At 41.2% G+C, this 929,254-nt stretch overlaps 5 protein-coding genes, 1 long non-coding RNA gene and 1 pseudogene across 21 annotated transcripts; 2 read left to right on the top strand and 5 right to left on the bottom strand.

Annotated features, from left to right (window-relative positions):
• The first annotated feature begins 6,516 nt into the window (after positions 1–6,516).
• On the top strand, positions 6,517–29,622 carry LOC309815690. Its single transcript, XR_014295921.1, has 3 exons — positions 6,517–6,671; positions 28,049–28,113; positions 29,492–29,622. It is a non-coding gene; the product is annotated as an uncharacterized lncRNA (long non-coding RNA).
• Positions 29,623–129,897: 100,275 nt separating this feature from the next.
• Positions 129,898–196,929, top strand: RTN4 (reticulon 4). Of its 4 annotated transcripts, XM_082641850.1 has the most exons (9): positions 129,898–130,670; positions 146,861–146,917; positions 147,605–150,001; positions 181,559–181,766; positions 185,279–185,417; positions 194,536–194,605; positions 195,258–195,304; positions 195,489–195,547; positions 195,938–196,929. In XM_082641850.1, exons 1-9 carry the CDS (start codon positions 130,109–130,111, stop codon positions 195,978–195,980), a joined length of 3,582 nt encoding a protein of 1,193 aa, XP_082497976.1. In that variant the 5' UTR covers positions 129,898–130,108; the 3' UTR covers positions 195,981–196,929. The 4 variants fall into 4 exon arrangements, with proteins under 4 accessions (XP_082497976.1, XP_082497977.1, XP_082497978.1 ...); XM_082641851.1 differs by lacking the exon at positions 147,605–150,001 and having other exon boundaries at positions 129,935–130,670; XM_082641852.1 differs by lacking the exons at positions 146,861–146,917; positions 147,605–150,001 and having other exon boundaries at positions 129,943–130,670.
• A 99-nt stretch (positions 196,930–197,028) lies between these two features.
• On the bottom strand, positions 197,029–574,223 carry EML6 (EMAP like 6). Of its 5 annotated transcripts, none has more exons than XM_082641845.1 (43): positions 574,004–574,223; positions 572,121–572,300; positions 536,618–537,339; positions 398,977–399,136; positions 394,782–394,880; positions 371,429–371,497; positions 363,535–363,720; positions 354,542–354,677; positions 323,613–323,814; positions 320,907–321,044; positions 318,949–319,205; positions 316,600–316,812; positions 309,645–309,812; positions 308,591–308,697; positions 305,185–305,303; positions 303,026–303,212; positions 300,923–301,028; positions 293,585–293,678; positions 281,992–282,092; positions 280,512–280,714; positions 277,873–277,984; positions 277,474–277,601; positions 273,188–273,329; positions 269,674–269,826; positions 269,373–269,504; positions 262,214–262,302; positions 257,882–258,058; positions 247,664–247,865; positions 247,439–247,565; positions 226,962–227,040; positions 223,665–223,794; positions 222,034–222,132; positions 220,851–221,024; positions 209,376–209,584; positions 208,411–208,568; positions 207,648–207,762; positions 205,833–206,021; positions 204,360–204,532; positions 203,753–203,915; positions 202,078–202,181; positions 201,242–201,395; positions 200,744–200,844; positions 197,029–199,060 (listed from the first exon to the last, which is right to left on the bottom strand). In XM_082641845.1, exons 3-43 carry the CDS (start codon positions 536,812–536,814, stop codon positions 198,904–198,906), a joined length of 6,009 nt encoding a protein of 2,002 aa, XP_082497971.1. In that variant the 5' UTR covers positions 536,815–537,339; positions 572,121–572,300; positions 574,004–574,223; the 3' UTR covers positions 197,029–198,903. The 5 variants fall into 5 exon arrangements, with proteins under 5 accessions (XP_082497971.1, XP_082497970.1, XP_082497972.1 ...); XM_082641844.1 differs by having other exon boundaries at positions 536,618–537,331; XM_082641846.1 differs by lacking the exons at positions 572,121–572,300; positions 574,004–574,223 and adding an exon at positions 538,254–539,238.
• A 9,008-nt stretch (positions 574,224–583,231) lies between these two features.
• Positions 583,232–779,875, bottom strand: SPTBN1 (spectrin beta, non-erythrocytic 1). 8 transcript variants are annotated; one of them, XM_082641908.1, is made up of 37 exons: positions 779,648–779,875; positions 776,762–776,842; positions 724,260–724,454; positions 650,225–650,376; positions 641,102–641,275; positions 637,230–637,321; positions 635,928–636,008; positions 635,436–635,551; positions 631,597–631,709; positions 630,612–630,799; positions 629,465–629,582; positions 627,989–628,147; positions 627,020–627,322; positions 625,022–625,175; positions 623,465–624,335; positions 623,237–623,374; positions 621,649–622,405; positions 620,489–620,691; positions 615,192–615,282; positions 609,888–610,034; positions 608,923–609,186; positions 607,529–607,753; positions 606,813–606,902; positions 606,362–606,640; positions 605,536–605,669; positions 604,103–604,307; positions 603,342–603,716; positions 599,471–599,715; positions 598,192–598,330; positions 597,097–597,181; positions 595,090–595,286; positions 593,876–593,988; positions 593,109–593,172; positions 588,558–588,796; positions 586,946–587,119; positions 585,393–585,435; positions 583,232–584,564 (listed from the first exon to the last, which is right to left on the bottom strand). In XM_082641908.1, the coding sequence occupies exons 3-37, from the start codon at positions 724,405–724,407 to the stop codon at positions 584,346–584,348; spliced, it is 7,095 nt and encodes a 2,364-aa protein (XP_082498034.1). In that variant the 5' UTR covers positions 724,408–724,454; positions 776,762–776,842; positions 779,648–779,875; the 3' UTR covers positions 583,232–584,345. The 8 variants fall into 8 exon arrangements, with proteins under 8 accessions (XP_082498034.1, XP_082498039.1, XP_082498037.1 ...); XM_082641913.1 differs by having other exon boundaries at positions 605,536–605,666; XM_082641911.1 differs by having other exon boundaries at positions 776,766–776,842.
• Positions 779,876–793,021: 13,146 nt separating this feature from the next.
• On the bottom strand, positions 793,022–793,259 carry LOC309815681 (CDC42 small effector protein 1-like; annotated as a pseudogene). The gene has a single exon. The product of its transcript is annotated as a CDC42 small effector protein 1-like (transcript).
• Positions 793,260–803,302: 10,043 nt separating this feature from the next.
• Positions 803,303–803,807, bottom strand: LOC309815542 (large ribosomal subunit protein eL27-like). The gene has a single exon (XM_082642409.1). It carries the CDS (start codon positions 803,770–803,772, stop codon positions 803,362–803,364), a length of 411 nt encoding a protein of 136 aa, XP_082498535.1. The 5' UTR covers positions 803,773–803,807; the 3' UTR covers positions 803,303–803,361.
• An 85,355-nt stretch (positions 803,808–889,162) lies between these two features.
• Positions 889,163–915,963, bottom strand: CIMIP6 (ciliary microtubule inner protein 6; the record flags this gene model as incomplete). The annotated part of the gene is made up of 5 exons (XM_082642638.1): positions 915,918–915,963; positions 912,202–912,412; positions 904,122–904,275; positions 890,377–890,492; positions 889,163–889,531 (listed from the first exon to the last, which is right to left on the bottom strand). Exons 1-5 carry the CDS (start codon positions 915,944–915,946, stop codon positions 889,163–889,165), a joined length of 879 nt encoding a protein of 292 aa, XP_082498764.1. The 5' UTR covers positions 915,947–915,963.
• Between the last annotated feature and the right edge of the window lie 13,291 nt (positions 915,964–929,254).

The raw sequence follows: 929,254 nt of genomic DNA, 5'->3' as shown, positions 1-929,254 counted from the left end.
CTACTCACATCTGAGACTTGCCTTTACCCTTTACTTATTAATACAAGAAGCATTTTCCTTCCTCCAGGAACATATCTCCCTTAATCTTGTTCCCATCCAACCCTTGTCACCCTAGTTAGTACACAGAGTAAATACAGGTCTCAGATTCTGTTGATTCTGAAATGTATTCTTTCCTCCCTCCCACCTTCCCCCACTTCCTCACTTCCCTCCTTCAACGCTCATCAGGCAGATTCACCTGCTTCCAATTTGAGCCTCGTGACAGCCAGCCTGGATGGCAAGCTACGTGTCAGCTGATTTCTTCCTCTTTGGAGTTTTTCCATTATTCCCTTAATAGCCACATATTCCCCCTCTGCCCTCTGCCAATACCTTGTGCGTGAATTCCCAGGGCAGTAGTGCAGCTGGCCTGGAGCCTGGGTTAGCTCAGCCCCCAGCTTGTGAGACTTTGATCACGGCCTGTTTTCTCGATTAGCTGTCTAAAACGAGGAGAGGCCATTGGACTAAGTGATCCCCAACATCTCTTTTTAACTCCAACATTCAATGACTTTTTAATTTGAAGGATTTTCACAAAGGAAAATGGGAACAAAAAGGGATTCCAGATTCCACAGTCTTCACTTCCTATCCCACCCACATAGGAGATTGGAGCCTCCTTTCCCAAATAAATGCAAGATGTGGGATTAGTTATGGCACAGTCTGAAGTGTCTGGGAGAGTGAAAGTTTAGAATCCCCAGAACATTTTGGAAACCAGTCTGAACTGAAATCAGAAGATTCTTAGCAGCCCATCTTGCGGCTGCACTTAGCCTCTGCCTGTGAGGTGAGTGAATGTGAATCAGGACTTGTGTTGAGCTGTAACCAAATTCCTGAAATGCTCAGGGAGTCCATTGCAGCAAGAGTGGTTTCCTGCTGGTTTTATTCTACTGGTCCCCCTCCCCTTTTCTTTCTTTCTTTCTTTTTTTTTTTTGCGGTACGCGGGCACTGTTGTGCCTCTCTCACTGTTGTGGCCTCTCCCGTTGCGGAGCACAGGCTCCAGACGCGCAGGCTCAGCGGCCATGGCTCACGGGCCCAGCCTCTCCGCGGCATGTGGGATCTTCCCGGACCGGGGCACATCCCGGACCGGGGCACAAACCTGTGTCCCCCGCATCGGCAGGCGGACTCTCAACCACTGCGCCACCAGGGAAGCCCCCCCACCTTTTCTTAATCTTAGAGGATTTAGCTATCACTATTGGTATTTTCTGTAGTCTTTGTCTTTTGTTTGTTTGTTTTTGCATGAGACTGGGCCAGGGTAAACGTTGGCCCTTGAAGGGAACTCAGGCTCAGGGGGGCCAGGTAAAGACCCTTCAAATTGTCCTTTCTTTTTTTTTTTAACATCTTTATTGGAGTATAATTGCTTTACAATGGTGTGTTAGTTTCTGCCTTATAACGAAGTGAATCAGCTATACATATACATATATCCCCATAACCCCTCCCTCTGAGTCTCCCTTCCAGCCTCCCTATCCCACCCCTCTAGTTGGACACAAAGTACCGAGCTGATCTCCCTGTGCTGTGCAGCTGCTTCCCACTAGCTGTCTATTTTACATTTGGTAGTGTATATATGTACATGCCACTCTCTCACTTTGTCCCAGCTAAACCGTCCCCCTCCCCGTGCCCTCAAGTCCATTCTCTATGTCTGTGTCTTTATTCCCATCCTGCCCCTAGGTTCTTCATAACCATTTTTTTTTTTAGATTCCATATACATTTGTTAGCATACGGTATTTGTTTTGCTCTTTCTGACTTACTTCACTCTGTATGACAGACTCTAGGTTCATCCACCTCACTACAAATAACTCAACTTTGTTTCTTTTTATGTCTGAGAAATATTCCATTGTGTATATGTGCCACATCTTCTTGATCCATTCATCTGTCGATGGACACTTAGGTTGCTTCCATGTCCTGGCTATTGTAAATAGAGCTGCAGTGAACATTGTGGTACATGACTCTTTTTGAATTATGGTTTTCTCAGGCTATATGCCCAGTAGTGGGATTGCAAGGTCATATGGTAGTTCTATTTTTAGCTTTTTCAGGAACCTCCATACTGTTCTCCATAGTGGCTGTATCAATTTACATTCCCACCAACAGTGCAAGAGGGTTCCCTTTTCTCCACACCCTCTCCAGCATTTATTGTTTGTAGATTTTCTGATGATGGCCATTCTGACCAGTGTGAGGTGATACCTCATTGTAGTTTTGATTGGCATTTCTCTAATGATTAGTGATGTTGAGCATCCTTTCATGTGTTTGTTGGCAATCTGTATAACTTCTTTGGAGAAATGTCTGTGTAGGTTTTCTGCCCATTTTTTGATTGGGTTGTCTGTTTTTAGGATATTGAGCTGCATAAGCTGCTTATAAATCTTGGAGATTCTTTGTCAGTTGCTTCATTTTCAAATATTTTCTCCCATTCTGAGGGTTATCTTTTCATCTTGTTTATGGTTTCCTTTGCTGTGCAAAAGTGTTTAAGTTTCATTAGGTCCCATTTGTTTGTTTTTGTTTTTATTTCCATTTCTCTAGGAGGTGGGTCAAAAAGGATCTTGCTGTGATTTATGTCATAGAGTGTTCTGCCTATGTTTTCTTCTAAGAGTTTTATAGTGTCTGGCCTTACATTTAGGTCTTTAATCCATTTTGACTTTATTTTTGTGTATGGTGTTAGGGAGTGTTCTAATTTCATTCTTTTACATGTAGCTGTCCAGTTTTCCTAGCACCACTTATTGAAGAGGGTGTCTTTTCTCCATTGTATATTCTTGCCTCCTTTATCAAAGATAAGGTGACCATATGTGCGTGGGTTTATCTCTGGGCTTTCTATCCTGTTCCATTGATCTATATTTCTGTTTTTGTGCCAGTACCATACTATCTTGATTACTGTAGCTTTGTAGTATAGTCTGAAGTCTGGGAGCCTGATTCCTCCAGCTCCGTTTTTCTTTCTCAAGATTGCTTTGGCTATTTGGGGTCTTTTGTGTTTCTATACAAATTGTGAAATTTTTTGTTTGCGTTCTGTGAAACATGCCATGAGTAGTTTGATAGGGATTGCACTGAATCTGTAGATTGCTTTGGGTAGTAGAGTCATTTTCACAATGTTGATTCTTCCAATCCAAGAATATGGTATATCTGTCCTTCTGTTTGTATCATCTTTAATTTCTTTCCTCAGTGTCTTATACTTTTCTGCATACAGGTCTTTTGTCTCCTTAGGTAGGTTTATTCCTAGGTATTTTATTCTTTTTGTTGCAGTGGTAAATGGGAGGGTTTCCTTAATTTCTCTTTCAGAATTTTCATCATTAGTGTATAGGAATGCAAGACATTTATGTGCATTAATATTGTATCCTGCTACTTTACCAGATTCATTGATTAGCTCTAGTAGTTTTCTGGTAGCATCTTTAGGATTCTCTATGTATAGTATCATGTCATCTGCAAACAGTGACAGCTTTACTCCTTCTTTTCCGATTTGGATTCCTTTTATTTCTTTTTTTTTTTCTGATTGCTGTGGCTAAAACTTCCACAAGTATGTTGAATAATAGTGGTGAGAGTGGACAACCTTGTCTTGTTCCTGAACTTAGAGGAAATGGTTTCAGTTTTTCACCATTGAGAACATTGTTGGCTGTGGGTTTGTCATATACGGCCTTTATTATGTTGAGGTAAGTTCCCTCTATGCCTACTTTCTGCAGGGTTTTTATCATAAATGGGTGTTGAATTTTGTCGAAAGATTTCTCTGCATCTGTTGAGGTGACCATGTGGTTTTTCTCCTTCAATTTTTTAATATGGTTTATCACATTGATTGATTTGCATATACTGAAGAATCCTTGCATTCCTGGGATAAACCCCACTTGATCATGGTGTATGATCCTTTTAATGTGTTGTTGGATTCTTTTTTCTAGTATTTTGTTGAGGATTTTTGCATCTATGTTCATCAGTGATATTGGCCTATAGTTTTCTTTCTTTGTGACATCTTTGTCTAGCTTTGGTGTCAGGGTGATAGCAGCCTCGTAGAATGAGTTTGGGAGTATTCCCCCCTCTGCTATATTTTTGAAGAGTTTGAGAAGGATGGGTGTTAGCTCTTCTCTAAATGTTTGATAGAATTAGCCTGTGAAGCCATCTGATCCTAGGCTTTTGTTTGTTGGAAGATTTTTAATCACAGTCTCAATTTCAGTGCTTGTGATTGGTCTGTTTATATTTTCTATTTCTTCCTGGTTCAGTCTTGGAAGGTTGTGCTTTTCTAAGAATTTGTCCATTTCTTCCAGGTTGTCCATTTTATTGGCATAGAGTTGCTTGTAGTAATCTCTCATGATCTTTTGTACTTCTGCAGTGTCAGTTGTTACTGCTTTTTCATTTCTAATTCTATTGATTTGAGTCTTCTCCCTTTTTTTCTTGATGAGTCTGGCTAATGTTTTATCAATTTTGTTTATCTTCTCAAAGAACCAGCCTTCAGTTTTATTGATCTTTGCTATTGTTTCCTTCATTTCTTTTTCATTTATTTCTGATCTGATCTTTATGAATTCTTTCCTTCTGCTAACTTTGGGTTTTTTTTTGTTCTTCTTTCTCTATTTGCTTTAGGCATAAGTTTAGGTTGTTTAATTGAGATGTTTCTTGTTTCTTGAGGTAGGATTGTATTGCTATAAACTTCCGTCTTAGAACTGCTTTTGCTGCATCCCATAGGTTTTGGGTCGTCGTGCTTTCATTGTAATTTGTTTCTAGGTATTTTTTGATTTCCTCTTTGATTTCTTCAGTGATCTCTTGGTTATTTAGTAGTGTATTGTTTAGCCTCCATGTGTTTGTATTTTTTACAGATTTTTTTCCTGTAATTGATATCTTGTCCTTTCTTCTTGAGGCTGACTGTCTCATTCAGTAATAACAGACCATGATAAATGGGTTGCATACAGTAAATATAGCATGGAGCATGGAAGCTGGAGAGAAATAGCTAGTGGAAAAGTGAACCTGGTTGTTAAAGAGCAGAGTTGAGCTTATTTGCATAGTAACTCAGGTGTGCTTACTTATTTATGGAGCACATTTTCTCTGAGGTGTGGAAAATAGGCTGTGAACCTGATTCTGCCCTTGGACACTCATGGTCAGGAGGCAGAGCCCAGTGTGACCCCCCTAACCCTCCCCGTACCCCCTCCCTGGTGCTCCTGTTATTTCCCTGAGCTTCCTCTTGTCTTCCCTTCTTGCTAGACTGTAAGATCCTGGAGGGCAGGGACAGTGTTTGGTCACCATTTTTTCCCTGTGCCCAGCGACTCACCTGGCACAATGGCAGCCCTTCAGTAAATACATATGTCATGAATGGCATTTGGCAGCCAAGCTTGCAACTACCTGGACGTTGGAGGGAGGTAAATACAAAAGAGGAGGAGAGGACTTGGAGCTCCCAAACTAGACACCCACCCTGAAGCGAGAGGAGGAAGTAAAGTTAGAAACAGAGAGACAGAAAAAGCACCATTTGAGGAAGTGGTCAGCTCTGGACCTCTTGCAGGAGAAAATCCCAAACAAACTTGACCTTCTTCCAAGTGCATGATTTGACTCCTCCAGAACAAGGAAAAAAACAAAAACAAAACAACCCACGCAATTCCCCACCCCTGCCAATAAAAATGCCTACCCCAAACAGCAATTGCTCCAGACTCATAATGGTGCCCTAGTTACACAGCAGAAAGAACAAAGAAGTGATTTAAGCATCTTGAAACTGAAATTAGCTATTGCCAAACAAACACCAGAGGATCAGCGAATCATTAGATTGCAGAAAATGCAGAACCTCTGAGGCCTCTGTATTCTTCCATCCTGATGTCAGACTGCTGGCAGCCCACGCTGAGCTGCTTTATAAGACCATGCAGCTAGGCCACTAGAAAGATGAGAGGAGGGAGGAAAGGCCAGCTGGCCTTGCTGGGGGTTTGGAAGCTCTGCATTGAAGATACCTTAACCAGCATTGGACACTATGGTTTCTCTGCTCCCGGTGATGAATGAGGCCAAGGCTGGGCCTTTCAGCTGATTAGACACAGATGTGGATGTCTCTGAGTTTATCAGTCAGGGGCCTGGCAGGAATACAGAATTTATCCCAGGTGGTTCAAATAGAAAGTCTTTAATAAAAGCATCCACAGAGCAGCAGGCAGGGTTGAGGGAACAAGTACGGAACATTGAGGTACCTGGAGACCTGCATCGGGGGAGCCATTACCTCCCTAAGGCCAAAGGGCAAAGGGAAGAAGGAAGTCTTGGTGCCTGACCCAGTGGGACTGCGGCTGTGGAGGAAGGGCCTTCAGAGACAGGGCTCCAGGGCAGGGAGGGAGTGGGGAAGAAATCCCTACCCGTTTTTGCTGCCTCATGTTGGCCAAACCAGAAGCCAGCCAGCAAGGGTGCCCAGGATGGTGCCTTCCTCAGGGGTCAGCTCCTGGGGCCGAGAACACGTGGAGGTGAGTCGGATGAGGTCAGTCAGTACACTGACCACTAACCTGATTGCCATATAGCTACATTTCCTATAGCTTCTTACATGTTATCTCATTTAATTCTCAAAGGTACTCTAAAGCCGGCTGAGCCTGGGATTCTGCAGAATACCAGAGCTTGTGGGCATAGCGCACACTCATGCCTAATGGCGTGTTCGGGCTGATGAGCTGACAGGAGGGAAGCGTGTTGAAACCCATCACCAGGAGCTTGAGGCCAAAGGGACTCTAAAGGTCAGTTAGAAATGAAGTCACTGGGACGGTGACTGTGAACAATTTGCTTTCTTCAGCCTTTGTAATTTATGCTTTTTATCCTGAATGTTTCCCAACAGTAAGAAGGTTGTCTTCTGCTCAATAGGCAGTCCTGTCAGGGAGAGAATCTTGTGGGTTGCTGTGGGAAGTGACAGTGCTTTGCAGAAAGATCAGGCCAGGTCCCAGGAGTCATGGTTGAGGGAGGAAAGGGAAGCAGAAAGGCCAGAAGCCAGCTGTCCTGAGGAGGGGGTATGGCTGGGCCCAGGGGCGCAGGGCCTGTGCTCTGTCTCTGACTCCCCAGAGCTAGGAATCTCCCCCTGGTGGTTCTGCTTCCCTGCCTGAGGTTGAGCTGGGAGCTGTTCTCCACGGCATAGGTGCAAGCTGGAGTGAGTGACCTTCCAACAGCTCGGGGCAGCAGACACTGACAGTGGGTCTACTTTACTGTAAGGTAATCCAAGCAAGAGCCGCCACTTGATATGAAGTTCTTATCACCAAATAAATATTTCATCATTCGAGGCCCCAGTGAATCGAGGTATGGACAGGGCTTCAGTGCACACACCTGAGTCCCCTGCCCCCTCTCAGATGTACAGTGGCTCCTTCCCGGGGCGGGGGGAGAAGGAAGGCCTGTGGCTGAGCCATTAGAGGAGGTGGGAGAGGGCTTCCCCTCCATAACCTCCACCCAAGTGCTGAGTCACTCAGGTAGATCACCTCTCTGCGCTTTAGTTTTCTCAGCTGCAAAATGGAAATGATTTCCCAGCCCAGTTCTAGGGCCCTTTCTTGTTGCAGAGACCAAGTGTGATAACACAGGAAAGCATTTTGGAAGGCAGAAAATGACACATCAAGTGAACTAATTATTAATACCAACAGTGTCTTTTCAGAAAATGTCCCTCAAGAGGCCTAAACCATACTTGAGCTACTTTTATTTATTCATTTATACATTAAACAGATATTTACTGGGTACCTGCTATGTGCCAGGGGTTTATTTTCTGCCTTATGGGTTGGCAGGGTGCTCTGTATTCGTTTCTCCATTCACCAGTCCTGCCCTTTAGAGGTTTTATTTTAACCTCTGCTCTCCAGGGTTGACAGGGAGTATATAAGTAAGTCGAATGCTTGTTGGGGTTGATGAGGAATATATTGACTGAAATGAGATTTCAATGCCCCTGCTCATTACCTTCAGTCTTACTGAGGTTCTGCCTTTTTGCCTAAGGAGCTGCAGGCTGGGTGTGAGTAGGGAGCTGAGTAGCCCTGCTGGGCACCATGGCAACCACGATGAGGGACTGCCACCAGGGAGTTTAATGTCACGTTGCACCTTGAAGCTCATCAGCTGTGGGCCCAGCAGAAAATAAACCCTTCCCCGTTCTGGGAGGTGGATAAAAGGATGAGAGGCAGGTGTGATGGATGCAGCTCAGGCAGGGCTATATTAGCATCTGATGAATATGCTGATATTCATCAGAGGGGAGTTTTCCCTTTCAGTGGAACCTCTGCTTGCTGGGAACTCGGGAGGCCAGGCCCCAGCATGGAGAAAGGCACACATGCTGCTTGGTTATTAAATCCTGGGATGTCTTCTCAGGACATTTGCCTCAGAGCAAGAAGCATGGGGGCGGGATAGAGATAAATTAGGAGTTTGGGATTAACATAAACACACTACCTATATAAAATTGGTAAGCAACAAGGACCTACTGTATAGCAAAGGAACTATACTCAATATCTTATAATAACCTATAATGGAAAAGAATCTGAAAAAGAATATATATATATATATAACTGAATCACTTTGCTGTACACTTGAAACTAACACAACATTGTAAATTAACTATACTTCAATAAAAAAATAAAATAAAATTCCAAGACAAAGAAAGAAAAAAAAAGCATAGGAGTAGCGGGGCTCCCACACGGCGGGGAAGTCCAGAATTCCCTGCCTGTCCTGAAGGGGCATCCTCCTGAGTTAGCCCTGCCTTCCTGTCCCAGGTCTATCGCCTCTGGGTGTGTGATATTTTGTTGTTCCTTTGTTTAGTTAATAAGTCAACCCTCCTACAGCTCTCATTTCCTAGTAGGACATGTTGGTGGGCACCCAGTAGATGCCTGGATTATCTGATAAAACCAGCCTCGGTCCAGAAGAAAATTGTCTGTCAAGAATCACTAAACAAGTACAAAATAGTGTCCTTGTTGAAACAGAAAAGGAAATAAATAAATATGAGACAGGGTCTTGGGAACTTGGTGTCCCTTGGTTCTTTCAAAATATGCTCCAACTCCAGGACCCCAGGGAGGCAGGTGCCTGTAGGGGAGCAGACAAGCAAAACCCTTGCCTTGCTTCACCTACCACTTCACGGTTCTGGTGGAATCAGCCGAGTCTCAAATACTTGGTAGTAGGCCTTGTCTGCTAGGAATTTGTGCTTCTGCGTCTCTCTCCTTTTATCTTGCTTTCTTGTCATCCCCACACCGACCTCTTTAAACAAATCTAGCCTCCTCTTTTGCCTCATCAAACCTGCAGGCAGGCCCAGGGGCTGAATAGGAGCTGTGTCCAGCGGTGAAGGTAGGCCATGGTGATGAGGGGGATGATGGTGATGATGACGACACAACACCAGCTCCTCCTGTCACGATCACTAGTTAATAGGGGTACAGTGATGATGAGGGTTGACAACCCTGCAGCGGGTTTACCTTATTTTAGCTTCTCTTTGCAGAGGTGATTTAGGACTTCATAAAACTCTTCCCTGAGCTCTGGCGTTTGTCCTTCATTGTTTCTTAGACCCAGGATACTATTTCGGTTTAGAAAGTTCGCTTGTTTGTGCTGCTGCAGGTAGTGGCTGCCAGCTCCTCAGAGGAGAGGACCCAGCGGTTGTCTATTTTCAGAGGCACTGCACTGGCTGCCCGTTCAACATTGATTTTTTTAGATTGTTCCCTGTAATCGCACGGCACTATGCTGCCCTGGCCCAGGGCCCGTATAGATTTTGACTTGAAATGTCTTGCTTCATTCTCTGGAAGCTGCTGATGCTCACTCCTCCGGCTGCGGCCCCCAGCTTGTAACTGACGTCCTCCTTAGCTGAGCTAAGAGGTCTGAGAGGAGAGGGCGTCCACACTCATTTGCTGGACCAGCAGTCTGGCTTCTGCTCTTGAGGTTGCTTCAGTCCTGTGTTGAATGGTGGGGGGGCGGGGTGCTGAGCCGAAGGGAGTTCTTAAAGAAAGATAACACGTTAACATCAGAAATCTGCAGAATAAGACTTTGAAAACACCCCGAGAGAAGAAATATACTACATCTGGAGATAGAAATGAGGGTTAGGCACCAAATTTTCCTTTGCAAAATTAGCACTTCTTGTGTGCTGGTGGGAGCAGTAGGCGGCAGCCTAATTAGGTGACGATTAAGTAAAAGGGTTGCACCTGGGGCTTCTCCCGCCCGCCCGCCACACTGCCCCAAACATCCAGTGACTCTTCCCCAGTGCGGTTGGTGCTGGCACATAAGTGCTTGGTAGATGAAATCTCCCGTAGAGCTGAGGGCCGGAAATGGGACTGCCGGAGCCACACACAGGAATGCGTGGCTGGGGTAGAGAGAAGTGTGTTTGGGGTTTAGGGAAAACTGTGTTTGATGACACAGAACAAGATCTTTGAGGGGCTGAGGCCACAGGGTTCAGAGTATCTGCTGGGAGGAGGGGACAGTGGTTCCCAGGTGAGTGCCACAGTATTCTATGAAGGAGGTGCTGCTGTTGCTTTTTTCCAGGTGAGGAAATTGCCCAGGGTCACACAGCAGGGGGCCACTTCTTCCAGGACAGATGTGGGCCTGTTGGCGTCTGGACACTTTGCTAGGAGGAGGGGCACAGCCTCAACCCCCCCTCCCCTTCCCCAGTGGCCTCAGGCCAGGCTACGGGAAGCAGTGCCTCTGCCCCGTGGAAGTGGAAGGGGAGCCAGGCCATAGGAGCTCAGGGGGGCTGAGACTGCCCCTCCCCGGAGCCCGCGGCTGGGGACCTGCGTTCGTGCGCTACAGCTGACCCGACTCTTCATTCTTCCTCCCTCCAGGGACCTTTTGGCTAGAGGCCCAGGCTCTGCTGATAGAGGACTGATGGATTTCCTAAAATAGGAAGCCCTGTCACCCACCCATTCTCTCCCTTTGGCTGAGCTGGGTGGGGCCTCCTTAGGAGAAATCTCTCTTTATAGATTTGTTTTACCAGAAGCAGCTTTGGCAAAAAAGAGTGCGGCTGAACTCATGCCTTTGGTAGAGGGCCAGTTCACAGCCGTCCGGAGTCTGTTGAGCCTGCGGGTTCACTGAAATAATAGGCCAGGCTGGAGGTTGGGCAGGAGTCTGTGCTCTCACTTCCTGTTTAGAAGGGGTGAAAAACCCCAGGGGGCCACACTGACTATGCAGCCGAGTTCCTTTCCTTCCAGCAGAGGCCCCAGGGCCCCTGAGCCTGTGCAGGGAGCTCTAACCTTGGCTTTATAACAGACAAATTCAAGTTCTGGTTATCTCATTTTTATATTTGAAGACCTGGAGCAAATCATTCTAGGACTTGGTTTTCTTATCTGTGTAATGGATTTAACAGTCCCTGTGCTGCCTACCCACAGGGTTGTGGTCCAGGTTCCGAGGGGGAGCCTCTGTGTGCATCAAGTGCTGGGTCAACACTGTCAGTTGATAAAGAGACAAGCTTTTGTTTGCTCAGAAATAACACTCAGGGCCTGGAACAGGAAAGGTGAGCCCCAGCCATCTGTCTGCTCAGGGAGCTGCTTCTCTGTGGCTGTGGCCCATCAGCCTCTCTCTCTGGCAGTCCTGCCTCTTTCACATTGATTATAAAAATAACTACGCACCTCCTTCGTTTTGCCATTTGGATTTTGCTTGGCTGTTGGATTCACTCTTCTGTAACGCGGACTATCTTCTCCTTTCACACTCAGTTGATCTGAAATCGGATTTTACAGAATGGAGAGAGCTTCCCATTCTTTTGTTTATGAGGGGTTTGGGTTTTGTTTTTTAACCTTGTTTTGTTTTTACTGCTCAGAATTCCCCTGATACACTTAGTTTTTCAACTTTGCATGTGATTAGAGGGAGAAGCCATCACAATGCTAACAGTCCCCTCCCCTAGGTGTGATTCTGCCTTGAAAAACAGTAAGGAGGGAGACAGCGTAGGCCCAGCCTCAAGTCATGCTCAGACCATGTCCATTCTTGGTGCACTTGGCAGTCATGAGTTTGGCAGAACTTGGATGGGGCCATAAACTTGACCTGGGGTGAGGCCCCATCCCTCTGCTGACGGCTATGGGAAGGATCATGAGGACCCAGTCCCCCACCCCTAAATAGGCAGAGGCCTGGGGAAGCCCTGTTGGAGGCGGGACTCTGCTCCCCCCCTTGGCATGGTTGACCTTGTGTGTTTTGGGTGGGATGGAGAAAGAGACAACTGTGGGAAACTAGGAAAAGGCAGAGTGGCTGAACCCACAGAGGTGTCCCAGCTGCCCTTGCTTAACTGGAAGCAGAATCTTGCCCAGAGCCCCTTGTGAGCAGTGCAGTGAGACCGCACGCCCACACCCTGCCCACTCTGGAGGCTGGAACCAGTACCTGTTCCTCAGTGGTAGATACAAAAAAGAGCAGATAACGTCCCCATGCCTGAGGAACTCAAAAGCTTCCAGAGAGATCAAAGCAATCCCCAAAGCATGAAAGATGTGGCAGTTACTAAGAACAACTGGGTGTGTGAGAGGATGGCGGGTGCCTGGGCTCGCTCTGGCCTTCTGAACTGGCTGAGGGGAGTGGACCAATGATCCACTCGTCTCCCTTCTGCCCTCTTTGCTTCCCTTCCTTCCTGCTGTTTGTATAACACTGTGCTAGATCCTGGGTGAGGACGCAAGTGTTCTAATAAGGGATTCAGCAGTTCCTACTGGGCAGTGTCAGTGCCAGAGCTGGGGAGGACTACTTTAAGGGCCAAGTCCCCCTGCCTGAGGGGGCAGGACCTGGACTTTCAATATCAGTGTCAGGGCCAATGAGCCTTGTCCTAAGGGCATCCTTCTGGACTGACCATATCCTAATCTCGGCTTCTGCACCCGTTCTGTTCCTTTGCTTTTGCCTTTGAGTCTAAATCATTTACATAGATTCTACCTCCAAGTAGGCATCTTTCATTTGCTATCCCAGTGTCTGATTTGCAGAGACCCCTGACATCACCCTTGAGGCAAAACTTTGGCACTGGACCCCCTTTCTCACCTCGTTTTGGTTCTGTCAGGTTGCTTCAGCCCAGACAGAGCTTACAGAACTTCAGATTAGTTAAGGAGACAAGATGTAGACCCAGACTAATTTAAAAAATAGTATGTTAATTGTAAGATCTCAGAGGGCTTAATTTTGGTCCTGAGGGACAGTCAGGATTTGCATAAATGGGAAGGAGCAGAGAGTGCATTCTTGGCAGGAGACAAGTCTTCAGCAAGAGCTCAGGGATGGGAATGTGCTTCACGAGTTCAGGGAGCAATGAATAAACCGGTTTGCTAAAAATATTTATCAAGTGCTTCCTATGTGTGAGGCACATAGAAGATACAAAGGAAGGGTAATGAGTGATCCTTGTCCTCAAGGATTCTGCAGCGTTCTGATTCTGAAATGCCCTCATCAGAACAGAAAGGCCTGGGGAAAGTCTGAGGAATAAACCTGGAGGCAAGACTTGAGGGTGCAGGAAGGCATCAGCTCTCTTAGCACAGATATGGATGACCAAAAAAAAAAAAAATGTGCTCAGGACATAATCTTAGTAAAGCTGCAGATTATGTTTAAAGCAAACATTTACAAAGAGGATTGGCATGAGGAATGTGCAGGCAGAGGGAGCAGTTCCGTGTCACAGAGCTTCTGAACTGCTGCAGTAGATTGAGCAAAAGTGGAAAGAGAAGGTACCAGGGACCGAGCCCAGATGTATTTTAACAGCAGACTCTCCAGCCAGCTGATGTCCTTGATATTTGTTATGTTGCTATTGTGTTGGTGACCTTGGCAGCAAAGTCGTATAGGCTGGGGAGACCTTTCTAGGTTGCTAGATTCTTTGGCTTTTTGAACTTGTTGCAAGAATTTGCTTTGGTTTCCTCTCCCTGACTACAGAGGAATGCCTGTGGTCCCTGAAATAGAATAACAGTTGACGGAGCTCTGCGTCATGTTCACAGGGAAAATTACTAGTGAGATAAGTGATTGGGTCCTTGCATTTGCTTTCCTCAACACAGCTAAATTCTAATCGTTTCTCTGAAGGAACTGAATTTGAATTTGCATTTCTAAAAGCTGGTATATCATCACTTAAAGGTACAATTAAAAAGTAGCAAGACATGAAATAAGAGCTTAGGTATACCGATAAAATGAACATTCATTCAGCAGACATTTTTGTCCCTATCATGTTCCAGTCACTCTGCTGGGCACAAAACCAGGTGCCTATTTATAAATGCCTCCGTTGTACAATGCTCTTATATACACAAGATCAGGACAGTATCCAACTAAATGAACAAGGAATTCCAGGCTCGAATTCTTCCATTGGAAGCATGAACTGTCCATCTAATAGAAGGGCATGAGAGAAGGGATTTCTTCAGTGGTCTGTGATAACCATTTGGCCTCATCCCCCTCCGGACTTTGTGAGGCTACCAAGTTTCACAAGGAAAGGCCCTTTTCCAGGGCTGTGTATGCAGGAGGCAATGAGACCAAGAGGTGGGGGAATAACCTAACAAAGCAGGAAACAAAACCCGACGTCAAATTCTACAAAGTGGTGGAAGCTGGCTTGCCTCTGATGAAGCTGGTTCCTTTTACAACAACAAGCAGGGCACTCTGCCTGTTCTTAGCCCAGGCTGGGTGAACCTAATCTGAATAAGCCTGCTGGGTGGAAAGGTGTTTGCCTACGAACCGGTGAGTGGGGTCCAAGAGCCAGGATCTGAGGATAGGCAGATGCCTGGTGTGGACGCGGCCCCCTGTGGTTGAGGCCAGAAGGCCATAGGGAGGAAGGTATACTGCGGGTTCCATCTGTTTGTGCTTCTGCTCAACTCCTTTGAGAACCAGACACAACCGAGAGAGGAAAGCTTGGCACAGGATGGTGCTGGAGCATGCACTGTGGAAGCCCAGCCTGGGTCTTCTGCACATTAACTTCCTGGTTGCCCCAAACACAGGGCTCTCCATTGTAGCACTAATCTTTTTTTTTTTTAATTGGGATTTCTACCAATATGAATCATTTGTTAGAACAGTTTGGGTCCAGAAGGAGTGGAGACTGTGATACCCCTGGGTTTATGTTTGGGTGGTTCCTCTGACTCACTCAGAGAATCGGGTGATCTTTTGTACCTCAGTTTCTCCTACCCATGAAAACAGGATGAAACTTGCCTGCTTCAGATCACAAGGCTGTGGGAAACTTGCTTAAAGAAAGTAAAGAGTGTTTATACACGCGTAATACCTTTGAGGGAGGCAGGATTTCTATAGGAGAGCTACATGGTGCTCTGAAAAATCTTTCTTCAAAGTGAAGCCCATTTCATTGCTTGTGCCAACGTCCCTTTTCTTCCCACCTCTCTTCTAATCATCCCCACATAGTCATACACCCCATGTGATCATTTATTAGTAATAATAATAGCTACCCGGTATTGACCAACTCCTCTATGCCAGTCACTCTGCTAGATATTACCTTGAATTCTTAAAACAGCTATGAAGATTAATTATTAAGCAATCAATTAATTAATTATTAATTATTAATCCCTCTTTATAATGTGGAAGCTGAGGCCTAGAGAGGCGGGTGGAAAGGGTAGAGGTGAGCCAGCAAGTAAGTGGTAGAGCCAGGATTGTAACTCACGTCCATCTGACTCCAAAGCCATACCCTTTCCACTACACCCCACCGGCTCCTGGCCACTCTTCTCAGATTTCTGAGGGCAAAGGAGTGGAAACTGCTAGAGGAGGCAGCTCCTAGCAGAAAAGGGACGCAGAGTGCGTGGTGCCTAGCACAGCATTGGTGATGCCCACACTCACCCCAAGGATGTGCCTAAGGCTGCTTGTGGTGGACACAATGCAGTGGCTTTTCCTTGGCCTTTGCAGAAATGCTATCTGAGCTGAACCCACCCTTTTTTGTGTAGAACGCTGCATATTCCTAGTTCCCAGCTGTGTGGAGGAGCTCTGAAAAGGAATGAATTTATTTTCTGGGGCAGACTCATCACACATCCAGGTCCCTCTACCCTCTTGTACTTTGGGGATGCAGCAAGCCCCCTATGTGTCCACCCGACCTCTTGTTCAGAGGGTTGAAGGCAGGTGGTGTCATGGGCCGCTGTGGATTGTGCCTGTGTTGTGCTGCTTCTAGAAGGTCCAGTTTTCTGGCAACATAGCTTACCTGGAAGCTGTTAACTTTGCCCTAGTTCATTTTATTGCATGCATTCTTACCTGTTTTGTGATGTTTTCAGACAATAGGTGTGGTGGCTGATGAGTTGAAACCTGTCTTAATTGCACACTGAAGCAGGCTTAAGGAGTGTCATTACTTGCTTAATGATAGCAGCTTGCAAAACAGTTTCCATGGCTCTCAGCACAGCCAGGTCTTCACGGTCATACATCTGCTCCTGAAAAGGATCTGCCATTTGGAAATGCAAGCATTTGGCTCTGGCAAATGGTGCCCTGACGCAATCATTCTAGTGTTCGATGTCCTCTAAATGTCATTGCCTAGTGATTGGTATTGATTTTGGTAGCTCTTTCAGAGGCTGGGCTGTCAGCAACCCCTCTGGGGGAGATCATAGCATTTGATACCTGGGGAGTAGCTGCTGGTTTTATTGGTGCTTTGTTAGGACCAGAATTCCCTAGGGCCTATCATTAGCTCTTCAGAGGAGTTTTTATATACAATATCCAGAATACTTGTCAAATTTCTATATTATGTAATCACCATCAATGTTGTATGTGTAAGACTTTCTTTTTCCTATTTGCAGTAATCACCAGTTTAATACTTAGTTACTTAGGTAAGGATGCACAAAAAGGCAGAAATTTGGAGCCAGTTCTTATATACAGTAACATTCTATTTTTCCAACTTTCTAGCCATCTCAGGCAATGGTGTATTCCAAATACCATGTTTTTTCTGGTATCTAAAATTTACCTCTTCAAGTAAAAAAATTGATTTTTAGATGTTTAAAAATTAGATTTTAGGGCTTCCCTGGTGGCGCAGTGGTTGAGAGTCCGCCTGCCGATGCAGGGGACACGGGTTTGTGCCCCGGTCCGGGAAGATCCCACATGCCGCGGAGCGGCTGGGCCCGTGAGCCATGGCCGCTGAGCCTGCACGTCCGGAGCCTGTGCTCCGCAGCGGGAGAGGCCATAACAGTGAGAGGCCCGCGTACCGCAAAAAATAAAAATTAAAAAAAAATTTTTTTAAATTAGATTTTAAACTTTTGTAGTATAGTCTTGATTTCTTAAATATTACATATTTAATGTAATATAATTTTTATTTTAATGACTTGATCTATACCAGAAATTGTGCAATACTGCTGTCAGTCAATGATCGTTTCAAGGCAGTTGAGGCGCATGGAGTTGGCCCTTTTCCCCCGTTAGCTAGAGTGTTGTGAGCTCTCATTCCCCTGGACCTTTCGCATTCTCCACTTTCATTTCTCCCTGCTGCCACGTGTTCTGTTGCTCCTAATCCACAGCCTTATTTCTCACAGAGGAGTAAGGACTCGGCAAGGACTCTATTCCCCTGGAGAAGTTCAGCACGTGGGCTTAGTGACAGCAGCCCCCTGCTCACATGTCCTCTTCATTTACTCTGGAATTCACAGCTTTGCTGTAGATGGTGGAGGGTAGAGGAAGGCTAAGCCTCCAGCTCTCCAGGGTGTTACTGGCCTTGGCGCTGAACAGAGCTGCCTGCCGCTTGGGGAAACGCATCTCAGCCTGTATGGGGACCTCACAGGTTATAGATTCATTGTATGTATGATGTGTCCTTTATTTCCTGGCCTGACTTTGACAGAAACCCCTGCTCTGATTTCTGTTTTACAAGTAGCTGATGGTTCATGGAGCAACCGAAGCTTTCCCCCCCTCCAGTCTCTGTTTTGCTCCTTATGTACCACCCCCTGGATGGGCAAGAGATGCCAATACCATAGCAAAGAACCGGCTGCCCAACTTCTGAGCACTTCTGAGGATCCTTTGGTAACCCTCGTCACACGTGTAATTTCTTTTTTAATGCCCATCTTCCCCACCAAACTGTGAGCTCCAAGAAATAGGGAACTGTGTCGTTATTCTCTGAGGCCCCGGCCTCTGCAAAGTGCCTGACACATCGTGGGCACTCAGGGAATAGATGCTGGGTTAAGTTTGAAAAGGTCCTTCACTGACTTTCTCATCTGAACAGTCCTGCAAGAATACTTAGTGGACACGGATATTCTTCAGACTAGGTGTTTGAGCATGAAGAAATGTTTTTAAGGTGGCAAAATCTGTACTCTCCCCTGCAAGGCTGATGGGAAGGTCCATGCTGTCTTTCTGGTTTTCGGTCTGTGATCGCTTTTCAAAGTGCAGCATGTGGAATCTTAGTTCCCCGACCAGGGATTGAACACCACGCCCCTTGCATTGGAAGCACCAGTCTTAACCACTGGACCGCCAGGGAAGCCCCCAGTCTGTGATGGCAGTCCAATCAGTAAGTGGCGACCCTGTGCTCAGCACTCTTCTAGGGGCTGTGACGACTGGAGACCCACTGGGAGACTTTGCACTTGCCAAGAACAAGTTTATACCCTAGACAGGGAGGCAACAGCAGCCTCACGGGGAAGTATGTTAAGTACGCAGAAGTCTTGTGGGATTCAGAAAGAACAGAGAGACGGATGGAGACCGGAGCTAAGACTAGGACCCTGAGAGTGGAGTCTTCGATATTTGGTGACTCAGCCTCCGACCTCCTGCCTGTCTTTAGAGGACAGAGTTATCTGCACAGTATCCACATCATTTTCTTATTTGTTTACACTGCCATTTCTCTAGCCCCATCTTCTCTGGTGAGATAGCTGAAGTCTGGGCCAAATAGCTATTTGATATCTTCCTACCTTGATTTCCTCTTTTCCTGTCTCATTTTCTTATTCATTGTTTCCCTCCTTCAGCCACAGTATTTCAGTTTTCTTCACATGTCCTTTCCTACCTTCCCAGTTCCCAGACCTCTAGCCTCCTTTCCCCCCACACCCTGTTGCCCACCTGAACATGTACCGCCCAGGCAGGAGTCGGTTCACCTTTCCTTCTACTCACTTTTTCCTACAAACTAACTACCCCATGGCCCTATACTTCTGAGCTTTGCTTTGCGTTTTCCAAAATGAGAGTGATAACTTTATTTTCTTGTCAAACATTTACCTTCTCTGATCCAAGTGCTGTGAAAGGCACCACAGAGAAGTAATGTAATGAAGATATACCTTTCCAGGAACTCAGAACAGACTATTGGCAGTTATTTTATCTGAGAATCTCCTAAGCCTTTCTGGGGAAAAAAATAGAAGAATTTTGGGACTTAAGTTGAGCCCTAATATTGTGAACATTTCATAATTATATATTAGGAGGGGAGACAATGGGTGATCCTAATACCCTTAGGTAGAGAGGGAACCTATTGTGAGGCAGGAGAAAATTTACATTCTTACCCATTCTACCATGGTTGGTGGGCGTAAGACATGAGAAGGTATCATTCAACACCCTCTTGTCTAGCTCTGGGAATGCTCTGCTCACCTGCAGACAGAGCTGCAAATGAAGAATAGCAGGTTTCCTTGGGAGGTGGGAGGAGTCTCAGAGGAACTGTTATCACTGGTGAAAAAAGAAGCTTCCCCTTCTGTGATGAGAGACAGGAGCAAAAACTGTGAGAGCAGACCCATGGTGAGCACTAGGCCAGGCAGAGGCAGGGCCCTGGTCTCCTGCTGCCAGCAGCAGTGAGCTCTGTGGACTCCTCTTCCACCCATGGTAGTAGTGAAGAGTTACAGAGAAGGACCATCATCCTTGGGCAGTGGAGTCAATGGGGCATGTTTGGGAATGGTGGGGACCCACGGGGAGCTTAGACTTCCAGCAATGACTCTGGGTAGAGAATCAGGACTCAAAGGTATTACAGTTGTGCCCTTAATTGTTTCCCCAGACTTGGTGGGTAGAGAAAACTAAGATTAGGTAAAGAAGAATGAACTATGCCCCTGGTCCTCACAGAGAATGACATTGTGATGGGTGGTTAGGGAAACGGACACATACGCATGTAATACAGGGGAGTGAACAGAGTTGGGGTGATGGGTAAGGAGAGAAAGTGTTGAGTGTGAGCTGAGTATGGGATTGGCCAACCTTAGTGATCTGAATGGGAAGAGTCAAGTTGTGGCCTCCTTGGAAATCTCTTAAAGTGACTGATGGTGTTTGTTCCTCTTTGTGGCATAAATGTTCTCAATACTGCTGATGAGGAGATGAGGACTGAACCTTCCTCATTCACTCTAACCAGATGAGATCATTAGTGTCCTAGAGCATTTTCTTACTAGTTGATACTGAAGTTTTCCCATCCTGGTCTTCTTTGGCCAGTGCAGAGATAAATGCTAATGACACCAGGGAATTAAACTTAGCAGAGTTCAGATAAAACCAGCTGTCCAGGGGGTGATGGTGCCATGACCACTGCTCAGGGCACTCTCATTCCGTAAAGCTGACTTCAGTATAGGTGGTACAGAGTTGCTGAAGACCAGTCATGGCAGAGATCATACAGATAACCAGGTACAATTTCTGTCCTCTCTCACCTGAAGAATCTGAGGTCCAGTGAAGATAAGATCTTGCCCAAATTCAGAGTTGCAGAACCAGGGAAAAAAACCCAAGTCCTCCAATTGCTGGGTAAGGGTGTCATGTCTTCTGCAGTGTAACCTTAGAATACAATGTCCTCTAGCTAGACTGGGCTATAGCACTTGACTCAAGAAGACCTTGATAAAATACAAAATGAAGCCATGTATTAAGCTCCAATCATCAATAATACTTTAGTGTGGAGGGTGACAGCTTTCTCTTACATCAACCAGGCCAATAGGATAGGATTTAAGAATAACCTGCTCCCATCCCTACTACCAGTAGAAAACCTTCCCCCTTCTTTCCTCCTTCTGCTTTGCCCTAAAGCACATACCCACCTTAGTTAGGGCAGCATCTTTGTTAGTGCTGAGCCTAGAAGTGCACCATGTTGACTTTCCTCTTTGGGCCATGTCAGGATCTCTTAGACAAGGCAGATCTTTGGGCCTTTCCTGTGTTTTTCTAGTTGCCATTTCTGTGATGGAAGTGAAACTCAAGACGTTTTAGATTAAATCTCATAATCTGTCATTCTTCTTCACACCTAAGAGATCAAGAGTAGAGGAGGAAAAGCCATGAAATATTCCTTCTGCCAGCCAGTGAGGTCATTGATGACTAACATGGTCAGTGTCTTTAGAAAAACTGACACTAAGAAAATGCATTTGGACAAGAAGGTCCTACTGTATAGCACAGGGAACTATATTCAGTATCCTGTGATAAACAATAATGGAAAAGAATATAAAAAAGAATTATATATATATACATACACACATATACATATAGGAATCAATTTTCTGTACAGCAAAAATTAACACAACATGGTAAATCAACTATACTTAAAAAAAATGCATTTCAGGGGTTAAAAACTCCATTCTAGAGCTTTATAAATGACACGCTTTATCTGGTAACTTAAAGAACTTTTGATGTTCCATTGTTCTCCTATGAGGACCATGGGTCATGTGGTTCATCTCCCTTAGTCCCCACTGCCAAGTAGGTGAAAAATGAGATGCTTTGAATCAGATCTCACCACTGAACATATACTCACTGCCTGGGCTAATTCCTTCTCTCATAAATTCCTTTCCTTACATATCTTCTCACAGAATTATCGGCCCTTCAAACTGGTCAGATAAAGACAGTAAGCACTCAGCTCTGATCACCTCACTTCCCTACCAAAACAGTTATCAGCTGCTGACTAGCTGTAGCAGTTGTTCCCAAAGAGTGGTCCCTGGACCAGCAGCGTCAGCATCGCTGGGAAGCTTGTTAGAAATGCACATTCTTGGGCCCCACTGCAGACCCACTGAATCAGGAACTCTGCAGATGGAGACCAGAAAGTTGTGCTTTAACAAGCCCTCCAGATGATTTTGATGCATGTTTGACAAGCACTGGACCCCAGCATTAAATGTGCTCTCTGGAGCCTGCCATTGGAGAGGCATCATATTATAAACTAAAAGCCACCTGTTCAGCCTTCTGTGTGCACCCCTGTATGCACTCTGTACTCTGGTTAAAGAGAAGAGGCACTTCATTTTCATGCCTTCCTGCCTTTACTCAGTTGGATCCTCTGCCTGGAATGCTTTCCCCTGCCTTACCCTGTACCTGTCTACCCAATTCTTTACCTAAAAGCTTTGCCTGCCTTACATGTCGGAAGGCATGTTTCTGATGAGGGATGTTTTTCATTTTTAGAAGCAAAGATGGCCATCCCCAGTTATTTACAGGCCCCTTCATCACGCTAATAGGACCCCAGCAACACTGGAGGGTTTCTCCAAGTGACAGTCTGCAAGCATCCTCTAGTCCTCACGTAGGTTAACTAACATTTGCTCATTGTTTCCCTTCCGGGAGCCTCCAAAGGCAAGTGCTGTGACCGAAGAGGGGATGATTCAGTCCAGACCTGATGGGTAAACAGGATACAAAATCCAATGCTGCTGATGTGAGCAATGAGCAATAAAGACAGCCTATAATTCAACGGCATGAGCCTTGATAACTATCTCTTGCAGTTTCTAGCCTCCCAAGCTGAATGCCTCCTCAGGATGTGAAAGTGAAACTCATCCTGATAATTGAAGCACTGGAAAACACTGGTAGTTTTGTAAAAACGACATACTGCAAATACACGATGTTCTGAGCAATGCATTCGCTTCTGCCAGGTTTCATGAGCCAAAATGACCACCTTCATTACAAAAACCGGAAACAAATCCTGACTACTAATCCTAAACTCTCAGCTAGTCTCTGTAGGACGTTGCTCAAAATGGTGTCCACCAACGTGATCCCTCCTGCCTTCAAGGTGTCACTCACTAGGTCTGTAGCCATTTGCAGCTGTGGGGGAACTGGGCAGCCTCTTCCTGCACAAATGGATGATAACGACTGACATGTCCGACAGGGCTGTTGTGAAGATTAACTGGATCATAGGTTCCCCTGTAAATGGCAAAGTTAATGTAAATATGAGCTAATATTATTATTTTGACCACCCTGCTGCCTCCTCCAAAGCCAGAGATCTTATAGTTTCACTTGACAAACTGAAAAATCATTCTTATGTCATAAATATTCAGTTAGTCCTGGAGTATGCCCAGAGGTGACTGGGGCTTGGCTGAAAACAGCCACTAGCTTTTTTTTTTTTTTTTTTAATTAATTAATTAATTAATTTATGGCTGCGTTGGCTCCTCGTTTCTGTGCGAGGGCTTTCTCCAGTTGCGGCAAGTGGGGGCCACTCCTCATCGCGGTGCGCGGGCCTCTCACTATCGCGGCCTCTCTTGTTGCGGAGCACAGGCTCCAGACGCGCAGGCTCAGTAATTGTGGCTCACGGGGCCAGCCGCTCCACAGCATGTGAGATCCTCCCAAACCAGGGCTCGAACCCGTGTACCCCGCATTAGCAGGCAGACTCTCAACCACTGTGCCACCAGGGAAGCCCAGCCACTAGCTTTTAGTGAGATGTTGTGATTAGGATGTGGAAGGAGTTAGAAAGAACATATTTGGTTCGAAGCGCTGATTTTTCCCAGTGTGGTCCTCAGGCTGATCTCTTGTTCACAGAATTGTGGGCTCTTTGAATTGGAGGGTGCTGTAGAGGTGACCTAGTCTAACCTTCACACATTTCAGAAATCCATGCCACAGCCTCCCTGACAAGTGTCATTAGCTCTTGCTTGGACATCTCCAGAGTTAAGTGAGCCCATCTCAAAAGCGCATTGCATTGTTAGATGGTTCCAGTTGTTGGAACATTCTTTCAAACTTTGAGCCAAAGTCTTTCATTTTACTTCGAACTATTGTTCTACATTCTCAACTCTGACAGAACACACAGAAGGCTGCTCTTCTCAATATGGCAGGGCTTCCTGAAGACATAATGCACACCTAGCTTGCTTCTCTTTTCTGAACTAAACATCCTCAGGTCTTGTAAATTTCCTTTGTTGATGTAGTTTCCAGAACTGCCTCCCAATCCTGGTTCCCTTGTCTGGATGAGGAGCATGAATTTTTGTGATGTGATTGCTGGGGTAATGATAAACTGACAGGAAGATGGTCTTATAATAAGGCAAACTTTCCCCTCCTCCCTGCACCCTTACTGCAGCACACAACTACAGGAATTCAAAAAGAACCCAGTGGTAACTGACCCTCCAAGCTTCCAAGTCTCTAAGGAACCAACCAACACAGTGACATTGGGCTACGCGGGCAGCCTGATACTGTTTGTTATGCAGAATGAATTCACTTGGTGTATTTCCTACTGGTCCTCTCTTTATCCAAAGTGATAGAATTCTTCCCAGTACTTCTATAGAAATGTTTAAGCAGCAGGCAGTGTAGGAAGTTGGATGTAGTGGTAACGTGCATAGGCAGACTGATCTGAGGTCGAATATGGCTCTGCCGCTTCAGCGATTTACTTTACTTCTCTGAACCTCTGTTTTCTCATGTGTAAAATCAGGATGATCATTCCTACCTCAAAAAGTTAATGTGAGGGCTTAAAAACATTGCTATTTCCAAAACAGAGCCTGGCTCACGGGAGGTGCTTATGAGTGCACTCTGATGTTCTTAGCACATGGACTTTTGTTGAGGTTTTGGCCCTCCTCCCTCCAAAGCAGCCCAGATAAACGTGTTTAAGACATTCTGGTGTGGTGATGAGAGTACTGAGGAATCCAAAGCATGGGGTGGCAAAATTCTTTTTGTGAAAGCCCTAAGGTAATTATAATACTTTAAATTTGCATTTTAATAGTCACGTGTGTCTAGTGACTACAGGTAGCAACCTAGGTGCATGTGAATTAGAATTGTGGCAAAAAAAAAAGGCTAAGCCCAGTCCTTGGGTTGAATGACAAACTAATAAGCAGTAGGGAAAGGATTCAAGTTTTCCTGTAGGAGAATAACAAGAACAGAAATGTGGAGAATCCGAAGACAGCCAACAGCTGACACCCTTGCACAGGGTGGTCAGGTATTTCAGCCTTTGTGGGTCATACAGCCTTATCACAACCACTCAGCTCTGCTGTTGAAGTGCCAAAGAACCACAGACAATATGTAAATAAATGACTGTGGCCATGTTACAGTACAGTGTTATTTACAAAAACAGGCAGCAGGCTGGATTTGACCGTAGACCACAGTTAGTCAACCCCTGGTCTAAAGTCCTATCTTCTTTCTTTCCCTTTTCCTTTTCTTTTCTCTTTCCTTTCCTTTTCTTTTCTTTCACTGTTTCTTTCTCTCTCTCTTTTTCCTCCTCCCTCCATTCCCTCCCTTCCTTCCTTCCTTTCTTCCCTTGTAAGAACACTTAACATGAGATCTACCCTCTTAACAAATTTTGAACTGCATATTGTCAACTATTGTCACAGTGTTGTACAGCAGATCTCTACAACTCTGTAAGTTATTCATTTTGCATAACTGAAATTTTATACCTGTAGAACAACAACTCCATTTCTCCCTCATCCCAGCCCCTGGCAACCACCATTCTACGCTCTTCTATGAGTTTGGCTATTTTAGATATCTCATATAAGTAGACTCATGCAGTATTTGTTCTTCTGTGACCAGCTTATTTCACTTAGCATCGTGTCCTTAAGGTTTATCCTTGTTGTCATCAACAGTTGAAAGTCAAACTTTCCTTCTGGCATGTGGCTGATTCTTTCTGAGTAGTGCTGCAGTGAACATAGCATCAAATATCTCTTTGAGATCCTGATTTTGATGCTTTTGGATAAACACCCAGAAGTGGGATTGCTGGATCATATGGTAATTTTTTGGGCAATTTTTCAGGAACCTCCATACTGTTTTCCATAGCTATTACACCACTTTACATTCCCATCAAGAGTTCCAATTTCTCCACATCCTTGCCAACATTTGCTCCTTTGCTTTTTTGATAAAGCCATCCTAACATACATCCTAAGTATGAGGTTGTTAGAGTCTTATTTTCTGATCTCAGCCCTGGGGACCTGCTTCTATCGCTTTCATCTTTCCAAGAGCATCTCTCTTCCACTCTCAGGGACTCTAGGATCCCCTCTAGGTTCATTGGGCACACAGTCCCAAAATCTGTCTAAAGATTTGCTTCAAATACTTGTAGCTCCTAGAGGGGCAAGGACCTCCATCCAGTATCCTTGAGAAAGAAGGAGAGGGAGTATGTATTATACAAAACCTTCCATCCAAATCATCTCTTAGGTATGCAAGTGCCCTGTTATATGATTCCATGACAGTCTATACTCTTGCTTTGTACCATTTAGCTCAACTATGGTTATTTTTGTGATAGTCAGCTTACCGTCTCCCCTCCTCCCTCTCTATGAAGGCAGGGCCATGTCTGAATTGCTGTACCTGGCTATATCCCTGGCATTTAGCAGAGTGACCCACACAAGGTACACAGTCAACAAATACCTGCCCCTCAACTCATCCATAGAAGTTTTTCAGACCCCATCTGCCAGACTTCCTCTTCCTAGCACTGTAGGGAAAAGTTTGACTTCCGATGGTTAATGAACTCCAGGCCTAAAAAACAAGACCTAACGACATATTATAGGCATGGTCTCGACTGAAGACCTGCCATCTCAGGCCTCAGAAGTTTTCTTGGTAACTATCACTGACAAACCTTCTCTATTTACACATTTCAGGGATTTCTTGGGAAACTTAAGGAACTGTTCCTTTTGAAACTTGGGATTGGTGATTCAGTCAATATTTTCTTCCTTGGAGAAAGGACCTTTTAGAATTTTTGTACCTGGCATACCTTTTTTTGATCCTTAAATTGGATTTTGTGAACTAAGTTTTGGGGGGCTTTTCCTTTTGTAAGCATGAACAGCAGCAGAAGACAGTTAAGTGCTGAATCTGTGTTCACAAACCAGGCGTGGAAGTGCAGTCATCTGAACAGCCCCTCAGTGGACAGAGCTGGCTGACCTCCACAAGGCAGGCAAAGTTCACTAAAAGGCTGCTGGGAGAGTTTCCAGGGCTCATCCCAGGCTGCCGCCTCGCTTATACCCCCAGGAGGGTAAAAAGGAGGGTGATTCATAGGTTACCCAGCAGGGGTAAGTGAGGTGGGAGGAAGATGGTGGGTAAGTGGGGGGAGAGATGGATGGTGTGTCTCTTTCCCTGTTATTTTGTTGTTGCAGCCACCTGGTGCCCTCTGTGGGTCTCAGTGGAGGGCAGATCCCAAGCCAGTGTCCCTTCCTCCCTACTGCAGCCATGCTGAAGTCCCATTCGGTATCCCACAGCCCTTGCCACCATAATTTGGCTGAATAACTCCCCTTCCCACTTTGCCCCACGAATTCTTGCAGGTTTCAACAGAGGCTCAGTGTAGTGTCCTTCTCTTGTCCCTTTCCCTTTGCTTGGGGGCTGCAGAGGGTTGAATAGTGGTCCCCCCCAAAGATATGTCCAAGTCCTAACCCCTGGAACCCATGAAGGTGACCTTATTGGAAAATGATCTTTGCAGATATAATGTAAGGATTTGAGATGAGATCATCCTAAGCTTAGGGTGGGCCCTAGGTCCAATGACAGGTGCCCTTATAAGAAGAGGAGAGGACACACAGAGACACAGGAAAAGGTTATGTGAAGTCAGATGCAGGAATTAGAGCGATATAGCCGCAAGCCAAGCAATGCCGTAGATTGCCCCTGGTGGAGGCAAGGAGTGGATTCTCCTTCAGAGCCTCCAGCTGGAACCAACCCTGCCCACACCTTGATTTTGAACTTTCGGCCTCCACAAGTGTGAGAGAATAAAGTTCTATAGTTTTAAGGCACCCAGTGTGTGGTAATTTGTTATGGCAGCCCTAGGAAACTCGCACAAGTGGTAATGTGAGCGTGGTTCGGAAAAGACCTGAACATATCAAGCACACGTTGTTATCTTTTCGGCAGCATTGTCTGGGGCAGCCAGGGCTTGGAAGTGTTAAGGAAAATAGTGCTGGGTCATGTGCTATTAACCACCAGCCCTAAAGCCAGGGGTGACTGTGGCAGATAGCACCTCCCTTATCCTTATCAGCTGGGAAAATGAGAGAATTAACGATAGAGCTCTGTGACCACCCGGCTGGCTGCAGAGGGCGAGAAAGGGCAGTCTGGTCATGGGGCTTTCATATCTCTCTCCTCTCTTCACTCCTCCTTTGCTTCTTAGCCTACAAGTGGGAAAAGAACAGGGCTTCCCATCCGCAGCAACTGCTGCCTGTTAGACTGCAAACACTGTTCATTTTCTAAATGATGGACTCTTCCCTAAAGGGGCAAAGTAAAGCAGCATTCAGTGTTGGAGAAAAAAAATCCTCCCAGCCTCACTACTCTCTTTGGTCTTTCCCTCTCCCAGGCACCAGCCCTTTGGCCTGACGTCAGATCAGTGTGGCCGGAAACATAAACTGGGTGAAGCAGAGAGTGAGTACCAGGCATGTGCTGGTGAGATATCTGGGGAACCATGAAGGGGCCAAGGTGGGGGATGGCTCGCTTTGGCTGTTTGGGTTTCCATCATTTAAAAATGTTGGGAGTTCCTTTTGGTGTTGATGGATAGGACAAATCTTGTTTGTCCTATTGGCTGAAAAAAGTCTCAATTAATGATAAAGAGAGAGATTTTTGGCAGTCACTAAATGGTCCAGTACTATAGCTTCAGCTAAGACATTTCTGTTAAAACAGAAATATGTGTGCTGTTTATAGTTGCTTTCATGTTCATTTCATTTGAGTCTCTCAATAGCCCATGAGATGAGTGGAGCAAGGATTATTACTCCATCTTATAATGAGGAAACATGAGGTTCGTGAGGGGAAGAGGATATAGATGGACAGCAGGGATGTAGTAGGGAATTCCAAGTTCGGGGAGGAGTGTGGGTTGGGAGATGAGTGTGAAGGGATCTGAAAGTGAAGAAATCTTCATGGCTGCAGAGCAAGTCATGTGGATGAACGATATAGTTGGAGAGCACTGTCACTTGAAAAGTTTTCTGAAGTGGCGTAGGTGATTAGAAATGAAAACTGAATGGGAAAAAATCAGGGATACCTGTGTTTTGTGAGCAGAGATTCCCCCTGGAGGCTGAACATTCAATACATGGTGGATTTTGCTAAAACTGAGTCTCCTCACCCCCATGACTGCCCACCTTAAAGATGCTTCATGATAATATGACGAATGAACTTTGTCCTCTGCAATACAGAGGAGAGGCTGCCATGGTAGCGAGTTGTTGCATCCTGTGCCTGGATGCTGAATGGGGTCCCCCTGTGCAAGGCAGCATTTGAGGAAGCTGGCTCTTTCGGGCTCTGGGAGGCCTGGCTGGTGCATGTGACCTTTGGGTTGTTATCTGTCTATATGGAGCCTTGAAAGGAGGGACTTGGCACATCTACCACCCAGGGCGGGAGGCCTGTCCTCAGCTGGTCTGACACATCACATTTGCTTTTTGATTTGCACACATAAAATGAATCTCCCCAACGACCCTCTCCCAAGAGCCTCATCAATTAGAACTGCTTTTGTCCTGAGACTCCTTTTGTTGACCAGCTTGGAAATTCGTTAGGAGGGAGAAGAAAGGGAAATTGTCTTTGTGGGCAGTGGTGCTGGAGAGCTGGCTTCTAATGAAGGAGCCCTGAATGGTGCCATTGTGCTGCTGTTTATATAGTTTTTATTTTAATTTGCATCCGTACCAGGCCCGGATCCCGAGAGCCATTCGGCTGTGTTTGGAGCTTTTATCTCCTCCCATAGAGCCAAATCTGCCAGCTTATCATTTGCCTCGAGGAAATTAATGTGGGTCCCCCCTCCCCTTGCTTTTATCATGTGCAGTTGAATTGTTTATGCATCCGTGGAGAGAAAGAAAGGCTGCACAGAACCGCAGAAGGTTTCTTTCCCAGTGTTCATGGATCATCTGAGACTTAAAAGTCTTCTAGAGCCAAGGACTCAGGGAGCAAGGCCTGGACTGAGGCAAAGGGATGGAGGGTAGGGGATGGGGATGCGGCCTCAAGGAACTGAACTGAACGCCTTGAAGTAAGAAGTGAGATAAACTGTGCTCCATTTCCCCTCATCCTCTGCGTGGATATATATTCCTTACTCTTTTTCTACCTTTCCTGAATGTGTCAGCAAAATATGACTCAAGAACCAAACCCAGCTCACTTTTCCCTTTCTTTTTTTTTTTTTTTTTTTTTTTTTTTTTTGCGGTACGCGGGCCTCTCACTGTTGTGGCCTCCCCCGTTGCGGAGCACAGGCTCCGGACGCGCAGGCCCAGCGGCCATGGCTCACGGGCCCAGCTGCTCCGCGGCATGTGGGATCTTCCCGGACCGGGGCACGAACCCGCGTCCCCCGCATCGGCAGGCGGACTCCCAACCACTGCGCCACCAGGGAAGCCCCACTTTTCCCTTTTTAATTAAATTGCAGCTCTGTAGTGTGGCATTGAAGACTCCACATAACTTAGTCCCTTGCACTTCCTGCTGCTGGCTAATGAGAATTATCAGTTCCAGCGTATGGACTTCCTGCGCCGTGGTTCTCCCGCTCTGTGAGCTTGCCTCTGTCCCATGTCCCTGCTCAGGCTTCCCGCCCCTGGAATGCCCTCCTGCCTCGTCTAGTCCCTGCTCCTTCAGTCCCATTTATGGAGCCTTCCCTGAACGCTCCAGCTCACATGGTTCTCTTCATTCACTAAGTCCTGGCTACTCAAAATGGGGCCCTGACCAGCAGCTGGGACCTCCACTCAGAACCTGTGAGAAATGTAGCATCTTGAGCTCCACCCCAGAACTACTGAATCAGAATCTGCATTTGAACAAGACCTCTGGGTATTCCAAATGCACAGTAAAATTTGAAAGCCCCATTCCAGACACCTGTGACATTTATCAATTGGGCCTCCCCACCTGGGGATGGGTTGATTCCCGAATGTCTTCATGAGAGTGGACCTCGCTTCCCTGCTGTGAGTGGTCACACTTAGAGACAAAGGCAGGCAACTTAGGTTCACTTGTGGCATCCTTTACAGCTCAAGGATGACCTGACTACATTATAAGAGCTCAATAAATACTTGGTTAATTCCATGCAGATTTGCCCTGTAAGTCACATTTATTTGTTGCTCTTTTTAAAACATTGGGCATCCAATGTTTTGATGTCCTTTTATGTGTGCTTGTTTTATCATCCTCATCTTAATTATGAACATATTAAGGGCAGGGACCTTTGGCTGTTTTTTCTTGTCTCCATACAGCTCTTTCCCCTATGACAAAATAAGCCTTCCCAAGACTTTTCAGAGCAGAGAATAGCGATCGCCTCTGACCCTATTTCCACATTGTGTTGGGTCAGATAATCCTGGTGCCCAGAGTGTTGCCCTTGGGGCTCTGCCCTCATCTCAGCCTTCCTAAGGCAATTACTGCCAACATCAGGTTACCCTCATATGTCTGTCTCCAGTACTCCAGCTCCAGAAAGAAAAGACTTAGACATTGCCCTCAAGAAGTGACAGTTTAGTGAGCATGAAAGAGGTTATAGATGCACAGTGTGTATTGGGCACAGGGGTCTGAAGCCCTCAGGGAGAGCTTCTGGAGGAGCCTTAAACCATGCCTGGAGGAGGAGGAAGGTTTTGTGTTCAGTCTAGGCTAAGCCATGTGACAAGGCCCTCAGGCCAAGAGACCATGGGGATGGAGAGCCAGGGCACTACTGCACCGTGTGTGTGTGTGTGTGTGTGTGCGCGCGCGTGCGAGTGTGTGTGCACGCACACGCACGCCTGGGTGGGTGGGCCCAGCTTGCCCAGGGCTTTGTGCCTATCTAAGGGAAGTGAGATTTCATCTTACAGGTGGTGGAAAGCCACAGGGGACACTGAGCTGGGGGGAGACAATTGTGGGGTTAAATCTCTCTGTGCCAACACTGGGTTGGGTGGCTGGGACAGGGTGAGAGGGACACCTGTGGGAGGGCTGTAGCCAGAATCTAGGCAAGAGAGGATGGCAACCCCCCAGGAGTGCCAGCTGTAAGGACCCCAGGGTTGTGCTCTCCTCACATAGGGTTAGTTGCCAATTCATGTCCAACCAGCCTCTGAACTCTCCAGAACCTGTTGTCTATTCCCACTGGCATGGTCCAAATACTCATCACTCTTATTTGCCTCCCCTGGAGGTTCTTCTAAAGTGTAGTCTGGCCTGGCTCTCTTTCCTGGTTCCCTAGTGTCCTTGCCTGGAGGGTAAGGACCAACCCCTCCCCCATGGCATAGCAGGCCCTTTGTTCTGGCCCACCAGCCCCTCTCCAGCCTGAGCTCTCTCCACCCCATCTGATGCCCTCCTCTCTGCACAGAGTTCCCAGTTCCTGGAACCTGCTTTGCCCTGGGGAATTTCAGAGCTTTCCCCTGCACTTAGAAACTCCTCCCCCGACTCTGGTTGGTGAATTCTCTTCCTCCAAGATCCAGTGCAAATGTCATCTCCCGGGGAAAACTTCCCAGACTCCCCAGACACACATGCTTCCTCCTCTGCATCACCTGAGCCTTTATACATCACTCTCTGGCTTCTGATGTTGAATTCAAGGTGACTGTTTATGCATCTGCCTCCCGCCTCCCTGGCTAGTGCCTTGAGACAGTTCCTGGAAAAGGGGGTCTTGGGGGGCACAGAGGGGTGACGTACTCAGGGCCCCCCTCTCCTCAGGCCCTTCACCTCTGTAGTAACAGCTCCCCGCTCTGGCTCTGCACCTGGCCCAGGGCACCAGTTGGTTGAATTAAACACAATTGGCCTGAGCCAGGAAAGCAGAAGGCTGAGAAGAGAATCTAAGTGTGCCCCGTCCAATAGAAATGCAACGTGAGCACATTTTACATTTCGTAGCTGCCACATTAAAAAAAAAAAAAAAAGTAGGGCTTCCCTGGTGGCGCAGTGGTTGAGACTCCGTCTGCCGATGCAGGGGACATGGGTTCGTGCCCCGGTCCGGGAAGATCCCACATGCCGCGGAGCAGCTGGACCCGTGAGCCATGGCCGCTGGGCCTGCGTGTCCGGAGCCTGTGCTCCGCAACGGGAGAGGACACAACAGTGAGAGGGCCCACGTACCACACACACACACAAAAAAGTAAAAGTTAAAAGAAACAGATAAACACATGTTCATAGCTACTTTGTCTGTAATAGCCCCCAAATAGAAACAACCCCAATGTCCATCAACAGGTGAATGGATAAAAAAACTATGATAGATTCATATAATGAAATACCACTCAGCAATTAAACAAATGAACTCCTGATAACAATGTGAGTGAATCGCACAATAATTATGCTGAGTGAAAGCAGTAAAAAATTATGCATACTATGTGATTCCACTTACTTAAAATTCTATAAAATGCAAACTATTCCATAGAGACAGACTGAATATCCTTAATTATCTTAGGATGGGGGGGCAGTGGGAAGGAGGGACTACAAAGGGGCATGAGAAAACCTCTTTGAGGGTGATGGACATGTACATTATATGATGTAATGATGGTTTCACGGTATGTACATGTCAAAACTTGTCAAATTGAACACTTTAAATACATGTAGTTGATTGTATGTCAATTATACTTCAATAAAGTGATAGAAATGAAACAATAATTAATTTAAATAATATATTTTAACCCCATATATCCAAAATATTATCATTTTAACATATCAATATAAGAATTATTAATGAGATTTTTTACATTCTTTTTTTTTAATTTATTTATTTTATTTATCTATTTTTGGATGCGTTGGGTCTTTGTTGCTGCGCGTGGGCTTTCTCTAGTTGCGGCAAGCAGGGGCTACTCTTCGTTGCAGGGTGCGGGCTCTAGGCGCGCGGGCTTCAGTAGTTGTAGCACGTGGGCTCAGTAGTTGTGGCTCGCAGGCTCTAGAGCGCAGGCTCAATAATTGTGGCGCATGGGCTTTGTTGCTTCGCGGCTTGTGGGATCTTCCCGGTCCAGAGCTCGGACCCATGTCCACTGCATTGGCAGGCGGATTCTTAACCCCTGCGCCACTAGGGAAGCCCTACATTCTTATTTTTGTACTGTTTTTGAAATCTGGTGTGCATTTTATAGAGATAGCACATCTCTATAAAATGGACTGGATATTTCAAGTGTTCAATAGCTGCACTGACCGGTAGCTACCATGCTGGACACCACAGATCCAGACCCTCTCGTGAAACTCCCTCCCCTCTTCTCAGATTGGGCAAATCCTGGGCAAACAGCTCAAATCTGCAGCTGGAATAGTTTTGAGCTGGCCCTTTCTGTGGCTCTGAAGGTCTTGGGCCCTGTGGGGCTGTGGGTCAGAGAGTGGCTTTGGAAAGTCTGGATCATAAACCTAGAATTTTGTGTGAATTCCAACCTTCCATTCTACCCTCTGTTTAAGCCTGAAAAGTAGCGTATCTGTTTGCTTTAAGAGAACACCTTCTTATAATACTTTCCCTTTTGCATGAGGTCACAAACTTACTTCACTGACTGCATGTGGTGGGGTGGGTACTGGGGTAGGAAGAGGAGCTGCCCGGAGCTAAGGAGGGCACCCACTGGGTGGGCATCAGCCTCTGAAAGGTGGAGTGAGCCTGGGGCTACAGCTGGGGAGAGTGCTGGTGCAGAGCATTCCTGGGCCCCACCCAGGGGCCTTCTCTGAGTCTGGGATCTGCCCTCTCAATGCCCTCAGCCCCTGTCAAGAAGGGGTCAGAGGGGTGGGGGGAATGGGAGGTGCTGGTGACAGGACAAATCGGGGCTTCACCAGCCCTGTGGTTGAGGGATCTCCTTGGGGGCTACCCAACAAATGCTGCCTTAAGGATTGTGAGAGCTTTTTATAGTTCTGCCAGTAACCAGCTCAGGGCCCCTGACCCAGTTACCTTCTCCTCAGGGTCTCAGTTTCCCCATCTGTACAATGAAGGAATTGGAATAAACAACCTAAAAGGTCCCTTCCAATCTTGTGTGAGGGACAGTGATTCTAACTGCATTAAATTGAGCACATACGGGTGCTGGACAGTGTCCTGCATAAGGACGAGGTGACAAGAAGCACACATGACACAGTTCTTGCCTTTATTCATGGAAAGTGGATTTATAGCCCTCTGTATTGCTTGACATTTTTTACAAGAACATATACCTTTTTTTTTTTTTTTTTTGCGGTACGTGGGCCTCTCACTGTTGTGGCCTCTCCCGTTGCGGGGCACAGGCTCTGGACGCGCAGGCTCAGCAGCCATGGCTCACAGGCCCAGCCGCTCCACGGCATGTGGGATCTTCCCAGACTGGGGCACGAACCCACGTCCCCTGCATCAGCAGGTGGACTCTCAACCACTGCGCCACCAGGGAAGCCCAGAACATATTACTTTTGTAAGTGAAAAAAGGCAGAGAAAGGGAAAAAAAAAAAAAAAAAAAAAGGTATGTATGTGTCGTGAGAAACTAACCCCTCAAGAGATCAGTTTTAAATTTTTTATTTAAAATCTTCAAACATACACAAAAGTAGAAAGTGTAGTACCCATCACCTGGCTTCAACAATGAACACGCTGCCATTTTTGTTTCATTCACTCCTCACACCACTACTTTGTTTTGTTGGTAGTTTTTAAAGCAAATTCCTGATGTCACATAATTCTATGGATAAATACTTGAATAAGTATCTCTGACAGGTACGGACTTCTGACAGAACAAAATAATGCCATTAGCACACCCAACACAATTAACAGTAGTTTTAAAAACATATAAGAATGTGTTCAATTTTCCTGATTGACTTAAAAAATCTTTTTCCATTTGTTTGTTTGAACCAGTGAAAGAATACTGGGAGCTTTCTAAATATTTTTAGAAACACTTTTAAAAACTGCTGTCTTGGGCTTCCCTGGTGGCGCAGTGGTTGAGGGCCCGCCTGCCGATGCAGGGGACGCAGGTTCGTGCCCCGGTCCGGGAAGATCCCACATGCCACGGAGTGGCTGGGCCCGTGAGCCATGGCCGCTGAGCCTGCGCATCTGGAGCCTGTGCTCCACAACGGGAGAGGCCACAATAGTGAGAGGCCCGCGTACCGCAAAAACAAAAATTGCTGTCTTGGTTGTGGCCTGTGAGGCATCTGCTTGAAGGCCATTTCTTGTCCTGTGCGACTGTGACACTCACTGGCTTGTGGGTGATCAGTGGATAGGGAGCCAGAGGCCACACGTGACAGTGTGGTTCCCAGCCAACCTGCTCCCCAGAGGGGCCCCCCACAGGAACCCAGAGGCCCCAAGGAAGGGGGAATTGGTATCGCTGACACTCTAGATTCTTAAGGGAACGGACTGCTTCAGAGATTCAGCTGTCGCTGGGCTTTTATTCCCCCAAAGCAGTGTGGGGTGTGCTCTTCACCTCTGGTTTCTGCACCCCCTTCTCCACTGCCCCTAGTGCAGGAACATGGCCCCAAGCACTTTTGCAGTCAAATCTTAGGAGGAGGAAGTTGGGTCATCTATAGCCCAGGAGACCTAGGGATGTCCTTAGGGATTAGCAGAAACCCTGGGGCAGCTGGTGGGGCAGGTGGAGCCTGTATATTTGGCAACGAGAGGTCTACTGTTCTGTGCCCCCCATGAGTGGAAGACTGTGACAGAACAAAGGGCGGTGGATCATGTGATCAGGGTGTTTGGGGGAAGGGAGACAGTGGCTTCCTGTGTTAAAGCCAGCCCTCCCCAATCCTGTATATACATTACATGTGTGTTTATAATTTTCATCCTGTTTCCATAAAAGATCCAGGTGGATAGTAGGTACATCATTAGAATTAGGTTAAGGACTTGGCACATGGGCTGTCTTTGCACACACCAGGGTTTTTTCTATAATAAGTCTTCATTAAAGGACCTGCACATTTATTAATAGGTACTTTATATTTTTAAGCCATATAATGCCTCAAATTAAAGTAAGGATCGAAATAAACAAAAAAATACAAGTTTAAATAATGTGCTACTGCTTAGCTATTATAAGCTTTCTTATCTGAACACTTTTCTTTTTGAAAAACAGTTATTATGAACTGTTTCAAAATACAAAAGGCATTATTCTTTCTTTTTGTAGAGACAATTATATAACAAATATTGTTGTTCTCCTTACCCAGCTTAAGAATTTGTATAATATAAATATAAATGGAAGCCTCTTAAATGGTTTCTCATCCAGCACCCCTCCCTCCATAGATGTTTATCTCTCGCCTGCATGTCTTTATACTTATACTAATTTGTTTGTATTAATATATATATATCATAATAAATAATAGTAAATATTGATAAATATAATAAATAGTAAATATTTGCATGTTTTAAAACATGCTAAAATTAGCATCATACAATATGTAGGGAATTAAATACTTGATTTTCTTTATACAATGAAGACAAACAGGGGGCCCAGGACTTTTTGTGTGGTTCCTGGACATCTCTGTTCCAAGCTGCTATTCAGAAGAATGGTATTAATTACCTTCTTAACACCTCTCCATTGTTGCTCTTATTTTTCTTTGTCCTGGCTGAGCTTTTTGTATGCCACCTCTGCTCTTGCTGGCTCTGGAATCAGCCAGACCTAGACTGAAATCTTTCTGTGTTACTTGATAGCTGTGTGACCTCAGGCAAATTACTTTGCTTCTCTGAGCTTCAATTTCCTCTGTATTGTATAATTCCTTCAATTTCCTCAATTTCATCTATGTAACAAATAATATTAGTACTTGTAAAACAGATAATATCAGTACTCAGCTCAGACTTGTGAGGTTTAAAGAAGACAGTGCAGTTTAGGGGCTTAGCTCTGGACCTGCCAGAGTTGGTGCTAGGTCAGTCTGAATTATTTCTTCATTTTTGCAACTTGACATCTTTGAAGGAATCGACATTGAGACAAATGCTCACTTAGCCCCAGATTCCCCTTCAGGGCTGAGGTGTTCATTCCTCCACCTGCTGCCTACAGCCTAGTGTCTCCCAGGACTGGCCTCTCAGCTGAAGTGAGTTGCTTTGGCCAAAGTTGCACTCCTTTCCCAGAGGCAGCCCCCATCCAGTGACTGGTCATGCGGAGGTGCAAAGGCCCAGCCCCCTCCCCCCATGCTGGGACCACTCTGAAGAGCCCGCTCAGCTCCAGAGCTCCTTCTGGGACCTGCTAAGACCTTTGTTGTGATGGCACCACAGCCTCTGCTCAGTCCTGTCTTCACTCCCCCAGAGGTGCTGTTCCCCAGAGCTCTTCCCGGTAAACCTCTTGCATGCAAATCTCAGTCTCAGAGTCTGTTTCTCAGGGAGCCTGACCTGAGACACAGTGGAAAATAAAATAACATCTGTCAGAAAGAAAGGAGACTTATTGGCACATGGGTGCGGGCTGACACTGGGCAGGTGGTGGCTCCTTTTCTGTACCCCGTCCCCCCTCTCCAGACCCCAATCGGGCTACTTGGGCCCCCAAAGGGAGGGTAGAGCTAATGGATTTGATAGGTCTGTCCTTTAGCAATCCTGGGCTTATGTTAATTCCTTTTTCTTTTAAAATTGCACAAGTAATATATGCATAGATTCTTCTTACAAAAATATCAGCCAACAGAACAGTCATAGCAAGAGCCCCTCCGCTGCTGCCTCCCCAAACCCACTCTGCTACCCAGAGAGAACTTATTGCCAGTTTAGTATTTTTTCCAGAGGTATTTCTATCCATTTACACATGCATATATGTACATATAGAAATGTGTGGTTTTATGGGGTTATATGTTTAAAATGTAGATTACACTACGCATATTGTTAAACAATTCACTTTTTTTCACGTCCTGTGTCTTGGAAATCTTTCCATGTCAGTGCTCAGCATATCACCTATTCTTTCTAACTGCTGCATAACATTCCCTGCGATGTCTGTCCCGTGGCTTATTAGGCCATGCCTTTACTAGAGGACATTTAGGTTATTTCCAATGTTATGCTTTTATAAACAGTGTTATAATGAACATTTCTGCCTGTGCCTCTTTATTCACAAGTGCACATGTTTCTCTAGGTTAGCTGTTAGAAGTAGAATGCCAAGTCAAACAGCATAACACGTTTTAAAATTTGATGCAACCTAACTGCCCTCCTAACTCCCAATACTGGATACTTTTTTCTCTTTTCTTCTAGCTTTACTGGGATATAATTGATGTCTAACATTCTGTAAGTTTAAGGTGTACAGTGTGATGATTTGTTACACAAAGATATTGTGAAATGATTATCACAATAAGGTTAGTTAACACATCTATCACCTTACATAATTACCATTTTGCTGTTGTTATGGTGAGAACATTTAATATCTATTCTCTTAGCAACCTTCAAGTATGCAATACAGTATTGTTAACTATAGTCACTATGCTGTATATGAGATCCCCAGAACTTATTCCTCTTATAAGTAATAGTTGATACTCTTTGACCAACATCTCCTCATTTTCCCTACTCTATAGTCCCTGGCAACCACCAATCTACTTTGTTTCTATGAGTTTGGCTTTTTTAGATTCCACATATAAGCGAGATTATATAGTATTTGTCTTATCTATTTTCTTTTTGATAATAGCCATTCTAACAGGTGTGAACTGATATCTCATTGTGGTTTTGATTTGCATTTCCCTGATGGTTAGTGACGCTGAGCACCTTTTCATGTACTTTTTGGCCATTTGTATGTCTTCTTTGGAAGTCTATTCAGGTCAATTATTTGGAAAAGTTTGAAAAGGATTGGCATTAATTCTTCTTTAAACGTTTGGTAGAATTCACCAATGGAGCCATCTGGTTCTGGACTTTTCTTAGCTGGGAAATTTTAAATTGCTGATTTAATCTCCTTACTCATTACTGGTCTGTTCAGATTTTCTAATTCTTCATGATTCATTGTTGGTAGGTTGTATATTTATCAATTTATTCTAGGTCGTCCAATTTGCTGGGCTATACTTGTTCATAGTAATCTCTTAGGATCCTTTGTATTTCTGTGTTATCAGTTGTAATGTCTCCTCTTTCATTTATAATTTTATTTATTTGAGTCTTCTCTCATTTTTTGCTTGGCAAATCCAACTAAAATTCCAGCACTGGATATTAATAGTCTTTTTAATGTCTGCTAATTTAATGAACTATGATATTTTAGTATTTTAACTGTAGTTTTGTTTACAGTGAGATATGGCATATTTTCCTTTGCTGTTTGCCATTTCTATTTCTTTCACTAGGAAGTGCCTCTTTATATTCTTTCCCCCTTTTTATTAAATGGTTCACCTTATTCTTAATAAATTGTAAGAATTATTGATATACTGAATATTAACCCTAGCTTGTTATACATGCTGAAGATATTTTAATATGTCATTTTCTTTTAACTTTGTGATATCTTTTATGGTTCCAAACTTTGGATTATTATGTGGCCCAGGTTTTTAGTCTTTTTTCTTCATGGCTTCTGTGTTTTTGAACCTTAAGGCCTTCCTTACACCATGGTTACAAACGTGTGAAAACATTTATTAAAGTTGCAATGAGTTGGGACTATCCTGTGGGCCAGCATCTGCTTGGTCTTTTACACTTAGGAGAGAAGCCCAGGTGGGGTGGCTATGTCCTGGAGGCCTACACCGCCACATTTCCTTCATCTTAGGAGGGAAAAGAACAGACGCCACTGTTTGTAGATAGTCACTGCTGCCACGAAGCAAGTCTAGACAGAGCGCTTCAAGCTGCTGTTGCTGCCCACTCCATCCTGGGAGGGTGCAGAAAGTGTGAGGCCACCGGGAAGACCAGAGTTGTGGAGAGTCCCATCCCTTCCTGCCCACAGTCCTGACACACTCAGCAGTCCTGAAACAGTGCAGATGGGTGTAACAGGAGAGGTACTTTTAGGATGTGCTGCCATGTAGTAGAAAAAGCAGACACGGAGTTGTGGTTCTGTTGCTAAACCTGAAAACATCTATCATCACAAGGTCTCGCTCAAGTATCTGCATTTATAATGAACCGTGCTAGGCAATGTGCAAAAAGGGAGTGATGCCTGCCTTGTTAGAGGTGGCCCCTTCCCCAAAGGTGCTGCGATCAGAATCAGACAGGTCTGTGATTGCATCCTAGCTCTGACCGTTAGCAGTTGTGGAGTGTGGGCAAACCAGTGACCTTCTCGAGGTCTTGATCACCTCCTCTGTAAAATGAGCATTATCCTGGCCTGAGGGTGTGGTGTGTGCTGTGAGGATTGATGGGTTAGTGGACGAGAAAGGGAATGTTAGTGTTCTAGAAACTATAGCATCGTTCTTTTACCTGGAGCCTTGGGGACATGTGAAGGAGAAGACATGGTCTCTGTCCTCAAGGAACTTGTGATGAAGACACATGGAAACAGAAAATAGCTCAGGGCAGGAAATCATCAAGTTGTCAAACTGTACGGTAGTGGAAATTGGAGAAGGGTTCAGATGGCCCGAGTACAATCCTATGCATGGTTGTTTTTTTACAAAAGTTGCCAAAGTCGTTTGTGTGAAGTGAAATGAAGCGATCCAAAGGAGATCACCTTGTCAGCAGAATCTGTTTGTCCCGCCCTGTTCTGAAGAACAGTGGAGCATCACCTGGGGCAGCTTCTGTCCCAGACTCCTCACTCTAAGGATGACGCTCTTTTCCTCTGATTTAGCCTTAAGTGCCTGCAGGGCTTTTCTCCATTGCCAAGACTCTGACTGTCTTGGTGACGTGACCCTATGAGAGCTTCGGGGTATCTAACAGGAATCACCAAACAGGATTTAGAGGGAAAGGCTGAGAAACTGACTGTTGGGGGTCTGAATAACAACAAGGTAACATACCCTATGCTGAGTCCTCTCAGTGGGTTTTCAGTCTTGCTCCATGCTAGGCCCCAGAGTAATGCAGATAACCATCAGAGAAGGACAAGTAAAACATTGGTAAAGGAGAGGGAGGTTAGGATGATGCTTTCAGCCATAACTGGCTGCGGAGCTTATGTATGGGGAGCTGGCAATTCCACTGTGGTCAACAGAGAAGAGGCCTATGACTGGCCTGTGTGTTATTTTGCCTTTGCTCAGCTGTGGGCCAGTGTAATCAGGACACAAGGTCCCCAGTTCATCTCTGAATGGGTCATTTTGCTTCCCAAGACCAGCTTCCTAAGAGATAGTTGTCTGACCTCCTTTACAAAGAGCAGTGGTGGCCATCACCTCTAGAAAATGGTCCAGGGTAGGGCTGGCTACATAATTTGCAGGACCCAGTGCAAAATGAAAATGTGGGTCCCTTGTCCAAAAAGAAGGAAAGAAAAGTGCTGTTATACTAAAACATAAAACTTTTTCTTTTAAAAAGATCTTGTAGCTTATAAACATAATAGGCATAGTAATGTTACATAAATTACAACATAAACTTACAAATGCAAAAGCATGTTTTTGGTGTCATATAATATTACATAATACAATAAATGATCATACTTTATTAATGTAATAACTTGATCATAAGATTTTACTGGTTTGCTTTTTTGCAAATTCATTTATTAGGTCATCAAAAGTTGTACTTTTAGTAACTTCATTTTCAATTGATGTAATTGAAAGTGACTTTAGTCACTCTTAGCAAATGCAAGATCTCAAATAATTTTTGAAAATCGTTAATTTTGAGAAGGATCCTTCTGTGGTACAACTCTTACTGGAAATGTTAGGTATATTTTAGAGACTGAAACAATAGGGTAAATTATTTCAAAATAGAAATGTTAGTATGTCTAGAGCTGATGATCAGCTTCATGTATGTCTGAATTTAATTTTAAATATAAATTTATACAATGGCATTTTAATGTTTCCTCTGGTATTTCCAGTAACTTGCAGAGGTTATACAAGAAATTGAAAGCAATTCGTGATTTGTATATAATTAAAAATGCTTATTTATGCATTCTATTGCTTTATCTTTCATTATAATAAATTAATTAATTTAAAATTCTTTCTTATTAATAATTGGCTTATCTGAAGCTTCATATGAAAATAATGTCCTTTCTGTTGAATGCAGTGGTCTTTAACTTTACTTTCTAAGTCTGTGGATATTTGCTTTGTAGTGCTGTAACATTTTTCAAAACCAGAAATCCTAAACTATTTAAAGAATTCTAATAACTTTCTGATGGGTTTTATTGCAATGTCCATGTGCACAATTTTATTTTATAATAATTTACTGACACCTGTTTATTGACTGAGCAATGGCAGTTCCCATCCCAGAGCTCAGACCGGAGAGTTATTATTTGTGTGGATGCTGCAGGGATGGGCTCTGGGGGTGGTGGGTCTGCTGGCCTCCCACCGCTGTACTGGCACTGCTTCCATGAGGGGCTTCTCCCTCTTCTGGGGCTGTGGCCACTACTGCCATCAATGCTTCTTCTGTTGCTACCACCACTGTCACTAATCTGAGCTCAGATCTGGGCCTGGCTGTCCCTTCAGCACATTGCCTGCTGTGCCCACAGGCTGGAGTGTGTGTGTGTGTGTGTGTGTGTGTGTGTGTGTGTGTGTGTCTTTGTGCTCTGCTGTCAGAGTATCTCCTCTGCTCACCCACATGCTTTGTTGTATCATCAGACTTTGCTTACAAAACACAAATTCAAAGGTAAAATTATGAGGTATTTCAAGAGAGTGGCCACAGAGAATTGAACCAAATCTGAGAGTTGGGCCCTGTATGACTGCACAGGTTACAAACCCATGGAGTCAGCCCTGATTCAGGGCATGGATGCAAACCTTGGTGGGGAAGCAGAAGCATCTTTGTACTGCAAGCCAAAAAGCGCTCCAAGTTGGGGACCCATAAAGACCAGGACTGTGTTCTAAAAATGGAAACCCAGCACATCCTAAGTTGTAAAGTAGGGGTTCCATACCGATGAACAGCTTGAAAAACTTATATTCCCAAGGTAGAGAGGAAGTCACAATAAGTAACAGATGGTTCTTATTCTCCCCATTCCTGCCCCAAGAGCTGGTGACCTAGGCCTTGTGAGAGGTCAGCTGAGCATAGGGGATGACCATTGCCAGGTGCCACATAGCAGATCTCCCACTGGTGCTTAACTGTCATCACAGCCTCATCCTCTAACAGTGCTAGAGAGTGGTGGGCAGTGTCCTAAGGCCTTGCCCAGCCAAGGAGAAGAATGTTCACTGGATGGAGAAACAGGAGACAGAAAAGCAGACGTGGTCTTATGTCTAGGTAAGATGACTGGTACTTGTTTTGACCCAGTACAAGTGCTTTCTCCAGGATGACATTCAAGTTCTCCAGAGATGGAAGTGGGATTTCTCTCTTCATCCAGGATTCCCCAAATGAGACATGTTCAATAGTGAAGCTGGTACCTTGGAAAGTTTTTATAACTTTATTATTTTTTTTAATTTTTATTTTTTAAATTGAAGTATAGTTGATTTACAATGTTGTGCTAATTTCTGCTGTACAGAAAAGTGATTCAGTTACATATATATATAATATATATATATATATATATATATACATTCTTTTTTTTAAATATTATTTTCCATTATGGTTTATCAAGGATATTGAATATAGTTCCCTGTGCTATACAGTAGGACCTTGTTGTTTATCCATTCTATATATAGAAACTTACATCTGCTAACCCCAACCTCCCACTCCATCCCTCTGCCAACTCCCTCCCGCTTGGCAACCACCAGTCTGTTCTCTATGTCCGTGAGTCTGTTTCTGTCTTGTAAACAGGTTCATTTGTGTCATATTTTAGTTTCCACATATAAGAGATATCATATGATATTTGTCTTTCTCTTTCTGACTTACTTCATTTAGTGTGATAATCTCTAGTTGCATCCATGTTTCTGCAAATGGTATTATTTCATTTATGGCTGAGTAATACTCCACTGTATATATGTACCACATCTTCTTTTCCTTTCCCATATTAGGGAAGTTTTCAACTATAATCTCTTCAACTATTTTCTCAGTTCCTTTCTTTTTCTCTTCTTCTTCTGGGACCCCTATAATTCGAATGTTGGTGTGTTTAATGTTGTACCAGAGGCCTCTGAGACTGTCCTCAGTTCTTTTCATTCTTTTTTCTTTATTCTGCTCTGCAGTAGTTATTTCCACTATTTTATCTTCCAGGTCACTTATCCATTCTTCTGCCTCAGTTATTCTGCTATTGATCCCTTCTAGAGTGTTTTTAATTTCATTTATTGTGCTGTTCATCATTGCTTGTTTCCTCTTTAGTTCTTCTAGGTCCTTGTTAAATGTTTCTTGCATTTTCTCTATTCTATTTCCAAGATTTTGGATCATCTTTACTATCATTATTCTGAATTCTTTTTCAGGTAGACTGCCTGTTTCCTCTTCATTTGTTAGGTCTGGTGGGTTTTTAGGAGTAAAACGCAAGATGAAGCAAGTTGAAGGTCTTGCTCCTTCATCTGCTGTGTGTTTCTCTGTCTTCTCATTTTGCTTATCTTACTGTGTTTGGTGTCTCCTTTTCGCAGGCTGCAGGTTCGTAGTTCCTGTTGTTTTTGGTGTCTGTCCCCAGTGGCTAAGGTTGGCTCAGTGGATTGTGTAGGCTTCCTGGTGGAGGGGACTAGTGCCTGTGTTGTGGTGGATGAGGCTGGATCTTGTCTTTCTGGTGGGCAGGTCCACGTTTGGTGGTATGTTTTGGGGTGTCTGTGGCCTTATTATGATTTTAGGCAGCCTCTCTGCTAATGGATGGGGCTGTGTTCCTGTCTTGCTAGTTGTTTGGCATAGGGTGTCCAGCACTGTAGCTTGCTGGTCGTTGAGTGAAGCTGGGTGTTGGTGTTGAGATGGAGATCTCTGGGAGATTTTTGCTGTTTGTTATTACATGGAGCTGGGAGGTCTCTTGTGGACCAGTGTCCTGAAGTTGGCTCTCCCACCTCAGAGGCACAGCCCTGACGCCTGGCTGGAGCACCAAGAGCCTGTCCTCCACATGGCTCAGAATAAAAGGGAGAAAAAATAGAAAGAAAGAAAGAAATAGGATAAAATAAAATAAAGGAAGATAAAATAAAATAAAGTTATTAAAATAAAAAGTAAAAAATAATTATTAAGAAAAAAAATTTTTTAAGTAAAAAAAAAAGAAGGAAAGAAAAAACAGACGGACAGAACCCTAGGACAAATGGTGAAAGCAAAGCTATACGGACAAACTCACACACAGAAGCATATACATACACACTCACAAAAAGAGGAAAAGGGGAAAAAATAATATATCTTGCTCCCAAAACCCACCTCCTCAATTTGGGATGATTTGTTGTCTATTCAGGTATTCCACAGATGCAGGGTACATCAAGTTGATTGTGGAGATTTAATCTGCTGCTCCTGAGGCTGCTGGGAGAAATTTCCCTTTCTCTTCTTTGTTCGCACAGCTCCCAGGGGTTCAGCTTTGGATTTGGACCCGCCTCTGCGTGTAGGTCGCCTGAGGGTGTCTGTTCTTCGCTCAGACAGGACAGGCTTAAAGGGGCCGCTGATTCGGGGGCTCTGGCTCACTCAGGCTGGGGGGAGGGAAGGGTACGGATGCGGGGCGAGCCTGCGGTGGCAGAGGCTGGTGTGACGTTGCACCAGCCTGAGGTGCCCTGTGTTCTCCCGGGGAAGTTGTCCCTGGATCACGGGACCCTGGCAGTGGCGGGCTGCACAGGCTCCCGGGATGGGAGGTGTGGATAGTGACCTGTGCTTGCACACAGGCTTCTTGGTGGCTGCAAGCAGCAGCCTTAGCGTCTCATGCCCGTCTCTGGGGTCCGCGCTGATAGCCGCGGCTCGCGCCCGTCTCTGGAGCTCCTTTAAGCAGCGCTTTTAATCCCCTCTCCTCACGCACCAGGAACAAAGAGGGAAGAAAACGTCTCTTGCCCCTTTGGCAGCTCCAGACATTTTCCTGGACTCCCTCCCGGGTAGCCGTGGCGCACTAGCCCCTTTCTGGCTGTGTTCAAGCCGCCAACCCCAGTCCTCTCCCTGGGATCCAACCGAAGCCCGAACCTCAGCTCCCAGCCCCCGCCCTTTCCGGTGGGTGAGCAGATAAGCCTCTTGGGCTGGTGAGTGCTGGTCGGCACCAATCCTCTGTTTAGGAATCTCTCCGCTTTGCCCTCCACACCCCTGTTGCTGCGCTCTCCTCCGTGGCTCTGAAGCTTCCCCCCCTCCGCCACCCGCAGTCTCCGCCCGCGAAGGGGCTTCTAGTGTGTGGAAACCTTTCCTCCTTCACAGCTCCCTCCCACTGGTGCAGGTCCCGTCCCTATTCTTTTGCCTCTGTTTTTTCTTTTTTCTTTTGCCCTACCCAGGTACCTGGGGAGTTTCTTGCCTTTTGGGAGGTCTGAGGTCTTCTGCCAGCATTCAGTGGGTGTTCTATAGGAGCAGTTCCACGTGTAGATGTATTTCTGATGTATCTGTGGGGAGGAAGGTGATCTCCACGTCTTACTCTTCCGCCATCTTCTCAAATCCCCCTGTACCACATCTTCTTTATCCGTTCCTGTCAGTGGACATTTAGGTTGCTTCCATGCCTTGGCTATTGTGAAGAGTGCTGCTATGAACTTACGGGTGCATGTATCTTTTTGAATTATAGTTTTGTCTGGATATATGCCCAGGAGTGGGATTACTGGATCATATGGTAATTCTATTTTTAGTTCTCTGAGCAACCTTCGTACTGTTTTCCACACTGGCTGCAACAACTTACATTCCCACAAACAGTGTAGGAGGGTTCCCTTGTCTCCACATCCTTTACAGCCTTTGCTATTTGTAGACTTTTTAGTGATGGCCATCCTGACTGGTATGAGGTGGTACCTCATTGTAGTTTTGATTTGCATTTCTCTAATAATTAACAACGAAGAGCATCTTTTCATGTGCCTATTGGCTATCTGTGTTTCTTCTTTGGAGGAATGTCTATTTAGGTCTTCTGCCCATTTTTCGATTGGGTTGTTTGGTTTTTTTGTTGTTGAGTTGTATGAGCTGTTTGTATATGTTGGAAATTAAGTCCTTGTCAGTTGCATTGCTTGCAAATATTTTCTCCCATTCTGTAGGTTGTATTTTCATTTTATTTATGGTTTCCTTTGCTGTGCAAAAGCTTGTAAGTTTGATTAGGTCCCATTTGTTTATTTTTGTTTTTATTTCTATTGCCTTGGGAGACTGACCTAGGAAAACATTGGTACAATTTATGTCCAGAATGTTTTGCTCTCTTCTAGGAGTTTTATGGTGTCATGTCTTATGTTTAAGTCTTTAAGCCATTTTGACTTTATTTTTGTGTATGATGAGAGGGTGTGTTCTAACTTCATTGATTTACACGTGGCTGTCCAAGTTTCCCAACATCACTTGCTGAAGAGACTGTCTTTTTCCCATTGTGTATTCTTGCCTCCTTTGTCAAAGATTAATTGACCATAGGTGTGTAGGTTTATTTCTGGGCTCTCTATTCTGTTCCATTGATCCATATGTCTGTTTCTGTGCCAATACCACACTGTTTTGATTACTGTAGCTTTGTAGTATTGTCTGAAGTCTGGGAAGGTTATGCCTCCTGCTTTGTTCTTTTTCTTCAGGATTGCTTTGGCAATTCTGGATCTTTTATGGTTCCATATGAATTTTAGGATTATTTGTTCTAGTTCTGTGAAAAATGTCATGGGTAATTTGATAGGGATCACATTAAATCTGTAGATTGCTTTGGGTAGTATGGCCATTTAAAAAATATGAATTCTTCCAATTCAACAGCATAAAATATCTTTCCATTTCTTTAAATCATCTTTAATTTCCCTTATTAATGTTTTATCGTTCTCAATGTATAAGTCTTTCACCTCCTTGGTCAGGTTTATTCCTAAGTATTTTATTTTTGGGGGTGCAATTTTATTTATTTTTATTTTTATTTTTAAAAAGATTTATTTATTTATTTGGCTGTGCTGGGTCTTAGTTGTGGCACGTGGGATCTTCGTTGCCAAGTGCGAGATCTCTGTTGCAGAGGCAGGATCTTTAGTTGCGGCATGCAGGATCTGTTAGTTGCAACATGCAGGATCTTTAGTTGTGGCATGCGGGATCTTTAGTTGCGGCATGTGGGACCCTTAGTTGTGGCATGTGAACTCTCAGTTGCAGCGTGTGGGATCTAGTTCCCTGACCAGGGATCGAACCCCAGCCCCCTACATTGTCCCTACATTGGGAGCACGGAGTCTTAGCCACTGAACCACCAGGGAAGTCCCCAGGCGTGCGATTTTAAAAGGTTTTTTTTTTTTACATTCCCTTTCTGATATTTCATTGTTGGTGTAAAGAAATGCAATCGATTTCTGTATGTTAAGCTTGTAACCTGCTACCTTGCTGAATTCGTTTATCAGTTCTAGTAGTTTTTGTATGGAGTCTTCAGGGTTTTCTATATATAGTATCATATCATCTGCATATAATGACAATTTTACCTTTTCCCTTCCAATTTAGATACCTTTTATTTCTTTTGCTTGTCTGATTGCTGTGGCTAGTATAACTTTATTTTCTTATTACAAAATCAACTCCAGTTTTTAGAGACAGATGTTGATTTAGAAAATAAAGATAAGTAAAAATAAGAAATCCCACCTAGCAGAAATAACTACTGTTAAAATTTTGATATATGATCTAGCAATCTTGCTGTTTGTTTGTTTTTCTGTATGTATTTCAGGAAATAATGTCAACTATAGGAAAGTACATGGAATAACATGAGAAACACTCATGTGCCCAATACCCTGAATGAATATGTATTTACATTTTATCATATATGCCTCAGATTATTTTATATAAAAGAAAAAAATATAATATTACTTGGTATCCTACTCAAATCCTGTTTCCCTTCATCCTTCCCTAAAAACAATTCACCTCTACTGTGAATTTATATATATCCTTTCCATACACATTTTTATAGATTTACTACGTATGTATATATATATATATATATAGTGAAGATTAAATATTTCCCTAAACTGTACATACTTTTTCTCGAATTTGTTTTTTTCACTCATTGTTTGTTGCTAAGACTTATTCAAGTTGATACAAATAGACCCAATTGACTAATTTTAATTGCTGTTATAGCAGGGATTGGCAAACTATGGCTACAAGCATCCAGCCTGTGAGCAAATCTGGCTAAGAATGGTTTTGCATTTTTAAAATTTGTTAAAAAAAAAAAAAGAATCTGCAATACAGACTTAGGTGATTTACAAAGCCTAACATATTTAATATCTGACCCAGAAAAAGTTTACGAAGCCCTGTTGGATTGTAGCCCTTTCTATGAACATATGACAATCCATTCCCCATGGGTGGACACTGAGGTTGCTTCCAATGTTTTACTTTTCAGACAGAACTGCTATGAACATTCTCACATATGTCCTCCTGTGCATATGTGCAAGGATTTCTCCAGAACAAGTAGAATTACTGAGTTGGACAGTGTGTGCATTTGTAGTTTGACTGCCAAATTCCCCTCTACAGTTGCTATACAAATTCAGACTTAAACTAACAGTAAATGAGAGGTCTCAGTTTTTCCAAAATTTCATCAACATAAAATCTTATCAGATTTTCAACTGCTGGCAGTCTAATAGAGGTGAGTGGCTCATGGCTTTTATTTATGTCTCCCTGTATTCTAGTGAAGTTGAGCAGCTTTACTTACATTTATTGGCCATTTAAATTTTTTCTTTTGTGATTGCCTTTCTTTTCTTTTTACTGGGATTTACCTTTTATTATTATAGGAATTATTTATATATTCCAAATTCTAATATTTTGTGAGGCCAATGTGTTGTAGATCTCTTATCCTACCTTGTTGGTTTTTTAATTTTATTTTAAAATTTCTTTTGCTGTTTTGGGTATCATTTGATGTACAGAAGTTTTAATTTTTGTTGTAGTTAAATGTATGAATCTTTTTCTATATGGCTTGTGCTTTTTACTTCTTATTTAAGAAAATTTCTCCTATTTTGAAATCATAAAGATAGACTCCTATCTTATGATTTGAAAGTTTGAAGGTTTCACTTTTTATTTTTTATTTTTTATTTTTTATTTTTATTTATTTATTTTTTTTTTTGTGGTATGCGGGCCTCTCACTGTTGTGGCCTCTCCCGTTGCGGAGCACAGGCTCCGGACGCGCAGGCTCAGCAGCCATGGCTCACGGGCCCAGCCGCTCCGCGGCATATGGGATCCTCCCAGACCGGGGCACGAACCCGCATCCCCTGCATCGGCAGGCGGACTCTCAACCACTGCGCCACCAGGGAGGCCCTATTTTTTATTTATATATTTTTAAATATTTTCCATTTTTTATTGCAATATAATTGACTTATTGTTTTTTTTTTTAATAAATTTATTTATTTTATTTATTTATTTTTGACTGCATTGGGCCTTCATTGCTGCGCGTAGGCTTTCTCTAGTTGCAGCAAGCAGGGGCTACTCCTCATTGCGGTGCATGGGCTTCTCATTGCAGTGGCTTCTCTTGTTGCGGAGCACAGGCTCTAGGCACGCAGCCTCAGTAGTTGTGGCTTGTGGGCTCTAGAGCACAGGCTCAGTAGTTGTGGCGCATAGGCTTAGTTGCTCTGTGGCATGTGGGATCTTCCCAGACCAGGGCTCGAACCTGTGTCCCCTGCATTGGCAGGCGGATTCTTAACCACTGCGCCACCAGGGAAGCCCTGACTTTTTATATCTAGGTATTTAATCCATCTAGAATTTGCTTGGTGTATGGTGCAGGGTAGGAATTGAATTTATTATTTTCTGTCTGGAATACCAAGTCCCAACACCATTTACTAAAGGTCTTCCTTTCCCAATTAATTTATCATTAATTAATTAATTGATTAATCCATTCATGCATTCAATGAATATTTGTTGAGGTTCTACTATGTGCCAGGCACTTGAAAACAGTAGGGGGAAAAAATACAGAAAAGATCCCCTCTGTCCTAAAGAACTATACATTCTAGCAGAGGAGACAGACAATAAACAAAGTATACAGTGTGTCCGATAGTGATACCATCTGTGAAGAAAAATAAAGCAGAGCAGAAGGACAAGGACTGTGAAGGAAGCATTGCTATCATAAATAGGGTGGCCAGGGAAAGCCCCGTACAAACTGGTATCGTGACATTTGAGCAGAGACTGGAAGGAAGTGAGAGAATGAGGATGTGGATATATGAAGAAAGAAAGTGCCAGGCAAAGAGGGATGAGTACAAAGGTGCTGAGGAGGGAGTGTGCTTGGTATGTTCAAGAAGACCAGCCAGGAGACACATATGACTGACGCAGAGAGATTAGCAGGCGAGGAGGTCAGAGAGGTAATGAGCAGCTGGCTCATGGAGGACCTTGTGGACTGCCGTCAGGACTTCAACTTTTTTTTTTTTTTTTTTGCGTTACGCGGGCCTCTCATTGTTGTGGCCTCTCCCGTTGCGGAGCACAGGCTCCGGACGCACAGGCTCAGCGGCCATGGCTCACGGGCCCAGCCGCTCCGCGGCATGTGGGATCTTCCCGGACCGGGGCACGAACCCGCGTCCCCTGCATCAGCAGGCCGACTCTCAACCACTGCGCCACCAGGGAAGCCCCAGGACTTCAACTTTTAGTCTGAGCGAGCTGGGGAGCCTCGCAAGGTTTTGAACAGGAGAGGGCATCATCTGACTTACATTTTAAAGGATTCACCTTGGTTGCTGTGCTGGAGGAAGTTGGTGAAACTTCTCATCACCTCACTTTTTCTGTCTTTGTGGTTGAGGATGTCTAATGCATCCTTTGCTTCTAGTTGATACAAGGCTGCTTGTATGATACCACAAAGGGCTGGACCCTCTCGGGGGAGAGGCTCCTGGTGATTACCATTGTCAGGGGAAGAGTAAGAATAATGGAACGTGAGGATAGCTTGCTGACTATAATGACCTCAATGGATAAAGGGGTCAGTCATGCTTCCTGGAGAACTCTGGATACTTTGATGGATGCTCTATGATTATAATTATTTATTCCCAGAGCTTTATGTTCGAGTGACTGGTAATGAAATAGAACAGGCACCAGATGAGTAGATATTAGCTAAAAGTTTAATTAGCTGAAGAAAGAGAGAAAGCAGTGACAGCCTTAGGCTGACATCTCTTGAGACCCTAATAGTTTGAACTTCACAGTATCTCTTAGTGACAGTTTCCCTATCAAGGCAATTCCTTGTGGTCAGTTTGCATTTTCCCTACTGTTGTGCTCTTGGCTCTTTGACCCTCCTCTATCAAAACACTCATCACATAATAACCAGCTTAATTGCAAGTGATTTCTTCTAGACTGTAAACTCTGTGAGAGTAGGGATTGGGGTTGCCTAGTTCACTGCTCTATTCCTCGTCCCATGTACAGTATCTGCCAGAGAAGGTGCCCAATAAGTATCTGGTGAATGAATGAGAAACTGTCTCAGGACATGGAGCTATTGTGTGGGATTTGCAGCTGGTTCTGTGTTCTTGTGTTTGGTCTGCTGGGGAAGGCGTTGTATGCTGCACTTTTCTCTTGGGAGTGTTCGGTTGGGTGGTCCCACAGGAATTCTCCCAGCTCTCCTGGTGGCCTCCTGGGTTTCCTTGTTGGTTGACTCATCCTTGAGTGGGGACCCTGGGGACCCCTGCAGTTGGATGCAATATCTGGAGGAGCCGCTGACTGCAGCCACGTGGGTGTGATCTGGAGACCAAGCTTGTCTTGATCTCTGCGCCAGGCTTCTGACAATAAACAAGCTTTCCACCCAGCAGCTGTTGACAGTTGCCTCCCACACGGCCCACCAGAGCCCTGCCCGGAGGTGGCATGACTCCCTCCCAGTTGCTGTAAAAATAACAACACTATATTCGTAGCCAGAGCTCCAGGCCTTCACTCACATAGACACTGTTCACTTGTCTTAGAATGGGGGTCAGAGGAGCATAGAAACACAGAAAAATCATCTGGACATTTATTTAACCATCTCCACGTTAATCTGTTCAGGTTCACGTTCTCTGATTCCCCTGTGCCACTTCTGGCTGCTGAGCAGTGGGAAGGGGACAAGCAGAGCTGGGGAACAGTGAGAGGCTGGGTGTCAGCTCCTGGCCATGAGGAGGGCCCCTGGGGATGCCTGGGGCCTGGGCTCTATTTCCCCTGGGGCTGCCAGGGGCCCAGCGGCAGTTTGCTCCTGCATCTGCCCACGCCCTGAACCCGGCAGTGGGGAAGGCCTTCTGGGAGGAGCAGCCTCCGAGAACTGGAAGGCTTACCTTCCTTCTAAGAACCTTCTGTTTCCTTCTGCCTGGGTCTCTGCTCTTCAGAGACGCTCTGTGATGCTCCGGCCCTGCTCAGGTGCTGCGGGGGCCAGGCAGGTGCCCAGGGTGGGTGTGGGACTCGTCCATCACCCTCCTCTCAGCCTCCTGGCTGGTCCAGGTGCACACGGCCCACACCCAGCCATGGGCTTGCATTTGACAGCCGCTGCACTGACCACACTTTTTTTTTTCCAGCTCCTGAGAAGCAAATGGAGAGGCACTTTCAGAATCCCATCCACATCCTCCCACCTCTCAGGCTGGCCAGGGGCTGAGAGAAGGAGAAATAGGAAGCCGACTAGTCAGTGGCCTGATTCCTACGCCCCTGTATAATTATGGGTTGGCCACAAGTTCCATCTCATTTTCTCAGCAGCCCTTTGACAGAGGGGAGGAGCAGGCAGCTGTTGAAACCACATGCCCTGGATCTGAGTGTTGCCCCACCGGCCTGGGAGCAAGGCTGCCCTGTGACATCCCAGGGGAGGTATTTACTTCTCCCCCCAGCTTTTTGTTTTTGTTCTTTTTTTTGCTCCTTGTAATACTTCCAAAATTTCCACTGTGGCTGAGTGAGATTCCAAGGTGGTCTGGTCACTGCCCAGAGAATACGGGATTACACTGTAGCGAGGAATGCCTGAGGTTCTGTGAAGAAAATGGTCCTATACGTCCAAGGCATCATTGTATTTACTTCCACTTTAAGGCTATTATACTCACATCTGGTGAGCCTGGGCCCCTTAGCTGAGGGATGAAGCCAGCAGCCATCACGTGTTCTTAAATAGACTCAAGGCTTTGCTCTAAGCTTTCCAGATAGATTCATTTAAAACTGCAGCTTGCCTGTCACTTTAAGAAATTCATCGTATCCACCACCAGCCCGATACTGTTGAATATATTACTATTATGCATGGAGACACATACAATAGCTCTCACAGTGGAAACTACAGCTTTAGATTGGATAATTGCAGAAAATTTGACTGCAATTCACCAAGAGTGTATTTTGGTGAATAAGGAAACAACATTTTGAAAAGTAGGTCAGGGCACTTTTAGGGAACCCAAAAAACCCACAAGGATTCTCTGCAGGTGTGATAATTGGGTGGTCCAGCAGCCTCCCACCTTCATCCCGGTTCCCTTGTATTTTTCTTTCCAGGCTGCTGTCTGTGACAGCTTGGGAAGGGGGCCCAGGCAGCTCTCCTCTGAACCCCTCCCTATGACTTCTCCTCTCTGCCTTTCCCCCAATACACATCAGCCTCACTAGCACCTCAGCTTCTAATTTTAGCTTCTGTTTTGCATTTTGTATAGCATACAATGAAATATAATGCAGAATTTAGACAGGAGAGAAGTTGGGCTGTTTTCTCCCTGATAAATTGGCAGCAATCCATATTGATGGCTGTTGGCTGAGAGCAGTCAGTAGAACAGGGAACAGCAGAATGGCTGTGCCCTTATCTGCGTTAGCGAGCAGTCTCTTTTCAGGATCCCAGGAGCTGGAAACTTTCTGTCCTTTTCCCTTTGCACTGATGGCTGGTTGCATGATTTCAAACACCACTAAACTTACTTCTGGTTTTGTAGAAGTTCAAATGGACACAGATCATTGACTGTGTTGAGAGTGAGAGAGTGTGTGTGTATGTATTTGGGGTGCAGGGAGGAGTACTTCCTGTAAGAACAATGAATTAGATTCGATAATCTGTCAAGACTAGAAGCTAGACAGATTCTGCATTAACAATCAAGTTGAGGAGCATATCTTACAGCCTGTGTCATGTGGACTGTCTTCCTTGGGTGTCTTTTAAAGGATGGGGCAAAACTTTGGGAACAGACTAGATCAGTGCTACTGAGTGTGGTAACATCAGCATCATCTGGCAGCTCATCAGAAATTCAGAATCTTGGGCCCCAGACTCTACCTGCTGAATCCTAATCCCTGGAGGGTGAGGCCCAGGAGTCTGTGTTTTAACCTGCTCTCTAGGTGACTCTTATGCATGCTAAAGTTTAAAAATTACTGAGCTAGATGGTCTCTCAAGGTCTTAACAGTCCAACTAAAAGTTAATTGTTCCTATAACTTTTTCTATGTCTTCTCAGGTGAGGTTGTTGAAAATTTCGTTAGAGAAACAAAGCCAAACCCAGCCTTTGTTATTGCAAAATATAACGCACAGAAAAGCACATAGATGAATTATATAAAAAGAAGTCTGTAAAACTAAATGAATTATCATAAAAGTAACCCTTGGTCACTTCACCCAGGTCAAGAACCCTAGGAGGCGCCTTCTCAGTGGAATCCCAAACCCTTTCTCTACCCTAAAGTGAACCACTCTCCTGACTCCTGTGGTAATCACTTCTTTTCTTTCCTTTATATTTTTACAGTCTAAAACTGTATCCCTAGATAGCCCAGCGTAGTCTGGTCTATTTTTGACCTTTATCTAAATGGAATTACAAAGTACCTCCTCCTTGGTGTCTGGTTTCTTTTGCTCAACATTTTGTCTTCGAGGTTTCATTAAGTTTTCAACACAGTGATTCTTGCCCTTTGTAAAGCTGCCTCACCCTCTCATTGCTTGGGTCCAGAGCAACACCTCAAAGCTGCACAGATTTTCCTTTAAAATGACAGCAAATTAAAATTAATTTGGTTAATGAGAATTTCATGGTGTTCCTTGAGCTAATCATGGATTCCACAGGATGTTACCAAATGAGGACTGGGAATGACTGCTCCAGGGCTCCAGCTGTGTCTTCTCTGTGCCAGGGATGGGATGGAGGAGACAGTTAGGAGGACCTTCAGGAGGGGGCAGCTCTCCTTTACAGAAAGGAAACGCTCAGAACTCTGAGCTCCCAACATTTCTGAGGGACCTCAAAACCCAACATTCAACCAGTGTGTGGCATTGGATCAGGTACAGGGTGACCCAGGACTGTTTCAAGGCAACACGTCTGTCTTCCTGCTAGTTTCATTCAGGTTTTCTCATCCATCACACAAACAACAACTGTGTTTAAAGCACATGCTAGAAAGAGTAGAAGAGGCAAGACCTATAAGGCACAATTTCTGTCAGTCTTTCCCCCTAGACTCTTGTTCTCCACAGAGGTTAAGGGCAAGGCCTTTGAGTCAGTCCAACCTGAGTTCTGGTTCTGGTTCTGCTACTTACCAACTAGGTGACCTTAAGCTCATCTCCATCTTAAAAATGGAGATTATAATACTAGTACATATCTCATGGGGCTATTTTGGTGATTAATTAGGAAATGCTTGAAAAGTCCTTAGCGTAGCATCTAGCTAATAATAATTCCAGCTAACAGTGAATGCTTCCAATGTGCTAGGTTCTGCAACCCTATATGCTTGGTTCTATTGTTACCCTCAGTTTCAGATGAAGAAACTGAGGCCCAGAGAGGTTAAAAAACTTGCCCAGGATCCCACAGCTAGTATGTGGCGGAGGCAGCCTAACACCAGAGTCTTTGCTCTTAACCACTGTGTGTGTTAGTAACTCTTAGCTGTTTTTATCTTTTTATGTCTAGGCTTTGGTACTCTTGGTGTGTTTTTCTCGTTATCTGTTTCAAACCTCTCACGTGACTTCTAGCACAGCCAGGGTCCTATCAGCTGCCTGTTCTAGATCAGCCTCTTGAAACAAATGAGGCTGGCTTTGGAATTTGAGGATGGTCCCGTCTCCTTGTTATATGATCCTCTTTTGAGGGTCGTCTCTCACAACAGAAACTGGTGACGACAATGGTAGCCATAGTAGATGCCAGAGGGTCTTAGCTGTCACTTTACAAGCACTGGCTTGCCCCAAAGCCTCATGCCTCACTGAATTAGGATTCTGCAAGCAATGAGCAGTCAAAATGGTTCAAAGGTGGGAAAATGGTCCTGAAAGGACAGCTTAAAGGAATTGGCAGTCATTTGGTAGTGGCATATTGGTGACTCTAACTTTGAACAAGATATGAAAGTTGACAGTTTCCCCTGCTCGCATGTGGTGAGAGAAGAAGCAACTGCTGAAAGGGACGAGCTTGACAGAATGTTTTCCTTCTATTGATGACAAAGTCTTAGTGCCCTGGAGTAGACTACTGAGGGATATTGGGAACAGACTGTGTTTCCTGGGCAGTGACATCGGCAGGTTGAGACAGGGGTGAACTTCTTCCCTCCTTTTTCCACTATTTTATGATAAGGGCATTTCTTCTTTACTCTCAAATTTCTAAAGACCTTCCACCGTTATGGTAGGTAGAACCATCCCCCCCCCTCACACCAAAGATGTCCACATACCAATCCCTGGAACCTGTTTATCCAGGTGGGCCCACAAGTTTCTTCCAAGAAGAGGGAGCAGGAAAGCCAGTTTCAGGAGGATATGCTGTGAGGAAGACTCAACCAGCCATTGATGGCTTTGAAGATGAAGGACGAGGACCACGAATCAAGGAATGTGGGTACCTCCAAAAGCTGGAAGAGACAAGGAAGGGGACTGTCCTCTGAAGCTCCCAGAAGGCAATGCGGGCCTGCCAACGTCTTGATTTTAGCCCAGTGAGACCCCTGTCAGGCTTCTGACCTACAGAGCTGTAAGAGGATAAGATCTGTGTTCTTTTACGTCACTTAAGTTTGTTGTAGTTTGCTACAAAAGCTGTAGAAATCTAATACACACAGTTTAACCCATATGGCAAGAATATAATTTGGTAGATTGAGGGGGGAATTTTTAATTTTCTCTCTCAGTCTTGGCTTCTATATCCCAAGTTCATGAGACCTGTAAGCCCAGATGTAGGTGTTAGTGCAGTAAGTACCTCTGTTTTTCAAGCTGTCTTTAATGCTGCCTGTCAGCTGATACACCCTCTGGTGTCCCCTGGGATTGACATGGGGAGGGGATGGGGACTGCTGTTCTTTATGCTGTCACCAACCCTGAGCGTCTGCACCCAGAGAAGCTTCAGAGGAGAACACAGTAGGACCGGTTGTCAAAGGCAGCCTGATGGGTGTGTAACCTTCTCTGCTTCTCGGAGTGACCCTAGTCAATCATGGCATCTCTTGTGACCTGGACTTTGGAGCCTCCTGTCCCCTTCCAGCTCCAGCCCCTGCTTAGAGAAGGGAGTTTTCTCCCTGTGCTGACTCACCTCTCAGGCTGCACAGTGGAGCCGCAGACTAACTCACGGCAGTGGGAGGAAGAACAAGCCAGGGTCATCAGGAGTGAAAGATGCACCAAGCCCCAGAGCGAAGACGTGACATCACAAAATGTTTGAACTGTGCCTGTCTTATTATAGATTCATGAAAAGACAATTGATTCCAAACCGCTGACTGGAAAAAAAGAAGCCTAGCTATATTTTTCTATAAATTGAATATTTAGCATTGTAAAAGGAAAGCAAAACTTTCAACAAGTACAAAGAAAATCAAGTTTTAAGTAAAATACGGTTTCCCAAAGCAAGGCTGTGAGGCCATGTCAGGGGCCAAGAGGCCGAGCATTGGAGCGTTTCTTTCCCAACCTGGCTTACTTGCTCAGGACCCAGGTCAGAAGGAGTTGATTTTCTGTTTTTGGCCGGGGAGGGGTGGCCAAGAACATGCCTGGAGCAGAGAAATTCCTACATTTGGCACCAGACTGTTGGGCCAGGGGCTCCTTGGCCTTCTGGTCCCCAGCTGCTTTGGCCTGGAGGTCACCTCTCCCTCATCTTCCCACAAGGCTAGTAAGTGCTTCTGTGACTCCTACGTGGGGGGAGGTGGTATGTGAGAGGAAAGCAGGCGGATGAGCCTATAATATTGTCTAACTGCAACAAGGGTCACTGCCGCAGCCTCTCAGGGCAGCTGCCACTGCCACCCTGTCTCCTCTCCCTACTGTAGACTGACTGACAGAAGCTTCCCGGGAGGGCTGAGCAGTCAGGGGTGCTAATGAGGAGAAAGGCAAACACAGCCTCACCTGAGATCCTAGTCTGTTGTCAGGGAGTATCCATGAGGCTTGTGTTCAATTCCACACTGGCCTGAGTGTCCCCAGACTGTAGAAACCCCAGCACTGGGACTCTGAGGGACCCTCTTCCATAGGTAAGCAATGCCCCCCCTCCAGCAAGGAAGAGAACACACCTTCTCCCATCTCAGGGAGCCATGGCCCCAGCCCCTTCCCCTCCTCCCGGAAGAAAGAGTGTGGGGGTCCCTCTTGCTGGTGAGTCTTTCTATTTTTCTAGTGACAAGCACAGGACAGAGCCTTTCTCTCCTTGTCAGGTCACCGTGTTCCTCCTTCTCCTGCCAGCCCTGAGGTTTCATCTAGGCCCTGGCATCACAATGTGACCAGGCCTGCTCTCTCTGGACCATCCTCTGAGCTCCTGGCTACCCACGTTGTTCTGGTCACAAGTTTTCATTCTACAGTGTGTTCTTCAGAAGCCAATTTTCCCATCTTTGTAGGCACCAGACTCTTGCCACTTCCCCTTTTCACTTTTAGCTATTTTGTGGTTCCACAAACTCCAGTTGAGGGTTTGCAGAAGAAATCCAACAAGTAAGCCAGAGTCATGAGCAGCTCTGTTGAGCCCTCTAGCAGAGGAGAACTCCGATTCTAGCGTTAGATGAGAGTCGGGGGTCATCTGTTATAATTATTCTTGCCCCTTCAAGCCCTACTTACTCAGTTATAGAAGTGTAGGCCTCCCCCGAAACATCAGTGTTTATCCATTTGGAAATCTGTTTCCATAAGACAGCCCGAGCTGCAAGGCTGGGCTGGGAGCCAGCAGCAGTGTGGATGCAGTGCCCTGAAGGGTCGGCCTCCGGAAGAGCCTCTGAGGGCTTCTGCAGACATAACTGAGGCAATCTGGCTCCAAGTTCACTGCAGGGGCAGTGCCTGGGGAGAGGCTCCTCTATAAAAAGCTCAGATGCCAGCTGGGGGCTTCCTAGCCCTTCCGCTGGCCATGCTTACTTAGGTTTGGAACTGTATATGTATGGACGGTGTAGCTTCTTGAAAGCCGGGAGTGTTGATGGGGTTAGGAGCCTGGACTCCTAATCCCCAGGTCTAGGCTCAAATCCTGCTTCATCGCCACTTGGCTGTAGGCTCTGTGACCCCCAGTTTCAACACCTGTAAAACGAGGGTTTTATGTCTGCCCTCCAAGGTTGCTACGAGGCTGTCTGTGCCAAGTGCTTAGTGAGTAATAAGCGTGTGGTCCACAGAACCTTTATTAGCAGTGTTATTTGTTGTCATCACAGTCGTCACCGCACCCAATATCATAAGCTGCTGAGGTGGGCCTGGTATAGTCCTCAGCAAGCTCGCCCCCAAGCAGCCTCTCGAGCTGGCCCCCGAGCTCTTCCCAAGGCTCAGGTGCACCCTCCCCTGATTTCAGTGGCACTGAATTGGAAGGCACTGCCCAAGTGCTCACTTCCTTTTGACTGTCATCCTTGGAGCAGAGTCCCCAGAGGACCACTGCAATCAGCTGCTTCTGGTGGTTACAGCAGTTTTTAGAGCCGTGCATGCCCACAAGGCAGACTTCAGCTCGCTGAGTCATCCTGCAGGGTCTGTGCCGAGCCAGCCACCAAGACAAAAGGCAGCAGCAGTCAGGAAGACGAATGACCGTGGTGTACACGGGGATTTTAGCAAATATTTCTCTTTAATGTGTCTGGATGAAGACAGGGTTGGGTGGGTGTTAACATTTATTAGACACTTACCGGCCACTTGGCCTCCACAATTGGACTTTGCTTTCTCTGAGCCCAACCCAAACTGCCCAGTGGGGACCCCCTCCTCTCAAACAGCCAGACACCCTCCTGAGGGGGTCCCTGGGGCTAGTCTCTGACACCCAGTGGAGGGTGGGAGGTGGCTGTGAGGGGAAAGTCACTAGTGTGGTCCTGGATGGGGGGACGACCCTCTCCTCCCCTCCCCCTACGCATGCACACAAGCTTCAAGGTGGGATTATAGGAACAAGAGAGGAAAGCATTGATTTCTCCCTGGGGTCATCACAGAAGGAAGTGACTTGCAATAAGGACTGTGCTGTGAGATCTCTTTTCCACAGTTGCTGGGGAAATTCAGTTGTTTCTGTTAATACCACTATTTATTTGGGCCTAGGATATGAGGATGTCTCTAAAACTGCTTCATCATTATCTATACTTACTTTCTGTTTGGAAATCGTGGAAGAGTGAGGTTAAAGTGAAGTGGTTTCTTTCCTGCAAATATTCCAATGTTCTCTCAGAAATTATTAGAAAATAAAAAACAACTTTGCAACTAGCAGATTTCCCAAGGTTTGCAAGCAAATGAGTAAAAAGAAAGATAATATAATTTATTTTTTTTTTTTTTATAACCTGTGGGGTTTTTTTTTGCGGTACGCAGGCCTCTCACTGCCGTGGCCTCTCCCGTTGCGGAGCACAGGCTCCAGACATGCAGGCTCAGCGGCCATGGCTCACAGGCCCAGCCGCTCCGTGGCATGTGGGATCTTCCCGGACCGGGGCACGAACCCGCGTCCCCTGCATCGGCAGGCGGACTCTCAACCACTGTGCCACCAGGGAAGCCCAACCTGTGTTTTTTATGATTTGAGGTTGGCTTTTAGTTTTATTTCTGGAGCGAACACATTTGGTATTTATTTAAAGAATGAGACAAACAAACAAACAAAATGGATCCAAATGGATGTATCTATTTCTTAAGATAGATTGACGTTGGTCTGCATTATTAATAAGTAATCAGGAAATGCTTTTTGGGAACGTTTGTTTTCTTCATCAGCAAGAATTTTTCCAGATATAGTTCCTCAACAAGGGATCAAACCCATGCCCCCTGCAGTGGAAGCACAGAGTCCTAACCACTGGACCTCCAGGGAATTCCCTGCTTCTTTTGATATTATTGTAACCTTGAGTAAATACCTGTCATCATAAGAAAATGGAAGGTGAGAAGGGGTCACCTGGCCTTGCCCCTGCTTCATTTATAGCTTCAATTGTACTTTCTACCGATGAAAGAGACCCTCTGAAATTGAGATGCCAGAATTTTTTTTTTGATAACATTCCTTCTTTACCCGAAGTTTTCTCTTCCTACTTACGGGTGTAAGCCAAATGTCTCACTCTTCAGTGTAGAGGCACACAGTTGCTTCCTGTGAGTAATAATACCCCTGCACAAGTCTGAGATTTTATGTGGGTGTGCCCTCAGTCTCCTCTTTCCTTGACTGAGTGATCCTCATTTTCAGATAGTTAGAGGCTGTCTGCTCTCTGCCTGGAGATGCTGTGTACTTGCAGGACGCCCAGGCCATCCCATGCTCTGAGTCACTGTTGCTTTTCCCCTGACAAACCACTAACAGGGTGCTTACATAATGATACCCTCTTGCTCTAGGGCATAACAGCAAAATAGCCATCCTGCTCAAGTTCTTCCTGTTCTAGAAGGTGTTTCAGCAGAATGCTTGCTGAATGTCAAGTCAATATCCAGAGTGAAAAATTTCAGAGGACAGAAATTCCAGGAGTGGATTTCTCATTAAAGTTGAGTTATCCCTTTTCTATTCAGGGCTCACCTAGCTATGTGATACTGTACCTGGTGGTCCTTCTGTAAGAAATGTGAGGATTTGGCTTTTGGTAGCACAGATAATACCAGGAGTCATCAGTGGAGCCCAAGCTGTGTTGGAGTCACCCTGGTTTATCATCAGTGTTGACATCTGCCCAATTTTGCATCTATTGTTGAAGGGCTCAAGCTGCTCCAGGGACTTTCTCCCATGCAGGCACCTACTTGTCAGACTCTTTGTTATGGCTTATGATTTTGGACATTTACTGCATTTTAAAAGGAATTTAGCACTCTTTTCATATATAGCTGGGTTTTTATTAAATTTCAAGATTTTAAGAGTTTATAATTTACCAATCTTTGAAGAGTTGTGGCTGAAACAATTCACAAGTGGATGCATTTAAAAATAATAGCTCAGGGCTTCCCTGGTGGCGCAGTGGTTAAGAATCTGCCTGCCAATGCAGGGGACATGGGTTTGAGCCCTGGTCCGGGAAGATCCCACATGCCGCGGAGCAACTAAGCCCATGTGCCACAACTACTGAGCCTGTGCTCTAGAACCCGCAAGCCACAACTACTGAAGCCCGTGTGCCACAACTACTGAAGCCTGCACGCCTAGAGCCTGTGCTCTGCAACAAGAGAAGCCACCACAATGAGAAGCCTGTGCCCCGCAACAAAGAGTAGCCCCCGCTCACTGCAACTAGAGAAAGCCCGCGTGCAGCAGCGAAAAATTAAATAAATGAATAAATAAATAAATTTATTTAAAAAAAATAGGGCTTCCCTGGTGGCGCAGTGGTTGAGAGTCTGCCTGCCGATGCAGGGGACACGGGTTTGTGCCTCAGTCTGGGAAGATCCCACATGCCGTGGAGCAGCTGGGCCCATGAGCCATGGCCGCTGAGCCTGCGCGTCCGGAGCCTGTGCTCCGCAACGGGAGAGGCCACAACAGTGAGAGGCCCGCGTACCGAAAAAAAAAAAAAAAAAAAAAAAAAAAGCTCAATCTGTAGATTTAAAACAACTCTACTTCTCATCATTCAGATATGGTACTTGGAGCAATAGCCAGCTGAGCCTGCGGTCACTAGAAAAGGCTGTGGACCTGAGAAACTTCTGGCCTTGACCTTCTCTTGCCATTTTTTTTCAGGAATGTGTTCAGCGCAGAGCTCCTGGAACTATTCTCTGAGGAATATAACTGTTAAGAGTTCCTGTAGATCCTCTGTTCTTACTATTTTCTGGATTCTAGTCATAGAGTTTGTTCTCTTATTTCTTTGGGGGATCAGGGTAATAAGTGAGGAGAGGTCAGTAAGGATAGAGGCAAGGCCTAGTGGTTTTTTATTTCCAAATCCAGAATAGACGATTTTTATCAACACCCCTTCCCCAATTTCTCCACTGGAGCCACTCTTGCTGACTCTTCCCCTCAAAATACAGTGAAAACAAAACAAAGAGACAACCAGAAAACCCCACTCACCCTCGTAATGCAAGGGACTCCTGCCTCTAATAAATCCCCATTTTCAATCTCAATCTCCGTCTCTCTCTCTCTGTCTCTCTCTGTCTCTCTGTCTCTCTCTCTCTCGCACACACACACACACACACACACGACACACAAACACCCGTGGAATTCCAGGCCCATCCTCCACCCCGGACCCTCTCCATCCTGTTCCCTTTCTACCCTGGGAGGAAATAGACACGCAATTTACTAAGTGCTCTACAGCTTCGGATTTGGAGAATCGCAACTGCAATAGGCCAGTATTTTAAAATGCTTAATCATACTTCCCTAAAGCTATATATGTGTGCCTGTGCGCGTGCGTGTGTGTCTATAAAAAAAACTGAATTTAACATGATAAGAAAGGTGTGATTTATAGTTAAAGCCCAGTCTCTGAGGTAGTGGAGGGCACAGTGAGATTTTTCAGAACCTAGTCTACATTGATTTCCATGCACGGCAGACAGCCTTTCCTGAGTCACTCAGAAGCATCTCCCAATCTCTGTTTTTGTAATTATACTTGGTCAAGGGTGAGAAATCCTATCTCGGGATCCCTGTTTGTCCGGGAGTGGCATGGGCATTCCTGATGCTCACGGATATGAGGGCTCCGGGTGCCCAGAGGGCCCTTTATCTACCCAGAGCCTGACTGACATCTCTGCTCACTTTTGTATCTGCTCAGCCCAGAGTGCATGACCTTGTTCTATAAATACCAGTCTTGTTTAAATAACAGCTGCCTTGGACTCGTGGCCACCACAAATCCCCCAGATGCACTAGGCAGGCAGTTCCCTCCTGGCTGTGAGCTTTGACCCACCCTCCCCCTGTGAGAGGCAGCAGAGGCAGGAGGGTAGGGCCTTGAGCTGCCATCACTCACCCTTTCTTTCCACCAGTGGGTGAGACCTTTGGGGGATACAAAGATGAATACAACTCAGTCCCAGCTTTCGAGGAACTTACAGTGTGGTACAATAGAAGAGAGATGCACAGATAATCATAATACTAGAAAGAAAGAAAAACCATGGGGCAGTAGGGATTGAGAGAAGAGTGAGCTCTCTCCCAAGTGGGAGATCCTGAAAGCCTTCATGGAGGACATGCATTTGAGCTGAGATTGAAGATTAGGCAGGATTTGAATATAGGAAAACAGATGAGCTATTTAGGAAAATATTACTTTGGATCCCTAGCTTATACATCAAAGTAAATTCCAAGTCCCAACAGTTTAATAGAAAATGCAACTCCTGGGAATTCCCTGGCGGTCCAGTGGTTAGGACTCCGCACTCTCACTGCTGAGGGCCTGGGTTCAATCCCTGGCTGGGGAACTAAGATCCTGCAAGCCCCACACTGTGGCCAAAAAGAAAAACAAAATGCAACTCCCCAAATAGTAGGAAATATAATCAATTGTTTATGTGATCTTGAAGCGGGGAGGTTTATTTTAAGCATAAAAGAAATAAAATATAAAAGAAAAGACTGTTTTTTCTAATTGAAGCACAGTTGATTTACAATGTTGTGTTAGATTCTGGTGTACAACAAAGTGATTCAGTTATATATATTTATATATATATATATATATATATATATATATATTCTTCTTCATATTCTTTTAAATTATAGGTTATTAAAAGATATTGAATGTAGTTCCCTGTGCCATACAGTAGAACCTTGCTGTTTATCTATTTTATACATAGTAGTTCATATCTGCTAATCCCAAACTCTTAATTTATTCCTCCCCCGCCTTTCCCCTTTGGTAACCATAAGTTTGTTTTCTATGTCTGTGAGTCTGTTTCTGTTTTGTCAATAAGTCCATTTGTATCATATTTTAGATTACACATATAAGTGATATCATATGATATTTGTCTTTGTCTGACTTTCTTCACTTAGTGTGATAATCTCTAGGTTCACCCATGTTGTTGCAAATGGCATTATTTCATTCTTTTTTATGGCTGAGTAGTATTCCATCTTATTTATACCACATCTTCTTCACCCATTCATCTGTCAATGGACATTTAGTTTGTGTCAATGTCTTGGCTATTGTAAATAGTGCTGCTATGAACATCAGGGTGCCTGTATCTATTGGATTTAGAGTTTTGTCTGGATATATGCCCAGGAGTGGGATTGCTGGATCATATTGATAACTCTGTTTTTTTTTTTCTTTTTAAGGAAACTCCATACTGTTTTCCATAGTGACTGCACCAATTTACATTCCCACCAACAGTGTAGAAGGGTCCCCTTTTCTCCACACCTTCTCCAGCATTTATTATTTGTAGCCTTTTTAATGATGGCCATTCTGACTGGTGTGAGGTGATACCTCATTTTAGGATTGATTTACACTTCTCTAAAAATTAGTGATGTTGAACATCTTTTCATGTGCTTATTGTCCATCTGTATGTCTTCGTTGGAGAAATCTTTGGAGTCTACTTAGGTCTTCTGCCCATTTATTGATTGGGTTATTTATTTATTTATTGTTATTGAGTTTATGAGCTTTTTGTATATTCCGGAAATTAAGCCCTTGTTGGTTGCATCATTTGCAAATATTTTCTCCCAGTCTGTAGGTTGTGAAAAGATTGCTTTTGACTAAAAAGATGAACTATCATAAACACACTATACAACATAAGAGAGCTAGGGAGAATGGGGAAATATTTGTTACCTATAATAGTAGATAAAGGGTTCATATGAATATAAAGAGCTTGCATAAACTAAATTAGAAAAATAAATATCCTAACAGAAAAATGGGCAGAAGGCAATGAACAATTTATCAAAAAAGAAATATAAATGGCTTATGAACATGGAAAAATTCCATATGAGTAGTAATCAAAGGAATGTAAATGAAAACAATAGAGAGATGCTATTTCTCACCTATTAATACAAGCAAAGTTTTGTTTTTGTTTTCAGTTTTTAACCAATGTCCAGCAATAACACTGGCAAAGAATGGACAGCTCTTTCATTCAGAGCTGCCTCACTGTTTCTTTAAATATTTTCTTAACTTGGTTTAAAAATGAACTTTATGTTAGTAACTTCTTAGATTAATAAAGAGACTTAAAGTTGCTTTTAGAAACGTAACATTATGAAGTTTTGTTTTACAAATCTCTTGTATTCCTTCCCCTGCCCACCACACCCGCCTCCCTGATTCCAGGTCTAAAGAGAAGCAGCAGTTTCTAAGCATCAAGGGCTGGCCTGCAGCGAAGGCCAGTAACCTGTAGCCATGGGTCCAGTCTGACTACCACCAGGTTTCTGTCAGACTGGCCAGCTAAGAATGAATTTTACATTTTTAAATGATTGATAAAAATCAAAAGAAGACAATATTTCATGACGTGAAAATTATATAACATTTAAATGTTAATTAAATGTTAAATGTCCCTAAATAACTTTTTATTGGAACATGGCCACACCCATTTGTTTATGTGTAGACAATGGGGGCTTCTGTACTACAACAGCAGAGTTGAGTCATTTCTATGGTAGGGGAGGAAAAAGTTTTCCTTAACTCTCGTAGGGTCCCTGGCTGAGTCTGAAAATTAAACTGACAGAAGACAGATGAACAAGACAAAATCATATAAATTTTATTGAATTTTTATGTGTATGTAGGAGCCTTTACAAGTGAATAAAGACCCAAAGTGACCAGAACGGGTCAAATACATTTGTGAAGAGTTGACAAGACAAAGGGGTTTGGGCTGGGGTAGTAAATGATGAAGAAATAAGTAGGAAGATAAGGGTTAGTTTAATAAGGTTTGCTTGTACAGCCTTCTCGGTCCTCAATTCCCTGCTTTTGGTGCTAAGAATGTCTTCTTTCCTCCTGGTACAGGGAAGGCATCTTTCACATGGGAGTTTTACGACCTGTTTCAGGGAAGAGGACAAGTAGGGGGAGGCCTGAGTGACCTTCCTGCTTCTGCTGTTTTTTAAAATTCCTTTGGCTTAAAATATTTAATATGCCAAGGTGCCCTCTTTTGGGGTAGTATGTCCTGAACCCCATCACAACAGAGACTCCATGGCCCACAAGGCCCCAAACATTTACTCTCTGGTTCTTTACAGCAAAAGTTTGCTGACCCCTGGCATAGAGTAATAGTAGATATGACATCTTCAAGGAATTTCAACTCTTCAAATCTAAATCCAATGCTATTTCACTTGACATTTTGACCCTCCCTTCTCTTTCCCCCTAAATCGTCATCTGTTGCAGAGAAAGGACTAAAATATGTCGGCATGGTTTGGACTGAAGGTTATGAAATAAGAACATCTCATCTTTAAGGAAAGTTAATATTAATAATTTTTCAAAATTGACTTGTTAACTTTATAATTCAAAATGAGACCAGAGACTTTCTTCATGTCTTTAGAATTCAGATATCCCATCTAAAACAAATACCAGTAAGAAAGAAGATTTCCCAACTATTTATGTTCTTTTAATTTTACATTTGATTTAGAAGTGTCAAAGTATATGATCCTATATCCTACAGTGAGTGATAATTTTGTAAAATTTGAATATGCTGATGAAATATACATTTTTAGTCACTTAGCCCTTATCAAAGGAAAAATTCACTGTAGCCATAACAATTTGAGCAGTACAATTAATTTATTTGCTTACTTTTTTTTTTTTTTTTTTGCGGTATGTGGGCCTCTCACTGTTGTGGACTCTCCCGTTGCGGAGCACAGGCTCCGGACGCGCAGGCTCAGCGGCCATGGCTCACGGGCCCAGCCGCTCCGCGGCATGTGGGATCCTCCCGGACCGGGGCACGAACCCGTGTCCCCTGCATCGGCAGGCAGACTCTCAACCACTGCGCCACCAGGGAAGCCCTATTTGCTTACTATTTATTCACATGCAGCAATTCTTCTAGTTAATTGTTGCTGTGCTCCAGGATATATATATGGTTGTTCATACCGTAAGAGGGCAGAAACTGGGTTTATCTTTTTCCTCACTGTCTAGCTAGTACTTACACATCTAGCACGTTGACTGGAACATACTATTAGTGGAAAATATGTTTAATGAATGAATGTGATTTGTTCATTGTTCTATCAAACTTTTTGGTTGTATATATGCATGAAAACATACACTGAATTATTTTGGATTCAGTGAAGGCTAGGTATATTGCTTTTCAACACATCAGTTACTATATTAATAATAACTTCTATTTTCACAGAGGGTTACTAATATTATACCACTCAACCAAGAAGCTACCATAAGAAATCTCATTAATATTATTACAATTGATAATATATTCTTTCGCTGTTCTGAACAAGTTATTTCAATAACAACATTGATTTTTCCAAAAATCTCTTTTTCTGATTGAAAAATTTAATACTTATTCATAAGAAATTCAGGGACTATAGAAATATATAGGAAAAGACAATTATAATTTCACCCCTAGAGATAATCCCTATTAACAGCTTGGGCTATCCTTCAGATTTTTTTCTATTCATATGCCAACATGTATCATAATTATTATTTTACTAAAATATGATCCCACTATACATACTGTTTTGAAACTTATTTTTCCTCTCAAAAACATGTTTCCATGTCAACACCTAAAGATCCACTTTATTGTTTTTAGTGACTGAATAATTTCCATTTTATGAATCTACCATCATTTATCCACAGACACGTCCCTGTTGACAAACATTTGGATTACAATTATTATTTCTAAAGTGCTTTAAATGCTATATCATCTTAATAACATATAAGCTACTCAAAAAAAAATCCTGAGTGCTTTCTATCAAGACACACACTCACATACAACACAAAGAGGAAAACAACTGAGTAAATTTTTATTTAGGCAATGACAGACCTGGTACATCCTGGGAATTTCTGGCCAGAGCCTTGCAGACAACTTGGCGTAGCTGATGCAATGACAGTGCAATTATATGTCAGTGATGCAAGGAGGTAAAATTGCAAGCAAACGCCTTTGTTTGAAGGAACCCATGGCATAAGCAGTTTAGGCACTTTTCATGTTAGGGCTCTGTCAGGCTTTCAGGTTTAGCGAGGTGCCTGGAGTCTTTGTTGGGATCTAGTGGACCACCAGGGAAACAGCCCCCAGGCTGCTGCTTCTCTTTCACTGTCTTTATTCTGAACTATTCATTGGCGGCAGCCCTGAATGTTTTAACCCCCCAAACCTGAAGAAAGAGTTGTATTGCAAATAGTTGAATGGATGGATATTTGATAATGTGGATGGGCATCCAGATAGGACCAGTGTTAGGATTTATGTGACCTGAGATATGTCTCACAGCTCCACCAGTTTGATTAGAAACAGAGCTGGAGGGCTTTGGGAAATGCCACCCCTAACAGCTCCCTGTGCTGCACTATGAAAGACCAGACAAATGTGGCTTGGCAGTGACTCCAGTGAAAAGTGAGACCTTAACTCCCCAGTTGGGCCACTCCCAGCCAGGCTCCTGCCAATTTGCCCCTTTCCAGATGAATATAAAAAGCAGGAAGTGTGCTGTGCTTGAGGACCTTACGAATGCTATTAGCTTTGTTGAATTTGGATTCATTTATAGGAAATGTTCTAATATGTGTGAGTGTTACATCATTTAGAGCTGCACATTAGTGGGATAAAAGTTGCAGATGGAACTTTAGAATCATTTTTTAAAATAAATCACTGTGTCACTAGTTATGAATAAAACTAAGTCTGTGTCACATACAAGATGACCCACAGTATGAGCAGACAACAATGACAAGGCTAAAAAGAGAGTAGTAATAAGAATACTAATAGCCAACCCTTACACAAGTCCTGTGGTCTGGCTCGATTCTAAGCACTTTATAGGAATTACCTCATGTAAATCTCACCAGGATCTTGTGAATTTAGGCATTGTTATTAGTCTCATTTTACAATTGAGAAAGCTGAAGCACAGATAAGTTGATAAAATGGACCAATGTCACATACTTAATAAGTGGTAGAGCCCTGATTCAAACCCAGGAGCCTCTGCCTCTTGCCTGTCTACCTCTGGAGCCTGTGTTGTTAGCCACCAGTATATCTGAGAAATTTAAAACTCTGAAGTCAATGTCAAATCAACCCAAGGGCAATGAGCACCCCCAGAGCCTGGATGGAGGTCTGGAAATACCATCTTCCATTTAAAGGAGCCAAGATGTAAAAATAATTTTAAAATTAAAAAAAAAATTTTTTTTAACTTAAAAATTAAAAAAAAAAAAAAAAGGAGCCAGGCTGATTCAAGGTCTGGGGCAGGAAATGAACGAGAGAAACTTGAAACATCTTGTCATACAGATGGCAAGAAAGCTATCAAAGACTACTAGGGTCATTCCTAAAGGACTCCCGAGCCAATCTAAAGAGGCTCCCATTAGCCAAAGATGTGACAATTTGAGCATCAATAGGAATAACAACAGCAGGGGATTGAAATATACAAATGTGTTTAAATCTATGAGTTCATAATGATGCTTTAAAAATTCATCACGTTTAAAAGATGATTGGGAAGCAATTCATTATTGATTTGAAAACTGGTAAATAAATTCTATTATTTTTACCTCTCTTCCCTATGTGAACAATATCCCTGAGTAACTGAATAATACATGGAGTGAAGCTCCTCTTTACAGAAGTATTTCAGCTTCTAAATGACAAAGGAATGATTAAATTAGAATATTATCTTTCTGCAACTCCTAAAGAACTAACGGATCTTGACATTGAGCATCACTGATTACTAACATAACAAAAAAGAGAGACAACCAAACAATATTTACTTCCTCATGGAAGAAGGAAGAAGAGACCACCACCCATGAAAAAGTCCTGCCAAAAAATCTGAATCTTGTCAAGCTTCTCATTCCAACTACCAATTTTAGAAAATACAGAGGACAGAGGAACATGTTACACTACACTGTGGGAACACAAGCAACAAAGACCCAGACAGTGGGGAATGCTACAGGGCAAATGAACTGATTTTGTCAATAAATAATTTACAAGGGAAAATGAAAAAAGAGGGAGACAGATGAAAAGGCATAAGAGGCATATCAACCAATTGCAATGTGTGAACCTTATTTAGATCTTATTTTTTAAGTTGTAAAAGAAGTTATATTGGGACTTCCCTGGTGGCGCAGTGGTTAAGAATCCGCCTGCCAATGCAGGGCACATGGGTTCGAGCCCTGGTCAGGGAAGAATTCCACATGCCACAGAGCAACTAAGCCCATGTGCCACAACTACTGAAGCCCATGCGCCTAGAGCCCATGCTCCGCAGCAAGAGAAGCCCACGCACCACAGCGAAGAGTAGCCCCCACTCGCCGCAACTAGAGAAAGCCCGTGTGCAGCAACAAAGACCCAACACAGCCAAAAATTAAAGAAATAAATATATTTAAAAAAGAAGTTATATTTATGAAAAATTGATAATATGAATAATGACTGAATATTTGATTATGTTAAGGAAATGCTGTTAATTATTTTAGGTGTAATAACGGTACTTTTTTTTAAAGGCTTCTCTTTTACTGATGAAAGGACATGCTCTCTGGCATTTGCTTCAAAATAATATGAAAGGAGTGGGGGTTAGAAACAGAACTGGCCCTGAGTTGGTAATTACTGAAGTGGGTAATGGGTACATGGAAGTTTATTAATATTCTACTATTGTATATGTTTGAAAAATTGTCATAAAAATTTTTAATGAAGTAACTAATTTTGGGGTTGCACAAGGTACACACTATTTCTGATCAAAGAATACATGAGTAATTTGGCCCCAAATCCTTTAGATACTAAGATAAAATGAAACTTATTCTATCACTCATGATTTTAATGTATACACTTTCTATGCTATGCAGTAGTATGAAAAAGATAAATTTGAGTAGCTCTTGTTAAAATAAAATGTGAGAACATTAAGCTAGAAATAGGAAGACAAAACCCAGATGGTACTGTGTCAAGAAATATCTATGGCAATAATGTATAATAGTTTGGTAGCTATTATTTGAGTAAATTCATTTACAATTTAAACACTAGAGTTTTAAATAATTAATTATATATCTTTATTGGAGTATAATTTCTTTACAGTTTTGTGTTAGTTTCTGTTGTACAACAAAGTGAATCAGCTGTAAATATACATATATCCCCATATCCCTTCCCTCTTGAGCTTCACTCCCACCCTCCCTATCCCACCCCTCTAGGTGGTCACAAAACACCGAGCTGATCTCCCTGTGCTACAGAGCAGCTTCCCACTAGCCATCCATTTTACACTTGGTAGTGTATATATGTCAATGCTACTCTCTCACTTCGTCCCAGCTTCCCCTTCCCCTCCGGTGTCCTCAAGTCCATTCTCTACGTCTGCATCTTTATTCCTGCCCTACAACTAGGTTCATCAGTACCGTTTTGTAAAAAACTTATTTATTTATTAATTATTATTATGTTTTTGGTTGCACTGGGTCTTCGTTGCTGCACACGAGCTTTCTCTAGTTGCGGCGAGTGCGGGCTACTCTTCATTGCAGTGCACGGGCTCTAGGCGTGCGGGCTTCAGTAGTTGTGGCACACGGGCTCAGTAGTTGTGGCTTGCGGGCTCCAGAGCACAGGCTCAGCAGTTGTGGTGCACGGGCTTAGTTGCTCCGTGGCATGTGGGATCTTCCCGGACAAGGGCTCGAACCCGTGTCCCCCGCATTGGCAGGCGGACTCTTAACCACTGTGCCACCAGGGAAGTCCCAGTACCGTTTTTTTTAGATTCCATATATGTGTGTTAGCATACGGTATTTGTTTTTCTCTTTACTTCACTCTGTATGATAGACTTTAGGTCCATCCACCTTATTACAAATAACTCAATTTTGTTCCTTTTTATGGCTGAATAATATTCCATTGTATATATGTGTCACATCTTCTTTATCCATTCATCTGTCAATGGACATTTGGGTTGCTTCCATGTCCTGGCTATTGTAAATAGAGCTGCAATGAACATTGTGGTACATGACTCTTTGAATTATGGTTTTCTCAGGGTATATGCCCAGTGGTGGGATTGCAAGGTTGTATGGTAGTTCTATTTTTAGGTTTTAGCTCTTCTCTAAATGTTTGATAGAATTCGCCTGTGAAGCCATCTGGTCCTAGACTTCTGTTTGTTGGAAGGTTTTTAATCACAGCTTCAATTTCAGTGCTTGTGATTGGCCTGTTCATGTTTTCTACTTCTACCTGGTTCAGTCTTGGAAGGTTGTACTTTTCTTAGAATCTGTCCATTTCTTTCAGGTTGTCCATTTTATTGGCATATAGTTGCTTGTAGTAGTCTCTCATGATCCTTTGTATTTCTGCAGTGTCAGTTGTTACTTCTCCTTTTTCATTTCTAATTCTATTGATTTGAGTCTTTTCCCTTTTTTCTTGATGAGTCTGGCTAATGGTTTATCAATTTTGTTTATCTTCTCAAAGAACCAGCTTTTAGTTTTTTTGATCTTTGCTATTGTTTCCTTCATTTCTTTTTCATTTATTTCTGATCTGATCTTTATGATTTCTTTCCTTCTGCTAACTTTGGGGGTTTTTTGTTCATCTTTCTCTAATTGCTTTAAGTGTAAGGTTAGGTTGTTTATTTGAGATGGTTCTTATATCTTGAGGTAAAATTGTATTGCTATAAACTTCCCTCTTAGAACTGCTTTTGCTGCATCCCATAGGTTTTGGGTCATCATGTTTTCATTGTCATTTGTTTCTAGGTATTTTTTGATTTCCTCTTTGATTTCTTCAGTGATCTCTTGGTTGTTTAGTAGCATATTGTTTAGCCTCCATGTGTTTGTATTTTTTACAGTTTCTTTCCAGTAATTGATATCTAGTCTCACAGCATTGTCGTCAGAAAAGATGCTTGATATGATTTCAGTTTTCTTAAATTTACCAAGGCTTGATTTGTGCCCCAAGATGTGATCTATCCTGGAGAATGTTCTGTGTGCACTTTAGAAGAAACTGTATTCTGTTCTTTTTGGATGGAATGTCCTATAAATATCAATTAAGTCCACCTGGTCTAATGTGTCATTTAAAAGTTTGTTTCCTTATTTCTTTTCTGTTTGGATGATCTGTCCATTGGTGTAAGTGGGGTGTTAAAATTACCTACAATTATTATGTTACTGTTGAATTCCCCTTTTATGGCTGTTAGCATTTACCTTATATATTGAGGTGCTCCTATGTTGGGTACATAGATATTTACAATTGTTATATCTTCTTTTTGAATTGATCCCTTGATCATTATATAGTGTCCTTCCTTGTCTCTTGTAACAGTCTTTATTTTAAAGTTTATTTTTTCTAATATGAGTATTGTTACTCCAGCTTTCTTTTGATTTCCATTTGCATGGAATATCTTTTTCCATCCCCTCACTTTCAGTCTGTATGTGTCCCTAGGTCTGAAGTGGGTCTCTTGTAGACAGCATATATATGGGTCTTGTTTTTGTATCCATTCAGCCAGTGTATGTCTTTTGGTTGGAGCATTTAACCCATTTACATTTAAGGTAGTTATCAATATGTATGTTTCTATTACCGTTTTTTTAATTGTTTTAGGTTTGTTATTGTAGGTCTTTTCCTTCTCTTGTGTTTCCTGCCTAGAGAAGTTCCTTTAGCATTTGTTGTAAAACTCGTTTGGTGGTGCTGAATTCTCTTAGCTTTGCTTACCTGTAAAGTTTTTAATTTCTCTGTCCAATCTGTATGAGATCCTTGCTGGATAGAGTAATCTTGGTTGTAGGTTTTCCCCTTTCATCACTTTAAATATATCTTGTCACTCCCTTCTGGCTTGCAGAATTTCTGCTGAGAGATCAGCTGTTAACCTTATGGGGATTCCCTTGTATGTTATTTGTTGTTTTTCCCTTGCTGCTTTTTATATTTTTTTCTTTGTGTTTAATTTTTGTTAGTTTGATTAATATGTGTCTTGGCATGTTTCTCCTTGGGTTTATCCTGTATGGGATTCTCTGCACTTCCTGGACTTGATTGACTATTTCCTTTCCCATATTAGGGAAGTTTTCAACTATAATCCTTCAAATATTTTCTCAGACCCTTTCATTTTTTCTTCTTCTGGGACACTTATAATTCGAATGTTGATGTGCTTAACGTTGTCCCAGAGGTCTCTGAGACTGTGCTCCATTCTTTTCATTCTTTTTTTCTTTATTCTGCTCTGCGGCAGTTATTTCTATCATTCTATCTTCCAGATCACTTATCCGTTCTTTTGCCTCAGTTATTCTGCTATTGATTCCTTCTAGAGTATTTTAAATTTCATTTATTGTGTTGTTCATTACTGTTTGTTTGCTCTTTAGTTCTTCTAGGTCCTCATTAAACATTTCTTGTATTTTCTCCATTCTATTTCCAAGATTTTGGATCATCTTTACTATCATTACTCTGAATTCTTTTTCAGGTAGTTTGACTATTTCCTCTTCATTTATTTGTTCTTGTGGGTTTTTATATTGCTCCTTTGCCTGTACGATATTTCTCTGTCTTCTCACTTTGTCTAATTTACAGTATTTGAGGTCTCCTTTCCCTAGGCTGCAGGGTCATAGTTCCTCTTGCTTCTGTTCTCTGCCCCCGGTGGTGGGGTTTGTCCAGTGTCTTGTGTAGTCTTCCTGATGGGAGGGACTGGTGCCTGTGTTCTGGTGGGTGGAGCTGAGTCTTTTCCCTCTGATGAGCAGGGACGTGCCAGGTGGTGTGTTTTGGGGTGTCTGTCCAGTTTCTTCTCATTCTGATCTATTTTCCATTCTGCGGTCAGAGTATCAGTGTTCCAAGCTTCCCTCATCAGAAATACCCAACATGCTTGTTACAAATGCAGATTACCAGGAGTTTCCTTGGACATTCTGAGTCTCTGAGTCTGGGTTGAGGCCTAGGAATCTGTGCTTTTATAACACAGGCTCTGAATTAGTATTATTATTGGGGAAGTTTGAGAAATACTGTTTGAACACACATCCCTGATACCATCCTTGTAAGATCTCCCTATAACAGTGTTTTAAAGAACTTATTTAAAGGTGATTTCCGATAAGAAATAGAGATTACATTGCAAACCAAGACATGCAAACATTTTTGTGTGCAGTAACAGAAACTAAATGTTCACAGAACTAATTTTTTATCCTCTATTCTCTTTCACTCTAAAATAATGTTAGTCAGGGGCTTACTAAATGGATTTTAAGACCCAGAGTTTGAAAACACTATCCGGTGGGTTAACATCCAAGTTCCTTAGCTTGTTTTGTCACAATCTAGCTATTTTTTCACACTTTGCAAGTACTTCCATGTTAACTTGCTTCACAGTTGTGGCTTCCTCTGCCTAGAACTTCTCTTGGCCTCTTGGCCACTTGGTGAACTTTTTTCTTGTTTCAAGTCTTTGCTCATATATCACTCCCATGTGTAATCTCCCCAACGTCCTGGAGCCACTGAGGAACTTTGGCCTAGATGCTCCCTTTGCAATTTGTACACACCTAAATTAACACCTAGCATTTACCCCACAAACCTGCAATTATCCCTTTACAAGGCTTGTCACTCTAACTACCCCACACTCCTTGAGTGTAGGGAGCCCCTTCTCAGCAGTTTCTGTATTCCAGGGCTTAGAAGGATGACCATCATGGAACAGAAGCTTGGTAAACAATAACCCATGCAGTATGCATGAAGGAATGAGCAGGTTGTGAGTGACGAGTGCTAGCGCCAAACCCAGAGCTCAAGGCAGGAGATGAAATAAGAAAGTAGTTTATGGTCAGTAGCCTACATGTAATGTTGGAAAACTTGGACTTTATCTTCCAACTAAAACAAAGGGTTTTTTTTTTTTGTTTTTTTTTCCTAAGTAAGATTATTTGACCAGAGAAAGGGTATGACTAGAACTTGTCTTAGAAAGACAGCTTTGATAGTGTCATGGAGGATGCTGGGGAGGGACTGGGAGCTTGGACTTGAGGCTGTAGGGATGATGCTAATGAGAACTCGGGCCTGGGACCTATATTAGGTAAAAGCTGGTGGTTGGTAGGATGCCAGGGATGAGAGGTGAGGAATCAAAAATGACTTGGAACCTTAGCCAAGGCATCAAGGTCAACATCAGCAGTGATGAGTCATGTTGATAGTACGTACCTTTGATATGGTGTGATGAGAATGACACTTTCCCTCTGTGGTCTGTTTTTCAATAACCCATCGCTTTAGTCTAATCATGAGAAAAACACAGAAAACCCCAATTGAGAGACATTCTACAAAATATCTGGCCAGTATTCCTCAAAACTGTCAAGGTCATCAAAAACAAGGGATGTCTCAGAAACTGTTATAGCCAAGAGGAGCCCAAGGAGACATGACTGAGTGTAATGTGATGGCCTGGATGGGATCCTAGAGCAGAAAAATACATTAGTAATCTGAATAAAGTATTGACTTTAGTTAGTGATAACATGTCACCACTGGTTTGTTAACTGTAACAGATGTTCCCCACTGATCTAATAGAACTGACTTGGAGGTGGGTGATGCTGTGATTAACATCATGATAGTGTATGGCTGTTACATGTTATATGCATGGCAGATGATGGTGTAGGAAATACAGGGGAGGATTTGTGTGGAGTAGGAGGTCATTCTGAGACCATTTTTATTTCATTGATATTCAAAGTCTGAAGCTTCTTATGTAAGTATTCTTGCTATGCATCTCTTTTTTTTTTTTTTTTTTTTTTCCGGTACGTGGGCCTCTCACTGTTGTGGCCTCTCCCGTTGTGGAGCACAGGCTCCGGACGCGCAGGCTCAGCGGCCATGGCTCATGGGCCCAGCCGCTCTGAGGCATGTGGGATCTTCCCGGACCGGGGCACGAACCCATGTCCCCTGCATCGGCAGGCGGACTCTCAACCACTGCGCCACCAGGGAAGCCCTTGTTATGCATCTCTTACTTCCATTTCTGGATATTAATACTCTCTCAAGTCTACTTCATTCTTCACCTGGCCTAACTCAGAGGTAGCAATCAGTTAGCACAATGCTAACATCTTTGTTCCCTGTGCCTCAGGCTTTATTCCACCGGGTTATCTCCTAGTTGTCTCTTCCTCATCATTCAGCTCAAGTATTCCCTCCTCAGCAAGCTTCCTTTGACTATCTGATCTAAAGTAACCCCTCCCCAGTCATTCTGCACTGCATTGCCCTGTTGTGTTTCCTTCATGGCTCTTATCACTATCTAAAATTTGCTTGTTTGTTTATGTGTTTATTGTCTGTGGCAGATCTCCCCACTGGAATCCAAGTCCCACCAGGAAGGCAGAACCTCATCTGCTTTATCATTGCTCTGTCCACAGCCCTGGGATAGTACCCGGAGAGGCTCAGAAAATATCTGCTAAATGAATTCATGTAAATCACTGTCTTAGTCAGCTCAGGCTGCCATGACAAAATACCATAGACTGGATGGATTAAACAACATACATTTATTTCTCACAGTTCTGAAGGCTGGGAGGTCCAAGAATAGGTGCTGGCTGATTTGGTTCCTGGTGAAAGCTCTCTTCCTGGCTTGCAGATGGCTTTCTTCTTACTGTGTCCTCACATGGCAGAGAGAAAGAAAGATTATAGCACCATCCATTATGGTTCCATCTCCTCTGCCACCCAGATATGTTAGTGACTGCAGGAAAATCTACTCTTATGGTATTTCCATGTCCTACTCATACTCCTTTTTTTAAAAAAGAGAAAGCAAGGAAATGTTTTTCTTTATAATTTCTTTCCCATTCTTTTTCTCCTTAAACAAAGCAAAGCATGCAGACAGCAGAAGCATATCTAAATGAAATGCATCTTTTCCTTAGCAGATCTTAAAGGGAAGTTAAGTAAAGAGCTCTGCTGGAATTAGGGGAGGGCAGAACTGGCCATATTTGCCCTTTTACCCTTTTCCTCTTACCAATTTTTCTTTCCCTCCTACCCTCATTTATCTTTAATTCTCTCCTAATTCCCCCTTGTGGGGGAGAGCTGTGGGTATCCTTGCACACTCCAGGTCTCAGCGAGATGCAGGCCTTGCTCAGAGAGAAACATCACTTCTAAGCTGAGCTGGGGGATCCCTTAGGGATTATGGGGTCCAGACCCTCCCTCAACCACAGCAAACACCTTTATGGCCTAACAGGAGAATATAAAACACTTTCTTGAGGCCCAGGGAGCTTACTGCTTAAGTTATTCAAGATACACACACACACACACACACACACACATGAAACAATATACTTGTACATGTGCTTTCGGCCAGTTAGAGGTCAATGACAATTCAAATGTATTTTTGAGCAATTCAAGCACAGAGTCTGTTGAACTAGGTGTTTACAGGTATTTACTAAGAACAAATACAGATTCTATATTGCATAAAATAATAAACATGTGCAATATTCCTTCTCTACGAGAGCTGCTACTGCAATTTGCAGCCTCATGAATGTACATCACAGGCTATCAGAAGCATTTTCAACCAACCAGAACAAGGCAAGGCCCTCATCATGTGCTGTTTGCACACTCACACACACGTGATTATTTATGTTAGTTATCAGGATCCTAAGCAACATTGAATTGATAAATAAAAAAGTGATTTTTTTAGTCATTAGCTGTGGTTAGTGACTGAAAGTCAAACACAAATGTTTTACCCTTTGGGAAAAGGTCTGAAGAAAAAATGAAGTGGCAAGAGCAGAACATTTCAATAAAGTTATAAAAAGAGACAAAACTGGATACTTGGAAAGAATGAAACTTTCTTTGTGTGTGAATTTTCCTCAGGCCTCTGCCAGCTCGAGCAAGGCCTCTGTTTTTCCCAGGGGAGGCCCTGGTCCATTTTACCTGACTTAGGGGAAAAGTTAAATGACAAAACTTAAATGAGTGAGGCTTTTAGCAGATGCCACAGTCCAGGATGGCCTTTGATGGAGGGAAAACAGGAAACAAGTGAAACTCAGATGCATTCTTTCACACATTGTGACTGTTCTGTGCCAGGTGCTGTTCTAGGAGCTCACATTCTAATGGGGAGAGACAGATGAAAAATATGTAAACAAACAACAAATATGTGTTCTTAGGAAATAAAACAAGGTAAAACATAGAGAGTGACAAGTGGGCCGAAGTTCTGGGACTGCGGCAGCTATACAAAAATTTACGGGAAAAGCATTCTAGGCAGAAGAATAGCGAGTATGAAGGCTCTGAGGGAAGGAGCACCGTGTGTGTGTGTGTGTGTGTGTGTGTGTGTGTGTGTGTGTAGAAGGGGTCAGTGTGCATGACACCCCATGAATGGAGGAAGAGAGGAAGGAGATGAGGTCAGACAGGTGAGCAGGACCAGGTCACGAGGGGCCCAGTAGACCACGGGGAGGAGTTTGAATTGCAGTGGATGCCATGGATGATTTTCCACTGTGGACTGGTATGTTCTGATTTGGACACACACACACACACCCCATCTGGATGCTACTGATATGTAGAAAAAAGATCACTGGGGGCCAGAATAGAGGCAGGATGACTAGGAAGTTAGGAGGTTCTTGCACTAGTTCAGCTGAGGAACGGTGGCTGATACTTGGGTGGGATCATCAGAGATGTATGGAGAAGGTGAGAAATGTCCAAACTTGGGATGTGTCTTGGAGGCAGGGCTGCCCGGGCCTGCTGATGGCTTGGTTAGAGGAGAGAAGGAGGAATCAAGGATGACTTGAAGTGTGAGGCTTGAGCAACTGAGTGGATGCAGGGCTGTTAACTGAGATGAGGAAGATGAAGGGAGGAGCATGTTTATGGGGTGGAGTTGAATTTGGCTTTTGGCCATTTAAAATATATATATAAACAAATAATTTATTTTAAAAAATTTCACTGTCAAGCATATCATATCAAGTAAATCTGACATCAGACTTGGAACACCTCACTAGGGCAAGAGCAATTAACTGTGCCAAAGGCAGTGATGGAAAGATTCTTGTCTTCAGTGTTTGTCCAATTTATCCAGCACTGAAATAATGCAAAACACTATTTTAAGAAATTACAGAATATATAGGACATGAGTCAAATGTAACAGCAAAGATAATACACTACAGATATGAACCTAATTTTAAGTAAAGATCAAGTACAAAACTTGGATATATATAAGCAATAAGTTAAAGGTGGTGATTTATAAACAGACTTCCTTTAAATAAGATTTATCCTGGTACATCTAAACTCATTCTATTGCAAACAAAACAAAAGCCACAATATTTAGGCTTCTCAGCAATAGCTCCTATTAAAATGTAGTACAATACAACTCTGGTTATATTTCAAAATTGAAGCCTTTGTTTGAGGTAGAACCAGCACAAATATATAAAAATATATGATTTAAATATATGATTAACTAATAAAACTCAACTTTTACCTAGTCATCAATCTTCTACAACTTTAAGTTTTCGTATTAACTGTACTTTGTGAACATTCACTCAATGACAATAAGAGTAGATCTTTTACATACACAGGTGAATAATGTGCTTATTTCTTCTTTTTCCATTAAAATACTCCCATTTGTAAAAGGACATATGTTTTTCTATTTATCTTTTCAGATCTGGGTATGAGAGAATGGAGAAAATTGTTCTCAGTATGTTTCCATCTTCAGATTATTTAAGATCCTAAATTTCTGAAAAAAAATTCATTATGTAATTAAGACAAATTTTTTCATACTCATTGACTCAATTGACCATCTTTTTCCAATTTATTAATCACATGCTATGAAATGCCATTATTCAACACTGAAAAAATGTTTCATTATTATCCCCTTCAGAAGGAGAAGTTGAAATAAAGGCTTCTTTTCATTCTCTGATGAACACTGGGCTCCTCCCATAGGAGTCAAGTAAGTATCCACTCTATTATGTTATTCAAAAGTAGTATTTTGAAGTCCAGAGACAATGGACTGTGAAAATTCCATCTCCTATGTATTCCCCAGGCAACATTTCACAGCTTGGTTGCAGCACAAGGAATCATCTCGTGGCTCATGTGTTTACCTTCTGCCTGATAGGCTTTTGGCCATTTTAAATTGGAGTTATCTGTTAGACATCTAAGAAGAGAAATTGATTAGGCAATTGGATCCAAGGTCAAGTGCTAGAGACAGGTCTTTGGGAATCAACAGCTGCAGTCACCTTGCCCCTTAGAATGGGCACAAAACCCTACTCCACATTTCATGGAACTCCAGAGTGCTTAAGATGATGTGGGAGAACTTCCGGGTAGACGGAGGGGAGGAGTGGCTTCACTTTCATTGTCACCTCTACCTAGCTCCCGCTTCTGCTTCTGTTGAATCAGTGCAGTTTATGGACTGTCTCTTCTTCCTCTGCAATATCCTTCCCCCAAGGGAAGGAATTCAGCCACTTCCTTGATTTCCATAGCCAGTCAAGCTAGAGAGTGTGCAGGAAACTGCACTAAAGATTTGCTGGAGACAGAGGTGAGTGCCTCAGACAGTGTATGAGTAGCGTGGAGTAATAATGTTAAATGGAATATTAGTCCTCCCTGATTTTAAAATGTCTTGGCTCACTCTACCTGAGGCATATTTAGGGATATTTCTATGGTCTTATGATACCTCACATTCCCAGCTACTGGACTTTCCAGGCTCTCTCTACCCCTGCCTCATCCTTCCCGCAGCTCCAGACCCATTTTTCAAATCTACCAAGTACTCAGGAAAAAAAAAAGAAAGAAAATTCATTAAACACATCTCTCCCTAGAAAACATATGCTATTTGTAAAAAGTAAGCCTTTCTCAACTTTAACAATCCCTGAAGAGTCTTGACCCCTGTAACTATTCTGACTTCCAGACAGCTTCTGGGGGCAGAGAGCAGAGGAGGGCGTTCAGTCTCGTTGCCGCTCCCCGATCACTGATGTGGGCGATGGGGGAATGGCTCCATGCCCCAGCTATCCCAGGAGGCATCTTGTAACCACATGCCTGGAGAGACCAGTGGCAAGGAAAGGAGTAAGACCCCACCCTCGGCACCGGGACCACAGTGCTTTGCAGAGGAGTGACGGCCAGGGGAAGGCATTTTGCTTTGGAAAAGACTTGTACCTCAGTGCTTCTGCATTTCATGTAATTAAGACAAATTTTTCATTATTCATTCAGATTTAGGAAATGACAACTAGAAACAGAAATAGCTAAAGAACAAAATAGGCAGTTGACAACTTTCGCTTTGCTGGAGCAGAACATTTCTGTTCTTTAACTGAATTTTCAGCACATGCAGACAAGGAGATAGGTTTTTCTGCAATTGATATGTCCATTAATGCAGACAGTTCAAGAAAGTGGCTGGACTGATCAAAATGCGTTGTGACCAGAAAGAACTGTGGAGGCGGACAAGATACGTTCAGGGTTCTGTGACCTCAGAACCAAAGCAGAGACCCTTCCCTGGCCCCAGAGCTGAGCATTTAGCAGTGCTATCCTGGAAGGGGTGGGTATCTTGCTGCTGTGCTGGGTACATTAGTGCTGGATTTTAGCATTCATGCTGATGTTTAAGTTAATGATAGAATATGTGCTGTGGGTTCAGTTCTTCCAAACACTTTGTTTGCTCTGTAGTATCCTGAGATAAATCAGCCAGAGGATGGGAAACCAGATAAGCTGCCATTAAAAAAATGTTGTCTAAGGTGGACTCATTCCTGATTGATGGTCCCACCATTGTACAGACTCCACTTTTGGCTCTCTCTCTCCTTTTCTGTGTTCCTCTCTCTGTCTCCAATCGTCTCTACTCCTTTGCTTTCAGAAGATTCTTTTCTTTCTGCCTTTCACCAAATCCAAGTGGTCATTTTTAACCTATTTTGCTTCCCAGGCCCTTTTTTTTTTTTTTTTTTTTTTTTTTTTGCTGTACGCGGGCCTCTCACTGCTGTGGCCTCTCCCGTTGCGGAGCACAGGCTCCGGACACACAGGCTCCGCGGCCATGGCTCGCGGGCCCAGCCGCTCCGCGGCATGTGGGATCTTCCGGGATCGGGGCACGAACCCGTGTCCCCTGCATCGGCAGGCGGACTCTCAACCACTGCGCCACCAGGGAAGCCCCCCAGGCCCTTTTGAGGAAAGCTGTAGACCTTACCCAAGAACAATGTATGTAAAGGAACATTCATTGTCAAGGCTGCTAAAATCTATCCATGGAGCCCAAGTTAAGGACTCTGCTCTGAGGGGCAACACAATGGTTGAAGGAAGTGAGGAGGGAGTTATGAGCTCTGGGTTATGGTTATGAACTATTGCTCCTTTGGTGGAGCAGTGACCCTGGCCTGGGAAGACATAGTCTGGCCTCACTGTGGGCGCCCTGGAAACCCCACTGTCTGCTTCGTCATCGGTAAACATGGCAAGTCTTCCTATTCCCTTTTCTGTAAAATGAGGTGTTTGGAATAGATGATTTCTTTCTTTTTTTTTTTTTTTTTTTGCTGTACGCGGGCCTCTCACCATCGTGGCCTCTCCCGTTGCGGAGCACAGGCTCCGGACGCACAGGCTCAGCGGCCATGGCTCACGGGCCCAGCTGCTCCGCGGCATATGGGATCCTCCCAGACCGGGGCATGAACCCGTATCCCCTGCATCGGCAGGCGGACTCTCAACCACTGCGCCACCAGGGAGGCCCTAGATGATTTCTAAGGTGCCTTCTGACTACAATTCCTGATTTGTCCCTCCCTGCCAGCCCCATATCATGTGCTATTAGTTATTAGATCCAGGGAGTGCCCTGCTCTGAACATATTCCAATATATATTCCTGCTGAGAGAATATATGAGAAAATAATATAAAAGGTTTTTTAAAATTTATTTATTTTTATTACTTGTTAATAAATTTACTTATTTATTTATTTTTGGCTGTGTGGCTGCGTGTGGGCTTTCGCTAGTTGTGGTGAGCGGGGGCTACTCTTCGTTGTGGTGTGTGTGCTCCTCATTGCAGTGGCTTCTCTTATTGCGGAGCATGGGCTCTAGGTGCACGGGCTTCAGTAGTTGTGGCACACGGGCTCAATAGTTGTGGCTTGTGGCTCTAGAGTGCAGGCTCAGTAGTTGTGGCACACGGGCTTAATTGCTCCATGGCATGGGGGATATTCCCGGACCAGGGCTTGAACGCATGTCTCCTGCATTGGCAGCTGGATTCTTAACCACTGTTCCACTAGGGAAGCGCAATATAAAGGGTTTTGATGTGCCATTAGTCCAAGTTGAAAACTATTTATATTAAAGAGTATTATCAAGTCACCTGACAGTTAATCCAAAAGAATGCATGTGTGGTTTATATTTTTAAATAAACAAACTTTATGTGTCCCCACACACTCTAAGTTGTGATGCAGACCAAGCAGGGAAAAAGCTGTCATTTCCACTTTCCCTTCCTTTCTTGTGTCCTTGAATACTCATTGAGTCCCCTCTGTGGACTGGGCCCTAGGGATACAAGACTGTGCATAGAATTTGTCTCTGCCCCCCCTGCCCCCCGAAGCTCATGTCCCAGCTGGGCAAAGGTAAGGTAAACAACTAAGTACACTTGAGAGAACTGCTGTAGCTGGACATGCAAGGCCCTGAGGCGGCATTCCCCGACCTAATTTCTCAGACATCTGCATGTACAGTCAGGCAGATTCCTGGCCCTACTTAGACGAAGAGCACTAAGGTTCTAGAACCACAGTTCTGTGGGAAACGAGAAGGGGAATGAGGCTGTCTTTCTCTTTGCAAATGCAAGTGTCTGTATTTATAAATTATTTGGAAAACTTAAGAGAGTTATTAAGAATATTACATAGCAATTTACTTGGCAAACATTTTTAAAAAACCTGACCATACAAATGATCTGGAGCAAGGACACCCTGAAGTCAGCTGGTAGCAGTATAAGTTGGTACAACCACTTTGGAAAGCAATTTTGGCAATATCTAGTATAACTGAAGATATGCATATACTATAATTCAGCCATTGCTCTCTAGAGAAATTCCCAAGCAAAGGTGCAAAGATACATGAATAAGAACAGTCTTTGCGTCATCATGTATAACTGTGAAAAAGTGGGAACAACCAAAATGGGCATCAACAGGATTCAGATTTGAAAAATCAGAATGTTGTATAGCAGTGAAAGAGAATACATTGGACTATTTGTATCAAATAGATAAATCTCAAAAAATAAGTTGTAGAATATTTTCAGCATGATACCATTTATATGAACTTTTTATAAATGCAAACCAATGTTATTATTATGGATCTATCCATATGTTGTAAAATTATAACATTGAAAAGATAACAATAACAAATATTAATGAGTGAGTATGTGGAACATCTGGAAACCTCATCAATTGTTAGTGGTGTGTAAATTAGTACAACCTTTGCTGTTTGGCAGTTTCCAGTAAAATTGAATATATGCAGATGTGTGGCCCAGAAATTCCACTTCTAGCTATGTACTGAACAGAAATACATAGATGGGCCACAACTCATGTATAAGAGTGTTCCTAGCCACACTGTTCACAGCATTCCTGAACTGGAAACAACCCAAATGGTTGCCTGGATGAACTAATTGTGTTACATTTATACAATGGGTTACTACACAACAGCAACAGGACAGAACAAAGTAGTGGATTAATCTCACAGACATAATGTAGAGCAAAGGAGGCCAGACACAAAAAAGCACATCCAGTAGAACTCCATTTTTATAAAGTTGAAAACCAGGCAAAATTGGTTGATGGTGATAGACCTTTGGATGGTGGTAACTTTAGGGAAAAGGTGATGTCTGGGAGGGCTCCCTAAGGGGCTTCAGAGATGCCAGTTATGTTCCATTTCTTGGGTTTAGTAGCAGTTACATGGGAGTATTCATTTTGTGAAAATTCATTGAGCTGTAAATTTATAATCTGAGTAGCATGTTATACTTTAATCAAAGTTAAAAGACAAACAAACCTAACATGTATTTGTAGACAGTGGTCAGTTCCTGAACTTGTTATACAGCTTTATATTCCCGTACTGGGCAATAAGCCAGGCAGGCACCTTAATCTTTATGTGTTTTCAATTTAGATGAATTGGGAAATTGAATTAAATTAAATTAAAATAGCTGCTGTCCTTGAGGGCGTGTGGCGCTTCCATGCATGGCACGCATTTGATAGTAAGGGCTTGAAGTTGGAAGTCCTGACTTGTCTGAGCTCTATCATCTGTTAACTCTGTGATCTTGGACATGTCATAATATTCTCTCTGGCCTTAAGTTTGACTCAATTAGGACTACAATAATGGCTTTTGTGAAGATTACACAAGATATATCCATGAACATATGTTTTAAACCTTAAGGAGCTACAAATTTGATTTAATATGATCCAAGAAATGTATAGTGAGACGGTGTTCATGTCTCATAAGGCCTAATGTCAGACAGAATCTGGGGTCCTTAATGATGTGTGTCAAAGGATGGGATGAGCCTGGACAGGATCTGAAACACAAATTCATTTTTTTTCTGCATAGACTGGGGAACGATCATGTGATGGTTAACTTTATAATGTCAACTTGGTTGGCTATGGTACCTAGTTGTTTAGTCAAACATGTCTAGATATTGCTGTGAGGTATTTTTTAGATGAGACTGACATCTGTATCAGTAGACTTTAAGTAAAGCAGATTACCCTTCGATATATGAGTGTACATTACCAGTCAGTGGAAGGTCTTAAGAGAAAATACTAAGACACCTTCAGGAGGAAGAAATTCTGCCTCCACACTGCCCTTGGACTCAAGACTGCAATGCCAACTCTTCCCCGGGGCTCCAGCTGCAGCCTGCCCTGGACGTTTCTGACTTGCCAACCCCACAATTGCATGAGCCATTTACTTAGATTAAATATCTCTATATTTCTCTCCATATATCCTATTGGTTCTCTTTCTATGGAGAACCCTGACTAGTACAGGTTAGGTGAGGGAAGGATGACAGGAAGGTGAGAGGGAAATATTTATGGCTGTTAGAGAAAGGAAGATCCAGTGCCCTTTCTAAAAAGTGAATTCTGCAGGCTTGGGTGAACTGTTTTCTCTGGATTACATATGAAAGTACATTTTCTCTTACAATTCCCCTTAATTTTGTATTATTTAAATGAACATATAGATTTGTCTATTTTAACAAAACTGGTATTTTTCTTTCCAATATATATGTGTGTGTGTGTATGTGTGTGTGTTTAAACATAGTTTAGATCATTCTGCATATACAAATTCACGTCCTGCTTTTGTTATATTTATATATAAACATTTTTCTATGTTGTGACAAAGTGTTGAAGACATCACTTTTAATGACTGCGTATCCAACCTAATGATATTAATTTATTTATTCATCCTTCTATTGTTTACCTCGGATGGTTGTTGATACATTGTTGTTACTATTGTTTTAAATCATAATGCAGCAAATTTTAGTGGGTAAAGCGTAAAATTTGGAGATTTTAGACCTGGGTCTGAATTTCAGAAATGCTACTTAGCTGTATAACTCAGGGCAAGTTACTCAGCCATTTTAGTGTGAGATGAGGCTGCTACTACTTTACTTTATAGGTTATAATGATTAAGTGAGAAAACATATAAAATGCCTAGTGGAGTACCTGGCACATGGTAGGCATTCAGTAAATGATAAATATAAAATTTCCAGTCAACTGTAAAGTTCCCAAGGGCAAGCAATGGTTTTATTATTTCCAACACCTAATCTGGTTTATGGTGCATCATACTCAGTACAGTACGTATTTGTTGAACTATTGACTGCTTTAGTGAGCTTTGCAGAAACGTAGGATTATTTTCTTAAGTGGAATTACTGGGTCAAAGGAAGACCTTTTAAACATGTTATAGATTGGTCTCCTAAAAGGTTTGAATCAATTTAAGTGCTGTTATACAAATAGGAAGTGTATTTATGCATGAAAGCAGCAGGCCTCATCTGCCATGAATCATGACCATAGTCATAACCAGGGGGCTTGGCTTTGAGTCCTGCTGGCACTGAAGTTTCCTGTACCATAAGGAAGGGAACAAACCAGGGACACCAGGCCACGGGTGGGTAAAATTGGGCTAGTCACCAAGATTGGTTTGCTATGGCAGCCCACCAGGGGACTGCCTGTTTTAGGAACTTATTTGGGAATGTATTTCTGGGGGCTACTCCTGAATTGGCTGTTCTTGAGTCCTTGACTTTGGGGGGAAATGTATCTCCAATAACATTTTAGTTGTGACATAACTTTTGAGTGTGTAGAAAACAATGACAGAGGTGGTTACTTACTATTGCGTTTATGGAAAACCAGAGTGTCAGGTGAATGTGTCTTGGTTCCTATATTAACAAGCACCTTGGGTACAGGTCTATCAGCCTGATCCTGAGCTCCAAACAAGGACATAGTACAGCCAGTGAGAAATAATCTCTATAGTTTCAGAAATAACAAATACAATCTTAATAGATACAAATTTTTGCACATTTATGCCTAGAGATTACATCAAAGATTGAAATTCAGTTTAGGCCTTTTACTAAGAAAGTACCCACCTACTGGGAAGAATAAAATGGCTGTAGTATTTAAAGTCAGCATGAGGATAAACAGCAGAATTTATGTGTGTTCAGGTCTCCTTTTCCCCACACTTGGTAAAAATGAGTTAGCAATCTTGATTAGCAGAAAGGCAGGAGCTTTCCATTTTTTCTATCACCAAGATGAAATAAACTCTCTGGATTTGCGAGTAGTGCAATAATCAGGAATGTTTAATATTCAAAATGTTATCTGTGCATTTATATGCATATAATGCTGTGTTGCCAATGTGACATTTAAATTAGACAAAGAGTGAGTTTTGGGTTCATTTTCTTGTGCGTAGCAGCTTATGAGAGGGGGAAGGCACTGTGCCCCTTTGAAAGATCTAAATACAGAAAAAAAAAGTATCATGTCACTCCCTTCCGAAAGAAAATTCTTTTTTCTTTTTCACTTTTAAGACCAAAAGATTTTTGAAAGATAAAGGTTACCTATTGTCTACATAGTGTGAAGTTCTTTCAAATCAATTTAATTAAGTCTGACTAGAGAGATACCGTCAAAAGCATAGTTTATGATATGTATCATGTATATAAATGTGCAAAAGCACCGTAATTTATTGGATATAAATAAAAGAGGAAGGACCTTATGCCCTATATTTTAGGAAAAATAGAATATTTTAAAAGAAGATAAAAATCTTTTCTTAATAGAAAGGTGGTTTCAGTCTACTCAATTTTTCCTACCCTTTCTTCAATGTCCTTTGCTTTCAATAGAGACTTCTCATTGAAAAGTTCTCAAAGAGGAGTTTGAAGCATAATCATGTTTGAAATGAAACAAGGTCTATTCTTGTTATGAATAACTTTGAGGAATGTGGTACTAAGGCATTAAAAGAGGGTATGAAAATTATAAGTCTGACACATAATGTGGAGAGAAATATCATGATGGAGATGAAATATGACAACAGAATCATGGTAACTGGTATGAATTTGCTCTTTGTCACTCAGATACAAGGAGTCACATTTCTGTCTTTTTTTATATCAAATTAAATTTGACTCAGTACCTCCACCTAACCAGGATGATTGGAAATCCACTCAGTGTGGACCCACTCCCTACACTCAAAAGTGTAGGGAGGGGCTTCCCTGGTGGCGCAGTGGTTGAGAGCCCGCCTGCCGATGCAGGGGACACGGGTTCATGCCCCGGTCCGGGAAGATCCCATGTGCCACGGAGCGGCTGGGCCCGTGAGCCATGGCCGCTGGGCCTGCGCGTCCGGAGCCTGTGCTCCGCAACGGGAGAGGCCACAACAGTGAGAGGCCCGCGTACCGCCAAAAAAAAAAAAAAAAAAAAAAAAGTGTAGGGAGCCTTCCTTTCCCCTTGAGATTAAACAAAAGTACGGTTGTCCCTTGGTATCCATAGTGGATTCTAGGACCCCCAGTGGATACCAAATTCCATGGATTTTCAAGTCCCTTAGTCAGCCATCCATATCCGTGGGTTCCATATCTGTTGATAGCGAAGGCCAACTATAATGCAAGCTACATAGAATACAACCTGTACCAGGCCCTGCTCTGACATATTAATTCATTTTATCATCACAACTATCTGAGGCAGGTCATGGTATTATACTCATTTTTAAGTTGAAGAAACTATGGTACAGAGATTAGCTTGCATTAGATCACCTGGCTAGTAAGTGGTGAGTATTTGGACTCAGGCAGTCTGAGAATCTGTTCTCTTAATGACAATACCAATTCTAGAGCTTATGCATTTCAGGAACATTGGGACAGACTCTTCATCCCTTTAATCCTAGGCACCATGTTTCTGTAGGAGAGTCTAGATCTGTTGCTCCATGATCTGACACTCAATCAGAAAACTGGTGGCCTCTGGTCAGATCTGACAGCAGACAAGTTTTGTTCAATGACTGTAGTATCTTTCAACACTCTGAATTAATTGCCAACATTCAAAATGTAGAGAATTCTTTAAAAAGTCAAAATTTCTAGCTTTTATTGAAAGATCACAAGGTCTGGCAACACCACCAATGTTCCCACTGGACCATAGGCTGGAACTCATTGTCTTCTGCCACTTTACACAGGAATTTGTGCTCCAGTAGCTCTCCCTGGGTATACTCAAGCTCTTTACTCATCTAGGTTACCTGACAGACTCAGTAGGCCAGACTTGGAAAAAAAAAAAAAAAAAGGTCAGCTACACCTAGGCTTCCAGGACACAAAGATATGTCTGCCCTCCCAAGAGATGGAAGAAGAAATAGGACTTGTTCCTTCATGATAAGTCAACCACCCAGACACAATTAATTTCTCACTAGCACTGGTAAACTTTTTGCTTCCATAAAGACAAAGATTGGTTTGGGTTTCCCTACCATCTTTCCAGGCACTGAGATTTGAAGCCTTGGCAACCTTTTTGGTTCTTCTCTTATCTTTGCCTAGTAGATCAATCAACTGCTAAACCATAGAGACACCACCAAACCTCTTATGCCCACAACCTCCTCTATATTCTCCTTGCCCACCTCCAAGATACCACGTTAATACAAGCAGTCCTTGCCCCTTGCCTGGACCATACTAATCCATGACCTCCTAGCAGTCTATTGGCTCCAGTTAATCTTTTTGAATTTATTTTCCATTTCCCATCTCTCATCCTTATCCCCAGTGCTCAGATGAACTCAACCTCTTTTTTGCCAGTACCTGCACTGGGTTTTTCTACTTGTGCGATCATTCCATTTCTCTCAAACTAAAATTCTCTTCCTTCCCTTCCATTTATTCAAATTTAACTCTCTTCAATAGCCTTAAATTTTAATTTCTCCTTGACTCTTTCTGTGATCCTACCTGGAAGTAATTACCCTCTCCCTCAAATTCCCACAGCACTTTACATGCACCCCTTCTAAAGCACTTCCACCTTCACTCTGTGTTTACAAATAATGTCCCTACTTGACAGCAAAGCTTTTGAAATTTCATTTTTTAGTTCATTTTTTAACCATTCGGTATGTTCATTTTGTATTGCCCACAACTCCCAGAATGGTATCTTGCAAGTATTTTTTAGCAGGTTTTCAATATTTGTTGAAGTAAAGAAGAAAAGGAAGGCAGGTTAAAGTCTTCTATGAAGCAAAGAAGTATTTAGTAATAGGAACTTGTTTATTTTTTATAACTGTTTCCTTGCCTCTATAATGTTAAAGAAAAACTGAAATATCATTTCTAAATCTACAATATTTGGCTTAAGAATAATATGGCAAAACTATTATTTCTACCTTGATATTTCATTATTTTATTTTTTAACACCTTTATTAGAAATAACTGCTTTACAATGATGTGTTAGTTTTCGCTTTATAACAAAGTGAATCAGCTATACATATAAATATATCCCCATATCTCCTCCCTCTTGCATCTCCCTCCCAACCTCCCTATCCCACCCCTCTAGGTGGTCACAAAGCACCGAGCTGATCTCCCTGTGCTGTGCAGCTGCTTCCCACTAGCTATCTATTTTACATTTGGTAGTGTATATATGTCCATGCCACTCTCTCACTTCATCCCAGCTTACCCTTCCCCCTCCCCGTGTCCTTAAGTCCATTCTCTACATCTGCGTCTTTGTTCCTGTCCTGCCCCTAGGTTCCTCAGAACCATTTATTTTACTTTAGAATCTATATATATGTGTTAGCATATGGTATTTGTTTTTCTCTTTCTGACTTACTTCACTCTGTGTGACAGAATCTAGGTCCATCCACCTCACTACAAATAACTCAATTTCATTTCTTTTTATGGCTGAGTAATATTCCATTGTACATATGTGCCACATCTTCTTTATCCATTCATCTGTCGATGGACACTTAGGTTGCTTCCATGTCTTGGCTGTTGTAAGTAGAGCTGCAGTGAACATTGTGATACATGACTCTTTTTGAATTATGGTTTTCTCAGGGTATATGCCCAGTAGTGGGATTGCTGGCTCATATGGTAGCTCTATTTTTAGTTTTTTAAGGAACCTCCATACTGTTCTCCATAGTGGCTGTATCAATTTACATTCCCACCAGCAGTGCAAGAGGGTTCCCTTTTCTCCACACCCTCTCCAGCATTTATTGTTTGTAGATTTTCTGATGATGACCATTCTGACCAGTGTGAGGTGATACCTCATTGTAGTGTTGATTTGCATTTCTCTAATGATTAGTGATTTTGAGCATCCTTTCATGTGTTTGTTGGCAATCTGTATATCTTCTTTGGAGAAATGTCTGTTTAGGTCTTCTGCCCATTTTTGGATTGGATTCTTTGTTTTTTGGATATTGAGCTGCATGAGCTGCTTGTAAATTTTGGAGATTAATCCTTTGTCAGTTGCTTCATTTGCAAATATTTTCTCCCATTCTGAGGGTTGTCTTTACATCCTGTTTATCTTTTTTCTTTGCTGTGCAAAAGCGTTTAAGTTTCATTAGGTCCCATTTGTTTATTTTTGTTTTTATTTCCATTTCTCTAGGAGGTGGGTCAAAAAAGATCTTGCTGTGATTTATGTCATAGAGTGTTCTGCCTATGTTTTCCTCTAAGAGTTGTATAGTGCCTGGCCTTACATTTAGGTCTTTAATCCATTTTGAGTTTATTTTTGTGTATGGTGTTAGGGAGTGTTCTAATTTCATTCTTTTACATGTAGCTGTCCAGTTTTCCCAGCACCACTTATTGAAGAGGGTATCTTTTCTCCACTGTATATTCTTGACTCTTTTATCAAAGATAAGGTGACCATATGTGTGTGGGTTTATCTCTGGGCTTTCAATCCTGTTCCATTGATCTATATTTCTGTTTTTGTGCCAGTACCATACTGTCTTGATTACTGTAGCTTTGTAGTATAGTCTGAAGTCCGGGAGCCTGATTCCTCCAGCTCCATTTTTCTTTCTCAAGATTGCTTTGGCTATTTGGGGTTTTTTGTGTTTCCATATAAGTTGTGAAATTTTTTGTTCGAGTTCTGTGAAGAATGCCATTGGTAGTTTGATAGGGATTGCATTGAATCTGTAGATTGCTTTGGGTAGTAGAGTCATTTTCACAATGTTGATTCTTCCAATCCAAGAACATGGTATATCTCTCCATCAGTTTATATCATCTTTAATTTCTTTCATCAGTGTCTTATAGTTTTCTGTTTACAGGTCTTTTGTCTCCTTAGGTAGGTTTATTCCTAGGTATTTTATTCTTTTTGTTGCAATGGTAAATGGGAGGGTTTCCTTAATTTCTCTTTCAGAATTTTCATCATTAGTGTATAGGAATGCAAGAGATTTCTGTGCATTAATTTTGTATCCTGCTACTTTACCAAATTCATTGATTAGCTCTAGTAGTTTTCTGGTAGCATCTTTAGGATTCTCTATGTATAGTATCATGTCATCTGCAAACAGTGACAGCTTTACTCCTTCTTTTCCGATTTGGATTCCTTTTACTTCTTTTTCTTCTCTGATTGCTGTGGCTAAAATTTCCACAAGTTTGTTGAATAATAGTGGTGAAAGTGGACAACCTTGTCTTGTTCCTGATCTTAGAGGAAATGGTTTTAGTTTTTCACCATTGAGAACGATGTTGGCTGTGGGTTTGTCATATACGGCCTTTATTATGTTGAGGTAAGTTTCCTCTATGCCTACTTTCTGAAGGGTTTTTATCATAAATGGGTATTGAATTTTGCTGAAAGCTTTCTCTGCATCTATTGAGATGATCATATGGTTTTTCTCCTTCAGTTTGTTAATATGGTGTATTATCTTGATTGATTTGTATATATTGAAGAATCTTTGCATTCCTGGGATAAACCCCACTTGATCGTGGTATGTGATCATTTTAATGTGCTGTTGGATTCTGTTTGGTAGTATTTTGTTGAGGATTTTTGCATCTATGTTCATCAGGGATATTGACCTGCAGTTTTCTTTCTTTGTGACATCTTTGTCTGGTTTTGGTAACAGGGTGATGGTGGCCTCATAGAATGAGTTTGGGAGTGTTCCTCCCTCTGTTATATTTTGGAAGAGTTTGAGAAGGGTAGGTGTTAGCTCTTCTCTAAATGCTTGATAGAATTTGCCTGTGAAGCCATCTGATCCTGGGCTTTTGTTTGTTGGAAGATTTTTAATCACAGTCTCAATTTCAGAGCTTTTGATTGGTCTGTTTATATTTTCTGTTTCTTCCTGGTTCCGTCTTGGCAGATTGTGCTTTTCTAAGAATTTGTCCATTTCTTCCACGTTGTCCATTTTATTGGCATATAGTTGCTTGTAGTAATCTCTCCTTATTCTTTGTATTTCTGCAGTGTCAGTTGTTACTTCTCCTTTTTCATTTCTTTTTTTTTTTTTTTTTTTTTTTTGGGGGGGTATGCGGGCCTCTCACTGTTGTGGCCTCTCCCGTTGCGGAGCACAGGCTCCGGATGCGCAGGCCCAGCGGCCATGGCTCACGGGCCCAGCCGCTCCGCGGCATATGGGATCCTCCCAGACCGGGGCACGAACCCGTATCCCCTGCATCGGCAGGCGGACTCTCAACCACTGCGCCACCAGGGAGGCCCTCCTTTTTCATTTCTAATTCTATTGATTTGAATCTTCTTCCTTTTTTTCTTGATGTGTCTGGCTAATGGTTTGTCAGTTTTGTTTACCTTCTCAAAGAATCAGCTTTTAGTTTTATTGATCTTTACTATTGTTTCCTTCATTTCTTTTTCATTTATTTGTGCTCTCATCTTTGTGTTTTCTTTCCTTCTGCTGACTTTGGGGTTTCTTTTTTCCTCTTTCTCTAATTGCTTTAGGTGTAAGTTTAGATAGTTTATTTGAGATATTTCTTGTTTCTTGAGGTAGGAATGTGTTGCTCTAAACTTCCCTCTTAGAACTGCTTTTGCTACAACCCATAGGTTTCCGGTCATCATGTTTTCACTGTCATTTGTTTCTAGGTATTTTTTGATTTCTTCTTTGATTTCTTCAGTGATTTCTTTCTCTTGGTTATTTAGTAGTGTATTGTTTAACCTCCATGTGTTTGTATTTTTTACAGGTTTTTTCTGGTAATTGATATCTAGTCTCATAGTGTTGTGGTAGGATAAGATACTTGATACAGTTTCAATTTTCTTAAATTTACCAAGGCTTGATTTGTGACCCAAGATATGATCTATCCTGGAGAATGTTCCATGAGCACTTGAGAAGAAAATGTATTCTGTTCTTTTTGGATGGAATGTCCTATAAATATCAATACATCCATCTTGTTTAATGTGTCATTTAAAGCTTGTGTTTCCTTATTTATTTTCATTTTGGTTGACCTGTCCATTGGTGAAAGTGGGGTGTTAAAGTCCCCTACTATAATTGTGTTACTGTCGATTTCCCCTTTTATGGCTGTTAGCATTTGTGTTATGTATTGAGGTGCTCCTATGTCGGGTGCATACATATTTACAATTTTATATCTTCTTTTTGGATTGGTCCCTTGATCATTATGTAGTATCCCTCTTTGTCTCTGGTAATAGTCTTTATTTTAAAGTCTATTTTGTCTGATAAGAGTATTGCTACTCCAGCTTTCTTTGATTTCCATTTGCATGGAATATCTTTTTCCATCCTCTCACTTTCAGTGTGTATGTGTCCCTAGGTCTGAAGTGGGTCTCTTGTAGGCAGCATATATGCAGGTCTTATTTTTGTATCCATTCAGCCAGTCTATGTCTTTTGGTTGGAGCATTTAATCCATTTACATTTAAGGTAATTATCGATAGGTATGTTCCTATTACCATTTTCTTAATTGTTTTGGGTTTGTTATTGTAGGTCTTTTCCTTCTCTTGTGTTTCCTGCCTAGGGAAGTTCCTTTAGCATTTGTTGTCAAGCTGGTTTGGTGGTGCTGAATTCTCTTAGCTTTTGCTTGTCTGTAAAGATTTTAACTTCTCCTTCAAATCTGAATGAGATCCTTGCTGGGTAGAGTAATCTTGGTTGTAGGTTTTTCTCTTTTATCACTTTAAATATGTCCTGCCACTCCCTTCTCACTTGCAGAATTTCTGCTGAGAGATCAGCTGTTAACCTTATGGGGATTCCTTTGTATGTTATTCTTTGTTTTTCCCTTGCTGCTTTTAATATTTTTTCTTTGTATTTAATTTTTGATTGTTTGATTAATACGTGTCTTGGTGTGTTTCTCCTTGAATTTATCCTCTATGGGACTCTCTGTGCTTCCTGGACTTGATTGACTCTTTCCTTTCCCATATTAGGGAAGTTTTCAACTATAATCTCTTCAAATATTTTCTCAGTCCCTTTCTTTTTCTTTTGTTTTTCTGGGACCCCTGTACTTCGAATGTTGGTGTGTTTAATGTTGTCCCAGGGGTCTCTAAGACTGTCCTCAATTCTTTTCATTCTTTTTTCTTTATTCTAGTCTGTGGTAGTTATTTCCAGTATTTTATCTCCACGTCACTTATCCTTTCTTCTGCCTCATTTATTCTGCTATTGATTCCTTCTAGAGAATTTTTAATTTCATTTATTGTGTTGTTCATCATTGTTTGTTTGCTCTTTAATTCTTCTAGGTCCTTGTTAAACATTTCTTGTATTTTCTCCATTCTATTTCCAAGACCTTGGGTCATATTTACTATCATTACTCTGAATTCTTTTTCAGGTAGACTGCCTATTTCCTCTTCATTTGTTTGGTCTGGCGGGTTTTTGCCTTGCTCTTTCACCTGCTGTGTGTTCCTCCGTCTTCTCATTTTGCTTAACTTACCGTGTTTGGGGTCTTCTTTTCACATGCTGCCATTTCATAGTTCCCATTGTTTTTGGTGTTTGCCCCCAGTGGCTAAGGTTCTTCAATGGGTTGTATAGGCTTCCTGGTGGAGGGGACTGGTGCCTGTGCTCTGGTGAATGAGGCTGGATCTTGTCTTTCTGGTGGGCAGGACCCCATCCGGTTGTGTGTTTTGGGGTTGTCTGTGACCTTATTATAATTTTAGGCTGCCTCTCTGCTAATGGGTGGGGTTGTGTTCCTGTCTTGCTAGTTGTTTGGCATAGGGTGTCCAGCACTGTAGCTTGCTGGTCATTGAGTAGAGCTGGGTCTTAGCGGATTATATGGAGATCTCTGGGGAAGCTTTCGCCGTTTGGTATTACATGGAGCCAAGAGGTCTCTGATGGGCGAATGTCTTGAGCTCGGCTCTCCCACCTCAGAGGCACAGGCCTGACACCCGGCTGGAGCACCAAGACCCTGTCAGCCACATGACTTTTGGGAAGTCTGAAGTCTTATGCCAGCATTCAGTAGGTGCTCTGTAGGAGTTGTTCCACATGTAGATGTATTTCTGATGTATTTGTGGGGAGGAAGGTGATCTCCACATCTTACTCCTCCGCCATCTTGAAGGTCTCTGATGTTTTCTTATTCTATGATGCTCATCTGTGAGCTAGCTTTAGAGTCACTACCACCTTTCACAACATCCCGCAAAGCAAATGAATTACTGAAGCACATCACCTTCAAGAATGTGAGTGTCTGAGAGAAGACTTCAAATTTATGCCAAGGGTGGATTGTGCTAATGTTGCCACCTAATATCATGATTGGGTTAGGCAAGTGAGTTGCTTTGGGACATGCTGTGGCTTTGGCTTAGCCTTACAATTGAAGTGACTGGGGCAGGTGGCCCTAAGGGCGTGTGGTGACGTGGATGGTGCACCAGATCTCATGTTGGAGACTGAGGATCAGGTTCTGGCACTGCCACTTACCAATGAGTGATCTGGACAAGTTTATCAGTCTCTTTCTTTGCCTTTAAGTGAAGAAAATTGTGCTTTACCTGTAGAGTTCTTTTCAGTTCTCAGTATCTGTGAATCAGGCTGTTAGATTATAGTTTTCAGTACATGATTCAGCAAATGTTTTCAGAAAGCCTTTGGTATGAGCAGTCTGAAGACAAATGGGAATTCTAGAGATTGCATTTAAAGTGGTACCTAATGGACCCCTGGAATTTTTGTACATTGACACCATGATATAGCTTCATATAGATTGCACATATTAGCATTCTGCTATAATTCCCAGAAGATGTTGGAGCAGTCATTAACCATTTCCTTAAGTAAACCAATTTGTTGCCAAATTCCCCTTTCTCCTTCTACTCTTAACCCTGTGGACAGCACATGAGAATTGAACTACTGCACTGTTTCTTCTAGTGGTCACAACCAAATTTATGCTACTGCATATTTATGTTTCCTATAAAGTTATTTGCAGACAGTACCATAGATAGTTAAATACGATGAGATGCACACTGATTAAATTGATACTCTTGGTTGTTTGATATTTATGGAGGGAAATAAATAATGAGATTGAGCTAAAGGTTATCCCCAGCAGGAAAGAAAAAGGTCATCTAAGTGTATGAATAGCAATAAACTCCATTTAAAAATGGTTTCTGTGGGAAATAGAGCTAGTTAGAATTGACTTGTTTTTTTGTTGTATAGTATGTACAGTAAAACTTTTCTGTAGGATTTATTTTAAAATATTTGACGTTCAGCTTAGCCTCTTAATAGCATTGCCTAATAAAACTGCAGAAATAAATAATTGTATTGGGTAATGGAAACTGGAAGAGGCAATTGAATAAGAGAAAAAATGGTGAAGCACAGCAACTGAAGAATCTTGTTTCAGGGGGTAGAGTTACAGAAAGAACACTAACAATTTTTTTTCTTTTTTATTTATTTTATTTTATTTTTGGCTGTATTGGGTCTTTGTTGCTGTGCGCAGGCTTTCTCTAGTTGTGGTGAGCGGGGGCTACTCTTCGTTGCGGTTCATGGGCTTCTCATTGCGGTGGCTTCTCTTGTTGTGGAGCACGGGCTCTAGGCTCACAGGCTTCAGTAGTTGCAGCATGTGGCCTCAGTAGTTGTGGCAGGTGGGCTCTAGAACGCAGGCTTAGTAGTTGTGGTGCACGGACTTAGTTGCTCTGTAGCATGTGGGATCTTCCCAAACTAGGGCTCGAACCCATGTTCCCTGCATTGGCAGGCGGATTCTTAACCACTGTGCCACCAGGGAAGTCCCAAGAACACTAACAATTTATCTTTTGATTATCTGAAAGAAATATGGCACATTTGAGGAAGTATGAGGCACAAATGATAACCCTGAAAAAGAAAACGAAGAATGGCTATAATTATGATCTTTATATTTAGAGATTTCCAAATTTGAAGATCATGTAAACATTCCTTTGGACAGTTTCAAAATTAGAATGTATATCAAGTCTTATTAGGCATGTACTCAAGTGCTAAGTGGTGGAGATATATCTAGAACACCAAGATGGCACCATGATAATTAAAGAAAGGGACTTCCTCAAAAAACTTATTATCAAAAATGAAAGCTTTAAAAATGTGTGTGCCCCTTGATGCAGAAACTTCATGATCAAGAATGCATCCCAAGGAAACATAGATACACATGACAATTTTCTTTGATGGTAGTTAGTCAGTTTTATTTATAATTAAAAAGAGAAAGAAAGAAAAACTAGAAATGACTCACATTTCCATCAATAAGTAATTGTTTACATAAATTGTGCACACCCATACAAAGGGAGACTATTTTAATGATACGGGATAGGATGGGGGCCATTTAGTGCAGGAAGCAGGGGGAGGAGTATGGTGAACATTTCTACTTTCTTGTAGTCTGGAAAATTCTCAGATAAATGAAGTTTATCTTAGAAATCTTTCAACTTTCCTTTCTGTTCTCTCTCCTTTTGGATTCTAAAATCCTCAAGCTAGCTCAGTCACTATAACAACTCTATGTCACAAAGTTATGTAGACTCATCTCTCCTAAACTATTATGATTCTTCTCTTCCTTCACTAATAAATCCACAGAATCTCCCAAAAGATTCTGGGGTTTTGTTTGGATTTTTTTTCATTACAATCACAACATGGCAGCAGTGCTGGGATTCTAATGAAGGGTTTGTGTTACTGTTTTCTAAGAAGAGATAATCTAGAAATTAAGTGTTTGAAGTCAGTGAGTGCCTGCAGTATTTTTCATAGAATCAGATCACATTTGTTCTGTGCACTAGCAGTAGCAAACAACTGATATTTTTAGTGGCAAATTGTCCCACTCCTACACTGGCAAGGCAAATCATATGCAGTTAAAAGCAGAAAAGGGCATCAAACACTTTGAGGCTGCTTGTTAATGGGTTTCCCTTTTTGCAAAGAACATGACTAATTACATCTGAGTATATTTTCTCTTAATTTTTTAAAGCACTTTTACATCTCCTTTCATTGTGTTCTTATAATCACCTGTGCAGAAGGTAGGTGACATACTATTGCACCCATTTGAGAAATGATGAAACCGAGACACAAGGATTTATTTGTAGAGCAGTAATAGAATGCAGGGTGACTGACTCTGAGCTGGACATTTTCTCTTATAGATCACAAGCAGGAGCCCCCTCTGGCCAATAAATTCTTACTATAGAAGTGAGGTAGAATGTGAAGCTATTCCCAGGGACTCAGCTTGGGCTTATAGTTTTGCAGTTCCATTAAAAAAAAAAAAATCAGAGCAGCTGTTTGTTTTTGATGGAGACAAAGAAATGGAAGATTTTCTATGCTGAGGTAATGATACATCTAGACCAGTGGTTTTTAACCAGGGGCAATTTTGCCCCCTCCCCTCAACCCTCCCCCAAGGATATCTGGCAATGCCTGGAGACATTTTTTTTTCTCATTTATTTATTTTATTTTTTCTTTTTTTACATCTTTATTGGAGTATAATTGCTTTACAATGGTATGTTAGTTTCTGCTTTATAACAAAGTGAATCAGTTATACATATACATATGTCCCCATATCTCTTCCATCTTGCGTCTCCCTCCCTCCCACCCTCCCTATCCCACCCCTCTAGAGACATTTTTGATTGTCTTAACTGGGAGGGAGTATTACTGGCATCTCATGGGTAGCAGCTAGGCCTCCTGCTAAATATCCTACAAAGCACAGGACAGACCCCACAACAAAGAATTATCCTGTTCATAATGTCACCAGTGCTGAGACTTGAGGAACCCTGATCTAGATGTCTCTCTGCCTTGGTTAATGGTGGTTGGCATGCTCTCAATTAGTCACATGTTCAGTCTCTGCCATCAGAATTACATAAACTAATGATGGGCAAAACTTTTAAAAAGAGTTCCATAATGTGTTCCCTTTCCATCCCATATGGTTCTTCCTCTTAATTCTTCACCTCCTCTCTCAATCCTTGCTCCCCAGTTGTCATCCTCCCCACCTCCCCAGCTTAATTCATATTTCTGTGTTTCCCCCAGCCTTTTCCTCTTTGACATCAACTGATGTGGTACCTCTCCACTCTGGCCCCTCTCACTTGCTCTCAGACTGAGCACACAGTCTGGCAGAGACTGGGTGATGGATGAAGTTGCAGGCCCTTGGAGGCACCACCAGGAATGCTGACTGGGTCTCTCTTGGGAACTGCCTATCTCAGAGCATCTGCTATTAGTTTTGAAAGCCTGCCCAGAGTGCCTTAAAGAAAACCCACAGGCTAATTTTCCCAAAAGCAGAGTAAACTATGCTTCTCTTGGGAGGAGGACAAACAATTATATTCCACACTGCCCTACACATTGTAACCCTATTTGCTTAATATTAGCGAACTATGCATAGGTAGTCTCTGGACATTCAGATATTTTCAGCTTGCTCTTAGACAGTGGCAGAATTGAATGTACTAAATAAGAGGAGCAATTAGAGTATTAAAGAGAGTTTCTGATTTGGGGGGAAGGAAGGAGGTAGAGAGGGCCAAATTATTTTGGTACTTTCTTTTCCAAAGGAATGCTGACATGGATGAGAAGCATTATCCACATCTCAGTAATAAAGATTAGAACTACATATCTTAAAGAAGTGACTTCTTGAATATGATTGGGCTAACCACGACTTTTTTTTTTTTTTTTTTTTTGCGGTACGCGGGCCTCTCTCTCTGTTGTGGTCTCTCCCGTTGCGGAGCACAGGCTCCGGAAGAGCAGGCTCAGCGGCCATGGCTCACAGGCCGCTCCGCGGCATGTGGGATCTTCCTGGATCAGGGCATGAACCTGTGTCCCCTGCATCGGCAGGTGGACTCTCAACCACTGCGCCACCAGGGAAGCCCATCCACGACTATTTTAATCAGTCTCATTAGGATTGGCTCTGAACTAGGTAAAATGTGTCAGTTTCTTCAGCTGAATTTTCATTTAGCTAGCAGTTCTCAAAGTGTGGCCCCCATAACCTTGAGGCCTCGTGAGGTGCTTTCAGAAAATCTGTAAGGTCCAAATTTTTCTCATAATGATATTAAGAAATTATTTGCTTTTCTTTTTTGTGTACCACTCTCCTCACTCATTTTGCAAAGGAATGGTTATGAGAACCCCTGGTGCCTTGCCACAAGTCAAGCAGTGGCTTTCAAGTGTACTAGTTTCCAATGTCTTCCTCACCTCCATGCACTCGCAGTAAAAAGAAAATTCAGTTTTACTTAAAATTTTACTTAAGATCCTGTTGAAGCAGTAGAAATTATTAATTTCTGTCAAACCTTGACCCTTGAATACCCATATTTTTAATATTCTGGTTGACAAAATGGGAAGTACACATAAAACACTGTGGCTACATATTGAAGTATAGAGGTGCAGTAGTTGTCTTGAAAAAAAGCACTGTGCAATTGTTTGAGTTGCAAGCTGAACTAGCTAATTTTTCCATGGAGCACCATGTTTACTTGGAAGAACTACTGAAATACAAACTATGGTTATTCAAACTTGGGTGTTTGGCAGAACATTTCAAAAAAATAAATGAAGTGAACCTATTATTTCAAGTGAAAAAAAAACCTACAATATTTTCTAAAGTTTGAGTTAAGCAAAAATTAGAATTTTGGAAAACTTATATCCACCACTGTGAGTTTGACAGTTTCTGAATACTAAAAGACTTTTCTAATAAGATGAGTGGTGATATTAATTAATGTGATTGTATAGTATTGTATAAGGAAACGTGTCAACATTGGGAAGACCTGAATAAATCTTTGTACTGATATTTTTGATATAAGCAATGAATAATGTTACCAAATCATGGATGGGTGGAAGATTCATTCAAAGTGCAAGACAGACCAATGGATTTTAATGTAGCAGAGTGATGTGAACTTTTTGTTCACAAGAAAGCAATGAACCAAGTTTGTTGGTTTCAGATTCAGACTGCAAATAACCTTTAAAATACCACAACTTACTGGGTTTTGGTGTAGTATCAAATAGTCATATTAACAATTATCTGAAAAGGCTATTAATATGCTCCTTCCTTTTCCAAATACATATCTATGTAAGGCCAAATTTTCTTCATATACTTCAACCAAAACAACATGTTGCAACAGATGGAATGCAGAAGTAGATGTAAGAATCCAATTGTCCTGTATTAAGCTAGACTTTAAAGACCTTTGCAAAATGTAAAATAGCATCTCTCGTCTCACTACTTATTCTTTGCTTTAGGGAAAAATAGCTCTTTCTCACAAAACTTAGTTATGTTAACATGTAATGAAAGGGGATATTCATATTATTTTTTTTTGGAAGAAAAATTGTTTTTTTGTTGTTTTTTTTTTTGCGGTATGTGGGCCTCTCACTGTTGTGGCCTCTCCCTCTGCGGAGCACAGGCTCCGGACGCGCAGGCTCAGCGACAATGGCTCATGGGCCCAGCCACCCCAGGGCATGCGGGATCCTTCCGGACCGAGGCACGAACCCGTGTCCCCCAGCATCGGCAGGCGGACTCCCAACCACTGTGCCACCAGGGAAGCCCTTCATCATATTTTTGAAATACTACCATATAGGTTCAGAAACTATTAGAAATTATTAGCATGTGAACAATTCAAATTATCATCAGTTTGAAAAAGGGGTTATTAAATTACTTTCAGGTGACCAATATTAAACTCAAATATATTTTCAAATCATATTGGGTTTGAGTTATGCTCTTTATGTTGACATGCAGATTATTTCAAATTCTGAATTAGTAATATCTAAATGAATGTTTTTTATAACCTCTTTATATCTGTTCATTGTATTAGATTTAACTATGAGAAACTGTCAATATTCTCTCATTTTTTGACATAAAAATGACAACTTCATGTGGCTCAACTTAATGCAATTTTTAAAACACAGAAGATTAATGAAATCATTTAAATTAGGTTAAAAATTATATAAAAAGTATGAAAAAGTATAGACAATAAAAAAACGGCCTATGTAAAAACCCCAAGTCCTAGTCCCATACCCCAGCATTCTGAGATAACTACTGCCAACAATTTCCTGTATATCATTTTACAAATTGTCCATGGACACACAATCATACATATATCTGCTAAAACATACATACAAGTGGAATCATACTAAACAAACTACTCTGCAAATTGCTTTTTTTGCTTAATATATTTGGATATCATTTCATTTGATTCATATATTTAGTTCTATTCCCTTTTTAAAGTTCTATTAATCTATTGGAGGATGTACAATAATTGACTACTGAATTTAAAAAATATTGACAATAATAATGTCCATATGGTAAAATGCACTAATCTTAAAGTTTATTTTCTGCATGTGTATATACATGTGCATGTACATTAATTTCTACATTTATATGTATGCCTGTGTAACTGCCACCTATATTGAAGTATAGAATATTCCCAGCATTCTAGAAGGCTCCACCAAGTTGATTTTTGGGAAGGAAGAAATTTTCCTCTATTTTTCTAGGTTCTTCTGACTGGTCTAAGAATTAAATTGACCTGAGACATATTAACAGGAGAAAATCACACAGAAGTTTAATAACATGTTAACGTGGGAGAGACCCAGAAAAACTGAGTAACTCTTCAAAATGGCTGAAGCCCTCATCTTAAATACCATCTTCAGCTAAAGACAAAAGAGAATGTTGGGAGTAGTGGTTTGGGACTTCAAGGGGGTGGAATGCAATTTACAGGGAGATGGAAAGCAAAAGTTTGGTAAATAAATGTTTGCTGGGCCATACAGAGACAATGGGACACAGAGAGGAATTTTAACAAACAGGCTTTGCTAGGTTCTTCCCTGTCTATATAGTTATCTATGGTGATTGCTCCTGTCCTGGAACAGGTCCTCCATCTACATTCTTTAGGCAGTTAGGGGGAAGGTCAAAGATTTCTTCCTGAGTGTTTTGGGCCTTGATTGTTTTCAGCTCAAAATAATCCACATACCAGAGAGACCTTTTGGGGTGGCAAATTGTGCTCCCCAGCTGTTCCCAGCTAATACCACCCCAACCCAGCCACCATTATTCTGATTTTTATCAACATAGTTTGATTTTGTCTGTTCTTAATCTTCACATAAATAGAATCATACTGTACGTTTTTGGTATGTGAGTGCCTGATTTCTTTTGCTCAACATCAGTTCTCTGAGATCAATCCACATTATTGTGTGTAGTAGTAGTTTGTTCCTTTTTATTGCTGTATAGTCTTCCATTGCATGAATTTATCCATTCTACTGTTGATAGACACTTGGTTTTTTATTTTTAAAGTTTTAGATGTTATGAATAAAGCTTTCATGAGTATTCTTTACACGTCTTTTAGTGGACATATGCATTCATTTTATTTGGTATATTTTACCAAATGATAGAATATACCAAATAAAATATTCCAATTTATTCTTTGATGATTTAGGAACTTTTGTGTTAACCTTTTAAATATTAATGATTATTGCAAAAGTGCTACAGATGGTCTAAACCTGGGATGACTCTGGAAGTTTCTTTTAAAAATAAATTTTTGCTATCATGTGTTTCTTACCATTTGAGAGCTTAAATTAATGTTTTTAAATCAATATTTTACCTAATTCAGATCTTTTAAATAAAACATTATTTCAGTAGCATATCATAAGTAAAAAAAAAAACAAATTGAGAGTACTACATCACTTCATTTTTACCAAAATGACACTCAATAGTAATTTTTAGCAAATTATTTTTTTGGTTTAATCTTTAAACAAACTACATTTAGAATAAACTTAAAAAACGTAACTTACAACAAACTAACAAACAAACTTAACATTTAGAACAATCTGACATTATCACCTGTTTCTAAACATAAACATGGTTCTGGTTATTCACTGCTTGAAACTACAATTATTAATAAATTAATATTACTAGAAATAGGTTTATTAGTATGGTTTCTTTCTTTTGATTAAATACTGAGTGACCAAAGTATATTTTTAAACTAAAGTATCACCTGTGGTAATTTATGGATGGGGAATTTTTTAAAACACTGGAAACCATACATTGCTCTCATGCTCTAGGTGTTTATATTAAGTTGCCTACTTGACACTTCTGCTTCAACATCTGGAACTCAAAAGTTCTAAAATGGAATCCTGACTTCCCACCCCTTTCTAATGTACTTCTCTCCTCTCGCCACTTCCACCTGTTCCTCTTCCAGTCTTCCTCACTTCAGAAAAAGGCTCACCCACTTACCCCTTGCTTAAGCCAGAATCCCAAGCTTTATTTCGGATTCCTTCGTCTTCTTACATTCCACCCATCAGGGAGTCCTGTCATTTCTCCCGCATAACCGTCTCTTATTTGTTCTCTCCTTCCCCTCCTCAGTGCAACAGTAGCCCAAGCCACTAGCTTCTCTTGCCCAGACCTCCAAAATAGTCTCTTTTCTGGTGATGGTGGTTTCACTTTTTTTTTTTTTTGGCTGCACCACGAGGCTTGTGGGATCTTAGTTCCCCGACCAGGGATTGAACCTGGGCCCAGGCAGTGAAAGTGCCGAGTCTTAACCACTGGACCACCAGGGAATTCCCAAGTGTTTTCACTTTTGACACCCTCTGTCTGTTCCCCACAGAGCAGTCAGAATAATTTCTAACAACATAAATCAATTTTATTCTCCTGCTTACAACTCTTACCATAACATCTGAAAAAGAAATTCAACTCATTACCATGGTCTACTAATCCAGAGTAATGTGGCATCTACTAACCTGTCCCACCCCATCTGGTGCCATTAAGCTCTAGCTACATGGCCTCCTTTTAATTCCTTGAGCATGTCATGCAAGCCCTTTCCCACCTCATCCCTTTTCACATGCAGTTTCCTCTCCTTAGGAGACTCCTTACCATCTCACATGGTTTGCTCCTCAGCATTCCATTCTCAGCTTAACTCTAACCTCCTTGGAGTGGCCTTTCCTCATCACCTGATCTAAGTAGCCACTATCTTTTATTCTCCTACTCTATTTTTTAAGTAGCACTTACTCAAAATTGTAAATATATATGAATTGGGCTTCCCTGGTGGCGCAGTGGTTGGGAGTCCGCCTGCCGATGCGGGGGGCGCGGGTTCGTGCCCCGGTCCGGGAGGATCCCGTGTGCCGCAGAGCGGCTGGGCCTGTGAGCCGTGGCCGCTGGGCCTGCGCATCCGGAGCCTGTGCTCCGCAGCAGGAGAGGCCACAACAGTGAGAGGCCCGCGAAAAAAAAAGAAAAAAAAATATATATATGAATTTTCTTGTTTATTATCTTCTTTGTTGCATCAGTTAAGATTTGGTTCAACTGCCAACCAAAATACAGTGGCTGGAAAAGATAGTGGTTCATTTTTCTCTCATATAAACAAAGTTTAGAGATAGGTAGATCAAGGTTAGTATGATAGCTCTATGATCCTAAGAGATCTAGGTTCCTTCTCTCTAGCTGCTCCACTGAATTCATCATGTGGCTTCCACTTCACAGTTCAAAGTGGTTGCTCAAGCTCCAGACATCATGCTTTTATTTCCTCCATCAGCAATCAGGAAGGTAAATGTGGTCTTTATGCAAGGTGGGGAAGGTTACAAACACAGTTAAAAGTCGTGAGTTCTTTAATGTTGGTTCAAGCAAAGATTAGCAATTGGTGTTAAAACTATTTTAGGTAAATGGCTGATGAGAAAAGGACCTCCATAAAGTGCCCCCCAAAACTCTACACAGATTTCTTTTTGTCCATGAGGAGAAAAAAGTAGCTTTATAGTGGAGGAGTCAGGCCGTCATCAGTTTAACCCAGTACCGTAGTTAAATATGCTGTGCCTCTTTATGTGGCCGAAGTACACAGTACCACCTGTGATGTAATCTTGCCAAAAACTTTTGAGTCTAATTGGACCTTTTGTTATAACTTCCAGTTTTATAGGAATTACAAGGAAAAGAGAAATGAACTAAATGATACCCTGAGGAAGCAATCAGACAGATTGAGGAATTGGGACAATTGTCACTGTCTCTGTCTCTTTAATATTTCAGTATCATGACTATAGGGACTAATTTATTTTAAGAAGACTGAGGGAACATAACAACTAGATGTGATGTGTGGTCCTCAATTCGATCCTGGTTTGGACTAACCAGCTATAAATGGCATTGTGTAGACAACTGGAGAAATGTCAATATGAATGGGTATTAGGATATGATATACTGTTAAGGAATTATTAATAATCAGCTGTGATTATGTTATTTTGGCTATGTAGGAAAATGTTCTCAATTTAAAGGATGCATATTAAAATTCAGGGGAAGAATGATGACTGCTATTTACTTAAAATTCTTCAGCATAACAAATTGGGGGTCTATTTCTCAAGAAGAAGGGGATAATGGATACTGGGGGCCAACAAGAAGTTCACCACTAGACTGTAAGCTGTATGAGGGCAGGGACTATGCCTGTTTTGCTTCCTACTCCATAACCACTGTTTAATGCAGGACCCAGCATGGAGTAGGCCCTTCAGATATATTTGTTAAATGAAGGAATAAATGAGTATGGGAAAGAAATGCAGAAATTACCCATGATTTCCACTAACGCTGAAAATTCAGCAGACATTGCTTAAGAGATCATGGTACTTGAAAAATAAGTACAACTGAAACATAACCATGTGCTATAATTGTAATTAAAAAGATAAGAAAAACTATAAAACTTCAACAAAAAAACCCCCAAAATCCCAAAAGGTAGAAAACATTAAAATGATAATATAATAATGAGCAGGATACTATTATTAATTTTATTGCCCTGTACCTATTTCTTTTGGAGTCCAGGACATCGAACTGGCATTTTGTAATAAAAGAAAAATAACCAAATATGAAAAACTAAATTCCATGTGTTTTTCAGGAGATTGTTAGAAATTCAAGTAGATATTTTTCTTCTCCTTACTCCCCACCTTCTCTCTTCTTCCTACTCCTGCAATAGTAAAATAGCCAGTTCTCTCTTCTTCCTACTCCTGCAATAGTAAGATAGCCAGACACCCACTGAAACAGAGCAAGACCCTGCGGGGCCTTCTCAGGGACAGACCCCCTGTGTCCCCTAGTTTGTAAAAAAACTTTAGCCTTCTAGGCCTTCCCTGAATTCCAAAGAGCAAATTTAATCAGAGGAGTGAAAAATACAAACAAATAATCCCCCCAAACACCTGCAGAAACAAAGGAAAACAGTCAAGCAAGACAAAATAATAATAGTTCAGCCATAAAACAAAGTCAAGGACCTTTAGTTCCTCCTCAGGGGCTATAGATAATATCCTGAGCCATATCCTTGAGTTGTTTTGCAGATACTAAAACTCCCACCAGATAGAAGAAGCTAACTGCATGATGACCATGAGCATGTAGCCCCCAGATGCTGGAGCCTGAGGATTGATAACACTGACCCCTGTAACATCACCCTGTTACCTCACCATCAACCAATCAGTAGAATGTCCACAAGCTGATCAGGCAGCCCTCAACTCTCTTCCTCACCTTGCCTTTAAAAATCCTTCCCTGAGAGCCATTCAGGAGTTTTGAGCGGTAGCTATCCATGTGCCTTGCTTGGCCTTGCAATAAACACTGTACTTTCCTTCACCATAATCTGATGTCAGTAGATTGGCTTTATTGTGCTTCGGTCTGGTGGACCCAAATTTGGTTCGGTAACACCATTTGCTGGCTGTATCTCCTACTGATTAGCCAACCACATTCCAGGAGAGTTTTCTCCTTTCTGGCATCTTTAATTGAAAAGTAATAATTAATTTTTTACTATATGTATGAAGTTATTTTTTAAAAAAGAAAAAAACTGATTAAGTCTAAATCATAGATCTTATTCTCAGGGGGTCAGGATCAACACAGGTAAAACAAAAGTAAAAAACGCCAAAAATACCTTATTTTTTTCCTCATGCTTTACATTTACAAAGAGCTTTGATAACAAAATTTCATTTATTCCTGAAATGATACCTTGCTGCAGGCTGAATAACAAGAGATTAATTGACTTGCTCAAGGTCCTCTCCGTAGTTAGATATCTGGTATCAGAAGCCTTGTTTTCTGACTCTGTCCCACATCCCTTATGTATGGCACTACCTTCTGAAAGCCAAAACTTAAGACCAGCATTGCATTTTTGACTCTGCAGTGTGCCAAGGACAGCTAACTGAGCTACCTTATGACTGAAGTACATTTTGACTTAGAGATGATTTCTAAAGCTTTCTGTCCTTTCTATGGGATTTTTTCCCCCATTTTTCTTAGCAACCAAGAAGCACCGCTTTATTTTCCCTGTTCTCCTGGCTGAGCTCCTTCAGCTGCACCCAATGTGATCATCCAGAGAGAAAGAAAACCTCCAACTACCATGAATCGCGCTTAACCCAATAGGAGATCATTGTGGATTCTACTAGGAGAACTTCAGCTAAAATTTCCTCCACACAGCAAAGCTGTGAAATGCATGCCAGCTGAAAGTGGCTGGTAGCTGGCATGTATACCGTAGTAATCCCTTAGGAGTAAAAAAGAATCTGTGATTTTGAGTGGTGCATTTAACATTATCACCACCTACACATTCAGTTAAAAGCTGTTCATGGCTGAAGAGAAACCCCTGATTCCCTCCCACGTCATATCTCAGCTTCATTTTGGTGTGAGCTGTGGGCGGCTTCATCAAGAATGTTTGTACCCTTTACCCAGAGCAAACATTCCCATAGTGCAACACTTGTAGGTTCCATAAAATAGAAAATCAATTTAGTAATATTTAATAATAAGTAAATAATAAAAATACAATAAATCAAAAAAATATCTTCTCTGACTTTACCCTCTCCTTTATCCCCTGTATATCACTAATCAGCCCCTGAGGTCTCTCCATTTTTTTTAAGCCCCTCAAATATATTATTTATTTCCACTCTACCACCCTTGTTTAAGTTCTTTTCATCTTCAGTACTACAAAAAAACCCAATGAAATACTCTTACTACCCATTTTCCCTTCACTTTCTCCAAGTTATTCTTTTCATGTTCCAAATAGTTTTATTGAATCAAGTTCTTTTCCAGCGCAAACATACAATGACTTGTAAAGCCTTAGCTGCTCTGACATTCCAGGTCCTCTAGAATATGGTCTCCCCTTACCTATGTGACCTTATCTTGCTTTCCTAATAATAATTATTATTATTTCCTAACAACAATAATAATTGCTATTGAGTACGCAAATCGCAGACTCTGTGTTATGTGCTGTTCCTGTTCAATTTGCTAATGCAAACTCTTGCTCCAGCTAGTTCTATGTCCGTATGTTTCCCATGTAGGCTTTGCTCTTTTCTATAGTGTGCTCTATTTCTATATCTTCTATGTCCCCAAATTCTACTAACTAAGATGTTTAATACCACCGTATGATTATTTAGTCATTTCAGGTATGTAAATTTACCTCCTGTAAGTTGTCATATATTGGCAGCCATGGATGGGCTTCAAAGGGTGCATGAACCATTTCAGAGAGTATGTTTTGCATTTGTGCATTTTTCCTAGGTCAGGAGATCTCATAGCATCCCAAAGAGGTCCATTGAAGGGGCTGAGTTACTCTCTGGATGCCAAGCCATACTGTCAGTCATTCCTACTTAAGCATAGGAAATATATATCTTACTGCATACCCTATGATCCTCCACTGTAAAAAAACTTCTAGCGAAGGTGCATGGGCCTGAGTTTTAAAATTCTGATCTGTTTTTTCACTCTGTATTAAATGAGGTGTCCTGAATTTTGATGTGGAAAATACCATTACTATATGCAGAGCTTATTTCAACAATAATTTTAAATTAAATACTTTTGAATAGGTAATACAATTACACAATTTGAAGGTCAAAACTACATAAAAAGGATAACCAGAGAAGTCTCACTCTTACCTGCCTTTTACAGATAACGATCATCAAAAAAGATTTTAATACCATAGATGATAAAATAATGTCTGTAGCTACATTCATCAACACTCTTTTGTTTGCAGGTAACAGAAATTTATTTCATACCAGTGTAAACAACAGCAAAAAAGAAATTTCTTTAAAGAATGGAGTATCTCAAGGAAGGCAGATAGTACAGCCAGGTTTCAGGAAGGATTAGAACCAGGAGTTGGGAATCCATCAAGAACACAGCAGCCAATTTTTGTCTGACTTACTGTGCTCATTGGCTTCAGTTCTCTCTTTCTTTCTTTCCAAACTGACTTGGTTGCTTTGGCTGCATGAGGCCAAACATAGCTACCCCCTTCCTCCTGAGTATACTCATCCTCAGTTCAGATGACCAGCACAGCTTCTTATCTCTCAGGGCTAATTCTTAGAGACAGATAAAGAGACAGAGACAGAGAGATTGAGGTGCTGTTTGGCCTGACTAGGGTCATGTGTGCATCCTTGGTTGATCAGCTCTGGACAGGCGAGCAGGGAAACAATATAAACATAGATGCCAGGGATTAAGCCCTGTGTAAGGAAGTTAAAGCAAAGGGGTGTGGACCAGCCTAATATCCCTCAAAGTGCCTACTAATGCAGTCTTGGTCAACTAGCTTTTAATTTTCATGGCCCTGAGGCCACCTTTGTTTCAGATAGGTACCCAGGGCTGATGATCTCTTTTCGTTTTGGCAGGAAACAACACAGAATATGAGTAGCATACTCTCCTGAGACCTGGAGGACTGCTTATCCTAATTTTTTTTTTTTTTTTTTTTTTTTTTGGCCACACCATGCGGCTTGCAGAATCTCAGTTTTCTGACCAGGGATTGAACCCGGGCCATGGCAGTGAAACCCCAGAATCCTAACCACTAGGCCACCAGAGAACTCCCCTGCTTATCCTATTTTTATTTAAAGTTTCCCTGGGTTAATTCTCACACTAGCTGATGCTTATATTATCACCTCTGGTTACCTCCTGGATGTCTCCTAGTCAGGAACAAGGACCACTGCCTAATCACCAATTACAACAGTGCAGAGTAATGTGTAGCTCATACCTGATCCTTCCTTCCATCTCTGTTTTGAAGAAGGTGGGGGTGAATGCCATGAAGAAAGATAGGTATTGCCTAAGTAACAATATCAAATTTTAATACATAAGGAATATGGCTCTAAAGTACTTACATGTCATAATGGTGCTAAATGAACTTCACGGATGTTATTTCTTCTCAATACTTTTCTTATCTATGAACTCAGCGTGGTATTAGTAGAAGCTATTTGAGAAAAGCAAAAGAGACACTGTCTTTTTAGGTGAGATTTTCCAGCAGAACAAATGTTAGCAGTCTTCCATCCATCTTTCCTTCCTTCCTTGTAAATATAGCAGCGTCTTCTCAGAACTTCCCAGGACTTGTACTGTCTAAAATTCTTATTTCACTGCATAAAATATCCTACATAATGTTTATGAATAAAAACTAAACTGCATAGTGTACTTCCGTGTGCTCTTATAAGTATTTTATGATTACTCAACTAATCCTTGAAACCAGTCTTTGAGGTGGCCACGATTATTATCCCTATTTTACAGATGAGGAATGAGGCAAAGAGAAAATAATTGTTCAAAATCACAAACCTAGTAAGTGAGACTGTCAGGATTTAAAGACGTTTGGCTCTAGAATCTATGCTTTTAACCCCTACCTCCACTATCTCAGAGTGAAGGCGATTCTTCAAAACAGTGATTGTCAACTTGTATAACATGTTTTAGAATATATTCTGGGGGCATACTTAACAGGAATGACAAATCTGTCGATGCAGTTCATTTGTGAGGCCGCAGAATGAAGTGTGTCTGAACTGGTCTGGTTGTCGTTTACCTCTCTAGTCATTTCTTTAGGGCTTACCTTTGGCAAATGCCACCTTTCTCACAAGCTTTACATTTGGAAACTGTTTGTGAATAAAAAAATTTTTGAGAGCATTCTAGCTCCAAATAGACATAATATTTTCCCTTCCAAGTTGTTATTATTTGTAATAACATTGCTCACTTGAATGCTTCTCTTCTCCTAGGTGGTGGTCACTCGTACTGGCTATAACAACAGAGCTCTGCTTGGAAGTGGCAAAAGAGATTAAAGTAAAATTGATAAATTAGCTTGGTGAGACTTGAGAATGGAATAGGACAAGATGGGTTATTGCTTTGGAGAGGTTTTGATCTAAATATGGAAAGTGATTATGAAGTGTTTGTAAAGCTTTGGAGAATCGGTATGACCCTATAAAGACAACAGGCAGGAATGCCATGCTTGAATTGTAATCTACAAGCTAAGACCCTACAGGGCTCATCACTCCCTAAATATGTTCTCAGAGAGATTTCCAATAAAATCATATACACATACATAATGACTGACATATCGAGTTAGGGTACATTTGAGATTAGTGAGGAGGAATACAAATTCAGATTGGGCAGCAGAGCTGTATGCCTTTCTCCAGCCACTTTAAGTTATGATGGTACAAGAATAGAGAAAGCAGGATTGGATTTAACTGAGCTTGTGGTTTCACCAAGCTAGATAGGGGAAGGGAGTTGAGAGAGTCTTTGCTATTCTCAACTATTTGTTCTTCTATGTAAATTTTCAAAGTACCTTGTCAAGTTTCATGTAGAAGTCTCGTGATTTTGATTTGAACTTCCTTGACCATACTAATCAGTTTGGGACTAATTGCCTCCTTTATGATACTGAATCTTCTTATAACTCTTCATATCTTTGTCTCTATAATATCTTTTAACGAAGTCTTAAATTTTTCTCCAAAAAAATAAATAAATAAAAGAAATCACATGTACTAAATCTAGCAACAAAGGACATGAAGAAAAATTGTCTATCACTTCCTTGTTCAGTATTTTCATAGTTAAAGCTGTTTATGAAAATTTTCTGTCTAGGTTTCATCATAAAATTGTGAAATACGTTATTACTGTCTCAAATTCTTCCTTTGAGACTCAAACGGTTTAGTAATAACAAATGCTGTAACTTGGCTGCCAATTTGGAAATAGTTCTTTTGTAGCTGTTTGCTGAGTTTTTATCCTTTGAGTAGGCTGTCTTGCCTCTCTCAGGGATATTGTGTTATATCTCCCTTGGAAAAATACACCTTCCCTCCCCTCCCCTCCCTGCCTCTCACCTTCCCTTCCCTTTTTCCTTTCCTCCCCTCCCCTCCCCTCCCCTTCCCTTCCCTTCTCTCCCCTCCCCTTTCCTTTTTCCTTTCCTTTCCTTTCCTTTCCTTTCCTTTCCTTTTCAGCTTAGTTCCCTTACATAACATAAAATTTAGAAAGGCAATGTCTTCAAGAGAATGTGTAAAGGTTATAAGGCATCATGCATTATTTTAATTAATCACTCAAGTTCACACTGATTATATTAGATTTTTTGAAATCCAATAATTTGACTAAAATGAGGGTTCTCTTTTTGTGTGTGCACATCCGCATGCATGTAAAATTTGGCTATGTTTGTATTAGTTTCCTAAGGCTGCCATAACAAAATACCACAAACTGGGTGGTTTAAAGAAACAGAAATGTATTCTCTCACACTTTTGGAGGCTAGATGTAGGAAATCAACGTGTTGACTGGGCCATGCTCCACCCAAAGCCTCTAGGATCCTTCCTTGCCTCTTCCAGATTCTGGAAGCCTTGGTGTTCCTTGGCTTGTGGCAGTATGACTCCAATTTCTGCCCCATCTTCACGAGGCTGTCTTCCCTATGTGTCTCTGTCTTCTACTTTTCTTTTCTTTTTTTTTTTTTTTTTTTGTGGTACGCGGGCCTCTCACTGCCGCGGTCTCCCCCGTTGCAGAGCACAGGCTCCGGACGCGCAGGCCCATTGGCCATGGCTCACGGGCCCAGCCGCTCCGCGGCATGTGGGATCCTCCCGGACCGGGGCACGAACCCGTGTCCCCTGCATCGGCAGGTGGACTCCCAACCACTGCGCCACCAGGGAAGCCCCTTCTACTTTTCTTAATAGGATCTCAATCATATTGGATTAAGGGCCCACCCTACTCCATTATGACCTCATCTTCACTACATCTGTGATGACCCTATTTTCAAATAAGGTCACATTCTGGGGTACTGGGGTTAGGACTTTAACATATCTTTGGGGAGGACTCAATTCAACCCAGAGCAATATCCCTTGTAAGCTTTTTAGGAATATAGGCATATTAATTTAAAAATGTAACTTTACCTTTGTTATTTGAAATAGAGAAAAGAAACAAATGAAGGAATATACTATTAAAATCTGCAGTGATAAAATTTTGCATGTCAACCAGGCTTTTATGGGAACTCTTCATTTTCTACTTCAGCAAAAGCTTGGAAGGCAATGTTTTTTATATTTTTGATTAAGATATTTGGCTGAATCACTGAATTTAATATAGTTTTCTTGAATATATTTCCTGTTCAACTGTTCAACTAAGCCTGTTCAACTTTCTACATAGTTTTCATATTTGCTTTTAGAAATGAGAAAGATAAAGTTAGAAGAGAAGCTCATCTAAGTTAAACACACCATGTGACTATCCTCTTTCTCTTTTTTTTCTTACTTTGAAACGTATAAAAGGAAACTGTCTTCTTTCAAGAAAGGCTCTAAAGAATCTTGTTACATTTATAAAGACTTCCAAATGCTGTAATAAATCTGCCGGCATCATCTTTAATTCAGAGCATTGTTGCAACTCTCCTACTGTAAAATACAACTTTCTGAGCTGTTTATCCCAATATTTGATGTTGGCACTAGAGAGAAATTAAAGGCTAAAAATAAACAATAAAAAAATGATCTTGAAGGTAGATCAGAGTGAGAGAGTCATTAGGTTTAACCCCCTGATTCACAGATGAGGATATTGAAGCCCAGTTGCCCCTGAAGGTCACCAAGCTGGGGATCTAGAATCTTGCTCTACTGAATCACATCGTATTTTCTTCCATATCTTATTCAAAACTTGTACAAAAGGTGAAGAATAGTTGGCACTGAGTTGTACACTTTAAATGCATGAATTGTATGGTATGAGAATTATACCTCAATAAAGCTGTTTAAAAAAAGATTAATGGCTGGGTTTCAGAGGTTCAGCAATGAAAGCACAATATGCTTAGGAAACATTCATTTTAAATAATAGCTTCTTTTTTAAAAATTGCACAGTACATAGTCACCTGAAAACAGTAACTAGCCCCAATTCTAAGATCTAAATAACAACTTAAGCTAGACTTAGTTTTATTTACAGCACTATCAATTTCATAGAGATAGAAGGTGATTTAGAGAAGGAAAATTGTTTAAGAAATAGTCTTAGAACATTTGTTGACACCCAGAAAAGTCTGCACACATTTATAAGGTTAAGTTAAAATGTAAACTCTTAAGTAATGCTCTGTCATGGAGCTTGAAGTACCATACTGCAAGTTCACCTTTCCAGAGGGCAATTTAGGTTAACAGGAAACTTCGTGTTTTTTCTGTTCTTTCTTTCTGGAACTCTTATTAGTGATTCACAGGCCTCCCAAATTTATCTTCTAGCTTTTTCATCTTTTGTCTTCTGTATTACATCTTTGTCTTTTTTAAGAAAAATAATCAGCTTTACTGAGATATAATTTTTATCCAACAAAGTTTACTCATTTTAATCATATAGTTCAATGAGTTTTGACAATGTATATAGTCGTGTAACCATCAACACTATCACTCCAAGGCGTTCCCTGTCCCCTCTGCAATCACTCCCTCCCCTCCCCCTGTCCCTGGTGGTTTTGCCCTTTTAAGAATCACATAAACAGAATCATAGGTATGGAGGCTTTTGTGTCTTGCTTCTTTCATTAATATAATCCTTTTGAGTTTCCTCCATGCTGTGTATATCAATAGTTTATTCCTTTTTATTGCCGAGTAGGATTCCAAAGCCACAATATGTTTATCCATTCATTAGTTAATGGACGTTTGGGTTGTTTCCAGTTTTCATTTCTGTTGGATAAATATCCAGGAGTAAAATTGCTGAGTCATATCATTAGGTATGTTTAACTTTGTAAGTAATTACCAAATGATTTTCCAAATTGGTGGCACCATTTTATACTTGCAAGAACATTCATTATGTATTCTTGCCAAATTTTATAGCTTTGACTGTTCTATTTATGTCCATGATTCATTTTGAACTAATTTTTTTATTATGATGTGAGATAAGGATCAAAGGTCGTGTGTGTGTGTGTGTGTGTGTGTGTTTGCATATGGATGTCCAATTTTTCCAGGACAATTTGTTGAAAAGACTATGCTTTCCCCACTGAAATACTTTGATACCAGTGTAAAAACCTGACTATATATGTGGGTCTATGAGTCTATTTCTGGACTCTATTCTGTTCCACTGATCTACTTGTCCATTTTTATGCCAGTACTACACTGTCTTAATTATTGTAGCTTTATTATAAATCTTGAAGTCAAGTTGAAGTCCTTCTAGTTTCTTTAATTTCTCTAGCAATGTTTGTAGTGTAATGGTCTTGGGCATATTTCATTAAATCCATCCTTAAATATTTCATGTTTTCTGAGGCTATTGTAAATGGTGTTGCTTTTTTAAAAAAAGAAAACAGTTCAGTTTCCATTTGTTTGTTACTAATACATCTTTTTGTTCTTTTTTCTATTTCCCCAGGAAGTTTTACAAATGTACCTTCCAACACTTTAATTTTTTAAAATTTCAATTAAAATCTTTTTGATGTAGTAAAATGAAATTTACCATTATAACCACTTTTAAGTGAGCAGTTCAGTGGCATTAAATGCATTCACATTGTTGTGCAACTATCACCACTATCCATCTCCAGAACTTCATCATCCCATAATGAAACTCTGTATATACCAAATACTCTCTAAATACTAACTTCCCATTTCCACCTTCCCTTAGCCCTGGTACCCACTGTTTTACTTTCTGTCTCTATGTATTTGACTATTCTAGGTACCTCATATAAGTGGAATCATACATTACTTGTCCTTTTGTGTCTGGTTTATTTCACTTAGTCTTCAAGGTTCAACCACGTTGTAGCATGTATCAGAATTTCATTCCTTTTTAAGACTGAATAGTATTCCATTGTATGTATATATCACATTTTGTTTTTCCATTCATTCATTAATAGACCCTGGGTTGTTTCTACGTTTTGACTATTGTAAATAATGCTGCTATGAACATGAAATTGGTTTTAATTTGTGAACTCACTCATGTTCTTTGATTTTTTTTCATTTTTGTTATTTCTGTTTTTTGTTTTATGGAATGATATATTCTGTTATCTCCCTGTAAATATTAAAGTTTCTATGATGTTTTCTTCCGTTTTCTGTATGCCTCTGTTCCCTCAAGTTTCTTTTTCTGTTTATTTTCATTTTTAGCTTCCATTCAAGACTTTTGTGAAGTGACTGGTGGTTCTTGTGTTTTGTTTTATGTTTAAGAGTAGAGAATTTAAAAAAATGGACGGAAGCTTTGTGGGGAGAAGGGGGCAGGTGGGGCTCATCAGGTCTTTTTACTGGGGTACTCCAAATGCCAATACTTTGAGAAATTTTCACTGGAACCATTTTGTTTCTCCACAAATGAATTCTCCAATTTCCTTTCTGGAGGAGAATGAGGCATAGGGGACAGCAGGGGCTGGGGGAGCAGTGATGATATGTTTAAGCCTTGCTGCAGGCTTTCTGGGTGTAGGAAGGGGACAAAGGGGCTGAGGATTCCTCTCTTACTTAATCCACTTGTTTTCAATACTAGCACCTCCAAGGGCTGAGCATCTCAAGGATTCTATGGCACAAAATGACTTACTTCTAGTTGATATTGCCCCTTGAGAGGTGTTTAGGTTGTAACTTCACAGTCTGCTAAATCAGTAACTGCTCCTCTATCTGCTTTGTCTTCCAAAAATGTGTTGAAATATTTTATACACTGTTGTCTCCTCTGTTATTCTCTCTGTCTTTGTTGGTTAATACCATTTTTATTGCTTTACTGACATTTTAATGGGGTTTTAGGAGGGAGAGGAAATGAACACATGACACACCATATTTAACTCATTAGAGTAAATAGTATTTATCATTTCATAAGTGATTTACGACATTACTTTTACCACCTGACAGGAAAAATTTCCACTCTGGACAATAAATAAAACTCAGATAAAATGGAAATAATAGATCATAATAAGTTTGTAGTAATAAAAGGAAAATGAATTTCAAAAAAAGACACATGCAGGGCAATATACTATAGCATTTCCGGTGATGAATATGTTTCTCAGTTCTTGGGAAAGTAGAAAAAAAGTTGAATGTGAGTAATATAGATGTGTTGATTTAAAAAAACCGTATACCTCATAAATATAAGTAGTATATAAAAGAATCATTTATTGTTTAATTTTGTAATTTATAGAGTTTGCTTAATCTCTCATTGCCTTTCTTTCGGCCATTTCCTTCTCTTTAGCATCTTCATTAGTGGCTGGTTAGTTACAGAAAGAGGCAAAAGTCTACCAGGCAATTCTACCACTTGTTATTGGCTAAGTGGCTGGAGTTACCAGTTTAATGAGGGTTTGAGAATTATCTGTGGCTTAAATTATTATTATTATTATTATTATTATTATTATTATTATTATTTTTGCTCTACGCGGGCCTCTCACTGTTGTGGCCTCTCCCGTTGCGGAGCACAGGTTCCGGACGCGCAGGCTCAGCGGCCATGGCTCACGGGCCCAGCCACTCCACGGCATGTGGGATCTTCCCGGACTGGGGCACGAACCCATGTCCCCTGCATCGGCAGGCGGACTCTCAACAACTGCGCCACCAGGGAAGCCCTGTGGCTTAAATTATTGGTGCTGTCCCTATTACTATAGATAGTGCTGAATAGAATTATACTTGGCACTTACTGGAATATTATTTTGAGTTCTGAGTTTAAGGTGAATGGAGAAAACAAAATGAGCGCCTATTTAAAAACTGGACCTATTGGAGTTTTTTGTTTTGTTTTGTTTGTGTGTGGTACGCGGGCCTCTCACTGTTGTGGCCTCTCCCATTGCGGAGCACAGGCTCCGGACCCACAGACTCAGTGGCCATGGCTCACGGGCCTAGCCGCTCCGTGGCATGTGGGATCTTCCGGCATGTGGGATCTTCTCGGATGGGGGCACGAACCCGTTTCCCCTGCATCGGCAGGCGGACTCTCAACCACTGCACCACCAGGGAAGCCCTTTTGTTTTGTTTTGATTTGTATTGTGTAGGAAAAGAAAAGGATCAGTGGAACTAACATTGTTCAAATATGTCCAGAGATACTTCATGTTGATCTTTCCCAGGGCTCTATTCTAGGCCTTTTTCTCCCATGGGCAGTAGACAGTATCCACCAATCTGCTTGGCCATCCTCTCCTTTACCCCACCATTTTTCCTCAAATATTTACCCATGAAACCTAACCAACAGGTTTAACTACCTGCTCTCCAGACTAGATCTAAGCTCCAGTCCTAGTTTTCCATCTGTCTCCTGATTGTTTCTACTACAATGTTCTTCAGGCAACTCAAGTTTGGTGTATCTAAAAAGTTAGGTCATTATATTCTCGCCAGCATTACTCACCCTTTCTGTGCTCCTCTCCTGACTTCTTTAATAATGGCAGTACCAATTTACCTTGTCACCTAAACTTAAACCTTAGAATCAGCTTTTCTTTCTTCAGCCTCTCCATCCTATTAGTCACCAAATTCTATGAATTCAACTTAAATGTTTTTCAAATTTATCTTCTCCTATTTCCTATGCTATTAGTTTAGGCTCTTATCAACTTCTGCCTGAACTATAAGCAATAGTTGTGTTTCACTTAAACCAGTCTGTCGGTCTGTCTCCCTCTCTCTATTATATATTGATACATATAATATATATTCATACACATATGTATATACATACATACATACATACACACATATATGAATGTGTATACACACATATGTATATATACCTATATATTCTTATGTAAACTAGACTATATGTTCCTTGATGTTAGGAAATATGTTAGATGCTCAATAGATTTTAGTTGAAGAAATGAATAATGTTTATTTTTAAAGATAGTGACCACCTGGTTTCTATTTCCATTCACAATAAAATAACAAAATTTATACCTCAATGTTTAGGTATTAGGAAGAGTGGGATACCTACTAGAATGAGTTATTTATAACCCAGATAATTTTGTAAACTCTTCTTTGTAGTTCTTTTTTTCTCACGAGGACAGATTTTCTTTTATTTCTCTAAGATGGTTTAGGAATTTCTTTGCTTGGATTTGTGATGCTTAGAACAACTGATCAAAAATAGTTTTTTTGCTAGATCAAAATAAATATCACCAGAGAAATGATGCATATTAAACTAGGAAGGAAATGCAGTATTAACACAGAGGACCTTTTTGGGCCTTATGACTTTCACTTGCATATTATATGATTTCTCTTTGAAACTTGAAATTTTAATTTTAGGTCCAATTCTAATTGTCAGTGTATAACTAGCATAGCCAAAGATGTTGATCTTATACTATTTATATGTCTATTCTTATTACAGATGAACTTAGTGTATGTCAAGATGTTAGCCAGAACCATAAACTGCATTTCACAAAAAGGTACATTTCATGAAATCTAAAATTCCAGTGAAATGATAGGGACAATGACATAGCAAGCTGTTAATTTTTCCCTTAAGGTGCCAAAATGATGTTTCAGTCTTTTTTGAATACAAAGGTTGAACGTAGATCATTGGTGCTCTTTGAACACAAGCAAGTCTTTCTCTGTAGGCAAAAAAGCTGTGATGCACAGCTTCTTGAAACAGATTTGTCAGGAATCTACCTTTCATCTTTCTCCCATGGTTGCTGAATCTACTCTCCAGTCTACATCCTACAGTATGTAGACAAGAGTACACCCATCCCACGCTTTTAACTCTCTCAGGGGGCATACATGATGCAAGGACAATTAACCTGTTCTATGTACGTATACCAGATTAGGTGTCAATTCGACACTCTACAATATACTACTACAGAAATGGAATGGGCTATTTCCCTAAGTAGTGAGTCTCCCTTTACTGAAAGTGTTCATGCACGTTTGTGTCTGATTTGTTCAGTGCCGTTGTTCAGAGTCTTGAACAGTGCTTGGTGCAGAGTAAGTACCCAATGTGTGTGTGTGTGTTTGTGTATATATATATATATATATATATATATATATATATATATATATATATATATAATGTATGAATGAATTAAGCACATAATGGAAGCACAAAATGGCTGATGTTTCAGTTAGCCTTTGGTGCGTAATGGACCATCCCCAAAGGTAGTAGTTTAAAATAGTGATTCATTATTTATCATGATTCTGTGGGTTGGCTGAACATTCATTCTGAGATCGTCTCATATTTCTGGGACATCAGCTCTGTGGCTGGGACGGCTAGGTCTTTCTCTCCATGTCTGTCATCTGGGGCCTCAGCATGCCAAGAGAGAGAGCGTGGAAGCTGTAATACTTCTGCTGGTTAAGCTTGGAACATTTCCAGCATATTCTATTGGACAAAAAAGTCACAAGGCCAGATCCAGAGATGGGGAAATTGACCCAACCTCTTGATGGGTGTCATTGCAGAGTTTGTAGCCATTTTTAATCTACCACAAATGGCCAAGTTTAAAAAACCTTCTGTAGGGAATTCTTGTAATGGGAGGGAGATTGGTCAAGCTGATTTCCCAGAGTTCTTCCAACTCTGAGATTCCACCAGCCTGAATGGATATTTTATAATGTTCTAAGGGAGAACAGTTATTAACCCATTGTAACTGGAAACTTTAAACTTCTACATCTGGTAAGATAATTTCAAAGATAATTCATTGAATAATTATTTTCTATTATTATGACCTAGAATTTATACTCTTTCTTTAACCATTTCAGATACCTACCAGAATGTTCTTGTTAGTGAGAGTGGTATTTACATCTAGTTACCCTAATGTGTCACTAACACTACTTTTAATGCTGGTATAGCAGCAACATTCTCCTTTCCTTATGCTTTGTTGACCATTCTATGAACACTGGATAAGCTCTTTATTCTTATTCATCCATCAAATACTTAATTTTTTAGAAGCCACTGAGATAACAATATAAAATTCTTATTTTTCTCCTGTGTCAGAGGAGAGTGCTTATATTATTGCCTCAATATTTAATGCTATTTACTATTAAAATTATAAATCTACTTTTCTGTAATCATTCTTTTATGACAATTTTAATAAATTAAAGATATTCCTTTGTGACTATTTTAGTAATAGCAGATAGATATACGAATGCAGAAATATCATATAAGCAACTTACAATTAATATGTTGAAACCCTGTGAAACTTTCCATTAAGGAGTTTCAGAACAATCACAGTAGGAAAAACAGTATGGGGAAGACTGAACTGCTGATGGCTAAACTGTGATTTAATAGAAAAGTTCATACCATAGAATTTTGCTAGTATATTTTTGTATATGTATGGACTTAGTTGAAAAATCATGTATGTTTTTGATAATTTTTGACAAATACTTGAAACACAACTGTTTTAGTTATTATTGAGGAATCTGTTTTGTTAAAAATTTTTACTTTGGCATTAATCCTCCTGCCCCCAAATTCTACACTAACACTTCTCTCTTCCTACTCTTCCCAACCCTTCTAAAAACAAATAAACAAACTCAAAGCAACTCACAACAATTTTCTAAAAATAAAGCCAGTTCATCTCTGTGGGACTGATAAGTCAGGTCTTTTTTGTTTTTAATAGATTTAATTAATTAATTAATTAATTAATTTTTTGGCTGAGTTGGGTCTTCCGTTGCTGTGTGCGGGCTTTCTCTAGTTGCGGCCTGCGGGGGCTACTCTTCCTTGCGGTGCGAGGGCTTCTTATTGCGGTGGCTTCTCTTGTTGTGGAGCACAGGCTCTAGGCGCGCAGGCTTCAGTAGTTGTGGCACATGGGCTTCAGTAGTTGTGGCTCGCGGGCTCTAGAGCGCAGGCTCAGTAGCTGTGGTGCACGGGCTTAGTTGCTCCGCGGCATGTGGGATCTTCCTGGACCAGGGCTGGAACCCGTGTCCACTGCATTGGCAGGTGGATTCTTAACCACTGCACCACCAGGGAAGCCCTGATAAGTCAGGTCTTGAATGTATTGTTGATAATTAACCTGATCAGGTAACATTGCCAGGCAATCTTGTTCTACCTTTCCTTTAAAAAAAATAATAAAGTTTATTTATTAGTTTTACATTTACAGAAGAATTGAACATTAAAGAGAGTTCTTATACACTCCCATGCCCACCTCCCAATCGGTTTCCCCTATAACTAACATCTTGCATTGGTGTGATGAACCAATACTGATATATTACTAAAGTCCACAGTTTACATTACGGTTCACTCTTTGTGTTGTACAGTTCTGAGTTTTGCCAAATGTAAAATGTCATGTATCAATCATCACAGTGTCATACAAAATAGTTTCACTGCCCTAAAAATCTGTGTTCCACCTATGTGTCCCTCATCCCTCCCCCCAACCCCTGCTTTTCCTTTTTAATACCCAAATTGAGCCTAGGGTAATATTAATTAGTTGGAGCTAAGAATTTGCTTAAATAACCCGTGATTCCCCATGGCAATCAACATTTCCTTTTTTAAAAATAAATTTATTTATTTATTTATTTATGGCTGCATTGGGCTTTCGTTGCTGCACATGGGCTTTCTCTAGTTGCGGCGAGTGGGGGATACTCTGTTGCGGTGCGTGGGCTTCTCATTGCGGTGGCTTCTCTTATTGTGGTGCATGGGCTCTAGGTGTGCGGGCTTCAGTAGTTGTGGCATGCGGGCTCAGTAGTTGTGACTCGCGGGCTCTAGAGTGCAGGCTCAATAGTTGTGGCGCACGGGCTTAGTTGCTCATGAGGGATCTTCCTGGACCAGGGCTCGAACCCGTGTCCCCTGCATTGGCAGGTGGATTCTTAACCACTGCGCCACCAGGGAAGTCCCAATCAACATTTCTTAATCGTCAATTCAGACTAGCACTGTTCAATAGAAATAAAATATAAGCCATATATATTTAAAAATTTGTAGATGATGCATTAAAAAGTAAGAAACAAATGAAATTAATAATATATTACACTTATCCCAATATAGCCAAAATATTATCGATCCAACATGTAACCAATATAAAAATTGAGATATTTAAATTTTTTTGTACTAACTCTCAAAATCTAGTGTGCATTTCAAACTTACAGCACACCTCATTTCAGATGACTCACATTTCAAGTGCTCAGTAGCCAGGAGTAGCCAATGACTAAGGTATTGAACAGTGCAGGCCTAGACTGTGAGCAACTTGAAAGCAAGCTAACCTCCTCTCTCCAGGGCCTCCAGATTAGGCAGGAAGGGAATATTTTTGGAAGGTATATCAGAAAGATAAAAGGGATCTCTAAACCTCTGGATGCTGATACTTAAATGTTCTGCAACCACTTTCTTTAAACCCTCCAGTTCTGGAAAAAGTGGAATGGGGATTATGCCCATTCTGGCATACCAAAGAAATGAGTATGTATTTGGCTTCCTGACTCCCAGAAAGCCTGAATCATCCGAAATGTTGACTCACAAGCCTAAAGTGACTGAAATATAATGTGAATCAAATTTGCCCTCCAAAGCATCGTTCTCTTTCCACTCTCCTCTCTCCCCTCCCTCTTTGGGTGACTCATCCTTCTACCAAGTAAGAGTCCAGTAGCGGGCAGATCCCAAAACCCTCGTTGAAGGAGATGAGCAGACTTTCAAATGGTCTGCCCCAGTCCCTAGATCGTCCAGCCCAGCTGTTTTGCCTACGTCATCCAGGATCCACAGTTTAGACTAGGACTGATCTTAAAACTGTCAAAAATATTATTTTTTCTTTTAAGATGGTGATGGTAGTAGTGATAAGGTGGTTTGGGAATTTAAGTTTGAAAAAAGACAACCTTTTATTTCAAAATCTAAAATATAATGTATACTTCAATCCTTAAGGCTACTCCACGGTCCCGTTATTTGGTACCTTTCTGCGCTCTGGGTTTTTTCCTTTCCTGGGAGGAAAGTTTCCACTCCCAGTTCCCAAGATAACGCCCTTCCGGTGGAGCGCCAGGAGCGACTCCGACCCCTCAGGGCAGGCAGGCAGCCGGCTCGCTTTCCCAGTCCTCTAATTACACAGACTGACCTCCAGCTGTGGGCAAGGCCAAGCCCCCAGTTCGACCCTCAACTACTCTAGGCTGACTGTGGGGTTCCCAGCTCCAAACCCCGCCCATCGAACCCAGCCTGGCCGGTAAAAGAGAGGAAGTGCAGTAACACCCACCCACTTGCGTCTTTTTCCTTTTCCGTTGGGCCGGCTGGTTGCCCGTCAACTCTACCTCTTAGCCGATTGGCTCGCTTCCTCCCGCGTTAGTGCCTGCCTCTCCCTGGCAGGAGGGTGAGTCACGCCAAACTGGGCGGAGAGTCGGCTGGCCTCTCTCCTTCGCTCGTCTGGGCGGCGGCGGCGGCGGCAACTGGGGACGGGGCGGGTGGCGCATCACGGGCGCGGAGGCAGGAGGAGCAGTCTCATTGTTCCGGGAGCCGTCGCCACTGCAGGTCCCTCGGCTCGTTGGGCCCTGCCCCTCAGTCCTCCCCACCCCCCACAACTGCCCGCGGCTGTGAGGAGAAGCGTCTTCCGCGGAGGCAGCAGCTGCAGCATCATCTCTCCCCCGCCAGCAATGGAAGACATGGACCAGTCGCCTCTGGTCTCCTCGTCCTCGGACAGCCCGCCCCGGCCTCAGCCCGCGTTCAAGTACCAGTTCGTGAAGGAGCCCGAGGACGAAGAGGAAGAGGAGGAGGAAGAGGAGGACGAGGACGAGGACCTGGAGGAGCTGGAGGTGCTCGAGAGGAAGCCCGCCGCCGCGCTGTCGGCGGCCCCGGTGCCCGCCGCCGCCGCCACCCCGGCTGGCGCGCCCCTGCTGGACTTCGGCAATGACTTCGTGCCCCCGGCGCCCCGGGGGCCCCTGCCGGCAGCGCCCCTCGCCGCCCCGGAGCGGCAGCCGTCTTGGGACCCGAGCCCCGCGTCGTCGGCGGAGCCAGCGCCCTCCCTACCCTCCATTACCGCAACCTCGCCCTCCCAGCTCTCTGAGGACGATGAGCCTCCAGCCCGGCCTCCCCCTCCTCCCCCGGCCGACGTGAGCCCTCAGGTGGAGCCCGCGTGGACCCCGGCCGCCCCTGCCCCCGCCGCGCCCCCCTCCACGCCGGCCGCGCCCAAACGCAGGGGCTCCTCCGGCTCAGTGGGTGAGTGCCGCGCCCTTCGCCTCGCGCCGCCCCTCGCGCCCCTCCCTCTTTTGTGCGCAGCCCCCAAAGCCTGCGCCCAGCCTTCCTCTCCGCCCGGAGGGGGCTTTGTCTGCGGACCTCGGGGCGAAGGCGCCCCCGCTGGTGGGAGCTGCGGGGAGCAGGGTGGGGCGGCCGAGGAAGCCCGGGCTTGTTCTTTATTGTCCGTCTGGGTGTCGGGGAACACGTGCACCCCGCCCGCTCCCAGGTTCTTCTCTCAGGTCTCCATTACACCGCGTCCGGGAAGTTAGGAACCCACCCCTTGCAGGAGCTGGGTGTGTATCGAGGAACTAGGGGTAAGGATTCATCGGGCTGGCTCGGTTCCGGGGTGAGGATGGAAGGCCTTGGCGGCCTAATCTTTTGTCTGCCCGTCTGGGTTGCTCCTGGGGAAAAGACGCAGTTTTGCTGTTGGCCTGTGCCTGCATTCACCTCTGGCCCCCCTCTTCAACCCTCCCTCGGCTTGGGTGGCCCCATGCGCTTCACCCCCACCCCCCCGCTGGTCCAGTGGAGAACGTCCACTTTGACCCGACTGCAGTGAAGGGAGAGCGCCTCCAGTGGTGTGGCGCGTGGAGAACTGGGGAGAGGAGTTCTGGCGAAGACCTGCCGCCGCCCAGCTTACCGGGTTGTGATGTGGCGTCTCCCCCCGCCTCCCGGGTTAACCGAGCCAGGGAAGTAGGACCTGGGCGTCGTGTTCCGAGGGGACGCAGTGCTGCCAGGTGCTCTGCCGCAGGGTCAGGGGAATTGCTGTTAGGGTGGACAGGTTTAGCCTCTTAAGGCATCGTGATTGAATCGTAGAGAAAAAAGGAAAAGGCAAAATGGTTGACATTCCTAAAGAAGGGGAAACCTGTGGATTCCCTATCGGGAATAGGCCAATTGAATTTGTGGCAGATTTACCATGAGACTTCATGAAATGTTTTGAGACAGACGTTTTCGTTTATTGGTTAGAAATACTACTTCGTAGAAGTAATGTTTTAGGTCTGCAGAGACAAATCTGCATAGTCTGTAAATAGTTTTCAAATCTTTTCATTCACGAGCATCTGGTTGTGTGGTGTTATTATTATTAGGGACATTGTTTTATTACCCTTTTCATCTTGGGAAACTTTATTTTGGAAGAGAAAAAATTAAGTTCGTTAGAGATTGAGAATTCATCTTATTAGACAACGTTAATTAGCTTATTAACAAATAGCTTGTTACTTTTGGGACAAAGTGTCCCACTAGTAGTAAGATTTTTATGTATAAAAGGGCAAGAATCAAGAATCAGGTAGTTAACAGCCTGCTGAGAAATTGTCATAGCCTTGTAGGATTTTAGAAATGGTTCTTTTTCTAGAAAAAGGAACTCAGTGGGAGATCACGGAAGAATTTTTTTTTCTTCAATTCACTCCTGCTCCACAGTGGGGAAAATAAGCCAATAGTGATGTTTCTGAATAGCATTTTGATATTGACATACCCCAAAACATTACTCAACACATTATTCACTACACTAAAGATATTAGAATCTGAGGAGTAACTCAAATTTTCCCTTTTCTGGGTAAAAACACATTTTAGAGAAACTAAGGTGAGGTAGAAAAATATTAAATAATAAGAAATTTGCAAATGATAAATTTAATGATTAAGAAAGGCATACTAATTTGTCATCTTGTATTCCTTCGTGGAAACAAAGAAAAGAGTTCTGTTGTTTGAACCTTGGAGATTCAGGAGGTGACAGCATTCTCTTGGAATTTTGACTTTTGGAATACTAAGTTTGGAAGACAAAGGAGAAAGAATATTGCCTACTCAGCGACTCTATCTTTACATAGTTCCCTAATTCTGTATTGATGTTGCCTATTTGGAAAGTTTAGTTCCTTTAGTAAGTACAGGAACATTATGATTTATGGGCACAGATAGTTAAGGCATTTCACTGAGTCTGGGTTTCTTAACGAGTTCATTCATTCAACTGATTATTGATTACCTACAAAGAGGCACTATTCTAGGCTATGAGGATATAGCAATAAGCAAGACACGTGTTCCCCGTGGGGGGGAGTACAGATAATATGCACATAATTAAGCAAGTCAGAGTAGTGTTAAGTGTTATGAGGAAAATAAGCAGAATGATGGTGTGGAAAATGACTGAGATGTGTGGGAGCCTTTTTAGGTAGGGTGGCACTGAGAGAGGCCTTTCTGAGGAGGTGAGATTTAAGCTGCAGGTATAAAAAATTTCTAAGAAGCTCCTAGGAGGCAAAAGCCCTGAGGCAGTAATAAGATTTGTATGTTTGAGAACCTAGTAAGAAGACTAGTGAGAAAAACTAGGGGGAGAGTGGTATAAGGTGAGCGTGGGGAGGTGGACTACACTTAGATCATTTGAGGTCTCTAACAGGCCATGGTAAAAAATTTTGCTTTTTAAAATATTGTTTATTTTAGAAATGTGCTCCTTAAATATTTATATTGGGATTTTGGAGCAGAAATGTAGTTTTGAAGATTTAGAGAAACTAAAAGGACTGATGTGAGTAAAGACAAAGAGCTGAGAAATGTGCAGGACATGGTTAGAAACATAGAGCAGTCTGACTGGAAGAGGGTTTATGTTAGTGAATATGGTAGATCCCTGACAGTTGTGTGTGTAACATTGTTGTTTACCCTATTTTTTGAGTTAACCCTGATTTCCCTTACTTGGTAAGTTGTAATTTTGCTGTTTGCTGTTGTGCTTGGAGCATCCCCATTGCAATGAAGTAACTGAAGTGAGACTGAAGCCTCTCCCCTGCTGACCATTTTTCATGGAGAAACATTGGCTTCAGGTTAAAAAGGTGGTTGGTTAACCTAGGCTTTGAGGATATGCAAACATTCATTAAGGATAGCATTGAGCTGGTGTCTGGACATGTTCTAAGCCAGTGTTAATTAAGATTGAAAATGTGTGGTAGATCTGGATTCTGAAGGGTGTTGAATGCCAAATTAAGGAATTAGGGTTTTATCCTGCTTTTATCCATGCTCTGCCATTCACAGTTGCCTTTGCTTTTGGCAATTTAAATAATGAAGCAAAAAATGTTTTTGTGGTTTCCAAGATATAAAGTTATTTCATTATTTTTCATCCTTCTGAATTACTGCTTTAGACATTGGGAAGCCACTGAAAATTATTGAACTGAGGCATGGCATCATGAAAGCAGTGTTAGAAAAGTGAGTTGGTGACAATATTCAAGATAGGTTGGAAAGAAAAATAGGGGAACTATTTAGAAATATTTCACAGTAGCTCTGAGAGAGGTGAGTAGAACCTGAACTAGTTCCTTACTAGTTCATTCAGTGAAAATGGAATACAGGGAGGAATATAAGAAACTCTAGGAAGCATGATTTTTTTGGCTCTGAATCTCTGTTTTTATAGTTAGGTTAATAAGACGTTTTATGAAAGCAAAGTTGATAGGACTTGGAGGCCATGGATATAAATACAAAGAAAAGAATGTTGATGCTTATTAAATCAATTTCAGAGATTGTCTAAAGTTGTTGCAATGGAAGCTTGTATAGGATTCAATATTGTTCATAAGTATAGGTTATGGCTTAAGGATTAAAAATTATTAGTCTTTTACAAAGTCATTTATTATATGATTATATCAGCATAGGAGCACATATTAGAAACGTTAAAAGATTTTGAGTGATATATAGTTTAAATCTTAAGTATCAGTCCTTAACATAAAGTTCAAGTAAACAGTGATGTGACACTCCCAGGAAGTAGTTGCCTCTAAAGAAAGGGATGTCATGCCATAATCCATTCCCCATCCTCTCTCCTATTATTATCTAGAAAATGATAACAAGGAATGGAACTGATGAATTTAGAGATTCTGAATAATTCTCTTGTTAACCATTTCTAATTTTCTGACTAGGAATAACAGTTGGGAACAAGTGGTGTGCTCCTTAAGGATAAAGTGAATTACATTTCACATTGGTTCCTAGGAAGCTCAGTGTCAAATTTATAGTTCTTTTTAGTAACTCATGAGCTTCCTCAAATCCTTTTTAAAACGAAGTGATGAATATATATTGAACCTTTGATACATGTCTAATTATGTGGAATAGTATTTAGAAACATGCTATTTGAGCACTGTATTTCTGTAAACTTGGAAGATTTGCTATGTTATATGAAACGTTTCCAAAAAGGAACATATTTTCTATTGTTCAGTAATTGACTCTGTTTTATGTGTAGTTATTTCATAATATACCTAAAAGCAGTTTATTTGAACCACTGCTGTTGCAAGGCTCCAATTTAAATGACACATTTTAAAGGTACTTTGCTAGCCCAGGGTAAAAGTACCAACCAAATGGATAATAGTTCTTGATTTTTCCCTGGGACCTCTAAGTAGAAGTAAATGTTGGCAGATAAACTATTCTTACAGTACATTCTTTGAGACTTTTTGTTCCTATTTCTAAATATAGACCCTAGAAGGTCCCTCTGGGGGTGGTAGCACCAGGGATGGGAACTGTAAGGGCAGAACCATAATTCATCAGCCGTGTTTAAATGGGTGAGTGTGACCTTTGTGGCCAGCTAATGTAGGACATAGGCATGCAAAATGGTAGGACCCAGCTCTACTTATGCTAAGGTGTTCTCAGACCAATGGCCTCATCATTCATTTCAACTCTAAAGGGGAATTGATAATTTCACATCTAAATTGATGGTTTTTTGTTTCTTGGAATGGCGATTCTTAATTTTTAAGTTGCTTTACTCATGTGTTCCCGTAACATTCTATTCTTACCTCATCATATGTATCATACTGTATATATGGGAATGGTATGTTTACTCATTTCTGTTCACCAGACTATATGCTCCTTGAGGAAAGGGGCTGTATTACCTTTTTTTCCTTGAGGAAAAGGACTGTATGACATTATATTTGCATTGCTGAGCACAGTGCCTAAGATGTGGCATAGGCAGTCAGATATTTGTTGAATGAATATAATATTATAGATGAATCCTGAGCTATATTCTGTATCGTTCTAGAATTACTGCAATATTTTCTCTCAAATAAAAATCCCAAGTCTTGGGACTTCCCTGGCGGTCCGGTGGTTAAGACTGTATGCTTCCACTGCAGGGGGCATGGGTTCCATTCCATGGTCAGGGAAGTTCTGCATCGTGGTGTGGCCAAAAAGAAAAAAAAAAATCACAACTCTTTTGAATTAAAGCATTAATTTATTTACATATACAAGGTATATGGATGTACCCTATTTTATTTAATCAGTCTCTTATTGATGGTTAATTAGGTTGTCTTTCAGCTTTTTCTGTCGTAAATAACATTGCTGTGAACACCTTTAAATATACCTCTTTGCAAATACATGCATAGAAGTATATATATGTGTTGTAGGATATATGCGTTGTAGGATAAATTCACGTAAGTGGAATTATTGATCCAAAGGGTGTGTGCATTGAAAATGTTGATAGATAATGCCAAACAATAGGTACTACTCCTACTCTTATAGTAGGAGCTGTAAGCTGCTAGATATTGGATTATCTTTTTAGCAGTCCCTGAGTCCCTTGCTTAGATGGCCCTCTAGTTTAAAAAAAAACAACATTATTTCTTTAATGACTTGTTCTTATTACCATAGATGAAGAAGGCTTATAAAGTTTTGTTGTTCAAACAGATTTGGCAATAGTCTGGTTATATTGGTGGTCCCTTGGAAGTTCAATATTAAGAAAAAATTAGCACACTTTTTTTTTTAACCAGGTTTAGGGCGGAGTACGGGGACAAAAAGATGAGTAGAGATTGTAGTTATGAGAGGTACATGTAGGAGATTAGGAAAGAATACAAGCCCCCACCCGTAAAGTATTTTCTGCTGTCTTAAAACCAGAGGACTCTTGTGGTTGTACTATAGGGGCAATTATATATTTATGTTCCATGAGCCGCCTTTGTGAAAAGAGAAAAAAAAATCGCTTGTTTTTTTCTCCCCAACTTTATGGACTGACTTGTAAATTTGACTAATTGGAAGGTCCTGTTGTTAAATTTATTTATCTCGGTGTTCTGACAGCCCTAGGTGAAGCTGACCTAAAGCATTAAAAAAATTTTTTTAATCTACTGGAGTCTTTGGTCTCAGAAAAGAAGGGAATTTACTTGTTTAAAATTCTGTTCATCTTTGTTCTAAGGGGGTTTAAACCTAGCATATAAATCTCTTTCACAAATAACCTTTATAACTTTTCAGTCTCAACTAATCACCATCATTATTAAGTTTTTGAGAGTTTTATTATTCTACCAAGTTCTGGATTCAGTTTGCTAATATTTTGTTAAAGAATTTTGCATGCCTGTGTAAGGAATATTTTTCTGTATTTTTATTTTCTTGTAATAGCCTTGTCTGGTTTGGGTATTAGTGCATAAGTCTGTGAAACATTTTGAGAAGTGCTTGCTCTTCCTTAATTTGCTGAAGGAGTTTCATAAGCATCCTTCGATGTTTACAGATTTACTAATGAAGCCATCTGGCCTTGGAGTTCTCTTTGTCAGATGGTTTTAAATTATGGGTATACTTTTTTTAAGTGATATAAGGCTATTCAGATTTTCTACTTCTGCTTGTGTCAGTTTTGGAAATGTATGCCTTTCAAGGAACTTGACTATTTCATCTTGATGAGTGGACATCAAGGAATTTGTCTGCTCACCTAAGTGTGTAATTTATTGGCATAAACTTGTTCATAATATTCTTTTATTTTTTAGGATTTATAGTGATAGTCCCTTTTTTTTTTTTGCAGTACGCGGGCCTCTCACTGTTGTGGCCTTTCCCGTTGCGGAGCACAGGCTCTGGACGCGCAGGCCCAGCGGCCATGGCTCACGGGCCTAGCCTCTCTGCGGCATGTGGGATATTCCCGGACCGGGGCACGAACCCGTGTCCCCTGCATCGGCAGGCGGACTCTCAACCACTGCGCCACCAGGGAAGCCCGATAGTCCCTCTTTTATTTCCAATACTTATTTTTCTCTTTTTCTTGATCATTTTAGGGATTATCAATTCTATTGATCTTTTCAAGGAACCAACTTTTGGTTTCATTGATTTTTCCCTGTAGTTTGCATGTTTCCTATATCATTGATTTCTGCTGTTATTTATTTTCTGTTACTTATTTGGGTTTAACTTGCTCTTTTTCTGGTTTCCTTAGGTGGAAGCTTTAAACTTTGAATTTAACTCTTTTTTTCTAAAAGCATTTAGAGCTATAAATTTCTCTCTAAGCATTGCTTTAGCTGTATCCTGCAGATTTCCATTATTATTTGATTTAAATTATTCTTTAATTTTTCTTGTGATATATTCTTTGATCCATGAGTTATTTAGAATTGTGTGTTTAATTTCCAAACATTAGGGCATTTTCCAGAATTCTTCTATTTTATTGATTTCAATTTAATTCATGTGGTCAAAGAACATACGCTGCATGATTTCAATCCTTTTAAATTTATTGAGATTTGCTTTATAGACCAGGAAATGGTTTATCTTGGTGTATGTTCCATGTGTACTTGAGAAGAATGTGTATTTTGTTGTTGGTTGTGGTGCTCTATAAAAGTCAGTTCATTGAAGTGTTGTCTAAATCATCTATATCCTTGTTTATTGAGTGTGTGTGTATGTGCATGTGTGTCCAGTCTATCAATTAACTGAGAGTTGAATGTTAAAATTTTTAAATAATATTTGTAGATTTGTCCTTGTCTCTCTTTAGTTTTGCTTCATGTACTTCCATTACACCTTTCCCATATACCTTTAGTGTTGTTATATCTATTTACTGTTATGTCTGATTACTCCTTTTTCATTATCAAATGCCCCTCTTTACCTCTGGTAATCTCAAGATAATACTTGTGTTTGAATCTACTTTGCTCGACATTAGTATAGCCATTCCAGATTTTGTAGGATAAGTGCTTGGATCATATATCCTTTTACGTTCTTTTACTTTTTTTTTTTTTTTTTTTGCGGTACGCGGGCCTCTCTGTTATGGCCTCTCCCGTTGCGGAGCATAGGCTCCGGATGCGCAGGCTCAGCGGCCATGGCTCACGGGCCCAGCCGCTCCGCGGCATGTGGGATCTTCCCGGACCGAGGAACGAACCCGTGTCCCCTGCATCGGCAGGTGGAGGCTCAACCACTGCGCCACCAGGGAAGCCCCGTTCTTTTACTTTTAATCTACCTGTGTTATTATGTTTAAAGTGTGTGTCCTATTAAGTGGCACATAGTAGGGTTTTTATCTAGCCTGAAAACCTCTGCCTTTTAATTGGGGCCGTTTTCTACATTCAGTGTAATTTTTTTTTTTTTTTGCCGTATGCGGGCCTCTCACTGTGGTGGCCTCTCCCGCTGCGGAGCACAGGCTCCGGACGCGCAGGCTCAGCGGCCATGGCTCACGGGCCCAGCCGCTCTGTGGCATGTGGGATCTTCCCGGACCAGGGCACGAACCCGTGTTCCCTGCATCGGCAGGCGGATTCTCAACCACTGCGCCACCAGGGAAGCCCCCAGTGTAATTATTAATATGATTCACTTAAGTCTGTTTATTTATTGGCTGCTTTGGGTCTCAGTTGTGGCATGTGGGATCCTCCGTTGCGGTGCGTGGGCTTCTCTCTAGTTGTGGCGTGTGGGTTTAGTTGCCCCACAGCATGTGGGATCTTAGTTCCCCCACCAGGGATTGAGCCAGCATCCCCTGCATTGTAAGATGGATTCTTAACCACTGGACCACCAGGGAAGTCCCCATTTAAGTCTCTTTTCTCTTTGTCCCATCTGCTTCTGTTTTTTTTTGGTACTTCTGCATATTCCTTCCAGCCTTTGTGCTTTTATTGTCATACATTTTACTTCTGCATATATTATTATATATTGTAATTATTTAAGCTTCAAAAGTCAGGTTTTTTTTTAATTCCTAGGTATTTTATTCTTTTTGTCGCAATGGTAAATGGGAGTGCTTCCTTAATTTCTCTTTCAGATTTTTCATCATTAGTATATAGGAATGCCAGAGATTTCTGTGCATTAATTTTGTATCCTGCTACTTTACCAAATTCATTGATTAGCTCTAGTAGTTTTCTGGTAGCATCTTTAGGATTCTCTATGTATAGTATGTCATCTGCAAACAGTGACAGTTTTACTTCTTTCCAAATTTGTATTCCTTCAAAAGTCAATTATTCTTGAAGGAAATTAAGGTATGAGAATACTTTGTATCTACTCATATATTTACCATTTCTTTAAAGAACTTAGGGAATGAGAATATTTTGTATCTACACATACATTTACCATTTCTGCCCTTCTTCATTCCTTCATGAAGATTTGGGTTTCTGTTTGGCATCTTTTTCCTTCATTGTGAAGAACTTCATTTAACATTTCTTATTGTGCGGGTCCCTTGGTGATGATTTCTTTCAGCTTTTGTTTTCATCTTTTGTTTGTCTGTTAATATCTTAATTGAGCTTTACTTTTGAAGGATTTTTTGATGAATACAGTCAATTTTGTTATTTGTGGTGGTTATGGCCTATAAAGTCACAGAAAATACTGAACTCGCAGATACTGAATCATTGTCCCTAGGGGAAATACAGGGTTGGGTTCCTGTGAACCTTTAGTCATAACATTTTTGTTATTTGTCAGTATATAACTTTGTTTTAAGTGTGTTTCTATTTAAAGAAACACATTATTTGATATATATTGTAGACTAATTAACATTGAACTCATGGCTAACAGAACTATAACTCATGTCTGAATAAACCTTATCTAACACACGTGTTTCCTCTGTAAGGTACATCATAGCCTTCTTGATGTTAAGAACACTAGACAGCACTTCAGCATTGTGCTTAGGGGCCATATCAGAATACCAGCAGAAAGCACAGAAATGTAAACAGTAGAGCACTAAATAGACCACTAAAAGAATACTTGTTTACTGTATGTGAGCTGAAACAAGAAGGCATAGGCTTGCCTTGTTTGACCTCACCTGGCAACATATGTTGGGGGACTGGAATGTATGGCTATTCTGCATGTGCCTGCTGCTGTAAGTACTGATTTTGGGTTTTTCAATTTAGTGAGTAGGCCGGTTGGCAAATTAAGGAATCAGATTATGATGGTTGGCTGCATGCAATGCAGTTTTTTTCATCATTTTAAAGAATGTTTTATTATCTTTTGGATTGCGTTGTTTCCAGTGAGAGGTCAGGTCATTCTTATTGTTTACCTGCCTTTTCCCTCTGTTTTTAAGATTTTTCTCTGTCTTTGGTTTTCAGCAATTTGGCCTCTACAGTGTAGTTCTTTGTGGTTTTGTGTTTATCCTGCTTGTGGTTCATTGAGCTTCTTGGATCTGTGGGCTCGTATTTTCTATCACTATTTTCAAATATTAGGCCGTTATATCTTAAAACTTTTTTTTCCTGTTTCAGTCATTATTGTCTTTGGGGGGACTCCAGTTATGTATGCTTTAACTGCTTGATTATCTCATAGGTCATTGAGACTGTTCATTTTTTCCCCCCAGCTTTTTGTTCTTCATGCTGTGCTTCAGTTTGGATATTTTCTTTCTGTTGCTCTTTAAGTTTATTGATCTTTTCTTCTCCATTGTCCAATCTACTTTTAAGCTCATCTGGTGAAATTTTCTTTAGGTTAATGTAATTTTCAGTTACAGCATTTCCATTTGGTTCTTTTTCTAGCCCATGTTTTTCTACCAAGACTCTCTGTTCACTCATTATGTTTATCTTTTACTGTACATACTTAGGAATTTTTAAAAGCTGTTTAAATTTCCATTTTAATATTCATTAATCCAACATTTACACTATTTCTTTTTGTTTATATAGGCTGTTTTTTCTTATTTATGCTCAAATTTTCTTCTTTTCATGTCCAGTAATTTTTTATTTTATACTGCTTGTCATGGATGTGGTGATAGTTTTGTTCTGGAAGGCAATTGATGTGCTGGCAAATCACCTTGATCTTTTTAAGTCTTGATTTTAAAGTTAGGGTGGGTCTAGAGCAGTGGCTGGCTGACTTTTTCTTTAAGGGCAAAGTAGTAAATATTTTAGGCTTGTGGGTCATACAGGTTCTATCTAACTACTCATCTTTGCCATTATAATGCAGAAGTAGCCATAGACAATACATCCCATGAATGGACATGACTTTCTCCCAATACAACTTTGGCCCATGAGCCATGTTTTGCTGACTCTTGGTCTAGAGTATCCCTTACTTTAGGGTTATAGTAGTCCCACTCTTAAGGTGTACCTTTTCTGGAATCGCACTTTTATGCTTGGGATGTTTATGAGATCTCTCCACTCTGACTGGCCAGAACTTTAGGTCAGGTCTTCCAGAACAGTCTGACCTGCAGAATATCCATTCAGCTCACAACTCTATCATAGATTTGTCTGCTGGATCTTGGTAAGTCTTGTGATCTATATGTGCAGCATTGTATTCAGCCAAATGTTTAAAGGGAACATCTATCTAGATTTCTGGAGCACCTTTTCTTTGAAGCTTTCCTTTGTATGTCACCCTGCCCCACAAATCCCAGACAACTCAACAGCTTCCTCTGCTCAGCAAGAGCGCAGTATCCTTGGGCTCCTCTGCCATGTGCTGTTGACAGAAAGTGCTTTCAGACAGAAAGCCAGGGCATTCCTCTGGTGTGCTTCCCTCTTCTCAGAATTACACTTCTGCCTGTGGTCCAGTGTCTCAGGACAGTTGCTTCATATATTTTGCCCAGTTTTATAGTTGTTTATGTTGGAAGGGTTAGTGTGATAAAATTACTTTCATGGCTAGAAGCAGAGGTTCTTCTCTATGATTTTAAAGTGCAGTTTATTTTTCTTGTTTTATAAATTAGATACGATTTTACTGACCACTTATACTTTTTTTTAAAGTTTATTTTATTTATTTATTTATGTTTGGCTGCATTGGGTCTTTGTTGCTGCACGTGGGCTTTCTCTAGTTGCAGCGAGTGGGTGCTACTCTTCGTTGTGGTGTGTGGGCTTCTCATTGCGGTGGCTTCTCTTGTTGCAGAGCATGGGCTCTAGGCATGCGGGCTTCAGTAGTTGTGGCTCGCAGGCTCAGTAGTTGTAGTGCATGGGCTTAGTTGCCTCGGGGCATGTGGGATCTTCCCAGACCAGGGCTGGAACCCGTGTCCCCTGCATTGGCAGGCGGATTCTTAACCACAGCGCCACCAGGGAAGTCCTGACCACTTATACTTTTGGTTGATAAACAGGTTTTGAAATGAACCTGTCATGGAAAATACTCAGTATAAGAGTGTGTGGACATTGTTGAGATTGTGATAGCATATATATATTTTTTGAATTGACCAGTAATAAATTCAAAACTGATAATGCCATTTTTACTTTCTTGAAAAGTGATTTACTAAAAAAAAAAAAATTTCTCCAGTGAACTTTAATTTTGCAACTGATTCTTGTGTAGTGGAAGTAATTAGCGTTCACAGTTTGTAGCCCTGAGGCAGTTAATCGAAACTTACATTCTAGTTTTAGGCTTAGGTAAGGAAAAGAATCTAACATTAGGGCCAACATGAGGAACAGATCATTTGGAAATCTTTCATACTGTCATTATAAGCAGTTCAGTGGTTCTATTTATTTTACTGAGGGTAATAAGGAAATAAATATATATATATATATGATTATAGTTTAAATTATTTTCTAGCTTTGTCATTAACTAAGCTATGTGACTTTGAATAAGTTGCTTTATTCTCTGAGCTTAGGTACCTGGAAATGTAGAAAATTAACAAAAATAAGGTAAGAATGAGTATGTTTTACAAAGAGAGTTAGTGAGGCTGAATATGGTGAATTTGAGCATTAGTGGATGTCAGCGTTCATATGCAGGAGGGGGAAGCATGGGTTTGGTTAGGAAGAAGTTTATTTTGTTAGCATAGATGACATGTAAGGAGATGTTGAGATAAGCTTAGACAGTTAAATTGGGGCCATATAGTGCAGGGCCTTATATATCTGACTAAGAACTTTTGGTGTAATTCAGTATGTAACTGGGACCTTTTAAATATTTTCGAGCAAGAAAAATATATAGAATTGTCCTTTTTGATGGCTGTAGAGGAGAGAGGTAATAGGAGAGTTCTGGCTTCCCTTTTGCCTATTTAGTGAAAACTTTTTTTTTTTGTAATATGACATTATGTTTTTACTTAATGTGGATATATATAATTAAGTCCTTAATATTTATTGTTTCTTCTGGCTGTCTGTTCAAATAGTACAAATGAGATTGATGATTAAGGTTTTAATTTCATTCAGTAGTTAGAATTTGGCATTATGAGTAGATCATAGAAAGAAGGGGAGTTGTTTGCCTTTTTTGTAAGCCCAGTAATGTAAGCGTATGTGTAACATATCTCAGTAATTCAGAACATTTTATTTTTTACTTAATATAGGATCCCTTATTATAAAATAGTTCATTCACTTGTGAAAGTGAGGGTCTTGCAGAAAAAGGAAGATGAAAATCAGTAATTCTTTTTCAGAACAGGAAATAGATAATTTTTAGGTGTTTTAGCCTTAGAATTTGGTAGCTTTTGTGATATATAAGTATTGTTGATCAAAATTTTCTTTTGACATCGTCAATTTTATTAGTCATTTTCAAATTCTAAATTTGTATAGTAAAGTCTAGAAAAGAAGTACTGCAGAGCGGTTAAAGGAAAGAGCATGGACTGGTAAACTATGGATTCAGTCTCAGATCCATCACTTTTTTCAGTTTTGTGACTGGGGAAGTTACTTAGCCTTTTTATGCCTCTGTTTCCTCATCTGTGAAATCAAGATAACAGTAGTACCTATTTTACAGGGTGGTTTTGAGTATTAAAAGACCATGTGAAATCAATATGCCTGGCCATCGTTAACATCTCTATAAATGTTGTTATATGGTGAAGTAAAAGCAAACAATCAGTCAAATATTTTGGATAATTACAGGGTATTTGCTGGGTGACTGTTTATCTTGTTTCAGGAGCTCAAATTTATGGGGCTGATAAAGTAGGAATATGTAATTTATTATTGCACTTGTGCATAGGATGCAGCACATGAACTTGGGAGTTAGACCTATTCAAATCCTGGCTCTCTGGCCTCCTAGCTCTGTGACTTAGGGCAAATTGTTTCTTTTTTCCCCTTCCCTCCCTCACAACATTTTGAGGTTGTTACTCTTTATTTTGCAAATGAGGAAATGAAGCACAGAAAGGCTAAGTAGTAACTTTCTCAGGGTTACACATTTATATTGTGTAATATGTGACGGATCTGGGGTTTGGACCCAGGCAGTTTGATCCCATGATACATGATGGGCCTTAGTAGGAGTCCCTGAGCAACTCTCTTCTTCTTGAAGGCAAAATGGTAATGACCTCTTCTGGATTTTTTTCTAAGTGCTTTTAGAAATGGAATACTTGTTTTGTGGCTAATTTTGGATTGAGTCTCATTTTACAAAATGAGGATTTATTTTTTTTTGGAAATTTGTGAATATTTCAATTATCAATTTATAAACTTTCTCACTTGACCAGGTGCCAGGAATATAGTTTTTACTATAAGAGATATTCTGGTATTAGATACGCATAAGAATATATTTTTAAAAAATACTTGAAAATTTAGGCACAGTTTTAGATATAGTTTGGTTTCCCTCTGATTTTAACATGTTTCTAGTTCACTTTACAAGTAGACTGTCTCTGAATTAGTTGGCTTTTAACTATATTGTCTAGATGAAAAAGACAACCATTTTGTTAAGGATTTGCTTCCTTATATTTAGGTGGAGCAGCTGTGTAATTATTTGGTTCTGCTCTTTGACCCCCAAATCTCAGTTTGTACAACATTATAATTCATTATTTTAGCTGAAAGGAATTTTCAAATTGTCATTTTACAAACGAGAACTGTGTAATTTAACTAAGATTACATAACAAGTCATCTTTAAAAAGTGTGTACACATATGTGTAAATTTTATAAAATCTCATAAGGCAGTGTGTCTTACTGGTTTGGATGAGTGGCCCATTCAACCTGTTGTTCTAGGTTATAGGAGACTCTTAAATGCATGTCATGGATTTCCCATCTCCACCCCATCTAGGAAGCCTTTAGATATGACATCATACCTAGTATGAATTTAAAATTTATGTGACATTATGAATTTAACTCTCCTACTCCTCAAAAGGAATACCCTTGGAAGACAAGTTCCATGTTCATGATAGCCACATCTGTGATTTATTTTTTTTCTATTAATCAGCCTTGTCTAGCTTGTTCTTCCAGATAGAAGTGTCCAAATTTATTAGGTCCTCTACACTAAAGGAATACCTCCTGTCATCTCTCAGACTATTTCACATTGTCTTTTGCTAGAGCCCTTTCTCTAGTATAAACCACAGAAGATCTTTAGCTCAAGATCTCCCAATTGCAGGTATAAAATGACATTGTACAAGGTTAATACACCAATATATAGTGTATTAGTTGACTGGGGCTTCTATACCAAAATACCATAGACTAGGTGGCTTAAACAACAGAAATTTATTTCTTACAGTTCTGAAGGCTGGGAAGTCTAAGATCAAAATGTGGGCAAGTTAGGTTTCATTCTGAGGCCTCTTGGCTTATAGGTTGCTGCCTTCTGTATGCTCACATGACCTCTTCCTGTGACCATGGTCCCACCCTCATGACGTCATATATTCCTAATTACTTCCGAAAGGCCCCATCTCCAAACACAACACATTGAACCTTAGGGCTTGAACATAATGAATTTTAAGGGAAACACAAACATTCAATTTATAACATACAGCATATATTGGTTAAGAAAGTGAGCTCTGGAGTTGAATTGTCTGAGTCTCACTACTTATCTATTGAGTGAGTTACTTGTCTGTCACTCTTTTTTTTTTAATCTGTTAAATGAGATATTAACAGCAACACTTGTAACAGTAGAGTTGTAAGGAGTAAAATGAGTTCTTGCATCATGTAAATCACTTAGAATAACAAGTAGAGAATATGCATGATTTTCTGAAAGTGTTCTAAATTGAACATATACCAATAAAAAAAGATAAGATTAGTATATTAAAGCCACTTTGGTTCATGAAGTTTCTTTAACATAAACATGTTATTGCCTCTTGAAAAATGATAGGTTCTATAGATATCATTTAATCAATTTTATAATATATATTATAATTTAATCTGGATTAATGGTACTACTTTTTCCTTTCCATCATGGCTTTTTCTCTGTAGATAAAGTTTTGTGTTAACTCATTACAAACTGAACCCCTTGCTTGTTCCTCTTTAGTCTCCTTCCAACTCTGTCTTTATTTCTGCTGAGGTTATATTCTATTTGTTTTTCAGATGAGACACTTTTTGCTCTTCCTGCTGCATCTGAGCCTGTGATACACTCCTCTGCAGGCAAGTTCTTTCTGCTAGCCTTTTACCCTCTGTGTATTCTAACTTTAATTCTTTAGTTATGTTCACTCTGTGCTTAGTAGTTTGAATTTACTAAAAATAAGCATGGTTCCAAGAATGTTTATCTACTGACCAAGTTGAAATTTGCATTTTATATGCAGTGTCCAAGAGAGAAATGGGCAGAAACCTGATTAATAATTGGAAATGTGTAAGGAATTCTTGGCCCCTTGATTTATGTTTACATATTGACTAGTCATTTTTTCCAAATACAGTTTATTTGCTTATAGCTGACAGGCTTTCATAGAAAAGAATGTCAGCCTATGACAGTTAATTATCCAGTGCCCTTTCTTTCTTATGCTGTCAAACTCTCTTCTCAAATCCTCATTTCTTCCTCTGAGACTAGTTAGAAGTAGCTTTTCTCAGTTAATTGTACGTGAGGTTTTTCTCAAAGACTTGATGTCTTTGCATAGTATATAATAGCTTCTGTAGCCATGCACATGTTTTTTGACAATAGCTTTAATTTTTCAATTATGATTCAGTCTACTTGATTATTATTTATTAACTAAATGTTATTAGCATTTTAGTTATCAGTAAGTCTTTACTAACAGTATTTTTGAATCTGTCATAAAACTTGCATTAAATCTGAGAACACTGGCATTCTCTAACTTTCCTTTCTGTCCATGGTCACAGAAAAAATTATGGATTTGAAGGAGCAGCCAGGTAACACTGTTTCTGCTGGTCAAGAGGATTTTCCATCTGTCCTGCTTGAAACTGCTGCTTCTCTTCCTTCTTTAGCTCCTCTCTCAGCTGCTTCTTTTAAAGAACATGAATACCTTGGTAATTTACCAGCAGTACTACCTACCGAAGGAACACTTCGAGAAATTTCAGATGAAGCTTCTAAAGAATTCTCAGAGAAGGCAAAAAAACCATTTGTAGACAGAGATTTACCAGAGTTTTCAGAATTGGAATACTCAGAAATGGGATCATCATTCAGTGGCTCTCCAAGAGCAGAATCTGCCATAACAGTAGCAAATCCTAGGGAAGAAATAATTGTGAAGAATAAAGATGAAGAAGAGGACTTAGTTAGTAATAACATCCTTCGTACTCAGCAAGAGTTACCTATAGTCCTTACCAAATCAGTTAAAGAAGAGGATAGAGTTATGTCTCCAGAAAAAACAAAAGATGGTTTTAATGAAAAGGGAATTGTAGCAGAAGCTCCTATGAGGGAGGAATATGCAGACTTCAAACCATTTGAGCGAGTCTGGGAAGTAAAAGATACTTATAAGCAAGATAGTGATGTTTTGGCCGCTGGAGGTAATATAGAGAGCAAATTGGAAGGTAAAGTGGATGAGAAACGTTTTTCAGATAGCCTTGAACAAACAAATCATGAAAAAGATAGTGAAAGCAGTAATGATGATACTTCATTTCCGAGTACACCAGAAGCTATAAAAGATGGTTCAGGAGCATATATCACATGTGCTCCCTTTAATCCTTCTGCAAACATTTTCCCCTTGTTGGAAGACCATACTTCAGAAAATAAGACAGATGAAAAAAAAATAGAAGAAAAAAAGGCCCAAATTGTAACAGAGAAGAATGCTAGTGCCAAAACATCAAACCCTTTCCTTGTGGCAACACAGGATTCTAAGACAGATTATGACACAACAGATCATTTATCAGAGGTGACTGAGGAAGTAGTGGCAAACATGCCTGAAGGTCTAACCCCAGATTTAGTACAGGAAGCATGTGAAAGTGAATTGAGTGAAGCTACAGGTACAAAAATTGCCTTTGAAACAAAAATGGACTTGGTTCAAACTTCAGAAGCTATGCAGGAGTCACTTTACCCTGTAGCACAGCTTTGCCCATCCTTTGAAGAATCTGAAGCTACTCCTTCACCAGTTTTGCCTGACATTGTCATGGAAGCGCCATTAAATTCTATAGTTCCTAGTGCTGGTGCTTCTGCAGTGCAGCTCAGTTCATCACCATTAGAAGCTCCTCCTTCGGTTAATTACGAAAGCATAAAACTTGAGCCTGAAAATCCCCCACCATATGAAGAGGCCATGAATGTATCACTAAAAAAAGTATCAGGAATGAATGAAGAAATTAAGGAGCCTGAAAGTATTAGTGTAGCTGTTCAAGAAACAGAAGCTCCTTATATATCTATTGCATGTGATTTAATTAAAGAAACAAAGCTCTCTACTGAACCAACTCCAGATTTCTCTGGTTATTCAGAAATAGCAAAAGTTGCACAGCTGGCGCCCACTCATTCTGAGCTAGTTGAAGATTCCTCACCTGATTCTGAACCAGTTGACTTATTTAGTGATGATTCAATTCCTGAAGTTCCACAAAAACAAGATGAAGCTGTGATACTTGTAAAAGAAAATCTCATTGAAACTTCATCTGAATCAATGATAGAACATGAAAATAAGGAAAAACTCAGTGCTTCACCACCACCTGAGGGGGGAAAGCCGTATTTGGAGTCTTTTCAGCCCAATTTAGATACCACAAAAGATACCTTATCATCTAATGAAGTTTCAACATTGATCCAAAAGGTGAAAATTCCTTTGGAGATGGAGGAGCCCAATACTGCAGGTTATTCAAATGATGGCTTATTTATTGCTAAGGAAGCAAAAATAACAGAGAGTGAAACATTTTCAGATTCATCTCCAATTGAGATTATAGATGAGTTCCCTACATTTGTCAGTTCTAAAACAGATACTTCTCCTACATTAGCCAGGGAATACACTGACCTAGAAATATCCTACAAAAGTGAAGTTGCTAGTGTCCAGGATGGAGCTGGGTCATTGCCTTGCTCAGAATTACCCCATGACGTTTCTGTCAAGAGTGTACAGCCTAAAGATGAAGAAAAAGTTCATGTCCCAGATGAGTTCTCCAAAGATAGGGCTGATATTTCAAAGGTGCCCTTACTGCCTCCAGATGTTTCTGCTGTGGATGCTCAAACAGGGATAGGCAGTATAGTTAAACCCAAAGTTCTTGTGAAAGAAGCTGAGAAAAAACTTCCTTCTGATACAGAAAAAGAGCACAGACCACCATCTGCTATATTTTCAGCAGAGCTGAGTAAAACTTCAGGTAATCAATCCATACATTATTTTGTACTTTCTTGCCACCTTTTGACCTATGGAACATTCTACTACATTTTGTGTAGTATGTTACATTTATAGTGTCTGATATATCACATTGATAAGAATTCTTTTTACTGTCTCAGTTTAAGATTTTAGTGCTTTTTCTAGCCCGCTTGCACTCATCATGCACCCTTGCTCTTAGCTTTTCCACACAATTATTTGTTGGTCATTTTTATATTGCACCATGGAACTAGAAAAAACTTTTTTTAGAATTGGCTTCAATGTCTTCCCTTCTTTTCTTTTGCTTTAGTGTTTCCTGGTAGCATGAAGAGCAAGAGGTATTAAAACAAAATATTTTCAGATGTGTTTACTTTTGTTTTCCCAGAAAAATCTTCATTTAAAAATTTTGATGAAAGAACATTTCTGTTACCTGTTTCTGATCTTTCAATATAATGCAATAATTTCCAGTAAAAGGTATAAAGTTAAGCATATTGAGTATTAGATGTTTTGTTGAAAAGTATAAATTGAGGTATGCTATTTTTAATTCTCCTGAAAAGTACTAATTCTCATTTTTTTCTTTTGACTCTACACTTCCCACATATCTGATTTGTGTAAAGTGATTTGTACATGTGTTTTTTATTTAGCATTCTAATTTAGATGATTACTGTGTATTTACTGAATACACTTATGCATTGGAGATAGGTAGTACTGGTGGCAGAGACCAGTTTAGAGTTGCTGTAATTGAAGAAAGAGGAAATTATGAACGTAAGGCAATGGGATGAGCATGGAGACATAGTACTTAGTGTTTGATTGGAATTGGACATGAAAGTTAAGGGGAGGAGTTAAAGCTTACTCTAGGAAACCTGGGTTTCTTGTATGTGCAGATACATGGCAGTATGAGAAACTGAGTTAGGGAACATGAGAAAATAAAGTGGGAGAAAATAAAAAACTCAGTTTTGAATATGTTGTAATTAAGGTACCTATGAGACATCCAAGAATGATGGGTATTAAACATGAAGCTCTTGAGAGAGACCTTGACCGTATGTGTGTATTTACCATGGGCTCAGAGATTGTAATTAAAGCCACAGACATCAACTAGGGGGAGCCGAGGGAAGAGGAAGATTTAAAGTTGGAGGAATTGCTCAACATTATCAAATACTAGAGAGCTCAGTTAAGATAAGGATTGAGAATTTGTCAGAAGGGAGGGAAGGTGTTATAATGGTAATCCCTATTCTCAGATGGTTAACGATTTTCTACATCCTTGATTATGATATATTTAGGTGTTTTTTAAAATTTTTGATTCTTATTACTGAATCAGATTCAGTAATTCTGATTCTTACTCTTATTTAAACCTGAAAGTATTGATAAGTATTAAATAATAAATAAACCTTGCTCAGATAATTTATTATCTCCCGTTTGTTTCCCTTGTTTTCTTAAAATGACATTTGTAGGCAAAATTCAATTTTAATTTTGGGAAGAAAGGCTGATTTTGTAAGGGAGATGAGCAAGGTATTATTGATGCAGACATTGATGCCTTATTGATATTTTTGGATAAAATTTGTTATGAGAAAAATGAATACTAGTCTTCTCCCTTGATAAGGGTATTTTATCAAACTGTATTCTTTTTTTTTTTTTTTTGGCCACGCCATGTGGCTTGTGGGAGCTTAGTTCCCCAACCAGGGATAGAACCCAGGTCACAGCAGTGAAAGCACCGAGGTCTAACTACTGGACCACCAGGGAATTCTGTCAAACTGTATTCTTAACAATGAAATGTAAATACTGATTTTTCTCAGTTCATAATTATGAACATTCATTCTGTTTTTTCTTTCACTGTACGTCATTATTTAGAGGCTCAGCGTTTCATATATGTTTTTATTTACTTTTAAAAAAAATTGTGGCTAAAGATTTATGCTTTCAGTACCCTGATGGTTTCCATTTTTTAAAATTTATTATCATTATCACTAGCACTTTAATTTTTCACTTTCCACTCATTTTAAATATAAATGTATAAGTTACAGTATTCTAATAATTGCTTAAATTTATACTACTAAATATAGACCCAGATAGTGAAACTTCTGAAAAGAATAGCTAACTGATAGGCAGCACTACCAGATGACAGTTGAAATCTTCTCAGATGATGCATGGAAGTCCCAGTTTGGCATAGAATGACAGTTTAGGGATATAAGTGTATGATTGGAAGTGGAAGATCATCAACACATACTAAGGGCACAGAGAGGCTGTCTCTACCTTGGAATATTAGGAATGGCTTCACAAAGAGATGCTTCTATAAAAGCTACAGTTAGCAAATATGAGTAAACACATAGACCTGTTCATTTATATAAATATAATAAAAGTTTTCCAAATCCTGTTTTGGTATTTTTGGGGCAGGTGTATATGTGTGGGTATTATGGTCAGTATGTAGAAACTGAAGCTATTCAAACTATTCACTTGAAGCTAGGGACATAGATGGATTTGAGACTGGCCATGGGTGACTCAGTGAAAAGAAACATTCAGGTTTATTCAGAACTAAACTGAAAAACCAATCTGTGCTAAAGGAGGGATTATGATACACTGGATGCTAAATTTTCTCTGACTGGAATTAAGCAGAATTTTTTTTAAACTTATGGTCTCATTTAGAGAGTTTTTTTTTTAAAAAAGGATGATTGCTTTTTTAAAATTAACTTTCATTTGGAAATAAGTTCAAACTTAAAAACAATTGCAAAAATAAAAGTAGTACAAAGAATGTCTTATACTCTTCATCTAAATTTACCTACTAACATTTCTCCATTTACGTTATTATTTATGATCTCTCTTTTTATAGATAACTAGACAATGGATACATAGATACAGTGTATCCTTTTTTTCCTGAACCATTTGAGACTAAGTTATATACATTCTGTTTTACCCCTAAATACTTTAAAAAGGGATATTCTCTTACATAACCTCAGTACAGCTATTAACTTTGTAAATTTTACATTCATACAATACTTTTTTCTAATCTACCATCCATATTCTAGTTGTGTTAGTTGACCTAATAATGTTCTTTGTAGTGTCCTCTACTACAAGGTCCAGTGTAGTGCCAGGTTTTGCATTTAGTTATGTTACCTTTGGCTCCTTTAATCTGGGACATTTCCAGTCTTTATCTCTTATGATTGTAACATTTTTAAAGAACACAGGCCCTTTCCCTTCTTCCCTTTTTTTTTTTTTTTTTTTTTTCTTTTTGCGGTATGCGGGCCTCTCACTGCTGTGGCCTCTCCCGTTGCGGAGCACAGGCTCCGGACGCGCAGGCTCAGCGGCCATGGCTCACGGGCCCAGCCGCTCCGCGGCATATGGGATCCTCCCAGACCGGGGCACGAACCCGTATCCCCTGCATCGGCAGGCGGACTCTCAACCACTGCGCCACCAGGGAGGCCCCCTTCTTCCTTTTTAATAGAAAGTTCCTTGTTTTGCGTTTGTCTAATGTTTCTTAGTGATTAGATTGAGTTTGTGGATTCATGGCCAAAATGAAGATAATGTAGTGCCCCTCTCATAGCAATCTGGAGGTACCTACTATTCGTCAGTCCCTCATTGATGAGGTTTAATTTATACCATCTGGTCAAGGTGGTTCCTGTTTTCCTTATTGTATAATTACTATCTTTCTTCCTTCCTGACAACTAATAAGCAGTCTGATGGGTGACACTTCAAGACCATGTAAATATCCTGCCCTCCATCAAAATTCCCTCCCTAGATTTAGTATCTATTGATGATTCTTGATTGATTTATTCTTTACCATTGTTTGCAAAAGATGATTTTTCAGTTCTAATACTTTCTCCACATTTATCAGTCAACGCTGGCATTCTACTCTTAGCAAGAGCTCTCCTTTTCCATTAATTAACTAATTAAGTATCAGTATGGATTCATGAATTTCTCTTTTCCCCCCAGTGGTTTATAATTCATTACTGTACTTAATTATTTTGGTTGTCAATTGTCACAGATTTGGAGGGCTCCCCTTCAAATTGGCTCAAGGACATGCAGCTGTCCTTTTTTAAGAGTGGAGAGGGAATCACTTCTTACTTTCCAGCATAACGAAATGGTGTAGGCTCCTCTTTTGCCCACTCTGTCCCAGCCCTGAAGTCAGCAGTTTCTCCAAGGATCCCTGATTCCTTTCAGTGATCAAGAGCTGGATGCTAATTGTACTTTGCTCCTGTGGGGTCTTTCCATTTTAGCCCTTCCAGTGGACCAAGGTAGGAAATACTTGTATACATACATACAAATAAACATACACATATTTATTTATATATTTATGAAATCAGGTGTTTACATAGATACCTCCAAATCATTCCCAGAGGACTATTTCTTTCTTCCCTCATTTCACATTTGTATGTTCCTTCTATAGTGAGAACCTGGCTTCTAACACTACCAATACATTTATTAATTTGTTTAATCCTTGAGTACATCTAAAATAGTTTTTGAATGTTTTATAATATCATTATAATAAACATAGTAAAGGGTTCAGGTTTATTTTTTAAATCCACCTCCCTCAACCCTGCCCAGGTTACTCGGATTAGTTTTATTTTCCCTTTTCCTTCTACCTTCCCCCGTCTTCAGTGTGGTTATAATACTCATTTGAAATAAAGTTAGATTTGTTTCAGTTTGCTTTCAGTTTTAGGTTTTCTTTCTCTCTAGGACATTTTTAAATTAAGAATTTTGGAAGGCTGAGAAAAGAAGCTGAATTCTTTGCATTTGACCTAGAAAGGGGAGACTACCATTTATGGGAAATCTTTTAAGCACCAAGCATTTTCACATAGTCATCTCATTTAGTCTTCACCATATCTGAAAGAAGGAATGATTTCATGGATGACAAAACCTAAATCTGGGGATGTTACAAAACTTTACCGAGGTTGCATAGCAAATTATGTAGTAAGCACAATACTTTTGAGCTTCTATTGTGTTCCAGACATTGGGCTAACTTACTTTTTTTTTTTTTAAATTTTTATTGGAGTATAGTTGATTTACAATGTTGTGTTAGTTTCAGGTGTACAGCAAAGTGAATCAGTTATACATATACATATATCCACTCTTTTTTAGATTCTTTTCCCATATGGGTCACTGCAGAGTATTGAGTAGAATTCCCTGTGCTATACAGTAGGTACTTATTAGTTATGTGTTTTACATATAGTAGTGTGTATATGTCAGTCCCAATCTCTCAATTTATCCCCCACCCCTACCCCTTATACTCTGGTAACCATAAGTTTGTTTTCTATGTCTGTGACTCTTATTTCTGTTTTGTAAATAATTTGTACCATTTTTTTTGGATTAGATCACATATAAGCAATATCATATGATATTTGTCTTTCTCTGTCTGACTTCACTCAGTATGATAATCTCTAGGTCCATCCATGTTTCTGCAAATGGCATTATTTCGTCCTTTTTTATGGCTGAGTAATATTCCATTGTATATGTGTGCCACATCTTGTTTATCCACTCCTCTGTCGATGGACATTTAAGTTGCTTCCATGTATGGCTATTGTAAATGGTGCTGCAGTGAACATTGGGGTGCATGTATCTTTTTGAATTACAGTTTTCTCCGGATATATGCCCAGGAGTGGAATTGCTGGATCATATGTTAGTTCTATATTTATTTTTTTAAGGAACCTACATACTGTTCTCCATAATGGTTGTACCAGTTTACTTTCCCACCAACAGTGTAGGAGGGTTCCCTTTTCTCCACACCCTCCCCAGCATTTGTTGTTTGTAGTTTTTTTGATGATGGCCATTGTGACTGGTGTGATGTGATACCTCATTGTAGTTCTGATTTGCATTTCTTTAATAATTAGTGTTGTTGATCATCTTTTCATGTGCTTTTTGCCATCTGTATGTCTTTAGAGAAATGTCTATTTAGATCTTCTGCCCATTTTTTGATTGTGGTGTTTGTTTTTTTGATGTTGAGCTGCATAAGCTGTTGATATATTTTGGAGATTAATCCTTTGTTGGTTGGTTTGTTTGCAAATATTTTCTCCCATTCTATGGCGTATCTTGTTTTGTTTATGGTTTCCTTTGCTGTGCAAAAGCCTTTAAGTTTCATTAGGTTCCATTTGTTTATTTTTGTTTTTATTTTCATTAGCAGGTGGATCAAAAAAGATCTTGCTGCAATTTATGTCAGAGAGTGTTCTGCCTATGTTTTCCTCTAAGAGTTTTATAGTTTCTGGCCTCACATTTAGGTCTTTAATCCATCTTGAGTTTATTCTTGTGTATGGTGTTAGAGAGTGTTTTAATTTTATTCTTTTATCTGTAGCTGTCCAGTTTTTCCAGCACCACTTATAGAAGAGACTGTCTTTTCTGTATATTTTTGTCTCCTTTGTCATAGATTAGTTGACTAACTTTCTTATTTATATTAGTTCTTATCCAGTTCCACAAAGGAGATATTTTTTCCGACAAGTGAAGAACTGGGATGTGACCTAGGTTTTGTCCCCTTCACAATTTTGGAGCAAGCAGTTATTGTCCTAAATAGCAGACGACCAGGGTGCTGCTGCTTTTATTACATACCTGTTGTGTTGGGGGCATTAACCAATGCAAGGCATTTTGAAAACATCAGGAACATTGGTTACTGTGTACATTTTCTCATGTGGTCCTCTATAAGGAGGGATATTAGAATGAGGGTAACATTCTGTTGCTTTCACGTGGAGACTGAATAACCCTATTGTTATTCAGCTGGACAACTGCTGTCTTGTTGGTGGGTCATTGGTGAAGAAAGGTGCTAATGTCTCCCCTCCAAACCACTGAGATCTTGACTTAATGATAGTGATTGCTTAATACATGTTTGTTGGTTGCCTGGTTTGCCACTAGTGCACAGAACGTTTTAAGTTCATAATCACAGTATAGATTGTGTTTTGCTGACCTGTTGGAACTATTGGTGAGTGAAGTGTAAACCAACCAGAAGTTAATTATTCATTATACTTAAAGTGTGTGCTTTCCAGGAATAACCAAATTGTATTGCCATGATAAAGAACTTGCTGAAAAATGGCCCATTTATTTAGGTAAAGAATTAAAAATTATCCTTTGCCAATTTATAGATACTTCTTAAATGTGTTCATGAATAAGAGCTTTCTTTTGATGATGTTTATAACTTAAAACATTTTTCTTATATTAATTAAAAAAATTGATTATATGGCTTTTGGGCTTTCTCAGTAAAGCATTATAGATATTAAGTATTTTGTTAAAATACATTTTTAGTGAGCATATATAGGATGCTTCTTGAATATTATTATTTGGATTTTGATTAGGACAGTGAGCAGTTAATCTGATGAAAGTAGAAATTTAAGTACCCTGAAAAATGAAAATGTTTAATCTAACACGTTGAGTAGAATTATCTTTAAGTGGAAGGCTTTGAGTAAATATAAGTGTAGCTAAATTAGAAACTGACTTATTAATAAGGAAATGATTATATTTACTTAAATGTTTGACATTGTCAAATTAGTGTGGATTTATTTAGTGCTTACTGTGGGTCCAATACAGATTGAAAATAAATATGAAATATGAACCTTTATAAAAGATAGATACTGCTACATATAATATGGTTGAAAGAACTTCATCTTGGGCGTCTTACATACCTAAGATCTAATCCTGGTTTTATTCCCGATTAGCTGTATGACCCTGGGCAGATGTTTTAATCTATTTGAGCTTCAGTTAAATTTAGTAGTCAGAATTTCTCTCAGGGACCTGCTGTCAGTGAAGTCAGGGTAGCAGTACATGAAGCAATCTGAAGTAATATATGCTAATTGTACAAATTTGAGAAGTAGAGAAAAAGCATGTAGATGAAAAAAAAATTGTAATTGTATTGCCCAGACATAATCATTGCTAGTATTTTAGAATATTTCTTCTAGTCTGTTTCTATGCATATGGATACTTTATGAATGCAGTGAAAAAAAGTGTTTTTCCAAACTGGGATCATACGTTATATATTGTTTATTGCTTTACAAAATTCAGCAATATATTATATTGCACAATGCCAAAATTTCCATTTCTTTATTTTTCTGCTGTGTGATTATCTAATGTTTAGTGTTCCTTGGTATTGGATATATTATAATTTAATCAATTCTCTAGGATCCTTAGATTGTCTCCAGTTTTTTTAATTTATAAATAATGCTGTTTATGTTTAAATATGTTGTACATATCTCCAAATTATTCTTTTCCATAAGTTACTAGAAATAAAATCCTAGGAAATGGGTATGTGCATTTTTAAGTGTTTTGACAAAAATAGGCTGTCAGAAAACTTGTACTAATTTTTAAAATTTTTTTATTGGAATATAGTTGCTTTACAACGTTGTGTTAGTTTCTGCTATACAGCAAAGTGAATTACCTATACATATACATATATCCCCTCTTTTTTGGATTTCCTTCCCATTTAGGTCACCACAGAGCACTGAGTAGAGTTCCCTGTGCTATACAGTAGGTTCTCATTAGTTATCTATTTTTTACATAGTAGTTTATATATTGTCAATCCCGATCTCCCAATTCATCCCACCCACCACCTTCCCCCTTAGTATCCGTACGTTTGTTCTCTATGTCTGTGTCTCTATTTCTGCTTTGCACATAAGTTCATCTGTATCATTTTTCTAGATTCCACATATAAGCTAATGATGTTTGTTTTTCTCTTTCTGACTTCACTTTGTATGACAGTCTCTAGGTCCATCCATGTCTGTACATATGGCACAATTTTGTTCCTTTTTATGGCTGAGTAATATTCCATTGTATATATGTACCACATCTTTCTTTATCCATTCCTCTGTTGATGGACATTTAGATTGCTTCCACGTCCTGGCTATTGTAAATAGTGTTGCAATGAACACTTGGGTACATGTATCTTTTCAAACTAGTTTTCTCCGTTATATGCCCAGGAGTGGGATTGCTAGATCATACGGCAGTTCTATATTTAGTTTTTAAAGGAACCTCCATATTGTTCTCTGTGGTGGCTGTATCAATTTACATTCCCCCCAACAGTGTAGGAGGGTGCCCTTTTCTCCACACCCTCTCCAGCATTTATTGTTTATAGACTTTTGGATGATGGCTATTCTGACTGGTGTGAGGTAATACCTCATTGTAGTTTTGATTTGCATTTCTCTAATAGTGACATTGAGCATCTTTTCATGTGCTTTTCGGCCACCTGTATATCTTCTTTGGAGAGATATCTATTTAGATCTTCTGCCCGCTTTTTGATTGGTTTTTTTTTTTTTTGATATTGAGCTGCATGAACTCTTCGTATATTTTGCAGATTAATCCCTTGTCACAACTTGTACTGATATTTACCCTTCTAATGGAGTAAGACAACAACCCATTTCTCTATTGATCACCAACAATTAGTATTATTTATTAATATTTTTTAATCAGAAAATTTGGATAGCTAAGGACTTATACATTATACAAAATTCAAAAAGTACTATTACAGTAAGTCTTCTTCCTGTCTTAACTAAGCTGCCTAGTGCTCCTTCCTAGAGTCATTTACTAGACTTCTCATATATCCTTCCAGACATTGTATACCTGTCTTTTTTTTTTTTTAAACCTTCACCAGTTTGATAGGTTAAAGTAGTTATCTTGCTATTTTGATCTTCGATTATTAGTGCAGGTGAGCATGTTCCACATATTTATTGGCTGTTTGTATTTCTTTTGTGAATTGCCTGTTCATACCCTTTGCCCATTTTAAAATTTAGAATCACCTCTTTCTGATTTTATGAGAGTTCTTTATATAGAATGGATGCAAATTCTTGTCATGTTACAGTTTTCCCTTAGTTTTCTAAATAATTTTTGTTTTACTTTACATTTTGGTGGATATTTTCAGTCTTCACGTGGGAAAATTTATAACTTTTAATTTATTTACTAATTTATAGTTTCATTTTTATGTTTAATTCTGATCTGTTCAAAATTGATTTTGAATTCTGGTCAGAGATCATTTTATCCAACATGCTTTTTTGGTGTTGGAGTTGTTTTCCTATCCCCATCACACTCTGATAGTTCCCTAGTACCAGACAGCAATCCTAAGGAAGAGCCAGAAAATTGAGAACAGTTTTAGCCAGATTGCATGCTTTGGGTTGGACAGTCCACGGTACTATGGGTGTTGGTGCCATCTAGTGTTGTAGATAGAAAACGATGTCTTTGGAACGCTCTGTAATTGACCATATGGAAATTCAGTTGGGCCGAGAAATTTAGTGAGTTGTGGATATTTGCTTCACACTAACAAATGACTTTGAAAATGACTTTATAAAAGGATTTTGAATTTTGACACATTGTACTGAATCAAACAAATGATTGAATCATGCTATGATAAACATTATGAAATGACCTTAAAGATTCCCCCAAACATGTACTTTAGTGAAAACTTAAAAGTTTTAAAAGATCTGTTCAAAACCCAATGACTATTAAATTTTTAAATTCCAGATTTAAAAATGCTTTGGATCTTTTGGATTATCTGTGTATTTATTTTAGATTATAATATAAGAAATCAACATTTATTTAGTTCTCATTGAATAGTATCAGTTTCTTTCTGTATGATTTTTAGTATGTATTTTTATCAGCTTATATGAAATTGTTTATAGACCTTAAAATGCTCATTATATTTTGGTTATTTTTTAACTTGTCATTCATTTTCTAAACCAAAGTCTTTGTTCATGTCTTAAAGTTCAATTCAGTAGTTAGTGCTGAAGTGCTGTAATTTAGTCCATAGAGGGCATTACATTACAGCATATGGTATTAAACAGCATTATTTAATATCTTTCAGTAATGGGACATATGTTTAGTTTTATACTTTTGTATAGCTCAGAATAATTAAATTTTGAAGTAAGTTTAAAACTTACTGTGTAGCTGTAATTTTTTTTTTTTAATTAAAAAGTCCTGTTGTCTATTGCTGGAAAGTAGAAATAATTTTTTTTAGCTATCAAGAATTGTATACAAGCAACCCTCAGTTTAGAGAGTAGCACTTTCAATCCAAATGACCACCTCTTTCTCACCTTATTTGCCTTCATTTCTGAACATTGTAAAGCAAACAAAGCAAAACAAAAACTTGAATTTTTCTGGGGTTCAGAATTAGAGGAAGGAAAGAAATGGAAAAAGAGGAATATCTTGGGAGAGCTGGCCTAGGAGGTCTTAGAGTTTACATATTGTTGCCTATTCCAAAATACAGTCCTCTACTGTTTGAAATCCTGCCACTTAGGTACAAGACACACACACACACACACACACACACACACACGTTTATGAAAGTGTTATAGAGAAAGGAGTTTTTTATTCTTTAGTAGGACTTACTTTAATCATATAATTTTCCTGCTAATGAGGTAAGTGCATGAAGAAAGAGTTTTGATCTGAGATATGAAGAGAAGAGAAATGTAGAGAGTGTAGGTAATTTTAGAGCATGGGTACTGTTTGGAAAGGAGTTAGGGGTGTGTTTGGGGCGGTTTTGGTCATTGGTTTTTGTCATGCTTTGGGGAGATACTGGGTATAAGGACATTGAGGAATGAGAAGTTGCCAATCATGAACTCAGAACAGGTGATTTCAAAAGTTCAGTGTAAGGCTGATTTTGAGTTTAGGAAAAGAAGAATCCCCCCCCCCACCCCCATGCACAATATGCAGTAGGACTTAGAGTTCAGACAGCACTTTTATTTGCTTGTATTATAAATAAAGGAATCTTCTGTGCTCCTCTCCTTTGGAAGCCTTTACTTTTAAGGGAAAATAAGTTCCTATCCCAAGTAATCAATGTGGTATATATATCTGCTCTATTTGAAAATTGTCCTTGAAATAATTTTTCATTTTTAAACAAAATGTTAAATATTTGAAGGAAAACAAGTAAGTTTTTAACAGATTTATGTTCTCTATTTGCCTGTTATCTTGGGATTTAATATGGAATAGGACCTGTAATCTACCCATATAACATTTTTTCTCAGCTGGAGGAGAATAGAACTATAATAACAAAGCACAGTAATATGTGTGTGTGTGTGTGGGGGGGTGGTGGTGGTGGTGCGGCGCTTCTTTTTAAAGAGGGTATTGGGTTATTGCCTAGAATTAAATGGCTTAATATATGCACTTTCTTAGATATAATTTACAGGCTTTATTTCCTTGTGGTTTTACAGTTAAAATTTTTAGCATAATAATAGTAAATAGCTAGCACTTACACAGGGCCACTTTTTATCAGGCACTGTCCTAAGGCCTTTTGCATACACAAACTCATTTGATCCTCTCATCACAATAAGCCTAGCCCAGTGGCTTTACATTTTTAACAGATTGGTCTCATCAGATTTTCAAATTTAAGCACTTTTTCCTTAGGTTACCAAACTTAAAACAACTCTAGTTTTAAAACTTTCTAAGAAAGAAATGGGCAAAATGTAAATTGATTTATCTTAGTTAGTTTTCCCTGTAAACTTAATAGCCTAAATTGCAAAGATCATAAAAGCTAAAGAATTAGATATTACTATGTAAGGTCTAATTTCAGGGCTCCTATTTTGACTTCTTAATCTGCCAGGGGAGCTATTAAGTATGTTTAACATTTAGATGAATGGGTGTTATTATATGTTCTTGCTGTCTCAGATGATTTTTAAAAATTGTTACACCAAGTCAAGTACTGGAAGATGTGAATAAAATGAATGGTAAATACCCTTTGTCTCAAGAAATCTTTTTTCTCCCCCTACTATTAATGTAGTAATCTCTGACTTCAAAACAGTGTTTGGGCGATGTTTTTGAGTGCGTTATTCTAATGCTAAAGTATTTATTGGCCTTCAGTCTTAAGGGATTCATTATTAGAAAATACTATTTTGAAAATATTATGTAGTTAATGAATAGTTTGGGATTTCTAACTATTGCATGAAGAGGCCAGAGATTTTCAGCTATGATATGACTTGGTGACAACTGTTCTCAAATATCACATTATACAAGGGTTCAGTGAATAAAGTTTAAAGTTAAATATTAACTTCTGAGCTGAGAATACTAGACTCTCTTTAAAAATTGCTTTGCTTTATTTATGTTTGGAGTTAAGAGAGGCAGAGAGGAAAAGAACTGAGTTCTGGATATTCAGGCCACTTCTGATTTGAAGAATTTTGCAGGGTTTTGCAGCCCACACAGTTCTACAGCAAGTTCCAAAAATTATCATACCTATTTCAGTGTAGCTATAATAGTCTTCTGAAGTATGTAGTTTCATACATAGGCTCCATATCTTATAATGCTTCAGCATATCTCACATTTAAAAATATTTTCGCTGATTTGTCATTGTATGTTGCCTTTTCTGCTAAGTCAAATGGTAATATCAGTTAAAACAGTTGTGAGACGTTAGTAAAGATGTAATATTCTGCACTGGAACGAATGCCAGTTTTATAAAGTTGAACAAAAATTTCGGAAATTTCTTATATAGATTTGTTTTTGTTTTATCAATAAAATTTTAGTTTGGTCTTACGTCACTTTCCCAAAGCAAATGTGGTATAATTAGTACATGAATATTTCTCCTCAAGCAAAGAGTCTATTAATAGTACCTGCAGTGGTGTCTAATAGATATTTATTGAAAGATCGATTTGGAGCAGGTGGTAATTAAGAATAAGTATATATTTGCAAGTCTCTGGATTTCTGTAGTTGCAAAAGAAGGAAAAGATAGCATTACCTTAGAAATACGAGATTGCTGAAATTAAGTAAAAACGTTTTTCTATTTAAGTAACATATTCAGTAAACATTAATAATTTGACTTTGTGATTCTCCTGTCACACCCTCATAAGGGTGCAAAATGCTGATAATTTAAGAGAAAGTAAGAAGAGACTCGCATTTCCCAGGCTTGAAATTTAAGCTGTTACCCTTCTTTGGATCAGTCCATTTTTATCTTATCAGGTAACCATTGATTTTAAAGTTTTAAATGAAGCTGGAAACCAGCAGCATAATTATCAAAAAATAAATAAATAAAAATAAAAATAAGATTTAAAAAAACTGTATATGGCTTTAAGTGCATTTCAAATATATTCAGTGGTTTACTCTGCCAGAAGAACAACCCTCTTTCTTTTCTTTTGGTGGCCTGCCCCTCCCCCTGCAAAAGTAGCTCCATTTGGTGTGAGCAACAAGCAAAAGACTAGAACAATAAACAGATAGAGGAAGGCGGTAGTGCCTGAGTATTAGTAGCCTAGTTACAGATTGCACTGCGTCAGACTGCTCCACACCCAGAAGGCGTCAGGTGACTTCAGTCCTGCTGCAGTTGTGCAGCAGAGGAGACTGCAGATACGGTTGAGGAAACGGATATTTCATGTCTCAGGGGGTAGATTTTTGCAGTTACAGCTTTTCTGTTGGTATGCATAATTGATAATTGCATCTGTAGGGCAGATCGTGACAAGAGATGGACGGTCAGAAGAAAAATTGGAAGGACAAGGGTATATCTGCTTTTTAATCTTTTATTCATTTTTTAATGTGACCAGTAATATATATTTCTATGAATAAGCTTTGCAATTTAGATATATTTTGGATTGAAAATGAAGCCTATGAAGGGTTTAAGAGTAAAGGATTAAAACAGCTATTTCAAATGTGTTTTTGCAGTTCGTTATGTATGAGAAAATGACACGCTGTTCTGTTTCACTGGCATTTGATTTAGTCTTTGCAGTCCTATCGTTGATTAGGTTCTATTATTTAATCTTGCATGTTGTGAACAATATAGTTTTAACATAATTTCATTTGGTCACTTTGGTGTGATAAATCTACATAGCCATGTTTGTATTCCATAATGACATATTTTCTGTGACTATGTATTTTTTTTTTTTTTAATTTGACTTGGTGATAGTTGAAATTCTATCCAAAGGTTTGTAGGTAGCAAGATCCTGTGTTTGCAGTAAGCCTGTTTTCTTCTTTGGAAATATTATTGAACCTTTAAAGTTATTACCAGTCACCTTTTAATTAGATTATAATTTTGTATATCTTAAAATGGTTAAAATGTATACACAGTAGTTTTAAATGTGCGTCCATATTTAAGTCACTAACCTTTGTCCTTGTAATAACCAATCAGTGATCTTGATCCCCTTTCCTCCCCCTTGAAAGCCCAGATCCTTTCAAGTCTCAGTGGATTGGGGTTGTGTAAGAATTTAAGCTTGTAAGTGTAATGAATATTTTTAAAGTATTTTATTATGTAGATGGTTAAATGTGCCATTTTAAGAAAAAGGGAAGGTGGGTGGGCTGTGTATCTGACCTTGTAATAAATTGTCTTAAAAATTATTAGAGCTATTTTTTTAACATCTTTATTGGAGTATAATTGCTTTACAATGGTGTGTTAGTTTCTGCTTTATAACAAATTGAATCAGTTATACATATACATATGTTCCCATATTAGAGCTATTTTTAAGTAGTCCAATTAGACATTCCACACAAGCAATTTGTTTTTCTGGCCACATTCAAGTTTTATAATTAAAAAAAAATTATTTCTATAGCAGAATTGTTAGCAGGATTGGTGATAATGTTTCTAAAAGCAATATGTGGAGCTAATTACAGGAACCTTTACAACATCCTTTTAAAAATTGGTTCAATAAAGTATTGTGGGGAAAAGGTGAGCTTAAGATTGAGTTCATATTGAGACATTGGAAAGATTTTACAGTTAACACTTAACAGAATATAATATAGCTTTGGATTTTTACCTTTATGGTTTCTTTACATGTGAATTTAATGAACAGAAGGATTTTTATTTCTTCATCCTTCTGACCATTAGCATTACAAAGGGAAAGTAAATTGCTATATTAGTTTTTGATAAGTAAAACTGATAGTAGTGATAACAATACAGTAAATCCAGACTTTAAAAATAAGTGAAAAGTCACATCAGGGCCTACTCAGCAACTATTAAGGCTCTGTATTAATAATTTGAGTCTTAGACCATTTAACAGCATCTTAAGTTCTTTATTTGCTAAACTAATTTAGGAATATTTTGAGATTAGAGAAATTAAGATCCAGTATAGTCCATATTATTATACCAGACATTTATTTTGATTATTTTTAGGTACTAAGTATAAAATCAAATTTACTCTTGAATGTCTGTCTCTGGGGAGCTTCATTTTGAATGTAAGTGGAATGGCCTGATATTTTTTTAGTGTTTGGCTTTTTTGCTTGGGAAGACTAACTTTACCTATTGTTCTGATTCATTGCTTAAGTTATATTTTAGTGTTTATCAGCAGCTAATTTTAACGTTGCAGATTAGAGGTTATGATTTAAATGGAAATCCGTGAGAAGCTGAAACTGCCATGGAGTGAGTTTTTCCTCATTTTATGAAAAGTGTGGCGATAGAGGAAAGAATCTAAGCTTTCTAGGTATATTAAAAAGTAAACTTAAGCCCATATATTATTCTACTCTTTTGCCACCCTTGTTCCCTCCTTAAGTCCCATGGTTGAAACACATCCAGTTGGTACATCTGATTATGGTAACATGTAAGGGTATAAAGAAGTGAGAGATACTCTGATTCCGTGTTTTAAAGAGTTTGGTTTTTTTGGTTTGTTTTTTTTTTTTTTAGCTTATTAACTAGTATTTAAGACATTTATCTTGCAGGCTAAGACCAAAATTAATAATTTATATTTTATACATTTTTCATCTTGGATTTTCTATTGTTCTTAGCGGGATACTTACAACAAATGAAATCTATGAAGTACTTGATTATTGGGGTTAAAATGGAAAGCGTTGATTAAGACAGTCAAAAGATTTTCAAGAGCTTAAAATAGAAGGAATTGGGTAGGTTTGGGGGTTTGGGTGGGGTGGGAGAATGATTTAACCACTAAACAAGGTGTAATTTAGACAGTGAATAGAGCTTTCTGGGTAGAAGAGAATATTTATAGGATAGTAGTTGAAAGATAAGATTGGTATAAGTAGAGGATGTAGAAGACTTGTAAGATCTAGGTCAGGTTTCCTCAAACTTCCCTGAAGAGGAGAATCACCTAGTGCTTCTTTATTTTTATATGATTCCTGTGACCCTATTCAGATCTACCAAATCAGAATTTATAGGGGAAAGGCATGGCAATATATTAAGCACCTTGACAAAGGGTTATGTTAATATTAGGCAAATGTAGGAAACACCAACCTAGGTTTTAAAGTTTCTGTTCTCGTATGTTTTGATTTTGGCCAGAGTGAGAATCTTACCGTTTTTGGTCTTCAGTTTCCTCTTCTGCATGATTTCTAGTGTTCCAATTTTGATGTTCTCTGGTTTTATGAAAAGATACCCTGGGTCAGATTGCAGAAGACATTGACTTTTGGATTTTATCGTAAAGGAAATAAAGAGCCTTTGGATGTTTTAAAGTAGGGACTGGTAAAATGACAGCAGTTTTGAAAGACTGTTTTGGATGCTATATAAGATAAATTGGAGAAGAACTTAGAGGCAGAACAGGATGACTGTATTTGTGCCCAGATGTGCCTGAACTTGGCCTGAAGTAGGAATGAAAAGGAGGTGACAGGTTTGAGAAACTTAGAAAGGAATACTTGATATTTGACATAGATTTGTGGGACTAGGGTGAGGGAGGGACTCAAAGGACAACATGAAATTTCAGTCAGAGTGCAACCTTGGCAATGCTAGTGCTTTAGTGTCAGTAGAAATAGAGCTAAAGTAGGTAGAAAGGATGCAAAGTTCTGTTTTGGAAACTTCATATTTGAAGCTCAGAGAAGTGACAGGCTTAATGATGAATGCAGAATTGGGAATTGAATGCAAAGTGAGACAGATGTATACTGTGAGGATATTTGCATAAAAAGAACAAGATTAAGGAAGGAGAGCCTAAAACCTATATTGTGGGGACATGCAGCACAAGGAGGGATCAGGAAGTTATAGTCGGAGCAGTAAAAGCAGCAGGTTAGGGCTGGTTTCCCTGAAATTAGGGAGGGAGAGATTTTTCGAGAGGGAATGGATGGTTAAATACTAGAGAGAAGCCATTTAATGTGAAGATTGAGAAATGATTGTGGACCCTGTTGAATTTTAGGAAAATGTACAACACTACCCATCATTAGTAGTGTTTTGGGGATTTGGCAGTTAACATACTGTAGGTGACCTTTGAGAGCAGTTTGTGTAGGATGGGGACAGAAATGTTTCTAGCATTAAAATTCAGTTTGATTATATGGCAAGACAAACACTGACTTTGGACCATTTCTGGAGCATACTTCTTGCAGAGGTTCTTGTAGGGCTCCCTTATCTTTACTTTTGCTAAGTCACTTTCATTTTCTTTCAAAGCTTAAGGTTACTGAGTATATGGGTAAAGGTGTACGCTCATGCTGACATTCAGGTAGAGAGGAGAAGGGGTCTTGGCTGCTTGAAATAAATACCCCTGAGAATCCCCCCCCCAAAAAAAATCCTGAGAAGGGAACTTGGGTGTTAGTCAATTGCGAGACCTATTGATTGGAGGAAGCCTCCTGCTTTTCAGTTCTAAACTTAGTTGAAACCCAGCGTTTAGTCATTTCATTAGATATTTCTTCTAGGTCTTGGTTTAGTAGTGCAACACTGTGTGTGTGTATGTATGTGTGTATGTTGTAGAAGGTCTGAGGAAGAATAAAACTATCACTTCACAGAGTGGTTTTGGTGTGTATTTCTAACGGTGTGTGTATGTGTTGGGGTTACGTATGGTACATTTTGTTCTATAATCATTTTTCTCACACTAAATGGGGAAATACCTTTCATTTAGAAATATTCTACATTGTTTTACTGGGTGTAGTATTCTAAGTATGTACTGTTAATCCCTTATAGTTAAATATTCAAGTTATTCCTAAATTTTTGCAAACATGAAGAATGCTAAAATGAATATAATTGAATATAAATTATTGCTCTTATTCATAATTATTTCCAAATTGCTGGGTTATAGTATTTAGGCTTTTGGTTCATGTTGCAGAACTTCCCTTCAGAAAGATACAAATTATTTTGAGTAATGTATAGGAGTGTCTGTCCTGAAACCTTGGCAAAGATTAAGTACTACATATGCATTTCTGATGGTTTTAACTCTTTCTAAGATAGCTATTTTGTCAGTTTTAAGTAAATTACTTGATGAGAACCAGGTTTAAATTGAAAAAGAGTAAATTTGTAATTTTTTTCTCCTATATATGGTTTAAAGCCTTGCATGGATAAGTAGTGGGAGCAATGGAAATATCTTCTCAGTTTTCTTTATTTACCCAAATCTAGTACTCTTAATTCCTCAGAACTTCTAACTGGTTTTTCCACTAAATCCTATATGTTAAGCCAAATTAATCTTCCTAAAGTATGGCTCTAATCATAGCACTTAAGGGGTTTTCCTTTACTTTTCAAATTAAGTTCGTACTATCCTGGACTTTTAAGAGGCATTCCATGGTCTAGTCCTAGCCTTTATAATCCCATCTCCCATTACTCTGTCTCCGGCCACGCTGATGGACTTGCTTCCTAAACATGCCTGTTCTTTGCATTTGCTTGTGTTTTTCTCTCTGTCTAAAATCCCCCTTCCCATTTCATTTTGCCCAAGTCTTGTCAAAAGCCCAATCCTTCCTGAAGTATTCACCTGAAGTATTCACAGGTGGAGGGAATCCAGTATTCCTCAGAACTCCTATCTCTTGGTTTTTCATTTTGTGCCTTCTGTTACAGTTATATATCTATATCTGTATATATTACAGTTATATATAACTAATATATATGTATATAATACATGCAATAATGTAATATATATATAATAAAAAATATATTATATATATATATATATAAATAAATATTGGCTTTTTTTTCTAGTCTGTAAATTCCTTGAAGGCAGAAGAAACAGTGGTGGCCTTATCACTGGGTCTCCTCATTGACTCCGCACAGCTTTTCAACAAAGTGACAGGATGAGAACTTTGATGTTCAGGCAGGTTTACTCCTGGCCTTGAGTCTTATACATCCATCCTTGGGAATTTTTTAAAATGTTTTTTCAAATGGGAGAAATAAAAAGGATCCCCTACCTTACCCCTTTTTAAAGGAGCAATTAATTAACTTAAGCAACTTTTGTAAATCCAGGATTTTTATATCATACCCACAGGCAAGACATCTTAATAGTCACTTATTCTTGTTTTATGGGTAAGGAAACCAAGAAAACTAAAGAGATTAAATTATTTGTTCAGGACTAGACAGCTAGTGGCATAGGGTCATTATCATGGATAATGCTCATTTATGTCACTGGATGTGTATTTATGTGTGTATAATGTATATCTATTTAAATCTGCCTCATTGCTTTCAAACTTTTTAATCCAATCACCTTTTAGGCATTTATGTAAGGTATTGCTAGACACTAAAATACTGTTTGTCTCTCCTCGATACCACGATCTTATATTTATTCTATGTAGCTCAAAGCAATTTAAGATTAAAAAATTATTAAATGTTAATGATACTTCTGCAAGTCTATTGTTAAGAGTTGGCAATTGAGACAGATTTAGGAATTACTACTCTCAGATTACAAATTTGCCAAAATTCTGATTTTCCATAAGAATAGCTGTTGCTAGTGTATAGTTGTTGTATATACTCATTTGTGTATTTTTTCCACTTAAATAATCTAAAATTAAAATAGATTATTCTGGTCAGTGATGTGAATACTTTACCTTATTTCATTATCTGTACTATTAGCTATTTATTCATTGAGCATTTATACTGAGTGTGTGCCATAGGTGTGTAAGGTTATAGAAGTATAACTATAACTAGTTTACCTACTAGTGAAGTTGATTCTCTTTTTAAACTAGTAATTTGCTCAGACTTTTCCCCCTATTCCAGTTTATTAAGCTTTTCAGGTTTATAGAGTTATGGAACAGTATGTTTTCCATTTAGTTTTTATTAGTAGAAAACAGGATTTTGGCAGCAATTTGCTATTTTTAAGGTTTTGTGCCTATTTCTTGTAATGTGTGTATGCCAACAAGAAGTAAAGTTGGAAGTGGGAAGTTAGAATTATTTTCTGCTGTATTTTTTGTCATCTTCTAATAAAGCTGGAAATGGAATGTGGGATTAAAGGAAGTGTTGAAAACAACATGAACTAATTAATTAAATAAATTGTGGTGGTGGTTATTGAACCTCACTGTTTTCTGTCTCAGAGGAATTTGGATTTTCCTAAGAAGGCAGCAACAATCATAGGTAGTTTTACCTTCCTTCAGTATATTAAGACATTTTCTACTTGAGGATACTTAATCTAAGGGAAACAAGCACTTAAAGTAAGCTCAAATTTCATGGCAAATAACGGAGGGAAAAAGATTTGGTTAAGACTTTATCTTGAAACATAAAACCAACAGTTATGAAAATAAGTTTTAGTTTATTTTTAACAAAGTTTAGGTTGTAATCACAGCTGTGCATAAGTCTTAGAATGAACAGAGATGAATCAAGTTTTTGGGCTTTTTGGTGTGTATTTTTTACTACAAAATTGTTTGGTAGTACAACATGATATTTTTGTGGTTGAATTTTCAGTGGATCACATGTAATGTCCTTTTACAAAAATGTTCAAGGGTTTTTTTTGTTTGTTTGTTTGTTTGTTTTTTTGTTTTTTTTGCGGTACGCGGGCCTCTCACTGTTGGGGCCTCTCCCATTGCGGAGCACAGGCTCCGGACACGCAGGCTCAGCGGCCATGGCTCACGGGCCCAGCCGCTCCGCGGCATATGGGATCTTCCCAGACCGGGGCACAAACCCGTGTCCCCTGCATCGGCAGGCGGACTCTCAACCACTGCGCCACCAGGGAAGCCCTCAAGGGTTTTAATGACTTTCCTCGTGGCTTCTCAATCTTTTGAGGTCAGATATTCTGTTCTGAAGTGCCTATTGGACTGTCAATCTCTTTTGGAGTAATTCTCCAACATCACTCAAAACATTAACCATACAAAATGCTACATTATTAGGAAGATCTGCAGTTTTGTGTTGTGGTTGATTTGTGTTGTCTTATCTATTAATATCTATCTATCTATAGCTATTTACAGTTTTAATTTATTATTTTCAGAGGGACAATTTAGATGGCTTCTAGGAACCACGATTTGCAATTTGAACAGAACATGATTTACTCCTATTACTGAATCTATGTTCCTGGAATTTACTGGTCTGTGTATATAACTCTGCTCATGGTGTTAGTTAATTACTTCTCTCTTCTCAATTATTTAAATTGGGGTTGAAACACTATTTGGAATCCTCAAGTAGGGTAAAAAGCAAACTTGAGTACTGATAAATTCCTTTAAATACAAAATATGTGGTATGATGGAAAGAGTGAGACCTTCACAGTCAGACGTAATTTCAATCAGTAACCCTGCACAATTTATTTAATAATACTTCTAAGCCTCGGTTGCCTTATGTATAAAGTGCAGATAATAAACACTTTATAGAGTTGTTGTGATTAGTGATAATGTATATAAAGTACTTGCACAGTTCCTTGCTCAGAATAGGGGATTACTAAATTCTTATAGAAAGGGCAAATATAGAATTTATAGTAGTTTTATGTAAAATGTTTCTTCCTTAGGTGTGTGGTTGTTGAAATGGACAACATACTGTAAAGTTGTCAGAAATAAGACAGGGAAGCTTTAGTGATGAAAGAGACAAGGACCTGAAATTGTATCTTTTAAAAACTCTAGCTACAGGATGAGGAGAGATGGCCAAGAGAGATGCTGGTTTGCCAGGTATTTGGTTGAGATACTTTGTAGCAATACTAGGTATCCTTCAACCTGAAACTTGCTAACTGAAACCAAGTTAGCAGTGCTTTCAGAGAAAGTTGAACTCACCTTTTAAAAAATCAGAGCTTAGTTAAGCATCGTATTTAATATTTGATTGCCCTGCTTCACTTTATCTCTTCAGACATTACTTTTATTTAGTGTGTTTAATTCATCAAGCATTTCCATGTGTGAAATCTCCTTTCATTTTCAACTAACTTGTTAGGTGGCTATCATTTTTCTAATTTTACATGATGGTAACTAGAAGGAAGAAATAGGACTCAAGCTCCTCTTACCGTGTTTGCTGAAAGAGTTAAGCTCCCGCTCTGCACAGATATTTTTGTGGACCTTCACCTGTCATTTTTTAGCCAAGTGAATGGTTATTATATGGAGATAAGATGCTTACTATGTGGTAATAAATGATCAACTCTGAATTCTAGTCACTTTTCCTGGCAATTGGGAAGAATTTGATTTAAGGATTGTGATTTCTAATAAATACATATTTATTAATATAAAGACCATGGTTATGAAAAATAACAACTGAAAATTTAGTATCATTCTAATATTCATATATTTATTTATTAACTTCCTTTTTAACTGCCTTTCTCCCTTTCTCATTCTTCACCTGACTTTATTAAAGAGAACTTAATATTTGCTTTTGCTTAGGAAGTAGGCATTTTACTGCTAGCTGTTCCTTGTTCTCCCAGTATTTTGGGGACCACCTAGTTCAATGTTTTTTTCCACCCAGACAAAAGATTTAAAAACTGAAACCTGACTTCAGGCTGTTCAAGAAAGAGCTATAGTAAGAATTTGATTTGAGGCAAAACGTAATTGGATGGCTCCTGCATGTAAGGCTGGCACTATTTTTAGCTATGACAGATGACAGTTTATGATTACCAGATGTAGGCAACTCGTCTTACTCTGCATTGGGCCAGAAGTGTTTCTTTTGAATAAGAGATGATAGTGTACTGAATTATTTTAAATTAAAATTTTAGTTTGATAAATTGCTACTGCTTAAAGCACTATCAAAATAAAGATTTTTCACATTTTCATTTGGAAAACAAAAGTGGGGAAGCACTGCAGGGAATAAATCACTTTTTTCTAAGTGACAAAAATTTGTTTAAATTGATCAAAATTATTTAATAATCCATAAGCATCCTCCATTGTTGTAAGAGGAAAAAGCACTGTTAGATTAATTTCAGATCTTTAAAAGGATATTTCCTGAACATTTTATTTAAGAATAAAGTTTACGTCACAGTAGATTGCCTTGCATGATTAACACTTCATTCTGCAGTGTAGAAGGAAACTTCAGGAACCATGAAGGTTTAAATTTTCCTTGTACGAGCCCTTTGTCTTAATTTTGGTTTCTCAAGAATAAAGAGGCCATTGAACTCTTCCTTCATAAACAGAACTAACAAAGTGATTACAGAGGAATCCAAAGTTAGCATTTTAGTGACCCTATAGTCTTATTTAAAGATGTCCTTTATTTTAATTTGAAAATATTACAGTCTTTAATTATTCTTAGGAATAGAAACATTTTAATCTGACCACTATTCAGACAGTGCAGCAAATATTAATGAAGCAGGTAATGAGAATATAAAGATGAAATGCATTTAGCAGCCCTTCAGGGTCTAGTAAGGAGAGACAAGCCTGTAAAACAATATTTACTGTTTTATAAATTATCTGAAAACATTGCTATTTGTTACTTAATAAGTGTGGATATCTGATGGTAGTTTAAATAAAACAAATGTTAAATCCAAAGCACAGAAACATTTTTTGAATAATTAGGATTAGTGCATGCTTTAAACTGGCATTAAGTGTGCATTCATTATAATCAATTAGTAATATTTATTGAAGGTTTAGTTGGTTCAGGCTTTGTGCTCAGCTCTGGAGATGTGGTAGGTAGTAAGATAAAATGCTGTCTTCTGGAGCTTACAACCTAGCAGAGAAACATGTTTAAAATGAGTTTTTTTTTTTTTTAAATTAAGTGTACATACAACTCATTGACTTTTAGTATATTTATGGAATTGTGCAGCCATCACTATCATTTAATTTCAGAACATTTTCATCCCCCCCCCACCAATAAAAAATCTTAAACCCATCATCAGTCACTCGCCATCTCTCCTCCTCCCAGTTACCGGCAACCACAAATCTACTTTCTGCCTCTGTAGAACTGCCTATTCTAGACACTTCATGTAAACAGAACCATACAACTGTGTAACCTTTTGTGTTTGCCTTCTTTAACTTAGCATAATATTTTCAAGGCTCATCCATGCTGCAGCATGTTATCAGTACTTCATTCCTTTTTATTGCCCAATAATATTCCATTGTATGAATATTTTGTTTATTCATTAGTTGATGGACATTTGGGTTGTTTCCTCTTTGGGTTATTATGAATAATGCTGCTGTGAACATTTGTGTACATAGATTTTTTTCTAATCTTTTGGGTGGAAATTCCTAGGTGTGGAATTGCTGGGTCATATGGTAACTCTCTGTTTAACTTTCTGAGGAATTGCCAAACAGTTTTTCACGGTGGCTGAATTTTACATTCCCATCAGCAATGTAAGAGGATTCCAATCATCATCACTCTTACCAACATTTGTCATTGTCCATCTTTTTTATTTTAGCCATCCTAGTGTGTCTGAAGTGGTATCTGATTGTGGTTTTGGTTTGCATTTCTCTAATGACGATGTGACCATCTTTTCATTGCTTACTGGCGATTTGTATGTATTCTTCGGAGAAATTAATATTCAAATCCTTTGCCCATTTTTAATTGGTTTGTCTTTTTATTGTTGTTGTAAGAAGTTTTTTTAATATATTCTGAATACAAGTCTTTTATCAGATATTTAATTTGTAAATATTTTCTCCCATTCTGTGGTTGAATTTTCACCTTGATAGTGTCCTTTAAAGCACAAAAGTTTTTAATTTATTGAGGTCAATTTATCTGTTTTTTTTTTAACTGCTTCTGCTGTTGGTGACATATGTAAGAAACCATTGCCTAATCCAAAATCATGAAGATTTATACCTATTTTTTTCTCCTAAGTTTTGTACTTTAAACTCGTTAGGTCTTTAATCCATTTTAAGTTAATTTTTGTATATGGTGTAATGTATGGATGCAACTTCAGTCTTTTGCAGTTAGATATCCAGTTGTCCCAGCACCATTTGTTGAAAAAACTATTCTTTTCCCCATTGAATGTCTTGGCATCCTTGTCAAAATCAGTTGACCATAATGTAAATGTAATTTCTGGACTCTTCATTTTATTCCATAATCTAACTGTCCATCCTTCTGCAGCTACCAAACTGATTACTGTAGCTTTGTTGGAAGTTTTGAAAAGGGGAAGTGTGAATTCTCCAACTTTGTTGTTTTTCAGAATTGTTTTTGGCTACTCTGGATCTCTTGCATTTCTATAGGAATTCTGCAACTGGTATGTCAGTTTTTGCTAAAAGGCAGCTAGGATTTTGATAGAGATTGCTCTGTAGATCAATTACCATTTTAATAATAATGCCTTTTAATCTATAAACATGGGATGTCTTTCCATTTATTTGTCTTCTTTAATTTCTTTCAACAATATTTTGTAGTTTCTGATATTTTGTAGTTTTCAGTTTCTGAGTCACTCTTTTTAAATTCTTTTTGATGCTATTGTAAATGGAATTTTCTTAATCCATTTTCAGACCGTTTGTTGCTAGTATAGAAATACAATTGATTTTTGTATATTGATTTTTTTTCTTTTTTTTTTTTATCCTACAACCTTTCTGGACTTGTTCATTAGTTCTAGTAGCTTTTTGGTGGATTTCTTAGGATTTTCCACCTATAACATCATGTTATTTGCAAATAGAGATTGTTGAATTTCTTCCTTTACAATCTGCATATCTTTTAATTTTTTTTCTTGACTAATTGCCCTGCCTCCATACCCCCAGGACAGTGTTGAATAGAAGTTGAAAGAGGGGATATCCTACCTTAGTTCTTGGCCTTAGTGGGTGGGAACGCTTTCAGTCTTTCACCATTAAGTATGATGTTAGCTGTGGGTTTTTTGTAGATAACCTTTATCAGCTTGAGGACATTCCTTCCATTCCTATTCCTACTTTGTCAGGTGTTTTTATAATGAAAGGGTCTTGGATTTTGTCAGATGCTTCTTCTGTGTCTAGTTGTGATGGTCAAGTGGGGTTTCGTCCTTGATTCTTTTAATATGGTTATTATTGATTGGTTTTCATACATTGAACCAACCTTGTATCCCTGTGATAAATACCACTTGACCATGGTGTATAATCCTTTTTATGTGTTGCTAGATTCAGATTGCTAGTACTTTGTTGAGGATTATTTTGTCTGTATTCATAAGGAATCTTGGTCTGTAGTTTTCTTTTCTTGTGATGTCTGCCTGTTATTGAGCAAACATCTAAATTAACTAATGGATATAAATTTCTTGATGGATATTAGAAGCAATAGTATTTCAATATATTTCTCAGAAAGGTTTTTTTTTTTTTTTTTTTTTGGCGCTGTGCGGGCCTCTCACTGTTGTGGCCTCTTCAGTTGCGGAGCGCAGGCTCCGGATGCGCAGGCTCAGCGGCCATGGCTCACGGGCCCAGCCGCTCCGCCGCATGTGGGATCTTCCCGGATCGGGGCACAAACCCATGTCCCCTGCATCGGCAGGTGGACTCTCAACCACTGCACCACCAGGGAAGCCCTCAGAAAGGGTTTTAATAAAACTTTGTGACTCCCTCCATTGAGAATCAACAATCCTGGATAAACTTAATCTTCCGAAGTTTTTTCATTTAAACCAATTTAAGGAATCTGAGACCTGAAATATTTGTGAGTGTCAATTAAGGTGGCTAGAAACTAATATTTTTTCATCCTTACAGCTTCACTAGCAATTTCTTAAATTCCTTTACAAAAAAAGATTGAAATCCTTCTATACTTTGCACAATGACTGTGATAACAGTATAGATTGCCTCTCAGACCTTCCTATTCTAGGAAATATTACTTTTGTCTTACATGTGCCTATTGGTACGTAGTTGTCCTGTCTCTCTTGACTCTTTTAACCTTTGTTCCTCCTCTGTGCTTTAAGCCTCCACCAGGGCATCCCTGGGGCTTATTTCCACAAGACTCATGGTATCTGCTTTGAGAACTCTTGTATAGCTATTTACGTATTTTCATACAATATGTATCGACTTGCATACAAGATTTTCAGAGCTCTTCCATTTATTGAAAAGATCTCATTTCTAGGAACCATTTAATAGGTGGAAAGGAAGCAGTAGGTTATGGTTTACTGTACTTTCATGCAGTTAGATTTATATTAGGCTGCAGTCACTGTATACTGCTGGATCATATAGATGACTATTCCCATATCATCAACTTTGGGGAAATTGCCTTTATTATACTCAAAGCACCAGAATTTTAACTATCAGCTGTATGTAAATATTAAGCTAGCAGGGAGGGTATTCTCTTCCCAATAGGAAAGCCTACTGGGAAAACCACACTCTTAATCAGATTCACATGGTTCTTAAAAGATGCTTTCAACAGCTTGATTAATTATAGTTTTCTACTATGGAAACATACAGGTCAAGAATATTGGAATAGAGCTCTTTTCTCCTTTTTGGATTTAACTGTAGGTGAAGTATATATATTAAAATTTACAAGTTCCTTATCAATTAACCTATCTTGTTAATCTTACTTTCTTCTTGGCCTTTATGATTCATCTCACATGTAATAATTATCTGCTTATACTCTGCCTATTCTTTATACGTGCAGATGTGTAACATTTTGAAGGACTTTAATGTGCTGAGTCTTTAATTTGGCATCATACATGAGGAGTGTGAGCTTTATCAATAGGAAGCCTGTGTTAAAAAATCATGTTCTACCACTTATTAATTAAATGATTTGGGTCCAGTCATATAAGAGCTGGCTCTCACTTTCTTGTCTGAAAGCCTGTCTCATAGGGTTTTAAAAATTGAAAGAGGTAATGTCTACAGACAGTATTTGGTATAATTTAAGTGCCCAGTAAATGTTGACTCAGGAAATAAAGGGGTATGTGGAGAATGTAGATCAGCAACCTGGAAAACATTTCTCAGGCGTAAAAAGTGTACAGCTTTTCAGTCTTTTTTTGGCGCCTCTCATACTGTTGTCATAGTGACATAGTTCATGATCGCTTGAAAAATTATAGGAATATGAATTTGTTGTTTTCCTAAAGCTTTAATAATGTTTGACCAAAAAAGAAAGAGTTTCTAGGAAGGTTCATTTCAAAAAGACTGATATAAGTAAAAATATTTAAGCCTCTCTCCCCCCAGTAAATCTAGATCGAGAAAGGAAGCAGATATTTTAAAATTTTATTTGGCACAGATAATACAGCATTAAATCTCACTAATTTGGATGCACTGACTAGGAATTTGAATGCAAGATTGATATGTGTCTTTGTACTAACTGTGAATCATGTTAGTTTCTGTGAGTCTAGAGGAAGTAGAGCCTCATCCAAAGTTATACAATGCAGAGCCAGTACTAGGATGTGGGTCTCTTGAGACCCAGTCACTGATATTTCCTTGCACCATAGCCATCTACATAGAAGTCATAGACTACTTATCAATAGTTCTTATCTAGTCATTGAAACTGTTCAAACAGTAACTATTTTATTAGGTAATTTGGTTAGACGTTAATATATGTTGTATATGCCTCTAAGTCTAAAGTCATTTATTTCATAATCAGGTTTTACTGACTAGTTTTCTTTTTAGCATCTTTATTGGAGTATAATTGCTTTACAATGGTGTGTTAGTTTCTGCTGTATAACAAAGTGAACCAGCTATACGTATACATATATCCCCATATCCCCTCCCTCTTGCGTCTCCCTCCCACCCTCCCTATCCCACCCCTCTAGGTGGTCACAGAGCACGGAGCTGATCTCCCTGTGCTATGCAGCTCCTTCCCACTAGCTATCTGTTTTACATTTGGTAGTGTATATATGTCCATGCCACTCTCTCACTTTGTCCCAGCTTACCCTTCCCCCTCCCCATGTCCTCCAGTCCATTCTCTACGTCTGCTTCTTTATTCCTGTACTGACTAGTTTTTAATGATGGTAAGGAATAGTGAGGATATCTGCATTTATTTATTTATTTATTTATTTATTTATTTATTTATTTATTTATTTGTGTGTGGTACGCGGGCCTCTCACTGCTGTGGCCTCTCCCGTTGCGGAGCACAGGCTCCGGACGCGCAGGCTCAGCGGCCATGGCTCACGGGCCCAGCCGCTCCGCGGCATGTGGGATCTTCCCGGGCCGGGGCACGAACCCGTGTCCCCTGCATCGGCAGGCGGACTCTCAACCCCTGCACCACCAGGAAAGCCCCAGGTTGAGTTTTTTGAACAGTATCAGCTCAATGAATGTTTGCTGAATGTCAGAAAACTATTAGCATTGGTTTTATTTCTTTATTCAGTGTTTATTATTCATAGTGTAGATACACTATTTCAAGTTCTGGTCCGGTCGCGGTTGTGTTACTATCGTGGTACAGTAGTAGAAACTAGTTGAATCGAACAAAACTGATGTAGATGTTTTCGGCAGAGTTGGAGCGAACTTGAAATAGGGAAAACTTTAATAAATAGTTGAAATCAGAATTTGAAAACAAAGCCGTAAATCATATATAGGATGTTAAATTAATAGCATTCAAATCAAATCCTGTTTAGGAGAATGGAATAAATGTTCCCATAATAAATGTTGTTGAATCCCTGCTATGTGCGACACACTGTGATGGGCATTTAAAATATCTTAATCAGTATTCAAGTGATACCTACTATTGGGAATTTAGGGCTTCATAATAATATCTAACATTTTACAGTTCACGTGCATAATTTTTCCCACAAAAGTACCCTTAACAGTAAAGGAAAGTCAAATACCTTCGAGGACCTGGGGATCAAGACCAAAGCAGCCCCCAGAAATGTGATTTTTCTTTGTCACCTCCTTCATCTTAAAAATGAACAAATATTTAAAATTGTACTTGAGAGTATATCCATATTTATTTTACTGTAAGATTTCTCCCCCCACCCTAACTGTCCACAGTCCAGAAAGAGATGAGTTATGTTTAGCCTGTGAATTCAAGAGCCCCTTGGCACACTGCAGAATTCTCCTTGGGTTGTACATAACCTCATCTTGAAACCACAGGTCTCTGGTTATTTGATCCCCACAGTGGCCTGTGTCCATGGGCCAAGAGCAGACTTGCTAGGTTAAGCTTTGTCTGATTCCTTACTATTAATAAACGTTATATAACACTGCAACACATTTTTTCTTTGATACCTAAAGTTTTATGGCATTGCATGTACCTCTTCCTAGAGGGAAATAGCTTTTTGGGTAATCTAAAGGCTGTTTCCCTCTGTTATTTGCTTTGCAGGAAATTTTTGTTTAATGATAGCCAAGTTAGGTTACAATTTTGTTAAGTTTCTCAGAGATCTTTTAAAAGCAGAGCTGTGAAACTCATCTGTGTAGTTTTTAGTGAAGTTTTAGTTTCTTGGCATGTTTTTTTTTTGAGTTAGTGATTTTTCTGCAGATAAATATATTTTTGTGTCACTGAAATATCTTATTTTAGTGAGTGCATAAGATACTTTTTCTGTTATTTGAATATATGTATCGTGCATTTTGTGAAGATAAAAACCCTCCAGATGATTTTTAAGAAGCCTCTTGTTTTAGATTAGGTGTCCTGCTGTGTTGGGCTTGAGAGGTTTAATAATATTGTAGAGCCAGGATGACTTGGACATGTAGGAAATAGATTTGAATGAGGAATATTTTATGGTAAGTGGAAATCAATATAAGGTGTTATGCCAATATACAGCTTGGGGGGGGTTAAAATTTAGCTTATAAAGTTAATCTTTCTGTAGTATTTTATATTTTGGTTTTGCTTTATCTAGAGGCCTTTTTTACTTTTGTGGGTGGAGTAAATATAAATGTGCCAAATACAAATGGGTAAAGTAATGTTCTAATTTCAGATTTCTTCTTTTTAAATTTTTAGTTGTTGACCTTCTCTACTGGAGAGACATTAAGAAGACTGGAGTGGTGTTTGGTGCCAGCTTATTCCTGCTGCTTTCATTGACGGTATTCAGCATTGTGAGTGTAACGGCCTACATTGCCTTGGCCCTGCTCTCTGTGACTATCATCTTTAGGATATATAAGGGTGTGATCCAGGCTATCCAGAAATCTGATGAAGGCCACCCATTCAGGTGAGATGTTTGGAAAACAAGGCACACGTTGGCAGCACTATAAACAAGAGTAGTATTGAGACTTCACTCTGCTCTCTGTAGAGTTACAGGCATGCATTTTTTACTGCTAAAAGATAATTGCAAATGTTTGCTGAAAACCTATACCAAAAGCATCTGCTTTTGAGATTTCCTAACAGTCATTTCATAGGCTCATGATGGAAAAGACTGGGTTTATGTATCATTCGCCTAACTCTACTACTTGTTAGTAATATTTATTTATTAGAAGTAGGTATTGGTTACCTAATTTTACTTTTTTGGAAGCTGTATCTTTTTAACATGTTTGGGATTGGTGAGAGTTATATTTTCTTCATTGCTTACTTTTTATGCTATCTGATATTAGAAATACCTTTCTCTCCAATAGTATGTTAATGTTTTTCTGTTATGCTTCCTCATCATGTCTATGTCTTTTCCTACCATTCCTTCTCTATCTAGTTTCTTCTTCTCCTTCCCTAAGGCATTACTTTTGTATTATCCTTTGGATAGCTCCTTTATTTCAGCATCTCCTTGTCTCTAAACCGTCATCTTCTTACCTTATTTTGACAAGTAGCATTATCTCTGCAATTGCTAATGGGGTGGACGCACCTCAGCTTGGGTCTTCTGACCTCACTTCATACTCATCACGTTCCCCACTCTCACCTCCCTTTAAAAATTGAGATAAGTGTAATTCACATACTATAAAATTCAGTGGTTTTCAGTATATTCACTGAATTGTGCAACTGTCACCATCTCATTCCAGACATTTTTATCACACCCAAAAGACACTCTGCATCAGTACCTCTTGCAGTAACTCCCCACCCAGCCCCCCACAGCCACTAATTCATCATGTCTTTAAATGAGTCTTTTATCTCAGACTTGTCAATTTCTATCAGTTAACACCACTATTATCCTAATTTCAGGCTCCCGGTTTTCATGAAACTCTATGAGAATAGATACTACTCCATTTTACAGATGGGGAAACAAACTTTGAATTCAGTAACTTGAAATTGCAACTTCAAAATAGCAGAGTTATATCATGCCACAAATCGTAAAGGAATATGATTTTTAATTAGTTACAATGAAATATATAAAAACATAGTCAAGCCAACAATTCTAAATTATCTATAAATTTTACATATTGTTTGATTTTTAAAAAAGACTTTTAGAAGAAACTAGTGATTTCTTTTTCTTTATTTCCTTAGAAACACTGTCCTTAGCTCAAAGGCCTTTTATGGTTATTATAAAGTAAATTCAGCCAACATGCCAATTTAATAAGCCTTTTGGACAGTTTTCCAAGTTCTCCAGTCACATTAGTAAAGTTAATATCATACAGTTCTTACGTAATAACCTGTGGTCATTGGAAAATAGCGACGACTGTGCTGGTATTACATTAATATCACATAAATGGCAGTTGAATGAATGTAAATATCCACAGGGTGTCATTGACGGAGAGTGCTGCCTTGTGGCCTGCTGGCCAGGCATCTTGTCTTCAGCAGGAATAAAAGCAGTGGTACAAAGCAGAATACCAGCTAAAGTCGTATCAGCCACTTTTCTATATTTCTTAAAGCTGCATAAATAAATTTTTGCTGATTTAAGGGTAGGTGTGAATGACCGTTTTTAACTTGATAATAATAACTTGCTATTTGTTGGCTAATAAATAACAAGCGTCCTATGCTAGACATTGTACTAATGAAGATATATTCCTAGTCCTTGACAGTTTATACTCTAGTAGAAAAAATATACAAGTATACACATGTTTATATTTCAGGGCTGGATATGGTAATTACTATAAGAGTAATACAAAAGAAAGCATTGTTAGAGTTACATAGTAGGGTTGGGAGAGGCATCGTGTATGGATGGAATTTGAGATGGTGCTGACTGATGGTGTGCTATCTCCAGAGGTGAGAGGAGAGCAGTGTGGATTGGGAAAACAGTGTGAGGAATAAAACTTCACATTAAGATGAAAAATGTTTGGTGAATGGCTCAAGTTTGAGCTACAACATTGTAGTGAGAAATAAGGTTGGAAGGATTTAGGAGGGCTGTGGTTGAAAAGTTGGAACCGTAGAATCATAGAATGTTTGAGTCTGAATGGATTTAGGAAGTCTGTTTTTTAATTTTGTAGAGTTGGAACCATGACCCAAAGAAGTTCAATGCCTTTTGCAAGGTTACATAGCTAGGTGGTAGCATGTTTCCCAATTCCCACCTGAGTTCAACCTAAATAGCACTATTTAGTATAGCTCAAATAAAACGAATCTGGCATTGGCTGAAGGAGTGAATCAGAAGATAGAGACTGGTTTGGACATTGATAGACTATTCCAATTTTTAAATAATGCGCACTTAAACTATAGTGATGGTATAGAAAATGAAAACGAGAAGGCACAGGGCTTCCCTGGTGGCGCAGTGGTTGAAAGTCCGCCTGCCGATGCAGGGGACACGGGTTCGTGCCCCCGTCTGGGAAGATCCCGGCTGGGCCCGTGAGCCATGGCCGCTGAGCCTGCGTGTCCGGAGCCTGTGCTCCGCAACGGGAGAGGCCACAACAGTGAGAGGCCCGCGTACCGCAAAAAACAAAAAAACAAAAAAATGAGGAGGCACATTTGGGGCATATTTCAGGGGTAAAACTATGAGACAAGGAGTTATCAAAGAGGACTGTAATTTCCAGTGTAACTAGGGTCCACGGATATGGGGAGTTTTTGAGGAGGGACTGGGTAAAGAGTTGCTTCCAACAGATAAGAGAGAATCCTTAGCACTTCTGATTGCTCTAAGATAAATGGCTTCTTTGAAACAGTAACTAATGAAACAATTCCTTGCATTCCTGCCTACTTGACTTTCCCCCCCATTACAGTTGTCTTCTTAAATTTTAACAATTCCAGCTGTATTTCAGTATAGATTGGGGCATCTAAATGGACAGTAACAATTGTGTTTTACTGAGATTGCCTTTTGACTTTTGGCAGCCGTTTCACAATTGGGGGCTTGACTTATTGGATAGTTTCCCCTAAAGATTAGGCTGAGAGAGTATAGTATTTGGAAATGAGTAGAAGTTTTGTTATAGGAAAACTTGATGACATAACATTATGTCCTGAAAAAACCAAATCCATAATAATAACTACCACTTATTGAGTGCTTCTTTGTGCCTGATTGTGTTAAGCACATTACTCATTGAAATCTCAAGATAATCTCCATTGTATAAGTGAGGAAACTGAGGTTAGAGGGATGACTAAATTACTTTCAAAACGTTACACAGCCAGGTAAGTGGTAGAGCTTAAGATTCAAGCTCAGATAGGTCTGATTTCAAAGCGTATGCTTGTTTTCTATACCCGCGTTACCAATGAAATACCCCATGCTTGGTGAGTTTTTACATTTTGCTTAATTTGGAAAGAGTAGGCTTCCATAGTAAAATATTTTACTAATGTCCTTTTACAGATATATAATTGCTGATTGACAGACATCCAAGGAAAATCATCCAGTCAGTGACAGTTATGATGTGTTTTGTTTTCTAGGGCGTATTTGGAATCTGAAGTTGCTATATCTGAGGAGTTGGTTCAGAAGTACAGTAATTCTGCTCTTGGCCATGTGAACTGCACAATAAAAGAACTCAGACGCCTCTTCTTAGTTGATGATTTAGTTGATTCTCTGAAGGTAAGTTTACTTGCTTTCCATTTTTTGGCATACCCAGAATTTAATATCAGAGTTAAGAGAGTAAAATTCTATTTTCTATATTAAAGTAAATGATAAAGGTGTAATGAATTCATTACTGTAAACTTGGGTTCCAAAATTCAGAATCTGATCAAATATTTAAGATGGAGGAAAGACAATTCCTTTTTAAAGGAAAATGTTATAAATTCATACTTTTGGAAATCATAAGGATTAAAAGTGAGAAGATTAAAGAGAGTTTTGACTGTAAGAATAAAGATTATCTAATAGAGTTATAACCAGATATGATTTCATCTGCTTGACTTTGTTTTAGCGTCTAGCACTTAATCTCTTAGCTTGTGTGTGATTCATTCATACATATAAGCTATTTCATATTTTTTATACTTTCTTGGGATCTTTATTCTGGAAAAACTTTAATATTCTGAAACACTTCAACTAATCACCAGTTGGTAAACTTCGGAATTTTCTTGAGTTTTTGCATCTTGCTACATAGCAGCTGTTAGAGTCTCACCTTGCAAGTAAGCTCCCCAAAGTTCAGACTGATTTAAAGCGAGCACTAAACTCGTCATGTAATGTGAACCCCAAGCACTGGGACTTTAGTGCTTTTCCTTTATGTGGAACCTGCCGTTTGTGTTGTGTGTATTATTGCTTGTGACTTAAGACGGACTTGTTTCCAGTCTAAGCCTGGGTAGAAATGTACTGTGGTAGTAATTACCATAATTTCTCTTTTCCAATAGATATGTACAAGTTTGCAATTTACTGTGCAAACCAAGGATGTCATAGCAATTGGATGATTGGGTCTTTAGATTCTGTGAAACAATTTCTGAACTGGTCAGAATAGGTTTAAATGCTCAAAATGCTTTTGACAAATACCTTAGCTTTAATAGGCCAGTAAATGGACATTATTTTCAGCTGTTTGCTTCTCTCAGTTTATTAAGGCTTGGAACGTCCGTTACTAATAATATTAATGGTAAATAATTTAGTTAACTTTTATTATTATCTTTTGTGTAGATTGCTTGCATTTAGTGACTCATTCTGTAGTAGTGCTTTGAAATAATCTGATGTCAGTCTGTAAATAAAAAGATCATAGTTATGTCATTTGGGATGTTTGATCAGTTTCAAAAGGGGACAAATAATATTTGGGAGTAAATCAAATAGAACCTTGTACACATGGGTCCTAGAAGAAACCAGCTCCTGTTTATTGAAGTGGTATTCACAATATATAGCTTGAGTGCTCGGGTAGAACATGTTTGAAAAATTATTGAGGGGAAGGTACTAGTGCAGTTTAAGATGAGGGTTGTGCGGGTAGGGGTTGATTGAGAAGAAACACTGTAAATAGTGATAACAGAGCTTCAAACAGCAAAGGGCCATCTCTGAATTTGGCAGTCACAAATTGTTGGTGGGGCTGACTTCAAACAAAGGCATCATGAAACTTGATTGAGGAGTCACTGTTTTTATAGACTTAATAAAAACTGCAACAAAAATAAACTAAAAGTCATCATGTTTGCAGCGTATAGCAGTGAAGGTAGCTATGTATGTCTAATTTAACACTTTTCTTGAGAGAAGAGGCATTCTTGAAGATACCTGTTTAAAAAGAAAACAAATTGATCTGGGAATGATTCATTCATTGTATTCCAGTTTTTACAAATTACAATTTAAAGTTTCCCCTTGTCGGGCCTCCCTGGTGGCGCAGTGGTTGAGAGTCCGCCTGCCGATGCAGGGGATACGGGTTCGTGCCCCGGTCTGGGAAGATCCCATATGCCGCGGAGCGGCTGGGCCCGTGAGCCATGGCCGCTGGGCCTGCGCATCCGGAGCCTGTGCTCCGCAACGGGAGAGGCCACAACAGTGAGAGGCCCGCATACCGCAAAAAAATAAAATAAAATAAAATAAAGTTTCCCCTTGTCTTTAATCAGTTGAAAACTTATTTGTTCTTTCAGAGTTTATTGTCATCTATACACAGTCCTCTGTGTAGACAGTTATGTAGGTGTGGAAATATTTGCAAAGGCTAAGGAAGTGAGAAAATGTTAGAGGAGGACTGATTAAATACTTTAGAAAGCCTTTAAAATCTGATTTGCACAGGTATTTGAAAATAGAATATGAGGAAATTTTATTAATAAATTACATTTATGAGATAAATTCCTTTTGCTGTTAAATCTCATTTTTAAAATTTCTTTTGAAAATTACCTTGGGTTTTTTGTTTTTTTTTTTAAACAATTGTGTTATTATGAGGAAGCTAGCATAAATGAGAGAAACAACTGGGTAAATTCTTGCCTTGAGTGATTTTGCTAATTTGAAAGTAATGGGAAGTGGCACATAACGAGATAGGTTACTTTCTGGAATGCTTTATTTTTATGAGTTTTTCTTACATTTTTAAAACATTCTTTATTTCTTAATATTGGGGGGAAAGTTGCATTAGAAGTGTAGTTTACTACTTTTTCTCCTTAAGGATTAGAAAAGCGAAAAATAAAACTTATTTTTTTTACTAAGTTTAAACTAAGTTTTAAAAAACTTAGTTTTTTATTAAGTTTAAAACTTATTTTTTTTATTAAGTTCTTTTGAATGGTTTTCCCGAGTAGTGTTTTTGGCAAGCCCAGAGCTCAAGGAAAGCTGCTTGGTGACTTCTCCAGATGGCAATTCATTCAGGGCTCCAAATAAATAACAGTTGTTTCAACATATTAACACTTAGAATGAATTTTGCATTTAGGTCTCAAAATCCGTTGAGGCAAAGAATAAGGTAGGGTGTTAGTCTTATTCTCCCAATGCAAAACCCTCTGATAATATACTCGAAGGGTCTTCCTAGATAAACTTTGTGGTTCTTTGTGATTCTTCATGAGGGGACTTTTAAACCTTATGTCATTGTGTGTGAGTAGTATAGATTTCATTTGTTTCTTTTCACTGAATTAAGGGTACTGTAGAAACACAGGATACTTGCTTAATATGTCTTAATTGGGAAAAGCTGAGAAAAAAACAACACTTGTCTCTTTTCAAAATGACTTAATAGTATTCTTTTTCTAGAGAGAGTTCCTTGAGCATTTGCCACTCTTATCCCCCATAGTTTTTGTTCATATAGAGAGCATTTTTAAAAAGAAAATTATTTTCCCTCTAACTCTGCTACTTTTTGCCTTTGGGCTACAGCAGTTGGCAGGAGAATCATATTCTTCCTCCCTAAAGCAAGCAAAAATGTTTTTTGCAGTTCTTTTTTTTTCTTTCACTTTTTCAATGTAAAGGAAAAATCAGTTTGCTCTGTTAAACTGATTTTATTTCCGTATATTCAGATTTTAAATTTGGAAAGCTTGCTAATAAATAGCCCCAGTCTCTCCAGTTTCCAGATGAATTTGTGATCTTGTTAAATGACAGAGTTTTAAAAAAATTTATAGGATCCAGCTTTTGATTGGGATTACTTTTATCATATGGTTCATAGCTAGGAAAACGGAAACCACCGATTTCAAGAAAATGCAGTGGGAATTAGTTTCATTTATAAATCTTTTTTCATTTAGAAAATTGACATTGTATCAAGCTCTGTGGCTTTTTAAAAATAATAGCTTTTTAAAATTTGAAAGAGGTTTCTCTATAACTCACTGTCTTTATAAGTATTTCATGCCCTCAAATTTATATAATCTACATTGTGAGATTCTGGGTCATAATCACCGCTACTTCTATTTGAAACCTTCTTCCTCAGAAGTTAAAAAATATAGAGCCACTATTCTTAGCATGTGAAATTTTTCTTCTCTTTGCTTATTATCATTTTTTTGGTGCTGTGAGAGAGAGGCTATTCTATACGTTATTGTAAAGAAATAACCAAACCCCAAGGTTCATCAGGCCTGTTGGAAAAGATTTGATGTGAGGTGGTGGTTAATCATTTGTGCCTGGTCTAGATGTCTTTTTGGTGGTTGACTTGGACAAATAAAAATAAGACATGTTCTGCAGATTTCTCCTTTTAAATTCTTGTGTACAGTTGACCCTTAAACAATGTGGGGATTAGGAGCACTGACCCTCCTCACAGTTGAAAATCCATGTACAGTTTATAGTTGGCTCTCCATATCCCCGGTTCCTCCTCATCCAAGGCTCCCCTGTATCTGCGGTTCCTCTGGTATCCCTCGTTCCATATTCATGGGTTCAACCAACTGTGGATTGTGTAGTACTGTAGTATTTACTATTGAAAAAAATATGCTGACAAGTGGACCTGGTAGTTCAGACTCTTGTGTTCAAAGGTCAACTGTAATTGTTCCATTTGTTTTGATTTTTTGCAGTTACCTGCAAGCTTCTAAATCCTAGAAAAGATTTCAACTGTCCATAGATTGAGCAACAATCCATTTCCCAAAAGATTAATTCTAGTCAAATATTATGGGCAAAATCACTGAAAAAATATTTCTAATTCCATTCAGTAGGATTTATTTCAAACAGTAGTGTAAAATTTTACCACAGGCAAATGTTTTGATCAATCCTCAGGATTTGTTTTAAAGTGGGTTTGTTATGTTGCATGCCAGACATAAGGTAAGGGGAGGAGAATGAATGGAAAGGGAAGTAAAGGAGGAGTGTTCTTTAGTAAAATTAAGCTGTGAAAGCTGTATATGTGTCCTTTTCTTGAGGAGCCTAGTGTATATCACTTTATTAGTCTCTGAGAAGTCCAGAAGAGCCCGGATAAGTTTCTTTAACCTAGTGATACTCGTCAACTGTGTTTAAATAACCCATTACCACCAGAAAACTAGTATAAGATAGTTGAACAAATTTAAACCACCGAGTTAAGGTTTAATTCCATTTCTGTGATTGACCTTCTGTGTAAGCTGTCTTTGAATGGGGCTCTTGTTTTAAAACAATGGTTCTCAGTCTTGGCTGCACATTGGAACCACTGGGGAGCTATAAAATAATACTTGGGAAGGGGAAGGGCTGGGGGTCCCATCCCCTGAAATTGTGATTTAATTTTTCTAAGGACACTGCTTGGAGAACACTGTTTTTAAAAGTTATGTCTTTAAGCTGTAAACCCTAGGCTATAGTTTTCTCCCTACGCTTACTTCTGCACCCCTTTTATTATAAAAGAAAAGCATGTGACAGTCTCCACTGGGCTCAGCTTTGGGACTTCTTGAGTAAGGCTCAGCTTTATTAGGGGTTTCTGCCTTTTGAAATCTCAAATCCCAAGAAAAAGTCTAATACTTTTATTTACTAGATACTAAGACTAGGTGTTTTCGGCAGAGGTTCTTATTTTTCCATCATATGGCTTTGGGTGATAAAGACTGGATTCTTTATGACAGTAGTTCTGTGACTTGCAGTGAAACTATATGTTAAAATTGTAAGAAAATTTTTAGCTATGGTTGTCTCATCATCCGGTAACCATAATGTTCCAGAATTCAGTCTGAAATCTGAAAGTGAGCAAAAAAGTCCTGAATTCCAGAAATAGCTGACCCAAAAGAACATTAAAATCTAGCCCTCACGCTCCTAGGCATTAATTAACATACACATTTTGACAGTTTCCTTTCTGGTTTCTTTGGCCCACAGAAAAATTAGACAGGAAATGGGCTGGGGAAAATGTGATACTAATGAATGAGGCTGAAGATGTCAAAAGTCAAATGACTTTCAGCATTTAAAACTTAAGAAAAAGTTTGAAAATGTCAGAATTGCTGAAGTAATTTCTGAAATTCTGTTAAACACCCTCCTCCCATTTTCCTTAAAAAATGCCTCCCCACCCCACGGAGCCATCATCTAATAAAAAAATCTGCAGAGCTTTTCAATGAGATATGTATGTGATATGCACTTAAATTGAATTCCCTATTCCCCTGGACAAAAGACAAACAAGACAAGGCCCTTGCTCTCTTCCGGTAAGTATTTACTAGACCTTCATTGTACTTTGCCTCTCTTTCCTCCAGCCTCATTAGTGCCTAGAGAGAGATGAGCCTTTGACTTCCACAGTTAATATGCATTGGCTGCAATGCTGCCAAGAATTTGCCATAGAAGAGCATAGAATTTGTAGATTTAAAGTGTTTATTGACCTTTTCCCTGCCTGTCTGTAATAGCATGCACATTCATGACCATTAATAAATGATTACTCTGTAAATGGTTTTACTGTATAGCAGAGCAGAGATTCTGGAGTCAGATAAACCTGAGATCACTGTCACCTCTAGTCTGGCAACTTGCTTAATCTTTCTGTGTCTTGGTTTTCTCTTCTATGGGGATAATAACAGTATTTAACTTTTGGGGTTATGATGAGATTAACTGACCTAATATATGTTCAAAAATTTGTTAGCTGCTGTTGTTATTGACAGTTTTAGTAATTGTGCAGTTGCTAGATGCTGGTTCTTAACTCCTTTCTCTCCTGATGGTGTGTTCTCTGGAAACCCTTACCCAATATTTTCATTTTGGGCCCCTGAAGTGTTAAATTTTCTCCAAACTTAGCTGCAACATTTTAAAATTCTGTGATAGCCCATAAAAATGTGAATTTCTGGTCTCTCTCTTTAAATGAGAAAATTTGGCAACATTAGCCTGGAATACTTGCTGGGCAACAGTCTGTGGAGCTGGATTGTGTGTGCTCCTTGAGAGGGAGAATGCACATATCTGCCTCAGTCCTTACCAAGTCTCCCTCGTGTTTTTATGTCACCTGCCTGGCCCCATAGACCTTTGAAGCCTCCCTCCGTTCCTCTCTCTGTGTCTGGATAGTCTGGCTTTTAGAAAGAGTGTCCTCCAAGAGGCAAGTCTAGTGATATTTGAGCCCCTTAGATCACCTAGGTGTGAGGTCTTGGGTTTCTTTGTGGCTTTGGAGTGCAGCCTTGTTGGTGACTTAATGACCAAATTAGGACTGACTTGTAGCTTGTGTGTTAGTTTCTGAATTTTGTCATGGTAAGGATGTCTTTATTGCTAAAGCAATTTCTTCTAAAATGTAGAAGGTCGACTCCTCCGTGTCGACTTGTGGATGGTGATGGATGAAAATAGCTCTGTTGCTCTATGGTAAACTTGCTCAAGTGCAGCAGTTATATTTAGCTTTTGCAATAGGAGTCTAAAACTATGTGAGAGGGAAAAGGCTTGCTAACTGGAGTCATGCTTCAAACCGTTCTATCAGTGGTTTCATAGTGGTTGCAAAGACCAGGGCAGCATTTAATTTTTGATTTTCAATTGATGAGTGTTAAGAAGGCTTGATATTTGCTCACTTGAACATTAAATTCAGTTATAGGGGTAAGCAGAGTGTTGCTATTTGTAGAACTGACAGTTGCTGCAGGAATCCAAAGTATCTTCCTAACCTGCAGTAAATATAATTACTAGAGTCTGAATACTTTAATTACTGCTCAGCACCCAGCTCATAGTAGGCATTCAATCAGATTTTGTTGAGTGAATGAACACATGGACAAAGATATGCTTTAGATAAGGGTTAGCAAACTACTGTCTGTCTGGCCTATGGCCTGTTTTTGTACAGCCTGGGAGCTAGGAATAGTTTTTATGTTTTTAAAGGATAAAATTCAAAGAATATGTGACAGAGATCCCTTGTGGCCCACAAAACCGAAAATGTTTATTATCTTACTGTCTTTCTTTACAGAAAAAGTTTGCTGATCCCTGCTTTAGATGATGGACGTGCTAACTCCTCTCTCCTCTCCTTCTTTTCTTATATACTTTGTTATTGGTACCTAAATAGTTGTTGTAGATGGTGGCGTTGTGGTGGTGTTTGTGACCTACTAAATATGGCAGAGAGATTGCCAGACACATGAAGGCTCTTAATAGGAAGCAAAGGAACTGCTCCTGCTGAATGTTTAATAAAATCCGGACTTTGTGTTTATAAGTCTTCAAGAACTGCTCTGAACATGGCATTGAGTTTTTACTATATGATGTCACCAAGAACTGGAAGAAAACTTTGAAATCCTCTTTTTCAACCATTCATGAGTAAAGTATGGAGAGGAAATAAAGGACTCCTCAAAATGAAATCACTTTTTGGAAACAAGGCCTTTCCCAAACTGCTGTATTTAATGATTAAAAAAAAATACCAGATTTTGAGACCAGATTACTAAAATAGGAGAGTTTAGTCAGTTCACTGCAGTCCCCAGTCCCCTGGAGGGGACAGCGAAATATGATATGCGTGAAGTATTACCTCAACTTGGGCAAGTTACTACACTCTATGTTTTTAGTGTCTGCATCTGCTGTGGTAATGATGGCAGTGCCTACCTTATAAAGTGATTAGGAGGAGGAGGAATAAATGAGTTTGTATTTGTAAAGCATTTAAAACAGTGCCTGGCACTAATATGGTAAGAACTGGGTTAGTGTTTGCTAAATAAATAAAGAAGGCAGTGGCTAAAAGAATAATAACGGTCAATTTTATTAATAGGTATAAAAGTTAGAGGAGTCCTCATTCCAAGGGGTCCTCATTGGCTGTTAAAACATGTATCACTGGAGAGACAGTGCCTCTGATCCTTAATAAAATGCTAGAGCTGATATTTTTGGTACCTGAAACCTAGTCTCCCTGATAATAAGTCTTCCTGCACCATTACTGCTTATTCAGATGTATGATATTTTAATGTCTGAGCTATTCAGCTCACACAGATCTTGAATCACGTGTTTGTTAGCACTTTATAATCAGTTTTAATAGCTAACCCTCAGGATAGCTTCCCAGTCTTCCCATTTAGAAGCTAAGTGCCATAGGTGGTGTACCTTTGGTATGCTTTCTGATCTCAGAGAAAACAGAATCGACTATTTGGTGGTGTAGTCCAGAGAAAAATGAATTGAGTTCTATTAATTGTTTTAATTAGATTCAGAAATTCCTGAATGGAGACTGGCAACTTAGAAGTGAAATACCCATATTATTTTACCAAGTCTCCAAGGAGTATGCTGCTATTAGTTTGGCATTTAGATGGGTTGCTTTTATTTGAAGGCTTAAGAAACTTACTCGGGGACTTCCCCTGGCGGTCCAGTGGTTAAGACTTTGCCTACCAATGCAGGGGGTGCGGGTGGTTCGATACCTGGGCGGTGGAGCTAAGATCCCACATGCCTCCTGGCCCAAAAAAATATAAAACAAGCAATATTGTAACAAAGTCAATAAAGACTTTAAAGATGGTCCACATCAAAAAAAAAAAAAAGAAACTTGAATTTAAGTGGCTAATGTTTTTAAGTGGCTAATGTTATTTTCTTATAGTTTGCAGTGCTGATGTGGGTATTTACCTATGTTGGTGCCTTGTTCAATGGTCTCACGCTACTGATCTTGGGTAAGTCTACAAAACCATTGGAATGAAAAATTACTTAAAAAAAAAGATGGGGGACTATCCCTGGTGGTCCAGTGGTTAAGACTTTGTGCTTCCACTGCAGGGGGTGCGGGTTCCATCCCTGGTCAGGGAACTAAGATCTCACATGCCACACAGCACAGCCAAAAAAAAACAAGATGGTGTGCAAGGAGCTTAAAGACATTTTAGTGGAGAATATCCTTATATTATAGGAAAAATAGAGGATATAGGTTAGAGATTGTGATCTCTTTAAATAAATTGCTAATACTGAAACTGTTTATGGAAATGTCACTTTACTTCCTAAAGACTACTCCAACTAACAGTGATAAACCAGATCAAGGGTGGCCTTATTTGATGGTGCAGTCATAGATCTAACTAACCAAGACCAGGGCTGCCTGTATTTTATAAAGTCTGCGTGATGTGATTTGAAGCCAGGAACGGTTCCTGCAGCCTCCCTTGGTTACTTCATTGCCCTGTGATGGCTCCCCCGCAGCAGGTGCATCCAGGAGATCCTTGTGTCTTCCTCATTAGGAACACTTCAGACTATCTTAAGAGTGCTGCCGGTTTGATGGTTTTGTAGTGTTTGTTCCCTAAATCATACCAGTCTGTTTTAAAAGTTGTGTATTTCCTTTTTCAGCTCTGATTTCACTCTTCAGTGTTCCTGTTATTTATGAACGGCATCAGGTAATTTAACTGCAGACTTCAGAATACAGAGCACACTCTCTTATATGGAACTTAGAAATGGATCAGTGCCAGTTTCCAAAGCCTTATAAAAATGAGAAATGTGGTTTCTTAAGCCTTTAATATGTTTAGTAAGATTTTTTAGCAACGGTAATTTTCTAATAACTTCTTTCTACCTCTCTTTCAGGCGCAAATAGATCATTATCTAGGACTTGCAAATAAGAATGTTAAAGATGCTATGGCTAAGTAAGTATTTAAAATCTTTGTTTAACGCTAAGGATAGGTGTACTGGCTTTGACAACACTGCAGTATTCTCATAGTTAAGACCTAATGAGTAGTCAGTTTCAATCAGACCTAAAGTGTGACAGAGTTGCCGAAAGATTTTTTTTCTAACATTTGGATCATTAATTTCTATGTGTACTTACATGTATTTAAGGCTTTATTTAAGTCTAATTTGTAAGGCCAGGGTGGCAAGATTATAGCTCATAATTTGACAGCCTTAGGATTTTATTTCTTGTATAAGCTGAGCAATGTACAAGTAATTCTTGAAGGATAGGCATTTTAAGAAGCAGAAAACAAAATACTAAAATTTCAAAATATTTACATTAACCTTTTCCCCCTCCTTTTCATTTGTAGGATCCAAGCAAAAATCCCTGGATTGAAGCGCAAAGCGGAATGAAAAAACCTGAAATAAGTAACAATAGGCGTTTAAAGGGGATATTCATTTGATTCCATGGGGGGGAGGGTCAGGGAAGAATGAAGCCTTGACATTGCAGTTTCACAGATCTTTATTTTAGCAACACAGTATCTGAGGAAAAATGACCTGTCTTGACTGCCCTGTGTTCATCATCTTAAGTGTTGTAAGCTGCTATGTATGGATTTAAACAGTAATCATATTTGTTTTTCCTGTATGAGGCACTGGTGAATAAAAAAAAGATCTGAGGAAGCTGTATATTATACTTTGTTGCAGGTAGTCTTGCTGTATTTGGGGAATTGCAGAGAAAGTGGAGCTGAAAAAATAACCCTTTTCACAGTTTGTGCACTGTGTATGGTCTGTGTAGATTGATGCAGATTTTCTGAAATGAAATGTTTAGACGAGATCATACCACCAAAGCAGGAGTGAAAAGGCTCACCTTGCTGGTATGTTCTAGGTGTATTGTGAATTTTACTGTTATATTAATTGCCAATATAAGTAAATATAGATTATATATCTATCTATATATAGTGTTTCACAAAGCTTACCCTTCTACCTTTCCAGCTGCCCCACAGTGCTTGATATTTCAGTCGTTGGTTTCATGTGTGTAGTTCCAAAGCACATAAGCTAGAAAAAGAACATATATTTCTAGGAGCACTGCCATCTGTTTTCAACATGAAACGATGCCATGCCAATAGAACTCCTCAACATAAACTTCATCACACAGTCTTACTGTAGTTAATTTTGTCACAAACCCTGGACTGAATCTAATGCTTCCAAAAGTGTTGTTTGCAAATATCAAACAAACATTGTTATGCAAGAAATTATAAAATGACGATTTATACAATTGTGGTTTAAGCTGTACTGAACTAAATCTGTGGAATGCATTGTGAACTGTAAAAGCGAAGTATCAATAAAGCTTATAGACTTAAAATATGTTTGGTATTTTGGTTTCCTGAATGTGCTGCAGATCAAAATGGTAGACTTCACTTCCACGAGTGTGCGGTGGCTTGTACTTTCAGAAAGGTTTTAAGCTCAGAGTACAGCCACATTTATTTTGAAAACAAAAAGAACAATTTATTTATTTGACACATACCAAAATGTTTTTAAATATTTTTTATACTTCTTTGATAATTGAAAATACATGCACCAATATTTTAACACAGAATACAGTGCAGGATTTATGAACATACGTAAAATCATACCATATAAATGTTTATAAATCAGATTTAAGAACTTTTCTTGACACACAGACACTATTGCTTTTTAAATATAGTGTCCATATCCTCATTGATCAATTTATTGTTTTTCACGTGGTTATTCAATGCAGGATCTGATCATATGAAAGGTCAGTGGTACAATATAGGCAGACATGGTTATCACTCAGCATCACCAGTCACATGGTTACAGAACACAGAATTAGGGCTGCATAGGGACTCTAACTGTGGGCCCAACAACCTATCAGTGGATTAAGGTAAGGCATTAATAAATTGGTATATAAAAATAGCTTAATGAGTGATCTAATCCATTTAGAATGCTGAAGCACTTCTGTGGTAAATGTTTGTTAATCTATTTAATTGAAAATGCTTCGTTTCACCTTTCCTGTAAACTGACAACTGCAAATAGCCAGTGACTCAAGATCCAGAATTTTTTAGTTCACTGACTAGAAGGACTAACCAGTATATGTGCTCAGAGTCCCAGTCCCTCACCAGCCTGCCTTCCTGAGCGTGCCGTCAGCCCTTACCGTTGTCAGCGGTCGGCCAGGTGTCAAGTACGATGGAGGTGGTTTAGGATGCCTTCTGGTTTTGCTGGCCAAGTCACAGTCTGTCATCCAGCCAACTCTGAGGAACTCTAAACTAGATGATTTTTTATAATCGTGAGTTGTCAAATATTATTTGGGCTTAGGAATTTGTTCCGCAGAGAGTTCTTAAAAATCCAGACTTGACCTATGTAGTTCACGTGACACAAATCACTGGGACCAAGTCTACCCCACTCTGGGAGTGGTAAACCCAGGGCAGCCTCAGGTCACCTCAGTTATCACCATTTTAGGTTTAATGAGATAAATCAGCTCACCTTCCTGGACCTACTTGAGCTTTTTTTTTTTTTTCCTTTTTCCTTTCCCCTTCTGTAGTAGAAGTTTGTCTTATTTGAAGTGTTTTGGATGTTGTGGGTTTGGCACTCAATATGATGAAAACCGGTTCTACCCACCCACCCTGACTCCTGAATTTAATATTCTTTGCTGCTCAACTTCAAATAGCCACTGTTTCTTTCCCAAGCAGGTAACTGATGTCTTTCATTTAGGAAGCCTTGACCTAAATACCTGACCTGGGTGACAGACCAGGAGTCTGCTGAGGGTCCTGTAGCCCTCTTCAGCTTTGACGTTTTAGCACCGTATGTAGAAAGGAGACAATCTGTGGGAGGGGGGACAGCAGCCCACACACCTGGAAGCTTTCAAAGGCACTTAACGGATATAAAACTGCAAACGAAACGTTAAAAAATTAAGTGTCTCAACTTGTTTATACATGGCTCATTTGGTTTTGAAAGCTAAACGTGGAGAACAGAGGCTATCAATATTTCTAGTTCAGTGAATCTAACTTAAGCTGTCCTGTTCAACTTCCTTATTTGTAAAAATGAACATTTTTAAAGTATATAGAAACATACTAGCAAAACATCTTTTGTAAAAGTTTTGATGCAAATCAAAAGCTACATATTGGTTAGGGTAACTGAGGCTTTAAATTTTGTCAGTGGGCTACATTGTCAGATAGGATTTCTTTGTCACTGTAGTTAGTACGTATAGTTTTTAGTCTCAGGAACAGAGGCAAGCAGTCTTAACTTGTTAGAACTGACCTTCCTTTTTGGCCTGACGGTTTTGGAGATTCCAGGCGATGGGCGCAGTCACACCACTTCACTAGCACTTGGAGCTTGTACGGCCTGCGGTGTCGTAGGCCTTTCCCAGCAGCTGGCGGCCAGGAGGCACGTCATCACTGCCTCCGCGGTGGCTGGCGGCAGCAGCAGCAATAAAGTAAGAGGACTCTGGCACTTCCAGGCATCGCCACACGAACACGCTGAAAAGGCAGACCAAACAGTCATTTTGCAGGGCTGGACATCATGCTTTTGTCAAGTGACAAAAACCAACTTTGCCAAGTGCTCCGGAGTGAAACCCAGGTGGTGTAGTGAACATTTTGATTTCAATTTCAAAAAACAAACCAGGGATCTTGCCACCAATTAAAGGTCTGTTGCTTTTTTAAAAGGTCTATTGTTTTTTGTTTCGTTTGGCTCTTTCAGCAGCCTGCGTGTCCCTTCTGAACGGGAGGACTTCTGGCAGCCTGACTTCACACTATCTCTCTTGTTACTACTGAAAAGGTTTTATCAGCTCCACTCGAGTAGGAGAGCCCTTCCTGGTGCTCAGCACAGGGCCAGGGATCGCGGTAGGCTCTCATGACTGCAAAGGCCAAGGGGGCCCTGCACTGGAAAGGTGACATCTAAGCCTTTTTTAGTAATCAGGAGTCCCCTCGTATCTCCTGGGGACGGGTTCGCTTATGTCTCCCGGTGTTGGCCTGTTCACAGTTCGGCGGATGCTGCTTTGAATGGGTGTTTGCGCCCCACAGGGAGCTGCTGTCAGGACTATCTCAAGGGCTGTAAGTGCCAGCAGCGGTTGGCACAGCAGTCTGGAGACGGGTGCTCCCAGGCAGGCCATCAGAAAGCATCTTTTGGGGCCATTTTCTACACAGTGCTTTTGGGTAGGAAGTGGGCTGAAATTCTCTTCAGGTGCCTTTTCCACAACCTCACTCAGACCACTAAAAATAAATCTGGAATGCATGCATTTCTTCTTGATCCCCCCCAGGAGTTCTGCCTGGGCTGAACAGAAACCAATATTCACGTTTCAATAAAGCCCTTCAACTACATTAGGTGTGGAGAAGCTGAGTGACTTCGAATGACCTCATCCTGTTGCTCCACGCTCCAAATAAGAAACGCCCTTGGTGGAGGGACAGGAGAAGGCTGCCTTCTTGGAAATGCTGATGTCATCTCTGGAGTAGGCTGGTAGGGGTCCTTCCAAAAGGCACTGGAAGACCAACCACGCCTCACAGGACAATGGGCCTGTTTCACAGTGAGCAGTGGTTAAGGTCAGTAGCAGCCCTGGCTCAGGAATCCACATAGCTGGTTGAGGTTCTCCTGCTACTAAATAGCACTGGCCCTAACGGCTTCACCCCTTATCTGCTTTCATGTGTATAATCGGGTAACATATGTCCTGCTTGTTTCTCAGGGTGACTGAGGCTCAGTATTACTATTTTTAAACCTCTCTCAGTTGTGGATTAATGATCCATGTTAAGAACTCTGGTGATGAATTGGAAGTTCTGAGTTAAAAGGCCTATGGATCAAGGTCATTCTAACCTTCTGATTATATGCAGTGGACGCCGTGGGCTGTCCAACAGCTTCTACTGGAATCAGTATCTTGGGCCTCTCACCACCTGCCCCTCCAGCCAGCAATGCTCAGAGTAGCTGTTGCATGCCCTTGGCTTCTCACCAATCCCAGGACAGCTCTAGTGGGGACAGAGGCCCATCAAGAATTGGGTTGGGAGTCCCCAGAGACTAAAGCCCTTCTACTTGGAAAGTCGTCACTGGATCTCCGGTTCACTGTCCCACCTCAGCCCCTCCACGTGCCCTTGGGAGGAGCTGACACCTGAGGTGGGGATGGGATGGGGTGAAGGCTAGGCCTGGGGGCAGAGCCAGAAGAATCAGGCTGGTACCTGCAGTCGTCTCCTCCAGTGCTGACCACGTACTTGTCGTCATGAGAGAAACGGATGTTTGTCACGTGAGCCGAGTGACCGAAGTAACGCTTATGCTTGGCCTGTGAGCAAAAGTGAATGGAGGTGACTGAGACCCTGTTCCTTCAGCCACCATGGACCACTTCCAGGACTCAGTCCCCCCTCCTAGGACCTCCCTTCACCCATGGGATGCCCACTGGGTCTGAGCATCTCTGTGAGCAAGCCCTTCACTGGCTTCCTGCCTCATTCCTGCCCCACTTGTGGCCACTCTGTCCCCCCTCCATCCTCCTGGCTTCCAGGACTTCCCCTCCTGAGGGAGAGGAAAAGGTTAGGTGTTGCCAAGTCTCCCCAGGGCTGTGACAAGATTCCTCTTGTTCTAGATTCTAGATGGCCATGTAGATGTGGCCACGATTTCCAGCAGACTGCAGAAGATCAGCCAGCCTGGAGGCAGTGCAGGGAGTTACTCTAAGGAAAACTCACAAATTTCTCTGTGCATGGGAAATCAAAGAGCTTCACGAGCCCAAAGTCGTCTCCCGTGACAATGTTCAGGCCAGCGTGGGTCACACACGCGCAGTTGACATCAGCCTTGTCTGCGTTTCGTGGCCAGATGCCAATGACTTCGTCTCCCAGAATGCTGTTCCAACAGGAAGAGGTGTGAGACGGGTGGGAAGGCTTCGTGCAGTCAGACACCCTCTCCCAGGAATGAGAGGGGAATTCAGCGTGGTCACGCGGCTCCTCTGGCAGGACGGCACCTGTCCCCTCCCCCTCTGAATACCTGCCCCAGCTCCTACTATTCTCTGCCCCAGTCCTTTTCACCCTAAAAAGAAAAGGTACCTCCATCTTTGATTCTCTCCCTCTTCCCTGCGATGCTTCTGAGTATATGTAGCTTGGGAGAAGTGCGGGGCTCTTCAAGCTCACGGGTTGGTGGCCTCTTTTCCCTTGACTGGCAGGGCCCTGCTGCTTACCCCGCTACCCGGCACTGCCGGCCCTCCCTCTCCCTCCCAGGGATTGGAGGAGGCCTCACTATACCGCAGGCGGTCTGGCCAAGAGCTGGGGGATGGTTTCCCTTTGAACTTGCTAGATGGGGTTGGGGATGAGTAGGACAGATTACACAAAAAAGGGACTTTGCGTTTCAAAAGCCCAGGTCAGACCAAAGCTAGTGGCCCAGACTGGGAGCAAGAGGCCTCCCGCCCTGACCCCGCAAAGGAGAGAACTCTGTCTCTGAGCTGCTTCCCAGCCACACACAAACTTGGAGGCTGAGGCTGGGACGAGAGTCTCCCTTGTGACCTTTTCCTCCAGAGTTTTCCTCCAGTCACCTTGTCCAGGAGGCCCAGGTGATCTTCTCAATGACCGTGGCTTCAGTGACCTGCTTCCCCAGGGGGACCTCATGCACCTGGCGCTTGTAGGCTCCTGTTGACACCTGCAAGTGGGAAGCAGCCAGGCCTATCAGCTTTCTTTCCCGTCCAAAGGACTCCCCTTTGGGTGTATTGCTTCCCAACCTCTGCATCCCCAGGACTTTTCACCAAACCCAAGCTCAGCTCCAGGCTGCAAAGCCTGTGGTCAGCCCGCAGCAAAGTTCACACAAGCAGGGCATTTTCTCCTCCGTTTTCTTGCTATTTTCCAAAGTCCTAAGGCAGCGGTTCTCCAAGTGTGGCTCTTGACCGGCAGCGTCAGCCTCAGTTGGACACTGGTTAGAGATGCACATTCTTGGGCCCCACCCTAGACCTACCCAGTCGGACAACCTGAGGGCGGGGCCCAGCAGGCTTTCACAAAGCCTCCAGGTGATTCTGGTGAGCGCTTACGTTTGGAACCCCTGTTCTCAGAGAACCAAGGTCCTGTGCAACAGAGCTGAGGCAAGTCTTATGGACGGCAGCTGACAGAGATGATTTCTGAAGTATTAGGACCTGATCCTGGCTTCTCTGGGAAACTTCTAGAGGCAACTGACCATTTTCCAACCAATGGCCGCTGCCTCCATCACTAGCCCCCTCCCTCCCTGGGGTGCTAGACCAGCCACCCCAGATTTCCCTGCTGTACAGGGATGAGCCGAGATCTTTCCCACATCAGGGCCTTCATGCAGAAGGCCTGGAACCATGTTCCCGCCTCCCTTGGGTGGCTGACTCCTACACACCCTGCAGACCGCAGCTTAAACAGCACTGTACGGAGAGAATGTCAGTGCATCTATTTAACAGTCAGTGCCTGTTAGATGCTCCCGCAGGGCACTGTACTTTTCCTTCTCGGCACATAATCACGATTTGTAGTTATAGGTGTATTTTGTGATGATTTGTTTAATGTTCATCTTGTCCACGACAAGGCAAGCTCCAGGAGAGCAGGGACCAGGCCCATTTCATACATCCAAAAGCCTGGCGTAGCGCCTGGTTCAGTCCACACTTGATGAGTGAAGTGTCCTCTCTCCTTTCACAAAGACTACCCGACTCCAGGCTGGCTCACAAATGCATAACATTTGTTCAAAGTGCTGGAGAAATCATTGTTCTATTTTCAGCTCTAAGTGCCAAGAGTGGGAGCCCTCTCGATCCCTCCCCGCTTGTCAGTCTCCCCGGGGGCCAGTGATGGGCTCTCACTCCAGGCTGACTGTCTGGAGTCTGAGTCCCAAGTTGGAGGGACCACACTACCCATGGGGATGTGGAATTGAGATGAATAAGTGTAAGAAGCAACACAGGCTTCCGTGCAGCCCCAGAGAACTAGGAGTTAGGAAGCTTTGGAGGGGTGGTGGTGAGAGGAGGATCAAGATGATTAGGGCTTGTTTCCTGCTTTCCTACTGAAGAATAAGTACTATTTTAAGTTCTATTCGACTTTCTTAAGTTCTCTAAGCCTCTGTTTCTTCATTTATAAAATAGGAGGGAAACTAACAGTACTTAAACAGTTCCAGTGAACACATTTTCTGACACAGAGGAAGCACTGATTTCATAAAAGCCATTGTTTGTAATACTATTATTAATGGTTACCCCAGATATCAGTAAAGCCAAAGCATACCTGGATGTATTTGCCATCTGCGGAAAAATCCATCTGAATGACAAAGCTCGGGATATCTTTGCAGTAGCCGATGCGGTTCAGACTTGTGCCCTGAGTGAGGTCATAGAAGTCAACTGTGTGTCCAGAAGAACCAACAGCTAAGAATCTGCTGTCTGGGCTGATTCTAGAAAAAGCAATCCAAGAGCACGGTCCGTGAGGAGGGCTGTGTAGGGCCGGCCAGGCATGAGGTCTGCTCTGGGACAGGCCTCCCAAGCTCAAAGGCAATTAGATCACACGTCATGATTCATGTGTGGTTAGCTTTTCCTAAAGTCTATGGAATTTGACAGCTTCTCTGGATCAAACCCCCCGTAAGTAGGTAAATGGATGTGTGCAGTCTTTTGTAGAAGGCCTTTTATGAGAAGTTTTTACCACACTCTCATGGAAATTAGCAAAGACATGTCTGAGAACTAACGTGTGAGAGGGTCTCCTTCCATGGTTGGCTCACTGAAAAGGGACCCTCTCACAAGTGAGCTCTTCATTCCAGCCATGACCCTCCTGGAATGGGAAGCATGGGAGGGAGAATGAATGCCCGCCTTTCTCCTCCCTGCCCAGACTGCCTGCTAGGTACCTGATATCTTGGATAGCAGATTTCCGGTCTCGTTTCTTCCCCCAAACTTTCAGGCTGTTCACCAACAAGACGACAAACTCTCCATTCTTCATGCCAATGGCCACCATCTCCCCGTCAGGGCTGTAGGCTGCACACCTGGCCGCGTGGCCCAGGTTCACCTTGTTTAGCAGCTTCTACATCGACACAAAGTAACACCACCTGAGCCCTTGGCCGCCTCAGCTGGTCTCCAGGGGAAATCCTGCACCCAGGCCAGAGCAGCCAGGCTGCCTCTAGGGAGGCTCCAAACCTCTTGCTTCTAATAGTAAGTGTCCCTGAGTGGCTGAGGGGGGCAGTATGTTTTGACTGAGCAGCTGGAGAGACAACACGGTTTAGGACAGAGGTTGGCGAACTTTTTCTGTGAATGGTTTGAGAGTAAATATTTTTAGGCTTTGGAGTCCATATGGTCTCTCACAACCAGTCAGCTCTGCCAGTGAAGCACAAAGGCAGCCATAGACACCAACATAAACAAAAAGCATGGCTTACTTTGCAGAAACGGGCAGCAGGCAGACTTGACCCTTGGGCCGCAGCTTGCTGACGTCTTGCTCAGGGGAAGAGTTTGAGCTTCAGCATGTGTGAGTTCAGATCCCAGATCCTGGATCTGTCCCTAGCTGGGTGTGTTTGGGTAAGTTATTTCCCCGTTTTCCCATGTGTAGAGAATCAATATTAGTATTGGTCTTGCAAGGTGTCGTAAGCATTAACGATAGCATATATGAAGCACCGGGTATGTAGTGGCTGTTAATAAACATAATCATTATGAACTAAGGAGTATAACCACCACACTTAGCCTTCTCCATGTCTGTTCTATGATCCTTACACTGAAAATGTGACTGAAACATTTACTAGCCATTTTGTAATGAAACCAAGTATGTTAATTATTAGAACTTAAGTACTTGTTTTACTATCAGCTAAGACTTGGTAATATTAATCTTTTTTCCCCCCAGATTTCCTATTTGACATTTTTACTCCAGACAAGTTATTTTTTTGAATTTTTTTGTACTTTTAAATTGTTTTTCCAAATGCTAAGAGAAACCTTGTTGGGATTTTGATTGAAATGTTCCATTTGGGAACATTTGACATTTTAAATCATTTTTAGTCTTCCCATCCAGGGAAGACATGATTTATCTCTTTGTTTTTTAGTTTTGTGGGTTCTTTCATGACAAGAGAATAATCATTCTCAATTATATTATTCCTGTACTATAAATATTCATAGATGGATATACAGCTAAAATACATATATATATAGACTGGGTGTGTGTGATCAGGACTTCTTTTATTATCAGTCCCTCTAACTTAATTGCTGCCCTGTGGCCGATCTCCTGCCCAGCCCCATCCCTGCTTCTGGCCTGACCCTGGCCGAACCTCCCCTCGCCCAGGGCTGTCACTGCTCCGAGGCCCACATGGGGCATCCGAGCCTGTGCAGTGTCGGCCCCTGACCTTGTCAGCCAGGTCCCAGATTCGGGCTGTGCCGTCGTTACTGGCAGAGATGAAGATGTCCTTGGAGGGGTGTGTGGCCAGGCCCCAGATCTCCCCTTCCATGTGTCCATCAATCAGGATGTTGGAAGCAGCATTTTTTTCACCAACTTCAATGATTTCTCCATCCTTGGTTCCCACTAAAATCTTTCCCTGTTGTAATCAAAACACTATTAGAAGAAAGAAAAGCACTACAGGATCCCACTCATATGAAGTACCTAGAATACTCAGACTCACAAAGTAGAATGGTGGTTTCCAGGGGCTGGGGAGATGGGGCAAAGGGAGTTATTGTTATTAGACACCGAGCCTCCGTTTCACAAGATGAAAAATGTTCTGGGGAGGGGTGGTGGTGATAGTTGCACAACTATGTGAATGAATTTAATACCACTGAATTGTACACTTAAAAATGGTTAAATGGGGGCTCCCCTGGTGGCGCAGTGGTTGAGAGTCCACCTGCCGATGCAGGGGACACGGGTTCGTGCCCCGGTCCGGGAAGATCCCACATGCCGCGGAGTGGCTGGGCCTGTGAGCCATGGCCGCTGAGCCTGTGCTCCGCAATGGGAGAGGCCACAACAGTGAGAGGCCCGAGTACCGAAAAAAAAAAAAAAAAAAAAACACTATTAGAGTAACTTGGGAAAGTGCCTTTGCTGGCACTGGTATTAAAATAGGAAGAGCCAAGAAGTGTTTTGTTCTTAGCCACTGATTTGCCATCCTAAGCGAGCCCCTCACTTGGCCTGTACTCCCCCTGCCACCTTGGGGAGAGTTCCACCAGAGCCCTCCATCATCTCGCCTCTGCTGAATGGTGCAGTGACTGCAAGCTCGCTGCAGAGCAGGGCAGCCAGCTCCTCCTCCTGGACAGCCCAAACTCTTCCTAAGTCCTTCCTCGCACTGAACAAAATCCACCTCCAGGTGACCTCTAGGTTCTGGGCCTCGTTCTGCCTTCATCTCCTGTAGGTCTAATTACCCTTCCGGATGACTGTTGTGTATCTATTTAAAAACAAAATCCCCAATTTCCAATTATGTAGACTCCAAGTCAGGTTTGCCTTTTTAGTGGAGAGCATCTAGAAAGCAAATTCTTAGACTGATACCAATTCCAAAATATAAATACAAGGTATTAAATAGAGGTTAAGAGATTTGTTTTCAAGTGCTTCAGAATCTCCTGGGGAATTAAAAATAAAGAAGAAGAAAAGGAAAACACACATCAAGGTCAAGGCCCCACTCCCGAGATTCTGACTTGGCGGCTCTGGATATAAGCCTGGATATCCATGATTAAAAGACAAAAACAAAACTCCACAGTTGTGTGTGATATTTAGCTCAGGTACAACTTGAAAACCAATGGCTTTGAGTCAGACAGTTTGGCAGTCCTTCCCCTTCCCGGCTGCGTACGCTTGGGCATGGGCAACTACTTAATATCCCTGTGCCTAAAATAGCATTGTCTATAATAACAGCAGCTAACATCTACTGACTGTGGCCATGTGCCAGGCATAATGAAAGACGCTGTGCATGTATGATGCATGCAAACCTCACAACAACCCGTGTGCTGGACACAGAAAGGCTAAGCAACACAGCCAAGGTCACACAGCCAGTTCTACTGGGTGAGTCACACTCTGCACCCAGATCTGTCTGATTGTGCTAAGCTGCTTCCCCTCTGCACTAAGTCACACCCGGGAGGCTTGTTCTAAGAACTCAACCACTCAGCACAGGGCAAGTGTCCTGCTGGGAAGGTGCTGGACGAATTCTGGGTGCCGCTGGCAAAGGCCCGCCCCACCCGGTGCTCACTTTGCCACGGCACACAGAGCGCACACACTCCACCAGCTGCCCCGTCTCCAGCTGGAAGGCCCGGCAGCGCTTCATCTCCTGGTCCCACAGTTTCACAGCACCTCCTTCTTTGGTCCTGAAAAAGATCAAGAACTTAGCACGTTAGCCCTCATCCTAAGACCGCCCAGGATCCTCCGCTGCCCTCTCTCCCTGTCATCTCCTCAAGGTCCCATCCCCTCATCCCCAGGCCCAGCAGGACAGACCCTCTGGGGTGGCCCCTTTCATAAGCCCTGCTGATGAGCTACCAGAACCCCTTGAACTTGCAGATTTCCTAGACTGCTTTCAAATGCCACCACCGTGGAAGGAAGGAGAATCAAAATCAAACCGTGTTTTTGTTAGATCGAACGACGAAGAGAAATGTTTCTCCTATTTTGCAGCTTGGCTTTCACATGGTCCCGGTCTGCACTGGACATCCCCCCTCTTCTCACCCCTCCTGCCTCCTCCCAAAGAGCCACTGACAGTAACACCTAATGGACAGCAGAGTCACCTGGTCTGTTCGAGAACACCTCTCCGGTTTTTCAACTACCAAGGCACCACCTCTCTGACCCTTACTTCTGAAGGTTCTGACCCAGGGCCCTCTGGGAGAGACGGAAGACTCATCTCCGTGATGCAGAAAAGACAGGAGAGTGAAAATCTGCATTTTCTCCAAGTTGGAGATGCTTCTGTCAGTTTCTCCCAAGACAATCCAAAAAGACCTGGTGTTCCCAGAGGAGCTCGGGCTTACGGCCGCTCTTTTCCACCGGTCACTATGAGCCCATCCCGAAGGGTCGTGTACATTGTGAAGACGGGGCCTGTGTGAGCCTTGGCCACCAGCCGGACAAGGAAGTGGTCCTTCCACACGTAGACGTCGCCGTTGATGGCACCCGTGAAAGTGAGGTTGTTCTGTAAACAAAGGGACACCTTCCACACCAGGACACTTCCTGCAGCCCTCGAGAGGGTTCCCTCCCAGCCACCCACTCCACTGCTAAGGCACCAGAGCCGGAGAAACATAAACACACTCAAATTGACCTTCTGTGCCAAGGGAAGGTGAAAGAATTCTCAAAAGAGCATATGGTAAGGAAATCATCTAGCTTTGTGGTGTTAGTTTTGGGAACAGTTGATTTCCCCACTGAGCACAGCTCCGCTTTTTAATGCACTTCCATTCTGTGAGCAGCCTCAGGTGACTGCAGGGAAGGGCGGGACCCCAGTCTTTGAGGAGACTTTCCTGGCCTCATCTACAAGGAGGGTAAACCCACACCTGGAGGACCAAGAGTTGGCTGTGTTCCAAAATTTCCCCAGGGGGAGCCTGTGTTGGCTGAGGGCAGCCCACAGCCTGTGTAAGAGTGTCAGGGGATTTATGGCACAAGAGGACTAGGGGGAAAGGGATGCTGTCCAGTGGTGGAAATGTCCCTCAGCCTCTGTGGCCATCTAGCCTAGTCGGACAGGCCTGCAAGTCAATCTGGCTCTGGAATAATGAAACTCCAGCCCTGGGTCGGGGTCCTGCTTTTTTCTGATTAACATTTTGAGGGGGAAAATACAGTCAACTCACCCATCTGTGCTAAGGAAACAAAATAGTGGTTGCAAATAATCCAGTAAAGGAGATCTGTGGAAATGGCTTCCTTGCTGTTCACAGCTTCTAGGATATACCTGCCCCCCATGCCCATGCCCAGGGGTTCAGGGTCCCGTCAGGAAGCTTCTGCTGAAACTCACAGCACCGAAGGCCACGGAGAGCATCGTCTGCATCTTGGCAGCCTCCATGGACCCGATGACCCCTTTCTTATAAAGCAGGGCACTGCCTGCCAGGGTCCAGAACTTCATGTGCTTGACTCCGACAGACACAAACTGCGTGTCTGAGTCAGGGCGAAACTCCACCACGAATATGCGCTCCAGGTGGCCCCCTCGGCTAGCAACCTTGGCACCTGCGTGGGTGAAAGAGTCTGGTGAGGTGGGTCCTACGCTCCCGGGCCAGGCAGGGGAGCTGCAGCCCAGGACAGAGGGCTCTCTGTCCCAGCAAGGCCCAGGGCACACTTCTGGTTCCTTCTTCAGACGCCTCCTCCCACCTTCAGACACTACTCCCCGGGTGGGAAAGAGACCTTGTCTGGGAAATTTCCAGAGCAGCAGGTGCTGCTAACAAAACCCCCAACCTAACTCTACCCCGTCCCCACGAGCCACGAGCCACATCCAGGCATCTGGGAACAGAGGAGGAAAGGATGGCCCAGGAGACAGAAGTTTCCAGATACGAGAAAAGGGCAAAACAGCTTAAGGGCATCCCCTGCCTTGCCACCTCCAACAGGATTCACCCCACAGGAAGCCGCAGCCTCCCCACAGCACCAAAGGAGACACATTCTTTCAGACTGTTGTTGTTTTTCTCCCAAATTCCTCTGCTTTTAATTTCTTTAAAAAGCTCCCCAAATCCCTTTTTCTTTCATGGTTTTTAGGTTTCAAATGCTTACCTTTTATATTACTAGTTCTTTCCCTCAACCTCATTTGTTTTTGATTTCTGTCCTGAGTTTTATTTAACCTTTGCCTTAATGAGATCTCAGCCCCACCATTTATCTGCACAACAGTTTTGGAAAAATTATTTTAACCTCTCTGTACCTCAGTTTCCTCATCTGTAAATTGGGGGATAATAATAGTTCCCACTTTATAAGGTGTTGTGACAATTAAAAGAATTGATAAAAGGGAAGCCCTTAGAACAGGCTTGGTGCAGTGAGGGTTCTGTAAGCAGTAACTACAGTTAGTTATTTTTATTGCTCTTTTACCTCCTTTTAAAATCTCTGAGCTTCTAGTCTTATCCCATCTATTTTTATCTCATCATTATTTTCCAGTCCTTGAATTTTTAATTTATTTTTTTAACATCTATATTGGAGTATAATTGCTTTACATTATTGTGTTAGTTTCTGCTGTATAACAAAGTGAATCAGCTATATGTATATATATATATCCCCATATCCCCTCCCTCTTGCATCTCCCTCCCAACCTCCCTATCCCACCCCTCTAGGTTGTCTCAAAGCACCGAGCTGATCTCCCTGTGCTACGCAGCTGCTTCCCACTAGCTATATACACTACTAAATGTAAAATAGACAAGTCCATGCCACCCTCTCACTTCTTCCCACCTTACCCTTCCCTCTCCAAGTCCTCAAGTCCATTCTCTACATATGAGTCTTTACTCCGGTCTTGCCCTTAGGTTCTTCAGAACCATGTTTGGTTTTTTTTTTAGATTCCATATATATGTGTTAGCATACAATATCTGTTTTTCTCTTTCTGACTTACTTCACTCTGTATGACACACTCAGATCCAGCCACCTCACTACAAATAACTCAATTTCGTTTCTTTTTATGGTTGAGTAATATTCCACTGTATACATGTGCCACATCTTCTTTATCCATTCATCTGATGATGGACACTTAGGTTGCTTCCATGTCCTGGCTATTGTAAATAGTGTTGCAATGAACATTGTGGTACATGACTCTTTTTGAATTATGGTTTTCTCAGGGTACATGCCCAGTAGTGGGACTCCTCGGTCGCATGGTAGTTCTATTTTTAGTTTTTTAAGGAACCTCCATACTGTTTTCAATAGTGGCTGTATCAATTTACATTCCCACCAACAGTACAAGAGGGTTCCCTTTTCTCCACACCCTCTCCAGCATTTATTGTTTGTACATTTTTTTGATGATGGCCATTCTTACTGGTGTGAGGTGATACCTCATTGTAGTTTTGATTTGCATTTCTCTAATGATTAATGATGTTGAGCATCCTTTCATGTGTTTGTTGGCCATTTGTATATCTTCTTTGGAGAAATGTCTATTTAGATCTTCTGCTCATTTTTGGATTGGGTTGTTTGTTTTTTTGATATTGAGCTGCATGAGCTGCTTGTAAATTTTGACGATTAATCCTCTGTCAGTTGCTTCATTTGCAAATATTTTCTCCCATTCTGAGGGTTGTCTTTTCATCTTGTTTATGGTTTCCTTTGCTGTGCAAAAGCTTTTAAGTTTCATTAGGTCCCATTTGTTTATTTTAGTTTTTATTTCCATTTCTCTAGAAGGTGGGTCAAAAAGGATCTTGTGATTTATATCATAGGGCATTCTGCCTATGTTTTCCTCTAAGAGTTTTATGGTGTCTGGCCTTACATTTAGGTCTGTAATCCATTTTGAGTTTATTTTTGTGTATGGTGTTAGAGACTGTGTTAATTTCATTCTTTTACATGTAGCTGTCCAGTTTTCCCAGGACCACTTATTGAAGAGGCTGTCTTTTCTCCATTGTATATTCTTGCCTCCTTTATCAAAAATAAGGTGACCATATGTGTGTGGGTTTATCTCTGGGCTTTCTATCCTGTTCCATTGATCTATATTTCTGTTTTTTGTGCCAGTACTATACTGTCTTGATTACTGCAGCTTTGTAGTATAGTCTGAAGTCAGGGAGCCTGATTCCTCTGGCTCCGTTTTTCTTTCTCAAGATTGCTTTAGCTATTTGGAGTCTTTTGTGTTTCCATACAAATTGTGAAATTTTTTGTTCTAGTTCTGTGAAAAATGCCATTGGTAGCTTGATAGGGATTGCATTGAATCTGTAGATCGCTTTGGGTAGTAGAGTCATTTTCACAGTATTGATTCTTCCAATCCAAGAACATGGTGTATCTCTCCATCTGTTTGTATTATCTTTAATTTCCTTCATCAGTGTTTTATAGTTTTCAGCATACAGGTCTTTTGTCTCCTTAGGTAGGTTTATTCCTAGGTATTTTATTCTTTTTTGTTGCAATGGTAAATGGGAGTGTTTCCTTCATTTCTCTTTCAGATATTTCATCATTAGTGTATAGGAATGCAAGAGATTTCTGTGCATTGATTTTGTATCCTGCTACTTTGCCAAATTCATTGATTAGCTCTAGTAGTTTTCTGGTAGCATCTTTAGGATTCTCTGTGTATAGTATCATGTCATCTGCAAACCGTGACAGCTTTACTCCTTCTTTTCCGATTTGGATTCCTTTTATTTCTTTTTCCTCTCTGATTCCTGTGGCTAAAACTTCCAAAACTATGTTGAATAATAGTGGTGAGAGTGGGCAACCTTGTCTTCTTCCTGATCTTAGTGGAAATGGTTTCAGTTTTTCACCATTGAGAATTATGTTGGCTGTGGGTTTGTCATATATAGCCTTTATTATGTTAAGTTCTCTCTATGCCTACTTTCTGGAGAGTTTTTATCATAAATGGGCGTTGAATTTTGTCAAAAGCTCTTCCTGCATCTACTGAGATGATCATATGGTTTTTCCCCGTCAATTTGTCAATATGGTGTATCACATATATGGATTTGCCTATATTGAAGAAACCTTGCATTCCTGGGATAAACCCCACTTGATCATGGTGTATGATCCTTTTAGTGTGCTGCTGCATTCTGTTTGCTAGTATTTTGTTGAAGATTTTTGCATCTATGTTCATCAGTGGTATTGGCCTGTAGTTTTCTTTCTTTTTAACATCTTTGTCTGGTTTTGGTATCATGGTGATTATGGCCTTGTAGAATGTGTTTGGGAGTATTCCTCCCTCTGCTATATTTTGGAAGAGTTTGAGAAGGATGGGTGTTAGCTCTTCTCTAAATGTTTGATAGAATTCGCCTGTAAAGCCATCTGGTCCTGGGCTTTTGTTTGTTGGAAGATTTTTAATCACAGTTTCAATTTCAGTGCTTGTGATTGGTCTGTTCATATTTTCTATTTCTTCCTGATTCAGTCTTGGCAGATTGTGTTTTTCTAACAATTTGTCCATTTCTTCCAGGTTGTCCATTTTATTGGCATAGAGTTGCTTGTAGTAATCTCTCATGATCTTTTATATTTCTTCAGTGCCAGTTGTTACTTCTCCTTTTTCATTTCTAATTCTGTTGATTTGAGTCTTCTCTCTTTTTTTCTTGATGAGTCTGGCTAATGGTTTATCAATTTTGTTTATCTTCTCAAAAAAACAGCTTTTAGTTTTTTGATCTTTGTTATCGTTTCCTTCATTTCTTTTTCACTTATTTCTGATCTGATCTTTATGATTTCTTTCCTTCTGCTAACTCTGGGGTTTTTTTTGTTCTTCTTTCTCTAATTGCTTTAGGTGTAAGGTTAGGTTGTTTAAATGAGATGTTTCTTGTTTCTTGTGGTAGGATTGTATTGCTATAAACTTCCATCTTAGAACTGCTTTTGCTGCATCCCACAGGTTTTGGGTTGTCGTGTTTTCATGGTCATTTGTTTCTAGGTATTTTTTGATTTCCTTGTTGATTTCTTCAGTGATCTCTTGGTTATTTAGTAGTGTATTGTATAGCCTCCATGTGTTTTTTTTTTTACAGTTTTTTTCCTGTAATTGATATCTAGTCTCATAAGTTTTATAGTCAGAAAAGATACTTGATATGATTTCAAATTTCTTAAATTCACCAAGGCTTCATCTGTGACCCAAGATATGATCTATCCTGGAGAATGTTCCATAAGAACTTGAGAAGAAAGTGTTTTCTGTTGTTTTTGGATGGCATGTCCTATAAATATCAATGAAGTCCATCTTGTTTAATGTGTCATTTAAAGCTTGTGTGTCCTTATTTATTTTCATTTTGGTTGACCTGTCCATTGGTGAAAGTGGGGTGTTAAATTTCCCTACTATAATTGTGTTACTGTCGATTTCCTCTTTTATGGCTGCTAGGATTTGCCTTATGTATTGAGGTGCTTCTACATCGGGTGCATAAATATTAAAAATTTTATATCTTCTTCTTGGATTGATCCCTTGATCATTACGTAATGTCCTTCTTTGTCTTTGGTAGTAGTCTTTATTTTAAAGTCTATTTTGTCTGATAAGAGTATTGCTACTCCATCTTTCATTGACTTCCATTTGCATGGAATATGTTTTTCCATCCCCTTTCAGTCTGTATGTGTCCCTAGGTCTGAAGTGGGTCTCTTGTAGACAGCATATATACGGGTCTTGTTTTTGTATCCATTCAGCCAGTCTATGTCTTCTGGTTGGAGCATTTAATCCATTTACATTTAAGGTAATTATGAATACGTATGTTCCTATTACCATTTTCTTAATTGTTTTGGGTTTGTTATGGTACGTCTTTTCTTTTTCTTGTGTTTCCTGCCTAGAGAAGTTCCTTTAGCATTTGTTGTAAAGCTGGTTCGGTGGTGCTGAATTCTCTTAGCTTTTGCTTGTCTGTAAAGGTTTTAATTCTCTGTCGAATCTGAATGAGATCCTTGCTGGGTAGAGTAATCTTGGTTGTAGGTTTTTCCCTTTCATCACTTTAAATATGTCCTGACACTCCCTTCTGGCTTGCAGAGTTTCTGCTGAAAGATCAGCTGTTAACCTTATGGGGATTCCTTTGTATGTTATCTGTTGCTTTTCCCTTGCTGTTTTTAATATTTTTTTTATATTTAATTTTTGACAGTTTGATTAATATGTGTCTTGGCATGTTTCTCCTTGGATTTATCCTGTATGGGACTCTCTGTGCTTCCTGGACTTGATTTACTATTTCCTTTTCCATATTAGGGAAGTTTTCAACTAGAATCTCTTCAAATATTTTCTCAGTCCCTTTTTTTTCTCTTCTTCTTCTGGGACCCCTATAATTCAAATGTTGGTGCATATAATGTTGTCCCAGAGGTCTCTGAGACTGTCCTCAATTCTTTTTATTCTTTTTTCTTTATTCTGCTCTGCAGTAGTTATTTCCAGTATTTTATATTCCAGGTCACTTATCCATTCTTGTGTCTGTTATTCTGCTATTGATTCCTTCTAGAGAATTTTTAATTTCATTTATTGTGTTTTTCATCAGTTTGTTTGCTCTTTAGTTCTTCTAAGTCCTTGTTAAACGTTTCTTGTATTTTCTCCATTCCATTTCCAAGATTTGGGATATCTTCACTATCATTACTCTGAATTCTTTTTCAGGTAGACTGCCTATTTCCTCTTCATTTGTTTGGTCTGGTAGGTTTTTTTTTTTTTTTTTTTTTTTTATGCGGTACGCGGGCCTCTCACTGTTGTGGCTTCTCCCGTTGCGGAGCACAGGCCCCGGATGCGCAGGCTCAGCAGCCACGGCTCACAGGCCCAGCCGCTCCGTGGCATGTGGCAACTTCCCAGACCGGGGCACGAACCCGTGTCTCCTGCTTCGGCTGGCAGACTCTCAACCACTGCGCCACCAGGGAAGACCGGTCTGGTAGGTTTTTACCTTGCTCCTTCATCTGCTGCGTATTTCTCTGTCTTCTCATTTTGCTTAACTTACTGTGTTTGGGGTCTCCTTTTCACAGGCTGCAAGTTCTTAGTTCTTGTTGTTTTTGGTGTCTGTCCCCAGTGGGTAAGGTTGGTTCAGTGGGTTGTGTAGGCTTCCTGGTAGAGGGAACTGGTGTCTGTGTTCTGGCGGATGAGGCTGGATCTTATCTTTCTGGTGTGTAGGACCGAGTCTGGTGGTGTGTTTTGGCATGTCTGTGAACTTATTATGATTTTAGTCAGTCTCTCTGCTAATGGGTGGGGTTGTGTTCCTGTCTTGCTAGTTGTTTGGCATGGGGTGTCCATCACTGGAGCTTGCTGGTTGTTGCGTGGAGCTGGGTCTTCGTGTTGAGACGGAGATCTCTGGGAGAGCTCTTGCCGATTGATATTATGTGGAGCTGGGAGGTGGAGCAATGTCCTGAACTCGGCTCTCCCACTACTGAGGCTCAGGCCTGACACCCAGCCAGAGCATCAAGACCCTGTCAGCCACACGGCTCAGAAGAAAAGGGAGAAAGAAAGGAAGAAAGGAAGAAAGAAAGAAAGAAAGAAAAAAGTAAAATAAAATCATTATTAAAATTAAAAAATTATTAAAACAAAAAAGTAATAAAAAGAAGAAGAGAGCAAGCAAGCCAATAAACAAATCTATCAATGATAGTAAGCTCTAAATACTAAACTAAGATAAACATAAAACCAGAAACAAATTATATGCAGAAAGCAAACCTCAAGTCTACAGTTGCTCCCAAAGTCCACCACCTCATATTTGGGATGATTCATTGTCTATTCAGGTATTCCACAGATGCAGGGTACATCAAGTTGATTGTGGAGATTTAATCTGCTGCTCCTGAGGCTGCCGGGAGAGATTTCCCTTTCTCTTCTTTGTTCGCATAGCTCCTGGGCTTCAGCTTTGGATTTGGCCCCACCTCTGCGTGTAGGTTGCCTGAGGGCATCTGTTCATTGCTCAGACAGGACAGGGTTAAAGTAATAGCTGATTAGGGGGCTCTGGCTCACTCAGGCGGGGGTGGGGGGTGGTGGGGGGGGTGGGGAGGGAGGGGTACGGATTCAGGGCGAGCCTGGGGCAGCAGAGGCCAGCTTGATGTTGCTACAGCCTGAGGCGCGCCATGTGTTCTCCTGGGGAAATTGTCCCTGGATCACGGGACCGTGGCAGTGGTGGGTTGCACAAGCTCCCGGGAGTGGAGGTGTGGATAGTGACCTGTGCTTGCAAACAGGCTTCTTGGTGTCTGCAGCAGCCGCCTTAGCATCTCATGCCCGTCTCTGGGGTCTGCGCTGATAGCCGCGGCTCGTGCCCGTCTCTGGAGCTCGTTTAGGCGGTGCTCTGAATCCCCTCTCCTCGTGCACCACAAAACAATGGTCTCTTGCCTCTTCAGCAGCTCCAGACTTTTTCCCGGACTCCCTCCCGGCTAGCCGTGGCGCACTAGCCCCCTTCAGGCTGTGTTCACGCCGCCAACCCCAGTCCTCTCCCTGGGATCCGACCGAAGCCCGAGCCTCAGCTCCCCGCCCCCGCCCGCCCTGGCAGGTGAGCAGACAAGCCTCTCGGGCTGGTGAGTGCTGGTCGGCACCAATCCTCTGTGCAGGAGTCTTTCCGCTTTGCCCTCCACACCCCTGTTGCTGTGCTCTCCTCCGTGGCTCCAACGCTTCTCTGCCGCCGCTCCGTCTCCACCCGCGAAGGGGCTTCCTAGTGTGTGGAAGCATTTCTTCCTTCACAGCTCCCTCCCACTGGTGCAGGTCCCGGCCCTATTCTTTTGTCTCTGTTTATTCTTTTTTCTTTTGCCCTACCCAGGTACGTGGGGAGTTTCTTGCCTTTTGGGAAGTCTGAGGTCTTCTGCCAGCGTTCAGTAGGTGTTCTGTAGGAGCTGTTCCACATGTAGATGTATTTCTGATGTATTTGTGGGGAGGAAGGTGATCTCCATGTCTTACTCCTCTGCCATCTTGAAGGTCCTCCCTTGAGTTTTTAATGTTAATTTTAAACTTATTTTCTTTCCATTTTCTTCTTATTCTTAATGTCTTAATTCCAACTTCCTCTTAATCAATCTCCCTATATTATTTACTCACATATTTTTTTCTTCCCCTCTTCCTCATCACTTGTATTTATTTACTTTTAAATGGCTATTAGAGTAGTGGTGGGTTCTTAACATGGCTGGGCCTGTAGCCAGCCCTCAGACACTCCCTCCTGGACTCCCTTCCCAGGAATGGCTAGGGAGATCCTCAGGTTACTTCTCGGGGCAGTAATTCTCTCCCTGCAGATGGAATGCCTAACTTACTGGAACAGATTCCTCACTACCTAGGGCTCAGAGTTTTTAAAAACCATGGTCTCCAAGGATACTATAAACTAATTTAAAAAACAAACAACAGACTGGAAGAAAACATATGCAATGCTTTAAAAGACAATCAGTAAAGAGCTACAAAGCATAAGCAAAAGACAACCCTCCCACCCACAGTAGAAAAAGGATTTGAACAGCTGAACTGCAAAAGAAGCAATGTAGGTGGCCAATAAAGAGATAGAAAGAGGATTAATTTCAGCAATCATGGGGAAAATACAAAATAAGTAACATGCACATTTCTTCTAATCCACTGTTTGCTTTTGCCTTGTTTTAATCTCATGGACACTTCTAATAGTGAAGATGCCTGTCTCCCTCTTTGCACTGGCTTCCAGGTTGCTCAGAACAAATTTCATACAAGTATCTAGGACCTGACAACATGCATTTTATATATTAAGCTCATTTTTTAAAATTCCATTTAATTTTGTTTCACACACACACAGACACACACACATACCCAAGGGTTCCACAAGATAATTTGTTAAAGACAAATGAGAAATGAATAATACGCTCTCCAGTGATAACAAAGAATGGATATAGGGCCTCCCTGGTGGCGCAGTGGTTGAGAGTCCGCCTGCCGATGCAGGGGATACGGGTTCGTGCCCCGGTCTGGGAGGATCCCATATGCCGCGGAGCGGCTGGGCCCGTGAGCCATGGCCGCTGGGCCTGCGCATCCGGAGCCTGTGCTCCGCAACGGGAGAGGCCACAACAGTGAGAGGCCCACATACCGCAAAAAAAAAAAAAAAAAAAAAAAGAATGGATATAAACCTCCCTCAAAACCACATTATTTATCTGTAAGCAGGACTTGAAGTGAAGGCAAAAACCACAAATAATCAGCTCAGAAGAGCTGCTGGTTGGTGTCAGGCTATGAGACATTATCACTGACTTAGAACCCTTCCATACAGACACATGCTGGTTCCAACAAAGATAATGGGAGAAAATTACCAAAGGGAAGACTTCTCTTTTTCCTGGGAGCTTATTTAAAAGTCCTGGCTCCACCAATCCACTTGGGAAGTCAGAAGGGGCCCTAGGTGAGCAAGAGACAAGGCAGGGACAGGTACTGTGCTGGGGCAGATACTGTGCTGGGGCAGGTACTGTGCTGGGGCAGGGCCAGAGCAGGTATTGCCCAGAGGGACTGACAGGGAAGTGGGGAGAGTGAACCTGAACTGAAAGAGACTAAGTATAGGTGTTGATATAACTTTCTTCCAAGGAACTAGGAACAGACTTGATCTTGGCTACTGCAGAGAATACAGTTACAACAATAGAAGAAAGGCTTTATGAAGCAAGTTACACCCTCACCTAAGAAAGGGCTTTCCAACAGTGGGTGGGCTGTCTTGTGAAGTGACACGGGTCATATCCTTGACAGTATTCAAGCAGAGAATGGAAAGAAGCCCGTGAGGAATGCGCTTGGAGGAATTTCTCCATGGGATGGATCCTGAATGGGCAGAAAGGCTTCTTTAGTCCTTCCGGCTCTAAGATGCTATGAGTCTGTCACTGAAGATGCTCAATTTTTCATCTGGGGCTGAGTCTATTTAATCAGCTGTCTACCTGACATCACAAGGAACAAACTGCATCCCAAGGCTATAGATTATGGGGGCCATTTGGACACAGAACACTGATGAACAAGAACATGAGAAATGGATGGAATATGATGAGTGAGTCTCACCATAAATGTCTGCAGGTCCCCAACCCCTTTTCCTCATATGGGGGCTCAGGAGGGATTGGAACTTTCCTCCTACTGGGCTCATTTACTGTCCCCTCTCACAGCCCTTCCATGGGAAGATGCTTATTTAAAAGTCCTGGCTCCACCAATCCACTCTTGGGAAGTCAGAAAGGGCCCTAGGTGAGCAAGAGGCAAGGCAGGGACAGGTACTGTGCTGGGGCAGGTACTGTGCCTGAGATCATGCACAGATCTCCCTCTGAGATCATGGGACTCGAGAAGCCCTGGATTGGAGAAGTGCTTCCTCTGTGCCTGCCTGGCTTAGCATGCCCCAAATACAGGCAGCCCGGCTGGAGACAGACCTCATTAATGTCTTAACTAACTGGATCCGCTTTTACCACCCTGAGAATATACATGGAAGATTGCATATATTTGATTCAAAGAAGACCGTAAATTTAGTAGCAGCCTGTGTGCGGGCACATATTGGGGGAGGACAAGATAGAAATCTTGTCACATTCAATGTAAGCTTTAATTATAAGATGAATCCCCATTTCAAAAATGTTAATAAAAAGAGTTTCTAAGACTATGCTGATAAAACCCCATCCCAGTTCCTGTAAGAAGGCAATCAGGGTGACAAAGCTGCAGCAGGATCCAGGGCTCCACCAGACAGACAAGGAAGTTTGGATAGGAAGGTGATTAGGACAGAAATGGTGGAGGCTGCTGCCTCCTGTCTGAGGAGGGAGCCAGCCAGCACTGAGCCACTTTCCCAAAGTGCCCGAAGACCCTTCACTGACCAGCTCAGGACTCCAGAGGCCATGGGGTCCAGGGAGGCAGTGGCAGCTGATGAGCAGCTTCTCTAGGATCCCAAGACCCCTGGTTTCTGCCGAGGCGGCAGCAGTGCCTGTGGTGGGCCGTGGAGTGAGGCAGATCTAGGTTGGAGCCCAGCCCATGCCACAAACAAGCCTCCCAGAGGGACAAAAAGCCCGCTTCCCTTACCCTCCTGCCAGCGCCAGACGGTGATGGTGTGCTCGGGGTCCACGCCCACTGACACCAGCAGCTTCCCGGTTGCGCTGAAGTTGATGTAATTCACCCCCTTCGAGTGGAAGCACCGCAGCACGGAGAGGGTGTGTTTGGTCATGGCGTCCCACACGTGGATGGAAGGTGTTGCTCCTGAATGTGGGAGGTACGACGAAGAGCTAAGGCTGGGGAATGGTGGAGCCGAGGCAACGCTGACGCTCACCTAAAAGCCGCTTTAGGACAGGTATTCGGGGTGTTACAGTGACGGGGGCTAAGAGACCTATGGCCTGGCCTGGCTGGAGGTGAGAGACAACGGGAAACATCTGCTGTGCTTTCAGAGGCAGAGACCCAAGGGTGTTTATGTCCAACACACACACTCGAGGTGGAGTTTACACAAAGGAAACTGGTGAGGTCAATGATTTGTATCTGCAACTCAGCCAGGTATAATCAGCAAACGAGGTACATCGACATGGTTTTGCTGTGCAGATTCAAACTACTCACGGATGGAACAGCCTTACCTGGGGTCTCCGTAATATCACCTGCATTGGATGAGCAATGGCAATGAGGAAGCGTCAAGGGAAAACAATAGCTAAAATAAGTCATGTTTCTAAGAGTGAAGCACTTAACACCAGCATCAGAAAGTTCCAAATTAAATTTTAAAATGGGCATGGGTTCCATGAAAACAAGCAGGAAGATATGTTTGGAAAAATTGCCTTTGAAATGACAGAGTTAAAAGAAAACAACCACCACTCTTCACAAATGTGAATCAGTTCACATTTGTCACTGGCATTTTCCTAGGGTGAGAAGAGCCAGGCACACATATTGGAATCTACCCTTGCCAAGCGCAACCTCCAGGCTTCAGATGTGGGGCTCTTCACTTGACACCTGGGCTCTGAAAAATTATTCTCACAAGTCCCCAGGGATGGGGGCCACCCGTTTATTTGGATGAGGCGGCTCTGGTCTGACTTAACGGTCCTTCAGGTCACCAATCACTGGTTGTGTCAACTCAGGCGACATAGATACATTCAGGGCTCAAAAAATCAAGAGTGACATCAAGAAAGGGTGGATACCAATGACCTGCCTGCTGCCTCCCCAGTAACTGCTGCTAAGTCAACACCTCTGCTCAGCTGGGAGAGCCTCGGCAGCTGCAGGACCCTCCTACCTATCTGGCTGGTGGCCACCACGTTTCTGTACTTGGGGTGCTGGTTCACCGTGAGGCAGAGGATGTCATCCGTGTGCTCCAGGTAGAAGCTCTGGCTCCCTAGGAGAGACGGGGCAGGGTGAGCAGGGGCCTGAAAGAGCTCTTGGGGCAACCCCAAAGCTTTGTGTGAGTCTCTGGAAAGGCCTTGTAGAAGCGAGAGCTTAAAGTGCCGAACTCTCACTTTTGGAATCATCCTTAGGGAGACGGGAGATCCTTTTTTACATTGACGCATTCTGTCCCAGGATCGGGATGGTGGTGTCTGTTATCTAATCCGTATCTAACACACAAGTTCCACTTCAATCCTTCTGCATCCTGGGTGGTGTCACAGCACAGCCCAAGTGCACAGGCTTCCAGAGTCCAGAACGGTTCCTCCTCCTGCAGCCCAGGACCCACGGCTTCTCAGTGTCTCTTCCTCTGGGCAGGGCAGGGAGGGGGCACCTGGAGATAGCGCTTTGCTGAGCAAAATGGCACCATGTACTCATTGGAAAGGGAAGACTAAACAGGAGAATACTTAGGAAATCCCTTTTAATCATCTTTATCTATCAAAGTGCTAATCTCCTGGGTGCCTGGATAGCACAGGTGATGGCTTCACCCCCCTGAAGTCCTAAGTCAACATGTGTCACAGGAAGTGGAAGAAAGGACAGGAAAAGCTTTATCGTCTATTGCAGTGAACAGTTTGCTGACTGCCCAAGTGGTCACTGTAAACCCACCCAAAGGCACAGGAACTGAGAGGTGAGTGATGGCGTGGAATACAGCACATTGCTACTAACCTGGTAACATGCGGCTAGAAAATCGAGAAAAATGTACAGAAAATTCCAAGGCCCCCCTCGCCCCCCAAAACCAAATCATTATGTGCCCAGTGATTTTACTGTCTAAAAAAATCTATGCATGAACTACAAAGAACTATGAAGGAGCATAAAAATTTGAGGGGAAGAAAAGGTTTGTTTTAAGATATAAAGCAAATAAAGGCAACATGTTACCTTGTTTAAATCTTGTGGTAAAAATAAGGGTGTCTATCAGTTTCTGAATGATTCTTTTTGCTTGAGGTGTTTCTTTTTAAACTTTTTTTTAAATTTAAGAGTCATTCTATAGTTAAGGGACATTTTGGGTATTATTGTTTTTTGTTTATTGTTCTCATTCTCATTGTGAATGTGGTTAACTATTCAAAACAAACAAAACTTGAAAATCTGAGTTGCTAAAAAATTTGGTGACTGTTAAAAATCAATGAGAAACGTTCCCCTTTTTTTGTTCTTGGTTACTGTCTGTAAGGGTTTCTCTACTCCCCACACCCTCCTTCTGGCTTCCCTCCATCCCTCTCAGCCTCCGTGGAGCTGATGGAAACACCGACACCTCCCTTCCAGGGCCTGAGATGAGACGTGGCTGGGTGAGGGATCAAGAGAAAGAAGGTCTGACTCTGTGAACGTGGGCCTGAGCATCTTCCAGGACTAAATGGCACCAGTCTGGAATGGAGTGGAATGGCTCTAAAGGGAAGAGAGAGCTTAAGCTTTGGGGCATCTAACCAGTGGGAAAGTGCATAAAAGGGCTAAAATAAAAGCCTGTGTTCAGATGCCGGTTTCTCCCAACCCATTTACCTGTGGACAGGTTCTGAACGATGCCGGCCGCGGCCGCGTGGAAGATGATGTCAGCACCGTCATTCAGGTAATGCAGGTTATTGCGACAGTCAAACCCTCTGTAGCCAAACACGTGGTCGAGAGCCAGCTCCTACATTCCCACACAAGGATGAAAGGGTCCTTAGAGGAAGTAACAGCACAGGAACAAACCCGCACTTCGGGGACAGCCACGCACGTCATGGGAACCATGAGGCTGGTGAGACAGCCAACCACTCACTCCTTGACCAGCTGGGGATACAGTGCAGCCCTTTCTTTACTTCCTTGACATAATAGGGGGACAGGCTAACACGTAGAATTACAGTGAGTTTTCAAAATAAAAAAGACTTGCTTCCTTGCCTCTCAGGCGAGGCAAAGCCTACCAAGGTGATATCCGGTAAAGGTTACCCAGAAGTTTTACGTCTGCACCTTGGCAGGTGCTCTCGAAGGTGAGCTGAATGGTGTCTCAGAGCTCTGCTCTGATTCGCCCAGATGCAGCAGGGTCCGGCAGAGCACAGCACTGAGGCAAATGCCATGCTCATTCTGTTGCCTGGTGCTTGCCCTACAAAGTTTCTACACCATCTGCATTCTTTTCCCCCCAACAACTAGATACTGTTCTAGGTTTACAGTCTTTCTCTTCTTCCTGCCTTGTCTTCCATGACAAAAGCAGTGACTGATTCAGATGAGATCTGTTCTTAATTCGACTTGACACACCTGTATTGTTGGCAGCTCTTCGGCACCGGGCACTTGGCTGGTTGGGGCTTGCGGGGGGGAGGGGTACAAGATTAAGAAGATGTGGGTCCCTTTTCTCTAGGTTCCCTGATTCTAGCCTTTTCTCTCTCCAAAGCTTGTGAATTGCAAACATCAGATTAATTCTAAAATACCACAACACCTCCTTACTCAAAAGCATTCACTGACTTTCACTACCTATGGGAAAGTCCAGACTCCTTAAGTTGGCACAATCAGGCCCTGCTCTCACATCTCCTGTGACCCTTGGTCAGGCTGACATGTCCATTTAGCCCATGTATCAGGAGTTTTCCTATTTTTATGACTCTTTTTTTTTTTTTAATTATCTCTCACCTGGAAAGCCCTTCTCCTCCTTTCAACTGAGCGAGTGGTTAGTGGCTACCCACCTCTAGTCTCTTCCTCACCCCATGTGTTTCCCAGAAACTGCGTGTGTAATGTGTGATCCCCAGTCTAGGTGGACAACTGACTCAAGCTGGGCCAATCAGATAGTTCCCGCCAGGAATTTAGAATTGAGGACACTGGTAGGAGATGTAAAACTTGGGCACTGGATAGCACCACAGTCTACTAAAGAAGTTCAAGAAGTCTGCAGGAAAAGAGATGAATGCATCAGGCATGCATGAGGCCCTGCTGGGCAGAAAGAGGCACCATCTTGGCTTAGGGCAGCTTTTCAGCTCCTGGACCCTGTCTTTGCTGAAGTTCAGCTGTATTTCCTGACCTGTGCTGTGTTCTATGATAAACCCCCCGCAATATACTTCCCTTTTCCAATACAAATGTTTCAGATAGATTTTCCGGCCTCGGGAGTTCGGAGCGCAGCAAAGGAGAGAGATGAGTAGGGAACAACGGTAGTAGAGCCCGACAAGGGTGTGGAGGAGGGGGTGCGGGGAGGGTGGAGTACAGGGCGGTGAGGGCGGGGAGCATCAGGGAAGACTGCACAGAGAAGGGCTTGGAAGGGTGGGGTGTGGGGAGGGAAGAGGAGGAGGCTTCTAAGCATAAGCAGCTTGAAATCACAGGGGCCTGAAAGTCCCAGGCAGCTTCAGAGAACATTCATGGCTGTGGGGTTAGAAACATGAGTTGCAGTGGAGAATCTCAGGTGATGAGCTAGGAAGGGGGCTCCTGGGTGAGGTTCTGAAACCATGAGCTTGGATCCCATCAGGAATGTGGGAACCTCCTGGGTCTTAAAGCTGGGGTGAGGCATGAAGAGTTGTATTTTCAAGAGCTAACTCTGTGGGCAGCAAAGGCATGTGTCAAAGAGGAAAGGGAAAAGTCTGAGGGCAGAAAGAACAGTTAGGAGGCGTCTTTCAGAAAACAGCAGGTCCCCTGGAGCTGCCACCCTAACAACTGAGTACAAAGCCCTCTCCACTTACTGGCTTGGTGATCTTGGGCTGGGGCCTAACATATCAGTTGACTCCTCTGAGCTATAGTGTTCTCATCTGTAAAATGGAACAATAATGGTACCTACCTTGTAGATGTGAGGCATGTGTGAAATACTTGGTGGGAAGTATATACACAGCAAGGTACTGGCACACGGCAAGGGCTCAAACAACATTAGAGACAGTGTATAAGCCTGCACTCTCTATGCACCCCACTCCCTGAGTGGTACTAGGTACAGGGAAAAGGGGCCAGGTCTGAAGGACATGGGACATTTTTGACTTAGTACCCATAGGACCTGGGAAAGGTCTGAAGGAACCCTTCAAGGCAGGGCTGAAAGAACATGACCCAGGGGATGTGGGGATGTGACTCTGGTCACTGCCGGGGGACACAGTACTGTGTGGAAGGGAGAGAGGATAAGGGAGAGCCATCGGGCCCAGTTAGGGTCACTTGAAGGCATCTGTGGCAGGGGTCCCCAACCCCCAGGCCACAGACCAGTGCCTGTTAGGAACTCGGCCACATAGCAGGAGGTGAGCAGCGGGTGAGCGACAGAAGCTTCACCTGTATTTACACCCACTCCCCATGGCTCTCAGTACCATCTGAGCTCCGCCTCCTGTCACATCAGCAGCCGCATTAGATTCTCATAGGAGCCTGAACCCTACTGTGAACTGTGCATGCCAGGGATCTAGGTTCCGTGCTCCTTATGAGAATCTAATGCCTGATGGTCTGAGGTGGAGCTGAGGCGCTGATGCTAGTGCTGGGGAGGGGCTACAAATACAGATATCATTAGCAGAGGGGTTTGACTGCACAGAGACCATAATAAACCAATTGCGTGCAGACTCATATCAAAACCCTATCCGTGAGTGGCAAGTGAAAACAAGCTCAGGGCTCCCACTGATTCTGCATTATGGTGAGTTGTGTAATTATTTCATTAAATATTACAATGTAATAATAATAGAAGCGCACAATAAATGTAATGCACTTGAATCATCCCCAAACCATCTGCACCTCCCCTCCCATCCGTGGAAAAACTGTCTTCCATGAAACCAGTCCCTGGTGCCCAAAAGTTTGGGGACCGCTGTGTGGGACTTGCAGATGATGATGTCCACCAGGCAGATCTTAGAATATCAATATCAGATTAAAAGCAAAATAATTTAACCTCCTCACCTCAACCAGTTTCTTTTTTTTGGTGATACTGTTCTTCTGGAGTTTCTCAGGCTGGGGAGCTGCTCTGCTAACGGGTGGTCTAGAACAGAGTGGCCAAAAGAAGCACAGTGTTGAACAAAAGGCAGCAAGGTTGCTTGTCCAGCGAGGTCAGCTAAGACCAGTGCCAGGCTCTCTCCCCTCCCCCAGTTGGAGGACCCCACGCCTGGGTTTGATCTGTCCTGCCCCTCCCTCCCCCTCCCCCCCACCCCAGGAAAAGCTGTTTCTGACATTTTGGGTCCTGGATTCACAGGCACCGGGTTGGGCTTCCCCACACGTAGGGCATCACAGTCAGGGTCAGTCCCTCTCTCCTGGGAGCCAGGAAGAATGTGTGAGCCAGAGGGGCTGGTCTTAAAACTAAAGAGGAGCCTAAGTCTGGGAAGGAAGAGGCCACACTTCCTGAACCCACTGGCCATTCTTCAGACAGGGATGTACCAACACTGTTCAGAATGAGGTGGCCAGAGATCATGGCGTGCTGTGAAGTAGGACTCATAAGCCACACCTGGGAACGGGCCCTGAAGGCCAAGTGCCCAGGTCATTCTTGCCACACGAAAGGGTATGTAGGAAGCAAAGGCATGAAAGACAGAACAAACTCCTCCACTGCCCTGTCCCTCAGGGTCATGGTCTGCATTCAACTGCTACCACCATGCCCAAGGTTACTTTTCCCTGCTTGGTTTTGGAGATCTGGGCCTCCAATTTTAATTAAGAGATTTCTTTAATGGGTAAGCCCTCAAGGACTTGTATATGAGGAGGGCGATCTTTTGGTCACATGGACTTCCCTCAAATCAGACTTCTGTCAGAGTTTAGGGGCCCAGGGATGGACAGGAGGGACCTGCATCTGCTCCCGCCGCTTGCTCAAATCCATTAGCTATGGCTCTTGGGCTATGCAAAGAGAAAGGATTACCTGGATCCCCTTGCGAGCAGCACACAAAGCCAAGTGAGAAACTTAGTACAGGTCAGAGCCACACTAGCAAGCACCTCATTCATGCACAAGCATCGTCCAAGTGAACAGACATTCCCGTGTGGCACACACCATGCTTCCCGAGCATGCCAGCAAAGAGCTAAAACAGAAATGAAAGAGTGCACCGCTCTGCAAATTCAGAAAGCTCATACCCTGGCGTCTCTGGGCAAACTCTGCACTAAAGCGCCTACAGGATAGGGAGAAAAAAGGAAGCCTTGTCACTGCTTCCGCACCCTCTACGGACTTTGCCAATGCGCCTGAGGCCTCTGCTTATTTTAGAGTGTGCTGGGGAGAAACTTGTTGTCAGAAGAACAATCACATCCTCCTGGATGTCGTTGGGAGTTAGGCACAATGGCTGCTTTGTTTCTGACTCAAGTTCAACTAATAATTTAGCCTAATCATTCGCAGTGTTTCTTGGGAGGGCAGCTTGCCTGCTGGAAGGGCTTGCGTTTTTGTGCTGGGGAGAAACAAGGTAGCTTTATTTTCTCAGAAACTCTTCAGTCAAAACATGTTATGTAATCATAAGTGATAATTGGACCAAATGGCATCATAATCACCACCGGAGAATGGGGAGAGAGCGCGTCTCTGCAAAACGACACCCCCGGCTGATATCATCGCCGCCAAATTGAGCAAAAGCGGGAGGCCGGGGGCAGGCCAGTTCTCACAATTAGACTGCCTTCGCATTAATTATCACTTCCCGGGACATCTGCTCTTTCTTCTGTTTTAGTGGAACTTTTAAATGAAATCCGTGGGTTTCTTCTTCCACCTAAGACTGTTTGAATGTATGACAAAAGCAAGCCAAGGTCTGAGATGGGAGCAAGGGGACGCTGGGACTAGAGCACGGTTCATAAGGCAGAATTTGAGATTACACGCAGGGCTCATTTTCAGGGCATACACAGGTTGTATAATATGTCACATATTATACAGTGTATACAGAGTATGCATACAAGCACAACCACTGTGTATTTATATATACAGGAGATTGTGTATATATATACACGTAGAGGCAGTCCGATGCTTTTTTTCACCTTGATTTTCAGTTAAAAACTGAAAAGTAAAGCAATCTCAGAATGTTTCTTTCTTATTTCACAAGCATGTTTACAGCTGTATTGCTTCAAAACTGAAGATGAGGGGGCAAAAGGCAGAAACCTGCATTGTGGCAAATTCAGCAGAGTGTAAGTATAGACCCTTCACGGTTGTGAATTCTGCATGAACGCTTAGTTCTAGATGCTCATCGAACACCTGGGCTTTTGCAGAGTGCTGTGCATACTTACTTGACAATTCCCTGCCTCCAAAGGAAAGCAAGTTAAAACACAATACAAGCATTAAAGGCTTCTTTCCAGGCATCTATAAACAGGGTTCATAACATCAGATGTGGTAGGGACTGCCAACGATTTCAAACACAGCCAAACACTGGAGGTTTAGCATTTTTCAGTGGATCTAAATCCTTCCAGATTCAGATTCCTTTGGAAACGTGACTCTGAAAAGCTTTGCTGAGGTGGGAAAGAGTAGAGTGTGTGAGAACATTCACTCACTTTTCAGTCCAATAAACTCTTTATAGCTGGTTGTTCCCAGCTGGCACACAGGACGGGAGAGGGAGGAAGGCTGTGAGTGCAACTGGGAATCAGCAGGAAGGTGCAGAGAGGTTAAGGGCTGGGAAGGCAAGCCGTGGGGTGAGGGGGGGAGGAGCAGAGACACGAAGGGGCCTCATGGGGGCAAGTGGGGCTCTGAAGAGACTCGGGGAGACAAAGGAGAAAGAGTTTCCATTGGGAAAGAAATTTAAGGAGGGAACCTGGCAAGAGAGCAAGAGAATTGGATAATCAGGAGAGAGGAGGAAGGACAGGCTTGAGCTTGGAGAGGGCGGGAGTGCAGCTATTCGAGTAAGAGAGGGTGGAGGAGAGGTCTGGGAGCTCAAGTGTGTGACGTGGTGTTAAGTCACGAGGCAGCCCTGTTCCTCCCCAGTGCTGGGGGTGCAAGCTGCTGGAGACCCACCCCACTCCCGAGAGTGGAGTCACCACCCCAGGCCCCATGTTCCCTGTGGGCATGGAAGGACCGTGACGGGTCAATCCCGGCTGCAACCCCACTGCCCAGCAGCTCGGCTGCTGAAGAGAAAGCTTAGACACACTTGAAGACGTGTGAGTGTTACCCTGACACAGGCTCTCACCCCACAAAGGGCCCCAAGGGTGGCCAGCGCCCAGGTATTCACCTCCCCGCCCGTCACCCCTCCCTGGGGTGCTGGGCTGGCAGAGCAAGGGGTGGAGCAGAGGACACGATGCCCTGAGATGCCCAGAAGAGGGTTCAACGCCAGAGCTCTTGGGGCAGCTTCTGAAATGACTGAGGAGGTCAAGGAAGTCAGTCACAACCCAAGACGAGCACAACGTGAGAGCCAACTAGGGAGGAAGGCTCAGAAAGCCTGTGAGAAACAAAGTCGTTCCAAGCAGCTTCTATAAAGAGAGGTGCGGGTGTGGAGGAACTCAGCTACATTTAGCCCAGAAATGCAAGTTTGGAATTGTTTTTAGTGTAGTTAGTCAGACAATGTTCAAAGTGTCCTTGGAGGAAACGTAGCTTTCTTCAGATTCCAAAATGTGCTATTAAAATGCTCTAAGAGTTTTCAAAATGTCTTGGGAAACCCAGCTCTCCTTGATCCTGGTTCCAGGTGGGTACCAGTGGGTGATGTGAGCACTGTTTTAGAACTGTCCTCCAACAAGATCTATCACCCCCATGGATGGGCTGCAGGGACTCAGTGAGACCCCTGACATTCATGCCAAATTGTTTTGTACATGTACATTTTTCTGGGGAATGGAGGCATGTTTTAATTATATTTTCAAAGATGTCTGGAGGGAGAGAGAGAGAGAGAGACAGACAGACAGACGGGGGGGCGGGGATTGGGATCAATTAAGAACCACTGCTCCAGGAAGAGTCCAGGTTTAAGAAAAGTCTCCAAAGCCATGGGAGCTCTCTATTATCAAAACAAAAGGAACCGGATTCTGTTCAATGTATTCCCATGTTTTCTAGAACCATCTGTAGAGCTGCTCAGTGAAGAAGTGGAGTTGAAAGAAGGGTGTCAGGCAGGGAACTATATGCTACCCTAAGAGAACCCTTCTATCTTGAAAATGCTCTTGACTGAAACCTATAACATAGCCCTTTTTAACAAAATAGAGGTATAGTCCCAGACTTGGCCATTTTAGGTGAACATCAAATTATTTGGGTGAAAAATTGAGGGCATAAAGTACGGCGTAGAGGAAGTACAAGTAAAGGTGAAGACTACTGAAGAGGCCAGTGCAATAATCCAAGAGAGGGATGATGTATATCTGGACTAAAGCAGTGGTTGTGGAGAAGGAAACAAGTGAATATTTAAGGAAATATTGGTGAAGTATATTGCAAAGACTTTATAATTGATTAGCTCTAGGGGATGAAGGAGGAAGAGCAATTCAAGTGGAACACCAGTTTTCTGCTTGGGCCTCTAGGTGGATGGTGGCACCACTGACTGAGACAGGAGAAGATTTTTGAAGGAAGATGATGAGTTCCATTTTGGCATGTCAAACTTTGGACATCTGTGGGTTGGCTATACCAGCTGGAGGTTAAACTGAGAGGTGGGACTCAGACATACGACTTTGGGAATCATCAGCCAACAGGTGGAATATATGAATCAGGGAGAGAGTGTAAGGTGAAAAAAGAGAATGGCCAAAAGTGAAATCCTAAGGACCAACAGCATGTGAGGGGCGGGAAGAGGAAGCAGAGATGGGGCACTGAGAAAGAATGGTTGGAGAGGTTGGAGGAGGGCCAGAAGAGATTGTTTCCAAAAGGTAAGTGACAGAAGAATATCTAAAACTGCACTGTCCAATATGGTAGCACTGACCACATGCGGCTCTTGAGCACTTGAACTGTGGCTTGTCCACATTAAGATGTGTTATAACTGCAAAATACACACCAGGTTTCGAAGACCTAGTAAAAATAATTTTAAAAAGAATATAAAATATGAATTATTTTTATATCAATTATACATCAAAATGACATTTTTATATTTTAGGTTAAATAAAATACATTATTAAAATTAGTTTCACCATCTCTTAATTTTTGCAATGTGGCTACTAGAAAAATCATATACATGGCTTGCCTTATATTTCTATTGAACGATGCTACTCTAGAAGAAACAAGTTTGTCCTTTAAACAAGACAAGGAGGAGAATGGATTGGATTTGGGAATTAGAAAGTCACCATGACAGATGGAATGGCTGGAGAGTCAAGGAGAGACTTGGTAAGGTCTTGGTGAGAAGGAGAAAAGGGAGGGAACGTGATGGTGGGAATATGTGTATAAGTGTAAAAGCTCAGCCAAGGGTCTTGCTTTTCTCCTGAAGAGAGTTAGGTGGGGATGGGAAAGACTGGAATGTGTTTCTTAGCTGAGGACATGGATCCAGTTTTGGGCAAGTGGCAGAGGAGACATAGGAAAGAGGAGAGATGATGAGGGAGCTCGGATGGATGGGAGGCTGGGGTCCAAGCACCAGCTTGAAGGAGGGACCAGCCTTGAAGAGGAGGAGGGACTCACTTCCTCTGAGAAGAGAAGGAAGGAGGTGAATAGTTTTTGTGAGGTGGAGAATAGAAAGGACTCTGGTAAGGGCAATTGGTATCAATGTGATTTTCTAGTCAGAAGAGTGGAGGCGTGGGGTTTTAGGAGAAATACAGGAATGGAGAGTGGAGCGGACTGGAAGAGTGGCATTTAAGGAAGCAAAAAGTGAGGCCAGGAGGGAGCTGATGAAAAAAATGGAGGTGTCTAGACACTGGATGTCTTGATGAGGATGAAGATCAGGTGTTCTGGGAACGAGAAATCTAGAGGACAGAGGGGTAAGTCATGGAGACAGGAGCTACAGGTGATGACTTAAGCCACAGCACAGCAGGAGCTGGGGTCGGGCAGTTGACCACTAGCCACAGACAGGAAGCTGATAAACGACAGGAAGTGGGAGGGGGAGAAGATGGCAGAGCACGATATGTACTTCCAAGGAGTGAAGTTCCTTTGAAGTGAGCACGCCGATATGCTTCACACACACCTGCAAGAAAGCCTGAGCCTCCACACCTTACACCCAGTGACATCGTTTCAAGGGGCACAAGTCGTGCACCCTAACAACTGCTTCTGCAAATATCTTCTCAGTTATCACATCAGGACCACACAATGGTAAAAAGCAGGTGGGTAAACAACCCTAGTATCACCCATTCCCTCCAAATGGAGGTCTGAGAGATGTTCAGAGACTTGATTAAAAGAATAGGACCCAACTCTGCCAGTGTCTTCTGAAAGAGAGAGAGAAACTCCCTCTCCGTACAAAAGCGCTTACCCATTTGTGATATGTTCTTTAGCTCCATGTGAGAGTGGGTTTGAGTCAACTGATTGCACTGTAGGAGTATGATTTCCAAGGTGTGTTCATCTATTAAAAAGTCATTTTTTAGCACTTCAAAGCACCTCTGCATTTTTATGCCCTGGAACATTCTTTGTGACAAAAAATGAGCAAATTGCTTTCTAATGAATGGCAGGCTAAGTTCCTAAAATTATCAGTTACATAGAAGTCATTACTTTGCTTCAAGCAACACAGAAAATCAAGGGGTGTGAAAAGGGAAAATCATTTATGAAGGTAGCATTAAATTCCCTTAAATCACTAACCATTCAGCTTTCAGAAGAATTACACGGCAAACAACAGGCCTTTGAAATGATTAATTTCAGCATATCGGAGTTTAATAGCTATTGTAACTTCAGTTCCTTCCACCTTGTCAGAGAACAAGAAACTTGCCACCTTCTACCTGCTCAGGACAGCTCTGAATGTAGAACTCTCCCAGAATTAAGGGATTCAGTGAAGAGGAATAATTTAGCCTGGAGAGAAATGCTCTGGAGTAGCAGAGCATTGCCCCGTTTGCCCTTCACACGCACAAGCACCCTCCCAGAGTGAGATCTGAGCTTAGCTCACATGCAACATATATGCAACTGCAGGGCTCTGTACCAAATCTTAGGCTCTCTATGGTCCCTCCACTGTGGGATGGAGTGGTTTTAACAGATCTCAATAGGGTAAATTCAGCAGCACCTGCTAGCATGACTGTCAGTTCTTAGAAACTCTTACACTACAAGCTCACAAAGCATCTACTGGTCAGTGATGACAAAGGGCTTCTGTCAGGCCAGGGAAGCTGAGGAAAGTGCCAGGAGAGCTGGGCTGTTTATTCGTTGATGTCACCATGGATGGGAGCACTGTCCCACTTCATCATGCTCATCAAGCCTCAGACAAACTTGAAATGTGGATTTACTGATTAAAATAAGGCATTTTTCAAAAATTGGGGGCAGGTTCTCTCAGCAGACTTGTGTCCTCAAACACAGCACAAAAGGCGAAAAGAGAAACTGGGATTACCTATAGATGCTGGTTTGTTTCAATTCAGGGAACTCTATCTAAACCTTTCCCATATTTTTACACTTTGCCACTTGGGAGCATGTTCTTTGTTTCATTGTAAATCTGCTGACTAAGAAGCTTTGTCTGTAAAAAGAACTTTTCAGTTCCTTTTGCCTCGGGTTATCGAAATAGATTTAAACCAAATAAACATTTAATTCCTAATGGACGGAGGGTATGAAGATAAAAAGTCATTTAACCAAGAGCAGTTTCATGGCAAGATGGGGCATCATTCAATTCTACATGGGTCACACCTTTCACCACAAAAGTAAGACCACACATCAGTGCTAACGAAACAAAGGTAAAAGTGGTTTGCTGACAAAAACCAGATTTGTAGACCATTTTGAGGACAGATTAATTTACTTAAATATGCAGAGAAGCAGGTTAAGTAAATGCGTCCATTCATCTACTCACTGAAGAAATATCTGTTCACTATGTACAAGGCACTGTGTGAGGCACATGGTGGTGACCATGATAGACACAGGACTGACCCTTGATAAACTGAGAGTCACATAGACAAAGTTTATAATTCAGTGGAACTTTAACTAGCTTGATACCATGGACCCATATATTAAGGAACTAAGGGTTCAAGGCAACTATTAATTTGGGGCTGAAACAAAAAACAAAAATCTAAAGCAAACCAATCCCCCTAAACATGATGTACAGTTTTCTTCATAGGATTTTCTTTTTGTTTAAGTTCACAAATCTGTACAAATTGATTTGGAAAGGATATGAGATAATAGAAGTAGATAAGCTTTACAGCCTTCCCCACTCAGCCATAAGCATGGTTTAAGAAAAAGTTTGGAAAACCCTAGTGCTAGACCACTCTGTTTTGAGGTCATTTGGTGCTAGGACCTGTCAATTCGCAGATGAGGGGGCCACCATTTATAGAAGGCTCAGAATCTGCTTCTAATCTTTGTTTGTAAAAGCTTCTTGGTTTCCTAAGGAACATATGGCCTAGATTGAGAGTAAATATGTACCAGAGGGACTGAAAGATTAATGTAAGAGTATTCACAGATTCCTTCTTTATGATCCCCTGGCACTGCCACCTCAGTGTTTCCTCATACAGGCTAGATGAAATGGATGAAGGGTGAGGTTGCCTTGTGGGGGAAGGCAGTCTGTGGAGTGGAAAACATTCTTTTCCCGTCCCCTCACCATGGAGGATTGGGAGAAGGATTCCACTCAGGACACAATGCCCCCCCACCCGGCGACCTTCAATACATGTCTGCGGGTGCTCAAACCACCCTCCCCAGAGTGAGGCACTAGAGGGAGGGGGAGGACAAAGATCACCCTTCAGGATCCTGATCTGCCTGCAAATCCACAGGTAGGGGTTACTGAAAGATAATGAGATGCTGACAGCCAAATGGGTGAATATTGCAAGGGGCCCCTGGTGCATGGGGATGAGTCCCTGTCCATGGGAACTGTTGGAGGCACTGCTCATTCAACGACGTGAAAGGAAACTTGTAGCATATATGACTGAGCAGGGAAGTTGCCTGATCCCCTAGATTCCCTCCTGAACACTCACTGTCATATTCTGCCTGCCAAAGGAGACAATGACCCTCAATGCCACAGAGATGTAGCTTAGGAGTAAGGGTCTCTCCACTTAAGGATGGTGTTTGAAATTGCCTAAAGGCAGAATCCTTTAACATGAGAGCTGGAAGGGGCCAGGGGTGTCTACTACTTAGAGACAGACATTTCCAAACTGCATTATGAATGTAAAGACAAGATGCTGACAAGATCTTAGACTTTGATATCTAATCTATGGGTGTCAGTTGGAAACCAACCTAAATCTTGTTGTTAAGGAGTTTCATTCAATAAATATTTATGGAGTGCTGGCACTGTTATCAAATTTGGAGATAAAGTAATATATCAGAAATTTTGCTTTCACGGAGTTGACATCCTAGTTTGAGGAGAGGGGTTAAGAAGAATCTCCTAATCTGGTAAACAACAAAGGCCTGTGATTGTTCAACTCTTAAGGCAATCCTCAGACCTCCAACCAACAGGAGTAGGATTAAAAAAGAAGTGGCATTGATCCCACTTCTGATACCAATCCCACATCCCACTTGTTTTTTTTTTTTGGCTGTCACCCACAGCATGCAGAGCTTCCCTGATCCCTGGTTTAGGGATCAAACGGCGACCAGTGCAGTGGAAGCTCAGAGTCTTAACCACCAGAACACCAGGGGAGTCCAACAATCCCACTTCTGATAGTCTGAAGCCCTTGCCAGAATGCAGTCAGCCACTTTCCAGGTAAACACTGGATATCTATTGAGGTTTTAGATGTAAGAGAAAATCCAAGGGCAGCTAAATTTTGCTTTGACTCTCACTGAGCCAACTCTTTTTGTAGAAGTCAGAGATTCCAGAACAAAAAAACAAGGGAGATGGAAAGATGTGAAAGGTTTCAAATGTTGGGGAGGTAATGGTAGTAATAATAAAGTTGATATAAAACTGTCATTAACTAACTTTTGCTTTAAAAAATGGCCAAGATGGAGACTGATTTCAAATTAAAAATTTTAAATGTAAGGATTTCTACTTTAAAATATGTGTACTATCCCACTGAAGAAAAGCCTAGAATTAGACGGCTTCGCTGGTAAATTCTACCAAACATTTAAAGAGGAACTAACACCAATCCTTCTCAAACTTTTCTAAAAAACTGAAGAGGAGGGAACGCTCCCAAATCATTTTACAAGACCAGCATTATCCTGATACCAAAAACAGAAAAGGACATTACTAGAAAAGTATAGGCCAATATCTCTGATGAATACAGATTTTAAAGTTCTCAATCACATACTAGCAAACCGAATTCAGCAGCACATTAAAAGAATCATTCACCGTGATCAAGTGGGATTTATCCTGGGGATGCAAGGATGGTTCAACATATGCAAATCAATCAGTGTGATACATCATATTAACAGAATGAAGGAAAAGAAATATATGATAATCTCAATAGATGTGGAAAAAGCATTTTACAAAATTCAACATCCATTCATGATAAAAACTATTAACAAATTAGGAATAGAAGGAACATATCTCAACAAAATAAAAGGCCATATAAGACAGGCCCATAGCTAATATCATACTTCATGGTGAAAGGTTAAAAGCTTTTCCTCCAATATCAGGAACAAGACAAGGGTGCCACACTATTCAACATAGTACTGGAAGTCCTAGCTAGAGTAATCAGGTAAGAAAAAGAAATAAAAGTATCAGAATTGGAAAGGAAGAAATAAAATTGTCTCTATATTCAGATGACATGATTTTACATACAGAAAATCCTAAAGACAACCATAAACCTGTTAAATCTAATCAATGATTTCAGTAAAGTTACATGATACAAATTAACACAGAAAAATCAGTAGTGTTTCTATAAACTAACAACAAACTTTCAGAAAAAGGAATAAAGAAATCAACCACATTTACAAGAGTATCAAAAACAAAATACTCAGGAATAAATTTAACTATGGAGGTGAAAGATCTCTACTCTGAAAACTACAAGACATTGATAAAATAAATTGAGGAAGAGGCAAATAAATGGAAAGGTATCTCATGTTCATGCATTAGAAGAGTATTGTTAAATTGTCAATACTACAAAAGCCATCTATAGATTAAATGCAATCCCTATCAAGATTCCAATGGTGGGACTTCCCTTGTGGCACAGTGGTTAAGAATCTGCCTGCGAATGCAGGGGACATAGGTTTGAGCCCTGGTCCAGGAAGATCCCACATGCTGCAGAGTAACTAAGCCCCTATGCCACGACTACTGAGCCTGCACTCTAGAGCCCATGTGCCGCAACTACTGAAGCCTGTGTGCCTAGAGCCTGTGCTCCACAACAAGAGAAGCCACCGCAATGAGAAGTCCATGCACTGCAATGAAGAGAAGCCCCTGCTCGCTGCAACTAGAGAAAGCCCACACGCAGCAACGAAGCCCCAACACAGCCAACAATAAATAAATAAATAGACAGATAAATAAATTTAAAAAAAATTATATTAAAAAAAAGATCCCAATGGCATTTTTTACAGAAGTAGAACAAAAACTCCTAAAAGTTATCCAGAACCACAAAAGACGCTGAATAGTCAAAGAAATCCTGAGAAAGAAGAACAAAGCAGGAGGCATCACACTTCCTGACTTCAAGCTATACTATAAAGCTATAGTCATCAAAACAGTATGGTATCAACATAAAAGCAGACAAATAGACCAATGGGACAGAATCAAGAGACCAGATATAAACCCAAGCATATACAATAAACTAACATTTGACAAGGGAGCCAAGAATACTCAACAGAGAAAAGACAGTGTCTTCAATAAATGGTTCTGGGATAATTGGATAGTCACATGTAAAAGAATGAAACTAGACCCATAGCTTACACCACTCACAAAAATTAACTCCAAATGGATTAAAGACATTTAAATATAAGACCTGAAACCATGAAACTCTTAGAAGAAAACATAGGAACAAAACTCTTTGATATGAGTCTTGGTAATGATTTTTTTGGATACAACACCTAAAGGGCAAGAAACAAAATAAAAAATAAACAAGCAGACTACACTAAACTAAAAAGCTTCTGCACAGTAAAGGAAATCATCAACAAAGTGAAGAGACAATCTATGGAATGGGAAAAATATTTGCAAACCATATATTGACAAGGGGTTAATATCCAAAATGTATTTAAAAACTCATACAACTCAATAACAAAATACCAAATAACCCCACTTAAAAATGGGCAAAGGACCTGAATAGACATTTCCCCAAAGAAGATATATGAAAGGCCAACAGGTACATGAAAATATGCTCAACATCACTAGTCATTTGGGAAATACAAATTAAAACCATAATGAGATATCACTTCATTCCTGTTAGAATGGCCATCATCAAAAAGACAAGAGATAACAAATGCTGGCGTGGATGTGAAGAAAAGGGATCCCTTGTGCACTGTTGGTGGGAATGTAAATTGGTGCAGCCACTATGGAAAAAAGTATGGAGGCGCCTCAAAAAATTAAAAATAGAACTACCATATGATCCAGCAATTACACTTCTGGACTGTATCCAAAGGAAATGAAAAACACTAACTCGAAAATATATCTGTACCCCTATATGTACAGTAGCATTATTTACAATAGCCAAGACATGGAAACAACGTAAGTGCCCATCAATGAATGAAATGGACAAAAAAGTTGTGGTACACACACACACAATTACTAGAGTTACCCATAATTTATAAGTAAACTACATCAAACCAGTGCTAAGACAACACAAATTAAGTGTTAAAAGCTAACTTTTCTCATTCAGAATTTTTTTTTAAGGAAGAGATGACCTTGCAAGTCTGAGATAAACAGTAGAGGCTAGCAGGAAGCCCAAAGCCTTTCTGAGGGAAGAAAAAAATATGCTTTAGCTTGGTATTTTGATTTGTGATTTGTGACTATAAGTTATGCAGCTTCTAAGGTGAGAAAACAGGGGTGGTTTGAACCTCTCATTCTTTTCGTAAAAGGTGGAAAATGCTATAACACGCAAGATGATGGTATAAAGATGGTGTAGAAACAGAAAGGGTTAAGTCCCACATTCTCTTATTCATCCCTGGACAGACAGCCAGAAGCTGCAAGCCTCAGCACTTGTTAATAAAGGACCCTGAAAAACTACAGACTGCTGACTCAGGTGCACTGAGAAAACAATCCCTAAGCTAACTATTACATCCACTTAGAACAATAAAAATTAGTGAATACTTTAATGCCAATTTCCATAAAAATAGTTCAATTTGTATTTATTTTGTATCTTTTATCATAAAGTTGGAGTTTTGTCTGAATACAGGTTCCAACTGAATATATTAAATAAAAATCTCCATTATTACTGTTCCCCATGCAGATGGTTAATCTAAGCAGTTAGGTGAGGAGGAGGTGGGAACATGGCCCTACCAGGTGCAACTAGGAAGACTAATGGCTGGTCAGCATATTTGGATTTTTTTTTTTTTTTTTTTTTTTGTGGTACACGGGCCTCTCACTGCTGTGGCCTCTCCCGCTGTGGAGCACAGGCCCTGGACGCGCAGGCTCAGCGGCCATGGCTCACAGGCCCAGCCACTCCATGGCATGTGGGATCCTCCCAGACCGGGACACGAACCTGCGTCCCCTGCACTGGCAGGCAGACTCTCAACCACTGCGCCACCAGGGAAGCCCTGGATTTTTTTTTTTTAATTAATGGTTTTTTTATAATTATTTTTAAATTTTTATTTATTTTATTTTTGCCTGTGTTGGGTCTTCGTTGCTGCATGGGCTTTCTCTAGTTGTGGTGAGCGGGGGCTACTCTTCACTGCAGTGTGCGGGCTTCTCATTAAAATGGCTTCTCTTGTTGCGGAGCATGGACTCTATGCATGCAGGCTTCAGTAGTTGTGACATGCAGGCTCAGTAGTTGTGGCTCACAGGCTCTAGAGTGCAGGCTCAGTAGTTGTGGCACATAGGCTTAGTTGCTCCATGGCATGTGGGATCTTCCCGGACCAGGGCTCGAACCTGTGTCCCCTGCATTAGCAGGTGGATTCCTAACCACTGTGCCACCGGGGAAGCTGCATATTTGGATTTCAATAAAAGACCATATCCCACATTTGGAGTTATTATTAGATCCTATCTATAAATTAAGAAAATGATTTTGTGATTCATTTCTGTGGTCATCACCCAGTTACCACAGGAGGCAAAACTGGGGTTGCATGGTATTTTGATCCATACAAGAAAACGGATATTGGTACCAAACATTTCTATAGTTTTAAGTTTCTAACTTCTGTTTTTTTGTCTTAATGTGAAAATACAAATCTCTGGAGATGGGCCAAAGATGTTTAAACACTATTTTTAAAGATACTGTGGAACCTCCTAGAGTAACGGAAATAAAAACAAAAATAAACAAATGGGACTTAATTAAACTTAAAAGCTTTTGCACAGCAGCAAAGGAAACCATAAACAAGATGAAAAGACAACCCTCAGAATGGGAGAAAATATTTGCAAATGAAACAACAGACAAAGGACTAATCTCCAAAATATATAAACAGCTCATGGAGCTCAACACCAAAACCCAAAAAATCCAGGTAAAAAATGGGCGGAAGACCTAAATAGACATTTCACCAAGGAAGACATACAGATGGCCAAGAGGCACATGAAAAGATGCTCAACACCACTAATTACTAGAGAAATGCAAATCAAAACTACAATGAGGTATCACTTCACACCAGTCAGAAAGGCCATTGTCAAAAAAGCTAGAAACAATAAATGCTGGAAAGGGTGTGGAACCCTTCTACACTGTTGGTGGGAATGTAAATTGATACAACCACTATGGAAAACAGTATGTGGGTTCCTTAAAAAACTAAAAATAGAACCACCATATGACCCAGCAATCCCACTACTGGACATATACCCTGAGAAAACCATAATTCAAAAAGAGTCATGTGCCAAAATGTTCACTGCAGCACTATTTACAATAGCCAGGACATGGAAGCAACCTAAGTGTTCATTGACAGATGAATGGATAAAGAAGATGTGGCACATATATACAATGGAATATTACTCAGCCATAAAAAGAAACGAAATTGAGTTATTTGTAGTGAGGTGGATGGACCTAGAGTCTGTCGTACAGAGTGAAGTAAGTCAGAAAGAGAAAAACAAATACTGCACGCTAACACATATATATGGAATCTAAAAAAAAATGATACTGATGAATCTAGTTTCAGGGCAGGAATAAAGAGGTAGACATAGAGAATAGACTTGAGGACTTGGGGTGGGAGGGGGAAGCTGGGGCAAAGTGAGAGTAGCAACGACATATATACACTACCAAGTGTAAAATAGTTGGCTGGTGGGAAGCAGCAACATAGCACAGGGAGATTGGCTCAGTGCTTGCAATGACCTAGAGGGGTGGGATAGGGAGGATGGGAGGGAGGCTCAAGAGGGAGGGCATATGGGGACATGTGTATGCATATGGCTGATTCACTTTATTGTGCAACAGAAACTAAAACAGTATTGTGAAGCAATTATACTCCAATAAGGATCTATTAAAAAATAAATAAAATAAAATAATGCAAAAAAGATACCATGGAATATAAAAATGTAATGTGACTATAAAATATTGATTTTATAAAACGCTGTAATTCTCATCTTTTATGAGTTGATTCTTGAGGCACTCCTAGACAGTGGTGTAAAAACTATGGCTCATCAAGACTGTCCCACTTAAATTAGGTAAAGTTTTAAGTGTCTCTAATAATTCTTGATATTGATTTGGCTGTATTTACTGGCATCTTTGATTGTATATATACAGTTATAATATTAGGTAATAAACACCTTTACATATTCAAAGGCATTTATAAAGGACAGTAATTACTGTTCAATATTAAAATGGCCTGAAGTTCTCTTCTGTGATAATAACACGTTTCCATTAGGAAAAAAATTAAAGGAGAATGAGCTAATATTTTCCATGCACCCCTCCAAAATCTACCCTCCACCCTTCTCTGCTGTTCTGTGCCCTCCATGGCTGGGCTGTTGTGGACTGTATCAATGGACTGTCTTGCCCTTCAGGATCTGACTGGATTCAGCTAAAGAGAGGCACCAGTAGAAGATTAGTGAGTGAGAGGAGAATGCAACTGAGGCATCTATTCCTTCAGTACCTCCTTGCTGGGACTCACGTTAGTTACCTTCAACCCTCCCCCTCAGTTCTCAGCTCCTGTAAGGTGGCCTGCTCCCACAGCTACCTTCTCCACGTCTGACAAGAGCTTCCTGCCCTTGCCCCTTCTGTCCCTTGGATGGTAATGACTTACTGTCCCCAAGGTGCTACCTCATCCCTATTGTTTCTTTTCTTTCCTTTTTTAAAAATTTATTTTATTATTTTATTTTTTGGCTGTGTTGGGTCTTCGTTGCTGCGCGTGGGCTTTCTCTAGATGTGGTGAGCGGGGACTACTCTTCGTTGTGGTGCAAGGGCTTCTCATTGCAGTGGCTTCTCTTGTTGCAGAGCACGGGCTCTAGGCACACAGGCTTCAGTAGCTGTGGCACGTGGGCTCAATAGTTGTGGCACGTGGGCTCAGTAGTTGTGGCTCGCGGGCTTAGTTGCTCCGCGACATGTGGGATCTTCCCGGACCAGGGCTCGAACCCGTGTCCCCTGCATTGGCAGGCAGATTCTTAACAACTGTGCCACCAGGGAAGCCCCCCTATTGTTTCTTTTAATCCTGCCCACACCTTTGCTAACAGTCCCTTCATTAATCTCTCCCCAAATTACTTCCTTTTCAGAGTATCTTTCTTTCTTGCTGGGGTCACAACTGACACAGAGAGTTTAGGCCAAGTGTGAAAGACAGGTTATACCTTGCACTGTCTATCACTTTTATGAAATTCTATCTAAGATATTAGTTGTCTTATATTTATATATTCTTTGAATCCAACTCTAGGGAGCCTGAGCCAAGAATCAAAACCAGAAAAGAAAGATTTCTGAAGTTTTAGACAAGAGTAGCCAATGTAGTCTTTAGAAATACAATATATAACATGGTGCAAAGACAGGAAAAAAGCTCCTAGTCAAACAAAGCAAAAAAAAAAAGTTACATTTAAAATATCCATATAACCTTATGACTTTTTGAGACTACTTTTTTCTATTTCAGGTCTACAATAATTTAAACAATCTCTAGTAGTTATGGGGAACAAACTAATGTGCACTCAGTAGAGACCAGATTCCCTGCTTGGGACAGGAAAACCAAAGATGAGCGTGCATTCTGAGCACCAGACGAGGTTCTGGAAGCATGGATTCCTGACGTTGGAAAAGACTTTCTGACCTTCCTCAGCCACATGCCACAGATGGCTGCTGAGCACCAGGATGACCCAACAGTTCACGCAAGGCTAGGGACTAGCTGGACAGGTGTGGCTGGGTCAAGGAAGCAAGACAGTCCAGCGTGCTAAAGCAAAGCTGAAGTGGGTGACCAGGATGCTCGGTAAGCACCTGGAAGGGACTACATATTGGTAGGTGTAGCCTAGTATTCTTTTGAGAGCAATTACACATTCCTCTCAGCTTTCCCACCTGTTGAAAGACTGAAACTGAAGATCATATGGCTTCTGAAGAATAAGAACTCACAATGTGTTAGAATTATACATAAAAGCATAATCAAAAGCCTTCCAGCTACTTAAAAATCAAATGGGTCTAATTAGAAACAATCTATGACTATCATAAATTTTAGGCAGTAGGAATTCAGTTGCTTAAAAACTGATTGATACATAATGTGCAGCTGCCTTCAAGGTACTGTTCTCAATATGACAGATGCCACACTCATCCCACAGGTTCTCAGGTGGAAAGGGATTTAAACCAGAAGTAGAACTGCCTGAAACATTGGTAGGGGGCAAAATAAGTCCCTGCACTGAGTGGGTGTTCCAAGCTCATATCTCTTGTGGTCCTCAAGTATCTGTCTCCCGTTAGCCTTACTGGTGCATGCCTCGGCACAGGTACATAGAACAGGCACCCAGGTATCTGCAGGTATACACAGAAGGGAACAATGAAGGGAAGGTCAAGGACAGTCCCTGGTCAGTAGGGCTTGAAGTAGTCAAAGGGAGCAGTGTCAAGGTTGACAGTCCTGAATATTCCCAGGGAGAACCTGGGTGTTTGTTGCCTGGCCCCCTGCACCTGATGTCTGAGATGCTGAGCATTGGCCTCTCTCTTACGCCGGGCATGCTGGAGTCTGTGGAGCCCATTTTGCACTCCAGGCGGAGGACTCAGGTAAGCTGTCTGCCTGACTTACTGTCTGGAGTACCCCTTACCCCAAGGGCTTGGTCCTGCCCCACATTCCCTCTCTCATCCTGCTTTCTCACCAATTCCCTGAATGCCTGCCTTGCCTGGCACCCCTTTCCTTTGCAGCTTGGAAGCTGCCTACAGTCCTATCTCTGAGGTTCAAGCTTCCGTAAAATTACTGACAAGGATTGGAGGAGACTGCTTGTTCTCAGTTCTGATTAGGAACTGACTCATGCCCATGGAGGCTGCTAACTCAGACACCACTTACTACTCCTTCTCCCCTCGCCCATTCCTGGTGTGGTCCTGCTTAGCTCCCAGCATGCTGTGCAGCTGGCATCCTGCTCTATGGTTACAGCCCCCTCTGGGAACTGATGCTGTCAAGGCTTCTTAAAGTTATCGAAGACATTGCTATGTATAGAAAAGGCTTGACTATTCCTTTGGACCCTGTATTTATATCTTAAAACTGTATTCTTCACTGCATGTTTTACTCACTACACCCTGGTGTGGATTATTGTTTTAAATGCCAGTAAAGTGGTGAAATGCCTACCCCTGTATCTCATAACACTATGAACCATTTTTTTATTTCATATTAAAAAAAAGTCAATGCTGTGTATGCTAATCTATAACGATCTTGTGTGATGAAGAAAATGAGGGAGCTTCAAAATTCTGGATTTTAAGACTGAAAATTCTTAGTGTCCTCTCTATCTTCACCTTTCTTACCTCTTCCTAAATTGGGCAGGTATGAGATTTTTACAGACCTGCCCAAAGAGACACCAAGACCAAGAGAGGTTCAGGTGAAACTTATTTTAGGTTAGAAACTAGCTGTAGTGTTTGGATTTAGGAATGTGATTAGATTTCTATATCTTAGTGGCCAGTCTAAATCTCAGCATGATGAATCACTGAGTTGTAGCCATCAGCCAGAAACAACCTTGGAATAATAGCCAAGTCAACTCATTTCATAATGTTATGTGAAACTGGAAAGGTTGGGTATTTTTTTTTCAAAAGAATGTGTAATTTAGGCCAAATGTTTATTTTAGAGTGGATTATTTAAGTGGGAAGCTTATTCATGTACTTATGTGCATATGATTTTTAAAAAATTTTCTTTCTTTATTCTTAGAATTAGTTCCTTTAAAAATATTTCCTCTTTGTGGCCACTAAAAAACCATGCAAAGCAAAATAAACTATAATTTACAGACTATTGAAAAATCTCTATTTTTCTTTTTTTTTTCATTAAAAGAAAACTCTGAACCCTCATAGTAACATTTAACAAAGATGCTAGGGAATAATTAGGGTGGTTTTTTTTTTTTTGCATCAATTCAATCTTCTTGCCTGTAGCACACCCACCATTTATCAGCCTTATTTTAACATCTGGCACTAAACTGAAGCAGGAGGGGAAATGACATTTTATCTCTTTGTATTTAAATTTCCACCTAATAGTAAAAGGTGATAGATTAGATTTAGTAAATACTTATTAGGCAGAAAGCCATGCTGAATGCAAAAAACAACTTAAACCGCATTAATTATACATCATGGGACCAGGGTACATGTGAACACTGAACCCATGTCAGTGGAAAGAGCCCACAGAGAATTCTTAAACATCTTTGAGATCCATGAAATTCTCTTTGGATGTTTGAGTTTTTATTCAATATTTATCCTCCTTAGTATGAATATGGTAAATCAAGTAATTGTAGTAATTATGAGTTTTTGTTTGTTTTTTAGAAATGCTAAAGTGTTTTATCAATACTTACAGTAGCACATCAGAAAGCACACCAAAATAATACCAGAAACCCTCTTTCTACACAGAGGATCCACAGCAACAAAATCAAATTGGTTAGGCCTGGAATGGTCAAACACGCCTGAACAAATCTAGGCAGGTGAAGACACAGTAAGAGGAGGCACACCAAGTGATACGGTGTAATGCACAGACTCTGGGCAGAATGGAAGATTATTTTTCACAATCCACAGATATTCCTCCTAGACCTTAGAAGCCTGCCTTCCCCCCACCTCCCCAGTCAGCATGCTCCCCCATCAGCCATCACATTCAGGACGGGTTTGGGCCGCCCTGACATCCTCTCTAGGCAAAGGGAAGCCTGGCCTAACCAAATCTCATGTCCAATCAAGTCATTTTCCATAAACAACTTCTGCAAAGTGTAACCCGCCCTTTCTTCACATTAAAGGCTGTGGGCAGTTTCCCTCAGCTTAAGCCTGTGTGCAGGTTAAGACTCTGTGCATATACATAAATAAAGACTAGCTTAAGTAGCAACTTTGAGTGCAAAGAAAATGCACTCTGGTTTCAACGAGTTTCTTGTCAAGTGTAATAAATGCAAGCAAACCTGGCAACACCATACCTTTCTTCCACTGAAACTTCTTTCATTTGCTGGTGTGGTTTGGTGCCTTCCATTTCCCTGATGCTCACAGCATAGATCTTGGTGGTGTAATCGATGGCCTTTTCTCTAGCAACGTCACTGTCATAGCCTCAAACAGAAAGACACGGGAAGGGAGCAGAGTTGGTTTGCGGTGGTGCAGGAGGGGGTGTGGAGGAAGGCGTGGCCGGCACAAGGCACTGGGCTCACCTCCATCCTCCTCTGCGTCAGTGTCTGACTCCTCACTGTCCACCAGCTTGCTCTCCTGGGTCCCCACAAACTCCCTCGTCCAGATCATCAGGGCCGTGTCGGCACCGCCCACTGTGAGTAGCACAGAGTCGTTGTGCAGCCATCTCACGTTGGTGACGTGGGCACTGTGCCCCACGTACCTCTTGAATCTCGCGTGCTGGCCCTGCAAAGCCGGAAAGTGGCGATGACCCCGCTGGGAGTCTCATTATTCCTGTTTCTGGACTGTTTCATCCCTGTTACTCTCTAGAGTGGCTTCCACTGGATACAAAGGAAACGATTCATGTAAGTAGTAATTTCCCTATATTTTTCTAGAGTGTAAGCTCCACGGGGGCAGGGATTAGCTCTCTTTCTTCCCTAAAGCATTTCCTGCCTCGTAGGTCCTCAACAGATAGTCTGTGAGGGAATGAAGTAAATGTAAGCTACAGAACCTATTTCTGGAAGGAGCCTAAGAAAGTATAAAAAGCTTGCTTCTGCTTCTCTCAAGTATCAAATGTGCATTCTCCATAGGTCTCTAGTGCAAACTCCTGATGGCGAGTCTGGTTGAAAGTTGAGATCAGAAGTGTCTCCCTAGTCATCCCCCACAGTGGGTTTTGTACCACAGCCCAGGCTGTGACAGAAGAGCAAGGGCCTTCTTATGATCCTGGGGCAGCAAGTTCAGCTTTAAAACGAACTCAACAGTTTCTGCCACAGACACTGGAAACAATTCCTAACACTAGAAACACTCAAGTCATTGATGTTAAAACAAAGTAAGCTCAATGAAAAAGGAAAAAACAAAGAACATCAACCCCCCTCAAAATAAAGACATGAACTGAAAAGTCCAATTAATAAACAAGTTGACATGGCACCTTAAAAAACAAAAAACAAAAAACAAAACAAAGTAATGTCCTTTTTAAACAAACATAACCAAATAAACGGAACCCAGTTTATCAGTCACTACTGAAAGCTCTTCAGAGTGGCACCCAGGTCACACCACCCCAGTGGGGAAGGATGAGGGTTGATCATCCTTCAGCTGCTCACCCCGGTGCAGTACTGACAAGCGGGGAGAGGCCCATGCTGGCACCAGAGACCAGCTTCCACTTTTGACACACGAGCCACAGCCTGGCAAAAACAGCTCCAGCAGGAGCCACTGAGAGAGGCAGAGTTTTTCCATCCTCTCAGTGACTCCCAGGGAATACCTTATGCAACGTGGGAAGCTGCATGCACTTTCTGAGGTCATGCGAGGGCCGCTGGTGTCTCAGATGAAAACTTTATTCAATCATTGACAAGAGGCTTCCAGATGGTTTTGGACGGGCATGCTGGGAAACCTGAAACCAGCCCAGAGGCATGGCAGGAGACAGAGGCAGGAGAGTGCGTGACTTTGAAATATTCTTGGTCAAGATCTCTGTGTATTTGGCTGACCTCTAGCTGACAGCAGAGTGGAAGTACCCACCCCTCGGCAGAGTACTAAGTCTAGAAAGATTAGGGAAGCAAGCAGGCAGGCAGCATTTCTAGGAAGCCCTCCAGAGCCACTATTTGCTAGAGAATAGGCAGAGCAAAGTAAAGATTTCCAAGGCAAACAACTGTGTGACCACGTGAGATCCAGAAGGCATGGAAACAAAGAGGATGGTCAGAGTGGCTACAGCCATGGGTCCTGCTGGTCTTCCTCCTGAAAGCGGGAACTGACCCATGTTATCAACTACAAATGTAAGCTGGTCTCTTGAGAAGAGGAGAAAGTGAAAAAGCTTGAGAAATGCCTCTCTATACTCCTACATCTAGACAGGATAGAAGAAACCAAAAAGAAAAATACGAAGGAAAAAATATTCTAAAGTGATCAGAGTTAGGTAGCAGGGCCAAAGAAAGTGCCACACAGGAGAAAGAGAAAGAGGAAAAAGTTCTAAGTCACTAAAGCTGTTTAACAAAGCTGAGATTCTTTTAGCAGAGATGATTCAAGATTCTCAGAATAGGAAACAAGATCACTGCTCCACAGAACAATAATGGGAATTCACAGTTACTAGAAGGTTCCAGGAAGCTAGCTGCTCCCCCAGGAGCAGGGTGTTTGGTGGTTCCCTGAGGGCCTATGGACAGAGTCTCCTGGAGACCTGGCACAGCAGGTCAGATGAGCTGTCTTTCTGGGTCATCATGCCAAACTATGCATTTTTGTAACACCCATCACGACTCACTACCACAACCTTTCTCTTCCATTGGGTCATGAAAGAATAGAGAATCTAGAATACACTCCAGAGTGCTGGTTATTAACTGCTTTTAGGTGAGAAATTCCTGAGAATCTGATGAAAGCTATGTACCCTTTCCCCACATTCACAACATTTTACATATAGTTTCTCTGTCTGTAAAATTTTACGTACAAGGTTCTTCTTTGAAGAACCACTCTCTAGAGCCTTTGACATTCTGAGAAGGAAACTTAACAACTTGAGGGTGGATTTTTAAAATGTATGGGAATGTAAATTGATACAGCCACTATGGAGAACAGTATGGAGGTTCCTGAAAAAACTAAAAATAGAACTACCATACGACCCAGCAATCCCACTACTGGGCACGTACCCTGAGAAAACCATAATTCAAAAAGAGTCATGTACCACAATGTTCACTGAAGCTCTATTTACAATAGCCAGGACCTGGAAGCAACCTAAGTGTCCATCGACAGATGAATGGATAAAGAAGATGCGGCACATATATACAATGGAATATTACTCAGCCATAAAAGGAAACGAAATCGAGTTATTTGTAGTGAGGTGGATGGACCTAGAGTCTGTCATACAGAGTGAAGTAAGTCAGAAAGAGAGAAACAAATACCATATGCTAACACATATACATGGAATCTAAAAAAAAAAAAAGAAAAAATGGTGCTCAAGAACCTAGGGGCAGGATAGGAATAAAGACGCAAATGTAGAGAATGGACTTGAGGACATGGGGAGTGGGAAGGGCGGGCTGGGACAAAGTGAGAGAGTGGCATGGACATATATACACTACTAAATGTAAAATAAATAGCTGGTGGGAAGCAGCCGCATAGCACAGGGAGATTGGCTCGGTGCTTTGTGACCACCTAGAGGGGTGGGATAGGGAGGGTGGGAGATGCAAGAGGGAGGAGATATGGGGATATATGTATATATATAGCTAATTCACTTTGTTATAAAGCAGAGACTAACACACCATTGTAAAGTAATTATACTCCAATAAAGATGTTAAAAAAATAAATAAAATAAAAAATGTAAATGACATGGTGGTATCTTAACCTCTCTGATAGAGTGAAGGGGAACAGCACTGGAAAGGAAGGGAGGCTATGGAAAGCAATCGGCTAGCTATACAGATGGAGTTAAAGGACACCATCAGGTTTTCTGGGATGTGGTTGAAGGTACTGGACAAATGGGTGGGCTCTGACAAAGGAGAGTCTATCTTATGGAGGCTGGAAACAATGTGATTATCAGGGGACTAATACCCACATTGAGATATTAAACTGTAAAACTGCATATATAAGGACTTACGTTTGTCATGGATTGAAAAATGCCTGGAAGAGAGATTTAGTAACTCATAGGAAAGGAGAACAAGGAAAAGGGTTAAGAAGAAGACATGACATTAGACTCTAACAAATGGACCTTGAATTTTGGACAAAGAGCTACATGATGATAATACAGTCTCATAGGCATCACCAAGACTTGATGACATGGTATTCAGTGCTAGAACACTGCAATGGGATGCTGTCTTAGTCTGGTAGGGCTGCCATAAAAAAATCCACATGTTGGGTGGCTTAAACAACAGATATTTATTTCTCATGGTTCTGCAGGCTGGGAAGTTTAAGATCAAGGCACCAGCCAATTTGGCTTCTGGTGTGGGCTCTCCTGCTGGCTTGTGGACCCCTTATATTGAGCACATAGAAAGTTCCTATCTAGCCTTTGCTCAGTGTGAGTGTGCATGGGGAGAGGGAGTGAGCTCATTGGTGTCTCTTCTTATAAGGACACTAATCCTATTGGATCAGGGCCCCACACTTATGACCTCATTTTACCTTAATTATTTCTGTAAATGCCCTCTCTACATATCCAGTCACATTGGATGTTAGGGCTTCAACATATGAACTTTGGCAGGGATGCAAACATTCAGTCCATAACAGAGGGTGAAGTGTGGCTAACACACACAGAGCATTGGAGGAGTGACTGTACGGCTAGAAATGTTCATCAGCCTGGGTCCATGAATTTGGGAGGGAAAGAGTGCCAGGAAAATCAGATGGAAAAAAAGGAGAGAAGTGATACTATCAAAGTGGTTTATATGGGTTAGTGATTTTCAAATGCTTTTAAATTATGAAACTTTTTCTTAAATCAAATCTTACACAGTAGAACTCAAGAATAAAAAGAGAAACAATCCAATGTAAAATAGTGGACAAAAGATTTGTACAAACACTTCACAAATGACCAATAAGCAAACGAAAAAGTGCTTAGCATGATTAGTCATCAGGGAAACGTAAGTTACAAACACAATAAGATCACACTATCTACTCCTCAGGACAGCTAAATTTTACAAGTCTGACAACACTGAATTATCAACTGGAAATCTCTTACATTTTTGGTGAAAACGTAAAATGATACAATCATTTGGAAAAAGATCTGGCAGTTTCTTAAAAAGTTAAACACACATTTTCCCCAATAACCCAGAAATTCCACTCCTATATTATTTATTTAAAAGAAAGAAAATATATGTCCACAGAGATTTGTCCAAAAATATTCATAGCAGCTTCATTATAACCAAACATGGGAAAAGCCTGCATCTACCAACAGCTGTGTGGATAAACAAACTTTGCTATATCCACACAATGGAATTCCACTCAGCTAAAAAAGGAAAGGATTATTGTTACACACAACGTGAAGAAATCTCAGAAACATTATCTGAGTGAAAGAAGCCAGAAACAAAATGGTTCCTAATTGATCATTCCATTTATGTGAAGTTCTGAAACAGGGAAAACTAATCTATGGTAAAAAACATTGGAATAGTTTTTTTCATCTGAGGGTGGAGTGGGGGTGGGGATTGACCCAGAAGTTAGCATGAGGAAACCTCCTGGGCTGATGATAATATTCTATATCTTGAGAGGTGTTTGGATTATACAGGTGTATATGTTTGTCAAGGCTCATCAAAAGGAACCTTAAAATTGGTGCATCTCAACTATACATAAATTTTACTTAAAAATACTAAAAAAAATATTGAAGCCTAGGTAATGATATGTAAGTTGAAACAGTTAGGGGTAAGTATCCTGATGTCAACAATTTACTATGAGTCACAGAATCTAAGTGGTGGGTTTCTGGGAGTTCACTGTATCATTCTTTCATCTTACCTGTATGCTTGAAAATTTTCATAACAAAATCTTGGAAAAAATCTTACACAGAAGCTCAATGTATAAAATACAAAAACACAGAGTAACTCTGGTTGGAGCAGGAGTGGGGCCCCAGAGCCCCTACCTTGTTTTCTGGGGTTGTCCCTGAGGAGCCTTCCTGGAACTCTGGGAGGTGGAAGAACACAGTTTGAAATTACTGCTATAGATAGACAGCCCTCCTGCTCAGGCTGGGGATATGGATGATGAACTCCCAAGACCAACACTAAATCTAGCTCAGGAGCAAGATGCAGTAGTACTGCGGGGATTTCAGGTATCTAAACACCTGCCCAAACCTTAGTCCACTAAAACCAGGGTATCACTAACTTCTTGACTTGTCCTGCTAGCAGTCTCAATTCAAAAAATGTAGAAATAGTGAGGAAAATTGCTACACAGAACTGAGTTCTTATCAAATAAGAAGGGCTGATAGGTGACAGTAAAGTGATGAGTCATTGGGAAAAGGCTACCAGATGGCTTTGGGATTAGGGATGGACAATGAAGGGAACACTGGACATAATCAGAAGTGTATATTAGAAAAGGCTACCCAAAATGACAATCTGATGAGATTCTAGCAAATGAAGAAGGAAATAGGAAGGCATCTAAAGAAACCAAAGTGGCTGAAGAGGTAGCTGGAGCAAAAAGCCAGGGATGAACACAAAAGTCTTCTACAGACAACTTTAGTACCGTTTCAAGAAAGCAAAACTCAAAAACTAAGACAACTGAAAAAGATTTTAAAGATGTAAACCCACGCACATATGGTCACCTTATCTTTGATAAAGGAGGCAAGAATATACAATGGAGAAAAGACAGCCTCTTCAATAAGTGGTGCTGGGAAAACTGGACAGCTACATGTGAAAGAATGAAATTAGAACACTTCCTAACACCATACACAAAAATAAACTCAAAATGGATTAAACACATAAATGTAAGGCCAGACACTATAAAACTCTTAGAGGAAAACATAGACAGAACACTCTATGACATAAATCACAGCAAGATCCTTTTTGACCCACCTCCTAGAGAAATGGAAATAAAAACAAAAATAAACAAATGGGACCTAATGAAACTTAAACACTTTTGCACAGCAAAGGAAACCATAAACAAGATGAAAAGACAACCCTCAGAATGGGAGAAAATATTTGCAAATGAAGCAACTAACAAAGGATTAATCTCCAAAATATATAAGCAGCTCATGCAGCTCAATATCAAAAAAACAATCAACCCAATCCAAAAATGGGCAGAAGATCTAAATAGACATTTCTCCAAAGAAGATATACAGATTGCCAACAAACACATGAAAGGATGCTCAACATCACTAATCATTAGAGAAATGCAAGTCACAACTACAATGAGGTACCACCTCACACCGGTCAGAATGGCCATCATCAAAAAATCTATGAACAATAAATGCTGGAGAGGGTGTGGAGAAAGGGAACCCTCTTGCACTGTTGGTGGGAATGTAAATTGATACAGCCACTATGGAGAACAGTATGGAGGTTCCTGAAAAAAACTAAAACCAGAACTACCATATGACCCAGCAATCCAACTACTGGGCATATACCCTGAGAAAACCATAATGCAAAAAGAGACATGTACCACAATGTTCATTGCAGCTCTATTTACAATAGCCAGGACATGGAAGCAACCTAACTGTCCATCGACAGGTGAATGGATAAAGAAGATGTGGCACATATATACAATGGAATATTACTCAGCCATAAAAAGAAACAAAATTGAGTTATTTGTAGTGAGGTGGATGGACCTAGAGTCTATCACACAGAGTGAAGTAGGTCAGAAAGAGAAAAACAAATACCGTACACTAACACATATATATGGAATCTAAAAAACAAAAGAAAAAAAATGGTTCTGATGAATTTAGGGGCAGGACAGGAATAAAGACGCAGACGTAGAGAATGGACTTGAGGACATGGGGAGAGGGAAGGGTAAGCTGGGACTAAGTGAGAGAGTAGCTTTGACATATATACACTACCAAATGTAAAACAGATAGGTAGTGGGAAGCAGCTGCATAGCACAGGGAGATCAGCTTGGTGCTTTGTGACCACCTAGAGGGGTGGGATAGAGAGGGTGGTGCGGGGAGACGCAAGAGGGAGGGGATATGGGGATATATGTATATGTATAGCTGATTCACTTTGTTATACAGCAGAAACTAACACAACATTGTAAAGCAATTATATTCCAATAAAGATGTTAAAAATTTTTCTTAAAATATAAAGCGAACTATTGGAAATACAAAAAAAAAGGATGTATTTAGGGCTAGAAGAAAAAGAAAGAAAAGTTAGGAACACTTCTTACATCAGATGGTTTAATATGAACAGGAAGCAGATTTAATGATGTCCTCTATTAAAGGGAACGCTCTTCAAACCAGTAAGGGCCAAAGAGAGCTCCTGTCCTTGAGTACAGACACGTTTAAATGTGACCATAGAAATAAGGTCAGTAATAGCTAAGAGTTTAGAAACCAGGAGAGGTGGCATCCAAAAAAATAGGTTCCTGTATCCAAAAGGGAAAACAAGTAGACTCTGGCAAATACTGATTCATGAGTTGATGCAATCCCTCGAAAATTCTAGGGTGAATTATTACACACAAGGTTGATAAGCACTTGGAAAAGGAAATAATGATGACTAGGCAACAACAAGGGTTCACTGTGAACTAACTGCTTATCTTTTATTGGTTGGTTTATTAGGAGAGATTAGGGATACCAGCAACACAATCTGGCTTTCAGCAAGACATCTGCTAAGTTTTAATGATGTCTTGTTGGATTAGAGACAGAAATGTGATCTCCATGAGGACATGGTCCGACAGATTTAAATGTCTGTTACTGATACGTGTACATTAATGAATTAGAATGCCAAAATGAATGGGGGCTCTGGGTGGTGGTGGTGTCTAGTTGTTCTGTCTTTTTCTTTCCATGATTTGGAACTCACACTTGTGAACTCAGAGGATGCTGGAAGGGAAAGTAAATACTTTGAAAAGGTATTTCAAAGATGTTGACAGGTTGTTGGAACTAGGGAAAATAAATAAGATATATCTTATTTGGTACAAATACAAAGTTCTGTACTTACTCAGATTTTAGGAAATCAATTGGATAAGTCCAAGATAGGGGATAACCCTAACATTTGGGGGAATAACATCTACGATTCAGGTGTGTGGTATGGCAGCCAAAAGGGTTGATGCCATCTTAAGTTTGTTTTAATGCAAAAATAAAATCAAAACAAGAAGATGAGTCCTACTGTACCCTGAGCTGGTCAGATTGCATCTGAATCACCGAATTTGGTTTTATTTTTTTTTATTTTTATTTTATATTAGAGTATAGTTGATTAACAATGTTGTGCTACTTTCAGGTGTACAGCCACTATGGAGAACAGTATGGAGGTTCCTTAAGAAACTAAAAATAGAGCTACCATATGATCCAGCAATCCTACTCCTGGGCATATATCCAGAGAAAAACATGGTTTGAAAAGATACATGCACCCCAATGTTCACTGCAGTGCTATTTACAATAGCCAGGACATGGAAGCCACCTAAATGTCCACTGACAGATGAATGGGTAAAGAAGATGTGGTACATGTATACAATGGAATATTATTCAGCCATTAAGAAGAATGAAATACTGCCATTTGCAGCAACCTGGATGGACCTGAATTTGGTTTTAGATGAGACAGTTTAAAATGGAATTGAAATGGGTAAGGGAGATGAAGAGTCACAAACTTCCAGTTACAAAATAAATGAGTCAGGGGGATGAAACATACAGAGTGGGGAATATAGTCAATAATAATGTAATATCTGAACACAGTGTTTTAGGTCAATTATACTTCAAAACAAACAAACAAATAAACAAACTCATGGAAAAAGAGATCACATTTGTAGTTACCAGAGGTGAGTGGTGTGTGTGTGGGGATTGGATGAAGGCAGTCAATAGGTACAAACTTCCAGTTATAAGATAAATAAGTACTAGGGATATAATGCTATAACATGATGACTATAGCTAACTCTGCATATGATATAATGAAAGTTGTTAAGAAAGTAAATCCTAAGAGTTCGCATCACAAGGAAAAAAATTTTTTTTCTTTTTCTGTTGTTTTGTATCTGTATTAGATGATAGATGTTCACTAAACTTATCGTGATAATCATTTCATGAGATGTATATGACAAATCATTATGCTGTACACCTTAAACTTACACAGTGTTACATGTCAGTTATATCTCAATAAAACTGAAAGAAGAAGAAACAAAAAAAATTTGTTAATGGACTTGATAAAATGGATTATGCTTAGAGGGAGGAGGGAGCTAGACACCATGTCACTCGGGAAGTGGCTGAAGGAATTGGAGATGTTTAGGCTGGAGAAAAGGCTGTCAGAAGACTGGACTCATTCAACAATGATTCAGAAGGCAGAACTTTGGCTAAAGGAAAAAAATCAACTCAATACAGAGCAAAGCATTTTAACAATGGAGCAATTTACAAATGAATTGGGCTGCTTTGTGTGGTAGTAAGTTCTTCATCCCTAGAAGTATGCTAGTAAAGACACCAGTCCAAGATGTAGAGAAAAATCTTACTTTGCAGTTTGTGAGATGCTGGATTTGATGTCCACTGACGGCCTTTCAAGGAGGAATTCTACTCCACAAGACTCTGACTCAAACCAGTAAACATAATGTCACAAAGCTTTCTATACAGCGTAAATAACCATGATATTGTAGATTACACTACTGATTGCTTATTCCTTCAATATTTAAAAATCCACTTAGATACAATAGATAGATTTGGGGGTATTAATGAGACTGAGCAAGTATATATAATAAACATGCAATATTACCTTGACAGGATATGAAAAAAGCTTAACAAAACCAAAATCATCTCCTGTGGCTAAGAGGGAATGGTCTTTGGTGAGACTGGCAGCATTCACATCAGTCACATCACTGTGCACTGGCCAGATGCCCTCACAGGTGGGCCCCAGCACACAGGTCCAAGCGTCCCACTCTATCTTCTCAATCTTGAAAAGAAGGAAGGAAAATTAATATATTTTCATAAAACCTAGAGATCTTTTTGTTTTATTTAAAAGAAACAAATGGAGGCTGAATAGTTCTAAATTATGACTTTGCCAACACCAGGCATTTGTTGTATGCTGCGGTGCCTAAGTTCTCAGCTGCATTTTTAAAGTGGTATATGCATTGTCTCAATAACACTGTAGTCAAACCTCCATATATGTTCCCCTAGATAAAGTGAACATGTTGGAATTATGGACACCTGACAATACCAAAGGTTTTTAGTTCTTACCTAGACATTTATCATTGTATATGCCATAAGCTAGATCAGGGTTTCTCAGCATCAGCCCTATTGACATTTTAGGAGGGATAATTCTTTATTGTCAGGGGCTGTCCTTTTTAGCAGCATCCCTGTCCTCTACCTACTGGATGCCAGTAGCACCACCTCCCCAGGTTGTCCCCAGACATTGTCAAATATCCCTGGGAGAGGGGGCAAATTGATCCCAATTGAGAACCACTGAGCTGGATTGATCGATGGGGCTGATCATTTAGCAAATTATTTTAAAAAGTCACAGGACATAACTTTTTAAAGGGCTGCTTCCTTGGAGGAAAGAGTAATAAGATTCTGCAGTAATAAGATTCTTAACATTCTTTATGCTCTAGAGAGACCATCTTTAAAACTGGAGGAGCTGTTCATATTGTATTGCCACGAATATACATTTTATCCTTTAACACGTGTCTGAAATTCTCAAACAGAGGATTTGCAATTCATGTAGGTTAAATTCTGATAAAATTGAGGATTTTCTTTCCTTTTTTAAAAAAGAAAACAGTAACAATAACACTTTGTTATTAGACTTTCCTGGGGGATGTGATCTCATTTACTTTCATTCAAGATCTGCTAGTATACCTTAACGTTACAGGTTCTTTACATAAGCACTTTAAAGCACTGTTTAAAAGGGTATAAAAAATCATTAGAGAACTGTAGCTAAAATTAAAGGCCAGATTGCTCTCTTTGAATCTGGAAACTGCTTTCTGGTGCACGTTGTTAACACACCTCGCCTCCATTTCTGTTGTTTTCTGCTTGGTACCGCTGCCTAGAAGGGAAATGACAAGATAAAGATGCAGCCAGGATTTTAGTCACAACGTGGGGAGGTGCTATACATATTTGGTCACGCAAATTTCTCCTCATTTAATATTCTGTGTTTCTTCTGGACACATGCAGAATTGGAACCAAAAAGCTGTGGTTCACCCAGTGACTTGGGGTGCCTGAGGCAAGGTCACAGACTTAGGTGACGTGAAGTGGTTCCCCAACAATTACCTCAGTTTTCTGAAGTGCAAGTGGAGTCTCCCCAACTCCTTATGACATCTTCAACTGACCATCACAGGAAAAGAAGCAGGGAACCTCCCCTCTAGTTCTAGAAACGGGCTTTCTGGCCACTGACTCCCTTACAGATACGAGATTCCATTTCTGACACCTTCCTTGTCTATCCCCAATGCCACCTCCCTGGGTGGCACCTTTCCTGGCCTCATTATATAGGGAGGAATGGGCAGTGAGCTGGTATTTGATCACCCTACAGTCACCCCGACAGAACACCCTTGGCCAGATCTGGACACTGTGCTCTCCAGGGGAAGCATGTCTAACTTGCGGGAAGCTATAGAAATCGCATTTAAAATGGAGCATTAGGGGCTTCCCTGGAGGCGCAGTGGTTGAGAGTCCGCCTGCCGATGCAGGGGACGTGGGTTCGTGCCCCGGTCCGGGAAGATCCCACATGCCGTGGAGCGGCTGGGCCCGTGGGCCATGGCCGCTGAGCCTGCACGTCCGGAGCCTGTGCTCCGCAGCGGTGGGGGGGCCACAACAGTGAGAGGCCCGCGTACCACACACACAAAAAAATGGAGCATTAGGAGTGATCCCTGTAACTATACTCAATATCCTATGATAAACCATAATGGAAAAGAATATGAAAAAATGTATATATATGTATAACTGAGTCACTTTGCTGTACAGTAGAAATGAACACAACATTGGGAATCAATTATACTTCAATAAAATAAATTAAAAAAAAAAAAGAATGATCCCTGTAACTGACAAAACCCAAAAGGGGTAAATAAACTTGTTAAAAACCCTGGACTTTAGATGGCAGAAGAGTCCTCCAGGGGTGTCTTCCACAGCACCTTGCCCCAGGCAGGTATGTCATTATCATCATCATTTTGCAGAGGAGGTGACTGGAGCCCAGAGAGAGGTTAGTCACTTAAATCCCAGCCTGCTTGGCAAGGAGAGGGAAAGTCAAGCTCCAGAGACTCGGGCTGCTAGTATAGAGCCGGCTTATCTGCACCATGCTGCATCAGATGAATATAAATGGACATTTTAATATTTGTCATAGTTAACAATTTGCTGGGTAAGCTTTGTGTTAGTTTCACCATGACTGTTCCTTTAAAAAAAAAAATCTTCTTTGAAAAGGAGATTTTCAAAACCCTTCATACTTAATTGAAGAGCCTGACACTATTGGTAAGTAAAAGGACGAGCTACCTCTTTGGAGCTCTTAGTAGTGCCAATACCAGGGTGGCCAGGCTGAGGCGACCTTAACTGGAGGGACTCCCCAACCAACAGCACCAGAGATCAGCCTCTGGAACAAAAACTATACACTGCAGAGGGACAAATGAACTCTTCAGAGCCAGAGCCTGGCACTTCAGGAAGACTTAACATAAATTTCCCTTTGGTAGGTTTTTTTTTTTAACATAATAATTGCTCATATGTCCCAAGTTGGCCTCATCCTCTCTTCACCATTTGGTCCGATTGCATCTTATTTTATCAGTAGTATACTTATTTGGGGCACTAGAACAGGTGAAGTGATGTAAAATGATGCTGCATTGTCTAGGCTGGGGAGTCACACACAGACCCCTCTAGGCTAGGATCACAGCTCCAAGGTCCTCTTACTTTCTTGGAGCCTTAATTTCCCTGTCTGTAAAATGAGACTGATAAGTAATCAGGAGAGGCTGCTGTGAGGATTGGATTATAGGTATATGAAGTGCCCGGCACATTCCACAGATGTTCAGTGAAGGAATGACATAACTTAAAATGTCCCTTACTCAAGGCTATTAAAGTTTCCCCATATAAATAAGTTAAAATGAAGACTGATCAAAGATCAATAAACTGGAGTTGGAGAGTGAGATCAATCGATCCATTAACAGTTTCCATTAATACAATGCCATCACCCATAACAACTTGGGTTTCTTATGTACTGCACATATATTTCCTTTAGAAACAATGAAAATATTATGAATGGACATGAGTCCAGATGTCTCTGGGAGTACATTAGAATACCGGGATTGTTTATATTACCGGCTAACTGAAGCTAGAGAGAGGAAGATGCCTGTCCCTCAGTGGCGTACCCTTGACCCTTTTTCCTCTAAGGAAGCAATATTTCCTTTTCTTTCATCGAAGGTTACATAGCGAAAAAATGAGTCAGATTGTCTCCTGGGACTAGAAGGATGTCCTTAGTGCTAATCAGGCAATGACTTTTTGGCCATCAGGGTTCACTACATGGAAGCACTGTGCAGACTGAAAGACAAAAGCAGCGAGCCTTTAGGAAGAGCTTTTAGGAAGGCGTTAGTTCATGGATTCAAAAATTTTATCTAGGCTTTGACTTCAGCAATTAAAAAATGGTGTATGTGGCTAAGAGCACGAGGAAAATATGGAAAAAGGAAACAGTTTGCTACATTAGGATGGTCAGGTTGTGGAATGTTTTGTTTTGAAAAATAATTTCTCTTGTTGTAGAAGGTATTTTTACTATTACAAACAGTAACCATTGAGAAAGCACATTTCAAAACTTTACGTTCATAAAAAGCTTTACATAAAATGACAGGACATGTAGAGTGGGAAAAGTAATATGTAGCATCCAAATTGTTAGCTCAGTCATTGTCTTCTGGCAGAGAAAAATTAAGCAGAATGCCAACTGTGCATTGCTACGTTTGTGGTACAGTAAATCCATATGTCCTCAGAAAGTAGGAAACCAGGCTAAGCAGTCAGATTTAAGAAATGGTCAAGCTTAAAGATACACAAACTATAACTCATATTAGTGAATAATAATTGATAGGTTTTGTTAAAATGCATATACTAAATTTTCATGAAATACTTTTTAAAAAGCTTTGTGTCTGACTGTTACCTCTGAAGGTCTTATTATGTGCCGTTTGCCTCTTGGAGCTTCAAAAAAGAGTTGTTCTTTGGCACCTGAATTAACTTGCAGTAATTTCCCTGTTATGATAGAATAAAGTAGGAAGACAATTAAACTCTGCATTTATCTTTTTGTTATAAAGTGATGAACATGATTGCTACTATTTTGATTCATTTTAATCAAAGTCTCATAAACTGAGTAAATATATGTTGAATGATCCAGAAGTGCATGCAAAGACAATTACATGGCAAGGTACAAACTCCAAAGCTGTGATTTTAAAAAATACGAACCTCATAAAATCTGACCTTGAACATCCTTCAAAACTAGAAGAATCAAGCTTGCTGTGTTTTACTCTGTTGCATTGAAAGCTATTTTTCCAAAGCCTGACAAAAATTTTTTTTTTGCTCTTTTCCCCTGTTGCCTCCTAGCACAGAAATGTAGTAAAAGCAAACTGCTTTGGCAAGAATTATGGCACTGGAAGCAAGAACCTCGTAAGCATTTGTGCTTACTAGGATATAAATTCTAAATTTGCCCTTTAACATTTAGAAACAGGAAGACAAGGACACATAAAACAAACTGTAAATGCTCATTCCATTCCCCCCTTCCTTTTTTACTTGAAAATTTATAAAGAAATCCAAGACTTTTCCCCAAACAAAATGTTGAGCAAAAATAGTCTTTCGGTCTGATGTAAATTTTTAATCTTGGATCCATTTTGATTAATATTGAAAAAGATTAGATTTCTTAATTCTCCTCCTATCATATCAATGATCCTTTATGGCTTGAAAATTTAAATGACTCAAAAGATCTACTTTCTAGTATTTTTTCAGCATGTTTTAAACGATGGAAAATCTCAAACATATATGGAAGTAATAGTATAAAGAAGCCCTATGGGGCCAATGTCCAGCCTCGAAGGTTATTAGCACATGGCTGGTCCTGGTTATTAGCACATGGCTGGCCCTGCTGCAGGAACCTCCTCATTCCCTCACCCCAGATTACTTTGAAGCAAACGTCAGATATCCTAACATTTCATCTGCAAATAATTCAGTGTACATATGCACACTAACATTTTCTACTCTCTCTCTTTCTTCCATAACTATTTATATCTAGTAGCCTTGAAATGTCCTTCGTGGAAAAAATAATAGCAAAATAAGAACTCCATGTTACATCATGTTCTTTAAACTTTAAGTGGGTACCGCCTAGGTCTGAAATCTAGTTTGGCTAAACTTCAGGAGTTGCAGGTCTGTTTCTAAGTGACTAATTAAAAACAAGGTTCTCAAATTTCCTAAATGAAACCTGGATCATTTCCAGTTTGCTGAGTTATAAAATAGTGATTAGGGGGTTTGCCTTGGCTGTGAGGAGCAAGTAAATCTGAGAACATTTTCTCTGAAATGGGCCCGTCTTCCTGACTTTATGGCTCAACGTATGCAAATCAGAAAAGAAAAAAGGGAGTTAAATCAGCTTTGGCTATTTAGCATTATATGAAAATGAGTAATCAATATTTTTCCAATGAACTAGATATATCTACAAAGTATACTTTTAGAATTCTCAAGAGTGACTGCAAATAACAAAGGATGTGGGAAAAGGATTAAAAGATTCAATGAAAACATTCTTTGAATATAGATAATTTTAGATATTTTTGGCCATGAGATCGATACTAAGAGAACTCAAAGGATTGTAGCTCTAGGATAATCCTAACAACTCACTTTACACCATAGTTTCAAAGATCATACTTTACTTTAAAAACAAACCAAAAACTATAAAAATAGCTCAGTGAAGTATTTTCTTACTGCAGGAATGTTTACAAAACCACTTCTGCAAGCACCAGAAATGCTTTGCAGCTCCACAGACACCTGTGGGTACCTACCAAGCCCACGCCCTTCCCTGAGAACTGCCCTCCACTGTGGGCTGGGCCCCTGCTGTCTTGTCTGCACTCTGGAGGTGGACATTGACCCAGGAGCGACCAGGCTGGAGACTGGGCTAGGCAGTCAAATTCTCTCTCCTGGGAAATTGGAATCTTAGGCTGAATCAGTGGGTGCCTTGCTGGGAGGAGATGTAGCCTTTGGGACTGGGGGTGGCATTTGGGGGCAACAGAAAGTGGGTCTTGTGCAAATGAATTAGGGAAAGCCAGCCTGTGCAGAGAGAGGGGCCACAAGCAGGCACCAGACCCAGGAGAGCAGTGGCCACTGAGACAGGATGCCTCAGAGCAGGAGAGGAGGGGAGGGGAACTCCCTGGCTGGGTTCTAGGCATTTTCTGATTCATTCCTAAAGTCAGTTTCTTGGGAGATGTTGCTTCCTGCTCTTGGATTCTATGAAATATCCCTATCTTTCAAATAAAGTCATTCTTTATTCTTATTTTTAAATTTAAGCTGGCTTGAGTGGGTTTCTGAAATCAAGGATATGAAGAAATTTTTTAAAAATCAATTATTCTTGTGTTAGGAAGGTAGAACTATGGGTGTGTTTTCCCCCCAAATTTTCTTTACTACTGTTATTAAACTGTATTTTTTTTTTTGAAGCACAGAGGATCTATTTAGGTCACCATTCCTTTTTTTCCACTGCCTGCTGCTCTGTAATATATAACCACGGAAATATTCTGAGGGCAGGAGCAGAAGCAAAGAGCAAAAAGGATAATTTGTCCCTGAATAACAGTAACCCTATTCTTTTAGAATCCTCACATTTTTATTAACTAGAAATGTCCATTCACACAGAATAAGAGAATTGAAAGAGATAGCTGTCCCCATCACTAAGCAGGTCCAGTAAATCACACATATTGCAGGTGCCTAGAGCTTTATAATCCAGAGTGATTCATACATGTCACCCCAGTTGCTATATAATTTACAAGTTAGAACAATTCCAAAATTGGTACTAAATATACCAAACACATCAGGCCATTTGCAGTGAAAATGGGAATGAGGTGTCCTATCATGGCTCAAACTGTTAGTTGGTAAAAGATCTTACAGTCCTGATATTTCTGGAAATGAACTAACAGCAGCTAGAAAATACCCTTCCATGTTTTCTCTCTTTCCATATATATTTTTTCTTTCTCAGGCATTCTGTGCAGGAGCTTTTATTCAGGGGTAGCTGCTGTTCCTGCAAAAGCCCAATGAGCTTTTCAGTTTCCCTGGGACCTGAGGTTGCCATGGACACGGAAGGCTGCGGAGGCTGGCGGCTGTGCCATTCCCCACCCCTGACGAGCCAGCTGGCTGCGGCAAATGTGTTCACTATTTTTGACAAGATCAAAGGAATGAAACAGATCCCTGCATCTAAGTTCTGCTCTCTACCCTCTGTAGGCCCTCGAGGCCCTGCTGTGAAAAGCTAGGCTGATCTTGAGGCAGCCTGGCACATGCTGGAGGGTAGGCATTTTAGGAATTGGGATATCAGGAGCGGAAGAATATCAATATGACACACGTCTCATGGCAACAAAATTGGAGTTAAACCAGGGAAGATTCACGGGTACACTTGCTCTTATTCTCCAGATGGCATAACTCCTCCCTAAAAATCAAAAATATTCTGTTCTCCTCTCAGGCCACAGAAACCATTTGGTCTGATTCTCTTAACTGACTGAAGGGGCCACTTCGGATGAGAGGCAAAGTGGCTTTTTAAAGACCCTGGCCTCCTTATTCTGTCTTTCCCATCACCCTATGTGCTAGTTGGACCACAGACTCTGGCTTTGGGCAGAATTATGGAAATAGTGAGGTTTGCCTCTCTCCCTGCAAAGTGATGGCTCCACACTGAGGACCTCAATACCGACCTCCGCCCAGGCCCCTCTATGGTGGCAGCCCACTGATCCCCGCCAAGGGTTTATTCTTCCCATCCGGGGTTTATTCCTCTTTATATCCCTACATCTGACAGAGGGCCTACAACACATTTGAAGAATAAAAAAAAAATAACCTTCCCCAAATGTAAATACAACTGCAATGTCCCATCTCATCGCCATTTAGGATAGCTACTATCAAAAACAAAACAAAACAGAAAATAACAAATGTTGGTGAGGATGCAGAGAACTTGAAACCCTTGTGCACTGTTGGTGGGAATGTAAAATGGTGCAGCTGCTGTGGAAGACAGTATGGTGGTTCCTCAAAAAATTAAAAGTGGAATTATCATTTTTTCCAGAAATTTCACTTCTGGGCAAATACTCAAAAGAACTGTACACCCTGTTCAAAGCAGCATTATTCACAAGAGCCAAAAGTTGTAGGCAACCCAAGTAACCACTGATGGATGAATGGATAAACAAAATGTGGTATACACACACAGTGGAATACTATTCAGCCTTAAAAAGGAAAGTAATTCTGACACATGTTACAACATGGATGAACCTTCAGGACATTATGCTAAATGAAATAAGCCAGTTACAAAAAGACAGATACTGTATGATTCCACTTATATAAAGCACCTAGAATAGTCAAATTCATAGAGACATGAAGTGGAATGGTGCTTGTCAGGGACTGGGGGATGGAGAAGGGGGAATTACTATTTAATGGGTATAGGGTTTCAATTTTATAAGATGAAAAGAGTTCTAGAGATGGATGGGGATGGTGGTTGCACAATAATGTGGATGTATTTAATGCCACTGAACTCTATACTCAAAATGGTGAAGACAGTAAATTTTATGCTAGGTGTACTTTACCACAGTTAAAAATAATTTTAAAGAAATCTTCCCAATCAAAACATATTCTTCCTATGCCCCAATTTCTCTTGGTCCTTCACTCCATAAAATGTAAATAATAATTGGTTTTAACCCCCTAATGGTCATCATAGTGGTGGGATTCACATATTGTGTCAGGTGTTTTGTGTGTGTGTGTGTGTGTGTGTGTTGGGTTCTAAATAAAACTCACCACACTCTATTCTACATATGCATAAAGATGACCCTCACTGTTCTAAAGCTTTCTCACAAAGGGGCATATCTAGGGATGTTAGCCAGAGAACAAATAGGGTGAAATCCTTGCTTTTTTTTTGAAATCCTTGCTTTTTAAAAAAACGATAAAGCATAGAATATCAAAGAAGGTGGGTGAGAGGCAGCTGCTTCCATTCACCCCCTGGACCTCGCTGGTTCCTAGATGTCTCCCGGGCCAGTGTCCTGTTTGATCATACATGCCAGCCTAAGCCCTCGGCACTGGATCTGGATGGTCCTGACGTGAAAGTGAGAGGAATTATCTGATCTCCCTTTGCCCTTCTTGGGACTTGCACCTCTCACAATAAATGACATGCATGCCTTCTTCCCATCTATTGCACGGTGTGAAACACCTGCGGGTTGTAACACTTAAGTCCAAATTCTGGTGCAGCAAGTACAGCTACAAGTAAATCCCTGCCTGGCAGAAGGATCAGTCTACGGCCACTACTTCAAGAAATACGTGAAATAAAATATTCTGGCATCTCTGAAATAACCTCTCTTTGGTCAAGGCCCTCATCATCTCTTTCTCCTGGTTTATTTTAGCTGCTTTCTAACTCCAGGCTTACTCACCCTCCCCAGGATGGCAGGGAATGCCTCACTCTAATCCCTCAGAGGTACCTAATGCCTACAGGATAAAGTTTGGGGTTAAATTTCCTGGCGTGAGGTAACAGCTCCTTTATTTCCCATCTTGGCCTCTCTGCTTTCCCTGCCCTTCCCGCCCGCAGCCGCTCAGCATTACTGCTTCTTAATCCCCCGTTCTTCTTCCCACCTCCACGTAGTGGCACACCCTGATCCTTCAGAGCCTGGGACGCTCGTTTCAGATGTCGCCATCTGGTGAACTTCTACTCAGCTTTCAAGATCCATCTCAAAGGTCACTCCTTCTATGAAGGCTCCATGGATTCCCCTCTTTCCTCAGAGACACCACTTACTACCACAATAGACTAAAACTTCTCTGAAAGCTGAGACCCTGCCTGTTCCAAAGCAATCTGCCCCGGACTCCAACATCAGCCAAGTCCCCGGGATGGGTTTTAAAAGTGACCCACCCCAGAGCATGGATGCTGCACCCTGGGTACTTAATGCTGGCTTGGCCCACTCTGAGCCCCTGCTCACCACTTCCCCTGTGACCCACCATTTCTTACTCCCTGTTTTACCCAGTCTGTGCTCTTATATTGTTCAGGTACAAGCATGTCTCCCGCACTAAGTTATAAACTTTGCAGTAGGAACCACGTCTCACTCCCTTCTGGATCCTCCACATTTTCTGGCTTAAGACTGCACATGGCAAGAGCTAGATTTGTTACATAAATAAACAGACAAATCCCCATGGCATCTGTGGGCATGACTTGGAGGAGGTAGGGCGTAGGTTGGGAGTTTTGAGAGAAACCAGAGAAACTCTAGGTGAGCTGAATGTAGCTTCCTACCTCCAATGGAGGATGAAAATTACTTGAAACCTCTTGGGCAGTTCTCTGGGAGATGGAGAATTGGTAGGAAAAGGGAATGCAGTAAGGAGGAGATACAAGGCAAGGACACAGCATGCCATACTCAGAGATGAAGTGGTGGCTTGCTATGGTAATAGAAGGCAGCATATATCTTCAGCAGTCTTAAAACTCAATAGCTTGAGTTAATAATAATTATAGGGACTTCCCTGGTGGCACAGTGGTTAAGAATCCGCCTGCCAATGCAGGAGACACGGGTTTGAGCCCCAGTCCGGGAGGATCCCACGTGCCACGGAGCAACTAAGCCCGTGTGCCACAACTACTGAGCCTGCGCTCTAGAGCCCGCGAGCCACAACTACTGAGCCCACATGCTACAACTATGGAAGCCTGTGCACCTAGAGCCCGTGCTCTGCAACAAAGAGAAGCCACCACAATGAGAAGCCGGCACACCGCAATGAAGAGTAGCTCCCACTCGCTGCAACTAGAGAAAGCCCACGCGCAGCAATGAAGACCCAACACAGCCAAAAATAAATAAAATAATTAAAATAATAATAATTATAGTAGTGGTAGTAATAATAGTAGTAGTAGTGGTAGTAATAATAATAATAATAATAATAATAATAATAATAATAATAATAATAATATGGAAAAATACTCAAAATGTTAACAGCAGCTGCCTCTGGGTTCTAAAATTACAACCAGTTCTGTTGTGAGTTTCCCCCTCTGTTTTTCTTTAAAACTCAACTGCCATTTGCTCTGGAAACAGTATATGAATGGACATGATTTTTAAAAACTGAAATTATATTTTAAAAGCCACAACATACTTTACCTCTAGAATCCCAGTCAATGTGTGTAATGTAACTAGAAGCACCTTTACAGATGCCAACCCTTTTGCTTGTAAGGACGTTGTAAATATCCACAAAGTTATCATGGGACGCCACAGCAAGGTATTTTCCTGTATCTATAAAGAAAAAATGAGTGGTTAACACCAAAACCTTTTATGTGGGAATTTATTTCCAGGAACTTAGCATTTTTAAATGGGTTAAAGGTCAAGGAAATATTTATAAAAGGTCCACTCTTGTAACTTTTTGTCCCAACACGTTTTAAAAAGTTTTTGCCGTCATCTTCACCTTTTGAAAATTTAATGTCAGAAATCATTTCTTTTCTGTGATGGAAGGAGACCATGTCTTCAACAGTATCGGCATTTACAACCAGGAAACTCCCATCATTCAAGCCAACTGCTAAGGCTTTCCCATCAGGGGAGAAAGCACAGCATCTTCCACCTACAAAAGAATCCACAAAGAGCACTGTTATGATCCGAGACTTTGCTACCAAACAAAGCAAATGCAGAGATGGGGAAATGTGCATATGCTCATGGACATGTGACTGTGTCTTTAAATTAACACTCCTGGTGAGAAGAACTAAAACTTCATAATTTAGAACATCTCTTCCCTCCAAACCCAAGGACAATGATCATAATATTAAAAATAAGTTTTCAATTTTTTTGAGGTTTATTCATTCATTTCTTCGTATCTGAATACCTGGAGTTTTCAAAAGACAAGTAGAGTGAAGGGGGAAAAGGAATAAATAATTAATATAACCAGTATTTCTGCTCCCAAGACGTGATATTTAAGAATGGGAGTTCTGTAATAAAATTTCTGGAAACTAATTTTTTTCCTATCATGCTTTACACACAGAACTTACTTTAGAGCACCTTGTTGTTCTACTTTTAGTCACTCTAATTCTCTGATCCGTGATTATAATCCATAATTCTAGAGGTGGAAGATTTTGTTCCTGTCTCTTCTGTCATGAGAAGAATGGAATATAGACATTCTCTCCAAGGGTGTCTGCAAAACTGGGCTGAGGGTGCTACACGATCAATGCTTTCTACTGCTTTGTAGGGTCACAGGGAGACATTTCCAAATGAAGAGCATGGACTCGGTGGGGGATATATTTAATAAGAATCCTATTTAAGGATAGGCCCCTCCCTGGCCCTGTTCTTCTTATTGTCAAGACTTTGGTGAGCACAGCCCTAGGATGGGACAGTCATGCTGCCTTGTGCTAAGGCATTCCAAACTGAGCTTCCACACCCACCCCTCAGCCACTGTTCAGAGCAGGCTGAAAAGCCACGTTCACACCAATAACTTTATTTTTTTTAATTTTATTTTTAATTTTTTTTTTTTTTTTTGCGGTACACAGGCCTCTCACTGCTGTGGTCTCTCCCGTTGCGGAGCACAGGCTCTGGACGCGCAGGCTCAGCGGCCATGGCTCACGGGCCCAGCCGCTCCGTGGCATGTGGGATCTTCCCGGACCGGGGCACGAACCCGTGTCCCCTGCATCGGCAGGCGGATTCTCAACCACTGTGCCACCAGGGAAGCCCCACACCAATAACTTTAAATTGGCTCATCTGAAGTATAATATACCTTCCTTCCTTTCTTCATCCATTCACTTTGCAGTTATTTACCTACTATGAATCAGGCACGGTGCTAGTGCTGAAAGAACAGAAAGACCAGCCCTTGAGGAGGGACAGCACGATTAGGTTAAGAATAAAAATTTATTGTATGAATGATGACACCTGACAGCAAAAGGGAGAGCTATTAATAATTACACCAGGACACCAGCTGTAAACTGGGTTGAATGGCCATCCTAACTCAGATGTGTTAGTTGTTCTTTTGAACTAATTTTTAACCTAGTGAATAAAGTCCATTGGCTGATATTCAAGTCAGTCACAGCGAGGACTTGGTCTGTTATTTCCCCAGTATAAATTAGTGGCCAAATGAGTCAGTCCTGTAGTGGGTAAGAGCATGGGCTTTGGAGTCAGACTTGGGTTTGAATCCTGGCTCCACTACCTACTGAGACCCAGAAGTCCAGTGTGAAGAGAGGCAATATGGTGGAGGGAGGCACCATCATGCAGGGGCCACAGGTGTGCTCTCTGAAGCCACGTTGCCTGAGTATGAACTCAGTTCCATCACTTACTAGCTGTGCAACTCTGGGCAAATGACTTAAGTTCTCTGTGCCTCAGCTTCCTAATTTGTAAGTGGAAGTTAAAAAGGCCTTACTCCTTGGGTTTCCATGAAGACCAAAGGCAAAGTGCTAGCACGGTTACTGGCTCAGCAATATTAGCCAGTCATTATTGTCACTACTGTCTTGACACCTTTTTTTCATTTTATCCCCCTAGAATACTCTCCCCATGTCTATTTATAAAAGTACCTAGCGGGCTTCCCTGGTGGCGCAGTGGTTGAGAGTCCGCCTGCCGATGCAGGGGATGTGGGCTCGTGCCCCGGTCCGGGAAGATCCCACATGCCGCAGAGCAGCTGGGCCCGTGAGCCATGGCCGCTGAGCCTGCACGTCCGGAGCCTGTGCTCCGCAACGGGAGAGGCCACAGCAGTGAGGCCCGCGTACCGCAAAAAAAAAAAAAGTACCTAGCACAAATACTCTGGGGCCAGGCCCCAATCTCACCCTTTCCTTTCTTAACTTTCACAAGTCCTTTGAGCCTCAGCTCTTAGGTTTCCTCCCTGATGGAGTTGTCTCTGGCTGTGGGCCTTACCCTGAGCCTCCACGATACCTTGCTTGTGCCAGAGATCTTTTGTTTGTCTGTCCTCACCCACTCTCCGCCCTGCTCTGTGCCAGGAGCTGGCCTTCCTGGACTCGATCAGTGGGCCCCTCACCCCCTGGCTTCTGATTCATTTGGTCAAGGGGCAGCAGGAGACTGGAGGGAGGGTAACAGGGAAGGAAGGATAAAGCACAGGGAGGCTGGGGCATGTGCTCCCTTGGCTGCCTCCCTGTGGGGTCACTGCATGCTGGCTGAACCTCCGGGCTGACGATCACAGCCCCTGCCAGGCTGTCGTCTCACACAGCTCTCACTGTCAAGGTTCCAGCAGCTGCCCCTCCTCTTGTCCCTTCAGGCCCAGGGCTGGCAATGGTACCCGGCTGTTACTAGCTGCATCGTGCTGCACCAGCCCTGGTCATTTCCTATACCCTGCCCACCCCTTTATAAATAGTCCCGTTCTGAGACGCTTCTCAAGTTACCCAATTTGAATGGACCAGCCGTTGCTGGGAATCTGTTCAAATCTTGTCCGTCTCTGACACTAGAGACGGGACTGTTCATCCTGGGATCCCCAGTGCCTGATATACAGAAGCTGCTCAATAAATGTTTGCTGAATTTGCACTTCTTGGTATACCTCTTAGCTCTAGTGCATACGGGTGTTCAATACATATTTATTCGTTTCTTGGTATTAACTATTATTTTTAAACTGACTTTCATTTTTCAGTAATAAAATCAGTTCTGGAGACTCTTAGGCATAAAAATAAGCAGCATTCTTTACAAGCTGATGAGTTTCAACTGGTGCCCACAGTTCTAGATGAGAAGAGGAAGGACATATTGCCCCCAGGTGGTAAATGTCTGTGCAGTGCAAGGAAATAAAGAATAGAGCCGGGCACTGATAGATCAGGCCAGCCTTCTGGAACGATTCTCCAGGTGATTAAGCTATATGTGTAGCAACAAACACTAAACCCCCATCACCCAGCATATCTGGGGGCATGTAATAGGTGCGCTCGGTAAATATTAGCTGGATGAACAGACGAATGAATCCAATACTTTTGGGTGTAAATACTTTTACAGATGTGTACGGGGACATCACGTACCTTTTTTGAGTTTCCGTACTGCCAGCATACGGTGCTGGGAGGACAGTTCCCAGATCCGCAGTGTTTTATCGTCGCTCACTGTTGCGCAGACAGGCAGGCGAGGGTGAGCCGCCAGCCCCCATACTTCTCCTTCCATGTGCCCCTGTAGGGGAGGAAACGGGGCAACAAAAACCAGTTCATGCTTCTCGGCTAGCCCTTCCCGCGAGTATCCCAAACAGGTTCAAATATGAACAAACACAGTTTGAGTTTCCTGGAGCCAAAATGATTGTACTGGATAAATTTTTTGCTTGAACTTGAATCTAAAGCTGGGCCTGCGTGATGCTAAAGCATCCATTTGGAAAGCAAAGTAGGGACTCACATTGCTCCTAGGTTTTGTTTATATGATGCCGAACATCTTTCCATTTAGAAACATCCGAGTAAATAAGGAACTGCTCTCATTTTATCCTGTTGTTTGACATTGAATAAACACAGTATATATGTATCTTTTCATAAAACAGCTTGGTCACAATGACACAAACCACTTTCTTCCATAAAACCATATTCTAAAAAATGGAGGTACCACTTATCTCTGTCAGAGGAATTGGACAGGAATATTCTTGTTAATTAATTCTATTTCAGTTCTTTGAATGCACAGATTTGGCAGAGCAGATTAGAGAGAACTAAATTTTCATTTCAAGCATCCTGGGTATAGCTCAGGGTCAGCATTTATTCACAAATTGTTCTATCTATGGAGCACAGAAAACCGAAAGGGGCTTGATAGGCATTGGACCAATTCCACATGCCGACGTCTTGCCACAAACACACTTAACTGGCTTAGAATAATAACTGAGATGAAGCAGTGTTTAACGAATGAACAATTAGGGAGAAAATGAATCTGATTTTTCTAACTTGTCACTCAGTAAAGCAGTGTAACGAACAGATTAGATACGGAACAATAAAACAGACCAGATTGTTTACTGAATTTCTGCTTTTAGGGGCTAATTATAAAAAGGCTTTGCTTAGTAAAGCAAAAAGGAAGACCACACACAGTCATCTGAAAGGTGTTTGTAGTTGGAACGCTTTGGGGAACAGGTGGCTCTCCGAAGAGAAACTGGAAGATTCCGGTTTAACTAGGAAGCTGTTTGAGCAAAACAGTAATTTGGCAGAAGATACAAAGTTCCCAATACAGCTGACATTCAAATATCTGAGAAGGGCACAGATATTGGTTTTGAATTTATTAGATTTGGAGCACCCAACATCCCCAGTTTTCTAGTTTCCTTCCCTTTAGAAGCCTCCCACCCCCGAGGCCACCATCAGAGGATGGGTCAGGTGTGAGCCCTCCCTTGTTCTCCACCAGACTGGATCTGCTTGGGGCTCTTTTACAGACTGAGTCCTTTTGCACACAGAGGACAGCGTTGTGGGGCTCTGAGACCCTTTCAAACCACTGCATCATATATTGATTTTAAATGGTATTTCTTTAATCTAATATGATTATGTACTTTAATTCCTGGATCCTATAGGAACGGACAGTGAGTGAAGCAGGCTGGAAGTCTCGAGTGGCACAAGGAAATGAGCTTGGGACTTTACTTTCCTCCTGACCACCCTAAAGCTAATAATAACCAGCTGCATAATTGACAGTTGATTATATTCAAAGTGTATACAATGGGGATTTTCAGAACTCACCTCCTGTCTCTTCTCTCCTCCCCCCAACCTATTCTCTTAAAAAAAAAAAAAGCAATCTATTCCAAGTAACGTTGAATTGCCGTGCTACAGAAACTAGAAAAATGGTTCTGAAATCTCCCCACAGCAGGATAGTTGATGGTCTTAACCATGCTGCCTCTACTATTCCTTAACTTTCTCTCGGTGTCCACCTCTCAGGAAAGGACTGTCAGCCCCTAGAGTAAGCCCTATTCCACCACACAGAGCACAGGGCTGGTCTTGGCAGGACCCCAACAAACACTGATTGAACTGAACTACTGAGTTCTACCTAGGAGGAGATGGCAAATGATTGATAGACTGGAAGAGGAAAGAGAGATGCTGAGATAAAGGAAAAGAATGGCACACGTGTAAGGAGAGAAGATGGTCCTCCCAGCTCCACCGCCTGCCTGCCCAGTGCTTAGGGGGTCATGCCTTCTGCACTGTTTTCATGCAGTCTCCATGCTGAGGCGTGTGGAGAACAGTCTGGTGGAGTGACAAAGAAAAGGCTCTGGTACCCGACAAAGCTTGGTGTGAATCCCAGCCCTGCAGTTCTTAGCATGTGGCTGTGGGCAGTTTACTGGGTTTTGAGCCCCTCTTCTATAAAACAATTAAAACTAAGCAAAGCTGTCATGGAGATGAGAGAGGAATTTTGTACAACAGTATTGCCTGACACATAGTAGGTGCTCAATAAATGGCACCTGTGGTTATTTGCATTATTAGAACAACAGAAACAAATATAGTAAAGAATAGAGTTGTAGAGAATGAAAAAGTGAAAAGCCTTTATTGTCAAGTTTAAAACATATTTAAACAAAATTAGCTCAGCTATTATTTACTTTTTAAAATGTGAAAATGTAGAGTTTAAATTTTACGGTGCTATTTAAATCATATTGTAGTATAAATCTTACAACATACTTAGCAATATAGCATGTGGCAAACAATTTAAAGTCTCAAAAATTTGAGGATTAAAAAGAAAGAAACACTGAACTTTCAATAAAATTAAATAAAAAGTCATGGTCAAGGAAAACGAAGGCAAGTGCAGCTGCAGAATAAAGAAATCTCCCCTCAAGGACGCATCTCAGCACAGTTCCCAATCTGGGCTGCCTGTAGCAATCAGCTACAGAGCTTCTGAGGTTTGCTTCTAACACAGAACTTTTTTTAAAACACAGATTCTTATTCAGGATACCCAGGGTGGGGTCTGAGCACATGCACTCTAATCCGTGATGTGTGTGCAGATCTGCTCTCACGTGTAGCAAATCAGAGGGCCCCTTTCAGTGGGATTTTGGAGGCTAGTCTTAATACAGCAAGGCTGCAGACATGCATCAGGTCAGGGAAGAAGGCCTAGCTCCTCAGACCCACAGAAGTCCTAAAGCTTAGATAACCAGTGCATATTCTTTCCACTCTACCTTCTGAATCCACACCCTCATCCCTGCCCGTGCCTCTTCCACCTGTAACTATGGCCTATCCATCACCAAACTGGACAGGACTACCTCCTCACCTCCACAGACTCCCACCCCCTCAGGTGACATGTGATCACTTCTACGATCTTAAAGGATTCTGTTGTTTATTTTAATCTGATTTTACCTGAATAACATTTTGAGGGGAGAGGAAGTGTGAAGAGTATGTTATATGTTTATGTGAATCAAGGCTGAGACTAGAATGATGCACAAAATCTAAGGAGACACATATATTTGGTGTATGCAGAGCAAATAATTTTTATTAGTTTGACAGATTTTGACAGGTCAAGAGGAAATATACCCAAGAAGCCCCACCCACACCTGGACCTGATTTAGACAATGAGATTATGGACTTTGAACAGATACTATGATGGGTTAAGGCTCTTGGGGACCTTGGGAGGGGGGATGTATTTTGCATGGGGTAGGGACATGATAATTGGTGGCCAAAGGGCAGACTGTACTGGAGAGGTGACCCTCATGATGCTCCTGGTTTTCACACTCTTGTGTAACCACCTTTGAGTGTGGTATAGCCTGTGGCTTGTTACCAACCAATAAGATATGGCAAAGGGGATGGATGTTCATGATTACACGTATGTGATGATATGATTATGTTATTTGAAGTTACTTAAAGGCACAATAGTACCCATTTTTCCTCTTTCCCTTGCTCTCTTTGAGGAAGCAAGCAGCCATGTTGGGGAACCCCATGTGACAAGGAACTATAGGCAGCCTCTGAGAGCTGAGGGTGGCCTCTGGCCAATAGCCAGCAAGAAACGGAATCCCTCAGTCCTGCATCCCCAATGAACTGAACTCTGCCAACAACTCGAGTGACCTTGGAGCAGATCCTTCCACAGTTAAGCCTCAGATGAGACCACAGCCCTGGCCCTTATTGCAGCCTTACAAAACCTTAAACAGAGGACCCAGTTAAACTGTGTTCAGATTCCTGACCTGCAGAAACCATAAGATAAGGAATGTTTTTGTTTTAAGCTGCTAAGTTTGTGACAATTTGTTATACAGCAATAGATGATTAATATAGCATTTGCCTGACTCTGAAAGTGAGTGTCTCCTTAAATTTTGCACCCTAAGTGCCCCCCGTTGCCTCACCCTGGTTCCAGCTCTGGTGTGAACTGTGGTTTAGGATGTGTGCAAACACAGTACCTGAATGAGCAGTGTCATTGGGCCATTCTTGTCAATTTCCAGGATCTCTCCATTTTTCGTTCCCACCAGGATATGTCCATGTCCCAAAGTGATGGCACGAATTGAAGGGTTATCTTCTAAAAGCAAGCCTGAGGAGGAAAAATTGCATTTAATACTGCAAATGTTCTATTTAATATAATAAAAAATAAAATGATTGTAATGATTATATAAATTCTGTTTTTATAGTTCCAAAGTACTAGGTAGTAGGCAATTATCCTTGATATTTCTACCAGGAGCCAAGGGCTCTGAATGTGGAAGAAAAAAAGACAGTTGATTTGGTAATGGTTTTCCAAGAACTTAGTACTATTTTTTCCATGTCTATGAACAGAAAGATTTCTACTGCATACTCGGGAGTGGCACCTTTTGAGCTGGTTGACAATGCTGCTCTTTTAATGGCATAAGTCTTCAAGCATCTTTCAAACATATCATCCCAGAGTTCCACGATTCCATCCTTTCCACCTGTTACAAAACCCTGTGAAGGCACACATTAGAAGAATTATATACACATCAAAATGACAAGGTACCCACCCAGCCTCAAAAGGATTTCCCCTTGGGTAAAGAAGCTTTGTTTGTGTTTTCTTCCTAAGTATAGGAGACTGAAAAATCTGAATGATAACATAATATTAATATAATATTTTCTGGAAGCTTCTCTCCCCTATTTCTCTAGCAGGATTAAACACTTTCTCATTGTGTGTCCATTTCACTTTCTTCAGACCATTGGTTGGAATTTGGCACCCTGAATCATGGACGGTCATTTCTGTGCCCAGTCCCCTGACTGGAATGCGGATTCTTACAGAAAAGGACCAACCTCAAAGCCTGGCAGAGTTTCTGGTATCTCATATACTCCTGCTGAATGAATTGGAATTAACATCACAATTAAAAATGACTGTTAAATATTTTAAAATATTTACTTCCAGGAAAAACATCATTATTTATTATTAAGAGTAATTTAGGTATTTCATATAACAAAACTATCCTGCTATTTTGTTCAATACACAACAATTTCCACAATAATTAAAATCCAGATTAATTTTTACAAAACCTGGAAAGTAAAAGTTTAACATATTGGGTATTTTTTGCTAGATGATGATTTTTACTCTTGTTCTAAGCTTATGATTTCTTGGCTTTATTAGTTTTCCTTTTTGGCAACTTACGTATACAAACTGTTCTTTAAAAAGTTTTTTTTTTTTTTTAAAGAAAAATACTGAGTAATTCATTCTGTTTTCTCAGAAACTTCTAATGTACTTCATTTCAATGAAGTTCACAAGGAAATAATATTTTGGAAGTTTGTTACATTAAATATCCTTATTATAGATTGTGAACCTGGGGACATTCACTCTCCAAATTAAATTTAAATGCAGTATAGTATAATGTGATATCCCTGCCATTTCCCATGATTTTTCAGCTTAAGTTATCAAGCAATAAAAGAGTTTAAACAAGTTATATCACATCAACTTCTGAGTCTACAAAAAACTTTGCATTCTGCTTTAATCTTTTCTAAAACTTGAAGTTTAATCAAAAACAAATTTGCTAGTGAAAAACATCTTAACCACTAAAACAACCATTGTAGTTGCACATCTAACAAGAACCTACTTCCATAGCGGGATCAGCATATTTACCTGGGAACAGGTAAATGCAAAATGAGGCTTGGTTTAATAAGGTGTATTAGGTGGCTTAGACTGTTTGGAGGTCAGAGAGCACACATAAACTGGTACCATCAGCAAACTAGCAGTGAACAAAAAATTGATATTTTCTGGCAAATTGATTGAGGAAAGTGTTTTAAGGGCACTGAAGGTAAGTGTGATCTATTTATTTATTTATTTTTTTGCCGTGCCTCAAGGCATGCAGGATCTTAGTTCCCCAACCAGAGATTGAACCCGTGCCCCCTGCAGTGGAAGCAGGGAGTCCTAACCACTGGACTACTGGGGAATTCCCAAGTGTGATCTTTATTTAAAACAACACTGCAAGGCCGGGGACAGATCAGGACAAAGATGAGCTTGAGTAGAAATACAGCTGGTGTGATGGTTAATTTTATGTGTCAACTGACTGGCCACAGGGTGCCCAGGTTAAATATGATTCCTGTGTGTGTCTGTGAGGGTGTTTCTCGATAAGATCAGTATTTGAATTGCTAGATTCAGTAAACTGCCTTCCCCAGTGTAGATGGACATCATCAAATTCATTGAGAGCTTGAATAGAACAAAAGGTAGAGGAAGGACAAAATCACCCTCCTTTTTCCTGTCTCACTGATTGAACTGGGACATCTTATCTTTTCTCACCCTCAGACTGGGATTTACACCATTGGCTCCCCTGGTTCTCAGGCCTTTGGGCTTGAACTGAATTACACCATCAGTTTTTCTGGGTCTCCAGCTTGCAGATGGCTTAAGTGGGACTTCTCAGCCTCCGTTAACTCCATGAGACAACTCCTTATAATAAATCTCCTTTTTGTATATGTATATGTACATGTATGTGTATATCTCTGTCTATATCTACATCCTACTGGTTCGGTTTCTCTGGAGGACCCTGACTAACACAGCCAGTGAAAAGACTTGACTCTGACACGCTTGTTAAAACTGAGCCTGTCTACACAGGAACAAGCTGGTTATCAACATAACTTCAGGTCATACTGATGGGAGGGACAATAATCCAAACACCAGGCACTTCCAGGTCTCTGCTCATTGTGCCACCGAGGTGGAAGACTGTGTTGAATATTTCTCAGGACTCTCTTGCTACTGCGTGTCTGCATTTATCCCAACACTTCTTAAGGAGTTCTTAGAAGTGACAGCCAGGAAGAAAAAGTGCGAAAAGAGAAGAGAGAAGTTGCCATAAAGAAATAATTATAAACAAAAGAGAAATTTAAAGACCATTTGTGGTCTCTCCATTCATGACAACTACTTCCTAATTCAGAGGGTACTGTTTTTACACACAGGCATCCTCTTGGTGTGGACCTTCCTAAGCCTAACTTAAACTTTTAGAAAGCTAATGAGGAAAATAGACTATACCTTATCCAATGCATACATAGCAAACACGGGCCCGTCATGAGCTTTCACTGTCTTTAGTAGGAGAATATCCTTCCAAATAAAAATATCTCCAGTAGCTGCTCCTGAGAACACCAGATCTTCCATTCGCCCATAAGAAACGCACATCATTGTTTCTAACTTTCCAACACTTCCAAAAATTCCTCTTTTAGAAGTGAAGCCCCCACCTGGAGTAGACCAAGAGTATTTATTACTTTTTAAAAAAGTGACACCTTCTATGGACATTTAGAATGACTATCTTCAGTGAAAAACCCAGTGTGTCTACATTATGTGTCTACATAAAGATGTATTAAAATGGCAGAAAACATCATAACAAAAACATTATAAAAGGTTTTCTCCTTCACGCATTAATTCAGTGCTTGTTGAATCCCTACTTTGTGGCGGGCACAGTGGTTGACACTGGGGTATAAAGGTGAAAAGGAAGAGTTCCTGCCTTCAGGAACTTAAGGTCTGGTTGAGGAGAGAACGCAATATACATCTCTAACCAAGCTTCAGCGCAAGTTCTGTGCCAGCCAGAGGAAGGGGTGACTGAGTGCCCTGGGGAGCCAGGGAAGTCTTCCTGAATGCTGACCTAAGCAAGTGAAAACAGCAGTGGCTGTAATGTAAAATGTAAACATGTTTTATGTATGTTTTGCCTCGATTTTTATCACAGTGACTTTGGGGTGAGAAAAATGAATCACTGTGTAGGAGAAGTACATCAGATTTGTTCCTTAAATGTTCACATTTCCCTCTACTTTCTTATTAGCACTGAGAAACCCAGACTCATTCCAGACAACTGTAGGCAGGCTGGCTCTCCAGACATGGTGGGTGCCATGACCCTTTCTTCAAAAGCAGAAGGCATTGGAACAGTAGCTTATTTATGTTTTGCCCAGTAAAAGATTGGGCTTGGTACCAAAGTTGATACTAAGAATTCAGAAACAGTCCCAATGAAAGGTCTGACCTATTAGTGAGAAAAACAAGATATCCTTCCATGTTTTGCCCTGCTTATTTACTCATCCTTATTATCAGCATTATAAACCACAAGTATTTATTTTGACCACTTACTGTGTGTACTGTGTGTCATATTTAATTCATGTGCTAAATGCAGTTATAAATAAAAGAACCGTCAAAATATTGAAAATTGTATTCATCCAACTAAAGTGATTATTTCCTGCTCAGTAGTCCAACATAATCACTGCTTTCAGAACGGATGACTGAATATAAAAATAATTATTTTCACAGCAGAACATTTCCCAAAGCTTTCTAGATATTGATGAATATGCATGGCATCATATAGAGTGTTCTAAGCTTCACAGCTCAAACATTATTTGGGAGCAAACGTCTTTTAGGCATACTTTAATTTTAGATTGCAGAGATAGGCTAGGTAGTGGTGTTGGTTGTTGTTCTTTTTCCCAGCTGGAGTAAAACTTTCAACCACATAAAGGATAAACTCTAACAATAGTACCTGCTTGTTGCCAGAATTTGATGTGCTTGATCCCAACCGTAACCAGTCTGTCAACATGGTGTGGGTTACACTTTACCACAAATATCTTATCTTTATGTCCTCTGTAAGAACAAATAGGGGAAAAATTCCAGTTTTGATGACAGCACTGCTAGAGAGTTTTATTAAAAGCATGCATTTAGTCTAACTTTCATTAAGCACATCTAATAGGACAAGTAAATTAGAAGCCGATTTAAAATACACACGGGGCCTACACTAAAATAATGAGTTTTGGCTTTTCTTCGCATGTTTGAGCCCTTTCTTCTTACCCTACCATTGCTACCAAAATCTACTTAATTATGCTTTAAACAAATTAATGAAATATTTTAAATGGATCAGAATGTCTCCATAAGATAAAATTAATGCCACAACTATAGAATTGTAATTCTTGGGATACAGAGGTCTTGTATAAGAGGAGGGAGAAGATACTGTAAAAGTATTAATGAGAAGCTTCAAATGTAATATTCTTGCTGGGGAAGGCATAACTTTGGGTTAAACAGAGTTTCAGCTAGAAATGTATTCACAAGAAGCCGAAGCCCCTGGCTCACATCCATGGAGAGAGAAAGGCTGTTGTCTCTCGATTTAAGGCACTCAAGGATGCTGTGCATTCAGAAATGTAAGTTTATAACCCAGAGGCAGAAGGACAAATATAAAAGTGAGGACTGACTGTAGGCTGGAGCTGTACACCAGCATTCCACGGTGCCAGGGCAATTTCTGGTTTAGAGTATAAAGTAATCACATTAGAATCTAAGGATTTACTGGTCTTAATGGACTATTTGATGGTCTTCTCTCATATATAGGACCTAACTTTCATTATGTAAAAGAAAAGCAATTAACATAAAGAACATGACTGACTAGTCTCCCTTATGAATACAGATACAAAAATCTTAAATAAAATACTAGCAAAGAGAATCCAACAACATATTTAAAAAACAGTACATTATGACCAAATGCAGGGTGGTTAATTATTAAGGAATCAAATAATACATCATATTAATACATGAGAAAATTATGTTATTTTCACAGATGCCAAAAAGGCATTTCGCAAAAAAAATCTAACAGTCACTTATGATTTAAAAAGTACTCAACTAACACTCAATAAAGTAGGAATTAATGGATCTTTTAGAGTTATCTCTTAGACTTTTATATTTCCCTGCAGTTCTTGACTCTCAATGAGAAACCCAGATTCATTCAAGACCAATTATACACGGACTGGCTCTTCAGACGTTGTGTGCCATTATCCTTCTTTTTTAAAATAGAATGTGCTGGAACAGTACCTTATTCATGGTGTGTTTGTGTGTGTGTCTGTGAACTCGAAAGTCAGATTCTTACTTAATGTTATTCCCAATAAAGTCAGGAACAAGACTATCACCACTACCATTTAACATTGTACCGAACATATTACCTAATGCAATTAGACAAGGTCTAAAAAAACTAAAGGCACAGGAGCTGGAATGCAAGAGGTAAACTATTTCTTTTTGCAAATGATAATAATTATATGTCTAAAAAATTCAAAAGAAAATAACATAAAAATAACTACAAATAAGATAATTTAGGAAAGTTGTAGTATATAAAATTAAATACAGAATCAATAACCTTAATATATACAATATCCAGCTGAAAAATATACTAGAAGAAAGGACTCTATTTATAAACAACAATAAAAATATCAAGGCATAGGGCTTCCCTGGTGGCGCAGTGGTTGAGAATCTGCCTGCTAATGCAGGGGACACAGGTTCGAGCCCTGGTCTGGGAGGATCCCACATGCCACGGAGCAACTAGGCCTGTGAGCCACAACTACTGAGCCTGCGCGTCTGGAGCCTGTGCTCCGCAACAAGAGAGGCCGCGATAGTGAGAGGCCCGCGCACCGCAATGAAGAGTGGCCCCCACTTGCCACAACTAGAGAAAGCCCTTGCACAGAAATGAAGACCCAACACAGCAAAAATAAATTAATTAAAAAAAATCAAGGCATAAATTTAACAAGAACTGTGCACTATATGCAAATGAGTACAACAACCAAAAAACACCCCATATTTGTAAGATAGAAAAGTAGACTTAAAAAAATGGAAACACATTCCATGTTCTTGGGTTTGAAAACTCAATCATAAAGATGTTAATTCTCCTAGCTTTGCTTATAAATTCAACTTGATTCCAATAAAAAAGAGCATTTAGTGTCTGTTCTTTAATCTGGAGTTAGACACCTTGATTTTAAAGTTCTTATGGAAGAATAAAACAGCAGTAATGGCCAGGAAAAGTCTGAAAAAGAAAAGCAAAGTGGGAAGAGTAGCTCTCCTAGATATTAAAACAATTTATAAAGCCTTCATGATTAAAACAGTGTGGTATTGGTACACAAAGTGACTGACAAACCAATGGCAAAATAGAAAATCTAGAAAGAGACCCAATATTTAAATGTAGTAGGTAATAAAGACAGGTCTCAAATCAATGGGGGAAAAATTAATACTAAAAATAAATGGTGTATGTTACCAAATGCTGGCAAGGATGTGCAGCAACAGGAATTCTCATTCATTGCTGGTGGGAATGCAAGATAGTACAGCTACTTTGGAAGCCATTATGGCAGTTTCTAACAAAACCAAACATGTTCTTACCATAAGATCCAGCAATGATGTTCCTTGGTATTTATCCAAAGGAGCTGAAAACTTACGTCCACACAAAAACCTGCACATAGATGCTTACAGCAGCTTTAATCATAATTGCCAAAACTTGGAAGCAACAAGCAACCAAGATGTTCTTCAGTAGGTGAATGGATTAAAAAAACTGGTACATCCAGACAACGGAGTATTATTCAGTGCTAAAAAGAAATGAGCTATCAAGCCATGAAGAGACATGGAGGAACTTTAAATGGATATTACTAAGTGAAGGAAGACAATCTGGAAAGGCTACATGCTGTATAATTCCAACTAAATGACATTCTGGAAAAGGCAGAACTATGGAGACAGTAAAAAGATTAGTGGTTTCCAGGACAGAGGGGAGGGAGGGACAAACAGCCAGAACACAAAGGGTTTTTAGGGCAGTGAATAGTGAAACCATTCTGCACGATACTATAATGGTGGATACATGTCATTATACACTTGTCAAAACGCATAGAATGTGCAACACCAAGAGTGAACCCTAATGTAAACTGTGGACTTTGGGTGATAATGATGTGTCAATGTAGCTTCATCTATTATAACAAATATACCACCCTGGTGCCAGGTGGGGATTTGAAGGTGGCTGGGAGAGTGGGTATACAGGAACTCTGTATTTTCTGCTCAATTCTGCTGTGAACTTAAACCTGTTCTAAAAAATAGTCTATAAAGGGAAAAGGAAAATGGTGTTTGGAACACCTTGATAGCCATATGGAGAAAGGATAAAATTGAATCTGTTCCTCATAAGAGATACTGGGATAGATTCCAAATGGTTTAGAGATCTAAATGTAAAGATGAAGCCATAGCAGATTAGAAGAAGTCACAGGTGATTTCCTTTTAACCAGAGGACAGGGAACACTTTCCTTAATCGGTCTCAAAATCTTGCAGTGGTAAAGATTGATAAATTTGACCACATAAAAATAAAAGCCTTTGCATGATGAAAAACATCATATCAAACTCAAAAGACAAATGACAAACTAGGGGAAATATCTGCAAGTTATAGACAACAAATATTATTAGCCTCTAATATTTAAAGGACTACTTCCTGTGTGAATTGTATTTCAGAGAAACCAAGTGGGTCATGAGAGAAAACTCTTATTTATAGAAGAATTCTAGCTAATATGAAGAATAAATAATAGAATTAGAAAATTATCATTTTCAATCCCTAATTAAATAATCAATTCAGCCCACAGTTGTAAATGGATGCTACAACCATTAGATAATACATTGATGGGAAGCCTTCAATGGAAGGATGAGGCTGATAGTACCAGAACCCACAATGGAGCTGAGTATTACTAAGAGTAGGAGAACCAGACATTTGGGGCAGTGGCACACCATGGGGTGGACTGGAATTCCTGAGGAAGAGGAATTCCATCCCTGACATTGTTTAGAATTGCTGGCTCAGAAGAGTAATAAAAAGCAGATTGGCTTTTAGTTGGTTTTCTTATTCTTTAAAAAATTCCTACAGATAATAGAAGCCCTATTGCTTGCACCTGTCAAGTACTACTCCCACTGCCCCCACCATCTGGTATGCCACTGATTATGTTTCTTCTGATAGAGTGAAACATGAAGTCCATATCAGGTACTCTTGACTAGAAAATTAAACTTAGGAGAAAATATCTGCAAATCACATATCTGATAAGGGACTTATATTCAGAATAAATTTTTAGAAACCCTTATAACTCAATAATAAAAAGACAAATAACCCTGTTAAAAATGAGCAAAATACTGATATCTAAATAGACATTTCTACAAAGAAGTTATAAACATGGCCAGTAAACACATGAAAAGATGCTCAGTATCGTTAGCCACTGGGGAAATGAAAATCAAAACCTTAATAAGATATCACTTCATATCTACTAGGATGGCTATAATGAAGTGACAGACAATAATAGGTGTTGGCAAGTATGTGGAGAAATTGGAATGTTCATTCCTTGCTGGTGGGAATGAAAAATAGTGCACCCGGGCTTCCCTGGTGGTGCAGTGGTTAAGAATCCGCCTGCCAATGCAGGGGACGTGGGTTCGAGCCCTGATCTGGGAAGATCCCACATGCCGTGGGGCAACTGGGCCCGTGAGCCACAACTACTGAGCCTGTGCTCTGCAACGAGAGGCTGCGACAGTGAGAGGCCCGCGCACTGTGATGAAGAGTGGCCCCCACTCGCTGCAACTAGAGAAAGCCCTCACACAGAAACGAAGACCCAACACAGCCAAAAAAAAAAAAAAAAAAAAAGTGCACCCACTTTGAAATGTATCTTGGCAGTGCCTCAAAATGTTAAATACTAAGTTACTATATGACCCAGCAATTCTACTCCTAGGTATATACCTAAGAGAAATTAAACATATGTTTACTTAAAACCTTGCTCACAAATGTTCATAGCAGCATTATTCATAATAGCCAAAAGGAGGAAACAACCCAACTATCCATCAACTGATGAACAGATAAATGAGCTGTGGTAGGATCCACACAATAAAAAGGAATGAAATACTGATCATTCTTATGACATAGATGAACCTTCAAATATTGGGTTAGCCAAAAAGTGCCTTCGGTTCTTAAGTAAAAATAAAAGACACATTCTTCATTTTCACCAAGAACTTTATTAAACAATGTATTCACCCTTTCGTTCCACTACCTTCTGCCATTTTTCAGGCAACGTCATAATTCCATCTTCCCCAAACTTTTTATCATTTTGAGCAAAGAACTGTTCCAGATGTCTTTTACAGTTTTCCAGGGATTTGAAATTTTTTCCATTAAGAGAATTTTGTAAAGATCTAAGTAAATGGAAATCCGAAGGTGCAATGTCTGGTGAATACGGCGGATGAATCAGAACTTCCCAGCCAAACTGTAACTGTTTTTGCCTGGTCATCAAAGAAACATGCGTTTTTCTGTTGACTAATTCTGGATGCTTTTCGTCGAGTGCTGCTTTCAGTTGGTCTAATTGGGAGCAGTACTTAATGGAATTAATTGTTTGCTTTTCCAGAAGGAGCTCATAGTAGAGGAACTCCCAATCCCACCATATACACAACATCACCTTCTTTGGATGAAGACTGGCCTTTGGTGTGGTTGTGGTGGTTCATTTCGCTTGCCCCATGATCTCTTCCATTCCACATTATTGTACAGTATCCACTTTTCATCACCTGTCACAATTTGTTTTAAAAAACAGAACGTGTTCATTACGTTTAGGTAGAGACTCGCATGTGGAAATATGGTCTAGAAGGCTTTTTTCGCTTAGCTTATGTGGAACCCAAACATCAAAGCGATTCACAAAACCAAGCTGGTGCAAATGATTTTCAACACTTGATTTGGATAATTTGAGTATGTCGGCTATTTTGGATATTTTGAGTATGTCAGCTATCTCCCGCGTGGTATAACGTTGATTGTTCTCAATTAATGTCTCGATTTGATCGCTACTGACTTCAACTGGTCTACCCAACCGTGGAGCAACGTCCAGTGAGAAATCTCCAGCATGAAACTTCGCAAACCACTTTTGACACATTTGATCAGTCACAGCACCTTCTTCATACACTGCACAAATCTTGTTTGGCATTTCGGTCCCGTTTTTACCTTTCTTGAAATAATAAAGCATAACGTGCCAAAAATGTTGTTTTCTTTCATCTTCAATATTAAAATGGCTACACAAAAATTCACCAATTTTGATAAGTCTTTTAAAATGCACGCTGATATGACAGCTGTCACATACAATCTAACAAAATTGCTTCGAATGAAGTTAAAGACAACTAAGTGCTACTAGAGCCATCTTATGGAAAAATCCGAACGAACATTTTTGCCCACCCAATATTATGCTACATGAAAGAAGCCAGTCACAAAGGACCTCATGTGATTCCATTTATACAAAATGTCCAGAATACAAAAGTCCAGAGAGACTGAAAGTAGATTAGTGCTAATGAGTATGGGATTTCTTTTTGGGGTGGTGAAAGTGTTCTGAAATTAGATAGTGTTAATGATTGCACAACTCTGTAAATATGCTAAAAAATCAAATTATGCACTTTATTCATTTATTTTTATTATATAAGTTTCAAGTGTACAGCATTATAAGTTGACATCTGTATACACTACAAAGTGATTGAACTGTACACTTTAAAGTGCGTGAATTGTATGGTATATGATTTAGCAATAATACTAGTATTAAGGAAAAAAAGCTGAATGTGAATCTAATCAAGCCTATGGATCTAACTACCATTTATAGGAAATACAGGGAAATTCTTGATATGCTTTCATGAAGACCCAGTCAAGTTTAGAATGTGACACATTCTAGAGGTCAAATGACCCGGTTTCTCAAATGCATCCATGGCAAGAATAAGGTGGGAGGGGGACTGCTATAAAATAAAAGAGGCTTAAGGGAGATGACAATCAAATGTAATACATGGGCCCTGTTTGGATGCAGATTTGAACAAACCAACTCTCATTTTTGAAACAGATATGTTTGATTTTAAATAGAGTAATAAATTAAAGAAAGAAATTACTGTTGCTTTAGTTAGTTGTGATAATGGAATGGTGGTTTTTAAAAATAAGTCTTTTCAGTTAGAAATGCCTAATGAAGTACATACTGGTCAAGTGACACAATGTCTTGAGTTTTCTTTAAAATTTTATAGCAAAAAAGAAAGTAAAAATAAAAAATGAGGGGAGGGGGAAGAGCTTTGTATCATTTGTAGGATGTTGCAGCTGGGTGATGGGTATAAGGGAGTTCTTTATGCTATTTCCTCCGCTTGTGTGTAACTTTTAAAATTTCCATAATAAAAAGTTAAAAGAAAACTAAAGAAAGAACAGAGCGGCTCCATACCTATTATGTAGGCCTTACAGTGAAAGGCAGGGAAAGGAGGAGAAGCTGATTTTTGAACTTTCTCTCTTTGTTTCTTTGAAAGTCAAAAGTGAAGCTTGGACACCAGGGCCAAGATAGATCACTGAAAGTATCAGGAACAATTAGGACAGTGAGAAAAAGGTTTAGATAAAAGAGAAGAGAAAATGTGCTTAACATAAAGAGGAGAAGTGAACCAGATAACCATAAGAAAGATTAAACATCCAAAGATTTCTTGATTGGAGGAAAATTCCCACAGCTCCTAAATCATTAATATAAACTTTAGAGAGAAGACGCTAGAGAAAACTGAACTGAAAATTGAGAACAGATATCACAAATTACATCCCCTACATAGAAAAGAGCATTGTTTTGTTTGCTAGTGTCTATACAAGGTCAAACAATTAGATGGTTGGAAAAGTCTTTTTTGAGAGCACACTTTAGTTTTCACCTAATTTCTTGGTGTCATAAAAACACCAATGTTGTTTCTCTTGTAGCTAAAATTCTAAACTGACTAGTGATGGCACGTAAATGTTTAGTTAATGTCAACACCTAAATAAAGAACATTCTTTGAATACCTCTGTTATTTTTCCCTTTAGACACTTGTTAAATTTGTAGAGAAGTTGCCTACAACTGTGTGTGTGTGTGTGTGTAAGAAAAACAAAATGAAAAGAGTTTCAGGTCCTACCCTGATGGAATAAGAATGTAGGAGAGTCCATACTGCTGCCCTAATACAGGACGATTCCTACAACCTGAGTCATAGGTAATTCACCACGTAGGGCCACATTTTAAACTCTATCAGCAAGTACGGGGGGAAAAGGGAAGGAACGTTTCTCTTCTAGAAGCCAAGGGCAGCTGCACACCACGTGAGTTGGTTTCCCAATCTTCTATTCAAAACCCTCTCATTTGCATAGAGGCCCAGTCTCAGTGTATGTGATTTGGTTTTCTCCTTTTTTGTGAAGGTAGCCCACAAGTGGAAGACCGAATGAATGTTTGATTTATATCCCAGTTCTAAAAAAGATTTAAAATGGCTTACAATATAGAATAACATAGAATAAGCCAGGTAACATTGAGAAGAAGAAAGGAAAATGATACACTGGTGAGTAAAAAAAAAAAAAAAAAAAGCAAGTTACAGAGCAGTATGCATAATACCCCACATATGAATAAAAATGGATAAAAATATTAGCAGAATATATACCAGAGAACATATGCTAAAATGTTAGCCATGGCTATGTCTGGGTAGTGGAATTATGAATCATTTTCATTTTCTTTTTGGTGATTTTCTGTGCTTTCTTTTTAATAATCATGTATTATTTTGAAAACAGAGGAAAAATTAAAAAAGGAAAGTGAGAAAGATCTCAATTTGGTATGCAGGAGACCTGACCATATTCACTAAATGTATGTAAGGGTAGGGACCTAAAATAGAACAAGCAGTGGAGCTAATACATACACTGAAGGTCTATGTACCTGCTCCATGCGGGCCTATGTTTTGTCCTTAAGCTTTTTAGTAGCACAACTATTTCTCATTAACACTGAAGTAATCTTGTTATGCACCTTGATAACTGTACCTTTTGCTTAATATCCCCACTGTTCAAGCTTCTGAGATGAAGCTTGTCAATAATAATTAGCCATTGCCCCCCAGTCATGTTACTGGTGTGATGGAAATCTAAATAAAGGGACATAGAGGTGCCTAATTATCTCATTGCTCTGCCCTGATTGACGCTGATATCAGGCTATTTCACTACTGCCCATAAGAGATTACTCTTGGTTATTACATAGGTTACTTGTATATTAGACTAAAATCTGAACAATCTTTAAAAGGAAAAAGAGACTAAAAAATTCATTTGTAATGGAGGGGACTGAAGTCATTCATGAAAATTAGCAAAGATCCAAAAAAACTGTGCAAAGAGATTGGATCAAGTCTCATCAAGATCTTGTAATAAGATCTTTATGGGCCAATTCCAAACTTCTCTAATTTCTCTGAGCTGATAAAAACAGAGGTTCACTTAAACATGTTCCCAACTGAAGGGCGGCTTTTGAGTGCAGGGGGTCCCCGTTAGCCTTGGGCAGCAGCGGTACTGCCGGTGATGCCATCACAGCCATTGACTGTGACCCTCCCTCCATGGGGAAATCTCACATCCTGGGTGATGGGTGCTACTGCAGAACATTACCTGCCAGAACCACATGACCTGCGGGAAGCGGGTTTGTTGTTAAGCCTTGCTAGTGGCGATGCAGGCCATGATTGAGACACAGAAGTGCAGAGTGAGGGGTGTCACTGAATCAGCCATCTTCTGAGAGTAAATTAGACCCTTGGAGGAGCTACACTGACTCCCGGAAGACAGGAAGGTCCCACTGGTAAAGTATTACTCCTTTTTCTTTGTCACTTCTTTCATGCCCCTGTTTTTAAAGTTTCTATCTACTTAAGCACCTTAATCTCGGGCCATAAATAGAATTTTAATTTGTTTGGTTACTTATTTACATAAATATTTATGATAGATAATATTGTGTAAATATTATTTATTTATTATTTAAAAATCTAGTATTCATCCAAAGAACTTTAACAATCTCTGATACTCTTTGGATAGAGCAATGGTGAATGTTACAATTGCAGAACTGGTCTCTGAAGACAACTCTGCAGGTGTCCCATTAGGGGAATGTGACATATGGCTTGGGAACAATCCTAAAAATAAACTGTATTATTAACATAATGGTGTTAAGTCGCTTTGTGTTAATTAAATAGAAGTAATACTACCAAACATATCAAATATATACTTCTAAAATATTAATAAATATTTCTTTCTTCCATTTCTATTACTGTTTCTGATATGTAACAGGTGAGCTACCCACATTTGCAGAGGGTTTTCTAGCAGGAAAATTGCGTTTCTGTTGCTTTTGAAATGCAGACATGTGCTTTGCCTGAGATTATCTGTAATGCAGATAATATGTTATCAGAAATATTAAAGTAAAATTCAGTACATTAATCTAGGAGGAAAGCGGACTTGCGATTAGAAGCTGAATCTGAGTATTAGCGGGAAGTGATATAACCGTGAGGAATACTAGATAGAGCAAAAGAAAAACCGCTCGGGTAGGCGGATTTATGAGCTGTCATTTGCTGCCAAGAAGTCCACCTCAGTAGCAGTCATCAGAAAAGCTCCTCTTTCTCTCCTAAGATGGTCAGCTGGAGTCCTCAAGATTCCATTTGCTCCCCCTCTGAGTCTCCAGCAATCTATAGGTCTTCATTCATTAAATCAAATTGCCAAAAAACACTTTTTTCCTATATAATTTAAAATATCAACTTAAAAAGTGAATATTGGGGTTCAAAGGCATTAACTTAAAAATGGTGCCAGATAAAAAGGAATTTGGTTTATGCAGGGAAGAACCAGTAGAGAGGTAAACTGATAACATGCCTTGGGCAACAAATTGTATTGCTGGGCCTTGGTGGCCAACTATTTTGACCTCTGACTATGGCCGGGCAAACAGCTAAGACCAATGTAAGCAGGAGTGGAAAGCAGTGTTCAGACTTAGGGCTGATTCAGCAGGGAGGCAGGCTGGGGCAAGGGAGGACAGGTGGCCTATAAATAGCAGGTGGTCTTGGAAGGTCTATTTATAAGATGGGGAGATTAGGGCAACAATTTGCCTGCTTTGAAAGTGAGTGGCAGGTGCACACGCCAGGCCTCCTTTCCTGCATGCTGCAGCCTCATGACAAGTGGAACTTCTGACTCCAGTGACATTGACAGTCCTTCACTAGATGCTAAGATAGTGGAAAAACAAGGGGCAAGGCACAAGTCTGAGGAAAGCTGCTTTCCTACTGCTGGGAAGAAGCTTTGATATAGAGAATGCATACATTACTAAAAGCAAAGTGATGAATAACTCTCTGGAAAGGATTTCAGAATTTTCCAATTGCCTGAAACAAACATTAATTCCTCTATGTCAGGTTTGTCACCATGAAATATTACAGTATGTTTATACTTCGGTGTTAAGCTTTCTATGTGAACCTCATCTGAGTTTGAAGATGAAATCTTACCAGAAAATGCAAACTATTAACTTTTACTGCAGTGTGATCATTGGCAGGATGCCGTTAATACCTCGGCAGCTTCTTACCTGGTGGTGGCTATCTTTTCTCCCTTTTTCCAGTCCCAAAATACAATACTGTGAAAATCGTCTAAACCAACCGACACCAGACATTTTCCATCGGCTGTATGAAAACAACACAAATGTCAAATGACTCATTTCTCAATGAAAAACCACAACATTTTATATACTGTAAAGAAGAACAAGAAATCGATCTTAAGAATATTATTTAGGCTCAAATATGTTAGGAGAATAATACACTAAGGGGACCTCACTAAATGAAATGCATAACTACTAATAGTGGAGGTTCTCAATGTATAATAACTGGTTGCTGAATCAAATCGCTGACCCAACATTCCAATCTGAGACACAGGGCTGGGGGGAGCTTCTCAGGTAAGTCACCAAAACCTTGTCTATTTTGTGTCAGACAAATCTCATGACATTTACTAGAAGAGCCATTTAACTTTGTGACCCAGTCTATTGTGCTCTAAAAAAAAAAAAAACTGGTTCTGTTCAACCCTCCAAAATAAGAGCATTATAGAAACTAACTTGGAAAATTCTTTCAAAAGATGATTTTATAATTTTAAAAAAATCTTAATGTCTTAGTTTCCCTATTTCAAATGTAATATGCTTGTTGTAGGACATTTAGAAGATACGGACAAACGAAATTTAAAAATCATCCAAATTTCTAGGCCTACATCTGATATACATCCTATCAGTTTCTCTACCTAAACGTGCTTTGAAAAGACAAAACCAGGATCATAGTGAACATACTATTACATATTTTTTTACTTGTCATATGATGAACATTTTCCCTTAGTATTAAATATTATTTATAATACTATCAATAATTACTATAATTCGGACAGGTTGTTTTCCAAAATAAAATATATATATATGATATGTAATTGAATTTGAAATCAAAATAGTTAATTTGCTTTCTCATTTCAAGACAGAAGAAGAGGTACAGTCAGTAAGTCTTTCCTTTGCTGCCTCCTCACAAAGCTTCACAGGAGAAGCATCTCAGGTCAGCAGTTCCTCCCTAGTCTGGAGTGGGCTAGGAGACCAAGCTCACCAAGGCTCAGTTTATTAGGGTGTATTTTCTGGTGACACACAGCCAATGGCCTTAGGGTAAAGAAACATGAGTATGTGATAAACCGTTTCTCCACAGCCCACTCAGGGTTTCAACTGGTATTTTCAAAGACAGCCCTGGGGTAGATGCCAAATTAGGGTTGCCAGGGAAAATGAAGGAGCCTAGTCAAATTGGAATTTCAGATAAGCAACGAATAATTTCTTAGTACAAGTATGTCCTTGCAATGTTATATTGCATGGGACATACTTGTACTAAGAAATTATTCGTTGCTTATCTGAAATTCAAATTTAATTGGGCCTCCTGTATTTTTATTTGCTATATCTGGTGACCCTCCTCAAATGCTGGTTAACTAATGCCCAACCCTTGGGTGCCCTTACTTGTTCCAGAGACCCTCCCCTGGCCAACTGGGAACGGTAGTCTGCTCCTTTTCTGGAGGAAAAAGGAGAGTAAGAGCCTGGCTTAACAAACCAAATCCTCCCCAATTCTCTACTACCACCAAGTATGAGGCAAGGATTTGAAAGTTACATTAACCCTTTCAAGCTCCTAGACTACAGTAGGTGAAGACATTAACACTTTGCCAAAGCCCTAAATCACCACCAGGTGAGTACTATAAACAAATGTGTCTTCTCAATCACTATATGTCCTTATGCTTAAATGTTACCAGGCTTTAAACTGTGCCCCATGTCTTTTCATGCATTTGGGAGAAGGGACTGGTTGATGACTTCCAATTCATCACCAGCAACATTACTTTTCCTGTACCTCTTGGTGTGGCCTGGTTATATTTCCATATTAGCATGTCTCTGTATTTGGTGATTTTATTTTTATTAGAGAGTTCTCTCTCCCTTTTTAGATCCTAAACTCTTATTTAAGACTTACAGTACTTGTATCACATTTCCAACATGATCCTCGCACTGAGATGGTTTTCAATGAATTCTGATGATACTGGTGACATCAGGAGGATGAGGGAGATAAAAATGGAATATGCCTACGGATGGTACAGAGGGAATGGGAATATTCTGTTATATAAAAATTTTAATCAAAAACACTGCACAGATATTCAGTGTCTTTTTTTTGCATTTCTTAATTCTACATTTTGTTTTCTTTTGTAACCTGTGTAGCTATATTAGTATGTCTTTCTTAGAATGCAAACATCCACACATTTTAAATGATAGGTTTTTTTGTTTACATTTTACGTCTTTTGAAGAAGTCCTCAGGGTAAGTTGATTTTTTTTTTTTTTTGCTTCTTTTTATTGGAATTTCTGCAAGGCCCCATCAGCTTGTCTTCCCAGTTATACCACCTTTCTACCCCAGTTTGTGACTATGAGTAGCAATGAAGCAGCAGAACAAATCTAGAGGTGCCTCAACAACCATAGCTCTTCTTTAGGATGGTGACTTTTTCTTGAATTCTGCAGGTGTGGGCAATTTCTACATACCACACAGTTTGGAGATATAATTGGCTACTTTAATTTTTTCTGAGTTTTTATTTCCCCTCACAGAGGCTTGATCTGAGCTTTGAAAATCCATTGTTCCTTGACCATTTAGTTGGAGTTTCTGATTTTCAACCATATTTTTAGGGTTTAGGTAATGTCCTTTCAAATCTTTCCATTCACAGTATGTATTAATTATGGATATTTTGTGACATAGTCCAGAAATAATTCTAAGGAGCTTAATGTCAACAGTAAAGGGCAAATTAGAAAGAGAAATATTTTACTCAGACAATTACAAGTTGGTCCTGTATTCAGGGCTCATAAAAAATGCATAGGTTTTTGGAACTGACACAATGAAATCACACTAGTCTTAGATGTGCCCTTGTGGAAATCAGTATTATTCAATGAAGGTTTTTAAAAATATGAGGATGATATTTAGGCTAGAAAATATTTATATCTGAACCTTTCTCTTTCTAATTGGTTTTCTGTTCATGTGGAAGCACTTTCCTGACTGCAAGTACAGAAGCAAAGACAGATTCGTTTTCCCTGGACAGTGAAAATAAATACACAAGTTGCTCAATTAAGTGACACAATATAAATTCATTCCTTCTAGTTGACATAATTTAGAGGTATGGGTTATGTTGTTAGAAATGTTTTTGATTAAAAATGTCATCTTTTTTGTTTGCTTTGGAAGAGTGGCAAGATTAATCTAAATTCCTAGGTATAACTGCTTATCTGCTGTCTAGTTTTCCATCATTTGCCTGCTTTGTATTTCTATGACAATCTCTTTCTCTAATTTCTTTCTATTATCGGTAAGTCTCCACAACACCCCTCAAGATGAGCTGACATGTAAGAGACAGGTGGGTGTGGAGATACGCTGAGGCACTCAGATGGGGCCACCAGCTAGGTAATAACCAATGTCGGTGTCCTGTTTACATGGTTAAACTGGGAAACCTAAATCATCTTCTCTCTCAGCATTTTGCCTTGAACTAACTCCTCACTTCACTGCAAGTATCCAACAAGAAGGGATACTCCTGCTCATGAAAGTGTTTGACTCAGGGCTGTTCTAGGAGAGGGGTCTCTTTTCACGAGGGCACTGTTCCACGTGGCAGCCTCTATGCACCACCATGCCCACACCACATTTACACTGGAGAGTGGGGGTGGAGGCAGCTGGAGGCACTGGCCATCGGGTAGAAGGAGTGAGGAAGTAGTGGGGCAAAATGAGTGGTTCAGGTACGACTCTCATGCTAAAAGTTCACACCAGCCCTGGTGGCGGGCAGGGGCAGGAAAGGGCAGGAGGACTGAGAGGGAGAGCACAGCCGGCACAGCTTCCACCAGCTGACGGCCCCAGGCCTGGTGGCTTTCTCACGGGACTGAGAGCCAGGAGACCTAGGTCCTTGCTCTGGATCTGCCACTGTCTGACTTTTAACACAGCCATACAACCAAACTCTTTGGATCTTCATTCTTGGCCTACAAAGTGGTGCAGGCATCTGTTTAAGACTAAAGCTATATAATTATAACACAAGGTACTACTATCAATATAAATTAAACCAAAGAGGCTTCAGGTCACACCTTCAGTAGGGCCATAGAGACCACAAAGATCAATCGACCACAGTTCATTTGCATGTAACCATACATGGTGATGGATCAAATACAGTACATACTTCCTTACTTCCTGAATAGTCCTTAATGGTAGCGCTTTCTCAAACTATCACCTAGCTTCTTTCCTGCCATTTATAAATTAACATCGTATTTCAACTCTGAGACAAAAATATAATTTTCCACAATCAAAAATACCACATTCAGGACTTCCCTGGTGGCGCAGTGGTTGAGAGTCTGCCTACCGATGCAGGGGACAAACGTTCGTGCCCCGGTCCAGGAAGATCCCGCGTGCCGCGGAGCGGCTGAGCCTGTGCGTCCGGAGCCTGTGCTCCGCAACGGGAGAGGCCACAGCAGTGAGAGGCCCGCGTACCGCAAAAAAAAAAACCATATTTACTGCATAAATGGGCGCTTCCTTAGTGACTATTATCTGGGGAATAGAGAATGTATTGTTAAAACTGAAATATCCTTTTTATGCAGAAAATATTTTATATCTGGGCATTTCTTTATTTGCCCAAAATGGGAATTAGAAGCAGTGACAGAATCAGCTTCTCAGCCTCTTCCAGAGTGCCTGGTTCCTCTATCCCGGGCAATGACGTAAGGGGCTGCCTTATGAGGAGAAAATTTCTAATTGCAGCTAACTTCTCGATCTTCCTTTTATAAAACTACTAAGCCCAGAAGAGACGTAAGCTCTCAGAAATGCAGAGATCCAGTTACTGGGTACCAGCTTATTGCTACTAACTTGCCTCATAATCAATGTTTTTGATCAACATTCCTCTAATCTCTTCTCTAAAGGTATTCAGCATGAGTTGGTTCTTCTGATTTTCCTAAATTTAAAAACCAAAAATTTAATCAATTCTCTAGAAAAAATAATCTGATGATTATTGAATTCTATTTCTAGTATTCTAAATTTCCTGCCATTGTTTATACATTAATACATATACACACATTTCAGTTGAAATCAGTGAGTAGATATTTTGAGTTCTACTTTTTCTTAACTTGACACATAGAAATGTGTATGAAATACACATGGTCCACATACTTGTCATTTTGAATTATAGCTTTTGTTAAACAGTGCCAAATTGTCTACTAGAATTTTTGAGTTAATTTGCAAAGTTGCTGACAATATGAATATGAGAGTCTCCATAATCTAGTACACATTTAGGTTTTATTATTTTATTTAATGGGTATCTTACCACTCTTCTAGAACATACTTATTAATATAATTTTTATATTACGTATACACGTGTATCCACTAGCAAGTTAATTTAGGAAAAGAACACAGTTCAGCCATCAGGTAGAACTATTAAAAAAAAAAGCAGAAATCCATTCACATCTTTGGAATAGAATCTTATTTGAACTCAAATTATAGTTTCATTTTAGATTTTACTGCTTTATCAAGGATACATGGTACACTTATGAAAGTTGTATGTACATCAAACTCCTGGAAGTTTAGGACTCTGTATTCACCGTTTATCAGGTGCATTATCTGGGCCTTCAACTGGCAGGTGGTAGCCAAGTAATTCTCTCTTCCATGCTCCTCATGCCTATGTACCTCACATGCCCACCAGTGTACAGTATGAACAATTTAGCTTTGATTTTTACTAATTCAATAACCAAAGTATTGAATAACTTCTAAAAGTGATATAACAACTCAGATTTGTATAGTAGTTTACAGCATATGAGAATAAGCGTGTGACACACTCACACAAATCTGCACCATGTGATTGGTCAGAGAATAAAGATAACTTTCATCCAAAGATGGTTTACAATGTGAAGTTCTAGTAGCAGTAGTGAAAGGCAAGACAAAGTGCATTAAGCAAAACTTCATTCACGTTTTTGGAGTAGCTTCTGTGTCTCTACAGCATGTGCAGTGGGGAACAGAGAGATGGGTTAGATGAGTAGTTTACTGTCTGAGAAGGGCATAGGAGCTGCTAAGACACATAACTACTGAACCACATAGACTCTAACAGGTACCACAAGAGCAATGACAACAAATGGCCTAAGGGATACAGAAGAAGGGACAGGACATTTCTCCCTGGAAGAATGGAAGAGAAAACTTTCAGCTTGGTCTTAAAGGATGGTTGGACTTGAACAGACACATGGGAACAGCATGAGCAAAGGAACACAGGCAAAAAGAAGGACAGGAGTGCATTTAGGTTCTACAGTTAGGTAGATGGAAAGGAGCATGAGTGGGTTAGTGGGTGAAAACACTGCAGAGGAAGGTTGAGGCCAGATCATAGAAGGCCATGAATGTCCAACCACGGGCTCAGCCCTGAGTCAGTCAACCAAGGGGAGTCCATGTGGTAGCAATGTAATTGCACTTTCAGAAGACTCCAGAAATGGGCAGGATGGATTGGACAAAGTGGGGATGGAATCAGAGACCAGCATAACCACCATGCACAGACGAGAGGAAGTTCGGGCCTGAACAAGGAGAGTAGAGAGGGAGGTACATAAGAGAGAGACTGGGGTTGTGAAATGGAATTTAACAACCAATATTATACACATGGCACATATTAAACATTTGAATGGAATTTAGAAAAAGGAAATTACAGAATCAGTTTTCTGTAGAAAGTTTAGAAATTTTTTCTACAGATCTAATATCTACATTGGGGTTATTAAAAATTTCTAGGTTAAAAACACCTTTTGCGATAGGCCCTCATTCTTCAATTCTAGCATAAAGAAATGCTTTTATTCTAAAGAAAATTATATTTATAAGTTAGTATTTTTTTAACAGCACAGTGTTAAAATTTTAAATTAAGGAGATGGAAACTTCAGTTCTAGTTTTTCAATATGCAATTTTATTTCCAAAACACCAGTGTTGTAAAGTGGACCTTTGCAGAGAATTTGCACCCTTCGCTCTAGTTCTTTACATTTTAAATCACAGGTGGTGTGTTCCCACTTATTTGGAGAGATGAAACTGATGTTCTGAGTCACTGCCAGACATTTGCAACTAAGTCTTTCAATGGTAACAGCTGCTCTGGATTTCAAGTCTCTCAAGCAAATGCAGAACACAGTGTGAGCTCTGGGTAATGAGTTGGGAGAGAGAAAATGAGGAAGATGAGGAAAGGAGGTGTGATCATATTCACACATCTGATTTCCAGTCTAAGACTGGGTAGCTGACAGACGAAGGGCTTACCTCCTTACAAGCAGGACTAAACTAAATAAAAGGATTTTTTTTAAAAAAAACAAACCCAAAGTAAATATGGAAGCATCTGTCAATGACTCCAGTGGCAAACTGGTGCTTACCTGAAAAATCGAGCGCACACACTCCTCTCTGATGTTGTCCTTTCAACAGTGACAAACATTTTAGAGTCTGCGTGTCCCATACATGAATAGCAGCATCTCTCCCAACCTGAAATTACAGGATGAGTGTTATTAACTAATTATAAATTATAATAAGAATGATTTTGTTCCTTAGAGTCAAGTGCCACTCAGAAATCAAAACCCACACATTTGGAGAGCAGGAAGACCCTGGGAAATCATCTGGTCCAACTCCACTGTTTTCCAGATGAGGAAACTGAGGCACAGGGTCTAAGGGTCTTATTCTGGCATCAAGGTGGGTGCCAGCAGAATCTAACCTGGTACATGGCTCCCAGTTAAGGGATATTTAAAACTCTAGTTCAAACATCCACTGTGCTTTGTTTTTGTCAGTTAGTTCTACCCTTCCCTTCTGCCTTCTCAACTCCACACATGATTCCACTCAGCTGTATGTTTTCATGGCACTATCCTGAGAGTTCTTTTATCCACCTCAATTATTTACCCACCTCAAGAAGGCCTGGCCCTACTTCTCCCCCTGGGAAATGAAAGTTTCATGGCTTAACTCTCTGTCATTAAGGTGGCTTCTCCTCAAGGGGACACAAGCTTCTATCATACCAATTCCCAACAACAGAGAAAACTGTAATACTAAAGTGGTTTTCCTCACTTATAATGCATAGGGGGAAAAAACCTTTTGGGTATGATGACTCTAAAAGGGAAAATGGGACATAAAGCTACGCACATAAATGAGCAGAGTCTGGCCAACTCCTACACTGGCCTGTGGAGGCCCAGTTACCCCTGGAGTGGCTACTGGCATACTGGTCTGCCTCCCAATTACAGTATAGAGTGTGGTAGCTCCTCAGGGGTTTATGTAAAGAACCAATCTCTGTTTTTTCTTTCACAGGAAGACTATTAAACACCTATGAATCAAGCATCTTCTGTTTCTAAGAAAGACAATAAAGGGGGAGGGGGCAGGAAAGAATGAAAAGGCAAAGTAGTGATCAATTACTTATAAAACTTAATGTCAGAATAGATGGTCTAATTTGCAGTTGGAGGAGCAGCAAACCAGTGTTTCAATTAATGGCTCTTCCATTTTGGAGGACTGTAATCCTTTTACAAATATAAGAGCTACGAACTCTTCTCCCCCCAAATGCACATTTCTTGGGGTTGACTCCCGTCAGGCCCTCAGTTTCATCCATGGATCTCATGAACATCAGGCTATAAACCCTGTTCAAACACTTCTACCTCCTGTATGTCAAGTCTCAGAAATAGTTCGTTGTCTCATGTTAATCTTTGACCCTCATACCAGTAGTTTTTCTTGGAATTTGCCACTTAGATGTTGAGGATCAGGTGAAGTATTACCTACAGTTAAAAGCCCATGATAAAACTGAACAAAAATGTAATCTATATATTGGTAGAAAAGAGCACAACACTGAAAATACTGTTGACAATATTATTGCTTTACCAGCAAGACAATAAATCTGAGTTTAACAGATTCTCTGTTTACTGAGTTTACTTCTATCCCCCCTCCTTTTCCACACAAAATGATTGACCACAGGGCTCTATTTTGAGCAGCTTTTCAATTATAGACTCAATCCAAAGTTTGGCATTCCAAAATGGTTCATATAAAGTTTAGTTTTTTTGAAGGTTAAAATATAATAAACTAGCCAAAGTTCATATGACTTTAAGTTTTACAAAAATAACTATACACTGGATGTTATAGTAGTATTTAAAGATGGTTCATTCAATAAACATTTATTGAGTACCTAGGATATACTAAGTTCTGGGTAAACAGTAATGAGGAAAATATATTAAGACTTCATGGAATTTACAATACTCTAGTTTTACCTAATCCTATTCATAGATCTCATCATGTTAGGATAAGAATCCCTCAAAGTCTTTCCAAAAGTGCCGGAATGTATTGGTTGACTCTCCCACCATCATGAAATGATCCAGCATTCACTGCACTTTCAGCTTCCTGCCTTATGTTTATTTCTACCAAGTATTTCTTGAATTTCTCATATGTAAACTGAATTCAAAATTAAATCCTCTCTCTCTTTGGCTAAACTCCCATCTTACAGGAAAGATATATACCTGCCCAGTGGCCACATAGTCCTTCACTGGATGGATGATCAGGCTGAGAATGTCATCATCGTGTCCCAGGTACAGCCTCTGGGAATGTTGTTGCCTATTGTACACGACAGCAACTGCAGCAATGTGATAGACCACTTCTCCAGATTGTGTGTAGAACAGATTGTTTCTACAATCGTAGCCTCTATAGCTGAAGCACAGGTCCAAGAAATGCACAGTAGTTGAACACACAGTGAATGAACAGAGCAGAAGTTGTGAGAAGATAAAGTTAACATGTTAATATGGACAAGGACAAGCAGAACCCAGGTGTCTCCACAGCTGCCTAGGACAGTGATCTTCAATGGGGGTATGAGGACCTCTGAGGGCATGTGATGACTTTCTAAGGGGCAAATGGACACTGATAATTTTAACAGAATCTATTTCCAGATCCTCAGGTGCTATATGTGCTTTCTCTTAAAACTGACTAGTCTGGGAACACACCTGTGATGAGGTACTGGTTTCCCTTTCCCACCTCCCCTTTCCTAATCGCCTTCCTCCCAATTTAGGAAGTCATTCCTCTCATCCATCGGGAATCTTACTATGGTATATTACCCTGGAATGTCAAACCTTCCAGGGACACCAAAACGAATACAAGTGTGGATGGATGTTGAAAGTGAATAACTCTAACAACTGGGTAAGAAATCCTTTTGCAAGTCAAGTGACTTCCAATCTTTGCTTTTAACAAATTTGAACAGTGATTTAACTGAATTGTTAGCTGATGGATCATTAAACTACATTTTTGTGTGACATATCAAAATCACGACATATTTTTGGCCTATAACAAAGAGGAGTTTAAAGAATTGATCACCATTGCTGTGATAAAACTGTCTCTATTCTCATCTACTTAAGTAGCTAGATATGAATAACCTTTCTTAGTGCTTACATTAAAAAGTGAAAAACTGGAATAGATTCAATGCTAAACTGTTACCCTCTAGCAATAAGAAATATATATGCACATATATCTGAACTCATTAAAAAAATTCTATCTTATTAAAAGAATTTTTCCAATAAAATTATTTGCTTAATAACTATCAGAATTTGTACTATATTTATGTTGATTTGCCCAGCTATTTATTACTAATAGTTATAACAATAATTAAATCCAGAAAAAAATTGTTAATGCTTAGAGTAGCACTGTCCAACAGAACTATTATGTGAGTCACAAGGTAATTGAAAAATTTTCTAATTGTCACATTAAAAAAAAAAGGAACAGATGAAACTTATCTTAAGAACATTTAACCCATTATGTCCAAAATATTATCATGTCCACATGTAATCAATATAAAACATTTTAATGAGGTAAATTTCTTTTTCACGCTAAGTCTTCAAACTCTGGTGTGCATTTTCCACATACAGCACGTTTAGACCAGCCACATTTCAAGTGATCATTGGCTACAAGTAGATATCGTACCAGACAGCACAGAGTTAGAGACTTATGGTCACAGGGAATTAAATTTAAATTGAAAATATAGATATATTTTTTCCTTGTTGAAGTTATGACAGGGTAATCAATAAAAGACTTACAAGCATAAAAATATTATATTAGGGTAAAATTCTGTGGGAGAAGTGGAATAGAAATATGAGTTCATGTATTTGTTATATTGATGATAATGGGAATCAAATATCTATGGCATTTGGGTTCCACTGGAGCCATCTAAATAAATAATGTGAGTATTTATAAAACACAAGATATATTCTTCACAACCATTTAAGCTTAGGTTGAAAAATCTTAGATGTCAACTTAAAGTGTGGAAGGTTGTACATGATTTTCAAAATTCAAAATTATTTGGGTACACGTGAACAAAAGTATTTGAAGGAAATACTGTCCTGGGAAAGCCAGCTGAATAGAGCAGGAGTTATGGGATAAAGGAAGCAGAGATGGAGAGAATGAAATGAAATAACAATGAGTGGCAGTAACACATGCAACACGAAAGTACATGAAGTGTGAAAAATCTAGATACACACACTGAGATGGTCATAGAACACTGAGAAAACTGGACAGAGAGTCGTGGTTAAAATATTAACCGCAGGTAAGTGCACACTGGAGAGAAGAGCCAGCCTGAACTGGGGTAGCACTGAGAAGAAGGATGACAAGGTGATAAGGCTGGTGACAGGCCACCCACCCATGTATGAACTGGAGTTTCAAGCTGTCCTCAGGAGCCTTTTCTCGTTTGAGGAAGGACACTGCATGGTTTTTCTCTTTACTTTGTTGCTTTAGCTGAGGTAGATCTTCCTTGTAAACCTTCAAGCATAAAAGAAACATTTGGTTAGAGATTCCTCAGGTTTCAAATATATTAATGTCTTGACATTCTCAGGAAATCTTTAATTGCAGGAACTCAAGTTTTTGAAAACATAAGAAGCTAAAAATGGTCACAAGAGACCAAGAAGAGCATTATATAGGGGTCAACTCATCAAGAAGATATAACAATGGTAAATATTTATGCACCCGACATCAGAGCATCTAAATATACAAAGCATATATTAACAACTAAAAGAAGAAATAAATATCAATACAATAATAGTTGGGAACTGTAAAACCCCACTCCCAACAATGGATTGATCATCCAGACAGAGAATCAATAATGAAACAGCAGATTTGAACAATACTACAGACCAAATATCCTAACAAATACAGAACATTTCATCTATCAGCAGCAGAACATACATTATTCTCAAACACACAAGGAACATTTTCTAGGACAGATCATGTTAGACCACAAAACAAGGCTCAATAAATTTAAGAAGATTGAAATTATATCAAGTATATTTTCTGACCACTATAGTATGAAACTAGAAATAAGTAACAGGAAGAAAGCTGGGAAAGTCACAAATATGCAGAAATCAACACACTCCTCAACAACTAATGGATCAAAGAAGAAATCAAAAAGGAAATTTTAAAAAATCTTGACACAAATGAAAATGGAAATGCAACATACCAGAACTTACAGGATACAGCAAAAGCATTTCTCAGGGGAAATTTTGTAGCTAATAAACATATACATTAAGGAAAAAGAAAGATCTCAGATAAAGAACTTAATATTATACCTCAAGGAACTAGAAAAAAAAGTTTGGACTTAGTTTGGACACTAGTTGGACACTAAGTCCAAAGTTAGCAGAAGAAAGGAAGTATTAGAGATTAGCGCAGAAATACATGAAATAGAGAATAGGAAAACAATAGAAAAGATTAACAAAACTAAGAGTTGGTTCTTTGAAAGGACAAACAAAATTGAGAACATTAAGACATGAGATTGAATTTAACTTTTTTCTAATGAACAAAACTAAATTGAAATATCTTTTAAATCATTGGGATTTAAAAGAATTTTTTAAAAAATTTTGCTATTATGTTTCTAAATCAATTTATATCCAGAAAATATATTACTTTTCTGATAAATAAGAAAGGAAATTATTAAATAAAATTATCAATAAAATATAATTTAAATATTTTGTTATAATTTCTTCTAAGGCAAGAAATCTCTTGATGATTCAGAAATGTGTAAAATGTGGGCCACATGAATCATGGTGATCACTCTTTGGAATTATCCTTCTTTCATGACCTCATGAATCTTTCAGATCAGACTCTGGGATACAGAGCAAAGCTTTTGGTCTAACCTAGGACCTAAAATGTGCTGCTGACTGAGAGAACATTCTCGATAATTTAAATGTAGATAAAATCATGTAGCTAAAATTTTGTCTATCATGTATTTATGCCCTACTATCAAGAGATATAAATTTAACACATTTAAATGAAATACAATTCATAATTTCTCATCTTCATATAGGAAAGTTTTCATTCAATCAAACTATATTACAAGAAATCATGAAAATATTATAATGAAGTTCATATTTAGGATTTGACCAAAAATCGTTTAAAAAAAACGTAAGTCAGGAGATATCTCACTACTGCCTTGTCTATTACAGATGCAGTGAACTAAGCTTTTAAAATCTAATGATAATTATTCATCTGAATTCATGATGCTTTCATCAGCTCATCAACTACTTTAGAGAACTGAATTCTAGTCTTGGCATTTCTACTGCTTATTTGAACAAGTCTCATAACCTCTGTGGGCCTCAAAGTCCCATCTGTAGAACAGACTCCCTGCTCAGGAACAACTCAGGAATCAAATATAGACAACATGAATTAAATAATCTAGGTGAAAACTTTAGAAAGTAAGGTATCAGGGAGAATATATAAATCCTAGGCATGAATTTCACTTGAGCCATCCCTTTTCATTCTTTTACTAGCACTATTTTTATCAAATAGAAACATCCCAATTAAAAAAATTGTATTTCTTTTTTCCCTAAATTGTATGTTTATTTTGCTTAAATTCCATTTCCCCTTGATATTAGGGTATAATATTTGCATGATATTAATAATTTCCTTTCAAATCTTTATATTTAGTAGTTTTATAGCATAATATTTTGTACCAATACACAGTCAAACCGATTTAGTCCTGAAGTTAACCTAAACAATCAGTTGGACTACTTTTGTACTAATCTAATTTTTCAAATACTGAATCAGTGAGTGACAATTATGGGTTGGGAAAAAAAGTCATCATCTGAAAAGCTGTACATTCAGAGTTTACGTAGAGGCAAAGCCAAGTAGCACATACAATGCATGCTTTGGAGAGAAGCCCAGATCCACTACAGGCAATGTGGATGTGGGCAAAGTACTCAGCCTCTCAGGGGTTACTGTGGGGTTGGATTCGGTATATGTAAAGCACAGGATGTGGCCCCATAGAGACACTTGATACATGGCAGCTGCCATAGGCCTATGTGGTAAGTTTCCATGGGGCAACACTGACGGTTGCTGTGTCTGAAATCTGAAATGTTCACGTATGGAATCTGCTTCACATACCTCTGTTAAATGACAAGGAAGAAAATAGAACCCCTAGGGTTATCACCATTAAGAAGGTGATACCTGTCCAGATTCTAATGAAGGATTACGTGCTTTAATACACACAATTTAGTGCTAAAATTAAGTGTCTATTTTCAAAAAATTTGGTTGTAATTGTCCAACTTTTCTACTAAAGATGATTTCTGACTGGAAGGATAATGTGCATTGTATTTGGGCTTCTACTTTAATTAAATGGATAACGGTCTCCATAAGTTAAGAGAGAAATGAGGACAACAGCTCATTTGCAAACTACCATGCCTCCAGGGATACCTATTCTATAAAGAAAACACATGCTTTAATGATCTGCTAAGAAAATGAAAAATCTTGTAACTCACTTGCACATTTTTCTGTAAAAAATATTTTAAAGTTTTAGCTGCTAGGAAGGCAGAAAACCCAAACTGTCATGGGTTCCATTTTGAAAATTTGCTACTACCTCTACTTAAAAATTTTTTACTGATACAGTAAATGCCTTATTTCAAATCTGTACTTAAAGATAAGAAGTAGGCAATTTTCCTAATTCTTTTCTTGATTTTCTTCTGCCTAAGCACTAACCAATTTTAGTGCAATGTCCAAATTCAGTGAGATCGAGATTTGGGGTTATAAGGCATTTGTCATGAGGCTCCCTGTTTACTGACCTGGCGATCATAATTGATTTGAGTTTCTTGCTCAATATCAGAGTCCAACTCCGGCACATCAGATAAATCCGAATCAGATTCTTCACTATAGGAATCGGAGCCACCTTCTGCAGAAACACCCCGTGAGAAACAAGCAGAAATTCTGAGACTCTAAATGACTAAAACTTTTATTTAAAATTTTTTTCTCTCCTATTGAGGTCAATAAAAATAACTACACCATAGTTTTCATTTGTTGTAGATTCTTAAAACATCTTTTTTTTTTTCATCTTTTTGTTAAGTTCACCATACCTCTAACCCCCTTTTCAGGAGTATTACCAGACTAGGATAACTCCCCCCACTATTTCCACACTTCTATTAGATAACAGATCTTTGGGTTTTAAATCTTGCTTTGAAAGGGAAAAAAAGGGGGTGGGGGGCTAGGTTTTCCCAAGGAGAAGGCTGGGACAGAAGGAGATCCAACCACTCAGTTCAGTAAAGACCCTCATTAGCCTGTTAACATGCCCACCCATGCTGGTAATTGCCATGGTCAAAATTGCTGCAGAACCCCTCCCAATAAGAACATCTCTTCACATATTACATGATCATTCCTGCCAACATCACAGTAAATTAAAGGACTATACACATCCATTGAACTGGAACACAGTGGCCCTGATTGTGGACCATTCTCTGAATGCCGTTCAGGAGGCAACTTCTATTCCAAATGTTACCTTGTCACCTGACCCAGCAGACCCACCACCTGTTAGAATCGTCCTAAGGAGGCTGAGATGTATCTGTTTGGGTTATTCTCAAAAGTTAATTCTTCATGTAAACCTTAGACCTTCAACTTGCATTTGGTATAAGCAAAATCCTTTGAAGGAAATTATCCAACTGACCCATACTCAATTGGCCCCTATCTCAAAAGTTTTTCTGTTCTTTTTTTTTAATGTTAAATTTATTGTAGGAATGAATTTTTCAAAACAGCTTTAACGCTTTACCTTCAGAAGAGATGTTAGACCATTCTTTGAAATTTTTATTGAAAAATAAATAGATGTTGAAAAATTATTACTGGTTTTACCCTGGGGTGCTGTTTCCAGCAGGCCATTGCTGACACCTTCTGGAATAAATCTCCACTGGAAAACCGAGTGGTCAGCCCCTCCTGTGCTTAATACCCACTGAAAGTCATGAGACCAGCGGACGTTTGTGACATGTGCAGAATGACCCACATACTTTCTAAATTTGGCTCCTGAAAAGATATTTTTGAGGAGAAGATTAGCTGTGCAAAAAACAGAATTTGTTGGTTAAACAATTACATTCTATTCATGTTGAGAAGTAAAAGCTTTAAATGTATTAGAAAATATAAATTCAATCTTATATATAATAACAAATAATCAAATGCTCCAAAAGATATCTCAATCATTCCAGTATGGATTAAGCTAAAACTGGGTCTTAAAATTTAAGCCCTGTGTCTAAAGACACATCTGAACCTGTTCCAAATAACACCTACTGCTTCACTGATTCTGAAAATAAATGCTAAAGAATGAATATCTTACACATTCTTATTTAAATACAAGATGCAACAGGCAATCCTTTAACTGGGAAATGGAAAATACTTCTGTGGTGGGGCGGGGGGAGTAAAATTGTTGTTTGGGTCATGTAGATGTAGAGTTGGGAGAATGAATTTTTTTCTCTTAAATTGACTGCTTTACTCAGTAAACACCATCCCCAGGTAGTGAATGCAACAGAAAAGCTATGTGAACTTATATTTGTGGTTGAATAACTGCAGCAAAGTCTCCAGTGTATGGTGAGTAGATAGCAGCATAAAGGCACTCATGGAAATAAGCAAGATCCATCTTCTCATGTGGAGGCCTAGGACCCCAAAGACTATGAGAGATTTCTGGGGCAAACAAGCACACCATCCCTCCTTCAGAAATACTTCTACCTATTACAGCCCCTCTAAGCAAAATCTCTTTAACGGGGGAAAAGGCCATCTCTTCAACTATCACATGTTTAAAATTTAAATACCCACTGGAGAGGTAATGATTTAAATTTATATGTAGGCGAAAATGACTGCCACATGTCCCTTCCCTGAGAGCATGTTCTGACCAGGTGAGGTTTCATTATATCAAGGCTTCCAAAAAAGACAGGGGGAATGCTGCCACAGAAGGGGAAAGGAAGGACTTGAGTCTCAAAAGCAACCATGCCCATTTCAAAGAGTTTCCTAAATCAGTTTTGGTAATTTAATAAAGTCAAACAGATTCCAACTCTGGTCAGCTGGAAATGCTGGCTGATGATAATTCAATAATTATGAAGTAAATATATATTCTTCCCATATCTCTATAGATCTTCTTGGGCTATTCTTTGCTGCCCTGACCTTTAGACCTTCCTCAGAGATGATTTAACCCATCTCTTTGGAATTGTTTAAAAAATGTCCACAATTCTAAAAAAAAGTTAAACTCATAAAAGCACATGGTAGATTTGCAGTTATCAAGGACCTAGGGGGAAATGGGGAGATGCTGGTCAAAGATACACTTTCAGTTATAAGATGAATAAGTTCTGGGGATCTAACGTACACCATGGTGACTGTAGTTAATAATACCGTATTGTATATTTGAAAGTTGCCAAGAGAGTAGACCTTAAATGTTCTCACTACACACACACACACACACACACACACACACACACACACACACACACACACAGGATAACTAACTGAGGTGATGGATATGTTAACTAACTTTAAAGTAGTAATCATTTCACAACATATACACATATATGAAATCACCATGTTGTATACTTTAAACTTACACAGTATTATTTGTCAATTTTATCTCAGTAAAGCTGGAAAAAATATGTCCACAAATTATTTGATACAAATCAAAACAGAGTATGTCAAAAGTGAAGGTATGTGACATCCGAGAGGAGGTTATAAAAGGCAGTACAGATGCCTCCTTGCTCTTTCTTGGATCTCTAGATACCATGTGATAAGGACATCCAAGCAGCCTATGGAGAGGCTCACATGGCAAGGAACTGAGGCCTCCAGCCAAGAGCCAGGTGAGTGAGCATCTTGGAAGTGGATCTTTGGCCTCAGTCTAGTTTTCAGATGACTGCAGCTTCATGAGAGACCTGGAGCTAGAATCAGCTGGCTAAGCTGCTCCTGAATTCCTGACCCCCCAAAACTGAGATAATAAATGATTATTGATTTAAGCTGCTAAATTTGGGAGGGAGGGGAATTTGTTTTACAGCAATAGCTAGCTCATACACCATTAGGAGGCTGGAACTAGAACCTGCAAAAGCATTAGTGTCATCAATATTTAGGCCTTATCTCTCTGATCATTCTTCCTTTCTCTCCCTCACTTGCTTTACTCTAGGCTCACTGGTCTTTTTGCATGCCAGGCCCTCTTCTGCCTCTAGGCTTTTGCACTTGTGTTCCCTCAGTCTGGAATGCTCTTTCCCTGCATCTCTGAATGGCTGGTTCTCTTATCTCCTTCAGGTTTCTAGTCAAATGAAACTATCAGTGAGCCCTGCTTTGACCATCCTACTTAAAACAGCAATACTACACTGCCCGACCTGAGCGCTCTTTACTCCCATTGTTTGCTTTATTTTTCATCACAGCGCTTCTCACCATCAGATGTGTTTATATTGTCTTGTTTATTGACTAGGTCCCCTCAGTAGAACAAGAGCTCCAGGGACATGTGCTTGTTTTATTCATTGACATATCTCCAACCTCTAGAATAGCACTTAAATATTTACTGACTAAATGAAGGCCACATCCATCTCTTCCAAGGTTTTCCTTAGGACAATGAGTGACTCTACAAGGCCTCCCTTTATTCTCTGGACCCTAAGGAAGGCTCAGCCCTCAGCCTTCATCTCCTCTCTATTGATTCTTTCTCCTTGGCTTTAAATATTGTTGATATTCCCTCAGCTGCCAAACATGCATCTCCAACCCTGAACTCTCCCAAGAGTGTTGACAGCTTGTGTGCTATGCCCACTTGGATGTCTAACAGGCACCTCAAACTTATCACAGAAAAACCAGGAGTTTCCCCTTCCCCTCCTACTCTGTTACCACCATGAAACAAACACACACACACACACAAAACCTTTTCCTTTCTCATTTTCCCATCTCTATAGATGGTGCTACCATCCACCCCATTGCTCAAACCTAAAACTTAGGAGTCTTCCTCAATTCCTCTCTTTCCCTCTATTCCCACACCCAATCCATCAGCAAGACCTTCAGCTCTACCTTGACACTGTTTCCTAATCTCAACCATCTCTCTTCAGGTCTGTTCCTGACACCTTTGTCCAAGTCACATCATCTTTTACCCAGGCTCTTGCAATAATCTCTCTACTTGAAGCCTCCCCTTCTCTATTCCATCCCACACAATATCAAAGTGGTATTTTAAAAACTTAAATTGCTCATGTCACTCTTCCATTTAAAACCCTCAACAGTTTTCCACTGCACTTAGAATAAGACCCACGTTTCTAGCAGTTGCTTCAAGGCCCTTCATGCCTGGCCCCTACTGCCCTTCCAGCCTTGGAGTGCACAGCTCTCCCCTCGTTCATCATGCTCTAGACACACTGACCTTTCTGTTCCTGCATCAAGCTCATCCAAGCGCTGCTGAAGGCCAGCACTTTCCCCTCCAAGGTCTAGGGTTTCTGCAACTCAAGTCTTACAGTATCCAGGACACTTGTCATAGGAGGTAGTTGTTCAAGGATTGTGTGTGTGTGTGTGTGTGTGTGTGTGAAGGATTAATGGAATGGCAGCACACAAGTGAAACATGGAGATCCTCGGCCTTGAGCCTCCCCTAGGAGCATGGGTAGATGCCAAGGGTGTTAAGATATGGCAAATGTCAATGAGCAAGGCTTTGGATTTTACCTCATGTCAGTGTCTGGGGGGTGATGGTAAAACAGGATGTACTCTAAATGACATCAGGGAAAATTATCAGTATCGATCCTAATTATTTTAAGATTTCAAAACTGTCAAAAGGAAATGAGGAAAACAAATTGGTTCAGCTATGTAAAAATAATATGAACTGTAGTCATTTTCATTAACTGCAGAACACTTATCTCTAATTATTATGCAAAAGAATACTATGTACACATAATCATAAATGTGTCAATTAACTTGTGAGTTTTATCTAATCACAATGGAAAACTATAATGTTTACTCAGTCTCCACACTTTCTCATAGTCATCAGTCCCTGCTAATATTTGGGTGTTTACAGGTTCAAAAGTTGGGGGAATACTTGTCACTGGTACCTTGGTTATAGGGAGACAAGTTCCACCAACTTTTACCATTCTCATCAGCAACACTCTTTATAAACTTCTCCACCAGTAGCTTTAGCACAAAAAGGCTCCAAGAGCCTAAATGACTCTGAGGCAAATTGCAAGATGTATAAACAATGTGTCATGAAAAGTAGAACAAGTCAGTTTGCTATGAGGACATGGATACTTCTGCAGATTGTTGAGGTGGGTTTTATTACTCTCACCATACTGTCACTCTGGCTATCAATGTCTCCTTGTTCATTCAGATGTCTCCTGGCTGCCTTCATCCTCAGGGTTGTTTTACATATAAGGGTATCTCATTTTGACAAACAGCACTACTCACTGTACCTCCCTACCTGCCTCCCCCATCCTAATAAGCTAACCCAAGATCTACATCTCCATTGCTATTTTCTAGACCCAAGTCTATCCTACAAGGCTCAGTGACTCATAGGAAATACCAACTCTCACTGAATTCCCAAGTCCTGATACTTGATACCAATAGTATTGCTTCTGACCCTCATGATGTTTCTTCTGATTCCTGAATTTCCAGATGCCTTCTGGTTGCCTAACTTAACTTCTGCAAGTACATTACTCAATTTAACAAGACACGCCCTATTACTCAAAAGACCCATTATGGAGAAAGAGAACAGTTTGAATTAGGCATGTTGAGGTAATGTTGTGCCTCAAGCATTTTAATCTGATGGTCATTTTGTCAAGTGGAAGTGATGGTGGTTTTGCTATGCATTTTACGTTCAATTTTTTACCATAATTGTCACTGCTTCAAAACTGCCAGTTAGCTGAAAGTGACTTTCTGATGACATTTTCAATCCCTTTCCTTGCTTATTCTAAAAATCGTTCAAGTGAAAGGGTTTTCAGGCAACAGCATATCCCTACTGCTGATCAGATTTTCAGGGTGCAGGCAGGGAGTCTCAGAAAAGCCTGTGTATGGGCTTTGCCTAAACTTTTGAAGGAAGAAGAGGACAGGGTCATTACATGATTAATTCAGTCACATTCTACAAAACCTAACAGTGCCAGAAAAATTGAAGTGACAAGATTTTAACAACAATAAAACAAAAGGACAAAACGCAAGGGCAGAAACGGTTGTTTTGAATCAAACTCTCTCAAAAATTTCACCAGTTATCAGTCTCCCAAAAGCAAAAATGAACAAATGGGACCTAATCAAACTTATAAGCTTTTGCACAGCAAAGGAAACCATAAACAAAATGAAAAGAACCTACAGAGTAGGAGAAAATATTTACAAATAATGCAACCAACAGGGCTTAACTTCCAAAATATACAAACAGCTTATATAACTCAACAATAACAAAACAAACAATTCAATCAAAAAATGGGCGGAAGATCTAAATAGACATTTTTCCAAAGAAGACATACAGATGGCCACCAGGCACATGAAAAGATGCTCAACATTGCTAATTATTACAGCAATGCAAATCAAAATTACAATGAGGTACCACCTCGCAACAGTCAGAATGGCCATCATCAAAAAATCTACAAATAACAAATGCTGGAGATGGTGTGGAAAAAAGGAAACCCTGATGCATTGTTGGTGCAGCTACTATGGAAAACAGTATGGAGGTTCCTCAAAGAACTAAAATTAGAGTTACCGTATTATCCTGCAATCCCACTCCTGGGCATATATCCAGACAAAACTACAATTCAGAAAGATACACGCACCCCAATGTTCAAGCAGCATTATTCACAAAAGCCAAGACAGGGAAGCAACCTAAATGTTCATTGACAGATGAATGGGTAAAGAAGATGTGGTACATATATACAATGGAATATTACTCAGCCATAAAAAAGAATGAAATAATGCCATCTGCAGCAACATGGATGCAACTAGAGATTATCATACTAAATGAACTAAGTCAGAAAGAGACAAATACCATATGATATCACTTATATGTGGAATCTAAAATATGACACAAATGAACTTATCTACCAAACAGAAACAGACTCACACACACAGAGAACAGATCTGTGGTTACCAAGGGGGAGGGGGTTGGGGGAGGAATGGATTGGGAGTTTGGGATTAGCAGATGCAAACTATTAATATACAGAACAGATAAACAACAAGGTCCTAATATACAGCACAGGGAACTATATTTGATATCCTGTGATAAACCATAATGGAAAAGAATTTTAAAAAGAGTGTATATATTTGTATAACTAATTCACTTTCTGTACAGCAGAAATTAACACAACACTGTATATCAATTATACTTCAATAAAAAAAATTTCACCAGTTACATAAGTCTGGTGTGCAAAATTAGTGCTATCAGAAGGGGTCCACAAATTGTATTATCACCACAACAATCACTTTCAGATTTTACTTTAAATATGTCTATAAGGATTTGCTTTGCTTCCTATGTATAAGCACAATTAGCTGTAACACATAAAAGAATTTTAATTACAATATTTTAATGTAACATGTAATTTAAATTATATTTATGTAGATATAAGTAAAATAGAATACAACTTGTTTAAAACATGAAACATGAAGTTTATGAATCACGAAATGTTGAGTAACATCTCTGTTAACAAATGCTGACTTAAATTTGCAAAACCACGTTTCAGAATGTCAAAAGCAGAAGATAGCAAACTTTCTATTGAAAAGTGTTAGAGTAAATATAAAGATAAAATGAATAGTCTGCAGTAACAGACATCAAGAAAATAAGCCTTAATTATACAGTATGTATATTCTAGATCAAATCTTCCATTTAATGAAACATTTCTTTTGGCCTTACCTTTCTTGAGACAAGGAAACTTAAACAATTTAACCAGTCCAAAATCATCTCCAGACACCAGTACTGAGTTGTTGTAATTTGCATCCACTGAGTTGATGTCAGTGACATCAGTGTATTTTGGCCAAATCCCACTCACTTCTGGGCCGTTCACACATGTCCAGGAGGCCCAGGGAATCCCTTTGATTTCTTCTTTACTTGTTAAAGGCTTCCCAGCTGAAAATAATCAATAAATTTTAATATAATGTTACATTTAAATAAAACATATTCTAATTTACTTTATTCATTTTTCTCATAGAGGTCTAAAACGTTTGTTTTAAAATGTTTATAAACCAAGGAAATTATAAATTCTAATCTCTTTCCCCAAATGGTGATTTTTTTTTTTCTAGCAGGGTTTAAAGGAAGCACATGCTCAAAACTCCGATAGGAGAAAGAAAATGATCATGGTACTAAATCTAATGTCTTAAACTACTGATATTTACTTGACCTTAATTATTTAGATACAGATGATATTATGTTTTGTGTTATTGATGAAATGACTAGTATTAAATTATATATTATCATATTTAGTTACTAACATTTTGCCAGTTTTTTAAAGAGTTTATTCTGAACTCCTACTTTTCATAATTCAAGGAACCATAGAAGTGATTTTTTACAAGTCAGCCTCAATTAAGTAGTGGAAAAAATGAAAGGATTTTCTATTTAAATTTTAAAGGGCTAGACAATGAAAATCCACCAAATTTTGATGAAATAAATGTAATTAGCTGGGGAAAATAGTCCCGACAATTGTTCTAGGTATGGTCCTATGTGTGGGGCACAATACAGAGTTTTCACCAGCAGTTGGTAAGGGACGTCCCCAGGGAGCACAAAAAGGAGGAAGCCCATGGATAAAGAAAAGCTTGGAAAAATGCTTAGTCATGCACAATTTAAAAATTCAAAATCAAGACAATTAAGTTTATTACCTCATACTTTCCCCCTCAAAAATATTTTCAAATAAAGAACCTATGAGAATAGATGCTCGTGTACATTACTGGTGCACTATCAAATTGGCAATTCTAGACTCTAACAGAGCATTATATAAAAATCCATTATGAAGACCACAGAATCGGAGAGTTTATAGTCTGAACATAGTCTTGGATCCAGTGTTCCTGCTTTAAAGAATATAGTCCAAGGAAGTAATTCACAAGAGAAAATCCCACCTCTACAAAGATATTTGGATCTACACTGTGTGTACCAGCAAAGATACACTGGTATCTTTGATATCACTGAGTAGGGTGTTACTTTGTTACTGCAAACGACAAAAATGTGTTCCATATTTTTTCACATATGAAAATATATATGAAATACTGTCAAGCAGAGAAAGTAGACACAAAGAAATATGTACCTAGTAAAGGTATACGGATGAATTGATATAGGGCAGAGACTATTAAAAATGTTGAAGATATGTCACACCTTGTTTTATGATAAAATTGATTTTTCAATAAAAAATTAAAATACAATTATTTGAGGTCAAGATCCATGTTAAATATCAAATTTTTCCTTTTACATTATAAAAAATCATTAATCAAAGATTGTAATACAGAAATCTTTTATTTATGACATTTTAACATTACAGGTTAAATGTTACTAAATGAGTATTATATAAATAAGATGAATAAGATGAATCTATTATAGAAGTTATAGTGGGGGTTACAAATAAAATTTGTGGGTTTTTTAAATCCCAATGAGCACATTTCCCCAAATAATTGTATAATAAGGGCTTCCAATTATGAAGGACACAAAAGAGATGAAAGCAATCATAGTAGTTGACTGTAATCCTCAAATCTTCAGTATTTTTTAAGTATTTTCCTACTAGTTTTTCCTTTTGCTTATCTTTAGGCATTCTTTATATATTATAGGTGTATAGTTGACCCTCAAACAACTTGAGGGTTAGGGCCACCAACTCTCCACGCTGTCGAAATTCCATGTATAACTTAGAGTTGACCCTCTGCATCCATGGTTCCACAACCACAGATTCAAACAACCTCCTACCATGTAGTACTGTAGTGTTTACTACTAAAAAAATCTGTACAGAAGTAGACTGGTGCAGTTCAAACTTGTATTGTTCATGTATATCCTTTGTCCATTATAACAATTCCAAGTATTTATGCCCATCATGGTCTCTTTTGTTGTGCAATAATTTTTTATTTTAATGTGTTTCAATTTATAAATCTTTTCTTTGAGAGTTTGTGGTTTCAGGGTCTTGTTTCAGAAAACATTCCTTGCCCTGAGGTCCTAAGAATATCCTCATATATTTTCTGCCATGGTTCAGAGTTGCGCTTTGTACAAACATTCATTGCCCTTGTGACTTACATGGCATTTTGTAGAACAGCCGTTCTCCAGCACCGTCATTAGTTTGCAAGTATTTACTATCCAAAGACCAGTCAATGTGTGTGATGAAACTGAGAGACTTGCTGCATTCTCCTATTTTCTTATATCGCTGGGCGACAGCGTAGATATCTACAGGGCCATCATTGGATCCCACTGCCAGATAAGAACCATCTGGAGAAAATTTCATTTCGTGAATGACTTCTTTTCGATCTTTGATATGAACCACTTCTGTCATATCTCTATAAGAATAGAAAAGCAAAGCGATAAGCAGCAAATCTAGAGATAGGAACCCCAAGTCATGTTTTAAAATCTGTGTGCCACAGAAAAAAATCACTTTGAAAGGGAGAGAAAAACTACAGGAATTAGATAATTAACTTTTATGGAAAGATATAAAATATTATTTAGTTCATGGCCAATGTAGGAGAAATTAAACATTTTAAATAATATTTTGGGCTCCCAAAGTAAAAAACAAAACAATTTTAATGAAATGCATTTTCGCTTTCATGTTCAATTACATGTATTCTTTTTCTCTAAAACTTTTTATTAAAATTTGGGGTTTGTAAAATTGTTTTAAAAATATGTCACAGAGAAAGGTAAAACATATCAAGGTTAACATAAAAATAAACTATCTTTCTAATACTTTAAGAACAAGAAACCAGTGACTGTTAAGCTTGATGCTTACTGTAAAAAGAGCAAGTCCAAAAAGCAGAAGAGGAAAACTACTTTTTTAATGTTGAATTTTTATGTAATTATTTAACTCTCACTATGAAAGGTCAATAATGCCTATATTGAATCACTGGAATATTCTGTATCCTTTCTGATAATTTCTACTCTTATTTGAAAGCTCACTGAGGCTTTTCCCCCATAGCTACAAGACAAGATTATGACTAGCAGGTCCCCTGAACTAGTAATGATGCCTTCATCAACTCTAAAATGAACTGAATGCATAAATAATGCCAAATATTTGCTTCCACATAATAATTTCTCATACCTGCTATCATTTACTAATAGCATTATAGTTTACTATAATGCCATAAAATAGGTGTGGGAGGATTGTTTTTTGGCTTGGGAAATCCATCAAAAAGAAAATTTGGTAATTAGCTATCTTTTCACACATCACTAAGCAAAGAAAGAAAATGTTGCCCACCCATTTGGTAATAAGTTGTGTGGCTGGTGATGAGAATTTAGTGTAATAAACCATGCCAAGAGTTATATAGAATTTGCTGTGTGTGAGAGATGCAGTATCTAATCTACAGCTACATTTCCTTTCTGTAATCACAAAATGTGTAATCCAAAAGAATAACCAATGTGTTCAAAGAATTACAAGGGTGGGTCATAATTTTTGTCCAGTAGAAATAATATAGGAGGTTAACAAATATGAAATGTTCCATTTTATTGGTGATTATAGGTAGAAAAATCTTTACTTAAGTTTATCTCTAAAAATTTAGTGCTGTTGGAGGCTGCTTTCTTCTTTCTTCCTCTTTTCTTGGCTTATTACAAGCCCATAATCTCTTATCTAAAACCCCTGGGACCAGACAAGCTTGGGAGTTTATTATTCATTGGATTTTAGAAAGGTTTGCATACAATCTATTACATAAGATCCCCAGTAGGAGTTAAGACAGCAACCCCTTTTGAACACATTAATATTTTTGCAGCAAATCACATGATACATGACTATCCCTACTAAGAGAGTAATAGACTGTAAACAATCTCACATCCAGTTCACTGGGTCAGGCAGTGCTGCCAAACAAGTTACCAAAGAACTTCGGACGCTCAGAGTGTTTGGATTTTGAAACTATAGACAGGCGGTTGTGAATCTACAGTGCTCCTATTCAAAACAGTAAATGCATTTTTCCTAAGGTCCTGGCATACATTCTGACCAGGAGAATTAATTTTAACAAAAGAATATCTCTAATGTCACTTTCAGTATCAGTACGTGCCTGACTCGGAGAACAATGAAAGATCCGTCCTTCATGCCCAGGGCCAACTGAGATCCATCGGGGCTGAAAGCAACGCTTCGAACGGCTTCCTCCATGTTACAGCGGGCGATCAAGGCATGGTCTGCCAGGCTCCACAGCCTAAGCACAGTTAAAAGTCAAAGACAAAACAAAACAACTTCTCATAGTCATCAGCCAGCCCAAGGCCGAAGGCCTGTTCACCACTGCGATAATAACAAGAAAGACTGCAGTAACCTCACACCAGTGTCCTTCCTCTTGGCATGTCTGGGAACCTGGGAAAGTGTTTAGTCTATCTTTATGTGATTTTCACCATTTGAAATACCCATCAAGAAATATAAAATGAGATAACATTTCCAAAGATTTTGAGATTCATAAAATAAGGAAATTTTAAACACTACTTCACACAAAATTATACTTTTCTCTTTGGAGATTAAAAATTGTTCTGGATTTATACCAATGGCTGTTAATAACACATAGGATAAGAAGTACTACTAGATGCTGTTGTTGCTTTAAAAAAAAAAAATACGAGTTCCCTTCTAGTAACTGTGTTATGTAAGCACATACAGATTGAAATACACATTACATTTGTTGGCCTCCTGAGCAAGACGAAGTATTTCAGATGGAGAAGAACGAATGATACCCCTGCCCAGGATGGTTCCAAAGTTGGCTGTACACAGTCATATGCTGTCACTCCTCATGAGCTCCCTGGGCGCCCCACTGCTGATAGGTCCCCTCTTGGTTGGGGCCGGGGCAGGGGGGGATACTTCGCCGTGCCCCTGGCTGATGAGCACAGCTACTGCTGGAGAAACAGAGGTCAAGTGCAAGTGCCACTAACAGAATTTTCAGCAGCTCCTTGGAACACCTAATCCAGGCACCTCAAACTGAGAGAACATGAACTAAATATTTGGAGACACAAATAAACGTTTCCATGTGAGATGCAATTGCGGCATCTGACCTCTCTCTGCTACTACTCTGAAGACAGTCTTCTCCTAACGTGCAAACAACAACATCTGCGAGGGGGTCTGAGAATCTAAGTTCTGTGATAAAGAACCATGAGTAATTCAAATGCGGTGCAATTTCTCTAAATGCATTCCGCCTTCAGGAGGGATGGTGGCATGCGCCTTGCAATGCAGGGCTGCGCAGTGAATAGTTTACTGATCCCTTAGGCAGCCTGCACTGTTCAGCCTAAAGCTTATGGTATGCTTTCAATACCTTGTCCATTATTCATAATCTCATGCTGTTTTTAGCCTTGTACTATTTTAAGCAATGTAAGCTTTGCTTGACTAGCATGAAGAAACCATCACTCCTCAGCAAACTGCACTAATCTTATAAAGCCACTAAGCTAATCTTTATCAAGAAATTATGACTTATACCCTTCCTAAATTTCAATACTCTGTAAAACTTCCATTTAAAATTTTAGCTAAATTAATCGTTAAGGAAAGTAATACAAATTCTGGCAGTAAGGGCTCTTTTCAATTCTAAGACTCAACACAGTTGTTAAAATATAAAAGCCAAAAACTTTCTTGAAATCCCTTCTATCTGGATGGGTATGAATCGAGTTTCTTGGGTGTTTGAATAACTTGGCATTGGTTTGGCTCAGAGTAATGGAAGGAAAAGGAAGAGAGGAGGAGGAAGTGAGTAAAGAGAAGTATAAGCCAAATAAACATTTATGTCACATGAAAAGATAACTGTAATTGTTTTCACTGATTTTTAGATTGATGAGGCTTTAGTGCTCAGCAGAAGCTCAAAAATGGTTTTCTCTTTGGATTTATGCTTTTCTAATGAGTATACTCATTGCATCTTGATTCAATTCACAAACATACAGAATAAGGGCGGGGGGAGGGGGAGCAGTGACCTTTAGTCTAGTTTATAGTGCTCCACTTTAGCTATTCAAACCCAGAAGCAGTAATCCATCAACTGATTATCAGTCTCTTCCTCTCACTGTCAGGGACTCTCTTTCTGGCCTGCTTGTTGTTGAGCACACTTAAAGCTCAGTAGTACGGAAATACTGGAATCAGTGTAATAGTCTTCATCTCACACTTGCAAATCAGTCTTTCAACAGTCTCAAGAACATTGGAAGCATAATTTTGCTCATTTTACTACTGTCGTGTTCTCAAATAACAAGTGATGCATAGCGAGAACACTTGAGGCCCTAAAAAAATGGGCATATTTTCTTAGGAACCCACACTTTCCTTTGATTTGAAGACATTGTAAATTCTCACAGGGAATTTTGAGCAAAGAAAGAATTAATGACTCACGTGCATTTCAGTTCTCTTGGTGATGTTTAGTCTGTGACTAAACTGATGGTGAGTGACTCAGCTGTGAAACTGCCAAGCTGCCTCCAGCAGGACCCAAGGTACGAGGAAGAAACATGATCTTATCACAGATGAGTGCACTCAGCTTACATCTTCAGCTGGAAGAGACCTGGAGGCCAATCTAACCAGCAGTAGTGAATTTTCACTTCTAAGAACATTTTCTTGACTTAAGATGGAGCCAAAGAAAGATAGCAACAACAAAAGGTCAAGAAGCCAACTGTCGTTAAGCAAAATGGCTTAACATTCTGTTTGGAAATTGTGAGGTTCTGCCCTGTGGCTTATCCTTCTCTTAAAGTAATAAACAAATTTGGGCAAAATGAATGTTATCCCAGGGAGGTGAGTGAGGTTACAGCCACCACTGCTGGGGCCTCACCTGACAGAGCGGTCATCGCTGCCTGTCACAGCCAGCGGCTTCTTGGGGTGCAGGGCCAGAGCCCAGAGCTCCCCCTCGCAGTGGCCCTGCAGGATCAGCATTGGCTTGTCCCGTTCTCGCACGATCACTTCAAATATCTCGCTGTCCTGGGTCCCTGCTAGGAGGCGGTCTGCTTTCCAGCACACACTCCGGATAGAGAGGCCTGACAAAAATAAACGAATAAAATAAACACATATCTCCACACCATTCACAAATAAAACAGCTAAAGTTAATACCCTGTCACGGGGATAGCATCTAAGGCAACACATCTGAACAATGCCTGGGGGTGGAGAATCAACTCCACACACCACCCTGTGTTATTGACCACTGCCTTCTGTGTGTTAGTTGTTCCCCTGACCCCCTGTGATTTATTTTGTGAAAGAGTGATTGCTCTTTCCTGTCTGACTTAGGCTAACTGTGTGTTTCTACAGCAGGGTCTATATTAAATACGACATCTTAAAGTGAATATAAGAACAGGAATTGGTCTTTATGAAAACCTAACCCTCTTTGAAACAATTTCCTTCTGATTTGCTATGGAAAAGTTAATAATCACTTCAATCTTTAGGGTGCTAACATTGTAATACAATTATACGTGGGTGATACTACAGAACGGTTAATTATCATATTAGGCAAGTTTAGTATGTATTTGATCAGAACCTAGACTCATTCTGGATAAATAGATGCACCCATGTCCCAGAAATATGCAAATGAAACTCTAATTTCAGTCTCAGAATACCATCAAACATCTGAAGATGTTTTTCCTCACTGACTTAACGATTTATGGAATCTTCTCTAAAAGCACAGTACTCCCTTTTAAATCCAACCTTCCTCTGTATTATTCCATCCTCTTTAGGCAGATCCCCACTTGCCTGCCTGAGTGTTGATCTGGGCTTCTCTCAGTCTGTTCTATTCCTCACCGGCTACATTATTTACTTACATAGTGAATTTTCTCACGTCTGAATTAGAAATACAGAAGCAATTCCACTTTCATAACTACTTTAAACTACTTAAGGATGTGATAAGCTTTGAGATCTGAGTTGTCTCCCCATCTGGCTTTGTGTCTTTTGTGTAGAAAGTGCCAGAAGTCAGAGCACCTGGACTTCAGTACTGTTCTGCACCTGACTGGCCAGACATACCAAGGAGAGTCCCCTTTTCTCTGGGGACCAGTTTTTCTTCCCTTAAATGCAGACTGTAATTATGGAGACCATGTAATTTATCATCCAAATCAGGACCCCTCTGCAAGTAAAAGCAGGCTCTAGAAATAATTAAGTTTACATAAGTTTGTAAAATATTTATTAACCAAGAAAGAAGCTTTACTATATTGAAAAACCTATTAAATAATTCTATCAAAAATATTTTCAAATCTAGAATTATAATGACACTTTATCGCAGAATGAAAGGTCTAGAACAGAGGGATGAGTAGGCAGACACACAGAATATTTTTAGGGCCATGAAACTCCGTAGGACCTATAATGGTTATTATACATGTGTCAAAACTCACAGAATATACAACACCAACTGTGAACCCTAATGTGAGCTATAGGCTTTCGGTGATGATATGTCAATGCAGGTTCATCCACTGTAACCAATGTACCATTCTGGTGGGCAATGTTGATAGGGAGGCTGTGTGTGTATGAGGACAGAGGTATACGAGAAATCTCTGTACCTTCCATTCAATTTTGCTGTGAACCTAAAACTGCTCTAAAAAAAAAAAATCTATTAAAAAATCCAGGAAAAATGCTGGGACAATATAAGGTTTAATTGGGGGTATCTGGACACCATAACTGAAATCCTCATTTTTTTTTTTAATATTTATTTTTGGCTGTGTTGGGTCTTCGCTGCTGTGTGTGGGCTTTCTCTAGTTGCGGTGAGCGGGGGTTACACTTCATGGCAGTGCACGGGCTTCTCATTGCAGTGGCTTCTCTCGTTGTGGAGCATGGGCTCTAGGCACGCGGGCTTCAGTAGTTGTGGCACACAGGCTTAGTAGTTGTGGCTCACGGGCTCCAGAGCACAGGCTCAGTAGTTGTGGTGCACGGGCTTAGCTGCTCTGTGGCATGTGCGATCTTCCTGGACCAGGGCTTGAACCTGTGTCTCCTGCATTGGCAGGCGGATTCTTAACCACTGCGTCACCAGGGAAGTTCCTGAAATCCTCATCTTAACTCACTGTGGTCTTGAAAGCATCCAATGAGATAATGAATTTATTTACAAAAAGTATTTTTTTTTAATGTACAAGGCTATTATTACATGAGATAACTCTCTTTACTTCCTGCTCTGAATTCATTGTTGTGTGTCTTGAAATGGAAGGAGACAGCACACAGGCAGATTTATTATTCCTGCTGTGAGTAGTAAGTAGGGATACCTTGGCAACGGCTAGTTCAGGGTCACTCAAAATCTTCCACTGCAAACATCACGACGGGCTTTCAAGGTTGAAAAGGACAGATGTGTGGGGAAAGCAGCCGGGATAAGATGGCAAGCTGACAGTGCAGGAAGCTCAGCTAAGGAGGAAAGAATCCTTTTGCTACTGTCCCTTTCTTATCCTTATCTTTTTCCCATGCCTTATTATTAACATGTTCTTATTTTCTCTAGGAAGGGGGTGAATTTGTTGTCTCCCCAGCAGGCTTTGCATCATCTACAATTTTATTACAGGAAAGGTATTATACTTTGTTCTTCAGAAACAGGAAGTAAATAGGGATATTAATTATATTCCAAAATTGGCAAAAAAATTAAAGAATTTACTAGTTTATTATATTCATTGTCCATTTCCTCTCACTCATGTCTGTGAAAACAAGAGTTTTCTCAGTTTTATACCCTGCTGTATCCTCAGTACCTAGCACAGTGTCTGGCATGTGGTAGATGCTCAATAGGAATCGATGAATGAATAAAATAAAACATTCAAATCAGAAACATTTCTCGAGTCTTGGAGATACCAAGAAATAAAAGACAACATCTCCACCCTCAACGAGACCGTTCAAAGAAGGAGGGATATATTCATTTATTTATACAAAAAATTTTAATTGAGCACCTATTACATGCCCAAGACTGGAGCTGGAACAGTAAACAGGCCAGGCTCATGCCCTCATGGATTTTTCACTCTAAGGAGGAGCCAGACACTTGTAAGCAGAGATATATATATTCATTGAATGAATATACAATAGGGAAAGGACAGTTTCTTCCATAAATGGTGTTGGGAAAACTAGACAGCCACATGCAAAAGAAACATTTAAAAATAAACTTAAAATGGATTAAAGACTTGAACATAAGACCTGAAAGCATAAAACTCCTAGATGAAAACATAGGTGGTAAGCTCTTTGACATCAGTCTTGGCTATAATTTTTTGGCTCTGACACCAAAAGCAAAAACAACAAAAGCAAAAGTAAACAAGTGAGACTACATCAAACTAGAAAGCTTCTGCATAGCAAGGGAAACCATCAACAAAATGGTAAGGCAACCTACCAAATGGGAGAAGATATTTGCAAATCATACATCTGATAAGGGGTTAATATGCAAAATATATAGAGAACTCATACAACTCAATAGCAAAAAACCCCAAACAATCTGATTAAAAAATGGGCAGAGGATCTGAATAGACATTTTCCCAAAGAAGACATACAGATAGTCAACAGATAAATGAAATGATGCTTCACATTCCTAATCATCAGAGAACTGCAAATCAAAACCACAGTGAAGGAGATGGGGAAGATGGCGGAAGAGTAAGACGCGGAGATCACCTTCGTCCCCACAGATACATCAGAAATACATCTACACGTGGAACAACTCCTACAGAACACCCATTTAACACTGGCATAAGACCTCAGACCTCCCAAAAGGCAAGAAAGTCCCCACGTACCTGGGTAGGGCAAAAGAAAAAAGAATAACCAGAAGCAAAAGGATAGGGACAGGACCTGCACCAGTGGGAGGGAGCTGTGAAAGAGGAAAGGTTTCCACACACTAGGAAGCCCCTTTGCGGGCAGAGACTGTGGGAGGCAGAGGGGGAAAACTTCGGGGCCAAGGAGGAGAGCACAGCCACAGGGGTGCGGAGGGCAAAGCGGAGAGATTCCTTCACAGAGGATCGGTGCCGACCAGCACTAACCAGCCCGAGAGGCTTGTATGCTCACCCGCCGGGGCGGGCGGGGCTGGGAGCTGAGGCTCGAGCTTCGGTGGGAGCGCAGGGAGAGGACTGGGGTTGGCGGCGTGAACACAGCCTGAAGGGGATAGTGCGCCACAGCTAGCCGGGAGGGAGTCCGGGAAAAAGTCTGGACCTGCCGAAGAGGCAAGAGACTTTTTCTTCCCTCTTTGTTTCCTGGTGATTAAGAACGCTGCTTAAAGGAGCTCCAGAGATGGGCACGAGCCGCGGCTAACAGCGCAGACCCCAGAGACGGGCAAGAGACGCTAAGGCTGCTGCTGCCGCCACCACAAGAAGCCTGTGTGCGAGCACAGGTCACTAGCCATGCCTCCCCTCCCGGGAGCCTGTGCAGCCCGCCACTGCCAGGGTCCCGGGATCCAGGGACAACTTCCCCGGGAGAACGCATGGCGCCTCAGGCTGCTGCAACGTCACGCTGGCCTCTGCCGCCGCAGGCTTGCCCCGCATCCGTACCCCTCCCTCCCCCCGGTCCTGAGTGAGTCAGAACCCCCGAATCAGCGGCCCCTTTAACCCCGTCCTGTCTGAGCGAAGAACAGACGTCCTCCGGTGACCTACACGCAGAGGCAGGGCCAAATCCAAAGCTGAACCCCGGGAGCTGTGCGAACAAAGAAGAGAACGGGAAATCTCTCCCAGCAGCCTCAGGAGCAGCGGATTAAATCTCCAAAATCAACATGATGTACCCTGCATCTGTGGAATACCTGAATAGACAACAAATCATCCCAAATTGAGGAGGTGGACTTTGAGAGCAAGATTTATTATTTTTTCGCCTTTTCCTCTTTCTTTGAGTGTGTATGTCTATGCTTCTATGTGAGATTTTGTCTGTATAGCTTTGCTTTCACCATCTGTCCTAGGGTTCTAACCGTCCCTTTTTTTTTTTACTTAAAAAATGCTTTTTCTTAATAATTATTTTGTTTATTTTAATAACTTTATTTTATTTTACCTTACTTTATTTTCTTTTCTTTTATCCTCTTTCTTTCTTTCTACTTTTTCTCCCTTTTATTCTGAGCCGTGTGGTTGAAAGGCTCTTGGTGCTGCAGCCAGCAGTCAGTGCTGTGCCTCTGAGGTGGGAGAGCCAACTTCAGGACACTGGTCCACAAGAGACCTCCCAGCTCCATGTAATATCAAACAGCGAACATCTCCCAGAGATCTCCATCTCAACACAAACACCCAGCTTCACTGAACGACCAGCAAGCTACAGTGCTGGACACCCTATGCCAAACAACTAGCAAGACACAAACACAACCCCACCCATTAGCAGAGAGGCTGCCTAAAATCATAAGTCCACAGACACCCGAAAATACACCACCAGACGTGGACCTGCCCACCGGAAAGACAAGATCCAGCCTTATCCACCAGAACACAGGCACTAGTCCCCTCCACCAGGAAGCCTACACAACCCACTGAACAAACTTTAGCCACTGGCGACAGACACCAAAAACAAAGGGAACTACGAACCTGCAGCCTGCAAAAAGGAGACCCCAAACACAGTAAGATAAGCAAAATGAGAAGACAGAAAAACACACAGCAGATGAAGGAGCAAGATAAAAACCCACCGGATCTAACAAATGAAGAGGAAATAGGCAGTCTACCTGGAAAAGAATTCAGAATAACGATAGTAAGATGATCCAATATCTTGGAAATAGAATAGAGGAAATGCAAGAAACATTTAACATGGACCTAGAAGAACTAAAGATGAAACAAGGAACGATGAACAACACAATAAATGAAATGAAAAATACTCTAGAAGGGATCAATAGCAGAATAACTGAGGCAGAAGAACGGATAAGTGACCTGGAAGATAAAATAGTGGAAATGACTACTGCAGAGCAGAATAAAGAAAAAAGAATGAAAAGAACAGAGGACAGTCTCAGAGACCTCTGGGACAACATTAAACACACCAACATTCGAATATAGGGATTCCAGAAGAAGAAGAGAAAAAGAAAGGGACTGAGAAAATATTTGAAGAGATTATAGTTGAAAACTTCCCTAATATGGGAAAGGAAATAGTTAATCAAGTCCAGGAAGCACAGAGAGTCCCATACAGGATAAATCCAAGGAGAAACATACCCAGACACATATTAATCAAACTGTCAAACATTAAATACAAAGAAAACATATTAAAAGCAGCAAGGGAAAAACAACAAATAACACACAAGGGAATCCCCATCAGGTTAACAGCTGATCTTTCAGCAGAAACTCTGCAAGCCAGAAGGGACTGGCAGGACATATTTAAAGTGATGAAGGAGAAAAACCTACAACCAAGATTATTCTACCCAGCAAGGATCTCATTCAGATATGATGGAGAAATTAAAACCTTTACAGACAAGCAAAAACTAAGAGAATTCAGCACCACAAAACCAGCTCTACAGCAAATGCTAAAGGAACTTCTCTAGGCAAGAAACACAAGAGAAGGAAAAGACCTACAATAACAAACCCAAAACAATTAAGAAAATGGGAATAGGAACATACATATAGATAATTACCTTAAATGTAAACAGATTAAATGCACCCACCCAAAAACAGACTGGCTGAATGGATACAAAAACAAGAACCATATATATGCTGTCTACAAGAGACCCACTTCAGACCTAGAGACACATACAGACTGAAAGTGAGGGGATGGAAAAAAATATTCCATGCAAATGGAAACCAAAAGAAAGCTGAAGTAGCAATTCTCATACCAGATAAAATAGACTTTAAAATAAAGACTATCAGAAGAGACAAAGAGGACACTACATAATGATCAAGGGATTGATCCAAGAAGAAGATATAATAATTGTAAATATTTATGCACCTAACATAGGAGCACCTCAATACATAAGGCAAATACTAACAGCCATAAAAGGGGAAATCAACAGTAACATATTCATAGTAGGGGACTATAACACCTCACTTTCACCAATGGACAGATCATCCAAAATGAAAATAAATAAGGAAACACAACCGTTAAATGATACATTAAACAAGATGGACTTAATTGATATTTATAGGACATTCCATCCAAAAACAACAGAACACACATTTTTCTCAAGTGCTCATGGAACATTCTCCAGGATAGATCATATCTTGGGTCACAAATCAAGCCTTGGTAAATTTAAGAAAATTGAAATTGTATCAAGTATCTTTTCCGACCACAATGCTATGAGACTAGATATCAATTACAGGAAAAGGGCTGTAAAAAATACAAGCACATGGAGGCTAAACAATACACTACTTAATAACGAAGTGATCACTGAAGAAATTAAAGAGGAAATTAAAAAATACCTAGAAACAAATGACAATGAAAACACAACGACCCAAAACCTATGGGATGCAGCAAAAGCAGTTTTAAGAGGGAAGTTTATAGCAATACAATCATACCTTAAGAAACAGGAAACATCTCGAATAAACAACCTAACCTTGCACCTAAAGCAGTTAGAGAAAGAAGAACAAAAAAAAAAACCCCAAAGTTAGCAGAAGGAAAGAAATCATAAAGATCAGATCAGAAATAAATGACAAAGAAATGAAGGAAATGATAGCAAAGATCAATAAAACTAAAAGCTGGTTCTTTGAGAAGATAAACAAAATTGATAAACCATTAGCCAGACTCATCAGGAAAAAAAGGGAGAAGACTCAAATCAATAGAATTAGACATGAAAAAGGAGAAGAAACAACTGACACTGCAGAAATACAAAAGATCATGAGAGATTACTACAAGCAACTCTATGCCAATAAAATGGACAACCTGGAAGAAATGGACAAATTCTTAGAAATGCACAACCTGCCAAGACTGAATCAGGAAGAAATAGAAAGTATGAACAGACCAATCACATGCACTGAAATTGAGACTGTGATTAAAAATCTTCCAAAAAACAAAAGCCCAGGACCAGATGGTTTCACAGGCCAATTCTATCAAACATTTAGAGAAGAGCTAACACCTATTCTTCTAAAACTCTTCCAAAATATAGCAGAGGGAGGAATACTCCCAAACTCATTCTATGAGGCCACCATCACCCTGTTACCAAAACCAGACAAGGATGTCACAAAGCAAGAAAACTACAGGCCAATATCTCTGATGAACATAGATGCAAAAATCCTCAACAAAATACTAGCAAACAGAATCCAACAGCACATTACAAGGATCATACACCATGATCAAGTGGGGTTTATTCCAGGAATACAAGGATTCTTCAATATACACAAATCAATCAATGTGATACACCATATTAACAAATTGAAGGAGAAAAACCACATGGTCACCTCAACAGATGCAGAGAAATCTTTCAACAAAATTCAACACCCATTTATGATAAAAACCCTGCAGAAAGTAGGCATAGAGGGAACTTTCCTCAACATAATAAAGGCCATATATGACAAACCCACAGCCAACAACGTCCTCAATGGTGAAAAACTGAAAGCATTTCCACTAAGATCAGGAAAAAGGCAAGGTTGCCCACTCTCACCACTCTTATTCAACAAAGTTTTGGAAGTTTTAGCCACAGCAATCAGGGAAGAAAAGGAAATAAAAGGAATCCAAATCGGAAAAGAAGAAGTAAAGTTGTCACTGTTTGCAGATGACATGATACTATACATAGAGAATCCTAAAGATGCTACCTGAAAACTACTAGAGCTAATCAATGAATGTGGTGAAGTAGCAGGATACAAAATTAATGCACAGAAATCTTTGGCATTCCTATACACTAATGATGAAAAATCTGAAAGTGAAATTAAGAAAACACTCCCATTTACCACTGCAACAAGAAGAATAAAATATCTAGGAATAAACCTATCTAAGAAGACAAAAGACTTGTATGCAGAAAATTATAAGACACTGATGAAAGAAATTAAAGATGATACAAATAGATGGAGAGACATACCATTCTTGGATTGGAAGAATCAACATTGTGAAAATGACTCTACTACCCAAAGCAATCTACAGATTCAATGCAATCCCTATCAAACTACCACTGGCATTTCTCACAGAACTAGAACAAAAATTTTCACAATTTGTATGGAAACACAAAAGACCCCGAATAGCCAAAGCAATCTTGAGAACGAAAAATGGAGCTGGAGGAATCAGGCTCCCTGACTTCAGACTATACTACAAAGCTACAGTAATCAAGATAGTATGGTACTGGCACAAAAACAGAAAGATAGATCAATGGAACAGGATAGAAAGCCCAGAGATAAACCCACGCACATATGGTCACCTTATCTTTGATAAAGGAGGCAGGAATGTACAGTGGAGAAAGGACAGCCTCTTCAATAAGTGGTGCTGGGAAAACTGGACAGGTACATGTAAAAGTATGAGATTAGATCATTCCCTAACACCATACACAAAAATAAGCTCAAAATGGATTAAAGAACTAAATGTAAGGCCAGAAACTATCAAACTCTTAGAGGAAAACATAGGCAGAACACTCTATGACATAAATCACAACAAGATCCCTTTTGACCCACGTCCTAGAGAAATGGAAATAAAAACAAAAATAAACAAATGGAACCTAATAAAACTTAAAAGCTTTTGCACAGCAAAGGAAACCGTAAACAAGGCCAAAAGACAACCCTCAGAATGGGAGAAAATATTTACAAATGAAGCAACTGACAAGGGATTAATCTTCAAAATTTACAACCAGCTCATGCAGCTCAATAACAAAAAAACAAACAACCCAATCCAAAAATGGGCAGAAGACCCAAATATACATTTCTCCAAAGAAGATATACAGACTGCCAACAAACACATGAAAGAATGCTCAACATCATTAATCATTAGAGAAATGCAAATCAAAACTACAAATGCAAATCAAAACTACTGGTGTGAGATATTATCTCACACCAGTCAGAATGGCCATCATCAAAAAATCTAGAAACAATAAATGCTGGAGAGGGTGTGGAGAAAAGGGAACACTCTTGCACTGCTGGTGGGAATGTGAATTGGTACAGCCACTATGGAGAACAGTCTGGAGGTTCCTTAAAAAACTACAAATAGAACTACCATTTGACCCAGCAATCCCACTACTGGGCATATACCCTGAGAAAACCATAATTCAAAAAGAGTCATGTACCAAATTGTTCATTGCAACTCTAATTACAATAGCCATAAGATGGAAACAACCTAAGTGTCCATCATTGGATGAATGGATAAAGAAGATGTGGCACATATATACAATGGAATATTACTCAGCCATAAAAAGAGACGAAACTAAGCTATTTGTAATGAGGTGGATGGACTTAGAGTCTGTCATACAGAGTGAAGTAAGTCAGAAAGAGAAAGACAAATACCGTTTGCTAACACATATATATGGAATTTAAGGGAAAAAATGTCAAGAAGAACCTAAGAGTAAGACGGGAATAAAGACACAGACCTACTAGAGAATGGACTTGAGGATATGGGGAGGGGGAAGGGTAAGCTGTGACAAAGTGAGAGAGTGTCATGGACATATATACACTACCAAACGTAAAATAGATAGCTAGTGGGAAGCAGCCGCATAGCACAGGAAGATCAGCTTGGTGCTTTGTGACCACCTAGAGGGGTGGGATATGGAGGGTGGGAAGGAGGGAGACGCAAGTGAGAAGAGATATGGGAACATATGTATATGTATAACTGATTCACTTTGTTATAAAGCAGAAACTAACACACCATTGTAAAGCAATTATACTCCAATAAAGATGAAAAAAAACCACAATGAGGGAATTCCTTGGCGGTCCAGTGGTTAGGACTCTGTGCTTCCACTGCAGGGGGCAGGGGTTTGATCCCTGGTCAGGGGAGTATGATCCTGCAAGCTGCAGGTGCAGCGAAAAACACAAAAACAAAAAACAAAAACCATAATGAGATATTATCTCATACTTATTACAGTGGCTATTATTTTTTCAAAAAGACAAGAAATAAGAAGTGTTGGCAAGAATGTGGGGCAAAGGGAACCCTTGGGCACTGTGGGAATGTAAATTGGTACAGCCACTATGGGCAACACCATGGAGGTTCCTCAAAAATTAAAAATAGAACTACTGTATGATCCAACACTTCTGCTTCTGAAGCAAAAAAAACACTAACTCTAAAAGGTATCTGCACCCCCAAGTTCACTGCAACATTACTCACAATAACCATGACATGCAAACAACCTAAGCGTCCATCAGTGGATAAAGAAAATGTGATATATACATATACAATAGAATATCATTCAGCTACAAAAAAAGGAATTATTGCTATTTGGGACAACATGGGTGGCTTTTGCAGACATACTGCTAAGCAAAATAAGTCAGACAGAGAAAGACAAATATTGCATGATCTCACTTTTATGTGGAATCTAAAATATAAAGTAAAAACAAACCCAAAAAACTCACAGATACAGAGAACAGATTGGTGGTTGCCAGAGGCAGGGGTGGGCAGTAGGCAAAATGGGTGAAGGTAGTCAAAGGCACAAACTTCCAGTTACAAAATAAATAGGTCCTGGGGGTGTAATGTACAGCATGATGAACATGTACAATGTACATTTAGTAATACTGTAATGTATATTTGAAAGTAGCTAATGTATCTTGAAAGTGGATTTTAAAAGTTTTCATCACAAGAAAAAAAATTTGTAACTGTGTGGTGATGGACGTTAACTAGGCTTATTGTGGTCATCACTTTGAGACAAATATATACATTATGTATACATAATACATATATAATACATACATAATATTATATGTAATATAATATATTATATATATACACATTGTATATAATCATTATGTTGTATACCTGAAACTGTTATATGTCAATTATATCAGTAAAAATGATATACATACAGCTATATATATATATATATATATATATACACCTTATATATCTTAGCAATGCTACATATTTTAACTGTCATCAAAATACTCAAAGCACAATCCTTTTATAATTCCACTGACTGTCCTAAAGACTCACCCTTTCCAAGCAGGCCTGGCATCCAAGGCACTACTACAAGCAGGAACAGGCCAGTTCTGCCTGTTTTCCTCCAACAGTGCATTCCTCCATCCCATAAGACTTTAGGAGAATTTCTCCCAAAGGACCAGCACTGTATTTGATCCAGTGTACAGACATTTTTCTCCCCACCACCCCCACTATTTTTTAACTTCTTGTTTGGGGAACAAATTCAGAAAGGTCAAGAATATTATAACAAACAACCCATCACATGGAATCAATGTGTTAACATTTTTAAAATATTTGCTTTGTCTTTAAGAGGGTTAGAACAAAAAAGAACCTTCCACCTCAGCCTAGACTGATGAGGCAGTCCAGCTACACAGCACCCAGCTGTGTTTTCAGACTGTGTCCAGGGAGTTCTTGGATTCCTAGAAGAGCCGCAGGGGCCTGGCAAGGAGAGCACAGGGAAATGAGGGGCGAGAGGCAGAGTCTGAGGATCCAACCCCTGCTTTTCCCTCAACAACTCACAGTCTGTGTTTTCTAGCAGATTTCATTTGAAAAAAGGGTTCCACTGAACTAACCAACAAAAGGAAGAAGATTTACATGTGGCAAAGGCAATGAAGTTAAACTGATAACGGGTTATTTCTGACCAAGTAGGGGCAGGGGAAGAAGGAGAGAGAGAGAACCAGGGCAGGAGTCGTTTCATTTTCATTGTTTGCAACATAAACCTAATGAGCTGTGAACATTTTCTCTGGAGACCAGCCCAGGCTCTCCACAAACACTCAGTTCTTCAAAGAGATAAATTGGATTTTGTCACATCAGACAAGTCGACCCCAGGGGTCTACCTGCAGCGACAGACAGGATGCTAGGCCACTCTTACTTCCCAGAGAACCATTTAAAATAGGAATGACTTCCTAAGGACACCTCAGTGGGTAGAGAGCCGTATTCAAGTTTCCTAATAACGTCCCGTTTAGGAACGTTATTGGTCACCTCGGGCTGGCCGAGGTGACCATTGCATTGGGAAGTATTAAGCTGGCTTTGTTTCTTTATCTTCTGCTCTGGGAGTCAGACAAATATAAGGTATTATTTGGACTACGGTTAGAAATCCACCAAGAGTGAAAAGAGAGCCAGGGAAAACCATCCTAATTATTTTAAACTACAGAAATTCTCCTTTCTTCTTAAAAAGTGCATGTTTCAGAGACTTTTGACAGAATGAACTGAAGGCATTTTGCTGAATTGGTGAGGGGTGCACATTTTGGACACAGGGGCCTTCTCTGCCACTCGTTCCACTATGAGAAATGTGGGGTTCTGGCCTGTGCTTGGTCCAGACAGCCAGCAGATGGCAGTAGAGAGCAACCACCCACCTCAACATAAAAATCCTAGAGGCTAAGATCAAATTCTCACCAGCCCTTTGCCCGGATTTTATATTCAGACCAGGGAGTGGGAAACAGTATCCTTTTAATCCTCTCTGTGACAGTTCTGAAACCTGGACATGGGAGATCTAGTCCATGAGTATCATAAGTATCAACAAAGACCTAAAGGACATTGCTTATTTTCCACTAGTTCACTGAATGGTTAAGTACATGGACTGGATTTATATCCCAGCTCTATGACATGGCAAGTATTTAACCTTTCAAAACTTCAGTTGCCCTACCTGTAAACTGCAGAGAATATTAGCACTCACACATCACAGCACTGTTACGAGGATTCAATGCAATCATATATTTAAACACTTGACCCAGTGTCTGGTACTTAGGAAACTAATCAATAAATATCAGTTGTTATTATTTTTAACCAGCAGGTTTTTATTAAGTTCACATCTCAATGGAGAACAACTTGCTGTGCGTGTGGTCAGACTCCGTCCCCAGGCAGGATCAGCACCATGAGCTATGAAGTTGCTGCTTCTGCCTTTCCTTGAGCCTCTTAGTTACATCCTTGTGTTACAACTTATTTGTTGTGTTGTTTGTTACCATTTTTTAAAATAGATCTCTATTGGAGTATAATTGCTGCATAATCCTGTGTTAGTTTCTGTTGTACACCAAAATGAATCAGCCATATGCATACATATGTCCCCATATCCCCTCCCTCTAGAGCCTCCCTCCCACCCTCCCTACCCCACCCCCCCAGGTCATTTTGACATGCCAGCACTGCCGACTCTCAGAAGGAAAGGCTATATCTGACAAAGAGAACTCTTTGGGGAATAAAATGGTTTTCTTCCCTCAATTGTTTGGCCCAAGAAGGGAAGACTGGCAGCTGGGAGGGGGCTGGTATTGATACTTATTAGTGTTCTTAAATCTGGTGCACCGAGGCCTGATATATGGTAAAGGGCCAAGAGCAGTTGCTCCAACACTTAATGTCCATCAGAAACTACATAGAAAGTGTTTTTAAAACAGGGACGCCCAGGGAATTCCCTGGCAGTCCAGTGGTTAGGACTCTGTGCTTTCACTGCTGAGGGGGCGGGTTCGATCCCTGGTCGGGGAACTAAGATCCCCACAAGCCTCGCGGCATGGGCGAAAACAAAACAAAACAGAACATGGATGCCTGGACCCTACTCAGAAATTCCTCTCAATTGCTCTGGAGTGGAGCTGGGCATAGTTATTTTTAGCTCACCAGGGCTGAGAACCACTTGTTGAGAACCAACCACTATCAAGCTGTTCCCAAACTAGTGTGTGTTCTCAGACTTTAGTCAGACTGCTGAAAATTCAGATTTCCAGGCTGATTCTAATGCAGTGGTTCTTCAACCAAACGTTGGAAAACTCCACTCTAGTAGATTAGAAAGCTGAAGTCCTGATGAGCAGATAGCCAAAAATAAGTGCAACTTTGAGAAATCTTTTTGGAGTCAAACAAGCAAGTTCTGTAAATGGGCAGGAATGGTTCTCCCATACATTCCCAGCCCTGCACCCAGAGCTTTGCACATGTGCCCAGGAAGGCTCACAGTGACTCAGGAGGAGGCCCTCGGACAGCACCAGGCCGTAGGTGGGGACAGGAAATATGTAAATGAGGAAATTACAGCACAGACAGTTTACCTTATTTGTCCTAAGTCCCAGAGCTAGCAGGTGATGGAGATAAAATGAGGATTCACGCAGTGCAAGGCTGGAGCAAACTCTCTTCCCCACAAAGGTATTTCCCTTCTCTGTGGATGCGTACCCAGGACATGGTACCAAAGATCAAACAAGAGAGCATGATGGCCTTCTCCTATCAACCTAATCTTATTAAAGGTGCAGTACTAAGCAGCGCCCCAGGTAAAAGGTAATAAAAGGACAAGAGGGAGAGAGATTTCACTCAGAGGGAAGAGGGAGTGTTGGGAGGGGGTGTGGGAAAACTGCAGGGCGCCCCCCCAGCAGGGGGTGGCTGAGGTGCCTAAGGAGTCTGGAGGTGGGCCAGGGGCTCTGGCGGCCTAGGGTAATGTGGAAGGCAGAGTTTGGAACCTAAGGGAAACAAAAGGGAGGGAAGGCGTGCATCTCCCCAGGGATTCGTGAGCACCAATAACTGGGGAACAGGACTGGCTTTATGATACACAGAGCCCAGTACAAAATGGAAATGTGAGGTCCCCTTGTTTAAAACTGATTAAGAATTTCAAGATGATGACAGCAAGCCCTAAACCAAGCGTAGGGCCCTCCTGCAAGTAGGCAGAGCTCATGCCCTGGGAGCCAGCCATGCCTGGGGACCCCCAGAGCTGCTGCAGGAAATACGGGATCCTGCATGCAGAGCGCCTAGCACAAAGCACCACGAGTCTGCAGCATGAAGTGCCCACGGCCTGCTGCTCCTGTTTACAAGGGCTCTCTGCCTGAGAACTTCCAGCAGATTACTGTCTACAAAATCCACTCCACAGGATCCCAAATCCCATAGCCTCAGGAATACTGAAGGATCCACACAGCCTAACGGGACCCCAGAGGACAGAAACACACTGCCAAGCCCGCTGCCTTCACCCCAGGGAAGGAACACCCAGGCTGGTCTTTGTAGGAGGCCAGCTCGGTCAGAGTGTTTACAGGGGAATTATTACCAGAACAAACCAGACAGTCAGCCTCTGCTTCTCTGACACCACGTCCCACACCAAGCCTGGACAAACAACAGCCGACGCTCCTCTGGTGGCACACCTCACCATCCGCAGCCCCTGCACGTTCCTCTGCAGGGCTTCCACTTGCTCAGAACACCAGAGACGCAGGAGGCCGTAATATCCTTACGACAAAGGTGAGCAGACAGGGAGAGAGGTGATGGATGCGATGGGAGTGGAGGTGAGCGATGAAGCACTCAAGGGACCAGGAGAACCACAGAAGATACTCGCTTTGTTTCTATCGTCAACAAGGCTGCTTTCAGATTTGAGAGTTGGTCCTGTGAACCTTCTATACTAGGGTTTCTCAACTGCGGCACTGTTAACATTAGGGGCTGGATAATTCTTAGTCGAGGTGTCTAACACTGCAATATGTAATTTTAGGATGTTTAGCAGCGTCCCTGGCCTCAGGAATGCCGGTAGCACCCTTCCAGTTGATAATCAAAAATGTCTCCATACAATGGCAAATATCTTCCAGAAGATAAAAACGCCCCTGTTTGGGCTCCCCTGGTGGCACAGTGGTTGAGAGTCCACCTGCCAGTGCAGGGGACACAGGTTCGTGCACCGGTCCGGGAAAATCCCACATGCTGCGGAGCGGCTGGGCCCGTGAGCCATGGCCGCTGAGCCTGCGCATCCGGAGCCTGTGCTCCGCAATGGGAGAGGCCACAACAGTGAGAGGCCCACGTACCGCAAAAAAAAAAACAAAAAAAAAAACCCATTTGAGAACCACTGGACAGAATGATCCTCAATGTTCTCTGAGGGAGAAAAATGGTAATAAGAAGAATGGGTAGTGGGGAAGAGTCACCTGTGCTCCCACCTCTAATCCTGCCCCACTCTAGTCCACTCTCCGCTCTGGAGCAGGTGGAGCCCTGACCATGACACTCAACCCCTTAAGCCTTTATATGACCTCCTACTGCTGGTCCGTGGGGGCCAAGCTTGAACACAGAAATTATCTGTTCCTCCCTCTGAAGCCTTTCACCTCTCACTGTGCACTCCAGTCACACGATGCACTCTTCATCATTCGTCCATTTCCAGGGTGCCGGCGTGTGCCAGGCACCGTTCTAAGTGCTTGCTTGGGAGGCATCAGTGAACAAAGAGGCTCCTGCCCTTGTAGAAATAGACAACATCCATAAGCATCACAAACAGGTAAGTTATACTGTTTGTTACAAGGTGAAAAAAAGATCTGTGAAGAGAGGATCAGGAGTGCCAGGATGGTGGAGGCAGAGTGGGTTGCAATTTTGAATAAGGTCATCAGGGCAGCTTCACTTGAGCAAAGGAGAGGGGTAGTAATCATCCAGATTCCTGGGGAGAGTGATGCAGGCAGAGGGAGCAGCCTGGGCAGAGGGTAGAGCAGAGGGCGGGAGGCCTGAGGGGGAAGGGGCCAGTAGGCCATCCTAAGGATGTGTACTCTTTTTCTTCGGAAAATGGGAATCATGGCGGGGTTTTGAGGAAATGTGACCTGGCTCATGTAAATTTCCAACAACTCCCTCCAGCTGCTATTCTGAGAATAATGGCTGAAGCAGGGACACAAGTTATAAAGCAACTGAAGTAGCCCGTGCGCAAGATGGTGGTTCAGACCAGTGAGGGGGCAGTAGAGATAGTGAGAAGGCTAAGAAGAGGCATCTTGTATCCTCGAGACTTCAGCCTCCTTCTCTTGCTCAACACTGAGGGAATGCTGCTTGACCTAATGCAAGATATCTCCAGATTCAGAGTCTACAGTTCATTAGACATAGCAACGATTCAATAAATATGTGTTGGGAGTTAAAATAAACACACAAAAAAACTCCAATAAAACGTGTGAAGCACACTTTTTAGAAGAGCCTGTCTAGTTCCTAGGCACGCTTCTGACACTTAGTAGATGCTTAATAAATGCTTACTGAATGGATAAGTAAATGAATAATGCATCTTATACTGTGTGACTAATTACTGTACTCGTCTAGACATAATCATTTACAACCATTAGCTCAAAGTATTTTATTACCATAGATGTAATTCATTTTGATTGCCTTGCTTTAAGAATTATTTTTGGCTTTTTTTGCTGCCACTGTAAGTCACTTAAGCTTCACTATTTTACCTAGATCATAAATTTGTTTTAAAAATGATCAGACTCAAGATGCCCTTTTGTTGAGTTTGGTGTGAGACTTGAGTTACAGCTCGAATCCTACAATGGCCCTGAGCTTCATTCTATTCATCCATAAGGTGACAGAGTTCCACGTGATGACATCATGTGGAACTTTTTGTCTCTCCCAGCTTGAAAATTCCAGAACTGTATATTCACTGAAAAATGTACTGGAGGTCCACCATCCCATATATCTAAAATTTTTGGTGGTAGGCGCATTTTGGAATTTTGAAAATTTTGGATTTTGAACTCATGTAATAGATCCAGTGGAGCCTGGGGCAGCTCCTTGAAATCAAATATTTCTGCAGTGAAGGGTATGAATATTCACACATATGAAGACAATAAACAGCTTCATAATAAGTGTAAGTCATGTTTTGCTGCCAAATTAGTTATAAAAAATATTTTGGAAAAAAAGAAGTTGCACCCTTACCTAACACCATGTGCAAAAAATTACCTCAAAAATGGATCAAAGACCTAAATATAAGAGCCCAAACCATAAAACACTTATAAGAGATCTTGAGAGATCTTCATGAAATTGTATTGTACTTGGCAATAATTTCTTGCTATGACACCAAAAGCACAGGTAAAAACAGAGAAAAATAGATATATTGGATTACATCGAAATTAAAAACTTTTATGCGTCATAGGACATAATAAACAGAGAAGGCAACCTATGCAATGGGAGAAAATATTTGCAAATCATATATCTGATAATGGGGTTAATATCTAAGATATATAAAGAACATATACAGCTTGGCAACAAAATAACAAATAACCTTATTTAAAAATGGGCAAAGGGAGTCGAAAACAAGATGGCAGAGTAGAAGGACGTGCTCTCACTCCCTCTTGCTTGAACACCAGAATCACAACAAGCTGCTGGACAATCATCGACAGGAAGACACTGGAACTCACCAAAAAAGATACCGCACATCCAAAGACAAAGGAGAAGCCACAATGAGATGGTAGGAGGGGCGCAATCACAGTAAAATCAAATGCCATAACTGGTGGGTGGGTGACTCACAGACTGGCGAACACTTATACCACAGAAGTCCACCCACTGGAGAGGAGGTTCTGAGCCCCACGTCAGGCTTCCCAACCTGGGGGTCCGGCAACAGGAGGAGGAATTCCTAGAGAATCAGATTTTGAAGGCTAGTGGGATTTGACTGCAGGACTTCAACAGGACTGGGGGAAACAGAGACTCCACTCTTGGAGGGCACACACAAAGTAGTGTGCACATTGGGACCCAGGAGAAGGAGCAGTGACCCCACAGGAGACTGAACCAGACCTACCTGCTAGTGTTGGGAGGGTCTCCTGCAGAGGCGGGAGGTGGCTCTGTTTCACCCTGGGGACAAGGACACTGGCAGCAGAAGTTCTGGGAAGTACTCCTTGGCGTGAGCCCTCCCAGAGTCTGTCATTAGCCCCACCAAAGAGCCCAGGTAGGCTCCAGTGTTGGGCTGCCTCAGCCCAAACAACCAACAGGGAGGGAACCCAGGCCCACCCATCAACAGTCAAGTGGATTAAAGTTTAGCTGAGCTCTGCACACCAGAGCAACAGTCAGCTCTAACCACCACCAGTCCCTCCCATCAAGCCTCTTAGATAGCCTCATCCACCAGAAGGCAGACAGCAGAAGCAAGAAGAACTACAATCCTGCGGCCTGTGGAACAAAAACCACATTCACAGAAAAACAGACAAGATGAAAAGGCAGAGGGCTATATACCAGATGAAGCAACAAGATAAAACCCCAGAAAAACAATTAAATGAAGTGGAGATAGGAAACCTTCCAGAAAAAGAATTCAGAATAATGATAGTGAAGATGATCCAGGACCTCGGAAAATGAATGGAGGAAAAGATCGAGAAGATGCAAGAAATGTTTAACAAAGACCTAGAAGAATTAAAGAACAAACAAACAGAGAAGAACAATACAATAACTGAAATGAAAACTACACAGGAAGGAATCAATAGCAGAATAACTGAGGCAGAAGAACGGATAAGTGACCTGGAAGACAGAATGGTGGAATTCACTGCTGCAGAAGAGAATAAAGAAAAAAGAATGAAAAGAAATGAAGACAGCCTAAGAGACCTCTGGGACAACATTAAATGCAACAACATTCGCATTATAGGGGTCCCAGAAGGCGAAGAGAGAGAGAAAGGACCAGAGAAAATATTTGAAGAGATTATAGTCGAAAACTTCCCTAACATGGGAAAGTAAATAGCCACCCAAGTCCAGGAAGCGTAGCCAGTCCCATACAGGATAAACCCAAGGAGAAACACGCTGAGACACATAGTAATCAAACTGGCAAAAACTAAAGACAAAGAAAAATTATTGAAAGCAGCAAGGGAAAAACAAAAAATAACATACAAGGGAACTCCCATAAGGTTAACAGCTGATTTCTCAGTAGAAACTCTACAAGCCAGAAGGGAGTGGCATGATATACTTAAAGTGATGAAAGGGAAGAACCTACAACTAAGATTACCCTAACCAGCAAGGATCTCATTCAGATTCGATGGAGAAATCAAAAGCTTTACAGACAAGCAAAAGCGAAGAGAATTCAGCACCACCAAACCAGCTCTACAACAAATGCTAAAGGAACTTCTCTAAGTGGGAAACACAAGAGAAGAAAAGGACCTACAAAAACAAACCCAAAACACTTAAGAAAATGGTCATACGAACATACATATCGATGATTACCTTAAACGTGAATGGATTAAATGCTCTAACCAAAAGACACAGGCTTGATGAATGGATACCAAAACAAGACCCATCTATATGCTGTCTACAAGAGACCCATTTCAGACCTAGGGACATATACTGACTGAGAGCGAGGGGATGGAAAAAGATATTCCATGCAAATGGAAGTCAAAAGAAAGCTGGAGTAGCTATACTCATATCAGATAAAATAGACTTTAAAATAAAGAATGTTACAACAGACAAGGAAGGACACTACATAATGATCAAGGGATCAATCCAAAAAGAAGATATAACAATTATAAATATATATGCAGCCAACAGAGGGGCACCTCAATACATAAGGCAACTGCTAACAGCTATAAAAGAGGAAATCGACAGTAACACAATAATAGTGGGGAATTTACCACCTCACTTACACGAATGGACAGATCATCCAAAATGAAAATAATTAAGGAAACAGAGCTTTAAATGACACAACAGACCAGATAGATTTAATTGATATTTATAGGACATTCCATCCAAAAACAGCAGATTACACTTTCTTCTCAAGTGCGCATGGAACATTCTCCAGGATAGATCACATCTTGGGTCACAAATCAAGCCTCAGTAAATTTAAGAAAACTGAAATCATATCAAGCCTATTTTCTGACCACAATGCTATAAGATTAGAAATGAATTACAGGGAAAAAACGTAAAAAACACAAACACATGGAGGCTAAACAATACGTTACTAAATAACCAAGAGATCACTGAAGAATTCAAAGAGGAAATCAAAAAATACCTAGAGACAAATGACAATGAAAACACGATGATCCAAAACCTATGGGATGCAGCAAAAGCAGTTCTAAGAGGGAAGTTTATAGCTATACAAGCCTACCTCAAGAAACAAGAAAAATGTCAAATAAACAATCTAACCTGACACCTAAAGGCTCTAGGGAAAGAACAAACAAAACCCAAAGTTAGCAGAAGGAAAGAAATCATAAAGATCAGAGCAGAAATAAATGAAATAGAAACAAAGAAAACAACAGCAAAGATCAATAAAACTAAAAGCTGGTTCTTTGAGAAGATAAACAAAATTGATAAACCATTAGCCAGACTCATCAAGAAAAAGAGGGAGAGGACTCAAATCAATAAAATTAGAAATGAAAAAGGAGAAGTTACAACAGACACCGCAGAAATACAAAGCATCCTAAGAGACTACTACAAGCAACTCTATGCCAATAAAATGGAAAACCTGGAAAAAATGAACAAATTCTTAAAAAGGTATAATCTTCCAAGACTGAACCACAAAGAAAGAGAAAATATGAACACACCAATCACAAGTAATGAAATTGAAACTGTGATTAAAAATCTGCCAACAAACAAAAGTCCAGGACCAGATGGCCTCACAGGTGAATTCCATCAAACATTTAGAGAAGAGCTAACACCCATCCTTCTCAAACTCTTCCAAAAAATTGCAGAGGAAGGAACACTACCAAATTCATTCTATGAGGCCACCATCACCCTGATACCAAAACCAGACAAAGATACTACAAAAAAAGAAAATTGCAGACCAATATCACTGATGAATATAGATGCAAAAATCCTCAACAAAATACTAGCAAACAGAAACCAACAATACATTAAAAGGATCATACACCACGATCAAGTGGGATTTATCCCAAGGATACAAGGATTCTTCAATATATGCAAATCAATCAATGTGATACACCATATTAACAAGTTGAAGGAGAAAAACCATATCATCATCTCAATAGATGCAGAAAAAGCTTTTGACAAAATTCAACACCCATTTATGATAGAACGTCTCCAGAAAGTGGGCATAGAGGGAAACTACCTCAACATAATAAAGGGCATATACGACAAACCCACAGCAAACATCATTCTCAATGGTGAAAAACTGAAAGCATTTCCTCTAAGATCAGGAATGAGACAAGGATGCTCAATCTCACCACTATTAATCAACATAGTTTTGGAACTCCTAGCCACAGCAATCAGAGAAGAAAAAGAAATAAAAGGAATACAATTGGAAAAGAAGAAGTAAAACTGTCACTGTTTGCAGATGACATGATACTATACATAGAGAATCCTAAAAATGCCACCAGAAAACTACTAGAGCTAATCAATGAATTTGGTAAAGTTGCAGGATACAAAATTAATGCACAGAAATCTCTTGCATTCCTATACACTAGTGATGAAAAATCTGAAAGAGACGTTAAGGAAACACTCCCATTTACCATTGCAATAACAACAAAAAAATACCTAGGAATAAACCTACCTAGGGAGACAAAAGACCAATGCAGAAAACTATAAGACACTGATGAAAGAAATTAAAGATGATACCAACAGATGGAGAGATACACCAACTTCTTGGATTGGAAGAATCAATACTGTGACAATGACTATACTACCCAAAGCAATCTACAGATTCAATGCAATCCTTATCAACTTACCAATGGCATTTTTTATGGAACTAGAACAAATCATCTTAAAATTTGTATGGAGACACAAAAGACCCCGAATAGCCAAAGCAGTCTTGAGGGAAAAAAATGGAGCTGGAGGAATCAGACTCCCTGACTTCAGACTATGCTACAAAGCTACAGTAATCAAGACAATATGGTACTGGCACAAAAACAGAAACATACATCAATGGAACAAGATAGAAAGCCCACAGATAAACCCACGCACCTACAGTCAACTAATCTATGACAAAGGAGGCAAAGATATACAATGGAGAAAAGACAGTCTCTTAAATAAGTGGTGCTGGGAAAACTGGACAGCTACATGTAAAAGAATGAAATTAGAACACTCCCTAACACCGTACACAAAAATAAACTCAAAATGGATTAGAGACCTAAATGTAAGACCAGACACTATAAAACTCTTAGAGGAGGGGCTTCCCTGGTGGCGCAGTGGTTGAGAGTCCGCCTGCCGATGCAGGGGACACGGGTTCGTGCCCCAGTCTGGGAGGATCCCACATGCCGTGGAGCGGCTGGGCCCGTGAGCCATGGCCGTTGAGCCTGCGCGTCCAGAGCCTGTGCCCCTCAGCGGGAGAGGCCGCAACAGTGAGAGGCCCACATACCGCAAAAAAAAAACTCTTAGAGGAAAACATAGGAAAAACATTCTTTGACATAAATCACTGCAGGAAGTTTTTTGATCCACCTTCTAGAGTAATGGAAATAAAACCAAAAATAAACAAATGGGACCTAATGAAACTGCAAAGCTTTTGCACAGCAAAGGAAACCATAAACAAGACGAAAAGACAACCCTCAGAATGGGAGAAAATATTTGCAAACAATCCACAGACAAAGGATTAATCTCCAAAATATATAAACAGCTCATGCAGCTCAATATTAAGAAAACAAACAACCCAATCCAAATATGCGCAGAAGACCTAAATAGACATTTCTCCAATGAAGACATACAGATGGCCAAGAAGCACATGAAAAGCTGCTCAACATCATTAATTATTAGAGAAATGTAAATCAAAACTACAATGAGGTATCACCTCTCACCAGTTAGAATGGGCATCATCAGAATATCTACAAATGACAAATGCTGGAGAGGGTGTGGAGAAAAGGGAACCCTCTTGCACTGTTGGTAGAAATGTAAATTGGTACAGCCACTATGGAGAACAGTATGGAGGTTCCTTAAAAAACTAAAAATAGAACTACCATATGAACCAACCATCCCACTACTGGGCATATATCCTGAGAAAACCATAATTCAAAAAGACACATGCATCCCCATGTTCACTGCAGCACTATTTACAATAGCCAGGTCATGGAAGCAACCTAAATGCCCATCGATAGACAAATGGATAAAGAAGATGTGGTACATATATACAATGGAATATTACTCAGCCATTAAAGGGAATGAAATTGAGTCATTTGTTGAGATGTGGATGGATCTAGAGACTGTCATACAGAGTGAAGTAAGTCAGAAAGACAAAAACAAATATCGTATATTAACGTATGTATGTGGAACCTAGGAAAACGGTACAGATGAACCAGTTTGCAGGGCAGAAGTTGAGACACAGATGTAGAGAAGAAACATATGGACACCAAGGGGGGAAAACCACGGTGGGGTGGGGATGGTGGTGTGCTGAATTGGGTGATTGGGATTGACATGTATACACTGATGTGTATAAAATTGATGACTAATAAGAACCTGCAGTATAAACAAAAAACAAACAAAAAAACCAACTAATACTAAACTTTCTTTGGGTTATTTGTATGGAAATATGTTAATATAAATGTTTCAGACATTACATGAAATTTCTAAGAATCTTATATGTTCTGGTATAATGTTATAAGTCATAATTCTAGTTATTACTTTAAAATGTATATCTCAGAAATAAAAAAAATTTTTCACTTCAAAGGAGCTGTTACAGTGGAGGAATACTGGACTGAATGTCAATATTATGACATAGTATGAGTCTGTTTCGTGTTTGGTAATTGCAATCATTGTTGCTTTTGTTGTGTTCATCCATTTACAATGCTTGGTGTCAGTTTATTTATCTCTTGTAAAAATAAAATACAGTGTGTGTGTGTGAAAAAAAAATGGGCAAAGAACTTGAACAGAAATTTCTCCAAAGATGATATAAAAATGGCCAACAAGCTTATGAAATATGCTTAACATCAAAAATCATTAGGGAAATGCAAATGAAAACCACTAGGAAATACCACTTCACATATATCAGAATAGCTATTATCAAAAAACCAGAAAGTGTCTGTGAGGATGTAGAGAAATTGAAATCCTTGTGCACTGCTGGTAGGAATATAAAAATGGTGCAGCTGTTATGGAAAACAGTATGGAAGTTCCTAAAAAATATTAAAAATAGAAATACCATATGATCCAATAATTCCACTTCTGGATATATATCCCAAGGAATTGAAAGCAGAGTCTCAAAGAGACATTTGCGTACCCATACTCATTGCAGCATTATTCACAATAGCCAAAAGATGGAAGCAACCCAAGTAGCCATTAACAGATGAATGGATAAACAAAATGTGGTATACAATGAAATATTATTCAGCCTTAAGAACAAAGGAAATTCTGACACATGCCACAACATGGATGAACCTTGAAGACATTATGCTAAGAGAAATAAGCCAGTCACAAAAGAGCAAATACTGCATAATTCCACTTATATGAGAATAAGAATAGGCAAATTAGAACAGGCAAATTCACAGAGACAGAAAGTAGAATGGGGGCTGCCAGGGCCAGGATGAGAAGGGAATGGGGAGTTGTTGTTTAATGAGTATGATGTTTCAGTTTGGAAAGATGAAAAATGTTCTGGAGATGGATGGTCATGATGGCTGCATAATATGACTGTACTTGATGCACTCATATGTTTACTTAAAAAATGGTTAAAATGGTAAATTTTATTGTGTATTGTGTATATCTTACCACAATAAAAAAGTTGGTTGCTCTCATAAAAAATATATATACATTTTGGCACTCTGAGTTTTTTGACTTCAGAATTGTAGATAAGGGGTCCTGGATGAATTAGATCGCTGGTTTATATCACCATGTAGTGTTAGTAAAAACTTGTTTGCAGACTCACCACTCGCAGAAGTTGTATGTCACTGGTATAAATAAAACACTACTATTCCTTTGATTGAGGAATGGTCCTCTGGGCTTATGAAGTCCATTTTCTTTGACTAAGACTTGGGGAGAGGACAAGGAGCCCTGAGAATCAGCTCTGGCTGCACAGATTCTTGTTGATATGACAATGACCTATCTCCAAGCTGGTTCCCCCTCAATTTAAAGAAGGGTTAATTGTTTTCAGTAGAAGTCAAAGTCTTCATTAGCTCAAGTTTGACTATAAAGACGTAGGAGAACTGATTAATACCATCATTTTATAATAAAGCTGTAATATCATTTTCGGTTTTTTTTTCCCGAGCTTAGTGTTAATCTTAGTTCATCTAAAAACTGTTCTCTTTCTTGTTTTTTAGCAATTAATAGTTATCAGAAGATGCAAATCTAGGTAAATCTTATGAATATTTACATAAAACAACTTGGAAATGGCCAGATTCATTTTGTAGATCCTCTGGAAGTCTATAGGAAGGCCAGTAGAAATTTTTACAGGTGACATAGTAAGTGTGATCGTTACAAACAGACTCAGATTACCAAACGCAAGTAGCAGTTTCTGAATTTTTACTAGTAAGTTTATAAATTTAAGGACTATAGAATATTGGTACTATGTCATGGGAACTGGGACATGGCCATAATTAATTCTCTTGCTAAATTATTTAAATAGTTGTTTGAGTAATATGAGAAGTCACTATATTTCCACAGAAATGAATTCAAGAGTCATTGCTATACAAACAGCAAAAATATCAAAGAAGGCTCATTCATATCAAGAAATTTTTACTAGAATAAAACCATCCATACATGTAGCTTCATGTCCAAATTGAGAGCAAAGTAGTAAGACGGGCTTGGACCTGAAACCTGGGACCCTTTGCTGCAGTGCTTGCACCTGGACAAACGTCTCCTCCAGCAAGAAACTATAAGGAACTAAAAATAACTGTGTGCGTGCACAGCTGGGCTAAATTATGAACAACAAGATACAAAAAGACCAAAAACCCAACTGCCACTTCTGACCAGCCCAGAGGAAAAGCAGGGTACTGCGCATGCCCCCTGCACACAGCACCACCAAGGGGGTGGGCAGACTGCCTGCCTAAGCCACCCCTCCGGCCGGACCCCTGGACCCACCCCTACCCTCACCCCATATAAAGAAGCAGTTTACCCCCACTCAGGGAGGGAGCAAGGGAACGTGTTACTTGTTTTCGCTCCCTCTGTGCTGCAGCAGGAGCCCCAATAAAGCCTTGCCTGAATTTCCTGACTGGCCTCTTATCAATTTCCACTGATTCAGGAGGCCAAGAACCCTGGTTGGCAACTAGTTCTAACAGTGCTTTGCTTGAATCTGCTCCTTTCAAACGGCACTTTGTTTCCATTTTGAGGCAGAGCCTGAAGGTGGAGGAAAAGTCAAGACTCCTTTTGGGGGGAATGGCGGCGGCGGGGGTGGGGTGGTGGTGTGCAGGGCAGGATGGGGTGGGTCAAAGTACACCCAAAGTCCTGTCCATTCTGCCTTCTTCCTCCTGTTTCAGCCTCTCCCCACAGTCTTTCTTTCACTCCCCTTTAACCCACACTGTCTGCAAATGTTCGGAAGAGCAAGGGCATGTATGGTATTGGCTGGTTGAAGAGGGAGTTGGAACAGAAAACTATACATTTCAACTACTTTTAATCCTCACCTGCAATCCTACATATTTTAATCCTTATACTTGTGCTGGGTCTCCTAGCTCACTCTGGCTTCACTCCCACCTTCAGGTGCCCTAGATACACCCCTGTCACAGGGTGGCCCTGGCAGCTGGTCTCAGAGAACATCATGGAGGGCCTGTTCTGAGACTTGGCTTCTCAACTCAACGGCCCCCCGGCCCTGCTTCAGTGTGATGATGGCGCCAAGGCCCGGCTGAGGGCAAGAGAAAGTCCCTGAGGGTGGTTCAGGATAGTGGCAGGTTCCCCCTGCAAGGCCCTGTCCACACAGGCTCGAGAACTAGCTGAGTTGAAGGTGAAGAGTGAGCCAGATTTGGAGTTGTTACCAACACTTCAACCACGAGCCTTTCATTCGTTTGACTCTAGACATTTATCCTGTTTTCCACTAAGGGCTGGAAAAAATGCTGGCAATTCTTTGGAAGTCTGATAGTACATAGTAGACTTCTGTTACAGTGTTGCCAAAAGTGTGACAGGCAAAGGTGCCACTGATGGTGAAGATGCTACACGGACAAAAATTTTTAATCCAATAGCTAGAACTTACCTTAACAAGTAAAAAATATATATATAAATAAACAGTATATTAAAGCCATAATTTCACAGATATTATTGCTTATGAGGAGAAGTTTAAAAAAAGAAGATAGAAAGAGATGCATTCACATCCATTTAAAGTAAAACACGAAGTAAGCAAGAGTATTGGTAGTGAGCTGAGACTGCAAAAATGAAGAAGGTGGCAAGAAAATGGCACCCATTCTCACGGCTCCTGAACAGCAGCATGGTCTATCCAGTCCTTTCAAAGCACAGTTCACTACTCTTCCTGAAATATAGGCTATTGTCCCACTGGCCATCCATCTAAAAATACATGCTCATCCCTCCCCTGATATCTATAAGCCCAGGTGCTACAGGCCACACCTATGAGATGCAGGCTTGCTTAAGGTCCTTCTGTCCACTGTGCACCACCTATATCCTCTTTGATCTTGGCAAGCAAGCGTGTGTGGGAATCAACTGAGACTGATAGAAAACAGAACGTGTCCCTGACCATCTTCCCTTGATTCTGGGGATAGGAGTTGACCATGGGGTTGGCTTTGTACAATCAATACAAATCCCTGGCTATATAGATGCTTGTTCTGAACCGGCTCCTGAACTCTCCTTTGAGAGCCTGAAGTCAGGGACTGGGTATCAGGTAGAAAAGTAGAGCAGGGTAAATATGGCTTCTGCCCTGATCCTCACACTTTAAAATTTATACCTTGATTATGTGATAAAATTTTGGGATGAGCTGGATAAAGTGACTGCGAAAAAGGAATCATTACTTCTGGTTGATGCTCCCCAACATCTAGCCAGTTTATGGTCAATAATCCCATCTAGTAAGTTAACTCATGAGTTATCTAAGTATATGTTTTGCTTCCAGTTTACCTTGAGGGATACACCAAGAAGTTTCACGGTTCAAGGTCAAACATTTTTGGCTACTTTACTAGCATTTTTAACATTGCTTTTATGGGCGCTTACTTGCTTATATCTGCCTGAAGTATTTTTCTGGATAAAGTTACATTGGCCCATGTTCTCTGGCAGAGAACTCGAGGGCCTTGACTGTCCATGCAATGAAGTAGACACTAAATTCTCACGTGAACAGAACTCCCCACATGTGCTCAGTGGACTAACATCACTTGTGACTTACTTCGTCTTATCTTTCCTATTTACATTTTTCACATTAATCTCTCTCAGTGCCAAATTCTCTATATGAAAAATGAGATAATAAGTCTAGGGCCTCCCTGGTGGCGCAGTGGTTGAGAGTCCGCCTGCCGATGCAGGGGATACGGGTTCGTGCCCCGGTCCGGGAGGACCCCATATGCCGCGGAGCGTCTGGGCCAGTGAGCCATGGCTGCTGAGCCTGCGCATCCGGAGCCTGTGCTCCGCAACGGGAGAGGCCACAACAGTGAGAGGCCCGCGTACCGCAAAAAAAAAAAATAATAAATAAATAAATAAATAAATAAGTCTAGCATGAGAATTTAAAAAGATGTATATAAACTTCTTTGTATTCTCTGGTACACATATTTAACATATTGTAACAGCAGCCAACGTTTACTGAGTGCTGACCATGCACCATGACTTACTTTAAGCACTTTGCAAGTGTATTTAATCCTCATATAACTCTATGAGGTTGGTGTTGGTATTACCCCCATTTTACAGATGAGGAAACTGAGGCCCAGAGATGTTAAGAAATTTGACCAAGGTCTCCAATCTATCACAGGTAAAACTTGGATTTGAACCCAGCCTCCCCAACTCTGAGCCCGGGCTCTTAACTCCTACTACTATGGTAGCTACTCCACTAAAGCTATTTTTAAAAAAATAATTTCTCTTGTTTTTCCTATTATTTATTTATTTATTTATTTATTTTCAGAGACTGCATGCAGTTACATTTAGGGTCACTAACTTACCCAGAACTTCCCAGTTTTATAACTGAAAGTCCCATCTCTCAGGTTACACTCAGTAGTTTTATTATTATGTTGTTTATCTTTGCAGCAGGACCACTGCTTGTACATACAGATACCTTTGTGCAAATTAGGGAAAAGGGGTATCCACTTACATTCAACATACTTTTAATCTTGTGTCCATTACATTTATGTAAACTACCTTAAATCCTTCATGGTATAAGATGGGGTAAGAGAAACAAATATAGAAACAGACTTTCTCACTGTATTTAACACATTAAGATCTATGGGTAAGTATTAATACATGTGTTACCTTTATATCCTTGTTCTGTCTCCCTGAGATCAATTTTGGTTATTGGTTTGAAATCAGTATCCCATAATCGTATACACCCATCTCGTCCACCAGTGGCAAAGCCTTCTTCACAAGCATACATGCTGAAGATTCCAGCCTGTTGATTAAGGCAGATAATACTCAATGCTGCAATCGTTCTAAACAGTCATTATAGCTGGATCTTAATGATAAAAATACAAAACAAAGCAAAAACAAAACAAAAAACAAATCTCTTGTTCTCTATTGAAATCCTGGCAACAGAACAAGTAGCCATTTGTAACAGCCATTTTAGCTAGACTAAAAATTCATAATACCAGTAAAGCAAACTAGTTCAAGTGCTCCTTTGCCACAATTAAACTAATGACAGGCTGTAAAAAAAATTCAGGAATTCCTTGGCTAAAGCAAATATAAAAATCATAAATTTCTTTCTGTGACAGCTAATCATTATAAAGACAATGGTGGAGGTGTTTCATATAAATTCCTTCCCAAAACAAGTAAAGATATGCGGGCTAGGAACACAAACACTTCTATAGGTACAATGGTGACAGAAATGTATCCCAATGAGCTCAAGCAGGCACCATCTGAGCCTAAATGGAAGCATAAATTACACTTGTGTTAGCTTGTTAAGCATTATTTGAAGATGCTTTCCACATCTGATGTGGTTTCACAACTTACAGATGCTTTTCCACAGAAAATGTGTTACAAGAGTATAATGTTGACATAATATCCAGTGTAGAGAAATTAGGTTACTAACGCAGCTGTTTTTATGAATGAGGACCAATACGGGCCTTTTAATTGTTTCAAGAGCTGTTTCATAATTAGCGAAGCCAAGAAAAATGGTCTTCAACATACAAGACAGTGAAAGTTCTAAAATTTCATAGCTCTTTTGCTAAGAGTTGCTGAAACTTTTCTTCATGTTCATAGTAACAGGGCAAGAAGCTAAAAGTCTGTTAAGTTTCTGAAACATTTTACCAAATTTCCATTTATTACAACAGGCTTTACCTTTCACATCATCTCCCCATTCTTCTGGTCATTTTTACTTGATCATCTATGGACACAGCAATATAACTATTTTAATATATGTCAGAATTGAGCAGAGTGCTCAGAGTCAAGTTTGTCCTTGCTCTTACAGAGCAGAACATCAGAAGAATTTATCAGTGGTTTTTGTTTGCATTTTAAGAACTTGTGATATGGACATGGAGGTGACGCTCTCTCACTCAGGATGAGGAAAATCTACCTTATTAACCACTATAAAAATAACAGTTGTCTCCACTCTTGCTATTCAACATATGGGCCACAGGCCAGCAGCAGTAACGTCATCCCAGACCCACTGAGTCACAGCCCACATTTTTTTTTAACATCTTTATTGGAGTATAATTGCTTTATACTGTTCTATTAGTTTCTGCTGTACAAAAAAGTGAATCAGCTATACATATACATATATCACCACCTCTCCTCCCTCTTGCGTCTCCCTCCTACCCTCCCTATCCCAACCCTCTCGCTGGTCACAAAGCACGGAGCTGATCTCCCTGCGCTATGTGGCTGCTTCCCACTAGCTATCTATTTTACATTTGGTAGTGTATATATGTCCATGGCACTCTCTAACTTCATCCCAGCTTACCCTTCCCCCTCCCTCCCTGTGTCCTTAAGACCACTCTCTACGTCTGAGTCTTTATGCCTGTCCTGCCCCTAGGTTCTTCATGACTTTTTTTTTTTTAGGTTTCATATATATGTGTTAGCATATGGTATTTGTTTTTTTCTCTTTGACTTACTTTGCTCTGTATGACAGACCCTAGGTCCAACCACCTCACTATAAATAACTCAATTTCGTTTCCTTTTAAGGCTGAGTAATATTCCATTGTATATATGTGCCACATCTTCTTTATTCATTCAACTGTTGATGGACACTGAGGTTGCTTCCATGTCCTGGCTTTGTAAATAGTGCTGCAACGAACATTGTGGTACATGACTCTTTTTGAATTATGGTTTTCTCAGGGTATATGCCCAGTAGTGGGATTGCTGGGTCATATGGTAGTTCTATTTTTAGTTTTTTTTTTTTTTTTTTTTTTTTGCAGTACGTGGGCCTCTCACTGTTGTGGCCTCTCCCGTTGTGGAGCACAGGCTCCAGATGCGCAGGCTCAGCAGCCACGGCTCATAGGCCCAGCCGCTCTGCGGCATGTGGGATCCTCCCGGACTGGGGCACGAACCCATGTCCCCTGCACTGGCAGGCGGACTCTCAACCACTGCGCCACCAGGGAAGCCCTTATTTTTAGTTTTTTAAGGAACCTCCATACTGTTCTCCATAGTGGCTGTATCAATTTACATTCCCACCAACAGTGCAAGAGGGTTTCCTTTTCTCCACACTCTCTCCAGGATTTACTGTTTCTAGATTTTTGGATGATGGCCATTCTGGCCCGTGTGAGGTAATACCTCATTGTACTTTTAATTTGCATTTCTCTAACGATTAGTGATGTTGAGCATCCTTTCGTGGTTTGTTGGCAATCTGTATATCTTGTCTGGAGAAATGTCGATTTAGGTCTTCTGCCCATTTTTGGATTGGGTTGTTTTTTTGATATTGAGCTGCATAAGCTGCTTGTATATTCTGGAGATTAATCCTTTGTCAGCTGCTTCATTTGCAAATATTTTCACCCATTATAAGGGTTGTCTTTTCATAGTCTTTATGGTTTCCTTTGCTGTGCAAAAGCTTTTAAGTTTCATTAGATCCCATTTGTTTATTGTTGTTTTTATTTCCATTTCTCTAGAAGAGGCTGTCTTTTCTCCATTGTATATTCTTGCCTCCTTTATCAAAGATAAGGTGACCATATGTATGTGGGTTTATCTCTGGCCTTTCTATTCTGTTCCACTGATCTATATTTCTGTTTTTGTGCCAGTATCATACTGTCTTGATTACTGTACCTTTCTAGTATAGTCTGAAGTCAGGGAGCCTGATTCCTCCAGCTCCATTTTTCTTTCTCAAGATTGCTTTGGCTATTCGGGGTCTTTTGTGTTTCCATACAAATTGTGAAGTTTTTTGTTCTACTTCTATGAAAAATGCCATTGGTAGTTTGATAGGGATTGCACTGAATCTGCAGATTACTTTGGGCAGTAGAGTCATTTTCACAATATTGATTCTTCCAATCCAAGAACATGGTGTATCCCCCCATCTGTTTGTATCATCTTTAATTTCTTTCATCAGTGTCTTATAGTTTTCTGCATACAGGTCTTTTGTCTCCATAGGTAGGTTTATTCCTAGGTATTTTATTCTTTTCATTGCAGTGGTAAATGGGAGTGTTTCAATTTGTCTTTCAGATTTTTCATCTTAGTGTATAGGAATGCAAGAGATTTCTCTGCATTAATTTTCTATCCTGCCACTTGACCAAGTTCATTGATTAGCTCTAGTAGTTTTCTGGTAGCATCTTTTGGATTCCCTATGTATAGTATCATGTCATCTGCAAATAGTGACAGTTTTACTTCTTTTCTGATTTGGGTTCCTTTTCTTTCTTTTTCTTCTCTGACTGCATTGGCTAAATCTTCCAAAAGTATGTTTTATAATAGTGGTGAGAGTGGGCAACCTTGTCTTTTTCCTGATCTTAGTGGAAATGGTTTCAGTTTTTCACCATTGAGAACGATGTTGGCTGTGGGTTTGTCATATATGGCCTTTATTATATTGAGGTAAGTTTCCTCTGTGCACACTGTCTGGAGAGTTTTTATCATAAATGGGTGTTGAATTTTGTTGAAAGCTTTTTCTGCATCTATAGAGATGATCATATGGTTTTTCTCCTTCAATTTGTTAATATGGTGCATCACATTGATGGATTTGCGTATGTTGAAGAATCCTTGCATTCCTGGGATAAAACCCACTTGATCATGGTGTATGATCCTTTTAATGTGCTATTGGATTCTGTTTGCTAGTATTTTGCTGAGGATTTTTGCATGTATGTTCATCAGTGATACTGACAGCCTGCATTTTAACAAGATCTCCAGGAGATTCGTAGGCACATTAACATTTAAGAAATGCTAGTTGCAGCTTCACTCAATGACCAGCAAGCTACAGTGCTGGACACCCTATGCCAAACAACTAGCAAGACAGGAACACAACCCCACCCATTAGCAGAGAGGCGGCGTAAAATCATAATAGGTCCATAGACAACCGAAAACACACCACCAGACGTGGACCTACCCACCAGAAAGACAAGATCCAGCCTCATCCACCAGAACACAGGCACTAGTCCCCTCCACCAGGAAGCCTACACAACCCACTGAACCAACCTTACCCACTGGGGGCAGAAATCAAAAACAACGGGAACTACGAACCTGCAGCCTGCATAAAGGAGACCCCAAACACAGTAAGATAAGCAAAATGAGAAGACAAAAACACAGAGCAGATAAAGGAGCAAGATTAAAAACCCACCAGACCTAACAAATGAATAGGAAATAGGCAGTCTACCTGAAAAAGAATTCAGAATAATGATAGTAAAGATAATCCAAAATCTTGGAAATAGAAGAGAGAAAATGCAAGAAACAGTTAACAAGAACCTAGAAGAATTAAAGATGAAACAAGCAACGATGAACAACACAATAAATGAAATTAAAAATACTCTAGATGGGATCAATAGCAGAATAACTGAGGCAGAAGAACGGATAAGTGACCTGGAAGATAAAATAGTGGAAATAACTACTGCAGAGCAGAATAAAGAAAAAAGAATGAAAAGAACTGAGGATAGTCTCAAAGACCTCTGGGACAACATTAAACACACCAACATTCAAATTATAGGGGTTCTAGAAGAAGAAGAGAAAAAGAAAGGGACTGAGAAAATGTTTGAAGAGATTATAGTTGAAAACTTCCCTAATATGGGAAAGGAAATAGTTAATCAAGTCCAGGAAGCACAGAGAGTCCCATAAAAGATAAATCCAAGGAGAAACATACAAAGACACATATTAATCAAACTGTCAAACATTAAATACAAAGAAAACGTATTAAAAGCAGCAAGGGAAAAACAACAAATAACACACAAGGGAATCCCCATCAGGTTAACAGCTGATCTGCAAGCCAGAAAGGACTGGCAGGACATATTTAAAGTGATGAAGGAGAAAAACCTACAACCAAGATTACTCTACCCAGCAAGGATCTCATTCAGATTTGATGGAGAAATTAAAACCTTTACAGACAAGCAAAAGCTGAGAGAGTTCAGCACCACCAAACCAGCTTTACAACAAATGCTAAAGGAATTTCTCTAGGCAAGAAACACAAGAGAAGGAAAAGACCTACAATAATGAACCCAAAACAATTAAGAAAATGGGAATAGGAACATACATATCAATAATTACCTTAAATGTAAATGGATTAAATGCTCCCACCAAAAGACACAGACTGGCTGAATGGATACAAAAACAAGACCCATATATATGCTGTCTACAAGAGACCCACTTCGACCTAGAGACACATACAGACTGAAAGTAAGGGGATGGAAAAAGACATTCCATGCAAATGGAAACCAAAAGAAAGCTAGAGTAGGAATTCTCATATCAGACAAAATAGATTTTAAAATAAAAACTGTTAGATGAGAGAAGGAAGGACACAACATAATGATCAAGGGATCGATCCAAGAAGAAGATATAACAGTTGTAAATATTTATCCCAACATATGAGCACCTCAATAAATAAGGCAAATACTAACAGCCATAAAAGGGGAATAAATAAGGAAACACAAGCTTTAAGTGATACATTAAACAAGATGGACTTAATTGATATTTATAGGATATTCCATCCAAAAAGAACAGAATACACATTTTTCTCAAGTGCTCATGGAACATTCTCCAGGATAGATCATATCTTGGGTAACAAATCAAGCCTTGGTAAATTTAAGAAAATTGAAATTGTATCAAGTACCTTTTCCAACCACAATGTTATGAGACTAGATTTCAATTACAGGAGAAGATCTGTAAAAAATACAAACACTTGGAGGCTAAACAGTACACTACTTAATAATGAAGTGATCACTGAAGAAATCAAAGAGGAAATCAAAAAATACCTAGAAACAAATGACAATGGAGACACTACGACCCAACACCTATGGGATGCAGCAAAAGCAGTTCTAAGAGGGAAGTTTATAGCAATACAACCCTACCTTAAGAAACAGGAAACATTTCGAATAAACAACCTAACTTTGCACCTGAAGCAATTAGAGAAAGAAGAACAAAAAACCCTCAAAGTTAGCAGAAGCAAAGAAATCATAAAGATCAGATCAGAAATAAATGAAAAAGAAATGAAGGAAACAATAGCAAAGATCAATAAAACTAAAAGCTGGTTCTTTGAGAAGATAAACAAAATTGATAAACCATTAGCCAGACTCATCAAGAAAAAAAGGGAGAAGACTTAAATCAATAGAATTAGAAATGAAAACGAAGTAACAACTGACACTGCAGAAATACAAAAGCATGAGAGACTACTACAAGCAACTCTATGCCAATAAAATGGACAACCTGGAAGAAATGGACAAATTCTTAGAAATGCACAACCTGCTAAGACTGAATCAGGAAGAAATAGAAAATATGAACAGACCAATCACAAGCACTGAAAGTGAAACTGTGATTAAAAATCTTCCACTCCCTAACACCATACACAAAAATAAGCTCAAAATGGATTAAAGACCTAAATGTAAGGCCAGAAACTATCAAACTCTTAGAGGAAAACATAGGCAGAACACTCTATGACATAAATCACAGCAAGATCCTTTTGGACCCACCTCCTAGAGAAATGGAAATAAAAACAAAAATAAACAAATGGGACCTAATGAAACTTCAAAGCTTTTGCACAGCAAAGGAAACCATAAACAAGACCAAAAGACAACCCTCAGAATGGGAGAAAATATTTGCAAATGAAGCAACTGACAAAGGATTAATCTCCAAAATTTACAAGCAGCTCATGCAGCTCAATAACTAAAAAACAAACAACCCAATCCAAAAATGGGCAGAAGACCTAAATAGACATTTTTCCAAAGAAGAGATACAGACTGCCAACAAACACATGAAAGAATGCTCAACATCATTAATCATTAGAGAAATGCAAATCAAAACTACAATGAGATATCATCTCACACCAGTCAGAATGGCCATCATCAAAAAATCTAGAAACAATAAATGCTGGAGAGGGTGTAGAGAAAAGGGAACACTCTTGCACTGCTGGTGGGAATGTGAACTGGTACAGCCACTATGGAGAACAGTATGGTGGAGGTTCCTTAAGAAACTACAAATAGAACTACCATATGACCCAGCAATCCCACTACTGGGCATATACCCTGAGAAAACCATAATTCAAGAAGTGTCATGTACCAATATGTTCATTGCAGCTCTATTTACAACAGCCAGGACATGGAAGCAACCTAAGTGTCCATCAACAGATGAATGGATAAAGAAGATGTGGCATATATATATAATGGAATATTACTCAGCCATATAAAGAAACGAAATTGAGTTATTTGTAGTGAGGTGGACGGACCTAGAGTCTATCATACAGAGTGAAGTAAGTCAGAAAGAGAAAGACAAATACCGTATGCTAACACATATATATAGAATCTAAGAAAAAAATGTCATGAAGAACCTAGGGGTAAGACAGGAATAAAGACACAGACCTATTAGAGAATGGACTTGAGGATATGGGGAGGGGGAAGGGTAAGCTGTGACAAAGTGAGAGAGTGGCATGGACATATATACACTACCAAACGTAAAATAGATAGCTAGTGGGAAGCATCCGCATAGCACAGGGAGATCAGCTCGGTGCTTTGTGACCACCTAGAGAGGTGGGATAGGTAGGGTGGGAGGGAGGGAGATGCAAGAGGGAAGAGATATGGGAACATATGTATATGTATAACTGATTCATTTTGTTGTAAAGCAGAAACTAACACACCATTGTAAAGCAATTATATTCCAATAAAGAATTAAAAAAAAAAGACATATGCACCTTAATGTTCATTGCAGCACTATTTACAATAGCCAGGTCATGGAAGCAACCTAAGTGCCCATCGACAGACAAATGGATAAAGAAGATGTGGTACATATATACAATGCAATATTACTCCGCCATAAAAAGGAACAAAATTGGGTCATTTGTAGAGACATGGATGGACCTAGAGACTGTCATACAGAGTGAAGTAAGTCAGAAAGAGAAAAACAAATATTGTATATTAACGCATATATGTGGAATCTAGAAAAATGGTACAGATGAACCTGTTTGCAAGGCAGAAAGAGAGACACAGGTATAGAGAACAAATGTATGGACACCAAGGGGGGAAAGCGGGCGGGAGAGGGGGTTGTTGTTGGTGGTGTGATGAATTGGGAGATTGGGATTGACATATATACACTAATATGTATAAAATAGATAACCAATAAGAACCTGCTGTATAAAAATAAATAAATAAAATTAAATTAAAAAAAAAAAAGAAATGCTGGTCGCGGGCTTCCCTGGTGGCGCAGTGGTTGACAGTCCGCCTACCGATACAGGGGACACGTGTTCACACCCCAGTCCGGGAAGATCCTACATGCCACGGAGCGGCTGGGCCCGTGAGCCATGGCCACTGAGCCTGCGCGTCTGGAGCCTGTGCTCCACAACGGGAGAGGCCACAACAGTGAGAGGCCTGCATACTGCAAAAAAAAAAACAAAAACAAAAACAAAGAAATGCTGGTCTAGAAGATGAAACTGACCATGAAATACTTCTAGGTTCTGTCAAGCTGCTGCTGCTGAATTACAACACTAATCAGTCAGTCCATAATTGAGACGAAAGCTAATTAAGTTATTAAGCTTTTGAAATATTAATTTCTTCCAGGTGAACAAAAATAATTAGGGAAATCGTTCATGAATATTTAGTGAGTGTTCAGCAGAAGTGGCTGATCCTAAAGTAACAGGGAAAAAATACAGAGATTTGTGACTTTAACTTATTTAATAAGTCATTCCCAAATTTCTATACGGGAATACTTACACTATGTGCTCCTTGAATCGTGCGGACTAAATTGAGCCCTTTCCAGACATAGATGTCGCCATTTAAAGCACCAGAGTAGGTGATGTCTTCTTTGGCACATGCAAGGCAAAGGATGGTCTGAAGATCCCCTGTTTTGCCAAATATCCCTCTTTTTGCAGTCAGGGCATTTCCACAGAGTGTCCAAAACTAGAAAATAAGTGATAAAATAGATCAAAAAAAAAAAAGAGTATTCTGATGCATCTCATTATTGGTATTTATTTGCTAATGTTTCAATACATTTTACATAATTTGCTATAGGTGCACTAGATACACATAATTTAACTTATTTTGTTATAATGGCAGAGAACTGCAAAACATTTTAGCCAACTACTAGCAGTAAAAAAACTTATAACAATATTTTTTAAACTTACAAAGTTCCAACATTCCAAAACTTTGCTAAATGTTTAATGTTCATTTTTTTGTTTAATTTCTTGTCATGTTATAGCACTAGTATAGGTTCACAGTAGAGAAGTTTAGAAACAGAGAAGAGTGAAAAGAGGAAAACTGGAATTATTCACAACCTCCTGTTAACATGTTGATATATCTTCTAGGTATTTTTGTTGCATATATATATGCATTTAGAAATAATTTCTAGGGCTTCCCTGGTGGCACAGTGGTTGAGAGTCCACCTGCCGATGCAGGGGACATGGGTTTGTGCCCTGGTCCGGGAAGATCCCACATGCCGCGGAGCGGCTGGGCCCGTGAGCCATGGCCGCTGAGCTCGCGCGTCCGGAGCCTGTGCTCCGCAACGGGAGAGGCCACAACAGTGAGAGGCCCGCGTACCACAAAAAAAATAAAAATAAAAATAAAATAATAGAAATAATTTCTAACTAAAAATTACATATTCACTGTAGAAACATTACTCAGAAATGTTTCTAAATATAAGTTATATTTCATATAGCCAAATAATTGACTAGGCTTTTCAGTCTTAGTTGCATAATTTATCATGAGGGAGACCATAAGCATAAAGGTTGAGCTGCTTTATAGACAGCAGCAGGGAGACTCCCACGGTTATGTAGAAATTAAGTATTTCACTCTGACATATTTTTTTTCAGTATGTGAACTGGTATAATTTTACTGCCATGTACGTAGCCTCTCACAATTTATAAAGGCTCTTTACATGTGTTTAGTTACTTGATCTTCATAATACCCTTACGAATAGGCTAAGGCAGATATTATTATTACACCCATTTGGAAGGGAGAGAAAGAAGGCGTAAGTGACTTGCCAAAGGTTCACCAGGGGTTATACATGAGAAAGTATTGAAATATTTGCCTTGAGAACTTTAAATCCAATGAAGAAGATACATATAAGACAAAAAAGATCATTTTAAGGCAACATATTCAGACTGCATACAAGTGGTAAGGAAATTCGAAGATAGAGAACCATGTTGAATTAACTGGAATGAGCCACAATAGGATTTGGATCAATGGTAAGGAAGAAATTGCATTGTGGTTTAGGAGAGCAGCGTTAGGTGAATCCAAGTGACAGGAAATGTGTGAGGAAAAATTAGTGACAACCCTAATATTCTGTGCTTGCAGGAGAGGAAAAATGACGGTCCTCTCAGAGTGGCTGGGTATTCAAGGAAGCAGTTCTAGATGGGTGCACCCCTCAGCAGGACCAGGACTCAGGCAGCTGTGGAGGTGGTGGCCCTTGGGGAGAATGAGAAAAAGATGTGCCATCATTTGAGACTATACAAGATTCTTCTCTCATTAAGTATCAACTCTGGTGGTTTGCTTCTTTGGCTATTACTGTTTTTACAAAAAGGCACTAAAGTATACATCAAAAGAATAAGACCAATCTGGGGAAAGATAGTTAGGTATATGCTTTGGGAAAACACTTAAGTATTAACTTTGAACCTGAACAAACTATGAGACATAAACAACTACTGGTTGTACCTACATGTCAAAGAACTTGCTGTTACATGGTGATACTTAAGGCAGACATTTATCCTTCTATATCTCCCCATGCATGAAAATTAAAGGAAGTGTAACAATTTGGTAATTATTATCCCTTTAACTTGGGATGTGTACTTTAGACTGAGTTGTTGAAATATTTCTAGATGGACAACCACAAAAAAGAGAGACTTATCCCTACACAAAGATTTTTCTGATGAAATCACCCAGTCAAATGGCATAATGTCAACATGAAACATTCCAGATAATCAGATGATTCTCTAAAAAGGCATATATAGCTGTAATGACAGGATAGGCATGAGATTTTCTGCAGAAAATGGCAAATCTGAGACATTATCTCTTCTTGAAAAGCACTTCATGTTTGGAAAACAGTGACAGATTTAGCAACACAGCATTAACTCCACATCAAATGAAAAGACATTGTTTATCTTCTCCAATCTCCATTCACAGATTGTAATGCAAATTCTGTTAGAATTGGCAGGTACTTGGGAGCTCATCTGGCCCTAAGTAATCCCTGAGGTCCCTTCTATCTGTGACTAGAGAATGGAGAAAGAACAATAACAGTCAACAAACCTGGTAGGCTCATTTCCTGTAAAACCAACCAAGCAGAAAATGCTCAACTGCTACTGTTTTTCAAGCATTCATTTCAGATAATCATAATTTGCCTGTTTGCCGAACACTGGGGATTGCAAAATGAGAAAGGATTTTACCCTAGCTACAAAAATTTCACATAAAAATATTTTCTTGGGGGCTTCCCTGGTGACGCCATGGTTCAGAGTCCGCCTGCCGATGCAGGGGACAAGGGTTCATGCCCCGGTCCGGGAAGATCCCACATGCCGCGGAGCGGCTGGACCCGTGAGCCATGGCCGCTGAGCCCGTGCGTCCGGAGCCTGTGCTCCGCAACAGGAGAGGCCACAACAGTGGGAGGCCCGTGTATTGCAAAAAAAAGAAAAAAAAAAATTCTTGGAGTGCATCAGAGATTCTGCATTCACCTTGTGACTAGAATGATTCGTTTGATGTTAGGCAGCTTTGGAGAAAAAAGGTGGGGGTACTGGAATTGGATGTAGCAAATACAGATAGTGAAAATAATTTGTTAAAGCCTGCTGAAATTTTTTGTGGATTTCCTTCTAAACAAAATTAATAAAGAATAAAGAAGGACATAATTAATAAAGAATCTGCATTTGCAGATTCTTCCATTTGAGGTAAAAATGCTTGTTTTTGCTTAGAAAAAATGCCTAGGTCTGCCGAAACACAATTAACAAATTTAACAGGACAAACAGCTCTTAGTGTTTTCAAATGAGGTTCCAGGGTTTTATCTGTCTGTGCTTTTAGAATCAACTCATTAAAAGTTAACCAAAGATGGAAAGAAACAGGGAAACTGGACGAATCTATCAATTAAAGCAGTTAATCTATTATCTTTGATAATCTGGTTTGGGGGTGGGGACTTAAGCCAAGATAGATCATTAAAGAAATAATTGCTAAGAGAAAAGAGCTTGTCAAAGGGAGCCAGAAATGGAGTTTAAATCTTATCTGTGCCACTATTTTTGTAGTCCTAGGAAATGGGGAAGGAAATTAATATTATTGTGCCCCTACTGGTTCCATACACTGTTTTTTTTTTTGTTTTTTTTTTGCTCCGGATGCGCAGGCCCAGCGGCCATGGCTCACGGGCCCAGCCGCTCCGCGGCATATGGGATACTCCCAGACCGGGGCACGAACCCGTATCCCCTGCATCGGCAGGCGGACTCTCAACCACTGCGCCACCAGGGAGGCCCTCCATACACTGTTTAATGTAACTCTTAAATTCAGGAGGTAGCTATCCCCACCCCCTTTTTATCCTGTCTTTTTTGTTTTTGTTTTTTTGGGAAAGAAAGAAATTCAGTCTCAGAGATAAAATAGCTTTCCCAGAATCAAGTAGAGGGAGACAGAACCAGGATTCAAAGTCAAACAACCTCCTAGGTCTTGGCTTCCTCACTGTGGAATATGCAAGTTGGCTGAAGGCTCCCTGGTCACGGTCCCAGACTTCCAGAGAGCCACCGTGGAATAATAGAATCTGGCTCATCTTGAGCTCATGTATTTCTTTGATTGTGGCTGAAAGAACAACTCAGTGCCTCTTCCATATGTTATGATCAGAAACTCATGTTAGCAGATATATTTCCTTGGTTAATTAAAAACTGTTAAGGGAATTAAGATGTAATGGCTACCATGTATTTCAGGGCCAAAATTTTTCAAAATATTTGTTCCCTTGGAAAGAAAATTAAGATGTTATTGGTAATGAAAAAGTTGATAATCTGTGAACACGTTAATGGGTCAAGGACCCTTCTGCTCTCCAGACCTATGGATTCGATGGGTGCCCAGTCCCTGCCTATTAACTCCTGACTAAAGGGCAACCCCTCCCCTGGGTTCTGCTGCCTTCCAAGCTCACCCTACCAAACTCACCTATCCATTAAGGCTCAGCTCAAACAGCATCCCTTCCTGAAACACTTAACATTCCTCTAACCAGTTGGGATCTCTCTGTTATCCCTAGAGAATTTTGATTTTGCCTCTCTTACAGAATGTTCTATTTCAATGTTTTAATTGCTCAGTTTTAAGCAAATTGAAAATCCGGTCAGTTTTTATTCTATCACATGTTACAAACTCAACTAATGTTTATCAAATTTAATGAGTTTTCTAGTCTTTCAGTTGGATTGTATAAATTATGAGGAAGGATCGTCCAACTACTGTTGAAGCAAAAAGTGCCTTCATTTCAGCAAACATAGTCTCAGGTTAAAATCAGCTCTCTGCATAAGGATTATAAAATGTTTATGAAGCCCTAAGGACATGTGACACCTGTGAAGAGTAGAACCTATAGATTTATCTTTTTGTCCCCTGTTTTTCCATTACTTTTTTCTTATTTTGGAAGAAATGCATGTTATTGTAAAATAATTTTAAAATAAAGGGAAAATTTAAAAACTATCAACTCACTACCCAAGATAACTGTTTAATGTTTTGGAAGAGCCTTCCAATTTACTTCCTACACAAAAATATACTTTTAAAGTAAAAAAATCAAAGCCACAAATTTATCCCACCTAGAAGTAGACTGTAAATAGATCTTAAATATGTCCAATATTAAATAATCCTCTAAAACATGACTTACGATTGCACAGTATTTCTTCATCTGGATATACCATATTTTATTTAACCACCTGAGGGCAGTTAGGGGGTTTCAGGTCGTCTTTTGTTTGGCTTTATTTGCTATTGATAAGTTACTCAGCAATGAACCAGTGCTTGGTTCATACTCCTAAGAATTTCCTTGGGATAAATTATAAGATATGAAATTACTGGCTGTGCTTACTTTGGCAGCGCATATACTAAAATTGGGATGAAATTATTGTTTCAAAGGGTATCAACATTTCTAAGGTAATTGACAGGTATTGCCAAATTTCTAGACTGAAAGACTATACTCATTTACCCTTCCACCAGCAAGGTTTGAGAGTGTTCATTCCCCAAATCTTTCCCAATACTGGATACATTTTAATCATCATTTTGATATATTAAAAACATTGTTATTTTAAAATATCTATTCCTTAATTATTAATGAGAGTTAGCATTTTCATGTGTGTATTAGCAGACAATCGACAATAATAAAAATATTGTGGATGTTCTTTGTCCATTCTATAGATTTGCTAGAATTCTTTATATTTCAAGAACAAGCCATTCTATGCTTGTTGCCTATACTTTGCTAGTTTGTGGTCTGCCTCTTTTGTTTCTTGGGGGTAGTGGGAAGGTAAACAGAATATTTTAATATTTATATAGTTGAATCTATAGTATTATCCTTTGATGGAAGAAATTTTCACCTATTAGGGTGTGGGGAAGCCATTCTGGCTTATACGTGATTTGGCCTGAATTTTATGTGAACTAGAACAGCCTGACTTATGGCCTGTCAAACATACATTGTACATTTGCTTTAACCATTAAAGAAAAGAATGCATTATCCAGAAGTAAAGAATGTCCTCTTTGAACATAGGAGTAAAAGCCTACCCTTCCATGATGCCCATGTTAGTACTCCTTCGAAGACAAAGTTCCCTTCCCAGAGGTCAAGGTCATGCTGACTCTCTGTGTATGTGCTAATTTGAAACTACACATCTCTGTTGAAAGCTTGAAGGAATGTACCCTGTCATGTTTGATGTATGTATGTTCTTTGTTCAGAGAAAATATAAAACTGTGTTGAAAACCATGTTTCTCCAGAGTGCTTTCTTCCTTGGTGGAGACTGCACTCCTGGGCTAGTCCTCAGCTTGGCTGAAATAAAACTCCCTTCTATTCCTTACTGTACACTGTTTTTTGGTTATTTGCGTCAAACACCTTTATGGTTTCTTTATTTGCTTTTACATTTAGAAACACCTTTCTCCAACTTGAGAGAAATTAAATATTTACATATATATTCTTCTATTTTATAGTTTTTTTTAACATTTAACTCTTTAATTCATAAATAATTTATTTTAGTATATGCTATAAAGTAATGACATACAACTAGAATAATAAATTTTTCTAGTGCCCACTTGTCAGACGTACTATTATTATATTCTAAATTGTCATACATATTAAGGTCTATTTCTCAGCTCAGTTTCTTTTTTGTTGGTGTTTATTTATTCTTACCCCAGTCTTGTACCATTTTAATTTTTGAAACTTCATACTATGCTTTAGTAAATAGTAGTGCATTTTCCTTTTCATTATTCTTTTTTGTGCCAAAGTTCTTGGTTCTCTTTCATTCTCATAGATTAACTTAGAATAACTTAAAGGGAGATGCTGTCAGATAACAATAAAGCTTAGAAAGACTTTAATTGAACTTGTATTAAATATAAATTAACTTGGAGATAAATAATGCATTTGTCATTTTTACACTTCATGTCCGGAATCAAAGTTGTCTCTCTCCATTTGCCCAAGTCTTCTTTTACATTCCTCTATAAAGTTTTATAATAGTTTTTAAATTAGGTCTTGCATATTTCTTGTTATGTTTATTTCTGAGCATTTTATCATGTGTCCCTTTCTAACCATTAAGTAGGAATAATGGGAAGGATCATGAAAAACTAGACTAAAAGAAGAACAAAAGAACTGGGAAACAGAAGGAGTTGGTTGGAGGAGTAACACAGACATTTCCTCTGTTCACACAGAAATGCACCATTTTTGTAGCAGCAGAGATCCACACACGCTCTGTTCAAGCAAGTAACCCTTACACTCTTTTCTTTATGGACTTTAACTTGTATTATCTTCAAACCTATAGACAGAAGATCCTGGGCCGTATCCCAGTGTCCAGGAGGAATTTTTGCTATGTCAGAGGAAAGGATGTCTATGGTGTTAATTTTGCTACCTGTGTAACAAAATGGAGAGGAGCAAATAGACAGAGGCAGGTCCTGCTCCACTAGTAGTATTCCAGGCTGTGTAGTCTACAGGAAGGTAGGCATTTAAAAGCCAATGGCCCAGGTAGGTTTGTACTCTGTATCCCTCCCTTCTAGGTCCAACACAACATGGCATCTTTCTTCTAAAAGAACATATCAACATATCAAAAAGTTTTGACATATCAAAAAGTTTCGACATGCAATATGTATAAACATTCATAATGAAAAAACTTAATTCACAAAATTAAAATCAGAACTGTTTTAAAACATGCAATCCTAAAAGTATTATGAGTCTTCTGTCTTCTGTATAGTATTTAATTAACATAAAGTTTCCTTTTCAGCTGCCTGCTGAGCACTTCACTTGATTGTTGTTATACTGCATTTCTAAAAGGGAGGCCCATCAGCTGATGTTAGTGTGCTCTGGGATCACAGATGCAGGTAAGAAGCCTCCAAATTTAAGGGGAAAAAAGGTAAAGTCAAGCAGTTTCTCAACACCAAATTATATATATAAACATCTGGAATTATTTTCATACAAGGTACCAAAATTTCTTTATAATAACTACTTTACCTTTATATGTTTCACTCCACAGCTAACCACTCTGTTTGGCTGATATGGATCCCAGGAAATATCAAAAATCTGTTTAAAAAGATAAAAAGTTGCTCTGTTGATCATTCATGTGTTTTTGCCTTCTTTCAGGTACTGTCCAATTGCCAAGACTCTATCTTAACATTCAGAGCACAATGTTACCTACTCAAATGGAGTATTTGGCTATGGAGATGAGTCAGGAACTGCTAAAACACATTTTAGCACCTTGTATCTACTTACCTTAGTCCTGAATGAATAAGTAATAATTAACCACAATCATTGAGAACTGGTATCACATTTTTAACTTTGTCCATCCAAGGAAAATAAACTGTGATGATTTAGGATAGCTTTTTGATCAAATTTTTGGTGGCTCTCCACAATGCTAATAACACACTTTTGAGATACCTTTACAATGAAAACAAAGAGAATGGCAATTGTTTAAAGTGCATATTCCCCTAGCCCATGTCAGAGATTCTGATTTAGTGGATCAGAAATTAGGTCCAGGCACATGCATTTTAAAACACAGCCCAGGAGACTCTGATGCAGGTGGTCCATGGACCACATTCTGTGAAGCTCTAATAGAAAGAAGGACCAATTGTAGGGGCAGAGACTAGACTAGAGAAAGAGGCTGCTAACTTCTCATCAAGTAGGAAGCTATTGCTCCAATCATCAGACAAAGAAGGAGGACCTTTGATTAGGTAGAAAGGAATAATTAATGACCACAGAAACAGCGCTGAAGAAAGAACACTTGGTCTAAGGACCAAGTATGAATAAGGTCCAAGTACCCATTTTATCTATGCGAGCTCAGGCAAGTCTTAGCATCTCTAACCTTAACCTCATCATCTCGAAAATGAATGAATGACACCATCTCAGTTCTGTTGTGAGGTCAATTAAGATAATATATGGACGATCATTTTGCAGACTACAAAGCACTGATTATACAAATTAGTGCTAGGGGCTAAGTATTTTAGCAACTAAAATAATCTTGAAAATAATCATTTGCCCATAAGCAACCAATAATAATTCACACTGTCCTCAACAATAAAGAGTAAAACTGTGTGATACAAATTATGGAGTCTGGGAGAACAGTGTTCTAAAAGCAGTATTTCATTAAAACATTCTAGGCTCTTAAAATTACAGAGTTCTCACTAGATAGCATTGTACTTTTTACAATCTACTCCTAACTGGAAAGTGTATAGTTCATCAGCAAAACAACAGGAAATTCATGTACTGATCCAGTCCAATTCAACCACTTTGTAAGATAAGATATAATGGGATCACAGAACAGCAGAAACAGTAATATCCAAAATGCAAGGTATGAGCAGGAGACAAGATGGTAGAGTAGAAGGACTTGAGCTCACCTCCTCTCATGAAAACACCAAAATCACAACTAACTGCTGAACAACCACCTACAAAAAAGACTTGAACCTACCAAAAAAGATATTCCACACCCAAAGACAAAAAAGAAGCCACAACAAGACAGTAGCAGGGGCACGTTCATGATACAATCAAGTGCCATACCCACTGGATGGGAGACCAAAAGTTGGAAAATAATTATATCACAGAGGTTCTCCCACAGGAGTGAGATCTGAGCCCATGTCAGGCTCTCCAGCCTGGGGGTCTGGCATTGGGAGGAGGAGCCCCCAGAGCATTTGCTTTGAAGGCCAGTGGGACTTGAGTGCAGGAGCTCCACACAACTGGGGGAAACAGAGACTCCACTCTTAGAGGGTGCAGACAAGGTTTCATATGCACTGGGACCCAGGGCAAAGCAGTGACTCCATAGGATCCTGGGCCAGACCTACCTGCAGGTTTTGGAGGGTCTCCTGGGGAGGCAGTGGTTGGCTATGGCTCACTGTGGGGGCAAGGACACTGGTAGCAGAGGCCCCAGGGAATATTTATTGGTGTGAGCTCTCCCAGATGTTGCCATTTTGGCACCGAGATCTGGCCCTACCAAACAGCTTGCAGGCTCCAGTGCTGGGATGCCTCAGGCCAAACAACCAGTGGTGGGGGTAGGGGGGAAACACAGCCCCGCCCATCAGCAGACAGGCTGCCTAAAGTTGTCCTGAGCCAACAGTTGTCTATGAATTCACCCCTTGACACGGCCCTGCACATCAGAGGAATAAGACGCAGCTCCACCCACCAGTGGGCAGGCACTAATCCCTCCTACAAAAAAGCTTCCACAAGCCCCTGGACCAACCTCACCCACCAATGGGCAGACACCAGAAGCAAGAATTACAATCCTGCAGCCTGAGGAACAGAGACCACAAACACAGAAAGTTAGACAAAATGAGATGGCAGAGAAATATATTCCAGATGAAGGAACAAGATAAAACCCAAGAAGAACAACTAAGTGAAGTAGAGGTGGTCAATCTACCTGAAAAAGAAGTCAATTTACCTGAAAAAGGAGGGCATGGCATGATATATTTAAAGTGATGAAAGGCAAGAACCTAGAGCCTACAAGAATACTCTACCCAGCAAGGCTCTCATTCAGATTCAGTGGATAAATCAAAAGCTTTACAAACAAGCAAAGACTAAGAGAATTCAGCACCACCAAACCAGCTTTACAACAAATGCTAAAGGAAATTCTCTAGCCAGAAAAGAAAAGGTCACAACTACAAACAAAACAATTACGAATGGGAAAGCTCACCAGTAAAGGCAAGCAAACGTACAGTAAATGTAGGAAATCATCCACACACAAATATGATATCAAAACCAGCAATCATGAGGAGAGTAAAAATGCAGGATATTGGAAATGCATTTGAAATTAAGAGACCAGCAACTTAAAACAATCTTGTATATATATAGACTGCTATATCAAAACCTCATGGGAGGGCCAGAACGGAGCCCATGTTTCCACAGAGCTGGAACTCCCAGCTCGGGGTCTCTTCCCTCCGCCGTCACAGAAGTGCCCTGGAGCCCGAGGGGAGGGCGGCCTGACTGAGGCTGCCGGCTCTGGAGGGGTCCCGGCGGCCGAAGCCGCGACAGCCATGCAGACGGCAGGCCAGGTGTTTCAACAAGTAACTTAAAGACAAAATGGAAAAACAAGGAGGTTTGTGCCTGAGATCATGTTGATGTAAAACCAGGATGGCCACCTTGGGCCAGAATCATCATACCTAAATCCCCTCATTATGCTGCTACTGGCCTTATGACATTGATTTCATGGCTGAGTGATATTCCTTTGGGAAGATGGCGGAAGAGTAAGATGCGGAGATCACCTTCCTCCCCACAGATACACCAGAAATACATCTACACGTGGAACAACTCCTACAGAACACCTACTGAACGCTGGCAGAAGACGTCAGATCTCCCAAAAGGCAAGAAAGTCCCCACATACCTGGGTAGGGCAAAAGAAAAAAGAATAACCAGAGACAAAAGGATAGGGACGGGACCTGCACCACTGGGAGGGAGCCGTGAAGAAGGAAAGGTTTCCACACACTAGAAGCCCCTTCGCGGGCAGAGACTGCAGGTGGCAGAGTGGGGAAGCTTCAGGGCCACGGAGGAGAGCGCAGCAACAGGGGTGTGGAGGGCAAAGCGGAGAGATTCCCGCACAGAGGATCAGTGCCGACCAGCACTAACCAGCCAGAGAGGCTTGTCTGCTCACCCGCCGGGGCGGGCGGGGTTGGGAGCTGAGGCTCGGGCTTCCGTCGGAGTGCAGGGAGAGGACTGGGGTTGGCAGTGTGAACACAGCCTGAAGCGGTTAGTGCACCACGGCTAGCTGGGAGGGAGTCCGGGGAAAAGACTGGACCTGCCGAAGAGGCAAGAGACTTTTTCTTCCCTCTTTGTTTCCTGCTGCATGAGGAGAGGGGATTAAGAGCGCCGCTTAAAGGAGCTCCAGAGACGGGCGCAAGCCGCGGCTAACAGCGCGGACCCCAGAGATGGGCATGAGACGCTAAGGCTGCTCCTGCAGCCACCAAGAAGCCTGTGTGCGAGCACAGGTCACTCTCCACACCTCCCTTCCGGGGAGACTGTGCAGCCCGCCACTGCCAGGTTCCCGTGATCCAGGGACAACTTCCCCAGGAGAACGCACGGCGCGCCTCCAGCTGGTGCAACGTCACGCCGGCCTCTGCCGCTGCAGGCTCGCCCCGCATCCGCACCCCTCCCTCCCCTCGGCCTGAGTGAGCCAGAGTCCCTGAATCAGCGGCTCCTTTAACCCCATCCTGTCTCAGCGAAGAACAGACGCCCTCCGGCGACCTACACTCAGAGGCAGGGCCAAATCCAAAGCTGAGCCCCGGGAGCTGTGCGAACAAAGAAGAGAAAGGGAAATCTCTCCCAGCAGCCTCAGAAGCAGCAGATTAAAGCTCCACAATCAACTTGATGTACCCTGTATCTGTGGAATACCTGAATAGACAACCAATCATCCGAAATTGAGAAGGTGATCTTTGAGAGCAAGATTTATTATTTTTTCCCCTTTCCTCTTTTTGTGAGTGTGTATGTGCATGCTTCTGTGTGAGATTTTGTCTGTATAGCTGTGCTTTCACCATATGTCCTAGGGTTCTATCCGTCTGTTTTTTTGTTTCCTTCTTTTTATTTTTCTTAAAAAAATTTTTTTTTCTTAATAATTATTTTTTATTTTAATAACTTTATTTATATTACCTTTCTTTCCCTTTCTTTCTTTCTTTCTTTCTTTCTTTCTCTCTCTCTCCCTCCCTCTCTCTCTCTCTTTCTTTCTCTGTCTTTCTCTCCCTTTTATTCTGAGCTGTGTGGATGAAAGGCTCTTGGTGCGGCAGCCAGCAGTCAGTGCTGTGCCTCTCAGGTGGGAGAGCCAACTTCAGGACACTGGTCCACAAGAGACCTCCCAGCTCCACATAATATCAAACGGCAAAAATCTCCCAGAGATCTCCATCTCAACACCAGCACCCAGCTTCACTCAACGACCAGCAAGCTACAGTACTGGACACCCTATGCCAAACAGCAAGCAAGACACGAACACAACCTCACCATTAGCAGAGAGGCTGCCTAAAATCATAAGTCCACAGACACGCCAAAACACACCACCAGACGTGGACCTGCCCACCAGAAGGACAAGATCCAGCCTCAACCACCAGAACACAGGCACTAGTCCCCTCCACCAGGAAGCCTACACAACCCACTGAACCAACTTTAGCCACTGGGGACAGACACCAAAAACAACGGGAATTATGAACCTGCAGCCTGCAAAAAGGAAACCCCAAACACAGTAAGATAAAGCAAAATGAGAAGACAGAAAAACACAGCACATGAAGGAGCAAGATAAAAACCCACCAGACATAACAAATGAAGAGCAAATAGGCAGTCTACCTGAAAAAGAATTCAGAATAATGATAGTAAAGATGATCCAAAATCTTGGAAATAGAGAAAATGCAAGAAACCTATAACAAGGACCCAGAAGAACTAAAGATGAGACAAGGAACGATGAACAACACAATAAATGAAATGAAAAATACTCTAGAAGGGATCAATAGCAGAATAACTGAGGCAGAAGAACGGATAAGTGACCTGGAAGATAAAATAGTGGAAATAACTACCACAGAGCAGAATAAAGAAAAATGAATGAAAAGAACTGAGGACAGTCTCAGAGACCTCTGGGACAACATTAAATGCACCAACATTCGAATATAGGGGTTCCAGAAGAAGAAGAGAAAAAGAAAGGGACTGAGAAAATATTTGAAGAGATTATAGTTGAAAACTTCCCTAATATGGGAAAGGAAATAGTTAATCAAGTCCAGGAAGCACAGAGAGTCCCATACAGGATAAATCCAAGGAGAAACACGCCAAGACACATATTAATCAAACTGTCAAACATTAAATACAAAGAAAACATATTAAAAGCAGCAAGGGAAAAACAACAAATAACACACAAGGGAATCCCCATCAGGTTAACAGCTGATCTTTCAGCAGAAACTCTGCAAGCCAGAAGGGACTGGCAGGACATATTTAAAGTGATGAAGGAGAAAAACCTACAACCAAGATTACTCTACCCAGCAAGGATCTCATTCAGATTTGATGGAGAAATTAAAACGTTTACAGACAAGCAAAAGCTGAGAGAGTTCAGCACCACCAAACCAGCTTTACAACAAATGCTAAAGGAACTTCTCTAGGCAAGAAACACAACAGAAGGAAAAGACCTACAATAACAAACCCAAAGCAATTAAGGAAATGGGAATAGGAACATACATATTGATAATTACCTTAAATGTAAATGGATTAAATGCTCCCACCAAAAGACACAGACTGGCTAAATGGATACAAAAACAAGACCCATATATATGCTGTCTACAAGAGACCCACTTCAGACCTAGACATACAGACAGACAGAAAGTAAGGGGATAGAAAAAGATATTCCATGCAAATGGAAACCAAAAGAAAGCTGAAGTAGCAATTCTCATATAAGACAAAATAGACTTTAAAATAAAGACTATTAGAAGAGACAAAGAAGGACACTACATAATGATCAAGGGATTGATCCAAGAAGAACATGTAACAATTGTAAATATTTATGCACCTAACATAGGAGCACCTCAATACATAAGGCAAATACTAACAGCCATAAAAGGGGAAATTAACAGTAACATATTCATAGTAGGGGACTTTGACACCCCACTTTCACCAATGGACAGATCATCCAAAATGAAAATAAATAAGGAAACACAACCTTTAAATGATACATTAAACAAGATGGACTTCATTGATATTTATAGGACATTCCATCCAAAAACAACAGAATACACTTTTTTCTCAAGTGCTCATGGAACATTCTCCAGGATAGATCATATCTTGGGTCACAAAACAAGCCTTGGTAAATTTAAGAAAATTGAAATTGTATCAAGTATCTTTTCCGACTACAACATTATGAGACTAGATATCAATTCCAGGAAAAAATCTGTAAAAAATACAATCACATGGAGGCTAAACAATACACTACTAAATAACCAAGAGATCACTGAAGAAATCAAAGAGGAAATCAAAAAATACCTAGGAACAAATGACAATGGAGACACGACAACCCAAAACCTATGGGATGCAGCAAAAGCAGTTTTAAGAGGGAAGTTTATAGCAATACAATCATACCTTAAGAAACAGGAAACATCTCGAATAAACAACCTAACCTTGCACCTAAAGTAATTAGAGAAAGAAGAACCAAAAAACCCCAAAGTTAGCAGAAGGAAAGAAATCATAAGGATCAGATCAGAAATAAATGAAAAAGAAATGAAGGAAACGAGGGCAAAGATCAATAAAACTAAAAGCTGGTTCTTTGAGAAGATAAACAAAATTGATAAACCATTAGCCAGACTCATCAAGAAAAAAAGGGAGAAGACTCAAAACAACAGAATTCGAAATGAAAAAGGAGAAGTAACAACTGACACTGAAGAAATACAAAGGATCATGAGAGATTACTACAAGAAACTCTATGCCAATAAAATGGACACCCTGGAAGAAATGGACAAATTCTTAGAAAAGCACAATCTGCCAAGACTGAATCAGGAAGAAATAGAAAATATGAACAGACCAATCACAAGTAATGAAATTGAAACTGTGATTTAAAATCTTCCAACAAACAAAAGCCCAGGACCAGATGGCTTCACAGGCGAATTCTACCAAACATTTAGAGAAGAGCTAACACCTATCCTTCTCAAACTCTTCCAAAGTATAGCAGAGGGAGGAACACTCCCAAACTCATTCTACGAGGCCACCATCACCCTGAACCAAAACCAGACAAGGATGTCACAAAGAAAGAAGACTACAGGCCAATATCACTGATGAACATAGATGCAAAAATCCTCAACAAAATACTAGCAAACAGAATCCAACAGCACATTAAAAGGATCATACACCATGATCAAGTGGGGTTTATTCCAGGAATGCAAGGATTCTTCAATATACGCAAATCAATCAATGTGATACACCATATTAACAAATTGAAGGAGAAAAACCATATGATCATCTCAATAGATGCAGAGAAAGCTTTCGATATAATTCAACACCCACTTATGATAGAAACCCTGCAGAAAGTTGGCATAGAGGGAACTTTCGTCAACATAATAAAGGCCATATATGACAAACCCACAGCCAACAACGTCCTCAATGGCGAAAAACTGAAAGCACTTCCACTATGATCATGAACAAGACAAGGTTTCCCACTCTCACCACTCTTATTCAACATAGTTTTGGAAGTTTTAGCCCCAGCAATCAGAGAAGAAAAGGAAATAAAAGGAATCCAAATCGGAAAAGAAGAAGTAAAGCTGTCACTGTTTGCAGATGACATGATACTATACATAGAGAATCCTAAAGATGCTACCAGAAAACTACTGGAGCTAATCAATGAACTTGGTAAAGTACCAGGATACAAAATTAATGCACAGAAATGTCTTGCATTCCTGTACACTAATGATGAAAAATCTGAAAGTGAAATCAAGAAAACACTCCCATTTACCACTGCAACAAAAATAATAAAATATCTAGGAATAAACCTACCTGAGGAGACAAAAGACCCATATGCAGAAAAATATAAGACACTGATGAAAGAAATTAAAGATGATACAAATAGATGGAGAGATAAACCAGGTTCTTGGACTGGAAGAATCAACATTGTGAAAATGACTCTACTACCCAAAGCAATCTACAGATTCAAAGCAATCCCTATCAAACTACCACTGGCATTTTTCACAGAAGTAGAACAAAAAATTTCAAAATTTGTGTGGAAACACAAAAGACCCTGAATAGCCAAAGCAATCTTAAGAACGAAAAATGGAGCTGGAGGAATCAGGCTCCCCGACTTCAGACTATACTACAAAAGTACAGTAATCAAGACAGTATGGTACTGGCACAAAAACAGAAAGATAGATCAATGGAACAGGATAGAAAGCCCAGAGATAAACCCATGCACATATGGTCTCCTTATCTTTGATAAAGGAGGCAGGAATGTACAGTGGAGAAAGGACAGCCTCTTCAATAAGTGGTGCTGGGAAAACTGGACAGGTACATGTAAAAGTATGAGATTAGATCACTCCCTAACACCATACACAAAAATAAGCTCAAAATGGATTAAAGAACTAAATGTAAGGCCAGAAACTATCAAACTCTTAGAGGAAAACATAGGCAGAACACTCTATCACATAAATCATAGCAAGATCCTTTTTGGCCCACCACCTAGAGAAATGGAAATAAAAACAAAAATAAACAAATGGGACCTAATGAACCTTCAAAGCTTTTGCACAGCAAAGGAAACCATAAACAAGACGGAAAGACAACCCTCAGAATGGGAGAAAATATTTGCAAATGAAGCAACTGACAAGGGATTAATCTCCAAAATTTACAAGTAGCTCATGCAGCTCAATATCAAAAAAACAAACAACCCAATCCAAAAATGGGCAGAAGACCTAAATATACATTTCTCCAAAGAAGATATACAGACTGCCAACTAGCACATGAAAGAATCCTCAACATCTTTAATCATTAGAGAAATGCAAATCAAAACTACAATGAGATATCATCTCACACCAGTCAGAATGGCCATCATCAAAAAATCTAGAAACAATAAATGCTGGAGAGGGTGTGGAGAAAAGGGAACACTCTTGCACTGCTGGTGGGAATGTGAATTGGTACAGCCACTATGGAGAACAGTATGGAGGTTCCTTAAAAAACTACAAATAGAACTACCATATGACCCAGCAATCCCACTACTGGGCATATACCCTGAGGAAACCATAATTCAAAAAGAGTCATGCACCAAAATGTTCATTGCAGCTCTACTTACAATAGCCAGGAGATGGAAACCACCTAAGTGTCCATTATTGGATTAATGGATAAAGATGTGGCACATATATACAATGGAATATTACTCAGCCATAAAAAGAAACGAAATTGAGCTATTTGTAATGAGGTGGGTGGACCTAGAGTCTGTCATACAGAGTGAAGTAAGTCAGAAAGAGAAAGACAAATACCGTATGCTAACACATATATATGTAATTTAAGAAAAAAATGTCATGAAGAACCTAGGGGTAAGACAGAATAAAGACACAGACCTACTAGAGAATGGACTTGAGGATATGGGGAGGGGGAAGGGTAAGCTGTGACAAAGTGAGAGAGTGGCATGGACATATATACACTACCAAACGTAAAATAGATAGCTAGTGGGAAGCAGCCGCATAGCACAGAGAGATCAGCTCGGTGTTTTGTGACCACCTAAAGGGGTGGGATAGGGAGGGTGGGAGGGAGGGAGACACAAGAGGGAAGAGATATGGGAACATATGTATATGTATAACTGATTCACTTTGTTATAAAGCAGAAACTAACACATCATTGTAAAGCAATTATACTCCAATAAAGATGTAAAAAAAAAAAAAAACCTCATGGGAGAAATGTCTATTTAAGTCTTCTGCCCATTTTTGGATTGGGTTGTTTGTTTTTTTGTTATTGAGCTGCATGAGCTGCATGTAAATTTTGGAGATTAATCCTTTGTCAGTTGCTTCATTTGCAAATATTTTCTCCCATTCTGAGGGTTCTCTTTTGGTCTTGTGTCTGGTTTTCTTTGCTGTGCAGAAGCTTTGAAGTTTCATTAGGTCCCTTTTCTTTATTTTTGTTTTTATTTCCATTTCTCTAGCAGGTGGGTCAAAAAGGATCTTGCTGTGATTCATGTCATAGAGTGTTCTGCCTATGTTTTCCTCTAAGAATTTGATAGCTTCTGGCCTCCAAAGAAGATATACAGATTGCCAACAAACACGTGAAAGAATGCTCAACATCATTAATCATTAGAGAAATGCAAATCAAAACTATGAGATATCATCTCACACTGGTCAGAATGGCCATCATCAAAAAATCTAGAAACAATAAATGCTGGAGAGGGTGTGGAGAAAATCGAACACTCTTGCACTGTTGGTGGGAATGTAAATTGATACAGCCACTATGGAGAACAGTATGGAGGTTCCTTAAAAAACTACAAATAGAATTACCATACAACCCAGCAATCCTACTACTGGGCCTATACCTTGAGCAAACTATAATTCAAAAAGTGTCATGTACCAATATGTTCATTGCAGCTCTATTTACAACAGCCAGGACATGGAAGCAACCTAAGTGTCCATCAACAGATGAATGGCTAAAGAAGATGTGGCACATATATACAGTGGAACATTACTCAGCCATAAAACGAAACGAAACTGAGTTATTTGTAGTGAGGTGGATGGACCTAGAGTCTGTCATACAGAGTGAAGTTAAGTCAGAAAGAGAAAAAGAAATACTGTATGCTAACATATATATATGGAATCTAAGAGAAAAAAATAGGTCATGAAGAACCTAGGGGTAAGACAGGAATAGACAGACCTACTAGAAAATTACCTGAGGATATGGGGAGGGGGAAGGGCAAGCTGGGACAAAGTGAGAGAGTGGCATGGACATATATACACTACCAAACATAAAATAGATAGCTAGTGGGAAGCATCCGCATAGCACAGAGAGATCAGTTCAGTGGTTTGTGACCACCTAGAGGGGTGGGATATGGAGGGCCGGAGGGAGGAAGACGCACGAGGGAAGAGATATGGGAACATATGTATATGTATAACTGATTCACTTTGTTATAAAGCAGAAACTAACACGCCATTGTAAAGCAATTATACTCCAATACAGATGTTAAAAAAAAAACCTCATGGGAACCACAAACCAAAAATCTACAATAGATACACACACAAAAAAATAAAAAGCAACCCAAACACGACATTAAAAATGGTCATCAAATCACAAGAGAAGAGAACAAAAGAGAAAGAGAAGAAAAAATACCTACAAAATAAATCCAAAACAATTAATACGATGGCAATAAGAACATACATATGGATAATTACCTTAAGTGTAAATGGATTAAATGCACCAACCAAAAGACACATGCAGACTGAAAGTGAAGGGATGGAAGTATCCCATGTAAACGGAAATCAAAAGAAAGCTGGAGTAGCAATACTCACATCAGACAAAATAGACTTTAAAATAAAGACTGTTATAAGAGACAAAGAAGGACACTACATAATGATCAAGGGATCAATCCAAGAAGACAATATAACAATTGTAAATATATATGCACCCAACATAGAAGCACCTCAATATATAAGGCAAATGCTCACAGCAGTAAAAGCAGAAATCGACAGTAACACAGTGATAGTGGCTTTAACACCCCAGTTTACATGAATGTACAGATGCTCCAGACAGAAAATCAATAAGGAACCACAGGCCTTAAATTACACATTTGACCAGATGGACTTAATTGATATTTATAGAAAGCAGCAGAATCAACATTCTTCTCAAATGCACATGGAACATTCTCCAGGACAGATCACATGCTGGGCCACAAATCAAGCCTCAGTAAATTAAAAAAAACAGAAATCATATCAAGTATCTTTTCTGACCACAACGCTATGAGATTAGAAATCAATCACACACACACACACACACACACACACACACACACACACACAAACTGTAGAAAACACAAACACATGGAGGCTAAACAATATGTTACTAAACAACCAAAGGATCACTGAGGAAATCAAAGAGGAAATAGAATACCTGGAGACAAATGACAATGAGAAGATGACAATCCAAAAACTATGGGACACAGCAAGAACAGTTCTAAGAGGGAAGTTTATAGCAATACAATCTTACTTCAGGAAACAAGAAAAATCTCAAACAAACAACTTAATGTTACACCTAAAGCAACTAGAGAAAGAAGAACAAACAAAACCCAAGGTTGGTAGAAGGAAAGAAATCATAAAGATCAGAGCAGAAATAAATTAAAAACAAATGAAGGAAACAAGAGCAAAAATCAATGAAACTAAAAGCTGCTTCTTTGAAAAGATAAACAAAACTGACAAGCCTTAAGCCAGTCTCATCAAGAAAAAAAGGGAGAGGGCTCAAATCAATAAAATTAGAAATGAAAAAGGAGAAGTTACAACTGACACTACAGAAATACAAAGGATCATAAGAGACTACTACAAGCAACTATATGCCTGTAAAATGGACAACCTAGAAGAAATGACAAATTCTTAGAAAGGTATAGCCTTCCAAGACTGAACCAGGAAGAAATAGAAAATATGAACAGACAAATAACAAGTACTGAAATTGAAACTGTGATTTAAAATCTTCAAACAAACAGAAGTCCAGGACCAGATGACTTCACAGGTGAATTCTATCAAACATTTAGAGAAGAGTTAACACCTATCCTTCTGAAACTCTTCCAAAAAATTGCAGAGGAAGGGACACTCCCAAATTCATTCTATGAGGCCACCATCACCCTGATACAAAAAAACAGACAAAGATACCACAAAAAAGAAAATTACAGGCCAATATCACTGATGAATATAGACACAAAAATCCTCAAAAAATACTAGCAAAGATGAATTGGGAGACTGGGATTGACATATATACACTACTATGTATAAAATAGATAACTAGTGAGAACCTACCGTATAGCATAGGGAACTCTACTCTGTGCTCTGTGGTGACCTAGATGGGAAAGAAGTCTGGGAGGAAGGGGATATATGTATACATATGGCTGAATCACTTTGCTGTACAGCAGAAACTAACACAACATTGTAAAGCAACTATACTCCAATTAAAAAATATATATATAATCACCTCAGTAGATGCAGAAAAAGCTTTTGACAAAATTCAACACCGGTTTATGAGAAAAACTCTCCGGAAAGTGGGCATAGAGGGAAACTATTTACACATAATAAAGTCCATATATGACAAACCCACAGCTAACATCACTCTCAATGGTTAAAAGATGAAAGCATTTCCTCTAAGATCAGGAACAAGACAAGGATATCCACTCTCGCCATTTTTATTAAACATAGTTTTGGAAGCCCTAGCCACGGCAATCAGAGAAGAAAAATAAAAGGAATCCAAATTGGAAAAGAAGAAGGAAAACTGTCACTGTTTGCAGATAACATGATACTATACATAGAAAATCCTAAAGATGCTACCAGAAAACTACTAGAGCTCATCAATAAATTTGGTGAACAAAAAAGTTTTAACTTTGTATGGAAACACAAAAGACCCTGAATAGACAAAGCAATCCTGAGAAAGAAAAACAGCTGGAGGAATCAGGCTCCCTGACCTCAGACTATACTACAAATCTGCAGTAATCAAAACAGCATGGTACTGGCACAAAAAAAGAAATATAGATCAATGGAACAGGATAGAAAGTCCAGAAATAAACCCCTGCACCTATGGTCAATTAATCTACAACAAAGGAAGCAAGAATATACAATGGAGAAAAGACAGTCTCTTCAATAAGTGGTGCTGGGAAAACTGGACAGCTACATGTAAAAGAATGAAATTAGAACACTCCCTAACACCACACGCAAAAATAAACTCAAAATGGGTTAAAGACCTAAATGTAAGACTGGATACTATAAAACTCTTAGAGGAAAACATAGGCAGAACACTCTCTGACAAAAATCTCAGCAAGATCTTTTGGATCCACCTCCCAGAGTAATGAAAATAAAAACAAAAATAAACAAATGGGGGCTAATGAAACTTAAAAAGCTTTTGCACAGCAAAGGAAACCATAAACAAAATGAAAAGACAACCCACAGAATGGGAGAAAATATTTGCAAAGGAAGCAACCAACAAGGGATTAATCCCAAAATATACAAACACCTCATGCAGCTCCATATCAAAAAACAAACAAACCGTCAGCCTCCCGGCGGGCCTTCCCAGAAGCGCACTGGACGCCTGTCCTCCCGGCTCCTCGCCTGGTGCCTCCCGAAGGGACCCTCTCGTCGCTTCCACGCTCAGCATCTCTGCTTGCTGTGCGTCGGGCCAAACAAACTTGGTTTGCTGACCCATTGAGAAGCCAGCGGGAGGGAATCCAGAGGGACCTTTGCCCGAGGGTCGTGGCCCCCGGGGGGGCACAGGGGCCTTGGGTCCCTTGGTTCCAGCACCACCCCGCATCCCTCCAGGGGCCACCGACCGCCTGCGCTTGCTTTGGTCTCCCAGGGAAGAAGCAGCTTTCGGGTTCCTGTAGGAAGACGCCTTGGGGGTCTCCTTAGACCACTGACAGCGGACAGATCTCTGCACTGCACCAAGAATGGAACTGGGCTCCCAGCCATCTGTTATCCAAACCCTCCTCGCAGGCTTCACGGCCGGGTGGATGAAAGGCTCTTGGTGCTGCAGCCGGGAGTCAGTGCTGTGCCTCTGAAGTGGGAGAGCCAACTTCAGGACACGGGTCCACAAGAGACCTCCCAGCTCCACATAATATCAAGCAGCGAAAATCTCCCAGAGATCTCCATCTCAACACCAGCACCCAGCTTCACTCAACGACCAGCAAGCTACAGTGCTGGTCACCCTATGCCAAGCAACTAGCAAGGCAGGAACACAACCCCACCCATTAGCAGAGAGGCTACCTAAAAACATAATAAGGCCACAGGCACCCCAAAACACACCACCAGACGTGGACCTGTCCACCAGAAAGACAAGATCGAGCCTCAACCACCAGAACACAGGCATTAGTCCCCCCCACCAGGAAGCCTACACAACCTCCTGAAACAACCTTAGCCACAGGGGACAGACACCAAGAACAACAGGAACTACGAATCTGCAGCCTGCAAAAAGGAGACCCCAAACACAGTAACATAAGCAAAATGAGAAGGCAGAAAAACACACAGCAGGTGAAGGAGCAAGATGAAAACCTACCAGACCTAACAAATGAAGAGGTAATAGGCAGTCTACCTGAAAAAGAATTCAGAATAATGATAGTAAAGCTGATCCAAGATTCTATTTCCAAGATCCAAAATCTTGGAAATAGAATAGACAAAATGCAAGAAACAGTTAACAAGGACCTAGAAGAACTAAAGATGAATCAAGCATCGATTAAAAACACAGTAAATGAAATGAAAAATACTCTAGATGGGATCAATAGCAGAATAACTGAGGCAGAAGAACGGATAAGTGACCTGGAAGATAAAATAGTGGAAATAACTGCTGCACAGCAAAATAAAGAAAAAAGAATGAAAAGAACAGAGGACAGTCTCAGAGACCTCTGGGACAACATTAAACGCACCAACATTCGAATTATAGGGGTTCCAGAAGAAGAAGAGAAAAAGAAAGGGACTGAGTAAATATTTGAAGAGATTATAGTTGAAAACTTCCCTAATATGGGAAAGGAAATAGTTAATCAAGTCCAGGAGGCACAGAGAGTCCCATACAGAATAAATCCAAGGAGAAATACACCAAGACACATATTAATCAAACTGTCAAAAATTAAACACAAAGAAATCATATTAAAAGCAGCAAGGGAAAAAAAACAAATAACACACAAGGGAATCCCCATCAGGTTAACAGCTGATCTCTCAGCAGAAACTCTACAAGCCAGAAGGGAGTGGCAGGACATAATTAAAGTGATGAAGGAGAGAAACCTGCAACCAAGATTACTCTACCCAGCAAGGATCTCATTCAGATTTGATGGAGAAATTAAAACCTTTACAGATAAGCAAAAGCTGAGAGAGTTCAGCACCACCAAACCAGCTTTACAACAAATGCTAAAGGAACTTCTCTAGGCAAGGAACACAACAGAAGGAATATACCTACAATAACGAACCCAAAGCAATTAAGGAAATGGGAATAGGAACATACATATCAATAATTACCTTAAATGTAAATGGACTAAATGCTCCCACCAAAAGACACAGAGTGGCTGAATGGATAGAAAAACAAGACCCATATATATGCTGTCTACAAGAGACCCACTTCAGACCTAGAGACACATACAGATTGAAAGTAAGGGGATGGAAAAAGATACTCCATGCAAATGGAAATCAAAAGAAAGGTGGAGTAGCAATTCTCATATCAGACAAAATAGACTTTAAAATAAAGACTATTAGAAGAGACAAAGAAGGACACTACATAACGATAAAGGAATCAATCCAAGAAGAAGATATAACAACTGTAAATATTTATGCACCCAACATAGGAGCACCTCAATACATAAGGCAAATACTAACAGCCATAAAAGGGGAAATTAACAGTAACATATTCATAGTAGGGGACTATAACACCCCACTTTCACCAATGGACAGATCATCCAAAATGAAAATAAATAAGGAAACACAAGCTTTAAATGATACATTAAACAAGATGGACTTAGTTGATATTTATAGGACATTCCATCCAAAAACAACAGAATACACTTTTTTCTCAAGTGCTCATGGAACATTCTCCAGGATAGATCATATCTTGGGTCACAAATCAAGCCTTGGTAAATTTAAGAAAATTGAAATTGTATCAAGTATCTTTTCCGACCACAATGCTATGAGACTAGACATCAATTACAGGAAAAGAGCTGTAAAAAATACAAGCACATGGAGGCTAAACAATACACTACTCAATAACGAAGTGATCACTGAAGAAATTAAAGAGGAAATTAAAAAATACCTAGAAACAAATGACAATGGAGACACGACGACCCAAAACCTATGGGACGCAGCAAAAGCAGTTCTAAGGGGGAAGTTTATAGCAATACAATCCCACCTTAAGAAACAGGAAACATCTCGAGTAAACAACCTGACCCTGCACCTAAAGCAATTAGAGAAAGAAGAACAAAAAAACCCCAAAGTTAGCAGAAGGAAAGAAATCATAAAGATCAGATCAGAAATAAACGAAAAAGAAATGAAGGAAACGATAGCAAAGATCAACCAAACTAAAAGCTGGTTCTTTGAGAAGATAAACAAAATTGACAAACCATTAGCCAGACTCATCAAGAAAAGAAGGGAGAACACTCAAATCAATAGAATTAGAAATGAAAAAGGAGAAGTAACAACTGACACTGCAGAAATACAAAAGATCATGAGAGATTACTACAAGCAACTCTATGCCAATAAAATGGACAACCTGGAAGAAATGGACAAATTCTTAGAAATGCACAACCTGACAAGACTGAATCAGGAAGAAATAGAAAGTATGAACAGACCAATCACAAGCACTGAAATTGAAACTGTGATTAAAAATCTTCCAACAGACAAAAGCCCAGGACCACATGGCTTCACAGGCGAATTCTATCAAACATTTAGAGAAGAGCTAACACCTATTCTTCTAAAACTCTTCCAAAATATGGCAGAGGGAGGAATACTCCCAAACTCATTCTACGAGGCCACCATCACCTTGATACCAAAACCAGGCAAGGATGTCACAAAGAAAGAAAACTACAGGCCAATATCACTGATGAACATAGATGCAAAAATCCTCAACAAAATACTAGCAAACAGAATCCAACAGCACATTAAAAGGATCATACACCATGATCAAGTGGGGTTTATTCCAGGAATGCAAGGATTCTTCAATATACGCAAATCAATCAATGTGATACACCATATTAACAAGTTGAAGGAGAAAAACCATATGATCATCTCAATAGATGCAGAGAAAGCTTTCGACAAAATTCAACACCCATTTATGATAAAAACCCTCCAGAAAGTAGGCATAGAGGGAACTTTCCTCAACATAATAAAGGCCATATATGACAAACCCACAGCCAACATTGTCCTCAATGGTGAAAAACTGAAAGCATTTCCACTAAGATCAGGAACAAGACAAGGCTGCCCACTCTCACCACTCTTATTCAACCTAGTTTTGGAAGTTCTAGCCACAGCAATCAGAGAAGAAAAGGAAATAAAAGGAATCCAAATCGGAAAAGAAGAAGTAAAGCTGTCACTGTTTGCAGATGACATGATACTATACATAGAGAATCCTAAGGATGCTACCAGAAAACTACTAGAGCTAATCAATGAATTTGGTAAAGTAGCAGGATACAAAATTAATGCACAGAAATCTCTGGCATTCCTGTACACTAATGATGAAAAATCTGAAAATGAAATCAAGAAAACACTCCCATTTACCATTGCAACAAAAAGAATAAAATATCAAGGAATAAACCTACCTAAGGAGACAAAAGACCTGTATGCAGAAAATTATAAGACACTGATGAAAGAAATTAAAGATGATACAAATAGATGGAGAGATATACCATGCTCCTGGATTGGAAGAATCAATATTGTGAAAATGACTCTACTACCCAAAGCAATCTACAGATTCAATGCAATCCCTATCAAACTACCACTGGCATTTTTCACAGAAGTAGAAAAAAAAATTTCAAAATTTGTTTGGAAAAACAAAAGACCCCGAATAGCCAAAGCAATCTTGAGAACGAAAAACAGAGCTGGAGGAATCAGGCTCCCTGACTTCAGACTATACTACAAAGCTACAGTAATCAAGACAGTGTGGTACTGGCATAAAAACAGAAAGATAGATCAATGGAACAGGATAGAAAGCCCAGAGATAAACCCACGCACATATGGTCAACTTATCTTTGATAAAGGAGGCAGGAATGTACAGTGGAGAAAGGACAGCCTCTTCAATAAGTGGTGCTGGGAAAACTGGACAGGGACATGTAAAAGTATGAGATTAGATCATTCCCTAACACCATACACAAAAATAAGCTCAAAATGGATTAAAGACCTAAATGTAAGGCCAGAAACTATCAAACTCTTAGAGGAAAACATAGGCAGAACACTCTATCACATAAATCACAGCAAGATCCTTTTGGACCCACCTCCTAGAGAAATGGATATTAAAACAAAGATAAACAAATGGGACCTAATGAAACTTCAAAGCTTTTGCACAGCAAAGGAAACCATAAACAAGACCAAAAGAGAACCCTCAGAATGGGAGAAAATATTTGCAAATGAAGCAACTGACAAAGGATTAATCTCCAAAATTTATAAACAGCTCATGCAGCTCAATAGCAAAAAAACAAACAACCCAATCCAAAAATGGGCAGAAGACTTAAATAGGCATTTCTCCAAAGAAGATATACAGACTGCCAACAAACACATGAAAGAATGCTCAACATCATTAATCATTAGAGAAATGCAAATCAAAACTACAATGAGATATCATCTCACACCAGTCAGAATGGCCAGCATCAAGAAATCTAGAAACAATAAATGCTGGAGAGGTTGTGGAGAAAAGGGAACACTTGCACTGCTGGTGGGAATGTGAATTAGTACAGCCACTATGGAGAACAGTATGGAGGTTCCTTAGAAAACTAAAAATAGAACTACCATATGACCCAGCAATCCCACTACTAGGCATATACCCTGAGAAAACCATAATTCAAAAAGAGACATGTACCAAAATGTTCATTGCAGCTCTACTCACAATAGCCCGGAGATGGAAACAACCTAAGTGTCCATCATCGGATGAATGGATAAAGAAGATGTGGCACATATATACAATGGAATATTACTCAGCCATAAAAAGAAATGAAACTGAGCTATTTGTAATGAGGTGGATAGACCTAGAGTCTGTCATACAGAGTGAAGTAAGTCAGAAAGAGAAAGGCAAATACCGTATGCTAACACATATATATGGAATTAAAAAAAAAATGTCATGAAGAACCTAGGGGTAAAACGGGAATAAAGACACAGACCTACTTGAGAATGGACTTGAGGATATGGGGAGGGGGAAGGGTAAGCTGTGACAAAGCGAAAGAGAGGCATGGACATGTATACACTAACAAATGTGAGGTAGATAGATAGTGGGAAGCAGCCACAGAGCACGGGGAGATCAGCTCGGTGCTTTGTGACCGCCTGGAGGGGTGGGATGGGGAGGGTGGGAGGGAGGGAGATGCATGAGGGAAGGGATGTGGGAATGGATGTATATGTATGACTGATTCACTTTGTTATAAAGCAGGAACTAATAAAAAAAATTTAAAAAAAACCAAATAAAAAAAATGGGCAGATCTAAATAGATATTTCTCTAAAGAAGATATACAGATGGCCAAAAAGCACATGAAAAGATGCTCAACATCACTAATTATTAGAGCAATGCAAATCAAAACTACAATGAGGGGCTTCCCTGGTGGCACAGTGGTTGAGAGTCCGCCTGCCGATACAGGGGACACGGGTTCGTGCCCCAGTCTGGGAAGATCCCACATGCCGCGGAGCGGCTGGGCCCGTGAGCCATGGCTGCTGAGCCTGCGCGTCCGGAGCCTGTGCTTCGCAACGGGAGAGGCCACAACAATGAGAGGCCCACGTACCGAAAAAAAAAAAAAAAAAAAAAACTACAATGAGGTATCACCTCACACCAGCCAGAATGGCCATGATGAAAAATTCTACAAACAATAAATGCTAGAGAGGGCGTGGAGAAAAGGGAACCCTCCCACACTGTTGGTGGGAATGTAAATTGGTACAAAAGAATGTAAATTGGTATGACCACTATGGAGAACAGCATGGAGGTTCCTTATACAACTAAAAATAGAATTACCATATGATACAGCAATCCCACTCCTGGGCATATATCCAGACAAAACCATGATTCGAAATGATACATGCACTCCAATGTTCATTGCAGCATTATTTACAACAGCCAAGACATGGAAGTAACCTAAATGTCCATTAACAGAGGAATGGATAAAGAGGATGTGGTATAAGTACAATGGAATACTACTCAGCCATAAAAAAGAATGAAATAATGCCATTTGCAGCAACATGGATGGACCTAGAGATTACCATACTAAGTGATGTAAGTCAGACAGAGAAAGACAAATATCACATGATATCACTTATATGTGGAACCTAAAAAAATGATACGAGTGAACTTATTTACAAAACAGAAACAGGCTCACAGCCTTCGAAAACAAACTTATGGTTACCATAGGGGAAAAATGGGGGGGAGTAAGTTATGAGTTTGAGATTAACATATACACACTACTATATATAAAATAGATCATCAACAAGGACCTACTGTATAGCACAGGGAACTATACTCAATATTGTATAATAACCTATATTGGAAAAGAATCTGAAAAAGAATGGATATATGTATATGTATAACTGAATCACTTTGCTGTACACCTGAAACTAATATAACATTGTAAATCAATTATACTTTAATATAAAATAAAAATTATATTAAAAATAAATAAGTAAATAAAATTAATAAATTGAGAATAAATACTGATATAATTTAATGTAGGAAAAAAAACCCAGGGCCTCCCTGGTGGCGCAGTGGTTGAGAGTCCGCCTGCCGATGCAGGGGATACGGGTTCGTGCCCCGGTCTGGGAGGATCCCATATGCCGCGGAGCGGCTGGGCCCGTGAGCCATGGCCGCTGGGCCTGCGCATCCGGAGCCTGTGCTCCGCAACGGGAGAGGCCACAACAGTGAGAGGCCCGCATACCGCAAAAAGAAAAAAAAAAAAAAAAAAAAAAAAAAAAACCCAAATGCAAGAATCACAAATATTTTCAACCTGTTCATTAAGTACTAAGTTAATACCAATTAAATAGCAGTAAGTTAATATCAATACCTGGGGGTAAAGCCCAAGCATCACTATACTCTAAAACCTTCCCAGGATGTGTAGCCAGTGGTGGGAACCATTGCGCCAGAGGGGTGCCAGGCCTCTTCCAACACTAACGTTCCATTGCTGATCACTCCTGGACTTTCTGAGGACTTAATCCTCGAATACAATTTGCCCAAATGTTCAGTAAAAACTATGGGGGCCCCTTAAAATGAGAATTCTTCCTAGATGAATATGCCATTCATATAAAGAAATCTTTTAGAGTTTACACCAATCAAGAGGCAGTGAATTTACATTTAATTAGGGCCTCATTCTGCATGGAGTTATACTTTGCAGAAATACAGAACTAGGAATCAATGTAAGACAGTATGCAAATTCATTTTTTTAAATTAGAAAATCAAGACAATAAAATAGCCAAATTATTTTAATTATTCCAGACACTGGAGAAATAGATTTCTGACCAGCTAATGCACATGCCTGCTTCCTACCCCATCTTGCCAGCTATGGCTACATGGAATTATCATCTACGACCACAATGACTTCAATATGAATGGTAAGCAGGCCACAATTTATATTCCAGTTTCTTGAATATAACAAAGAATCACACAGTTGTCATTACATTCATTTGAACTTCAAATGTATACACTTGTAAACATATCTTGTGAATATTATTTTCTAACAACTATTTCGATTTCTAAATGAATACACCTAAACAGTGCATATAATTTCAAATTCAATTCTTTTATTTTATGAAGCTAAATGCCAGTATCAAAAATTTGTTTTGCCTATGAATAACAGTAACAATTTAAATAAAGCATCTGATCACCAGAAGAGATCATGCCGAGATAGCTACTAATCATAAATTAATTTTTATAAACAGTAAGATTTTAAGTTGCATATGGAGGGAGGATCTACACTTGAAAATTTTATTTTAAAAAATACTACAACTCTGAGAAGCTACATCACAGTTCCCCCACAGTAATGAAACCTGCATGGCTTGATCCAACAAGGTCTTCTTACCCGGTCGGAGTGGCCAGTGGCTGAGGCCAGAAGTTTTCCCTTCTTCCAGTCCCAAATGCAGACTGTGTTTTTGGCATCCAATCCCACAGAGGCTAAACGCTAAGAATAAGAACAATAATTTAATACCAGAAAATGATGGGAAAACTTCCTATTATCCATTCCGTCTTTCGATGAATAGTTCTTATTACCTACTATGGGCCAAGAATTGAATTTCTTGTGAAAAAAATGATTTCTCAAAACCTATCTTAAATCCAAAACTAAAGAGATCACAGTAGATATTATTCCATTAGCATATACTAAAATTTCGACAACCTAAAACCTACAACCAATTTGTCCTTCTTAAACATAGGAAACATGCAAAATCTCATGAAGTCTCTGATTAATCAGTGGAAATCATAGGAACAGAACTAGAAGGCAGGAATTAAATTTTCAAATTTAAGATCTTTTTTTTTTTTTTTTTTTTTTTTTTTGCGGTATGCGGGCCTCTCACTGTTGTGGCCTCTCCCGTTGCGGAGCACAGGCTCCGGATGCGCAGGCTCAGCGGCCATGGCTCACGGGCCCAGCCGCTCCGCGGCATATGGGATCCTCCTGGACCGGGGCACGAACCCGTATCCCCTGCATCGGCAGGCGGACTCTCAACCACTGCGCCACCAGGGAGGCCCCAAATTTAAGATCTTAATACGGTTTTAAGAGCATCTAGGATTCTGTAGTCTAAAAGCCTCACCAAACTGTTAAAATGAAAGGGTTTGACAAACACATGGAGAAGAAATCCCATAAATGAACATTATCTTCATTCTTCTTAATTTTCATAATTTCACAAACATTTGGAGTGACTACAGAAGGATACATAATTTTAGTAAAAGTACTCTGGTACTTCATCTCCCAGTCTAAATTCACTGGATTCAGATCAGAGCTTGTCCTCAAAAGGAAAAAAAATCCCACACCTGAGTGTATACAAAATTAACAGGGTCAAAACATATATTACGGACACCAAAATCAGAGCTTCTAGCAGCATAGAAACAGCACTATGTAACAGAGAGAGGTCTGGGCTGGGAGTAAGTAGATTTGGCTTCCCTTTTGACTTCATGATTAGCCAGACATAAGACCTTAGAAAATTAAACTCCTTAAATTTCAGTTTTTTCAACTGTAAAATGAGTGTAAAATATTTTTTCTGTCTACAAAGTAGTATTGTTGTATGGATCAGTGAAATAATGTAAGTCAAAAGGTTTTAAAAACATCACTACCCAAGTATAACAGTATGTGAGCTTATGTATTTCACTGTGTGTACATGCATATATATGCAATGATAGATAGCCATATATGGCTAAATACATTTAGTGTTATACAGAGATTATTCAGGTTTCTTCACTAAAGGTAGCTTCCATTAGGAATATATATTTTTTTAAACATCCTTGCTTTCTTTTTTTAAAATTTTATTTTATTTATTTATTTATTTATTTTTGGCTGTGTTGGTTCTTCATTTCTGTGTGTGGGCTTTCTCTAGTTGCGGCGAGCGGGGGCCACTCTTCATCGCGGTGCGTGGGCCTCTCACTGTCGCGGTCTCTCTTGTTGTGGAGCACAAGCTCCAGACGTGCAGGCTCAGTAGTTGTGGCTCATGGGCCTAGTTGCTCCACAGCATGTGGGATCTTCCCAGACCAGGGCTGGAACCCGTGTCCCCTGCACTGGCAGGCAGATTCTCAACCACTGCGCCACCAGGGAAGCCCCATTAGGGATATTTAGTATAAAAAATATATAGTTGGAGGTTTTAAAATAGGTGCTTACTGAAAGGAGGTCTTTGCTGTAATTTTCAATTGAGAGTTCCAGTAATGGAAATGATTTTAAGACATGGTTGTATTTTTACCTATATATGAAAATCTGAAGTGGGTGAATTCCATTCAGCTTATTTTTTTCTTTTCTCTTTACTTAAACAGAAAAAGCAGTTAACATAAACATGGGCACTAAAGTAAAACCCACATAAGAAATGTGAAGAAGACTGAGAAAAAGCCAAAAGAAATCTATTCTGTTCATTTGCAGTGACAGGCCCTATCGCTACCTGAAAAGCATTTCAATTGCCTTTTGATGCGTGTGAGGTGATGGTCCATTTGTCATTTTCTAAATACCACTCGATTCCAGTGAACTCTGTCCAGGGAAAAAGGCAGATCTGAAACAATAGGCATCAACAAGCCACGAAATCCATCACAGCAAACAAATAGTAGGTTATTTTTCTCAACTGACAGTTGTGAAAGCACCATGCAGTCCATCCCCGTCTCTACCTTCAAAATGGAACCTAAAAAAATAGCTAGGATTCTAACACAAAATAACATGAACAAAGAACTAAAAGTTACAGCTGGATTTCCCCCTGCTACATTACATTTTTCTTGCGATTTTGATAAAGAATGTTTGCTAGAACATTGATAAAGAATGTTTGCTAGAATTCTGATAAAGAATGTTTGCTAGAAAAGCAAAATCAGATAGAGAATGTGCATGTAAGTTCACATCAAAGCATTCATTTACACTTGTACATACATATGCATCCTGACACATTCATTGAGTTTAGTCAGGAAGTCAATAACTGCAAATCTGAATACATGTTACTATCTAGCTATTTCTATTTAGACCTGGATATACAATAGAACTTATGCTTATCCTGACTAAATTGGACAAGATTATAGAGTAGTTAAATCAAAAACATATTTACCAGGGGTCCACATATGTATTGAATCTAATTCTGGAAAGAAAAATGAATAGAATGATCACTACTCTCTCAAAATAGCAGAAAACACAAAGTAAATCTTAACTGTTTAAAAAGTTACCCAAACCAGGTCAAGTCCTATCTGAACTACCTGCAAACTCTCAGTTTGGTCAATCTTCTATGAATAATTTCACAGGTCTTTCCACAATATGGACTTAGAGAAGTAACTCTAAAATTTACCAAAAAATAGACTGAAGAAACTAACTGGCATTAATACAAGAGTGAAAGAGACAGAGGAAGGGTGTCCTAGGAATGTGGAGAAGGCTAGGAAGAAAAGGCATGGCCTTCGTGAGGAGGTGAATGCAGGGGGAGCCAGGAATGAGGCCTCTACGCTTCCACTCCCTTCTCTTTAACATCTTTTAAAAATTGAGATAGAACTGGTATCTAGAACACATTAACAAATCTTTTCTATCAAGTGTTGCTGGAAGTCCACAGAAAGAGAGATACTTTGTTGGAGTGGAAGACTGGGAGGGCTTCATGAAGACCTATGAAGTGTCTTGGAAGAATGAGTCACTTTAAGGGGCAAACAGGGTGAGCAGGGCACTGGAGGTGAAGAGGGCAGCATAAGAAAGTGTCTGGAGGTGCCAAAGTACCTGGTCTGGTAGAGGAATCTCTCTGACTTGTCCAACTTGACTGCAAGGGAATAGTGAAGAGAAGGCTAGAAAAGTTGGTCAGCCTAGAATGCCCAGCCACAAAGTGTGGACTTCATTCAGGGAGTACTCCAAGCTTCTGTTATTTTTAAACAACGTTCTGACACCTTTTTCAGTTGGTGAAATGCATTAGCAAGAAATTGACTGTGTGAAGACCAGTTAAGAGGTTACTTAAACTGTCAGGCATGACACAGATTTGGAACTTAAAGGATGGTGGCAGGGAGAATGGGAAGGAGAGAATGAATGTCAGAGTCACCGTAAAGAAACTAATAAATACACATGGATCAGTGACTGCTTGAATTGAGGTGAGTGGGTAGGGGAAAGGATTTAGAAGTCACCTCAAGGTTAAAGAATCAAATAGAATCTTCTCAATGAATTATTAAGAGATGATGCTATCTTCTGAAAGCAAGGGGAACCAAGGAGATACCCAGGGCTTGAGGTCAGTGAAAAAGGTTCAGTCCAACCCTCATTCCAAATAGGAAGCTAACAATGGAAGACAAAGTAGAATCACTGAATCACTATGAACCCAATCAACATGAAGTTTACAGCTTCCTTTCTGGAGGCTTTTTAACCTAATAGTGAGACTGGGGGAACCAAAACTAGGTCCTATCCAGAGCTGGATGTCAGTTCCATGAGTGTGGAAAAGGACCAAACATATGAGGATTCTAAGAGGCTGACAAGGGGAGATAGGGAGGGTTGATAGACCTTCTGAGCCTATACGCTATGTGCATTATAATTCTAGGTGACTTGTGAGAAGTCATTAAAGATAAAGAAAATGCAAAAAGATACATACCTGTCCATCCGAGTCGAAAGCCAGGCAGGCAACTCCATGTGTATGGACATCTTTAAGAATAGACACAGTCTGGACATTATAGGAGTCCCATATACATATATATGGCTCCTTCCCAACTTGGCCAGTTGCAACAAGGGTTTTATCTGGGTGTAAGGCAAGGCTGAAAAAGAAAAAGGCCTCTTTCACATTTTCCTATTGAACAAAGTTAAGAAAAACATTGATCATCTTTTATCCACATTTCTCATTGTAATCATCTAACAAGATAATCCCAAGAGAAAGAGTCCAAACTGTCCCCAAAGTAATGAATTAGCTTATTGGTCTAATAGAAACATTCAACTTTGGCAAAGAGAGGCTTAGCACAGTTTAACAATAATTTCGTCTCATCTTACCCGCTTGGTAACCTTGAAAATCAGACAACTGTTATAATTCTGTGATTCTATGTTCTATAATTGCTTTATGTTATGGTATTTACTTACTGATTTTGAAAATATTACTCAGCTTTCAAAGTAACTTTGACTTTAAATTGGAAAAAAAAAAAGCTGTTGAGAAGTGTACTTCTCAGAATTAATTAAACCTGCTTGCAGAAGCTCTGGATACCATCCTCATTAGGGTTTCAAAGCATGGAGGGGGGTTTCAGAGTCAAGTGCTGTTTCTCTATCTGCTGCCACAGATAAATGAAAATTTCTAGTTTACACAAATCACTGTGACACTAAGAGAACCGCAAATTACTATGCCTGTGGTTTGTGTAGAATTTTTCCTACATCTGTAGTCCAATCAAAATAAAGCTGTCAAAAACCAACTAGAATTTCAAGGAATCTGTAGCAGTTAAGACAGAGAAATGTAATCATTATTACTCCTAGATGAGAAATCACTAGAACGTGTTAAATTCGTTGTGTAAAGAAGTTGTGCCTTTCTAAAAATAGGTGTTGGGAATTAAACGAAAAACCTATATAAAAAACTAGCAGATGACTGTTTACACAATAAACAAAAGCAGAACTTTTTTCCTTTTCAATTTCAGCATCTGTTTACAGTTAACAGAAGTAGAATTTTTTTTTCCTTTTCAACTTTCAGCTTGATTTTGATAAGAATATATGCTCTGGAATCAGAGCATTTGGATTTATACCTGGATTTGTACACTGGCTGCCCCTCAATACCTCTAGTTCCTTAGACATATTACTTGATCTCTTTTGCCCTCAGGTTCCTCATCTATAAAATGAAGATAATATATGAAAAGAGATGATATAATGAATATAGAGCAGTTAGCACAGAGTAAGCACTTTCATTATCATCATTATTTGTGTAACTGGCAACAGAAAGATACAACCAACATAGGCATGTCTCTGTGGATACGGGTGTTCCTTTCAGAAACAAACTACTTTCTGCTTCTCCCTTGGCTCCATGCGTGCCCCTGCCCCCAATTCTGCAACCACCAAGCCCCACAGTCTGTTCTGGTGTCTCTCATCGCACCGTGCTCACTTCCTGGGTCTCCCACCAAACCTAGTACCATCTTTTGCACAGGACCCCGAGTGCTGGCTCCCTTTTCTTACCGTCAGCGCTCCCAGGCCCTTGTACCCTGGCGCTGGGGTTGCAGCTGGCCTTCCCAGGAGCTCCCAGTGCCCCCATCCACAGGTCTTCAGTCCCCGTGACGCCTCCTAAGCTGGAGGTCGGCTCCATTTGCACTCTCCCTATGAGGCTGGAGGCTTCATCGAGTTTGGGTTTTTCCTTTTTCTTTGTAAGCAAAGAGGGTGGAGTTGGAGCTGCCTGGAGGGTGAGCTTTGTGGTTTGGGCTGCAGGGTGTGGGGGGGAGTGAGTGTGGGTCCAGATGGAAGAGGAGGAAGAGGATGGGCTGGGAGCGCTGACCTTCAGGGCGTCTCAGAGAAATCAGGCCCAGACGCTTCTGCCGCCACCGCCCTTCCAAGAACCAGCCCCATCTCGCGAGATCTCGGGAGTTCTGCGGAGGCAGAGGCTTCCTGGGATGAGAAACACCTGCGTGCTCCAGGTGCCAGTGAGGACGCTCCAATCAGCAAGGAGTCAGGCTCACAACACCAATCAAGCAAATCTCAATCTGCCTCACCTGCCCTCCCCCCACCCCCTGTCCCCTGCCCCCCGCCGCCAGCCATAGTCACAGGGCACTTCCCAGGGGCCTGGCCAGGTGCTGGGGACCAGGCTCTGGCTCAAAGGCTGTGCAGTGGGGAGACTGCCTGAGTTCAGAACTTGGGAGTGAAATGCATGCAGGTGGGCCGAAAGTCTATCATCTTTCAGGAAGAGGAAGGACAAATCCAATATCTGCCATGGTCCAAGGCTGCAGCAACCCCTATGCACCATGTCACTGCACATCCTCGGGGGCCAGTTGTTCCTCCTGGCAGCAGCGAGGTGTCTAGAATTCACCCCAGGAGACCGTGGCTGCCTTTTCCTCAAGCCTTTCCCCTGCAGCACCACCTCAGGCATTGCTCTCCCTTTCTGACCCAGTCCAACTGCCTGCACCCTGCGATGGGGGAACCGGCCTCTCCAGGCAAGCCCCTCCATCAGGAAATGTGCTCCTCTTTCGAACTCTGTCAGGGAGTCTATGGGCCTGGGCCAGGCCTGCTCTGGACGGGGGAGTGTGGGGTTTCCCGGGAAGACAAACAAGGTACAGGTGATTTCCTGGCTTCGGCTGTGATGGGAGTGAACGTGGGTCCTGATGGAGGGGAAGGGAGGAGAGGATGGGCTGGGATGAGAAACACCTGGGTGCCCTGAGTCTGAGTTGGCCATCTTAGTACTTGCTGGAAAATATATCCTCTGGGATCGTTATGAGGAGTAATATAAAAAGAAGACACACATAAAAGGGTAGCTTTTTCATAATAGGTGACTGTGAGAGGCTTTAAAACCTTTTAAGCTTGTAGAACACTTTAGCATTCAGAGTTGGTGAGAGAAGACCAATAAAGTATAAAAGTACCCTCTCAATATCCATTTTGCTGGGATACCTCTGGTCCTTGATAGTTTCTAGATGTCCTAGAAAATTGCAAGTAGATTATGGAGTGTCATACCTGTTTCATTAAAATAGTGGATGGAAGCAGTCTATGAAAACACTATGACAATTTAGTATATTTTTGTTCATTCATCCATTCCTTCAACAAACCCTTATTTAAGGACCTATGAAATGCCAGGCGGTGCCATAAATAACAGAAACAGAAAATACACTGCCCCTCTTTCAAGAAGCCCACCTTAAAAGGAAGGACAGACATGTAAAATAATAACGGGCAGGCCAGGGCAGCCTTGAAAGCCCTTTTAATCAGGCCAGAAAGTTAGGGCACCACTGACAGTCATGAGCAGGATACAACATAAATAGTTTCACATGTCAGGCAGGTAACCCTAGTAGCAGTGAGGAACAGTGGGAAGAACAGATGGGTGAGGGCTGTTAGGAAAGGAAGCAGACAGACCAGAGACTAGGTGAGAGAGAGTGAGGTAAGACAGGGGCAGAGAGGATGGAGAGGAAGAGTCAAGAGATATGTAAGGGAAAGGGAGCAAGAGAGAGACAGGGTGAGGGTGTCTGAGGCTAAGGAAAAGCTTGAACATGTCAAACCTGACAGTTTTTGCTTAGGCAACTGGGTTGATAAATCACAGAGCTTGGCAGCATTAGAGTCTGAAGCCTGATCCTGGGAAAAAGATGGCCTTAACTCGACCTTAGTCTCCACCAGAGAGGCTCCCCAGGTTACACCACACCTGAAGTCCCAAGAGCTATGAAGAAGAGGATTTGATTAGACTGTCTGTTCCATGAGGGCAAGGGCTGTTTCTATCACTCTACATGGTTCCTGGAACATCGTGGCAGAGTAAGCATTAACAAGGTGCTTGCAAGAGGAATGCTGGACATCGAGAGATGAGAAGGGAGGATGCCCAGAGCGTCACCACGCTGCTCCCCCATCCCATGCCTTGGGCCTCCTCCCTTGGGAACAAACAGATGTCAGAAACTGAGCTGGAAAAGATAAAAGTCAGAACAGCTGAGCATTTTGAAAATGACAAAAATAACATTTCTTGGTTGAAGGAAGCCATGTGGCTGACAGGGTCTTGGTGCTCTGGCCAGGTGTCAGGCCTGTGCCTCTGAGGTGGGAGAGCCGAGTTCTGCACATTGGTCCAAGAGAGACCTCCCAGCTCCATATAATACCAAATGGCGAAAGCTTTCCCAGAGATCTCCATCTCAACGCTAAGACCCACTTCCACTCAACGACCAGCAAGCTACACTGCTGGACACCCTATGCCAAATAACTAGCAAGACAGGAAAACAACCCCACCCATTAGCAGAGACACTGCCTAAAATCATGATAAGGTCACAGATACTCCAAAACACACCACCAGACTCAGTCCTGCCCACCAGAAAGACAAGATCCAGCCTCATCTACCAGAACACAGGAACCAGTCCCCTCCATCAGGAAGCCTACACAGTCCACTGAACCAACCTTAGCCACTGGGGGCAGACACCAAAAACAACGGGAACTACGAACCTGCAGCCTGCAAAAAGGAGGCCCCAAACACAGTAAGTTAAGCAAAATGAGAAGACAGAGAAACACACACAGATGAAGGAGCAAGGTAAAAGCCCACCAGACCAAACAAATGAATAGGAAATAGTCAGTCTACCTGAAAAAGAATTCAGAGTAATGATAGTAAAGATGATCCAAAATCTTGGAAATAGAATGGAGAAAATATAAGAAACGTTTAACAAGGACCTAGAAGAACTAAAGAGCAAACAAACAACGATGAACAACACAATAAATGAAATTTAAAATTCTCTAGAAGGAATCAATAGCAGAATAACTGAGGCAGAAGAATGGGTAAGTGACCTGGAAAATAAAATAGTGGAAATAACTACAGCAGAGCAGAATAAAGAAAAAAAAATGAAAAGAACTGACGACAGTCTCAGAGACCTCTGGGACAACATTTAACACACCAACATTTGAATTATAGGGGTCCCAGAAGAAGAAGAGAAAAAGAAAGGGACTGAGAAAATATTTGAAGAGATTATAGTTGAAAATTTCCTTAATATGGGAAAGGAAATAGTCAATCAAGTCAAGGAAGGACAGAGAGTCCCATACAGGATAAATCCAAGGAGAAACATGCCAAGACACATATTAATCAAACTATCAAAAATTAAATACAAAGAAAAAATATTAAAAGCAGCAAGGGAAAAACAACAAATAACCTTATGGGGATTCCCCTGTATGTTAACAGCTGATCTTTCAGCAGAAACTCTGCAAGCCGGAGAGAGTGGCAGGACATATTTAAAGTGATGAAAGGGTAAAACCTACAACCAAGATTACTCTACCCAGCAAGGAACTCATTCAGATTTGATGGAGAAATTAAAAGCTTTACAGACAAGCAAAAGCTAAGAGAATTCAGCACCACCAAACCAGCTCTACAACAAATGCTAAAGGAACTTCTCTAGGCAGGAAACACAAGAGGAGGAAAAGACCTACAATAACAAACCCAAAACAATTAAGAAAATGGTAATAGGAACATACATATATACCAATAATTACCTTAAATGTAAATGGATTAAATGCTCCAACCAAAAGACATAGACTGGCTGAATGGATGCAAAAATGAGGCTCATATATATGGTCTACAAGGGACCCACTTCAGACCTAGGGACACATATGGACTGAAACTGAGGGAATGGAAAAAGATATTCCATGCAAAGGGGAATCAAAAGAAAGCTGGAGTAGCAGTTCTCATATCAGACAAAATAGATTTTAAAATAAAGAATGTTACAAGACACAAGGAAGGACACTACATAATGATCAAGGGATCAAACCAACAAGAAGATATAACAACTATAAATATATATGTACCCAACATAGGAGCACCTCAATACATAAGGCAACTGCTAACAGCTATAAAAGAGGAATTGACAGTAATACAATAATAGCAGGGGACTTTAACACCTCACTTACACCGATGGAGATCATCCAGAGAGAAAATTAATAAGGAAACACAAGCTTTAAATGACACAATAGACCAGATAGACTTAATTGACATTTATAGGACATTCCATCTAAAAACAACAGAATACACTTTCTTCTCAAGTGCTCATGCAACATTCTTCAGGATAGAACATATCTTGGGTCACAAATCAAGCCTTGGTAAATTTAAGAAAATTGAAATCATATCAAGTATCTTTTCTGACCACAACACTATGAGACTAGATATCAATTACAGGAAAAAATCCATAAAAAATACAAGCACATGGGCTTCCCTGGTGGTGCAGTGGTTGAGAGTCCACCTGCCGATGCAGGGGACGCGGGTTCGTGCCCCGGTCCGGGAGGATCCCACATGCCATGGAGCAGCTGGGCCTGTGAGCAACGGCCACTGGACCTGTGCATCTGTAGCCTGTGCTCCGCAACGGGAGAGGCCACAGCAGTGAGAAGCCCGTGTACTGCAAAAAAAAAAAAAAAAAAAAAACCAAGCACATGGAGGCTAAACAATACATGACTAAATAACCAAGAGCTCACTGAAGAAATCAAAGAGGAAATCAAAAAATACCTAGAGGGCTTCCCTGGTGGTACAGTCGTTGAGAGTCCTCCTGCCAATGCAGGGGACACGGGTTTGTGCCCTGGTCCAGGAAGATACCACATGCCACAGAGCAGCTGGGCCCGTGAGCCATGGCCACTGAGCCTGTGCGTCCGGAGCCTGTGCTCCGCAACGGGAGAGACCACAACAGTGAGAGGCCCACGTACCGGAAAAAAAAAAAAAGAAAAAAAAAACTTAGAAACAAATGACAATGAAAACATGACAACCCAAAACCTATGGGATGCAGCAAAAGCACTTCTAAGAGGGAAGTTTATAGCAATACATTCCTACCTCAAGAAACAAGAAACAACTCAAATAAACCATCTGACCTTACACCTAAAGCAATTAGAGAAAGAAGAACAAAAAACCCCAAAGTTAGCAGAAGGAAAGAAATTATAAAGATCAGATCAGAAATAAATGACAAAGAAATGAAGGAAACAGTAGCAAAGATCAATAAAACTAAAAGCTGGTTCTTTGAGAAGATAAACAAAATTGATAAACCATTAGCCAGACTCATCCAGAAAAAAAGGGAGAAGACTCAAATCAATAGAATTAGAAATGAAAAAGGAGAAGTAACAACTGACACTGCAGATCAAAGGATCATAAGCAATTACTACAAGCAACTATGTGCCAATAACACAAGCAACTATGTGCCAATAACATGGACAACCTGGAAGAAATGGACAAATTCTTAGAAAAGCACAACCTTCTGAGACTGAACCAGGAAGAAATAGAAAATATAAACAGACCAATCACAAGCACTGAAATTGAGACTGTGATTAAAAATCTTCCAAAAAACAAAAGCCCAGGACCAGATGGCTTCACAGGCGAATTCTATCAAACATTTAGAGAAGAGCTAACACCTACCCTTCTCAAACTCTTCGAAAATATTGCAGAGAGAGGAACATTCCCAAAGTCATTCTATGAGGCCACCATGCCCCTGATACCAAAACCAGACAAGGATGTCACAAAGAAAGAAAACTACAGGCCAATATCACTGATGAACATAGATGCAAAAATCCTCAACAAAATACTAGCAAACAGAATCCAACAGCACATTAAAAGGATCATACACCATAATCAAGTGGGGTTTATCCCAGGAATGCAAGAACTCTTCAATATACGCAAATCAATCAATGTGATACACCATATTAACAAACTGAAGGAGAAAAGCCATATGATCACCTCAATAGATGCAGAAAAAGCTTTCAACAAAATTCAACACCCATTTATGATAAAAACCCTCCAGAAAAGTAGGCATAGAGGGAACTTACCTCAACATGATAAAGGCCATATATGACAAACCCACAGCCAACATCGTCCTTGAGGGTGAAAAACTGAAACCATTTCCTCTAAGATCAGGAACAAGACAAGGTTGTCCACTCTCACCACTATTATTCAATATAGTTTTGGAAGTTTTAGCCACAGCAATCAGAGAAGAAAAATAAATAAAAGGAATCCAAATCGGAAGAGAAGAAGTAAAGCTGTCACTGTTTGCCGATGACATGATATTATACATAAAGAATCCTAAAGATGCTACCAGAAAACTACTAGAGCGAATCAATGAATTTGGTAAAGTAGCAGGATAGAAAATTAACGCACAGAAATCTCTTGCATTCGTATGCACTAATGATGAAAAATCTGAAAGAGAAATTAAGGAAACCCTCCCATTTACCACTGCAACAAAAAGAATAAAACACCTAGGAATAAACCTACCTAAGGAGACAAAAGACCTGTATACAGAAAACTATAAGACACTGATGAAAGAAATTAAAGATGATACAAACAGATGGAGATATATACCATGTTCTTGAATTGGAAGAATCAACACTGTGAAAATGACTCTACTACCCAAAGCAATCTACAGATTCAATGCAATACCTATCAAACTACCAATGGCATTTTTCACAGAACTAGAACAAAAAATTTCACAATTTGTATGGAAACACAAAAGACCCCAAATAGCCAAAGCAATCTTGAGAAAGAAAAATGGAGCTGGAGGAATCAGGCTTCTGGACTTCAGACTATACTACAAAGCTACAGTAATCAAGAGAGTATGCTACTGGCACAAAAACAGAAAGATAGATCAATGGAACAGGACAGAAAGCCCAGAGATAAACCCATGCACATATGGTCACCTTATTTTTGATAAAGGAGGCAAGAATATACAATGGAGAAAAGACAGCCTCTTCAATAAGTGGTGCTGGGACAACTGGACAGCTACGTGTAAAAGAATGAAATTAGAACAATCCCTAACACCATACACAAAAATAAGCTCAAAATGGATTAAAGACCTAAATGTAAGGCCAGACACTATCAAACTCTTAGAGGAAAACATAGGCAGAACACTCTATGACATAAATCACAGCAAGATCCTTTTGGACCCACCTCCTAGAGAAATGGAAATAAAATCAAAAGTAAACAAATGGGACCTAATGAAACTTCAAAGCTTTTGCACAGCAAAGGAAACCATAAACAAGACGAAAAGACAACCCTCAGAATGGGAGAAAATATTTGAAAATGAAGCAGCGGACAAAGGATTAATCCTCAAAATTTATAAGCAGCTCATGAAGCTCAATATCATAAAAAACAAACAACCCAATCCAAAAATGAGCAGAAGAACTAAATAGACATTTCTTCAAAGAAGATATAGAGATTGCCCACAAACACATGAAAGGATGCTCAACATCACTGATCATTAGAGAAATGCAAATTAAAAGTACAATGAGGTATCACCTCATACCAGTCAGAATGGCCATCATCAAAAAATGTATAAACAATAAATGCTGGAGAGGGTGTGGAGAAAAGGGAACCCTCTTGCACTGTTGGTGGGAATGTAAAGTGATACAGCCACTATGGAGAACAGTATGGAGGTTCCTTAAAAAACTAAAAACAGAACTACCATATGACCCAGCAATCCCACTACTGGGCATATACCCTGAGAAAACCATAATTCAAAAAGAGTCATGGGGCTTCCCTTGTGGCGCAGTGGTTGAGAGTCTGCCTGCCGATGCAGGGGACACGGGTTCGTGCCCCAGTCTGGGAGGATCCCACGTGCCGCGGAGCGGCTGGGCCCGTGAGCCATGGCCGCTGGGCCTGCGCGTCCGGAGCCTGTGCTCCGCAATGGGAGAGGCCACAATGGTGAGAGGCCCGTGTACCGCAAAAAAAAAAAAAAAAAAAGAGTCATGTACCACAATGTTCATTGCAGCTCTATTTCCAATAGGTAGGATATGGAAGCAACCTAAGTGTACATCAACAGATGAATGGATGAAGAAGATGCGGCACTTATATACAATGGAATATTAGTCAGCCATGAAAAGAAATGAAATTGAGTTATTTGTAGTGAGATGGATTGACCTAGAGTCTGTCATACAGAGCAAAGTAAGTCAGAAAGAGAAAAACAAATACCATATGCTAACACATATATATGGAATCTAAAAAAAAAAAGTGGTTCTGAAGAACCTAGGGGCAGGACAGGAATAAAGACACAGATGTAGAGAGTGGACTTAAGGACACGGGGAGGGGGAAGGGTAAGCTTGGGTGAAGTGAGAGAGTGGCATGGACATATATACACTACCAAATGTAAAATAGATAGCTAGTGGGAAGCAGCTGCATAGCACAGTGAGATCTGCTCAGTGCTCTCTGTCCACCTAGAGGGGTGGGATAGGGAGGGTGGGAGGGAGACACAAGAGGGAGGAGATATGGGTATGTATGTAAATGTATAGCTGATTCACTTTGTTATAAAGCAGAAACTAACACAACATTGTAAAGCAATTATACTCCAATAAAAGATTTAAAAAAAACAAACAAGGGGCTCGCTGAAGAGGGAGTGAAGGAGGCCAATGGTCATGGCTGCCGTTTTGCCTCTCCCTCTTGCTGCAGGCACAGGTTCTACACAGGACTGGAAAATAAAGAGGATTGAGCATATTTCCCCTAGATGCTGAGAGACATTTTCAAGAGACACAAATGAAACTCTTTTGCTGTGATTACTGCTTCTAATTAAAATGCTTGAGAGACTTGGTAAATTTCTGGGGTTCTAAAAAATGAAGAATAAAAAAAATTGCTATTCCAGGCAGTTGTTCTAACTATAATTTCATGATTCTTGACTTTTCTCATACCTTGAATGAGGGGAGAAATGACAAAACACTTTCAACAAATCTTTAGAGAGGCCTTCAAAATAATTTATCAGTGTATGTTACTCAATTATCACTGTGACTCCAAAACATCCCATTATGGATTTGAAATATTTTTACTCTGGTTTTTTTCGTCCTTTTCGTTCATCTTAAAGCACATAAATTTATCACATTTATGAAAATGTCCATACTGGATTTTTTTCCCCAGAAGTTTCTTTAACACTGTTCTTTAAACCATCTTTTCCCAGCCCATGATACCCCATTTATCTAAGTTCCTCCTTTACATTTGAATATATTAACAAAATTATCCTTTTCTCCTTTTATACGCCAAGTCTCTGACCTCGCTTCCCTGGCTTGCATGCAACAATGCACTGACTCATAATGTTCCTATTTATCCACGTCCATGGCAAGAATAGGGCAAACAGACAACCACCTCTACTCACTTTGCCATTTCCCATCAGCTTCCCAGAAACTTCACTCCTTCCACCTGGGTAATAGAATGACAGCATCCATGTATCTTTTAGAGCAGAGCCAAGTGGTGTTTACTTTTGTTTTAAATATGTCATATCATTCAACAGCAGTTTTTAATCCTCGTAAGAAAGCAGGGGAAAACCCCAGCAACCTTAATCACTGGATTTGCACATAAGGTATCGGTAAGGGTGCAGTTACAGGAGCATTTATTTAATAAGCATATTTGAAGCTACCATCAAGGTATCTATTCCCTTCTCACTTCTCTGCATTTAGGAATTCAAGAATTTCATGAAAAGTCATTTTGAGCAGGATCTGCTTTCATCTAATCCCAAAACATATTTGGAATTTTAGTTCAGAAGCGTTTAAATGAGATAGATAGATAAATAGATAGATAGATAGATAGGTACAGATTCCAAATTGGCCCCCTATTGCATACTTCAAAACTGCTCAGGCCCTAAGCCTAAGAAGCTACCCTAAGTATTGCCTTTAGATCAACCAACAGATTATAGGAGGGTGTGTCTCCTTATCCTCTTAAGGGGCCATGATGAAAACTATCATGGCCCCTGAATTCCTTCTGATAAGATTTCATCAGAAATGGCCAATTGTTGTGTTCTTCCATGAAGAAATTACAGAAGTGGAAAGTACCACCACTACACAAAATATCTGGTCCACTCTGGCCTTCCCATCGTCTTCTTTACCATAACATAGTGTTGGGTTCTTTCTGTGACTGGAAGTATCCATACTGCTTACTTATATTTTGTCTTCCATTTGAGAGTCCATAAAGCCAAATCTCTGCTTTTCTAAGAAAACTTGCACATTACAAATTTTACAGATTATTATGGCTACAACAGCAATGTCACAGTGTTAAAACTTTCAAAATTGACTCCCTTTCACTGAGGGTCTCAATACGATGGAGGTCTCATTCCACACCTACATAGAAAGGTTTGGTGTCCTTTGCTTGGTAGTTTATTGCATTGATTGTATTGTAGACATGGCAACAAAAAAGGGATCAAGCTTTTAAAGAACTGCTTTTCTCTGTGTATATATAAATCTAGTTCCATTGGGAAATCCCATCTTCTGTTGCCATAGCAATAGAAAGCACTGCAGAGAAGGACTTTCATCACCATATCGGGGAGAAGGAATTGATTTGTTTCTCCAAGGGCAAAAGCATGTCTTTCTGATGTCAGATAAGATCAGGAAGATTTCCCAATATGTTGTGTGGGGAGAAAATGAGAATTCATAGGGTCATGAAAAGAGGTAGCCTTATGGGGCTAAACAAAAAACTCTCATCAACACTAATCATTCTCAATTCCTGAAGGCAAAAAAATTATATTTGAGTACTTGTTCCAAGTGCAGCATTTAAAAAATGTTCATGATTTGGACTTTGCTTTTTAAAGCCTTATTTCATTTTTGCCCAGGCTGCTTTAGGGATTCTCTCAGTAATAACTTTATACGGTAGTAGCTTTTTTTTTTTTTTTCCAGTAGTCTCACCAGGAAAGCATGAAAGCCTTCTCTCTCCTTTCTCTGAAAATAAACCTGAGAGAATTTTCCAGTGTTGGAGGTATAAGTGCATCAAAGTGATGATTAGGCTGGACTGTCTGAGGGCAGAGGGGGAGGCTGCTGCTTTCTGGGCTGAAGAGGCAGTGGCCCAACCTCAGTGGATGCTCACCTGTGAGAAAGAAAAGGCAAAGGAAGACTTTTTTGAAAATAGTGGGCTGGTGATAGTGGGACCTCAGATGGGGGTGGTTGTGCTTCAGTCCTTGCCCCCAGAGCTGCACTTGGCACTGGAGTACCTCCACTGGGACTGTGATCTCACCTCACACCACAGATACAGCCCTGCCTTCTAGGTGGGCCTGGGCAGGACATATGGAAGTGAGAGCAATGTCAACAGACCACCAGGGTCCACTGCCATTGTCCCTGAACCGTGTAAGCCCATGGGTACCTGTATAATCCGTGGTTGAGCACTGGTCCCTCAAATTGGACTTCTCAATTGGACCTTGATGAGTGGTACATCTAATGAGAATTAATGTGATTTAGAAAAATAAAGACAATGTATCTTGCATGCTGAGTGCTGCCATACGGGTATTGGTATGGAACCATATTCTAGTAATACCTTAATACCACATAAAAGAATGGCTAAGGGCATAGTAGTTTGGCTGCCTGAGATCAAAGCATGCAGCAGCATGCTGGAGCCAGCAAGAACTGATTGCTAAATTTCAAAATTTTTGAATATCAGTTGTTAAACACAGCCACTATTTACAATTAAATTATATAAACTTGCAACTAAATAAAATATATTAAAAACAAAGGTAACCTACCTAAGGAGGTAAAAGACCTGTACTCAGAAAACTATAAGACATTGATGAAAGAAATCAAAGATGACACAAACAGATGGAGAGATATATCATGTTCTTGGATTGGAAGAATCAATACTGTGAAAATGACTATACTACCCAAAGCAATCTATATATTCAGTGCAATCCCTATCAAATTACCAGTGGCATATTTTACAGAACTAGAACAAAAAATTTTTAAATCTGTATGGAAACACAAAAGACTCCGAATAGCCAAAGCAATCTTGAGGGGAAAAAAATGGAGCTGGAGGAATCACATTCCCTGACTTCAGACTATACTACAAAGCTACAGTAATCAAGACAATATGGTACTGGCACAAAAACTGAAATATAGATCAATGGAACAGGGTAGAAAGCCCAGAGAAAAACCCATGCATATATGGTCAACTAACCTATGACAAAAGAGGCACGGATATACAATGGAGAAAAGACAGTCTCTCCAGTAAGTGGTGCTGGGAAAAATGGACAGCTACATGTAAAAGAATGAAATTAGAACACTCCCTAACACCATACATAAAAATAAACTCAAAATGGATTTGAGACCTAAATGTAAGACTGGACACTATAAAACTCTTAGAGGAAAACATAGGAAGAACACTTTCTGACATAAATCACAGCAACATCTTTTTTGACCCACCTCCTAGAATAATGGAAATAAAAACAAAAATAAACAAATGGTCCCTAATGAAACTTAAAAGCTTTTCACAGCAGAGGGAACTACAAACAAGACGAAAAGACAACCCTCAGAATGGGAGAAAATATTTGCAAATGAATCAATGGACAAAGGATTAATCTCCAAAATACATAAACAGCTCATGCAGCTCAGTATTAAAAAAACAAACAACCCAATCCAAAAATGGGCAGAAAACCTAAATAGACATTTCTCCAAAGAAGACATACAGATGGCCACGAAGCACATGAAAAGCTGCTCAACATCATTTATTATTAGAGAAATGCAAATCAAAACTACAATGAGTTATCACCTCACACCAGTTAGAATGGGCATCATCAGAAAATCTACAAACAACAAATGCTGGAGAGGTTGTGGAGAAAAGGGAACCCTCTTGCACTGTTGGTGGGAATGTAAATAGATACAGCCACTATGGAGAACAGTATGAAGGTTCCTTAAAAAACTAAAAATAGAATTGCCATATGACACAGCAATCCCACTACCTGGCATATACCCTGAGACAACCATAATTCAAAAAGACACATGCACCCCAATGTTCACTGCAGCACTATTTACAATAGCCAGGTCATGGAAGCAACCTAAATGCCCATCGACAGATGAATGGATAAAGATGTGGTACATATATACAATGGAATATTACTCAGCCATAAAATGGAACGAAACTGGGACATTTGTAGAGACGTGGATGGATCCAGAGACTGTCATACAGAGTGAAGTAAGTCCGAAAGAGGAAAAACAAATATCATATATTAACGCATATATGTGGAACCTAGAAAAATGGTACAGATGAACCGGTTTGCAGGGCAGAAATTGAGACACAGATGTAGAGAACAAACGTATGGACACAAGGGGGGAAAGTGGCGGGGGGTGGGCGTTGTGGTGTGATGAACTGGGAGATTGGGATTGACATGTATACACTAATATGTATAAAATAGATAACTAATAAGAAAAAAAAAGATAAGGTGATAGAAGGTAAAGCCTGGAGCTTTTGTAGTAGTAGGAGGAGTTGTTGCCCTACCCTCTGTACCTAAACAAAACACTAATGAAAGACAGCAAAAACAAACACAATTTTGGCTTATGTTATAAAATAATGACTCAATCTTTAATGGTCTAAGAGCTGATCATAGAGTTTTCCTATCCACACTCCCTTCCTTACGTTTGTCAACTGCATCATATAATAGTTTTTATATAAGAGAAATTTCTAGGAAGGAAGAACTCCAATGACACACTAGTTGACAGGTCTTATAATGGCAAAACACTAAACTTACAATTTTAATTCTTTGGGGTTGAGATCATTCTATGCTAAAGATCAACATTCATTAAATAAAGACCCTAAATCAGTGCCTGACATATATTAAATGGCAATAAATATTAACTATTACAATTACTATGATAAAAAAGAAAAAAAATAAAACAAAAAACAAAGGTAATACATACTAAAACTCATCACTTCCTAATTATTTTACTAATTTTACTATTATATATAGTCTTAAGTATATTGATTGCCAGCCTATCTGTATGGAGAAATACTATATAGAATGATGTACCTCTGCACATCTCTTTCCAACTGTTTACAATGATGTCACATTAGTGGTTTGAAATCAGCTGCTGTGGGAGTTTTTACATCATGGAAATCAACAAATGCTGCAAATCAGCGCTTGATTTGTTGTTTTATCAGTTGTCTAGACTTAAAATATAGAAGGATAAAATGTGAACAATGCAGAATAAACTTAAAAGTGTGTTATGTTTATAGCTGTTACATTATGAATAACACAAAAAATTGAGAAAATATTCTTCCAATATTCAAAAAGTATTATCCACTTAGCAAGTAAGTCGCTCACATCATTGGCTAATGATTAAAGTTCTGACATAAGTCTTTGTTGCATCACTTTTCTCTTATCAATATAAACAAAAATATCAACTAACATTCATGTCAGAACTATACTCATTTGTCAATGATGTGAGGGACTTCATTTCTGAACTAGATAGTAATCAAGCATTTATTCCTCATCTGATTTTGTCAAATCATGGTTGAACTGCAACCATAGGTTGGCCACAGATACAAGAGTTCAGCAAAAAGCAAGGAAAGAATTTTATGACAATTAATTGGTTATATGGGATTTACAATAAAGAGTATTATATATTTCATTATTATTTGTAAATTGTGTGCAACACATTTATATCAGCAAAATTTACAAAAAATTTATGAATATACATATATTTTCTCTTGGAGAGCTTGTTCTTAAACAGTTATCAGTACATCACTGAAGCATATCTCCTCTACTTACTGGCATGTAAGTTTCTCACAAATCACCTTCAGCAAATTACTCAATCTCTCTGTACCTCAGTTTCTCATCTATAAAATACGAATAATAACAGTACCTACCTGAAAGAAGGTAGGTACTATTGTGAGGATTTAATAAATTCTAAAACAGTGATTAAAACAACAGTGCTTAAAACATAGTGAGCAGTGTATGTGTCGTTAGTATTAACTAACTGCCATGTGATAGAATCTGCTCAAAACAATCACATGTGAAATCCCTGAGGATTGACATTCTAAGACAGGGAAACTCATGTACATAGAGAGCTACTGTGAACTAATCTCCAAAGTTTAAAAATAAGACTACGCTCTGAGAATTAAACTGGGGAAAACCACATGAAATGGACAAGATTGGTTATCTAAAGAAGTCATCGAAGGAGAAAATATCCCAGGCAAGAAATTTGAAAATTGTATCCAATCATGATTGACAGTGAGAGAATCTGGACTCGAACACTGAAATCAATAAATATGAGTAGAATGTTAATAGAAGGGGAAGTTCTGTGTAAAGCCTTTATAAAAAGGAGTCACAATTAAGAAAGTAGAGTGTTGGCATAAGGATAGACATATAGATCGATGGAACACTATTGAGTCCATCAATAGACTCACACTTATATGGTCAATTGATTTTCAATGAAAGTGTTAAGGTAACTCAAAGGGGAAGGATAGTTTTTTTAATGAATAATGGAACAACTGGACATCCATATGGAAAAAAATAAACCTCAACACTTACTTCTCATCATTCACAAAAATTACCTCAGATGACCAGAGATCTAAATGTAAGAACTAAAACCATACAACTGATAGAAAAACACATGAGAAAACCTTTGTGACCTTTGAAAGACAATGATTTTTTAAGAGAAGAAACAGAAAGTATTAGCCATAAAAGAAAACCACTGATAAATTGGGACTTCAAAATTAAAACTTCTGCTCTTTGAAAGACACCATTAGAAAATGAAAAGGGAAGTCATAGACTGGTAAAGAAAATTCTCAAAGGACTTGTACCCAGAACATACAAAGAATGCTTACAATTCAATAGTAAGAAGACACCCCAACTTAAAATATGGCCCAAAGACTTGAACATTGTCAAAGACAACTAAATTGAAAAGGCTGACAATACCAAGAGTTGCTGAGGATGTAGAGCAACTGGAACGTACACACATTGTTGATGGGGATGTAAAATGATGAATCACTTTGGAAAGTAGTTTGGCAGTTTCTTATAAAGTTAAACATACAGTTACCATATGACCTAGCAATTTCATTCCTAGATATTTACCCAAGAGAAATAAAATTATGTTTCTAAACAAAGACATACACAAATGTTCATAGCTGCTTTATTTATAATAGTCAAAACTGGGAATAACTCAAATATTCATCAACAGGTGAATGGATAAACAAATTATTGTATATTTATACAATGGAATCGTTTTCAGCAATAAAAAGGAATGAACTAAGTACTGATACACACAACAACGCAGATGAATCTCAAAAACATTGTACCAAGTGAAAGAATACTGGAGCATTCAGTGGAATACTCATGTCACTAAGATCTTCATCATAAAAAGTTAGGAGCCCAGAGACACTGTCTATAGTTGATGACCCCAAAAATAAAGATATAAAAATATAAAAGCTACAAAGGTAAATGTTAAGGGAATTAAAAATATGAAATAACCCTTTGAAGAGGATAAGAGAAGGGATGTAAGAATGGCATATGTAAGCTATATTCTCATGTGTCTTGAAAGGAAGTTGACCATGTCTAAAACAGATAAATCAGAAAATAGCAATTAATCAAATTTTTTTGAGATGTAGGTACGTAATCACCAGAAAAAAGTCATAAGAATTAAAAGTGTTCCTTTGGAAAGTGGATTGGGGATGGGAAAGGGTGGGGCAGGGGCAGCTTTTCATTATAAAGCCTTCTGTAATTTTTGATTTGTGGGTCAATATTGCTTTGATACAAACATGAAAATTAAAAGAGATAAAAACAAAAAAAATAAAATTAAATGAAAAAGTTACAGAGAAATAAAAATTGATTAACTTAAGCAAAAAAGACCATATCTGGTGGTTGAGAAGTTTTCCACAGGCAGGAAGTAGGAAGGGATGTCTGATGACTATATCAGATTTATCAACCCCCAGATGTTCTCATCAAGTATAATTGTTACTGATAAAATGAATTTGACCAGCATGGCTAGTCTTACAATTCATTCTTTGAAAACCAAGAAATAATACCTTAAGACTGTAACACAACAATTTGGTAATGAGAAGTTTCACTAATGAAGGGGGTCTATGTGAAACTCAGCTTTCTGGAGCTATTCATCTCTTTTTTCTTCAAGTAAGGAGCGTGACTCAAGCATTGAGGGTTATATTTGGTGGAAGTCCTGTTAATTTAGGATAATTAAATATGCCAGTCATGTGTTTCAGTAAGGTCTGATTAAATACTTCAGAGAAGTCATTAGTGAATCCATCTGGTCTAGTGGCTTTGCCAGATGGCAAAATGTTACTACCTTTATCTCTTTTGTTCTTGGACTATTCTATCAATACCTCTATTGTATCATAGCATGCAGTTATTTTCAGGGTAAGTCCTAATTTGCTAGTTTACATTATCAAAGAATCTGGAAGGTGGAAGGCAAGCCTGACAATTGTGTTACACCAAGCCAACTATAATACTCCAAGATGAGGAGAACCCTGCAAGTACTTCCTCCATGGGGATAGTCATCTAAATGGAAAAGTGACCAGTTTTGATTCTTTAAAATTACAGAGTTGTACAGCTTTGTGAGAGTACTTTAAAATGACAATCTTAAGTTGTTTTGGTTCTTTGACCACGCAGAGGTGACCTTTGACTTACCAATTCCCTAACCAGCTGGGTCAAAATGCAAGGTATTCTCCAAAGCACTGACAATGGCAACTTTAATACAGTCACTTCACTGGCTGGTGTCTAAGGTAAACACTTAAACCCAGGTGATAACTAGGGGCTTGGAGCTGCTGGAGGAGGGTCTGAAGGTGGCTTGATGAAGATATGAAGCAAAGATAAAGCCTAGAAAAGAGCCCAACATTTTATTGCCACTCAACCTCCAACCCCTCAAGTATATTCTAAGGCTAAGTATTAGGTTGAGCTGAAGCCCCACTCTTTCCTAATAAAGGCCAGAGTTGCAACTCTAATTGACTGAGTTGGCTGTGACCAGATGGAATTTATATTCGGGGAACTGTTGCTTCCAAGGCTATCCCCTGAGTATCTGGGAACTAGGGGTACCACACTACAGCAACTCTTGCATTGAAGGCTCTTGGTTACCAGTACGACCTCTTCCCTTTGTTTTTATTTTATTCCTCTTCCTTCCCCTCTTTCCTTCCCTTTAAAGTTTTACTCTGTCTTTACATTGGGTATTATATTTTATCCAGCATTTCTATGTGTTTGGATAGGAGTGGGGAGGGTGGGAAGGTATGTGTCTCTGTCACCTCTGTACCACATGTTGCCAGAACTGGAAGTCCATGCATGACACTTCACCACCACCCTCAGTTTTCAACAGCTGAATTTTATCATTGTGGAACTACCACTGTGAACATGGCATAAATGACTAATTCAAACCTTTTTAAGATTCCATATGCATAAGAGCATCTGTATTTCCACTGAGTACAGAGATGGTTGCAGACTGATGCCCCCGCCCCTGCTATTCTCTCATCACTGCAGACACCTTCAGTGAAATATGAGCAACAGGCTAGAAAGATCAAAATGGGGTTCAGGATCATCCATCTTCAAACCACCTGTGCCCTATAGTAAAGTGAGAGTCTGTGAGAGGCCCAGGCAGAAGGGGCCAGGATGAGCAAACTGGCTTTTTCATGTGGGTCCACATTAGGGTGAGGAAGGGGTGATTTCCATAAGAAAGTGCTGAGCAAGTGCCTAGCACCTCTGCCTTTAGGAGATGAGATGCAGAAGGGTACTATCAAACCTCCTGGCTCTCAGGACAAGGACTAATGGCAGCATGGACTCTGCTGTGCCGGAAGAGAAGGGAGGAGCACCCTCCCAGAGGAGAACCCTCTGATGACTGGGCTTTCAAAAGACTGCTTCCACCAATAAGGGGTTAATATCCAAAATATATAAAGAACTCATGAAACTCAACAACAACAACAAAACAGACAACCGATTTAAAAGTGGGCAGAGGAGCTGACTGGATGTTTTTCCAAAGAAGACATACAGATAGCCAATAGGCACATGAAAAGATGTTCAACATCACAAATTATCAGGGAAAATGCAAGTCAGAAACCACAATCAGATATCGTCTCATGCCTGTTAGAATGACTATTATCAAAAAGGCAAGAAATGGGCCTCCCTGGTGGCGCAGTGGTTGAGAGTCCGCCTGCCGATGCAGGGGATACGGGTTCGTGCCCCGGTCTGGGAGGATCCCATATGCCGCGGAGCGGCTGGGCCCGTGAGCCATGGCCGCTGAGCCTGCGCGTCCGGAGCCTGTGCTCCGCAACGGGAGAGGCCACAACAGTGAGAGGCCCGCGTACGGAAAAAAAAAAAAAAAAAAAAAAAAAAGGCAAGAAATAAGAAGTGTTGGCAAGGGTGTGGAGAAAAGAGAACGTTATATGCTGTCAATGGGAATATAAATTGGTGCAGCTGCTATGGAAAACAGTATGGTGATTCCTCAAAAAATTAAGAACAGAGCTACCATATGATCCAGCTATCCCACTCCTGGGTATTTATGCAAAGAAAATGAAAACACTAATTTGAAAAGATACATACACCCCTATGTTCATTATAGCATTATTTACAATAGCCAAGATATGGAAACAACCTAAGTGCCCATCAAGAAATGAATGGATAAGGAAGATGTCATACACACACACACACACACACACACACACGCACAATGGAATACTACTCAGTCATATAAAAGATGGAATCTTGCCATTTGCAACAACATGGATGGATCTTGAGGGTATTGTGCTAAGTGAAATAATTCAGACAGAGAAAGACACTGTATATTTTCACTCACATGTGGAATATAAAAAACCAACCAACAAACAAAAAAAAAACACACAAAAAAAACCCCAAATACATGAACAAACCAAACAGAAACAAACAGGTAGTTACAGAGAATAGAGTAGTGGTTACTGGAAGGGAAGTGTCGGGGGGGGGAGGGTGAAATGCTTAAATGGGATCAACTGTATGGCAATGGCTAGAAACTAAATTTTTGGTGGTGAACGCACTGTAGGGTATACAGAAGTAGCAATATGTTGTACAGGTGAAACTTACATAATATTATAAACCAATGTTACCCTAATAATAAATAAACAAACAGACATATCCAATCTCTGAAATCTCTCTTGAGCTGTTCCTTCCTTTGCTATTTTTCTGACTGATCTATCAACTACAGAAAGGAGTGCCAATACCTCTCACAGACTGCAGATGGGTCAATTTCTCCAAGTAGTTCTGCTGAGTTTTGCTTTACATTTTTAGGCTATGTTGTTAGGTACATGCAAGCTTAGAACTTTTTATTTTTGTAGTAAGTAAATTTATCATCATGTAGTTACCCTAATATTTGATCTTGCTTTAAATTCTATTTTATCAGATATTAACTGAGCTGTATCAGCTTCCTTTTGGCTCGAATTTGTCTGGGATACTTTACCTATCTTTTTACTTTCCATTTTTCCATGTTCTTAACCTTTAAGGGTGTCTCTTGAAAAAGCATATAGCTGGATTTTAAGAGTTCAGTCTATTTGTATTTAGTGTAATCACTGAAATATTTGGGTTTGTTTCTACCACTTATTTTATGCATTATTCATCCTGTTTTTTCTTTTCTAGTTTTTCATCCCTTTTTTACCTTTTTTTGAATTTATTTTTCTTATTCTATTTTTCCACTGTACTAGTTTAAAAGTTGTTGGTTCGTTTTCTATTCCTTTTGTGATTATTCTAGAAGGGTTAATATGCCTTCTTACAAAAATCTAAAGTTGAGAATTATCTGTACCTTCCTCCTTAACCATATAAGAACCTGAGAACACTTTAACTCCCATCTTGCCTAGCTCACATTCTAATTCTACCATTATTTAATTGTTGTTTTTTTTTTAACATACAAGTTACACATTATTGTTATTCTTTCATGCAATTGATGTTTATTTAGTTATCTACACATTTATCAATTACTTTGCTCACATTTCTCTTGCCTCTCAGTTCATCTAGGATCATTTTCCTTCTACCTGAAGTATATCTTTAACATTAATTTAGTGGAGCTCTGAAAAAGTTCATGTTTAACGGAGACACTATTTTGTCCCTGTTCTTGAAATACAATCTCACCAGATACATAATCCTTATATGCCCTCTCATTCTATCCTCCATATTTTTAAACCTCTCTGTCCTAGACAATTTATTTAGATATATCTTCCAATTCACTAAGTCCTTCTTCAATTGTGTTTAACCTGCTATTTGTTCTGAAGATCTATTGGTTCTTATTCAAATCTTAGTTGTTTTAAAGAGTGTCTTGTTCCTAATTTATATTTTAATTCCTTCTTTTATTTTTTTTAAACATATAAATCATACTAATTTCCAATATCTAAAGTTCTTTGTGGACCTGATTCTGTTGCCTGTTTTTCTCCTGTCTGCTCTTATGATGTCTTATTTTCTTATAGGTAGCGTGATTTTTTTAACTGAAAGCTAATGCTTCTTGGAATTTTATCTGTGGGAATTCTTTGAGACTCAGGGTAAAAGTGCATTATTCCTCCAGCAGATCTGCATTTGCTTCTCTGGGCACCTGGGGACACCACTGTCCTAGGATCATGTGTGAGGTTTTGTTAGACCACACAGGAAGTGTGAATTTGTGTTTCAAGCCTATATGACAGCCAACTTGTGATCATGAATTTTCAAGAGGAAAATTTTATTTTCCCTTCCCCACTTCCCCCTTATGCAAAGGAGATTTTTTTGTTTTGTTCTGTTGGCTAATACACTATTATAATTTGGGTCCAAGTCTTCATGGTTCTAACTACACCAGCATATACCATTGGATGCTCTGTTTTGTCTCCTGTCCCCTACATCCCACAAGCCCCTCCAAATGGAAGGCACATGAACTCTTCCAAATGGAAGAGTTCAGCACATGCCCCAGAGGTAAGACCATCTTGAGTATTGATTTATCTTTCTGGGTTTCCATCTTCAATTCATTTTCAGCCTCTATGTATTCCTTGATTTATCATCTCAGAAATAAATTTTGAACTGCATTTTAATATTTTATCTAACATTTTAAATTGATCTCAATGGGAGGACTGTTCAGGTTATCTGATGGTGCATGCTACTAAAAACATGAAGTTTGTCTGTCCCTTCCTTTGCAATCCCACTACCACTGCTGTGGTTTAGGCTCCTTCCTACCGTTTAGAAATCACTTCGTAATCTTTTACTCCACTTATCACAATCAACCTAGAATTATAATTAGGCCTGTTTTAAAACATGTGTCTCTCATGTTGTGAGCTCTACAGGGACAAACAGTGCAATTTATTGATTATTATTTCACAATGCCACCATCCATACAAGCACACACACTCACATACTCACACTTAAACACATGCACACTCACCCACTCACACATACTCATCCACTCACCATCATATGCACAGACCTACAAGTTCTTATCCACACACATTGCATAAAATTCCACCTTGCATAGGAAATGCTCGATATAGCCTAGTTGAATCAAATTTCATTTTCACATCTTTAACTTCTAATACCTAACTTAAGTCTAGATCGCTGGTTTTGTGAACTCTGTGATTTCTGGATTTGGCCATCATCTGGGATTTTGTTCCGAGTACATACTATAATTTCATTGATTTCTGCTTCTTATCTGTGACCCTGCTTAGAGATAGTGTGTGCAATGGATAAGACAGACCTGCATTTGGTTTGAATCTCTACCATTTACTGACTGTGGGAAGGTCAAAAGTTAAATTATATCTCTGGGTCTCAATTTTCTCATCTGCCAAATGGGGTAAACGTAAACACTTAGTACAGGATCTGGGACTCAATGAGTACTTAATACATAGTAGCTATAAGTGACAAGTCCCTTTAGCATGACAACTAAAATTATTTATTATCAAGTGAACCAAATTAAAACTTAAACATACTAGATAAGTTACTTATTTTGATTTTCAGATGTGGAAAATAAAAACTGAAATGAATATCTTTTTCTCACTTTTTCTCTTACTGGGATCATTAGTTCCAATTCAGTGATTATCAGTATTTTAAAAGAATGTTAGCTACAAGAGGGCAGGGATTTTAGTCTGTCTTTTTTCATTAATAACACTGGAATAGCAGAGTGCCTAGCATCTAATGGATGCTTTATGAATATTTATTGTATGAGTAAATAAGTAAACATACATAGTTCCAGATACCTGAATAAAAGTAAGATGGATGAAAACACACATTAAATGATATAGGCTACCTTTCATGCATATAATTCCTGACAAGAAAGATCATGAAAAATGTCATTTGTACTCAATATTAATAGTTCCTCAAAAATATTTATTTAAAATTATCCAGGGCTTCCCTGGTGGCGCAGTGGTTGAGAGTCCGCCTGCCAATGCAGGGGACACGGGTTCGTGCCCCGGTCCGGGAAGATCCCACATGCCGCGGAGCGGCTGGGCCCGTGAGCCATGGCCGCTGAGCCTGCAGGTCCGGAGCCTGTGCTCCGCAACGGGAGAGGCCACAACAGTGAGAGGCCCACGTACCGCAAAAAAAAAAAAAAAAAAAAAAGAATAAAATTATCCAGAAGCTCAAAATCCAATTATTAAAAGTGCCATTCTGAGAATGATGGCATAACATTGTAATTCATCGGGACTTACAATTTTCTAACTAAATTAGATTACAAAATAAAAAACAACCATGTTTGTGATACTGGTTTTGAAAAATAGCATATTAGATTCCTTATATTTGCATAGCAAAAAATGTTAAATAGCATTGAAGAAAGGGTCTTTGAAAGCCAAGAACACTGCAAACAAGCTTCATTCAAGGTCACTGATTTTCCTTTGTACTTTAGTTCAGCACGAATGGTTTCATGGGGAAAAGGAGCTTTATCTATACTCTATTATTCCACAACAAAGGACAATCATGCCCTCCTCAGCACGGGGGCATGGAGTTAGGTCCTCTTCAATTCCCACATCACACTGGGGAGTCCAGCATGAAAAACAAGTGTCCTTCCAGAGATGGGAATTCATGTAAGCAGCACTTCAATGCCCAGGCTGGCCTAGCCTGCTTGCATTACTTCATATTCCCAGACACTGGTTCATCCATCTACCCATCCAAATATTTGATATGCCAGGGGTTGGAGTGAGAGTGCAAGGAACACAGGCTGTGATGAGGGCCAGCAGACCCATGAGAGACTTTACCATCTTGGAGGGTAGAATTACATCCTTGAGTTATCCTCTAAGTCAATTCATGCTAGTTTTAAGAAAAATAATGAAAGCACCCATGTGGTGGGGGTTTCTAAAGACTGTGATTATGTTAGAACAGTTTTGATGATGAAAAATGTCCATATTTTTTAAACTGGTACTCCAAAAAATTCTGGTCAAACTGTACTCCTTAACTCAAGCTTCATTTTGATAGAATAGTGGATGATAGCTTTAACACATAAATCCTGAGCTATCTAGGAAGCTATCTGATCCTTCTTCAAATATGCAAAGAATAAAGTGGAGAGTAGTTAAGTGGTGTGCCCAGAATCTCGCAGTTAGTGGCAGAGCTCTAGATCAGCTTTACCCCTAGCCTGTAGTTCAGCTCTGTTGATAGCCTTTGAAAAGGCTGGATTTTCGGGGCTTCCCTGGTGGTGCAGTGGTTAAGAATCTGCCTGCCAATGTAGGGGACACAGGTTCGATCCCTGGTCTGGGAGGATCCCACGAGCCGCGTAGCAACTAAGCCCATGAGCCACAACTACTGAGCCTGCGCTCTAGAGCCCACGAGCCACAACTACTGAGCCTGCGTGCCACAGCTACTGAAGCCTGCACGCCTAGAGCCTGTGCTCCGCAGCAAGAGAAGCCACCGCAATGAGAAGCCCCGCGCACCGCAAAGAAGAGTAGCCCCCCCTCACCACAACTAGAGAAAGCCCACACGCAGCAATGAAGACCCAATGCAGCCAAAAATAAATTTTAAAAAAAAAGTCTGGATTTTCAATAAGCAACATGTTCTCTGGAGAAATGTACCACATAAATAACCAGATTGTGAGAATGGGATCTGAGCCAGTAACTATAACAACCATTGTTATTGCTAATCCTCAGCATAACCTTGGGAGATTGTTATTATTACTCTCACTTTATAGATGGGGAAACTGAGGCTCAGAATATGAGGGGACTTGTCTAAGCTCAGTCCACAGATGCAAGTTATCCAAACATAACTAATATGAATGTGCAAAGAATAAAGAGAAGTCTTGCTCAGACCCTTTGGGCTAATATCAGCCAGAACTTTAATCTTAAAAGAAAAAAAACAATTAAGTCCCTAATGTGTGCCAGTTGGCTTGCTAGGCATTTTCTCATTCACTGTCTTATTAAATAATTTCTGTTGAGGATCAGAGAGCTCCATTTAGTAAGGAGTTGAGTGAAGATTCAAACTGAGGTTTGCCTGATTCTGAAAATGTAAGAGCTAATTAATTTTACCTCTTTTAACATCAGCTTCTTTTATATTATACTCTTCCTGAAAAGGATCCGATAATAAATATTTTAGTCTTTGAAGGCCACAGTGTCTCTGTTGCAACTACTTGACTCTGTCATGGTAGTGTGAAGGCAGCCACGGATGATCCATAAATGAATGAACATATCTGTGTTCCAGTAAAACTTTATTTATGGACACTGCAATTTGAATATCATATAATTTTCATGTGTCACGAAATACTATTCTTCTTTGAATTTTTTTCATTAAAAATGAATATTACGTTTTAAAATGAACTTTAAAATGTAAAGCCATTCTTAGCTCATGGGCCATACAAAAACAGAGTCCACCAGATTTGTCCTGTGGGCTGTTGTTTCCCAACTTCTGAGTTATACCATCCTTCTTTTAGTATCTACCGGATGCCAACAGCCAATTAAGAAGCCAATTAAAAAATCCAGTTTGTCAAAGGATAATTTTACTTCTCAGCAGGAAAATCCATGATTTTGACATTGAGCACATGGCTTACAAGAGAAAATAACTTTCTTTTATCTTATATTTCAAACATATAAGTACAAATACACACTCATACATACACGTGAAGGAAAATAAAATGAACACCGGTGGGCCCACCACCCACTTTAAGAAACACATTACCAAACAATGATGCTCCTACATTCCCCTCCCCAGGCACATCCTCCTCTCTCCCCATGAAAATGCCACTATCCTGAATTTTGTCTTCATCATTTCCTAGTGTTTTTAATATATAGTTTTACTCTGCATGTATGCAGATTTGTGTTTGGACTTTATTTAAATAGTGTATGTATTCTGGAACTTGCTTTCTTTCACTCAACATCATGTTGGAGATTTTATCCACATTCGGTGTAGCTGTACGAAAGGAAGGAAGGAAGGAAGGAAGGAAGGGAGGGAGGGAGGGAGGGAGGGAAAAAGCAAGCAAGCAAGCAATATGTCTATTCACAAAATTTACAGCATGGTATATGAAATACTATTCAGGAGTAAATTTTAATGATATAAAGATAGATTGCTAACTAAAAATATAAATTAGATTTTTAATAAAGAGTCTATTAGTCTATTTCTAATAAAGAATACATTTTAAAATAAATGCCAAAATCTCTTTAATAAAAACATGTCTCCTGGGGAGTAACAATCACAAATATGATCTGTATACATAGGGTTCACTGATAGAAAGAGAGAGAAGCTGCAGGTGAATTCCTTTGGAGAGTGTAATGCTGGGGGCAGGAGTTGGGGGGAGGGCACAGATTTTCATTCCCTGAAAGTATCTCCTCTTCTGGGAAAAGGGACGTACAGAGCTGGGCCATGGAGGCCCAAATCCAGCTGCTCAGAAGGTACATTAGTGAATCACAAACATGACAAATTGAGAAAGTCAAGTGATATAAACTATTAGTCTTCTTTTCAGGCCAGTAAAATGAATAGCTCTATTAGTGCTATTAAAATTGTACATTTATCTCATTAGAATGACTCAGGTCCTTTGCCTTTCTCCATAAAAAAATGTACCTAACTTAATGTTAAAACAGATATCTCACTAATAAATCTAGAAAATAGTATCAGTACAATACTGCATCAATTCATACTAATGACTTTAAAATTCACTGCAAATCACTGGTTGACTCAGAAATGAAGAAGAAGTGTTTAGAAAGAAAAAGAAAAAGAAAAAAAAATGTGGCATGTGCATCTTATAACTTCATGAAAAATATGTAGGGATAAGCTAAGCTTCAAGTGTCTTTCTAGAACTTGTTTGCCAATGTTAAAGGCACAAAGTCAACGTTCCCTAGTGACACTGCCAGTGAGGTGGCAAAGTTAATTCATCTCAATGCCTGGACTGTGTAGCTCTTCTTTTCTTCCTGAAATTTGTTTCCTTCTAAGGGTCAGGTAGTAAATATTTTTTAAATGTTTGTGAGTTTAAATAATATTTAATAAATTTTATATTAAAAATCTAAGGGTCTGAAATAGGATATTTACTCCAACATGTACTATGTAGTCTTTCTAAAATAGTATTCATTCCCAGCTCTTCCCAAATTCATATCCTTCTCCAGTGCTCCAGGAAGATTCAAGTAAAGCTACTTTGAGCACCCACTAGGTGCAGGGAGGTTAGAAGTGAATATGGGTATAAAGTGAGTTAGATGCAGAGCCTGCCTTTAAGTGATTTATAATCCAGTGAGGAAGACATACATATAAACAACTGCATAAGATAGGCTAGGTTATGCTGCAGTCACCAAGAACCTCAGAGTCTCAGTGGCTTGTTCCCTCCTTGTGCTACATGACCACGTGGGTCAGCAGAGGGACTCTCTCAGGGACCCAGGCTGGTACAATGGTCACTATCCTGAATACACCAAGGGGGAAAACACATGGTGAACACTGGCATTTAAAGCTTAAGCAACACATGTTACTTCTACTCATATTTCATTGGCTAATGCAAGCCACATGGCCACACCTAACTCTAAGTGGACAAGGAGGTGCAATCCCACCCTGTCCCAAGAAGGAGAAAGTACTGGAATATCTGTGAACAGCATCAATGACAACACAAGGTCCAATTACTGTATAATAAGAGGGAAAATAATCAAGGTACTGAATGGCGCTGGAGAAAAGAAGGATTATTAAATCTGACTGGGACACAGAGGGCTTCAAGAAGGCCAGTGGCACTTAAGGGGAACTTGAAGGATTGTATTTGGTGAAGGCTGTGGGGTGGGAAGACAATCTAGGCTCAGGAACAAGGTAAGCAAAGGTGCTGGGCATGCACCTGCAGGGGGTGTCCACAGTGTCCAGGAAATGGGAAGCAGTAAGTATATAGAAAGTTCAGATAGATGTAGACGGAGAGGAAGCTGAATGGTCCAGACTGTGCTGAGCAGAAATACTCTAACAACAAATTTCAATTTAGAAAGCAGGAGCCCACCAAAAAAAAAAGTTTTGTGCATTAGTAACAACATTTAAGGAGCTTGGTAATTTTTTGAGTCATGTTATCTACATTTAACCCTCACACAAACCCTGACAAGATACCGTGTTGATATCCCTACTATAAATATGAGGCAACTGAGGCCTATGTCACAGCATAGAGAAGGAGGGGGCTTGAATTCAAATCTCATGCCAAATCACATTAACCACATTACCAAGACACGACTCAAACTGGTTTTTCATTCATTCATTCATTCATTCAACAAATATTTACTGACCGACTCTGTGGTAGGTGCTGGGGATATACTCATGAATAAAACAGTCTGTAATTCCACATAGTTCAGAGCATCCTTAAGGAGACAGACAAGCAAACAAATAAAATGAGTTTTGGGGTCCATGTAGCAAAGAGTAAGCACAGGAGAATGGAGAAGCAAGAGAGTGGAGACTGGGACCTTTCAGAAATCTATTGAGAAATGGGGAGTTGCTCTTCAAAAGGTACAGAGTTCCAGTTATATGAATATACTCATAAATCAGATGAATAAGTTCTAGAGATGTGCTGTACAACATCATGCCTATAGTTAACAATACTGTAATGTACACTTAAAACTTTAAGAGGGTAAATCTCATGTTAAATACCACGATTTTTAAAAAGAAAAGAAAGCTATTAGGAAGCCCCTGAACCAGGGCAGTGTTAGAAGGGATGAAAAAGAGAGGATGGGTAGGGAGGGTAAAGCAAGGAGATGGGATCATCAGGAGGAGTGGATGGGGCAGGGGAATTGCTCCCAGGGGAGGACTGGGAAGGAGCCCAGGAAGGGAAGCCCATAGGGAGAGAAGATGAACTGCAGGCAGGGACCGTGCCTCTTGTGTTCCATGCCTGACACACAGTGGGGTCTGACGATACCTGCTCAAGTAACGAATATACTTCCATTTTGGATATGTTGAGTTTTAGGCAGCTTCAGAAGGTCTAGCAAGGGTTTTGAAATTTCATTCTGGTGCTCTGGAGAGAGGTGAAAGCCAAAGACACGGAACTGAAGTTACATAATGAAGATCATGTCAACACCAAAGGATATGTCTTCAGTCTCATGAGCCTGGCCTTCCTCGTTTTATCTTTCTCAGTGGTTTCGACGCGCCTTGGTTTGCTTCTCTCCTTCACGGTCATCCTTAAAATGTCCTATTAAGTTATAGCAAATACTCTCCTTCTGATTGTAGGAGACTCTAGGGCACTGTTCTTTCAGCCTACACACAGCCACCGCACACTGAGGCATTCCAGCTCCAAAGCATTCTTTCCCATTAAGCCAGGAAGATTATATGTTGTGAAATGACAATGGTATTTTTTCCCTCCAATAATAAACATACATGGATTAATCAATTCTTATCAATTAACCCAGGATTATTATTATTACCTCAAATGTGACAAGCTTGTGTTTCCAGAAGTAGTGGATTTGATAAGATTAGTATGTTGTGTTAAACAACTCTTGGAAAGAGTACTTTATTAAATGTTAACAAAATCTATATAAAATAAATTTTTATGAAAAGGAATTTGTCATCCATTACAAATCCCCAAGAGAAATTTCTACCTCATATAATAAAGGAAACTAAAATTAAACAATATTTATTGAGTTCCTCTTTTGGGTACAGGCATCAGATGCTTATACATCTGAATAAATTCACAGAGATTAAGTTCTAATGTGCATGAAAAGATTAAACACATTCAGCATAAATAATTTTAAATATCTGACATATTATTGAAATTTCACCATCAAAGAATACTATTAGATTTCAAATTTCTAAAGTTGTACAAATAGTTTGGAACACTTATTTCTTGGGATGTGGCAAAGCCAAGCCATTTACTTGAAGTGAAGAAGGCTTTGGGCAGAAAGGTGTGAAGCAGCCTGGGATTTCACTGTGAGAGCCAGGAGCTGTGCAGACATGGCTACAGGGGCTCACAGTGAGGGACAGACAAGCAGACATATGAGAGGAGACCCAGGCTCCCTGGGAGCTGTGGTTTGGCAGGTGGGGAGATGGATGAAGAACAGCCAGGCATGATGCTCCAGAACCATGGCAGGCAGGGAGGGCTGAGGAAGAATAACCTGTGTTCAGCAAGGGCCCTCACTAGGTGAGGCTCAGGAGCAAGGCCCTGGTACTAGGGAAGGAACTAATAAGGACATGATAAAGCCCCAGTTCTCCAGAGTCCCTGGGAAGCCTTAGGGGAATGTAAAAATTGAGTGCACAGTAGCAACTTCAATTCACAGGTATGGAAGTGGGGAACAGTGCACAAGCCCATAGGTAGAAGGTTCAAGGAGCCACGGAAGAGGCTAGCACTACCTCCATCAGAGTTGTCTCAGGAGCTAAGCCAGAACAGTCTGCAGGTTGAGGATGCAATGGACTTAGATGTGGGTGACATGGGTACTGCAGAGCCAGGAGGAAAAGAAGGGCTGACAGGAACTCACAGATGGATGGTTTCTAGATTATTGGTTGAAGCTAAAGTTAACTCAGTTTTGAACTGAGTGCAAGATATTCTTTTAAACTTAAATCTAAATATTAATGTTAATGGCAAAGATTAATCATTTATTGTACTGATTCATATAGAATTTTCATGACATATAAAGTCTAATAATGGGCCAAGTTTCTTATTCACTGCGTTTCTCCAAAAGCTGCACTCTCTTTAATGATTACATCTGCAGAAAAAGAGAAGATGTAGGAGTCCTACATAATTATCAAACAGAAATTTTTTTCACTCACTCGGGTTTTATCTGAATTGCTAATTTAAATAGGAAAAAAGTCATTTTTTTTCTTATCTAAGCAGTGTCCAGGGAGTAGATAATATCCCTTAAAGCATGAGTGGGCAAACCTATCAGAAAATCAAAACCTCTCAAAAATTATAAATTTTCAGAACTACCTAAATGTCAAATCATGGCAAGTAAAAAGAATTGAAAATATTGGAATATATTACCCTTAAAATGGCTTCTGCAAATTATTACAAAAATAAGAGGAAGGAAGAAACAAAGAGCAGAAATCAATGAAATAGAAAACTGAAAAATGATACAGAAAATTAACAGAGCCAAAAGTTGGTTCTCTGAAAAGATTAATAAAAATGATAAGCCACCAGATGGGAATTCCCTGGTGGTGCAGTGGTTAAGAATCCGCCTGCCAATGCAGGGGACACAGGTTCAATCCCTGGTCTGTGAAGATCCCACATGCTGCAGAGCAACCAAGCCCTTGTGCCACAACTACTGGGCCTGCGTGCCTAGATCCCGTGCTCCGCAACAGGAGAAGCCACCACAATGAGAAGCCCGTGCACTGCAACAAAGAGTAGCCCCCACTTGCTACAACTAGAGAGAGCCCACGCACAGCAAAGAAGCCCCAACACAGCCAAAAAAAAGAAAAGCCACCAAAAATACTGATTTAAGAGAGAGAGAAAGAGAGAACAGAAATTATTAAGAATTATCAGGAATGAAAGAAGGGATATCACTGAAAATTCATAATCAAAAACTTTCCCACAAAGAAAACTCTAAGCCTGGATGGTTTCACTGATGAACTGTAACCGACATTAACCAATTCAATGCAATTTCAATCAAAATTCCAACAGGCCCATTTTTAAATTGGGTGGTTTGTTTTTTTGATATTGAGCTCCATGAGCTGTTTGTATACTTTGGAGATTAATTATTTGTCTGTTGTTTCATTTGCAAATATTTTCTCCCATTCTGAGGGTTGTCTTTTTGTCTTCAAACCCTTAAGTGGAAGTGCAAAGGTTCTAGAACAGCCATAATGATCTTGAAAAAACAACAAATTTAGAGGACTCACACTATTGATTTCAAGATTTACTATAAAGCTACAGTAATTAAGAAAAGGTGGTATTGGCATAAGGATAGACAAATGTATCTATAAAATGGAAGTCCAGAGAAGTTGAGTAACTTGCCCAAGATCGCAGAGCTGGTAAGTGGTGGAGATGGGATTTGTACTCCAGTCGTCAGGTTCTAGAGCTTGTGCTTCTAACCACTATACAGACTTCTTCTCCACAACACAGTCTCACTACAAACCAACTGCTTCCCATAGACCCCTTCCTATCAACAGCAGCCTAAAAATTTTTGATGTTAATAATAATAGCCAACATTTGTTAAGCACCTACTACATATCAGTCATTGTGTTAAACAATTCACTTATATTTAACCATCACAACAGTCAAAAAAGAAGAGCTATTATTATCCTAATTTTACAGGTGAGAAAACTGAGGCTGAGAGAAGATAAGTGACTTGTCCAAGTCACACAGTGTATCAGTAAAAGGGTTGGGATTTGAATCCATACCTGCTTGATTCCAGAACCAAGTGTAATAAGCTGTTTGGTAGCTGAACCAAACCGTAAGAAACCAAATAACCACTAAAATGTAGAAAGTATTTACAGCTTACAAGTTCTTTTCACACATACATATGTAAATGAATTATTCATGGCAAGAATGTGTTTATAGTTGCCTTTATTTATATTCTTATTTTTGATACTTTTGATGCATTACTGTAAAAATCAATGTACATTTTGTTTTAAAGTGACAGATCTTAAAGCATTAGCCCCCTGTAAGCATGCATAAGCACTTATCAAAACAAGAATATTAAAACCCCTAAGGTGTTTATACAAAGGTCTGGTCACTCCCGAGTGAGGCAAAGGCGTCTCACCTGAACTACTCCCAAGTTAAGTAACGCAGTTCCAATTTCATTTACATTAATTACTCTAAGTCAATGTTGTTCAAACTTTTAAAATGTGACCTTCAGTGAAATGCCAATGGGGACTATTTAAATTGATTTCACTGGCCACTGATTGGTCTCAACCAGAACTTTGAAAAATTCGTCCAAGTATAGTAAAGAACTTGGTCTTGTCCAAACAGAAGGTCAGAACTTTGCCCTCTGCTTCTGGGGATAACCTCTGGATCCTTAGAATGTCATGCCTGGTAAGAATGGCTTTGTTTGCCAGGGAACACTGGGTGATGCAGAGTCTAACGATATGACTTAGGGTGGGGGGTGGCCACACCAGAGAGACCAAAAATATGGCTTCAGGCCCCAAGGTATCAGTCCATCTGGAGACTGAGATCAAACACACGGGCAACCAATCAATCATGGAGCCCCAGTAAAGACTCTGAACACTGAAGCCTGAGTGAGCCTCCCTGGTTGGCGACATCGTGTGTATTCTCACACATCAATACCAGGAGAGTAACACGTCCTGACTCCACAGAGAAGTCACTGAAAACTCTGCATTTGGAACTTTCCTGGATTCTGTCCTATGTGTCTCTTCCTTTGGCTGATCTTAATCTGTATCCTTTCCTGCTAATAAACCATAACTCTGAGTGTAACAGTTTTCAGTGAGTCTGTGATTCTTTCCACTCTCATACTGAGAGTGGTTTTGGGAACCCCACACTTCAGTTGGTGCCAGAGGGAAGGGTGGTCTTGTGTGGAGGCTGTATCCTCTAACTGTACAGTTGGGCCTAAACCTCCATGCACTGCCCAAGACAATCATGTTCAATTAGATAATCAAATGTGAACAGCACCAAAAATCCTCGAGACGGGCACTAAGAAACTTCAGAACACTGACCACCAGCCTGTAAAACAACTCCCAAGAAAATTCTAAGTCACTAAATGATTTCCTGCTGCCCTCATGACCTACTTACATCCCAAAGGCCCCACCTCCTAATACCATCACCTTGGAGTTTAAGATTTCTACATATGGATTTGGGGGGGGACACACACAAACATTCAGAGGGCAGCACCCTCATGGATGGGATTAGCATCCTTATAAAAGAGGCCAAAGAGAGCTCCCTTGTCCCTTCTGCCATGTGAGGACACAGAGAGAAGTCAGCAGTCTGCAACCCCAAAGTGGACACCTACAGGACATTGAATCTGTTGGCCCCTTGATCTTGGACTTTCCAGCCTCCAGAACTGTGAGAAATAAGTTTCTGTTGTTTATAAGCCACCCAGTCTGTGATATTTTTGTTATAGCAGCCTGAACAGACTAAGACTAGATAGATAGATAGATAGGTAGGTAGGTAGATAGATAGATAGATAGATAGGGATATATACGGTCATGATGCTTTAATGTGTCTGCTTAAATGTGTGTGTGTGTGTATACTAAGCAGAGAAATTAAGATGTAACTATTCATATTACTAAAGCTAAAGAGGGTTAGGGAGGGGTTTCCATGCCAGATCTTATTAATTCTCCGTTTTAAACTCCTATGATTGTGACTGTTCTACACTAGCTCCTTGCTACTCAAAGTGTGGTCCTCAGACCAGTAGCATTCACAACAGCTGAGGCTTATTAAACACAAATGCAGAGCCTCAGGCCCCACCTCAGACCAATAAGATCAGAGTTTTTTATCTTTTAAAAAGATTCTCCCAGTGACTTGAGCTTTAAAGTGAGAAGCATTTCAGGGTGAGAATTGCTGGTCTGAATCACTTACTCCTGCACTTAATCATATACGGCCTGGTGATGCTCTAAACGGTTTATTCTACACATTCACTTCATGTCACCAAAACAGAACTGAAATTTTCTTCGAAGTAGGGCCTGCATTAATCCCCCCAAACTTTACTGATATGTTAAGCCTACTAGGCTTAAAGCCTTCTGGTGCTGAATCGGTGACAGCTACTTAAATGTGTGTGCGTCTGTGTGTATATGTGTGTGTGAATGTTTAATATATTCAATTTTCATTACAAAAGGACTAGGCCTTCCTTTATTTATTTATAAATTTATTCATTTACTTATTTATTTTTGGCTGCGTTGGGTCTTCGTTGCTGCACGCAGGCTTTCTCTAGTTGCGGTGAGCAGCGGCTACTCTTCCTTGCAACGCGCGGGCTTCTCATTGCGGTGGCTTCTCTTGTTGCGGAGCACAGCCTCTAGGTGTGCAGGCTTCAGTAGCTGTGGCACGCAGGCTCAGTAGTTGTGGCTCATGGGCTCTGGAGCACAGGCTCGGTAGTTGTGGCACACGCACGGGTTTAGTTGCTCCATGGCATGTGGGATCTTCCGGGACCAAGGGTCAAACCTGTGTCCCCTGCATTGGCAGGCAGATTCTTAACCACTGTGCCACCAGGGAAGTCCTAAGGCTTCCTTTAAAATAGCAAACTCTCCAAGTATATTTAAAATAGGATTCAATTTACAAAAAAATCCACCAAAACCATAACAAAACCCTCAATTTACTTAATGCTCTTCAAAAAGGCACAAATTACATAAATGAGAAGTCTACCTTGAGTGGGAATATTTCATTTCTCCTTTAAGAAATAGGTTCTCTAAAGAAATAGGTCATTTAGCTTCTTTATGCTCCTATTGTGTTATTCTGAGTGTAATAAGTAAAGACTGAATAAAATAGGGAAATTCAGAAGGAGATATTTTATCTCTCATCAGTCATTTTTAGAATCCATTAATCAGACTGATTCCCAGGGGTATTTCTTCTGGTTAAAATTAGATATAGATATATAGACACAGAGATGCCATATATAGATAGATACCACAGAGATTTTATTTATATACTAGATGGGTTTTGTATCTACTTGCATTTTCTTTTTTAGAATCTTTTGAAATCTTTATCTCCTTAAACTTTCTCACACAGGAAGATTATAGTTTCATTTATTTATATAATTTTATCAAGTCCCAATGTTGTTGATTTTTACATCTTTATTGGAGTATAACTGCTTTCAAATGGTGTGTTAGTTTCTGCCTTATAACAAAGTGCATCAGTTATACATATACGTATGTTCCCATTTCTCTTCCCTCTTGCATCTCCCTCCCTCCCACCCTCCCTATCCCACCCCTCTAGGTGGTCACAAAGCACCGAGCTGATCTCCCTGTGCTATACAGCTGCTTCCCACTAGCTATCTATTTTACATTTGGTAGTGTATATATGTCCATGCCATTCTCTCACTTTGTCACAGCTTACCCTTCCCCCTCCCCATATCCTCAAGTCCATTCTCAAGTAGGTCTGTGTCTTTATTCCTGTCTTACCCCTAGGTTCTTCATGACCTTTTTTTTTCTCTTAGATTCCATATATATATGTTAGCATACAGTATTTCTTTTTCTCTTTCTGACTTACTTCACTCTGTATGACAGACTCTAGGTCCATCCACCTCATTACAAATAGCTCAATTTCATTTCTTTTTATGGCTGAGTAATATTCCATTGTATATATGTGCCACATCTTCTTTATCCATTCATCCGATGATGGACACTTAGGTTGTTTCCATCTCCTGGCTACTGTAAATAGAGCTGCAATGAACACTTTGGTACCTGACTCTTTTTGAATTATGGTTTTCTCAGGGTATATGCCCCCAATGTTTTTTAATAAATTTAGATAATGAGAACAGGTCATCTAGACTTTGGAGCTGACTTTTTAATGCTAACAATTATAACTTGCTGATAAGCATGTCTATGAAATAGAAATTATGCAAATTCCACAGAAGTAGCTTCTTTTAAAGCCAAATGAGTGGGCTTCCCTGGTGGCGCAGTGGTTGAGAGTCTGCCTGCTAATGCAGGGGACACGGGTTCGAGCCCTGGTCTGGGAGGATCCCACATGCCACGGAGCAACTAGGCCCGTGAGCCACAACTACTGAGCCTGCGCGTCTGGAGCCTGTGCTCCGCAACAAGAGAGGCCACGATGGTGAGAGGCCCGCGCACCGCGATGAAGAGTGGCCCCCGCTTGCCACAACTAGAGAAAGCCCTCGCACAGAAACGAAGACCCAACACAGCAAAAATAAATAAATGAAAGTTAATAAATAAATAAATAAATAAAAATTAAAAAAAAAAAAAAAAAAGCCAAATGAGTAACATTTGTCTTAAATGCTAAAGCTGTACCTCCTTAACCTGCTCGTCTGCATGTCATCACTGTTTTCTCCAGGGAATTGGGCTCACTCAGTTATCAAGTTTTGAATATGAGGGAGTCTCATCTTCTACGAGAGGTTGGATTCTGCAATTTGCTTGTGGTCGGTCCCTTAGCCCACCATCAGGGACAGTATAGTGCATGCACGTGGTCTGTGTCTATGACTCTGTATAGTACTGAGGCCCACTGAGGAAACTAGACAGTCCTTCAGGGCACAGACTCCTTCCAAGAGGTGGCAAGAGCCCCAGCCATGCTGTTTAAGTCATTCTCTCTCTCCCCATCCCCCTCCTCTCCTTCTGCAGGAAAGACGAGGGAAATGTGTGTTTGATGAGACTCACTATACTACTTTTATACCCACAAGAAGCTTACAACCTAGTTGAAGAAGGAAAACCAACCTAGAGAAATAGTTGCCCAATAGTAGAATGGCATGGTAAAATCCTGGAGGAAAGGCTATAAATGAGAAAGGAGTTTAAAGAAGCATAGGTCAGTGGCAGCTGGTGTGGTCAAAGAAGATTAACAAATGAGTCAGCATCCTGAAATGTTTAGTTGCTGTTATAAAGACAGGGCCAGTCTTGGCATCAGAACCTACTGAAGACTGCAAATTCATCTCCAATGACCCTCCTTCAGGCATTTACTAAACATGATAAATATGACATTAGTCATGTAAGAATGCTTAGGATCTTTTTATTAATAAAGTTAATCCCTGAGCTCACTAAACATTTATAGATGACCAAGACTTTATTCCACTTAAAGGAAAAAGAGGCTGTTGGACACTGAGAAGCTTTTATGGGGAAAATGTTAGGCAGACAGGATCCCTAGTGGGGCCTCTGGACCAGTCAGTTTAAGGAGCCCATAGGGGTGTAGTGGGAGGGGTTTGAATTAAGGAGAACTGAATAGATGCTGCCCTACCATCACTCCCATCCCCCAAACACACACTCCCAGATGTTTCTGCCAGAGAAGAGGATTGAGGACTGGTGTTTTAATAATGAAATCACATGGTCAGCAAGTGGTCAGAGTAAGACTTTTGCTATGAAAAAGTTTTATAATACAGGATAAGGATATTCAGGGACAGAGAAAGAGGTGAATAGGACTCCATAATGCTGAATTGGTGTCTTTAAGTATTTAAATGATCTAAATGTAGTGACAAGGGTGTGAGTAAAGATAAATAGGCAGCATAGTGTAATGGCACAGTCTGGAAGCAAAGAAGCCTCAGCTGCAATGCCAGCTCCCCTACTGTGTGACAATGCTGTAAGGCCAGCTAGGTAATCTGGCCTAGCCGTTGAATTGCTTTATCTGTGAAATGTGGGTACTAACCGGATTTTCTTCCTAGGGATGTGAGCTTTGTATAAGATGACGTATGGAAAGTGCTTAGTGCACTGAGGGAAAGTGAAAAATGCTCAGCCAGGGTCAGCTTTGGTCATGTTTACTGGGCCAGGCAAGTCAAGGGGGCTGACCAAAGAGCCATTAAAGGGAAACCCGTGATGAAGACTGTTCCATCAACTGTTAAGTAAAGGCTTCTTCTCTCAGTGAAGAGGGAACTGTGTCCCAGGGGTTTATTGACAAGGGGCAGGGGAGGTGAGAGAATCAACCTAGGTTGGAGCTCCAGCCATCACGTCTGTATTCCAGGCAGCAGGAGTGGGGAAGACACAGAGGTCCCACGACTCCCACCAGCCTAGTGGAGCCAGCTCCCACTATAAGTGCCTTCCTGGAAGTCCACACAACACTTATGTAGTCACCCAACCACAACTGACTCCAATGAAGGCTGGGAAATGTCACTGGGGGGGGACACATTGCTTGTCTGAAAAAATTTGAGGTTCTGTTGCTAAGGAAGGGGAGACTAGATATTTGTACACAACTGGCAGTCTCTTCCACAGTCCCTGAAACTATAACTGCTGTGTTGGGTGTGTGTAAAGAAGTTCAACAGGATTTAATGCTCACAGTAATCATGTACTCTTTGAATTGCACAGAAAATTAAATATACATAGATTTGCTTTCATAATATAAATGTTCTTTGAAATGAAGATGATCAAAAGTAGCTTTTATTAAATAAAAAGTGTTGGTGAGGATGTGGAGAAAAGGAAACCCTCATGCACTGTTGGTGGGAATGTACATTGATGCAGCCACTACAGAAAACATTATAGAGGTTCCTCAAAAAACTAAAAATAGAACTACCATACAACACAGCAATTCCAATTCTGGCTATTATTCCAAAGAAAACAAAAACACTAATTCAAAAAAATATACGTACACCTATGTTCATCACAACATTATTCACAATAACCAAGATATGGAAGCAACCTAAGTGCCTGTCAGTAAATGAACGAATAATGAAGATAAAGTATATATATATACACACAATAGAATGTTACTCAGCCATAAAAAAGTGACATCTTGCCATTTGTAACAGCATGGATGGACCTTGACGGTACTATGCTAAGTGAAATAAATCAGACAGAGAAAGGTAAAGAAAGGATGATTTCACTTATATGTGGAATCTAAAAAACAAAACAAAGAAACAAACAAAACAGAAACAGACTCATAGATACAGAGAAAAAAACTGGTAATTGCTAGAGAAGAAATGGTTGGGAGGGGTGTATAGGTGAAGGATATTAAGAGGTACAAACTTTCAGCTGTAAAATAAATGTCATGGGGACATAATGTGCAGCATAGGGAATATAAACAATAATATTGTAATAATTTTGTATGGTGACAGTGGTACCTAGTTTTATCATGATGACCATTTTGAAATGTATATAAATATCAAATCACTATGCTGTACACCTGAAATTAATATGATATTGTATGTCAATTATACTTTAATTATAAACAAACAAATTTAAAGTAGTTTTTATTATATGCTGGGACCAAAAATCAATTCATAAGTATTTCCTTGTATCTTTTCAGAAAAACAAGGTTAATCTGTTTTATTACTTACTTTATGATTTGATTCTCCTCCCCTCTCCTGTCCCCCAGGAATTGAAAGATTAAAAAATTTAAATCAACATATAAAATAATCCAGATGCCATACTTTAAAACTGTTTATATCTTGAGTGATCTCTTCAGTTGTCTGTTAAAAAAAAAAAAGACTGCTTCCAAACACATGTTCTAATAACATGTCTTTTAAAAATCCTAAATTTCAATCTCTTAAATAAAGTATAAGGTCCTTGTGAACAATGTCTTATATTTATATAACATCTATATTTCTATTTTATCTCAAAGTGCCCAATGGAATATTAAGTATTAAAAAATACTTCAATAAATATTTAAAATATTTATTTCTTTCCAGATACTTTTTTTGAACAGTAATTTTTTTCATTTTTAAAAAGTTAAGCTATAATTTACGTAAAGGAAAATTTACCCTTTTTTAGTGTACAGTTCCATGAGTTTTGACAAACATCTGTGGTCATGTAACCACGGCCACTGCAATCAAGACATATAACAGTTCTATCATCCCCCCACCAGTTCTGTCTGCGCCTCTTTTTAGTCAACCCCTCCCCTTGTATTTGGCAATTACAAATACAGCTGCTATAAGTATTTCTATACAGGTTTTTGTGTGAACATTAGTTTTAATTTCACTTGAGTAAATATCTAGGAGTAGTATTCCTGGGTCACCAGATATTTATTCAAAGCCCCAAATCAAGAGTTAACTTAGGTATCAAGTTTTTATTAAGCACTTTGACAGTCATCCCCAAAGATCTGCATAATACATTACTAAAAAGAGAAACTGGCATCAATACTTTAAGAGATAGCCCAAGGGACATTAACAAAGTAGGCTAGAAGTGAAGGGACCAAATGTATCAAGATCCATTTTTCATAGTGCCCAACACAACAGAAATAAGAGGAAATATTAGATGTTGAAAAGCAATAAGGAAATACACGGTTTTAAGATAAATGTATTCCTAATGGTGCTGTAATTTATACTTTCTTCTATTACTCTTCCTACAAATCACATTTCTGAACTTTAAAAAGACTGTTGAAGAGAACGGGGATGACTTTAGGAGGTCATGGTGCATTCTCATATTTGCTTATGTGGAAGCTTCTAAAGAGGAGCTCGCTGTAATAAACGATACAACAAATCTTAAAGAAATGTTGGGATTTTCTGAGTCAAAGAAGACATATCACTTCTTCCTAGAATCAGAACTAAAAGGAAACTCAAATATAATCTCATCCCACTCTCTCAGTTCACAGATTAGAAGAAAACAAAAGCCAGAGAGGAGAAATCACTCGGCCAAGAGCACAGCTACTTCATGGTGGAGCCCAGGGCTGGACCTGACAAGGGGAAGGTGAATAGAGGGGTGGACAGTATGGAACTTCTAATATAATCCTGTTACACGAAGGCAAACAGAATACACCATCCCATAATACGGCACAGGGATTATTTTAAGTTAAAGTTACTTAGAAACAGCCAGAACAAGAACAGTACTGTGACCCTCCTTTGTCCCACTGAAAGCAGCAAATATATTTCCCATGTGAGGGGTACCCTCCCTGCATCTGGCAGGGAGGCATCCTTATCGCCAGAGATGGGGAACTGAGGGTCGAGAATGCTGTTTAAACAAACCTTGTTACTTCTTCATTAATTAGCTGCCCTAAACCCAAACCCCTTTGTTTTGCTAATTCTTCACAAATCTATTATTTCTTTGTCTAAAAGGTATAAAAGCTGCCTGCTTTGGTCAATTCTTTAAGTCTCATATTTCTATGAGCTCTTGTACATACAAATTTAAATTTGTTTTTCTCCTGGTAATCTGTTTTATTTCACTTAAATCATTAGACCAACAAAAGAACCGGGAATGGAAGCAGAGAGATGCTTTTTTTCCCTACACATATAAATATTAAATTCTCAATGGCTCTAGCACACAGGCCAACATGGCAGGTATAATGTTTACCTAGGGACATAGAGAGGAACAAAAGGGGTAGCTGTGTGGCTTTTTGTTTGTTTAAGGTAAATATTTTATTACAGCACCTCAGCAATTCTTCCTTCTAATTATAGAATGCACTGACTAGAACTAAAAGTGGGGGGAAATCAATCAACTGAGTTCTCTATTGTTAGAGAACTCAACCAGGGAGGAATAATCTTGTATCACAGGTACAAAGTGGGGGGAGTACTGCTGGATTTCTGTTAATTTTGAAGGTGCATAGATTTCAGTTAAAAAAAACCCCCAAATTTGGACTCATTCTCATCTTGGCAAACCACCAATGAAATCCCTAACTGGAAAGAATGTGGACATCTCCCTGATAAACTATCTTGAAAGGAGATGAGAAAAAGACCCTCCTGGGGAGGGAGATGCAAGAGGGAAGGGATATGGGAACAGATGTATATGTATAACTGATTCACTTTGTTATAAAGCAGAAACTAACACACTATTGTAAAAAAAAAAAAAAAAAAAAAAAAGACCCTCCTGAATGAACATGCTGTGGGACTACAGGTGTGACTATAAAAGAGCTAATCTCATTCATGATGGCCCCACCCTCACGACCTAATCACCTTCCAGAGATCCCATCTCCTAATACCAACCCACTGGGGATTTGGTTCCAGTGCTTCAATTTGCGGGGGACACATTCAGTCTATAGCACCTTCTGATCAGGCATTCACTCATCATATCATCTGTGTTCTCATACACAACTCAGGAGAAGCAGAAAATAAAGTCGAAAACTTTATACCCCACTCTGAATATATGACTATTCCTATTTTATTTTGTAATGTTTATTCAGAAGAAATGCTGGTGGCAATGCAATAACTTAGGCCTGTGGCTGATGTTTATGTTTACACGTTTAAAAAGTAAATTACAAATATGTATCACATATTATGGAGTCCTGATACTGACATGGATGTGACTGATCAACCACAGGATCCTGGTGCTAAGTATTTTTTAAATATAACCAATTTCGATTTTGCATCCAAGTGCATTAGAATTTATGTCCTTGGTTCCCAAATGTTCATATTTAAATATCATGATACAAGATAAGAATAGGCCCTCTAGCTTTGAAATGGGTGGTGACAATAAAGAACAGAAATGGTAGGGCATACACTGATTAAGAGTGGATAGCACGTAAATGTCATTTATAATTTCCACTCATCAGAAATTTCTTCTATTATTCAGAGCACAACTCACAGTTAAGATGCTTTTTACCCCCAATGGTAAATCTGAAATTAATTATCCAAACATCCTCTTGGGCACAATATAAAAATTTTAACCTAATTAACTCAGTAATATATCAACAAAAACAATATATACACATGTGGAAAAACTGTGAGAGAGAAAATATTATTACAAAATGGGTGACTTGCCATTGTACACACAGCAAATTATCCAATTTTTTAACTGGCTCATTAGAAATAACTACCCACGGGCTTCCCTGGTGGCGCAGTGGTTGAAAGTCCGCCTGCCGATGCAGGGGACATGGGTTCATGCCCCGGTCCGGGAAGATCCCACATGCTGCGGAGCAGCTGGGCCCGTGAGCCATGGCCGCTGAGCCTGCACGTCCGGAGCCTGTGCTCCGCAACGGGAGAGGCCACAACACTGAGAGGCCCGCGTACAGCAAAAAAAAAAAAAAAAAGAAGGAAATAACTACCCACTATTCAATCTTTACTACATAAGACCACTAGTAATTAATGAGTTTTAAGATATATAAATTACTATTATTATCTATTCAATATTTTGGGAAAACCTCTTCAAGCAAATAATGTACAGGTTACCTTTACATTTTTCATCATTTAAAAATAATATAAGAAAAATGCGTATATAGCTTTGCAAAAGGAGGTGAAACACACTCCTCCCCCCCCCACACACACCCTGAAGCTTGTTCTAACTTATGTGTGCAAGAGCCAGAGAAATCAATCAATACTTGTAGATATTCTTTATTCTAAAGTTCTCTTTGTACTTATTGACTAACGTATATTAAAAATGGAAGGGTTATTAAAACTTCAGGAGAATTAAATTTTCAGCTTCTGAAATAGATGTTTTAAAAAGTTTGGTCCTATTTTTTTTTTAAAGCCAATTAATGTTCATCACCACTTTCCAACCAAGCAAGTACAGAAATAACACCTTTAGGAATTTCCAATATCATGACTGGTCTACCAGTCTATTAGACTCTACAAACTAGGAAAACCAGCCAAATAACCAGTTACTTTAGTGAAAAATTTTGTTTGATCGTTTTTCTAACTTTCAAAGACATTTAAACAAATTCCATTTAAACACTCAGGCCACCTTAGACAGGTGAAGCAAACTTTCTCCTATAAAATCTGAATTGAGCGACCACAAGAAAGCCTGCAGGTCAAAAGACAGCTACACACATGTGACTCTAAGCTCCTCAACAGAAAGTTGCTCCACTTTATTGTTAAAGATTGCATTAAATTCTGTAAGCATTTATTAATCATTGAATGAGTATTATCTACTATTTATAGATCAATATGTGTTACTTTACACACGATCTCATTTAATCCTCAAGAACAATCCAGTGGAATAAGAATACTTATCCCCCCCCCTACACACAAGTATACTGGGACTCAGAAAGGTTAAGGAACTTGCCCAAGGTCACAACGCCTACACGTGGCAGAGCCAGGATTCAGATTAGGGTCTGTATGACTTCACAGTCCTTTCACAATTCAGTCTTCCTCTGGTTCCTTCTTAAAATACAAATATGCTTGAAATTCTCATAAAACCTGACATCTAGGTACAAATAAAATTTTATTTCTCTCTTTCATCTCTCTCACTGACAAGGCCCAGACCATAGGAGAGCCACATTTTTTATATAAGTTAGGATACTGATGAGAAAATGAGAGCATTTGTCAATTTGAACACTACCAGCCTCTGAATGGCCTCCTCCAATGCCCTCTCGCCCCTATCCACAATCCATGACTCCTTGGAGCCCTGCTGAGTCTCCACTGGCAGTACCTGCCTTGCTTGGGGACAAGGTAAGAGCACACTTGAGGCACCTACCTTACAAGGGGAACCTGTCTTCTCATGTTCCATCTCCACCTGCCCCCTTGTTTCCAGACCCATAATCAGAATCAGATACCAGCTGCACTGGGGGCCAAAAAAAAAAGGTCAAACCAGAGAGAAAAAGCTAACACAGCAATATTTTGCAAACTTACAAACTTTATAAGTTTGTCAAGTTTCACTCAGCCCATATAAACTTGGGGAATCTATGTGGGGATCTGAGGAAAAGGAAGAACATGATTTTAACTTAGGCTTTATAGGTCAACTGTCTTAACAGGGCTTCTGGACTCAATATGGAAGCTCAAGCAACTAGGAGTCATTCTAATTGTTTGCTCCATTTCTTCACTAAAATGTGGACTCAATGGTGAACTACACTATTTGCCAGAAACTCCCTAGTATAATGGAGAGGAAGGAACCCAAAGACTCTGAGATGTGTGTTGTGGATTTTATCTTGTGTGAACTGTTCACTGTCCCTCTGAGAAGGCACAGCTGACTCTTCTTTCACCAGAACATACTGCAGGGCTGGATAGGGGTTCAGTAAGCACCTAAATTAGGGAGCCCCCTATGGCTGGGCACTGTTCTGGGCTGTGTGGTCTGTGGCTCTCCTAGAGATTCAGTGAACTCCCAATACTCTTTACTTCTCTGTTTATAGCACCTAGAGTAGATCTCTTTGAGGCCAAGAACTCTGAGACCTCAGTCCAGGGCATTCTCTGCTGAAGCTAGGGAGATTAAGACAAGAGCAGCTAAGGAGGGCTGGAACCAAAGACGTAAAGAGGGAGGAGCCCTCCTTGAAGACAGAGCAGAGAGAAATCTTCTAGGGAAAGCAGAGGAGCCACAAGGTACAGTCATCTCATCCTCTCTACGGCCAGCCCTGGGGTACCCCAAGTTGATTATACCAGAGAAAACATAAGTTTCTCTACAATGGATGCTCTCAGTTAACTCTTTCACCATAGCTCTCTGGACAGCCCCCCCACCCCCTGTCACCCCTAACCACACCCAGCACTCCCTGTGCTGCTGCCCAGGCCTGGCCATTTCGTCTCTCCTACTGATGCTCCTGGTCACAACCGCCCTGGCCTCTTCCTGAAGAAACTGACTTTAATGGGCCAATTGCTTATAAGACCAAGGCCCCTTGAGTATTCATTATTGTTCTTCATCACCTCCTGTAATAAGGCAGAGGATTTTATTAACTAGGATTTTTGCTCTGTATCTCCTGAGAGAAAAGCAGGTAAATCTGGAAACCAGACTGTACTTCCCAAGGGGCTGCACCCAGCAGGGAGGGTCATGAGTCAGGAAAGAGTTCCAGGGAAGAAGTAAAATAAAGGGAAAGAAAGGAAGGTGGGATGAAAACTCACAGGGGGTGGCTATGAGGAGCCACTGCTCCTGGCTCACTGTCCCCAGGAGGGGGGTTTGGGGGGATGTTCTGAGCACTTGCCAAAACCATTTGGTTTGGGAATCCTCCCTGTTTCTCCCTTACTCAGCACTGGCTGCCAACCTATGCTTATTCCTTGGTGGAACAGAAATATGCATCTAGACGAGCTGATGAGATCCAAGACCAATATGCGAGATCCTAGTTCCCCGACCAGGGATTGAACCCACACCCCATGCAGTGGAAGCGTGGAGTGTTAACCACTGGAGCGCCAGGGAAGTCGCAAAACAGGCTTTGTGACTTCACCTCTGGGGAACTGTAATTTATGCCAAAGAGACTTGGGGCTGACATGGTCTTGGTGCTCTGGCCGGGTGTCAGGACTGAGCCTCTGAGGTGGGAGAGCCGAGTTCAGGACACTGGTCCACCAGAGACCTCCCGGCTCCACATAATATCAAACGGTGAAAGCTCTCCCATAGACCTCCATCTCAACCCTAAGACCCAGCTCCACTTAATGACCAACAGGCTACAGTGCTAGACCCCCTATGCCAAACAACTAGCAAGACAGGAACACAAACCCAGCCATTAACAGAGAGGCTGCCGAAAATCAAAGTAAGTTCACAGACACCCCAAAACACACCACCTTTCCTGCCCACCAGAAAGATAAGATCCAGCCTGATCCACCAGAACACAGGCACCAGTCCCCTCCACCAGGAAGCCTACACAACCCACTGAAACAACCTTACCCACTGGGGTCAGACACCAAAAACAACAGGAACTAAGAAACTGCAGCCTGTGAAAAGGAGACCCCAAACACAGTAAGTTAAGCAAAATGAGAAGACAGAGAAATACACAGCACATGAAGGAGCAAGGTTAAAAAGCCATCAGGTCAAAATAATGAAGAGGAAATAGGAAGTCTACCTGAAAAAGAATTCAGGGTAATGATAGTAAAGTTGATCCAAATTCTTGGAAATAGAATGGAGAAAATATAAAAAATGTTTAACAAGGACCCAGAAGAACTAAAGAGCAAACAAACAATGATGAACAACACAATAAATGAAATTATAAATACTCTAGAAGGAATCAATAGCAGAATAACTGAGGCAGAAGAATGGGTAAGTGACCTGAAAGATAAAATAGTGGAAATAACTACCACATAGCAGAATAAAGAAAAATAAATGAAAAGAACTGAGAACAATCTCAGAGACCTCTGGGACAACATTAAACACACCAACATTCGAATTATAGGGGTCCCACAAGAAGAAGAGAAAAAAAGGGGACTGACAAAATATTTGAAGAGATTATAGTTGAAAACTTCCCTAATATGGGTAAGGAAATAGTCAATCAAGCCCAGGAAGTGCAGAGAGTCCCATACAGGATAAATCCAAGGAGAAACATGCCAAGACACATATTAATCAAACTATCAAAAATTAAATACAAAGAAAAAATATTAACAGCAGCAAGGGAAAAGCAACAATTAACATACAAGGGAATCCCCAAGAGGTTAACAGCTGATCTTTCAGCAGAAACTCTGCAAGCCAGAAGGGAGTGGCAAGACATATTTAAAGTGATGAAGGAGAAAAACCTACAACCAAGATTACTGTACCCAGCAAGGATGTCATTCAGATTTGACAGAGAAATTAAAACCTTTACAGACAAGCAAAAGCTAAGAGAATTCAGCACCACAAAACAAGCTCTACAGCAAATGCTAAAGAAACTTCTCTGGGCAGGAAACACAAGAGAAGGAAAAGATCTACAATAACAAACCCAAAACAATTAAGAAAATGGTAACAGGAACATACATATTGATAACTACCTTAAATGTAAATGGATTCAATGCTCCAACCAAAAGACACAGACTGGCTGAATGAATACAAAAACAAGACCTGTATATATACTGTCTACAAGAGACCCAATTCAGACCCAGGGACACATACAGACTGAAAGTGAGGGAATGGAAAACGATATTCCATATAAATGGAAATCAAAAGAAAATGGAGTAGCAATTCTCATATCAGATAAAATACACTTTAAAATAAAGACTATTACAAGAGGCAAAGAAGGACACTACATAACAATCAAGGGATCAATCCAAGAAGAAGATATGACTATTGTAAATATTTATGCGCCCAACATAGGAGCACCTCAATACATAAGGCAAATGTTAACAGCCATAAAAGGGGAAATCGAGGGCTTCCCTGGTGGCGCAGTGGTTGAGAGTCTGCCTGCCGATGCAGGGGACACGGGTTCGTGCCCCGGTCCGGGAAGATCCCACGTGCCGCGGAGCAGCTGGGCCCGTGAGCCATGGCCACTGAGCCTGCACGTCCGGAGCCTGTGCTCCGCAACGGGAGAGGCCACAACGGTGAGAGGCCCACGTACCGTAAAAAAAAAAAAAAAAAAGGGAAATCGACAGTAACACAATCATAGCAGGGGACTTTAACACCCCACTTTCTCCAATGGACAGACCAACCAAAATGCAAATAAATAAGGAAACACAAGCTTTAAATGATACATTAAACAAGATGGACTTAATTGATATTTATAGGACATTCCATCCAAAAACAGCAGATTACACTTTCTTCTCAAGTGCTCATGGAACATTCTCCAGGATAGATTGTATCTTGCATCACAAGTCAAGTCTTGGTAAATTTAAGAAAATTGAAATGGTATCCAGTACCTTCTCTGATCACAACACTATGAAACTAGGTATCAATTACAGGAAAAAAACGGTAAAAAAAAACAAACACGTGGAGGCTAAACAATACATTACTAAATAACCAAGAGCACATGGAAGAAATCAAAGAGGAAATCAAAAAATATCTAGAAACAAATGACAATGAAAACACAACAAAGCAAAACCTATGGAGTGAAGCAAAAGCAATTCTAAGAGGGAAGTTTATAGCAATACAATCCTACCTCAAGAATTAAGAAACATCTCAAATAAAAAACCTAAATTACACCTAAAGCAATTAGAGAAAGAAGAACAAAAAAACCCCAAAGTTAGCAGAAGGAAAGAAATCATAAAGATCAAATCAGAAATAAATGAAAGAGAAATGAAGGAAACAATAGCAAAGATCAATAAAACTAAAAGCTGGTTCTTTGAGAAGATAAACAAAATTGATAAACCATTAGCCAGACTCATCCAGAAAAAAAGGGAGAAGACTCAAATCAATAGAATTAGAAATGAAAAAGGAGAAGTAACAACTGACACTGCAGAAATACAAAGGATCATGAGCGATTACTACAAGCAACTATATGCCAATAAAATGGACAACCTGGAAGAAATGGACAAATTCTTAGAAAAGCACAACCTTCCGAGACTGAACCAGGAGAAATATTAAATATAAACAGACCAATCACAAGCAATGAAATGGAAACTGTGATTAAAAATCTTCCAACAAACAAAAGCCCAGGACCAAATTCTATCAAACATTTAGAGAAGAGCTAACACCTATCCTTCACAAACTCTTCCAGAATATAGCAGAGGGAGGAACACTCCCAAACTCATTATACGAGACCACCATCACCCTGATACCAAAACCAGACAAAGCTGTCACAAAAAAGAAAAACTACAGGCCAATATCACTGATGAACATAGATGCAAATATCCTAAATAAAATGCTAGCAAACAGAATCCAACAACATATTAAAAGGATAATACACCATGATCAAGTGGGGTTTATCCCAGGTATGCAAGGATTCTTCAATATATGCAAATCAATCAATGTGATAAATCATATTAACAAATTGAAGGATAAAAACCATATGATCATCTCAATAGATGCAGAAAAAGCTTTCAACAAAATTCATCACCCATTTATGGTAAAAACCCTCCAGAAAGTAGGCATAGAGGGAACTTGCCTCAATATAATAAACGGCATATATGACAAACCCACAGCCAACATCATTCTCAGTGATGAAAAACTGAAACCATTTCCACTAAGATTAGGAAGAAGACAAGGTTGCCCACTCTCATCACTACTATTCAACATAGTTTTGGAAGTTTTAGCCACAGCAATCAGAGAAGAAAAAGAAATAAAGAATCCAAATTAGAAAAGAAGGAGTAAAGCTGTCACTGTTTGCAGGTGACATGATACTATACATACAGAATCCTAAAGATGCTACCAGAAAACTACTAGAGCTAATCAATGAAATTCATAAAGTAGCAGGATACAAAGTTAATGTACAGAAATTTCTCGTGTTCCTCTACACTAATGATGAAAAATCTGAAAGAGAAATTAAGGGAGCACTCCTATTTACCACTGCAACAAAAAGAATAAAATACCTAGGAATAAACCTACCTATGGAGACAAAAGACCCATATGCCGAAAACTAGAAGACACTGATGAAAGAAATTAAAGATGATACAAACAGAGGGAGAGATATACCATGTTCTTGGATTGGAATAATCAACATTGTGAAAATGACTCTACTACCCAAAGCAATCTACAGAATCATTGCAATCCCTATTAAATTACCAATGGCATTTTTCACAGAACTAGAACAAAAAATTGCACAATTTGTATGGAAACACAAAAGACCCCAAACAGCCAAAGCAACCTTGAGAAAGAAAAACGGAGCTGGAGGAATCAGGCTCACGGACTTCAGACAATACTACAAAGCTACAGTAATCAAGACAATATGGTACTGGCACAAAAACAGAAATATAAATCAGTGGGACAGGTTAGAAAGCCCAGAGATAAACCTACACACATATGGTCACCTTATCTTTGATAAAGGAGGCAAGAATATACAATGGAGAAATGACAGCCTCTTCAATAAGTGGTGCTGGGAAAAGTGGACAGCTACATGTAAAAGAATGAAATTAGAACACTCCCCAACACCATACACAAAAATAAACTCAAAACGGATTAAAGACCTAAACATAAGGCCAGACAGTATAAAACTCTTAGAGAAAAATGAACACTCTATGACATAAATCACAGCAAGATCCTTTTTGACCCATCTCCAAGAGAAATGGAAATAAAAAAAAATGGGACCTAATGAAACTTAAAAGCTTTTGCACAGCAAAGGAAACCATAAAGAATATGAAAAGACAACCCTCAGAATGGGAGAAAATATTTGCAAATGAAGCAACTGACGAAGGATTAATCTCCAAAATATACAAGCAGCTTATGCAGCTCAATATCAAAAAAACAAACAACCCAATCCAAAAATGGGCAGAAGACCTAAACAGACATTTCTCCAAAGAAGATATACAGATTGCCAACAAACACATGAAAGGATGCTCAACATCACTAATCATTAGAGAAATGCAAATCTAAACTACAATGAGGTATCAAGGTATCGCCTCACAACAGTCAGAATGGCCATTATCAAAATATCTACAGACAATAAATGCTGGAGAGGGTGTGGAGAAAAGGGAAGTCTCTTGCACTGTTGGTGGGAATGTAAATTGATACAGCCACTATGGAGAATGGTATGGAGGTTCCTTAAAAAACTAAAAATAGAACTACCATACGACCCAGCAATCCCACTACTGGGCATATACCCTGAGAAAAACAGAATTCAGAAAGAGTCATGTACCACAGTGTTTTTTGCAGCTCTATTTACAATAGCCAGGACATGGAAGCAACCTAAGTTCCATCGACAGATGAATGGATCAAGAAGATGTGGCACATATATACAATGGAATATTACTCAGCCATAAAGGGAAACGAAATTGAGTTATTTGTAGTGAGGTGGATGGACCTAGAGACTGTCATACAGAGTGAAGTAAGTCAGAAAGAGAAAAACAAATACTGTATGCTAACACATATATATGGAATCTAAAAAAAAAAGGTTCTGAAGAACCTAGGGGCAGGACAGGCACAAAGACCCAGATGTAGAGAATGGACTTGAGGACACGGGGAGGGGGAAGGGTAAGCTGGGACGAAGTGAGAGAGTGGCATGGACATATATACATTACCAAATGTAAAATAGATAGCCAGTGGGAAGCAGCTGCATAGCACAGGGAGATCAGCTCGGTGCTTTGTGTCCACCTAGAGAGGTGGGTTAGTGCGGGTGGAAGGGCAACACAAGAGGGAGGAGATATAGGGATATATGTATATGTATAGCTGATTCAGTCTGTTATACAGCAGAAACTAACACAGCATTGTAAAGGAATTATACTACAATAAAGATGTTTAAAAAAATGAAAAGAAAAAAAAAGAAAGGAAGGTGGGACAGGGGTGGGGAGAAATTGAGACACATTAGGAGGATATCATAAGAATAAACATGAATGGTGAACAAAGAGGGGCAAGACTGGGGAAACCCTTTGGGAAGATGGATGAATGAACTAGAAATTTAGGATATTTTGCTCAATGACATGCTGTAAAGCCCCTGAAACTTCTTTAAGAAAACCTAGAACCAGGATTGATGTTATTCAGCAAGGTTTCAGGAATTGGGTTTGGTTGGAAGGGTGGCGGTAGAGAGCAGGTCTAGACAGGCTAGGGAGTAGAGACAGGTTTCCAATCCAACAAGTATTCTCAGTTTACACCTCCAATAGCTTCATTTTACAAATGAAACAGTCATGCAATAATCCTGCACAACAATTCAATGATCTTAATCGTGATAATGCAAAATACACAAATTGAGGTTAAATCATAGAAAATCATAGGAGATTCCCTAAGAAACTTGCAATACTGTATCCCTTATGATCTTAGTTTTTTTAAATAGAATTAAAATAACACATTATGTGGCCTTTATGCTCACTTTATGAAAAGTGAGGCACTGAAGAACTGAACTTATCTTTGCAAACAAACCAAACTAACCCACCCAGCCCAAGGTCTGTGTGTTACCCTTGGTGCAGTGCACTCTCAAAGGTCTGTTCTTATCCCTCCCACCATGGTCCTTATTTAAAACAAGCAAAGACCAGGTAAGGCGTGTCCAGGCCACAGATGCCCTGTGATTCATGCCTCATTCCTACTGAGAAAAGCTGCCATCTTGGATGGAAGGCAGAGAGTAGAATTTTGTCTGTGACATGCTAATCCATCCTGTCGTCTTCTGGCTCTACAAATACTGTGGTAGAGCTAAAATAACAAAAAGGTCCAGGATTCTAATTCACCACGACCAAGCAAGGGAGTTCCAAAAGCAATGATGAACTGTGTAGTAAACTGACACAGTAGTCTACATGTGCCCAAATCACAACCAATCACCAGAAAAAGAAATGTGACAAATACAGAGCAAGGGGAAAAAATGGAGAGTTAAGAAATATCCAAAATATAGAGATAGAGAGATATACATATAAACTAATAGCTTATAAATTTTTATTTCTAAGACAAAGAACAAGGAAGGAGTAGTTAAAATATTAGCTTAGGTGGGGGAGTTAAAATGCACCAAAATAAACTGCAGAGGAAACTAAAAAGCTTAAGTAAATACAATAATTTAAATTGTAGACTGGCAAAAATGTGGCATATCAGATATGTACAAGGATTGATAACTTTTTCAGCTTTGAAGCAACAGACACCAAGAAAAAGATCATGATTTCCAAAAAGAAACCACAATTAAACATTTACACAGTAGAATAAGAACAAAACCCAAAAGTCAAAGACTGATAGAAATACTTGCATTAAATGTAACCAATGTCAAAATCTGTACAATATGGAGGAGGAGTTTAGGGTTTTAACTCTGGAATCCTAGGGCGTGATGGCCAACCTCTAATTACCATTTATTAGCTGAGTAACTTTGAACAACTAACTCCTCTTTAAGCCTCAGTTTCCTCATCTGTAAAATGAGGACATAAGAATTCTTAGTTCATAGGGCTGTTGGGAGCATTAGCACAAAGCCTGGACCATGACAAAGGACTGAGGAAATGAGAGCTCTGAAGGTGACAGTGCTGCTGGATGAACAATTCACCCAAGGAGAAGTCGAAAGAAAACTGAAGTTTTTATTCCCTGTCAACAAAATTAGAGTACCTTTAAATGCCATTTTACACTCCTAAGCTGCAAAAAAATATAACACCCAATGTAGGCAAAGCAATTCACTATTGGTGGTTCAGGAAACCATTACAACACTTTTAGAAATATGGTAAAATGTAGTAAAACCTTTATTAGTAGTTATACTCATTTACATGATAACTACTCATAAGTATTTATTCTAATTCAATATAAAAGAGACAGGCACTATAAAGTTAATTGCTTGCTAATTGATTTAAAAGTTTATAACTACATAAAGATCGAACATTAAGGAAATGGTTTAATAAATTATGGAACATAAACATGTTATGCCAGAATGCAGATATTTAAAATAATAATTACATTACAGTGATATTAATATTAAATGAAAACAGCAGAATACAAAATAGCATGTACAGTCTCATTAGAACTATATTTTGACATATACCAATACAGATAGTATTATGTAAAAAGAAAAATGGTCAATTTTTTAGGGTAGTGAAAAAAATGAGTGATTTTAATCTCATATTTAAAAGCCTTGTATTTCTAAAATCTATTTTTTTTCAAAAATCAAGCCTCAAAATTTTTCAATGTATATAATTCTGTCCTTGTGTGGTCAAGATCACATCAATTCATTATACACCATAGCTAACTTTAGGGACATTTTTCTGTGCAACACCAGATATTCATGCTTAATTACATTTTAAAAATCAGACTGAGAAGAGGTATATATCTCTATTTCGTCTCCTTATCTAGTTAGACAAGCTCCTAAAATCAAATATAATTTTGTTCCAGACGTGGAAAAAGATTTTACAGACTGGGTACAAATTGACCATATGGCAATACAGAAAACTATTTGCAATGTTCTGAGGATTATTTAAAATATTGACTAAAGAGAAGATTTTAAAGTATAAATTAAAAATATAGACTTAAGCTTAGTTTTTGCTTGCTAATGTTTCATCACATACTTATATAATATCCACAACAATAAAAAAGAAATATGCATATACATCAACTGCCATGGAATAGGAATAATTTCTTGTTTCATAAAACAAGATACGAGGTCAGTGAGTGACATTTTGCAGGCACTATAATAAAGTATTTTCCATGTAGGATGTGATAGGGTATGTTATGAATTTTATCAGCTATTATTTACTGATTGACATAATGTATGCATGCATACATACATACATTAACTTCTCAATCAGGTAGACTAATCCACAGGAACAAAGCTAATGGTCACTGACTGCAATAAAAACATCTATAATTTACTGGGCTTTTACTATGCATTGGTCAGGATGCTAAGCCCTTTACATGAATTAATTCGTTTAATCATCCCAGCAGCCCTGGGTCAGGTGCTAGCTTCATCATCTCTTTACTAATGAGACACCTGTGGCTTGCCATGGGTTACACAAGAGACAGGAGGTGGTGAAGGTCTAAAATACAATATTGTCTGACCCCACAATTATTAACCTTTATGCTTATATTCAGTATACAGTTTCCAGGGTGAAATGAAAATGCATTTAAAACAACTTCAAACCTGGGTTGCAATAAGAGTTTTTTTTTTTAATTAGCCCTCAGCTAACTGAGAAGTTCAATTAATCAAAATACCCTAACATCCCCTGCAAACCTCCACAATGGAGGTTATGGCTTTTAATCAAAAAGTAAGCGGTTTACAAAATGGAGATAGTGGTGGGGATGCACAGTGAATGAAGGTAAGAATGCTGAAACATCTTGGAAAAGAAGACAGGAAGACAGAACTTAGTTAAAAAAAAAAAGAAAAGAATTTAATTTGATCCAGTAGAGTTATTTATAACCCTTATGATTTGATTAGACACATCCTTATTCTTGTTGCAAAAAGAGCTGAGAAGATGAAAAAGTATCCAGTAGACCAAAGTAATTAACAGATAATCATTGCATATATCTTACTTGGGCTCTAGAAGCAAGGAAAACAGATCCTTTGAATTTAAAAGCAAGCCTTTTATTTGACAAGAAAAATAAAATAATTCCAATTTAGAAAAATCATGCCTTTTTCAATTTCCCTAAGAAATCTTCCTAATATTTCAAAATACTATGTCAATTACTCTAAAATCTAACTTTTATTTATCATGCTTCCCAATATATGTTTGACTTTAAAAATACAAAATATTTCATAAGAAATAAAATGACATTTTGTAAATATTTTTAAAGTTTTTGTTTAGTATTAGGGCAACACCAAGGGAAAGGAACTAACCACCAATGAAGCAATGAAGGAAAATGTAATATTTGAGGTAAAATTTAACATAGGTGCAGAAAGATACTTATTAAGTGGTACAGAAATTTAGAATATAACTTAGTGAAAGCCTAGATTTTTTTTTTCTTTTTTTTTGCGGTACGCGGGCCTCTCACTGTTGTGGCCTCTCCCGTTGCGGAGCACAGGCTCCGGATGCACAGGCTCAGTGGCCATGGCTCACGGGCCCAGACGCTCCGCGGCATATGGGATCTTCCCGGACCGGGGCACGAACCTGTGTCCCCTGCATCGGCAGGCGGACTCTCAACCACTGCGCCACCAGGGAAGCCCAAAGCATAGATTTTTTAAAAATATTTTATTATTTTATGCCTAATCTCTATATAATAGAGAATGAAGTTTGGTTGGCACAAAAGACATAAACCTTTTTGTTACATGTACTATAATTAAAAGTGGCAAAGATAACTCCATATTAACAAATTTTAAAATTTTTTTAATTTATTTGTAAATTTATACTTGCACTTCACTATAACACTTGTATGTTTTTAGTATTAGATATGTTTTAAAACATATTTAGGATTCTCTAACTTCAGTAATTTATCAGCACTGTCTACATACAATTATATTTCAAATTTTTCACCAGTAGAGAAAAACTGCCATAATTTGGGCAAGCATCTGACATTTAAGTGTGGTGGTAATATTTTAGTTTCTGTGTGAGCCAGTTATATAAGGATGAAAATGTTTCCCATTCCACAGCCACAACTTGCATCTTCTTATCTTGACCACTGTTTTCAAAATCACATGCCATTCACTGGCCACAGAAGGGTCTTGTCAAGAATGTGGGTGAAGGGGCTTCCCTGGCGGCACAGTGGTTAAGAATCCACCTGCCAATGCAGGGGACATGGGTTCAAGCCCTGGTCCAGGAAGATCCCACATATCGCAGAGCAACTAAGCCCATGCGCCACAACTACTGAGCCTGCGCTCTAGAGCCCACAAGCCACAACTACTGAGCCCATGTGCCACAACTCCTGAAGCCCACGTGCCTAGAGCCCGTGCTCCGCAACAAGAGAAGACACCACAATGAGAAGCCTACACACTGCAACGAAGAGTAGCCCCCGCTCGCCGTAACTAGAGAAAGCCCGCACACAGCAACGAAGACCCAACACAGCCAAAAGTAAAGATAAATAAATTTTATAAAAGTAAAAAAAAGAATGTGAGTGAAGAGCTGGCTCATTGCAAATCTGTTATCACTACCAGAAAAGTCTCTCAACACCTAGGCCAGCTTGGCCACTCACTGGCTGTGGGTCCTTGGCCAGGATACTTACTCTTTCCATGCCTCACGTGTAAACTGGGATAATAATAGGTATATCTAGTACGGTTATTGGAATCACTCAATGTTTAAGTGCTCGGAGCAGTGCAGGCACATAGTAATCACTCAATCAAGGTAAATTGTTATTTTTATTATTCAGTAGTATATCCGCATGTACAGAGAACTGTACACTATGATTATCTTTTAAAATTTTACATACAAATGCATAATACCAGAGATAATAATTCCTTTCCTACTGCCCAAAGAAAAATTAGAAATAAGCGTAGGCTTTGAATCTTTATAATTAATTAGCATGTCAAATGCTTAGTGGCAAGAATGAACCATCTATCAAACTTCTGCAACAATTCCAGCATTCACAAAATTCAAATTATTATTTATGTGATACACAAGCAAAAAGGCAGCTTATTCTTTTTTTTTTTTTTTTTTTTTGCGGCACGCGGGCCTCTCATTGTTGTGGCCTCTCCCGTTGCGGAGCACAGGCTCCGGATGCGCAGGCTCAGCGGCCATGGCTCACGGGCCCAGCCGCTCCACGGCATGTGGGATCCCCCTGGACCGGGGCACGAACCCGTGTCCCCTGCATCGGCAGGCGGACTCTCAACCACTGCGCCACCAGGGAAGCCCAGGCAGCTTATTCTTAAGCACTATCCTTTAGCCATGTTTCTTTGAAAATATCTTGTTCAGGTTGTCATTCCACATTTACTGCAAGGGTGCAATTATTCCACTAGAAAAGCATGTAGTACATTTGAGATATTTCCCTAAAGAACTGTAATTATTATACCTCACCTTAGAGAATGACATAATCACTCTTTATTTGTTTTTATTTGTTTTTTAACCTTGAATTCTCCTCCAGGTTTCCAGTATGAGAGTCTCTTTAATTACTGGGAAAAACAGAGAATAAAGGGAGAAATAAGAGCCTTTTTTAACCATTGACAGCCCAGGACAGCCCCCATATGTAAAGACAATCTCTCCCTTGAAAGTCAATTACTCTCTTGGACAGTCGATCATCTATTTGTGTAAGTCTAAAGCTATGAACATCATTTTTGTCAATGGATTCTAAATGCTAAGGGAAAGTAAATCACTCTGGTTTTTGAACTTTTTAAATCACTCTAGTTTTTGAACTACCATTTTAAACAATCCAGTCTAGTAAATTGTTTAGACTTATGTAAAAGTACAGACTGGAATCATTTTTATCATATCTAATTAATTATTCATTTCCAATTATATTTTAACAGATATTATACTATTTGGGTTAAAAGGCACTTTGCTGTGTAATATTTGTAATATTACAAATATTACAAAAACTGTAAATAACTAAATATCTCTCAGTTGATTAAATGCATATGTGTTGCCATCTGCATAGATAAATGCCTCTAAAGATATACACCCAACTGTAAATAGTAGGGACTTTTAGAAAGCAGGATAAGCTGGTGGGGGGTATGGGGGGCGTCTCATCCCACACTGTACATTTCTGTATTATTTGAAGGTTTTACAACCATCTTGCTTCACATTTTCAACTTCTGTAAAGATTCTTTTTAAAGATATTCTAAAAGAAAAACATGTCAAAAATCTTGGATTCTCTTCTGCAATTCTACCACTGACAAGTTCATGAAACTGTGACCAAAATGATTTTCCCCTCCTGTTGTGTCTGTCATTCAAAATATCTACTCAGATTTCACTAATACTGTCTTAAAGAAATAAAATCCTGAACATCTGTCATTTCTCAGGTGGGAGTACCAAGAATTTATTCATTCTTACTATCACAATTATAAAGAATGTAAAGTAGGATCCTTTATACATTTAATATAAATTAATTTTACTCTTTACATTGAACTTCTAGTTCTATTTCAGTCTTTTCCCTTCTTTCTTACCACAATAAAAAGAAATATGTGGGACCTGACTTAGCACATGGCTTCAGTATCTCAAGCAAAGTGATAAAACAGACTGTGATCAGCAATCAGACAAGAAAAAGAAACAAAAGCCATCCAAATTGAAAAGGAAGAAGTAAAACTATTACTATTTGCAGATGACATGATACTTTATATAGAGAAAAAATATTTTTTTCTAAAGTTTCCACCAGAAAATTATTAGAACTAATAAATGAATTCAGAAAAGTTGCAGGTCACAAGACTGATATGTAGAAATCTTCTGCCTTTCTATACACCAATAATGAACTATCAGAAAGAGAAAGCAAAAAAAAAGAATCCTGTTTAAAATCACATCAAAAAGAATAATACCTAGGAATAAACTTAATCAAGGAGGTGAAAGATTTATACTCTGAAAAAAATAAAACACTGATGAAGGAAACTGAAGATGATACAAAGATATGGAAAGATACCCTGTGCTCTTGGATTGGAAGAATTAACATTGTTAAAATGGCCATACTTACCCAAAGCAATCAACAGATTCAATGCAATACCTATTAAAATACCCATGACATTTTCCATAGAACTACAACAAATAATCCTAAAATGTGTATGGAATTGCCAAAGCAATCCTGAGAAAAAAACAAAGCTGAAGGTATCATGCTCCCTGACTTCAGATACTACAAAACTACAGTAATCAAAATACCATGGTACTGGCACAAAAACAGACACATAGATCAGTGGAACAGAATTGAGAGCCCAGAAATAAAACCATGCACCTATGGTCAATTAATCTACAACAAAGGAGGCAAGAATATACAATGGAGAAAAGACAGTCTGTTCAATAAGAGGTGCTGGGAAAACTGAACAGCTACATGTAAAAGAAGGAGATGAGAACATTTCCCCACACCATACACAAAAATAAACTCAAAATGGATTAAAGGCCTAAATATAAGACCTGAAACCATAAAACTCCTAGAAGAGAACATAGATAGAACATTCTTTGACATAAAACATAGCATACTTTTTTGGATCTGTCTCCTAAAGCAAAAGAAATAAAAGCAAAAATAAACAAATGAGACCTAATCAAACTTAAAAGCTTTCGCACAGCAAAGGAAACCTTCAACAAAATGAAATGATAACCTACTGAAGGGGAGAAAATATTTGAAAATGATATGATTGACAAGGGGTTACTATTAAAAATATATAAACAGCTCATACAACTTAATATCAAAAAAATCCCTAAACAAACAATCCAATCAAGAAATGGACAGAACACCAAAATATTTTTCAGAAGAAAACATACAGATGGCTAACAAGCACATGAAAAGGTGCTCAACATCACTAATTACTAGAGAAATGCAAATCAAAACCACAATGAGATACCACCTCACACATGTCAGAATGGCTATCATCAAAAAGTTTACAAATAACAAATGTTGGCGAGGGTGTGGAGAAAAGGGAACCATTGTACCATCGTTGGTGGGAATGTGAATTGGTGCAGCCACTACGGAAAACAGTATGGAGGTTTCTCAAAAAACTAAAAATAGAACTACCATATGACCCAGCAATTCCTGGGTATACACCCAGAAAAAACGAGAACACTAATTCAAAAAGATACATTCACCCCATTGTTCACAGCAGCACTATTTACGACCGCCAAGATACGGAAGCAACTCGCGTCCATCAACAGACAACTGGCTTAAGAAGATGCCTATATATATATATTATATATATATATATATAATATATATATATACACACACACACACATACATACATACATACACACAATGGAATATTACTCAGTCATAAAAAAAGAATGAAATTCTGCCATTTGCAGCAATGTGGATGGACCTAGAGAATATTATGCTTAGTGAAACAAGTTGGACAGAGAAAGACAAATACTGTATGATATCATTTATTTGTGGACTCTAAAAAATAAAGCAAATGTATATAACAAAACAGCTACAGACTGTTTTAGTAAATATCCATCATCTCATATAGATATAAAATAATTGAAAAAGAAATAAATATTTTTCCTTGTGATGAGAACTCTCAGGATTTACTCTCTTAACAACTTTCATATATAACATAAGAAGTGTTAATTATATTAATCATGTACATTACATCCCTAGTACTTACTTATAACTGGAAGTTTGTGCATTTTGATCACCTTCATCCAGTTTCCCTTCCTCCCATCCCCCTGCCTCCAGTAACCATAAATCTGATCTCTTTTTCCATGAGTTTGTTTGTTTGTTGAAGTGTAACTGACCTGTAGCACTATGTTAGTTCCTGGTGCACAACATAGTAATTCAATATTTCTATACATCACAAAATGATCACCACTGTAAGGCTAGTTACCATTTGTCACCATATAGTGATACTGTATTATTATTGACTATATTCCCCATGCTATACGTTTCATCCTCGTGACTTGTTTATTTTGTAACTGGAAGTTTATACCTCTTAATCTCCCTCACTTATTTCTCTCATCCCCCTTTCTCACCTATTCCCACCCCTCTGTCAACTACCTGTTTGCTCTATCTATGACTCTGTTTCTCTTTTGTTACGTTTGTTCATTTGTTTTATTTTTTATATTCCACATAAAAGTGAGGTCATATAGTACTCGCCTTTCTGTCTGACTTATTTCACTTAGCATAATATCCTCAAGGTCCATGCATGTTGTCACAAATGGCAAGATTTTGTTCTTTTTTACAGCTGAGTAATACTCCGTTATGTGTGTGTGTGTGTGTGTGTGTGTGTGTGTGTATGTACACCACATCCTCTTTACCCATTCACCTACTGATGGGAACTTAGGTTGTTTCCATATCTTAGCTAATGCTGCAATAAATGTAGGGGTGCATATATCTTTTCAAATTAGTGTTTTGGGTTTTTTGGTGAAATTACTCAGAAGTGTAATTGCTAGATCATATGGTAGTTCTATTTTAATTTTCTGAGGCTCCTCCATACTGTTTTCCACGGTGGGTGTGACAATTTACAATCCCACCAACACTGCACGAGGGTTCCCTTTTCTCCACACCCTCTCCAATACTTGTTACTTCTTGCCTTTTTGATAACAGCCATTCTGATAGGTGTGAGGTGATATCTTTTACTAATATAACATTTCATGACAGTTTGAAATGTCCAAGCACGGAAAGGGCTCTTTCTGTCACTAGAATTGCTGAACTAACAGTGGGTCATCACTCTCAGTGTGATGACAGAATTCCAGTGCTGGATGGAACTCATGACTCTCTCTCTCTCAAATGGCCAATTACAACATACGGAAGTTAAATGAGGCCCCTTAAAGACACAACAAAATAATAAGTATGTTTCTGGTTTCCAGAGCTTTTTCTGCACTGTCAAAGATCACACTAGAATCTTGTTTTGCTGAAAAATTAAATACTGAGAGAGGGTGCTAATAGCAGGCAAAAACTTTGTGTATCTAGAACACAGAAAGCAATGGGTTCAAGTTTACATGGAACCCAAAGCAAAAAACCTGCAACCTAAAAATGAGCATAAAAGTCCAAGCTCAGAGTCAAACAAACATAAGAAGCAGAAGTGGTCTTAAAGTCATTGGGATCCTCAATTAAATGACCTACTGCAGAACAGCTGGACCAATTATAAGTTCCTCCCCATCACTGTGCCATCATAACTGCCCTACCCCCACCTGCCCTAAACAATTAGCTGACAGTGAAAAGGCATTTGGCTCCATGCTAAAACCTTAAGATTTGCACCAAATGAAGCATCTTCAAGGCTGGGAGACTTCCCTTCTCTAAGTGTTGAGGTCAAAGAAAAGCAGGGTAGAGGCTGTTGTAACTCCAGACCTCCACTGGGTAGAGATGGAGGTGGACAGAAAAGCTGTGTCTAGGAGTACAGCTGTCCTTACTTTGACAACTGTGGTAGAATAAACAGAGACCGCAGTGAAATGGAGAATAAAACAACTACAACAACAAAGTAGACTTGATTAATAAAATCAAGGGTGGTTTTCTGAAATAACAATAAAGTAGTTAAAACTTCGCTAAGCTTAAGACTAATGAAAGAAAACACAAACAAGCAATATTAGGAATGATAAAGGGACACAATTATAGATACAAGGAGATCTTAAGAGCCTACTATTTAAAAAATATATGAAAATCTAGATAAAAGGAAAACTTTTCTAGAATATAAAATTATGGAAATTGACTCAAGAAAAGGAAAATAATTGAATAGACCAAAAATTATAACGATGATCAAACTTCTACCCAGCATGAAGGTACCAAACCCAGGCAGTTTAATAGGCAAGTTCTACCATACCTAGATTAAACAGGGATTCCAATGTTATTTAAACTGCTCCAGAAAACAGAAAGAGATAGATAGCATCCTAAGTACTTCTATAAGGCTGGCATAACCATTAACACTAATGGTTATCAAAACTGAATGAAGACAGTGGAAAATTACAGAAAATCATCCTTACATGCCACCATGAAATAAAATACATAATAGCAAACTGAATCTTAAGAATAGTATATTAAAAGAATTGTATATCATGACCAAGTAAGGTTGTCAAAAGAATGCAAGGATAGTTCAACATCAGAGATTATTATATTACAGGCATACCTCATTTTATGTTGCTTCACTTTATTGCACTTGGTAGATACTGCATTTTTCTTTCTTTTTTTTTTTTAACAAATTGAAGGTTCGTGACAACCCTGCCTTGCACACGTCAACTGGAGCCATTTCTTCCAACAGCATTTGCTCACTTCATGTCTCTGTATTACATTTTGGTAATTCTCATAATATTTCAAACTTTTTCAATATTATTACATTTGTTATGGTGATCTGTGACCAGTGATCTTTGGTGTTACTATCGCAAAAAGATAACAACTCACTGACGGCTCAGATGATGGTTAGCATTTTTTAGCAATAACGTATATATTTATTTTTTGGTCATGCTGCATGTCTTGCAGGATCTTAGTTCCCCAACCATGGATCGAACCCTTGCCCCCTGCAGTGGAAGTGTGGAGTCCTAACCACTGGGCCACCAGAAAATTCCCAGCAACAACATATTTTTAAATTAAGGTATGTACATTGTTTTCTCTTAGACATAATGCTATTGCAAACTTAATAGACTGTACTATAGGAGTCAAGATGGCGGTGTGGGAAGATGTGGAGTCAGCGTCTCCCCACAACTAGGGCACCTGCCGGCTGCTGGTCGGGAACTCTGACACCCAAGGAGACGGGAGAACCACAAAATGAACTGGTTCAGGACACAGGGGGACTGAGGGGGCAGGAGAAGTGGAGGCCAGACAAGATCAGTGCCCCTGAGGCCAGGGAGGTCAGGAGAGGCAGGCAGGAGGGGCCCTCCGGGAGAAGCAAGAGAGGAGTGGAGGTGTTTGCCCTGCCCACTTGGGCCCAGGGAGCTCACTGAGCTCCCAGGCCAATCCCCTGCCCTCCAAGGTCCCCAATTCCCCCCCGGCCACACTGGTACTGGGGGCACAGGAGGCAAGCCAGAGAGATCAGGAGAGGCAGGCAAGAGAGGCCCTCTCAGACCCCAGACCGGAGGAGCAGGAGAGGAGAGGAGAGTGTTTCCCCCACCCGCTTGAGCCCAGGAAGCCTGTTGGGCTCCCAGGTGAGGTCCCCTGCCCTCTGAATCCAGGGGTGGGGGGGGCACGCCTGGGCGCCTTCTGTTCCTTGAGCCTAAGCCCCACCCGCCCACAGCCCCCATGGCCTTTTCCAGCCCTGTGGGTCCTGAGCATCGGCCCCACCCACTGCCCAAACCTCACCCTTGCTTAGGCCTCACTCTCTACAGCCAAGGTCTCCCCTCCCCGCCTTTTTCTTCTTTTCCCTCCTCCTCTTTTTTACTATTTTGGTACTGATGTACCTTCCGGTTGTTGATTCATCTATATTTTTATTTTTACATTCTTTCTAACATATCTGTTAGTTTCCTAGTCTAATTTTATTTTTTAATTTGTTATTGTTCTTTCTTTTTTTCTTTTTTTTTTTTGCCACCTCATGCAGCCTGCAGGATCTTGGTTCACAAGCCTGGGGTCGGATGGAAGCTCCTGCACTGGGAGCTCCAAGTCCGAACTACTGGACTAACAGAGAACCTCAGACCCCAGGGAATATTCATCGGAGTGAGGTCTCACAGAGTTCCTCATCTCAGCACCAAGACCCAGCTCTACCCAATAGCCTACAAACTCCAGTGTTGGAATCCTCAGGCCAAACAACCAGTAAAACAGGAACACAATCTCACTCATTAAAAAAAAAAAAATGAGGGCTTCCCTGGTGGCGCAGTGGTTGAGAGTCCACCTGCCGATGCAGGGGACACGGGTTCGTGCCCAGTCTGGGAAGATCCCACATGCCGCAGAGCAGCTGGGCCCGTGAGCCATGGCCGCTGAGCCTGCATGTCCAGAGCCTGTGCTCCGCAACGGGAGAGGTCACAGCAGAGAGAGGCCCGCGTACCGCAAAAAAAAAAAAAAATGAGATGGCAAAAAAATATGTCACAGGTGAAGCAGCAAGGTAAAAACTTACAAGACCAAATAAATGAAGAGGAAACAGAGAATCTACCTGAAAAAGAATTCAGAGTAATTATAGTAAAGATGATCCAGAATCTCAGAAATAGAATGGAAGCACAAATTGAGAAAATACAAGAAATGTTTAACAAAGATCTAGAAGAACTAAAGATCAAACAAACAGAGATGAACAACACAATAACTGAAATGAAAAATACACTAGAAGGAATCAATAACAGAATAAGTGAGGCAAAAGAGCGAATAAGTGAGCTGGAAGACAAAATGGTGGAAATAACTGCCAAGGAGCAGAATAAAGAAAAAAGAATGACAAGATTTGAAGACAGTCTCAGAGACTTCTGGGACAACACTAAATGCAACCACATTCGAATTACAGGGGTCCCAGAAGAAGAAGAGAAAAAGAAAGGGTGTGAGAAAATATTTGAAGAGATTATAGTGGAAAACTTCCCTAACATGGGAAAGGAAATAGTCAGCCAAGTCCAGGAAGCACAGAGAGTCCCATACAGGATAAACCCTAGGAAAAACACACCAAAACACATATTAATCAAACTAGCATAAATTAAATTCAAAGAAAAATTATTAAAAGCATCAAGGGAAAAACAAAAAATAACATACAAAGGAATCCCCATAAAGTTATCAGCTGATTTTTAAGTGGAAACGCTGAAGGCCAGAAGGGAGTGGCAGGATATACTTATAGTGATTGATGAAAGAGAAAAAGCTACAACCAAGATTACTCTACCCAGCAAGGATCTCATTCAGATTCGATAGAGAAATCAAAAGCTTTTCAGACAAGCAAAAGCTAAGAGAATTCAGCACCACAAAACCAGCTTTACAACAAATGCTAAAGAAACTTCCCTAAGCAGGAAACACAAGAGAAGAAAAAGACCCACCAAAGCAAACCCAAAACAATTAAGAAAATGGTAATAGGAACATACATGTCGATAATAATAATCGATAATAACTTGAATATAAATGGATTAAATGCCCTCAACCAAAAAGACACAGGCTGGCTGAATGGATACAAAAACAAGACCCATATATATGTTGTCTAAAAGAGACCCACTTCACACCTAGGGACACATACAGACTGAAACTGAGGGAATAGAAAAAGATATTCCATGCAAATGGAAATCAAAAGAAAGCTGAAGTAGCAATACTCATATCACATAAAATAGACTTTAAAATAAAGACTGTTACAAGAGATAAGGAGGGACACTATATAATGATCAAAGGATCAATCCAAGAAGAAGATATAACAATTATAAATGTTTATGCATCCAACATAGGAGCACCTCAATACATAAGGCAAATGCTAACAACCATGAAAGGAGAAATCGACAGTAACACAATAATAGTAGGGAACTTTGACACACCACTTACACCAATGGACAGATCATCCAAACAGAAAATAAATAAGGAAACACAAGCTGTAAATGACACAATAGGCCAGACAGATCTAATTGATATTTATAAAACATTCCACCCAAAAGTGGCAGAATACACTTTCTTCTCAAGTACACATGGAACATTCTCGAGGACAGATCACATCTTGGGTCACAAGTCAAGCTTTGGAAAATTTAAGAAAATTGAAATAGTATCAAGCATCTTTTCTGACCACAACACTATGAGACTGGAAATCAATTACAGGAAAAGAACTGTAAAAACCACAAATACATGGAGGCTAAACAGTGCACTACTAAATAACCAAGAGATCACTGAAGAAATCAAAGAAGAAATTTAAAAATACAGAGAAACAAATGGAAAACACGGCGACCCAAAACCTATGGGATTCAGAAAAAGCAGTTCTAGGAGGGAAGTTTATAGCAATTCAATCTCACCTCAAGAAACAAGAAAAATCTCAAGCAAACAATCTAACCCTACACTGAAAACAACTAGAGAAAGAAGAACAAAGAAAACCCAAAGTCAGCAGAAGGAAAGAAATCACACAGATGGGAGCAGAAAGAAATGAAATAAAAATGAAGAAAACAATAGCAAAGATCACTAAAACTAAAAGCTGGTTCTTTGAGAAGATAAAATTGATAAACCTTTAGCCAGACACATCAAGAAAAAAAGGAAGATGATACAAATCATTAAAATTAGAAATGAAAAAGGAGAAATCACAACTGACACTACAGAAGTACAAAGGATTATAAGAGACTACTACAAACAACTATATGCAAATAAAATGGAAAACCACGAAGAAATGGACAAATTCTTGGAAAGGTACAATTTTCCAAGACTGATCCAGGAAGAATTAGAAAATATAAGCAGACCTATCACAAGTAATGAAATTGAAACCGTAATTCAAAATCTTCCAACAAACAAAAGTCCAGGACCAGATAGCTTCAAAGGCAAATTCTATCAAACAATTAGAGAAGAGCTAACACCGATCCTTTTCAAACTCTTCCAAAAAATTGCAGAGGGAGAAACACTCCCAAATTCATTCTACAAAGCCACCATCACCCTGATACCGAAACCAGAAAAAGATATCACAAAAAAAGAAAATTATAGACCAATATCACTGATGAACATAGATGCAAAAATCTTCAACAAAACACTAGCAAACAGAATCCAACAGCACATTAAAAGGATCATACACCATGTTCAAGTGGGATTTATCCCAGGGATGCAAGGATTCTTCAATATATGCAAATCAATCAATGTGATATACCACATTAACAAATTAAGGAATAAAAACCATATGATCATCTCAATAGATGCAGAAAAAGGTTTTGACAAAATTCAACACCCATTTATGATAAAAACTCTCCAGAAAATGGGCACAGAGGGAACCTACCTCAACATAATAGAGGCCATATATGACAAACCCACAGCAAGCATCATACTCAATGGTGAAAAACTGAAAGCATTTCCACTAGGATCAGGAAAAAGACAAGGATGTCCACTCTTGCCACTCTTATTCAACATAGATTTGGAAGTACTAGCCACAGCAATCAGAGAAGAAAAAGAAATAAAAGGAATATAAATTGGAAAAGAAGAAGTAAAACTGTCACTATTTGCTGGTGACATGATACTATACAAAGAAAATCCTAAAGATGCGACCAGAAAACTACTAGAATTAATCAATGAATTTGCTAAGGTTGCAGGATACAAAATTAATGCACAGAAATCTCTGGCATTCCTATACACCAACAACTAAAAATCAGAAAGAGAAATTAAGGAAACATTCCCATATACCACTGCAACAAATAGAATAAAATACCTAGGAATAAACCTGCCTATGGAGGTGAAAGACTTCTACACAGAAAACTATAAAACACTGACAAAAGAAATCAAAGATGACATAAACAGATGGAGAAATATACCATGTTCTTGGATTGGAAGAATCAATATTGTGAAAATGACTATACTACCCAAAGCAATCTACAGATTCAACGCAATCCCTATCAAACTACCAATGGCATTCTTCATAGAATTAGAACAAAAAATCTTACAATTCGTATGGAAACACAAAAGATTCCGAATAGCCAAAGCAATCTTGAGAAAGGAAAAAGGAGTTGGAGGAATCAGGCTCTCTGACTTCAAACTATACCACAAAGCTACAGTAATCAAGACAGTACGGTACTGGCACAAAAATAGAAATATAGATCAATGGTACAGGATAGAATGCCCAGCAATAAACCCACGCACATATGGGCACCTAATTTACAACAAAGGAGGCAAGAACATACAATGGAGAAAAGACAGCCTCTTCAATAAGTGGTGCTGGGAAAACTGGACAGTTACCTGTAAAAGAATGAAATTAGAACACTCCCTAACACCATACACAAAAATACACTCCGAATGGATTAAAGACTTAAATGTAAGACCAGACACTATAAAACTTTTAGAGGAAAACAGGAAAAACACTCTTTGACATAAACCACAGCAAGATCTTTTTTGACCCACCTCCTAGAGTAACAGAAATAAAACAAAAATAAACAAATGGGACCTATTGAAACTTAAAAGCTTTTTCACAGCAAAGGAAACCATAAACAAGACAAAAAGACAACCCTCAGAATGGGAGAAAATATTTGCAAATGAAAAACAGACAAAGGATTAATCTCCAAAATATACAAATATCTCATGCAGCTCAATATCAAAAAAACAAACAATCCAGTTAAAAAATGGGTGGAAGACCTAAATAGACATTTCACCAAGGAAGACATACAGATGGCCAAGAGGCACATGAAAAGATGCTCAACATCACTAATTATTAGAGAAATGCAAATCAAAACTACAATGAGGTATCACCTCACACCAGTCAGAATGGCCATTATCAAAAAAGCTAGAAACAATAAATGCTGGAAAGGGTGTGGTGAAAAGGCAACCCTCCTACACTGTTGTTGATACAAATCACTATGGAAAACAATATGGAGGTTCCTTAAAAAACTAAAAATAGAACTACCATATGACCCAGCAATCCCACTACTGGGCACATACCCTGCAAAAACCATAATTCAAAAAGAGACATGCACCACAATGTTCATTGCAGCAGTATTTACAATAGCCAGGACAAGGAACCAACCTAAATGTCCATCGACAGATGAATAGATAAGGAAGATGTGGCACATATATACAATGGAATATTACTCAGCCATAAAAAGAAACGAAATTGAGTTATTTGTGGTGAGGTGTATGGACATAGAGTCTGTCATACAGAGTGAAGTAAGTCAGAAAGAGAAAAATAAATACCATGTGCTAACGCATGTATATGGAATCTAAAAAAAAGAAAAAAGGTAGTGATGAACCTAGTTGCAGGGCAGGAATAAAGAGGTAGACATAGAGAATGGACCTGATGACGTGGGGTGGAAGGGTGAAGCTGTAGCAAAGTGAGAGTAGCATCGACATATATACACTACCGAATGTGAAATAGTTGGCTGGTGGGAAGTAGCAGCATAGCACAGGGAGATTGGCTCAGTGCTTTGCAATGACCTAGAGGGGTGGGATAGGGAAGATGGGAGGGAGGTTCAAGAGGGAGGGGATATATGTATGCATATGGCTGATTCACTTTGCTGTGCAACAGAAACTAACATGGTATTGTGAAGCAATTACACTCCATTAAAGATCTACTAAAAAAAAATAGACTGTACTGTAGGGTGAACATAGCTTTAAATGCATTGGGAAACAAAAAAATTCACAAGACTCACTTATTGTGATATTCACTTGACTGCAGTGGTCTAGAACTGAATCTGCAATATATCTGAGGTATATCTGTATAATTACTTACTACTATAATATATTAAGAGAGAAAATTCGGGCCTCCCTGGTGGCGCAGTGGTTGAGAGTCCGCCTGCCGATGCAGGGGACACGGGTTCGTGCCCCGGTCTGGGAGGATCCCATATGCCGCGGAGCGGCTGGGCCCGTGAGCCATGGCCGCTGGGCCTGTGCATCCGGAGCCTGTGCTCCGCAACGGGGGAGGCCACAACAGTGAGAGGCCCGCATACCGCAAAAAAAAAAAAAAAAAAGAGAGAGAAAATTCTATCATTTTTATTGCCTCTTCCATTGGAAAGGGCCTCAGTTGTAGCCTATATATTCTATAAGGGCACAGTCCATGACTGTCTTATCATTATATTCTGAGAAACTAACATACTCCTTCCCTCACAAAAATTTACTGATACTCTTCTGGGACACACCAGTAAACAAAAACCAAATCCTGCTCTCTCAGATCCTACAGTCTGGTCAGGGAGATAGACAATGAACAATAAACAGATGAATATACAATTGCAGGTAGTAATAAGAAGAAAAATTAAGTAGGGTGAGAGAGTGAGGGTAAAAGAGAGAGGGACCAGTGTGGCCACTTTAGAGAGACAAGCCAGAAAGGCCTGTCTGATGAGGCGACAGGGGCACAGAGATCTGTATGAAGGGAGGGAGCCAAACATGAACCTAGGGGAAGAGCATTCCGGGCACAGAGAACAACAAGCACCAAAGCCCTGAGTCGGGAACTTGCCTGGATGTCTGAGAAACAGCAGGAGCCAGTGTGGCTGAAGCAAAATGGCTAGGACAGAAATGAGGTCAGAGAGGTGGCTAAGGGCCAGAGCGTGCAGGGCCAGGACTTGAAATTTCACTACAAGTACACTGGGCAGCTATTAGAGGGTTGAGAGTAAAGGGAGTGATAAGACTGATTAAGAATTTTTAAAGGATCACTCTGGCTGCTGTAATGAACAGACCATAAAGGGAGCAAAAATGGAAACAGGAAGACCAGTTAGGAGACTACTAGTGAGGCCCAAGGGAGAAACACTGGCTTGGATTGGATGGGATGGGCCCACCCACAGATGTGTGCTCAGTAAGTATACATTTAATGAATGATTTTTTTCATTTCTTGATCTTATTTTCAGGAAATTTTTATGTAATAGATTTGTCAATCGAAGTGATGGATATCAGTAACACAGAATCTGAAACACAGGAAGCACTTCTATATCTCCACTTTGGAGAAAACCAAAGGCACGAGCAATGTCAACACTATCTTTTCTAATGCAACTTATTAGAAGAGGCCTTGACTGAACACTGGCCAACATGAAGTAGAAATTAAAGATTTGGCAACATAACATTTCCTAAGTTTGATCATTAGACCAGGGATGGCCAACTCTTTTAGTCCCACAGGATGCTCTAGGAGAAAAATATTCTGTTAAAATAACTTTGGGAAATGCTAAAACCACAGCTAAGACTGACTGGGTGCTTACCGTAAGTCAGGTCCTCTGCAAAAGCCCTCTATGTTTCATGCTATTTGACCCTCACAACCACTCTAAGATGTACGGTAGCAGATATGCTAGTTCTCCCTTTCTCTCTGCAGTGGACGCTGAGTCACCCAGAATCCCCTTTCATGAAGGACTTGTTGGCCCAACTGGCCCATCCTTCAGTTGTCAGTCTCTTCAGGGGTCACTTCAACTCCCAAGAGTTGCCTTGTCCAAGATCACACCTATTCCCAGGCCAGTCCATACCTAACAGCTGATCAATACAAGTATATAAAGGCCATCCCAGCTCTAGAGCAACCTCTGGGGCCCCCCGAGGCTGTCATGGGACCAGCATTGTGGCTTGACTTTTCCTTCTGTCCTCCCATCCATCACCTTTGACCCATAGAGCACCCCTTAATAAACATCATGCAAGCTAAACTTGGTCTCAGTCTGCCTTCTGGGGAAATCAACCTACAATACTCCTCTTCTTTCTCAGAAATAGAACATGTAAATGTCAGCTGGGCATGTGAATAAATGCCAAGAATAAAGACTACATATCCCAGCTTCCCTTGGAACTAGTCAAGTGTGGCCATGCAACAGAGCTCTCGCCAATGGGATGGACATGGAAGTTATGTGTGAAATTTCCAGGAAATGGGAGGAGAAGCGCCCTCCCCTGTGCTCCCTTTTCTCCTTCCTGTCAGCTGGAATGCAGACATGAGGGCTGGAGTGGGAGCAGCCATCTTTTTGAGGATAGCAAAGCAACAAGACAAAAAGGAGGCTCTGTGCCAGGCATCGGTGGGGGCATTTTATACTTAATCCTGTGAGGTAGGTAATATTCCCACTTTACAAGTGAAGAAACTGACCAAGAGTTAAACATTGGGTCCAAAGGCAAACTGAAAATAAACAGCAAAACTAGATTTGAATCCAGATTTGATTCCAAAGTTTATGCTCCTATGCCAGACTGAGCCTCTAGGAAGAAATTTAGTGATAGTTTTGCTTAGGAAAAGTGCAAATTATGATTATCCATTTTTTTCTGCACATAATTAAGAGATATGGATGTTCAAATCCAGTACACAGACTTTAAGTTAGCTGCAAGAAAGAGGTTCCCAGTTGTAAATATTGTAGGAGATTAGAGAAGAGAGGACAGAGAGATGGTTCCTTCCATGAAGAGCCGAGAGATTAGGCAATGTAAATGGGAAGTAATTATCTAGCGATGCTTTGCGTAGAGATACAGATGTCAGCTCGGAAATCTCCTTCTAGGCCTGCAATTTCTTTCTAAACATGAGCAATGCCTTTTCCTATCTTGCGTAAAGCAGGGTGGAAGAAAGCTCAGACCTTCAGGAGTGGCACGGGGGAGGAAGGGAGTAGTGGTCATCCCAGCTATACTGACCAGGCTACTGGCCCAGGAGAGGAAGAACAGGCTCAGTTAGGGATCTGAGATAAGCAATGTGACAGCATGGCTGAGAACGCTGACAGAGGGAGCTGTAGGCACACAAGAAGCACCAGGGAAAGCAGTTCTGAAGCTTGTTTGAAATCTCTTGTCCTCTCAGTTTTGGGCTACATACTGGGCCTCATTGCTGAGTGGTGCCTTCTGATCCTAAGGTCATTCACTATAGCTCTGGTTCCTCTGGAGAGAAAAGATTTCTCTTAGAGGAGCCAGGGGTCTGCAGCATCAGCACCTCATGGAAGAGCCACAGCCTCTAGCTGGACAGTTAGCTCATGAAGACCACCTACATACTGACCCCTACTAAAGAGGTGCATCTGGGATCAGAGGGGCTCTCTGCTCTCTTAAGCATCTGGGCCTCATCCTGCATGAGTCAGTTACCCTCTGACATGGGAACAGTGAAACAAGCCAGTGTTGTCATGTCTTGGGCCTAAACTGTTAGTACCCAAGCCACCAAAATACTGAAAAGTGCCCAGTTCCAAGCCTCGTCCAAATGTAGCATTTGGTTAAATTAATCCAGAATAGTACACGAGGACTCTGCCAATGTCATCACCTTCATCAATCAGCAGTCATGACTGTAAGAGTTGTGTGTGAAAGAGACAGTATTTTGTGTGTGGGGGGGGGGCGGGGAGGGGTGTGGGGAGTGGTGTCTAAAGTAGAACAGACCTGGGTGTGAAGCCCAGCTTTGCCATTTACCAGCTGTGTAACCATCAGCAAGTCTCTTGACCTCTCCCATCTAGATTATATTGATAATCTTACCTACATTGCTGAGCTGCTGTTGAGTAGTTATCAGTGAATGTGCATAAGATATCCACTGCATTGTAGGTGTTCAACAAATGTTTTTCATTCTCATGAACCAAAATGTAGCCTCAGTTCAGGAAAAATTTTATTTTGGAACGAAATTATCAAATATCCTTAAAGGTAAACCATACAGTTAAAATAAAAATTGAATAGGTATCCATCGTATTTTACTTTTCATGAAATGTTTTATAAGTTCCACAGTCCTGGATGACCATTCTCTGCCTGGTGAAATCCATCAAAGTCCAAATCTATTACCACCTATTTCCTTTTTTGTCCAAACTAACCAGATGGAATTAGTCCCTCTCCATAAATATTTCCACAGGACATCTCACACATCACTAAACAAGTCACTTGAAGCTTGGTTTAAAGTATAGCTGTTTCTCCTATTAGACTGGAAGCCCTTGGATGACAAGACTCATGAGCTAGTCATTCTTAATCCTAATTTCCCAGCACAGCGTCTAGCACAGAGTAGGAATTCCACAAATACCTGGCAAAATAGCACTGAATTTAATAAATGCTGTGGATTCTATGGGTTTCATAAAAATTGCCCTGAGTTCCGTAATCCTGATGGCAGCTGGGATCTTGGAGCATAAAGCATTTCAGAGACTATTTAGTGCCAGTACATTTCACTGGAGAAAATATCATTTGAATGAGAGATTGTCAATTTAGTTTGTCTAGCCCCCAGGGTCCTAGTTAACACTGAGTAAGAGAGATCCCATTTTTCATTACAAATCTGAAATTAATTCAATTTGCAGCTTTGCTTGCCTAGTCAATTTAATTCTAATCCTCATGTTGAAGAGGTAACACAAATGAAACTATCAGAGTAGAAAAATAGGCTTCAGTGTTGCTGCCCAGTGTACAGTTATTTTACACATCAAGGAAACTGTGGATACAACATCAGTCAACAGATTATTGGACAACTGCAAAGAACAGCCTCAACCCCAATTATGGATATGCCTATGTGTATGTTAACATACACACACACACACACGCACACACACACACACACACATGTGAGAGCTACCATTTTATAGAAGGTATTTTGGAGCAGACATTTTGAAAATGGCATTAACAGAATTCATTTTCGCAGAAGGCATCTTGCACCTCGAATTACCTGCATTTGCATTTATTTATGCAATTAGCAATAGAAATGCAGCTGATAAACAGTTGGTGAAGATTTGTTGAGACGGCAAAGTTATATAAAGACTGGCTTTTGAATAACAGCAGACAGGATGTGAGGTATCTACAGTTAACGTATCTGCTCCAGTATGAGTAAGAAATGGTTGCTTGTGGCACTACAGGTGACATGGTGACTCAGAGGATGATAGGGAATGAGTATGATAAGAAAGAAAGAATTGGATACCACAATACCAAAGGACACTCTATCTGGCCAGTCCAGGGATAATCAGGTGAGAAGGTGGTGAACCCCTAACTGTAATTATTACTGCAAAAGTTTGTAGCATACCATTAAGATTAGTGGCACAGTAAATTACATAGGTTGGATGACAGGGCTCAGTTTTTCTTGACTAATTCTTTTGTAATCTCCACAAAGCACTGAGTTAATAGAACCTCCTTAGGAATAGGTAAGGGGAGTTAAGGAACAGATTTTCAAAGTGACTACTTGGGTGCTTAGATCAGTTTAACCTAGCAAACAGAATAAAATGGTCTCCTAACAAGTGGATCAGCCTCCACATAAATGTCATGGCGAAAGTGATGATTCGGTAACAAGAAAAAGCATGTACAAAGTTTACGAAGGCCTGGAGCAGGAAGACCATGCGGAGTGGAAGAGGAAATAGAGGAGATAGACACAGAGCAATAAACAATGTTGATTTTGAAATGAAAATGGGTCACTGATGATGTTGGAGAGCTGCCGGGATACAAGTCATCCTGGTTCGCAGTGACCATTGTTTATTCATTCAACAAGAATCAAGTGCCCCACATGTGCCAGGCACTGTTCTATGTGCCAAGATAAGAAAGTAAACAAAACAGTCATGATCCCTGCTGTTAAGAAGTTTACATTCTAGTAGGTAAAGGAAGAGGGCGATGACAACAAATACCTACTTTATAAAGAAAGTACATAATGTAATGGCATAAACAGTGATTTGGAGGGAGACTATTACTATCTAGTGAGGAAAGGCTTCTTTGAGGAGAGGAAGGTAGGCTTGAAACCTGAACACGAAGGAATCAGTCATGCAAAGTCCAGGGCAGAAGGAGCAGCAAGGTGCAAAGGCTGTGACACAGGGTGAGCTGGGTGGTGCTGAGGACCAACGAGCCAGTGAGCTGCCAGTGTCCAGCAAATCAGAGGTGAGCAAGAGAAGAGGCTAAACAGAAAGCCAGAGGTCATGCAAGGAGTTTGGATTTTTTTTCTATCTGCAATATGATGCCACAAGCAGATTTTGAGGAGGAAAGTAACTTAAAAACTCTAGCCATGATGTAGAAAATGGGCTGCAGGAAGGCAGAAGAGGACACAGGGAGACTTGTTAGAAGGTTACTGACAAACTTTAGGCCATCAGTGATGGTGGTTTGCACCAGAGGGGTAGCAGCAGAGTGAACAGAATATTAAAGATGAAGTTGACAGGACTTGCTGGGAAGAAGGGAAGGGTGGCGTTGTAAGTAATCAAAGATGATGGCCCGGTCTTGGGCCTGAGCAAGTGGATGAATGGTGGTGCCATGTACTGAAACGGAAAGACTGGAAGAGGATTAGGTAGGATGGGGGTGGGAGGAGATCAAAGGTTCTGTTCTGACCATGTCAGGTTTATATCCTCAGATGAAGATGTCAAGTGGGCACTTAGATACATGAGTCTTGAGTTCAGTGGAAGGATCAGGATTGAAGATACCAACATGGGCGTCAACGTGAAGATGATAATTACAGGTACGAAACTGAGACTGTGGATAGGGAAGAGTCCAGGGGCATCTCGATGCTGAGAGGTTGAGCAAGAAGCCTCCAGCCAAAGATACCAAGAAGGTGACACTGGAAAGGGAAGAGAAGCCAGAAGAGTGTGGGGGTCACATAAATAAAGGGGAAGAACACATTCTAAGAAGGAAGGAATGACCAACTGTATCAAATAAGAACAGAGATGTGACTACCCTGGATTTGTGAACATGGAGGTTACTAATGATGTTAATAAGGGCAGGTCTGGTGGAGTGGTGGCAGGAGAAGCCCAGCTGGAGCCGACTGGGAAGAGAACAGGAAGTGAGAAGTGGAAAAGAGGGATGCTAGACTATCCTTACATTAAAAATCAAGAAATTTAACTATCTGAGGTCTGAGTGCTGAGGTTCCCCTAAGAATTACTGGAGATTCCCTATAAGAAAAACCAAAGAGCATGAAAGGAATCAGTCATCAATTCATTTAGGCAGTACCCAGGTACAGTAGAGTTCACAGCCCTGTCACCCAACAGGAACCAGGAACCATGGAACAAGTGGTCCCTGGTGCACTGATGGCAACCTTAGAGTGACATATGCCTGGACAGTCCCAGTTTATATCTGTTGTCCCAGAGTAATTATTAAGGACTCTCAAAGTGTCCTGGTTTGGATAATAAATTCTATCTTTTCTCTATTTATAGTTCACTGTCTTCTTATCCAACACTGGACAAGCCCTATCACTTAAATGAAGTTAAGATCACTATTTAAGGGGCTTCCCTGGTGGCGCAGTGGTTGGGAATCTGCCTGCCAATGCAGGGGATACGGGTTCGAGCCCTGGTCTGAGAAGATCCCACATGCCGCGGAGCAACTGGGCCCGTGAGCCACAACTACTGAGCCTGCGCGTCTGGAGCCTGTGCTCCGCAACAAGAGAGGCCGCGACAGTGAGAGGCCCGTGCACCGCGATGAAGAGTGGCCCCCACTTGCCGCAACTAGAGAAAACCCTCACATAGAAACGAAGACCCAACACAGCCAAATATAAATAAATTAATTAATTAAAAAAAAAAAAAGATCACTAAGTTAGAAAACTGCCCAAGACTGGTTCCAGGCAAGAAGCTAAGGGCAAATATCTGATTATGTTGGTAGAATATCAATTTATTGGGGAAATATTAAAGGTTCCATCATACTATTTCATAGAATGAAAAATTATATTGTCAAGTACTGAATCCTAAATTACAATAACATAATGTAACAGTTAATATTAAATCATAGTATACAAAAAATGGTGGTGAGCTTAGAAAAAGACCTAGGAGGACCCACATAAAACTGTTTATAGTGGCTGCTCATGGGGAGTGAGAGCTCAGGTGGATGGGGGTAAGAGCTCTTACCTTTTATTTTATACTACTTCAGTAGTTTTCAATGTTTTATTTTTACAGTGAACATACACTACTTTTGTAATTCAAATTTTTAAAATTTATTTAAACCGATACTTAACCATTTCTCAAAAATAAGAATCCACGATAGATCAGATGCACAGTAACAAAATCTGTATTTCCAGATCTGGTCCCATAGTACCCGATGCTGTGCCTCTGACACATAAATTGAAGTGAATCCGGATGTCCTCTGCAGCATCCTCTATGGCAATACTCAAGCCTTGAATTATGGTGAAGTCTCCTGACATCACTACTAATTCATCAAAGCCTCCTGACAACCCTCCAGGTACACACTGTAGCCGGACTGGCTCATATAAATCTTTGCCAGTTTATTTACAAAGTCCTGTCAGATTCTGGTGTCTCAACCAGCTTATGTGTACATTGTATTTTGATTAATTAAAATAAGTCACTTACCATCTTGGCTAGTGTGGTTCTTAGCTGCCCAGCTTTCAGCTATAGGCTAAGACCCACACAGCCAAAATCTTATGCAAGTAGTCTCTGCAGCTCTCACTGCCACATGAGCCTGTCCCAATTCACCTCTGTGATGCAGAAGCAAGAAATTCCAGGGCAGCTATGTGAGCCCTATTTACAACAGAAACAATCCCATATTTTTCCAAGTCATGCTAAAAGCCTAAGTCATCATTATCCATATGTGTTGGCATTATGTAGATATAATTATGTATATTATCTCAATCGGAATCAATAAATCATATATTTTGATTTAAAATTTTTGTGTGATTTTCATCTGTATAGAAGCCAAAATCCCATTAATTTTCTGAAAAAAGAGATAATTTTAAGTAGAATCAAATATATACAAATATATATTGAACTAGAAAAGTTTTAAAGATGCAAGAATACTTAGAGATGATCTAATCTATCTTTTTTATAGATGAAAAAACAGATTCAGAGGAGATAATGGCTTGTCCAAGATCACACACAATGTCAACAGCAGACCTTGGACTAGAATCTGGTCTCCTGACTCAGCATCTCCGCCATGTTGCTTGCCACGAACAAAGTGAATTCTCATGGACACTCCATAAAGAGACATTTATGCATGTTGACTACACAATTATAAAATACAATCTACTTGATATAAATAAACTGTTTACAAGTGTTCTCATCGTTGTGTTGCCTGCCACCCTGAAAACTTTACAAGAGTCAATTCAGAATGCCTCCACTCACACTGGGAAGGATAGCAGTGGGGCAGACTGAGAAAAGGCCTTGCACATAGGACTCCTTGAGATGCTTATCTCTTAGTAGGTTCTAGCAATCAGAAGCCAGAACGTTGCTAAATCAGTTTGATTCTTTGACAGTTGCTGAATCTTTTTAATTAAAAAATGAGTACCTAAATGAGTGGTATCTCTGAGATCAGCTAAAGCTAAATTTTTCTTAAAGACCATTTTTCTTAAAGACCAGTGAATCATCAAAAATGTTTTTCTGATCTATTTAGGACCTATGATGAGAACTGAACCAAGGTATCACCAATCAAGAAGAGGCCTTCGAATATCTCATCCATGCTACCTTTCAGGAGGTCGACTGAACCAATGTAAAAAATTTACTTAGAAGGCAATTCCATAATTTCTGCAAAGCCTAAGAATCTTTATCCAGAATGCAATCTCATGCAGATGTTTGTAAGCAGAATTTAAAATTAAATCAGAAGTATTTCTTCCAGTATTTTTTTTTTTTTTTTTTTTTTGCGGTACGCGGGCTTCTCACTGTTGTGGCCTCTCCCGTTGCGGAGCACAGGCTCCGGACGCGCAGGCTCAGCGGCCATGGCTCACGGGCCCAGCCGCTCCGCGGCGTGTGGGATCTTCCCAGACCGGGCACGAACCCGTGTCCCCTGCATCGGCAGGCGGACTCTCAACCACTGCGCCACCAGAGAAGCCCTCTTCCAGTATTTTAATGCAAGTTAAAGTTATCACAATAGTTTGTGTGTGTATATCATATATACACATATGTATATATTTTTCACATTACCTAATTACTGCATAGGCCCAATAAATATGCATTACACAGAACTGATTTGAAATAGAAACAGTATAAATAAAATAATCTGCATGTGAAACAGCTTTTTAGACTTCAGACTAAAAGTATAAGCTCGAGTGGCTTTTTAGATAAAATATGTTTTCCAGTCTTGATAAAAATACCTATGTACATGTTATTTATTTTTATCTAGTAGATTCTACTTTATCATCATATAATAAAACTAAAAAACTATCTCTATGCTGATCTGTGAGAATCTAGGTTTTTTCCAGCTGCAGGTTCTTCTTCATTGATATACATCCTGAACAGATTAGAAACTGTCAAACTGTCATGTTAATACTAAGTTAAATTGTGTTTATGCTGCAACAGTTAATACTTCGTCACAACAACAGTGTCAGAAGAAGATTCAAGATGCTTCAGAGAAACAGCGACAGCAAATAGATGCTCTACAAAAACTGACTTTACCTCACTTACGGAGAGTAATTTTGACAAAATTATGTAAACGCAGGCTACTCTGCTAAAAATATTTAATATATTAGATGCTACTTTTAGCTGTAATTTCAAACAAAGTGGAACAGATGATCCTACTATTATAAAAAGTATTGGTTATGAAGTTTTTTATTTGTGGTAAACACGGGTACTGCACAAATAGAATAAGGCATAGTGCTAAGAGAACTATGAGAGAATTCTGGGGTAACAAGGATAGTTATACTCAAAATAAAAAACACAGAATCCTATAGAAAATCACCCTTTGGTGACCAATGATGATTAAAGCATGAATCGTCAACTGATGGTGGCAGACACCACCTAAACCAGGTGACCAAAGCTAACATCATCAGTAATAGTACAAATCAACATTATGTGCCTCTTGATAATATGTACAGAGAAGAATACAACATCACTTCTATGATATTTCTGCCCAAAATGTGTAACCCAAATCATGAGGAAAACTGGGCAAACACAAACTGAGAGGCACTCTACAAGATAACCGGCCTGTACTCATCAGAAATATCAAGCTCATGAAGGATGGAGCAAATGTTCTAGATAAACAACACTAAAGAGACTTGATATCTAAATGTAACACATGATCTGGGATTTTCTTTTGCTCTAAATGACATTATTGGGATAATTGCCAAAATATTAGTCAGATTTGTAGAGCAAATAATAATATTGTTTAAATGTTAATTCACTGATTTTGAGTATTGTAGTGTAGTTATACAAAAGAATGTCCTTGCTTTTAGGAACTACACAGTGAAGTATTCAAGGGAAAAGAGCCATCAATCAGGTCTGCAACTTATTCTAAATAGTTCAAGAAAAAATATATGCATTTATATATATTTTTTATATTACATATGCATATATGTATGCATGTGTGTATGTATGTATTATAGATGGACAGATGAATGGATGGATACATTGTGGGCAGTCAGATAGGTAGGTAGGTAGATAGATAGATGAAGGAAGGAAGGAAAGAAGCGAGGGAGGGAGGATGAAAGGGATGAAAGGAGGAAGCAGAAGGGAGAGAGCAAGAGAGAGAATATTAAAGCAAAAATGGCAAAATATTAACATTTGGGGAATCTGGGTGAAGGGTACATGGGTATTCTTTGTATTAGTCTTGGAACTTTCCTGTAAGTCTGAAATTATTTCAAAATAAAAAGTAAACTAAAAAAGAAAGTAGAACATATATACATAAAGAATGGTTCAAGTTTTTACTAAGGATTAAAAATAATAATTGACAGTAAATACCTATTATGTGATAGAGACAGTGCCAGGTGCTGTATGGACTATACTAAGAAGAGTGCATGAAATGTTCTTGCCCTTAAACTTATAGAGGAAAGAGGATTAATATAATAAAATGATCAGAGAACAGTTCAAAAGAGTAGATATATAATTAAGTGCTAAAGATTTTAGGTGTGCATAACTAATTCATAATAATTTTGAGCCACTGTTGAGGATTTAAAATAATGATAAACCATACCAAAAATATAAGACTTATCACCATTTCTGTTCTTACAAACACACTTGTAAATAACTTCGAAAGATATCTCATGTGTGCATATAATTACACACAAGAATTTAGAGGCTGGATATAATAAAATATTTACTGTTTCTAAAACTTCTACAATCACTTGGATTTGAAATGCAGGTACTTTTTCCACTCAAAGTAAGATATCTAGAAAATGTTATTATAATAAAATGGAAATAGAAGAAATATCCTAATGATGGTGAAAGAAAGAAAAAAAATTTTAATAGTAATAAATATAGGGACTTCCCTGGTGGTGCAGTGGTTAAGAATAGGCCTGCCAATGCAGGGGACACAGGTTTGAGCCCTGGTCCGGGAAGATCCCACAGACCAAGGAGCAACTAAGTCCATGTGCCACGACTACTGAGTCTGCACTCTAGAGCCCGTGAGCCACAACTACTGAGCCCACATGCCACAACTACTAAAGCCCACGTGCCCTAGAGCCCGTGCTCTGCAACAGGAGAAGCCACACCAATGAGAAGCCCGCGCACCGCAATGAAGAGTAGCCCCCGCTCACCGCAACTAGAGAAAGCCCGCATACAGCAATGAAGACCCAATGCAGCCAAAAATAAATAAATTAATAAATTAATTAATTTTTAAAAAACGAAATAAATATACACCGCCAGCACAAACAGTAGCTAACTGTTCACATGTGTGACTTAACCATTTCCCACTCATCAAACGTCAACAACCCCAGATGAAGAAAATCCACTAAAAGCTTTAATGGAAGCACTCAATGGATAAGTTTTAGCATAAGTGATCTGGTAAATAGAAGAGGTTAAACAGGAGAAACTGGCATCTCCTACACTCATATAGGGAATGGAAATAAGGCTGAAAAAGCCACCTTGGCCCTTTGCTGTCCCATTTCTCCAACTTGGGTTTGATTCTACCCTGAGCAGAATATTATTTAACTAGTCATTGCACTGATAAGATAGGTGATGTTCTTAAAAATCAAGTTCATCTTTCAGCTCATCCTTGTATTTACTGATGAGGGCACAGTTTAATTTTGTCTCCCCCAAAGTGAAAGCTGGAGGACATCGCTTTAGCCATTGAGTAACTAAGCATTGATGGAAGCAATGCAAATAAGCCTAGATCAGCAACAAGAGGCAAACAAGAGCAATTTCAGGTTAATGTACTTCAGACTCCTTATACAAGTGGAGTGCCCCAAGGTTTCACAAGCAATAGAGATAATGAATTTATTTATGATTACTTTTGGGGAATCAGATGTTGAGTTAATTATCAGTTTGACTTCTTTTCCTCTTGGCCTAATCTCATTAATTCCATATTTACTTTAATTGGATCTCATTTGAATTTTCTGATTTCATAACATGTGACTAATAATATTTCTCCATGTCTACTTTGTACCAGTTTGTTTTATATTAGGAAATTATATGGGCTTGATCTTATTTTACATGCAGAAATAAACACAGTACACATGGTTGCTCTTCACAACGTTTCTCAAATGGCAGAATGAAAAGAATTAGACGTGGAGTTTGAATTATGACCTTGGACAGGTTACTTAACTCTTAGTCATTTTTGCCAACCTAAAAAATAAAACATTAACTAAAAGGCAAGAAGATATGATCTAAGAGGAGAAGACCAGAGGCCTGATAATGACCTTCTCTCTTAACTTTCACCCAAATCTTGGGTCAAAACCTTAAGAGGTGGCACAACCACCAAGATAGTTTTGGGAGGCCTCCAGGTCTGGGGGTCTTGAACCTAAACTCCCAGCCTCAGCTTGGCAGAGAAGGAGGCTTGAAGGTGCGTCTGAGCCAATGCGCCCCCTAGTGTCCCACAAAGAAAGCACCACAGCCTTTTGGAGCACCCTGCTCCAAGACTGCTGAGGCTTTTCTTCAATGAAATTAATGTAATTCCCAATTTGTACCTTAACCATTTTGAACTACATTCACTCGTTTAGGCTCCTGATATTTCACTTGTACGTTTTACCTGTGTCTTGGAGAACAGTCAATATCCTCTACCCACATACCCGTGAAAAAGCAACATAGACACATCCAACCATACACTATGTTTGACTTTAAATTATCAATATGCCTTAGTAGCAGAATAGGAACTTAAAAATAAAAAATAAAAGAAACTTGTAACACTCCTCTGAGTATATCTTGCTTTGTAGTCTTGAATTTTAGAATCATGTTAATTTTCCACATAGTCAAATGTAAAATTAAATCATCAAAGATGGGGGAAGGAGGGCCTCCCTGGTGGCGCAGTGGTTGAGAGTCCGCCTGCCGATGCAGGGGATACGGGTTCGTGCCCCGGTCTGGGAGGATCCCATATGCCGCGGAGCGGCTGGGCCCGTGAGCCATGGCCGCTGGGCCTGAGCATCCGGAGCCTGTGCTCCGCAATGGGGGAGGCCACAACAGTGAGAGGCCCGCATACCGCAAAAAAAAAAAAAAAAAAAAAAAAAAGATGGGGGAAGGATCCTAAAACTGAATGCAAACTAAAATAAATGAACCCAACTATATTTAAAATGAATAACATTACCACACTAAATTTTTAAAAACAGAGCTAATCCAAGTAACATCTGAACACAGAACTTTGACTACTCTTAATGTAAAGAAAAATAAAAGAACTGCAAAGAATCTTGAACTCTTCTTAGTAGGTTTGTTTTTTATAGTCCTGGGTATAGCAATCCTGAAACTATTTTATGTGTATTATAGGACTGATCAAATGAGTAATCACAGTGGAAGAAGGGAGATACAAATAAGAATGGGGGGAGGCAAGGAAGAACTTGGGGTGGGGCTCTAAGTTTTAATTGTAAGTATCAGTATAAACTTGGGATTTAAAAATATATCTCCATCTTTTTAGCTGCATCTATGAGAGTGTGTAGTATATGTATTTCCAAGCTCTGTCTGTTGAAAAGGTCAAGAAGCGATGACATTCTACCACAGCAATAATTACAATCCTCACTAAAAGAACCAGGGCTCCTTGGAGAAACAGTTAATTCCAGTGCTGGGGCACAGAAAGTACTAGATGGACCTGGAACAGCTAGTTATGCCAAACAGCAATAAAGTGCTTTAAAAAAATTACAAGAGCCTATCAAAAGGATGCAGGAAATAAAGGGGCTTCCTACTGGCCCTAGGGATAATTTGAACATCCAAATAATTAAGAGCAGGAGGCACTGCTTTTTAGCAGAATGCTGACTAATATGGAGGGAATGATGAAGTTTTAAAAAATCATAAATTCAGACATAAATTAGTAGCAGTGGATACTAAATCTTGGGATGGGAAAAGCTTGATGAGGAATAAGATATTTATACAGTCTTAAAGTGTTTCCGCACAAATTACTTATTAATTATAAAAGAAAAAATAGTAACTACAAAGTGGAGAAAATGGATAACACTTTAATGATAAAATTTAACATTGCCAATAATAGGCGAATAGACACCCTGAAGCTCTGGATAGGAGGCCCTGAGGAGGACTCATGTCACTCCCGAAGCACTCCAGGCAAAAATGCATACCCTGAATCTAATCATGAGGAAACATCAGATAAACTCAACTTGAACTTTATTCTGTAAAATAACTGCCTGGATTCTTCAAAAGTATCAATTTCCTAAAAAACAAAAAAAGGCTGAGATGCCTTTCCAGATGAAAGGAGATAAAGAGACATGACAACTAAATTCAGCACGTGATCTGAACTGGGACCTGTACTAGAAAAAAGGCCCTAAAGGAAATTACTGGGCCAATTAACTAAATTAGAATATAGACTGATTTATAGAATTTATAGATAATAGTATTATGCCAATATTAAATTTCCTGAATTTAAATAACTGTATTATGGCTTCATAAGACAATGTCTTTATTCTTAAAGTTGAACGTTTTAATATTAGGAATAAAGGGAATAATGCTTGAAACTTGCTTTCAGGTGATTCAGAAAAAAGCAATATTAATATATATCTATAAAGAGGAAGACTGATAAGGCAATTGTGTCAAAAATACTAAAGATGGGTGAAATCTGTGAGCTATGCTTGCTATTTTTCTGTAAGTTTGAAATTATTCCAAAACTAAAAATTGAGAGTTTATAGTTTGAATTTAAAGTATAGGTACCTACAACTAGTTTTTCTAAACCCTTAAAAATGTTTCCATATTATAATTCAGACAAATTAAAGTCAAGCTATATCCAAAGAGTTTATAATTTACATTAGTGAAAGAAGCACTTTCAATCAAATTACATCTGATTCATCAGTCTACTTTATGCCTTTGTGATGCTTCAAAATGATTAACCAAATATTTTATATTTTAATTTGTTGCAGTCATATGTTAAAGCATACTTTAAACTGGTAAACTGTTCTGAAAATGGAAAATACCTTACCTGATTTTCTTATTAGTAATTATAAACATGGAAGTACCAAAATGTTTAAAATTACTGATACTTCCCCCAAGATTAGTGGAAATAGGCACCTAAATTTATGCTTTGTTTTCAATTAAGCATTTATTAAAAAACAAAACATATCATTTATTAGTCTACTTTCCAGTTTATAAAATTATGCAAAATTCAGGTTTATAACATTGAATAAGACCATTCCACAAACTGGGAGTATTAATGACATTTGTAATCCATTTAAAATTATATTCTCTATTTGAAATACCTGCATGGAAAACAATTCCCCAATTTCTCAAAAATGATGAGACTCATTGTCATTCAACTGCACTATTAATGAGAATAAAGTGGGAATTAAAATCATAAAGCTAAGAAGCCAAAAATCTAGTTTTTAAAATAACTTGGTATTAACTTCACTAGCATAAACCTCAAAAATACTGATTACTGAACTCAGAATTTCCCAGATTAATAAAAACATCGTGGATCACCATTCATCATGCTAGGGCTCATCTCTTCTATATTCAGGAAGTTTGTATTTCCAGGCTCCCCCAGACCCAGAGGGTAACCTCCATTCTTTCCATCTGTCCCCGATTCTTCTTCTAGTAAATGCATTCCCTTCACTTCAAAGCAATAGGAAGAGGTTGGGAGGGAGGGGCTTGAGGTGGGGGACATGTCTCATGTGCACCTCCATCATCTTTGAAATCTAAATTCTCGGGCAAGAATAGCAGTTGGCTTCAAGATTCACTTTGAGAGGAAAAGACAGGACATTCACAAACTCACTTTTTCATACAAGAAAAGAAACCCAGATAGACTCACATTTGGCAAAAAGAATTAAATTTGATAAGATCATATACTGGCAAGGTAATAGAGAAACAGGTCCTCTTCAAGCCTGCTGCCTCTTGGTAGTGCAATTCTGCAGAATATATTAACCTGAAAATGGGCATTGCTATGACTAACTAAATCTACCTCCATATATCTCCCTAGAAGGACATTCCCCATGTATACGGGTATTTACCAAAACACTGTTTGAAAAGCAAAAGAACCTAAATCTCTTTCAGCAAGATAACTTACTTAGAAAGAGAAGGAACACATGCACAAAGAATTCTATGTAAATTCGGGGATAGATATGTGAAGATCTAAAAAGATACACATCAAACTCATATCAGTGGTTACCTCTGGGCATTGTGGAAGGAGATCAGAAATGGAAACTAAAGTTTAAATCTGAGATGTTCTAAAGTTTAAAGGAAAATTCATTTATGTATTACTTAAGTAATTAAAAATTAATTTTGAAAGATTAAAAAAAGAATCAAGTTAAACACCAAGTAAATCTAAGACAGAGATCACTTCGACTAGAAAATATGGAAACTGAGAAATACTAATTAGACTAAGTTTGAACTACTAACATTTTTAATACATCAGCGCAATGGCCCAGAGTCAGAGTCTGAACCTTGACCTGGCTGCGTATAATGAATCCTACCAATTCCTAAAGAGAGTTAACTATCTTACTTCTCATCTGTACTTAAAATTTTTAAGAAAGCCATTATTAAGAAGAAAGGAAAGAGAAGGAAGGAAAAGAAGGAAGAAAGGGAGGGAGAGAAGTTTCCCCAAGTGTTAAGTCTAATTTTGTTTATTTGTCTGACTTCAAACTTCAATATTGAATCATGTATAATATTTGAGTGGTGGGGAGAGGACTACCAGCAGAAAATTCTCTCCAAAAATATCTTTGATTTAAAATAAAGCAAAACAAGGAGGCAGGGGGACATTCTCCTACAGAGACCTTGAGAATGCTAGACTCGAGAGAGTTGAAACTATCAACTCTTTTTCAATAGACAATATGGATGGAAATAACTCCCAAAGCCTAGGGAAATACATTTAGGACATGTAGGCAGTTAGGAAGATGAAGGGATCCATTTATTTTTAATAATTTCCATTGAGAGAAGATGGATACATTAATTTACATCTTGCTCTGAACTTAAAAAGTAAAACTTAAGGAACCGCTTGCTCACATATGTCAATTTATTTCCTTAAATGCAAAAGAAAGTAGCGCTAGGGGGCTTCCCTGGTGGCGCAGTGGTTGAGAATCTGCCTGCCGATGCAGGGGACACGGGTTCGAGCCCTAGTCTGGGAAGATCCCACATGCTGCGGAGCAACTAGTCCCGTGAGCCACAATTACTGAGCCTGCGCGTCTGGAGCCTGTGCTCCGCAACTAGAGAGGCCGCGATAGTGAGAGGCCCGCGCACCGCGATGAAGAGGGGCCCCCACTTGGCGCAACTAGAGAAAGCCCTTGCACAGAAACGAAGAGCCAACACAGCCATAAATAAATAAATAAATAAATAAATAAAAGTAGCGCTAGGAAGAGACGACACAGAGTAGCTGTGTTCGCAAATCTGCTGTCTTCTATAGAAGCTAAGTTTATTATTACATTTATTTCATGTGTTAGTTTGTAAGTTCTTCTGGTGGTTACCTCCATAAATTACAGCATATAACCTTGACTCCTAAATCTTAATGTTAATCCATACCTTTCCCCTCTTTCCAGAAAGAACTTGGAACACTTTAAGCCCATTTAGTCCCTTTCAACTTAAATGGTATTGTTATGCATTTAAAAAATATTACACACATTTTAAAAACTTACTATTGTTTCATACAGTGTTTGTTTATGCACATATTTACCACTAGTCTTTCTGTTACCTCTCTTTCCTACTGGGATCATTTTCCTTCTGTGTGAAGAACACTAAAATTAAAACTGCGAGGATTTGCTGCTAACAGCAGACCCACATGAAAACAAATTCTAAAGGGTATTCTTCCTAGTGTGGGTCTGCTGGTGGCAAATCCTCTGTTTTTTGATTTTTGATTTTTAAGTCTGAAGATGTCTTATTTCCCCTTTCTCTTCCATTGTCCTATTGAGAAGTCAGCTATCAGTCTAACTGCTTTCCGATAAAGGTAGCTGATGTTCTTTCTCTGGAGACTGTCCTGATTTTCTCTTCATCTTTGATTATCTGCAGTTTCACTACTATATGTCTAGGTGTGAATTTATTTATCCTGATTAGAATTCTTTTGGCATCTTAAGTACCAGGGTTGACGTCTCCTATCAGTTATGGAATTTTCAGCAATTATATCCTAAAATACTGCTTCTACCCTTATTCTCTCTCTCTTCCTATTCTTTTAAGTCACCAAATGAATATATGCTAGACATTTTGTCTGACTTTTGTTCCTTTTGTTTTGTCTACTCACATGCCTGGTCATCTCTGATTGTGACTGGACACTAAATTTGAAAGATTATTTGTAGAAGTAACTTGAAGTGTGGATGCTATTATTCTCCACAGAGGACTTGTGCTTCCTTCTTCTTGACTCCTAAGGCCCTAGAAGGCCTATCAAGCCAAGCTCCTCACTTCAGGTTCCCTGAACTACTTAAACGACAGGAATCCAGGATTCAAGCTGTATGAGGGCTACTTTGCTTCCAGTTCATCTTTATTCCAAGGGTGCAGCTCAAAGTAGAGGATTAATATACCAAGATTCATGAATTCATACCAGAGTCCAACTTTTGTCACCCTAACCCGTTACAGCCTCCAAAAGCCCAGCTTTTCAGCCTCCCGTAGAGGCACCCCCAGGGGAAAAACAGCTTCTCTCCTCTGGACTCTCAGCTTCTCTGAAATCTCAGCCCCAGTAACTACTATCTTACTCTTTTTGAAGCTTTTTAGAAGATTTTATTTTTATATTTCATCTAACCTTTTTGGTTGTCTTCACTGGGAGAACTAGCCCAAATTACACTGCCTGGAATTACTAGGCATTACTGGAAACTTAAGAGTAAGTATACTCAAAAACAGTTAAAGAATTACAGCAGCAGTAAGCACCTTAGCACAGTCTAACATTTGGATGTAATTAAAATGTATCCAATTCCAAACAGGTTCTGATGCTCTCTCTCCTGAACATTCACATAGTAGCTTAATGATGATTTACTGATGTAAATCCAACTTTTCTTTGGATTTAAATGAGTTGGCACGTGTAAAGTTTTTAGAAGGCTGGTAAGCACTCAATAAGCATTAGCAAATACTATTATTCTATTTCCAAAAAAAGCGAATCCTTACAAGCTTTCAAGTCACCACCATTATTCTTCATTCCACTATTACCATAAAAAATCCTCCAGAAAACCAAAGTCATTTATTTATTTAGCTATTGAAAAAATACACAAAAACCTTAGACAGTATTCCTAAACTCAAATTTTGAGGGTAGCTACAAGAAGTACAAGTCAAAGTCACTGTAAACTGTGGGCCTAATTATCAGATATGCATATATTATTTATCCAGTATGAACTTGCCATTTCTTACTACCTGAAAAGAGGGCACTATAGATACAACAGATTAGTACACAACTGTTCTGTAGTCACGCATTTAACAAATGAAAAAGAAATCGAAAACATTCACTTAATGGAAGCTGCTTCATTATGTATAAGAGTGAGCCACACAGGAAGCTGTGCCATATGCTGAGTGTCAAGCATTCCATCACAATGTTTTGTTGTCAAGCTTGTGATTCATTGACTTATTATATGTGGACGTGATAACAGGAAGAACCTCTATATGCTAAAAATCAACTTATGAACCATTCACATTTTATGCTTGGAGAGCAGCATCCCTGCATCACCTACACTGCCCCACACTTTGTATAAAGAGTAGTTAGTACACCAGATAGCCTACACCCTACATTTCAGCTGGAGCGCAGCAAAACCAGGACAAGAACAATGTCCTCAGACCAATCTGTAACCCGTCCCCGCATCTTAAAATAAGATACAGCATCATACTCATTTAAGAAATATTTATGACACCTGGTTTCAGCCAGATACTTTGATAGAAACTGGATGTTTAATGGTGAACAAGATAACATGATCCTGGCCTCCCAGAAGTTAGTCTAGGCATACAGACGAGAAAGAGAAATAAATTTGACTGTACTATAGAATAATAAGTACTACGATGGAAGAAGCACAAGGCTACTGGAGGAGCATATTGGGGACAGGATATCAGGAAAAGTGTCCCAGGAAAATCACTCCTAAACTGAGACCTGAGAGATGAGTAACAGCCAAGCAAAGGTGAGAAAACAGAACTTCAAGAAACCACATGTGTAGAGGCCCAGAAATTAGAAAAACTATAAGGGTGCATTCTGGTCAAGCAGAAGCAAAGGCTAAGCTTACTCTGTAGGAAGTCTCTACAATCAGGACCAGCAGGATTCCCACCAAAAACAATGTTACATACTACAGAGGGAAAGAAACCACCTTGAGGAAGAGTCAGGAGACACAGCAAACAAGAGGATGAGCACACACATATACACCCAAAGACTTGGAAATTATAGAACAATTTGAAAGATTCTATGTATATTTAAAGTCAATAAAAAGATAAAAGAAGGTATAGGCACCACAAGGCAAGAATAATACAGAAGAAAACAGAACAAAGAACACTGAAAATCAAATAGAATTTGTAGAAAGTATCATCACTGACATTCAAAACCAATGCAAGACTTCTAGTTTTAAAACATTTGCCTATGCTTCTTTCTAAAACCAAAGTAAAAGGATAGGGAGTTATTTTAAAAGACATAAACTCACAAAGAGAACAGGAAAGGAGAAAATATACAAGAGAAACTTAAAAAAAAAGGAGCCAGAAAGCAAATGATTAAGTGGTGACTGATTTTAGAGCCCTAGGAAAGCTGAAATCTAAGCCTAACAGGGGTTGGAGTGGGAGGAGGGAGGGGGAAGCCAGAAAGAAGCAGCCGGTTCACAGCCAGAAACCTGCAAAGGCTCAGGGCTTGGAGACATGAGATAGCTCTGCAGGCAGGAGTGGAGGGTGTGGGAAGGTAGGAGGGCCAGCTTAGAGTTTGTGGTTTGTAGAGGAGTTTGTCCACCAGATATCCTCCCACCTAGCAGACGTCTGGAGGTTTACTTTCTGGGTGGCTGCCCAGCTAAGGAGAGGGCTAAGGCGCATTCAGGCAGTGAAGCAAGAGTCTACTTAATCCTAGAACCCTCCCCATTCGGCTCCTACAACCCTGGCATTTAGGCTTAGAGCCACCCATCCTACCCCAGGCAAGAGATTCAGGGATATCTTTCTAGGGAAACTGGCCAACACAAGAGAAAATACCTCTCAGTTCTGACATGTTCTCATCCTTCAGTGAAAAGCCGGCCCACCAACTTATCACTCTATGGTAAAGCCACTCAACAAGCCCTACCCCGCACACCGTGCTTCTAACCAGCTTTACAGAGTCTTGCACTTAAGTACAAAAGGAGAGCCAAAAGTTGCGTGATGAAAGCCTTGAACCTGAAAGATAAACACCGATACAAATGAATAGGGTGGAAAAAGGAATGCTGAGGTAATAGAGACAATGAAGGGGATAGAAGAAAATTTAAAAACAACATAATTAATATCCTCAGAGAAATAAGAGAAAGTATTGTAATATGCTGAAACAAGAATCAGAAGCTATTAGAAAAGAAACATTCAGTAAATGTAAAACAACATTTCAAAATATAAAATATGGTAATAGAAATAAAAATTTAATGGAAAGTCTGGAAGATAAAATTGAAAAAAATTAACAGAAAATAGGAAACATAACAATGATATGGAAAATATGATTACAATTACAGATCAACCCAGGAGGTCACAAAACTACTAAAGGGACTTTGTAAAAGAAAGAGCAGAGACAATGGAGAGGAAGACATTATCACAGCAACAATGCAAGAAAATATTCCAGAACTGAGGCTCACAGGTTTGGAGACTGAAAGCTTCCATGAGAAGCTAGAAAAATGGATAGAGATTCAAACAAAGGAATATTATTGTTAAATTTCAGCATGCCAAGAATAAAGAGAAGATCCTAAAAGCTTCAGAGAAAATAACAAACAACAACAGAAATAAATGAGTAATTCTACTTAAAAAAAATTCCAAATCTGGACTAGGATTTTTATAAAGTGCTCATCAGAGCATCATTTATGAAAAGGAAAATAAAGGAAACAACCTATATGTCCAACTATAAGGGAAATAGTTAAGGAAACTTTGTTATATGCAACAATATAAAATCAGGACTCAAACTTGTACAAACAGGACACAGAAAGCATTAACCATAAAGTATAAGATTGAGAAAGATTGTTAAATTGAACTTCATTAAATTATGAACTTCTAATTATCAAAAGGCACTGTTCAGAGTAAAAAATGCAAGCTACAGGGTGGAAGAAGATATTTGCTATATAAATTTGACAAAGGATTCATATCCAGAATATACAAATAATTCCCATATATCAGTAAGAAAAAGACAACTCAGTTATTTTAAATGGTCAAAAGACCTGAACAGGCACTTCACAAAAGAGGGTACCCAAATGATCAAGAAGCCTATGAAAAGGTGCCAGTATCAGCTTCCTATTGCTGCTGTAACAGGAAATTACCATAAACCTGGTGACTTAAAGCATCACAAATTTATTATCTTACAGTTCTGGAAGCCAGGAGTTCAAAATAGGCCTCAAAGGGCAAAAACTGAGATATCCTCAGGGCTGTGTAATTTCTGGAGACTCTAGGGGAGGATCTGTTCCTTTGTTTTTTCCTTCTAGAGGTTACCCACATTCCTTGGCTAGTGGGCCCCTTGTATTTCAAAGCTAGTTGAGCCCTTCTCATGCTACATCACTGCTTCCATCGTGACAGCTTCCCTAACTATCCTTCCACTCTCTTTCACTTATAAGGACCCTTATGATTACATTGGGCCTGCTGGGATAATCCAGGACAATCTCCCCATTCTAAAATCCTTAACTTAATGACATCAGTAATGTCCCTTCTGCCATGGAAAGTCACATATTCGCAAGTTCCAGGGATTAGGACATGGACATATTCAGAGGGGACACTATTCTGACTACAATGTGCGCAACTTTATTGATCATCAGAGAAACTCAAATTAAAAACACAATGTTCTATACTAACCACAAGGCTAGCTAAAACAGAAAAAGACACACAATACTAGCTGTTAGCAAGCATGTATAGGAACTAGAACTCTCATATATTGTTGGTGCATAAATTAATACAACCACTTGGGGAAACTGTTTAGTAGTGTATCTATTAAAACTAAACATGTATTGATACATGCCCTATGGTACACTAAAAGAAAAGTACGTTCATCCTCCAAAAGACATGTTTAACTATGTTCAAAGAAGCATTACTTCCAGTAGCCCCAAACTGGAAACCACCCAAATGTCCAGTAGTGAACAGAGTAAATTATATTCACACAATAGAATACTAGACAGCTACAATGAAAAAGAATGAACAATGAATGCAACAACATGTATGAATCTCATAGACAGACTGGTGACCAAGTCAAGCCCCACATAAAAGAGCACATACTGTATGATTCAATTTATATAAAGTTGATGGCGGAATAGAAGGACGTGCTCTCACTCTCTCTTGCGAGAGCACCGGAATCACAACTAACTGCTGAACAATCATCGACAGGAAGACACTGGAACTTACCAAAAAAGATACCCCACATCCAAAGACAAAGGAGAGGTTGCAATGAGATGGTAGGAGGGGCACAGTCACAATAAAATCAAAACCCATAACTGCTGGGTGGGTGACTCACAGACTGGAGAACACTTATACCACAGAAGTCCACCCATTAGAGTGAAGGTTCTAAGCCCCACGTCAGGCTTCCCAACCTGGGAGTCCAGAAATGGGAGGAGGAATTCCTAGAGAATCAGACACTGAAGGCTAGTGGGATTTGACTGCAGGAATTCGACAGGACTGGGGTAAACAGAGACTCCACTCTTGGAGGGCACACACAAAGTAGTGTGCACATCAGGACCCAGGGGAAGGAGCAGTGACCCCAGGGGAACTGAACTAGACCTACCTGCTAGTGTTGGAGGGTCTCCTGCAGAGGCAGGGTGTGGCTGTGTCTCACCATGAGGACAAGGACACTGGCAGCAGAAGTTCTGGGAAGTACTCCTTGGCGTGAGCCCTCCCAGAGTCTGTCATTAGCCCCACCAAAGAGCCCAGGTAGGCTCCAGTGTTGAGTCGCCTCAGGCCAAACAACCAACAGGGAGGGAAGTCAGCCCCACACATCAGCAGACAAGCAGATTAAAGTTTTACTGAGCTCTGCCCACCAGAGCAATAGCCAGCTTTACCCACCACCAGTCCCTCCCATCAGGAAACTTGCACAAGCCTCTTAGATAGCCTCATCCTCCAGAGGGCAGAGAGCAGAAGCAAGAAGAACTATGATCCTGCAGCCTGTGGAACAAAAACCACATTCACAGAAAGATAGACAAGATGAAAAGGCAGAGGGCTATGTACCATATGAAGGAACAAGATAAAACCCCAGAAAAACAATTAAATGAAGTGGAGATAGGCAACCTTCCAGAAAAAGAATTCAGAATAATGATAGTGAAGATGATCTAGGACCTCGGAAAATGAGTGGAGGCAAAGAACGAGAAGATGCAAGAAATGTTTAACAAAGACCTAGAAGAATTAAAGAACAAACAAACAAAGATGAACAATACAATAACTGAAATGAAAACTACACTAGAAGGAATCAATAGCAGAATAACTGATGCAGAAGAACGGATAGGTGACCTGGAACACAGAATGGTGGAATTCACTGCTGCGGAACAGAATAAGGAAAAAAGAATGAAAAGAAATAAAGACAGCCTAAGAGACTTCTGGGACAACATTAAATGCAACAACATTCACATAAGAGGGGTCCCAGAAGGAGAAGAGCGAGAGAAAGGACCTGAGAAAAGATTTGAAGAGATTATAGTTGAAAACTTCTCTAATATGGGAAAGGTAATAGCCACCCAAGTCCAGGAAGCACAGAGAGTCCCATACAGGATAAACCCAAGGAGAAAAACGCCGAGACACATAGTAGTCAAATAGGCAAAAATTAAAGACAAAGAAAAATTATTGAAAGCAGCAAGGGAAAAATGACAAATAACATAAAAGGGAGCTCCCATAAGGTTAACAGCTGATTTCTCAGCAGAAACTCTATAGCCAGAAGGGAGTGGCATGACATATTTAAAGTGATGAAAGGGAATAACCTACAACTAAGATTACTCTACCTGGCAAGGATCTATTTCAGATTAGATGGAGAAATCAAAAGTTCTACACACAAGCAAAAGCTATGAGAATTCAGCACCACCAAATGAGCTCTACAACAAATGCTAAAGGAACTTCTCTAAGTGGGAAACACAAGAGAAGAAAAGGACCTACAAAAACAAACCCAAAACAATTAAGAAAATGGTCATAGGAACACACATATCGATAATTACCTTAAATGTGAATGGATTAAATGCTCCAACCAAAAGAAACAGGCTCACTGAATGGATACAAAAACAAGACCCATCTATATGCTGTCTAAAAGAGACCCACTTCACACCTAGGTACACATACAGACTGAAAGTGAGGGGATGGAAAAAGATATTCCATGCAAATGGAAATCAAAAGAAAGCTGGAGTAGCAATACTCATATCAGACAAAATAGACTTTAAAATAAAGACTATCAGAAGAGACAAAGAAGGACACTACATAATGGTCAAGGGATCAATCCAAGAAGAAGATATAACAATTATAAATATATATGCACCCAACATAGGAGCACCTCAATACATAAGGCAACTGCTAACAGCTATAAAAGAGGAAATTGACAGTAACACAATAATAGTGTAGGACTTTAACACCTCACTTACACCAAGGGACAGATCATCCAAACAGAAAATTAATAAGGAAACACAGGCTTTAAATGACACAATAGACTAGATAGATTTAATTGATATTTATAGGACATTCCATCCAAAAACAGCAGATTACACTTTCTTCACAAGTGTGCATGGAAAATTCTCCAGGACAGATCACATCATGGGTCACAAATCAAGCCTCAGTAAATTTAAGAAAATTAAAATCTTATCAAGCACCTTTTCTGACCACAACGCTATGAGATTAGAAATCAATTACAGGGGAAAAAAACACAAACACATGGAGGCTAAACAATACGTTACTAAATAACCAAGAGATCACTGAAGAAATCAAAGAGGGAATCAAAAAGTACCTAGAGACAAATGACAATGAAAACACGACGACCCAAAACCTATGGGATGCAGCAAAAGCCGTTCTAAGATGGAAGTTTATAGCAATATAATCCTACTTCAAGAAACAACAAACAACTCAAATAAACAATCTAAACTTACATCTAAAGGAACTAGAGAAAGAAGAACAAACAAAACCCAAAGTTAGTAGAAGGAAAGAAATCATAAAGATCAAATCAGAAATAAATGAAAAAGAAACAAAGAAAACAATAGCAAAGATCAATAAAACTAAAAGCTGGTTCTTTGAGAATATAAATAAAATTGATAAACCATTAGCCAGACTCATCAAGAAAAAGAGGGAGAGGACTCAAATCAATAAAATTAGAAATGAAAAAGGAGAAGAAACAACAGACACTGCAGAAATACAAAGCATCCTAAGAGACTACTACAAGCAACTCTATGCCAATAAAATGGACAACCTGGAAGAAATGGACAAATTCTTAGAAAGGTATAACTTTCCAAGAGTGAACCAGGAAGAAATAGAAAATATGAACAGACCAATCACAAGTAATGAAATTGAAACTGTGATTAAAAATCTTCCAACAAACAAAAGCCCAGGACCAGATGGCTTCACAGGCAAATTCTACCAAACATTTAGAGAAGAGCTAACACCTATCCTTCTCAAACTCTTCCAAAGTATAGCAGAGGAAGGAACACTCCCAAACTCATTCTATGAAGCCACCATCACCCTGATATCAAAACCACACAAAGATGTCACACAGAAAGAAAACTACAGGCCAGTATCACTGATGAACATAGATGCAAAAATCCTCAACAAAATACTAGCAAACAGAATCCAACAACATACTAAAAGGATCATACACCGTGATCAAGTGGGATTTATCCCAGGGATGCAAGGATTCTTCAATATATGCAAATCTATCAATGTGATACACCATATTAACAAATTGAAGGATAAAAACCATATGATCATCTCAATAGATGCAGAAAAAGCTTTTGACAAAATTCAAAACCCATTTATGATAAAAACTCTCCAGAAAGTGGGCATAGAGGGAACCTATCTCAACATAATAAAGGCCATATATGACAAACCCACAGCAAACATCATTCTCAATGGTGAAAAACTGAAAGCATTTCCTCTAAGATCAGCAACAAGGATGTCCATGCTCACCACTATTATTCAACATAGTTTTGGAAGTCCTAACCATGGCAATCAGAGAAGAAAAAGAAATAAAAGGAATACAAATTGGAAAAGAAGAAGTAAAACTGTCACTGTTTGCAGATGACATGATACTATACATAGAGAATCCTAAAAGTGCCACCAGAAAACTACTAGAGCTAATCAATGAATTTGGTAAAGTTGCAGGATACAAAATTAATGCACAGAAATCTCTTGCATTTCTATACACTAATGTTGAAAAATCTGAAAGAGAAATTATGGAAACACTCCCATTTACCATTGCAACAAAAAGAATAAAATACCTAGGAATAAACCTACCTAGGGAGACAAAAGACCTGTATGCAGAAAACTATAAGACACTGATGAAAGAAATTAAAGGTGGTACAAACAGATGGAGAGATATACCATGTTCTTGGATTGGAAGAATAAATATTGTGAAAAGACTATACTACCCAAAGCAATCTATAGATTCAATGCAATCACTATCAAATTACCAATGGCATTTTTTACAGAACTAGAACAAAATATCTTAAAATATGTAAGGAGATACAAAAGACCCCAAATAGCCGAAGCAGTCTTGAGGGAAAAAACAGAGCTGGACGAATCAGACTCCCGGACTTCAGACTATAGTACAAAGCTACAGCAATCAAGACAATATGGTACTGGCACAAAAACAGAAATATAGATCAATGGAACAGGATAAAAAGCCCAGAGATAAACCCACACACCTATGGTCCACTAATCTATGACAAAGGAGGCAAGGATATACAGTGGAGAAAAGACAGTCTCTTCAATAAGTGGTGCTGGGAAAACTGGACAGCTACATGTAAAAGAATGAAATTAGAACACTCCATAATACCACACACAAAAATAAACTCAAAATGGATTAGAGACCTAAATGTAAGACTGGACACTATAAAACTCTTAGAGGAAAACATAGGAAGAACACTCTTTGACATAAATCACAGCAAGATCTTTTTTGATCCATCTTCTAGAGTAATGGAAATAAAAACAAAAATAAACAAATGGGACCTAATGAAACTTAAAAACTTTTGCACAGCAAAGGAAACTACAAACAAGACGAAAAGACAACCCTCAGAATGGCATAAAATATTTGCAAATGAATTAACGGACAAAGGATTAATCTCTAAAATATATAAACAGCTCATGTAGCTCAATATTAAAAAAACAAACAACCCAATCCAAAAATGGGCAGACCTAAATAGACATTTCTCCAAAGAAGACATACAGATGGACAAGAAGCACATGAAATGCTGCTCAGCATCACTAATGATTAGAGAAATGCAAATCAAAACGACAATGAGGTTATCACCTCACACCAGTTAGAACGGGCATCAGCAGAAAATCTACAAACGACAAATGCTGGAGAGGGTGTGGAGAAAAGGGAACCCTCTTGCACTGTTGGTGGGAATGTAAATTGATACAGCTACTATGGAGAACAGTATGGAGGTTCCTTAAAAAACGAAAAATAGAATTACCATATGAGCCAGCAATCCCACTACTGGGCATATACCCAGAGAAAACCATAATTCAAAAAAACACATGCACCCCAATGTTCATTGCAGCACTATTTACAATAGCCAGGACATGGAAGCAACCTAAATGCCCACTGACAGACGAATGGATAAAGAAGATGTGGTACATATATACAATGGAATATTACTCAGCCATAAAAAGGAACGAAATTGGGTCATTTGTAAAGACGTGGATGGATCTAGAGACTGTCGTACAGAGTGAAGTAAGTCAGAAAGAGAAAAACAAATATCGTATATTAATACATATATGTGGAACCTAGAAAAATGGTACAGATGAACCGGTTTGCAGGGCAGTAATTGAGACACAGATGTAGAGAACAAACATATGGACACCATGGGGGGAAAGTGGCAGGGGGAGGTGGTGGTATGATGAATTGGGCGATTGGGTTTGACATATATACACTAATATGTATAAAATGGATAACTAATAAGAACCTGCTGTACAAAAAAATAAAATAAAATTCAAAAATCAAAAAAAAATTTATATAAAGTTCACCAACAAGGAAAACTTGTCTAAATGAAAGGGGTCAGAGTAGTGGTTACCTTCCAGAGGGGATAATGCCCAGGAAGTAGTAGGTGACAGGTTCTAGAATGCAGGAATGTTGTATTTCTTGATCTGTATGGTAGTTACATGGGTGTATTCGCTTTGCTAAATTTCATCAAGCTGAATACTGGCAATTTGTGTGCTTTTTAATATGTGTGTACTTGAATTTTAAAGTTTATAAAAATGTAGAGAGAGATTTGGTGTTAACTATGGACAATTTTTTTTTCTTTCTGGCCTTATTTTCCAAAATTTGTCTAATGAGCATATATGGAAATAATGGGGGGGGAAAGCAACTTTCAAAAAATAGCAGAACTGAGATTCTGTGAGGTTCCCACCAAATCTAAGTATCGTGTGTAATTTAAACACAATGTAACTGAAAAACACTGGGCTGCTAGACATGCTGAAAATGATGACCTAGAATAAATTCATCCTTACGGTGGGGAAGAAGAAATAAAGGTTTGGAAGCCTAAGTTACAAATAGAGGATGTTAAAGTTTACCTTCAAAACAGTTAATCATGTGATATCCAGACTTTTAAAGTATTTGGGGTATCATTATGAAATCCCAAATTCTATTGCCCTTTTTTCTTGAAACTTGATTACAAAATTCACATTCTATTTTTGATACGCTCTTACTGCCTTAGCTTTCAGAAAGCAAACTGAAGGCACTTATTAGCCCAAAAGTCTACAATAAATGGCACAATATCTTCTGAATAACAAACCTTGCATGATGAGTCATGAAAACTTTTAAGCTACCATATGCCAACATGGAGTAACATATTTTGTCTGAACTGAAAAATAAAATTTAAATATAACCCAATGAGATAACCTCAGGGATTTTTTTAAAAATCCTAAAATCCTAAAATTTAATAAGGATATGGGGACAGGGCAATGAAGAGGGATGTGTGTACTGTATGTTGCAGAGCATTTGTCCTTCCTTTTGTAAATTTCTCTTTCTTTAAATGTAATCATATTTTTTTCTAGAAGTAGAAACTCTAATTTATTCCTCTGTTCCCTTGTGTTTTCCATAACATAACTAAAGTTTATCGTGAACTTTCTACTCAGTATTCTAAAGGGACTCTTCTGTTCAGAAGCTTCCACTTATCTGTACTCCATTAGAGCCCTCCAAGCTAAGAGCAAGCTCATGCCCAAACTCCCTTATGCCTTTGTATGTTTCTCAGGAATTAATCCAAGGAAGTGATCCCTGTTCTCCACACCAGTAGTTGGTTTCTTCTCTGCTATTTGACATGCCCCATATCATTCTGCGCTCTGCTTAAGCAAACTGTTGTTGTTTTCTGGCTGCGCACCATGTGGCTTTCAGGATCTTAGTTTCCTGACCAGGGACTGAACCCACACCCTTGGCAGTGAAAGTGCGGAGTTCTAACCAGTGGACCACCAGGGAAATTGCCAAGCAAACCGCCTTTGTCACCATAAAAATGGCTCTAACTCTCAATCTAAAAAGACAATGGGGAGCTGACCACCCCATTCAAAAGGATAACAAACAGATCTACTGCTCCCTGGACTCATCTATTCTCTGAATGATACTTCAAGCTCAGTCCCTATCATTTTCCAGGCTTTCTTGTGACTACCACTTTGAAATATCTACTGTTTTAATAAGCCCAACATTTCTCTCTTCTTCTGGTAATAACACTTCTCCCTTTTTGTAGGAATTAACCTTTCCCCATCCCACATGGCTCTGCCAGTCACAATTCCTTACACAGGCTAGACAAGCATGATACTCAATTCTTGGCTACAGTGACAGGTCCAAAGGATGGACACAGGACCCATGCGCACAATCAGAGTGTCCTTCCCTGGAATGGTATACGTTAGTGCCGGAAAAGTTCCCTGTGTCCTCTGATGTCTCTAGCTGAGAGGCTGGAAACCTGCAGCCATCCTTGGTCATGGCATCACTAGGCTGCCTGCTCCCATAGCTTAAAAGAAATCTATCAGCAAAAGGAGTGAAAGAGGCCAATGACCAGAGAGAAACACAGCCAAGAGATGGAGAAAGAGAGAGTCTAAGAGAATACTGACAGTGTCACGTGAGTCACCGTAGGCCAATGTCAGCACCAATCTGGAATTTTCCAGTGACATAAACCACTAAATTCCTTTGTTTCCTCAGGCCAATTTAAATTGGGTTCTGTTACCCTGAACCAAAGTCTTAAAACACCAAAACCCTGCAGTGGTGGTGATGCCGGTCGCTAGCTGCTCTCCCCAACTCCTTACAGCTAACCGGAGGAGCGCGTATCTCAGGGCGTGGACTGGCTGGTGAGTAGGTGGCTGTGGGGCATTCTGCATGGGAGATTTCCAGGTCGACCATTCCAGGTCTAAAAAGTGAATCCAGTCCCAGGAGCCCAGGATTACCAATCTGCATGTCCCCTGAGTTCTCTGTGGGCCCCACCCAGAAGCCAGACTCCAGGTTTTCATGCTGGGTGGCCAGGCTCAGGGGATGCTGTGTGGTGAGCATGGACAGCCATGGGCCCTGCTGTGTGCCGAAGCACGTGTTTCTGTCATCACCAGTGTCTATTCCGTGCAAAGTAACTGATCCCTCCGTGTTCAAGAAACAGGTGATAGGGATTGTTACCTTTGCTTTCAGCAGATCCATCAGGGAAAAAAGTTAAGCTGGACCTAGAACCAAGCAGAAGTTCTTAGGAGGAGAGATCTAGATTTTTCAACAGGGACCACTCTGAGAGACATGAATAGATATACCTTAATGCGTATTCATGTTAGACTTATTATTAGAAAATATCCTTGATTCTCACCATCAGATGACAATAACTGAGTGACAAAAACAGGCCAGGCAATTAGGCAAATGGTAAATTAGGCAACTAGGCCCTGGGGCGAGAGACACCTGGGTTTGAATCCCAGCTTGACAGTTACTAGCTATTCTCCTTGGGCAAATTACTTAAATTCTCTAGGCCTCAGTTTCTCCTTTAGTAAAAAGGGAATAATAGTGTCTACCTTAAGGACTTGTGAGGAATAAATAGGATAATGTACACAAAATGCTCAGCGAAGTGCCCAGCACATAATAATACATTATTAATCAACAAAGTACGTATACAAAATGTTGATTTTTATCTTCTCTCTACATCAACAATATATATTAGTAGAACGATTCTATAGGCACTATCATAAAATAAATCCTTATTTATAACATTATGATAGCAATGAAACTATCACATATGAAATCATCAAGCCAAAGATATTTGAACATAATATTTATTATTGAATATTTTAATTGAATCTATCTCTGTGCATCTTCACATGTATAGGATGTAGGCATCACCATTAAAAGGACCAAACAGAAAAGAAGAAACTTTATGTTTACTGTCATCCAGAAATGCCTCACTTTCTTGAATTATAAAATGTCCACACTTTCTGACTTCAGGAGAGTTAAAATTAATCTCATACCAGATCAGCAGAACCAACGTATGTCACTGTCCTACACATACATTGGTACATCTCTTTTGGGGAGGCAGTTTGTCAGTATCTATCACAATATAAAATGTACACATTCTTCGACCCCAGCCATTCTACTTCTAGAAATATCAACTACAGAAATACCCATGCATATGCTCCAGAAAAGCACATATAAGTATGTCTGCTACAGTATTGCTTGTAATAGTGAACAAAGTACCCATCAGTAGGAATGCTGAGACACAGAACAGAGACTGAGTTGACAAACTAGGAGTCCAGGGATTCTTCCAAAAGCCACATGTAGGTGGACACTGGCCTCTAAATCATTCAACAAAAATTCATTGAGTGTCCTCCCCATGCCAGGCCTTGTGCTAGGCATGTAAGAACAATGGTGACTAAGACAGACTCTGGCCCTTTAGCCAGAAGAAGAAAACCCAAAACCAGATTCCATATTCTCCCAATCCAAGGAGGTTCTTATAAGATTGTTTTTAATAACACACTTGATTTTTAGTTTATAACTTCAACTAAGGATCAATAATGCCCACTGAAAGCACTGGGGCAAACTTTTGTATGAAACGGAAGTAAATCTTCATTGAGCCTTTGTCTGGCATCACATAATCATAGTTTTGATCATTTCTTATGTCATGTCACTGTTTATCTCTCCTGAGTTTCCTGTCAAATAACTGTAATTTCTTTCTGGTGTCTTGCCAAAAATCAATAAACAATTTTACCCCTTATAATTTTTGTAATAAATTGCACTAAAAGGAATCAGTTTCCTCTAGAATTACTGGAACACCTTGCACGTATTAAAGTGAAACTTTAACGAATAAATTATAAAAAATACAACCAGGTGCAAAATTAGGGTAAGTAATAATAGCTCAGTTCTGTAATCAAGTACTAATATAAAGTAGTACTCCTAGATAAACTTCTATAATTTAGTTATGAATAAACAACATTAAAACAAGATACTAATAGAAACAAGAACTGTTTCACATTCTTCCACGTATACTTCAAGGATTTTATTCCCCGTAATTTCACATATTTCAAGGATAAATAACACATCATAAAAGCAATCATGACAATTAGTACAGCTTTGCTTAGGGCCCAAATAAAATAAAACGAAGAGCCTGAAATAATTTACCAAGTTCCCATTTCCCTTACCATTTCCATTCAATATTGCCATATTAGTCTTAAATAAGAATTAAGGTCATTCATTATGCGGGCTTCAGACATACATGGTAGTTTCCGCATAGTGTAGTGACAAGCAAAGTTATAGCAGAAATCTAAAGAGAGCTAACAATTTTGTTTTCTGTCACTTCACAAATATTTGTTTAGTTTCTGTATCAGGACTTTTGGAACCCCCAAACAAGACTAATCTACATTTTTTTAAAAATTGAGTTTTAACATCTCATTATTAACTTCCACTGTTCTGAATTTCTGGGAGATTGCCTTGTTATAATATATTTCCTCTACCTATTTTCATTTGCTACCACTGAAATACCAATCTAGCAGACCTTTCACTTTATTATCCAGAAAGCACACTTGGTATGAAAAGAAGGATGTCCTTTGCTGGACATGATTCTTTTGTGGTTAAGGAAGGTGAAGTGGCCTGCTCTGAATATGTGAGGACCTTAGACTCTCAAGTCACTGTATAGGATGGTCTAATTATGAAAACATTTTATCCACCAACATGGTGGACATATGGTGAAGTTCTAAAATTATTATTATTTACACTTTACACATATTTACCAAAATGTTCCATATTTCTTTGATATTTTTTTAAAAAACACTTTTTAAAACCTATAGTTAAAATTCCCAAGAATACATAAGGGAAATGTCAAGGATGTGTGTTCACTTTGAATGAGCATAGGCTGTGGAAAATACACAGTGCCCATATTGCAGTCTCTTTGAAGTGCGTACAGGGCAGGAGACAAGTAACTTAGACATCCAGTAACTGACAACCTGTAACCACTTCCGGGATGTTTTCCATCCCAGTGTGACCGCCTCGTTATGGCACTTCTGTGTGACTGCTCGTGGCATGCTACTGTACAATACTTTCATTGATTTATTTCTGGAAATATGATTTCCACTTTTTTGTGGCACCCAGAAGGAAAAACCTAGCTGCTGAATTAGCTTCTGAGATTCGTGAGAGATTTAGATGAAACTAGGTCACATTCGGAATTAAATATACCGATAAACAGATTATCATTTTTCATCTACAAAATAACAAAAATATTATCACTTAAAGAGAAAATCTGCTCTAGCTCAGAAAAAAACCCAAAACTCTAAATTATGTGAAATTTGAGCCTATAATTTAATCTTTGCAGTGTGACAGAGTATAAGGATTAATAAACATACCGAAAACCCCCAAATAAACCTGTTTTCCTTTATTTATTTTGCTAAAGCATTTAAACAGTATGCTAAGTCTTGAAAAGAAATAATAAATCACTACGAAACCAGATGAAATCACAAGCCTGTCCTTAGGAAAACAATAAATAGACTTTTAAACCTATGGTTTGCAGCTCCATTAAAGCAGACATGCCTCTTGGTTAAGGAAACTTTGGGGAGGAAGAGACATAGCTGGTGGTCAACTCTCATTTTCGTTCAGTATTCCCTACTGAAACAGATGGCATCTTGGGGGTGCTTAATCTCCCAGAATAGGTGCCTATGAGCAAGATGACTCTTAAATCTTCCAGATCTCAGGAAGCGTTTTGCCCAAGTCCGTGGGAATATAGCGCTAATTAGTCTACACTTTCCTCTTGCCCCAGATTTTGATTCTTACTCATTGTTCCAGCAATCTGAATTCTGCCCCCACACGACCGGAATGAAAATGCTCTTCCCTTGACCTCTTTTGAGTCCCAATCCTGGCCCATCTCTTTGCTGGGCTCCAAGGAGGAGCCTTCCAGCAGCCCTCACCACCAGGCCCACCGAAACACAGAGAGACAGGCGTTCGCTTCCCCCTGGTCTTCCATGGTCTTCCATGTCGCTGCACTCCCTCAGTTCTTCCCGTCACTCTGCCCCTTCTCAGGCCCCTTTGTGCTCTAGAATTTAAAGGTAAGGGTGTATCCTGGGGTTCTGTCTTAAGCCCTCATCCTTTTCACTTCTCATGCTCCCCTTCAATCTCACACATATGATGATCACCATGAGGGTCCCTGGCAGGCACTCAATCAATATCTGTAAGAAGAATCTCACCCTCATCCATTCTGGCAGCCACCCATATAAGAGACTGTCTAATCTGGATCTCCATCCAGCTACCTTCTCTGACCACCATGTCCCCCCGATGAATGGCTGAGAGACTACAACTCTCATGAATGGGTTGGAGTCGATGATTCTAGTTTGACGTTTTCCACAATGGGATTATTTCAGGTCATTGTGGCTCTCTCTGTCTCTCCCTTCTGGTTTACAGTCTCCACGTAACAGAAAGAGCATGGCTTTGGAGTCAGATGGATTCAAATCTGGGGTCTGTCAATTACTAGCTATGTAACTATACCTTTGAAATTCTGCAGGATTACAGGGGAAAATGTATACATGTAAAATATCTGTATGTTTATATTTTTAAAAACTTACTCAGGGCCTAGTGAGGTTTGTTTGGTTGGTTTTTCTTCCCTTTATTTCTTTTTAACTCACTTTGCAAAGCTCCTTACATGTTTTATTTAATTGAATTCTCCTAATAACCTATCAGTAGATCTAGAGGAGGAAGCTGAGCTTGGCTGGGAACGACTAAGAAGTGATAGAATCAGATTCAAACCTAGGTCTGCTGGCTTTAAAGTCCTAGTTCTCTCCACCACATAAAGTGCCTCCAGGATGCTAGGTGGGTGGGGTGAGGAGACACACAAATGGAAAATCACAGCGTTAACAGGAGAAGTGCTGTGCGAGAGGTATGGAAAAAACGCTGTGGGGGTCCTGAGGAAAGAGACTCTGCTTCTGCTTCAGGAAATCACGGAGGGCTTCACAGAGACGGTGTGATGGAGTTGTCTTGGACAACATGAATCTGCCCCACAGAGAGACCGACCGGGTAGGACATTCTAAGCAGCAGGGTCGTGTGCAGTAACAGAGAGATGAAACCGTGTGAGTCACCGCAAGGAGTATGGTGTGACGGGAGCAAAAGCGAGGGAAGGTGGAGAACAGAGCTGTGGTAGGAGAGGAGGGCAAAAAGGTAGGGCGGGGCCAGGCCTGAGCGTTTGAAGCCCCTTCCAGAAGCAACAGAGCCGGCAGGAGTTCTGAAGCAGGACAGGGAGAGATCAAATCTGTAGTTTTGAAAGCTAATCCCAATGCTAGCGTAGTGCAGGGACTCTGGAACACAGAACCACTTGGGGAACCTCTTTTTTTAATGTCTTGGTTTGTTCCTTTATTGTGAATGTTTGGTCATTTTGTTAAGGTGGTGTCTGCCAAGGTTGTCCACTGTAGTTATTGTTTGTCCATTGTAATTAGCAAGTATCTTGTGGTGAAGTACTATGTAAATACCACGTTCCTCAACAAACTTCCATCCTAGTTACTACATCAACTGATTTTCTAACTCCATCGTTCCATCTATATTTAATAGTTGATGTTCTGCTCAAGGGAGAGCTTTCTCTTCTCCCCATTAGTTTTTTATATCACTATAGATGCATAGGTTTATTTTATTCAACGGATTATAATTAATGCTCAAATTATTCCAGATATGACCCAAGGAAGTCCTTTCAAGCTGGCTCTTATGTCATTTTAATATCTCCCTTTATTCTTTAAGCACTGTTATACTTTCTATTTCAGACTCATCTTGCAATTTCCCTGCCCCAGGCCTGGAATCAGCTCTATTTATAAGGAGTTCTAATTTTTTGTTGTGGAGAATGATATTTAGAAACAAGTTCTGGGTGCTAGGTGTGTGCCTCCTACTGATGTGTCATTGCTTGTCAGTCCTCTCAATGGACAAAGCAAGGGAAGTCTCTGTGTGTGTGTGTATGCACTTATATACACCTATATCTCTATTTCTATGGGAAATTTCTTTAAAATATAGACTTTGGGGACTCTTGCTGAATCAGAATCTTTAGGAGCAGGCTCATAAATCTGTATTTTTTTAAGTTTAGCCAGGTTTTCAAACAGAGGATTGATAGTAGAGTGATAGTAGAGGCAGGAAGACTAGTTAAGAAGCTCTGTAACTGTTCTGACGTAGGTTAACAGGGATGTGAACTAGGGCAGAAGCAGCAAGACAGAGAGGACGTGGCCAACTAGACTTGGGGCTGATGGATAATGGAGGTGAAAGATAAGGGGGCAACAGGCACTCAAGGCCTCCTTCTTGGAGGACTGTTATTGCTGTGGCCTGTTAACTCTGTCATTTACACGGTCAGCACTGAACACAGGCTTATTTCATTGAACAGATGTTCAATGAACATCTTTTCTCCTATAGTTTTCTCCTATAGTTCTCCCACTTTTCTCCTATAGTTTGTATAAAAATCCAAGTGACATTCTGGGAAGAAAATAATTATGAAATATTCTAGAATTTATATCTCCTCCATTATATTTTATCATATGGACTAAAAACTGAGTGTTACTCAAAACAAGAAGGATGATATGAATTCACTGTCAGCAGGCAAGGCTCCCACATAAACACGGCCTGGCCAAAGTGATTGCATTCAAGTGACTGCACTCATGTCTACTATGCAGAATAACAGACCTGGAAGGCTTTTTAAGAAGCAACGTCTGCAGCCATATCTCTCATTGTCCAAAAAAAAAAAAAAAAAGGGCTAGAGTTTGTTAGAGATAAAAGTCATTAAGCCAAGATGACTGCTTACCATCAGTGCAGCATAAAAGTCACTGGAGCATGAGCAAAATGTATAAAAGAGATGTAGGAAGAAAAGTAAAGCTAAAAGGAAATGGCCCTTAGAATTCTAACTGCTATAATGGAAAGTTTAAAACCCAGATAAAAGTACAACCCCAAGGAAAAAAATCATTCCCAATGTTTTTGTAGTAAAAGCAATTCATCAACGATCTTCTCATTGCTAAATCCACAGGGCCCTTTTCTAGACTTACCTTGTTGCACTCTAGTGATACTGCTGAGCATCTCCTCGACACTGTCTCTGCTCTTGGCGTCCAGGGCACTCCACTTTCTGGGTTTTCCTCCTACTCCTGTGACTATTCTCATTGTTCACAAGCACTCTTTCTTTGCTGATCCCCTGAACGTTGATCTTCTTCAAAATCCTAAGCCTGGCCTCTTCTCTTTCCTCCGTGTGCTTTCTGGGTTATCTCATCCACTCCCACATGCCCCCTGCAACTCACAAGGTTCTCTCCTGAGCAAGAGACCCACATATATGTATAATCACCTCTCGGATGTTCCACAGACACTTCAATCTGAACATGTTCAAAGCTGAATTCATCACTCCTTGGCCTTGAACCTGCTCCGCAACCAGCTGATTATCACCTTACACCTTCCTTCTCCCCACTCACCTATATCTAGTCAATCACCAGGAATCTAGAACCTCCAGAATATATTCATTGCTCTCCTTGCATACTATCATAATGATCTCACAGCTATATCACTTCAAGTGCCTCCAGACTTCCCTTCCAACAATCCACTATTCACACTGCAGCCAGAGTGACCAGACCAGAGCCCAAAGCTAATGACGCTCCCTCCTCCAGAAAACCTTCTCTGACCACCATGCACTCCCGTGCATGGGTTAGGTCTATGTCCTGGGCTAACTATCACAGACCTGAACACACATACCCAGCTGCCAACTTATTTATGAATATTGCCCTCATGATGATAAGTTCCTTGAGAAAAGATGCATATTATTCACTTTTGGGTGCCCAGTGCCTAGCACAGCATATGACACATAGTAGACACCTAGGAAATATTTGATGTAAACCATTTTTGTTCCTCTAAATCCAGGGATTGTTAACCTAGAGTCCATGTACCCCTTAACAGAATTCAGGAGGGTTTATGTATTTAGATGGTCTAAAAATTACTAAAAACCTTTATTTTTCACTAACTTGTAACAGACTTTAGTATTTCCTATCATTCAGAATGTAGGCAACAAACTATAGTAGTACATGTGACCTAGAGATCAATAAAATCACAGATATTTTCATATCATATTACAGTTGTTACAGATCTTTCAAACATCATGGATACTCATCACTACTTTGAAATCATGATAATTACTAAAACTGCTAGACCTTTCAATTGTGTGAGTTAATAAAGAAGCACATGTAATACATCACAACATATTAAAAATATTTCTACAACTGTATTTTAGAATAGTTAATTTTCTTTGTAATCCTATTTATGTATTTTATTTTATGCACTAGGAAACATTATTCCATGATAGTGGCAGTATAATTTGATATATCCACTTTGGAAAAGTGTATGGCAGTGCCAAGAAAAACTGATCATATATGCACCCCATGCCCCAGAAATACCACTCCTAGGTGGAATTGCATATAAATGTTCACTTGTACTAGAATGTTAATAGTAGCTGAAAGAAACTAGAAGCCACCCAAATGCCCATCTACGGTAGAATGGATAAATTATGATATTTCCACACAATGGAAAATATGGAACTGAGAATAAACATGCAGAAGCACAGATAAATCTCATAACATAGTGTCAATCGAAAGTAGCCAAACACAAAAAAATGCATACTGTACCATTCCTTTTAAAAGTACAACATCAGGCAAAACTAATCTACACTTAAAAGTCAGGATAGAGGTCACCTTCACAGTGGGGACTGTGACTGAAAGGGGGCGCTCAGGGGTCTCTGTCATGCTTGGTAAGGTTCTATTTCTTGATGTGGGTGAGGGTTACAGGTGCATTTGGGTTGTGAGAATTGATCCAGCTGTACACTATGATATGTGCACTTTTCTGTATCTAGATTGTACTTTGGTAAAAGGATAAAGCAGAACAAACAAACCTATTATTCTGAGATGGGATCCACAAGCTTCACAGTTTGTCAAAGGCAATCCTGCCACACACCCCCCAAAAGAAATCCTATTCTAAGCAGAAATTCCAAGGGGGTTATCTCAAAACAAACAAAAGTCAACATATACTAGTCATTTATTCATTCAATAAATACTTACTAAGCGTCTTCTGTTGATACATACCAGGAATCATTTGGGGCACTGTAGGCAGGGCAATGAACAAAAAACTCTGCCCAAGTAGAGCTTATATTCTAGTGAAGAGAGTTAACAAGGCTCAAAATAAAAAAGAGCTAAGGGGAAACATAAAACAGGGACGGGTAATAAGGAGTGTGTTGGGGAGGGGCCTGAATTTTAAAAAGGGTAGTCAGGAAAGGCCTCACTGAGAAGATGACACTGAGCAGGGACCTAATGGAGGGGAGTCATGTGACGTCTGGACGAAGGAGGAGCCAAAAGGTGGGAAGGGCCAGTGCAAAGGCCCTGGGGCAGAAGAGTGCTTAGGTATTCAAGCAGCAGCTCGGAGGCCAGTGTGGCTGGAGTGGAGCAAGGGATGGGGAGAAAATAGATTAGATCATAGCGGTAACAGGAGGCCAAATCCCCAAAGAGTCTTAGAGGCCATTATAAGCACTTCTGTGTTTACTCTGAGAGCTCTGAGCAGGAATTAACATGACTTGACTTACATTGCAGCCAGATCAACTGGCTGCTGTGTTGAGAATAAAAAGGCAGGGCAAGGATGGAAGCAGGGAGGAAGCAGTCGGTAAGAGGTCTTGGAGAAAGAGCATGAAACAAGAGGAGAGAACAGATGCCACGAGAAACACAAACACAGACACACATACAAACACACACAGACACCTTATTACTGTTGTTGCTGTTGCTACTGAACCTTGAGAGAGCAATCTGCAGCTTCATAACTCTTCACTCCTAAATATCTTAGCACACATCTCCTAAGACGAGTACTTTCTCTTAAATAACTGCACTGCTACAATCAAATTCAGAATTTTAATGTGGACACAATGCTATTACCTGACATATAGTCCCATGTTCAAATTTCACTCATTGTCCCAATACTGTCATTTATAGCAATTCCTACCCACCCAAATCCAGGATCACATATTGCATTTACTTGTGTGTTTTTAGTCTCCTTTAATCTGGAACAGTGTCTTTTGTGAGAATGACATTTTTTTTTGCAAAGTACAGGCCAGTTGTGGTGTAAACTGTCCCTCAATTTGTATTCATCTGTTTCCTCATGATTAGCTTCAGGTCATGCATTTTTGGCAGGAAAATATGATAAGCGATGTTGAGGAGCCCCTTTGTGTAAAAGGTGGGCCTAGGGGGAGGAGACAGAGGTCAGTCAGGGAGATAGGAGGCTACAGAGGCTACAATCTCAAGGAAAGAAAAGGGAGGATATTGAGTAGAAGGTGATCAACTCTACCCAGTGCTGTTAAGAGGTTACGCAGGGGGCGGCCCCATTTAGCACCGGAGGTCACGGGAGTTGCTCCAGAGAATGACTCCAGTGGCTGGTGGAAGTAGAAACCAGTTCATTATGTTGAAGAGTGATCAAAAGATTAAAAAAAGGAGGCAGTAAATGGCAACAACTCAGAATCTCAGCACTTTGATTTAGAAAGGATTTCAGAAGGATCTTCGAGACCTTGTAGTGAGTCAGCCTGCTCATTTGTAGAGGAGGAAACTGAGGCCTGTGTTAAGTCCCAGGCCCAAAGTCACACATCTGGTTACAGACAGAGCCACAGCAGTGTTAAATTCCATGGGACTCAATCCCCTCGTACAATGCCGTGCTCCCTTTCTAAGAAGCCTGGCATTAAAGGAAAAGAGTGTGGAGAAGAATCACAAAGAAAAGGTTAATATAAGTGAAGTAGAAATCCTATGCCTTCAGTGATCTTCCTAAAATGTAAATTGGTCTTGTTTAAATCCTCTCCCTGGTCCCTGTAAGTTGTGGGGTGAGCTGTAAATCCAGCCCACTTCTCCAGCTTCATCTCCCACAATATATTCCTCACTCTAGCAACACTCAACTACTCTCCTTTCAGGAGACCCTTTGCACAAACTGTTCCCTCCCTGGTGTTCCCTCCTTCCCCTATTCCCTTTCCACTTGCCTGCCAAATTGCTCTTCATCCTTCAAAAACCACTTTATCCATGAGGCCTGCCTTTGAACACCTACTTCTGTACCTTTGGGCGAAACTCTTCTGGGCCAGAAAGGACTTAAATTTATTTAGAGTTGACAGGTGTTACCTTATAATCTCTGCAGACATCCCCCCTACAAATGTTCCATCATACTGTCAAAAGGTACTTAAAAGACCCTGGTGTTTCCTAAATCTAAAGGGATACAAATTAAGATTTTCCTTATAATACAGTCAAAAAATCTTAAGTCATTCAAAAGGAATGTTTCATTGTGTGATCCATGGATATATTTCAATGGATCCATGGATATATGTCTTCAATGGTTATTTTTCCATCTAGACCAGGAGAGCCATAGAAGGAGGAAGCCACACAGAATTTGGTATCTGACTTAAGAGCAATGAAGTAATTGGTAACTGCTGCCATTCAAGTATTTTTTTGAAAAGATGATTCTGAATCCTGCCTCTAAGTGCCAACTGAGGATATATTTTCAGGATTTTCTCCTTACAAAGTATGTACAGAATGAGTTCTATAGAAGTCTCATCCCCATTTCATACCTTGCTCCTTGCAAATAATTTGAGATATGAAGAACTAAAAACAAATAACAATACATTGAGCACTTACTATGTCCACGACAGGTGTTAGGCAGGGGGACACATGGATCACGGATCAGGTGGAAAGACAGGTAAGTCAATAAATGCAAAACAATGAATGCAATGACTCTAGCAGGGAGGTCCTTGCATGGTGGCCTGGACGCACAGAGAAAGAAGGGCCTAAATAGTCTTGAGCTGTCAAGGTAACGCTTCAGGGGAGATGACACTGCACTGAGATTGAAGGAAGAAAAAGACTGTAGGGCTTCCCTGGTGGCACAGTGGTTGAGAGTCCGCCAGCCGATGCAGGGGACACGAGTTCGTGCCCCAGTCCAGGAAGATCCCACATGCCGCGGAGCGGCTGGGCCCGTGAGCCATGGCCACTGAGCCTGAGCATCTGGAGCCTGTGCTCCACAACGGGAGAGGCCACAACAGTGAGAGGCCTGCGTATCGCAAAAAAAAAAAAAAAAGAAAAAGACTGTATAAGTGGACAAGTGAGGGGTCATTTCAGGCAGTCAAAATGGCATGTGCAAGGTGTAGAAAACAAACTTATGGTCATCAGGGGGAGAAAGGGGGAGGAGTGATAAATTGGAAGATTGAGATTGGCATATATACACTACTATATATAAAATAGATAGCTAATAAGGATCTACTGTATAACACAGGGAACTCTACTCAATACTCTGTAATGGCCTATATGGAAAAGGGTCTAAAAAAGAGTGGATATATGGATATGTCTAACTGATTCACTTTGCTGTACTTCAGAAACTAATACAACATTGTAAATCAACTATACTCCAATAAAAATTATTTTTTAAATTGGCACGTGCAAGGATGAGGATACAAAAAATAGGATGCTGGGTCCAGGGAACTGCAAGGAGTTTGACGTGGCTGGAGGATGTTAGGACAGGGAGGGACATCAAGCTGGAGGAAGAGAGAGGGACCAGATCATAATAGCCCTAGGAGACCACGCTGAAGGAGCATGGATAAGCTTGAACCTTATCCTGCTGGTAATGGGGAACCGTAGGCAGATTTTAAGTCTGGCTTGAGGAAGATTCTTCTTCAATGTCTGTTAGATGGCCAAGCTCACTAAATCATCCAGGGTTCACTCATGCAACCTTTTCACTCATTGCCAAGGCTCGTGTTCAGCAGGTATGCACCAGTATCTGTGTCAGCTAAAGTATGGAAATAGTTCTTCACCAGCTGGTAAACAGCTGCTGCCCCAAGTTTCACCTCCCTCATCTGAGCAGCCTGCACCAGCTCCAGGAAGCCTCCTGTGCCACCAGACCCCAGCAGGAGAGGGAACACTCTTAGTAGGAGCACTGGCACCCCAGTAGGCAAACACTTGATATCCACCTAGCCCTCCAAGGCTGTGGTTACCAGCCATTGGCCAGCATTTCCCAGGGACTCCCTCGCATGGCCTCTTATGAGAACTGAAAATACCATGATGAATTGTATCACCAGTATTTTGTGGGGGGGTTTTGTGGTTTTTTTAAAAATAAATTTATTTATTTATTTTATTTTTGGCTGCATTGGGTCTTGGTTGCCGTGTGCGGGCTTTCTCTAGTTGCGGCGAGCGGTGGCTACTCTTGTTGTGGTGCGTGGGCTTCTCATTGCAGTGGCTTCTCTTGTTGCAGAGAATGGGCTCTAGGTGCACGGGCTTCAGTAGTTGTGGCACACGGGCTCAGTAGTTCTAGCTTGCAGGCTCTAGAGCGCAGGCTCAGTAGTTGTGATGCACGGACTTAGCTGCTCCGCAGCATGTGGGATCTTCCCGGACCAGGGATTGAACCCATGTTCCCTGCATTGGCAGACGGATTCTTAACCACTGCACCACCAGAGAAGTCCCCAGTATTTTGTTTTTAAAACCTCTTAATATCTCTTTCCTGGTCTCTTCTTGCCCTCAACTCTGTATTTCTCATCATTGTCCTGCTCTGTTCTGTCCATCAAAAAAACATTTGCCACCTTCTCTTCTAATCCACCTCCTATAGTAGAGTTGCCATTCATTCTTCCTCAGTCCTTATCTCCCTTATTACACAATCTTCCTTAAGGGGGCGGACCTTTGAAACGTAGTCCCACTCTCCAGGCTACAGATGATAGAACTGGTGGACATCCTGACCCTGCTGACCCTGCTAGGCCAATTAGATTCTATTTCCTGGAAATCTGGAATTAAGACTCACAAGACCTAATCAACTGGGGGTTTTTTGTGGGGTTTTTTGGAGTATAATGGCTTTACAATGTCGTGTTAGTTTCTGCTGTACAATGAAGTGAATCACTGTATGTATACATATATCCCCTCCCTCTTGGACCTCCCTCCCATCCCCCCCATCCCGCCCATCCCGCCCATCTAGGTCATCACAGAGCACCGAGCTGAGCTCCCTGTGCTATATCGCAGAGTCCCACTAACTATCTACTTTACACATGGTAGTGTACTTATGTCAAACCTAATCTCCCAATTCATCCCACCCTCCCCTTCCCCCACTGTGTCCAATCAATTGGTTTTGTAGGATCAAGCTTGGGTAGTCATGTACAGTGAGGGGGTCCAGATGGCTTTTTTTTTTTTTTGGTGGCTATGTGCAAAATGGATCATTAAGTTAAGAAGCCAGACTGCAGTAGAAGGAAATCAAAGCATATTTTATCCAGAGAGAAGCAGAGATGTGAATTCCTGTGATGACGGGAACACTTGCAAGAGAAAGAAATAGGAAGAGTAGCCGCTGATAATTGTGCAGTGTCTGAGAGGCCAGCCATGCTCTCTGTAACTGAGCTCCCGAAACTTCTCTTGTCATCTTATGATCCCCTCCTTGTGTTTCTTTGAGAAAATTTCAGTTTCTTGCAACTAATAGTCTCTTACTTAGAAGGCATCCTGTCATTGGTAGAACTTGATTTATTCTTACCCATGAAATCAATTCATAATGAACACAGAAAAAAAAATTAATGACATTATTAAACAGGAGTTAAACTAAACAAAAATCCTCATGTCTTAAAATAATTCTCAATAACCTTAGAATAATTCTCTGACCAGCCTATTGATGTACCACCAGTCCAAAGCAAGCTTCTTTCCTCTCAGGGAGGTAGAGCTGGCCTGCCACTCCCCTCCTTCATGCGGATAGGAAAAGAAATGGTGGAGAATTAGTGGGCAATCCTAGAATCCTTCAACTTCTAGGTTGAGGCCATCCAGGTGTCTGCCTCCCATTGAGGGAAGAAAGGAGGAAACTGATAAAGAGGTCAAGGGGTACCCTCTCTGACCACTCTCTTTGCTTTCCAGACCACCTCCACCCCCTCAGCTGTCTCAGTATGTCTGTCTCCAGCAGCAAGACTGAAGACTACAAGTTCATTTTCAAAAACCAAGAATCTCTGGAAGTAAACAAAGCCAATGCATAGACTGTTGCTGGTCCTTAAACCAACAGCTGCTAAACACTGCACCAGCTCCTCAAAGTATAAACGGTTATATTTTTTAAATATATAAAAATCTAAAAAAAAAAAAGGTCATGAAGAACCTAGGGGCAGGACAGGAATAAAGACGCAGACCTACTAGAGAATGGACCTTGGGGAGGGGAAAGGGTAAGCTGGGACAAAGTGAGAGAGTGGCATGGACATATACCAAATGTAAAATAGATAGCTAGTAGGAAGCAGCCACATAACACAAGGAGATCAGCTCAGTGCTTTGTGACAACCTAGAGTGGTGGGGTAGGGAGGCTGGGAGAGAGGGAGATGCAAGAGGGAAGAGATATGGGGATATATGTATATGTATAGCTGATTCACTTAGTTATAAAGCAGAAACTAACACACCACTGTAAAACAATTATACTCCAATAAAGATGTTTAAAAAAATCTATATATCTTTCATAGGATATAATGGCATCTTTACAAACATAGAATGGTAACCAAAGCCTCAAATTTCTATTACTTCTAGGTTAATCTTTTTTTTTTTTTTTTTTTTGCAGTACGCGGGCCTCTCACTGTTCCGGACGCACAGGCTCAGCGGCCATGGCTCACAGGCCTAGCCACTCTGCGGCATGTGGGATCTTCCCAGACCAGGGCACGAACTTGCATCCCCTGCATCGGCAGGCAGACTCTCAACCACTGCGCCACCAGGGAAGCCCTAGGTTAATCTTTTTAATGATTGTTTCTAGGTCCCCAAACGTTCAGTATCTTCTGTGTGCAAGGAATGGGCTGCCTGGTAGGGCAATTCAAAGGCTATAGACATCCAAGACAATTTAATGGGAAAAGAAAAGTCTTTTCAACAAACGGTTTTGTGACCACTGGATATCCACATGCAAAAAAATGAAGTTGGACCCCCTATCTCACACTCAAAATGTATTATCTACCTAAATGTCAAAGCTAAAACTATAAAACTTTCAGAAGAAAACACGGAAATAAATCTTCATGACCTTGGATTAGGTGATGGTTTCTTAGATATAACACCAAAAGTGTAAGTGACAAAAGAAAAAGATAAATAAATTTGACATCATCAAAATTTTTAACTTTTGTGCTTCAAAGGACACCATCAAGAAAGTGAAAAGATAACTTACTGAATGGGAGAAAATACTTGCAAATAATATATCAGATGAGGGACTTAAATTCAGAATATATAAAGAACTCTTACAACAATAAGAAGACAAGCCAATTAAAAATGGGCAAAGGATATGAATAGACCTTTTCTCCAAAGAATATACAAATGGCCAAAAAATTATGAAAAGGTGATCAGTATTATTAGTTGTTAGGGAATGAAAATTAAAACCACAATGAGATACCACTTCTCACACACAGGATGGCTATAATCAAAAAGACAATAACAAGTGTAGGTAAGGATGTAGTGGAATTGGAACTCTCATACATTGCTGATGAAATTGTTTGGAAAACAATTTGGCAGTACTTCAAAAAGTTACACATAGAGTTACCATAAGACACAGCAATGCCACTCCTAGGTATATACTCAAGAGACTAGAAACCATATGTCTACACAAAGGCTGTGGCATACTCATCCGCTGCTCACAGGGGCACCCTAGCCATCTCCTTAACTTGTTCCAACCAGTTCCTGCTTGGTTCTTTCTGGAGAAGAAAGAACACTGGGCTAGGGGGAGCTTCAAGATGGCAGAGGAGTAAGACATGGAGATCACCTTCCTCCCCACAAATACATCAAACATACATCTACATGTGGAACAACTCCTACAGAACACCTACTGAACGCTGGCAGAAGACCTCAGACTTCCCAAAAGGCAAGGAAGTCCCCACGCACCTGGGTAGGGCAAAAGAAAAAAAGAAAAACAGAGACAAAAGCATAGGGACAGGACCTGCACCTCGGGGAGGGAGCTGTGAAGGAGGAAAGGTTTCCACACACTAGGAAGCCCCTTCACTGGCAGAGATGGGGGTGGCTAGAGGGAAGCTTCGAGTCATGGAGGAGACCACAGCAACAGGGGTGCAGAGGGCAAAGCAGAGAGATTCCCGCACAGAGGATCGGTGCTGACCAGCACTCACCAGCCCAAGAGGCTTGTCTGCTCACCCGCCGGGGCGGGCGGGGGCTAGGAGCTGAGGCTCCGGCTTCAGAGGTCAGATCCCAGGGAGAAGACTAGGGCTGGCTGCGTGAACACAGCCTGAAGGGGACTAGTGAGCCACAGCTAGCTGGGAGGGAGTCCGGGAAAAAGTCTGGACCTGCCTAGGAGGCAAGACACTATTGTTTCGGGTGCGCGAGGAAAGGGGATTCAGAGCACCATCTGAAGGAGCTCCAGAGACAGGCGCGAGCTGTGGCTATCAGTGCAGACCCCAGAGACGGGCAGGAAACACTAAGGCTGCTGCTGCAGCCACCAAGAAGCCTGTGTGCAAGCACAGGTCACTATCCACACCTCCCCTCCCGGGAGCCTGTGCAGCCTGCCACTGCCAGGGTCCCGGGATCCAGGGACAACTTCCCCGGGAGATCACACAGTGTGCCTCAGGCTGTTGCAATGTCATGCTGGCCTCTGCCACCGCAGGCTCGCCCCACATTCCGTATCCCTCCCTCCCCCGGCCTGAGTGAGCCAGAGCCCCCTAATCAGCTGCTCCCTTTAACCCTGTCCTGTCTGGGCGGGAACAGATGCCCTCAGGTGACCTACACGCAGAGGCGGGGCCAAATCCAAAGCTGAACCCCAGGAGCTGTGCAAACAAAGAAGAGAAAGGGAAATCTCTCCCAGCAGCCTCAGGAGCAGAGGATTAAATCTCCACAATCAACTTGATGTACCCTGCATCTGTGGAATACCTGAATAGACAACGAATCATCCCAAAATTGAGGCAGTGGACTTTGGGAGCAACCATAGACATGGAGTTTCCTTCCTGCATCTAATTTGTTTCTGGTTTTATGTTTATCTTAGTTTAGAATTTAGAGCTTATTATCATTGGTAGATTTGTTTACTGATTTGATTGCTCTCTTCCTTTTTATATATATATATATTTTTTTATTTTATCTTTTTTGAGTGTGTATGTGTATGCTTCTTTGTGTGACTTTGTCTGTAGGGCTTTCCTTTTATCATTTGTCCTAGGGTCCTGTCTGTCCGTTTTTTTGTTGTCGTTGTTTTTGTATAGTTTTTAGCACTTGTTATCATTGGTGGATTTGTTTTTTGATTTGGTTGCTCTCTTCTTTTCTTTCTTTATTACTTTTTAAATTTTTTAATTTTTAATAATTTTTTTATTTTAATAACTTTATTTTTCTTTCTCTCTCTCTCTCTCTCTCTCTCTCTCTCTCTTTCTTTCTTTTCTCCTTTTCTTCTGTGCAGTGTGGCTGACAGGGTCTTGGTGCTCCAGCCGGGTGTCAGGACTGAGCCTCTGAGGTAGGAGAGCTGAGTTCAGGACACTGGTCCACCAGAGACCTCCTGGCCCAACATATCAAACAGCGAAAGTTCTCCCAGAGATCTCCATCTCAACGCTAAGACCCAGCTCCACTCAAGGACCAGCAAGCTACAGTGCTGGACACCCTATGCCAAACAACTAAAAAGACAGGAACACAACCCCACCCATGAGCAGAGAGGCTGCCTAAAATCATAATAAGGTCACAGACACCCCAAAACACACCACCAGACTCGGTCCTGCCCACCAGAAAGACAAGATCCAGCCTCATCAACCAGAACACAGGAACCAGTCCCCTCCACCAGGAAGCCTACACAACCCACTGAATCAACCTTACCCACTGGGGGGCAGACACCAAAAACAATGGGAACTATGAACTTGGAGCCTGTGAAAAGGAGACCCCAAACACAGTAAATTAACCAAAATGAGAAGACAGAGAAATACACAGCAGATGAAGGAACAAGGTAAAAACCCGCCAGACCAAACAAATGAAGAGGAAATAGGCAATCTACCTGAAAAAGAATTCAGAGCAATAACAGTAAACATGATCCAAAATCTTGTAAATAGAATGGAGAAAATACAAGAAACATTTAACAAGGACCTAGAAGAACTAAAGAGCAAACAAACAATGATGAACAACATAATAAATGAAATTTAAGATTCTCTAGAAGTAATCAATAGCAGAATAACTAAGGCAGAAGAACGGATAAGTGACCTGGAAGATAAAATAGTGGAAATAACTACCTCAGAGCAGAATAAAGAAAAAAGAATGAAAAGAATTGGGACAGTCTCAGAGACCTTTGGGAGAACATTAACTGCACCAACATTTGAATTATAGGGGTCCCAGAAGTAGAAGAGAAAAAACAAGGGTCTGAGAAAATATTTGAAGAGATTATAGTTTAAAACTTCCCTAATATAGGAAAGGAAATAGTCAATCAAGTCCAGGAAGCACAGACAGTCCCATACAGGATAAATCCAAGGAGAAACATGCCAAGACACATATTAATCAAACTATCAAAAATTAAATACAAACAAAAAATATTAAAAGCAGCAAGGGAAAAGCAACAGATAACATACAAGGGAATCCCCATAAGGTTAACAGCTCATCTTTCAGCAGAAACTCTGCAAGCCATAAGGGGGTGGCAGGACATATTTAAAGTGATGAAAGGGAAAAACCTACAAACAAGATTACTCTACGCAGGGCTTCCCCAGTGGCACAGTGGTCGAGAATCCGCCTGCCAATGCAGGGGACATGGGTTCGATCCCTGGTCCGGGAAGATCCCACATGCCACGGAGCAACTAAGCTTGTGTGCCACAATGACTGAGCCTGTGCTCTAGAGCCTGTGAGCCACAACTACTGAGCCAGCGTGCCGCAACTACTGAAGCCCATGCGCCTAGAGCCCATGCTCCACAATGAGAGAAGCCACTGCAATGAGAAGCCCATGCACCGCAACGAAGAGTAGCCCCCGCTTGCTGCAACTAGAGAAAGCCCGCATGCAGCAATGAAGACCCAACACAGCCAAAAATAAAAATAAATAAATAAATAAAATTTTTAAAAAAAGATTATTCTATGCAGCAAGGATATCATTCAGATTCGATGGAGAAATTAAAAACCTTTAGAGACAAGCAAAAGCTAAGAGAATTCAGCACCAAGAAACCAGCTTTATAACAAATGGTAAAGGAATTTCTCTAGGCAGGAAAAACAAGAGAAGGATAAGACCTACAATAACAAACCCAAAACAATTAAGTAAATGGTAAAAGGAACATATACATCGATAACTACCTTAAATGTAAATGGACTAAATGCTCCAACCAAAAGACACAGGCTTGCTGAATGGATACAAAAACAGGACCCATATATATGCTGTCTACAAGAGACCCACTTCAGACCTAGGGACACATTCACACTGAAACTGAGGAGATGGAAAAAGATATTCCATGCAAATGGAAATCAAAAGAAAGCTGGAGTAGCAGTTCTCATATCAGACAAAATAGACTTTAAAATAAAGACTATTACAAGAGACAAAGAAGAACACTACATAATGATCAAGGGATCAATGCAAGAAGAATATATAACAATTGTAAATATTTATGCACCCAACATAGGAGCACCTCAATATATAAGGCTAATGCTAACAGCCATAAAAAAAGGAAATCGACAGTAGCACAATCATAGTAGGGGACTTTAACACCACATTTTCATCAATGGACATATCATCCAACATGAAAATAAATACAGAAACACAAGCTTTAAATGACACATTAAACAAAATGGATTTAATTGAAATTTATAGGACATTCCATCCAAAAACAACAGAATACACTTTCTTCTCAAGTGCTCATGGAACATGCTCCAGGATAGATCATATCTTGGGTCACAAATCAAGCCTTGGTAAATTTAAGAAAATTGAAATCATATCAAGTATCTTTTCCGACCACAATGCTATGAGACTAGATATCAATTACAGGAAAAAATCTGTAAAAAATACAAGCACATGGAGGCTAAACAAGGCACTACTAAATAACCAAGAGATCACTGAAGAGATCAAAGAGGAAATCAAAAAATACCTAGAAAAAATGACAATGAGAACACGACAACCCAAAACCTATGGGATGCAGCAAAAGCAGTTCTAACAGGGAAGTTTATAGTAATACAATCCTACCTCAAGAAACAAGAAACATGTCAAATAAACAACCTAATCTTACACCTAAAGCAATTAGAGAAAGAAGAACAAAAAAGCCCCAAAGTTAGCAGAAAGAAAGAAATCATAAAGATCAGATCAGAAATAAGTGAAAAAGAAATGAAGGAAACAATAGCAAAGATCAATAAAACTAAAAGCTGGCGCTTTGAGAAGATAAACAAAATTGATAAACCATTAGCCAGACTCATCAAGAATAAAAGGGAGAAGACTCAAATCAATAGAATTAGAAATGAAAAAAATAGTAACAACTGACACTGCAGAAATACAAAGGAACATGTGAGATTATTACAAGCAACTACATGGCAATGAAATGGACAACCTGGAAGAAATGGACAAATTCTTAGAAAACCACAACCTTCTGAGAATGAACTAGGAAGAAATAGAAAATATGAACAGACCAATCACAAGCACTGAAATTGAAACTGTGATTAAAAATCTTCCAACAAACAAAAGCCCAGGATCAAATGGCTTCACAGGCGAATTCTATCATTTAGAGAAGAGCTAACACCTATCCTTCTCAAACTCTTCTAAAATATAGCAGAGGGAGGAATACTCCTAAACTCATTCTATGAGGCCACCATCACCCTGATACCAAAGCCAGACAAAGATGTCACCAAAAAAGAAAATTACAGGCAATTATCACTAATGAACATAGATGCAAAAATCCTCAACAAAATACTAGCAAACAGAATCCAACAGCACATTACAAGGATCATACACCATGATCAAGTGGGGTTTACCCCAGGAATGCAAGGATTCTTCAATATACACAAATCTATCAATGTGATAAACCATATTATCAAATTGAAGGATAAAAACCATATGATAATCTCAATAGATGCAGAAAAAGCTTTCAACATCCATTTATGATAAAAACTCTCCAGAAAGTAGGCATAGAAGGAACTTACCTCAACATAATAAGGTAAACCATACATGGTTTGCCATATGTGACAAACCAACAGCCAACATCGTTCTCAATGGTGAAAAACAAACCATTTCCACTAAGATCAGGAAAAAGACAAGGTTGCCCACTCTCACCACTATTATAAAACATAGTTTTGGAAGATTTAGCCAATGCAGTCAGAGAAGAAAAAGAAAGAAAAGGAACCCAAATCAGAAAAGAAGAAGTAAAACTGTCACTATTTGCAGATGACATGATACTATACATAGGGAATCCAAAAGATGCTACCAGAAAACTACTAGAGCTAATCAATGAACTTGGTCAAGTGGCAGGATAGAAAATTAATGCAGAGAAATCTCTTGCATTCCTATACACTAAGATGAAAAATCTGAAAGACAAATTGAAACACTCCCATTTACCACTGCAACAAAAAGAATAAAATACCTAGGAATAAACCTACCTATGGAGACAAAAGACCTGTATGCAGAAAACTATAAGACACTGATGAAAGAAATTAAAGATGATACAAACAGATAGACAGATATACCATGTTCTTGGATTGGAAGAATCAACATTGTGAAAATGACTATACTACCCAAAGCAATCTACAGATTCAATGCAATCCCTATCAAACTACCAGTGGCATTTTTCACAGAACTCGAACAAAAAATTTCACAGTTTGTATGGAAACACAAAAGACCCCAAATAGTCAAAAGAATCTTGAGAAAGAAAAGCGAAGCTGGAGGAATCAGGCTCCCTGACTTAAGACTATACTACAAAGATACAGTAATCAGGACAGTATGGTACTGGCACAAAAACAGAAATATAGATCAATGGAACAGAATCGAAAGCCCAGAGATAAACCCATGCACATATGGTCACCTTATCTTTGATAAAGGATGCAAGAATATACAATGCAGAAAAGACAGCCTCTTCAATAAGTGGTGCTGGGAAAACTGGACAGCTACATGTGAAAGAATGAAACACCATACACAAAAATAAACTGAAAATGGATTAAAGACCTAAATGTAAGGCCAGACAGTATAAAACTCTTAGAGGAAAACATAGTCAGAACACTCTTTGACATAAATCACAGCAAGATCCTTTTTGAACCACCTCACAGAGGAAGGGAAATAAAAACAAAAATAACTAATGGGACCTAATGAAACTTAAAAGCTTTTGCACAGCAAAGGAAACCATAAACAAGATGAAAAGACAACCCTCACAATTGGAGAAAATATCTGCGAATGAAGCAACTGACAAAGGATTAATCTCCAAAATATATAAGCAGCTCATGCAGCTCAGTATCAAAAAAACAAACAACCCAATCCAAAAATGGGCAGAAGACCTAAATCGACATTTTTCCAAAGAAAATATACAGATTGCCAACAAACACATGAAAGGATGCTCAACATCATTAATCGTTAGAGAAATGTAAATCAAAACTACAATGAGGTATCACCTCACACCAGTCAGAATGGCCATCATCAAAAAATGTACAAACAATAAATGCTGGAGAAGGTGTGGAGAAAAGAGAACCCTCTTGCACTGTTGGTGGGAATGTAAATTGATACAGCCACTATGGAGAACAGTATGCAGGTTCCTTAAAAAACTAAAAATAGAACTACCATACAACCTAGCAATCCCACTACTGGGCATGTACCCTGAGAAAACCATAATTCAAAAAGAGTCATGTACCACAATGTTCATTGAAGCTCTATTTACAATAGCCAGGACATGGAAGCAACTTAAGTGTCCACTGATAGATGAATGGATCATGAGGATGTGGCACATGTATACAATGGAATATTACTCAGCCATAAAAAGAAATGAAATTAAGTTATTCGTAATGAGGTGGCTGGACCTAGAGTCTGTCATACAGAGTGAAGTAAGTCAGAAAGAGAAAAACAAATACCGTATGCTAACACATATATATGGAATCTAAAAAAAAAGGTTCTGAAGAACCTAGGGCCAGGACAGGAATAAAGACACAGACATAGAGAATGGACTTGAGGACACGGGGAGGGGGAAAGGTAAGCTGGGACGAAGTGAGAGAATGGCATGGACATATATATACTACCAAATGTAAAATAGATAGCTAGTGGGAAGCAGCCGCATAGCACAGGGAGATCAGCTCTGTGCTTTGTGTGCACCTAGAGAGGTGGGATAGGGAGTGCAGGAGGGAGACACAAGAGGAGGGGATATGGGGATATATGCATATGTATAGCTGATTCACTTTTTTATACAGCAGAAATTAGCACTCCATTGTAAAGCAATTATACTCCAATAAAGATGTTAAAAAAAAAAAGAACACTGGGCTAGGTGCCAACTTAATAAAAAATTGATTCTGTTAATTTAAGAATTTAATAAATATGAGTCATATATACATATATTATTAAAAGTCTATTTCACAAGATGGCAACATCTTTGGGGTTGAAAAAAACAACACTGGTCTACTGAGATCTGAAACATACAAATGAGGATCTGAACATCTTGCTGCATAGCAGACCAGAAGCATTAGCATCACCTGGGAGCTGGTTAGAAATGCAGGATGTCAGCCCTCACCACCAGACTTGCTGAATCAGAATCTGGATTTTATTAGTGAGTGCTTGGGTGACTCCTATGCACAATGATATTTGAGAAGAACTGTTTGCTGTCAAACATTTTAATTACATTTAAGTCCTATCCACATATGACAAATCGAGTTAAACCTACAAGAGGAGGCTGACTGATGAAGATGTGTAGGTCTGCTGGCTAAAGGATAGCTTTCCATGCCGCTCCAGCTTACTGGGGAAAGAGTCAGTTCCAGAAGCAGAGTCAGCAAGGTAACCTTCCCAACAGCTTGCTTTTTCTTTTTTGTTGGCAAATACATCATCTACATTGCAAAGTTATTGAGATCCACATCCTTGTGGGTAGGAGAGGCCCTAGAACAGCCCTGCTTAAAGATGCTGCCATGGGGCTTCCCTGGTGGCGCAGTGGTTGAGAGTCTGCCTGCCAATGCAGGGGACACGGGTTCGTGCCCCGGTCTGGGAAGATCCCACATGCCACGGAGCGGCTGGGCCCGTGAGCCATGGCCGCTGAGCCTGCACGTCTGGAGCCTGTGCTCCGCAACGGGAGAGACCACAACAGTGAGAGGCCCACGTACAGCAAAAAAAAAAAGATGCTGCCATGAAACAGTTTTTCACTTACCACAGTATAATCTACATTCTGATTGACTGTTGGTGGTAGAGCCAATATAATTCTTTATAAGAGAGCATACTCCAGTGTAATGTTTTTCAAGCAGTGATCCATTATATAGTAACCATATTTTAAAAATAACATCATGGTCATATATTCTGAACTAAAAAGAGAATCATGACATGACAATAGCAAGTATACCCATAACAATAACTGAATGGAATATTTGTTACTGTCCTGGGATATCTAGGACATATGGTACCAAAACCCATGAGGCATTAATGACCTGGATGAGAAGTACTATGACCTTGGTCTTTCTCTGGATATCTATACCAGAATTCTGGGCACACCAAGTTCTTTCTCACCCTGGTGCCGTTGCACATAACCGCTCTTTCTCCATCACATCTTCGCTTACCTACCCCTTCTCATCCTTCAGGTCTCAGCTTAAATGCCATCTCCCTAGACAGCTGCTCTGGAAACCTTATCTAAGGTAGCTCCCATACCCCCACTCAACCCAGTTCCCCTCCAAGGCCATTCCCTCGTTAGTACTTATCACAATCTATTGATATATTCACCTTGCTTTCTTGTTCATTCATTGTTGGCTTCCTCCACCAGAATGGGGGCAAGAACTTGGTCATGTTCAAAGCTGCACCCCTGCATCTGGTACATTCTAGATGTGAAATGAGTTTTTGATGAATAAACAAATGAAAAAGAGTAAAATCTACCCAATTTAGAGAATAAATAAATCTTAATAAAAAATCACCAGACTATAGCTTATTAACAATAATAACAATAGTAAAATCATTTATGAATAGACTGTAAGCTTCCATCAAAACCTTTCACTACATGCTCATGCCAATGAACAGAGCAAGTAAGATCCAACAAATAGCGCGGATGGTACCACTGAGTGACTTTGCTTAAATCTCTTTCCCTCTCTGAGCTGTACCTGTAAAATAAAGGCTATCTCTCAGAGTTGTGGGTGAAGGGATTTCTCTCTCTGTGTGTGTGTGTGTGTGTGTGTGTGTGTAGTGCCTGGTACAGAGCAAGTACTCAATACAGGTTTGATTCTTTATAGTTACCCCCATGCTTCCTTTGTTCAAACTGGTCAAGGGACTGAAGAATATGAAATCACATCTCCAGGCCTTCATGTGAACCTGTTTACCCAACACTCCAGGCCCAACCATGGCTATTACAACCCTCTCTTCAAATTCAACAAGTGCAATTGAGTGCACCTGCAGAACCAGGTAATTTTAGCCATGTCACAATTGAGACTTAACAAATTTTTTAACATCTCCAGCAGTTCGTTGTTTCAGGTCATTGCTTCAAAGCTGGTGATGTTCCTAAGGTGAACTTGAACACGGTTCCATTTCTAAACAGAGTTCTAGTGATCTGCTTCAAATATCCTTAAATAAAGCACGAGGTTGAAAAACAGTTACAAGGAATCACAAACTTACTGAGTTCTGGTTAGAGACAAGGCACGATGGTACGGACCACAGTAACCGAGAAAAATAAAAAAGTGTGTAAAGCAGTGAAGTGATAGCTCTGGGTTTTGGAATCAGACTGACTTGGGTTCCAATTCCCATTCTACAATCTGCTAAATAGTGACCATGGGCAACATCTTTAACCTCTCTGTGCTTCAGTTTCCTCACCAGGAAACTGAGGCTAACCACAGTACCAACGTCACGGGGTTGTCGAGAAGATGGAAGAGATAAATCTGTACGCACATTTAGCACTGAGTCTGCACTCAGGAAATGTTGGCTCTGATTATTAAATTCATTCTCAGCCTCAAGGGTCTTACATATATTTACAAATGAAAATATTCAGAGTGAAACAACTAAATTTTATATATATATATATATATATATATATATATATATATATCAAGTGAGCAGCATTGGTCACGAAAGATGTAAAACTTTAGGAGTGCAAGGCATTCCTTCATCTAAGGCGCCTCTTCATCTAAGGATGGTAAAAGGTCTCATGGGAGAGGTGAGATTGAAATGGATGGGGCCATGCAAGACGTAGATACAAATAGGCTCCCTGCGGCGGGCACTTCCTATCTGCCAAACACTGTGGGGAACCTTGTATGTTATCTCCACAAGCTACAAGTTAGGTACTTCTAAACCTCCATTGCACGTATGAGAAGCTATTTTACTGATGATAGTTGAGACTCACAGAGGTTTAGTAGCTTCTCCAAGTCACCCAACTGGTGGCACATCTAGGTTCAAAATCAGGTATGTCTGACTAAGCCCATGCTCCCACCACTATGCCACTGGGGGAAAGGGATCAGGAGAAGAAGGATGAAGGGGGAGATAAATCATCCCAGTGTGAGACAGGAAAGAACATAGTAATCTTATTATATGGCAAGTGGGAAGCAAACAATTTATGTTTCTTTTTAAAGAAAAGGAAAATGAAGGTAGAAAGGTGGGTTAAGACCAGGGAGAATGGAAAACTCAGAATTTTGGACTTCAGACTATGGACAGTGAGGAAACATTTTTTTTGTCTTTGGTGTATTGTGTGTGTTTTTGATTGAATAGTGTACTACTACTATAATTACTAAGGGCATTTATTGAGCAACAATTAAGGGCCAGGCCCCATGCTAAACTATTTGCATACATTACTTCTAATAGTTACAATTCTGCAACTTAGGTGTTGTTATCCACCCTTTCACAAACAAACAAGGCCCTGAGAGGTCAAGCCACTCACTCGGATGCCTCTAGTAAACAAACAGCAGAGTGGGTTCAAACCCAAGTGGGTGTGAAATCAAAGTCAGTGCCCTTTCCCCTAAAATGGTACTGCCGAAAAACCGCCCTTGCAACAGAGAGCTGAAAAATAAGAGAAACGAAAAGGGAGACAGGGGACTAGTCAGACGCAAAATAGGGATCCAGAGTAAGGAGAGAAATGTCTCAACTGGAGTCACTGTGAAAATGGACGGGAGGTGACAGAGAGCAAATGTGTTCATGACCTTTTCTTTCATTTGCTCCAGTACTGTGTCATGGTCTGCTACCTGCAGCAGAAACCAAGTTAGTAATTATTCCTGCCTGTATACTGTCCTTACCTTCAAGCACTGATTTGAGTGTTGCTTTAATATTTATTTGTCCCACCACAATGTTATCAGAGCTAAAATATGGCATCATCTGCTAATCTGTTAACTGTATTGAAGTATAGTCATTCAAGAGAATAAAACTAAGCCTCCACATCCAATAAATCACATTATGCTTCACATATTAACATCTTAAAAAATCTGATTTAAACACATAGTCTGTCAAATCAGGAGGAAACATACGCTGAACTCTAATGAGCTCTGCCAAATCCTACAGTATTATTATTAAAGTTCATCATGATCTCAGAGATGACACGGGTTTCTAAAATGGAGTGTAGTATCAATATTTGTTGGACTGCTTTCTAGTTAATATTCTCGGGAAAGTAGCACAATAAATAAAACAGTGGGAAATGTATGCATTATGAATATATCTTTCAAACTAATGCAAAAGCTATGTGGACAATTACTTACATTATCTCGTTTGATGGAATCAAGAGTTAGAAATTTTAATATTTATGTCATGATTCCAAAAAACCCCAAACATTTCTGCACTAGTATTTTAGCTTTAGTCCTCCTCATTCAATGAGAAACGTCAATATTTTAAATAGAAAATCAGTAGTATAACTGGCTATACAGAAATGAGTTGAAATTCATAAAGATAAAAGAGTACAAATTTCCTTTCCATATATACAGTTAATACATTAATATTCCTAACATTTTACAATACTAATTTCAAACATCTAGTATGCTTCTGGGAATAAAATTATGAAGGAAATGGCACTTAAGAGTCCCATATACTAAGGCTAAAAACAAATATTGCCTGTGTACTACCTTCACCGGAAAAAGATATTTACATATAGAAGATAAAGCAAAATAACAACATAAACATTCTACATTCTCTAATTTTACAGCTCTTAATTATATAATGATCTGTGGTCTGTGTTTTTTAATCTGTTGGACTTAATTTTATTCGTATGTGCAAACACATACATGGATATTAAAGAACTCTGCTCACCTATACTCAGACCCAACCAAATATCATCGAAATTTAGCAATAAAGTCCTTTCTCTGCAGGCAGCCTTGCTACCATGTCACTGTAAAGCATAAAGATATAACTATCTTAATAAAAAGACCAGAAGCTAAATCACTTTTTTCTTTTCAAAATTGAAGCTCCTTGAAAACACAGTTACACAAATAACTTCATTCACCTTATCTTCAAATCTGAGTGTTTCTTCAACTAAGCCAGATATCATCACATCCCCACTAGTCCCATAGCCTGTCATAACAGTGGTTCACTGCAACTCCACCCTTTTCCCACCTTCAGTTTCAACAGTGCATTTAATTTTTTTTTCCTATTAGAGAAAATAAATTAAGATTAGGAGTTCAAATCCTCAAAGTAGTTCAGTGAACTGTCATATTACTATTATTTAACCGCAAGGAATTTTCTGTTTAATTGCCACTCTCTCCCTTCCCCCAAAGGACTACAACTTATTTTGATGGTGTTAATGGAAAGCACTGCATTAAGAAAGAGCAAAAACGTAATGGGTTTTAATTTTTAAACATCTAACCTTTTCACGAGTCACTGTTAATCATTTGCACCTGTGACTTTAATAATCAGTTCAGCAATTACAGAAGCAAAATCACCAGGATGGGACTAGGTAAGGATGCCCCAATCACAACCATTACCATAGCAGGGAGAGAAGAAAGCTATTCTGTCATATGTGACATGAAGAAAGTTTTACATGTCAGTTCCACCCAATCTTGAGAACGGTAGAGCTCCTAGTACTTAAAATCTTCATCTTCTAAAATTCAAGATTTAAAAAAAAATATATCTCACTGCATTTTCAAATATTAAGTTTTTACTTTCTGTAACAATTTTTTCAACTTTAGGGCTTGGGGGCAAAGAAGGCTCCAGAATACAGAATAATCACAACACTACAAGAGGGGAAAAACCTACTTTTTAAAAATCATTCTTCCCACAGAGACATTAAGACCATTATCATTACACCACTTAACCATTTATTTCATTATGAAAGGAAACAAAGCACAAGTGGCAATATTCTGAAACGTGATGTTAGTGTGTTCTACATCAATGAACACACGAGTCTGGAAGGTACAAATATGGTCTCTGTCAGTTGTAGTCCATCCTCAGCAAGTCATTTTCCCTGTGGGCTGAGGCTCCCATATCATGGAAATCTTCCCTAACTGCTGAAGGCTGAAAAGGATTCCCTGTGAACAGCATCTGGACCACACCTTGTTTGGTCACACAAGAAGCTGACAAGGGCTGGAGGAAAATGCGTCTGGTCCAAAGATCAGAGGACAGGGCCAAAAATCAAAATATACCCTTCTACAATTTAATAAGGAGGACCCCTAAAATGTCTATTCATCCAGTTTTGTTCTTCTAATCAGTCCCGCCATCCGCTACTAGATGTTGGCCATTCTGTGGGCTGGCTGGTAGGGTTTTGTGGTCCAGCAACTGCCAGCCTTTTATAACCTCAGTGATGGTGTGGAAGCATCCATAAATATGCTTTTTGGCACTAAGTCAGTACCAAGGGAAATATTAGAGAACAAACTCCCCACCCACTGCAGAAATTTCTTAGTTTCAAAGCATCTGGAATGAAGATCCCAATTACCTTTAGCAAAATTTCTTTTAGGGTTGTTTTTTTTTTTTTCAATCCTCTTGCTTGCTGAGGTACCTTCTAAAGAGCCCCCCAAAGATGATACCCACAGTTCAGGTTATTGGACCTACATTTTCCTAGTTAGGGAGGGAAGGAGAAGTGTTTGATAGTTTACCCAGGATCCTTCCACTTGTAGCAGGAATGAACACCAAAAAAGCATCAGGACACTTAACTCCTTAGAGATTTAAAAGCCTTCCGGAGGAATAAAGAGAAATCTCTCCCTCCCCACCTGCACCCCCTACCCTGCTTCTGCCCTAGCCTTAGAATCCGTAGCCCTTCTGTAATTCCATGAGGTTCCAGAGAGACTCCTTTATTCCATGGGGCTTCCGGATCTGACCCCAGGAAAGCCCAGTTGGTCATCCTTCTCCTCACCCTTCCAACCTTCACACCCAACCCCTCCCCACCGCCCCAGGCCACCTCCTTACCTGATAATGTCGTCGTTGTGTCCCAAGAAGAATTTTTGGCTGTGCTCGCGGGTGCTGTAAACCACCCCGACGCCAGCCACAAAGTAGACTACTTCCTTGCCGGCGGTGTAGTACAGGTTGTTGCGGCACTGGTGACCCCGGTACCCGTACACCCACTCCAGCCGGAGCTGGCAGCTGGGAGCTGTCCGATCCGCCATGATAAGCTGACCCCACTCGCCCCCCGATCGCTCCGCGCGCGGGTCCGCGGCCCCTGGGCTCCGGGTCTGTCCTCGCCAAGGCTCGGGATGCGGAGGACCTGCAAGGGCTCAGCGTGCAGTGCCGGGCGCTGATTTCCGCGGCGACGCACAGACACAGACCAGCGCGCCGGCCGCAACCATCATCCGCCGCCGGAGACGAGCCGCCAGGTACGCGGTCGCCAGACCCCGCCGGGCTCTCCGGCTCCCTCTCCACGGGAGAGGCGTCTTCTGGGGCGCCAGCACTCGCGCGCGCACGCCTCACTGCACCTGCGGGCTTCGGCCCCCGTGAGAGGTTTTTGGGAGGGTCACCCGCCTTTTAAATCATGGATCTGCATATCCAAACACTGATTACCAGTTCGCTCACTGAAGTTTGCTGTGCCCGGGGGCCTCGCAGCAGGCAGCGGGATTTATTCTGTGACAGCTTTAATTTGATAAGGAACTCGAGAAAGCTTTGCCATCGCCATCCTTGGATCCGAAACTGACAGTCTACATCCAGGATGCGAGAGTGAGGAAGAAAGAAACAAATATTTTGCGTAAGTCACCCAGTCCAAGAAAATGATCCCCAAACAAACCAAGTTTTTAAAAATTTGTCAACTATTCCTCCTCTCTCCCTCCAGATCCATCTTTTTAATGATATGAAATATGCCCTAAATGCTGCTGGCTGGTGGCTGCCGATACGATTTGAAAGAACATTTGCTGCAAGAGGGAGGATATATGTATATGTATAGCTGATGCACTTTGTTATAAAGCAGAAGCTAACACACCATTGTAAAGCAATTATACTCCAATAAGGATGTTAAAAAAAAAAAAAGAACATTTGCTGTTTCCCCCATTAAGCCAGGGCAAATATGCAACGGTCATTTTTTAGATGCTCCAATTAGTTAGTTGTCGTGTACGTGTTCATAATTCATATCCTCCGTGAACCGTCTCTTGGCCGAGAAAACCACAAGAACTTAGCAGCTCTCACTAATCAGCAACTCCAATTGAAAGCGCCATAAAAAGATTTTTCTGAATCGGAGGAAACTGAGACACTAGTGCAGCTAGAGGTAGAAAAGCTCAACCTACAAACGCTCCCGGTCCAGAAGAAATTAAATAATTAACAAGTGACCAAAATCTTGTACCTCTCCCCAGGAAGGTCTGCGCTAGCTATGGGGTCCCGCAGGCGCAAGGGTCACGCCTCTAGCCCGGCGTGGGGCGGGAGCGCCCGAGGAACCACTGGGGACGGCGAGCCCCCACATACGCGCACACACATCCCAGGCATAGGTCGCTGCCGACCTGAGGGATGCCAGCCCCAGGGGACACCCCGGCCCGCGCACAGTGCAGCCTTTGCAGCGTCCTGCACTCCTCCCACACCCGATCCAGGCTAGCCTGCGGAGCATCCCGGCTCTGCCGCCTCTAACCTCTGCTCTGAGCGGGCGCCGCGAGCACGTCCTGGATCTCGCACGGGCGAGCGAAATCCTCTGCTTGCCCCCCCTTCCCAATCCTTCCCCGCCTCCCGCACCCGAGGACGGGCTTCGTCACTGGGGCGTCGCGAGAGACAGGTTCTTCCTCCTGCCGAGGCTCCGGGGGCGGGGCCACAGCGCCGCTTTCGGGAACCGAGGCTGCGGGTTACTAGGCGAGATCTCGGCGCTTGGAAACGGCGATGCCCCAGAGCGCTGGGACCGCCCCCTCCTTCCACCGCCCCTGTAGTCCCCTTCCTCCGATGCATCCTGGGAAATGTAGTCCGTTCCACGCGGGCCCGGGCAGGGAGCGCGCGGGGCCGGACCACAAGTCCCAGGATTCCGCGCGCCCAGAGTGGGCCGTAGAGAGGCCGTTAACTGCGTCCGCGATGCTTGCGGTTCTTTGCTGAGTTGAGGAAGGCGCACCAAGGGCGACCGGTGGCTAGCGCCCTGCGTTACCTAGTGACTGAGGCTGCCGGCCCGCGTGCGTGTGTATCTAAAAAGAAGAGCAGTGAAGCTGGAATAGAGACCATACCATCTCTACGGCCCACGTCGATAATTTCTTCTGTACCTGTCCCTGAGAGCTACTGTAGCCGACTCAAGCCCAAGTTTGTTTCCCACTTCAGTTTTACTTTTTATTCAGATGGATTCTAATCTGTTAAAGTGCAGTAATGCCGCGTTTAAGAAAAATGCTGGGGATGTGGTCTCACTTTGTCCTAAGAACCAGCGCCTTCCTATGAGCTGCTTCATAAGACTTGGGTAGTTAAGGATAACCAGATTGTGCAAACAGGAAGGTGCTCACGCCACGAACAACTAACCTTGACCCTCAAACGCAGAAGCCGGTGGCATCTGTCCAAGTGAACTGTGAATTCCAGTGTGTTCTGAAGTAGCCTCTTTTCAAATCCGGGCAACAGCTGACCTATGAGAAGAGGCTTAAAAATCTCACTGACTAAAAAGCTGCAAAAGGACGATTAAAGGGACATTTTTAGCATGCCCTTTCCTTCCTGTGCTCTCAGTGTAATCCCTTACTCAGTTCTTCAACTACCTCAAGCTTTAGCAGAGCCCTCTGAATGGTAGGAAAGCCTCTGGAAGATTAGAAGTGCCAGAGGTTGGATGAGCAGTTGCTGCCTGCAGCAGTGAAGAGGATGTGAATTGGTCTCATCATTCTTTTTAAGGAAACAAGGATCTACAAATCCATGAAGTCGCACTGTGCTAGACAATAAGGGCACTACCAAATGTAAAAACAAAAACAAACAAAAAAACATGGTCTGAAAGATTTGAGACATAAGCTAAAATATAATGACCAATAATGCTATGCCATAAAACAATGCCAATGAATTAAATAGAGACAGTAAATTCTATATAAAAATTCACAAGATGAAGAGCTTTTCCAGCTATAAGTCAGGAAGGACTTCATGGAGGAAATAGGAAATAAAGGTAGAATTGAGATAAGTAAACATAAATTGAAAGCACTGTGCATGGGTCTATAGAATAAAAGGGTAGATACAGAAAAACAAAGATTTAGAGAATAGAATTGGTGCAAGAGAGAATTCGTGTAAGATGAGAAGGGGACATAAACCTGAAAGGTTAGATTGTGGATGGAGCTGAACCTAGAGGTTTGCACCATATCTTAAAATAATGGAAGGCCATTGGATTTTTTCAGGGGGCGGGGAAGAAGGGAATAGCAATAAAAACTGTAGATTTGCCAGTAGTCAAAGCATCAGGTATTAGAGGCTTAAGGTAGACCTTGGTTGGGGTTCTACATGAGAGGTAGTAGTAATGGTCCAGAAAGGAAGGGACATCTTTCAGAAAAATTACAAAAGGATGTTGAAAAGAGTCTCCTCAACAAATAGAAATGGATATAACATGACATGTTCATTTCCTCAGTTACTTTTAATATAACTAGTGACCACCATGCTATACCATATTGTACTTTTAGTTAAATGAGTATATGTATACCTCCCAGCTCAAGACATAGATCTATTTATTATTAAACAACTGGTGAGAAAATATAGCAGAGTAAGGCACGGTTACAGAATTTTCCACCTCAAGTTTCTTAGACAATGAGAGGGGAAAATATTCTCAAGAAACAGTATTAAGGACATAAGGTAAGTTCAAGAACTCATGAAAATTCTCATTAAAATACTTCAATTTATAAAAGTAAAATGAGAGAGTAAGTGTATAGTTTCCAGGTTTTGGGGAGGATACTTTTAGAAAAGATGACCCTGTGTATTACCTTGGGTCTTCCACAAAAATAAAATGGTTTACCAGTATCTGCCAGCATCAGGGCACTCTGCAGAGTCAAGAGAATAAGCCAGAATCCATAGGAGTGAGATACACCTTTGGCTGCATGGAAGGGGTTCTGGAACTGGACATTTCACAGGATCTCAAGAAAGAGCAAAGGCCTATCCCCTAGCAGAAGCTATACTCAATCCCAATAGATCTCACTATTTTTCCTACTCCACCCTTTTCCAACTTTAGGCTACAGGAAAGTGGATAAAAAGCAATATCCAGCCACTATAGCTCTGAGAAGATCAACTTATTCTCAGATAAGGTGAGAAGACTGTCTAGAAGAATTCATACATAATGTATCTGAATAAATGATTTGGAAAGAGCTGCCCCATCAAACATAAGAAACAAAAAAAGTAAGGGCAGGGACTTACCTTGTGCCGCAGTGGTTAGGAATCTGCCTGCAGAAGACATGGGTTCGATCCTTGGTCTGGGAAGATCCCACATGCTACAGAGCAACTAAGCCCGTGCACCACAACTACTGAGCCTGCGCTCTGGAGCCCGTGAGGCACAACTACTGAGCCCACACATGACTACTGAGCCCACGCACCAGAACTACTGAAGCCCATGCACCAGAACTACTGAAGCCCATGCACCTAGAGCCCGTGCTCTGCAACAAGAGAAGCCACGACAATGAGAGGCCTGCGCACCGCAGCGAGGAGCAGCCCCCGCTCGCCGCAACTAGAGAAAGCCCATGCACAGCAACGAAGACCCAAAGCAGCCAAAAATAAATAAATTAATTAATAATAAATGTTAAAAATAATTTTTTAAAAACCTTAAAAAAAAAGTAAGGGCATAGCAAAAGCAAACCAAAATCTTGAAAGAAAGGTACATTATATGTGAAAGATAGATGAAGAAACTTTATGTCATCTTGAAGAAAATATATGTCAAAGAAGCAGATTCTCTACCAAAGAAGAACTTAGTTACAATATGAATTCAAAATATCAAGAGCTTAAAGATGGATACTAAAAATAAAAGCCAAGCTAAAGAAGTAATCAAATATAAACACAGTTTCAGATCTAATGAATACATTTGAAACAATAGGAAAAAAAACTGGAAATCATATTACCAGTATGGAGGAAACACCAGAAATTATCACAAGAAATGCAGAGGAAAAAGCCAAGGATATTAAAATAGATAATGCTTGAGACAACAAAGCTAACCCAACCTACAGATCATTGGCATTCCTAAATTAGAGAAGCCAACAAATGGAACAGAAAATAAAATAGAGGAATATATTAAAGAACTGAATCTGCACATTAAAGTGGTACACTGTATATCAGAAAAAAAAAGATGATATATAATAGTCTCCTTGGAGGCATATCCTAGCAAAATTATTTAACTTCAAGAATAAATAATATTTCAAAATCATTTGCCAACTTTAGAGAGGACTGTTTTACCACCTCTGCCAATTAGTAATTAAAGAGAAACATTTAAGCATTTACTTTGTCTTCCTGGAGGAACTAAAGTTTATCCTCAGTTGATAAAGGAAAGCTATTTACATAAGAATGCTAGCTAATAAATGTAGGGAAAATAATAGATTTAGAAAATCATCCAGTGATGTAACTGATGCAGGAAAAGGTTGTAAATGTATACCAAAATGATTAGATGAGAGGATATTCCTTCCCATAATGCTAAAGAATCACCCTACAAATTATGTAACTTTAAATGGAGTGCTCTGGAGGTCACCATCTCAATTAAATTACCAAACTTAGTATCACCAGTACTGACACAATCTGCTCCTTCTGCCTCCTGATGTGATGCGGTATGAGATACTGCATAAAACATTTTTGGCCAAATAACTAACTCAAGTCTAATCAAGCCTTATGACTTAACTCTATGTTTACAGAAAATATGGGATAGATGAACAAGTTAACTGAAACCATAGGTAAACAATCAGATAAAGCCAGAAAATAGGGCAGCGTACTACACAAGTGGTCTGGCTTGATCAAAAAAGCAAATGTAATTAAACAAAAAATATATAACAAGAAGGTGAGGGATTATTCTTGGTTAAAAGAGACTAAAGAGATATAACAACCAAATACAATGGGTGACTCCTGATTGGATCTTGGATCCTGATTTTTTTTTTTTAAGGCCACAAAAGACAATGTGGGAAAAGGAACAATTGGGGAATTTTAATACAAAAACGATTATTCTAGAGCAGTGGTCCCCAATCTTTTTGGCACCAGGGACCGGTTTCGTGGAAGACAATTTTTCCACGGATGTGGGGGGAATGATTCAGGCAGTAACGCAGCGATGGGGAGCGATGGGGAGCGAGCGGCAGATGAAGCTTCTCTGGCTCTCCCGCTGCTCACCTCCTACTGTGCGGCCAGGTTCCTAACAGGCCGAGGACCCGTACTGGTCCAAGGCCCTGGGGTTGGGGACCCCTGTTCTAGCAGATATCAGGGAATTACTGTTCTTTTTCTTTGGAAAATCGTATTCTAAGGAAACACATCCTGAAGCATTTAGGAATAAAATGTTACATCTACAACTTACCTTCAAGTGATTCAGGAAGAAATGTGTTCTCTATGTATATACAAACACACATGCACAGGAGAGATAAAGCAAATATGGCAAATATTAGCAGTTGCTTTATGTATCTTTTTTCTGTATGTTTGAAATTTTTTATTATAAAAGACTGGGAAAATGTTTCTCAAGGATCTAGGCAGAAACAAAAATGGAGGATGGGTGTAGAAATCAGGCTGGCCTCACATTCTGCACTGCAACCTCCAATGCCAGAAAAAATGGAGCAGTATTTATAAGTCCTGATAGAGAAGGAAAGTATAATATTAGAATTATACCCAGCTAAATTGTTAAGTGTAAAAGCAACAGGCAGACATTCTCTGACATTAAATAACTTCAGGGCATTTTTTAGCCCTTGTGACAGTTATAATGAAGTTTAATGGCACGTGACTAAAGAACCCAAATAAACCATTAAAGAAGGTAGAAGTTTCTCTACCACATAAAATGTTTGGAAGTATAGCAGATTAAGGAAATTTTCAGATACCCAGAATCTTCCTGTCTTGTTATACATTAATACAGATCTTTCACCTCATGGTTTAAGATGACAGATCAAACTTCAGCATTTACATTTGCAATACAGCTAGCAGGAAGGAGAATAGATCTCCTCCCTTTAAGGATATTTTCTGTAAGTTTCATACACTTCTGCTTACATCCCATTGGCCAGAACTTAGAGTGCATCTAGCTGCAAGGGAGGCTAGGATTATACACTATATAATGGGGGCAGTATGTACATTTAAAATCAGGAATATTTTACTAAGAAAGAAATGGAAAAGCAATGTTGGTGTTCACCAGAAGTTTCTGCTAACACACTCATGAAAAAACTACCTGACAATGATATTCAGCCGTGCAAGAAGTGAACAAAAGAATCACTTTTGATTGGTAATGGTAAATGGTAAAGCATGGTAAAAAGATGGGAGGGGGGCTTCCCTGGTGACGCAGTGGTTGAGAGTCCGCCTGCCGATGCAGGGGACACGGGTTCGTGCCCCGGTCTGGGAAGATCCCACATGCCGCAGAGCGGCTGGGCCCGTGAGCCATGGCCGCTGAGCCTGCGCGTCCGGAGCCTGTGCTCCGCAATGGGAGAGGCCACAACAGTGAGAGGCCCGCATAAAAAAAGATGGGAGGGGAGCAATGAATCAGTTTATTAAGGAAACAGTTCTCCTCATTCATTCTTCATTTTCACTTTTTTGTTTGTTATTAAGTAAAATTAGTTGAAACCCTTTATTTAAAAAAATTCATGAGAATGGTATAATTCCATTCTCATGAAATTATTTCTATCCACTTAGTTATCTGCCATGCATCTAACTATGTCTGTATAGAGATATTATAATATAGTTCACCAAAAACTAACCTAGTTATTTCTGGAGGAGTGAGATTTAGAATAATTTTTTGTCTTCTTTTTGGACCTTTCTGATTTTTCAAAAATGTTTAAAATGAGCATGTACCATTTTTATGAAAACAGTAAGTCATTATCCATGCATCTATGGTCAATTAATCTACAGAAAAGGAGGCAACAATATACTATGGGGAAAAGACAGTCTCTTCAATAAGGGGTTCTGGGAAAACTGTACAGCTACATGTAAAAGAATGATTAGAACATTTCCTCACACCATATACAAAAATAAGCTCAGAATGGATTAAAGACCTAAATAAAAGACCTGAAACCATAAAACTCCTAGAAGAGAACATAGGCAGAACACTCTTTGACATAAATCATAGCAATAATTTTTGGATCCATCTCAAAAGGCAAAAGAAATAAAAACAAAAATAAATAAATGGGATCTAATTAAACTTAAAATCTTTCGCACAGTAAAAGAAACCATCAACAAAGTGAAAAGACAACCTACTGAATGGGAGAAAATATTTGCAAATGATATGACTGACAAGAAGTTGATAGCCAAAATACACTAACAGCTCATATAACTCAATGTCAAAGAGCAACACAATTTTAAGATGAGTGGAAGATCTGGATAAACATTTTTCCAAAGAAGACATAGATGGCTAACAAGCATGAAAAGATGCTCAACATCTCTATTAGAGAAATGCAAATCAAAACTATAATGAGATATCACCTCACACCTGTCAGAATGGCTATCATCAAAAAGCCTACAAATATCAAATGTTGGCGAGAATGTGGAGAAAAGGAAACCCTTGTACACTGTTGAAGGGAATGTAAATTGGTACAGCCACTATGGAAAACAATATAGAGGTTCCTCAAAAGACTAAAAATATAACTACCATATGATCCACCAATTCCACTCCTGGGTATATATCTGAAAAAAAAGCCACTGTTTTGAAAATATACATGCACCCCAATGTTCATAGCAGCATTATTTACAATAGCCAAGACATGGAAGCAACTCAAGTGGCCATTAACAGACAAGTGGATAAAGAAGACACACACGCACAATGGAATATTAGCCATATAAAAGAATGAAATTATGCCATTTGCAACAACGTGGATGGACTTAGAGAGTATTATGCTTAGTGAAATAAGTCAAATGGAGAAAGACAAATACTCTATGTTATCACTTATATGTGGAATCTAAAAAATAAAACAAGCAAATATATATAACAAAACAAAAACAGACTGACAGATATAGAAAACACACTAGTGGATACCAGTGGGGACAAGGAAGGGGGAAGGGCCAGATAGGGGTATGGGATTAAGAGATACAAACTACTATGTATAAAATAAGTACAGGGATATATTGTACAGAACAGAGAAATATAACCACTATTTTGTAATAACTTTAAATGGAGTATAATCTATAAAAATATTGAATCACTGGGCTATCCTGGTGGTGTAGTGGTTGAGAGTCCGCCTGCTGATGCAGCGGACACGGGTTCGTGCCCTGGTCCGGGAGGATCCCGCATGCCGCAGAGCGGCTGGGCCCGTGGGCCGTGGCCGCTGGGCCTGCACGTCCGGAGCCTGTGCTCCGCAGCGGGAGAGGCCACAACAGTGAGAGGCCTGCGTACCGCAAAAAAAAAAAAAAAAAAAAAAAAAAAAAAAAAATATATATATATATATATATATATAGAATCACTCTGCTGTCCACCTGAAACTAATATAATATTGTAAGTCAACTATACTTCAAAAGAAAATAAGTCATTGCTCTTAAAAATATCTGTTGATAATAGACTGTATTTTTCTTGAAATGATATTTGTAGTCATTAGGACAAAACCTTTGGTTGACCTTTCTAGACTCCGTTAATTGGCAATATCAAGAGCCTGTCAGATCACTGAACAGAGTTAGGGCATATGAGTGTAGTTGTTTAACCAGAATTTTCTCTGTAAAAGGTAACCAATTTATTTGGAGCTAGACCTTGTAGCCTTGACCTCATTAGCATTACACTTTAGATACCATTGAACTACAAAAAACTGACGATGATATTTCACCAGCAATCAACTAATGGGGTTAGAGTCCACATTTTTAACCAAGTAAAACACTTAAAAATAAAAATAAAAATAGCACATGAAAAGATTCTCTACATCATTAGCCACCACGGAAATGCAATCAAAACCACAATGAAATACGACTTAACACCTGCTGTAATAAAAAGGCAATTACAAGCATCAGAGAGGATGTGGAGAAATTGGAACCCTCATACACTGCTGGTGAGAATGTAAAATGATGCAGCTGCTCAGGAAAACAATCTGGCAGTTCCTCCAAAAGTTAAACATGGAGTCACCATGTGATCCAGCAATCCCATTTCTAGATATATACCCAAGAGAAATATATTCACACAAAAACTTCTATTGCGTTAGCGAAAAGGTTCATTCATTTTTTTCCATAAGATGGCTCTAGTAGCACTTAGTTGTCTTTAACTTCATTAGAAACAATTTTGTTAGACTGTATGTGACAGCTGTCAAATCAGCGAGCATTTAAAAAAAGACTTATCAAAAGTGGTGAATTGGTGTAGCCATTTTAATATTGAAGATGGAAGAAAAAAGCATTTCTGGCATATTATGCTTTATTATTTCAAGAAAGATAAAAACGCAACCGAAATGCCAAAAAAAAAAAAAAAAAGATTTGTGCAGTGTATGGAGAAGGTGCTGTGACTGATCGAATGTGTCAAAAGTGGTTTGCGAAGTTTTGTGCTGGAGATTTCTCCCTGGACGATGCTCCACAGTCGGGTAGACCAGTTGAAGTTGATAGCGATCAAATTCAGACATTAATTGAGAACAATCAGCGTTATACCACGCAGGAGAGAGCCGACATACTCAAAATATCCAAATCAAGCATTGAAAATCATTTGCACCAGCTTGGTTATGTTAATCACTTTGATGTTTGGGTTCCACATAAGTTAAGCAAAAAAACCTTCTTGACTGTATTTCCTCATGCGATTCTCTACTTAAACGTAATGAAAACACTCCGGTTTTAAAACAAATTGTGATGGGTAATGAAAAGTGGATACTGTACAATAATGTGGAACAGAAGAGATTGTGGGGCAAGCGAAATGAACCACCACCAACCACACCAAAGGCCCATCTTCATCCAAAAAAGGTGATGTTGTGTACATGGTGGGATTGGAAAGGAGTCCTCTATTATGAGCTCCTCTATTATGAGTCCTCTATTATGAGCTCCTTCCAGAAAAGCAAACGATTAATTCCAACAAGTACTGGACCAGCTGAAAGCAGCACTTGACGAAAAGCGTCCAGAATTACAGAAATCTTCCATCAGGATAACACAAGACCACATGTTTCTTTGATGACGAGGTAAAAACTGTTACAGCTTGGCTGGGAAGTTCTGACTCATCCGCCGTTTTCACCAGACATTGCACCTTCGGATTTCCATTTACTTCGGTCTTTACAAAATTCTCTTAATGGAATAGATTTCAATGCCCTGAAAGACTGTAAAAGGCACCTGGAACAGTTCTTTGCTCAAAAAGATAAAAAGTTTGGGGAAGATGGAATTACGAAGTTGCCTGAAAAATGGCAGAAGGTAGTGGGACAAAGGGTGAACACATTGTTCAATAAAGTTATTGGTGAAAATGAGAAATGTGTCTTTTATTTTTATTTAAAAAACCAAAGGCACTTCTTGGCCAACCCAATACATGAATGTTCATGGCAGCATTATCCACAATAGTCAAAAAGTGTAATTAATCTAAATGCCCATCAATCAATGAATGGATAAGTAAAATATATGCATCCATATAATGGAATATTATTCCTCAATGAAAAGAAATGAAGAACTGTTACAAGTTACAACATAGAACCTTGAAAATGTTATTCTAGATGAAAGAAGCCAGTTGCAAAAGACCACACATTGTATGATTCTATTTCCAAATGGAATATTCAGAAGAGTCAAATTTGTACAGACATAAACTAGATTAGTGGTTCACTAGAGAAAAAGATGGGTAGGTGGGGGAAATGTGAATAACTACTAATGAGTATGGGATTGTGGTGTGGGAGGGTGATAAAAATGTTCTAAAATTAGATTGTGTTGATGATTGCTCAGTTCTTATATACTGAAAACCATTGAATTGTACACTTTAAATGGATGAATTTATAGTATGTAAATTATATATCAAAGCTATTAAGAATAGAAATAAAAACAAAGTTTGACTCATTTTACTTGGTTGTTGCATGTACATTTCCTATATATTATACATATTAATAATTTCTTGCTTTTTGATTCCTTAAATGCCAGTCATTCTTATAGCAGAAATTATTTCGTACTCATAGAGGAAAAGATTTTTAAATTAAAGTTCATGGTTTTAATCTATCATTCAGAACTTATCCTATGTTTAATGTTTTATAGGAATATTAAACATTTTAGGTAAACTATACAGGTCACATTGGAAGATGTAAATGCTAGGTCTAAAAGGAATGGGCAATTATCAATAACTCATAGAGAAAGAACTTTTAAAGTTTTTCCCCGTCTTTTTTCAAACATTTTTAACAAAGGATAAAGAGGCTAGAAGTAGACACTACAGTCCAAGAGGAGATCTAATCAATGAAAAGCTTCCATGATTTTTTATTGAAGATAGAATTCCTGTATATTCCCTATTCAATTGAGATAACATAAAAGAATATGATCAGACAAGTAAGAAAAGGCCTTTTATTTTATTTTTTTTTGCGGTACGTGGGCCTCTCACTGTTGTGGCCTCTCCCATTGCGGAGCATAGGCTCCGGATGCGCAGGCTCAGCGGCCATGGCTCACGGGCCCAGCCGCTCCGCGGAATGTGGGATCTTCCCAGACCAGGGCACGACCCCGTGTCCCCTGCATTGGCAGGCGGACTCTCAACCACTGCGCCACCAGGGAAGCCCAGAAAAGGCCTTTTAAATCCATGCTTGAAAAGGACCCATTCTAAAAAGCATTCCTAGATACACAGAAAGTTTGTGTTTAAAATGTAACTAGCTATGACTCTTATGTAAAGTCTAGTTTACCTGAAGACCAACTTGCAACATACAGACATCTACAACTTCAGTACATCATTTGATATTTCTTAATCCAAACATTACCCCTGGCAATAATTCTTTTTTTCTGCTCCTGGTAATAATTTAGTCATAGTGTTCCTCTCTAATAAAGCCCCTACTGAAACTCTTGCATGAGAGTTCTAATCTCAAAGAGAGAATATGAAAAATTAGTCATATAGCTAATAACATATGCTATACATTCAGTACATTTTAAATGTTTTAGGTTGATTATATTAGGGGTAACATCTAGTTGTTAGATCTGGATCGTTGAAGCTGACATCACTACATATTCTTCCTAAGTGAACCCTATAGGCTAATTAATGTGCCTTCTCTAAAATTTTTGCAGTATTTCTTAGTGAGAACAATGAGAGGTTCCCATAGAAGATGCCGTGTTCCAAAATTTTAAAGATGTATGGTAAACTCACTGATAGGTAGGCTTCTATAATAATAATTTAATTATTATTTCTAATTATAATTCTTAATTATTAGTAGTCTTGTGTTACCTTCAGGTATACTTTCTAGAACACTGCTTAAGCTTACACTGAAGGGGAAATCATAATCACCTCCACTTAAGAGTCACAGGATTCTAGGGACTTCCCTGGTGGTGCAGTGGATAAGACTCCACACTCCCAATACAGGGGCCCAGATTCAATCCCTGGTCAGGGAACTAGATCTCACATGCATGCCACAACTAAGAGCTCGCATGCCGCAACTAAGGAGTCAGCAAGCAGCAACTAAGGAGTCTGTGAGCTGCAACTAAGGAGCCCACATGTCACAACTAAGACCCAGTGCAACCAAATAAATAATAAATAAATAAATAAAAGAATCACAGGATTCTAGAGCTGGAAAGTATCTTAGAAATACCTAAATTTTACTACTAAAGGAGGCTCAGGTCATGGCCAAGAATGAAGAAAGTCCACAACAACAACTTTATTGACTGCTTGTATAGTTATCAAACAGATAATTCCTGAGTACTGCTGTGGGGAGGGATTAATAATGCTGCACAGAAAGTGTCATGGGAATAGTGTGATATGGGGAAATCCTTTCAGCTCAGAAGACAAGGTTCTGGAGGCAGACTGACCAAATTGTAATCCTTACTCTGTCACTTAGTAGTCTTTTGGCCTTGGACAGGTTACCTAATCCAAGCCTCAGTTTCCTCATCTGTAAAATGGACATAATAGCATCTATCTCATAGGATTGTCAGTAAGGACTGAATGAGTTAAATACATAAGCAACCTGAGGCCCCATATGAACTCTCCTCTTCCTTATGGGTAAAGATTTTTCAGGGCCAAGGAGACATTTCCACCCAGAATCCATACTCCTCCCTCCCTTTACTGCAGGCATCTGAGACCCTAGAATTACCTGCGCAAAAATGCCTGAGTCAGCATACAGGGCTGTCTTCTGGACTGCTCTGCTGGGGTGTACTCTCCTAAGTTAACGGATGACGTGAAGGCACAGCTATCTGTGGGGTGGGAAGGCATGAATCTGAAGCTTGGCTGTATGGGCTGAGGGCACGCAAATTTGTGCTCAAGGCCCCTGGTGGTGTGGACGGAGTAGGAGATGGGATGAGAAGGAAGGCAGCCTGAAGGCAGGGGGCCACTTCTCACACTGCCGCATTCTGGCATGGAGCTCAAGGGAGTCTAAGAATTCTACATTTGACTCTGTCCTTCCAGGTTGCTATGAAAGCATATCTGACATGGTAAGAGATAGCTTGCTCGATATCTAACTTTCAAGCATGTAGACATATGGAATGAGCTCCTGGAGTGTTCTTGCCCTGCCCCCATGGGTGTTGGGGTATGCCTGGTGCCTTGTACACAGTAAGCATTCCATGCATTTTATTTTAATCTTTTAAAAAAAAAACTAGATCTTTATTGGAGTATAATTGCTTCACAATACTGTGTTAGTTTCTGTTGTAAACAAAAGTGAATCAGCCATATGCATACATATATTCCCATATCCCCTCCCTCTTACATCTCCCTCCCTCCCACCCTCCTCCTATCCCACCCCTCTAGGTCATCACAAAGCACTGAGCTTATCTCCCTGTGCTATGCTGCTGCTTCCCACTAGCTATCTGTTTTACATTCGGTAGTGTATATATGTCGATGCTACTCTCACTTCGCCCCAGCTTCCCCCTCCCACCCTGTGTCCTCAAGTTCATTCTCTATGTCTACGTCTTTATTCCTGCCCTGCAACTAGGTTCATCAGTACCATTTTTTTTGTTTTGATTCCATATATATGTGTTAGCATACGGTATTTGTTTTTTTCTTTCTGACTTACTTCACTCTGTATGACAGACTCGAGGTCCATCCACCTCACTACAAATAACTCAATTTCGTTTCCTTTTATGGCTGAGTAATATTCCATTGTATATATGTACCACATCTTCTTTATCCATTCATCTGTCAATGGACACTTAGGTTGGTTCCATTACCTGGCTATTGTAAATAGAGCTGCAATGAACATAGTGGTACATGACTCTTTTTGAATTATGGTTTTCTCAGGGTATATGCCCAGTAGTGAGATTGCTGGGTCATATGGTAGTTCTATTTTTAGTTTTTTAAGGAACCTCCGTACTGTTTTCCATAGTGGTGGTATCAATTCACATTCCCACCAAGTCCATGCATTTTAACCAGTATTATTGTTGTTATTACTGTAAGAAAGTGACTCTTCTCACAAACGGTAACAAAATAGAAGCTTTCCTTTCCCCACTGACGTGAGAGAACACAGTCTGCCAAGAGAACACTGGTGTGAAAGCACTCAGATTAGAGATTTCTAAAGGTCCAAGCAGAGGCCCAACCACTTTTCAGGTTAGTGAGAGTGACAAGGAGGGAGGCAAAGCCCTCTGCCAAGATCAACAGACAGAGATTCCCTACTAAGCATGGACTCAGTGTCAGCACTTGCAGCACGGAGTGACAGGGTAAGTGCCCTTAGGACAAGAGGGTGACCAGAGGGCCAGGGAGGAGAAGCAGCCAGCCATTAGTGGACCAGAGCGTGAATTATTCTAGTAGCCTCAGGGCCTAAGTGTCAACACCAGCTCTTCAGTAAGGATGAGCCGCAGGTGCAGAGCAGAACCCACTGTGGGCTTTTACTTCTCTGCTTGGATTATACCAGAAAATGTGGGCCCACGCCTTCCCCACAAATCACTTTGTTATTTTTATAAAGTCCTAAATTTTAAAACCTGCTCTCAAGAAGATAGAATTTGATTCATTCCACCTGACACCATTATATACATTAAATATACGTATACAGAAATATACAGTTGACCTTTGAACAACACAGGGGTTAGGGCATCCAAACCTCTGGGGAGTCAAAAACTTCAAGTATAATTTATAGTTGGTCCTCTGTATATGCAACTCCCCTGTATTCATGGTTCTGTATCCCCAGACTCAACCAACCAGGAATTGTCTAGTTCTGTAGTATTCACTATTGAAACAAATCTGTGTGTAAGTGGGCTCTCACAGTTCAAACCCCTGTCGTTCAAGAGTCAACTGTAAATGTAAACATAAAATCATCAAGCACTGAAAGAAAACATGAGTTAATTCACCTACAGCCTGGAAAAATATTTCTATGATGCAAAATCCAGAAGTAATATGGGCAAAAATTGATACACTCAATAACTAAAAAAAATTAAAAAAATTAAGAAATTCTTGCATGGCAGAGAACAGAATAAGAAAGTAAAAAGAAAAATGATTAACTGGGGAAAATATTTGTAATCAAAATCACAGAGAAGGGATAAATATCTCTAATATATGAACTTCTTTTGATAAAAAATAAGCCTACTGAGCTTCCCTGGTGGCGCAGTGGTTGAGAGTCCGCCTGCCGATGCAGGGGACACGGGTTTGTGCCCCAGTCCAAGAAGATCCCACATGCCGCAGAGCGGCTAGGCCCGTGAGCCATGGCTGCTGAGCTTGCGCGTCCGGAGCCTGTGCTCCGCAATGGGAGAGGCCACACGGTGAGAAGCCCGCATACTGCAAAAAAAAAAAAGCCTACTAACTCTATGGAAAAATATGAATAGGCAATTTACATAAGAAGAAATAAAAATGGTCCTTAATAATATGGAAAAAAAGAAATGCTCAAAATAAGAGAAATGCAAATTAAAACTCCACTATTTTAAAACAAGGAAGATCGACTGTACATTCCCAAGGATGTACCTGAAGACAAACAATAAAATAAAATGGTTATGTCCCTGAGGATAGATTCTAAAGTTAAAAAAATTAAAATGTTTTCAGTCATCATACTGGAACATAATAAATAATACTGCAGAAATGCAATCAGCAAAATCCAGCTTTGGGCAATTCCAAAGGAAACCTGTTTGGGTTGTTTTTATTTTAATCAAATAAATTACAAGAAATAAAAATGTCAGATGGAGGGGGAAACTGTATGTTAGAAGATACTTAAAATACATACCAATCTCATGGAGTTTACTTGGATGCTGATTTGAACAAACGATTAAAAAAAAAAGAACCACTATGAGATAAACATGGAAATGTGAATACTCAATATTTGATTATTTTAAGGTATTAGAATTTTCAGGTGTTATAATAGCATTGTGATTATGCTTTTTAAAGTGAATCCTTATCTCTTAGAGATACATGCTGAAATATTTATGTATGAAAAATTTTGAGGTCTGAATTTGCTTAAAAGTAATCTGTAGAGGGTGGGAGATGAAATTAGATCGGTTCTGAGCTGATAATTACTGAAGCTGGGTAATGGCTATGGACAGGTTCCCTATACTATTCTCTATACCTTTGTATATGTGTAAAATTGTTTAAATATTTCATATTTCCAATTTTTAAAAAAACTGCTTCAAATATTGTTAGAGGCAGGATTCTGAACAGGGCCCATCCTCTCTGACTGCTCCAGCCAGGGTTCCAAGTGGCACAGTCAAAAAAGTAGCATCCCCTACAGAATCTTCTTTTGGGCTTATTTTCATCTGAAGGTGTTTATTCATTACCCCTGCAAGTGTTTTCTTTATTACATTTTCATTAAAATAGGACAAGTAAAATCTTGCTTTATTACTTCATCCAATGAGAAATAGGAAGCGCATGGTGATAGTTAGGGATTCAGGCTCTGGAGTCAGATGCTTCCAACCACATCCACCTCTGCCATCTGGATATGAGACCCTGGGCAAGTTATTTACCTCCTAACATTTTGGTTTCTTCATCTGTGAAATGGAGATAAAAATAATAACCCACTTCATAAATATGTTGTGGATGAAAGAATGTATGTTTAGAATGCCTAGCACATGGTAAATATTCAAAATATTTTTATTGTTAATAATATTATATATAATCACTATTTAAAATATCCTCCCACAGAAGGCTCCCAAAGAATTTAAAATAAGATTTGGACTTAATTATGCATGTGTCTATGTGATTGCCTGAGTTACTACTGTTGTGTTTATATGCTGCCCGGCCATGAAATTGGGGTCCGTTCTCTGAACCAAAGTTTTCTGCCAAATTGTAGAATATATCGGAACTAATGCTGCATCAAACTAATAGTTCTCCACACTTTTAAAAGCATCAACATTGCTTAAATGCAAAGACTTTAATGAGCTAAATAATATGCCACAAGTTCATTAAATCACTACCATTATAGACTGTAATAAGTTCAAAATTGTACACAGAAGGCACAGTAATGTCATCAAATGAATGGTAACGTGAAGCCCTCAGAATCAATTAGTCGTGCCCTAGAGTGAGGAAAGTTAGAGAAATATTTATAATCCAAATATCCTGACCCCTGAAATCCTGAATTTCTGAAAACATTTTACTAATGGAAAGGAGACTAAAAAATGTCCTTTTGTGAACCCTGGTGCTGGTACCCACAAATACCTAATCTTCCATATTAGAAAATGTTTTGATTCCACTGAGGAAAGGTGAGCAATCTGAATAAAGGACAGAATTATCGAGCCAGGGGCACATGGAATGAAAACAAGACCTGAGTTCCAGCCCTAGTCACTTCCTGCACGGCACTGAACAGGCACTCAATCTCTTCAGGTCTCGGTTTACTCAGCTGTAAGATGAATAATCTGTAGGATCTCTTCCACCTCTAAAATGTTATGGGTAATTAAGAGTATTAGTCTGTTACTGGTAAAACGTATTTCAGGGAAGGAGTACAGTCCAACCACACATCATTTGTTGAGATTCTACTTCAAAAATGGTGAAAACAAGAGAGAATCAGCACTATTCACTCCCAATCTAGGGCTCTTTAGAAAGACCAGGCTAACCTTGTGACTAGACTTCAAATAATGTTGTCAATTATATCTCAGTGAAACTGGGGTAGGGGGTTAAAACCACAGAATTGTACACTTTTAAATGTTAAGTTTTATGGTATGTGAATTACACCTCAGGAAAAAAAAATTTTTTTAAAGACTGCTCATCCCCCAGGGAGTATTCTTGGTGACCTAAAGAAGCTTAAATGGGGATGTGGACCAAAGTATGAACCTTTACAACTAAACTAAGAAAACATGGATGGCAAATTTAGCTAAACCAACATCGAGAATTACCCTTTACCAAGACTGGCTACATAATTTGCATGGCCCAGGACAAAATGAAAATGCAAGGCACTTGATCAAAAAATTGTTAAAATCTCTAGACAGAGATAGCAGAGCATTAAACCAAACTCGAGCCCCTTCTGAGTGGGGACCTGTGCAACTGCACAGGTCACACACCTGTGAAGTCGGCTGTATTTATCAAACTTTTAAGATTTTCTAGGTCCAGGGCTGTACACTGTACAGACAACTCATTCAATTTCCACCACAATGTTGCAAAAGTAATATTATTATCCCCACTTATGAAAGAGAAAATAAAGGCTTAAAGAGGTTACAGAATTTGTCCAGTTTCCCACAGCCTGGTAAGGACAGAGCAGGACTTCGTGCTTAGGCCAGACTCCAAAGTCATGTTTTCACCAGTGGTCTTCAAATTTATTAGGAAAGGGACTTCCCTGGTGGTGCAGTGGTTAAGAATCCGCCTGCCAATGCAGAGGACACGGGTTCGATCCCTGGTCCGGGAAGATCCCACATGCTGCGGAGCAACTAAACCCATGTGCCACAACTACTGAGCCTGTGCGCCACAACTACTGGAGCCTGCGCGCCTAGAGTCCGTGCTCCTCAACGAGAAGCCATTGCAATGAGAAGCCCATGCACCGCAATGAACAGCAGCCCCCGCTCACCGCAACTAGAGAAAGCCCGCACGCAGCAACAAAGACCCAACACAGACAAAACTAAATAAATAAATAAATTTATTTTTAAAAAATTTTATTAGGAAAAATTTTTGAATGAATATTCCGATGTTTATGTACATATACTACTGTATTATTAAATTATGTATCTTATAAATCATGCAAAACAAAGACATTTTAAAGATGCCATCAATAGAACTTCTAATATTTTCCTCCCATATCTCAACCCATCACCTTTCACAATCCCTGTTGTACCTAGGGGTTAGGCTGCCCTTGACCCAGCCAAATTTAGAGTTAATAGCACTTAAGATGTTAATTTTCCTATGAAGTGTGAACTTTTAATAGGATATTGTTAAAAGGTGTCACTCAAAAAGGTGAGTTGTTCACAACGGAATTTTAGGTTCTGTGAAAATCAAGGGGTATTTCTTTTTTTAATTCTGGAGGCTGACTTGCCTTAAAGAAATCTCATTTTACTCACTGGCTGGGCCCTGACCAGGATTTTTGGTTTATTCTAGGTTATCTGCACAGTTATACAGCAAAGGTTGATTACTTATGGAACACAAGAAGGAAAACATTCACTTGACAAGTGTTTATTGAGTGCCAACAATGGGCCAGAACTTCTCTGGTTGCCGGGGATGGAAAGTGAGTGAGATCCATAGGGTCCTGCCAGCAAAGAGTTTAGGTATGTTCTAAATTTCTGTTGGTGCCATGCCAACAGAAGTAACCTTAGAAAGAGAATGCAGTTTGTCTTCTGCTCCTTGAACCTAAACCTTTAGAAAGAAAAACTGGGACTTCCCTGGAGGCTCAGTGGTAAAGAATCCACCTACCAATGCAGGAGACGTGGGTTCGAGCCCTGGTCTGGGAAGATCCCACATGCCGCAGAGCAACTAAGCCCGTGTGCCACAACTACTGAGTCTGCACTCTAGAGCCCGCAAGTCACAACTACTGAAGCCCGTGCGTCTAGAGCCCGTGCTCCATAGCAAGAGAATCCACCGCAATGAGAGGCCAGTGTACTGCAACGAAGAGTATCCCCCGCTCGCCGCAACTAGAGAAAGTCCGCACACAGCAATGAAGACCCAACGCAGCCAAAAATAAATAACTAAATAAAATTTTTAAAAAAAGAAAGGACCATGCTCACAAGTATATTTTATGAAAAAAAAAATCAGTACATTAGAACTTGATGAAAACGCCAAATCTTCCTTAAAAATACAAGAATCTACTTTTCATAATACTTTTTTCTCTAAACTGTAGTCGTTTGTAATACTCTTGAAATGTTTGATTCAACGTGCACTAAAAATTTTGTTTTTTAAATTCTGCTTTTATCTCTTTGTACATAATAAATAATCTTTGTTTGAATCACGAAACTGCTAAAAATTGACAGCCCAAGTAAAGATAAAAGAGATTTTTATATTTCTTCCTCTAGATGGCGACATAGGACTATGTCTTTAAAACAGGGAGCTCTCCTGTGTCCCAAGAGATCAACCGTAATTTAATTCCATTAAATTAAATGGAAAATACAGAATTTGTTTTCTTACTGAATCTACAAAGGAAAAAAAGTGCAAATAAATGATATCTACAGTACTAGATTTTTCTAGTCTCCTGTTAGTTTAAAGGGTGGACTGTTTGGATAGGTTTTTTGCTTTGTAAAAGTAGCAGTAGAAAAATAAAAGAATGTGAGTAGAAAGAAGAAAATTGGGGTAGCAGATTATTTACTGAGCTGGGTATGTCAACAACTCTTCAGCTTCCTTTCTTTGGTTGCTATGGTAACTCACAGTTTTATTCATCCCAGCCCTTGTTTTTTATAAATTTATTTTATTTATCTTATTTTTGGTTGTGTTGGGTCTTCATTGCTGCAGGCAGGCTTTCTCTAGTTGCGGCGAGCGGGGGCTACTCTTCATTGTGGTGCACGAGCTTCTCATTGTGGTGGCTTCTCTTGCTGTGGAGCACGGGCTCTAGATGCATGGGCTTCAGTAGTTGTGGCGTGCAGGCTTCAGTAGTTGTGGTTCGTGGCTCTAGAGAGCAGGCTCAGTAGTTGCGGCACACAGACTTAGCTGCTCCGTGGCATGTGGGATCTTCCCGGACCAGGGCTCGAACCCGTGTCCTCTGCATTGGCAGGTGGATTCTTAACCACTGTGCCACCAGGGAAGTCCCCCTGCCCTTGTTTTGATAGAGCTTGGAAGTCAGTGGGATGTTGGAGCTGCAGGCAGACTGCCTGCTTCAAATCCCATCTTCGCCTTTTACTAAACGTGTGACTGTCAACAAGTGATTTAAACATGTACCTTTGTGCCTCAGTTTCCTCATCTGTAATGTGGGGATGATGATTACTGAGAATACGCATGTAAAGCACTTAACACAGTGCCTGGCACACACTACACAGGCAATAAATTAGCAGTCATCACCAAACCACTATCATGGTCATGTCTGTGCTACCTAGGAAGACTCATCAAAGCATTTCTTTCACCATATTTCAGGAAGAAGCATGGTTCTTGGTATTGGCCAATCCCAGACAAGGAGAAAAATACTTGAAGGGCTAAAGAGTATTATATAATTTGAATATCTTTGACTCATTACTTAAAATAAATTGTTCAGTTTTTCATTTTAATGCAGTCAAATAAATGGATGGATGAATCACTCTATTCTGTTTGTCATTTCAAATCTTTATAATTTTTGCTTTAACTAAATATTACATAAAGCAAATTTATGCAGAAGGCCACATTTTTACCAACCTATTTCTTCTTTTAAATAGATTTTTACATACCCCAATCCATGTTTCTATCAGCATTTACTCCGTAATCATTAGGGGAAAAAAGGAGAATAAAAATAAGCACCATTTTCCAAATTACATGACCTAAAGAGCAAGTTCAATCATCTCATATTTGCAGGAGATGCTTGGTTTTATTTTACTACTATCCTCTTTTTGCCTTTCCTTCTTGATACTGTTAATTATATTAGGATTTAAGCAGTTCTTTCAACATTCACTCTCTCCACTGTCATTGATTTTTTTAGAATTGTCAAAATAATTTTTCATATTAACAGCCAATATGCCTGCTTCCTGATGGTCGAGGTTCAGTTAGTCTGTTGATTTAGTCTGCTTTGTTTTTCTTCTAAACAGATTCAATTTAACCATAAAATTCCAATTTTCTGGTTAGCATCCCTTGGCTAATTATTTATCCCCTACACAGAGTTGTCTTTTTGAATTTGAATATTTTACACTGGATGGAATCATTTCTCATATTGGTCTACTCACTATCAGTGAGACTCAAGCCCTTTGGTGGCAGTGATGATTGGCACTATACCATCCGTCCACACTTATGTCCCCCTGCTTCAGCCTGATGGCAAGAACTACAGAGAAATCTGCGGCCACAGACAGAGATCCTCCTATGAATCCTGGACAAGGAGAGTCAAAAGGACCGATCTGTGTAGTAAAGCTTGTCTCCCAATAGCTGGATAAACTGATGCTTTCTAAAACTATGTTGCAGTTTATACATTTTACCTTTATAATCAACACTACTTGGCTCTACTCTAAGATTTCTGAGGGATGTTTTTTAAAGTCAGAGAAACTGCACCTGTGTGATCTCTGGTACAGGTTCAGTGTTTTACTTGTTTCCTACTAGTGACTTTATCAGAGGAAAGTAAGCCCATCCTGTCAAACAAAACATCAAAGAAAAACATGGTGTGTCAGTATGTTACTCTGGTGGCCCCAGAGAAAAACACTCTGTGGCATTCATGCCCTTGTGTACTCAAGTCCTTGACTCTGGCCTTGACCGTGTAACTTGCTTTGCCCAATGGGACATGAGCTAATGTGGTGATAGCAGAGGTTTAATAAGCACTTGCACATGGGAGCTTGTCCTCTTGGAATGCTTCATCTTGGAGCTAGACCCCTGAAGGGTGAAAGGCGAAGTGAAGAGGGGCCCTGGAGGCCATTTGGACATTCCACTTCCAACCAAGCTGCCAACAGACTGCAACAGCATGAGTGTCCTCAGCCACACAACACAGAGCAGAAGTTCCTCTCAATGGAACTGAGTCAACCCACAGAATCATGAGAAATAATAGATTGCTGTTTAGCTATGACATTTTGGGATGGCTTGTTACACAGCAATAAACAACAAAATGTGCTAAAATGTTATCTTCTTAATTACACATGGTGCTTACTCTAGGTTTCTTCTTAGGAAAACATTACTGTATACACATTTCATTTTGATAAAGATTCAACTCAATTTATAACCAACGGAAATGTCAGAAGGATGCCTGACACCCTGCAGTGTGCTTTGGCCTCTGAGCTATTTAAAAACGTGTCACCCTGGGCAGCTCTGTCCTCACTGACATCTCTTCCAGGGAGCCTGGCTGGCTGGCGCTCCAGGCGTTGCGCATCTTATTTCTGAAAATGCCGACAGACTGTTTCACGGAATATTGTCATCTGTGTCACTGAATCTTGAGCTGCCTTCATGGTAGCAGATTTCTGCAGGGATTGTTCCTATCTTTTTAGATATTTATAACTCTGTTTAGGTTGAATCCTTGAAATTAGAAAGTCAATATCTCTGAATTATAATTAATATCTGCAAATTTGTTTGTTTGTTTTTTTACGGTACGCGGGCCTCTCACTGTTGTGGCCTCTCCCGTTGCGGAGCACAGGCTCCGGACGCGCAGGCTCAGCGGCCATGGCTCACGGGCCCAGCCGCTCCGCGGCATGTGGGATCTTCCCAGACCAGGGCACGAACCCGTGTCCCCTGGATCAGCAGGCGGACTCTCAACCTCTGCACCACCAGGGAAGCCCAATATCTGCAAATTTTGATGAAATTTTAATAGCTTAATCAAGTTTTAATAAAGTTTCCTTTTTCATTAAAATGTACATTTATGAAAGGTAATTATGAAACTAGAGAAACCTATAAAGGGAAAGTTTACCTACAGAAAAAGTATGAACATTAACTGTGGACTAGTTAAATAAACTCCAATATGTCTACACAATGCAGTGCTATGTAACTATAAAAAAAATGAGCAAGTCCTCTTGTGCCGATATGGAAAGAACTTCTAGATAATACTGTTAAATGAAAAAAAGCAAGTTTCAGAAAAGTGTGTATGTTATGTTTCCCTTTGGGCAAAAAGGGTGAGAAATCTAGATTTGTATTTGCATGTATATGTAATATATTTTAAAATCTGACGAGTGGGAAACTGACACTGGGGGATTAAGCACAAGAAGGGGACTTTTCCCCATACACCTTTTTATACTTTCTGGTTTTTAAACCATGTGAATGTACTATCATTTCAAAATATGAAGTAAGGTGTTGAAGTTTGGGGAGACGATAACTAAAAACAGTGATTGACTCTGGGTGGTAGGTTTTCACATATATTTTTTCTTTTGTTTATTTGTATTTCCTATTTTTTCATGTAATTTAAAAAGCAGTATTTAAAACCTATTGAATAAAGAAAAAAATTCATTGATAGTCCCATTGTTCAATCCATTATTATTTTTTATGCATAAGCTTTGTAATCACAGATATATACAGTCTGGAATCTCTTATCTGAACATACCAAGGTTTACTTAACCATTTTCCTATAGCTGAACACTTTGATATTTTTTGTTGTATCCTTTCATAAATAATGATGCAATAAATCTGTTTGTACAAAAAGTATTTATCTGTAGGATAAATCGTCATAAGTGAAATTCTGTTTCAAAGGGTATAAATATTTTCAGAAGCTTGATATATACTGTCTAAATGTTTTCCAAATGGATTGTTGTCAGTAGAAATTTATGAGAATGCCAGGTTCATTAAATTATCACTAGCATTGATTAAAATTCTTAAAATCTTTGCTAATAGGCCAAATATGAATCTCTTTATAATGTCTTTACATTTCTTTTGCAATTAATGAAGATGAACATTTTTATATTTGTGTTGACCTGTTTAATTCCTCCTTAAAAATTTTTTTTTCAAGTCCTTTGCCCATATTGACATCTCAGAGGTTTTGCTTTGTTTATGTGTTTTTTAAACATATTTTAGTTATTAGCAAGTGTTAGACCTTGTCTGTCTTTTTCATTGGAAATATTTTTCATCTGTCTTCTGCATTTTGTTTGCTTTATTTTATTGCATTTCAGAGTGTTGGTTTTTATGTATTCATATCTAGCTTATATGCTTTCCATGGATCCCTTCCATCCGAGGCCTAATCAAGATTCCATTTTATTTTCTTCTATTTGATATATTTAGATTCTTAAAAACTTCTTTAACTTACTTAGAATTAATTTCTGTGCAATGTTAGAAGAGGATTTGAATAGGTATTTTAAAGACATCCAAATTCCTTAATAGCATTTATTGAATAATCTTCCCTTTTCCCATTGATCATGTGACCTTCTTTATAATATCTTTGTTTCTTACACATACTAGTGTCCATTTCTGTAGTAAGTACTATGTTCCATTGACTTGCCACAGTATCATACTCGTTACATAGTTTGAGAATATGTTTTCATAAATGGCAGCCCTAGTACCCATTAGGACAATCACAATCATTTTCTTTGATACCATCTCTTTCTTTGATGTTTATTCATTATCTATTTCAGGTAAATAATTTTATCTTTTAAAAATGTTCCATGGTGTTCACTGGAAATTTGTATAAATCTATAAATTAGTTTAAGTAGAAGTTGTTTCTTTAAGATGTTCTTGCCTCCAACAGGAGCACATTTCTTGTATTCATTCAGTCAGGCCTTCCTGTAGCTCACCACATTTTTGTTTGTTTATTCAGTTGGTTAGTTGGTTGGTTGGTTGGTTTTCTGCTCACAGGTCACGTATATTTCACATTAAAAGTATTCCTTGGTACTTTATGGGTCTTGTTTCTACTGTGAATGGGGTCTTGTTTTATTATATTTTTCTAACTGATATATATAGAGGAATGTTATTGATTGTGTATTTACCTCAAATCTAGCCCCTTTGGTGGCTCTACTATCACACTGGGAAACAATTTCCAGTTTAGGTTTTCTGGAAATACAAGTTGCTTTGACACTTAAGTGGGCCTGGAACTCTGTTAATTCACGGAGTAAACAAAAATCATTAATGGTATCACAATGGCCAATCAACTGGTTGATTTGAATGTTTATTTTCCATCAACTACACTGTTTTGTGGACACAGCCTGTTTTAGGGATGTTAGCATAGAATCTTGTAAAACTAGAAATGTGAATGTATGCTGATGAATTACAAGTACAATAACAGTTCTTGAGTTAGATATGAGTAGGGCACCCAGCTAACTCTCACTGTGTTGACAATCGCAGGTGAGGAGAGGTGAGAATCCTAAAATGGAAAGGAAATTGAAGAAATCAGCAGAATGACTGATCAGTGGTGGGTTCAGTCTGCCCAGATGTCTGAGTCCATTCCACATTTAACTGGCTCTAACTTTGTATAGATAGGTTTGGTACCACCTTTGTACAGACAGATTCCTAAAAGAATTGGAAAGGCATTGGCATCATGGATATTTATCCCTTAGTGCTGCTATGGAGATACTCGTTATTGCCTTCATCTTAGCCAGGAAACAAGGTCCCTCTTTGTCCTCTTCATCACAAGTCTCCTCTAGAAACACATGGAAGTGGGCTCTGGCTCCCTTTGTTTTATCCCAGGAGCCAACATGGCAACCGTGCTGCCTCTCCGGGGAGAAGCCGCCCTGCCCAAGCCCCTGATGACAAGGATGAAGAGAGATGAGAGCAGGACATTCTACTCCAAGGAAGACCCACAGGAGGGCAGGGGATAAAAACACTGAGAGGACAATTAGGAGTGGGGAGGGAAGCTGAGAAAAGCTTGCTATGGACTGATAGATGTCTTAAGGGAAAAAAAAAAAAGTCCTGTTATAATCCACCCTCTGCACTCTGTGTATCCTCCAGCATCTAAAAGTCAGATTTTCCTTCTGATAATGGCTGTAACTTCCTGCCTTCCAACTGCTAAAGGCCTGGTTGAGGGGTTACCTAGCCTGTGACTCTCCATTCTCTGGAGAAAGGTGAGGAGAAAGGTGAAGAGAAAGGGCCTCTTTCTCGCTTTGTCACAGCTTACCCCTCCATGGACATATATACACTACCAAACGTAAAATAGATAGCTAGTGGGAAGCAGCCGCATAGCACAGGGAGATAAGCTCGGTGCTTTGTGACCACCTAGAGGGGTGGGATAGGGAGGGTGGGAGGGAGGGAGACGCAAGAGGGAAGAGATATGGGAACACGTGTATATGTATAACTGATTCACTTTGTCATAAAGCAGAAACTAACACACCATTGTAAAGCAATTATACTCCAATAAAGATGTAAAAAAAAAAAAAGAAGAAAAGAAAGGGCCATAACGTGTGAGTTGCCGCATTTATTTAAAACTCCTGTTTCTGTCGAAAAGGTGAGTGAAAAGTCCAGCTGGAGCAGCAATCTGGCAGAGGATGAAAGTTCGAGGGGTGCACATGCATTAGCAGGAATATTTCCACTGAGCAATGCCAATCAAATGTTAGGAGTTTCAAAGTAACACGGCTAGTAAACAAGTAAGAGAAATGACTTGTGCTCTGAGAAGCAGTTGGAGGATGATAGAAAAAGGTCATTTTTTTTTACAATCGGGAAGTAGAAGTAAAGCTGGCAATCTCTCTGACAAGATCTGGGACCCCGGCCCAGAAACTCAGAGTCAGGAAGCACAGTGGCACGGCACTCAGAGGAGAAGCCCCCTCAGGTGGATGTAGCTCAGTGCCTGGAAGGCCAGAGGAAACAAGCATTCAGCTTCTTTTCTTCTTTATTTGTGTGTTCTGACCCAGAGTCTCCCTCCCTTCCTCCTCTTAGACAGCTGCTCTCTTTGTGGCTCGCTCTGGTATAAAATCAGGATGAACTGTCATTCCCGGTTACCTGGGGAGAAATGAGTTCAAAGCAATCTCCTGTGCTGGTAAATGTTCTTCCTCCAAGCTCTGAACGAACTGACTTCCTGCACGTGTGGATGCACGGGCCTCATCCTTTCCGGGAAAGACCTCGCTTGCCTTGCTCACCACTGCCCCCCAGAGCATGACACGGTGCATGACACCATTGGACACACAATCATTATTGAATGAAGGCTCACCTCAAACCGTATTTTCCACTTTGTGTCTGCTCATTCCTGAGGCTCCAGAGGACTTCCCATCCTTCAGAACACTGTTTCAGAACTGGGGTTTGATACAGACGGAAAAGGGACTTTTCTTCTATCCTCCTTTCCTTGGGTCTCTGCTGTGATCTCTGTCAACACCTAAAACAGGCTTTTTCCTGAGAAAATTGATCCAGGACTGGAGAGTCACTCGCTTTCTTACTTTGGTGGGGAGCAAGGCTGTGTCTTAAGGAGCCACCTCTTTTCCTGGAAGAGTTGGCCCAGGCTAGAGCTGCCAGAAGGGCCTCAACACAACCCAGGCCTTGAGACACCTCTAGCTGAGATAGAGCCATTAGCAACTGGGTTTCGGATGGGGAGATGGATTTTATCAATTTTAGACTTTCATTTATTTGAACTTCAACTCACAAGGGCAAGATAATTTGATTTCGAAATTTAATTCCTTCAAAACTTCATTGTCTTTGGATTTTTTTTTTTACGGTATGTGGGCCTCTCACTGTTGTGGCCTCTCCCGTTGCGGAGCACAGGCTCCGGACGCGCAGGCTCAGCGGCCATGGCTCACAGGCCTAGCCGCTCCGCGGCATGTGGGATCCTCCCGGACCGGGGCACGAACCCGTGTCCCCTGCATTGGCAGGTGGACTCTCAACCACTGTGCCACCAGGGAAGCCCCGTCTTTGGATTTTAACATGCAAGTAGGTCTAACCTTTCAACTTCATTTCTCCCTGAGAATTTGTAATGGAAAAGGGATTTATATTCACACCTGGGACCTCCTTATAATGTTTGCATTTTATTTGTGGAGTATCTTAATGTGATCATTTGCTCTCATCAAAGAACCTCTGACGATAGACAATGTGACTGATTTAAATGGGGGTCAGAAACAGAATGGGGCGTGTCCAGCTTTGTGAGCTCACTGTGTGGTTCTGACCCATCTCAGAGCCTTCTGCTGGCAAAACCTAAAACGCCAGCAGATTTTTTTGAAGTCTGAAGCTTATACAATTTTCAGGAAGGGAGCGGTTTAAGGAGAAAAGAACATAAGTTGATGAATGCAAAATCAGGTATAGGGCCCTTGTAGGGGCCTGAGCAAGTGAGGGGTCATGAAGCGTCAGCGTCCTCAGCTTTGTGATAAATCCACCTCTGCTGCCCACCAACGATGTGGAGGGTACCCCCCAAAACAGTGGCTAGTCCACAAAGATGGGAGCAGGACCCTACTGATGAGTTGCTGGTCTCCCCCAAGATAGCCACACCCCTGGCTGACCACAGGCTGAACAATTGTTGCAAACTCACTTAAAGCAATTTTTTTTATTCACAACAGACTCCTTTGATGAACATCTATGGCCTCCTCTGTAACCTCCCTACCAAGATACAATGAAACTAATTCTTAGATTGAGTTCTGCCACCCATGCAAATGCTAATTAGCAGGCAGGCAAGAAACAGTCCTACAACCTATTCTGGGACCTCTGTGAATTCCTAGCTCTGTTCTGTGTATGGAAGGTTAACTAGATACAAATGTCACAATATTCTGGTTACAGGATATAGTCAGATTCAGGCACATGAATCACCCACTGAATATTTCGGAGTGTTGGTTTTTTGTTTGCTAAGAATAAAGGTATTCTACATAAGAACAGTACCAATATTAAAATCAGGAAATTTAACTTTGATACAAACCTATTATCTAATTCTCAGTCCATATACAAATTTTGTCATTGTCTCAGTCATGTAGCTTTTTTGCCTCCATCCAGGATCCACTCCAGGATCACACACTGCATTTAGTCATCAACACATTGCCTCCTTTAACCTGGAACAGTTCCTCAATCATTTTTTGCCTTTCTTGACCTTGACATTTTGAAGAGTAAAGACCAATTCGTTTATAGAATGTTCCTCATTCTGGCTTTGTCTGATGTTTCCTGATTAGATTAACGTTATACATTTTTGGTAGGAATGCTGCAGAAGTGATGCTGTGTCCTCAGCACACCATATCAGGAGGCACATGATAACGGCTTGCTCCATTACTGGGTGATGTCAAGTTTGATGACTTAGTTGAGACGGGCACTCCAAGATTCCTCACCATAAAGTTACTGCTTCCCCCCTTCATAATTAATAAACAATATCCAGGAAGACATTGTGAGCCTACATGAATATATGGTTCATCATGAAACTCACCCACTATTTTGGGCAACATTGGTGAGTTTCTAATTCCATCATTTCTTTTATTTTTATTGTTGAATTTCTATTATAAGAAAGAATATTTATTTATTTATTTATTTCAGTATGAACTCACAGACTGTTATTCAATGGGTGGTTATCCATTATCACTAAAATTTTAAACTCTGTTTAGGTAAGAGTGGGAATGTCTGTAATTTCCAACCCACATCTTGTATACCTCTCATTTTACTGATGACATCCATTTGTCTAATTAACAGAGCCTCTATTGCTAGTCCAAGATAAAGATAGCTGAAACATTCTTAGCAGCTTAATGACCCTTGCAGTATATATTCCTGAATTAGGAAAACTGAATACAGAGTATAGATTAAAGCAAACATGCATACTTAGACCACAGTGCCTATGCTGAAGAATTTAGAGTAAATTATAGAGTACATTACAGTGATTAAACCTGAGAGGTCAACAGAATGAAAAGTCGGGTAATGCTAAGAGGAAATGCACCCACCTCTTCCTGGAGCTAAATTAGTATGGTTTTTTGCTCTCTGTCTGAATTCAAGCTCAGCTCAGCTCAGCCCCTCCATCTTTTGCTCTTGGAAATCTTCCTTGCCTGCTTGAAGTTCAGACTTCCTGCTCCTGACCAAGCTGTAGCCTTAACAGCAAATGTCCTGCCCTCACTGGAGGAGGCCTGAGATGGTCCAGCACTGGACCATCTGTAACTGGGCAGGTATGTCTGTCTAATGCTCAGATTCAATTCAAAAAAGCTCATTTGCCCTAAGAAAGTCACTTCCTCCAACCTAGACTTGACCCAGTAATAAAGTTGATATTTTGGCCTTTCTTCAAAGAATACCTCTCCTTATTTCTCAATTGGCTTGGACCATGGCTGGGAAGAGGCAAAATTTATCAGAGCCCTCAACCTTCCAAGGTCCGCCCCTTTCATTTCTACTTCAAGACAGTTAAGCAGTCTCCACTCACTGACAACTCTCTCAGCGTTCAACATATTGAAATGTCTTCAGATGAAGAGAAACACCTCAAAGCCCACCTTATCTTCCTCACTAAATGCTAGTGCTCCGCAGGATCCATGTCTGTGCCTCATTTCTCATTCTCATCTCCTCCCAAGTTGATTTTCCATCCAGTAGCCAGAATTATGCTGTGAAATGAAACCAGATCTCTTCTCTGCTCAGAACCCTCCATGACTCCCCCATCACTCTCAGAGTAAAAGCCAAAGTCCTTACCATGGCCTACTGAAATACAAACATGGTTTAGATTACAAAATGGGTGGGTTAGATTAATTGCATCTTGCCTATGGTCTAGCCCCTTCCTACCTCTCTAACCTCTTCCTCCTACCCTTCCCTTGCTCACTTCTCTCCAGCCATTCTGGCCTTGTTTTGTTGCTCTAACAAACCAGGCACATTTTGTCCTCAAAACCTCTGCCCTGGCTGTTCCCTCTTTCTGGAACAATTTTTCCTCATTTAGCTGTATGACTCATTTCCTTACCTTCTCTGATATTTACCCAAATGTCATCTTCTCAGTAAGGCCATCACTGGACTCCCGACCTAAACTGCAACCCACCCCACACCTCCACCAAATACATACGCCTCTTTAATCTCTCTTCAGCACTTAAGAGCACCTAATTTTTTTTTTTTTTTTTTTTTTTTTTTGTGGTACGCGGGCCTCTCACTGTTGTGGCCTCTTCCGTTGCGGAGCACAGGCTCCAGACGCACAGGCTCAGCGGCCATGGCTCACGGGCCCAGCCGCTCCGCGGCATGTGGGATCTTCCCGGACCGGGGCACGAACCCGTGTCCCCTGCATCGGCAGGCGGATTCTCAACCACTGCGCCACCAGGGAAGCCCCAAGAGCACCTAATATTATACATTGTATTGTTAATTGTCTGGGTGTCACCATTAAAATGTAAGATCTCTTGGAACAGGGCATACAACAGAAGAAAGTATTTGAAAGCTGGAATATAGAGAGATTATGTAGAATGCCACTGTTATGGACTAAATGTGCCCCCCTGCCCCCGCCAATTCATATGTTGAAGCCCTAGCCCCCAGTATGGCTGTATTTGGAGATGAGGCCTCTAAGTAAGTAATTAAAGGTGGGGTCCTGATCCAACGGGATTAATGTCCTTATAAGAAGAGACACGGGAGAGTTCCCCTCCCAACTGCTTCTCTCTGTGTACACTGACAGGTCACACGAACACACAGCGAGATGGGGGCTATCTACAGGCCAGGAAGAGTCCTCACCAGAAAATGAATCTGCCAGCACCTTGATCTGACTTCTAGCCTCCAAAACTATGAGAAATATACTTCTATTGTTTACTCCACCAAGTCTGTGGTATTTTGTTATGGCAGCCTGAGCAGACTAATATAGTCACATAGAGAGATTTTGTTTTAAAGACACACAATAGGGCTTCCCTGGTGGCGCAGTGGTTGAGAGTCTGCCTGCCGATGCTGGGGGCGGGGGTTCGTGCCCCGGTCCGGGAAGATCCCACATGCCGCGGAGTGGCTGGGCCCGTGAGCCATGGCCGCTGAACCTGCACGTCCGGAGCCTGTGCTCCGCAACGGGAGAGGCCACGGCAGTGAGAGGCCCGCGTACCGCAAAAAAAAAAAAAAAAAAAAAAAGACACATAATAAGATGGTAGAAATAAATCTAATATGTGAGTAGTTACATAAATATAAAGAGATTAAAAACCAGAGATCACCAGACTAAATTTTTAAGAATCCAGGTAAATGTTACAGGACACATGCCTAAAACATAAAATAATAGAAAGACGAGGTAGGCGAGAGGGTCAGGGAAGAATGGAAAAATAAACATTAGCCAAATGAAATTTCTTTACTAACCAAATGAAATAATATCAGACAAAATAAAGTTTAAGGCAAAATCATTACTAGACAGAAAGACGGTAACTACATAAAATTTCTAAACTTCGATTCATCAGGAAGATAATAAAAATTCTAATCTTGTATAGACTTAATAATGAAGCTTGAAACAACATAAAGCAATATTGATAGAATAATCCCCAACTCAATTTATGAAGCTCTCATAACCCTGACAGCACAAACATGAAGCGACAGTATAAGAAAGGAAAATGATGCCAGGCTCACTCATGAACATGACTGCAAAAATCCTAAAACTAATTTAGTAACCAAATATAGCTATGTAAAAACAAACAAAATAATACATCATGACTAGTTTATGTTAGGAATGCAAGTTGGGCTAGATAATATCACTGCTGTAATTCATTTTCCAATAAATTAAAGGAGAAAAAACACACATGATTATATCAATAGACAGACAGTTCTGCCACTAACACCTGCAGGGCTTGGGGCACAAGTACAGATGGAAGCCACATATCATGAAAATGATTTTTAAAAGTTATAAATTAGTCTAGGAAACTGATAGATAAAATATGCTTTATCCTCCTATCTTGATAAATATACCTCCATAAGGACAAATTTTTTAAATACACACAAAGCCTTGGTTTTTTATAATATCAAGAACATGCAAAAACATCCAAGATGACTAAATTTAAGTATTATTCTGTATATCTGGATAGTCTTTTAATGGACTGGCTATGTTTAGATGAATAATAAAGTGAAAACATATATAATTCATAAGGTATACATTTGTTCCATAAAATATATTTTTCTCATTTCTGTTTTAGTAAAATTACTAATTTTGATGTTATAAACAAGATTTTCATATAATTTGTTGATAGTAATGATCTAAGTGATTGAAAATAAAATATAATTTTATTGAAATGATACAAAATTTGAACATATTTTCATCAAAAATTAACTGAGATAAATGTGTAAAAATTGAAAAAGTAAAATTACTTTTATTATATTTTCTAAGAGAGCTATTTTATTTATACCCAGGACAAAAGTGTAATGTATGCTTGTGAAGACAAATTTGCAAATAAGTTTACCAGGCCTCAGGTTCTACCCCCAAATTTCCACCATACTGTAGACTATCTGTGGGTTAGATGTCATTGATTAAACATGAAATTAATGACTAATCAAACAGTCTTTGAGGTTCCACATTCGTGCTGACCTAGCAGACACACTTTTTCATTGTTCTGCTGAATAATGCCCCCCACAAAGATATCCACATCCTAATCGCAGAACCTAGGAATATGTTACATTCATTACACGACAGAGAGGAATTAAGGTTGCTAATGAACTGACCTTAAAACAGGGAGATTATCCTGGATTATGCAGGTGGGTGCAATGTCATCACAGGGGTCCTTTAAAATGGAAGAGATGTAGATGTTCAGACTGTGTCGTGAGAAGGATTTGCGTCCACTGTTGCTGGCTTTGAAGATGGAGGAAGGGGCCACAAGTCAAGGAGTTCAGCTCCCCTAGAAGCTGGAAAAGGCAAGGAAACAAATTCTTCCCTAGAGCCTCCAGAAAGGCAGCCCTGCTGACACCTTGATCTCAGCCCACTGACCCCTGTGTCCAACTTTTAACTTACAGAACTCTAAGAGAATAAGATTGTACTGTTTTCAGTCTCAAGTTTATGGTAACTTTTTAAGGCAGCAAAGTGAAACTCATACTGCCACTCTGTTTTTTAACCCCATTCCTACATTGTTGGAATCCATCACCTCTTGAGGCAGAACCCTCCCTAATAGAAAATTAGAATGCCTTTTTCTGACCTCCCTTGCAGTGAGTGAGGGCACAGGGCCATGGCCTCATGTCTACCAATTATATGCACCTGCATGGCTGTAAAAACTGTAAGCCTGGTGCCCTGGCCCTCCTGGAGATGCTGGGAGCCTTAATAAGTTCCATTTCTGCCTAATCAGCCAGAGTTGGTGTTTGTGGATTGTGACTCAGAAGCCTCAGTGAACCAGGTATGCACAGATAATTTATTCAAAAGGAAAAAGAAATTGTCAAATTCAGGAGAGGAAGTTTACCCCAGGTGGTAGTCAAAGAAACTCAGAGCAAGCTCGAGATGCTGTATTATACCTACTAAAAATAAAAACAATCGTTTTTGTGGCAAGAAGGTTACTTTCGTTTACATCTAGTAAATAAACGGATGCATTGTTTGGAAAGCAGTAATAGGAAAATGAAGTAAAATCTGTAAACATGTGCTTAGCTTTTGACCTACCAATTCCCAATAAAATGTGGCAAAGTGTGTGGTAAGATGAAACAATTATTTGTGTATTTGTGAGAGAGATTACTGATGCAGGCTTAAAACGGGTTGGGAATGATAAAATTTGCATTAGGACCCCAGAAGATTTTAGGAAGCAAGAGATAAAGACCCAATCTCAGTTTCCCGAAATGTAAAGTTCCTGAAGCTGTCAGGTGACCAAGGTCAAGACCCAGAGCTGGAAAGGGCAGTGAATCCCCAGAGAGAACATCTCCACAAAGGTGGAGCTGACCAAGCTCTGACTTCGTTCTTCCCAACGGCAGTTCTCTGGGGGCATGAACTCCCTCCAGCTAGGGCCATTTCACAGGCCATACGCCCCGTTTTGTTTTGTTTGTTTGTTTGTTTGTTTTTGCGGTACGCGGGCCTCTCACTGTTGTGGCCTCTCCCGTTGCGGAGCACAGGCTCCGGACGCGCAGGCTCAGAGGCCATGGTTCACGGGCCCAGCCACTCCGCGGCATGTGGGATCTTCCTGGACCGGGGCACGAACCCGCCTCCCCTGCATCAGCAGGCGGGCCCTCAACCACCGCGCCACCAGGGAAGCCCCATACTCCCCTTTAATCACCTGCCTGGGTACACACCTCGTAAGCCCGTTTCTAGACCCTGCCCAGCCGTTATCACTGAGGGAGCCAGGCACCGAGCACCCAGCCGGCACTCAGGCTTTTTCATTTAAACTGGAGAGAATCACTTGTATGGGATCAATAGGAATACACGTTGTAGCAAATACCAAACAGGTGAATTCCCAGCTCACAACAATTGCCCCTGAGAAGAGCCCCACCACAGAGGTGGACCTGAAGTAATGATGTGCAATGTCCTTGCAACTTAACCCTGACCTCTGGCTACCTCCTAGGGGTAGACAACTGACCTAAGCTGTATCAACTTTTGACACTTGAAGGGAGAGACTGAAGCTGGTTGAAGCTGTTACCTGAATGCCAGTGTCCATATACTCCCGCTGCCGAGGCCTCCGCGGACCGCGACCCATGGAGACCGCTGCCGCCATTAGGCCTCGGACTTCACGTCCTGGGTCCGGCCAGTGGGCAGCCGTGGCGAGGGCTCTGGAGCTCTGCAGGACACAGCCCTTGGCCTGTCCCTGAGCCCCCCAGCTCACCTGCCAGCCTCGAGGCCGGAGGGCCTGGAGGGCCCCAGGGAGAAGGCCGAGCCCCGCCTCTGCCCGCGCTCTCTGCCGTGAGGACTTCTGTTTGCTGAGCGTTGGCGGAGCCGCAGCCCTCAGGGTCCCGCGCTATTGGCTGTGCGCCTGCCCCTCCCCTGTTACACAACCAATGGTTCTGGCACATTCAGATCCAGCTTCTGCTCCTCATTTCTCAGCAGAGACCCTCTCCCTTTCCTCTGGGGTAAGTTCACACTCACACACCCACTTCCACAGAGCCCGGGCTGGCCGTGCAGGATGCCAGCGATATCCGGGCGACACCCTTTCTAGCAGCTAAAGGTAACACAGCTGAATGGGCGTGAGGCAGGGAGCCGGGGCGCTGACGGCGTCGGTGTCAGCTAGAACTTGTCAAAGCTTCAGGACACTCGGAGGCGCTGTGGGCTTGCTTCTCCTAGCTCGGGCGGGGCTCACTGTCTTCTGTTCCCTGCAGTGACAGTTCTGGTCTCAGCTATAACACCCGGATAACAAGTGTCTACTTCACAGGGTCACTGTGAGGTTAGCTGAATTAGCACGTGTGAAATACTGAGGTGGCACCAGATGCATACAGTAAGAGCTCAGCAAGCTGGCCACCAGTCACAGCTGGGGCAGAAATAGCACTCCTCTTGGTGGGGCCCCAAGAGCTATGACGACAGCCCTGGGGTGGAACGCGGGCCCTCCACTTCTCCCAGCTCACATCCCAAAGATCTGAGACACGAGGGGAGGCATGTGGTGACGTTCCCACAGCCAGGCTGCTCCCCTGAGAAGCAGCTGTGATAGAGAAATGACGGAAATGCCAAGTGTCACAATTAAAAAGATAATGTGCAGACAGGTTCATCTTTGCAAACTGTTCTGCTGTGGAATTTAAATCCTCCCCTCCTAACTGAGGAATGCCGAGGATTCTGCCTCCCCTTCTTCTCCAAAGACCAGTGCAGCCTCTTCCACCCAGACCTCTGACCCAAGAGAATGGCTTCCCCTGAACCCTGCCTCAGCATCCCAGCCCGGTCACATGGGACACCCTTGGCCTTTTGAGTCATTCATATTCTGGGTACTTCCACCTCCTGTCAGTGACGAGAGATTTTGTAAGAAATACGGTGCTGAGTGGCAAGGGAGCAGCTTCCTCATGGTGTAGGGCCCCCAGGGACAGCGTGCAGACCCTCACAGATTGTCTTTCAACCAAATGAGTTTCCAACCACCAACTCAGGCATTCGGCACTCCCCAGAGAAACAGATAATTAGCACCTTCAAAGGTGAGGGCTTTACTTCAGAAGAAAAATAAATCCAGTTATTTAACCAAGCATTTGGTTAATGCATAAATTTACAGCAGCATCCCAACATCAGCTCCTTTCCCTGATGAGCTGTACCAATGTCTGAAGTAACCCCCACTGACTGCTGGAGAAGGGAGCCCTGCAGATGCGAGCAAGCAGGACTAGACCCTTAGGGCCTCTTCGGACTCATTAACCGGCATCTGTTCTCTGAAGCCAAGTGCATCCCAAACAAGCACCTTGGAGGGAAAGCCCAGGGCCCATCGTGCAGTCAGGGGGCAAGCTTCGATACATTAGCAGGTGCTTTAAATGCAGGGAGCTTCAGGCGTCATTCCAAGGTTTCTTCTAGAACCACTGTTCCTCCTTTTTTTTTTTTTTTTTACATCTTTATTGGAGTATAATTGCTTTACAATGGTGTGTTAGTTTCTGCTTCATAACAAAGTGAATCAGTTATACATATACATATGTTCCCACATCTCCTCCCTCTTGCCTCTTCCTCCCACCCTTCCTATCCCACCCCTCTAGGTGATCACAAAGCACCGAGCTGATCTCCCTGTGCTATGTGGCTGCTTCCCACTAGCTATCTATTTTACGTTTGGTAGTGTATATATGTCCATGCCACTCTCTCACTTTGTCACAGCTTACCCTTCCCCCTCCTCATATCCTCAAGTCCATTCTCTAGTAGGTCTGTGTCTTTATTCCCGTCTTACCTCTAGGTTCTTCATGACATTTTTTAAATATATACAATGGAATATTACTCAGCCATAAAAAGAAACGAAATTGAGTTATTTGTAGTGAGGTGGATGGACTTAGAGTCTGTCATACAGAGTGATGTAAGTCAGAAAGAGAAAGACAAATACCGTATGCTAACACATATATACGGATTCTAAGAAAAAAAAAGTTCCTCCTTTTTTAAAAGAAAAAGTAGCTTTCAGAAAAGCTCCCCCTTTCCCCAAACCCCACCCCTCTTTGGGGGCCAGCACTCTCATGATGAGATATGCAACATTTGAGGAACCAGGAAGAAAGTGGGGGCTTTAGCACCTCGACACTCACACATAATCTCCATCAACCTCCTCCACCCCCCTCAGCCAAGCCACCCCTTGAGGTTGTTATTCATTGATGTGGCTTTCTCAATCTTATGTCGTAATGGACAATGGGGGCCCATCCCACCCATGTCCACTGTAATGGCCGGTGGTTTGGATACCAGGAAGGCACCCTGGTTGCCTGAGTGATATCTCTTGCAGTAGGTGTGGTTCAGGGATGGTGCAAAACCTAAATGAATCCTTTCAGAGTGAAACTCAGGGCTTTGTTCTATGTTTGGGGGAAGAGGAGCCCTCTCCCTCCTCCTAGATGTGAACAAGGATATGGCCTCGGAGGTGCTGGCAGTCCCCATCCCCAGGAGGGAAGCCAGGCTGAGGCCAAAACTGACCCATGGACGAGGGTGGGGTTGACAGAATACAGAGATATCACCTGCAGTCCTGAGAGGATGGGAGAATTTCCAGAGCAAATCAACCCATGGACTGGCTCTACCCCAGGATGTTTTAGTTGTATGAGCTGACGAAGTCTGTTATTCGCTGCACTGGGAAGTGGCGTTTTTGTTATTGAATTGGGAAGCACTCTAATAAAATCATCTTTGGAAAAAAAACCACAGAGAGCCTCCTCCTGGCAGTGGGAGTAGACTCATTTCTTCAACCCCCTTGTCAAGAAAAGATGACTCGGCCTCTGATAAAGCCCATGGTATGGAGTATAGCATACTGAAGCTCCACCAGAGCTGGCACTTAGTAGGTGCTTTGCCAAGGTGGTGAGGGAATATTCGTCACTTGGCTGCACAGTAACCAGTCTGGGCTCAGAGCCCACGCTCTTCCCCAGAAGAGCAAAGGCCAGGCAAGCCAGATACAGCACTCAGATCAGGTATCCAGGAAAGCCCAGGGGAGAGATGTGACAGACGCATGGAACAGATGGCAGCGGGAAAGGGCCGCCAGCACACCTGCAAACACGGGGGCAGACACACACTCTTCAAGGCCTTTTTAGCTGCAGCCCTGGCACCTGTCCCTAGGATGGCGGACCTGGGCGGGAGATTAAAACCTTGAGAGATTGTCTCCCTCACAAAACCAAAGCTGGAGGAACAGCAACACTGGAAATCATCCTCTGTGACAGGGAAACTCAAATGGTGACCGAATGGAGCAGATCCTCCAGGGAGAGGGCTGTGAGCCAAAGCTTCCTCAGCTCCGTGGAGAAAGGCCCAGGCTCCGGAAGGAAGGCAGGATGCCCCACCCCTGGAGAAAGGCCCTGTGGGCTTAGGGAAGAGAAAATTCCCTTTCCCTTTAAAGCAGCAGTTCCAGGAAACTCCACTAATGTTCCGCCTCCTCCATTCCCACTCCCAGACACAGTGGGTCCCCAGAGTGTGATAAACATTGGAAGGCACAAGTGGAAACTTGTGCTGGGGCCCGGATGTGGAGCCCTGCGGGATAGCTGTGTGTGGGGAGCAGGGCAGGGGGTGAGGCGGGGGGAGCCCTGCCCCTCCAGCAATTATGTGAGTTTAAAGCGAACACTGACAACCAGGGCAGCTCAGGCAACAAACCGCACGTTTGGGGATTAGAAACTGGGGTGTTTCTGAGGACGCTGGTCTTCCAAGCTCCTCTGCAGAGGAAAGAGACAAATGAGGTGCTACCTCGGAAAAATCTGAATTCTACAAATAATTCTACCCACTGTCACCAACCCCCTAAATCACCCCAGTTCATGTGAGTCTTGGGTCGGTGGCACAGCCTCAGCTTGAGTGAAAATTCCCTGAACAGCATAGGAGAGAAGCATTAGTTTCTCACGTCTTGACTCCTAATTTAAAGTAATGGGAGAGAGTAGGTCCCTACAATTCCACTTCCTGAATCCCTCTTTTTAGAAGGAGGGCCTTTTACAAAAACATACAGAGCTCCAAACAGGATATAACGTTCTTTCTCAAAGTCAGGCCAGTTGGGAATTTTTTTTTTTAACAAGTTGAAAAACTTATTTTTCTAGGGTGGCCTGCATTCTTGAACCTTTGAAAAACTTCGAAGCTCACATTTATTTCTCCCTTGGGAAGTCTTTAATCAGCTCTGAAAGTAACAGAAGAGCACTTCACATTAAGCGCTTGACCTAGCAAACTGGCCCGAAAATAAGGAAGGTTGCTGTGGGCGGGGGGGGGGGGGGGGGGGGGGGGGGGCGGCGTGGAAAGATAGAGAAACTAACTAAAAAACGTATATATACACATAAACCACACAAAGGGAAGGAGCTTCAGACAGCCAAAATGACTAGGGAACACCCACATATGGATCGGGGGTGAGCATTAAATATAACAATTATTTGTAGAACTAAGATTACAGGAGGGTTCAGAGGGAGAGAGCAGAACTACTCGCTCAGACATTTTAGATACAGTAAAACGACCTAGATGTCGGGTAAAGGGGAGAATGGAGAAACCACATACAAAATGTTTTTTAAAAATTGTTCTCAGCACTCCTGGGCAAAAATTGTTATCCCAGAGAAATGAAGGTGTATGCTCACACAAAAACCCACACACAAATGTTTACAGCAGCTCTATTTGTAACAGCCCCAAACTAGAAATTATCCAGATGTCCTTCAGTAAGTGAATGATTAAGCAAATGGTGGTATATCCACCCCATTTAATAGCACTCAGCAATAAAAAAAAGGTATGGATACATACAATACACACAATAACCTGGATAAATCTCCAGAGAAGTATGCCGAGTGAAAAAGCGGCCAATCCTAAAAGATTACATCCTGGGTGATTCCATTTATACATCATTCTTGAAATGACAAATTTATAGCAATGGAAAACAGACTGGGGGTTGGCAGAGGTTGAAGGCGGTGGGGCTGGAAAGCAGGTGTGGCTACATAAAAGGGCAGCAGGAAGGATCTTTGTGGTGATGGACATGTTCTGTATCTTTTTTTTTTTTTTTTTTTTTTTTTTTGTGGTATGTGGGCCTCTCACTGTTGTGGCCTCTCCCGTTGCGGAGCACAGGCTCGGGACGCGCAGGCTCAGCGGCCATGGCTCACGGACCCAGCCGCTCCGCGGCATGTGGGATCTTCCCGGACCGGGGCACGAACCCGCGTTCTCTGCATCGGCAGGCGGACTCTCAACCACTGCGCCACCAGGGAAGCCCCTGTTCTGTATCTTGAGTATGTCAAATATTCTGGATGTGATACTGTGCTATAGTTTTGCAAGATGACACCACTGGGGGAAACTGGGTAAAGGGTACCGAATTACTTCTTACAACCCCGAGTGAATCTACAATGGTCACAAAATTTTAAAGTTTAATTAAAAAAAATAAAAACTGTTCTCAGCAATTATATTGGTGGTGGTATTATTGGTATTCTGAGTTGATGCATGTAATTTGGGATAAAGCACATGAGTAATTATAGGATATTCTAATTCTATGGCTCCTGTATCCTTGAAAGCCATGATCCTGAGTGCAAATGATTAGGACATAAGAAAAACCTCTACAATCCTGAATTCGAGTTACTTTTTCTTAGCTCTATCTACTGATATGCCTAGAAAACAAAGACCAACCCAGTAGCAACGAGCATTGCTAGCACACAAATTATGGTTTTCAAAATACCATTTTACACTAAAAGACACCAGGTTTTCTTACAGGAGTCTCTGATTGCAGGTCTGAGGGCAAGACATGTACTGGATGAGCCTGGGACAGTGCGTCATGCCAGATAAGGAGGAAGGGGATATCAAAAGGACTCAGAAGCCAACTTGAAGGGACTTCCACCAGCCAAAGATGGGACATCTTTAAATTTCAAAAAGGGTAATTTCATCAGTGGTCAGTGTTGGGAAATGGGAAGTGAATGATTTCACCATGACTCTCAATGGTGAGAAAAAGTCCTGAGCTTCGGTGGATAGAAGTTTTACCTTTTTTCTTTAATTTATGCTTTTTTGGGTTATGGATCATGCTTAGAAAGACCAGCTTAAATCATGGTAAAGACTCAGGCATTTACCCTGTCTTTCCTATATGAATTCTACCACTAGATGGAATATTCAAATATTCCAACTAATAAATGAAGAGAATGTATCCAGAGGGAAATATCATAGCTGCCCCCCCCATACACCACCAATCCTAAAAGTGCCAAAAAGTTGGTGAGAAGAAAGCCATGTGTCCACTCCTCAGCCTGATATACTCTATTTCACTGACTGAAGACCTGTAGGTTGTACAAAGAATCATCACTCTAAGTACCGCCAAGAAAACACAACGCTGAGGTTTGGGAAATGAAGATGCATTCCAACTTTAGAGACATTCAAATGTGACAAAAGTGGCCTTTAATCAATCAAGAATGCCTCCTTCGTGTCCCGAAAGTCTTAATTTACTGCTTCTCACTTCTCAGATGCATACACAGAAAGACCGGTTTTATTACCCATCCTGTACCACTAAAAATTCAGGTAAAATAGTACACTACAGCAACAAAAATAAATGTGCACAATTCTCAAAATGTTAAGCAGTGCATGATTTTTACAGAATTCCATTATTTACCTTGACAGGATTGAAGATCACGATCTCATATGGCCTGTAACTTCCCCGTGAACATGTCTTCATTCGGATTTTCTAATCACATGTGCTGACATCAGCTCCTGATGACCCACCGAAGCCGTTCTTCAGCGGCTGCTTCCCCTGCTGCCCGTCATCTTCCACTTTCAGGCCTCAGGCATCCTCAGCAAGGGCAGTGAGGAGAGCATGTACCACCAAAACCAGGTATCGGGGGTCTGCAAGCCTCTGGAATTACATGCAAAATGTTCCATCCACATCTACTTTCTATGGGAATCTGGGATTGCTGGTTAGTTTCCTTTTGAGTGTGGCCTGCCTGCCACCTGCCCTGGCTTTGTCAGGTAGGCTGTAATCAATCATGATTATTATTTTTTTAACATCTTTATTGGAGTATAATTGCTTTACAATGGTGTGCTAGTTTCTGCTTTATAACAAACTGAATCAGCTATACGTATACATATATCCCCATATCTCCTCCCTCTTGCATCTCCCTCCCAACCTCCCTATCCCACCCATCTAGGTGGACACAAAGCACGGAGCTAATCTCCCAGTGCTATGTGGCTGCTTCCCACTAGCTAGCTATTTTACATTTAATAGCGTATATATGTCCATGCCACCCTCTCACTTCGTCCCAGCTTACCCTTCCCCCTCCCTGTGTCCTCAAGTCCATTCTCTATGTCTGCATCTTTATCCCTGTCCTGGCCCTAGGTTCTTCAGAACCTTTTTTGTGTGTGTGTGATTCTGTATATATGTGTTAGCATATGGTATTTGTTTTTCACTTTCTGACTTACTACACCTCACTACAAATAACTCAATTTTGTTTCTTTTTATGGCTGAGTAATATTCCATTGTATATATGTGCCACATCTTCTTGATCCATTCATCTGTCGATGGACACTTAGGTTGCTTCCATGTCCTGGCTATTGTAAGTAAATAGAGCTGCAATGAACTTTGTGGTACATGACTCTTTTTGAATTATGGTTTTCTCAGGGTATATGCCCAGTAGTGGGATTGCTGCGTCATACAGTAGTTCTATTTTCAGTTTTTTTAAGGAACCTCCATACTGTTCTCCATAGTGGCGGCATCAATTTACATTCCCACCAACAGTGCAAGAGGGTTCCCTTTTCTCCACACCCTCTCCAGCATTTACTGTTTGTAGATTTTTTGATGATGGCCATTCTGACTGGTGTGAGGTGATACCTCATTGTAGTTTAATCATGATTATTTTCTAAGATGCTTTTTCTTAAGTAAACATTTTGGTCAGAGGTTCACCTGTTGAGAATTGAACAATTTGATTCCAATCCTGGGTAAGGTGAGGGCAAGGGAGCGTCACGGTGAGATAAATGGCCTTGGGTGCTTGGGGGGTGCAGGTGGGGGTAGGGGGAATAAACAGTGAGGTCTCAGTTCACCTGAGGGCAACAGAAAGCCCTGATGCTAGTCAGCTGTGAGGCCCAGGACTGATGTCATGGTAGGCATGTCCTCTGGGGAATAAACTACTGAAAAGTCTATAATACTAGCACCCATTGCTACTTTATGTAAGAAAACATGCAAGTGGTACGGAGTTGATACACACAGATAAACTAGGACAAGTACAACACACGTTATCTAACCCACGATCCTACGCTGGCACCAGCAAACTGGCCCACGGGCCACACCTGGCCTGTCATCTGTTTTTGTACAATCTGTGTAAAATAGATTTTACATTTTAAATGTTTTTAAAAAATCAAAAAAGAATATGCTATGGCACGTGAAAATTATACGAAATTCAAATCTGTGTCCACACATAAGGTTTTACCGGAACACAGCCGCGCCCACTGGTTACACATCATCGATGGCTGCCTCTGTATTACACAATGGCAGAGTTTCAACAGAGAGAGAGTACGGTCTACAGAGCCTAAAACATTTACTTATCTCTGGCCATTTACTGAAAATGTTTTCTAACCCTTGCCTCAGAGCTCAGGTTTAGCGAGCTCTCTGATAACTTTTTCATACATAGAAGATAAAATCTGGATGTAGAGCTGCAAAACATTCCATATTTATTACGCCGTTTATTGTAACTTTCAAAGCTGGGGTACCAGACATGCACAAGAATGCGAAATAGGAACCCAGATGGACGGTCTAATGTTTCCCATTTGCTGTTTCTCACTTTGCACATTCCCTACATGGTGTGCACGCAAGGAGAGGAAAAACAACAATTACCCACCGTGCTAGATTTAAAAGCATTTAATGACATAGCATATATTTAACAGATAGGGCAAAAGTCGAGAGGTACAGGTCATAACAACTGAGCACTGGGCCTGAGTGACCACCTCCCTGCTCAGGCCCAGCTTCTGGAGTTCATTCCTATCAATGCCATTTTGATTGTGCAGTAAGATGAAAATTTGTCATTACAATTGTTACAGTGACGGAGAAATGCACACTATGTATCAAATAGCAAGGTAATGAAGCAAATTATAACACAGTGTGGCAACGCACAAGCAAGTAACCATTAGGGTAACAGGACTTTGTCCAGTAAATGCTTCAGGTCCACTTGTACACTTACCAATGATTTAAAGGGTTTATTATACATCTAGTTTTATTATACTTTGTACTAGAATTATCTCAAACATACAATATAATGTATTTCAGCAAAAAAAAAATTGAAATTGAAATTACAGATTATTTAAAACAGTATCAGTTTTCTAATCCTTCTTGGATCCCGACATTCTTAACCGTCGTCCAGGCTGATGCAGAAGAGCCGCATGTCGTGTGTTAGTAAGTGATGCCAGATACAAACGGTTTGGTCTGCAGAGTTAACAATGGAGCTGCACTGTGGCTGCAGCGAGATCATAATACACAATCTGTTTATTCCAGGTTAGACCCATCGTGGGCACTTTCTAATAGTCAAGACTCAAGGTAACCACTGGAAGTAAATGGAAGAGAATGGTGTTGGGAAGTTGGTACATTTTGTCTGTGGTGAGCACAGGAAGTACTGTTTAAGCACCGCTGCCTTGCATACCAACAGCACTAGAGGCGGGTTATTTCCAACACAGCCTCACAAAATTGAGGAACAGTTTAAATATTGAGATCTAATCTATATAATTTCGTTTAAAAAAATCTGGTCTTCCCTCTGCACCTCAAGCTTTTTTGTAACTTGGAGATAAAGTGTTTAGGTGTATTTTCCCCATCCCCCCACCCCGAGAAATGCTCTATAAATTAAAAGAAAAGAATCAACCACATTGAGGAACATTTAGGCACAGAGAGTAACGTGTTGGTTCTGAGCCTGCATGCTGGAATTTCACTGAAAAGGTTAAGACAAGGGCAGGAGGTGACGGAAAGGAGTTCACTTCTTTTTGCCAAAAAGGCTGAACCTCTTTTCTTTGTCTTTCTCTTTGTCCTTCTCCCGTTTGCCGGGACTGGACTCGCTGGTGATGGTGACAACGCTGGTGGGCAAGGTCTGAGCCCGGCTGGATGCTGGCGTGCTCTGGGTGCTGGCGGACACCTCGTGTTTATCGGAGGAGATGGCAGATGAGATGGCCTGGATCCATGTGTTCATTTCCTCCTGGATGAAGGAGGGGACACAGGTGAGACTCAACTAAGAGGGACGGGCACGAGATGCTCGCAGTCCACCTGGGTGACCGTGTGAACCTCTGTGGGCTGCAAGGCTTGGGAATGGTGTGTGTCTGCCTGAGAAGGGAAAGCGGTTCCCAAACGAACCTCTGCTTTGTCAGGACAGTAGTGAACATGATTGAACGCTCACCAGAATTCGGTTTACGGTACCTGAAGGTCCTCACTCTAGTATGTGGCCCTACAAATGTGGACGAGCTGGAAAGACTGGTCTACAGTAGGGTGTCAGGTCCCACCCTAGAAGGTGCTTTTTCTTTTCCTTTTTTAAACTGAAATACATTTGATGCATAACATTGTATAAATTTAACAGAAGTTGCTTTTTTCGAATTTAAAGCCCTGCATACGTGTTGTTTTCCCATCGGCCGACCCTCTCTCCTCTCAAGGAGAAGCACAGCCAGGCAATGGTTGGTTAAAGGCAGTGGGGCTCAGTGGGTTCAACGGGGAGGCTCCTGACTGGGCTGCAGGATCCACACCCAGTTCTGGGACCTGCTCCCTGTGCTTCACCCACAGTTCTCCTCTGCGGACTTCAAGGGACCCTGCACTAGGTCTCCTGCCACGGCAGGAGGACAGCGAGATGACATTCACTGCCTCTGAGAGATACAGGAGAACTGAACACCTGCCAGCGTTCATGACCGTGGAGGCCAGAGGACAGAAGCCACCACTGGATCATTACTTATGTGAAGAACATCATACATAAAGCTCATCGGGCCACCAACAATTGCAAACTTCTAAGTATTTGAAAAAGTGAAACTTAGAAACTTACATCGTCTTTGGCTTGGAAGAGGTACTCATTGCCGTCATTTAGTCTGTAATTTGAAGGAAGAAACTCAGTCACAATATAACTTAAGGAAAAAAAAAAAATCCCCCAACTCTCATGTGGGATACAAGCAGGCCGCAGGAATCACACCAGAAATGCCCGTGGGAACTCTGCACACGTCGCCCACCGTGCCGGGGGCCTGCACGGGCCCAGCAGCCGCGCCCCGGGGCATCAAGAAGCCATATAATTGGGCCAATATGCACAGGTAACATGGGTGTTTCAAATCACTGGAAGGATCCAAAAAGCTCCGAACATGTCAACACCTGGATCTGTGTGGCAAAGAACACTGGGATGACCAATCACTGCTCTAAACTGAACACAGAAGAAAGCTCTTTAAAACCCACGGGCCCTCCTGAAATTCTGCCACTGGACTTACATCCCCCACATTAACAAATACCAGGCTTTCTGAACTAACACCCAGAAAAGTTCTCCTAGACTTCTCTTCCTATACACCTCTCAGAACAAAAGAAACTGCCCTGGCCGGGCTATCACTGTGAAACCGAGAGGACGCTGGCTGGGAGGGCCCCTCCTTCTCTGCTGCGTCAAGAGGAAGCGGGTGTTCCCCGTGCAGAGGGGGTAAATGCCCTCTGCCGATATCCCGTCGCTCTGAAGCTGCATCAAGGAAGTACAAAGTGGGCGTGCAGCCAGGGTGGGTGCCAGGCTGGCCGCGCCTGGTCTTACAGCGTGTAAAGCGTCCCAGGTCCCTGGGGCCTGCCTCCAGTGCCCGTCCAGGGCTCAAGGAATCACCCCATTTGAACTGCTCTCATTTGCGGTCCTTGGCCTTGTCCAGCTGGCATGAGACCCACGTGTAACTGAGGACCAAAGTTTGCTTTTCAAATCCCAAAGCACCAGATCAAGTTAGTATCAGACTAAGTATCGTCCTAACCACTAACATGTTTACTTTTCAGGCTTTTAAAAGAAAAACAAGTTTTCCTGCCCATTTCCAAGTACAAGCAGAACTTCAGAGCTTGGATCCACTCTGTTTGGAGTCGTATGTGCTGTACAGGGTAGAGACATTTGGAACTGAATGGTTCCAGAGGCATCTGGAACATCCACCGGGTGAGTCAGGGGAGCACAGGGCCCCTCCCGCCCCTTCCTGTTTGTCTCCACCTGGCTCCGGGATGACTCACTTGACCCATCTCCAGATAAGTCATGAGCAAAGAACAGCATCTCCTGGGTCTGGATTAGCTGCAAAGATGGGGAAACTATTTTTCTAAGCTCCCCTTAAAATGTGAAATGTAACTAGCTCACCTTGTCTCAGGAAACACTAAGTTCCAGCTTATAAAAAGGAAAGCTCCTTTTCTTCCATGTTCAGTTGTGCCGTTAACCGGCCACAGAGCCCAGAGATCCTAACCAAGACGTGTGCCTGTCCAGTTTGTCACTTTGTTGGTGATTTTTTAAACAGCAAAGGAGAGGAATCAACTGATCACAGCATCTATCTAAGAGAACCAACCCCCAGAGTGAAAATAAACACACACCCACTCTCTGGCCAAGCTCACCTTAGCTTGAACACGTGTTTCTTCTTTTTGTAATCAAGGGCCACTTCACAGATGGCTTCTTTCAAACTCACAGGGACCTCGCTGTGGTAGGGAATTCCGGAAGCAGCTGTCTTTGCATCTTTGTAGAAACCCATTTCTTGGTTATTTATGACACAGTAAACATTGTGCCAGGACCTGAGCAGTAAAGAAAGGAGCTTCAAGTTTCTGCTCCACACTCCCTTCAAGAACTAAGGGTCTGATTAACACGAAAATGATCCTCACACAACACGGCATGATCCCGTTAAAAAAGCCCTTCCTAAATCCTGCTAAAAATACGCAATGGGGGGCCTCCCTGGTGGCGCAGTGGTTGAGAGTCCGCCTGCCGATGCAGGGGATACGGGTTCGTGCCCCGGTCTGGGAGGATCCCATATGCCGCGGAGCGGCTGGGCCCGTGAGCCATGGCCGCTGGGCCTGCGCATCCGGAGCCTGTGCTCCGCAACGGGAGAGGCCACAACAGTGAGAGGCCCGCATACCGAAAAAAAAAAAAAAAAAAAAATACGCAATGGAACAAAATTCCTCTGTGGCCTCCCAAGACACGTACTGCTAGTGGCAGGTTTTTGAGGGCCACTTCTCACTTGGAGTTTGAAGAAAACCACAGTGCCCTCTTTCATTACATAAAGGTACTCTCGGCTCTGACGGGAAAGACTTTTGCTGGTGTTTGGTACACTCTTGTGGTAACAGGGTACAGGCCAAGCTCCTTACTGGAAACATGCCTGTCCTTAAGCAGCTCTTCCACCTCAGCTTCATTCTGTAATGAAGTGGCCTGGCGACGTGACAGGGAGGGGGAGGCAGGCCCAGGGCCACTAGCACTTACGGTGCACTGGCTGAAACAGAAAGAGGTAGCCTTGCCCCCAGGGTACAGCAAACTCGCCTAACATACTGCTTTTATTAGAACAAGACACTTGACTGCCACCTGCCTGTATTAACAAATAAATCTGTAATGTCCCCAGTGTGGATGGCAGCTCTTAGACGGGATTCCCTTGTACAGTGTACAACCTGTACAACTGTACATGGTGGTCCCAGGCAGTTTAGTTTACTGGTTAAGCACACAGGCTATGGAGTCAGATGAGTTTTACCCTAGCTGTGCCATTTACTAGGAAGCTACACAGAGTGAGCTTTCTTAACCTCCCAGAGCCTCAGTTTCTCCATTTGTAAAATGGAGATAATACAAGTAGGGCTACTGGGAGATAACGAATATAAAGACTGATATGGAGATAAGGTAGGGGAAATGGTGAATGTCTTAAAACATCCCACAGGAGGGAAACAACAGTGAAATCACTTCACTCTAGGGAAGACTCCCCCACCTCAATCTAGCAATATTCCTTCTCAGGAGGTACTACTAAGGCCTCTTCTTGCTGTTCCCCCACACACGTAACTCTTCCTTCTCTCGGTGAATAAAAAAGCACTCTACTCCCACTTCCCAACCTAAGTCCCGAGAAGGATGTAATGCCCGGGAAGCTACAGAACAAATCAACCACATAAACACACGCTCCCCTTTCGATCCAGAGTGGCCCACCTCCACCTCTTAATGGGCTGACCTCCCCTGGGACTGCCTCAGCCTCTGTGCTGTTACCTGCTCGAGGCCTTCTTATTGTGGGCCTCCCACTCGTGCTTCCGATTCAGGAAGCCTTCCATCTGGGCCAAAGGCGTCTCCTGGGTCCTGGCCGGCAAGGTGGCAGCACTCTGGGCCGGGAGGGCAGTCTTGGCTTTGCGCTCGGAGGTGGGAGAGGGGATGGGGCTGGACTCCTTCGAGCTTGTCCTCTGTTCTGCAGCGCCATTGACCATTTCGCTCGTGTCCACCGTTTCTGCCATCTAGGGACAGCGGAGAGGCCGTTCAGCTAACCCCGTGAGCCCCCGGGGTGACCACATACGCTCTGACTCGCACACGTGGCTGTGTATAAATGCCTGGCACAGATCGAGGCAGTACAGTAAAACCATTGCACATCCCACAAAGCCAGCTGGACACCAAGGACATTAGAAGGTGGGAATGGATTAATACCCGCCCGTTTACGGGGAAATGAGAAAAGCGAAATGCCAGGATGAGTTTTACTGCACTCTGTTCCTCTGATCGATCCATTTTCTCTAATAGAACTCAGATCATTTCCTCTTATGGTTACTTTAAAACAAAAGGACAACAGTTAACAATCACACATATTAAATATGAGAGAGTGGACGTTATACAGCAGCCACCTTACAACCAAGGACGCCACCAGAAGGGCTGGAAGTTGAAGCGAAAGGGCATTCACAAACAGGTGGATAGACAACTCTATCAGAACTACACGGCATTCCCCCAAAGTCAGACAAGAAAGACCTTTGGTTTCTGAAAATGCTCTCCGGCTCTCCTCCCACCGCCCCTCAACACATCGTCATAAACACATGCAGAAATTAGGACGGCAATCATGCATTTCACATCTACCATCCCCGTTAGACTTTGGAACTTAAGAGCTGGAAGGAAATGAGGCAAGTCAACGAACATCAATTTAACCACATCTGCCGAAGTTGTATCGTGAGTGGGTTGTAGTTTGTGTTAAAGGAGCTGGAAAAGCCAATCACAGTCACTCAACACCACACGGCTATTTACCCCCAAACAAAGACAGAACCAGGGCCTTCCCCATCACGTGTTGGTTGATCACGGTGCCTTGCTGCACTGAGACGAGAAAGCCCAGACAGCCAGGCTTCCAGCGGCTCTGACCCTTCAGGCTGGAGACGTCTTCGGGAGCTGTTCCTTCCCAAGCTCACTTATATTGTAACCCTCATGGCTTTTCGGCTTGGGAAATGCAGTAGGGTCTCCATTCATTATCGCTTTCAGCCTGTGTGCCATCAACTGTGTACCATGAACTGAAGCGGCCCCTGGCTGATACACCCAGGGTGTGGGATTAGCGAGTTACTAAAGCTGGGTGTGGCTGACGCTTTAGTGGATTACAGACAACCTGCACCCTTTGTACACGGACAAACATGGAGGTGTCAACGGCACGCTCATTAGATACGTCCCCCACCTCTGCTGCCCAGAACCAGGTGACAGCAAAATTAGCAGCAACAACCTCAATGGGATCAATTGGAGACTGGCCACCACCGCTTGAACATCCGATATGTCAACTCTCAGGAACTGGGATGTCTCTGTTGGGCCTTATCTAAGTGGTGGGCTGGGAGTCAAGTTTATACTCTGTCTATACAAACTAGCACTGTCAGCAGTGGGGTTTAAGGTAAGACTAGAGGCTATGCACTTGAAGGGTGTTTGTGATTAGAACCCTTTATCCACACAGCAACGTGGAAAAAGGATTCTTAGGGTAGAATGGCATAGGGAGGAGATGCATGGTGATTATCCTGGCCTTACAAGTGATGGCCTGTCGACCAGTGCTTATAAGAAATAGGCCACTTAAATATCTCTCTTGCCTTTCCCTTTTAAAGGAGAGACAAAGGGGAAATAGTAACCAAAAAAACAAAACCCCTAAGTCAAAAGTAAGTGAGTGGATTTTAAGGCTGACACATCTGTTCTAGTGTGAGATTTCAGGAAACTTCTGGTTGGGAGGAAGTATGAGATCGGTCTGGAAGGCCTGTGCCAGGCATGAGTCCAGGGAGACATGGGGTTAGTGTCTATAGAAACCAGGTTAAACAAAAAAAAATTAGTGCTGCAGGTGTGACTCAAAAACTGCTAGTGACAGCAGTGACCTGGATAGAGGAATGTTTACTGGAAAAAGGCTAAAATTTATCATACTTGGTCAAACTTCAAGGTAGGTGACGGCCAGGGGAAGCCCCTTCTGGGGGAATTTCTGCAGCAAAAATTTTTTTCTTTAGAGTTAGAAGGAAAGAGAAAACCCCAAACCAGTATGCAGAGATAATTAATGTTTATGCAAATGAATCACTAACCAAGAAAACAAGGAAAATAAAAGGAACAAAATGAATTTTAATGGACATGTGCTTAAGCATGCCAACAGACAACACGCCACTAGAGACAAACATCAAAAGCAAATCGTAGTGCTGTGACCAAACAGTGGGTACATGTGGATACACCCCTACCCCCACCCCACGTTGCTTCTCTTTAGCGATTAGTGGCTGCGTACCCCTGAGATACTTCAGTCAGGAGGTGAACATAAATGCAACGTGACAACTAGTAGCACAAGGAACACCTGATTGGTTTTCTAAGTGCAAGAAGCAACACTATTTTCAAGTTCATTAACTTGAGTCTCTGCACCGTAACTCAGAAGAATGAAAAGAGCTTTCCTTCTTCTGATACAATCCAATTTCAATTAAAAATTTGTCTGGCAAGCTACAATTTAAAAATCTAGATAAAAATAGGCATAAGAACAAATGCCAAAAGCATCACAGCACTCCTTTCTTTCCTGTGTGCTTATGTGGCTTTGTTTTGTTTTGTTTTGTTTTTGGTCTTCTGAATACGAGAGGCATAAAATTGGGTATTAGCCCTCATGATACAAAATTTAAACATATATATATGGACACGTCACATATATACATATAGATCAATGACACATATCATTTGGAGCCAGAAACACATGTCAGGGCTCCCTAATCACCAAAGATGAAGCAGTGGTTTCTTTTCTAAAATGAATTTTGGTGTGTTTTAAGGCAGAGACACAATAATGGTGCATACTACTCCCAGAACATAAGAAGCTTGGCATCTATCTATATACCCATCTACGGTCGCAAGTAGATAGATATGTACATAGAAATGAGGAAAAAACAAACAAGATGCTATATGATGTTATCCTGACAAAAGAAAAAAAAGACATGCATCATGAAAAGACAAATTAGACTTAACTCATGGAGAACACATATCAAAACAGGTTTTCTGATTCCACTAACATCTAAATATGGCAAATGAGCAAGTGAATATCTCACAAGGCTTTGATGTAATATGGACTTGGTTTGGTGAATAGAATTTCTGTTAAAACATTTTCAAATCCCTGCTGGCGGTCTGATAAATGTCATCCTAAACGACTCTTTATTAGAGAGCTTCACAAAAGGTCATAGGAAAATGAAAAATGAATCAGAAGATTCATACGAGACATACAGCGGAGTTTCTGTCTACAGAGACGCTGAAGGACTTCTGGAGCCTGGAGGGAGGCAGGCAACAGCTCCTGGGGTGGTTCCCCCAAGTGCGTCGTTCAAGTAATCAGGGTGAACCAGAATGGCTTTTGTTCCATTTGTTTGCAAAATTTAAAACAGTTTGACACCCTGAAGTCATCAACTGAACAGAGAGGCATGGAAAAGTCTGGTAGGCAGGCTTCCCCAACGGGCCGGGAAGTGCTGCCACACTTGCCACATCCCACGATCTGGCGGTGCTGACAGTGACCCAGACAGAGGTGGTGGCAGCAGTCGGTGGGCCCCTGAGGCCGGGTGCATTATCTGCTGCAAGCGAGCCTACAATTCTCAGTTCAGGACTTGGCAGAAACAAATAAAGAGAGGACCTGGTTTGTAAAAAAGTAATAAATGATCTGAGGGTCTCAAAACTGTTCAGATTCTGCACCTAAAGTTTAAAAAAAAACCCTTCCCAAGTAGATTCAACTTTTTTTTTTTTTATCGTTTTCAATAAATGAATGTATCCTTCATGGAATGTTACACAGCTGACTCTAGGTTTTAATCTTAGTACTGGAAGTCTCCCTCCTCAATTCCTAGTAAACTACTGCAGGTTAATAACTCTGTAAAGGGGGCTACGTATAGTGCAGGACTGCACCCTGTTAGTATAACTGGATGTGTCATACCTGTCAGATTCTAGTTTTCTTCTTCATTTTGCTGTAATCTCATTTAATTTCAATTACTCACGTAAGGCTTTTGCTGCAAAATCTTAATAAAGTAAAAAGCTCACGATAAATAAACAAAAAATACGTATGTTGCTTTCAGGCAACTGAGCATCCATCAGTTAAAAAACTCAAATAAACATGAATTAAACGCAAACAAATATGAAACCAAGGAAGGCTATGAATTAAGTAAAATTTTTAACACTGTGGGTGAAGTGGAAGCCAAAAGGTCAAACCAACAGGATTTGGAAAGAGTGGTTCTTGACAAATGGTAGTGAACTTCACAGTCCAGACCACGGCTGGTCACTGGCTGTCCGTCTGCTATTAAAGTTTTTGTAGTTTTGGTAGGTTTGAGAGCGGTAACTAACCCGTGGAGATCCCTGTTCAGCCGGCAAACCATTCTGGGAAACTTGCTCTCCTTTTGAAGTATCCCTGTTGGGGAAGGGGGAGAAAGAAGACAGAGGAGAGAAGAGGAGGAAAGGGGGAAGGAGGGAGGGGAGAGGGGAAGAAAAGAGGAGGAGAAAGAGAAGAAGATGGGGGAGAACACAAGTCAACTTTATTAGAGCCCTCCTCTCAGGAAAACATATGCAGCCCTCTTTCACATGACGTGATATCTTTCTAAAAACTCTTTAAGTGTTTCAAATTGACTCTAGATAGAGAGAGTGAGACCACAGGCATCCCTGACCATAAAGGTGGCATTCAGGGTTGTCATGGAGCTTGGACCCCAGCAAAATAATCAGCCTTTCAGAAATACAGAGTAATTTCTGCCCTTTGTGTGAAAGTCACCCAGAACTTTCAGAAAGCATCACCACACACTCACTGGCCTGAAATCTGGGTAGTTCACTCCATCCATTTACTCATGTGGAAATTCTAAGTGTGTGTGTGTGTGTACACACACATGTGCACAGCAGAGATGGTTGCTGTCGAAATTCCACTTCCACTACCAACATCGCAATGTGACTGTGGACAAGTCACTGTCCTCAAATATTATCCAGGGGTGACCGTACGGAGTCTCAGTAGTCTTCAGAAGTGACTAACAGGAAGGGCACATCAGCACGGGCTTAGAAAGTGTGCTCCCTAAACCTCTCTTGCCACTGAAGCTGAGGCTGAAGTGGGCGGGCTGCCCATGACTCACCACTGCTGCTGGGACTCGGTCTCCTCGGAAACCTTCGAGCTCGGCTCAGGAGAAGGCGGCCGCCTCTTCCTCTCCTCTTCCTCTTGCTGTCTGCGCACTTCCAGTAGCTCCAACTGAGGGAGAACACGCTGATGTGTGGCAGAACCCCAAACTCTGCCTCTTTTAAGGAGAGGGCTCCAGGCAAACCCTCCTGTCTGAGTGGTCTATGCTGGATCACACGGGACAACCAACTAACATCCTAAGCAAAATCTCGTTAAGGTCATAGGAACTGCAGCTACAACCCAAAACCATAGGAAACAGAGGTCTGAGTGATGAAACAGATCCATTCTATGGGCTGGCAGAAGCCCTGTGAGCTGTGTGTGCTCCTGGGATATCGGGTTTAGCTTCTAAATGAACTCTGCAGCTCTCAACTTTGCTGAGGAAGAAAGCACCTGAGCATGAGGGTCCGTGCTGGACTACTCATCAGAGATCAGACCAACACCACTGAGTCAGAGCTGCAATAATTCCCACGGAGGCTTCTTGTGCTGCGGTAGGGATTCAGGTTCAGCCAAACCCCAATAACACATTAAAAAAAGCCAGGAAATAGACTAACTGGAACTAAGCCATTTCATGAGCAATATATGCGTGTACCCAAAGTATTCCGTTTTAACACACATGTGTACAGGTACATTTTAGATGCCCAGGACGGTAGAAATCGGGAAGCACCCCATAAGGAATCAGCTTTCCACCAGGAATGCAAGTGTCTTCGGAGAGAAAACACCAGTTGAGCAAGCCCTATTCTGAGGCCTTTATTTTGGCAGAAGAGATTATCAGGACTGGGGAGAGTTTTCAGTGGTCTAAGATAGATACTAGTGCTTGATGGGAATTCTAATCCTGAAATCGGAAGAGAACTGTAAGGCTGTGCTCCCTAGAAACCACGGCTTCTATGAGATACAGGAAGAAAAGCAGATCAAAAGAGAAAAGCAAATCCCAATCGATCAATTCCCAGACAGGAAGTGACCAGAGACCTAGGTTCCCAGGAAGTGGCTGACGGGGCAGGAGCCCTGGACCATCTCCCCACGTCCTGTACCAAGAGAAACACCAACTCCAGGAAGATCTTTACGCTTTTAAAATCAGAGTGATGACCTGAGCTCCCTAGCCTGGGAGGTGAGCAGGAAGGAGAGGCTGCCCACGGGAACCACGGCAGAGCACCCCGGCTCCCAGGGCCCACTTACTGTCGTCAGCCTTTCCAGGGCGGAGAACCTCTCGTCCCAGGTCGCTGCAGACTTTTCAAAAGCCTCGTGGCGCTTGATGAGCTTCTCCACCTCGTCCACGCTCTGGCCTATTTCTCGGCTGGATAGGTAGGGCTCCTGTCCGAGCAGCCAGGCCTCGGCCACACTGGCGTCCCTTGAGAACTGATGGACCTCCAAGACTGCACAGGGAGCCAAGAGTGAGTGTGGAGGGCAGGGTGACTCGGCAGCTCAGGGTGGCGCTGCCCTCTGCTGGCAGCTGCCGGCACAACCAGCTTACAGTCTAGTCTAGATCTGCGCTGTCCCCATAAACGTCATGTGAGCCACACGTGTACAGCTTTAACCTTCCCAGCAGCCACATTAAAAACAGGTGAAGTTGATTTCAAATGCATATTTTAGACAACCTGATATAGCTGTTATTTCAACACGTAATCAGTATAAAAATTAACTGAGTTGTGTTACATCTTTTTTTTCTTCTGTCTTTGAAATCCGACATGTATTTTATACTTGGAACATATCTTAATTTGGACCAGCCATGTTGCAAGTTCTGAAGAGCCCCATGTGGGCAGTGGCTACTATACGGCCATGCAGGGCCAGGAGGTATGCTCTGCTCACTCAGCCCTACTTCGGTGAGGTAAGCCTCAGAGCCCTGAAGAATTCACAATCTACATATAACCAGATTACTCTGATGGGACAGCCATTCACCAATCACCCTTTCTGGGGTGGAAGTGCTGTTTCACTTTGGGGGGCTGAGAGGCAGGGAAGGACCTGGAAGCAGTAGGGGAAGTAGGGACAGTATGGGCTAAGGCTTCTGCTTTATTCATTCTGTCCCTCCACACGTGAGGAAACACAGCATGACCTCCACCCACTGCAGCTGTGAGAAGGCAGGCCAGACCTCAGCTCTGCCTGCGCTATGGCTGGCATTTTCATTATACCTTAAGCAGCAAAGGTTGGGGTCATTCAGGTAAGAAGAAGACTGCGGGCAGCACTGGTGTCCCCCTGGTGGCCTCCCCAACACGGCACAAGAAGATGCCCCCACTGCTCGAGAAACTTGTCACCTCATCAGGAATGCCCAGCATGCAACCTGGTGCCTAGTTCACAGTGGAGTGTAATCTGGGTTTTGCTGAACTGAACTGACCTGAACCTGCCCTGGGAGCTGGCAAAATTTACAGACCAAAACCTCGTCCAAAGAATGATCAAAAGTGGGATTTCTTTTTCAAAAGAATTGAGATGCCTCCACTAGGTCTCTTATATACCTTTCAGAAAAGGCCCCTTGGATTCTGCTTCTAGAAAGCACTCCTGGTGCCTGAGAATAAGGTTATAATATAATATAAGGACAGAGCCTGGAGCCCCAAACACAGAATGGCAAAGTACGGTAAATAATGCTTCAGTTGGGCTACCTTTGCAGTTCATACCAATCATAAATGCTCTTCCCAATACTGTATATTATGAAATCTGTGTTAGCTCACATATTCCTTTATAAAATGAGGTTAAAAATAGAATCTACCTCAGAGGGTTATTGTGGGAAGTCAATAAAGAAAAACATATAAAACACTTAGAATAATGCCCGGTTCACTGCAAAATCATTATCGTTGTTAGCTTTCATAAGACCTAACAAGCCAACTTTCCATCTTCTTGACTCCACAGTAACAATTGTCCTTAAAGATAACTGGAGGAGAAAGGGCTCCTGTCTGCACTCTCCCAGAGGGATGCCACGTCCTGTCATCCCTATACTGTTCCTACACACTCAGACCCCACTCACAACACTGAGGTCAATCATGAGATGAAAGATAATGAATATGTCACAGGGAACTCTTTAAAAATACTTATTAGCATGAAATGGTGAAATAGGACATTAAAAAAGCAGCATTCAGAAAGACTCCAAAAATCATTAAGAGATAACATCATATCAAATCAATTAAAGCAGGTAAATAAACTGGCTTGCTTTCAGTGGGGACCCAAAAAGAGCAGAGAGATTAGGTACATCCTTACTCAGTCTTAACCATTCCCATCGGTCTTCCCACTTGTCAATCATTTCTTTCCTCTTTTCCGTCAACTGCAGTAACTTCTCCTTGATCTGTGAGAAAAGAGGACCCCAAGGACATCTTAATAGAGTAGATCACATCCTCCTAGTCTGACCCTTGATGGGCTGCTTCATATAAGAAAAACACTTTTTTTTTTTTTGCAGTACGCGGGCCTCTCACTGTTGTGGCCTCTCCCATTGCGGAGCACAGGCTCCAGACGCACAGGCTCAGCGGCCATGGCTCACGGGCCCAGCCGCTCCGTGGCATGTGGGATCTTCCCGGACCGGGGCATGAACCCGCGTCTCCTGAGTCGGCAGGCAGACCCCCAACCACTGCGCCACCAGGGAAGCCCAAGAAAAACACTTTTTATGTAGAGACCACCACTAAGGCAGGAAAGATCTAAGGACTGCTCAGTCTATCTGCGTACTGGCAGAAGAGAGAAAAGCATGGCGACGTTCCTTCCAGATGGGGCTGGGAGGAAGGCCGGGCTCAACCCAAAGCTGCTCTGTCGTGAGGAGGCCAACAATGCACTGAGCCCCCTCCAGACTCCGGGGATCCCTGTGGCGAACACACTCAAGTTCAGAGCGGGGGGCGGCGAGAGGGGCAAAGCCCTGAGCTCTCGGAGGCCTCACACTGATAACCACTGCCCTGTGTGTCACCAGCATCCCAACTCGACTTAGCAACCATCCACTAAAGAGCAAAGAGATCTAGGGCACAGGTGACAGAGAAGGGGTGACACCTTCTAGAACTGATGGAGGAGGTGAGAGAGGACGAACCCTTCACCAGAGGCCCTCAAAAATTGTCTTCTGTGCCATGGATTTGATTGGCTCTACACCTAGAGACTTGCCTGTCTTATTCTACACATACAGGAAAGAAGCAAGGATTTCTGAAACACATATAAGTGTGTGCATAGGTGTGTGTGAATGTAAGCATAGATTTCTCTGTGTGTGTGTCTATATATGCCCCCACACACATACACACACGCTCACAAGAGTGAGTCACTTTACATCTGAACACCAGCTGCACTCACCCCAGGGGCCCCAAAGCATAAGTGGCATCCTACCTCCTCTGATGCGTAGTGCTTCCTCGCCAGCAGTGATTTCCCAAGTTCAATGCAGGTCGTGAAACTGTCATTACGAGCATCGATTTCTGCTTTGATACCTTGATGATTATTCATTAATAGTTCAACAGAGGACACATCCCTAAAATTACACAAATAATACTTCCTTTAGGAGACCAAGCTTTGCAAACAAACGTGTGGGTTTCAAAACACGTAATTAATTTGAAGGAAACTGGCAGCACAGTATCTGAGTCACAGTCTGAGCGCAGGTTAGGTCACTGAGCTGCAGTGCGACGATGGTATAACTTAAGCACAGCTTCACAACCTAACACTGAGAATAAGGCTACTTTTATTTTTGTGTGTGCGCTGAAACAATTCTTCTAGTTGGAGACCAGAAAAACCACTGGATCTCTGTTCAACCTTTTACTCTGAAATGCACTTCAGACTCTTCAAGAAGGCACAGAGGCAGTAACAGGTGTCCCCGGTTGTGCCCCAGTGAGTTAGCTGCCAAAGGTTCAGGATGTGTGTGTTTTAAAGAGCAGCAAATACTGTCTCCTTATTTAGACATGAAGACACACAGAGCAGGAACCAGCCAAGCAATCAGCGACTGGCAGAGCCATGAGAACGTCTCATCCATCAAAACCGACTGACTGGAAAGTCCTGACCTAAGGAAACACAACTGCTTCATGTATATAATAACCGTAGTTCTTCTTTTGGGGCACAGCCCATTTCTCAGTTACGGTGAGGGCTGGAGTCGGCAGGGGTGAACAGGAGGCTGTGTATGTGCCTGCTTGTACACCCACTAGCTCCTCTTCACCGCTTTGCACGAAACATGGCCAAAGAGAAGACACAGAACAAATACTAACTACGAATCCCGAGACACCATTAAAGCAGATGCTGAGCGTAAGAGGCACCTTTAGTAATATGTCTGAAAAGGGACAGAGTGGTTTTTGATCTGACAGACATAGAAAAAGAACTCAGAGCAGCCACCTCATTCCAGTGGTGAGGTAGAGCTAGTCCGGTCCCAGGTATGCGGCTGCTTTGAGGCACGAGGCCCATAGGTGAGAGCAGGAGGGCCTGGGTGAGCGTGGACCCAGGGGACAGCGTCGGGGAGAAATGGGGAGGGCTCCACAGGGCTCGACTACACTGGGCCCCTTGTTCCCTGACAGCCATGTGCAGGAGACAAGTGGAACAGCGGCGGCTCCCCCCAAAACCCCTCCCCGCCCCCGCTCTGGCCTCGAAGTTCTGGGGCAGGGCCCAGCCGGGAGGCCAGCAGCGTTACCGTGGCTTCTCCTGGGCTTCGATCTGCCGGATGACATCCTCCATCCACAGCATGAGGTCGCGCACCATGCTGAAGAAGCGGAACTTGTCCCCCGTGTCCACCAGCCGCACCCTGCGGCCCTCGCAGGCGTCCAGCAGGGCCTTCCAGGCTTCCAGGACCTCGTTCTCCCGCTTCTGGATGTCCTCGGCCTTGTCGCCCGCATAGGCGGCCTGGAGGCGGGCTGCATCCTCCTGCAGCTGTCTCACCTGTGAAGCCGCCAGGAGACCAGACGGGTCAGAGCTGGGCCTCCGCACCACCACCCGCCTCCCACTCCCCCTCTGCACACTATTCTGCCTTCGCGCAGATGGGAGTCCTGGTCGGGAAAGGTCCCTGGAGGTGGCCCAGGATGTGAAGATGGCACAGAAACACACGGTATGCACCCAGATACAGTAAAGGATAAACACCTAATCTGCTCCTCCATGGTACAGACGGTGTTTTTTTAAATCAGGAATGAGAAACTGCCATCAAGAACTCATTTTGAAACACCTTTTCCATTAGCTATATGTTGTTGCTGTTGAAAACAATATATGCATCACCTGTAAGAGCTCCCACAATGGCACATTCCAACGTGAAAAACAAAAAAGCAGCATTTAATGCAGTTGAAAATGCTGATGCCAAAGAAGGTAAAATCTTAACCAGCCAAACTTCAATAAAAACTCTGGAGAACAAGAAATGCCAGTGAGCCTTATGAAAATATGCTACATGGAGATACTGTAATTTGTCATCTCCTAGTTGGCAAAAATTCAAGCTTGATGACGTATATATGTCAGTGAGCTGATTCACTGCTGATGGGACAAAAGGTTACAGCTCCTGCAGAAGGCACAGGCAGTACCCACCAAACTTATAAATGCGCGTGCCTTTTGATTTTATGATTCCACTTTGGGGAATTTATCCTACATATACTCTTGCACTTTTAGGAAATGAAATACACATAAGGTTATTTATTGCACCAATGTCTGTAAAAGCAAAAGACTGAAAATAAAGTATCTGTTCGTCCACGAGGGACTGGTTAAATTACAATGGCACTTTCATACAGGAGGTTCCCATGCAGTCATGAAAAAGAATGCAGAAGGGCTCTGTGTACTCATATGAGAAGTACTCCAAGATGACGGCTATGTAGAGAAGGCAAAGCACAGACAGAGTACATAATATCAATACTTTCTGTGTAAAAAGGGGGAAAAAAACAAGAAAAGCCTTTCACCCTTTTGTTGGGGGCGAGGGTGGTGGTGGAGGGCAGATACACCTTTACAAGAGAAACTAATAACCGTGACTTATTTTGTCTTCAAAAATTTCCTTCTCTTATGTTTTATATAAAGTACATATTAGTAATGCCATAATCGTGCACAATATCTAATTTAAAATATACATGTATGGGGAGCGCGCACTCAATCTTCATTTACTGATCAAAGTCTGAAGACAACAGCCATCCTGAGTGATAGCAGCCTTCAGGTGTCCGTGAGGGGAGTTATGTGGAGAAACATCACGGGGGGGATGGACACTGGGGCTTGCGGGGAGGTGTTCCAACCCTGATCACTCAAAAGGCTCTAGGTGGTGGTAGGTAAGGAAAACAAATTTCTGCAAGAGACGCAAAGAAGAATCAATGGGGTTTGGTTTCCCTGGTGATTTGATTTCCATATCCTAAGAGACTTTTGGAAACATTCTTTAAATATGGCTCAGGTATTAACTCAAATGACAATAAGCAAGTTCCTAGGAAATTATTTGAAAAGCTTATCTCCTATATGACTAACCAAATCTTTCCAAACAAGTTAAAAAAAAAAAAGTTTCCTGGGCCTCTAGCTGTTTTTAATTTGTTCTCACAACAACAAACAAGGTAGATGAGGAGAGCAAAAGCAGAAATTCCCGCCAGAGTTAACTACTGCTTTGAGGAGTCACTGCAGATTATCATCAGGTTCCCTCATGCCCACTGTTCCCGCACAGAATGGAGGATGGTGGCGGGTCAGCTGGCATTAAGAGTAAAGCAGCCAAGGAGGAAACGCCATCAGCTTCCGGAGCCTGCACCGAGAGCCCTCCCTTCTGCTCTAACTGCAGGAGGGGCATGCATACTTTTGTGGCTGAAATGGCCTGGCCCAGCGGGTATGGTGAGGTGCAGACCATCAGGCTTGACGGAACAGATTCCTGCCCTGGATGTTCCTGGACTCTCAGTGGGCTCCTGCATCTCTCTGAGCCTCTCAAAGTGAAGGGATTTAATGAAAAAAAAAAATGAAGGAGCAACTCTACCATCTCTGGAGTCTCCTGAAGTTCTAAAAGTAAATGATTTTACAGGTGCAGAGGAAAGACCTGCTGCTAATAAGGCTTCCAGGCGTTCCAGAAGTTCTCTTAAGCTTTTTAAAAACAATACACACTGCAATCCTTAAAGCATTAGGGAACCGAAGCTTAGGAAGGAAATTAAAACTTGGAGTGATACAGCTAACAGGCTCAACTCAAGCCAGGGTCGGCCCTTCTCTGGTGGCCGTGCTCTAAGTGCACGTGCACATCAGACTGCATGGTTCAGGATCCTTACATGCTCACGTGGTGCTCCAGGACCTTACATGCAGTGAGAGCCACTGAACAGGAAGCTGACAAGCATTTGAATGGAGAATCCGCCAGCCGTGAAGGAAAGACTGGAAACCCGCACAATGCATGGTGGGCGCTTTTAAATTCTGCCTGATGCAGACCCTCAGCCTCTCCACAAATCTCTTAAATATTCCCTCCACACCTTCTACCTCCAGGATGGAAAAGGGGAAGCCACTTAACGTGAATGGAGCCCCAGCTGTGACCTACCTTTGCTTTTAGAAGGGGCAAATTAAGGGGAAGACAACAGCAGTAAAGGTGGTCCTTCCATAGAACAAACCCCAAAGCACACCAAAGAAGGCTGGCACACTAGATCAGGGGCTGGCCCACAGCAAATCTGCGCTCCCTGTTTTTATAAAGCTTTCCTGGCACACAGACATGCCCTTCGCTTTCGGATTGTCCGTGGCTGCTTTATGCTACGATGGTGGAGCTGAGTAGTTGTAAATGGACTGTATGTCCCACAAAACCAAAAATCTGTACTGTCTGGGCTTCTACAGAAGAAATCTGCCAACCCCTGCAGTAGATCACTGACGTGCTTCTAAAAGGTAAAAACAAACCTCCTGATATCCTGAGGGCTGATATCTTTAAGAAAATGGACTTCTCTCTAAGATCTTGAAATTTAAGGGAAAAGACAGATACAATTTATTTTTCATCTAATAGGCATAAGACTAAGCAGTAAACTGTGCAGGGATGAGAGTGTGCATTAGAGAGTGATTATACTACAGATCGTTACTGTTATATGGTTATCACTTTGCCAGACAGCTCTTAAACAAAGCCTTAGTGCTAACCACTTCATAGCGGGGGGGGGAAGAGCGGGCATAGTAAAACGTTAGAATCTTGTTTTCTCTCTTTTCTGATACAAAACTCAGACTCTGGTTGACGGAAAATAATGAGGTATCATTTTGGAAATTATTCCAGATGGATATGCCAACGTAATTCAAATTCTTGTTGAGAAGGCCTAAAACTTGTAACTGTCTGTGTATGTGTCTGGGTTGTTTATTTTAATCATAAGTACTGTTCATTCAACAGTGTCTGCGAAATGTGGCACACTGAGAATGTTACGGACTGGTAAGTCCTCCCAGATGGAGCATTACAGCAGTGTGGGTGATACGTGTATGTGCACACGCATGTCCGTTTAATTTGGGCAATTCTTTGAGGCATGTTTTGCGGAGCCAAGGAATGGAGAGAGATGCTCCGAGAGGCACAGAGACACTGTACGGAAAGAAGCCCTCCCACCACCACTGGGCAGCGCCTCACCCACCTGAGTGCCCAGAGCCTGGATGTCGTGCTCAAACGTGGTGTGCATTCTCTGTAAGGTCTCCACTGTGTTCTGATCTCTCCCGAGCTCCTCGGGGAGTTTCTTGTGCTTGTCCTGGATGCGCCCAAAGATCTCCTTGGCATCGTGGTAAAACTTGTGCAGTTCATAGGAGGCGGCGAGGATCTGCGTCCTCGTGTCGATGAGCTCCAGGAGGTCAGCCCAGGCTTCGTTGAGCCCGTCCTTCCACTCAGCGATGGTGGCGGCATCCGAGTGTCCAGAGTTGATGAGTTCGTCTGCCATGTGATTGACCGTGTCCACGCGCTCCTGCCCAATGTTCCCTGTGTCCCGGGCGAATTCCCGGAATCGTTCTTGTAGCATCTGAAACAGGGATACGCACCAAGGAATCAGTGAGACTACTGTGAACACTTTATTTCTTGATCACGTGAATGTCCTTTGGAGAGAAATGCCTGACTTAACAGATCTCAGCTCCAAAGCCTCTTTATCAATCAGGCTTCCTCCTTGCTCACTGCCGCCCAGTAAGGCCTGGGCTCCATCTCCTCTGACCAGAGGAGGACAGGCCGCAGCAGAGAAGTTCAACAACCCCCAAGTCGCCCGGTGACCAAAGTGTCAAGTTGAAACGAAACCCCGCCATCTTTGGCTCAAGTCTGGGGTGCGTTCTCTGCTCGCAGACAAGGCACGCAAGGGGCCTTCCGCAGCCCGCGTGCGCCGCGCGGCCGCCCGGACCCTCTGCCCGCAGTACTTGCCGTGACGTGCTCGTAGTCCTGCCCCAGCTCGTGCGACCCTGCGACCACCTCCCTCTCGGCGATCCACTGCTCCAGGTCGTCGACCTCCCGGTTGAGCTGGAACAGCCGGTGCCTCTCGTCCAGCTTGCCCCTCCTCTCCTCGGCCAGGTCCTTGAGGCCCGCATACAGCTTGTCCACCTTGGACTGCCGCATGCTGATGCGCTCACTGCAGGGGGGGTCGGGGGGAGGGGGGGCGAGATGAGGGGGACATGTTCTTCAGGGAGCCAGTAAACGAGGGGAAATGCCAAGAGATCACATTCTACAACATTTCTCAAAGGAAACCTCAAGTTAACCGATTTAGCCTAAAAAAATAAAACTCCGAACTTTGACCTCAAGTAATGAAGAGCCAACGTGTAACAAAACACAGTGATTAAGGACAAAGGCCATCTTGGCCGTGATGACGGAGGGAGGGGAGAGAAATCGAAACACTCTGCACTGCTGGCTCCGTATGTCAGGACTTCCTCTGACATTAGAAGTTAACCCAGGATCCGTTCTCAGGTGCCATGCTGTCGAAGGGACAGGTAACATCCCCGTCTGCACACACCTTGACCTTCTCTGGGCTGCATGCTCTTCTCTGCCAGGAGGGCAGGCCCTGCTACTCCCATTTCCTGGGTCCTGGGAGTGCAGCATCCATCCCCCTCCCTCCAACTTCTCCCGGAATGACAGTCTTCCAGCATGAAAGCAGTCAGACAAGGACTTATTGATGCCTGTCCTTGAGAGATGAGGAAGGCCACTTTCCTGGGAGTCCTGATCACGAACCCCTGAAGGACGCCCTGTACCAACCCAGCCACTGATCTCATCTCCAACTGGCCTTGGTTAATGCACAAAGCCGATTCTTGTCTGTCTGAGCCGTAACAGGCAGTTCCAGAGAAAGCCTAAAATGACTGCCACTGAAGTGAGCGTGTAAGCCTGGTATGTAACAGGGCAGGAGTACCACACACTCCTTTTTCTTATTCCTGAGGCATTCTCAAGACTCAATGTATATGAGTTCAGAGGCGGCATCATTTTCTTCTCCCCGTAGCCCTTTTAATTTACAGGTCCAAGTATCCTTATCCATTGCTCTATTAAAACTAGTAATTACTTTCCTAAACTGGATGACTTTTTAAACCCAAGGGTAGGTACTTTTATCACCTGTATATCCATGCAAGTCAATCGGTACTTCTGACGCACGACACCAATAATCTTCTCTCAATAGGGCTTGGCCAGCAGGAGATAATCAACCCGCAAGAGTGAGCTCCTGTAATGTAACCGGTCACCCTTCCTGTTCAGCACAGGCCTACTGGGTCTGTTTTAAAAATGCTTCCCAAAGATCTACATTACCAGTTACTCGAGCAAGAGGCCCTGACTGGGGAGGAACCGACAGGCCAGTCTCATCTTCACAGAACAGCACTCACCTTTCGGGATGGCTGTCGGCCACCAGGGCCCGGCTGGTCTTGGAGAGCTGATGCACCGTCTCCGCGTAGTCCTCCACGGCCTGTTCCAGAATCTGGTGCTTCTTCAACATGGAGACGGCGCTCTGCTCATCCTGCTTAGAGAGGGGGCCGTCACAATCACAGCCGTCCCCACACCCCTTGACCCAAAACCCCCTGGAAAAGGGGCTGGCTGACTGCGTGGTGTGGCAGGAGGAAGACTTGGCAGAAAGAAAAAAAGCCACAGGTGTGATATGGGCGTTGGAATACAGAGCGCTCCACGAGCTTCAATGTGGACTGGACCGTGGGAGCCTCTGAAAGACGGACATGAGGATGATGCAGGGTGACGAGGACCCGCTGAAGTATGAGGTAAAGCCCAGGCAAACCAAGTGTATCCTGGCTGGCTGAAAAACTCTCCACGGTCTAACAGCATCCTGGTGAGAATACTTTCAAATACTTCTAGACTGTCTCAAAACAAAAGCATCTACAAATACTTCTAGACTGTCTCAAAACAAAAGCATCCAGTATATACTGTAAAAGGCAGACTTTGGCAAATCTCTATTTAAAAAAGCGGAGGGCATGATGAATCCAGTCTTAACGACAATACCGGGATTCAGACAAAAAAATTCTGTGTCGAGGGGCAAAGAGCCAGGTTCCAGCCACCGGTATGCACCACACTGCCCCCACGACCAAGGCGACAACGAAACGTTTCACAAGGACGTCGCCCCCAGCAGTGCACAAGCTCAGGCTCTGCGTCTGAGGCTCTCCAGCGGCAGGGGTGGGGGGAGGGGACTCGGCCTCCCTGCCTCACCTTGGCCTTCTCCTCGGACATCATGTACAGCTCCTGCTCGCTCATCCACGCCTCGGCCTCGGCCGCGTCGAAGTAGTACTGCTGGGCCTTGTGCGCCTCCTCCAGCCGCCGGTGCCGCTTCTCCGTCTCCTCGATGAGGAGGCCCCACAGCTGCTTCAGGTCGGCCAGCCTCTGCCGGATGGCCTCGGCGTTGAGGCTGCTGTCCGTGACGATGTTCTGGCTCCTCTCAAAGATGTCGTCGATGCGGGGCTGGTGCCCCTGGATCTCCTTCTGCAGGGTCTGTGGGAGCAGGGCATACACGCCGGAGGCTCGCTAAACCGCGGCAGCTCGCTGCTTGTGCTGCGCCTCGGGGGCCAAGGAGAAGCCGCCAGCCCTCAGAGCTCTCCCGCTCACCGCCTTGTAGCATGGCGCCGATTTACCAGGAGGAGCCAGCCCCAGCAGACACGCTTACCTGATTTTTCTTTATTAACAGCTGCACGGTCTGGAGGTTGTGGCCGTGATCCGTGGAAGTTGCCAAAGGCATCCTCTCTCCAACCCACAACTAGAAGGAATTGTAAATAGGTGGTCAGGGCCACTCAAAGAGAACAAATATTTGATGCAAACGAGGGCAGGAGGGGAGAGCAGGGAGGCCAGCATGAGAGAGGAAGTGTGTTCAACCCCACTGGGGGATAAATGACAAGGTCCTACTGTACAGCACAGTGAACCATATTCAATACCCTGTGATAAACCGTAATGGAAAAGAATATGAAAAAGGACATATACACGTATAACTGAGTCACTCTGCTGTACAGCGGAAATTAACACAACGTTATAAATAAACTACACTTTAATACAATTTAGAAAAAGAAAAAGAATCCCACTGGGAAGGGCGGCCTGGGGAGCCTGCCCTTCTCCTCCGATACAGGGCACGGGCCAGCCTTCCAGACCTTACTTCATCCTCAATACCGGACTCTCCGTGAGTCCTCATTCTTTGTTTGTAAAACTACCGTTCGAGGGGCATTAAACCCTTGAGTTATGTTTAGAAAACCCGACAGAAAAACAGAGTTACATTTTGCGTGGATACACAGAGCAGGGCTGGGACGGCTCAGCTCACTGACGTGACCAAGGTGGGTCGGGCCCAGCAGTGAGAACACGGGCACCAGGCTGGCCAGGAAGGGAGGTACTCACGATCTCGTCCTCCACGTCCCTGTTGAACTGATGGATCTCTCTGGAGGCCAGCAGGTTCTGTTTCCTCTCGTTCAGGGGCTCCAGCAGCGCCATGAACTTGGTCTGCACGGTGAGGCGCTTGCTGTCTACCTCGTCCGTGCTCTTCCCCTCCTGGCTCAGGGCCTGCGCCTGGCTCTGGAGCTCTTCGATCTCCTTCTTCCGCACCTCCATCTGATTCTCCAGCATCTGAGGGCGAAGACAGACCCACCTTCACACCCGAGACGAGGGACACACGGAGGGTGCTGTAAAATGTTCCCTTGTGGCACTGGCCCAAATGCAAGACCCAAGAATATTCACTGATACAGTGGAGAGCCCAAGAAATGGTTCCGCATGGCCAGCGAACAGCAATTAGCTCTCCACTTAGTCAGCTGATCTTTCAAAAAAAAAAATTCCTAGAAAGATTTTTTTCAACTTGGGAGCAACTGTCAAGTTTATCCAGGAACTTAGGAGGCAAATGACAGGGGAAACAAGAATTAATTATGGGGAAAGGACAGTCTTCATCTGCCTGTTCAGAAGCCATAACGATGCTGGAAACCAGCTGAACTCCCAGGAAGGAGTCAGGTCTTCTGCTTCCAGTTCTTTTAGGCCAGAAGGACAGCCAATGTTACCATCTCCTCTCGATTTCTTCAGTCAGAAAGCTGATTATTCTTTTTTAAAACTGGATAATGGCTAAAAACATCCTAACTGTGTATTTACATGAGGAAAACGAGCGAAAGCAGAAGCAGAGGTCTCTCACTCAGGAAAGACCACCCTGGGAAGCCCACACACTGCTGGCTTAGAGACAAGGGGCTGGCGTCTGAGAATAAACTGACTCTTTTCTTAGGTAGGGGAGGACTCGGCCACACACTGCAAACCTGGCCCAGGGAGCTCCTGCCAGGTTCTGCCACCAACTTGCTTGCTCAACCTCACCAGAGCTGTTTCCTCCTCAATTCAGAGTAAATTCATTGGCCCTTAGAAGGGCTTTACTGTGACGCAAAAAAACCCCAAATTTCTTTTATTATTTATAAAGTGCCCTGAACAACTCAGGTAACTATCACATATCTAGACGTTATACAGCCAAGTATGCAAACACAATAACTTTCCTTCATGTAAATTGCAGACTAAATGAAATGAATATTTACTCAACTGTTAAGTGGTGATACTATCCATCAACCAAGATGATAATGAAAGAATATTTCCATGCATGGACACCCAACACTGCTACTGTGTCTTTCCAGTTGATTCTGGAAATGTCCCACGATGCTGTCAGAGCCCGCTGTGCTGGGTTAAAATCCCTTCACACACCAAGGGGATGTCTGAGAACACGGTGGGCGAGTTAAGACTATCAGGACCACGGCAGGGAAACAGCCACTTGCCTGTTGCTTTTTCAGCAGGATGTTGACACTGGTGAGGTCTTTGCCATAGTCGTCAGATTGAATCTGACTCTCCAGGCCGTGCAGCCATTTGTCCAGATCTGCACAGCTCTGGGTGAAGAGTTCAGCTCTGTTTGCATCGAAGAGCCGCTGGGCCTTGGTCTGTGTGGTAGACTCAAGGACTTCCCACATTTTATGTAAACCTGTGAGTTTCTCCTTCACCACGGCTTCCGTCTCTGGCTTTTCTGAGATGAGCTGCATTCCTTCCTGGAAAACACACATACATGCAGTTTGCAGGAGAATAGGTGCTACTGTGAAAAACAAACCTGAGATATTTGATCTGTGAGTTTCTTATTCATTCAACACACACACACACGCACGTGCAGCCTTTCCACGTAGAGTTAACTGCTCAACAAAACTGACAATGGCCTGGCCTACTGTGGTTTTCACAGGCGTGGAGCACCAAGTGATTGCTGGGGCTTAGGGACACTTGATGCCAATAACCTAAAACTCCATCCCCTCCACATCACCCCCAAGAGACCATAATACATTATTTTAACCGTTAAGAGTTTGAAACCATACAGAGTGTGAAGGAAGAGAAGGGTGGGGGGTGAATGTCACATTCATGCTCTATTGTGCTGCAGAGAACCTCCCTGTGCCAAAGCAACACATTTTAGATTATTTAAAATATATAATATTTCTAAGTTCCATGGATCCGCTCAGTCTCTGTCACAGTCCAGCACACATAACATGATCAACAGAGTGAGGACGCCGCCCCAGGGACTTGCGGTCCATCAGGGGCAGCAGATGAGACACGGGACTGCTCCTGGCTGTGTAACTTCTGTATGTGGTCAGATATGACTCAAATATGCTGGAAAACGTGTTAAATACAAAGGAGCTCATTTCCACCCAGTTCGTTTACTCACCACGGCCACACTGATGGAGCCCCATCAAACATCTTAACTCACCTTCTCAATTTTGTCAAGCCATTCTTTGTTGGATGCGAGTTCTGCCATAAAGGCTTGATGTTTTAACCATTTGCTGTGCAGATTTCTGGCTTCATCATAAGACATGTCCTGGGCTGTAAGCATCTTTTCATTGATCCAGAGAGACAGCTAGGAAAGAAAAAAAAATCAGGAAGGTTTCAGAGATTGTGATCACAGTGACATCAGCCTTTCTTCTGCCCGGAAAGAGCCATTATGTCGTACTATACACACTCCACGTTTCCAAGTCAACAGACAACCAAACGTTCACTTTACAACCCTGACCCGTCACAGCAGGTATCTCCACTGCATGGACAGTGTACCGGAGCCTTGCTCCCGACTATGTATCCAGGAGTACAAGAGTGCTCCGAGCCAGCTTTCAAACTGCTTGGCACCCTTAACCAGCTTTTCCCCCAAAGGCTTGTGTTTAAAATTCTGCCCTAACCGGGCTAAGTCACAACCTTCTTTCTCCTTCAAAGAGCCGTGCCAGCTATACCATGTTAAGCATGATTAAGTGTCTTCTACTCTGTTCGGGAATCTTTTTACTCTTTTAGTTCTTTTATTTAAAAAAACCAAAGCCCCTACTCTTCTATCGCTCCCTTTTCCTTCACAGGCCTATCTATGGGGATGCCAAAAAGCGTAAGTAACTTGCTCACTATAGGGGTAAGGTAGCAACGATGCCCTCTCAACGCTCCCTTCAAGTCTGAGTCACCTTCCCCTTTTCTTCCTCTGTCTGTAAAGAACCTTCCATTCAGACCAAGAAACACTTCACAGGACTTGATTTTGAGGCCCAACATGTCTTGCTTGGATCTGAACTCTAGGAAGCCTCTTCACAGAGCCTGCCAGCCACTGACAGACAGATCTGAGAAGCCTGGGGCAGGAGTCAGCCCAGCCTGGCTCCTGGACACACTTCTCCTGCTGGCTTTCATCCTGATTTGCCTGACTCCTCACTGCCTGCCTGTAGTTGGCCACACCAGGGTCCTAATTCCTACCCCATCACAGCCCTAACCAGGAAGAGCTTTTGTTTGCCCAGGTGAAAGATACGCAGACAAACGCAGGATCAGCCTGGAACCAGAAGCAAACGTCTTCAGGGGCTGTGCCATTTCTCCTAATGTGACCACAAGAAGCCACGCTTACACCAGTTGCTGCCACAGCGAATTTGCACCCAAACTGCTTCATGGTCCCATCACCAAAGGTTTAGAAATGGTGCATAAAACCAACAGAAACGCTTACAAAATCAACAATTCTGAGGCCATTCACTTGCACCCTGGGCTGCTGCTAGGAAAGGCTTCCCCATAAATTTGCTTCAACAATACAAAGTCTGTTCTTTGAAAACGATGTCAAGGAGGGTGATGCGGGTCACGGGAGCACCCCGGCTCTGCACATGGGTGAACCCCCAGGCACCATCCCTACTTTCCTCAGGATACTCACCCACCACACAGGAGGGAGTGGGGCTGAAAGCAAAAGGTAGTGAGATCTTTGATGTCACGCTTTATTAAGGGAAAAACCCCCAGTAAATCTCATAAAGCCCTTTGTAAGCAAGGAGCATAGATTTGTTACACAATAACCGAGACACTAAATTTCCTACTTTAAAAGCATTACCTATTTTCCTTCCAGTTACCTGAGTAACTAAGATCTGAAATGCTATGGCCGTTCAATCTAAGGAGAAAAGAGGTTAAAAGGAAACCAAATGGTAAAACTTTCCCCTGTACTCTGTACACACACACACACTAAACACAATAAAAGGCATTTATCCGAAGTGCAAAGGACATTCACATATTTGCGCTATTCATAAACACCTACCCAAGAGAAATTTTTAAAAAAAGAGCTACATAAAAATCAGAGGCTTATAAACAAATCTGCTCTTTGCTGAACACATCACCCTACAGATAAAGCAGCGTGCAATGCAGCACAATGAAACGGAGCTATGGAACTTGCTAGTTTATCAGCCCTCCATCAGCATTCTGGAATCAGAAACACAGTTATTATTTGTGGGCATTTACAAAGGTCATTTAAGAATATACTCATTCTCTGCAGAACAGAACACAGTGCAGATTGGAAAAGGATAGGAAAAAATGCTTTGATCACTGAGTTAAGCTCACAGCAAAGCACTGAACTCGCTGTCCCTGTGCCACCACGTCTAGTTATACTGTCCTCCTGGGGAAAAACAAATCAATTTCAGAAAACAGGAGGTATGGTGGGAGGGAAGACAACAGAAAAGCAGCACCTTTTAAATCATTCATTTTTCAGGATATCACATTAAAAGAACGGTACAAAAATTATGATACTCTTTGTGTCGCTATCTATGACTGGGACTAGGTGGGCCCTGCTCATTCCCACGGCACCGCTGCGATAAATTCCCCCCATCCAGCAAGTGTTTCTGGGGGGCTGGCAGTGGTGGCAGAATTCACAACCCAGCCCCCTCTAGCCTCTAACCCACGAGGAAGGGAGCGTGACAGCGAGGCAACCTGGATTCTCCAGACCTTGAACAACACCAACAGCCAGCAATGGTATTAAATCTGACCTCTGGGTGCTCCGTAAAACTCCACCAGCACAATAACAGATAGATGTTCAAATTGTGGGCCGGTCCACACACAAGCTCCATTCTCAGAGGTTCTGGCTTAAAAGGGGTGTATTTTAATGAGGCTGAATGATGGAAAGTTTAGAGTCAAAGAATAGTATCTCTTAATAATAACATCACCCCTTTGCTTGTACTGCTACACTGAGGGCTTTTTTTTTTTTTTTTTAAAAGCTATGACTTAAACCAGGATTGACTCTTTTATTTATTTATCTATTTATTTTGGGCTGTGTTGGGTCTTCGTTTCTGCGCGAGGGCCCTCTCTAGTTGCGGCGAGCGGGGGCCATTCTTCATCGCAGTGCGTGGGCCTCTCACTGTCACGGCCCGCCGTTGCGGAGCACAGGCTCCAGACGCGCAGGCTCAGTAGCTGTGGCTCACGGGCCTAGTTGCTCCGCAGCATGTGGGATCCTCCCAGAACAGGGCTCGAACCCGCGTCCCCTGCATTGGCAGGCAGATTCTCAACCACTGCGCCACCAGGGAAGCCCCTACACTGAGGGTTTTGGAGCCCCAAACCTGACCTAAATTCCGTCACTATGTGGAAACTATATATGCTGATGTGGTACCCCCAGCAGATCCTATGGTTGTACTAACTCTTAATGAGGTTCAAGGAGAGAAGGATAAACCAGGGAGACTTGGCCGAGCAGTCACAGAGAGACCTGCGCAACATCTCCAGGACAAAAAAGCCCAGTCAAAACCTCTGTGCATACTTTGAGGGGAAATCGTGCAGGGCTGAACCCTCTGGGCATGCCTAACAGTCACTGGTGTGTGTTAAGGAGGGAACTCCTTGTAACTAAGGATGCTAATTTGGAACAAGCGTTAACAGAGATCTAAAAATCTACTAAAACTATTTCCTGTGATTCAACTTGGAAGGACTATCGTTTTATCTGCTTAGTTTTCCCACACATTTCTATTTTCAAATCCACACGTATGTAAATGGAAAATGGGGGCTGGAAATTTCAACTGAGCTTCTCTCAAAGGTTCCTCCGTCCTCTCACTTCCTGCTCATTTCCTGGCATTCTTTTTCCCAAATTTAGTCCAGGTTTCACCACGCTCAGGTCAATGAATTTCATCTCAGGAACTTGTCCTTTAAGCAAGGGTATGGAATCCCACTGATTTCCCCAGCACAACACTTCCAATATGTCTTGAGGTTAAAACAAGTCACTGGTGGTGCTTCAAGGGAAACATCAAGGTACTGCAGGGACCTTCGATCTGGGGAAGGCACAGCCCAGGCTGCAAACGTCTCCTGACAACTTTCACTCCTTCCAGTGCTGAAGGGCCACTTGGTATTCACTGCAGCACATCATGCAACTCTACACAGCTAACCTTGGAGCCCATTACTCTTCCCCATGCCTTGTCTGGGACGTGAATGCCTCTTTAAATGAGCATCCTATTCAAATAGGTTATTCATGCTCAGGTGTCACTTGAAGAGGCACTCCTGTCCTCAGCCTGTCTGGCTCCAGGCAAACCCCGAGAGACCTAGGTCCATCAGTGTGGCCCTGAAAGCCAACAGACCCTAAGCCACATAGTTGAGGGGCTTTCTTCCCTTCTCAAGGTTTAGCTACTAGAGCATATTTTTCAGATTCACAGTAAGACAGCAGTTTAGTGGACATGAAGGATCGCTTCTGTCACCGACTCTGACTCAGCTGTTATTAGAGCCACATTTCTTTTAACACACAGCTATAAGTTTGCATGTGAGGGATTTGTGATGAGTTCAGTCATATTTTTAGCACATGACCTTGATCCTCTCCCCACCCCTCAAACTCCCCGTCCCCAATGTCCCTGCAGCTTCACTTGGATATTCTTCATCCCATTTCTGCCTCCAATGGGATTTAAAGTCTAATAAACCAGAGAGGACCGGGTCTCACTGTGGTTCTCTGGCAGACAGTGAAATACGATGTGCTCGTAATCTTCACCCATGTGAAGTCAGCTAGATGCTTTTTTCCAACTAGCTTGCAGAGAGATTGCATTTTTCTGGCAAACTTTAGTTTCCCCAGCTTGTTTATGCATGTATCAGGGGAGCATGAAATAGTTTGAGAATCATCAGATTAATACCACATGCTAAAACTCGAGTTTGAAATCAGGATTACTGCTCTTGGCATATCAGACAGACACCTGAGGAGCCTGAAAGATGGATATTTCAAGGTCTTCAGTGAATAAGAAAGTCAGTTTTTATGTTTTTAAATCTTTCTTCTTACCTGGGTAGCCAACTGCAGTTCCTTTTAGTTCTTTCCTTCTGTACTATTAAATGTGCGTTATTGTAAATAGTTTAAAATATAATATTAGATGCTTTTAGGTTACAGAATACTTGAGAATATCACTGTCTTTGACGATAGAAATGTTCTACATCTGCATTGTTCATGTGATATGGCAGCCACGAATCACAGTTGGCTACTGAGCACTTAAAATACAGCGAGTATGATGGAGGAACTACACTCTTAATTTCATTTGATTTAAAATGAGACAGCCGCATGTAGCTAGTGTCTACTGTGTTGGACAGCACAGTCCTAGACTACAGTATTCTAGATCGTAATAATCTGGTTACTCTAAGTGGTAGCTTGTAGGCTGGAGAACTGACACTGCCCCACCTGCAAATTATAGACGTGATATGAATTTCTGGCCTCAGTTAATTTTATAATTCCAAGGGCTCTTATGTCAAATGCTCGGCCGCTCCTGTGAGAAGAGAGGAAAGGAGGAGTTAAAAGGAGACGCACCTCCTGACAATCTTGCAGGAATTTCTGAAGATCCCTGTTGTCCTTCAGTCTCATCAGAAGCTCACTGGCTGCCTCACGATTCTTCCTATGTCTGTTACAAAGATAATAAAAATAATTTTAAAAAGAGGAAGTAGGGAATCTTGAAATGCAGAATTTACAACTCAGCTTCTTTCCTGGGTCTCAATATATGCTGAAAACAGTTTGCTTACAGTTCTCAATCATGTCAAGGAGACAAGATAACCAAGAGAGTTGCGCATCCTCCAAATGAGTAAGCCATGGTACAAGAGACCATCACACCTGTCCCAGCCACACAACAGGCCAGGATGCAGGCAAAAGAGCTTCATAAATCTGGTGTTAGGGGAGAAAAACCTTGAGCCATGTGCTGAGTAAGGGTCTCCATTTTAGAAACTATGTGAGAATATGAAATTGATCTTTAAGAAACTCATACCTGGGTGACAGGCCAGGTACATGGCTAAGAAAATGCATAAAACCATGTAACTGGCTTAAAGGAACCTTCCCTGATAATGAGATTCTCGTCAGGAGAAAAACTCACCCAAATCAACAATAAACCAAGAATGAAAATTTCCAGACCTGTGACATCACACACCTAACTCAATCCCACTCTTCATTAATAGATAAGGGTCATCAAGGTTTAAAGAAGTTAAAGCACAAAACCTTAACCGAGAAACTTAAAAGAACTGGAAGGAGCCGCTGAACTTGGGGAACGACAAGGGACGTGGAGTGCTCGCTCTCCAGCCCGGATGCTGGGCACAGGGCTTCTTGGCACATGCTGTGGAGGTGCCCGAACTCCCCTGCAAGCCTCCTTTACGCACCCAGGGGCTTCTCCACCAGACTGTGAAGAAGAGCTGTGTGAACGCTGTGAGTGCCATGAGTGCCATGGAAAGGGCTACCTTCATGTGGTCCTACTGCCATGGGGCAGAGCTGTACCACACTGAGCATCGAGAAGCATCACCATAACACAGCTCCCCCACCTTCCCAAGGAACCCAAGCGCCAGCCAGCCAAAGCAAAGGGTGCGAAGAAGGGCAAAGGAAGAGTGCAAACGGGGAGGTTTGGTTTTTCATTCCAATTCCCAAAGCACTTTCTTTTTTTTTTTTTTTGCTGTACGCGGGCCTCTCACTGCTGTGGCCTCTCCCATTGCGGAGCACAGGCTCCGGACACACAGGCTCCGCGGCCATGGCTCGCGGGCCCAGCCGCTCCGCGGCATGTGGGATCTTCCGGGATCGGGGCACGAACCCGTGTCCCCTGCATCGGCAGGTGGACTCTCAACCACTGCGCCACCAGGGAAGCCCCCCCAAAGCACTTTCTTGCTGCAGTGCCTGGGCAAGGTCTCTTGACCAGCCCTGACTGCCCCCATGGCAGGGAGGAAGAAGAACACGACCTCTGATTCTCTACAACTCCAAGAAAGGGCAGCTCAGGGAGCACCTCATGCCAACTGGCTTTTAAAGAACCTTCTTCAAGAGCAAGAAAGACTACAGTGACGCATGTGTCACACAGGCCTGCAGTGGCTGCTGGCAACAAGGGACAGTGGCAGCACTGTAGCTACCATCTTGCCTGGGGACCAAAGGGAAATGCCCTCTGTTCCTACGGGTACCGGCGACTACAGAACACAGCAATAACGTGAATGGAAATAATACTGTCAGGTATTATTGTTTATTATAATATGTTTATACCACTTAGGCAAAATGCAACAATAGAAAAGTACTTCTCATTATAATGCTAAATGAAAAGAGTTTATGCACAGCCAATGATACAAAACTCCAAGATACAAATTGGCAAAGCAAAAACTAAAATGGCATGTGCTAAGGGTGAGATTAAAAAGTAGTAGTTTCTACCTCCCCTCCGAATTTTAACATTGTGGCTTTTATAAGAAAAAATAAAAGGCCAAAGCCCCTTTACTTCATTGCTATCCTTTCTCAAAGATCAAAAATTTAAAAAAAATGTTTTTTAAAGACTGTTAGTGATTTTGGACTAAGGGAATTAGTCATCTAAAAATGTGGGTGGGGAAGGAATGTCAAGAAAAGTTCTTCAAGTTCCCAACCCTCAAATTCCAGTCACCATCTGTAGGGGGATTTAAGAGAAAGAAAGCAAATAAAGCAAACCTTCAGGAGGAAGGTAATTTGAGTTGGAGTTAAGTCACAAAATGCAAGAGTCCTGCCTTTAGCCAAAGGCCTTGAATGAAAGTTCCCGTTCCCTTCCCCGGCGTCACACAAAAATGCTACAATGGCAAGGAGTAATCAGAGACACGGGCAGTTAAACCAGGACATGCAACTCTGAAGCTCGTAGAAATAACAGGAGTAAAAATAACTTCAAACACTGAGAAAATTTACTAAGAGAGAAATACCACCGGACGGAATCTTGAATGTCTCTCTTATATAATCAAGACTCACACGTGCCCAGTAGACTTCTGCCTGGACAATTTTCCTCTTTCGGTGGGTGCATGAAGGAGGGAAAGGCCAAGTGGTGATTTAAGGCCTCATGTCCAAACAACACAGATCAGGAGGGCATGAGGATGGCCTCTGGGTGATGTGCTCTGTGGAACGAAAAATAGCTACACGGGCAGCTGAGATGGTTGCTGCTTCAGAAAACCCTCGAGAGAAGTGAGCATGGCTTAACAGTGCACTAGTGGTCACCAATGGTATTCACGGGAAGTGAAACTTGGGAAGGTCTTTCGAGGGGAGATCGTGGATTTAATTATAGGGAAGGACCTTCTTAAACTTGGCCGTAGCTTCCCACACTCCTAAGAGTGCTCTTTGGGGCAAGGTTACATCTCTTGCTTTCTTTCCATGTCTCACCACCTACCCCTATAATGAGACTCAAAAGCTCCTCACCACATGAGGCAGATATTGGGCTTAACTGTGGTTCTTATGGAAAATAAAGAACCACAGGTACCTAAGTAAAGTGGGTTGGTGATTTTTAAGCTTTATTTCCCACGTGAGATCAGGTCTGGCTTTATGAAACTGGACACTTTTCCTTTTCTCCCAGGACTGCACTGGGGCTGGAATTTCCCTCTGAGCCAGGAAGCTCACCCGTTCACACCCCCCTGAGCAGGCTTGGACAGCAGGCTCCTTTCCACCCAGTCACAAGCCCTTTACAGGCCACTCATGCCCCACCCACATCTGTTAAGAGTCAGTGTCTTTGTTCTAGTACTTCTTCTCAACAAACTTCAGTGGGAATCGATGAGATTTCCAGAACGTAAGCAGGTTATGATGATTTTGCTTCCTACAAAAATAGCTTCACGGGAGCGCCAGAATGTTTCTGGACAGGGATCAGATCCAAAGAGTTAGATATTTACTTAGCTTGTGCCCTGACACCACCTGGAACTCAGATTTGTATATTTTTTTATAACAGGCCAGTGTCCTCTGGGGTCAAGTTTCAGATCTTGAGGCCTCTGGGGATATTAAAGTGAAACCAGAATTTGGTTAACACGCGCTGAGGAAAATAAGAAAATGTAGTCCTCCTGAGGGCAGATCACTGGAAAGCCCCGTCCCCCTTCCATCTCTCTTATGCTTACGGATAGTCCCCCTTCCATCTCTCTTATGCTTACGGATAGTCCCCCTTCCATCTCTCTTATGCTTACGGATAGTAGGGAATCTTCTTCCCAAAGCTTTTTTTTTTTTTTTTTTTTTTTTTTTTTAGTTTCTGCTTTATAACAAAGTGAATCAGTCATACATATACATCTGTTCCCACATCCCTTCCCTCATGCATCTCCAACAGAAATCCCCAGGAGGCCTTGGAACCCCACGGGCCCAGGCTCTCAGTCAAGGACAAAAGGAAGGTTAAGCCGCACTTGAGAGCTGCTGAAGCATTCTCTCACATCCAGGAGCCTCCGGTCTTGACAGAGTCACCTGCTTCCAACAAGCCCTTGCAGCTGTAGCATCGGGGGATGGATAAACACACTGAGGAAGCTGCCAGGCAGCTGCACGCCTGCCTGAACACAAGTGTCCCCAGTGGCCCGGCCTGTCTTCAGGAAACCAGCTGTGTGCACCTAACATGGAAGAACATGGTGTACCATGTTTACAAAACAACGTGAGATTTAACATTAAGAGAAAAGAAATTCTTTCTCCTCCAGGTTAAGCCTGTCTTGCCCAATCCTTGTTTCTCACACTCATTGAAGAAGGGTTTGGTGGAGGGATTTTTTTCTTTTTCTTTTTTGTAGATGTTTTAAAAGCAACAGATACAAAATTTTAATTAATATACCTTACATCCTATTCCATAGTACCACCCTGAGAGCATATGGTTTAGGATCTGAATCAGCGCACAGGACAGACTGGTTAAAGCCAGGAGCTCAATCTTTACAGGGCAAGAGCAATTCCCCTCTCCACTGCACACTGTAAAACCTTCATCTGGCCCAGGGTCCCAGGAGACCCTCTCAGACATGGTAAGAAGGTAAGTAAGGAAACGCTCTCAGCAAGAAGTTCTTCCTCTTCACTGCACTTGAAGGCCGGAGAACCCTTGAGGAAGAGGCTGTTTCTCAACGACATCAGTCTCACAACGAGCCCTTAAATCTGGCCCAGGGCCCCCTGGCACCAGGGAAGATCAGCTGCAGCAGAGGCTAGTGACTGACCCAGATAGGCCACACCCAGAGAGAAGTGGACAGTCCAGAACCAAGCCAGATCTGCCCAGACCTCCTACTTCAGTAATAACCAAGGCAGAGCTAAGAGTCGGGCGTGAGGGTCTAACAGAGAACACTGGCCAGGGAGAAAAGTCTTTTGGAATGGCAAATAAATAAATAAATAAAAATAAAACAAGAGCATCTCGTCTTGGAGAGGGCTTGGCAGAAAAGGAGGAAAAGTCTTTTTTCTTATTATGAAAAAGATCCTATTACAGCATTACCCAAGCCAATTTTTTTAAGAAAGGCCTGATGGTGTTCACTTTTGCCTCTGCCAGGTACTCAGGACAAGCCAACTATGCCCTTCCTCCCTGTCCCCTCCTGAAAGGCCTCAGAGGAGTCTTGTGTGGATGAAGGTGAATGTGGGCTTGGCTGGGGAAGCGTCTGGCTTTCGGGGTCCCACTGGGTGACACGCTACGTGTCACCTCTCACAGGGCAAGGCTCACACCCCACCGCTACTCAGCACTCTGGCTCTCCTAAGTCTTTGGTTAAGAATTAGTCTGGCGTCTCAGGCTTTCTTTCCTTTGTAGATTAAATTTTACTAGGTGCCCACGTCCTGCCCACTGGGGGAATTTATACCCACAGCCCCAAAGACATTGGCCAGTGACTCAGATGCTTGACAGCCCCAGGGTGCATGACTCCCTTGAGAACCTCAGGACGCCGCACCTGTCATCGATAGAGTCCACCTTCTCCTGGATGCGGTCCGAACTGATGTTCCCATCGCTCACCAGCCTCCGGCCCGTCTCCACGACCGCATTGATCTTCTCCTCGTTGGCGTCCATGGTGGTCATGAAGTCCTCTTGTTTTTTAATAGCTGCTTCAGCTCCTTCCAAGGTGGTGGGCATTTCAGTATGGGCCAAAACATACTCCTTATTTAAAAAGGGAAAAACAAAATCAGAGCAGGATGAGAAATCATGAAATACAACTTGCTTTCAGAACAACAACAAAAAAGCACTCTTTCCTACATCCTGCATTTCCACGCAACATACTTTGCAACAATTGCTTCGTCACACTTATATGAAATTATCTATGGAGTCAGATAACACAAAAAGTTGGGCGGGGGAAAAAAATCCCAGTGGGACACCGCAAGTGACTAAATTTCCCTAAGTGGTTAAATGTTCTTATTTTTTTCCCAAAGAGAGTGAGGGAAGTGAACAAAGGTTTGTGCATCAGCCACAAGGGTCCACTCATGGGCCCATAAGGTGACAGCAACAGACCGTTCAAACCCAATCTTTTAAGAGGGATTATCAACCACAATGTTGGCGACCATCCTTAGCTCTTTCTCTTTCTCTAATCACTGCCCTTGGGTCATTGGGTCAAGTCCCTGACCTTTCTAGAGCAACGAAGACAGAACCATTCAGAAAAAAAAAAAAGAAAGAAAGAAAGAAAGAAAAAAAATCCCCTAAAATACTGGGTTGGCCAAAAAGTTCGTTTGGATTTTTCCGTAAGCTTATGGAAAAGCCCGAACGAACTTTTTGGCCAACCCAATACTTTTTAGATTGAATTAACACCTCTCAGAATGTTGCTAATTTAAGGAACTACTATGAGGACATACATACTATGAACACACTAAGAGGTCCTCGACCGTCACTGCAGTGGAACTGTACTTTGCAAGGCAAGATAGCCCGTGTGGAAATCTTCAACTCTATCCCCTACGCTGTGATGGGTTTCAGTGCCTTAGATGTCAGGAAAAAACAAATGTCTTTCCATTATTCTTCTCACATCCCACAGGTGAGGTTTAAACCAGCAGCCCTGGCAGAAATGCTTCCAAAGGCAGCCAGGGCCTGCTCCGACAGGAAGGAAGCCAAGGCAAGGAGGGACATTACCTGGTTGTTAAGGAAGGCCTCGGCCTGCTTCGTGTCCCGCAGGAACTGCTGGTAGGCGTGGGACTGGGAGAGAAGGTTCTGCCTGTTCTCCCACATCTTGTGGAGCTCATTCCACCCAGTGTCCAGGGCCTGCAGCCGCTGCCGCAAGAACATGTACTGGGCATCGGTCTGGCCCTGGGTGACCATCTCGCCCATGTCCCTCATCTTCTGGTAGTCCTCCTCATAGTTGTCGATCTCGTTTTTGATGTTCTCATGCTGCGTGAGGAGCTTCTCGGCCTCGGTCAGGGTGTTGGGCATGTCCTCCGAGGCGATGGCCGTCTGGGTCCTGGAGAGCCAGGACTGGAAGTCGTCCAGGTCCCGCAGGAACTGCTGCAGCTTGCTGGCCTCTCCCAAGGAGGCCTCACGGTTCTTCAGCGTGGTCTTCATCTCCTCCCACACGTCGCTGATCTCGGCCAGCCGAGACAAGATGGCCTGGGCCTGGTCGGGGTGCTCGGACTCCAGCTTCTCGGCCTCCTTCTGCAGGTCGCTCAGCTTTGCCTCGATGGCCACCAGGTCCCGCTCCATGCCGGTCAGCTTGCGCTGCAGGGCCATGACTCCTGCCAGGTCGTTGCCCAGGTCCTGGGTGGATTCAATGACCTTGGTCTTTTCCCGAATCCAGGACTTGGTTTCGTTGCACTCGAGGTGGTAGTTCTGGATGCTCAGGGCGGAGAGGAGAGCATCCTTCTTCCGGTCCACCAGCTCCCTGAACTGACTCCACCTGTGGGTGCAGGGGCGGAGGAGAGAGCAGAGTGGGAGAGAGGCCGGAAGCTCATGGCTGGACAAGGAAATTAACAGTGATGGTCGAAGCTGCGACTCCCCCTCCAACTTTGCTTTGACTACATGCGTTTTGGAAAATCATCTCCCTCAGTATATGGACACCAAATATCACCATCGAAACAGCTCAGAGACACACTATAATCGGCAAAGAGCCTGACAAAAGGGGGGGACTTGTCAAAGGAGCTGCAAAGTCAGCAGTGACAACACACCCGTCCCCCAAAGAGTCATTTAATTTACGTCTGCAATGCACATTTTACTCATCTCCGAGCCGCACCTAATGAATGTTTCCCACACCCAAAGGCCTCAGAACCAAGACCAGCTTGCCACCACAACCTACTCAAATGTATTTATTCAACAGAAAGATAAGACCGGGACAAAGGTCCACCTTGATAATCAGGACTTTCATCCACCAATTACGTCTCAAACATGCTAAAACCCTGTTCCAGAAATCATTTTAAAAGACACGGGACAGGTGCCGCCTTGATGCCGTGATCCACCACGCTGGGCACAGGTCTCACACCCAGGCCCTCGCTTCCCACGTCGGGAGGGGCTGCCCCGAACGATGTCGCCCCCCCTCAACCCCTGCCGTCTTTCTCAGAGACACTTCTTGAAAAACCAGGGTGTGTTGAAAGGCAGATGCCGACATCATGACATCAGCGCCAGAATGTCAGTGACCCTGTGCAGGAAATTCCTGACCGCGAGGCTCAGCAGGCGACCTCGCCATCCCGGCCTGGCACACAGGGAGCCGGCCTGCCGCCTGTCTCACGCTTACCTCGTGTTGAGCTTGTCCTGCTGGGCCTTGATCTCCTTCTCGCTCGGGTGGCCGCTGTGCATCAGCTGCCGAGCAATCTGGTTCACCACCGCCACCCGGGAAGCCTGGTTGTTCATCTCTGGCTCTAGGCTCTCGAATCTGCAAAGGCAATTCAACAGGGAGGTCACCTGCTCGGTCACCTCGGCTGCGGGGGGCGGGCGGGCCAGTGTCCCCGCGGCACCCGCTCACCTGTGCTGGATGACCTCCAGGTCCTCCAGCTTCTCCGGGATCTGCATGTTGTCGAGCCACTGCTCCTTCTCGTCGATCCAGAGCTCGCAGGCGCCGGCCTCACTGAACATCTTGTACAGGGCCAGGGTGTCCTGCAGCGCCTGCTTCCGCAGCCGTGTCAGCTCGGCCACCTCCTTGTAGCGCTCCTCGATGCCCGCCAGCCGGCCCTGCACGTCGGGAGACTCGGCATGCTCCTGGGGGAGGGCGCCGGCCTGCTCATGCAGCGAGTCGATGGTGGGCCTGTAGTTGGCGATCTCCTCTGCCACGTCTTTGTGCTTCTTGACCAGGGACTGGGTGGAGTACTCGTCGTGGCCCACGTCGTTGCTGGAGACGATCTTGAGGATGTCCAGCATCCAGGCGTCGATGTCGTCGGCGTCCGCCTGGAACTGATGCAGCAGCGAGGCCTCCTCCAGGCGCTTCTTGCGGATGGCCGAGAGCTGCTCCAGGTGGGCCCACTGCTCGCGAATGTAGGCGATCCGCTCCCGGATCTTCTCCGACCCGAAGTGCTCCTCGGCGATCATGTCTTCGCCCTCCTTGATGGCCTGCTCGAAGTGGCCGCTGCGGCCGCTCATCTCATCCTCAAACGCCCGGTGCTTGCTGAGCAGCCGCACGACGCTGGTGAGGTCCTTGCCATAGTCGTCGGAGGACAGGATCTTCTCCTTCTCCCGGATCCAGCCTTCCTCCTCGGCCATCTCCCAGAAGAACTTCCAGAGGCGACGGGACTCTTCCAGGCGGGCCCGGCGCTCGGCCGCCAGCTGGCAAAGCTCTTGGTAACAGAACTCCATGTGGGCCACGCGGTCTCGGATCACCTGGGGGTCGCAGGGCTTGTAACCTGTTTAACGCCAAGGCGGGCACGTGGGTGTGACAGCAGCAGCACAGGCTCCTGCGCATTTGCAGGCAGTCGGCTACACCTCCGTTCTCCCTCCTAGATCACCAGTTTACGCTAAGTGCAGGGCCACGTTATGGGGCAATGGAGCCCCTTCTAGGATCTTGACTGGATGAGGAGGGAGAGGCAAGGATAACTGCTATTTTTTTTTTTTTTGCCCCAAGCATTATTATTTTTTTGATTACTTAGGAACCAAAAATAGCAGGTAAAGTGTAAGAAAGAAGGCAGCTGCATTTAATTGTTTCTAAAACAGAACAAAACCAAATCCTTCCAAACATCCTTTAAACAAAGATATGCACAGCCAGGTGTGAAAGCCATGTCTGAGAGACACACCAGGCTATCGGTGTGCAGTGTGGTCTGGCAGATTTCAGTGGCCAACATCAAGCCACTAAAAACCAAGCAGCACTCGAGTATGGAAGGAAAAGACAGGTCCATTTCAGAATAGCAAGACAGAGTTAAAATGTAATGGAAGGCCACTCTACTGTATCTCATTATACCCACGACACGGCCCACTGGGAACCCACAATAGTAAGGTAACTTTAAAGGTCCCACTGCCACACATAACCCATCTACGTCTCTGGGGATGGACTTCTGGTGACGAGGGGGTAACGTCTGGAACGGTCTGTCTTTACCTTCCCCGTCTGTTGCAAACTTCTGGGCAGAGGCATTGACACCTCTCACCCGCTCTGCCTGGATGCCAATGTCCGCTTCAACCAGGGCGTGCTTCTGTAACAGGTCTTCCACGCCGAGCAAGTGTTTGCCATAGTCTTGAGATAATAATAGCACCTGCGCGCAAGAGGCAACAAAAAAGACATCCATGAATACAACCTTGACGTCAGCATCTCATAATCTCTGGACGGGATGGGAGCCACCAACCAAGCTGCACCCTCCCTCCAGCCAGCCATCCTCCCCATATCTTTAGGGGAAGATGATGGCATTCAAACCAGAGCAAAACAAACCCAAAAGCCTGTAGCAGGAGAAACATTATAAACTAATGACCATCTACCTTGGAATAAGAAGTCAAACCTATACTAAAAAGTAAAGAACAGAAAAAAGAAAAAAAAAAAAGGAAGAGAGGAGAAACCAGTATGAAATATAAACTGAGCCTCCAAGAAGAAAGTGCCTGCAATAACAACCATTCAAGAAGATAAGATAAAGGTAACAGAGCTGTTTCATGTCAAAGTTTAAAGAAGTCTCCTAGAAGTTGCTGACCCCTTAACGGGATGCTCTCCTCACCTGCAAGCTCATTGGTACTTCTCTGCAATACTTACACAATCAACGGGAGAAACACCTAGTTGAAAAGCTTACAAACCACGTCTCTAACCAAATAAGAAGAACAGGGTCAGGTGACTGTCATGCTTAGGAGGTCCCGAGAAACATCTCTGGTTTAAGTTCGGACCCACTAATATTTTCTTTCATTTTTTCCATCAGCCCAATTTGGGGCTCTCATCACACATCCTCTCCAGATGGAATTTCTACTTCATTCTTACTTATGAGGAAGTCTCTGGCCCAATCGGAATTACAAAGTGCATGACGAATTCTAAAATGAAATGCACATCTGTGCTAGACTTTATGAACATTTCTATGTTAAGAGGTCAAGACAGACCATACGTGAGAACATCATAAACCTGGGACAGTAAGAGGGAAAACTCATGGTATGAAGTGACCTTGCTCCCCCTGCCAGGAACAGTTCAAGAGGTAAGCAAAAGACAAGGGCTTACATCCCAGGAAGGAAATCCCTCGCATGAGGTCAAGGTGGGGAACACAGCGTGTTGAGATAAAGGAGGCTTCATGGTACGGCCTGAAAGCTGCCCTGTTCTGCCCTAGCTATGTGGCTAAAGGCCTGCCAGCTGGAGAACTGCTTGACACAGATGAGCTTTCATCAGAGGCTTGCATCAGAGGACACGGACAGGCCCAGGACTACAGCACAACGGCAGGTCTCTTCCTGGGTTGGGGGAAAGCTGGGAATACCATGCCCAGAGCTTGGTCAGTAAAGGAAGGGGAGGCACAAATCGGCACTGGCAGCCCTCTCCAACCAGCGCGCCGTCCTGTGATACATACACATATCTTGCACTTAATTCTCGCTATAACCGGATGAGGTAGATGAGGCAGATGGTAAGTAAGCTCTCCGCTTACAGGTGAAGGAAGGAGGCTCAAGGAGATCGGGAAGCTCCGGCGCTCACCATCTGAACGCTGGCTGCCTGGTTCCCGGGATGCGCTCTGTCCACACTGCCTACTACTCTTCCGTACCACCTGCCTGGCCTCTCCCCAAAGCAGAGCCACTCACACATAGACCAACGAGACGGAAAGGTAGCCCCAACTCTAAAAAGTTAAAACCACAGAAGACCACAATTTGATTGACTGCCTATCATGGGATATACCTAAATTAGACCTGAGTCACAGCAGCAGCCCTCCAGCTATGGAACTGACCTTTGTCACAACTTCTTCTCACTTCACGTCTCATTTAACTTGTGAGCTAACAACCTTCCCATGGGTGACATGGCCCTTCTCTGGCTATAAGTGGGTGATCAGACCAGGGGCATGGCTGTGTGTTGGGGGGTTAGTGGGCGGGTCCCAGACGACAGGGGCCTGACTGGATGGGCTCGGGCCTCCATGCAGGCACGTTTTACCTTCATTTCATCCATCCAGTCCATAATGTAGAGCATTTCCTGGAATATCTTCTGCAGCCCCAGGTTCATTTCGAGGCGCTGCCGCCGGGCCCTGAGCAGCTCCAGCAGGTACTCCCAGAGCCGGATGACGTTGTCCTTCCTCGCCGCGATGCGCTTGATGTCGTGGTAGTTCTCCGCTTCCAGCTCCCTGGCCACGGCCACCACGGCCTGCACGCGCTCCTCGTATGCGGCAATGTCCGTCTCAATGGCCTCGTGCTTTTTCGTGGCAGCCTCGACTGCGGGAAGGTCAAATCCAAAGTTGTCCTAAGAGAAAAGGGAACAAAAAGAAAGAAGCACAAAATTCAAAAGCCATCCAATTTGGAACAAAGAAACAGAAAACGGAGGTGGAGTCCTGGGCACACCCCCTTAATCTCTGGGCGGGGCGGGGGGTCCCAAAGCCAAACACCGACTCCCAAGTCCCGACCCCCACTGGTCTCCGCCTTCCTGGGGGCCCTTAGAACCGTGCTTGGGCTCAAACGCTGTGCCCAAAGCAAACCAGCAACTTCTCACTTTACAGAGGGGTGCAGCACATAGGTAGCACCTGACTTATGAGACCGAAGCAGGCGATGGCTTTGGTTAGGCCAAGTAGAAAAGAAGCCACTTACTTATTTCATGGCCAGTCTAGCTGCCTTGAAGGCCAAAGACTGGGAGAAAGAGAGAAATTTTTAAATATGAACGGTTCACACACACTCACTGGCTTTAAACAAACTTTGTTTGAGCTACTTCCAGATCTATAAAAAGTTAGATAAATAGAAGAGAAAATATATTAGGAATTATAAACATCCTCTTCATGGGAAGTGGGTGAGATGACTTGACAGCTGCTTCAGGATACTGGATGTTGACAAACAGCTGTCCTAGGGCCCCTGAATGTGGTCTAGGTTCTAGCGGACCCCAGGAGCAGTTTTCTTGAACACTGTTCTAGAGCAGGACCTGGGACACCAGACGCTGGTTCTCGCTCAGCCAGGTCTCCCTCATAGCTGCCTTGCGGTCAAATCTGCGGGCGAGCTGTTCCAGTTTCTCCTGTCTTATGAGCTCGTTCCGCAGGGCCAGTTCTCGCTCATGTTCCGCTTTTTCCAGTCTTTCCCAGGCCTACAGAAATGAAAGAGAAAGTTTCCTGCTACGTTAAAGGAACAATCCTAGGCTGCAGTTAACAGCCAGTGCTTCTCAAAAAGACCTGAGAACTTAAAAGGGAAATCCCATTCCCAACCTCACTGACTCTTAAGCCTTGGGAAAAAAATCATTTTCTCTCAGTTGAGCCCCATGGGAACACTCTCCCCTATCTAAATCTAAAGATCCTATGTCATATCTGGGAAACAAAACAGTGTAGATATGGAGCAATGTAACTAAGTTACAAAGCCCTTAACTTTAATTGAGAGGAAGCAAAGTATCTTCAACAGCTCTGATGTAAAAAAGATAAATGACATCTCTAAGAAATCATATCATGAATCTCTCATTCACCCCACTCTAAAGTCACTTATTTTTTTTATTGTGGTTTTTTTTTGCGGTATGCGGACCTCTCACTGTTGTGGCTTCTCCCGTTGCGGAGCACAGGCTCCGGACGCGCAGGCTCAGCGGCCATGGCTCACGGGCCCAGCCGCTCCGCGGCATGTGGGATCTTCCCAGACTGGGGCATGAACCTGTGTCCACTGCATCGGCAGGCGGACTCTCAACCACTGCGCCACCAGGGAAGCCCTGAAGTCACTTATTTTAATTCACATATCGGAGTATTTTTTTCCAAAATACTCACCAATTAAATTCATTCCTATGAAATATATCTTACTTCAATTAAAAAAAAATTCCACTTAGAAGAATCTAAATGTGTACAACTGACCACAGTTCTAGATTTTTCAGATTTCTGCTTGGAAATAATGCCCACCATGAAATTCTATAATTGCAGATGTAACAGGCATGGAAACAAAATTTTTGACAGCTTCTTGACAGAAGGCGTCAAAATCCTAAGCCCTAACCTCTAGGGATTCCAGATACATGAAATAAGGTTTTGAATTCTCCCTTCTGCAATTTAAAGATGTTTGAGCCAATTGCCTGAGACAAAAGACAGGTATACTGATTATGTATCTGAGTGATAAGGTAAACAGGCTGAACCTGGTTTGATAAAATCTAACACACACACACACACACACACACACACGCGCATGCACGCACGCACGCGCGCACACACACACACACCCCGCCAGCCACCTGCCCCCAAACCACCACAAGCACTCCCTTGGCCCTCAACACTATGTGAGCAACGACTGCCGCTTATCAACTCGGCAGGCCAGGAAGGAAGCCTTTCAAGATCTCTTAGCAATCAAGACCCACTGATAGAACCTGAAGACCTACAGGAGCCTGGCACCCACACAGGAAGGCAGGGACCATGAAGGAGGCCAGATGGATCAGTTTTACCTTGTTAATGTCAGAGATGAGCTTCCCCTCCCGGGGCATGTAGACCTTCTGGTTATTGGCCCTCATCTTGCTCTGAATAGTGAAAAGCAGGACTTCCAAGTTCCCCTTCTCAGTAAATCTAAGCAGAGAAAACCAGCCATAAACATTATACTATATTTTGTTCCTTCAAAAGGAAAAATGCATCTGCTTCTAGAGAGAGAAAAAAAAAAACACGCTTCGTGCAGCCTCACAATTTTAAAAGGCACTTATCTCCGGTCTGACTTTTATGTGAAACGCGTGCATGTTAGAGAAACAGCAGTGGGTTAGTTTTTGGGTACTGAAGACCTCAGTATGTGCCTAACTGTGGGGTTTTTCTTGTGGTTCGTTGTTGCTGAGGTTTACAGTCAGGGGCACAGAATGCTACTCTTTTGTTAATCAACTCAATCAAGATTTAGACCCCAAGCCCTGGACGATGAACTTGCTTCATTCGGAGAGCACAGCTGAATGCATTCAACAATGATCAGTTCAAACGACCATCTAGGGTCACTGTCAATGGGTTGTGGAGACCTCAGTCAGGAATTCACAACTGAGTGGAGTTTTCAGAAAAAGGAGGGATGACTCTTGTCATAATAAACAAGAGATAAGGGCCACAACCTTTACTGGACAACTACGTATCTTTAAAATATGTGAAAAATCAGACTTCTGGGGGCAGCAAAACCTGATCTGAACGGATATGAAACTATTGTTTTTTTAATTCACACAGTGTGAATAATTACATGTTTTGCTACAGATATGTGAGGAGGCTTGATATGAGTTAACTGCCTCAGAGCCACCTGGCATGTACCCTGTTACTTCTCTAAAATCAAGAAATGATGGAATTCTGAAACACATTAGGCACAAGAGCTTTGGATAAGGAACTGGGGACCTGCACCATTTCTTGGGATTCTCACGTATCCCACGTTACCAGTGGCACGTTTCTGCTAGAAAGGGCTCACAGAGGGTATAATTTGGAATACATCTGGGCAACACGGGCTCAGATTAAAAGGAATAGGACAGGCCGCTGGCGAGAGGCATTCATTGAGACCATGCAAGTCAGAAAACAGGGGTCTGCGGCTGCAATCACCTCTCTCCCCATAGGAAGGGCAAGGCATTACACTCTGCATCTTACTTGGGCGGCTTCTCCACAGTGCGGTAGGTGTTGAAGGCCTGAAGCTGTTGTTGAACCCCAACCAGCGAGTTGGCAAATTTGCGATTGTTCAAAATAATGATGGTTTGTTCAATCCACTCCAGAAGGTCAGAGGCAAGGGATTCATACTTTTCAATCATTTTTTCTGTTTCAATAGCATTGTCGAGCACCTGTAAACAAGAGTCAGAAAAATGGAAAAACAACATCGTATCCCTACGTAAGGGAGACATGACTGCAGCCCTATGGGAGCCCGCACACACTTCAGCGCTGGCTCTGAAAACGGTTCTATGAGACTCTGTCACAAGTTTTTAAAACTCCAAGAACCATGTGCTAATAAGCACTCAGACGTGGCTATCATTTGTGAGCAATGACAGCTTAACTCAACTGTAATTGGTTCTGTAACCTCCCAACCCCCAGGCAAAGGGTTTCAGATCCTGTATGACTCCTGATGCCTCAGCTCCGAAATTCCTAGAGGAACAAAAAGGGCTCTATTTTGCTTGGTCCTGTCCCATGAACGCCCATGAATTTTCCATTCCATTGCACTGAGAAGACAATGTCGTCTGATCTGCGGTGTTCTGAAATATATGGCAAGGGAACATCAGCCAAACAAAATAATTAAAAAAGCGTAATACTGATGAGGCCTTTCCAAGCGTGGTAAGTAGGATTTTCACGTCCATGACATCAGGCAACTCAATCAGATTTTCAATACCCAATTTTCTGGCAAGGTTGAGGGGAGGGGTGTTTCCGGGTCTGAGATCCCCCTGAAATCCCTTCCTGAGTATTTTAGCCACCCACCACTCCTGCCTCCTGTTACTCTTTGGGATCGAGAGGCTGCTGCCCACTTCCCTGCCGTGTGGAAAACCTGCCACGAACTCCCAGTAGCTAAACGTCTGAGTGCATGGTGGTGGCACATTAAGATGTGAACCTTAATTACGTCTCACAACTTACAGAAGTGGTGTGAGCTTACCTTTCCAATTCGTTTTCCTTCAACAGCCAAGGCCTTCATCTTTGAGAAGTAGTGGTAATAAGTCACCACATAAGTGATAATGGACTTCTCATCAGGGTGGTCCACACTGATATCTGCAACCCAGAGAAGATTCTGTTCAGTACCCTGCTCACGGCACCGCCAACCAGGCAGCAGGAACAACCCGGAACAGCTGCTCAGCACTGCACAGGCCCGTATCTTCATTTTTTGGGCTTAAGAGTTCTGCCATCAATGTGTTAATATAAAGTTAACTAACAGGGATGAAATCACCTCCCTGGCTCTTTTAGTTTATGAACATTCATAAGTGCCTTCTACTGCTATAAGAACATAAAAGTCTTTTTTTTTAAACATCTTTATTGAAGTATAATTGCTTTACAATGGTGTGTTAGTTGCTGCTGTATAACAAAGTGAATCAGCTATACGTATATATATATCCCCATATCTCTTCCCTCTTGCGTCTCCCTCACACCCTCCCTATCCCACCCCTCTAGGTGGACACAAAGCACCGAGCTGATCTCCCTGTGCTATGTGGCTGCTTCCCACTAGCTGTCTATTTTACATTTGGTAGTGTATATATGTCCATGCCACTCTCTCACTTCATCCCAGCTTACCCTTCCCCCTCCCCGTGTCCTCAAGTCCATTCTCTACATCTGTGTCTTTATTCCTGTCCTGCTCCTAGGTTCATCAGAACCACTTTTTTTTTTTTTTAAGATTCCATATATATGTGTTAGCATACGATATCTGTTTTTCTCTTTCGGACTTACTTCACTCTGTATGACAGAAGGACATAAAAGTCTTAATAGACAGGATCCTTTCTCTAGAGGATCCCAGGCCACTGAGATGACAAAATATATACAAAACTACTAAACAGAAGTGAAGAACATAGTAAGAATTGAGTCAGATATCTCAGTGATGTGGCTACCACCCAGACACACCACATTCACCTCCCTGCCTCCCCGACCCCTAAGCTGGTCTGTGTTTCTCTGTGGTCCTTATTTCTGCCAGTGGCACCAGAATCTTTCCCGGCCACTAAGTCCATGGACATCTTTATCTCCTTGTTACCCATATATCCAGTTAGTCACCGGCTCTGAGACCTGATGATTCTATTTATGGAATCCTTATTGTCACACTCGGGTCCAGCTCTCACGGTCACATAACCAGACCTGAAGCAGTGGCTTCCTCACTGGGTCTCCCTGCTACTTGATTCACTTTACACACCTTGCCTAGCTGATCTTCCAGAAGCACAGCTGTGAAGCACAGCTTCCTCCCAAGCCCAAATTACTCAGAAGTGCCCTGCAGTCTGAAAAATAAAGTATAAACCCCAAAGGCCTCTACAATTTGCCCTAACTTTCTTTCCCTCCCTCCCTTCCTTCCATCTATCCATCGAGTATTTATCAAGCTTCCTCTAAGTGCCAAGTGCCATTCTAGACATTTCTCATTCTATAGCCTACTGGTTCTTCTAAGGCACTATAGATCTAAACCAAACTGGAGTATTTACCACCCCTCAATTCCCAATATCCCTTCCAGTTACAGCCTCCCTTTGTCTGAAAGGGCCTTCCCCAGCACATCACCTTCTTCCTACCCTTCAGGTCCAGCTCAGAAGCCACCACTCCAACACAGCCATTTCCGATCCCTACAGCTGGAATGACTGTCTCCTCTGTTCCCTAAAGGGCTTTGTTTATCGTTTGCTTTCTGCCAGGTCCTATGATTACTTATGCACATTTCATTAGTCTTACAAGACTGAGTTTCCAAGGCAGGAACCCAGTCTTGGGAAGCCCTGTGTCACCGTGCCTCCCCACCTCCTAACGTGCTGTCTATATACAGGGTGGGTGGTCAATAAATATTTATCGAGGGAGGGAGCAAATGAATGAAGGTGGTCCGTCTTTGGGGTATGGCAATGTTGGGAAGTACTCAACTCAGGACAGACGGAGGAGAGCACACACAGATGGCTCTTTGTTGACGCATGGGGCTCTGTTTTCAATGTGCCTCCGCACACGCGCCTTCACTTCTATCCTCCTGGCAGCCCTGTGTGAGGCAGGTTGTTTCTCTTGTTTTAAAGACTTGACTACCAGGGTACAGGGCGGGAAAGCTCCCTGCCCAGAGTCACTGAGGCAGCTGATGGCAGTGGGGGGCCACAGCTACTGTTCCCACCCCAGGGCCCCTGTGGCCAACTCCTGTGTCTGTTTGGCCCCATCAAAGTGGGCCCCGTGGATACAGAATTGTAGGAAGGCCAGGAAAAAATGCCATCCCTGTATGCAATTTAATAAACATAAAATGTCGACATAACTGGGAAGGAGTGAGCAAGCAAAACCTTTTTTAACTTGTTTACAATTTTATTTTAACTGAAACTCTCTGGGGCACCGGACAACTAATAGCAGCTAAGGACAACTAATAATCAAGATCAAACCCACAGAATAAGTGACATCGACTGCTTTTTTTAGCTCCTTGTCTTCGAATGATCTGGGGAACCTCAATCCCCTTTTTGTAGTGGGTGGTGATTAGAAAGATTAACTAATGAGCAGCTTATTAAATTTCTTTTTGTCATAGTGATTAAAAAAAAAAAGAAGATTCTTTATCTAAGCACAAAGAGCTCGGGCTCAGGGAGGATGCCTTTCCAGAGTAAGGCAGGGGTTAAGCACAAAGATTTATCACAGTCCGAGGAGCTTTAGTTTGTGTTTATACTGAGAAATCATTTAACGGGCTAGCACAAAGATAATTTTATCTCAGCTTCCTGTAGTGAAACTGTCAGTGCATCTGATGCACTGGAAAATAGCAAGACGCCTGCCTGGCAGCCTCCTGACCTCGGTCTGCCCTTGGGGAGTTCGACTTCCTGTTCTATATTTATAAGAACTTTAAACTTTCACTCACATACAGTTTTTTCTCTCTAATGTCTGCTAACAGCTGAGAGGGTCTAAAAAGCTCCAGACCTACAAACAGATCCTCTTATGTTTTCAATGCATCTCGACATCAGAAAACGTTCCTGTGACAGCTCGTGCTAAGACGAAGCCTACAGTTAGGATTTTGGTAAGCAAGGGATTTACAACCTATGGGACTGTCCCACACAGGTCTGCTCCATGTCACCTGCAGTCAGTCTTCAGGGTCCTGCTGCAGGGATCCGCAGAGCAGAGAGGTTGGATCCGTGCAGAGACTGGGCCGCCAAGCAGCCAGCCACCAGGAGGGACTGCGCCTGTTACTCCTGCCACCCACACGTTCCGGGTGCACCTTCCTCACTGAAGCTCTTCGTGCTCAGGAGCAAACACCGCACAGTCTCCTAAGGAGGCCTCTGCCTCCATCTCTACCCAGGCCAGACCACGCTCTTGGCACCGTGGGATGAACGTCAGTCAACAAGCATGTACGGAGAGCCTAAGGCAGGTTCTCTTCCTTGAGCACAGAGGCTAAGAAGCTTCAATGACTCCCCACTGCCTGCTGAATAACCTCTAAAGACTGTAACCTGTTGGGCCCCCACCCACCTTTCCAGTTGTATCTTTCCCAACATCACGCTAACACCACTCCCAATAAACTGTTAGTCCCCAATCACACCTTCCTCTTTCCTGGTTCCTTTGCTCACACAAATCCCTCTACCTGCCACGCCCTCTCCTCTGGCACATGTTTAAATCATACTCATCTTTCAAGGCCTTTTCAGACGTAATCCTTTACACAAATCCTCAAGTAACTCCCACACCAAAATTAAACTCCTCTTCCTTAGATAATTCCCAAAGCACACTGTACAAATTAAACAAACTGACACAAAGCAGATTTTATATTTACCCCTCAGTGCTAGAGATGCCGAAGGTCCCACCTTTTACCCCTGGAGTCCTTACCTTCGGGGTCCAACAGTTTAGTGAGGCCGAGGTGCTGCTCTGCAAGGTTAAATGCATTCTGCAGATTGTAGTGTGCATTGGATTTCTTTAGCTTGTCAAAATCTATCAGGTCAGGCCTGTGTAGAACAACAGTGGAACACAACAGAAACCGTGGCTTGAAAACATATCGTGTGACCAGTGGGACTCGATTACTACTCCAAAAGTGTCCACTTAGCAGAGTAAAAGCCTACAATATTAGTTAATCATCAAACAGTGAAACCCGATTTTTGAATAAACAACCTCAAAGTTTATGAAGAGAATGGGTGAACTTGTTTCTCTGGTTTGGGAGAATTTACACATTCTCCCTCACCTTCCTCACGGGGAAGGCAGGAATTTCCACCGTGATGCAACAGCGAGGGCAACGGACATGAGGACTGAAAGTCACCCAGATCTGCTACACAAGGATGTCAACATTCCACCCCCAAATTGTTAGCATCACCTCTAAGGACTCACCGGTGTTTGTGTATCAGTGCATTGAAGGCCATGCCATCCCTCCAGCTAGTGGTGAAATTGTGAATGTTGACGTTGGGGTACCTAACAAACACGAGGCACAAGACAAGAGCGACACAATTATCAAACAAAGGTCTGTGCTTTTGCTAAACACAGTGCTTAAAAAAAAAAAGTCTGTAGGCACTGCGGAAATGTCGGGCAGTGAATATCCATAAGGACAATCAAATCAAAGCTAAGATCCGCCTCAACTTCTCCTTGTTGGAAAATAAGAATAAAACACACACCCACATGGCTTTTCTTGGTAATTCGATCCGTGATCTGCGTCCTCAACTGAAAACACCAGGCTTACTGAGAAAAAAGTGACCACTGAGGCCTCCTTGCTTCAGTGGCTTTCCACGCCCCCAGCACAGCTACCAGAACCCTGCAGACACCAAGACCCGAGTTCACACGGCACTCAGGGAGAGGAAGTAGCTGGGATTACCTGTTCAAACACTCAGCCCTCCTTCTTCCTTATCCCACTGAACTGGATGAAGTTTTGTAAGTCTAGTACCTCCCTGAAACACTTCCCTATGTTTGAAACTTACCTGCAGTCAATCAGCTACTCTACACCACATTGATTATTAATAACTTTCTACCTGTGGTTGATTAAAAGTTCATTCCTAACTTGATCCCCTTACTAAGGCTTACACTCTTTATGGTTTCCATAGTTACCACTGACTGGTCATGTCCATTACAGTTACATCTGTCTTTCAGGTAGTCCTTACTTGGTGCAAAATTAACCTGGTACAAAACCAATTCTCAATTAGTACCTAGGAGCTCGGACAGTTTCAGTGAGCAATAAGCAAGATGCAATTCTTTAAAAAATATCTTGACTGAAATTTCAATGAAAGAATAAAAGAAAGGGAAACTGAGATAATGTACAAAGACCACCCACCCTTAAGTTTACTGCACAGAGCTTCCCAAAGCAACAGAAATTAAAGAGAGGAGAAAACCCACAACTTTTTACAAATATCATGGATGATATTCTTAAACATGGTTTCAGGGTTTTAAAATTCAAGATTAACTTCTCTCTGGAACTTCCTTAATAAACAGAGGGAAACTGATTGTGCAAATGACAGGTCCAGGATATAAATCAACTCCTGTTCTGAGAGATAGCAGAAATGTCAGTGCATCAACTGCCTGCAAGTCAACAAGACATCTCAGTGAAGTGGTGGAAAAGATACTCGTCAACACCTTGTAAGTGATGACTCTGGTAGAATTTAGTCCTGGGAGAAGCAGCCCCTAACCCCCTGAGTTTGTGCTCACCCAGCTGTCTTCATCTGGCACCACAACAGCAATGCATCCTTGGCAGATTTCTTCTCTTTGTTGTCTTCAGTTTCCACGCTGATATCCTGGATCTAAGATTTACAAAGAAATATCAGACCAATAGATGCATTAGCTTCCTAATGAAAGCCACAGAAGAGGTCGGCATATACATAGACTAAACTTTAGATCAACACCTAGCCCTGCAGACTGCCTACTCCAAGGGTCAATGAGAACTGCTTTCTGAAGCCAGGGTTCACTTCTTAGAAACACCAACCAGAACTAGGTTCTCTATTTTGCACAAAGATAAGACTGAAGTGAAGACTAGTTACCTGCCTGACTTCCAAGAACCGATTAGGGGTCATTTCTACCCCCAACATAGCCCATCCTCTCCAACTACAAGCTAGAACCGTGGTTCATATGGTACGCCTTGAACCTCAGCAGACTCTAGAAAAATACTGTTTGTTTTCTCACAACCAAAGATTTTTTTACACCAGGGTGAGTGAGTTCTTCATTGATGAGGACAGTGCGTGCACCATTTCCTGAAAACTGACTCAAACTCTCAAAGAGTGCCCTTAAATGCTGTGCTTCCATGGTCTGAATGTTTGTCTCCCACACCCTCACCAATTCTTATGTTGAAATCTTAAGCCCCACAGGTGATGGTGTTAAGAGGCAGGGCCTTTGGGAGATGCTTAAGTTACGAGGGTAGAGCCCTCATAAATGGGATTTGTGCCCTATAAAAAAGGCTCCAGAGAGATCCCTAGCGCCTTCCACCATGTGAGGACACAATGAGAAGTATGCAACCCGGAAGAGGGCCCTCACCTGACCATGCTAGCACCCTGATCTCAGACTTACAGCCTCCAGAACCGTAAGCAATAGATCTCTACTGTTTGGAAGCCACCCAATCTGTGGTACTTTGTTTTAGCACCTGAACGGACTAAGACAGCCTGTATTCATCAGCTACTCATAGGCTGCTGATTCTCAACAGGACATAGAGCCTGGGCTACTGGCACCAAAGTCAGACTCTCTGGGTCCGAATCCAGGCTCCCCCACCTATTGTGTGTCCTTGGGCGAGTTCCTCGGCTTCCCCTCTGAGGGGTGGCTATCTCAGAGCGCTGCTGTACACTTGAACAAACGCAAAGTACGAAGGGCTGGGCTCTTAGTAAGGATCCATACATGTCAGCTCTTTGGATCACGGGCTGCCTACCAGTTACGTGATTTTAAACAAATGCTCTAAATACCCCTTTGCCTTTAGTTCCTTGATTATAATGATAAAGTGTGGGGTGGAGTCAGGGGAAAGGGTGTTGGCCTCTCTTTCAGCTCTAACCATTCAAAGCTTCCCTGTCCTGGCCCCTGTCAAAGGTCTTTCCATTTAATCTAGAAACACGCCCCAGAATTCTTTTTAAGAGAAAGAGGTAGGAGGAGGATAAAATACATACACATAAGATTAAAAAGTTAGAAACTTTCAACTAGGAAAAACACCTAGAAATTGAAATAATTACACTTCTAAAAAAAATTCTCCATTTTTAACTGTTGTAAGTGAAGTCTGAGCTTGCATAAACTCCAAACTCCAAAGAGTGTGTAAGAATAACCTTCGCTCAAGGAGTAAGACACAGACTCACCAGGAAAGGCAGGTGGAATTTTACACATTAACCCCTGTCAGCTTTCCTATGCCTCAGTGTGAAGGGAATCTGTTTCCAGACTTGTTCTTTCAGAAACAATATCTACCCTTCTGAAATGAAGACAGCTCCCTGTGTGGACTAGGCAAACTCGACAACTTTCATTCCAGTTTCTCACACCATCTTTTACTCTCTTTTAAGGGAAAGCAGCATAAAACCTGTCTGTCATCATCGATATTTAATGCACACCTGCTACACACAGCAGGGCAGGCCACATCTTGGGGACTCTGGACACACACACACACACACACACGAAATGTAAGACAAGGTTGCACATTCAGGAGCTGGGGAGCGGTGGGGAGAGAGAGAGATCTTTGTAGATACATGGGACGCTTCACACAGGACGCAGAATGTGAGCTGGGCCTTGGCTGGTGCAGAATCAATACATGTTTGTGGAGCGGGGGATGATTTGATAAAACTGCTGTGGGAGGTGGGGTCATGTCAGACACCAACCCTGCAGGCCATGCAGTGACATCAGATCAGCCTCAAAGGAAAGGGAGAAACTACGTATCAGCATTTACAGGTTCAAGCACAGAAAAAGGAAAGCTGGCAGGAAGCTAATTAGTCAATGATGCAACCCAATTCATGCCTAGAATCCTGGAAAGGGCTGTGTGTGCCAGCTCCCGTCATGGGCACAAGACCCGCTCAAGAGAGGCCACTGTCAGTACGCCCTTCCACGCTCTGATTACTACAGGCCAAAGGCAAGAGAAACAGGACTTTTTACTCTACAGAACTGAGGCGATGCTCCAGGAGAGTCCTGTTGGCCTAAGGCCAAGAGCAATAGTTAGTGAATGCAATGGTATTCACTCTGTTTTCAAATCATTCAGGAACTAAATGACAGAAACGTGCAGAAGAGTTCTGTTTGCAAAATAAAGTCACTGATTGTTGCAATTAAATCTCCACTAACGATGTCACCTTCACAGTGGTTCCCAGCCTCAGACCTATTTAATTAGAAGCGCTGGGGCTGGGACCAGGGAACCTGAATGAGTAAACGGCTTTCCCAAGGCAGGTCCAGGCTTAGGAACCCCCCATGCAGGGAGTGTCTCTGTACAGCTCTGGTTTGGTCCCCTACCCCCTCCCTCCTCCCACATACCCAACCAGACCACTAAACTAGAGCTGCCCGATCCTGAGGGAAGCAGAAGGAAAACGATTGGTTAGAGGTTGATTTCAGCGTTTTAGTAAGAATACAAAGAGAGCTATAATTTGATTTCTGACATGGCCCTTTGTTGGTGAGATTTTTATTTACCTAGGGAAAAAAAAATCAATCAAACTTCATCAAAGGGGCTTAACAGGAAGGGAAGATACAGAGAACACAGCCACGGTGGAGACAGGACTGTTCCAACTTTTGTTTGCAGAGTAACCTGACGCTATGGTAAGAAGTGTTCCCTGAATTTCAGATTTTAACTGAAAAGCAGGAGCATGAAGCAACAGCCTGGAGAAAGAACCAGTAATCAGGTGGGAGGTGCTTCACAGACAAGAAAGGCTGAGCTCTCTTCCAAGGGGTCAGAATCATGCACAGCAGCCCTGACTGGCTGTGTGATCCCTGGCAAGGCTCCTCCCTTCCCTCATAAAGTGAAGGAACTGGACAAAATGACCTTGAGAGTACCTTCTGGCTTAGAGTATTTCCATACTTAGAACCTTTCGCTGGGGTATAACAAACCCATAAAATCGTCATCAATTCAAACAAGCATAAGCCTTTTTTTGCACATCCCCCCTGAAAACTGCTTCCTCACATCCGAAGGAGAAGGTGAAAACAGAGCCCACACATGTGTCATGATCCTAAGAAGCTTCGCCTAAAGATATTCTATGATGCATGCCACAACCTGGCAAAGTTCAAACAGTCCAGTGGTAGTAACCCAGCATCGACCACATCCTTACACTTCTGCTCCTGAAAGCAGGGCAGCAGACACCAGACGTTTACAGTAGGTGTCGGTGAAGTGGTGGGCTGAGACGCAGCCCAGAAACCCTCTTATTTGCCAGGAGAGTCAAGGTTTTCAGGGGCTGGCAGAACTGAGGGAGGATATGGTTAGCTGCCACATGCCTACAGGGCAGCCAATGTGACCTGCCGCTCTGCACACCTGACTCCGAGACGACATTTCAACCTGGTCTTCCTGGTCCCTCTGGAATGGGGAGGCCAGTTTCACAGGGATGCTCCTACCCAGGAGGGAGGCCGAATCGCCGGGCCAAGTCCCTTACCTGGAAGCGCAGGATGATGGTCCAGATAAGGCCGAGGGTCAGCCGGTGGTTCCCATCCACGATGTCGTGGGACCCCATGTTCTCAAGATGGACTCTCTGCTCCTTCAGGAACTGAAGGGCCTTGTCCACGTTCTCCAGGCAGTGGATGCGCATTCGTCCCTTGGTGGGTTTAGGCTAAAACAGAAGAGCAGAAGGTGGAAACAGATCATCCAAGAGGGCAGAAACCAGCTCAGAACTACAGCCCAGAAAGTGCACACGTGCCCATTCATGCAGCGCTTTCTGACCCATACCAAAACGTTAAAAAAAGGTGCTCATTCAGTCCAAGGACAGAGTTTATCTAACAGCCTTAGAAAAGTTTACTTAAGGGATGGTAACCGATCACTCCTCAGAGGTTTTTGTTTAATCATGGAAGCGACACAATTTACAAATGAGCACAGAAGCTGGAAGCTTAGAGAAAAAGGAACCCAATTTTCATAAAGAATTTCAGAGCTACTACTGCCATCCATATCATTTTTGCAGATGCACAGCGAAACACCTCTGAGGATTTTCTGGCTGCTTTAAACGTAAAAACAGGTTTGCCACCTGCTGGTTCGGGTTGTTTCCCAAGGTTGGCTCAAAATGAAAAAGGGGGGGACACTCCACCAAATCAGCGGAATTTTCAAGTGCTGGTTTTGTGAGGATGATGGAGGGGGGGTTGAGTAAAAGGGTGTGACTTACTGCAAAGAAAGGATAAAGTAAGAAAAATAAGAGAGTAGTCTAATTTGACTACCTCAAATGTCTATTCCTTTTAATCAGTTATATCAAAATCAAAAAAAGGTGTTTTCAAGGTGAGCATTTTAAATAAACAAAGCAATAGGTAAAGATACACACACACACACACACACACACACTCGAAATTTTCAACGGGTCTCTATCATCTCCTGTGTCAAGAACAAGCTCATGCCTCCATCGCCCGCCTCCATCCTTCCCACCCTCCTCTCTATCGCCCGTTACTCCCGCTTCTAGCTGAGGGTGCACCTCAGGCTGATCTCATTACTCCACAAAGCTGCCACCAGGTTGCCCACACCCCCCTGGCCAGAAGATGAACCTGGCCTGGCTGCCATCCTACCTCCTCAGCCAACTCATTGTACCCCACCCACCTTTCAAGGTTCAGGTCAAGGCACATCTTTCCTTCTAGGAGTCATTTCCAACCATTCCAGTTCTCACAGGTCTCCCCTTCCCCCCCAAACCTATACATCTGTGGTCTCTGTCTGGACCACAGAGTTCAGGAACTAATGACATATCTTATATTTTTGCTGTTATTTTGTATGAGTTGTTCTTATTACTTCCAACTTGACTACTGGCTTGAGAGCAGGGATAATGCTTTATATTCCTGCTATATTCTCGGTGGCCTCTGGTTTGGTTCAGAGCCCAAGGCCTACATGGAGTGACCTGAACGCCCACAGATGGACTGGGCAACGGTGTGTGCTATAAGCCGGCCTCACAGAGGAAAGGCAGCCAGGTGCGCAGCAACCTGGGCACACGCAGGTGTGGGCGACAGCTAGTCCTACAGTAAGGTCTTGCCTGCTTCCCACTTTACCCGCTGTAGCTGAGATCCTCAGTTAAGTGCTAGATGGAAAACATATAAAGAGAAGATAACTTGGCTAACAAGTGACCACTTTAAGTACTCAGTCTCAGATTATGTTATTTTTTTTCTTGACTTTCTCTTCTACAAGAAACGACTGGCAAGCATACAAGAATGTGCCTTGACCCCGAGGAAGTAAGATTATGGCCAGAGGCCTCGCCACAAGTGGCAGAGTTTTTCAAATAACAGCAATGGAAAAAGCAATGTCTCTAAAAGTCAAGCTTTTCACGCTCCAGTTGGCCCTCCGTACCCGCGGCAAGTCCTGGAACCAATCCCTCTTCGGGCATCGAGGGAAGTCTGCATTATGAGTTTACTTACAACCTCCCACCACCCCCAGCAAAAAGGCATCGTCTCTCAGAAACGTCACAACTAATACATTTCAGGTATGTCAGAAATGCTAGGATTTGTTATTCATGTTAGGTCAAGTGATAACATTACATCAAAATCAAGCAATATGGCGAGGTAAGAAAAAGGCCAGATATTTAAAACAGAAAGCGGTGGACTCCATCTAAGATTCCGTGAGCGACTGTGTAGACACAGTCTGAGGCTGACACTGGAGCCCCCTTCTTCCAAGGCGCGCCCAGCAGCCTCCTTCCATGGGTCCCCTCCTAACAGGGGAGATGGCCCTGATGGAGGGGTGTGCCCAGAGGCCTCGGGGGAGAAGTCCCCGGACTCGGCACCTGGTTCTCGCGGGCCAGCTTTCAGTTCTTCTCATTTTCTCTGGATCAGCAGTCATTTCTTGAGGTTGGCAAAGTGACCACCCACAGTGGTTCCTTGTTCTTCTCGTGTCCAGGTGGCCCCTGCTGAAACTCTGTTCAAAGTTGCGGGGTGGGGATTAACTGCCTCTAAGGAAGCACGTGAATTCTGGGGCAGGGGCTCCTGATATTTCTCATTACTCTACAGAGGCCTCTTCCTCTCATCTCTTTAATGCCTGTGCCCTGACCAGCGAGCCTGTGACCATACAGCGTGTGTCAGGCACCATACGCCCAGGACCGCAGAGCAACAGGGATGGAAGCGTTCTCCTAATGGCAGCAGGTACCTGCGAGGCCAGAAAAGGTTATGTCTTAACTGAGTGTGAGAGGAATAGTGTGGATGGAATTAGAATTGGTAAAGTTCATTCGAGTACCAGGAGCCACAAAAGAGAGGCCACCCCAGTGGCTCGGCCCACGTCACAAACCTAAGTCAGACTGCCCTTGAGGGAAACAGCTGTCAAGGAGCCCCAACACACACCCATCACAGTCCTCCAGCTCACCTCACCCCAGAAAACAGGACCCGCTCGCCTCCTAAGGAAACCTCCAACCTCCTAGCCAGTCACGCCCTGTTCCCACGCTGCCCCTTTTCTAACCTCTGGAAACCTGCTCTCGCCCCAAATCCCTAGGGAAGCATGCTCCACCACTCGTGAGGCACTGCACTCCTCTGTCCACGGACTGTGTCCCCTTGGACAAAGGACATCAAACTCTTTACTAAATTGTTTAGTTCTGTCATCTGACAGAAGGCCCTGAGCACCAGGAGAACAAGGAATAGGCTGGGGGCTGCCAGGACCTTCCCAGGTTGCAGCAGGCATAACTCTGCAGTTGGTCCTTTTGGACTTTATCTTGAAAAACTCAACTTCAAACGCACGTGAGACACTGCTCAAGCCTCTGTTCTCTCGTTACAAAATCCCAGCCGACTGAGTGTTCGTTTCCACGTGAGTAGGGGGTGCAAGGGTGTGGGAGGGGGAGGGCTGCGAGAGGGGTCCAAACGCTTTCCTGCAGGCTGGAAAAGCCCAACGCCACGTGGCAGGGACGCCGTGCTGATGCTGACTGGCCATGCCAGGTGGGATCTGAGGATGGTTCACCCCAGACCTGGACACAACGTAAGTCCCCTCCAGCACCAGCCATCAGAAACACTAGTGCATGGGAACACAAAGGAAGGGGAACTAAAATAAAAACGGCAGAGAAACATCTCTGGGTAGATGATCAGACTTCTTCAAATGGTTAAAAAACAAACCTCACCAATTTCCAAAAGTCAGAGGAAATGGAAAACTTTCAGGAGACCCCCTCACCCCACTTGGGTTTTTTTTTGCAATTCTCCCAAAAATCAAACCAAGATTTGGGGAGATGATACTCTCTGCTCTTCTCCCCCTGAAGTTTTTTCTATTTTTAATTTTCCTACTGCTCCTGGCCTTTATATCTTTTAAAACATAAAACATGAACATACTTTTGTTGGGCAATTCAGTGTAGAAGATGATGTTAATGTTAAAATGCCCACATTTAAGTTACAATTTCCCCACTTCCTAGCAAATCAGTGCCTTACTTCTCAAATGTCTGTTTATCCATAACATGGGGATAATATGAATAATTATCTCAAAGGGCCGCTACATAAATGAAATGGTGAACTAATGATTATGGTGTTCTCAAACCCGCAAAGTGTGTCTACCAACAGGGGTGCCTCAAGGATTTTCCTCCCAACGATTCTACTTAAAAGAGGGGGCTCCCCCTCTCCATGCCACTTGGGCTTCAAACTGTTTAGAAATAACACACCTCTCTGTTAGACAACAGGAAATGTTCAGGGTCTAGATAGAGCTCTCCCACTGAGAGGCAGAGAGGTTGGTATACATCAGCTGAAAGGCAAATTTAATACCAGAAGGGAATGTGCCCCCAAATAATGGTAATGATATTACTCTTCTAATCCTGACACCCCAAATTAAACTCTGGACAGAAATAAAAGGAAAAGGTGGTAGAGAAAACTTATGACTGGCTGGTGCCTGGAGGGAGGGGAGATAGGACCAGAGAGCGGAGAAGTTGTGAAAACACCCAAACCTCAACACTTAAGGACTCTAGATACAGTAAGACCTCTGACTCAGAGCTTACTAGGAAACAAGGCTGGGAAGCACGATTTACAGAGATATTTTAAATATTACTATTATGCTGTGCAGCTAGTGATTCAAACTAGGCTAAATGGTGTGCAGTGAACGTTGCTTCATTGCCTCACTATACCTCTCTCTCTCTCTGTTTTTCAAACACTTTGCCACATTTCATCTCAACTGAAGCTCACTCATCTTCGGTGGCATATTAACCCCTTTTTAAGCCAAAAGAATAAACCAGACGTGGCGTGATTAGATGATGTACGGGTAGCACAATGAGGGGGAGTAAGAATCAAGACTAAAACTCAAGAATACCAACTCCTGAAACTCATGTTGTGTCTGCTTCAGAGAGGGCTTCTCAAGTGTTTTAAGGCACGGTACCTGGGCAAGTTTAGGGGGCAATCGTTACAGGGAATTTATTTTAGAAGGGTTAATGATTGCACAGAACCATGTACACTGAAACACACTGGGTCATATAAACGGCAAAACTCCCAAGATCTAAAAATTCTTAGCTGCCATTTCCTGTGCCACTATGTTAACCTCTCTGTTAGGTGGTTTACATTTAATCCTCACACTAACACTGCACAGCAATAATTATTATTATTCTTGTCATTTTGCAGATGAGAACATGCTGGTTTAGAGGGGTGAGGTGATGGCGCACGGCTGGCTGGTGTGCGGTGAGCCGGGATTCCAGAGCGCGCCCTCTTCATGCTACACCGGGAACCAAGGGCAGTACACACACATGTCTACGTGAAAGGAAATTACGAGGCTCGGTTCCCATCTGGCAGACAGTTTTCCCTTTTTTTTAAAAGAACTATTTTTATTTTACTCAACTTCCATCTTCTCAAGAGGAAGAAGAGATAACAATGGAGAGAACTGAACACAGTGCAACTGGGGGAGGGGTGCATCGCTCAGGGATAAACACAAGCCTCGCCCCAAGAGTGGCTCGCTCTGCCAAGAAAAGGAACCTTCCCTGTCTCGTCTCCATTAATTATTGTCAAGTTCCTAGTGCGACACAGGTCCGTTCCCATGGCAACATGCGCATTTCTGTCCTCTGTGTCCTTTCTGATGGGGCAGTTTGAGATGCCACTTAGGAGGCAAGGATCAATACCAGACTCGCGTGCAACTCAAGCAAGGGGGGCTCTGCAGGCGTGGGCTCCTCTGAGGAAATGCCAATTTTTACGGATCCTCCTTCAAATCAATCTAACAAGTGTCCCTGCTCTTCCGCACCAGGGCCTGTGGGCTTGTGTTTTGTGGGTGCTTTTCCTGTTTCCCCTTCCCAAGGTCCCTTCTGTCCCTTCTAGTCCCAAATCTTTATCAACCACAGCTCTCACCCATCTGGGCCTTACTCCAGACCCATCTTCTTTCCAACTCCAAAGGAGGAGTGGGAATTACAGGGCTAACTAACCAACCTCCAGAAACTGACAATATAATCCTGATTGCTTATTAGAGCAGCTAGTCCAAGCCCTGCCCCTGAGAAGCGGTGTGGTCCTGGGCAAATTTGCCAAGTGGGCCCAAGGCTCACGGGTCTAGTTGCTCTGTGGCATGTGGGATCTTCCTGGACCGGGGCACGAACCCGCGTCCCCTGCATCGGCAGGCGGGCTCTCAACCACTGCACTACCAGGGAAGCCCCGGTCTACATTCTTTATGGAACTTTAAAGCAAGACATTTATGAACTTATAGTACACGGTAATTTCAGAGTAACACATTGGAAAGGAAAGGTTTTCTTTGTCATCAACCCAATCCCAATTAGCAGCAGCTTCCGGGCTCAGCCAAAGAGTTTCCTCACTGCTCCAGGACCTGACATACCTTGCGGCAGAGAGAGCAACGACTTCTGGACACAGATCCCGCCCAAGTCAGGACCAGACGTGAGGATTCCTGCCCTCTCATGTTCTCCAGTACATTGGAATCAAGTGCCTTGATAACCCAAAATGCCTACCCAAAACATGCTCAAATCTAACTCAAATTTTATTAAGCCGAAATGCAGGGTGGGGTTAGGGTAGAATGCTCTGGATCATTAAGCTAATGTATTTCTTTGAACTTCACTCAGTAAAAATAAGACAAATTTTCCCCTCTGTAAAGAGGGATGAGCTGGCTCCAAGAATCTATTAATAAAATAAATTTAGATACTACAGTCTCTCAAACATTTATCTACTACCTACTGTCAAGCTGGTGGTAAATGCTGGCGCTGAAATGCCGATGGAGACATGGCTCCAGATGGAGTGCAAATGTTTATGTGACCCAGGGCTTTGGATCACTGGTGCAGAAAGCCCAGCGCTGACTGAACGTTATCTGATGATACAACCATTTGGCTGTGGACATTAATTTACCCAGGACTGGAAGCTCTAGCAACCTCATTCGTTTTGGAATCTGAAGATGCAAGAATCCTTTGGGGCAAGCCCTCATGGATGGATGTCCTCTCCTGCAGGGAGGGTCTCTAACGTTGAGTCCCTGGCAGCCTCTGCAGCCAACAGCAGAGTGTGGTCTGTGTCCCTTCCAGAAGGCTCCATGAACCAAATAAACCACGGGGCCAAAGAGGCCGAAAATCTCCAGTACAAATGAACAAGAGCTGTAGCTAGCTCACTCTATCTATGGTAACCTTACTTTTGGAATAAGAAGATTAATCAGACTATAGTCACGAGTTGGCTGTGAGGAAAGGATAATAAAAGAAGTCAAGGCTCTTGGGGTTTTACAAAGTGCTAAGTCACGGCTAAACACAAATTCTGCCACTGACTGCCTGAGAGGATGGAGATGGCAGCCCTCTCACGTTTCTCCATCTCTACTCTCCCAGGCCTCTGGGTCACGGCAAAAAAAAAAAAAAAAAAAAAAAAAAAAAAAAAAATATATATATATATATATATATATATATATATAGACCGCTGGCAGCAAATAAACAGAGGAGTGGGAGGTATCTGCAAACAACCAAGAATTATGCTTTGCTGGTTGCTTTTTTTCTCCCTAATGTTTTTGCTGCCCTTTCCAGAATAAAGGGCAAAGGGTCTGATCCCGTTTATTATGTGGACATTATCAAGGACCCAATCTTCTTGGTATGAAAGAATTATGGACCTTCCAGGGTGAACAGTTTACTCCCCACAGCCCTGAAGACGGGACCCTGTTGGGACAAAAATTAATGTTCAAACTAAGTTCTAGTTTCAGGTGACCTTTAATGATTTTTTTTTTTAGCTACTTTCAAAACATCATTCAAAAAAAAATCAATAGACAATCATACTAGGTTAAACATTACAAGGGAAAAAAATGTGGGGCGGTTGAGAAAGTCTGGTTACCAAAATTGTATTTAAAGATGAATATCACAATAATTCTCGCCTAGACTCACATCAAAAAACAAACCAAAATGACTGGCCCTCCCCATGTGGACCCACTGCTCCTACTTCCGCCTTACAAACCGCCTTCAGGAAAGCATCATGGTCATGGAGGCAGGAGCCTCCTTTGTTTATCCAGTGTGTCTAGCTTGACCCACAACCTCTCAAGAAAACGAGGCAACAAAATGTGCACGCTCAGGGAACAAAGAGCATGTGGACAAAAGGCACCGAGGATGAGATGGGGCTTCACTGTCTCTTAGAGGAGCCTAGGCTGTTCTTGAATGGAGGGGCAGGGAAAGGGAAACCTGACTGCTCTTACCCAGGCTCAAAGGGGCCATTCTGTCTGTGGGCTAATGACAGGACAGGGTACAACCGCAGCCCCTTGCCTGTGGTCAGAGGTGTGTGGGTCGGTCTGCATGCAGACCCACCGTGGTTGTCAAGTTACAGGGTGGAGCTCGAGTTAAAAGTAAGGCTTTCTGGCAGCCCTGCCAACCACCAGCATCATGTTTTCCTGGTGATGTCACTGCAGATGTGGGCTCGATCCCTGGGCGTCAGCCTGCCTTTGGCTGGGCCCCCACCAGCACCTATGGAACTGCCTGTGCTCTGGCAGAAGACAGCACCCATTTCCACACCAAGGCGAGACAAAACCTGTTGGGTCAGTTACAATGACTGGTTTAAGATTCCTCAGTTTAAGGTCCATAGACAAAAGTCACATCAGAGACAGCCATGGCAGCTCTGGGAAACAGAATGGGGAGAACAGTTTCACTGTAGGCTGACAACTCCCCTGCCCAAAAAGGCTCGGGGGAATTCATCAAAGCTCCAAGTTTCCAAGGAGACACAGCACCAGCCTCTCCCTCCACCCTCAAAACAAAAAGTGTTCACAGAAGAAACCAAAAAAACACCAGGGACCACTGAATTCAATTCCTTCCACCTTAAAACAGCAGCTCAGATTTTCCAGAGAATCAGTAAGACACAAATTTAAAATTATTCCGTGATCTCAAGGAATACAGGTACATCCTGGAGCCAGCACCCAAGGCTGGCCCTTAAATTTCCAGCACCGTGCCCTGTTTAACAGGGGACATCAGCCAAGACCTTTCTGACCAAAGGTAGTAACCTTGCAAATAACCAGAGTGAAGCCGCTTCATTACAGTTCAAGAAAATCACCCAGACTCAGAATGTCAGTCACCGTGGAGCTTTCCCCAGCGTACTCATCTCACTTATCAGGAGTCTCCTCCTCAAAAATATCAACCATTAACTGCAGACAAGTCCACACTTGATTTTTCAAAAAAACATTTTCCCACCTACAGGGCACCACACTTCACATCCCCTCTTACCAGTCTCTCTCCGGAGAGGACCTCCAGCAGCTTGATGAGCATCCGTCCATCCCGAAGGTCAGTGTACAGGTCCGTGATCCGGCAGGACACCCGGGCGAGGTGGGAGTTGACCCACTTGGTGAAGGTCTTCTTCTGCACGGCTTCACGTTCATCTGCAAGCAGAGGAGAGCTCGCTTTACCACCAACCACAGCCTGGGCAGTTGTGGGTGTGTGCCAGCAGGGGCATGAGACCCTGGCCCAAGGAAGAAGAGCAAAACTCAACTGTAATGAACCTTAGCTCCTCTAAATCACGGTCAACAACTCAGGAATAGAGGAACCATACAATTCCTGAACATTGGAGCCCCTAAGCATAACCACCAGCAGAGCATCCTTTGCTGACACTCATCTCATTTCCTCCCACCTCTGCTGAAGAGGCAACACGACAGAGAAGGTCACGGTGGGGTCCTCTGCAGCCCTGCCCGACAGTATAATACTTGACTGGTAAAGTTTCTAACGTGGGTGTCAGCTATTATTCCTCCCCAGTGTGGGGGAGGCACACAGTACACAGAAGGACGTGGGGCAGAAGAGCTCAGGAGACAGCCAGAAATTGCTTCCCTCAGGTACAAAGGATCAGGCAACACCTGACGAGATCAATTCACTCATGACCTTGATCTGCAATGACCGTTTCACCTGCTGAGTGGGATGTTCAGTGAACAGCAGAGAAAATGGTGGGCAACGTGGCAGAGTACAAGGAGACCTGGCCAGGCACTGGGAGAGCAGGGCCTGGGCCCGAGGCTGAGGTTTCGTCAAAAGTGTGCTGAGACACTGGGCTCAGTGTCCCCTTCCGTAAAGTGAGTGGACGACTATCATCTCCAAACTTCAACCATTCCTTGAAAAGGCAACTGCTGGTTTATGGTCCAAAGTGGGGTAGCTGCACATCTAAATCATCCAGGAAACAGTATTAAGTTTTTCAAGCCTCAGTGATCAAGTTCTGTCCAATTCAAAGCACAAAACTCTAGACACACATGCCTAGAACTGGCCCTTCACATTTCATACAAATAGGCTTCCCATCTTCTTGCCTCTGCAGAATGTTCTAAATGCAGGCTGTTGAAGATCTTCGACAGGGATCCACAGAATGTGCCCTGGACCCACCGACTCACACTCCCTGACAGTTCTCTACTGAGCTACCCTTTGGTCACATACTCACCCCACTTCCAGTTCCATCAGCATAAATCTGTCCTAAAAGGACCCAAGACTTCCTCCTTTCAGTGTTAGGCCCAAACCCACCAAGATGTTTATGAACCAATCTACAAAAAAGGGAACAGACTCCAACAACTTTTTGTGTATTTCAGCATCACTGAGTGACAGCTAAAAAGCCACCCTTGCTGATGGGGCGCAAACTTGGTGGCCTGGGTGCACTGGGTTCCCAGGCCGGCCAGGGTATCCTGGGAATGTCTGCCTGGAAGGCTCTGCTGAGGCCTCTACCCACCACAGGGAGGGAATGAGGCAGAGGCAACAAGAGATGAGCCTTTGCTGCTGCCAACCTGGCAGGTGAGGCCACCGGGCCACCTGCCAAGACAGTCGCCCACCTTCGAAGCCAGCAGCTCCTCCTGGCCCAGCCTTCCCCTGAGGGAACAGCCCACCAGAGGGAAAGGGGGCCTTGCCTCGCAACAAAGGCCAACTGAACGCAAGGGATCAGAAAGGACAGGATGGGGGGAACAAGGAAAAAGGCAGTGGGGGGCACAGTGCAGACTGAAAAAGGAACTGCACCAATAACATGACCGGTCGCAGAGAAAAGATCCCATGCATTATCCATCACACAATCGTCATGATGGACGGTAACTTTATGACAGCGACACAGAAGCTGTATTTTTTGGCTGAAGGTTGGCTGTTTTGAAAGAGCAGGTCCAGAGCAGAGTACACAGACACATGAAGCTTCTCCTAGGGACATGTCACAGATGGCAAGTAACTCGAGGTTCAGGTGCATTTAGGGTCAACTAATTTTTTTCTAAATTATAATATCTTTTATGTGCTACACAGTTGGAAATGTCTTCAATAAAGCCCTTGATGGGTATCCTAGGTTGTTATTAAAGGGTCTGGGGCTCCAAATCACTACCACACCCAGCCTATCACGGGAACAAGGTCAAAATGAAAACCTGCTTGGATTAAGTTATTTCTAAATAAACAAGTACCAAATGTGTCCCCAGCCAACTCTCAGTGCTTCGGGGGAATCTCACATTACAGAAACACCCCCGGCTTCTTTCAGGTTCTGAATTAACAGGTTCCTTTACGAGGAGATTCGAGGATCTCCTCCTAAAGACAGTGCGCTCCCACAGCACCCTGTCCTGAAGAGCTGGAGGCTAACTCCAACCCTCGTCCCCATGAAGACGCAAGCAAACAAAGAGGTCATGGGCAGAGCAGAGGGAACTGAGTGGAAATAGGACAGGCTGAGGATCTGTGAGGGGACGGCTCCCCAAGGCTGCTGGGGTCCTCAGAACCTCCTGGATGAAGGGAGGAAAGAAGAGAAGGGAGAGAAGTTCAAAACTAAAATTAAACAGAAGGAATGAGAGCTTGCTCTCCTGCTTCCCAGCTCTCTACTCTGCCCCCGGCCTCAGGAGCAGGCTCCAGGTAGCGTGAGCATCCTAGAAAAATCATGGAGGGCTCAAGTTCCTCGGGCTTACTGGAAAAGGCATGGAAGATTCCATCCAGGGACTGGACCAGAATCAACACCCTTACGACACACAAGGGGCAGGAAACGGGGCTCAGCCGAGAGACACAAAGCCCAGCCAACTCAACGTGTCCTCTTACAATGGAGCACTTGGTGAACAACAAACACTTTTGAAACCGGAAGGAGGGAAAGGGAGGGAAAAAACCTACCCAGCAGGCCAGCTGAGGATGAGGCTGCCTGTCCTTGGGGACCCTGTCCTTTGTTCCACCCTTCCTGGGAAGGCGCAATGACATCACCCCTGCACTCCCAACCCAGTGAGGCCAGGCCAGACGCCTGCCCGAGGAGCTGGAGGCTTGACGCAGACAATGGAAGACAGTCCAGAGGCGTGTTCCCAACTTCAAGCTGCTGTCACTGTGCCCGAGCTATGTGAGGAGGCGGTGGGAGCAGCAGAGGGCAGAGCGCCCACTTCTAGTTCTACAAGTATGAGCAGCTCTGGGAGGCCTTACGAGCTCCACTTGATCGGGTTATTTAGACCAGTGGTTCCCAACTGGGGGCAATTCTGCTCCCCAGGAGACACTGGGCAATGTCTGGAGACATTTTTTTTTTTTTTTTTTTTTTTTTGCAGTACGAGGGCCTCTCACTGCTGTGGCCTCTCGCATTGTGGAGCGCAGGCTCAGCGGCCATGGCTCACAGGCCAGCCGCTCCGCGGTATGTGGGATCTTACCGGACCGGGGCATGAACCCGTGTCCCCTGCCTCGGCAGGCGGACTCTCAACCACTGCACCACCAGGGAAGCCCTGGAGACATTTTTGATTGATTGTCACAAGTCGGGGGCAGGTGCCACTGGCACATAGTGGGTAGGAGCCAGGGATGCTGCTAAACACCCGACAGCGCAAAGGGTGGCCCCTACAACAAAGGGTTATCCAGCCCCGAATGTCAGCAGTGCCTGAGCTGGGTTGAGAAACCCTGGTTGAGACATTCTGGGCTTACACCAACTGGAGTTGACATCAGGACACCCGAGTTGGGGTACTGTTCATTCATTACTCCCTATGCCTGCATCAAAGGCTTTTTGATCCAGATGGTGTGCTTGTGGGCTGATGGCAGCAGAAACTCCCTGCCCTCAGGCCCACTCAATTCCACAAAGAGCTGGCTCCTTCCTTGCAAGGCAAAAGGACAACTGCAGGGGTGGGCTCGGTTTGGGTCAGTGTGACACGGGCATTTCTGTTCCCCGTGCCATTTCTGTCCTCCTTTTCCCTTTCAGGGCCTTGTAGTGCTGTTAATCAAGCCAAAGCATGCCCGCATCTCCTCCCGAGAATTCATGTGGATGAGCCTGATGCTGTGGCAGGTTCCCACCCGTCTCTGCCCCAAACTCAGCAGTGGTGCCTCCAAGGAACAGGGGCCCCACAGCTGCTCCCTGTGCGTACCCTTCAGCTGTACTTGCCCCTCTCCCCCACATGATACTTATGTGGAGGGACCCACCTGAAGCTTGCTCTGGCATCCAACGCGAGGACGTCAAGGTGCCCGGCGTGTTGTAACTCTCATACCTTGGTTCCCTCTCCCTTTCCCCAGCAAAGCAGCCCTTTCAACAACTCAAACTGTTCAAGAAACTTAACAGGGATCATGGAATCATATCATCTCAGGGTGGAGCAAGGCTTTACAAGTCATCTGAATCAACTTTCTTTCAAAAGCAAAAACTCCCTTCTACTGTACCTGGACGAGCTATTTTAAAATTCCAAAAAAGGAGGGAGGGAACTGTGTGTGTACACAGCAGGAGGTTAATAGTTGTATAGAAAGAAAACGACTTGTTCTTTCTTATTAAAATAATAATAGCATACACAGCGTACTTACTAAGTCCCTTACACTCCTAACTACTCCATTAGTTAGGATCTGTTAACTCTCCAGGGCAGGCTGGCTCCAAAGCCCAGGTTCTCAGTCACTATGCAATAATGTCTCTACCACAACATTAAAAAAACAAAAAGTTTCAATGATACAACGTATAGAATCACCCGTAATCTCACCATCCTAACCCAAGTCTTTATTTTGTGAAAGGGTCCGCTCCATCACTGGGTAGCTCCAATTGTTGGAATGCTGTCTCCATCGAGACGAGATCTGGCTCTGTGGCCTGCCGAGGAAGCTTGCTCCACCTTTGAAGCTACAGAGAATAGGTCTCCTCACTCCTCCATGTAAAGGCCTTCAGGTGTGAACACTCCTCACCAACCCCTCTTTGCATGACTGTCACAATGTGGTGCGCAGCGTGGAACCCAAGATGGTACCTGAAGACACAGCCACCTCTTGGTGGCCTACCGATACAAGCCTACCTACCGCACACCTAACCGAGACAAGCCGGGACTTGAGGCAGCCGCAGGAGCAGCAGCAGTCGGGAGGCAACAAAAGTGGGGAACCACGTGAGGAAAGGGCAAAAAGAGCCCAACAGCCCTCTGCGGGAGGGAGCCTGGTGAGGCAGTCTGTGTGTCAGTGCAGGGGTGGTAGTCAGGAAGGGCTCTTAAAGCAGGTCTCAAAAATAAGTTTGCCAGAACCACAATTTCTACCAGAATGTCCGTGGAACCCCAAGAACCTAGGAACCAGAGCGGTTCCAAGTGTGAAGATCCAGCCAGTTAAGTCTTCTTAGCTCCACAGCCTCAGACACGAACTAGCCGACCACCTGTTCAACAAGGACCACTGGGAAGCAAACAAGAAACCCAACCTTGAATGGGTGACAACATCTGCGTTGGCCTCTCATTGGAAGGACTGAATTATAAATGGCTTTCTATTATGGTGCTCTTTCCCGAAAACAGAATTTTACAAGATGATGTGCCTGCAGTGCACCATCATGCATCTGAAGAGCAATTTACACTTTCTCAAAGCTCACTAGATCTGCACACCAACCCCGTCAGGGAGGTGGGACACCAGCGTGACCTCCAGCAGAGCCCAAGGCTTAGTGAGGTGGTGGGCTGCTCAGTGTCACCAGCCAGCAGTGACACTGGGAGTGCTGGGTGGGTGTCTTTGGGTGTTGTTCTGTCTCTTCCACTGTTTAGGTTAAGAAGGATTAGGATCTTTTCCTCTGAGTATCTAGACTTACTGTCTTTTGTTTGTGATACATAACTTGAAATTTTCAGAAGACGTCTTACAGAAAGAGGAGGAGATATTCAGAACAGAGAACTGTACTTGCTTAGTATCAACCAAAGGGCTGTGAATATCCTCTCCATCCTCCCCTTCTAGAAGCACAAAATCAATTTCCTTTCTTTTTAGGGAATGACTATGATCAGTATTGGAAGGTTGGAACACTTCAAAACTTACTTACTCTGGAGAATTGGCTGTAACTGGAAAAATGAACATTGTGTTAGCATGAGTTAAGCTACAGGATATAGAAATAGCACTGATGAACAGAAGGGCATTGTGTTATGGAAATGATTGTACAGTATTTTTCTGCATCACCCTCTGTACAGAATGCTAAACATAACCACATTCACCATATGCCACAGCTCCAGCTATGGAAAGGGACAGGGGCCAGGGATGAAGAAGGGCCTGAAGGCGGGTAACCATCTCTGGATGGAAAATAAGGGAAATACAGAAACGGGAACTGACCAATGACCCCATTTATTATTCCCTCTAAGACTGAATTTATACCTGGCGGAAGAGAGCAAATCTTTCTTCTACTTTTCAAACAGTCTGAACCTGCTGACATAACCCAATAATGTTTTCTATCAGGATCTTCCTCAATTGTGCTAAGATAAATGGCCTATCTTAAGTAAGGGCTGGCAATCCCTTACTTTTTTCCCCATATAAACACATAGCTAAATTAGGTACAGAGTTGGGTTCATAGAAGGAAAGGAGGTACAAGGATGGAAGCAGAAAAGACATCAAAAGGAGATGATAAAGCAAGTGTCCCATGAACACATCCCCACAAGTGGCTATTTAAATCAAGAATACTCCAACATTTTACAAAGTGCATACTGCATGCAGAACTCTCTATGTAAGACAAGCTCTCCTGCCCTCAATGAACTAGAAGTCTAGCTGGGGAAACTTTCTACATGGGAAGTTAAAGAAATAACAAAAGATATTACAAAGCAGTACAGGATTAGGTGCCAAGAGAATGATTTCAACAATGTATTTTTGGGTGTTTGGAAGAAAAAAACTCACTACAATTAGGGTGGTTTCAGGCCCCGTCATCCAACAGTTACTAAAATCCCCGGCCTTGTGCCTTTCCCATTCTTACTCTGCTTAAACATCACTGCCATAGTCGTCTTCCCCCAAACAGTGGTTTTTCAAAGTTATACCACTGAACCAATACCTTCAAAGGACCCCAGCCATCTACAAGTGGGCCCAAATCTGAGCCTGGTGTTCAAGGTTCCTCAGCAGCCTCCCCCAAGGCACCTGCTTCGTCTGGGATCTTCCCTGACACCCACCCATCTCTGTGTTCCAATCCAACCCAACCGATCTTCTTATTCATCGTGTTCTCAACTCTCACCTTGCACATTCCTTCTTCCCACCTTTGCTTACACCATTCTCCTAACCTGGAACGTACTGTACTTGCTCTTCTTTCGCCCTTCCTTTAAGACCCAGGCCAAGAGTCGCTCTTCCAAGAGGATTTCACTTGGTGGGATGAGGTCTCTGTCCCTCTCATCTTTTTATTATGTATCCTGTGTCCTATCTCCTCAGCTAGCCTGTAACTGTCTCCAATTCTATATCCATTTAGGGCCTCAGCATGTGCCTGGGGACTGTGGGGCGGGGGGCGGGTGCACAACACAACACACATTTGTTGAATGAATAAACAAACCTCCGGTGCCCAACAAATAGGCTCTCAATAAGTCTTGCTGCTGATGGTGGCCCCCACTGTTAACGAAGAAAGACATTTTCCAAATCACATAGACAGGCCCTACGCAGTTAAACATTATCATTGCCTGTCACTAAAAACTTTTAACACCTGAACTGTAATTGCTCTTCAGGGTCTGATAAATGATAAAAATGCAATTTTGTGGTACTGTCTTTCAGATTCAACGGGGTCCAAAGCTAACCTAAAAAGTTTCACAAAATTTTGTTTGTTTTTATTTTGTTTTGGGGGCAATTGCCACCACATGCCCATACGGTAAGAGTGAAGCTGCAAAACATATAAGCGTATAATTATAACATTATTTTAACATGACCCAAACAAGCCAATAATCACAAGACTTAATTTATTCTAATTTTAACAATTTATCCATTAAAGCTCAATTCTTGAGTTGTTAAAAAAAAAAGAATTCTAATTCAAAACAAAAGAATACAGTAGGGTGGAGTCCCCATATGTGCCTTGGCTTGAAAAAATAAATACATCATTTCCCAAGAGCAACATGCAAAACACACAGAACAGGAAACCGGAAACAGGCAACTGGCTGTACTGATAATAGAGAATCAAACTGTTATCCTGAGGCAGCAAAAGGAAGGAAACTAATCTTTTGACTGAAGGCCCTGTGACGGATTAGTCTGGGGGCCTTTAATTTATGTTTGCTGACTTGTATATAAATAGAACTTGAGTTGAAATACTTTTCCTAACAGTTTAGCCAGCTTCATGGACAAAACACATGTAAACATCTGTTCTAAATGCATGTGTAGCAAGTATGCAATTCTCTGCTAGTACTTAACACTCTGATGTGCAGACTATAAAACAACCATGAACTCCCTGTAACCCGGCACCCACGGCTTAGGTCAGCTGAGCAGGCCCGGCTCACAGCTTCCAGAGGGTCTTTCTTCTAAGCAGCACAGCCCCTGCTTTGCCAGTGTGGAAACCAAGGCACTGCACGGGGAAGCTCTGGAGGACAGCCTGCAGTGATGAACTGAGAAAGCAAGCCCCATTCCAGGGCCCCTGCCACCCCTGCCATGGTTATCTCCTCAAGGTCACAAACCACCAATGCCGAGGCCGTGGAGGAGGTGGAGGTAATGCCGGGGGCCAGCTCCCAAAGCCCATGGCAGAGCAACAGCACTGACCCCTCTGCGATGAGAATGAGGCTGAAGGAAGTAGCGCACAATGCCAAAACCAGGAGGGGAGACTAAGTGCCTTAAAACGCAGAGTCAGGACCTCAGGAAGAAATATTCAGAAACCGCCCGCTCCATTTGCCTGAAAATGGGTGGCATGCTTCAAAGTGCCTTCACAGACAGGAAACCATGCCATGAGCCCGCTGCCCTGCTGCTCTCCACCGCTGTGGGACAGGCCAGCAGGAACCAGCCTGAAACCACAGCCAAGGAGAACCAGGAGGACGAAGGATGAAGTCAGCCCTCCTCTGCTCCTACGGCACTGGTGGAGGCCGTCAGTTCTAACTAGACAAGGCCCAGAAAGGTTCTAGGGATTCTCCTGAGGGCGTACAGCCAGCAAAGGCCCACCCAGGAGCCGAACCCTGAAGAATCCCGAAGCTCCTACGCACATCCCATCCCGCAGCGCCTGCGTAAAACATGATGCCACCTCCCCACACAGCACAAAAATCACAGCCATCCATCTCAGCCCCGTTTCTTCATGACTGAAATTTAAAACAGGCATCAGCAAACTTGGGCGTTATAGTCTGTTCCTGTACAACCTGGGAGCTAGAGGGTTTTTCCTTCTTTTGAGGGTCGGGGAGGGGCATCGGAAGAGGATGAGGAGATAAGATAGAGAGCCCCACAGTGGCCCGCAGAGCGTAACATAGTTACTCCCTGGCCCTTTACAGAAAAAGTTTGTCAAGTCCTGGTTTAAAACATCTTTTATAATGTCATTGGTCCCACATCCTATTTCTTAGCTTCCATTTTCAAGGACATGAGGCCAGGGTGATGTGCTATAGCCACATGCGCTTTTTTTTTTAAAGTTATTTCACTAGGACGCTGCCAATATGTCAGGTCAGTAGGGGCAGGGGGTGGTGTGGGCGACAACTCAGGGCCCTCTCAGCTGAGGGGTATTTATCTGGTTACCACGACACAACAGGATTAACAGCGCTACCCCAGCTGTCAGGAGGGACAAAGCACGATGAGCACCACAGGCTCCTGGAACTCAAGGCCACACCTTCTCTTGCCCTTCAAAGGATGAGGAAGAGCCAGGAGGCTGGAGACCAGATTCCCCACCCGCCTCTCCAGGTACACAAGCTTCAGGTCCTCAATTCTTACCCTGAAGGACATTTTATTCGCCACCACCTCTCCTCCCCAATCCTCCCTGGAAGGAAGACTACGAACTATTAAGTCAAGGTAGACTGAGGGTAATTTGTAATATCCTCAAAAGATGGAAAAGGCGTGGACCTAAACAGATACCATATCCTTAATTATTAAACTTATATGGCAGAATGCTCACATTAATACAGACTAGGACAGAGTTTTTTAAGGGGCAACAAATATAATAGGTACACTAAAGATAAGACTTTATGAAAGTACTTTAATTGTTAACATATGAAGGTGTGTGTCTGTGTGGTATTACTTTTTCTAAGCAACAACTAAAAAAGCAGTAAATAATATATTCTAAACCAGACTATTATGTGGCACACAAATTCACTGGGTAAAGACAAAATCCTGTATTTCATTTTCAAGGGCTTAAAGGTAGGTTTTTATTATAGGAGTCTTGGGATTAAGTGCAGGTGGTGAGGTGAGAGAAGTTTACTATGCCTCTTTTTTCGTGCAATGAACAAAAAAGGGAGCCATTCTGTTCTGTGGACCGTATGTAGTTGGTCTAAACCAGTAAATTAAAATTCAAATAGTGTGTGCCCTGGCCCTTGCTTATAATTCTTCTATCTTTTCCAGTTTTCCAGAATTCTTAAGGTCAACAGTGCAGGGAGGAAAACAGAACTCTCTTTCATACACTAGAGTCACATTACTGTCAGACACTCAAGATACAAGAGGACACTTACTACTCAATGTTTTCAAAGAGGCTGAGGCGGCCAACAAGATGACTGTACCAACTGCAGCCACTCAGGACAGTTCCTGATAACTCTCCTGTATAATGAGGCTGTCCAAACTAACTGTAATTCACTGAGTCCAAAAAGCTCAGATCCAAGGGACTCTGTTTTTAAACTAGAAAGACACACAAACAAGAAGGAAGGAGCAGTCAAAGACCTAAAAGTCACCCTAAAGCGGTCTGCTTTTCATGGATAGTATAGCGTTTACTAAAATAATCATTTCTGAATGAATTGATTATGGAAGCACCTATGTAAGAAAATCTAAGATATCATGGAAGTCCTCCAAATAAGGCTATGTGTATAAATTTAATCTACAAAGGATTGGCATTTTGGAACAAAGAAAGCCACGGTGATGCCCAGTTATCACTTGGATCTATATAATGATGACAAGGTTCCACTTAATGAGAAGAGAAATTATATTTAAAAACAAATGAAACAAAAGAATTTTAAAACTGGCTTCTGCCCTAGAGAGCATTACAAATTAGTCACCTAAACCCCTTCTTGCCAGTAACCATGATGCACCACAAAAACTATGAGGGTTGAAATGGCAGAATAAATTAAGTAAGACTGTCTCTCAATTTCAGTGCCAAACTCCAAAATTAAATAAGCCCAAGCTTTCATGTGTGTTTGGGAGAAAGGTGTCCAAACTACACTTAGATTTCAGAAATAACTAGTAGTTGTGCCAAGATGAAAATACAAAATGCACAATGTTATAAAGATGAGCTGCTCTCTGGACTGAACTACATAATTTTAGAGCTTAGCACTACTTTCTAAATGATATCACAATGCATCAAACCAAAATTTCACATCTCACGATGCATATCCTTCATCCAAGAAGTAATTACTGAATGATAAATTCTGACCCAATCCTCGATTATATACGTAACTCAGCCAACTACTTCACTGGAAATTGATTCCATACAGAAGAGCAAATGGCCTACACACTAGTATTTGACATTCAGCCACACAGGTCTACTGTCCTTTTCTTCATCTTGGATCAATCTATCAACCAATGAGCAACCATTTATTGAGTAAATGGTATGAAGGCATTGGAAAGAGAACCTAAAAGCATTAAGAGCTCTTACCTTACGGTGATCATTTCATAATATACCCAAATGTCAAATCATTATGTAGTACCCCTAAAACTAACAATACTGTACATCAACTGTATTTCAGTTTTAAAAAGTTCACCAGCAATTTTCAATTCCTTGGAAATTCACAGCAGTAGATAATTGATACTCATACTCAACTTCTGTTTAGTTATTTTTTTTTTTTTTTTTTTTTTTTTTTTTTTTTTTCTTTTTGCGGTATGCGGGCCTCTCACTGTTGTGGCCTCCCCCGTTGCGGAGCACAGGCTCCGGATGCGCAGGCCCAGCGGCCATGGCTCACGGGCCCAGCCGCTCCGCGGCATATGGGATCCTCCCAGACCGGGGCACGAACCCGTATCCCCTGCATCGGCAGGCGGACTCTCAACCACTGCGCCACCAGGGAGGCCCCTGTTTAGTTATTTTTAAGGTGTCAAAATGAAGAGAAAGTTATCACTCACAGCATCAAATACGCAACAATCCTGCTAACTTCCTCTGTGGCTTTCCTCAACTCCACACATAGAATAAATGGTTTCTTACAAAGCCAAACGGCACAGAGTTTTGGCCGGCAGATTCTATAAGTACACAATGTACAGTACCGTGTTTTAATAAAGGAGAACAGAAAAACTGGAGTGAGGAAATGACCTCAGAGTCAACCCCTGTAATGATCTAGTCAACAGGTGGGTGGCCCCGAAGGAGCCCTCACACTAATCAAAGGAGGGCAGGACAGTTAACGGTTGATACTAGTTTTTTGTTTTTTTTTTTTAAATCAGTACCTATTTCTCATTGATAGGAACCCTCATCAAAGAGTTAAGCATAGCTTTACAGAAGCTAATGCACAAGGTGTGCCCTGGATCACACTGAATCTTCCTAGCTTACAGCTGGTCATCTACCTTAATTTAATTTTTCAAGTGAAAAAGCAAAAAGGGGGCATAAATGGGGAGATCGGTTTTTTTGCTGTTCTGTTTGATTTAGAAACTTAAACCTGTTGCACAGTGCTGCTTAACTTAAATGTAAGTGTCTTCCTACAGAACCTTTATAATGTCCCAAAGCACACACACACCCCTCCCCGTGCAGGCCCCCATCCCCACTAACAAGGCATTAACTCTCACTCCACAAAACCGGGAGCTTTCAACAGGTGTGCAGAACTTGGCTGTTGCAGTTATTGGGTTTTTTTTTTTTTTAAGATTTTTTTTTTTTTTTTTTTTTTGGTGTGGACCATTTTTAAGCTCTTTATTGAATTTGTTACAATACTGCTTCTGTTTTATGTTTTGGTTTTTTGGCCCTGAGGCATGTGGGATCTCAGCTCCCCGACCAGGGATCAAACCCATACCCCCGGCATTGGAAGGCAAAGTCTTAACCACTGGGCTGCCAGGGAAGTCCCTGGCTGCTGTAGTTTTGCCCGTCTTTAGGGAAATGGGCCTGTCACAGGGTAAGTATTATTCCTATTACCTGGACATGGCCTGGGAAGCCTACTGCTATAGCTGACTTGTTCTTTGGGACATTTTATTGCTTCATAAAGTCCTTGGCAGTTCCTCCTCAACAGCTTCTATAAAGATAATAATCTTGGAACTGAGTGGGAAGGGCTGGAGGCCCAGAGAGGTTCCGTTGGGGCACCTGACAGCAGAAGTTCCACTTCTAGGACTAGGTGAAAATAAAGTCCGTTTCTTGAATTTGAAAAACAAATCTTGTCTGAAGACACAGAGAAATGGACACACTAGTATGTAGCTGGTGGGAGGGTAAGTGGGCAATATCAAAATTATTAAAATGCATTTGCTCCACCTACCAATCACACCTTAGATACTTTCTAGAAATACTTGCACATAAAGATGTACAGGATATGAAGGGAGATTGGTTCAAGATGGAGGAGTAGAGGGACATGCGCTAACTCCCTCTTGCGAGAGCACTGGAATCTCAACTAACTGCTGAACAATCATCAAGAGGAAGACAATGGAACTCACCAAAAAAGATACCCCACATTCAAGGACAGCAGAGAAGCCACAATGAGATGGTAAGAGGGGCGCAATCACAATAAAATCAAATCCCTTAACTGCTGGGTGGGTGACTCACAGACTGGAGAACACTTATACCACAAAAGTCCACCCGCTGGAGTGAAGGTTCTGAGCCCCAGGTCAGGCTTCCAGGCCTGGGGGGTCTGGCAACAGGAGGAGGAATTCCCAGAGAATCGGACTTGGAAGGCTAGCAGGATTTGATTGCAGGGCTTCAACAGGACTGGGAGAAGCAGAGACCTCACTCTTGGAGGGCACACACAAGGTGGTGTGAGCATCAGAACCCAGAGGGAAGGAGCAGTGACCCCATAGGAGACTGGGTAAGACCTACCTGCTGGTGTTAGAGGGTCTCCTGTGGAGGCGGGAGTTGGCTGTGGCTCACCGTGGGGATGGGGACACTAGCAGCGGAAGTTCTGGGAAGTGCTCCTTGGTGTGAGACCTCCCGGAGTCCACCACCAGCCCCACCAAAGAGCTGTAGCCTCCAGTGCTGGGTCGCCTCAGGCCAAACAACCAAGAGGGAGGGAACATAACCCCACCCATCAGCAGACAAGCGGATTAAAGTTTTACTGAGCACTGCCCACCAGAGCAACACCTAGCTCTACCCACTACCATTCCCTCCCATCAGGAAACTTGCATAAGCCTCTCAGACAGCCTCATCCACCAGAGGCCAGAGAGCAGAAGCAAGAAGAACAACAATCCTACAGCCTGTAGAACAAAAACCACATTCACAGAAAGAAAGACAAAATGCAAAGGCAGAGGACTATGTACCAGATGAAGGAACAAGATAAAACCCCAGAAAAACAACTAAATGAAGTGGAGATAGGCAACCTTCCAGAAAAGGAATTCAGAATAATGATAGTGATGATGATCCAGGACCTGGGGGGGGGGGGGCGGAGATGGAGGCAAAGATCAAGAAGACACAAGAAATGTTTAACAAAGACCTAGAAGAATTAAAGAACAAACAACTAAAAGAATTAAAGAACAAACAGAGATGAACAATACAATAACTGAAATGAAAAATACATTAGAAGGAATCAATAGCAGAATAAAGGAGGCAAAAGAACAGATAAGTGACCTGGAAGACAGAATGGTGGAATTCACTGCCATGGAACAGAATAAAGAGAAAAGAAATGAAGACAGCCTAAGAGACCTCTGGGACAACATTAAACACAACAACATTCGCATTATAGGGTCCCAGAAGGAGAAGAGAGAGAGAAAGGACCCAAGAAAATATTTGAAGAGATTATAAAGAGATTATAGCCGAAAACTTCCCTAACATGGGAAAGGAAATAGCCACCCAAGTCCAGGAAGCACAGAGAGTCCCAGGCAGGATAAACCCAAGGAGAAACACACCGAGACACATAGTAATCAAACTGACAAAAATTAAAGACAAAGAAAACTTACTAAAAGCAACAAGGGAAAAACAACAAATAACATACAAGGGAAGTCCCATAATGTTAACAGCTGATTTCTCAGCAGAAACTCTACAAGCCAGAAGGGAGTGGCACGATATATTTCAAGTAATGAAAGGGAAGAACCTACAACCAAGATTACTCTACCTGGCAAGGATCTCATTCAGATTCGATGGAGAAAGCAAAAGCTTTATAGACAAGCAAAAGCTAAGAGAATTCAGCACCACCAAACGAGCTCTACAACAAATGCTAAAGGAACTTCTCCAAGTGGGAAACACAAGAGGAGAAAAGGACATATGAAAACAAACCCATAACAATTAAGAAAATGGTAACAGGAACATACATATCGATAATTACCTTAAACGTGAATGGATTAAATGCTCCAACCAAAAGACACAGGCTCGCTGAATGGATACAAAAACAAGACCCATATATATACTGTCCACAAGAGACCCATGTCAGGCCTAGGGACACGTACAGACTGAAAGTGAGGGGATGGAAAAAGATATTCCATGCAAATGGAAATCGAAAGAAAGCTGGAACAGCAATACTCATATAAGATAAAATAAACACTAAAAGAATGTTACAAGAGACAAGGAAGGACACTGCATAATGATCAAGGGATCAATCCAAGAAGAAGATATAATAATTATAAATATATATGCACCCTACATAGGAGCACCTCAATACATAAGGCAAATGCTAAAAGCAATAAAAGAGGAAACTGACACAATAATAGTGGGGGACTTTAACACCTCACTTACACCGATGGACAGATCATCCAGAAAGAAAATTAATAAGGAAACACAAGCTTTAAATGACAAGATAGACCAGCTAGATTTAATTGATATTAATAGGGCATTCCATCCAAAAACAGCAGATTACACTTTCTTCTCAAGTGTGCATGGAACATTCTCCAGGATAGATCACATCTTGGGTCACAAGCCAAGCCTCAGTAAATTTAAGAAAACTGAAATCATATACAGCATCTTTTCTGACCACAACACTATGAGATTAGAAACCAATTACAGCGGGGAAAAAACATAAAAAACACAAACACATAGAGGCTAAACAATACATTACTAAATAATCAAGAGATCACTGAAGGGATCAAAGAGAAAATAAAAAAATACCTAGACACCAATGCCAATGAAAACATGATGATCCAAAACCTACGGGATGCAGCAAAAGCAGTTCTAAGAGGGAAGTTTATAGCAATACAATCCTACCTCAAGAAACAAGAAAAATCTCAAATACACCATCTAACTTTACACCTAAAGGAACTAGAGAAAGAAGAACAAACAAAACCCAAAGTTAGCAGAAGGAAAGAAATCATAAAGATCAGAGCAGAAATAAATGAATTAGAAACAAAAAAAACAATAGCAAAGATCAACAAAACTAAAAGCTTGTTCTCTGAGAAGATAAACAAAATTGATAAACCTTCAGCCAGACTAATCAAGAAAAAGAGCGAGAGGACTCAAATCAGTAAAATGAGAAATGAAAAAGAAGAAGTTACAATGGACACCTCAGAAATACAAAGCATCATAAGAGACTACTACAAGCAACTCGTATGCCAATAAAATGGACAACCTGGAAGAAATCCATAAATTCTTAGAAAGGTATAACCTTCCAAGACTGGACCAGGAAGAAACAGAAAATATGAACAGACCAATCACAGTAATGAAATTGAAACTGTGATTAAAAATCTTCCAACAAACTAGAGTCCAAGACCAGAGGGGTTCACAGGTGAATTCTATCAAACATTTAGAGAAGAGTTAACACCCATCCTTCTCAAACTTTTCCAAAAAACTGCAGAGGAAGGAACACTCCCAAACTCATTCTATGAGGCCACCATCACCCTGATACCAAAACCAGACAAAGATAGTACAAAAAAAAGAAAATTATAGACCAATATCACTGACGAATATAGATGCAAAAACCCTCAACAAAATACCAGTAAACAGAATCCAACAACACATGAAAAGGATCGCACACCATGATCAAGTGGGATTTATCCCAGGGATGCAAGGATTCTTCAGTATATACAAATCAGTCAATGTGATACACCATATTAACAAACTGAAGAATAAAAAGCATATGATCATCTCAACAGATGCAGAAAAAGCTTTTAACAAAATTCAAAACCCATTTATGATAAAAACTCTCCAGAAACTGGGCTCAGAGGGAACCTACCTCAACATAATAAAGGCCATATATGACAAACCCACAGCAAACATCATTCTCAATGGTGAAAAACTGAAAGCTTTTCCCCTAAGATCAGGAACAAGACAAGGATGTCCACTCTCGCCACTATTATTCAACATAGTTTTGGAAGTCCTAGCCATGGCAATCAGAGAAGAAAAAGAAATAAAAGGAATACAAATTGGAAAAGAAGAAGTAAAACTGTCACCATTTGCAGATGACATGACACTATACATAGATAATCATAAAGATGCCACAAGAAAACTACTAGAGCTAATCAGTGAATCTGGTAAAGTTGCAGGATACAAAATTAATGCACAGAAATCTCTTGCATTCCTATACACTATCAATAAAAGATCAGAAAGTGAAGTTAAGGAAACACTCCCATTCACCACTGCAACACAAAGAATAAAATACCTAGGAATAAACTTACCCAAGGAAGTAAAAGACCTGTACTCAGAAAACTATAAGACACTGATGAAAGAAATCAAAGATGACACAAGCAGATGGAGAGATATTCTTGGAATGGAAGAATCAATATTGTGAAAATGACTATACTACCCAAAGCAATCTACGGATTCAGTGCAATCCCTATCAAATCACCAATGGCATTTTTTACGGAACTAGAACAAAAAAATCTTAAAATTTGTATGGAGATACAAAAGACCCTGAATAGCCAAAGCAGTCTTGAGGGAAAAATTTGGAGCTGGAGGAATCACACTCCCAGACTTCAGACTATACTACAAAGCTGCAGTAATCAAGACAATATGGTACTGGCACAAAAACAGAAACATAGATCAATGGAATAGCACAGGAAGCCCAGAGATAAACCCACGCACCTATGGTCAACTAATCTTTGACAAAGGAGGCAAGGATATACAGTGGAGAAAAGACAGTCTCTTCAATAAGTGGTGCTGGGAAAACTGGACAGCTACATGTAAAAGAATGAAATTGGAACACTCCCTAACACCATCCTTACACAAAAATAAACTCCAAATGGATTAAAGACCTAAATGTAAGACCAGACACTATAAAACTCTTAGAGGAAAACATAGGAAAAACACTCTTTGACATAAATCACAGGAAGATCTTTTTTGACCCACCTCCTAGAGTAATGGAAGTAAAAACAAAAATAAACAAATGGGACCTAATGAAACTTAAAAGCTTTTGCACAGCAAAGGACACCATAAGCAAGATGAAAAGACAACCCTCAGAATGTGAGAAAATATTTGCAAACAAATCAATGGACAAAGGATTAATCTCCAAAATATATAAATAACTCATGCAGCTCAATATTAAAAAAACAAACAACCCAATCCAAAAATGCACAGGAGACCTAAATAGACATTTCTCCAAAGAAGACATACAGATGGCCAAGAGGCACATGAAAAGCTGCTCAACATCACTCATTATTAGAGAAATGCAAATCAAAACTACAATGAGGTATCACCTCACACCAGTTAGAATGGACATCATCAGAAAACCTATAAACAACAAATGCTGGAGAGGGTGTGGACAAAAGGGAACCCTTTTGCACTGTGGTGGGAATGTAAATTGATACAACCACTATGGAGAACAGTATGGAGGTTCCTTAAAAAACTAAAAACAGAATTACCATATGACCCAGCAATCCCACTACTGGGCATATACCCAGAGAAAACCGTAATTCAAAAAGACACATGCACCCCAATGTTCATTGCAGCACTGTTTACGATACCCAGGTCATGGAAGCAACCTAAATGCCCATTGACAGACAAATGGATAAAGAAGATGTGGTACATATATACAATGGAATATTCCTCAGCCATAAAAAGGAATGAAATTGCATCATTTATAGAGACATGGATGGACCTAGAGACTGTCATACAGAGTGAAGTAAGTCAGAAAGAGAAAAACAAATATTGTATATTAACGCATATATGTGGAATCTAGAAAAATGGTACAGATGGACCAGTTTGCACGGCAGAAGTAGAGACACAGATGCGGAGAGCAGGTATGCAGACACCAGGGGGGGAGGGGCAGAGGGTAGTGGTGGGATGAATTGGGCGATTGGGATTAACATATATACACTAATATGTATAAAATGGATAACTAATAAGAATCTGCTGTATAAAAAATAAAATAAAATAAAATCCAAGGGGAAAAAAACAAGGAGGTATCACCTCAAAAAAAAAAAATTTAAAAAATTGAATTATAACTCACATTCAATAAAATGCACAAATCTTAAAAAAGAAAAGATGTACAGGATATGAAGTACAGATTTTTTAAATAATTGTAAAAAATGGATAGCAAAAAAAACATAAAAAGACTGGAAACGAGTAAATATATTAATATACTGATTTATTAAAATATGATGCATTCAGGCACTTCCCTGGCAGTCCAGTGGTTAAGACTCCATGCTTCCACTGCAGGGGGCACAGGTTTGATCCCGGGTCGGGGAACTAAGATCCCGCATGCTATGCGGAGCAGCAGGAAAAAAAAAAAAAAAGATGCATTCATATGAAAGAACAGTGTGTACACTCTAAAAAGAGTAAGGGAAACGAATAGTTACTTACAGAATAATATATATATATATATATTTAGTATGATCCTATGAAGATTTATTTATTTATTTAAATGTAAGTAATCACATAAAAAAGTACAGGAGGATACTTTCCAAACTATTAACCCTAATTTCCCCAAGGGAATAGGAGCAGAGGCAGAAGGTATTTCCGCTTCTGTATTTCTGCAGTGTTCACTGTTTTTTTTTCTTTAATGAGCACATACCATTTTTTAAATATGTAAAGGGCATTTCTATTTGAAGGGAAAACACACAATTCATTTTTATTTGATAACAGAACTAAGGTTCACCAATGGGTCTGAGATTGATGAGCACGAATAAAAAGGGTACTCACTAGAGGAAAACAAAGTCTCCCGGGGCACCATAAGGGGTCATATGTGAAATGCTGTCTTCAGTGAGTACTCTAAAATAAATAAATGTCACCCCAAATTTTCATGTCTTTCTTCTGGAGAATACTAAATCAGTATTTAACCTTATACAACACTTATAAGCAAAATAAGGTAAACGACTATTAATACTTCCTTTCAATAGACATGGAACTGAGGATATTAATACAAAAATAAGTGACAATCACTGAAGAAACACTGAGGTCTAGGCAAGCAGTTTTCAAACCAGATTCCTGGAGGTCAGGCTCCAAGTACCACCTTCTCACCTGTACTTTGGTCAGAAACACTTCATTTTACACCCTTTATTTACTGGAATCCCACCTCAGATTTAATCTAGGGGAAAAACAAATTCCATTTAAAAAAATGTTTGTAAAATTGCTGTACTAAGTGATGGGAAATAAAGAGAGATGCTGAAGCAGTTTACAGTTTAATGATGCGCCACCCTCGATGACAGGTAATTATATTGCGCGGTAATGAGGAACAAGCAAAGCACAAAGGGATCAACCAAGCGGAGGTGAGTCAAGTGGTCAAAGCTTCACAGCTGAGATTTGACTCAAGAAGACATAACGGATCAGCAGCAAGGAGAGGATCAGAGCCTACTGGGGTTAGTCCACCAGTACTCCAGCTACTCAAGTGGCAAGTTCCATGGACGGGATCCTGAATCATGGGGAATTCCAGCGTCATCTCCCATATCCACCCACATACTTAAGAGTTTATGGAGTGGGCTTCCCTGGTGGCGCAGTGGTTGAGAATCTGCCTGCTAATGCAGGGGACACGGGTTCGAGCCCTGGTCTGGGAGGATCCCACATGCCGCGGAGCGGCTGGGCCTGTGAGCCACAACTACTGAGCCTGCACGTCTGGAGCCTGTGCTCCACAACAAGAGAGGCCCACAGTGAGAGAGAGGCCCGTGCACCACGACGAAGAGTGGCCCCCGCTTGCCACAACTAGAGAAAGCCCTCACACAGAAACGAAGACGCAACACAGCAAAAATAAACAAATTAATTAATAAACTCCTACCCCCAACATCTTAAAAAAAAAAAAAAAAAAGAATCCGCCTGCTAATGCAGGGGACACAGGTTCGAGCCCTGGTCCGGGAAGATCCCACATGCCGTGGAGCAACTAAGCCTGTGCGCCACAACTACTGAGCCTGCGCTCTAGAGCCCGCGAGCCACAACTACTGAAGCCCACGCACCTCAAGCCCATGCTCCTCAACAAGAGAAGCCACCGCAATGAGAAGCCCGAGCACTGCAGTGAGGAGTAGCCCCCGCTCACCGCCAACTAGAGAAAGCCCGCGAACAGCAACAAAGACCCAACTCAGCCAAAAATAAATAAATTAATTTAAAAAAAAAAAAGAGTTTATGGAGCACTTACTAGAAGGGGCCAACACCCTTCTAAGCACTTCACCCAAACTTATTTAATTCCCACAACTGCGCTGTGCAGCAGGCACTCCTGCCGTCACATGTATCTTGCCTAAGAGTAAACCGTAAGGCTCCGAGAGGATCCGTGGCTTGCCATGGCCACAAGGCAAGCGCGGGCCGAGAAGTCTGACCCAAGGTCTGACGCCACAGCCCCTACTGCTCCAAACAGAATTCTACACTGGCACGGACCTTGCGGTGCAACTGATATGGAACGGGGCTCAAGCCTGAACATTAAATTAGCTTCTTCCCCACCTACAGGGAGCATGTGGAACTAAGTCTCTTAGTTCCAAGCACCTTAATTCCTAACAATTCCAAAACCAAGAGTTTTACTTATAATTCAGTGATAGCAGAAGGCCTCATCAGAAAGCCCTCCAGCTTTTCAACTGTTCTTTCAGTTCCATCAGGGTCTCTCTTCAAGTCCCATCAAGGGAGGTGCTCCTCTCCCCTGCCTCACACCTGGGAGAAGTGTAATTCACCTTGCTCCCAGTCACCACCAATCCAAAACCAAGATCAACACTTTCCTTCCCAGACATCACCTTTAGCCACAGCATAGAAATGTCCATGACTCTCTTCCATCCCAACCCCCGTTTAAATTATTTTTTAGACTCTGGAACCACTGAGGCAAGAAAACTAGCTTTGTAATTGTTCTACCATCATGTATTTTAACAAACAGATGAGATCATTTAAGATTGTACCTGTTTTTAAAAAAGCATCAATATCAATTGAAAACTTTGAACAAGCCTAGGTTATACACAGCCAGACTGCCAGGTGTGTTTTTCTTTTACCTTGGTTTCCAGAGCCACCCTATTCTTGGCCCTGATAATTATAGGCACTCCATGTACCAAACCACAGAGCAGCACCTCTGCAGCCAGGGGTGAGTGAAATGCCTGTTGTCTGGCATGGGGAAAAGTCTTCATTCAGATTTGAAAGTAAGTAGAGCAATTAATTAATAAAAAAAAATATAGCTTGGGGTAATTAGCAGCAGCAACATAAATGTTTAGCTGAGTGTCGCCCTTTTTATCTTGAGGCAGTTCCAATAGACAGATGATGCTCAGGATTAATGAAGTGTAATGAGACCTGCAGCAGCTGGCTAATTAGTCAGTGAAGAGGAAGCAGTAATGACAAGGGAAAAAGGGTTTTATTCTTGTTATGAGCTCAGGCCTTGGACAGTCTTCCTAAACTGTGGGGCTGTGCCCCCAGGAAAATTCCTGAAAAGCCTCCAAGTGGTCCCAGGGCAAGTAAAATTTTTTTTAAAAAGGCAAAGAAACCAAAGCATGAACGCTGGCTTCCAGCTAAGCAGGAGTAACTGTGGGAGCGCAGAGGCTGTGGCAGCTCAGTGCCAGCACGGTTCCCTGGGGAGCAACACCAAATTCTGTCGGCATCAAAGGATGACCACATCCTGGGCAAGCTGGACAGTCACCATCTTGGGTCTCACTGAAGACCTTACTGAGAATTCTCATTTCTGAGCATCCCTTCCTCCCCAATACTAAGACTATTTAGAAGGTTATTAATTATGAAGGAGAAGCACTTAATGACAATGGACAACTCTTTTTGCTCTACATCCTGCACTTGGATCATCATTTAAGAACTGCACGGTAGGAACCCAAATTCTTTCAGAATTAACTAGTTACTGGCAGCAAATTTCTCATTCTGTCAAGAAACAGTGAGGGAGGGAAGTTTCTCTGTTCAAAGAGAAATCTGACGATACTGGGATTATAATCTCTCCCCTCCACACAAACACACAAATAAGCAGCTGATGGCAATAATATTGATCTTCCCAACTGACAAGGCCTGTGCTTCAAATTGCTTTCCCAATAATGTGGATGAATCTGCTCTGTACGTATTTAAGAAATAGGCTGTGAAGAGCCAGTGTAGGCCTTAAAAGTGAAAAGTGCCCAGCCAAAGTGGGCCAGAAGCCTCTAGATGTTGCCGGTTTTCTAAAAGTTTCAGGTGCCTTTTAGTTCCACACAAAGTTCTACCTTTAACCTCCACCACTCAGCACACCAGCAAGAGGCAAAAATCTACTCCTTATGTAACAATAAAGTCACCCCAGAGTAACCTTCACACGCTGGGTTTTTACTTCAAAGAAAAGAAGCCTTGCAGCCATCATTGCCATGAAGAGGATACTCTAGGGGGAAGCCTGCAATTTTCTCAGCATTAGCTTCCTTTCCCCTTGGGCCAGAGGCTGTCAGAACCAGCCTGGAAACCACTTTCATATATGGTCATGGCGTAAATGAAAATATTCCACTGTTAATTATTGACACGAAGAAGGTCATACAGGCTTGTCCTAGCGACACCAGAGAGCAAGTCTCTCCAGCAGCTTTTACTCTCATTCGTTCAGCAGAGCTTTGGGTTTATAACCTGTTTCCAAACTAAATACAGTTAAACTGCTTGAGGCTATTTACTATTCCAGTTTTAGGATCTCTGTCACATTGTATTTTCTCAAAAGCTCTAACACACAATACAGTCATTAAGTCTTCATGCAGTGGCCAGAACTGGTTCCGACATTCTCATCAATCCTCTGAGACTGACACTCTATCTACACCCAAAGGTCAACAGTCAGGAGTTAGAGAGACTCACAAAGGTGCGTTTCAGAACCCCACACAGCAGATACGTGTTCCCAATTCAAAAGCAGAACCAGGCAGCAGTGCTCAACTCCCCTGATTTGCCCCAGCCAGTGAGGATCTGCTCCATCCAGAGTGCTGGTATTAAGAGAGCAGTGGTTTCCTGTCTACTGTGCTGTTCCTACTGTAAAGAGAAGAAGCAACCCTCCTTGGGTGCTACAGACCCTCCGTGTGAAATGTGAAAGATGGCGCGTTAGGTGTTTTTAGAAACTCTGGTTTGTGATAACATGATATGGTTTACCCATACAGCATATAATGTCACAAACACAAACACAATCACAATCACAAACACACTGGCTGTCACCTCCACAGAATCAATCTCAAAAAATGGTAACTGATAATCCTGTATTCTCTCCCTCTGGGTGACATTATACCTGTGAGGCACGCCATGCTGAATGGAAGCTATTATAATTCATTCTGACCGCATGCTTGCTTCTGACTGCAAGCTCCTTCTACATTTTAAGTACACTGCAGCTCAAAGAGAAGGTGAAAGAGATCAGTCGAACTATACAAATCATAAAAAAAGCTTTACTCTCAAAAGAGATCAAAATGGGAGTTTACAACATACACACTCACCATGCAGGAAGGTTCTTCTACAGCACCCTCAACAGAAAATTTCTTGGGGAAAACACGTAGCAGTGACATGGCACCTTTCAGTCTAACAATGTCAGACCTTCCCAAGAGACAAAAGACATTCACATTTCTCTATATAGAGGTGCCCAGGAAGAGAACAAACCTAGAGTTCACCAACCCAACGATCCCATGACGAGTCTTGTGATTCCAGACTCTGCCGCAGCAGAATCATCACACACACAAGCACAACACACACACATGCACACAAAACCATCAGGAGACACTTGCTTAAGCCAAATTAAATCATTTCTCTAACGAGATGGGGTATAAACAAACATAAATTACTTGCTTCTCTTATGCCAAATTCACAACACAATAGATGGCAAACAAAATCAAGCTTGTGTTTTTTAGGGTATAACAACAAGTAAGGATGAACAGGTGCCCCTCTTAAAACCTATTTTTCTATCTATCTGCCATGGGGAAAATCAAAAGGTGGCCTGGAAAAAAATTTGAATAGCAGCTGGAAGTCTTCACATATTCTTGGCAGCAGCCGAACCAGGAACAGGGATTACCTACTTTATTCACACGTTGGAAATCACAGAACAAAAGGCAACTTGGCCTAAATACAGCAGCAAATGCTCCAGCAGCTGAAAATGTTTAAAGTCAAGAAAAATCAGCAAATTCCAACAATCTGAACTTAAAACGTGGGTTTGGGCTCAACTCCATGCTCCTAGGTAGTGCCATCGCTGTTGAAAATTGCTCCAGGCTTCCCTTCTGTATAGCCTGTACCAAGGAGTCACGATCAGACTTCTAACTCCGAAATTCTATTTCAGGGCTGGTACCCTTCATCCCACTTTCTCAAAGTTCCTTTACGGATAATTTTATAGACTAGCAAGATACCAGGCAAATACAAACAAACACACCACTACCAAAACCAAAATATCTAAACAACAAAAATCTCAATACCGTGAGAACAGAAATGGTGAGTTTATGATACGGTGACAAATAACTTGTACCACTGGGGAAAAAATCAGAGTCCGCACTGTCAGTTCAGTCCCTTACTCTGCCAGAATTGCCAAAGTAAACTACCATCAAAGAAAAGGAAACAAAGCCTTCCAAGATTAAGCAAGGCTCGAATTTTACATCGCATCCACCATGCTGCCCCTCACCATCGCTGCCAATTAAGAGCAAAAGTCAACAAATCCGTTACAGTTGGAATAGGATCAGGAATGTCCACTTCTCGGCAATGGCTTTCACCAAACCAAGGTTTCCCAGGTCCTAACAAAATGCTAATCCAAGATCTACAAACACCCAGGCCTCCATCATCCTGTGGGAAATACTCTTGAGAGGCAGCACAGCAAAGTGGTTAAGGATTCAGAGTCCAGAAGCAGCCCGCCTGGGTTGGGATCCAAGACTCTACCACTTACTAGCTATGTGTTCTTGGGCAAAGCATCCCTTGTACCTCAGTTTCCTCACCTCCACAATGGACATAATTCTTATTTCACAGGGATGCTGTGAGGAGCATTAGAACAGCACTGGCCCAGGGTTAAGTATCAAGAAGTTTTAGCTGTATTACTATTACAGCCACTACCACTTCTGGGCTAGAGTTTAAGGAGGGACCTACTTTCCTTCTCTGTTTGCATGAGGACATGCTTCTCTTTTGCTTTTCCTCTCCCTGACAGCCTGTTAGTTCCACTGCAGGACTGGTTCTGTGAGCCCAGAGAACAGAGGAGCCATGTTTTTTAGCAGTGGGCATCTACCCAGCAGAATCTCATAGAAGCGTTTGGTGAAATGAAAGTTACCGAAGATGGCCAGTAGTACCCTCCGTGCATTTATTTGAAGAGGTCCTTAAATCTGCAACCAATGATGATCTAACAACCCTTCGTAACAGGTAACAGAAGTGATATACAAGTTGCTTGTGCAAGGTCATTTCACCAACATCAGCTGCTAAGCACCTGATTCCTTGTACATATGCCAAGACTAGCTGAATGCTGGCTAACAAAAAGGAGGCAAAAACCCCAACTAATAATAATAAGCATTAATAATTGAAACGGAAGGGAAAAAATATACATCATATCCTAGCCAAAGTCTAGCCGCTCCCCCAGCATCCCTCACGGTTCTGCAGCCCCCTCTGGTCATATCCCATCCCCACCCCCAGGCACCCACCATCTCATTACCTAATCCTAGTCACACTTAAAGTTGCAGCTCAAATGTCAACTCCTCCAAAAAGCCTCTCTCACATCCCACAACCCAGGAATGTTATGTGCATGTCTTAGAACACCTGCCACTTTCTACCTAGTATTCTCTTTTAGAATGTAACTTCAGACAGTGGCTGTCCGTTACATCTCTGTGTTTCTGATGTGCTTATTAGCACTGCAACTTGCTCACCTGTGCTTGTTGAACGACTGCATGGGTGGACACATTTGATGGCTCCTTTAGAGATCTTAGAGCTATGAAGGTGTTCTAAAAACATACCCTGCCTTCATCCACAGTACTTATTCTTCATTACTGAGGAGGTGCAGGCTATTCTAGTCCAACAGCCAATATGAACTGGGAAATCAACTACAGCATATTATAAGCAACTGACTTCCAGATTTTTTTGACAGTTGAGTTTTTTAAAAATTTATTTATTTATTTTTGGTTGCGTTGGGTCTTCATTGCTGCGCACGGGCTTTCTCTAGTTTCAGCGAGCGGGGGCTACTCTTCGTTGTGGTGTGCGGGCTTCTCATTGCGGCGGCTTGTCTTGTTGCAGAGCACAGGCTCTAGAGCGCAGGCTCAGTAGTTGTGGCACATGGGCTTAGTTGCTCCACGGCATGTGGGATCTTCCCAGACCGGGACTCGAACCCATGTCCCCTGCATTGGCAGGTGGATTCTTAACCACTGCGCCACCAGGGAAGTCACCCAACAGTTGAATTTTGAAGACAAGTTCTAGATAACAATATTTATCACCAAAGTGAAGAAACTAGAGCCAACAGTGAAGAAACTGGGCCTACATACACCTCCCATCAACGTTCTAGCTTTAAGTCATTACTTGAGCCATGGAAGCAGCAGAAAGAAGAGACAGATCTGGGTGATGACAGGAATTAACATAGACCATCACCGTACCTACCTTTCCCTCTAACTCTGCTGCCATAATCTAAACTGAATCAGATTCTGGAGGCTGCCCTAAGCACCCACCCAAACATGTTTCTTTTGTGCTACAGGTTAATTCCTGTCTCACCCAGGATAAAGGAAGAAAGACAAGGTTTTCATGATGGCCTAAGCAGAGGTGTGTTGGGACCCAGTTTTCCAAATGTAGGTAAGCACATTTTCCCTCTCCTTTTGGTTCAGAGGCTTGAGGGCAGGTTCAAATGAGTCGTTGGTACCTAGAAACCGAGCAGTCTGGCTGTCACTGAGTCACCACCACATCACTGCATCAAGAGATGCTTGGCTGCAGGTATTTCATCTCCAACAATTTGGGATCCAGAGTCCTCACAGTATTAGCAGTGGATCTATATCCATGTCTGTTAACTACGTTCAAAAGGATCCTGATATGCCAAGGCTCAAAATCACCTGAATTTAAGCTATTACATGGCTCAACATCCCCCAAATAGCCTAACTGCATTTACCAAACACTGTATCCACACGTGGGTGAAAGTGTGCTCTGTCCTTTAAGATATGTAGATACGTTGCCCATCCCCACAATATTATGCTCCTTGCAATATCTAAGATAAGCAAATAAGCAGACTGCATTGTTTTTAATGGAAGGATTTACTCAGCAATAGCAACAGTCTTATCAGAAATTGACACGTGAGAAACCTATTGGTGAGCCTTCCATTTTCAAGCTGTGTATTCGATTTGTTGCTAGGTTAGATGGTACACTTTTTTTTTCCAATTAATTAACTTATTTATTTTTGGCTGCATTGGGTTTTTGTTGCTGTGCACGGGCTTTCTCTAGTTGCGGAGAGCAGGATCCACTCTTCCTTGTGGTGCATGGGCTTCTCATTGCGGTGGCTTCTCTCTGTTGCGGAGCACGGGCTCTAGGTGCGCAGGCTCAGTAGTTGTGGCTCATGGGCTTAGCTGCTTCGCGGCATGTGGGATCTTCCTAGACCAGGGCTCGAACCCGTGTCCTCTGCATTGCCAGGCAGACTCTTAACCACTGCGTCACCAGGGAAGTCCCTAGATGGTACACTTTTAAACACCTGTGAATTTGGCTAGATGTCAAATAATTAAATACACGTTTTAAACAAAATTTTAAAAAATTAAAATCAATGCAATCCACACATGTGCTGACAGACACGTACACTATACGCCTTGCTATGTGCCTCCACCTATTTAGAAAAAGCACATGCTCTAAGTTCAAAGAAGTGTTGAAAAAGGCCCCTCCTTGCTGCAGAATTTCACAAAGTCACTCATTTTGTCACATGCTGGCTAAGAACCTTGCCACCTTACTTCACCTTTCTGATCCTCAGGTTTCTCAATCCACAGAGCAGACGTTATACCACCTACCTCACAGGGCTACTGAATGGATAAATCATATGTAGGTGAAGGTACCTGACTTATACCTAGAGCTCAGGCTGGAAAGCCCACAAAAACTTTTTTAAAAGTCACGTTCAGGGCAAGAGAAAGGAGCTTGTGGTTTCACTTTTACATCACAGGCATCAGTAGCTTCCTGAGCAATGTGGTGGAAAGGGTGTGACTGCAATTCCAAACCAGACCGCATTGATCCGGCCCTCACAGTACCCGCGGCTTACCGCGTGGTGACACAAGCATGACCCATCCTGAACACAGGGCGGGCAGCGACTCCAGCAGGGCCGACTACCAGCAACAGAGGGGCTTTCTGACCCTGGGGGAGAAGAGCTGACCTCCAGAGGGAGAAGGAAGGAAACCACATCATAAATCTCACCCCCAGAGGGGAGGATGCTTTCTGAGGAGCTAGGGCTGAGGGAGATGCTTCAAAGCAGACAAGACACTGTGCAGGCTGCTGCTAGAAGATGTGGTCCAACTGCTCCTTCCACACCCAGCCACACCTAGATCCTCCCAGGAAGATAAGCATCTAGGAGAGGCAGTGTGGAGTAGGGCTCAGGTGAACACACAGCCAGGCGCGACTGCCAGGCCCGGCCCACCGCTTACTAACCGCCTGCCACTGAGCAAGTTGCTTCATCTCTCCAAGGCTTAATTTTCTCATCTGTAAACAGATCTGTGCCCATCTCTAGCATTCTCCAGAGTATGCGGTGAGGTAATGCATATAATAAATGGCACAGAGTCAGGTACTGAAGAATAAATGTTGGCTATTGTTACTGAAAGGTCTCTGCTTCCTTCCTCAGTGAACACCATACCAGCTGAGTGTACCTGAGCACAAGGACAGCCTCGCCATTTGTTTCCCCAACAAAAACTTCTTAGAATCGATAATGAATTTGTATTTTTCATAGGGAGTTCACGAATTATGATGTAACCAATTGTCACAGCAAGCCAGGAAGAGAGGGGAGGGCCGGTGTTCTTCACTATGCAGGTGTATAAAGCAGCCCCCCCTTCCTCATATATACCCATTCAAATCCTATTACAAAAACTGTTTTCCTGTGTCTTGACTTGTTTGTGAGCTTCTTGAGGACAGGAAAAGAAACTGTGCCCCAGTGCCTAGCAAAGAGCTACAGACAGAGGCCCTCCGTCAGGCAGAATATTCAACAGGGGTTGAATAACACCATTCATTATTCCAATGATCAGGGCTCCTACTCCAATAGGAGTTTTGTTTGTGGGTTTTTAAGGCAGGGAACCTTAGAAGATGAGTTACAGTGTGAATTCCCACTGGGGGAGGGGGAACAAAGACAGAAGATCCCAAATCAACTGCTGCATCACAGAATGATCTGGGCCTCGCTTTACTCTCCTAAAAAAGCACTGAGCAGAAGAGCAGCTCCTGATCAAACAAAGAGGGAGTCAGGACCCAGGACACAATTTATGTGTGCAGACAATTATGAGCTCGTAGGAAAACGAGGTAAGAAAGGTCACTTCAGAATCCCTGGATGACAAATGGCTGAGATGAACATCTGGGTCCGCCCTCCCATCTGACCCCCCAGCACGCCAGGGGCAAACCCTCACCAAGACAGCCAGCGCTAGATCTGGCCCAGCAGATCTCGCTCTAGTGCCCCTCCCTCAACTCCAACCCTCTCCCTTCCCCAAAAGCCATCTGAATTTACTACCCTGATAAACAGTGCATGTGGTTCTGTGGCCAAGAACTCCTAGTCAAGTCCAGCTACAGTCAAGCCCACTGTGGAATGAGTATGACTTTAAAAAATTGTTTCCTTGTGTTTCAAGTGAAAAAATAACCTCCCGTCTCAAAATTGAAATCATATATATTTGCAGAAGAAAACCAAAGATCTTTTTAAAGCGGGGGTCGGGGGGCGGGAGTTGGGGGTGGAGATTGTAAGGCACTGAGGGCTGGTAAGTAGTAGTTCTTGGGCCAAAGTTAGTTTTCTCCATGGCTGTTTCTTCAGTTTAAAAGACCAAGCTTGCACATTTAGCTGGTATCTAAACTTCTGAGGCTGTGCCTTTATTTGCTCAGAGTATTATTAACTGCCTGGCTTCCAGAAAAGCATTACTCATGAGGCATCACTCTGAGTAAAGGCATATTCAAATTAGAGAAATCACATTCATTTTATTTACAGCCACACAATATAAAGCTCTGAATGGCTACCACACCTAGAAGAATGGATTGCAGTTTCACGGGGTACACTTTTACCTCTTTTGCTATGTCCTAGTGTCACCCTTAAGCTTCTCTCCTGGTCCAACTACTCTTGCCCACCCACTCAAAAGGAAAAAGAAAAGCAACAAAAATGAAGAGACAACCTGGTGCCTAATTAACTTCCAAGGACCGGTTCCTCTCTCTGCAAGTACCGTAATGCCGTGGGCTCCCCTCTCCTCTCCTTCCCACCAAAGTTAAGTCAATTCCCCAGTGCCCTGTAGGGTACAGGGACTACATGAGGGAGAGCCCTAGGGTCCTATCAAGATTTCACGTTATCAAAAAAGGAGACAGACTCAGATAAGCTCTTCCTGAAGTTACAGTTTAGCCACATCATAGAGCCAAAATCATTATCATGAGAGATTCATTCATTCATTCAGCACATTATTTACCATGTGGCTGGTGAGGCCACCTCTTCTCAGGGAATAAGAGTCAACAAGGAAGAAGAAGTGCTAACTCACTTTAAAACAACTCTGTATGTGTTACTACTGCCTGCATTACTTTACTCATTCGTTCATACACTCCTTTATTTATGAGACATTTATTTATGTGCCAAGCACTAGAAAGGAACGCAGGGGTGAACTAACACATACAGACATCATCTCCGTCCTCTATACACAGTAATAGGTGCTTTTATGTATAATTAGGGTGACCTAGCGCCCAGCTTGCCTGGTACTTTAAGAGAGATTCCCTCTCTCCTAGAATCTGGGAGATTCCCTGGATGTGGGACAACCAGTGCTAAACTGGGGAAGTCTCTGTCAAACCAGGATGAGTTGGTCACCCTATTTATACAATATACAAATTTAAGCTTCCCAACCACCCGCCAAGGGCTATTTATTCTTCCCAGTTTTTTTTTTTTGCAGTACGCGGGCCTCTCGCTGTTGTGGCCTCTCCCGTTGCGGAGCACAGGCTCCGGACGCACAGGCTCAGAGGCCATGGCTCACGGGCCCAGCCGCTCCGCGGCATGTGGGATCTTCCCGGACCGGGGCACGAACCCGCGTCCCCTGCATCGGCAGGCGGACTCCCAACCACTGCGCCACCAGGGAAGCCCACTTCCCAGTTTTTACAGATGAAGAAAATGGGACTCAGTGAGGTCAATGGTGGAGCCAGGATTTGAATGCTGGCTTATATGAATCCACAGCCCATGAACTTTCCACCACCGCTGAGTTTCTAAAATGAGAGATAAAATGTCCTAATTCTGAACACAGTCCTTCTCACGACCGCCTGCTGCTTCCCTGCTCCCCTGGTCACTGCCACCCACTCTCCACCACAAACTCTGTGCAGCTGGGATTTCATCTGCTTGGCAGTTGTTCACAGATAATACACAATCTCCCTCTACCACTGCAAGACTGAAATTTTTTTATAGCAAGTCGTTTAAACCTCTGTAGGAATAAATGTCTTCCTCAATAGAAATAAGGGCACCGTTTTCAAGCACCAGAAACACACTTTGCACTAGACTTGTATTCACCTCTCAACTACTATACAATCACTAGCAATCTACAGAAACTCACTGGCATTTAACAGTTCAAACAGACTAGGCAGATTTTCAAAGGCTCTATCCACTTTAAACCAGACCTTCAAAGTTTCTCTTTAAAAAACAAACCTAATTCAAAATGCCAAGGCCACATTCCAAGGGATAACCACCATTTGCTTGTCAGTGTGGCCAAAATAATGTCTATGGTTTGTATAAGGATTTCAGGCAACACACACACACACACACACACACACACACACACACACTCCTGCAACTAGTCGTGCTTAAACCCACAGCTCTCACTCCAAAATTCCAACACAACTGCACTCTCAGCGGGGGGGTGTGTGTGTGTGTAAAATTCACCCAAATAATGACACAGCCTATCTAATTTCCTTGCCACCAGAGAAGAACAGAGCCTCCGGACGTTTTACGTTTTGCTCACATTCTTCATGAATGAAGCGTGCCTCAGTGATCCTCAAATTAACTTTCCACTTGCATCATTTAAGCATTAAAAAAAGACTTTAAGGCCAGATCGTTCACAAGGCCTTTGTGAGACCAAATATAGGCCAGCCTGTGTCTCCATGCTACTGTGTGTGATTACTGGATTTGCTACTCAAAGGTCCTGTGCCTCTTGAAAACAAGGTTGGGGGAGAGAGAGAGAGAGAGAAAGCCTAAGAGAGGTCTTTCAAAAGCAAACACAGTAGAGGCATTCTACAGAGGGCAGCTAATGTGAGTCTGGTTACAGTAGTCTCTTCTGACGACGTGCTGGACGCTCTGGCTGCAGCACTAAGTGCTCCGCACGCTTTTTATGAACTTGGGAGAGGCACCACCACTGTGTCCTCAACCAACATCAAAAGTCACCAGGCTCGAGTGACTGCTGCCAACCCTGTGTACTTTCTAAAGGGCAACATAAAAGGGGGTGTTTTCGGCTGGGTGCATTTTCTGGCAAACTCAACGCTCTTCTACACATGCTGAAGGAAACCACACCCAGGACAGGTTTCGGGGGTGGGGTTGAGGCATTCAACTCAAGTTCAAAAGACTTGCCGCTGCAGGGTACTGCTTTGCCTTTTAACCAGGACGTGTAATAATAAAGGCTGTTGTTGACTACTGAGGGCCCACCGTGTGCCGGAACAATTTCCATGGAGAATCTCCCTTACTCTTCCAACGATCTTATTACACAGAAGTTGTATTACCCCCATCCCACAGAAGAGACAGCAGGTTCAGGTTGGTAAATAAATTGCCCAGATTTGGAAAGCAATTTGGCAAGAGGCACAGAAAATAACCACATGTGAAATGTTTGTCATATAATGTTAAGTAAAAAATAAAAACAAGATGCCAAGACAAAACTGAATCTATATAATGACTATAACACTGTTAAACTGTATATAAACAAGAACTATCAGAAAGTTAAGATTTGTTGGGACTGCGGGATTTTACATGAATTATCCTTTCATTTTTATTTATTCTGGAGATGACCTGATATGGCTGTGAAATAATAAATATAAAAAATGTTGGAGTAATACAAAGAACAGCTAGAAGTTTAATTTTTGTCTATTAATAACCTTCAACCTTGCCTTTGAAAGAACACCATCTGAACACTACTGCTTTCATTACCCACACCCTTTCCCCTGTCAGATAGGTTCTGGAGTGATGCCAGTCAGAACAGAAGTCACTTATCTCCCCGCCCCTTTTCTTTCTTCTAAGGGGCAAAAAATTCTGGCCAACAAGTTTCAGCAGGTGCTTTTTCTCCCCTACCTAATCAATAACCAGTAATTTTAAAGCTTCACCTGCAGACTCACAGGAAATAAGCGCTTATCAAGTAACAGATATTTAATGTATTTCAAATCCAGCTTTAACAACAAAACCTGAAGGCACTTGCTGGGTAAGTTTGATATATATGAAACCGGACTAAAGTCTAACCAACTGCAAGAACACCAACATTCATTTAATTAGGATCATTTTAGTAAGATGGAGTGTGGGGAGGAGGGGGTATTTTTGATTCAAAAAATAGTTTTAAAGTATATCAGGGCTTCCCTGGTGGCGCAGTGGTTGAGTCCGCCTGCCGATGCAGGGGACACGGGTTCGTGCCCCAGTCCGGGAAGATCCCACATGCCGCGGAGCGGCTGGGCCCGCGAGCCATGGCCGCTGAGCCTGCGCGTCCGGAACCTGTGCTCCACAACGGGAGAGGCCACCGCGGTGAGAGGCCCGCGTACAGCAAAAAAAAAAAAAAGTATATCAAAGGTTTAAGTCATGAAGCAAGTATGGACTTAATAAGCCTCTACTTTCCAGGACACCATGTTGAAATTCTGGAAGAACTTAGAGAAAGTAGCCCAGGGTATTTTTGTAATTCTCCATTAATACCAAATGGATAAATGAAAAGAAACTGTGGTTTTTTAACTTCACAAATTTCTAGAACTGCAGGATTAGCAAGTAAGAGAATCCTAGCCAAACTCTACAAAGATTTATAAAGCTAGGAATTAACCAAACATGCTTTAAAGCCCTGTAATCTCCTAGGGTAACGTTAAACTTTAATTAACTATTATTCATTTGGATACTATATTATTTTTACAGTTAAAATGATCCAGTTTACTTAACACACACACACACACACACACACACACACACACACACACACACACACACACACACACACACACACACACACACACACACACACACACACACACACACACACACACACACACACACACACACACACACACACACACACACCTCCTTCCCTTAAAGCAGACTATATATGAAACACAAACGTTAAACCTCAGAAAGGTCATAGCCTCTTTAGGACTATTTCCTTCTCGACTCAAGGGGTAGGGGGGCAGGCAGAGATTATTTCCAAGGCAGCACTTCTTAGACTTGTCTGCGCATACAAACCACTTGGAGATTTTGCTAAAAGGAAATTATGCCTTAGTGGGTTTGGGGTGAGCCTGAGATTCTGCATTTCTAACAAACTCCCAGGTCATCTACAGACCACACTGAGTAATAAGCTTGTAAGTACCTTGCAGTTCAAAATTCAAGGAGGTTATGCTATTTCTGTTTTTCATCACAACAAATGCAACAGCCTCCTAAGTGGTCTCCTGCCTCTTCTCTTGACCACCACCCACCTTCCAAAACAATCATTATACTCAGGAATCAGACTGGCCTTTCCTTAAGGAGAAAAAAATCAGAACAAGTCACTCTCATACTTAAAATCCTTCAGTAGCCTCCCACTGCCTTCCCAACTCCTTAACTTGATTTACAGGACCGTGCAACCTCTGGCCTTTGTTTACTATCCCTTCTAGTACCCCTCCTACCAACACTTCCTCACTCTGGACTCTAAGCTCCGGCCACCCTGGCCCTGCTTCAGTTCCCCTACCTGGGTCCCCACCTGGAACAAGTTGATTTCTCCACCTGCTTCTACTCATCAGTAAGCTCTGCAGCATAGCTGAGCCACGCTTACTCATACACTTCCTAACCAGAGGACAGCTGCTTACTGAAAAGCAGGCGATCAATAAATATGTGTTGATCAATAAATATGTGTTAATAAACAAAGAGAACAAAAAAGCATGTCCTATACTGCTTAAAACACTTTTATCATTTTATTTCTTAGGAGTCTTCTTGCTTTAAAATAGCCTAGATTGGTAACCAACTACTGAGCTTTTAAATGGCAAGTCCTTTGCATCCATGATATACAAACAACTGCCAGATTTTTAAGTAAGCCAATCAAGCAAAGAATACTGAAGTTAGAAAAAGGCTTTACAATGCCCTCATCATTTATTTCCCCCTGTCATTAGTTTTTCATGGCTGGGGCTTCTAAGAGTTGATAGAAACTTGTCAGGCAAAAGGGAGAAAAGGCACTACAATCTAAAAATGGCTGGGATCTACCTGGCGTATTTTTGATAACATGCACAAGTATGATTCCAGTAGGAACATATGAATGGCTGTGAAGCTCTGGTTCACTGGAAACTTGAAGCTCTGACAGATTATTGACCCCATTTGGCAGTCATGAGTTGGCTGAGGCCTGCAGATGTTAAATGGCTCCTCTAGTTTAGCAGGGTAGAGCTCATTCCTGACTAGCTAAATACCTTTTCCACTACTACACAATTTTACTCTAAAACATACTTTTCCCTAACTCTTCATTCTTCAATAAGAAATCAGATACAATATCTGCTCCTATCTGGGAGCAATTCATGCCATCTGTTCTTCCCAAATCCTCCCACTCCCAAATTGCAAAGAGGGTACAAATGATCCAATAAGGGAGCGTTTCTCAAACTTGAGTGTACATCACAGTCACCAGGGATGCTAGTTAAAAACCTATGACTAGGCCTCACCCAGAGAGTTTCTGATTCAGTAGGTCAGAAGCAGCGCCTGAGAATTTATACTTAGAGCAAGTTCCCAGGTCATGACGCTGCTACTGGTCTAGGTACCTCATTCTGAGAACCACTGAAACAAAGTATTCCATAATACTACTTCATTCATTTACTCCTTAATAAATACTTAGTGACTACTATGGGTAAGACAGGCTGTATCAGACTTTTGTCTTTATGCTCCCAGACTTTGTGAAATGTAAGGAAAGCAGAAAGGCAGATACTCAAACTGTAACCAAAGGCAGGATGTGAAAATCACAGGAGAATGACCAAGTGCTTAAACTTTACATCTTAAAGGAAAAGAATCCAAGCAGAGATTCTGATCACCTCTCCCTTGAATTAAGTGGCATCTGAATTGAACCTCAAAAAAAAAAAAAAAAAGATCCTGACATAAGAAATAATTCCCAGGGGGAAGAAACCAGGAGAGCAGGAAAATGCAGGGTAGGTTTAGGGAATCATGAGTACCGTGGAGTAAGGAATAGCAGGAGCTGGAGGTGGGCAGGTCAGCTGGAGTCAAATCCCAAGTTTTTGCAGGGAGATCTCTTATCAGAGCCTGCATTTAGGGAGGCTGGGGCAGCTGCATGGCGGGGAGGGGGGCATTAGGAAACCACGGAAAGAGACTAACACAGAGGAGGCAGCAGTGGGGCTGTGAAGAGACCCCTTGCTAGGCCCAAGGCATGAGAAGAGGTGAAAATTGGGAACACAATCATCTAGAAAGCTTCCTCAGTAGCCAGGACGTTTGGAGTCCCATTCTTTCACTACCCTAAGTGGTATCTTTTCCTCAAACGGAGTAACTATCTCCCTCCTCTTCTTCCTAACTGGTCTCCAAGAGTCCTTTTTACAGTCATCCCAGTCAAGCACTGGACTTCAGCTAAAAGAATCAGTGTTCCCTTGACTGTCAGTGTTCCTAGACCACCAAAAACTGAGGGCACCACATGTCCAGAAATCTGAGCAGTTCTGCGCTCGTTAATTTTCCATGCCGCCAGAATGTATTCATGATATCTGGGTAATGGGTATCATGGCTCATACCTAACCTACACTTTGTGGTCCTATAAGAGAAGATCAAATTTGGAGTCAGAAAACATGGATTCTGGAGAGGTAGCCTCATACTGGTTGATCTTAATCCAGTGATCTATTTCTTTATAAAAAGAAAGAGAATACCCCACAGGATTATTATTAGTACTAAGGAAATGCCCACTTATTTAGAATTTACTGAGTACTGGCTTCCATGCTGGGTACTCTGAGTAATCTCATGTAGTTAATTAAGCAAGATGGTACGTATTAAAGTGCTATAAATATTAATAATAATAATTAATAGTAGTACATCACTCAAAAAAGATTCTAATTCACAAATCTGCTTGGAAGTTCTAAATTTTGAGTTGAAACTGTTGTAAGCTGGTGAAAAGAGTTTTTTTTTTAATTGGTGACTTATCCCACAAAGTTATGTGGGCTTAGAAAAATCTATAGTATCATAGTACAGCATTGGCAGGTATCCAGACCAGAACCCAGAAAATGTTCTTATAAATCTTGGCCACCCCAAAAAAACCAGGGTTATCATTTGTCACCAACTCTTTTCACTGCCACAGTGGGAAATATTTGAAGGCTATTACTTTATATCTAAGAACTTAAAGTTTTCTTCATGACAAGCAGGTGTAAACCCAGCAATCTTCTCTCTCTGTGGTTTATGAAAGTAAACAAGACAAACATCTAGGTCCCATAACAAACCGGAAAGTTCTTTTTAAACACTTAAGAATGCATTTTCCCCATGATCTGCGGGTATAAAACCAGCAAAATTCCTTCCCTAACAGTTTAGAAATCAAAACCAAAAAAATGAAGAAATTCAAGGAGGCAACCCTGAGAGAGCACGTAATAAACTTGAGTGTAACGCATTCCCACAGCCTGCAACTCTTTAGTCTCCCTCTATGTCCCAATGAAGACAGGTGACTCCACGATTCCTTCTGGACAGCTGGAAAAATTCACTGAGCCAGAACAGCTAAGAGAAAGCACCTTCTCCAGAAACACCAGGTGCTGGATGTCAGGGTCAGGCTGCAAAGAAGGTAGAGAAAGTTCATGTTGGTGTATTTCAACTAGATTCTGTCTTCATTACAACTCCACTGCCAGAACTGATAGAATCAGTGCTGTGAGGGGGCAGGTAGGAAGAAGAGAGAAGCAGGTTGGGGCTGGCATTTCACAAGGTCATCTTCGCTCTCTTTTTTTGCAGAAATAAAATAATATTAATATCTAGAAGTCTGGGAGGAGAAAGTTCGAGAACAACAATGTTCAGCCTGAGCTCAACAGTGCCTGGGACCTGGAACAAGCTATTTGACTCTACCTTTTCATCTTCAAAACCCCGGGGGGGTGGGGGAGGGGCAATATAGGGGCAAGGGATTAAGAGGTACAAACTACTGTATGTAAAATAAGCTACAAGGATGTACTGTAAAACACAGGAAATAAGCCAATATTTTATAGTAGTTATAAATGGAGTATAACCTTTGAAACTGTGAATCATTATATTGTACACCTGAAACATATATTGTACATCAATTATACTTCAATTAAAAAAAATCTCCTAAGTGTGCTATGAACACAAGATGAGATATAGACAAAGCTCCCACTAACACGTCTGGTGCATGGTGAACACTCCATGAAATCTTTTTCCCACTACCCAACAGAGGAGACAAGGAGAAGCTTTCTGGAATAATGGAATGTAAGCACACTCTTAAAAAAATTGTAGGAAGGATTTCTATTGGTAAAATGGAAGGGCAGAACCTTTGAGGCAGAAGGTAGACAATGAAGGAAAAACCCAGGGCTGGGTTTCATGAGGAGCTGCAGGCCTGCCCACCTGGAAGATTTATTTGGTTGGAATGTAAAGAGCTGGAATAGGAATTTCGTGTCTGGGGCCATTTGGGGGAGGGTCCTGAATGCCAGGCTAAGGAGCCTGGAATTTAATTTACGCAAGAGGCAGGCGCAACAGCCTCTGAGTAGAGGCGGAGCAGGAGTATCGTCTGATAAGGAGTGGAGCTGGTTGAGGTGAAACTGGAGAAAAGGTATCATCATGAACTTCTCCGTTACTACAAACACATTTTTTTAAAACGTGAGGTTTTGTTGTGTTTCAGCAGTCCTCTCTCATTTAAAAAAGAAAAACAAAACAACAAATCTAACTGTATAAGATACACGAACAGATTCTGAGGAAGGTGGTAACTTAATCTTGCAGGTGAAATTCGAAAGAGATCTCAAGCGCGCAGTGGATATGCCTGTCAGGTGTGTGCCTGTCAGGTGTGTGCTGGGCGTCAGTGGGTAATGTTTGAAGCCATCAGAGGTGGAAGGTTCTATCTCTTATGCCAGGAGCATTAGTGTGAAAGACATCACTCTGCATCTCGGCCCCTTAAGCCCCTCAGTGAGGTTTTGTTTCTAATCACACTTATTTACTTACTGATAAATCTCTATAAACTATTTTATCTAAAAGACCAGACTCACTTTAACATTGTATTTCCCTTAGCTAGAACACTAAAACTCCGCCCCCTCCTGAGATTTTTAGGATCCAGGGTGAAAATATTTGAAACCAAGAAAACTGCAGAAATATCTCCTACAAAATCACAGTACTCTCAGACTCTAAGGTGTAGGCACTAAATGAGTAAGTTCATGTAAGAGGCACTAAAAAAAAAATCGATACAGATTCAGAGGTGTCGTTTGCCAGGATTGGGTTATAAGTACTAGGAAGGATTAAAAAGAGGAAAAAGGCAGCTTAGTAGGCATGTACAAAATTAAATCAGCAGACAGAATCTATATGTTATCAAAGATGTGATGATTGGAAGAACTACAAATACTAAACTAAACAGTAAGTAACAAATACCAGACAGGGGTCGGGGGGGGGGTAGGTGGGGATAGGAAAAGGTTTTATCAAAAATATTCCTCAAGTTGCTTAAAATGCAATCAAGGATGATGCCAACTGTCTGTAATTCTCCTGGGATCCACCATACTTGAGGCTTAATTCACCCCGTCTCAGTTCCCCAACACGGGTGGTTTTCTGTTATAGAAGAAATACCAACACTAAACTTGTGCAACCTCTAAACCGCAATATTTAGAAATAAGAAAGTTATCTGCAACTAAATTAGGGGACAAAGGTCATTAAAAAAAAATCACCACACAAAATGTGGAGCTCACCCCTTTTGAAGGGATTTCCTTGGGAAACACGAGGTAAAATATCAAAGGCACGCAGTGATTTTTTTCAATTTAAATTTTACTTTTCCAGAGAGGACAGTTTAAGACATTTCCTGTGTGTAAGCTCCACCCTCCTCAGTGAGCAGTTTTACAACTGTCCTCAAACCTTTCAGAGTAACAGCCTTTTGTTATGGGTGGGCCTGTGGGCACACTGCTCCCCACACCTTCTTGTATTTTCTCCTTGGTTTTCATTTCTTCTGAGACTACAGGAGCGGGTTGACTGGCCTCAGTAATAGGTTTTCAGATCAAGGATCCTCCTTGGTGCTTTCTCCTTGGCAGTATGATACAACGAAGTGAGGAGTCTGAGTCCTTTGAAGAAGAGGTGCATTCTGAATTCTCAGAACCTCAAACCTCAAACTGTGGGCCTTTGCTCACACACCCAGAAGATAATGGACACACCCCACTCCTCTATTTACCATCTTCAAGTCCCCACCCCGCCACCAGCTCTGGCTCCCCCTAAGTTTTCCAAAAAAGCAAATTCTACCTTCGAAGAGCTCAAGAGGGATGAAGCAAAGACACACAACCATTCCCTAGAGAGAATGGAGCTTCCTCTTAGCTAACTGCCCAAGGAATGCAGCACAGCCTAGCAAATGTTTAAAGTCATGTCCTGTTCTGCCTCTTGTTTTCCAGAACAGTGTCATTACTGTCAACTATTTCACAAGACAAATAAACCTGTGAATGAAATATAGCCTCCCTGTCTCCCCAGTGAAAACATTCTAAGACTGAGCTGCTTCCTTCCTTCCTCCTCCTCCTCCTCCCAGGATCCACATTTGCGGCACCAAGAAGAGTTAAAATAAGAAACATACACCGTCTGCAAAGGCTACTTTTTCACAGCACTAGAATCATTCCCAGCCTATTACCGATTCCAGGGGCTTCCTAACGGAAGGAGTTCTGTTTTCAGTTACAAATCCTTTTTCATGTGTAAGCTCCAAGACACCACCGGCCAGGCCTGCTGGCTGGGCAGGGACAGCCAAGGGAAGGGGGCTGCAGGGGCCACTTCGGCCGCAGGCTGCAGGCCCATCACCCCACACACTGCTCTCCATAAAAATATTAGATTCGTTCAACTGTTTGAGATTAATACAGACTCCAAGAAACCTGTAATTGATCCAACTAATCTAACCCAACAGCACTGGAATGACAATAACTGGTTTTCATTATAAATTACATAGCGCACTAAATTGATGGCAAGGCTCCATCCCAACACAAGACATCAAAAGGGTTAAAATGAAGCTTCGGAGTCAAAACTGTAATTTACCCAAGGCTTAGGAACAAAAAGACCACTCCCTCCTTCCCTTTGTTATTGTTCTACAGGGTGTCCAGCAGTGCACTTTACACCTTTAGGCTTCCCATAGGTAAAAGGCTGGGTGCTGGGAGACGGAGGTGACCCGGAATCAAATACTTGCATACTAATAGGTCTATTATCATTGATCTACTAAACTGCAAAGACGGCTAAAAAGAGAGAAAATGTGTGTGCAGTGGGCAGCAGATACCTGACAACCAAGAGAGCCCAAGGGAAACTGGAGAGAGAGACTCCAAATGGTGGCTTTTCTGGAGTGAAGAGTGAGAAACTGTCTCCTTTAAGTAGTGAATGGGGTGCTCGCAGCCAACCAGAGGCTTTGGGGCCCGGCGCGCGGCCGCCGGTCTTCATTAGGGTCACGTACCATATGGCACAAATAAACCCTCAGAACCCCTGGAGGCAGCACGGCCCCCGGGCAGGCCCGGCCTTTGAGACGGGAGTTTACCTTGTAGCTGCTTGAATCTCCCTTCCAGCTGGTTGTAGTTGTAAGGCACCTGCCCCGTGTAAGCCGGCGACAGCGGCCCGGAGATGCTAGACGTCCTCTGCAATTCCATTATGCCCAGCGTAACGCCCCGGCGGGCTGCACGGTGGAAATCCCGCTCCGGCCCCCTCCTACCCCCATCCAACACGCAGCAGCTTCCGCAACGCTTGGCTCCCGGCCCCGGCTAAAAGGGCTGGACCTTAGGCAAGCCCCATCCCGGTGTGAAAGTCCAGCAGGCAGATCTGATAGGAAGTTGGCCGCAGGAGAGTCCACCTTAGCCCGGCCACTCACGCATCTAATTCCTTGTGGCTTTCCTTCCTTTTGTGGCCCTTGGCTCTAGGCTTGAAATAAATTACCGAGGAGGGGCGGGAGGACGGAGGGAGGGAGGCGCAAGTCCTACTTAAAATTTTTTCAAAATACGGCCAATCCTAAACATGCCTCGGTCGCCGAGCCCGGGAGCTCGCGGGCACAGCGCACACACCTCCTCCCGGCTGCCCTTGGCGGCCGCCGGTTTGTAATTTAATCAGGAGCCACTCGCCGTGCGCTGGGCGGTGATGTCACCTGATTAGCATAAATGCATTGTAGAGGAAACGCAGGCTGTACCACGAGGGGCGCGGGGGAGGCCGGCCGGCCGCGGCCCCCACCCACCGGCCTCCGAGGGGCCGCCGACCCCCGGGTCGGGCCCAGGACGCGCCTGCAGCGGTGGTACCTTCCCAAACAAAGCTGCTGGAATTACAATCTTTTGTTGAGAGCCTCACGTAACGGAAAAGTCTCCGATTACTATCTCATGAAAAGGAGGCGGCCCGGTAGGGTAAGGCGCCCCGCAGGTCCCCGGCCGGGGCGGCTCCTCCACTATTTAGCTTCAGGAGCTCACGCAGCCATGCGGGCCGCGCACCTGGGCGCTCAACGTCCTCACCGCGCGGGCGCCGACCACGCGGAGGCGGCCCGGCCGTGCCAGCGGGTCAAAGAAAAAGTCCCTCTGGGCGTTGGGCAAGGCCACAGCGAGGGGGGCGGGGGGGAGCGTGTAAGTTCAGGCTCACGGAAGGATCTTCTCAGCAGACCTGCCGCTGCCAGTAAAAGACGTTAAGCGGAGGTTTTCCGGGATAACACCGGCCCTATAACAGTCACTCAATGCAAGCTTTATGGGAGCAGCGACTTGCAAGGCATTGTGGGAGAAAGGTACACAGGTAAACACCTCCAGGATCCCTGACCTGGATGATTTTAGGAACCAATGAGGAGATAAAAGAAATCACCCTGAAATCCTACTGTGATTTGTAAAACAAAGCCTTTAAACTTCTGAGTTCTTCAAAAATTTAAAACTCTCCTCCCTAACTTCTCCCACTAGTCTCAACCAAAAACAAAATCCTCTACATAGACAATAACAGTGATCAAAATGTGTTCTTGGGAAATAACTGACCCTAGTTACCCACCCATCCCCTTTCTCAGTAACTACAGGCAGACAACAAATTACAAATTTAGCGTTTCAAGAGTGTAGCCTTGCAGCCATACTCACTGAAGAACGTAATTTCATTCCTAAGGGATTCCAATCTGCCCTGAAGAGATGGGCCTCCACCACAGGTTTACTTTAGTCCCCAGGGCACTTGTAATTCAAGCAACTGCATCCTGTTCAGGACTAAAGTTAAAACAAACCCAGAGTCTAGCTAACTGCTCAACTCGGAACAACACCACTCCTTCCATCCACACCGCTGGGTTTTTAATGCATCCAGTGTCAGCCTTGAGCTTTCTAAAGCCAGGCCCAGGATTCGAAGATATTTCTCCACATCCAAGATGTAGAGCATTTTCTAAAGCCCCTCTACTGCAATTCAAAACACTGACAGCAAGGTGGCAAAATGCAGGGTCTTGGAAGAAGCACTTGACTAGGATTCCCAAGACCTGAGTTTCTAGTCCTGGCCAAGCCTCTTAATCACTTATGACCTTAGAAGAAACCCTGGATTCTTTCTAAACCTCTGCTGTCAGACAGGGATAATTAATGCCTACCTACAAGATTACTGAGGGGATAATGTGAAAATGCCCTAAAAATGGTCATACTATTCAAAATTAGAAGTATGTTTTGCAAAATGCACCTCTTCTTGATTTTTCCCCCACGTATCACATCAAGGCTACAAAGAGGAGAATGGAGAATTTTCTCATTTGAGATCTTTTTAACGGGCCCCTCTTCACTATTAAATACACTGGTGATATGTTAAGTCTCTAAGTGGCTAGCTATGGGCACACAAAAATGAGACTGCAAAGTGCTTGACAATTTACAACACATTTTTAATCTTTAAGCCACTTAGTGAACAGAGTATGAGTCACCACTCTTATTAGTCTCCCTTTCAGTTCCCTCTGGTACAGGGAAGTAGGTAAAATAAGCTTTCTAATTAGCCAGGTTACATGCGATGTGATGGAGGGAGAGGCTGGGGCTCGTGTAGCCACACTGGATCCTCAAGAGCACACTTAGAACAAGCCAGGTGAAGTGGACACATGTAAATACTAGAAAGAAAGGTTTTGAGGCTAGGAAAGGGTTTAATAACCCCACAGGGGCAGGGAGTGAGACATGGGAATGCTGTGGTGTGATGGGGCCAGGGAAGAAGAGGACCCAGCCCTAATGGCTCCCGTGACCACCTCCATCCACCTCAGCAGCGGGAGGAGGTAAAGGACGGCCAGAGCACTCATTCTTTAGTCCACGCAGTATTTCCTGGACGCCAACCGTACGCAGGGCACACTGCCTGGTGTTTTGGAGGAGTCAAAGATAACTGGGAGAGATGGTAGCCAAAGGAGATGGGACAGATACGCCAATAGTCCAAAACCAGAACAGAGTGAGGAGTAGGTAGGGGAGCTGCAAGAGTTCAGTGGACAAGGAGGTCACATCTGCATAGGAAGGCAGGAAGAACAACTCCAGGAGGGACTGGCATTTGACCAGATCTTGAAGCACAGGTAGACTATCAACAGGCTGGGATGAGGGGGAAGCTCTTCTCCTAGTTGGGGGAAAGCAGCCCAAGTAAAGGCACCAACTGGACTGTCGGGGGAATAGCACCAGCGGGTGCTACCGTTTGACTGAAACATAAGGAACTAGGGTCAGGCAGGAGGAAAGCCAAGAGAGGCAGCCTTGGAACCACTGGAGATTTTTGAGCCAGAGGAGGATGGGTTCTGGGTTGGGCTCCAGGGACGATTAATCTGGCAGTGGTAGATTAGAATGGGTTGAAAGGAGAGAGACATTAAAGGCAGCAAGGTGGTCACTGCAGTTGTCCAGGTCAAAGGGCTAGTCAGGGTATGGCAATAGGAGCAGAAAAGAATGGGATGATGCAAGAGTTAATCCATAGGACTTTGGTAACCAATTCAAGTCCTATGGGACTTCAAAGTCTTTGGGAGGTTCAAAGGCTAGGGGTGAACTTCAGACTCTGGGGTTTTTAGAGCTGGCTGTGGGGTACAGGTGGGGAATGAACATTTTCTTCTAGACAGGCTGCAACTCCACAGGGTGACATGTCCAGAAGCAGTCAGGGACGTGGAAACGGAGCTCGAGGCTGAAAATACAGCCCGTGCACAGACTGAGAGTTGAGACTGCAGTGGGCTGAAGTCTAGGAAGGGATGTAAGAGGCAAGCGGCCCGAGCAGAGAGCCCTGGGGAAGGCCAGCATCTGGGAGGAAGGAGAAACAACAGTGGAGATACTAAGGGATTCATAGAATGAAAGTTCAAGAGAGGGAAGAGATATTCAAGCAGGAAAGGTGGTAGACGGATGGCAGCTCGTGCTGCAGAAAGAACAGAGAACAGAGAACAATCAGAGAACAGGTGATCCAGTGTGTGAATTAGGAGGTCACAGGGATAATACAAGCTGAAGTGAGGTCACAGGGAGTTGGAGAATGAGAAAACAGAAGATGGAGGACAAGAAGGTAGAGGTGGTGAAGGCCAGATGAGGGAAGGGAGCTACAGGACCAGGGAAGGGTTCTGGGGCGGGCTGAGCTGGCATGTCCTCCGCACACAGGCTTCAGCCCCGAGGTGGCACGGGCAGGAAAAGGCCGGTGGGCAATGGCTCACCGGTGTGGCTGGCACAGGCAGCCTCAGCCAAGAGGAGGCCCACTAACCTTCAGAGGCAGGCGGGCAAGGACGGAGACGTTCTGAGAAGGAAAGTAGGAATTAAAAGGAACTTGCCCAGCTCTAACTCAATAAAGCAAGAGGCCAGGGGTCCGAGTTACAGTTTTATTTCTAGTGATCTGAGAAAAAGAATCCTGAAGACACCTATGACAGAAACACGCAGCGTGTGAATGGGAACATTAATGCGGGCGGTGGGGTTCAGAATGCTCAACAGTCAAGCTTCCCGCAGGAACAGACCCTGCCATCTCGGCCTCTCCCCTCAATCTTTTCTAACCTGAAAAATTACTGTCCCTCCCCAGCACCAAGGATATCAACACATGTGGCCAACCCTGCTAAGTGCTTGTGCCTGCCTTCAAGCTGCATCAAGATCCCAAGGCGTGAGAATTCCCTGGCAATCCAGTGGTTAGGACTTGGTGCTCTCACTGACAAGGGCGCGGGTTCAATCCCTGGTCAGGGAACTAAGATTCCACAAGCCGCACGACACAGCCAAAAAAAAAAAAGAAAATGATTCCAAGGCGTAATGAAAGATGGCCACGATTGACTGGTCAAGTCAGCTATGGGACTGAAGCAACTGAAGCCCAAGTAACATGTATCTGCTATCCTTGTGATGCCAGAAAGGTCAAGCCAAGTTGCTATGGTTATCTGTAGACAGCACAAATCAGAAGTGCTGTGGTGTGGTGGAAAGACTCAAGACCACAGTCAGGTTCTCAGGCTCACCCCAACTCCTGAGGACCACCAAGGAGCTAAGTAATTGCACAGGTGCCTTACCTCCCTGGGCCTTGCAATCCTCGCCCACAAATCAAACAGGTTGGAATCTATGGTCATAAAAACTCCTTCTGGTTCTAAATGTATGAGTGATTTGAGTTCAATCTCCACATAAGCTGAACGGCCATAATAACAGCAACATCACATTATTACAGCACCCTGTAGCTTTCATATACATTTTCTCAAGTGAGGTAGGTATTGTGTCCATTTTGCAGACAAGGCAACAGAGGTTCAGAAAGATACAGTGTCTTGCCCAGGGCCGCACAGCTGCTGAGGCAGAGCCACACCTGGATGGCAGACATATCGGTCGAGCGATGTTTCTCCTATGTACTCAGAGTATACTATCAGCTTACTAATGGTGTCTACGCTTTTCAGAAAAACCCTAAGACTCGATAAATGGTATCAAGGTAAACCTAAAACCCAAGCAAGCCTCCACACGAACCTAGACAACACTTAGTTTGGGTCAGGATCAGGCACGTTCTCTGCTGGTTCACACAGAAGTTTCTACTTGCAGGGTTCCCTTGTTGTGAATGGGTTTTGTCTGGTCTTGTCTTATTCCTTTTCTCATACTTGGTGGACCTGTAACTAAGATTCTGTATGATTTAGCATGTAGCACGTGAAGGGGAACACTAAGGGAGTGAGATTGAACCTCTGTTTGTTCCAAGAGGCTTTATGTAGTCTGGGAGGTCAAAAGAAAAAAAAAAAAGATTGCTTTTCCTGCATTACAGCAAGCTTGAAAGGGTAAAACATGGGGTGTTCATTTCCTGAACATCTGAACATTAGCAAGATTGAAATGTCTGGGAGAGGATGCCCAAAATGCTAAGATGTGATGGGATCTGAACACATTCAAGGACTTGAAAAGCCAACCCAAAGAGCTGGGAAAGAAGTGGTAGGAACAGGGAGTGAACCAACAAGGTTTCACATACAAACTATCTTGCCAAATTCTCTGCCGCTTTCTACTGCTGTTTCCACATCTGCCTTTCGTGTTCATCGCGGTCAAATCCCTCGACAGCTGGACGACCACAGCCAATTTCTCCTGAGCCTTTCTTTATAGGAAACCAAAATACTACTACTAAAATAATCCTCTTCCACCCATGTGGCCAAATAGACAAGCGGGCTCCAAACCATACTGCTGCATTTATGCTCCCTGCAGCTGAAACTTATATTATCTTTCTGTCTCGTCTCCCCAATTTTCCTTCTGTCTTACCTCTCTGGCCCACCCATTCCCTCCTCCAGGAGGCTCCTGCCCACCTCCCCCAGTCTTGAACCTTAACGTGATCATTCTCCTTCTACTTCTACTATATATAATGCCTGGAGAGCCTCCCACCCGGTAACTACCTAGTTACGGCTGGCCTTACTCCCCAAAGCCTGCCTCAGGATGCATCTTCTCTTAGAACCCATCCCTTTTTCAATGGAAACGGCCCCACTTACCAGAAAACTCAACCAACCAACCAAGCATACAACCATGAAATCTAGCCAAAACCAGAAAACAAGAAATTATCTGAAACCTCCTTTTCCCACCCCAAAGAACAATTTTCACAATGTCCCACTGGCAGACACATCTGTGACACTGGCATTTCTGTGCCTGCCAAGCTCTCCAGAATGTCTCCGTTCTCAGGGCCTACAGCCTGGGTGGCTGGAAGCAGTCAGCAGCACTTCCCCTCCCCTCACAACCCACAGGACTCCTAGATCAGGGCTGAGACCACCCCCATATTTTCCCCTAGAGCACTGCCCACTGAGTGTTTGGGTCAGGGTTTGGAAATGCAAAGCTAGAGGAGGAAAGGTCGTTAAAAACAGACTTGGAATCTAGGAAGCTGGCTCTGCCACTTTCTAACTTGGTGATTCTGAGCCTGAAAAACTGGCCCAATAATGCGACCAACCTCAAAGAGTTTTTCTATAATTGAGTTAAATGTTTAGAAAGATCTTAGCACCATCATAGCAGCTATGATTACTAGTCTTTAAACTTCTCATAGAGGAAATCTCAAAAACGAATTCTACCCCACCTCTTCACCAAGGAGGCTACCAGCTGGAGGATGTTATAGGTTCCACGTGGAATCACTGTCCTCAGGCTGGGAACCCCTTTGGATTTTGGGACAAGGACAGTTCAGAAAAGCAAGACCAGTCCTCCACCTGGGAAGTACTCACAAACCCCATTCCCTCTCTGTAACTCACCCCATTATGCACTGGGAAAGGCATATTCAAAATCGTATTTTATAGTCATAAAAGTAGTAATATCTCAGAGATAGCAAGAACACAACACTATGAAACAAGTTATAAAAGGCCTATGTTTTTAGAAAGGCCAATGTTTGTTTGAGGTGGGGCTATCAGATTTGACACTTCGGGACTCAGAGTAAGTAGAACAAAGATTAAAGGGAAGGCTAAAGGTATTTTCCATCCACAAAATTGCTATCTCTGTGCCTTGGAGGATATGGATGAATGGATGGATGGACAAATGGATCTCTCTCTCTCTTTACACACACACTCACCCCCCCACAAAATCATATAGTTTTATGGCTGAAATACCGGGGCAAATCTAATTTTTATTCATATCCTTTTCCTGTTTCTTTTTCCACTGGTCACAGCAGAACTGAATACAAAGCACTGACATCTCTGCTGAGAAGGAGAAAAAATGGCAAGTTACACTCAGTAACAAGCACCCAAGGTCCCGGGGGAAGGAAGGAATGCAGTTTATTGAATCTTCTACCCCAGCCAAACCTTATCCTGCATTCTTATCTCATCTGTTATCTGCACATGCAAAGCTTCCCCGCAGAGGCAAAAGAAATGCTCCAGTCCAGAGGCCCCACCTTTGGCAAACAGGTGTGTTGCTATGCCTGTGAATATATAACACCAGCCAGAGCCAAGACTGGGCTCCTCCACACAGGTAGAATGGTTCAAAGGAAAGAACATCTGAGGAATGCAGTTGGGGCCAGGTCTGCTCTTGCCCAGGATTTTTGATTCTGCTCCCCACCTCCAACTTGGAGGGAAAAGGCTGACACACACAGGTATTCAGAGCCATCGGGCCAGTGTTTTACAAAGGGGCAGATGGAACAGTGACAAGACAGTTTCCTGGTAGCACGGCTTGTGGGAAAGAAATGGGAAAAGAGGAAATACAAATCTATTCTTTGTGAAAATAGGCCTTTGGACCCTGCCCACAGGTATCCACACCCAGGTTATCTTTTCCAGGGCTTAACACAGACTGGCTGTAATGAGAAAGGGTGAAAAGAGCAGGTTGAACAGGCATCTGGAGAGGAAAGGAAGAAAAGGAAGGGAGTGAGGGATGCAAACCTCATCATCAAGACACAGGCCCCGCTGCTCCTGGTTTGCACAGAGCAAAAGCCAACCCACCCAACAAGTTCTCAGCCCTACCGTGTTCTCAGCTCAGGCCATCTGAGGGACCCACAGCGTCATAAGAAGTGATTTCTTCTCTGCAGGCACTTTTGGCCCAGAGGAGGAAACAGGACACACCAACACACATAGACATGTACACACGAATGCAAAGATGTGATAATGCATGACAAGTGAGGTTAGTGAGAGTTGGTGTGAGTACCACTCTGAATGGATCAACAGCATTCTTCTCCTTGGCTGAGAAAAGAACAGAGCAGAGTGGGGTTCCTTCCACCCGAATGCTCTCTGTTGCCATACCATCCTATCTGCAATTTTAATGTGGCTTCTCACCAAATCCCTGACAACATGTGCCATGCTAACACAAGTGTGTAGGTTACTGCACTTATTAACTGGGCATGGGGGATGTGCTTTCTCACTCTGAAAAACAGGCACCGATTACCCAGCTTCAGGGCCATGGAACAGTGCATGCAGCCCTGGCATGTTAAAGCGTGAAATATTTTAAGGGTGCAATCATTTCTTCATCCTCTGCACCTGAGCCTCTGCTGATCCCTCAATGATACAGCACAGTCTCCTTCCCACAGGGCTTGGCCAGGCAGCCACTCATTGGGTACAGGCCCTGAATAATTCATGGTCAGCCCAGTCACTCAGGAGCACCAAGGCCCGCCAGATGCCATTAACTGGGAGGCAGGCTCCAGGCTTACAGTAGAAGAATGAAATACTATCAACGGCCTCAGAGACCTTCTTTACAGAACCTGACAATCCTTCCCTGTTTTCTTTTTCTCCCCATTTGAAACCAGGTACTTTCCCACCAGATCAAAGTGTAACTGACTTTTACTCTAAGGAGGACAGGTCCCAAGTACAGATGGGGAGGGGAGAAAGTGACGTCCTCAAGTGAGCGCTTGGTCAGGATGTCATTCCCCCACTCAGCATGCTGAGACGACACAGGTGAAGGGCCAGACACTGTGCCTGACGCCAGACAGATGCTCAATAAATGTCAGTCCTCGTCCCCTCCTCCTTCCTGTCTCTCTGCCCCAGCCAAACTGATCCCCACCACCTGTCTCGGGCTTTCTCATCTCCCCGCCTCTGCTCGTGGCGCTCCCCTCTCCTCTCCCTCTCCCTCTCTGTCTAGAGTCCACCCATCCTTCAAGCCCAACTCAAAACTTCCCTCCTCAAGGAAGGCTTCCCAGATTATCCCAGCTGGAATGATTGCTCCTTTTCAGAAACCCTATACCCATACTGTCAGCCCCACATCGTCTGGCACCTTTTGTGTGCTGCCTTAGAGTTTGCTTATCTCTTCTTGGGCACCAGTCTTATCTACCTAATTAAAATAATGGAGAATGCACCCGTTACAGACTCAAGAGAAGTGAAAAGTGTACTCCAGTCTCAGCTTCTGACACTGACTGGCCTTGCTGACCCAGAGCCCGGCCCTTGGCTTCTCAAAATGCTCTCCCTAAAAACGAAGAGATCTAAAATAGAAAATCTCCAGGGTCCTCTGGATATAATGCTCTTGGAAATACATCATGATCTGTTTTAGGGCAGATGCAAGTCTTACATAACCTTCACTCCACACCTAGCCCAGTATCCTCTAAGAAACAACTGTTTAAAAGCGACTTAGGCATTTCAGAAGCCTGCACAGTGAACAGAAGCCTGAACAGAGCAAGGGCTCTGTGAGATAGCTGACACCATATGGTACACCGCAGGGCCTGTTCCACCTTATGTAACACCCCCCATCCATACCTTAATCCTTCACAAGGAGATGAGAGCTAGAACTCTGAACAGGTGTCAAGAAGGTCCTTGTCAAAATTCACCCACCTGAGCCAGCCATCTCATTTACAGAGAAGGAAAATGAAGCACAGAGCGGCATGCCCACAGACACAGAGTAAGTTACTGCGCACCAGCAATCAGAAAGCAGGCCTTCTGAATTCCTGCTGCCTCTTTCATTTCCAGGGAAAACCTGAAGGTATCAGGGGCTGAGGACAAAGGCAGTGGCATGCATTTCTTGAGCCTTTCGGTCAGTGAAGCGGGCACAGGGCTTGAAATCAGAGAAAAGACATCCTCATCCCCTCTCCCGCCTCCCTTCCAGGATCCAACACCAAGTTGGAGCCGACAGGCTTGTACTAAGTGGCAGATGACCCATATCTTTCCGTGTGTTCTCTGACATCCAACTTGTACCAGCTGAGAGACAAGGAGGCCCCAGGCTGTGGTACTGGCCCCTTTGATCTCACCCTCTCAGCCCAGCAGAGACCCAAACACACAGTCAGCCCCAAACAAACTGAATCCCAAGGTCTGTTGTTCACAGACCCCCTTTCTCTTGGTCTTCTTCACTAGATTTTTCTCTATTATTATTATTATTTTTTTTTTGGCTGCATTGGGTCTTCGTTGCTGTGCACGGGCTTTCTCTAGATGCAGCGAGAGGGAGCCACTCTTCGTTGTGGTGCGCGGGCGTCTCATTGCAGTGGCTTCACTTGTTGCAGAGCACGGGCTCTAGGTGTGTGGGCTTCAGTAGTTGCAGCATGCGGGCTCAGTAGTTGTGGCACACAGGCTCAATAGTTGTGGCTCACGGGCTCTAGAGCGCAGGCTCAGTAGTCATGGCGCACGGGCTTAGTTGCTCCACGGCATGTGGGATCTTCCCCAGACCAGGGATCGAACCTGTGTCCCCTGCATTGGCAGGTGGATTCTTAAACACTGCGCCACCAGGGAAGCCCTCAATTATGCTTATGATGTTCAGAGGGAATAGTTTACTCAGGAGGCATTTTTTAAAACACATCTGATGAATGAATCTATTCATTATAAGTAGCACTTTAACAACAGGTAAAGAATGAAGTGAGAGAAGAGAGAGACGAAGCTCTTTTCTAAAACTTGCCATGCTCACCTATAACCACCTCTCCACTCACCTTTTTATTACCATTTCTATCACCCTTTTAAATTACCATCCACCAGGAAAACCACAAATTGTGACCACGATGGTATCTTTTTCCACTACATCTTATCTTAATAACAATAAAAGTTTCAGTGAAGGATGGGGAGAAATTGAAACCCTTGTGCACCGTTGATGGGAATGTAAAATGGTGAAGCTGCTGTGAAAAACAGTATGATGGTTTCTCAAAGAATTAAAAATAGAATTACATATGATCCAGCAACCCCAGTTCTGGGCTTACCAAAAGAACTGAAAGCAGAATCTCAAAGAGATATTTGCACACCCATGTTCACTGCAGCATTATTCACAAGAGCCAACAGGTGGAAGTAATCCAAATGTCTACGAATGAATGAATGGATAAAGAAAATGTGGTACATACATACAATGGGATACTATTCAGCCTTAAAAAAGAAGGAAATCCTGTCACATGCTTCAAGATGGATGAACCTTGAGGACATTCTGCTAAGTCATTATGAGGACATTATGAAATAAGCCAGTCATAAAATGACGGGTACTGTATGATTCCACTTACGTGAGGTATCTAGTAGTCAAACTCAAGGAAACAGAAAGTAGAATGGAGGTTGCCAGGAGCTGGGGGAGGGGGAATTGGGGGAGTTGTTGTTCAATGGGTATTGAGTTTCAGTTTTGCAAGATGAAAAAGTTCTAGAGATTTGCTACGTAACAATGTCGATATAGTTAACACTACTGTACTATACACTTAAAAATGGTTAACATGGTAAATTTTATGTTATGTGTTTTTTTACCACAATTAAAAATAAAGTTAAATGAAATTTAAAAGCTTTGGTACTGATTCTGTGGGAATCGACTACTGAGTATGGGAAGAAAAGCTGATCTAAGGCCATGTTACGTGTCTATGACTCCAAACTCAAACAAAACGTTCTCAAATGCTATCAACCAACACACTGATCCCTCCAAGTCCTCTCCTCAACTCTTAAGAAAAAAAAAAACTGTATTGGAATCCTACCAACTGTCATTTTTACAACAAAAGTCCCAATAAAGTACTTATTGACTCCAAATTGCCTCCAAGCCCCGCGTCTGTGTACAGGGTGCTGTAGAGTAACCTCTATGTACTGCAGTTACCCCTAGGGTCAGGCCTCCTGATCTCTGCAAGTCCACCCTTCATGAAATTGTTCAAAAACTATTTTTTCAGTCAGCCTCTTTGAGACTGAATCCCCAAAACACAAATCTGTAGTAGTTTTTGGTCGTTTAGGAAGAGTCAGTAGCAACACATCATAGTTAAGCAGGCATGCACACATCTATACAATTTGGGTGTGGGTGTGGTGTGTGCGTCCACGAGCAGGCCCACATGTGCACAGATCACCTTGGCCAATATTAACAGGAGTTTTCCGTACTCCTAAGGTTCTGTGATACTCCATCAACTCTCATGAAATATTCAGACTTGCTGATACCCTCTTAATGTGTGCACATACATAGTTTTCTGTTAAGAATAATTTTAGTGTAACGAGGGCTCATGAAGCAACAGATCACAGTTCTTACTGATCAAAGCGTCCCTCTATCTATCCTGCCTATGTAAGATTATGGAAAGGCGAATGGAAAAAATCATTACACAGGAGAAGGGCCTGCAATTTGAAGTGATTATAATCAGTCTTGTTAACATTCTACCAGAGCCTGCATTTCTGACTCATCAAACATAAAAAGTTTACAAAAAATTAACAAGAGACTAGGACTTGAGTCAGAGTCACATGGCATTTATCATTTCCTGGAGAAGGACAAAGTTTGCTATCATCCCTATACACAGTTTGGGTCTCACTGTGTACACAGAAACCACTGGGAAAAGAGGCCAAAAACTCACCTTGGTAACCACAGGAAGGCAGCCTGCTAACTCCTCAGGAGCCCACACACTCTTGGAGGCCTATGGGACCTTAGAATACCTAACCAGCCCGTTCCTCATTTTTCAAATGAAAGTGAAGCTGAGAGAGGCTGCATGATTTCTCTAAAGTCTCAACCAGCCAAGCCCAGCAGCACCTTGATCTCCTGACTGCAGAAACAATACTGACAACAGCCTCCCAGCTGAAGCCCTTTTGTCAATGCCGTGAAAAGCTTTGGGAGCTAAAAAAAGTTTTCCCTAGAATATAATGCCCATCTTTAATGCCTGGCTTTTCTCTAACAGTAGAAGAGCAATGTGATAGTAGGCACGTTAAATAAAGTGCCCAGGTATCCCAGGATACCTTCACTTATTTAAGTTCATCCTTCCTTAAATATAAACATACCCCTTTTCTAAAAATGTTTTTCAAGTTGTTTCTACAACCTACCAACAGTCATATCTAGGATATATTTTATACCTCCATACCTTATAAGGTAATTCATACCACCATATCTTTTTAGTATACTATTTAACACAAATAAATGTCTGACCTTTTTTAAAAATAAGTCACTTAGGCCTCCCTTTTTAAACTGGTCACATTTCTCTTGTGCGTGACAATCAGAAGAAAGAACTCTGTAAAATATCTGATTCTTGATTCAGCTGTCCTGTTAAACATAGGTAATGTTTGGCTCTATGAGGAAAGGTTTTAAAATAAGCTCAATCACCACTGATGTCATAAATGAGTATTCGTTACTTAAAAAAAAAACAACTCTAAAAATTTTGCTCTAATTTCTGTTCCTCCAGCAGTTCTAATCTTCTAAGTTTACGCAAGGTATCTCAGAGTCTTACTCATAATTCTCTGATATGGAGTAACTGTAGGAAGAGGTACAAGATATTTTTTTCATGAATTAAAAGGCATTCAGATACCTACAAATACTTATGAGAAGGAGGGCAATTTACAAGAGAGTTAGAGAAGATAGGTCAAAGATAGGCATCAGAGGCTTTCAATTACCGCCCTGGAACGCAGGGGCCTCTGATTTATATTACTACTAAAGTAGGAAGGCTGGGGCAAATAACAACCTAATGCAGAAAATCTCAGACTGAAATCTGTGAAATGGGGGCTAATGCCCCCTACTAAAGACTGCTCTTAATATTTAAGTAATATTTTTATAATCTTCCCCAAGATGAAAATGATACACAAATTTTAAGTATTACAAATAATCCCCCTGAAAATCTAGCAATATTTCTTCTTTATTATCTCCTGATACCAAACTACAGCTGTCTCAACAAGAAGGAAAGAGCACCAAACCTAATAACCCCCATGAAGGATCAACCCTCTCCCAGCAAGTGCCGGCCGGCCTACTCGACTTGGATGTTCTATGCTGAGCTCGCCCCACCCCCTCCAAGCAACACAGGTCTCCCACTCCCATCTCCATCGCTCCCTCCCTCCAATCTTGGTTATTTGCAGGGAAAAAAATAAATTTCTCAACCTCCACTCCAAGTTTTTAAATGTTTTTATGGAACTTTTCCCCTAAATCATTCTCTCAATGAATGTTTAGGGTTCTGATCATTTTAATGTGCACTAAGTACAAACCCAAAACAGGAAAATGCAGCAAGAGAAGATGCAAATGCGAAGAACATATTAGGGTTTTTTTAATTAAAAAGGAGGCTTTTCCAATGCTTTTCCTACTCCTCAGAAGAAGGCCTGGAATCACAAATGCCCTCTAAACACCACAGCAAACAAAGCCACAGGTCGGCACTATCTTTAGGCCATCAGACAGGCATCCTTTGAATGTTCTTGCTTTTGCACCCTGACTTCTGATCTTCCGACCATGTATTAATGTAGCATTTCTTAATATGGAAGGACTCCTTGTAGGAGGAGAGAGGAGACCTCTCTTCAGAAGATTTGTCTTCCTAGTGCAATGTTATAATTAGCACCTCCCACCCATGCCTACCTCGTGCAGATGCTGAGCTAGGCAGCTTCCACATTAAAGTTCTCGCAACAATCCCACAGGGAGGATATTATGATTCTCAGCCTATAGATGTAACTTTGCCCCACTACCTTACAGCTAGTAAGTAGCAGAGCAGGGATTTAATCTCAGACCCTAGGCCTCTAAAGCCACTCTTCCTTTCTCAGCATCAGCCCTGTGACAGATGGTTCTGGATGCCTGAATCCAAGCCTAGGAACAGCCGGGTGCTCAGGTCCTAGGAGGACCCACACATGGGCATGCAGAGAGGCAGACGAGAGAGCTTGGGGCCCATGTGTTTTCCAAAGGCTGGGGAGAATATAGGCAAATGCAAGCTAAGGAAAACGTGGTATAATCCTGAAAACTAGAGGCTACGTGATAGAGCAAAAACAAAAACAAAATACTGAACAGTGGCCTGCCTTGCGTATTTGTGACCAAAATACCCCATACAGCTCTCAAGATACCCCAGGCATCTGGAACCCAGAAGAAAAAACTTAGCATGAGGTTTCATATAACCAAAACCAAATTCATGCTCCTCCCGCCTTCCTTTCCCATCCCCTCCACAGCCCACTGGAGAGCAAGCCCTAGGGATTCTGATTAACAGTTTAACTCCTTGCTCTCTCAAACCCTTGGCGACAGCCCCAGTTTCAGGGCCTCCTACTCATCTCCTCCAGACAAACAGGACAGTCTCCCCAAATGGCTTCCCTCTATCTAGCTTTTCTCCTAGGCCTTCCTCCATGGTGTCCCCAGAGGGCTCCTGCTGAGACCCAAGTGCCATCCTACCAATGGTTCTCAGGTTAAGTCACCAGAAGGCTCAGGACCCCTGGGGGTAGAAACCCAGGTGAGGTCACTCTGTTTCATCCAGAGTGGCTCCAAGTTTGCCATTTTACATATTAAGGTAGCAAATACAATTCTACTTAAAAATAAAAATTCTCCCAAACTCAATGTTGAAAACCACAGGCTAAATTTAAGGATAAAGACAACTCCTTGGCATGGCATTCCAGGCCCTCCTCATGCACTTCTAGGGTTCTCCCTCTAGTTCCTTCTGCACTTCTGTATGGCTCCCCAAGACAGCTGGGCACTGTTGTGCCATTCTGGGCACCACCTGTTCAGTCTGTAACTCCCTTCCATCTACTGACATTGCCTCTCCTCTGTGAGAATTGAAAATCTTTTCTGCTGGCCACAAGCTTGTTTTCACTTCATAACCTATCTCTATACAGTTGACCCTTGAACAATGTGGGTTTGAACTGTGCAGGTCCACTTCTATGTGTATTTTTTTCAACAGTAGATACTACACTACAGTGTTACATGATCCACGGTTGGTTGAATCCAGCAGATGCAAAACCACACATACAGAGGAACCATGATACAGAGGGCTAACTGCAAAGTTATACAGTACTCGGATTTCTCACTGACACAGAGGGTTGGCATCACTAACCCCCACATTGTTCAAGGGTCAACTGCATTTCTCATGTTAATCACAGTGCCTGGTACATAGTAGGTGCTCAATCAAGATTTCATTTATTCATTCATTCACTAATAAATGAATGAAACAAAAACATCAAGTAATCACTCTAATAATCATGATTCATAAAGCTTAAAAACAGAGAGACCACTTAGATGTTCTTTCAAATGGACCTGTTATCACAGGGTTTTCCAACACTGTTGGTTATAAACTCTAATTAGCGGATCAATACTAGCATTTAAAAAAAATAGAATGAAAAATATCAGAGCATCTCATGAAATACATGTAAACACTACTTTGTGAAATTGAAATGTGGGTGCACACACACACACATATACCCACATACAGACAGTTCCTTACAATGGTTCAACTAAACTTTGCAAAAGCAATACACGTTCAGTAGAAACCATACTTTGAATTGTGAATTTTGATCTTTTCCTGGGCTAGCAACATGCTGTGTGATACTGTCTCGTGATGCTGGGCAGCAGCTCTAGTCAGCCAGGCGGTCACAGGGGTAAACAACCAATGCACTTAGAACCATTCTCATTTTCACTTTTAGTACAGCATAAACAATACATTACATGAGATAGACAACACTTTATTATAAAATAGGCTTTGTCAGATTCAGGCTAATGTAAGTGTTCTGAGCATGTTTAAGGTAGGCAAGGCTAAGCTATGGTGTTCAGTAGGTTAGGTGTATTAAATGCATTTTTTTGGACTTATGACATTTTCAACTTGCTGATGGGTTTATCAGGACATAACCTTATCGTAAGTCAATGAAGATCTGGACATAAATTTATGTGTGTACTAGACTGCCATGTAAACTATATTTCTTACTGATATTTTGCTCAAATTTTTTTCTTTCAAAATCTTAAGTTAGTTATAGATTAGATCAACGTGATTACTCTAAAGTCCTCCATTCAGTTTAAAAAACATAGAAACTTCATCCTTCATGATAAAATTCAGTTCAGATAATAACGGTGTTGGGTGTGCCAATTAAAATGGCTCCCTGAATGTGAGGGAGTTTAAAAAAAAAAAAAAAAAAAACCCTCCATGTGGGCACACCTGAAGATTACAGCTGATTAAATGCACAAAGAAAGCACAAGCACACCTGTTAATTCAGTGTCAGGGGTTTTGGGTTTCAAATTAGTATCAAGTGCCTTCTCCAGCCTCGCCTCCTCTCCATCCCATAATTCTCAAGGCAGTCTTAAATACCTCTCCATTATTTACAAGCATCCCTACTAATACCGGCCTTCCCTCAAATGCATGGAGACAGCTCCACGGATGGTGCGTTTAGGGGCTCAGGGCAAAGGCAAGAGGTACACACTGATCCTCTGCAGGACGACCAGTTCCAGGTACAAGACTTTGTATTTTCACAGTAGAGACACACAAAGGGCTAAAAGATGTGGTCTGTAAACTTATTTCTCCAACATCAGTATATAACACAGCTTCAGGACTATCAATCCATGGAACTGTCAAACCCACATCCTGGCTAGAGAAAAGGTAAAAACTGACCATGGGCCCAAGCTGGATAAATGACAGGCCGCTAGCCCCATGGATTCAGAAAGTTACTAGATTGTTTCTGTTGTTGTTAACCACAGAAGAAAAGGCTTAAATTATACATCAGTGAACACAACCATCATGACAACAGCACTCGAGTCCACTTGGAGCCTAGTCTAGGGGACAGATGAGTGGCCTTTGGCTGTTGAAGCAAAATGGAAGTATTCTAGGAACCATATACTACAACGATAGCAAATCCTTCTCTGTCGTGTGTGTGGCCACCATATTTGCCAAATTCCCTATGTCCTTAAAGTCACAATACAGTATTCCAGGAGGAAAACTGTGGCCAGCATTTACAAATTTGTGAGGAACCCTTAAATTTCAAACTCCAACTGCCGGCACCCACTTGAGGCTAATGATGACACACAGGAGAACACAGGCAAACTGCAGGCCCACCCAGGAGTGAGTGCCTCTTTAGAGATGGCCCCAATTGAGCACCTCTAGTATCCCAGAAACATGGAAGGCAAAGAGACAACGAGAGAAGAGGTCCAGAAACACTTCAGTGACATGAAAGAGGAGAAGACAAATCAAGAAATCTTTAGCTTTAGCTCTTCTGGCCAAAAAGCATAAAACCCTAGGGGCAGACATGTGCAGCACAAAAGGAGCCAGATGCCACCCTGAGAGCATCGTGGAAGGATGTCTGCTCCACTGCAGAATGGTTTGTACCAGCTTCCAAACAATGCCCCAAAGTTCTAAAAGCCTCTCTTCAGGTGACAATGCAGTACGGAGATCGGCTCCTCCAAGAACGAAAATCTAAGACAGTTCCCTCTTTGGTGGGGAAAAGACTAAACTCCAGATTCTAACAATCAATTGGTCCTGCTACTGTTTATAATAATTTACATGGAAAATATCCCAAAAGATATACATCAAACTTTGAAAAGGAATTATCTTTAGGGATGGAGACAGGTTTGGGGAAGGGGAAACATTCACTGTCTACTTCCATAGTGTTTGGACTTCCTTTCTTTCTTTTTTGTTTTTTAACAATGCATGCATTGTAACATACAATATACAATGCAAGGCATTATTTTATAATATATTTTAATGTAAAATTCTTAAAAACGTAGAACTAATTTTTCAACGGTATTACAGAAATTAGGGAGAAATTTTCCCCAAATGAAGTGATACTTAGTAGTTCTGATCATGAATCAGTTCTTCAGTCTGACAAGTAAAAGTACATAATCGTATTCTGACTTATGAGAGGAATGCCGAAAAAAAAAACATTACTCGTTGTCACTGTCTTTGAGGAGTTTAGCAGTCAGCCAGAGAGACAAAGTATGGATACATCCACCTTGAGCTCACACACAAAATTAATAAGGCTCAGGCTGGAGCCAGTGGAGAGGGCTTGGGTTTGCTGAAGACTTACAGGGTGATCCAAACGGTAACATGCAAGGCAGGGAGGGTCCAGGGACCTGGAAAATGGCCCAGCAACTCCCTGACTTCAGTCCATCTGTTTCTTACAATGCCTATGGACACAATGATGTGGCTAATAAAGCAATTTCACACGTGTGTTCAAGAAATCAAAGGAGTCTGCAGAAATTTAAACCTGTGTGACAAAGTTTTTATCAGCCTCACCCAGTAACATGTGCCCATCACCCAATTATGTCAGTACCTTAGGGTTCTGAAAATTCACAGGTGTGCAAGAAAGAGATTAAAACTTCCCTTGAAAATTACCTAATGAGACTCTAGAAGAGATAAGAATTGTGGAAAATGGACATCTCTATCAACCAGAAAATGAAGAGACCACGATTCAGGTTTTGGGGAAGTGTCACAACACTTTTGTGTAATACTGTCGCATGCACTGACTGTTTTATACATACAGTCTATTTTCCCGAAATAGATTACATGTCAGTAAGGAACATGCTAATACTGTACTTATGTCACTATACTGCTAAAATATCTGGAATGACACTGTATTACTGGGCACCTGTCATACTCTAAGAATGTGCTGGTCCTTGAGGCCCCAGAAGAAAGAATGGGATAGACTGTTTCCAAGTCACTAAATCACCAAGCAAATTCACAAATTAACTTAGATACAGACTGAACAGCTTATTCTAATAAGACATATTCTAAAGACTGACACGCTAATGTTCATTTCTCTTTGTTTACTTCTTCAAAGATCTTAAAGGAAGCTGTAAGGTTATTTGTTGCTTTGTTTTAAGGAAGCTATTAGTCAGTGGTGAGGGTCATCTTGCCATTTTTATAAAATAGTGTTCCCTCTGAATCAAGGACATCAATCTATCTGAAAACATGCCGTGAACATTTACCGTTATGTACTGCCATCTGCCCAACACCCACTCCCTTTTTCAGGAGGACCTCCATGTGGTTCCAGGGAGAGCTACTGTGTTCCTACATCCCTCTACACCCTACACCAAAGTACACCGGTTCAGGAGTCACCCCGTGACCAAAGCCTCGTAAACTACATCCTCCTTAGCAAACAGCCCCAACGTTTCCAACTGGAACTAGAAAAATGGGGCAAGTGGTGGATAGCAAAGTCCAGGGGCACATGGCAACCACATCTCCTGCTACCTGGAAGACCACCTGCAGGGGCAGAGACAGAAGCTAAAATCAAGAGATTGAGAGATGGAAAGCCCTAATTTCTGTTGTTCCGGGGCCTGTCTGCACTTTGCCTTTCCCTCAGACTGGCTGCTTAGCTCTTCCCTTGGTCACACAAGATATACCAATATCTTTCCCCAAAAGCCCTAATATAAAATACCTTCCCCCACCACACCACAATTCTGCATTAGAAATGCCAACCAGGGCTTCCCTGGTGGCGCAGTGGTTGGGAGTCCGCCTGCCGATGCAGGGGACGCGGGTTCGTGCACCGGTCCGGGAGGATCCCACATGCCGCGGAGCGGCTGGGCCCGTGAGCCTGCGCGTCCGGAGCCTGTGCTCCGCAACGGGAGAGGCCACAACAGTGAGAGGCCCGCACAGCGCAAAAAAAAAAAAAAAAAAAAAAAAAAAAGAAATGCCAACCATAGCCTCCGACTGCCAGCCGAATCCCCTCTAATCCGTGGATGAACGCAGCTAGTATGTTTTATACGTATGACTTCCTGCTCTTCACCAGTGTTCTGGGTAACTCTTTTAAAGGTAATCATTCGTAAGTAACCAGTTGGTCATGACCTGGTATAAAAATATTATCCAGGCCAATCAGAGCCCCAACTCCATACTCAACCTCACAGAGATCTGAACCAGAGAAGGCCAGGATATTGAGTCGTTTAGCAATGATGTCAAAAGAGAAAGATCGGCAGGAGGTAGAGTTGGAAGCACAACAAACCAAAGCCATCGGTGAGCTGAGTTATGATGAGCAGTTCCCAGCACTATGCAAGGGGCTCCCATCCATGAGGTACCCGCCCCACCTGAAAGATGAAGATCACCTCCAGCCCTACAGCAGCCTCAGTCACTAATGGACTCCTGGGGCTCGTGCACCTGAAACTTTGCAGTAACCTCCCCACCCCCACTCCACCGCACACTATCTTTTTTTGTTCAGACACTCAAGTGAATCCCTGTTCCTGAAAACCAGAAAGGACTAACCCCAAATAATTGTGAATGCAGAATTCTTTCCAGAGAAGCCAATCAGCACACACAAACCACCTTGTTACCTTCTTACCCAGAACCTTCCCACTGGGTTACTATTTATGTGATCGTGTCAAAACTACCGACAAATACGCAGTTTAATAATCAAAGCCATCTTCTTTAATCAACTTGGTGTCAAACATCAAAACATAAGTTAAGAAACTATTTAACATCTACCCAGCATCAATTTTCTCTACAAATTAGAAAATTATATTGAATGTTACTGCCGCAGATGGTGGTTAAATAAAAACCTTAGCTATCTGAATTGCCATTGTTAATATAAAACCTACTTCATGACACTCTTAGCTTGTTCTCATTGGGGGACATGTTTTTAAAGTGGACAGGACTTTATAAATGCCCTGTATGTAAATGATGTATTTTCTTTTTACCTTCTTATATTTTCTTCTTTACCTGCTCACAGGTCCACTTTGATAGAAAACTGGCAAAAGAGTTAAACGGTATAAGTGAATTTAATAGATGGAACAAAGATGACCGTAAGAGATGACCGAACACCCACCAGGAGGCTTATCTGATGACCACATCCAGGTAAATGAAGAAGTACTTAACTCTACAGCACTTTCAGATGCCTACGAGGTATTTGCCATCTATTCCCAGGCAATTGCCAACTAAAATCACAGTATTATGCTGTCAGCAACTTTCATAGAACTTTTTCTGTTCTTCCTCACTAACCTACCACTATTACTTACATAAGAGAACAGAGGGGTACTGATAACATTCTATACAACACGGATGAACCTTGAAAATGTTTTGCTAAGTAAAAGAAACTAGTCACAAACGGCCACATTTTGTATGATTCCATTCAGATAAAATGTCCAGAATAGACAAATCCATAGTCAGAAACTAGATTAGTGGCTGCCTGGAGCTGGGGAGGAGTGAAACTAGATTAGTGGCTGCCTGGAGCTGGGGAGGAGTGAAAATGGGACTGCTAATATGTATGCGACTTCTCTGAGAGGTGATAAAAATGTTCTGGGATTAGTGGTGATAGTTGCACAACTCTGTGAGTATGTCAAAAATCACTGAATTGTACACTTCTCAGGGGTTAATTTTATGGTATGTAAATAATATCTCAATAAAGCTGATATTTAAAAGACAGACAGATGGCAGCGGGTGGAGGGTGCACATATGCACAGAGAGCCAGGAAAAGTAGAAGAGAGGAGAAAAATCATGAATTTTTCCTCTTTTGCTTACCTAGGCAGTCTCCAACAAAAGACAGGTCACATTCCCTAAATTCAATCACAAATCAAGCATATAAAGTATATGGGATTTTCCCCTAGAAATGGTGACTGGAGTTCCTCAAAAGTAAGGAACTGACTTAAGGAAAATATTCTGGTGGGGTGAGAAGTTAAGACAAAGGCTAAGGTGCAGTAAGAGATGAGTAAGGGGATGAGGATTGAGAAGTTCTCTGACCTAAGGAATGAAACTTGAAAGAGACTAAAGGGCAGGAATGGGGGCTGGGTTAGGAAGAGGAATGGCGTGTGGTTAAGAGGTTTGATGAAGGAGAGGAATAGTAAGTAGGCTGTTTCTCCCAGCCAGGATCATTCATCTCAGCTGCTATGGAGTTTCAGCCGTTGCTGAGATGAGAAGAAAATTTGAAGAATATAAGGCACAGGAGCGGAAATCCAAGCTGATTTCAAAAGTCAGGAGGACGTCATCTACAGCAGTAAGAAAGACAAGGGGAGGGAAATCTGAGGAACCTTTACCCAAAAAAGAAAGAAAAGATTCCTGCAGTCCTACAGTCAGGAAACTACTGAAGCCTTATGTATATAGAAAATAAATTGAGGGTATAATCCAGGACTACTTGTAATGACCTAAACAGACCTTCTCTTCACTAGCCTGCCTGAACCTCTCTGATATGAAATGCTCTTTCAGATTCAGATTTCACAACTAATGGGTGGTGTATTTAGTGGCACTAGGGACCATGCCGTTCTCAAAAATAATCCCAAATAATGCATAATTTAGGCAAACAGCCTCAAGAGTAGATGGGGAAAAAGACGGGGTAGCTATTAAATCTGTTAATCCTAACTATAAAAATCCACTCCATCATGCAAGAAGCCTTTCCCTTGGGGCATAAAAGTGTTCCATCTGAACAGGGTGATGAGTATGCAAATAAGAAAAGCTCTAGCTTAATTTTCAAGGAACGAATCCAAGCTCAAGGTGGTGTGTCATCTTGAGAAGCCAAAGCACTTTCTGTTTTAGTGAAAGGCCTCTTCTGTTTTGCTGCAGTGGAAACGGAAGCAGCCATGCCAGGGTTCAGGCTCCATTCTCTCTCCAAGTTCCAATGTTCTTTTCATTACTTGACCCATCCTCTTAAAAAGACTTATTTTTTCCCCTCTTGCGATCAATCCTTCCTTCCCTCTAAATTACTACAGCACTAATTGCCTGCACTACTTTCTTGGCACTTGCATAGTAGTTCACGTTTCATGTAAATAGGTTTTATCTTCCTAATTAGATCATTCCAGACCATGTTTTATAGATCTCTTTGCATATTCAATAGCAAGGTGGCACCATACTTCCACTAGAAGGAAGTAAAATATTTTACATATATTTGTTTGTTTGTGTATTCAGTCTTGGCAGGGGGGATTGATTGTGAATTAACAGTCGTGTTCTGGGAAGTTTCTAGTAAAACCACCGTAGCACAGGGGATCTTAAAAAATATGAAGCCAGTATCTAAACCACTTAATTAAAAATTCATGATTATAGGCAGAAAAGACAATAAGACATCTCTCAAAAAAGGTAAACTAAAAAATCTTTTACAGTTTTAAAATAAGTTTCCACCATATATGCACAGGTCTATCTATTTGGGGATTAAGTAAATAATTTAAGTATATAACCTTAATGACAGATTGAAATTTGCAGTCAACTGGCAGAAAGTAGACGGCAAGTTCTGCTTTAATTCTCAGTGTATGGAATCCAAGTCTTTTCCTCCTGAGAAAACCCTGTGCCTGAATTTTTTTATCTATAACTTTTGAAGAGTCCCCACTAATTTTAATTAGCACTAGAGAGCTAATTTAGGCCCCCAAGAAATGTTCTGCCCTCCTGGAGACTACAAATTAAAAGGCCCAAACAACTCTAGGGGCTGGGGTTAGGCGGGGGAACCTCTATCACCTCCTGCAGGAAGATGCACCCAGACAGGGGCTATAATGAGGGCAGGGATTACAGCAAGAATGTGTTCCTCCTGCCACGAGACAGCTCTCTACTCAGTTCAGGCAGAACATTAAGCCTTCTTAGGTGCTGAGATATCAAAACATAACTGTGACCTACTTACTGGAGGGAAAGGGCAGACTAATATTTTAAAGGAGAGATGAAAAGTTGATTTTCACTTTGGTGAGAATACTCAAGGATAATAAGATTTCAATATTAAGTGAGAACACTTTAGACCATGTCACAGGAGAGTGTTTCTCAAAGAGTATTGTATGCATTAAAAATGCAGATTACTGTGCTCCCTCCCACTGAAGTGAATCTCAATTTTTTGGAGGGAGCATGGACACCTTGGAATATGCATGTTTACACAAGTCTGCTACTGAGTCTTCTGCATCCAAAAATAGTGTTCGAGCTCAAGAACAACGCCAAAGTTTTCAGCGGAAACAGCAGAGTGTGGATGTTGTGGAGGATCTTTGTTGCTACTTTGCATCCATTTAATAAAAGTTTAGAAGTGGAAGGCACACACACATATAAAGAGTGATTATTTTAAAAAATAATGATTCAATTGATGGGTTATTCCTCATCAGAATTTAAATTCACATTTAGCCAAGTGGACAACTACTCATGGCTTCACAACTATACCCGAGACCAAATTCATGATAGGGATTTTAAAGCCCACATTTGTTCAGCAGGATCTATAAAGTTTTCACCAATAAAAGCATCTACGTGGGCTTCCCTGGTGGCGCAGTGGTTGAGAATCTGCCTGCTGATGCAGGGGACACGGGTTCGAGCCCTGGTCTGGGAGGATCCCACATGCCACGGAGCGACTAGGCCCGTGATCCACAGCTACTGAGCCTGCGCGTCTGGAGCCTGTGCTCCGCAACGAGAGGCCGCGATAGTGAAAGGCCCGCGCACCGCGATGAAGAGTGGCCCCCGCTTGCCACAACTAGAGAAAGCCCTCGCACAGAAACGAAGACCCAACGCAGCAAAAATAAATAAATAAATTACTAAAAACTCCTACCCCCAACATCTTCAAAAAAAAAAAAAAAAAAGCAGGCACTAGAGATCCACTGTCCAAACCGGCAGCCACTGGCCATGTGAGACTAAAAATGACCATGTGAAACATGGGAAATAAAATATATACTGGGGCTTCCCTGGTGGCGCAGTGGTTGAGAGTCCGCCTGCCGATGCAGGGGACATGGGGTCATGCCCCGGTCTGGGAAGATCCCACATGCCGCGGAGCGGCCGGGCCCGTGAGCCATGGCCGCTGAGCCTGCGTGCCCGGAGCCTGTGCTCCACAACGGGAGAGGCCACAACAGTGAGAGGCCCGTGTACTGCGCAAAAAAAAAAAAAAAAAAAAAAAAAAAAAATATATATATATATATATATATATATACTGGATTTCAAAGACTTAGTATAAAAAATGTACAGTATCTCACTTATAGTAAGTTTTTTACACTGATTACATGTTGATACAATATTTTGGATTGTCTGATTAAGTGAAATATTTTACTTAGAACATTTAAAATCACATGTGGCTAGTATTATATTTCTTTCAGACAGCACTGATCTGGACATTTAAAGTACATCACTGCTTTAGCTGATTAAATGCTCCACCAAAATTCTTGGTCACTCAGATAAATACTTACGTTTAAAGGGAATCTGGCTTACACATACAGCCACTAATATGTGTTATTTACTCTATCCATGTAATGTAAAAGATACAGTTAGGTGCTTTCACCTCATTTTCCTATGTTTCTCAGCTGTTCTTAATTCCCTATAACCACATAAACTCAAGGTCAATTTCTTTTCCCATGTCCGTACCTTAGCAGAAAGGCTCTCCTGCAAAATTTTATCTCATAAATGCTGATAAGTGACAACTCCCAAAGTAATCTTGTTTTTAATTTCTGTCATTTTTTTAAATGTCCATTCATACACAGGCTTTCTCCTACTACTTCTCTATGCCATTATTTTGGGAGAAAAATTAATCAAAACTTTTGAAGGTGATATTAGATGTTAAGATGTTTTTATGTTTTTTTTTCCTAATTACAAAATTGTTCATATTTATTTCAGGAAAAAGTTCAAATACAAATAAGAAATAAGTTACTCAGAAAGAAACATGGAATATTTTGGTACATAGCCTCCTAATTTTTTAAATTCACTATTTATGAGTACTGATATAAAGGTATTAATTTTAATTACTTTATCAATATTTTCAAGCTAAATGTTGCACTTTTAAAAAGTCTACTTTTCCTACTTTCCCTAATTTGTGTTGATTCCACAAAATATAACCTAAACCATAAACACCCATCACTTGTAAAAATGTTTAGCTTTTACCTTTCTTTAAAAAATTAAAGGGTTTCTTTAATATGTAAGTTTCAGGTTTACAGCAATAGAATTCCTCATCTGTATACACTATGAAGTGATCACCAGCACAATTCTAGTTACCATCCATTCACCATACAGTCGACCCCCTTCACCTCTTTCACCCATACCCACCCCGCTTTCCCTGTGGTAACCACTAATACGATCTCTGTATCTGTGAGTTTGTTTTTGGTTTGTTTGTTCATTTGTTTTGTTTCTAGATGAAATGGCCTCAGACACCCAAGGAAGTAGACCAGATGACCATAGATACTCTACACCAGTCTCAAAATGGGATTCCCCAGACCAGCCACATCAGCATCACCTGGGAACCTGTCAGAAACGTAAATTATCGAAGTACCATCTTGGACTTACTGAATCAGAAACTCTGGCAGTGGGCCCACAATCTGTGCCGTGATTCTGAAGACCACTCAAATTCTAGAACCACAGTTCTAGACGGTGCTGGTCTGATCTGTTACTCCCGCTATCAGCTTATAAGGCTTCTTAGAGAGCTCAGAGACTTTTCTGTCCCACAGAACTGGGAAGTCAGATAATAAGCAAGATAATTTCTTCCATGAACAGGTGGTTTTCCTGGTATCTTCTGGATTCACTAAAAGCAATTCCTTTTTTTTTTTTTCCCACATTATTTATCCTGGAGGCAGCATGTTTTCTTTTCAGTAACTTCTCGTGGTTACTCATGGCTTCTTCAAGCCACAGGATGCATTTCTGAGCCTTCTAAAGATCTTTTTAACATGTTTGCATTACCCATCATCAATTCTCTACACCAGTGAGCTTTGAATCATTTTGCATTTTACTGAATATAAAAAAAAATAGTAGGGGCTTCCCTGGTGGCGCAGTGGTTGGGAGTCTGCCTGCCGATGCAGGGGACATGGGCTCGTGCCCCGGTCCAGGAGGATCCCACATGCTGCGAAGCGGCTGGGCCCGTGAGCCATGGCTGCTGAGCCTGCGCAACCGGAGCCTGTGCTCCGCAACGGGAGAGGCCACAACAGTGAGAGGCCCGCATATCGCAAAAAAAAGTAGAGTATACACTTTGGAGCCAGTCTGCCTTCAGTCACTTATCTGCGGTGTGACCTTGGGCAAGCTACTTAATCTCTTTGTGCCTCAGTTTCCTCATCTATACATTGTAGATAACAATACTGTCTCTCATAGTTGTTATGGGATTAACTGTTAATATATACAATGCATTTAAAACAGTGCCTGACACACTGTAAGTATGCTTACTATTATTAGCATTTGTTGAAGGACCTGGATAACACAGAGGGAAAGACATCTTAGGAAGTGTAAGGACAACTGATTAATCCTAAGGACAGCTGGGGATCTCCTCTGGAACTACAGAAAAGAACAAAGCAAGGAACTGCTCTGCAGTTTGCGAGTAAAATTCTTAAAAGGGCGATACTACAGTTGACCCTTGAACAACACAGGGGTGAGGGACACCAATCCTCCACACAGTTCAAACCCCTGTTGTTTAAGGGTCAACTGTACCTGGTAGTCTGGAGCCAGAAAGTAAATGACTCATGATCAAAGATAACAGGCCACTAATATCATACTGGGCTAACAGCTCAAATGAAACCTCAAGAAAATGAGGTAAGGCATTAAAGTATAAATCAATCCACTAGCACGAGACAAGATCATGGTTTCCATAAGGTTCCATGTTAATGAATAAGCTAGAAAATAAAGCTCTAATTCTAGAGTGACTATCTGGTTAATCATTTATGCCCTCGAATCAGGCAAGCTCAAGAAAGACCTACAAATTACCACCACTCAAAAAACAAATTATCCTAAGGCAGCTGAACAATTTTTCCATAGCATTTAGTTGCCTGCATCCTCAACATCCATTTCCCTCTTCCTCCTTCCTGTTATATTCTAAATTTTCTAGCCAAGCTGTTTGGGTGGGACTGACCCCTCGCTACTCCCAACCCCGCAATTCCCTGCACCCCAAGATGCATTCTGATTAGCTGATGTCAATCAGCATATCCTCTTCTGACTCCAGTGGAGAGAGGCTCTGAGAGAGGCACGTGACCCAAGCACAGTCAATCAAGCCAGTGAGACTGATGCCACGGCCATAGTGGAAGTACAATACTGAGCAAGCAGAGGTGCTCTTTTCTACTGGATGTCCTTACAAACAGATCTGGGACCCGGGGCAGCCATCCTGGGACTCCAGGGACCCATGAGCCTACCTGAGAATGGAGTCCACACCAGCAAGGAAAGCCAAAAAGTGGAAAGAAACTGGATCCTGGGCATACCATCTAAGCCCAGGAGCAAGTCTGGCTTAAGTGTTGAATTTGTCTACTATTCTCTGTCATGTCTCTTTGTCATTTAAACCACTTTGGGTTAGGTTTCCTTTTGCTTACAATCAAGAGAACTCCAAATGACATGCCTCATAAACACATTACACTGTAAAGGTAACAAAAAAGTCAGCTGTCTTCACAATTAACAGGAAACTTACTTGTTTAAGTCATGACTTTTGTTTACTTGTCATAATTAAAGATATTAGGAAAAAATACATAAACCCACTTTTCTCATTTGGAAATCATTTTATTTGGAGTCTCAAAGTACAGAGGCAACATTTTGAATAAACTCCACATTGGCCCCCTGGTTTACACATATTCAATACTGCTGAGTTTTCATTGTGACTGAACCCCTTCCTGATTTTCAGGGCAATTCCAAGATAAAACACTCCCACCCCATCTAGGGCCCTGGTAAAAGTGTGCCCTAAGTATTCAACAGCAACAAGGGAGTGAGAAATCATGAAGTAAGGGATGTGTGCCTGTTAACTTTATCAATGGCAGACTTACCTGTTAGAGCATTAAATGTGCCCTCACCAGATTAAGCTATTGCTTTTCAGATCCAAAACTTTGCACGTGATACTAACTAACCTTGGTCACTCAAAGCAAGTACTGTAACAGGTCAAGTTAATTTATATATCACAGACCCTAAGTAAACAGGTTAATTTGTATACAGTTGACCCTTGAACAAGAGTTTGAACTGTGCAGGTACACTTACATTTACACATTTATTTTCAATAAATATACAGACATACAGTAAATGTATTTTCCCTTCCTTATGATTTTCTTAATAACGTTTTCTTTTCTCCAGCTTACTTTACAGTAAGAGTACAGTATATCATACATATCACTTACAAATTATGTGTTAATCGACTGGTTATGTTATGGATAAGGCTTCAGGTCAACAGTGGGCTATTAGTAGCTAAGTTCTGGGGGAGTCAAATACACGGATTTTCGACCGTGCAGCAGGTTGGTGTCCCTAACCCCCATGTTGTTCCAGGGTCAAACTGTATTTTTGTGTCTAAGGTATAGTATACTTCAATACACTGAAATGTAAGATGTGTTAAAAATAAAAGATTTCTGACAAGCCTAGGGCATCTCTTTCTGAACGGCTATAAAAACCACCCTGTGCTCTGAATCATTCTGGCTGTGGGACTGACAGTTCCCCAGATAGGAAACTGGCCACCTTATGAAACAGTCAGCTTGCTCTGGTGGGACATGTTCAAGTAGAGGTGAGCTGATCTTGAGAGGTGGACAGGGTGGATGACTTCAAAGGGACCTGTAAGGCATCCCAGGCCTCTGTGACGGGACATAAGGGCACCCTACCTGCCAGAGCCTTGATGCGGGACCGCTCAAAGAGCCGCGCGGAGCTGTTCTCGTTGTCCCAGTCGTCCACGTCCCAGCGGTTGTTGACATCGCTGTACTGCTGTTGGATCTCGATGTTGTCGTAGTCTGTGGCTACTGTGGTCGTCATCCTGGACCGCCTCAGCTGCTTCTCCACATCGGCTCCTTCTCAGAGGTCTGTGAGAAACAGAAGGGAAACCCTAGTCAGAAGTCTAAGCTGTTGATACCCACAAAACCTACTGGGGCAAGGTGAGCAGAAGGTAACACAACTCCTACATGCTGAGAGCAGGTCTCTGGAGTCAATCGAAGCTGGTGGGAACTTCAGCACTGCCTCGTAACACGTGTGTGACCTTGGCCAAGGCACATAACACCTCTGAGCCTCCGTTTCCACAGACATGAAGGAGGGAAGATACTCTACAGGTTGTTGAGAAGACTGAATGAGATGACGGATACCCAGCAAAGGGTGGGTTTCTTCCTCCGTTCTAAAGTTTAAACTTTGCAATTTTAAAGTTTTATTAGAGCTGTATGAATACCTACCTTGGGTAGGTATTCTGAATGAACTAATCTGTTTCTATTGTGTGTCACCATAAACTATAATCTTCTGGCTTCTCCTAGAAATTCATATAATGTGATATAAGAGAACTAACAGATCATTTTATCTAAACATATCATTCACATATTAGAAAACTGATGCCTAAGATTAAATGACATAGTAAATATACAGCAGCAAGGACAGTACTAGTGTTTAACAGATACCAAAAAATGACTGAATAATGACGGAAATTTTGTATATGACTGTGTTATTACAAATTCTACTCCCCACCCCAATACCCACGTCTCAGGGACCCACCAGGGCCACAATGTTGTATAGGGATAAATGGGAAACAAGAACTTCAGCCTCAACGTTTGGCCCACTGCCATCTTGATCACAGCGCCCTCAGAGAATTAAGAGAGATACATTTAGCTTTAAATATATAGCTTCTCCCCTCAATATAGCTATTATTCATTCATGGAACCAAAATGTTCCGGGGACCTAGTACATGCTTAGCACTGTTCCAGATGCTGGGTTAACAGTAAACAAGATACGGACCTGGCTCTAGTGAAGCTTACATCCTACTAGGAAGAGCTGGACAAAAAAAGCACATAAGAAAAGACAAGATAGTTGAAAAAAAATAAAATGAAACTGGAGTGATGTGACACAGAGTGAGTAATCAATCACACTGTCTTATAAACTTCAAAGCTGCTAAGAGACTAGACTTAATCATCCTCACCACAAAAAAGAAATGATAATTATGTGAAGTGACAGAGGTGTTAGCTAATGCTACAGTGGTAATCATACTGCAATATATAAACATATCAAATCAACATACCTTACACCTTAAAACTTACAAAGTATTATGTGTGTTATATCTTAATTTAAAAATAAAAGAGAGAAAAGGAATGAATGGCTATTTTAGAGCTGGTGGTCAGGGAAGGCCTGAGTCGGTATTTAAACTGAGCTCTCAATGGTCTTGTCACACCCAGATCAAGAGGAATGACATTCCAGGCAAAGGAAACTACTCATGTAAAGGCCCTAAGGTGAGAACAGCAGGGCTTGTTGGAGGAATGAAGAGCTCAGTGTGGCCCAAGTCTGGTAGGCAGGGAGAGATACAAGGAGATGAGGTTGGAAAGGTAGGTGGAGCCAGTCCACAAAGGGCTGTTAACCTAAGTGTGAGGGAAGCCAGGGCAGGATTTTAACCTAATAACTGACATCACTGGATGTATGTTTTTAAAAGATCAATCCTGGTGCTGTGTGAAAAACAGATTCTAGGAGGCAAGGATATGTGCTTAATTCCTGTGGGTGTGGTTAACTTCCTGCACATTTTATATACAAGCCTATCTAAGTAAATTAAAAAGAGGAGGAAGAGGAGGAAGAAAGATGCACCCCCCACTTAGTTGTAGGAAGATATCCCAAGGGAAAAGATGTTTGTCATCTTCCCCTCCCATCCCTTCCCACAGGCCCCATCTAAGACTCAAAAATTAATTATAAGATTTTGTACCTGGATGCTCATTTTGTGAAAACCTCATTCAGCCTGCCCCAAGAATGCACGCACAGACCAGAGTTAGCAAGCTTAATCACTGGAGCTCATGCACTAATCAAACCAGACACCACCCGGCAACCACAAATGGACCACTCGGGCTCACATTTTTCCCCACACATGGCACCAAACAAAGAAAATAAACAAAGCCACATACGCAGAAAAGAAACATTCCACTTATTGTACTTCAAAAGGCAGCTTTTTCTCAAGTTCTAGCACAGAACCATACAAGGCACATGCAACCAGGGGTCCGTGGACAATAAATTAAGCTGAAACAAATGAACTGCACCTCAAGTGGTGTTAATAATTGGGGGCAAAAGCACAGACCTGCCCCCTCTTTTGTCATTAGCTGTTTTCTCACAAGATATCCAAGAATATCCCCAACACATCCTCCGTGTCCCCCTCACAACTGAATCACCATCTGTAACTCAGAGTCACCCACCTCTGCTCAAACAGAAACATCTCGGATGGGAGTAAAATCCTGGATTCCCATCAGGCAGACATTATCAAGGTCAAAAATATAAATTTATCAGTAGATCAATTTTAACACCTCCATTAGCAACATATTGAAAAGATTTCATAAAAACACGAAAAAATTCAGACACCTAAGCCAGTAAGTATATTCTATAGAAGGGTCTTACAGTTGGCTTTTAGCATTCAGCCATATACCCTCCAAAAAAAAAAAAATCAATATTGTTATGTACCATTTGACCTTGGAGATGGTTAAGTTTTATGACTCTTTCAAAACCAAAGACTTCTACAAAATTCAGTCTTGGAGGATGCCATCTCTAGGGGGAAAAAACTTGAGAGTCCTATTAACTCCAAAATGTTTAACCCAACCCAAGGTGAAATCAAAACACCACATACCTCTCTCCAGATTCGTCCTGGCTATTTGGTGCCACCTGCTGACCAATGAGAACAAGCCACACCGAGGCCTCCAGGGCAGCAACCAACCTGTGCTCCAGCTCCCACCACCCCTGACTCCAGAGTCAGACCAACCACATCCCATGAATCTCTTCCTACCACTGACTTATCCACAAATGTCTCGACAGCAAACATTGAGTCCTTGATTTAAGTTTAAAATAAGTCATTCAGAGAATGTCAGCACATGTTTCCTAAGTATTCTTCTTTAATGCTGTTCTTTAATAACGCCATTGTTCCTCAAAACAAAGGGGTGACTGGGGAGCAAAATTTCCTACGAGTCTGTATACAAAAGAAATATCGACTATAAGTTACTCTTTGTATTCGATTGTTTCACTCGAGCGTCTGAAAACTTGGATATCAGGGGCATTTTTGTCTTCAACGTTCTCTGTCCTAAGGCAATATCCTCACCAAACAGTAGAGTTTTCATAATGATAGAATTTTTTTTTTTTAATTTTCAGGGATATGTCAAAGCAAAAAAATCCCACATTCCCACCAGGGCCATAGTGGAACGGGGCTTCCAGATATTCAACAGCAACAATGCAGGAACCTGAGGGTGAAGGTACAGTCGGAGTCAAGGCAAGAGCATGGACGAGAGCGTGCCCATGGCACAGGGATCCCAGAAAGCCCAGCAAGCTACTACCATCATTATCCCCTAATCCACTTCAGCAAAGGATGGTGCCAGCTGCGGGGGCAGCTTACATCGCACCTATAGGTGTCCCCAGGCGGTTATCTATAAAGGGCTAGATTTTCCCAAGGTGCTAGCTATCAGCCATGTGTCCCAAGCGCCAGTGAAGCAATCTGTACTTCGATGGCTGTGGGAAGATTAGGAGGAGAGAAGAGAGGAGGGCTGGCCATCTTGGAACTGGGCCTGGTGGTGGGGCTGCCGTTAGGAAAGCTTGAGAGAACTGTGTGAGGGTGGAGGGAGGTAAGACAATCTCCACTCCAGAGAAGGGCTCTCACTGTCCCAGCTGGCTCGGTGCGGCCCGAATTCTGACTTGATCACCACGGCAGGAACCCATTAAATAATCCTTGAGTGAATACAAATCACTAACATCCCAGATGTGATATGAATAATACTCATGTCTTCTGTGGCCAGACATTGGGAAGATGATTAAAACTGCTTCCCTGCTCTTCTCCATCCTAACTGTGTGTGTGTGTGTGTGTGTGTGCATATAAAAATAAGGAGTAAGTAAAAAAGCCAAGCCCCCTCCACAAATTACTCTTCTCTAATCCTCTGCCCTTCTCTAATTCCTATGAACTGGAATTTTCCAAAAATACAAAGACATTCCAAAAGCTTTATCATTTTCTGCTTCATTAAGAAGACAATTTTATTTCTTCAAACTGTCAGACAAAGACAGAACTAGATGAGGAAGCTATTAACATAGACCCAAAGAGGCAAAGAGGTTCCTCCAGCTCTGGCACATGCTACCACAAGGTCATAACCATCAGGAAAAAAAACTGGAGCTTCACCACTCCCAGCTTTAGGAGTTATTATTGATAGTTGTCTTCATTGACTAAAATTCTGAAAGTCAACACCTGGCCAAGTCCAGAGGGAAAACACTTGATCTGTTTATTTTCCAAGGTACCGTATCTGTTTTCCCTGTCACATGGGTATTACATCAACACACAGGGTTTTGTTCTTTATAGTTTATCTCCAGGCTTCCTTCCACTGCCCTCTTCCGTCTGCCTGGATGATGTTACCCACTACCCTATGCTGACAACCACTCCCCAGACAGCTAAGGCCAGCGTCTCCTAAGGATAAACAAGTCCGTGTCTACAACTAAACTCCTAATTCCTCCCTCCAAACCTTGTTTTCCCTCTGTCACTCCCTCACTGAACAGCACCCTCATTTCTCCCACCGACCTCAGCTAGAAACCTTGCGGTCATCCTTCATTTCTCTCTCCCCTCCCATATTCAGGGCCCAAGGTTGCCTGCACCTCCTGAAAATCTCATAAATCAGCTCAAGCAATAGTTTCTTATTCCAGTGCCTCACCTCTCATTTTAACCCCTAATCCGCAACCCTACATTGCCGCCAGAGGGACCTTTCTAAAATGTAATTCTAATCACTTTATTCCCATGACTAAAATCCACCAGTGCTCACGCCTTCAGAATAATAAATCCCTATGCCTTCAGAATAATGCCCAGAACCCCTTGAAGAGAAATGAGAGCCTTCAGGAGGGGCCTGCCCAGCTCTCCAGCCTGGTTTCAATATTCTTGTCTTTAACTCTTGTAGCTCCTGAAGGAAAAGTCATGTTCCAGTCTCACCTCCAAAACTACTACCTAGAACAGCTCTCTCCTATTCCAACAAATCCTAGCTGATGTATCACCTCATCCAAGAAGCCACCCCTGATCCCTCCACCACCACCACCACGTCTGAGTTAGACGACCCACACATGACCTCCCTCCTAGACACTCCTTATATACCTCTGCCCTATCACTTATCATCATAAGACCGTTTCATAATTACAAAACTTCTATTTACTAATCATCAGTAGGACACAGGCTCTTAAGGTCATGTCCCCATCATACTGCGTTCATATTTCTCAACTCCTAGCAAGGTGCCTGGAAACATTAAGTGCTTGTTCATTATTTATGGACTGGTTGGGAGGGTGGGAGACTGGATGGAGGATGGGAAGGTGAGGCCACACGAGCAATGACAATTCAAGCTGCCACGGGGGTACCATCTCCATCAGTCATAAAGCCCAGAACACATACCCTTTTAAGTTACACAGATCTGCTAGGCTCTCTGCCTTCAATTTCAAGGCAGTCACATTTTTAGACTAGGCTGCTAATGAACACGAACTTATATTTAATAAGGTGCTTCTCTACATACTTATTAAAATGTATGTTTTCCTTTTTAATTTAGTTTTTACCCATGAAAATAATTTATTTTTTGTCCAAACTAGAGAACAAAGCAACAAAGAGAGAATAAATGGAATTTTCACTGGCGCTACACACATGCACAAACACACACTTCATTAATACCCAATATTAATTAAAGGCTCAAATAAATTAAAGAAAAAGGTGACAACATTTGCCAACCCTTCTTAAGGAGGAAAACCATATGCCAACAATTACTTCGACAGAATTCACAAAGCCAAATGTTCTGCAGATGCTTAAAAACCCTCCCACTTCACTCATAAAAAAAAACTTGAAAAAGTATACACTGGACTGCTGGTGTGCCACCTTAAAAAAAAAGAAAAAACAAAAAAGAAGATCCTACTTAGGGACTCTGGAGAGACCAAACTATGTCTGAGAGTTTCCAGGAAGGGACCTCTGAGAGTTCTGCCTCAATCCTCTCAACTCTTCAGTAGCCAGAAAGCAAGAGAGTCACACCCCGTTTACAGTTTGCCACTGAGGCATTCTGCAGCACGTGTAAATGGCCAATAAAGAGGAGTCTCTGCAAGAAACCACATCTAGAACCACTGTGATGAGGATAAATCTAGCTAACCAACCATTACTCAGGTTCATGGACCCAGTTCCATAAAAAAGCTCAAGAGTCCAACCTAGACATTCAAAGTTCTCTGCTCACAAACACCAGGACACAAAGAAAGAGTTCTAGTGTGAGAGCTGACAACGTAAGAAAAAAATCACACGCATACAAAGTCCTTTAGAAAAGTTAATCATTCACTTTTACAATTTTCTACTTTACTTGGAGCTTTACGGGAACACATCTACCGTACAAAGAGCATTATATGGCTGCATAAACCAGCCAAAATTCAGACTCAGACCATTTTGTGAGGGAACGGTACTCAGACACTTGTTTAAAATGAAACCTCGTTAATAAAGGTGGTCTTCAAATACTCTATAGTCATACTAACTTTTGTCTGTTTTATTTATCAGTGACAGAGTATGTTAAAATCTACCACTATGATTGTGGTTTTAACAGATTTCCCTTGTAACTCCCTGGATACATGCAAAATCATAATTATTATATCTTCTTGGTGGGTTGTTAACATGAAATATTCTATTTATTCCATATTCATATATTAATTCTATTTTTATTGATAGTAATATTTGCCTGTCCCTCCCCACCCCCTTTCTGTTCTTTAAACCTTCTAGAGTCATTTTGTCTTAGGTATGTCTCTTATTTTTTAATTCAATCCAAGAGTCTGTCATTTAGTGGGCAAATATAACCCATGTACATTTATTAGGATTACTGCTATATTTGAAGCTTCAACCAACTTACCTTGCTTTCTATATTAACAAAATGTGGAAACTTGGGCGTGAAGATTTAATCAACTGGATCAAGTCATACAGCTATGAACACAACATCTATAATATCTTTATCACCACTGAATCCAGAGCCGTAAGAACTTGTCTAATCTTTAAAATGCAGACAGATGATGAGTCTAACAACCAAAGAAAACTCTAGTACTATTAAAAATAGCTTCATTTTTTTGCTGGCTTACTTTATGCCAAGCATGGTGCTTTACTCGCTTTTTCAGTCTTCCCCAGCAACCTTTTGAGGTAGATACTATTATTGCCTACTTTACAAATGAATAAACTAAGGCTTTGCCCATGGTGGCAAGGCAAGGAAATGAGGAAGCCAGGAGGGCTTCAAACAAGTGTGTATGACTCCATGAATGAATAAATAGCTTGTGCTCTGAGGAACAACCCTTTAACAGTGGTCCATATCAGAAAATTGTCTAATGGACTCAAGGTTCTTAAATAAATAATAGATTAGCCTCCTTCAAAGCCTAATTACTAGGTAGGGCAGCAACCCACACAGCCAGGTATCCTAGCTCATGCATTCTCCATGGGGGTAATACTGGTCCCAAAGGATGAAAATTCATTTGGGCGTTGGGGCAAAAAAACTTTCTTTTATGTAAGCACAGATACAGTATATCTGTAGTATTAAAATTTCAAACTGTCTAAAAGACTTCTGGTGGAGGAAGAGAATAGTGGAAAACAGGTTAAGAAACACTGTCCAAGCTAAAGGAAAGATGTGTACCACCTTTAGGTAAGTTAAGACTTGAAGGCAGGCCTTAGAAGACAGGAACATGAAGAGCACATTTCCCTGTACTAAAGAGTTGGAATTTCATACACCATGGGTCCCATTTATCATGCCTCTGATATAAAAACTCACATTAGGCTACTCCTCCCTAGCACTAATGTATGTAGCTCAGGGAAGCAGTGATGATTTAGCCATCTTCTGCCTACGACACTCAAAAGACTAAAGCTCTCATTACAAGCCTGCTGCTACTGACTGAATGTTTGTGTCCCCCTCCCCCATAAAATTCACATGTTAATTCCTAATGCCCAATGTGACAGCACTTGGAGTTGGGACCTTCGGGAGGTGATTAGATCATGAGGGCAGAGCCCTCATGAATGGAATTAGAAGAGAAACCCCAGAGTGTAACCTCACCCCTTCCATCACGTGAGGACACAGCAGTCTATGAACCAGGCCCTCACCAGACACCAAATCTGCCAGCACCTTGTTCGTGGACTTTCCAGCCTCTAGAACTATGAGAAATAAATGTTGTTTATATGCCACCCAGTCTATGATGTTTTGTAACAGCAGTTCACACAGACTAAGACACCTTCATTCCCAATATTCAGAAGTAAGCTCTTTCCTACCCAGATCAAAGATGCCACTGGAAGGCCAGTTCTAATTTTATGAATAAAGTTGTAGGGACAAATTTTATTTTTTTTTAACATGGGCAGGTTAAACCAGGTTCTACTACTTGGGAGTAGCTAAATTACCCTAACTATAAAGAAAATTACTTATTTTAAAAGATTCACTATCAGAAAATACACTGACCATAATTCGTTTTATTTTAAAACAATCTGTTTAAAAGATTACATCAGGGTGGCTTAAGAACTTACCATTATACAGTATGACCAAGAATACATTTCTTCTACAAGGAAAAGTAGAAAGTAGGGGGAATAACAAGGCATCTCCCTGACCCTCTACTTTACAGAGCAAACTGCACAATGAACAGTAAAATTATAAACAGATTTATTATTTGAGTGCCTTAAACAAAAGAAAAATTCTCAATATATGGCATAGAAATTTATCCTTATGTACTATTTGTACTTTAAAATTTTAAACAAAGTACTTTATTTCTTTTCTGTGCCTACATATGATAATATCTAGATTCTAAATATAAATTTGTAAGCCCTAAAATTTTTTAACACTAGCTTTATTTCAAAAATAGATCAAGAAAGTAAGGTCAGCTTTTCCAGTATCTATCTATAAGCCTCAAAATCACCTAATTTGAACCAAACAAAAACATTTAAAAATAATTCCTATTAAAATACAAGGCTTCGTCATATACTTGGCAGTTAAAGGCTATCCTTGTTTTTGTTCTATTAACAGAGAAAAGCAATTAAAAGTGAAATCATTAACTCAATGCAGACCTAACACCATGGTCTCATGGCCAGTGTGGGGTTTCTGAGCCACTATAAATCACCACTTTGGTCTTCCCTTTACTTCCAGAATAGTTTTAAATTACATTAGGGTGTAGGTCTAATGTTACTGCTGCCAAAACGCCAGTCCTGACTTTCAGTGAGTTTGGCACTTCACAGCCTTACTCTTTGGGAAATTTTATAAGGCCTGAGTGCCTGAACAACAGAGGAGCAATAACATGCTATTTGGAAGCAGACTTTTACTCCTAGAACAGCCCAGTGCCTAAATTCTCTGCAAATCTTATCAAGCGAAAATGCGTATCACAATTTCCTGGGATAATGATCACATGACAGAAATATGTAAAACCACAATGAAAAGCAACACTACAGGAAATGATGAACGAGGCACACACGCTAAGCTCCATGAGGGCCAGGATCCTCTCTGTCCTGCTCATCTTTATATCCCCAGCACCAGCACTTAAGCCACCACAGATGCTCAGAAACAATCGTGAAAGAAAATGGCAGGTGGCAGGGGCAGTGTCACCACAGAGCATTCTGATGCTGAAGCACAATGCTTCTTTCTGCGTAAATAATAATGTATCCTGGATCAGGATAAATTGTCATTGTTATGTAAGGGGCAGGAGTCTCCTCACCCAGATTCATTTAGCAAAGGATAAATTTTTATAAGAAATTTATTTTCAACCAACAAAATGTGAAGGGTCATATTTGGATAGGAATGGAATAATCACAAATTTCACAATCTCATTTGGGATAAACAAACATACTTATTTTAATATGTCATATTTTGAGAATCATTCTCCTTTGGGAAATGACTTAAATCCTAGGCTTGTCTAATAATAGCCAAATTTCCAAAGGTTTAAATATTATTAGTTAAATTGTCTCAAAGAGCAGTTCAAACAACCCTCACTGCTTGGATTTACATGTCAGCAGCAAGCCTTCCCCCTCTGCATGGTTGGCAAATGATTCCCAAACTATTTAGAAATCTGTAACCTTTCAAATAAACAAAATGAGTGAAGGTTGGCCTATGATACTTGAAAAGGAGAAGTGACATCAATCCCAGAAAAAACATTCAAATAATTACCATTTTAATATGATCAAATTACTAACATTTGTTTAAACCTATCAATTTGAAAAAAAAGTTTAAAAAAAAAAAACAGTTAACAACATATACAAACCAAAATCCATTAGAATTACACACATTACTTTTTAAAAACTTGACTACAAAGGTGCTCGGTATGAAACTTGGTAACAAAGGTCAGTTAAGGCAAATGTGGAGATTCACTTTGGCTTTCAATAATATGTAAACACTGCCATGTGAGAAAAATGAGCCACAGTGGTTAAAATACTGTCGTAAGTTTAGAATCACAGAGGAGCTCTCTGATACAGAACTATGAGCATACATTCACCATAGGTGACCAGACACAAGCACACACATCCACCACAGGGCCAGGCCATAATCCAACCCTGCCAGCAGCCCATCACTCCAAGCTTGGAAGAAAGGCAAAGGATCAAGCACGGCCTTTCCAAAGCTACAGGGGCAGGGACCTGCAATTCAAATTTGCTGGGCTCCCCCTCTATTGCTCAAATTACTTCAAAATGAAAATGAGGTCTTAGCTGGTAAAGTCCTCAATCAGGCTCAAGAGCAAAGGAACAACAATGATATACTGTACAGCACAGGGAATTACAGCCATTATCTTGTAATAACCTAAAATGGAGTATAATCTTCAAAAACACTGAATCACTACACTACACACCCGAAACTAACATAATATTGTAAATTAACTGTACTTGAATAAACACAAATAATTTTTTAAATTAAAAAAAAAGAGAGAGCGCGCGAGAGCAAAGGAAACCAGCAACCTTCCTTGTCTCCGCAACAGGGGGATATAGGCTTAAAAGAATAAGAACCAGAACATCCAGACTGCTCTGAATTTCCTTCTTTAAAAGCTCTCTCGTGATGTGATTTTGGAAACTGTATTTTTGAACTCCTTGCCTAACCAAATCAAGCCTGCATTTTCATCTCCTTGAAATATGTTATTCATAAACTTGTTTTCTACTTCCCAAAATATCTACAACGTTAACACGTACTTTGTTTTTCCTTCCTCCAAACACTTTCAGAGAAGTTAGCTGTTTCTTTTGTCAGACTCAGCAGGAGTGAAGAATGAACAGGACAGTAGGGCAACATAGAGAACTGGAGGGAATCAAACTATGTTAGCATCCCATGATCCTGTACGGAGGGAAAATCAAGGGGTGGGCGCCCCAGCAGTGGCCGGATTTTTAGTGGTCCCTAAAGCTGTCTTTCGTGCCATTAAATGCCAATTCCAACCCAAAAAGTATCAATTAGGAGGGCTTTCTATTCTCATTAGCAGTGGAGCTGCTCTCTCTCAATAATTTGTGAGTTTTAAAGATAGGGACAACAGATAAACAAGAAACAGGTCAGTCTAAACATTACTTTCTCCAGGAAGGCTCTTCTGAAGCTCCCAGCCCAGGGCCTCCTGCTATATGCTCTTGTTGCAATCTTTTCTCGTGGCATGTACCAAGAGTGTTTAAAAAATTACCTGTGTAATTGTTAACTGACTACCTCACTTTATATACCATACTCTCCACGAATTATTAGTTATTTCTTTTTCAGCAATATATCCCTAGGTATAATGCCTAGCACATGGCAGGCAACAGGTAAACATTTAATGAATAAACTTTATACTGAACAATTTTAATCTTCCAAGGGTATGATAGGCACTTTCCCTACCAAAGCAGCTGTATCAAGAAGAAAATTTTTCCAGTTTATCCAATGGTAAGTTTGTTCAAATTAAAGCTAGAAACAGTAAAAATCAAACGAACAAAACTGAAATAAACCCCTAAATGATAAAGGATTATCTACATCTTAATTTTTCTACTCTACTTACCACCTTACAATTTTTGATTCCCCATAGTTACCAAAGTAAAAACTTCAAATGGCAACCTCAAATTTCTATCTAAATTACAGAGGCTGATTTCCCAAGTCAAATCTTCACTGCTGGCTCAACAGCCATACTCAAAGGGTGCTGACTTGAAGATTAAAGAGTGGTGGGACAAATTCATAACCCAGGGCCCAAGCTAGTCAACACCTTCCTTACAATCTCAGAAAGCACACTGAGTACCCACGGAGGGCCCTGGACCAAGAAGAGACTAAGAATACATCGAGTCCTACATTTAGATTTTTTAAGTACCCAAGGTTAGAAGACGTGAAAACTGACAGCAGTGCAAAGAAAACGTGGTCAGCTCAATACAAAGCACCAGCAGAAGGTAGTGCAACTGTTAGACATGAAGTAACCACCCATGGTACTGAGCAACTCGAGTGTGTCCAGAAGGGGGCAGCCAGGCTGTAAGACACCTGGGAGTCCCGGCCAGGACTCAGGACCCTCTGGGGGAAAAAGTCTTAAAGAGACACCAGACAACTATCTTTAAGTAGCTTCAGGAGCCCTCATGTCGGCACTGGCACAGACTCCTTGGCAGGCAATGAGCAACAAATTCATAGTGATTCAGGGTTAGAAGGAGCTTTCTGAACAACTAGAGCTGTCCAAAAATGAAGAGGGCTGACCCGAGAGCAAGGGAGTTCACCAGCACCACCAGAGGCTCACCCTGGGTGGGAAAGTATCATTTGACAGGGCAGCCACAGTCGGACAGAGCACTGGGTGCAAAGCTGGGCTGCTGGAATTCCAAGATCCCTTCCAACTAACAGGCCGCTGTGACTTGGTTAACCAGAAAATGTTCACCGTTCTTCTGATCAGCACACTGTTGTGATACTACAGTACTCTCAACTTGGTTCCCAAGGTATACACCACACTTCCTTCCATGGGGCTGAGGATATTCCAAAAGAAGAGTTTTTTTCCTATTTTTAACTGAATGTCTATTACTTTAATTACAACCATTCTTTGTTGGGGTGCTTTCGTATTAAGAGAACATTTGCATTCCTCTTTAGAACAAAAGTACTCTTCTGCAAACATTTATAAACATTTACATTGGGTTTCACAACCCTAATGAAAAAAATGGGCAAAAAGTTTTGAAAACAGCTTTTACATTTTGATGAAAACGTTAATTTTAAGTGTACCACTGGAAATATTTATTATCAAAACAATTATTCTATTAGGTAAGTTTATACTTTTTAATATCATAAGGTAGCAAATAAAACATCTGTTTATTAAAAAACTTTTCATTGGAAAACACTGCCTATGCTGATGTGACATATTTTTGAGGGCATATTACTGAGCCTGGGGTTTTGTCCTTCACAAAAAGTAGAGACATTCCTGCTATCTAAATAGATGTGAAAATGTAATACGTTTTTTATCTAAGAAAGTCATAGAATATCAGAATATAAAACAGTTTGTGCTTCACAAGTCTTCTGTACCTCTCTTTCCTTCTTCAGTTTGGGGAGAAGGGGACTGCATTTCAAGTTTCCCTAAGAAATTTCTCTGTGGGGCTTCCCTGGTGGCACAGTGGTTGAGAGTCCGCCTGCCGAGGCAGGGGACGTGGGTTCGTGCCCGGGTCCGGGAAGATCCCACATGCCGCGGAGCGGCTGGGCCCGTGAGCCATGGCTGCTGAGCCTGCGCGTCCGGAGCCTGTGCTCCGCAACGGGAGAGGCCACAACAGTGAGAGGCCCGCGTACCGCAAAAAAAAAAAAAAAAGAAATTTCTCTGTGATTCTCCTGATCAGATTTTTGCTCTAACAGAGGGGACTGGACCACATCAGTCCCACCTAGTGCACTTAAAGGTCAATGCTCACATATCCAGCATCGGTCATTTTACAGTTTAGTCCTGGCATAATTACGGGGTTACTCAGAAGATGAGTTGGTGACAAACCAAATCAAATAAACAAGGTACCACACCGGCTGCAGAATTTGTTTTATTATGGCTATTTTAAATGCAGTTCCCAGAAGTGTCCTTATCTCGCTCACTTTCTATAGGCAGATCATGATATCACCGAAACACGTCTGAAAAAAGTGAACTGATACATTTGGAAACATCAAGAAAATACAGGAAAGCCATTCTTTGTAACCACACTCAGTGATGGGATGGTGAAGAGTCAGGCATTTAGCAGTTTCTCAGCCAGAAGTTGGTTGGTTTTGCCTTATGGCAATGGCCTATGTTTTCTGTATTGATGTGCTGCTCAAAAAGAACTGATTGATCCGTTCAAAGACAAGAAAGAGAAGGCCTGTTTGTAAGACCAGTGATGAGAGCATGGATCAAAACGGTGACCTATAAGGATGGTCATTTTCATGCTTACGGAGACACTTCTTGCCTTGGATCCTTTTAAATTCCTCAGATTCTCCAAGGGTGGGAGGAGGGAGCTGGTGTCAAAGAGATTTCTCTAAAATGCATCTTGCCCCACAATGGCCTGTAGAAGGGTTTTGCTCTGACTGCAAAAGCCCTAAGCAGGTGAGCAAAGAAACCCCTCACGCTATGCCTAGTCTTCCGAGAAGAGGAAGGCAGCCATCGGCTTACATGGTGTGCTGAAAAGACTGGCCGAGTTCCTGCGAGATCATTCTCATACCTCCAGATGGAAAGAAATCGAGTAAAATACATCAGAATGGAGACTCCAGTCTTGGGGGCAGGTTGAGACTATATGACTAGGGTCCAAAAATGTCTTTTTTCTTTTTTCCTTTATTTAAATTAATAGGCTCAGTAGAGTGAGCTCCACACAGGAAAAGGATTTTTTTTTTTAACTTAGGGATCGCTACTAGAAGACTAAGAACGTACCCAGTTGTTAAAAACCCTCTTAGTGTAAAATCCAGAATGACTGCCATGCCGGGAAGGACTCCAGCTACGCAGGCCGGGAGGATCAGCTCTCTTTCCTCATGACCACAGAGGGAACTGCAGGGGTGTCAAGCGCGCTCCTCTGAGGTGAGGTGGCTGCTGTGTTACCCCAGGAGTCTGTGCAGGGCTCCTGGCTGGCTCCGAATGAGGGACAGCCCCTCTTCATCCCCACTGCTCACCACTCACACACTCTCCAGCAACCTCCCTCTAGAAGTTCCAGAAAGTTCCTGCTAACCAGTCCAACAGGCTTTCCAAGCGAGGGGTGAGGAGCCCCCTCCCCCTTGCTTTCAGTGTACATTCCAAACAGAAGAAGGAAAAAGAGGCCAGCAAAGCCAGCGCCTGCCCTTGGTTTTGCATTGAGATAAAATTTTCATTAACACATCTCTGACTGACTTCAGGCTAAACCCGTTAATCTTTACATCCAGAACTGTCGGCAGGAAAAGGTGGCAGGGAGCTGTCACCCATGCATACACATGCAGGCCTCAAGACGCATTCTCTGAAGTGAATATTTATCTGACTTCCTCTAAATGGCAGGCAGTCTCTTCCATCTCTGCTGCTCCTCTGTTGCCAGAAATAGCGATGTCAGGAGCAGCCTTCTCTGATGTAAACCAGCTCCTCCCAGAACAGCGGGTAAGCAGGTAAAGCCAGACCACTCTGTCAGCCTGACCATCCTGCAGGGCTCAGTTCATGCCCTCTGCCCACTGCGGCCTACATTCCTCAGGTCCTTGTTACCGGCTCCTGACAAGAGTAACAAACCTTCGCCATCAGCTTCCAGATGAGAGCAGGGGTGAGGCCTTCAGGGCCAGAAAGCAGAAAATCACCAGCCTCCCCATCACAGCCACAGTCTCCCTCTTGGTGGTGGCGATGGAGGGTCATTTCAGAGACCAGTGAGTATTTTAAATAAAGGATGAGCGAATTCTCTGATTGACATCCTGAGAAGAAAAACACGAACATTTTTCTTTTCTTCCTTTCTCCGAGTTTCACATTTGGAAATGGATGCTGTCATATTACAAGAATAAACGGCAGGTCTGGAAATGAACCAAAGCCCTTTAATCCAGTCTCACTTTACAATGCAAATGTTTTTCTACCAAACGGTCCAAAATATGCTCATCATCACCTGCAGCGCAAGTTTTCAGGGAGCTATAAACACTTACCAAAATTTCTTCCAACTTTTCTCAAGGAAAGTGTCTGTGCACATAAATTGCTCCACGTCCTGGCTTCCTCTCCTCTCACAATTCCCCAGGCCCCTGCTTTGTGATCTCCTCTCCTAGAGGCTTCTTCCCCCAGGTGGGGTGCGCCACAGGTGCCCAGTGCAAGGAGAGGGGGTGAGCTGGGTTATCACCCTCAGTACCACTGTCCAGTGCGCAGCTAGCTGCAGCACCCACCTGCCCAAGCAGCAAGCAGCGCAAGCACAGGTAAGGAGGGCATCGTAGACAAGGCCTCGGACATAAGAAGGGCTGGAAATGACAAAGGCAGAGTGCACCCGGTCCAGCCCCTCTTTTTGGATAACACATACCTGCACCTTGCTGTCCAGCTAAGTTAGCACTTAATTGGCTTAAGTCATCCCTAATAGACAAACATAGCATTAGCAATTGTCAGTTACACCAAACACTGTGCCTAATCAATATATACTGCTCCCTAAAAGGGGAGAAGGAAGCGTCTAAGAGATACAGGAGGGGACCAGCTGTTCAAAAGGCTCTTTGGTGATAAACGGCAAGTGGTCTGGAAGCTGCCATCTCATTTAGCTAATTACAAACCTATTTGTTTCTGGGGGAAAAAAAAAAAAAAGGAGCACCTGAGGCAGTTTATCTCCCCTGTCACTGAGGAATGTAGATAGCTCTAGAGGGAAAACAGAGGGCGGTTTCTACCTGGGTGGAAGGAGCAGGGACCTCAATGCTCCATCCTGTGCACTGGGTCCTGCTCCCTGCAGCCTCCTGGCCTGACTCCGTCCACAGGCCTCTGGGGAGAAGGTCACCAGAGATCTGCACTCAGAGACTCTGACATCCCTTCCTGAAAACGATAACCTCACATTCAGCTCAGTCCCAGGGGAGGCCTTGGGACAAGTCACCGAGAGGCTCGGGGCCTCAGTTTCCTCATCTGTAAAGAGAGAGGACTGGAGCGGAACAGCGGTTCCCAGCCCTGGGTACACATCACCATCACTTTTGGTGATTCTGTGATTTAATCAGGGTCAGGTGTGGGTGGGCAGCAGGATCTGTAAAAGGGTTGAGAACAACTGATCAACTAGAGCCCTTTCTACTTTAAACAAAACAAAAATTTCCTAAGCCCCCAAAATCAGTGAAATCATCTGCACCCTTCCCCCTAAAGGGTGATGGATGGGGATGAAAAAAGTGAGCTCTTCACTGAGTAGGGCCAACCTGGCCCTGAAAATGCTTCATGAGCACTGAAGCTGCAGCCTACCTGAAGGATCTCGAAGTTTCCAGTCAGCTCTAAAATTTGGACAATGTACTTGGAATTTAGATTTTCTTCCCTCTGCTGCCTGAAACGTGAGTCTCACAATAAACTATCTTAAAAGAAAATGTTGTGGTTGTTTTAAATACATCTTCGGCTAACAAATGAGACTGCCTGCCATTGTTTTTTTGTTTTTTTTAAACAAAGAATGAAAAACTACTTAAGCATTCGTTCATTCCCTCACTTTCAGTTGATTATAGGCCACAGAAAAAAACATAAAACAAGTCCTAAGAAATGAACAATTAACATAACAAAAGTGAAAAGAATTATAATACCAAGATGCCAAAAATATTGATTACATTTCAATTACTATTTGCACTTTCATCTGGAAAACATATCCTCCGTTGGAAAGTACCCAGTATAACAGCTGCATTGCTTTTTCAACTTTCACAAACACTCTAAAAGTTGGCCAGAACTCTGGGCTGGCTGACATCCAGGGTTTTATTATTACGTACTATTAGTTAATAGTGAGAAATGTGGGCTAAGGGAGAAAGCGAAGTAACAACAGGGTCTTCATAATCGTGTGCAGATGTGAGAGTTTCTGAAGCTTTATCTGCCAGAAAATGCCTCCTATATCACTTCTATTACCTGTAGCCTTTATTAATTTAATTAGGTAGTTACAAATGTTATGTTTTTAGGACATCGTTTAGAGACTTAACGTTAAACAATTTTTCTTATGTCAGTGGCTGGTCCATGCTGACATTTTAGTGTTTTTCATATGTAAAGCAAGCTGGTCAATCTTCTCCCCTTCTCGCTCTACTTTTTAGCGAGTGTGGAAAGCAAATCAACAGGCCAAGAACCAGTCCCCTTCCTTCATTATATCCATTTCTTGTCAAATCAATTACGGCTCAAAAGTCTCTCACTTTTACTACTTCATAAATGTTGGGGCTTACATTATTTTCTTTAAATGTTTATATAAACCAAATGGAGTGGTATGGTCTAGTACAGACTTTTCAATCTCGCAAACCTCTAAAAGTCAAAAAAAAATTGGAGGGACCAACATGGGTTTCTAACTTTTATTAAGTAAGGAGTAAAAATTAAAACAAACACGAAAAACTACTATCTGATACCTCCACTATTGTATAAAGAAGACTCAAAATAGGAGAAGGATCATCATCATAATCTGAGAATTGAAAGATCAATCCTTTGCAGAAGAGAACAAATGGTGATTTTACATCAAGGCTTCTAAAGTGGACAGGGAGTGCCCCAGGACACACCTGGCCCCATAGGTGCAAAGGGAAGCGTCAGTCAGTAGCCAGACGATGAAAGCTGAAACCAGCTAGCTGACCAGGAACAGGCACAGAGCTTCTCCAGGCTTCTGCATCTATACCTGGATATTTACCCTACTTCTGAATTACCTTCCTGTTCTAAAGTTCCATAACCACTAGGTGAGAACACTCTGCTACTCTGTTACCTATTTTATTAGGATGAGGGATAAGAACCAAGTCTCTTATGCCCCACGATGTGTATCTCCAGCACAGCACTGGGCACAAAGTCAGGGCTCAATAAATATTTACTGAATAAATGACTTTTCTGATCTCCACAGTGTTGAAGGATTTAATATGCTTCCTGAGAGAAAATATAACATGGATCTGGCTTTAATTTTTAATTTTATGGATGTATATATATTTGCATTATTTAACAAACACTTACATAGCTCTATGTGCCAGGCCTCAGAGCTTTACAAATACTAACTCATTTAATCCTCAAAATATCCTTTTCGTGGTAGCCACTCTTATCTTTCTCATTTTATAGATGAGAAAATTGTGACACACAGTGGTTAAGGAATTGCCTAAGGTCAGAAAGGTAAAGTTAGTGGAGTTGGGATTTGAAACCAAGTGGTCTAGTTTCTGAGTGTATCCTGCGCTGTCTAATAATGGTTGCCACGAGTCACATGAGGCTATTTAAATTCAAATGAATGAAAATTAAATAAAAATTAAATATCAGCCCTCCAATGTACTAGCCATGTGCACTCAGAAGCCACATACAGATCAGGACAACAGTACTGAAAAACGAAGATGGGGAACAATTCCACCATGGCAGAAAGGCCCACTGGAAGCTCGGCAATGCTCAACTGCTGCCTCTCCCATCTGGCTGTGGCTCCAGACCCTGCACTCCCATCTCCATGCTGTGCCCCCAACCTAATAAAACGTAACACAAAGGGGCTTTCCAAATGGGACTCTCTAACGCCCATTCTTTAAGCAAAAGCATAGAAAAACAAGTCAACAGCAGCTTGATTCTTTTTTTTTTTTTTGCGGTACGCGAGCCTCTCCCTGTTGTGGCCTCTCCCGCTGCAGAGCACAGGCTCCGGACGCGCAGGCTCAGCAGCCATGGCTCACGGGCCCAGCTGCTCTGCGGCATGTGGGATCTTCCTGGACCGGGGCACAAACCCGTGTCCCCTGCATCAGCAGGCGGACTCTCAACCACTGCGCCACCAGGGAAGCCCAACAGCAGCTAGATTCTTGATAAACGTCCTCAAAAAGAAAGCTTGGCTTGGATTTTTCCTTTGTTATGTTCTATTCTTCTCCTGACAGGATGTCTGCAGAAATGGTCTCTGGCTGTTAGGTCGCTGGTGCACACTTGCACCTGTCCTGCTGTGAAGGGCAGGAACCCTGATTTATGGATTTTTTAAGCAGAGTTCAGCCAGGGGGTAGCCCTTCCCGAAATGCAGCTCCCAAAATATTTGCGGACATTCTTTCAAAATGCAGAAGGCACATCACAAAAGGTTCTTTCTGTAACATGGAAACAAAGTTTTTGGTATCAATGCAGCCTTTAAATTCTCTGTCTCAGAGGAGGATTCAGGGTGAGCTGCCACTGAGGGGTGGGACGGGGGTGGGTGTTACGATTTCTGCAACTCCTAAAATAGCTACACCTTTGAGAAAAGGCAGTTGTGAAAGTTTAATTACCTAAGAAGGGTAACACATCAAGTCATTGTTCAATATAACATCTGAATCCAAGAGAACTTGAGGGGAAATGAGACACAGGACAGCTAAACTTTGGTAGGAAAAAAAAGTCAAGTCCCAGAACTGGGGGCAAGGAAAATAAAGAAATAAAGAGGAAAACTCTTTGGGTGGAGTATCAAGGGAAAAAGAAGGAAAGTAGGAAGACTGGAAAAACAAAACTAATTCATAGTTCTGCTGTGGCTGGACTTCCCAGTTGTAAAATTCTATTTCTGCGTTTGTTAAATGAAGTCAATAAAAGATCTATAACAAAATATATTCATTCCTTCTCTCCCTCTTCTAATCAAGGCATTTTTATGATGCTTACTTTCAGAGAACCCCAGAGGTTCCCCACGGAAACCCTAGGGGTTCCTTGACTAGACACACATCGTATGGGTCAACAGATGACAAGTTTCTCTGGCAGTAAACAGAGGCGGGAGTTGAGTATGCTGGCTTCCTGCTGGGGGGCTGAATACCTTTACCCAGGAGCTCAGACTGTGGACAGACGTTGGATCTTCACGTTCCATGCTGTATGTTTCTCCCCGTTTACACTTGGCCCTCCGCACCCATGAGTGCATCCACGAATATGGAGGGCCGACTGTACTATGCCATTTTATATAAGGGACTTGAGCATCTGCAGATTTTTGTATGAGGTAGGAGAGTGTTCCTGGAACCAACGCCCTCCGGATACCGAGAGATGAGAATACAATTTCCCAAACAACTATTTCCATAACCGTATGCCCAAATCATTGTCCGTAATTGCTGCTGAGCACTGCTGTACATTATGGATGTACAATAACTTTATTTATTTATTTATTTATTTTGAGGTATGCGGGCCTCTCACTGTTGTGGCCTCTCCCGTTGCGGAGCACAGGCTCCGGATGCGCAGGCTCAGCGGCCATGGCTCATGGGCCCAGCCGCTCCGTGGCATGTGAGATCTTCCCGGACCGGGGCACAAACCCGTGACCCCTTGCATCGGCAGGCGGACTCTCAACCACTGCGCCACCAGGGAAGCCCCCCGTAACTTTATTTAACCGAGTCCCTACTACGAGATACATAATTGTTCACTATTCTCAATAATATTTTCATGAATGTGGTAGTATCATTGTAACCTTGTCCATTATTTTGTTAGGGTAAATTTCTAGATCAGAAACTTACTGCCCTACAAAAATGGTTCCTCCCACCAGCACTGCAGGAGAAGGCCTGTTTCCCCTCCACCATGATCACACTAAGTAGGTTAAGATCACTACAAAAAAAAGAGATATCTCTAAAGTGACATCTCACCGTTATTTTAATTGCACACCTTTGCTTACTAGTGATGTGACCTCGAATATGTTTTCATAATCTAAATTGATCACTTATTTGGGCAAATTACTAACCTCTCTGTGCTTCAGTTTATTTATCTGTAATACAGGAATAATAATTGAACCTATATCTCATAGCACTGTTTTGAGAATTAAATGAGTTAATGCATGTAAAATGCTTAAAACAATTCATGGAACATTCAAAAAAGTTTATTATTATTATTATTTATACTTTTTAACTTATTTCTGATAAGGAAGAAATCTTCCTTTGAAACAATAAAGTTCACCTTGGTGGTTACTTTTTCTGAACAGCACAGATGAAATTATTATCACTGGGTAACAAAGAACCACTGTATGTACCCACGTGTAATTCTATAGAAGTAGACCTCCGTCTCCTTCATTTAGTTATAATATCCACTAGACCGAGAATATTTTTCTGTAATATAAACAAAAGTACATTTGAATTAAATTTTAATAAGTTGTACATTCTTGGATTTACTTTTAATAAAATTCTGATTTTTCCAGAATTTTTAAAATTTTATAACAAAATTTTATAACAACAAAGAAATCCCAAAACAGAGCTTAGTTAAATAAATCACAATATATATAATATATAGACTCTCAAGCATCAGTAAAAACAATATTTTATATGTATGTGTAAAACAGGATGATGCTCAGATGAAATAATAGGTAACAAAATAAGCATATGACAATTCTATTTCTGTTTGAAAACATACTTTTATCTGGAATAATACATATACCAAAATGTTAAAAGTAGTTATTAGCACTGCGTGGTGGTATTAAAGGCAATTTAAATTTTCTTATTTTCTAAAGAAAACCATGTTTCCCTTAGTTTCTACAAAGAACACTTTATTTTTGAAATGAGAAATTTTAAGTATTAGTACAGGTGGGATTCCAATGCGGTGTGCAGTTTCTTGGACAGAGCAGAGCTGTCTGGCAAGACAAGTCCCTCTTGGATAACAAGGTTGTCTCCAGCAGGAACATTCTGTGGACAGACTGGGGAGTGGCATCTCATCAGGGCTCCTTGAGCTCCCAACCTGAGGTTCCCACCTCCCCACATCCTCCCGGACATGGGCAAAGGGCCCGAGCTGATTTTGTCTTTCTCCTGCTTACCACCCACCAATGATGCCCCAAGGCTTTCAAAACAAAGCTTCAAACTATCTGATAAGCACACAAGGCCCCTGCTTTTCCCCAGTGTCATCCCCTGCCACAAACCCACACACCCTTAATTCCAGGCAGCTCAACGCTCTTGCAGTTCCCAGACTCTACACACACACTGAGTGTAAACCTTAGTTTACACTCAGCTCAACCTCATCTCCTGCAGGGGGGCTTCACGGTACCCCTGGCCCCATATCTAGACAGCATTCTGCACACTGGACCACAATCGTCGGCCCATTCCTGCCCACTTTCTTGACTGTGAGTGGATTGGGTGGGTTACAGCAGAGTGGTGGAGCCAGTAGACAAGTGGAGAGAGGGCTCCTTGAGGGAGAGTTAACATATAATAACTATAATGAACTGCACATATATAAATTACACAATTTGATAAGTTTTGATATATGTACACCCCTGTGAAACCATCACCACCATCAAGAAAATGAGCATATCCATCACTCCAAAAAGTTTCCTCATGCCCCTTTGTAGTCCACCCCTCTTGGCCCACCTCAACTTTATCCCCATCCCTGACCCCCAGACAACCACAGATCTGCTTTCTGTCAGTACAGATTAGTTTGTAACTTCTATATACGTGGAATCACTCAGCATGAACTCTTTTTCTGTCTGACTTCTTCACTCAGCATGATTATTTTGAGATTCACCCATGTTGCTGCATATAACAATAGTTGATTCTTTTTTTATTGCTGAGTAGTATTCAATTGTATGGATACAACTCAGTTTATGTATCCATTTACCTGTGATAGACATTTGAGCTGTTTACAGTTTAGGGCTACCACAAATAGGTCTGCTGTGAACATTTGTGTACAAGTTGCTGTGTAGATGTGTGCTTTCACTTCTCTTGGGTAAATGACTAAGAACACCTGGGTCATATCATAGGTCATATGGTAATTTTTTTTAAGAAACGGAACCATGGGACATTCTAATAAAATTTAAAAAAAACAAAAAACAATGAGCAGACAAGTACCCAAATACACCAGGGGAATATCCTTTTTAAAGAAACATAATAAATCCTTTTATAAGGGATGAGTCATTTTACAGTGTGAATAATCATTCTCTGTGACTTTTAAAATTCAATCTTCACATACCAAGTTTTCTGAACATCAAATGAGTCATGCCTATATTAATTACAGTTACATAAAAATCTGTACTCCCTCCACTGCCCAATTCCCCCACGGTGAGCCTTGTTCTTTTCAGGATTTGGACGGCACCACTTAACTGCTTCTCTCTCTGGCATTCTCTACAGTGGTGTTGTGAGAAAGAGCATGATGTTGTGATTATATCAGTCTTGAAGAAGGATCCTTTCTTTGTATGTGCTCCAAGAAAAGACAGTAACCCGCTCATGTGACTTCGGGGGAGTTATACTAACTTTTTGTGTCTTTTGATAGCCACCCTATCAGCACCCAAAATTAGATGTGAGATTGAAAAGGCCTTCTGTTTAAGAGGTCTATTCAGCAGTAAATACGACATGGGCTGAAAAAAGAAAGCAATTCCACATGGAAATATTCTATCTTGACACTTAGGCTGGGACCCTCACCTCCGACTTAAACCTATTTAAATTCAGAACACATAAAAGCATACAGTTTACAGAATATGAGTAATCTGGAACATCGGGGAGATTATAAGAAAAGTGCTCTTTGGTTCTATCTAAACTTCAAAGGATTGGGTTTTCTGGTAAATACTGTATTCAATATTCTTGTAGATGCATTAAACTGCACATGATTTTCTAAACATAGTTTTAAAAGAATCTGTGTATAAAAGCATAATAGAGCTAAACAGAGTCTGACAGCTTTTACTATTTCTATTAACTTTTCTGCTCTAGTTTATACAAGCCAATAAATCTCATTCTTATTCCACATGAAAAGAAAGGAAATCCACCCAGCAGTCAATTACATTTCTACTGTAGGCTAGGAGTATCTTTGCTTGAGACATAAGACACATGTCCATGTGTCCTCAGCATGAAGACCACTGTGATTTACATAAATGTTCCAGAAGCAAACCTTTTAAGTAACAAAAACCAAATCCCATATAAAATGTTACCAGCCTGACTAAGTCTGAAGGCATCTGCCACAGCAGTCAGTCAGCCAACACAAGGGCAGTAAGTAAGACACCTGCAAGGAGGTCATTGGAACGCACAGCCTTAGAAACAGGTGTTAAATGAAACTCCTTAGATCCAGCAGTTCCCCTCTTAGGAATCTACAGGAAAAGGTGGCTTCGGAAAAAAATTTGAATTCAATGATGCTCTCATCGTTGTATTTTTTATAGCAGCAAAAATACTGAAGACAACTTAAATGCCCAGTAATAAGGGACTGTATGGGTACTTTACACAGCCACAAAAAAAGTTTTCAAAAAACAATTTTAACATGAATACAACACATAATGTAACAAAGTGAGGACAATTATATTAAAAAGTGTAATGTAAGGATGTGAGTGTATGTGTGTGTGCAACTGCAAATAAGCAAAACCAGGAAGAAGTATATCAAAATGTTAACAAGAGTTACCCTGGGATTACAGGACTGTATTACTCTCATAATCAGGAGTTATTTTCTTTAAGGGCCTATAAACAAAGGCTAATAGGAAAATCTGGATTTAGACAAGAGAAAAAAAAGAAGTAAATTACATAAAAGTGATTCTTCAAACCACAGATGTTTCAGAAAGATTAACTTAAATGATGCATATGGTTAGAAGGCACTTAAAATACAATGTTCAAAATTTTACTTCACATTCAACTCTTCAGGAATATACTGACTCCAAAAAATTATTCTTACATAATATGACCAGTAATTTCTGACCAGTTCTTCACCAAGAATGTTGACTACCAAAACACTTCAAATCTTAATAACCAGTGGGTAATGAAAAATTTTTTCTACCAAATTGTAATCAAAAGAGAACACATTTGAAAATTATACAGTCCTGTTAATAACGTGGGCAAATCTTCAACCTTTGAATATGGATTTGGAGACTCTTCACAATATATGACTATGTGGGAGAAAAAGTAAATCCTCACAGTGGTGGACCATGGTGCCCTAGGATGCAGTGTTTCCTGTCAGTCAGGTTCATTATTAGCAATTTCTCTGGATCCCCCCCAAAATTATGAACTATAACCTTGACTGGTTATAGCGTTTCTTGACTTAATTATTGCTTACTCTGCCATCACTATGCCCTACTGAAATTCACTGTCTTCCATACTGGAGCTCAAGTGAGCTTTGAAAAACACACAAACTTTCCTAAAATCTTTCACCACCCTCCCCCTCTTCATCTTTTGGGTAAGGCTTCCTTTGAAGGGGTACACGCCATTACGCCTTGTTTCATTTCCCTTCATCCTCAACATGCTCCCTCTGTTCTGGCCATAACAGAACACTTCCCCCAAAGCACACCATCTTCTTCTCTCTCCCTGGCTTTGTACAGGTTGTTCACTCTGCTTGGGATGCTCCCACTCCCTAATCTTTCCAGCTAACACCATTCATTCTTCAAGAGTCATCTCAGGCATCATCCTTCTTCAGAAAGGTGTTCCTATCCCCTTGCAACCATCATCTATCTACCTGCCCACAGTTTACAGTAATCATGACAAGGACTTGTCACTGGTTCCCTGTTTCCTCCTCTGAACGCTAGCCCAGCGAGGGCAGAACTGTCTCATTTCTGTGCCCTGGTGCCCGCAGAGAGCTCAGCAATGGGAAGCACTCGACATTCTGACTGAAGCTCCACGCCCATCGATGCTAGTGAGGCAGTGGTCCTACTTATTAGTCCAATAAAACACATCCGCTACTCAGGGGAAACCCAGACATGGTCACTCATCAAAGTATCCAGTTATTTTAAAATAACTTATTCTTAATCCAAAATTTCTGGAGAAACTGCCTTTTGAAAGAATGCTCTTTTCGCCATTTCAGTGTTGATTTCAAGATTGTTCAAATGTCCTATTTTCCCTTTTTGGTGGACCCTTCCTGAACTTAGGACCCTACCTAAAGCATTACCAGAAAAGACCCTTTAAATACTTTCAGAATTAAAAAGATCTGTTTATAAAATCTCCAAAAAGTTGTTTTCTATCCTCTGCATCATCAACCCAGCAAAATTAAACAGACTTGGGGTGGCTCTGCGAGATCAGCATGAATGATTAAGAGTCAGGTGCTCTCCTATTCCTATGGAAACACACAGCTAGGATTAAAAATATTTTAGGCTCAAAGAACAGATCACAGGTCCACTCCTTGATCCAGAAAAATCCAACTAATTAAAAATCACAGTGAAAAGATCATTTCAAAGAACATTCTCTATAAATAACCCATATATATATACTCAGTGATATTTTGCAAAACATTCCCAATTAGGGATTTCTGTATGCATGCTCTTTGCAAAAGCTCTTAATCATCTGAAACTGATCAGCTCTCAAGTCAGAACTGTGATTTTAAAAATGAGTAACTTAGATCTGTAGAGTGCCATGTATTTTTCAAAGTACTTTCAATTACATCACTTTATTTGATCGCATTTTCAGCACTCACTTCTCAATGTCAAATCCAAGGATTAAAAGTTCTTTTTCTAAATTTTCTAAACCTAGAAAATTGGATTGTTATTTTAACATCTGGTGTTGAAGATGTAAAAGAGTAACAAATGATGTAAAGATGTAAGAGTAACAATTCTCTTAATCGTTGACAGTGGAATTAAATATTGTATACAACTGTGTGTGTTCAGTGCTTAGTCTCTTTACAAAATGAGTCCTTTGTAAGATTAATAGCTTCATTAAAATTGAAAGTAGGAAAATAATTCATTGAAAAGTGTGAAAAATTCTTTTATTTTTTCCCTATACAAAATGTACCATCTGGAGTTATTCTGCAGCCAAAAATATATCAGGAGATAGGACTTTTTTTTTTTGCGGTACGCCGGCCTCTCACTGTTGTGGCCTCTCCCGCTGCGGAGCACAGGCTCCGGACGCCCAGGCTCAGCGGCCATGGCTCACGGGCCTAGCCGCTCTGCGGCATGTGGGATCTTCCCGGACCAGGGCACGAACCCATGTCCCCTGCATCGGCAGGCAGATTCTCAACCACTGCACCACCAGGGAAGCCCCGGGACTTTTTTTTTTAATGGTGAGAGGAAGAAAGAAACTGTAAATCACAAAGAAGCCACTAGGATGAGACAACACACAACACTGAAATCTGAGAAAAGAGGTCCCACAGATCACCCTCAAAGTTCACACAAGCTAGTGTGACCACACAGGACCTGTGACATGCCACCCTTTAAAATGAAGCAAAAAAAAAAAAAAAAAAAAAAGGACTCTGGGAATGAAATGGGAGAAGTCAACAGAGCCAAAATTTAAAAATAAAATGAGTTAATTTCAGAAAGAAGACTAAAGAGTGAGGTAGACATCACATCTGTCTAAGGTGAAACCAGAGAGTTACTGATTCTCGAGGGGAGCGGGGAGGTGTGGACGACTTAGGCAGGTCCCTGGTCTAGTCCTCCTCTGGCTACCTTTAACGGTACCTCCCTAGTCCTCAGTTCTCATCTGAAAACTGAAGCAAGTAGTTCTCAAACTTGGCTACTCACCAAAATCACCTAGGAATTTTAAATACAGAATCCGGGACCCCATGCCTAGAAATTCTAATCCAACAGGGGTGTGATGTGGCTGGAACCTGTAATTCTAAAAAAGTCCCTCAGGTGGTTCTGATGTACATGTCTGGAAACCACCAAACAAGATGATCCCTAAAGTACCACCTCATCCTTTTCATTGCAATTTAACCTCACCATCGAGAACCCAGGTCTATTTATTTCTAGAGGATTTCTCTGTGTACTATACTCAAAACTGAAAGCTTATGGTATTTCAGAACACAGATTTTCAATGGCTTGAGTGTACGTTTTCTACTTGCCCTTTAAAATTCAATAATATAAAGACCTCCAAAATCCACAAGCAATAGAGGACCAGCTGCACTCAAGTTACCAGGATTGCTCCCTACTACACAAGATATTGATGAGTCAATGCTTGCTTTCCTATTATTCTCCTTAGCATTTCTTTTTGGCCTTTCCAATCTTCCATTTTCCTGCCTTTAAAAAAAAGTTAACATTTCCTATCTAGATCTCTGAGCTTGAGAAAAGAGAATATACAAAATCGGGCAAAATAAAAGTGTTCAACGTAATTCAATAAAGATGGGTATTAACAAAATGTATAAAAATTATTGACAATAGGAAGAAAAGAAAATATGCCTCTTCTCCAACAGTCAAAAGCAGAGTAGACACATGCACCACAATGTTCACTGCAGCACAATCTGCAATAGCGAAGACATGGAAGCAACCTAAATGTCCAACGATGGAGGAATGGATAAAGACGATGTGGTATATACTACACATACACACACACACACACACAAAATGGAATGTTACTCAGCCATAAAAAAGAATGAAATAATGCCATTTGCAGCAACATGGATGGACCTAGAGATTATCATAAAAAGTGAAGTAAGCCAAAGAGAAATATCATATGATATCACTTGTATGAGGAATATACTAAAAAAAGATACAAATGAACTTATTTACAAAACAGAAACAGACTCACGGACACAGAAAACAAATTTATGCTAATCAAATAGGAATGGGTGGGGAGGGATAAATTAGGATTTGGGGACTAAAATATGCACACTACTATATACAAAACAGATAACCAACAAGGATAGCACAGGGATACTGTATAGAACAAGGAACTATAATCAATATTTTATAATAACCTATAAGGGAAAAAAATCTGAAAAGAATATATACATAATATATATGTACATATATATATAACTGAATCACTTTGCCATACATCTGAAACTAACACAACACTATAAATCAACTATACTTCTATAAAAATTAAATTTTTTTTAAATTAAAAAAAGAAAAATATTAGGGAATTCCCTGGTGGTCCAGTGCTTAGGGCTCTGTGCTTCCACTGCTGGGAGCCTGGGTTCGATCCCTGGTCAGGGAACTAAGACCCTGCAAGCCGCACTGCGCAGCCAAAAAAATTAATTAATTTTTAAAAATAATAAAATAAAATATTAACCCCCCCCAAAAAAAAAGCAGACTGGAAGTAATGCGGGGAGGTCCTGATCACCTACTCCTCAGGGCAAAGCAGGCAGTGCCGTGTGGTTATTATTTGTCAGTACAGATATTTAGATACTACCCTGTTGAGAACACTTACTGGCCAAAAGTGTACCAAAATGAGAAAATGAGGCCTGCAACAGGCATTTACACTTCACCCGATTTAACAGCAGACAATGACAAAATAGAAAAAACCTCAAGTGACTCACAGACCCTGTTAAGCTGCTGGGACACACACACCCCTGGACCACTTGCATGCTTTTTTTTTTTTTTTTTTGTGATACGCGGGGCTCTCACTGTTGTGGCCTCTCCCGTTGCGGAGCACAGGCTCCAGACGCACAGGCTCAGCGGCCATGGTTCACGGGCCCAGCCACTCCACGGCACGTGGGATCTTCCCAGACCAGGGCACGAACCCGTGTCCCCTGCATGGGCAGATGGACTCTCAACCACTGCGCCACCAGAGAAGTCCCCTTGCATGCTTTTGATTCACGCACTGTCAGAGCTCTTCCCACACTCTCCTTGTGCCCATGAACACTTCACATTTTCTTTTTGGTGGGCTCAGAGAAACCAGTGGAACTCTGTTCCTGGGGAGGTGCTAATGTCCAGTGAAGTGCGAGAGAGGGGGTTCAGCCTGGAGGGTACAGACTCAAGTACCAGCCTCATGACAGCCTCTCCACCTGTGGGTTTCTTACTCCTGCAAAGGACCTGAGGGGAATGTCCTTTGGAAAATCTACATCCTTTAGCATACTTCATTTTTCCTCTATCCTTCCTCTTTTCCATGACCTTACCCAACTTGGCTGCCTAAGTGAGATGTCTGAATAAAAATGATTTAGGGGCTTCCCTGGTGGCGCAGTGGTTGAGAATCTGCCTGCAATGCAGAGGACACGGGTTCGAGCCCTAGTCTGGAAGGATCCCACATGCCGCGGAGCAACTAGGCCCGTGAGCCACAACTACTGAGCCCGCGCGTCTGGAGCCTGTGCTCCGCAACGAGAGGCCGCGACCCGCGATGAAGAGTGGCCCCCGCTTGCCGCAACTAGAGAAAGCCCTCTCACAGAAACGAAGACCGAACACAGCAAAAATAAATAAATTAATTAATAAACTCCTACCCCCAACATCTTCTTTAAAAAAAAAAAAAAAGATTTAATTTGTTCCCATCCTCTCAACCCTATCTGCTCAACGCCCCAAGAACATAGGGGCCTACATGGAACTTTATTTCACTAGAAATATGTGCCAGCACCATCCTTCTCTCCCACACACTAGAGATGAGCCAGGAGAGGCAAATGACTGAGGCAGGTGTCTCCTCAACAGAAGGGACAGAATCTGCTCTACCTAGTTTCACCCCAAATCTCATGCTTCAGTCCCTAAAAGGGCATTCCTCAGCTCTGCAAGAATAAAGCTTAATTCTCCCTTCGCTGGCCCTGGACTCCCCGGGGTTCACATTCTCCTGCCCTCAGAGTTTACCACACCCCTTCAGGCTGGCCTGCTTTAAACGGGGCCTTTCAACAAGAAATGACACCTAATCCATCGCACCAGCTGCGGCAGAGCTTCTGGTGCCAAAAGACCATTGACAAAGAGGCTGCTAAAAATGTATGCGGCAATTTGGTACTGGCAAGTCCCATTGGATTAGCTCTATTCCAAGCCTGTCCTTCCTGTGTCAGACTTCTCAAGTGTTCACGGCTCCCCACCCTGTTCTGTTGACATCCTACAGACAGCCTAGATGTAGGCTGTCCACCAGAACTTTCTGCCATGTTGCAAACATTCTGTATCTGCAAAATCCAATACAGTAGGCCATGAGTCTTATGTGAGAACTGAGTATTTGAAATGTGGCTAGTGTGACTGAGGACCTCAGGTTTTAGTTTTCCTTAATTAATTTCAATATTAGTAGCCACATGGGGCTCCTAGCTTCCCCACCGAACAGCATAGGCTACAGCCATAGTTCTGAGTACACCAAAGGATAACGTGCAAACTTGGTTAGAATCACCTGGGGAGCTCTTCAAAGTCCCAGTGCCCATTTGGTACCCCAGATAATTAAATCAAATTCTCTGGGGGTGGGACCCACGTATCTGCATTTTTAAAATCTCCTCAAGTGCTGCCAAGATAGAGCATCACTGCCCTAAAAGGTGAAAATTTCCACCATGAATGAATAGCCAATCCTCATCCAACCAGACACCTCCAAGTACTAAGCCATTTAAACAACTAGGCCAAATATTCTACCCACCATGCAAATCAATTCTATGACACTATGATAAACCTCAGGCTTGTGACAGCCTGAGGAGCAATTCATGTCCAAAGGCAAAGGGCCACCCACCAAAGGAAGCAATGAGGAGACAAGGAGACCGCTCAGAAAGGAAGAGTTTTTTTGAAATAACTATCGGCATCCAAAGCCTGGCTAGCATGAGCCCTTACATATAAATGAGTTATTTTCTGGAAAGCCACCAGTTAACAACAAAATACACCTCAAAATCAGATACTCTGAACAAACAGCTCTAACCGGATTTTTTCCTTTGGCTAATCCACTCACACACTATCTGTGCCTCAGAGTAAGCTCTCACCATGCCCATTTTTCTTCAAAGGATAATCTGAAACCTGTGCTTTTTCACTGGGTACATTAAACTTCTTAAATGGCAGCAATTAAAAAGCCAGCATTGGTCCAAAACCCGGTCTCTCTGGCTCACTCTTCTCCAGCAGGCACAATGGCAACCTTCACTTGCCATTACTAATTTCCCCAAGTGTATCATTAACGGGGTGAAGCTTTTTCTCCAAGACTTGGCTTAACAGAGGTATCATACCCAGAGTGTAAGAAATGCAAACAGACACTCAGGTTTCCTGGCCTCTAATCTTCCAATCAGCATTTCCCAAAGGCATGCAGTGCCCTTCAGGCTGAATGCTGAAAGAGTTCCAAGACTAATGCAAAAACTTCACCAGCATTTTCTAAGCAGCACTACTGAAAGTCAAAAACAGGAAGAAGAGATTTTAATGGGAAGAGTATTTGAAGGTCACTCTTAATGACAGTAAAAGCTGTTGCCTCTATGTTGACAAGTGAAATATAAATCATCCAAAATTAAATCCCCTTCCCCAAATTATTACTAAAGTAATTCAATCTCAAACCAAGAACTGCCCGAGTCAGCCAAGACTTCAATAAGTCACCTTAGCCAATAGACTCCCGTTCAGAGAGAAAGAGCTGGCTTGAGTCCATCCACACTCACAGACAAGAAGTTCTCACGGAGCAAATGTAAGCTCTGCTGCTGTGGCAGCTGAAGACTGAAGCCCATTTTGTGTTGGCCTTAGTGGATACCCAGGAGCAGCTACACAGTAACAACTTCTCAACTGTCCATTGCAATGGTGGATAAAAAACGTGGACTTTTTAACAGGTAACACAGTACTTACAACAGGAACTGGACTATACTTTTGTATATACATCTGAATGTGGGTTATAGGATAAAAAGTCTCTTTCGACTATATAACTGAATTGCCAGATAAATACAAGATGCCAAGTTAAAGCTGAATTTCAGATAACAAACTTTTAGCAAAAGTAAACACCAAATACTGCATGAGACATACTTCCACTAAAAAAGATATGCTAAATTTCAGATAAGTATCTGAAATTCAAATTTAATGGAGTATTCTGGTTTCTTTGTTTTTCCTAAATCTGGCAACCCTACAAATCAGTATGCTAGGAAAATCCAATTTGAGAGAGGCAAGGAAGAAGTCTAGCAACCACCCAACCACTCCTGTATCTCAAGGTCAACTGTGAAAACTCTTCCCTCTAGTGTGGCTACTAATTAGCCATCATCTGATAAACAATAGCCCCAATGCCCATCCTTCTCTGGACCACAGATGCTAATTACATAACTCAGTGCCAGGGGTAAAGGGCTCAGATAAAGCAAGTAATTAAGTATGAGTAGGTACCCTAAACAGAAGTCATTAGTAAATGTTATTATTTATTCAATAAAATTAAAAGCAAAATTTGCTATGGAGAAACAATATGAAGACAACAGACAGTAAACTGAATATATAAGGGGTTATTATGTGAACTAAGCATCCTAAATAGTATTTTTTAAATAGTTAACTCTATTGAACAGTTACTATGTGCCAAATGACATTCCAAACACTTTACATGTTTTATTACACTTAATCCTAATCCCCTAAGAAGTGAGTACTACCATCATGCCCATTTTACAACGTGAAGAAACTGAGACACAGAGATTAGATAATCTGATAAGACTAGGGGGACCATATTTCCTGGTTTGCCTCAGACAGTCCCAGTTTATGCCTGTTGTCCTGGTACAATTATTAAAAGCACCCCCTTTCATCACGCTCATGAATTACCCAGTTTGGATGATAAATTACATGGTCACCTACCAAGGACCCACAGTTAATAACTAGCAGAGGCAGGGTTCCATCCAGGTAGTGTGGTTCCAGAAACAGAAGCCAGTCACTGAAACATACTCCCTCCCAAGTCCTACATTCCAGGAAGAGGATTCCAAAAGATGAGATTAACCTTTTTACTAGACATCCCGCAGGGTTACAAATCAAAGTGGGTTGAAGGCAGGGGGTAGGTGAGGGTCATGTTTTTCAGAACTGTCCTTTATCTCCCTTTAAATCATTGATAATACACAGCACAAATCATCTGTGAGCAGAGAGAATTCCTCAGCCAACCTATATCCACATCACTGGGTCTAAAAATTTTTAAACTTACTCGACTAATCAGAGTAATATTTAACTAGATCCTTTTCTATTTTGGAATGACCTTCATCTTCCTTCAGCCTGGTCTGGGCAGCCAGGACTTGTTTGTTGCTATTTATATTAAAACAAAGGTGGGCATGCTGTATGCGCTGGTTTTTAGTTCCATACACAATGAGCTTTCCTTCTTTCCCTATAATAAAAACTTCTCCTTTTTAAAAAAAATCTTTGGCAAAACACTATTTACCCAATAAATGTTTCCCAATAAACACTAATGCTAGTTTGACAGCAATGAAGACAGAGAACATAAGCATGAACTTGTAGGCTCTCCTCATATACATAATAATGAAATGCATCACAAGTGGTCCAGGAAGTAAGATGCCTCTCAAGGTTCAGCACAAGGAAATGGTCACAAGCAGACTAAGTGTTCCCACATATCTGCAAATGCTTCAGAAGAAATTGTCACCCACTTAACATGGTAATTTCAGCCCTTAACACTTGAGGCTGTGTGACTTTACCTGGTCTCTCTTAGCTTATCTCCTCCTTATAAGATGGAGTGGACGGACTAAGGTCTACAGGGTCCTGCCTGGCCCTGAAACTTCCAATTCTACATCCTCCCTACAGTCCTCCTGACCATGCACTGCAGCCTACAATGTGAAAACTCGGCTCCCCCACAAACCCTCCTAACATCTGGCTTCTCAGCTGGGTGGTCCACAAGGGTGGTCCACGAAAGGACACCACTACAGGTCCCCAAAGGTGAGGAAATCAATGCTCCTCTCTCAAAAGCAGACTTACACCAAAGCTACCTTTACTGAAAGCCAACACAAGCATCTGAGGTGGTCGAACACCTGAAAGACCTTTGAAAGACAACGGTCCTGTGACCTGGCCCAGAAGCAGCCCTGTGGTGAACAGTGATATTCTCATGTCTGTCATACTCCTTGATATATTAAGTTTGACTCCTGTCATCCCCAGGCCATATGAAAAATGTTTTTACTGTTTATTTTTGTGATGGGTCATGAATGCTTCTTCTACAATGACACTAAAATCAACAAAAAGGACAAAACTAGGAACCATGGCTCCAAAGAAGGTTTTTTCCTGCCTCAAATCCTCACAAGTCACCTTCACAAGGCCAAGTTTACTGCTGGTCAGGTCCTGATTATAAAAGCAGTGGGAAAGGGGCGGGATTGGGGCTGCTGATTTAACCGATAGCTTTAAAAGTATGTTTCCTGTCACGTAACAGCAATGGCCCTTCATGTCTTTTCGCTCACAAAGGAAAAAAACAAAACAGAAAATGAAAACTGAATTCTCAGCCTGGATTTCACATGATTTTTCACAGAAACTGAATTCATCATTTAACAAAAAAAGCCATAAGCTCAAAGGTCTGGGAGTTGGTCATGATAAAGTTCTACTCATGCATAGTTATGAAACAGGAGAAGCACCTTACCTTCTCACCTAAAGTTTTATTTTATTATTATTATTTTTTTAAGATTTTGGGGGTAGGAGTTAATTAATTAATTAATTAATTTTTGCTGTGTTGGGTCTTCGTTTCTGTGTGAGGGCTTTCTCTAGCTGTGGCAAGTGGGGGCCACTCTTCATCGCAGTGCACGGGCCTCTCACAATCGCGGCCTCTCTTGTTGCGGAGCACGGGCTCCAGACGCGCAGGCTCAGAGGCCATGGCTCACAGGCCCAGCCACTCCGCGGCATGTGGGATCTTCCCGGACTGGGGCTCGAACCCGTGTTCCCTGCATCGGCAGGCAGATTCTCAACCACTGCGCCACCAGGGAATCCCTCACCTAAAGTTTTACTGCATGAAGTTTACAGCCACATTTCAGTGAAAACTTCCATATTGAGATTTGTTACATATGCAGGCATAAATCCCTGGCAACAAACATCACGTTTAAATCCAAAGCCTTCTGGCAGAGAAATAAGTAATACCTCTTGACAAAAGTTGTCCCTCTGCTTCTTATCAGAGCCCTCATTTCAGTAACGTCAAAGCTTCTAGAAAATTTGTTATGGAAAGTCAGAGAGAATCAAGAAAAATGCAGAAACCAATAAACAATTATATGTGCTTGGGCCATCTGCTCAAACCAATTTAATCTTTTATCACCACAAAGATGTGCAGTCCTGGTTTGTTTACCTCTCTCTTTTCAGTGGTTAGTTTAGAACACAAAAGCAACTAAATGAAGACAAAATCCCATGGATTCAACACAGGCATGTAACCAATGACTAAAATTTTAAAACAACATTGCCTGCAATCTGATTCATAATCGCAGAAACCAGACTGTTCAAATAATCAATTCTTCTAGCAAACAATAAAAACAAAGCTTCTTCTCAGCATATGTAATAATTAAAACGTGATTCTAATAGTTTTGCTTTGTATGAGAACAAACTAGACTAGGGCATCCCAAAGCATATTCTATGAAACCCTGGCCTAAGAGAGGCTATGAAAAAAAAAAAAAAGAATTCCAAAGTTAGCTAAATTTGGGAGACAACATACATCACTCTCCCCTCTACAATGCCTATCGGCTTATAAAGGCTCTGAGAAGTCCCTCACTAAAAAACCTATTACATTTTACTTCACCTAGCATTCTTTTAAATAACACATGTTAACATACTGCAAAACTAGTACTTCAAAAAACTTGGTAAGAAATGCCAAGTTAGACCGTATTACCTATACCATGATCTACGTTTGGTCAGAAACTTCTAATGCTCATAATAGCCAGTCTCTTCTCTTTCCGGTCACATGGGTAGATTACACTTGCCTGCTCCCCCCTGCAGCTGGGCAAGGTCGTGTGACTAGTTCTGGCCACTGACTTATATGACCCATCAGCCAGAGTTCCTAAGGGAGAAAAACATGGGGGAGAGCCCCCTGCCATCCTATGATGGACATAAAATATGAATGAGGAATGAACTTCTGTGGGTTTAAGCCACTGAGATTTTGGAGATGTTTGTTACTGCAGCACCAGCCTAACCTGCTTGATATGCTATGGAGGTAAATTTTCTTAAATAAATCAATACAAATTGACTGAAGTGACAATATAAATTGAAGTGACAAAATAAATGTAGAGATAGAAATATTTGAAGGACAGGGCGATAGATAGTAGAATAAGCATACAACAAGAATGCATCTTTAAGAAGGCCACTTTGGTCTACAGAATCTTAAAGATCTAAAGATCAGTGAGCTAAAACTGAAATGCCATGGTATGGACTATTTGAAGTGGCCAAGTTTAGCCTGTTTGCAGTTTAGTTTGTTGGCACGGGTGGGCAGCAAGGGTAGCAACAACACTTACCGAGTGCCTATAATGTGCCAGACCCTGAGAAACAAAGTGTACAGATTGCTTTTAATCTTGACACTGTGATAGTTGGTAGATGATAACTGTTGGCATCATCTCCCTTTCACATGAGAAAACCAAAATTCTATTACATAATTCATCTAAGATCATACACTAATAAACAGCTTTCATATAACTATACCTGTCTACATTCTTTTTATTACACCATTAGTCTGAATTAGTAGAAACACCTGAACTATGAAATTTTTTTAAAAATAGTTTGGAATGTCATTACTCTAATGCACTTTGTAAGAATGTGAAAGTATTCTAGAATCAAAAGGGGGTAAACTTTGGCCAAATGGAAGACCTGGAGCTTTTAAAGAATAAACAGGATGTTCTTATAATTAACACACTAATTGCTTGCAAGGGATAACATTCACTTTTCCAAAAAAAGTTTATTTTTTCAAATTATAAAAGTAAGACGTACTGATTGTAGAACACTGGAAAATACAGAAAAGCATGGAGACAAAAATAAAAATCACAAGTAATCCTACCACTCTCTCCCAAAATTAATATTTGGAGTATTTTCTTATCTCTTTTTCTTTGTTCTTGTACATAGTTGAGATCATACCATTTATATAATCCTGTGTTCTGCTTTTTTCCCCTTATATTAAAAACTTTTCTATGTTATTAGGTTTTCAATAATAATAATATTTTTATCAGTATAATAATAACTAATAGTTATACATTTGCCAGGTATTAGACTAATCACTTTACTTACATTAACATATTTAATCCTGACAATAACTCTCTAAGGCCTGTTTTACAATTGTGCCCATCTTACAGATGAGGAAACTGAGACAGAGTAGGGTTAATGACTTGCCCAAGGTCACAAAGTGAATCCATGGGAGAGTCGGGATCCAGACCCAGGCAGCCCCTGGGTGAGCACTCTTAACCACTATATTGTACTGCCTCCATAATATTCCTTCCTCTAACCTACCAACGATGGACATTTGGGTTATTACCAATTTTTTTCTATTATAATAATAATGTTAACAATAGACATCTTTATAGGCATCTGAGGCAATATTTTATCTAAACCTATTCAGACAGCCAAACTCTTACCATTTTAACAAGTTCAATTTATTTTCAGCTAGCTGACAACAGCTGTCGAAACATCTAAGACAGCTAGCATTTCATAAACCAACTCACTGCTCCACCTACCCCTGGTATGAACTTCCATGTGGTCCTCACCTGTCCACCCCATTGCCATCTGCAGCAGATTTCTGTAACGTTTCCATTTGCCTTCACACGGCACAAAGAGCCAATTAAAACCCTGGGTCTGTTCTGTGTGTCCCCCAACATATATAAGCAAATTCCGTAAATTTTTATGTCTGGAATATTTTAAATGCTAACCTTATTTGTTTCTAGTCTTATAAGCTTGTGGCAATACAAGGCATACAAAGAGAGATACTATGCTGTATGCATGTATAAAATTAAAATGAATGATCTTCTAATTTAGACAATAATCCAGAAAAGGGATATTCAAATATTTTACTTTTTGCCTGCTTTTCACTGCTTACACTGAATGACTGAACTCTCTTGCAAGATTAAAAGAATGGTCTGAGATGAAAATAACCCAAAATCAAGTTTCACAAGCAGATCAGATAATGGTGTGTTAAGTAAAAAGGGAACTGGTTGGTGGCTCTGGCTCACAGTTCACACCTTCTGAATTCAACTTACCAACATGGCTATCCAAGAGTATGTTTTAAAAAACAGGGAATGTGTAAAAGAAGGGAAAGGCAAAAGCGTAATTTAAAAAGTTTAGAAATCATAAAGAAATTTTCCAATACATCAACCATACCACATAGAGAAGTCATGTGCCATTTAAGAATGAAAAAGATCAATACTTCTGAGAAGCTAAGTATCTCCACATTTTCTACAAAATATTTTTCATGTTGTAAAAAAAACAAAATGTTTTTTACAGATTCTAAAAACACACCTAGAAAAGTAACCTTAACTTTACTGACCAAAGACCTAATAATTATAAACTATAAATCTCTGTATGAGGCACTTACATAGAGCCAGAAATAATGTTTCCATACAAGGAGAAGCCCTCTGAAATATATGTAAGATACGAAAAGTGGCAAAGCAAAATTCAAAATATTATAGATCTGCAGACAGCAAAACAAAAGAAACAAAGCCATTTGCAGGGCACTCTAAAAAGCTATAAAATTATTGCAATTAGTCCAAGTCCAAACTTCTAATAGACTTTAAATTAGAGGGTAATTAAGGTATCTGTTAATACCAACTTTCAGAAAATTCTTACTAGAAACTTGGTTTGTATATAAGCGCTTTAAAAGTTCACTCGCTGTTTTCCTGTTATAGTTAACATCTAAATCCTCTGTTCTTATTTTAGTTCCACTCAGTAATCCACATACTGCATTTTTAAAGATTTCATCTTCTCAGAACCCAAACTCTTTGGATTACCCCCACAGGCAGACCCTGCCTCCACCCAGCCACCCAACCCACCAGCCCCACCGGGGCTGTTCATGTCTCCATCAGGCTCCCAGCGCCCCGCGCGGGACTCCTCCTAAAGACTGCACAGCCCCGCCCCCCGCCTTGTTTCTACCAGAAGCCTTGCAATTAAAAACAATTTTGAAAGACCACAGTCAGGAAGTAAACCAATTACACACAAGAATCAAGTACTGCAGACAAATGGCCAATGACAAGAAGTCAAAAAGTGAGTAAGCAAGGGGCTTCCTTGGTGGCGCGGTGGTTGGGAGTCTGCCTGTCGATGCAGGGGACGCAGGTTCGTGCCCCGGGTCCGGGAGGACCCCGCATCCCGCATGCCGCGGAGCGGCTGGGCCCGTGAGCCATGGCCGCTGGGCCTGCGTGTCCGGAGCCTGTGCTCCGCAGCGGTGGTGGGGTGGGGGGCCGCCACAGCAGTGAGAGGCCCGCGTACCACAAAAAAAAAAAAAAAAAAAAAAAAAAGTGAGTAAGCGAAGAAAAAAATAAGATTTTGCATGACAGTAACCAAATGCCTTTTATTCTGCTTCTACAATGTTTTGGCATCCAACCATCAATAATTCATATACAAATGACAGTCAGATATATAAAATATAGGACTTTTTTTTTAAACCTTCAGGGCCCTAATTTTCATTCAAACCACAAAGACTGCATATTTTGCAGTGAGTGGGGTAGGTGGGGCAGGGGAACCTCCACGTGAAGTCTGGGAGAACGCGTTACTCATTAGTCCAGGTAAAACCATGCAAGGTTTGATGTTACACAGAAGTGTTTTCCTCCATATAGTCACAAGATTTAAGATTACTAGAACAAAAAGATAAATAAATAAAAATAAACCTTGCTAAAGAGGAAAGCTACCACCTCTATTCCAATTCTTTGCTCAAGTGAAATGACAAGTTTCAAGATATTTTGTTAAACTGTAGCTATTTTAAGACAGGACAAAGCTGCATCGGTGCTTGTCACACAGCTTGCTCCCAATCTCTTGGCAGTTCTCCAACACATTCTAATTTTTTATGCACAGCCTTGCTGGAATCTCACCCCACTTATCTCTAAAGACACACTAAGTAAGATGTTGCCACATTACACAACCAACCTGCCATTTATTCCCATCCGTTCACTTTGAACAATGTCTGACTTAAAAAAAAAAAAAATCAGAGCACCATCTGTGTGGATGCAGCTTAATCCAAATGATCCAATTCACATGGGTCCCCAAAACAAGTATCAGAATACTGTTCAAACTGGAAGGAAATGCTGTGTGTCAGTGCCCAGAGAAAGGCTGAATACTCACCAACTAAGGAAGGAGAACTGATACAGAGGGAAAAAAACAAGATCAAATCCCGACTACAGATGCTAGACCCTAGTCATGCAGCCACTGCCTACACTTTGAGGCAGACTATTAATCAGGGTGTATTTCAAAGGATAATCTCAGGATTTAATGAGTCCCATTACCTCCGTGAAAAGAATGATTTAACATAGCATTACGTCCTCTAAGTCAATGTACTCTCTAATTGTTAATATTTGGCCCCCAAAAAAAGTCCTCTTCAAAAACAAACTGGAATGGTTAACCACATGCTGTTACATTCCATTCTTGCTAAAAAAATATATTTAATTAGCACATTTGCGCCTCATGGTCTGCACAGCTGCACAACATTCCAGTAATGGGCCAGCTATCGATACACTCTTTACATTAAAAAACTACTGACTTCAAAAGTTGAGAAGACTGAGAAGCATTTCTCAAGCATGACCCACTAAAGATATATTTATTTCATGTGAACAAGTTTCCTTTAACAAGGGTATAGTCCAAAGGAAAATATAATTAAGAATAAAATATTCATGCAAACATACACTAACAAAATCATTCTTCAGAACTGGAAATATATATATATATATTTATATATATCAATATATATAAAATTCAACTGACAGACAAGAACAGTCTTCCTCAGGAACAAGACAATAAATTAGCCTGCTAATTAAACTTTCACCCTTTCTGAATCAAAGATTTTTAGAATTAGGATGAAAGCTGATGTTCTTAATGTCAGGAACACATACTTAAAAAGCAAAACAAGCCTTTCGAAATGAGAAATCATCCTGATTATCAGGGAAATTCAGGAATTCTTCTGGCAGTGGGTGTTGATTTAAAAACAAACAGACCAAAAAAAAAAACCCCAAAACACAAAAAAACCTACCTTAAAGAATAAAACACAAAGTGTGCACTGGTTTTTCTTCTGCTCAAATGGCACATAAATGTCTCTGCTCCAGGATCAGGGTGCTTCTTCGACTCCGCCCCAGGAGATAAGTCGGGTATTTAAAGACAGCTGGCAGCATAGAGTCGTCAACCTCGCTGTGAGAAGGACCAGGCCCCTTTCAGAGAAGTTACCCGACTGATACCTCTAACCACTTGCCTCCTAAAATAGAGACAGGTGTGCTCATCCAGTCAAAGGTCCAGATAAGGCTACGTTCAAGTCTCCTGCTCTTCCTAACCTGGGACACTGGGACCAGACTCTGGGCACTGCCTCTCCAGGTGCCAAGACTCAACGCTTGCAGCTGCCTGTAGGTCAAGCTGAGATCCCTCCCTACTCCAGGCTTCAGTCAGCCCAGGCACATTAACCATCAAACATTTCCCTTGATGGGTTTTGGCCACCCTCAAAGAGAATGACTCCCACCAGGTTGGGAGTTTCTGAACAATCCCTCATCTGGAGAGAGGAAGTCCACATAGTATACCTGAGCTCCATCACCCGACCCTGCTCCATCCATCACCCAGCCCAGCTCCATCCATCACCAGGCCCAGCTCAGATTTCCCCTCTAAACTGTGCAAGGAGCCACCACTGGCCTTAGTGTTTAAACCTGGGAAGAAGGTCATTTGCCATTTTTCCTTGTGGCCAACCAACCCAAGTGAGACCAGTAACAACCACAAAGTACCTCACAGAAATTGATGGCAAGGGCTTTCTTTCTCTTCCAATGAAAGGGTATTTCTCCCCTCTTGCCACTCCCTCTTTCCCTCAACACATGAAGAAACCATTTTAGCACCTTCTTCAGGAATAGGCCAACTATACTAGAACTAAGGCAACAAAGAAGTGCCAGCAAGTCACCTGCATCACATCCAACCATCTGAGGTCCCACAGCTTAAGAAACTGGTTTGCATAATCAAATACGTATATTGCTTTTTCTCCTTGAAATAGATCCCGGATCCGAAGATAGAATTTTAAAGAGTTCAGCTGATACAAATACCCTAGGAAAGCTGAGCTATACTGTATGCTTTCAACAATTACAACCAAACCCAGCCCAGTAAAATTTATTACATTTAAAACCAAGATTATAATAACCACATCCATTCCATTTGCAACACTTTATAGGGTAGCTGGTTCCAAAGACTCTGAAATCTCAAGGCAAAAGTAAAATCAGATGTTGTCCAAAGCATACGGAGATGTCTCTCAAGGGAATTAATGCAACTCTGATGGGAATTCCTCTCAAAACAAACAGAAAGCACACGTTATCTAATGATAGCTTAATTTCTGGTACTTCTCCACTATAAAACAATTTTTTTAAAGAAGAGAAGTATTAATAAGCAAATTTGGGGTTCTCTCAATCTTTGCCGTTTTCCTTAACACCCCACCACTGAAACAACTCAGGGAAACCGACAGTATCCATAAGCCACAGTTTTAAATATGGCCAGTAGTAATGAGATACTATGTTCTGTCATGCTACTTGTACCAACTGGAAGGGAGATAAACATCGAGGGATTATTCAGACTGTGAAAACTTTACATCTTTAGCTTGAGATTTGAGGACTGACCCTTATTCATGAGACGAACAAATACATACAGAGGGAAAAAAGGTTTAAAAGACAAACACCAAAATGATAACTGCATGTCTCTGGGGTCACTGAACGGGGTCAGTGACTTTAATTTTCTTTTTTGTGTTCATTTTTATTTTCCATATACTCTACAATATTTATTATTTTGGTTATAAATATTATTTTGAAATTGTTACGTTATTATGATTTTATGCTAATTTATACCTTTTTGAAAGTATATATTCTACATAAACTATTCAGAAAAAACCTAACATACTGTATATAGTAGCAGACACTGTCAAAAATTCAGGGATTCTAAAAGGTGAAGAAAATAAACATTTTAACTTTTAAGATGATTGTTCTCCCTACAAAAGCATTCCTATGCTACAGGTTAAAAAATACAATGGAAAATGTTTAAACATCACAGAGAAAAATAATAAGTATTGTCTTAGGGAAGAATCTAGGTTTTTCTTCCCCTTTAAATAAGATAAAAGGGGGGAGGAAGCCCTAGACCGTGATAAAAATATGCATTATCCCACCCCAAAGACTCTGTGCAGCTGGTGAAGAACATTCCAGAAAAATGTGTAGCCCTTGAACATTTAGATTTGGCCTTGAAGCAAACACACCAGGACAAAAATTATCCCTGGAACAGCCATCCAAGAGGGTAGGGAAACAACAAGAAATTTCATCCAGAACCAAAGGCAGTAGCCATTCGAGGCTGGTCTCCGCCCGGATGATGCTTCTGTCAGGCTCCCTTGTGGCCCAGTTTCTACATCTTTTCCCACACTCCACGGAAATGGCAAGGCTCTAACAAACTTCACATTTAAATGAGGAATGGAAAAACCTTTTCAAAACTTCGGCGTTCTTTACACCTTCAGTACTATTAATGCTGCCTTTCTGAAAGCCCTGGTAGAAAAAAACTGAACAGCAGAGGGTATGTTGAGCTGATTAATCATTTCACTCATTAGTTTTTTTTTTTTTTTTTGCGGTACGCGGGCCTCTCACTGTTGTGGCCTCTCCCGCTGCGAAGCACAGGCTCCGGACGCGCAGGGTCAGTGGCCATGGCTCACGGGCCCAGCCGCTCCGCGGCATATGGGATCCTCCCGGACCGGGGCATGAACCCGTATCCCCTGCATCGGCAGGCGGACTCTCAACCACTGCGCCACCAGGGAGGCCCCACGCATTAGTTTTTATCCAGCTAAAATGACGTCTGTTATGGTGAGTGTTAGGATATTTTTAATAAAGATCAAAAGTTTATTGGTAAGTATTTTCAAAAAATTTGGAATATACGGAGAGATGAAATTAGAACTCCTCCACAATCCCATCACCCAGAGATAACCACTGTTAGGCTAATGAACTTAATAAGCAGAGACATATTTAATTATACAAATTAAACACTGAACATATATATTTCAAAAGAATAAATTCTATTTATATGTCATTCTAAATTTCATCCTATTTCATCTGTTGAGTAAACAATTCATAGTTATATTCTGATACAGATTTTACTGCCTAAGTAACGGCTTCAAGTTTATATGTTAAAGATCAGAACCAGCAAGGAGATGTCAAATGGTTCTTTAGAGTTCACTAAGAATGGAATTATGATGCCTATATACAAGGGCCAATTTTAAAGCAATCTTGAAGTTATAACATCTTACTTTCATATCTCAAAGCACACTTCACCTGAACCCCTCCTCAATCAACCATTTAAAGTTCATGGCAGAAAAAATACAAAATTCCTGAAAGTAAATTAGTTCATTTTTATAAGCTACATTTTACAAAGTACCAATACAGCTGAGGACGAGGACCATAAAACAGAAAGTACTATTTCCTCTCAAACATTTCTCTCACCGGCTAAGGACAAAGTGACTCATTCCTGGGATTCATCTTCCTTCAAAATACTATCTCTATAAAATTCCCCACTTAAAAAGTCTTAAAATAGCCCTTTGTCTCCCTTCATGGTGGAGCTTTCTCAATCACACACATCTCTCTTTCTCATTTATGTTATAGACAGATAAAATAGATATCATTATATACATACATAAATGTCACATATAACATATAAGAATTTTTCATAAGAAAAAAGGAAGGATATCATTAAAATTCATTCCTCCCACTCTTAGCCTGAATATTCCCAAATGCTGAGAAACCATTAATTGGAAGTAATCTAAATCTGGAGTCATTTTTATTTTAAAATTTTCACTCAGAATTTTTTTTTTAACATCTTCATTGGAGTATAATTGCTTTACAATGGTGTGTTAGTTTCTGCTGTATAACAAAGTGAATCAGCTATACATATACATATATCCCCATATCTCTTCCCTCTTGCGTCTTCCTCCCTCCCACCCTCCCTATCCCACCCCTCTAGGTGGTCACAAAGCACGGAGCTGATATCCCTGTGCTATTCGGCTGCTTCCCACTAGCTATCTATTTTACATTTGGTAGTATATATAAGTCCATGCCACTCTCTCACTTCGTCCCAGCTTACCCTTCCCGCTCTCCGTGTCCTCAAGTCCATTCTCTACGTCTCTGTCTTTATTCCTGTCCTGCCCCTAGGTTCTTCAGAACCTTTTTCTTTTTTTTTAGATTCCATATATATGTGTTAGCATACAGTATTTCACTTGTAATTTTATCTACATTTCTGACCAACACCAATGAAACCTGATGGTCTAATGGTTACAAAATTAGTTCCAGCAGCAGTGTTTGGGCTTCTACAAGTGAGTACAAATATGTCAAAGAATTCCACTGCTCTCATCACACAAGTGTGCAGTTTGGAAACAATAAAGAAACCTGTTCTTCCCCACTCTTTAAGCTGACCCAGATTAGTGGTGTCAAGCTATCATTCCATTACATCTGAATGCTCTACCCCTCTCAGACCCACACCTTTCAGAAGGTGACTTACAGATGCTGATGGTTTCCCACTGCTCTAGATAAGTACAGAGGGCAGATATGACAACCCTTCAGAATCTTAAACCATCCCTAACAATAATCTACAATTGGCCAGGCTTACTTTTTTCATTTCTTTTTTAAAAACTAAATGGTTGATTGCTTTTTTTATTACTTAAAAAATGATCCTCATGGTAGTCTATTATATTATTTACTGTACTCTTCTCTATTTGTAAAATATTTCAAAACTCCAAATGAGAAACATTAAGTCATAGGAATTTCCTTTCATATAAGAAAGGAAATCACCCATCAACCCACCATCCAAAGCAAACCATTAATATTTTAATGTATTTCCTTCCAGTCTTTAATATAACAAAACCGGAGTTATACCATATTGTACAGCTTTGCATACAGATATTTCCACTGAATATTATATTGTTAGCATTTTCCCTTTTCAGTAATACTCTAACAAACTGTTATTTTAAGCAGTACATTGAATTCCATACTATGCCTGTGCCATAATTTATTTAACTATGCCACATTTGCTTTTCCACTATTAATTATTGCTAAGAAAATCCCTGCTTAAAAGTCTGTCCTTATTTTTAATTCTTTCTTTAGATTACAGGACTACAAGGGGAATTTCAGCCCAAAAGGCATAAACATTTAAGCTTTCTGTTATATATATAGGACCCCCCGTTTTCCACTCAGTTTGTATTAATCCAAATATTCTCCCAACAGGTGATGCAGAGGCCCAATCTCACAGTATCCCAGAGAGCATTACCTACCAATTTAGGTGGAAAATTAATCTAAATGTTTTAGTTCTTATTTCATATTACTGGTGGGTTTGAACAACTGAATACAGTTATTGGCTTCTATACTATCTTCTTTTACAAACTATGTTCCTGTCCTTTCCCTAAGCACTAGGGTTTTAGCGTTTTCTTATTTATTAAAAATAAGTATTAATCATGTTTGCTTTTCCTACTAATTAGACATAGGGACAAGTTTAATATAGACTTAGCATTATTTATCTGCATGATGGTATTATTTACTGGAATGTATCTTTTCTGAATAAATCAAATTATTTGAAAGGAAGCATAAAGGTGAGACAAACTAAGCAAAAATTCCACGTTTTATGATAATTAAAACGTATTGTGATGGCACTGGATTATCCCACTTAGCTTTCATAATCCTTTGTGACAGAAACTGTCATACCACCATTTTGCAGATGAAGATACTGAGGCTCACAGAGAGGTCAAGGCAGCTTGCCCAAGGTCAATTAGCCAGTGCATGGAGTGACAAGGTGGAGTAATTCCAGAGCCTAAGGCTCAGGACTCCTGCATCCAACAGCCTCTCCTCAGCCACCCTAGCCCTGACCTGTCTCCTTCAACTTCTTGAGCATTATCTCCACGAAGGGTTCTGCCAGAACCTCAAATTCAACATGTTTAAACACAAAACTGATTCTCTTCCCAACCAGATATCCACTCTTCCCCTTAACCTGTCTACTTCCGTCATCATGGTAACAACCATGCTCTTTGTCATTATTTGAACCTGAACCCTTTATTTTAGCTCCTCATCCACTCAGGACCACTCCCATCCAGTCACCCTGCAAACTGTCAGCAAAGGATTGGGTCTTCACAACCTTTCTCCCATCAATCCCCTCCTCCTCATTCTCTCAGCCTCCACCATCACTTGCTCCCTTAATCTCTGGACCTTCACCATCACCTCTTTCCTGTCTCCTTGCTTCTAGTTTCTTCCTGTTCCACTGTGTTTTGAACAACTGCCGAAGTGTTGTGTTACTCAAATACCATCACAGAATTTTAGGTGTACAGGATCTTGAAACCTAAGTGCCAGATCCGATCAGTTGGCAGTTCCTGACTCGAACACTGTATCGAGGGTGTTCCTGGGGCCCCATCTCAGCTCTGCAGAAAGAGTGCCCTGATTGGTTTTCTATGCCTCCCAGGGACACAGGGAGTGGTGCCCATGTGCCACGTTTTAACCCCCACTAGGATTTCATCTAAGTTTTTCATTTGATAAATTTAGATCTGAGACCAGAAAGATTAATGGCTTGCTGAAGTCACACACCTGGTCAGTAAAAGATCTTTATCTTCCGTGTACCTATAGAGAGTATATTCTATACATTAGGAGTATAAAGTCCTTGGATTCCGGAAATAATTCTTATTCAGCTTTAAGCCAGCCAACACCACCATCATCCTAACCCAATGACAAGCCTTGGCTACAGAAGGTACCCAATAGTTATTTACTGCATTAAAAACCATATTGCAAAGTAATCTTAGAGTAGCAGCAAAGGAATAATATTCATATAAATGTTTCTTGGTAAAAGAACTATAATTACACTACTTTCAAGAACAGGAAACTGAACTGACAAAGGGTTTCCACTAAGTGGTCTTGCGCAGCCTCTGTTAATCAATATAAAAATTCCATTGGTAACACAGAATTTTAAAAAATAAAAGAATAACAGCTCTTTTGACATAAAAATGTTAAGGTAGTTTTAAGAAGGCACTCCAAGAGGGGTCAGTGGCTTGTATAGCTTGGGTAGTCCAAAGAGAAAGGAATGGAACTGTTATCAGCTGAACGCCTACTATGTGCCTAGCACTGTACACTGCTATCTCACAACTGTATGAGGAAGTATTATTATTTCAACTTTACTGATGAGGAAATCGTGATTCCAAGAGTAATGAACTAACCCAAGGACCTAGATGTGACCACATCGCTGGTATACAATAGCATTAGGATTTGAGCCCAGATCTGTTTGACTCTAAAACCCAAGCTCTTTCCAAACTAAGGAAAAATTTTCTGCAACAACATAATCATCCTTACAGACCTTAAAGGACAAAAACTTGATTATGACTCTACTGAAATTACGAGTGACTGTTGATCAAAATAAACCACAAAGAGTTTAAAAAAAAAAAACCCACAAACTGGGAGGTAGTTTTTGCAACACATATAATCCACAAGGGATTATTAGGCAATCTACATTAAATCAATCAATAAGAAAAATATCTAAAAGACATACAGACAAAAGACTAAACAAGGACGTAACAAAAGAGGGAACCCAAAAGGTCAATACTATAAATATATACTTAATCTCAATAACCAGGGAAATTGCAAATAAAAAGCACAATGAGATAACATTTCACAAATATGACTGGACAACATTTTGAAGTCTGGCAAGGTTGTGGAAACACTATAACATCTGTACACTTCTAGTAGGAATATAATCAATACAATATCTTTGGCATTATCTAATAAGGTTTGGCATTATCTAGTAAGGGTGATGATGCATATACCCTATGAGCCAGCAAATTTCATTCCTGAGAGAGAGAAAAACAAATAATATGTTTGTGTGCATGTGCATGTATCCCCACATACATAACAAGAGACATGTAGAAGACCCATTCATAGCAGCCCCTTCATAATAGCAAAAAAAAAAAAAAAAAAAAAAAAACACTAAAATCAATCCAAATCTCCATCTACAGTAGAAAGAATAAATAAGCCATGGTGGAATTCTGCACAGCAGTGAAAATGAATGAACTACAGCAACAAAATGAATGAGTCTCAGGAATATGTTAATCTGAAAGGACAAGTCACAGAAAAATACGTAAAGTGTAATTTCATTTATATAAAGTTCTGAAACATATAAAATAAATAAGAATTTTTAAAAGGATAACCCATAAAGAAGAGCAAGGGAATGATAAACACAAAATTCAGGACCGTGGTTGCTTCAGATGGGATGACAGAGGGGCACATAGGAGACTCCAAATGTATAATAGGTTCTTCTTCTTGAACTAAGTGGTGGCTGCCTGAGTGTCCATTGGTTTGTGATTCTGTAACATATCTTTTATGAGCATTATTTTGTATATACAAATCACTTAATAAAAAACAACTTTAAGGGAAAAAAAATGGACCAGAAGGTCAGGATATTGAATACACCAGGAAAAATAGCTGATGACAGAGAACAAGATGCCAGAAGAGAGCAGAGGTAGTAGAGGGGACCCTATGGTCAGGGGTTTAGCTTCCTGGACTCCAGTTCTGCTATCTCAAAACTAATGCCTTCTTCTGGGGGTGGTGGGGAGATTGTTTTTTCAACTTTAGAGGTGTTTTCGAAAAGAACCTAAAAAAAATGATTAATCTAAATAAACATAGTAAACAGAGCTCTTCCATCTAAAGATTATAGAACTTTAAATTAAATATTTATTTAATATTTCTGTATTAAATAAGTTACAATGCATGCATCAATTTCTTAGTGATGTAAGGGGAAAAATATGCTGATACTTCCGCAAAAGGCAAAAGATACTAGTAAGAACCTTTTGATACGGGGGTCTTTCAGCTGAAGGAGTAGAGCAGTTTCTCAATTTCATGTCCATACAGACCACTTAGGGGTCATGTGAAAATGCAAACTTTGATTGGAAAGGACTGAGCCTCTAAGAATTTACATATACAACAAGCTCCCGCTTCATAAGCGATCCTGTCCTGATGTTGCTGGTCCATGAACCTCACCTCACTATGGTAGCAAGAGACATCATGAAAGTGCCTTCTCTGGTGATGTTTAATAATAGAAATATGAGAGTATCTAATTGAGACCGTTTCATTTTCCCCCAAAGTAGAGATTGATGACGTTATTCCTACACTATAAAAACTTGGATACAGGACACTTGTTATCAGAAAAAAATCAAGAGTACTAAACTAGGTCTTTTGCAAAGAAAAGGTGCTTTGAGAAACAGCAAAGACTGAAAAATTACAAGAGAACTCCAGGAGAGGTTTTACTCACCTGCACAGACCTAGAGAAATAGCTTTTCCAGCAGGGGTATTAGCCCTTTCCTTATGGAAGAACGTTTTATATTCCCAAAAGTCTCAAAGGAAGAAACCAGGACTACCATAAAGATATTCACAAAACATTAATTAAGGCCTGATTATCATGCAGATGTTGGTGGGGGGCCCCACATAATTAAAGGAGCATCCCATCACTGCATGTAAAAAATATATATGTTGGGCTTTAAAATTCTAAGAATATGCTGTTAAAATGAAAAGCTTATTATCTCAACAAAAACCACACCGAATAATTTCCACTCATCAGGCCTATGTTGTTTAAAAGTAGTAAAATCCTCCCATCTCAAAATAGTACTTCTACATGTAAAGTCATACTTTCATACAGCAAGACAAAATAACCACTCACATACTCTTCCAAGGAAACTCTGCCAATGCCAAGTCTCTGCTAAGGATGTGTCACTAGTAGAGTGAGGTCTTGTCGCTGCTCCTGCAACATCACAGACAGTTGTTACTACTCTCATCCGAGAGATGCTCTTTACCGCAAGCCTGCACAGCAGACGTCCAAGTGACAGCAGTTTCTTCACTGCCCCAGTACTTCTCATTCATTCTCTCTGATGAAGGTTTTGGTCCATCCAGAGAAAACAGAGTTACAAAGAGCTTAACCTAACAGAATTCTGCACCTGGTAAGTCAGAACAGCTAAACCTCCTGTGACATCAACACAGGGTATTTTCTTACAACACAGTAAATCCAAAATGTCTGGATAATCCATGGAAGGAATACTCCCAAACATCATAATGCAACATGATTTTATACAACCAGCACAAAGGTTTAGCCCAAATCTAAAATATTCTACATTTTAATGGCCCTCTATTAATGAAAATAATGCACATAAACCACACAATCTGCAGTCAATTCTATTCTGCAGAGCCACATAAAATCAAATGCCACTAACTTGGGTTCATTAGACATTAAAAAAATAAAAGCAGACACACCTTGCTTTGAAGCACTGATCTTCCTTTCCAGTTAACATACTGAAATCCCCTTTTTCACCTATACATTCTAGAAGAGGCTGGGGTGAAATCTGAAATGTATCCCATTTGCCATCCCACACTGAATTGTAGAAGTGGCATTTAGAAGGGAAATTCCTCGGGTACTACCCCAGACTAAACAGATGAGGATGTTGGAACATCTCCTTTTGACCAGACACCAACTACACAGGCCCTGGTGGTCTGCCCTTCACAATCCCCTCCCCGGCCACATCTGCAAAATATATGTATATAAAAAGTACAGATACATATAAACAAACAAATGCAGTCAGTTACCACCACAATCCCATTATTCATGACTGGAGACTTAACTTGGCTATCAAAGCCAATCTGAATACCAATTTACCATCAGCCATGACACATTTACCAAATAATCCTTAATAAAGAATCCAAACATGTAATTGTATTCGATTACAGAAAACGCAAACGATGAAAACAAAGCAAATACAGGTTAAAGAAATCATTTACCAGCCATCAAAAACATATATAAGTTCTTTTTAAAACAATTTACTGAATGTTAATATTTTTTGAAATGTCTCAGGGACATATGAACTAAAATATATCAATGGTTTCATTTCAAAAAATGGTTTCCTACAGGAAAAATTCATACTCTTAGTATTGATCAAAGACAGAGGTACCGTAATGTCGTAGCTGTAAAGCACCAAATAAACATCAACTTTCACATATGATGAAATAGATGGAGAGTTGGGCTGTGGTTTACGGATTACGGGTGAAAAGACGCTGCGACTCCCAATACAGACTGCACCACTGCCTCCGCACACCACTGGGCCCAGTCATCCCGGCAGCCCCTCCCTACGGCTCAGGTCCCTCGGTCGGAGATCAGATTCTGGTCCGCAGCCGCAGGCCGACTCCCTCTGCCCGCATTAACACTGCAGGACACCCCTTCATCCCAGCACGGCCCAACAGGCCAGGCAGGAGGGGGTTACCCGAAGAGAAGACTCCCCCCCCCCTCACAACTAGGTGACCTGGTCCTCCCGACGCCACATCCAGCTGAAGCTTCATGACAAGGTAGAAGCAGCTCCGGGTCTTGGCCAAGGGCAGCCCTGGGCCTGGGTGGGGCCCGGCGGGGGCCGCAGGCGCCGAGTGGCCTTGCCAAGCCCCGCCAGCGAGAACCAGGGGAGGCTGCGATACTGCTGCATTGTGCTGCATCACGGCGAGGGCACCGTGAGCCATCCATCTTGCCAAAAAAAATCACATCCCCGTCCAGATAAACCCCACCGAATCCATTTTTCTCCTCCGCCGAAGCACCCCCATACTCGCCCTCTCCTCACTTACTATCTGGCCCGGCTTTTGACTGGAAAAATAACGGACACGGTTTGTGTACCGATGCCCACAACACTCCCCCCTCCGCATCTGACGGCAGGCACTTGGCATCTTTCCTATCACAAAAACAAAGGGAAGCCTCCCCCCCCCCAAAAGAGGGCCGCGGGCGTGGTGTGAGGGTTGATGACCAGAGGGGCTTCCAGCCCACTTCCCCAAAGGCAAGCCCGGAGGGTCCCCGTGCTGGCACAAACCTGTTGAAGAGAGGGTGGCAGGAGCTGAAGGGCGGGCGCAGCGGCGGCTCCGCGACCCGAGGAGGCTCCCGCCCAGCCCTGGGAGAGCGGGGACGGTAGGGAGGGCGGGGGGCGGGCGCGAGGATGGGCGGGGGTGGGGGCGCCGGGCCGCCGCCTCCGTTTCAGCTGCAGCGCGGCGCAGCCGGGACCACGCCTGGCCGCATCCCCCGTACCGTTACGCGCAGAGCCCGGCCCTGTCAACACCGCCCCCGCTCGCCACCAGCCGGGGCTAGAGAGAGGGCACCCGAAAATACACCCTCCCGTCTGCCCACTTCGCAACCACCCCCGCGCCGGGGGCCGCTGCGCCCGGCTGGAGGGAGGAGGCGGCGGAGGCGGGGAAGGAATCGGCCCCAATGCGTCCAGGGATGAGGCTGGGCGGCCGCGGTGCGCACGGCTGCTCTGCGACCGCCTCACTGCGGAGCCCGCCGCCCGCCGCCCCCCGCCCCGCACAGCCCGCGTACTCAGAAGCCACTGGAGACCCGGCTCCCGCGCCACCCCCGCCCGGGCTCTACAGCTTCCCCGCCCCCACCCCGCTCCCTGGGCGCAGGGCAACTGCGGGACAGCCGCGTCCTCCCGGCCTGGGCCCGCGCCCCTCCTCCCGCCGCCCAGGAGCCAGCCCGGGAGACAGCCCCAGTGAGTTGGCATCTTCCTGCCTCAGGCCCCCTACCTACCTCCTGCGGATAGGGGGGTGGGGGCGCCGGGGTCCCGTCCTCCTCCCGCTCCTCGGCGGCCGGGCGGGTGGGCCGGGAGGCGACTCCGCGGGGCTGTCCGCGGCTGGGGCCGGGGCTCACAGGACGGGACCGGTGGGCGCTGCTGCGCGGGGCTGCGCGCTCGCTCCGGGCGGAGAGGCGGCCGAGGGAGGGACTGGAGGAATCCGCAGCCTGCTCGGCAACAGCTGCACTGATTCCGGGGGTTGGGCGGGAGCGCGGGGCGGGGGGAGGAGGGGAGGGAGCTGCAGGGAGGGGGCGAGGGGCGGGGAGAGGGAGAGCGCGGACGCGGGCAGGCGCCGGGTGCGCGCACACGCGCGCGCGCGCACACGCTCTCTCCCGCACACCCTCCTCCGCTCTGCCGCGCTCCTCCCTCCTCGGTTTCCCTCGCCCGCCGGCCCTCCGCACTCGCCGTGAGACCCGCAGCCGCCCACCCGGCGCCTGCTCCGCGCGCGACCCGAACCTCGGGCGCGTCCACGCTTTCCCCGCGGAGCCTCTGCCCTGGCCCAGCGCCGACCTTGTCCCCTGCCGTGGGGACTGGCCGGGGCTGGCCTGGGCAGGATGGGCACCGCCGCCGCGCTGTCCGAGCCAAGGGACAAAGGGGGCTTTGTCCCCACAGCCGGCAAGGGCCAATTTCATGTTTAATTTGAGGCTAATTCGATTATCGCCATGGAAAAGGGCAGCCTAATTTTCTACGTGACTCTTGATGTTTGCGTTTGGAACGCAATGGAGAGAGCGTGTTATGTATGGGAGGCTTTGGAGAGTCGTTTGGCTGTTTAGTTTTAGTTCTAGGTGGTGATGCCTTATGGGTTCTGCCCAGCCTGATGAAGACCGGTGGTGACCTCTCCGTGGGAAACCTGGGCGATGGAGGGAAGGCGGTTGTTCCTCGGCGAAGTGAAGATTTTCCTCCTTTATGAGTGATTTTTCACCCTTTCCCTCGGGGTAGCTGGTAATAGGCCCTACAAGTGGTTCGTGCAACTCTTGCCTCTCTCGCCCTAACGCCGGCTCACTTTAGCCTGATTCGGGTGCCCTTCCCGAGCCACTCCTAGGAAGTGGGGACGCGAGGGCCTGAGGGCTTGAGTTCTCCCCCTACCCATGTACCGTGAGATGGACACGGGACGTTTCCTCGAGACTTGGCAAGTGCTAGAGCCGATTCTCAACCAGCTTGCCTACCCTGGCAATACCCGAAGCTATGTAGAAATTCTGGAACCGCCACTGTTGAGGAGAAAAGATGGTGTCATCACCAGGACCACGAATAGAAACGCTCTTTAGAAAACAGCCTGGAGAAACTGACTTTCTCCGTGCTCTGTAAGTGCCCATGGCGGCACTGTAAGCCTTCAGAGGGAAGAGGGGCCTTCTCCGTTGTTAAAAAAAAAAAAAAGCCCTAAGGCTTTTCTCCTAAAGATCTGACCCTCAATACCTGAATAAAATTTTTTCAAAAAAAAAAAAATGATAATAATAGTCAAATAGCTAGCATCGTGCTTATGTCTCAAATCAGTAGACATGATGGATTTATATTTTTGTATGTATTTTTCATGAATATTTTAAAATAAAACTAAACAAAATCGTCTCCGCAAAGTGAAAATGATTCTTCCTTTTAGGCTTTCGCCATCAGTTTGAATGTTTGACCAAAGTTTATATTTGATCTATATGAAAAAAAATTGAGGAAGGCAAATGATTTAACATTTTTCTCACAAGGTTGATCAACACAGCCTGGTGAAGTCTCAAAAGGCAGGGTTCTCTGTTCACTGCTTGTACATAGCAGGCACTTATAAGGTACTCAAAAAATATTTGTTGAATTGAACAGAATCAACATGTATGTGGCTGCCCTTATTAGGTAATGCTGGAAACCCACTAGAAATAAAAGTTGTTTCCCTTTCACTTATTTTGTGCCAGAGCTCCCAGCACCTCCCCACCTACAGTGTTAATGAAATACCAAAGAAAACAATGGCAGTACTGAGAAATGCCTGTTTGAGTTCTTTCAATGTTATTCTGCAATTGTGACTCTTAACTGCTTCCTTTATCACAGATAACAGTACTCGAATAAATCTGCATTTGATGCATCAGTCACCTCCCCTACCCCATTCCACTCCCACTTAGTTTTAAAATTTTCCTTCAAAAAGGAAAGCCACACATAACTTTAGCAAGATACTTTAGTAAAGTGGCAGTAAGTATTCCAAACATGTGAAAGACAAGGATTCAGAGTTTCACTATCAATACCTGACTAGCAATTTCAAATTCTTACCTTTTGGTGGTGGTGGTGGGGGGCGGGGAAGCATCACCCAGGAGAGCCCAGTGTATCACTGACCAAGAAAAATTAACAAGTCAAAAAAAAAGTCTAAACCTGGAGAGATTATTGGAGAAAACACATATCTCTGTGGAAAGAAAGAATCTAGAAAAAGAAAAAACTTTAGGCAATAATGATGGTAACTCAAAAGGATTATTCCAAATGTCTCAGAAGCAACTTTGCTGAAGTTTATCCTCACATTAGAATCAAGGTTGATTTAAAGGAACCTTAAACTCCTCGGTTTCCTGTCTGTAACATTCTACTCTCCATTTTTAAAACCATGTGAGTATATATGGCTTTGTCTCCCATAGAAATAATACTTTATTACAAAATTTTTGAAATGTAAATAGTTATTTTAACTTCCCATTCAAAATGTAGGGGAAAATCTTGTCAACATACATTAGTCACTATAGACTGTTATGATAACACCATAGACTGTGTTACGAAAACACCTAGTTCCCAAATCTCAGTATAATATGCACTTTCCAAATCAACAAAAACTAAATTGTTGCTTATACAAAGTCAACTGTGGTTCCAAGAGACTCTCTGGGGAAGCTGTCTTCCAAGTGTCAGCTCAACATTCCAGAATACTTTAATACTATGGTACCTTCATGTCAATGGGTACTCCCACAATATCCATTGCAAGGGAAGAATGTAATGGAGGGTTAAGTACCAGCAACTAAATACTTCTGCCCAGAAATGACACAAGGTTTCCTCCACTCACATTTCATTTGCCAAAGCAAGTCATGTGGCTACACTTGAAATCAGATATGAATGAGCAGTAGTGTTGTCTGCCACTACCTGTTTTATTTAGAAAAGACAGAATGGTACTTTAACTATTTCCTTGGTTATATTAACACAATTAATACCCATATACATGCAAACTATTATGTATAAAATAAGCTAAGGATATATTGTAGAACGTGGGGAGTATAGCCAATATTTTATAATAACTAAAATAATAATTCAGATTATAAATGCTAAGTTATGTATATTTTACCACAATAAAAATTAAGAAAAAAAAGAAAGCCCATCTTTTATTATAATAATAGTACTCTAAAATTTTTAAATCAGGACACATTTTGAAAACTTGAATAACTTTTTTCATTTCTAATATTCTTAAACCTGACTTCTTTTTAACCTTGAACTAGTCTGGGAGGTCTCCTCATATTAGAAATGTTCCATTTGGTGATTTACACATATTAATTTTGCACTGGGGAAACCTAAAGACTTACATATTTAAACTGTCATTACCATGAATGAATACTTTTTGAGCACCAATAACACACTTACTGCTGAATAAAATAATTCATTCTTTCAATTATTCAAGAAATATGTATGCCTTAATCTGTTCTAGGCTCTGAAATAGAGCAGTGGGCAAAACAGTAAAAAATCACTGCCTTCATGAATCTTCCATTGTAGTAGGGGGTACAATCAATCAATAAGCAAGCAAAACATATGTATGATGATCAGACTATATGGTAATGTAAATATTTAGAAATAATATTTGTAACATGGTCTGAATAGTCTCAGCTTTCTATAAAGTTTCTTCAAATTTTTCTGTTAATAATAATGATCATAAGTAGCAACTATAAAAAGCTTAACAGTTTTTAAAGTGCTTTAGCAAATGCCATACTATCCTGTCCTTTTGTCAGTTCTGTGAGGTAGATATCAACCCCATTTTACAAATGAGAAAACTGAGACATGGGTAGGTTGAGTTGTCGAAGTTTACACAGCTACTAAGTGCCCATGATATCTACTTGGAAGCTAGTATATCAGAGCTGTGTGCCTGGACATTGCATATTAATTATTAAAAAGTAATTCTCTTTGCAAGATGAAAAAAAGTTCTAGGGATGGGTGGTGGTGATGGTTGCACAACAATGTGACTGCACTAATGCCATTGAACTGTACATTTTAAAATGGTTAAAATGGTAAATATAATGTATATGTTACCACAGGTTTTTTTTGGTTTTGGTTTTGGTTTTGTTTGTGGTACGCGGGCCTCTCACTGTTGTGGCCTCTCCCATTGCGGAGCACAGGCTCCGGACGCGCAGGCTCAGCGGCCATGGCTCACGGGCCCAGCCGCTCCGCGGCATGTGGGATCTTCCCGGACCCGGGCACGAACCCGTGTCCCCTGCATCGGCAGGCGGACTCTCAACCACTGCGCCACCAGGGAAGCCCTACCACAGGTTTTTTAAAGTTCTTAAAGTAATTCTGAATTTAAACCTCTGGAATAGTAGAGTAGACGTTCTCTTAATGATTCTTCACTTAGCCCACTTGTTGGATGACACTGTTCACTCGCTCTGTGTTGTAAGCACACTGATGTCTAAGGCACAACAAACATACTCTGCTGGTAGACTATTCTCTTCTACATCTGTGTATTTCAGCTCCTACCAGTTGTGTTATATATTTACCAAGGCAGATGTGTTTGTCCCCAAATTTGTTTATGCCAGTTATACTTATACCTAATAATTATACTTATTATAATTAATTACATTATAATTGTAATTAATTGTAATATAATTGGTGCATTACATACACCAATTAAATATGAGTATTTTTGAAATGTCTCAAGAAAGGCTAAAAATACTGCCATCAAATTATGCATGGTCAAGCTAACAGTAAAAAATTAGAAAGGGTGGAAATTATAAAAACCTTGAAATATTAGGAGACAGGTTGCCTTGCAGGTGTCTCTAAGTTCTTAATCAACTTAAAAGAAGACAAAAATGTGTATCAAATAGCTGTGGCTTTTGCAAAAGAGAAGTGACCTTTCACTCAGTAAACATGTTCAGAGAAACACTTTGTTTTTCAACAGATTAACAAGTGAATATAAATTTATGTTTCAAATAAAACAAAACTTTGTCTTTTTCCAGATATACAAATATAATTTTATTTTTCTTTTGAAATGTGCTCCAAGGATTAGGCAATGAATCATTAGATATGACACCAAAAACATGAACAACAACAACAAAAATAGACAAATTGGACTTTATCAAAATTCAAAACTTTTGTCCATCAAAGGACAGTATCAAGAAAGTGAAAAAATATACAGAATAGGAGAAAATATTTGCAAATCATACATCTGATAAGGGTCTAGTATTCAGAATATATAAAGAACTCACAACTCAACAACAAAAAGACAAACAACCCCATTCAAAAATGGGCAAAAGAGTTGAATAGAATTTTCTCCAAAGAAGATATTCAAGTGATCAACAAACACATGAAAATATGTTCAATATCATTAGTCATTAGGGAAATGCAACCCACTAGGATAGCTTTAATTAAAAAAAAAAAAAAAAGTAAAACAAGAAAATGGAAGAGATCAGATTTGTGGTTACCAGAGATGTTGGGGGTGGAGGGGAGGGTGGACAACATAGTCAAGAGGTACAAATTTGCAGTTATAAGATAAATAATGAACAACACAAAGACAACAGTTAACACTGCTCTATGATATGTGAAAGTTGCTGAGACAGTAAATCCTAAGAGTTCTTATCATAAGGAAAAAAATTGTTTTTCTTTTATTTTGTATCTATAGGAGATGGTGGATGTTAACTAAACTTGTGGTAATCATTTCACAATAAATGTAAGTCAAATCATTATGCTGTATACCTTAAACCTATACAGTGCTGTATGTCAATTATATGTCAACAAAACTGGGGGAACAGCAGAAAATAACTAGTATTGGCAAGAATGTGGAGGAATTGGAATCCTCATGCACTGTTGGTGGGAATACAAAGTGGTACAGCTGCTGTGGAAAACAGTTTGGCAGCCCTTCAAAAAGTTAAATAGAATTACCATACAATACAGCAATTCCACTCCTAGCTATATTCCCAAAAGAACTGAAAACAGGTACTCAAAACACTTGTGCACAAATGTTCATAGTAGCACTCTTCACAATAGCCAAAAGGTGGAAACAACGCAAATGTCCATCAATGGATGGATAAACAAACTGTGATAGATATATACAATGGAATACTACTCAGCCATGAAAGGAACGAAGCACTGATACATTCTATAATGTATTAGTACATTGTACACTTAGCATATATACACAGCATAATGTGAAAAAAGCCAAACACAAAAGTCACATATTGTATGATTCCATTTATATGAAGTATCCAGAATGGGTAGATCCATAGAGATAGAAAACAGATTGTGGTTGCCAGGGGCTGGAGTGAGGGGCTGGGTGAGAATGGGGTATAACTGCTTAATGGGTATGGGGTTTTATTTCGGAGTCATGAAAATGTTTAGATAGAGGCGGTAATTTCATAACATATTGAATATATTAAATACCACTGAAATGGTTGCTTTAAAATGGATAACTTTTTTTTTTTTTCTTTTTGCGGTACGCGGGCCTCTCACTGTTGTGGCCTCTCCCATTGCAGAGCACAGGCTCCGGATGCGCAGGCTCAGCGGCCATGGCTCACGGGCCCAGCCGCTCCGCGGCATGTGGGATCTTCCCGGACCGGGACACGAACCCGTGTCCCCTGCATCGGCAAGCAGACTCTCAACCACTGCGCCACCAGGGAAGCCCTAAAATGGATAACTTTATGTTATGTGAATTTCATCTCAATTTAAAAAATGCAATTCAAGATTGAAAACCTTTTTTTTTATTAGTTCCTCATTTAACATCATTTTTTCATAACCAAGCAACCACTTGTCTCATCAGGTAAACGGACTTTTGCATGTTCTTTTTATTTTATTTGATTTGATTTTTCCTAGTACGCGGGCCTCTCACTGTTGTGGCCCCTCCCGTTGCGGAGCACAGCCTCCGGACTCGCAAGCTCAGCGGCCATGGCTCACGGGCCCAGCCGCTCCGCGGCATGTGGGATCTTCCCGGACCCGGGCACGAACCCGTGTTCCCTGCATCGGCAGGCGGACTCTCAACCACTGCACCACCAGGGAAGCCCTGCATGTTCTTTAAAACTTTCCGGGACTTCCCTGGTGGTCCAATGGTAAAGAATCCGCCTTTCAATGCAGGAGACTCCGGTTCAATCCTTGTTCGGGGAACTAAGATCCCACATGCTGTGAGGCAACTAAGTCCGTGCGCCACAACTACTGAGATTGTGCGCCTCAACGAGAGAGCCCACGTGCCGCAAACTACAGAGCCCATGTGTCCTGGAGCCTGCGCTCCACAACTAGAGAGAAGCCCCAGCGCCTCAATGAAGAGACTGTGCACCGCAACGAAAGACCCCTCGTGCCTCGGCAAAGATCCCGCGTACTGTAACTAAGACCCAGTGCAGCCGAAAAAATAAAGAAAATAAAGTTAAAAAAAAAAGAACTTTCCTACATGCTCCTCTTGAGAAAGGGTTTACCACAATTTACCTCTCAGATATAAGATAATTATTCCACTTGCATATTTTCAGGCAGCTTGATTCTCATTACTCCACTACAGGAATATAAAAGTGATCTGAGTTCTTATAGTTGAAACCAAAGTAGAAATTTTTAAAAAGAATTTTCTGGAATCTCCCTTTGGTAAGTAGCAGCTGAGAATGAGGAGGGGAAAAGCTCAGAGTGTGATGGCTCTCCATATAACAACGTGTACTTTTCTTCGTCGTCCCAACCTGCACTGTCCAATACAGTAGCCACCAGGCCACATCTTGTAGTGAGCAGTTGAAATGTGGCTGGAGTGACAGAAAACCTGATATTTTAAGTTTAATTAACTTAAATTTTAAAATTGATTCTTGGTTTAGTTATTAGACAATTTTTAAGTATGTTTAGAACAACTTGGGTATTTGAAACTACTTGTTCTAACTGTAAATTTTATGAACTCTATATATACACCAAATTCAAAGACTTAGTTTAGAAAAAAAGAATGTGAAATATCTCAATTTGTAAAATGTCAATTATACATTGCAATGATATTATCTTGGGTATAATGGATTAAATAAAACATTTAAGAATTATTTTCACCATTTCTATTTTATTTTTTTCAAATAAAACTATTGCAAAAATTTAAAATTATGTCTGTGGCTCACCTTACAATTCTATTGGACAACCCTGTTTCTGACATTGTCAACGGGGACCTCAGTCATTGGCATTCTGACTATTTAGGTTTGCGAAAACAGAAGAAAAGCAACTAGAATTTGGAATATGCCACAAAGCAAGAACTCCAAAGTGAGGTCATTTCCAACCCCCAGGCTTCCCATAGTGCCTCCATCACAATGGCCTCGGTATCTGTGGGCAGCAAGCCAGATGCTTTTTGAGAGCAGAAGGCAGGCATGGCTAACGTTTTCATGACTGGTATCATTCTTTTGGAAGTCTAAAGACGACCTTGGCAATGACATCTTGCCATTGCCTCAAGATAAACCACCCACCCACCCCAATTTGACATACTTTGCTGGCCTATGTAAAGGATTCCAGAAGTGAGCTAGATTCATGCCTAGAATTCATTCAAGAAATTGCAAAAATTCATAGGCTGATGGGTGAGGAACAAAGAGAAACAGAGAGAAAAACCACTCCCTCACAGAGGTCAGAGAAGTTTAACATGTAGCTGGTCTGAAGAGAAACTCTTCTGTCTGGTTGAGTGATTGGATCTTGTCCTCTAATCATACTTCTGACATTGGGGTATCCTCATTTCCCATCCTCTGTCCTCAGATACTGAGTGGGTGGGGATGTGTGGTCACAGCACAAACTTTACACTGCATTCTCAGAGGATGACAAAAACACTAAGACTATCTTAGAGGCGATGAAATTCTGTCCTTGCTTGCTTCTCATGGTTTGCAGGCTGGTCTCTTCTCTTAGGTTCTTTCTTTTACACACAGGTTAGAGGAAGCAAGAGTTCAATTTTAATAATAAGCCTTTATTTAAGATTGAAATGTGGGCCCTTAAAGACTCACAAAAATGAGGAAATATTTGCTCAATTTCAGTTAATAAGCATTTTCCCCAAATGAGATGCAAGGTATGATAATTTTTGGTTATTGTTTTGACATTATTATTTTTACTACATATATATGTAGGCACTCTAAGTGCTTTACATGTATTTATTTAATCCTCACAGCTAATCTATGTGGTACATACCATAATTATCACCATTTTATTGATGAGGAAACTGGGGCAAAGAGATTGGGTCAGTTGCCTGAGGTCTTACAGGTCTTGAATTCTGATGAAAACAGAATTCAAACTCAGGTCCATCTGACACCAAAGCTGTTTCCAAAAGTTTGAAAAGGGAAATGGGATTTTAGTCATTTTACTACAAGCTTTAAAAGCAAACATAATGACTCAAGATGTGGTCAAAGGCACCCTTTTTTTTTTTAAACTGACATAGTTTTAATAAAACTTTAAAAAGACATTTTTCAGACCAGGGCTGTAAGGATGTGTCTAAGTTTGAAAAAATTTTAAGCACCTGGATTCTTAGGTGCTTATGTTTCAAAGTTCACCCAACTTGAAAGTCGTCTGCTCCTTAGTAAGTGCTGCCAATAGGGGATAAGAAAAAATACTTTAAACAGAAAATCCCCCTGTGTTTGGTGAACAGAGCAGTATTGTTTGTTTTTCGAAAGGGACAGGAGATGGGGGTAGGGGTGGGAGTGTTTGTTTTTATGAGGTCTGCTTTGAAAAGCTCTTCTGAGGCCTTCCCAGGAGCAGCCAAGTGGGAGTGCTGGGGTTTGATACAATACCTGCTGGCTAAGTATGGGCCTGTCTCAGCTGCAAGTAATTTACACTCTCACGATTCTCTCCAAAGAGGACCTTAGACCAAAGCAAGCTGAGAAAATCATATATTGGATTTCTAATTGCTACAGGGCTCTGGTAGGAACAAAAATATTTTTAGGTCTAAGTTTCTTAAGACAGTGGGCTAACTGAATCTGAGAAGAACTGGGGATTTTACCCGTTTGGTGGGAAGATTTATGCTATCTGAGGGGTAGATTCTAGGGAAGGCTGGGAAAATTATCCGAAAGCATTCTCTGAATTGTGTCTTAGCTATTGGCAATGTAGGTGCTACTCAGAGCCTTCTCCAGTCATTCTTCTGTTAATTTGCCCTCCAAGAGGATCTGAGAATTTGCTAGGCTGCCCCTGTCCTCCTCCTCAACTGAATTCTCCCAGATCCTCCAGAAAGCATAAGGATGCTGATGCTGTAGTTGTGGGCCTTTCACACAATCACTGGCCACATCCCAGACAGATGGAGGCCTCTGGTTTCTGAGCACCTGTAACAGGTGGTATGAACTGGAGAATCAATGTGGCTGGCTTGAGAAGAAAACTCCAGGAATATCTCAACTGCCAAAGTTTCACCTTTCCAATGACAATATTGCCACAGGGATTCATACCCCAGTACAAAGCTGCAGCAATAAATTAGTAAATCATTCCTTAGTTCTTCCCTAGCCTCACTGAAAACTGAAAATCAACAAGTAAGATAAATATCTGTTTTTGTTTAAAGATACTGTCACCATCAGAGGTTTCTCTTTTAACTTCAGCTTTTTCTTTGCATAGGCAATACATTCACATTCTTAAATAATCAAAATGGTATTGAAAGGTATGCATTGAAATTCTCACTCTCACCCTGTCCCCACTCACCTCATAGCCCCACCTCCATTCCCCATAGGTAACCACTTTTTAAATTTCTATGTACTCTAAAGGGGCACCTCTCTAAAAGAGATACCTGCCCAGTGTCTCTTTAGGCATGTATAAACAAAATCAAATACATAGTTTTATTATTTCTCTCCCTTTATTATACAACAGGTAGCATACCACAAACACTGTTCTGTATCTTGCCTTTTTTTTTCACTTAATGCATCCTAAAGCTTTCTCCTTCTCAGCACATGGTAAGCTTTCTTATTCTATGTTGTTGTTGTTACAGCTTCTTACTATTCCATTATATGCCACACTTTATTTATTTGGATTGTTCAGTCTTTTGCTTTTAAAAACAATGCAATCAAGGGTTTGTGACCAGATATTTCTGGATCAAACTTTGTTCCTCTATTCACTGGAAATCCCACAGGCATGTATATGGCCGAGGGGTGTACACTAGACTTACAGAAGGGTAGAGATAGAAGAGGCTTCGGATCTCATCTAATCCAACCTGCTGTTTTAAGAAAGAGGAAACCAAATCTCAATGAAGTGACTTACCCATGATTACAGAGTGGTTGGTCTGGGACCAGAGCCCAGGTTTCCTGGTTCCCAGCCTGAAGTTTTCCCTGCTAGATCACACTGCTGGGTGCTGCGTGTGTGTGTGTGTGTGTGTGTGTGTGTGTGTGTGTGTGTGTATTGCTCCTCCAGGAGTATAAAACTCATTGGATACAAAGTTGAACATGATAAGAGCCAGGAGAGAGCTACAAAGCCCTGAGGGGATTCCTTCAAAGAGGAAGATACCGGGCTTCCCTGGTGGCGCAGTGGTTGAGAGTCCGCCTGCCGATGCAGGGGACACGGGTTCGTGCCCCGGTCCGGGAAGATCCCACATGCCACGGAGTGGCTAGGCCCATGAGCCATGGTCGCTGAGCCTGCGCGCCCGGAGCCTGTGTTCCACACCGGGAGAGGCCACAACAGTGAGAGGCCCACGTAGCGCAAAAAAAAAAAGGGGGAAGATACCAGGTTAGGGGAAATCTGGAAAGGCTTCATCAAGAAGGTAGCATTCATGGTTGGGCCTGGAAGAATGCATAGGATTTTACGAGGTTGAACAGGTGAAAAAGGACGTTCAGGTGAACAGGTCAGCAAGAGCAAAGACATGGACATGGGAAAGCATCAGGTATCTTTGTGTAGCCAAGAGCCAAGTGTGTCTGGAGTATAGTGTATGATTAGAAAATAAAACTACTAGTAGCTTTAATGAGATTATTGAGCACTTACCTTATGCCAGATGTTATTCTGAGTGCTTTATCAATATTAACCTTTAATCTTCACAACCCTATGAAGGAGTTACCATTATTAGCCCCATTTTCCAGGTGGGAACACTTGGGCACAGAGAAGGTAGGTAACTGGGCTTAAGTCCCACAGCTAGTACGTTTACATTCTAGAGAGTCTGGCTTTAAAAGAGCGTTAGCACTTCTCCCTGGTACTGGGAGATGAGACTGGAAAAAGAAAGTGGTCACATTAGAGACGATGTTGGAACACTTGGTGAGACACAGAAAGATTTATACTACCATGGATTGCAAAGGGAAGGAGGCAAGTGTTTATTGAGTATATACAATGTCTTCAAAATATGATGAGAGATAGATTTATTTTCTCTTTTTAATTAAAGTTTTTATAAATTTTAAAAAGGGAAAGATCTTAGGGAGCCAGCAATGCTACAGAAACATAGGGTTAGAGGCCTACCTAGAGAAAGACCCTGGTACTGGCAGAGAGCTATTGAGGGACTGTGAGTTTAAAGTCTGAGATCTAAAGAGAAAGAGTAGACTAGCCAGTGGTCACCCTCCCAGCCCCTGCTTGACATCTGCCTCAGTTCATTCCAGGAGGAAAGAGAAGGGCAGGGAGGTAGGGAGCATCTCAGCAAAGCCAGCTTCAGCTTTGGTAATCTCACCTACCGACCATATTTAAGGAGTTCCAGCTTAAGAGTTTAAAAGCATATGGCACCTAGGCTGTCATTCGGGAGAAGGGATCACATTCCAAGTCCAAGAAAACTCCTATCTCAGATCTGAGAGTGTTCAGGGCTTCAGCTGGGCTCCTCTGGCTAACGAGTAGTCACTTGGTCAGTCCTGCTGCCTTGACCCCATCTCCAGGAGGGGCTACAGCCAGAGAGGGTAGAGGGAGTCCGGCGCCCAAACCTTTTTTTTTTTTTTTTTTTTGCGGTACGCGGGCCTCTCACTGTTGCGGCCTCTCCCGTTGCGGAGCACAGCCTCCGGATGCGCAGGCTCAGCGGCCATGGCTCACAGGCCCAGCCGCTCCGCGGCATGTGGGATCTTCCCGGACCGGGGCACGAGCCCGTGTCCCCTGCATAGGCAGGCGGACTCTCAACCACTGCGCCACCAGGAAAGCCCCGAGCGCCCAAACCTTTTGAGGCACTATTAGATAGGGAAAAGAGGGGCCCCGGGGTCACTGATTCTAGGAGGGAAACTGATAGGAGCAGCATCTCTTCTGGGCTGGACAGAGTGACGCTTGGACATACAGCAGAACCATGCCTATTGGAGCTACAAGCCCCTAGAATTGCTCCACAGCCTGTCTTGGTTTCCCTTGAATCTGATCTGCTCCTGAACTGCACCTGCCATGGCCAGTCTATCTCCAACCCCCATCTCCCTAGAGCCAATGTGTCAGGTGGACAAAATTCATTGGTTCCCCAATCATGGCCCAGTCAAGCCGCCTCCTCTTCTTCCTCAGCTGGGGTTTCCCTACCATGCAGCAGCCCAGTTTGTGCCAAAATTCACTCATCCCCTGCTGGTTACAGTTTCACTCTGCCTGAGGCCCCAGAGGCCTCTTACTCTGGTGCCTTGACCGCCCACTCCTCACTCCCCTCAGGTGTAACAGCATCCTAGGTTTACTCAGCTGGACAGGTATAGAGAAAGTAGAGTCTCTGGAGCCCTTAGCTGAGCAGTGAAGGTCAGCGTCTCAGACCCTGAGAGACTAGCAAGGTCAGAGAGTGGGGCGGGCAGGCAGGCACAAGATTATGTCTTCCACAGACTTGGAAACCTATTCTACTCCGGCATTGAGGCGACCGGCGGCAGCTGGTTGGGGGGGGGTCCCACTTGGGGCCCACCAATGTGGGCTTTCCAGGCTCGCTCCTCGGCGGCGTGGTGAAGCCAAGGGCCTGCTGGCAGAGCTAGATTTCTTTTCTACATAATTCAGATGAGGAAACCAGGACTCTGAGAGGGTAAGTAACTTACCCAAATTCTCAAAGCTGTCAAGTGGCAAAGAAAGCCTTTGAGGACCTGTGTCTGAGCTAGTGTTCTTGCTTATCTAAATGTAGCTCACAGAATGCATGGCCTAGAGGGGAATGGAGTTCCGTGGTGAAGCTAGCTTGGGAAATGCTCAGATAATCCAAAACAGACCTTAATTTAATTGCAGATTTTCTCAGACTTTAATAGGCTACCATGCTTCATAAGGTGGACGTCTCACATTTCCAAAGCTAGTTTTACCACGATACCTCCTTTCCCACCACCCCTAAGCCCTTTGTTCGAGTCACATTCAGTGGAGAGAGTGCTGGGAGGATACTAGTTTGGGAAAGCCTACATAGACCATACTGGAGAAAGGAAGGAAAGGTGTGTTTCCTGATCACCTGGGTGTGTGGCCACTCTTTACAAATACAAACAAAGGGCACTTGAATCTTACTTCCTGAGAACTACACAGAAAAAACATTATCTAAACTTCCACATCTCGGAAAGCTGGTGTGTTTTGTTTTTTGTTTTTGTCTTTGTTTAATTTTTGATTTGAATTTGATTTGAATTTTTTATTTGAAGACAAATAAATTGTCTTTGTTTTAGGGATCAGAATGGAAAAACCTGATTTGATTTCTATGGTAGATTCTCCCAATTCCTAGTCCAGTTATTTCATACCCTAAGGTTAAGATGTTGGGATGTCAAAACCCAAAAATATATGTAGGTCATGCTTGATTGGATTATGCCTGTGAACTTAATTTGTATTTAGCTGGTGGTTTAATATATAATCCAGTGTTGTTATCATATCACTATAAAAGACAGCATGTCCAAAAAAGAATACCTTTACCCTCTCCCTTCCGAAAATCGTCATAATGTGTAAAACTTATCCCTAGCATGACTGAACCAAGTAAAACCTTAGGCATTAAGAAAGGATTCTGGGGCTTCCCTGGTGGTGCAGTGGTTAAGAATCCGCCTGCCAACGCAGGCAACACAGGTTAGATCCCTGCGCCAGGAAGATCCCACATGCCGCAGAGCAACTAAGCCCATGAACCGCAGCTACTGAACCCACGTGCCACAACTACTGAAGCCCGCATGCTTAGAGCCAGAGCTCCGCAACAAGAGAAGCCACCTCAATGAAGAGTAGCCCCTGCTCGCCGCAACTAGAGAAAGCCTGCGTGCAGCAACGAAGACCCAACGCAGCCAAAAAATAAATTAAATTAAAAAAAAAAGAAAGGATTCGGTACATCTTAAATACTATGTGAAAATAATACTCTGACTGGCTACAAATTCTGCCTGTCAAAGGACTTTTCTCAGGCAGTTTTTATTACATTTGGTAAGTTGGGTGGAACTTCCTTTTCAATTCTGGTAGTATTTTAAGGATTTGGGGGAGGATTATTGGAATGACCAGAAATGCTATTGGTGGTGGTTTTAATTACTCAATAAGATGACCTAATTTTAAGAATGAAAGGGCTGCTTAATAACACTTGCTCTTATTTAGAGCACCGGTGTGTGGGTGAAGCCTCCAAATTTTGCAAAAACGTCTAGAATCACTTGTAGTGTTATATCATAGTCTGGGGAATGTTCAGTAGTGATCCCTTTTAAGCAGATTGGAAAATAGAATAGGAACATTGAGGATAATGCTAATTGCAACAAAATACAGATCCATCCCTCAACTAATTAATTACCAATATAAATATCTTCTTTCTTTTGGACACCATATAACATGTACGTATGCAATGGAATGTTTCTCACGTATAGGAAATTGGGATCCCCAGCCCCCAAGAAACGTACCTGCCTTGTGAAAAGCTCCTCGTCTTAGGAATCATGGGAATTGGAATTCTGTCCAATTCTGGTGACTTCTCAGTTTATGGAGGTGGGTAGGAATTCTGTTTTCAAGTTCTTGGGTGAAAGGAAACTTGCAATGGGCACCCTGAATTGTAACCTCGCCCCGCCCCACTCCGTGAGCTCAGACAAATGGCTTCATCTCTTGTGCCTGTTTTTTTTTTTTTTTTTAATCTCCCAATTTCTATTCTCGCTCTTTTGTATCCAGAGGTACATGTCATCTGAAGCCTTATGCACTTTGCATAGTAAATCAGGAACAAATCCAGGAGGGAGAATGAGACAGAGAGACAATTACCTGGTTAGTAGCACTAAGTTTCTGCATAAATTTTTTGCTAGGTTTTATGAACCTATGGTAATGTATGATGTTTCATGTGCTGCACCGTGTCTTACACATTTATATATTTTCTCCTGGCCCTTGGGAAACTGAAGTCTCTGTGGAACATTCCATGAATGATCATCAGCGTTACATTCTACTAAAATAACTGGGACCTATTTATAAACCACAGGAAATTGCTCTTGCTCAGGATACAGTCTGAATAAGTAATTTAGAAAATGGAGGGGATTCCCTGGTGGCTCAGTGGTTGAGAGTCCGCCTGCCGATGCAGTGGACATGGGTTCGTGCCCCGGTCTGGGAAGATCCCACATGCCGCAGAGCGGCTGGGCCCATGAGCCATGGCCGCTGAGCCTGCACGTCCGGAGCCTGTGCTCCGCAACGGGAGAGGCCGCAACAGGGAGAGGCCCGCGTACCGCAAAAAAAAAAAAAAAAAAGAAAATGGAAAACACTGTCAGTCATCCATATGTTTTCTCTATCTACTATTTTCTAAACTGGCCTTGAGTGTTCCTATCCCTATACCTTTGCTCATGCTGTTCTCAAAGCTAAGAATACCCTCCCCACTTTTCCAAATCCTCTTCTCCTTTAAGGTTCAACTCAAATGCCACTTTTTTGGGTAGAAATTTCTGTACCTTTTTGACATGGCCCCTCACCGCCATAATCCAGGGATCTCTTTTTCCTTGCAATTGTGATTCACTTCTAGCCCCTAACACTTAGCACTTAAGTGCTCCCCTATTGTTCTCTCCTTTTTTAAAAAATAAATTTATATATTGATTGATTGATTTTTGGCTGCATTGGGTCTTCATAGCTGCATGTGGGCTTTCTCTAGTTGTGGCGAGCGGGGGCTACTCCTGGTTGCGGTGCACAGGCTTCACTGTGGTGGCTTCTCTTGTTGCAGAGCACAGGTTCTAGGCATGCGGGCTTCAGTAGTTGTGGCACTCGGTCTCAGTAGTTATGGCTCACGGGCTTAGTTGCTCTGCAGCATGTGGGATCTTCCCGGACCAGGGCTCGAACCCATGTCCCCTGCACTGGCAGGCGGATTCTTAACTACTGTGCCACCAGGGAAGTCCTGTTCTCTCCTTTTTGCCATTAGATAAAACTGGGATTTTCAGAGAGACTGTAAACTCCTTGAGAAGAGGGTCCTACATGAATAACCAAGAAAGCATCTAACACAGAGGTGAGAACATGGACAGCACTCAGTGCTGTTGGTATAAGGTGGTGGTTTTCAAGTGATCTAAAGCCAAGTGAAAGAAAATCACAGAAATCCTATGTGCAAAATAAACAAAGGTTGACCTACTGTGGTACAAGTTGTGGTAAAGGTAGGGACACTGGCATCCCATCAGCTGGACCCTACTCTCTACCCTCTTCTGAGCAGGCCCTGGAGCACCCCTAGGGTGCAGGCTCCCTTTGTCCCCTGCCCTGCTGGTGCCCTGTGTTCTCAGGCTTCCATGCTGGGAACCTCACCTTCCCTAGAACCCAAGGTTCCTCCGTTCCATTCTCTCCAGGCTTAAGCATAAATGTCTCTTAGCTGAGCTGTTAAAATGTCTCATTAGCTGAGTGTGTGCTAATGTTACCCACCCTCTCCAAAACAAGTGCATTCTCACAGTTTTTCTAAACAGAACACCTTGGCCTGACCCATGGATCCCCAACCAGTCAGTTGGAGAACTGGGTGTAGCTGATCATGGTGCAGTCCCTGTGGCCATATTCTCCCCTTCCTGCTGCTCCAGCAAATTCCAGTAGAAATGCCTGCAGGATTGAAATTCTGGGGTTCCTTTCAACTCAAACTTCCTGTCAACACAAACACACTCTTCCCCATAAGCAAACATTTCCTTGTTCCTTCATACTCCCAGTTAATTGCAGGGAAACAGAGTAAACAAATTTTTTGATGGAACTTTGGATGGCACAAGACACATCCTATTCAGAGCAGTAGGAACAGAATGCAAAGTGGCTGTACCATCCACTCTTTGACCCTGGCATCACTCCAACCCATCCCACCTCAGCACTGTGTGGACTCCTCCAAGATTGACCCCCTTGGCTGCCTGCTATCCTGGGCTTCATGCTTGCATTCTTGCTCCTCCCTTGATTTGATTATTGGGGCAACAATGCGTTTATCCTTGACTTTACATCCTGCTGACCTCCTTTTACGTGGGGATCCACTTTTCACTCCAGACTCTAATGCAGGCCCTGGTGCTCTTACTATTGTTCACTGACCAGTGGCTCTTCTGGGTCCACATGATCCTGTTTGCTTCAAGACACCAGGCCCTGACAGCCACAAATGGTGAGCTGTATATGCCAGCTAGAATCTGGGACTGTCTTCCAAGAGACCTTGCCTGGCTCTAAACTGTCTGTCCTACGAGCCCATTTCCATTCAGTCCCAAACTGAACAACCCCAATCTCAGTAGCCTCCTGACTTGACATCGTATGTGTTCTTCCAGCTATTTGACTTGGGCTTCCCTCAACAAACATTAGCCTTGTTCACCTTTGTGCTGTGTCCTCTAGAGCCCTTTGCCTGCCCCACCCCCAGTACCTGTCCCACTACAAGAAGTCACACTCTCACCGTCACCATTATAGGACATTCCACTGGCCCCTGGGGAATCAGCATGAGCCAGTCAGAGAAATCATTTTACAAACAGGGGGTTTTGATTTCCTTAAATTCACCGTGTAGGGCAGGAGTTATTCTCAGAAGGAAATATAAAATAGGGGATGTAAATCTGGAGTCTTAGTCCAGTCAAGAAGGAGGTACAGAACTTTTATAAAGGATAAATGATTTACTGTCTCTCCTACCATTCTACCAGATGGGGTGAGGCCTGCTGGGAATGTTGTGAGGGAGATGTTTATCAGGAGGATAGTAAAGGACTTAGGACTCTTTTGTTATCTACCTTCCATAAGCAGGCACTTTTCTCTTTTGTATTTCTTAGGGAGAAAAAAAGTGTTGGCTTGAACTCCTCTTGCTTTTTTTAAAAAAATTTACTTATTTATGGCTGCATTGGATCTTTTTTTTTTTTTTTTTTTTTTTTGCGATACGCGAGCTTTTCACCGTCCTGGCCTCTCCCGTTACGAAGCACAGGCTCCGGACGCGCAGGCTCCAGACGCGCAGGCTCCCGACGCGCAGGCTCAGTGGCCATGACTCATGCGCCTAGCCGCTCCACGGCATGTGGGACCTTCGCGGACCGGGGCACGAACCCGTGTCCCCCTGCATCGACAGGCGGACTCTCAACCACTGCGCCACCAGGGAAACCCTGCATTGAATCTTTGCAAAGATCTTTCTCTAGTTGCGGTGAGCGGGGGCTACTCTTCATTGCGGTGTGTGGGCTTCTCATTGCGGTGGCTTCTCTTGTTGCAGAGTTCAGGCTCTAGGCGAGTGGGCTTCAGTAGTTGTGGCACTCAGGGTCAGTAGTTGTGGTTCGCGGGCTCTAGGGTGCAGGCTCAGTAGTTGTGGCACACAGGCTTAGTTGCTCCGCGGCATGTGGGATCTTCCCAGACCAGGGATCGAACCCGTGTCCCCTGCATTGGCAGGCAGATTCTCAACCACCGCACTACCAGGGATGTCCCCCTCATGCTTTCTTATGTAATAAAAAAGTCAAGCAAATGGCATGTCTTGGTTTGACCTGGACTCACAGCCTGCCTGCATTATCACAAGTGCTGAGGTGGAGGCTCTGTGTGCCTTGAGGATTATCATGCATTTTATTCCCCAAGGGTTAAGACTTTGTCCATGCAGGAGGGGCCCATCTCAGGGCAGGCCATTATGATGCCTAGTCCCTTGTTGATGTTTCAGCTAGTTTTAAATAAGTCTTTAGGGTACTAAATTTGAAGGCAAGATTTCCAAAACCAGTTTTCCTTTTAACTGACTATGGGTACATCATAGCCCAACTGGGTCCCTTTTGCTCATCTGTAAAATCATGAGGGTTGAGCCCATGCAACCTGAAAGAAACCCTCCAGCTCTGAAATTCCCCAACTTCATAATAAATCCTAGTTGGCATCTAGGCACTAATTGGAAATCTATAACCAGCTAAGATACTCTAGAATTGAATCTATTGGTATTTCTCAGCAATAATAGTAATAATTAGAGTTTTAGCTCCAATAAGAAGTCATCTTCCTTTTTTAAGAGGTAATATATCCATGGGACCACCTAGCATCGATAGGCCATCAATATATTTCAGTTAAAGAGGCATTTCCTATACTAATATTTCCCAAAATATAATTCTAGAAATCCTATTCTTTCACCTAGATTCACCAAGGCAATTGTGTCCTACAAGGTCTTTTATAATGTTTTTTATGTGTGCAGGATCCAAAGATCACACATTGCTAGTTATTATTTCTCTTTAGTTATTCTTAATCTAGAACAGTCTCTTCCCATTTTTCATAACATTGATAAATTTGAGGAGTCTGGGTTGATTGTACTGTAGAATATTATATAATCTGAATTTACAGGATTGTTTCCTCATGTTGAGATTCAGATCTAATATGTTTGTCAGAAAAACAACTTCAGTGATGTTCATACTGTTATTTTTTAAAAGTATTTTTATTTTACCTTTAACATGTGATCAAATATTACAGAAATACATAAGGAGAAATGGAAGGTGCTCCAAAATGTCACTCCCAGAAATAATCAGTATTTACATTTTAGTATATATGCCATCAGATTTTTTTCATTTGCATATAACAAAAATGGAACCATTTTCTATATCATTTTTGTAACTTGCTGTTTTCACTTGTTGCCATATCTTAGAACACTTTCTTGTGTGAGTACATTTAGATCTACCTCATTTTTTTTAGTGGTTTGTTTCCAGTTTCTGGCTATTAGGAACTATGCTGCAATCATCATCTATGTAAATTTGTCTTTGTGTACTTATGTGTTTCTGGTTACCTTCCGGAGTAAAATTCCTGGATCAACTTTGATATTACAAACTTGCCACCACAAAAACATTACATCAGTCAATACATTCACCAACAATGCGTGAGAGTGACTGTTTCCTCACATCTTATCCTGGTATTACTACTCTTTTTAATCTTTGCCAATTGGAAGTGAAAATTGCTATCTCATCATCATTTGAATTTTTAAACTATGAGCGAAGTTGAGTATATTTTTGTATGTCTATTTCCTGTTTTTGTTCCTTTTTCTGAGCTATCTGTATATATCCTTTGCCTATTTTCCTACAGGATTATCCTTTACTTACTGATATCTAAGACTCATTTTTATACTAAAGAAATTAACCATTTGTTTTATGTACTTGTAATTATTATTTTGTCCAGCTAATTAGAGCACCTAAGTAACATCCTGCGAAATGTGCTCCAAAGAATATGCCTAACTTAGGAAGAAGCCATGTTTAGACCCTCCTCTTTGAACTTTCCATATAGGGAAAAGAGCCAGAACACCTGCTTGACTTAAATCTCTAGTGTGAATAAAATATATGTATTCATACATACACATACACTGTATGTATAATTTGAAAGTGGTTGTTTTAAAAAATGTTTTCTCTGTGGTCATTTTCTTTCCAAAAAATAAACCACATTAAGATTCTTTAAAATTGGGCTGTGGTGGGTTATAAGGTAGAAGCAGAAATTGTTCTGAAGCTGGAAATAGGCTGTAGATTATTAAACCCAGTGTCTACAGGTGGCCAAATCTCCCTTCTCCCCCTCCGCAATGACTGGACATAGTGTGGAACCCATCACTCTGGAAGGTCTCAGGAAGCTCTGACAAGAAGAGCATCTTCGGAAGGTAGACTTTGTCCACTTAATTTTCTCCCACCTTGAGCTGCGGGGTTTGGTTGCGTGGTGGCCCGCTAGCAGCCTGCAGATCGCACTGTTAGGTGTACTGCAGGCCTAAGTTCACTCTTTAGAAATCTTTCCAAACAGAAAGGACTTGTGGGCCAAAGTTTCATTGTTTTCATTTTGCCTTTCCTACCCCAACCAAGTTGGATTCCTTTTCTCACAATTTGGACCATGTCTTTGCATTTCCTATGAATAAGATTGTCAGCTTCAGAGACGTCTATATCTGGTGATAGGGAATTACGTTCAACAGTTTTACAACGTTCTCCCTAATCATCTCTCCTGGTCCCTGGATGTGCTGGCTCTGTGCCCATTACAAAAATGAAAGATTAGTTAACTGGATGCACTAGGTACATGGCCGCCAGCTGCATTTAGGACGCGTGATTAACTCTCTTACTTCTCCTAAGTGCTGCCCGCACTCCTCTGCCCTAAAAGTAATGCAGTTCTTTCTTGTTCAATACTATTGACTCCTCTATAGAAAGAAACAGAGGGAAAAAAGTCTCTAACTTTTGATAGCTCAGAGCTGGATCTGTCAGCAATCTGAAATACATTCAGTCTCTGATAATAAAACATTTTCATATGTTGCTCAGAGGGAGTTAGAAGACATTACCTCGGAATTTGATTTCTCATATGTGAAATCATGAGGTTCATGAGGGCAAAAGTAAGATGTCAACACCCAGCCCCCCAAACAGCCACGAAATAGGAAATAGAGAAATAAACACAAGAAATAGAAAATAAGGAAACAAGCATACTTTCTGAGTGATAAACTCTGAAATCAACACATAATGGCACTGGGCAGAGATATGTAAAATCTCCTTAAAGGGGCAGAAATCAATCATCTAGCCTATGCCTTTAAGGCTTGACTGCTGTCCACTCAAGCATAAACGCGTATTCAAAGAAAAAAATGCACATTATTTGTAAAAGAAAACATAGAAACGTTACACGGCCGCTCTTTGGGTTGTTATATAACATGGATATATTAATTTTGTCTCGTCACGGCTATTCTTTCCAACTGCCTTTTTTCCCATGGGAGATACTCACTGGAATAAAAATATTTTTCCCTTTATTTTTTTTACTTGCTAACATAGTGGATCTGCTTGAGAGCTGTTATTAAACACACTCATCTGACTTGGTTGGGATAGAGCCATCAATACCTTCTGAATTTAAGCTACAGCTGAAATATTTTGATAAGAAAAACAGGAAATTGCTCTACAAATAAACCAAGGTACGCTCAGGATTGAATCAAAACTTTTCCTTCATGGGAAATAACCTAGCAATATCTCTGTTTTCTTTTGAACAGAAAAGAACTGGCACAGTCTATGGCTTATTGTACCACTGTTAAATTCGTTCAAATTTGGTCTTATGGATGAAACATACTGACGATCATATCCTTTGGTTGGACTCCTCAGCAGCTGTCCAATGAACTAGCTTCATAAACAGAACATTGAGAAAAATATTTCTGCTGTTTCATGGACACACCCGTAACACATTCATACAATGGTCTCCCCACGCCCTGGACTTACACACACTCTGTAGTACACAGCGAAGAGTTAGCATTCAAAAATTATACATGTTGATTTGATTGTACCACAAGGATATTCATCCTAGCTAGTCATCTGTCAGGGATATTTATCTCCTAAAAACTTTTAATTGCTAGAGATTTTGACTGAATTTTTTTTTTTTTTTTTGTATTTTTAATGACTGAAACAAGAAAGACCTAAAACCGCAGCTTCTGAAAGAACCATTTGTTCTTGCCGGTCTTGTATCTCTCCTCAAACTTGACCTTGGCCTCTTGTCGGGCCTTGCGTTTGAGAGCAGGGTCTCTGAAGACATCCTTGTTGACAACAGTTTTGTCCAAGGGGATATCCACAGAGTACCTTGTGGGCATGAGGTGATTATAATTATAAACTTTCACGAAAGACTTGATCTTTGACCTCTTGGCAATTTTCTTCTTGCCCATGGCAGCTGTCACTTTGCAGGGATAGCAATCAATTCCAGCCACCAGAGCATGGCTGTAGGGTCGGTCTGAGGTGCCATCATCAATGTTCTTCACGATGACCGCTTTGCGTCCGGAGTAGCGACCGGCCAGGACCAGCACCACCTTCCCGGGTTTCATGAACTTGCCCATGTCTGCAGCAACCTCTTGGGACTACAGCCTTGACTGAATTTTGACAATCAGATTTGATGTTCCCCTACCACCTCACCCGTTAGAAGAAAGAAAAAAAAAAACAAAAAACTACTGCACTCCTCATCCTTCTGATTTGAGTGATTGTGCCATGATGACTTAATTTGCTTTTCATACTTTGCGGAGGAATTTAAATAGCTCAGATGCTTAACTCTTGAAAAAGTGGTTACTAGTCACATCACACATAGCAACTACTTCCTTTAAGAAATGTCACAAAGATGTTTATAATTTATTGCTGGGCTTGTTCAGCATAGCATACAAATCAACTTACATATTTACATCCAGCATCAAATAGGATATTAAAGGCACTGCTCAAGCCAATCAAAGTAGGCACCCTTACTGGCAACCCCATGGCTCTGCTTTTCCTCACTCTAGCATTTTCTAGATGTTAAAATAATCCCATTCCTATGATGTAGGAGTGCACATATGTGGTCAGAACCACAAAACACAAGTAAAAGGTGGCACAGGCACCATTCCATGAGTGTCTGTAGCACTCAAAGCTGTTGACCATAGGAGAAGGGAACTCCAAAGCAAAGGCCTCGCTGGAAACCATAGCCACGTGGATTTAGTGGTCACTGTTCATAGGCCCTGGGGAATAGTTGTATGACTGGCCCCAAACCACAGTGATGTCAGTGACCTTGTGGAGTTGATCCCTAATATCATACCTAAAAGCACAGGTAGAAAATTGTCTAGGCTGAGTAAATGGATCCTGAGATGAGAAGGACTTTGGAATAGGCTTACAGTTCCCGGGACTACCATCCTGATAAAAACCCTCTCTAACTGCTAAATGCTGTCTGAAATTGCCTTATTTCTTTGGCTTAGGGCTTTGATATGCCTTTTTAAAATGAAAATATTTGAGAGAGGTATAATACTGTATGCTGTTCTTAGTTACCCGTGTCTTAATACGAATAAAGAATAGCATGTTCCTAAGATAAGGTATCCACAGAGCTTGGAGATGTAGGAAGAACCTGTCTGCAATGAACCCTTGGGGAAAGGATGCTCCTGAAGGTAAGGAGCTAAGGGCTTGATGCTTGATGTTTTGCTAATGGCCTCCCTCGGAACCCTCGTAAGTTTCATTCCCATGAAGAGTGCTGGTGCCTAAGCTGCCTGTTGGTGATCCCGTACAAAGCTGAAGCAAACCGAGTGAGCTGCCTGGGTCCTGAGCAGAAGAGCTGCTGCTCCACAGAGGCAGTGTTGTGTAGCAGAAAGAGATGCGACTTGTGGATGGCAAACCCTTTTGTAGCTTTCTGTGGCTTATAGCTTCTTCCTATATGATCAAGTCTCCTCCTATGGAAGATCAGCCCGCTCTAGATATTTACAAAATTAATATTTCAAGTTAATTCCCAAACCCAGCCCAGCCCTGAGAGCCTGCCAGTGCACAGGGCTGCAGAAACCCTTCCACAGCAAGGAACGGCAATCAGTGCATCTCAAGAGAAGGGCCAATGTCCCACCTGCATTCTTCACTCGTTGCCACCATTGTGTCTCTGCCCAGAGATTTAAGATTTATTTTGCGCTTTTCTGAGTGAATCTCAAAGCCCTTTACAGACAAGAATAAGGGTTATCCCAGGACAGGACTCTTAGTCTGTATTCATCAGATTATACTTGGCCAAAGCAACAGTTGCAGTTGGAAACAGGAACAGCCTTCATGTTTCCTCAGAAGTCTGGTAGGGATTTTGAAATCACAGGATGAGTCTGGAGTATGAGACAAGTCTCAAAGTAACTAAAATATGTGGCAGGGGCGTGTTTCACTGTGACCTACACATTGCATATACTGTTTCCTTTAATCCGATTGGCCAGGTGGTGATAGTGGGCAGTGGATAATGATAACAACAGCAACAACTAACATTTACATAGCATTTACTGTGCACCAGACACTGTTCTAAGACTTGCATGTGCATTAACCGATAACATCCTATAAGACAGGTACAATTTGTATCCTCCCACTTGACAGATGAAAAAACTGAGGCACAGAGAGTTTAAGTAACTTGCAAAGGGCATATAACGATAATTAAATTAATTACATTTTAAATTCTCAAAATAACTACTACTGATATTACCTTCATTTTGCAGAGAAGGAAGTTGAGGCTCAGAGGCAAGTAATGTATCGAAGGTCACACAGTGTTGAAGTGGTGGCATGGCCCACCCCTAACATTTGGGGGAGCTGGAGCAAGAGTACAGAGACCCATATTCCATGGCAAAACTTTTACATCAAGCTAAAGTTAAACAAAATGTGCTCTCTTCCGTTGTTTTGAAAAATCTTTAAAACAACCTGGAAGACCAGATTCAAATTTAGAATTTTCAGACTTCTTGGTCTGAGCCAGAAGAGGTGGGGCACAGAGAGTCATACCCCAGTCCCTGGCCCAGTACCCTTCTCTTCTCACCCCTGAAACTCACATCCAGATACTCTAGTGTGCATGACCTACTCCTATCCATACTCTCTACAAATAGCTGCCCTAAGCCACCCTGAAACCTAGGGTATGCATACCCCGGGGAGGACACACCTGGGAGTGGCCTGCACAGGTCCTGGAAGCAGGCTCAGGGCTACTGACAGGGGAATTCTGGTGTCTTATTATGGTCTAGGGGGAGGGATATGGGCTCTGGTGGGCATGTTTTTTGACCTGGTTTTTGACCTTCACTCCATGGGGTGGAGCACGCCTTGAGGAGGGCCGCAGTGGGACCCTCTGGAGCTCATGGCCCAGGGCAGAGGGCCCAGTTGCCTGGCTCTGAGAGTGGCACTGGTCACAGTACCAGGGCTTCAAACATGTCTGCCTGAGTCCAATGTCCTTGCGCTACTCAACCACCATTAATGTCCCCCTCTGCCTCTGACCCCAATTTGGAAATTGAAGCTGAAGAGGAATGCCGTGGGAAGGAAGGAACCCTAAGAGTAGGGGGCACAGAGATTTCCCCTCACCCACTCTCACACTTTCCCTCTTCCACTGGGTCCTGCCTCTAGCAGCTGGCCAGGCTGCATAAACACTGCCCAGAGCAAATCCAAATCCTGACCACACCCTTCCTTGTTTACAACACAAAGCAGGGAAGGAAAGAATAGGCACTGCCTCGAAAATGTTTCTTTTAAAATCTGTTAATTCTCTCTAACCCTGGAAGATAACACTTCTGAAAAAATAATTTACCTAGAGAAAGCCCTTTTTCTTTCTTCAGACTTTAGCACAGCAAAAAGGCCTGCCTGCCTGCCTAGCCAGTCCCTCTACTGCAGTTACTTCCTGGCACCTGGCATGGGCTATTTACATGGTTTTAGGAAGGAGCCTGTCAATCTGTCCAGGCTTCTAAATTTAGTTTCCATACATAAATGCAATTTCCTGTGTTGGTTATCATAATTAAAATTTTCCACAGGCTTAATTTTGTATTGTTGACACTCAAATATCATTCACGGTGTCTTGCTGCCTTTTTAAAGAACCACTTTAACACCCTGACACACCAGCAGCTTGCAAGCCCCGGCACTCAGAGCTAAAACCTCAGTGGGCAATGCCCGTGGATTTGGATTGCTGCAGGGCATTCCCACTCATCCGAGGGCCGGGCTCATTAGCACCCTCTCTCCTTTTCCAAAGGCACTGGGGGAGTGAAGACAGAGCTGCCCAAATACCAGAGCCCTTGTGTCCTAGTCCTGGAACCTCAGAAATCCGCCCAAAGCAACATGAACAAAACATGGTGTTTTGTCATAAAGAGCAGGCCAGACTTGAGCAGGGAATGTATCAGATCTTTCCAGAGGATTGGAAACAGAATTGTGAAAGGCACCAGTAACTGATCTTTCTTCTTGCCAACCCCTCTCCCGCCACGATAGTTTATTGTATCTCTTCTTTCTCCCTGCAATCCACTTTTCTCTGCTTCCCCACTCCTCTGCACCCCAAATAGCTGGGCAGGCAGCACTGTATGTCCTCTGGTTTGGAGCTCTGGTTTAACTGCAGCTCAATTCCAAATCCAGAGCATCTGATTGGTCCAGCCTGAGTCAGGTGCCCATGTCTGGTCCAATTGGCTGTGGCTAAAGAGGATGGATAGATTCTGGGACAGTACAAATAAACCTGCAGGTCACATCCTCGGAGTGGAGTGGGTGAGAAGTCCTCATGAAGAGGGGGTGGGCAAATGCGCTAAAGTAGTGGTCCCCAACCTTTTGGGCACAAGGGGCTGGTTTTGTGGAAGACAATTTTTCCATGGACGGTGGGGGGCGGGGATGGTTTTGGGATGATTCAAGTGCATTACATTTATTGTGCACTTTATTTCTATTATTATTACATTGTAATATATAATGAAATAATTATACAGCTCACTATAATGCAGAATCACAGGGAACCCTGAGCTTGTTTTCCTGCAACTAGATGGTCCCATCTGGGGGTGACGGGAGACAGTGACACCCAAAGTGTGTTGCTTATGTCCGGTCTACTCTGTAATCTCATTTCGGTTGCTGTCACTGCAGAAAACCCTGCTTCACAAAGATAGGATGCTGGAAATGGAAGCAGGCTTTTCGGTGCTTTTGTGGCAATCTCAGGATATTCCACCTTGACTTTAATCCAGAACGTATGGAGATTTGAAGTTGTCTCAAACATAATTTTAAGGCCACCGTCATTTGCGATCTCAAGCAGCTGATCCTCTTCTAGCACAGACAAGTTGATTCACCTGGCTTATTCACAAATTGGTTGTGGATCCGTTCCTTCCCATTTTGGGGGTCTTTTGTGGTTGGGAAATAATGCTCAAACTCTTTTGAAAGCTGAGATAGGTGATCATACACCAGCTGGGAGAAAGAAGGCCCTGGCTCTTTCAAAATCTCTGCTAATGTTTGAAACATGTCAAAAATCCCAATGTTCACTTGTCTCCCCCATAATTCCAGTTTGGCTTTGAATGCAGCCACTTCATCTGCCGACTTGAACGCAGTTGTTGTTCTCCCCTGAAGTGACAGATTGAGTTTGCTGATCAGGTTGAATATGTCACACAAGTAAGCAAGTTTTGCAGCCCATCCTGTGTTACTGAAATGTGCTGTCAGTGGTGACTGTTTTTCTAAAAGAAATCTCTAGAGTGGCTCTCGTAATTCAAAAACCCTGGCCAGTGATCTACCTTTAGAAAGCCATCTCACTTCTGTGTATGAGAGAAGACGTGTGTGCTCTGGGTCCATCTCCTCACAGAGCTGCACAAACAGACGTGAGTTAAGGGCATGTACTTTAATGTGGTTGATTATATCAATCACATCCTGCAAAACGTTGTTAAGTTCAGGTGACGCTTATTGGCTAGCCAGCATTTCTCTATGGATGACACAGTGCATAGAGTCACATTCAGAAAGGACCTCTTTGACCTGAGTAGTGAAACCAGAAAGCCATCCAGTCATGGCAGCTGCTCTCTCCATGCATATACCGACACAAAATGACCAATTCAGTTTTCCTGATATGTAATCATTCAAAGAATAGTTCTGTAGCTGTGGTGTTGGTTGGCAACAAAAGTGCACATAACATATCCTCATGCACATCCTCCTGAAAAATATATCGCACAAAAACAAGCATTGTTGCCTTGCTGTCAACATCGGTAGACTCGTCAACCTGGATTGTGTACCACGGTGACTCATTAACCCTCTCTAATAACTGTGCCTCAATATCTTCTGCTATTTCATCAATTCATGTAGTTAGGGTGCTAGCGAAAGAGGAACGCGTGCCACCTTTTGAACTGCAGCCTCTCCTAAAAGTTCAGGACAAATGTCCTTAGCAGCAGGCAGGATCAACTCTTCACCCATAGTAAAGGGCTTCTTAGCTTTAGCAATGTGGTTGGCCACTAAGAATGATGCTCTCAGTGCAGACACATTTGATGAAGTGGTGGCCTTCAACAATTGCTTCTGTTCTTCGTGTTTACATTTTTTTCTTTTGCAAAACTCCAGAGGCTTGTCTTTTAATGCAGGGTGCTTTGTCTCCATGTGGCGAAGCAGTTTTGAAGGTTTCATGGTTTCATTGGATAACCGCTCGCCACATGTTATACAAAGTGGGCTTGGAGGATGTGAATCACCTGTTGCAATGAACCTGTAATTTAAGGAGGACTCTTGGTATTTTCTTTTAAATGCAGCTTTCTTTTTGTTGGCAGTCTTAGAGTCTTCTGCTGCCTCATCATTGGGTCTTTCCTCCTTTTCAAAGAAGCTCCAGTGACATTTGTTTTTTACTCATTTTGGCTAGGGTTAGCATGTGGGCTTACCAAAACTGTGACTGAGACAAGTGTGCAGTGCAGAAAAGAGGCAAAGATGGAAGTGGTAAATAAAATAATGGGCAGGCCGCTCGCAGACTAAAATAAGTGTCAGATTCTGACTTAATGCCTGCTACCAGATGCAGCTGTACAATTGAAGTACATCAACTCACTTGCCACTATAAAGCCTGCCGCCAGATGCAGCTTAACTGTCACTTGCCACTCACGGATAGGGTTTTGGTATGAGTCTGCAAGCAATTGGTTTATTATGGTCTCTGTGCAGTCAAACCTCTCTGCTAATGATAATCTGTATTTGCAGCCCCTCCCCAGTGCTAGCGTCACTGCCTCAGCTCCACCTCAGACCATCAGGCATTAGATTCTTATAAGGAGCACGCAACCTAGATCCCTCGCATGTGCAGTTCACAGCAAGGTTCGCGCTCCGATGAGAATCTAAGGCTGCTGCAGATCTGACAGGAGGTGGAGCTCAGGCGGTAATGAGAACAATGGGGAGTGGCTGTAAATACAGGTGAAGCTTCACTCACTCGCCCACTGCTCACCTCCTGCTGGGCGGCCCGTTTCCTAACAGGCCACGGACTGGTAGTGGTCCGTGGCCCAGGGGATAGGGACCCCTGTTCCAAAGGTAGGCATAGGTTCACGACCCAGATTGTACACATATTTAAAATAATTAGACCACTACCTCTTTACCTTTGCCTTAACATTTTTGGATGATAAGCAGTTTGAGGTCAGGTTTCGCATCTGTGCTTGTTCTGTTGCACATTGTGTACCCTTATTTACCATGAATCATCATCATGGCGATATCCTCATCATCCCACCTTTCATCATTAATACCTTTTCTGGCTTTCTATTATGGAGCCATATCTCTCACCCAAACTCAGAGTAGGAAGAAACATTGTTGAGAATTCAATATGATGACTGCTTAGCATTTTGCCTGGTTTAAGCCTACTTGAAACTTGCACAGAAAATGACTATTGTCAACTTGGTTCATTTTTTGGGCCCCCAGCCCAATCACAGCTTTTGCTGCATTTACTTGACTTGTCCAATATGTAAAACAATAGCCTATTCTACACTCTAAAATATCATAAACGTCTCAGTCCATAAATCCCAGACTGGGATATCTGAGGAATTTTTGGCAGTTTCACCAAGAAACATGGCCAATCTAGATGTTAGAAGAATTTCTTGAGTTTCAAGTGAAACAAGAACATTAACACTTCACCCGTATTCCAGAGGAATGCAATCATTTTGTACAGTTGGATAGTCTTTAGGGAATGGGCAATATTACTATTACATATTTTAAGAAATGTGTATTTGCTTTTCCTGACATTAATGTTCAGGGGGAACAAAACACTCATTGCAAACGAAATTTTGGGTAAGGTATAATCTGTGCCGCCAAATTAGTTTCTCTCTCTCTCTCTCTTTTTTTTTTTTTTTGTTAGAATGACTAAAGAAAAATTCTGTGCCAAAATCAGGATGCAAGTTGAATTTCATTAATCCCTTTATTAATTCATTTGCTGTTCACTGGGTATGTACTATGTGCTGGACACTACGTTAGATGATGCAAATGCAGAGGTAAAGGATACAGTCCTTGTCCTCATCACACTCACAGTCCAGCAGTGAAAACAGATGTATCAACCAAAAATGACAGTGTGATATACTAAGGGTATAAATACAATACATAGAATGTTGAAGGAGAACAGAGCAGGGACTCCTAACTCAGCCTGGGTTGAGTGGGGTGAGGAGAAACTTCCTGATGGAGAATGAGGTCTGAGCTGACTCTCACAGTTGAGAAAGGAGTTAAGCAGGTAGATGAAGTGAGGAGGGTATGCAGGCAGGGGAAGAGCATGAAAAGAGCAAAAGAGCCTGATGCATTGTGGGTATTGGTGATGGCTTGTTTTGGCTGGAGTTTAGGCCAGGAGTAGTACAGATAGGGCTGGAGAGGTTGGCTTGGGAATAGGTCACAAAGGACTTTAGGCCAGGCTAAAAGTATTGAAACTTTATTCTGGGTTGATATGGAGTCTTCAGAATATTTCTTTTTTAAGAAAAATTTTTACTGAAGTATAAAATATATGCAGGAATGTGCACATATGATAAGTGTTCAGCCAGATGAATTTTTATGACCTGATCATGGCTGTGTAGCCAGAAACTAGGTTATGATGTAACCAAAACCCCTGAAGACCCCTCTTGTTCCCTTCCAGTCACTACTCCCCTCTCGAAGAGGGACCACTGGCCTGACTTCTAACATGATAGATTTGTTTTGCCTGTTTTGAACATTATTTAAGTGGAATTGTAAAACAGGTAGTCTTCTGTGTCTTCTACCAGCCAGCACTATGTTTCTGAGCACCATCTATTCTGTCTTATGGAGATGTGGCTCATTCAATCTCACTGTTGTACAATATCCCATTGTATGAATATGCCATAATTTATTTGTCCTTTCTATTATGTATTAACATTTGAGTTCTTCCCAGTTTGAGGCTATTATGAATACTGCTGCTGTGAATATTCTTGAACATGTCTTTTGGTAAGTATATGTGTACATTTCCACTGGCTAAAATACCCAGGTGTGGAATCTCTGGGTCATAAGCTGAGTATATATTCAGCTTTATTGGATTCTGCCAGTTTTACAAAGTGATTGGACTAATTTAAAACCCCAGCAGCAGTGTATAAGAGTACCAGCTGTTCCAGTTTCCAACAATTGATATTGTCTTTTTCATTTTAGCCGTTCCAGTGTGTGTGTGTGTGTGTGTGTGTGTGTGTGTGTGTGTACGTAATTGTTATGGGCTGAATTTTGCCTCACCCTGAAGCCCTAATCCCCCTTTCTGACTGTAGTTGGAGTTAGAACCTTTACAGAGGTAATTAAGGTTAAATTGGGTCATAAGAATGGGGCCCTAAACATAGGCAGAACACTTTATGACATAAATCACAGCAAGATCCTTTTGGACCCACCTCCTAGAGAAATGGAAATAAAAACAAAGATAAACAAATGGGACCTAATGAAACTTCAAAGCTTTTGCACAGCAAAGGAAACCATAAAGAAGACCAAAAGACAACCCTCGGAATGGGAGAAAATATTTGCAAATGAAGCAACTGACAAAGGATTAATCTCCAAAATTTATAAACAGCTCATGCAGCTCAATAGCAAAAAAACAAACAACCCAATCCAAAAATGGGCAGAAGACTTAAATAGGCATTTCTCCAAAGAAGATATACAGACTGCCAACAAACACATGAAAGAATGCTCAACATCATTAATCATTAGAGAAATGCAAATCAAAACTACAATGAGATATCATCTCACACCCGTCAGAATGGCCGTCATCAAGAAATCTGGAAACAATAAATGCTGGAGAGGGTGTGGAGAAAAGGGAACACTCTTGCACTGCTGGTGGGAATGTGAATTGGTACAGCCACTATGGAGAACAGTATGGAGGTTCCTTAAAAAACTAAAAATAGAACTACCATATGATCCAGCAATCCCACTACTAGGCATATACCCTGAGAAAACCATAATTCAAAAAGAGACATGTACCAAAATGTTCATAGCAGCTCTATTCACAATAGCCCGGAGCTGGAAACAACCTAAGTGTCCATCATCGGATGAATGGATAAAGAAGATGTGGCACATATATACAATGGAATATTACTCAGCCATAAAAAGAAACGAAACTGAGCTATTTGTAATGAGGTGGATAGACCTAGAGTCTGTCATACAGAGTGAAGTAAGTCAGAAAGAGAAAGACAAATACCGTATGCTAACACATATATATGGAATTAAAAAAAAAATGTCATGAAGAACCTAGGGGTAAAACGGGAATAAAGACACAGACCTACTTGAGAATGGACTTGAGGATATGGGGAGGGGGAAGGGTAAGCTGTGACAAAACGAAAGAGAGACATGGACATATATACACTACCAAACGTAAGGTAGATAGATAGTGGGAAGCAGCCGCATAGCACAGGGAGATCAGCTCGGTGCTTTGTGACCGCCTGGAGGGGTGGGATGGGGAGGGTGGGAGGGAGGGAGATGCATGAGGGAAGGGATGTGGGAACAGATGTATATGTATGACTGATTCACTCTGTTATAAAGCAGAAACTAATAAAAATAAATAAATAAATAAAATAAAAGAACAAAGAGAGGCAAAAAAAAAAAAAAAGAATGGGGCCCTAATCTATAGTAGGAGTAGTGTCCATATAAGAAGAGGAAGAGACACCAGAGACCTCTCTCTTTCTCTGCACACACACACACACAGGAAAAGTCATGTGAAGTTACAGTGAGAAGGCAGCTGACTGCAAGCCAGGAACAGAGCCCTCATAAGAAACAAACACTGCTGGAACCTTGATCTTGAACTTCCAGTCTCCTGAACTGGGAGGAAGCAAATGTCTGTTGTTTAAGCCATCCAGTCTGTGGTATCTTGTTACAGCAGGGCAAGCTGACTAAGAGAGTTGTGGAATCACATTCCAGTTTTAATTTGTGTGTTATTCCTCATAGTCTTTTAAATAAGAGAGGGAAGTTATCAGATTTGTACTTTAGCTGCAGGACTAGAAATAAGGAAACGAATCAGAAAGCTAAAGGAATAATCTAGGCTAGAGTTTAAGAAAGCCTGAACAAATTCAGGGCCAGTGGGTTGGATAGGAGGGGTTAGGTCAATAAGTGAGAAAGAAGTAGAATTGGCAGATCAATGGGGAGTAAAGAGAGGGAGGTGCCAATTTAGCATTTCGTGTAAGAGAGGCGCTGGAGTCAGACTATGTGAACTCAAACACTGACCCCATCATTTACTAGCTGTGTGACCTTGAGTTTCACATTTTACCATACTAAATAAACTTCTATTACTTCACCTATAGATTAAAGAATTAATAAAAATAATAACTTCCTTCTAGAGTTACTGTGAGGACTAAATGAGATAATGAAAAGTACCTATTTGGAAAAAAATTAATATAAATCCCAAATATATTTGATTTAGCCTTGATTAAAGTTGAAACCAGAGGCTACAATTTCTTTATTATTAAAATGTATTTGTTTATTATTATTAAACTTGTAAGAATGAGGACATTTTTTAAAAGTCTGAGCACTTATTTTCCATTATTTTCTTTGTGAATACATATAGTTGTGCAATACATATAAATTTTGCATCCTATTCTAAATGTAGTATTTTAGCAAATATGAAAATGTACTTTATTGAAGATGACAACAAGATTACATCATTCAGCTTTCTTTGCCCATATTTAGCTGATGAAAAGTATAGGTGAAAATACCCAGAAAGTCTATAAAGCTATAGTTAGTTCAGTCCAGGACAAGGAATTAGTAAATCAAAGGTACCATTAAATGACAAGTATTTTGTTTTGATTTAATCCTTATGAAATAATTTGACTAAATGTACATGTATCCTATATCATATCATAAAGTTGAGATTTTTTTATAAATAAAATGAAAGATTATTTTAATGAATAACTTTGAACACAATGCAGGATTTGTCTTTTCCTTGACATTAGCTCAGAGCAAGGTACGTGCTAGGCACTCAGTAAACCTTAGCTGCCATCATCACCCCCGCCACCAGCAGCACATTATCATTATGGAGGTATTTGGGATTACTTCTGTGGTAGATTACAAAAATCACTGCACTTCTCCATCACTCTGCGTGTACACACCACTTACAATTTGACTTTGCAGCTTCTTCAATCAAGAGCTGGTGTGTATTTCTCCATCCATTGAGCTTGGGCTGGCTTTGTGACTTCTGGCCAATAGAATGTAACGAAAGTGATAGTGTATTCATTCCCATCTCAGTCTTCCAGAACTCTTGAATGGTTTCTGCTTTCTTTCTTGGAACTCTGCCCCTCTGCCACGTGAATAAACCTAGGCTAACTTGGTGGAGGGTGAGAGACCATATGTGCCCAGTTAGCCCAGTCGTCCCACCTGAGGCTCAGACATGAGAGCGCCCAGCCAGGATCAGCTGAGTCTGGCTCAGGTCAGCAGAAATGCCCAGCTGACTCAGACTTGTGAGCAATAAAAAATGACTGTTATATTAAGCCACTATTGGGGGGTGATTTGTTAGGCAGCAGTAAATAACTGATACAACTTCCAAACAGAGACATAAACTGGGGGAGAGAATATAGGAGGGAAAGCCCATCTGAAGGTGGGAGACCTCTGTTTCAGACATATGGAGTTTAGTATAACTAAGAGACATAGCGTAGAGGTGTTGAGTACAGTCTGATCTGGAGGCAAAGATTTAAGAGAATTCAGTATTAGGTGGAAGCAGATGCCCCAGAAATGAGTTTCATTTTCCAGGAAGAGAGAAAAAAGATCTGAGGAAAGAAACCTGGGGAAAATAAACACTTAAGGGATGGGTAGAGGAAGAAGAATGTGAGAAGGAACAACCAGGATGTAAGAAGAAAGCCAGAAGAGGGTGGTATAATGGAAGAAAGCATGGGAGTTTTACCCTCATTTTTTTTCAATTTTTTAAAATTGAGGTAACATTGGTTTATAACATTATATGTTTCACATGTACAACACTATATTTCTACTTCTGTATACTCTACAGTGTGCTCACCACCAAAAATTTCATTTCCATCTGTCACCATACAGTTGATCCCCTTTACCCTCCCACTCACCACCCCTTCCCCTCTGGTAACCACTACTCTGCTCTCTGTATCTTCATGTTTGTTTTTGTTTGGTTTGACTTGTTCATTTATTTTGTTTGTTTGTTTTTTATATTCCACATGAGTGAAATCCTATAGTATTTGTCTTTCTCCAACTGACTTATTTCGCTTAGCATAATACCCTTAAGGTCCATCCATGTTGTTGCAAATGGCAAGATTTCATCTTTTTATGGCATATGTATATACTCCACATCTTTATCCATTCATCTGTTGATGGGCACTTAGGTTGCTTCTATATCTTGGCTATTATAAATAATGCTGCAATGAACATAGGGGTGCATATATCTTTTCATATTAGTGTCTTGTGTTCTTTGGATAAATATCCAGAAGTGAGATAGCTGGATCATATGGTAGTTCTATTTTTAAGTTTTTGAGAATCTCCATGCTATTTTCGATAGTGGCTGTACCAATGTGCATTCCTACCAACAATAAAAAGCATGAGAGTTTAAAACCACGTTATTAAGATAAAAAAAGAGGTAGGGAAAAGATTCAAAGCATCCTTCCATACCTAGCTGACTCTGTGTATTGGAGGTAAGAAGAGGGGAGAATGAGCTGAACCTAGAAAGATCATGAAGGATCTCATATACCATCCCAAGGGGTCTGGATTTCATCCTGAAGGATTTTTAGCAAATGAGTGACTTGAACAAGTTTTTGTTTGAAGGTCACTCTGTGGCAATGTGGTAGGTGGGCTGGTTGGAGGAAGCAAGGCAGAAACTGGGGAGACTAGCTGGGAGGCTCTCAGAGAAATCCACATGAGAAAGGATGAAGGCCTGAATTGAAGGAATGACTGTAAGCGTGAAAAGAAAAAAATGGATTCAAGAAAATGTGGGCGATGGTACTGACGGTGCTGTGTGACTGATTATCCAGGGTAGGTCAGGTAAGACAGAATGACTCCTAGTTCTCAGGCTTAGGCATTGGGGTAAACGGTCTGATTTAGATGGAAATAAATGTAATCCAGATGCAATATCCTGGCCCCACTAGCCTGTGACCACGACAGAAAGTGATTCTTCCCTAGTCTATCCAAATTCTTATAGCACAGAGCCTGCACTGGAACTGCTTGCTGGAAACCAGCTCCTGTCAGTGTCTGGTTTGTTAATTCTGGCTGTATCTTAGAGCGCCTGCGTCTCTGTTGAGTTACAGAGCAAGTTCCTTGGGTTCTTCCCCTCTAACCTAATCTTGCCGCTTCATTGCTGCTGCTACTGTTAATGCCATTCTGAGATCCCTGCTCTTGGGGATCAGATGACTTATGGGTATTGCTGCCTATGGACCCCCATTCCAGCCTCGGAAATGGGATGTGCCCTCTAGGGACTAACCAGGTCCACATTTGCTGCCTCAGTTTGGCATCTGCAGAGCTGCTTCCCACCCCCGACTCCGACCCCGACCCTTTCTTTCTTTTTTGGCCTTGCTTTTCCAGCCTCCATGTTGCTGCTAGATCAGAAACTTGGTGTTACCGTTCACTGCCTCCACGTGATAGAAGCAGTTACTCTGCTAGTAGAACGACTCTAGGCTCCTCTGTAACTGAGGTTCAGACTCAGTTGGTCTTAGGCCCTAGACCTTTCTCTCCTCCTGTTTAGGGCATTCCCCCCCGCCGCCCCCACCCATTTCTGTCCCAAGAGAAACCACATCGCAGGACGACGGAGCAGAAATATCCATTCTCTGCTGGGAAAAACTCTATATCCACCCACCAGCCTGTGGTCTTATTCTGTTGCTCAGAAGATGCATTCACACAACAGTTCAAGGTTAGCATATTTCCCACAGGCTGGGTAGATCACTCTTATCCATGGTTACTGTAAGAAACTGGGAATACAGGAAAAGGTGTATGGGAAGATCACGTGTCCATTTTGCCTTTGATGATGTTGAGAAGATATGACATTCAAGTAGATTTGAGTTTGGTGCGAATGAGAGAGAGAGAGAGAGAGAGAGGAGGAGGGATTTCAGCCTGTAGGTGGTAGAAGCAATGGTGGGTGCAGTGGTGTGCTGGCGTGGGCTCATACAGCTGGTAAGGGCTGATTTTGTGCATCAGTTCCCAACTCCACAAGGATTGGTAGCTTGAAATCAACAGTGGTGAGAATATTACACCACAGAAATCAGCAAACATTACAAATCTGGGCTTTTTAATCCCCCTGGAAGAGCTGTTTGTTAACATTTACCACACACTTTTGTGGGTTGAGGGTGAAATCATCCAAAGAAGGCAAATACAGTAAGAGGAAAAGTTCTGAGGAGCGCTAAGGAACTAACATTTAGGGAGTGGGCAGAGAAAGACAAGTTGTAAAATAGAACAAGAAGGAGCATCCAGGATGCAGCAAAAATGTGCTATAGGGGAGAGTTTACAAAATAACCCTGTGGGATATATGTCTCAAGATATCCATAAACAAGATCAGAGACCAAAGGATGGATGGATATTCTTATTTTTTAAAGCTATTTTAAGCAACCAAAAGGACTGCTTCATGGTCAAGCCAGTCAGTGTTAAGGTTGCTGAAATAATTAGCCAAGCATTTATCTTTTATTATTATTATTTTTTTTGCGGTACGCGGGCCTCTCACTGTTGTGGCCTCTCCTGTTGCGGAGCATGGGCTCCGGACGCGCAGGCTCCGGATGCGCAGGCTCAGCAGTTGTGGCACACAGGCCTAGCTGCTCCGCGGCATGTGGGATCTTCCTGGACCGGAGCACGAACCCGTGTTCCCTGCATCGGCAGGCAGACTCTCAACCACTGTGCCACCTGGGAAGCCCCCAAGCATTTATTTTAATCTAGTTATCTTGGTCATTTCAAATAACTGAATGATATCACCAGTTTATTCTTGGGCAACAGACCTATTCTAACTTTGTGTCCAATCACACAGAGTTATAAATATCAAATCATATTATTTTGGAACTAGAAATAAACTTAAAGATCATCAACACCCTAATTATCCAGCCAAGGAGATGAAAGTACAGAGGAGGTAAGTGACCACCGCATGACCACCACCAACACACAGCTGGCCGCTGGAAGGTCCTGCGACACCTTCTCTCTCCTGCCATCCCCACCTCTTCACAGAGACTCTCCCTGTGAGTGAAAGACTAACCTGAGTTCAGCTGAGATGAATCTTGAAGCAAAAAATGATAGGAGTCTTTGCAAACTTTTTATTAATATTCAAATTAATCAGGGTCCCTGGGTCTATTCTCTTCTGCTTGGGAATGTATCTCCAACAGTATGCAGGATTTCAGCCCATGAAGGGCTCTGACTGCCGTAACCAAGGGAAACCAGAGGGTCTGGGAGCCATTTTGCTTTCAAGATGGTTCCAGGATGAGCGTGTCGGGTGGACGTTCTCTGGTCCAGGAAACTTGGTACCAAGTTTGTCCAGAGTACCAGTAAAAGGTTTGCCTGTTTGTTGCATCACAAGGTAAGATTTGGGGGCTTCCCTGGTGGTGCAGTGGTTGAGAGTCCGCCTGCCGATGCAGGGGACGCGGGTTCGTGCCCTGGGCCGGGAGGATCCCACATGCCACGGTGCGGCTGGGCCCGTGAGCCATGGCCACTGAGCCTGCGCATCCGGAGCCTGTGCTCCGCAACGGGAGAGGCCACAACAGTGAGAGGCCCGCGTACCGAAAAAAAAAAAAGGTAAGATTTTGAATTTGATTCTAAATCACAAATGTAGCGCAGTGCTTATTTAAAATATGACAATTTCTACTAGAACTAAGTAGGAAGAATAGCTTTGGTTTTACTGGGAATTTGAATCTATCTACTAGTTTTATTTTCCGCTTAATCTCTTCAGGTGGTTCACAGCATTAGCTTACTGAACAGCCTCTTTTCCTGACTGTTGTTCAGAAGCTCAGAAGACACCCCTACAGCTTAGAGAGTGTGTGGGAGAAAATTTTACTCCTTTCCCTCATCAGAGGGGGTGGGGAGACAGCTGCTAATTGAGTTTTCTTACTTCTTGACTTGAGTGGATTATGTGGCTGCCCCCTGCAGAGCTAGAGTTCCAAATTGGAACCTTTATTCCTCTTATTATTGTTTCCTCTTATTATTGTTGTTTATCTAGAGAGCCAGACACCGAGTCCCTGTTTACTGCCCTCCAGGAGCCCGAAGGTTAATGAAATGTCCAGAGCACTTTGTCCTTATTGTTATTTACTTATATGGATGACTACAGTCACCCAATGCTCCCCCTGAGCCCTGAATTATTAATTTCTTTCTTTTTTTTTTTTTTTTTTGAGGTACACGGGCCTCTCACTGTTGTGGCCTCTCCCGTTGCGGAGCACAGGCTCCGGACGCGCAGGCTCAGCGGCCATGGCTCACGGGCCCAGCCGCTCCGCGGCATGTGGGATCTTCCCAAACTGGGGCACGAACCCGTGTCCCCTGCATTGGCAGGTGGACTATCAACCACTGCGCCACCAGGGAAGCCCTGAATTATTAATTTATTAAAATGGCATCTAATGGGCGGCGACGCATGTGTCAGCCACCCCTGCTTCTTTCACATACAGGCTGGCTGATGCCTCCTCTGCCCAGATCTTTCCCTCCTCCCTTTACAGTTTGTTTCTACTCACTGTCATTTGTGTTCTGCGTATTCTCTGCAAGCAGATTTTTCTCTTTCATATGAAGTAAGTCATCTGAGGAAATTATTCGCATTTCCATTTTCAAAATATATTCTCCTTCTCATGTGGGTGTTATTCCTGAAGAAATTGGTTCAGCAATCATTGTGAATAACCCTCGATGTCATCCGCCTCACGTGGTTTTGTTTCTTAGTTTCCCCAAGAGACTACACATTTTTTTTCAGTTGTCTCTGTTATGTGTACCTTTTAATCTTATTCTTTTAAAAAATATTTATTTTTAAAACAATTTATCGTAAAGTGAAAGGAAATTCTATTTTGTATTTTATGTAATGTAACCATGATACGAGATATGTTGGTCATTATTTTTAGTAGGTACTACTGATCTTTTTTACATAATACAACTCTATTGAATATCCACCACCAGTTTCTTCCTTAGTGCATTATACGTACACATGCACACTCACCCATGCACGCACGCACAGGTATTCATTTATTTATTTCAAATATCTTATCTTTTTTTGTATGCCTTGCTTTATCATTGGTTAATGTATGAGAAAAATTCTAAGTAACATTTCAAAGTCAAGTTTCTGAGGACACGTGCACATTACAATACCCTAGAAGAGAATATCAGAGAGCTTTACTTGGCCATAGACATGTTGAGAAGTACAGACTTGGGAAACTTCCCAGTGATTGCCCATTGACCTTGAACTGTCATTTAAGTCAATGGTTTCTCACAGTGTCAGTGGTGACACTTCCAGAGGACCATAGAGCAGTGAGAGAAATAAAGTCAATATAGGAAGTTTATATCAAACCAAGTTTATTCAGTTTGAAAAAACTGTGAAATTTACATCTTTTCTACTTTTTGGGAATTAAATGTTCTTTGTTTTATGATGGTGATGGTGACAGTAGGTGATAACTTTTCCCCTTAGTATTTTTACTTGGCAAAATAAAAATAAAATGATTATTCTATGTCAACCTCTTAGTTTTTCTGGACATTTAGGAATTATTGGAATCTCAAAGTCTGGGAAGTAAACAATTCACTTCCTTGTGTTCTTCTGTTTGCTCAGCCCTCCTCCCCCAACCCCTCCAAACCCCTACACACATCCTCTGTTCTCCTCACCATCCCAGCGGCATTTGCTAACCCTGAATCAATTTAGAAATTCAAGGTCATGCCTGCACTGGTATATTCTTCCTTCCCAGTCATCATGCATGCTTTTTGTGATAATTACCCTTGGGTTATACAGGAAAACAGACCTCCAGAGATGCATTTGTGCATGTATGTACACATTCAATAACAATTTGCTGAGTGCCTAGGTGTTGATGGAATAGCAGAGACTAAGACATATGGTCCCAGCTCCCGCGAGGCTCATTTTCTGTTGCGGTGGGGGGCAGAACTGCGGGGTGGGGGTGACAGGAAACAGGCCAACACTTAAGTAATAGAATTCCATATAGTGATAAATATGAGGTTATGGAGCAGTTTCCAGGTTATCTCCAAGACTGCTGAATGACTGGTGGTGCCGGGGAAGGGAGAGCCTGCTTCAGATGGGGGCTCAGGGGCAGCTCCATGAAGGAAGCGATGTTTGGACAAGATCTGAATGACAGTGAGGGGCCTTCCATGAAATGACTGGGTGAAGAGTGTTCCAGGCCCAGGGAAGAGCTTGTGCAAAGGCCCTAACCTGGAATTTGTTCTTTTAGGGGACAGAATCAAAACTCTGTTCTGAACATATTAAGTTGATCATTGGCATCGGATGGGGATTTCACATATGCAACAGAATGTATTAGTTCTAAGTTCAGGCAAGAGGTTGAGGTTGTAGATAACACTTGGGGAGCATCAGTCTGTGGATGACTTTTAAATCAGGCAGGGATGAGAAGATAGGGCCAAGGAAGGAATGACTCTTGTGTGAGTTGACATTGAGGAATTAAGGGTGAACAATCAGGAGACTGAGAAGAAACAGCTAGAGAGATAGGAGGAAATCCAGGGAAATTTGGAGACGAAAGAATTGCACAAGTGAGCAGCCAACTGTGCCAAAATGCTGTGTTGGTAGAATTTTTAAAATACCAAAACCCATCTTTATTTATATAATTTTAATAAACCCACAGTTGTAGTAAATGTACACAGAGCTCCTTTCACTTGATTCAGGCACTGCTTCATTTAAATTAACCCTGGCTCCACAATCACCTGCCTAATGTTCTGCTCTGCTTGCTGCTTCTGCCTTACAGAATGGCCTGCTGGATTCTGAGCACCATGCTAGGTTTGGTTACTTTCCGCATTAAGGGCATTACAGCAAGTTCAGCCCACTGGAACAGGGACCACTATTAATTATCCCCTAATTCTGAAAGCTTACTTTCCTCTCATGCTGAGAAAAGAGAATATAAAATTTTCGGAGATGCTGAGTCTGCTCAAATTCCAAGATAGATTCAACCCAGTCTCCCTCTACCTAATCAATATAGATTAAGTTTATTTTGCATAGAATAGTTTTGATTTCCCATTAACTAGGTTAGTGAACTATTGGATTCCCCACCTCATCCCTTTTCTAGACCATTGCTGTCTTTACAGAGCGTTCTTTTCCCCTATGTGTTTGAAAAATATTTAGAGAAGCAGAACATTTTCAAAGCAGCTTCACGTGACGTTTCTTCCATACCTCTTTGAGTGATGGCTGTGTAGATAGCTGGGAAACTGCTGAAGCCTAAGAGAAGAGGAGGCCTTATATTCTTTATTGTTATTGTTCTATTTTCGTATATCATTTGTGCAAAGGCGTAAGGTAGAATAAAAAATAATGACACTGGAATTTGAGAAAACCAATTTCTGTTCCTAACTCTGGGCAACTTGAAATCTCTTTGAGTTTCAGAGTTCCTCAGGTAAATGGGGCAGGCCTATCTGTACTAGCTAATATGTTACAATATAAAAGGGTAAAATCACATCTCTCTGGCAAATATAATATGAATACATGTCAAAGATTTTATTTATTGAAGGGAACATGAAGATGTTAAAACTGGCCCAAAGAGCATTAGAGATGTGTGTATATACAATTCAATTAAAAAAAAATAAGATTGCCAAGTTAAATACAAAACTGGTTAATGTCCCACGGGACAATAGACTGTAATCTTTGCACTTATCTGTTCTAGTAAACAGAAATTATTTGCATCTTCACCAGACAAAAAGTTTCAAGTTAGCCTCTGCACAGTAGAAAATCAATCCCATTACTGCACTGAAAGAAGGCCCAGTAATCTTCTCTGCCTATTTTCAAATGTCAGATAATTTCTCTGACAAACGTGTATAACAATAATACTTGGCTAGCGTTTCTTAAGCACTGACACTGTGCTGAGCAACACTTGACATGTATTATCTCTTTGGAGGCTCACCACAACCCTATGAGATAGGCACTTTTATTATTCCATATGATAGGAGAGAAGATTGAGGCACAGAATGGTTAATTAATCAGCCTACAGTCACACAGCTCACAAGTTTCAGGGATGACAATCAAACTGAGGTCTTATTCCAAAAATAGGTCTTCTGCCTATTATAATTGTTATTACTATGTTAAGGGTCAAAAGGAGTAATAAATGTGAAGGTGTTTTAAAGATTCTGAATTTGCTATAAAATGAAAAGCATTATTGTTAAATCAAGATTACTATTAAGGAATAGGCAGTAAGAGTTATTGCCAGCCCAGTGCAGAGGGAGACGTATTAATTATGGAAAAAGTCTGTTGTCCCAGGAATGCCTCTGAGACTCTATCTTCAATCTGTTCCCTTGAATAGATTTTACTAGCCTACTCTTTCCTTCCTCCTTTTTTTTGAGGGTGGATTTTATTGAGAGGGTTTCTTAGCTCATTTCTTATTACGTGCATGGAGAGGTATCTACTCTGAAACCTTTCCTCACTTCTCTTTGTGTTTTCTTTTCTCAGCCTAGTAGAGTGGAAAGAACACTGTCTCAGAACCGGATAGACCTGAGTCTGAATTCCAGCATCAGTGTAAGACTTTGGGCAAATTACTTAGCCCATCTTGTCGCAGAGCCTGTCCAATTGCACTGAAATCTCCTGGAGGAGAGGGGTATTGCTCATCCAATATGCAGGAGAGGGTACCGCAGAATTTGAAATTTCAGGTCCTCATTAGTGAAAGAGCAGTATCAGCATTCTACCTTGGAGGTGATTTTGAGAAGTGATATCTAATAGGACATCAGAAATGTTAGTTCCTTTCTTCCCGTCTTCTCTCCAACGAAGTCTCATTCATTTGCCATTCTTCTCTCCTCCCGTCCCCTCCATATTTCTGTTCCCTCCCCTCCATTCCCTTCCTCTCCCCTCCTGTCCATCTGTCCCCTTCCCTCCTTCCCTTTCTCCTCTCATCCTCACCTGTTCCCTTCCCTCCCTCCCTTCCTCCCCTCCCCTCCCTTCCCTTCTGTCCTTCCCCATCCTCTCTTGTCCCCTTCCCCTCCATCACCTCCTGAACTTCCCCTCCCTTCCTGTAGGGCCCCTCCTCTCTTGTTTCTTGCCCCCTACTCTCCTTCCCCTCCCCATTTTTTCTCTCACAAGGCCCTGAGACTAGACATCTCCTAAACAATGAGACCTGGTTCTTACCTTACTAATATAGAGAAACTATGGAATTTCAATATAGTGGCAAGTGCTGGGGCCTCTTTCTATTCCAACCCTCACTTTATCAATGAAGGAACCAAGAACAGACAGGTTAATCCCAAACCCACCTGACTCCTGGTCAGTGCTCCTCCTAACCCATCACCAGGCTGCCTCTGCGTTTGCACTTGCGACACGATGTTTTAGTTCATCCCCATCTTCACTTCATAGTTACCAGGAGGCTGGGAGAAATGGGGTAATAAATTATTACTGTTATTTGTTTGTGAAGAGTAAGGTCTTCTAACCCCTGAGACCACCAAAGAAAATGTGCTGTGCTGACAAAAAAGTCAAACTTCACCATCAGATATGCAGTATCCTCTTTAACTGGTCAGGAAAACACGGCAAACACAAATTGCAAGGAAACTCACCTGCGGTCATTTCCATAGAGAACTAGAACTTTTACAGTCAATGTCCCCAAGAAAGGAATAAAACAGTGTCCTGCGGTAGATAAGGGTGGAGAAGAGAGTTAATCAACTTGGTGAAGGCAGCCAGAGGCCAAGTCACCACGTGAACCATGCCTTCTGCAAGTGCCATAGTCGAAAAGTGAAAATTCACCCCCAGGTTTCCTTTGCGTGTGTCAGCCCAGGACGGTGTGCTTCCTGCCTTGCCCTCATTTTCTCCTCACGCTTGATTTCACTGGTCCTCCTCTCTCGGCTCTCGATATATAAGAGGGAAGCTGCGGGGTGGGGGCTAAGATAGTGCTCACCTCAGGGAGGAGGGCCTCAAGTTAGCACGGTGACTTTGAGAGCCTCACAGAGCAAGTTACCTGTTCTGTAGCAGAGTTTCCAGTTTCACTTGAGTCTATGCTGAATTCCCTTGTGTTCTCTCTGAGCCTTTAATGGGTGGTGTTTACTTGCATTCAGTCAGCTACACTCTGGGGAGGGCCAGTAGCTACACTGGGGCCAGAGCATCGAATAGGTGTTGCCCCTGACTACCCAGGCCTGGGGAGGACAGCAGAGGTTTGGGAGGCTTCTCAAAGGGCAAGGTGTGAGGAGTAGGCAAGTTTACAGACACAGGAGGAGGTTAGTGGTCGCCAGAGTCTGGGAGGAATGAGGAGTACCTGCTAATGCGTTCCTTTTTCAGGTGATGAAAATGTTCTGGAATTAGTGGTGATTTTTGCACAACTTCGTGAATATATTATTAAGAGCACTGGCTTGTATGCTTTGAGTGAATTTTATAGCATGTGAATTATATTTCAGTTAAAAAAATTTGAGGGAAAAAGGGAGAAGGGAATTTTGGAGCAATGCTCAGGGTTGTTAAGGTCAGCTGCTCTTCCTCCAGGTATCCTGCCCGCAAAAAAATGTTTTTAAGTGTCATATTCTGTTTTTTAAAATTAATTAATTAATTAATTTATTAGCTGAGTTGGGTCTTTGTTGCCGCCTGCAGGCTTTCTCTAGTTGCGGTGAGCGGGGGCTACTCTTCGTTACGGTGCGCGGGCTTCTTTTGTTGTGGAGCACTGGCTCTAGGCACAGGCTTCACTAGTTGTGATACGTGGGCTTAGTAGTTGTGGCGCACGGGCTTAGTTGCTCCACGGCATGTGGGATCTTCCCAGACCAGGACTCGAGCCCATGTCCCCTGCACTGGCAGGCGGATTCTTAACCACTGCACCACCAGGGAAGTATATACTTTTCATAATTTTCATTCTTATGGTGGAATAATGGTCCACTGTGTATCATAATTCATAGAGGTATTTCCAATGTTGGTGATTTAAGAATGTTCCATTTTTTTGCTATTATAGATGTCAAACAAGGGCAGTAAAATTCTTTTTCCACTCTGAGACAAATCTTGGTTTTCCACAAGCTTCCTCCTGGAATCCCTGTTCCCACAGTACCGGACACACATTGTCCCTGTTTTAACTCTCTGTGCCTCTTCAACTACAGTTTCACCTTGTCCCCTTCGTAAGCCTCCTGTCAACCTGCCTGCTCTCTGCTCACCTACCCCACACCCCCATCATAAAAGTCGAACTCATCTGACTGCATCTGTGGTTTTCTTGCTGAACTTACTGAACCATTCTGTAATGCGTTTATTTACCTACGTGACTCCTCTGCCAGATTGTGAGCCCCCTGAGGTCAGATACAGTGTCTTACTAATTTCTGAGTCCCTGTTGCCCCTTCTTGGCCAGTGGAAGGTGTAAAATATATGCTAATTGAATTTAATTGAATCGGCCAAGGCTCTGAAGAACGGTGCTGTGTCTCTTTGCTTCTGTCAAATTATTCTCCTTAGTGCTAATTACAAAAACTGGAATTACTGGGTCAAAAGGCACGAATGCTTCTCCATGTTGCCATAGTGCTTTCTCAAAGGCAGTACTAGTTTGCCGTGCCATCTGAAATGAATGAGTGTGCCAATATCACTGTCACCTTGCCAGCCCCTCATTTTTTAAAATGCTAATTTAGTAGGTGTCAAAGACATTTCAAGGTTGCTTTAATTTGCATTTCTTTGATTACTACCAGGGCCAAACATTTTCTCAGGTGTTTATTTACTGTTTCTTTTTCTCCTTGGGGGAATTGCTGCTTCATGTTCTTTGCCCATTTATCTATCAGAATGAAGAAATACAGCTAATAAATTTAAATAAGCTCCTTTTTTTTTTTTCTGCAGTACGCAGGCCTCTCACTGTTGTGGCCTCTCCCGTTGCAGAGCACAGGATCCGGACGCACAGGCTCAGCGGCCATGGCTCACGGGCCCAGCCGCTCCGTGGCATATGGGATCTTCCCGGACTGGGGCACGAACCCGTGTCCCCTTGCATCGGCAGGCGGACTCTCAACCACTGCGCCACCAGGGAAGCCCCCTAAATAAGCTCCTTTTATATTTTATTTATGACCCAATGGTCAGTAACATATGATATAGATTTTTTTCATATTCTGTTTTTGTTTTTTATGTTTTTACTATTTTTTATTGTATAGATGTTTAAAATTTATATGTGAATTTATCTATCTTTTTCTTTCTTTACCATTCCTCATAAAGTTTTAAGGAAAAAAGTTCTTCCTCACAGGTTTGCCAATCTTTATTGAAATGAACTTTAGGTTGTAGATCTGGGACTTGCCTACCTACTTGTTGATCTAATCTCACCTGTGTCAGTTAGGCTGGGTTTGATTGCAGGTAGAAGAAAACTCAAGCCAAAACTGCCCTACACAAGAGAGGCTCACACCACTGAGGTTAGTTCGGCAGCTCTACCAGGTAATGAAGGGTTTAATTTCTTTTTAGCTCTTCACTCTGCTGGGCCACATAGCCTTCCTGCTGAGGCTGGTGGTCCTTGCGGTGATCAGAGGGCCAACAGTCATGATTAAGCCTATGCACTTCCTTATTTATGTCCATTAAAGATACGGTTTCTTTTCTAGACCTTCCCGCATTTCTCCCCTTCTCTTTACCGCAACCTCTTTTTTCAGTCTTATTGGCTAAGCTTAGGTCCTCGCTCGCCCCTGAACCAATAACTGTGGCAAGGTCGGGTGGGCGGGGATGAAATTACGCTATTTAGCTTAGACTTGAGTGGGGGTTTGGAATTGTTCCCCCCAAGGCTTGTGGGCTTCATGTAGGAGGTACAAGTATCCCTCCACTCCAATTTCTACCACCAAATTAGAGCAGTTACCAAGGGTTGAACAACTGATGTTGCGAAGGCAACCATACGTCCACCACACTTTAGATGTTACTTTTCCCAGGACTCCTGAATGGCTTTCCTAAGTTCAAGTTCCAAGACTCTCTTTGTGATCCTCTAACACAGGGGATCAGACCACAGTAGATCTGCCTGTTTACTTGTGGGACCAGAAAAAAATAATGTATTTGTAATCCCCTGGCCATCTTATAAGGAAGTTTATCTTGCTAATGAGATGACCTTTATTTGATACCTGAGAGGTAAGACAAATAGTCTGCATAAGGAAGGAAGAGGCATAGAATGGCCTGCAGGGTGACCCTGGGCCAGGGGCCTGTCCCTGGGCTGGGAGCCTGGGGGTAGAGTAGGGTTGGGTGGGGAGGTTAAGGATTGAGCTGGTGGGAAAAACAAAGAGTTTATGGGGGACTTATGGATAGAAATTATGTGTGTTTTGAAGTGTAAATTCCTTCCCGTATGCATTCTTCAGTAAAACATCCTTTTCTTCCTTGCCTAATAGAATAGATTTATTTTAGGAGGATGAAGAGAAGGGCAGAGATTTGCATTCAAGGTGGCAGAGCAAGAATGGGAGTGAGCATTGGGACATGACGACGCTGGGTTTCACCTGACTGTACTCCCTATGCTCCGTGTCCTGTGAGGACAGGGACCAGGTCTGTCTTGTTCACCTCCTTGCCTAGCTCAGAGCCTGGTACACAGTAGCTTAGTTAGTATTTGTTAATGAATGAATGAATGAATGAATAAGCTTGCTAAAATCAGAGAAACCTTTGTCAGATCCCAAATCTGCAACTTTCTGATCTGTGGAATGGGAAAAATGATAATCACCTTGTAACCTTGTTGTGACATTTAATTCTATTTTAATAAATGGCAACCATGATTATGATTATTAGCTCTTCCCAAATTCTACCAGCTCACCTACAAATACTAATAATAACAACTGTTAACATCTGTTGAACATCTTCTTTCAGCAAGACCCTTTAGTAAGCACTTCACATGTGTTATCTCCTTTAATGTTAAGCCTTTCAACCACCTTGTAATTATCCATATATCATCTCTTCCTCCAGAACGTTCCACATGCCCAATATCTCTTGTCACTCACAGGCACCAAAATCTAAATAGGCAGAGAAGGAATCCTTTGCTTGTCTGTTATTTGCTATCCATTCTAGAGATGCTCTGCTCGGTTGCTCTAACAAGACCAGACAGAATGTAAGTAACTGGCAGTTTACCTGTAATCGTGAAATGTGGTGGATTCACGGTTGTTGTAGCAACAGAGACCCCACAACCTCAGAGGCAGGCAGAGGCTGAGCCTGAGGTCACTAGCGATGGGGAAAGTCGAGGTTGGATTTGTGAGCACCAGGAATCAGTGGGCTTTATTTTCTGACAGGGTCTATTCCTGGAACAGCTGAAAATTCTGAGGGCTAAATTCAGACTCCTGGATGAGACTCAAAGATTGCCTGGTGAGAAGGCAAAGGGAGAAAGGGACTTTGTTCTTGTTCATGTAGGTCCTCTGGGCCTGTTAACATTTGAGGATGTTAGTTTTCTCATTTCTAGAATAGGAATAGTAATATCTGATTCCTCATCCCTCATAGGAGTATTTAGGTGTTAAATGAAGTGATATTCAGAATTTCTCTACAGAAAAATGCTACAGAGACACAGATTCTTTCAATAACTAAATATATATGAGCTTCATGCGTACTCTGAAAAACTGAAGAAACGATAACACAGACTCATTTAAGATTAATTTCTGGGCTTCCCTGGTGGCGCAGTGGTTGAGAGTCTGCCTGCCAATGCAGGGGACACGGGTTCGTGCCCCGGTCTGGGAAGATACCACATGCCGTGGAGCGGCTGGGCCCATGAGCCATGGCTGCTGGGCCTGCGCGTCCGGAGCCTGTGCTCCGCAACGGGAGAGGCCACAACAGTGAGAGGCCCGCGTACTGCAAAAAAAAAAAAAAAAAAGATTAATTTCTCTCTGAGTTTCAGATCTGTGTTGTGCACTGAAATCTCCATAATAATACACTTACAATTCTATATGCATATATTGAATATAATATTTAAAAATGTACTCATAATCATGGATCCTCTTAGATGCAGTCATGTGCTTCTTTCTGTTCTTAACTTCTTAGATTTCTGTCTTTTCAGAAAATATCAAGTGATCAATCTGACAATATTGTAACACTATCATATGAAGTCACTTGCTTTACAAGTCAAAGGGATAGCTCAAAGCTTAAAGCAGCTGGTAAAGAAATGAGGTAACAAGAAAAGCTGCCTTTCAGGATTTCAAATCTTTTAGACTAAAATAACTCCATTGTGCTGAAGTGTTTTAATTAAAAGCAGTAGAAGATTTTAATTAAGAGTGATAATGATGATGCTAATGATTGTTGGTAAGTTTCAGTGGTTAAAAAGAACAGGGTTCATTTACCTGAGAGATATTCCCTGGAATGGAATGTTCTGTTCTCTAATGATGAGCTTTACTCTAATTCTCAAGGATTTGCCATTTGGAGACCTGTGTTCTGGTGTGAGTCTTGCCACAGATTTGGTAGATGACCTTGAGAAAGTCACCTAATCTTGCTGGATCTGTTTTCTCATCTATCAAGTGAAGAGACTGGAGTAATTAATCCATACACTCCTTTCAGCTGTAAGGCGTTGTGATTACTTTCAATCATTTCCAGAAAACATAGTGTTTATCTTTGGAACACTGCTAAGCAACAGCCTGAAATGAGAGCTAAACATTAAATGAGACTCACTAGGGTTACAATAAGAGCTCACGCTGACATTGTTGAGTAATTACAGTGTGCCAGACCTGGACCTCATACTTTGCATTTATTGCCCATTTAATCCTCAGAATAACCTCAGGAATGCCCAAGCATTCATCTCCGACAAGGAATTACAACAACCTGTGGAACTTCCAGCTACCAGCTGACTGGTCCTTACGTAAAAACAGATCCAAATCCTGCCAATGTCACTTTGGAAGCATCCACGGAGAGATGGTTGCTGGGATTGCTTTACATGCTTTTGATCCACCTTGGGCATGTGGAAGATTACCAAGTGCCAGAGCATAAGAGATCAATGCTTAGTTTTCATCTTACTAGACTTTTTGGTAGCATTTGGCGTGGTTAATTGAAACAGTTATTGAAACAATGTCTTCATCTGGCTTCCAGGACCCTGAACCCACCTGGTTCTCATCCCACCTCTCTGGCTACTCCTTAGTGACCTTGGCTGGATCCTCCTCAACTTCCCAGTCCCCACTTGACAAAGAGCTGCTTCTCTTCTCCACCTGTAGTCACTCCCTTGGTGATCCCATCCAGGCTCTTGGCTTTAAAGACTACCTATACCTGATGCTTCTAAAATTAAACCTCCAATCCCGATTTCTGCCTTGGACACCAAATAAATATATTCAATTGCCAACTCAACATCTTTACTTGAATACCTAATCTCAAACTTAAGAGAGCTGAACTTCTGATTTTCTCCTCTAAACCAGCCCTTGCCCCAGTGTTCCAAAAATGCAGTACAAAGGACTACAGATTCACCTAGCCAAGAATGTAGAAGTCACACTGGGTTCCTCCTTTTCTCTCACAGGCCACATTTACTCCATCAGCAGATTCTGGCAACTCCATCCTGAAAAACTCTCCAGAGTCTGACAGCTGTTCTCTAGCTCCATCGCCTCCACCTCGGTCCAAACCCCTAGACTATTGCAATAAGTCTCAGGTTTCACTCTTGGCTTCACCATCCCCCGCCCCCAATCTAGTCTCCAGACAGCAACGTGTGGTTCCTTTAAAATGTAACTCTTTGCAAACCCAGCTACTTTTCTCATACTGGGAACACAATCTCAGATTCTTACCTTGGCCTATGAAAGCCTCCGGGATGTGGCTTCTGGGTTTCTCTCCAGTCACATCTCTTACCACTTTCTCCCTCACTTTACCCACCAGCCACACAAAACTTGTTCTTTTTTTGAACACTTCCAGTACGCTCAGGTCTTAGGACCTCTTTACTTTCTGTTTTCTCAGTCTGGAAAACCATTCGCTCAGATATTTGCATATCTTATTTCCTCTTTTCATCCACGTCTTATTCAAACATCACCTCATCAGAGATGTCTTCTTGGACCTGCTCCATGAAAGAGGTCCCCTCTTCTCCCAGACACTCTCTTTACCTTTATCCTTCTTTTCTGTTCTTTGTGACAGTTAATCTTCCTCTGTGGTTAGGGACTTGGTCTACTGTGTTTAATGCTGCATCCCAGTGCTTACCACAATGCTTGGTACATAGTGGGTGCTCAATAAATATTTGTGGAATGAATGACCATTATAATTACAAAGGCATGTTTTAGGATGTGAATAGGCAATTCACTCAAGAACAGTTAACAGTAAGAAGACACTTTGGCAGTAATCACAGATACAATCTGCTCTTTTTTCCACTGTCTAAAGGTCTGGTCTGTCTCCTGCTTTGCTTCAGGGGCTCATGAGAAGCAGCTGCCCCTAAGCCCTTGTTTTAGCTTCCTGACTGCTCAGTTGGCATGCTGCTCCAGACTCCGTGGACTCCCCAAGCCTTGGCTGTATATCCGTCTGTGTATTCTTGTCTTAGGTTTACCATGTTCCGATGAGCTGTTTGGACCCTTTTCTTTACTAACACACCTATGCCAGTACTATCAAAGTTCAACTCGTTGAAAGTAAAATAATATATTGTAATTGCTTTAGACTCATTATCAAAGTAATACCTCTTCAATATATGTATATATAATTAGAAAAAAACAAGGCAGAAAATAAAAATCAGACAAAATCTCCCTCACATACTTTTCTGAAAGATTCAAAAGATTATTAGCATTTTGGTTTAACTTAGCTCTGCATAAGAAACTATCTGGCCCCAACTGTAGTCATATAAGATCCTGCCTGGCTGGTTTAGTCCTCTGGTCTCCTTGCTAGGAGAAAGGAAAATAATGGAAATAAAATATAATGCAACATTTTATAGTTGGTGAATCAGCAAACAAGCAGACAAACGAACAAAAAAGCATCTAAATAATGATGGCACCATGCTAGTGAGGTTGTGATGAAATTTGCATGTATATATATGATTAGTAGTATTTTAAACTGCAACAGTCATTCTGATTGTATGAGATTATGACAATATTTTAAAAGTTATAAAAATATTCAGTTTTTTTGAGGTACAATTGACATATACCATTAGTTTCTGGTGTACAACATAGTAATTCTGTACTTGTATATACTGCAGAATGATCACCACAGTAAGTCTAGTTAACGTCTGTTTCCACACATAGTTAAAATTTTTTCTTCATGTGATGAGCACTTTTAAGATCTACTCTCTTAACAACTTTCAAATTTGCACTACAGTGTTATTAACTATAGTCACCATGCTGTACCTTACATCCCTATGACTTCATAATTTTTTTTGCACTTAATCTACTTGCACAGAAAACTTCCACACACAAAGATATTATTGTAGTATAATCTATTTTAGCCAAAAAATGGAAAATCAATTGATTTCCCTAATAATAGGGAAATGGTTAAGTAAATTGTGATATATAAATCTTAATAAAAAATTATTTTTACATTAAAAGTTATAATTATGAAAAATATATAGAAAAAATAGGAAAATAATTATGATGTGATATTAAATGAAAAAATATAAAATTAATTTGTGAATAGGTAAAAAATGTTTATGAATATGGACTATGGACAGTGAATAGAAAACAATACACAAAAAAGAAATCTTTGTAATAGGGGTGGAATTATGGGTGATTTTTTTTCTTTTTTCAAAGTACTGTTTGAATATATTCACTGTTATTATTATTTTTTTTTAATTTTATTTTATTTTTTTGGCGGTACGCGGGCCCCTCACTGTTGTGGCCTCTCCCGTTGCGGAGCACAGGCTCCGGACGCGCAGGCTCAGCGGCCATGGCTCACGGGCCCAGCCGCTCCGCGGCATGTGGGATCCTCCCGGACCGGGGCACAAATCCGTGTCCCCTGCATCGGCAGGCGGACTCTCAACCACTGCGCCACCAGGGAAGCCCTTCACTGTTATTATTGTTTTGATTTTTTGTTGTTGTTACAAAAGGACACAGAGAGCAAATAAAAGTATGGAATTGGTGATCTCTAAAAGTTTATATCTGTGGTAGATATTCACGGCCTACTCAGCAGCTGTTCCCAATGCCCTTCCTCTTTGCCTGTCTCTTACGCACAAGGTTGAAAATGCCATATTGGATTTCCCCGCCCCCTTTGCAGCCAGTGTTTGCTATGTGACCCATTCCTGGCCAGTGAAATCCAATAGCAAGCCTGTTGGGGTGCTGTTGTGAAGTTTCCTCCTTGATAAAGAAGTGAGACCCATAAAGAAAATCCTTTTTGCCTTTATCTTTTCGCTCTGTCTTTTTGCTTATGAGGACTGATTCTGGAAGCTTTGGCAGCCATTTTGAGTCATCACCAGCTCTTTGAGGAGGGCAGAGTTGGATGACAGAAAGAGCCTTAGTACATGATGTTGTCTACAACGTCACCGAGTCACTGGACAAACTCCAGGACAGACTGTCTCAAGACTTCTTGATAACTAAACAGTAAATGTCCTTGTGGTTTGAACCACTATTAGGTTTTCTGTTACTTGAAACTCGGTGCATTCTAACTGATGCAGCCAGACAAAAATAAAACTTATTGGAGCTTCCCTGGTGGTGCAGTGGTTAAGAATCCACCTGCCAATGCAGGGGACACAGGTTCAATCCGTGGTCTGGGAAGATCCCACATGCTGCAGAGCAACTAAGCCCGTGCGCCACAACTACTGAGCCTGCACTCTAGAGCCCGCGAGCCACAACTACTGAGGCTGCGTACTACAACTACTGAAGCCTGTGCGCCTAGAGCCCGTGCTCCGCAACAAGGGAAGCCACTGCAATGAGAAGCCCGTGCACCACAACGAAGAGTAGCCCCCGCTCGCCGCAACTAGAGAAAGCCCACGTTCAGCAACAAGGACCCAATACAGCTAAAAATAAATAAATAAATAAATTCATAAACAAAACAAAACAAAAAACCCCAAAACTTATTGGCACACAGACCTATCTAATGTATAGAAACCACAAAGTGACAGGAAACATCACAACAAATATACAGATTAATTTGAAAAGTGTTATACTCTTACAGAAGAAAGTGAAAAACCAATAACCCAATAAGAATTTATTTGTTGCAAGGCTCCTTGGATCTGTTAATATTTCCTGGTAGAGAAAAATATTACTTTATATTTCTGACTAAAATAAAACAAGCATCCAGACACTTTTGGCTTGTAATCTTTTTCAAGTTTGTATGTGTCAGGAAGCAGCCTATGAGGGTATGATATGGTGGTGATTTTTCTCCCTCCCTATATCCTCTGACCTCTTTGACTAGCATAGAATACTACTCAATTATGTAAGATGGAGCTCCCTGGGATTTGAGGATGTACCACCTAGGGGGTGAGATATGAGTTCTTTATTGATCTAGTATCGGGAATCTCTTCGACTCAGCCTCTGTCTCTACTCAATACAAATCTGGTTTTGAAGACAATAAGTTTTGGGGTTGGCTGAGAAAGGAATTGATTGTCTAAAAGCTGGAGACATTGGTGACAAAATAGCTTGTTATAAATGGACTCTTTATTAGAAACATATTTCTAACTTATATTTTCTTTTTCTTTTTATAATTTTTTTTCTATTTTTTCTAAATGGTAGATGACTTAGCAAGTTAACTGACCTTTAGATTAAACAAAAAAGCCAGGAGAATGGACTCTGTGATTATTGTCAGTGAGGTGGTGGCTTGGTATAGGCAGTGAGAGTGGAATTTAAATAGAGCATGGGTGATAAGAGTGAAGAAACTGGCTCTGCCCCACAGCGTAATTAAATGAGGATTGGGTAGGGGTGAAATGGCCATAACATGTTTCATCCCTGTGGTCTCTGGTGTTGGTTTGGGTGCTATGGCTGGCTGAGTGGTAGGGGGGAAGCGTGAGGAGCCTCCTTCCTCCTTTACTGCTTCACAAAATTCCTTCCTGAAGAAGCTGCCTGGGGAAACAGAGTTGCTATCAGTTCAGACTGCAATTATCTGCAAGTAACAGAAAACCCATCTCAGAGTGTCTTATACAAATGTCTTTCTATTTTGATTTTGTTTTCCTACTTAACAAGAAACCCAGAAGTAGTCTGATGCTTGTTTAGCTCAGCTGATCAAAGTACCACCAAGCACCTAGTCTCTTTCTATGTATCTGTTGCACCATGCTTAATGCGCCAGTTTTCATCCTCATCCTTGACTCTTCGTGATTGCAAGATGGCTATAAATCCATCATTTCCAATCCAAGGAAGATGGGAGTGGGAGGGGAGGATACTACTACCTATATGTATTTTTAAAATATTTCACAGAAAAATTTAGGAGACTTCTGGTAATGTGTCATTGGTCCAAATTGTGTCACGTGGCCACCCCTTGATGCAAAGGGGCTGGGGAAGAAAAGAGTTTGCTTGCTACATTGCCAACCTGAGCAAGATTGGGATTCTGTTAGCAAGATGCTGCCACTAAAGTATAAAAAGTATGGATATTCTCTCCTGCTTTGCTAAAGATTGTTGGGTTCCTTGACAGCTCCAGAAGCCATGGTGGAACCTGGTAGGAGACAGCAGCAGAGCTCAGGAAGGGCAGCAATGTCCAAGTGGAGGAACTTCCCCAGAACAACATCTTCATCTCCCTCCCCAACCCTTACTCCGTTTTCTGTATGAGAGGAGTAGTGATTTCTCTGATGGGGGATTTTGGTGGCAGGAACTGGGCACGCTCAGCTCATTCCTTTCCTCCCTCCACTCCCTTGGAGGCTCCTGACTCATCTGTTGCTGATCGTGCAGGAAGCTTAGTGGACAGCCCTTGACCCTGTGCTTGAGGGTGGAGGTTATCCAGCTGTGCCTGTGACCGGGGCAGCATGGAATAAGCCTACTGTTGCACAACTCAGCTGTGTCCTCTAACTTAGCCTTTCTCAGTTACAAAGCTGATAATTTTGATTGTTATTTTTCTGACACCTGTGTCTAGCTCTTAATTTTTATTGAACTCAGATGGGTAAAGATAAGTAGTATGTATGAACATCCTAATATCCCTAAATGCATGAACCCCTGTGTATCCTCAGCCTGGTATGGCCGGAGGACACTCAAGTTTCTAATGAACCACCCTATAAACTTGATTATGGAAGATAGCATCAAAAGGTGTAGTCTCTTTTGTTGGGGTAATGTTTGACTTCCATTTATGACGTTTTTCCTGCCAGGATCATGTAGTTGAACATGTATATGCCCAGCTGGACTGATTTTAGTCTTTTTTTTCCCCAACATCATAAACAATTTTATTTAATTTATTTTTTATTGAAGTATAGTTGATTTACAAGATTATATTAGTTTCAGGTATACAGCATAGTGATTCAGTATTTTTGCAGATTAGACTCCATTATAGGTTGTTACAAGATACTGTCTATAGTTCCCTGTGCTCTACAGTATATCCTTGTTACTTATGTTTTGTACATAGTAGTTTGTATCTGTTAATCCCATACCCCTAATTTCTCCCTCCCCACTTCCCTCTCCCCTTTGGTAACCACAAGTGGGTTTTCTGTATCTTTGAGTCTGTTTCTGTTTTGCATATAATTCATTTGTATTATTTTTTAGATTCTGCTTGTAAGTGATATCATACAGCATTTGTCTTTCTCTTTCTGACTTACTTTGCTAAACATAATATGATTTTAGTCTTTTTGCTTGAACTTGTACAAAATGAATCCAGCATAATTTAGGTAAGGTGTAAAGATGATTAAGGCAGTAAAGCCACCCCCAAATTACTTCAAGGATGGATATTTGGAGTTAACAAAAAAATAAGTCTTCATTCTTGAATTGAGTGAAAAACAAACTCCAGGAGGAAAGAAAACAGATTTCTGAAAATATCTTTTCCTTCCCTTCATAAAAAGAACATTGGCAAGCAGCTGTGTTTGGAAACTGCTCTTATTCATCTAGATTTTGGATTATTTAAGATCCTGTACAAGTCATGACCCATATACTTAAGCAGATCCAAAAGAAACTCTCATGTTTATAAAAAAAGAAAAAAAAAGGCATTATATTCAAGAAAGTTCAGCCATGGGAACAATACTGAGAGTTTCCTAAAGTGTTTTCCAGATCCCACCAGCTCTCTGTGCATAAATATGCGTATAACCAAAATGTATTTCTGTGGCTTTGGGGCAACTCTCATAATTTAAAACATATCCTTTAAAATCAACAGACCCACCCATGTAGAAGAGTCAAATAAATTCTCATGGCTTGGTTACCCAAGAAGATTACATTTTTCCCTAAGAAGTCCTCTTCTTAACATATCCTGTGATGTGGGGAGGCTGACTGGGCAGATCAGAGGACCTCAGGGTGCCCTGAACTGCCCAGCCTCAGTGGAAGATTGGCAACAGGACACTCCCGAAGGTGAAGATTATACCCTGGCCACTCAGTGCTCCACTTACCCATCCTGGGGTTGTTCATGTCAGAGAACCTAAAGTAAAGTTGCTGACAAAAACCTTAAAATGCTCTGAGTACTAGAATTGAAGCTGATGACACTGTTGGTTCAAATTCCAGGTGTTTGACCCAAATAGAAATGTTTGTGTGACTGGGGATTTCCCATCCAGGTGAGGCTAAGGGACAGGTAACCTTGTCCTTAAGAGCTGTAGTCTAAGTCCTCTTTCCTTTATTCGCCAAAATACACCCAAGCAAGTAAAGTTAGTGTATACATCAAGGTTTTTTCAGAGAAGCACAACAACTAGGGGTGACATAATAATAAGGGATTCATTTTAGGGATTTGACTTTATGCAGTTGTGAAAGCTGGTTAAAATGTCTCTGTGAGGCTTTACTTCGGGGCTACTAGAACTTGAAGTTCAGGAAGGAAATAGGGGTGTGAAGTAAGGGAAGCACAGACACACTGGAACATGTGAGCATGAGGCAGAAACCATGAGAATGGCTGGACCTCGAATTGGACTCTCAACTACCTACAAGTTTCCAACTCTAGGATACAGGGGACCTGCAGGATAGGTTGGTACCTCTCTCCCACAAAGAAGCGTGGACCTGGCCCTGGAGTCAGAGAAGTTGACCCAGGAGACTTAGTAGGATCCTGAGGAGCTGTGGGCCAGGCTGCTGCCCCACACCAACCAGTGGAACCAGCAAATCCCCGATGACACCTGTGAGGGGCGTCCACACCCCACACCAGCATCAACCATCAACCTGCTGAGCACAGAAAGAATTATGGCTGCTTCATTCCTGCCTTCTGAATCACAAACAAAATTTCTCCTCTGACCCAAGCCAGCTGTGTAAGGAGGAGAATTCTGGGAAATGTAGTCCAAGCTTAGCTAAATTGACACAATACACATTCATTACAGAGAAGAAAAAGGCAGCTGGGTAGACTGTAAAAATAGTAGCATCTCGCTTGTGTTTCTGAATGGAACACTGAAGGTGCTTTACAGTCAAGTAGCCAGATCAATTAATTGATGGTGGGAAAATGTGAGCATTTTCACATCACATGATAAAAAGAGTCTGAGATGGAGCATATAAAAACTAAAAGCCCAGCATAAATTTTTTGAAATATAAAAAGATACAGAGAAAATTAATAGACACCTTGAGTAGAATAAGAGTGCTAAAGGCATATGAACTGCCCCAGGGGAAAAAGGAGTTTCCTTGAGGGGTCTCTAGTAGCCAGAGCAATAACAGCTGCAGCTGAAAGGACACTTAGGTCTTCACTGAGTTCTTTCTGAGTGAGGAGCAGGGATGTGCAGGAGATAAAACCAAGGAGTTCCTCTGCTTTAAAACTCCTGCTGAAGGAAAGTTCCCTATTGATAAGCACTCCTGGGTCAGTTCTCAATATATCTAGAGAAGGTGCCTCTACTGAGTCATCCTAAGGGGTCAGGTGAAGTAATACACCATGATATGTGACCTGCCAGTATTAGCAACTTGGGGGTCCCAGTGGTGGGTTTACGATTGGGTTCCTGGAATTCGTCTGCCTCTCTCTCTCTCACACACATTTTTCAACCCCATGATTTTCTCTAATGGGAAACTACAGCCTTGAGTCACATCCAGCCACTCGTGCAAAGAGATGTGGCAGTTCTTTAAAACCATCACTGTGATCACTGCTAATGACAGACATTCTGAAATGTTTTAGAGACATTTGGAAGATGTACATTTAGCTAGAGAGGCTTATGTTATTTGTAACTGTCACTTCTATATATCGTTAGGCTGTGCATCCTGCTAATTGCATACATACAATCACCCTCAAGTGCACTTATCCTTTACCTGCCCACTTTATAAGTATTTGAGATCCATACGCTCTTCTCATCTGAGATGACTGTGATTCATCCTCTCCTCCCTGAATTGCACACCAGGTTGCTCCTCACAACTTGAACAGAAAGCCAGAGAGCATTATATCTGATAATATTTTAAGGGGAGGAGAATTTTAATTTACATGAATGACAAAAATGTAAATAATGACTACACATTTGAAAAGGAAATTAATGTTTTGAAAATTTTAACTAGGAAAAAAATAAAGAAATACATGTTTTAATTGGTAAAAAGGACTCTTGTTGACTGTATAAAGAAACAAAATCTCTCCCTGGATATCCTGCACTACCTTCAGAATATTATTTTTAATGTTTGATAGAAGCTAGGCCTCTACACTTATAAGTTGTAAGTGCAACTTATATTGACTGTGAGTTCTGTAACTTCTGACCCCTGTGAACTGGAAACATCTTTTGAGCACAGAACATGTATTAATTATGGAACATCCCAGTTACAGAAAAAATATTGAAATAACATTAATATGTGGATTGTAGTGCTTAACCAAAGTATTCCATGGATTATTTCAGGATCTATATAGTTCAAATCAATTTCTACCCAGAGACACACATAGTGACCCTTCTAAGGTTTGAAAGTTTTGACACTAAAAATAGAATTTTAAATAAGAGCTCATAAGAAACAAAGCCTTAACTGCTTAAGGTCTCTAAATTGAAAGGGATTAAAATGTGGTGCATTTCATCCAAAATGGAAGGTCCCTGACAAAGTCCAAAGAGCCAAAAGACCTGCCATTTGGTATGGACGGCCCTCTCTTTAAGGACAGCTTCCTTTCAGGAGTCGAATGCTCACAGCCCCCTTGGTATGGAGGAGCCTAAAACACAGGTCAGCTTCAGAAAGAATCACTACCCAAAGGCTTCATTAAACTAAGTCAGTGGATAGGCGGACAGGTAAAGGCTGTAGGGAGTGGACATGGTCAGATGAGGGGATTACCCTTTCTCCAGAGGTAACTTCCTGGTGAACTTCTTTCTTAAAAAAAAATTCTTCTTTATTAGAACAGGCACATCTTCCTTCCCCTCCACTCTTGTGCTTCCTCCCTACAACCAAACAACAAAATAGCTATTGGAATGAAGGCTTTGAACACTTCCTCTCTCCCGTTAGACATTACCACCTGGATGGATGAGGCCCATTGTCCTTCCCCTCTTTTCCTAACTCCTCACTGAAAAAACATTGATACAGGTGCTGATAAATTATTCATGAGGATTCAATGGCCAGTCCTTAGTTTAACAGATTAGAACAGACTCCTCTCAGGGTAAAAGCAAGGCCTTTTCTGAGTTTGAGAGGGACTCAGCCTCTTTCTGGCAGGTATACTGAACCAGGAAAGGCATCTTGATGCCTCTGTGGGCTTGGATGGCAGTGGAGCCCGGAAAATCCATGCATGTATAGCCGGTATTCTCCAACAATCTGCTCTCTGTGCTACCCTTGGCCTTGAAGGGCTTGACTGAAGACCCTGGACTATTCCTGTGGCTGCCTTAGAGATGGTGGAAATAAAACATTCCCACCACCCCAGAAGGTTTCCTGGGGGCACCTGTTTCTCATTGGCTTAGGCACCATATGGATTCTTGATGGCCCTGAAATGACCAGAGGCCTCTAGTTTCAGAGAGGTTCACAACAAAACAGTGTGACACCTGCAGCCCCCATCCCCAACAGAGGACCACTAGCCACAGAAGCACGTTTCTTAAGCGTCCCCTCTCCCTCTCAAAAGCCCCCAACAAGTAAGCTAGGGCCTGAGAAGCAAGGGGCTGGCAGTGTCAGAGCCAAGTCCTATCCCCCAGGCCCAATACGTACACATACACACACACAAACACACACACACTCCAAGCCTACCCTGGGGAAGGAGAGAAGAACTTTGAATCCCTTATGAGATTAGTTTGGACAAATTTTAATAACTAAAAGTGACCTGAGAGATACCAAATCTGCCTACAATGACACTAAGTGATGGAAAGGACAGTTTGACAGGACACGGTTGAAAGCAATGATAGAAGTATGTATAAAGCCACTTTCTTATATATCCTTCTTCAGTTTAAGGCTCTTCAAATAAACTGGTTACCTAAAACGTTTAGCACATGGTTTCTGTAAATTTTAAGTGTAGAAATAAAATAACACCACGGCGAGAAAAAGAAACAGGCAAGAAGTTTCAACTTTTTCTAGTTTTCTCATCTGAGGATGTCTCACCTGTCCATAAAAAGGACAGCTTGGCAGCCTGGGGTCTCAGAGCACTGTGCAGGGGGTCATGGACCCGGGGGCCTTGGCTCCAGCAGTGGCACAGCTGCAGGCTCTGCGAAGCCCCACTGCTTCTCTAGTCTCGGTTTTCTTGTCCATCCGATGCTCCGCAGCACTGGCACCTCAGCTGCTCCCAATATCCCCTCAACTTGCTCATCAATAACTCATAACCTGATCTTTGTAGGGACCAGGGTATTTGAAACACATCAAACATAGGTTAAATACAAGTCAATTTCCCCTCATAAAACACCAATTATGTAAGTAAGGAGGGTCCTTCGCTCCAGGGTTTGTGCGTCCCTCTAGAAGTCAGATTAAATCTCTCCCACGTTCCAAAGTGGAGTTACTGAAGGGACTCAAGATGCAGCAAGAGCCTGGTGGGGTGACTATGGAGTGGGCCTTCTGGGAGCCCTGAAGTCTCCGTCCCCACCAGCAAGTGGGTCCTGGCAGCCAGCTGCAGGCTCTTTACCACAGCTGTTTTGCCATCTCAGTACTAAAGGAAGAGAGAGTAAATACACCAAAACTCCTATTGAAGGAGATGCTCATGGCTTCTTTATCTTCCCCTTAGAAAGTCTTTTAAAAGTTAATTATTAGAAGAAAAATACTAAGAAAGAAAAAAATTTTAAGTTAATTATTATATATTTCAAATGTGTAATAAGATACAAATAAAACTATAACGGCACACATGTACCTATACCCAGGTGTTTGAATTAACATTTGGCCACATTTGCTTCAAATTAAAAAACAACAATAAGAAAAGGCAGGCAGGAAGGGAGGCAGGAAGAAGGGAGGGAGGGAGAGAAGGAAGGAAGGAAGGAAGAAGGAAGAGAAGGGAAACATCTTAGTGGCAGTTGAAATGCCTTGCCAATCTCAAGCGAGGAGATATTACCTCTCCCCAAAGGTAATAACTTCTTTTTTTTTTTTTTTTTGCGGTACGTGGGCCTCTAACCGCCGCGGCCTCTCCTGTTGCGGAGCACAGGCTCCAGACGCGCAGGCTCAGCGGCCATGGCTCACGGGCCCAGCCGCTCCGCGGCATGTGGGATCTTCCCAGACCGGGGCACGAACCCGTGTTGCCTGCATCGGCAGGCAGACTCTCAACCACTGCGCCACCAGGGAAGCCCGGTAATAACTTCTCTTACTTATTGTTCATGCACATTTTTCCTGCTCATGCTTTTATACTCTTTCTACATATTTGTTCATGAGTAGACATATTAATTGTTTCTGTGTTTTAATATTTTACATAAAGGGTATCATACTGAAAATTACTTTGTGTAACTTGCACTTTTCATTCAACATTACTTTGTAGATTAATCTGTGTTGGAATATGTAAATGTTATTTATTCATTGTAACTGAGTATACTATTTCATCGTATAGTGATGAAACCACAGTTGTCTTCCACTTTTGGAGGGTATTAACCCTCCCAACCTATTCACATTACAAAGAATGCTGCAATGGACACCTTATGTTGTATCTCCTTCTGCGTCTGTCTGAGCAGCAAATACCTGAAAGGGAAATTGATTTCTTTTCTTTTCTTTTCTTTTTTTTTTTTGCGGTACGCAGGCCTCTTACTGTTGTGGCCTCTCCTGCTGCGGAGCACAGGCTCGAGACGCGCAGGCTCGAGACGCGCAGGCTCAGCGGCCATGGCTCACAGGCCCAGCCGCTCCGGGGCATGTGGGATCCTCCCGGACCGGGGCACAAACCCGCGTCCCCTGTATCGGCAGGCGGACTCTCAACCACTGTGCCACCAGGGAAGCCCGGAAATTGATTTCTTGAAAGGTATGAGCATCTTCTACATTATTATTTAGCAGATATTGAAAAACTGCTCTTCTAAGTTGTGCAGATTTATACCCCAACAAGTAATATAGCAGAGTTCTTGTTCCTCAACATGCCTGCTAACCTTTGGCATTACCAAATGTTTGGATTTTAGTCATTCTGGTAAGTGTAAAGTGGTATCGATCTCATTTGTTATTATCATTGGCATTTCCCTGATTACTAATGAGATTGAAGATCTTTTCATATATTTATTAGCTTTTCAAGGCTACTCTTTTATTAGCTGTATATACCCGTTGCTCACTTTTCCATTGGGTTGTTGCCTTTTTCTCATTGATTTGTATTTCCTTCTGTTTCGAGATACGAATCCTTTCTTCATTGAAAATATGAGCTGCAAATGTGCTTATTTTGCTTCTTGCTGGTGGATGTGGCTGTCCCTCTTGTTGTAGTGGTAACAACTCAGACTTGGGTTTGGATGTGGGGATGGAGAGCAAGAGTTAGCTTTTCATCTGGCTTTGGTTTTCGGCTATTCAGGTGTGTGCCACAGCATTCTTCTCTAGCTCCAGCCCAGCTCACTGCAGTGCTGCAGTGAGATTTGGGGCCGAAGCTGCTTGGTAAAGGGTTACTTGGTTTGTTTTTTTCTCTGTGTACTTCATAGGAAGGGGAGTGTTGTTTAGAAGGGCTTAGGATCCTAATGATCCTACACCTGTTTTTCATGGCTTCCTGCACATTCAAATCACCTGGGGGAGGTTCTAAAAATAATATAGATAACCTGGCCTTACCACAGAACAATTAAATTAATTTCTGAGGGTAGATTCCAGGAATCGATGTTTTAAAACTCTCCATGTGATTCTAACGTGCAACCAGGGTGCTGAACCATTGCCTTGGACAAATATCATCTTCACCATGTCCCATGAGTATTTCCAACACTTTGAAGTTAAAGTCAAGACACCTGCCCTCATTAAGAATTATTAATTAGCTATGGGGAGAGGAGTTCTCTATGCAGATATAGAATAACTATTAACCATTTTTTTTTTTTTTTCTTTTGGCGGTATGCGGGCCTCTCACTGTTGTGGCCTCCCCCGTTGCGGAGCACAGGCTCCGGATGCGCAGGCCCAGCGGCCATGGCTCATGGGCCCAGCCGCTCCGCGGCATATGGGATCCTCCCAGACCGGGGCACGAACCCGTATCCCCCGCATCGGCAGGCGGACTCTCAACCACTGCGCCACCAGGGAGGCCCAACACATGTATTTTTAAAAGGCCTAAGAGACTGATCATTATGTGATACAACAAAGCTTCCAAATCACATGCAGTGTCAAGGTCAGCAAGCTAGCGGGGTCTGTATTCTCACTCCCCACTCCCTCCATTATTTGATCTTTGTTTTGGTCTTCTTGAAAGACAAAGATGCTCAGTCTGTAACATTTTTGCAGCTGAAAGGGTGGCCCCTGGAGCCTGAAGCCTTCATTTTATTCTGAGGTTTGCAATCGTGACCCCGAAGGATTTACAGTGTTTTTCTGTCCTGATTGCTACCTTCTCTATTTTCCAGTTGATCCCTCGACTCAAAATCCTCTCCACTATGTTGTGCTATGTTTTGGTTCCACAAAGGATTCTTTGGCTCTGACCACTTTAGATCCCATTCTCCAGGGCACCTGTGAACTTCCCTCAGCTGCAAAGCCTTTTTGAAAGTCAGGCCAAGATGCCTTCTGCACACGTCACAGGGGAGAAGGAAGGCTCTTGGGAGATGCTGGGTCTAAGTGGACAAACGTTTCCAGATTTGCCTTTTAGGCCATTGCATTCCTCTTTCCAGGGAAGAGGGACGAGATTTCCTTTTTGCATTGACAGACTGTTCAAATGCAAACCCAGGGCTCCTTGGGGTAACTGGACTGTTTTGAAAAGGACACGTGCCTAAGCTCTTGAAAGGAAATATCTGCTGAAAGGGACTACTAGGCACTCTCTCTGTACCATTAGAAACTCCCAGATCAATTATGGGAGGCCTGCAGTGTCACATTGTCCCCTCCACCCACCTCCCAGGTCTGCTGACTTATAGTCCATTCTTCATTATTCCTCCCTCAACAGCATTAATTTAAAAATTCTTTTTTTTTAATTTAATTTTTTATACAGCAGGTTCTTACTAGTTATCCATTTTATACATATTAGTGTATATATGTCAATCCCAATCTCCCAATTCATCCCACCACTGCCCCCCGCCACTTTCCCCCCTTGGTGTCCATATGTTTGTTCTCTACATCTGTGTCTCTATTTCTGCCCTGCAAACTGGTTCATCTGTACCATTTTTCTAGATTCCACATATATGTGTTAATATACGATATTTGTTTTTCTCTTTCTGACTTACTTCACTCTGTATGACAGTCTCTAGATCCATGTCTCTACAAATGACCCAATTTTGTTCCTTTTTATGGCTGAGTAATATTCCATTGTATATATGTACCACATCTTCTTTATCCATTAGTCTCAGCTATGCTATTGAGCCTCTTTCCATGCTGGGAGCATTTTCCTTTACCTTGTGTTCCACTTCATCTCTTAATTCTTTTCTTAACTTAAAAAAATGTCATTCTTTATCTCATGCTAATTGTTTGCTTTGAGACTTGGGTTTCCTTCAAAGGCTCTTTCTTGTACTCCTTTCGGAAGGCTTATCCCACTCTAACCGTTGGTGTTACCTCGGAAGGATGGATCTAGAAGGGGACAACAAGATTTTTCACTTTTTCTTCATAAAACTTTCTTATCTTTACTTTCTTAAAATGGTCACATATTGCTTCAGCAATTAAAAATATTTAAAAAATAAATTCAGTCACAAATAAAACTTTAAAAAGTGCATCCTTGTTTGGAATTTATGCAACCCCACTGTATGTACATTTTATGATAAATGTACATATACATATATAAATACATAAAAATATGTTCATGTTTATAAAGCACTTAGGACACCTCTGAGCACACAGTAAATAAACAAAAACAAATACGTGTGTCACCATTTAACAAAAAAAAGGGTTTGCATTAAATCTGTAAGTGAAAGGAAATTCTGAGTTAGGGGTGAAAATACAGTGCTTAGCCCAGTGTGGAGCCTATTGTGCTGCTGATGGATACATTCTCATGTTTTCTTTGTTCTCATTTGAGAAACTGGAATGAGTTAAAAGTCAAGGAGCATGCTGAGGTTTAACTCATTCCATAGTTCCAAAGTGACACAAGGCATGATTTAAAGCCAGACGGCCTGCCCAGGTTTTTAGTTCTTAGTGGAAGTTGTCTGTCTTTGATTGATTACATGGGACTGGGGGTTCTGAACACCTATTGTGACTGACCCAGAGGGCTGAATGCAGCCAGACAGATGGTTTGCTGCATTCCCCATATTTTTCCTGGTTCCAGTCAAAATGCTTGGATTTGAGTAGCTATGAGGTTGATCCAGGACTCCTTGGCTGATCCTGGCCCCAGTATCCACTGCTATGGCCCCAAACGATCTAGGCTATTTCCAGGCCAGACCAGGGCATCCTGAACTTTGAGAATGACAGTAGGCTTTGGACCCTGACCAGAGCTTTGGTCGTGTACAGAGCTAGAGTTGGGCTCCAAGCTAAGATCCACTGGAGGTGGGAGGCAGGGTTAATCAGAAGCAGTCACAGGCGGGCTGATCTGAGATAGAGAGAATCCTACTCAGACTCCTGCCCAGCAGGGAGGTCAGGCTGGACCTGCTCTGCCCTCAGCTTGATGGGCTCACCCAACTCTGGGTCAGCTATTGTTCTGACCCAGTTGAATTGGTGTCGCTGCTGCTCTTCTAACTTAAAGTTTTCCTTGAAGGTATCCAAAAATAGGATAAAATTGTATTTGCAATATATTTTTTGCAAATAGATTTTTTCTGATCTTAATACTTTTTAGCTGCATTTCTTTTTTTATTATAAAAAAAATTCTGAATTGTATTAAGTGGTTACTTGGGTTAGAAATTGTGCTCTTGCTGAATTAACAAAAAAAAGTGTAACTTGCTTTTATTGGAATGAGAAATGCTACAGGGACTTGTGAAAAAGTACAGGGTCTTCTTTTGTGTTCTTAGGCACAAATTCAAAGAATTCAGTTGTTCATGGATCAATAATGCTACAACTATTACGACTTCTGCAAGAATTCATCCTGCTGGGGTTTCTTTAAGGGAGAATATTTTTATGAGGCTTGCGGTACGCGGGCCTCTCACTGTTGTGGCCCCTCCTGTTGCGGAGCACAGGCTCCGGACGCACAGGCTCAGCGACCATGGCTCACGGGCCCAGCCGCTCCGCGGCATGTGGGATCTTCCCGGACCAGGGCACGAACCCGTGTCCCCTGCATCGGCAGGCGGACTCTCAACCACTGCGCCACCAGGGAAGCCTTATGCGGCTTACTTTGATGTGGGAGAATTAAGTGTGGATTTATGATTGCTTAGGGAAGCATAGTTCAGGAACTTCCCTAATGACTCCATTTAGAGTGAGGAGACAAGTCCAGCCCCTGGGACCACACGGTCATGTCCTTCTGGCTATTCTAGCTGCGGAGGGAAGTCCAGGAGCACCGCCTGTCCCAAGACAACTGGTTAGGGTGGGGACCAGTCAGAAATACAAAGCGAAAGTACCAGAAGTTCCTGCCATCCATGTCCCAGGCTTAAATTCTTACTTGGCTTGTTCAGCCTATTTTAGCCTCCCTGAATAGGTGCCCTTTGAGGATCTGGCTTTTCTAAAGGAATAGGAGTTTATTTTTAATAACTGCAGGACCAAATCAGTCATGCTGGAAATTAATCGTATGCACGTTTAATATATAAGATATTTAAGCATGTCAGTTTCATTTTCATTTCGTTTCAGTTCTTCAAAGACATATCTTGGCCAAAATATTGATTGTAATATTTTGACATGGCCTGGGTACTTCTAGTTTTTATTAAGAACAGATGCACTCCTAGTTGGAGTGTGATTTCCCTTATAAACTGTGTCTACCTGATAGCATAGCAGAGATTCAACAAATATTTGTTAAATAAATGAATAAAGAATAAAGGATAGATTCAGTTCTGTTTTGAAGAATTTATCAAGTGGCTTGTATGTGCATTTACTGAGTGCCTTGATCAGACACAAACAGCTGCCCCTAACTCTGGTCAATCTCAACCTCACGGTGTGTCATCCAGACAGGAGATCACCATCCTCCCCACCCCAATCTAATCAGTTATTCTGTGAGCACAACGTTAGGGTGAATTTCTACATATTAAACAGTGGAGTCATCATACCTATATCAGGGTTTCTCAACCTGGGCACGATTGACATATTGGACCAGATGGTTCTCTGTTGTGAGGACTGTCCAGAGCACTGTGGGATATTAGCAGCCTCCCTGGCCTCTATCCACCAGCTGCCGTTAGGACACACTTCCCTAGTTACGACAACAAAAACTGTTTCTAGATTGCCAAATGTCCTCTGGGGAAAAATCACCCTGAGTTGGAAACCATGAATCTATATAAAAGAGTAATATATATTTATGCCACCTTAAGCAATACTAAAATGACAGAAAACCCCAATAACCCACTTTTTTTTGTTGTTGTTGTTGTTGTTCAGTGAAGGTATTCTGTAACATTCTGCTGCAAGAAACACACAGTGAAGGGACTTTTCTCTGAGAAGCAAGGCTTCTGTTTATGGGAATAATAAGTGTTGTTTTAGGGCAGAGATTTGTGGTTATAAAACTTACACGAAAGCATATTTGACTTCTTTTGAAACAAAGTAATAGAAAAATGAAGACCCAAAAGATCATAATCCTAACTCTGATGAACTCTAACATTAATAAAATAAATAATTAATACAATAAAGAAAGGAATACCAGAAGGTAAAAATAGAAAACAAATATTTCCCTCTTTCTGTTCCCCTCCCCCTTTCTCTTCCCAGAGCCCACCACTTTCAAGATTTTTCATTTCAGGAAAAAAAAAAGTTTACAGTAGGAAAATTTAAGCTTTGCTTTGGGAGAATTGGAATAGACAAAAGTGTCAACTAGTAGTGGAAACGGGGGGTGACTTGAAGCTCATGCCACTTCCGAACAAATCAGAAAGGAAGGCCTGGGCTTTGCTTTCATTAAAAGAGTTTGAGACTATTTATTACTTACTTACCCTCCCTAGGAATGGATAGTCTTCTTTTCCTCATGGTGCACTGGCTGCAGAGTTTGGAAATTTAGTTGGTTTTAGTTTAAATCTGATCAAGTCTTCTCTCAGAGAGCGAGCTAGCTGAGATGGGATTTTTGGCAAAGGGCTCTGTCCCGTCTTTGTCAAGGCTGACCTGTTGTGGCAGTGCCAGGGGCTCATTTACTGCCTTTTCCCTCAGTACACAGGGCGCCCACTCTTCCACTGCACTATCGAGTTGTTCTGGAGAGAACAATCCGGACTTTGTCCTGCTGCTGAGGTCCGTGAATGGACGCGGGTTTCTGGTGAAATGGGGGCCCAGCTGTACAGTAGTTACTGTCCTCTCCTTAAGATGTGCCTGTGGATTTCAGCCACTTTCCTTAATGAGTCTGCTCTTCAGAAAAGTTCTGAATGTGTTTGATGTCCTAAGCACTCGTGGCTCTTTATCTGAAAATGTAGACATTATGAAGAATTTCTTATCATTCTCTAAAGCATACTTTTCATCCAGTGAATGAATCTCTTTATGTGTCACAGCCACTAACACCCTGAAGTTCAGAGGCATACAAGCAAAAAGAGACATTTGTATGAGGAACAAAATATTTCAGGACAACAGAATTTTTTATTATTTGGGAACTTTCATGACATTTCCCCTCTTAACATATTACCATTTGTTTATTGACTTACTCATGCAGCTGCAGACATTAATTAAGCAATAATGGTATGCAAGAGACTTTGTTGAGCACAGTGTGAGATCCAGTGGTCCCTGGGAGGGAGGAGATCAGAGTGGCTAAGAGTTCAAATTTGGCAATCCGAACACTTGTCCGCTTTGCCCTTCTGGGCTATGTAATCTTGAGCAAGTCACTTAACCTCTCCCAGCCTCAGAGTCCACATCTGAAAAATCAGAATAATAACAGAATCTACTTTATAGGGCTATTGTGAGAATTAGTTGAGATATGCTGGCAAAGCACATACTACCAAGCATAAGCATCTTCTAATTGCTCATTTGATATTCATTTAAAAAAGAAAGCAATTTGTAGACCAGAATGGAAAAAAGACATTTATGCTCATAATTATGTCATAGGTGGTAAAGAACCACACATGCTAGGAGAAGTAGAAGGGAGGGTGTATCCGCAGAATAAGTAATGCTAACTATTGTAACACACAAGCCCCAAGCCTGTGGTTTAACATGGTAGGCATGACTTTTGAGTTTACCTCTCCTCCAAGTGACTCAGGGATCCTTGCTCCTTCCATCCTGTAGCCTTCTAGAGCTTCAGTATCATTCACTTCAAAGTATGTAGGAAAAAGGACAAAGAAAGTAGGAAGGTGAGTAGGAAAAAGGAGGATGTGTGTGTGAAATACTGCTTGGGATGTTTTGTAGCTAGGCTTGTCTGTTAGTTATCTATTGTTGTGTGACAAATTGCTCCAAACTTAAACAGCTTAAAACAACTCATAATCTCATTGGTCAGGAATTCTACAGCAGCTTACCTGGGTGGTTCTAGCTTTGGGTCTCTCATGAGGCTGCAGTCAAGACTCGGCTGGGCTGCAGTCATCAGAAGGCTTGAATGAGGTCGGAGGATCCTGTTCCGAGACAGCTTACTCACATGGCTGTTGGCAGAAGGTCTCAGTTCCTTGCCATGTGGACCTTTCCATTGGGCTGTCAGAGTGTTCGTACAACATGGCAGCTGGCTTCCCCCAGAGCCAGGGATCTGAGAGAGAACAAAGAGGAAGCCCTAATGCTTGTTATGATCTAGTCACAGGAGTCTCATGCTGCCATTTTTGCTATATTTGTTCACTAAGAGAGAATCACTCAGTCCAACCCACACTCAAGGGGAGAGGAATTAAGCTCCAATTCTTGAAAGGAGGAATATTGAAGAATTTGTGGACCAAATATATATAGAGCACAGAGCTCCTGAAACCCTTGGAATTTCCTAAGTGATGAGAGCAGAGAAAAGTGAAAGGAGTGTCTTTTGTTATTTATAAGAAGCCCCTTTCAACCACACCTGAGCTTATTTTAATTTTTAATGTGGTGTTTTTTTGAAAGCCACTAAGGATGAGGGGTTGGTTGCCAGGGGAACCAACTTTCAGCCCCATTCCTTACAACCTCCAGTTAAGGGAGAAGGGCTAGAGGCTGCGTTAATCACCAATCATGCCTATATGATAGAAGCCTCCATAAAAGTCCCTGAAGTATGGGGTTCAGAGAGCTTCCTGATTGGTGAACACATCCATGTACTAGGAGGGTGGTACTGCCCAACTCCATGGGGACAGAAACTCTTATGCTTGGGACCCTTCCAGACCTTGCTCTATGTATCTCTTGATCTGGCTATTCATCTATTTCATTTATAATAAACTGGTAAATGTAAGTAAGTGTTTCCCTGAGTTCTACGAACCATTCTAGCAAATTATCAAACCCGAGGAGGGGGTCATGAGAACCCCAGTTTATAGCCAGTCAATCAGAAGTGCAGGTGATAACTGGGGACATGCATTGGTATCTGAAGTAAGAGGGCAGTTTGTGGGACTGAATGCTAACTCCAGGTGGATGGTGTCAGAACTGGTCAAATTGCACGATGCCCAGCTGTGTTGGAGAATTGGTTGGTGTGGGGATAAAACCCACACACATGGTCACAGGCGTGAGTAAAGTAGAGGAAAACAAGTTTTCCTTTCACAGCTTCTAATTCCTTCTTTGCTCCTCAATAGTTGTGTATCTTCAGGCAATTTACTTAGTCCCTTTCAGTTTCAGTTTCTTCATCTGTATAATGGGAACAATTATATCCCTTTGAAAGGGTATTAGGAGGATTTGAGAAGACATGCATAAAATATTTAGGGCAGCAAACGGTAGCTCCAAATATCAATGGAGCCTCTTTATGGTGAAGGAAGAAACAGGCTGAGAGAGTTTTTAACAACTTGCTCAAAGTAACATAGGAAATTATTGGGTTGGCCAAAAAGTTCATTCGGGTTCTTCCGTGAAGATGTTATGGAAAAACTCAAATGAAATTTTTGGCCAACCCAATAGTTAGGAAATGGATTAGAAACTCACATTAGAACCTCACAGGGGCTTCCCTGGTGCTGCAGTGGTTAAGAATCCATCTGCCAATGCAGGGGACAGGGGTTCAAGCCCCGGTCCGGGGAGATCCCATATGCCGTGGAGCAACTAAGCCCGTGCGCCACAACTACTGAGCCAGTGCTCTAGAGCCTCCGAGCCACAACTACTGAAGCCCGTATGCCACAACTACTGAAGCCCATATGCCACAACTACTGAAGCCCACGTGCCTAGAGCCTGTGCTCTGCAATGAGAAGCCACCACAATGAGAAGCCCATGCACCGCAACGAAGAGTAGCCCCCGCTCGCCACAACTAGACAAAGCCTATGCGCAGCAATGAAGACCCAATGCAGCCATAAATAAATAAATAGATAAATATAAAGAACCTCACATGAACAAAGGCATAGAGGTCAGAAATATCACCTGGGCCTGGACCAGAGGTGGCAGAGGAGGGTTTGGGCAGAGCAGGGTGGGGCAATAGCAGCCCTTGAAAGCAGGAGAGGAGCTGGAGATCGAAGCGCCTTAGTTCTCGGGCAGCGTGGTGGTTTATGCAAACATATTCTGAGATTTGGTTGCAAATAGGTGAATGATTAATACAATAGACTTTGAATCAGGACTAGGAATACGGTCATTCAGCCACCATGCTCAGTGGAGAAAGATCTACTAAAAAGCACCCGAGGATTTTCATCGTTCTCAATCTGTAGTCAGGGAAACAAGGAGACTAAAAAAGATATCACCAAAGAAACACTGTTTTGAAAATATCTATAAGGGAAAGAGGGGAACCAGCTACGTATTCTGTGCCCGCGTTCCCATGGTAGCACACGTCTATAGGGGTGATTACACCCAGAGGCATGGGCATAATCGTGTGTGTGGTGGTGGGGGGGAAGGTGTGGATGACCCACACCTAGTTCACATGATGTTGCAGTTGGGAGGGAGGGTATAAGAACATGGTCCCATGTAGTATCCACAGGTGGATGAGGACTCCCCAGGAGCTTTCTTTTTATTCTGAAAATTCCCAAATTTACACTCAAGCCCACACTTCTTTTCTGAGCTTCAGATCTAAATCCGACCTGCTTAGCAGACATTTTTATTTGGATGTCCCACAGACACCTCAAACTTCCCATCCAAATCCAAAATCATGATTAAGAACATTTTCCTTCTTAAACTGATTAAAAAAATTTTTTTTATTGAAGTATAGTTGATTTACAATGTTGTATTAATTACTGCTGTGCAGCAAAGTGATTCAGTTATACATATATATACACTCTTTTTTTAATATTCTTTTCCATTATGGTTTATCATAGGATATTGACTATAGTTCCCTGTGCTATACAGTAGGACCTTGTTGTTTATCCATTCTATATATAATAGCTTACATCTGCTAATCCCAACCTCCCACTCCACCCCTCCACCAACCGCCTTCCCCTTGGCAACCACCAGGCTGTTCTCTAAGTCTGTGATTCTCTTTCTGTTTCATAAATAGGTTCATTTGTGTCATATTTTAGATTCCACATGTAAGTGATATCATATGATATTTGTCTTTCTCTTTCTGACTTCACTTAGTGTGATAATCTCTAGTTGCATCCTTGTTGCTGCAAATGGCATTATTTCGTTTTTTTGGTTTTTTTTTTTTTTTTTTTGCAGTACGCGGGCCTCTCACTGTTGTGGCCTCTCCCGTTGCGGAGCACAGGCTCTGACGTGCAGGCTCAGCAGCCATGGCTCATGGGCCCAGCTGCTCCGCGGCACGTGGGATCTTCCCGGACTGGGGCACCAACCCGTGTCCCCTGCATCGGCAGGCGGACTCTCAACCACTGCGCCACCTGGGAAGCCCCCTATTTCGTTCTTTTTTATGGCTGAGTTTAAACTGATTTTTAATCGAATCTTCAGCATCTTAGTAAATGACACCACATCCATTCAGGTGTTAGTCTAAAGACCTGGACATTGTTTATGTTCCTCCTTCTGCTTCACCAAGTCCTGTGTTCTCATACCCTGGATGGAAGCAGCAGTCTTTTTATGACCTAATCTCAGAAGTGACATACCATCACTTCTGCTGTGTACTATTCATTAGAACTGAGTCAGTAAACCCAGACCACATTCAGGGAAAGGGGATTCCACATTTGGGGGCCATCTCAGAGGCTGCCCACAATACTCCACCACTGTTGAAGCAGGCTTGGTGATGACTGTTCTGATCCTTCTGCGGTGCTCCATGCCCTGCCAAGGTCTTCTCTCCTCACATATGCAAGGCCTAGTGGAATCCTGCTTCTTTTGGATTCCAGTGCTTGGCAGACCTAACAATGTCCTGCTGAACTGAATTGAATTGTACTCTCTAAGCCATGGTCAGGATGTATAAACAGTGCTGATGGTTGGGACTAAACTGAGGAGCTTTTTGAGCTTTATCTCTTATGGCAAATGAGCTGTGGAGTAGCATCTCAGAGGTCATTTTGGGTCAATATAGGAAATAGTTGGACTCTGGGATCTTGAATGTGTGCATATGGAAGGTGTCCTGGGTGGGGGTGGGGTAGGCAGTGTGTTGTCATGGAAGGAACTGAGGACATGGGGTCAGATGGACTTTGGAATCCAGCCTTAGTACTAACTCGCTGTGGGGCCTTTGGCAATTTGTCTCATCAATACATTAGTGTCTGAGATTCATCACCAAAAGGAATGCTAAAATCTACCTTTAGTGGTGTTGCGAGAATCAAAGGAAGCATCTGGCATGTGGGAGACAGCACATTTATTTCCCTTCCTTCTCTTCTCTCGTCAATAAGAGAGTCTCAAACTTTAGAGTAACATACGAGCCACCTGGGAGATGCAGGCCTTGCCTTACCTGCAAGAATCTGAGCCAGGAGCCTGCAAACAGGACCCAGAAATCAGCATATTTAAATAGGGCCACAGGTGATCCAATGAGTTGATCCGACAATCACAAATTGAAAAACATTGTCCTGGAGGACATTGGAACTAGAGAAGAAAATAGAAGTCAAAGGATAAGATCTCAGATGAACAGCAGGGGTCTTTTTCTGGCTATTTTATTATCCAGGTGGATGAAGAGGGGTTGTTAGGAGCAGCCAGACTACTTTCCAGAGATGTTGGTCAGAGTGGCCTGAGGCCAGTAAACCACATTTATAGCAAAATCCTGGTTTTTCAGCTGAATCAATGTAATCTTCTTGTGTAAGGCCAAGGAAACTGAGGGCCATGGAAATTGTGCTTTACCCAAATCCATAGATGTTCATTCATTTGTTGCTTGATTGGTTCACGTATTCATTCATGAAATGAATTGCCTGTTACACGAAGCTTACATAAAAGTACAGTACATGTTCTCTGCACTCAAAAACAGATGTTAAATATAACAATTTGAATCTCTACAAAGGATAACAGTACAGAATGGGAGGAAAGTATAAACTGGGCAGTAGAAGTAACAAGTTCTATAGCTGCAGGAATACAGGAGATGTGGGTCCAAAAAGGTTTACTGGAGCCCTTGGCAACCAGATTGGGACTTGAAAAGGGGGTTTGATTTCAATAGACAGAGCAAGAGGAGGGCATTCCAGCTTTCTACTTTCATTGAGTACCTCTTTTTTATGTATTGTTTTGTGAGTTATTGCATATCCTTTAGTCTGTTTTTAGATGTGTTACTACATTTTGTTGTTATTCAAACTTTATTGTTAATTATAATATATTCTATTTTGGGGGAAAGCTGGGCACTCCTTTATTTCTTCTTTCTAGACAATTTTTTTTGGTAATTTCACCTGCATATTTTCCCAAGTACATTTTAGAATGAATTTCTGATGTTCTAAAAAAAAATCCATTAACATGTAAAAAGCATCTGATGTGATCAATTAATTAAGGAAGAATTAAAAGTGCTCTAATACATAGTTTTCCTGTTTAAAAACTTTTTAAACTGCTTTCAGGCTTGGCTAGGTGCAGGCCTAGCATGCTGGATAAGCTTGTGCAACCACAAAGCATGTGAGGCTGAGATTTTTCTCAAGAATGAGTAGCACTGTTTATCCAACCTTGGTGACCCAGAGGAATATTATCACCACAAAGCCAGGAGAGTTCTATCTCTAGAATTTTCTGCCCCACAATGACAACCCTAATTGACAGGATTAAACTACGGACTGTTGCCAGGCACCAGAATGATAAAGTATGTCTCCCAGCCTAATCCTCAAATCAGGTAAAAAGAAAAAGAGAGCCAAGTTCAGCCTGTGTGTGTCCTGAGGCTGCCTGGCTCTGCAGGTCTCCCTAAAGTGCTCTGGTCAATTACCTGGGTATCCGTGGAGACGCTTGTTAAAGAGAAAAAGGATTGACATGTATTTAGCTCCTGTTATGTGCCAAGTGTTTTACAAATGTCAGTCTTTAAACCTCACACCTGCTCTGTGTTTAGGTATACTCTCTACCTCCTTTTCCTCTTCTTCCAACAATCCCATAGGTAATACATATTATTAAATTAAGAGTTAAAGGTTAATTAAATTGCACATTGGCACAGAGCACTGATCTATTTGACTCCAGTGTCCATGCCTTTCTTCGTCTACTGCACTATTCAGCCTCAACACCAAGCCCAAGAAGACACAAATACAGACACACATCAATGTACAAACACCTGTCTACATATAAACAGACATATGTATTGTCCAAAACACTGGGAGATCTGAGCTCTCATTAAGGAAATAATGAATGTGAGTTTTCCAGGAGAAAGAATATGCATAAAATCTTGCAATGTGGTGGTCTCAGGAGTGTGCTGGAGCCTTCTTGTACTGGCTTGCACGCGTCGGTTGTTAAATTTGCAGGAATTTTGTGAGCTTGTTGTTAAGCCCAGCCATTATTAGAAATATATTTATATAAACTTACAATTAAATAAATTTTATTAAAACAAATGTCATTCTTACAACTCAGTGCTTCCTAATATTTTATTACACTTTACACTTTGAGGTAGAAATACTGTATAACAGTATGCTGCTGTGTACACTGCCTTCCAACTGACATTCAGTGACATTTTGTTGGTAGTTTGAGTTTGGCCATGGGAATTGTAGCCACACTGGGGAAATCAGTAAATATTACCAACCAGCGCATAGTTTCTCCAGGAGCCGGTTGTTATACATTCACCAACACACCACTGGGCAGTCCCCATACAGGTGTTGTCATGAAATAAGCAATCTGCAAGGACTAATGAATATCTTCCGTAAGCCCACTAGTGCCAGCCACTCAATAGCGACTTGGTTGGGAAGTCAGAAAAAACAGAAAGTCTGTTGGAATGTTGGTGAGCTGAGTAGTAAAGACTTGTTCTTTCACAAAATTGTGGCACAAAGACTCTTGTGTGAGCTTGACAGTGACCCTGAAAGGTAGAGCCTTTGCCCTCAAGGAAAACCAAGCCTAATTTCTTGTGCTTACAGTGACAGAAGCCCTGGAGTGTGTCTAATGCTTTTTCCAGAATACTCTTCTTCCCGGGCCTCAGTGCTAATGGCCAAGAGAGGGCAGCCTGGGCTGGTGAGGTGTGTGGACACACACTCACAGCAGGTTGTGGAACATGGTATCTGGCTGGCTTTCTTTAACTCACTCTGTATGATTCCTGATTCTGAGCACTGCCAGCCCATTGCCCCGGTGCATGTACACTGTTTTATTGTAGGCAACCTTCACAAAAGGTCAGATTGACCTCCATGGGAATATGGTATCTGGAAATGAGTAATTCAGAATAATTGGGAAGAGGTTCAGAAACAAAACTCATGGCCTCGGGGCTTCCCTGGTGGCGCAGTGGTTGAGAGCCCGCCTGCCATTGCAGGGGACGCGGGTTCGTGCCCCTGTCCAGGAAGATCCCACATGCCGCAGAGTGGCTGGGCCCGTGAGCCATGGCTGCTGAGCCTGCGCGTCCGGAGCCTGTGCTCTGCAATGGGAGAGGCCACAGCAGTGAGAGGCCCACGTACCGCAAAAAAAAAAAAAAAAAAAAAAAAAAAAACTCATGGCCTCAAATGTAAAATCATTCCTCTACTCTAGTGCCAAGAGAAGGAACCATAAAGTTAGTTTGAAATTTTAAGGTAAATATGGTCTTAGGGAATCTCAAACTTGGTGGGTCAATACCCATGACAGGAATATACGTAAGATTTCTTTGGATATTATTTCTCTTCTTCAACTATTTTTGTAGAAAAAAAAGAAATTAGAAAGCGACTCATGTCACTGTAAAAATTTTAAACAATATTCAAGATTATAAAGCTAAAAAGGGAGTTGCCCCTTTATCCCAACTTTCCTGGGATAATCACAATGATGTGTATCCTTCCAGAACTTTATCTACACACACACACACACACACACACACTCATCTACATGATTTGAAGATTTTTAGGTAAAACTTTGGATCATACTATCTGTATAAATAGTTTGGTGACTTGTTCAGTTCACAACATATCTTAGAGATCTAACCCATGCTTTGGGTGTACGTTAGAGAATTCAATTGTGTCAACGTACCATAATGTATTTAAACAGCTCTCTATTGAAGAACATTGAAGTTTTCTTCAATGATTTGCAACTAAAATAATATAGTACATAAGCATCCTTATAAATATGCTCCTGTTAACTTGTATAGATATGTCTGTAGGATAGCTACCAAGGAATAAAATTGTAGGGTAAAACTGTATGTGCATCTACACTTTTGATTTTGTCAAATTGCCCTTCAAAAGAGTTGTACCTATTTATACTCCCACAACCTTATAGTAAAGTACCTTTCCCCCCCACCATCCTTATCAACACTTTATATGAACAATCTTAAATTTTGGCCTAACTCAGGTGAAAACTTGTATCTTGTTCTTATTTTATAATTATTTGACATTGTTTTCACATTTTTTTGTATTTCTTCTTTGAATTTCCTGTTCATGCCCTTTGCCCATTTTCCTATTTATTTGAATGACTTTATTTTACTGATTTGTATGAGTTCTTTATATAGAACTTTTTAGATCTTTATATATTAGGGAATATATTAATATTTCATTATATGTTACAAATATTTTCTCTCTTCCATTTATCTTTTAACTTTATTAGAGCTATATTTTTGGCCATGTTAACATTCTTTTGTAGAAAAATCTGATCTGTTCCTTCTGGCTTCTGGGTTTGGGGGTCTTGTTTTGGATATATTTTAAAGGCTGATAAGGTAAGGGAAAGCCTTAAGGAGAAGCCTTGAAAGTCTGACTAATTAATGTCAAAAAATATTAACTAGCATTTACTTAATACTTTACTAGATATTCTATTATATGCAGAAGCAAAACCTCAAAAAATGATTTTCCAGTAAGATTAAGAAATGTATTTTCACAGACCAGGAAAGAAAATGATGCAGAGTAGAAAGCTGCTATAAACGTGTATGGGAATGGAGTAAGGGAGGTAAATGGGAAATGGAAAGGGTGCCTTGATGTACACGTTGCATCGTTCGCTCTGGAGCCAAAATTTAGCACTGGCTTATTCTGCCTTTATCTGCCACGTAAAAAGAAAAGAAAGAGAATTAGAAATCTGTCAAGCACTCTGTGTTTGAAAAGTGACCACTATATTTAAGGCCAGGTCTATCCCAGTTTTCCCTTTCTAACACACGTTTAGAATAATGTGTATGACATTCCTCTAAAGGGACCAAAATGGGAGCTGGTTGATGCTTAAGTTCTTTAAATGGAAACAAACAATGCTGTTATTCTGGAAGGAATTAGTCATTCTCTGAGAAACCTAGGGCATGTTTATTGGTTCTCTAAGCGTTATTTTGTCGTTACTTAAAATATTAAAATCCGTATGCTCCTTTTGCCCTGAGATAGTTTTTCTTTTTACTTGAACTCCCATCAACGACCAAAGGAACTGTGAATGTACCCGCAATTATTAACTATCATTCCTCAACCAGATAACTCAAATCTAATTATTCAGAATACCTTGTTTTGAATAAGACTCCCAGTACATGGGTATATAATTGCTTGAAATATCTCATAATAGAACGAGAAAAAAGAAAAGAAGAAAAGACATTCATTTTCAACATTTTAGGATCCCATCTGTAAGAATTACAGTGTAGGGAAATGAATGCTCAGACAAGACTGTAAAAGCAGTTACTATGGAGAGTATTGAGGATAAGAAAAAAAGAGCATTGCAGGAGGAATGCTGCATAGTAAAATACAAATTAAGATAATTGGACAGGAAGCAAAAAAACCAATACTTCTGATGCCAGGTGTCTATATGCCATTGCTTAGGCAATGGGCAATAAAGAAAGTGAACTTGCTGTCTGGCACCCAGAATTTAGTATGACCTCATGGGCATTCCTGAGACTTGATGTGGAGACTCGATGACAGGAATGGAAGGATAAACGTTGTCCAAGAGACAGAGACTATTAGGAAGATAAATATATGAGTAGAAATTCAAAAACTGAGGTCAGGACCATGCTGGAGAATATCTGGGTACAGACAAGGGGAGAGAGGGTCAGAAACAGCCCAGAGGTAGGCACCACCCACCCAACTTATTGGGCAACTTGAACTGTTTGACCATTATACTGAGTCTCCTCCAGCACATAGACATAGGTGTAGGTCACAGATGCCATACTAAGGAGTTCTGTCTCTACTCGGTGGAGAACCACCTAAATTTTTGAGGGGAAGGTGGCCTGTTGGGGGCTATATTTTAAGAAGACAGGGTGGAGATTATTCTCTGAATTAGGGCAGCAGCAGTGGATATCCTAGAAGCATTGATACATACATATTGCATGCCAGGCAGGCTGCACAGTAGGCCCTGGAGATGCAGAGTGTAGAGAAACAAACATCAAGTACATGCTACAAAGTGACACGCAAACTGGGAAACAATGGGATGTACAGGAAGGAACAGTTTGTTCTGCTGGGGGTTGGTTGAGGGGCTGCTTCAGAGAGGGTGATATCTGAGCTAGGCCTTGGAAGAATAAAAAAATGTTACAGATGTGGGGGAGGTGTGAAGGTGTGGGCAGTCCAGGCGGAGGGAACAGTGTGGATAAAGGCACAGAAGCATGAACATGCCTGGCATATTCTGGAAAGAGTGAGTAGCTCCAGGTGTGAGCACAGGGCACTGGCCTGGGGCCTGGGTGGCTGGAGAGAGGCGGCCTGGCTGTGAAGATCCTTTAAGGCGTTCTGGCAGCAGTGGGGAGCTTTTAGAGGGTTTTCAGCAAGGCTGAGACTGCTCAGACTTAGGTGAATCTGCAAAGACCAAATCTGGCCAGAGTGCAGAGAGTGCATGGGGTATGAGAAGTTAAAGGCAGGCAGGTCAGTTCAGAAAGCATTGCCTGTAGATGAGTGAGTGCTAAGTCCTGAGCTAAGTAAGGCAGAGGCAATGGAAATAGAAAACAGGAAACAGATGGATGAAATAGAACTTGGTGACTAACTAGAGATGGAACATGAAAGTTTCTGACCCATTGGGTAACCTATGATCCATTAACTTGAAGGCAGAAATAAGGGAGGGGGAACATAGGGGGCAGGGATGAGTCTGATCTGGGACATGATGAGTGTTCCAGTTATCTATCGCAGCACAATAAATGACTCCAAAGGTAGTGGCAAAAGATAATGATCATTTTATTATACTGTGGACATGGCTCATGTCTGTTCCATATCTGGGGCCTCCACTGGAGACTGGGGATGACTCAGGACAGGAAGTCTGGCACACCCTCCAGATGGCTGGGACAGGAAGAGCTAGAGTGGCAGGAGCTGCTTCCAAGATGAGTTTTTCATTCATGTATCTGGCACCTCAGTGGAGAAGACTGGAAGGCTGGGCTCAGCCCAGGCTGGTGGAATGCCCTCATGCAGCCTTCCCTGCACGGCAGCCTTGGGGAAGTCAAACTTCTTACATGGTGGCTTACTGTACCAGTGGACAATGGCCTTTTATGACCTAGCCTTAGAAGTCAGATGTCATCACTTCCACCTTGGTCTATTTGTCTAAGTAGTCAGAAGCCCACTAAGGTTCAAGGCAAGGGGACACAGACTCCTCTCAATAGGAGGAGCATCAGAAAGTTTCAGGCCATGTGTTAAAACCAGCACAAGAAGTTTGAGAGAATAAAGAAACAAGAGGACAAATATGAGACACTAATAGACTATTCAGATCTCAGCAACTGATGGAATATCAGGTTAAGGAGGAAGGAAGCCTCAAAGCTGAATATGCAGGTCGAAATTTCCTGCATTATAACGTTATTACTAGGATCAGAGGGCAGACTTGGAATCAGACTACCTGGGTTTGAATACCAGCTCCAGTGCATATGAAGAGGTTTTTTTTTTTTTTTTTTTTTTTTTTTTTTTTTTTTTTAAATTTAATTTTATTTTATTTTTTTGCTTTATAACAAATTTAATCAGTTATACATATACATATGTTTCCATATCCCCTCCCTTTTGCGTCTCCCTCCCACCCTCCCTATCCCACCCCTCCAGGCGGTCACAAAGTACCAAGCTGATCTCCCTGTGCTATGCGGCTGCTTCCCACTAGCTATTTACCTCACGTTTGGTAGTGTATATATGTCCATGCCGCTCTTTCACTTTGTCACAGCTTACCCTTCCCCCTCCCCATATCCTCAAGTCCATTCTCTAGTAGGTCTGTGTCTTTATTCCTGTCTTACCCCTATGTTCTTCATGACATTTTTTTTTCTTAAATTCCATATATATGTGTTAGCATACAGTATTTGTCTTTCTCTTTCTGACTTACTTCACTCTGTATGACAGACTCTAGGTCTATCCACCTCATTACAAATAGCTCAATTTCATTTCTTTTTATGGCTGAGTAATATTCCATTGTATATATGTGCCACATCTTCTTTATCCATTCATCCGATGATGGACACTTAGGTTGTTTCCATCTCCGGGCTATTGTAAATAGGGCTGCTATGAACATTTTGGTACATGTCTCTTTTTGAATTATGGTTTTCTCAGGGTATATGCCCAGTAGTGGGATTGCTGGGTCATATGGTAGTTCTATTTGTAGTTTTTTAAGGAACCTCCATACCGTTCTCCATAGCGGCTGTACCAATTCACATTCCCACCAGCAGTGCAAGAGTGTTCCCTTTTTTCCACACCCTCTCCAGCATTTATTGTTTCTAGATTTCTTGATGATGGCCATTCTGACTGGTGTGAGATGATATCTCATTGTAGTTTTGATTTGCATTTCTCTAATGAGTAAAGATGTTGAGCATCCTTTCATGTGTTTGTTGGCAGTCTGTATATCTTCTGTGGAGAAATGTCTATTTAGGTCTTCTGCCCATTTTTGGATTGGGTTGTTTGTTTTTTTGTTATTGAGCTGCATGAGCTGCTTATAAATTTTGGAGATTAATCCTTTGTCAGTTGCTTCATTTGCAAATATTTTCTCCCATTCTGAGGGTTGTCTTTTGGTCTTGTTTATGGTTTCCTTTGCTGTGCAAAAGCTTTTAAGTTTCATTAGGTCCCATGTGTTTATTTTTGTCTTTATTTCCATTTCTCTAGGAGGTGGGTCAAAAAGGATCTTGCTGTGATTTATGTCATAGAGTGTTCTGCCTATGTTTTCCTCTAAGAGTTTGATAGTGTCTGGCCTTACATTTAGGTCTTTAATCCATTTTGAGCTTATTTTTGTGTATGGTGTTAGGGAGTGATCTAATCTCATACTTTTACATGTCCCTATCCAGTTTTCCCAGCACCACTTATTGAAGAGACTGTCCTTTCTCCACTGTACATTCCTGCCTCCTTTATCAAAGATAAGGTGACCATATGTCCGTGGGTTTAACTCTGGGCTTTCTATCCTGTTCCATTGATCTATCTTTCTGTTTTTGTGCCAGTACCATACTGTCTTGATTACTGTAGCTTTGTAGTATAGTCTGAAGTCAGGGAGCCTGATTCCTCCAGCTCCATTTTTCGTTCTCAAGATTGCTTTGGCTATTCGGGGTCTTTTGTGTTTCCATACAAATTGTGAAATTTTTTGTTCTAGTTCTGTGAAAAATGCCAGTGGTAGTTTGATAGGGATTGCATTGAACCTGTAGATTGCTTTGGGTAGTAGAGTCATTTTCACAATGTTGATTCTTCCAATCCAAGAACATGGTACATCTCTCCATCTATTTGTATCATCTTTAATTTCTTTCATCAGTGTCTTATAATTTTCTGCATACAGGTCTTTTGTCTCCTTAGGTAGGTTTATTCCTAGATATTTTATTCTTTTTGTTGCAATGGTAAATGGGAGTGTTTCCTTGATTTCTCTTTCAGATTTTTCATCATCAGTATATAGGAATGCCAGAGATTTCTGTGCATTAATTTTGTATCCTGCAACTTTACCAAATTCATTGATTAACTCTAGTAGTTTTCTGGTAGCATCTTTAGGATTCTCTATGTATAGTATCATGTCATCTGCAAACAGTGACAGCTTTACTTCTTCTTTTCCAATTTGGATTCCTTTTATTTCCTTTTCTTCTCTGATTGCTGTGGCTAAAACTTCCAAAACTAGGTTGAATAAGAGTGGTGAAAGTGGGCAACCTTGTCTAGTTCCTGATCTTAGTGGAAATGGTTTCAGTTTTTCACCATTGAGGACGATGCTGGCTGTGGGTTTGTCATATATGGCCTTTATTATGTTGAGGAAAGTTCCCTCTATGCCTACTTTCTGCAGGGTTTTTATCATAAATGGGTGTTGAATTTTGTCGAAAGCTTTCTCTGCATCTATTGAGATGATCATATGGTTTTTCTCCTTCAGTTTGTTAATATGGTGTATCACGTTGATTGATTTGCGTACATTGAAGAATCCTTGCATTCCTGGAATAAACCCCACTTGATCATGGTGTATGATCCTTTTAATGTGCTGTTGGATTCTGTTTGCTACTATTTTGTTGAGGATTTTTGCATCTATGTTCATCAGTGATATTGGCCTGTAGTTTTCTTTCTTTGTGACATCCTTGCCTGGTTTTGGTATCAAGGTGATGGTGGCCTCGTAGAATGAGTTTGGGAGTGTTCCTCCCTCTGCTATATTTTGGAAGAGTTTCAGAAGGACAGGTGTTAGCTCTTCTCTAAATGCTTGATAGAATTCGCCTGTGAAGCCATCTGGTCCTGGGCTCTTGTTTGTTGGAAGATTTTTTATCACAGTTTCAATTTCAGTGCTTGTGATTGGTCTGTTCATATTTTCTATTTCTTCCTGATTCAGTCTTGGCAGGTTGTGCATTTCTAAGAATTTGTCCATTTCTTCCAGGTTGTCCATTTTATTGGCATAGAGTTGCTTATAGTAATCTCTCATGATCTTTTTTATTTCTGTAGTGTCAGTTGTTACTTCTCCTTTTTCATTTCTAATTCTATTGATTTGAGTCTTCTCCCTTTTTTTCTTGATGAGTCTGGCTAATGGTTTATCAATTTTGTTTATCTTCTCAAAGAACCAGCTTTTAGTTTTATTGATCTTTGCTATCGTTTCCTTCATTTCTTTTTCATTTATTTCTGATCTGATTTTTATGATTTCTTTCCTTCTGCTAACTTTGGGATGTTTTTGTTCTTCTTTCTCTAATTGCTTTAGGTGCAAGGTTAGGTTGTTTATTCGAGATGTTTCCTGTTTCTTAAGGTGGGATTGTATTGCTATAAACTTCCCTCTTAGAACTGCTTTTGCTGCATCCCATAGGTTTTGGGTCGTCGTGTCTCCATTGTCATTTGTTTCTAGGTATTTTTTAATTTCCTCTTTGATTTCTTCAGTGATCACTTCGTTATTAAGTAGTGTATTGTTTAGCCTCCATGTGTTTGTATTTTTTACAGCTCTTTTCCTGTAATTGATATCTAGTCTCATAGCATTGTGGTCGGAAAAGATACTTGATACAATTTCAATTTTCTTAAATTTACCAAGGCTTGATTTGTGACCCAAGATATGATCTATCCTGGAGAATGTTCCATGAGCACTTGAGAAAAATGTGTATTCTGTTGTTTTTGGATGGAATGTCCTATAAATATCAATTAAGTCCATCTTGTTTAATGTATCATTTAAAGCTTGTGTTTCCTTATTTATTTTCATTTTGGATGATCTGTCCATTGGTGAAAGTGGGGTGTTAAAGTCCCCTACTATGAGTGTGTTACTGTCGATTTCTCCTTTTATGGCTGTTAGTATTTGCCTTATGTATTGAGGTGCTCCTATGTTGGGTGCATAAATATTTACAATTGTTATATCTTCTTCTTGGATCGATCCCTTGATCATTATGTAGTGTCCTTCTTTGTCTCTTCTAGTAGTCCTTATTTTAAAGTCTATTTTGTCTGATATGAGAATTGCTACTCCAGCTTTCTTTTGGTTTCCATTTGCATGGAATATCTTTTTCCATCCCCTTACTTTCAGTCTGTATGTGTCTCTAGGTCTGAAGTGGGTCTCTTGTAGACAGCATATAGATGGGTCTTGTTTTTGTATCCATTCAGCCACTCTGTGTCTTTTGGTGGGAGCATTTAGTCCATTTACATTTAAGGTAATTATCGATATGTATGTTCCTATTCCCATTTTCTTAATTGTTTTGGGTTCATTATTGTAGGTCTTTTACTTCTGTTGTGTTTCTTGCCTAGAGAAGTTCCTTTAGCATTTGTTGTAAAGCTGGTTTGGTGGTGCTGAACTCTCTCAGCTTTTGCTTGTCTGTAAACGTTTTAATTTCTCCATCAAATCTGAATGAGATCCTTGCTGGGTAGAGTAATCTTGGTTGCAGGTTTTTCTCCTTCATCACTTTAAGTATGTCCTGCCACTCCCTTCTGGCTTGTAGAGTTTCTGCTGAGAGATCAGAGAGCTGTTATCCTGATGGGGATTCCCTTGTGTGTTATTTGTTGTTTTTGCCTTGCTGCTTTTAATAGGATTTCTTTGTGTTTAATTTTTGACAGTTTGATTAATATGTGTCTTGGCGTATTTCTCCTTGGATTTATTCTGTATGGGACTCTCTGTGCCTCCTGGACTTGATTAACTATTTCCTTTCCCATATTAGGGAAGTTTTCAACTATAATTTCTTCAAATATTTTCTCAGTCCCTTTCTTTTTCTCTTCTTCTTCTGGAACCCCTATAATTCGAATGTTGGTGCGTTTAATGTTGTCCCAGAGGTCTCTGAGACTGTCCTCTGTTCTTTTCATTCTTTTTTCTTTATTTTGCTCTGCAGCAGTTATTTCCACTATTTTATCTTCCACCTCACTTATCCGTTCTTCTGCCTCAGTTATTCTGCTATTGATCCCATCTAGAGTATTTTTTATTTCATGTATTGTGTTTTTAATCGATGCTTGATTCATCTTTAGTTCTTCTAGGTCCTTGTTAACTGTTTCTTGCATTTTGTCTATTCTATTTCCAAGATTTTGGATCTGGGAAATAGAATCTTGGATCATCTTTACCATCATTATTCTGAATTCTTTTTCAGGTAGAGTGCCTATTACCTCTTCATTTGTTAGGTCTGGTGGGTTTTTATCTTGCTCCTTCTCCTGCTGTGTGTTTTTCTGTCTTCTCATTTTGCTTATGTTACTGTGTTTGGGGTCTCCTTTTTGCAGGCTGCAGTTTCGTAGTTCCTGTTGTTTTTGGTGTCTGTCCCCAGTGGCTAAGGTTGGTTTAGTGGGTTGTGTAGGCTTCCTGGTGGAGGGGACTAGTGCCTGTGTTCTGGTGGATGAGGCTGGATCTTGTCTTTCTGGTGGGCAGGTCCACGTCTGGTGGTGTGTTTTGGGGTGTCTGTGGACTTTTTATGATTTTAGGCCACCTCTCTGCTAATGGGTGGCGTTGTGTTCCTGTCTTGCTAGTTGTTTGGCTTAGGGTGTCCAGCACTGTAGCCTGCTGGTCGTTGAGTGAAGCTGGGTGCTGGTGTTGAGATGGAGATCTCTGGAAGATTTTCGCCGTTTGATATTATGTGGAGCTGGGAGGTCTCTTGTGGACCAGTGTCCTGAAGTTGGCTCTCCCACCTCAGAGGCACAGCACTGACTCCGGGCTCCTCAATTTGGGATGATGTGTTGTCTATTCATGTATTCCACAGATGCAGGGTACATCAAGTTGATTGTGGAGCTTTAATCCGCTGCTTCTGAGGCTGCTGGGAGAGGTTTCCCTTTCTCTTCTTTGTTCTCACAGCTCCTAGGTCTCAGCTTTGGATTTGGCCCCGCCTCTGCGTGTAGGTCGACGGAGGGCGTCTGTTCTTCGCTCAGATAGGACAGGGTTAAAGGAGCAGCCTCTTCGGGGACTCTGGCTCACTCAGGCCAGGAGGGAGGGAGGGGCACGGAGTGCGGGGCGAGCCTGCAGCGGCAGAGGTCGGCGTGACGTTGCACCAGCCCGAGGCGCGCCGTGCGTTCTCCCAGGGAAGCCGCCCCTGGATCCCGGGACCCCGGCAGTGGCGGGCTGCACAGGCTCCCGGAAGGGCGGTGTGGGCAGTGACCTGCGCTCGCACACAGGCTTCTTGGCGGCGGCAGCAGCAGCCCCAGCGTCCCACGCCTGTCACTGGGCTCCGCGCTTTCAGTCGCGACTCGCGCCCGTCCGTGGAGCCCCTTTAAGCAGCGCTCTTAATCCCCTCTCCTCGCGCACCAGGAAACCAAGAGGGAAGAAAAAGTCTCTTGCCTCTTCGGCAGCTCCAGAGTTTTCCCGGACTCCCTCCCGGCTAGCTGTGGCACATTAGCCCCCTTCAGGCTGAGTTCTCGCCGCCAGCCCCAGTCCTCTCCCTGCGCTCTGACCGAAGCTCGAGCCTCAGCTTCCAGCACTGCGTGCCCCGGCGGGCGAGCAGACAAGCCTCTCGGGCTGGTGAGTGCCGCTCGGCACTGATCCTCTGTGTGGGGATCTCTCCACTTTGCCCTACCCAGGTATGTGGGGAGTTTCTTGCCTTTTGGGAGGTCTGGGGTCTTCTGCCAGCGTTCAGTAGGTGTTCTGTAGGAGTTGTTCCACGTGTAGCTGTATTTCTGGTGTATCCGTGGGGAGGAAGGTGATCTCCGCGTCTTACTCTTCCGCCATCTTACCCGGAAGTCTCCATATGAAGAGTTTGACCAGAGGCGAGTTACTTATCTCTGTGTCCCATGTGCCTTATCTATTATCCCATTTTAATGGGTTTAATCATAGTAACCTACTTCAAAGGGTTGGTGAGGATTCCAGTAAGACCTGTGAATAGTCCCAGGCACACAGCACCTTCAATACATGTTAGCAGTTATTATTGTTTACAAAGCATTCCACATGCATCATCTCATTTATTCCTCACTAGGACCATGTGATGTAGCTGTTTGCGTTATCATCATCTAACAGATAAAGGAATGAGAGGTTAGGTGACATTCTCAAGGTCACACAGCTGGAAGGTGACTGAGCTGGAACTCGGAAACCTGCTCTGCTGCTTCCCTAGACTCAGCTCTTCCCACGGCAGCTAGCACAGCTGCTCCCCAAGTAAGAGCTCACTCCCGCGCCCACCCACACTGTGGGATTAGCTTCCTGGCAAAGCCACTGTGTTTCTGGCACTGATGTCGTCCTCCCGGGAGACGCCACCGTGGTACCTCGGCCCTCGCCCACCACTGGCATGTCTGAAATTTACTAGAGGCGAGAAGCTGACAACTGTGACAGCAGGTGTGGCTCCTGCAGGCACCAGGCCTCCCTGCTTGAAACCTCCAGACTGTCGCATTTGCTCTGGCATGGGGGTGGGGTGAAGCCAATAGGAACTGGGGATTGGATGCATCAATGTACTCTCTGCTCCCTCCGGACCCAGCACCAGAGCAGATGCCAGGCCCAGATGTCCCTGACCCCTTTCCAAGCATAGATGGCTGTGGAGGTTAGGGGTGCTGAATAAGATAGGCCTGCCTTTCCCCTAAAAACCCAACATAAGCCAGCACCCTGGGGAAGGCTGGCAGCCCTCAGTGGTGGTCCCAGCTGGGTGGTACCTCTCGCTCCCTGGGGGCTGCGGCCCAGCTTATACTTTTCCCAGTCTCAACCCACCCCATCTTCCTATTTGGAGGGCTCAAAATCGGACAAGGAAATATTCTGAACAGTGAGGGGTTTTCTCTTCCTCCTTGAATAGCCTAAAACATGGATGCATCTGTGAGAAAATGAATCTCTCAGCCCAGCAGAGACCCTGAAACCCTGGGGAAAGGAATAACAATGTCCGCTGCTTTCTGTTAAAGGTCACCCTCTAGGCCCTGAGGAATTTTTCCTGAATTACAAAGGAGGAACAGATCAAATGCCTGTCATAACACACTTCGGAAAACAAGGAGCAACCAGAAGTTTCCATTCATCTAAGGAATCTTTGAAAATCCTGCCTTGGGTGGAGTGACATTTGGTAACAATAAAAACAGTTCCCTTGGCAGGCGGCCCTGGGTACGGCCAGAGCTGACCGGTGGACTGTCCCTCTAGGGATTGGGCCTCACCTCTCAAGGCTTTCAGGAAGTTCCCAAGAACGTCAGGAACCCTGTCTGGTCTTGGTGAGTCCCAGCCCACCCTCCACCCAGGCTTCCTCTCCACCCACATCACAAGGGAAGGGGGCCTTTGAAACAGAACTGTTTTTCTTCTAAAGCCCAGTGGGGCTACTTCACCTTTCCCCACAGTTTAAGCTGCCTAGGAGGGGTCACCAGGCAGAACTCTTTCACAGATTTGTGTGTTTCCAACAAGTTACTTGGGTTCCAGCCCAATTCAGATTCTGAGAGGTGGAATCCTGGAGGGCAAAACCAGAAAATATCAGCTGTGCAGCAACAGGTCTGAGTTAATAAATTGCTACTCTTCTTTACATGGCTTTTTTTTTTTAAACAAAGCACTAAAATAACAACTAATATTTTAAAAAGAAATATGTACTTTTAAAGGAATATGCAAAGTTATTTTAATAATTAACCTCTCATGATTTCTACAACATTTTTGTACAGGTAGTAGGAAATTTTACCTCCTTTCCCTCTCCCTTCTCTGAAAATGTAATTTTGACTTTTTTTGATAGCTGGCAGCACTGAAATATAATATAGGACTAAAGTAGCAGAGAATTACCAGGTGTTTTTGTACTGTGTGAATTTACTGGTAATAATGTTAGAAGCAAGATGAAGAAAGGAACTTCCCACTCGACCATCCGGCAGCAGGACACCCCTCGTTGCTGTCACTGAATTCTTTTAGACTCTAGCAACTTAGGTGTGATTGGTGTGATGAGAAATGTCAGCATGACACTGACTTACAAACTACCCTGTGGCCTAGGAAGGAATGTGTTTCATATATATATGAAAATAAGTGCATTCAGTAGTATTCTTTTTTCTCCCTTTAAAACAGTGCTTCACTGTAACCAAGGAATTGTCCTAGTTATTTAAACAACCATTTTTATTTGCCTATTAAAATTTTCATAGAATCATGACTTCAAAGATGCCATGAAACCTCACATCTGTCTGATGCTTTACGAAATTTTTTTTTCTTTTTTTTTTTCCTTTTGCGGTATGCGGGCCTCTCACTGTTGTGGCCTCTCCCGTTGCGGGGCACAGGCTCTGGACGCGCAGGCTCAGCCACCATGGCTCACGGGCCCAGCCGCTCCGCGGCATGTGGGATCTTCCCGGACCGGGGCACGAACCCGTGTCCCCTGCATCGGCAGGCGGACTTTAAACCACTGTGCCACCAGGGAAGCCCGCTTTACAAATTTTAAAGCACTTTCCAATCAATTTTTGTTTCCAGTTTCATCCTCAAGATCACCTGTGACTTAGGCAGAGCTGAATATAATTGTTCTCACTTCATGGAATAGAAAACTGATATTTATATAGATGAGATAACCTGCTCCAAGACCTGCCTTGGTTAGAAATCAGGTTTTTCGGCATTTGGTTCAGGTTTGGTCCAAGCTGCCTCCCCAGAAATGTTCAGGATTTTTTTTTTTTTAGCTTCCTGAGAAGGGATTACTGTCAGATGATTCTAGTCAAAGTGTCTGTAAGTCTAGGATCATTTCACTTCAGACACACACCACACAAATTCTTGAACATTTTGCCTGTGTCAATTTAATTTTATTTTTTGGTAAACTGAGGATGTAAGTGCTTATTATGAGAGGAGTATTCTGCGAGCTGGTATGACAGTTGAAGTTTCTTGTGGCCAGTGGTGCTTCACGTGCCTGAGGTACGAGGCACCACAGGCCAATAAGGAACGTGATAGTGATTGGGAAGCTCCTGAGGAAGCTGGGACTTGGTTTTGAGAGGAGTCAAGATTTCCAAGAAGATTAGAAGGACGGTTGGGCTAGATTTGATTGAGCCACCCTATTGCAGCTGGAATCAGTAATCCCAGGTGGGCAAGGGGGCAGCAAAGAAGGGAGTAATGTGACAGGGAGACACCTCAGGTTCACTCTTGGTGCTCTCCTGACCAGGTCCCACGTGTGGGAGACAAAGGGGATGACAGCCAAGAGGTGATGAGTCACTTCAGAGGGAAACCCCTCCCTCACCCCTTCCCAGTTGAGAGGCCAGAATCTCTAAGAGGGCTGGTGTGATGAAGACCTTCTTAGAGGATGCTTACTTGGGGCTTAAGTTTGAGTCTGTATTTTATTTAATGAGCCCTGTATATTTAATGTCTCTGCATTATATCTTTAGAAGGGGCCTGAACTCCAGAGCTTTCTGTAGATTTAAGCACTGCCTATTGTCTTTTTTTGTAATAACAACTTCATTGAGATATAATTCACATGCAATAAAAATGCACCTTTTTAAAACTGAAGTATAGTTGATTTACAATGTTGTATTAGTTTCAGAAGTACACCACAGTGATTCATATATATATGTGTGTGTATATACTTTTCCAGATTCTTTTTCCTTATACATTATTACAAAATATTGAGTATAGTTCCCTGTGCTACACAGTAGGTCCTTGTTGGTTATCTATTTTATATATATTAGTGTGTATATGTTAAACCCAAACTCCTAATTTATCCCCGCCCACCCCCAATTCACCATGTTAAAGTGTAGAATTCAGTGCTGTGCGTTGATCACCACTATCTAATTGCAGAACATTTCATCACCTCAGAAAAAACCTCTTACCTTGCAGTCACTCCTCACTCTCTCTCTCCCACCCCCAGCCCCTGGCAACCACTAATCTCCTTTTTGTCTCTGTGGATTTGCCTATTTGGGACATTGTCTACAAATGGAATCATATAACTTGTGGCCTTTTCTGTCTGGCTTCTTTCACTTAGCATAATATTTTCAACATTTGTCCATGCCGTAACATGTATCTGTACTTCATTTCTTTTTATGGCTGATAAATTTTCCATTGGATGCATATACAGATGGCCCCCAGCTTAAGCGTTTTTTGACTTTAGGTGGTGTGAAAGTGATACACATTCAGCAGAAACCATCAGCCACAGGATCACAAGGGTAAGCAACCAATACATGTACAGCCATTCTGTACCCATACACCCATTCTTTTTTTACTTTCAGTACAGCATTCAATAAATTACATGAGATATTCAACACTTTATTATAAAATAGGCTCTGTTAGATGATTTTGCCCAATTGTGGGCTAATGTAAATGTTCTGAGCCCCTTTAAGGTAGACTGGGCTATGATATTCAGTAGGTTAGGTTTATTAAGTGCATTTCGACTTTTATTTTCAACTTAAGATGGGTTTATTGAGACTTAACACCACTGTAAGTCAAGGAAGATCTGTACTGCATTTCACTTATTCAAAAATTGATGGATATTTGGGTTGTTTCTGCCTTCTGCCTCATAAATAACACTGCCAGGAACATTTGTGTACACGTTTTTGTGTGGCCATGTTTTCAGTTTTCTTGGGTATATACCTACAAGTGGGATTGCTGGGTTGTATGATAACTCTGTGTTTAACTTTTTGACGAACTGCCAAACTGTTTTTACAGTGGCTGCACCATTTTATAAACCCACCGGCAATGAATGAGGTTTCCAATTTCTCCACATTCTCAACAGCACTTTTCTTCTCTTTGATTTTACCATCCTAGGGGGTATGGAGTGGCTTTTCATTGTGGTTTTGATTTGCATTTCCCTAATGACCCAAGATGTTAAGAATCTTTTCATGTGTTTATTGGCCATTTATATAGCTTTCTTGGAGAAATAGTTACTCAAATCCTTTGCCCGTTTTTTTTTTAAATGGGCCTTTTTTTTATTGTTGAGTTTACAAATTGTTTATGTTTTGGATGAAAGTCTCTCATATGATTTGCAAATATTTTCTCCAGTGGGTTGACTTTTTACTTTCTTTTTTTTTTTTTTTTTTTTGTGGTTCACAGGCCTCTCATTGTTGTGGCCTCTCCCATTGCGGAGCCCAGGCTCCGGACGCACAGTCTCAGCAGCCATGGCTCACGGGCCCAGCCACTCCACGGCACGTGGGATCCTCCTGGACCGGGACACGAACCCGAGTCCCCTGCATTGGCAGGCAGACTCTCAACCACTGCGCCACCAGGGAAGCCCGACTTTTTACTTTCTTGATGGTGCTCTTTGAAGCACAAATGCTTTAAATTTTGATAAAGTCTGACTTGTCTATGTTTTCTTTTGTTCCTTGTGTTTTTGGTGTTATATCTAAGAAACCATTGACTAATCCAAGGTGATAAAGATTTATACCTATGTTGTATTTTTACAAGTTTTATAGTTTTTGCTCTTACATTTAGATCAGTGATCCATTTTGAACTGATTTTTGTTAGGTGTAAAAAAGAGGTCCAGCTTCATTCTTTTGCATGTGGTTATCCAGCTGTCTAGCACCATTTGTTGAAAAGACTATTCTTTCCCCTTTGAATTGTCTTGGCATCCTTCTTGAAAATCAATTGACCATAGATGTATAAGTTTATTTCTGGAATCTCAGTTCTATTCCATGGGTCTATATGTCTATCCTTATCCTAGTACCACACCGTCTTGATTTACTGTAGCTTTGTGGTAAGTTTTGAAACTAGGAAGTGTGAGTACTTACTTTGTTCTTTTTTTTTTTTTTTTTTTTTTTTTTTTTTTTTTTTGCGGTACGAGGGCCTCTTACTGTTGTGGCCTCTCTCGTTGCGGAGCACAGGCTCTGGACGCGCAGGCTCAGCGGCCATGGTTCATGGGCCCAGCCGCTTCGCAGCATGTGGGATCCTCCTGGACCGGGGCACGAACCCGTGTCCCCTGCATTGGCAGGCGGACTCTCAACCAGTGCGCCACCAGGGAAGCCCATTACTTTGTTCTTATTTTTCAACATTGTTTGGCTATTCTGGGCCCCTTGCATTTCCATATGAATTTTGGGATCAGCTTTGATTTCTGCAAAAGAAGGCACCTGGGATTTTGAAAGGTACTGTGTTGACTCTGTAAACCAGTCTGGGGAGCGTTGCATTTTAACAATATCAGTTGTACCAATCCATGAACATGCACATTCTTTCCACTTATTTAGATCCTCTAATTTCTTTCAACAATATTTTATAGTTTTCAGTTTAAAAGACTTGCAATTTTTTGATACACTTATTCCTAAGTGTTTTATTCTTTTTGAGAGTGGGATGGAAATAGAGCAAGTTAAAACACCACAAAGCTCACTGTTCTCACAGAGATTCAGTCATTTTTATTGAATGACTGCTCTTCCAGTTATTGTAAGCCTTTGATTAATTTTCAAAGTTTTGAAATAGTTGATTTTAACCACTTTTGCCAGTGTTCTCATTTCTTTCATAGAGGAATGGATTTTCTGAAGTCTTTTCTCTGACATACCAGAAATCAGAACTGTCTCTTTATACCACTTTGGTGGTATAAGTGGTACCATTTATACCACTGCCTTATTTTGGTTTACCTGCCTGGTCTCTGAGGACATTTGAGGTATAGAGGCAGGTGACTCAAACAAAGAGGTATGATGCAGAAGTTCATTGGGTCACAGGACATTTTGGTGGTTGTCAAGGTTCTATTAACAGACAGATATATTGGGCTAAAATTCCCATTACTGAAGCCACAGATAGAGTGGTGTACCTGAGACGTGGTTTAACTAGAAGTTGTTCCTCAGTGAACTGAAACTGAGAGAGCCATCAAGTGTCCAATAATAAGGCATGGTTTTCACGTTTCTTGGTGGAGGCTCAAACCAAGAGGAATATCATCCCAAATCTAAGAATGACAAATGCATTTCAAATGTCAATTTTAATCAATTCATAGTTACAACCTGGAGCTCAGTGCTGAGAAGATTCTGTGATCATATGTGATAGTGCCAATCACTGTATTAGTCTGGTCCAGCTAGATAATAATGGCCACTCAAACAGGGTGAATGTGGAGAATAAAGGGATTATTTAGGAAGCTGTGGGCAGAGTTGAAAGAAGTCAATAAGGAGGGTGCTGTACCATAGCCAGAAATAGTGACTACTACTTCAAGGCCTAAAGGACCTTTGATAGGATTGATTAAAGAAATGAGAGTTTTATCGACTCATGTAGAGTTCTTCTTTGTTTTGCCATTTCTTATACCATAACCGAGGTTAGTTGTAGTAATATCAATACTTTGTCCTTTAAAATTTCAGAATTTCTTGGTTGAAAATTCTTGGGAATATTTTTAGAGCTAAACAAATGCAATTTATTGTTAACTTCTTCTATCAATGATTCCAGCTCCATCTAATGTAGTGAGAGGTTCTACATTACTAAGAAGTTTCACTATAGACTTATCTTGTTTAATCCTCAGAACAAATAAATCAGCAATGCAATGTTTGAGAGCCCCCAAGACCACTTTCACTTCTGACACTAACTGCAAGTTCAACGGTCCCCAAGATCACCTTTAGGTTCAATAATTTGCTAGGAGTCACAGAACTCACTAAAAGCTCTTATACTCGCAGTTATAGTTTATTACAGTGAAAAGACACACGTTAAAATCAGCAGAGAAAAGAGGCACATAGGGCAGTGTCCAGGAGAGATCCAAGAATGAGCTTCCAGTTGTTGTCTCCTTGTGCAGTTGTGGATAGTGTTAACTTCTATCAGTACTGCGTGATAGACATATGAAATATTACCACCTAGAATGCTTACCTGAGTTTTGGTGTCCAGAGTTTTTATTGAGCTTGGTCGTATAGCCATTGTTAGTCGACTGTCTGCATGGCTGACCTTAGTCTCCAGCCCCTCCAGAGATCAAACTAATATTGCGTAGCCCAAGACACCCCTCAATAAATCACACTGTTGCGTAGACCATCTGGCATGGCCCAAGGTTCCCAGGTCAACAAAGGTACTCTTATCAGGCAGGATATTCCAAGGTCACTTAGAAGTGACCTTACAGGAGAGGCCAGTCCTATTTTTAGGCAAGGTTAATCCTTCACTACACAAACGTGTAGGGTTATAGAATCCTAATTTAAAAAAAACGGAATGAAGGAAACCCTTAAGGCAGGCAGACATCTGATAGGGATTTTCCTTTTGTCCTTATAGCTCAGTGATACTTTAGTGTATATAAGAATTACTATACACAAAATTTTGTATACTAGACATCCTGGGCTACATGACGGACTTTCAAAGGGCTTTTTCCTTTACAGCTTAACTTTTAAAAATACCTTCTTGGGACTTCCCTGGTGGTCCAGTAGTTAAGAATCTGCCTTCTAGTGCAGGGGATGCGGGTTCAATCCCTGGTTGGGGAACTAAGATCCTACATGCTGCAGGGCGGCTAAGCCCATGTGCTCTAGAGCCTGCATGCCACAACTACTGAGCCCATGTGCCGCAACTACTGAGCCCACATGCTCTGGAGCCCACATGCCACAGCTAGAGAGAAGCCCCATGCACTGCAACGAAAGATCCCACATGCCTAAATGAAGATCCCGCATGCTGTAACTAAGACCTGATGCAGCCAAATAAAGATATTTAAAAATAAATAAAAATACCTTCTCACTATACCCAGCTCCCACCACAATGAAATACATAAGCAGCTGCTACTATAAAGAAACAAAAACAAAGGAAACAAAAACAACCTACATAATGAAATTGTTTTTACAGAAGAACTTAATCTGGAAACTCAACTTCTGTTAGGGCTACAATTAAGATTCTAGCCATAAAAACTCCATTAGGTCATACATCTCTTCAACACACTTGTTTATGATTGTGAAACAAAGAGCTAAGAACTCTTGGGACCATTTTGGGGACATCTCCTTCTAGTGTAAAGTTGACTAAAGAATGAGGAAATTGTGTGACTTATAAGGTTACTTAAGAGTAAAATATTAGGCATTCTTAATCTACAGAATTAAAAAAGATAGTTTACAGAGTCATTCGAAGAAAGTTTTATAATAAAGAAGTCAATCATTACAAGCAAGTAAAAAGTAACATGTTTTCTCTCTTCCTCACAAAATTCACTCTTTCAGAGATGTTTAGTGTGGTTATCCATCTCTGACTTTGTCGGGCATATAACAGCACTGGGCTCTGCCTTCCTGGCTGAAATATTATAGATCATCTTGAGATAATTTATCAACCAAAAGCATTCTCTCCATAAATCTTACTAAGTTAGCAATGAATTTCTGTGGTGGAAAGGGCTTTTTTTCCCCCTCTTTTACATTTTGATTTATAGCATGCCCTTTGCTGAGCTGTGTCTCTTAAGAGAACAGTGATTCTCTCTAATAGTTACATGTAGCCTGTCCTCCTTACACCATGAATTCAAATACTCAGCAAAATATCCTCTTACCAATAAATATATTTGTTATATAACACATTAGCAATTAACTTGGATAATTCGCTTTTTAAAGAAACAAACCTTTGTTGCACAATAGGTTAAGCCAATAGTTTCCAGACTTTGTGATTTCACAGACTAGGAAAATTCCCAAAGGTTTTTTTGGGAGAACTAACATAGAATTGTCAAATATTTTCTTTTGCCAAGTAAAGACACTACAAGAGAAAAAAATCCCACAGAATCTAGTATCAGAATTATTTTATAAAAGAATATTTTTGTAGTTAATATATGAGTTAATCAATATGATTTACTGATTTGTCTTATTTTTCTGCTTACATCCTACTTTTTCTGTCCAGGTTCAATATGTCTTTTAGTAGTAATTTCAGTGAAGGTCTGTGAGGAACAAACTGCATTACAGTAAGTGATTAAAACCATGGAATCTGGGGCAGAATGCCTGTGCTTGAATCCCCATTTGGCCACTGACTAGCTGTACGACCTTGGGCAAGTTACTTAACCTCCCTGTATTATTAGTTCCATCATCTCTAATAAGGTAATATTAATAATATCTCAAAGTGTTGCTGTGGGGATTACTGAGTAAAAATATATAAAGCACTTAGTACCGTGCCTTGTAAATTTGTATTATATAGCACTTGCTATTATTATTAATCTGTATATGTCAAAAATGTCCATGTTTTGTCCTCATTCTTGAATTACAGTTTAGTTAAGCATGGGATTCTATGTTGACCATTATTATTATTATTATTTTTTTTTTTCAGTACGTGGGCCTCTCACTGCTGTGGCCTCTCCCGCTGCGGAGCACAGGCTCCGGATGCGCAGGCTCAGTGGCCATGGCTCACGGGCCCAGCCGCTCCGCGGCATGTGGGATCCTCCCGGACCGGGGCACGAACCCGCGTCCCCTGAATTGGCAGGCGGACTCTCAACCACTGCACCACCAGGGAAGCCCGACCATTATTTCCTTCAGTATTTTCAAGATATTACTCCACTATCTTCTTACATCTATAGTTGTGGATTGCCTTTCCTTTATAGGCGAGAATCTCTTTTCTCTACTTGCTTTAAAGCTTTTTCTCTTTACATTTGATATTTTGTGGTTTCACTATTATGTGTTCATGTGTGAATTTAACTTCATTTTTCTAGCTCAAAATTTTTTGCTCCTTCAAATTAAAAACTCACATCTTTCTTCAATCCTACAAAATTATCAATTATTGTGTAAATTAGGATAAGATTCTGCTGCAAGTGATAAAAACAAACAAACAAAAAACAGAAAAACTCCAAATCAGAGTGATTTACACAAGACAGAAGTTTCTTTTTCATATAAACTAGGCCTTCCAAGTGGTGTTTGATGATGTCAGGGACTCAGGGACCCTTCTATTTTATTGTTCCACCATTCTCAGCAAGGAGATTCTCTACTCGAACTTAAACCATAACATCTGCATTCCAGTTACTAGGAAGGAAAAAGTACAGAGAAGGGCCTACCTCCTCCCTCTAAGTATATTTCTGGAAGTTGTTTCTGCTGTTTTAGTTACATCTCAGAACATAGTCATATTGTCAATCCAGATACAAGGGAAGCTGGGAAATACTGGCTTTTGTCTGGGCAGCTAAATTCCCAGCTAAAAATGGGTGATTCTATGAATAAGGCAGAGAGGGAGATTGGTTGCTGGAAACAAGTAGTAGTCTCTATCATAGCCATTTTTTTGGTTGCAAATTTCTCTCGTATTCCCTCTATTATGTCCTTCTGGAACTCTTAGTAACATTCTATTCTCTTTGCCTCTTTCTTTTTAATATATTTTTATCTTTTTGTGTTATATTCTGTGAGACTTCTTCAGCTCTATCTTCCAATTTACTGATGTTCTTTTAAGCTATGTTTAGTCTACTGAGTTAAGCTTTTTAAAAATTATACATTTTGGGCTTCCCTCATGGCGCAGTGGTTGAGAGTCCGCCTGCCGATGCAGGGGACACGGGTTCGTGCCCCGGTCCGGGAAGATCCCACGTGCCGCGGAGCGGCTGGGCCTGTGAGCCATGGCCACTGAGCCTGCACGTCCGGAGCCTGTGCTCCGCAACAGGAGAGGCCACAACAGTGAGAAGCCCGCATACCACACACACACAAAAAAAATTATACATTTTTATTGAAGTATAGTTGATTTACCATATTATATTAATTTCAGGTATACAGCATAGTGGTTCAGTATTTTTACAGATTATACTCCATTAAAAGTTATTACAAGATAACGACTATAGTTTCCTGTGCTATGCAATGTATCCTTGTTGTTTATCTATTTTGTACATAGTAGTTTGTATCTCTTAGTCCCATACCCCTCATTTGCCCCTCCCCGCTTCCCTCTCCTCTGGTAACAACTACTTGTTTTTGGTATCTGCGAGTCTGTTTCTGTTTTGCTATATACATTCATTTGCAGTATTTTTAAAAATTCCACATATAAGTGATATCATAAAGTGTTTGTCTGACTTATTTCACTAAGCATAATACTCTCTAGGTCCATCCACACTGCTGCAAAAAAAATGATATATCTTTTATCTTTAGAATTTCTATAACTTTTTCCCTGAAATATGCCTCTTATTTTTTTATGCTCTTCTGTTGTTTTCATTCTTTTATGTCTCAAATCATTTAAGCATACTTACTTCATAGTCTCTTTGCTCTACTATCTGTAATTCTTGGGGGATGAATTCTACTAACCCACAGAAGAGATATTTCTATATTTATATACATATACACACAAATATATATGTATGTAGGTGTATATATGTGTGTGTGTGTGTGTGTGTATTTTTATCTCATCTTGGGTATTTCTTTCCATGGTGTCTCATGTGTCCAGGATTGCAGAGGGTTATTATGGAACAGTTTTGTATTTGTCTCTACCAGCAGTCTTCAGGTTTCCCTGCCTGGTTCAAGCCAGCTTTTCTGTTGCTACCTCAGCTTGGGTTTCCTGCACTATTCATGAATGCACATTTGGCCCTCACTCTTGTGGACAGCTCAGTTTGGGAGGTATGTCATGTGGTGGTAATCAGTCTGCATTCTCCCCTAATTCTAAGGCTAATGGGAGCAGATATTCTAGAGTCCTTTTCACATCAGCAAAGCTCTTCTGGGATCCTACCTCTATGCTCAGCTCCAACGCCATTGCACTTGGAACCTCAACTCCCCTTTCAGCTTAGGTATTAAAATCCCAGCCCCTAAGTCAACTTCTGATTCCACTTCTTCAGTTGCCTGTTCAGCCTCACCTCTTGCTCACCACTTTTTAGTGTTCTCTTCATTTCTGGTATTTGAGGATTTTAATTTCTTAGTTTAGTGCTTAGTTGCGTATTTCAAATGTTTTTATTATATTTTATCGAGCATTTATCTGTGTAAGGAGTGATGAGTGCTTTCCACATCAACTTAGTCTGTCATAGTGATAAAAAGATAAAAAGTCTGGCAAAAAGAATTTTAAATCCCCCAAAGCAGAAGAATAAAAATCTCTCAATAAAAGTATCAAAATTATTTGCTTCAGTATACTAACCTTGTTTATTCATTTGTAATGGGCCAGCATTGCCCTGTGGATTGACATTTAGGAATTAATGGATAGAGCATTGAGTTGGTTCAGTTGGTTCAGGTCCTGGCTTTGTTGCCTGCTAATTGAAAACTTGAGGAAATTACTTAAGTTCTCTGAGTTTATGATTAGCCATAAAATTGGCATATTATTATTTACCCTGCTTCATATGATTATTGTAAGGATCAAATGAGATAATGGATTTGAAAATGCTTTATTTTTTTATTGAAGTATAGTTGATTTGCAATGTTTTGTTAGCTTCTGGTGTACAGCAAAGTGATTCAGATATATATATATATTTTTTCAGATTATTTTCCTTTATAGTTTATTACAAAATATTGAGGCTAGTTCCCTGTGGTATACAATAGGTCCTTGTTGGTTATTTATTTTATAGTAGTGTGTATATGTTAATCCCAAACTCCTAATTTATCCCTTCCCCACCTTTTCCCCTTTGGTAACCATAAGCTTGTTTTCTATGTCTGCAAGTCTATTTCTGTTTTGTAAATAAGTTCATTTGTAGCTTTTTTTTTTTAGAGTCCACATGTAAGTGATATCATATGATATTTGTCTTTGGCTGGCTCCCTTTACTTGGTATGATAATCTCTAGGTCTAAGTTTGAAAATGCTTTAAAACTTAAAATACATCATACAAATTTATAGTATTATTAATAGCAACATCAAGGGTTGAAAACCATTAACACATTCATTAATATAGTTTTCAAATACTATACGTAGTATTTTGGGATTTTTGGTTTGGTTTGGTAAACTGAAAAAAAAAAAAACCTGTATCCTGGTAAATGCTATCATTCTATGAAAATAGCTAATAAGGGAACTACTTGGAAGCATTCAAATTTTCTTGTGAAATTTAAGAGCAGCATTTGTACTGACAGGCAGTTATAACTTTAATAGACTATGGAATTCATTGTGGAGAGATATACTCTTAGCAGTTAAAAAACAGAGACTCGAACCTGGAAGTCATCATTGCATTTTGTTATTATGTGTTTTCTCAAACAATGGATACTGAAAGTTCAATTAATATTTTGTGAGGAAACATAAACTCTTTATTTAATGCAGAAAAGATGTCCTCATATTTGAAAATGTTGAGAACTACCAACCTAGCCTATGGTAGTACTCCACTAACTGGCTCCAAACCCTCCTTGTCTCACTAAAACATATTGTCTAAGACAGAAGGATTGTATCAATCCTCCTTGACTATCAGTCAACTATGACGTCTATTGCAGAGTATCTGTGATTTACTAATGGTTATAGTACTAAGTTTGCAAATAATTTACTTAAAAGAAAATGAAAGATTGACTCGAGATGGCAGACTGATCATACACCTCTACCATTTACTCTGTATTAAATCTCATAAAAATACAAGTAAATAGATATAGATAATAAAATACAGTTTAATAGCATTGGAAAACAGGGAAACTTCCTATCAGAAGAAATACTTTTTAAATAAATTCTGAAAGATATCACCAAGAACAAATGTTTGGAAAATGAAAATAAATGAAACAAAAGCCCAACACGTGTGGAGGTAATTGCTGGGGAGTTAAGTCTGATAGAATTACAAGCTTAGAGTCAGTGAATATTAAGAAGTGGAAAGGGCCCTGGTACATTTATCAATTTGGAAAATTAGGGAACTGCATGTGGAGCAGCAAATTAGTTATCCCCTCTTCTGTGTGCTAAGAAATGGGCAGCTGTGGTATGAACTGAATCATACACTGTAGCTAGAAAAGCAAGTGAGTGCCTAAGTAGCTATTAACACCCAGGGGGATCAAAGAGCCCATCAAACAAATCATGCTGGGGTACTATCTGACTGCATATCCCAGCCCTGTTCCAAAGTGAGGCTACAGTAGACAGAAACAGCTTATACTGATAGGGATTTGGAAATATCATGCATAAGACTGTACAATTAAGAGTCACCAAACATTTGAGAAAAAGTACAATACCAAGAAAGTGAGTCAGCACACTAAACAAACAAAAATTAAGAAAGTGAACAAAAGACTTTAAGCATAAGTACAATATTCTAAGAGAGAGAAGAGCAGCTTTTGTATCCATAATATAGGGAGAGTCTTATGTATTAAGGAAGCATGTATAGATCTTGGAAATTAAAAATACAGTCAAAAATTTAAAATTTCAGTAGATGACCTAGCATAACAATGGACTTGGCTGAAAAGCAAATTAGTTAGTAGAAAGTTAGTGCCAAGGGATTCTTGCATTACTTAGTGGTAAAGTACGATGAGAAGGATAATGAGAGAAAAGTTAAAAGACCTAGATGATACATCCAAGTGTTCATTCTGTTAGTAGCTGTCCCAGAAGGAAAGAGAGAGAATGGAGGGGATGGAAATAACAGAAAAAGCTACAGGATAAAGTTTTCCAGAATGGAAGAAAGATAAGAATCTTCAAACTGAAAGTATTTTAATTCTTTTCTCTCCAGTTGTGAGGTTTTAATCATTCTCTTTGTTGTACTGTTGTACTCTTGCTCAGTCTGATTTTCTTCTTTGTGTGATTTGTAGTTTTTGTTTGTAACCTTGCCTTTATCAGGGACTGTTTCTTCTGTGGATTGTAGAAATATCTTTCCGGGGGTGGAGGGGGGTGTTGCATTTGCTTTTGTCAGGCACCTCAGTGGTATCACCAGCAGGATTATTTTTTATGTTAATTTTCTGTCATATGAGATGACCTGCATGTAAACTCATGTTTCAAGTTGGAATGTGGTGCAAGCTTGAGGTTTTACTTTCTCACACAGATTTATTCATTATCTATAGCTCTAGGCAGAGGCAAACTTTCTTGCTAACAGTTAAGTGAGTGGAGTTCTTCTAGTCTGCCTTGTACCAAGATAGCAGCTATTCCAAAGTTCTAACCTTATGCAGGTTTCAATGCCATCTCTCTGTTTTGGAGGCCATAAATTTCCATCTCTGTTCCAATGTGAATTAAAATTCAAGTTCATAGTCTTTTTTTAAAATAGTGTACACCTAAAAAAAATATTTTTTCAAGTCCCTAGCCTGTAAGACCTCTCTCCAGATCTGCTAGCAACCTCCATTCCCTTTCCCCACTCACATCAAAGCTTGTGTTCTTATTGCTCCAGTTATATAGTATATCTATACTATGGAAGACTATGCTGCTGTTAACATAATGAGGTAGTCTACATGTGTTGACAAGAAGAGATCTTCAAGATATATATTGATACATAAAATAAGCAAGTTCTTTATTTTGAAACATGAGGGTTTCCCTGTTTTGTGAGCTGGGCTGCATGTTTATCTATTGTTCCATTTTATTCAGCATTTCAAGGTGTTTGTAATGAAAGGGGTTCACTATTCGCCTTAATCTGCCATGTTGTAAGAACCAGAAGTTCCCAATACACAAATATTTAATAATGGCATTCATTTGTTTGCAGTCTATTAAAATGTCTTTAGTGGAGGAATAAAGATACACCTGTAGTCTTACCAGTACTACAGATAATAGTGTACAGCGGATATGTTCCCATGGAAATTCGTTGGGCATGTAAATACTCTTTGGGGCAGCAGAGGAATACTTCACCTACTTCCACTTGTGTGCAACATAACACAGCTTATAGTAGATACATTTTTGGCACACCAAAATGTACCAACTAGAATAACTAGTAGAATTACCGTACCAAACTCTGCCAAAAAGCAAAGGTTGAGTTAGTGCTAGAAATAATTTAAATAAAATAGAAATCAATTTAGGAAATATTTTGATATTCTATGTACTCATGCCTTTCAATTAAAAGTGTGTGTGTGTGTGTGTGTGTGTGTGTATCTTGTACTGGGAGAAAGGTTTTTAGTTTTTACACTCTTAATTGTATATAGAAGGGTTCAAAGTTTTAGAATAAGGAGGAGAATTCAAGGTTATAGGAGAATGTTATCCTTAAATTGAAATTTTAATTATAGTAATAGTGATAATGTGATTACATTGATCACCGATCAATGTGTGTGATCTCATGCTCAATATCCTTATGAAGTTACTATTATCCTAATTTTACAGATAGGAAACTGAACTCTGGAGAGGTTAAGTAATTTACCCAAAGTCACACAGCCTATATGTGGTGAAGCCAAAATTCCAGCCCCAGTTTGATTCTAGAGCCATGGCTAGCAACAGTCTAGCATAGAAATATGTCTCATATCCATCACTCATTGGAGACCACACTTAAATTTTTGGTGTATTTTATTATCTTTTTTTCATTTTCCCATTTACATAAATTGTCATTTTTGAGGTTATTGATAACAGAAAAAGCAAATGTGAGGGCCTGTATGATGATTCTGAAATCGTCTACATTCTAAGGACTATGTTTTTATTTGAAGAAGGTAGTTTATCCTGATTTATCCTGACTTTTTATTGGTGGACTTAAAGAATCATGCCTGGTGAGAAGAGCATTTACTGCAGTTATTTGAAAGATGTCTGCAGTCTTCTCCCTTCTCTCAAGAGTTCTGGGACATGTGTTGGCTGCCTCTCTGACGTCTGTTTCTGATAAGTGAGTTTTAGTCTCTAACAACTCCTGGGAATTTTGTCGGCAGAGACCGGGTGAGATCATTTTGCTTTCCGCTGAGTTTCCTTTCTCTGTTTTTTTGGACTGTTCTGATGAGCATGACCCTGGAGCATTCAGTAATACCTCTGGTCTCTTAGGAACTGTTGGCCTACTCCCTGGTTTTATCTCTGTCTGCACAAAAACTCCATGTCGCTGGAAAGGAAAACAAAGTTGACGTTAACCAGGGCACACAAGTTGCTGGAAGATGCAGCTGTGACCTGAGTTCATGTATTAGCTCAAGTCCTGATTGAAGCAGGCACTTATTTCTCTGCCTCTTCATTGGCTGTCACTTTAGTTCAAAACTGAAGACGGAAGCATAATAAGTATTGGTGAACCATTTAAGCAAATTATGAACAAGGGTGCACCAGAAAATGAACAGGAAGGGAAAAACAGAAAGTCAAAGGAGTGGCATCTCATTATCTCCCATTCTCAATTTTTCTGTCATTTGAATTGTATGAGACTATTCATATCCAATTTCATTTCTTGCTCTGCAGGTTGCTATGGATACGATAGAAACTGCAGTTCATAGACCTAAGGATTTATGATTGCGTCATAAACATCTATTACTTCCAACAACCAATGGTTGTTGTGAAATGTTTTTATTATTAACTATGGTGAAATATGAAAACAAACATCTGTAGTTGGGAAAAAATCCAGCAATTGACTATTACATTACTGTTCAATTTATAAAACTTATATGCATCCCCCTGCCACACACATACATAAGCATATCAAAAAATTTAGCAAGTTGCTTTGATATTACCTTAAGTGAATGATTTTAATAATTTGAACCAAATTCCAAAGACTGATCCAAAATTATGACATCATTCTTTAGTTTTGACTATGACATGTAGTTAAGATTTTATCCTCCTAATAACCATGTTAGTTTGTTTAAATCAACTTTGAGAAATATGATTATGACTTGAAAGGATTAGAGTTCTACCATAAATCTATCCCATCATAAAGTATTAAGTAATTGATTCTAAATACTGACTCACCTTTCCCCGGATGGGCTCATTGGGTGTTTTCCTGGCATCATATTGATGTGAAAAAGAGATGCGTTCTATAAAATTCTTTTGGAGTTCTGCTGATGCATCAGGAGAGGCAAGTGGAACTAAGGGGAAAAAAAGAGATTTTGTGAAGTCAGGATAAAAGATTTGTATAAGGAAATGTAATCAGTATTTATAATATTTTTGCTTTATCAAAAATGTAAATGAAACTAAACTCTTTTAAGTATGAAAGGTTACCTAAACACATCTAAATAATACAATAATAGATTCATCATTCTTTCTCCATGAAAAGAACCAAATGAAAACAACCAAATTAGCCCCACATGTGGAATTGCTAGTAATTTTAAAAACTAATAATAATGTAATAATGGCTTTTAAAAATCAACTGTTAGATCTGCTTCTTGCACATATACTAACCAAAGTGTTAGGGAAAGCATAAGTACAATTTATTTCTCAACTTATTTTTACTACTGAAAAGGCTTTGAGAAATTTATGCGTAAGTTGCTCCCTGCTAGCACTGACAAATGAACTGGAAGATTCCAGGGCTACTGCACTTAGAGTTGAACACACAATTCCTTTCATTTCCCATTGACAAAGGCTCTGAAAATTTGTGAGAGTATTAAATTCTTTAAAAATCACTCTTAAAAATAATCTTTCAATCTGTGTAATAGCTATATAGGGGTTCATTATATTGGTTTCTCTATGTTTAAAATTTTTAATAATTTAAAAAACTCACTTCAGTTTTGCTTTTAGCACACAACGTTATATAAGGAGTCAGAGTAACACCCAGTTTAGTGACATAAAATTCTGTCAAGGAAAAAATTTAAAATGTTTCCCTTTTATAGAAAAATATCTACATAAGATAATATGTACACCTACCGTATCTATGGAGTGATAACAAGAAACTGATAACAGTGGTTGTTGCAGGGGGAGAGAATTAGCTGGCTGGAGGACAGAGGTGGAGAAGGGTGGATTCACTTTCACTCTTTTCCCTATTGTACCATTTGAATTTTGTACTGTATGCCCGTATTAACTATTAAAAAATAAAATTTAAATTTGAAAAACCATGACTTTAAAATTAGGGAGAATATATAAGAAGGAAAAATATGTTAGTAAATTCACATTTATTAAGCATTCATGAATTTAATTCAATATTCAGACATTGATGTAAACTAATTTTACTAGCTAGAATGATAATTATTCCAATATTTATATATTACATAATGTGAGATGGCAATCTTTTCTAGCTAGCAGGGAAAAACTCATTTTCTACTTAATCATTACCTTTCTTTTAGGATTTGCTAGCACACAAAAGAGAGCAGGTGCCAAAGATTCAACATAAATTTGTGGACAACTATTACATTGAGAAATTCTAACCATAAGTTATATTTTTCCACCAAGTCAGAAAAGACTATCAGTTTTGGGGTGAATGCCATGGTCTGGCTCACAGAATGTTAGTGTTTCCAGGAACATAGTCTGGTAACTCTTTGAATAAAATGAAGCAGCTCTAAATTTAGGCATTAATCAGGTGGGGTTAATGGAGTATCCAAAGCATGGGCTTTGGGATAAGATAGACGTGCTTTCAAATTCCAGCTCTACTGCATTTCCTAGTTGTGTCACTTTGGACAATCACTTAACTTCACTGAGATTCAATTTCTTCTCTCTAAAATGGGGATAATAATAATTTGCTTTCAGAGCTGTGAGGATTAAAGACAGTGTTTATAAAGTCTCTAGAATGCTGGGTCAAATTAGAAAGGGACTTCTAAGTTAGGCAAGGGGCAAGCTCTTTTGCATCCTGACAAAAGGGAAACCATGGAAGAGGAGAAGCATGAATGTGATGAACTATCAAAATGCTGGGAGAAAACCAAAGGGTTTAGTAAACTGCTATGAAGGGTTGGTGGCAGCTTGGGCTGGAGGGTAGGGAGATCAGATGTAGACAGTAGAGAATAGGTTGGGAGAGCTTTTAAAATCTGCTCTTGACTTTCTCCCACATTGCTTTGGGAAGATTACTGTTTGCCTCACGGCAGCAGAAACTGGCAGCAACCGTCTAGCCATGTGTTGTCAACTTAGTAACATTGGAGCAGCACAGAAATCCCTCCAGGGTAAGGAGCTGATGAAAATGGATGCATGCAGCCCCTTGGGCATTTCCTTCTCCAGCACTCCCAGAGCAACTGTCAGTGCTGGTGGATTAAAAACATCAAGAGACTGCCTTCTCTCAGTGATGACTCTTTTTAGGAGTTTAAAGGGGAAAGGAGTGGAGCCCTGAGTAGAGGATTGGTCTCAAATAGGGACAACAAATGGAGATGGTCAAAACTGGTTTTGTCAGGCCTGACCCTCTCCAGCCTGACCTTCATCTTCTTTCCTTAAATTCATTGAGAGGTACACAAGCCAGACCCTGGTCTTTAGCCTTTGCCCACACAGGGCTGATAATTCCCCTTGGGGAATATGACCTAAGATAAACTAGAGGGACACTTTAAAAGAAAGACAATAAGATTTAAAACGTACGTTATGTGAAGCAGAATTATTAGAACCTATGTACCAAGAGTAAAATAAGCATAACAAATATACTCAAAGGTACAGGAGGTATCCTTAATATAAAGCAAGAATAAGAGGTCGTAAAAAAGAATCATGTAAAATATTAGAAATAAAAATATAATAGTTGAAGTAGAAATGGTGAGATAAAAAGATTTATGAACTAGAAAATCAGACTGAGAAACTTTCCCAAAGGAATCTGGAAAGGATAAAGAAATAAAGATAGAAAAGCTAAGAGACATTGATGGTAGAAATACCAACACTAGAATCTAGGAAACCTAGAAAAAGAAACAGAGAAAAGAAAATGTTTAAAGAAATAAGGATGATAAATACATAAGAATTAAAGAAAGCCCAAAGACCTCAGATTGAAAGGGCTCATAGATTACCAAACAGGTAGCAGGGCCAGGAGTAAGATGAGGCAAGTGAGGCTCATGGGATGCAAAATGTAAGGAGGCACTTGCATGATCCTGGGAGTGAGTGCCTCCTTACAGTTTGCACCCTAGACCTCTCACTTGGCTCACTCTCCTCCCAGTCCTGCATGGTAGATAAGAAATAACTCACATGTAAGACACTTTATAGAGAAATTTAAGGTCATCTGAGACAAAGAAAAAATTCTAAATGTTTCAAAGAGGAGAGGTAGATTACCTACAAAGGAGTAAGAAGCAGATTTATATCAAATTTGACAACATTGGACACATAATAACTTATTAATATTTTTTAAATATTAAAGGGAAAAAAACTTTAAGCCTGGAATTTTAATATCCAACCAAACTGTCATTTAACCATGAAGCCAAAATTAAAATTAAAGAATACTGGGAGGCAAAGAAGGCCTCAGAATATTTCCCCATAAACAGACCACTTCAAAAAAATTTCTAGAGGAAGAACTCAAATAAGAATAGAAATAAATCAAGGAGGGTGCCTAAGGTATATGGAAGAAAATAACAAAACGTTTTGCCTCCTTAAAAAGACAATGACTAAAGAACAGAAAAATAAGTATTACACCTATAATAACTCAGAACTAAAATTCTACTGTTTAACATATTAATGGAGATTCTGGTGAATATTATAAAAAATGAAAAAAGTATAATGATTGCAAAGGAAAAGAAAAAACTGTCATTATTTGTAGGTAATATAATTACCTGGATAGAAAAACCACTAGAATCAATAATGAGAATAAGGGTGTAGCAAGGCAAGCAGATAAGTGTACAAAAATCAAAAGCATTTTGCTATAATAAAAATAACCTACTAGAAAACAAAAGGAAAAATAAGATACAGTCCCTGTAGCAATAAAACTATACAGTATAAAGTTTCTAGAAAGTAAGACTTCACAAGACCTCTATAGAGAAAAATTTTTAACTCAAAGACAAAAATTGAGCTGAATAGACTTTCCATTCCCTTAGACAGGACGGGATAGTATGTTACTGTAAAGGTGACAGTTTTTCCTAAATTAATCTATAATGTCAACACAACTCAATCAGAATTCTAGCTGGATATTTTGAGAAATGTCATAAATTCCAAGGTTGAAATGGAAAAATAAAGGTCCATAAATCGAGAGCTTAACTGCAAAAAGAGCAAAGAATGAGGAATTTCCCTATCAGATATTAAGACAAGCTAAAAATCTATATCATTAAAACATTTTAGTAATGATCCAAGGACTGAGTTCAGAGACAGACATATTCATATAGGAAACCCTAACATACGGTTAAGGAGGTCTCCCAAGTTAATGACAGAAGTGTAGATTGTTTAGTAGATGGTATCCAGAAAACTTGCTCACTGCATGGAGAAAAATGGAATAGGTTCCCTATTTAATACTGCACATAAAGCTAGGCTATAGAGTTAAATACATAATTATGGAAGGTAAAATGATAAAACCAAGAGAAGAAAATGTAGGAGAATATTTTTGTGACCTAAGGGTAGGAAAACTCGTCATAAACACCCAATGCACAAACCATAGGTGAAAACTTAATAAACTTGATTACATCAAAATTTATTTCTGTACACCATGAGCAAAGTTAACAGAGATGATAGGTTGGGAAAAAATATTTGTAGCATGAAAACTAAAAGGGATAGGACGTCAGTGGGAATGGCAGAGTAAAAACCTCCAAAAAAAACTGCTTCTCCGTGAAAGCAATGAGAACATTGACAAAAATAATCAAAATCAACTTTTTCAGAACTTTGGAAATTAACCAAAGGCTTGCAACAATCTGAGAAGCATTTATTCAAGAAAAATGGCTTAATCTCTATAATAAAAGCAGGGCTTTGGCCCAGTTTTCATGCCCCTCTCCCCACCTTGTCATAAGCCTTGGAAACAAACAGCCCTGAATTTATGGTGAAAATCAGCAAGAAGCTTAGAAGCCACTGGAAAGAACCACTGGCTTTGGAACTTCCCACAAACATGAACTCAAAGAATTGTTATTTAACCTGGCTGGCAGTTCTTTGGAAACTCCATTCCTAGGGCTTGTCTTTATAGACAATGACTCAGCCTCTCTTAGTGTAAATAGCCTTTCCCCCAAAGGCATTTGTCAAAAACAATCAAGGGCAATTGTTTACCAGGGCAGCTGCCCTTAATGGCAATAATAGTTGGGGCAAACAAGAAGCTGACCCAAACTAGAAACTTTTATGCCTCCTACCTGCTTAGAATCCAATACCAGCAATTTCCCACACAGGAACCTATCCTTGGACAACACAGGTCATATCTACCTACTATAAGGAAAACTTAAAGTATGATGAATTTAAGTTACCAAATTGATGTCTTCTTAGTGAGAGAAATGCATAGAGCAAAATCTCTATCAACATTAAAAGCCCTCTGTAATGATAACAAAAATACCTCACCATAAACTAGATTTAATACAAATAGTATATTGTATATTTTTCATATAGGGTAACAAATAAAGATTGGTCACAGGGTAACTTTTTTTCAAAACAAATACTTTAATACTTTACTAATATTCAAAACCAGTATTCTACCAACCAACACAGTTCTTCTAAAATAAATATTCAATAAATCTTTTAATTTTGGGAAGGTTTGGGATTAAATGTAGAGATGATAAAGCAAATACAATTAAATCTATAATTTGTTATATAATATGTCAGAAGAAAATTTGATCTAATAGTTTTCTAGTGTTGACAGTTTTAAAGAAATGATTAAGTTTATAAACAGGATTAAAATGTTTGACATATCTGTATTTACTATATTTATAGGTTTAATTTATTAGATTTACAAGAATTTTTTAATTGTTTGGGAAAGTTTTTTTTTTAATTTAATTTTATTTATTTTTAAATTTTTTTTAATGTATCAGGGTCTTATTAATTCTTATTACAAGAGTTTTTTAATTGTTTGGGAAGGTTTTGATTGTCAAAGTTCTACATTTTCCTTGTTAGGTATTTAAAGTGTTAAGAGGAAAACAGAATATAATTAGATCAACAAATGCTGTTTAAAATATTAATGGAATTTAATTGACTATGTTTGTAAATAAGTCATTGTTAAGGAGTATTTCATTTGTTCAAGCTGAGTTAATTAAACATCAAAGAACAAGTGAAACTTACTATTCTAATATTATATAATATTTAAAAATTAAGGGCTTAAAGAAATATTTTTAAATTTATAATGTTAAAACTAGAAATATTAATTTAACCATAAATAAATATAAATAACTTTTCTGTATGCAAAGACTCCCATAGAACATAAAAAATCTTCTACTGAAACAAGTTACCTTCAAAGGATTAACAACTGGACTGCTTTCAGACCTGACATAACAATAGAATCCAGATGACAATGGAATAATACCTTCCTAGTGTAAAAGCTAAGTAACTATGAATCTAGAATTCTATACCCAGCTATACTTTCATCTATTAAAGAGTGAGGGCAATTTAAAGACCTTTTCAGACAAAGAAAAGTGAAGAGTTGGCCATTCCTAAACTCTCATGGAAAGGACTATTTAAAGACATTGAAGTAAGGTGTTACATTGGTGGCCCCAGAGAATCAGGCCTCCCAGTATTCGCATCCTTGTACAGTCCCCTTGTGAATGTGCACTGGCCTTGTGATTAGCTTCAGCCAATAGGATGTGGCAGAAGCAATACTATGCCAGTTCCATCTACCCTGCTGGAGAAACCACATGCAGAGACCAAACGGAGAAGGACAGGCCCAATCATTCCAGTGTCCCAGCTGAGTTCAGTTTCCAGACAACCTACCAACTAAATTCAGCCACTACTGCCCACCTGAGCCCAGCCCAGACTGCAGAATCATGAGCAAATAAAATGATTGTTCTAAGCAACTAAATGTTGGACTGACTTGTTATGCAGATAACAAACAGAAAGACTTCAGAGGAAGTCAATTAAAATGAATCATCTTTTATATAGTGATATAGAACCTCCCAGAATCTTGAAAATAATAACTTAAAAAAATATCTTCATGGGGACTAATAAAGGGGCAAGAAAGGTAATATAACTGTTACAGAAAGAAGTTCCTTACCCAGGCATTATACCCATTAAAAGTAGACATAAGGGGCTTCCCTGGTGGAGCAGTGGTTGAGAGTCCACCTGCTGATGCACGGGACATGGGTTCGTGCCCCAGTCCGGGAAGATCCCACATGCCGTGGAGCGACTGAGCCTGTGAGCCATGGCCGCTGAGCCTGCACGTCCGGAACCTGTGCTCCGCAATGGGAGAGGCCACAACAGTGAGAGGCCCGCATACCGCAAAAAAAAAAAAAAAAAAAAAAGTAGACATAACTACCATGTTCATTTATGCAAATATATGTGATTTTTAAAGAAGCCCACAATAGTGAAGATCATCTAAGTGGGAAAACATCAAAGAAGATATTCAAGTTCTTAGTGGTTACTCTACTCAAGAATTCAAATCGGACCCAAAATAATTACTTAAAAGAAGCCTTGTTAGATGAGGCTTACAAAAAGTAAGCCAAAGTCTATGAAGAATGTTTGAAATCCACTCTCTGTTTCTTGGAAACTTCTAATTAAAATAGGAATTTTCCAAACAAGGATACACCAAACAAGTTGGTGTCTAGCCATCTATATTTTATCAACAAAGCCAGGATTTATTCAAACACACAACTTGCTCCTCATATTGATGCGGATTTAGCAGCTTTTGTTTTGAGAAATTTTCTTAACTTTTCATTTGTATCTACTTAAAAACATTCATTAGTATTATTTTTCTATTAGAAACCCCATTCTTCTAAGTAGTATTTATTTTCATCTTACATAAAAGGATTATTAATGTAAAAATAACAGTACAGATTTTCACAATACAGTGAAAAGAGAAACTTGAATACAACTGTAGCAAGAAATCATTATGTTATACCTGATGCAAAAGAAGCAACACAAACTAAAACCTATTTTAGAAAAATATTTTTAGCACCGTATCTGAATTCACAATTTTAAAGAATGTTAAAATATCAAGTAATTGATAAACAGCTGAAGTTTTATTTAAGTATGAAACACCTCCTTTACCAATTAGATCAGCTTTTCCAATTTATAAAGTTTTATTATATAAAACCCAAAGTGAACACTCATTCTTACAGGGACTCAGATATGATGGAGCATAGCCGTTTGTTGAACTGACCATGGATGGCAGCCAGGAAATTGTGTGGTGGTACAAGACATAAAGGGCACTTTCATTATCAGTACAAGATGACATTGCTGAAATGCCAAAAACCAGGCGTAATTAAGTGGGCTGATGGAACAGAATGACTATGAGATGACTTTTGCTATTAATACATGTTTATATACACATTTTCTGTCTATATGCATATATGTATACACACATATATATATACATTAAAAATCTGGCATACACAGACTAGTTTATATACATATTTTTAAATGTTACATAAAATATTTTCTTTTAAATATCATTCTCATCTAGTACCCAAACACCATCTAAAATATGAATAAATTGCATGTTCATATTGTGGTGTGTATATTAGTTAAAATTACATTATGACTTTAATCTGTTGAATAATATGTAATTATCATTAAACTAATCAATAAATATTTGTTGAGTCTGGGCATAGTGGTAGGACCTGGAATATAATAATGATTTTGGCAATGAGAAATACCAGTAAAAGAACAGAGACAGAGAGAGAGAGGAAGAAGATAGTACAATGATAGTAAAGAAATTAAAAGGGCTTAAAGCCTTAAGGAAAAAAGAGAACTAAATGCGAACAAAGATATTAACAAATTTGGAAGCTGGAAAGCAGATGGATAAGTGGCAATTGAGTTGAGTAGAGTCCAGTAAACTGGAAGCTAAGGGCTTGTGGAGGAGGAGGGGGGGTGAAAATCAAGCCAATTCATGCCACAGCCTTCCAGTGAGGCTCGGGAATTGGAGGCATCAGATGCTTCTGAGGCAGGGAGCATGGGAACTGGTACAAGTCGAAGCTGTAAACTGAAGATTGTTTGAGGGACTCCCAGATTTTCTGTCCTCCACTCCAGGCAGGGGCTTGGAGGATTCCTCTAAGGGAAAATTGACATGCCTACAGACACTGATTATGGTTGTTTCCTTATGAAATGGCCGGGCCCTGCCTGATCATCCTAGAACAAAGCCTATCTTTCTGTCTCATCTTCCACCACATCCCTTATTGAACTAGAGAGGAAACAACTGCTCCTTATGAGAAAGTACTGAGACCTGACTGGTTAGTTAACAAAAAAGTCAGTTAAGGGAAAGAATCATAGAAAATTATGTAAACCATACTTATTTTCCTTTAACCAGTTCATTCACCAAAATTTTATTGAAGTGCAAAGGCATTTTCTTTGAGGAAGTGTCTGTTGGTTGGAATTCCACTTTGTATTTCTTGCACAAACCACACCCCTAATGTATCCTTTTCATTTTCCGTTTCTTTAACACAGAATGGAAACTTAAGGATGCATTTGAAGGAAAATGAGTACAGCGTCTTTCAAGATTTAAAAAATTCACTCTAGCTCTTCTTTTATAGTTATTTTACCCATGCTTAATTAGCATTTTTAAAGTTAGTGATTAACCTTTTAGCAAGTCTTTGTAAAGTATTCAACTTTGAATGTTTTATGGAAACAACTGCTTTTTTTCTTACTCAGATTTTAATTTATAATATGTAATTAAGTTATAGAAATACAGTAACAAGTACACAGGCATAAACTGGTTCTGAAACAAGCATGACTTTCAGAGAGTATTCTCTACCTCCTTGGTCTGAGTTATGTGCCCCTTCTCTAAATCCCCATACCAAGCTATCAGGAGCAATAGGAGACTTAGGTAGATTTGGCACGTCAAATAGGACCATGTAGGCCATGGCAAAGAATTTGAAATTTACTCTACAAACAGTGAGAAGTAGCTAAAGCCTCCAAAGGGGAAGAGTGATGTCCTTCATGTTTTTAAAAGATCTGTCTGACGATGGTGTGGAAAACATTATGGAGGAGGAAGAAAGGAAGCAGGATAGTAGTGGCTTCACTACATTGGTAAGATAATTTGGGATAGAATTTGGAGATAGAGGTGTCAAGATGGATTGGCTGTAGAGGGTAGGGAGTTTTAGAATGACTTCTAGGTATCAAAACTTGAGCATCTGGGGGAATAGAAATGACATTAATTGAGATGGGGGGATAGGTTTGGATGGGCAAAATGAAATGTTCTATTCTAGCCATGTTAAGCTTGAAAAGGAGATTAATTATCCAAGAAGAGATGTTAAGTAGTTGGTTGGATATGCAGGCTTGAAGCTCAGGAAAGAAGCCAGGGCTGGAGAGAGAAATTGGTACTTGTATTAATTCCTTTGACTTCAGCCTTAATCTTCTATTCCGTGTTTCATCTATTTTGGGTAGTCTCTCTTGAGGACTCATATGTTAAATAGTGATATTAGCACCCTTCTCCTCTTCTACTTCCCATCTTCTGTCAACTGTATATTTATTTTTCTTCTTAAAGCTGATAACATAATTCTGATCTGTAACCATAATTACATTTTCCATATTGTGTCTATAGAATGACACTAAAAGTTAACTACTAAATAGCACTTAAAATATAATTATATGAATTTTATTCACTTAAGAGCCAAATGTGGTGCTAGGACTACATTTCTTTCTCAGTGGGTCCAATGCCCAGTGCCACTTGGGGAAAAAAAAGGTTCTAGTGTACATGTCAAATAAATCCTCTTTTCTAGGTTAAAAATGATTTCCCCTGAGAACTTTGAAGACATTAGCTCCATTGTGCTCTTCCGTCCGTGTTGCTTGATTCCATATACTTATTCCTTAGGTGGTGACTTAGTTTTCTTTTAATGGAAACTTCTGGAATCTTCTCTTTATAATTATTGTTTTGCAATTTCATAATGATGTATAGGTGTGTATCTTTTTTCCCTTCATACTTAGATACACTCAGTAGACCCTTTCAATGGCTCTTCTTTATGTTGGGAAACTATCTTCTTATTATTTTTCTAGAAGCTGTGTAGAGTACTGGTTATTTTTATAGGTACTAGAGTCAGACTAAGTTCAAACACCAATTATTTGTTGTGTAGCCTTGGGCAAATTATTTAAACTCTGTGCTTGCTTTCTCATCTGAAAAATGAGAGTATTAATAGTATTACTATACTATTATATGCCATAGGGTTGGTGTGAGAATTGAATGAGTAAACATTTAGAAAGTTCCATAAAGTACCTGGCAAATAGTATATGCTTAATAGATGTTATGTGTGGATATAATTATCTCACCTTCATTTTTACTCTTTTCTGGAGCTCCAGAAAAGTTGGACCTCCAAGACTGATTCTCCATTTTGCTTTTATTCTCTCATATTTTCTAAGGTTTTGTTGTTGTTGTTGTTTTATGTTCTGTGATATTTCCTTGATTTTATCCTCCAGACCTAAAAAAATATATAATTTGGCATAATTCTAATCTTTGGTTGCCATTCATAAATTAAGAATAGGATAGGAGACCAGTTTGAAATACTAAAGTAACTAGTGTGGTAGTTGACATCTAGCTGAGACAATGGGCTCTAGCATTCTTAATGTTGGGAGAGGGTAGAGTGCTCATGACTGGAGCAGTTATTTAAGAAACAGACTTTCAACTAACCCTCTGATTCTCCCCTCCTGCATTTCTGTTATGCTTTGTCTGCTGACTGAGCCTTCAGATACTTTTTGTTTTGTTTTGTTTTGTTTTGTTTTCAGGCAGATTGGCTCTTCTTCACTGCACCTCCTTCTGTATATTCTAGGCTATTGCTTCTTTGTTCTTTTTTATCCATCAACAGTCTTCCATTCCTTCTCAAAATCCAGAAAGCTCTTCCTTCCATTCTTTTCACCTTTATGGGCCCTTTATGGGTTGACTGCTTTGCTATCATTCGATAGGGTCTTGGGAGGCAGGGGATTTAGATGTTTGTGCTCAGTCTACCATCTTGAATCAGAATTGGAAATTTTATTACCTTTCTAAAAGAGATGCCAATTGTTACAGACTATCTAATAGTTGGCCCTCCCTATTAATTACCACCCTTGAGGTGGAAATCATGTTAAATATGACCATTTTCTAATATCCTGACCTTCAATCTAGCTGCCCTTTGTATCCTTAACTAGACTGGCCAATCACAGAGGCCAGAAGGCTAAAACTGAGGGACTGTTGATGTCTAAAAGTAACCTTCACTGCCTACTGTCGTGTTCAGAAAATTTGATGTTTATCTCGTGAACTTTTGTATGGGGTGAGAACAGAGCGGGTATTCAATAAATACATTTTTGTTTGGACTTGATCCTGCACTTCTTTAAGACTTGCTAAAAATTCTACTCCTGCAGTAGAGATGAGTAGTACTGGGTTAAGAAACAGATACAACTTGAATAAATGTGAAAAACCTAGATTATTGTAATGATATTGTCAGGTAAAACAAATTTTAGATCTCAAAATGTATGAATACTGTATAGAACAGTATTTCCTATATTACGTTTTGTGGGATACCAGTCATGTGAGATGATCTGAAAAAAGGTAAAGTTGTCAATATTGGGAAAACATAGTATTCTTTATTCCTCTTCTTGGAAATTCATTATGCTTATGCTTAGAATAAGGGTTTTAAGAGTTCTGTAGTAAAACACACACACACACACACACAAAACTGTTTAACTTTATAAATTCAGTTTTTCCAAAACTTATTTGACTTCCCCTGTTTTTTGAGCAGTAGCTATAAACATCATAAAAACTAGTACCCCTCATCAGAAAATCTACAAACAACAAATGCTGGAGAGGTTGTGGAGAAAAGGAAACCCTCTTGCACTGTTGGTGGGAATGTAAATTGATACAGCCACTATGGAGAACAGTATGGAGGTTCCTTAAAAAAACTAAAATTGAATTACCATATGACCCAGCAATCCCACTACTGGGCATATACCCAGAGAAAACCATAATTCAAAAAGACACATGTACCCCAATGTTCATTGCAGCACTGTTTACAATAGCCAGGTCATGGAAGCAACCTAAATGCCCATCGACAGACGAATGGATAAAGAAGATGTGGTAGATATATACAATGAAATATTACTCAGCCATAAAAGGGAACGAAATTGGGTCATTTGTAGAGACATGGATGGATCTAGAGACTGTCATACAGAGTGAAGTAAGTCAGAAAGAGAAAAACAAATACTGTATATTAACACATATATGTGGAACCTAGAAAAATGGCACAGATGAACCAGTTTGCAGGGCAGAAATAGAGACACAGATGTAGAGAACAAACATATGGACACCAAGGGGGGAAAGTGGGGTGGGGGTGGTGGTGGTGGTGGTGGGATGAACTGGGAGATTGGGATTGACATGTATATACTAATATGTATAAAATAGAGAACTAATAAGAACCTGCTGTATAAAAAAAATAAAATAAAATTCAAAAATTAAAAAACAAAAACAAACAACAAAAACCAGTGCCCCTCCATGCGCACTTTGAAAAATACTGCCCTATAGTGTTGCCTAACAGTTATAATTTTTAAAGTTTGCTAGCAATAATGAGCAGAATGCTACTAAATTTCTGACTTGGAAGCTGGTGTTATCAATGAACATTACAATTTTTATTATGTTGTATTAAACATATGTGGAGCTAAGTTATCCACTAGGAAGGGATAAGGAACAAACTTGTCAAGGGCTGCACTTGCTGCATGTATATTTTCAACTCCTGTAGAGGACTAATTTTCCTAGGAGGTGCAAGCACATATAATACATCTTAATTTGATAGCAGTAACCTGAGACTGTGGAGAACTGCTAACCTTACCTATTCCATAAGAAGGCATTTGCAACTTGCTGTATTTGACTGGAGAAACAAATGGACATGTTGGTTTTTTAAAGTCACTCCTCTGGGTGCTCTTAGTGTCATAAGGTGGTTGGAAGGGATTTTCCAGTCCTTTACCATGTGACCACCAGTCACCCTTCATGGAAAAAAAAAATGGAAACACAAAATTGGATACTGTAGGACATTTTCATTTTCATGTGTTTGATGCTCAGTAATTTGATTAAACAAGTTATTGGATTTTCTAGTACTAAAATGGAGTTCTGAAATCTAGGACTAAATATATTTTCATAAAGACTGTATTTCCTAAGAGGCACCTAAAAATGCATTATCATATAATTTTAGCTGAAATACAGCTGCTAATTTCTTAAACTACCTTCTATCAACAGATGGAATGGTAAAAATCAACAAAATAGTTATGTTTCTATGTTTTGTACTACCATTTATGTATATATAAATATGCATATGTACACACGTATGCATATGTACACACGTATGCATATGTATATAGTAAACATGATTTAATCTAAAACTTATATTCTATACTTTTCATTATGGCAATACAAATAATGTATTATCATCTAAGATGGTGGTTTTCAAAGTTTTTAGTCCATGACCCACACCGTGAAATACATTTTATGTCATGCAAGAATACCCACTGCATACATATACATAAAACTAGAGGTTTCACAAAACAATACTTATTCTTACTACATGCAGTGCACTTGGCTATTTTTCTATTATATTACTTTTCTATTTCATCTCATAATGCTGGTTGCAGTCCACATTGATTTATAACCCACTAATGATTCAGTTTGAGAAACTTTGTTCTAAGCAGAAATATCTCCAATGTTACTGAATTTCTGATAATAAAACCTGAACTAAGTATGCAGGAAATGAAGCTTCTTCGTTAGCGCGTTTGATCTCTTAGAAGTTCAGAAAGCAGTGAGGTGAATTGTTACTCAACTTCGTACTGACTAAAAAAATTTTTTTTAATCTGGTTGATCAGGTAGAAGAGAACCTTGGGAAAAGGGACCTTGACACCTCCGAGTCCTTGGATATTAGAGAATGAAAGTAACCTTGGGTATGTTCCAACACCTACCTGGGGCTTTAAGGGAAGAGATCAGCCTTTTAAAAGATCAACTATGATTGCATTGTCAGAGACTTTAAAATATGATTCAAGGTGGATAAATATGAGATTCTAATAAGTTAAATTCTGAAAATACAATTGAAGCTCCATTGATATAAAAGGAAGGAGGCATCTAAAGAAACTTGTGTGGCTACCTAGGCAGTTAGCTTTCAAATGAGCTTAGTTTTCAAGGAGACAGGTGTGTGTACAAGCAGTGCACAAAATCACATTCAAAGGAGAAACACTTTAACGGAGTCAGCTTGTCAGGAGACTGTCAAGAAGCTTAGATTCATGAGATATACCAAGCAGCAAAAATAGGGTGTTCTGTGGGAAAAAATTCTTTTGCAGCAAGAAATCAAGGGAAGGCTTAGAATTTGGAGAAGAGTACCCTGCTGAGAGCTGAAAGTCAGAGCTCTTCAACTTTAGGTTCTTCATTAAGGGAAGTTATCTTCAAACTGAAAAAGATGGGATGGACATGAACCAAAGAGAGCACTAAGCCCTGCACAGACGAAGACAGAGTCAGAACTCACTTTGCAACTGGAAATGAGGGCCAGTTTCTAGGCCAATGACAACCTGTAACCAGGGGTAAAAATGAATGTTTGCAGAAATCAAGGAAATGTAGGAAGTGGGGAATTTTGGAGAGAAGGAAAGATCGGCCAATGCCTCGTTTTTCAGAATGGACTTAAAGGTGAATTACATCTACTTGATGTAGATCCTAGGAATTCTAGAACATATCACTACACAGATGGTGTCTTTTCACTCTCTGGCTCAAAATAGTCACGTCTTACTGTTGTCAGAGTGCCTGCTTCTTGCAGCTCTTCCCTACTCTGTGATTACCACGGTGCTTATTATGCTCCAAGGTCTAGGCCTTTTCTCACTTATTCTCATCACAATTCTATGAGGTGGGTACACCCACTGTACAGATGAGAAAACTGCTGGGAGATAAAGTAACTTCCCCAAGGTATATCACTAACAGGTAGCAGAGCCGCCTCAATTCAGTCTGTCGTTTGTCTGTGCATGCCTCTAATTTCTGTGCTACATTGCTATGGGAAATCTGCTGTGGAAGGCAAAGCCAGATAAACACAAATTTATTTAAATTATTTCAAAAATAAAAATAAAGAGGCTCTAAGTAAATATCCTGAGAAATCCTCTATGACAAGGTTTTAAGGCGTACTCTTTATATCTTATTTTGTTGATCTGAAACTTATTTTGCTAACGTCCAAGTTACTGGAGAAGTGACTCTGGAATAAGTGAACCACGATGTCTGGCAGACTTCAATTTTTTTCTTAAACAAGAGTGTAGTGCAAAAGCTACCTTAAAGCAGGGATAATTCACCTTTCAAGAAGACTTGAATTTAGAATTTTACCAAAATGGTCTCTTTGGTTTCACAAATACGTATAAAGGAAATAATAAGCAGTTTTTTCTGAAGTGTGATTGATGACTTCAAGACCCTTATAGTTGGTGAGTGTTCTGATTAGTGTTGTCAATTGGATGAATCTTCACTTCAGGAGAATGAAATGCTACAGTTCAAAAACTGTTGTGTTTATCTTTTCTATTTCTGGATAGTTGCTCTATGCCTGAAAAGTCTGGTTCCTTCCTGGAAGAGAGTGTGTATGCACCCAGGCACATGTGCATGCCTTTTTGGTCCAAGCATTTGCTCAGAGAGATTATAAGACAAAAGGTAAAGGCAGAGGTTTATTTTTTTCCTTCACCTCACACCGAAGAGAAAGACTAAGGATAAAAATTTACTGCTCTGTGTACCATCACTTACATTGGATTGAGAGGTGCATGTGGAATTATTTATGATTAAATAAACCAAACCGGGAAAGGTCCTCTATGTTATTGCTTTGCCTAGGTTTTGGGGGTCAGACCACATCTTGCAGATTGTAGAGGGGGTTCTGCCTACAGAAAGAGTTGTTCCCAAAACTTTGCACCCAGAGAGAGGATGAAGTCCTCCCTTCCAGGCCAAAGCCTGTCTCTTTTCCTGCCACAGGATGACTGTCACTGGGGCTCCATGGTAGGGAGGTGCCTGGTGATTCCTGATGACAAGGCTCCCTATAACCCTGGCTGCTGGAAGGCCTAAGAACCATTGTGCTGTGGGCCCCTTAGCCACATTTGGAAACCACCGTGCGGCGCTCTTTATGTTATACTTCTGTCAGCCCTTTGCCTTCAGAAATGCATCAGTAAACATTACTTACTTCCATTCTTTGGGAAACTAAGGGAGAATCCTAGGGGAAATGTAGTAAAAAGTAAGTGGGGTATCCTGGAGGAACCAGTTAAGAGAATATAAGAGGTGGTGTGCCAAGCTCTGTGGCACCCTGGCCAAGATGGCTGCTGCTGCTCGTGGTGGTGTGGTGATCTGTGGACATCAAATTATACTTTATGGATTCCTAGGGAAATGTGGACTTTTGACAACACCTTACACAGAGTATCAATTTTTCTTTTAGTAAAGCTCAGTGGCTTTAAAAAATTTGTTGTGTTATAGCAAACACTAGAGTTACACTGTATCTATGTTCCTCTATGTTTTGTTGTGGACCAGAAAGAATGCTGAAAAATACCTCTTTTTAAGCAATTCATAATAACAGTCCACAATAACAGTTATTCCTGCACTGTGTTCTGTGGAACACTGGTTCTGCAGCATATTAATAGGTGTTATATAAAAGAGGTTTCCATAGTTAAAGAAATTTGACAAATATTGAGTTAAACAAGTTTACCACAGGATTTCTCAAGAACCTTTATCTACTAATGTGAATTGTGAAGCTCTGAGAAGGGTGTATAAAAATACATGTTTTCCAAAACATATCTGACTTCGGAACTTTATTTTATTGAGCACATTGGCAAGGACTAGTGCTCCAAAAAAATACATTTTGGAAAATACTGACCCAGTATAATCTTTTTTGAAATATCAATATTTACTAATATTTAAAAACACAGACAACCAAATTAGTATTCATTGGAAATAACTGAGCTAAAGCTCCTTTTTATTTCTTCTAGCACCACCAATTTTATGTCCCTATGTAGAACTGTATAATTGATTATTTCATTTAAAAATCTTGTAAATAAATAAAACCGACCAATCTGGTATTCTAAAGATATTTTCTTAGCAAAATACATAAGACAACAGATATATGTCAATTGAAATATTTAGGCAACTTTATTTTCTTTACTTATATTTTAAAGCCAGTATTACTATAAGCCACTTAATTTTTTTTCACTATACTTTATTTTTTATTTTTATTATTTTATTATTTTACTTTATTGGAGTATAATTGCTTCACAATGGTGTATTAGTTTCTGCTTTATAACAAAGTGAATCAGTTATACATATACATCTGTTCCCATATCCCTTCCCTCTTGCGTCTCCCTCCCTCCCACCCTCCCTATCCCACCCCTCCACGCGGTCACAAAGCACCGAGCTGATCTCCCTGTGCTATGCGGCTGCTTTCCACTAGCTATCTACCTTACGCTTGGTAGTGTATATATGTCCAGGCCTCTCTCTCACTTTGTCACAGTTTACCCTTCCCCCTCCCCATATCCTCAAGTCCATTCTCGAGTAGGTCTTTGTATTTATTCCTGTTTTACCCCTAGGTTCTTCATGACATTTTTTTTCTTAAATTCTATATATATGTGTTAGCATACGGTATTTGTCTTTCTCTTTCTGACTTACTTCACTCTGTATGACAGACTCTAGGTCTATCCACCTCATTACAAATAGCTCAATTTCGTTTCTTTTTATGGCTGAGTAATATTCCATTGTATATATGTGCCACATCTTCTTTATCCATTCATCCGATGATGGACACTTAGGTTGTTTCCATCTCTGGGCTATTGTAAATAGAGCTGCAATGAACATTTTGGTACATGTCTCTTTTTGAATTATGGTTTTCTCAGGGTATAGGCCCAGTAGTGGGATTGCTGGGTCATATGGTAGTTCTATTTGTAGTTTTTTAAGGAACCTCCAAACTGTTCTCCATAGCGGCTGTACCAATTCACATTCCCACCAGCAGTGCAAGAGTGTTCCCTTTTCTCCACACCCTCTCCAGCATTTATTGTTTCTAGATTTTTTGATGATGGCCATTCTGACGGGTGTGAGATGATATCTCATTGTAGTTTTGATTTGTATTTCTCTAATGATTAATGATGTTGAGCATTCTTTCATGTGTTTGTTGGCAGTCTGTATATCTTCTGTGGAGAAATGTCTATTTAGGTCTTCTGCCCATTTTTGGATTGGGTTGTTTGTTTTTTTGCTATTGAGCTGCATGAGCTGTTTATAAATTTTGGAGATTAATCCTTTGTCAGTTGCTTCATTTGCAAATATTTTCTCCCATTCTGAGGGTTGTCTTTTGGTCTTGTTTATGGTTTCCTTTGCTGTGCAAAAGCTTTGAAGTTTCATTAGGTCCCATTTGTTTATTTTTGGTTTTATTTCCATTTCTCTAGGAGGTGGGTCCAAAAGGATCTTGCTGTGATTTATGTCATAGAGTGGTCTGCCCATGTTTTCCTCTAAGAGTTTGATAGTTTCTGGCCTTACATTTAGGTCTTTACTCCATTTTGAGCTTATTTTTGTGTATGGTGTTAAGGAGTGATCTAATCTCATACTTTTACATGTCCCTGTCCAGTTTTGCCAGCACCACTTATTGAAGAGGCTGTCCTTTCTCCACTGTACATTCCTGCCTCCTTTATCAAAGATAAGGTGACCATATGTGCATGGGTTTATCTCTGGGCTAGATAGAAAGCCCAGTTAATTTTTTTAAACCAAGCTAACCTTTAAAAAGAAAACTGTCATCTTAAATAAAAGAACAAAGTTTACAAATATGTGAAATGAGCATTCTTTATTACTCCTTGGGTACTTGGAAATGAGTACATTTAAGGGTTTTTTGTTGTTGTTGGAGGGGGTAGGTTTAGTTTTGTTTAAAAATGACCATTCCCTTCACTCCACGCCCAACGTGAACACTTAGCTCCGTTATGCATCTTTGATCCTTGTACCTCCTTGTTCAGCCCTCCTCGTTCAGCCACTGTGAACCTCTCTTACCTATCCTCTTACTTCATTTCAAACTCACTTTCACCACCTGTTTAAGGTCTTTGACTCATGGAGCTTTGAGCACTAATAAACAAAGATTCTACTGCTGCTATCACCCAGTCTTGTTGATAGAGCAAGCTACTAACACTTCTGTACATTTATTTTTTTCAAGACACCTACAAAGTAGGAACAAGAGAAAATTAGATTTATTTTTAAATTTCTTTGTTTCATATTTCTCTTCTCAAACCAGCTTCTTTTCCTTATGGGGTTCAGGATGGGTTAACAGTTTGGTTTAAACTTGGCCTTGAACTAGAGCTCAGGAGAGTCATTCATTAACTTTTGCAAGAATTATGAGGACTTCACTAAGCTGGATTTCTGTACCACATTTATTTCCCCCAGAGGCATGTTCTATCAATATCTTTTAAATGTTCAATAATTATTTGTTTATAAAACAAAATAGCCTTAAAAATCCCCTTGTAAGGGTTTACTACATGATATTAAAGCATATTTGACTACAGGAATTTCTGCCCCCAGAAGCTCTCACATTCACACACAGGGCCATGGTGTGCTGTTTCGTGACAAGAACAGTTGATGTTATCAGTGTAAAGAGAGCTCAGGAAAAGCAATCTCCATTTAAATGTTGAGTTAAATCACAACTACATCTAAGCTTACATGGCAAAAGGGACTTTGCAGCTGTGATTAAGTTAAGGATCTTGATAAGGAGAGATTATCCCAGACTTCTTCGGAGGACCCCAATATAATAACAAGGGTCCTTAGAAGAAGGAGGCAGGGAAGTCTGTCATAGATTTGAAGATAGTATGTTGCTGGCTTTGAAGAAGAGGCCATGAGCCAAGGCAGGCAACCTCTAGAAGGAGGAAAAGGCAAGGAAATGGATTCTTCCTTAGAGCCTCCCGAAGGAACCAGCTCTCCCAATAGACAATGAGATTGATTACGTACTTTTGAGCTTCAGAACTGTTGAGAATAAATTTGTGTTGCTTTAAGCCATTGTTTAAGTTTGTGGTAATTTGTAACAGCAACATAGGAAATTAATACAATAAATTATACCTCAACGAACCTGATTCTAAAAAAAAGAATGGAATATATTTAATATGATAGTGAATAAAAGTGTGATTTGTCTAAACCAACAGTCCTGGATCAGAAACATGACTGTGACATTTGCTTACTATGTAATCTCAGGTATGTTAATTTACTATATTAGAGCATGTTATCATCTAAACTATTTCCAATAATACCTCCTAGAAGTTGTGCAGATTAAAGGATATAACTTATACAAAACACTTATCTCATTCCTAGCACTTCATACACTTTCAATAAACGGTAGCTATTTTATAGAAAGTATCTGAATTACTGAGTATCATGGGAAATTTTTATATTATCTGTCACAAATACAATATTAGAGATTTCTTCAATAACCCCTCCTGGGGCTTCCCTGGTGGCGCAGTGGTTGAGAGTCCGCCTGCCGACGCAGGGGACACGGGTTCGTGTCCCGGTCCGGAAAGATCCCACGTGCCGCAGAGCGACTGGGCCCGTGAGCCATGGCCGCTGAGCCTGCGCGCCCGGAGCCTGTGCTCTGCAACGGGAGAGGCCACAACAGTGAGAGGCCCGCGTACCGCAAAAAAATAAAAATAAAAATAACCCCTCCTACCCACAAGCACCGCTGAGTGACTATAATCTGACCCGATCTAGAAAAACAATTATTTGGATTCCTTCCCTATATATATAGTTTGTATGCAAAATTATCAGTGAGGATACTTCCAGCTTACTGCTTTTAACTATTGGATTATAAAAAATATTAGTCTGAGATCTGTCACATCCTTTAAGTAGTTTATGACAAAATTATCCTGCAAAACACTTCTGAATCTAAATGTATATTTGTAAATAATGAACATCAATCCAACCTGATCATCTGGCTCGTTTTTGGGATCTATGTAGGGAACTGGTTCATTGCATGTTCTTACATTTGTGTTAATGAATTTAGCATAATATACACGTCCTCTCCCAACACATGGTTTTGAATGTTGAATACTTTTTCCAGGCTTTTTTTCATGTTTCGTTTCTTCTTTTTTTTCAGTTACATACAGTATACCAACATCTTCTATTTCATGCTGTCTGAAAAACAGAATTAAATAGTATATCATTTATCCAATGAGCATTTCAGTGCTGAGTCATAATTACATAAAATTAGATTTAAATATATTTCAAGTGTCAAGACAATTTAGACTTTATTAATAACTATTAGGGGCTGGTGCAATTAAAATTTGGGAGGGTATCCTCTCATTCAAAATTATATAAAAGATAAAGAGATTTGTGTTAATAGTGATTATTTATTACCATATACCAATGTAGTGTACAGATTCATTTGCTTGGAGTTAAGAAAGAGTAGTGATTTAATCATTCTTACAAATTATGTTTACAGTATTTATTCATGTGCCTAAGTTACATGCTAATCTTAACTCACCTTCTTTAAGAGTTAGTTACCTAGTATATTTAGCTATCTGGACAAGGTTAACTATTTAATTTTAAAGGCTCACCTGGCAAACTTATAAAAGCTAACAAATGAGCACTATTATTTATCTTTTCAGGAAAAGACCACTGTGCAGACATCAGAACAGCTAATTCAATTTCATCATTTTTTGCTTCTAATAACTACCCTGGAACAAAAATAAAAATTATTGAAATTTTTAAATGTTAAAAAATATTTTAAAAGAAATAGTTTATAAATTTTTCTCCTTTTAAATAAGGAGTAATAGGAGTATTTTAAAATCTTGCATACTTGAAAGGTAAAGGCAAGAACAAAATATTTGAATTTAGATTCTTTTTACATAGAAATTTAAAAAAATCAAAGTCCTGACCCATGGAAGGTGAATGAATAAGATTCGAAATTTATAGAGAAAGTGATTAGTTCTGTTTAGCTTTGTCCATGGCCCTACCTTACTTCAAACCAAAGCAGGTCCATCTCTTCTACCCCATGTCATTTTTTTTCAATTAAAAGCCTCCAGTGGCTTTCCACTGCATTTACGATAAAACACTTCCTCCTTATCGCAGTTCTGAGGCCCTGTGTGGCCCTGCTCCAGCTAATCTCTTCAACCACTCAAGCCTCTCTCCCTTCCCTTCTCCAGCCAGCCTGCCTACTCGCAGTTCCTGGAACACACCAGTCTCCTCTCCCCTCAGGGCATCTGCTCTTCCCCCGCTCCCTGAACAGCTGGCTCATTACCATTTAGGTCTCAGCTGAAGTCATCTCCTCAGAAACTTTTCCTAGATTTCCCCCTCCCCACTCCATGTATTCTCTATTTTAGTACTTTTTTCATTTCTTTCATAACAAACTACGATGTATCATTTATGTACCTACTTTTTGTTTACGTGTTCTAGTAAGCACTACAAATAATCCTGTACAAGCCCGTAAGTTCCATTAAGGTGACGATCGGGTTTCATTCATCATTATGTACCCAACATCTGGACAAGTGTCCTGATTGTTGCAGGTAAACAGATTGGCATTATACTATTTACACATTCCTGGTGAATCTGCTGGACTAGTTTTTCACTCTGGCTTTGTGTTAGCTGTGCACACCCAACCCTCATCCAAAACACACACGACATTCAGTACCCTTGGATTCCAGTTCTCTCCATCCCAGCAAAAGTTGCTCTCTGCAAGGGATTTGGAAAAAATGATTACTGGTAAAGTGTAAATTACTTTGAAGGTTTTTCTGTTATCTTTCCAGAGATGAATTTTTTAAAAGGCCTTAATTGATTTATCACTGTAGACTTCTGGCATCAGTTTTTTCCATCTGCTTCTCATAGTTGTAACCCAACAATAAATTTGTACTAGACTCAGGCCTTAAGGAAAGGACCGTAGCTATTTGTTCACATACTGATGCATTCATGTGATGAAGGATTTGTGGTGTGAGTGGCTACAGATTGACTCATAAATGTGAAATACAGGGTTCTGTAGTAATCTCTTACTAGAAGGGAAGCACAGTTAAAAATACTAATGGGCTCTGAAATAAGTCAGACCTGGGTTGGAATCCCAGCTCTGCCATTTACTATCTGAGCCTTGGTTTCCAATCTTTTGCATGATAAGGACAATAATACCTATGGTGAGACATGTGAGAATAACATTAAATAATTCATTCTTTCAATAAATATTTATTTATTTATTCATTCATTCATTCTTTCAATAAATATTTACTATGTGTCCAGTGCTGTCTGAGGCACTGAGGATAAGGAGTAACAAAAGAAACAGCGCCTACATTCTAGGGGGTAAAGGCAGCTGAGAAATAAAAAGTAAAATATATAGTTTGTTAGATGGTGTTAAGTACTAAGGACAAACTTAAAGCAGGGAATAGGGGAAAGAAGTGCATGTATATGGGAGGTAGGTGGCATTTTTAGATAAGGTGGAGGCTGAGTTATGAAGGTGGCAACTGAAAAAAGACAGGAAAGAGAGGAGAGAGCTAAGTGGATATCTAAGGAAGCACATCCCAGCAGAGGGAAGTGTAAATGCCAAAGCCTGGAAGCAGAAGCACCTGACCTCAGGACGGTGCTTCTCCAAGCGTAGTTCCTGGAGTAGCAGCCCTGGCATCAATTGTCAGCTTGTCAGAAATACATATTCACAAGTCCCATTCCCAGCCTACTAAATCATAATCTCTGGGGAAGGTTCCCAGGAAACTGTTTTAACCAGCTCTCTAGGTGATTTTCATGTATGTTAAAATTTGAGAACCACTGTTTTAGTGACAAAAATACAGGTTTGGAAGCACATACCCCTGGCTCCACACCATAACAAGCTGTAACAAGCTGCTTGATTTAATAGTTCTCAAAATTTAGGGTACATCAGAATCACCTGGAGGTCTTGTTAAAACTCAATGATCATGCCCTTCTTCTAGAGTTTCTGATTTGGTAAGCCTGTGGAGGGAAGCCCCTGAGAACTGCATTTCAAATAAGCGCCCAGGTGATGCTGATGCTGTTCTGGGGACCACACATTGAAAACCACGGCAGATGTTGCAGGGAGTCAGTGCTGGAGGAGAGGGGGGCAAGGAGCAGACAAGACCGAGTGAGGCAAAGGCGCACATTGTGTAGGCCCCATTGGCCGCTGTAAGAGCCTTAGCTTTTCCTCTGCAATGGCCAAGGGAGAACGTGATCTAACTTTATGTTGTAAAATGACCACTCAGAAGACTGCATTGAGGAGGCTGCAGAGGGGCGAGGGGAGCAGCAAGGACTTCTGCAGCGTACAGGTAAGAGACGCTGGTCCTTGGGCCAGGGTGGTAATGACGGTGGAAGTGATGAATTGTGGTGGATTCTGGATATATTTTAAAGGTAAAGCCTACAGAATTTGCTAATAAATTACATGTGGGGTGTGAGAAGTAGTGGATGATTTAAGATGATGTCAAGAATTTTAGGCCAAGCTATGCATGTAAAGTGCCTGATACATAGTAGGTGCCCAGTAAACAGTGCGTTTGAAAAAGTATTATTGCTCTCAATACTAGAAATGAGAGGTAGGAAGGGGATTGGCAGAAGAAAAGCCCTGATGGCCCGAAGACTCACCTTTCGGATCTCACTTAACCCTCCAAGTAGGAAAACATTTTTCGGAAGGGGAAATAGAAAAACAAACCCCAGCACTTACTGCTGCTGCGTATCCTCCTTTCCCTCCATGGGCTCCTACGGCCTGCCACGAGGCAATGAGGAGCCTCACGGGAAGACCAGGGAGTAAGCCCTGACAAGAAAGGGGCGCGCGGAGAACCGCGGCAGTGACTTATGCGTTGCTAAGCGACAGCGGACTGGGCACTAGGCCTCGGAAAGCTTCTGGGGGGGTGGGGGCAGGACCCGGAGCGCGCAGGCGTAGTAAGCCGGTCGGGTCCACAGCGAGCGCGCGCGGCTGGCGGGGCGTGGGTGGCAGACAGGGTCTACTTGCCGGACCCGCCCAAGACTCTACACCCTGCGTTTGAACTTGTCCTTCCCGTATCCGGCCGGGCGGAGTATTTATCAGGGCCCACTGGATCCTTGGGGATCAGCAAGGGGCGATTCCGGAGCCTCCTCCGCGGCCTTGGCTCTGGTGCCGGGGGCTGAGCTGCTCACATCCCTGCCTCGCCAGCCCTCCAGAGCCCCGCAGGACGCCGCCCCGGTTTAGCCCACGTCTGCCGGAGCTGGCTCCAGAAGGGCGGGCAGGCAGGAGAGAAACTTGTTTTCCCATGAACCATTAAATACTGTGCAAGTCATCATTTGCTGCTCCTGGGCTGCTTAGTCTTTGCATGAGAAAGCTTGGCTGTCGCTGTTCTCCACCATTTCTGACACATCCTCTTTCCCCAGCCTGGGAGCAAGCCTTAAAATAAAACAAGGGAACACTCATCTCCTACAAATGAGGCTCCCTGCGGTGTGTGCATCTGCTCCAGCCTGAGCGGGGTTCAGAGTTGGGTAGAGGGGACTGAAGGCTATGGCAGCAGGTTGGGGATTGTACGTGGAGCACTTCTCCAAAAAGAGCAAGCTCCTGGGAAAAGCAGTTGATGACTTGCGTCCACCTTCTGGCCCTGGAATTTCTTACCTCATTTCACCATTGCTTCCCAGTTTCCACTGCCAGAGCCAAATGTCTTTGGCATCTGCTATGGTAACTCATGCATCTCCCTGAATAATGGGAAAAGAAAGTTCCTTCTTGAATAGAATTCTGTTATGTATCGGGCTACGCACGTGCATATATTTTGTAACCTAGAGTCAGTCTTAACATGTGTTTACATTTACCTGGAAAAATGTGAGAGAGCAGAGGTTGGTCCTAGGATTCATTGTACATAAGTGAGCTTAAGTCCCATGAGGAAGAAGAGTATATGAATAGAAGTTTGATAACTAGGTATCAAACCTAGATCCCTGAGGGTGGACCTTGTTGGTAAAAAGACTGGAGTGTGTGTGAATATGTGGTTATGTGTATGTGTTCTTGGGAGTAAGGAGTGGCTGGGTAAATAAATATGGGGAGAGTGAGTTGAAACCAAAAGCAGGGCATTAACATTAATGAGCTCCTTCTTGGGAGCCAGGCATTTGCTCTGCAGTGTGTTAAATGCCTCCTACTTATCTGGTTTTATCCTAACTATTAAACTGTGATTAGGAGCATAGGCCTCCGGGGCAGTCAGTGTTTGAATCCTGATTCCACCACTAAGTAGCTGGTTCAGCAGGGCAAATGTTCTAACTTCTCTGAGCCTCAATTTCTTCATCCACAAAATGGGGGAAAGAATACCTAAGGTTGTGCAAGGTGTAGATGATGTAACACAGGTAGAGTAGAGAGAGGACTGCCAAACATGTAGTAAGTCCCTGCTTATTATTAGCTATTATTTTTATTGAGCAACTTGATCTGCATATGCTACCAGATGTCTTAAGGCTCAGTCAACTCTCTCATCATTCCTTCTAATTTCTATTCCAACCTTCACCAACCTCTTCAAGGCTCCTAGAACCCCTCACCCTCAGGGACAATCCCAACTGCTTGGTAGGAAAAAATGAGAAATTTTCTCAGGTTTCTCCCTCTCAAAAAAACCTATTCACCTGCATTCAAACAGGATGACAGTTGTTTGATTCTGAGTCATATAGTATTACTCTAAAATATAAATATATTTATTTCAATCTCTTTCCAGCTGTTAACCAGTGTATGTGTAGGTTTATTAAGGGATATAAGAAACACTTTTAATTTTATTTATTTATTTATTTTATTTTTGGCTGTGTTGGGTCTTAGTTTCTGTGCGACGGCTTTCTCTAGTTGCGGCGAGCGGGGGGCCACTCTTCATCGCGGTGCGCGGGCCTCTCACTGTTGCGGCCTCTCTTGTTGCGGAGCACAGGCTCCAGACGCGCAGACTCAGTAGTGTGGCTCTCGGGTCTAGTTGCTCCGCGGGATGTGGGACCTTCCCAGACCAGGGCTCAAACCCGTGTCCCCTGCATTGGCAGGCAGATTCTCAACCACTGCGCCACCAGGGAAGCCCAAGAAACACTTTTAAAAAAGAAATTGTGTCTATCAGAAGGAAGTCACAATCTAGTTAGAATATAGGAAAAAATTTTGAACAGCAATGATACTTAAGAGCATTATATAACTGATAGTCACAAGTTTTCAATTTCAGTACTGATAATAATACAGTATTACAAAAATGTGCCCATCATTTATTATTGCAACATCCCCTGTAGGGTACTGCAAAATGATATGGATTTTTTAAAATAACTATTGACTTTTTTATGTAGAAAAAGCACTGGACTGCTGTTAGTTTTTTCTACTACTAACTGGCTAATCTGACCTAGCAGAGACACCTAAACCTCTCTGCTGTAAATCTCACTTGTAAAGAGAGGTAGTCAGATTAGATCATCTTTATGATCACTTTCAGCTGTAAAATACAGTGATTCTACTGGAAAATTTATGTCTGAAAACTCAATGAACACACAGGCCTAAATAATACATGAAATTTTCTCATTTGTGTTAGGTAATTTGGATACTTGTCAGCGAAGAAGAAGTCAAAGTGGTGTACTAATATTGGGCAAGTTAAAAATACCAGCGCTATTTGAGCTAGAACACCATATGTGAGGAAACACAATAGGATGGAAATTGCTCATCCAAAATGTTATAGATGCAGAAAATTGTCAACACTTTTTTTCGAACCATAGGAGAATGCCAAAAATAATGAAGGTACAGTTGTATAACCTGCTAGGAAAGCTGAGGCTCAGGAAGATCCAGCTTCTTCTCAGTTCTTTCTTCAGTGATGGGATACAGGTGAGGCTGTCTAGAATATGGCAAAAGAACAAAGCTCTCTCTAATCTTATTTATTGTTTTAAAGATAGATTTTTTTTTCTTTGCCTCATATACATGTGTTGTAGGGATTAAATGACAAAATGCATGCAGAGAACTTATCCTAGCACATAGTAAGCACTCATTAAAAGTTGGCATTAGTATTCTTCCTATTCGTATAATTAGTAGGATAGAAAGTTCATCAAGTACGTGCATTACATTGTCTTTATTTCATTACCTTAGACTAAGAATTTTATTAAGCCAAAATATACATTAATTTGAGGGCAATGGGAATGAGAAATATTAGTGTTAGGTTTGTTCATCTTTGAGGATGGATAGGTTCAAATGAATTACAGATATGAAAGGGACTCTGAACTTTCCTCTGGTCTAAGTTCAAAGCTAATTGATTTATATCTCACTTTTAAGAGAGAAGGATTACTTTATACCTAACTTTTAAGAGAGAGGGATTACAAAACAAGTATGGCATGTTACATCTCTTAAAAAGTAAAAATCTCTAGTATAAATCATATAGAGTACTCTGATATAAGTGATCCTGGATGTATACATGGGTATGTTCATATTCATAGAGATGTATAAATTAAAATCTTAAAAATTTTATGAAATTTCTTGAAATTTAAACAGTTACAGCTTGGGTTACTCCAAAATTATTGTTAGAAATCATTAGTTAGGAAATTCACCTGATTGAAGGAAGAAGACTGTATTTTATGAATTTGGAGGGTTCTAACCACCTCTATAATTGCATGATTCAAGGTTCATTTTGAAACAGTCCAACTATGCTCACGTACATAGAGGCTGTATAACCAAAGGATGAATGAAAAGCTGGTCTTGGGTGGCTAAAACAGTAGAGGGCCATTTTGGTACTATAGAGGTTTTTTGTTTTTTGTTTTTAAATATTTATTTATTTATTTATTGGCTGCATTGGGTCTTTCATTGTAGGATCTTTGCAGCATGCAGGATCTTTCATTGTGGCACGCGGGCTCCTCCCTTCATTGTGGTGTGTGGGCTTCTCTCTTTTTGTGGCATGCGGTCTTCTCTCTCTAGTTGTGGTGCGTGGGCTCTGTAGTTGTGGTACGCTGGCTTAGTTGCCCTGAGGCATGTGGGATCTTATTTCCCCGACCATGGATTGAACCGGCGTCCCCTGCATTGCAAGATGGATTCTTAACCACTGGACCATCAGGGAGGTCTCTATAGTGGTGTAAGTAGAGTGATTGTGTAGTAAAGATTTGTGAATAGCTATGAACATATAACTTCTTGAGGAAGGAACAATGCAAAATGAAACATGGTTAGGGTGTTACCATTATCAAAAAGTAAGGACGCTAGTCTAAGCTCTCTACTTTTGATGGTTTTTGATGTCTTCTAGCTTCTTTTCTAGGCTATTTCCCTTGTTTTATTTGAAGACTTCCAGAGATGTAATCATCTTCCTGGAAGGTTGTTACCACATCTTATCTAATTATTGAACAATCCAATATGTACTGAGCACCTGTATGTTCTGGCCTATTCTCACTGGACCATGGATTTTAGTTTATTCATTTGAGATTCTCAGCACCTAGAAAAGTACCTTGCAAACAATATGCCTTATGAACAAGATTGTCCCAGAAAAATTCTTCTTTATATCCTACAAAACGTATATTACTTTTCATTTTTAAGTGTTTTTTATGGACACAGTCAATCATTGTCCAACAAATTCCTTAGAGAAGCTCCACATTTTAAAAATGGTAATTAAAACTACCTTTAAATTAAAAAGGATTTTTTTATTGAAGTATAGTTGATTTCTAATGTTTAAAACTACTTATTAAGCTAAGCAACTTAGATTCTTCAACTTCTGCCTGTAAAAATCTACCTTTGATGCCTTTGATACAAATTGCTATTCTCTGTTTTTTCCCTTGGGAAAAAGAACTAATATTTATTGAACTTCAGAGTTAGGAGACCTGAGTTTAAGTCCTAGCTCTGTGATTAAAGTTCTGTGACTCTGGGCAAGTTATTTAAATTCTTTGAGCTTTAGATTTTGAATATGTCTCTTGTTAATCTTTAAAAAATAAATGAATAAGAAAAGACCCCAAAAGAGTAGAGATAAGAACTTCTCTTGTAGGGTTGTTATGTTAAATAAGATACGTGTAAAGCACCTGGCACAAAGTGGGTACTCAATAGGTATCATTTCCCACCACTCTTCCCCATCTTTACCCCTTGTGGAAGTCACCCAGCTAGAAAGTGATATAGCTAGGATTGGGGTTTAGATCAGTCTCTCTTTTTTATACCTCATTGCCTCCACATCTAGTTTCTCTACCTCTTGCTTTAAACCATGGCAATAAAAATTGAACATAAAACTCTAAATAAGATCTTCCTCATTTCACTATGGTATTATGAGAGTGGGTAAAAGTAACTAGAAAGAGTAATATTGGCCAGTGTTATAGGAGTGGAAGCCTTCTAGACAGGAAGGTGTGCTAGGGGAGGAGACCATGATAACCATTCAGTGATAGGGGGAGGGGGGTGTGAAAAGTGAAAGTTTGCACTATCTATTTGTAAAATGTCACCATACACAATGCATTCTGACAAATGTTCAGCAGTTAGAGCTGATGTTTAGGTGCCATGGTTGGTAAAACGAACAATAACAATCCAAGGAAAAGTACACAATCACAAATCACCACCATTCCATGTAAAGTCATGACTTTACAGGGCGCCACAATTTCAGACTATGCCAATGAACTGCTAGACAATAGTAATCATTTTTATATGGATGGTTTGTCTACCATATAGAGCTACAATAAATTAAAAATTTCTTTCCTTCTCTAACAAAAGTGAAGAGTTAGGAGCTAACTTATCACGTCCATTTAAAGAAAAATGAAGACAGAATATACCTCAAAAGAAATCACAGTTGAGGTTTTAAATAGAAAAGTACAACACTTTTTTTTTTTTTTTTGCGGTACACGGGCCTCTCACTGCCGTGGCCTCTCCCGTTGCGGAGCACAGGCTCCGGATGCGCAGGCTCAGCGGCCATGGCTCACGGGCCCAGCCACTCCGCGGCATGTGGAATCCTCCCGGACCGGGGAACGAACCCGTGTCCGCTGCATCGGCAGGCGGACTCTCAACAACTGCGCCACCAGGGAAGCCCAGAAAAGTACAACACTTTTAGTTAATAAGCTTTAGTTTAGTTTACCTCAAATACCTCCTAGACCTCTATCATTCCTTTCAAAATGGTATGGCGAATGAACATTTCACAAGTCGTCACTGTTAAACTATTATTCTAAAATATCCTTTTCCCTGTATGTAATTATAATGGTATTATGTGCTTCAAACTATATTTAATTATTTTGGTATTTATAAGATTTGCAAGAGTTTGAAAATTTAGCCATGTTTTTTTTTTTTTTTTTTTTTTTTTGCGGGCCTCTAACTGTTGTGGCCTTCTCCCATTTTAGAGCACAGGCTCCGAACGCACAGGCTCAGAGGCCATGGCTCACAGGCCCAGCCGCTCCACAGCACGTGGGATCCTCCCGGACCGGGGAACGAACCCGTGTCCCCTGCATCGGCAGGCAGACTTTCAACCACTGCGCCACCAGGGAAGCCCTAGCCATGTTTTTTATCCTCTTATAGTAAGCCTGGAAGCAAACTATTTACCTATGTACCTGATTTAAGTCTTTCTTTTCTTCATCCCTTCCTTCCTCCCTCCCTTTCTTTCTTTCTTTTGTCTTCCTTTCTTTCTTTCTCTTTCTTTCTTTCTTTTCTTTCCTTTCTCTTTCTTTCATCTTCTTTCCTTCCATCTTCCTCCCTTCCTCCCTCCCTTCCTATCTTTCTTTCTTTTCTCTTTCTTTCTTTCTTTCTTTCGTCTTCCTTCCTTCCTTCCTTCCTTCCTTCCTTCCTTCCTTCCTTCCTTCCTTCCTTCCTCTGCCAACCTCTGAGGCTTTAATAATGGGTTGTAAGATTCAGGAAAAGAAATCTTACAGGATTTTCCTATATTTTAAGAGAACATAGGCAACATTAGAAAGAAACCTGGCATTTCTGCAAATTTTTTGCCAGGTAGAGAATAGATATGGGAACTATCACCGTCTTTACTTTATTTGGATAATGGCTAGTCAACCCTGTGAGGACTGCAGGGAAGACTTTGAGCCATTGTTGAAGGTAATGAGTTACCACAATGAACAAGGGACTGGGCTTCCTTGTTGGAAACAAAGATTGGTCCAGTGTGACCTTTCTGAGCCTCTGTGCCTTTGGCTGTACGCTTAGCTACTAACATCTACCCTACCTGCAGCAACAAGGTTAAAGGAGCAGTTACACACAAAAGAGCTTTGTTAAACTGCCCTTTATTAAATGCATCAGTTGGGCCATAGCAGTGTCCTAACCTCACCCTCTTGGGGTTAGTTTCACAGGACAAGGCAACTCCCTGTGTGTTAAGTACAGTTTGTCTCAGCATGTACTTTGGCAACAGCCTCTCCTGCAAAACTTGCATTTGCTTTTGCTTTTTATTTATATTTTAGGTTCTGCTTGTTTGTTGAGCCTGCTGATAATCCTCAGTTTAAGCCATATTTTATCTGTGTGAGAATATTTGACTGAGAAGCTCATATGCAAGATAATCTGCTCCAAACTCATACTTCTCTCACTAAAGACAGGACAGAATAGTATAGAAGATAGGACCAAATAATTACCTTTAGATTTTTGTTTTAACTGGAATATGGGTTAATTAGATCGGATGAGAGCAGAAAGTCCCACCCATGGGAAAATATAATGATTCTAAGTATGTTATTTCCCTAGTGAATTGTTGAGGTTACATAAAATAAAATATATAGAAACCACATAATTTTATCTTGGGTGTACTTCATGGGGTTATATCCCAAACTTATCGTTTTCTTTCTATCACTTTCTATTCATATATAGTAATATGAGACTTGTGATTTTTTCTTTTTAAACATTTTATTTTAACCTTCTCTAAGAATTTTTTATACTTTTTTACTTAGATCCATTATAGTCTTTTTTTTCTGAACTGAATATACGTAGGCCTGAAATTCTACTTCCTATTTTTAATATTCTCTTTGCTTCTCATTCAGTATTTCAAGGAATATAGCACAGTGGTCACAAACTGTGCCCTGGAGTTGGACCACCTGTTAGCAACATGACTTTGAGCAAGTTTATCTTTCTGAACCTTAATTTCCTCATAGTAGAGTGGTAATAATGACCGTACCTGCCTTCCTCATAGGCTAAAATAAGATGGTCCATAATACACTGCCTGCCACATGCTCGGTGCTCAGACACTTGTTCTCTATCAACATTACCATCAGGATATCAATGTCTTCAAAGTTGAAATTGTCTCATCTTCTTCCTCTCTGTACACCCAGCCCCAGGCACAGTGCTTGTCGTCTGGCACATTCTAAGTAAATGCTCCAGAATAAATGGCAAAAATATCCAGTATGTTTTATACAGTCCCTGCTCTTTCTCTGCCAGCCCACTGGTTTCTCCCTGCTTCTGGAATTTTTCACTGAGAGTTATGGGTACCAGAAATTGAACTCTTGGAGTATCCTAAGACCTTCATTTTTTTTTGAGGTACATTGATGTACAATATTATATAAGTTTTAGGTGTACAACATAGTGATTCACAATTTTTAAAGGTTATGCTCCATTTATGGTTATTATAAAATATTGGCTATATTCCCTGTGTTGTACAATATATCACTGTAGCTTATTTATTTTATACATAGTAGTTTGTACCTCTTAATCCCTTACCCCTTCTCTTTCCCCTCCCCAATTCCCTCTCCCCACTGGTAACCTCTAGTTTGTTCTCTATATCTGTGCATCTTGTTCTGTCGTCGTTTTATACTCACTAGTTTTATTTTTCAGATTCCACATATAAGTGATATCATACAGTATTTGAGTATTTGCCTTTCTGTCTGACTTATTTCACTAAGCTTAATACCCTCCAAGTTGATCCATGTTGTTGCAAATGGCAAAATTTCATTCTTTTTTATGACTGAGTATTTGTGTGTGTGTGTGTGTGTGTGTGTGTGTGTGTGTGTGTGTAGCATCTTCTTTATCCATTCATCTGTTGATGGACACTTAGGTTGCTTCCATATTTTGGCTATTGTAAAGAAAGTTTTTATTGTTTTAATCAGACTGCATATTTTTCCTTGGGTGTTATTTCAGCTGTCTTTTCCTTTGGACTTCTCACTCTCAGGAGGCATGAATCTTCGTCTCAGCACTGGCCCCAGGTGTCTCACAGCTCCTCAATTTTGATCCTCTGGTCCAAACAGTGTATTCTTTTACCACAAACCATCCCAATTTCTGCTTTTCTCTGTTTGTGGATATAGTTATACTTATCTGGACTGCTTTCCCTTCTTTTGGGGGTAAGGAATTTATTTTCACCTTTATTTATAGGTTAGAAGGAAACTGTTGCTCCATTTCTGGCCCCCCTCTCTCTACCCACTTTCATTGCCCTGGAGAACAGATTTGCTCCACAGACTGTCAGAACAGGACCTTGACTGGGACTATTTTACTAGAGGGCGGGATCACTGAATAAAGGTCAGTGCTCAGGGGTGGTGCACACCCTTGCCCTCTCTTGTACTTCCTATCTCCAGTAGTTGGACAAACCAGACAGGATCTGTCTCAGCTGGCCTGGCCAGCTCAACCCTCTCTCTTCTACCTGCAGCTGGATGGAGCTGATGGACCAATCATCCATAACCGTGCACTATTAGGAGACGGTATAGAATTCAAGGGAAGGGGCATAGGAAGAAAGAGGGCTCACTTTGGCTGCCGACTCTAAATGAGTTTCTGTAATCCAGCTTTTACTTGTAAGCCACTTTTACTCCTTTGTTTAACTGTGTCCTTGTCCAGTTAATGAAATCAGTACTTTGTTATTTGGCTGTTGTTTCTTGTCTACCTGTTCCTTCAGCAGAGAATTCCAGAAATGAGACCAAAGCCACAGGCACAACCAAATTCTCAACACCATTCTCCATCCAGAATAACCTACTTCACAAAACCTTTTTAGACAGCCATTGTAAGGATCATTTTTCTAAAACCGGATCTTTTACAGTACTAAGGTTCACAGCCTGTTCCAATCACCTCCTATTCACCTTGCTCACGAAGGAGAGGTTCATGCCCTGGGGTTACTTGGGTGGCTGAACCCATGACACCTGACACTGGACAGGACAGATGAGACTGGCAGCAGTTTATCAGGCATGTGTGCTCACAGCCGAGGGGACAGGACGCCATGCCACACAGAGCCACATGGGAGCTGCACTCCAGAACAGAGTGGACAGCCAGGGGCTCTGGGAGGCTGGTTTGGAGGGTCAAGAGGATAAGGTCACTCTGGTTCCCACTGGGGGACGTGATTGGCTTGTTTGAATAATTTTGCAGGCTGGCAGGGAACTGAAACTTGGTACCCCGGGATCAGCAGGAAGTGCATCTGGCCTCTTGTAAGGAGGGTTGTTTGGCTACAGGACCCTTTCCCTGGGAGCAGCCTGGCAAAGAGCACTTGTAGTTATAGGCCATTTGAGACCCTCCCGATGTCATCAGATATCAAGGAAGCACACAACATCAGACCTTAATTCTAGGACTTACACCACAGACTATAGTACCATGACATCATTTGTTTATTACCTTGGAATTTTACTCTAGGTGTGTGTTTGTGAATGTCTTGTTTTCTATTGAAATTGTGAGCTACTCAGGGACAACCAGCACTTCAAAAACAATGCACGTTATGGTTTGGGAAAATACTTACATTAAAATGATCTCTTCTTTGACATCTCAGCGATATTTTCAAATTTACTCATGTGAATACTGTTTAATACACCCAAGCTTTGTCTTAAAAATGGTTAGTTTTTTTAATGCAGCCAAACTTTTAGTAGTGAAGGATATGCTAGGTAGAATTTAAACTTGTATTAGTAAAGAGTTTGAACTCATGGCTGGCAACAATGCCTACGTATACACAGGCTGCTGAATTAAAGACATGTGATGTGCCATGGATTGACAGCTCTAAACATTTAGAGTTACCCACGTTTGCTGACATTTCAGAAGAGCTAATGGGTTTTTTTCCCACTCTCTTTTCAAACAGTGAACGAAACAATAAAATGAATGGGGCATTGGCATTCTTTTAAAAATCAGAGTTAAGCTACAGCCTAAACACCAGAATGCTGATGTCTCAAATGTATTATTCAGACTGCATATTGTAGGCACTAATGGGGCCAATTAAGAGGTTTTATTGTTGCTAAATTGAAGCAAATTGGTATGAAGGAGGGAATGTAAGGAGGTCATAGACAGATTGGAAGAATTTACAGTATTTCCCCTCAACTTTCTAAAAAAAATCTAATATTAAATCTAATATTAATTTTAATTCATCTCAATTTAGGTCCATTAAACTAATTTTATTTTCTATAATTATTAAAATATTTGTTAAATTTTATGAACTGAAGTGCAAGTTCTTTCCCTTTTAGTTATGATATACAATTAGACAAATGACTGAAAGTTTCAACATTTAACAGATTTTTATATTGTCAGAAAATTCCATTATGTCTCTGAGATAGAATGTCTTTTCTTGTATTTCTTACAAATAATCCTATTGAGATCCATAACTGTGCAGACAAAATATTGTTGTTGTAAAGAAACTACTGATTTCACTTTAACATGAAAACTTAAAACTGATTTCCTTAAAGTAAAATGAGATTTCCATTGCTAAACTCTGTTGGCATAGGAATTTCTATCCAGAGAAAGACACTACTTTTAAGGATTAAGTGCTAATTCAATTTTTACACTATTATAGTTTAATTCTAAAAATTTTCTGGTGAAATCACCACTTATCAGTCCAAATTAGGTATTAGGAATTTAATGTATACATTTTAAAATAGGTTTTTTTTCTCATATTATAAAAGGGATAAATACTTATTCTAGAAAAATTTGGTAAACATAGATATAAATAAAGCAAAATCTTACCAGCTGGAGATAACCACTGTCCAATATCAGTGGATTTATTTCCATTTTCCCCTGTCAATCTAGGGTTGTGCTCTCCAATATGGTAGCCACTAGCCACATGTAATCTAGCCTCCATCCTCTGTCTCTGCTCTTTAGCAAGGCGTCCAGGTCCTGTTTGGATTTTCCCTTCCTGCTCTTGCAGTCTGGAAGTCACCTTTAGGTGGAAAATTGTGGCAATTTCAGGACTCACTTCATTTGCTCCCCTTTTCTCAGGGATCACGGCCCTGCACTGCCTGTTGTGCATTGTCTGAAAACAGTTGTTCCATGTATTTTGTCCAGTGTTCTGGTTGTTTACAAGGGGAGATTAAATCTATCACTATATTGTGGGTAATAATGGAAGTTTTTGTCACCTTATTCTATATGTCTATTCTATGTGTCTATGCTTGGCTTATGTGAGGAATTGTTGTAGAGGAATTTAACCTATTTTTTATATATTATCATGAATATGCAGTCTTACCTCTGTCATCTTACAATAGTTTAAGCCCTTGGAGGAATATTTCTTTTCCTGTATTTAACTCAACAAATACTATTGGGTACTTACTATGGCCATGCATTTGTAGATGCTACAGATACAGCAGGGTACAAACTTACACAAATTCCTTCCCTAATGTAGCTTACATTGGGATGAAAGAAAATAAGTAAAATATGGAATATTAGTTAGATGGTAATAACCACCATGGAGAAAGTAAAGGAGAGAAGTAAATAGGGAGTTTGGGGAGTGAGTGTTTGACAATTTAAATAGGGTGGCCAGGGAAGGACTCATTGATAAAGTGACATTTACCCAAAGAGCAAAAGGAAGTGATATCTGCGGATGTCTGGGAGAAGAGCATTCAAGTCAGAGAAGATAGTAAGTGGAAAGGGCTGGGCACAGAGGGTGCCTGGGGCATTCAAGAAACAGCAAGGAGTCCCTTGTAGCTGGAGCTGAGGGAGCAAGGGAGAGAGCAGCAGGAGGTAAGGTCAACAGAACAAGGGGAGGCCACATTGTTTAGGGCCCAGGAATGATCTGGGCTTTTACTGAGAATAAAATAGATTTCTATCAGAGGGTTTCGAGCTGAGGAGTGGCGTGATCTGACTTCCTTAACAGTATCCCTCAATGCTGTGTTGAGTATAGACTGAAGAAGGGAAAAGGCAGAAGCAGGGAGTTCAATTAGGAGGCTATTACATGATGACTGAGATCAAGGGCGTTGCCTTAGAGTTAGTGAGAGATGCTCAGATTTGAGCATATATTTTTAAACTTTTTACTATGGAAA

This window comes from Mesoplodon mirus, assembly GCF_964341445.2.
Source record: "Mesoplodon mirus genome assembly, chromosome: 14".
Lineage (NCBI taxonomy): Eukaryota > Metazoa > Chordata > Mammalia > Artiodactyla > Ziphiidae > Mesoplodon > Mesoplodon mirus.
Note: the sequence above shows the minus strand (reverse complement) of the source record. Positions and strands in the feature narration are given on the sequence as shown.

What these genes read in the sequence shown, in the direction of transcription:
- RTN4 (XM_082641850.1), top strand. Translation starts at nt 130,109, where the DNA reads ATGGAAGACATGGACCAGTCGCCTCTGGTCTCCTCGTCCTCGGACAGC. An exon ending in GATGAAGGCCACCCATTCAG is followed by an intron (nt 181,767 to 185,278) that starts GTGAGATGTTTG and finishes TTTGTTTTCTAG; the next exon opens with GGCGTATTTGGAATCTGAAG. An exon ending in TTATTTATGAACGGCATCAG is followed by an intron (nt 195,305 to 195,488) that starts GTAATTTAACTG and finishes CCTCTCTTTCAG; the next exon opens with GCGCAAATAGATCATTATCT.
- EML6 (XM_082641845.1), bottom strand. Translation starts at nt 536,814, where the DNA reads ATGGCGGATCGGACAGCTCCCAGCTGCCAGCTCCGGCTGGAGTGGGTG. An exon ending in CAGATGGCAAATACATCCAG is followed by an intron (nt 202,182 to 203,752) that starts GTATGCTTTGGC and finishes TCCCACTTGCAG; the next exon opens with GTGTCAACAGGAGCCTACAA. An exon ending in TCCCATGCACAGAGAAATTT is followed by an intron (nt 200,845 to 201,241) that starts GTGAGTTTTCCT and finishes TTTTGCTCACAG; the next exon opens with GCCAAGCATAAGCGTTACTT.
- SPTBN1 (XM_082641908.1), bottom strand. Translation starts at nt 724,407, where the DNA reads ATGACGACCACAGTAGCCACAGACTACGACAACATCGAGATCCAACAG. An exon ending in ACTGGATGGATGAAATGAAG is followed by an intron (nt 625,176 to 627,019) that starts GTAAAACGTGCC and finishes TCTTGCGCGCAG; the next exon opens with GTGCTATTATTATCTCAAGA. An exon ending in AAACACGTGTTCAAGCTAAG is followed by an intron (nt 585,436 to 586,945) that starts GTGAGCTTGGCC and finishes TTCAAATTACAG; the next exon opens with ACTAAATGACGGCAATGAGT.
- LOC309815542 (XM_082642409.1), bottom strand. Translation starts at nt 803,772, where the DNA reads ATGGGCAAGTTCATGAAACCCGGGAAGGTGGTGCTGGTCCTGGCCGGT.